Genomic DNA, 1,005,320 nt, shown 5'->3' with positions numbered 1-1,005,320 from the left:
ATGGCAGCCCACCAGGCTCCGCCATCCCTGGGATTCTCCAGGTAAGACCACTGGAGTGGTTTGCCATTTCCTTCTCCAATGCATGAAAGTGAAAAGTGAAAGTGAAGTCACTCAGTCGTGTCGGACTCTTGGCAACCCCATGGACTGCAGCCTACCAGGCTCCTCCACCCATGGGATTTTCCAGGCAAGAATACTGGAGTGGGTCGCCATTGCCTTCTCCCAGCGCAGCCTGAGAAGCGTGTAATTTATGGGTACTCATTAAGTACTCATAAGAATTTTGCCTCAGGAGATGGTCAAAACTAGTCTTACACTAAACACTTCCCTAGACCTGGCAAAAATGAATCTTCAAAGTAATACCTGAGTGAAATATTTTCAATAATTTGACTAAGAGCTCAAGAATATTTACAGGCATGTTAAAACATCCAGTACCCAACAAGGTAAAAATCATTCAAGTATGCAATCAAAAGTTGCCAGGTTGGGGGAGGGTGGTGTCTGTCTCCCAGAGTTTGCGCAAACTCATGTCCATTGAGGCTATGATGCCATCCAACCATCTCTTCTTCTGTCACCCCCTGCTCCTCTTGCCCTCAACCTTTCCCAGCATGAAGAGTCTTCTCCAATGAGTTGGTTTGGTGCTTCCCATCAGGTGGCCAAAGAATTGGAACTTCAGCATCAGTCCTTTCAATGATAATCAGGGTAATTTCCTTTAGGATTGACTGGTTTGATCTCCTTGGTGTCCAAGGAACAAGAGTCTTCTCCAGCACCACAGTTCAAAAGCATCAGTTCTTTGGCACTCAGCCTTCTTTATGACCCAACTTTCACATTCGTACATGATCACTGTACAGGTACATGAGGAGATTATCTGGGATAATCTGGGTGTCAGCAAGTGAGAAAGAGGCAGAGGGGGACTTCCCCGATGGTCCTGTGGTTAAGACTCTGTCTTCCACTGCAAGGGGCACAATGGGTTCCATCCCTGTTCAGGGAACTAAGATTCCCACATGCTGCCAGGCACGGCCAAGGGGGAAATAAAAGGAAGAGGGAGATTTGACATAGAAAAAAAGAATGCAATGTTACCAGCGAGGCAAAGATTGGAGCAATGTGTTCATAAGTCAAGGATTGTCAACAGCTACCAGGAACTGGAAGAGGAAAGAGGCAAATTCCCTTCTAGAGCTTTTGGAGGTAGTGTAATCCCATCAACACTATGACTTTAGCCCAGTGAAATATTTCACATTTCATGAGAGATTATTTTGTTTTAATACACCAAGTAATAATTTGGAACAGAAGCTATAAGAAACTAATACATGTAGTAAGTTAAAGACAGATACTCTAAAACCTAAGTGTTAGTTGTTCAGTCATGTCCAACTCCTTGCAAACCCATGGACTGTAGCCTGCCAGGCTCCTCTGTCCATGGGATTCTCCAGGCAAGAATACTGGAGTGGGTTGCTATTCCCTCCTCCAGGAGATCTTTACAATCCAGGGATTGAACCTGGGTCTGCCGTATTGCAGGCAGGGTCTTTACTATCTGAGCCTAAAGTAAACCATAATATAACACAGAAAAGAGTTGTAACCAGTGACTCAAAAGTGAAAAGGAACAAAAATGGAAATTTAAAGATACCATAGGAAGTGAAGAAACTGGGGCCATTTGCTGCTATTTCCAATACTGAGAAGTAAGATTAAGAGAACGGCGGTCAAACTGCAGTCAAAGCTGTCTAATAGACAGCAACCCAGGAATCAGTTAAATTAAAGGAACTTGCACTAGTTTGGGAGAGATGCACTAAGGCATTTTCCTTTGTGAGGAAGAGTCCTAGAGTTGTTCTAAAAGACAAAAAAAATATTAATGTCCCTTCATTTCCCTCTACTTCTCAGTGCTTAAGTTGCTCCCTCCCCAGATGCTTTTTTTACCCCCTGTCTTTCCATTGCCACAAAATTCATGTGTCCCATTCCAGGAACTATAACTACATCTTTCCAATAATCCTTTACTGTCACCCAAGCTTTTTATTTGGAAGAATCAATCAGGAGCAAGAGGGACAAGAGGATTTTTATAAAACTTATAAAGATCCATAATGTCTCTTTCAGCCCATGAGGGCCAGTATAGTGGAGCATACAGGCAAAAGGCAGGACAATATATGTCCAAATACTATGCAGTGCTTCATCTGTGACTTCTCATGGGATTTTTCTGTCTTAGGGAACTTTTACTAAGAGGACCAGGGTGCCCTTATGACCCAAACCCACTTCAAAAAAAAAAAAAAAAAAAACTTTGAGGCTTTTTAATGTCATCTTTGAAAGGATCTGAGATTGGCTTGATAGAATTCAGGAGAAGTTGAGCTGTAAGAGGGCCAAGCTAGTCCCATCAAATAGTTTGTGAAAAGAAATAGTTCTGCCTAGAGTGCTGAACCAAACTGTCTTTTACAGCACCCTGCTGCTACTGCTACTGCTAAGTCACTTCAGTCGTGTCCGATTCTGTGCGACCCCATGGACGGCAGCCCACCAGGCTTCCCTGTCCCTGGGATTCTCCAGGCAAGAACACTGGAGTGGGTTGCCATTTCCTTCTTCAATGTATGAAAGTGAAAAAATAAAGTGAAGTCGCTCAGTCGTGTCCAACTCTAGCGACCCCATGGACTGCAACCCATCAGGCCCCGCCATCCATGGGATTTTCCAGGCAAGAGTACTGGAGTGGGGTGCCATTGCCTTCTCCCTACAGCACCCTAGGAAGAGCTATTCATTCCTTTTCACACATCTGACTCCTTAACAAATAGTATGTGTGCCTTCCTTTTATCTCCCAAGCTAACCAGTCAAAGTTCTGTAAATTTGCAAGATTTCTACTCAGAGCATACATAAATTTCACTCTTTTTGCATTTGGCATAGGTGAGTGTCTCTGTAATTATTGTCTGAAAAGGATCAGAACTCTCCTCTAAGCCAGGGTGAATCTTAGCATTGGTTCTTGTCTGGAGAATCCCAGGGATGGGGGAGCCTGGTGGGCTGCCGTCTCTGGGGTCGCACAGAGTCGGACACGACTGAAGCGACTTAGCAGCAGCAGCAGCAGCAGGATGGGTGTGAGGCTGATCATATGGACCCTCTAGCCCTCATCCCAAGGAAACAACAATCAAGTCACTGTTCAGGAAGCTGTCTTTGAACCTGCTTCCCAGTGCTCGGTCCACATCCTTATCCCTAATTCTTCCTCAGTGAGAGAATAGAGGATTATTTATTGCTGGATTGAATAATATAGCCGTTACTAAATCCAAGGACTGTTTTTAAAATCATGTTGCTGTTGTTCAGTCACTAAGCCGTGTCCGACTCCCTGAGACCCCATGGACTGCAGCACACCAGGCTTCCCTGTCCTTCATCATCTCCCAGAGTTCGCTCAAACTCATGTTCATTGAGTCGATAATGCCATCCAACCATCTCATCCTGTGTCACCTGCTTCTCTTCTTGCCCTCATTCTTTCCCACTATTAGAATCCTTTCCAGTCAGTTAGTTCTTTGCATCAGGTGGCCAAAGTATTGGAGCTTCAGCCTCAGCATCAATCCTTCTAATGGATACTCAGGGTTGATTTCCTTTAGGATTGACTGGTTTGATCTCTAGGAGTTCAAATCATGTTAAATGGACTAAATGGACTGTGGAGATCCTCTTATATTTCCTGTTCCAGGAAGTCATGTCTTGTTAGTATTCCATCTTTGTCACTGAAACTGCCAACAACTGGGAAGGGTCTACAGTTTTGCTTATTCGTTAGAAAACAAGTCAGCATACCACAGTATCATAGATCCTCGCAGAAGCTATGAGACTCCTGAGCCAGAGTCAAAGGAAAGTTTATTAATCATAGCAATAGCAGCAGCCAGAATAGTAACACTTGTGTTCGTTCCCAAATCTCTGACTCCTACAAAGCAGTGGTGGCCAGCTGATGCTTGTAGAGTTGAACTGGGTTCTTTGAGAGGAATCCTGTTTAGGAAAGCCCTATATTTTCTCCCCCTCTGGGAACTCACCTCCCTGAACCTCAAGAAGGGTCCTTGTCTCACACCTTCCCAAAGACTGTGGGGTAGAATGACTAAAAGTGTTCAGCTCGTAGCCCCACCCATGAGCTTCGCTCCACCCTATCCCTCATCTTTTCTGAAAACCTCATCTTTTTTCAGTGGGAGACATTGTCTTTACTATCATGATGAGTCAACAAATCTGCCCTCTGCCCCAAAGAGGGATGTTAAATTTCTAAAACACATTTGCTATACAAATATCTTTGAAAAGATAGTCCAAATCAAAAAGGTATGAGAAGATATGCAGAAACATGAAAGACTGATGGAGAATTTTAAAGTCACAGTGAATATAATTTTTTTAAGATTTAGAAGTTTTTTTTTTTCTTTTTAGTTTCATTCCTAGTCAACAGAACATGCTGTCCCTGGATCCTTAGTTAAAGCTATGCATACAATATATCTTAGTTAACTGAGTAATAAATTGTATTCAATTCCATCTGTGGCCAGTTCAGCTTGATCTAAAGTTAGTTTATAATAGTTCCTTCTAGGGAATATTAAATATATGTAGTTGTACAGCCAGGACATGAAAGCAACCTAGATGTCCATCAACAGATGAATGGATGAAGAAGCAGTGGTACATTTATACAACAGAATATTACTCAGCCATTGAAAGGAACGAATTTGAGTTAACTGTAATGAGGCAGATGAACCTGAACCCTCTTATACGGAGTAAAGTAAGTCAAACAAGTATATTAGCACATATACATGGAATCTAGAAAAATGGTACTGATTAATCTAGTAGAGAACGGACTTATAGACACAGCAGAGGAAGGTGAAGGTGGAACAAACTGAGAAAGTATCATTGACATATATACACTACCATGTATAAAATAGGTAGAGAGTGGGACATCACTAATTAACATAAGGAGCCCAGCTTGGAGCTCTGTGATGACCTAGAGGGGTTGGATGGGGGGAGGCTCAGGAGGGAAGGGATATATATATATATATATATAATTATGACTGATTCATGTTGTTGTATGGCAGGAAACAACACAAAACTGTAAGGCATTTTTCCACCAAGTAAAAGATAATTTAAAAAAATATGTAGTTTAAAAATATTTTTAATTCCCTAGTTGTTTTGACTTTATCTTGAAACTAAGATTAGAAATGTCCCTTTAAGGCTTTATGTTCAAACACAAAAGCAGTGACTATAAATTTATATGTATGGGGCTTCACAGGTGGCACAGTGTTGAAAGAATCAGCCTGCCAATGCAGGAGCCTCAAGAGATTCGGTTTTGATCCCTGGATTGGGAAGATCCTCTAGAGGAGGAAATGGCAACCCACTTCAGTATTCTTGCTTGGAAAATTCCCTGGACAGAGGAGCCTGGTGGGCTATATAGTCCATGGGGTTGCTGTATATACACATCATATATACAATGGGCCAATTCATGGTCATGAAATTAAACTGATTTTCATAGACAGTACATACATTTTTGTATGGGAGATTTAAACTTGCTTTTAATATCAGAATGTTGAAACACACTATTTTACATGTAAGTCTTAAAGGGTCTTTGAACCATAACACTGGAAGCACATAAAAAGAAATACACTTGTACAAGTAATAAAATAGTTTGTCTCAAAAGGCCCCTGCTGCTGAGGTTAAAATCTACCACATAAATCCATTGTCTTTAATTTCTCTCCTTCAGTTTCATGGGTATTTGTTACATTTCATCCCAATCTCTGAAGCGTTCATATTTGTTAAAACCTAACCACGGTGGGGGGAGGGGGGCGGGTGTGGAAAAAGGCAATGAAACCAGTATGTAGAAAATTGGCTTATATATGTGGACTTCTTAGTTAACTGAGTAATAAATTTAATTCAATATCCAAGTGCAGCCAATTCTTCCAAGACTTTTAAGTCAGTTTACGATCAGATCAGTCGCTCAGTCGTGTCCGACTCTTTGCGACCCCATGAATCGCAGCACGCCAGGCCTCCCTGTCCATCACCAACTCCCGGAGTTCACCCAGACTCATGTCCTTCGAGTCAGCGATGCCATCCAGCCATCTCATCCTCTGTCGTCCCCTTCTCCTCCTGCCCCCAATCCCTCCCAGCATCAGAGTCTTTTCCAATGAGTCAACTCTTCGCATGAGGTGGCCAAAGTACTTAAGTTTCAGCTTTAGCATCATTCCTTCCAATAGTTCTTATTAAAGAACATTAGATAACAAACACTTTTATAATCCCTAGTTCAAATTTTTTCCTTTAAATTTTAGTTTCTGTTTTGCACTTTGTAGCTATTCCTTCTTTGGTTAAACTGGGAAGAACGATTCCTAGGATTCATTTTAACTAAAGGAACTTATTTCCAATCAACACTTCACAAAATACACTTTTTTTGTTTTGTGGGCTGGAGATCCTCGAAAACACCGAATACTTTGGAAAATAGGGGGACCTTAAACTAGTCACATGGGATTCCCAGGTAAAGAATGCCAGTGGTAAAGAATCGGTCTGCCAAATCAGGAGACGCAGGAGAGGAGGGCAGAATCCCTAGGTCGGGAAGATCCCCTGGAGAAAGAAATGGCAATCCACTGCACTATTCTTGCCGGGAAGGGAAAATCCCGTGGACAGAGGAGTCTGGCGGGGTTCTGTGCGGTAGCAAAGACTCGAATAGGACTGAGACCACACAGAGCACAAATCGATCACACAGCCGAACTCTGCGGCTACAGGCATTCCATGCATCTTTTCGTAATCAATTCTATTCAGAATTAAGAATCACTGCAGAAGCGAAGCTTGCCCACTAGCCTGAACTTGGCAGTTGAAACACTCCTCCCTTTTGTGCAACAAAAGGCAGCTGCTCAGAATAACTGTAGTCTGTGCCCAGGTTTAAGGACCAGGAAGGCTCCTGCTAGTCAACAGAAACTCAAGAAAGGTAACTCAGCAACAGCTTCTAAACAGGAAGACACCCGAAGAAGCGTTCTTCCCGGGAAACTCCGCGACTTGCACCCACACCCCCACTTTCCACCCCTCTGGTAGCTCGGAGCCCGCCCACCGGAAGTGAAACTGAGGAAACGCCACATGGAAGGCGTGGGCTGACGTAAGCGCGCCGACGTCCGGCGCCGTGCTTCCGGCGATGGGTGGTTCACAGATCGGCAGGGGAGGCGGAGCGGAGGCGGGGCGTGGGGCTGGTTGAGGCTCTGGTGGGTAGGTGGGTTCAGACCGAGGGGACTACGGGTCGGCGTTGGGCTCAGTGGGCTCGAACAAAGGACTCTCGGCCAGGGACTCGGCGCAGTGCCTTCTGACGGGTAGCTGAGCGGCAGATCGCGGCTTCTCCGCCAACCAGTGCCCTCGCCGCGAGGTCCCAGTCGGCTTTACCTCGGTGCCCCACGGCCAGTCCCGCGGTGGGGGGCCCGGCGCAGCGGCACCTGCTGCTGAGGGACCCCGCGGCCCGCCAAGGTGCTCATGATGGGGCTGATCTTCGCGAAACTATGGAGCCTCTTCTGTAACCAAGGTGAGAAGGATGGAGCTGCGCAACGGCTCGAATCCGAGGCAGAGGGTCTAACCGCTGGAGGGGACAGCTGTCTGGGGGTTAGGACAAGGTAAGGCAGGGCCCTCGGTGGACACAAACGTTCTGAGACGCAGAGAAGCGACTTAGTCAAGGAGGTTGGGTAGAAACTCACTGTTATAGCTTGGAAGAAGGTGCAACTGATGGTTGCGAGAAACGGAATGATAGTTGCGAGAAATGGAAAGTCAGAACAGGGGGCATTTGGTGTCCTGGGATCCAAATCAAGAATTTGGAAATTTTACCGAAGGAAAGCGGAAAGCAACCTAATGATACCGGGAGACATTTGGAGGGCCTTTTCCTTTTCTAATTAAGTATCCTAAGTCTTGCCCCAGGATGTGTTCGCTCAGAAACCTATCAACTTAAAAAAACGTTACTAGTGCTGCTTTGTTTTTCGCCCTGTTCTTTTATCCAGTTCGCCGTCACGTTCTCTGTGATTTCGCCTGCTTTCCCGGACTTGGGAATGAATTGAGATACACGGGTTTCTAGAAATCTTCGTACTAAACCCTTTATTCCTTTCTTCGATATTGAAAAACTCAATGCTTTTGGTTCTATGGAGGATATTGCGTGTCCGTAATTAGTTTAGAAACTGGTTCTGAGATGTCTAAAAGTTGCAAATCCAAACGGCCAAGAAGTTGTAAAACCTGTTCTCAGAGTGAATAAGACGTGATGGCTTCTGAAGAGAATATACCCAGACAAAAGGGCCGGCTATAGGTAAAGTTTTAGGCATTCTTTTAACTGTTATCTCAGTAATTAAAACCATTCTAAAACATACGGGTTTTTTTTTTTTTTTTTGCATTTAGCATCGGAACATAATAAAAGCCAGTGTTTTATGATAGTACAAGTCAATTATTGCTAATGTGATTCATTTTTTCTGTATTTAAGAAGTTAGGAGAATGAAATGACTTTATAGTCACTTGTTCTGTAGATCGATAAGAATACTAAAATATTCTTTTTCAAGGTTACAAGTTAATAAAGATGGATATATGCATACACATATACGTGTGTGTATAAACGCAATTACCGCAGGTTTCAAAGTGGCCAGAGTTTTAATTCCATATGGATATTATCCATAACTTTAATACATTATTTTTTCAGCAGTGTATGTTTTCTAATCCTCATTACATGAATTTACTATGTAAAGCAACATTTTAAGACATATTTAAAAGTATAGAGATTAATAATCACTTGCTATCTTTTCTCATAGTTAAAGAGTTTTCTGTGTGTGATTTGTCCCATCCCCTTTTCTCTCCTTTCTGTTTTATTACTGTGTTTATAATTTTTTTATAGATTTTTTTTGATGTGGACTATTTTTAAAGTCGTTATTGACGTTTTTACAGTATTGCTTCCCTTTTATGTTTGGTCCTGGGGCGTGTGGGACCTTAGCTCCCTGACGAGGGCTTGAACCCGCAGCCTCTGCATTGGAAGGTGAAGTCTTAACCACTGAACCACCAGGAAAGTCCCTGTTTATCATTTTTTTGAGGTTTCTTAATCAAACTAGGTTTCCCTGGTGGCTCAGAGGTTAAAGCGTCTGCCCTCAATGCGGGAGACCTGGGTTCTATCCCTGGGTTGGGAAGATCCCCCGGAGAAGGAAATGGCAACCCACTCCAGTATTCTTGCCTGGAGAATCCCGTGGATGGAGTAGACTACACAGTCCCCGGGGTCGCAAAGAGTCAGACGCGACTGAGCGACTTAACTAACTAACTAATCAGACTAGAAGGGTATGAAGAGGGAAAATTCAGATGATGAAAGGCATTCAATAGGCTATTTCTATAAGTCATAATTGTTTCATCCTTTTAAATCCCCATTATTATTTAGGAATTTTTCTTTTCCTTTAACTTCCTTGTTTAGAAAATTTAGAACTATGTAATGGTTATTCTGTCATTGTATTCATTCATACAACTAACATTTACTCATAGACCATAAAGCCAGACATGAGATTTAGGCATAGGAGAGACAAAGGTTAAAAATAAACAGAAAAGTTAAGGTAGTTACTTGCTCTCAAAGTACTCAAAAAAGATGCAGCATGGTAAATTATTTCACAGATAATGTAATAAAAGCATGGTGATGGTCACCGACAAGGAAGCAATAAATTTTTTCTCAGGTCGTTCCTAGAAGACATTACAGGAAAAGATATACTTGGACTTTAGTGATAAATAGGTGTTTACGAGGCCTGCTAAGCGGTCTGAGTGGAAGGACTGATATGCAAATAAGAGAGGAATGAGATAGTTGGATAAGTAGTTTTGTTTGGCTGTATCTTAGTTTGCCTGTGGGGGGAGTTAGAGGAGATGAAGTTGGAGAGGTAACCGGGAGAAGCAGATCATAGAAGGCCTTGTGTGTAGACCTGCTAGCCATAGAGCCCTTCCAGAGTTTGGTCCTTGTATATTATTTTTAGAGCAGGGGAATAATATGATCAGATTAGTACTTTAGTTCTGTATTTTTACTTTCTATTTCTATCATCTGACAATCTCAGCATTTTCCATTTTCACCACTATGACACATCAAGTGATACTCAAATCACTCAGTCTTGGTTGCATATTAGAATAATATGCCCAAGGCCCCACCTCAGACCAGTTGAATCAGAAAGGGGAGGAGTGGCCCTGGGCCTCAGTGCCAAGATGACTGGAATATAAAGAGGGAATTGAGGACTGTTTATCTTGCCTTAAATAGTCCTTTCCCTTATCTTTCTTCCAACGTTTGTTTCCTATAGTATTTTAGAGCACCAGGCATCTTCTCATAAATGTGATACCTTTCTGGGAATAAGTATACTAACAGCACGTTTGGCTAAACAAAGCTATGACAAAGTGCATGCTTAATCTCTGTGATTTTTGTGTTTCCTTATTTTAAGCTAGGAGACTGATTACTTCAATGCACTTATCAATGAAGGAAGTAATCTTTGTGGTGGTTTATGTGTTTTGTACAAGCATACCTCAGAGATAGTCTGAGTTCGGTTCCGGACTACCAGAATACGGCGAATATTGCAAAAAAGCCAGTTACACAGTTTTTTTGCTTTACCAATGCACATAAAAGTTATGTTTAGGCCATACTGTAGTCTATTAAATGTGCAATAGTATTATGTCTAAAAAACAATGTACAGATCCTAGTTTAATTATTGCTGAAAATTGCTAGCCATCATCTGATAGTGCAGGATTGCCACAAACCTTCAATTTGTAAAAAATGAAATACCTGTGAAGTGCAATAAAATGAGGTTACGCCTGTAGAAAATACATATGTTGATATCTGTCTTCAGATTCACCTCAGAAATTGAGCACTCTTTTTTTTTTTTTATTAAACTTTCTTAACTCTGTTAGACCTTGGTCTTTTTTTCTCTGTGTTGTCACCACTATACAGTTGGTCATCAGTTATTTCTTATTTTACTCAGAGTTAGGAATGAGTGGAATATGGTTTTAATTGTAGTTCATTTTCAGAACCAAAGAACAGTGACATTTTAATTTCATTAATTCATCATTTCCTTCTCATTGGTTAATTTCCTGCTATCATTTTGAGCAATGATAGCCAATTTGTATGCATTGTTACTGTTCACTTCTGATGGCTTACATCTGATGTCTCCTATTAGTGTTTTGCTCTTAATTCTGGATTTTTTGCTAGTTTGAAACACACCAGACTTAATTTATCACTATCTGCCCCATTTTCTAAAACCTGCTTTATCCATACCTTCAAATGGTTCAGATTTCTGATCAAATGTCATTCCTCAGAGAGCCCTTTTCTTCCCTGACCACTTTTACCCCAACATTCACTGTCTTTACCCTCCTTGTTTTTCTGAGTAACACTTATCACTCCCTGTAATCATATAAATTTAGTTGTTTACAGTACTTATCTGTTTCAGTAGAAATGAATTCCTTGAGGCATGAACTTTGTCTTGTTTGTTATTGTATCCCCAATACAAAAGAACTTTTGTTCAATTTTTTTTGTTTTGTTTTTCAAATAAAAATTTTATATCAAAGTAATACACTTTTTAAAAAGTTATATAGTTCTGAAGTCTGTAAATGATGTATTAGTCAAATCACATGTTTCTGAATAATATGCATATTCTGGATAACATGGAAATTTTAAACATAGTTTGGGGTTTTTAAAGAATTGAGGTATAATCAACACATAACATTATATTTGTTGCAGGTGTACTGATTATTTGTCTTATTGTGGTAGGAGAGAAATTAGTATTTTTATACCTTTTTCCCTCATTATCCTAGGATAGTATTTTGGGTTAATTTTTGTGACTGTAAAGTTTTGTTACTACTGAGTTGCAATATGCTATAATTATGTTTCCCTTTTTTCTACAGCTTTTCCCCCCCTTGAATAATCACATCTCATTGCCTTAGTTTTTTTTGTGCGTGCTGTGTGCTAAGTCGCTTCAGTTGTGTCTAACTCTTTGTGACCCCATGGACTGTAGCCCCCCAGGCTCCTTTGTCCATGAAATTTTCCAGGCAAGAACAGTAGAGTTTCTACATCACACCTATCATGATCTACTCTTCCTACTCGCCCCCTCAGTATTCCATCCTGCTCTTAGTTGGGCCTGTTTCTCATCTTTGACTGCTTGCTATACGACTATTCTGGACTTGTCTTTGCTACCATTCTAGGAATTTCCTTTGCTTTTCCATTTTATTAGAAATTTCTTTTTTTTTCTTATTTCCTGGCTGTACTCCTTGATGAAGTTCATCCTTCAGAAATTTCCTGCAAAGGTGTCCAAAGTGATAATTTTTTGTGTGTGATTCCAAATACCTGAAAATATCTTGGCCTGTCCTCATTTTTGATTTATACTTGGGCTGGATATAGAATTCCAAGTTGGAAAGCATTTCTTTCAGAATTTTGAAGGTATTACTGTCTTCCAGCTCCCAGTATTTTTCATTCTAGGAAATCTGTTTTCTTTCTTCTTAAATTTAGGATTTCTTCGTCTACTAATCTGTAAATCTTATTGGTCATATGGTACTAAATGTCCTTTCCATTTTTCTGTCTTTTGAGTGTGTATGTGTGAGTGCTGGGATATTTCTTTGTCTTCCAATCCTATTGTCTATTTTTAGCTGTTATATTTCTAATTTATAAAAACTTATTATTTGCTAAATGTTACTTTGTTGTTGTTCCTATGTCATTGCTTCACAGTGCTATGTCTTCCAAGTGTCTTAGGTTTGTTTCTGTTTCTATTTATTTTCTGTTTCTGTGTATTTACCCTGGAAGCTTTCCCTATAGAACTATTATAAGTAATTCCATTGCATGAATATACCACAGTCTGTTTATTCATTTGCATCATGTTGGGTTGTTAGATTGTTCTAAAGTGGTTTTACTTTTTTTTTTTTACTTTTACCAGCAACATTTGAGGCTTCTACTTGTTCCATATCTTTACCAACATTTGGTGTTGTCAGTATTTTAATTTTAGCTATTTTGTTGGGTGTGTAATGGTGTCTCATTTTAGTTTTAATTTGCATTTCTCTGATGACTTTAGATGGGGAAACAATGGAAACAGTGGCTGACTTTATTTTTCTGGGCTCCAAAATCACTGCAGATAGTGATTGCAGCCATGAAATTAAAAGATGCTTACTCCTTGGAAGGAAAGTTATGACCAACCTAGACAGCATATTAAAAAGCAGAGACATTACTTTGTCAACAAAGGTCTGTCTAGTCAAGGCTATGGTTTTTCCAGTAGTCATTGTATGGATGTGAGAGTTGGACTATAAAGAAAGCTGAGCGCCGAAGAATTGATGCTTTTGAACTGTGGTGTTGGAGAAGACTCTTGAGAGTCCCTTGGACTGCAAGGAAATCCAACCAGTCCATCCTAAAGGAGATCAGTCCTGGGTGTTCATTGGAAGGTCTGATGTTGAAGCTGAAACTCCAATACTTTGGCCACCTGATACAAAGAGCTGACTCACTGGAAAAGACCCTGATGCTGGGAAACATTGAGGGCAGGAGGAGAAGGGGACGACAGAGGATGAAATGGTTGGATGGCATCACCGACTCAATGGACATGGGTTTTGGTGGACTGCAGGAGTTGGTGATGGACAGGGAGGCCTGGCGTGCTGTGGTTCATGGGGTCGCAAAGAGTCGGACACGACTGAGTGACTGAACTGAATTGATGACTTTTGGGTATTAACACTTCTTTATGTGCTAACTCGGCGAAGGCAATGGCACCCCACTCCAGTACTCTTGCCTGGAAAATCCCATGGATGGAGAAGCCTGGTGGGCTGCCATCTATGGGGTCGCACAGAGTTGGACACGACTGAAGCCACTTAGCAGCAGCAGCAGCAGCAGCATGTGCTAAGTGGCCGTTTGTGTACTTTCTTTGCAAAATGTTTGAATCCTCTGCCCTGTCCCTTTTTTGGGAATCAAAAAACTTTTTATTTATCCTGGAATTGTACTTCCCAGGTGGTGCTTGTGGTAAAGAACCCTCCTGCCAATGCAGGAGAGGTAAGAAACATGGGTTCTATCCCTGGGTTGGGAAGATCCCCTGGAAGAGGGCATGGCAACCCACTCTAGTATTCTTACCTGGAGAATCTCATGGACAGAGGAGCCTGGTGGGCTACAGGTGGACACAACAGAAACGACTTAGCACGCATCCTGGAATTAAGTCTTCTGTCAGATGTGTTTTGTGAATATATCCACCCCTAACCACCCAGCCTATGACTTTTCTCTTAATTTTTAACTGAGATTTTTGCTGAGTGGAAGTTTTGGTTTTGGTGAAGTCTCATTTCTCTATATATTATTATTTAAGTGATTGTTACTTTCTATGTCCTGCTCCTTTCATCTAGAAGCTTTAGATTTGATGCTTTGGTCTGTAGCCATCTCTGTTTGGGGGTTGGGATTCATTATTTTATTTTATTTTTTTATGTGGATATTTGTCCCAGTAGGATTTCCTGAAGACTTTTTTACCCCAGTTGATTACTTTGGAGTCTTTATTGAAACAGAAATGTTTCTCATTTTTTAGTTACTCAGTGTCTTGACTCTTCCTGACCCAGGAATCCCGCATTGCAGGCAGATTCCTTACCCTCTGAGCCATCTGTTACCTTTAGACTTTCTCTTCTCTTGCAGTGACTTCACAATAAATTTTAAAGCTGGTATTACTCCCACCTTTGTTTTGTTAGATCTTTTCAAAGAAAAGGTTTTCATTTTCTCATTTGTTTCTTTGTTTCTGTTTCACTAATTCTTGTTTTTCATTTCCTCCCATCTACTTTGAGTTTCCTATCCTCCCCTCCCCCCACCTTCTTAAGGGTTGGGTGGATGCCACTCCAGTATTCTTGCCTAGAGAATCCTGTGGACAGAGGAGCCTGGTGGACTGCTGTCCATAGGGTTGCATAGAGTCGGACACGACTGAAGCAGCTTAGCATGCATGCATGCATTGGAGAAGGAAATGGCAACCCACTCCAGTATCCTTGCCTGGAGAATCCCAGGGACAGAGGAGCCTGGTGGGCTGCTGTCCATGGGGTCGCACAGAGTCAGACACAACTGAAGCAACTTAGCAGCAGCAGCAGCAGGGTGTCATTGTTTTTATGTCTTTCTCCTTTCATATATAAACATCTTAAAGCTATAAATGTTCCTCTTATGTACTGCCTGGCTTTATTCCACAGATTTTAATATATTGCATTCAGTTTTAAGAGAGGGTAAAATGTTCTCTTATATTTACCCACATTCCTGTTTTTCATGTTTTGAATTTCCATCTTGTATAATTTCCTTTCAGGCTAAAGGAACTACACTACCATTTTTGTAGTGTGGTTTTACTGGTGAATCAGTTCTCTTAGTTTTCTTTCATCTGCAAATGCCCGTTTTACCTTCATTCCTAAAGTGTATTTTTGCTGAAAATAGCATCTTGAGTGTTTTTTTTTTTTTTTAACTTCATAGGCCTGTAATTTCTTAATCTATAAAATATGCAAGGTGGCCCAGGTCAGTATTTTTGTGCATTTTTGGAGACCTGGGTTCCTCAGATTTGCTGTGTAGGTAACACATTTGTTGATGAAGAGGTGGGAGAGAAGGAGCAGATAAAGCTATGGCGTTTATGATTCTGTAATAGTATACTTTGCCAACAAAGGTCCATCTAGTCAAGGCTATGGTTTTTCCAGTGGTCATGTATGGATGTGAGAAGTTGGACTGTGAAGAAAGCTGAGTGCTGAAGAATTGATGCTTTTGAACTGTGATGTTGGAGAAGACTCTTGAGAGTCCCTTGGACTGCAAGGAGATCCAACCAGTCCATTCTGAAGGAGATCAGTCCTGGGATTTCTTTGGAGGGAATGATGCTGAAGCTGAAACTCCAGTACTTTGTCCACATCATTCGAAGAGTTGACTCATTGGAAAAGACTCTGATGCTGGGAGGGACTGGGGGCAGGAGGAGAAGGGGATGAGAGAGGATGAGATGGCTGGATGGCATCATCAACTCGATGGACATGAGTCTGAGTGAACTCCGGGAGTTGGTGATGGACAGGGAGGCCTGGCGTGCTGCGATTCATGGGGTCTCAAAGAGTCAGACACAACTGAGCGACTGAACTGAACTGAATAGTATAATATAGGACAGGGTTTTTAATGGTTCTCCCTTTTGCCCTCTCCAGGAGGCAGGCTGTGTCTCATTGCTCTCCAGGCCTTCAGGTCTCAGGTTGTGACCCCATATCCGCTGACATTTTACTCCCTACCTATTGCAATAATGCAAACTTATTTTCTATACATGCAGTATTTTAAATTTCCAAGTCACTAAATTTTGGCGTGCTGCTGCTGCTGCTGTGTCGCTTCAGTCGTGTCTGACTCTGTGCGACCCCATAGACGGCAGCGTAGGGCATCTTTATTTGTGTAGTTACATAGTTGTTCACACTCTCTGTGTTCATAGAGGGCTTGTTCTCCTTATATGGCAATTTTAGTGCAGGTATTATGTATCTAGAAGATAGCAATCCCTATTTCATGATATTTAGGTGGCTATCTTTTGTCTTAAGATTAAAAATTGGTCATTTTATATATATTTTTTGGCGTTAGCCCATTTTCATTGTTTAATAGTCTATGCTAAAACTGTAAATTCTGTTTGTTATCCTTACAAATTGAGTATATAAAAATTTTTTTAGTTGGATAAAAGGAGAAATTTTTTTGTTGTTTCTTTTTCCTGCTTTTTTTTTTAAGTTCCTTTTTCATCATATTTTTCCTGTTAGCCATTTTACCCATATTTGTCTACAAGCCAGTGAGCGTACTAATTTTCTTTGAATCCTCATCCTGTATAGTCTTTATGTCTTCCTTGCTGGGGGGTTGGGAGGAGCCAGCTTTTAAGGAAATCCAAGAGAATAAACACCAAAGCCAAGCCCTGTTGAAAAACTTCTGTGCAAATACTTGGTCAAAATTAAACAAAAGCTCTATGATTGAGTATTTTCCTTCATTTAATACAAATAAACCTTCTTTGTGCTGGGCTCACATACCATGAGATGGTCTCTGTGGGCACCGTACTTCATTAGAAATCTCTTCCAGGAGACCAAGCTGCACCTCAACCCTCAACAAAGGTCTGAGAATAATGTTTCCAGTGCTACTCGTTGATGCATCTCCAGAACCCAAATGAGCTGGAAGAGATTTCTAGTGAAGTAGGATGCCCACAGAGACCATCTCACAGTGTGTGACACAGTTCTAACATGTTTGGATTCCTTGTCATTCTGATTGTTATGGCTTAACTCCAGAATTACTTGGTTTTCCACACACAACCATGCCTTTAAAACACACATTCCTTTCCCTAAGCATGGGCAGCCTATTACTCTATGACAACATGTTTTTTAAATAAATAATGCTATCCGGAAACATTGGCGAAAAGACAGTAAATCTTAATTTAATTACATATGTAAAGTCCATTTGAAATAAAGAATTTAGTGTTGTCCATGTTATGGTTTGCCCTCTTTAAGCTTAACTAAAAATTGACTTTTTTGGTATTCATGGAGAGTAGTTTGAAGAACTGGAAGATAAGAATATATGACTTACATATACATGTTGAGGAGAAGTTGCAGTTATAAAAATATACAATTGTATAATTTTCTCCTCATAACTTTAGAAATTTCAGTTTTAGTGAAATGGAAATCTCTACTCCCTGCTCTGTAAATAAAAATGACATTAAAATATTTCAAGTTCATCTCATAGGCAGCAGGTTGCAGTTCAACCTTTGGCATAAATCCTTTCTCACCTTAATTTGAGACTCACTTGAACCATAACTGATATATTTTGAAATTTTTTTTTAGCATACTAGGTAAATAAATAATAAAAGCACATCTGTTTTAGTTAATTATGAAAGGCAAGGGAAATTGTTTTTAATCGAAGCTACTCTTACAGGAAATCACTGACAGTTATATAGCTTAGTCTCTTAGTTGATCTTTTGGGTTTCAGTACATAAAATAAGAACTGTCTATGGCTTGTTGATTATGCCTAACCAAAAAGACAGCAGTACAGAATAAACTCCCAGTACAGAACAAACAGATTTTGTGAGCATGAGGGCCCCTTTTTAACATCAGGTAACACCATACACTATGGTAGTTATGATGGTAGTTATGCTTTTGATATGTATTGATGTGAAAATTTGATAGAGCGCTGTGATTCAGTAGCTCCAAGAAACTAACACTTGATTAGTCTAGACACCCACTGGTGGACGTTTAAAGCAGTGTGTTAAATTTTTCTGCTATGCTAGGGAGAATATGTGTCACTTTCCGTATTTTTCTCAGTATTTCTTTGAGAACTGAATTAAGTCTTTGGTCAATTGATATGCTCAAGTAGCAGCTAAACACAGCAGAGGCATTTGAAAGGAGGAGGAAGAATTATGGTTGTGCATAGAATACAAACAGCTTTTATTTTATACTTGTTTTTAGTAAATGCTCTTTGAACTTGAGTGTACTCTTATTATATAGATAGTTATAGAGATTTTTCAAAGAAAAGATTTAAAATAAACTTTTGGTTATTTCATGCTTTCAAAAAGCATTTAGCTGTTCTTTTACTAATGGTGCTTTATTATATAGACTCAATTTTCACTTCAGAAGATGTGTCTTAGTTTACCTGAAGGATAGATACACATCCCTTCATCATAAGACAGAGTTGAAATTTTATGTTTTGTCTTAATTGCTAGAATTCCATATCTTTGAGGGGGAAAGGAGTCTGAAAAGGTTAATCTTGATTAACTTTAAGTTAATTAAGCATTTGAAACTTTAATGAAGTTCATACTCCATCTACCTTCAGTGTTTTCTTTCCTAACAGTTTAAACTCAGGGCCAGTCTTTCAAAATGATGGGTTATTTATGAATTTACCATTACAAGTCTTCAGTACCATAATAGTGATTATAATACAACCGTAAAGCCAAGAGCAGGCATGTTTGCAAATGGCCCTGTGTGTTCTCTTGAATTGCTCAGTAATGATGGTATTATCGTTCCATACCCTTCTCCTGGCAGGAGTACTCAGGTTGAGTGCACCTTTACATTAGTGGCTTCTTCTCCTGTCCGCTAGGGCCACGTGGTCTCCAGATCCTGGGCAGGTGGAGTTTCCAGCTGTCACCAAAGTTTAGGATATCTGTTCCTCCACTAATAAGAGTGCTGTCACTCATGTACTGTTCTCAGGGACAGAAACAGGGCAACACTTCAAGATCGACTCCATTAGAAATTACGGGATACAAATCAAAAGCCAGAAAAAGAAAAAGAATGACAGTGAGTTAAGATAAGCAAACAAGTTGTGTTTCTTTTTTTAAAAAGTAACTCCTGCCATAGTGAAAATAGCCTTTCCAGAGGACCATGTCCTTTGTCTTGCAGTGCTATAGACAGCGCCCGTGTAGCATGCGGGTCATGAGAAGACAGAGACGTTTTGTGAATTATGGCTCCTCTTTTTGATGGGTGCAGTGTTGATACTATTTGAGTAGATGTATAATCAGAATTTTGACATTCATCAGAGGTTACCAAGAGCATCAGGGATCTGATATGAAATGTAGCAGATTCACTACATATGAGTTGATTATGTGGCTGTTCTTATGGCAACTTCCTTACGTACCCTGTTGAATTCACTGGTAACTTTTTAAACGTTCTGCCCTGGGAAAGAGGAATCATACATTCTGTATAGGTTAAAAGTCTAGCAAAGATGATATGTGAAGTATTTTCTGAATACTAAGGCAGTTCCCAAATATCTACTACTTAACAGAATAATTAGCTGGGCCTTAAAAATGTGTTATGAAAGAAATGGCACTTCTAACGCAAGGCACCTGAAGGAGGGAACTAAAGAGTTGTTTTTGTATGAAGAGTGGAAACAGTTGAAAAAGCATGAAAAACTCAGTAATTGCTTATTTGTCTGGAAATTAATGGTAGGAAAAAAGTCTAGTTGAAATTATGTGTCTTAAAAAAAAGAAATTATACATCTTATTATTGACAGGGAATACTGTTCAGTATTTTTGGATTTTTAAGTGGAAAGAAAAAAATATCTTGGTATGTGTAGGTGGGAAAACATCCGACTGTAAAAACAACTTGATAAAAAACTAATTTGATTGGTAGAGAGGGCAAGCAGTTGTGTACAGCGCTTTTTTAAAAACTTATATTCTAAGTCATACTATCTTGTCAAGATTACTATTTGGGTTTTCCCCCCAAACTAAGTGACAAAGTTCTCTTGTGCCTGCATCTTACCCATCTCCCAGATTCTTTTATAAGAGAGAGAAAATGTCATAACAGATTGCCTCACTTAAGGCAAGTAGTCTTGACATCATAAAGTTTTCTTTCTGTCTGTATCTTAATCCAGGAATAAATATCCAGTGAATGATTCTCATTAGAGAGCTACCTAATAATCATTGTTGAAAGCGTGTAATTGAAGTGCGCAGCAGTGTTAAATGTTTCTGGTTTGCTTTCTTTTTGTAGAACACAAAGTAATTATAGTGGGACTGGATAACGCAGGGAAAACCACCATTCTTTATCAATTGTAAGTATGGGTGTTTAATTAAACAGTTTTTATTTTCAATATTGGAGCTAATTTTGTATAATTAATAAGAATGAGATGCCATTATAAGGGGAAAACTTAAACATACAGTTTTGTATTTAGCCAAACACAAAATTTATTAAGCAGTTTTTAAGGTAAATTTGCTGTATGTTTGCTACAACGTTCAAAAACACTCATTTTTTTTCCAGCCTTGAAAGAAAGAATTAATATTAAACTAAAAATAACTGAAGCACACATTCCTGTGAGGGAAGGATGGGATAAAGTACATTTTGCTGAGCTCGTCCCTCTCTGAAGTCCATGTGAATAGAATGATATATTGAAGCTATTATTGCTCTCCTGACTAAATAGCTCAGGAATTGTTTAACATACCCAGACTTGTCAAATCAAAAGAAATGAAGATCGCACCTGAAAATACTGCTTTAGCGGCTTGCAACAAGAGGCTCGAGACTTCCAGAGAAATACATTACTACTTTCAGGATATTTTAACAGCCCATCAATCCACTTGTCAGACTGCCTCCCATTATCCTCTCAGTGCCAGTGCAGTGATCCTTGTTAAACAGTGGGAATGGATCTGTGTCCCAGGCATTTTAACAAATAATTATAAAATACAGTGCTCCATTGTGTGCTTCTTGTCTCTTCCCGCCTCATCTTAAGTACATCAGCTGACAGCTCTCCAGAAATACTTCACTTAAGCAATGCTTAATGTTTTTTTTTCAGCTGCTTTGCTGAAAAGCTACCAACTTATGGCTTGTTGTTTCAGAGTTGAATAACTACTTGTTTTTCTTTAAAACATTTATCCATTGGTCGTTATGTAATTTACTATGCCTTAGCCTTTGGACTTTAGAAATAAACATTTCAGAAACCTGTCATCATTGTTGAAGTAATTTTGCATATAGCTTCAAAAATACATACATTAAACCCAAGGGAGAATTACAAGCTTCTTCCAACATAGTACTGACATATTATAGGCAGATAAATTTTGTTGAATTAATTGATTAATATAGCTTAACTGATGATTATGATAATACACGTGATATGAGCATCATTGTATTTTCATTTTCCCATAGACTGTAGTTTTGGTTAATAGACATCTAGTAATCTTTATGGTTAAGCCAAGTGTTAGCTTTCTCATGTAGACAGTCTTTAAAATGATCTCAAGCCCTTGTAGCTCAGTTGGTAAAGAATCTGTCCACAATGCAGGAGACCCGGGTTTAATCTCTGGGTGGGTAAGATCCCCTGGAGAAGGAAGTGGCAACCCACTCCAGTATTCTTGCCTGGAGAATCCCATGGACAGAGCAGCCTGCCAGACTACAATCTGTGGGGTCGCAAGAGTCAGACATGACTTAGTGACTAAACAACCGCCATACTCGAGCCCAGAGCAGGATGGCATATCGACTGTAGTTTTAGTTAGTAGACATCCAGTAATCTTTATGGCTGAACCAAGTGTCAGTTTTCTCACGTAGACAGTTTTTAAAAAGTGATAGCCTACTTACTATTCATTGGTTACTACTTTACAAGTATAGATGACACAGTCACCTAGAAATTTGCTCTTTCAGCATAGGGGATTGGTTCTGCTCTAACTGATAAGAGGACATGGGACTATTGGAATTCTGGCCACAAAAATGCCCTCTCACTCCACACAGTTCTGTCCAGATCAAGCCTGTAGTTTATTCTATTAAAAGAACCAAAAAGCATTCCTTCAGTTGTTGTTTGTCTAGGTATTTGTTTGCACAAATGTTCTGCAAGGTTGAACAGTGATTTTGTTGCTAGTGATTACCATCATTGGTGCAAGTAAAAAAGGTTGATTCATATGAAAATACAGAGATAACAGTTGCTTTGGGTTCTCAAGATTTACAAGAGTTTTTATGGTATCTGTCTTTTAACAGCTTAATGAATGAAGTGGTTCATACATCTCCAACCATAGGAAGCAATGTTGAAGAAATAGTTGTGAAGAACACTCATTTTCTTATGTGGGATATTGGTGGTCAAGAGTCACTTCGATCATCCTGGAACACGTATTACTCAAATACAGAGGTATACTGAGGTTACTTCTGAATTTGAATGAGAAGAACCAAAGAGTAAACCCAGAAAACAGATAGGCTATACAGAAGGCATAGTCACAGTTCCCTTTTAATAAGATTCTTTTTCTGTAAGGAATTGGAGGTTTTCAAATTAAAGAGGAAAGGCAAGTCGGGAGAATAATGGGAGCTATTACTAGTGGAGTGCTTACTGTTGTCTGGCTCTCTAAATTCATCCTTAGGCTAATACTGTAGTATCTCCATTGCTGGAGGAAGTGGACACCAGGATAAACTATATAACCTTTCCCAGCCTTACAAGAGGCTGTGGGTAGGGGGGAATACAATACTTTAAGCATAATTTAATACAGGATTTTTAAATCACATGAATTGAACATTCACATTTTTGGTGAGATTATATTTTAAATAAAAAGCAGATGATTTGCAAGCCATCCTCCCAGCATTCACTATCACTTATTTCATTATTTGAGTCAACCCAGGAAGCAAATCTGGAATATCTTTTATATTTGTGTTTAATCTTTTTAGAGGCAAATTCTTTAAAAAAATAATAAGTGCAGTGCTATTGAGACAGGTTTATCTTCAGGAATACTAATGCGCAATTGCATCTATAGTTTTTCTTTACAAAGAGGTACACTAAACCAGTTACTTTTTCTGTAATGAAACCTTAAAAATTGACTTTTTTTTTTGAGAAGGAGTTGCAGAGGAGGTGGGAGTATTGATGCAAAGAATTTTTGGTGAATAACTTGTCTTTTAAAATTAAAAAAAAATAATAGCCTATGTGTATGTGTATATATATTCTAGTGCAGTGTGTGACTGGTCAAACCATGATGGCATATCATAGGTACTTAGCAGTTGTAGTAGTGCTTAATTATTTTTATTTGCAAGGGGAGGATAGGTTGATAAGCTAGTATTTATGGTTATAGGTTAGTTTAGTATATATTTCTACATAACATAGCAAAATAACATTCTGAAACTAAAACGTGTTAGAATAAGGGAAGAACATTTTAATATAGCTGTAATTTCTTCACAGCTCGCAGTTAACTCCAAGTCTGAAAGGAGCAGTTACCTTTGGTGAATAGATCAAAGTTGGTTCCAGCTGATTCATACGTATTGATAACATTCCTAAATGGTAGTTTTTCAATTTGTTAACACAAAAGGACTTCACATTGGTCCAGAGAGACATACATTATTAGTGACTCCACTTACATGAATTGTCCTTAGAAACTATTTCTACAAGAATATCAGAATTACTACAGAGAACTTTTTGACCTTCCAGGTAGCACAGTAGCATAGCACATAGCATTTGCAGCCTTAGATTCTTAGGTAGAGATTTTATCTACATAGTGATTTTTGTTCACTTTGTTCACCCTTCTTATCTTGCTGCTTAAATTCTTTATATAGAGGCATCATTTAAAAGCTGAAATGTCACCATACAGTAAGTTACACAGTCATTGACTAATTTCTGACACCTTCCGTCTTTAACTTAGGAGAAGGCAATGGCACCCCACTCCAGTACTCTTGCCTGGAAAATCCCATGGACGGAGGAGCCTGGTAGGCTACAGTCCATGGGGTCGCTAAGAGTTGGATATGACTGAGCGATGTCACTTTCACTTTTCACTTTCATGCATTGGAGAAGGAAATGGCAACCCACTCCAGTGTTCTTGCCTGGAGAATCCCAGGGATGGCGGAGCCTGGTGGGCTGCCGGCCATGGGGTTGCAGAGTCGGACACGACTGAAGCGACTTAGCAGCAGCAGCAGCAGTCCGTCTTTAACTTACAGAGTTACTTCCCCATATTCTGTCTATTCTGACTTGGCCATATTTCTTACATTTATCCCCTGTTTTTAGATTTCCTTTTATCTCTTTATAAGCTCTTGTTAGTTTGTGCTCGGATTGCTCTATTTGTTTCTTTCCCCTAATTGTAGGGTCATTTGGACAATATGACCTACCCGTCCTGTGTATTTGACTCATCTTCTATAAGCCTCAAAATGTTTAGTCTCATTTCTTTTTCTTCTGTATAAGATGTTCAGTTTAGTTTCTCATTGTATCTTATTTTTCTTATCAAAGATGCTTTATTTTGAAAATGTAACATACCTTTCTTTATTTACACCATTATCAATAGCTTTCTCCTGTTAGAGTATTAGTAACATCCAAGTGTGTATATATATTTCCATTTAACACATTTTTCTTGCCCTTCTATTGTTGATATTTTACATAAAATTTTTTTAAGTTTTAGTGTGAGTTATTTAAATTACTGGGACTTTTTTTAAAGACTGTGGCTTTCTTTTTTAAAAACACCTTTTACTACTTGAATTTTAAAATAAATCTTAGTATATATATTAAGGGCATATTATATCTTTAAATATCACTTTTAAAAAATAAACTCCAGCATGGTTTTTATTTGTTGAAGTTGTGAGTTATTTTTCATATTGACATTTGGATTTTACTGCTTGATGTAATTCAGTATAATACAAATTCTTTATGATGAAAAAGACCAGTTTTATAGTGATGATGTTGCCATAGTAGAAAGTACTTCTAGCACTTAGAGTAGTTTTGCAGAAAACATGAACATCTCATTCAATTTTCTTTCTTTTTACTTGTCTTCTAGTTCATCATTCTTGTGGTTGATAGCATTGACAGGGAACGACTAGCTATTACGAAAGAAGAATTATACAGAATGTTGGCTCACGAGGTAAATTTTGAAAACAAACGTAAATGGAGTAAGGTATCCAATACTGCTTTTGTGTTTTCACAAAGATTAATGTGCTCTGCTGTTGGTTATTTCTTCGTTAACAAAGTTTTATATATCAAACTGATGAAAGTCGTGAAGTCAAAAAATTTTAATACTTTATCAAACTTAAGAAAACCTTACACATTAATCTGGAGACTGATGCTGTTAATTGAAAACAGTTTTCACAGTTAAAACTACTTGTTCATACCTTAAAAAGTCTGATAAATTGTGGCAAGAGAATGGAAAATTTAAGATCTTTTCATCTCTGCAGTGTATAATGGGTTACCCTGGTGGCTCGGTGGTAAAGAACCCTTCTGCCAATGCAGGAGGTGAAGGTTAATCTCTGGGTCAGGAAGATCCCCTGGCAGAGGAAATGGCAGCCCAATCCAGTATTCTTGGCTGGAAAATCCCATGGACAAAGGAACCTGGCAGACTACAATCCATGGGGTCGCTTAATTCTAAATAGTTCATAAATACAAAAGACTTAGAAAGTAAAACATTTATGTAGCTACCACTCAATATATGATGTTAAATACCTTATGAGATCTCTCCAATCTGATTTTCTTCCCTTCTGTCTGAGAGGATCCTGAAAGATTACACCATCCTAAAAGTAGTGAATATTATGCATATTATTACTGTGCACATTATTACTACAATTTTATGTACCCATCAACAACTATATAGTGTTTTACTCTAAGTATATATACCACACTTCATCTGTTCTTGTCTTAATGAACACTAAAGTTACTTCCAGTGTTCCCAGTTCTGCAGTGAACATTAATCAATGAGCTTTGGTTGGACAGATTAATTAGTAGTATTGCCCAACCCTCACCTTCAGTACGCTCCTTTAAATTCTGGAGAGATTCTATAGTATACTGTATTGACCTACTAGAATATTGCTCAGATAATTTTAAGTCATTATTTCAGATTCAGGTTTATTTTACTTTTAGCTTGACCCATTTGGCCCAACAACAGAAAAATAACTTTTAATATCTAGCTTATATTAGTTTAATGTGTTTTTTAGAGTGAATCATTAAGTCATGGTTCTTTGAGGTCATTTTTTATTTCAACAAAACTTTTAAATGATTAGTGCCTGATTATTTTAAAGTACAGAGATTTCATTAGAATTGTTCCGTAGGGCCTATTCTACCCTCCTGCTTCATTAGTTTTATTTTGAATTGTGATATTTGATGTATTATAAGTATTTCATTGGGGGAGAATAGATGCATGTATATATATAGCTGAGTTCCTTTGCTGTCCACCTGAAACTATCACAGCATTATTAATTGCCTATACTCCAATATAAAATTAAAACATTAATAAAAGATTCATGTTGATTGCAGGATTTACGGAAGGCCGCAGTCCTTATCTTTGCCAATAAACAGGATATGAAAGGGTGTATGACAGCAGCTGAAATCTCTAAATACCTCACCCTCAGCTCAATTAAGGATCATCCATGGCACATTCAGTCCTGCTGTGCTTTAACAGGAGAAGGGTGAGTGTGTGACTTCTTTCAGATTTCTCGCAAGTGTTTTCCACCAACTTGCTTTCTTATTTGAATCCTTTTCCATTTTTGTTCTTATGGTGTCTCAGGTTGAATAATTTTACTCAATTGCTACTGTTAAATTACAGTTTAACTAAGTTACCAACAATTTTTTTTTTGTAACTTTTAGTATAAATGGAATGTTTTACCAAAAAAGGGCAAGAACAAACTTTTGAAGAAAGTTTTTACAATCTAGATTTTCAGTTGTTGTTCATTTCTTGTGTCATTGATTAACTGGGAGAAAACTAATGTAACCGGAATAAAAGAGGAGACGTCAAAGAAATTAAGTCTAAACTCCCAGCTTTCGACAGGAGCGCATCTCTTTCTTATCAGGAGTCATTTTGGGAGGCACACTTGTAAACAATGAACAATTAAGAACAATCCATTCTAATGTATTTCTCCTTTTCTAAGAACGTACATTTGGACATAGTAGACTGAGGAGAACCCATTGTATTATATATGGCCTACCCAGTTTATTTCTAGGAACTTATTTATCCTCAAATCAAACTGACCTTCTCATTATTTCTCATACTAGAAATGACTTGTAATATAGTAGCTATATGTTGATGTTTGGACCTATACTTGTTAAAGTATACTTATGCTATGCTATGCTAAGTCGCTTCAGTCGTGTCCGACTCTGTGCGACCCCATAGACGGCAGCCCACCAGGCTCTGTTGTCCCTGGGATTCTCCAGGCGAGAACACTGGAGTGGGTTGCCGTTTCCTTCTCCAGTGCATGAAAAGAGAAAAGTGAAACTGAAGTCGCTCAGTCGTATCCGACTTTTAGCGACCATGGACTGCAGCCTACCAGGCTCCTCCGTCCATGGGATTTTCCAGGCAAGAGTACTGGAGTGGGGTGCCATTGCCTTCTCCGAAAGTATACTTACAGTAGACTTAAAGGATGCTTTCAGTTTTTAATATATAGTTTTTTTGTTTTGAAAAGACTTTTGCTTTCTGTTTCAGGTTATGCCAAGGTCTAGAGTGGATGACCTCCCGGATTGGTGTGAGATAACTTTTTTGCTCGAAAGAGACTCTATTTATTCTGTGATATGAACCTAGTACATTTGGCTGCTAAAGCAGCAGCATGTTTAATTAATTTATAACAACACAAACCTCTGTGAGCAACACTTGAATCAAGTGCAGCTGAACTGGAACATAAAAGATTTTTTCTTAACTTTTTTTTAATGCACTAATCTTCAGTTGGATAAACATAATGTATAACTGTTTTCAGCAACAGAATTCTTCAGACTGCTTATTCTAATTATTCAACGACTGCCTTTTAAGAAATATTTGTCATATGTTTAATGTTTTCTGAAGTATTGTAATGACTTTAATGACCAGTTTCTTTTCATTTCTTGACTGCTCCCTCCCCCTACCAGATAATTACCAGTTGTGGAACTTGTCAGGTACTGTTTGCAAACTTATCTAGCACTAAATATTTGCTCCCTCTGTAAACCACTTACTTTTGGACAGAACTTTATTATAGAGAAAGAAATATGCCTAAAAGATATATATTTAAGGAGTGGATGAACATCATGAGACCTGCCTTTTAAATGAGTTGCTTTACCCCACATTATTACAAGTCATGGAATAATTTTAAGTTTCTATTAGCATCTCAATTAAGAAGGCTGTTTATCTTAGAAGAATTAAGTTCAGTTTTCAGCCTACAAGACGGGATTGGTTTTGGTTAAAAACTAATAATAGTAAAATATTTATTTCAAAGCCCAACTTCAATAGTAAATACTTTGATTAAATATGGTATTTTTAAGAATGTCACATTATTCAACGCATATATAACTATCAGAAATTACTAAAGTATACCAGCACTGAAAATATAACAAGGCACTTGAAATATATTTTTACTATCAATTACAAGCAACTTTATTATCAGAAAAAAGTTAACTGTTTCATTTGCAAGGGTACCACATCTGCTTTGGGCAATAGCTAAAAAGCAGAATAATAAACAGTTCATTTTATTTCTTAGGATTTCAAATTGTGTGATAGCATCTCTACCACCAGCAGTATATTACTTAAAAAATCCATGTCTTTGCTTAAATCTGTTGTGGTGTAATAGGCTTGAAACGATTAACATTTGTGTAATTATGCCTCGTGTTCTAAAATCTTTTACTAGATTATAGGAAACTGCTGAACTTGAGCGTGGCTTTTAGAATATTACTATGAAACTCAAGTTTAATACACTAACAACTTAAACAAATTTTTGCTAGTTAAAAACTCATAATCTAGCAAAAGTTTATTTTATTGAATAACATTAAAACATTTTTAAGGCAGTGTCTAATATGAACAGTAATCTAAATAGTACATACCTTAAGGGGGGGGGGAAGTATTGTAGTTTTGCTTCTCTTTATTTCAAATGTGCGCTTTTGCTATAATGAAAGGGACAAAACACATACATAGAGAATAATACTTTATTTTTGCAGTATTCTTTCATTTGGGTCAAAAATAGGATTCAGTGTTCATAAAAATATCAATACCTATTCAAAAGCGATATTTTAATATTTTTACTGTAGGTTGTTTAAATTTTGCTGTTTTCAGGTATACTGGATTTATTATACTTAGTCTAAATAATTTAGTTGAATGTGGTGACATTTTTCTGATTCCTATTTAGTGGTAGTACTCCCTGGAACTGGAAATCACCAGAGGAAAACTCTCTGGGCTTTGGGACCTAGTTGTTCATTAACCTTGTTTTCAACCTTTTTCTTAAGTGATACTGTACCAGGTAGAGGGAAATTTTGTTTTTAATATAATGTATAGTCAGGAACAGGAGAGAAAAGTAGACAAGAATCAATACGGTATGTATGTGGGGTAGAGTAGGGGCAGGAGAAATTATGAAAATCTGTTTACCTAAAGCACACTTGGCCAGAATTTCTATCATGGGTTGTATAGTTTAGCCATGAATACTGGGGATAATTCTCTGAATTCTTTCCTGAGAAAAATCATATTTAATACTCCTGTATTTGTTCTTATTGTGATATCTTTCTTCTTGTATCTAATAAGATTGGCTGGCTCCATTTTCTTCTATCAAATTATATGGTTATTTTTTTATATTACCACATCAGCATTATACTGAAAGTGTTAATAGTCGATTGTATTTTGTCAGACTACTAGTGTAGACTCAAGTTTTCTATTTGATCTTTAAAATACAATTTGTTTTATTTTCTAAATGCTTTAAAAAAATATTTGTTGGTTCTGGATTAGAAATTGTTAGCTGTGTGTTGAAGATGAAATAGATGTCCAGCTAGTTTTGTGCCAACGATTGGGAAAAGTTCAATTAGAAAATTCATGTAAGACTTTTTAAGTTTTTTTTTATGGGTTCTCATTAGATATTTCCTCTTATAGTAATATGAAAACTGATTATCCTTTACTCCAAGAGAATGTTTTGACCTAAGCACGTATTTAACATTGAAACATTGATTCTGAAATTTATTGAAAATCAGTCAACTATAAGATACTGTCTGATAAAAAAATGTAAATTGTGATTAGTGCCTTTATCTGAATTTTGAGATAAGTTCTCAATTTTGTATTATACCTGTTCTTTAGAAGTCATAATTGCAGCTCATTATTAATTTAACAATAGTTCAGGTTTCACCCTCCCCGTCAATCCCTTAGTTGCCTAGCAAAATTTCTAATAAGTGGTAGAAGGCAGGGGGACCCACCCATGTTACTTCTGGGAGATTATTCTACATATTTATTTTTAATTTGAGATAAAGAAACTAAACAAATCTTTGGTTATAACTAAAATGTAACTGTTACCCTTGTAGGTTCAAGGCATTTTTCTTAATTTTGAACATGTTGCATTCTTCCTGTTTAAACCCATCTTTCTTATCAAAGTCCATTTGAGAACTTTTAGAATTAATAAGCCTTTTTATATGGGAACACAGCTGTGTATTGTTAATGTAATTTAATTCCTTAAAATTTGAAATAGTATATCTATAATCTATTAAATAACACGATTAAGTACACATTTTTGCTTTTAGGTTCTTTGTTAGTATACTTAAAGGTATAATTTTATTCTAGCTTCACTAGAGGAATGATGATAAATTGAAATTTCATTGTTAAAAATTATTTTTTAAATGGATGCTACTCTTGTAACCATAGTCATTTTGATTAAGCATAAATAACTTTCATTATCTTTAGCATAAAGAGAAAACAATTATTTTCCTATGGAAACCAAGAGTGATATAGGCAGTGCTGTAAACATTATTCTCGGAAGAGTGATGGGGAGCCACAAAGCAAAGAAAATTTTAAAACAATAAAAGCTTTATTTTTAAAAAAGTATTTTTGATGTAGTATCTTAGGATGAATTATAAATGGATTTGTCTCTGCCTAGAGTTCATTGAATTCTTAACTATATAAAAGAATACCAGTTGATAAAACATACTGGTATTATACCTAGAATAGATTAATTCCCTTGATATTTATCTTTGAAGACCAACTTTCTGAGCCTAACTATGGCTTTGAATCCAAAACATATTTCATACCTAGTTCAGTTCTAAAGGATCTTTTTTATCTTGTCAGGGTATGGTCACTTCACAATATAGCATGATGGCTTGTAGCTAGTAGAATGTAGGGCTGGCTATCTAAAGAAGTGGATTTGAATCTGTTTGGCTGTGACCTGTGTGACCTTGGACAATTACTATTGTTCCTGGCCTTCTTACTATTTTTCCCATACTGAAGAAAACTAGAGCAGCAGTACAACTTTTGGTTTTAAAATTCTGAAAGTTTATATACTACTATTAAAAACTGAAGGAAGAAAAAAACACCCAAAACACAGAAACAAAAAAGAAGCAAACCAGATGGAGGAAGGACATGTAACATGAAATCAAATCTATTATTTGATTCCCACCTTATTATCATTTCGTTTAGTATATCAATACAATCAAATAAGAAAGCAAAGAATCAGCTAGTAACTGCCACTCCACTTAAACTGAGCTAATAGTTAATGAAAATGCAAAAGAGAAAATAAGCCACATATTGCTAAGAAGATATTTAAGCTATTTACAAAACACTATACTGGGAAGTGCTCTCTTCTAGAAAATATCTTGCTTATTTTCCTGGCTTTTACTAATTGGATGGAAGTGGTTAGTTTGTTCAGAGCTTATTGGCTTTAGAGGATTACCCCAAACTCCAGTTCTGTGTTGATTTTCCAGTACTGAAAGGATAGTGCAGCCAGGATTGTCAATATTTTACAAATATCATAAATCTGTAAGTAGTTTAGATTCAAAGTCAGTTTTTTCAGTAATGTCTCATCCTTATTCATTTAGCATTACTGTGAAGACTGGCATCTAAAAGCCAGGTCCCCAAAAAGTACTTTTTAAGAGTTTCAGTTAACCAGAGTTATACAGAGAAGGCCAATTAAAAAAAAAAAATTTTTTTTAAGCTGCTTTGTATTAAATTCAAGATAGAAAAAATATTGTGTTTCATCACAGACCTAAAATCAGCTTTAAATATATGAAGTCTTGTGAGATGTTTGAGAAATGTTAGAGGTTTAGAAGCATGTGTAGAAACAAAAGTCAAAAAACTTGATAATGTGAGGTTAAAATCTTCAATAGAAAATTTGAATGAAAACAGTGAATTGCCCCCATTCAAAGCACTTAAAACTACTAGAAAATTCAGTCTTACTGTAGAACCAGATGGCCTATATTATTATTTATGTGACCAAAGGATTGAAGACTGATTGGGTTTCTAGAATTTGAGAGTATAGTCACAAAAAGCCCCTTTTGCATTTTTATAAACCAGTAGTCTGCCCCCGCCCCCACCTAGAAATGGAAAAATAATGTGCTATGCATGTCTTCTGGAATTGAAAACAAAATTCTAGAAGAATAGAAATGTTCTCTTGCACAAACTTGTAAAATTTTAATTTAAAAATTACCTCAGTTTTCAGTCCATATGGTGTTGTCCTCCAGTTTGTGTGATGTGGCACCCCAAACTGTACTGAAATAGGCAGGTTTCACAGCCAAGGGAGAACGTTCCTCAAAGACTGTTTTCTTTTAGTCTAGTTTACCACCAGCAGGACTCATGTGGAGCAGATCCATATACTGTTCATTAAAGCACATGGACAAGTGCTTAGTCAATATTTAATCTGTTTAATTAAAACCAAGTAAGGGAAAGGAAAAACCTTAAAATTTAATTGATTTTTATTATACTGTGAATATATTTCCATCAGTGTTGGTAAGATATCAAATGACTATCAGTTGATGTTGGTTATATATCATTTATTTGTTATCTTTTGGCCATATTCATAAGAGAATATAATCGTTGTAATCTTACATTTTCCTTTAGGAAATTCAGGGACTCTACAGCCCCTATTTTGTTCTCTTGGAGTAAACTATTCAGTGTAGTTATGAAAACTTTTCATTTTGATTTTTCTTAAAAGTTGAGCTGCTGTTTCATTAAAAGTGTGAAATAAAATAATGGTTATGATTTTTTTCCATTATGTAATTATTATAAATTTTACCTTATTGATCACTGTACAGAGGATGGTTAAAAAAACAAAAAATAAAGCTGAGAATCATTGCAGCCTTGCTTTGTGTTAGTTCTGATCAGAATATCATGATTATAATTGCACGTTGCCATCTTAACATAAATTGGTGCTTTAGAGCATGAAAGAGGAAACAGCAGGCCCTATATAATACACTTCTTGCCTCAGAATGTAAAACTACATTAAAGTGTCTGTATATTTATGTTCATTTCTTAAGATTTAAATATAAATTGTTACCCATGAAGCTTCAGGCTTTCTGCAAACACTGTAACAATATATTAGCTAATCAGCTTGGTAAAATGAAGATGGTGTTAATAAGGCCAAAATTATGAATTGGATCTCTCTGGGGGTCCACTGGTATTATACAGAGGAAAAAAATGTCTTTCATGCCACAAACTGTGCTTCTTAATCCCAACCAAACAACTGAGATGTGTGCTATTGGTGCAGTATATAAGCATTCATAGAATTAAAAGAGCAAATTAATTATTGAATGCACTCACATCATCACTTCTTGAAAGTGGTTCAAAACATGTTCTTCTAGTGGTGGGGTTGTTTTAAAGACATGTTTTAACTTTTTAATAGTTTTATTACTGTCGTAAAATGCTTCGATATGTTAAGTTTAGGTTACTGGTACTCATGACTTACTGCTTGCATGCCTACTTATCCAAGTGAAAGGATGCTGTTTGCTCTGGAATGTTCATCTTTTAGACAGGTTTTGGCTCATTTGCAATCATGGTGCAATACAGTGTAACATTGTTTTCAGTCAACAGTTTTATTTTTGTCATAATAAATAATTACTTTTCCAATATGACATGAACCCAGTGTTGTTGTTGTTTTTAAGATAAAATTTTAACAGTTTTGCTGCAAGTGATAGAAACTCACCTAAGCAACGTAGAGGAATTTTATAATTAAAAATGAGGTGCTGGTGCAACTGCTGAGCCCACATGCCACAACTCCTGAACCCCGAGCACCTAGAGCTCATGCTCCACAACTGAGAAGCCACCATAATGAGAAGCCCATGCGCTGCAACTGGAGAAAGCCTGCACACAGCAACAAAGACCCAGCATAACCAAAAAAAACCAAAACAATGAGGTGGTAGGCTCTCACAGAACCCAAGGTCAGAAATACACTTGGACTTCTAGAACAGCCTGGGACTGGAGACCGAGAAACACTGAGGAGAAACCAAGAGCTTGCCTTTCTCTTACTTTTCTTTCTCAAATCCACTTCTAGACGGGATTTTTCTGTTTCCTAGTCCCATGCCATATAATGTCCAAGTTTATAATAGCTCCCATAGTTTTATCTTTATGAAACAGAGACATTAGATTATCATTGTTGTTCAGTTACTAAGTCATGTCCAACTCTTTGCAACTCTATGGGCTGCAGTATACTAGGCTTCCCTGTCCTTGACTATATCCTGGAGTTTTCCCAAACTCATGTTCATCCTCTGTCACCCCCTTCTCTTGCCCTCAGTTTTTCCCAGTATCAGGGTTTTTTCCAATGAGTTGGCTCTTTGCATCAGGTGGCCAAGGTATTAGAGCTTCAGCATCAGTCTTTCCAATGAATATTCAGGGTTGATTTCCTTTAGAATTGACTGGTTTGATCTTGCTGTCCAAGGGACTCTCAAGAGTCTTCTCCAGTACCACAGTTTGAAAACAAAATTCGCTGGCACTCAGCCTTATGGTCCAACTCGCACATCCATACACAACTGCTGGTAAAACCATAGCTTTGACTAGACAGACCTTTGTTGGCAAAGTGATGTCTCTGGTTTTTAGTATGCTATCTAGGTTTAGTATGCATGCATGCTGCAGTCCGTGGGGTCTCAAAGAGCCGGACATGACTGAGTGACTGAACAACAACTAGATTTGTCATAGCTTTTCTTCCAAGGAGCAAACATCTTAATTTCATGGCTGCAGTCACCGTCCACAGTGATTTTGGAGCCCAAGAAAATAGAAACCACCATTTTATTTTATTCTACCGATAGTTCAGCCGTTTTTATTGCTGAGTAGTATTCCACTGTATAGAGGTGGCCCAATTTGTTTATGTACTCCCTATTAGTACACATTTGGGGTGGTTTGCAGGGTTTAGCTATTACAAATGAAGCTGCTGGAGTGTTAGAACGTTTACATATAAGTCTTTGTATAAACATTTACTTTCACTTGTCTTGGCTAAACTAAGAAAAGTAGTGTAATGACTGGGACATATGGTAAGTGTCCATTGAACTTTTTATGAAACTGGCAAGCTTTTTCAAAGTGTGCTATTTTACATTCCCACTAATGGTATATAAGGGTCCCAGTTGCCAACATTTGGTCTGGTCACTGATTTTAGACATTGTAATTGGTATCTTGTGAGTTTAGTTTGCGTTTCTATAATGCCTAATGATGGACGTCTTTTCAAGTGCTTGTTTACCATTGTTTTGGCAAACTGTTCAAATATTTTGCTTACTTTTTCATTGGCTTTTCTTATGATTGAGTTTCGAGAGTTGTTTATTCTGCATAGAAGCTATTATCAGATGTTATTTGCAGTCCATTCCCAGTCTGTGGCTTGCTTTTTTATTAACAATGTCTTTTTACATTCTGCCTATTTTTAACACTACTTAATTTACAGAGGACAAAATACAAGAGGATCAGTACATGGGTTTTGGCTAATTACGTGGTTGAATATACTTAACAGATTCCTATATAGCATCTGCATGTAATTTTTATATAGTCCATTCCATTTTCTAATCGTTAGCCCAAGCTTGCTTGGAACGAACATGCTTGCTTCATAGGAGAAAAATTGTCAGTTCTCCATTAACATGGAAGCCTGATGTCAAAGTATAATTTTAAAAAGTTAAAAACAAACTCATATAATTATATGGTGATCACTTGTTAAAGATTTAAGTCAGTGGTCAAGGAACCAGCAGGCTACAAAGCTGATTCAAAGGAGTACACATCTGAAAAACTTGCAAGCTAATTTTCGGCACATTACCATCTAACTTATAAAGTCTGGGGCCTAAATGATAGTAAGCAGAAATCATTTATGTCTTCCTCTAGAAAATCAGATGAACTTTCAGTGGATTTGGTGGACAATGAATGCCACAGTATGACTTTGAAAATGTATGGTAATCTTTTTACCTTGTTTCTAAGTTTTAGGTTAATTTAATTTATTTTAGTTTACTAAAACTCTGGCCCATCAAACTATGGAATACTCAGTGGGTTGCAAAGATGGGAATCAATCAACTAGAGACATATTTTTGGTGTCCCTAAAATCCAATGTAAATACTAACTAGTGCAGAACAGATTCTCTGAGTTACCATCTCAAAATCCAGGATGGTTCCAACTAAACTGATTATGCAGAGAATCTTCTGGAAGCAATAGCTGCTGGGAAACCAAACTAGAGAGCTCTGGTCCGTGGTTTGTTTATTAACCGACACTCTCTCAAATGACAGTTGAGTCAGAAAAGTGACCAGGTACCAACATGACGGGTTGTTTTGATTCTGGGCACTCCTTTTAGCTCATGTGAAGTACTGATTCATTCCCCAGAACCTGTGACTGCTGCCTTACACGGTAAAAGCATTTTGAGATGGGGAGATCATCCTGGATGGTTCAGATAAACCTAAATGTAGTTGCCAGGGACTTTATGAAAAGGGCCAGGTGGATCAGCCTCAGAATCAAGAATAGGATAGGAGACAACAGAAGGAAGATTTTGGAGTAAAGTGAGGAAAGGGCTAAGAGCCCAGGAATGCAGGAGGCCTCTGAGAAAGGCAAGGAAAGCTTGTCCCCTAAGGTCTCCAGAAGGAATACAGCCAGCCCTGCTAGCAACTTGATTTTATGTTTTTAAGTTATTTTTAAAAAGATATTTATTTGACTGCCCTGGGTCTTAGTTGTGGCACGTGGGATCCATATTTGTTGTGGCATGAGGGATCTAGTTCCCTGACCAGGGATGGAACCCATGTCCCCTGCATTGGGAGCAAGGAGTCTTAGCCACTGGACCACCAGGGAAGTCCCGGTGCCTTGATTTTAGACTAAGGTTCTAGAATAAATTTTTATTTTAAGCCATTAACATCTGTGGTAATCAGTTACATCAGCAGGAAGAAACTAAAACAGGACCACATTGTGTTTCTCCAAACTATTTGAAATCAGTGAACTAGAGGAGCCAGCAAAGCTGGCTTACCATTTCAGTGGGCTGAGATGTCTGAGGTTTCTGTGGGGATTTGAAGACTTGGTACTGTAATCATCTGGGAAGATTCTTCTGCAGCAGTAGCAAAGGCAACAGGAGTTCTGTGACAAAATCCATGCCCTCTGAATGGGGTTGGTTATTTTATCATTTCTTTCAAATTAATCACTTTATTTTTGGTAGATGACGTATAACTCAAAGTCAGGGTACTGCTTAACCTTATAGGAGTCATCTCATCTATCTAGTGCTTGATGATTCTGTGCTGAATTATTTTCACATTCCGTTTAAGTTACAGCCTATTGAATTCTGCCTAAGTAGAAAATGAGATTATTTCTGGCACTGGATCCAGTTGCTGAGCCAACAGGAGATGGGAAGTCAAATATAGCTAGTTACTGTGGAATTGGTGGAGAGATGGGATACAAGCCACGGTATTGAAGAATGTGTTCAGAGGGTGAGACAACTAATTGTCTTAAGTTTACGAAGACATCTACTGTTCTGAGCAAACCACACACCAGGCCCTATGCTAACCACTCTGTAACTCATTTTACTACAACAGCCTTATGAAGGTAAATGTACTTATTCCTATTCTGTAGTAAGAAAACTGTCTCAGAGGGAAAGTGACCTGTGCAAAATCACAAGGTTAGTAAGTGGCAGAGCCAGGACTCAGATACGTGTCTTTCTAAGCTGTTAACTATTAATGGAGAAGGTTTGGAAACTTTAGTTCTGGCTTCATTTTCTCCTTTCAACAGAATGAAAGAGACATGAAAGAATTCCCTGCAAAAATGCCTTGACCAAAAGGTTCAGAGGATGCATAGGCATAATGGAAATCCTGTCTAACAAAGAGAATGAAGTGAAAGTCACTCAGTTGTGTCCGACTCTTTGTGACCCCATGACCTGTACCATCCATGGAGTTCTCCAGGCCAGAATCCTGGAAAATCCCTTCTCCAGGGGATCTTCCAAACCCAGGGATCGAACCCAGGTCTCCCACATTGCAGGTGGATTCTTTACCGGCTGAACCACAAAGGAAGCCTAACAGAGTCTGGATTCAAAAAAAGACCCTGTGGCCAGAAGAGGCTTAGAGAAGGATTTCATGTTCTGGGGAGAAATCAGTGGAATGCTTGACTGAGCTAAATATGGACCCTGGTTTCCTCTGCTTCATAAGAAAACAAAAAGCAAATGTAAAAAAAAAATCTTTTTGTTCCTTCCTCATTAGTGTTATAATTTCCTTTTTTTGTGTGAATTATTAACTTTAATAAAGTACACAAAACAATGTGCACAACTAATAGAGTGAACATATGTACCCACAGCTTGTCATTGTCATCTTGGTCCACATGGGATTCCTCCCTGGAAAAAGCCATCTTCATATGGTCATGGCTACCACTCTCATTCAGCATGGTTAAGATCATCTCCTATCTCCAAAATTTTCCCTAGGTGGGCTTAGGGCTGTGACTGGTCCTCTCTCAAAGAACCCACAGAGTTCCCCAGTGATGGGTATAAGTTATAGGGACAAGGAGAAATCTAACAGGGAAAAGCTTTGGTCTCCTATTCGCTCCTTTTATTTCCTGGAGCTTGTGACATGGAAATAACTCAGATTGAGCTAATAGAGAAAAACAGAATCAAAACAAGTCAACACTGATAAATGTTGATGAATGGGGAAATCTTCAGTAGCAGTGGATTCCCATGAGTATTAACTTCCAAAGACCCCCATTGAATTTCATCTGTACATGAGTCCGTTCAGTCACTCAGTTGTGTCTGACTCTTTGCAACCCCATGGACTGCAACATGCCAGGCTTCCCTGTCCATCACCAACTCCCAGAGCTTGCTCCAAGTCATGTCCATCGAATTGGTGATGCCATCCAACCATCTCATCCTCTGTCATCCCCTTCTCCTCCTGCCTTCAATCTTTCCCAGCATCAGGGACTTTTCCAATGAGTCAGTTCTTCACATCAGGTGGACAAAGTATTGGATTTTCAGCTTCAACATCAGTCCTTCCAATGAATATTCAGGACTGACTTCCTTTAGGATGGACTGGTTGGATCTCCTCGCAGTCCATGGGACTCTCAAGAGTCTTTTCCAACACCACAGTTCAAAAGCATCAATTCTTCAGCACTCAGCTTTCTTTATAGTCCAACTCTCACATCCATACATGACTGCTGGAAAAACCGTAGCTTTGACTTGATGGACTTTTGTTGGCAAAATTATGTCAGGTAAAGTTAAAAAGACAGCTTTTTAATATGCTGTCTAGGTTGGTCATAGCTTTTCTTCCAAGGAGCAAACGTCTGAATTTCATGGCTGCAGTCACCATCTGCAGTGATTTTGGAGCCCTCCAAAATAAAGTCTACCACTGTTTCCATTGTTCCCCCATCTATTTTGCCATGAAGTGATGGGACTGGATGCCATGATCTTAGTTTTTTGAATGTTGTTTTAAACATACTTTTTCATTCTTCTCTTTCATTTTCATCAAGAGGCTCTTTTTTGCTTTCTGCCATAAGGGTGGTGTCATCTGCATATCTGAGATTATTGATATTTATCCGGGCAGTCTTGATTATAGCTTGGGCTTCATCTAGCCCAGCATATTGCATGATGTACTCTGTATATAAGTTAAATAAACAGGGTGACAATATACAGCCTTGACCTACTCCTTTCCCAATTTGGACCAGTTTGTTGTTCCATGTCCAGTTCTAACTGTTGCTTCCTGACCTACATATAGATTTCTCAGGAGGCACATCAGGTGGTCTGGTATTCCTGTCTCTTGAAGAATTTCCCACAGTTTGTTGTGATCCACACAGTCAAAGGCTTTAGTGTAGTCAATGAAGCAGAAGTAGATGTTTTTCTGGAAATCTCTTGCTTTTTCTATGATCCAACAGATGTTGGCAATTTGATCTCTGGTTCCTCTGCCTTTTCTAAATCTAGGTTGTACATCTGGAAGTTCATGGTTCATGTACTGTTGAAGCCTGGCTTGGAGAATTTTGAGCATTACTTTGCTAGCATGTGAGATGAGTGCAATTGTGTGGTAGTTTGAATCTTTGACATTGCCTTTCTTTGGGATTGGAATGAAAACAGACCTTTTCCAGTCCTGTGGCCACTATTGAGGTTTCCAGATTTGCCGGCATATTGAGTGCAGCACTTTAACAGCATCATCTTTTAGGATTTAAAATAGCTCAGCTGGAATTCCATCACCTCCGGTAGCTTTGTTTGTAGTGATGCCTCCTAAGGCCCACTTGACTTCACATTCTAGGATGTCTGGTTCTAGATGAGTGATCACACCATCATGTTATCTGGGTCATGAAGATCTTTTTGTATAGTCTTTTGTGTATTCTTCCACCTCTTCCTAATTGCTTCTGTTAGGTCCATACCATTTCCATTCTTTATTGTGCCCATCTTTGCATGAAATGTTCCCTTGGTATGTCTAATTTTCTTGAAAAGATCTCTAGTTTTCCCCATTCTATTGTTTTCCTCTATTTCTTTGCGTTGATCACTTAGGAAGTCTTTCTTATCTCTAACTTGCTGTTCTTTGGAACTCTGTATTCAAATAGGTATATCTTTCAGTTTCTCCTTTGCCTTTAGCTTCTCTTCTTTCTCAGCTATTTGTAAGGCCTCTCTAGCCAACCATTTTGCCTTTTTGATTTCTTTTTCTCAGGGGTGGTCTTGATCTCTACCTTCTGTACAATGTCATGAACCTCCATCCATAGTTCTTCAGGTACTCTGCCTGTCAGATTTAATCCCTTGAATGTATTTGTCACTTCCACTGTATAATCGTAAGGGATTTGATTTAGGTCATACCTGAATGGTCTAATCATTTTTCCCTGCTTTCTTCAATTTAAGTCTGAATTTGGTGATAAAGAGTTCATGATCTGAGCCACAGTTAGCTCCCAGTCTTGTTTTTGCTGACTGTATAGAGCTTCTCCATCCTTGGCTGCAAAGAATATAATCAATCTGATTTCGGTGTTGACCATCTGGTGATGTCCATGTGTAGAGTCTTCTCTTGTGTTGTTGGAAGAGGGTGTTTGCTATGACCAGTGCGTTCTCTTGGCAAAACTCTGTTAGTGTTTGCCCTGCTTTATTCTGTATTCCACATCAGAATTTGCCTGTTACTCCAGGTATGTCTTGACTTCCTACTGTTGCATTCCAGTCCCCTATAATGAAAGGGACATCTTTTTTGGGTGTTAGTTATAGAAGGTCTTGTGTGTCTTTATAGAACTGTTCAACTTCAGCTCCTTAAGCATTACTGGTCGGGGCATAGGCTTGGATTACTGTGATATTGAATGGTTTGCCTTGGAAACGAATAGAGATCATTCTGTCGTTTTTGAGATTGCACCCAAATACTGTATTATTTCAGACTCTTTTGTTGACTACGAGGGTTACTCCATTTCTTCTATGGGATTCTTGCCCATAGTAGTAGATATAATGGTCATCTGAGTCAAATTCACCCATTCCAGTCCATTTTAGTTCACTGATTCCTAAAATGTTGATGTTCACTCTTGCCATGTATTTCACCACTTCCAATTTACCTTGATTCATGGACTTAACCTTCCAGGTTCCTATGTAATATTGTTCTTTACAGCATTAGACTTTACTGCCATCACCAGTCACATCCACAACTGGGTGTTGTTTTTGCTTTGGCTTTGTCTCTTCATTCTTTCTGGAGTTATTTCTCCACTCTTCTCCAGTAGCATATTGGGCACCTACCAACCTGGGGAGTTCATCTTTCAAGTGTCATATCTTTCTGCCTTTTCATACTGTTCGTGGGGTTCTCAAGGCAAGAATAAGATCCTTGCATTTCTTTCTTTTTTTCGATAGGCAAGAAGTAGATTTATTAATATAGGACACTTGTAAGAGACGCAAGTGGGCAGGTGAGGGAACTCTGCAAGCCCTGCGTTTTTAATGAGAGTCTCTTGGTAATATCTTTCAATAAAAGACAATTTTTGGTTTGGTTTATTTTGCGGCTTTTTGGCCAAGCCATGTGGCATGTGGGATCTTATTTCCCAGACCAGGGATTGAACCCATGCTCCTTGCAATTGAGGAGTACAGTCTTAACCAATGGACTGCCAGGAAAGAGCCTGGGAGACAACTTTTATGCAAATTCTTTCAGAAGAAACCAGACATCTCTGCTTTTGAAGAGGCAGGAACAGTCTGAGCATGTGCCTATTGTCAACTAAAACAAAACACAACATGAGAGTTGCGAGTTAATATTTATTTGGGGCAAAATGAGAATTGCAGCCTGGGAGATAGCACCTCAGATAGCTCTGAGAAAATGCTCCAGAGAGGCAGTGGGGGAAGGTTCATATAGGTGCCTTTGGTGAAGGGAGAGTTCACACAATCAAGCACTTATCTTACAAAAGGTTTTCTGCTAGTCACAAAGAGCTGATGTCACCTTGAAGGGATTTAGTACTTTTAGGTATGAGTAGATGCAAGGATTGGGATCTTGAAATCAGTTCCTTAAAGACCTGTTCCACCAGTTTCCTTGGAGCACGAAGTGCCTCACTCTCCACTCTGAACTGCCTTCAGAGTGTGTTGAAGGTCAACAGCTGCAGGGACACAGGGTTCCATCCCTGGTGTGTGTGTGGGCTGAGTGGCTAAGTTGTGTCTGACTCTTTGCGACCCTTGGACTGTAGGCCACCAAGCTCCTCTGTCCATGGAATTTTCCAGGGAAGAACACTGGAGGGGGTTGCATTTTCTCCTCTAGGGGATCTACTTGACCTAGGGACTGAACCTGCATCTCCTGCATTGGCAGGCAGATTCTTTACCATTGTGCCACTCGGGAAGCCCAATCTCTGCAGAGGCAGATGGCAAATGCCCTTTGCAAGCACCAATTTGTTGTTGACACTATGAAAGCGAGAATAAAAAGGTTTTATGCTCCAGATTCAAGAAAAGAAGTCCATGCTTTTGTAACAATGCCACAGTGCAAGGAGTGTTCTGTCCAAACCAGGAGACACTGCTAACATCACCACATCCTATGGTGCCTCTCTGATGCCAGGGCACTGCTGTTCAGTTCAGTTTGGTTTAGTCGCTCAGTTGTGTCCGACTCTTTGCGACCCCATGGACTGCAGTATGTTAGGCCTCCCTGTCCATCACCAACTCCCAGAGGTTACTTAAATGAGTCCATTGAGTCGGTGATGCCATCCAACCATCGCATCCTCTGTTGTCCCTTTCTCCTGCTTTCAATCTTTCCCAGCATCAGGGTCTTTTCAAATGAGTCAGTTCTTCACATCAGGTGGCCAAAGTATTGGAGTTTCAGCTTCAGCATCAGTCCTTCCAATGAACATCCAGGACTGATCTCCTTTAGAATGGACTGGTTGGATCTCCTTGCAGTCCAAGGGACTCTCAAGAGTCTTCTCCAACACCACAGTTCAAAAGCATCAATTCTTCAGCGCTCAGCTCTCTTTGTAGTCCAACTCTCACATCCATGCATGACCACTGGAAAAGCCATAGCCTGGACTAGACGGACCTTTGTTGGCAAAGTAACGGCACTGCTGTAGTGCAAGCTATTGTCATGTTTGGCCCCCTAACTGGGCTTATGCAAGGTCTTTTCTTTCTTTCTCTCTGTCACTCCCTGGATCCAGTGCAAGCTTTCAAAAGCACAAATCTGATTGTCTAAATCCACTTCTTAAAACTCTGCAAGTCTTGCTATTGTCTGTCATGGCCCTCCTCATCTCCAGATGATGACCCCAGTCAGTCTAAGCAGACAGCTCACAGCTGTTTCTCACTGATCTTTCAGTTCCACTAGAGTATCAGCCTTCCTGCTATCTCAAGACCTTTGCAAGTGGTGTTTACTCTCCCAGGAATGCATTTTTCTCTCTGCTTTCCTTGGATAACACCTATTTATCTTTTAAATCTCTGTTTAAAAGTAGCTTCTTTAGAGAAATCAGACCTGCTCTTCTAGACCAGACTAAGTTCTGCTCCCACTAAATTCTTAATCTCCTGTACTTTTTTTTTTGTCTTTATTAAATTTGTTACAATATTGCTTCTGTTTTTTTGTTTTTTCTTTTTATGTTTTGAGTTTTTGGCCAGGAGGTCTGTGTGATCTTAGCTCCCTGATCAGGGATCAAACCCAAACCTGCTGCATTGGAAAATGAACTTTTAACCATTGGACCACCAGGGAAGTGGTGTACTTTCATAATTTTATATGGCTCTGATTAATGTTTCATTGCCAGCAGACTTAGGGTCTGAAGAGCAGGGACTGTATTTTTTCATTTGCTTCTTTGTTTTTCAGGTGGCATTTTCTGCTCAGTGCCTATCACAATACTTAGTCCATAAGTGCTAAGCCCATAAGTGCAGGTAAGTGCTAAGTGTTTGTTGAATGAATAGATCCATGAAGTGGAAAACATTGGATTTAAGGCTAGACAATGAAAAAAAAAAAAAAAGAGTAGGCCATGAGTGTTATCATGAAAACTCCACTGATAACTGGTGTGTGATCTTAAGACAGAGTTATAGAGTCTCTTGATCTTAGTTTCTTCTACCAAAAAATGAGGAAGTTGAAATAGGTTGTCTTTACTATCCTTTCAGTGGTGAAGTTCTCCGAGTACAGGCGTACCTTGTTTTCTTGCACTTAGCAATATGACAAATTGCTGTGGAATTCTGGGATGAATCATTTGGAGAGAGTCAAATTAGAATATCATCAGAAATATTTGAAAAATTGCTGATTGAGTCTAATGAGGTCAAACCCAGATGCCTCAGATAACTCTGATTACCCTGTGGCAGGCACAACAAAGGCTGTACTGTTTGTCTTTCGGTGGCCAGGAATGTTTCTTAGGGCATGTAGCTATGGCCAGGGCTCTGCTTTTGCAAGTGGACAAATCCTTGGAGGCCAGATGGGGTCAAGAAAATTTGATGAAGTGTAAAACCTCAGTTTGGTGCATATCTAATCCACAGTTTTTAATTTTAAAAATTGCTTTAAAAATATTGTTTTTTTCTCTATGGCAAAATCTGATATGTTATAGAGCAAAACACGCCACCTTCTTTTTTTTTTTAACAGAATATCTCTTTTTATTTTAAGCTTCAGGGGTCTTTAAAGACAAAATATTTTCTACGCCATTTGTGTGTGTCCTCTAGATGGCAGAACAGGATTTCATTTTGTATTGCTGAATCCTCTTGGCTATTTAATTGAAGTTTCCTATTCCCTGGGTCAGGAACCTGGAGAAGGAAATGGCTACCCACTCCAGTAATCTTGCCTGGAGAATCCCATGGACAGAGGAGCATGGCAGTCTACACAGTCCATGGGTGGCAAAGAGTCAGATACGGCTGAGCAACTAAGCGCGAACATGAGCACATTGTAGAAAGAGCTTAATTTCTTTTTTTACAGACAACACCTCACTTATCCAAAGTCACAGGAAGGAGAAGCAAGGTACACTAGTGTAAAAATAGAACAATACATTGTTTTAAAAATCCAAAATGCCAAAATGTTTGATGTTCTTAGGTTGCATGCTATCTTGAATAAATTGCTAATTATCTTGCCAAACTGTAGATCCTGCTCTACCAGGTTTAAAAAAGAAAAGATAAGACCTATTGTTAACTGACATTTATTGTTTCTACTTAATGAATGTCATTGCTGCTGCTACTGCTGCTAAGTCACTTCAGTCTTGTCCAACTCTGTGCAACTCCAAAGACGGCAGCCCACCAGGCTCCGCCATCCCTGGGATTCTCCAGGCAAGAACACTGGAGTGGGTTGCCATTTCCTTCTCCAATGCATGAAAGGGAAAAGTGAAAGTGAAGTCGCTCAGTCGTGTCCGACTCTTAGCGACCCCATGGACTGCAGCCTACCAGGCTCCTCCATCCATGGGATTTTCCAGGCAAGAGTACTGGAGTGGGGTGCCATTGCCTTCTCTGGAGTCCTGGAAAATTATTCTCTCACTCTCTAGGTTGAAAATGTTGTTACATTTACCTTTATGTTGTGGATTTGCTCACTGACACATTTTTTTCCCCAAGAGAAATTTCAAAACGAAACTTTAGAATAGACCTGGCTTAGTTTTTAGGAATAGGAATTTGGGATTAGTGACATCCAAAAGATGAAATTTATGTCAGGCCCCTTAAGCAATCATAATTTATAAAAGTTTATGATATTATGAAATGTCATCTCTGAATACAGTTGCCAGTGGGGACTATTAGCTTTCTTTCATCTCTTAATAACCTATTCCTGAAAAGTGAAAGTGTTAGCCAGTCAGTTGTGCCTGACTCTTTGCAAGTCCATGGGCTACTGCCCACCAGGCTCCTCTGTCCATGGCATTTTCCAGGCAAGGATACTGGAGTGGTTTACCATTTCCTTCTCCAGGGGATCTTCCCAACCAAGGACTGAACCCAGGTCTCCTGCACTGCAGGCAGATTCTTTGCCGACTGAGCTACCAGGGAAGCCCAACCTATTCCTACCAGGGAATATATTTTCCACAGCAGACACTCAATAAATACACATTTGTATTTGAGTAGACTTAAATACAAGTCACTGTTGGTCCAATGGCTAAAATTCACCACTCCCAGTGAAGGGGGCCCTGGTCTGATCCCTGATCAGGGAACTAGATCCCATGTGAAACTAAAGATCCTGGAGGCTGCAATGAAGATAAAAGACCCCACAAACCTCAACTAAGACCCTGAGCAGCCAAATAAATAAATAAATTTTTTTCTAAATTTTATTTTATTTTTAAACTTTACAATATTGTATTAGTTTTGCCAAATATCGAAATGAATCCACCACAGGTATACCCGCGTTCCCCATCCTGAACCCTCCTCCCTCCTCCCTCCCCTCCCCTCCCTCTGGGTCGTCCCAGTGCACCAGCCCCAAGCATCCAGTACCGTGCATCAAACCAAAAATAAACTCAAAATGGATTAAAGATCTAAACGTAAGACCAGAAACTATAAAACTCCTAGAGGAGAACATAGGCAAAACACTCTCCGACATACATCACAGCAGGATCCTCTATGACCCACCTCCCAGAATATTGGAAATAAAAGCAAAAATAAACAAATGGGACCTAATTAAACTTAAAAGCTTCTGCACAACAAAGGAAACTATTAGCAAGGTGAAAAGGCAGCCTTCAGAATGGGAGAAAATAATAGCAAATGAAGCAACGGACAAACAACTAATCTCAAAAATATAAATTTTTTTTAAAATGTCACATTTGCAGCTTTAATCTGAAACATCCCAAGAGGTGTACTTGAAAGTTCAAGTTTAACCTTTCTTTTGCAGGGGTCATATTTCCATCACAAAAGCTTGGATCTCATGTTTCCCAAAATGAAGATCATTCTTTCTCCACTAATATGGAGGTAAAGTAATAAAGACTAACATCTAGATTTTAGGTTTACATACATTGAGGTCTGTGTTCTATAATATTTGTTTTAGGTAGTAAAGTAATAATTTTACTTTACTAAATTGCTTTCTCAATCTCTGCTCAGTCTTTCCTCAGTCAGTGCTTTCTCAATCTCTTATAATTTGCCCTAGTCTGACTAATACAAGAAACAATGACATATACTGTCATCTAGAGTAATGACAGCTATGGCATCTAAGAGAGCCTTGCTGAGGATTCTGAGATACAAGTCTGGGTTCAGAAGGAAAGGACGCTATGATTGATTGATGAGCATTTTCTGTCTTGTGGAAGAGTAGGGAGGAGGAGCATGTATACAAGTTTGCCTTCACCTCTGGGTTCTGGCTTCATTATCAGAGGGATTTCAAGTTCATCTCTTCAAAGGAATTCAACAATGTGATTGCAGAATTAGACTAGCTCCACTAAAAGGTCGTTTCTGGTCCACTCTGCTTATGCAATAGGCTAGAGATGAACAATCCCAATTTTCTAATCTCCTTATGTGTTTCATAAGGCTTTGCCAGGCTTCTCACCAATTGCAGGCTTCTGTTTTTTTATTGTTGCTGTTCTTTCCTGGTTAGCATGCAGGTAGAAGGTGTTAGCTGGGAAAAATATCTCATTACACATTTTAAGGACCAGTAGCACTGTTTGTTTCATTTGAGGCCACAGTTTACTCATCTCATCCACAGATACTCGTTTAAAAACTATTACGCAGCAGGGCACTTTGTTATGTGTGGGATTCACAGTGCTGGGTAAAAATTTAAAATACCCCTTGCCCTTCTGGAATTTCCTTTTAGATTTGAGTTCCTCTAAAATTACTTTATTGAATGGCTCTTCTGTGTCCTCTAGCTCCAACTATATGCCAGCAGTTATTCTAGGTGCTGTAGATATAGCAGTGCCTAAAACAGACAAAGCTTCTTTCATAAAACTTTCATTTTAGGGGGAAAAAAAAATTAAACATAGTGTAATGTCTGTAATACACACTAGAAAGAACAGGAGAAGGTAATAAGAAGTGAAAGACTGGTCAGGGAAGGTCTCTTTATGGATTTTTAAAAAAAAATTATTATTATTTTCTTTGCTACACCACGCAGCTTGCAGGATCTCAGTTCTCTAACCAGAGATTGAACCTAGGCCACAGCAGTGAAAACCCGGAATCCTAACCACTAGGTCACCAGGGAATTCACTCTGTAGATTTTTAAAATTTAAGCAGAGATATGAATGAAGTGAAGGAGACACCTGCGTGAAGGCCTATAGGAAGAGTACAGATGGGTGGTAGGTGCAAAGATTCTGAGACTCATGCCTGTTGAGTGAAGTTATCATGGAGGAGGCCCTGTGGTCTAATTCCATTAGGTCCCTAATGGGAAGTGGTAAGATAGCAAATTAGACATGTAGCCAGATATGAAAACTTGGTAAAGACTTTGGCTTTTATTCCAAGCCTTTTGGGGGATATTGGAAGGTTGTGAATACGGGAATGATACAGTCTGAATTTTTGTTAAAATATTTACATCTATAAAGTAAAGACCAGAGAAAAAACTAGAATAAACAAGAAGACCAGATAATAAAATATCTATTGTAAAGAGTGATAAAGATTATCATAAAATTCTATTTTAGATAGTCAATAACATATACAATTATATGTATTATTGTCAAAATCCTTAAAAGTTAAATCCATGTACTTTTTAAGGAATTCTAAGCCTGTTAGCCCTTGTCTTATGTTGTCTGATACTACTCAAATATCTATATATATATATATAAAATGATATAAAAACAGTGATTTCTTAATTTAGGTACAAAGAAACATCCAGGCCCCTTCCCAGATGGCATAGACACTGATGATATTCAGTTTGAGATTACTGGGGGTAAAAGCAAGTATGTCCAGGCCTCACCAAATCCTGGGCTTCCCCGGTGGTGTTAGTGGTAAAGAACCTATCTGCCAATGCAGAAGACATAACAGACATGGATTCGATCGCTGAGTCTGGAAGATCTGCTGGAGGAGGGCATGACAACACACTCCAGTATTCTTGCCTGGAGGATCCCATGGATAGAGGAGCCTGGTGGGCTACAGTCCATGGGTTCGCAAAGAGTTAGACATGAATAAAGTGACTTGGCATGCACACATCAAACCCTATATTGAGGCACTGGAAGGTCTAAGCAGTTTGGATGGCAGTTCCAAAAATATATAGGGTGTTAACAAAGATTATTAATTGTTATTATTACAAACCTCCAATTTGACCATGTGAATAGGATTATTTGACCTTCAGGTTGGGAAAGAAAGATAAAAGTTTCCTCAAAGTAATATTTGCTGAGATTTTGGGGGCAGTAAGGGGAGTGTTGTATTGTTAGTTTCAAACATTTCTATTTCTTTCCCACTCTGGGCACTTGGAAAAAATGGAACTTTCTGACTTCCCGTGGTTGAGAAGCCACATAAGTGATTTTGGAAATGCTACCCATCACTTCTGGGCCAAAACTTCAATACTCGTACAAGACACTCCAGAGCATTTTGCTTCCTCTGGCATGGAAACCAATACTTGGAGTAATGTTCCTCAATCAGCTTGAGTCTCGTAATAACAACAATGAGCAAATTCTAGCCCCCTGCTCAAACTCATTCCCTCCATCTCAGCTCTGGAGATATGTAATAGGAGCAGGACATGAATCTGGGTAGTTTTATGCCACTTAGAATTTAAGATTACTTGCTAGTTCATATAACCTACATCCTGATACAGGCAACAAAGTTCTCTGAGTGGAAATATCATTTAAATGTCATTATTAATAAACTGTCACACTTTCATTCAATTTGGCTAATAGGCCATTTCACTTATCCAAAGATACTGTCTGTCACTGACAGAGCAGTTATCAGATGGGATTTTGGAAACCATCAAGTCTTGTAAGAGATTAATTAGGAAAGCATATACAGCATAACACAGCACTAGGTAGCTGAAGAAAAGCTCTACTTCTTACTTTTTAGATGACCATGCAACTGGGATCTGTTACAGTTTTCAGATCCGTTCTTCACTATTTCCATCATCTTCAGGCCACACTCAGCATCATGACCAAAGAAGAATGTCACATCCAAGATTCTAAAACTTATCTGATTCATGGCAGTAAAGTATCCTAAACTGGTAAAGAAAATATGAAGCAAAATAAAAGAGTTAAAAAAAGTATAACCCAAAATAAGATGAGCCGGAAGAACATCTGCGTTAAGCAGCCTCCAGGATGGCCCCTCAGTGACTCCTGTCTCCTAGTCTTCACGCCCTTATGTAATGCTCTCCCCTTAAATGTGAGCTGGACTTAGGGATTCACTTCTAACGCGTAGGAAGTGAAAAATATGACTGCTATGGCTGAGCTTAGGTTACAAAAGACTGACTTCCATCTTCAGCTGCTCTCTCTTGCTCATTCACGCTAAGGGAAAAGCCAGCACCTGTGTTGTGAGCCGCCCTATGGAGACACACTTAGCTGGGACCTGAGGGAGAATTCCAGCCCACAGCCAGTGAGGAACTCGAGTCCCCAGTCCAGCAACCTGTGAGGAACTGAATCCTGCCAAAAACCACGAAAGTGACCTGAGAAGCAGATCCTCCTCTAATTAGACCTTTCCATGTATCCTCACCCCAGCCACCCAGTGTGACTGTGAGCTCAAAGCTCTTAAGCCAGAGGCCATGTCCAAATTCATGACCTACAGCAACTGTGAGATAATGAATGTTTGTTGTTTCAAGCTGCTAAGTTTTAAGATCGTTTGTTATGTAGAAATAAACGATACAATACCTTAAGTATATCCTAGTATACAATGCCAAAGAATCTAAATGCAAAGCTATAGGTTTCTGAGTGTATATTTTAAAAGTGTCTGGACTAAACCCAATTATTGTCAAAGAAATAGCCCTTTTAGCTAAACCATCAAGACCGAGTGTCAAAAAGCAGAATTGCTCTGAAAGACCCAACTTTACTGTGGTAGAAACAGTTAATATTCATATCCACATGCTCACTCTTTATTTCTCATCTTTTCTTACAGTTGGATTCACCATATGATGAGTTCTGCCCCATGGAATGTAAGTAGAAGTAAACTGTTTTACTCCAGGTTTATTCCTTTGCCCAATAATGCAACTAATCTTTAAGCCAGAAGATGGCAAGACTCCAAGATAGAAAAGGCAGGTGGCAAAAGGGAGAAACAAACAAATTAAGCCACTAAGATTGAATGCTTTATTTCTTGAAAGTGAGAGCCGCTCAGTCATGTCTAACTCTTTGGGACCCCATGGACTACACAGACCATGGAATTCTCCAGACCAGAATACTGGATTGGGTTGCTGTTCCCTTCTCCAGGGGATCTTCCCAACCCAGGGATCAAACCCAGGTCTCCCACACTGCAGGCAGATTCTTTACCAGCTAAGCCACAAGGGAAGCCCTTTCATTTGTTACCATAGTGTAACACACCAGGCTCCTCTGTTCATGGAATTTTCCAGGCAAGAATACTGGAGTGGGTCAGTCAGTTCAGTTGCTCAGTCATGTCAGACTCTTTGTGACCCCATGGACTGCAGCATGCCAGGCTTCCCTATCCATCACCAGTTCCCAGAGCTTGCTCAAACTTATATCCATCAAGCCGGTGATGCCTTCAACCATCTAATCCTCTGTCGTCCCCTTCTTCTCCTGCTTTCAATCTTTCCCAGCATCAGGGTCTTTTCCAGTGAGTCAGTTCTTTGCATCAGGTGGACAAAGTATTAGAGTTTCAGCTTCAACACCAGTCTTTCCAATGAATATTCAGGATTGGTCTCCTTTAGGATGAACTGGTTGGATCTCCTTGCAGTCCAAGGGACTCTCAAGAGTCTTCTCCAACACTACAGTTCAAAAGCATCAATTCTTCGGTGCTCAGCTTTCTTTATAGTCCAACTCTCACATCCATACATGACTACTAGAAAAACCATAGCTTTGACTAGATGGACCTTTGTTGGCAGAGGTACGTCTCTGCTTTTTAATATGCTGTCTAGGTTGGTCATAGCTTTTCTAACAAGGAGCAAACGTCTTTTAATTTCATGGCTGCAGTCACCATCTGCAGTGATTTTGGAGCCCAATAGTCTCTCACTGTTTCCACTGTTTCCCCATCTATTTGCCATGAAGTGATGGGACCGGATGCCGTGATCTTGGTTTTCTGAATGTTGAGCTTTAAGACAACTATTTCACTCTCTTTTTCACTGGAGTGGAGTGGATAGCCATTCCCTTCTACAGAGGATCTTCCCAACCCAGGGATAGAACCTGGGTCTCCTGCATGGCAGGCAGATTCTTTACCATCTGAGCCACCAGGGAAGCCCTAAGATTGAGGTTTTATTTGTTACCATAGTGTAACCTAGTGTAGATCCTGGTTACTATACCCAGAAATAGTCACAATGCAGTTTCTAAGTGCTCTGACTGATGGAGACAATATCACTAGTCCAATTTTTAGAACAAATTCTTTGTGCATATTAATTTTCCCCCAATTGAGGAAAAGCTTCTTTTCATCCTCCACAAGGATCTGGCTACATAGTTCAGAGAGGATTTAGATGCAGCCTGGGCTGTGGAAATCAATGCCACTTGTGTTTCTGCTGATTTCCATCTAACCTTAATGACCAGTATACTTGTATATGAAACTTCTGTATTTTTAGTATTACCCTGTGTGCTTGTTTATTTTTCTTTCAGGATATAAATAAATTCCTGGATCTCTTCAGCTCTTTGGAAGATGACAAATGGTCAGAGTATCTGCTTTAATAAAGAACTATGTGCTTTAGGGAATTCCCTAGTGGTTCAGTGCTTGGGACTCGGTGCTTTCACTGCTGAGGACACAGGTTCAATCCCTCTTTGAGGAATGAAAATCCAAGCTGAGCTGAGCAGTGTGACCAAAAAAAAAAAAAAAAAAGGTGAGGCTTTTGGTTGCACTTTTATTTTTTGGCCACAGTTATACACTTGGTTGTCTGGACATGGAATATTCTTTGGAGACTTTGAAAGCACAATGATATCATGTTTTAAAAGTAACTGTTTCCTGGTGCTAATTTGTGACCACCCTGTAAAAGTACATCAACATGCTTGAATTCATCCAGTCATGTTTCATCAAGTAATTCAAGAAATAATTATTGAGTGCCTAAAATGTGATGGGCTCTATGTTAAGTGCTAGGGACAGAAAGATAAAGAAGACTAGGTCTCAGTCATCATGGATCATGTGGACTATAGGAAATATCCATGCTGAAAAGTCACTATAAGTATGAAGAACTTTACAGGGGAGGTCTGGGGGCAATAGTGAAAGTGTAAGGGTGTGAGGGAAGGAAGCCTGGATTGGGGGAATTTGTGAGATGATCACTGTGAGGGGGTGATGTTTAAGTTGAAATTAAAGGAGAGGTCAGAGTGAGCTTGTGTGGGAAAGGGCATGGAGGATGTTCCAGGTTGAGAAGGAGGGCCAGTGTGATGGCTCTGAGTGGAGGGATAACTGAATGAGTTGGAGGAACTGAAATTGAAATAAGATCAGGTTGGCTGGAGGCAGGTGGATCTTCCAGAGCCTAATACTGATAACAGTATCTTCTCACAGTCAGAGAAGTTTGCAGAGACACCCTGATTAGAAATTTCCAAATTCAACAGAAAAAATGAAAGGTTTTTTTGTCTGTTTCTGATTCTGATTGTTTCCTTCAGTATTCTCCATGTTTAGAAAGATGAAGTTGATCAAATGCTTTCTTTTTTTTTCTTTTTCGAGTTTCACTGATGGTTGAGGTTACTGTACGTGGCTCAAGTTCCCTGTTCTTCACTCTTTTTATTTAGGATCACCAATGACATATTAACACTTTGAGGAAGTTGAGAGGCTAAATGCTCAAGCTTTAAACAGCTGTAGAATAGATTCTGTGGTAAAGAGGGTGCTTAATTTTCAGCATGAATGTTCATCAAAGAATTCAAAGTCTTTGTGAAATTCTCACTCTAAAGTCATGTTTGTGGCTCCCCTCTGACCCTGGAAACTCTCATCCTCAAACTTTATTCAAAACACAGACTTTCATTTTTTTTCTGATTTCATCCTGGGAAATATGAGAGCAACCAAAACACTCTATTATTCTGTCTGCGCTATGTGATTATGTTTGCTAGTGGCCTGGAAATGAATCAACTGGACCATTTTAGAAAGGATATCTTTGCAAACCAAACCATAGAATAATATGAGAGGATATTGTTTGATGACAATCAGTGACTGGCAAAGGCTACGTGGCCCGAAACAGAGAGAGTGCCAGGTGCCATCCTCCGAGTCCTGGGTGCCGAGAGTGATTTGCGGAATGACATTGCTTTTCCCCGTGCTCATCTACTTGTTGTGGCAGGACACCCTGTGCTGGCAGCTCATTTATCAGGAAGCAGCGCCATTCACATCGATAATGTCTGCAATTAGAGCCTATTAGTCCTGATTGAAAGTGAGGCATCAAAGGTATTATGTAATCTGAGGAAGGAGGAATAACATCTGGAGCCCTGTCATCTCAGTGGGGCAGAGTAATGAAAACCTGGTAAGAGTAAGTGCGAGCTTTTGTAAACAAGAAGTTTACAAAACTTGGGGCATTTTCTTTAGAGATCAAATGCCGTACAACTTCGTAGATTTTTAACAACACTAGTTATTATTTCTGGAGTGCTGCAAGGATCATCCCAGAAGTTTACTCGTGTGAATTCCAACACTCAACAGAGCCCTGCGAGAGAGTCTTATTATCCTTCTCATTTTACATATGGGGCTTTAGAAAGATGGGATGAATGAATGAATCAACAGCGCCCAAGGATGGGGAGAGTGAGGCCGGGGTGAACATGGCACTGGACTTTAGCCCAGTGGGTTCGCCACCCACATCTCTTTATCCTGCAACACATGTCCAGTTCACCAACAGAAACCTAAGGGATGAATGACCCTGAAGTTTCATGAAAAATAGAAAGAAGAGCTGGATTAATAGAAGAGGACTAGGTGCCCATCTATACGATTTATTACATATGAAGGCTATGTTGGGGAGGAAGAAAATTTTCTCTTACCCTTCAAGCTTCCTCTGGCTGGTCTAAGAATTAAACTGACCTAAAACAGATTAACAAGAGAAAATCAAAGTTTAATAATATGTATACTTGGGAGAGACTCAGGAAAACTGAATAACTGGCCAAAACAGATGAAACCTTTACCTTAAATACCAACTTCAGCTAAAGACAAAAGGGATGTTGAGGGTAGGGGTTTGGGACTTTAAAGGGGTGAAATGCGATTGATGCAGAGGTGGATGAGTGAATGTTTGGTAAACAAACCTTTGCTGGGCCTGCCACACAGAGGAATTTTAACAGAAATACTTTGCTAGGGTCCTCTCTGTCTACCACAGCTAGTTTATGCTATAGCTATCTATGGTGATAGCTCTATTCCTGTGAATGGGCTCTTGATTTAAATTCTTTAGGCAGCTAAGGGGGGAGGTCAAAGTTTCTACCTGAGTCTCTTGGGCCTTGATTATTTTCATTTCAAAATAATCCACATGCCAAAGTGATATTTTGTAGTGGCAAGTTTTGCTTCCCTATAGATGAGATGCTTGGACGTCCTCAGATATTTCCTTCTACCTGCTAACTGATGCTTGAAATTCCCAAGCCTTCAACCTCAGGTTCTAATCTTTTCTTTTCTGTGTTAAAATGCAGGAAGGGTGGATCTTTAAACTTGAAATCAGTTGTGGTATTTGTATAATGTGAATAAAAGGCAGAGATCTGATTTCCCCAGGAAAATGGGACACTGTAGGGTTGATTAATGGAAGAGGCAGTAAGAAGAAAGAAAAGAAGGAGCATAAATAGAAGCATTGCTTTAGACTCCAGTGTGAGTGGTGTGTCCAGAAATGCCAACATGGTGATGGGCAGGGAGTGTGTGTGTGTGTGCTTGTGTGTGTGTGTGTTTAACTGAAGATTAACTGAGGACATATTTTTGCTTCCTTGTCAAATACTTCTTATCGCAGTTTTCAAGCCATTCCCATGCTCAACTTTAAAATTTGCTCTACTATTACACTGAGCTGAATTTAAGAAACTTTCCTGAAACCCGAACTGACCTACATATTCCATAAAGTCAAATAGACTTAACAACTTCTCCATGTTGTGACCACAGAGAACATACATGATATCAATACTCAGTGTTATTCCATTTGTTAAAAAAGGAAAAGCATAAACTATGACCCTCAGTAGTTTATTAATATTTTATTGAGTGCTGATTAGAATGGGAAAAATTTTTTAATTTCCTTTGCATCAAAGTTATAAAAACATTAGTCTTTTAAAAATTATTCCCATTGGCAACCTGCTTTGAATTATTATGAAGCAGAAAAAAACATGGGCCACGTTAAGGCCAGATGATTGAAGATGAAAGCTACATGTGGTTTTTCTAGCAAGCATTCCCAAAGGGGCCTTGATGGCTGTGTACATAGTTTTGATTAAATTCACTGAGTTTCCTCTATTGTGGCTACAGTTCTGGGCTGGTTACCAAATGTTTTGCTTTCATGGGGATCTGTGCATTAAAAAAATCACAGAAAGGTGCTTTCTGAATATGCCATATTATATGAAAGTTTTATAACAGCACACGAATGTTGACCATTTGGGGTAAGGATTTTAACTTCAAGATAATTACTCCCAGTGTACCTAGTGTGGGCACCCAAAGGTCAGCAAGATGGAAGCTACATTTCATTCGCCAGTTCCTAAATGTTCCTTCTCCTTGTAGTATGAGTGAAAAACCCTTCTACTGAACTGTGTTTCACTGATAAGTATAGACATTAGCGAGTCCCTTGGACAGCAAGAAAATCAAACCAGTCAATCCTAAAGGAAATCAACCCTGAATATTCATTGGAAGGACTGATGCAGAAGCTGAAGCTCCAATAATTTGGCTACCCGATGCAAAGAGCCAACTCATTGGAAAAGACCCTGAGGCTGGGAAAGACTGTGAGCAGGAGAAGGGAGCAGCAGAGGATGAGATGGTTGGATGGCATCACTGACTCAGTGGTCATGAGTTTGAGCAAACTCCGGGAGATAGTGAAGGACAGGGAAGCCTGGCATGCTGCAGTCCATGGGGTTGCAAAGAGCTGGACGTGACTTATTGATTGAACAACAACAACAGACATTAGAGTCAAACGGCCTGGATTTGAATGCCATTTTTTTTCCCATTCTAATCAGCACCTCCATCATTCCTTAACTGTCTAACTTTGGGCAAAGTATTTAACTTCTTTGTGTCATGGTTTGCTTCTTTGTTAGAATGAAAATGATAACAATACCTATTTTGTTGTGAACATTAAATGAGATAATGTACATGAATTGTATAGCACCTAGTAAGTTCTTAATAAATATTCATTATTAATATTGCCCTTTCTAGTTTTCTTTTCCTAACCTTTCCCCTCAAACTGCTCTCCATCTTCTTGCATCAAACATTTCTTAATGCCTTACAAAATTTGCTGTTTGATCTCTAAGTTTCCTTCTAACTCTGAACTTAAGATTCTAGGATTCTTTTACATGTCAGGCATTGCAAAAGTTATATTGGGGAGGACAAGGAAAGTAGTAAGTTGTATTCTCTGCTCTCAGATTACAGCCCTGAAAAGGAGGTAGACAGTCTTAGCTGACTGCTGCATTAGGAAGAATGTGATGTGTTCCTACTCATGTATAAAATGCCTCGGTAATACTGGAACAGTTAGGGACTTCCCTGGTGATCCAGGGATCAAGCAAAGAGTTCGAGTGCTGCAACTAAGATTGTAGATCCTGTGTGCCACAACTAAGACCTGGTGCAGCCAAAAAAAACAATACTGGGAGAGAGAAGAAAGATACATTTCAGTGGGAGAATTACATATGATTTGGGGAAACTTTTCTGCCAGATTGACCTCTGCATTAGATCTTGAGTGAGCCTATATTAAGGATATTTTAAGACGAGGGGACACGTGAGCAAAGGCACTGAGCTGGAAAGCGAAGAACGAGTTTGGAGAATTTAAGTAATTCTTTGAAATTGGAACCTATGGAATGATGACTGCCAATGAAGCCTAGGAATTAGTGATCATGTGACATGTTAAGGACTTTGGAATTTATTTTACTGATAATAAGAAGCCGTCAAAAATTAAGAACAAGAAGGGGCAAAATAGCTCACTGTTTTTTTTTTTTTTTTCTTTCTGTTCTATTCCCTCTTCTGTTCCTTCTTTATTTTCACCACTGATTAAAGGGTTGCTTTTCATTAAAACACTAGGTCAACCCCACCTCATCTTTCCCTTTGCATCACTAGACCTGCTGTATGTAATTCACTCTGCACAGAGAGTACTGTACCCTCTGTTAAGGTTGTTTATTCTTGGTGGGGATCTTAACTCGCATCAACATATTCTCAATGACAGATGCAAAAAGAACATCTTTAAAAAAAAATTTATATACTTTTGGCTGTGGTGGGTGTTCGTTGCTGTGTGCAGGCTTTCTCTATTTGCTGCGAGCAGGGGCCTACTCTGCAGGTATGGTGCCCGGGCTTCTCATTGCAGTGACTTCTCTTGTAGCACAGCACAGGCTCTAGGGTGCTTGGGCTTCAGTAGTTGTGATTCCTGGGCTACAGGCTCAATAGTTGTGGCTCAGGGGCTTAGTTGCTCCACAGTATGTGGGATCTTCCTGGCAGGGATCAAACCCATGTCTCCTGCATTGGCAGGCAGATTCTTTACCTATTGAATTGGAGTGGCTATCCTATCCTTTCTCCAGGGGATCTTCCCAACCTAGGAACTGAACCAGAGTCTCCTGCATTGCAGGCAGATTCTTTACCAGCAGAGTTACCAAGGTAACTACATATGGAAAGAAAATTGCTTTTTGAATCTATAAAAAACAATGTGATTTTCTGTTGAGATCATTGCACAGTTGACTCTTGAACAACATGGGAAGGTTAGGGGCCTTGACCCCTGCATAGTCAAAAATCCACGTGTAACTTTGACTCTCCCCAAATTTAACTACTAACAGCCTACTGTTGACCAGTAGCCTTACTGATAACATTGAGTCAACAGATATTTTGTATGTTATAAGTATAATATACTGTATTCTTACAATAAAATAAGCTAAAAAAAAGAAAATGTTGTTAGGAAAATCATAAGGGAGAGAAATACATTTAAAAAACCATACTGCGTTTATTGATACCATAAGTTTACATTGTCGATTTATAAAATGAATTGTCTATACCTACATCAATATTGTCTTATATGACACAAAACACTATAGATATTCTACATATTATAACACTAGACATCAAAAATTAAAAGATGATGTGAAAGGGAAATTCATATTTATTTCCAGGTATAATGATTCATGCATTGATAACAAAAAAGCAGCAATATACTTATTTTATGATTGCCTAGTGTCTTTGGTACAGTTGTTGCACTGTAGCTTAGCCTATACACTAATGGATGAATTTTTATAAAATTTCTATTGTAGACAGTATTACAGTCATATTCATAGTATAGTATTTAAATATTTTACAATATTTAAAAAATCACTTACCTATTATGATAGATTGATAAGCAGTTTATCTAATTATGAGAGAGAGAGGCATATTTGTCTAGTAATGGAATTCTTTCAAGGTACAGTTATAAGACAGTAAAATATTGACACATTATTAATTTTATATTAAACATCACTCATCTTACATCTGCATAAGGATAGACTAGTGTGTACCTCTATTTTGTGCCATTATGACATACCTTTTTCTTAATTTTTTTGATATTTCTAGGCCACATGATTAGTCTGCAAACTTTTTCAACCTGTTGCAAATTTCCAAAAAATTTTTCTAATACATTAAAAAACATCTGCATATATGTAATTCAAACCCTTATTGATCAAGGGTCAACTGTATTTCTGCATAAATTGATTCTTTAGTCAGTATTACATAGGTTAGTATAAAAAGTATAAAATTTCAAAACTCTTGTTATGAGTAGGACTCTATTTAATGCCCCCAAACTTAGCTGTATTCTATTAAAGTAATCAACTAAGGAGACTGTTAGAATGAGGTGGCTCTAATACCTTGGGGGTCTATGTAAACCAGAGGGGATGCACCTGAACCTGAGGAAGGACAATTTAGGAACAAGTGATCACCAACAACCGATTAGGTTTTCCCAAATGAGCAACCAGAGAAGCTATAGCCAATCAAATAATTTCCTTGCTTTGCTTCTGCTCTGTTCAATAAAAGCCTTTATACTAGCTTCTATCGATGGAGTGCTCCTAACCATTTTCCGTCTGACACTGAGTGATTCAAATGGATATTTACTCAAATAATCTTTTGGAAATTTAATGTACCTCAGTTTCTGTCTTTGTGTTTTACTTAGAAAGTATTACCTGTCTTTATGTTTTTCTGCCTTCTCAACAACTCCCTGAGTATATTTCCTTGTCTGTACAGACTGATGTTGAAGCTGAAACTCCAATACTTTGGCCACCTGATGCAAAGATCTGACTCATTTGAAAAGACCCTGATGCTGGGAAAGATTGAGGGCAGGAGGAGAAGGAGACGACAGAGGATGAGATGGTTGGATGGCATCACAGACTCAATGGACATTGGTTTGGGTGGACTCTGGGAGTTGGTGATGGACAGGGAGGCCTGGTGTGCTGTGGTTCATGGGGTCGCAAAGAGTTGGACATGACTGAGTGACTAAACTGATACTGAAACAGGAGTAATTATAAAAGTAGCTACCTCATAGTAATATTGTGATGATTGATTAAGTACATTTGATTATTGAGTAAGTTATGCACACCAAGTAGCTCAGATGGTAAAGAATCTGCCTGCAACGCAGGAGACCCAGGTTCCATCCCTGGGTCGGGAAGACCCCCTGGAGAAGGAAATGCAATCAACTTCAGTATTCTTGCCTGGAGAATTCCATGGACAGTGAAGCCTGGTGGGCTATAGTCCATGGGGTCACAAAGAGTCCGACATGACTGAGCGACTAACTCTTTCATATGTACTGCAAGCTTTTTGAATATGGTGATATAGGAAACTCTGTGTACCAGTAAATCTACTGCTTTATAATTAGGAAGAAATTGTTTTCTTTACTTGGTAAATTGTCTTCGTTCATTACCCCACTTCAATCTTTTAAAAAAATTGAATTTTTTTTTTTTTAAGGAAGTTTTCGATATAAAGGAATGTTGAACAGAAGTGTTTGCACAGCCTTCCTGAGCATTAGCTTACATCACCAATATGATAAATACATTATAATTGATGAATCTATGTTGACGGTTTTTTCAGGCAGTGAAACTACTCTGTATGATACTGTAAGTGAATACATGTCATTACGAACTTGTCTGAACCTTTAAAGTATACAACACCAAGAGTGAACCATAACACAAACTATGGACTTTGGGTGATGGTGTGTTAATGTAGGTTTATTGATTGTAACAAATGTACCACTCTGGTGGGTCATGTTGACAGTGGGGGAAGCTGTGCATGAGTAGGGGCAGGGCATATATGGGGAATCTGTGTGCTTTCCTCTCAGTGCCTATGAATCTCAATCTGTTCTATAAAATAAAGTCTATTAAAAAAGAAATCCCCTACACTGGACCTTTTCATCCATTCCCTCCCCCTCATCTCTGGCAACCACTGATCTTTTTACTGTCTTTATAGTTTTGTCTTTTCCAGAATGCCATATAGTTGGAAACGTACAGTCTTTTTTATTTATTTTGGCCATACCACGAAGCATGTGGGATCTTAGTTCCTCAACCAGGGATTGAATCTGTGTTCCCTGGATTGGAAGGGGGAAGTCTTAACCACTGGACAACCAGGGAAGTCGCTATACAGTCTTTTTAGATTACCTTCTTTCACTTAGTACGTCTTATACATTTGTTTCCTCCATATCTTTTCATGGCTTGACAGCTCAGTTCTTTTTTCTTTTTTGCTGTACCACAAGGCATTTGGGATCTTAGTTCCCCAGACCAGGGATCAAACCTGTGGCCCTGAATTGGAAGAATGGAATCTTAACCCCTGGTCCACCAGGGAAGTCCTGACAGCTCATTTCATTTTAGCACTGAATAATATAGTCCATTGTGTGGATACACACAGTTTATTAATCCATCCACTTACTGAAGGACATCTGTGTTCCTGCCAGATTTTGACAGTTATGATTAAACATCCATGTGTAGACTTTTCAGTTCAGTTCGGTCACTCAGTCGTGTCCAACTCTTTGCGACCCCATGAATCACAGCACGCCAGGCCTCCCTGTCCATCACGAACTCCTGGAGTTCACTCAAACTCATGTCCATTGAGTCGGTGATGCCATCCAGCCATCTCATCCTCTGTCATCCCCTTCTCCTCCTGCTCCCAATCCCTCCAAGCATTAGGGTCTTTTCCAATGAGTCAACTCTTCGCACGAGGTGGCCAAAGTATTGGAGTTTCATAAATACTAAGGAGCACCATTGCAAAACTGTATTGTAAGAGTCTGTCTAGTCAAAGCTATGGTTTTTCCAGTAGTCATGTATGGATGTGAGAGTTGGACCATAAAGAAAGTTGAGTGCTGAAGAATTGATGCTTTTCAATTATGGTGTTGGAGAAGACTCTTTTGAGAGTCCCTTGGATGGCAAGGAGATCAAACCAGTTCAACCTAAAGGAAATCAGTCCTGAATATTCATTGGTAGGACTGATGCTGAAGCTGAAGCTCCAATACTTTGGCCACCTGATGTGAAGAACTGATTCATTGGAAAGGATGCTGATGCTGGGAAAGATTGAAGGCAGGAGGAGAAGGGGATGACAGAGGATAAGATGGTTGGATGGCATCACCGACTCAACAGACATGAATTTGTGCAAGCTCCAGGAATTGGTGATGGACAGGGAAGCCTGGCATGCTGCAGTGCATGGGGTCACAAACAGTCAGATGTGACTGAGTAACTGAACTGAACTGATTTTAAGAGTATGTGTAGTCTTATAAGAAGCTGCCAAATGGTCTTCCACAGTGTCTGTACCATTTTGCATTCCCACCAGCAATGAATAACAGTTCTTGTTACATATCCTTGTTAGCATTTGGTGTTTATAGGTTTGTAGGGTAGTACCTCAGTGCTATTTAATTTGCTATTCCCTAGTGATGTAAGGAATTGTGCACCTTTTCATATGATTACTTGTCATCCATATATCTTCTTTGATCAGGTGTCTATTCATTTGCTCATTTTAAAATTGGTTTATTTGCCTTCTTATTGTTGAATTTTTAAGAATTTGTTGTATATCTTGGATAACAATCTGTTATCAAGTATATCTTTTGCAAATATTTCTCTCTTTGTCTTCTCATCCTCCTGACCTAGGTCAATCTTTTAAATGAGAACATTCTTTTAATTAGAAAAAAATTATAAACTTAAAAGAGAGTGATGAGAAACAGCATTTCAGCACTCCAAGAAGGTTGTGGTGTTTTTTTATTTTTTAAATTTTATTAAAAAAATACTGAATGGTTTGATTGCTTTTCTAGTCTTTTAAAGGACATTTGTATTTTGAAATAATTTTAGAAGTGCAGAATTGCAAAGTTAGTACAGAGAGTCCTGGTTTATTCTCTCCCCAGTATCCCTTAATGTTAACATCTTACCTAATGTTAGTACACAATCACAACTAAGAAATTAACATCAAAGCCACACTATTAACTAAATTAATACAAACTGTTATAGGATTTGATCAACTTTTCCACTAATGTCCTTCTTCTGTCCTTAGGGTCCATTCTTTTGTGGTTTCTTGGTTCCTCCTTGTTTTTCATGATTTTAAGACTTTTACCTGAGTACCAGTCAGGTATTTTGTAGAATATCTCTCAATTTTTCATGATTAATTGGATCGGGGTTATAGACATTTGGGAAGAATATCACAAAGATAACATGCCCTTCTCATGTTGACATCTTAATGAGAATATGATATCAACATGACTCACACTGGTGATGTTAACCTTGATCATTTAGTTAAGGTGGTGTCTGGCAGGTTTCTCGCCTATAAAGTTACAAAATTTCCCATACCACATTCTATTCATTAGAAGCTAGTCACTAAATCTGGACCCCATTCCACCTCCTGGAACCACAGTAATTAACAGGCAATATAGTAATTAATAAATATTATGAGGTGATACTTTGAGGCTATGCTAATATCCTGTTTAATATCCTGTTTCTCCTTAAAGTTTTACCCACTAAGTTTAGTATCCATCAATGGGATTTCCCTGCAGAAATAACCATTGTGGTTTTCTATTTCTTTCATTTCTGCTACATTTATTTTTGGAATTCTATTTTTTAAAAAGTCTTGTCCCCATTTATTTATGTATTCAGTCATTTACTCATATCATGGGTATTTATTTTATTCTTTGGGTTATCCTCCACTACTACATTTACTGCATTGCTCAAATTGCCCCAGCTCTGGGCCTGAGAGCACTTTAAAGATTGGCTCCTGTATTCTGTTCACATGTCCTCATCCCAAGCAGCATCTATAATGGGCACAGCCTGACCCACAATGACCCCTGTTTTTATTTCACCAACTAGCCCAGACCTGCACTTTGACATTCTGATTAGGACCAACTCTGGCATCTGCTTGTTATGCCTTCTCAACTGCTCCCATCTGCTTGTCCTGTCTTCTCAGCTGTAGGTGACATTCTCTCCCTCCTACTAGAAGCCCTTGTTGGGCTTGACCTTGAGAACAGCTCCTGTTGAGCCAGGCCTGGCCTTCCTGCCTGGAGGCTCTTCTTTGTCATCAACCCTATGCCGACCCTGGCTTTGAAGGGTGGAGCCTGTGACAGTCTATAGTCATGAATGTAAATTAAAAGTCAAAAGTGAGCTTAGATGAAACAGTCAGTCAAGGAAGACTGTTCTCAACAAAATCAGATCCTGGTACAGTCAGCAAATTAGCATTTTTCTCTGAGTCAGTTTCTTGAGCTAATTAAGCTTTCCTTTGCTCACCACCCTTTGTTGGATTTTCTCAAGCTTTTTATGACTCATTGAAAACACAAATTGTGCCTCTCTTCATACATTACTTAATAGATCAGCAAAGCAAATAACTTATTAGCAGCAAGCTGGCGAAATGTAGGGATGACTGACAATTGCTCAATGTCTAGAAAAAACACATCATCAACTAGAGCACCTTGGGAAAAGAGTACAGAGACTTGAAAGCTGTAATCATTGATTCTAGGTCTGAATGCTGAGTGGATTAATATAACAATGGAGACTGTACCTATTGACTGCTGGGGGAAAAAATCAGGATATTCCTTTTGCATGGTATTCATTAAGCACTGGCAAAGCCACAGTGTCACCATATTTTGGCTTTTCATATATGTCATCAGAGACAGAAATTGAATTTCTTTATTTGGGTCTGTCATATCTGAATGATGAAAATAGCTAGCAAATTAGCTAAAACATTTACAGTGTTGTTTGGCATCGTGAGAGTTGAAATTTTAGAAAGGGGATGTGTGGGAAAAGACTGGGTGAGAGGAAGAAGGGGCTTCCCAGGTGACTCAGTGGGAAAGAACCTGCCACCAATGAAGAAGAAGAGAATTCAATCCCTGGGTCAGGAAGATCCCCTGGGGAAGGAAATGGCAACCCACTCCAGTATTCTTGCCTGAGAAATCCTATGGACAGAGGGGCCTGGTGGGCTGCAGGCCATGGGGGTCACAAAAAAGCAGACATGACTTAGTGACTAAAGAACAACAACCAGAGGAAGAAGTCATTAAAGTTACAAATAGCACTTTTAAGGAAGATAGAATTGTAGGGAAGAAAAATCTGGCAGTACTTGTTGCACAGGTGGTTCTCCCCTTGCAGATCCACATTCTAATCCTGAGCCTCTTCCATGCGTGGGAATGGTAATGGCAGCCATGGCATTGGCAGAGGTAATTTTCCATGTGGGGCATGAGTAGGGCTTTAGAGATGGGATCTGTGCAGAGTCTGGGGGCCTCCTCCATCACTGTGCTTCTAGAATATTCAGAATGTCCGCAATTTCTGCCATTAAAATGACATTTATATCTTTGTATCATAATTTCTGTTTCTCAATCCTCCTGTTATTAGGACAGAGGAATATTTTAAACGTTAATAACCATCAATATTCTAAGTAGATTTCCCTCCTGGCAGTCACTAAAACACACACTAGAATGCAATCGAGGTACCCTGGGCAGTAGACAATGATGAAAAAGGTGGGACTAGTTCTGCCAAAAGTGGAAGGATGGACAAAAGTAAATACATTAAACATGTTAGGGCAAGAGCTCAACTGTGGATTTGGAAGGTCTGATATTTAGGGGTGGTGAATGAAAAATAGGTCTTTTTATAGTACTGACACAGTTTTGCTTTTTTTTTTTTTTTTAATTACTAGCTATTTCCATTGTTTCTTCTATTTAAAATGCAATTAATATGACTGAAACATAGTGATAGCAGTAGGAACCATTTTACCCAGACTTAGATCCTTGTTCTGCATAAAATTTGATACCTCCTAAAAGTTTGTATCCAATTATGTAATATTACAAGCAATCTAATGTTATTTAAAGCTTAAAACTGTAGTCAAAACACAAGTAAAATATCATATTATATATGCCTTATTTCAAATGAATCAACTGGTACTAACCTGCAAAGCAGCTATTAACATTAGGTAACTGTCTGCATCTGAGAGATAAATGCTCCAAAGACACACAAGGAATACTTGGCTGACAAAATCATGCAAAAGAGGTTCGAAAACATTTCATTAGACAGTAATGCCAATTTGAGTTTTTATCTTTACAATGTTTTGATTTGGAAGTGACTTCTGTTGTATGGATTTTTATTGGTAGAAGGCCAGGCAAATTCACTTTTCAAAAATTGCATGCATATGTATTCAGTCATGTCTGACTCTTTGTGACCACATGGACGGTAGCCCACCAGCCTCGTTGGTCCATGGAATTTTCCAGGTAAGAATAGTGGAGTAGGTTGCCATTTCCATCTCCAGGGTTTCAAAAATTGGCTGAGGAATAACAGTTTCTCCTTACTACAGAGTACTTATTTATCTCTCATTTCTTGTTTGTACTCTTACCCCATTATAGTCTATTTGCATATGACACCTAGAGCAAACTTCTTAATGGAAATAGTATAATGTCACCCTCTGCTTTAGCTTTTCATTGGTTTTTTCCTGTGTTTAAAATTCAAGCTATGGTTTTTCCAGTAGTCATGTATGGATGTGAGAGCTGGACTATAAAGAAAGCTGAGTGCCCAAGAATTGATGTTTTTGAACTATGGTGTTAGAGAAGATTCTTGCGAGCCCCTTGAACTGCAAAGAGATCCACCCTAAAAGGATTTCCTAAAGGAAATCAGTCCTGAATATTCATTGGAAGGACTGATGCTGAAACTGAAACTCCAATATTTTGTCCACCTGATGTGAAGAACTGACTCATTGGAAAAGACCCTGATGCTGGGAAAGATTGAAGGCAGGAGGAGAAGGGGATGGCAGAGGATGAGATGGTTGGATGGCATCACTGACTCAATGGACATGAGTTTGAGCAAGCTCTGGGGGTTGGTGATGGACAGGGAAGCCTGGTATGCTGCAGTCCATTGGGTCCCAGAGAGTCAGACATGACTGAGGCTGAAGTGAACTGAACTGAAAATTCAAGGAACTTTTCTAGGGGTTTAGTGGTTGAGACTTCCAGTTTCCACTGTAGGGGGTGCAGGCTTGATCCCTCATTGAGGAACTAGGACCCTGCATGCAGCACGGCATGGCCAGAAAACAAACAAAACCCCTCAAACCAAAAACAATCCCTCAAAAACAAAACAAAAAAGCCCTAAAATAAAATTCCAGTTTCCTTACTCTTTTTCAGCTGAAAAGAATGAACCCTTTTCTCCAAGCTCATCTCATGACACTTTCCCACTCGCTCTTTTCTAATTATAGACCGTCTTTCTAAATAAACTGCCTACCTTTCCCTACCCTAGATCTTTGCCACTGCTGGCCATACTGATTTGAAAATCCTGCTCCCCAAATGTGGCATGATTGGCTGCTTAATCAGTTTACACTCAAATGTTATCTCCCTGGTAAGTTCTTTCTTGCTTTTCAAACCTAACGGTGGCTTTTATTACCTGGCACTTTTAGAAAAAAATACTATTTTTCCTTATCTGAAATTATCCTCTTTAATCCTCTAATTTTTGTCCTTCCATAAGACTGTACTCTACACAGTGGAGAGCCATTGTCTGTCTCCCCTCCCCCTCCATACTTTGAGTCTAAGAACCTTCAGTCACGTCCAACTCTTTGTGACTCAACAGACTGCAGCCTGCCAGGCTCCTGTGTCCATGGGATTCTCCAGACAAGAATAGTGGAATGGGTTGCTATGCCCTCCTCTAGGGGAATTTCCCGACCCAGGGATCAAACCCATGTCTCTTAGGTCTCCTGCATCAGCAGGCTGGCTTTATATGACTAGCGCCACCTGGGAAGCTTGGCAAGTGTGGAGCTCTGCAAAAAAAAAAATTTTTTTTTTGGTAAATATTACTTGAATGAGAAAATGAATACATTCTTCTTGTATTGGTTGGTTGACAGCCCACAAATACTGCACAATAGTAAACAGAGTTTGACAATTATCCTTAACAACTTCTAGGAGATCAGGTTCCTCTGGCCTCTGACCTAAGAGTAGACCTTTGTGTTTAGGAAAAAAAGAAATGCTGCTGGTTTATTAAGAGAATGGTCTCTTCAGATTAGTTAATCAGACAATATAAATCACTGAATAAAATACATACTTAAAAGAGGGCTAGGAGACAAGCCCAAGAGAGGCTGCAGGGTATACCTAATATATAGATCAACCAAGAGAATCCTTGTTCTGTGTCAGGGCCTCAAGATAGGCCTGTGACTGGTAAGGACACTGAGAGGAGGACGAAGCAGTGACTCTTTGATGCTTTCTAGATGCGCCAGGAAAACTGAGTTAGTTATGTGGGGCCCACAGCAAGAAAGCCAATCTCTGTGTTAAACCAGCAATTAATATGGAGGAAGGGAAAATTTTCCACAACATAATTGGGGAAGCAGTGGTAGTGCAATCCCCAGAGGGTTAGAGTGAGTCTGTGGGTGTAGCACGGGGGTAAAGCACAGCTGAAATAAATAATAAAGTTCCCCTGGAAGGGAGAAGGTATTTTTTATTTTTTAATTGGAGCATAATGACTTTACAATATTGTGTTAGCTTCTACTGTACAACTATGTGGATCGGCTATATGTATACATGTATCCCCTCCCTCTTGGATCTCCCTCCCACCGCCAACCCCTGCCCCAGCCCACTGCATCTCTCTAAGTCATCACAGAGTACTGAGCTGAACTCCCTGTGGAGGAAAAGTTTCTAAAAATAAAGGTTGTACATAGAGGGAGAAAGGGGGCTATTTTAAACTTCGTCCTTAATGACAATTAAGGAATGGAATGCAGTCTTGGGACTGACTGGTTGTGGGGAAATGTAACTCCAGCCACTTTATGAATAGTAGTTCACAGAGTCAAATGTTTTCTGGTCACTGGCCGCCTTCTTACGTCACCGTACGGACATGGGAAACTTAAAACTGACACATAATAACCTCCTCGGACAACGGTACTCATTTCAAAAGCTGTGGGTAAGAGTTTTAACCAGATGTTCATGGGTAAAATTCAGGAGTATGTGAACTGAAACCACATATGTTTGTGATTATGAAAACTAGAGTGGGTTGTCATTCCCTTCCCCTGGGGATCTTCCTGACCCAAGGATTGACCACAGGCAGACTCTTTACCATCTGAGCCATCAGGGAAGCCGATTATCCCCTATGTGTATTTAGTTCTAGGGAAATTATTTGTTAAGTTTTTCTAGCATTCTCAAAGGGGTCTGAGATTTTTTTAAAAAGCAAGGTCCTCTATTGGATGGCTTTGCCAATGCTATACTTTTTATGAGAAAACTCAGGTAGTAACAAGTCAGGTGACCCACCAAAAGGGCAAAACTGGAACTAAAGTCCTGTTGTTTAGTCACTATGTCGTGACTGACTCTTTGGTACCCCATGGACTGCAGCCCACCAGGTTCCTCTGTCCATGGGATTTCCCAGGCAAGAAAACTGGAGTGGGTTTCCATTTCCTTTCCACAGGATCTTCCTGACTCAGGGATTCAACCTTTGTCTCCTCTCCTGCATTGGCAGGCAGATTCTTTATTGCTGAGCCACTGGGGAAGCCCCAAAAGCCTTTCTACTGTTTGGTAAATTTGTGAATAGCAGTCTAGGAGGGAGTGATACGAGAGAGTGATCCTGCTACGCAGAACATAACTATGTCTATCAGCAACTCTGAAAAGCAAGCTCTTATTGCAGTGTAAATAAGACTCTATATAGAGTTTGGCTGAGAGACAAATGACTCATTGTCCTTGATAATACTCTGGAAAAAGCTAGGTTTTGCATCTTTCTTGGGTGTAAAATTTGCTTTTGATTGAAGCTGTGATGGCAAACAATTTAAAGCAGAGAAACAAAGACAGAAGTGTCATCTTTGTGGGCAGATGCTACTATTAGAAGCTGAAAGTGTGATGGAAGTGCTTTTGAAAATGTATTATTTCTCCATATTCTTTATGCCACTGTAAGCATAGGAAAAACATTTTTTAATTCTTACTCTTCAAGTCAGCAGATGATGACACTCACTGTAACCACAAAAACACTGTGAATTTGCATTTTGTGGTGGCTATATAATGGTTTCCTAGTAAATGGCTTTTGGGGGGGCCTGTACATACAATTATCGTTGCAATTTATACCGATATAACAACTTTAAAAAAGTTATTTATTTAGCCGTGTTAGGTCTTAGTTGCGGTATGCAGGATCTTCCATCTTCATTGCGGCATTCGAACTCTTCCTTGCAGCAAACTGGGTCTATATCCCTGACTGAGGATCGAACTAGGGAAGTCCCAGAACAGCTACTCTTGATGAAACACTATTGTGTGAAAACTCACAAGCGTTTATTGGAGAGTCTTTATGCTTTTTGTACCGGAGTTTTGGGCTCAAAATCTTTGATTTATTGGGTAGATTGCATTGTTCTAGCCCAACATCACTTTCGTGGCTCCTTAAATTCAGTCAGTGATTTTGGTATTTGTGGATGATATGGTAATTAAAAAAAATCATAAGGGAGACTTTTAAATAAGCACTGCCACATAGGCCTAACAAGTTCATATCTTTTATTCCAAGGAGTTGCCTAAACCCTGGAAAGATAAGATGGGAAACTAGCACTCCCTATTCAATAATAGATAAGAAATAAGTACTTTCTTATTTTCTCAAAGCTATGTAACCTTTGGGTTAATTTGTATGTTTAGAGAATTTTTCTTTTTGTACTTTATAGGAGTTTATATATATATATATATATATATATATACATGCACACACACCAATGAGTTTATTGAGAAAAAAATGACCTATTTAAAATAGAAAAAAAAAAAAACTGGTTCCATTCGTCTGAGCCAGCAGAAGCTGAAAATCCTTTACACTGTTCTTTTCTACCAATTGTCTCACTTTGGGCCTTTCTTTCAATTTCCCTGACACTCCTCATTGCAAAGGGGCTGAAACCTATCAACCCCAACACTCTTTCAAACGTGCACTGCAGATTCTTTCTGGGAGACCTCTTGGGCTATTCACTCTGAGTTATTACCTGATAAAAAAGGACTTACATGCAGAAGCTAACTGTCACTCAAACTCCCTCCACTCCCTGGCTTAATGTATCCAAAGCAAGGTTTCCTGCACTCTGAACTCAACAGGCACTTGGCTTTGGCTGATCTTTAGATATCAAGATTTTGTCACCGTCTAGTCTCAAGTGACTGCATCACCATTTCATTCTGCTTTACTTTAGCTACTTATGCATTCAGAAAGCATTCAGAATGTGAAAAGTTTAGAAAGGTCTTCATAAAGCTAAATAGTCTGACTCCCAAGGACTTTACTTTTTTATTTTTCAGTATCAATTTCTTTGAGGATTTTTGCTATTTTTCTCGATTATGTAAGGCCATTGTGAGAATAATCACCATTACTCACTTTCCAACAAATTGTGACTTTGAGCAGACATCAAACTTATTGCTTCTCAGATCCAAGGAGAGAGAGACAGAGAAAGAGAGACAGAGGGAGAGAACTGTATACATGCATGCACCCATGTATATGCACCATCCATGAGAAACTGGTATCCAGAATTCTAGAATTTCCTAGAAATTGAGAAATAATTGACAACATTATATTAGCGTATGTGTGCAACATACTGAGTTGATATTTATAGATATTGTGAAATGACCACAATAAGTCTAGTTCACATCTACCACCAAACAGTCACAATTTTTTTAATGATAAAAACTTGTAAGAGCTACTCTCTTAACAGCTCTTAAGTATAAGATACGATATTATTGACTACAGCCCCCATTACAGCCCCATGACTTATCTATTTATAACTGGAAGTTTGTACCTTTTGACCACCTTCTCCCATTTCATTCACCCCTCACCCCAGAATTCTAGAATTTAAAGACCCATTTCACTGATGCCAAATAATTATTGTGTCAGGACGCTCTAGTTCCTTTCTGCAATTTTAATTTTCAAAAATTTTGGTCATGCTGTGTAGCTTGCAGGATCTCAGTTCCTGGACCAGGGATCAAACCCAGGCCCATGGCAGTGAAAACAACAAGTTCGAACCTCTGGACCTCCAGGGAAGTCCCAGAATCTTGAGTAAACCATGTGGGACAGTAGTCTGGGGGGAGTGCTTACCTCTCTCCAAGCATTTGCAGGGTATGATGTGTCTTGAGGAACTAGAGAATAGTAGACTGCTGCTGCTGCTAAGTCGCTTCAGTCGTGTCCGACTCTGTGCGACCCCATAGACGGCAGCCCACCAGGCTCCCCAGTCCCTGGGATTCTCCAGGCAAGAACACTGGAGTGGGTTGCCATTTCCTTCTCCAATGCGTGAAAGGGAAAAGTGAAAGTGAAGTCGCTCAGTTGTGTCCAACTCTTAGCGACCCCATGGTCTGCAGCCTACCAGGCTCCGCCTTCCATGGGATTTTCCAGGCAAGAGTAATGGAGTGGGGTGCCATTGCCTTTTCCAGAATAGTAGACTAGTAGACTGATATTTATCAATTGCTGTCATTCTGAAGATTTTTAAGTTAAAAACTCACCAGCCTTACAAAGTGATTTATTATGAAACCATTATAATTCTGCATTTCAGAAAAGAATAAGCATGCATACTGAAATTCTTTTTTAATAGAAAATTACTGTCTTTTGCCAACCAAGAAATGCAGAAGGCTGTAAACAAGAAAATAGTTTATATAGGGTCTAATATCACAATTTGAGAGATACAGATCTGGGTAAAACCAAAAGACTGTTCTGGGGAAAAGAAAGTTCAGGGCTTATAAAGGCAAAACCCACAAGATTGTTACAGTTGTCTGGCAAGAATTATGACTGACCTTGACTCAAGAAAGGAAATATTTGTTCTTAGGATATAGGCAATCATGAGTTATTTTATAGCAAGGGTTCAATAAGTATCTTGAGTTTCTGGAACACTGGGCAGATGTTCTAGATGCCTGCATTAAGACAATAAGTCAAAGTTCAGATTCCATTCAGGCTGAGACATGCATACGTCACACTTCCTCAATGCCTCCTGGCTCCACTTTAGACAGCTCTCTTAGCAATACTGACTCCATTTTTATTTTCCTTTCCCACTTTTTAATCAGGAAATTGATGTTATTTATTATACCTAAATGCATTCTATTATTCCTTTCTGCAAAGTCCAGAGCTAACTTGATCAAAGAGAAAAGCATTATATTATAAAATGATAAATTTCATATCTGCTTGATATGACAGAAGCTATGCTGTAAGCAGTGGGGAGAAAAAACGCTTTTGTCTTTGAAGCAAAAATTTTAGAAATGATTCCCTTACCCCTAGTAAATTGAAAGATAACATCTCTTGATCAGAAAGAATCACTCCTGGAGGCCACTTTCTCTTTATCTCAGAGGATTTTTCTGAGGATGAAGTGTGAAAATGTAAAACTGTGTCTTCATTCTTTCAAAAAATTTTAACTGAATACTCATTTTATGAAAAAGTGTCAAATGGCTAGTCTAATCTATACAATATCTAATCTGTAAAAGTGGTTTATGTAACAATGTATTGTCTATTTTCTCCTATCCAACATGGTGCCTTTTTAAGTAGTACATACAACCATGGAGAGGGAAAAAAAAGAGCTAAGGAAGTGCTGACTACCTTTTTATCTGTTTGTTAACTGTGACCCCAGTGTTTTCCATTCCTTTTGCTATCTGTCTCATGTAGTCTTGTAGTTACTAGCAAAGTCTATTAAAAATTTTCAGGAAATAAACATGTTAATGACTGAGGACAAAGCTCCCCAGACAAAATAAGTTGATCTCCCTGGAGTAAATCCTGAGGTCTCAGCCCAGGGATGTGTGCTACAAGCTGAAAGAGCTAGTCCTGTGATAGTCCATCTAAAACCCAGACATACAAAGCCCAATAGAAAACAGTACTAGCAGTTACACTCCAGATAAAGGAAAACAAAACAAAACAAAACATGTATTAAAAAAAGGCGGGGGGTGGGGAGAAAAGAAAAACAGTACCCTATCCCAAGGCCTGTTGGGCCTTGCTCCTGTTATACAGGACCTAATTGACCATGTCCTTATGAGATCATCCAGTCAGCCTGTAATGCCCCCAGTCTCCCTGTAAAGATACCCAGTGGGGGATATCAGATGGTACAGGGCAGTAATATATATCCAGTGTTCCCTAATCCCTAGGTCCTGCTGGCCACTCTACCATCCACCAGGAATATTGATATACTGTGCTAGCTTTTAAAGATGCCTTCCTCTGTATTGCATTAGGCTCAGAGGCACAAGAAATTTGGCTTTCAAGTGGTAGGACTCAAACAGGCAACAAAAACAGCCATACTGCCAACAGTTCTGCTCCAAGGCTAAAAAGGACAACTCTGGGAACCTCTCTCTGACCTGAAGGTTCTCTTCTAACAAACAACAAAAGTTGTTTGACTAGGGAGATGCAGGCCCTGACAGGGCCTCATCACCAGGGCCCACTCACTTATAGGCTGAAGACTGAGATACCTGCATTGTTAGGAAAACTCTGACACCTGACCACTACGTTCTTTCTAGTATTGGGACCACAGACCTTAAATTGCCTGGTGTCCTTTGTCTCTAAAAGGTTAGGCAGACGAGGATCGAAGAGGGAGGGCCCAAGTCAGTTGACTAGCAAGCACATCAAAAGGAGCTGAGGGAAGCTCAGCTCCTCCACCGGCGGTTATCACGAGGCCCTCAGTACCGTAGGGAGTAGTTACAGAAGCCAAACCATCGCCCCCTCACCACCACCCAACCCCTCCATCACCACCACCCCTCCCCCACCCCCTCCCCCAGCTCAATGACCCTCAAGAATAAGAAGCCAGACGAAGGTAGAGAAGAGATTGGTCACTGGCAAAATCCATTCACAATTCCCAGGAAATAAAAACAGAACCTGCACAATAAAATAAAGTCTTACCTTTCTTCTTCTCCTTTGTGGCTAGTCCAGTTTCTCTGACTCACAGAGGTCTAGGGCCTGGCATTTCCAACCAGAGTTCCTCCTTGTGAAATGGCTGCCTGGACAAGTTGGCTTCACAGTCGAGTGAAAAGAGGTTGCGCTCAACACCTCAATTCAAGATGGCGGTGGTGTGCCATGGGCAGAGAAGCTGCTCCTGGCATGGGGTGCACTCCATCTCCCCCAAACCGCTGGGGTTCTCATGAAACAGGCCTGCCCACAGACTGTCAGGGAGCCTGTGCTATACAGCCAGAGCTGGCATCTCTTCATTATTTCTTCAAAGATTAAAGAGTTCCTTTGTTTCTGAACCCAACTCAGCCTTGTTCTAGTGACACCGACCAGAGGACCCTGATTGGGGCCTGACTCCAAAGGGTAGGTAACAGTCTGGAACTATATGAGAATGCAAACTACAGCCAACAAGTGGGTAATTTTCATCTATTTAGAAGTGTCTTTTGGAATGTGTATTTTATGTCAGCAAAGCTTTATGAAAATCCCTGGTGGGCTTTGGAGAATGAAATTCTGTCTTAGCATTTGTTTTGTTGGTGTAGCCTTCATTTAAAAGTGAGGAAACTAATATCTGGTTCACAGATTGCTGAAAGCATTTATTGAGTGATATAAGTTGCGTAAAGCACCTGGTGTCTGACTTGGTATGTCGAGAGGACCTAACAAAGAGTCTTGAGGGCATTTTTTTGAAGCAACCTTTCTAGAATGTCTTTTGTGGGATGGGGGTGTGAGATGATGGGGTGGTTCTTTAAACTGTGAGCTGATTGGCACTGGAACTGCTTACTTGGGTTGGAAAATACCTTGGAACTCAGTAAAACTGGTGAATATAAGCACTGGAGAGTATTTAACAAAAGAAACCTCTCAATGAACTCAAGACTGGAACTTCTATCTCTGTGGAACTAGGGTGTATCACCCTCCAAGCGCGTGAGGTTCACCAGCTCAGAAGCTCATTGGTCTTGTTTAAGAGTTTTAGAGAGTTTAAACTCTAGCCCACTGCCCTTCTCTTCACTTCCTTGAAATTGGTGGCTAGGTGCTCTAATCACCTGATCTTTCCAGTAACCAACCCCAGTCTGAGGCTGTGTAGGGTCCCCACCCTAAATCAGAGCTTCCCTGATAGCCCAGTTGGTAAAGAATCCACCTGCAATGCAGGAGACCCCGGTTTGTTTCCTGGCTTGGGAAGATCTGCTGGAGAAGGGGTAGGTTACCCACTCCAGTATTCTTGGGTTTCCCTTGTGGCTCAGTTGGTAAAGAATCTGCCTGCAATGTGGGAGACCTGGGTTCAATCCCTGGGTTGAGAAGATCCCCTGGGGGAAAGGCTACCCCATCCAGTATTCTGGCTTAGAGAATTCCATGATCTGTATAGATCATGAGGTCACAAGAGTCGGACACAGCTGAGTGATTTTCACTCACTCACTTAGCCTAAGTCACCTCATTAATAGAAATTCAGGAGAGTTCCAAAGAGCTTGCTCAGAATAATGAGACACTCTCATCATTGTCAGCTCCCTGGTGGCTCAGATGGTAAGGAGTCTGCCTGCAAAGCAGGAGACCCAGGTTCGATCCCTGGATTGAGAAGATTCCCTGGAGGAGGGCATGGCAACTCACTCCAGTATTCTTGCCTGGAGAATTCCATGAACAGAGGAGTATAGTCCATGGGGTCAAAAAGAGTCGGACATGACCGAGTGACTAAGACTTTCGTTTCACTTGTCATTTAGGAAATTAAGAGTTTTAGGAGCTCCGTACCAGAAAAAAGAACAAAGACCAAATCTATTTCCTATTATACCACAAACTGGGTGATATAACAGATTTACCACAGACTGGGTGACTTAAAAATCAGAATTTATTTTCTTATAACTGTGGAGACTAGAAGTTCAAAAGCAAAGAGCTGGCAGGATTGGTTTCTTCTGAGGCCTCTCTCCTTGCCTTGTAGATGGACATCTTCTCCCTGGGTCTTCACATGGTCTTCCCTCTGTGTCTGTGTCCTGATCCTCCCAACTTATAAGGACACAATCATAATGAGTTAGCATCCACTCTAGTGACCTCATTTTAAATTACTTATCTCTTAGGAGACCCTACCTCCAAATATCATCACTGCTGAGGTCTTGGGAGTTAGGGCTTCAACATATGAATCTTACTGGGACACAATTCAGCCCATAATAGACGTCCTAAATAATCTTACCTAGAAGGAGGTCACAATAAGGTAAGGCATTTATGCATATTAGCTGGGTAGGGGATGCTTGGTCATTAATGTGGCTTTGCTGATGTTCATGTTTTGCTTGTATTAGGCAAACACAGTGATCTTGTTTTTGTCTTAATCTATCATGGTGTTCTATAAATTTTTTATGTTCAACAGGAGAACATTAAATCCTACCTGTGTGTTCCAGGCCAGTTCCTAGATGTCAGGGACTGCTTTTCCCTGCTTTTCTCAGCATCCTTAAAGAAGGAAGAGGGAAAACTGAAATGCAACAATTCATAGTGACCCTTACCAATTTAAAACTAAGTATTTTTGGCCAATAGAATATAGAGAACCTTTCCAAATTAATTGCTTCCTATTGTGTAAATAAAAGCCTTATTTCCTAAACAAAATAAATGGATAAATAGGAAATTGAAATGAAAACTGCAATGGTATGCCATATCACAAGACTTTTGCCAAAGCTGACTTATTATTAAAAATTCTGTTAAGTAAGAGACAAGATGACTACTGTGTGTGTTTGGCATAACGGAAAGGCTGAGTATGTTCTGCTTAAGTGAAGGAAAGCATGTGATACCGTTGGAATGGTAACGGGATTGGAGTCAGGGATATAATAGGAAGAACCTGAGCTTTAATGGCAGGACTGGATTTGAACCTGAACTTTTCTACTTATTAGCTGGAGTACAGCACTTAGTTTTCCTGGGCCTCTATCTGTAAAATAGTTAGGATTTCCTCTGAAGGGTTGTTTTGAAGAACAGAAGGAAAATGTGCAAACAGTTGGACTGAGCATACTGCCAGACATGTAATAAATGCATAGCATTATCGACGATGCTGATAATGATAGTTTCTCTGTTCCTCATTCTCCAGAGTCAATCTTTTGGCAAATATTATGAGCCCTATCTTTAAACTTTGTACTGAGTCTGAAACTTCACTTCTACTTCCTAGTTCAGATCATCGTAATCTTACAGATGAACTGTCATACTCCTTCTTGGTGGTCTACCTATTTCCATGCTGTCCCTCTGTTCCCACACAGACATCCATTATCTACTCTAAGAGTAAAACTAAATCATAGTATGTCTCTATTTGTCCCCACCTCCAGAATAAAACCTAAACTCTTTACCATGGCTTATAACAATTTACACACTCTAGTCTCTTTCCATGTCTCTCTTTCCACAGTTGTCTTTAATTTCATTATAGCTTCTCTGGCCTTCGAGCTGTTTCTAACCTTACTAAGCTCATTCATGAGTCAGGGATTTTGCTTTTTCACTTGCTATTTATTTTAAGATGAAATGAGATGGCTTGTTCCTCCAATTCATATAAATCTCTGCTCCAATGTCATTGTCTTAGAATGACCCAGCTAGACACTTTAACCAAAATAGTATTTCCTTTCTCCAACCTCTTTCTATCCCTCTAGTCTGCTTGAATTTTCTTCAGAGCACATATCAAACACTAAAATTATTGTAACACGCTATCTTTTTACATGTTTGTTTTTTGTCATATCCACAGTCATATAATCTCTGAGGTAGCTGTCTGAATCCCCAGCATCCAACACAGTGCCTGGCATGTAATACTGCCAGGAAATATTTGTTGAATAAGTAAATGAAAATTGTTTCTCTTGCAATACTCATCAAATATTACTTTTCTTTTATGTTTTTCCCTTTGGCCTGGCCTTGTGATCTCGTCTCCTTATCTGGAACCTGAAGGCATTGGATCAATCAGTTGATGTGTTCCATTATAACTGTAATATTAATATTTGTAGGGGAATTCCCTGGTGAGCCAGTGGTTAGGACTCTGCGTTTTACTGCCAAGGGCCTGGATAAGATCCCTGCTTGTGGAGCTAGGATCCCACAAGCTGTACAGCATGGTCCCCCCACCCCACTCTGCCACCTCAAAAAAGCAGATTTCTGGAGAATGTGCCTATGATGATTTAGAGTTAATAAATGACCAGTTAAGTTCTGCATGCATGAAAGTCAATACTTTCAATGACCCAAATAGCCACTGAAAAGAAATATGTACATTTTGCAAATTGATAAGAAAATACTAAAATTCTAATAAAGGACAGGCAAAAAAGAGACTAGTAGACAATCTGGATAAGGTTATATCTATTAAAGAAATTAAATCAATAATTAATAACCTTCCCAAACAGAAAGTACCAGGCCAACCCAGACTCACTGGTGAATTCTACCAAACTTTTAAGGAAGTGCATATATCAACTATCTACAATCTCTTTCAGACGCTAGAAGCAGAGGCACTACTTTATAACTTATCCTGTGAGGGCAGCATTATCCTAATACCAAAAGTAGGATAAGTTCTGGAGCCCTAATGTGCAGCCTGTTTTTGTTGTTCAGTCACTAAGTTGGGTCTGACTCCCTGTGACCCCATGGACTATAGCACACCAGGCTTCCCTGTCCTTCACTATCTCCTGGAGTTTGCTCAAACTCATGTCCATTGAGTTGATGATGCCATCCAACCATCTCATTCTATGCTGTCCCCTTGTCCTCCTGCCCTCAGTTTTTCCCAGCATCACAGATCTTTTCCAATGAGTCAGCTCTTTGCATTAGGTGGCCAAAGTATGGGAGCTTCAGCTTCAGCATCAGTCCTTCCAATGAATATTCTGGAAAAATCATAGTTTCGACTACACAGACCTTTGTCAACAAAGTGATGTCTCTGCTTTTTAATACTCTGTCTAGGTTTGTCATAGCTTTACTTCCAAGAAGCAAGTTCTTTAACTTCATGGCTACAGTCACTCACTGTCTACAGTGACTTAGAAGCCCAAGAACAGTCTGTCACTGTTTCCACTTTTTCCCCATCTATTTGCCATGAAATGATGAGACTGGATGCCATAATCTTAGTTTTTTGAATATTGAGTTTTAAGCTAGCTTTTTCACTCTCCTTTTTCACCCCCATCAAGAGACTCTTTAGTTCCTCTTTGCCTTCTGCCATTAGAGTGATATCATCTGCGTATCTGAGGTTGTTGTTTTTTCCGGCCGGCTTGTGATACATCCAGCCCTACATTTAGCATGATGTACTCTGCATATAGTTAAGTAAGCAGAGTGACAATATATTATATAGCCTTGATGTACTCCTTTCCCAATTTTGAACCAGTCTGTTGTTCCATGTCCGGTTCTAACTGTTGCTTCTTGACCTGCATACTGGTTTCACAGGAGATAGGTAAGGTGGTTTGATAGTCCCATCTCTTTAAAGATTTTCTAGTTTGTTGTGATCCAAACAGTCAAAGACTTTGGTGAAGTCTATGAAGCAGAAGTAGATGTTTTTTGGGCATTCCCTTGCTTTCTTTATGATCCACTGGATGTTGACAATTGGATCTCTGGTTCCTCTGCCTTTTCTAAATCCAGCTTGTACAGCTGGAAATTCTCAGTTCATGTACTGCTGAAGCCTAGCTTGAAGGATTTTGAGCATTACCTTGCTAACATGTGAAATGAGTGCAGTTGGGTGTAGTCTTTGGCATTGCTCTTCTTTGGGTTTGGAGTGAAAATTGACCTTTTCCAGTCCTGTGGTCACTGCTGAGTTTTCCAAATTTGCTGGAAATTTGGAATTTGCAACATTTTAACAGCATCATCTTTTAGGGTTTTAAATAGCTCAGTTGGAATTCCATTACCTCCACTAGCTTTGTTTGTAGTAATGCTTCCTAAGGCCCATTTGGCTTCACACTCCAGGATGTCTGGCTCTAGTGAGTGACAACACCATCAAGGTTATTCAGGTCACTAAGACTTTTTGTATAGTTCTTCTGTTTATTCTTGCCATTCATGCCTCTGTCAATGGGATTCTCCAGGCAAGAATACTGGAGTGGGTTTCCATGCCCTCCTCCAGGGAATCTTTCTGACCCAGGGACTGAACCCGTGGCTCCTGCATTGCAGGCAGATTCTTTGCCGGGGAAACACTGGAGAACCCCATATTCTTGCCACCTCTTCTTAATCTCTTCTGCTTCTGTTAGGTCCTTTCTGTCCTTTATTGTGTTCACACTTGCATGAAATGTTCCTTTGGTATCTCCGGTTTTCTTGAAGAGATCTCCGGTCTTGGGTTTCCCTGGTAGCTCAGATGGTAAACAATCTGCCTGCAATGCAGGAGATCTGGGTTTGATCCCTAGATTGGGAGGATCCCCTGGAGAAGATCCCACTCCAGGATTCTTACCTGGAGAATTCCATGGACAGAGGAGCCTGGTGGGCCAAGTCCTTGCAGTTCTACTTTCAGTGTACAGCATGGTGACTAAAATTAATATTGATGTATTATATTCTTTTTTTTTTTTTGCCACATGGGATCTTAGTTTTTGGCATGTGGGATCTTAGTTCCCTGGCCAGGGATCAGACCTATGCCCCATGCATTGCAAGTACAGAGTTTTAACCACTGGATCACCAGGGAAGTCCCATGATATATATATCATATATATATATATGATAGGAGAGTAGGAGAGTAGATTTCAAGTGTTTTTATCAAACACACAAAACAGTAACTATGTGAGGTGATAGATATGTTAATTGTCTTCACAATTGATTGTGGTCATCAATTCATGAAGCATATGTATACCAAATTATCATGTTGTACACCTTAAATATATACAATTTTTATTTGTTAATTTTACGTCAATAAAGCTGGCAAAAAGTAATTGCTTTAAGAAATATGTTTTCCTATAAATTTTGTTTTATCTTGTGAACAACTTCCCTCTCTTTCAAAATTTTCTGCATATCATTTATAATATTAAAATTGGATATAGATATAAAATACAAAATCACTTTTGAAGAAGTTACAGCTTTTAAATGTTAGTTTTGATATTATATTCTTTTTTCTGTGGGTATTTCAAGTGTTTTCATTTTAAATATAAATATAATGACTTATAAAATTCAAAGGTTTTGTTGAGGAGGGAGGAAATATGTAACTGATACCTAAAACAGCCAAAGAGGAAAATATAAAAACTATTGCTATTTTTAAAGTAGGGTGGTGTGGTGGGTGGGGCAGGGTAAATTAGGAGTTTGGGATTAACAGCTACTACTACATGTAAAGTAGATAACCAATGAGGACCTACTGTACAGGGAATTACACTTAATATATTATAATAACCTATAATGTAAATTAACAAAGAATTTATGTATTTATATATATATATATATATAACTGCAAAACCTAATTATTTTGCTGTACACCTGAAACTAACACAACATCAATCAACTATATAACAGTAAATCAAGTATATTTCAATAAAACTAAAAAAATAAAGTAGGGTGAGGCTGCATTGTACATGTTGTAGTATTATTCTTTATACTGTATAAATAGGACATTTATATGTATAAGATATTTCATTATAAAAATGAAAAATATTCTGTCTTCATATGTATGGCATACATATATGCCATTACACCTGCCTTATACAAGTTCCAAAAATGACAATATGCTCAGGCAATGACTCATAAAAATATTAAATATCAGGAGGCTGCCAGTTCCTGAACAGAATGAAGTCTAAAGTCGCCAGTAATATAGTATCTTAAAATCCTGTTTCAGAGTTATAGCCCGTCCTTAACAACTGTACTATCACATGGGGAATTTTTTTTTCTTTTGGCTGCAAGGCATGCAGTGTTTTCATTCCCTACTAGGGATCAAACCTGTAGCTCTTCAGTAGAAGCATGGAGTCTTAACCACTGGATAACCAGAGAACTCTCACATGGAGATATTAAAAATAGAGATTTAAAGGAAATTATAACTGTATTAAAATTTTCTGTATGACTGTTAAATATTAAAAAAAAGGATAAATAAAATGACCTTCGATTTTAGCCTAGGTATCTGAAGGAGAAACAGATTAAAGAACAAGTCAGAAGAATATCAGAAGTCTGAAACATCATTTTGTGTGGGATAAATCCTTATTGCTGTGCAGAAATATCTAGAGATGTTATACTCTAGGGTTTGGGGAGCAGAGATGAGGCAATAAAAACTAAGAAGAAATCTGAGCTGAACACTGATGAAATAGGGATAGTGAGTTGCAATGTTCAGCTGCATTTTTACCTCACATGCCCACCTGCATTCAGATTTGACCAGGTCAGGAGGTAAAACGTGTTTGTCTGTTCATGCCTGGTGGACATTTATCTCCATGACAAACCCTCTCAATGATAAAAAGACAAGAAGAGTGCAAATCAAGCCATTTCTAAATGTAAATTAGATTTTCTTTTTTTTTTTATATTTTATTTTGCATCAGGCCCTGTCTGACAATTGACTAGATAATTCTACTAATTATGTTAATAATTATATATATTGTCAGAACTCCAGAAATAGCAAAATTAAAACTACCAAGTCAATAAGATATTATTTAGTAAAAATTTATTGTGCATGTATGAACAGTTTTCAAACTGGGAACTTTGAAATTCAAAGTTGATAGGAAGTTCAGTGGCATGGAGTTACAGGATGGCTTATAAAGTGAAAATGAGGAAGTCCATTAAGCTTTATGATAATTGGTTATTACTATAGGGGTCTCCATGTGGCAAGGTTTGGTTAAAAGTGATTACCTTATACCATTTTTAGGGTGATGACTTAAGTTCCTTTTATGATTATCAGTAGTATTTGCAAGAAATAACCTAAGTTTCACTTATGTTCATGAAATAAACTAGATTTAGTTTTGCTCATGTGGTTTAAATGACTTAGTCTGTGATTGTCAGGGGTGGGGGTTGGAGGGTTGGTAAAATGGCTGAAGGGGATCAAAAGGTACAAACTTCCAGATATAAACTAAATGTCATGAAGTTGTAATATACAGCATGTAACTATAATTAATATATTGTTTTTTATATTTTGAAAGTTGCTAAGAAAGTAGATTGTAAAAGTTCTTATTACAAAGCAAAAGTTTTTGTGACTCCATATGGTTGGATGTTAACTAGATTCATTGTGGCAATCATTCACAATATATACAAATATAGAATCATTATGTTGTACACCTAAAACTAATATAGCGTTATATTCAATTATATCTCAGTAAAAGTTAAAAAAAATTTTAAAGATGTAGTTTATCTCTCAAAAAATCAATAAACCCATTGTGATACCTAAAAAATCAATCTCACAAATTAATGTATATTGCAAATTAATTTCAAATTAATTAATTATAGAACAACTGATAAAAATTGTTAAAAAAAATCACCACTTGGTGATGATCACATTAATAATAGTTTCAGGCAATACTCATCAATGGGTGTTAAAACCAGTGGGTAAAAATTTAATTAGAGATGGGATTTTTACATTGTCTCAAAGTATTTCCCACTCCCCCTGTATGTTCCCCCTCAATGACCCCAAAAAGTTTTGTCTGTTCAGAGAATTTCCAAGTCGAGTCTCCATCTTGTATTTAACAGTGCTTAATAATCTATTAATTTATACACCACCATGTTCCACAAATAATATGAAGCAACTCAATTATGACATTTATATATTTCTTTACATGACGTGTATTTTAGCAGGTTTCATTTAGATGTAACAATAAGTCTCTGAGACCAGCATTAACAGCCCATTTTTATAGCCAGAGGAACTGCAGGTCACAAAGATTAATTGACTTGCTCGGTTGAGAGGTAGGTATTAGCACTGTCTTCTTGCTAGTGGGAAAGTGAGGCTTGGAGAAAAGAAGTAAATTGCTAAAGAAGACATGCCTAGTTTGAGGTGTTAGAAGAAGGTGGGATTTCAACTCACTTTTACTGACCTCAAAAACTGTCATTAACTGGTGTGGTATATTACCTCCTCAAAATGTTGCTTTTCTGATGTTTTTATCCTAGGGAAAAAAAGAGTCATTTATTTGATTTCTATTTCCAAATACCATTTTTTTAGACTGATTTCTATTTTCAAATATCATTTTTTGGACTGATTCCTATTTCCAAATACCATTTTTTTTTAGAACATAGATGAAATTTAGAGTTTCAAATTCTCTGACAACATGAGACAATATATTTTTATTTCTAAAAGACTGCGCCATCCAGGGAATTCTCCTATAATTTTTACCCAATAAATTCCAATAAAAAGTTAACCTTGGTAAGAAAACATCTGTTGTTTAATCTGTGGAAAAACCTAAGTCAGTGTAGTTGATTTTTAAAAAAGATCAAAATAGTGTGTTAACCTTTTCTGTTCATCTTGTACCCTCAACAAATATGCTTTCAATCTGACAAAGAATCAATTGCCTGTTACTCAATTGTTTTCATCATTAAAGGGCAATTATTTCCCAATTACATTATTGAAGTTAAAATGAGAATATAAGAAGTGAAAGGGAAAATTAACACTGGATGCTATCTCTTTTTAAATCTAGATTTCATTTATTTGGGAGGATAAGCCCAAAGTTGCTTTGGGAGACCTTTTCTAAAAGCTTTTTACTGTGTGTATAGATTGTAAATACTTGAATAAACCATCTACTTTTTGCTGAATAATAAAAAGCAAAAAATACTACTCTTCTAATGGCTGTTTCTTCTGGCTGCAAGATTTTGAGTTTTGTTTTTTTTTTTAAATCAAGTATACTTAAAAAAATATTTATTTGGCTGCAACAGGTCTTAGTTGTGGCACATAGGATCTTTAGTTGTGCTATGCAGTATCAAACAGATGGGGAAACAGTGGCTGACTTTACTTTTTGGGCTCCAAAATCACTGCAGATGGTGACTGCAGCCATGAAATTAAAAGACGCTTACTCCTTGGAAGGAAAGTTATGACCAACCTAGACAGCATGTTAAAAAGCAGAGACATTACTTTGTCAACAAATGTCCGTCTAGTCAAGGCTATGGTTTTTCCAGTGTCCATGTATGGATGTAAGAGTTGGACTATAAAGAAAGCTGAGCGCCAAAGAATTGATGCTTTTGAACTGTGGTGTTGGAGAAGACTCTTGAGAGTCCCTCGGACTGCAAGGAGATCCAACCAGTCCATCCTAAAGGAGATCAGTCCTGGGTGTTCATTGGAAGGTCTGATGTTGAAGCTGAAACTCCAGTACTTTGGCCACCTGATGCAAAGAGCTGATTCATTTGAAAAGACCCTGATGCTGGGAAAGATTGAGGGCAGGAGCAGAAGGGGACAACAGAGGATGAGATGGTTGTATGGCATCACCGACTCAGTGGACATGAGTTTGGGTGAGCTCCGGGAGTTGGTGATGGACAGGGAGGCCTAGAGTGCTGCGGTTCATGGGGTTGCAAAGAGTCAGACACTACTGAGCAACTGAACTAAACTGATGCAGTATCTAGTTCTCAGACTAGGGGTTGAACCCAGACCCCCTGCACTGCGAGCATGGAATCTTGGCGACAGGTCGCCAGGGAAGTCTCAAGATTTTGCAATTCTAGGAATTAGGTATGAACCCAGTACCCTGCAGGTCAGTTTGTCTCCTCTGAGAATTGCTAGGTCTTCCTTGGAAAATCCCATGGACGGAGGAGCCTGTTAGGCTGCAATCCATGGGGTCGCTAAGAGTTGGACACGACTGAGCGACTTCACTTTCACTTTTATGCATTGGAGAAGGAAATGGCAACCCACTGCAGTGTTCTTGCCTGGAGAATCCCAGGGATGGGGAAGCCTGGTGGGCTGCCGTCTATGGGGTCGCACAGAGTTGGACACGACTGCAGTGACTTAGCATAGTCTCTCTGTTATGTTCTTCCTCTGGGTATGGCATTGATAGTCCTTGAGATGTTATACAAACTGCCATATATCTTCTGTGTTCCAATTGATATCATGATGTCACACTTCTGAAGTGTTCACCTAAGGGGCCCTCTAAGAATCTGAAGCCTGGAGCTAGTGCCAGTCAAGCATTCCTCCACAGCCCAGTTGCTGATGTGTCCTGGGCAAGATACCTCCTTGTGGGTGCCTGAGACCAGCATTGAGGTGGCTCAACTTTGGTTTGTTTTTAAATTTGATTTATTTATGTTAACTGAAGGATAATTACTTTACAATATTGTGATGGTTTTTGCCATACATGTGTCCCCCGCCTCCTGAGCTCCCCACTACCTTCCCTCCTCAGCCCATCCCTCCAAGTTGTCACAGAGCACATGCTTTGGGTTCCCTGTGTCATACATCAAACTCCTACTGGCTATCTCTTTTACATATGGTGCACAGAGAACCTGGGCCCTCTGCACTGGCAGCTTGAAGTCTTAACCACTGGACCACCAGTATAGGGAAGCCCCCTATACTGGTTTTAATGTGAATTTTTGTTTCACTTGGGTAAATAGGTAGAATTAGAATTGCTGGGTTGTAGAGTAAATGTGTGTTTAATTTTAATGAAACTGCCACCCTGGGTTCTAAATTGGGTGGCTGTACATTTTATATTCCACCAGGAGTTGAGAAGAGTTCCATTTGCTCTGCAAAATTCTGATCACTTATATTGTCAGTTAAAAAAACATAGGCATTCTATAAGTGTTTAGTGGTACTGCATTATGGTTTTGATTTTCATGTCCCTAATAACTAATCAGGGCTACTTATGTTTTAACTTGTTTTTAATTGGAGGATCAGTTATGGAACCCAGCCTCTACTGTCAGAAAATGGAACTGCATGGTACATATAACTCCTTTAGAAAAATTTATCCATTAATTTTATCCATTAATATTATCCATTAATATTTCAATTCTTGTTTAACAATTATCCCTTAATCACTATGTAGCTCAGTGTCTAAAGGTGTTTTTACAAGCTGATGGAGACTTTATAGACACAAAACATATCCGAAAATCCTGAAAAAAGTTTGCTTTGATGGTATTGAATAATCTGAGGTCTGCTTGCAATGAAATGGAAATGAAACCAAAGTTGAAAATCGAAGAAGAGCTTATATTGCACTATTTCTTAACAGTTCACATTAGAAATTGTACCTGCATTTCAAAATAATCTCTAAATTACACGAAGCAAAATTTGGTAGTTGTGAAGAAAATCTTCTGAGACAGGGCAATATTAAAAGAAAAAGGAGCAATTCATTTCTTTTCTCTAGGTTGGTGAAATAATATTTCAGAAATGACAGAACTTACAGATAGAAAGCTTTAACTTTATTATTATTCAGCTCATGCCAATTTTAAATCTGTGTTCAATAGACATGTTATTCTCAATATTTTGGAATTTGTTACCTAGAAAGACTTCATAATCATTTTACTTTATTTTATAGACTTTTTGAATTTCAGATATTGTGGTGGTGTTAATCAAGTTTCAGCTTTAGTATTATAATGTGCATTGGCCACCATCCTTTCTTCTGTTTATGTATGACAATTTTAGTTGCTTCCCAAATCTCCCAAGGAAATAACTGTACTCAGAGCTTACAGAATTGATCATGCACACACATACTCACAGAAACACATATGTCAATGAAATATGCATTGTTGATTTTTAGCTCTAAAAGGTTTATGTAAACATTTTAATGAACTAATTTATAGGCTTATGTTATTTTGTTATAATTATCAATGTGCTAAATATTTTTGTTTGATATTTTTTAATAAAGATGAAGATCTTGAAGTCATACCTTATGATGTATCATTCTGAAAGAGATTCTTACTTTTCTTGAATAAAACATTACTTAGTTTTCACTTCTTGCAATGCACTTTAATTTTTTAGTTGTGCATTTATATTTTAGACATATGGTAATTTTATATGAGGCTCTATTTCTGAGAAACAGTATTATTTTAATAAGCTTTCCTCTACATCGCTAAACAAAAAATAATATGGAAGATTGAGAGCAGTATTTGATATTAGAGAATGAGCATAGATTTTTTTATTATTGGAGTATAATTTCTTTACAATGTTATTTTGGTCTCTGTTGTACAATGAAGTGGATCAGCTATGTGTACACATGTATCCTCTCCCTCCTGAACCTCCCTCCCACTACCCCCACCCCTCTGCCAACTCACCATCTACATCATTGAAGAGCACTAGGCTGAGTTCCATGTGCTATACAGCAGGTTCCCACTAGCTATCTATTTCACACATGGTAGTGAATTTATGTCAATCCTAATCTCCCGGTTCATCCCACACATCCCCTTCCCCCACTGTGTGCACCTGTCCTCTACTTCTCCATCTCCATTCCTACTGTGTAGATAGCTTCATCTGTACCATTTTACCCCAGGTTCCATATATATGCCTTAAAATACGGCATTTTGAGATTTGAGCCCTGCTCCACTGTTTACCAGATGTGTAGCCCCAGAGAAACACTGCATGTCTACAAATTTGTAATAGCCCAAATGTAAAATGAATTGAATATTGCCTATCAAACATGATTGTTATTTGTATTGATTAAGTAAAACATGTGTGATGACTGCATCACAGGTACTCAAAAAATTATCTTTTATCTTTTGGGGTCAGTTCTGCTCATTAGCTCAAGTTTATTTACTTTGTGGGGCAAGAACTAATGGAGTCTACAACTTATGGTTAAAGATGTAACAAAGACTGCATGGCAGTTTTCTAAATGTTCATGGTGGGAATGGTAATTTCAGTCTCCCTTTCCATTCCGTTTACGCTTGTGGTGTGACAATCAAGGACCAGTGGTGAACTGTGAGGAAAGGAACCACCTTAGCTGGGAGGAGGCACTCTATCAATTTTTTTGTCAAAAAAGTTTGTCAGTGAAGGAATGCAACTGTTTTTGTATTTTGAAAACTTCTGCCCCTGCACAATAAAGACGCAGAAAAGGACAGAAATGGTATGGACCTAACAAAAGCAGAAGATATTAAGAAGACCTGGCAAGAATACATGGTGAACTACACAAAAGAGATCTTCATGACCCAGATAACCATGATGCTGTGATCACTCACCTAGAGCCAGACATCCTGGAGTGAGAAGTCAAGTGAGCCTTAGGAAGCATCACTACAAAGCTAGTGAAGGTGGTGGAATTCCAGCTGAGCTATTTCAGTCCTGAAAGATGATGCTGTGAAAGTGCTGCACTCAAAATGCCAGCAAATTTGGAAAACTCAGCAGTGGCCACAGGACTGGAAAAATCAGTTTTCATTTCAATCTCAAAGAAAGGCAATGCCAAAGAATGTTCAAACTACTGCATAATTTCACTCATTTCACATGCTAGCAAAGTAATGCTCAAAATTCTCCAAGCCAGGCTTCAACAGTACATGAACTAAGAATTTCCAGATGTCCAAGCTGGATTTAGAAAAGACAGAGGAACCAGAGATCAAATTGCCAACATCTGTTGGATCATAGAAAAAGCAAGAGAATTCCAGAAAAACATCTACTTCTGCTTCATTGACTATGCTAAAGTCTAGCTAAAGTCTTTACTTTAGCTAAAGTAAAGCTATCAGATCAGATCAGATCAGATCATTCGCTCAGTCGTGTCCGACTCTTTGTGACCCCCTAAATCACAGCACGCCAGGCCTCCCTGTCCACCACCAACTCCTGGAGTTCACTGAGACCCACATCCATCGAGTCAGTGATGCCATCCAGCCATCTCATCCTCTGTCGTCCCCTTCTCCTCTTGCCCCCAATCCCTCCCAGCATCAGAGTCTTTTCAAATGAGTCAACTCTTTGCATGAGTTGGCCAAAGTACTGCAGTTTCAGCTTTAGCATCATTCCTTCCAAAGAAATCCCAGGGCTGATCTCCTTCAGAATGGACTGGTTGGATCTCCTTGCAGTCCAAGGGACTCTCAAGAGTCTTCTCCAACACCACAGTTCAAAAGCACCAATTCTTTGGCGCTCAGCCTTCTTCACAGTTCAACTCTCACATCCATACATGACCACTGGGAAAACCATAGCCTTGACTAGACGGACCTTTGTTGGCAAAGTAATGTCTCTGCTTTTCAATGTGCTATCTAGGTTGGTCATAACTTTCCTTCCAAGGAGTAAGCGTCTTTTAATTTCATGGCTGCAGTCACCATCTGTAGTGATTTTGGAGCCCAGAAAAATAAAGTCTGACACTGTTTCCACTGTTTCCCCATCTATTTCCCATGAAGTGGTGGGACCGGATGCCATGATCTTCTTTTTCTGAATGTTGAGCTTTAAGCCAACTTTTTCACTCTCCACTTTCACTTTCATCAAGAGGCTTTTTAGTTCCTCTTCACTTTCTGCCATAAAGGTGGTGTCATCTGCATATCTGAGGTTATTGGTATTTCTCCCGGCAATCTTGATTCCAGCTTGTGTTTCTTCCAGTCCAGCGTTTCTCATGATGTACTCTGCATATAAGTTAAATAAACAGGGTGACAATATACAGCCTTGATGAACTCCTTTTTGTATTTGGAACCATTCTGTTGTTCCATGTCCAGTTCGAACTGTTGCTTCCTGACCTGCATACAGATTTCTCAAGAGGCAGATCAGGTGGTCTGGTATCCCCATCTCTTTCAGAATTTTCCACAGTTTATTGTGATCCACACAGTCAAAGGCTTTGACATAGTCAATAAAGCAGAAATAGATGTTTTTCTGAAACTCTCTTGCTTTTTCTATGATCCAGCGGATGTTGGCAATTTGATCTCTGGTTCCTCTGCCTTTTTTAAACCAGCTTGAACATCAGGAAGTTCACGGTTCACATATTGCTGAAGCCTGACTTGGAGAATTTTGAGCATTACTTTACTAGCGTGTGAGATGAGTGCAATTGTGCAGTAGTTTGAGCATTCTTTGGCATTGCTTTTCTTTGGGATTGGAATGAAAACTGACCTTTTCCAGTCCTGTGGCCACTACTGAGTTTTCCAAATTTGCTGGCATATTGAGCACAGCACTTTCACAGCATCATCTTTCAGGATTTGGAATAGCTCCACTGGAATTCCATCACCTCCACTAGCTTTGTTCGTAGTGACGCTTTCTAAGGCCCACTTGACTTCACATTCCAGGATGTCTGGCTCTAGGCCAGTGATCACACCATTGTGATTATCAGGATTGTGAAGATCTTTTTTGTATAGTTCTTCTGTGTGTTCTTGCCATCTCTTCTTAATATCTTCTTCTTCTGTTAGGTCCATACCATTTCTGTCCTTTATCGAGCTCATCTTTGCATGAAATGTTCCTTTGGTATCTCTGATTTTCTTGAAGAGATCCCTAGCCTTTCGCTCCAAATTGGGAAATGAGTATATCAAGGCTGTATATTGTTACCTTGTTTATTTAACTTATACGCAGAGTACATTATGTGAAATGCTGGGCTTAGATGAAGCACAAGCCAGAATCAAGATTTCTGGGAGAAATACCAATAACCTCAAACACGTAGATGACACCACCTTTATGGCAAAAAGGGAAGAGGAACTAAAGAGCCTCTTGATGAAGGTGAAAGAGGAGAGTGAAAAAGCTGGCTTAAAACTCAACATTCAAAACACTAAGATCATGGCATCCACTCCCATCACTTCCTGGCAAATAGATGGGGAAACAATGGAGACAGTGACAAACTTTGTTTTCTTGGGCTTCAAAATCACTGCAGATGGTGACTTCAGCCATGAAATTAAAAGATGCTTGCTCCTTGGAAAAAAAGCTATGACCAACTTAGACAGCACATTAAAAAGCAGAGACATTACTTTGCTGATAAGGTCCATCTAGTCAAAGCTATGGTTTTTCCAGGAGTCATGTATGGATGTGAAAGTTGGACCATAAAGAAAGCTGAGCGCTGAAGAATTGATGCGTTTGAACTGTGGTGTTGGAGAAGACTCTTGAGAATCCCTTGGACTGCAAAGAGATCAAACCAGTCAATCCTAAAGGATATCAGTCCTGAATATTCTTTGGAAGGACTGATGCTGAAGCTGAAGCTCCAGTACTTTGGCCACCTGATGCAAAGAACTGACTCATTGGAAAAGACCCTGATGCTGGGAAAGATTGAAGGCAGGAGGAGAAGGGGATGACAGAGGATGAGATGGATGGATGGCATCATCAACTCAATGGACATGAGTTAAAGCAAGCTCTGGGTGATGGTGATGGACCAGCATGCCAGGGAAGCCTGGCATGCTGCAGTCCATGGGGTCACAAAGGGTCAGACACAACTGAGTGACTGAATAGCAGCTGCCCCCGCAAGATGTCATGATAGGCACTGTATAATATGAAGATGGAAGAATTCTTGTCTCCAAGAAGTTGAGAGAGACACAAGTATTTAAAGAGCTAAACTGAAAACTGTTCAAAATGAATTATCAAGAATTTATATTTGTAGTGTTTTTCAAGCCCCTTTGAGATAAATAATCTCTTAATTTACTTTAATATTTTTGACTGTGCCATACGACACGCAGAATCTTGGTTCCTCAACCAGTTGTGGAACCTGTGCTCCACCACATTGAAAGTCCTGAGTTTTAACCACTGAACAGCTTGGGAACTCTTGAGATAATCAATTTCTATGAGGGATTTTTTTAAGCAGCTCATTCTTTTCTGTAAACTAAGCCAGAGCATCGAAGAGCTATGCAGTGGTCCATATTATTTTGGTTTCCTTACAAAATTCCATTTAAATTTCTTTTGAAAATGCCCTCCCATAAACAGCATCGTAAGATACATATATTTTTCAATTTATTGTAAGCAGTCAGGAAAGTAGTTGAAGCTATCACTACACCACTGAGTAGCCCTTCTAAGGAAAATCCAAAGTACACAGAAGAAATTATAGACTTAAGCATTAATCCCTTGTTGGTCATCAAGAAGGTCTAGAATTAATTTGTGGCCCAGTTTTTATAACTTTAGTACCTATAACATCCATAACTATGTAGTAATGCTTAGCCTTATAGCTTAGGTTTATCTATAGTTTCCTGACCTTGTTTTATATTTTATTCTTTTTTAAAAAAAATTATTGGAGTACAGTTGCTTTACAATGGTGTGTTAGTTTCTACTATACAGCAAAGTGAATCTGCTTTATGTTTACATATATCCTCTCTTTTTTGGATTTCCTTCCCATTTAGGTCACCACAGAGCACTGAGTAGAGTTTCCTGCGCTCAGCAGCAAGTTCCCATTATTTACCTATTTTGTGCATAGTATCAATAGTGCATATGTGTCAGTCTCAATCTCCCAATTCCTCCCCACCCTTTTCCCCCTTGGTATCCACAGGTTGTGTTTATGCTTTATTTTATGGAATCACATTAACTTTGTCAGTTTTTCAATTCTTCATATCCTTTGTCTCTTTGTATATTTGTAAGTAGATAATTTCTGTAAGTAGTATTTCTTTATTATCAACCTTCTGGCAATGCTAGTTCATTTCTATTTTAATTCCCTAGGGATGTTTTAAAGTTCAGTGTTATATTTTCAACATATTGAGGAGAATTAAGGAGAAAAAAAATGGGAAGTGTGCAAAGACCGGAAAGCTTAATAATGGTAGTTATCACAGAAGACAGAGCTATGCATGAAATAATTACTCATCCATGTAAAATTCAAACTATTCTTTATCATTTCAAATAGCCAGACTTTTAAGAAAGAGCCATTTTTTTTCCAAAATAAAAATACTATACATTATAAAAAAGAATATTTATTAAGATAGCTTTTTAGGTGAACTTTATTTTATCACTTCCCTTAACTATAATTCTTGACTCTTGTATCCTTCATGCTATTCTTTCATCTTACCCATTTCTTGAAGCAAATTTATAGTTATTATTTAGAGTAATCCAAAGTTTATTAATATTTATTCATTTTTATTGTGTATCAGGTACTGTGCTAAAGAGGAAAAGGATGATACAAACTTTCTTAAGTGATCTATCATCGGCTCTTGCTGCAGTTAATTACTCTGCCATCTTTGAAACATTTTCTTTATCCATTTTTCATTCTGTCTTGGATCCCTCCTACCTCAGTGTCTTTCCTTTCCAATTTACCTCCCTGGTAGTTTTCATTTTCCTGACCTTTGAAATTGGAATGTCCCAGAGCTCCATCCTTGGCCCCTTTCTCCATCTACACCAAAAACCTTGGAAATCTCATGTGGTCTTGTGGTTTACATATTATATAATAAAAATAATTATTGTTGTCTTGTGGTTTAAATATGTGCCAAATATTATATATTGTGTCATCTAAATATCTGCAGCCCAAACCTTGCCCCTCACCTGCAGTCTTCTGTGTCTGACTGCCTAGATGACATTTGTACTGGAGGTCAGGCTTCACGTTTCTTAAACTGAGCTCTCAAATTCTGCACAGCCTGATTGTGTCAGTCACCTCCAGTGCATATCTGTGTAACTCCATCCTTCTAGTTCCTTAGGCCAAAATCTTGGGTTCATCTTTGACTAGTGTCTTCAGTTCTCATCCCAGATTTAATCTATCAGTAAATTCCATTGGCTCACTTTCAAGATAGATCAAGGTTCTGACTGCTTCTACCACTGTTGCCACTCTGATCCAAGTCATCATCATATTTTGTTTGGATTATTGCAATAGCTTCCTGTGTTAGTCATGACATAATTGCTGTCACAGCTTCAAAATCTAAGTGACTTAGTGCAACAAATATTGATTACTTGCTCACATGACAGTGAGTGGGTGAAGGGTCTCTGATCTGTGATACATGGTCATCAGGGACCCAAGATTCTTCCTTCTTTTTCTGTGGTATGAAATTCTCTACTGGATTCTTTGCATGTGGCAGAGAATATGGGCAGTATATGAGTTTTCTTGCCTGGCTTGTGTGCTCATATATTACTTCTGACTGCTTCCTATTGGCTGAAAGCCAGTCGCATGGTCTTATCTAACTGCAAGGGAGGCTAAGAAATTGCATTGAATGTGTATACTGGAAGGAAGTAAAGTTAGCTTTGAATATAAAGCAGTCACAGTTAAGCTCATTAAAATGGAAGCATCAAATTGCTTTCCTGCTGTAGACTTTCCAATGGTTAACTTCTCACTTGGAAAACCAGCTAAATCCGTACAAAGGGTTAAGTGGTCTTACATGATCTGGCTACCACTACCTCTTTATTTTCTACTACTCTTTCCCTTGTTCACTCATCTCCAGTCACTGACTTATTTGATGGTCCTTGAATGTTCCAGTGATCTACCTCAGGGCATTTGTACTTGCTGTTTCTTCTGCCTTTAGTGTGTTTCCTCTAAATATCTGCCTGGCATTCTGCCTTATTGTCTTTGTATCTTGGTCCCAATATTGCTTTCTCAGGGAGTCCATTCCTGCTCATCCACATTAAAATTGCAATCATCAATCCCAGTACTCCTTATTTTGCTTCTTTGCTTAATTTTGTTTTCATAGCTCTTATTACCTTCTGACAACAACACTTTCAAAACTGTATTGAAAGTGAAAGTGTTAGTTGTTCAGTTGTGTCTGATGCTTTGCAACCCCCATGGACTGTAGCCCATCAGGCTCCTCTGTCCATGGAATTCTCCAGGCAAGAATACTGGAGTGGGTAGCCATTCCCTTCTCCAGGATATCTTCCTGACACAGGGATCAGACCCGGGTCTCCTGCATTGCAGGCAGATTCTTTACCATTGGAGCCACCAGAGAAGCTCTACTGTGTATTTTTTGTATTGTCTCTCTCTTCAGACTAGAAGATAAGCAGCGTAGGGCATCTTGTTTGTTATGTTCTCTGCTGTATCCTCAGCTCCAAGATTTGTGCTTGGCATTTAGTAGTTACTGAATAATAATTATAATAATATAATTATGTTAAAATAATTATGATAATAGTAGTGATAATTTGTTGTATGAAAGAATTTACCACTTCCAAAGACTTTAAAGTGAAAGAGGAGAGTGAAAAAGCTGGCTGAAAGCTCAGCATTCAAAAAAATGAAGATCATGGCATCTGGTCCTATCACTTCATGGCAAATAGATGGGGAAACAATGGAAACAGTGATAGACTTTATTTCCCTGGGCTTCAAAATCACTGCAGATGGTGACTGCAGCCATGAAATTAAAAGACGCTTGCTCCTTGGAAGAAAGGCTATGACCAACTTAGACAACATATTAAAAAGCAGAAACATTACTTTGCTGACAAAGGTCCATCTAGTCAAGGCTATGGGTTTTCCAGTAGTCATGTATGGATGTGAGAGCTGGACCAAAAGGAAGGCTGAGCATCAAAGAATTGATGCTTTTGAACTGTGGTGTTGGAGAAGACTCTTGAGAATCCCTTGGACTGCAAAGAGTTCCAATCAGTCCATCATAAAGGAAATCAGTCCTGAATATTCTTTGGAAGGACTGATACTGAAGCTGAAGCTCCAATACTTTGGCCACCTGATGCAAAGAACTGACTCATTGGAAAGGACCCTGATGCTGGGAAAGATTGAGGACAGGAGGAGAAGCGATGACAGAGGATGAGATGGTTGGATGGCATCACCAATTCGATGGACATGAGTTTGAGAAAGTTCTGCGAGTTGGTGATGGACAGGGAAGCCTGGCTTGCTGCAGTCCATGGGGTCGCAGAGTCAGGCACTACTGAGTGACTGAACTGAACTGAAGGACTTTAAAATCAAGGTAGGAACACAGATGACTATATTATCTCCTTACAAGACACAGATACAAGAGTTATGGAAACAAAGAAAACTGATTTATTCTGCCCATAAACCCAGAGGCTTTACAATGGGGACAATCTTAGACCTGGGCACTGAAGAATGAGTAAGAGTTTTAAGGTCTAAAGAGGCATTCTAGGGGGAAAAAAGTAGCACAAACAAGGGCTTGGAAACAGGAATATTGTGACATTTGGGAAAAACTGAGGAATCTGAGGGATAGATATGTGTGTGCATACTTGAAATGGAGATATTAGGCTAAAATGTTAGGTTAGTCTAAACGTGTTCAGTGTTGTAATACATTTTGATTTTACACTGGTGGCAGTGGAGAAACGTGGCAGTCTTTAGAAGTATGATGGATCCAGGTGTGCAAGAATGAAAAATAAACTTGGTGAAATGTATAGAAGACTGAGAGCAAGTGGCAGGGAACTTAGAGGCTCTTCATAACAGAGCAGATGAATAAGCTGATCTAAGACCATTCAACAAGGGCTCATATGGACAAATCTACTTGGGCACAAAGATGGCATCTAAATAGCTTGCTTATCTCTAAATGGCAAGGGAAAGAGGTCCGCATAAATGTGGTTAACGCTTTAGACCAGAGACATTGTAGGAACATTGATTTTGTTAAACCTAAGACTTCTGTACCTGCATCTATGTGAAAACTGCTTCTAATGTTTTCCATGGCCATTACAGCAAGGGTCTCAAAGTCTGTATCTCAACATATCCTTGTGAAGATATTTTTATTATTATTATTGGCTGCATTGGGTCTTAGTTGTGGCACGGCAGCTCTCCAATTGCAGAGCAAGGGCTTAGTTGCTCCATGGCATGTGGAATCTTAGTTCCCTAGCCAGGGAGCTTGAGTCCCCTTGCATTGAAATGTGGAATCCTAACCACTGGAACATCAGGAAAGACCCTCATGAAGATATTATCTTATGAATAAGAGCAGACATTGGCATTTAAGCTACTAAATATTGAATCGACATGGTTTGATTTTGAATTTGATTCTAGATTCATTGGGCCTACTTTTTCTCTCTGAAGTGAACACCATGATCTGTGAATGATTTCATGGAATGAAATAATTCCATGCATTAATTTATTCGGTAAAATTTCTTTATTGAATGCCCTTAACACTCACTTTGTAAGGTACTATGAGGCATCCAATTCCGACTGATACTTAGAGAAAAGTATTTGAGTTACAGTGCCTATTTATCACTGCCTCAGCACATTACAAGCATCCCCCTAATAAAATGATAATAAAAACTCATGGACCTTGCAAATAATAATTGTAATAGGATTGATTCTCTGGCAGTAAAACATTTGTGCGTATATTGACTTTCTAAACCTGAGTAGCATCATTTCCAAAAGATGATCTTTTGGTTTTTGTTGACTCTGAATGCTCTAAAATTTAGCCTGTGAACCTGGATATACTAAGTCGTGTGCATGTGTGCTTATGTCCTGGCTAAGCCCAGAACTGATGAGAAACTAGGCTGCAGCCAAGTGAGTACAAAGAGACGAAGACCAGGACTTTCCCGGTGGTCCAATAATTGACTCCCTGCTTCCATGGCAGGGGGCACAGGTTTGATTCCTGTTGGGGGAACTAAGATCCCACATGCTTCATGGTATGGCCAAATAAATAAATAAAATGGAGACCAAGACCATCCATGAGTTTTTAACTGACACAATGCATTTATCCTTCTAGAGAGTAAAAATCTGGAAACCTTATTTTTGTAATGATAGATGCTGTTTCTTATTAATGATATTTCTCTGTTTGACACATATGTACATAAATAGTGAAGAAATGTAAAAACCCAAGCATACTAGGGAACTGCATGTCTGGAAAATCCTCTAACGTAAAACATGATGATGAATGTGTCTTGTCCTAGCACTTGGGAAATTGGTGATCTAAAGCATCTGAGCCTGGATTGTAATCCCTCTGTGAGTTCATTTCACACTGAGCAGTAGAACACAATAAAATATACTTGGCTAAATTCTGGACATTGATGGTATTTCATTTTTGTGGGTGTTTTTAGCTTCACTGGACTTAGAAATAGTCTTGTTCCAGGAGTGTAAATAACAGTCTTCTCATGTCCTTTTCATCCTTTGTATTTCAGTTTGCAGCATCCCTTCTCAGCTTCGATATTAGCTTCTCATTCTTTCTCCATCTTCCCCAGCACATGCTGGGTACTCTGAACGAAGAATCTTGAGCTTAGCTATCTTCATCATCACATAATACATGGCTACAGATATTTCTCTTTTAGATTTATTTTCTATAGTCATTAAATAAAAAAGCCTCTGTATCCCTACGGGTACTTACTTTTGGTTTTATTTGGAAGAAATATGGTTCTAAAAAGTTAGGCAAAACATTTGTTTTCAGTAGTCTTAAGCCTTCTGAAGAAATAAGAAAGTAGAGGAGGCATACTTATTTTTAACCAAACAAATAAAAAAATACTCTTCATAGAAAAGTGAACTTGTTTATGTATTTTCTTATTAATTTGAGGAAAATGGTATACTTTTATATTTTGTTTTGAGAGGACTTTTGATATTTCCAACAAAATAGGTGATCAATGATGTGAAAGGGTGAGCAAAACATATGTACTGGCCTCTGATACTCTCCACAAATGTGCTATTTTAGAGTGCCTATGTTGAGATTGTTGTTTAGTCACTAAGTCGTGTCCAACCCCTTTCTGACTCCATGGACTGTAGCCCATCAGGCTCCTCTGTCTATGGGATCTGCCAAGCAAGAATGCTGGAGTGGGTTGGGATTTCCTTCTCCAGGGGATCTTCCCAACCAAGGGATTGAGCCTGCATCTCCTATACTGGCAGGTAGATTCTTTACTGCTGAGCCAGCAGGGAACATTTGAAAGTCATCATTTTAGACTTTTCTCAATCTGTGAAAATACCAGTTGGTATTGGTTGAGGGTATGCAGAAATACCTAGTCCTTGGTTTCCTACAGTTGTAGACAGGCTTGTTCAAGACCACTTGGAAGGACATGTGTGGGTCTGAAAAAGTCTCCGGAGCATTGGTCCTAGAGATAAATTATTCATTCAATTTCTGATTTCTGTATTTCAAGACCACCAGAAAGTGGTGCTTTAGATGATGTCAATTTTCTGTAGAAATTGCCACAAAGAACTGCAAAATATGTCCTAAGGCTTTGTTTTTTAGAAGTTTGTTATATTAAAATTTAAAAAAGCCACATGGACTACATTTTTGAGGATACACATATTTACCACATTCATTATGTTGTTAAATACTCTTAATGAAGTTACTGGCAGGAGACTGTCCTGAAAATAAGAAGCAAATTGGTAGCAATTATTTTATTTCTTTCTCATTTCATGGATAATTTTGTTACTTTTTGTGGGAAGTCAAATGTTAAATTTTGTGCTTAACTGATCTGATATCAAGATTTTAAAAACATATTTTCTTCAAATGGCTGGCATTTTTATAAAGGCAGTATACTTTAAAAATTTCCTTTAAAAAATTTGCTTTCAAGATTTCCATGGAAATGGTAGGATTGAGAAAAATACCTATTTGGCTTTTTTTCCCCCTTTGACATTATAATGACTTTATAATGAAGCTGCATATTGACTTTGAAATGAAGCTACATAAAGCTGATATTTGCCAAGGGATAATATAAGAATGGATCTTTCACATCTTTGAAAATATAAAAGTTGCTTGAAATATTTTCTATCCAAAAACCTTCTCTTGACCCCTCATTTCCCACCAGATATTGTCCAATTTCTTTACATCCTTCACTAGCAAACTTTTAAAAAATGGTAGTGAGTGCCTTCTGTCTTCTCATTCTCTACCAAACCCCCTTCAGCAGGGCTTCTTTTTTATTTTCAAATTTAGATTGCATGGGATCATAGCTGTAGCCTGTGGGCTCAGTAGTTGTGGTCTGCAGGCTTAGTTGCCCTGCGGTAGGTGGAATCTTAGTTCCTCAACCAGGGATTGAACTCACATACATTGGAAGGCATATTCTTAGCCACTGGACCACCGGGGAAGTCCCAACCTCAATAAATTTGTTTTCCAGTGAACAAGAAAGAGTAGATGATTTTTAGTGTATTGGTATGAAAGTGTTTAATTTTCCCACTTAAAATGTATAAAATGCTGGTTGTGGTTCTATGATTAGTCAACTCAAAGACTCTTTTTGGCTTCCCGGGTGGCTCAGTGGTAAAGAATCCGCCTGCAATGTAGAAGATGTGAGTTCAGTCCCTAGATCGGGAAGATCCCCTGGAGAAGGACATGGCAACCCATTCCAACAGAATTCCATGGACAGAGGAGCCTGGCAGGTTACAGTCCATGGGGTCACAAAAGAGTCAGACATAATTTAGCAACTGAGTAACACCAACAATGTGACTCTTTACCTTGAGAATTCTTTACTCCCATGCTGAGCTCATACACGGTAATGGAAGGTTCATTCTAAATGGTTTTACTAGAAGAATCTCTTCCTAGTAAGAGACTTGAACTTCTACTGGAAAACTGATCCATCACTGTTGAGAAACGTAACTGCTGTGAAATTTCCTCTAAACATCTTTGAAGATCTCTCCCAATAGTGGGAGATCAGGGCCTGAGCAAGACCAGTACCCTTTGGTTATGTCTTCACAAGAACAGGATTTATTTTTGACTCTGCTTAATTATTTTCTGGACTCTAGGTTTGTAGAATCATTTCTTTTTTATTTTATGGGTTGGGGTGCTGGGGCTAAACTGTTCTAAAGCAAGGATATATTGGAAACGTTTTCTCTGTGGCCAAAATTGTCCAAACTTGACTTTGGAGTCAGTATATTTACTGGATATTTTGTGCTTATCAAAATCACTTACAGCCAAAATAAAATGTCAATCAGAGTCATACATTATACTGCTAGAAATCCAAGACTTCATTGGATTTTTGAGATGTATATCTCATCATGGTCCAGTTTGACAGAAATTAAATTAAATCTGCCATTTCAAATAAATCCAGAAGATGGAAAATCTAGATAATTTTAAATACATGAAAAAGATATGTTCTTCACTAGCAGTACATGCTGTGGTCAAAATAAATAAGTAAATTTAAAGATGATTTGAGATTAAAACTGTTTTCAGTAAAAGATATCATTAAAGCTAATGACAGTTAAACAGCAGTGTCATAATGGAATAGATATTACTATAGGAAGATGATTCAAATTCTCCAAATGAGCTTTATAAATTACGAGATTAATGTAAGAATTAGTGTTATGTGCTATTTCATTGTTGAAACTATTCCATGTTTAGTAGGCAGGGTATTTACTAGACTTTCTTGTAATATATCATAACATAGCTTAGAATGACCAAAATATCATAATGAGACTTTTAATTTTGAAGACTACAAAGAGTAGTTACGTCATTCAATTAAAATTTTTTTCAAAAAGCCCGTGTAAGATTGAAGCATCAGGGGACTTTCCTGGTGCTCCAGTGGTTAAGACTTTGCCTTCCGATGCAGGTGGTGTAGGTTCAATCCCTTGTCAGGGAGCTGAGATTCTATATGCTGTACTATGCTATGCTAACTCACTTCAGTCGTGTCCAACTCTGTGCGACCCCATAGACGGCAGCCCACCAGGCTCCCCCATCCCTGGGATTCTCCAGGCAAGAACACTGGAGTGGGTTGCCATTTCCTTCTCCAATGCATGAAAGTGAAAAGTGAAAGGGAAGTCGCTCAGTCATGTCCGACTCCTAGCAACCCCATGGATTGCAGCCTAACAGGCTCCTCCGCCCATGGGATTTTCCAAGCAAGAGTACTGGAGTGGGGTGCCATTGCCTTCTCCGAGATTGTATATGGCTTATGGCCAAAAAACCAAAAGGTTAAAACATAAGCAATATTGTAACAAACTCAATGAAGACTTTGAAAATGGTCCACATAAAAAAAGACTTTTCAAAAAGACAGTCAAATCAAGCCAAAAAAAAAAAAAAAAAAAGGAGAGAGAGAAAAAGATTAATTACAAAAGGAAATATTATAATCATTATAAAAGGAATATTATATATTCCTATAATACAGTTAAAGAAGTTCCGTAAAACTATTATTTTTAACTTAAAATAGCTATGAGATTAAAAAAATTAAAGAAATAAGAACATTCGGATACATAAATCACATTTTTCCAGTCTTTATCTAAATCCATATATATTTTTACAGGCATAAGCATAAGTGACATGCAATTTAAAATATTTATGATTTTGACTTAATGTATTTTTCACATCTTGCTGTATACTCTCCATGAACACCATTTTAAATAATCACTTAATATTCCCTTTGGTGGATTGCTGTAATGTGCTTAACTACTTTTTTTCATACAGGATTCAGTCACATTCTGTTTCCTTCCTTAGAAGGCACCACTTATAATATTTAGTTGTAATAAGTAACTCCCTGTGTGGCATGTTGGAGTAAGTGCTAAAAAATATTTCTTATTTCAAAATTTCCATCTAAAGTTATTGTTCATCATTACCTTGGCCTGAATCAGTTAACAGATTAGTTCTAGCCAAAGTATGGGACATGAGCATAGTGCTTGAATCTAGGCTCACCGTGGGAGACCAGATCTGGTGGGCTGACACTGAGGACAGCTTCTTGTACGAGAATGGATTCCCCAGGGGCTAAGAGAGGAACCCTCATTTGCAGTATAAAAGGTACTAATGCACTGAGGGATAAAAATTGTATAATTTGTATAGAGCTTGGTTTTTTATAGACATGGGAAGAACCTACAAATAAAAATGAACAACTTAAAGTATATTTTTTTATGTCTTGAGTTGGAGCAAGTCTGGGGAGCTGTTACTATTCACAGTGTGTATCCAGTGTGGGTAGAAAAAGAATACACTTACTTGACCAGATATTTAACACAACAGAGGAGCATGACTGTGCTAGCAATGGTTCCAAGTCAGTAAAGTCAGAGTTTCACTTGTCAGTTTTGTTGTTTGTCATTAAATCATGAAGAAAATACCAATGACTGATGAGATTTTAAACACTGATCTGGTTTTTTTGGATTCTTTCACAGTCCAAGTGACCAAGAAATCAATGGAATAAAGGTTCATCTAAATTAAAGGCAGAATTCAAGAAGCAGTAAGATGATTTCTTTTTTTCATTAATGGGCTGCATTGTATGTTGAAAGCTAACTTTCGTTCACTAAGCTGTGCTACGGCCACTACGACCAAAATGAAATCACTCACTTTTGAGAATTTCATCGGTGCAATGAAGTAAACTGCAAATTATATGAGTTGCAAATTATGTGTATAAACTTTGCAGTAATTATGTTCATTCATTCATTCATGTGACTATATATATATATATATATATATATATTTGAGTTTTTGTATGTGGTAGTCTCTAGGGGATATATTGGTGAACAAGACAAAGTCTTTATCCTCATGGAGCTTATATTCTACATAATAGAGGTAGGCTCCATACAAGTAAAATATACAAAAATTAGTATGTACGGTTCAGTTCAGTTCAGTCGCTCAGTCGTATCCGAATCTTTGCGACCCCATGAATTGCAGCACACCAGGCCTCCCTGTCTATCACCAACTCCTGGAGTTCGCTCAGACTCATGTCCATTGAGTCAGTGATGCCATCCAGCCATCTCATCCTCTGTCATCCCCTCCTCCTCCTGCCCCCAATCTCTCCCAGCATCAGAGTCTTTTCCAATGAGTCAACTCTTCACATGAGGTGGCCAAAGTACTGGAGTTTTGGCTTTAGCATCATTCCTTCCAAAGAAATCCCAGGGCTGATCTCCTTCAGAATGGACTGGTTGGATCTCCTTGCAGTCCAAGGGACTCTCAAGAGTCTTCTCCAACACCACAGTTCAAAAGCATCAATTCTTCGGTGCTCAGCCTTCTTCACAGCCCAACTTTCACATCCATACATGACCACTGGAAAAACCATAGCCTTGACTAGACGGACCTTTGTTGGCAAAGTAATGTCTCTGCTTTTGAATATGCTATCTAGGTTGGTCATAACTTTTCTTCCAAGGAGTAAGCGTCTTTTAATTTCATGGCTTCAGTCACCATCTGTACAGAAACAAACAAAAATTAAAAGAACACTGTAGTCACATCTGTTTTATATAATATGGTCATAGAAGATCTTCCAAGTCTGAGATATCAGAATCAAGATGTGAAGGGGAGAAGGGAACAACATGAAGTCTATGGGAAGAGGAACTTCTGGGTGAAAGAATAGTAAGCGCCAAGGTGTTGAGGTGGAGACATTCTGGGTATTTTCCAGGTAAGTGATGAAGCAGATGTGTTAGGGCAGAGTGAATGGGGCCAGGAGTGGCATAAGATGAGTTAAGAAGGGTGGTAAGGTACAGATAAGCCTTTGAGTGTATGGATCACAATAAACTGTTGAAAATTCCGAAAGAGATGGGAATACCAGACCACCTGACCTGCCTCTTGAGAAACCTATATGCAGGTCAGGAAGCAACAGTTAGAACTGGATGTGGAACAACAGACTGGTTCCAAATAGGAAAAGGAGTACATCAAGGCTGTATATTGTCACCCTGCTTATTTAACTTATATGCAGAGTACATCATGAGAAACGCTGGACTGGAAGAAACACAAGCTGGAATCAAGATTGCTGGGAGAAATATCAAGAACCTCAGATATGCAGATGATACCACCCTTACGGCAGAAAGTGAAGAGGAACTAAAAAGCCTCTTGATGAAAGTGAAAGTGGAGAGTGAAAAAGTTGGCTTAAACCTCAACATTCAGAAAACGAAGATCGTGGCATCCGGTCCCGTCACTTCATGGGAAATAGATGGGGAAACAGTGGAAACAGTGTCAGACTTTATTTTTTGGGCTCCAAAATCACTGCAGATGGTGACTGCAGCCATGAAATTAAAAGACGCTTACTCCTTGGAAGAAAAGTTATGACCAACCTAGATAGCATATTCAAAAGCAGAGACTACTTTGCCAACAAAGGTTCATCTAGTCAAGGCTATGGTTTTTCCAGTAGTCATTGTATGGATGTGAGAGTTGGACTGTGAAGAAGGCTGAGCACCGAAGAATTGATGCTTTTGAACTGTGGTTTTGGAGAAGACTCTTGAGAGTCCCTTGGACTGCAAGGAGATCCAACCAGTTCATTCTAAAGGAGATCAGTCCTGGGTGTTCATTGGAAGGACTGATACTAAAGCTGAAACTCCAATACTTTGGCCACCTCATGTGAAGGGTTGACTCATTGGATAAGACTCTGATGCTGGGAGGGATTGGGGGCAGGAGGAGAAGGGGACGACAGAGGATGAGATGGCTGGATGGCATCACCGACTTGATGGACATGAGTCTGAGTGAACTCCGGGAGTTGGTGATGGATAGGGAGGCCTGGCTTGCTGCAATTCATGGGGTTGCAGAGTCGGACACGACTGAGCGACTAATCTGATCTGATCTGATCTGTGGGTAGTAGTTGAGGTGTTCTGCAGGGGCTGTGGACAGGGCACTGACAGAACCCCAAGGTCTGGCTTCACAATACTCGAAATTCTTCTAATCCATTTGCTTAAATACAACCCAAATAATGGAAACAAACAAACAAAAAAAGAATCCGACAACCTAGTCATTGGACAGCAATAAATTACAGTAGTAACAGAGCTGCCACTGAAATCACTGTCTCACACCTTTGACAGGGATTAGTGTAACACTTCCAGGTGAAATCCCAACCACCGGGAATTCCCTCCGGGACACCAAGACAGTTGCCAGGCCTCCCAGTCGCCATGTTTGCTCTACTATGTTCCTTTTGCTCTGAAGACAAAACCTGGGTAATCAACTAGTGTGTGTGTGCACTTTCTCATGAGTTTCCCACCTGAATTTCCTCCCTCTTTATTTTTTTTTTTCCATGAGTTACAACATGCTAATATGCTAGTATGATGACGTTGGCTTAGGCAGGGATCATAAATATTCAAATCAATTCTATGCAGTGCTTATTATGTGCCCGGCTGCAGCTCTAATAAAAGATGAGTAAAACACAATCCTGATCCTCAGAGAAGCAAGCTAATTGTTTGAGATTGCTAAAAGTTAGGTATGATATTGTCTCACATTTACATAAGAATTACACCCTGAAATACATAAGTTCTAGGCAGTGAGTGACAAAAGACCCAAAGAACATCCCAGACGTGGAATTTTAGTATTTATGTGTGGGTACCAGGTCACGTTAGTGAGGATTCATAGTAATACAGGAAGTTTTGGTGAACAGGTTGTGTTAACAAGAACAGAAATTTTAAAAAAGCTAATGTAGAGCACTTGTGATGTGACAGACCCTTTTCTAAGTTCTTCATTTTATCATTCATTTGTTCCTTGCAAAAACTCTCTATGGGCTATATATTATTATAATCAGCCTTGACTCCAGTCTCTGTTCTTAACTGCTAAATCCCATTGACTTTCAGAAGGGTACAAGGCATGTTTGTGAAGAAATTTAGATAGGATTTGGAAATTCTGTTTTGTATATGAGGAAAGGCAGCACCATCTCTAACCTGTGGGTAGCATTTAATTCTTCAACATAGCATATAGCTTGAGTTAAGGATAGATAATACACTTTCAAAATAGAATGATGGCAGGTAAATTTTAAAATTTCCTTACTTGATTTGCTTTCAAAAGAGCAGAGATAACTTCAATCTATTTAAATACCTTTAAAATGACAGGTGCTTCTATTTTCTAGATATAAATTTTGTATTTTGAGATGTTGGTTTATCAAATTTATGATTTGCAACTATAAATGTTAGTGATTGATTCATACTAAATACCGAATCCAAATGAGGACTTCCCTATATATTAGATTAGCTGATTGTAAGTTTTATAACAAAACCCACACATTTTCCTTTATAAGATGGGCACTGTGCCAAGCAGCTTTTGGGTAACTTACTATAGCCTGTTTTCAGCTTCTCTGTAATAAGTCCTCAGTCCTTATGTTTGAAGACAAAAAAACCCATAGAGAAAAGTATATTTATCTCTTCTCCAGTTCTTAGTCTTTAAGTGGTGAATTTTAAAGAGAGAACAATTTCATATTTGGCATCTGTTATTAAATATGTGGTTTCCTTCTTCTTTGGGGGTAAATTTTTGTTACTTTATAAAAACTGCCAACATATTTGTATTAATAGCTAATCAACACTGATAGAAGTATAGAGCATTTTAATTAATATATTTGAATGAACTTCTTGTTCTGAGTTTAATTATGGGGAGATAAAATATTAATGACTTTGAAATGAATGTATAAAAATATTTTATTCCAATTATAATTTCTTTTAATTTTTTCCTTAGTTTGAAGCATATTATTTTTTTCAAACAAGGAGGCTACAGCAAGGATATATTTATTTCAACGAGTATGGGTTGATTTTAATCAATTTTTAAACAAGAACAGAAAATGGCCTTATTAGTGTGTAATGGAACATGATAACTCTTATTTTAAATTTTATTTGAGTTTTTCATCTGTTTCATTCAGATGTTTGGGTCATGTTGAATATTTTAGTGCAAAGGTTCAAGTTCTTTTTTTGTGGTTATTTGCAAAGAAGGACAAGAATATTAAAGACCCTTGATGAAAGAGGCTGGTCTTTGAGGAGAAAGCCTCTTCTTTCAAGGGCTTTCAAAATTTGCTTTGGGAGTATGGTTGGTTATTTAACTCTTGCTTGTGTTACCTTACTTATATAATCAAATTATTTAGTTTCCATGCAGGAATATGTGTCTTAAGATACCATTTGTAAAAAGCTTCAGTTTCTGGGTGAAAGATTTTAGTGACCATAATATGTAGACAGAACAGACAAAGTGAACTTCAAAATTACTGGGACATAAAACACCAGGCTAATTATTTGTAAAGTTTAAAGCCACTATAATTATCTAGAGAAAGGAAAAGAAAGAAAAGAAAAGAAGGAAGAAAAAATCTGTTCATCTCCAAATGGTATTCACTGTATATTTATTCAAACAGTGATTTCTATGATTTTAATAGCAATATTTTCTGGAATAGATGATTTTGTGACAAGCAAGTAGAAACCAGCCCCAATTTATAATATTAATAGCAAAAATATAATTTGATAAATCACTATGTAGATTGCTGACTCTATAGTGATCATAGATGTTAAGATAAGAAATTGAGTTTGTTCTCCATGTTCATAATATTTAAATGTTAACGTAATAGAAAAGTGCAAAACTTGAGCTATCTCTTTTTTTACAAGAACGTGTAGGGTTGCATGAGCGTCGAGAAGAAAGTGAATGAGAAGGCAAAGCAATAAATGAACATTTAAATAGGTACTATTTCTGCTTATAGAAATAGTGTACTTGCAATATGGGCAATTTGAAAATACGAGAAGTAAAAGGAAGACAGAAAAGCTAAACATACAACCTGGAAATAACTATCGTTAACTCTGAGCTGTATTTCCTTCCAGTGTTCTTTATTTTCACTTATGAATGCAACTAATTGAGATCATATTTAATTATTTTTTATTCTGCTTTTATTTTCTGCTTAACATTATAGCAGGAACATCTCACTAAACTCCTTCAAAAATGTAATTGTTAATAACTGCAAAACCAATCAAGATACAGTGTCTTATAATGTTTTTGATGATTCTGTTGTTTGTGCACTTGGTTTATTTCCACTTGATCCCTACAGTAATTCATACATCATTATCATCTTGGTATATAAATCTTTGTCAGCTCCATCTTGTTATTTCCTTAGAGCAATTCTTAGAATTGAAGCTACTAGGCTATTTATTCATTTAATCATTCCTGGAACAAACATACTTGGAAAGCCAACTTTGTGCTATGAAACATTTTTAAGGCTTTTGATACATAATATACAATTGCTATCCAAAGTGATCATACCACTTTATTGGTGATTATGCCAAATATACCTACCTCCTGTTATTATGCCTTCGTATATATAGTTCCTTCTAAAATGAATTGGCTTGACCTGTGTAAATGAGTATTTTATAATGGAAATGTTTTATGGCTTGTCATGAAAGACATCTTTGTGGCATCTACTTTGTTCTCTCTTAAATCCCACATTCTAGGGGAAGCCAAGTGCCATATCATGAGAACACTTATGCAACCTTGAAAAGTGGTACATGTGGCAAGGAACTCAGGCCTCCTGTCAAGAGCCAGCAAGGACCTGAGTCCTCCAGTGAACAACTATATGAGTGAGTTATCTTGCAAGCAGACCCTCCAGCCCTGGGCTAGCCTTCAGATGACTGCGGTCCTGGCCAACACTTTGATGGCCACTGATTGGAACTTCTGTGCCAGAACCAGCCAGCTAAGCCACTGCTGGATTCTTGAACCCCAGAAACTGAGTAAGATGATAAATAATTGTTGTTTTAACTTGCTACATCTGGGGATAATTTGTTACACATCAATAGATAATTAATACAACCTCCTATCAGCAGTTGGGATAGAGTACTTGCTGACACTGTAATTTGTAGGTTAATCTGGCAGATAAAAATCATCTTATTGTTTTACTTGCATAATTTAATTTTTTCATGTTTATTAACCTTTTCCCCCACTTCTAATTGGTTATTTATGTGTATCCATTTTGTTTTAATCAGTGCTTCATTTTTTTCTCTGGGATTTGATTTTCCAACAGGAACAGCATAAAAGTGCCAATAAAGACGATAAGGAAGCCTCAGAAATGCATAATTCAAAGATTTTATTAGGTTAACTAAGGGTGTAGATTTGGACAAAAATTAACTCTTAGAGATATGGTTTGGTATTTCTCCTGGCACCCTCTTCAAAGGAACTGTGTACATCCAAAAAATATTACAGCATTATTTTTAATCTCCATGCTCTTCCCACAATGTGAATGTCACACTCCTCCCATTAATTGGTAGGGTCTATAAACTGTATCACCTTGAACCTGGATGAAATTGGGAGTGTAAGTGGGGCTATGTGGCTTTTGAATTAGATCATAGAAGATGATTCTTTCTGGTTCTTTTTCAATACTTGCTCTTGGAGCTTAATTTCTCTGATGCAAGGAAGTCCAAACTACTCCACTTGAGAGGATACTAGGAAAATACCACTCATAGGTTATTCTGGCCAACAGCCCAGCTGATATTCTAGCCAACAACCACCATCAATTGCCAAATATGTAAGTGGAGATGCCTCCAGATAATTCCATTTCCAATCTTTGAGTCTTCCCGGGTGAGCTGCAAACATCTTCGAGCAGAAACAATAAAGTGTACTCTGCCCTGTTTGAATTCCTGACCAATAGAATCTATGAGCATCATATAATTATTTTACCTCTAAGTTTTAAGTGCTTTTGTTATGTGGCAATATAACTGGCACAGCAACCATATAAAGCTGAGTCAGAATTTTTTTTAAGCTATTTATTTATTATTTATTTTTGGCGGTGGGGGGACGGTGTGCTGTGCTGGGTCTTTGTTGCTGCAAGCAGACTTTCTTTACTTGCAACAAGTGGAGGCTATTCTCTAGTTGCAGTGAATGGGCTTCTCATTGTGGTGGCTTCTCCTGTTGTAGATTACAGGCTCTAGAGTGCTCGGGCCCAGCAGTTGTGGTGCATGGGTTTCGTTGCCCCTTGGCATGTGGGATCTTCCCAGACCAGGGATCAAACCTGTGTCCCCTGCATCAGCAAGAGGATTCTCAACTACTGGATCATCAGGGGAGCCCTTTTTTTTTTTTTACTATATTAAAAGTCTAATTTAGTTAATATTATTTTAAAAGCACAAGTTAGTTAATGTATTTTCATGTTTATTAACATTTTGCCACTTCTATTAGTAATTGGTTATTTATGTCTACCCATTTTGTTTTAATCAGTGCTTCATTTTTTTCCTGTGATTTGAACTTCCATTAGGAACTTCTTAATTTCCATTAGGAAGTCCTTTCTATGTATTAATTTTATATATTAAATATATATAATACACATATGTTAAAAATGAGTTCCTTAATTTATATATATATATATATATATGTATTCACACCTGCACACACATATGTAAATATATATGTATATGCCAGGTATTAGTTGTGGCATGTGGGATCTAGTTACCTGACCAGGGATCAAACCTGAGGATCCTGCATTGTGGGCTTGGAGTCTTAGCCACTGGACCACCAGGGAAATCCTGTGAGTCAGATGGTTTTAATCCTCATTTTAGTGCTGAGGAATACAAACAAAGAGAGAGAAAGAAGTGACATTTTCAGAGTCTCCTAATAATTTCAGTTCTGTTCAGTTCATTCACTCAGTCGTGTCCAATTCTTTGTGACCCCATGAATTGCAGCATGCCAGGCCTCCCTGTCCATCACCAACTCCCGGAGTTCACTGAGACTCACGTCCATCGAGTCAGTGATGCCATCCAGCCATCTCATCCTCCTCCTTCTCCTCCTTCTCCTCCTGCCCCCAATCCCTCCCAGCATCAGAGTCTTTTCCAATGAGTCAACTCTTCGCATGAGGTGGCCAAAGTACTGGAATTTCAGCTCTAGCATCGTTCCTTCCAAAGAAATCCCAGGGCTGATCTCCTTCAGAATGGACTGGTTGGATCTCCTTGCAGTACAAGGGACTCTCAAGAGTCTTCTCCAAAACCACAGTTCAAAAGCATCAATTCTTCGGCATTTAGCCTTCTTCACAGCCCAACTCTCACATCCATACATGACCACAGGAAAAACCATAGCCTTGACTAGACGGACCTTTGTTGGCAAAGTAATGTCTCTGCTTTTGAATACGCTATCTAGGTTGGTCATAACTTTTCTTCCAAGGAGTAAGCGTCTTTTAATTTCATGGCTGCAGTTACCATCTGCAGTGATTTTGGAGCCCCCCAAAATAAAGTCTGACACTGTTTCCACTGTTTCCCCATCTATTTCCCATGAAGTGATGGGACCAGATGCCATGATCTTCGTTTTCTGAATGTTGAGCTTTAAGCCAACTTTGTCACTCTCCTCTTTCACTTTCATCAAGAGGCTTTTTAGTTCCTTTTCATTTTCTACCATAAGGGTGGTGTCATCTGCATATCTGAGGTTCTTGATATTTCTCCCAGCAATCTTGATTCCAGCTTGTGCTTTTTCCAGCCCAATGCTTCTCATGATGTACTGTGCATAGAAGTTAAATAAGCATGGTGACAATATACAGCCTTGACGTACTCCTTTTCCTATTTGGAACCAGTCTGTTGTTCCATGTCCAGTTCTAACTGTTGCTTCCTGACCTGCATATAAGTTTCTCAAGAGACAGGTCAGGTGGTCTGGTATTCCCATCTCTTTCAGAATTTCCCACAGTTTATTGTGATCCACACAGTCAAAAGCTTTGGCATAGTCAATAAAGCAGAAATAGATGTTTTTCTGGAACTCTCTTGCTTTTTCGAGGATCCAGTGGATGTTGGCAATTTGATCTCTGGTTCCTCTGCCTTTTCTAAAACCAGCTTGAAAATCTGGAAGTTCATGGTTCACGTATTGCTGAAGCCCGGCTTGGAGAATTTTGATCATTACTTTACTAGCGTGTGCTGCTGCTGCTGCTAAGGCGCTTCAGTCATGTCCGACTCTGTGCGACCCCTTAGACAGCAGCCCATCAGGCTCCACCCTCCCTGGGATTCTCCAGACAAGAACACTGGAGTGGGTTGCCATTTCCTTCTCCAATGCATGAAAAGTGAAAAGTGAAAGTGAAGTCGTTCAGTCATGTCCAACTCTATGCGACCCCATAGACAGCAGCCTATCAGGCTCCTCTGTACATGGGATTTTCCAGGCAAGAGTACTGGAGTGGGTTGCCATTGCCTTCTCCGTCTAGCATGTGAGATGAGTGCAATTGTGCGGTAGTTTGAGCATTCTTTGGCATAGCCTTTCTTTGGGATTGAAATGAAAACTGACCTTTTCCAGTCCTGTGGCCGCTACTGAGTTTTCCATATTTGCTGGCATATTGAGTGCAGCACTTTCACAGCATCATCTTTCAGGATTTGGAATAGCTCAACTGGAATTCCATCATCTCCACTAGCTTTGTTTGTAGTGATGCTTTCTAAGGCCCACTTGACTTCACATTCCAGGATGTCTGGCTCTAGGTCAGTGATCACACCATCATGATTATCTTGGTTGTGAAGATCTTTTTTGTACAGTTCTTCTGTGTATTCCTGCCACCTCTTCTTAATAACTTCTGCTTCTGTTAGGTCCATACCATTTCTGTCCTTTATCGAGCCCATCTTTGCATGAAATATTTCCTTTGTATCTCTAATTTTCTTGAAGAGATCTTTAGTCTTTCCCATTCTGTTGTTTTCCTCTATTTCTTTGTATTGATCCCTGAGGAAGGCTTTCTTATCTCTTCTTGCTATTCTTTGGAATTCTGCATATAGATGCTTATATCTTTCCTTTTCTCCTTTGCTTTTCGCTTCTCTTCTTTTCACAGCTATTGGTAAGGCCTCCCCAGACAGCCATTTTGCTTTTTTGCATTTCTTTTCCATGGGGATGGTCTTGATCCCTGTCTCCTGTACAATGTCACGAACCTCTGTCCATAGTTCATCAGGCACTCTATCTATCAGATCTAGGCCCTTAAATCTATTTCTCACTTCCACTGTATAATCATAAGGGATTTGATTTAGGTCATACCTGAATGGTCTAGTGGTTTTCCCTACTTTCTTCAATTTAAGTCTGAATTTGGCAATAAGGAGTTCATGATCTGAGCCACCATCAGCTTCTGGTCTTGTTTTTGCTGACTGTATAGAGCTTCTCCATCTTTGGCTGTAAAGAATATAATCAATCTGATTTTGGTGTTGACCATCTGGTGATGTCCATGTGTAGAGTCTTCTCTTGTGTTGTTGGAAGAGGGTGTTTGCTATGACCAGTTCATTTTCTTGGCAAAACTCTATTAATAATTTAGTGTCAGTGTAATAGTGGATCATTTCCACCATTGGATGCTATTTCAGAGTTATATGGTGGTTTAGTCACTAAGTCATGTCCGACTCTTGCAACCCCATGGACTTGCAACCCCAGTCTCCTCTGTTCGTGGGATTTTCCAGGCAAGAATACTGGAGTGGTCTGACATTTCCTTTTCCAGGGGATCTTCCTGACCCAGTGATTGAACCTGGGGTGTCTGTACTATAGGCAGATTCTTTACCACTTGATCAACCAAGGAAGCCTCAGAGTTATATAACTAGTAGTAAAAATATAATTGAAACGTTTGATCCTCTATGGAGTAGTACTTCCAGGTGTCAGGCACTGGCTGAGGTTTTAGAGTTCAATAGTGAGCAAGAAAGCAGGCATGGGTTCTACCTACATGATTCCAGGAGATAGACATTCATCAAATAATCACATAAGAATTAATGACTTGGCATAGCAAATGGGGGAAATTATAACAGTGCTCTGAGAGGAAGAACAAATTAATAGAGATCAGGAAATTTTGAAGAACTGGCATTTAACTGAAAATGGGTAATTGTATTTAGCTCTACTTAGGGTTTCTTTTTCACTCATTATTTAGTTTTTTATTTGTTTATTCACTCTCCATTAAACTATATACTACTTTAGGCCAGAAAGTGTTTCATTTGAATAACCCCACAGAGCATACTTATTCTCATAATTATGCTCAGCCTTCCACAAATGACTGAATAGAACACAACGGATTTAAAAGTAATTTAACCTGAGTTCCCATTCCTGTAATTGTTTCACAATGCTGCTTTTGTTACTCACCTCCAGGGTTTAGCTGTGGCATCTGTGTCACTTGCACAAAGCTGTTGGGATGAGTATGAGAGTTTGGACCCTGGTCTGCAGTGGAGGATTCAAGTGGCTGATGAGCCATTCATTTATTTGGCAAAATGATGGGTTTTGTTCACTAATAATATCAGGGCCTCCCTGTGGTCCCGTCCTATCCTGTTCTACAGAGTGTTAGAAACCAAAAATTTGGACTGTATCTATTGACAAAAAAAAAAAAGAAAGGTATTTTTACTCTCTGGCTTCTAATTAAGTCCAGACAATGATGTGCCCTGACTGGACATCAGAGGAGTGAAAGAAGGTAAGATCAGTATATTTATACCTGCTTCCCCCTACTCCCAGCACACCATAGCTCCTGTCAGGACTTGGCATGGTCTTGCTGTGATCCAAGGCCATAGCTCTCATCAGACAGCTGTCCCCAAGTAGCTTCCTCCCTCCATTAACAATTTTCTTCTCTTGTTCATCCTTTAAACCTAAGGGTAATAACAGCCCGCCCCCCCTCCATTATTGCATCTGTACCTTTATTAACCTCTCTTCAAACTGCCCAATTTGAGTGTGTTATCCTAGTTCCTGCGAGGACCTAATCAATACAATACTGATATGATGATGCAAAGCAGAAATGATAAACTTTGGCAATAAACTGTAAGTTGGGGCAGAGGAGGGAAGCAGGCAAAATCGATGTTAAAAAAAAAAAGTCAATGTTGTTTAAGTAGTAAATACAGGGACCAGAAAACCAGGAGAACGTTGAGAAGAAACTCTAGCAAATAAACTTTAAGGAAATTGTGTTTGAGGTGCAGGCAGTTAAATTATGAGATTGGTGCTTAGGGCAGAAAGCAGGACTAGTGTTTCAAATATATTAATCTATACAAGGAGAACACAAAAGTCATGGGAATGACCGAAAACAACCAAGGAAGTCTCTAAGTAATCCTACTAAGCCAGAATGCAATAGCCCAGACACAAAGCAAGACCATAATCCAGCAGCATATATAGTGTCATCAAGTCCAGGTCAAAGTAATTAAAATATCTACTTGTGTTACTTAAACGCTGTAAAGGAGATAATAAGTAAATAATAAATTCTTTCAATCTTTATCTACTATTTCTCCACTGACAAGTTTTCCCCACTTTGTGCTATATTCTTTTCAACTATGTGCACATCACAAAACTTCCTCCCTTCCCATTTTCCTGATTTCTGTTTTGAAAAGACCTTGTTGAATTTGTTACAATATCTCTTCTGTTTTATGTTTTGTTTTTTGGGCCCTGAGGCACGTGGTATCGTAACTCTCCCACCAGGGATTGAACCTGTACCCCTTGCACTGGAAGACAAAGTCTTAATCACTGCATCACCAGGGAAGTCCCCCATTTTCCTGAGTTTTTTGTCACAAAATTCTGAAAAGAGAGGTATGAAGGGCAGAGGTGAGAAGAGGTCAGATTTTAAGGATATTCAGAAGGTAGAGTCAATAGAATGTGCTAACAAATATGATTGAAGGTGTGAAAGAAAGAAATGACTTAGCAGCTTTGGACTAAGAAGACATTTATAAAAGAGAAAAATGTTGGAGAATCAGTGGAGTAACAACAGAAAGTATAAATGTCACTTCTATTACAGTTTTGACCAGCCCTGATAACTTCTGCTTAACATGTGCATGCACGCACGCGTGTGTGTGTGTGTGTGTGTGTGTAATGGGTGGTAAAGTAGGGGTTGTGTTGACATCTGTAATCAGTCCATTACCTACTGACAGGATGAAACTTAACATAGCCCTGGAAGAGCCTGATTGGCAGTCAGTATTTTAATCAATATGTATTCTACGAGAATTTCTTCTCTAAGACCTTGAAAAGCCCTTACAAAATTGCACTGCTGTATTTCTGTTCTATTTTAGGTTTGGGTGTTTACAGTTCAATTTTGAAAGCTCTCAATGCATTTTTATGTATTTTTACTTTATTTTTAGGTGAGTGTTCAGTTGACATTCACCTGAACTGCCTCACAGAGGAAATCTCTAGGTGATGCTAAGAGAGAGTGATGATTCAGGATCCATTCATGCCAGACTGCAGCAGGATGCTGGTAGAAGTAAGAATAGAAAATGATAAAATTGTGATACTGAGAAAGACTACAGGCATGAAAGGATAGAAATACTTAAATTTCACAAATGCACAAATTTTAGCTTTAGGACATAATAGCTGTCGTTTGTTGTTCCAAAAAATATCCCTATATATAACTTTAAATTCACCATGAAGAGTAAAAGTAAAAGACAGCTTCAGATTTACCTATGTTCACAGATGTGTTAATTTTCTAAATGTGGTCATATTTGTTGTGAAACTTAACAGTTTTTCCTATGTTACAATCAGATATATAAATACTTCTCACGTGTTTCTTTTTTTTATCTTCACTTCTTTAGGTTCTCTTTGACCCTCAGCTCTTACTGGACAAAGTTAAAACAAACTGTTATATAGAACACTGGGCATATCACATGCTAGCAAAGTAATGCTCAAAATTCTCCAAGCCAGGTTTCAACAGTACGTGAACCATGAACTTCCAGATGTTCAAGCTGAATTTAGAAAAGTCAGAGGAACCAGAGATCAAATTGCCAACATCCATTGGATCATCAAAAAAGCAAGAGAGTTCCAGAAAAACGTCTACTTCTGCTTTATTGACTATGCCAAAGCCTTTGACTGTGTGGATCACAACAAACTGTGGAAAATTCTTCACGAGATCGAAATACCAAACCACTTGACCAGCCTCCTGAGAAATCTGTATGCAGGTCAAGAACCAAAAGTTAGAACTGGTCATGGAACAGACTGGTTCTAAATCAGGAAATGAGTACGTCAAGACTGTATATTGTCACCCTGCTTCAGTCAGTTCAGTTCATTCACTCAGTCATGTCCGACTGTTTGTGACCCCATGGACTGCAGCACGCCAGGCTTCCCTGTCCATCACCAACTCCCAGAGCTTGCTCAAATTCATGTCAATCAAGTCGGTGATGCCATCCAGCCATTTCATCCTCTGTCATCCCCTTCTCCTCCTGCCCTCAATCCCTCCCAGCATCAGGGTCTTTTCTAATAAGTCAGTTCTTCACATCAGGTGGCTAAAGTATTGGAGTTTCAGCTTCAGCATCAGTCCTTCCAATGAATATTCAGGACTGATTTCCTTTAGGATGGACTGGTTGGATCTCCTTGCAGTCCAAGGGACTCTCAAGAGTCTTCTCCAATACCACAGTTTAAATGCATCAATTCTTCAGCACTCTGCTTTCTTTCTGGTCCAACTTTCACATCCATACATGACCACTGGAAAAACCATAGCTTTGACTAGATGGACCTTTGTTGGCAAAGTAATGTCACCCTGCTTATTTAACTTATATGCAGAGTACATCATGCAAAATGCCAGGCTGGATGAAGCAAGCACAAGCTGGAATCAAGATTGCTGGGAGAAATATCAGTAACATCAGATATGCTGATGACACGACCCTTATGGCAGAAAGTGAAGAGGAACTAAAAAGCCTCTTGATGAAAGTGAAAGAGGAGAGTGAAAAACGTGGCTTAAAACTCAATATTCAGAAAACTAAGATCATGGCATCCCATGTCCCATCACTTTATGGCAAATAGATGGAGAAACAATGGAAACAGAGACAGACTTTATTTTGGGGGGCTTCAAAATCACTGCAGATGGTGACTTCAGCCATGAAATTAAAAGGCGCTTGCTCCTTTGGAGAAAAGCTATGACCAAACTAGACAGCATATTAAAAAACAGATACATTACTTTGCCAACAGAGGTCTGTCTAGTCAAGGCTTTGGTTTTCCCAGTAGTCATGTATGGATGTGAGAGTTGGACTGTAAAGAAAGCTGAGCACCAAAGAATTGATGCTTTTGAACTGTGGTGCTGGAGAAGACTCTTGAGAGTCCCTTGGACTGCAAGGAGATCCAACCAGTCAATCCTAAAGGACATCAGTCCTGAATATTCAATGGAAGGACTGATGTTGAAGCTGAAACTCCAATACTTTGGCCACCTGGTGCGAAGAACTGACTCTTTGGAAAAGACCTGGATGCTAGAAAAGATTGAAGGTGGGAGGAAAAAGGGACGACAGAGGATGAGATGGTTGGATGGCATCACCGACTCGATGGACATGAGTTTGAGTAAGGTCTGGGAATTGGTGATAGATAGGGAAGCCTGGCGTGCTGCAGTCCACGGGGTCGCAGAGAGTTGGACACTACTGAGTGACTGAACTGAACTGAGCATAAAAAGCCTTTATAATCTGGCATTTGCCTGCTCATTTACTCTAATCTCCTTCTATTTGTAACTGAACCAAACTCGGGTCCACTCGCTCAAGTGTAGTAAAGACAATCTACTGACACTGGGTTGTGGTGAAAGAAAGTGTAGGATTTATTGCATCCACCAAACACTGGTGGCTAATGCTCAAAAGACCTGAACAAGGAAGGGTTTTTAAAGACAGGGTGAGGGAGAACGTTGAGCGGTATCAGCTCATGGTAATTCTTTTGATTGGTTGGTGGTGAGGTAACTGGCTTCCCTGATGGCTCAGATGGTAAAGATCAACCCAGGTTCAATCCCTGGGTTGGGAAGATCCCCTGGAGAAGGAAATGGCATCCCACTCCAGTATTCTTGCCTATGGACAGAAGAGCCTGGAGGGCTGCAGTTCTTGGGGTCCCAGAGTCAGACATGATTGAGTGACTAACACACAGCCTCTTACAGCCCAAAGGTGCTCTCACGACATCACCATGAGGTAATTGGGTGTCAACATCATCAACCTTCTGGTTCAACTGGTGTGGGGGTCTGTGTGCTTGTGGTCAGCATGCAGTTAACTCCTTCCACCTGGTAGGGGTTTCAGTATCTGCAAAATAGCTTAAAGAAAATGGCTCAGAATATTATCTGTATTCCTTAAAGAGGAAATAAAAGTCCTTAACTTTGTTTAATGGCTAAACTATTATTATTTTGTCTTGCAAGACTTTTTTCTTATTTTCTGAATTTTTTCACTTCTCTCGTCTCTGTTCCAATTTGGTTTTGGAACTCAGGGAAGACCTAAGTGGCTAAAGTTCTTCTACAAATTAGTGCAGACATAGGACATGGTGGTGGTGGTGGTAGGGAGTCAGTCCTGGGAAGTCCCATAGGTTCCTGCTTGTTTGCACATTCTTGCCATATCCTTTCTCCACATAGACACCAAAATATTAACTGTCTTCTGCATACACTACGCTTGTACATGATTCTGCCTTTGCATATGTGGTCCTGATTTGTCTTTGCTAGGAAAGCCTCCTAGGATATGCACATATCCTGATCAACTCCTTATTCTATAAATCTCAGTTTGAAGAGGGCCTTGAAGTAAATTTCTATTTTCATCCCAGGAAAGGAGTTGATTGTTTCAAGGACTTGCTTAGCATCTAAATATCTTCTAGTACTTACCACAAGGAATTGTAATTATTTTTTTACATGTCAACCCTCTTAACAGGAAGAGCTCAGCTCTTCTAATTCTTTGTATTTCTAGTCCCAGAAGGATAGAAAACTTATAAAAGATGGTTGTTGAATTAATATAAAAAATTCTTTCCAATTGGTTTATGGTAACCAGTGCATGGCAGCTAGGAAATAATCAATGGATGATATATTGGGTGAAAAGCTTTCATTTTAACTATATTTCCTGAAATGTAAGTGGGTTTTTAAGAAATTAATCATAATGGATCAAAATTAAGGAAAATAAGTTCCATCTATCTTGACACATTTTTCAAGACTACAGAAATCACACCCAATTTCAACATTTTGGGGGGCAGTGTTTATTAATTATGATTGTTCCATTTGATAGTTTTCTTAAATTCCATAAATCTAAACAAAGGATGTCTGCTCACAGCATCTTTTTCTTGCATTTTAGTAAAAATATCCTCTCCTTGAATAGAATCTCATGTGAAAAAGCATTTCGGTAGAAGAGCTTTTTATCCTCTGTGAAGTATAGGGACTTGTTTGCTAAGCCTGTTTTCCTGAAATGTGTGTTAATGCCTTTCTTCCTCATAGCTACCATTAGTAGGCTTTTAGGACCACTCCAATCAAACTCTAACAAGACCATGCTCAGAGGAAGGTAAAAGGAAAAAATGTATATAGATAAACACAAACTCTAAAGTGTCTCAGGAAAATAATCTGTATTTATTTTGAGCTTTTCCCTTTGAAGACATTTCTTAAAAGCAGATTGTGGTAGATCATTAGGAAGACTAATGGGTAACACAGTTTCAGATAAAAACTCTAGAGAAAAAGCACCATTTCTTTCTGAGTTCTTTTTGAATATAAAGTCAGAATGTGTAATTCAGGGTTAGATTTATAGTTGAGCTTTGGAGGGTCTAAAACTAATTTACAGCCAGGATTATTTATGTCAAGAAAGTTGGAAGTGTCTTTAGAAAATGTCAGGAAGGAAGTGTTTTTATGAAGGGATGAGTTTCTGCTTCACCCGAGGTCATTCTGGCTTTAAAACGTCATAGCATGAAGGTCAAAGTGATACTGAGCATCAACAAGCAGACCATTAGAGTGGGATGCCCATGTTCAACCTGTACTCACAGTGAGAGGGCTTCACTGATAGGTCAGTTGGTAAAGAATCAGCCTGCAATGCAGGAGACTCCAGTTCAATCTCTGGTTCGGGAAGATCCTCTAGAGAAGGGATAGGCTACCCACTCCAGTATTCTTGGGCTTCCCTTGTGGCTCAGCTGGTAAAGAATCTGCCTGCAATGCTGGAGACCTGGGTTCAATCTCTGGTTCGGGAAGATCCTCTAGAGAAGGGATAGGCTACCCACTCCAGTATTCTTGGGCTTCCCTTGTGGCTCAGCTGGTAAAGAATCTGCCTGCAATGCTGGAGACCTGGGTTCAATCCCTAGTTGGGAAGATCCCCTGGAGAAGGGAAAGGCTACCCCTTCCAGTGTTCTGGCCTGGAGAATTCCATGGACTGTATAGTCCATGGAATTCCAACTCAAAGAGTTGGACGTGACTGAGTGACTTTCACTTTTCACTTTCACAGTGGGAAATTTTTAAGTGGGGATTTTGGGTAAAGAGAATAGTTAGATCAACCAAAATATCTCTTGAACCAGGACAGAACAAAAAATACGGCAAGAGAAAACCAAGAGCAAAACCAAGTCAAAACCCCTCCCCTCCCTAAAGAGAATCACCATTTACTAAGGACATTTTATGAAAATAGCACATTAAAAGAATTGCCTTCTTGGGGACTTCCCAGCTGGTCCAGTGGTTAGGACTCTGTACTTCTACTTCAGGGAGTGAGGGTTTGAGCCGTGGTCAGGGAACCAGGGCTTCCCTGGTGGCTTAGACTGTAAAGGCTCCACCTGCAATGTGGGAGACCCAGGTTTGATCCCTAGGTCAGGAAGATCTCCTGAAGAAGGGCATGGCAACTTACTCCAGTATTCTTGCCTGGAGAATCCCATGGACAGAGGAGCCTGGCAGGCTACATACAGGACATGGACTCGCAAAGAGTATGACATGACTGAGCAACTAACACTTTCACTTTCAGGGAACTAAGATGCTGCATGGCTTGGCCTGAAAAGGAACAAAAAAGAATTTGCCTTCTTGCTTTCATAACCTCTAAATTAAGCCTTTCTTTAAAATGGTTTGCATTGGCAAGTCTGTAATAAGAGTTGGGTTATGGTAGTAGTCGGGGCCCAGAGTTTTGAACTTATGTGCCCAAATTAGCCATGTCACCTTGGCCATGATGTCTGGTCTACAGCTTTCTCCATTTGCAGATTGAGAGAATTTAATTAGATAAACTGGAAAATCTCTTCTAAGCTCGAGTGTTTTTTAAGAAAGTTTTCAAAGAATGATTGCATTTGAAAGTATAGTTCTGCAATGCTCATTGCTGCTGTATTAGGACACTTCCTAGAGCTAAAAGTTTCTGGAAACTTGAGATTAATTACTTGCCATGGATGGTACAATATTCAGTTGATTCCTGTTTGAGCACGGAAACAGATCTGTAATTGCTCTCTAGGAAATCTTGGCACAACTTGTAAGAATTCTCCCAGCGGCTTCCCCTGTGGCCATATTTCAAGTCATGAACTTTACTTCTTGTAATAAAGTATCTTTTTTATCCTTTCTCCCCCATTTATATGTTCAATATAACAAAGATTTACACAAAGGCTATAACAAAGATTTTCAAATTTTACTGTGCAGAGGATCACCTTCAGTATTAGAATACAGATGCCTAAATTCTACCACTAACAGAGGGGTTCCCCAGCTTTGGAGTGAGACTTCAAAATAGGTAATTTTATTTACTTATTGAAGTATAATTGCTTTACAAATTTTCTGTTAGTTTCTGCTGTGCAACAAAGTGGATCAGCCATAAGGATACATGTGTTCCCTCCCTCTGGAGCCTCCCTCCCACCCCTACACCCACTCCCATCCCACCCATTTAGGTCATCACAGAGCACATGGCTCAGCTCCTTGTGCTCTACAGCAGCTTCCCATTAGCTTTCTATTTTATACACACGTGCTAAGTCCCTTCAGTCATGTCCAGCTCTTTGTGACCCTATGGACTGTAGTCCACCAGGCTCCTCTGTCCATGGGATTCTCCAAGTAAGAATACTGGAGTGGGTTGTTGTGCCCTCCTCCAGGGGATCTTCCCAACCCAGGGATCAAACTCACGTCTTTTGTGTCTCCTGCATGGGCAGGTGGGGTCTTTACCCTAAGTGCCACCTGGGAAACCCATTTTACACATAGTAGTGTATATATGTCAAGGCTACTCACCCAGTTCATCTCACTCTCCCCTCCTCCTTCTGTGGCAACATGTCCAGTCTCTACATCTGCGTCTCTATTCTCAAAGTAAGTATTTTTAGAAGCTACCAAGGGAATAGGCCACACTTGGACAAACTAATCCTAGAAACCATGGTTCCTGCCACTTTCAATCAGTGTACCTGCTAGACATTTACTGGGGTGTTCTACCTTGAATCAGAACATTTCCAGTGGTGACAACTGATTTTTGAAAGTTGCAATTCTAGAAGGTGGTTTTTCACTATCATTTGAGAATCATTTGTTCTATTTGTAGATTTCTGATCCCAACTCTGAAGTCTAGGGAGCAGTATAGGAATTTACACTTTTTAACTGCTCTTGTGTGATTCTTACATATGATTGACTAAGCAACACAAGCTTAATGGGCTTGTTAATTTCTCAAGATTTTCTGAGGATAATGTGATACTCATCATTCTCCTATTAGCAGAAATTACCAGAAGCCTGCATATCTCTACAAAATCATTACCACTGTGCCCTTTACTTTCACTAAAGCTTTGAAAAATGGCCATATGTTGAATAACAACATTCCTTATTCTTTTCTGCCTAAGTGTTCACAGTTCATTACACTCTCAATGTTCCTTATATATAGACCTTGGGACTAATTTTTCATAGTACTCAGATTTAAAAAAAGTTTGTTTCTTCTGATGAACTGATGCACTTTCTTTTACTAGACAATAGAGATATATAACAGATCAAAATTCCCTTGTTACTTAGGCCACTAGGAAGCTCAGGGCAAAGCTTTGAATTTCATTTTTATAACTTTCATCTGTCAGAGTTTTATGGATATTAATTGCTTTCTTTCATCTATATAAACTGGCATTTGAGTTTTATAATAATTATTAAATATCCATATATTTGTACTTTAGCCAGCCCAAGTCTCTTTTTAAAAAATTAATTAATTAAACAAATTAATTAAATTAATTAACCTTTTAAAATTAAGTTTTGACTGTGCTGGGTCTTCACAGTTGCACAGGCTTTTCTTCCTGCAGAGCAAGGGCTCCAGGGTGCACAGGTTTCAGTAGTTGAGGTTTCTGGACTCTAGAGCACGGGCTCAATAGTTGTGGCACATGGGCTTAGTTGTTCTGCAGCACATGGATCTTCCAAGATCGGGGATGGAACCCATGTTTCCTTCATTGGCAGGTAGATTCTTTACCACTAAGCCACCAGAGAAGCTCCCCAAGTCATTTCTTGAAGTGGAAAGAATGGAGGGACTTCATGAGAATAAATTACTTTGAAAAGCTGCACTTATTTATTATTCTATATGCTCTGGTGAAATATTGTCTTCCTTTTCTTTCCATCTAAGGCATGGTTTTAATGATTTGCAATCTACATTAAGTGATGTGATGATCAGCTGCTTTTCCTTATCTATTGGATTAAGCACTGGATGTTTATCCAAAATTTCCTTTATGTCTTGGTTTATTTAAAATTTCCCCCTTATTCATTGTTTCCAAATCTTGCCTAATCATAGAATTAGCTCCAAGTGCTTATTAAAAACAAACCAGTCCCGGGACTTCCTTGGTGGTCCAGTGGCTAAGACTCCAAGTCCCCAATGCAGGGGCCCCAGGTTTATCCCTGGTCAGGGAACTATATTCCACACACTGCAACTAAAGATTCTACATGCTGCAAGGAAGATCAAAGGTCCCATGTGCCACAGTGAAGCCAAAGACATAAATATTAAAAAAAAAAAAAGTTCCAAAATATTCTCCCCTGTCCCAAGATTCTGATTTAATAAGTGAATAGCAAGATAAGGACACATTTAATTTAACTACTCGGTTGTCTTATTGTTACTGGACTTGACGGATGACCAAGCCATCCCTTTTCTTCCAAGACAGCTACTCACATCAAGATTCTGCTATGCTCTGGTTGAAGAATGAAGTACAACTTTCAGACAGGGTTTGAGACATATTATCCACCCCTAGTTGGAATCCTGGCTTTATGAACAAAGTATCCGTTATGTGTTATGCTGGGGGCTATCTGCTATGCATTGAACTTTATGTGTTATGCTGGGGGCTATCTGCTTTGGGTGCTTCAGTATTACCTCTGGTGCTTTAAAAAATACAAATGTTTCAGTCTAAACTCTTTGCCTGCTGAATGAATATCACTTGGATTGAGTCTGAAAGTATATACAGTTGTCTGTCTGTATCCACATGTGATTGGTTCCAGGATACCCTCCCCACTCCCCACAGAGATACCAAAACCCACAGATGCTTAACTCCCTTATATAAAATGGCATAGTGTTTGCATATAACCTATGCAGATTCTCCTATACATTTTAAATCATTTCTAGATTACTTTTAATACCTAATCAGTGTAAATGCTAAGTAAATAGTGTAAATACAATGTAAATGCTATGTAAGCTGTTGCCAGGGTGAGGCAAGATTGAGTTTTGCTTTTTTTGGAAGTTTCTAGAATTTTTTTTTTCAAATATTTTTGATCTACCATTGGTTGAATCCACTTACTTAGAACCTGCAGTTATGGAGGACCCATTGTATTTTCAACAAGTCTATTTGAGAACCCCTGAAATGGACACACTCTTGCTAAAAAAAGAGCTTATTTTCATATAATACAGACCAGTATTTCTCAATCCTGACTGTGAAACACCTGGAAAACATTTAGTGGTCGAAATGACTCTTGAACTTCATGGCAGTTTTACTGAATCAGAACCTTGGAGGTAGGACAAGAAACTGTATTTAAAGGAAAAATCTGAATGGAATCTGATGATTCACAGCTAGCTTTGAGAACCACTCATCTAAATTTCAAGGGAACCTGGAAGAAAGAATTTATGAGACAATTTAATAAAACAAGCTTTTGAAGGGTCAGTAGATCTCAGGCTAACACTTGGAAAGTGGAGGGATTTTAGAGCAGTACGTTTTCTGCTGGTCTGAAGATAGCTGAAACTCTTTAATACCTTTATAGTCTTTTCTTTTCATTTTCCTTCTGACTCCTTGCCTCTCTTTTTTTCATTCATGCCTCTCTTTTTTTTCATTCATGCCTACAGAATTTCATTTACTGAGTTGTATAATATATCTCATAAACCTTGTTAAGATACAGTTGTGATTTAGGGCAGAGTTTCTCAAATCCAACCTTATGTTAGATTTACTTGGAGAGCTTAAAAAAAATGCCTGGACTCTACCACAGAGTAATTAAATCTGGGGCTAGAGTTCTGGTACATATAGTCTTTTGAATGCTTTCCAGTTAATTCCAATGGTGTTCAGGCTTAAGAATCACTTCAGTTCAGTCGCTCAGTCATGACTCTTTGCGACCCCATGGACTGAAGCAAGAGAGGCCTCCCTGTCCATCACCAGCTCCTGGAGTTTACTCAAACTCTTGTCCATTGAGTCGGTGATGCAAAGTAATGTCTCTGTTTTTTAATACGCTGTTTAGGTTGGTCATAACTTTTCTTCCAAGGAGCGTCTTTTAATTTCGTGGCTGTAGTCACCATCTGCAGTGATTTAGGAGAAACACTAGTTAGTTCATTTTGTCTGTCGCTAATGCCTTTGCGTTTTAAAGTTAGGACTGAGATCATTTGGATTCTTCCCGTTCTGTTGTTGCTTCTCATATCTGTTTACTGCAAAAATTCATCTTTTATAGGAGAGACTTTAACAAGATGGCAAACTGTTTCATGGAGGACAAAAAGAAAATAACATGATTACCACCAAGCTCTGACATAATCTATGGAAAATATGGATATAGTCTCCCCCCAAAACTTTGGGGTCTGGGATTGTGTCTTGCTATCCATTTTCTCTGTATAATTTTTGATTCCAAATATAAGTGATATCACCATATATTTGTCTTTCCTTGTCTGACTTGCTTCATTAGGATAATAATCTCTAGGTCCATTCTTGTTGCTGCAAATGCCATTATTTTATTCTTTTTTATGTTTATATATATGTAGTGTCAACTACAAATTGGTGCTTCCCAAGGGCATTTGTCAACTGCCTCTGTGGAGACTGAACCCTGTGTTCCTGTGCAGGGCTGCATCTGACATGCCCTGATGGCAATTCAGGGTGGAGAGTGAGGCAATCTGTGCTCCAGGGAAACTGGTGGGACAGGTCTTTAAATAGTTGGATATTTCAGGAACTAATGCCATGATTCCAATTCTTTTGTCTCCTCACATCTAGAAAAGCCCTAAATCCCTTCATGATGACATCAGCTCCTCATGACTAGCAGAAAACCATTGTATAAGTGTGAAAGTGAAGTTGCTCAGTTGTGTCCGACTCTTTGCGACCCCATGGACTTTAGCCTGCCAGGCTCCTCCATCCATGGGATTTTTCAGGCAAGAATACTGCAGTGGGTTGCCATTTCCTTCTCTATAAAGTAAGCCTTGATTGCACTGAATTCCCCCTTCACAAAAATCTTATATATCGACTTTCCCCCACTGCCTGTTTGGAGCAGTTTCTCAGAACTATCTGAGGTGCTGTCTCCCAGACTGAGTCCTTATTTTGCCTCAAATAAAAGTTCACTGGCGACTCTCATGTTGTGCATCTTTTTGAGCCAACAGTAGTCAATATATATATATATATATTTGGATGGAGGAGCCTGGCAGGCTACATGGAGTTGCAAAGAATCGGATACAACTGAGCGACTTCACAGCGAACACACCCATGGGTGTGTTCAGTAGCTCAATTGTATCCGATTCTTTGCAACTCCATGGACTGTAGCCTGCCAGGCTCCTTCATCCATGGGTTACTCCACCCAAGAATACTGGAGTGGGTTGCCATTTCCTACTCAGTGGGACCTTCCCCACCCAGGGACCTTCCCCACCCTCATCTCTTGAATCTCCTACATTGGCAGGTGGATTTTTTTTTTTCCCACTAACGCTAGCTGATGCTGGGAAAGATTGAAGGCAAGAGGAGAAGGGGACGATAGAGGATGACACGGTTGGATGGCATCACTAACTCAATGAACGTGAGTTTGAGCAAGCTCCAGGAGTTGGTGATGGACAGGGAAGCCTGGCATGCTGTAGTCCATGGGGTTGCAAAGAGTCAGACATGACTGAGCAACTGAACTGACTGAGTACCACCTGGGAAAACCTTAGATTATGACTATTTTCACAAAGTCTTTTAAAAATCCATAGATAGGTGTATTTTGAAATACTTGTGTATTTGAAAGAAGTAAAATAGTGAGATATTTTATTTCCTTCAGACCTCTTGTTGCTCCGTGTATCGTATACTTAGGGAATCTCTACCCAGTGCAATACTGGATGTTGGGACTGAGTACAGGAAATTCACTGTTGAAAGAATGAAAAAGGCATGTTAAGTGATAAGATAATGCAGTTTAGTTGGGAAAATAAACCAATACACAAGACACAAATATTAAGAAGTGATTATTTGACCATGGTTGAAGAATTATTACAGAATAATTAAAGATCAAACAGCAACCCACTCCAGTATTCTTGCCTAGATAATCCCATGGACAGAGGAGCCTGGTGGGCTACAGTCCATGGGGTTTCACAGAGTTGACATGACTAAAATGATTTAGCACACAAAAAGAGTGCTGCTGTGTAAAGGGTAAAAAGTTGGCTTAAATCTCAACATTCAGAAAACTAAGATCATGGCATCTTGTCCCATCACTTCATGGGAAATAGATGGGGAAACAGTGGAAACAGTGTCAGACTTTATTTTTTTGGGCTCCAAAGTCACTGCAGATGTTGATTGCAGCCATGAAATTAAAAGACATTTACTCCTTGGAAGGAAAGTTATGACCAAACTAGATAGCATATTGAAAAGCAGAGACATTACTTTGCCAACAAAGGTTCATCTAGTCAAGGCTATGGTTTTTCCTGTGGTCACGTATGGATGTGAGAGTTGGACTGTGAAGAAAGCTGAGTGCTGAAGAATTGATGCTTTTGAACTGTGGTGTTGGAGAAGACTCCTGAGAGTCCCTTGGACTGCAAGGAGATCCAACCAGTCAATTCTAAAGGACATCAGTCCTGGTTGTTCTTTGGAGGGAATGATGCTGAAACTGAGACTCCAGTACTTTGGCCGCCTCATGCAAAGAGTTGACTCACTGGAAAAGACTCTGATGCTGGGAGCGATTGGCGGGAGGAGAAGGGGATGACAGAGGATGAGATGGCTGGTTGGCATCACCTACTCGATGGACATGAGTTTGGGTGAACTCCAGGAGTTGGTGATGGACAGGGAGGCCTGGCGTGCTGCAATTCATGGGGTCGCAAAGAGTTGGACACGACTGAGCGACTGAACTGAACTGAACTGAAGAATTGAGATTCTCGGATGCTCAGGCAGATTCCTGAGTAGCTCAACTGGTAAACAGTCTGCCTGCAATGTGGGAGACCTGGGTTTGTTCCCTGGGTTGAGAAGATCGCTGGAGAAGGACATGGCAGCCCACTCCAGTATTCTTGCCTGAAGAATCCCATGGACAGAGGAGCCTGGCATGCTACAGTCCATGGGGTCTCAAAGAGTCAAACATGACTGAGCAACTTTCACTTTCAAGAACTGAGAAGCAATTGGAATGAGCTTTATGCAGAAGGTGGCATCTTACCGTGTATCCTGAAAAAGGACAGGACTTGGATAGTGGAATGTAAAGACAAAGGCCATTCAAGTATGAGTGCCAGCAGAGCAAAGGGGCCAGTGTGATACCTAAATTTATGTGTAGAGGGACAGGCTGCAGCAGACACAGAAGAATAAGTTCTTACAGTTTGGAGGCAGTATCCTGAGTCCTTTTGATAAGCTAATGAAAGCTATGCAATCTTTTCTCCAGAACAATGTATATGTATACAGATGCAAATTTTTTTATTTAACTTCAGGGATTTACAACTTTATTCAAGTCTAATGAAGGAAATGAGGTGGAAGTTGTTAGTTTCAAAATGACTATTGATTTAGGAACAGGGGAGTGAAATGATTAACTTGGGTTTAAGGACATTTGCCCGCTTTAGGGAAGTTTTCTGGTAGCAGTAGGACAAATAATTGGAATCAGGAATGATCTGGAAATAGAGAAATACAAATAGAAAATGAAGTTCATGGGGAGGGAGGAGGGAGGAGGGTTCGGGATGGGGAACACATGTATACCTGTGGCGGATTCATTTTGATATTTGGCAAAACTAATACAAATATGTAAAGTTTAAAAATAAAACAAAATTAGAAAAAAAAAAAAAGAAAATGAAGTTCAGACTATTAATAGGGCAGCTGTAAGAATGGAGATTAAAGCCATAAAAAGAAGATATTGTTCATTAATTAACCAAAGACACATTTTTAAACAGATGAAATGCAATGAGTCATTTTCTGTGTGTATAAATTTTGATGTTCAACATTCCAAGAATTTTAGGAAGACTTCTATGGTATCAGCAGTTATGTCATTAGTTATTTTGGAAGCAAGAAGCCTTTGGTTGAAGTTTTTAGACCTGGCTATTGTATATGAAGGAAAAAATAGCATTTTTCATAGATTAGCTTTGTAGGTGAGGGTCAAAATAGGATGGTGGTATCAAATTCTTCAAAGGTTAAAAGTTTGGCAAGAAGGAAGGTTTTGCTTATAATGAGTTTGCTAAAAATCTATCGTTTTAAAAGGCTTCTGTTTACTGGTTTGTTCAGAGCTTCCTTTAAGAATTGTGAAATAGAAAATCTAATATGTAAAGGATTCACGCATGGGAGAAAAAGATGATGAATTCGTGCTGTATGAAAGACAGCTATTAACCAGCAGAGGGTGTATGTTCACTGGATTTTCCAAAGTGTTAGCACTTCTCCCCTTTAGCACTGGCTGAGTAATATGAAAAGAATGAAAAATCAAAATTATAAAAGCTCCTTCTACCCTGGAAACTAGGATTAATTACATACCTTCAGGACAATCTCAGCCTTGTGCTTTTATGAAATTAGACATGAGTCTGAGAGCGGCAAACTGAAGAAAATGCAGTAATGCGTGTTTTGTTGGTGTTTGCTGTTGTGAAGTTCAGAGCTTTCTTGTCCGGCCTTCTGTTGGAATATAGGAAGAGACGTCTGATTTTCCAGAACTGATACGTGGTAGTGCAGATGTTCACGTTTTTGACAAAAACATTATCCTCGTACAATTTTCTTTTCTAAGAAGCTTAATTGTGTCAACTCATCTTCCATTTAAGTTTCATATGCTAAACTTTTATGTGAAAATTTTTGCTTAACTTCACATAATCCTTTTGTTACAAAAGCAAACTGATTCTAGAGCAAGCTGTGCTAACTTTATATCACCTACCCAAATTGAATATATCATGTGTATATTAGTTGCTCAGTCGTGTCCGACTCTTTGCGACCCCATGGACTGTAGCCCACCAGGCTTCTCTGTCCATGGAATTCTCCAGGCAAGAATACTGCAGTGGATTGCCATTCCCTTCTCCAGAGGAACTTCCCAACCGAGGAATCAAACCCTGGTTTCTCGCATGGCAGGTAGATTCTTTACCGTTTGAGCTACAAGGAACTCTTGAATGGACAGGTAAAAATAACAGTATTTTAAGCAATCAATTCTTCAGGTTAATATTTGCTTAAAGTAAATGTTTTGGTTAAGAGACATGAATTCGATCCATGGACAGAGGAGCGTGGCGGGCTATGGTCCATAGGGTAGCAGAATCAGACATGACTGAAATGACTTAGCTTGTACGCACAAATGTTTTGGATAGTTCTTTTGGTCATTCTGTCTCAGATGTATAGAGTTCCCTGATATGGTATAGAGATTGCCAGTGTTCTTAAAATGTTAGCCACAAATGGCAAATATTACCCTATGATTAAATGAAGATGAGATTTTTCAAATGGGTGAAACAGTAAGTTACACTTTCATATGAATTTTAATTTTGTCTCTTTTTAAAATTTATTTTTAATTGGAGGATAATTGCTTTGCAATATTGTGTTGACTTCTGCCATACAACAACGTAAATCAGCCATAAGTATACATATGTCCCTTCCCTCTTGAACCTATCAGCACACCCCTGACCGCCCCCCACCCCACCCCACCCCCTGCCACCACCGACTCCATCCCATCTCTCTTGGTTGTCACAGAACATGTGGTTGAACTCCTTGTGATATACAACTTCCCATTAGCTATCTATTTTACACATGGTAATGTATATGTTTCAATGCTACCCCCTCAACTGTCCCATCCTCTCCTTCCCGCACTGTGTCTACAAGTCTGTTCTCTGAAACATGTGTGAAAGTTGCTCAGTCGTGTCCGACTCTTTGCAACCCCACGGACTATATAGTTCATGGAATTTTCCAGGCCAGAATACTGGAGTGGGTAGCCATTCCCTTCTCCAGGGGATCTTCCCAACCCAGGGATCAAACTCAGGTTTCCCACATTGCAGGCAGATTCTTTACTAGCTGAGCTACCAGAGAAGCCTATGTCTAGTCTATGTCTGCAACTCTATTCCTGCCCTGCAAATCAAAATTTCAACGAGGTTGTCACCTCACACTGGTCAGAATGGCCATCATCAAAATATCTGCAAACAATAAATGCTGTAGAGGATGTGGAGAAAAGAGAATCATCCTGCACTGTTACTGGGAGTGTAAACTGAGATAGCCACTATGGAGAACAGTATGGAGATTCCTTAAAAAAAAAAAACTATCAAATGACCCAGCAATCCCAGTACTGGGCATATACCCTGAGAAAACCATAGCTGAAGAAGACACATGTACCCCAAGATTCATAACAGCACTATTTACAATAAGTAGGACATGAAAGCAATCTAGATGTCCATCAACAGATGAATGGATAAAGAAGTTTTGATACATGTATAAAATGGAATATTTCTCAGCCATAAAAAGGAATGCAGTTGAGTTCTAGAGAGGTGGATGAACCTAGAGCCTGTTATACTGAGTAAAGTAAGTCAGAAAGAGAAAAACAAACTTCCTATATTAATTCATATATATGGAATCTAGAAAACTGGTGCTAATTTTGTCTCCTTTAAATAAATTGTAAATCTGGTATACATTGTTACTCTAACCTATTGGCTAAAAGAGCAAAGTTTAATTGAGTTAATAATAACAGCTTAATTAATAATTAATAGCATGATCATTCCAGAGAGAACACAAGACAGTGTATAAATTTACCTGGAGAATAAATAGATGTAAAATAAATAAGTGAATAAATCAAGTTTAGAAGGTTGGTGGTAAGAGAGATGAAAAGACAAAGTCAAGAAAGTGGCAGATAAAGCTAGGGTGAAATTAGTATTTAAAAACATAATCTGTGAAGTTTATACATTTACTGAAATTGTGCATAAGTTTGACTGACTGTTTCACAGCAGGAGATAAAAATAGGTTACATTATTTTCTACTTTTTTTAATTAAAAATCTTGAACAACTTTACTGAGATAAACAGTACAGTTCACACATTGAAAATATTCAATTTGGTGGGTTTTAGTATATTCACAGATATATGCAGCCATCACCTCAGTCAATTGTAGAACGTTTTCAACATCTCAAAAATAAACCTTGGACATTCCCTGGTGGTCTAGTGGTTAGGACGCTGTGCTTTCATTGCCAAGATGTGGGTTCAATCCCTGGTCTGGGAACTAAGATCCTGCAAGCCATATTACACAGCAAAAACAAAAACAAAACAAAACAAAACAAAACAAAAAAACCATCCTGTATTCTTTGGCTTTTACCTTTCTTCAGTCTACCCCCAATCTTCAGCCTTAAGAAACCACTAGCCTACTTTCTCTCTCTGTAGACTTCCTTATTCTGGACTTTTATATAAATGAAATCATATCGTATATATATACATATATTTATGACTGGCTTGGTTCACTTAGCATAACGTTTTCAAAGTTCATCTATGTTGTAAAATATCATCAATATTTCACTTTTTATGGACAAATACTATTCCATTATGTGGATATGCCACTTTTAAAAAAGCTCATTCATCGATTGATCAGTGTTTGGGATTATCTCCACCTCTTAGCTATTTTGAAAAATGCTGCCCTAAATGTTGTGTGCAAGCGTCTGTGTGGCATTGTTTTCATTTCTCTTGAGTAAGTACCCAAGTGGAGTTGCTGGGTCATGCTGTAACTCTGTGTTTGACCATTTGAGGAATTGCCAGACTGTTTTCCAAAGTAGCTGCTGCATTTTCCATTCCCACTTCCAGTGTATTAAGTTTCCACTTTTTCCCCTTCCTTGCCAACACTTGCTATCTGACTTTTTGATTCAAGCCATCATATTGGGTGTAAAGTGGTATCTCACTATAATTTTTTTTTTTTCTTTCAAATCTTTTGGCTGCACTGCACAGCGTGTGGGATCTTGGTTCCCTGACTAGGGATTGAACTCCTGCCCCCTGCAGTGGAAACACAGTCTTAATCACTGGACACCAGGAGAGTCCCTCTCACTGTGATTTTGATTGGCATTTACCTGATAACTAATGATGGTTACGTGCTGTTTAATGATCATAGAATAAAATGAAATAATTTGCTTAATGTCGTATATCCATAATTCTGCTATGTACATGGATGTGAGGGAATTTTGCTCTACGGATCGTGTAGAGGCAATCTTCTCTAGCACATTCCTGCAGTCAACATAATAATATGTCTCACAGGGTAAAGAGAACTTAATAAATGGCTCCATGGCAAAGTTGGGGGATGTGAAATGCTGCAAGAAAGATTTGAATTTAGAATTGTTTTATTACCAACGCCACCTAATGTTTACTTTAATGATGTTGATTAAGGAGACACAGTGGTTGCACAAACATACATTTTCTCTGAAGCACATCTTGTGAACAGCTGAGGTTTGCCTTTATCTTGTGCTAATCTTGCCAAATATAAGTTCACAGTTCTATTTACCCTGTTTGCTCTGCTTGAAATTAAAAGGAAACAATTTAGGGCCACTTTGAAGAGCTCATTCTAAAGAATACAATTTCTGTTTTTCTTTCCAGGAATCTTTTGTTAGCAGGCTGGCGCTGCAAAGATTATGAATCCTGTCTCATGCTGAATGGCCACCCCATTAGAAACTCACTCAGCTTTTATCCACTGTGGGTTCTACGTTCATCTCCCCAGATCTCTGCAGTGGGGTTGAACATAGTAATAGACAAAAGCCTTAGGAAGGATTCATCCTCTCAGGTGTTTCTGCTGCTGGGGTTCAAACAGGGCTATTTTTCTGTATTCTTTTCTTAAAACTGCAGCAAAGCAGGCTGAAACTATGATATTATTAAGAACAAAAAAGTATTCTCTTTTCCCCTCAGATTAAACCCTGTGGTGTTGAATTAACCCCCTGGAGATGGCTGAATAAAGATAGTGTATCTGTTAAAGAATTAGATGTTTTACAGTTAATAAGACTGCACTTGATGCTATATTATTCCCTTGTCAGAACCTTATAAATCATTTCATAATTTTGAAAGAACTGTAGGAAATTGTGATAAAATTTGGCGATCTCGTTAGCAGCCCTTTGTTACCGACACTCCTCTAGCTTTAGGGACTTAATCTTTTTGATGATTTATTTAAGGTGTTCGAGAGTCTCTGAGTTGGGCAAAGAGAAGTTAGAATTTTTAAAAAAAATCACTAACTGCCCTCTTTGTGAAATTTATGGTTTTCAGCCCCACTGCTGTGAATTTTTACCAAGCAGATGAAAACTATTCAGCAATATATGAGGATTTTGCTAGACTGCCCCAGCAGATATACAAAAGAACCAGGCAAAACTGTTCTGATTCATTATCAAAGATCAAGTACAGAATTCTATATTCTTTTATCAGTTAACTTTCCACTAGTGGGGAAATTAAATTCAATTAAAGTTAGACTGAAATTTGTGAGCAAAAAAATATATGGCTTGAGTAAGAGGTAGAAGGGTTTCCTAGGTGGCACAGTGGTAAAGAATCTGCCTGTCAATGCAGGTTTGATCCCTGGGTCAGGAAGATCCCCTGGAGGAGGAAATGGCAAACCACTCCAGTATTCTTACCTGAGAAATCCCATGGACAGAGGAGCCTGGTATGCTACAGTCCATGGGGTCCCAAAGAGTCAGACATGACCTAGTGGCTATGCAGAACAGGTAGGAAGAGGTGAAAAAAAAAAAATTAGTTCCTAACATTTTATATTTATCCAGTATCAGGAAAGCTGTTTATTATGTGTGTCACTAATAATAATAATAATAAAAAATGAGCCAATTCAAAGCATTTCCAGAAAGTCTCACCTTCTTTACAGATTTGGTTAAATCTCATTTGTTTTTCCCTGGCAGCTCACGAGAGCAGAGAAAGACAAGGAAAGGAGGATTTTCCTGAGCCCGAGTAGCCACTTCCATTGGCTCCATTCGCTCTCATTTGTCATCATATAATTAGTCCATATGCCCTCGGTTTGGATGACTGTGAGTTACCAGGACCTGCTTCCTGGGTGTGTGATCAGTGCTGGCAACTTTCGGTTGAATGCTTTGCATTTTTCACCTTGAAATTCTTAGTAAGTTATCTTTGAATCTGTGCTCAATAAGTGAACTCTGATGGAACAATGGAGTATGTGGAGGGGACTTGGAACCTTGTTTCATGTGGGGGCCACCTAGGGCCACCTGCGACACACTCAGGCACCTGTTCTGTGGTCCCATGGCCTTCACCTGCTGTGAGGGAACAGGGTGTAGGCGTGGGATGGGATGGTTGGAGCTGGAAAGCATCATATGTGCCCAGTTGTGGGGTAGAGCTGTGAGGTTGGCTCATCCAAGACAGCGCAACATTTATTATTGTGAAAATACCACGGCTGGTCCAGAGACAGATGGCAAAATCGAGGAGGAGCTTTTTGCCAGTTTTGTGAATAAGAGGCCCTGCATTTTCATTTTGCACCAGGCCCTGCAAATTATGTAGCTGGCCCTGTCTGTCACACAGTGATTGTCCCATCTCACCCTTGCTGCCATGCTGTTTTCTTTTGAAACGTGTGGATAGCATAAAAACATCATGTTTTCCTTGCTTCCCCGCCCCACCATATGTCTGAGGGCTTTATTGTCTTTTTTCCACTGGTCAGATCCATTCTTAGTGTTTAACACTCAGTTGTATCTGACTCTTTGTGGCCCCATGGGCTGTAGCCCGCTAGACTCCTCTGTCCATGGGATTCTCCAGGCAAGAATACTGGAGTAGGTAGCCATTCCCTTTTCCAGTGGATCTTCTCAACATAGGGATCCAACTCGGGTCTCCTGTATTGCAGGCAGATTCTTTATCGTCTAAGCTACCAGGGAAGCCCTGATCTACTCATAAGGCTCAAGGATTTCGGTGACACGTTCCTACGAAGACCGCTGTCCTAAGTATGCCATAGATTAACTTCTCTTTGAATGTATCTATTTTTTTTTTTAACATCAAGTAATCCACGGGACTGTTACATAAGAGATTTTTGTAATGTTTGTAATGTCCCCATACTTATCTTTGTTATTGTCTGGATCCATTAGCAACATAAATTACAGTCACAAAGACTTATCCACTTACCTCCAGAAGCATGACAGAAAGGCTGGTCATTGATTTTCCTATAGTTTTTTGATAGTTTTTTTTCCTATAGCTTTTTGCCAACCCTGAGCAGGGTGGCAAGTCCCGGATAAATTCTGTTTTCAGATGCAGAAGGCCACTTACTCCTCTATGGCCCCAACAAAGTAAAAAGTGGCCATGCATTCCTATAGATCACTCAGAGAATACTCACTTTCAGATATTATCTAGCCCTATTCCTGGTGACTCAATGGTAAAGGACCTGCCTGCCAGTGCAGCAGATGTGGGTTTGACTTCTAGGTGGGGAAGATCCCCTGGAGAAGGAAATGGCAACCCACTCCAGTATTCTTGCCTGGGAAAACCCATGGACAGAGGAGCCTGGCAGGCTGCAGTTCATGGTGTCACAAAAGAGTCAGAAATAACTTAGCAACTAAACAACAACAAAATATTAATATGCCATCCGGCAAAATTTTCTAATTGGTAGAATTTGATGACAGGCAAAACACACAAAAGTATCTTATTTTCTTTTAGCAGAAACTTGCAATATATAAAATGAAATTTGGACATATGCAAATATGTGGTGATTAAATGACCAAGTGTCATTTGGCTCAGAACAAATACCTATCTCTACAGCCACGGCCATGGCGACATAATGATATTCAAACTTTATTTCCAAATTCCCATTCATACCCTAAAGCGTCTGTGTCTGACGTTACCCCATCTAGTCAGACCAAAACCTTCATTTCAAAATTTGAAAGTCTTACCGAGGCTGAAGTATTGTAAATGGATATGTGCATAAAATGGTATTTATTTTGGGAGGCAATACTTCACTAATTCTAAAGACTATCCATTGACTGATTTACCAACAAGGAGGAAACAATCCAAGTGCATCGATGCCAAGGATGGTCTGTTCTCCTCACATCCGGAACAAACCACCATGGGCCTGCCAAGCTGATCTGATCACATCTCAATTCTATTTGAATTGCCAGGTGTCAGTCCTGGGTTCTGTTGCACAGAGAGGATGGCATTTACTGGCTAGTGGTCTATTTAAATGGAAATGAAAAACTTTGTTCCCTCCATTGGCTTGAAACTGTCTTTCCTTTGCTGTTCTGGCATACGGACTGCTCCTGTTGTTACCCCACTGACCCTCTCTTTCCTTTCTATAGTCTCAGTCTTATCTTTTACACTACGATTTAGAGGCATTCTGTGTATTATATTTCTGTCTGGGCTGAGTCCCCTGGACCAAATCTTCACCTATGTTTAGGAGGTCCTAATCTCTTTAGAGGGGCCTCCCTGGTGGCTCAGCTGCAAAGAACCAGCCTTCCAAAGCAGGAGACATGGGAGATGGGAGTGCCACCCCTAATTAGGGAAGATCCCCTAGAGAAGGGCATGGCAACCCACTCCAGTATTCTTCCCTGGAGAATTCCCACGGACAGAGGAGCCTTGGGTGCTGCAGTCCATGGGATCACAAGAGTCAGACGATTTAGCAACTAAACAACAACAATCTCTCCCTATGGCTAGGTTTTAATTCTTGATGAAATTCCCCACTGTTACTATTTTTATTTTTATTTTTTTTTCATTTTATTGTGGCACTCAGCTTCAAATCCTGATAATTGGGAGCTCAGCATATCGGGGACTAGAAAGGATCGTAACTTTTCTGTCTTTCTCATCAAATATTAAGCTCAATTATCTTTCCCCCAGCAGTAGCAATTCTATAGGCTTGCATAAATTTACACAGCCACAGCAGTCATATTGCCCAATTGAATTTCTGGCAAGTTGGAATGTCATTATCGGAGGTAATTCACAGTGCAAATCAAACAGACACCCTCCTCAACTAAAACCTCTTTCTCCTTGACTCTCTGGAAGCGTAATTTGTTGTTGTTTATTTGCTCAGCTGTGTCTGACTCTTTTGTGACCCTATGGACTGTAGCCTGCCAGTCTCTTCTGTCCGTGGGATTTCCCAGGCAAGAATACTGGAGTGGGTTGCCACTTCCTGCTCTGGGGAATCTTCCCGACCCAGGCATGGAACCCTAGTCTCCTGCATTGGCAGGTGGATTCCTTACCACTGAGTCACTGTGAGGGAGAGAAAGAGCCACCAAGGAAGAGATTAGGAGGACCTCCTAAAGAGATTGTTGTTGGAAACATTAGAAAACTGTGGAAAGCTGCACATGAGGACACATGGAAACAAAGTTGTTATATTGAAGGAAAAGAAGTAAAATTATTATTGCTGACTTTTAACAAAGTGAAATGATTATTGCTGACTTCTTTAAAGTGTGTGAAAGAGGTACTAAACAGTTGGTTCAACTCATTTAAAATTTCTTTCATTAAACAACAGACAGCACACATTTGTTAATACTACAACTTGACACTCTGCAAGGCACTGTTGCTACATTAAAAAAAATTAGATAAAACCTTGTTTTGTTTTTGATGAACTTTCTCTCTTGTGTTTGAGGGGACAGATCATGGGTTCCTTAATAACTTGGATAAAGATGCCTCTGGAACTTTGAAAATGAATGGGCCATTTGTTATCATCCTTTATGTCTATGTTGTATGGGAGGTTAAACAATTTTTCTCCCTTTTCAGTCTCCAAGCTTGGCAAGGTGATTTAGGTAATATTACCGAAGGCTAAAATGGACAATCTACTTATTTTCTGCAATCCAAAATAATTAAAGAAAGGGAGGCCTGATGCTTTTTCATGTCCTATGTTTGAAATATTTGTAGAGAAAAATGGACAATGGTTTTTCCCTAAGATTTTGTCTTTTTATCCTAAGAGATTCTGTACCTTTTGGTATTCAGTGCATCTGTAATGTATAAAGAATATTCAGGGTACAGTAAGATAACAGAAGAGGAAAAGGTGTTTTTCAACTTACTAAACTTATTAGACAGTATTTAATGAGACCCTGATTCTGAGAAAAAAGCAACTTGCCCCAAGAGTATTATTTTTCATTACAGTTTATTCACTCTCTGCTTGTTTTACTCCTTGAAGTTTTGTTTTTCACACATTTAGTAGTATAAGAGAAAGGATAATAGCCAAAGTAGAAATAATAATCCTTTTCTGTTTCATACTATTCTTTGCTTTTTTTTTTTTGGGGGGGAATAATCATGAGCTGTATTTAAAAGCAAAATGTTCTTTTGAAGGAAGATTGGGCTTGAAAACCATCAGAATGAAAGTGCATTTTTTCAAAGAAAATGACTTACTGTTTTCTCCCCTAAAGTTTCCCCCCAAATATTGTCATAGTTTAAAGAAAATGTGCAATGATTCTAATAACTCCTATGGGTAGGTGACATTTACTCTCCAAGCTATACTCAAATAAATTTTCAGTTTTGGATTTTGAATATTATAATGTTTTCGAAAACTTTTCTTTTTATGAGGCTTATTCAGAAGGTAAAAATATTTCAGGTGAAATATTAAATATTTCATTCAGGAAGGATTTTAGTTGAATTAAATGGTAAAGACTATTTTTTAAAGACTAATTAAATGGTAAAGACTTTACTATTGCACATAGTAAAGACTCAGTGCAACTGTTGTATTCTCACTGGGAGTACATTCCGCTGTTAGAAATCACCCTAACAGAGACACTGCTGCTGCTGCTGCTGCTGCTAAGTCACTTCACTGAGCTCTCAGGAGACAAGAAATAATTAAAGGGTATTTTGATTTTTTTATTATGATTAAGAATTGAAGAAAATTTAAAAAGGATGTTAGAAAATTCGTGTTTGAAATTTTGGATTTCAGAAAGGCTGAAAGTTCCCCTTGCCATTTTATACATGTGCAAAATAGGATGGCAGAACTATGTCCACACACATCACTGGTAATTATGAATAGAGATGGGCTTTTCTGTTTGCTTGTTCTTTTTTCATGTGTGGCGCCTTATTATTTTTTTTTAACTTTTTATTTTATGTTGGAGTATAGCCGATAAACAGTGTTGCACAACAAAGGGACTCAGCCATGCATGTACATGTATCCTTCTCCCCCAAATTCCCCTCCTGTCCAGGCTTTCGCATAACATTGAGCAGGGTTCCCTGTGCTATACAGTAGGTCCTTGTTGGTTACCCATTTTAAATGTAGCAGTGTGTACATGTCCATCAGAAACTCCCGAAGTATCTCTCCCTGCCACACTTCCCTGCTGGTAACCAGAAATTCCTTCTCTAAGTCTGTGAGTTTATTTTTGTTTTGTAAATAAGTTCATTTGTCTCATTTCTTTTAAGATTCCACATATAAGCAATATCACACAGTGTTTTGTCTTTCTCTGTCTGACTTACTTCACTCAAATAGAGCTGGGTTTAAATCCACTGATGCAATCTTTCAAATTCATTAAAGAAAATGAAACCTAATACTATGTTTCACTGATTTTAAGATGCATATTATTTTCGCACTTGTCAACTCTGAAATTACAAAATATTTTATGACGTGTCTTGGCAACGCTCATGATGTGGTTGCCACTAAGCGGTGCAAATTGCTTAGTATTCTTGGTGGCATGGTAGGACCATAGCAATCCTTTGATGTCTCAGTCAACAAATCATTAAGGATCGTTTGAAAGAAATATGAGTCTGTTCTGTTGGAAAACCTTCTGATGACATCTTTAGGTAAGATTTACAAAGCACTAACATGAAACCTTGCAGTGTGAATGTCAGCAGCTTGGGAGGAAATTCTGAAGACAAGTGTGAAGCTTTTGAAATAAACGATGTCTCGCCAAGCCTCTTGATGGCACAGAGGACAATATAGTATGGAAAAATACAATTCAGAAGCACTGGATTTTGAATGTGAAGAAATTTCGTTCTGAAAATACATTTATCGTTGCATTTCTCTTGTCTTTTCCTTTTTTTAGGCATGCACACAATGGTTATAATTTAACAACCAATTTTCAATTAGTGTAAGATTGAAATAAGATTGAATAGATAGTTCTAAGTGATAAATGTATTATTTGTTTTTACATATTATATTTATTTGCTTATGTTTGTTATTAACTATATACATCATATTTATTATTACATAGGTATTTATACATTAGTTGACAGAGGTGTTTCTTTTATAAAAATGAGTAACAAAATATACATACTGCCAGCTTGCAATTACCTAGTGACATATGGTATTGAGAATTTTTTTATATGCTTCTTTTTTCTCTAATGTGGTGTCTGTTCACGTATTTTGTCCATTTTCTAAAATTAGATTGGTTGTTTTCCTATTACTGAGTTTTAAGAGATCTTTGTGTAATCTGGATACAAGTGCTTTACCAGATACGTGTTTTGCAAATAATTTCTCACTGTCTTGGTTTACCTTTTTATTCTCTTAGTGCTTTCACAGAGTCAAAGCTTTTAATTTTAATAAAGTCTCATCAATTTTTTCCATGGCTAGAGTTTTTGATGTTCTATCTAAAAAAGTCATTGCCAACTCAAAGTCATCTAAATTTTCTTCTGTGTTATCCTCTAGGAGTTTTATAGTTTTACATTTTTATACCTAGGCCTATGATCCATTTTGAGTTCACGTTATGAAAGATAGAAGGTCTGTGTTCATTTAAAAAAATTTTTTTATCAAAAACTTTTTTCGGAAAGCATCCAACCTTGACTTTTAACTATCTACTTTTTTAATTGATTTTTTTTTTTTGGCCAAGCTATGCAGCATGCAGGATTTTAGGTCCCCAGTCAGGAATTGAACCCATGCTCCCTGCAGTGGAAATGTAGTCTTAAGCACTGGACTGCCAGGGAAGTCCCAGAAAGTCTGTGTTTGGATTCCTTATTTTAATGCTGATGTCTAGTGTTCTAGTACCATTTGTGAAAAAGACTCTCTGAGTTGTCATTACTTCTTTGTTAAAGATTAGTGGACTTTACGTGTGAAGGTGAACTTCTGGACCCTTTATTCTGTTCCGTTGATCTGTTTGTTCTTTTGCTAACACCACACTGTTTCGACCACTGTATTTTTAAGTCAAAGTGAGGGAGTATCAGTCTTCTGACTATGTTCTTCAGTGTTGATATGTTGGCTATTCTGAGTCTTTTGCCTGCCAAATAAACCTTAGAATACATTTGTTAATACCTACAAAATAGCTTGCCAGAATTTTGACTGGGATTGCATGAGTCTGTAGGTAAAGTTGGGGAGAACTGATATCTTAACTGTATCAACTCTTCCTATCCAAGTACATGAAATATCCTTCCAATTATTTAAGTCATCTTTGATTTCTTTCATCTGACTTTTGTAGTTTTCCTCATATAGATCTTGTTAGATTATATGCATTAAGAGATGTAAATTTCCCTCCATGCCCTGCTTTCACTGTATCCTAAATGATTGGTATTTATTCCTTTAATTTTAAAATTTGTCATCAAAGCATAATTGATATTCAGTATTATATAATTACAGTTGTGCAATATAGTGAGTCTGATTTTAAAGGTTATAGTCCAATTATAGTTGCTATAAAATATTGGCTATATTCCCTGTATTATACAATTATATCCTTGTAGCTTATTTTATACCTAATAGCTTGTACTTCTTAATCCCCTACTCCTATATTATCCTTCCCTTCTCCTTCTCCCAACTGGCAATCACTAATTTGTTCTCTATATCTGTGAGTCTGCTTCTTTTTTGTTATATTCATTAGTTAATTGTATTTTTTACATTTCACATATAAGTGATATACTGTATTTGTCTTTTCCTGTCTGACTTATTTCACTTAGCAAAATGCCCTCCAAGTTCATCCATATTGTTGCAAAATTGGCACAATTTCATTCTTTTTTTATAGCTGAATAGTATTCTGTTACATATACATACCACACCTTCTTTATCCGTGCATCTGTTGATGGACATTTAGGTTGGTTCTACATCTTAGTAATTGCAAATAATGCTGCTATGAACATTGGTGAAGCCTACATAATTTGATCTTTTATCAACCTCAATATTTCCTTTTTTTTTTTCCTGCATGAAAAGCACATGTAACTTAGATTTTATTTGTGGATGCAAATTACAAAAAGACAATCAGGCAAATCAATTGAAAAAATTTCATTTTAATAAGTTCAGTAAGGCTTATAAGTCATTGATCACATTCATAGATTGAGCTTAAAATAGTGCTTATGTTTTAAAAATTTTAAACAGATACTATTTAACTAAATAGGAGACCTTAGGCAATGATTTCATTCTTGGCCTCAGAATAGTTTTGTGGAAATTATATTTTTAATGTCTTCACAGTTGGTAGATTATTGTCATTCATGTACAAAGCTTTAAAAATCAGTAAAATATTATTTGTAATAAGCTTGTCAGACAATATAATGCATCAGGAATTATCCTAACTTTCTCGTTAGTGTAAATGTTTTATAGCTTCTTTGTTTTTTAAAGATGTAAAAACCAATCTTTCATGCAATATTAAAAAAGAACATATTATTGGGTCATTTTCTATAATAATTCTACATAAAATATCATTTGCAAGTTTGAGAGTTACTTTGGAAAGAGAAACTTCACTTTTGAATATTTGAGACCAGCACTAGTTAGTGATGTTTTGTTTTAGGTTTGTAAACAAGTAAAGGTCCCCCATGCCCACCTTTATTTCAGAAAGCCATACTCCCAGCAACAATCACCTCTGAAACTGTCTTGATTAGTTATGGCTCTGGTAAAGAATCTCCCTGCAATGCAGGAGACCTGGGTTTGATCTTCAGGTCAGGAAGACTCCCTGGAGAAGGATCTTCCAACTCCAGTGTTCTTGCCTGGAGAATTCAATGGACAGAGGAGCCTGATGAGCTGCAGTCCATGGAGTTGTGAAGAGTTGGGTACGACTGAGCGACTGACACTTTCTAGGCAATCAACTATATAAAATACACTTACAGAAAGACCAAATTTTGCTTTTAAGATGATCTTTTCCCTCATGAGTTTCCATAACCTTATTGGAAAGGAAAACTTCTTGCATGACCCTCTTAGGGTCACTGGGTGGGTCAGAAAACTTAGCTGATAAGGACAGACTAATAGGAAAAAAGCATATAAATATATTTACTATAAAATGTATCTGTCCTGGGAGCCTTCATAAGGAAACACAGACCCAAAGAAACAGTCAGACCTCTGTATTTTTATGCGAGGTTTGATGAAGATGGGCAGTCAGGTAGAAATGTAGTAGGTTAAGGAGTATGACTGAGAAGGCAATGACACCCCACTCCAGTACTCTTGCCTGGAAAATCCCATGGATGGAGGAGCCTGGTGGGCTGCAGTCCATGGAGTCACACAGAGTCGGACACGACTGAAGTGACTTAGCAGCAGCAGCAGCAAGGAGTATGAGGTAAGTGTAATAAACTGGAAAAAATTTAGCAAGACCTGTTTGTTAAGATTATTCATGGAGCCCCTGTGTCTTTGGTGATAAGGATGCCCTTTTCCTTTAGCTGTAGGGAGGCATCTCTCCTGTGAGCATTTTACAACCTGTTTCAGGAGAGAAGGGTGGGAGGAAGGTCAGAGAAACCTTCCTGCTTCTGTCATTTTCTCAAACTCCTTCAGCTGAAACTATTCAATATGCCAACAGACTGTAGAGTCAGACACGACTGAAGTGACTTAGCAGCAGCAGCAAGCACCCATATTTTGGTGTCTTGAACCCCGTCAACCTTCATTATTTGAACTTAAGATTTCTCATAGGTTGGTAAATGCACTTGAAGTGTGTGTGCATGTGTGTGTGTGGTGTGTGCTTTAATTTGGTCAAGCCATGCGGCATGTGGGATCTTAGTTTCCCTGACCAGGGATTGAACCCACAGCTTCTGCATTGGAAACTTGACATCTTAACCACTGGATGGCCAGGAAAGTCCAGTAAATACACTTGGAAATGTCACCTTCCTGCTTCATTAGGTAAAGAAGTATTTGGAAAGCAATTACGATTAAGCTATTCATTGCTAGAAAGGCCTATGAAATACGCATTTCTACCAAAACACCATGTTCAAAAGTGAGAAAAGAATGTAGAATGTAGCTGGAGATGGGGGACTGGATGGCAAAGAACAGGTTTTCTGAACCTTCAGTATCCTGGATGTTCACAACATCTTCCATGAAGGTAGAAAATAGCAGAAGTAAATACAATTGTGATCTCATGGAAGACTATTACATAGTTGAAAACATTCTGAACTTCTGGAAGCTCATCCATCATCTATATGATGTCCAGTTTACCCTCCATCCATCATTTTGTCCTCAGTTTTACTAACTTGCTTTTTCACCTACTTTGTTATCTTCTTTCCCATGTCTTGCTAATATTTTCAAGTGTCAGTTGACTTTCAACCTTTTCCTTAAAAGAAGAAAAATACCACTTGTACTTTTCTGGGTAAGTGATAAAACCTATTTTTTTTAATTGTATTTATGCTGGACTATATTGTGTGATTTCAATGCTCTAGAGCAAAATAGCACATTGTTGCTACTCTGCTCATGATCCAAATAGAACCCCTGGAGTCATAGGAAGTATACACCTCCTGAAAACTACTGTGAAAAAAGAAATGGAATTTATCTAATTTCCATGTCCTAACTTTGTTCATTTAGTTAATACTTCCTTAGCTTCACGGATCCCACCTGACGTGAATAAGAAATGAGTGCAGGGATTCACAGCATGGTGATTTGCCAATCAAGCCTATTGTTCGTAGTCAACTTGTATGTCTATAACTAGAAATTCCTGACTGAATATCTAATTGAAAAAAAAAAGTGAATGGCCCATGAAGGTTGATTAAAGCAGATAGTTTAAAATCATCAGATATGATTGGCTTCTAGTGGTCCCTCTTAATGTAATAATCAAATTGGACTATCTTTGAATACAGCAGTCTCCAAATTTAGTGAGCCTCAGAATCAGCTTCTTAAAAACAGATTGCTGGATCCCACTCCTAGATATTCTGATTCGCCGACCAAGGTATGGGGCTAGATAACTTACATACCTAACACATCCCCAGTTGATGCCAATGATCTTAGTAAGCAGCCACGTTTTAAGACCCCTGTTCTTAAGTGAATTCTTTCTATTCTCTGACCTATCCCAATAGGAGATCTATAAAATAATTTATGTTGTTTTTTTCATGCTTAAGAATGTGGATTGCATCTTCTCTGAAAGGCTTACCTGAAAATTTATTTTTCCTTTCCTGAGAGTTAGAAGGTAGGAAAAGGTCAGTTTCTTATGAAGCTAATCACTGAGGAGAGCAAATAAAATCATGTCAAACACAGAAGGCATCACTTCCATGTACAGGAAACTTTCAATCGTATTTCAAATGCCTCTCTATTTTGTATATCTTTCTGCTTCTTTGTTGCTGACAAATGGATGATCAACTTTAATATAAATAAAAGTGTTTTTAAAAATAAATGTATCTTAGGAACAGATTCAACGATGGCTGCTGAAGTAGTCTATCCATTATTTTGAAAGTCATATCACGTAACCAAACATTCTCACTTTTATTTCTATATTTTTGACAAAGTGTTCAGGGGGAATTCCACTTTTGGCTTTCCAAGGGTGCTTCCCAATTTTCTCAGACCACTGTCTCAGGTACTTTCCTGCTATAAAATAACACCAGTCAATTTCTGTAGTGATCACTGCTTCTGTCATTGTAAGTTTCTGTTGCCTAGAGGATAGATATCAAACTGGAGTGAAAATGACGGAGTGAAGTGTGTATGTTTAGTCTCAAGTAATAAATGTACTCTTCACTTATTGCTGTAGGCTATAGACATCTCTTTTCATATAAGGATAGGCAAAAAATCATTGCAATTTAAAAGGATTTTATTAATCTACTCTATAATGGTCTAAGAGAAGGCAGTGGCAACCCACTCCAGTACTCTTGCCTGGAAAATCCCATGGACGGAGGAGCCTGGTAGGCTGCAGTTCATGGGGTTGCAACGAGTCGGACACGACTGAGCAACTTAGCAGCAGCAGCAGCATAATGGTCTAAACTCCACCAACCTTATAGATGAGAGTTTATATTGTCAGAGGAATTCTGGAGTGATACTATTTCTTTTCATATAAAGAAATTTGAAATAATCATAACATTAAACTTATTTTTTAGGAGAAATAAAGTATGTTTCATGTCATCTCAAAATGTTATGTTTCTAATTGGCTTGGGGTTAGTGATATCTAAATGATTAGAAATTTGGATTAATTGCAGGTATCTTTTACAGAGTTCCCCATGGCATATTATACAAAGGGGAACAGATTTACTCCATCTGTACGAATAACACTTTATATTTTGATTTTGCCCATTGGTCACATCAAAGGGTGGAGTCTGTTTCTCCACTCCTTGACTCAGAACTTGGCCACATGACTTGTTTTGGCCAATGGGGCAATGTATCACAAGCAGATGCTTGAAAAATGTTCCACAATTTGCCTTGCTGTCTTATTGCATCTGGAAGTCCAAGTACAGCATGTGAATGACCACAGGCTAGCCTCATGGAGAATGAGAGGTTGACGTGGAAAAGAACTGAAGCATCTCTACTGATATTGAGCTAACCAGCCAGATGTGTGTTAGAGTATGTAGACCGCGGATGGCAAATGGGGATCTGTGGGTTGAATCCAGTCCAATATCTGCTTCTGTAAATAAGATAGTATTTAGGCAGCCATATTCATTCATTTGCATATCATCCGTGGCTGATTTTTGTTCTTTAAAAGCAGAACTGGGTAATCGCAACAAAGATCACATGGTCTACAAAGTCGTTTACAGAGAAGGTTTTGGACTCATGCCCTAAGACATCTAATCCCAGGTAAGCTGGCCCAGATCAGAGAACTACCCAGCCAACCCACAAAATCATAAGGAGTAATAAATACTTGTTGTTTCAAACCTTCTAGCTTTGTGTGATTTGTTATGCAATATAAACTGATACTAACTGAAACTGCTGCTAAGTCACTTCAGCTGTGTCCAACTGTGCGACCCCATAGACAGCAGCCCACGAGGCTCCCCCATCCCTGGGATTCTCCAGGCAAGAACACTGGAGTGGGTTGCCATTTCCTTCTCCAATGCATGAAAGTGAAAAGGGAAAGTGAAGTCACTCAGTTGTGTCCAACTCTTTGCGACCCTATGGACTGCAGCCCACCAGGCGCCTCTGTCCATGGGATTTTCCAGGCAAGAGTACTGGAGTGGGGTGCCATTGCCTTCTCCGACTAACTGAAACTAGCTGGTAACTAATTCCACCCCCATCACCTCAATCCCCATTTTACTTTCATGTTGGTTAGTGGTGCCCTTTCTCTGTAGCTCTTAAGCTTGAAAACCTGGCCCATAACCTCAATAAATAAAGAGATGGATAATGTTAGAGATCATTTAGTCTAATCACTTCATTTTATAGACAAGAAAATAAGCCCCAGGGAAAGTACTCAAGGCAATACAGATAGCTGTTTGCCAACTAATTGGCAATGGGTCTTTCACTTGTGAAACTCAAACCTTTTTTCCTATCCAGTGATACTGTGAAAATGTCTTGAGTTGATTGCTCCAGACGGCAGTTTAACATTTTGTTCAGTTATCCTTAAGGCAATCTGCACTTCATATTATTTTTCCTAAGGGAGGTCTTTGGAACAGGAAATTATGAATGTACAATTTGAGATCACTGGGAATTGTCACAAAAATGTTTGAGAGTACTGCTTAGGAAAATTGATAGTTCATCTCCGATCATATCCGAATGGGTAGTTTGGTCTCATGGAGCAGGGGAAAACAGCTATGTATAATTATTTGACTTGTTACTCAGTTTCCCTGAATAATTCAAACAGACTTTGGTTTTCCTAGTGTTAGTCTCTCAGTCTTGTCTGACTTGGCAGCTCAGTGTACTGTAGCCTGTCAGGCTCATCTGTCCCTGGAATTCTACAGGGAAGAACACTAGAGTGGATTGCCATTACCTTCTCCAGGGGATCTTCCTGATCCAGAGATTGAACCTGGGTCTCTTGCATTACAGGCAGATTCTTTACTGTCTGAGCCACCTGGGAAGCACTGACTTCAGTTGGGGTAAGTTAACTAAATTGTTTGTTTTCACCTTTCTCATACACTTCTAGTTGGATTGTACAGAAGACACTTGCAATGGAAATTTTTGAAATGTCTTGAGATATTGGTTAAAACTGCAGAACTACACTTATTACCTTATGAGTCTGCAAAGGTAAAATAACAATGTTGGGAATATATAGGCTGGCTTTGGAAACATTTTCAAAAATTAATTTTATTCTTTTGCTTTGTTTTAGTTTTTTCTCTTTAACTGCCCTGCTTAGCTTGTGGGATCTTAGTTCCCTGACCAAGGGTTGAACCCGGGCTGAGGGGAGTGAAAGCATGGCATCCTAAGCACTGGACTTTCAGTTGTTCTTTTTTTTAACTTTGTTTTGTTTTTTAATTTTGGACTTGAATATTACAGAATTGATGAGGATGATGATAATTTTAAACTTGCTTTTATTTTGATTCCATATATAGCTATTTATTCACATAAAAACAACTGTTATATGTATTTCTAAAAGACTGGGAATCTAAATGAAAACTCAAATAAAATGCTTTTATTGATTGTATTTTTGTGGATATATGTTACTATTGCTTTTCTTCCGTGTTAACAAAAAGTCAATATACAGAATCAATTACATGTGTGTTATGTATCAAGTAATAGTTTTATTGACAACATAATATTTGTTAGGTACCTATTACAACATTATTAAGTAGGTTGGCTACAACTTCTTACAACTTAAAGTAGATTATGTTAGTCATTTATTACTCCCTAAGACAAATCACTATTAATATTTGGTGTTATATTTTCATATAGATTTCTATTAATTTGCATATACATGCACATCTATATTTTAAAAGATAAATTATATTTTAATGTACATATTGTACATCACCTCAATTATTTTATGGACATTTTGGGAGAATTTTTTATGTTAGAACAGGTAGGCCTCCCTTTTCTTAAAACCTACATGTAATTTTGTAAAATGGATTATCATGATATATAAAAATTCTTTAATTGATAGATACTTAAGTTGTTTTAATTTTTGTTATAATCAATGCTTTAAGTATTGCTTTTGTACATATCCCTGAACATTTATTCAAACATTTCTTTTTTCAAAATTTTATTTTTAATTAGACAATAATTACTTTCCAATATAATGATAGTTTCTACCCTACATTATATTCAAGTATTTCTGAGGGATAAATTTGAAGAACTGAAGGACCTGGATCTGTATCTGTGCCCATTTTACATTTTGACTAATTTTGTCAAAGGTCCTTCAAACAGCTGTGACATTTTGTAGTCTTGCCAATAGTATGAAGGCAGACCAACACTAGATTTTATTGAATTCTTTTCATTTTATACCAAGTTGATGGTAAACTTTAGTTCCCAAGGTTCTTAACAATATGATCATAAATGATGATTTGAGGTTTGTATTTATTCTTCTGTGATTTGCTTATTCATACATTCTAAAGTCGTTTCTATTTCTTTAAAAAATTGATGTGTAGAAATCCTTTGTACACTATAATCCTTATTCTCTCATTCATTTTTACTTTGTTTAAGGGATTTTCTTATTAAATTTTTTTTCTTAAATATGCAAATTTTTTTTACGGCTTCTGGGTTTTAGTTTTAAGAACACCTTTTCTGTGAAAACAATATAATATCCTATATATTCTTCTAAAATTTATAGTTTTGCCTATTCAGTTCAGTTCAGCTCAGTCACTCAGTCGTGTCTGACTCTTTGAGACCCCATGAACTGCAGCATGCCAGGCCTCCTTGTCCATCACCAACTCCCGGAGTCCACCCAAACCCATGTCCATCGAATCGGTGATGCCATCCAACCATCTGATTCTCTGTCATCCCCTTCTCTTCATGCCTTCAATCTTTCCCAGCATCAGGGTCTTTTCCAATGAGTCAGCTCTTCACATAAGGTGGCCAAAGTATTGGAGTTTCAGCTTCAACATCAGTCCTTCCAATGAACACCCAGGAGTTATAGCCTTTAGGACGGATTGGTTGGATCTCCTTGCAGTCCAAGAAACTCTCAAGAGTCTTCTCCAACACCACAGTTCAAAAGCATCAATTCTTTGGCACTCAGCTTTCTTTATAGTCCAAATCTCACATCCATACATGACCACTGGGAAAACCATAGCCTTGACTAGATGGACCTTTGTTGGCACAGTAATATCTCTGCTTTTTAATATGCCGTCTAGGTTGGTCATAACTTTTCTTCCAAGAAGTAAGTGTCTTTTAATTTCATGGCTACAATCACCACCTGCAGTGATTTTGGAGCCCAGAAAAATAAAGTCAGCCACTGTTTCCACATCTATTTGCCATGAAGTGATGGGACCAGATGCCATGATCTTAGTTTTCTGAATGTTGAGCTTTAAGCCAACTTTGTCACTCTCCTCTTTCACTTTCATCAAGAGGCTTTTTAGTTCCTCTTCACTTTCTGCCATAAGGGTGGTGTCATCTGCATATCTGAGGTTATTGATGTTTCTTCCAGCAATCTTGATTCCAGCTTGTGCTTCCTCCAGCCCAGTGTTTCTCATGATGTACTCTGCATATAAGTTAAATAAGCAGGGTGACAATATACAGCCTTGATGTACTCCTTTTCCTATTTGGAACCAGTCTGCTGTTCCATGTCCATTTCTAACTGTTGCTTCCTGACCTGCATATAGGTTTCTCAAGAGGCAGGTCAGGTGCTGTGGTATTCCCATCTCTTTCACAATTTCCCACAGTTTATTGTGATCCACACAGTCAAAGGCTTTGGCATAGTCAATAAAGCAGAAATAGATGTTTTCCTGGAACTCTCTTGGTCTTTCGATGATCCAGCGGATGTTGGCAATTTGATCTCTGGTTCCTCTGCCTTTTCTAAAACCAGATTGAGCATCTGGAACATCTGATTGTTTTAGAAATATTACTAACAAAATAGATAAATAGAATCAAGTACTGGAAAGCAGACCGAATGCTCAAATTACCACACAATTTGGCCTGTTACATTTAGTTTTTTAGTATGATAGAAATTTATTTTTGTGAATTTGTGATATAGTGATCTGTTTTTAGTTTTCAAATGGATGGTCACAGTTTTAATTGCTATTTTTAACAATTACCTGAAACATTAACAATATTATATACTAATTATTCTCGTATGGGTAGGTCTACTTTTCCAGTACTTGATTCTATTTATCTATTTTATTGGTAATATTTCTAAGACAATCAGACTCTCTTAGGTACTGAAATTTTTTGTCACAGTTTTGGTATTGGAGCTATCAAAGGAATCACTAATTTTTATTTCTTTAAGATTGTATTACTTATTTTGTGCATTTAGTTTCTCAGTTAAATTCTAGAATCACGTTGTAAAGTTCCATATAATTTCTGTTCAAAATTTGATTGTTTTGATTTTATGAATTTATTTAAGGGAAGTTGATTGGCTTACAATATTTTTACCTTCAGTCCAAAACATGGTGTGATTCTCTGTGTACTCACGTCTTGTGTCCCTGAATAAAGTTTAAATGTAATAGCTTTCATGATATGTCTCTTGTACATCAATTGTCCTGTTAGTTCATAGCTATTTTAGTTTTTGTTGTTATTATAAACTGAATTTTTCTTAAAGTGGAGAATAGTGCTTCAGTTAAAAATTGCTGTTTACTTGAACTATTCACCTGTTATCCTATGATATCATATCGTGGTACGCAAGTCTCAATACATTTTAGTAGGTAAATGGTTTTTTGAAACTGTTTAAAAATCAAGAATCTGATATTTTATTTTCCTGTCATAAAAAGTTTTGCTTAATATAACAAACATCACTTAAAACTGCCAATGTTTTAAATTGTCAGTTCTTTTTTATTGTATCTCCTTAATTCTGAATTTCAGATCTTGTCTGTTTATTTGTTCTCATCAGAAGTCATGGATCTTCTTTGCTTCTTTCATTTTTCTGAATTTATTACCTCTATCATGGGGGAAATAAGAAATTTATATGGAGAACAAAAATTATTTTGTACTTAAGGACACCTTACTTCTTGGAATATGTCATAGTAACTAAAGATTAAGAACTACAAGAAAGCTTTGACTCAGATAACCATAATTTTTCCAGGATCACAATTCTTTCAGACCTCTTTCATTGTGTCACCATGAGGGTAGGGTTTGGGATATCATGGTTGCCAACAGTTGTTTATTTTGTGAAATAAGTGGTTGTTTATTTCATGTAACAATTTTTTTGGGGGGTATAAGTAATGTCATTGTGGCTTCCCAGATGACTCAGTGATACAAAATCCTCCTGCCAATGCAGGAGACGCAGGAGATGAGGGTTGGATGGCTAGTGGAGAAGATCCCCTGGAGGAGGAAATGACAACCCACTCCAGGATTCTTGCCTGGATAATCCCATGAGGAGTCTTGCAGGCTACATCCAGTCCATGAGATAGCAAGGAGTCAGACACGACTGAGTGACTGAACGCGCATAACAATGTCATTTGTGATTGTACTTATAATAGTAATTGTTACAGTTACCACTGGGGTGGGCAGGGCAACGGTGAATCGGGCCGACTGAGTCCTAGGCATGCAGGTCCTCAAGGTGCAGATCCAGAAACAGCCGCGAGGTGGCGCCAGGCTTCACAGGTGGCTCCAGGATGCGCGGTCCTAGATGCGCGGCCCGGGGCTGGGAGATGGTCTGTCAGCAAGTCCAGGAGACTCTAGGGCTGGGCCTCTACTGGATTGATGGGCCCAGGATCCCCTTCCCTCAGGCCTCAGCCTCAGCGGGGTTTCTCTCCAGTCCAGGGAGCCAGCCTTGAGGTCAGAGACAGGTTTCGGCCATGCTCATCTGATTCAAATGCAATACGGCGGTCACAACTCTGCCAAGCAGGCAGAAGTTCGTTGCCCACCTCCTTCCCGCGCGGTGGGGTCCTTCGGGGGCAGCGAGGGCCCCAGGCCATCCTGTTACCGCACCAAAGCTTTGCGTAATCCTCCACCAGAGGTTGCAACTGCGGCCAAGGATCACCTTGGCCACTCCCTGGAAGACGGCACACACGTTTTGTGCAGCCAAGCTGAGCACTGTACGGAGACCCGGCATCCAAACGGCCCTCCCTTGCCATCTCCTGGCCCTTCTGGTAGGTCACAGGCTCCAGTCCTTTCCCGCAGCTTCTTCACCAGCTGCATGTCCTTGCGCAGGTCTGTCTTGCAGCCCACGACTGTGATGGGCACCTCCTTGAAGAAGTGATTCACCTCCGGGTTGTTGTTGTTTAGTCACTAAAACTAAACTGTGTCGGACTCTACGACCCCATGGACTGTACTTTCTAGGCTCCTCTGTCCATGGGATTCTCCAGGCAAGAATACTGGAACAGGTCACCACGTCTTCTCCAGGGTATCTTCCTGATGCAGGGGTCGAACCCGCAGCTCCTGCGTTGGCAGCCAGTTTCTTTACCCGGAAGCTTTTCACCTCCTGGTAGCACCAGTTAATGATGTTGTTAGAGCTGCCATCGGAGAAGGCAATGGCACCCCACTCCAGTACTCTTGCCTGGAAAATCCCATGGACGGAGGAGCCTGGTAGGCTGCAGTCCATGAGGTCGCTAAGAGTCGGACACGACTGAGCGACTTCACTTTCACTTTTCACTTTCATGCATTGGAGAAGGCAATGGCAACTCATTCCAGTGTTCTTGCCTGGAGAATCCCAGGGACTGGGGAGCCTGGTGGGCTGCCGTCTATGGGGTCGCACAGAGTCGGACACGACTGAAGCGACTTAGCAGCAGCAGCAGAGCTGCCCTGGCTGGTGACCCAGAAGCAGAGGATGGTGATGCTGGTGCCAGCGGAGAACAGGGCCTCGTGCTGCCCTGGTCCCCACCTCCTGCTGTGTACCTTGTCCTGCAGCGTTCTTTGCCCTGCTGGGTCCTGTTAGGGCAGCAATGTGGAAGAAGTGGAGTAGTGTGAGGCAGTTGAAAATTTTTTAAATCTCGATTTTTTTTCTTTTTAAATTTTGTCTGTTATATTATTACACTTCCCAGGCTGCGGTATATCTAAAACTTGGGGCACAGTTATTCAAAATAACGTTTGAATATTTCAAATCCAGTTTAAAGTGACCTTGAAAACCTGATGAGTAAATGGCACAAGGAAAATTAAGGCCATCGTTTCTGCTCAATTTAGCCATAATTTTACCCCAATTTAGTATTACCGGGGCTGTTCAGTTCAGTTCAGTTCAGTTGCTCAGTCGTGTCCAACTCTTTGCAACCCCATGAATCGCAGCACACCAGGCCTCCCTGTCCATCACCAACTCCCGGAGTTCACTGAGACCCACGTCCATCGAGTCAGTGATGCCATTCAGCCATCTCATCCTCTGCCATCCCCTTCCCCTCCTGCCCCCAATCCCTCCCAGCATCAGAGTCTTTTCCAATGAGTCAACTCTTCGCATGAGGTGGCCACAGTCCTGCAGTTTCAGCTTTAGTATCATTCCTTCCAAAGAAATCCCAGGGCTGATCTCCTTCAGAATGGACTGGTTGGATCTCCTTGCAGTCCAAGGGACTCTCAGGAGTCTTCTCCAACACCACAGTTCAAAAGCATCAATTCTTTGGCGCTCAGCCTTCTTCACAGTCCAACTCTCACATCCATACATGATCACTGGAAAAACCATAGCCTTGACTAGATGAACCTTTGTTGGCAAAGTAATGTCTCTGCTTTTGAATATGCTATCTAGGTTGGTCATAACTTTCCTTCCAAGGAGTAAGCGTCTTTTAATTTCATGGCTGCAGTCACCATCTCCAGTGATTTTGGAGCCCCAAAAATAAAGTCTGACACTGTTTCCACGGTTTTTCCATCTATTTCCCATGAAGTGATGGGACCGGATGCCATGATCTTAGTTTTCTGAATGTTGAGCTTTAAGCCAACTTTTTGTTACTGGCATTTAAATTTCGTAGGCCTCATATTCTTAGCCATTATGTATAAATATCAAAACCCAATCCTTATTTAAGGGTATAAAAATAAGAACTCATATGTTTGTAAAACGCTTTATAAATTTGAACTGCCTTTAATTCCAAATATCAGCCCTCCATTCTGCTGTTCTAAGTGCGGTACAAAACAGAGACGTTGAAAGCATGGATAATGCATTTCCATTTTCAACCATTAAGGAACACCCAGACGAAAAGGTAATTATTTTCCCTTGATTATGAAACATTAAGTTGTGAAGCTATATGCAGAAATTTTGTTTAATTATAAACAGAACAGCCTGGGATGATGTGGTGACAATGGCTAAAAAAGCCAGGTTAAATGCTTTTCAAGCTGTGCTTGTTTCATTAATGTGGAACTGTCATTTTTGCTGACTTCTGGTTACTTGCTCAGGAACTGACAAGGGAAAAGTGTCTATCTCTAGTTTCTAATACTAATGTTAATCAAATCATAAAGCCAACACATCTTTTCCTTTAATATAACAAAGTTATTAGTCAACCCCCCAGGGTCTCTGGCAGAAAGAATAAAAGTGAATTTTTTAAAAAAACATGACACACTTTATATTTCCTCAGTGCTTGCTATGAAAGCTGTCATTTGTTGATCTTTTGAGTGCCAGATAATTTACAGACCTCGTCTACAGTCCTCATAACTACAGCAGCATAAGGGTAAATTTTGTTATCTGATTTCATAGAAATGATTGTTTCTTATAGTTGTGTGTAAAAAATTGTAAAGTGATTTTGAGGCTCTGTGTGTTATCTTCCTGGCAAGAGAATTGATTTTTGCTTCTGGCATGCAGGAGATTTAGAGGAAGAATACTTCAGCTTTGTGTGGGGTTGAGTTGATTTGCAGCTGTATTTAAATTTTTATGAAAACTATTCTATTTCTCAAAGAAGGCAATGGCACCCCACTCCAGTACTCTTGCCTGGAAAATCCCATGGATGGGGGAGCCTGGTAGGCTGCAGTCCATGGGGTCACAAAGAGTCTGACATGACTGAGCGACTTCACTTTCACTTTTCACTTTCATGCATTGGAGAAGGAAATGGCACCCCACTCCAGTGCTCTTGCCTGGAGAATCCCAGGGACGGGGGAGCCTGGTGGGCTGCCGTCTATGGGGTCACACAGAGTCGGACACGACTGAAGTGACTTAGCAGCAGCAGCAGCAGCATTCTATTTCTAGTCGCACTTAGTCTTATAGCACGGCCCCTGATGAGTCCTATGTGAAAACTAGAAGTATTTTCTGGTATCTTCTTCTTGGTGGGCTCTCATCTTTATTTTCTTAATCCCCTGAGACCCCTGAATTCTCTGTTGAACTCTACTCAGCTTTTTGACCTTTGAGTTGCTTCCTCTTTGACTTTTCAGCCTCTTGACCACCTCCTGAAAAAAGCCAGTGACAGAAAGGAGCATATAATGATAAATTTAGCCTTACCTCTTTGTATTATACTTTCTCTTTATTGGATATTGACTCCTCAAGTCCTTGCTGTCTTGGTAACACATTACCATCAGTTTTTTTGTTTGTTTGTTTATTTGTAAAAAATCTACCCAGGTTTCTTGTTTTCAGTAGACAATGCTCTGACACCAGCTAGTCCCTCATGGCTGTAAGTAGAAGCCTTTCATGGAAGCTTTATCTAGAAGCTCATTGATTTTTTTTTTTTTTTTTCTGGAAAGACACTCCAGCTTTTTTTCTGGAATCACATTTTCTTGTTGCCCCTACTCAACCCATAGCAATTCATGATCCATGAAATCTGAAATCATATACTGCTTTCCACAAAATTTCTCTTATGTGGAAAGCTCTGTCCATCTCACAGTTGGTTGACAGTTTCTCTGTTTCTGTTTAGTTGCTCAGTTGTGTCTGACTCTGCAACTCCATGGACTGTAGCCCACTAGGCTCCTCTGTCCATGGGGTTTCCCAGGCAAGAATACTGGAGTGGGTTGCATTTCCTTCTCCTTGGGCTCATCTCGACTCAGGGATCGAACCCGAGTCTCCTGCATTGGCAGGTGGATTCTTTACCACTGAGCCACCTGGGAAGCCCTACTTTGTTCTTGTTTAGCCTTTTAGCCTATTTCTGGTGTACCAAACACTGTAAAGATAGAGGTGATTTGTGATGCAGTTGTTCTACTTAGTCTAGATGTGAACATTTGCCAGAAGGCTCAGTTTTTTCATCCTAATCCTCCCTTTACAACCTGAGGATAGGCCAATGATAATTATAAGGAGGCAAAAACTTGTAATAGGGGTTCAGACTGTGATCATATACTCCCAACACTGATCAGAATTTTAATTTGAAGGGAGGTAGATGACTGCAATGATTAGTATATATAAATATTTTGGAAGTAGTTTTTTTTTCCTTGGAAAAGTTACTTAGCCTCTTTATGCTTCTGTCTGTAAAATGGTGATAAATTATACTAAGTGCTTTATAGAGTTGTTTGGAAAGTTAAATGTTGTTTGCTTTTCTTTACAAAATAAAACAGTGCTGAGCATGTAGTAGGCATTGTGTCAGTGTTTGTTAAATAAGGAAGAAAAGTCACAGCCCATTTGAGGAAGCAAGCGTGGCTCTCTCTCATAATTCTTGTCTAGTTAAGACATTAGACTCTGAATTTAGTATTTGGCGTGTTTTTCACCATCTAGATCAATAGCTGGACTTTTTCTCTTTCTGGGTTTGCCAAAAATGTCATGGCATTTTTAGTTGGAGTTACCGGATATTGGAGATAGGACAAATGAAGAGTTTAGGTATCATGCAAAGGACAGTGTGTCCAAGTGATAAACACATCCTTGCTTTTTATTTACTTATTTATTTTGAGGGCTTTCACTAGGATGGCTCTGAATTGAACACTATTCAGAGGACTTGAGTGAGGGCTATTTCATAGATTAGAAAGAGTGAATTACTAGGAATAGATATTGTATGGCTGTATCATTCTAGGTCCTTAAAAATAAAAAATAGTGGTTTCATGTGTATGTGGATTAAGTAACTGGAAAAAATCCCTTGCAGATTACCATACTGTACTATACTATACTACACTACATTATACCACACTGTACTATATGAGACTACATGATACCACACTATACTACACTACACCATACCACACTACTATACTACCCTGTGCCACACTATACTAAACTATGTTACACGGCACTACACAGTACTATACTACACCATACTACTCTATACCACACTATACTATACTACACTACACGACACTGTACCACACTATACTGCACTACATTATACTGTACTACACTATACCATATTGTACTGCACTCTACTCTACCACACTGTATTACTCTATACCACACTACGCTACACCACACTATCCAATACTATACTACATTATACTCTACCATACTATACTAACCTATATTATACGGCACTAAGAAATAGAGGAAAGCAACAGAATGGGAAAGACTAGAGATCTCTTCAAGAAAATTAGAGATACCAAGGGAACATTTCATGCAAAGATGGGCTCAATAAAAGACAAAAATTGTATGGGCCTAACAGAAGCAGAAGATATTAAGAAGAGGTGGCAAGAATACACAGGAGAACTGTACAGAAAAGATCTTCATGACCCAGATAATCACGATGGTGTGATCACTGACCTAGAGCCAGACATCCTGGAATGTGAAGTCAAGTGGGCCTTAGAAGCATCACTACGAACAAAGCTAGTGGAGGTGATGGAATGGAATTCCAGTGGAGCTATTTCAAATCCTGAAAGATGATGCTGTGAAAGTGCTGCACTCAATATGCCAGCAAATATGGAAAACTCAGTAGCGGTCACAGGACTGGAAAAGGTCAGTTTTCATTCCAGTCCCAAAGAAAGGCAATGCCAAAGAATACTCAAACTACCGCACAATTGCACTCATCTCACATGCTAGTAAAGTAATGCTCAAAATTCTCCAAGCCAGGCTTCAGCATTGCGTGAACGGTGAATTTCCAGATGTTCAAGCTGGTTTTAGAAAAGGCGAGGAACCAGAGACCAAATTGCCAACGTCCGCTGGATCATCAAAAGAGCAAGAGAGTCCCAGAAAAAACATCTATTTCTGCTTTATTGACTATGCCAAAGCCTTTGACTGTGTGGATCACAATAAACTGTGGAAAATTCTTCAAGAGATGGGAATACCAGACCACCTGACCTGCCTCTTGAGAAACCTATATACAGGTCAGGAAGCAACAGTCAGAACTGGACATGGAACAACAGACTGGTTCCAAATAGGAAAAGGAGTACGTCAAGGTTGTATATTGTCCCCTGCTTATTTAACTTATATGCAGAGTATATAATGAGAAACGCTGGACTGGAAAAACACAAGCTGGAATCAAGATTGCCAGGAGAAATATCAATAACCTCAGATATGCAGATGACACCACCCTTATGGCAGAAAGTGAAGAGGAACTAAAAAGCCTCTTGATGAAAGTGAAAGAGGAGAGTGAAAAAGTTGGCTTAAAGCTCAACATTCAGAAAACTAAGGTCATGGCTTCTGGTCCCATCACTTCATGGGAAATAGATGGGGAAACAGTGGAAATCATGTCAGACTTTATTTTTCTGGGCTCTAAAATCACTGCAGATGGTGACTGCAGCCATGAAATTAAAAGACACTTACTCCTTGGAAGGAAAAGTTATGACCAACCTAGACAGCATATTCAAAAACAGAGACATTACTTTGCCAACAAAGGTCCATCTAGTCAAGGCTATGGTTTTTCCAGTGGTCATGTATGGATGTGAGAGTTGGACGGTGAAGAAAGCTGAGCGCCAAAGAATTGATGCTTTTGAAGTGTGGTGTTGGAGAAGACTCCTGAGAGTCCCTTGGACTGCAAGGAGGTCTAACCAGTCCATCCTAAAGGAAATCAGTTCTGGGTGTTCATTGGAAGGACTGATGTTGAAGCTGAAACTCCAGTACTTTGGCCACCTGATGTGAAGAGGTGATTCATTTGAAAAGACCCTGATTCTGGGAAAGACTGAGGGCAGGAGGAGAAGGGGATGACAGAGGATGAGATGGCTGGATGGCATCAGTGACTTGATGGACATAGGTTTGGGTAAACTCCAGGAGTTGGTGATGGACAGGGTGGCCTGGCATGCTGCGGTGCATAGGGTCGCAAAGAGCAGACACAACTGAGCGACTGAAATGAATGAATGAATGAATGATACCATACTACTCTATACCACACTATACTATACTACACTGTACTACACCTAGCACACCATACTATACTATATGACACAACCCCATACTGTCCTACACCACACATACTGTACTATAGTACTCTGTGTGTGCATGCTTTGTCACTCAGCTATGTCTGACTCTTTGCAACCCCATGGACTGTAACCCACCGTGGTCCTCTGTCCATGGGATTTTTCAGGCAAGAATGCTGGGGTGGGTTGCCATTTCCTCCTCCAGGGGATCTACCCAACCCAGAAATTGAACCTGCATCTCCTGCATTGCATCTCCTGCAGGCGGACTCTGTACCTGCTGAGCCATTGGGGAAGCCACATAGTATACTGGATATACTATACTATACTATATATAAATCCCCTCTTTCTTGCCCCACTTCACACCCTTCGTCCCAGCACTCAGACACTATGTATTTGGGCCCTTATCCACAGATACAACCCTATCTGCTGCTGCCTTCTGTATAGGCTTCCCTGCTGGCTCAGAGATACCTTCTGTATCTCCTTGACTTCAGTGAATTTATTTTGTTCATTTTTCTCCAAACCAAGGACGTTCATTCTTAGATATGGCCATGTTTCCTGCTGCTTTTCCTCCCTGGAGTTCTCTGCCATTCTTTGTTAGACTAAATTTTGTTCTCCATTTAGGCTGCATTAGTTGGGATAAAGTTCAATTATGATAGCTAGCAGAAAATTCAACTAATTGTGGTTTAAACAAATGAGAGGTTTATTTGTCTCATGTAACAAGGAATTTGGAGCTAGGAATTCTTAGGCTGGTAAAATAGTTCTGTGTGAACCTGGTTCCTTTTATCCTTAAACTGTTTTCAGCCTCATGGTTACAACGTGGTTGTTGTGCCTCTAGCCTTCTATTCATGTTCCACATGGAGGAAAAGAGAGGGTTGCAGGGCAAGAGCAAAACGCCAAAACTTACACCATTGTCCATTTGAAAAAGCCTGTCCTTCTGGCCTGCAGTTCATTGGCTGGAAGTGAGTCACGTGGCTAAGCCCAACTGTGGGGGATTCTAGAAAGGCATCTCAATTCTCCAGTCTCTGTGATAGAAAGTAAAGAAAAATAAGGTTGTGAATGATTTTTGTATATCTGATTCACAGCATCCAAACATTCAGTTTTCAGCTTTCATGAACTCCAGAAACACTGATTTATGTCCACAGTTTTCTTGTAATTTAACCTATGTAATTACAATTGAAAAAAATTTATGTTCTGGCTCTTTGGTTGGATTAGACTGAGTTTCATCTTGTCACACTTACTTAGATGATTAGCACTTACTTAGATGTTTCTTGAAAATAAACATATTCCCTTGAGGATGAATTAAGCAAATGAATAGGAGCTGTTGCAAACGGAACCAGCAAGATACATGATGATGATTTCGCCTGCACTTCTTCCTACCTGATACTGCTGCTGCTGCTGCTAAGTCGCTTCAGTCGTGTCTAACTCTGTGCGACCCCATAGACGGCAGCCCACCAGGATTCCCCGTCCCTGGGATTCTCCAGGCAAGAACACTGGAGTGAATTGCCATTTCCTTCTCCAGTGCGTGAAAGTGAAAAGTGAAAGTGAAGTCACTCAGTCATGTCCGACTTTATCGACCCCATGGACTGCAGCCTACCAGGCTCCTCCGTCCATGGGATTTTCTAGGCAAAAGTACTGGAGTGGGGTGCCATTGCCTCCTCCATACCTGATACTAGCCAGTCCCTATATTTCAAGTGTGTGTGCTAAGTTGCTTCAGTTGTGTCTGACTCTTAGCGACCCCATGGACTGTAGCCTGGCAGGCTCCTCTGTCCATGGGATTCTCCAGGCAAGAACACTGGAGTGGGTTGCCTTGCTCTCCTCCAGGGGATCTTCCCGACCAGGGATGGAACCTGCGTCTCCTGTGGCTCCTGCATTGCAGGCAGATTCTATACCACTGAGCCACCAGGGAAGCCCATGTATATTTCATGGGCAAGGTCAAAGCCACTGAGCAGTGTGGACTGAAGGAAGTGTTCAGACCTGAGGAAGAGATAGGAATAAAAAATATTTAGGAAAGTGGGGGTGGGCTCCTTGAGGGAATAAAATGCTATTGGTCAAAGTTTTATCAGTTGTGTATAAAGAATTGCTTCATGTAATTCTTAGTGACAGTGAAGTAAATTTTGTTGGGAAAGGGATTCAAAGAAGTTGAACAATTTTCCTTGAATAAAACAATGGTAGGTAATGGAACTGGGGTTGGCAGACAGATCTAACTCTGAAGTTAACTTCTTTCTTTTTTTATATATATTTTATTTTATTCTATTTTTTAACTTTACAATATTGTATTGGTTTTGCCAAATATCAACATGAAGTTAACGTCTTTCTACAGGTTTTGGGTAAAAGACTAAGAGAAATTATGTGGATCAAAGGCTAGGCAGCAGGGAACATCCTGTTTCTCAAATAACTGTGGGAGAGACATTACTTGTGTTCATCAAGGTCAATCACATCAAGGTCAATACTTACTTATGGAGTAAGTATCTATTTAGGGGTGACCATTGCTAGCAATGAGAACACACTGGAATTTTGAGACAATTTTGATTAATAGTGAAGCTTGATACTTTGAAATATATTTTCAGAACCAATTTGAGCAAGTGAAATGAAAAGCTGAAAAAATGCAGCTTTATAAATAATGGAAGCCTTGCCATTCTTTAGTATTACAGAGCAAATAGCTCTAAATTCTAATTACTGGTGTATAATGTTGAATATCTTTGGTGAAGTTAATTAAAGAGTGGCTCTTGAATATTTTGCCTAAAATATCCATGCCTCACTTTTATGCTGCTGAGCCCTTTAAAAAAGACATGCTAATAACTGGGAAGAAACACAGTCTAGACTGAATCTCTTTGCATACTGTGCATCCCAGGGCCTCCTTTGCAGGGGTTGCAGTGCTGCACATTATTTATGCTGGGAGAGGAGACAGAGGGGCATCCTGAGAATCAGTCTTAGTACTTTTTGTTCTTTTATGTTCTCGAATTCATTTCTTGGGTGTAGTCAACAAGATATTCTATTTGGAGGACTTTTCAGTTTTTTGCTTGTGGGCTTTTTCTTTTGTCTATTGCTGTAATCTTGTACAATTATAGAGAAGGTATTAGGATACTTTTCCTGTTTTGCTGTGCACATCATAATAGACCTAGCAGAATGAAAATTTTATTCTTCAAGGAATAATGTATTGGTTTTTTACTTTTCACTATGAAGAGTTCTTTTAAAGTAAGAAATCGATAGAAACATTCATGTTATATTACTTATAATTTTTTTTCTTAATTTTTTAATTTATTTTTTTTTAATTTTATTTTATTTTTAAACTTTACATAATTGTATTAGTTTTGCCAAATATCAAAATGAATCCATCACAGGTATACATGTGCTCCCCATCCTGAACCCTCCTCCCCCCTCCCTCCCCATACCATCCCTCTGGGTCGTCCCAGTGCACTAGCCCCAAGCATCCAGTATCGTGCATTGAACCTGGACTGGCATCTCGTTTCATACATGATATTTTACATGTTTCAATGCCATTCTCCCAAATCTTCCCACCCTCTCCCTCTCCCACAGAGTCCATAAGACTGTTCCATACATCAGTGTCTCTTTTGCTGTCTCGTACACAGGGTTATTGTTATCATCTTTCTAAATTCCATATATATGCGTTAGTATACTGTATTGGTGTTTTTCCTTCTTGTATGGAAATACAAAAAAACCTCGAATAGCCAAAGCGATCTTGAGAAAGAAGAATGGAACTGGAGGAATCAACCTACCTGACTTCAGGCTCTACTACAAAGCCACAGTTATCAAGACAGTATGGTACTGGCACAAAGACAGAAATATAGATCAATGGAACAAAATAGAAAGCCCAGAGATAAATCCACGCACATATGGACACCTTATCTTTGACAAAGGAGGCAAGAATATACAATGGATTAAAGACAATCTCTTTAACAAGTGGTGCTGGGAAATCTGGTCAAGCACTTGTAAAAGAATGAAACTAGAACACTTTCTAACACCATACACAAAAATAAACTCAAAATGGATTAAAGATCTAAACATAAGACCAGAAACTATAAAACTCCTAGAGGAGAACATAGGCAAAACACTCTCTGACATACATCACAGCAGGATCCTCTATGACCCACCTCCCAGAATATTGGAAATAAAAGTAAAAATAAACAAATGGGACCTAATTAACCTTAAAACCTTCTGCACATCAAAGGAAACTATCAGCAAGGTGAAAAGACAGCCTTCAGAATGGGAGAAAATAATAGCAAATGAAGCAACTGACAAACAACTAATCTCAAAAATATACAAGCAACTCCTCCAGCTCAACTCCAGAAAAATAAATGACCCAGTCAAAAAATGGGCCAAAGAACTAAATAGACATTTCTCCAAAGAAGACATACAGATGGCTAACAAACACATGAAAAGATGCTCAACATCACTCATTATCAGAGAAATGCAAATCAAGACCACTATGAGGTACCATTTCACACCAGTCAGAATGTCTGTGATCCAAAAGTCTACAAATAATAAATGTTGGAGAGGGTGTGGAGAAAAGGGAACCCTCTTACACTGTTCGTGGGAATGCAAACTAGTACAGCCACTATGGAGAACAGTGTGGAGATTCCTTAAAAAACTGCAAATAGAACTGCCTTATGATCCAGCAATCCCACTGCTGGGCATACACACTGAGGAAACCAGAAGGGAAAGAGACACGTGTACCCCAATGTTCATTACTTATAATTTTTATGGTAGTTGATGTGACAAACATGCTATGAATTTTAAAATACTTTCAAATAACTTGTATTAATCACTAAAATCTATTTGAAATGCAATACGTACAAATGTTAAACTTATTTATTCCAACAATATTGTGCTTTGTACTATGTGGATCCACAGACTTATTTTTTAAAATTTAAATTTATTTATTTCTATTTAGAAGATAATTGCTTTACAATATTATGTTTGGTTCTGCCATACAGCAGCATGAATCAGCCATAGGTATACATATGTCCCCTCTCTTGAACCTCCCTCCCACATCCCATCCCATCCCGTTCCTCTAGGTTGTCACAGAGCATCGGATGTGAGCTCCCTGTTTCATACAGCAGATTCCCACTGGCTATCTATTTTACGTATGGTAATGTATTTCAATGGTGCTCTCCCAGTTCGTCCCACACTCTCCTTCCTCTACTGTGTCCACAAATCTGTTCTTTATGTCTGTGTTTCAGTTACTGCCCTGCAAATAGGATCATCAGTACCATCTTTATACATTCTATATACTTGTGTTAATATACAATATTTGTCTTCTCTTTCTGACTTACTTCACTCTGTATAATAGGCTTTACGTTCTTCCACCACATTAGAAGTAACTCAAATGCATTCTTGTTTATGGCTTATTATAATACTGCCTTCTAAAATTCAATAGAAATAATCTAGGTACAACAGTCCCCAACCTTTTTGGCACCAGGGACCAGTTTTATGGAAGACAATTTTCCTGTGGTCTGGTGGTGGGGAGATGGTTTTGGGATGATTCAAGCACTTGCATTTATTGTGTGCTTTATTTCTATTATTATTACATTAGCTCCACCTTTGAACATCAGGCATCAGGTCCTGGAGTTGGGGACCCCTCATAGAGGATGCTTCACAGAAGAGTGGGAGGGAAGGTGAGCAAAACAGGGAAGGGTACCAGGTCTCTTAAGAGGGGCTGCCAAGTGTTGAATGGTTTTCAGAAATTTCTAAAACCCCAAATAAGAGACATCTAGCCTCACAATCTAAATTTTTACATTCAGCATGGTAAATGAAATGTGGGATGTTGATAACAGACTCTGGTTCCTCGGAGGATGAATTTTTCATTTGAATATTTTAGATTGCTCGGTACTATATTAATTTAGGGAGATTATGAGAGGTTATCCAGAAATGTTTAGCCTATTTTTTTTGGCACTAATATAGAAACACCTAGAAGTCTAAAACCAAGTGCAGCCATTGTTTTTTAATTTATATATATGTATATATATTATACATATACATATATATTTATTATTAGATTATAAATATTGTAATATTATATGTTATTGTATAATATTTATTATATGATAATATTATATATACATGTATGTATTTATATATATACATATATACACATATATTGTATATAAATATAAATATATATATATATATATATAGGCTCAGATGGTGAAGAATCTGCCTGCAATTCAGGAGACTATCGTTCAATATCTTGGTTGGGAAGATCCCCTGGAGAAGGGAATGGCTACCCCTCCAGTATTCTTGCCTGGAGAATTCCATGGACAGAGGAGCCTGGCAAGCTACCGTCCATGGGGTCACAAAGAATCAGACATGAACTGAGCGACTAACACACACAGACATATATAATTTATGTATTTGGCTGTGCCGTGTCTTAATTACGGGTGTGGGATCTTTGATCTTCCTTGGGGTATTTGGGATCTTTATTTGCAGCATGTGAACTCTTAGTTGTGGCATGTGGAATCTATCAGTAGTTCCCTGACCAGAAATTGAACCAACTGGGAGTTCAGAGACTTACCCACTGGAACACGAGGGAAGTTCCAAGTGTGGTCATTTTTTAATGAGAGACCATGTTGTATAGAGGTTGAGGTTCAGATATTGATGAACATTCTAGCTCAGAGTCTTATTAGCTACCTCCCTTTGGTCATTGCATTTAAACTTATTAGTACTCAATTTCTTTATTTGCAAAAAGGAGAGATTAATAGGATTGCTGTGGGGATTAAATAGATTTTATTATATTTAATACATCTAGTACACACATTTGGGCACATTTCAGTTGTTATTAAATGATGGCTATTATTACTGTTATTATTAAATTCCATCCTTTCTAGATGTACAATCATTTCTTTTTTTTTTGTACAATCATTTCTAAAGCAGAAGCTATAATGCTAGAGTTGCACAAGTAAATACTGCTAGAAACAAAAGGGTTAAATTTTCCTATGTGGATGTATTTTGCTAATATTTCCAATAAAACTCTTTGGACAAATCTTTTGGAATGTGAATTCAGTATTAGTGTTGGTTCAACATTTTGAAAAATAAGTTTGAGGGAAATAGTCAATGTTCAAAGGGGTTTATGTGGAGGCCTTGATATGCCTGCTGTGGTCAGTATTTAGAGTGAGGGACTGGAAAGCCACATTGATACTTCAATGGTTTATATGATGCTTTCTTTGTCATGGAAACCGTATCCTTACATACAAAACTGTTGGAGAGAAAGGAGCCCATAAATAGAGCTTATTTTCCCTCTATTATTCTAAATCTGTTCTCATCAGAGGGCCATGTTAAGAAAATAAAAAATGTAAAAGGAGGGCTAATGATCTCTATGTGGTGATTTTTTAAACAACAGATCTAGAAATATGAGAAGCCAGTGGATTATTATAGGTAGTTCTGATGGTACTTAAACTGAAAAAGATAAATATTTATCTAACATGTGAGTTCGGAGAAGGCAATGGCACCCCACTCCAGTACTCTTGCCTGGAAAATCCCATGGACGGAGGAGCCTGGTAGGCTGCAGTCCATGAGGTCGCTGAGGGTCGGACACGACTGAGCGACTTCACTTTCACTTTTCACTTTCATGCATTGGAGAAGGAAATGGCAACCCACTCCAGTATTCTTGCCTGGAGAATCCCAGGGACGGGGGAGGCTGGTGGGCTGCCGTCTATGGGGTCGCAGAGAGTCGGACACGACTGAAGTGACGTAGCAACATGTGAGTTCAAAATGAAACTAATTGCTAATTCAGGAATGGAAAATGAACTAATTGCTATATTAGCTGAATGACTTTTTTAAGGTAAAACTATGGAGCAGGAGACCCAGATTCAATCCCTGGGTCAGGAAGATACCCTGGAGAAGGAAATGGCAACCCACTCCAGTATTCTTGCCTGGGAAATCCCATGGATAGAGGAGCTTGGTGGGCTGTAGTCTGTGGGTCATGAAGAGTTGGGCATGACTGAATGACTAACATACACACACAAGGAACAATTATTAAATGAAGACAGCAGCTGGAGTAGTAGTAAAACATTTGTTCTATTATTGCATGTTGTTCCATATAATGTATGTTAAATGGTGCTGTGTAGGATTATAAAAGTAACTGAAAACATCTCATTGAACTGCATCTTATCACCTGGGTCTTGAAATAAGGAAATAGCTCAAGCTTGAAAACTAGCTCTGCCTTTTTATTTTGGAAACTTCAGAGTGAATTTTTGACTTTTCTAAGAGGTAACATAAATAATTCAGTTACTAGACATAGCCCTGTTTAAAATGTTTAAAGTACAATGTTATAAGGGCAACTGCATAAAACTCCCTGAAAACTCACAGAGGTGTTTAATGTCTCTAATTATATTCAAAGACTATAGTGGCTGGGCCTGGGGAACAGCGACTAAGTCAGCTTATTCACTGATTGGCCCTAGTGGATAAATAGAAGAATCTAAACTCGTGCTGTGTAGTTGCTTCAGCTGAGGACCCTTATGGCAATCTCATTTTGAAAACAAGCTCTGAGACTCTAGAATTGATTTGAGGAGGGAGTGGGTTGAGTGAAAGAGAAATCTGATCTAAAAATACAGGGTCTGTAGAGATGATTTTGCATCTAAGGGTATTTTCATCATAGCAGCTAATTTCTACTGTTATGGACTGAATGTTTGTGTCCCCTCAAAATCCATGGATTGAAATCCATACCCAGGTGAAATGATATTTGGGGGTGGGGCCTTTGGGAGGTAATTAGGTCATGAGGCTGGAGCCCTCACGTGGACTTATAAAAAGAGGAAGAGCTGGAAGATCTGGCTTTTTCTCCCAGCATGCATCAGAGGAAGTCTTGTGAGGACCTAAGAGGAAGACATCCCTCAGCGAGACCTGGGCCACACTGGCACTCTGACCTTGGACTTCCAGACTCCCGAACTGTAAGACATGAATATTTGTTGTTTAGGCCCCCCAGTCTATGATATTCTCCTATATTAGCCCAAACCAATTAAGTAAATTACCAGTTTTTGGTCTGTCCATACAGAAATAAAGACATTTTCTCCATTATACTTTCATGAGAAACACCTTTGTGTTAACAACTGACTTAATTTTTAAAGTTTATTATTTTTTAATTTTTGAAATTATAAAAAATGTATTGGAATATGTTGATTTAAAATGTGTTTCTGTTGTACAGCAGAGTGAATCAGTGTTATATATATATATATATATATATGTATCTCCACTCTTTTTTAGATTCTTTTTCCATGACTTCTTATTTTTAAGGAAGTTTAGTTATGAAAGTGAAAGTCACTCACTTGTGTCCGACTCTGCTGCCCCATGGTCTATACAGTCCATGGAATTCTCCAGGCCAGAGTACTGGAGTGGGTAGCCCTTCCCTTTTCCAGTGGATTTTCCCAACCCAGGGATTGAACCCAGGTCTCCCACATTGCAGGCAGATTCTTTACCAGTTGAGGCAACAAGGTTCTGAATTATTTTGTTTTGAATTTCTTTAGATTTGCTTGATACTCTTATTGAGGCTTGTTGAGTTGCTTAATGATCTATTTGGGAGTAATTGATAATATTTTAAAACATCTCTATCTTATGCAAGCAATTCTAAATTAAATGGCTTTAAGAAATCTGTGTTATGGTAAAATTGTTTAGTATGTCAAAGAACTATTTGTAAATCAATGAGAGCACCTATGTTATTGGCAAAAGGTGACATTAGAAAAGCAGAATGTAAGAAATTGATATTGAGGGGATAATTCCCTTCTCAAAAAAAGATTATTTAAAAAAACCTCAAGAAAATAGTAGTAGAAATAGTTGATACTTTTTAATGGCATTTACCAAATCAAGGTAATGCAAAGAAAATGATTTTGACAGTTGTAAGAAGCTTGAAACATTTTGGCTTTTGAGGGAAGAGGTGGCATATAAAAACACGTAGAGGACTATAGAGAGTTTAATGGTAAGGTGTTCTCTGATACTACACAAACAAAACAGATATGATGGGCTGAGTGGAAAGAAAGCCACTGTTAAACATAAAATTGGCTCTTTGGCTCATGGGTGGTTTCATTTCCTTTAATATAGATTTCAAAGCAGCCGAGTATTAATCTTGGTTTAGGTAAAGCTCTTTGTTTAGACACAGGACTGATCAGTTAATAATCTGATGTGGGAGCTAGCAAATTTTCCCTATAAAGCAGGGGTCCCAACCTCTGGGATCTAATGCCTGATGATCTGAAGTGGAACTGATGTAATAATAATAGAAATAACATGCACATTAAATGTATCATGCTTGAATCATCCCAAAGTCATCCCCCTAACCCTGAGTCTGTGGAAAAATTTGTCTTCCATGAAACTGGTCTGTGGTGCTAAAAAGGTTGGGACCAGTGCTCTAAAGGGTCAGTAGTAATAAGTTCAGTGTCAGGGACCATGTGATGTCTTACAGCTACTCAACTCTGATAGGATGACACAGCCTTAAGCAATATGTAAATGATGAGCAGCTGTGTTCAATAAATATTTATAAAAATAACAGGAAGCAAGTGGAATTTAACCCATGGTTCATGGTTTGGCAAGCCTGATAGCACTTACCTGTGGAAGACTTGATGGTTTGCTTGGTAGAGTTTAAGACGAGTGATAATAAGTGAGCTTCATCTCTGTGATTTTTAAAAACTTGTTTATTTTATAATTTAAAAATTCTGTAATAGTTCATCTTGGGTATGACCTTTTATGGAAACAAATTTTTTTCTGATTTTATACTTACTTGCCTATAGAACCCTGAGACCCACTCCAGACCACAAGCATCCTGAAGAACGATGTATTCTCACAACTGTATTCTCAGTGCAATGGATAGTGCTCATCACTAAAGAGATGCTTAATAGACATGTTAATTGAATCATCAAATGTTAAAGCATTTCTAGGCTGCTTTATGGAGAAGGCAATGGCACCCCACTCCAGTACTCTTGCCTGGAAAATCCCATGGACGGGGGAGCCTAGAAGGCTGCAGTCCATGGGATTGCTGAGGGTCGGACATGACTGAGCGACTTCACTTTCCCTTTTCACTTTCATGCATTGGAGAAGGCAATGGCAACCCACTCCAGTGTTCTTGCCTGGAGAATCCCAGGGACGGGGAAGCCTGGTGGGCTGCCGTCTATGGGGTCGCACAGAGTCGGACACGACTGAAGCGACTTAGCAGCAGCAGGCTGCTTTAAGTGCAATAAAAATGCTGAAAAATCTTGAAATAGTGAAATACTGAAGGTTCTCCTTTTTATACAGTAAGGAGTCTACCAGTCAATGTCTTTATTTCCTTTGGAAGCATTTTTATTGCTATGGTACAAGGTTTCTTGACCGAAACCTTTTCTTTTGGGTTTCCGTACAAAGACATAGATTTAGGTTAATGTCAGAGGAATATAAAAGATAGTGTGTGGCAGTGAAAGTGTTAGTCGCTCAGTCGTGTCCGACTCTTTGTGACCCGTGGACTGTAGCCTGCCAGGCTTCTCTGTCCATGGAATTCTCCAGGCAGGAGTACTGGTGTGGGTAGCCATTTCACTACCCTGGGTAGTCCAGGGTGTGGAGCAGCAGAGCCCAGTTTGGCAATGTTGTAAAGATTGCTCTATGACCCTGCAAAAACAACTGGCAGGGTGAAGCCTGATTCCATCGTCACATCTTTCTGTGTGAGCAGCAAATATCACCAAGGGGTAGTGGGTTTCCTTTGTTCCAGTGGCAGCAGATGGGCAAGAAATGTTGACTGGAAAACTTTACAAGGGCAAAGTAAATGCCTCAGTCTATGAGAAAGTTTTACAATTATCACTGAATAGAGAGAGGTTGCAGTTTTACTGAAAGTCAGTAAAGGGTTAGATGAATGAGTGAATCTCATACTTAGAATCGTTAAAGTTTTTCTAGTGGTTGAATAACTGGTTCAATGAACAGAAGCAACTTGTGGGATGTAATGAGAAGGCAATTCTATATTTCTCTCTAATAGTCCCTTCATATTTATTTGGTGAGTCTGACTTGTTTGTCCTATGCCCTATCTGAAAACTCTGGGATCCCTTATCTGATGACTCTTAAACAGAAAATCCTATCATCACTTAAGTCATAAATTTCTAAGATTATAAATGTCTATGTCTGCCAGAATTACTTTACCTCCTGAAACAAATAAAACTGGACAAGACAGATGAAACAGTTTTGAAGGCATTGAGCATCAGGCATGGAGAACAGTGACTGACAGAAAACAAATGAGGTGAACCCATGATTGGTGCAGCAGTCTTGAGGAAATTTCTAGGCTGTAGTGCAGGGTGGGGGAACTTGGGTAGAATACAGTTGACTCCCTGAATTGAAGAAATATAACGGAGTTCAAGGTGACCAGATCAGCTCAAGTCCATGGGCCAGAGATCTGGAAAAGAGATATTTACACAAAGAATCTTTGATCTGCAAGAAGGTTCTTGCAGGTGTTTAGCGGGATAGTGATTAGCTCAGGTGAGAAACCAACAGACCTGAGTTGAGAGAAGGAAACATTTGAAAGGACTAGCTGGAGCAGTATGTGGCTGTCAAGGTCAAAATAGTCCCTGTTCCTTCAGCTAGACTAGAAAACTTCACAATTATGGAGCCCTGGGTAGAGTACTCAGAGGGTCTTCCCTCGGTAGTGTGGAATAATTATCCTAATAAAAGGCAGTGGTTATAAGATTGGATTAAAAAAAGCTAACTGAACAAATAGCATATATGCATGAAAAGATACTTGGCATAATTAGTGCTTCAATTCAGTTCAGTCGCTCAGTTGTGTCCGACTCTTTGCGACCCCATGAATCGCAGCACGCCAGGCCTCCCTGTCCATCACCAACTCCCGGAGTTCACTCAAACTCATGTCCATCAAGTCGGTAATGCCATCCAGCCATCTCATCCTCTGTCGTCCCCTTCTCCTCCTGCCCCCAATCCCTCCCAGCATCAGAGTCTTTTCCAATGACTCAACTCTTTGCATGAGGTGGCCAAAGATTAGTGCTTAGGGCAATGCAAATTATTTCAATGAGATAACAATATATATCTAATAGACTGGATACAGTTAGACTGACCCAGCAAATGTTTGCAGATTGTGAAGGAATTAGAACTCTCAGACTGCTGATAGGAATGTAAAATATTACAATACAACCACTTTGGAAAACTGGCAGATTCTTACAGAATTAAAAATACCTACTGGATAGCCTCTATATTCTGCTCCTGGCCATTTGCCCAAGAGGAAAGAAAGCATATATCCATACAAAGACTGGAAAGTGTATGTTCACAGCAACTTTATTTGTAATAACCAAAAAAATGGAAACAGCCCAAATATCTATCAGTCAAGCCATGGTATATCCATACAATGGAATACTACTCAGTTGGAAAATGGAATGAACCAGTACTACACACTGCAACATTGATTTGTCTCAAAATAATTATGCTGAGTAGAAGAAGCCCGATTGAAAATATTATGTATTTGATTTAAGTTACATAAAATTCTTTAAAAATGCAAACTGATATATAGTGACAGAAGGTGGGTTAACAGTGGCCATGGGGGCACAGTGGGGAGCTTGAAGGAATGAGAGAGAACAGGGAGTGATGTGCTGGTCAAATGCCTTTCCCTTCACGGTCCAGTTCTTTGGCATCCCATCCCTGGGGTGTCTGCTCCAGTTCAGAGTTTTCAAGGCTGGTAGAGCAAGTCTGAAGCATTATTGTACCTCAAATATGAATATCTCTACTGAGAAATACTGCTTTTGAGTGTCAGCTGAAACATCTAGATTTTTTTAGAGTTAATAGCTTTATTTTTATAGCTTAATTACTTCAGAAATTATGTAGATAACATTTCAATTTTGTTTTTAAATTGGAGTATAGTTGCTTCACAGTGCTGTTAGTTTTCACTGTACGGCAAAGTGAATCAGCTATATGTATGTGTGTATTTTCCCTTTTTAGAATTTCCTTCACATTTAAGTCACCAAAGAGCACTGAGTAGAGTTCCCTGGGCTATGCAGTAGGTTCTCATTAGTCATCTGTTTGTACATAGTAGTGTGTGTATGTCAATCCCCATCTCTCAATTCATCCCTCCTTAGTGTCCATACGTTTGTTCTCTACCCCTGTGTCTATTTCGGCATTGCAAACAAGCTCATCTGTAACCATTTTTCTAGATTTCACATATATGTATTAAGCATCTATTTGAATTTCACTTTGTAGTAATCTATACAATTAGAAATAGATACAGACCACACTTAAAAAATGTTTTAAGACTATCAAGAGAACTTCTTACAGAATTAGTTGTGGCATGTGACTCACATGTAAATTGAGTTTGCAGGCTTTATTCACATCCCTTCTCTACTTACATTTGTTCTTTTAGGGGAGTTAGCTCGAACATCTCAAAATAATGGAATTAGAGAAATTCACCTTTAATTAAAGTTACTACCTAGCAATTTATTTTATTACAGTACTTGGTGATAGTTACACAATGGTACTGCTTTGTGATTGGAACCTGCTTGGCCCATAGTACATGTGTACTGTCTGGTTAGGGTATCTTTTTATTCCTTAAATATCAGATGGCTAGAATTCAAGATAATATTTCTATAGTATTTGGATAGAAGGTGTAGGCCAGGATCATAAATTTCATCTAGTCATAATTTTCTAATATGGCCACCAAAACATTTTTGCAAATGAAGAGTAAGTAGCAAAACTTACCTAGTATGAGATCTAACTTTTTTCTTCCTGTTCTTTGATAGTGAATTGCCACATAAAGGAAAAGGAGGAAAAACATGACTTCCACTTTTGAAATACTGTTTTTGTCTAAATTTTCTATTTAAAAATTTCAGTCGCTCAGTCATGTCCAACTCTTTGCGACCCCATGAATTGCAGCACGCCAGACCTCCCTGTCCATCACCAACTCCCAAGTTCACTCAAACTCATGTCCATCGAGTTGGTGATGCCATCCAGCCATCTCATCCTCTGTCGTCCCCTTCTCCTCCTGCCCCCAATCCCTCCCAGCATCAGAGTCTTTTCCAGTGAGTCAACTCTTCGCATGAGGTGGCCAAAGTACTGGAGTTTCAGCTTTAGCATCAGTCCTTCCAAAGAAATCCCAGGGCTGATCTCCTTCAGAATGGACTGGTTGGATCTCCTTGCAGTCCAAGGGACTCGCAAGAGTTTTCTCCAACACCACAGTTCAAAAGCATCAATTCTTTGGTGCTCAGCTTTCTTCACAGTCCAACTCTCACATCCATACATGACCACTGGAAAAACCATAGCCTTGACTAGACGGACCTTTGTTGGCAAAGTAATGTCTCTGCTTTTGAACATGCTATCTAGGTTGGTCATAACTTTCCTTCCAAGGAGTAAGCGTCTTTTAATTTCATGGCTGCAGTCACCATCTGCAGTGATTTTGGAGCCCCCAAAATTAAAGTCTGACACTGTTTCCACTGTTTCCCTGTCTATTTCCCGTGAAGTGATGGGACCAGATGCCATGATCTTAGTTTTCTGGAAAAAAAGCTATTTAAAAGAACATTAAAAAATTTAGAGTATGTTAAATTTTTTTTTGAATGATACTGTATCTTCAGTAGTGCTTTTAACACCTGACATCTGAGGAAAAACCACGTGAAATATTTTCTCATTTCTATAATCTCTGCTTCTCAGGTGGCTTCCCGGGTGGTAAAGAACCTGCCTGCCAACGCAGGAGATATGAGATGCGGGTTCAATCCCTGGGTCAGCAAGATCTCCTGCAGTAGGAAACTGTCTGTATTTCTAGTATTCTTGCCTGGGAATCCCATGGGTAGAGGGGCCTGGTGGGCTAATGGTCCATGGCTGCCACAAAGAGTTGGACACGACTAAGCACACAACACACACAATCTCTGCAGTTTCCTCCCCAAATCTACTTTTTGGTGCTGAAAACAATCTCACTAAATGTTGTTTATATTTTAGGGCTTTCCTTTCTGTTCGGGCAAGGGCCTCATGATATCTGGGAAATATCACTCTTTACATTGAACATTCTGGGCTGTATCCTTGAGAAGTATGAGGCTTGCAGGCATTATAGCAATTTTATGATTCACCTCCAGGTTACAATTCGAGATGCTGAGTTTAAATGAAAAAATGTTGTGATTGGACTTCAGTTACCTTAGAAAAATGCTTTTTCTCATGGAGTCTTAAAAATAGGAAAGACCAATCTGTGTGCTCTCAGTGCTTTTCCTGTGATTAAACTTCAAGGGAAGAAGTGATAAGATATGGTTCTCACATCTTTGGATTTCGCATCTGTTCTTGGTCTGTCAATTCCATTGAAATAAGAAATTTTAAAGCCTTGCAAAGCCAATATTTTGAAGAGTTTATCTGTACAGGTGGAACTTGGCCTGGCATATTTTATCATCCAGGTCTGGCAATTTAAAAGGATAATTCTACTTAAAAGCATAGACTTTTAAGGTAACTGAATAGTTCCTTTTCTTTATAAGCATTTTTGTAGACATTTGAAACTGATAATTTTGTCCACAAGTCACAGGCTTACATTTTTATATCCTCATTACTGAGAAATTATATTTATACTGCTCATTTTGGTATGTGCTATGCTGAGTAATTTAGACAGTAGTGCTGAATCTCAGTCTAATAACACTGATTTAGGGAATTCTGAAAAGTGTATGGAATACCGTAATATAATTGTATTCATAAGGGAGCTAAATATATTATACTTTCGAGGTGCTCAGGAAGCACTATGGTTTTTAAAAATTGTTTTGAAATATTACTATTCAGTATATTCAACAAAACATGTATTTCTAAAATACTCCTTTTTAAAAGTGTTAATTGCAGTACTTTACCAGAAATCCTACAATATGAGTGATAAGAATATCTTTACAATGTGCCAGAATGTAGCCAACGTTGTCAGAGTTTCTACTACATGATTCATTCATTTGCCAACTCAGCTATTTTTAGTTGAAGGAAAAAACATAATGTAAATTTTATTGTTCTGTTGCCTTATGAGAGGCACTAAGCCACATCTCCCATGCCATAGCTATGTATTACTGACAAATTCTTGCTTTCTTTTTTAACCTTAGATAAGGTATTATTCTTTTACAATGACATATATAAGATTATTTCCAAAGAATAAAATATATTGAATTATGTTATTTATCCACATTTACTTTTTAAACTATTACCACACAAATAGAATCTTTTCCATTTATATTTTTAGATATTTCTCCCAGACTTTTTACATGTGCAGAATTTTACTAACGTGTATAGTACCTATGTTTTCTTGTAATGTTTATTTTAATTTAATTTTTAAAAAATTAAGACTCCAGTAAATAATGATATTATCCTCAGTAAATATACTTATTTTTTTTTACTGTTCTCTTTAAGGGATGGTTATAGGTAATTTAGAAATAATTCTGGTTCTGCCATTAGAAATAAATATACAAATTATATACGTTAGAATAATCTGGTATGAGTTCAGTTCAGTCACTCAGTTGTGTCCGACTCTTTGTGACCCCCTGAACTGCAGCACACCAGGCCTCCATCACCAGCTCCGAGTTTACCCAAACTCATGTCCATTGAGTCGGTGATACCATCCAAAACATCTCATCCTCTGTTGTCCACCTCTCCTCCTGCCCTCAATCCTTCCCAGCATCAGGTTCTTTTAAATGAATCAGCTCTTCACATCAGGTGGCCAAAGTATTGAAGTTTCAGCTTCAACATCAGTCCTTCCAATGAACACCCAGGTCTGATCTCCTTAAGGATGGACTGGTTGGATCTCCTTGCAGTCCAAGGGACTCTCAAGAGTTTTCTCCAACACCACAGTTCAAAAGCATCAATTCTTAGGTGCTCAGCTTTCTTTATAGTCCAACTCTCACATCCATACATGACTACTGGAAAAACCATAGCCTTGACTAGACGGACCTTTGTTGGCAAAGCAATGTCTCTGATTTTTAATATGCTGTCTAGGCGGTCATAACTTTCCTTCTAAGGAGTAAGTGTCTTTTAATTTCATGGCTGCATTCACCATCTGCAGTGATTTTGGAGCCCCCCAAAATAAAGTCAGCCACTGTTTCCCCATCTATTTGCCATGAAGTGATGGGACCGGATGCCATGATCTTTCTTTTATGAATGTTGAGCTTTAAGCCAACTTTTTCACTCTCCTTTCACTTTCATCAAGAGGCTCTTTAGTTCTTCTTTGCTTTCTGCCATAAGGGTGGTGTCAACTGCATATCTGAGATTATTGATATTTCTCCCGGCAATCTTGATTCCATCTTGTGCTTCTTCCAGTCCAGCATTTCTCATGATATACTCTGCATATAAGTTAAATAAACAGGGTGACAATGTACAGCCTTGACATACTCCTTTTCCTATTTGGAACCAGTCTGTTGTTCCATGTCTAGTTCTAACTGTTGCTTCCTGACCTGCATACAGGTTTCTCAAGAGGCAGGAAAGGTCAGGTGGTCTGGTATTCCCATCTCTTTCAGAATTTTCCACAGTTTATTGTGATCCACACAGTCAAAGGCTTTGGCATAGTCAATAAAGCGAAATAGATGTTTTTTCTGGAACTCTCTTGCTTTTTCGATGATCCAGCGGATGTTGGCAATTTGATCTCTGGTTCCTCTGTCTTTTCTAAAACCAGCTTGAACATCTGGAAGTTCACGGTTCACGTATTGCTGAAGCCTGGCTTGGAGAATTTTGAGCATTACTTTACTAGCGTGTGAGATGAGTGCAGTTGTGCAGTAGTTTGAGCATTCTTTGGCATCGCCTTTCTTTGGGACAGGAATGAAAACTGACCTTTTCTAGTCCTGTGGCCACTGTTGAACTTTCCAAATTGCTGGCATATTGACTGCAGCACTTTCACAGCATCATCTTTGAGGATTTGAAATAGCTCAACTGGAATTCCATCACCTCCACTAGCTTTGTTCGTAGTGATGCTTCTTAAGGCCCACTTAACTTTGCATTCCAGGATGTCTGGCTCTAGATGAGTGATCATACCATTATTATCTGGATCAGGAAGATCTTTTTTGTACAGTTCTTCTGTGTATTCTTGCCACCTCTTCTTAATATTTTCTGCTTCTGTTAGGCCCATACCATTTTTGTCTTTTATTGAGCCCATCTTTGCATGAAATGTTCCCTTGGTTTCTCTAATTTTCTTGAAGAGATCTCCAGTCTTTCCCATTCTGTTGTTTCCCTCTATTTCTTTGCACTGATCGCTAAGAAAGGCTTTCTTGTATCTCCTTGCTATTCTTTGGAACTCTGCATTCAAATGGGTATATCTTTCCTTTTCTCCTTTGCTTTTTGCTTCTCTTCCTTTCACAGCAATTTGTAAGACCTCCTCAGATAGCCATTTTGCATTTTTGCATTTCTTTTTCTTTGAGATGGTCTTGATCCCTGTTTCCTCTACAATGTCACGAACCTCTGTCCATAGTTCATCAGGCACTCTGTCTATCAGATCTAGTCCCTGAAATCTATTTCTCACTTCCACTGTATAATCATAAGGGATTTGATTTAGGTCATACCTGAATGGTCTAGTTGTTTTCCCCACTTTCTTCTTCAGGTACGAGTATTATTGGGTATTTCCATACATGGTGGCATATACTGGGGTGCTGTGGTAAAAACCAATGAATAAATTTGATTTGGTGATACCTTCCTCCCCTATTGAAGTTAATGATTTTTAACATAGTTCTTCCTCTTCTTTAGAACTTGGCCTCTCAATTACTCAAAAATTTTAAGCATTTCACTGATCTCCAGCCTGTTCCATTCATTTTCTTTGGCTCTATGTAGACCTCTAAACCTTTTATCTCACCATTATTTCTTTTATTTTTTATCTTTAAAGTTTTTAATAGTTTAGTTGTTTTACAGTGTTCACGGCAAAGTGAATCAGTTGCACGTGTACATATATCCACTCTTTTTAGATTCTTTTCCCATATAGGTCATTACAGAGTATTGACCATTATTTCTATCAATACTTACTCTCTCTTACTTTCTCTACTCTTCAACATAGGTATATGGCCGTAGCACCTTAAATGCACCTGATCTCATCTGACCTATTACTCCACATAAGAGTTTATGATCTAACATAATTACTCTCTTGAATTCTCTAATCCCTTCCCTTTTCTTCCATTATATTCATCTTGCAAAGCCTAATTTCCCATTAAACTCAACTGTTCAACCTCTGTACTGCTCTAAGCAGTTTAATATTTCTAGAGCAAATCACATACCCTATTGACCAATTCCACTTTAATCACCAAAAGATTCACATAGGCACTCAAAGATATCCATCCATGCCCACAGGAGGCTTTCTCTTTCATGCAGACATACATGTGTACAAGTGCACACACATGTATGAGAAATGAAGAAATCAGTGGAAAGGAGATGTCAAGGAAACTTTATTTGGCATGTAGAACAAGGTCTTGAGGGGAACACAGGAGGCAAATTAGGTTGACGGCAGGGTGATGAATTCAGTTTTTTACATATTGCAAAGTAACTGACATCTTAAGAGATGTCACATAGGTACTTATGTGGTTTTGAAATTTAGAGAAGAGTTCTGGGTGAAAACTGTCAATTTAGGAAACACTGGTGAATCTAAGAAGAGAGTGTATAACAGTGAAAGAAAGGGGTAGAACTGAGCCTGGCCAGACTAATCTCTAAAGTCAATGAGTGGTGCATGAACCCGCAAAGATGAGACCAGAACATGGAGAAATAACCAGAATAATGTGATGTTAGGAAAGAGATGGCTTTAGGAATGAAAGAGGGGACATGAGTATAGAAGGATGTGGAGATGTGAAATATGATAGTAAAACTCTAAAATGCGGTATTACTAATATTTAACAGGGAGTGAGGTCATGAGTGACCTGAGGTGAGTTATAGTATTGATGAGTTGTTGCAACTAAATTTGAATGAGTGCAAGATTGAAAAGATATATGTACCCCAGTGTTCACTGCAGCACTGTTTACAGTAGCCAAGACACGGAAGCAAACTAAATGTCCATTGACAGATGAATGGGAAAAAGACATGGTGTGTATATAGAATGTGTATGTGGAATATTATTGAGTAGGGGAATATACTTAGCCATAAAAATAAAATAATGTTATTTGCAGCAATATGGATGGACCTAGAGACTATCATACTAAGTGAATTAAGTCAGAGAAAGGCAAACATCATATGATACCTCTTGGAATTAAAAAAAAAGATGCAAATGAACTTATTTCCAAAACTGACAGATTTGTAGAATGAAAGCAGAGAGAATTTGGAAGCTGATGGCAGACTTTAGCCTACTTGTGTTTAAGAGGTTGCTAACCTAATGTTATGCAAGATTGAGAATGGTAGTATAAATTGGCAGGGTCAGCCTCTGCAAGGCCTTTCAGGGAAATAAAACCAGATGCTTTTTAACTGACAGCTAGAGCTTGTTTCAGTCTTGCTGACTTCAAATGTGCTGGGCTCTGCCTTTAGCATGTCCACCAGATCATCATGTTACTTTAAATTATGTAATATCTCAGGCATTAATAAGCATTTTTATTTTATCTGGAGTAAGGCAGAGTAGAAAAAATGCATAAGGAAGAAGACATTCCTCTTTATATTTTTAGTTCCCCGTGGATATTTAGGATGTTATGCAACTTACACTCAAATTAATTGCTTATATGGTTCGTAGTCACTTTCGTGGCTGCTCTAGGCACTAAAATGGTACCTTTGGTCATAATTCAAAGACAAATAGATAGGGATGCAAACTTACATACAACTGTGGTGCTGGTGGTAAAAGGGAAAGGAAAAAAGGAAGGAGGGGAAATTGAGTATGTGGTAGAATAACATTTGATTCCCTTGTTAAGAAGTGTGATACTAAGTCACATATTGGGTACACGAAAATCATCACTTATAAGTGAAATTCGTCTTGGGGGTTGGTAAATTGATGTCAGATTCGCATCTTTGGGTTTGAGATCCAGAACTGTATAATTGCATCATTTTTACTTTTGCTTTGGAACTCTTTCTTAGAAATTGAGGCAAAACCTTCACGTCTGAGACCTGAAGGGCAGTTCCCTGGGTTTAGGTTGAGAGTATGACAGTGGGAACTCAGGTTGTTTGTGACTGATGACCCATTTGGGAGAATCGTTGTACTCTAAATTGCTTCCAAGTATCTTTTGTAAAACACAGTAGAAGGTTATATTTTCTAGATGCTTGGCAAATGGCTAAATATCTAGTATTCAGCCAGTGAACCCTTTTAGCTCTTCATCGGAGCAAAGGCTCCCACTCCCACTCACCTTGCAAATCCTCATTGAGCTTTTGATGGAAATAAACTGACTCTTACCCAACTCACTTTCGTATTTGAAAAAAAAAAAGAAGGAAGGAAAGGAGGCTGTGTCACAGTGATTCATTAGAGGCAGCCGCCCATATCCTGGTTCATCTAAAGTTCATTAAGTTCCAATTCCCCCAAATGCCAAGTTCCAATAACATTGTAATCCAAGAAGTCAAGGAAATAATTTATCCCAAAGGTTTATATACTTGTAAATGCCTGGCTAGGCTTTTGATGTACACAATTGTGTCAGGGCTCATTACTGTATTTGACAAGTTTATGCATTAACTTTGAGCAACAGGATTTCACACAATAGAGAACATACCCACTGGCCATGTGTTGGCTTAGCCACACATTGGAATTCTATGTTAACTTGCATAATTTCAAGGTTTGAAATCATTGCTTTGAAGAATGTTTTATTCTTTTAAAAATCTTTCAGAATTTAATTTGAGGAACACCATTGCATGCTCTACTCCCCAACTTATATACCTCTTAAAGTTATTTCTGAGGTGTATCATACATTCTTGTGGGGCAAATGAAAATTAGAGGAAATTGTAAAATATTAACACATTTCTTTTACTTTATGCATAATTATTAAGAGCATGAGAGATAAAAGGTAAATTTGACTCTAATAAAAATGTATTATTGGTGAGGGTTAATCCAGTTGAGCTGTTTCAAATACTAAAAGATGATGCTGTTCAAGTGCTGCACTCAATATGCCAACAAATTTGGAAAACTCAGCAGTGGCCACAGGACTGGAAAAGGTCAGTTTTCATTCCAATCCCAAAGAAAGGCAATGTCAAAGAATGTTCAAACTACCGCACAATTGCACTCATCTCACATGATAGCAAAGTAATGCTCAAAATTCTCCAAGCCAGGCTTCAACAGTATGTGAACCATGAACTTCCAGATGTTCATGCTGGATTTAGAAAAGGCAGAGGAACCAGAGATCAAATTACCAACATCCGTTGGATCATCAAAAAAGGAAGAGAGTTCCAGGAAAAGATTTACTTCTGCTTTATTTACTACACCAAAGCCTTTGACTGTGTGGATCACAACAAACTGTGGAAAATTCTTCTAGAGATGGGAATACCAGACCACCTGACCTGCCTCCTGAGACATCTGTATGCAAGTCAGGAAGCAACAGTTAGAACTGGACATGGAACGACAGACTGGTTCTAAATTGGGGAAGGAGTACGTCAAGGCTGTATATTGTCACCTTGCTTATTTAACTTATATGCAGAGTCCATCATGAGAAACACTGGGCTGGAGGAAGCACAAGCTGGAATCAAGATTGCCAGGAGAAATATCAATAACCTCAGATGTGCATATGATACCACCCTTATGGCAGAAAGCGAAGAAGAACTAAAGAGCCTCTTGAAGAAAATGAAAGAGGAGAGTGAAAAAAATCGGCTTAAAACTCAACATTCAAAACACTAAGATCATGGCATCCAGTCCCATGACTTCATGGCAAATAGATGGGGAAACAGTGAGAGACTTTACGTTTTGGGCTCCAAAATCACTGCAGATGGTGACTGCAGCCATGAAATTCAAAGAGGCTTGCTCCTTGGAAGAAAAGCTATGACCAACCTAGACAGAATTGATGATTTTGAACTGTGGTGTTGAAGAAGACTCTTCTGAGTCCCTTGGACTACAAGGAGATCCAATCAGCCAATCCTAAAGGAGGTCAGTCCTGAATATTCATTGGAAGGACTGATGCTGAAGCTGAAACTCCAATACTTTGGCCACCTGATGTGAAGAACTGACTCATTAGAAAAGACCCTGATGCTGGGAAAGATTGAAGGCGGGAGGAGAAGGGGACAACACAGGATAGATGGTTGGATGGCATCAGTGATGCAGTGGACGTGAGTTTGAGTAAGCTCTGGGAGTTGGTGATGGACAGGGAAGCCTGGTGTGCTGCAGTCCATGGGGGTTGCAAAGAGTCAGACATGACTGAGCAACTGAACTGAATGAACACATTAGACATATTATAAATAAATACTATGGAAATGTAGATATGTTTGAGTAAATTTGAAAGAAAAAAATTTCAAAGAAAGCTACTTACTAAATTTGCATTCAGTTTAGATACTGAAATTGTTTTTGTGACATTGTCTATAGAATTTTTTTAGAGGATGAATTTTTCCATATTTAATGCTGGGATTATGATTATGGGTAAATTATTACAAATACTGGTTGTTTTGGAGGAGAAAGAAGTGATGTTATAAACTATAGGAAGGGTACATAAAATTTGCCATTTTGACCTATTAGTCTAATAAACAAATGTATGTTAAATAATTGTGATTCAGAGTGAATAAGACATACTTTCTCTCTTGCCATTTCCTGAGGACTATAGACTATATTGCTTAATTTTTTTTAATTAATTTATTTTTGACTGTGATGGGTCTTTGTTGTTGCATAGGCTTTTCTCTAGTTACAGAGAGTGGGGGCTACTCTCTAGTTGTGTGTGGGCTTCTCTTGTGGAGCATGGGCTCTAGGGCACGGGGGCTTTAAGAGTTGTGGCTCATTGGCTCAGTAGTTGTGGCTCCTGGCATCTAGAGCACAGGCTTAGTTGCTCCATGGCATGGTCAGGAATTGAACCTGTGTCTTCTGCATTGGCAGGTATATTCTTTACCACTGAGCCACCATGGTAGCCCTTTATTTTTATTATATTTTTAAAGCATAGAACATTTCATTTTACTGGGCCATTGTGATACATCTGTCCAGATCTTCCAGTTACTCTTATAAAGATAGCCAGTAGGTAGCACACAGAACTGGTCTTCACCTACTTAATAACAAATATTTGTTCAGTGGGAGTTATTTTCTATGCATTCAGAATATAATAATGAACAGAACAAAGTCCCTGACCTCAAGGGCCTTATATTCTAATAGGAGGGAACATAAACCAACAATCATATAGCAATAAACCAATATATCTCTTAGGTAGATATATGTCATGTTAAGAAAACAGAACAGGGTAAGGACATGTAGGGGAGAGAGATTTACCATTTTTGAGTGATTAAGGGAAGCAACTCTGATAAAGGATCACTTGACCAGAGATCCATAAAATGTGAGGGAATAAACCACATTGTTAACTGTTTGCAGGAAGTGTGTTTTAGGCAGAGCGGTATGCCTCAAGGCTTGGCATGTTTGAAGTTTACCAAAGAAGCCACTGTCGAGGAAAGAAGGAGAGAGCGTCTAAGAGTAGCAGGTAGCCTGATGATGTGGGGCCCTGTGGTTCTTATAAGGCCTTAGATTCTTTATTTTTTTAATTTTTAAAAATTAAACTTTTTTATTTGGAGGATAATTGCTTTACAATGTTGTGTTCATTTCTGCCATACAACAACGTGAATCTGTCATAATTATATATATGTATCTTCTCCCTGTTGAGCCTCCCTCCACTTCCCCTGTAAGACCTTAGGTTTTTATATGAAGAAAGATGGGAAGCCATTGAAGGATTCTGAGCAGAGTGACATGATCCATCTTTAACAGGATTGCTCTTCTTGCAGTGTGAAAATAGAGCATAAGGGCATATGAGGGTACGAGAGATCAGTTTAAAAGCTGCTACAAGAATTCAGTTGGGAGAAAGTGGTCAAAGTGAGAGAGGTGATTGTGGTGGCATTGGTAAGAGTTCTGAATACACTGGCATGGTAGTAGGATTTGATGATGCATGGAGCCTAAGGAGTGAGAAAGAGACTAACCTAAGATCTATTTTTCTCTGAATTGCAGGACAGCACACTTTGTCCCATTCCCTTTTGGTCTTGTTGGGGTGGTGGGAGGATGGAGCAAGTGCCCATGCAAGCGAGGGGCTGTTGAGAGTTCAACTTGGGCTTAATGCAGCTTTGTCTATGCTATGCTGATGGGTATGGTCCCAAAGATATAGGTTGTTCATTTACTTTCATCACTGCATTAAGTTCCTAGACGGCCATAGCAAACTACCACCTTAAAAGGTTATTTTTCAAGTTCTGGAGGTCAAAAGTCTAAAGTGAAGTTCTGTGAACTTTGGGTAGAATACTTTCTTGACTGTTCCTAGTTTCTGGGGGCAGGAGGGCAGGCAATAATCCTTGTGTTCTTCAGCTTGTAGATTCATCTCCCCAGTCTCCTAATTACCTCTGAGGCTACCCTATTTCCAAATATAGTCACATCCTGGAGTACTAGGGGGAGGGTAAGACTTTAACATATGTTTTTGGGGGAGTCAAACAGTCATAGAGATGATGAATCTTGCTGATGTTCACTGCAAACATGAATATCTTGTAGCAATTATAGTTATTTTCTCATTTTTTTTCTCAACATTTTCTGGGGCTTCTGTCTTTCTCCCCTGACAAGTTTCTTTCCAGATTGAGAATTATTGTCCTCCTTTACCAATACCTTCTCTGAAGTTTGCTGGTGGGATTAGTGATCACACAGAATTTTCTATTCAACATACCACTCTTTGAAATCTTTTAAGTTTGGTGTATAACTACTTCTTTAGTAGATTGCTGCTCCTTTTTAATTCCATTAGTTTTATGAGGAGGAAATATGTGGTCCAGCTTAACTCTGCTATGGTTACCTAGAAGTTCAATTTCAAAATTTTGAGAATTGTATTAAAAAACACGTAAGTTGTTAAGAGCTGTGAATAGTCTGAGATTTTTCCCCACTTGCAGACTGACAAGTCAGCTTAATGGTTTCATGGATGCTGGTAGAACAAATCAAAACAAATAAAAAACGATGTGATTTCTCATAGCAATAATAGTGTCAGCATTTTACACCAGTTTCCCAGCCTCCGTTTACACAAGGTGCTGTGATGAGTCAGATGATACCCTGGAAACACCATGGATTGCACTGCAGGAGAGGAACCCTGACTTCGGGGAATCTGATTGTTCTCTAATGGGCAGTTGGTCTGGTGAAAGATACTGTTTCTATCTGCCAAGGAAGCAAAACTACTCTTTTTTGCTCCTGAAGGGAAAAATATCTGTCTTCCAAGGCTATTTTTAAATCAAATCTCCTTGAAAGTCTGGGGAAAAAGGACAATCATTTCCTTGCTTGCAATGCATTTGGAAATGTAAGAGTCTAATAGAGAATTGCCTTCCAAGAGTTGTTATGAAGGGATGTTCTCTCATGAGAAGCATTTACTACCATGTTGCTCTATTTTTTAGGAAATGTGCTAATATGCATAAAGTTTTACAGTGACAATATATGTGAATGCTGGTTTAAAAAAATCTCTGCATTGAATAATACTTCTGTGCCATCTACTGCATATGCATTTCATGTGTGTTTTTGGAAATGGTATTTTGCAGTAGATAGAATAGAGCTTCGGAGAAGGTAATGGCACCCCACTCCAGTACTCTTGCCTGGAAAATCCCATGGATGGAGGAGCCTAGTAGGCTGCAGTCCATGGGGTCGCTAAGGGTCAGGCACGACTGAGCGACTTCACTTTCACTTTTCACTTTCACTTTTCACTTTCATGCATTGGAGAAGGCAATGGCAACCCACTCCAGTGTTCTTGCCTGGAGAATCCCAGGGATGGAGGAGCCTAGTGGGCTGCCGTCTATGGTCTCGCACAGAGTCAGACACGACTGAAGTGACTTAGCAGCAGCAGCAGAATAGGGCTTTGGAGACAGACAAGAATAAGTTTTACTGCTAATTGGACTATTTCTTCACCCATGGGCAAATTAAAAAATCCTCAATTGTTTTCATACTTAATCCAATGTAATCCTTGTAAAATCAGATCGGATTGGAAAGGCTTAGTATCTCGCCCAGTGTCATAGTGCTAATAGGAAATAGTCAGGATTCAAACCAGGATCTCTCCAACTCCCACTCCTGAATTGTTAACCACTCTATTATTACAAATCCATGGAGTATCTGGTATAATCAGTAATGACTATTTTACATCTAGTAGTTAAAATTTATGGGAGATGCTTCATCAACAAATATTTAAAGCGTATTCTGAACAGCTCCTTAGAAGCAAGACACAGTTGGGCTAAGGGCAGAGAAATAGAGAAATCAAAGCTGAGAACATCCCCCCAAAAGACATCTGTCATGGCAGTTAGTGAAGTTGTTTTTATTTTTTATTTTTTTTTAGTGAAGTTGTTTTTAGAGGGAAATTTGATATAAAAAAGAAATTGTCTTCCATCCAGTTCTGGATGTTGTCTATTTGCTGAGGGGATTGTTTGACTAGGATAGCCAGAAACATGAACAATGATTTTGATTTATATATTTCTTGATTCATCTGGGCCAAAACATTGGGATGGAAGAAGGAAATATTTATTTTATTTTGCCAGTCAGAAGGACAGAAAGTTTTCTGTTTCATTGGCTTGGTGTGGAAATGAATCCTGAGCCATACTTCCAGTGTTTTGGTTGAGTTTACTAACAAGATTGATAGTCCGCTTACATTTTCTCCTTTGCGTTCTTGACTTTGCAAGGCTTGTGTAACCTCTTCCGTGTGGCATTTTATTCTTTGATTTTGTTATTATATATTTCCTGGGTGTTAGTGATATGCAAGCCCTGCAGGAAATACCAGTTACGTAGGGTCTCTTTTCAGTAAATTTAAAATGAAAACTTCGCAAGATACTTTCTGGAATGGTAGGTGAATATACTTTTTTAGATTTATTTTTAAAGATGGGTCGGTGAATTCTCAAGTTGCATACAATCAGAGTCTGTCATCTGACATTTTTACTAACCTTTAACATTTAATTTTGTTGGCTATTTTTTTGCCTTGTTATTGCTGGAGTTGATGCTATTCTGTTCTCCTTGTTAATGGTATAATTGACTGTACTGCCCAGATGTTTGGATAGAATGCTGTTGCCAATTATTCATAAATACTGCTACTTAAGGCTTACGGAAGGAACACTGATATTAAAATGTTCGTCTGGAATGTGCACTTGACTTCCAGCATAATGTTAGATTTCTTTGCCCTGATTAGTGCTGGAGTTATCTTTTGAAGAATGCCAATTAAGCGCAAACCTGCCCTAGAAAATAAATACCTTTAAAACCTTTGCAAAGGGGCACAGTCTATGGGAAAAACATTAAACGATAAGGCTGGAGGACTGTATTTTAATCTTGATGACTTTCTTCATTAAATTCTTAGTTTGGGGAAAATCTCTCAAACTTTTGTTGGCTATCTTATTTACAACGAGAACACATGAACATCTCTAAACTGTTATTCTGTAGTTAAGTAGTGTCTGACTCTTTCAGACCCCACAGACTACAGCATTCCAGGCTTCCCTGTTATTCACTATCTCCCAGAGTATGCTTTAACTCCCATCCATTGAATTGACAATGCCATCCAACCATCTCATCCTCTGTTGTCCCCTTCTTCTCCCACCTTCAATCTTTCCCAGCATCAGGGTCTTTTCAAATGAGTCAGCTCTTCGCATCAGGTGGCCAAAGTATTGGAGTTTCAGCTTCAGCATCAGTCCTTCCAATGAACACTCAGGACTGATCTCCGTTAGGATGGACTGGTTTGATCTCCTTGCAGTCCAAGGGACTCTCAAGAGTCTTCTCTAGCATCACAGTTCAAAAGCATCAGTTCTTCAGTACTCAGCCTTCATTATGGTCCAACTGTCACATCCATACATGACTACTAAAAACCACAGCTTTGATTAGATGGACCTTTGTTGGCAAAGTAATGTCTCTGCTTTTAATATGCTTTCTAGGTTGGTCAGAGCTTTTCTTGGCAAGGAGCAAGTGTCTTTGAATTTCATGGTGGCAGTCAATGTCTGCAGTGATGTTGGAGCCCAAGAAAGTAAAATCTTTCACTGTTTACACTTTTCCCCTGTCTATTTGCCATGAAGTGATGGGACCAGATGCCAGGATCTTAGTTTTTTGAATGCTGAGTTTTAAGCCAACTTTTTCACTCTACCCTTTCACTTTCATCAAGAAACTCTTTAGTTCTTCACTTTCTGCCATAAGGGTGGTGTCATCTGCTTATTAGTTGTTGATGTTTCTCCCAGTAATCTTGATTCCAGTTTGTGCATCATCCAGACCGGAATTTCACATGATGTGCTTTACATATAAGTTAAACAAGCAGGGTGACAATATACAGCCTTGACGTACTCCTTTCCCAATTTGGAACCAGTACATTGTTCCATGTGTGGTTCTAATGGTTGCTTCTTGTCCTGCTTACAGGTTTCTCAGGAGGCAGGTAAGGTGGTCTGGTATTCCCATCTCTTGAAGAATTTTCCACAGTTTCTTGTGATCCACACAGTCAAAGGCATTGGTGCAATCAATAAAGCAGAAGTAGATGTTTTCCCAGAATTCCCTTGCTTTTTCAATGATCCAATGGATGTCGGCAATTTGATCTCTGATTCTTCTCCCTTTTTTAAATCCAGCTTGAATATCTGGAAGTTTTCTGTTCATGTACTGTTTAAGCCTGGCTTGGAGAATTTTGAGCATTACTTTGCTAGTGTGCGAGATGAGTGCAATTGTGCGATAGTTTGAGAATTCTTTGACATTGCCTTTGGGATTGGAATGAAAACTGACCTTTTCCAGTCCTGTGGCCACTGATGAGTTTTTCAATTTGCTGGCATATTGAATGCAGCACTTTCACAGAAACATCTTTTAGGATTTGAAATAGCTCAGCTGGAATTCCATCATCTCTACTAGGTTTGTTTGTAGTGATGCTTCCTAAGGCCCACTTGACTTCTCATTCCAAGATGTCTGGCTCTAGGTGAGTGATCACACCATTGTAGTTATCTGGGTCATGAAGATCTCTTTTGTATAGTTCTTCTGTGTATTCTTGCCACATCATCTTAATATCTTCTCCTTCTGTTAGGTGTCACCATTTCTGTCCTTTATTGTGCCCATCTTTTCATGAAATGTTCCCTTGGTATCTCTAATTTTCTTGAACAGATCTCTAGTCTTCCCCATTCTATTATTTCCCTCTATTTCTTTGCATTGATCACTTAGGAAGGCTTTCTTGTTTCTTCCTTGCTGTTCTTTGGAACTCTGCAATCAGATGGGTATATCTTTCCTTTTCTCCTTTGCGTTTAGCTTCTGTTCTTTTACCAGCTATTTGTAAAGCCTTTTCAGACAACCATTTTGCCTTTTTGCATTTCTTTTTCTTGGGGATGGTCTTGATCCCTGCTTCCTGTACAGTGTCATGAACCTCTGTCCATAGTTCTTCAGGCACTCTGTCTATCAAATTCTATCCCTTAAATCTATTTGTCACTTCCACTATTTGTGAGAAATTTGATTTAGGTCATAGATGAATGGGCTACTGGTTTTCCCTACTTTCTTCAATTTAAGCCTGAATTTTGCAGTAAGAAGTTCATGATCTGAGCCACAGTCAGCTTCCGGTCTTGATTTTGCTGACTGTATAGAGCTTCTTCATCTTCGGCTGCAAAGAATATAATCAATCTGATTTCGGTATTGACAATCTGGTGATGTCCATGTGTAGAGCTGTCCCTTGTGTTGCTGGGAGAGTGTGTTTACTATCACCAGTGTGTTCTCTTGGCAAAACTCTGTTAACTTTTGCCCTGCTTCATTTTGTATTCTAAGGCCAAACTTGCCTGTTACTCAAAGTATCTCTTGACTTTCTACTTTTGCATTCCCATCCCCTGTGAAAAAAGGACATCTTTTCTTGGTGTAGTTCTAGAAGGTCTTGTAGGTCATCATAGAACTGTTACATTTATCTGATACATGCCTGTAAAATGTATATGCATTTATTATTAATTTTAATTCTTTAAAATTTTGTGCAATATTTAAGACATGCTAGTAAAGTAATGCTCAAAATTTTCCAAGCCAAGCCACAGCAATACATTAACTGAACTTCCACATGTTCAAGCTGGTTTTAGAAAAGGCAGAGGAACCAAAGATGAAATTGCCAACATCCACTGGATCCTCAAAAAAGCAAGAGAGTTCCAGAAAAACATCTATTTCTGCTTTATTGACTCATGCCAAAGCTTTTGACAGTGTGGATCACAATAAACTGGAAATTCTGAATGAGATGGGAGTACCAGACCACCTGACCTGCCTCTTGAGAAACCTGTATGCAGGTCAGGAAGCAACAGTTAGAACTGGACATGGAACAACAGACTGGTTCCAAATTGGAAAAGGAGTACGTCGGGGCTGTATATTGTAATCCTGCTTATTTAACTTATATGTAGAGTACATCATGAGAAATGCTGGGCTGGAGGAAGCACAAGCTGGAATCAAGATTGCCAGGAGAAATATCAATAACCCTCAGATATGCAGATGACACCATCCTTATGGCAGAAAGTGAAGAGGAACTCAAAAGCCTCTTGATGAAAGTGAAAGAGGAGAGTGAAAAAGTTGGCTTAAAGCTCAACATTCAGAAAAGTAAGATCATGGCATCTGGTCCCATCACTTCAGGGTAAATAGATGGGGAAACAGTGGAAATAGTAGCTGACTTTAGTTTTTTGGGCTCCAAAAATCACTGCAGATGGTGATTCCAGCCATGAAATTAAAAGACGCTTACTCCTTGAAAGTTATGACCAATTTAGACAGCAGGGGGTCGTGAAGAGTCGGACATGACTGAGCGACTTCACTTTCACTTTTCACTTTCATGCATTTGGAGAAGGAAATGGCAACCCACTCCAGTGTTCTTGCTTAGAGAATCCCAGGGATGGGGGAGCCTGGTGGGCTGCCATCTATGGAGTTGCACAGAGTCGGACACAACTGAAACGACTTAGTAGCAGCAGCAGCAGCGGCATCAGAGAGCATATTAAAAAGCAGAGACGTTACTTTGTCAACAAAGGTCCATCTAGTCAAGGCTATGGTTTTTCCAGTGGTCATGTATGGATGTGAGAGTTGGACTATAAAGAAAGCTGAGAGCTGAAGAATTGATGCTTTTGAACTGTGGTGTTTTGGAGAAGACTCTTAAGAGTCCCTTGGACTGCAAGGAGATCAGTCCTGAGCATTCATTGGAAGGACTGGTGTTGAAGCTGAAACTCCAATACTTTGGCCACCTGATGCAAAGAGCTGACTCGAAAAGACCCTGATGCTGGGAATGATTGGGTGCAGGAGGAGAAGGGGATGACAGAGGATGAGATGGTTGGATGGCATCACCAAGACAATGGACATGAGTTTGGGTAAACTCTGGGAGTTGGTGATGGACAGGGAGGCCTGGCATGCTGCAGTTCATGGGGTCACAAAGTCAGACACAACTGAGTGACTGAACTACCTAAATCACCCCTAAATTTGGTGGTTTGAAACGACAGTGCGCTCTCCACTTTTTTCTCTGGCTGTCAATTTGGCCCAAACTTGATAGGGGGCATCTTATCTTTACTAAATATCAGCTTGGGCTGGTTGAATGGAGATTACGTGAAAGTCAGTCAATTGCGTCTGACTCTTTGCAACCCCCATGAATTGTAGCCTGCCAGTTTTCTCCGTCCATGGAATTCTCCAGGCAAGAATACTGGAGTCAGTAGCTGTTCTCTTCTCCAGGGTATCTTTCCAACCCAGAGATCGAACCCGGGTCTCCCCGAGTTGCAGGTGGATTGTTCACCATCTGAGCTACCAGGGAAGCTGAAGAGTACTGGATTGGGTAGCCTATTCCTTCTCCGGGGGATCTTCCCCACGCAGGGATCGAATCAGGGTCTCCTGCATTACAAACGGATGCTTTACCAGCTGATCTACCTTAGCAGGTCCATTCTTATCCAGTTGCTAGCTCTTTCTTGTGGCTAGCACATTGGGACAAACCATTGTCTGGGAACTCAGTCAGTACTATGGGCTAGGTTTCGGTTTCTGCTCACTTGGACCTTTCCGTGGACTGTTTACAATTCCTTACAGCATGGGGCTGGGTTCTAACAGTAAGTATGCCAAGAGACAGGAAGTAAAAGCTGCCAGTTTCATAAAATCCGGTCTCAGAAATTGGTGCAGTGTTGCTCTTGCTATGTTCTATTTTTCAAGTTTTGACAGATTTTCCATTTCAGTGAGAGGAATGTAAAAACAACTAAAGCACATCCTATTGATGGTTTCTAAACTCCTGACACTATATCATGCAGTTCCATACGACCGAGTGACTAAACAACAACAACCATAAATAGCATCCCCAATGTTCAACTCTTTATTTTTTTCCTTTAAAAACATGAATTATCACTTGATATTCTACATCTTAGGCTTCCCTAGTGGTTCAGTGGTAAAGAATCCTCTAGCCAATGCAGGAGACTTGGGTTCAATCCCTGGGTTGGGAAGAAAAAGCTTCGATAAGATGAATGTATAGCAAGTAATAGAATGGGAAAGACTAGAGATCTCTTCAAGAAAATTAGAGATACCAAGGGAACATTTCATGCAAAGATGGGCTCAATAAGGACAGCAGTGTTATGGACCTAACAGAAGCAGAAGATATTAAGAAGAGGTGGCAAGAGTACACAGAAGAACTGTACAAAAAAGATCTTCATGACCCAGATAATCACGATGGTGTGATCACTCACCTAGAGCCAGACATCCTAGAATGTGAAGTCAAGTAGGCTTTAGAAAGCATCACCATGAACAAAGCTAGTGGAGTTGATGGAATTCCAGTTGAGCTATTTCAAATCCTAAAAGATGATTTTGTGAAAGTGCTGCATTCAATATGCCAGCAAATTTGGAAAACTCAGCAGTGGCCACAGGACTGGAAAAGGTCAGTTTTCTTTCCAGTCCCAAAGAAAGGCAATGCCAAAGAATGCTCAAACTACTGCACAATTGCACTCATCTCACACACTAGTAAAGTAATGCTCAAAATTCTTCAAGCCAGGCTTCAACAATATGTGAACCGTGAACTTCCAGATGTTCAAGCTGGTTTTAGAAAGGGCAGAGGAACCAGAGATCAAATTGCCAACATCCACTGGATCATGGAAAAAGCAAGAGAGTTCCAGAAAAACATCTATTTCTGCTTTAATGACTATGCCAAAGTGTTTGACCATGGTTCACAACAAACTGTAGAAAATTCTGAAAGAGATGGGAATACCAGATCACCTGACCTGCCTCCTGAGAAATCTGTATGCAGGTCAGGAAGCAACAGTTAGAACTGGACATGGAACAACAGACTGGTTCCAAATAGGAAAAGGAGTACATCAAGGCTGTATATTGTCACCCTGCTTATTTAACTTATATGCAGAGAACATCATGAGAAATGCTGGGCTGGAGGAAGCACAAGCTGGAATCAAGATTGCCGGGAGAAATATTAACAACCTCAGATATTCAGATGACACCGCCCTTATGGCAGAAAGCAAAGAAGAACTAAAGAGCCTCTTGACGAAAGTGAAAGGAAGAAAAAGTTGGCTTAAAGCTCAACATTCAGAAAACTAAGATCCTGGCATCTGGTCCCATCACTAGTGACAGACTGTTTCTTTGGGCTCCAAAATCACTGCAGATGGTGACTGCAGCCTTGAAATTATAAGATGCTTACTCTCTGAAAACTATGACCAACCTAGACAGCATATTAAAAAGCAGAGACATCACTTTGCCAACAAAGGTCCATCTAGTCAAGGCTATGGTTTTTCCAGTGGTCATGTATGGATGTGAGAGTTGGACTATAGAGAAAGCTGAGCACAGAAGAATTGATGCTTTTGAACTGTGGTGTTGGAGAAGATTCTTGAGAGTCCCTTGGACTACAAGGAGATCCAACCAGTCCATCCTAAAGGAGATCAGTCCTGGGTGTTCATTGGAAGGACTGATGTTCAAGTTGAAACTCCAATACTTTGGCCACCTGATGCAAAGAGCTGACTCATTTGAAAAGACCCTGATGCTGGGAAAGATTGAAGGCGGGAGGAGAAGGGGACGACAGAGAATGAGATGGTTGGATGGCATCACTGACACAATGAACATGAGTTTGGGTAAACTCTGGGAGTTAGTGATGGACAGGGAGGCCTGGTGTGCTGCAGTCCATGGGGTCGCAAAGAGTCGGACACGACTGAGTGACTGAACTGATAGCAAACTGTAGCACTTTTCACATTAAACACGTTTAATGCAGGTGACAGCTTTCTTCCTGAAATTCTGGAAGATTTGGCTGATTTACAAATCGTTTTGGTGTCCTTGAATAACCTCGATGTCTTGGCATATATGTTTTAGTGAAGAATAACTTATTATAAGTGTATGAAATAATTTGCAGGACCTGGTAATGGCAGCGCCGCTGGGCCACACAGAAGCTTAGCTAAGCAGAATGACATTATTGTCAGGAGCCAAAGCAGCAGTTCTTACTAACGTATATAAATGTTTTTAGTGTTTCTCTGGGGCCATAGAGTCTCTCACCTGTCTTTCTTCTGTATGTTTGCTTTATTCTTTATCTTCATAACAACTTCAGACCCACATGGTCTCCCACCCAAGTGTATAAGACACATACTATATTTGGCCTGTGCATTCCAAATACTTTAAGAGGAATGATGACTTTATGTATGACTAAGAAGAAATATTGTCAAGTATGATGCACAAGCTTTTGAGATGCCTTCTGATTTTATAAATTATAAAATGTGCAAAAATCTGCATCTTAGCATCAATGAAAGAAATGTGATACTAAAGTGTCTAGTGTCTAGACTCTAAATTGCTGGAGAAAGTGTCAACTAAAAGAAAAATGTACAAGCTGCAAGTTGAGAATTGTTTTATTCTGTGGACTTTCTGAGATTTTAAGCCTATGAGGCAGCCTCTCAGATAGCTCTGCGGAACTACTCTGAAGAGACAGAGGAGGAGCCAGAATGTAGGAGTTTTGCAGCAAAAATCAGGTAGTAGGAATATCAAAACAGTGTTCAAGAAAACCAGATATCTCAAGTTAATGAATTTAGCAGTTTTCTAAGGATGGGGGCAGGGCTTACCTAGTGGCTCAGATAATTAAGACTCTGCCTGCAACGGGGGAGGCCTGGGTTCGATCTCTGGGTTGGGAAGATCCCCTATTGGAGGGCAAGACAACCCTCTCCAGTATTCTTGCCTGAAGAATCCCATGGACAGAGGAGCCTGGCGGGCTACAGTCCATGGAGTCCCAAAGAGCTGGACGTGACTGAATGAATAAGCACAATTGTATGGGAAGAGGCAAGAGTCTGGGCTCATTTAAATCATTTCTTTGATATGCATTTTAGGGCAGGTATCCTGTTCTTTTTCATTCTGAGTGCCTTCAGGGCTTTCTGTTGGGGGCTGCAGGAGCTTGAAGCCTGCAACATCCTTTATTGACAGAGCAGCAGCATTTGTCATTCACAAGAGAGAATCTGAGTGAATCAGACCAATCAGTGGAGCCTGTTTCAACTGAGATATCTATTACCCCAGCCTCTGTCAGCCATGGCAAAAGGTGCTAAAGGAAAGTTCTAAGCAAGGGATGGGTGGTGGGGGACAAGAATTGAAAAGCCTTCTTGTCTATACTGTTATTTAACATTTTCTAGAGTTTTACTTTCAATATTATGGGCAACACAAAGCATTTCCATACTTTTAGCTTTTTTGTTGGTTTTGAATTGCTGTGAAATGCAAGTTGAAAAGCCATGAAAGCAAAAACATGATGTATATATTAAATGACTGTTAATTTAAAAATGAAAAAAAAAATGCCTTTGAGTGTTGAGAATTCAATTATGGGACATAGCTGTAAGTTTAAAATTTGCCATTTTGTTGAGGTTTTAGGTATGATTTAAAGAATTTTTAATGAACTTTTAATTGAGATAGTTTAGACTTACAGAAGAACTGCAAAAAGATAGAACAGAATCCTTGGATGCCCTTCATTCAGCCTTTTCTTAGTCGGTGTCCTCTCCCCTTCTGGGTTCTGCTGGCTGGTCTAAGAGTTAAGTTGACATGAGACAGATTCAGAGGAGAAAATCAAACAAAAGTTCTTTAACATGTATACACAAGAGAGACCCAGGACTGAATAGCTTGCTAAAGTGGCTGAAATTCTCACCTTGGTTAACATTTTTAGTTTATAAAAAGAGGGAGATGAGGGTAATGGTTTGGGAAGGCAAAGGGGAGGAAGGCAATTTGCATAGAGATGGAAAGAAAATTATTTGGTAAACAGATGTTTGCCGGGCCTGCAAAGACAACAGGCAGATAGGAATTTTGACAAACTGTGCCAGATTCCTCCCTGGCTACCACATCTATTGGGTTGGTGAAAAAGTTCCTTTGGGTTTTTTCATAAGATGGTATGGAAAAACCCAAAGGAACTTTTTGACTGACCAAATATAGTTATCTATAGTGACAGTGTCCTTCCTGGAACAGGTTCACCATCTAAATTCAGGCAGTTAGGGGGAAGGTAAGAGATTCTTCCTGAGTCTTTTATGCCTTGATTGTTTTCAGCTTGAAATAAAATTCATACCAGAAAGATATTTTGGGGTGACAAGTTTTGCTCCCCTACATCAGCCTTTACTGTAACCAAAGGGCAATGATCAAAACTAAGAGATTGACCTAGGTATAATGTTAACTAACATACAGAACATACTTGCATTTCACCAGCTTTCTAGTAATGCCCTGTTTCCATTCCCAGCATCCAGTGCTGGATTCTGCATCACATTCCATTGTTCTGTGTATTTTAAGTTCTTTGAAGAGCTGATTCATTGGAAAAAACCCTGAAGCAGGGAAAGATCGAGAGCAGGAGGAGAAGAGGGCGGCAGAGGATGAGTTGATGGGGTGGCATCACCGACTCGATAGACATGAGTTTGAACGAACTCCAGGAGGTATTGAAGGATGGGGAATCCTGGTGTGCTGCAGTCCATGGGGTCACAAAGAGTCAGATACGACTCAGTAACTGAACAACAATAATCTGTACTTGTTCCTCAGTCTTTTCTTGTGTAACTTCGACCAGGACTCTTCATAAGTGTTGGCCACACAGAATGTCCCTCAGTCTAAGTTGAGAGGATGATTCCACTGGGCCAGAATGTGATGATGCATAACTGAGAAGAATACCACAGAGGTATCAGGACATAGTATCAGGTCCCTAATATCTACATATTAATAGTGATATTAACCTTGATCACTTGGTTAAGGTGGTGTTTTGTCAGGATTTTCTAATACACAAGTAACTATTTCACTCTTGAAATTACTGAATGTTTGGGGGGAGATGCTTTGGGTCTGGAGAAGGCAATGGCACCCCACTCCAGTACTCTTGCCTGGAAAATCCCATGGAGGGCAGAGCCTGGTAGGCTGAAGTCCATGGGGTAACAAAGAGTCAGACACTTACTGAGCGACTTCACTTTCACTTTTCACTTTCATGCATTGGAGAAGGAAATGGCAACCCGCTCCAGTGTTCTTGCCTGGAGAATCCCAGGGATGGTGGGAGCCTGATGGGCTGCCATCTATGGGGTCGCACAGAATCAGACATGACTGAAGTGACTTGGCAGCAGCAGCAGCTTTGGGTCTAATACCCTGTTTTCACCATGCAGATCTGTCCCTATGGTCTTTGATATACTACTATCCTTTTCCTTCTTTACACCAGAAGATGCTCTAGGCTTAATCTTCTAATCCCTAACCTTGAAATCCACCAATTTTCTAAGGAGACTTGCTCCTTGTGTTGGAGGATGGTATGTGGAAATCAGGATTTGAGTACTCAGATATGCTTTTACTGGTTTTGTAGCTTCGAATGCCCCTTAGTAAATATATCTTTCCAGTTCTCTATGTATAATAACCCATCTATACACACACTTGCATTTCCCTCTCTCTCTGTCTTAAAAAATGATAATTTGACTACAGTCCAGTACCACCAGTTTCATTACAAGAGAACTATTATTAAAAATGTTTTCTGCATTATAGTTGGAAAATAGAGCCTGTACAATATTTATACTTTGGGGTTTATTTGGGCTCCTTTATTGAGGCTTAGGGCTTCCCTGGTGGCTCAGATGGTGAAGAGTCTGCCTGCAATGCGGGAAACCCAGATTTGATCCCTGGGTTGGGAAGATTCCCTGGAGAAGGAAACAGCAACCCACTTCAGTATTCTTGTCTGGAAAGTCCCATGGATGGAGGAGTCTGGCAGACTACAGTCCATGGGGTTGCAAAGAGTCGGACATGACTGAGTGACTTCACTTTGACTTTTATTGAGGCCTAATAATTTATTTTAGAAAAGACTCTGATGCTGGGAGGGATTGGGGGCAGGAGGAGAAGGGGATGACAGAGGATGAGATGGCTGGATGGCATCACTGACTCTATGGACGTGAGTTTGGGTGAACTCCAGGAGTTGATGATGGACAGGGAGGCCTGGTGTGCTGCAATTCATGGGGTCGCAAAGAGTCGGACACGACTGAGCAACTGAACTGAATAATTTATTTTAGTAAATATCTTGTATGTACTTGAAAAGAATGTGTGCTCTGTTGTTTTAGAGTTTTCTATATCTAAAAGCATATTAGTGTATTATTCAGATATTCCATATATTTGAATTTTTTTGTTGCTTGCTATTTGATTTCTGAGTGTAATATATTACAGTGATTCTCGGAGTGTGGTTCCTGGACCAAAAGCATTAATATTACCTGGAAACTTGTTAGAAATGCATATTCTTGGGCCTCACTCAATGTGATTTTTTTTTCTTCTGCATATGATCAGCTGTCTCTCTCTGAAAGACTCTAGAACTTTCCATCTGTTTGATGTCCTATTTGTCTTACTTGGGTTCTTTTATCTCTCATAGGTGGCACTCTCTGAGCCCTTTTGATCTGAGTTCTTTTGCCCCTCTTTAATCTGGGGCTTTTATCTCTATTACACTTTACCCCTTCAATATTTTACTTTTCTTCTTTTATGACTCTTATACCTGTATTTTGGCTTATGTGTTGTTTCCAAATTCTTTAACTTTGGAAGAAAAAAAAAAACCTCTTTATTCTTTTCTGTTATTTTCTCAGTTTGTTTCCAGCTCTCTAAGTTGATTTTTAAAAATAAAACATTCATCTTACTGCTTAAATTATGTACTGTTTCATTATTTCAAATACGATATTTTTCATCGTTAATATTACACTTGGCCTACTGGTGATTACTCTCCTTTCAAATTGTCAATAACTTTTTGAATATCACTCCAGAAATTTTCAATTCAATTTCATAATCTTCCTGACAATAATTCTGCTGTAGATTTTATATGTTGCAAATTCATATGGTTTCATTTGAGCTCATTTTAAGCTTCAGTTATCTAATTATTTTGTGTGTTTATTTGGGGTGCTCTTTGGCTATGTGAATTTGAGGATAGCCAAAAACTCAGGATTTTATCTCTTATCCACCAGGGAAGAATCTGCCTGGAACGCAGGAGACCTGGGTTTGATCCCTGGATTGGGAGGATCCCCTGGAGAAGGGCATGGCAACCCATTCCAGTATTTTTGCCTGGAGAATTCCATGGACAGAGGAGCCTGGTGGGCTACAGCCGATGGGGTCGCACAGAATCTTACACGACTGAGTGACTAACACATGAACTAATCACTGCTGGTGGAAGCCTGAGCACTAATGGAGCCTATCCATTTCCAATTCCTATTGACCAGCTCCACCTGCCCTGCACTAACACCTATGATAGTGGTTTTTCTTTCCTTCAATGCTCAATTTTCTCCTCGTCACTCTCAATGTCTGTAAGTGGACAAGATTTCTTGTTGACAGAGACAGATGAAACACAAGTTGCTGCTGCTAAGTCGCTTCAGTCGTGTCCGACTCTGTGTGACCCCATAGACGGCAGCCCACCAGGCTTACCCGTCCCTGGGATTCCCCAGGCAAGAACACTGGAGTGGGTTGCCATTTCCTTCTCCAGTGCATGAAAGTGAAAGTGAAGTCGCTCAGTCGTGTCTGACTCTTAGCGACCCCATGGACTGCAGCCCACCAGGCTCCTTCGTCCATGGGATTTTCCAGGCAAGAGTACTGGAGTGGGGTGCCATTGCCTTGCCCCAATTCTTATTTATTCTTGTTCTCTCATCTCTTCTCATCCCAACCTTCCATTCACTTCTAGAGCTGAGTAGTTATTCCTGGGATTTCTCTAGTAGTCTGGTGGTTAAAACTTTACCTTTCAATGAGGGGGTGCAGGTTTGATCCTTAATCATTTAACTGAGATCCTACATGCTCTGGAGCCAAAAAACCAAAACAGAAACAATATTCTAACAGATTAAATGCATTAAAAATGGCCCACATCAAAAAAAAAATTTTAGAGCTGAGTATTCCTGTGAAGAAGGCTGAGCGCCGAAGAATTGATGTTTTGAACTGTGGTGTTGGAGAAGACTCTTGAGAGTCCCTTGGACTGCAAGGAGATCCAACCAGTCCATTCTGAAGGAGATCAGCCCTGGGTGTTCTTTGGAAGGAATGATGCTAAAGCTGAAACTCCAGTACTTTGGCCACCTCATGCGAAGAGTTGAGTCATTGGAAAAGACTCTGATGCTGGGAGAGGGATTGGGGGCAGGAGGAGAAGGGAACGACAGAGGATGAGATGGCTGGATGGCATCACTGACTCGATGGACATGAGTTTGAGTGAACTCCGGGAGTTGGTGATGGACAAGGAGGCCTGGCGTGCTGCGATTCATGGGGTCGCAAAGAGTTGGACACGACTGAGCGACTGATCTGATTCCTGAAATAACCTTTCCACTGTTCTCCAGATCCCATTTTCTTTGGGAGAGTTTTTTCATATTCATCTTTTATATTTATTAGCATTATTTTTGTTTTAAAATTGTTACCATTTCCCTAAACTATATTTACATAAAAGCATAAATGTATAAAATATAACGGAGAAGGCAATGGCACCCCACTCCAGTACTCTTGCCTGGAAAATCCCATAGACAGAGGAGCCTAGTAGGCTGCAGTCCATGGGGTCGCAAAGAGTCGGACACGACTGAGCAACTTCACTTTCACTTTTCACTTCATGCATTGGAGAAGGAAATGGCAACCCACTCCAGTGTTCTTGCCTGGAGAATCCCAGGGACAGGGGAGCCTGGTGGGCTGCCGTCTATGGGGTCCCACAGAGTCAGACACGACTGAAGTGACTTAGCATAGCATAAAATATAAATTTTAATAGTAATAATAAAAAATAGATATAAAATGTCTTAGTTCTTGTTTCCAGGCAAAATAGAGCCTGAGCAAAAGCTTATGTGTACAGCTTTTTTGGGACTAAAAAAAGGCATCTGAGACAGGGAAGAAGGGTGAACAGATGCAAAGCTGTAGGTCACTGATGCTCACAGCTTTCACAGGGAAAATGTGTGCCCTGATGTCCTCAAAGGGCTCCACGAAGCTATTGTCCAACAAATAGTCTACTGGGGGCAAGGGAAAAGAATTTATCGATTGGGTTTTTTTCTGCTCATTTGTCAACATTTATCTTGCCTTGCATTTTCTGTCCTGCATCATTGATCATGTGCCTCAGCAGCAAGAGAGGACATCCAGGGTGGAAGTTGAGGTGCCTGGGGAGAGGTGTGGAGAGGTAGGGGTGACTTGTGCCAAGACACACAATACTAGGAGTTGTTACCTCAGCAGGTCCCCTGTCTAGACAGCAGGACAAGGGTGTCCCACATACAGAACCCCAACAACAGTATATAACAGGCACAAAGAATGTGAGATTGAATACCCTGGTATTCACCACCCAGATTGAGCAGGAGAATAAAACCAGTAACATTGTAGCTTCCTACATACCTTTTCTCCATTCAAACCCTCTTCTTCCCCTTTCCAATAGTATCAATTTCAATTTTTGTATTACAATTCCAGTGTGCTCACTGCATTTTTTCAACACATAGGTACATATTTGTAATCCAATATTGATCAATTTTGAATCTTGAACCACCTATAAATAGTATGCTATTCCATATTTTTCTGTAATTTGCTTTTGCAATTGTTGAGGAAATATAATTAAAAACAAAATCTCCTATTAACCCAGGAAACCTCTCCACAAAGGCAGAAGAGAAAGAAAACAATTTTATCATTGGGTAAGCACTCAAGAAGAGTTGGATGTAGATTACAGGCAAGAGGTGCTATAAAGTAATGGCAAGCATCTTCATGAGACTGCTGAATGCATTTACCTCACACTAATGGTGTGTCGTTCATTTTATTTATCATTACTTGCAAAAAGTCAGTTTTTAAAGTTTTTGCCAATCTGTATAAATGGTCTCTCATAGTTTTGATCTTCATATCCCTTATTAAAAATGAGATTGGGCATATTTTTACTTATTTATAAGACTTCACATTTCTTCTCTTGCTCCTCTTTCAATTGGTTGTTGATATTTTTCTTTTGATTTGCAACACTTGTTTTCATTTATGCTCTATAAATTACAAAAATAGGTTTGAAATTCGATTTTACACTTTCTTATACTTTCTGATGAAAAGAAATCCTAGTTTTAATGGGTCATGTTTATTTTTCAATCATGATTAATGCTTTTGTGTCTTTAAGAAAGTCATCCTTAGAGTGACCTGAAGATTGTTGTTGTTCACTCAGTCATGTCCAACTCTTTGTGACCCCGTGGATTACAGCATGCCAGCCTTCTCTGTCCTTCACTGTCTTCTGGAGTTTGCTCAAACTCATGTCCATCGAGTCAGTGATGCCATCCCACCATTTCATCCTCTGTTGTCCCCTTCTCCTCCTGCCTTTAATCTTTCTCTAGCATCTGGGTCTTTTCCAATGAGTCAGCTCTTCACACAAGGTGGCCAAAGTATTGGAGCTTCAGCATCAGTCCTTCCATCAGTCCTGAAGATAGTCATCTATATATGTTTTTTCTTTTTTTATCTATATTTTTTAAATTAAAAGAGTTTTCACATTTAAATCTCTGATATTCTAGAAATGATTTTTCTGTATGGTGTGAATTCCCATTTCTGTTTTATGTTTTTAATCAATATTCCTGCATCACTGTTTCATTAATCCATTTTCCATCATTTAAGCTCCTAGTTCATCCTTACTGATCAGCAGTATAAATGATATACATCTGTCATATATTATATTTCCTTGTATATAAGTGTCAATTTCAGGGCTTTTTATTCCTGAGGGCCACATATTCATTGATTTAAAGGGACAAATTGAAAATTTTACATTTCTATTTTTAGTTTCTATTTCATCCTGCTATTGATTCTCTTTTATCTTTATTTGGTTTATTCTTTTGTTTTTTTCCAAATGACTTCTTAAAGGATCTTTTCTGAATCTTTGGTTTCCTGAATTTTTAATGTGATATATTAATATCTAGAGTGTGATTTTCTACCTTTTAAAATTCTGTTTGAGTGTTTTTGTTTTAACATGTCTAGAAAATGCTTAGACATAATTCTTGAGATGTTTTTTAGTTCAATCTCTGTATTTCTGTATGCAGGAGTGACTTGATATATTTTAAAGTTTCTCATTTTATCAATATTTTCTGTACCTCTTAACTTATTTGCACTGCATTTGGATCATTTCTTCTGGTTTATTAATTCTTTCTTTGGTTTTGTTTCGTGTGCTGTTCACTCAAGACTATTCTCTTGAGTCTTGAACTTCAGTGATTATATTTTTTAGATCTTTTTCTTGGTTTGTTGTCAAATTGGCTTGGTTATTTTTAATAGCTTCTTGAACCTTGGCTAGGGTTTGATTCTTTATTCTTTGAAGATTTTAATGCTTGATTTTATCTTATACATATTCTGGTATTAGAATCCTTGAGGATCTCAATCTGCTGTCTTTGTTTCTACTGGCTCTCACTCAAAATGCCTGGTTTTCGTATGTATTTGTTCATTATTTTGGACTAATGTTTGACTGTGGAGAAAATCCTGTGGGAGTTAAGTGGATGATACTTTCCTCTAGAGTGGATTTGTGTGATCATCCTGGGTCCATCTGAATAATTGTTTTGGCTTCTACTTCACACATCATATGTGTGATGTGAAGTCAATTCCAAAACACATGTGGAAGCAAGTTCACGGCTAAACTTTTTTATGAGATCATTTTTCTTATTTCTCCCCTAAAACCAAGGCGAGGGTAGACAGGTTTAGCTCTCTTTGCTGCAGAGCTGAGTCATGGAGTCATTCCTTCCTTCTGGTTGTTTCTTTGGCAGTGGGGAGAGTGAGGGCCTTTTCAGTCCAGCAGTTTCCATCCACAAAGTTCTTCTCCTCAGTTATCAGCACCGTGGGATTTCTGTCCTTAAAGACTCTCGTTGTTGGCATTTGTCACCAGAAGATTTTCAGCTTCATATTCTCGTTATCATTCTATTTTTGGTTTATCATCATCACTATTTCTTGCCTTGTGGGCATTTTCCCAGACTCTTTATAGATGAGCAATGCATTTGGAAAACATGATTTTTGTACTTTATCAAATTTTTTTTTTATACAGCAGATTGGCATAGTGGGTTCAGAGTATGAATTCCCAAGTGGCCAGACACAACTGTATCAGTGTTTTTCAGCAACATATATGAAGCATTTCAGTTACTTTGAGCTTCTGGAGAAGGAGGCAATAAATAATTGCCTAACAATGTGGAAAAGTACTTTACTTTTGGAAAGTAGCAGTATCTTAACATTTTGGGAGGTGGTGTGACTAAATATCATTAAGAACATTTTACTATAACTGCAGCTCTGCAATGCCTGTAGGATAGAAGGAGTTGATTTTATTAATTCTCTTCTCTATGTAGCTGAACTGTTGTCCTAAATTATTTTTAAGGGTTATAGATTATAGTCGAGGGTTATAGAGGATAGATTATTCATGGAGAGCACTAGATGTATATAAAATCTCAATCATAGAATCTGTAATAAAATTGTCTTAGCTAAGTCTCTTCTAAGATCCTTGTCTCTGACAGCATCTATGGCATGAATGTTATCTTAGAACTGATAAAATTCAATATCTACTGAATGGCCTCACATTTCGAATGTCCTGACTTTATTTTTGTAATGAACCAAAGGATACCATGCCAATAATAGAAGTGTTCGTTAAATATCTTTTGTTAAAGATGTAAAACTAAGGGAAAATTGAAAATATGTTGAGTTAAATTTCTTGACACTTGAAGAACACTGGAAAGTTTAAATGACCACCAGCTTTTTCAATTCATCCTGAAGAAAACTATCATAGTATTTTATTGAAGTTCAGATCTCAGTATGTGGCCCTTCCTTGACTCAAGAAACTTTAATTAATGGCTAACTTTTTGCCAGACATTCCTATGTAGATGCTCAGTAACATTTACTCCCATTAAATCAAGATTTATTGAAGCCTTCCTTTATGTTGTGTTCTGTGTAAGGCAACATGAGTCAAAGGTGAATTAGTCATGGTACTTACCTTCCAGGTGACTTTCAGCCCAATAGGGGTGGGCAGGAGAGAGAGGTGGAGAAGGCAATGGCACCCCACTCCAGTACTTTTGCCTGGAAAATCCCATGGATGGAGGAACCTGGTAGGCTGCAGTCCATGGGGTTGCTAAGAGTCAGACACGACTGAGTGACTTTACTTTCATTGTCATGCATTGGAGAAGGAAATGGCAACCCACTCCAGTGTTCTTGCCTGGAGAATCCCAGGGATGGGGGAGCCTGGTGGGCTGCCATCTATGGGGTCGCGCGGAGTTGGACACGACTGAAGTGACTTAGCAGCAGCAGCAGCAGCAGCAGGAGAGACAGGAAGCTCGTTTGTTTGTTTAAATCACATGGTGTGATAAGGGCTAGAGTGGAAATTCATCCAAGTAATCCTGTAAAATTTTGTTGCATTCTATCTTTATCCCTCAAAAAGCATTACTACTTTCACATTTTGTACATTTTCCTCTCCTATGACTTCAGGCTTTTTGAGGGGTAAAGTATGGGTATTATGTGCTGAGTTTTTTGTTGTTGTTACTGTTTAAAAATTTTTTTAAATTGATGTATGATTGCTTTACAGTGTTGTGTTTCTGCTGTACAACAATGTGAATCAGCCATCAGTTCAGTCTCTCAGTCATGTCCGACTCTTGTGACCCCATGAACCTCAGCATGCCAGCCCTCCCTGTCCATCACCAACTCCCAGAGTCCACCCAAACCCATGTCCATTGAGTCGGTGATGCCATCCAACCATCTCATCCTCTGTCATCCCTTTCTCCTCTTGCCCTCAATCTTGCCCAGCACCAGGGTCTTTTCAAATGAGTCAGCTCTTTGCATCAGGTGGCCAAAGTATTGGAGTTTCAGCTTCAACATCAGTCCTTCCAACGAACACCCAGGACTGATCTCCATTAGGATGGACTGGTTGGATCTCCTTTCAGTCCAAGGGACTCTCAAGAGTCTTCTCCAACACCACAGTTCAAAAGCATCAATTCTTCTGTGCTCAGCTTTCTTTATAGTCCAACTCTCACATTCATACCTGACCCCTGGAAAAACCGTAGCCTTGACTAGACGGACCTTTGTTGGCAAAGTAATGTCTCTGCTTTTTAATATGCTATCTAGGTTGGTCATAGCTTTCCTTCCAAAGAGAAAGCGTCTTTTAATTTTATGGCTGCAATCACCATCTGCAGTGATTTTGGAGCCCCCCAAAATAAAGTTAGCCACTGTTTCCCCATCTATTTCCCATGAAGTGATGGGACCGGATGCCATGATCTTTCTTTTATGAATGTTGAGCTTTAAGCCAACTCTTTCACTCTCCTCTTTCACTTTCACCAAGAGACTCTTTAGTTCTTCACTTTCTGCCATAAGGGTGCTGTCATCTGCATATCTGAGGATATTGATATTTCTTCCAGGAATCTTGATTCTAGCTTGTGCCTCCTCCAGCCCAGCGTTTCTCATGATATACTCTACATAGAAGTTAAATAAGCAGGGGACAATATACACCCTCACATACTCCTTTTCCTATTTGGAACCAGTCCGTTGTTCCATGTCCAGTTCTAACTGTTGCTTCCTGACCTGCATATAGATTTCTCAAGAGGCAGGTCAGATGGTCTGGTATTCCCATCTCTTTCAGAATTTTCCACAGTTGATTGTGATCCACACAGTCAAAGGCTTTGGCATAGTCAATAAAGCAGAAATAGATGTTTTTCTGGAACTCTCTTGCTTTTTCGAGGATCCAGTGGATGTTGGCAATTTGATCTCTGGTTCCTCTGCCTTTTCTAAAACCAGCTTGAACATCTGGAAGTTCATGGTTCACGTACTGCTGAAGTCTGGCTGGGAGAATTTTAAGCATTACTTTACTAGAGTGTGAAATGAGTGCAATTGTGCAGTAGTTTGAGCATTCTTTGGCATTGCCTTTCTTTGGGATTGGAATGAAAACTAACCTTTTCCAGTCCTGTGGCCACTGCTCAGTTTTCCAAATTTGTTGGCATATTGAGTGCAGCACTTTCACAGTGTCATCTTTCAGGATTTGAAATAGCTCAAGTGAAATTCCATTACCTCCACTAGCTTTGTTGGTAGTGATGCTTCCTAAGGCCCACTTGACTTCGTATTCCAGGATGTCTGGCTCTAGGTCAATGATCACACCATCATGATTATCTGGGTCGTGAAGATCTTTTTTGTACAGTTCTTCTGTATATTCTTGCCACCTCTTCTTAATATCTTCTGCTTCTGTTAGGTCCATACCATTTTTGTCCTTTATCGAGCCCATCTTTGCATGAGATGTTCCCTTGTTATCTCTAATTTTCTTGAAGAGATCTCTAGTTTTTCCCATTCTATTATTTCCCTCTATTTCTTTGTGTTGATCATTGAGGCATGAAAGAGGCATGGCAGCCCACTCCAGTATTCTTGGCAAGAGAATTGCAGGGATAGAGGAGCCTGGTGGGCTACAGTCCATGGTGTCGCAAACAGTTGGACATGACTGAAGTGTAATTAGCACACATGTACACACTATTAGGACATCATATAGCATATTTTCACTGTCCTGAATATCCTCTGTGCTCTGCTGATAATGCCTCCCCTCCCATCATGATCATCTCTTATTAAATTGTCAAACACATATAGCTGTGTGCCCTATGTGGAAAAATAACAATACCAGAATAATAGCAGTAACACCAGTAACAATATAAACCACTTCAGTAGTGTTAACTGTGGGTTAGTCTCTGTGCGTGCATGCTCAGTGGTGTCTGACTTCACAGCCCCATGGACTGTGTCTCCTGTGGCTCTTGCATTGCACATGGATTCTTTACCACTGAGCCAACGGGGAAACCCATTAGTCTCTGTTCTAGGGTTTGACTCATCTAATTCATACAACAATTCTGAGGTGGGCACTATCATTATCCCCATTCAACTGATGAGGAGACTGAGGTGCAAGGTAAGTGACTTAACTCTCAAACCCACTTAGCTAGTAATGCAGAGCCTAGAAATGGGCTGTAGATAGTCAGTAAATGTATACTGAAGACATAATGAATTAATAATTAGGTAGCTGTTTAAAGAAAAACTTAAACACAAAAGTCTTGGAAATTCTACATCTAATACTAATGCATTTTCCTTTGTTTGGGCTATATAATTGTGGAGACTGTTATACTATATCTGCATTAAAGGGTTTTATTCATGTCTGTGTGGAAGCTCCTTAGTAGTGTTTCTGCCCTAAGACATAAAAGATCGACACATTTTACCCCTAGCAATTCTTTGGTTCTGTCGTCCTGTTTAAGTTGGATTGTCTTCAAAGGACAGAAGCTTCATCAGTATGCTGGACATCCTTGTGTTTTACATGGAAACCTCCCCAGTGCTCTGAATATAAATCAGCTTTACCTGCAATGTGTGGCAAGTGAATTTGTAACTTCTGTATTAATGAAATACACCAAAGTGAAAGTCATTTGGAAACCTGGATTCTTCCTACCCTCTTGGTCTTTTACCTCAGATCCTAAGATAATCAGAGCTTGTTAGAGTTAGAAGGGGCTTTGGATCATGTGATCCAATCATCTCCTTTTACAAACAAGCAAGCTACCGTTCAGAGCAGCACTGACTCACCCAAAGATACACCATAAATTAAGGGAGAGCAGAAATGAGGACAGTGCTGTTTAGAGATGCGATGGACATGCCCAAGACAATCAGAGATATGTTTGGAGAATAGCATGAGCTATGACCATTAAAAGAAAAAATTACACCATTCTCTGTGTTCAAGTAGTATAATTCACAGTAGGGAGAGGGCAATGCAGGAGTACAAGGTACTACATCACAGAGCAGACTGATAGCCCTCACAGGCGATGTAGGCTAGTTTATATGAGATTACAGAGGAATAAGGGGTGTTTTGTGGCTCAGGAATCCTGCTCGTTCATTTATTGATCATTTTTATTTAGCATATGCTCTAAGCACCAATGTACATGCTGGAAAATCAGTGATGAACAAAATAGATGTGCTTTTTCCTCATGGAACTTAGCATCCTTATTGAGATAGATTGGTCTTCATTTATATTTGCTTTTTTTTTTACTTCAAATTTGTGTGTGTTTATAGTATTCATCAATAGATTCCAGAATAGTATTTAAAAATACACATTAGTAAGAACAGAATGTAGTCATAAGCTTTGTCCCTACGACCAATTTTATTCATCTGTTTTATGTGATTTTTAATTATGAAAGCTTTGCCTATTTCATTAGATTTTTCAAGAAAGCAGTTTTTGTTTGTTTTTTGTTTGATAGCTTTAATGACATAAATTTACTTTCTCACATTTCTGGAGGCTAGAAGTGTGATATCAAAGTTCAGCTGAGTTAGTTTTCTCTCCTCTCTCCTTGGCTTGTAGATGGCTATCTTCTCTTTGTCTTCACATGGTCTTCTGTCTGAGCATGTCTGTGTCCCATATTTCTACATTATTAATAATGAAAATATAGAGAATAAGTGACCACTATTCATTCAGAGCTTGTTATAGCAAGGGAGTCAGCCACCACCATCACTTGAATTTGAGAGAGACTCAAAGACAGGCAGAGGACTGAGAAAGTTTTATAATAAAGGAATAATAGAAGGCTTCATATGTGCCTTGATTGAAGGCCATTGGCAGGGGAGGGTGTAGGCAGGACACTCAGTGTGGCTGGTTAGTGGGGTGTATTTGGCTTTCTGGAGTTGCCCCTGCGTTGGAAGTAGGTCAGAAATTAGAGCAGCATTATTAAGACTGGTCATTTTGTGGCCAATTTGTTAGGGGTTATTGTTTGGCTTCCTGGAATGGTTGTTAGAGATAGTTGTCTGAATCCCTACAAGTCTGATTGGCAGAAAATAGGTTTGCTTCCTGGGATGGTTGCTACAGATTGTGGGTAGGAGTTCTTTTTTTACGTATAACCTAGCCATTAGTCTCCACCAAGAAAATGAATGCTCCGAATCTTACAAATGAATGCTTCAAAAAAAAAGTGAGGGAAACAATAACATGTGGTGGAAAGATGAGAAGGATGTTATTTCAGACAGGGTAGTTGAAGAAGACAACTTTGAAAGTAACGTTTGAGTAGAAACTTGAATTATGTGAAGGAGAAGCCATGAGACTTTGGGAGGTACATGGAGGAGGAAGGAGAATGTGTCTGGAGGACAAAGGAAGAGTAGAAGCTCAAGGGTGGGAAGAGCATGGAAAGTGTTGAAGAAAGTGAGGATCATTCAGAGGGAGGTAGGGCTGGTGGGCAGGTATTTCATTTGTCCTTGAGATCTTACTGTAAGGTCATCAAAAGTCATTGCCAATAAGGGACTTCTCTGGTTGTCCAGTGGTTAAGACTCTGCGCTTCAAATGTAGAGCGTGAGGGTTCGGCCCTTGTTGGGAAACTAAAATCCCATGTGCTGTGTAAAATCGCCGCCCCCACCCCCTCACTCCCTCACCCCCTCACCCCACCACAAACAAAAGAAAAATAACTATTCTTTAGAATAAAGTCATTGGCACTGGGGTGAGTTAATTGCTTAAGGTCAGTTTAGTCACCATGTGAAGAATAGTAGGTGGTGGTTTAGTTGTGTCCAACTCTTACAAGCCCCATGGACTATAGCCTGCCAGGCTCCTCTGTCCATGGGATTCTTCAGGCAAGAATATGGAATGGGTTGCCATTTCCTTCTCCATGGGATCTTCCTGATCCAGGAATTGAACCTGGGTCTCTTGCAAGCAGTCAAATATGGAAGCAGGCAGAACAATTAGAAAGCTAATGGTGAGGATCGGGTTGAGCAGAATTTTAAGACTAACAGGAAAATGGAAAGGATGTTTCAGCATGAAGGAAGGGTCTGAGTGAAACTGGAGCAGTAAAATAGTCCTGATGGGGGAATGGAGAGGAATCCAGATGGATGGGTGAGCTCGTGCTCTGTGTAATGGATGGCTGAAAAATTTTGCCTTATGCAAAATTGCACGGAGTATAGATTTTGTTAATTAGGAAATGAGCATCTGTTATGACAATAATGAGCAACTAAAACTTTGGCTTAAGATATTTTCTTTGTAGTTTGCCGAGAGAGAGAGGTGGAATTTGTTAGAGGGAACATAGGTGCTGAAGTTTTCCTTAACCGGTGTGTGAGACATTCCTGAAAGAGTGGAAACAGAAGGAATCAAGGGAATTATTGTTTTTTATTATTTCAAGAATTCCAAAGGATGAAGAAATAATTCTACTGCCTGAGATAAATACAGCTTCGTATGTTTCAGAGAATTGTTGTAACAAAAACACAGCTCTTAATGTTAGCCATTGGAGCTGGGCTATGTGTAATTGTAAATGATAGTGGACAATCATAAAGCAATAAGATTCTGAATAATGCAATAGACTCTTTCAGGCAGCATTTGGCCTGGAGGATACAATGCCCGTGCTTACAGATAGGAAAGTATAAATAAAAGCAGCACCAAGTGCAGAAGAAAATCGGTAGTGGGAGGCATTGTACAGAAGTTAGAGGTCAGTTTCAAGGCACATTTATTTCCACGCTGTCTTTTTCTCTATGCACTTTGCAATAGCTGAATTGGGACTGCAGATAAAATTTCGAGTCTTACTTTTCTCGGAAAATACTAGAGTTTTCCTTTGGCTAAAGCTCAGAGTAAGCATAATTTTTAAGCATATTCATGTCTTTGTATGTAAATCTTTGCTAATATTTTGGATTATTGTTCCCTTAGGAAATAGTACTAGAAGGGAAATGAATGGTCATTTCTCATTAATTTTGTTCCTAATAGCTCTTGCATTATTCTTGAGAACGTAGGAAATTCAGGAGGTGGAGAGTCTTTTTTTATTCCTTTCAAATGCAAATATGGGAAGTTTAGACATGAATTATAGAAGCGTATCAATGGCTGACACAGAATGAAATAATAGTGATCATTGGAGTGACTACTGATTTGTACAAGGGATTTTAATCCGTTATCTTCTTTAATCCTCAAAGCGGTTCTATGAGACAGATTTTTTTTTTTTTTGCCACACCAGGTGGGTTAAGGGGTCAGGTTCCTGTCCAGAGATAGAACCCATGCCCCCTGTAGTGGAAGCATGGAGCCTTAACCAGCGAACCACGAGGGAAGTTCCAGAGACAGGTGTTTTTATTCTCACTTGGCAAGTGTGAAACCTGAGGATTAGCCCAAGGTCTTAAAACCTCTACATTTGACTCTAGAATCTATGGTCTTAATCTGCAGACAAACAGAAGTAGACAACAGCATGAATAGGTGGGTACACCCTAGTCATTCCTGAAAGGCTTCATCCTTAACCTCATGAAGGAATTATCCTCACTTTAAACACCCCAGGCATATTCCTCCCAGCCTAAAATATTCTGCTGAAGTGCTTTTTGTCACATTAATTTCCTAACTGTTCCCTTTGCTTCCGCCTTGATCTGTGTTAACCCTAACACTGTAACCACAAGTTTATGTTCCCTTGGTTTATAGCTCATTCTCTGGAGTAAATGCAGTAGTTGTGAAGTAATGATTTTGTTGCCATCATAAAATATGTTGAAAAGACCCTGAACAACTAAACATTTTTCAGTATGACCTTCATACAACTTTGGCCTCCAGATATTTCTCCCTACTCTGGCTGAAGCCCAAACTGTCCACTAACAGCTGCTGACCTGCTGCAATACTTCCAGTGCCTTTGTCCCGTGGTTAACCCAACCTGTTTCCCTGAACTTTCTGGGGATTTGCACAACAAATCGTCCTCAGAATAATAGGAATAGGTTTTCTCCTTTCAGAAGAAATGAAAGATTTTCTTCAGTTACTTTCAAGACATACTTTTTAACTCCACTGACCTGATTAACATTTGTTTTAGCTGTAATTCAGCTAAAACCATGTCGTCAGCGGTTTACAAACTCTTGACTCAGTAATATTAAAACAACGGTAAAAAAAGATTGAGGGCAGGAGAAGGGAGCAACAGAGGATGAGATGGTTGGATGGCATCACCAAATCAATGGGCATGAGTTTGAGCGAACTCCAGGAGATGATGAAGGACAGGGATGCCTGGCGTGCTGCAGTCCATGGGGTAGCAAAGAGTTGGATACGACAGAGTAAAGTCACTTATTACTCAGTACTGGATTCTGAGCAGTTTCTGTACACTGTTTCTTAGAAGAAACACATGAGATGTGATGAGAGCCTGTGTTAAAAACAATGATGAAAGTGAAAAGTAAAACTGAAGTCACTCAGTCGTATCTGACTCTTTGCTACCCTGTGGACTGTAGCCTACCAGGCTCCCCCGTCCCTGGGATTCTCCAGGCAAGAACACTGGAGTGGGTTGCCATTTCCGTTTCCAGGGGATCTTCCCACCCAGGGATTGAACCCTGGTCTCCCATATTGCAGGCAGATACTTTAACCTCTGAGCCACCAGGGATACTGAAGTTTAGTTTAAGTAACTCCCAGAGTCACACATATGGTAAGTCATAGAGCTCAGTTTCTAAGCCAGATGATTTTAAAGCCTGAATTCCAAGCTTCTACAGAGCATGTATTCGTTCAGGCAAGTCACTCCTTAAAACAACTACCATTTCCAACTGAAGGCATAATTCAATTTTGCTTAATTGCTTGTTATGTAACCAGATGCTGAAATGCATAGTAAAATTTCCTGTTTGGTCAACAAATTATATTTCAAATGGTCTTTTGTTGGCTTTTCTTACTCTGAGAAAACTTTTCTTTAGGTAAAAACGATAGTGATCATAGTAGCTTTTCACAAATGAAAGGAAAAGAAATCATCTTACTGGGCCTTAAAGGTCATTCATTTGCATTTCAGTTAAACATTTTGAGACCACAGGACAATGTTTGAATACTTGTACAGCTTGAAAGCACAACATATGTTACTTAAAGTAAGAAAATCTTCAAGACTGTTTGACAGTAAATTTGTCTACATGTCTTTTGGACATTTTTTGTTAACATGTCTTTATTAAATAATACATGAGCCACTTTTTTTTAGGCATTTTTTCATACTTTTATTGAGATTGAGCCAAATAACCAGCAAATGCTTAGCTAGTAAAAAAGGGAAAAAAAAAAAAAACAACCCAAAACCTCATACGGGTGGATCCTTGTTGTTAACCAAGTCCTTAATAGCTAAAGGGCAGCTTTAAATAATCTGTTGCTATTTTCTAAAGATGGTTAAACAGTTTTGTGCCATCTGCCTAGGATGTTGTTTATTATGTTTTAGATTACAAATTCTCCAACTAAATCTATTCTTCAGCCATCTTCTTTTGTTCAATCTTTCTGTGTGTGATATTATCATTAAAGACCAACAAAATGGCCACAGTCCTAATCATCTGCTGTGTTGTCATTATGGGGATGTGGTTGCATCAAAGCTATTAAAGTATCAATAAGCATTTTAAGTGGGCAGGGAGTGAGGGTTGGCATCTGTCCGAAATAGGGGATGGTTTTAATAGCTTTGGAGTAGATCCATTTTCTTCAAGCTATTTTTTTCTTTTTTCTTTCTTTCTTTTTCTTCTCTCTCTTTTTTAAAACAGCTTTTTGTTACTGAAGAAACTGAATTATACTCAGGTAATAGACAACTCACAAAATATAAGTGTTGGTAGCATTTATACTTTTCAGTCAATGCATGGGGAAACCACTTTCTGCACTTGTATAGGAGAATCAGAATGCTTTGTAATTGTTTACAACTGTTTGGAAAGTTGGAATCAGAATGTGTAAGTGGATTTTTTTTTTTTTAAGGAGGCGTATACTCTTATGTTTCATAGTTTTCCTTAATTCTAATCGGGAGGAAGGAAGAAAGGAAATATGGAAACTTAGTTACTTGCTTTATTAAAGAGACTTCTGCTACAGAAGGTGCTTTTATATAAGCTCAAAACAAGCCCAGGGAAAAGGTAAAATCAGAAAACATATTTAGAATTTTAGGTCAATAGCATATTTATCATGTGAGGCTGCACACATTAAAAAAAAACAAAACTGAGCTCTTTTAAGGATTTTCCTAAGTCCATTCACTGCTTTTTTAAACAGCTAGTTTTCCAAGAATTAATAATAAAGCAACATTTCCTCTCAGTGAGAAGACTGAACAGAGTGGAAGCATTTAAGCACATGTTTACCTCTGAAAATATTTAATTTTAATCTCAAATCCAAATTAGTGGCATCTGAGGAATTGATTTAAAACAACAACAACAAACCTCTGTCTGTATTTGCGGGGCTGGCCGTGGCCTGTTCGCCCTCTGATCTGTACCCAGATCTGTTTCTCTTGCTTGGCAGCAGGGGTCAACATCCTCCGGGCTGATTTTTTTCCCCAGGTGACGCTGGCTCCCAGTTGGGCCTAGCAAATGGGGGGCTGGAGACAGGGATTAGATGGCAGAGTGAGGAAAAGCCAGCGTCTCCTTGGCCTGCTCTCTCCCCTGTGCCAACCCCAATCTGCCTCTGCTGGCTGCTCTGTCCCCGCAGGGGTCCCCTTTGTGCCTAGCAGCTCACTGTTGCTTTAGCTACTACTTGGTGATAGGCATCCCTGGACCCCGATTATATCACTTCCCTGTCTCTCCTGTGGAGGGTTGGGAGGGGTTTCTTCTGTGCTAATGTCTGGATTGCCTCATCATCCCCTGTTTGGCTTCAACCTTCCAAATGCCTCTGTAACCAATTATTTTATTAAATGTATTCTGTTTTAAATGTTAGGAGTGGTTTCTGTCGTCTTGAATGGTAGAATGTGAAATTCTTGTATTTTTTTTTTTATGATTCTTTTGACTCATGTGTCTTTCCTAATTGATTTGTAGAATTCTTTTTACATATTCGGATACTGATATTTTACTGATTAAAATAGTAGTATAAGGATTTGCCTTATGTAGATCTATTTTAATGGGTTTTAGTGAGACTTTTAAATCTACAAATTGAGTCTTACCTTTTTTTGTTGTTATTGGTTTTAGTGCCCAGGAACCTTTTATTTTTACGGTCTAAGTAGTAATGCTCAGTTATGCCCTACTCTTTGTGGTCCTGTGGACTGTAGCCCATCAGGCTACTCTGTCCATGGAATTTTCCAAGCAAGGATACTGGAGTGGGTTGCCACTTCCTACTGCAGGAGATCTTCCTGACCCAGGGATTGAACCCCCATCTCTTAAGTCTCTTGCTTCTGCATCGGCAGGTGGATTCTTTACTAGTGTCACCTGGAGAGACCATATAGTTTGAGTAAATGAGATCTATTAAAGACATTTTGCTTGCTGTTAATAGACTAACTTCTAATGATAGATTGGACTAACTTCTAATGATAGATTGAGTTCTTTTTTTTTTTTAAGGGTACAAATAAGAAGTAGGAAGTGTGTAAATGATTTGTTGTTGTTCAGTCACTAAGTCATGTCTGACTCTTTGCGACCCCATGGACTGCAGCACACCAGGCTTTCTCATCCTTCACTATCTCCTGGAGTTTGCTCAGACTCACATCCACTGAGTTGGTGATGCTATTCAATCATCTCATCCTCTGTCATCCCCTTCTGCTCTTGTCCTCAATCTTTCCCAGCATTAGGGTCTTTCTAATGAGTTGTCTCTTCACCTCAGGTGGCCAAAGTATTGGAGTTTCAGCTTCAGCATCAGTCCTTCCGGTGAATATTCAGGGTTGATTTCCGTTAGGATTGACTGGTTTGGTCTCCTTGCAGTCCAAGGTACCCTCAAGAGTCTTCTCTAGCACCACAATTTGAAAGCACTGATTCTTCGGCACTCAGCATCCTTTATGGTCCAGTGCTCCCATACATGAGTGCTGGAAAATGATTGAGAATTCTGTTGAACTAAACTTATCAGTCATACAGTGCTTCATGAGTGCAAGTGATTTGTATCATGTATGGAAAGTGGTTAGAAGAGAAGTTTCTGAAATAAGATTAAAACGTACATTTGCTGTGCTGTGTGTCTTGAGGAAGCTTAGTTCCCTGATCAGGGATGAAAACTAGGCTCCCTGCGGTGGATGCAGAGTCCTAACCACTGGACCACCAGGGAAGTCCCTAAAATGTAAATTTTAATTTAAAACTTCGAACCTAATATGTGTTTTTTTCAGGTATTTCCTGTAATATCACAAGTTATTTTTTCCTAAGTATAATTAGATGATCATAGCTCTGTTTTAACACAATGAACTTTATAATGTTGTAATGTATTTCATTTTTATATTCCTACTGTAGCATAGCATCAGGAATATTAAATGCTATTATTATTATTTTGGCAAGTGATATTTGAGTTGCAATTCTAGAGACCCTGACTTCTGGAGACCTGATTATGTAACAAGCACTTCCACTAAGGAAAGGAACAACTGAATAACTATGAAGTTTCTCTCTCTCCTCTGTCTATAGCATTCGTTAAGCCAGATTCCGACATGTTTACTCAAATAATCCAATAAAAATTATATATTGGCATTCTCAAAATTATATTACTTTCTAAAAAGTGGTTTTTTTTTTTTTTTTTTTTTTAAAACTCCAATTTGTTCTCATGTTTTTCTATTGTGATTTGATGTAGTGAAAATTTCTTCTAGGTCATTTATGGTGTCATCTTTGGTATATTTATATAATTGGAATCATATGTTTATTATGTGACTCTGGCCATTGTCAACTGATGTGACTCATCCAAATTTTCGTGACTAGCTGGCAAGGGTGAAACTAAACCATCATGGTAAAGCTCAAGACTGTGGTCATTTTTAGAAAGAAGGTAGGGAGATTGAGAGAGGACATTAAAGGGCCTTGCGTGATGTTGGCAATAATCAGTTTTTTACCTAGATGGTAGTTGTACACTTAGTGGTAATTCATTAAACTGAGCATGCATGATTTTTGGATAGGTATGTCAATAGAGAAATGTCAAGTCATAAAAATAGATTTTGTTATTAAAATATAACATTTCTATGGGAAAGGACTAATTAGTTTGAGGGTGCAAATTGGTAGCAAGAAAACATGAAAAAATTAATCTCATGGGAAAGATAAATATATAGTAAAGGTAGTTGATTAGTCATTTTTATAGCTATTATAAAAGACAAAAGTATTAAAAACTGCAATTATAATAATTAAGGGATAGCACAATTAAAAGATGCAAAATATGGTCTCAGAAGCATAAATACAGAAGAGAGTAAAAATACTGAACTTTAGAATGGGGCCAAGTCGTTCTCCATTTAAAATAGACTGTTATGGATATAAGTTGTTATATGTAAGCCTCAAGGTTTAAAATCATTTACTATTTGCCTGTTGTACTTTGTTCTTTATTTTTTCCCTCATTTTTTTTTCTCTCTTCATCTAGTTATTTTTATTGACTTGCTTTACAACTTACTGCTTTCATGTTCTGTGTTCAATCTGTTGTTTAACTTATCAGTTGGGTTTTTTATCTTATATACTCTGTTTTGCAGTTTTCAGTTCTAGATTCTCCATTTGATTCTGTTTTGTGGATTCCAACTTTCTATTAAATTTTCCCATTATTTTATCTATTTGATCCATATTCTTTCTTTGATATATTTTAAAGTTTTTGCTAACTCTATTTTGATTATATGTTCATTTCTATTTACCATTTCTTTTTCTTTTTTTTTTTCTCTCTCTTTTTTTTTTTTTAATTTAGAAAATTTGAATCCCAAATCTTCCCACCCTCTCCCTCTCCCACAGAGTCCATAAGCCTGTTCTATACATCAGTGTCTCTTTTGCTGTCTCGTATACAGGGTTATCGTTACCATCTTTCTAAATTCCATATATATGCGTTAGTATACTGTATTGGTGTTTGTCCTTCTGGCTTACTTCACTCTGTATAATAGGCTCCAGGTTCATCCACCTCATTAGAACTGATTCAAATGTATTCTTTTTAATGGCTGAGTAATACTCCATTGTGTATATGTACCACAGCTTTCTTATCCATTCATCTGCTGATGGACATCTAGGTTGTTTCCATGTCCTGGCTATTATAAACAGTGCTGCGATGAACATTGGGGTACACGTGTCTCTTTCTCTTCTGGTTTCCTCAGTGTGTATGCCCAGCAGTGGGATTGCTGGATCATAAGGCAGTTCTATTTCCAGTTTTTTAAGGCATCTCCACACTGTTCTCCATAGTGGCTGTACTAGTTTGCATTCCCACCAACAGTGTAAGAGGGTTCCCTTTTCTCCACACCCTCTCCAACATTTATTATTTGTAGACTTTTGGATCGCAGCCATTCTGACTGGTGTGAAATGGTATCTCATAGTGGTTTTGATTTGCATTTCTCTGATAATGAGTGATGTTGAGCATCTTTTCATGTGTTTGTTAGCCATCTGTATGTCTTCTTTGGAGAAATGTCTATTTAGATCTTTGGCCCATTTTTTGATTGGGTCATTTATTTTTCTAGAGTTGAGCTGTAGGAGTTGCTTGTATATTTTTGAGATTAGTTGTTTGTCAGTTGCTTCATTTGCTATTATTTTCTCCCATTCTGAAGGCTGTCTTTTCACCTTGCTAATAGTTTCCTTTGATGTGCTGAAGCTTTTAAGTTTAATTAGGTCCCATTTGTTTATTTTTGCTTTTATTTCCAATATTCTGGGAGGTGGATCATAGAGGATCCTGCTGTGATGTATGTCGGAGAGTGTTTTGCCTATGTTCTCCTCTAGGAGTTTTATAGTTTCTGGTCTTACGTTGAGATCTTTAATCCATTTTGAGTTTATTTTTGTATATGGTGTTAGAAAGTGTTCTAGTTTCATTCTTTTACAAGTGGTTGACCAGCTTTCCCAGCACCACTTGTTAAAGAGATTGTCTTTAATCCATTGTATATTCTTGCCTCCTTTGTCAAAGATAAGATGTCCATATGTGCGTGGATTTATCTCTGGGCTTTCTATTTTGTTCCATTGATCTATATTTCTGTCTTTGTGCCAGTACCATACTGTCTTGATAACTGTGGCTTTGTAGTAGAGCCTGAAGTCAGGTAGGTTGATTCCTCCAGTTCCATTTTTCTTTCTCAAGATCGCTTTGGCTATTCGAGGTTTTTTGTATTTCCATACGAATTGTGAAATTATTTGTTCTAGCTCTGTGAAGAATACTGTTGGTAGCTTGATAGGGATTGCATTGAATCTATAAATTGCTTTGGGTAGTGTACTCATTTTCACTATATTGATTCTTCCAATCCATGAACATGGTATATTTCTCCATCTATTAGTGTCCTCTTTGATTTCTTTCACCAGTGTTTTATAGTTTTCTATATATAGGTCTTTAGTTTCTTTAGGTAGATATATTCCTAAGTATTTTATTCTTTTCGTTGCAATGGTGAATGGAATTGTTTCCTTAATTTCTCTTTCTGTTTTCTCATTATTAGTGTATAGGAATGCAAGGGATTTCTGTGTGTTGATTTTATATCCTGCAACTTTACTATAATCATTGATTAATTCTAGTAATTTTCTGGTGGAGTCTTTAGGGTTTTCTATGTAGAGGATCATGTCATCTGCAAATAGTGAGAGTTTTACTTCTTCTTTTCCAATTTGGATTCCTTTTATTTCTTTTTCTGCTCTGATTGCTGTGGCCAAAACTTCCAAAACTATGTTGAATAGTAATGGTGAAAGTGGGCACCCTTGTCTTGTTCCTGACTTTAGAGGAAATGCTTTCAAGTTTTCACCATTGAGGATAATGTTTGCTGTGGGTTTGTCATATATAGCTTTTATTATGTTGAGGTATGTTCCTTCTATTCCTGCTTTCTGGAGAGTTTTTATCATAAATGGGTGTTGAATTTTGTCAAAGGCTTTCTCTGCATCTATTGAGATAATCATATGGTTTTTGTTTTTCAATTTGTTAATGTGGTGTATTACATTGATTGATTTGCGGATATTGAAGAATCCTTGCATCCCTGGGATAAAGCCCACTTGGTCATGGTGTATGATCTTTTTAATGTGTTGTTGGATTCTGATTGCTAGAATTTTGTTTAGGATTTTTGCATCTATGTTCATCAGTGATATTGGCCTGTAGTTTTCTTTTTTTGTGGGATCTTTGTCAGGTTTTGGTATTAGGGTGATGGTGGCCTCATAGAATGAGTTTGGAAGTTTACCTTCCTCTGCAATTTTCTGGAAGAGTTTGAGCAGAATAGGTGTTAGCTCTTCTCTAAATTTTTGGTAGAATTCAGCTGTGAAGCCGTCTGGACCTGGGCTTTTGTTTGCTGGAAGATTTTTGATTACAGTTTCAATTTCCGTGCTTGTGATGGGTCTGTTAAGGTTTTCTATTTCTACAGCCCAGATTATTGTACCCAGCAAGGATTTCATTCAAGTATGAAGGAGAAATCAAAAGCTTCTCAGACAAGCAAAAGCTGAGAGAATTCTGCACCACCAAACCAGCTCTCCAACAAATACTAAAGGATATTCTCTAGACAGGAAACACAAAAATGGTGTATAAATTCGAACCCAAAACAATAAAGTAAATGGCAACGGGATCATACTTATCAGTAATTACCTTAAACGTAAATGGGTTGAATGCTCCAACCAAAAGACAAAGACTGGCTGAATGGATACAAAAACAAGACCCCTACATATGTTGTCTACAGGAGACCCACCTCAAAACAGGGGACACATACAGACTGAAAGTGAAGGGCTGGAAAAAGATTTTCATGCAAATAGGGACCAAAAGAAAGCAGGAGTAGCAATACTCATATCAGATAAAATAGACTTTAAAACAAAGGCTGTGAAAAGAGACAAAGAAGGTCACTACATAATGATCAAAGGATCAATCCAAGAAGAAGATATAACAATTATAAATATATATGCACCCAACACAGGAGCACCGCAGTATGTAAGACAAATGCTAACAAGTATGAAAGGAGAAATTAACAATAACACAATAATAGTGGGAGACTTTAATACCCCACTCACACCTATGGATAGATCAACTAAACAGAAAATTAACAAGGAAACACAAACTTTAAACGATACAATAGACCAGTTAGACCTAATTGATATCTATAGGGCATTTCATCCCAAAACAATGAACTTCACCTTTTTCTCAAGCGCACATGGAACCTTCTCCAGGATAGATCACATCCTGGGCCATAAAGCTAGCCTTGGTAAATTCAAAAAAATAGAAATCATTCCAAGCATCTTTTCTGACCACAATGCAGTAAGATTAGATCTCAATTACAGGAGAAAAACTATTAAAAATTCCAACATATGGAGGATGAACAACACCCTGCTGAATAACAAACAAATCACAGAAGAAATCAAAAAAGAAATCAAAATTTGCATAGAAACAAATGAAAATGAAAACACAACAACCCAAAACCTGTGGGACACAGTAAAAGCAGTCCTAAGGGGAAAGTTCATAGCAATACAGGCACACCTCAAGAACAAGAAAAAAGTCAAATAAATAACCTAACTCTACACCTAAAGCAACTAGAAAAGGAAGAAATGAAGAACCCCAGGGTTAGTAGAAGGAAAGAAATCTTAAAAATTAGAGCAGAAATAAATGCAAAAGAAACAAAAGAGACCATAGCAAAAATCAACAAAGCCAAAAGCTGGTTCTTTGAAAGGATAAATAAAATTGATAAACCATTAGCCAGACTCATCAAGAAACAAAGGGAGAAAAATCAAATCAATAAAATTAGAAACGAAAATGGAGAGATCACAACAGACAACACAGAAATACAAAGGATCATAAGGGACTATTATCAACAATTATATGCCAATAAAATGGACAACGAGGAAGAAATGGACAAATTCTTAGAAAAGTACAACTTTCCAAAACTCGACCAGGAAGAAATAGAAAACATTTCTTTTTCAATGTTAGTAACATTTTCTTCTTTGCTGTTCTCATAATTTTTAAGTTATGTGTTCAATGTTTATATATATTGAGATATAAAGAATCAGAGATTCCTGATATTACAGACTTCCAACTAAGAGGATTCTTTCTTGGGCAGATAATTGAGACTGCTATCTCAATCCAAATCAAAATTGAACTGGACCAAAGCTGAGTTTGAGTTTGTTACACAGTTTACCTTTGGTCATCTTTGTTCAAGGATATGGCTGTCCCAGATCTCTGGTTTAGAGCCTGGATGGTCTTATTTTCCCTAGGTATGAAAGTGAAAGTGAAGTTGCTCAGTTGTGTCTGACTCTATACGACCCCATAGACTGTAGCCTACCAGGCTCCTCTGTCCATGGGATTTTCCAGGCAATAGTACTGGAGTGGATTGCCATTTCCTTCTCCAGGGGATCTTCCCAACCCAGGGCTCGAACCCGGGTCTCCCGCATTGTAGACAGACGCTTTACCGTCTGAGCCACCAGGGAAGTCTAGGTATGAAATATTATTGTAATTCCAGTTCTGTGCTTCAGAACCAAATCTCCACGTTCACACTCTGCATATTTTCAACATTTGACTAATATTGAAAGGAAAACTTGACAGTGTGCTTGAAGCAAGTTTTTGTTTCCCTAAGCATTGAGAAACTAAGAATTTCAGTCTTCCTCTAGAAGATTTTGACCTCTATCTTCTTATACCTTTATGGTCTCAAAATACAGAAAAGGTCCTGTTGAATTATGAACTATTGTTTTGGTTCTCAAGTTTTCAATTTGCCACACTATTTCTTTGATTATTCAAAGCTTTTCACTTTACATTTTCCCCATTAGAGGCTCTATTCTTAGGTAACCTTGAAACTTGAACAAATCAGATCTGAGTCTACAACAAAAATTACTTCATGTTCCATGGGAAAAATAATTGGATGTTACTAGCTCCCCTGAGAGAATTTCTCCTCTTAGAAACTTCTTAGAATTCTGCTTAGAATTTTATTTAATCTTACTCTTTGCTTCCACAGACTCTGAAGACCTTTTAAAAACATGTTTTGAATAATTAATTTTTTACTAGTTGTTACTGCAGGAGCATTGGCCTGCTGTGAAATAGCTATAAAGTCAAGTTTGTCTGGATTGATTATTTTTATTATCCTTCTTTCCCTCTTTGTAAGATTTATAGTTAAATAGTCATTTTTCTGGGAGAAGGAAATGGCAGCCCACTCCAGTATTGTTGCCTGGAGAATCCTGTGGACAGAGGACCCTGGAGGGCTGCTGTCCATAGGATCGCATGAAGTTGGACACAACTGAAGCGACTTAGCATGCATGCATGCATTGGAGAAGGAAATGCAACCCACTCCAGTATTCTTGCCTGGAGAATCCCAGGGACAGAGGAGCCTGGTGGGCTGCCATCTATAGGGTCTCACAGAGTCGGACACAATTGAAGTGACTTAGCATCAGCAGCAGTGGCAGTCATTTCTCTAGTTTAGTTTTTACCATAGGTATTATAACATACATTCTTACCTTATTTTTTTTTTTTAAGAAAGCATCTCATTTTGTGTTGGGGTACAGCTGATTAACAACATTGTGATAGTTTCAGGTGGACAGCAAAGGGGCTCAACCATACATATACATGTATCCATTCTCCGCAAAACTCCAATCCCATCCAGGCTGGCACATAACATTGATCAGAGTTTCCTGGGCTATACAATATGTCCTTGTTTTACCTTGTTCTTAATGTCTAGACAATGAGAGGTGTTTCAGCTGTCCAATTTTGAACAACTAACCATCACAAAATGTAATGCCCTAATCCAGTAATTGATTAATATTCTCATGTTTCTGTTGAGACTGGGCTTATCTGGAAAATTTGCTCTTGGATTCTGTGATATAGTCTAATCAGGTGACTAGAGCTCGAATCATTGGAAGGCTCAGCTAGGCTCTGTGTTTTTGATGGTTCACTCACATGGTCAGCAGCTGACGCTTGTTGGGAGCTCAGCAGGGATTGTCAATTATGTTCTTCCTGTGCCCTAAAGTTCTTGTAGTCTCCAAAGGTGCCCTCCTCAATGAATCATGTCCCCCAGTATTCACATTATTGAGTATTTCCCTGCCTTTGACTGTAGACTGACACTTTGACTCAATTAGTTTGCTCGATTAGAGCAAAAATAATGTCACATGTTTACTGAGGCAAAGTCACAAGAAGCCTTGCAGCTTCCATTTGAGTCTCTTAGCACATTTATCCATGAGATGCTTCTTCTTGGAATTCATTCAACATGATACGACAAGCTCAAGTCAGGTGAAAGACCATGAAAGAGCACTCAGGTTGATATTCCCTTCTTAGTTGACCTTGAACTCCAGTTTTTGGTCGACTAACCCCATGAATCTTCACAAAGCCCTGTTCAACTACTCTCCTCTTATCTGCCTCTTTTGCAATTAGAAAATATCCCCCGGGGGAAATAGCCTCTAATGCTAGCTTCATTTCTTTGGATACGCCTCTTTATCCAGGTCTTGGCCATGTAGGTTTTTTAATGCCTCAGTTCAGTTCAGTCGCTCAGTCGTGTCCGACTCTTTGTGACCCCATGAACCGCAGCATGCCAGGCCTCCATGTCCATCACCAATTCCGGGAGTTTACCCAAACTTGTTTCCATCGAGTCGGTGATGCCATCCAACCATCTCATCCTCTGTCATCCCCTTTTCCTCCTGCCCCCAATCCCTCCCAGCATCAGAGTCTTTTCCAATGAGTCACCTCTTTGCATGAGGTGGCCAAAGTATTGGAATTTCAGCCTCAGCCAGTCCTTCCAATGAACACCCAGGACTGATCTCCTTTAGGATGGACTGGTTGGATCTCCTTGCAGTCCAAGGGACTCTCAAGAGTCTTCTCCAACACCACAGTTCAAAAGCATCAATTCTTCAGTGCTCAGCTTTCTTCACAGTCCAATTCTCACAGCCATACATGACCACTGGAAAAACCATAGCCTTGACTAGATGGACCTTTGTTGGCAAAGTAATGTCTCTGCCTTTTAATATTCTATCTAGGTAGATCATAACTTTCCTTCCAAGGAGTAAGCATCTTTTAATTTCATGGCTGCAATCACCATCTGCAGTGATTTTGGAGCCCCCAAAAATAAAGTCTGACACTGTTTCCATTGTTTCCCCATCTATTTCCCATGAAGTGATGGGACCGGATGCCATGATCTTCTTTTTCTGAATGTTGAGCTTTAAGCCAACTTTTTCACTCTCCACTTTCACTTTCATCAAAAAGCTTTTTATTTCCTCTTCACTTTCTGCCATAAGGGTGGTGTCATCTGCATATCTGAGGTTATTGATATTTCTCCCAGCAATCTTGATTCCAGCTTGTGCTTCCTCCAGCCCAGCGTTTCTCATGATGTACTCTGCATATAAGTTAAATAAGCAGGGTGACAATATACAGCCCTGACGTACTCCTTTTCCTATTTGGAACCAGTCTGTTGTTCCATGTCCAGTTTTTAGTGCCTCATTAGCCACTTATTCATGATTATAAATCTTTAAAATATTTTATACAGCTTTCTGATTTTTTTCTCTGCAGGAAAGTTTGCATCATCACTACAGGAAGTGAAATTTTCCTATTTTTTTAAAACTTATAACATTGAACTTCTAACAAATCACATTAGGACAATCTGAAAGCTTTTCCTGTACCTCATTCCAGTACCATTAGCCATTTAACAGACTGTATGGATCTTTTCTATTGAGTAGAGATAGGACTGTGAGGATGATAATAAAAGAAAAATCGTGATTTCCCCCCCCTCCTTGATTTTGTTCTCAGATTCCCTTTTCTTCTAGTTTATACATTTTGATTTGGGGGCTTATGTTGGCAGGATGACAGATTTTTAATATCAAAAATCATGTGAGAATATTTCTGATAAAACCTGGAAAACAAATCTTTCCAACACAATCGCTTGTATACTATGTAGGTCTTAAGTCCTTTAAGTTGTACCTTCATGATATTTCATTGTACCTTAATAGATTGCATTTGAATCATCTACTTACATTTCCAAGTCCACAGTGCAAGTACAACTTCTTCAAGGACAATGACCATTCCAATTCATCTATCCCCAGTACCTGAACACAACTGTCATGCAGTCAGCACTCAATAGTGCATTGAACTGACCAATACGAAGCACAGTGGGTGGTTTGGGAGATCAATTAGTTAAAGATTGTTAACAGTTTGGGTCCCATGGCTCTTAGGTATGAAGAACTAAATATAAATATCAGAGTTTAAATATTCATCTTTTTTATTTTTTAATTGAAATATAGTTAATGTACAATAATACTGTGTTTCAGGTGTACTACATAATGATTTGGCATTTGCATACATTATGAAACGATTGCCACCATAAGTCTCATAACTATCTGTCCCCATACCTCTTAAAATATTATTGACCATATTCCTTATGTTCTACACTACATCCTGTGGCTTATCTATTTTATAACTGGAGGTTCGTACCTCTGAATCCCTTCTGCATATTTTACCTCCCCTCATCACTCCCCTTTTCCTTTTCAACTACCAGTTTGTTCTCTGTATCTATGCGCCTGTTTTCATTTTGTTTTGTTTTTCCTCATATAAGTCAGATTATGAATTTAAATATTTTGTTCAAGAAGAAGAACAAATCATCTAGCATTTCCTGGTATAAAACAGGGCTTAATTCAATATCAAGTGATAACAATGGTCATTAAATAAAAGGAAAAAGTGAACATTAAGTTGGCAGGAAAAACATTCACTGTATTTCATCACCAATCCTATTTTTCTTTGCTACATCTCTCTCCCTACTTTCTCTTAATTTCTTTGCTACTAATCATCACCAACAACTGACATTTAAGCCTCACCTTTTAAGTGTTAGGAATACACAATAAAGTTATATTTTCAAAGACAAATATTTATTATTTATTTGCCTTAGGTTCAGACATGGTCACTGTCTTCTTAGACGAGTTGATAAGGTGATTTCTGTATTTAATTGCATAAACAAAGTGTAAGTGGAAAATACAGCCAGATAAGCTTTGTAGATTTGAAATAAGTCATTATTTTTTCTTTGCCTTAGTTTTTTCTTTTTTTAAATTTAAGTATAGTTGATTTACAATGTTTTAGTTTCAGGTTTATAGCAAAGCAATTCAATTATACATTATGTGTGTACACAAATATATATACACACACATATATAAGCTAAATTTTTTTCTTTGTTCTATGTTTCCTTTTATATAAAATTCCAGAAAGTGCAAACTAGTCCATGGTGACAGCAGGTCAATTGTTGGCTGGTATATCATCTATTGCTATGTGATAATATTACCAAAAATTTAGCAGCTTACAATATCCATATATTATCTCAGACTTCCTGTGAGTTAAAAGTCTGGGTACAGCTTAACAGGCTCGTCTACAAGGCTGTAATCAAAGCATTGGCCAGGAATGGGCTCTTCTTTGAAGCTCAACTGGGGAAGGATCAGGTTCCAGGTTCATTTAGTGCCTTGTAGGCTGCTAAACTGAAGACATCATTTTCTCTCTGGTTTTAGGCTGGAAGCTGCCCTCAGTTCCCTGCCTCATGACCCTCTCCACATGGCGGCTCACAAATTGGCAGGTTGCTTCCTAAAGGCTGGCAAGGGAGAGGTCATCATCCATGAATATTATGATCGGTCTATGGACATCCTGTCATCTTAGTTCTATTTATTAGAAACAAGTCACAGGTCCAGCCCACGCCCAAGGGGAGGAGATGATGTAAGAGCATGAGCAGCAGGAGGCCACCTCAGTCTGTCCCCCACGTTTGGGGATGGGAGCACTGCTTAAATGGGAAAGATTTACAAAGGGGCAGAGGGGAACTTTTGGGTTGATGGATAAATCATCTTTTTTGCAGTAATTGTTTCATGGGTGAATATGTCTGTCCAAACATATCAAATAATAGAGTAAAATATACATAGTTATTGAATGGCAATATATCTGTATCTGTTAAAAAATTTTATTTGCTTATATATCCAGATTCAAGTTGAAGCTGAGCAGGAATAAAAGGGGGAAGAAAAACACAAACATTCACTTAGTTGCAGACAAGTAAACCTATGTCATGACCTTGACTGCTCTCTAGATGAATCTGTGCTAGTGACATTAATGCAGCTTTCTGTAAAGAAATGCAAAGTATACAAAACATTAGTGCTACTGATAGCAATTCAAATGTTACAAACATTATGAGCTCTTGTGGTTTCTGTCTTATAAGGAATAATGAGCAGTGCAATTTGTATATAATTTGGCAAGTAAATTCCCCACATAAAGTATGAATAGAATAAAAAAAATTACCTGTCACATTTATGAAGCTGGAATTAGGGCTCTTAGAGAAGGTATATTATTCTAATGTCAGAAAGCAAGTTCTTTCATTTTATCATAATGAAATTATGGAAATTTGTTTTACAACATGGCAAGCATGGTGTAACTTGATAGAAATGTGGATATTAAAATTGAGTCACCTTTATGTTTACTCCTAATTTTCAAAGTTTATGGGGAGATACATCATCAAAGAAGAAAAGAATGAAAACATAGCAGTGTATTGCTTTCTGATGAGAAGAAATACTCATAGGTCCATATAATCTATTTTATTTTTTTCCAGTAGTCATGTATTTTTTTCCAGTAGTCATGTATTGATGTGAGAGTTGGACTGTAAAGAAAGCTGAGCAAAGGATTGATGCTTTTGAACTGTGGTGTTGGAGAAGACTCTTGAGAGTCCCTTGGACTGCAAAGAGATCAAACCAGTCCATCCTAAAGGAGAACATTCCTGAGTGTTCATTGGAAGGACTGATGTTGAAGCTGAAACTCCAATACTTTGGCCACCTGATGCGAAGAACTGACTCATTTGAAAAGACCTTGATGCTGGGAAAGATTGAAGGCAGGAGGAGAAAGGGACGACAGAGGATGAGATGGTTGGATGGCATCACTGACTCAATGGACATGAATTTGGGTAAACTGCGGGAGTTGTTGATGGACAGGGAGGCCTGGCGTGCTGCGGTGTACAGGGTTGCAAAGAGTTGGACACAACTGAGTGAACTGAACTGAATCTATTAATGAAAATAGAATCAAGATGATTTCATTCATAATGGGAAAAGAAATTAATAATTGAGTGCTAGCCCTTTGTTTGACACTGATATTATTAATTGAATACTCAATTTTTACAAATCCTTTGAGTTATTTTTTAAAATATTTATTTATTTGGTTGTGCCAGGTCTTATTCGGAGAAGGCAATGGCACCCCACTCCAGTACTATTGCCTGGCAAATCCCATGGACGGAGGAGCCTGGTAGCCTGCAGTCCATGAGGTTGCTAGGAGTTGGACACGACTGAGCGACTTCACTTTCAATTTTCACTTTCCTGCATTGCAGAAGGAAATGGCAACCCACTCCAGTGTTCTTGCCTGGAGAATCCCAGGGACAGGGGAGCCTGGTGGGCTGTTGTCTATGGGGTCACACAGAGTCGGACACAACTGAAGCGATTTAGTAGTAGCAGTAGCAGGTCTTATTTGTGCCATCTGGGATCTCGTTCTCTGACCAGGGTTTGAACTGAGACCCCATACATTGGTAGCTCAGAGTCTTAGCCACTGGACCACCATGGAAGTCCTGAGTTATTTTTTTTTTAAAGACAGGAATATGGTTCTGACATGTCACATTGAATTGTCCATGGTGATACTGTGTTTCCAATGATGACCTACTTCATCTAAGTATTTTGTTTCTTAATACTAACATGGTTAGAAGCAGAGATTCGAAGCCATTGTGTGTAGATTAAAATTCTGGTTTTATGAGCTGTCCAGGTCTTTCTACCTCTCTATGCCTCTGTTTGCTCCACTGTAAATATCAATCTTCATAGGATTGTTTGTAAGGAATGAGAAAATTTTTATAAAGGGCTTAGAACAGTGCCTGGTATGTAGAAAACATTCTGTGATTATTTCTTCTCATTATTATTACATGTTCTTGAGGATGTGTATGAATCAGGGTTTTCCACAGAAGGAGAATCAATAGGATTTTTTTTTTTTTTTAAAGGAGTTGACACATGTGATTATGGAGGTTGACAAACCCCAAGACACGCAGGGTGAATTAGCCAGGTAGAGATCCAGGAGACCTGTTGTTTCAGTTTGAATTCAAAGGCAGGAAAAGCTGATGCCTTGTTTTGAAAGAAGTCAGCTAAGAGGAAGTCTCTCTTACCTGGCACAGGATGATAACAGGGGCAGACCTATTGTTCTGTTTTGGTTCAGGCCTTTAATTGATTGAATGAGGCCTACCCACATTAAGGAGGAAAGTCTGCTGTACTCAGTTTTCCAATTTCTTAAAAAATAATTTTATTTTTGGCTGCTCGGGGTCTTTGTTGCTTTGCGGGGACTTTCTCTGGTTTCCGAGAGCGGGGCTACTCTCTCGTGGTGCATGGGCTTCTCATTGCACAAGTGCAGGCTCAGTGGTCGTGGCACATGGGTTTAGTTTCTCCGAGGCATGTGGGATCTTTCTGGACCAGGGATCAAACTCGTGTCCCTTACATTGGTAGGTGGATTCTTATCCCCTGCACTACCAGGGAACTTCTCAGTTTACCGATTTAAATATTAATCTTATCTCCAAACACATACACAGAAATACCCAGAGTAATATTTTATCGGATATTTGTGTGCCCCATGGGCCATTCAGGTTGACATGAAATTAATAGCATAGCATCAGATATAACATCAACACTAGACATACCTAGTTTCTATATTCTGTGATATTTTTGATTGAGATTTACTGATGTTTAAATATTTTAAAAGTTTTCATAGTTATGTCCATCCCTTTTTATTACTCTTTATTACTGAATGCCTGATGCTTCCTAGCCTGGTCACAATCATCATGATTTCTGTCCCTTTTGGGATGAACAATTTGACAGGTTGGCTGGTTATTGTGGAAACAAATCAAGCTATTTGAGTAATTAAGTGACAAATCTTGTGTTTTTTTTCATTTATGAAAAACTCATTAAATTTTTTTTTGAAGTAATTTGAAGTAACATGTGGCCTTGTTGGATTTTTTTTTTTAATTTTATTTTATTTTTAAACTTTACATAATTGTATTAGTTTTGCCAAATATCAAAATGAATCTGCCACAGGTATACACGTGTTCCCCATCCTGAACCCTCCTCCCTCCTCCCTCCCCATACCATCCCTCTGGGTCGTCCCAGTGCACTAGCCCCAAGCATCCAGTATCGTGTATCGAACCTGGACTGGCAACTCGTTTCTTACATGATATTTTACATGTTTCAATGTCATTCTCCCAAATCTTCCCACCCTCTCCCTCTCCCACAGAGTCCATAAGACTGTTCTATACATCAGTGTCTCTTTTGCTGTCTCGTACACCGGGTTATTGTTACCATCTTTCTAAATTCCATATATATGCGTTAGTATACTATATTTATGTTTTTCCTTCTGGCTTACTTCACTCTGTATAATAGGCTCCAGTTTCATCCACCTCATTAGAACTGATTCAAATGTATTCTTTTTAATGGCTGAGTAATACTCCATTGTGTATATGTACCACAGCTTTCTTATCCATTCATCTGCTGATGGACATCTAGGTTGCTTCCATGTCCTGGCTATTATAAACAGTGCTGCGGTGAACATTGGGGTACACGTGTCTCTTTCCCTTCTGGTTTCCTCAGTGTGTATGCCCAGCAGTGGGATTGCTGGATTAAAGATCTAAATGTAAGACCAGAAACTATAAAACTCCTAGAGGAGAACATAGGCAAAACACTCTCTGATATACATCACAGCAGGATCCTCTATGACACACCTCCCAGAATATTGGAAATAAAGTCAAAAATAAATGGGACCTAATTAACCTTAAAAGCTTCAGCACATCAAAGGAAACTATTAGCAAGGTGAAAAGACAGCCTTCAGAATGGGAGAAAATAATAGCAAATGAAGCAACTGACAAACAACTAATCTCAAAAATATACAAGCAACTCCTACAGCTCAACTCCAGAAAAGTAAATGACCCAGTCAAAAAATGGGCCAAAGAACTAAATAGACATTTCTCCAAAGAAGACATACAGATGGCTAACAAACACATGAAAAGATGCTCAACATCACTCATTATCAGAGAAATGCAAATCAAAACCACTATGAAGTACCATTTCACACCAGCCAGAATGGCTACGATCCAAAAGTCTACAAATAATAAATGTTGGAGAGGGTGTGGAGAAAAGGGAACCCTCTTACACTGTTGGTGGGAATGCAAACTAGTACAGCCACTATGGAGAACAGTGTGGAGATTCCTTAAAAAACTGGAAATAGAACTGCCTTGTTGGATTTTAAGTGCCATTTCAGCAAGAAGTGAGACATGAAAAGAAAATTTTAAAATTAGGACTTCCCTGGTGGTACAGTGGATAGGAATCAGCCTGCCATTGCTGGGGACACCAGTTTGATCCCTGGTCCAGGAAAATTCCATGTGCTGAGGAGCAACTAGGCCTGTGTGCCACACCCCCAACTAGAGAAAGCCTGAGAACAGCAATGAAGATCCAGTGCAACCAAAAAAAAAAAAAGAACTAATTCCTTAGTTTGTGCTATTTTAAAAAATGACAATTATAATGATATTGATATCAGTAAAAATATTTCCTGTTTATGGAGTACCCACTATGTATGAAGAAGCACTGTAACAGGAACTTCAGATCTGTAATTCTCACACACTGCAAGAGTTTAGCAGCATTATCTTATATAGTTAAAAGAAACTGATGATTGGTTATGTTAGGGAAGATATGGAGCCAGTATGAGCCCCTCGTCTGCCTTTGTGAAGGAAAAGGTGGTACTTCAAAGTGTGTGGGAACCCTTGGGAAAGGGGTTATTCCCTGTCAGTCTTCTTTTTGAAATGACAGTAACTGGGGAGAGACATCTTAGCTTCAGTGTCTGGTTTATACATTCCTCATCTAGTCACTTTGGTCACCGTCTTCTTCAGGTTACCTTATAGTGACAGTTAGCAGCTGTTCTAAAATGCTCTATTAATAGGAAACTTGAGGGATAGAGAGGCTAACAGATGAGCACATGACTTTCATTATAAAGATAGTTCTTTACAGTCCCTAGGTGGAGAGGGCATGCCATGAGGGACCACCTGGGGAAGCACTGGGGTTGGTCATGGTGGGGGGTGGGGAACTGTATGCAAGAACCTTTGTGGTTTTCTGTGAGAGGGAATGGACAAGGCAGAGGAAGCAGGTTTGGGATTGGCTCATGGGACTGGGGGCTGTCCCTCATTGTTGAATACCTGGCCCTGGAGCAAGGAGGCAGGTGAATAGTGGCCTGAAGTGTGAGAGCCCAAAAAGGAAGTTGGTTGGGAGTGTGGAGCCTGGATTGGTTGATTTGTATTTGAAAAGTGCACCCTCTGAGAGAAGGACTCTTTCCAAGGAGAGAAGATGTGAAGGAGGCTAAAAGGAAGTGACTCAAGCACATTGTCATGTTGTCCAGAACAAGGCATGTCCGGGATATGCATGAAGGGCAGAGGTAAAACATCAAATGTGTGGAAGCTAGAAACACGGTTAATAGTAATAGCTCAAGTTATTCCTGTTAGAGAAAAGGGATTTTGTGAGGTTTTTTAAATTAGCCGTCTAATTTACCTGTTTTGGCAAAATTGTGCAGACGTGTTCTTACAGTGCCCATTCATTCTCCTGGTGGTCATTAGACTTCCACCTGCAGGGACAAATCCCTTTATTTGCATCAACAATAGCAGAGAGAAAAAGTTTGTGAATGTTTGCTGCTCAGCAGTAAGAGTTGTTAACTTGGGCAGACAGACTCCAGTGCAGAGTATAAGTGGCTGTGCCAAAGGGGAAAAAGAAAATCTCAGGAAGCCTCGAGGGTGTGAGAAGGGCCTATGTTGGGCAGAATGCCCTCCAGCCCTGCCATCTACAACTCCCTAGGAATGACACGTGTCAGGGCCGACACTGTAGACCTTTGCCTCATTCTCCATTTTCTACTAGATTAAAATATTTTTTCTTATTATATATTGAAACTCATGTCTTTTCTGAGTTCTTCCAGAATTCTTCCTCCCTCTTCTTTGACTCTCATTTTCTGTATTCTTTTGGGTATGGTTGCAGCATCCTAAAGAAAATAATAATAAAAGAATTTGCTAGAGATAGAATGTATTCATTGGTGAAAAAAAATGAACAAGGGCTCGTAGGACATACAAACATCCTTTTAACAGAATGCAGGAAAGAGAAATTTGGGATTATTAACAGTTGAAAGTGAAAACCTACCATGTTTGTACAAAGCAGATGGGTTGAACTGAATAGGGTAATTTATGGATTTTTTAGTGAGGCATGAATCAGTGGTGAAAAACTGTGCATCTGGGCAGAACCAAATGATGTAATATGTTAGCTGTCAAAAGAACTTTGAAAGCACTTATGGATGGTGTCTTATTTCCATTTGAACATCAAGTGCATGGCAGAGGTGCTGAGGTTCTGGGTGACCCTGAGAAACAGGACTGAAGTTCTTCTTGAATTGTCAAGGTTCTAGTGGGACAAGTTGAAATGTGTAGAGAACCTATTTCAGGTGGACTCTATGTGGATAACAATAGGCGACTTAACTAGAGGAAAGAATTGCTCTGTGTATCCTTCTAGAATCCATGAAGGATTAATTAATCCATAAGATGAGTTAAAAGAAGACATTTTTTGAATCAACCCTGCTCTCCTGCACCTTTGACGTTCAAGGCATAGAAATATATTACAAATGGAGCAGTAACAGAAAAGGTATGAATTTGGTGATGTCAAAGGATATGGCACCCGACTCCAGTACTCTTGCCTGGAAAATCCCATGGACAGAAGGAGCCTGGTAGGCTGCAGTCCATGGGATCGTGAAGTGTCAGACACGACTGAGCAACTTCACTTTTCAAGGAAATGGCAACCCACTCCAGTGTTCTTGCCTGAAGAATCCCAGGGACGGTGGAGCCTGGTGGGTTGCTGTCTTTGGGGTCGCACAGAGTCAGACACGACTGAAGTGACTTAGCAGCAGCAAGGATATTTCTCAAAGCTTGGGCTCATTAAACCTTGGATAAATCTTCTTCAAATTGATTGTGCCATTAACTTTGGGTCGTAAAAGAAATGGAAACTAAAGAGATGCTGCTGCTCCTGCTGCTGCTAAGTTGCTTCAGTTGCGTCCAACTCTGTGCGACCCCATAGATGGCAGCCCACCAGGCTCCACCGTCCCTGGGATTCTCCAGGCATGAGTACTGGAATTGGTTGCCATTGCCTTCTCTGAAAGAGATACTAGAAAGTGAAAATTACATGTATAATCCAATGCAGGGTTCACAAATTAGTGGGTTTTAGAGTTGCCAGACAGGACCTGGAAAGGCCTTTCATTTACTCTAGATTTCTGGCAGACATGATCATGTTATATGTATGTCATGATGGAAAAATGGTTGGAAAGAGCTGAACTAATTTGACTATAAAGTAACTGTGGTCTGGAAGGATAATACTGTTTGTTACTATCACACTATACCATCGCTTCTTTAGCACATTGATGAGATTAACCCGTTTATCTCTTACTTTAAGAGTGCTTTCAAGGGCAAAGTGTATGTGTTATCCAAAAGGAAAAACCTGGAGATTTGGGGTGAGTACAAGCACATAAATGAAATACTAGAAATGAACTTGGTTTTAGGATCAGATTCATCATTGTTTGTTAAAGGGGGAGGGCTCTAAATTATTACATCAGTTGAATTGGATTTATGGAAATTTATTCTGTAGGTGAGCAATTGAATAGGAAAACACCATTTTTCCTTAGTTCTAATATAAAATACTCTGATTTAGGTGAGTGTGTTTTATAGCACTACTTGCCATATACAGAAAACCCTAAGCTGAAAAATAAGCATTCTTTCTGGGTCAAGATATCACACAGGATGCATAAATCAAGAGTGCTTTGTGTTTTTCCTTTATAAATAGTGCTGAATTGCTATTATTTTCTTTTGTATGTTTAATAGAACTTTTGGCAGCATTCCTCTATCCATATTTTCTATTTCAGTGATGGAAGTCACTAAATTCTTAGTACTGTGAGTCAGAAACCTGTGGGTCATATTTGACATATGCCTCTCTTTCACCTCTCATATTAAATTAGAAAATGAGCGAATTAGGATGATGAAGCTGGATTCCCTAATTTAAAAACTGTGACATTTGTCTTTGTCCTTTCAGGCTGCTATAACAAAACACCACTGGCTGGATAGCTTACAGACATCAGTCCTGTATTTCTCATTGTTCTGGAGGCTGAGAAGTCTGAGATCAGGGTGTGTGCATGGTTGGGTGAGGGTCCTTTTCCAGGTTACATGCAGACTTCTTCTATCTGCACATGGTGGCCCTATGAACTAGCTCTTTGGTGTCCCTTGTAAATGAGCATTAATTCCTTCGTGAGGGCTCCATGACCCTTATGACCTAAACAATTCCCAGTGACCTCACCTTCTACTATCATCAAATCGGGCATTAAGATTTCAACTTAAAAATTTGGGGAGGACACAAGCATTCAGATTATAATGAATTTCTTAAAGGAACTTCTTTAATAGAGGTGCTTTGAATTAGGTGGCTTAGAATGATCTATCTCTAAGTATTGGAGACAATTCTAGGCTCAAGGAAATGGTGTTTATATCCACTGTAGTGATGGAGGTTTTCCAAGGCACCTGTAGGTCAGCAGGATTCTGAGTGTTGCTCTCTTGTTATTTATCTACCACAATTAAGGCCACCGTTAAATAGTATCAACTATTAAATACAACTATTAAATTGACACCATTAAATAGTTCAATCAGAGATCTACTCTTAGGTCTTTTATCCACCTAGTTATCTATATCTGCTTTGAAGAGATTCTTTCAAGTTCCTAGATTTTCAAAGTTTTCTTCTGCAAGTCAGATGAAACTCACTGAAATGTTTATCATCTATAGCCTAATGTTCTTTTAACAAACGGGCTTAGAAGAGAAAATACTTCAATGTGCAGGTTTCCTATAGCTATGCTTTCTTTGGAAGAGTCTCTTAAAATTCTGTAAGTAATACATGAAAATATGCTCACTGAGAAAAAAATTTAAATCAATAAAGATTGTATTGTAGTGTGATTTTTGACAGTTGTTAGGGGGTGATTTTTTTTTTTTTTTTGGGTAATGCAAGTGCCTGGCTTAAGCTGTGACTGCTGAGGCATCCATTTCAAAGAGGTATTCCCTTCATGGTTGGGCAAAGAGCAAGATGCCTTCCCCAACTGACGCTCCTTTGTTTTAGAGATCTTGGTTGATTTTAATAACTGGCCAATTGGGCTACTTTTTGTCTTCCTGTGCATTAAATTCCTGCTCTTATATTTAACTTTCCAATGGAGAAAGTCCACTGTGTATATAATAACAGATCTTCTGTATCCATTCACCCATTGCTGGGCACTTGATGTTATGCTCAGTGAAATAAGTCAGAGAGAGACATGGCTTTCTTCATGCGTCTCACATCTAAGAGGCTAGCTCATGCATGTTGTAATTGTGGAGGCAGGAATCAAAGAATCAGTAAAGAAGTGTGGAAGAGTTTTGTCAAGCTTCTGTTTGCATCACATTTACTATTGTCCCATTGTACCGAAGCATATCACAAGGTTATGCTCAGAATTAGTGTGGGAACATACCAAGGATGTAAGTACTGGGAGATGTGAAAAATTAAGGTAATTAATACAGTCTGTAATACAAATGCAGCATGATTTTAGTACACTGTGGTCATATCGATACTTATGAATCTGACCTCCATGATGGACACTGAAAGTAAAAGTGAAGTCTCTCAGTCGTGTCCAACTCTTTGCAACCCCGTGGACTGTAGCCCACCAGGCTCTTCCATCCATGGGATTCTCCAGGCAAGAATACCTGAGTGGGTTGCCATTTCCTTCTCCAGGGGATCTTCCTGACCCAGGGATTGAACTCAGGTCCTCCGCATTGCAGGCAGATGCTTTAACCTCTGAGCCACCGGGGAAGTCCTCGATGGATGCTGAATGCTTCTAATTTTCACTGTCACAAACATTGCTGTGAATAACATCTTATTACATATAAATACATGATGGGCACATTTAATTCTTAAATAGGAATCCATCCCAAGAAAATCTAGAATTTTATTTTTCATTGAAAGGAAAGAAAATGTATATGGTAAGAGATGTTTAAGTTCAGGAAAAAGACTGCTTTCCCCATTTACTGTTTTCTGCTTTAGGCAGCAACATTTTGTGCCCTCAACTCAAGCTTTTGACTTGCTATTGAATCAGTAGTGTGAAGGTCATGCTTTTTTCAATTCTTTTGTCCCTGTTCATGGTTTTAAAATAGTTTCTAATAAGGATCTAAGGAATTGAACAGCACATAGTATCAGGTGAATACTATAATTTATTCTGTATGTATTTTTCCTTTTTAGCATGTTGTTAATGCCACAACAACTGCTACCTTGTCTCATTAAATTTTTAAGTTTGGCATGTGTGATTATTTACCTCTTGGATCTGTGGGTAGAAGCAAGTTGCACGGAGACAAATATAATCACTAATGATTCCATATGTCTTGTTTATGTATCTAACCCCCTAGATGGATCAGTGCCTAGCACACTGTGGTAGGTGTTTATCCGTTTTTGTTGAATAATTGTCAAACACTTGTTGACAATCCACACTCTGAGTCCTCTGTAGGGGAGATTATGTGATGGGAGCAACTGAGCTGGTATTTAGGATTTGGAAAGTCTTGTATTTTAGCTTCCAAGGGACAGTTTTACATAGCATGAGGACTCTGTTTCGCTTAGACACTATTCATTCAGTGTCTAAGATGCTGAATAATAATTCTTCACCATTATACAGTTCTATTCAGTCTGAGATGTAAGAGTCCTTAAGGTGCAGCATAAAGATCAACACATTAGAAATGGATTTGTAAAGAGCCCAGGGCCTTGTTTGGAGTCATGTAATTGAAGACAATTTTCCTAAATATAATGAGAGTGGCCAGGGCCTAAAAGCTAAGAGTTTAAAAGGGACAGATTTATGTAAGGATGAAAAGTACTAAGCCATTATATGAAGCAAGTGATTTTTCTGTTCTCAAATTGCATTTTCTAATAAGTCAAGGTTCAATTCATTATAAATGAATATACCCTTTGCCTTGCCTCCTTGATTGTAGGAGTTTAGTTTCAGAGAGTGGAAAAAAAATGCCATTGGCTGCCCTTAAAGGAGAAATGATTATATAATCACCCAATTCAATTAAAAATATGGAAAACATCTTTTTAAAACTGCTTTATTTTTTTAAGTGTGCTTTCATTGTCACAGACAAGAAAAAATCTAGGCTAAGAGCAGCATAAAATGCTAGCAATCATTTTTTGTTATCCTGGAAAAATAGCTTTAAGAGATGAAAGTTGGTTCATTCATTAACTATAAATATTACTGCTGGTGCTATGTAAGTCAATCTACTGTATTTGTGCTTCCAAGTGGACAAATATGCTGAGTACATAGAAACTCTTCTGTCCTGTGAAAATCACTCAGTCTCTTTGTGACCCCATACACTATACAGTCCATGGAATTCTCCGGGTCAGAATACTGGAGTGGGTAGCCTTTCCCTTCTCCAGGGGATCTTCCAAACCCAGGGATTGAACCCAGCTCTCCTGCATTGCAGGCGGATTCTTTACCAGCTGAGCCACAAGGGAAGCCCAAGCATACTGGAGTGGGTGGCCTATCCCTTCTGCAGCAGATCTTCCTGACCCAGGAGTCAAACAGGAGTCTCCTGCATTGCAGGTGGATTCTTTACCAACTGAGCTATCAGGACTTAGAAATCTCTATAATGGCTGAGCCATATTTAGATTCTGTCTTAGAAGAAAAAACACAGAAATACTGTGTAATGTAACCTGTCACATAAGGGTCACATAAGGGTTCATGAAGTAGCAGGAGAGTCCAAAGGACATCACTTCAAAAACAATCATTCTAGGGACTTCCCTGGTAGTCCAGTGAAGTCTTAAGACTTCAACTTCCAATGCAGGGGTGCCGGTTTGATCCCTGGTTGGAGAACGAAGATCCCACATGCTTCATGGCCAACAAATTCAATAAAGACTTTAAAAAGTGGCTCACACACACACAAAAAAATCATGCTTTATTTGTTGACTCTTAAAACCACCTGCTCACACACAGCCTCAAAATCCCCACCCCCATGACTTTCTCAAGTCCCTCTGTTTCCAGAGTGAGGCTCTCCCCTCCTGCTCAGTTCTCACCATCTTCTTCAGCTGTCACTGCCGCCCTGTCGCTGTGATGCTCGAAGCTTGTGACATCACTTGGGGCTGATCAGCATAGGCATTGGTGTCCGTGGTCATTGGGAGAACGTACGCTGAGGAGTGCCACCTCCCTTCCCAATCATTGTCCTTGAGGTCTAGTAATGTAGCACGCATGCTCAGTCACTCAGTTGTGTCCAACTCTTTGGGACCCCATGGACTGTACCCTGCCAGTCTCCTCTGTCCATGGGGTTTCCCATGCAAGTATACTGGAGCGGGTTGCCATTTCTTCCTCTGGGAGATCTTCCCAAATTGAATTCCACCTCTCCTGCATTGGTAGGTAGATTCTTTACTATGAGCCACCTTGAACACCCTCTAGTTTAATGTAGAGTACCTGTTAAATATTTCATTTTCTTATGAACAAGGTCAAATACAAATTATGTATGACCAATATGTCTGAAGGAAGAAATTCAGGATGCTCTGCATTTAACCTAACACATGAGAGGGTGCATGGTGGTGATGGTGGTGGTCACAGGAAAAGTTTATAGTACAGTATTGCCTGGTGCCATGTTTGTGGTGATTATCACTTTCCATTTTGGTGACATCAGTACTTTGGAAGTAAGACTGGGTAATTCCTGTTAAGTGATAGCTTTAGTGACTTATGAAAATGTCAAGATGAAATCTATAATTTATGTAATTCCAGCAATGGTAGTAGTGCAGTGCAAATTTTACAATTTATGAAAATTGTATTCTGTTATAGAGTTAAACCTTTGTAACAACTTCACGGAAGTACCTCTATGGGTCATATTTCTAATTAAGTTTTACAAACAAAGAAACTGAAGTTCTAAGAGGTTATTTAACTTGCCCAGAGTGGCAGAGGCAAAATTTGAAACCAGGTTATTTAATTGAAATGAATACATTTCTTCCTTTACTATAGTGATTTTAAAGGGCTTCGCTGGTGGCTGAGAAGGTAAAGAATCTGCCTGCAATGTGGGAGACACAGGTTTGATCCCTGGGTAAGGAAGATCCCCTAGAGAAGAAAATGGCGACCCACTCCAGTATTGCTCGGGGAATTTCATGGACAGATGAGTATGGTGATCATGAGATTGAGAGTTGAGCACAACTGAGCAACTAACACACACATAGTGATTTAAAGAATCTATTTTCTGGTAATTCACTAAAACAATTCTTTGTTTAAATCTTTCACATGCATGTGCACACACACATATGCATTCCATTAAGTTTTTGTTATCTTACGCATTTTCTGAGCTTCTCCTTTGCCTTTTTAATCCTCTCCCAGCAAATCACCCTAATCCTCCACTTCTACCATAGGTATCCAATGCTAAAAACATGTTCTTCCTGTTTTCTTCATGCTTTAAATAATCATACAAAATACACCTATACATGATGATGAATAGTAATTACATAATATGCAGTTTTTTTGTATTTTGCTTTTCTCACTTAAAGCAGTATGGAAATCTCTCTCAGACTGAATTTTCATTCATTCTTTTTTATTGACTACATGTTAGATCACAGTTGGGCATACTAGCAGTTATATACTATTCCCTCCTCAATGGACATTTCAGTTTGTTTGCAATTTTAGACACTATCGGCAGTGCTGTATTAAACATATGTCTTTGCGTGGTTGCTGGTTGAAGGGGTACAATATTAAGTTCGTTCATTGTTTATAGATTGCTTTCCAAAAGGCTTACCTTGGATTGTAAGAAGTGTCATTTCTATTAAAAAAAAAAAAAAAGTGTCAGAATACCCTTTCCTTTACATTCTACCTGTAAGAGATGATATAATAATTTTTAGATTTTTCCAATCTTACAGGGATCTTCCTAACCCAGGGATCAAACCCAGGTCTTCCGCATCGCAAGCAGATTCTTTATCATCTGAACAACCAGGGAAGCCCCATATTCATCTGTTAAGCTATGGTGTCTTCTATTTTACAAAGTTTTAAAGCTTATAAGGCTCAACTAATCTTTCTTTTATAGCTACTGGGGTTCTATCCATGGTAAAGGATATTTCCTTAGATTGTATATTGTGAATGGATTTTATTGTTTTATGTCTTATATTTAGTTTTTTCGTTCTTCTGACATTTATTTACATTTATGAGGAAAGAATGGATCTGCTTTTCTTCCAGATGGAAAGCCAGTTGTTCTGATAGCATTTGTTAAATGTCACAGTTTTTCACTGAAATAAAATTCTTCCTTTGTCAAATAGTAACTTCTCAAATATGTGAGATTGATTTCTGAATTGGATTTTATAGTTCTCTTTCAGCAACTGTGAAGGCTCTGAGATTTTACCTTACTGCTAAGGTACCAAGTGAGTCTATCCACAGTCTTACAGATTTAGGAAGAATATACATCTCCTGAGCTGGAGGCAAAGGACAGTTTATTACTCACAATAGCAGGAGCCATTGTTCTGTAATTCCCCCACTCCCAGGTTCTCTGAGCCACAATTCCTACGAGTTAATGCAGATCTGAGTGATACTACTTTAGTTGTTTTATTTGAGGGTTGATAGTTGTTTTTTTTTTTTTTTTTCCACTCATTTCAAGAAAGTTGCTGATTCCCATTGTGAAATCTTTGACTCATTTAAAGGTGTTTGATTTTCAAATAGTTGGAGGTTTCTCATTTTTATTTCTGTTACTGATTGCCAATTTAATTCCACTGTGGTCAGATAACATACTGTGTATTATTTAAATACTTAAAGCATTGTTGACTCTTAGTGGTTTGGATGTCTTTTTAGTATGTCTTTCTTGCCTAATTGCTCTGTGTAGGATTTCTAGTACTGTGTTAAGTTGAAGTGGCAAGAGTTGCCATCCTTGGCTTATTCCTGACCTTAGAAGAAAAGTTTGCAGCTTTTCATCGTCTAGTATGATGATGTTGGTTATGTTTGTCATATATGGTGTTTACTCTGTTGAGGTATGTTCTGTCTATACCTAATTTGTTGATAATTTTTCTCATGAAAGGATGTTGAGTTTTGGCAAATGCTTTTTCTACATTTATTGAGATAATCATATGACTTTTATCCTCCATTATGTTAACTTTGTGTATCATATTGATTTTGTGTATAGTGAATCATCCTTGCGATTCAAGGTGATCATGGTAGGTCATCCTTTTAATATGCTGTTGAATTGTGCTATTTGCTAATATCTTATGCTAATATGTTAAGGATTTTGGAGAAAAAAGGGACACTTTTTACACTATTGGTAGAATTATAAATTGGTATAACCATTGTGGAAACCACTATGGAGATTCCTCAGAAAATTAAAAATAGAACTACCATATCATCTAGCAATCCCACTTCTGGGTATTTATCAAAGAAAAAGAAAAAACTAACTCAAAAAGATATCCACACCCTCATGTTTACTACAGTTTTATTTACAATAGCCAAGACATAGAAACAGCTTAAGTCTCCTTTAATGGATAAAGAAAACGTGGTATCAAAGACAATATTATTGTGCCTTTAAAAAAAAAAAAAAGAAGGAAATTCTGTCATTTGTGACAGCTTGAGTGAACCTAGAGGGTCATTGGGCTAAGAAACTAAGGCAGACACAGAGCTTGAACAAGGGTTCCCTTTTCTTTGTAGCCTTGCCAAAATATGTTACTTCCTATCTTTTTGATAATAGCTGTTCTAATAGGTATGAGGTGATAGCTCACTGTGATTTTGATTTGCAATTCTCTGATTAGTGGTGCTCAGTACTTTTTCACATACCTGTTAACCTTTATGTATTCTTTGAAAAAATGTCTATTCAGATCCTCTGCCCACTTATTAATCAGATATTTTTGGTATTGAATTGTATGATTTCTTTATATTTTTAATACTTTGGATATTGACCCTTTATCAGATACATGGTTTGCAGATAATTTCTTCCATTCAGAAGACTGTTTTTTCCCTTCGTTGATGGTTTCCTTTGTGGTACAGAAGCTTTTTCCTGTTTGTAGTCATTTTTTTCATTTGTTCAATTTTGCTTTTGTGGCCTTTCTTTTGTGATCAAATCCAAAAAATCATGACCAAGACTAACGTCAAGAGTTGACTGCCTATGTTACTTTCCAGGAGATTTATGGTTTCAGGTGTTAAGTTCAAGTCTTTCATCCATTTTGAGTTGATTTTTGTATACAGTATAAGACAGTGGTCCAGTTTCACTCTTTGGTGTGTGACTGTTCAGTTTTCCCAGCATCATTTATTGAAGAGACTACTCTTTACCCATTGTATATTCTTGGTTCCTTTGTCATAAGTTGACCATATATGTGTGGGTTTATTTTGGGGCTCTCTTCTGCACTGAACCTTGTGCCTGGTTTTGTGCCAGTACATACTGATCTGATTACTATATATTTATAATATAGGTGGAAATCAGGACATGTGATTCCACCAGCTTTGTTCTTCTTTCTTAAGATTGTGTTGCCTATTCAAAGGTTTTTCATGGTTTTATACAAAGAATTGTTCTATTTCTGTGAAAAATGCCATTGAAATTTTGATAGGGATTTAAGTGATTTTTCAAATTTTTTTTCCTCTTTACTCCTTGAAAGTGAAGTGAAGTGAAGTGAAGTTGCTCAGTCGTGTCTGACTCTTTTCGCCCCCATGGACTGTAGCCTATCAGGCTCCTCTGTCCATGGGATTTTCCAGGCAAGAGTGCTGGAGTGGATTGCCATTTCCTTCTCCAGGGGATCTTCCCAACCCAGGAATTGAACCTGGGTCTCCCGCATTGCAGGCAGACTCTTTACCGTCTGAGCCACCAGGGAAGCCCCAGATTGGAATATTTCCATTTATCTCTCGAAGTTTGTTGTGGTAGTCATTTGGAATCTCTATGCTATTAAGACTATCTGCCGGAGCCAGCCGGCAAAGTCGATCAGGTCCCGAGAATGTGCACGGCGGGGCTAAGAAAGAAACTAAAGCAAGAGACTACAAAGATGGGGTCGAGAGGTTCAGACACGTCACCATGAAGGGACGCAGTCTGACACCAACTTTATTCAACATCTCATATTTATACAGAAAAGCGTGAGAAAGACAAGACAGTTGACATTTTTTCTTGGTCGGCCTATACATCTTACAAACAGTTACAAGAAATCTTGAGAGCATGGGAATGGCTCCCTGTTATTATTTCTTACACCAGATAACATTTCTCTGTGCGTGAGAAGTTTGCACAGAACTCCAGGTGCCTGCAGTAAATAAGCGCCTAATCTCTGGGGTGGTGGGACAGAGAGCTATGTTTGCAAGCAAACCCTCAAGGACTGAGGCAGCTCCCAGAGCTGTGTCCTTCAGACAAAGGACCCCGTTCTCACGGGCAGCTCCCCGCAACTATCCAGCAAAATTTCTATTTTATATACTGTCATTTTCAATTCTATGATTTCTATTCAGTGTACTATTGTAGTTTGTGAATTTATGATAACATTTTCATCTGTTCATCTGAAAAAAAACTTCTCTTCATTTTTGAACATGTTTATCATAGCTTCTCTGAATTAGGTGCTAATTCCAACATGAGGATAAACTTAGAGTTGTTTTCTCTTGACTATGGGACAATTTTTTTTGTCCTGAAGTTTTTTTCTCCTAAGTATCTTATAAACTCAAGATTCTCAAAAGTATTATTTTGTTGGTGTTAATATTAGTATTATCTTGTTTTTTAATTTTTAAGGATTTTTAGGAAATTTAAATATATAGTTGATGTGTGATATTTAAATTACAGAGGTACAATACAGTGATTCACTGTTTTAAAGGTTATACTCCATTTATAGTTGTTATAAAATATTGGCTAGATTCCCTGTGTTATACAATATATCCTTATAGTTTATTTTTAAAATAGTAGTTTGTACCTCTTAATCCTCTACTCTTCTCTTGCCTCTCCCCCCTAATTTCTCCCCACTGTGGTGGTTTAGTTACTATGTCATGTCCAACTCTTGCAACCCCATGGACTGTAACCTGCCAGGCTCCTCTGTCCATTGGATTCTCTAAGCAAGAATACTGGAGTAGGGTGCCATTTCCTTCTCCCCACTGGTAACCACTAATTTGTTCTCTATATCTGTGAGTCTGTTTTTGTTTTTTGTTGTTATAGTCACTAGCTTGTTGAATTTTTAAATTACACATGTAAGTGATAATATACAATACGCCTTTCTCTTTCTAACTTATTTCACTTAGAATAATACCCTCCAAGTCCATCCATGTTGCTGCAAATGGCAAATTTTCATTCTTTTTTTAATGGCTGAGTAGTATTTGTGTGTGTGTGTATATATAGATATACACCACATCTTCCTTATCTATTCATCTGTTGATGGAAACAGGTTGCTTTCATATCTTGGCAATTGTTGATAGTACTTCTGTGAACACTGAGATTGGATGTATCTTCTTGAATTAGTGTTTTTGGATTTTTTTCAGATATATACTCAGGATGCAATTGCTGGGTCATATGGTAGCTCTATTTTTAGTTTTCTGAGAAACTGCCATCCAGTTTTCCACAGTGGCTGCACCAACTTACATTCCCACCTACAATATACAAGGGTTCCCTTTTCTCCACATCTTTGTCAACATTTGTTACTTGTGTTCTTTTTGATAATAGCCATTCTGACAAATGTAAAGTGATATCTCATTGTTCTTTTGATTTGCATTTCCCTAAGCGATATTGAGCATCTTTCCATGTGTTTGTTGGGCATCTGTATGTTTTCTACGGAAAAACGTCTATTAAGGTCTTCTGCCCATTTTTTAATTAGATTTTTCTTCTTTTGATACTGAGTAATTATATTTTGGATATTAACTCCTCTTCAGTCATATCATTTGCAAATATTTTCTCCCATACAGTAGGTTATAATTTTGTTTGGTCAATGGTTTCCCTTACTGTGCAAAAGCTTTTTAGGTTTAATTAGGTCCCATTTGTTTTTGCTTTTATTTCCTTTGTTTTAGGAGACAGATTTAAAAAAATAATGCTATGGTTTATGTCAGATTGTTCTGCATATGGTTTCCTCCAGAAATTTTACGGTTTCCAGTCTTAGATTTGGGTCTTTAATTTACTTTGAGTTTGTTTTTTTATATGCTGTTAGAGGATGTTTTGATTTGATTGTTTTACATGTTCAGTTCAGTTCAGTTGCTCAGTCATGTCCAGCTCTTTGCAACCCCATGAATCGCAGTACGCCAGGCCTCCCTGTCCATCACCAACTCCCGGAGTTCACTCAGACTCACGTCCATCGAGTCCGTGATGCCATCCAGCCATCTCATCCTCTGTCATCCCCTTCTCCTCCTGCCTCCAATCCCTCCCAGCATCAGAGGCTTTTCCAATGAGTCAACTTTTCACATGAAGTGGCTAAAGTACTGGAGTTTCAACTTTAGCATCATTCCTTCCAAAGAAATCCCAGGGCTGATCTCCTTCAGAATGGACTGGTTGGATCTCCTTGCAGTCCAAGGGACTCTCAAGAGTCTTCTCCAACACCACAGTTCAAAAGCATCAATTCTTTGGTGCTCAGCCTTCTTCATAGTCCAACTCTCACATCCACACATGACCACAGGAAAAACCATAGCCTTGACTAGACAGACCTTTGTTGGCAAAGTAATGTCTTTGCTTTTGAATATGCTATCTAAGTTGGTCATAACTTTCCTTCCAAGGAGTAAGTGTCTTTTAATTTCATGGCTGCAGTCACCATCTGCAGTGGTTTTGGAGCCCCCCGCCCAAAAAAGTCTGACACTGTTTCCACTGTTTCCCCATCTATTTCCCATGAAGTGATGGGACCAGATGCTATGATCTTAGTTTTCTGAATGTTGAGCTTTAAGCCAACTTTTTCACTCTCCACTTTCACTTTCATCAAGAGGCTTTTTAGTTCCTCTTTACTTTCTGCCATAAGGGTGGTGTCATCTGCATATCTGAGGTTATTGATATTTCTCCTGGCAGTTTTCCTAGCAGCACTCACCGAAGAGGTTGTCTTTTCTCTACTGAATATTTTTGCCTCCTTTGCCATAGATTAAACAATAGTGCATGGCTCTATTTCTGGGCTCTCTCTCCTGTTCCATTGATCTGTATGTCTGTTTTTGTGCCAGTACCATACTGTTTTGATTACTACAGCTTTGTATCAATAGTATAGTCTGAAGCGATAGAACAGTCTGCAGTCAGGGAGCATGGTTTGGTGAAAAATACCATTGGTATTTTGATAGGGATTGTATTGAATTTGTCAATTGCCTTAGGTAATGTGGTTATTTTAACAGTATTAATTCTTTAATTCTGAGGATATCTTTCCATCTGTTTCTATCATCCTCAGTTTCATTGATCAGTGTCTTAGTTTGCAGAGTACAGGTTTTGCCTCCTTAGGTAAGTTTATTCCTAGTTATTTTATTTTTGATGCAGTGGTAAATGGAACTTCTTTAATTTCTTCTGATGTTTTTGCCTTTTTCAATGTCAAGTAATTTTTTTATTCTATAATGGGCATTATTGTTGATAGATGGTTGGGAGTTCTGAATTTTGTTGTCTTTCAATGTAGAATCTTGACTTTTGTCCTAATAGGCATTATAATGTAATTGAATTGCAGCTCCCGAGTCTATGACCTTTCTGGTGAGCAAGTGCCTGAAATTTCTTCTCAGTTTTTAAGCCTCCACCTGTTTCTTTCACCTGGTGCCATGAAGTCCCCTTGTAGTTCAAGGATCAGAGAAGGATTTGGGTAGAGTATTTAAACAGGGTTTAGTCCATCTTCTTTATAGCTCTTGGTTGAGCGGTTTCTCTCAGACCTGAACTCCATTCTTCTGATTTCATGCTCAGACTGGAAGTGCCCTTACAGAGAAATCTGTGTGAACTTAAATTTCACCCACTGCAGTTATTCTCTTTTCAAAAGTCTTTTCTTCTTAAATCCTGAAAGTTTTACTCGCTTCCTAGTACCTTAACCTTTAATGATTGTTTTTACTTACATTTTGTCTGGAGTGTATAATTGTTATCTATGGCAGAGTCATCCAGTCTGTCATTACTGGAAGAAGAATCTGTGCTGACTTTTAATATATTGGAGTAATCATAAAGTATGGAATCTTTCTTCAGGTATCTTGGGAAGGAAATGCCAAAAAACCTTTTCAAGTCACAGATGATTACTTTTTTAAGTCAACAATCTATCAAACACTAAATGTTTTTGGTTTGCAACTCATCCAGTTCACACTGTGAAATAAATCAATTGTAGATATTCTGGTTGTTGCCTAATGCAATTTCTCCTAAACACACATTAAATACTATGTGCCTTTTTTTTTTTTTTAAATCAACAAAGGCTGATCAACTTGTTTGTACCAAAGCTGAACCTTGTGAATGAGTACTTATTTATCAATCTCTAGATTTATATGTAAACATGGAAGTTCATTGATCAATAAAAACATGTAAAAAGCATATCAGTGATAACATGGACTTTGGAGCTTTAGCATTAGTGTGTGAAAAAATGTTTTGTGTTATTGGAACTATTTATATGGAAACTGGCAATGAGTATAGGTAAAAGTTACTCAAAACACCAGGTTAAAATGACCAGGAACTTCCTTTCTCAGGTCACTGAAGGCAACTAAAGCTTGGCTACAATGGATGAATGACATTGGTTCAAGGTGAACATTTGTTCTCTTTTAAATAGCATTTTCTTCTTCCCCTTTGTTGCCAGGAAGGCTATAAAACTTATGAAATGAGTTTCATACTGTATATTTGTTAAAAACAAACCAGAGTAAAGTCATTATATACTTTTCCTTATGACAAAATATGCTATTGTAGGTTGTGTAAGAGAAGCAAAAATAGCAAATTTCAATGTTTGAGGCATATCTGGTAATGAATTTGTAGGGAATTCAATCCAGTTCAGTCGCTCATTCATGTCAGACTCCTTGCGACCCCATGGACTGCAGCACTTCAGGCCTCCCTGTCCATCAACAACTCCAGGAGTTTATTCAATCTCATGTCTGTCAAGTTGGTGATGCCATCCAACCATCTCATCCTCCCTCATCCCCTTCTCCTCCTGCCTTCAATCTTTCCCAGCATCAGGGACTTTTCAAATGAGTCAGTTCTTTGCATCAGGTCACCAAAAGTACTGGAGTTTCAGCTTCAGCATCAGTCCTTCCAATGAATATTCAGGGTTGATTTCCTTGAGGATGGACTGGTTGGATCTCCTTGCAGTCCAAGGGGCTCTTGAGTCTTCTCCAACACCACAGTTCAGAAGTATCTTTTCTTCCAAAGAGCAAGCGTCTTTTTAATTTCATGGCTGCAGTCACTATCTGCCATGATTTTGGAGCCCCCCAAAATAGTCTGTCATTGTTTCCACTGTTTCCCCATCTATTTCCCATGAAGTGATGGGACCAGATGCCATGATCTTAGTTTTCTGAATGTTGAGTTTTAAGCCAACTTTTTCACTCTCATCTTCTACTTTCATCAAGAGGCTCTTTAGTTCTTCACTTTCTGCCATAAGTGTGAGTATCATCTGCATATCTGAGGTTATTGATATTTCTCCCAGCAATCTTGATTCCAGCTTGTGCGTCATCCAGTCCAGCATTTCTCATGATGTATTCTGCATGTAAGTTAAATAATCAGGGTGACAGTATACAGCCTTGATGTACTCCTTTCCCAATTTGAAACCAATTTCATGTCCAGTTCTAACTGTTGCTTCCTGACCTGCATACAGATTTCTCAGGAGGCAGGTCAGGTGGTCTGGTATTCCCATCTCTTGAATTTTCCAGTTTTTTGTGATCCACACAGTCAAAGACTTTGGCATAGTCAGTAAAGCAGAAACAGATGTTTTTCTGAAACTCTTGCTTTTTCAATGATCCAACGTATGTTCGCAATTTGATCTCTGGTTCCTCTGCCTTTTCTAAATCCAGCTTGAACGTCTGGAATTTCATGATTCCCATATTGTTGAAGCCTGGCTTGGAGAATTTTGAGCGTTACTTTGCTAGCGTGTGAGATGCATGCAATCGTGCAGTAGTTTGAACATTCTTTAGCATTGACTTTCTTTGGGATTGGAACGAAAACTGACCTTTTCCAGTCTTGTGGCCACTGCTGAGTTTTCCAAATTTGCTGGCTTATTGAGTGCAGCACTTGAACAGTATCATCTTTTAGGATTTGAAATAACTCAGCTAGAATTCCATCACCTCCACTTGTCTTGTTCATAGTGATGCTTTCTAAGGCCCATTTGACTCTGCATTCTAGGATGTCTGGCTCTATGTGAGTGATCACACCATTGTGATTATCTGGGTCATGAAGACCTTTTTTGTGTAGTTCTTCTGTGTATTCTTGCCATCTGTAATTAAAATCATTATTCTTAAGAATTTGCATGCCTCTTTGTGAGGTGTCTTAAAGTGACTTTTTGTGATTGGTTAGATAAGACTCTGAGTACTTCAGAGATAGAATTGTTTCATACTCCTTTGTACTCCAGTATCTAATAACACAGTGCCTGACTCACAGTAAGTAGACAAAAAGTATCTATTTTCCAAATAATGTTTTTTTATATAAATATATTTTTCAAGCAAGGAAGAATAATTTAGGCCATTGGATTTTTTTTCATTTCTATCACTTTACACATTATTTTTATGCCATATAATCTTTGTATGAACACTTCAATTCTAAATAAATTTCCTCTTAAAAATATCATAATTTATTGTGGAATAAAAAAACTTTATTTTTCAAGTAACATACTAACATACTTCAAGTGAACTTCCAGATGTTCAAGCTGGATTTAGAGAAGGCAGAGGAACAAGGGATCAAATTGCCAACATCCACTGGATCATCGAAAAAGCAAGAGAGTTCCAGAAAAACATCTACTTTTGATTTATTGATTATGCCAAAGCCTTTGACTGTGTGGATCACAACAAACTGTGGAACATTCTTCAAGACGTGGGAATACCAGACCACCTGACCTGCCTCCTGAGAAATCTGTATGAAGGTCAAGAAGCAACAGTTAGAACTGGACATGGAACAACAGACTGGTTCCAAATTGGGAATCGAGTACATCAAGGCTGTATATTGTCATCCTGCTTGTTTAACTTATATGCAGAGTACATCATGTGAAATGCTGGACTGGATGAAGCACAATCTGGGGTCAAGATTGTTGGGAGAAATATTAGTAACCTCAGATACTCAAATGACACCACCCTTATGGCAGAAAGTGAAGAGGAACTGAAGAGCCTCTTGATGAAAGTGAAACAGAGTGAAAAAGTTGGCTTAAAACTCAACATTCAGAAAACTAAGATCATGACATCTGGTCCCATGACTTCATGGCAAACGGGGGGAAACAGTGGAAACAGTGACAGACTTTCTTTTCTTGAATTCCAAAATCACTGAAGATGGTGACTGCAGCCATGAAATTAAAAGACGCTTGCTCCTTGGAAGAAAAGCTATGACCAACCTAGACAGCATACTAAAAAGCAGAGTCATTACTTTGCCGACAAAGTTTTGTCTAATCAAAGCTATGGTTTTTCCAGTAGTCATGGGTGGAAGTGCGTGTTGAACTATGAAGAAGGCTGAGCACCAAAGAATTGATGCTTTAGAAGGTGGTGCTGGAGAAAACTCTTGAGAGTCCCTTGGACTGCTAGGAGATCAAACCAGTCAGTCCTAAGGAAATCAACCCTGAATATTCATTGGAAGACTGAAGCTGAAGCTCCAGTACTTAGGCTACTGATGCAAAGAACTGACTCATTGGAAAAGACCCTGACGTTGGGAAAGATTGAAGGCAGGAGGATAAGGGGACAACAGAGGATGAGCTGGTTGGATGGCATCACCGAGTTGATAGCCATGAGTTTCAGCAAGCTCTGAGAGTTGGTGATGGACAGGGAGGCCCAGCATGTTGCAGTCCATGGGGTTGCAGAGTCTGACACGACTGAGCTACTGAACCAAATGTACTAAACTTAAAACCAAGATCTCTGCTTGGAAATGAAGCACATTTTCAAATTTTAAAATTCAAGCATAACTAAGGAAGCTATTTTTTAAAGGGAAAAATGATTAGGTTCTTGAGAATCTTAAGGTGATGGGTATACTTTCTGGTTGTTTTCCTATTTAAAATTCCTAGTTTGTAGTAGGAAATCAATAAATATTGCATTAAATTGATGGAGAGTGAGTGTAGGGTTATTAAGATATGTTATTCCAATAATGAATGTGATCTTAATATTTCTTAGCTGATAAACTGTCAACCAGAGAAATTCACTGAATAAGACTTGCATGTTTCTTCTGTTGTGCTCAGTCACTTCAGTCATGTCCAACTGTGTGAAACACTATGGACTCCAGCCCACCAGGCTCCTCTGTCCGTGGGGTTTCTCCAGGCAACAATACTGGAGTGGATTGGTATGCCCTTCTCCAGGGGATCTTTCCAACTGAGGGATTAAACCCAGGGTTCCCGCATTGCAGGCAGATTCTTTTATTTTTTTTTTAATTTTTTTTTAAATTTTACAATATTGTATTGGTTTTGCCATACATCAACATGAATCCGCCACAGGTGTACACATGTTCCCCATCCTGAACCCCTCTCCCACCTCCCTCCCCATCCCTCTGGGTCATCCCAGTGCAACAGCCCCAAGCTTCCTGTATCCTGCATTGAACCTGGACTAGCGATTCATTTCTTACATGATATTATATATGTTTTAATGCCATTCTCCCAAATCATCCCCCCCCCCCACAGAGTCCATAAGACTATTCTATACATCTGTGTCTCTTTTGCTGTCTCGCATACAAGGTTGTCGTTACCATCTTTCTAAATTCCATATATATGCATTAGTATACTGTATTGGTGTTTTTCTTTCTGGCTTACTTCACTCTGTATTCTTTACCATCTGAGTCACCAGGGAAACCCTGACTCATTGGAAAAGACCCTGATTCTGGGAATGATTGAAGGCAGGAGGAGAAGGGGATGACAGAGGATGAGATGGTTGGATGTATCACCGACTCAATGGACATGAGTTTGAGCAAACTCTTGGAGTTGGTGATGGACAGGGAAGCCTGGTATGCTGCAGTCCATGGGGTTGCGAAGAGTTGGACATGACTGAGTGACTGAACTGACTGTATGTTTGTATACTCCATCAGAATTTTCAAATATAATGTTAACTTTCAGTGATCCATCTAAGTATATTTATTTTCCCCTATCATTTTTGCAGAATTTTATTATATATGGTAAACTGTTTAGATTTGCTGTTTGTTTTACTGTTCCCGGCAGCTTTTATAGTGTGTTGAAGAGTTAGGTGTTTTTGCAGTTGTTCTGATAGACAAGAATTTTGTTTGAAGGCCCCTGTGTCAGTCAGTGGATACCCACCCAAGACTTATTTTAGCAAAAGACCCCTCCCCACCATGTTCCTTGTCTTCTCATCACCTAATAGGTACTGGGATGCTTATGAATGTGAAGATAAGTTGTTTGGAATGTAGCATATTGAGCAATTGCCCTTTATTCCTGAGCTTATTCTTTTTTTGACCTTGCATTCTTCCCATTCATATTGACAGAATTTCTATGAAATAATGACAATAAGAATAACTTAGTTGTAATACAGTTGACATTTTTCTACTTTCTTCTTCATATACCGACTACCCAGCTGAATTGCCCTGTTTCATGTTATCAGTCAGTAGTACTCTTGCCTGGAAAATCCCATGGATGGAGGAGCCTGGTAGGCTGCAGTCCGTGGGGTCGCTGAGAGTCGGACACGACTGAGCGACTTCACTTTCACTTTTCACTTTCATGCATTGGAGAAGGAAATGGCAACCCACTCCAGTATTCTTGCCTGGAGAATCCCAGGGATGGTGGATCCTGGTGGGCTGCTGTCTATGGGGTCGCACAGAGTCAGACACAATTAAAGCAACTTAGCAGCAGCAGCAGTGTCCAGTCAGAGAAAAGAAGCCACTTTGAGTATTTGAGTAGAGAGGGATTTAATGTTGACATCATTACAGTGAGGCTGATCAGGCTGGGAGGAGGAGGAGGAAGAGAAATGTTGCTGTCCCTCTGCTGGAGCCCAAGATTCCCCCCTTGACACCTGTAGCTGTTGAAACCTCATAGCTGTTGGGGAACTGTTTTCTTCCTTATTTTGGACTTGGTGATATTAAAAAAAAAAACTTTATTAGAATATGTAGGTCAATAAAAGTGAACTGCATTTAATATGAGTTATGAGTTATTGAGTATAAAATTGAGTTAATGAAACCACTTCCATGAGTATATGCTGGTGTAATACTATGACTGATGGCCCATAGCTTTTGAATTCCTACATGGAAGGTCCCTAAGTTTATTCAGTGTTCATTGAACTGAGTGAAGGAATTTGTGTTTTGTGACTTCATAAAGGGTTTTTGAAAGAGGGAATAGGTAGGTAACTAAATTTTATTACCCTTTTCACTCAGTCTTGGAAAACTGATTAATTTTTATGCTTATTTATTTCTAAGAATTTCAGGGAGAAACTGCTGGGGTTGATGGGATTGGGATGTGTCTGGTAGTTCATACTTTAAAGTATAATATTGTACTAAGTGTAATAGACTATGTTACATGAAATTTTTATTTATATATTTGAATTAAATATTTGAATATGAAGGTATAATCATAAAGTTATTGGTTTCAGATATTTTGTTGGTACTTGTGGAATGAAATTTTAAAGTATTGAATACATTCTATATAATGGAAGATTTCAGGTACACAGAAAAATGTACAAAAAATAATACGGTGAATATCATATGCCTGTCACCCAATTTGCTTCAGAATTTGGAAAAGATCTTAAACATAAAGCAAAATAAGTAACAATTACATGTTTTAATGAAATCTTTATAAATTTGAATTGATTCTTGAGAGTTATTTTTATCTGCAAGGATTAAAAATCCCATTCTGAATGAGATGTTTTAGGAATGGTATACTTTAGTTATTTTCATAAGAACATTAAATATTGTCAGTTCAGTCTCTCCTCCAGTTTTATATTAAACTGCTGTCAACTTATTTTTGGAAAATTATCTCCTTCTATTCCTCTCATTTCTAGTATATAGTGCATGAAAAACTGCATAAAACTATCTAGACTGAAATCAAAACGTGAGAGCTTGTGCACATTATAAGAATACAGGAATATCATGTATGTTTTGGACATATGGCATTATTAAGTGTGTTTTTATTTCAAAGAATAGTTGGAATAAAATTACAAATCTGTTTAAATGAGGTAAAAGATTATATGGTTCTTTATGCAGAAAATATCTCGTTTCTCTTACTTTATTGTCTCATTTGGTTTTAGATGAAGGATGTCAGATTGTATAATGAGGAAACCCATTCTCATTTTCACCAAGACTGCCCAAATTTAATACATGTGCTTCAAGCTTCAGTATCCTTCTAAGTATTAATAATAATCTTCTATGTTTCTATTTTGTTTGTCACATGTGGGCAAGGACATTTTGAAGCTTATAATTTAGCTCTGCTCAACTGTCTGTAACAATACTAATTGAAATTATTATAGTTGTTTATGATATTAAAAGTTGTAATTTTCTATTTTTTTTTGAAATTTTCAGTTATTGGAATCATTTGAGGTAGCACCCAAAGACTCTCTCATAAAACATTTCTAAAAAATTTGTGAATTCTTTTTTCATAATCAAATAACATAATGAATCACATGTTTAGGTTTAGGCCTGAGAGGATTTTTTTCTTCCAATATAATCAATTGAAAGTAAATCATTCAGTACCTATATTCCTCATGTCTTTGTAGACATTGAGAAAAATAAAAGGATCAACCTCATCTACATGCCTTTTGTATTGTGCATCTATGTGGAATTTACTCAATGAATGACTTAAGGCTAATGTAGAATTATATTTTATTTATTCCCTTCCCAAATAGTGCACACACAGACACAATGCAATTGCACACACACAACACGTGAACTATCTTGTCAGCCCACACTTATTATACTTAAAGAAGAAATAAAGTATAAAGTAGCAATAGTGGTGCAGTGAAGGGGGAAGAAGAATGAAAGGATCAGATTTAATAGAAGTGCCCTTTCTGGAAATAAAAATAGCAGCAGGGTTTCAAATAAGTCCAAAGAGAAATAGAATGGCAATTTAATTAATACCATGTTAAGATAAAGATTTAAAATTTATATTTCTTAGAAAGACAAACTTGATTCTCCACATTAAAGAAAATAAAGCCATCATCTATTTACCTGGAAATGCATGCAGGAAACAAAATGGCTGCCATGAAGAATTACTTGAGATCAAATAGATGAATGGCACCCCACTCCAGTACTCTTGCCTGGCAAATCCCATGGACGGAGGAGCCTGGTGGGCTGCAGTTCATGGGGTCGTTAAGAGTCAGACACAACTGAGCAACTTCACTTTGATTTTTCACTTTCCTGCATTGGAGAAGGAAATGGCAACCCACTCCAGTGTTCTTGCCTGGAGAATCCCAGGGACGGGGGAGCCTGGTGGGTTGCCGTCTATGGGGCCGCACAGAGTCGGACACGACTGAATCGACTTAGCAACAGCAGCAGCAAATCAATGAAACAGTATGTCTTCAATGTTTTCTGTCATACTAGGCACTCAGAAATGCAAAATGTGATGAATCATTTAATTGTTTAAAGAATAAGCATAAGAAATTAAACTACAAAATGACTTTTTACGGAGTGTGGGGCTAATATGACTAGGAACTTGGTGTTTCAGTCAGTTCAGTTCAGTTCATTTCAGTCACTCAGTCGTGTCCAACTCTTTGAGACCCCATGAATCGCAGCACGATTCATCCCGGTCCATAACCAACTCCCAGAGTTCAATCAGACTCATGTCCATCGAGTCAGTGATGCCATCCAGCCATCTCATCCTCTGTCGTCCCCTTCTCCTCCTGACCCCAATCCTTCCCAGCATCAGAGTCTTTTCCAATGAGTCAACTCTTCGCATGAGGTGGCCAAAGTACTGGAGTTTCAGTTTTAGCATCATTCCTTCCAAAGAAATCCCAGGGCTGATCTCCTTCAGAATGGACTGGTTGGATCTCCTTGCAGTCCAAGGGACTCTCAGGAGTCTTCTCCAACACCACAGTTCAAAAGCATCAATTCTTTGGAGCTCAGCTTTCTTCACGGTCCAACTCTCACATCCATACATGATCACAGGAAAAACCATAGCCTTGACTAGACCTTTGTTGGCAAAGTGATGTCTCTGCTTTTGAATATGCTATCTAGGTTGGTCATAACTTTCCTTCCAAGGAGTAAGCGTCTTTTAATTTTATGGCTGCAGTCACCATCTCCAGTGATTTTGGAGCCCAGAAAAATAAAGTCTCACACTGTTTCCACTGTTTCCCCATCTATTTCCTATGACGTGATGGGACCAGATGCCATGATCTTCATTTTCTGAATGTTGAGTTTTAAGCCAATTTTTTCAGTCTCCTCTTTCACCTTCATCAAGAGGCTTTTGAGTTCCTCTTCATTTTCTGCCATAAGGGTGGTGTCATCTGCATATCTGAGGTTATTGATATTTCTCCTGGCAATCTTGATTCCAGCTTGTGCTACTTCCAGCCCAGCGTTTCTCAGTACTTCTCATGAAGTACTCTGTGTAGAAGTTAAATAAGCAGTGTGACAATATACAGCCTGACATACTCCTTTTCCCATTTGGAACCAGTCTGTTGTTCCATGTCCAGTTCCAACTGTTGCTTCCTGACCTGCATATAGGTTTCTCAAGAGGCAGGTCAGGTGGTCTGGTATCCCCATCTCTTTCAGAATTTCCCACAGTTTATTGTGATCCACACAGTCAAAGGTTTTCACGTAGTCAATAAAGCAGAAATACATGTTTTTCTGGAACTCTCTTGCTTTGTCGAGGATCCAGTGGATGTTGGCAATTTGATCTCTGGTTCCTCTGGCTTTTCTAAAACCAGCTTTAACATCTGGAAGTTCACGGTTCACATATCACTGAAGCCTGGCTTGGAGAATTTTGAGCATTACTTTACTAGCTTGTGAGATGAGTGCAATTGTGCGGTAGTTTGAGCATTCTTTGGCATTGCCTTTCTTTGGGATTGGAATGAAAACTGACCTTTTCCAGTCCTGTGGCCATTGCTGAGTTTTCCAAATTTGGTGGCATATTGAGTACAGCACTTTCACAGCATCATCTTTCAGGATTTGAAACAGCTCAACTGGAATCCTATCACCTCCACTAGTTTTGTTCATAGTGATGCCTTCTAAGGCCCACTTGACTTCACATTCCAGGATGTCTGGCTCTAGGTGAGTGATCACACCATTGTGAGCAGGGGCTGCACAGGTTCAGGAGGGCCGAAAGAAGCTACTCCACATTCAAGGTCAGGAGGTGTGGCAGTGAGGAGATACCCCTCATCCAAATTAAGGAGCAGCGGCTGCGCTTTGCTGGAGCAGCTGTGAAGAGATAACCCATGTCCAAGGTAAGAGAAACCCAAGTAAGATGGTAGGTGTTGCGAGAGGGCATCAGAGGGCAGACATGCTGAAATTGTAATCACAGAAAACTAGTCAAGCTAATCACACGGACCACAGCCTTGTCTAACTCAATGAACCTAAGCCATGCCATGTGGGGCCACCCAAGATGGGCGGGTCATGGTGGAGAGGTCTGACAGAATGTGGTCCACTGGAGAAGGGAATGGCAAACCACTTCAGTATTCTTGCCTTGAGAACCCTATGAACAGTATGAAAAGGCAAAATGATAGGATACTGAAAGAGGAACTCTCCAGGTCGGTAGGTGCCCAATATGCTACTGGAGATCAGTGGAGAAATAACTCCAAAAAGAATGAAGAGATGGAGCCAAAGCAAAAACAATACCCAGCTGTGGATGTGACTGGTGATAGAAGCAAGGTCCAATGCTGTAAAGGGTAATATTGCATAAGAACCTGGAATGTCAGGTCCAGGAATCAAGGCAAATTGGAAGTGGTCAAACAGGAGATGGTAAGAGTGAACGTCAACATTCTAGGAATCAGCAAACTGAAATGGACTGGAATGGGTGAATTTAACTCAGATGACCATTATATCTACTACTGTGGGCAGGAATCCCTTAGAAGAAATGAGGTAGCCATCATGGTCAACAAAAAAGTCTGAAATACAGTACTTGGATGCAATCTCAAAAACGACAGAATGTTCATTTCCAAGGCAAGCCATTCAATATCACAGTAATCCAAGTCTATGCCTCAGCCAGTAACACTGAAGAAGCTGAAGTTGAATGGTTCTATGAAGACCTACAAGACCTTTTAGAACTAACACCCAAAAAAGATGTCCTTTTCATTATAGGGGACTGGAATGCAAAAGTAGGAAGTCAAGAAACGCCTGGAGTAACAGGCAAATTTGGCCTTGGAGTATGGAATGAAGCAGGGCAAAGGCTAATAGAGTTTTGCCAAGAGAATGCACTGGTCATAGCAAACATCCTCTCCCAACAACGCAAGAGAAGACTCTACACATGGACATCACCAGATGATCAACACCGAAATCAGATTGATTATATTCTTTGCAGCCAAAGATGGAGAAGCTCTATACAGTCAGCAAAAACAGGACCGGGAGCTGACTGTGGCTCAGATCATGAACTCCTTATTGCCAAATTCAGACTTAAATTGAAGAAAGTAGGGAAAATCACTAGACCATTCAGGTATGACCTAAATCAAATCCCTTATGATTATACAGTGGAGGTGGGAAATAGATTTAAGGGGCTAGATCTGATAAATAGAGTGCCTGATGAACTATGGATGGAGGTTCATGACATTGTACAGGAGACAGGAATCAAGACCATCCCCATGAAAAAGAAATACAAAAAAGCAAAATGGCTGTCTGAGGAGGCCTTAAAATAGCTGTGGAAAGAGACGCAAAAAGCAAAGGAGAAAAGGAAGGATATAAGCATCTGAATGCAGAGTTCCAAAGAATAGCAAGAAGAGATAAGAAAGCCCTCCTCAGCGATCAAGGCAAAGAAATAGAGGAAAATAACAGAATGGGAAAGACTTATCTCTTAAAGAAAATTCGAGATACCAAGGAAACATTTCATGCAAAGATGGGCTCGATAAAGGACAGAAGTGTTATGGACCTAACAGAAGCAGAAGATATTAAGAAGAGGTGGCAAGAATACACAGAACGGTACAAAAAAGATCTTCACGACCCAGATAATCACGATGGTGTGATCACTCATCTAGAGCCAGACATCCTGGAATGTGAAGTCAAGTGGGCCTTAGAAAGTATCACTACGAACAAAGCTAGTTGGCTCTGGGGGATATTAAAGGTGATTTTAGTGTTATCCTTTGTAGCTTACACAGTTCCCACAATGATTATTTTGTATTTACTTGATTAATTTTTATTAATGTTTTACTTTATTAGAGCATTTTAGGACATTTGTGTTCAGATTTTTGTGGGACATAAGTTTTTAACTTTAGATATCTGGAAGGGCAATTAATGGATTATTTTTATTGTTAATGAAATCTAACAGTAACTTTGTTTTTCATGATTCATGCTTTTGTTATCTAAAAAGTCATTGTGAAACTCAACATCTCTTAGGTTTTCCTACTGCCTGATCTTCTAGAAGATTTATAGTTTTTGCATTTCACATTTAGGTTTATTATCCATTTTTGAGTTAATTTTTGTGAAAGATGTAAGATAGATACTTTCAAGGGCTTGAAGTATAGGATAGTTGATTTGCAATGTTGTATTCATTTCAGGTGTACAACATGACAATATTTTTATAGACTATACTTCATTTAATGTTCTTGCTAAGTACTCTTTTCTGCATAACATCCCTGTATCTTGGTTTTATATGTAGTAACTTATATCTTTTAATTCTTTTTTGACAAATTTTTTTGGCATGTGGGTGTCTAGTTCCAACACTATTTGTTAGAAAAACTCTTTTTTTCCATTGAATTGCTTTTGTTCTTTTGTCAAAGATCAGTTGACTATGTTTGCATATGTTGATTCTGGGCTATCCTGATCTGTTGATCTGTTTGTTTTTCTGGCTAGCTGCACTGTCCTGATAACTGTAGATTTATAGTAAGTCTTAATGTCAGACAGAACCTGTCCTCCAACTTTGTCCTCTGCTTCAACTTTGTATTTTCATTTCAGCTCTTAGCATATTAATCATTGTTCCTTATACTTCCCATCTGATAATTCCTGAATCTCTGCCATATCTAAGTCTGCTTCTGATGCTTGCTTTACATCTTCAGCATGTGTTTTCTTATTTATAGCATACCTTGTAATATTTTGTGGAAAGGTGGACATGATGAACTGGATAAACAAACAGGTAAACGGGCCTTTAGTTTGAGATTTTATATTTATGTAGCTAGAAGTTAGGGTGTGTTTACTTTTTGTTGTAGCTGGAGGTCTCAGAGGCCAAGGTCTTCTCTGGTGGCCTTTTTATCTCCACTGTTGTCTTTGGATTTCTCTAGAAACTTTTCCAATGAGGTCTGAGGTTTCTAGTTCTTGGAGTTGTAGTTCTCTGCTATGATACAGGTGTCTCATGGTGTCTCTGGACTGTAAACTTAGATGCTGGTCAGCCATTCACACCCCTCACACCCTCTTAGGAGACACAGGAATACTAGAGGAGGCTAGAGTTGGTTAGGTTCTGGTGGAATCCACCAGCAGTTCCTGTTCCTGGTATACTGTGATCACCTGTGTTTGCATCTGTCTCTAGTTTTTGGGGTAACCTCAATTGATGATTTTAAGTATGCATATAGTCAGTAGGCAGAGGTTTTAGTAGGCTTTTGTAAAAGTGTGCCCAGTTTGTATTAAAACACTGCCTTCTCAGGTTTTTCTAGGTGCACCAGCTTGTTGAATGCATACTATCAGAGTCTTTCACACAAATATGTGTATGGTTTATGTATTATTGATATGTTTACTACAGTTTTAAGTAGGAAAAAATGGAACTTTGGGGTCCACTGAGGTATATAGTTTCAATATTTTGAAACATGTTGGAGAGAGAGATCCATTCACTTGCAAACATCCTGGAAAGTTACACACATTTATTCAATTCTTAACTATTTCACAAATATTAATTGAATCTCTGTTGTTCATGTGAGACCCTGCATGTCTGGAAGTGAACACCACGGATAGGTTGTTGACCTTCTTGGGACCTACATTGTAGTGGGGTCTGGCTTTGATGGTTTCCTCTTCTCTATTATGAAGAGCTCCCTCTGGGAAGGGCTGAGGCAAAATTGGCAGGAGGGGTTGTTTTCACTAAATTCGCTTCTGCTCACTTTTTTTCCTCCTGACTATACCATAGGATCCTCAGAATTAAAACAAAGTGATATAGAATATTAAATTATTTAAAAACCGATTAAATTCCTTTTCCCTTCCCATCCTTCGTCACAACTTTTGGCAAAACCCCCAGTCCTGAGTGAACCCAATTATTCCCCTTCCCCAGGCTTGCAGTCAAGCTGACGAGTTTTGCTGAATAAAACCAAATAGGCTTACATCACAGATGACTTCCTTATGGATTAATTTAATTAGGAATTGTGCATTTGCAGTTTGCTTGGCAACTCAGCAGACTTACCTAAACTGCCCATTGCAACAGTTTTTTACACCATCTTTTCTGTTTGATTGCTTTGAGAGCCACACATTTTTCTTTTGTGCTTTTCTAGCCACTATTTCTTAGTTTCCTTTATTGACTTCTCTTTTGTCCCCCCAGTCCATTAAAGAGAGAAACTCTTCAGTACTTTGTCCTTAATCCTCTTTTAACCCATTGCCTCACTTACTCTACAGCAGCAATTTACAAATTATACCCTCTACCTTGAACCATCCTGTGAATTCTGTACCAACATGCTATGCCATGGCCTACTTGTCATCTCCTTTGGTAATTAAATGGGCTTCCCTGGTGGCTCAGACATTAAAGGATCTACCTGCGATGCAGGAGACCCAGGTTCGATCCCTAGGTCAGGAAGATCCCTGGGAGGAAGGAATGGCCACCCACTCTAGTTTTCTTGCCGGGAGGATTCCATGGACAGAGGAGCTTGGTGGGCTACGGTCCATGAGGTCACTGAGAGGCAGACAAAACTGAGTGACTAACACTTTCACTTTGCTAATTAAACATTGATATCTGAAATAGAAATCATCATTCTCATCTACTCCATCTGTCTCTGCTGCTCATTTTCAGCTCACTCATTCAGTATGTAGTGGTGGAATCTATGCAACTGCTCATACCAGAAATCCCGATTAACTTAATAATTTTTTTTAAATTACCTCTAGTATACTAGCACCTTCAGGGTATGGCACATATACATCTGTGAGGGGAAGGTCATTTTAGTGTTCTACCCGGGAGACTCTGGAGGTACAAAGAGACTGAATCAGTTGCATATGATCAGCAGAGGGGATGCTCTTTTGTTTGTTTCATGGCAGATGCAGTTAGAGATCATATGTGCACCTGTGAACATGTCCCACAGGAGAAAGAGCCACCTGAGAACCTGAAAACATAGGCCACACTAGAGGGCCCATGATATTGAATCTAAACATAACCCTAAAGCCTTGCCTTTTTATCAAATCCCTTCTTTCCTGGAAAAGGTTAGAAACAACTCAGGATGGGGATAGAAGCCGAGCGGGAGAGAGAGAGGCTGACTGAAGCAATTGTGCAGTTGAATATATGTGGAAAAGGAGAGAAATTAAGAAGGTCCTGTTTATTATCCTCTATGTTATATGCTAACAGTCTCCAACATCAGATGATTTCACCTAAGTATGTTAAGATCTTTCACACCTGTTCTTGCTGTTGCTTACACTCTAGTTGAAACCAGCAACATCCCTACCTGTCTTCTGCAGTAATCTATTTCTCATCAGTATTTTCATTTATTTTTAGAGTTTAATGAAGGGGTCTGTTTACTCACCTGGGGTCTTACAATGAATCCATGTCTCCTGGATGCTTACGTTGGATGCAGGAAGTCTTACATGGAATTTGGTCATGGTTGTCAGGGAATGTTAAACAGGAGGATTCCTACATGCTGTTTCTCATAAATCCTCTGCTCCTTATCAGTTTCTGTTGTCAGAAACTAGTGGAATGACAAGCCGCTCCCAGGACTGAGGTCATAGGATGAGACAGGCTTGAATCTCCTTCAGTAAACATTCTCCTTATGACAAAACTGCTTAGTCCCAATCCACTTTCTTGAGATATGGATTATTTCCTGACCTTGTGACCATTGTTAATCCCTTGTTCCCTTGGTAATGGTTGCTGTATGTTTGGTTTTCTGATCTTTATCATTGTCGAAAGAAATTTCTTGGACAACAGCCTATATATACTCACAGAAAGATCATTAAAGCACCTTTGCTCCATCAGAGCTTGGGTCCCCGTGTCTGTCTGTCTTTCTCTCTCTCTCTCTCCCCGCCTCCCTCTGGCTCTCTCTTTCACTTTCTTATCGTTGACTCTGGACCAGCAGGTTCCGGTCCATTAAAGGACCCCAACAATGGTGAAATCTATAAACCAAGTATAGGACTTTCTGAAAGTATTGCATTTGAATCCAGTGCACACAAGACCTAGAATTACTTCAGGCTATAATTTATAAGGAATATTATAATAACATTTTGAACCATGAAAGCACCTTTTGGACAAGATAAAGAATATATTTGGCCCTTGACTTGGAAGGAGTGTAAGTGTTATTTCTTGGTTATGAACATTTTGCCTTTTCCTTACTTTTTTGCAATGATTTCTTAATGTGTCTTCTCCCCTCAACACTTGTTCTCCTCCAGTCCAGGTCTTGACAGTCACAGTGCTCAGAGAGAAAGTAACCTGGATCTCATGACTTCCCTGAATGAAACCCTGTAGCATTTTCACTTTGATTGTAGAATATAGAAAAAAATCTTTATGGCACATCAATGCTGCATGAATTGGCTTCTGTCTTCTTCTCCAGCCCCATGTTAAGCAACTCATTTCCTGGTTGGCAAGCTTTGGAGCCTTTGGACTTACTGCCCCACTGGGAGGCTTTTGCACCTGCGGTTAGTCTGGTGAACCCTTACAAATCCTTCAATACATTTAGGAAATCTAACCCTAACTTTCCTTACCTCAAAACACCCTTCTTCCTCTCACTCCTCCCACATTAGACTAAGTCAATTTTTCTATGCCTTATGTTCCTTTATTCCTTGAAAGTATATGCTTCATAGAGGAACTCCATACACTATGCAATGCCTGTTACCTCTTGACTGTGATCCTCCTGAGGGCAGAGGCAGCATCTGTTACCACTGCATGTCTAGTGCCACGTCCACAAGAGAACACAGTGAAAGCTTAAGGAAAGGATACTGTTAGCAAATTCCAAGAGCACTGCTTGCAATTCTTAAGCAGAACAAAAGATTCCGGTAACAGATCTGTTTTTTAAAAAATAAAGATAAAATTGCATATTATAAAATTCACCATTTTAAAGAATACATTTCAATGGCATTTAATGCACTAATAATATTGGGCAAACATCACCCCTCTTAAGTTTCAGGTTTTTTTTGTCCTTCAAGAAGAATACACCATACCTATTAAGTACTCCCCATTCTCTCTTGGTCTCATCCCTTAGCAATCACTAACCTGGTCTTTGTCTTTCTAGATTTGCCTATTCTGGATATTTCCTATAAGATGAATCATGCAGTGTGTGTGTGTCATTGTGCCTGGCTTTAAAAAAAATTTTTTTTTTTTTTACTTAGCATTATGGTCATCCAAGTTGTATATATTAGTACTCCATTTCTTTTTATGGCTGAATAATCCATTTTGTACATATACCATGATATGTTTAGCCATCAGATTTAAGGGGGGAAATATCTCCATCAGTCTGAAGTAGTTACACATCTTTAGAAAGATAATTTGGTTCTAGACAGCCCAAGGGACTTCCCTGGTGATTCAAATGATAAAGAATCTGCCTGCAATGTGGGAGACCTGGGTTCAGTCCCTGGGTTGGGAAGATCCCCTGTAGGAGGAGGACATGGCAACTCACTCTAGTATTCTTTCCTGGAGAACCCCCATGGACAGAGGAGCCTGGCAGGCTGCAGTCCATCAGATTGCAAAGAGTCGGACACAACTGAGTGACTAAGCACAGACAGCCTAAAAATTTTTTACCTGTTTATTGGAAGACAGTAGATGAATCATTGAATCTTATATTCCATTGGTGTTTCTTGCAGAAATATTGTGTTCAAAGATCCAATTTAAATTGATTTGATGAATGTTGCAATACCATAATATTCTAGAACATGCATTGGCATACCATGGCCTAAAGGCCAAATCTGGCTCACATCTGTCTTTCTAAAGTTTTATTGAAACACAGCTACATCCGTCATACTACAGCAGTAGAACTGAGTAGCTGTGACTGACTGCTTGGTCAGAAACACCTGCAATATCTCCTATCTGATTCTTAACAAAAAAAGTTGGTAGACAATCTGCTCTTGAATCATGAAATCCATATAGAATTACTTTTCTGGCAGGATCTCATTGGCTTGGACATCACCAAAGGAAAAGCTCAACTTATTTGAGCTTCGAAGTTTTTTCTCACCAGACCCTGGAATAGGGACTAGATTTTGTTTCTCCTATTGATGGGAATTTGTTAATTATAAAAGGAAAGTGAAAGTTGCTCAGTCATGTTCAACTCTTTGTGACCCCATGGACTATAGAGTCCATGGAATTCTCCAGGCTGGAATACGGGAGTGGGTAGCCTTTCCCTTCTCCAGGGGATCTTCCCAACCCAGGGATCAAACCCAGGTCTACTGCATTGTAGGTGGATTCTTTACCAGCTGAGCCACAAGGGAAGCCCAAGAATACTAGAATGGGTAGCCTATACCTTCTCCAGTGGATCTTCCTGACCCAGGAATCAAACCGGGGTCTCTTACATTGCAGGTGGATTCAGGAACAGAATTTTAATCTGATGAGACCATCAAAGATGTGGTAAGATAGCACAATCCCTTTTAGGATGTGTTGAAAGCATGGAAAACCAGAATTAGGGAGAATTTGGTCAGAATAATTTCTCAACTGAAGTTTTGAAAGAAAAAAAATTCTGTGCTATAGGTATATAAAGTTAAGAACTATGATTTTTAATTTAGAAAGAAACAAGATGGTTCTAACAATAAAAGCACTTTGGGATTTGGTCATAGATCACTATTTTGAATGAAATCTTCAATTACTGGAGGCTCTCCTAGCTCACCTCTGGCTCCTGTTAATTCCAGAAGGGAAAGATTCTAAAGCTAAAGACCTACATTTCCCCCCAATTTTTGTTCAATTATTTTTTAACACATTGTCTAAATGTCATCCATACAGACAAAAGAAGCAAATAGTTCTTATTTTTTTCTTGGACTTGAGTAGAGTTGTTTTATTTTTGTCTTTTCAATATTTTGTTTCATGATAGAAAAAATTTTCATTCCTGGAGGTGTCTGACATGGTATTTTTTGAAGATTTTTCTTTGAGAACAGAAATATTAAGGTCCTAGAACAATTGAATTTGTGTTCTAGCTAAACTTTGTAAGATAAGTTTCCAGAATCTTTAACTCCATTAACTCAAACTTATAAAGCCAAAAAGAAAATCTCAATATTTCTATCAGGCTATATTAAAGATCTGGTCTTCAGCTAGGGCTAAACATTCAGTTGTATTATTTTTTCTGAATGTACTGCATACTAGTCGGAGACAGCACTATATAGTCATAGCAGCTACATGATTGTTTGAACAATTCCTTTTTCTGTTTAATTTTTGTTCTTGAAGAAATGAGTATCATTTTATAGGCAACTTTCAGTTCCAAGCAGATGATTATATAATTTGTGTTTTCATGTTTCTCCCATTTCATTGTTACTCTTTTGTATGTCTCTTGTTTCCATTAGTAAAGATTATGAAAATGAAGAAAACTAAATGTCATGAGTTTCTATCTCTTTTTGAAAAAATCTTAGAAGAAAGTTGAAATAGATTACTGTGATTGTCTATGCTGCTTATATGTGAAGGTCATCAAGAGTGGCCAGTAAGTTTCTTATGGTGATCTGAAAAGCTAATGTAAGGATAAATTTGAATTATTTCTATTTTTTCCTTACAATGGACTCAGAAGTACATTTCCTACATTTATTACATTCTGATATTATTACAGTTCTGATAGTCTAAACTTGAAAAGTAAAATTATAGTGATATTTTTGGAAATTAATTTCTTAACCATCCTTTAGTTAGGTATGAGTTTAAAATGATATTGCTGTCACACTCAATTTATGTTTCCTTGGGCCCCAGGTGATTACTTTGGCTAGTTGTCTTCATCCTGTGATCTGTGACTTGCATCACTTCCTTCTAATTATCTATAGGTTGTTCTTCCTTTATAAGCCAACTCCAACTTCTATGGTCATTCTGGGTTTCTTAGCCAATATCATACTTCATTCATAGCGGGCAGGTAGAATTTTCTGATTAATTTCTATACTACCTATTGGTAGATAATTTCATTATCATCAGTATTAGAAGATACTTCTAGAAGATAATTAGAAGATAATTCATAGAAGTATCTGTTTTCAAAGTACTGATTGAAACAGGCCTGTATTAATTGTAAGGAACAGAAACTGACATGACAAACCTTAAGTTTTTTTTATGAGAAAGATAAAGGTTATCAGGGAGCTCTCAAACAAATAGAAATTTGGAGAACTGGTAGATTCATAATGGATAGAGACAAGGACAGGTCTGGTAGCAGCAATTATACCTTAGACAAGGTGGGAACTAAAACAAAGCTCAGGAAGAGAAAAAATGCAGACATAGAAGGTAAACCAAAGGGAAGGAAGGTATCTATTTCCCATAGCCCTGTTTGTTGTTGTTTAGTTGCTAAGTCATGTCCGACTCTTTTTCGAGCCCATGGACTGTAACCCTCCAGGCTCCTCTATCCATGACATTTCCCAGGCAAGAATACTGGGTTGCTGTTTCCTTCTCTAGGGAATCTTTCTGACTGATGAAATGAACCCTTGTCTTCTGCATTGGCAGGTGGATTCTTTACCACTGAGCCACCACAGACAACAATGACTTCAATTTACTCCTCTGTTCCTAAACCTGTGTGACATCTTTCCTTCTCTATGGCCCGTGTCTCTCAAGTTAAAATGTTCTCGGTCTTCGAAGGTGCCTCCAGCTCCACTCATTCCATAAATGTGCAGCCATGAATCATCTCCACTCTCTCATGAATCCTTTGCTTCCACTTTCCAAATTTCTTAACACTACCTTGAAAAAGTTCCAACTCTCCTTTTTCTCTGCCCTTGGGCATACAGCCAGTATTACAAGCCTGTCCCTCCTTCCTTTACTCTATCAACAAAGCCATTTTTGGATCATTCACTTGTGAATTATCTTTCGTTTGACATCCAGGTTGTCACCATCAATCAATTTACTAAATATTTGTTAAGTTGAAAATGAAATATCAAGGTCTAGCTCCACAACCTGATTCTGCAATTTCCTAATACAAGCTGACCTCCAACAGATTTCTTATGGGAGCTGCCAGTTTGGTAATTTTATTTAACTTCTCATAATACATCCTAAGTTAAACAAAGGCCCACACCTTGCTACACTTGCAGGTGGATTCCAGTTTCTCCCAGAAATTCCTCAAACCTTTAAGAATCCCTGGGTACATGACTTTACTGACTTTTTTGGTAAATTAATGTATTTATTTTAATTGGAGGCTAATAACTTTATAATACTATAGTGGTTTTTCCCATACATTCGGAGAAGGCAATAGCACTCTGCTCCAGTACTCTTTTGCCTGGAAAATCCCATGGACGGAGGAGTTTGGCAGGCTTCAGTCCATGGGGTCGCTAAGAGTCAGACACGACTGAGCGACTTCACTTTCACTTTTCACTTTTGTGCATTCTTTGGAGAAGGAAATGGCAACCCACTCCAGTGTTCTTGCCTGGAAAATCCCAGGGACGGGGGAGCCTGGTGGGCTGCTGTCTATGGAGTCGCACAGAGTCGGACATGACTGAAGCTACTTAGTAGCAGCAGCAGCTCATACATTCACATGAATCAGCCATGGGTGTACATGTGTTCCCCACCCTGAACTCCTCTCCCACCTCCTTCCCCATCCCATCCCTCAGGGTTGTCCCAGTGTACTGGTCCTGAGCGCCCTGTCTCATGCATTGAACCTGGACTGGTGATCTATTTCACATATGGTAATATATATGTTTCAATGCTATTCTCTCAAATCATCCCACCCTCACCTTCTCCCATAGAGTCCAAAAGTCTGTTCTTTACATCTGTGTCTCTTTTGCTGTCTCGCATGTAGGGTCATAGTTACCATCTTTCTAAATTCCATATATATGCATTAATATACTCTATTGGTGTTTTTCTTTCTGACTTAACTTCACTCTGTATAATAGGCTGAAGTTTCATCCACCTCATTAGAACCTATTCAAATGCATTCTTTTTAATGGCTGAGTAATACTCCATTGTGTATATGTACCACAGCTTTCTTATCCATTCATCTGCTGATGGACATCTAGGTTGCTTTCATGTCCTGGCTATTGTAAACAGTACTGTTATGGACATTGGAGTACACGGGTCTCTTTCAATTGTGGTTTCCTCGGTGTGTATGCCCAGCAGTGGGATCGCTGGGTCATATGGCAGTTCTATTTCCAGTTTTTTAAGGAATCCCCACACTGTTCTCCATAGTGGCTGTACTAGTTTGGATTCCCACCAACAGTGTAAGAGAGTACCCTTTTCTCCAAACCCTCTCCAGCATTTATTGTTTGTAGACTTTTTGATCCAGCCATTCTGACCAGCGTAAGATGGTACCTCATTGTGGTTTTGATTTGCATTTCTCTGATAATGAGTGATGTTGAGCATCTTTTCATGTGTTTGTTAGCCATCTGTATGTCTTCTGTGGAGAAATGTCTGTTTAGTTTGTTAGCCCAGTTTTTGATTGGGTCACTTATTTTTCTGGAATTGAGCTGCATGAGCTGCTTGTATATTTTTGAGATTAATTCTTTGTCAGTTGCTTTGTTTGCTATTATTTTCTCCCATTCTAAAGGCTCCCTTTTCACCTTGCTTATAGTTTCCTTCGTTGTGAAAAGATTTTAAGTTTAATTAGGTTCTATTTGTTTATTTTTGCTTTTATTTCCATTACTCTGAGAGGTGGGTCATAGAAGATCCTGCTGTGATTTATGTCAGAGAGTGTTTTGCCTATGTTCTTCTCTAGGAGTTTAATAGTTTCTGTTCTTACATTTAGATCTTTAATCCATTTTGAGTTTATTTTTGTGTATGGTGTTAGAAAGAAATCAAAGATGACACAAATATATGGAGAAATATACCATGTTCATGGATCAGAAGAATCAATATAGTGAAAAATGAGTATACTACCCAAAGCAATCTATAGATTCAATGCAATCCCTATCAAGCTACCCATGATATTTTTCAGAGAACTAGAACAAAAAATCTCACAATTTGTATGGAAATACAAAAAATCTCGAATAGCCAAAGCAATCTTGAGAAAGAAGAATGAAAGTGGAGGAATCAACCTGCCTGACTTCAGACTATCCTACAAAGTTACAGTCATCAAGACAGTGTGGTACTGGCACAAAGACAGAAATATAGATCTGGAACAAATATGGAACAAAATAGAAAGCCCAGAGATAAATCCACACACCTATGGACACCTTATCTTTGACAAAGGAGGCAAGAATATACAATGGAGAAAAGACAATCTCTTTAACAAGTGGTCCTGGGAAAAGTGGTCAACCACTTGTAAAAGAATGAAACTGACTTTTTTTAACCATTGATTCAGATATCTGTTGGGCAGGGATGAAGTCAAGGATTAAGAGATGCTCTCTAAAATTAAAGAGGAAGAAGCAATCTTCTCTGAGCTGTTCATGGCTCTATTGACGTGAAAAAAAATTTGTGCAGACTTACAGAATGAATTCTTCCTTTTAGGTACCCCAATAATAACTAGCCGGAGAAGGCAATGGCACCCAGTACTTAGGACCACTCCAGTACTCTTGCCTGGAAAATCCCATGGACGGAGGGCCTGGTGGGCTGTAGTCCATGGGGTCGCTAAGAGTCAGACACGACTGAGCGACTTCACTTTCACTTTAATAACTAGCACCAGTGTTGTAGGATGAATGTTATTTAGTACACATTGAGACAAATTCAACTGGAAGGTCCATATGACAGAAAAAATGTGAAATGTGATACTAATTTCTTTATGGCCATACTGCACAGCTTGTGGAATCTCAGTTCCCTGACCAGGGAATGAATCATGGTCCTTGGCAGTGAAAGCATCAAGTCCTAACCACTGGACCATTGAAGGAGTTCCCCCAAACTCCTTTCGTTTTTTTGCTGTGCTGGTGCAGCATGTGAAATCTTAGTTCCCTGACCAAGGATTGAACCCATGCCCCTGCAGTGGAAGTGCAGAGTCCTAACCACTAGACTGCCAGGGAATTCCCCTTAATGTGATATTTAAATGGTGGATTGAACTGAAATCAAAATAGAATTAGGACCAGAAAACTAGGGGAACCCCCACAGATCAGTCACCGATCTCTTCTGGCTAGGTTGCTTTTCTAAAACAACTTCTACTTTATTTCTTCATGGTAATTTACTGTATTCCTAATTTAACTTAAGAGCTCTATGCTCAAGTTGTGAGATCTACTTTTTACAACTTGACACATTATTTGTCTGATTGGATATTATTTTTCCTCCTAAGATGCCTCCTTTATAATGTGTACAAAATAAAATGTACGTTATTTAGTTTTATTTTCTAATTTTGTGTCTGGTCCATTGCTGACATGGGAATCAAGATTTCCTTTTTTATAATCTAAGCTGGGCAAGAAACCCTGGATTCTGGAGGAATCCTATATGCCCTTCATGAGATCCTTATCTTTGAAGCAAATATGCTGTGTCAGTAATTGTGTGAGATCTGGGTAAGTTTGCAAAATTTCCCAGATGGTGATTTTATCTGATTCTATTATATCATTTTTTTTTCTATCATTGTATTTAGTGGCGGTTGTACTGGAATTTGTGTGTCAAATGCCCACACCTTAAATCCAAGTGCATTTAGACTTCTTCCCTACTTCCACAAATACCTATGGAACACCTAATTTGTGTCAGGCTACATGCTAACATATGGTGGTGAGCATTATAGAAAAAGTTCATGCTTTTAAGAACTATTTATCTAATGAGAAAGATACACATCAGCCAAAGTCATGCAAGTCAACGAACAGTTGTTCAGTCACGAAGTTGTGTCCAACTCTTTTCAACTCCACAGACTGCAGCATGCCAGGCTTCCCTGTCCTTCACCATCTCCCAGAGTTTGCTCATACTCACATCCATTGAGTCGGTGATGCCATCCAACTATCTCATCCTGTCACCCCCTTCTCCTCCTGCCCTCAATCTTTCCCAGCATTAAGATCTTTTCTAGTGAGTCAGCTCTTCGCATCAGGTGTCCAACATATTAGAACTTTAGCATCAGTCCTTCCAATGACTATTCAGGGTTGATTTCCTTTAGGATCAACTGGTTTAATCTCCTTACTGTCCAAGGGACTCTCAAGAGTCTTCTCTAGCACCAGAGTTCAAAAGCATCGACTCTCCAGTGTTCAGCCTTCTTTATGGTCCAACTCTCACATCCATACATGACTCCTGGAAAAACCATAGCTTTGACTATACTTACCTTTGTCAGCAAAGTGATGTCTCTGCTTTGTAGTATACTAAGTTTGTCATAGGTTTTCTTCCAAGGAGTAAGTGTCTTTTAATTTTGTGGCTGCACAGTCACAGACTATAATTGAAGAAAAACTGCCAAATTCTTAGAAGGTAAATTGCAGATAGACTTTCCTTCATCATCTACACAGTGGTCACCTTTTGATACCAAGATAGGCCAGGTTCCTGTGGTTTTGAGTTTTCACAGACTATTTGGTCTATTATTCTGCAGAACCTAGCTTGAAATCATTGCCATCCAGAACATATATACATCTAGAACATGTAAATCCCTCAAGTATATTTCACATTATCCTTATCCTCCTCTGTAGCATCTCTCTAAATAGAATTAATCATTTAGTAGTATCAGTGCTTATAACTATGTCTCATTCTCCCATTCGCCTGTACTGTGACCATCTTGTCCATGCATAGCCCTAGTGCCTAGAAAGAAAACATGATAGTTAATAGATAAATGTTTTTGTTAAAGCATATTGACTATGGTGACTGTTGCTCTTTTCCTGAGATATAAAATGAAGCATTTCATGTATCATTGTGGTTGTTGTTCAGTATCCATTCTATCCTTCTCCTTTCATACAATAGTCAGGGATGTATAAGGTGATCTCTTGAGTGTGGACCCCAACTTCAAGGAGGGGATACCTTCTAATCTATGCCACTGGGTAGTTTGATCACTCATCTATGCCACTGGGTAGTTTGATCACTCATTGAAGTGATAGGATCAGAACTGGAAAGCTTCAGCTGTTTTTTTTTTTTTTTTTTAATTGAAGTGTAGTTGATTCACAATGTGTTGTTAGTTTCAGGTGTACAGCACAGTGATTCAGTTTTACAGACACACATATAAATTTTTTTTTATTCTTTTCCCTTATAGGTTATTATAAAATATTGAGTATAGTTCCCTGAGCTGTACAATAGGTTCTTGTTGCTTATCTATTATATATATAGCAGTGTATATATGTTAGTGCTTTATTGACTATGCCAAAGCCTTTGACTGTGTGGATCACAATAAACTGTGGAAAATGCTGAAAGAGATGGGAATACCAGACCACCTGATCTGCCTCTTGAGAAATTTGTATGCAGGTCAGGAAGCAACAGTTAGAACTGGACATGGAACAACAGACTGGTTCCAAATAGGAAAAGGAGTACGTCAAGGCTGTATATTGTCACCTTGTTTATTTAACCTATATGCAGAGTACATCATGAGAAACGCTGGAATGGAAGAAACACAAGCTAGAATCAAGATTTCTGGGAGAAATATCAATAACCTCAGATATGCAGATGACACCACCCTTATGGCAGAAAGTGAAGGGGAACTAAAAAGGCACTTGATGAAAGTGAAAGAGGAGAGTGAAAAGCTCAGCATTCAGAAAATGAAGATCATGGCATCTGGTCCCATCACTTCACGGGAAATGGATGGGGAAACAGTGGAAACAGTGGCTGACATTGTTTTTTGGGGCTCCAAAATCACTGCCAATGGTGACTGCAGCCATGAAATTAAAAGACGCTTATTCCTTGGAAGGAAAGTTATGACCAACCTAGATAGCATATTCAAAAGCAGAGACATTACTTTGCCAACAAAGGTTCGTCTAATCAAGGCTATGGTTTTTCCAGTGGTCATGTATGGATGTGAGAGTTGGACTGCGAAGAAGGCTGAGTGCCGAAGAATTGATGCTTTTGAACTGTGGTGTTGGAGAAGACTCTTGAGAGTCCCTTGGACTGCAAGGAGATCTAACCAGTCCATTCTGAAGGAGATCAGCCCTGGGATTTCTTTGGAAGGAATGATGCTAAAGCTGAAACTCCAGTACTTTGGCCACCTCATGTGAAGAGTTGACTCATTGGAAAAGACTCTGATGCTGGGAGGGATTGGGGGCAAGAGGAGAAGGGGACGACAGAGGATAAGATGGCTGGATGGCATCACTGACTTGATGGATGTGAGTCTGAGTGAACTCCGGGAGTTGGTGATGGACAGGGAGGCCCGGCATGCTGCGATTCATGGGGTCGCAAAGAGTCGGACACGACTGAGCGACTGATCTGATCTGATCTGATCTGATATATGGTAGTGCCATCCTCCTAATTTATCCTTCCCCTTCCCTTTTTCCTTTGGTAACCATGTTTGTTTTCTTTGTTTGTGGATCTACTTCTGTTTTGTAAATAAGTTAACTTGTATCTTTTTTTCCCTTCAGATTTCATATACAAGAGATATTGTATGATATTTGTCTTTGGCTTACTTTACTTAGTATGATAATCTCTAGGTACATCCATGTTGCTACAAATGCCATTATTTTATTTTTTTATGGCTGAGTAATACTCCATTGTATTTATATATACCACATCTTTTCCATTCATCTGCTGATGGATATTTAAGTTGCTTCTATATCTTGGCTATTGTAAATAGAAGCTTATTAGGTCATGACACTCTTTTGGCCAGGCATAGGGGTAAGTTTATGATCTAATCTGAAACTACAAGCTTCAAATACAGTTGTGTTAGACACTTCAAGGACAGAATCTTCTTCCTTCTGTCTATTCTAGAATACGGGTGTAGGGCCAAGGAGAATACAGGCAGAATTAAGTAACTTGCCTTCAGTCTTCAGTTACATAGCCAGAACATGGCAGAACCAAGATTAGTAGCCAGGTCTTTATAAATGGACATTCAAGCTATTTATAATTTTCTCACTACAAGTATTTTTAAGAAGAGGCCTTTGAGTATGAAACTTTTTAATGTATAAGATTATTTACTTAGGATTTTTCTTACAGGTGAATTTAGTGGCTCACAGGATAAGAAAACATTTTAAAATGTCTGTTGGCAGTGAGTATCAAATTGTTTTTCAAAAGGGCTATATAAATTTGTTCCACTCAGCAATCTATAAGGTTACTTGTTCCATTAATTTTGGCTGTGCATTGGCTCCTGGGCTTGCTTGAAGTCCCCCTAGTCTATATAGCTTCTTATTCTGCCTCTTTAATATGCCTGTAAATGCAATGACTATGAAAAAGAGCGAAGAGGCTTCTATTTTTCATCTATGGTGCTAATTTAGAATTATTTATGAGGTACTAAATACACTTGACATAAAAGTAAGTTTTTTTTTTTTTTTTAACATAATTAGGTGGCCATATAGTCACCTGTAAATCATATTTGGAAAGGTATTGTGAAAGAGACTTTGTTTAGCCATCAAAACATAATTATCCCACTGATTTATCAAATTAGTATCTTCTACCCTACGTGATTGGTAATTCGAATTAGAGTCCAAAATAGCAGAGGGGTAAGACATTATTAAAAAGTTAAATTAATTTATCTTGTTGGCTAATGCTTTTAAATAGGGAAGAAGAGAATAGAGAGAACTTCCCCAGAAGGGATAAGATTTAATTGTATTTGACTGTAGATTCTCAGCCATTAACCCTGAAACTCTGGGGAGCCAGCTGAGGAGGTGGAAGCCCCAGGGTTCAGGCCCAAGTATGACTATGTGAAGGGTCAGGACTTGGGTCAGAGGACAGCAACCTTCTGAGCAGAATGTCCCAAACCCATGTGACACTATGTTACCTTGAAAAAAACTACCTTAAAGATCTGATCTTTAGATTTTAAATCTAAAATTCATTTTGCTCATTTTATTAAGTTATCCTCTATTCTTTCTTCCTCTTGGTAAAGCAAGCTATTTAATTTCATTTGCTAGGCTTCACTTAGTAGACTTTGAAGATCTTTATGATCCCATCCCAGTTTTTCATTAGTTAACTTCTCTAATCTGTTGCTATTAATTACTCAGGGTCTTTCCTTGAGCATTTCCAATTTTGTCTTTTATATTTATTTGTATTTATTGTGTATGAAGAAGTTTCAGACATGGGTGTTAGTTTAGACAATGTATCCCACACCAGAAACGTATTCTATGGATATAATTTATTTATTTATTTGGCCTCACCAAGTGGCATGAAGGGTCTTAGTTCCCTGACCAGGGATCGAACCAGTGCCCCCTGCAGTGGAAGCATGAAGTCTTAATCACTGGACCACCAGGGAAGTCCCTGGATGTATTTTAAAGTAAAATCTATTTCTGTGGAATGGTTTGTTGTGGAATTATTCATAATACAGAATTTTCAAAAAGATTAAACAAGGGATAAGGGGAAATGGTTACAGAAACTATTAAATCAACTGATGGAATATTTGAAGAAATTCTAGGTACTTGGCAACATGAAATTCTATGTAAGCCATCATGATAACTATAAAACTGTGTGAATATGGATGAGAATATTCAAAGGAAGACAAAAAATGTACAAGTGTTAGTTTGGTTGTTCTAAAGTCATCATTGTGTATTCTTAATTGTTCTAAGGTTGAAATAGTGTATAGAAAGGTATGATCTATTGAGATATGGCCTTAATCCTCCAGGAGCTCAGTTTATAATTTAGTTGTAGGAAGATAATACACGTGTGCATAGAAAGATAACTGAAGCTCTAAGACCTCATATGATAAGAGTTGATTGAAAACCCTTGACAGTAAGAATTTTAGCTCTAGCATTTTTCTTCTTTGCTGGCATTTCCATCTCATGAGAGATTGGAGAGGTGGTCAATACAGATTCCATCAGATGCAGAAACGTATTACATAAAGAAAAGAATCCCTAATGCATTACTCTTTCATTTCCAGCTCATTTATTTTCCATCTACAAATCCATTTGGTGCTTCTATTACACACTGAATGATTTTCCAATTTAAACTATATTCATTGATATTTTTACTTTTTTTATCATAAAAAGGAATACTCTTTAGGATAAGACAATGTTCATCACTAACTAATTTAAAAAATATTCCACTTAATTCATGTGAAGTTTACATTTGCATAGGGAATTGGGGACATTGTGATTCAGTCCTATTTCTGAATAATTGTAAATGAAATATTCTTGAGGAAGTATGATTAGAATCACTTTCAGTTCAGTTCAGTCACTCAGTCGTGTCTGACTCTTTGCAACCCCATGAACTGCAGCACGCCAGGCCTCCCTGTCCGTCACCAACTCCTGAAGTTTACCCAAACTCATGTCCATACAGCCGGTGATGCCATCAGACCATCTCATTCTCTGTCATCCCCTTCTCCTCCTGCCCTGAATCTTTCCCAGCATCAGGGTATTTTCCAATGAGTCAGTTCTTCACATCAGGTGGCCAAAGTATTGGAGTTTCAGCTTCAACATCAGTCCTTCCAATGAATACCCAGGTCTGTACAGTTCAGTTCAGTCACTCAGTTGTGTCTGACTCTTTGCGACCTCATGAATTGCAGCACGCCAGGCCTCCCTGTCCATCACTAACTCCCAAAGTTCACTCAAACTCACGTCCATCGAGTTGGTGATGCCATCCAGCCATCTCATCCTCTGTCGTCCCTTTCTCCTCCTGCCTCCAATCCCTCCCAGCATCAGAGTCTTTTCCAATGAGTCAACTCTTCACATGAGGTGGCCAAAGTATTGGAGTTTCAGCCTTAGCATCAGTCCTTCCAATGAACACCCAGGACTGATCTCCTTTAGAATGGACTGGTTGGATCTCCTTGCAGTCCAAGGGACTCTTAAGAGTCTTCTCCAACACCACAGTTCAAAAGCATCAATTCTTCGGCACTCAGCCTTCTTCGCAGTCCAACTCTCACATCCATACATGACCACTGGAAAAACCATAGCCTTGACTAGACGAACCTTTGTTGGCAAAGTAATGTCTCTGCTTTTGAATATGCTACCTAGGTTGGTCATAACTTTGCTTCCAAGGAGTAAGCGTCTTTTAATTTTATGGCTGCAGTCACCATCTGCAGTGATTTGGGAGCCCCCCAAAATAAATATCTGACACTGTTTCCCCATCTATGTCCCATGAAGTGATGGGACCAGATGCCATGATCTTCATTTTCTGAATGTTGAGCTTTAGGCCAACTTTTCACTCTCCTCTTTCACCTTCATCAAGAGGCTTTTTAGTTCCTCTTCACTTTCTGCCAGAAGAGTGGTGTCATCTGCATATCCGAGGTTATTGATATTTCTCCCAGCAATCTTGATTCCAGCTTGTGTTTCTTCCAGCCCAGCGTATCTCATGATGTACTCTACATACAAGTTAAATAAGCAGGGTGACAATATATAGCCTTGACGTACTCCTTTTCCTATTTGGAACCAGTCTGTTGTTCCATGTCCAGTTCTAACTGTTGCTTCCTGACCTGCATCTAGGTTTCTCAAGAGGCAGGTCAGGTGATCTGGTATTCCCATCTCTTTCAGAATTTTCCACAGTTTATTGTGATCCACACAGTCAAAGGCTTTGGCCTAGTCAACCCAGGACTGTACAGAGGGCTAATTTTCAAATATGCCCTTGATGCAAAGGTTGGTACTTTATGACTGTGTATGGTGAGACCAGAGGCTAATGAATCTAGATCCTAGCCTGTTTCCACATGGTCAGGTTAGGTCTGGAAATATGCTGATAGTCTGCACCCTGTCCTGAGGACCTCACCAATTCTATAGGTTGAGTTGTGCTTCCCAAATTCATATGTTGAACCCATAGCCCCCGGTGTATTTACAGGCTATTGGGAGATAATCTTGTTTAGATGAGGTCATGAGGGTGGATCCACATGATGGGATTAAGGCCCTTAGGAGAAAGAGATGAGAGTTTCCTCTCTCCCTCTTGCTATCAAATCAGGTCCTTCTACTCAGAAGTCAAAAATCAATACTCAAGAAAGACAAATGTTGGTAGGAAAGGAAAGTTGCTTTTTGTCAGAAGGCTGGCAATCTGAGGAGTTAGTGGACTCAGTGTCCCCCCACAAAAACGATTTCCTGGTCTGCTTAGCTGTGAAAGTTTTAAAGAGAAAAAGAGAAGTAAACTTAATCTTTGAGATAGGGAGTCAGAGTTGTCAACATCACTTTACTGAGGACAGGCTTGTTGACTCTTGTGATCTTCCTTTAGATGTTATCTTGTTCAGTTTGTCCATGAGATGATGGACAGAAAACTGGGGAAGAGATCTTGTTATCTGTTAATTATTCTTCATTTCTTCTACTTTGATTTCTGGAAAGAATCAACAAGTTAGGCACAGTTCAGTTCAGCCACTCAGTCATATCCAACTCTTTGTGACCTCATGGACTGGAGTACACCAGGCCTCCCTGTCCATCAACAACTCCCGCAGTTTACCCAAACTCATGTCCATTGAGTCAGTGATGCCATTCAACCATCTCATCCTCTGTCGTCCCCTTCTCCTCCTGCCTTCAATCTTTCCCAGCATCAGGGTCTTTTCCAATGAGTCATTTCTTCACATCAGGTGGCCAAAGTATTGGAGTTTCAGCTTCAACATCAGTCCTTCCAGTGAATGTTCAGGACAGATTTCCTTTAGGATGGACTGGTTGGATCTCCTTGCAGTCCAAGGGTCTCTCAAGAGTCTTCTCCAACACCACAGTTCAAAAGCATCAATTCTTCAGCACCCAGCTTTCTTTATAGTCCAACTCTCACATCCATACATGACTACTGGAAAAACCATAGCCTTGACTAGATGGACCTTTGTTGGCAAAGTAATGTCTCTGCTTTTTAATATGGTGTCTAGGTTGTTCATAACTTTCCTTCCAAGGAGTAAGCATTTTTTAATTTCATGGCTGCAGTCACCATTTGCAATGATTTTGTTAGGCACAGGTGAAGTGTAATTCGAAAACGTGAAGGATTTGCTAGCTTGGGAGGTGAGTAGAGCATGCAGGTGCCTGGTTTAAAGTTTAGTTGCAATATAGCTTTGATAAAGTGACAATAAAAGGGGTTTCTTGCAGAGGGGTGTTTCATGCAAAGGGCTGCTCACACTCCTTCCAAGCTGTTGAGACCCTCCTGAATATTCTCTCCATAAGATCTGACAGCTGAAGAGTTGATGCCTATACATCATTTTAAATTCCAGCATCGCATATAGGACAAGTTAAGAAAAAATACAACTTAGTAATGTAGGAATTTTAAAAACATCCTTAGAACGAATCCACTCAATGAAATAAGCTCTATTTTTACTTATCAAGTACCTTACTGATTATCAACTGAATAAAAGGAATATATATATACACACACACACATAATGTAAACATATATATACATACTTAAATATATGTGTGTATTATGGAATATGAAGCCAAGTGGGTCTTAGGAAGCATCACTATGAACAAAGTTAGTGGAGGTGATGGAATTCCAGTTGAGCTATTTCGAATCCTGAAAGGTGATGCTGTGAAAGTGCTGCACTCAATATGCCAGTAAATTTGGAAAACTCAGTAGTGGCCACAGGACTGGAAAAGGTCAGCTTTCATTCCAATCCCAAAGAAAGGCAATGCCAAAGAATGCTCCAACTACCACACAATTGCACTCATTTGACACACTAGCAAAGTAATGCTCAAAATTCTCCAAGCCAGGCTTCAACAGTATGTGAACCATGAACTTCCAGATGTTCAAGCTGGATTTAGAAAAGGCAGAGGAACCAGAGATCAAATTGTCAACATCCTCTAGATCATCGAAAAAACAAGAGAGTTCCAAAGAAACATCTACTTCTGCTTTATTGACTATGCCAAAGTGTTTGATTGTGGATCACAACAAACTGTAGAAAATTCTTCAAAATATGGAAATACCAGACCACCTGACCTGCCTCCTGAGAAATCTGTATGCAGGTCAAGAAACAATAGTTAGAACTGGACATGGAACAACAGACTGGTTCCAAATCAGGAAAGGAGAACATCAAGGCTGTATATTGTCACCCTGCTTATTTAACTTACATGCAGAATACATGAGAAATATTGGACTGGATGAATGACAAGCTGGAATTAAGATTGCTGGGAGAAATATCAATAAACTCACATATACAGATGAGACCACCCTTATGGCAGAAAGTGGAGAAGAGCTAAAGGGCCTCTTGATGAAAGTGAAAGCTTTTAACATTCAGAAAACTAAGATCATGGCATCTGGTCCCATCACTTCATGGCAAATAGATGGGGAAACAATTGAAACAGTGACAGACTTTATTTTGGGGGGCTTCAAAATCACTGCAGATGGTGACTGCAGCCATGAAATTAAAAGACCCTTGATCCTTGGGAGAAAAGCTATGACCAACCTAGACAGCATATTAAAAAGCAGAGACATTACTTTGCTGACAAAGGTCCATCTAGTCAAAGCTATGGTTTTTCCAGTAGTCATGTATGGATGTGAGAGTTGGACTATAAAGAAAGCTGAGCACCAAAGAAAAAGAACTGATGCTTTTGAACTGTAGTGTTGGAGAAGATGCTTGAGAGTCCCTTGGGCAGCAAGAAGATCCAACCAGCCCATCCTAAAGGTAATCAGTCACAGAGGATGAATTGTTTGGATAGCATCTCCGACTCTATGGACATGAATTTGAGTAAATTCCAGGAGTTGGTGATGGACAGGAAGGCTTGGTGTACTGCATTCCATGGGGTCACAAAGAGTTGGACATGACTGAGCAACTGAACTTAACACATACAAAATTGTATATGTAAATAACATCTAACACATTCATAACTAGTGTGTATGCAGCACTACCTTTGCCCTTATCCCACTGTTACAGTCCTAACCCTGGGCCATCATCCTCTGGTCTTCTTCATACCATGTGAAAAGTGTGAAAATGTTAGTCATTCAGTCATGTCCTACCCTTTGAGACCCCATGGTCTGTAGCCCTCCAGTCTCCTCTGACCATGGAATTTCCAGGTGAGAATACTGGAGTGAGGTGCCATTTCCTACTCCAGGGGATCTTCTGGACCCAGGAATTGAACCTGAATTTCTTGTGTCTCTTGCATTGGCAGGCTAGTTCTTTACCAATAGTGATATTGTCCCTTATTTTTGTCAACTCAATCCATTACAAGAAAGCTCAGCTTTTGCTTATGAAGTCTGGGTGCCTAGCTGGATAGCGGAGTGTTCTCAGTATGAAACAGTGCTGATCGAAGCTCAGGGTTTCTGCAAATTGCTAAGAATCAAGTGAAGGCATCTCCTGCATTCTGTTGACTTGCGACTATCTGAGCAAAGATCCTTCATAAGAAGATGCTTTCTCCTCCTTTAAAGTCCCTGAAAAGTACCTGGAGCCTTTTATCCTAGGAATGGGTTTCTATCCACGATGGATTTTTGTCTGATCTCTGCTCTGTGAACTTGCTGTTATGTGACATGCCAGTGGGAGCAGTTTATAGGATTTGGAAAAGAAAAGAACAACTTATGGAGTTGACAATAACCTGGGATAGTCTTGTTTGGAACACAAAACTTAAGACACTTCCTTTGTGTTAATACAAAATATTTTTCTTACTGTAGTGATCTCTCAGTTTTCACTGTTTAGTTGTATCAAGTTCACTGTGTATACACTGTGCTTTGAAATGCATCATTTGATTTAATTTCCACATCAATGTGAATTCAGATGTTGGAAATTCTGTGTTTTACGTTTACAGATGAAATTTTAACATTTTGCAGGCTATATTTCAATTCACCCATATAAAATGACCAGATTAATAATGGCAACAGTAACAGCTTGAATGCTATGTAAAAACATTGCTTTCTTGAATCTCCTGGCATAAATGCAAACTCCTGAAATTATAGCCAAATGTGGGCAATTTGTATGAAAAATGATGCTCATGGATTAAGATTTTAGAAATGATTGGTTGTTTGGAAAGTATAATTTTAAAGATGCTGAGGGTAATTCAGCATCTGTTTCAGTTCTAGTTACATGCTTCTGGCTGTCTTCATTTCTCTATTTTTACCTCATCATGTTTTTTTTTTTTTTTTTTTAGCTATTATTTTTCCTCTTTACTTTTTAACTTGTCTTAGGTAGGATCATATACTTAGAGCTTTTTATCTTCTTGATTACTAGAAAGCCATTTAGTGTCCAGAGTTCTTTTCCTCACTTAACTTTGTTTCTACAGAGTACACAGACACTGAATTCATGGGAAAGATCACTGGGATGATTTTTGGAAGTGGTGACCATGCCTTATTCAGTTTGAATCTCCTGGAATATCTAACATGGTGTCACGTGGATATTGGGTACATGCTTGTTGAATGAATACTTGAAGGAGAGGAGAATAAAACCAGTAATAATTTACACCTTTTAATAAAATGAGGAAAAGTACAGGACTAATAATTTTTTAATGATGGAAAAAGATTCATAAAACTCTATTCTTTATCATTATTGGATTGTACATAAACTATTAAGTTATAAAAATAAATGTAGATTGATATGACAAAATATATCAGCTTGTATTCTATATAGAAAAACATAGTTTTTACATGTTTATTAGTATAGGCATTGATATAATCAAATATGAACTATCTACCACATGCCAGCCATTGTGAAGGTAGTGTGGGTAGAAATAGACATATCTTCTATTTTCATGGTTTATGGACTAGAATATAAAAAGAATAAATAATAGCTATGTAATCAATAGTCTCACACATGCAGATGACACCACCCTTACTGCAGAAAGTGAAGGGGAACTAAAGAGCCTCTTGAAAGTGAAAGAGGAGAGTGAAAAAGCTGGCTTAAAACTCAGCATTCAAAAACAAAGATCATGACATCTGGTCCCATCACTTCATGGCAAATAAATGGGATAACAATGGAAACAGTGACAGACTTTATTTTCTTGGGCTCCAAAATCACTGCAGATGGTGACTTCAGCCATGAAATTAAAAGACACTTACTCCTTGGAAGAAAAGCTATGACCAACCTAGACAGTATATTAAAAAGCAGAGACATTGCTTTGCCTACAAAGGTTTGTTTAGTCAAAGCTATGGTTTTTCCAGTAGTCATGTGTGGATATGAGAGTTGGACCATAAAGAAAGCTGAGCACTGAAGAATTGATGCTTTTGAACTGTGGTGTTGGAGAAGACTCTTGAGAGTCCCTTGGACTGCATGGAGATCAAACCAGTCCATCCTAAAGGAAATCAGTCCTGACTGTTCATTTGAAGGACTGATACTGTAGCTGAAACGCCAATACTTTGGCCACCTAATGCAAAGAACTGACTCATTGGGAAAGACCCTAACGCTGGGAAAGATTGAAGGCAGGAGGAGAAGGGGACGACAGAGGATGAAATGGTTGGATGGCATCACAGACTCAATGGACATGAGTTTGAGGTAACTCTGGGAGTTGGTGATGGACAGGGAAGCCTACTGGGCTACAGTCAATGGTGTTGCAAAGAGTTGGACACAACTAAGAGACTGAACTGAACTGTATGGTAGGATTCTTTTGATTGTTAAGTAGGAGAAATGGAAAATCAATATGGTGGAGACAAAAGTGGTAGGTATGGGTAGGCATTTTTGGCACATAAATAAAAAGTGGAGGTTATTTTTGAGGCATTCTAGGACCAGAGGACTGCCAGCTTTGCTCACTCAGGCTTTTTTTATTTTTTTTTTGTCTGTATTGTCAGTCAGCCTTTCTCTACATCTTAGCTGAGAACATTCCTTGTACTACAGGTTTATGTGGTTCTTAGCACCAATGATCTCAGAAGCAGGTAAATGTTCCTTTCTCTGTGGTCTCAGCTCAAATGCCTTCTTATTGGACTAGCAATTACCGTGGCTTGGAAGAATTGGTTATGCAGGCCTGGGTACTGAGTAGGTGATAATTTACTCCCATATAAATCACTTAAATTGCATTCTTCATAATGAAAAGTGTTTATATTTCAGAAGAAGGAAGGAGGGTGACAGACAGACAAAAACATTATAATAGTATTTACTATATTATACTGTAGATTCTAGGATATAATTACTCTAATTACTTCCCAGGTGGTGCTAGTGGTAAAGAAACTGCCTGCCAGTACAGGAGACGTAAGACTCTTGGGTTTGATCCCTGGATTGGGAAGATTCCCTAGAGAATGGCATGGCAACCCACTCCAGTATTCTTGCCAGGAGAATCCCATAGAGGAGCCTGGAAGGTTACAGTCCATGGGGTCGTAAAAGAAAGTCAGACATGACTGAAGCAACTTAGCATGAATGCATGCATGCATTCACTATAAATACTAATGAAAATATATAAATTATTTATTTGAAGGAATAGAATACAATTCTATAAAATTAAGTCAATGCAGTAAAAGTAGCTAACAATAAAATGACAATGAATATTGCTAATACTTGGATAGCCCTTACTATATGGACACAGCAATCAACTTTCTAAGTGAAGAAACAGTAATGGAATTTCTTTTAAAATCAGCTAAAAGCCAGAAATCTCCTTGCCATTATTTATATTCACCAATTTACTGAAGGTTTTGGCTATGCAGTAAGTCAAAGAAAAGAAATGAAAAGTGTTAAGATTATAAAAGAGTAAATACAGTTGCTATTGATTTTGTCTCTATAAAACATTTATAATCCACTATAAACTTATTATAAATTATTAGATCTAGAGGAAAGGTTAGCAGAGTGACTCAATGCAAGGTCGATATGAACAAATCAATTAAGTTCTCATTCACCAACAAACTTTTTTTTAAGTTTTAAAAGAATTATTTATTTTTTAATTGAAAGATAATTGCTTTACAGACTTTTGTTTTCTGTCAAACATCAACAAAAATCAGCCACAGGTATATGTATGTCCCCTCCCTCTTTAACTTCCCTCCTGTCTTCCCTCTTGTCTTCCCATCCCACCCCTCTAGATTGTTACAGAGTCCCTGTTTGAGTTCCCTGAGTCACACAGCAAATTCCCATTGGCTATCTATTTTACATATGGTATTGTAAATTTCCATATTACTCTCTCCATACATCTCAATCTCAACAAATGTTTTGTTTTAAATACCTTTTATAATAACAACAAAAGCTATAAGACACATGTAAATGAATCTAACAAAATATGAGCAAGATATATAGTTATAAAACTTTATAAAAGTCATTAAGGAAGCCTCTGAAAGTGGAGAGTCATGCCAAATTCAGGAATGAGAAGGCTTAATATCATTAATACTTCAATTTTTCCAAATCTGTTTAGAGAGTCCATGCAGGGCCAATAAATATCTCAACCAGGTTATTCATGGAGCTTGACAAACTAATTTTCTCATTTATAAGGAAGAACAAAAGGTCAAGAAAAGTCAAAACACTCCAAAAGAAAAAAGAAAAAAAGGAGAGGAATAAATAAGTACTTGCCTTACCATATATCAAGACTCTTATGGAGCTACAGTAATTATGATGCTGTTGTGTTAGTGCAGAGGTGAACAAATTGAATAATGAAGAACAGAATGATTAGAAATAGACCATGCCTATTTATTTATTGATTAATGTTTTCCCAGAAAACTTTTTCACAAAAGCCAGCATTGAGTCAGATTTGGCCCATGGGTTGTAGTTTCCTAATCCCTGCTTGATATATCCCTTTTTGCTTAAGCTTGGCAATAGCCTCTCTTTCAAAAAATTTTTATTGGAGCATAGTTGATTTACAATATTGTATTAGTTTCAGGTGTACAGCAAAGTGATTCAGTTATACATATATATACATATATATATATATATCTCCACCTTTTTCTTTTTCAGATTCTTTGACCATAAAAGCCATAGTAGATTTTGCTGTGCTGTACAGCAGGTTCTTTTTAGTTATCTATTTTATAAATTATAGTGTGTATATGTCAATCCCAACCTTCTAATTTATCCTTCCTCCCCAGACAATGCATATTTAGAACTAGATATTTGGCAGAGGTGACAAAACAGATTTATAGTGGAGATACTGTCTCATAAATGAAATTGGAAAAACTGGTTAACTACATGAAAACATAAAATTGGATCTTTCCATTGCACCATACTAAAAATTCAACCCCTAATGGATTGAAGACACAAATATGAAAAACAAAGTTTTAAAACTTTTAGGAGAAAATACAAGGAAAGGCCCTGCTGGCTTTAGCATTAGAAAGGCTTTCTGAAGACAAAAACTCAACCACTAGAGAAATTATAGGTATATTTATTATGTTAAAATTAAGAACTTCATTTTATTAAAAACAAGTTGAAGAGCCTGAAAAAGGAGGCTCCTACCTGGGAAGAGATATTTATATTGCACATACCTGACAAAGTGCTAATAATCAGATAATCTAATTACTACAAGTCAAGAAAGATATAAAACAGCACAGTATAGAAATGGGTAAAATATATGAATAACTATTTCACAGAATGAAAAATTCATACTGGCAGCAACCGAGAAGGCAGACATTTGCCAGTGTTAGACATAGATTAGCTGGATCCTTTATACACTGCTGGTAGCTTATATCTGTTAGTAAAACTACTTAAAAACATTGGCACTTCTATTTTAATTTCTTGCCCTATAATGCAGCAATTCTAATATTAGCTGTATATTCAAGAAAAATTTTACTCACGTGGTCCAGGAGAAATAAAAACTAATATCCTCTTCTTAAGAGCAAAATTTGGTGGGAGGGGAATGATTTTTTTTATCAGTGATAAATTGTGCAATGCCCCTAGCAGAGAATACATCAACTATAAATAACAGCATAGATATTTCTGTCCTTGTGATATTATACCTTCAAAGTTAAAGACTTTTATACAGTAGATAATAGACTAGCATACACTCTTCATATTTATTTGACTTCCTTAATACAACTATTAAAATCTAAACTAATAATTTCCATAATTCTTAACACTGAATTTTCAACAGAAAAGAGAGCAGTTAGTTTTCCCAAATAGTATACCATGTGAAAGTAGAACATCTAAGTTTTATAACTGGTAAACTGCAACTTAGATTAAAACCATTGACAGACTGATTACTTTAAAATGAAAGTCCCTATCAATGTTGGTTTTGATTCTTTCATCTTTTATAACACTAACTCAACCCTTATCCACATCTTGATCTTCCCAGTGGTTATAGTTAGTGCTGTGGATTATTAGGCCAAGGTTCAGACACAAGGAACAAAGATAAAGCAACATAAATTTGAACTTTGATCTGCTGCTGCTGCTTGGTGATAAAAACTTAGTTTCACCAAGTGGCAAATGAAATGACACCAGCCCTCTCTCCCCACAAGAAAAGCATGTGTCAGTGGGAAGGAGAAATAAAAGAAGGCTATTAAGAAATAGGAGATATCCAAAATATTCAAGCAATTTTGTTAACACAAGGATTCCTTTTTTTTTTTTTTTTGCATGTAAGGCTAATATTTCAAAGTATAATATAGATTATCCAAAAAACAACTATTTTAATCTCTTACAAATAAATGGTTTGGTTAAAAGGGAACAGTAGAATGTTTGAAATTCTAGATTACTTTTTACTGAAAATTTAGGTACTATATATTTTCTTCCTTTTCCTTCTGTATCCCCAGTTAGCACAGGCAATTAGAAAAGACTTATAGCAAGTGTTAAAATGGATTTTGGGACTCAATTTAAAAGTCCTAGTAGTTTGGTGATGCTTAGTCCTAAAATTAAAGTTAAAAAATATCTTTACTATGGAGAGCATTGAAATACTTCATAGTTTGTTCTTGGTCTTATATTTCTAGTTTCAGCTACCTATTGCTTCTATTTTCAATCTAGATTTAGAATGAAAAACTAGTACTGCAGAAGCTCCTGAGAAATAAGCTTTCAATTCCAGCTTAGTTTTTAATCAGTAAATGCAATATCATGCAAATCTAGGGACTTCCTAGAGAGGGCAATGGCAACCCACTCCAGAACTCTTGGCTGGAAAATCCCATGGACGGAGGAGCCTGGTGGGCTGCAGTCCATGGGGTCGCTAACAGTCGGACACGACTGAGCGACTTCACTTTCCCTTTTCACTTTCATGCATTGGAGAAGGAAATGGCAACCCACTCCAGTGTTCTTGCCTGGAGAATCCCAGGGACGGAGGAGCCTTGGTGGGCTGCTGTCTATGGGGTCTCACAGAGTCAGGCATGACTGAAGCGACTTAGCAGCAGCAGCAGCAGCAGGAGGGACTTCCTTGATGACCCAGTGGCTAAGACTCCATGCTCCTGATGCCAGGGACTCGGGTTTGACCCCTGGTAAGGGAACTAGATTCTACGTGACACAAATAAAAGATTGTGCATGCCACAGCTAAGACCTGGTGCAGCCAAATAAATAAATTAAATTTTTTTAAAAAACATGCAAATCTCATTTAGCCTCAAGAAACCAGAAGCTGCCACTTAGCAGAAGCCTAACAATTACAAGCAATGTCTAATTTGCAGCATGAAATGAACTATTAATACAGAAACAGCAAATGGCATCTGAAAAATTGGAGTAAGATAATGTGTCATGTGTTAACAAATAGGATAAAACACATTTTTCTAGTTTCCTCAAAATGGAATTGGAATATGAAATAATGAGATAAAACACAGTTTGTTCAACCTTAAAATAAAATAGCACAGAGGAAGAACTAAAATGACTGTGAAACCTTTGAGAGAAATAAATTTACAACACAGAAAATGCTGGTCTAAAAATTAAACTGAAAACTGAAAAAAAAAATATTGGCCTGCCTAGTGGATAATAAAACAAGGATTTTATAAAATGTTTAAGGATTCAAAAGCACGCATAAGAGGTAAAATAAATCCTCATTATTCACAGATACCATATTTGCAAATTCGCCTGTTTGTTAAAGCTTATTGGTAACCTCCAAACCAATACTTAATCTGCCTTTGTCGTCATTTGTGGAAATGCCAAGTGGTGAAATATTTGAATGGCCTGAAGCTCATGTTTTCAACTGAAGTTTAACAGGTGATGCTCTGCCTTCTTGTTTCAGCTGTCATAGTGTTAAAAAAAGAAAAAAGAAAAAAGAATCCTTTTCATGTTCTGTTCAGTACCATGTTTTACTCAATATCACAAACCATCAGGGAAGTACAAACGCAAACGACATCTGTTAGGATGCCTGGATGGAAATGCAAAATGGTACAGCTGTTAAGGAAACCCATATTGAGTTTCCAGATTTTTGTCCTTTTTTTGGTGACTTCATTGTTTAAAATTGGCCCAAGTAAGGCCTGGCGTGCTGCGATTCATGGGGTCGCAAAGAGTCGGACATGACTGAGCGACTGAACTGAACTGAATAGAGCTGTACCTCTACTGTACCCAAGGGCAAGAAGGCAGTGATGTGTCTCGTGGACAAAATACATGTGTTAGACAAGTTTCATTTGGGCGTGAGTTCTGGTTAATGAATTCTCCCTAACCTTGTGGAGAGTTTGTGGTTGGCCCTATGAAGGCTCACTAAATAGAATAGTACCAAGGAGATGTTCAGATACTATTTCAATATAGCTTATACATTTTCTGTTTGAATTTCTGTTTAAGACTGAAAATATTTTAAGAAAGATATGATGTTTCTCACCTTGTCTTAGAATAGTGAAAGTGAAAGTTGCTCCATCATGTCCAACTCTTTGGGACCCCATGGACGAGTCCATGGAATTCTCCAGGCCAGAATGCGGGTGTAGGTAGCCTTTCCCTTCTCCAGTGGGTCTTCCCAACCCAGGGATCGAACCCAGGTCTCCCACATTGCAGGCAGATTCTTTACCAACTGAGCCACAAGAGAAGCCCAAGAATACTGGAATGGGTAGCCTATCCCTTCTCCAGGGCATCTTCCTGACCCAAGGATCAAACTGGGATCTCCTGCATTGCAGGCAGATTCTTTACCAACTGAGCTACAAGCGAAGCCCCGTCTTAGAATATGTTGACTACAAATATACATCAGAGGGCTTCCCTGGTGGCTTAGTGATAAAAAAAAAAAAAAAAAAAATGCCTGCAGTGCAATAGACACAAGAGACAAAGTTTTGATCCTGGGTCGGGAAGATCCCCTGGGGAAGGAAAAGGCTACCCACTGCAGTATTCTTCCTGGAGAATTCCATGGACAGAAGAGCCTGGCAGGTAACAGTCCATAGGGTTGCAAGAGTTGGACACAACTTAGCAACTAAACCACCACTACCACATACATCAGATGCGGTTTCACTGTGTCTTGAAAAACATGCTTTTCTATTTTGAGAGAAAAAAATGCTGACTTTTCCATTCATTACGTTAAAATAGGCTGAATCAGCCGTGAACAATACGGGCAAAAAATCAAATGATCATGTCTATAGTACTGCATTAGTTGTTGCAGGGTGAACGGTTCAGATACAATTACTATTGAGTTTTGAGATACTTTGGTAGGACAGTTGAAGCTTGTGTACTATAAAAAGATTTCATGCATAACTGTACCAAATTGGTTCTGCTTTTTCAGCCTTAGTATCTGTTAGAAGAATGTGATAACAGCATTCGGTAATCTCCCTTGTAGCGCCTGGATTATATATTTGGGTTAACAGGATGATTGAATCAATACCTCTAGGTCTTATTTGATGAAGTTGACAAGCAGACCTGTGCCTTTGAGAGACATTTTGTCAAGTTGACCTTTAATGTGAAAAAGCAAATTGTTCTTCTTTGATTTTGGAATTCACCTTGTCAGAACAAGTCAGGGCACCTTCTTTTGCATTAGTCTTGGCACAAGATTCCTTTTCAAAAATAAAACTTCATTGCTTAAAACTGGCCTCGATTTTAAATTCAGAAAAAAATGTCTTCAAAGTCATTTGGAAAATATGAACAAGTGCAGAAAATGGGAACTACTTGGTATCCCAGGAAGCCATCTCTCTCTTTTTGTTTAAAAATTATTTATTACTGGCTCAGCTGGGTCTTCACTGCTGTGCACAGGCTTTCTGTAGTTGCAGTGAGTGGGGTCTGATCTGGTTTTGGTGTGCAGGTTTCTCATTGCGGTGGCTTCCCTTGTTGCAGAGCATGGACTGTAGGTGTGCAGGCTTCAGAAGTTGTGGCTCACAGGTTGAATTGCCCCGTGGTATGTGGGATCTTCACGGACCAGGGATCCAACCCATGTTCCCTGCATTGGCAGGCAGATTCCTAACCACTAGACCACCAAGGAAGTCCTGCCATCTCTTTCTTAAAAGATCACTCCACCATGAAATTCACAGACACGTATCAGCTTGTGAGAATTTGTTGCTGCTTAACGGTGGGAGTAGAGAGATGATTAGCTATGTTGCTGCTGCTACTGCTAAGTCGCTTCAGTCATGTCCAACTCTGCGCAACCCCATAGACGGCAGCCCACCAGGCTCCCCTGTCCCTGGGATTCTCCAGGCAAGAACACTGGAGTGGGTTGCCATTTCCTTCTCCAATGCATGCAAGTGAAAAGTGAAAGTATGTTACACATACAGTAATCTAAGGGTGATGCCTAGATGGGTCTTGAGAACAGCTTATTAACTCAGCAAATGTGAACTCTAGAAAAGAGCTCAAAAAAAGAATTCAAAGCTTTATTTCTTTACACATTCATAATAATTCTCCACTAGTAGAATGAAATAAATTGTGTCTATAGGCACATAGACTCATAGAATAAAGGGAACAACAGAGGATGAGATGGTTGGATGGCATCACTGACTCAATGGACATGAGTCTGAGCAAGCTCTGGGAGATAGTGAAGGACAGAGAGGCCTGGTGTGCTGCAGTCCATGGGGTTGCAAAGAGTTGGACATGAGCAACTGAACAATAACAATAGAAATAATTTGGCCCAGCTTTTTGTTTTAGAAACAGGAACTTAAGCTTGTTTGAAAGAAAATGAAAACCTTGCAAAGAAGTTTAAGCATTTAAATTGTTCTTGTTTTTTTATTTAAATTAAGAAATTTAATCAAAGATATAACTGGACATAATGTAAAAGTCAAGTAGTCCCATAGGATTATAATATTAAAAAGGCCCATGTACCAACCCTCTGATATTATTGTTAGTATAATAATATTAATAATATGTAAATATTGTTGACAAGTGAACTACATTGCATCAGTGATAATATTTGCCACGATGTACAGTTTTTTTCTTGGAGATAATTTTTTGTTGTTGTCTATCGACCTAGTTTTTGACTGAAAATGTAAAACTCTTCTCAGTGTAATCAAACACATGGGGATCTTGAGAAAGTTTGATTCAGAAGCAAAGTTTTTGTGACCTTGTCTGCTTGATAATCTCTTTATTCTCTCCATATTTGTAATTGATTGTTTAGAGTTTCATAGAATTCCAGGTTAAAAACTTGTACTTCATAACCCAGAGCATTGGTACAATTACTTTTACCTTCTAAGTTTCTGCTGGAAAACTCTCATGACTTTCTGGCTCTCAATCCTTTGTGTATACTTTTTCTTCTGAAGACATGTGGGGCCTTTAAATATCTATGGTATTCTGAAATTTGGTTCTTATTTTTTTTTTCAGATAAAAATTAGTATGTAGATTTACGTGTGTGTGTGTGTATGAGTGTGTGATGAGAATTTTTAAGATTTATTATCTTAACTTTCAAGTATACATTACAGGGTTGTTAACATTGTCATTATGCTGTACAATAGACCCCCAGAAATTATTCATCTTACATCTGGGAGTCTGTACCTTTTGACCACTTTAATCCATACCCTCACTCGTGGCACGCAATAATCTATTTTTTTATGGGTTCAGTTTTTTAGGTTCCATGTTTAAGTGAGATCACAAATTACTTGTCTTTCTCTGAATTATTTCATTTTGTGTAATACCCTTCAGATTCATTCATGTTGACATAAATGACAGGATTTCCTTCATCTCTAATGTCTGAATAATATTCCATTGTGTGTGTGTATGTCTTTTATCAGTTATCATCTATGGAAACTGAAGTTGTTTTCATGTCTTGGATATTATAAATAATGTTATCTGGGGAATATAGATATCTATTAGAGGTAGTATTTTTGTTTCCTTTGGATAAATACCCAAAAGTGGGATGGCTAGATCATAAAATAGTTTCATTTTTACCATTTCAAGGGAAACCCATATTATTTTCCATAGTGGCTACAACAATTTATATGAAGGATGGCTTTTCCAGAAAAATAATTCTTGGTTGAATTTTTTTCATTTAATATTGAATATATCTTCCCACCCTCTCCTGGCCTTCGAAGTTACCACTGAGAAACCACTGATCATCTTACAGGGGGCCATCTTGTATGTGGCAAGTCAGTTTTCTCTTACTGCTTTCAAAATTCTTTGTTTTTGACTGTCTAATTATAATATGTCTCAGTGTAGAACTTTTCTACACTGGTTCAACCTATTTGTGGTCTTTAGAGCTTCGTGATTCTAAGTGTCTATTTCTCTCTCCAAGTTTAGACTGTGTTTTTAAGTAGGTTTACTGGGTGAGCTTCCTGGTTGGGCAGCGCTGCTGACTACGATCTCTGGCAAGGTGGTACCAATGATTGGATTCCACAGTTGGGTAGGGCTGTGGGCCATGCTTCAATGTGGGCCATGTTTGCCCTTGGGTGGGTGGGGCCTTAGGCTGTGCTCCCTCCCTGCACATTTCCACAGACTGGACTCCACAAGCTGGCAGGGTTAAATGGACAGATGGGTAATCAGGCTGTGCCCCAAAGTTGATCAAGGCTACAGATGGGGCTTTGCAATCAGGTAGGCCATTGGTTGTGTTCTGCCTTTGGTTGAGGTCACTGGTCTGGCTCTCTGGTTGGAGGGCCTTCGAATGAACACCACAGTTGAGTGAGTCCAGGGACTGTGTTTAGCAGTCAACCAGGGCTGTATGCTAGGCTTCACTGCTTGGTGGGATTGTAGGCTGGGTTCTGCCTCTGGGTGGTACTGTTGGCACTATGTGCTCAGAGTGAAAACATGGAGGAGACCCCAGTGGACACGTAACAGAAGTGAGAAATGACCCTTATTGTAAGCCTTGGAGATCTTGGTAGTTTATTGTCATGTATTTTAAAGCTGAGTGATGCGGTGTTCATTTTTATTGTCTAGATGAAGTCTGGAAGTACGATCCTTTTTATCGTCGTAACTTTTAGTTCCTTTTTAAAAGTAGAAGCTGAACAAATTTTTTGGTTGAATTAACACTTTGAGTATATAATTTTTTAATGGACTTGGTTCTAAACAAGAGAAATTGGCCTAAACTGCGTGGTGAGTTCACTGGTTCACATATCAGGAAAGTACAGAAGTGAAAGAGTCTTTGAGTCTGGTTTGACATAGGGGCTCATTCAGTTCACTGAGGGTCAAGTTCTTGTCTACCTCTCTAGTCTGCCTTTGACAACATCAGCTTTATTCTCTTTTCCTAATTTAGGTAATGATGATGCTGCCGATGAGTCCCAGGGATACATGCTTTCTTGTTAGTGCTAGGAAAAGAGAAGGGCCCCTCTAGAAGTTCTCTCACAGTGTGGCTAAGAATCTTTCTTAGAATCCACAGTAAACTTCTGGCATGTTAGTAACAGGAAGTGAGTCACTCATCCATTTCTGAACTAATAACTATAACCTATTCACCCCAGCCTCAGATACAGATTGAACATTTTGAACCATGTATGGAAGTTAAACCATTCCTAAAACACAAGGGGAAGGGAATTTTCCCAATAGTTAGATTTGCCGGACAAAATTACAATGAACACTATGCATTAACACTGCTTTTTCATCAATTTCTGTACATGAATATATGATAATTGTGCCAGAAGACTTGTGTTTCTCATTATTTGTTACATATTTGTGTGCATTTAGCATATCCCAAGAGAAGTAGTAACTGAGAAGTTATGATCTGGCAAATACACAGCCTGTTTTAATCCAGCCCAGTTTTATAAATTGTCATCCTACCAGCTCCTTACTACATTTAACATGGTCATATGTGCCAAATCTTTGATGTCTTTCCAGATTTTATGCTCTTATATTCTTGTTCTCTGTCTCTGGTATGTAGATCCAGCTATATAATTTATATCTATACATGTATATGTTTATGTGTTTGCTTATACTGTGTTAAACTTAGTATGACTTTTTAAAAATAAGTGCTAACTTAATTTTGAAAATATATTCAGATTTAGAAAGATTAATTTGATAGCATATGTGATTTCTAGAAAAGTTGTTTAACATATAACATCAAAATGAATAATCTTCATTTTAATTTTAATGTAACATTCTTGATTTTATCTTCCATTGAATATAGCAACAGTAATATAAATATTAAGCTTATTTTAGTAGTATTTTCTAGTAACTCTTAATGGGTGTTTGAAGCATAATACCAATTTGACCATGAAAATCATTTAAAAGCTTAATTTTTTTTCCTCCTTATTTCTAAGTCTCAGAGATGGTCTAAAGATTTTGCTGAGTTACCATTTCATTTGAATAACTTATAACTAATATGATTTTTCTGGTTGTGCTAGATGACTGATCATTTATTTCATGTTTGCTTATTTTCTATTTGGAAATAGAATTTTAATGGGCCTTAAATCAATTAGAATACATTTGACAATCATTGCAGATTAACTATATGTGGAAGTCTAAACCTTTTTTATTTTGATAAATGTGCACTGATAAATACAATACTGAGAATTGCTGAGATTATCATTAAAATGAGGGAAAACATTTCAATGAAAAATTTCTTACTTTGTTATATAAAGTAGGCCCTTCAAGCACCTTAGATTTTGAAAACTTCCTGTTACAGCAAAATAAGTATAAATCAGTAGTTTTCTAGTGAAAATGCCTTTGCACTATTTAAAGTAAATCAATCTGTAATGAATACTTGCATTTTAAATAACATGTATTTTTTGTAAGGGAGTTGCATTTTATTTTCTAATCACAGTACTGTGAACTTCCTCAGTTGGCTTCTTTCCTCTTTTCAACTCTTAATTCACAGTGAATCCATCAGGAAGATGCCCAGGGGAAATCAAAGATAGTGAAACTCTACCACAGAGCTCAGTAGCGAAGAGGAAGAATAACACTTCTAGAGCTTGGCTACAAATGAAGTTTTTGAATGATGCAGTCATATGTTTTTTTTTGGTATTAATTGGGACCAAGCCAGGGTGGCTAAAGGGAGACATTTGTCTATAGTGGGAATAAGGGACTTGCTCTGTTGTCTGGAATCTTTTATTAGTTTTATCCCAGGAAGAGAGAGAAGAGAGAGTGCATATACCTTAAATGTGTAATAGGAAACACAACTACTTTTAATCATGCAAAACTCAATTTTAATCCCTGTTGTGCCTCTGAGTAGTCCTGTAATGTCTGGGCAAATTATCTCACTAATTAAAGATCCAGCTTCACCACTGGAACAAATATTTATTTCACTGAGTAGTGGGGAAAAGTGAAAGTTAGTCTCCCAGTTGTGTCCGACTCTTTGTGACCCCATGGACTACTGTAGCCCACCAGGCTCCTCTACCCATGGAATTCTCCAGGCAAGAATACTGGAGTGGGTTGCCATTCCCTTCTCCAGGGAGTCTTCCCAACCCAGTGATCGAACCCAGATCTCCTGCATTGTTGGCAGATTCTTTACCATCTGAGCCACCAGGGAAGCTCAGTAGTGAGGAGAATAATGTTAAATGAGTTGTGTTCAGTCACTCAGGCATGTCCAACTCTTTGAGACCCCATGGATCATAGCCTGCCAGGCTCCTCTGTCCATGGGATTTTCCAGGCAAGAATACCAAAGTGGGTTGCCATTTCCTCCTCCTGGGGATCTTCCTGACCCAGGGATTAAATCTGTATCTCCTGCATCTCCCACATTGCAGGCAGATTCTTCACCCCTGAGCCACCAGCTGCTACTGCTGCTGCTAAGTCGCTTCAGTTGTGTCTGACTCTCTACGATCCCATAGATGGCAGCCCATCAGGCTCCCCCATCCCTGGGATTCTCAAGGCAAGAACACTGGAGTGGGTTGCCATTTCCTTCTCCAATGCATGAAAGTGAAGAGGCAAAGTGAAGTCGCTCAGTCGTGTCCGACTCTTCACGACCCCATGGACTGCAGCCTACCAGGCTCCTCCATCCATGGGATTTTCCAGGCGAGAGTACTGGTGAGCCACCAGGGAAGCTGTTAAATGAGTTAATGTTGCATAAATGATCAGGCACCATGGTTACCATATGGTAGGGGTTGGGGGAGTACCTGGGTCCGTTGCCTGTCTTCCTTCTTTATTCATTTTCTCTCCTCTCTCTCTCCCACAGAAAAAAGTGAGAGGTGTTGGAAGTTACTATAACCACTTCTGAAAAAAACTTTTGTATTTGGAGCATAATTGATTAACAACGTTGTTAGCTTCAGATATATAGCAGAATGATTCAATAATACACATACATATATCTATTCTTTTAAAATTCTTTTCCCATTTAGGAATGTAACCACTTATGGTTTAGTTGAGGACTGGCTTGCAGTGGAACAACTCTTTCTAAAATGCACAGGGAAGCATGGAAGATATCTAATTTTTTTACACACTAGGCTTTGCACATCACAAAAACAGTTTTAAGAATTAGCCAAATTATTATACACAAACCCTAATATGCTGTACAAGAAAAAAGCACTTTGGAGTCAGAGACATCTGAATTCATACATTGCTAGAGTCATGGTAAAACTCTTTATCCTCTCTGTTCTGATTTCCTCTTCTTTAAACTAGAGTAAGAGATAAGTGTGAGATGGTATGTGTGAATTTAGGCAGCAGAGAATTTGGCACGAAGTAGGCTGTCAATAGATTTTGCTTCTTGGGGCCCCATCATCACAAATAAAATGGAGCTGGTTGAACTGTGTCAAATATTAATCCAGTAACTGTCAGCTGAAAGAATTAAAAAGTTTGTCTGCACGCAGGTCCTGCTTGGCATAGCCCTGAGTTACAGCTGTCACTGATAATTGCTTAACAGCTCAGTTAGCATGGCAGCAAGTTGTTGCTTTCAGACAGCTTGTATATTTGGGAAGAGACTTCAAATCATTGCAGAGAATGTACCTGAATTTCAATTAATTCTGAAAAGGAGTCTCAGGCACTTTGGTGACCTTGGGTTTAAACGTTTATTCAAATTATTTGACGTAACCTGCTCTCTTTTTTAAAAAAGTTTATATGGAATGTAATGAATTATTTTGACAGTCAAAACTCAGTGGCAATTGTATTACATGTTCCATCAGTCAGGAGAGCAATAAGAGTTTATTGCTGCACTTAAAATATCTAATGCTAGACATAACCACTAAATTAGCTTCAAATGTTTTAAATTCAGAGTGTATGAAATATGATTGGCCACGCTTAAAAAACTTAGCGGCTGCCAGCAACTGATATATAAATTTAACAGTGGGAACCAAGTTTGGGGATTATAGGTGAGGTGGTTAAAATATGCATTTAGAAAGGAGAGCAGCAATGGCTGTGAAATTAGCTTTGGCCATGATGTGGCCCATCGCAGGACTTAATACCTCCCTCTCTTTCCAGTAGCTAAATTTTCAGGATCTCTCATGAATAATTATATTTTGGAGGATAAACTTGTGGCAAAGATCACAGTTCCTTTAAACTTCACATGATTATTCCCATAGATTTACTGTTTGCAGTTTCCAAGATGTAAGTTTGGGTCTTTCAATTAAGGTATATTCTCAGTTCTGCCCTGATAGGACCTGCATTTAGCAGTCAGAATCTAGGGGAATGGAATGAAATTTTTTTATCTATCTGCTTCTGCTCATTAAAGTACAGAGCAAGGATTCTCAAACTGTAGGTGGATCAACATCACCTTGCTGAGATAGATTGCTGTGCCCCTGTCTCCAGGGACTGGGATAGAGCTTGGGAATTGGTCTTTCTGTAAAGTTTCCAGGTGAGACTAAGGCTGCTGGAAGAACTGCTGGTACAAAGAAGTGCTTGGGGGGATTACTTTATGTTACAAATAATAGAATACCTGACTGAGGTTGATTTAACAATAGGATTAATTATCTCCCATGGATAGAAATCCAGAAATAGAAAGTCCCAAAGTTCAGTGGCACAAAGGTCAAGAGTCGACCCCTTTTCATCTTCTGTGACATCCTCATTGTGTTGGTTATGGCTTCCTCACTGGGCATCATTTCCACCTAGCCCCGATGGCTTTGGCACCTCCAAACATTAAGTACCAACACGACAGCATTTAGGGGCAGAACAGAGAGGGATAGAAGATTCTTTTAGTAGCTAAGGTGGGAACACTCGGCCCAAAAGGAAGAAGGGGAAGGACTGAATTAATTGCTGGTAAGTATCTAACAACCACTGGAGGTAAACTTGCAAGATGTTAGGAAAAGGTCCTGTAGCTTTTGTTTTCCACAAGGTATTTGAAATGACCCCAAACCATTGGCTGCTTATATCATTCTGGTGACTCCTTCCTTGCCTTTCTTTTTCATTTTCTATTCCTCTGAATTCTCCCTATAATATACTGTTTCTTCCATTATCTATCTGTTAATGCTGTTTCCATCTAACTTCCTCTTTCTTATAGAGTGTGTGTGTGTGTGTGTGTGTGCGTGCCCCATCTCTTAGGCATGTCCAACTCTTTGCAACCCCATGGACTGCAGCCCACCAGGCTACTCTGTCCCTGGGATTCTCCAGGCAAGAATACTGGAGTAGGTTGCCATTTCCTTTGCCAGGGGATCTTCTGACCCCAGGATTGAACCCACGTCTTGTGCAGTGGTAGGCTGATTCTTTACTACCTAGAAAATGAAAATTATATTTTGGGCACTAAATGATTTCATCTGAAATTTGAGAGTCACATGCCTTTTCTTTGCTTTTCATAGAGCAATGCTGGATTTTTTTTTTTTTAGTCCCTCATGCCATTCTAAATTTCCCACGTTTACCCTTTTTGGAAAGGAGCTTTTGAACAAGACATAATAAAAATTTGCTTTGCCTTGAAGAGTTCCTCTCAAAAGCTGGAAAAACCCTATAACGTGTCAGGTTTGATGTTGAGACTTTAAAGGGGGAACAGTGATGATATTTACCCTCCTATGATGGACTGCATCCCCAGATCTACCCTTTTTAGAATCTTCCACATTTCCATAAGAGGTAATTCCATCTTTAAATTTGTAAGGACAATATTTGAGAGTTATTCTTGATTTCAGAAATCATTCTTCAGCACAGCTTGGCAGCTTTAACTTTAGAATATGGCCCTAATCTGACCACTTCTCACACTTGCATAGCTACAAAGCTGGCACAAACCAGCATCCTCAGATCTAGCTTCTCTCTCATCTGGATGTTCCCCTGCTCCCCGCCTTGATCTTCTTAAATTTATTACCAACACAGGAGCCAGAACATTTCTATTAAAATGTAAATAAGATCATGTCACTACACTGTGTGGAACACTTCAAAGGCTTCCTGTCTCACTACAATTGAGAGTCAAAGTTTTCACACTAGCCTGCAAGGTTCCTTAATGACCTGTTCCCCTCCCCACCTTGCTGCTCTTGGAACATGCCAGTTATACCCCCACTTTGGGATATTTGCCTGTTTTGTTCCCTATCATGGTCTATTTCTTCCTCAAATATCACCATCTCAGTGAGTCCATCACTTAGTTTAAAATTACATCACTGGCCTTTGTTACATTTTCCCCTTCCCTCTCTGTCCACTTTTTCTTTAAAGCTCCTATGACCACCTGTTATGCTTTATCTTTTCCTAGTTTATTGTTTCTCTCTTTACTATTTTAGTTTTTAAAACTTCCTCCACGAGAATGTGACCTGTTAGTCATATAATGTAAGAGTAGCAATGTTTGTTGTATAATTGCTCTATCATCAGAACTGAGAAAACCTAGCACATAAACATGAAGCGATATTTGAATGAATGAATGATTATATGGTAATTAAAATTTAATGTCATAATAAATATCAAACATATATCAAGGAAAAATACTATGATGAACCCCTTGTACCAATCACTCAGCTTCAACAATTATCATCATTCTACCATTCTTTTTTTTTTTTTTTTCAGTTCTATTTTTTTTTTTCTGGTTTTATTTTTATTTTTTATTTATTTTAAATTTTTAAAAGAAAATCCATCCTGAACCCTCCTCCCTCCTCCCTCCCCATACCATCCCTCTGGGTCATCCCAGTGCACCAGTCCCAAGCATCCAGCATCATGCATTGAACCTGGACTGGCATCTCGTTTCATACCTGACCTTTCACATGTTTCAATGCCATTCTCCCAAATCTTACCACCCTCTCCCTCTCCCACAGAGTCCATAAGCCTGTTCTATACATCAGTGTCTCTTTTGCTGTCTCGTATACAGGGTTATCGTTACCATCTTTCTAAATTCCATATATATGCGTTAGTATACTGTATTGGTGTTTGTCCTTCTGGCTTACTTCACTCTGTATAATAGGCTCCAGTTTCATCCACTTCATTAGAACTGATTCAAATGTATGCTTTTTAATGGCTGAGTAATACTCCATTGTGTATATGCACCACAGCTTTCTTATCCATTCATCCGCTGATGGACATCGAGGTTGCTTCCATGTCCTGGCTATTATAAACAGTGCTGCGATGAACATTGGGGTACACGTGTCTCTTTCCCCTCTGGTTTCCTCAGTGTGTATGCCCAGCAGTGGGATTGCTGGATCATAAGGCAGTTCTATTTCCAGTTTTTTAAGGAATCTCCACACTGTTCTCCATAGTGGCTGTACTAGTTTGCATTCCCACCAACAGTGTAAGAGGGTTCCCTTTTCTCCACACCCTCTCCAGCATTTATTATTTGTAGACTTTTGGATCGCAGCCATTCTGACTGGTGTGAAATGGTATCTCATAGTGGTTTTGATTTGCATTTCTCTGATAATGAGTGATGTTGAGCATCTTTTCATGTGTTTGTTAGCCATCTGTATGTCTTCTTTGGAGAAATGTCTATTTAGATCTTTGGCCCATTTTTTGATTGGGTCATTTATTTTTCTGGAGTTGAGCTGTAGGAGTTGCTTGTATATTCTTATATCACTTAGTCTGTTTATCCCTTGTTTGATAATTCAGTGGGGACTCAAGTTTTTTTTTTTTTTTTGGAGGGGGGGTAAAAATTACACATATTGAAATGCATAAATCTATATAATTTTTGAGAAATAAATACACCTACGTATACTACATCTTTATCATGACATGAAGCACTTCATCTGCCCAATAAGTTAACTCATGTCCCTTCCAAGGCACACTGCTCTTGTCACTTTTTCTGCCCTCCTAACCCAGGTAGTGATTGTTCCCTTTTTTTCATCTTAACCTAGTTTCATCTGTTCTAGAACTTCATGACCTGTATGTTAAAAGTCAGAATCAAAGTGAAAGTTTCTCAGTCATGTCCAACTCTTTGAGATCCCATGGACGGTACCATCCGTGGAACTCTCCAGGCCAGAATAATGGAATGGGTAGCTGTTCCCTTCTCCAGGGGATCTTCCCAACCCAGAGATTGAATCCAAATCTCCCACATTGTAGGCAGGTTCTTTAGCAGCTGAGCCACCAGGGTATGTTAGGGATCGTTCATTTTTCTTTTTTTGCTTTCACATAGAACAGTGTCTTTAAGAATCATTGATGTTTTTGCATGTATTAGTACAAATTAGTTCCTCTCCACATTGTAGTGTTCCATTATATGAATAAATGGCAGCTTGTCATTTCATTCTCTCAATAACTGACATTTGCCATTGTTTTATGTGGTCATCTAGCTGAAGGTTTTATGTGCAATTGAAATGAGTTTGGTTTTGGCTGTGGTTCAAAATCTGTGTATCTTCTTCTGTAAGTTTTTCTATTTTTTTTGGACATACGTTCTCACTTCTCTTGGATAAATGCTTAAGAATGGAGCTGCTTGGGTAAAGTGTTGCTGTATGTTTATTAGTATAACACATGCTAAGCATATCTACAAAACAGCTGTACTGCTTTTTAATTTCATTAGTGATGGTTTATGGGTTTAATTTACATTCCCCTGATGGTAAATGATATTAAGTATTTTTGGATGTGCTTACTATTTATTTCTCAAAAGGAATTTTTTTATAGTATTCTGAATACAAGACTGTGGTCAGCTACATGTTTTGTGAATATTTTCTTCCAGCCTGTAATTTGCTGTTAATTTTCTCAGTGATGTCTCTTGATCAGCAATTTTTAATTTTGAGAAGTTCTAATTTTTCATTTTTTTCTCTTGTGATAATTTTGTTCTGCTTTCCAGGAAACCTTTGTTTAAGTCGGCAAGATTTTTTTGTATGTTTTCTTTTAAAAGTGTTATAGTTTTATCTTTTAGGACCCTGCTTCATTCAGAGTAATTTTTGTATATGGTAAGTAGTTCAGTTCAGTTGCTCAGTCATGTCCGACTGTTTGCAAACCCATGAATTGCAGCATGCCAGGCCTCCCTGTCCATCACCAACTCCCAGAGTTCACCCAGACTCACGTCCATCGAGTCAGTGATGCCATCCAGCCATCTCATCTCCTGTCGTCCCTTTCTCCTCCCGCCCCCAATCCCTCCCAGCATTAGAGTCTTTTCCAATGAGTCAACTCTTCGCATGAGGTGGCCAAAGTACTGGAGTTTCAGCTTTAGCATCATTCCTTCCAAAGAAATCCCAGGGCTGATCTCCTTCAGAATGGACTGGTTGGATCTCCTTGCAGTCCAAGGGACTCTCAAGAGTCTTCTCCAACACCACAGTTCAAAAGCATCAATTCTTCGGTGCTCAGCTTTCTTCATAGTCCAACTCTCACATCCATACATGACCACAGGAAAAACCATAGCCTTGACTAGACAAACCTTTGTTGGCAAAGTAATGTCTCTGCTTTTCAATATGCTATCTAGGTTGGTCATAACTTTCCTTCCAAGTAGTAAGTGTCTTTTAATTTCATGGCTGCAGTCACCATCTGCAGTGATTTTGGAGCCCAAAAAAATAGTCTGACACTGTTTCCACTGTTTCCCCATCTATTTCCCATGAAGTGGTGGGACCGGATGCCATGATCTTCATTTTCTGAATGTTGAGCTTTAAGCCAACTTTTTCACTCTCCACTTTCGCTTTCATCAAGAGGATTTTTAGTTCCTCTTCACTTTCTGCCATAAGGGTGGTGTCGTCTGCATATCTGAGGTTATTGATATTTCTCCCAGCAATCTTGATTTCAGCTTGTGCTTCTTCCAGCCCAGCGTTTCTCATGATGTACTCTGCAGATAAGTTAAATAAGCAAGGTGACAATATACAGCCTTGACATAATCCTTTTCCTATTTGGAACCAGTCTGTTGTTCCATGTCCAGTTCTAATTGTTGCTTCCTGACCTGCATACAGATTTCTCAAGAGGCAGATCAGGTTGTCTGGTATTCCCATCTCTTGAAGAATTTCCCATAGTTTATTGTGATCCACACAGTCAAAGGCTTTGGCATAGTCAATAAAGCAGAAATAGATGTTTTCTGGAACTCTCTTGTTTTTTCCATGATCCAGCGGATGTTAGCAATTTGATCTCTGGTTCCTCTGCCTTTTCTAAAACCAGCTTGAACATCAGGAAGTTCACGGTTCACATATTGCTGAAGCCTGGCTTGGAGAATTTTGGGCATTACTTTACTAGCATGTGAGATGAGTGCAGTTGTGTGGTAGTTTGAGCATTCTTTGGTATTGCCTTTCTTTGGGATCGGAATGAAAACTGACCTTTTCCAGTCCTGTGGCCACTGCTGAGTTTTCCAAATTTGCTGGCATATTGAGTGCAGCACTTTCACAACATCATCTTTCAGGATTTGAAATAGCTCAACTGGAATTCCATCACCTCCACTAGCTTTGTTCGTAGTGATGCTTTCTAAGGCCCACCTGACTTCACATTCCAGGATGTCTGGCTCTAGGTCAGTGATCACACCATCATGATTATCTGGGACGAGAAGATCTTTTTTGTACAGTTCTTCTGTGTATTCTTGCCACCTCTTCTTGATATCTTCTGCTTCTGTTAGGGCCATACCATTTCTGTCCTTTATCGAGCCCATCTTTGCATGAAATGTTCCCTTGGTATCTCTAATTTTCTTGAAGAGATCTCTAGTCTTTCCCATTCTGTTGTTTTCCTCTATTTCTTTGCATTGATCGCTGAGGAAGGCTTTCTTATCTCTTCCTGCTATTCTTTGGAACTCTGCATTCAGATGCTTATATCTTTCCTTTTCTCCTTTGCTTTTCACTTCTCTTCTTTTCACAGCTATTTGTAAGGCCTCCCCAGACAGCCATTGTGATTTTTTGCATTTCTTTTCCATGGGGATGGTCTAGATCCCTGTCTCCTGTACAGTGTCACGAACCTCATTCCATAGTTCATCAGGCACTCTATATATCAGATCTAGGCCCTTAAATCTATTTCTCACTTCCACTGTATAATCATAAGGGATTTGATTTAGGTCATACCTGAATGGTCTAGTGGTTTTCCCTACTTTCTTCAATTTAAGTCTGAATTTGCTAATAAGGAGTTCATGATCTGAGCCACAGTTCAGCTCCTGGTCTTGTTTTTGCTGACTGTATAGAGCTTCTCCATCTTTGGCTGCAAAGAATATAATCAGTCTGATTTCTGTGTTGACCATCTGGTGATGTCCATTTGTAGAGTCTTCTCTTGTGTTGTTGGAAAAGGGTGTTTGCTATGACCAGTGCATTTTCTTGGCAAAACTCTATTAGTCTTTGCCCTGCTTCATTCCGTAGAGGTAGAGGTTATTTACTCATCTTTCCATTTGAATGTCCAGTTGTCTCAGTTATTGTTGTGTAGTCACTAAGTCACGTCTGACTCTTTGGCCACCCCAAGACTGTAGGCTGCCAGGCTCCTTTGTCGGTTGTCTCAGTACTGATGGTTGAAAACAACAGCTCACTCAGTAGCTTTCACATCTTTGTCAATTATCGATTAACTGTGTAAATATGAGTCTATTTCTGGACTCTGTCATGTTCCAACTTTGTATTTATCTGTATTTCAAGCTCTAACTGATTACTGTAGCTTAATAGTAAATCTTGCAGTCAACATATATTTTCTAACTTTGTTTTTTCTTTTGCAAGATTGTTTTGTATATTCTAGGTCCATAGGAATTTTAGAACTAGATGATCAATTCTTGTAAAAATACCTTACTGGGCTTATGATTGGTGTTGTTATGGCTCAGCATGTGGTCTATTTAGCTGAATGTTTGCATGCTTTTGAAAAGAAAGATAGCCTACAGTTTAGGGTATAGTATCTATAAATGTCAGTAAGATCAAGTTGGTTGATAGTGTAATAGTTCTGTTAATTGCTGAGAAGGGATACAAGACTATCCAAAAGTAATGTTAGATTTATTTAGTTTATCTTTTAATTTTGTTAGCTTTTGCTTCATGTTATTTGAAGCTTTGTAGTTAGGTGTGTACACATTAAACATGTTTTATCTTCATGATGTATTAACTCTTTTTCATGATGAAATCTTTTATTTTTGATACTACTTGTCTTGATGTCTGCTTTGTCTAATGTTAATATGAAGTGAAGTGAAGTCACTCAGTTGTGTCTGACTCTTTGCGACCCCATAGACTGTAGCCTACCAGGCTTCTCTGTCCATGGAATTTTGCAGGCAAGAGTACTGGAGTGGGGTGCCATTTCCTTCTCCAGGGGATCTTCCTGACCCAGGGATTGAACCCCAGTCTCCTGCATTGCAGGCAGACGCTTTACCATCTGAGCCAGCAGGGATGTTAATATAGCCAGTGATAAAATCTTTTTCATGATAAATATTTGTATTCATCCTTTTCATTTGTATTAAACTATATCTTTTAAAAATGTACTATAGGGCCTTTTTTTTTTAAATCTAATCTGATAATTGCTTTTTTTGTGAAAAGTTTGGCTCATTTAAAATTAATACAATTGTTGATATGATTGGATTGGAATCTACTGTTTTATTTACTGTTTCCTTTTGTTCCTTTGCTTCCTTTGTCCTACTTTCTTTAGGGCAAAACAATGTAAATTTTAAATTGGAGTATGACTGGTTTTGAACAATATTGTGTTCGATTCTGCCGTACAACAGCGTGAATCAGCTATGAGAGTGAAAGTCTTAGTCACTCAGTCCTGTCCAGCCTTTGCAACCCCATGGACTGTAGCCTGCCAGGCTCCGCAGACCATGGAATTTTCCAGGCAAGAATACTGGAGTGGGTTGCCGTTCCCTTCTCCAGGGGACCTTCCTGACTCAGGGATTGAATGTTGGTCTCCTACATTGCGGGCAGATTCTTTGCCATCTATGCCATCCTGTGTATACATATATCTCCTACCTCTGGAGCCTCCATCCCACCAAAGGTCATCATAGAGCACCAAGCTGGGTTCCCCGTGCTATACAGCTGCTTCCTGCCAACTCTCTATTTTATACCCGATAGTGTATGTATGTTGCGGAGAAGGCAATGGCACCCCACTCCAGTACTCTTGCCTGGAAAATCCCATGGACGGAGGAGCCTGGTAGGCTGCAGTCCATGGGGTCACTAAGAGTCAGACACGACTGAGCGACTTCCCTTTCACTTTTCACTTTCATGCATTGGAGAAGGAAATGGCAACCCTCTCCAGTGTTCTTGCCTGGAGAGTCCCAGGGACGGGGAGCCTGGTGGGCTGTTGTCTATGGGGTCACACAGAGTCGGACACAACTGAAGCGACTTAGCAGCAGCAATATGTATGTTGATGCTGCTCTCTCAATTTGTCCCACCCTCTCCTTCCCAAATATTAGAAAAAAACTATTTTGATAATTATATTGACATTTAGCTCTTCTTCTTTGAAAGGATTTTAATGCTGCTCTAGGATTTTCAAATTGCATCTTTAATTAACAAAAATCTTAGAGTTAACAGTGTTAGTCCACACAAAGTGTAAGAGTCTTCCATCAGTGTAATACTATGTGCATCTCTGTCCCATGTGGTTTTGCACCATATGCATTGCAATTAAATACATTATATTTGGTTTTAAGTATTATATAACACACAGAAATTAACATTTTGTCATTGATTGCATTTTATGTTTTATATTTTTTCAATATTTTTTAATGGATTAAACATCGCTACAATTTTGCTACTACTCTGTTGAAATGTGGAATCTGATTTCTAATGCTCTTGACTTGGGGCTGACTTTAATGCTTGATCAATACGATACAGTAGAAATTGTGTTATTCTTTCAATGATAGCTCATAGAAAGCCTCGCAGCTTCAGATTGAGTTTCTTGGAGCATTTCCCCTTATAGCTCAGCCACCATGCTCTGAGCAGCTCAAGCTATATGAAGTCTCAGGTAAGCTTCTAGCCAGAAACCACATGAAAGATCTCAAGTAAGTACTGCCCAGCTGATTTCAATTAACCCACAGGACTATGAGAGAGAAAAATATATTTTTTATATTAGGCTACTAATTTTGGGGTCAGAAAATCCTCTGGAGAAGGAAAGGGCAACCCACTGAAGTATTCTTACCTGGAGAAACCCACAGTCAGGGGAGCCTAGTGAGCTATAGTCCATGGGGTTGCAAGAGTTGGGCACAACTTAGCAACTAAACCAACCAGCCAACTAGCTTTTAGGCTGATTTGTTAGGCTGTTATAGAAAATGTACTCATATTCTTATCATTTCCTCTAACAATTATCACCTGGTGTCATTTGCCTTTAGCCTGAGGAATTTCTGTTATCATTTTTTGGGAAACAGATCTTTTAGTGTGAATTTTTACAGTTTTTGATAATCTGAAATGTCTGGTTTTCACCCTAATTTTTGAATGGTCTTAATGGATATCAAATTCTGGCTTGACCATTTTGTTTTTCACTCAGTGCTTAACTATTGTTGTTCCATGGTTGTTTAGCCTTTTTTTGTTATCATGAGAGGTTCAGTTCAGTTCAGTTCAGTCGCTCAGTCGTGTCTGACTCTTTGCGACCCCATGAATTGCAGCACTCCAGGCCTCCCTATCCATCACCAACTCCTGGAGTTCACTCAGACTCACGTTCATTGAGTCAGTGATGCCATCCAGCCATCTCATCCTCTGGCGTCCCCTTCTCCTCCTGCCTGAAATCCCTCCCAGCATCAGAGTCTTTTCCAATGAGTCAACTCGTCGCATGAGGTGGCCAAAATACTGGAGTTTCAGTTTCAGCATCATTCCCTCCAAAGAAATCCCAGGGCTGATCTCCTTCAGAATGGACTGGTTGGATCTCCTTGCAGTCCAAGGGACTCTCAAGAGTCTTCTCCAACACCACAGTTCAAACTCATCAATTATTCGGCACTCAGCCTTCTTCACAGTCCAACTCTCACATCCATACGTGACCACTGGAAAAACCATAGCCTTGACTAGATGAACCTTTGTTGGCAAAGTAATATCTCTGCTTTTGAATATGCTATCTAGGTTGGTCATAACTTTCCTTCCAAGGAGTAAGCGTCTTTTAATTTCATGGCTGCAGTCACCATTGGCAGTGATTTTGGAGCCCCCCAAAATAAAGTCTGACACTGTTTCCACTGTTTCCCCATCTATTTCCCATGGAGTTATGGGACCGGATGCCATGATCTTTGTTTTCTGAATGTTGAGCTTTAAGCCAACTTTTTCACTTTCCTCTTTCACTTTCATCAAGAGGCTTTTTAGTTCCTCTTCACTTTTTGCCATAAGGGTGGTGTCATCTGCATATCTGAGGTTATTGATATTTCTCCCGGCAATCTTGATTCCAGCTTGTGTTTCTTCCAGTCCAGCGTTTCTCATGATGTACTCTGCAGATAAGTTAAATAAGCAGGGTGACAATATACAGCCTTGACATACTCCTTTTCCTATTTGGAACCAGTCTGTTGTTCCATGTCCAGTTCTAACTGTTGCTTCCTGACCTGCATACAGATTTCTCAAGAGACAGGTCAGGTGGTCTGGTATTCCCATCTCTTGAAGAATTTTCCACAGTTTATTGTGATTCACACAGTCAAAAGCTTTGGCATAGTCAATAAAGCATAAATAGATGTTTTTCTGGAATTCTCTTGCTTTTTCCATGATCCAGCAGATGTTGGCAATTTGATCTCTGGTTCCTCTGCCTTTTCTAAAACCAGCTTAAACATCTGGAAGTTCACGGTTCATGTATTGCTGAAACCTGGCTCGGAGAATTTTGAGCATTACTTTACTAGCATGTGAGATGAGAGGTTAGCCGTAATTTTAAAATCATTTTTCTCATTCTACTTCAAGAATTACTTTTCTTTTGATTTAGCATTTGATTGTGATCTGTCTAATTGTGCTTTCTATGAACTTATCCTGCCTGGAACTTGGTGTGTTTCTTGGTTCTAGAAGTTGACATTTTTCATCAAATTTGTGGATTTTGGGGGCACTTTTTAATTTTGGAAGTTTCTATTCACATATCCTTATGGCTCAGATTCTTTCCACAGTCATGTCTTGATAATTTTTGCCTCTTGCAGCTATCTGTATCTACCTCAATCCTACCATTGTGGATTCATACCAACTTAGTGTATATATATAACATACTGTCTAGATCAAGATAAATTCTAATGCTTCATGGGGGCATCTGCCAAAATTGTGGACACTGGCTTCCTCGATAGAATATTGTTTTCTTGGTGGTGACCCCCACAGATACAATTAAGGTTCTACATAGATAGTAACTTTCCTGATGAAATCATTGAATTCTTTCTATCTGATACATACTTTATTAATCCAAGAGCATTTAGTCATTTGTTCAAAATGTTCATTGAGCCACTACTGTATGCCAGATACTGTTTCTGGGAAAGGACATTGGATAAGAAAATGCCTTTAAAAAAAAGTTATATTAATCAAGACAGAATAGGTTTTCTATAAGTGCAGAAATACGGATCAATGGAACAGAATAAACATTCCCCAAATCAATCTATACATGTAGGGAACATTCAAGAAATAATTTTTGATTCAGGATATTTCTCACCAATAAATGATTTAGTATTTAAACATTGAATAATAGAAAATTTACAGGATTGATTTACATTTCTCTTTCTGGAATTTGGTGACAGATTTACAAAACAATCTTTGGGTTTTCAGGGAAAATGCCTTTGGTTTTTATGATGTTTATGCTATCATAGGAGATAGATAAGAACTAATGAAATTAAAATGGGTAATTTCATGTGGTAACAAGTTCTTGGGGGCTTCCCAAGTGGTGCTAGTGGTAAAGAACCCGCCTGCCAATGCAGGAGATTTAAGAGACACAGGTTTGATCCCTGGATCAGGAAAATCTACTGGAGGAGGTCATGGCAACCCACTCCAGTGTTCTTGACTGAAGAATCCCCCTGGACAGAGGAGCTTGGTGGGCTCAGTCCATCGGGTCACACAGAGTTGGACTGATTGAAGCAACTTAGCATGCACAAGTCCTTAAAGAATCCTGGGCTGAGATACTGCCATGAGGAGGAGGTGAAGAAAGAAAGAGAAGCTTTCTTGGGCTCAAGGAAGTTCAGGCAAGTTCTCAGAGGAGGGGATAATTAAATGGAGATCTGAAAAATAAAAGGTGGGTGCCTGGGGAGAAGTGATGGGAGCGAGTTGCAAAGGGTGTGTTTACCTGTCTGCTCGTGCCAGGCTCCTCTGTCCATAGCATTTTCCCGGCAAGAATACTGGAGTGGGTTGCCATTTCTTCTCCAGAGTTCCAAAGGAAGGAAGGAGCAAAAATATTGAAGAGAAAACTGAGTATCTTTTTATACTGGTTAATCATTTGGCACATAAATAGGTACCGTATTGTGAAATGAAATTCATATTTTATGGCAAGACAAGGATATAAACAGAAAATATTTTCTCTGCCCTTTGGCCTCCCCACTCCCTGCACTGTGCATTGTCTATCTGCATTATGTGTTGAACAACCTGCGCCTGATCAGCAGAAGCACCCGCTCAACCAGAAGGAGCTACATTCTCCTCACAGCAACAACTCCTTAAAGATAACATTCCTTCCTAATCTTCTCAAGGCCCAAGACACTTCCATCTGGATTGTGTAAACTGTCAATAATGCACCACTTATTGTATAGCCCTCTGTTTCAAAAAATGTATATAACTGTGCTTTGACTTCTAATGGGTGGAACAGTTTTCCGAGCTTTCTGAGATGCTGTTCCCAGGTTAGGATCCTCAAATTCTTCTTGAATAAAAATTTTCAATTTCATTTTTAGATTGATTAATTTTTCTTCGACAGTCTCATAACATCTTTTGTTATCATAAAGATGGTAGTTATCACTTTTTGAGCCCTTTACAAGGACTTCATGTTTATTAACTCATTTAATTCTCACAACTATTCTATAAGGTCAATATGTTTATTAGAGAGTTTACAACTTTGTTTTGGAGAGGTTTAGCCATTTGAAGAATTTGGATTCAAAACAGTCATTTTATCCAATGACTGTTTGGATGTGGATTTATTTATTTATTATTTATCTAATCCATTTTATCCAGCCTGTTTCTGACTTACTGGTTTATACTTCTCTTCTGCCATCCTAGGTAGATTTGGAGTTTTATAAAGAAAATGCTTTAATTGGCCTGGGCTGCAATAACAGAATGCCATCGACTGGGCTTAGCCAACAGACATGAATTTCTTCACAGTTCTGGGGGCTGGAAGTCCAAGAACAAGTTGATGGCTGATTTCATTTCTGGTGAGAACCCGCCTTCTGGCTGGCAGAGTTCTCTGTCCTCACATGGTAGGAGAAAGCTCTGGTCTCTCTTTCCTTTTTTTTTTCCCCCCTCAGAACATTAATCTCATCATGGCAGTTCTACCTTCATGATCTCATTAAACCTAATTAACCTCCAAAGGTCCCACCTCCAAATACCATCACATTGGGGTTAGGGCTTCAAAATTATGAAATCTGGGGGGACACATTTTATCCATAGCAGATGGGAAACATGAATTGTACATATTGGATATTCCCTAAAATTCTCATCAAAAAATATGAAAGTAGTATTACATGCATGAAAACTAACTAATTTTACCCAGCTAATTCCTACCAGTTTTCCAGGTTTCAGTTTAACTGCTAGTTTCCCAGGAAGGCTGGCTTAGCTGCCATGGTACCTTGCTTATCCATCAGTGATTTCTTATCTGTTCTCTCTGACTTTGTGAGCTCTGTGAAACCTCTCACCACTGTATTCCTGGTGTGTGGCGGTGCAGTATCAGGTACAAAGTAGCTGCTCAATAAGTATTCAGTTAAATTGATGTATGTGTTAGTCACTCAGTCGTATCCGACTCCCCGTGACCCTATGGACTGTAGCACGCCACGCTCCTCCGTCCATGGAATTCTCCAGGCAAGAATACCAGAGTGGGTTGCCATTTCCTTCTCCAAAATTGATGTGTGATCCGGGGCAAATTAAAAGCTCTCTCAACCTTAGTTCCCTCATCTGTAAAGTTTAATCTACTTCATTCAGTTAAGAGAATTTGGTGAACTGGTGGATATGAAAATATTGTCTCTTTATTCCCCCTTTGCTTCCTCATCCACCATTTATTTATTCTCTTTTAAAGTTCTTCACGTTACTCGCACAACTGAGCCCATGCGCACACAAACACACCCACACCCACACCTTACTTGCAGAGTACCATATGATTTAGCTATCTGAAAATGTTAAGCAAACTGTGACATGTGATTTCAAAATGGATCTATATTTCTGAAGCGGTAGCTGTAATTCTTTAAATGCCAAGACTAAAACAGCACATGGTGATTGTTTTGTCTAAAGGTGACCTTTATCACATCGAAGGCAGAGGTAATAGGTTTTTCTGTATCTGGTATAAAAGGTTTAGACAGACTGCGCAGCATTCAGTTCTTTGATATGCCTAAGTTAAAATTTGTTGTTGTTTAGTCGCTAAATTGAGTCAGACTCTTTTGCACCCCATGGACTGTAGCCCACCAGGCTCCTTTGTCCATGGGATTTCCCAGGCAAGAATACTGTAATGAGTTGCCATTTCTTTCTTCAGGGGATCTTCCTGACCCAGGGATTGAACCCACATCTCCTACATTGGCAAGCAGACGCTTTACCACTGAGCCACTAGAGAAGCCCAGTGAAACATACAAAGTAACAGTAATTTTCAAGCAGAAAATTAGGTCACATTATCTGAAAAGCATAAGCTTGCTTATCATGGTAGAGAGATGAAATATTTGAAGTTATGACTATTCTGAAAAATCTAAAGTGGTATGAAAAGATGAGCATGGGTCTAGCTGATTAAAAAAGATTTTTTTGTTGTTGAAGTACAGCTGATTTAGATGTTGTGCCAGTCTGTTGTACATCTAAGTGACTCAGTTATATACATATATATATGTATGTTTTTTTTCCTTTTTAATTTACTTATTTTGGCTGTGCTGGGTCTTCGTTGCTATCCGTGGGCTTTCTGTAGTTGCAGTGAGGGGGGGACTAGAACTGAGGACGGTGGCATGGCTGTGCTGGGTTAGGGAGAGAGCTGAGCATCTAAGACTTGTATTCCAGCTTTTAATAAAGTCTAATTTTCATTCCTTCAACTCTACTCTGTTTTCCAAGGCATTGGTGCCTCCAGTGGCTGAGATCCTCAGGCTTTCTGTGAGACATAAGTTTTTTTTTTTTTTTTCCACCTCTGCTAAGCCCTTTACAACTTCTCCATCTACTTTCCATCTTTCAAAATTTGTTAATCTCATTTCTGCTTTCATCTTCTTCCCTAATCTCTTTGTACTTTTGCATCTATATCTTTTTTTCTTTCATCCTTATATCAGGTAGCTTAGGAAGCAGAGAGACCATCTGCCATATGTAACTAAAATCCCTAGATATTTTTATAAGCTGGAGAATATAAATTCCGTAAATAGACTCAGAGAATTGAATGGATTAAGCAGTGATTAATGATGGTTTCATTGACTAAATGTTTAAGTCTAGAAGTTCATGATTCTGAATGCTACAGTACAAAGAAAAACACTGTTTTATAGTTACCATTAGGTGTACAGTGTTTTGGTCACTTGTGTTGTTGTTGTTTAAAACAAGAAGTGGTGTTACTGCTTTTATTGGGAGCCTTAGACCCAGAAGGGACGCATGTATATTTATCACTTCTTGTTCTGCTCATTCTCTGACAAAAGCGCTCATACATTGAAACTGCAAAGCATGAGGGGGAAAGAAAGAAGGAAAGAGGATGAATTTTCCACTCTTCAGTGATTGAGTTGGCAGCACCAGCCACTACCAAAAGAAATCTGCCCAGCGTCTGTTTTAATCAAACATATTTATAACTCAGTCCTTTACATTTGTAATTTAACAATTGAATTAGTTCCATTTAACTGGCAGCAGATGGTGTGTGATTATTGCCTTCCTAGAAGAAAAAGAAAAAAAAAAGCCTGTCAATACTTGTTAAATATGGATTAAGCCAAGGGTTACTGAAACTCCTTGCGTTTTCATTAATACAGTTCATTCAACTTGAATTTGGCAATTAAAATGTATAGAAATCACATTAATTCCATATTCATTATGCATCTTGGCACCTCAGCTGCAAAATGAAGTAGTTAGACAGTGAATTCCTCTTGGAGATATAACTTATTTTTGCTATTTTAAGTTAGAAAATAAAATTGTCCCCGTGTAAACATGGGTGGAAGTTTATATTTCAAAGTTGATAATGTTTGTTAGATGCTTTCCTCCGGCATGGAGTCAAGGGAGACCTGGCAGCCTGTTATCTGCTGGGCATTCTCTCTGGTTAAAAAGGAAGGTGGCTCGGAGCGACCAGGAACATGGTCTCACTTACCACCCAGGCAGCAGATTGAATGTAAATAATGTTTTCAGCTCTTTAGAAACTGTAACCACATTTTTTTTTAAGTAAATTACTATGCAACAGGCTTATAAACCTGCTCAGAAGAATTGAGAATCTTTTTTAAAATTGACCGAGTTCAATCTGAAGTAACTGTGGTTATCTTGGAAGTTTTCAGGATGGAATGAATGTTTGACTGAGTGGAACACATTGCATTATATACTGAAGAAATAACAGTCAAGTCATTTTGTCTCAGGCTTGAGGGTTCCTGTGTTTTTTGTTTTTCTTTTTTTAATGAGAGTTGACTTTTTAGAGGGTTTGTTTGGTTGTTATTGTTTTCAGGGTGTTTGCCTCTTGGGGTTTTGCCTTATCTTTCATCTTCATGATATTTTTCTGGGAAATCTGTTTCAGGTGAAATGCACGGGTGGGCCCTGCTAAAGCATCCTTTCCTCCCTCCAGGGCTCAATTGATCTTTCTCTACTCAGTGGATCCATCACTTTGCTTTCAATTGCTGAGTGTTCATCACTCATTTATTTCCTGACTGTCTTAGATGCCTTTTTCTTCAATTTAGAAAAATATCTTTTGCCAGTGATTGTTTTAAAAAGAAAGTCTTTAAAAGGGATGTACATGCATGTGTGTGTGTATGAGTGTGTTCTGAAGTTCTAGAATAGGATAGGAATAGATACAGAAAAAGATATGGAAAGGCAGATGTATTCTGGCATTTGAAGGAACTTTCCAGTAAACTTCCCTGGTGGTTCAGACAGTAAAGAATCTGCCTGCAATGCAGGAGACCTGTGTTCAGTCCCTTGGTCAGGAAGATCCCTGGAGAAGGGAATGTCTACCCACTCCAGTATTTTTGCCTGGAGAATTCCATGGACAGAGAAGCCTGGCCGGTTACAATCCATAGAGTCACAAAGAGTCAGACACCACTGAGTGACTATCATTTTCACTTTCACTTTTTTCTATAAAGTAGGACAAAAATTTTACAGTCTGTTAGGGTTTGGGCCCCTTATCTAAAGTTGATCTGTCACAAGTTAGGGAACATAGTAAGTTGAACTATATATATATATTTGTAGAAAATCAGCAATTGAACATCAGTAATTTTATATGATGCAACATTATACCTTAAAGTTTCCTTTTTTAAATTAACAAGACTTGAATTCCCTGGCAGTCCTGTAGTGAGGACTCTGTGCTTTCACCACCAAGGTTGACAGTTTGATCCCTGGTGGGGGAACTAAGATCCCACAAACCCCATGGTGTAGCCAAAAATTAAAAACACACACACACACAAAACAGGATTGACAAGACTTGGTAATTTACTGTATTTTGTGGTGAAAGAAGAGGGAGTTAAGTGAATTTGATAACTATTGGTTTTGGGTATTTATCTTGAATTTAAATCCATGGTCATCAACATCAGGATAGATAACAGCTTTCCTATAAAACTTTGTTTCAGGCACATTTTTATGCTGCCTATCTCTACCCGTCTATCTCTCTGTCTGTCTGTCTCTCCATCCATCCATCTAATCAGTGAATCCTCTTTTCTGTGAGAAAATATCAATATTATTATTATCCCTAATTGGCAACCCACTCCAGTATTCTTGCCTGGAGAATTCCATGGACAGAGGAGCCTGGTGGGCTACAGTCCATGGGGTCATAGAGAGTCGGACATGACTGAAGCAACTTAGCACACTAATTTATGGAGCAGGAAAGGGAGGGTTAGAGAGAGAGGTTAGCTAACTTGCCCAGATAACATAGGTGGAAGCTGGTGGAGGCTGGGTTCTTATTCAACCTCTCTCACTCCAGAGTCTGGCGAATAAGCCCCACATCATCCCTTCCATGGGCTCTGAATGCTATCCCTATCATATACTAGTCCCTGGTGTGTTTCATTTCCTCTTCTCTCCTATAGGATTATTTTATACATCTCCTTTTTCCTTGAGCCTCCACTATCTTCTCTCCTGCATGCATGCATTCTCAGCTCATGACTTTGTTTTCCAGGTCTCTAAGAAAATGGAAGTAATCCAGAGGGGACAGAGGAGCCTAGTGGGCTGCCATCTATGGGGTTGCACAGAGTCGGACACGACTGAAGCAACTTAGCAGCAGCAGCAGAGGGAACTACCTTCTGCTCCACCATGGTTAACTACCTGCCTTCTTAATATTTACTCTCCCCATCTCCAGTGGACAATGGATCCGCAGTCCCCGCAGCTCCTCCCCCAAGATGCTAGTGTATATCCCCTTTACTCAGTGCTATTCCTGTAGCAGTTTTCTCCTCTTTTGCATTGCTAACTGGTCCCTTTCTTCTGTGTTAGTCTACTAAGCACACAAACAAGTTTCCATTTATTTCCCTGTTCTTAAAAAGTGAAGCTCCTTTTATCTCATGTCTTTTTGTCAGTTACTCTCCCACTTTTCTGAGCTTCCCTGGTGACTCAGAGGGTAAAGCGTCTGCCCGCAATGCAGGAGACCTGAGTTCGATCCCTGGGTCGGGAAGATCCCCTGGAGAATGAAATGGTAACCCACTCCAGTACTCTTGCCTGGAAAATCCCATGGACAGAGAAGCCTGGTAGACTACAGTCCATGGGATCGTGAAGAGTCGGACACGACTGAGCGACTTCACTTCACTTATAAGGGCTTCACTTCACTTATATGGCAACCCACTCCAGTATTCTTGCCTGGAGAATCCCATGGATGGAGGAGCCTGGTAGGCTACACTCCACAGGGTCACAAAGAGTCGGACAGGACTGAGCCACTTCACTTTCCCTTTTCACTTTTTTTCACTCCCACTTTTATCCCCCTTGAGATAAAACTCTTGGAAAGAGTTATCTGTAATCACTTCTCCAAATTCCTCTCCCCATTTTCAGTCTTGAACTCCAAGTAGACCCTTGTCTGCTGCCCCCGACAAAGTCACCAATAAGCTTCACAGGATTGCTGTATCATCGTTCTACTCTCAGTTGATCTCTCAGCTGCATTTGACACAGACGATCTGTCTCCTCCTGAATTCCTCCTTTAATTTCATTTCTGGAATGTCTCACTGTCCTGGCTTTCATCCTACCTTCCCATCTGTAGCCTCTCTGCCACTTTTGCTCCTTATCTTTCTGACCTCGGAACACTGGAGTGGCCTAACATTCAGTTTCTCCTTTCACAACCTTGGTGCTTTCATCCTGTATCTTGGCTTTCAGTATTGTTTGCATCAACTTTTCCTGATGCCACTTCAGATCCTCATACATTTCATTTCAGCTCCTCAGCCTGCACCTTCTGTTTTCTGCCTCCTGCATGCCATGCACTGTTGGTGTCCTCTGAAAATTCCTATGTTGAAATCAAATCCCCAAGGTTTGCAGCTTGATTAGGTCAAGGTGAATGAAATCCATACCCTTATAAAAGAGACTTCAGAGTGCTTTCTCATCCCTTCCTTCATGTGAGGACATGGAGAAGATGACTGTTGTCTATGAACCAGGAAATGAGTCCTAAAAACTGATACTTGCATCTGGGGCTTCCCAGTCTCTAGAACTATGAGGAATAAAATTCTGTTGTTTATAAATCACTCAGTCTATGGTATTGTATTACAGATATCCATATGGACTAAGACATGGCAAGAAGTTTTCTGTTAATGCCGCCTGGTGACCTCCTTGCCTATGCAACCATCCCTACGCCACTGGGAGGTGAGATCAAGTGAGTAAATTCTCTCCTTTTCCCCCTCTTTTTGGCTTTCTTATCATAGTTTTGCTATTCCACCCCCTGGTGCTTTAGTTTCCATCACTACTACACAATTCTCCAAAGAATGGCAGTGAGCAATGAATAACACTCACATTTTCTTCTAAGTACTACAAACATAGCCTTGACAAAAATATATCTTTTTATTAGATTCCAGAATTGTCCACAACAATCATATTCTAGTCTTATTTCTTATTGGATGCTCTATCACATTAAATTATACTTACTATGTATCTTTGGATTGTTTCATAAGTAATTTCTCTGTTTCTACAACATACCCACACTTCATGGTAATAGTATTATTTTTCCTTTCCTAATTTTACTTTCTACTTACTTTGTTGCTGTTCAGTTGCTAAGATGTGTCTGACTAGTCATGGCTGACCAGTGTGTCTGACCCATGGACTGCAGCATGCCAGGCTTCCCTATCCTTCACTATCTCCTGGAGTTTTCTCAAACTTGTGTCTATTGTGTCGGTGATGCCATCCAACCATCTCATCCTGTGTCCCTCACCTTCTAACAATTATAGTTATCTTGCCTTCTATATACTATTCCACATTCTTATTGATTGATTCTTTTCTTTGCCTTACTTCATGAATCTTTCTAATTTCTCTTAGTCCGGATTGCTTTTGTTAATCATCTGCCTTAAAAGTACCTTTCAGTGTGTTCCAACAAGTGTCTCTGACTCATGCTTTCTCACTCCAAACCCATACCATATGCATCATATAGTCTCGGACTGGATTTGATTCAAGCATAATTCTAAGGACTCTGAACACATCCAGCCCTTTAGAAAGCTGAAGCAAAAGTAGTTCAAGAGAGAATAGATTGGTGAATAGAGTGAGAAATGCAGATGTCTTTGTTTACCATTGAAGAGCAAAGAAAGGGGACAAAAAATCATTCTCTATTATTCACTTGGTCATCTTCCTGCTCTTTCAGGCTTTTGGAGCACTCTTCCGTGTTTTGTAATAATATCAAGCAGCCTGTCCTGGGGCTTCCTCCCTCCCTCCCTCGCCTCTGCACTCTTGCCAAAGAACAAAGGACAAAGGTGAAGCACAAAAGCAAATGTCAGAGAACCGTGAATCACTAAGATTTAATCACAACGTTTGGCATATTCCATGTCTGATTTGTCTGTGTGGCTTCTCTCTTTAAGTCTACAATGCCAAGTCTTCTCTATGTCATGTGGAGAGATGAGTTTTTGGTCACTTGGTAGATAACATAATATGGCCCACATTCTATTTATTTTTTCCTAAACACAGACACACATGAACACCCAATGAATTTGTTTTTCTTCACTTATAATTATGTATTTCCTGCACTGGTTGCCTTAACATCAGAGTGTCCACCATTGTTATGATGTTGCCAAGCTGTGTATCCCTTGCTACTTGAATCTTCCAAATTATTAGTTTCTAATTCCTTCCCTTTGTAATTCTTATCAGGCTTCCCTGGTGGCTCAGCATTTGGTGACACTCTTCTCTAGCTGGTTGGCTCCCCCGACATTACAGCAGAGGCTTTTGATAAGACAAAGTTGAATTTATTGCTTACCATGGTAAGGGAGAACACCACCTTGCAAGGCTTTGCCAGAGAGATTCATTTCATAATATGCCCTTTCCCTTAAATTTGAAATCAATATTTTATCTTATTTCTTAAAATCAAAATCAATATTAAATTCAATGAAAGAGGAGTCCGGCAGGGCCTGAGGGCTATGGCAGACAGCCTGGCTGCTGCAGCATCTTATTTCAGTGAACTTGGCTGCACTCTGGGAGCCTGACCCGAGAACCAGAATCTCTCACAGTCACTTCTCAGTAGGATGGATTTTGAAGACTTGAGGTTGCTGGTGGGTTGAGATCACCACCTGCCTCTACCTGCTGCTAAGACTTTGGGAAAAAGTTTACCCTTGCGCTCATAGAAACTCTAACATGTGGAAAATCTGAGCTCTCCTACACTCTCTTCATGTCTGCACAGTTGGCTCTCTATACTGTATTTATTTTATGGCAGAAACCCATAATAACAAACACCCACCCCACTGAGGGGAAAGCAATAGAACTCCACAGTTTGAGAGGTCATACAGTTTTGATTACTCCAGGGTCTCCGGATGGCTGTTGCTCCGCTGGGAATCTGATCATCACACTATATGTGCAAGTCCCGTAGGACCCAAGTTTTCACCATAACGTTCTCAAGTCTTAAAGGCAAAAATCGTATGTTTATTTGGAGGGAAAAAAGAGCCTGCTGTAACACAAAGCTCTTTCTCTAAGGTGTTGTCACTGGCTTGATGATAATGTTTATACAATGAAGGATTGCTTTCTAGAAAGTTTTCTTGCTATAGTCACAGCTTCTTGCAATCCAAGCCCCCTTCCCTCTTCTGTCCAAGGTTGTTAGAAGGTTATCTTCCTGCTCTTCCAGCTCTCAGCCCTTTACTCATCATGAGGACCCTCCCACCACCCCCACTTAATCAGTGTCTTGTCTTCCATTTTGGGATCTGCTCTTGGATTTGCTTAGCAAAAGTAGTGTAAGAGGAAAGCTGGTGAGATGAGGTTTGGGAACTGGTGTGCTTGTGACCTTGCAGGTGAAATGGACACCACTCTGAGTGATTTGTGAAGCAAAATAATCCCTGACACTCACTTGGTGATAGCCCACCTGCTAATGATTTCACCAATAGTGACCTGGGAAATCAGTGCCCTCAAGGATACAACCATTGAGGTATTTGAAAGACTGGGGAAACCAAAGCTTTCAAAGGTGACAGAGTTGCATGGTTACTGCTAAGTGGTTATTGGTGCCCTGCAGGTCCTTAGAAGCAGTTGAGGGCTCAAAGTGAGAGCTCAGCGGTGAAAGAGTGAGGGTGGGCATGGCTGGGCAGGAGACAGGTGCCGAATAGTTACAGCGGCAAAGCTCCAGAGATGTTTAAATGTCCACCCAGGGCAGGCCTGCTATTTTAAGCTCAGGACACTGGCTGGGCAAAAAAACCTCATGGAAACATATACATTACCATATGTAAAATAGATAGCCAGCGAGAATTTGCTGTATGATTCAGGAAACACAAACCAGTGCTCTGCAACAACCTAGAGGGGTAGATTGGGATGGGAGGTGGAAGAGAAGTTCAAGAGGGAAGGGGCATAAGTTTATCTATGACTGATTCACATTGATGTATAGCAGAAACCGACATTATTGTAAAGCAGTTATCCTCCAATTAGGAAAAAACTCCATGTGGAAGCCCCTGGGGATTCTTGCTCTGAAGAGTGCCCTGAATCCTCAGAACTTAGTGTAATAGCATCATGGATCGGGGAGGGGGTTGGCCTGCTGTTGACCTCTCCCCTCCACCTTGGGGTCATGGGACGTGTGGGGGATCCGTGTTGTGCGTGTAACTGTGGATTGGCCATGAGCCACTCTCGGCAGGTGTACTGGCTGTGTCCCCTACTCAAGTTGGCTGTCCCCTCTCCAAGCTGGCAGTGCTATGGTGTTAATGAAAAGAGCGGCTAGCTGCTAGAACCACTGTAAACTGCTGGACACACTGAGTGTCTGTACTTTAAACACATCTGATGTGCTTTCATCTCTGCAATTCTGAGTTGATGCATCCCTTCGCCCAGAATGGGCAGAACAGCTAGAGTGAAGGCAGTGGGGAAACGGTGTCAGGGGAAGGGGTGTTAACGTTCTTGCCGATGTGAAAATAAATGAAGATCGCCCAAAAGAGAACACACAGAGGCTTTTTATTCCAAGCTTGGTATAGCAAGGGTCAGTGCCATGACTTGCACAGACTCAAAGGCAGGCAGAGAACTGGGGAAGTTTCATAACGAGGAAAAGGGAGAGCTTTAGGTGGGACTTAATGGATGTTGTTGCCATTGGGAAGCTGGAGGTGGACCAGCTAATAAAAAGTGAGTCATGTTACTGATTGGCTTGGGGGGAGCATATTTAACTTTTTTTGATTGATCTTGAGTTGGAAGCAGGAGCAAGCCCTTGTCTTTTCACTATCTCTATAGTTTTACCTTTTCCAAAATGTCATATCAGTTCAGTTCAGTCGCTCAGCCGTGTCCGACTCTGTGATCCCATGAATCGCAGCACGCCAGGCCTCCCTGTCCATCACCAATTCCAAGAGTTCACTCAGACTCACGTCCATCGAGTCAGTGGTGCCATCCAGCCATCTCATCCTCTGTCGTCCCCTTCTCCTCCTGCCCCCAATCCCTCCCAGCATCAGAGTCTTTTCCAATGAGTCAACTCTTCCCACGAGGTGGCCAAAGTACTGGAGTTTCAGCTTTAGCATCATTCCTTCCAAAGAAATCCCAGGGCTGATCTCCTTTAGAATGGACTGGTTGGATCTCCTTGCAGTCCAAGGGACTCTCGAGAGTCTTCTCCAACACCACAGTTCAAAAGCATCAATTCTTCGGCGTTCAGCCTTCTTCACAGTCCAACTCTCACATCCATACATGACCACTGGAAAAACCATAGCCTTGACTAGATGGACCTTAGTTGGCAAAGTAATGTCTCTGCTTTTGAATATGCTATCTAGGTTGGTCATAACTTTCCTTCCAAGGAGTAAGCGTCTTTTAATTTCATGGCTGCAGTCACCATCTGCAGTGATTTTGGAGCCCAAACAAATGAAGTCTGACACTGTTTCCACTTTTCTCCATCTATTTCCCATGAAGTGATGGGACATAGTTGGAATCAAATCATGTATAGCTTTCAGACTTACTTCTTTAAGTATTTAATTTCCCTTCTTTTCATAGCTTATTTCTTATCACTGCATATTATTCCATTGTATACATAGTCTGCAATTTGTTTAATAATTCAGATATTGTAGGACATCTTGATAATTTCTAGCTTTTGGTGATTTTATAAAGTGTTATAAGTAAGTTGTGTGAACATAGTTTTCAAATAATTTGGTTAAATAGAAGTGTGATTACAGGGTCATAAGGTAGAATATGTTTAGTTCTGCAAGAAATTACCAGCTGTCTTCTGAAGTGATTGTACCAGTTTGCATTCCCATCAACAGGGGATAAGGCTTTCTCCCTTTTTGAATTTTAGCCATTTTAATAGATGTGTAATATCATATCATTGTTTTAACTCACAGTGCCCTGAACACGTGTTATGTTGATTATCCTTTCATATGCTTATTTGCCATCTGCATATCTTCTTTAGGTGAGGTATCTATTCATATTTCCCACATTAAAATTTCCCCCCAGATTTATGGAAATATTATTGATGTATAATGCTGTGTAAGTTTAAGATATACAACATGTTGATTTGATGCACTTAAATATTGAAAAATGATGACTGCTATCACATTAGCAAACACCTCTGTTATGTCATGTAATGATAATGACCATAATTACCATGCCATGCGTAATATCCCCAGAATTTATTCATCTTCTGAGTAGACGTTTATAAGCTTTGACCAGCTTCTCCTCATTTTCCCCCATCCCCAGTCCCTTGTAATCACTACTGGATTCTCCATTTCTATGACTTCAGCCTTTTCCACATACAAGTGATATATACCATTTGTCTTTGTCTGGCTCATTAAGCATAATGTCCTCAAGGTCTATCCACGTTGTCCCAACTGGCACTATTTTCTTCTTTATCAGGGCTGAATAATACTCCATGTGTACATGTACCGCTTCTTTATCCATTATTCATCTGCTGACAGACACTTAGGTTACTTCTGTAACTTGATGGTTGTGAATAATGTTGCAGTGGATATGGGGGCGTGATACGTCTTCAATATCCCATTTTCATTCCCTTTGGCTACATACCCAGAAGTGGGATTACTGGATCATGTGGTATTCGTATTTTTAATTTTCTGAAAAAAATCACATAACTGCTTTCTAAAGTAGCTATACAATTTGCATTCCCAGCAACAGTGAGTATGAGTTCCCTTTTCTCCACATCTTCACCAACACTTATTTTCTCCTGTCTCTTGAAGACAGCCATTCTAACAGGTATGAGGTAATACATCATTGTGATTTGGCTTTGCATTTTCCAGATGATTACTGATGTTAAACACTTTTTCACGAACCTTTTGGTCATACCTACATCTTCTCTGGAAAAATGTTTATTTGGTTCTTCCCATTTTAAAATAGAATCATTATTATTATTTTTGATATTAAGTTGTGTGAATTTTTTAAACATATTTTAGATATTTGCCTTTTATCTGACTTACAAATATTTTCTCCCATTTCCATAGATTGTCTTTTCATTGTGTTGATGGTTTCCTTTGCTTTGCAGAAGCTTTGAGGTTTGATCTAGCCCCACTTGTTTGGTTTTGCTTTTGCAGCCTTTGCTTTTGACGTCAAATCCAAAATAAACAAACATTGCCAAGATGAATGTCCAGAAGCTTACACCCTCTGCTTTCTTCTAGGAATTTTATGGTTTCAGGTTTTGGATTGAAGTCTCTAATCAGTTTTTTTTTTCTTCTTGTCCAATTTTGAATTAGATTTTTTTTCCATTGTTGATATTTCACAGTTCTCTATTATTTTAGACCCAAGACCTTTATCAGATAATGTAGTGAGAAAGATTTTCTCTCAGTCTATGGCTAATCTTTTCATTCACTTAGTCTTTCAGAGAGACATTTTTAATTTTAATAAAATCAAATTTACCCATTTATTCCCTTTTATATATAGTGCTTTGGATATTATATGTAAAAAATCATTGCCAAGCCCAAGGTCCCCTCAATTTTCCCCTATGTTATTTTCTGCACTCTATAGTTAAACTTTTTATATTTTGGTTTATGATCGACTTTGAATTAATGAAAGTGAAAGCTCTAAAGTCTGTGTTTATATGTTAATATCTTTCAGTTCAGTTCAGTAGCTCAGTCGTGTCCGACTCTTTGCGACCCCATGAATTGCAGCATGCCAAACCTCCCTGTCTATCACCAACTCCCGGAGTTCACTCAAACTCAAGTTCATCGAGTCGGTGATGCCGTCCATGCATCTCATCCTCTGTCATCCCCTTCTTCTCCTGTCCCCAGTCCTGCCCAGCATCAGGGTATTTTTCCTGGGTAGATGTCCAGTTGTTGGAAAGGTTATTCTTTCTCTGAATTGCCCCTGCTCCTTTGTCAGAAGCCAACTTGCTGTATTGGTGTGGATCTGTTTCTGGGCTCTCCATTCTGTTCCACTGATTAATTTAACTCTTCTTTAACCAGTACCATGTGGTTTTGATTACTAAAGCTTTATACTAACTTTTGAAATTAGGTGGTATATTCACACTGTTGTGAAGTCTTCAAATGTTGTTCTTCAGGATTGATTTTTCTGAGTCTTTGCCTTTTCATGTGAACTTTAGACTCATTTTGTGAATATTCATAAAATAACTTGGTGGAATTTTTATTGGGATTGTGTTGAGGTCATACATGAAGTTGGGAAGAGCTGTTAACATTGTCATCTTATCCATAAACATGGGATGTTTCTCCATTTATTCAAATTTTCTTTGATTTTTTAAAATAAAAACTTTATATTTCTGTATATTACTCTTATGCATATGTTTTTAGATTTATATTTATACATTTCTTGGATACTAATAAAAATAGTTCTGTGTTTTTAATTTCAAAGCCTAATTGTCCATTACAGGTATATAGGAAAGTGGTTTACCTTATATATTAACCTTGGATCCTGTAACCTTTCTGTAATCACTTGTTAGTTTCAGGATTTTTTTAAAATTTGTGGTTAAAAAAATTTCTTTTTACATGTAAAATTGTCATAAAAAATTGAACAGTTTTATTTCTTCTTTCCCAATCAGTATATCATTTGTGTGTGTGTGTGTGTTTCCTTGCTGCATTATGTAGGTCTTTCAGTATGATATTGAACAGGAAAAGAGGACATCCTTGCCTTATTTCTGATCTTAGGGAGAAAACACCTACTTTCTCACCATTAAGTATGATATTAGCTGTGGGGTTTCAGTAGATGTTCATCAAGAAGATAATTTCTTTATATTCCTGGTTTTCTGAGAGTTTTTTAAAATTATAATTAATGTTGGATTGTGTCCAATACTTTTTTTGCATCAGTTGATATAATCATAACTTTTCTTATTTATAGACAGTTGATGTGATGGATTACCTTAATTGATTTTGAATGTTGAACCAATTTTACACATCTGGAATAAATTCCACTTGGTAATGTATAGGGTGGCATATAGTTTGGACATGACGAAAGTGACTTAGCTTGCGTGCACACACATTTATTTTTATACATTGCTGGATTTGATTTGCCTTCAGTTTGTTGGGGATTTTTACATCTGTGTTCATGAAAGATTGGTTTGTAACTTTTCTTCTTTTGTCTTTTGTCTGGTAATAGGGTAATGCTGTCCTCATAGAACTGGAGTAGGAAACAGCAACCTACTCCAGTATTCTTGCCTGGAAAATTCCAAGGACAGAGGAGCCACATGGGCTACAGTTCACGGGGTCACAAAGAATGGGACGCAACTGAGCAACTGAGCACACATGCATGTCTTCATAGAATAAGTTAGGAAGCATCCCCTCTGCTTCTGTCTTCTAGAGGAGGTTGTAGACAATTGAAGGAATCAAAAGGGTTACTAGTTCATGACCTTCTTTTCTGGAAAATTTTTACTTTAAATATTGCCTGTCTATATTTCTTTTTTTAATATCTCTTGTAAGTTTCATTTAGTCGTATGTTGGATTCTACGATTCTATGTTCCAGGCTGTTAAACTATACTATAAAATATTTGCATACATCTCTATGGTGCATTTTGTATATTTAAAAAAATATCTATCTTCCAATTCACTAAATTCTTTATTCATTTTTTTTTCTTCCTGCTTCTACCATTTACTTTACTTTCATTCTCAATGATTATATTTTTCCTGGGCACTTTTATAAAATCATGTTTAGTCTCTTTCCTTGTGCTTGTTTTAAAATTTTAATCTTTTAAAATCTTTGATAAATAATTTTTATTCACTATTACATAATACCAGTGTATGACACTTTGGGTATGTAATTGTAGCTTTGTTTATTTGATTATTTGTGATGGCCCCGAGTTATATAGACTTGTTTATGATTTGCCAGTTAATTTTTCACCGAGTTCTTATTTGGATGATCATAACCTATGAGAATCCTTATTGAAGGTGTCAGGAATTTATTTCCTAGCATATTCTTCCTCTGGCTTTCTGCAGTGATAGCAACTGTATTTCCCTATGCTATATAAATCTAAATCTTTTTATGACCTTTCTCAGTTCATCTTTTTTTTTTTTAATTTTATTTTTAAACTTTACATAATTGTATTAGTTTTGCCAAATATCAAAATGAATCTGCCACAGGTATACATGTGTTCCCCATCCTGAACCCTCCTCCCTCCCCATACCATCCCTCTGGGTCGTCCCAGTGCACTAGCCCCAAGCATCCAGTATCGTGCATCGAACCTGGACTGGCAACTCGTTTCTTACATGATATTTTACATGTTTCAATGTCATTCTCCCAAATCTTCCCACCCTCTCCCTCTCCCACAGAGTCCATAAAACTGTTCTATACATCAGTATCTCTTTTGCAGTTCATCTTTAAAAATTAGGGTTATGGGTCACTTCAATCTGTAATACAGCAAGTGCTTTCTCATGCCTTCTTCATGCATCTTATACCTTCTTTCAGTCATTATTTTGAACTCATCTGAAATTTTCCTTAAAATATTCTTTAGTACCATCTTTCAGTAATAAACTCTGAGTTAATGCTAGTTCCTTTTTCCTATTTCCCTTCCAACTCTTGGGAATTTTCTTTGAGTTTTTTAGGCTCAGGATTCAATTATATATTTTAAAACAGTTTATATTCCACTCCATCTATCATCTAACTTTCTTGTATTTTGAGAATGCTGCTTTTTAAATATAAAGTATAACCTACCACTTTTTAGCCAAAATTAGTATCAGTGTGAGTACATTTTTTTATAAATGTCTCATATCACCTTTCCAAGTTGTAATTTCTTTTAAGTTAGGCACATTGTCTTTTTTTTTTTTCCATTGTGTCTCTCCTATCTTCCTAACCCCCACCCCCAATGTCTAGTGTAAAGTAGCTTCTCAATATTTAAAAAAAAATAGAATGGTATGTCTTTCTAAAATGAATATTCTCTGTCACTTTGCCTCTTGGAAATCTCACCTTTATATTGCCTTATGAAATTATTGAACAATTATTGCCAATTAAAATTACATAGTCCTTTTTTAGACTATGCAATTTTAGAACTCATCTCTCTTTGAGTTCTAATCCAGGTATGTACCATCATTTAATAATCACGTGATCTTGGACAACTGAGTACTATTTTTTAAATTTAGATCTAGGGAACAATGCAAGACATTTTGGATATAATGAGACAGTGTATGTAATGCACCCAGCCCAGTGTATGAGCACTGGATCTCTAAGACTTGTCCTTTTCCTCAGTAAACTAGATAAAAACATCCCTGGGTGCTACCAGTATCAGTTTATACCCCTTTGGTATATGTAGAGGGAAAGTGATTAAATATATTATCATTTGAATATAATTTTATCTTTTGGCCACAAAATATAAATTTGCTTTATATACTGGATTATACTGATTTACTTTGGGTGCCATTATTCCAGTTCATTTCTTGTCTAAATGATGAATGGCACTTGAAACAGTATAGAGTAATGTTAGTTTTAGGAGACAGTAATGGTTAATAAAGGAGTTTCCCAGCTGAAACTATGCAATAAACAGCTATGACAGCAATGAAATATATAACTTTTTTTCTAAATGGAAAATAGTGATCATATAAAATGTTAAGGGACCTGAATTCAGTTAGAATATAAAATTGAAATGTTTTTATGTTTTCATGCCTTTTTACACTCTTCTGCTCATTCTTTTTTCTTCTTTATAACATTCTCTCATTTCTATTCTCTTTTGTCTTCCTTACTTGAAAAGGAAAATCTGGAATGAGTTTTGACATGATACATGTCTTTACTTATTTAGTGTGAGCAGGTGGTGGAGTGTATTGCCAATGCAACACAAAATTGCAATTTCAAAATCTAAAGGACCTTTAAAAACAGAACAAGATTTGGAAATAAAAAAAAGCCACATTGAACACAAGAATTATATCCCTTTTATGTAGAGGCACTAAAAACTTCAACTCTTGCATTTATTTACATGTGCCTAGCAAAGCAACCCACTCCAGTACTCTTGCCTGGCAAATCCTATGGATGGAGGAGCCTGGTAGGCTGCAGTCCATGGGGTCGCTAAGAGTTGGACACGACTGAGCAACTTCACTTTCACTTTTCACTTTCATGCATTGGAGAAGGAAATGGCAACCCATTCCAGTGTTCTTGCCTGGAGAATCCCAGGGACGGGGGAGCCTGGTGGGCTGCCGTCTCTGGGGTTGCACAGAGTCGGACATGACTGAAGCGACTTAGCAGCAGCAGCAAAAGTTGAAATGATAGTAAGCTCTCCTAAATTACATTCAATAAGGAATTACTTACGGACCTATCTGCCAGGACCTTGCTAGTAACTCATGATACAATAGCGAGAAAGTCACAGTCCAGCTCCAGTCTTATAGACTAGTGGAGGAATCACTGAAGTAAACATCAGTGACCACACCAGACCCAGAAGTGTTTAAGATTAGTGAGCAGAAGACTATGAGAGACAATCCGGTGACAAAACTTAATTCAACCTGAGAAAATAAGTCAAGATACTTCAAAGATAGTCTTCAAAATTGGAAAACTAAAGACTAATTAATATGCATCTGGTGGTTGGAATAGGAAGGAGATCTCAGATCTGGAGTCTTGAGATGCATGTTCAGAAAACTGCCAGGGTCATGCTTAAGCAAAATTGTGATGGAGAACACAGAGGAGGATTCAATCAGCAGTGAACTGCAGCAGGTAAGCTGCTAGGGCATATGGCACCTACAGTTATTTCAGATGGAAATAAGTAGGAGTGGCTTATGCTTTGAAAATGATCACTCTGCCTGAAGAATGGAAAATGAGTTGTGGATAGGAGACATCTGGTTCAGGGTGTTGCTGAGATAAGAAGTGATGGAGTCTTCACTTGACATATATGGAATTCAACTCATGAGATTTGATGACTGATGGATAGGTGATGAGAGTAGTCCTGGACCAACATATCAGTTCCTGGCTTGGCAAGGTGGTGCTGTTCACTGAAATATAGAATATGGGAGTAAAGGCTCATTGAGTGGGTGGGGGAAAGGAAGATGAGGTTAATTTTTGACACAAGTAGAGAAGTCACAGTGTCTGTCTATGTGCTGTGTGTATGTGTATATATACTCAGGAAGAAGACTTAAAATATAGGTTTGAGTAGCATGTTATATTGCAGAAGGCAATGGCACCCCACTCTAGTACTCTTGCCTGGAAAATCCCATGGGCGGAAGAGCCTGGTAGGCTTCAGTCCATGGGGTCGCTGAGGGTCGGACACGACTGAGCGACTTCACTTTCACTTTTCACTTTCCTGCATTGGAGAAGGAAATGGCAATCCACTCCAGTGTTCTTGCCTGGAGAGTCCCAGGGACGGGGGCGCCTGGTGGGCTGCTGTCTATGGGGTTGCACAGAGTTGGACACGACTGAAGCGACTTAGCAGCAGCAGCATGTTATATCATGGGCTTCCCTCATAGCTCAGTTGGTAAAGAATCCGCTTGCAATGCAGGAGACCCCAGTTTGATTCCTGGGTTGGGAAGATCTGCTGGAGAAGCGATAGGCTACCCACTCCAGTATTCTTGGGCTTCCCTTGTGGCTTAGCTGGTAAAGAATCCACCTGCAATGTGGGATCCCTGGATTGGGAAGATCCCCTGGAGAAGGGAAAGGCTACCCACTCCAGTATTCTGGCCTGGAGAATTCCATGGATACAGTCCATGGGGTCACAAAGAGTCGGACATGACCGAGTGAATTTCACTTTCACTTTCAGCATGTCATATCAGGGCTTCAGATATGGACTCGGGAGACAACAATGTATAGATGATACTTGAAATTATGAGCATGAAGAGAAAGCCTGGAAAATATAATCTGAGCACAGAGAAGGACTAACAGGTTAAACAGCATTTGAGAGATGTACAAAGAAAGGAGTAGGCACTCACTTACAAAACAGGTGGGGAGAATAAATATTTCTGAAATAGAATAAAGCACAGAGTGAGGAAATGCTAAATTGTGTGAAGTGTTTAATAATAGGGCAAAATTATGAATTTTTCTCCTAGAATCCTGAATAATCATACTGTAGAAATTTATATGTTTATTGGGCCTTTTCTCTTTGAATATGTGAAAAATCTTGCTTTCCTTGTATCTTCTTTAAAAGCATAGGTACATTATTGGTCCCTGGTCTGTGATTCTTTTCACCCTACATTCTTCAGTTACTTTGTATAGTCTTTGTGTTTTCATCTCTTGAAGTTATATTGCAGAAATTAAAAATACTTTGAAAGAACTTTACTGTTAATAAATCAAATATAAAGGACTATTTTGAATAATCTTCATCTGATTTCTATTTTTCAGCTTCACTGAATTATTATTTATAATATGAAGTTCAAGTGTTCTGAACTTGAGAATACTGTTCATTGTGAATATCACCCTGAAATCATATGTTTCACTTGTAAAAGCAAATTAAGATGAATTAACAGGGAAATCCACATACTACAGAAGAAAGAGCACTGTACTCAGCAGCAGGATATTTGAGTTCCAGTTTCTAACACCAAATTACTGTATTTCCTCATACATATACCTTAACTTTCTTGAGTCCAAATAATGTGATTTGGAAAATAATGATCTCCAGTGTCCCTTTGGTTTTTAAAATCTGGTGTTTTTCAGTTTATCTCAACAAACAGTGCAAAGTTTCCACTCAGTGATAAAGGACAAGAATTTCATTCTCATGAAACAGTTCTAATATTTAATATTTAATCTAATATTTCAGTTCTAACAGGCCTGAAATATTTGAATAAATTTTCATGACAATGTTCTGAATTGCATGAACATGATTAAACATAGGAATTCATATAGAACATTTTTATGTTGCTTCTAACTTTGCAGTGGTTTTCCTCCCATTTATGTGCTTGCTCTTTTAAAAAAAATTTTTTTTTCTTTCAAGATATAGCCTGATTATAAGGGCTTAAACTGTTTGAACATGGTATAACTAGGGCAATAAACATACATGCTTAGCTAGATATAGAAATGATGCAATTGTTCAGTTAAATATTTTCTAAAGACACTCCTCTGAAAGAGTAAATGCGCTGCCTTGGACTCATTTGTTAAGAGTTGTGGATAGTTACCAATAGTTTCCAGTCATAAGAGGTAAACCTGGAAATCAAAGAACAGAGAAAAGAAAAAGGATGTTTCCAATTATGGACTCACCTGTTACCGCTGCCTGATCTCTAAGAGACATGTCAAGTGATGCTCCTCTGCCAGAATGTTAGCTTTCCCAAAGATTGAAGCTTTGTGTGTCCTTTGGATTTCCTGTATTTTCATCTCCATAACGGTTCAACAAGGAACCGGAGCCTTTCAGTGTGACAATGGAGTCTCCCTGCCTCTTGACAATGTGTGTGACTTCACAGATCAGTGTGGTGACATGAGCGATGAACAGCAATGTAAGTTTCCTTTCTCTCCTTCCTCTAAGTCCTGTCCATCTTTAATCCAGGAGCTGCTGAGTTGCCTGAGGAAGTTCAGTTAGATGCCTGATTCTGCACAGAGTTAATTTAAATGACTTCAGTATCAATCAGAAACTAAAAGACTTTTTCAGACATAAAGAGTAGACTTATGGACACAGGTTGGGAATGGTGAGGGTGGGATGAATTGAGAGAGTAGCATTGAAGCATCATCAGTTCAGTCGCTCAGTCTTGTCCAACGTTTTGCGACCCCACGGTCTGCAGCATGCCAGGCTTTCCTGTCCATCACCAACTCTCGGAGCTTACTCAAACTCATGTCCATCAAGTTGGTGATGTAAAATAGATAGCCAGTGGAATGTTTCTGTATGATAACAGGTAACTCAAATCCAGTGGTCTGATAGTCTAGAGGGGTGGGATAGGATGGCAGGGGTAGGAAGGAGTTTCAAGAAGTAGGGCGAATACATATACCTATAGTTGATTCATGTTGATATGTGGCAGAAGGCAACACAATATTACAAAGCAATTATCCTTCAGTTAAAAATAAATAAATTTAAAGAAACAGATCCACAAATAAAAACAACTCTACTTAAATGTTATCATATTGCTAAGATTCCACTTGATGGGATGTATTTTGAATCAGTTTTTACTGAGTATCAAGAGGGAATGAAATGCAAAAAGGTAAGTTTAATGTTGTTATCCATGAAACAAGATTTTTAAAAAACTTAGTCATGCAGTTTTAAAATGCTGTGATGGAAATTATGAGCTTAAGTTGGAATATAGTTATGGGAATATTTAATATGAATTTAAGATTGAGGTTTTATTTTTGCTTCTATGATATCCCCACCAAGTAAGTTGGTACCTGTTGTACACAGAGCATAACTGATGAATATCCTTTGATTCTAAGGCAGAGGAAAAGAGGGGAAGCCTTAGAGAGTTCAGGGCCTTGATTTGGATCCTGGGTCAACCATCTACTAATTGTGTGATCTTGAACCTCCAGTTTGTTATAAGAAGTCATAAAATGAGATAAACTGATCTCCCTGGTGGGAAAATGCTCCTGATATAACATTAATAAAAAATTCACTTAGGAAGATATGGGTAAAGGCATGTATGTTTCTGTAGTTTCCATTACAGTATCACATCCTGAAAATAGACTGCATTTCATCAATGGAACGAGTGCCATTCCTACAGGCAGCCACCTTTTATAAACAACATTTTCATACAATTAAATGGGTCCATTATTGATTTGTAGTAACCCTCAGATACCTGGAGGCACTAAGTCTAGTATTTTAGAACAATTCAGTCAAACAGTTTCTGTTTTGTGTTCAGATATGATCTTAATTAGTGCTTACAGAATTCTTCATCTTCTACATACAGCTCTACATATTTGCTTTGTTGGAATTTGTAAATTCAGTCGTTACTACAAAAAAACAAGAAAAACTGGAAATCTCCTCTTTAGAAGGAAACAGGTGAGGGATTTTTCTCCTACAGTTTGTGATTACAATCAGGCTGTTAGGAACTATTAAACACAAAGTGCAACGAAAAAGAAGGATTCATTTATATTTGTCCAGTTTATCCAGAGGCCACCTGTGGACTCACTGCCCTTTCTTTGGCTGTCTGGCAGAAGCCATTACTATTCTTTGAGCAGCAAAGGGAAACCACTTGGCTAGTTTGACCAGAAGTGCAAAGTCCCTTCCATTAATAATCCCTCTGAAGCTTCCTTTAGCACGATTGCTCTGATAACATGAGTGGTTCTGCTTTGAGGAAAAGGTTAATGTGAAAGAAGGGGAGAGTTGCTGAGCAGGAAAGATCTGGCTGCATGAAAGATTCTAATAATCCCAGACTGAGAGAAGCATGAAGGAGCAGATCTGTCGAATAAACAGATTTCATTTTAAATGTTACCCTGGGGAAGTCACCTCTTGGCTTTTTCACTTTTCATTTCTGAGAAGTTCCACTTTGGTATTTTATTTAAAATGGGATAGCCGTAGATAAAATTGACAATCACTTTTAAGCATGAGTTTCTTTTGTACACTAGAGGGAAAATATTGTGGAGGAATCATGATAGCAAAGCAGTTTTTCTCTTGAAAATTTGCAATACTAAACTTACAGACAAGATTTTTTTTTTCCTAAAGCTAACTTTATTATGATGTTTAAGCAATCACATTTTGGGGGAAAAAAGCAATTTGTGACCCTCATTAAAGTCCAAATAATGTAAGCTCTAGAGAATGGATTAATATAATTTTTTTAAATGAAATTGACATAGTTAAAATTCAGATGCAACTAATTCTATTAATAATTTTTTGAAAAATTTCTTATTTTACATGATGGTCCTATTTTCAGAATATTTAAACGTATTATTTTAACTCAGTATTTTTTTAAGATAGTAAATTTAGACTAAATCTTCAGAATGAAATAAATTCTATATACATGATATTGAGCAAATAAATTTTGAGCAAGAAAAATAATTTTTAGGTGTAACAATGATATGTTTTTAATGTTGACAAGAACTTCCCTTTACTAGAATTTATTAATATCCTGAGCCAGGGAAATAAATGTTGTGGTACTGCTCTGCTGCTAAGTCACTTCAGTTGTGTCCGACTCTGTGCGACCCCATAGATGGCAGCCCACCAGGCTCCCCTGCCCCTGGGATTCTCCAGGCAAGAACACTGGAGTGGGTTGCCATTTCCTTCTCCAATGCATGAAAAGTGAAAAGTGAAAGTGAAGTCGCTCAGTCGTGTCGGACTCTTAGCGACCCCATGGACTTCGGCCTACCAGGTTCCTCCGTCCATGGGATTTTCCAGGCAAGAGTACTGGAGTGGGGTGCCATTGCCTTCTCCAGTGGTACTGCTCTAGGTATTTTTAAATTATGTTTCTCGTGTCACATTGTCTGCCTCCCTGCAGTACCCCATTGCCTGGTCTTCCTCATTCTATTAAGTTTTTATTAGTTTAATTAAACTAAGCCATAGTTTCTCTTTTAGCAATCATGCAAAATTATTTGATGTCCGAAGGCTTTATTGTTTTACTTTTACTCAGGAACAAAACAGTAATGTTACTTATGTTGCTATCATTCAGATAACAAATCAACCATAAGATAATAAACTATACTATTGATACAATGTTGAGGTATATCCCATGCAGTGGGTCTCGACTACTGGAATACTGCCAGAAAATATTCTTAGATAATTACTTGAGCATACCTGAAGTTAGTTTTAACATGAACTGTTTAACATTTAAACATTAACTGTTTAACATTTATGTTTAGAGCTAAATTTACTGTGTCTAAAAAATGGAAAAATATATTCAGTTATACAATTTCTCTCATACTTACATGTCTTAAGAGTACTTCCATTTGGCCTCTTTTGTTTACTTTGATATGATGAGATATATCATAAGTTTTAAAGTATTACCTAACTTCTTTTGCAAACTTTTTGAATTTAGGAATTTTTCAAAAGGTATTTACTTCATATAAATCATTGTATGTGAAATGTGTGAAAATTACCTCAGAGGTACATTCTGAAAATCTGAGAGGTGATAGTGTTTATTCAGATGATATTAAGTAAAAACATTGTTTCTTCAGTAGGATGACATAAATTTCAACTATTTTTAAAAGTAATTGTAATTGTAGAAGTTCATTGAAGTATATGAAGATAAACATTAATAGAGTGAAATGTGAGTCTTCATGTGCAGTATTTATCTTACCACTACATTGAATGCAAAATGAATTTTCTCTATGCAAGAGGGATAACTTTCTATTAAAGGTCCCATATTCACCATTACAGACAGCAGTGAAAAGTGAGAAGATCTTTTGGCCAAATTGCTGCTCTGAAGTAGAGAATTGTTTGTAAGCAGCTATATAACCTTTATAATACTCATGTAATATTACTGCAGGCTGGAGTAAATGCCACACATAGTCAGTAATTCTGTAGAAATCACCAGACAATTAGATACAGAGAATTCCTTTGAATTTTGGTAATCTTGAGTAACATATTACAGTTAAAATAATGATTTGGAAATCTTTTTTTCATGTGTCACTGATGGTATCTGTGTCAAATTCTTGCCGATTGAGATTAAAGGCAACTATATGACAAGATTCCAACCTAAGTAACATTAGATAATTCTGGTGTGAGCTATGGAACTTCTTATTCCATTTGCTATCACATACCTTTCTGAATTAGGATTTTTCATATTTTTGTCTCATTGAAACTATTAAAATTAATTCAGTGTGAAGTATAAACATTTCCCTGATAAAAATTAATTAATGGTTTCAAATTGCCCAGCCAAATAATAGCACTCTTTCATGGAAATTTACTTTTGAGGATAATTAAAATTTACTTTTATTTAATTGGAATATTTTGAATGTATTTTTATCCTTTGCAGGAACTGGCCATTAATTTTTAAATTAAATGAGAGTAAGGGAGATAATTCTTTGTGAAAATTTTTTATATGCTGTCTACATGAGGGAAATCATCTAAACATTAAAATGTATGTGAAAGTTTGTGACTATGTAATACATAGCTTTCTTCAAAAAGGAATGAGATAAAAGCACTTAATCTTGGACTAGAAGGAAATTAACCTTAACACATAATGGCTATATATGAAAAATCCACAGCTAACATTATACTCAGTGGTGACAGACTGAAAGCTCTTTCTTTAAGATCTGGAACAAGATAAGATGCCCTCTTTAATCACTTCTGTCAGCATAGTACTAGAAGTCCCAGCCAGAGCAATTAGACAATAAAAAGAAATTAAAGCCATTAAAACTGGATATGAACACAAAAAATTATCTCTGTTCACAGAAAATGTGATCTTAAATGTAGAAAATCCTAAAAAGTCTATGAAAAAAATGTTAGAACAAAGAAACAAATTAAGACACGACTGAAGCGACTTAGCAGCAGCAGCCAGATTCAAAATCAACATACAAATGTTAACTGCATTTCTGTACACAATGAACCATCTAAAAAGGAAATTAAGAAAAAATTCCATTCATAAAAGGGTAAAAAAAAATAAAATACCTAGGAATAAACATAACCAAGGATATGAAATCTAAAAATTGTTGGCTGGAAGAAATTAAAGAAGACCCAAATAAATGCAAAGACATTTCATATTCAGGGATTGGAAGACTTATGAGTGTTTAGAAGTTAGTAGTACCCAAGTATCCTCCAGCAGATGAATGAATAAATAAGATGTGGTAGATACATACAATGGAATATTGTTCAGATTTAAAAAGGAAGGACATTCTGACACATGCTACAACATGGATGAACCTTGAGAGCAATTATATTAAGTGAAATAAACCAATCACAAAAGGACAAATATTTTATTCCACTTTTATGAGGTACCTAGAGTACGCAAGTTTATAGACAGAAAGTAGAATGGTGGTTTTGAGGGGCTGAGGGGAGGGAGGATTAAAAGTTTTAGTTGGGGGAAATGAAACAGTTGTGAACTTGAAGGGTGATGATGGTTGCATATTAGTGTGAATGTATTTGTTTTTTTTTTAATTTAATTTTATTTTTAAACTTTACAACAGAGCTATATACTTAAAATGATGCATTTTATGTATGTCTTAGCACAATTTTTTAAGAAAAGCAGGATTATATCATTAAGGAAAGATTACAACTCTGCCTCCTAGATCTTTCAAGAGGGAAAAAATGTGCATTATTAATATAGGCCCAGGCAAAACTGTGAAATAAATGCCTTCTACCTCTCCTTTTAAAAAATTTCTTATTCTTATATTTTCTGTTTTCTAAGAACTTCATTATTGTGATGACCTACTCATACTAAGTTAATCCTGAATTCTGCATCAATTTCTTCACCATTACCACTATTAAATTTTTTTTAATTCCTTTCCATTTTCTCAGAAGCATGCCCTATGTTAACTATCACTTGAGGATATTTTAAAAAATATTTTCCCCAATTACGGTGTTAATGATCACATCTTTGAATGGCTCTGCAGTAAAATTTTAATGAGAGAATCTGGCATGGTGGAAGCCAATTCAGAAGATACTCGGGTCTTCCAAGCAACCTCAAAGAACAACATAGAGACAGTCTCTTTTTGATGATAGTACACTTGACCTGTGGTATCACAAAATTAAAAGCAAAATGAGGAGTTTCTCAAGTTCAGAAAGCTCAGGAACATGATTCTCTGGATAAGTTCCTGCGTCCATTCTTTCTTGTTCCATATCCAGTCCAACCGCAGCATTGCTATAATAGCAGATAAATCTCCACACAGATTTTACTATAGCAAGTACTGTCAGATTTGAATGTAGATGGGTGGCATATGAGATTATAAAAGGCAAATCAACCACAATTCAAGAAAAATTGTTCAAATGGCTTAAAATGCTCAGTTCTCTATTGGGAGAAAAACGAGTACTTAGAAAATTTTCTGATGGATTTTTTGAATAACCCAGCAGTTATGAGATGTTCATGATTGCTTCTTTTTAATAAGAATGAGTTGAAAAATGTATGCTCATTAGATTCATGCTGTAACGAAAAGAACCCCTGTTGAGACTATTCAGAAATAAAAATGTTTTATTTAGCTACTTTGTAGCTCTAACAGTTCAAAATACATCATCGTTATCCTTGTTTATTAAAGAGAACAAAAACATTGAAAACAAACATCAACTAAGTAATTTTAACACAAGGTAATTTCTTGGTATTTAAAAACTGACACCTATGTGAGAATGTGAGTATATTTCATACACATAATTGTTGAAATACAGTGATAAAATTACTTTTGTGAGTATTTTGTAATCAGAAATAGATCATTGGAAACATTGCTTGGAGCTGAAAGAGACTTAAACAGATACATATTTATGCAGGCTATTGCATAGCTATTTGAGTGACACACATTTATATACAAATAGCATATAATTTAGTTCATTTTCTGTTCAACTAGATTCTTGGATCAGTAGGAGTCCATGAGGTAATAACTCAGACATTCCAGCAATTCTAACCATTTTAAAGGCCTTAAGGCAATTGTAAATTTAATCATAGTATGATTCATAAACTAATCAAGTTTCTTAGTTTTTAGGTAGAAGGACATTGCTTCTACCTGGAAATATTGGTTTCCTCAGTTTGAGTAGAAACTCTGACCTACCTACCGACCTTTAATTCTAAGTATTTGGTAAAAATGGGTTAGTGGATTAACAATGAGACCTTAGAATTTTAAGAATTCAGGTTTTGGAATCAAAAAAGACTTGGGTTCCACTTTTGGCCCCAGCATTCACTTGCTGCCTGCTTTGTAAGGTTGTTGTGAAGAGTAAACTGCTAGAAGTAGAAAGCCTATCACTGACCTTCCTCAGTAAATTGTACCTAGAATATTCCTGTTAATATTACAGAATACAGCTGCTTTGTAAAATCTTTCAATAAGGAATCTAGGACTAAAATTAATAAAACAGACCATTGATAGTAAAGCAGGTTGTGGCAGATTCATTTTGATGTTTGGCAAAACTAATACAATATTGTGAAGTTTATAAATAAAATTTTAAAAAAGTGTCATTTCTAAATTGGCTCTTAGTACTCACATGGATGATCACAAGAACATGCACCAGATGTATTACTAAGTAATATTTTAACCAAAATATGATTAAATAAAAATTAGGTTTTTGTGACTGGGTTGCCAAGCACTGTCTTATCTATTAGTCTGAATAAGCACTGTGGCTCATGCAACCAGTCAGGACAAGAACAAACTTGTCAAAGGAAAATCACCGTTACTAAGAGCTGCAACCCAGGGATGGTATATTTGTGGTTGAATTAACCTATTTTTTAGAGAGTGTCATTTGCAGATGTTGGATAATGGAATAAAGACCACTCTGGATGATTATCACAAGCAACCAGGTGTCCAAACCCTTTTCTTTCTCCCAAGCCTGTTGGATCACTTGTACCCAGAGAAAATGGAAAAAAAAAAAAAAAGCCAGAAAATACCCTTTTTTGTGTGTGATTAAAATACATTGTATCATTTGATCTTCATAGAAATCATTCAAGGGAGAAAGGACAGGATGTCAGTATTTTAGTTTCATAGGTGAAAAAAAGGGCTTGGTGTGATTAAATGGTTTAGCTAGGCCTTCAGTTAGTAAGAGACAAAATCAGGCCTAGGTCCTCAGTCTTATGACCTCATGTGTGACATTCTGTCTGTATGACCACGCTGGTTTTTATGTGTGGGGATTTATTTGAATGTCATGTGCAGAAAATCTTTGCATCGATAAAGTAGACTGAAATTGTGAAAAACTATCCAGCTGTTAATCTCTATTTCTCATTTGTTCCTAAGCTTTCTTTTTTCATGTATTGTATAATTTCTTAAGAAGACACATAGGGTTTTGGAAGCTAATTTCTTTTCTCTCTCATTAGGCTCGGATTATGAAAGATGTGATTTTGAGGATGGGCTCTGTAGTATGATACGAGATCAGAGTCTGCGACTTGGCTGGACAAAGAGGAATGGGCTGATCGGCCAGTCACCTCCATTTTATGATCACAATGGTGATATGTCTGGTAAATGCTTTGAACTTTATTATTCATTTTTGTCAAACAGTTGGTTAGGACAGTAAAATCTTGGCTGATATTTAGAGATTATGATTATAATGTCTAATTTGATATCTTCTTTAACCATATTCAAGATGTTTGTGATTCTAAAGTGTCATATTGTTGTTGTTATCTGGTTGCTAAGTCATGTCTGACTCGTTGCAACCTCATGGACTATAGCCTATCAAGCTCCTTTATCCATGGGATTCTCCAGGCAAGAATACTGGAGTGGGTCACCACTTCCTTCTGCAAGGGATCTTCCCGACCCAGGGATCAAACCCATGTCTCCTGTCTTTCAGGTGGATTCTTTACCACTGAGCCACTCAGTATCTAAAATGTCATATTAGATACTTATAATTGGGTTCCTGAGATCCCAAAGGACCATATAGATAATTGGGATTTTCTAGCTATTTTCTCTATCTGAAAACTGTGAAATTTAAATGTGACAATCCTACATAAATTAATTTGTCAAATATCTTTGCTTTTGGCTCGACTGATTGTAGTAATGCTCATTTTCTTTGACTGCCTAGAAAGCACTGATGGGTTGACCACTGGCCTTTGAGTTGGCTCTGGACCCAGATATTTATTTGTTTTATTTGTTAGCTAATGAATTCCATTCATTCACCATTTTATACCAGGCAATTAAGATATTTTAGGGAACAGAAATTGACCCTGTGCCTGCTTTCATTTGATAGCCTTATACGTGATATGGAAAGAGGTAATCTTTTGCCTGGCATAACTAATTGAAGGCTGGTAATTTTTTAAAGTTTGTACTTCTCTCAAATAAATACAATTAAATGCTATATATGAATGTTTCCCTGAAGATAACTTTTTCTTTTTGGCTGCACTGTGCAACTTGTGGGATCTTAGTTCCCCAACCCGGGATCGAACCTGGGTCCATGGCACTGAATGCCCAAGTCACAACCACTGGACCACCAGAGAATTACCTGCTTAGAGATAATTTAGAGCAATTGCATATTAATTGTTTGGAAATGTTTACATAAATAGTATACATGTGGTTGGAATCCCAGCACTGACACTTACTAACTATATAATCTTGAGCAATTTACTTTGTTAAGACTTGGTTTACTCAATTCTAAAATCTATCTTGGATCAGATTTAAGAGCTAAATAAGATATTTTGAGTAGAACTTGTCATAAACTATCTGATACAAAGCTGGATGGCAAGAATACACAGAAGAACTGTACAAAAAAGATCTTAACGACCAAGATAATCACAATGGTGTGATCACTGACCTAGAGCCAGACAACCTGGAATGTGAAGTCAGGTGGGCCTTAGGAAGCATCACTACGAACAAAGCTAGTGGAGGTGATAGAATTCCAGTTGAGATCTTTCAAATCCTGAAAGGTGATGCTGTGAAAGTGCTGCACTCAATATGCCAGCCAATTTGGAAAACTCAGCAGTGGCCACAGGACTGGAAAAGGTCAGTTTTCATTCCAATCCCAAAGAAAGGCAATGCCAAAGAATGCTCAAACTACCGCACAATTGCACTCATCTCACATGCTAGTAAAGTAATGCTCAAAATTCTCCAAGCCAGGCTTTAGCAATAAGGGAACCGTGAACTTCCTGATGTTCAAGCTGGTTTTAGAAAAGGCAGAGGAACCAGAGATCAAATTGCTAACATCCGCTGGATCATGGAAAAAGCAAGAGAGTTCCAGAAAAACATCTATTTCTGCTTTATTGACTATGCCAAAGCCTTTGACTGTGTGGATCACAATAAACTGTGGAAAATTCTTCAAGAGATGGGAATACCAGACCACCTGACCTGCCTCTTGAGAAATCTGTATGCAACTCAGAAAGCAACAGTTGGAACTGGACATGGAACAACAGACTGGTTCCAAATAGGAAAAGGATTACATCAAGGCTGTATATTGTCACCCTGCTTATTTAACTTATCTGCAGAGTACATCATGAGAAATGCTGGACTGGAAGAAACACAAACTGGAATCAAGATTGCTGGGAGAAATATCAATAACCTCAGATATGCAGATGACACCACCCTTATGGCAGAAAGTGAAGAGGAACTAAAAATCCTCTTGATGAAAGTGAAAGTGGAGAGTGAAAAAGTTGGCTTAAAGCTCAACATTCAGAAAATGTAGATCATGGCATCCGGTCCCATCACTTCATGGGAAATAGATGGGGAAACAGTGGAAACAGTGTCAGACTTTATTTTTTTGTGCTCCAAAACCACTGCAGATGGTGACTGCAGCCATGAAATTAAAAGACGCTTACTCCTTGGAAGGAAAGTTATGACCAACCTAGATAGCATATTGAAAAGCAGAGACATTACTTTGCCAACAAAGGTTCGTCTAGTCAAGGCTATGGTTTTTCCAGTGGTCATGTATGGATGTGAGAGTTGGACTGTGAAGAAGGCTGAGCACCGAAGAATTGATGCTTTTGAAGTGTGGTGTTGGAGAAGACTCTTGAGGGTCCCTTGGACTCCAAGGAGATCCAACCAGTCCATTCTGAAGGAGATCAGCCCTGGGATTTCTTTGGAAAGAATGATGCTAAAGCTGAAACTCCAATACTTTTGCCACCTCATGTGAAGAGTTGACTCATTGGAAAAGACTCTGATGCTGGGAGGGATTGGGGGCAGGAGGAGAAGGGGACGACAGAGGATGAGATGGCTGGATGGCATCGCTGACTCGATGGATGTGAGTCTGGGTGAACTCTGGGAGTTGGTGATGGACAGGGAGGCCTGGCGTGCTGCGATTCATGGGGTCGCAAAGAGTCGGACACGACTGACCGACTGAACTGAACTGAATAATTTTGGTTTTCCTAGTTTTAACTCTCATGTAAGTAAAATGTTTATCTTCCTTGACTTTGATGACAAAAATAAGTTTTAAAAAATAATTTTTAACCATTGTTAGGAAAAATTGTTAGCCAACTTTTTCACCACCACCCTTGCTCCCTACCCACCAAGAAAGACCAGCTTCACAAACAGGACCAGTGATTCACGGCAATACATAAAAGTTTTATTGTGAATTCAATTGGACTATATGGTGACACTGAATCTGGTTCCCAGATTTTAGCCACTGTAATACCGTTTCCCTTTTAGAACCTCCCCACCATTTCTTCCTTGTACTTTACAAGATTTTTTGCAGTATACTTTTACTTACTGCAGTCTCCATCATGGGCAGAAGACTTGATACTTTGAGTTTATGTCATATGTAGCTCTTACTCTTTCTTGCTTGCCTCTTCATCTGGAAGTTAGACAACATCAGAATCTCTGCCTCTTTTCTGTTCTCCTCCTTTTTATCCCTATTTCTTTCCTTCCTTCCTTCCTTCTGCCTATTTTCTCATTTTGCCATGCTAATTTTTTGATAGCCTAGTCAAGAGATAAAGTGGGATCATTTATATCAAAATTGAGATGTTGTACAGGCAGACACTGTTTTTATCTGTATCACTTGGTTTGACTCCAGATCTCTGGAGTCAGACTCGTTGGGTTTGAACCCTGGCCCTGCTAACCTGCTTATTATGTTGTTTCAGTGTCCTCATCTGTAAAATGGAAATAATAATATAAGCCAAAAAGGGAAAAGGAGGCAAAATTTTGATTAGCATAGTAATGAAAGGCTAGTGATTTTAATAACAGTGATGTGTCTCATAACTACAACTAAATGTTAAAATATGTGTTTTTCCCTAGGATACTTTTAAATAAGCAAATGTTTTGCCTTCAGATATAAAGTGTTGAAAATGTTTATGGAAAAAAGCTATGCTGAAATCTTGTCTTAATTAAAAAATCCTTATTTTGTGAGTTTTAATAAAATTTTTTATTAACTTACACTTGAAATAATTTGCCAGTGCTCCAGATTAAGTTTCATCATGTAATCAATGCCTAGAGAAGTTTTCTGAGCTAATTTTGAAAATCTGTTAGAACATTAAAAGCATCACTGTGCTGATGTTTGACGTCTACTAAAGCTTGAAGCAGAGTGATTAAGATGTAGTACTGATTTTTAAAAGTATATAACATTGCAAATTTGATAAAATAATATTATTACAAAAATTCAAATACATCTTTGCAAGTATAGTAACATTCTTTTAAACGGATGGACTATAACAATTTTTCTTATAAGTATAAAATTTTTTCTTATAACTCATAAATGAGTTTTTCTTTTAATTCTTATAAATATATAAGTATAGAATAATTCTAGAGTTCAGCTAATAGTAAAGGTGATACATGAGGCTTTTAAAATGTATAATTATCTGTAAACTTAAAAACTGTATAGGTTTATCAAAGATAAAAGAATTATGAAAAGTTAATATTTCCTTTTATACCAGATTATTTTCCTTATTTGAATGTTTAAAATTAGGTTTAAATGGAATTATAAGAAAGTTTGTTATTTTAACCAATTGTTAAATTGTTAAAATGGGTCTAAAGTCCATATACTGTATTATGAAACACTATTAAACAGCATCCAGTCTTTTCATTTTGTCCTAGGAAAGTATGATCATAGTCTAGAACTGAAATACCTTTGCTGTTCTCCACAGACACACCTGCAGGATCCATTTCTAGAGCATTTCTTTGGGCACTTGGGATTGTTGGGCAGTTTTAGTCACTCTGTTGTTGGCCCATCAGTCAGATGTTATATACTGTTCCAGGCAACTATATAGTTAAAATACTTGCCAGTTGTTTTCAACACATGCCTACTATGAGGAGTCTATTTGCATTGGGCAATTTTAGACAGCCTTATAAGTGATGGCTTTCAGGAAACACGTGTGCTCAGGCACGTCCAACTCTTTGCTAGCCCATGAACTGTATAGTCCACCAGGCTCCTCTGTCCATGGGATTCTCCAGGCAAGAATACGGGAGTGCATTGCCATTTCCTTTGCCATCAGGAAACATTAGTAAAGTCAAATAATGATAATTATTTGGTAATGAGGCTTGAAAGAGTTTTAGCTTCATTCTGCTCATTCCTATGGTTGCCATACTGCACCAGGAATGTGTAGGCTGCCACCCTTATGGCAAAAAGTGAAGAGGAACTAAAAAGCCTCTTGATGAACATGAAAGAGGAGAGTGAAGAAGTTGGCTTAAAACTCAACATTCAGAAAACGAAGATCATGGCATCTGGTCCCATCACTTCATGGGAAATAGATGGGGAAACAGTGGAAACAGTGTCAGACTTTATTTTTTTGGGCTCCAAAACCACTGCAGATGGTGACTGCAGCCATGAAATTAAAAGACGCTTACTCCTTGGAAGGAAAGTTATGACCAACCTAGATAGCGTATTCAAAAGCAGAGATATTACTTTGCCAACAAAGGTCTGTCTAGTCAAGGCTATGGTTTTTCCTGTGGTCATGTATGGATGTGAGAGTTGGACTGTGAAGAAAGCTGAGCACTGAATAATTGATGAGTTTGAACTGTGATGTTGGAGAAGACACTTGAGAGTCCCTTGGACTGCAAGGAGATCCAACTAGTCCATTCTGAAGGAGATCAGTCCTGGGTATTCTTTGGAAAGAATGATGCTAAAGCTGAAACTCCAGTACTTTGGCACCTCATGCGAAAAGTTGACTCATTGGAAAAGACTCTGATGCTGGGAGGGATTGGGGGCAGGAGGAGAAGGGGACGACAGAGGATGAGATGGCTGGATGGCATCACCGACTCGATGGGCGTGAGTTTGAGTGAACTCCGGGAGTTGGTGATGGACAGGGAGGCCTGGCATGCTGCGATTTAAGGGGTCACAAAGAGTCGGACATGACTGAGCGACTGAAATGAACTGAACTGAACTGATGGTGCTTGAGAGTGGGCAATGGGAAACTTAAAAAAAAAGCCTAAAATTTATTGAAATTCATTGTTTTGTTTTGTTTTTTAAACTGAGATTCAGTTATCTATTGAATAAAATTCTCCAGTTCTCTAAATTTTATTATGGTCATTCTGCCAGTATTTTCATTGTCTTTATGGAGGAAAAATTTTTCAGAGATCTTTACATTGGCAATTTTGTTGATATCATCCTCATTTTTTTGTTATGTTTTATGATTTCCTAAAGTAATTCACCTAGCCCTTTATCACTGAAGCAGACTTAAATTGATATGGGAACATTTATTTACACACTGCTAGCAACTATATGGGAGTACTGTTTGAGAGTATCCTTTGACACAGTTTTAGCAAATATTATGTGGCTATGTTGACTTGTGAATTTAATGAACAGGAATGAGCCAAAACTTGATTCAATAGAAATGGAATTTAATAAATAGAAATTATCATCTTGAAGGAGATTGTATGCAAGACTGCTATTTCACCTCTGTTATCTGAACTGAGCCATATTTCTGTCACAGATGAACCTACTTTTTCTTTTCCAAAGTTTTAATATTCTAACCTTTGCCTCATGCCTTGGAGCTTGTCACAATGATCCATTCCTGCAGCCTGAATTTTTTTGAATAGTATCTCACTGTTAAAATACTCAAGTTTTTGAGTTCCTTTAAGCGCATTGGTTGCTATGCAGGAGCAATAGGATTTATATTTATTCTGCTTGTATTCATTACTATTAATCACTTAGAACTTGGAAAATGGAGAAAAGGCAAGACTGCCTATCAGTCATTGAAGAAAGTGAGACCGAATATTCTACCTTATCTTTTCTGAGGATCAAGGTTGGTGGAATTCACTGCCAAAATTATTGAATTTAGCCCTCAAAAACTTGATTCATGGTTTTTATTGCTTTCATATTTTATATACTTTTTTGTCATCAATCTTAAGTTTATGTTGGAGTTTTACTCCTATACTTACCCAGCAACTAGGAAGAAAAACCCCTTTAATGTAAACATTTGAGATTATAAATGATATCATGTCATCTTATTTTGCAATGTCATTAATCCTTATTTCATAATTTTAATAGTTAACAACTTCATCACAGGGTTATTTTAAATATGTTTTAAAGATATGCTATGCAGTTGCTTTTATGGATGCAAGCATAAAATGGGAATTTATGAATCAGATGAATCAGTTCAGTTCAGTTGGTAAGTTGTGTCCAACTCTTTGCAACCCCATGCACTGCAGTATGCTTGGCTTCTCTGTCCATCACCAACTCCCAGAGCTTGCTCAAATTTGTGTCCATCGAGTTGGTGATCATGAATACACTGAAACAAATATGGTAGAGATAAATAGATGACGTGTGATGAAGACAATGATGTGTGTATATGTGATATGATACTTACTACTAGTCTCCCTCAAGGACTAAGAATGGTCTCCCTCAAGGACTAAGAATGGTATGTGGATAGGACATTGAGAACCTTAAAAAAAAAAAAATCAGCTTCGTAAGTCCCTTCTTGATGGTGAAAGCCAGTGGCAAGAAAGGGTACCAGATGAGGAAATGGGCTTGTGGAAAAACTTTTGCTGCCAGGGATCTGCTTTTTTCTTTTTTAATCATAAACTTGATAACTAAAGCCCCAGGGAAAGCAAGAGAACTTTCTATACTTTGATATTTTCCAAGGAATATCTCCAGCTATGAATTAAAGAAATTCTATGCTGATAGGGAGCAATGTAAAATTGAGCATGCAAAAAAGTGTATGTACGCATAACTGATTTACTTTGCCTTTGGACACCTGAAGCTAACACAATATTGTGAATCAACTATATTCCAATAAAAATGTTTTAAAAATTGTGTGTGTATTAAAAAAAATACTTGTTATTGTCACTAAATTAGAATTAAAAGTTAAAAAGGTATTGCTATATTGGGTGTATTTTGAACACTTTTTTACCCCATGAAAAGAAAGCTTGTTGTTAGAACAAATGCCAAGGGATCTTAAGTTGTTTCTGAATTTAAACTTTACTTTTTATGATAACCTGAAGATTATCATTTAATTTTGGACACAATACAGAATAATTCAGTGTCATAAAATGTACTAAATGACAGTTCTTATTTATAACACATCTAACTTAAATATTTATATAATTTATTATTTTATTGAAAATGCTGTTCTATTACATAATGGCTAAAATGTATCCATCTGATTTTTAAGACCAAGCTTTGAAAACTAAATATGGTTAAGTAATTTCCTTGACAAACAAAAACAACTTTTTCTGTATGTACCACAAATGCTTTTTAGTAGCTGAATATTTATAAACAATAATTATGGGCCCATTGAATAGTGTTACCATTTGTATTGCAAACAATTTTATTTACACCTCAAACAATATATCTATATGACTCATTATGCTCATTTGATTTTTCTCTTGCTTAACATTTGCTTTCCCTGCTGAATATGAAGCAAAAGCAAACTAACGACTGTCCCCTTGTGTCACCATGATGCCAACTCTTCATCTAAATTACGTTTATAGAATTATTCCAGGTAGTACATTCTCAGAACAATTTTCTGTTATTTCAAGGATTTCAGTTATGCCTCTGACTATATCTATAAGCAATCATTAACATTCTTTTTTCCCACTTAATTAGGGTAAATTTCGGAAAAGCTGTAGGGAATAAGAGCTTTCTTAGATTTCATAATTAAGTCTGTCAATGATGTGACAATTAAATTTAATTTCCAAGACAGCTTTAAAATACCACTAAATAACTTGGGTAGATAGACCTTCACAATCATCATCAATGTCATTTTTTCATTCTTCTTGACAAATGGGGGTTTACCAAATAGAGTAGGAGGAAATAGTGGTTCCCAGATAATACACTATAACCTTGTCAAGCATTGCAAAAATGTATGAAAGCCCAGAGAATATTCTGTGCTTATTTTATAAGCTTCTGAATAGTGACAGTCCACTGGCATAATCTGTACTGCAGTGTACAGGACAGCACTGGGACTCAGTATTGTTTTCCACGTAATCCTGGGGAAAACTGCGGCTAATTGACCCAATTCTTTCAGGAGAAAAGCACTACAAAAGAGGATTTCTTTTAAATTCATTGAATTACTTATTTGGGTGGGCAATCCCAGTATAATGTTTTTCCTGGATACCATCTTTGCTGAGTTATAACTTTCTAAGTTATGTGAGATAAACTGGGTTGTGGATTACAGTCCATATTAGTATTATATGGAGTACACTCAAAATTAGTTATTTTACTGGGGAATATATCGAAATAACAATATCAGCCAGACCATTTGCAAAAATAAATGGTGCAGTTAAATAGTTCATTTTTTAAACAAAATATATTGACCCAATGTGGATATGGACCTAAATTATCGCCTGGTGTATTGAATACGTTTACCAATGATGGTCTTGTTTCTAACAGCTCACTTCCTCTCATTGGTCTCTGACTTGGATTCTACTTCCTCAAACATAAGCAGCAGAGTTTTTCTTCCAACGAATAACCAACATGCTTGTCAGGTATTTGAAAGCACATGGCATTTGAATTACTTTCCACATTTGGGAACTTCGTTATTATAATTGTGTGGACATTCATTATTTTTCACAGATTACATTTTATTACTTCTCCAGCCAAATGAATGGCAAATTAATGGTTGGCTTTCAAACTACCTGTGGTGGCCCTATACAGCATTTATGGCAAAACACTGCTGGGCTCCAGAATCGTTGGGAGAGGAATGTCATCAAAATTCAGAGTCCCCAGAGGTTTCAGGTATGTGTGTTGTGTTTTCTAACTGTCTTTGAAGGAAAAATGATAAAGTACAGATGTTTAACACCAGGTGATTAATCATCCCAGTTGTCTGAGGACTGAGGAATTTGCCAGAACTGTCACGTGTTGAAACCAAATAATTCCAGGAAGTTGGGGCAGCCAATCATCCTAAAAGACAGTTTTAAGAAGTTTAAAATGTGTGTATCAAAACTAAATTTGTTATATACTGACAAGATGGCATCCCACTCCAGTACTCTTGCCTGGAAAATCCTATGGATGAAGGAGCCTGGTAGGCTGCAGTTCATGGGGTCGTGAAGAGTTGGACATGACTGAGTGACTTTACTTTCACTTTTCACTTTCATGCATTGGAGAAGGAAATGGCAACCCACTCCAGTGTTATTGCCTGGAGAATCCCAGGGGCAGGGGAGCCTGGTGGGCTGCCGTCTATGGGATCACACAGAGTTGGACACGACTGAAGCAACTTAGCAGCAGCAGCAGCATATTGATATAAGTAATATGACCTTCTAATACTCTTCCTGATTTCTTGAATCCCCTCCACTTTCCTTTTTCTCTCATTATTCCAATCTTCTTTCATTTCATTTTGCATTCTTAAGAATTTGAGTCACTTCTAGTGAGGTGGCTGAATCTAGAGTGAGGTAAGTCAGAAAGAGAAAAACAAATATCGTATATTAATGCGTATATATGGAGTCGAGAACAATGGTACTGATAAACCTATTTGTAAGGAGCAATGGAGATGCAGACACAGAGGACAGACCTGTGGGCACCGTGGGGTTAGGAGAGGGCAAAATGCATTGAGAGAGTAGCATTGAAATATACATAACCATTTGTAAAGTAGATAGCTTTGGGGAAGTTGCAGTGTAACACAGGGAGCTCAACCTGGTGCTCTGTGACAATCTAGAGGGGTGGGAGGAGGGGTTCAAGAAGGGACACATGTATACTTCTGGCCAATTCACAGTGCTATGTGGCAGAAACCAACACAACATTGTAAAGCAATTATCCTCCAATTAAAAAAAAAAATTGCTTCTGTTTCACAATTTTCTCAAGCTCTTGAGAGAACAGGATTGTCTTGGGTAATGAGAACATAGACTGTTTTCAATACTAATACCAAATGCTGCTGAAGTGGAATCATTGTCACATTCATTTCATGGTTAAACTCAAATTATTCAATACAGCCTTCATCTTCCAAAATAATTTTGAGAATTAAAGCCAATGTAAGCCTATAGAAGACATTTATTTATGCAGCCTAATAAAACTTATGTATGATGGAAATTATAATCTAATACCTATTATAGAAGTTCTTAGAAAAATAGTGCATACTTTAACATTTTGGGCAGCCAAGCAAAATTTTCCTGTTAAAAAAGGGATCTTAAAACATTTTATTCTGAACAAATAGGCTTTTTAAACCTGGTTTGTGACTCAATTTAGCCCAGGTAGGTTTCCTTTATCATCTATTATTAGAATAATATAATAATTTTATAATTTTGATATAGAATAGAAAATCATCCTATTCTATAGAATCATTCTATAGAAAATCATCTGATATGTGATAGATGTAGCACTTGCCTTAATAGAGAGAGTAAATTGTATTGAATTTTGAGTGGCTAAGAGGGAATATGGGAGAATGAACAGGACCTCTATTACTAAAATTGAATGATAAGATATAAGAATGGCACATATTCTTAATTGATCTGTCATAAAATCACTAAAGTTCAGAATTTTCAGCCTTTTGTAAAATCAAATGGGAATCTAAAGAAGATGAAAGAAAATAATTTAGTAGATAGTTAGGTGACTCCTGGATGATGACTTGAGGAGAACTGTACAGCTGGAAGCATAATTCTGTCATTTGAGGCTTTGTATCCTCTTGAAATCCAGTATTACTGGTGTGTGTGTGTGTGTGTGTGTGTGTGTGTGAGTGAGTGTGAGGTTGGGGTGGTATTTTAAGCCATCGGCATGTAAGTCTTCCTATAAAGGACTCCTCAGGCACAGAGACAAGACATCTTGAGTTCCTGCCTTGGTGGGGAGTGCTCTGCAGAGTGAGAACCACAGACAACAAGAATGCATCCCATTTGTTGTGGATGTTCAGGTGTCATTAACCAAAGGAGACATTTCTAGTTTATTTATTATATTACTACTTTATTTTCTTACTTCCCTGTATCTGTCTCTCTTCTGTAACAATAGCAACAAAATAGAGCCAAGAGTGCCTCTGAGGGGACACTGACTAGATGCCAAAGGATGAGCTCGCTGAAGTCCCTCTGTCTGCACGCTTGTCTAAACCTTAAGGACTGCTATAGGCCTCTTGTCTGTGTGTAAACTTTATCGGTATTTATACACCTTTTCCGACTTTGAAACAGAGTGGGTGATTAAAAAAAAAAGTCTTAAGCTATCTTTGTCAAGCATTGTGCCTTCTTATTTTAGTACAGAGTCTGCCTGTCAATGCAGGAGATGTGGGTTTGAGCTCTGGGTCAGGGAGATCCCCTGGAGAAGGAAATGACAACCTACTCCAGTGTTCTTGCCTGGAAAATCCCATGGACAGAGGAACCTGGTGGGCTATAGGCCACAGGTCACAAAAGAGTCAGACACAACTTAGCAAATAAAACTACAACCAAAAGAAATACTTTGGTCAAGGTCTTTATTAGTAGCACGACAAGAGATTTGATGTTGGATACAAGTAGCGGGAACCTGCTACTTGTAAGTTAAGCGTTTTAGGATAAATTCTTTGCTTTTCTCACTGTCCATTCCCAAATAGCATATTGTGGGGGTTGATGATTAAATATGTGTAGTAGATAACTATAAAACTTTAAATTCCCAAATAGATTATCTCCAGGGCAATTCAGTTGTAGCAGAGGAAGTGAGATTATTCACCTGAGTGCTTTAAAATGCAGCAGTGTCTTCCACCAAAACAGATGCCCATGGAGCATATTAATTTGATTCTCAAAATCCTTCATTGCTGATATAAAAACAGTGCTTCTACCTTAAAGGCATTGCTAAAAATTAGGAAACTGTATGACTCTCATGGGATCCTCTGGCTACACCGATCTTTAAGATCTGCAGGTATGTTTTAGCTCTATCCTGTCAGCAAGTGAACAGATACTCATTTGCTTTTGTTGAGCTGGGTCACAGAAATGTGCTGTACTTGTAGTACTGCCGGCCTCTATGTAGTAGCCCTTTCCTGAAAAGCTTTAGAAAGAGGCTTATTTGGGGGCATTTTGTAATCAGCGTCTCCAGACAGTATCTGCTGCCTCATCAATTTACAAGTCTCCTAGAATTATTCTAGGTTTATTTTTTTGTTTGTTTTTCTTGGCAGTTTCCCATGCATGCTGCCTTGATGGTTGTAAAGTCATTCATGCTTGCTTTAGAAATACTTACATAGATTTTAGTCCCAGCTGGACGCTGGCTTAGCATGGGTTTCTGAGAAAGCCTCTGGATCTGGCTCTTGTGTGGAGACTGTCACCTTCACCTGTAAAGGACTAACTAGATCCATCCCTTGTTAACCTGAAGTGTATGTTAATTTCTGAGAGACTGCTGCTGTATAAACTAGGAATGGTGTTATGCATTTAGTCCACAGAAATGGCAGTGTTTCAAAAAATTTCTGAAGGTGTTTAAAGAATAACATCTAGTATTGACTGAGTGCTTACTGTGTGTAAAGAATTGCATTTAGTCCTTCGTGTACACTATCTTATTGGCCCTTCATGGCAGTCCTCTCAACTATCATTTACCCCATTGTTCACATGAGGATTGTAAGCTTTATTTTTTAAAGATGTTTTGATGTGGACCATGTTTAAATTCTTTACTGAATTTATTACAATACTGCATCTGTTTCATGTTTTGGTTTTTTGGTCCTGAGGCAAATGGGATCTTAGTTCCCCAACCAGGGATTAAACCCAGGCCCCCTGCATTGGAAGGCGAAGTCTTAGCCACTGGAGCACCAGGGAGGTCCAGAGGACTGTAAGCTATAGAGAATGAAATAATTTACCAAATCCCATACAAGATTACACCATAGGGTAGTTTGATTTCAGATCTCAGTCAGTCACTGAGCCACGATAATTTTTTATCTAATAAAGCCACGTAAAAATTTATAAAATATAGAAAAAAAATCCAACCTCTAGATTTGGTCAGATCTGATGTGACTTGTTAAAGAATCCTTTGTCTACTGTGTTAGATGAAACATTATTATGCATTGCATGGTGCTAATGAACTGCGATCACATTTCTCAAAATTGCAGACAAAAGCAATTAATTTTACTCTTGTCTTAAAATATTCACAGAAGCAAAGAATAAACCACGCTGAACGTATAGTAGAAATTTAGCCTCAAATTCAGATGAAATCTCCCCTCATCCCTGTTTTTTTCTGGTTCTTGAAGGGATTTCCCCCATTGGTTTTATGGGTAGGAAGGAATAAATACTATGTTACTAAGTATATCATTGACTGTTATTTCCAAGTTGAATGTCTGGATTCTTGAAATCAGTGCCTGAATTTTAAGACGATACTGAAGCATTTTTAATATGCTATTATCTACTTGTCATTTCTCTGATATTCCACTTAGAAATGTCAGAGACTTCTCATCACTCTCGCATTCAGAAACAATAGGCTTTATTAATACAAACAAAAGATGTGGTTAATAATGATGAATATAAATTATTAACTTACTGCTACTCTCAAACTTTTCAAAATCATAATTTGAGACATTTTATCTTTTAATTCAAGAATACTTACTGTGTGAACACATGATGATGAAAAGACTACTGTCATCATCTTGTGTTTTATATATTTTCTTGAAAAAGACCATTAAATGCATACTACTAATTAGGAAAATTCTCATACAGAAGATATAAATGCAAGGGTTTCTGTTCATGTCTTTACTAGTATAATCCAAGTGAGTTTATATTCATTGTTCACCTGCCATAAAAGTTTCATTGAAGATTTAAATTGAGTATTTCCAGCACAAAGCCTCCCTTCCAAGCCATCTTCTCTTAAAATGTTTGAGGTGAAAGGAATTTGTCTCACGTTTTCCATTGCATCAGTGCAGGCCGTACCTGGCTTACGTGATGGTGTCAAGCTTCTAACTTCATTATCCGCGCTGTGATCTGCTTTTGATTTGCTACTTTGCTGTTGTTTTCTTTTCTTTATTTTGGCTGTGCCCCTGAGGCACTCAGGATCTTAGTTGCTTGATCAGGAATCAAATCGTTGTCCCTTGGGTAGTATACTCATTTTCACTATATTGATTCTTCCAATCCATGAACATGGTATATTTCTCCATCTATTAGTGTCCTCTTTGATTTCTTTCACCAGTGTTTTATAGTTTTCTATATATAGGTCTTTAGTTTCTTTAGGTAGATAAATTCCTAAGTATTTTATTCTTTTCGTTGCAATGGTGAATGGAATTGTTTCCTTAATTTCTCTTTCTGTTTTCTCATTATTAGTGTATAGGAATGCAAGGGATTTCTGTGTGTTGATTTTATATCCTGCAACTTTACTATAATCATTGATTAGTTCTAGTAATTTTCTGGTGGAGTCTTTAGGGTTTTCTATGTAGAGGATCATGTCATCTGCAAATAGTGAGAGTTTTACTTCTTCTTTTCCAATTTGGATTCCTTTTATTTCTTTTTCTGCTCTGATTGCTGTGGCCAAAACTTCCAAAACTATGTTGAATAGTAGTGGTGAAAGTGGGCACCCTTGTCTTGTTCCTGACTTTAGAGGAAATGCTTTCAATTTTTCACCATTGAGGATAATGTTTGCTGTGGGTTTGTCATATATAGCTTTTATTATGTTGAGGTATGTTCCTTCTATTCCTGCTTTCTGGAGAGTTTTTATCATAAATGGGTGTTGAATTTTGTCAAAGGCTTTCTCTGCATCTATTGAGATAATCATATGGTTTTTATTTTTCAATTTGTTAATGTGGTGTATTACATTGATTGATTTGAGGATATTGAAGAATCCTTGCATCCCTGGGATAAAGCCCACTTGGTCATGGTGTATGATCTTTTTAATGTGTTGTTGGATTCTGATTGCTAGAATTTTGTTTAGGATTTTTGCATCTATGTTCATCAGTGATATTGGCCTGTAGTTTTCTTTTTTTGTGGGATCTTTGTCAGGTTTTGGTATTAGGGTGATGGTGGCCTCATAGAATGAGTTTGGAAGTTTACCTTCCTCTGCAATTTTCTGGAAGAGTTTGAGCAGGATAGGTGTTAGCTCTTCTCTAAATTTTTGGTAGAATTCAGCTGTGAAGCCATGCAAATCAAAACCACTATGAGGTACCATTTCACACCAGTCAGAATGGCTGCGATCCAAAAGTCTACAAATAATAAATGCTGGAGAGGGTGTGGAGAAAAGGGAACCCTCTTACACTGTTGGTGGGAATGCAAACTAGTACAGCCACTATGGAGAACAGTGTGGAGATTCCTTAAAAAACTGGAAATAGAACTGCCTTATGATCCAGCAATCCCACTGCTGGGCATACACACTGAGGAAACCAGAAGGGAAAGAGACACGTGTACCCCAATGTTCATCGCAGCACTGTTTATAATAGCCAGGACATGGAAGCAACCTAGATGTCCATCAGCAGATGAATGGATAAGAAAGCTGTGGTACATATACACAATGGAGTATTACTCAGCCATTAAAAAGAATACATTTGAATCAGTTCTAATGAGGTGGATGAAACTGGAGCCTATTATACAGAGTGAAGTAAGCCAGAAGGAAAAACACCAATACAGTATACTAACGCATATATATGGAATTTAGAAAGATGGTAACGATAACCCTGTATACGAGACAGCAAAAGAGACACTGACGTATAGAACAGTCTTATGGACTCTGTGGGAGAGGGAGAGGGTGGGAAGATTTGGGAGAATGGCATTGAAACATGTAAAATATCATGTATGAAACGAGATGCCAGTCCAGGTTCAATGCACGATACTGGATGCTTGGGGCTGGTGCACTGGGACGACCCAGAGGGATGGTATGGGGAGGGAGGAGGGAGGAGGGTTCAGGATGGGGAACACATGTATACCTGTGGCAGATTCATTTTGATATTTGGCAAAACTAATACAATTATGTAAAGTTTAAAAATAAAATAAAATTAATTAAAAAAAATTAAAAAAAAAAATCCTTGTCCCCTGCAGTGGAAGCACAGAGTCCTAACCATTGGACTGCCAGAGAAGTCCCTATCTTTTTTTTTTTTTTTTTAGCTTCACCTAACAGAAAAAAATGAGGTGGGTATTTGGAAAAGGTTATTTGACTAAGTTTTGGAGAAAACAAAGAATGTTAATCACTTCTCTTAGAAACGCAATTACCATATCACAAACAGCCTCTGACTACAGGGCCTGGTTTTTAAAAAATTATCATGGGTTTCCATGTTCTTTAAGGGCTTCCCTGGTGGCTCAGACAGTAAAGAGCCAGCCTGCAGTGCGGGAGACCCAGGTTTGATCCCTGGGTTGGGAAGGTCCCTTGGAGAAAGAAATGGTAACCCATTCCAGTATTCTTGCCTGGAAAATCTCATGGATGGAGGAGCCTGGCAGGCTACAGTCCATGAGGGTCACAAAGAGTTGGACATGATTGAGCAACTTCACTCACTTTCCACATTCTTTAGATAATTCACTCATCCCCCTTTTCAGGATCCCAACCAAAATCCCTGGAAACTTTTTGTTTAAATACATTTAACTGGATTATCTCCTTGTACCTGGTGGGTCTTTTGTTTCCTAGCTACGTAGATCCACAAGTAATTTCCCTACAATTAGAGAAGCAATTCTTTTCCCTAAGAAAACCTTTGCTCTTGCAGTGCCAGTGGGCTTAAATGATGGCCGATTTTCATACTAGCTTCTCTTCAGTTATACCAAGTTAATCTATAATTTAACTGAATCAAATAAATAAATACACATATTGCAAACTCTGAAGAGAGGCTTGAAGGTAAGAAGGTAATTTAAAAGCTACTGCAGGACTTCCCTGGGTGGTCCAGTGGTTAAAATTCCAAGCTTCCAATGCAGGGGGCCTGTGGTTCAATCCCTGGGAAGGGAACTAGATCCTACATATTGCACCTAGGAATTTGCATGCCGCAACTGAGGCCTGGCAGAGCCAAATAAATAACATAAAAGCTACTTCATTAGATCAGGTGTGAAGATGTAGGAGAGGAAATAGCAATGGAAAGGAAAGAGGGTTAAATAGATCTTGATCGATTGGACATGACTGGGGGAGAAAGTGATGCCAAAGGTCATTTTGGAGTTTTGAGCATTGCAGATGGCAGTCTCCTGGTACCATTTTCAGAGGATGAGCGTCAGGGCAGAGGTCCAAGTTGAGAGGAAAGAACATCTTGAATTAGAAGTGACTTTCGTGTCACCTGACTGAAAATATTCAACAGATGGTAGAGATGGGGAAGGAGAGCTCAAGAGAAAGAGGTTGACATTCCTGATATAAACATGTATTCATGAGCCTGGGTGACAGTTAAAGTCCTGAAGATGAATGGGTTTGTGGGGAGAGCATGGAGGAGAAGAGAGACTGGTCAACACTTATTTCCACTTTTCTGTTTAAATGTGGCTGCTGCAAGTACCTTATGACACCTTGAAATCCTAGTATCCAAATATTAATTTTTGGTTATCCTTGATCATTGTAATACTATAGAAATGTTTTCAGTTATACTAAAATAATTGCATTTCAACTGCTGGTGCACTGGGATGACTCGGAGGGATGGTACAGGGAGGGAGGTGGGAGGGGGTTTCAGGATGGGGAACACGTGTACGCCTGTGGCGGATTCATGTTGATGTGTGGCAGAACCAATACAATATATTTAAGATTTGAAAAATTTAAAAGAAAAAAAAATTTTTTTGAATGTGGCTGCTATAGGTAAGTGTTCAGTTCAGCAGGAACTAGGGACTGTATCTATATCAATAGGCTTTCAAGAAGAATAAAGTTAATCTGTGCAGAGTAGATTTTTAATTAGTAAACACTATACAGTAGCTTAAATATTTTAATAACTCTATGCCATAATCAGATCAGATCAGTCGCTCAGTCATGTCCGACTCTTTGCGACCCCATGGATCGCAGCATGCCAGGCCTCCCTGTCCATCACCAACTCCCGGAGTTCACTCAGACTCATGTCCATCGAGTCAGTGATGCCATCTAGCCATCTCATCCTCTGTCGTCCCTTCTCCTCCTGCCCCCAATCCCTCTCCCAGCATCAGAGTCTTTTCCAATGAATCAACTCTTCGCATGAGGTGGCCAAAGTACCAGAGTTTCAGCTTTAGCATCATTCCTTCCAAAGAAATCCCAGGGCTGATCTTCTTCAGAATGGACTGGTTGATGCCAACTATATAGGTCAAGTGCAGTTGTGTAAGTGATGACTCGTTTGTTACCTTGCATACACCTTATCATATAGGTAATAACTATTCTTATCAGTACCTTTTTACAAAGAAATAAACTGAGGCACAGAAGTGTTAAGTAACTTCTCCAGGCTCTTCCTGCTGGGAAGTGGTGTATCTGGGATCTAAATTCAAGTAATCTGATTCCAAATATACACTTTAATCACTATGCTATGGGGGCTGCTCAGGTAGCTCAGTAGTAAGGAATCTGCTTCGCAATGCAGGAGACATGGGTTCAATTCTTGAGTCTGGAAGATCCACTGGAGCAGGAAATGGCAACACACTCCAGTATTCTTGCCTGAAGAATCCCATGGAGAGAGGAGCCTGGCAGGCTACAGTCCATGGGGTCACAAAGAGTCAGACATGACTGAGCATACACACTATGCTATGCTACCTTCATATGAAGCCATCCCTACATCACAATTTTTGATAGACTTTTTCCATCATGGTCCTGACTTGTAAGTAGTCCCATGGTTATTCTAATTTATGTGAAGAGAGGATGACTTTCTTAGGGCTATATATTGACAGTTCACTGGATACATTATGGACATTTTTCATCACATTTTTAACAGACTAGTAGACAATCTCTGGCTTAAAAGGAAATATATTAGGACATCACGTTGTACAGGAACAAAAGAAAATGCAGGACAGCAAAATGATCTGCTAGGGTTTGTGATACAGACCAAATGTTCATCTAAGAAGCAGTGTGATGTCTTGAAATAATGTTTACATTATGAATAAGGTTGAGTCATGCACACAGGTTTAATGCATCCATGAATTAAGCCTTACACATTATTGATATTCACTAGTGAGGACAGGAGAATACTCTCCACCAATACACCAATGTTTTATTGATTTAAGTGAAAGTGAAGTCACTCAGTCATGTCTGACTCTTTGCGACCCCATGGACAGTAGTCTACCAGGCTCCAAGATCCATGGTATTTTCCAGGCAAGAATACTGGAGTGGGCTGCCATTTCCTTCTCCAGGGCATCTTCCCAACCCAGGGATCGAACCCGAGTCTCCTGCATTGCAGACAGACGCTTTATTGTCTGAGCCACTAGGGAAGCCATTGATTTAAGTAATTAGGATTATTTGATCTTTCCAAGTTTCTCAGATTCATTATGCTAGAGTATTTCCTCTTGGTGGAGACTTGAGCTGGCCTCCCATCACAGTACAACATTTGGTCATTTTAACAGTAAGTCACCGAACAATGATTTCCAATTAGTGTCCCAAGCTATGTTTAGATAATGGCAGAAAATGTGCAGGAGGATAGGACAAGGACATTCAAGATGGGGCTTTGAGTAAAATTCAGAGAACCAGAGGTAATGACTTTGATCTGCTCTTTACTTTTGCTTAATGATGCAGAATACTGAAAACCAGAGCTTAAGATGGAGTGAGGCTCCCAGAACTGGTAAATGCTAAGCAGTATGAAGGCATAGGAACCAAACATGGAAGATGATACAGGGAAGAAACCAGGTGGCTGTTGATTCATTTCACAAATATGTTACCTAACCTATTCTAAACATGTGAGATACAGAGAAGACTGTACATTTTTGGTTCAGGTGTTTTTTGTTTGTTTGTTTTGTTTTTAAACTTTTTATTTTTTATTGCTGCTACTGCTAAGTCGCTTCAGTTGTGTCCGACTCTGTGCAACCTCATAGACGGAAGCCCACCAGGCTCCTCCATCCATGGGATTTTCCAGCCAAGAGTACTGGAGTGGGGTGCCATTGCCTTCTCCGATTTTGTATTGGAGTGTAGCCAATTAACAATGTTGTGACAGTTTCAGGTGGACAGCAAAGGGACTCAGCCATACATATACATTTATCTAATCTCCCTCCAACTCCCCTCCCATCCAGGCATTTTTTTGTTCTTCAAAGTATAGATCTCTCTCCACTTGGAATTGGCATGGTCACCCATGTGCTTCTAGGAAGTATCATGTTTCTTTTATTTGTAGACTCTGTGCTACAAGACTGTAAGAAAATACTGTCCCTTGTTCTTTATTTTTGTTTATTTTTCTTGTCCAGGTTATTTTTCAAGGCCAGATGATTTCAGCTCAGGATGAAGTCATAGCTATTGATGATCTATCTTTCAGCTCAGGCTGCTTGCCAGCAGATGGTAAGATATTTTTCTCATTCTGATCCTTATTGTATAATAAATTCAGTTCAGTTTAAACATTGTGTAATGATTTTGATCTGCTCTTTTATTTTTGCTTAATGTTTTAGAGTGAACTATTTTCTATTGTCCTTATACACTGTGGTACAATGACTAGATTTGTGCTAGAGGTGAACACAGGCTACTATAAAGAACTGAAGTGTGTAATTTAGTCTCAGATTTGGAACCCTATAGCAATATTTACACTGGTTAGTTAAATCTTACCCAGAGAATTCTATGCTTTCTAGGGTATCAGGAGAAAACTGGCCCCCATTGATTTGAAACAGTCTTCTTGGAGAATCAATTAAACTAAGCCACTGAAAGACACAAATGGAGAAGTATATTAGTTATAATCTATTTTCTATTTAGACTGAAACAACTAGATCAATAAACCACACATCAGATCTAAAAAATTATCCATATCAGTCCTGTGATTATATTAACTGTGTAATATTCAATTCACCATTCACATTGTTCTCAATAGGAAAGTTCAATGTTTAAAATATAAGTTGGTAAGGATGAAATTAGTCTAATATGCAGTAATAACATTTATTTGATATATTTGAGTATAGATATTTGATAGAATTTTTTCCTTTTGAAATTTTATTATGATATGATAGAATCAAGAAAGCTATTTTGTAGAGAGGGTTCCAAGTTCTAGTTGGATACAAAGAAATGGTAGTTGTGGTTAAAATAAAAATGTTCCAGTAACAGAAGAAATGTGGTTAAGAAAAAAATGTTCCAGTCTACCTAAGAGAGACCAAGGAAACTTGATAAAGGATGTTTGCATTGTGCTTTGATACTTAAAAAGCACAGCCATTAAAAAGAATTCATTTGAATCAGTTCTAATGAGGTGGATGAAACTGGAGCCTATTATACAGAGTGAAGTAAGCCAGAAGGAAAAACACCAATACAGTATACTAACGCATATATATGGAATTTAGAAAGATGATAACAATAACCCTGTGTACGAGACAGCAAAAGAGACACTGATGTATGGAACAGTCTTATGGACTCTGTGGGAGAGGGAGAGGGTGGGAAGATTTGGGAGAATGGCATTGAAACATATAAAATATCATGTATGAAACGAGATGCCAGTCCAGGTTCAATGCACGATACTGGATGCTTGGGGCTAGTGCACTGGGACGACCCAGAGGGATGGTATGGGGAGGGAGGAGGGAGGAGGGTTTAGGATGGGGAGCATATGTATACCTGTGATGGATTCATTTTGATATTTGGCAAAACTAATACAATTATGTAAAGTTTAAAAATAAAATGAAATTAAAAAAAAACACTTTATAAAATTAAAAAAAATAAAAATAAAAAACACTTCTTGCTGTTATAAGAGCTTATAGGTTTGTGTCTCTTGTCACTCAAATCAAGGTAAATTTACAAGAGCTAATGACAGCCCCTCTAAACATGGAACACATAAAGTTCTCTTTCATCTTTGTATTTTCAGTTCTTAGTATATATTAGTAAGAAATCATGATAGGATAAATTAAAATATAGATGTGAAATGTAGAACTTTAAAGGAACAGACTGTAACCTCCACTCATTCCTAGAAGTAAATAATTTAAGCAATATTATTATTATTTAAGCATTATTATTAAGCACATCAGTGACTTTTCACTACAAGCAGATAATATTCCTTAGACTTATCAGAAGGGAAGCAATATGCCAGTAGAGAATACATTGTCAACTCCAGGCGATGCATGATCTGCCATTCAAAACTCCCTTAATAATCTCTCTTCTGTTACCCTGCATGGTTGCTTCTGAACCAGAGCACAGCCCACTTATACTTGATTCTTAATGAAACATCTAGTCCCTGACCCTGATCACCTCAGCAGGGACATTATATATCTCAGTTTAGTAGTTTCTACAGAAATTGAGGTCTGCCAGACAAAATGATCCTTAATAGTTGTATTTATTGCCCAGTCTGGCTGATCACCCTCAAAGGAGAACAAAGCCATGAAATCAGCTCTTGACTGGACTTCCTGGACCATCAGGGCGTTAGGAAATGGCTGTTGCCATTGAAACTGTTTACACAGCAAATTATGCAGGAAAATGCTTGGGTTGTGCTTGGGGCCTGAGATTGCTTGTAACAGGACTCTGCTAGCATTTCAGACATGAACTTAACTCTTCATCTTCAGCTCTGGGAACCAAAGCCGTTTCTCTAAGTACCTATGACCCATACCCTAGGACAAAGGCCTATGTGGATGGGCCATAATAATTACTCAGAAGACAAATGCCAGGTTTTTAGTAAGCACCTGGACTCCTTAACATCACTATAGAAATAAAAAATGCAATAATAATGGGAGTGAGAGCATCAGATACTTGAACATTCAAAGAAAAGTTGGGGTCACATAGAAAAATACTGGCACCTACAATTTCTAAGAATAGTTCCAGGTAGTGTTATCACCATATTGTTCTGAGGTGATGTGGAAATAAAGTTTCATGAAGATGAGATATGGACTTTAAAGCTCAATTATTGGGTAGGGCTTTTACATGATTGTTACGTGTATACGAGATCACAAGATAAAGCTCTAGAGAAGATGACTTTGAAATCCATGACTGAAGTCTTCAATAAATATGGAAATCAGACCTCCTGCATGGATGACCCAGGGCTATAAGTTGAATGTCGTGAGCCAAGATGTTTTTACAACATGGAAGAATAAATCAGTGTATGGAAGCAACATTGGGGATTTAGAAGGATGATGACTTTAATTTTTGGCCTTGTGTTTTATGGGGCATTGGAAAAAGATCTCTCCCCTTGGGAAAAGCTGCAAAGTGAGTGGTTTCCTTTTAGAGAAATTCTGTACTCAGGTCAAGGTCACAAAGCGTTCTTTGAATCTTTGAATGTGAGGGTGCACGGGTTTAATTTTTCAAATAGAATGAAGATTGAAAGCATATTTAAACTTTTGGGAGGAAAACACAGCAGCATGAGGACTAATGGAGACAAAGGAGAAAGCATTATGGGATAGGATTGGTATTCAGATGGAGTTACATTTTATAAATGGTGGGACTGTGAGAGATGGTAAAATTAGGTGGCATTAAATTTTCAAATGAGACTCTCCAGTCAAATTCATGCACTGACAGACTACATCTAGTTAATCATCAGAATCATGTAAAAGAGTGATTCTGGGATTCATTCCAGCCCTGCTAGATGGGAATCACTGAGGATGGGGCCTACGTTTTAAATAATATACTTAGGAAATTTTTGTGAAGTCAGCCAATTCTAGGTTTAAGAACAGAACTAGCCTTTGGGACCCATGAGACCTAGTCTTGTGTTGATTTTTTGCATTTGGCAGTGACTGCCCTGGAGTAGGGTTCTGGATGACTAAAGTCAATGGTCTCAGTCTCGTGTGGTCCTGGTGGTGATGGCCAAGGTTCCCACAGGCAGAGCCAACCCAACACCTTCTGGACATTTCCATGAGAAAATCCTACTCCAGTGGAAAATAGGGTTAGATATGCATTGGGATGCAAGAAAGCAGAAAACCCTGAGATTTTTGCTTTTGCTTTTGACTTAATAGGCTTCCCTGATAGCTCAGTTGGTAAAGAATATGTCTGCAATGCAGGAGACCCCAGTTTGATTCCTGGGCTGGGAAGATCTCGTGGAGAAAGGATAGGCTACCCACTCCAGTATTTTGGGGCTTCCCTTGTGGCTCAGCTGGTAAAGAATCTGCCTACAATGCAGGAGAGCTGGGTTCCATCCCTGGGTTGGGAAGATCACCTAGAAAAGGGAAAGGTTACCCCCTCCAGTATTCTGGCCTCGAGAATTCCATGGAATGTTTAGTCCATGGGGTTGCAAAGAGTCAGACATGACTGAGTAACTTTCACTTGTCAGATGACTTAATAGAGGAGATAGATAGTCATGGCATAGATTCTTCAACTCTGATACGCTAAATTCAAGGACTAAGGGGTTTCCTTGCTACTTGCCATCTATGCTTCTGGAATAACCTCTCTCATTCAGGATAGGAAGAAGGAAGGAATGGCATAGGACATAGTTTTGGACACATCGTTCATCAGCTAGATGATCGTCAGGCAGATAACCTTGGTTGCTAGGGAGGCTAAGAAAACAGAGTGTTTAAATTTGGCCTCTGTAATAAAGGAAGGCAAGGAGAACAGGTTTATAAGTTGAGTAAGCATCCATTTGCTACAGAAACTCAACATTAGCATATTTAGAATTAAATTCCAATCTTCTTTCAAACTCTATTTCTTTTCCTATGTTCCCTATTTTAGTCATTAATGCCTGTTTGGTCTCACATAGAAGCCAAGGAGTCATTCTTCAGTCCTTCTTCCCCCTTCTCACCTCCACATTAACTTGGTGCAAAACATTATTGAGAGTATGTTCTTATATTTCTCTAATTGTCTCCACTTACTTATCATTATTCATCTGACTCTGATTTTGTGTGTCCCACATTTTTTTTCCTTGGATTTTGAAAATTCCAGTTTCAGTCTATTCCACTCCACTAATCACTACTATCTGCTATCCACCGGTTTGTACTTTCTAACATCCAACTATGACCAATCTCTACTTTATTTAAATCCCTCAGTAACTCTCATTGCCTTCAGAATGGAATTCAGAATTTTTTTTTTTTTTTTGTCATGACACAAGGTCACCAGTATCCTGCTCTTACACACCAGCCCAAATTCTTTCTTCTTAATTCCCCCAAGAATCCCCATATTCTGACCCAAAAGAGCTACTCGTGAGTCCAGTGTTATCTCCTTTTTTGCATATCTTTGCAAACATTGCTCCCTCTGCTTATTTCATAAAAATTTTCTTTGACCTGTCCTGCTACTAGATATCCTTTCAGACTGAGTCAGGGTGTCTTTTCTGAGAAGCCTTCTCTTACAGAAAATGCCCCCACACTCCAAGTCCCTGTACGTACATACACACACAGTATTGATTTGCCTCCACAGCTAAATGCTGAGAATTGAATAACAGATTGAACAAAGAGTATGTGAAATTATTTAAATATCAAGTATTTGGGATTTTGGATGAATTCTTCTTTCTGCCGAGCCACAAGCATCATTCCATAAAAAGCAGATTTAAATAAAATATCATGGGAATATATTTCTTTAGCAGTACTTAAACTTATGCTAAGAATATTATATTATTTTTTAGGTTTTGTTTCAGTATCAAAAATAAAGATATGTCTTCAAAATAATGAGATTTTTATCAGGATGAATTAAGCTGAGGCAAACATTTGCCATGGTTTAGTAGAAACATTGTGTTTTCTGTCATTTTACAGCAGATATATAGCATTTGGAAATGAGTCCACTTGAAAGTGAATGCTGTAATAAGTCTTTTGGTGGTCATTTTGATTTATAGAAATGGTTCTGTTTAAGATATATAGGTTTCCTGACAAGACTTCTCTATTTTCTTCTTCAAACTAGTGTGCTTTCAAAAATTTGTTCAGATTTTTTTTTTTCTTTTGAGACAAGGGAACGATTCTATTACCGTGTTTTTATTTTCTCTGTTTTGATGCTTTGATACCCGGTGTCTTGCTGATCACAGAGGGTCTGTCTCTTCCAGAGTGAACCAATTCCTAGAGACAGTAAACCAGCTCGCCTTACAGTGTATTTTTCAAACCGACAGCCACCTCTTTAGGCTTTCATACTCTGGGTCACTAGATACCTGCCTTAATTACCCCAGGGGGAGTGCATGTTTTCTAAGGCAGTAGTTAAAAAAAAAAAATATCACAGACTGGATGGCTTAAGGTGGTACTAGTGGTAAAGAACCTGCTTGCCAAAGCAGGAGACATAGGAGACACAGGTTTGATCCCTGGGTCAGGAAAATCCCATGGAGGAGGGTATGACAACCCACTCCAGTATTCTTGCCTGGAGAATCCAATGGACAGAAGAACCTGGCAGGCTACAGTCCATAGGGTCGCACAGAGTCAGATGTGACTGAAGAGACTAAGAATGCACAAACAGATGGCTTAAAGCAACAGAAATTTCATTTCTCATGATTCAGAAGGCTGGAAATCCAGGATCGAGGGGTCACCAAGTTTGTTTTTCTTGCATTTTTTTCCCCTTGCTTGTGGATGACTGTCTTCTCCTTGGTCTTCATATAGTCTTCTTTCTCTTTGTGTCCATGTGCTAAATGCCTCTTCTTTTAAGGACACCAATCATATTGGACTAGAGCCCGCCATTATGGCCACACTTTCCCTTAATTACCTCTTTACAGACCCTATCTCCAAATATGGTCACATTCTGAGCTACTGAGTGTTTGGACTTGAACCTATGAATTGGTGGTGGTGGGTACAGTTCAGCCCATCAGAGCAACTAGGGAGAGCCCTGACTGACTAAATGAGATATCGATGGATTTTCAGACCATGGCTCTATGTTTGTCAAAACACACAGAAATAAATACCAGAAATGTATGATTTTATTGTTTAAATTTTTTTAAATTAAAAAGAAACAGTAACTTTTTACAATTGGGAAAATTCTGATCATGAGAAATCCACTAGATAGATTTTCTCTTGTTCTTATATTTTATTTCACCACATAGATTATCATGTGTACTATTATCATTAGGAAAACAAACAGTTTCTATTTTTTACTATAGAAGTATAAACAACTCTATAAATAAAGTGATAGATACAGGTATTATCATGGTTTCTGAAGGCTTTCAAGTTGGACAATAAAACTAAATTCTTTTTATAACATTAAAGAAATATTTTAGATTACTTCCATGCTTCCATTGCATTACTTCCATGCAACAGTATCTAACCACTGCCCTTCCAAGACAGGGGTATTCACTGTGTGTTTATTATAAGGAAGATCTGTTTAGGCTTTACCAAAATAGAAAATATGAAAAAAGATCAGTGTTTGTGACTAAATAAGAATATGCTTAATCACTGATTCTTAAATAACATTGATTCTTGAACAAATCACTATGTATTCTTATAAAGATTGCATGATATAGCTCACAATCAGAATATCATGAATATTCTGTGAATATTTTTAGGTTGGTTTGCCAGGATTTTGCCTTAGTCTCATTTATAAACATTCCAAGTATACAAGTTATCTCTTGATGAAAACCTGAATAATGCTTATATATTATCCAGTTAAATAAGCATTATTTAGCTAGTTACCTTTTTATCTTATTAATTTCTAGCTACCTTTTAAGATCTAATGACTATTCATTGGAATTCATTACTGATTTAAGAAAACTGATAGAGAAATTGTCAAAAGCCCCTGGAGTCAAAAGTAGATGTCAATTATAACTTTTGCAGCAGCAGCCTTGAGGCTTGGATTTCATTCTGTACCATCTGAGGGAGTCTGGTCAATTTCATGTAACCTGTTTGTACAAGATAAGATTTGAAGGATGGCAGGCTTTGCACATGTGGCTTCATCGGTACAGACTTTGAAATTGTTGACAAAGCTTCATCCTGCTGATTATACATCATTGATGGAGAATTTTAAAATGCCAAAGATAATTTTCTACAGCTGGATTGTGGTGCAATGTAAGAATTAAAGAGAGAGAGGCTGGAGAGGGAGAAAATTGAATATGAATATAAATATAGATGACATCTTTAAATAGCTTTGAGCTCTGAAATAGAATACACTAAAACAAAAAGCTGTTCAGGAGATTAATTGATGGACAATTTATTGTACCCCTCCCACATGTCATTGATTTTGTGGTTGCGAATTCCATTCGGGGGACTAAAGGTAGTAAAAGTGGCTAACATTGGTGAAAGATATTTAATACCAACTGATACAAGCTGCATTTTAAATTCCATGCATGAGAATTCTCTGGTGGTTCAGTGATTGACACTTTGCCTTCTCCTGTAGGGGATGCATGTTTTATCCCTGGTAGGGAGCTAAGATCCATCCCACCTGCCTCCTGGCCAAAAAACCAAAATATAAACAACAGAAGCAATGTTGTAACAAATTCAACAAAGACTTTAAAAATGATCCACGTCAAAAAAAAATTTTTTTTAATTCCATGCAATTTGTACTTCACTGTTTTGCTATTTTTGTTTATAGCACTTTTGTGGGTATTGTTTTGTACAAATAGTAAAAAAATTAGAGATAATATACAACATCTAATTGAACTATGGCAAATATTTAATTATGGAGCTCTAGGGGTAGAAGATTTGTAGCTCTTATATGAATCTACAAAAATTACCGTTTTAATTGTTTCACAGTAATTGTTATTGCTCAATCTTCGCTTCATTTATTGCCCACACTCCTTTAATTGCATATACAGTTTTATTTTCCTTGAATCTTAGGTTCAAGAAGCTTTGCATATTCATCATTTGTTAGCTTCCATTATGAGAAACCAGATTAAGGATGTTATGCACAAATCATTTTCATAACCAATTGGTTCAATTTTATTTCCAATAAAAATACAATTTATATAGAGTTTGTACTATTTTAAAATATTTCATTAAATAGGTCTTAGGTCATTTATTTATCCATTCATTAAACAGGTACATATTGAACATCTATGTTATATCAAGAATTTTTCTAGATGTATGGGAGAAGCAGTAAAAAAAAAAAAAAAAAAGCAGTAATCCCTGAGTTCATGGAATTTATATTTTAATCAGACAGTGAATGAAATTAAACAAGTAAATAGAAAAATGTATTTTATGTCAAGTGATGACACATGTTTTAGATACAATAAAACAGCAGAAAATTGAGATGAGAGTGCCCAGGTAAGGGGGAAATGAAGTTTTAAGTAGAGTTTTAAAGTTTTAAATAGATCACGCATGGTCACTTGGAGAATGTGTATATATATATATATATTTTTTTTTTTTTTTTCTCAGAAAATAAGTTGAAGGAACTAGCCATGTGTACATTGGAAGGAAGCCATGTGTAAATGTAGAAGTCCTGAGGCAAAAGTAAGCCTGGTTTGTGTGAGGATCGTGCAAAGGAATTTTACATCTATTTCCCGTAGGACAGAAGCCCGTGTGATGATCTTGAGCAGAGGAACCAAGATCTGACTCACTGCTTGATTTGGCTTTAACATGTTCTGGTGGTACACCAGTGTCCATAGATGATGGTGACAAGCTGGCACAGGCAGAGAGGGATATCATTTGATGTCAAAAGATTCAGAAGTCAAATATTTAGGCAGGTGAGAAATCTCCATTCTACTTTACACAGTGGCTGTATCAGTTTTCATTCCCACCAAAAGTGTACGAGGGTTCCCTTCTCACCACACCCTTGCCAACATTTGTTATCCGTGTTCTTTCTGATGGCAGTCATTCTGACTAGTGTATGGTGATATCTAATTGTGGTTTTGATTTGCATTTCCCTGATGATTAGTGATGTTGGGCATCTTTTCATGACTTGTTGGTCATCTGCATTTCCCCTTTGATAAAAGTGTCTATTCATTTCTTTTCCTCATTTTTATCTGGTCATTTGTTGGTTTGGTTGGTTTTTTGATGTTAAGTTGTATTGCTGTTTATATATTTTGGACATTAACCCCTTATTAGTAATCATTTGCTAATGTTTTTTTCCCATTCCCATGGTCTCTTTTGCTGTACAAAAGCTTAATTAATTAAAAATATAATTAGGTCCCATTTGTTTATTTTTGCTTTTACTTCCTTTACTTTAGGAGATGGATCATTCCTGTGATTTATATCAAAGAGTGTTCTGCCTGTGTTTCCTCTAGGAGTTTTATTGTATCTGGTCTTACAATCAGGTCTTTATTTGACTTTATTTTTGTCTATGATATTAGAGAATGTTCTAATTTCATTCTTTTACATGTAGCTGTCTAGCTTTCCCAGCACTACTTATTGAAAAGTCTGTATTTTCTTCACGGTATATTCTTGCCTCTTTTTGTGCTGAGTGAGAATTATCGGTGGAAGCAGGGGATAAAAGGACAATTCCACCATCTTCAAGTCCTGTGTTGGGAGGACTATGGGGGTGGGGGGAGTGGGCGGAAGTAGGCTCCATTTGGAAGAGCTGCAAGGAAAGTAAATCCAGGGCGGACCCAGGTAAAGAGGGTACCATATGTTGTATTTGATACATGTACAGTTATCAGCCTAATGACAGTCTCTTTGTTTCCACATTAAGGCATGTAACCTACTTCACTGGAGACCTAGATGTTTTGGCTTGGGGTCTTAGAAATCACCACAGAGATCTGATTAAAATCTAGAAGTACTGGCATGGTTGTTTTATTCTCTCTCAGAATTCTCTTCCTGAATTTGTTTCTTTGTCTATATAATGGTGTGATGCTGCCATAGAGAAGAGTTGGGTTCAGCAGTCTCTGTAGAACAAAGGTTAACCTTTTGAGAAATCCATGATCCTTTCTAGTGATACCACAGCTCACTTTTTGCCAATCTTTACATTTAACAGATGACATTTTGCCATGTCAAGAGGCATCAAATACCGAGAAGGAACTATGCCATCCAGATAGAAGTCTCTGCAGATTTGATTCTACAGACGAAGGATTGAGGTGTAAGTGTAAAAATGAGATGCCTGCCTGCCATCCATGAGACTCGGACCCCAAGAGACATATCAAACTGCTAGTAGGGGTACTCACTTGACAAGCTCTGTTGTCATCAATGTTCTCGTTTTACCAGGAGTATCATTGGGGTTTTAGCTGGATTGTAATTGGAAGTGTGTGGTTTATTAAAAAAGTGAAAGATAGTAAATATATCAAGTTAAGGTAATGTTTTGAAAAACAGTTGCTCTAAAAATCATGAAATTAAATACAATGTATCTTCTTTAAAATTTTAATGTGATTATGAATAGTAAGTGGTTTAAGCTAACTGAATTCCATAAAGTAGGTAAAGTCTGGTATTTCTTATGAAAAAAAACCACAATGGAAGTATGGTAATGGTTCTCATTTGGGAAGATGCCTGTCTGGATCAAATTAAGAACTTTTAAAAAGAAGAGTTCACTCTAAGGCTTATAGGTATGAATTTGTGTATTTGTGTGTGTATATATGCTTAGCCTTGATTGCAGCTCTAGCCCTTGTTAAGCAGCCACTCCAGTAGACTGTGATAGTCTGCCAGCATCTTTCTCTCCTCTCTTCAGTGTGTCAAGCCTGTGGATTTGCATTTGACATGTGTGACTGGGTATCAGAAGCAACTGCTGGGCAAACTTCCTGGATGCGCACAAAAGCAAGAGAAATTCCTGTGTTAGAATATACACCTCAACAACATCAAAGCAGTGATGATGAAGGTAGCAAAGAAAAATCATATCAATTATACTTCCATTTTTACTTTTTTTAGTGTTTGCTCTAGACTCATAAAAATGCATTTACAACTAATCTATTTTCAAATAACTCTATACTTTTCATGGGTAGTGCAAGGAACTTATTATAATAAAATACTCCTAATTCTTCCCTCAATTCTCTCATATTATTGATGTAATTCATTTCACTTAATTAGCAAATACATTAAGACTATTCCTGTTGTGAACAACAGGAATATTTTTTTTGATCAACAGGAATATTATTTTTTGATCAACTAAGCAAGCTGAAAATAAAATGTTTTGTTTTAGATTCATTTATTCCTTCTCTAACACTGTTCCTTTCTTTATGTAGATCAGAATTTCTGACCTGCATCATTTTCCTTCTCTCTGAAGAATGCCTTTTAGCATTTCTTACAAAGCAAGTCTGGAGTATTTCAAAATTTTTGCTTGTCCTTGTCTGCAGTTTTTAATATAATAATTTGCGTAGGTGTCGTTTCTTGGACATTTATCCTACTTGGTGTTTCCTGAGCTTGTAGGATCTGCACTTTGGTGTCTGTCTGACATTGATTTGGGGGAAAACTCTCAGTCATTACTACTTCAAATATTGGTTTTCTTCCTGTCTCTCTTCTTCTCATACTCCCATTATGCATATGTTGCATCTTTTGTAGTTTTCCCAGAGTTCTTAGATAGAATTATAGAATTGCTCCTTTATTTTCCACTGTTTGCTTTTCAGTTTTGGAAGTTCCTATTGTATTCTTAAGCTCAGATTCATTCCTCAGTTGAGTCAGTCTATTAATGAGTTCTTTGAAGGCATTCTTCATTTCTGTTCTAGTGTTTTTTATTCCTAACATTCTAAACTCTCTGCCTATATTATCCTTTTTGCATGTTTTCTACTTTTTCTGTTAGAACTCTTAACTTATTAATCCTAATTTTAAAAAATTTTCAGTCTTATTATAACATCCCTGTCATTTATGGGCCTAGTTCTGATGCTTTTTCTTTCTCTTCAAACTATATATTTTTGCCTTTTAGTACGCCTTGTAATTTTTTTGTGAAAGCCAAGCATATTGGAATTAAGATAAATAGGTATCTAATATGAGTTTTTATATTTTTCCAGCTATAGATTAGGCTCTGTTTACTGATGGTGATAGCTTTTAATGTCTGAGATGAAAATTGTATCTGATATTTTTGTTTTTGTCCCACCGTTGTCTTTGTGTTTCCCTAGAGATGTCTTCTGAAATAAGGTCTGAGGCCTGCTGTTCTTTTAATAACATGCCCTTGTTATTTTACAAGACCACTTTTGATGTGGTGATAACTTGTGAGAGGAAGGGAAGCATCCTATAGTCCCATGAGTCAATCTCAGTCTTTGAGAGAAATGGTACTTTTGCTCTAAAACCTTCACAAATCCTCCTCCCTTACATCAGGTGAGACAGGAATGCCAGAGGGGACTGGGTCTGGATATTTGCCTCACTTCATGTGGAAGGTTAGAACCTAATGGATTTGATATTTCACTTCTCCCTGATCTCAACTGCAGTCAGTTATATGGTGGTGGCGGCAAATAGTTTGAGTGAAAGCCTTGTTAAGAATAACAGGAGAGGCCAGGTATATTTCAAAATTAGTACTTTCCTTTTCCTCTGTGCTGTGCTCAGCTGCTTCATTCCTGTCTGACTCTTTGCGACCTATGGACTATAGCCCACCAGGCTCCTCTGTCCACAGGATTCTCTAGGCAAGAATACTGGAGTGGGTTGCCGTGCCCTCTTTTGGGGGATCTTCCCAACCCAGGAATTGAGCCTATATCTCCAGGGTCTTCTGCGTTTGCAGGCAGGTTCTTTACCCACTGAGCCACCTGGGAAGCCCCTTTTCCCCTTGTTGTTTTGTTGTTCAGTTGCTCGGTCGTGTCTGACTCTTTGCAACCCCACGGACTGCAGCACGCCAGGCTTCCCTGTCCTTCACCATCTCCTGGAGCTTGCTCAAACTCATGTCCATTGAGTCAGTGGTGCCATGCAACCATCTATTCCCCTGCTGCTGCTGCTAAGTCACTTCAGTCGTGTCCAACTCTGTGCGACCCCATAGACAGCAGCCCACCAGGCTCCCCCATCCCTGGGATTCTCCACGCAAGAACAGTGGAGTGGGTTGCCATTTCCTTCTCCAATGCAGGAAAATGAAAAGTGAAAGTGAAGTCGCTCAGTCGTGTCTGACTCTTTGCAACCCCATGGACTTCAGACTACCAGGCTCCTCCATCCACAGGATTTTCCAGGCAAGAGTACTAGAGTGGGTTGCCGTTGCCTTCTCTTCTCCCTCAGTTCAGTTCAGTCACTCAGTCATGTCCGACTGTTTGCAAACCCATGAATCGAAGCACGCTAGGCCTCCCTGTCCCTCACCAACTCCCGGAGTTCACTCAGACTCATGTCCATCGAGTCAGTGATGCCATCCAGACATCTCATCCTCTGTCGTCCCCTTCTCCTCCTGCCCCCAATCCCTCCCAGCATCAGAGTCTTTTCCAATGAGTCAATTCTTCACATGAGGTGGCCAAAGTACTGGAGTTTCAGCTTTATCATCAGTCCTTCCAAAGAAATCCCAGGGCTGATCTCCTTTAGAATGGACTGGTTGGATCTCCTTGCAGTCCAAGGGACTCTCAAGAGTCTTCTCCAACACCACAGTTCAAAAGCTTCAATTCTTTGGCACTCAGCCTTCTTCACAGTCCAACTCTCACATCTGTTCATGACCACAGGAAAACCATAGCCTTGACTAGACGAACCTTTGTTGACAAAGTAATGTCTCAACTGTAGGCAAAAAGGGATTTTGCTCTAACTCTTACTGTGAGAATCTGGTAGGGCTCCTGGAGGTAAAACAGAATGGGGTCCTCCCTAAGATGGGACTGTCTGGAGTTTTCAGCTCTTAAGTGTGTTCACACTGAGCCTCTAGCAGTTCATTCATACAGTCCAGATTTCTCCACCCCAGCACTGATTCCCACAGAAGTTTGTGTTCTTGGGATTCTGGTCTTGTGTGTTGTGATTCTCTATTTCTGCTTGTGTCACCAATTCCTGCCCAGTGGTTTGTACCCTGATCTCAATTTTCTTAGGGGTATAAGAGGAGTTGTTGATTTTCATTTCATATATTTTCTTGCTGAGTGGACGGGAGTAGCAACTCCCAAACTCTTTACATAGTTGTCCAGAAACAGGAAAACTTGCAGGCTCTTTTTCAATGAGATTTGTTCTCTTTCTCCACTACCTTTATTCTTTACAGCTCTTTTTCTTTGTTCTTGCCTTCTTGTTCAGCTGTTTTATTGTGGTATTACTCAGCAACCCAGAACCTTATGTGAATAACATTCCTGTTTTAGGGTCTCATATGTTTTCCACATTCTGTCACTTAGCCCTAGCCACAGCAATGAGGGTAAACATATTTCCCATCTCGGTTTATAAGCAAGATTCCCAGCCCTAATCTCTAACTTCATTAAGAGAATTAGACTCTGTTCATTCAGGACTGTGCAGCATTTGAAGTAGTTGAAATTCTAGCTATTACAGCCTGTGTCTGGTCTCAAGTCTGAGAGTTCTATGGTTTCAGCTCTGTTCATCATATCTATTTTTCCTTTTGAAATGTTTTCTCTTGTGCTTATTGTTCTCTGCTTTTATAAAACTGTATTTTTATGTCATTTATCATTTCCTTGTGTATAGGTCAGAGGCAAAGTATTAATTTATTGTACTATTTTGATTAAAGTCAATCAGAGCTTCACTAAATTCATAGTTTATTTTCGAACCTGTAGGAATATTTGCTATCTTACAAGGAAATAGAGCATTCAAAAGACCTTATTTTTGAAAATTAAAGTTATGAAAATATAGAAATAGCTTTGTATTTCTGCATTATATGTATTACTGAATTAAACAAATCCAAATTAGTTTTAAGAATCAGTTGGGAAAAATTGATTGACAATATTTTTATGTACTACAAAACCCATCTATGTAATTTAGTGGGATTGTAAGTATCTGGTGCTTCAACATATTTTGGTCAGAAAGAGGCAGTTTAAATTACATTCCCTTAAATGATAAAGGTTTTCCTGTGAAGAATAGAAAAAATAATCAAAAGGGAAAATAATTCTGGGGAGAAAGATGAGGAATTTTTGATTAAAGAAAGATTGCATTGTGACATTTAAATGATCATTTGGTGGCACAGAGATTTTTATATCAATAGATTTCTTTTTATAAGAACATTCATATTGAGGATGGTATAAAACTTTGATTTCAGGAATTAGGATGAAATTACAATGCATTTTAGAAATCAAATACGGCAGCACTTCCCCGGTGGTCCAATGGTTAAGACTTTATCTTCCAATGCAGGGGGTGAGGGTTCTACCCCTGGTCAGGCAGCTAAGATCCCATATGTCTCATGGCTGAAAAAACCAAAGCAGAAAACAATATTGGAACAAATTCAATAAAGACTTTAAAAATGGTCCACATCAAAAAAAAAAAGAAAATACGAAAGTGAAAATCTATAATTTGTAGTTGATGTCATTTAAAAAAAATCCTATTCTTTTAAATAAAATACTTGTGTTTCAAACTTGATTTTGAAAATTCCAGAAACACGATAATTTTGTTCAAACAGAAACAGCTGGGTTTTTTTTCTAAGTTGCTTTTCCCCCCTTTATTTTTCAGGTTACTGTCTATGGATAGGGGCTAAGCAAGCTTCTACTCTTAACCATTTAGACAGCAGGGCTTATCTGAATAGCTCCGTGTGTCACTGCCTGGGCAGGAGCTGCCATCTTCGATTCTATTACGCTATGGAAAACAGTGTTCTCAGAGTAGGACTGTCTAATGATAAGGTGAGAAGAAATTTGTATTACTTTCAAATTCATTAGTAAATGAAATTTCTATTCTTGGCAATTTGTGTTTCTATTTCTTAGTTATATGTAGACTGAAGGTATTCTTTAACTTGCCTTTATTTGCTACACTTTTATTTTTTTTCTCTGAGGGGGAGTTTATGTTTTTATTTTCCATTATGGTTTAGTAAAAGATACTGAATGTAGTTTCCTGTGCTATACAGTAGGACCTTGTTTATTTGGCATACCTTTAAAAAATGTACCAAGAAATTGGTTTCAGAGATATTGTCATGTACAAAAGTCATGGTGGTAGTTTGTAAAAACTTCATAAGATTTTTAAAACTCATGAAAATATGTTAAAAGAAACTATGGTGTCATAATGTATTGGGGATTCCATATTATTAACTCTACACTGAAGTGTTGATGTGATCTGCTCTGGACCTTTAATCTCTGTATCCTTAAAGCTATAAATATGATGGAAGCAAATTACTTGTTCTGTTACAGTAGATACAGTTTTAAAAGATTGATAATTGCTGATTAAATAAGCCAAATGAGTCATATAAGTGGAAAAAAATAGTGCATTGGGCAGAGTGAAAGCTGTAGTGGTAATGCTAGTGAGTAAAAAAAAAAACTAACTTTAACTGAAAACAGTTCTCTACACATGCAAAAAATACTTGAGACACTGAGAATTTCTATTGTGAAAATTTTATTTACAGGTAGGAATAAAGAAATCGTAGGGGTAAACAGCAGTCATTGTAGAAATGGGAGACATTTGACAATAATGGCAGGAATCCTGACATTGGAAAGGACAGTAAAAGCCGCCAATCAAGTTTCCTTTTGCTCAGATGGCTTTGGGTAAATCGAGTTGAAACCTCTGTGTGACATCAGTCAGGTTCATTCTTCAACGGAAGTTTGTCACTTGTACTTATCAGGTGCCACTAACCGTCTTTCAGAAGCATTTTCTTTTGTTCTTTTTTTAAAATTCATTATTTTTAATTGGAGAATAATTGCTTTACAATATTGCATTGGTTTCTGCCATATATCAACATGAGTCTGCCATAGGTATACATATGTCCTCTCCCTCTTGAATCTCCTTCCCACCCTCCACTCCATCCCAGCCCTCTAGGTTGTCACAGAGCACCAGATCTGAGCTCCATGTATTATACAGCAAATGTCCACTGGCTATCTAATATTACACACATAATGTATGTGTTTCAGGGCTAGTCTCTCCATTTGGCCCACCCTCTTCTTCCCTCTGTGTCCACAAGCCTGTTCTCTATGACCGCCTCTCCGTTGCTGTCCCGCAGATAGGTTCATCAGTTACCATCTTTCTAGATTCCATATATATATACATCAATATATGATATTTGTCTTTCTCTTTCTGTACTTCATCTTGTATAATAGGCTCTAGAAGTGTGAAGTGACTTCATAGTTGATCCTCAAGTATCAGACTTCTTATTACCAAGATACTCGAACATTGACAAGGCGTTCTTTTTCTCCTGAGTTCTATCATTTCACCTGTCCCTTTTTCTTTTTGTGTCATTCTCATCATATCCAGTTTTTTTCCTTCTCTTTTCTAGGACCTTCACAGACTTCTAAAGCTAAATACTCTCATTAGATGGCCTAATACATTTTCCTCTGTTACATGGATGAGACACAATTTGTAGCATTTTGTAACTATATTTTCATCACATTTTTTTTTCAGTAGTATTTGGCAGTCTACTGCCCAAGAATCTATTTGATATATTTCATTCAATTTGACGTGGTATGAGGTGGGTGGAGGGGCTGAAACATCTCCCTGCCCTTTCTGTAGGGCTGCAAACTTTTCAGATAATTGGAGAAATTTCACAAACAAAAATAGGTTTAACTTTATGTATATATGTTGTAGCATTCAAGTGTCAAGCATCTTTTAGTTATTATCAGCTGTGCCACGTAAACCAGTCCAGTGAGCTTTCATGTACTTTGAAACTTTCTGTAATTTCCAAATCCTTCTTCAACAAAGGCATTGTAAAAAGAAAATTGTGAGATTTTGTTGAGCTTATATTATGGTTAAAGATGCGTTTTAAAAAGTATGGTGCTACAATACTGCTTTTCACAAGATGGGTAATTAATATTCATTAAATGTTGAATGAGTTACTACCCTAAGTAGAAAGTTGTGTTATTTATCTTCTAATACTAAGGATTATTTTAATATCCTGAACATCAGTGGTGGATTATGTTTCAGTGCATGTATATGGAGATTATGAATTACTGGAAGTGAGCAGTATCATTCCTCTGGTTTTGGGACTGTACAAGAAAAAAGTGCAAATAAATTGGTTTCAGATACTATGTCATATAATAATAATAGACTTTGCAGGATTCTGTCTCCCACATTATAAGAAGAAGTTAACCGTGGAGAACTGATCCAGTGTATTAATCAGAACCAATTGGAGGTATACATCTGAGGCAGTGTTGACTGATACTTGATCCATGAGTTCACCAGTATTCTGCAAGGCACTGTCCAGTCTTTTCTGACACTATTCACTGTGCTCGCTACATGTAACACGTCGGTCAGTAGTGAAAAATCTGCATCACAATACATTTAAATTACAACTTGATGTTTTGTCACAAAGTTAAAAAGGACTTCAAACCTATCATTTAAAAAATTAACTCTTGATGAAAATGATCATTAACATAATCTGTGGATAGAATAACAAAAACAACCCTTATGATAATGTGTGCAGGTGAACCAAGATATATCTAGGGAGAATGCTTAGCACAATTTTACTTTTGGAGTACTTTAGAGCTTGAGAAATAAAAAATAGGTGAAAGAAAAGTTGTTATATAAAAAGTTGAAACTTTGAAAGTCAGCTTCAGTGTATGTACCATCTAACTGTTCTTAGGATTAAGTCTCTGCCCATCATCTATAAGATAATAATCATAGCAACAGCCTATCTTTATCCTCAGGAAAGTTGCCATGTCAGTGAGCCAAGGATAGTAAGGGTTCCCAGCTTGTGGTGACTTTTATATATTTTTTAAATTCCCACTGGCAAATAAATAGGAGGATCCTGTAGTTGGGAAAGGAAAGAAAATGCCTTAGAAAAATATATTTTCTTGTATGATACAAGTTTTAAAGCTATAATAAGCTCTCCTTGAAGAAGAGCTTTTGCTAAAGTACATGGACCTATCACCACATGCAATCAAAAGTAGTTAAAAAAAACAAAAACTTGAACTTGATATCTGATTCCCCCCCCCCCACTGGAAGATGGGGGAGGGGGGGGAGAAGCAGAGAAGTCTAAGAGATCTGATCATAAATATTTTTCTTGAGAGGTAAAATGGCATTATTAAGCCTGGTCTGGGGGAGTTCTGTTGTTGTTTTTGTCCAGTTGCTAAGTTCTAGGTGTGTGCTCAGTTACTCAGCCGTGTCTGACTATTTGCGACCCCATGGACTGTAGCCCACCAGGCTCCTCTGTCCATGGCATTTCCCAGGCAAGAATACTGGAGTGGGTTGCCATTCCCTTCTCCAGGAGATCTTCCTGACTCAAGGATGCAACCCACATCGCTTGCATCTCCTTCATTGGCAGGCATATTCTTTACCACTCTGCCACCTGGGAAGCTAGTCTAGGAGAGTAAAGACATTTAAATAATTTTGATTGATTTTAAGATAGTAGAAAATTGGAACATCACTTGAAGGCTTTTCTGACCTGAGGGTTTGTGTTTTACATTGACACCTGTTGAAAGTAACTAGCTAAGTCTGAGAGTATGGACAAATATAAACTAAAAGCTGATATCATGTAGTTGGAGTAAATTTTTTTTGTTTGCATTACTTGTGTTGTCAGATAGGAAAATGTGGTAGAAAAGTCTGGATTTCATACACAATATACCATTAAATGGTTTTTCAAATGCTAAGTTAAGTTTAGAAAGAACTATGCTCAGCCTCTTGAACAAAATGTAAATGCATTCTTCTTCAGGTAGAATGGGGAAAATCAATTAGTCATTGTGAAGAAAGAGCAAAACAACTACACGTTACCCTCAGAAGTGAAAGTGAAGAGACGTGGTGAATGCAGCTTGCCTGGTAGTGCCAATAAAAGCATCAGCAGAGGACATAGTGTCTCAGTGCTAAATAACTAAAGTTGCTTAAGAAATTATTGAAAGAAAATTTGTTGTATTTCTCAACCCTTTATAACTTCATTGTGATGTGACCTGGAAACGGTCAGCTGAAAATATGTGTCCTCCATGTATGTTTCATTGTCTTATGGAAGTCTTAACTGTTCATATAAATAAGTAATAGAATGAAGTACATTTTAATGGGTTTAGACTATCTTCTCTGAAATATTTAAGACCTAGAAATTGGAGTAGATAAAAGAGGGCAAAGAACAAAGCTAAAAAGAAATTCATATTTAGAAAATCTTGCATATGAATGAAATAAGTGAAACCAAGTAAGGAGATAAAGGCTCTTAAGAGTCTGAAAATGATGGATGTCATGTGTCATCTGGATTACAATTAGATGTCACCTTCCAGTGCTGTTTCCTATCTCACAGATGGGAGGTCACAGAGATGGCCTCAGAGTTTAACCTGAGACATTTATGCCACTGTCTGCATTTTCACTGTATTTCACTATATATCTCTATCTATCTATCTATATGTGTGTGTGTGTGTGTGTGTGTATGTGTGTATATATATATGTAATTGTTCAGTTGCTCAGTCATGTCCAACTCTTTGCGACTCCATGGACTGTGGCACTCTAGGCCCCTCTGTTCCTCACCATCTCCTGAAGTTTGCCCAAGTTCATGTCCATGGCATCAGTGATGCCATCCAGCCATCTCATCTTCTGATGCCCTCTTCTCCTTTTGCCTTCAATCTTTCCCAGCATCAGGGACTTTTCTAATGAGTTGTCTGTTCACATCAGATGACCAAAATACCAGAGCTTCAGCTTCAGCATCAGTCCTACCAACGAATATTCAGGTTGATTTCAAGATTGACTGGTTTGATCTCCTTGCTGTCCAATGGACTTTCAGGAGTCTTTTCTAGCACCACAACTCAAAGGCATCAATTCTTTGGCATTCTGCCATCTTCATGGTCCAGCTCTCACAACCGTACATGACCACTGGGAAGGCCATAGCCTTGACTATATGGACCTTTGTTGGCAGAGTAATGTCTCTGCTTTTCAACACATCGTCTAGGTTTTTCATAGCTTTCCTGACAGAAGCAATCATCTTCTGATTTCTTTGCTGCAGTCACCATCCACAGTGATAATATATATATCATTAAATCCAAGGAAAATAGGGTTATTTCATAGCATGAAAGCACAATCAAAATCATAAAGTCCAACACTATGGGCAAAATTGTGGAGTACTTTATAAACTTTTATCAAATAAATGACCTCCTAGTATATAGTAACGTAGTTTTGCATATACTTTGCAACCTGGAAAATGACCATCATAGAGACACCTGACATAGGATGCTTTAGAAGACATGGAAAGGTCTTTGATTGAGTGACTGGAGAGTAAAATAGAAATATAATCTCAAAAAAAGAACTGTATTATTTGGAACTTGGAATGACTTCTTCCATAGGAAAAAATATTTGAGATTTGCAGAAAATATATCTGATAACATTTTTTTACTTTCATGTTAAATATTTGCCTGCATTTTTTCTTTTCTTTAATCAAGGCAATATTGCAGAATGTAGTAGTATCAGTGGGATCAATGTTTAAATAGTTGGTTTATTCATTGATACTTCAGTTCAGTTGCTCAGTCGTGTCTGACTCTTTGCGATCCCATGAATCGTAGCATGCCAGGCCTCCCTGTCCATCACCAGCTCCCAGAGTTCACTGAGACCCACGTCCATCGAGTCAGTGATGCCATTCAGCCATCTCATCCTCTGCCATCCCCTTCCCCTCCTGCCCCCAATCCCTCCCAGCATCAGAGTCTTTTCCAATGAGTCAACTCTTCGCATGAGGTGGCCAAAGTACTGGAGTTTCAGCTTTAGCATCATTCCTTCCAAAGAACACCCAGGACTGATCTCCTTCAGAATGGACTAGTTGGATCTCCTTGCAGTCCAAGGGACTCTCAAGAGTCTTCTCCAACACCACAGTTCAAAAGCATCAATTCTTCGGCGCTCAGCCTTCTTCACAGTCTAACACTCACATCCATACATGACTACTGGAAAAACCATAGCCTTGACTAGACAGACCTTTGTTGGCAAAGTAATGTCTCTGCTTTTTAATATGCTATCTAGGTTGGTCATAACTTTCCTTCCAAGGAGTAAGCGTCTTTTAATTTCATGGCTGCAGTCACCATCTGCAGAGATCTTGGAGCCCCCCAAAATAAAGTCTGACACTGTTTCCCCATCTATTTCCCATGAAGTGATGGGACTAGATGCCATGATCTTCGTTTTCTGAATGTTGAGCTTTAAGCCAACTTTTTCACTCTCCTCTTTCACTTTCATCAAGAGGCTTTTTAGTTCCTCTTCACTTTCTGCCATAAGGGTGGTGTCATCTGTGTATCTGAGGTTATTGATATTTCTCCCAGCAATCTTGATTCCAGTTTGTGCTTCTTCCAGCCCAACATTTCTCATGATATACTCTGCATAGAAGTTAAATAAGCAGGGTGACAATATACAGCCTTGCTGGACTCCTTTTCCTATTTGGAACCAGTCTGTTGTTCCATGTCCAGTTCGAACTGTTGCTTCCTGACCTGCATACAGATTTCTCAAGAGGCAGGTCAGGTACTCTGATATTCCCATCTCTTTCAGAATTTTCCACAGTTGATTCCACAGTGATCCACACAGTCAAAGGCTTTGGCATAATCAGTAAAGCAGAAATACATGTTTTTCTGGAAATTTTCGATGATCCAGCGGATGTTAGCAATTTGATCTCTGGTTCCTCTGCCTTTTCTGAAACCAGCTTGAACATCTGGAAGTTCATGGTTCACGTATTGCTGAAGCCTGGCTTGGAGAATTTTGAGCATTACTTTACTAGCGTGTGAGATGAGTGCAATTGTGTGGTAGTTTGAGCATTCTTTGGCATTGCCTTTCTTTGGGATTGGAATGAAAACTGACCTTTTCCAGTTCTGAGGCCACTGCTGAGTTTTCCAAATTTGCTGGCATATTGAGTGCAGCACTTTCACAGCATCCTTTTTCAGGATTTGAAAGAGCTCAACTGGAATTCCATCACCTCCACTAGCTTTGTTCATAGTGATGCTTTCTAAGGCCCACTTGACTTCACATTCCGGGATGTCTGGCTCTAGGTCAGTGATCATACCATCGTGATTATCTTGGTTGTGAAGATCTTTTTTGTACAGTTCTGTGTTCTTGCCACGTCGTCTTAATATCTTCTGCTTCTGTTAGGTTCATACCATTTCTGTCCTTTATCGAGCCCATCTTTGCATGAAATGTTCCCTTGGTATCTCTAATTTTCTTGAAGAGATCTCTAGTCTCTCCCATTCTGTTGTTTTCCTCTCTTTCTTTGCATTGATCGCTGAGGAAGGCTTTCTTATCTCTTCTTGCTATTCTTTGGAACTCTGCATTCAGATGCTTATGTCTTTCCTTTTCTCCTTTGCTTTTCGCTTCTCTTCTTTTCACAGCTATTTGATACTTAGAATTTTATATTTGGAAGTGTAGTACTTTATTCAAGATTCCATTCAAATTTTTCTTCTAAACTTTTTCTCCATCATAAAAAATAGGCATCTTTATTTTGTATATATACTTTATTTCCTAATTTTTTAAAAGATAATTTTTATAGAGTGGTTTTAGAGTCACAGAAAAATCAAAAGGAAGTATAGAAATCTCCCATACACCCCCTGTTCCCATATATTCAGTCTCCCCCATTAGTATCATCTCCCACTAGAATGGCACACATGTTACAATTGATGAACCTACACTGACATGTCATTATCACCTGAGGTCTCTAATTTACATTAGGGTTCATGTTTAGGGCTGCATATTCAGTGGGCTTGGACAAATGTATAATGAATGACATGAACCCATCATTATATTATCATAAAGAGTATTTTTGCTACCTTCAACACTCTCTGCACTCTCTCTTTTCATCCCTCCCTATCTCCATTTCTTTATTTTTCTCTTAAAATATAATATACCATTTTAAACAATACTTCAGTTTTTTAGTTCTTAATACCCTACAGGTACAATCAACTCTACTGAAATGTAATTAAGAGTATATAAATATGAGAGTTGAATTTTGGGAATGAGTGATGTTTTTTTTTCTTTGAATCAAAGGAAGAAGAAACATTTTGGATATACAACACATCAACTCACAGAAAATGGGTGAAAGTGGATGTGGTAATACCAGAAGAACTGAAGACATTCAAGGTATAAAAGGGAAAAACAAGTATTTTTTATCATAGGTTTAATTTTTAGTCTTGTAGTGAATTTATCACTCGTTGTTAATTTAAATTAGCATTTAAATTAGAAATACAAACTCATGTTTAGGGACAGCAATTACTTGTTTTCATTGTACCTACCTGTGCTCAAGTCAAATTTGCTTGAGTGGAGAAGCAAGAAAGTAACTACTATTTTTTTTTTAAAACAGAGTTAGTGTATTGATCAAATCTAGGAAAGAATAATACAGTTCTTATACTGAAGCTACAGGTTACTCACAAACAAAAGACTGACACATTCAAATTTTATATAATTCAGTATTCAACAAATGTTTTTGAAATGATGAGAATATTAACTACTCTTGTTTAAAGCATCCTCGTTCTCCATGGGCTTCCTCCCTAGCATCCCCAAACACTGTGCAGTACAACCAAGGAAGCCAGTTGCATTTGAAGCAGATAAACAATAAACCGGTATTGAAAAATCAGGGGAGTATATGCAAATATTTTGAATGCAGGAATTCACATCTTTATAACGCATGGGTAACTCTGTCTGTCCAAATATGCATCTGAAATATACATACGCTCAGTGGGAATGCTATCTCTTAAAATTATTAACTTGGGTTTTGTGTTGTATATAGAGTTGAGATTGTGCAGAAAAATATCTGGTAACATTTTTAAACTTTCATATTGAGTGTTAGTTTGTCATTTCTTTTCTTATATCATGGCAATATTGCAATGTGTAGTAATGTCAGATCAACATTGAAATTCTGGTATTATTTATTGCTGTTTAGATTTTTATTTTTAAAGTACAGTACTTTAAGGTTCCATTCATTTTGTGTTGTATACAAAATACATAAATGCATTTATATTGGAGTGTAAGTGTAAAATAATGAGGCTGATTGTATGTGTGGCTTATGAAACCAATTTCATTCCTTTAAGGTAATATCACACTCATACATTTTTCTAGGTATTAAAAGGAGGACCCAAATGATATGAACTGTGACTATGCAGATTTTTTAAATCCAATTTGCAGCTGAATTTGGAACTTAAGAATCACAGCATTTTTGTAGCAATCTCAGAAGTTGAGCTTTATATCATAGCCCATTGAGTTAACATTTTGATACTATTTTATAAATTCTTACATATTTATGCAAACTTGATCTTAAGTAATTCTTAAATATATATTGTTCATGTTTTTGAAAAGAAAATTTCTCAGACATTTGAAGCTGGAAAAGACTAAAAAGAGTCAGTCTTTGTTCCTAGAATCTTATTTACAAATTAACAATATCGATGCAAAAAGAATACCCCCTGAATTACTATGCTGTACATCTGAAACACAATATTATAAATTAACTATACTTCTAAAAAATAGATATACTTTTGTTGTATTCCATGAAAACCAAGCCAAACCCAATATCTAGTTCAGTGGTGATCAACAGAACTTTCTGTGTTAATGGCAATTTTATCTGTGTTCTCCAGTATAGTAGCCAGTAGCCACATGTGATTATTGAATTCTTGAAATGTAACTATTAAAATGTGGAACTGAATTTTAACTTAATTTTAGTTCATTTAAATTGATATAGCACTATGTAGCTAGTGACTGGAGAAGGCAATGGCAACCCACTCCAGTACTCTTGCCCGGAAAATCCCATGGACGGAGGAGCCTGGTAGGCTGCAGTCCATGGGGTCACACAGAGTCAGACATGACTGAAGTGACTTAGCAGCAGCAGCAGCAGCTAGTGACTACCATATTGGATGGCAGAGAATAAGGCATCTGCTATACAGTTTTTGATTTCTCTTGGACCCTTGGTGTTACCTAATAATTGCTCTTGTTAAAACCTCAAGGGATATTAATACTTTCACATTATCTTACACTAGAAGAGCAATGTATGGTTGTTTCAACTTGCTAGTAGTTTATACCTTTAGAAAGCCTGCAATTCAGTTAGAGAAAATGAATTCATTTCCTTTAACTAGCACTTATTTGATTGTTAGAGCAATTCTTTTATAAGGATTAATAGATTTTAAAATTTATTCTTTTAAAATGTTTTCCTATTCTATTGCATCCCTTTTTATCTGCCTGACATTTCACTTCCTACCTTCTAGTAACTAATTTCAGTAGTTAAAAAACCAAATGCATCTATAACTCTTGTTATATAAATAGCAACAACACTAATTTTTTCCTTGAATATTAAAGTCAGTGGGCTGTGAAAATGATGACCAAGTAAGTTTGCAGTCAGGGACATTGTTGGTGATTAAATGGGATCATGATCATGGGTGATTTCTCAGATCAGATCATCAGATCATGGGTGGTTTCTTAGACACCTCAGTGGCTCTAATGTGCCCATCAATCTGATGCATGTGAGTCAAGCTTATCAAATGGGAACTTTATTCTTAGTTGTATTTGCTTTATCTTTAAAAAGGCATTTTTCTTAATAATTCTTGAATCTCCAGTATTATTTTTGGAGTCTTTTTGAAGAGATTTTTAAGGTCACAAATTGTTCTCTGTGCTTCCCTGAAGATTATTTTTGAAGGAACTGTTTTGAGCCACAAAGGTTTTATTGGGCTTGATGACCTGTGGGTCTACGCCTGTGCCCAGGCCCCGTCCAGACAACTTTGCTCTGCAGATGAATTCACCTGTGGCAGCGGCCAGTGCATTGCTCGAGAATCAGTCTGTGACTCTTGGCAGGACTGTTCTGATAAGAGTGATGAGGACCCGACAACTTGCTGTAAGTAAATTAATGGTTAACTCACTCCTATGCTCACATTCATGACAGTGGTTGAATTTAAGAGAGTCTTTATCTTGAGCAAGGTGAAGTTAGTATGTATGAAGTAAGATGAATGTATGTTCTCACTTTGAAGCCATTAGCGCTATTCCTTGTGGACATCTCTATGCTAACTTAATGTTTTGGTGCTTTTTTTTCTCACTCTCAGAATCTATTTGTTCAACAAATGAATAGTTGTGATGTTGAGTGAGGTGTGTGCATTTTGAGTAAGAGGAAAATGGATGGGAGAAGGAACCTATTTGTATTCTTCTCTTAAATACAAATTTACTATGGGTTAATAACCTTTTTTAAATGTAAGATTTTTTTCCATTCTGACCAATTATGTAGAAAGCTGTGGAGCAAGGAAAAAGAGAAGGAGGGCTGTCATTACCTTCCAGATAGCCATGATGATGTAGAAATCAGCCATGGTTGGTATTTATGACTAGGCAAAAAGGCCCAACTCCTTTATTTCAGACCTTTTATGAAGTCTTTGATAAGAGTAATGATAAGAAATTCTATTACTATTCAAACCTAGTTATATCAGAAAGGAAACATAATTTAATTTACAACTTACATCATGGTTTTCATTCATATGAGGTAACTTAGCAACTAAAATATTTGTCTTTTTAGAAACAATGAATACAACTAAATGCATTCAATTTCTATGAATCTATGAACCCTCACAAACAGGAGGGTTTCTTAATTATTAAAAACTTTACATTTATTTTTGCTGCAGTGCTTTATTTTAGTGATATATTTTATTGAGCAACAGAAAAATATTATAACAAGATGGATATCACCTTTTTAATAATGAAAAGCTTTTACAATATGCTTCTGCTGATTGGTAAGTAAGGATTTTACTGAGAGTAATGGACAAAGATGTAGAAAAGATGAGAAAGCAAGGAAGAAACTCTCTGCCTGTTTGTAAATAGCAATTCAGTCTATTCCCAAGATACTTGGTTTTAACCATAAATTTAGGTAAAATAATCTCCTTACCGATATGATTTCCATGGATTTTTTTTTGTGCCCTTTTTTCATTAGAAAAGAGGCATTTCATTTTCTCTAATGTGACTGTCACTTTCCTCTTTTTTGCTTCATTAAAAAGTTTTTTTATTACAGACAATTTCGTTCATTTCTTGTGACAAATTCACCTTTCTAATGGTTTGTATTATTCTCAATTTCAATAATTGAGAGTAAATATATTTCTTGTCTTTTCAATTCCACATATTGAAACTTAAACTTATTAATAGCTTTTCTCCTTTCTTTCCCCGCAGTTGAAGGATTCTTTATGCTATCCTTTTAACTGGTTTTCTTCATCAAATTTCATCTAGAATATTAGTAGATACTTTAGCATTTGATTTTGGACATACTTTCCCATATTTCTTTATTGGAAGTTTTATTGATTACTTATCTGCTGTTTCCCGCATAGATTATATCTTGATACCATTTTGCTGTTTCCTTTGTGTGAATTTAGGGACCGATGTCTGTCCTTATCAAAAAGTAGTTTTACTTCATAGTCAGCTAAAGTTTCCAAATAATGTAAGCTCATTTAGTCAAATAGTCAAAGAACACCTGGCATGCTTGCTTGATTTAGATCAACTTTAAATAGGAGCTATGACATAAAAAGGTGGCCATGTTACATATTACAAAACATCCATAGAGTTTGGTGTCAGCATGAGTATTTCATGTACATATTTGTATAATCATTTTTGCTTGGAGGAAATTATTGCATAGTAATGGAATTACTAGAATCTATATAAATGTTATAATGTTATACTGTTTTCTGCACTGAAGTATTTAACATGTGCAGCCCATGTGTAATATGCAAAACATGTTAAATACTATAGTGCATAAAATAGTGTAGCACTGTACCAATTCTAACAATTCCATTACTATATAAATAAGTTTCTCCAAGCAAAAATGATTATACAAATAAGTACAGGAAATAATCATGTTTACATCAAATATATATATATGTTTTGTAGTATGTAACATGGCTACATTCTTATGTCATATCCCCTATATAAAGTATATAAACACATGTATATATATGTTATTGCAACATAAGAGGCTTTCCTTTGACATTTTAATCCAATTTCAAACATTGTACAATATACTTTGAGTTTGTATTTTATAAAATTGAATTCATTATACAAATTTTTTTATAAATAGAATTTTAAGGTCCATAAAACTCAAGAAAAATGTTTTTATACCTTTTTTTAAAATGTCAGCATAGGATAAATCTCTAGTATAGCTCATATTGCCGGGAGAAATATCAACTACCTCAGATATGCAGATGACACCAAGTGAAAAAGTTGGCTTAAAGGTCAACATTCAGAAAACTAAGATCAAGGCATCTGGTCCCATCACTTCATGGCAAATAGATGGGGAAACAATGGAAACAGTGAGAGACTTTATTTTGGGGGGTTCCAAAATCACTGCAGATGGTGACTGCAGCCATGAAATTAAAAGACGCTTGCTCCTTGGGAGAAAAGTTATGACCAACCTAGACAACATATTAAAAAGCAGAGACATTACTCTGCTGACAAAGGTCCATCTATTCAGAGATATGGTTTTTCCAGTAGTCATGTATAGATGTAAGAGTTGGACCATGAAGAAAGCTGAGTGCCAAAGAATTGATGCTTTTGAACTGTGGTGTTGGAGCCACTCTTGAGAGTCCCTTGGACTGCAAGGAGATCAAACCAGTCAATTGTAAAGGAAATTAGTCCTGAGTATTCATTGGAAGGACTGATGCTGAAGCTGAAGTTCCAAGACATTGGCCACCTGATGCGAAGAACTGACTCATTGGAAAAGACCCTGATGCTGGGAAAGATTGAAGGTTGGAGGAGAAGGGGCCGACAGAGGACAAAATGGTTGGATGACATCACTGACTTGATGGACATGAATTTGAGCACCCTCCGAGTGTTGGTGATGGACACTGCTGAGCAACTGAACTGATATTTATATATACAGCTTGAATACATCAGATTTTTTTTACTATATTCCAGAGGCTAAGTAAATATTAACTCATGAATATTATCAGTTGGTATCTGTGGTCAGTGTGATTTTTGCAAAAATGCATGTTTACTCAGGTAAACATTCTTTTGAAACCTGTGCCGCATCCTTCACCTCCAAAGATTTCCTTGTCCTTCCCTGCCCTCCCCCCTCCACTTTTTTGTAGCCACAACACTTGACCCAAGATTTATCTTCCTAACCGGGAGGGGCCGCGCATACAAGTGCCCTGGAAGCCTAGGTGCTGGAGGGTACCTGCCGCTATCTGCAGGCAGCAGAGGCGAAGGGCATGGCGGGGAGAGGGGCAGCCGGCGGTACTTGAGGCTGCGCCCCCTCTCCCACTTCCTCCTCCGCTGCCTCCTGGTTTTTCTCTGGCTCAGGTCAGTTAAGGGCCACCGAGTGTTTCAACATTTCCCAGCAGCGGAAAGGTTCAGGGCCCACCTGCTGCAGGTGAACCCCTGCCTGGGTCTAGCAGCCTCCACGACTGGCCCTTGCAGGTGAACCCACGCCGCGATGTCTTGGTACAGCGTTCATTCGGATGGTGGAAGGGGCGCCGCAGGACCCAAGACCCGCCGCCCTAGTGATCATGGTCCTGGGGGCGAAGGCACTGGCCTCTTGGCCATCGCCGCAGGTCACCCAGGTCCGGGGCCTCCCCTTAGCAGGGCATCCCCGTGTGACAGCGCCCCGGGACCTGGGCGCTCCTGTGGAGTCCTCACCTTCGCCGCTGCTCCTCCTTCCTGGAAGAGACCAGTCCAGCGGAGGTGGGGGTGCCGGAGGGAAAGGGGGGCCACCCCCTCTGACACTCCGGGGCAGGTGAGGTGTTGCCGGGAAAGGTGCCCAAACGGCAGTGGTCCCTGCGGGAGAACGTGGCCCAGGCCGCGGTGCCAGTGAGCCACGGAAGGTTCAGGGAGGGGCGCACCTGGGAGCCCCGAGCAGCCGCTGGAGGAGGGAAGCCCGGACGCTGTGACCGCTGTGACCGAGGGGAATCAGCCCCTGAGGAGAGGGGTGGTGGCCAAAGAACCCCGAGCAGCAGCGAGGAGCGCAGGCCTTTCCAGTTCTCAGAGCAGGAGCAGGACTGTAAGCCCTGCAAGGACGGGGAAGCGCCAGTGCGTGGTTTACTGCAAGCAGTTTTGTAGAACTTGTCCAAAGTCCTCTAACCCTTCCTAGTGGAGGATATCACCTGTCAAAGTTCCAGATAGCTTAGATGCTCTTGCCCAGTAAAACTTTGCCACTGTCCACTCTTAAAGGCTCAAGATTGGTGTTGGAGATGCACAGGCAAGTGCCTGTCCCCACAGCTGCTGCTGCTGCTAAGTCACTTCAGTCGTGTCTGACCCTGTGTGACCCCATAGATGTCCCCACAGCACTTTGAGCTTAAAATACATCGTTTACATGAACACGAAAGACGGTTCAGAGAACGGGTGCTTGTGGAGCAGACAAGTGAGCTTTTTTTCATGCTCCTTCTCCTTTCTGCCTCTCCCATTTTAAAATACTACGCTAAACGTTGTATTTTTTTTTTACAAGTATTAAGTATTGCAAAACAACTGGCAAAGTGTATAATACAGTATTGTTGACTATAGACACTACTTTGCTTAACCAAAATTTGTATCAACTGAACAGCATATGATTTCCAGTGTTTTCCATACCTGATGCAAGTGGAATCATTATTCTAAGTGAAATAAGCCAGTCACAAAAAGACAAATACTGCACAGTTCCAAACTATAGATTCTTGATGGTTATTAATATGATCCTGTATAAAACAGGGACATTTAAGAATAAAATACTCATGCCATATATTTTCTCCAACATTTCTAAAAAGATGTAACATATACCAGGTATACATTGGTATATGCATACATGGTCTAAAGGTATACATTGGCTAGCAGAACAACTAACAGATCAGATCAGATCAGTTGCTCAGTCATGTCCGACTCTTTGCGACCCCATGAATCACAGCACGCAGCACGCCAGGACTCCCTGTCCATCACCAACTCCCAGAGTTCACTCAGACTCACATCCATCGAGTCAGTGATGCCATCCAGACATCTCATCCTCTGTCGTCCCCTTCTCCTCCTGCCCCCAATCCCTCCCAACATCAGAGTCTTTTCCAATGAGTCAACTCTTCGCATGAGGTGGCCAAAGTACTGGAGTTTCAGCTTTAGCATCATTCCTTCCCAAGAAATCCCAGGGCTGATCTCCTTCAGAATGGACTGGTTGGATCTCCTTGGAGTCCAAGGGACTCTCAAGAGTCTTCTCCAACACCACAGTTCAAAAGCATCAATTCTTCGGCGCTCAGCCTTCTTCACAGTCCAACTCTCACATCCATACATGACCACAGGAAAAACCATAGCCTTGACTAGACGGACCTTTGTTGGCAAAGTAATGTCTCTGCTTTCAATATGCTATCTAGGTTGGTCATAACTTTGCTTCCAAGGAGTAAGTGTCTTTTAATTTCATGGCTGCAGTCACCATCTGTAGTGATTTTGGAGCCCAGAAAAATAAAGTCTGACACTGTTTCCACTGTTTCCCCATCTATTTCCCATGAAGTGGTGGGACCGGATGCCATGATCTTTGTTTTCTGAATGTTGAACTTTAAGCCAACTTTTTCACTCTCCACTTTTCACTTTCATCAAGAGGCTTTTGAGTTTCTCTTCACTTTCTGCCATAAGGGTGGTGTCATCTGCATATCTGAGGTTATTGATATTTCTCCTGGCAATCTTGATTCCAGCTTGTGTTTCTTCCAGTCCAGCATTTCTCATGATGTACTCTGCATATAAGTTAAATAAACAGGGTGACAATATACAGCCTTGACGAACTCCTTTTCCTATTTGGAACCAGTCTGTTGTTCCATGTCCAGTTCTAACTGTTGCTTCCTGACCTGCATACAAATTTCTCAAGAGGCAGATCAGGTGGTCTGGTATTCCCATATCTTTCAGAATTTTCCACAGTTGATTGTGATCCACACAGTCAAAGGCTTTGGCATAGTCAAATATACCTGATTTTCCAACATATGCTACAATGTGGCTAAATCTTGAAGACATTATGCTAAGTGAAATATGCAGGTCACAGCAGGACAAACATTGTATAATTCTACTTACCTAGAGGACTCAAAACAGGAAGCAGAATGGTGGTTGCCAGAGGTTGAAGGGAAGGGAAAAATGAGAATGTTTAATGGGTATGGAGTTTGGCTTTGGGATTATGGGAAAGTTCTGGAGACACATGATGGTGACAATGTACAACTGTGTAAAGGTGCTTACTGCCACTCAACTGGACACTTAAAAATGGTCAAAAAGGTAAATTTTATATAAGTGTGGTGGTGGTTTAGTCCCTAAGTTGTGTCTGGCTCTTGCAACCCCATGGACTATATAGCCCACCAGGCTCCTCTGTCCATGGGGTTCTCCAAGCAAGAATAATGGAGTGGGTTGCCATTTCTTTCTCCAGGGGAATCTTCCTGACCCAGGAATCAAACCTGGGTTTCTTGCATTGCAGGCAGATTCTTTACCAACTGAACTACAAAGGAAGCCCATATATTTTACCACAATAAAATGTTGAAAAAAAATATATATATAGTTCATGCAGAAAGACTGTGTGTCAACAAGGACAGAAGGATGGACAGATCAGTGTTTAAATTAGAGCAGTTTGGAAAATTCCATGGGAAAACTCTTTTAATTGAATGAAAAAATAGGGATGTTTTAGAGCATTTAAAATGCAAATAGAAATTGTGACACTTCAAAGAAGAAGGTACAATATTCAAGTGAAAGAAACTTAAACCAAGAATCCGGTGCAAGATGTTTAATTTTCAATATGATACTGTGCCTGAATGCTTTCCATATTTTGAAGAAAAATGTTGAATACTAAAATACCTCCTGAGGGTAAGGGATATATATGTACACTTAGTGGAGAAAAGATCTTGTGGGTTCTCAATAAATAAAATATTTTTGTTAGTATAATCATATTAAAACCTAGTGTCTGCTTAATGAATGTATAATTCCCACACAGACTTCTTTTCTTATACAATAGAGAACTGACTGACTGACTTCTGAACCGGGGAGTTCATAAATATTTTAATTTTCATGATCCAGAATTTTCCTCAGCTGCCACAATAAAATTCTTTTTCTCTTGCCAGTATGCTTCAGTGGTTAAACATGCAAGAGAAAGCTTTGTCATAATTTAAAAATATTACTCTAACTGATGAACTCAATGAAATTTCACTGAAATTATAAACTGTGGCATATCTCATCCTCTGATTAGAGATGGCTATATGTATTCTGCAGTCACAGAAATTTAAGTAAAAGCAACCAGATAATCCAAATCACTACTTGTCATGAATACAGTTTGTGTATAACATGAATAGGTACATTTTTAGATTTTATAAATATTTAACATTTAACACATGTGGTATCATAAGGCATTTATTAACTGCCTGCATGTGTTTGGCCCACCTGGTTTTACTTCAGATAATAACTTTATCTTAAATGTTTGGAATTATGTAGGGGAAATATTAAACTCCAGTACTTTGGCCACCTCATGCGAAGAGTTGACTCATTGGAAAAGACTCTGATGCTGGGAGGGATTGGGGGCAGGAGGAGAAGGGGACGACAGAGGATGAGATGTCTGGATGGCATCACTGACTCGATGGACATGAGTCTGAGTGAACTCTGGGAGTTGGTGATGGACAGGGAGGCCTGGCGTGCTGCGGTTCATGGGGTCGCAAAGAGTAGGACACGACTGAGCGACTGATCTGGTCTGATCTGAGAGGAAATATTAACGGAAGAACTGCAGCTTTGGTGACTGGAATTTGACTTATATTTTATAGTGCAGTTAAGTTCTGGAATATTTAGCTTTAAGAAAGTCCTTTGACATGTACTGGAGTGAATGTCATTGGTTTAAAACAAAAAAAACAGCTGAGCAGTTCACTAAGATCTCTATAGAAATGATTGCATCATTTTATAGAGGTGATTGCTTCCCTGGTAGCTCAGCTGGTAAAGAATCCGCCTGTGATGCAAAAGACTCCAGTTCGATTCCTGGGTTGGGAAGATGCCCTGAAGAAAGGATAGGCTGCCCACTCCAGTATTCTGGCCTGGAGAACAGTCCATGGCAAGGAGTCAGACATGACTGAGCGACTTTCACTTTCACTTTGCATCATTTTGCTTTCATATATCTTTATGGTGATGGGTTTTAAAAATTAATTTTCATTTTTCAAAAGACAGTGTTTTGGGTTTTGTGGAAAGTGCAATGATTGGCATTTTAACTGATAAAACATCCAGATAATGAAAGAAACGGTTAAAACTTTTCTTCTAAAGCTGAATTTCAACATGAATACGATCTATTTTGTCTTAAAATCTTTACGGGTTTTGTAGTTGAGTGATGCAGGCACAGATGTGAAACATCTGTGGAAGAGCTGGTGATGATTGGGTCGTTTTGTACTTTCCATTTCCAGTCAGTGGTATAGCCATTTCATACCATTGCGTCTAACAGTGATTGTTCTCTGCATGGTCTTGCTTGCTTCCTTTGTGTATTAACCTGTAATTTGTTGCTCCAATAGGGCTATATTGAATATATTGCCCAAACAGGGCACTTGAGAGGAAAGAGGAGAGATATTAATTATTCTCCTTGGACATGGGTATAAACTGGAACATTTCTGGGCCAACCCAGATGGGGGTGCTTGTGGTTGAGGGAGGAGGGATTCCTTGACCAAGTTCACAGTGAAGAATTGGGAACTTGTTAACACATTTTGGAGGTCAAGTATATATTTAAACCTTGTCTATTTGTATATTCTTCTGACTGAGAAGAGCTGGGAGGTGGCTTAGCAGGTGGTGAAGTTCACAGAAGACCAAAGAACTAGATCAGAAGATTTTCTGGATGCTGGGGGAGACAGTCACAGTTAGGTCATAAGTTCTTAACACTGTCAAAAAACCGAAGAGGCTCTGCTTGGAGCAATAACTGGCTATCAATAGCAGTATTCCAGCAACACTGTAACCAGAGCTGAGAAAAGAAAAACATCCAGAAGCAATAGATTTCCAGTTATGTACTATGTGGGTGAACAGCATTTCCTTGTCATGTTGATTCACCATTAGGTTATGAGCAACATTTTCCCATTATTATATGGTAGTTAATTTGCTTGTTTTTATTTTTGGAGAATACATTTAAGGGGAAATAATATTTGCTTGTAGAGAAAAATCTTTTGTTACATATCTATTATATGACTATCTAAAGAAGCATAGCTCTAAGAACTAAACATTGAATATACATGGAGAGTAAATTTGTGGCCTTATTTGCAAAGCATCCTTTAGTGTTCTAAGAGCTGACATATTAGTGATAAAATATCTGGTCGTGACCCAGGCGTCCATTTTTATAGAAATTTGAATATTCTTTGATTATTAAGATATAGTGAGCTTATTCAATATACTGGTAAAATTGGTCACATTTTTAAAAATTGAACAAAACCATTAAGAGCAAGCAGTGATGCAGTCGTTTAAATTTTGAGGCAAAGTCCCTGGTGTAGGGAGGCTTCAAAGTATAACCTTTGGTATCAGACAACTCAGTCTGGATATTCCATTTACTAAAATGTATCATAGGCAAGTTACTTAGCACTAACGTTTCCAAAAGATAATTATACTTGCTTTGTAGGGTGTTTGTGAACACAGATGGTAATATATGCAAAATACTTGGCACATACTTGGAGCTCAGTGGGAATACATCTATTCCTATTTTATTAAAGATCATAGAATTGTGATAAGGGGGAGCTGTCAAAACTTTAGGTGTTTTCTGACCAAGACCAAGAATTATTTTATCCTTCTTTTAGTTATGAAAATGCCTCTGCATAAAGAGGAATACTTGCAAATATGTTTTAAATTAATTTCATGGATTTATCCACCAAACTACTAATATAGGCTGATACGATAATTCTTATTTTAGGATAAGGAAACTTTATAATTTCTTGAAAGCACAAATCAAGTTGTTAGAATTTCTAGTGTACTACCCAGTCCACTGAAACTTGCTGTTTTCTTCCCTCACAAATTTGGTGACAAAGCTATGATTAGTGTTTAGGCCGCTTACTCTAAATCCTGACTTTCTCTAGAACTCGTTATCTTGTGATAAATGTAGGAACTTAAGTATTTTTCAACTTTGTAGTTGTGTATTAAGAGAAAGGAAAAAAGTGAAGTTCAAAAATATCTAATTTACCTGCAATCCAAAGTGGGCTGGGGATTTTTTTCTTTTCTTTTTTTTTTTTAGAGAAACTGTTAAACTAACATAATAGATTGAATTCTAAGGTGCTGACCTCAGGCTCTTCAGGTGTCCAGAATTAATTTAAATTCCATCCTTTTAACCATCCCAGCAGGTGAATCTTTTTCATCTTGGCAGTTGAACTGGTTACTCTGAAAAGCTGCAGAGTTTTACCTTGTGTTATTAAATGCAATAGAGATGGCCAACCAGGAAGAAATGTGCCAGGTGTAGATAGAAGAGTAGAAGGACGCTGCCTCACGCAGCACAACTTTGTGAGGTTGGAAAAAGCAAAACGACTCTGATGATCAGAAGACATTGATGGTTCTGACCACCTAAGTTGATGGGCTATGCTAGAGTCAATGTTTCCCTGCTTGCTCCCCCTTTATTCTCTTTTGTTTTCCTTTCTGTCCATAACAGCCAGTCATCTCAGGTGTGACTTTGAGTCTGGTTTCTGCGGCTGGGAGCCATTTCTCACAGAAGATTCACACTGGGAATTCATGAAAGGGCTGCCCAGTGCAGACCACCATCTTCCTGATGCTGAGCACCCAACAAACACAAATCATGGTAGGATATTTTCCTCTTTTCTTTAAAAAAAAATTTTTTTTCCCCCTGTTTTGGAAGGATGATTCTGTGCATTTTCATTTCCCACTGTAGACTGTATAAGTGGAACTCTGGTTTGTCTTGCTTTCATTTCTTCTAATCAACTTCATAATTTGTGGTTGAGTTTCCTGAAAGGAGCATTAATTTAATAACAAAACGTTTTGTTACACCTTTTAAAAGGTGGGATTGAAGGCATGAAGAGGGGAAAAGTCTTCTGATAATTTTCTCTCGTCATGAATCATGTACAGTAGGCTTGCCTTCTTTTTGGAACAATCCAAGTTTTGCAAAACAGAATAGTTTAATCCTTTTTCTAGGAAAAGAGAACAGAGATTTAGCACTAGCTCGAAAATAAATTGCAAATACTCTAATACAACTTAATCACCCTTAAAGCTTCTTTGTAACAGTCTTACTTTTTCCCCCGTATATCCTTTTATTTTAACCAGCAGTACATTTTTTACATATCCCCTTCAAATAGAGCAACCATAACTATATATAGCATTCCACTGAAGGGTTGTAAAACTCCAGGGAAAATAGAAGGGTTTTGTTCTGTTTTTGTTTTGTTTGATGAATTGCAAAGGTACATTAGTTTCATATAACTTTATAATAACACAACTCTGCCATAGATCCTCTTTAAGCTTGCATAACCTCCACTAGATATTATATCTCTTTCTCCTTTGAGATTTCCAAAGAAGTACACCAAAACTAATAGAGTTGACTGTGTTTTTAGCCATTGGAAATTGGGGTTAGTGGGGAAGGATGTTAGAGGGCAGAGAGGGAGCCTGGCTATTCATCCCATCTGTTGTCTATAAACTCAGCTTATTATTTAACAGTAGATTAAGATCTTAATTTCTGCTCATGTGCCAGTGGGTCTTATTTTTCCCTTCAGATTCTGTAGCAGATTGGATTAAATTTACAGTTTAAAATAGGAAGGAGACTATTAATTATTGAAACTACATTTATTACTAGTACATTTCCTCAAAGTTTATATGTTTTCTTAAACCAATTGAGTACATACCATATATTAGACCTGGGTGTATACCAGTGGAAAGATATTTGAGTTGTTCCTACATTTTGGTGATTATGAGCATATAATTTAGACATAAATTTTCATTAGAGTTGAGCACTCTGTCCAATTCCTATGTATAATTAATGTTTCCACTCTGATTAGTAAAAAGACCCTACTGCTTCTGGCCCTTTATGATCTTGGGGCAGTGTTTCAGCTGCTCCTTTTAGAAGGTTTTCCTCCAGCCTCAGGTGGTTACCTTATGCCCACGCCCTGGTCAGTACTCAGGTGGAGAGTTGGAGGGAACTCTCTGGAGATCTCCGGAGTTCGCTCTCTTTGCAGCTCTCCTTTTCCTGGAACTCTGCTTCATGAACTTTGGCCACTTGTGTTTCCCCAAACTGCAGTCTTTTCAACTTGAGAAGACCTCCACACTGCTGGCCTCCGCCTCCCTGATTGGCAGTTGAGAACTGGGTTTAGGTAGCAAGCTGGGAAAATTGTGTAGCTTCGTTCGTTTGTTTCCTCTCTCAGAGATCATTGTGATTCTATATTCCCATTGTCCTACATTTGAAAACCATTATATAATATAAATTGTTTTGATTTCTTTGCTAGGGTAAGATAGAAGACTAAATCTGATGCCTGATATTCAACCTTGCCTTAAAACAGAAAAAAGCCTAATTCCTTTTGTTAATTTGCTTAATTTCTTTGGTCTGGGTATGCTGTAATATATCTAGCCATCCTCTTATTGCATAACAATATTATGACAATGCTGCAAAATCTATACTGGTATGCATTTTCTTATATGGGGATCTTTAATTCTATGTAGTAAATAACTAACAGTGATACTCCTATTTTTTACAGAAATGTACTTTCTCTCAAAATTGTAATACTTAAAATTCTAGCAGCAAAAGGAGTACTGTTTTCTATTTGTCTACCATCAATAGACATGCTATTCTCTTAATTAAAAAAAAAACTTACGTGTAAAAAATGATTTCTCATTTCATCACTTCCCTGGTGGCTCAGAGGTTAAAGCATCTGCCTGCAATGAGGGAGACCTGGGTTCGATCCCTGGGTTGGGAAGATCCCCTGGAGCAGGAAATGGCTACCCACTCCAGTATTCTTGCCTATAAAATCCCATGGACAGAGGAGCCTGGTGGGCTACAGTCCACGGGGTAGCAAAGAGTCGGATACAACTGAGCGACTTCACTAAGCTTTATATAAATGGAAATATATAACCTTGATTTGTATTTCATGGAAAGATGATCTTTTTCAAATGTTTCTAATTTTTTCCATTTATTTAGATCTTTAATTTCTCTATATTTGAAGCTTCAGTGTATAAATTTTAAAAAGATTTTGCTAATATTTCCTTAGGTTTTTAAAAACTTTTGCAGCTATTGTAAATGTCACATTTTAAAAACTTAATTTTTGGAGTTGTTCCTGTATATATAAATGTAGTTATATTTTAAAATATTGACCTTGTATTCAGTGACCTTGCTTATTTTAAAATTATAGTTAAGAATTTATAAATTATGGGCTCATAATTATTTTGTCTTCAAAGATTGACAATTTTATTTCCTTCTTTCTAAATCTTAAACTCTCTATTTTCAGTTTTATTGCTCTGACAAGGACCTCTGGAAAAATGTTGGCTAGAGCTGGTGATAGCTGCTGTACTTGTCTTATTCCTGTTGAGGGGAAAAATTGTCAGTAATTCAGCCTTGAATACTATAGTTACTAAAAGGTTGTTTTGTATTAGATAAAGATGTTCCTATTTGTAGTGTTAAAGTTTATGTATATGTGTGTGTGTGTGTTGGGGGGAGCCTGGGGTCTTATGATTGTATTTTATGATGAAGTATTTTTGGATATACTTCCAAAAATATATCTCTGGATTTATTTTCTTACAAGCCTGCCCCACAGAATGCTCTGAGTTAAGAGACCTATGGAATTATAGCATACCAGAGTGACTGTTCCTGTTTCTTTGGTATTTATTTAATAAATAATTAAAATAATAATTATTTTGTCTCTGAAGATATTTTTAATATAAATATAATTAATAAATATTCAAAATATTTATTTTGAATTAAAAATATTCAAAATATTTTGTCTTCAAAGATATTTTAAATATAAATAATAAGCATTCAAATATAAATATAAATATTTGGATTTAATTATTTATTAATTATTTAATCTGTTAAAACTGGGTTTATGATTTTCAGAACATATTGTGATAATCATCATTGTGATATTATCTTTTTTGTTTATAATAAAATAATGATTTTTTCAAACATTAAACCACCCTTGTATTCCTGACGCAAACTTCTTTTGACTGGTTTTATTTATGATTTCTTCCTGCATAATGGTATATTTGTGATATTTTTACCTAAATTCATTATAAGGTATTTTCTAATGTTCTCACAGCATCTAAGGAATCCTTTTTGGGCCATATTGCATTACAAGGGGTGCATCCTTTGCAAAAGGTGAGGTTGGGGCTGGCCTGGACAGTGTAGCCTGGGGAGGCTGACCCCTCCATTCTTTATTTTTATACTGTGCTGGTCAGCTAGCCCCTCTGGTGTTACAGGAGTTTTACAAGAACAGTTTTACGATGAACAGTTAAGATAAACAGAAACAGTCTCTTTGGTATGCTATAATTCCATAGGTCTCTTAATTCAGAGCATTCTGTGGTCCAGGCCTGTAAGAAAATAAATCCAGAGATATATTTCTGGAAGTATATGGGCCTGGGGTCAGAGTTCATTCTCTTTAGGGTCTACCTGCATATATAAATTTTAAGTCAATACTGTCTGTTTTTCAAGCATTTGGTTAAAATGTTCTCTAGATGGCATTTAGCTTCCACATCAGTTTTCACTAATGTAATATTTTCATAATATTATCTTTTCGTCTAAAACATGTTATCTCTTTTCACTTAATCAGAAGTCTTATAGTTTTTCATGGAGTTTTATGATGTTCTTCATACAAGTCCTGTCCTTTTCTTGTTAAATTTATTCCTACATATCTTGTATCATCATTGTTAATTGTGAGTAGAATATTTCTTATCATTCTATATTCAGGGTCTTATTGCTAAAATAAATTAAAAAACTTAGAAGTATTTCTCTGAATTTACCTTGCTAAATTCTCTTATTGATACCTGTCTTTATTAAAAGAGAATTTGTTGGGGTGTCTGATTTTACAATTACATTATTGGCAATACTGGAACGCTATCTCTACTTTTCTGTTGTATTTACTAGAAATTTTATTTTCTTGACTTGCACATTTGCTAGACCTATGAGATAATATTAGTCTAAGATAAGTAATATTATCATATTATATCATATCATAATATTTCCTCTAATTAGTAATAGTGACATAATTTTCTAGGTAGTTTCTCATTATAATTAAAATAATTTTGTTGTTGGCCATTGAAGACATTATTTATTTTGAGGTAGATCATTAATCTTTATTGTTTCTTTTTAACATTTTATTGAGGTTATTGGGAATGAATGACTATTTTTCACAGTCTTTTCAATATTTGTTTATAAGGGTTTCCCTGGTGGCTCAGACGGTAAAGACTCCGCCTGCAATGCAGGAGACCCGGGTTTGATCCCTGAGTCAGGAAGATCCCCTGGAGAAGGAAATGGCAATCCAGTCCAGTATTCTTGCCTGGAAAATCCCATGGATGGAGGAGTCTGGCCAACTACAGTCCATGGGTTGCAAAGAGTCATACACGACTGAGCGATTTCACTTTTGCTTTCACTCTATATGACTCTATTATTTTACTCTTTAATTTGATCTTATTGACTATGTTGATAAGACTGTTAAACCAAACTTCTATTCTTGGAAAGCTCATTGGTCGGGGCACAGCATTTTTTTTTAAGAATTGCAAATGCAATTGATACATTTTAATTAGAGTTTTGTATCTATGATCATGAGTGATATTGATCTATAGTTTAATTCTCTTTTCATCATTTTTAACATTAGAGATATCTGGCACCATAAAATGAGTCAAGGAACTGTTCATATTTTCCTAAAACCTGTGATATATGGAAGTAATGTGCAAATATTTGTTCTTTAAAAATAAAATAAATGGTGGGGCCATACACCCTGGTAGATTGTTTTCCTATCACTTTTCCAGTTAATTTTGTGGGATAATCAACTTGTTCAAACCTTTTGCTTCTTTTAGATTTTGGAGTTTTAGTGTTTATGTGTTTCATCCTTCATTAACTGCTTGTTCGAAATTGTCCATATTGTTTTAAATGACCAGAGGAGTAAGATCTTTGAATATTGTTAATGTTTAGAACTTTTATTAGTCTTTTGGCAATATTCAGTTGATTTTTACTTGAACCTGAAGATTTTTGAGCTGGAATAATTTTTCAAAGTCATCTTTTCCTACTCTTTTATAGGTGAAATAGAGAATTTAATGAACTCATATACTCTTTCTATTACTCTTAGTCTGGAGTTGGGAACAGTGGGCATTATCCTTCCCAATTGGGTTTGGATTTAAAGCCCATAGAAACTGGGTTCTGTTTTTCTCACTCAGAGACTGCACTGTTGACTTGCAGCCGTGGTAGTTTGGTTAAACATGTGGTGGTACCTGTAACACATTTAATTATGAAATCCTTTTCATTCTGTGCAATCAGCGTTGATCTGGCTAAGAAAATTCCCTTCTGAATGTGTTTTATTTCATCAAAATAGTTGTTTTTACTATTTTGTGATTATCAAAGGGCAGAATCAGACCTTGACATTGTGCAGCATAGACTACCTTGTAAATTTTCATTAGTCAAGGAAGCTACCCTGACCACTCTTCTGAATGTGTGATCTTTCCGGCTGCTAAGAGATGTTATCCCCCCTGTACATTTGCCATTAGCACTTCCATTGTAGTTAAAATCTAAAAGCAGTTATTTTGTTAACACTCAGATTACATCTTTAATTAAGCTTTCATTCCCACCAGCACAGACAACAATGACAAACATGTAAGCCCCAGGAGAAACCAAGCTCATTCTATAGGCTCTCATCTTTCAGTACATCCAGAAGAAATTTACAAGTAAAGATCTCCTAGGAATTTTCTAAAGGCATGCTGAATATCTAATTGTAAATTTAGAAGCTTCGTTTAATTTAATTTCAAACCGTGACTTAAGCCAATAAAACATGTTCATTGAGAGAATTTAGATCAAGAGCTTATTTTTCATCAATGAGATTTTATTTCAAATATTTAGTGTTATCCATATGACAGCAATTCATGGTTATCTCTGGAATTTAATGGTAAAGAAGTAAAAACGTAATTTTCTTTATCTGATTGACAGTTGAATGTGTGCACGGTTGAGCTATTAGAGCAAAGAACCGCCAAATGTACAAGAGAAGAACTTTTATCCACATGACTTTATGTTTGTTTTTGCAGGATCATTTATTTATTTTGGGGCACATCAACCACCTGCAGTGGCCAAGCTTGGAAGTCCTGTTCTTACAAAATCAGTCACTGCCTCTACCCCATGTCAGGTAACCAATTACTGGAATTTTCATTGGCCAGTCTGTGGTTATAAACCGTTAGGCTTGGGTTACTCCAGCTAGTAAATGCCTCCTATGTTTTACTACTATTTTCATGATGTATTGAGAGATCTGTGTGAGCTATTTCAACAGGAAATGTCATGTCATTCCAAAAGACATTTACAGCGTATAACTTGCACCCTTTGTTTGGGGGGCCTATTCAAAAATATTTCTATCATTTTGTATTCTTTCCATGTAGTTCTTTCAATAATTTAAAGCTGTGGATACACGTTGCCCCAACTGCTTGTTATTTTGGCCAGAAATGTTGCTAATAATTGAGGAAAATAAAAGCAGTTTAACAAATTCTGTTGAAAACAAGATGAAAGGGTGAATAAATGAAGACAAATCTGTGCAGGAAAAATAAATATATTTCCAGAATTTTATTTTTTCAGTTAGTCTTTCTGGTGCCACTAAACACAGACCAAGCGGTAAAACACTCAGTTCATTCCCACAGCATAACAGAGAAGAAGGCGAGGGAACTTTGGAGTCAGATGAACCTGGTTCCAATTTCACTTCTGCCACAGATGATATGCTCTGAGACTCAGTGTCCACACTGGAAGCATAGTGTTAGTACACCTACTTCACATGGTTGTGAGAACTCAAATGTGATTAAATAAAGAATCTGGGAAAGTATTTGGGACATAGTAGGTGTTCAATAAACATAATCCTTCCATTTTTCCATAACACTAATGTTTCCATTAGAAGTTTTTATCCTTTTGAGAGTTCTAACATGTCTCTGAGCCTGTAGATTTCAGCTTTCTTTTTCTCCCTTTACTTATCAGAAAATAATGAAGGGATCAGTAGTCCCACACACTAAATTCATTGCCTGGAAATGCAGGGTTACAGAATTAATTCAGGCATTCCTGGTGATAAATTACAGATCATTCAGAGGTGTAAATTTAATTATACTTTCAGCATGGTATAAGCCTGACTGAGAGAGCCTGCAACTCTTAATAGATTGTCCTACTCTTTTTATTTTTTCCTTTGTTTTTTTGTTGTCCATATCTTTGTGAGAATTTGGATTAAAACAATGGCCTGAACTCCACCTCCATCTCACCCACTTGGACTCTAGACTCTCCCACCTTTGGTTTATTTTAATTAAATCTGATGTGATAGATATAGATTTTTTTGGAGAACTTGTGAAACATTTACTTGCTCTTTAAAAGCACTTTACAGACTTACTGAACTTTAACTCAAGATCACATACCAAAGTAATGCAACTGCTGTTGTTAAATTCATTAAAGACTGGATAAAAAGGAATGGAATGTATTAATTCTGCCTCTTTTACAGAAGTATGGAAACTAACATTAAGAACTTATTAGAAATTCTGAGACTCATTAAGAAATCATACAGCTCTCTTCTTTTTCAAGATGATTTGCATTTCCTGTTGTGTGTGGGTAGCCATTAATTTGTGGTCATTGGGATTGACCCACAATTTATGATTCTTTCCACTTGGGGACATTTTTCTTTATTGTGGCTTAAATTTGGAGCTTACCTATGGGAGCTATTGGGGTGGAGCCTCAGTAAAAGCAATGAGCAATTTAGATGCTTTGTTGTTTGTCTCTCCACCTTTGTTCTCAGATACTAATTTAGGGGCTTGCCTTGATTTGTGGAAAAATAAGAGGTTACAGAGGAAGACTGCCAGAGGAAGTCTTTGTTCCCTTTTAACTGCATCTGCTTGAATGTTAGGAATATTTGAGTTAGAAGGGTGGATATTTGGGTTACTTCATAGTACTTTCCAGCTTAGAATTATTATTTAATTGTTATAGGTTATTCATAGTCTGAGATGGGCATAGCCAAGGAGAGATCCCATAGGAGTATTTTAAGAATATACTATTACTTTTTTAGAAGTCTGTGGTAATGTGTGTTTCTTTCTTTCATGAAAGTTACAAAATAAGCTAACAGAACAAATTCTTATCTTCCTCAGTAACCAGAAAATGCAGCTGATCTTCCTAATTGGAACCTATTGATCATAGCTGTATTCATGGAATAGCAAATGTTCTTTGTAATAAAATAATAAAGAGAGGCAGTGAGATAACCAAAGTGAGGAACTTTGATATGATTAAAGCTTTCATCTTATGAAATTATATGATTTTTTCTCTACATAATCATATCAGGCTAATACAGCTAAGAATATATTTTTGAAAGGACTTTATGAAAGGAATATGAAGCTTTCTTTTGAAACTTTTTCTAACAGACTTTTAGGGTCATTTTGCATGAATTACCTTGTACTTTATGTGTAGACTACACATGCCATCGACATACAGAATTGGTCCTGCAACTATGCAGTATTCATGGTGTGGACTTTTATTTAAAAGCTTCAAAAACTCCTTTAGTCACTGGTGGAAATTTGGCATTTTTCCTTAGAATAGCCAGGAGATAGGACACACAGAACATGTGGAAGCCAGAAGCTAGTATTTCTTATTGCTGTTGAAATACTGTTACTGTTTTTAATAAATCAGGAAATATAGAATATGAAAGAGGTTTGTGAGAATATTAATATTTATATTTGAGTTACTGTTTGAAAGACCAAATATCTCACTTCACAATTAAATATAGCAGGACTGATAACATGAAGCTTTTGCTTTCAATGCTATTAACAGTTTATCTGTTTGACTTTTGTTCTAAATTCCCCAACACATACTTGCTATTCTAATAGTCTTTAATTTAAAAATTCTTAAAATTAAAAAAAAAGTCAATGGGTATATCAGGAAAAATATTGATGAAACAAAAGATAGACTGGTTCCAAAAATAAAGTTTGAGGGCCAGGCTACATGTTTGAATTGAAGTATCCCAGCAGCTAGTACAGAGAGACATGTGAGTTGTCATTTGGCTCAGGTTCAAGGAATTAAAAAACAAAAGAAAAATAATTCTTCTGAGACTCCTGAGTGCATACATACAAGTGTAAATGTTCTTTCTCTGACTCAGTGCACACCTGTTACTTCCATACTCCATGTGGATATTAAAGGGACAATAGAAACACATTTGTCATAATATAGAAAATATTTGCCAAAATATAGAATTTAGTGAAGGATACTAATAGCAGTTCAGTGTTAAATGCTTCACAGCATGATAAAAAATATAATATATGTAATACCAGAGTGGGCAGCCATTACCTTCTCCAGAGGATCTTCCTGACCCAGGGATCAAGCCCAGGTCTCCTGCATTCCAGACAGATTCTTTACCATCTGAGCCACCAGGGAAGCCCAATATATAATATTATCTGTAATTATGTGTAATGTATAAAGTAACAACACATACATTAAACATATATAAGATATATAACATTTAACAATATAAAATGTAACAGTGATAACCCACTTGTAGCAACTCTCTCAATGAGTTTTAAGAGGCCATGTTTTATCATGTTCCCGTACTAGAGTGATAAAGTCTTATCAGAGAGAAATTTAGGAAATTTGCGGTGGGACTTGAAATGGTGCAATCATGATTTGTTCTGTTTTCTTTACTCCAAGGATAGGATTAGATCATGTTAGAGATCCTGGGCTTCCCCAGTGGCGCTGGTGATAAAGAACCCACCTGCCAGTGCAGGTTAGATGTAGAAGACTGGGGTTTGTTCCTGGGTCGAACTAGAGTGGGTTTCGATGTATTCTTGCCTGAAGAGTCCCATGGACAGAGGAGCCTGGCAGGCTGCAGCCCTGCGGGGCACACAGAATTGGACACAGCTGAAGCGACTTTGCATGCATGCATACATGTTAGATATTCTAGAGGAAACAATGGATTTTGGGGAAAAGTTGAGCAGATATTCTTTCTTATTGGACATGGTTAAAACACACCCAGATTAATCATTTAGATGAGAAAAGACTATATTTTATTGAAGACTTCAAACTTCCACTTAAGCTCATTCAGATAAAAAAGTCAGTCAAAAGCATCATCATGACTAGGAGTCGTAAGAATCACTATAGTAGTAGTAGTGTTAGTCACTTAGTCATGTATGACTCTTTGTGACTCTATGGACAGTAGCCCACCAGGCTCCTCTGTCCATGAGATTCTCCAGGCAAGAATACTGAAGTGGGTTGCTATGTTCTTCTCCAGGGGATCTTCCCAACCCAGGGATTGAACCCAGGTCTCTATGCATTGCCTGCGATACAATAGACCTGGGTTCAATCCCCGGGTCAGGAAGATCCCCTGGAGAAGGGCATGGCAACCCACTCTAGATTTCTTGTACTCCAGTATTCTGGTAATGTTAAAGGGGGATGTATGAGAGAGACAGATGAATGCTCCCTCTGTACTACATGGACTTATTCCCAGCTGAGTTTTGAGGAGTTACAGATATCTTGTTTCTTTCTCTTTTTTTGGTGTATGCATGTTTTATTTTTTTGTCTTATTCTGGATCTTGAAGCTACAACAGGTGTTGGAAACACCAGACAGGGGTCGATGTTTGTGGCCGAGAAAACAAAGCTAACTGCGCATTTGGAGAAAATGAGAAAAGACATGAAGATTTGACCAATAAGCTCCCTCATAGGGAAGCAAAAGGAGTCAAGAGCATAAGAAAGTTGAGGAAAAAAGCAGAAAATCTAAAGAGTAGAGTTCTGATTGGAGACAAACCCAAATCAGATGAAATAGCAAAGAGAAATAAAGAAGACATTATTTTGAGCTTCTAAATAATGTCCTGTTATATCTGTTGCTGCTGCTGCTGCTAAGTCGCTTCAGTCATGTCCGACTCTGTGTGACCCCATAGACGGCAACCCACCAGGCTCCCTCATCCCTGGGATTCTCCAGGCAAGAACACTGGCGTGGGTTGCCATTTCCTTCTCCAATGCATGAAAGTGAAAAGTGAAAGTGAAGTCGCTCAGTAGTGTCAGACCCTCAGCGACCCTACAGACTGTAGCCTACCAGGCTCCTCCGTCCGTGGGACTTTCCAGGCAAGAGTCCTGGAGTGGGGTGCCATTGCCTTCTCCTAATAAGTAATTCCTAGTTGTTCCTAATCATATTGTTTTGTAGAGATTGGCCTTTCCTCTGGGAATATCACAGGGCCCTGTAGAAACAGAGTAGCAAGATTAGTTATTCAGCCTGCACTCAGTAACTAATAGTATAAGTCACGCATAACTAATAGTGTAAGTCACTCAATAAGATGTCCTTTCTTTTTATAGTAAAATGAATGATTCAGTATTTTAAAAAATATATACAAATAATATAAAATCAGAGAATACAATTAAAAACAGTAAATTAATTTGAGCTTCATTTCTTTTCTCTCCAATTTGCAATTAAAGGAATTGCTTTGTTGGAAGCTTTTTAAACCACATAAAATTCTCTTGAATAAATTGATTCAGTGTCTTGCATAGTCACCTTGTACATACAATCCAAGCTGTGGATATACAACTTACTGAAAACCCAGAAGAAATAAAAGCAAGCCTTTAATATTAACACTTTATATAACTGCTTTTTTTTTTTTCCCGGCAGGGGGACACACCAGGTCATAGTTCCCTGACCAGAGATTGAACTCTTGCCCCTTGCATTGGGAACACAGAGTCTTAATCACTGAACCACCAGGGAAGTCCCTATATCCCTGCTTTTTAGTGAATCAGACAAAAATCAAGATAGTAGTTTCCTTTAAATGATAATTAATAAATACATTTTAAATGGTTGGTATCATTGTAATATGGGCTTCCCTGGTAACTCAGTGGTAAAGAATCCACCTGCCAGTGCAGGAGATGTGGGTTTAAACCTTGGGTTAGGAAGATGCCTTGGAGAAGGAAATGGCAACCTGCTCTAGTATTCTTGCCTTGGAAATCCTATGGAGAGAGGAGCCCGGTGGGCTGCAGTCAGTGGGGCCACAAAGATTCAGACATGACTTAGTGGCTAAACAATAAGAACAACATGATTTTAATATACATGCTTGATAGTTCTTTTTAATAGAATTTTCTGTGATGAAATTGTCTTCTGCATCCACTATGGAAGTCAGTAGCTACAAATAGCTATTGAGCATTTAAAATGTGATGATAACAGAGAGAGTGAATTTGTCATTTTGTTGAATTCATTTACATGTAAATAGCCACACTGTTTTCATATGCTTGTCATTATATGCTTAATTGTTCCTTTTCGTTCTCTCCCATAAAACTTTGAGGTCCCTAAGGACACCTGATTCCTTGTACATTTTATGATACATGGCGGGGGGTGGGGGTTCTCTCTTTATTACTCTCTCTGAATGTCTTTAGACATTTATTTATTTTTGGCTGTGCTGGGTCTTGGTTGCTTTGCGGGAGCTTTCTCTCGTTGTGGCGAGTAGAGGCTGCTCTTGGTGGGGGTGTGCAGGCTTCTCATTGCGGTGGCTTCTCTTGTGGAGCACAGACTCCAGGCACACGGGCTTTAGTCGTCGTGGTGTATGGACTTAGTTGCTCTATGGCATGTGGAATCTTCCTGGACTAGGAATCGAACCTGTGTCCTCTGCATTGGCAGGGGGATTCTTATCCACTGTACCAAGAAAGTCCTATAAACATTTACTCCAACACTAATGCTGATAGTCCTACTCAAACTTCCTTCTTTTCTTTAGTATCTATGAACTGAATACCTACTAAATACAAATTGCCCTAGTTGGTTCTATGAGGAATTAACAACGTGCATTGTGATTTTGAGTTCATGACATAATGTTACACTGCTGCTACTGCTGCTAAGTCACTTCAGTCGTGTCTGACTCTGTGTGACCCCATAGACGGCAGCCCACCAGACTCCCCCGTCCCTGGGATTCTCCAGGCAAGAACACACTGGAGTGGGTTGCCATTTCCTTCTCCAATGTATGGGAGTTGGTGATGGACAGGAAGGCCTGGTGTGCTGCAATTCATGGGGTCGCAAAGAGTCAGACACGACTGAGCGACTGAACTGAACTGAATATGTATTACAGTGGGAACTACAGATGTTGACTACATTCCTGTCTAAAGTCATAGCTGTATTAACTTTTGTACAGTATTTTCACCCTGACCAGTATTAAATTTGGAAAGATTCTGGGAGGTTTCTTGGACTATACCAAACTAAACAATTCTCCTCAAATCTCTATAAAGCCAATTCACTTTTAAAAACTAAATTAAATGTGAAGTTCTAAGCTCTTATCCAATTGAATATGGATCCCATTGGCATTTACTCTTAATGCACTATTAACCTCGCACGGGTAATGTACTGAGTGACAATTTGACAGCTTGAAATTCTGGTGCGGCACGCACAACTCTTCAACTAGGTTTAAAGCTCTGTTTTGAATATTTACAAAGTTGGAACATGCTGAAACTATAGCAGGGATCTAAAACTTAATTGTGGTAGGGGACCCTGTAGCCTCCCTTTCCACAGAATTTAATTAAACAGTTCCATTTGACTTTATGTTTCTTGGTTTGCCTCAAGACCTGAGTGTAGGTGAGCTTGGTGGTAAAATCTGATATGAAATGGATGATCAGAAAGGATGCGTTGACCAAGTGATGGCAATTCGGTAGACACTGAAAAAAAATGTGTACCACATTGCAACAGAGAATGCTAGATGTTTCAAACAGTTTTTTAGAAGACATTACACATTTTTTTTCAACTTTCATCTCCACGGAAATTGGTACCCACAATGACATAAATGGGATAATAAATAAATAAATAATGCATGTAATAATGCCTGTCCATGCAGCAAGGTAAAAGTCCAGTGATGAAGGGAAAGAAAAAAAAAAGCAGGAATTTAAAATGTAGTGAAACTGAAAAGGAGTCACTTTGAGTCGAAAGAGAATGATTTCATTTCTCAGGAGCCTCATCTCTGAACAATGCTCTGTCTTTGAAACATGAAGCATTAGAACTCTATGGCATAATGAGAGGAAGAAAAAATTGCTGTTGTGTCTGAACCTGGTTTTGTGGGGTTTTTTTCTTGATATATTTTGTATTATATCATCCAACCACTGAGGCAATTAATTTTCAACTTGCCTTGTGTCCAGTCCTTAGTAATGGTCAGTAAATATTGGTTGAGTAATGATAGTGCTGAATTCCATGTTATAGCTGCAGCTGTCAGCACCTAAAATAATCCTCTCTGTTTTCTCCACTACCTCGTTAACCTGTCAGTCCTTTAGATTGTGCCACCATTGATGGTGAGTAGGAAACAAAATGATCAAATCTGGGCTCCCTAACCTCAAAAAGAACATTCTCTAGTTAGATTAAACTATTGATAAACAGTACTATGTGATCTCCCAAGGTTTTTGCTAATGTCACAACAAAGAAGGAATTAATGAAAAAGTATTCCTTGCAGTCTTCTTTTACTTGAGGAAATTTTGAAGACATCAAAGAGAATAAATAGCAGTATGTGATTTTGTAATTTGAGTCAGATATAGAACGTGTGTCTTCCTATATTCATAAGAAGCAGGAAAGCAAGAGAAAAGGGTCCTAAAATTGTTCCCTAATGATGTAGACAAATATTTGTCCTCATGCTTGTCTGAGCAGGATGCTGGTGTCCCATGTCTTTAGACAGCTCTATAGCATGTGTTTAAAATACCAGTTAATGTAACTGCCTTGAGCCTTTTCTTAAGGAGGGGCCACAAAGGCTGGCAGAAGATGTACTTAGCATTTTCTGGGTCTACATATTTGGAGGAGAATTAAGATGATATTGAACACCAAAGTAATTTTGGGTATTTTTAATTATAGATCTACTGGGCATAAGTAAATGGAATATTTATATCACTCAAACACACTTTTCACCAGGTGCAGTTTTGGTATCATTTGTCTCAGCATTCACGTCTCTCGCTTTTTACAAGAACATCTCTGAATGGGGATTTGCAGAAGCACAGTGATCTAATCGGAATCTCTGAATCTCAATGGCGACGAGCAAAAATCAATCTCATTGCAAAGGCTGGAGAATCTACTCTCCCTTTTCAGGTAAGCATGTAAGAGATGAATACAACTCAGAAGAAGATGCTTATTTAATGCTGATCTTCCCGGACAATAGGAGAACACATATGTCCCATAAGTTTGTCTGATGTTAATAAAGCAAGCATATTCACAGTCAGAGATAAGTAGAGAAGTTATCTTGACTAAGTACTCACGACTTGTGGAAGCAGAGCGAAAGTGGAAGTAAGGATTGAACAGATGGCAGAAGAGAAGAGAAATGTAATGGGAAAATATTTTTCTTAAATAAGGATGGTGGAGTACATGAGGTAGTGAAAAAAATCTGAGCTGCATTCCTATTTGCTGTCCATTAATACTGAGAATTTTTATCACACTTTTACGTCATTTTCTTGGTTAAATAATGAAAGAAGGAAACTGTAGCTTATCAGATGAGTGCCCCAGCTTCCACCCTTCTGGACATGACTCCCTTCTGGATGATGTTTGGAAAGAGCTAGTTTAGTAACTAGATTGGGTGGTGGAATTAGAGGAACACACACTGCCATCAGTCAGATGGTCTGAGTTCCCATCTCTGCTTAACCCAAGGGTTGCTAAGTGACTGTATACATTATACTTTTGAGCTTCAGATTTCCCAATCTGTGAAAAGCACAGTGATAATAAAAGCAATACTTGGGGAAGCTGAGTATTAAAGAAAATGTAGCTAAAACGGTGGCTGTGAACCTGGGCTCTTTAGCCTGAGGTTCAAACCCTGGTATATAGTCAGAGGGAAATTGCTTAATCCTTCCATGCTTCTGATTTTCTCTCTATAAATGGGTGCATGGAGGTCTGTTGGGGTGTTCAAAGCCTCTGAAAAATAGCACACTCATCTGCTACTCACTTCCTAACTGAGGCAAATACAGAAGTCCAACAGGGAGAACAAACTATTTTGGAGAAGATGCCTTTAGAACCTTCAGGGATATATTTAAGGACTTCCCTGTGGTCCAGTGGTTAAGAATCTGCCTGCCAATGCAGGGGACATGGGTTTGATTCCTGGTCCAGGAACTAACATCCCACTGGCCACAGGGCACCTAAAGCCTGTGCTCCACAAGAGAAGCCAATGCAATGAGAAGCCTGCACGCGGCAAGTAGAGATTAGCCCCCGCTCTTCGTAAGTAGCAAAGGCCTGTATGCAGCAATGAAGATGTAGTGCAGCCAAGAAATAAATTAATTTGTTTAAATTTAAAACAATACTTCACCTCAGAATAAACAGCCCCACCCAGAGAACAACCAAGTGCTAGAGAATCCAAGATTCAACCTTTGGGGAAACATTCTTATCATGAGTGACTAGGATGTATCACTGTTGTCTCCTCACTTGTAACAAATGCCCCCCTCTGATGAGGGGTGGTGATGATAGAGGAGGCCATGGATGCTTGGGGGCAGGAGGTGTGTGAGAACCCTCTGTACCTTCCTCTAAATTGTGCTCTAAAACTGTCCCTAAAGGTGCTCTAAAATCTTAATAAAAAACAAAATACAAAAACCAGAATGTTCTTTGTTGAAACTGACTCTTTGAGAAATATTAGCAGTTGAAACTCATACTGTTCTTTCTGGGCTTCATTAACCTGTCACTTATTATTGAAGAGTTTTAGCATAGTATAGGTTTTTTTTTTTTTTAATATTTCTTCTTTTGTCTTTGTTTTGCAGTGAAAATTGAGATTGCTGTTTATTATCTGGGGGACATATTAACTAGTTTGTGGATTGATCAGGGTTTGACGAGATTTTGTAATTTGGCAAACAGCCGCACTCTGGTGCTCTCTTTCTCCCTTCACTCCCCTCCGTGGTGAATCAGCATCCTGTGTTGATTTTTCTCTCTCCTAACCTGAGGGGTCCCAGTCAACACCAGTCAGCCTCTTTTCTTTTTTTTCTTTCTAGTATATTTTTGGCCGCACTGTGCGGCATATGAGATTTTAGTTTCCCAACCAGGGATCAACCTGCGCCCCCTGCCCTGGAAGCACGGAGTCTTAACCACTGGACCACTAGGCAAGTCCCAGGTTCTTCTTAATTGTTCTGGCTTTGGAGGGGAGTGAATGGCCCTGGGTTCTTGCTTTAAGCCTCAGCCGTGTTTAATTTGCCCTGAAAAGCTAAGGGTTTTAGCCTGTGCCTCTGTTCTGTTGTCTTCCCTGGTGGTTCAGACGGTAAAGCGTCTGTCTACAGTGTGGGAGACCTGGGTTTGATCCCTGGGTTGGGAAGATGCCCTGGAGAAGGAAATGGCAATCCACTCCAGGACTATTGCCTGAAAAATCCCATGGACAGAGGAGCCTGGTAGGCTACAGCCCACGGGGTCGCAAAGAGTTGGACACGACTGAGCGACTTCACTTTCTTTCTGTTCCATCTCATGTAATCCTGTTAATTGGCTGTAGTAAAGGCTTGTTTTAGAAACTATAGTCAGTGAAAAGAAAAATAACTGTTTTCTCAGATTTCACCATTCAGAAGGCTATTATAGGTCCACAGTCTCTAAGCAGAAATTTAGAAAGTCAAAATTTGGAAAGCAATAAGCTTTTGAAAAACAAATTTAGAGGCAAAATTTAACCTGAGCTGAACCACTGTTAAGCAGTTCATTTAGTGATGGGTTTGATGATAGAAAGCTGCCCTCGGTCTCTCTGAGGGCATCATGATACATTTAAGATGAACATCCACAACTCTGAACTATTCAGATTTCAAATCCTAGTTGGACTCAAAGACTGTGGGTAAGGAATTGGGTTCTGTGTTAACATCCTGGTGTGAATCAGTGCAGATTTTATACACATTTTATAAGATAGATAAATACACAGTCACACACATACATAACGTGTTTTTATTGAATACATTGATATTATTTAGATACATTAGTAAACCTTTCAAACAAGTAGAAAGTACACAGAAAGGCAAACACCCATGTACTTAAACTTCAGAATGAATTAATACGAACATTTTTGTTTGCTTTAAATGTTGATATATTTGTTTCTAAAAACACAGCTTTTATCTTCTTGGTTCCCTTTTCTACTCCATTTCTTATCCTCTACAAGCAACAAAAATGCTAAAATTATGTTGTTTTTAACCTGATTTTTCTAAGTGTATTTTCAAAGTTACAGAAATATGCGTGAGGAGCCTAGCTAGATGTAGTTCTACTTCATTCTTTGGTCAACAGCAAACGGAAAAGATGTTATACCTACAAAGAGTCAATCTAGCTCTTACATATTCAAATATTTAAAGTTTATCTTCTTGGAAACAGTCTCCTTTGGCACTTTAAATTTAATGGACTGAAGTATTTAAGGGTGACCTTCTTCATTGCCTGACCATCAGTGTAATGCGGCTAAGCATATATTTGTACAGAGTTATCTAATCCAAACATTGGAAAGGAGAAAGGAACGGGACCGTGTGACCTCTCCGTTCTCTTGTAGCCATGACATTCAGATTCAGTGTGGTCCTTTTATGTCTCTTGTACACATCGCAACAGAATATAAATTGCTCTGATTTCTTTAGGAAATCAGTGCCTGGGTTAGGTAGGGCTTTCAGTCTTCTGGTAGAAGTGAATTTGGCTTACTGTTTATTTTGCAAGAACAGCAAATTAGCATTTTAATATTCTCTCCATTGCCTTTGCAGTTTTTATTGGAAGAACGTATGTCACATATTTCACATTAATAGTATTTTTTTTTCCAATCTGTTTTAACTGTTCCTACTCATTTTAAATATTCAGCTTTTTACATAAATATATCCACTTAATTTGCAATTTGTTTCCTAACTCTTCTTAATTTCATATCTAGAAGTGGTACTTTTTCTAAATACTGTTTATTGATTTCAGGTTGACCTGCTGTCTTTGAGTTTGCTACTAAAACATAATCGTGTCATATTTAGATTTTATTTTAAGATGACACTTTTGTGAAATTTTCTACAATAATTTTTACTCTTGATCAGTGTTGATGGTATAAATCAATAACAATTTCCTGACGTTATTTGAGGAATCGGTGAAGGGTAAGATTTATAACGCAAAGTAAAAGCTGGTCTGGTCTCTGTAAATGTTGCTATGTCCTTGGCCTTCTTAGTCCAGGGCTTCATTAAATCTTCTTTTGCCAGGTAGCTGTGTCCTCCAGCATCTCTGAAGACCAGTTATCTCTTATTTCATGGTAGTGATGATGTTCAGCATAATCATCCATGGCTTAGGTTACACATTTTTCTTACTCAAAATGTGACCTTCAACCAATAACTTCAGCTCTCTAAGCTCTGTTTCCTTTGCTTTAAAATGTGGACAAAAGTAGCACTGCCTTCATAGGGTTAAAATAAGTGAATGCATTTTAACTTATTTAGCTTACTCCAGGCCTGGCATGTAAAAAAACAAAAAAAAAGCATCCAAGCTCTTTAGTAAAAGTTTGCTGTTGATTTTATTTTTAACACCACCGTCATTGTTTAAAAATTACTGTAGTCCAGTTTTTCTTTATTTTTTCTTACCATATTCCTATAGTCTCCGTTTCCCCTTAGATTCATATTTATTCATTCTCATTATCCTTTATTTAAAACAAGATATCAAAGAACCAAAATTTAAATATGCTAGTTGAATATTTCTCTGGAAAACCTTCTCTCAGTTTTGCAGATGTAAAAAGTAATCACTTGACTGTAAACAATATTTACCATTGCCGTGCTTCCTGAAAGCAAAAATAAGAATTGATTCTGCTCACTCAGGGAGTCATATAATATAATTGAATAAAACAAAACTCAGCAAGATCCTAAAAATTAGTTTTAGAAGGAAAGATATCTACATATAATTAGAAATTTTAGCTCTCAAGTTACCTTCAGAATCTTCTTAAAATTAGGTTTTTCTCTCTGCATTTTTGCATGGTTGAAGCATCTCTTCTGAGCAACCTCTGGCTCACACAGTGGTTATTAACTGATACTGTAGTTCTCAGGGGGGAGCTACCTTCAGTGATGAATTGAAAGATGAGCTTGGTTTAAAGCAAGTAATACAAAATAGAAACAGTGAAGATGATTTGGGCACAATCAGGTGATATTATTTACAGATATGAGATATATATTTTTAGAGGAATTTTAACATTTTTCTCTACTTAAAATTGGAGGATTTTAATTAATCTAGATCAAATTGTAACTGTTCATCACATAGTCTTGCATTTAATTATATAGAGGAAAGCAGGCAAAGGTGTAGGTGACCTAAAACTGAAGTTTAGTAATACCTCTCTACTGAAACTTTTTTCTGAATTCTGTCTCACATTCTTGGCAGAAGTAATGAAGTGCTTTTCTTTGATTCTTTTAGTATCTTATCATATTTCTTATATAGTACTTATGGTATAGTTTAGGTGTCAATGTGTCTTACCAGGTTAATTTTAAGGTCTTTGAGCTCAGAGATCCTCCCTGATAACATGGAGATGCACTTACTAGCCACTTGCTAGCCTGGACTAGTTGTCCTGCTATGTGTTGTTAAGACCCTGCACATATATATTTTCTTTCTTTCTTTCTTTCTTCTTTTTTTTTTTTTTTTAAGATGGTGGATAACAACATAATGTGAGTGATTAACAAGAAAGAAAACAAATTATATTAGTCATTGTTTAGAAAGTTAGAATAAATTAAACCTAAGTAGATGCCTCCAAGTGCTTTAGCATATGAATGTTATTAACCGTTGTAAGTGGTTTTTTGCCTAAGTAGGTTTCCATATATGTATATGTAATCTACATAAGTGTTTAAATATTCTGATATGTAAATGAATCATTGCCTTCAGCAGACACATTATAAATGAACTCATATCTCAATTAAATTGAGTTGTAAACCACGCAGTTGATTACCCCAAAGAGCTCATTTTAAATGCTTATAACTCTTAATGGCTCCAGTGGGAAGGTGGCCCTTCAGTTGTGATGAATGTTGCAACTTCTAATTGAAACAAGGTTACCTAGGATATTAAGGTTGCATAAGGTGCTGTCAAAGCAGTTATGACTTTATAAATTCCTAATTTGAATTTTCTGATCAAAACAGTTTTCTAAAATTAGGTTGGAAGATTGGGACATATGCAAATAAGCTTCTCTACACAAAGAAATATGATTGTAATACATTTACTTTTGTTAAAAAATGATTAAGGAAGATAGTTTAGGGGGTACAAACAAGGTTTATTCAACACTTCAAGAAACAGTGTCTAATTTGAAGAAATGCAACATGGGGTGAAAGGCAAGAAGCTTTATAGGGTAAAGAATAAAAAATGAGGACGAGATAAAACAGAAAATATTCAGTTGGTTGAGGCCTCACAGTCAACCTTGTTTGGGTTGAGAAGGAATAAGGAAATATAGAGCCCAGAGTTGGCTTGAAGTTTGGATACTGACTGACTGAATATAATGTGTTTCTGGTGAAGAGGAACATTTAAAGACATGAAAGTTACTTAAGTTTTGATTTGCTGTCATGGCACCCAGGGCAGGAATGGCTCTATCTTGGGTCTAGAAATTAAAAAAAAATGTTTATAGTATATTTCTAATAATTTATCTTTCTGTAATTTTAGTTAATTTTGGAAGCTACAGTTTTATCATCAAACGCTACTGTTGCTCTAGATGACATCAGTGTATCCCAGGAATGTGAAATTTCATATAAGACACTTCCAGGTACTAGTGTACAAAGCAAAGGTAAGTTTTTTCTTTTTTTTCTTATGGTTGTTGCAATTTTGAACATTAAAATGGTTTTCTTTGATACCAAAATATAAAAATATATGTATACATTTTAAGTTTTTGATATGGACCATTTAAAAAATCTTTTTTGAATTTATTACAATATTTTTCTGTTTTGGTTTTTGGCTGCAAGGCATGTGGGATCTTAGCTTCCTGACCAGGGATGAAACCCTCACCCCCTGCATGGGAAGGCAAAGTCTTAACCACTAGACCACCAGAAAAGTCCCTCAAAATATAAAATATATTAGAATCCTTCATTAATATAGTTCATTAATACCAGGATGTGTATTATGTCACATGTCCATGAAAACTAAAACATTTCTTTTTTTTAAAAGAAAAAGGTAAAAATACGATCTATCACAGTCTAGGCCGAGGCTATCTAAAATAACATTGTACACTTGTGGCTAAAATTGTCACATACAGATTATTTAATTATAATAGTTATGAAAGAATTTTAAATATTTTGCATGTTTTAAAATACCTCTCTAATAATTTATTGTATTTTAATATTGTTTGATACTTCAAGTGAATATGTAATTAAATTCATGTTTCAGAATCACTCAGGAGTTCAAAAAAAGTATTGTTTGGAAAAGTGACTTAAGGCCAAAGAAGAATTTCAAAATTGACCCTAAAATTATGTGTTTAAATTCAAAACAACTTTTTCAAGAAATAGATGGAGTTTGACTAATTCTTTGACTACGTATTTTGTAGAGAATTTCAATTGAGAGAAAGATATACTGTCATAACAATGGATCCCAAATAATAGAATAGGCATTTTTGAAAACCTCTCCATAATATACAGGCTTCCCTGGTGTCTCGGTGGTGAAGAATTCACTTGCCAATGCAGGAGACTCAGGTTTGATCCCTGGGTGGGGAAGATCCCCTAGAGAAGGAAATGGCAATCCACTGCAGTATTCCTGTCTGAGAAATCCCATGGACAGAGGAGCCTGGGGGTCTATAGTCCATGGAGTCTTTGTGAGAGCACGTTGAAACGGGTATATATTGTGCCTGCAGTTACTCTGTTATTTTAACACTGGTTGATGTTTCTCTCTGACCACCCCTTTCCTCAGGTCTCACTTAAGAAACAAAAATGAATGTTAAAAATGTTTCTGAAAATTGTCACACTTCATTTTATTAATCTCTTTACATAAAAAATAATTGCATGTGGACATCAGGCATGTCATACATTCTGAAGTTATGTTTTCTTATATGACATATTTAGTGAGAGAAGTTGCATTCTTAACAGGAGCTAAGTGCATTAATCAAGGATGATATAGGAGAAACAATTTTAAATTGAGATCTGAGTTAAAGAACTTTTCTTTTTTTTTTTTTCTAATTTTATTTTATTTTTAAACTTTACATAATTGTATTAGTTTTGCCAAATATCAAAATGAATCCGCCACAGGTATACATGTGTTCCCCATCCCGAACCCTCCTCCCTCCTCCCTCCCCATACCATCCCTCTGGGCCGTCCAGTGCACCAGCCCCAAGCATCCAGCATCGTGCATCGAACCTGGACTGGCAACTCGTTTCCTACATGATATTTTACATGTTTCAATGCCATTCTCCCAAATCTTCCCACCCTCTCCCTCTCCCACAGAGTCCATAAGACTGTTCTATACATCAGTGTCTCTTTTGCTGTCTCATATACAGAGTTATTGTTACCATCTTTCTAAATTCCATATATATGCGTTAGTATACTGTATTTATGTTTTTCCTTCTGGCTTACTTCACTCTGTATAATAGGCTCCAGTTTCATCCACTTCATTAGAACTGATTCAAATGTATTCTTTTTAATGGCTGAGTAATACTCCATTGTGTATATGTACCACAGCTTTCTTATCCATTCATCTGCTGATGGGCATCTAGGTTGCTTCCATGTCCTGGCTATTATAAACAGTGCTGCAATGAACATTGGGGTACACATGTCTCTTTCCCTTCTGGTTTCCTCAGTGTGTATGCCTAGCAGTGGGATTGCTGGATCATAAGGCAGTTCTATTTCCAGTTTTTTGAGGAATCTCCACACTGTTCTCCATAGTGGCTGTACTAGGTTGCATTCCCACCAACAGTGTAAGAGGGTTCCCTTTTCTCCACACCCTCTCCAGCATTTATTATTTGTAGACTTTTGGATCGCAGCCATTCTGACTGGTGTGAAATGGTACCTCATAGTGGTTTTGATTTGCATTTCTCTGATAATGAGTGATGTTGAGCATCTTTTCATGTGTTTGTTAGCCATCTGTATGTCTTCTTTGGAGAAATGTCTATTTAGTTCTTTGGCCCATTTTTTGATTGGGTCGTTTATTTTTCTGGAGTTGAGCTGTAGGAGTTGCTTGTATATTTTTGAGATTAGTTGTTTGTCGGTTGCTTCATTTGCTATTATTTTCTCCCATTCTGAAGGCTGTCTTTTCACCTTGCTAATAGTTTCCTTTGATGTGCAGAAGCTTTTAAGGTTAATTAGGTCCCATTTGTTTATTTTTGCTTTTATTTCCAATATTCTGGGAGGTGGGTCATAGAGGATCCTGCTGTGATGTATGTCGGAGAGTGTTTTGCCTATGTTCTCCTCTAGGAGTTTTATAGTTTCTGGTCTTACGTTTAGATCTTTAATCCATTTTGAGTTTATTTTTGTGTATGGTGTTAGAAAGTGGTCCAGTTTCATTCTTTTACAAGTGGTTGACCAGATTTCCCAGCACCACTTGTTAAAGAGATTGTCTTTAATCCATTGTATATTCTTGCCTCCTTTGTCAAAGATAAGGTGTCCATATGTGCGTGGATTTATCTCTGGGCTTTCTATTTTATTCCATTGATCAATATTTCTGTCTTTGTGCCAGTACTATACTGTCTTGATAACTGTGGCTTTGTAGTAGAGCCTGAAGTCAGGTAGGTTGATTCCTCCAGTTCCATTCTTCTTTCTCAAGATCGCTTTGGCTATTCGAGGTTATTTGTATTTCCATACAAATGGTGAAATTATTTGTTCTAGCTCTGTGAAGAATACTGTTGGTAGCTTGATAGGGATTGCATTGAATCTATAAATTGCTTTGGGTAGTATACTCATTTTCACTATATTGATTCTTCCAATCCATGAACATGGTATATTTCTCCATCTATTAGTGTCCTCTTTGATTTCTTTCACCAGTGTTTTATAGTTTTCTATATATAGGTCTTTAGTTTCTTTAGGTAGATATATTCCTAAGTATTTTATTCTTTCCGTTGCAATGGTGAATGGAATTGTTTCCTTAATTTCTCTTTCTGTTTTCTCATTATTAGTGTATAGGAATGCAAGGGATTTCTGTGTGTTGATTTTATATCCTGCAACTTTACTATAGTCATTGATTATTTCTAGTAATTTTCTGGTGGAATCTTTAGGGTTTTCTATGTAGAGGATCATGTCATCTGCAAATAGTGAGAGTTTTACTTCTTCTTTTCCAGTTTGGATTCCTTTTATTTCTTTTTCTGCTCTGATTGCTGTGGCCAAAACTTCCAAAACTATGTTGAATAGTAATGGTGAAAGTGGGCACCCTTGTCTTGTTCCTGACTTTAGAGGAAATGCTTTCAATTTTTCACCATTGAGGATAATGTTTGCTGTGGGTTTGTCATATATAGCTTTTATTATGTTGAGGTATGTTCCTTCTATTCCTGCTTTCTGGAGAGTTTTTATCATAAATGGATGTTGAATTTTGTCAAAGGCTTTCTCTGCATCTATTGAGATAATCATATGGTTTTTATTTTTCAATTTGTTAATGTGGTGTATTACATTGATTGATTTGCGGATATTGAAGAATCCTTGCATCCCTGGGATAAAGCCCACTTGATCATGGTGTATGATCTTTTTAATGTGTTGCTGGATTCTGATTGCTAGAATTTTGTTAAGGATTTTTGCATCTATGTTCATCAGTGATATTGGCCTGTAGTTTTCTTTTTTTGTGGCATCTTTGTCAGGTTTTGGTATTAGGGTGATGGTGGCCTCATAGAATGAGTTTGGAAGTTTACCTTCCTCTGCAATTTTCTGGAAGAGTTTGAGCAGGATAGGTGTGAGCTCTTCTCTAAATTTTTGGTAGAATTCAGCTGTGAAGCCGTCTGGACCGGGGCTTTTGTTTGCTGGAAGATTTTTGATTACAGTTTCAATTTCCATGCTTGTGATGGGTCTGTTAAGATTTTCTATTTCTTCCTGGTCCAATTTTGGAAAGTTGTACTTTTCTAAGAATTTGTCCATTTCTTCCACGTTGTCCATTTTATTGGCATATAATTGTTGATAGTAGTCTCTTATGATCCTTTGTATTTCTGTGTTGTCTGTTGTGATCTCTCCATTTTCGTTTCTAATTTTGTTGATTTGATTTTTCTCCCTTTGTTTCTTGATGAGTCTGGCTAATGGTTTGTCAATTTTATTTATCCTTTCAAAGAACCAGCTTTTGGTTTTGTTGATTTTTGCTATGGTCTCTTTTGTTTCTTTTGCATTTATTTCTGCTCTAATTTTTAAGATTTCTTTCCTTCTACTAACCCTGGGGTTCTTCATTTCTTCCTTTTCTAGTTGCTTTAGGTGTAGAGTTAGGTTATTTATTTGACTTTTTTCTTGTTTCTTGAGGTGTGCCTGTATTGCTATGAACTTTCCCCTTAGGACTGCTTTTACCGTGTCCCACAGGTTTTGGGTTGTTATGTTTTCATTTTCATTCGTTTCTATGCAAATTTTGATTTCTTTTTTGATTTCTTCTGTGATTTGTTGGTTATTCAGCAGTGTGTTGTTCAGCCTCCATATGTTGGAATTTTTAATAGTTTTTCTCCTGTAATTGAGATCTAATCTTACTGCATTGTGGTCAGAAAAAATGCTTGGAATGATTTCTATTTTTTTGAATTTACCAAGGCTAGCTTTATGGCCCAGGATGTGATCTATCCTGGAGAAGGTTCCATGTGTGCTTGAGAAAAAGGTGAAATTCATTGTTTTGGGATGAAATGTCCTATAGATATCAATTAGGTCTAACTGGTCTATTGTATCGTTTAAAGTTTGTGTTTCCTTGTTAATTTTCTGTTTAGTTGATCTATCCATAGGTGTAAGTGGGGTATTAAAGTCTCCCACTATTATTGTGTTATTATTAATTTCTCCTTTCATACTTGTTAGCATTTGTCTTACGTACTGTGGTGCTCCCGTGTTGGGTGCATATATATTTATAATTGTTATATCTTCTTCTTGGATTGATCCTTTGATCATTATGTAGTGACCTTCTTTGTCTCTTTTCACAGCCTTTGTTTTAAAGTCTATTTTATCTGATATAAGTATTGCTACTCCTGCTTTCTTTTGGTCCCTATTTGCATGGAAAATCTTTTTCCAGCCCTTCACTTTCAGTCTGTATGTGTCCCCTGTTTTGAGGTGGGTCTCTTGTAGACAACATATGTGGGGGTCTTGTTTTTGTATCCATTCAGCCAGTCTTTGTCTTTTGGTTGGGGCATTCAACCCATTTACGTTTAAGGTAATTACTGATAAGTATGATCCCGTTGCCATTTACTTTATTGTTTTGGGTTCGAGTTTATACACCGTTTTTGTGTTTCCTGTCTAGAGAATATCCTTTAGTATTTGTTGGAGAGCTGGTTTGGTGGTGCAGAATTCTCTCAGCTTTTGCTTGTCTGAAAAGCTTTTGATTTCTCCTTCATACTTGAATGAGATCCTTGCTGGGTACAATAATCTGGGCTGTAGGTTATTTTCTTTCATCATTTTAAGTATGTCTTGCCATTCCCTCCTGGCTTGAAGAGTTTCTATTGAAAGATCAGCTGTTATCCGTATGGGAATTCCCTTGTGTGTTATTTGTTGTTTTTCCCTTGCTGCTTTTAATATTTGTTCTTTGTGTTTGATCTTTGTTAATTTGATTAATATGTGTCTTGGGGTGTTTCTCCTTGGGTTTATCCTGTTTGGGACTCTCTGGGTTTCTTGGACTTGGGTGATTATTTCCTTCCCCATTTTAGGGAAGTTTTCCACTATTATCTCCTCAAGTATTTTCTCATGGTCTTTCTTTTTGTCTTCTTCTTCTGGAACCCCTATGATTCGAATGTTGTAGCGTTTAATATTGTCCTGGAGGTCTCTGAGATTGTCCTCATTTCTTTTAATTCGTTTTTCTTTTATCCTCTCTGATTCATTTATTTCTACCATTCTATCTTCTAATTCACTAATCCTGTCTTCTGCCTCTGTTATTCTACTATTTGTTGCCTCCAGAGTGTTTTTAATTTCACTTATTGCATTATTCATTATATATTGACTCTTTTTTATTTCTTCTAGGTCCTTGTTAAACCTTTCTAGCATCTTCTCAATCCTTGTCTCCAGGCTATTTATCTGTGATTCCATTTTAGTTTCAAGATTTTGGATCAATTTCACTATCATTATTCGGAATTCTTTATCAGGTAGATTCCCTATCTCTTCCTCTTTTGTTTGGTTTGGTGGGCATTTATCCTGTTCCTTTATCTGCTGAGTATTCCTCTGTCTCTTCATCTTGTTTAAATTGCTGAGTTTGGGGTGTCCTTTCTGTATTCTGACAGTTTGTGGAGTTCTCTTTATTGTGGCGTTTCCTCACTGTGTGTGGGTTTGTACAGGTGGCTTGTCAAGGTTTCCTGGTTAGGGAAGCTTGTGTCGGTGTTCTGGTGGGTGGAGCTGTATTTCTTCTCTCTGGAGTGCAATGAAATGTCCAGTAATGATTTATGAGATGTCTATAGTTTTGGGGTGACTTTGGGCAGCCTGTATCTTGAAGCTCAGGGCTGTGTTCCTTTGTTGCTAGAGAATTTGTTTGGTATGTCTTGCCCTGGAATTTATTGGCCCTTGTGTGGTGCTTGGTTTCAGTGTCGGTATGGATGCATTTGATGAGCTCCCGTCAATTAATGTTCCTTGGAGTCAGGAGTTCCCTGGAGTCAGGGTTTGGACTTAAGTCTCCTGCTTCTGGTTATCGGTCTTATTTTTACAGTAGTTTCAAAACTTCTCCTTCTATACAGCACCATTGATAAAACATCTACATTAAAGATGAAAAGTTTCTCTACAGTGAGGGTCACTCAGAGAGGTTCACAGGGTTACATGGAGAAGAGAAGAGGGAGGAGGGAGTTAGAGGTGACCCAAATGAGATGAGGTGAATCAATAGTGGAGAGAGTGGGCTAGCCAGTAGTCACTTCCTTATGTGCACTCCACAACTGGACCACTCAGAGATGTTCATGGGGTTATACAGAGAAGAGAAGAAGGAGGAAGGTAACAGAGGTGGCCAGAAGGATAAAAGGGGGGAATGAAAAGGAGGGAGACAGATCCAGCCAGTAATCAGTTCCCTAAGTGTTCTCCACCGTCTGGAACACACAGAATTTCACAGAGTTGGGTAGAGTAGAGAGGGGTTAGGGAGGAGACACAGGCGACCTGGTGGAGAAAAAGGAGAGTCCAAAGGGAGAGAGAGCAGTCAAGCCAGTAATCTCACTCCCTAGTGAAAAATGGGTCCTGAAGATTGGGTCCTTAAAGGTACAAAATTGGTAACAAATACATAAAAGCAAAAATTAAAAATCTAGAGTAAAGTTTGGAATTTCAAAAATACGATGTTAAAGAAAAGAAGAAGGAAAAGAAAGAGAGAAAAAACGAACAAACAAAAACAAACAAGGTCGCGAAAATTATAAAGAAAGTACAGGTACAAAATTGATAACTAATACCAGACAGCAAAAATTAAAAATCTAGAGTAGAGTTTGGAATTTCAAAAATACGATGTTAAAGAAAAGAAGAAGGAAAAGAAAGAGAGAAAAAACGAACAAACAAAAACAAACAAGGTTGCGAAAATTATAAAGAAAGTACAGGTACAAAATTGATAGCTAATACCAGAAAGCAAAAATTAAAAATCTAGAGTAGAGTTTGGAATTTCAAAAATACAATGTTAAAAAAAAAAAAAAAAAAAAGAAGAAGAAAAATAAAGAGAGAAAACAAATACGAACAATGTCACAAAAATTATAAAGAAAATACAGGTACAAAATTGATATCAAATACCAAAAAGCATAAATTAAAAATCTAGAGTAAAGTTTGGAATTTCAGATATACAATGTTATATAAAAGAAGAAGAGAAAGAAACAGAGAAGGAAAAAAAAAAAAAAGTCAGAAATTATATAAAAAAAAAAAACTATAGGTACAAAATTGATAACATATACCAAAAAGCAAAAATTAAAAATCTAGAGTAGAGTTTGGAATTTCAAAAATACAATGTTAAAGAAAAGAAGAAAAAAACAAAAACAAAAACAGACAAAAAACAAGGTCAAAAAATTATAAAATATATATATATGAAGTTTGCTGAAGAAGAAAAAAATAGGGTCTTTTTTTTTTTTTTTTTGCAAAGTAATAGGTTATAAAAGTGAAATTTAAAGGAACAATAGAGGACTTAAAAAAAATTTTTTTTTTTTAATTAAAAAAAAAAAAAAGGAAAGAATGATCGTAAAAATAATAAAAATATATCTAGGACTTTTTTGTGTTTTTTTTGTGGGTGTTGTGGGTTCAGTTCATTTTTGGCTAGTTCCTTGGTCAGATTTATATTTCTCAAGATCTATAGGCCCCTTCCTATGTAGTCCGTAGTAACCACAGGGTTTTGATCTATTGCCTGTAGCTTCCAAGGCGTTTCCCTCTGTTATATCTTCTTCTGTTTGCTAGTCTCTTCAGTATCTGGTTTCCGCCCTGACACAAAGGGCACGGTGGAGGACACTTTTTTTTCTTTTTTTTTTTTTTTTAGGCTTACTTGTTCAGTCGCGCTGTGGGGAGGGAGGGAGGGAGGGATGCTGCAAACAAATAACACTGGCGTGGGCTCGCAGTGCCTCAGCCACCCTGGGTCTGCCCCCGCTCACGGCGCGTGTAGCCTCCCTGTCCACACTGCTCGGACTCTAGGTTGTTCCGCCGGGAACAATCCGAGGCTGGCCCTGGGCTGCATGCACCTCCCAGGTCCAAGCCGCTCAGGTTCAGGCACTCGGGTAGTCCTCAGAGGCGCAGACTCAGTTGGGCCTGCGTTTTGTGCTCTTCCCAGGTCCGAGCAGCTCAGGTGATGAGGTGTTTGGCGAGCGCCAATGCTGCGACTTATCGCCTCCCCGCCACTCGGTTATCTGGGTGTTAAAACCGGCGCACCTTCTCAGGCAGATGTTGACCGTCCAGACCCCCAAGAAGTTTTAGTTAGCAAAGAAGCCTGCTTACAGTTTTATAGATAATGTCTCTCTGGGGCTGCGATTGCCCCCTTCCGACTCTGGCTGCCTGTCACCGGAGGGGGAAGATCTGCAGCCGGCTATCTCTGTTCAGTCCTTTGTTCCGTGCGCGGGCCTGGCGGTCTTAGGTTAGGCTGGCTTTTCGCGTGGTAGATATCCCACAGTCTGGTTTGCTAGCCCAAATTATTTCGCTCAGATAGCGCTCAGGGTATTCAGGCCAGATTCTTACTCTCAGTGATGCAGCCCACGCCGCGCCTCCCTGCCCAGCCCCGGCTTGCTAATGGCGGATGCAGGCGTCTGCGCTGCTTCTCCGCTGGGGGAGTTACCGTAGGGCTCGCAATCTGAGAGTTTTAATTGCTTGTTTATTTTTTTCTCCCTGTTATGTTGCCCTCTGTGCTTCCAAAGCTCGGCACAGATTCGGCAGTGAGAAGGTTTCCTGGTGTTTGGAAACTTCTCTCTTTTTAAGATTCCCGTCCCTGGACGGAACTCCGTCCCTCCCTCTTTTGTCTCTTTTTTTTTTGTTTTTAATATTTTTTCCTACCTCCTTTCGAAGAGTTGGGTTGCTTTTCTGGGTGCCTGGTGTCCTCTGCCGGCATTCAGAAGTTGTTTTGTGGAATTTACTCGACGTTTAAATGCTCTTTTGATGAATTTGTGGGGGAGAAAGTGTTCTCCCCGTCCTACTCCTCTGCCATCTTGGCTCCTCCCCAGAACTTTTCATTAAAGATCCTTTATTAAAGGCATCTTTCATTGGTGAGGCTGTATATTCTATGTCCTAACTGTACTGTGTTAACATGCTTTTACATTATTCAGAATATGTGTCCTGAATTTACAATAAACCATTCTAAGCTGTGTGTAGTGTGAGTGTGTGTGGGGAGGGGGAGGGGGTGTTGATAGACATTACAGAATGTAAAGCAGCAGATTTAATGATTAATGAGTTTTGGAGGGTTAACCAGAATTACCTTATTTCTGTTAATTAATTAAATATTTTCCTTCTCCTAATTAAATGCTGCATCACCAGAATTGGAATAGTAGGAAGGTATTAGAGTTGACATTGAGGGCAGTGTATTTGGAAGCCGAAGTGGTTAAAAGTTTGAAATTATCAGTAAAATTAACCCTAGTAGAAGTCTCTGAGAATACTTGATCTCACTTACAGAGAATTCTCTTCATAAATTAACTCAAAACTCATTCATGTGTGCTTCAATTGGCACGCCAGCTCAGTTGGTTAGAGCATAATTCTCATTAGGCCAAACTTAGGTGAATTATTCCTGAAAGACCAATGATTTTACACAAAGGAAAAAACTTTCTTACCATTTGTACAAATTTATCCAGTAGGCAATTCTAAGATCTCCTTCATGGACTTTAGTATTTCTACCAAGCAGGAGTTTAGGGACGGGAGTAGAAGGGGACTTGTCTAGTCCTACTTATGGTGAATTATGTTACATTTATGGCCAGAGATTTATTGAGACCCTATGCTTGCCATTTTTAGCCCATTTAAAAACTAGTGTTCATGAAACAATTACACATTCCATCTAGTTGTTGGAGGAGAAAAAGATGTTTTATTCTCTCCATCTCTTAATTTGAAGCTGGACTTGCGCCACCTGAGGATGCAGGCTGGACTTCATCCAGCAGGGTGCATGATTTCACGTCTGACTGTCCAGATGGAGCAGAGGAAGCTAACTGTGGTGAGTGAGAGAGTCCAGACTCACTCGACTAAGATCTGTGGGTACATATTTACTCTCTGAATGTAAAGTACATGCTACTTAATTAATGAAGAATGTTTCTTTTTTTGTTATTAATATCTTAAAAATATTTTTATCAAGGTGTGATTAATGTATAACATTATATTGGTTTCGGGCATACAACACAGTGCTCTGATATTTGAATATAATGCAAAATAACCATGAAAATAAGTCTAGTTATATCACCATACATAGTTATACAATTTTTTCTTATAATGAGAACTTTTATTTAAACAAATATTTATTTGGCTGTATTGGATCTTAGTTGTAGCATATGGAATCTCCATTGTCCTTTAAAAATTTACTCACTTAACAACTTTCAAATGCACAATATAATATTATTGATTATTATTACCATGCTTATGTTTTTACATCCTCATGACTTATAAGTTTGTACCCTTTGATCCCCAATTCCCTGCCTCTGGCCATCACCAATCTGTTCCCTGAACTAGGACCTTGGGTTTTTATTGTCTGTTTGTTTTCTAGATTCCAAATGAAATCATATGGTATTTGTCTTTCTCTGTCAGACTTACTTCACTTAGCCTAATGCCCTCAAGGTCTATCTTTGTTGTCACAAACGACAAGATTCCTTTGTATTTTGTGGCTGAATATTATTCCATTGTGTCTATGTACCACATTTTCTTCATTATTGTAGTGATGCTGTAGTGAGCAGGGGGCACAAATATCTTATTGAGTTAGTGTTTTTGTTTTCTTCAGATAAATTCAGGGCACCATCTGAGTGTCCTACACCTTTAACTCAGTTCTGACACTATCTACCTAGAGATGCCATTAAGTTCTGCAGGTTGAGGCTCAGTCCTATAAGATGGCCCCCCTTCTTCTGCTGTACTTTGGATGATGATCTCAAGTCCAGGTTGTTATTAATGGGCTGGCTTTAAATCAGGTTCCTTGGACTCCCTCCTTGGATTTGATTAATTTGCTAGGGCAGCTCACAGAACTCAAAGAAACATTCTACTTACTAGATGACCCGTTTATTATAAAAGGATCTAACTCAGCAACAGTTCGATGGAAGAGACACAGAGTGGGGGCAAAGGATAAGGGGCTTCTGTGTCCTCTCCAGGTGCTATTCTCTCAACACCTCCACGTGTTCACCAACCTAGAAACTCTCCAGACTCCATCTTTTTTGGTTATTATGAAGGCTTCATTACATAGATATTAATGTGATTGATTGAATCATTGGCCACCAATTCAACCTCCAGCCTATCTCCTCTCCTCGGTGGTCAGGGGTAGGACTAGAAGTTCCAACCTCTAATCACATATTTGGTTCCATTGGCAACCGCCCTCTGTCCTTAGGTTCACTCCAAAGTTGCCTAATTAACATGAGAATACACAACTTTGTTATTCTCCATACTTAGGAATCCCTAGTGGCTTAGCAGTAAACAAACCACCTGCAGTGCAGGAACCTCAGGAGATGCACTTTTGATCCCTGGGTTGGGAAGATCCCTTGGAGAAGGGAATGGCAACCCACTCCAGTATTCTTGCCTGGAGAATCCCAGGGACAGAGTAGCTGGGTGGACTACAGTCCATAGGGTTGCAAAGGGTTGGACAGGACTGAAGTGACTTAGCATGCACGCATGCACACTTAGGAAATTCCAAGGATTTTAGGAACTCTGAACCAGAAACAGGGATGAACCTTTTGGATGTAATACCACTTGTTTATTTTTGCTTTTGTTGACTTAGCTTCTGGTGTCAAATTGAAAAAGCGTTTCAGAGACTTTTGTCATGGAGCTTCTTGCCTGTGTTTTCTTCTAGAACTTTTATGTTTCAAGTCTTATGTTGAAGTTTGTAATCTATTTTGAGGTAATTTTTGTGTATGGTGTAAAGAGAGTGGCCCACTTTGGTTTTATTTTTATGTGACTGTACAATGTTCCCAGCACCATTTATTGAAGAGACTATCTTTTCCCCATTGTTTATTTTTACCTTCTTTATTGAACATTAATTATCTATGGGTGGGTTTACTTTTGGGCTCTCTATTCTGTTCCATTGATCCATGTTTGTTTTTATGTATGGCAATAACATAGTTTTAAGTATGATACCTTTGTAATATAATTTGGAATCAGGATGTGAGATGCCTCTGTCTTTGTTCTTCTTTCTCAAGATTGCTTTGGATATTTGGTGTCTCTTGTGGTTCCATAAAAATTTTAGGACACTTTGTTCTATTTTTGTGAAAAATACCCCTGAAACTTTGTTAGGGATTACATTAAATCTGTAGATTGCCTCATAGGCAGGGCGGGGGGTGGGGGGGAGGGGGTGAAGGGCGGGGAGGGGTAGCATGGACATTATAACAATATAAATTCTTACAATTCATTGAGCATAGAAAATTGTTCCATTTACTTGTGTCATCATCCATGTCTTTCATCAATGTTTTATAGATTTTAGTGTCCAGGTTTTTCACCCCCTTGGTTATATTGATTCCCTAATACTTTGTGTTGTTTTTTTTTTGGTGCAGTTTTAAGTGTCAATCTTTTCTTAATTTATCTCTCATAGTTCATTATTGATATATAGAAGGGCAATAGATTTTTGTATATTGTTTCTGTATCCTGCAGCTTTACCAATTCATTGATTGGTTCTAACAGATTTTTGGGGAATCTTTTATAATGTCATCTGCAAATAGTTTTATTTTTTGTTTCTGATTTTGATGCTCTTTATTTTATTTTTCTTGGTGGATATTGTGACTAGGTCTTCTAATACTGTTAAATAAAAATGATAAGTGTAGGCATCTTTGTCCTGTACTTGATCTTAGAGGAGAAATGTTCAGCTTTCATCATAGATTATGATGTTGATTGTGGGCTTGTCATATATGGCTTTTACTATGTTGAGCTACATTCTGTTAATACCCACTTTGTTGAGAGTTTTTATCATAAATGGATGTTGAATTTTGTTAGGTGCTTTTTCTGCATCTATGGAGATGATTATATGATTTTTATCCTTCATTCTGTTCTCATGATATATCACATTTACTTCATTTTGTTACATGGTGTATTACATTTGTAAATACTGAAGCATCACTGCATTCCGGAAGTGAATCCTTCTTGATCCTAGTGTTTAAACCTTTTAAGGTGCTCTTGAATTTGGTTTGCTAATATTTTTATTGAGGTGTTTGATGAGGATCTTTGTTCATCAGAAATATTGGCCCTTTATTTTTCTCCCTTGTGGCATCCTTTTCTGATTTTGGTATTTGGGTAATGTTGGCCTGAAGGTGTATTTGGAAGTGTTCTTCCATTTGGAGAAATCTGCTGGGGTGCTGTGGGCTAGATTTTGTTAACAGCTTAGTATTCAAGGAAGAAATTATCCACCAAGATACTTGCAAAACTCACTGAAGGGTGACTTAACTGCATTGTCTTATAAGGTTGGTTGTCATGGTTTAAGAACAAAAACAAGAAAAATACCCTGGAACCAAAAAGGGAGGGTCCTTGTTCTGCCATGCTTTGTGTCATTCTTTGCTCTTTATTAAGAAAGCCAACCATTGCATGAGCTATTGAAAAGAGAAATGTTTGCACAGTCCAGCTCTGTTATCTCAAAGCAGAGCCAAGAGGGTAGATTTGGAGCTGGGACACAATGTGATTATAATTGGCATGTGTTCCTAATGTTGTGTAGTTTGTAATTGGTGGAAGGTCATCTTACATGTGGGTGATCTGTTCCCAGATTTTAACCACACATTTTGCAACCTTTCTGTCCTTTCAAGTTCATCATTAAATTGAAAATGATAGTTTCCAGAAATTAAAAGTTGCTTCCTTGATCAGTTTGAGCAATAGGAAATTTGAATCCAGTGAAAGAATTTACTTTTGGAGGAGAAATCATGCTCTCAGGCCCCTAGGATGTCAAATGGTATCTTAGGAATTCTGTCTGGAAGTTTTAAAACATTAATATCCTTAAAAAAGAGAGAAACCTTAATCTTTTCTCTTTAGAAATTATTGTGTTTATCACATTACATCTCATAAATCAGAAATGTACTAAATTTCTTTCCATTCCAATTGTGTGTTTCAGGGATTTAAAAGATTTATAGACACAAAAAGAGGATGGGAATCTTTATTTGGCATTGGATCCATGATTATAGTGAACTGAGTTAAAAAATAAGCAAATGAACTTCATATCTCTAAAATCTTTGTCTTTATTTCTTTGCTTGTCCCCCCCCCAACCCCCGCAAGGCTGATTTTATCCTGATGAATCTGTTTTGTCATACAAATGCTAATTCTTCAACCCATTTTTATGAATTCATACATTAAAGATTCCAGCTGTGAGTTGAAATGAAGTTAAGAATTTGGAGTAAAAGTAGGCATCTTTTGTCGTCTTTGCAACAAAAAAAGAGAAGTAAGCACAGTGATTTTAGGCTGAGAGTCTAGCAGAGAACTAACTTGTCAGATTTCCCATAGAGAGCTTCGCTTCAGTTCAGTTCAGTTCTGTCGCTCAGTTGTGTCCAACTCCTTGTGACCCCATGAATTGCAGCACGCCAGGCCTCCCTGTCCATCACCAACTCTCGGAGTTCACTCAAACTCACGTCCATCGAGTTGGTGATGCCATCCAGCCATCTCATCCTCTGTCGTCCCCTTTTCCTCCTGCCCCCAACCCCTCCCAGCATCAGAGTCTTTTCCAATGAGTCAACTCTTCACATGAGGTGGCCAAAGTATTGGAGTTTCAGCTTTAGCATCCATCCTTCCAAAGAACACCCAGGGCTGATCTCCTTTAGAATGGACTGGTTGGATCTCCTTGCAGTCCAAGGGACTCTCAAGAGTCTTCTCCAACACCACAGTTCAAAAACATCAATTCTTCGGTGTTCATCTTTCTTCACAGTCTAACTCTCACATCCATACATGACCACTGGAAAAAGCATAGCCTTGACTAGACGGACCTTTCTTGGCACAGTAACATCTCTGCTTTTCAATATGCTATCTAGGTTGGTCATAACTTTCCTTCCAAGGAGTAAGCGTCTTTTAATTTCATGGCTACAGTCACCATCTGCCATGATTTTGGAGCCCCAAAAAATAAAGTCTGACACTGTTTCCCCGTCTATTTCCCATGAAGTGATGGGACCAGATACCATGATCCTAGTTTTCTGAATCTTGAGCTTTAGGCCAACTTTTTCACTCTCCTCTTTCACTTTCATCAAGAGCTTTTTAGTTGAAGCATGAAATGTTCCCTTGTTATCTCTAATTTTCTTGAACAGATCTCTAGTCTTTCCCATTTTATTGTTTTCCTCTATTTCTTTGCATTGATCGCTGAGGAAGGCTTTCTTATCTCTCCTTGCTATTCTTTGGAACTCTACATTCAGATGCTTAAATCTTTCCTTTTCTCCTTTGCTTTTTGCTTCTCTTTTTTTCACAGCTATTTGTAAGGCCTCCCCAGACAGCCATTTTGCTTTTTTGCATTTCTTTTCCATGGGGATGGTCTTGATCCCTGTCTCCTGTACAATGTCATGAACCTCTGCCCATAGTTCATCAGGCACTCTATCTATCAGATCTAGTCCCTTAAATCTATTTTTGACTTCCACTGTATAATCATAGAAAGCTTAATTGCTTAAAAAAAAAAAAAAAGATTATCTGTAAGGAGGAAGAGACGATACCACACTCAGGATTTCTACACATAAAAATAAATTCTCTGTAAAAGGAATATTGCTCCTCTAGGGTTTCAAATATTAATATCTAAATGCAATTTATTCTAATTTTCACAACTATCTCGGACCTAATTTGAGTTGTCTTTCTTTATAATAAGAATGATTATGACTTACCTCAAAAAAGTTGTTAAACTTACTATGATTTAGATATTCTGTGTCTCTAAAATATCTTTGAACTTTTTAGGAAAAAATTACCAAATGTAATTTTTAACCAGTTTTGGTAAAAGACATAGTTTATCAGATAGATGAGAAAGCCTGTATTTTTTTAAACAACTCTCTGTGTTTTAAAGGTATTATAATATTCCCAAACATCATTTTCTAAGCACTTGTATTTCTGTCTAAAAACTGGTTAGCAGAAAATGCATATGCTTCCTTTCTAAAAATAGATCTACACAATTTCTTATTTTCTACTTTTCTCTCTGTTCACAGGAAAAAACACATACATCAGTACTTGGTTTGAATTCAATAAAGTCTAAGCCAAGGCAGGTTGAGCAGAAAAGGAGAGTGATTTATTATTTTTCTGATTTGACTTTTCAAACTTAAATGTTGGCTGTTTATTTTTCCCAAACTACTATGTCTGCTAAATATAAAAATGTATGTATTAAACCCTGGCATTTCTATAGCTGATAGTGAGGTAGAGGCCGAGTGATTTTATGTGTTGATGCTTTGGAGGCCATCTCCATGTATTTTTACTAATGTTTTACCTTCCAATGGGCTTCCCTGATGGCTCAGATGGTAAAGAATCCACCTGAATGCAGGAGATCCAGGTTTGATCCCTGGGTTGGGAAGGTCCCCAGGAGAAGGGAATGGCTACCCACTCCAGTATTCTTGCCGGGAGAACTCCATGGACAGAGAAGCCTAATGGGCTACAGACCATGAGGTCTCAAAAAGTCGGACATGACTGAGTGACTAACATTTTGATTCACTTTGCTTTACCTTCCAATAGCAATTTTTGTATTCTGCAGTGAGACAGATTTCTTTCATGACACAATAGCATTATGAGAAAGCTTGAATTTTCCATATCTGTGTTTCTTTTGTTCTCTATTTCTTGAGAATGTGTATATATTTGTGTCTGTGTGTGCATGTATGTTAGAGAGATCTAATGAAGGCTCTGCTTTTACTGCTTATATTCTAAAAAAAATGTTCTTTGAGAAGGTATTTTTTTGGTGAGATTGAACATATATAAACTCAATTATAGAATTTAAGGCTTCCTAAAATGTACTTTTCTGTATAACCACCAATTGCTTTTTATTTTAATGAAAGATGTGGAAATAAGCTATTTCCTGTTTTCTATCTAATGCTGTTTTCTAGAGGCCCGACTGCCAGGGAAAAAAAGGGTCTCCAAATAAAACTAGATTTGCTAATTATTTAGCATCTTGCTTAAATGTATATCAGTCTACACGTTTTTGTAGAAAGAAGGAGACCTTGCTATTTTTTTCCTTACCAAACCGGGTTCTCTTTCTCTTCATATTGTCCTCCATGATTTAGACACTGTTTTCCAGTCCAAAAAAAAAAAAAGATCTCCCTAGACAGAGGTAACTGTAAAAGACTAAATGGGAAGTTGTTTCTGGTGAAAGGCTCATCATTTCTGTGACATAAAACCATGAAGTTGAGAAAAAATCCATTCATTCTCAATTGTGGAGCCATTGATCACTGAGGAAAGAGAAAACTATTTCTGTAGACAAGCAAAATCTGGTAAATAACCCATGATGATTTGATCAGTCTTTGTTGTGGATAATTATGTTGTTAGGCTAGAGAAATTCAGGACAGTAGGGATAAAATAATAAAATAGGTAATGCAGTAGACAGTGAATTTTCTCAGTTGAAAATTCTATTGAGAATATGAATCTATGTATTTAATAGGAAAGTCTTTTTCTATGATTATTTAAGATTAAATTTCAATAAGTTACATTATTAAGAGTATCTATGGAAAGATTTTGTGTGCATCATTGTGTTGAGCTCAGTTCAGTTTAGTTGCTCAGTCCTGTCTGACTTTTGCAACCCCATGGACTGCAGCCAGGTTTCCCTGTCCATTACCAACTGCTGGAGCTTACTCAAACTCACATCCATTGAGTTGGTGATGCCATCCAACCATCTCATCCTCTGTTGTTCCCTTCTCCTCCAGTCTTCAATCTTTCCCAGCATCAGGGTCTTTTCCAATCAGACAGTTCTTCGCATCAGGTGGCCAAAGTATTGGAGCTTCAGCATCAGCCCTTCCAATGAATATTCAGGACTGATTTCCTTTAGGATTGCCGGGTTGGATCTCCTTGCTGTCCAAGGCACTCTCAAGAGTCTTCTCCAGCACCACAGTTCAAAAGCATCAATTCTTCAGTGCTCAGCTTTCTTAATGGTCCAACTCTCACATCCATACATGACTACTGGAAAAAACATACCTTTGACTATACGGACCTTGGTCAGCAAAGTGATGTCTCTGCTTTTTAATATGCTGTCTAGGTTTGTCACAGCTTTTCCTCCAAGGAGCAAGCATCTTTTAATTTCATGGCTGCAGTCACCATCTGCAGTGATTTTTGAGCCCAAGAAAATAAAGTCTGTCACTGTTTCCATTGTTTCCCCATCTATTTGCTATGAAGTGATGGGACCAGATGTCATGATCTTAGTTTATTGAATGTTGAGTTTTAAGCTAGCTTTTTCACTCTCTTCTTTCACTTTCATCAAGAGGCACTTGGATTTTGTTTTTCGGCATGCTCATTGTTCTTCTTCACTCTGAAAATTATAAGCTAGAAGTATAAGTGGCATTATTTTTGCTTGTATACCCCAACTACTTCAGTCCTTCTCTTTAGTTTCACACCTGCTACAGTTGTCCATTAGTTTCTATTTTCAGGTTAGTGATGGTTGTGATGAGAAATATAAGTGGATTTAATCATCCTCTCCTGTTGAACACTAGATTTGCTTAACAGTCCCTGTCTCCTTGCCTTGAAGAACTTTACCACTGTAGATAGTGAAGTTATCATTTTCCTCCAAGGTTGATAGAAACCCCTTTCTTTGGGGTGTAGAATTAAACATGGGTTTAAAGATGGTATGATAATAATATAAATTCTGTTACACAGTTCTCATGCACTTATTTTGTTCCTGACATTGTTTAAAATGAATGTATATGTATTAAATAATGTATAGCTAAGAAAAATAGGCACACACAATGAATATCACAGCTCTTCCTGTGGTTGTGGTCATGCAGTTAGTTCAGTAGAGATAGAGGTGGTGTGAAAAATGGATCTTGGGATTGATTTTCATTTCACCCACTGAGTCTTCAGGGTGCTTAAATTTGTAAAGTTCTCAAAGACTGTGAACCATTTCACCCCCATGGGTATTTATAAGAAAGGCATTAAAATAGGTTGGTATTTCCAGTGACTGTATTTTAAGACTGTTTGAACATTTCCAACACTTTGTTAGGTTTGTATGGTAGACACAGAAAGGAGTTTTTACTTTAGGGAAAAGCAATCTAGTGAGAAAATCTAGACAGTGTGCATAAAAGAAGTCATGATAATCTATTGCCAGTAACCTGGTTAATAATAATAATAAACAGTGGTTGTACTTAATATCTGCTAAAAGAAATGTGTGTAGAGTATGTAGAGATGTTAATATATTTGCTCTGCTGTGAGTAACAAACGGAATTCCACAACCCATTAAAATGGTCGTAACACCATGATCATGTTGGGTTTATTACAGGCATGCAAGCATTCTTAAATATATGCAAATCAACCAATGTGATACACCATATTAACAAATTGAAAGATAAAAACCATATGATAATCTCAATAGATGCAGAAAAAGCTTTTGACAGAATTCAACACCCATTTATGATTAAAACCTCTTCAAAAAATGGGCATCAAAGGAACCTACCTCAACATAATAAAGGCCATATATGACAAAACCACAGCAAATGTTGTTCTCAATGGTGAAAAACTGAAAGCATTCCCTGTAAGATCAGGAACAAGACAAGGGTGCCCACTCTCACTACTACTATTCAACATAGTTTTAGAAGTCCTAGCTGTGGCAATCAGAGAACAGAAAGAAAGAAAAGGAATCCAGATTGGAAAAGAAGTAAAACTCTCACTGTTTGCAGATGACATGATACTATACATACAAAACCCTAAAGATATCTTCAGAAAATTTCTAGAGATAATCACTGAATTTACAAAGTGGTGGCAGGATACAGAATGAGTACACAGAAATCACTTGTATTCCTATACCCCAACAATGAAATATCAGAAAGAGAAATCAAGGAATTGTTGCAAGGGGGACCCCTTCCAGGGCCCGAAACTGGCCTCTTGTCTAACACTCGGAAATGAATTGTCCAAGGAGACACATGTGCTGACAAAGCAAGAGATTTTATTGGGAAAGGGCACCCGGGTGGAGAGCAGGAGGGTAAGGGAACCCAGGAGAACTGCTCTGCTGCGTGGCTCACAGTCTCAGGTTTTGTGGTAATGGGATTAGTTTCCGGGTTGTCTTTGGCAAATCATTCTAATTCAGAGTCTTTCCTGGTGGTGCATGCATCGTCCAGCCAAGATGGATGCTAGCAAGAGGGATTCTGGGATGTGGACGGACACGCGGTGTCTCCTTTTGACCTTTCCCAAACTCTTCCGGTTGGTGGTCGCTTATTAGTTCCGTGTTCCTTACCGGGATCTCCTGTCATAAAACAACTCATGCGAATGGTTACTAAAGGGCGTGGCCAGGGTGGGCAGTTTCAGTCAGTGTGCTTCGCCTAACAGAATCAATCCCATTTACCATTGTAACAAAAAGAATAAAATACCAAGGAATAAACCTACCTAAGGATAGAAAAGAGCTGTATACAGGGAACTATAAGACACTGATGAAAGAGATCAAAGATGACATAAACAGATGGAGAGAGATTCCATGTTCCTGGGTTAGGAAGAATCAATATTGTGAACTTAACTATACTACCAAATGCAATCTATAGATTCAATGTAATCCTTACCAAATTACCAATGGAATGTTTCACAGAACTAGAAGAAAAAATCTCACAATTAATATGGAAACACAAAAGACCCCAAATTGCCAAAGCAATCATGAGAAAGAAGAATGGAGCTGGAGGAATCAACTTTTCTGACTTCAGACTATACTACAAAGCTATAGTCATCAAGAGAGGATGGTACTGACATGAAAACAGAAACAAAGACCAACAAGATAGAAAGCCCAGAGATAAACCCCTGCATCTATGGATATCCTATTTTTGATAAAGGAGGTAAGAATATACAATGAAGCAAAGATAGTCTCTTCAGTAAGTGCTGCTGGGAAAAGTGGACAGCTACTGGTAAAAGAATGAAATTAGAACACTTTGTAACACCACACACGAAGATAAACTCAAAATGGATTAAAGACCTAAATATAAGACCAGAAACTATAAAACTCAGAGGAAAACACGGGCAGAACACTCTATGACATGAATCACAGTGAGATCCTCTATGACGTACCTCTTACAGTAATGGAAAGAAAAGCAAAAATAAACAAGTGGGACCTAATAAAAGCTTTTGCACAGCAAAGGAAACTGTAAGTAAGGTGAAAAGAGAACCCTCAGAATGGGAAAAAATAATAACAAATGAAACAACTGACAAAGGATTAACTTCAAGAGTATACAAGCAGCTCATACAAATTGGAACCTGAAAAATAGCCTAATAAAAAAGTGGGCAAGAGACCTAAACAGACATTTCTCCAAAGACCTACAGATTGCTAATAAACACTTGGAAAGATAATCAATATCACTCATTATTAGGGAAATGCAAATCAAAACTACAATGAGTTATCACCTCATACCAGTCAGAATGGCCATCAAAAAATTTACAAATAATAACTTTGGGAGAGGGTATGGAGAAAAGGGAACCCTCTTGCACTGTTGGTGGGAATGCAAATTGATACAGCCACTATGGAGAAGAGTATGAAGATTCTGACAAGAATCTAGAAAGATGATACTGATGAACCTATTTGCAGAGCAGCCATGGAGACACAAATATTGATAACAGACTTATAGACACAGCTGGCGGTGGGGAGGAAGGAGAAGGTGGGAGATATGGAGAGAGAAACGTGGAAACATACATTACCATATGTAAAATAGATAGCCAATGGGAATTTGCTATATGACTCAGGGAACTCAAACCGGGGCTCGGTAACAATGTAGAGGGGTAGATGGGGAGGGAGGTGGGAGAGACGTTCAAGTGGGAGGGCACATGGGTAAATCTATGGCTAATTCAGGTTGATGTTTGTGATTCATATTGTGTTGGTAGAAACCAAAACAATACTGTAAAGCAATTATCCTTCAATTAAAAATAAATTAAAAAAATAGATGAAGATATACATAAAAATGTAACTAATAGAAAAAGCTGGTTTTGCTTCATAGACAATAAGGGTGGATTAGGATAGGCATGAATCAGATTCTAAAATGAGAAACTTGTGGGGAAATTTTAATGAAAAGTTTGAGAATAAACATTTCTTGACTTCAGTTGAAAATTCCATACAGCACAGGTGAAGTTCACTGGAAGCACAGTTTGCATGGTGTAATCAATTTTATCTACTGTCGATAAAAGTAGAGTGAGGCAAATTAGCTGGGAAAGTTTTTACCTGGGGCGTTAGTGTTGTAATATTGGGCTAGAGGAGTGGATACCTTGGGAGAATGCCTGAAAAGAGTGGATAATAGCAGGAAGCAGGTGTAGTTTAACACTTGCTGTCCTCGGCAGTGCAGTTTATGCATTCAATAAATATTTATCAAGCACTGTACTTGATTCAACAGCTGTTTACAGGGTGAACAAGACACATGTAGTTCCTACCTTCTTAGGGATTATAGTCTAGTGGGGAGATCTATATTACACTAATATAGCCATGATTCTAATTCTGATGAGAAGTATGTAGGAGTTAGAGTGAAAGTTATAGATTGACTCTTTTATTGGCCCTAGTCTTAAGATACCAAAATTTTTTTCTTAGTGCACTAGCCTTTTTTTAAAATTAAAAGAATCAATATAGTAAAAATGAGTATACTACCCAAAGCAATTTATAGATTCAATGCAATCCCTATCAAGCTACCAATGGTATTCTTCACAGAACTAGAACAAATAATTTCACAATTTGTATGGAAATACAAAAAACCTTGAATAGCCAAAGCAATCTTGAGAAAGAAGAATGGAACTGGAGGAATCAACCTGCTTGACTTCAGGCTCTACTACAAAGCCACGGTCATCAAGACAGTATGGTACTGGCACAAAGATAGGAATACAGATCAATGGAACAAAATAGAAAGCCCAGAGATAAATCCACGCACCTATGGACACCTTATCTTTGACAAAGGAGGCAAGAATATACAATGGATTAAAGACAATCTCTTTAACAAGTGGTGCTGGGAAAACTGGTCAACCACTTGTAAAAGAATGAAACTAGAACACTTTCTAACACCATACACAAAAATAAACTCAAAATGGATTAAAGATCTAAACATAAGACCAGAAACTATAAAATTCCTAGAGGAGAACATAGAAAAAATACTCTCCGACATACATCACAGCAGAATCCTCTATGACCCACCTCCCAGAATATTGGAAATAAAAGCAAAAATAAACAAGTGGGACCTAATTAAACTTAAAAGCTTCTGCATAACAAAGGAAACTATAAGCAAGGTGAAAAGACAGCCTTCAGAATGGGAGAAAATAATAGCAAATGAAGCAACTGACAAACAACTAATCTCAAAAATATACGAGCAACTTCTACAGCTCAATTCCATAAAAATAAATGACCCAATCAAAAAATGGGCCAAAGAACTAAATAGACATTTCTCCAAAGAAGACATACAGATGGCTAACAAACACAGGAAAAAATGCTCAACATCACTCATTATCAGAGAAATGCAAATCAAAACCACTATGAGGTACCATTTCACGCCAGTCAGAATGGCTGCGATCCAAAAGTCTACAAGCAATAAATGCTGGAGAGGGTGTGGAGAAAAGGGAACCCTCTTACACTGTTGGTGGGAATCCAAACTAGTACAGCCTCTATGGAGAACAGTGTGGAGATTCCTTAAAAAACTGGTAATAGAACTGCCTTATGACCCAGCAATCCCACTGCTGGGCATACACACTGAGGAAACCAGAATTGAAAGAGACACGTGTACCCCAATGTTCATCGCAGCACTGTTTATAATAGCCAGGACATGGAAGCAACCTAGATGTCCATCAGCAAATGAATGGATAAGAAAGCTGTGGTACATATACACAATGGAGTATTACTCAACCATTAAAAAGAATACATTTGAATCAGTTCTAATGAGGTGGATGAAAGTGGAGCCTATTATACAGAGTGAGGTAAGCCAGAAAGAAAAACACCAATACAGTATACTAATGCATACATATGGAATTTAGAAAGATGGTAACAATAACCCTGTATACGAGACAGCAAAAGAGACACTGATGTATAGAATAGTCTTGTGGACTCTGTGGGAGAGGGAGAGGATGGGATGATTTGGGAGAATGGCATTGAAACATGTATAATATCATATATGAAACAAGTCACCAGTCCAGGTTTGATGCACAATACTGGATGCTTGGGGTTGGTGCACTGGGATGACCCAGAGGGATGGTACGGGGAGGGAGGAGGGTTCAGGATGGGGAACACGTGTATACCTGTGGTGGATTCATGTTGATATATGGCAAAACCAATACAATATTGTAAAGTTAAAAAATAAAATATAATAAAAAAAAATTTTTAAGCAATTTTAAGTTCACAGCACAACTGAGAAGGTAGGGAGCCTCTGTAGAACCCCTACTCCCAATACATGCATAACCCCTACCATTATCAGCATCACCCACCAGGATGGGGTGTTTCTTAGAGTTGATGAACCTACACTGACACATCATGATCATTCGAAGTCCACAATATACCTCATGGTTCACTCTTGGTGTTGTGCATTCTATGGGTTTGGACAAATATATAAATACATACATCCATCATTACAGTATCATGCAAAATATTTCCATTGCCCTAGAAAATCCTCTGTGCTCTGCTGCTCCATCCCTCACCTGCTCCCAACTATGGGCAAACACTGATCCGTTCATTGTTTCCATAGTGTTTATTGCCTTTGCTGTAAGGTCAGGTAGTTGGGATCATATGCTTTATAGCCATTTCAGATTGGCTTATTTTATTTAGTAATATGCATTTAAGGTTTTTTCTTGGCTTTCAAGTGCATTACTTTTTTGTGCTGATTAATATTCCATTGTTCAATATTTCATATGAAGAAAGCAGCTATAAACATCTATGTGCAGGATTTTGTGTGGACATACATTTTTGGTTCCTTTTTGGGTAAATACCAAGGAACATGATTGCTGGATTATATGTAAGATTGTGTTTAATTTTCTAAGAAACTGACAAGCTGTCTTCCAAAGTGGCTGTACCATTTCACATACTCACCAGCAATGAATGTGAGTTCCTGTTGCTCCACAGTCTCACCAGCATTTATTGTCATCAGTGTTCCAGATTTTGACCATTTTAATAGGTGGGTGGTGGTATCTCAGTGTTGTTTTAATTTGCATTTCCTTGATGATGTACAAACATGGAGCATCTTTTCATATGCTTATTTGCCAGCTGTGTATCTTCTTTGGTGGGGTGTCTTCAAGTCTTTGGATTATTTTTTAATCAGGTAGTTTATTTTCTTATTGTTGAGTGCTAAGATTTTTAAAATTTTGGACGAGAGTCCTTTATCAGCTGTGTCTTTCATAAGTATTTTCTCCCAGTCTGTGGGTTGTCTTGTCACTCTTTTCATGACATTGTCTTTTTAAATTTTAATTGAAGTATAGTTGACTTAACAGTATTATATTAGTTTCAGGTATACAACATATAATTCTATATTTTATAGATTATGCACCATACAAAGTTATAATATTACTGACTTTATATTCCCTGTGCTATATATTACCTACCTGTGACTTATAAGTCAAACACAGAAAGAGAAATACTGTATGTTGACATTGTCTTTTGCAGAGCAGAAAATTTTAATTTTAATGAAGTCTAGCTTATTAATTATTTCTTTCGTAGCTTATGCTTTGGTGTTGTACCTAAAAAGTCTTTGCCATACCCAGGGTCATCTAAATTTTCTTCTAAGTTATCTTCTAGGATTTTTATAGTTTTACATTTTGCATTTAGGATTGTGATCCATTTGAAGTTAATTTTTGTGAAGGGTATAAGGTCTGTGTCTAGTCTTCCCTGCATTGGAAGGTGAAGTCTTAAACCACTGGACGCCAGGGGCATCCATGAATTTTGGTAGAATGGAAAATGGGTGTCTTATGTAGTACTTATCAGTATTTCTATCTGGAATCACAGGATATAGAGTGAGTAAGATGGAGAAGTAAGATTGAAGGAGGAGATCATTATTGTCTGTAGTTTGGATAGTTCTGGCATTAACAAGAGGACAGTGAGTTGAAGAAATAATTATTGAATAATTTTATTGACATAATAAAGTAATTGAAACTTTGATATTGGATGGAATATACTGGGGAGAGAGTATAGGCTAAGAGCCAGTGTTTTTAACTGAAAATCTGACGTGGTGACACCACTTGAGGTTTTCCATTCCAGATGAAATATGATATTTAATTACATCTCCTTTGAGAGGCAATTAAATATAATTATAAGTAAGATGGAAAAAAAGGGGTCAAATAGAACCTAAAGAGAGACACACAATTAGGGAACTCTGGCAAAGGAGAAACCTAGTTAAAAAAAAAAATAGGAGTGAATTTTTAGGAGTGGATGGACTGATAAGTGGGCTTGTATTAGGGAGTCCCAACTAAGTATGTCTAACTCAGTAATAGAATCAAGAATATGGGGGAAAATAAGAAATGAGAAAAAAATTATTTCTGGAAAAAGGAAGGTCACCACTGATGCTTTAACAAGTGCATTTTGAGTGCCTGGTCTATGCCAAGCATATAGATCCCACAATAAGTAAAACAGACAGATATCCCTCTCTTCTTGGAACTTGTTCCAAGTAGGGGAGAGACTGAAACTATGATAAATGAGCAGAGTGCATACTATTTTAGAAGGGGTATATGTTATAAGAAATAGAGTGGTGTAAAGGCAATCAGGTAATGATGGAGGGGATGACTTTGCAGTTTTAAATAGGGTTGTCATAGTAGCTCTCAAGGACAAGGTGGTTTAATGCAGACTGAAGAAGGGAAGGGAAATAAACTGAGAATATCTCAGAGAAAAGATTTTCAGGCAGAAAGCAAGAACAAAGGGATTGAAACAGGAGGCTATCCGGTGAGTTTGAGCAATAGCAAATGATTTGTTTGGCTGGAAGAGAGTGATTATAAGAAAAAAAATAAGGGCTTCCCTGGGGGCTCAGGTAAAGAATCTGCCTGCCAATGCAGGAGACACAAGTTCCATCCCTGATCAGGAAAGATCCCACATTCCTTGAAGCAACTAAGGCTGTGCTCCAAAACTATTGAACTTGTGCTCTAGAGCCTGGGAGCTGCAACTGCTGAACCCATGGGCCCCGACTAAAGAAGCCTGGGTGCCCTTGAGCCCGTTCTCTGCAACAAGAGAAACCGCCTTAATGAGAAGCCCTTGCGCCACAACTAGAGAGCAGAGTCCACGTGGCACAGCTAGAGAAAAGCCCGCGTGGAAACGGACACCCATCACAGCCAAAAATACATAAATAAAAACAATTCTAAAAAAAAGAGAGAAAATAAAGGGTTTTCTTTAACAAAAGATAAAAATAATAGGAAATGAGGCCAGAAAAATAAACAAATGATCTAAAGCTGCGCTTCTCAACCTTGACTGCATTTGAGAAGTATTGAAAGAAAGAATTGAAAGTCACTCAGTCGTGTCCAACTCTGTGACCCTATGGACTGTAGCCCACTGGGCTCCTCTGTCCATAGGATTCTCTAAGCAAGAATATTAGAGCGACTTGCCATTTCCTCCTCCAGGGGATCTTCCCTGCCCAGGGAATGGTCTCACCAGTATTGTAAGCAGTTTCTTTACTGTCTGGGCCACCAAGGAAGGCCCTGTGAAGTATTGGGTTGGCCAAAAGTTCCTTGTAGTTTTTCCATAACATCTCATGGAAAAACCTGAATGAACTTTTTGACCATTCCAATATCTAGAGAGCTTCTAAAGCTCTAGCTGTCATGGCCAATTAACATTGCAGTCACTTGGAGGTGCAACCCAGGCTTAGCAATTTTAAAGCTCCCTATGTGATTTTTAATATGCAACCAAGTTTGAATGCCATTCAGTTAAGACCTTACAGGGTCATTGTAAGGTCACTGGCTTTAAATGAGTGAGATGGGGAGCCACTGTGGCACTTTGCAGAGAGGCCTTCCAGGAACTGACTCAATAGAATCATTATGCGTACTATTTTGAGAACAGACAGGGGTACTAATGCCCATCCATCGGAGAAGACCAATTCAGTTCAGTTTAGTCGCTCAGTTGTGTCCGATTCTTGGCGACCCCATGGACTGCAGCAGGCCAGGCTTCCCTGTCCATCACCAACTCCCTGAGTTTACTCAAGCTCATGTCCATTGAGTCGGTGATGCCATCCAACCATCTCATCCTCTGTCATCCCCTTCTCCTCCCACCTTCAATCTTTCCCAGCATCAGGGTCTTTTCCAATGAGTCAGTTTTTTGCATCAGGTGGCCAAAATATTGGAATTTCAGCTTCAGCAGCAGTCCTTCCAATGAATATTCAGGACTGATTTCCTTTAGGATAGATTGGTTGGATCTTCTTGCAGTCCAAAGGACTTTTATGAGTCTCCTCCAACACCACAGTTAAGAAGCATCAATTCTTTGGTGCTCAGCTTTCTTTATAGTCCAACTCTCATATTCATACATGACTAAAGGAAAAACCATCAGAGAATACCATACAATCCCTGTAACAAAACTGTGTTGATTGATACTTGCAGAACAAGGAAAGTGGTTTACCATGGGGACCTGTGGGGCATTTTAGCAGGAGTGTTAGGAGGAACTTATTAATGGATTTAGACTTGTGCTGTATAATTTGTGGGAGGGTTCAAGGAAGTAGGAATTCCCTCTGGAGAGATCAACAACCAAAAGTACAAATCTAGTAAAAGGCAAGGGTAAAATTCCACCCTGGCTTATCTTATAAAGCTTGTACTGTATCTGTGGCAGAACATGTATAGAGCAGATTTCTGAAACACCATTTTGGAAATCAAAACTGAACATTTTTGCTCAAAAGACAATGAGTTCCATTATAAAGAAAATACTCTGTGTTTAGTTTTCAGTTTAAAAGGAAAAGCACAGTTCAACTTTTCTCATCTTGTTTCTTCAGTTAATCATATACATACATGTAATAAGATTCTATCCATACTTCTGTTTTCAGAACCATTGATATTCTTTAAGAAAAACATTTTAGTAAGAGAATAAAGCTTTGAGATGACACTTTTAAACAATTTAATTTTATTACCATCTTTAGACTGTTGTGTCTATGGGTATTTTTAATGGATATGTTTCCTTTTTCATTTTAGTTTACTACTGAAATTTTTAGTCATTTGTGAATAACATTCTTATTCTTAACACTCTTTAAAACTTGAATAAGGTTAGCTGAATCTTAGGCTAACCATGTCTTAGACTAGCTCCATCTTAAGTAATAATTCAAGATCACAAGGCCTTACCAGATATATAAACAAAGAGAACTCCCTACCTTTTGTTGACTAAGAGCAAAGATTCTGCTTCATCACATTTCCATGGAAAAATGTCTAATAACCTCTCGTTTTGTGCTGCTTCCATAGAGCAAGAATAAGCCATGCACAGACATGTAATAAACTCATTATGTTCATCTCCCTAACCTGAACTTAAGAGGAACAATTTTTGAGATGATAATCACATTAAATGAATAGTGATATAAAGACAGAAAATATGATTTGTAAAAAGGCTTACTATTTTTTACCCCAAGAGTAGGCAGAAATGAATGATGACTTTTTTTAAAAAGGGTTATCAGATGACACCACCCTTATGGCAGAAAATGAAGAGGAACTAAAAAGCCTCTTGATGAAAGTGAAAGTGGAGAGTGAAAAAGTTGGCTTAAAGCTCAACATTCAGAAAACAAAGATCATGGCATCCAGTCCCACCACTTCATGGGAAATAGATGGGGAAACAGTGGAAACAGTGTCAGACTTTATTTTTCTGGGCTCCAAAATCACTGCATGGTGACTGCAGCCATGAAATTAAAAGATGCTTACTCCTTGGAAGGAAAGTTATGACCAACCTAGATAGCATATTCAAAAGCAGAGACATTACTTTGCCAACAAAGGTTCATCTAGCCAAGGTTATGGTTTTTCCAGTGGTCATGTATGGATGTGAGAGTTGGACTGTGAAGAAGGCTGAGCGCCAAAGAATTGATGCTTTTGAACTGTGGTGTTGGAGAAGACTCTTGAGAGTCCCTTGCACTGCAAGGAGATCCAACCAGTCCATTCTGAAGGAGATCAGCCCTGGGATTTCTTTGGAAGGATGGATGCTAAAGCTGAAACTCCAGTACTTTGGCCACCTCATGCAAAGAGCTGACTCACTGGAAAAGACTCTGATGCTGGGAGGGATTGGGGGCAGGAGGAGAAGGGGACGACAGAGGATGAGATGGCTGGATGGCATCACTGACTCGATGGACGTGGGTCTCAGTGAACTCCGGGAGTTGGTGATGGACAGGGAGGCCTGGCGTGCTGCGATTCATGGGGTTGCAAAGAGTCGGACATGACTGAGCATCTCATCTGATCTGAACTCTTTTTTTTCTATCCTGTTAGATTTTTATGTGTATCTTCTTTGTATAAGTATTGTATTTCTTTCCTCAGACTAACCTAATGATTTCAGATATTTTGTATTTCTTGCTGCTGCTGCTGCTAAGTCGCTTCAGTCGTGTCCGACTCTGTGCGACCCCGTGGACTGCAGCCTACCAGGCTTCTCCGTCCCTGGGATTCTCCAGGCAAGAACACTGGATTGGGTTGCCATTTCCTTCTCCAATGCATGAAAGTGAAAAGTGAAAGTGAAGTTGCTCAGTCGCGTCGGACTCTTAGTGACGTCATGGACTGCAGCCTACCAGGCTCCTACGTCCATGGGATTTTCCAGGCAAGAGTACTGGAGTAGAGCCCAATTATCTGTGGAGCTAATAAGCTCAGGTTATTTCGTTAACATTTATAGGGTTTTTTCATTTACCCAAGGTATCCTGTTCCTCTGTCACTTCTGAGTCACTTATATTATTATCTCATCCTTTTTAAGATGCAAGGCACGTCCAGTTTTATTAATAGTCTCCTATCAGTATCACATCTTAATGATGTCTTTTTATTACATGATTTTCTAGGCTTACCTTGCAAGTTATTTTATTCCTACATTCTATTTCCTTGTTAAAATTATATTTTTGATTATTTGGTGGAATAGTCTTGACCTTTCAGAATTCCCTGTGGGACTTACAGAATTTCTAAGGATTTCTCATCCTTATGGATAAATGAATTAGTAACTCCAGAAGCTCAAGCTTTAGGACAAACCTCAAATCAAAAAATATATTAACAATAATTTATTGATTTTAAAAGAATACCAAAGGTTCAAATTTAGCATTTTCTGGTATTTCCATATTTCCTCATTCTTTTCCTTTCCCAAACAAAAATGAAAGACTATTTATAACTAAGTTTGACCATATTTCCATTTCTGACTTGGTATCCTATGAATGTATTTAATAGTAGTTCCTGTTTTAGATATATAGACGCCATTGCAACACCTGTTAATAAAATATTTTAGAAGCTATATAGATACAAAAATTTATTAAGTTTAAATATTGACATAAGATACACAAAGTAGACTGGAAAGTTTTTAAATGAATATTTTATGTTATTTATCACATCAATTTGTACCTTATATATACATCTAAGTATACACATAAATTTTCTTTGTTTTTTTCAAAAACAATTTGACATTAGGAAAAATAACTTTTCCCCATTCCATAAATAAAATTCTACTAGAGCATTATGTGCCCATAATTACTGTATAAATATTTTAATACAGTTGTCTCCCTTCATCAGTGGTTTTCCTTTCTGTGGTTTCAGTTACTTATGGTCAGCTATGATTTGCAGGTATTAAATGGATAATTCTAGAAATAAACAATTCATAGTTTTTGAATTGCATGCTGTTCTGAGCAGCATGATGAAATCTCCCACCATCTTGCTCTGTCCTGCCTTGGACGTGAACCATCCCTTTGTTCTCTGTATCCTGCCCTTAGTATCGTCTTGGTTATCAAGTTGAGGATCATGGTATTACAGTGCTTTTGTTCAACTAACTCTTAATTTCACTTAATAATGGCCCCAAAACACAAGAGTAGTAATTCTGTTCATTTGGATTATGCTGAATGGAAGCTGTAGAGTGTTTCCTTTAAGTGAAAAGTTGAAAATTCTTGACTTAATAAAGAAAAACACATGAATATTGACATTGCTAAGAAGGAAATACATGAAATTGTGAAGTAGAAAAAAAGCTAGTTCAGTTTACTGTTGCATCTCAGACTACAAAAGTTAATAGCCACAGTGCATGATAAATATGGCAAAGGAATTAAATTTGTACAGTAAGATATTTTGAGACAGAGGCCATATTCACATATTTTTATTACAGTATATTATTGTAATTTTTCTATATAGTTATTGCCCCTGCTATGCCTAATTGATAAATTAAACTTTATCATCAGTATGTGCAGGAAGAAAGCATACAATATATAGAGTTCAGTACTATCTTTCAGTTTCAGGTATGCTCCAAGGGTCTTGGAACATATCCCGCATGGCTAAGGGGGACTACTGTATGTGCTATTACTACATACGATTTGTTCTAAAGTAGTGTTTTAAAAAGTGGAAATAAAAAATTCTAGAACTTCTATTTCTAGTTATGGTAGATTAATTTGGGACACCCTTTGAGAACAACTAGAAATCTAATCAAAAAGATGTTGATAAACCTACTTGAATGCATTGAAGATGTAAAAAGGAAGGGACAAATTAAGTGACCAGTGAGAAGAAAGACCTTGATAACTGAACCTGGTGTTTAGTACCACTTCATATGCCAACATGGAACCGGTAGTTGAAAATTAGAGTATAGAACTTTGGAAGTCTTGTTAGGCAAGGGAACAAGTTGGAGTCCAGGCTTAGTATACTAAATATGGGTTGGTAAACTCTGCAGTTTTGTTTGCAGTGCCTAAAATCTGTATCTAAGAGATCTGTGTGAACTGCAAGGTATGGTTCCTCAGAGTCTCAAACCCCGTTCCAAATACCCTCAATCTCTGAAGTTAGTTTTGTGTAATCCTCAAATATTATTTACTCTTCATGCCCACAGAAACAAACATAAATCTCACTGAAGAAAGGTAATATCTTAGGTCCCAAATTATTTTACCTTTTATTATATACAGTGACAAGCACTTAGACTCCAATGAGATGAGGCCACAGGAAAGAAAAAGCTCAATTAAAACTGAAACCAAACAAAAATCCCTCCAGATAAAGCAGTTATCAGACATTGAATTGAAAAGAATTATCTTTTATATGCTCAAAGTTTAAAAAAATAAAACAAGCTGAGAATTTGAGCAGATAATTAGAAGATATAAAAAAGAACTAAATGGAATTTCTAAATTACAATAGAATAATCAAAATTCACAACTCATCAATGGTTTATCAGCATACTATACACAGCTAATGAGATAAGGGAATTAGACTTTAGATCAAGAGAAAAGTGAAGTAAAGTATAATAAAATGATTGAAACTACAGAAAAAGAAAAAAAAAAAGAATAAGCATGGGAGAGCAGTGAGAATTTCTAGTGTTATATATTTGGAGTCCCAGAAAAAGAAAAAAAATAAGACTGACAGTGTTTATAGAGAGTTTAGCTAAGAGCTTTCAAGTTGAAAAGGATACAAAACCATATTTCAAGAAGCCCCGTGGGCGTGAAAACAACAAAAATGAAAACCCTGTGGGGACATCATAGTGAAACTGCTAAAAATCTATAACAAAGTGAAACATTTTTAAAACAGCTAGAAAAAGGTATAAATCACTGTCAAAGACTGACTATGAGACTTTTGTAATGGAAACAGTGGAAAGCAGAAGAAAATGGAAAGTTATCTCCAGAGTGTTGGGAGAAATCAGCCGTCAGTCTCTACTCAGTACATGAGTTTTCTATTGTTAGATAACTAACTACTGCAAACTTAGTTTCTTAAGGCAACTTTTATTTATTATCTCTTAGTTCTGTAGGTTGGAAGTCCATATCCATTGCCTCCCCCATTATCCACATCCCCCCTCCAGACTAGGACATTTGTTTACGATTGACAAGGTGTATATTTAGTTTGAGAAGGTTTCATCTGATTATTACGTCTCTGATCAGTCAAATTGAGTTTTTAAATGTGTGTAGAAATCTAAATATATAGAAACAAAGTATACTAACAAGGCATATTTGAATTTTAACAGCAAAGTTGTTTCCTAAGGCTCTTCAAAGATAGGTATTCGAGAACTATAGAATTGCTGCAGTAGTTTCTTAAATTTTACTACTGTTTGAATATTCATTTATTTCCATGGCAATATATCCCATGATGGTAGATGACAAAGTTCCATTTTCAGGGATCTATGTGGAATAGATATTATACAGTAGCAACAACTTATTTTCTTTCTATATGTGCATAACAAAACTCTTGGATCCTATTTTTGGGATTGTCTGAACTAGGAATCAAAAGTATTTACTTTCTTTGGGATTGGAATACCATCTACATACTGGAATCTATGCATATTTATGGGCTATTTGTATTGGTAGAGATGGCTTTTGAAAATACAAAGAGTTAAATATTCTTAGCATTTGTACCTAGTTTGTCATATTTATCACTATTATTTGTCACTTTTGAATAGCACTTAATTTTGCTTTCTAAATTTATTTGAAAATCTTTATTCTAAGTGTAGCAATTGTGTCTCCATTTGGATGATTTCTATTTGTCTCTATTGAAATATAATTATTGCTTGTTTATTAAAGTTGATGCAACATTTTCAAAATATTTATTTTGAAATGTATTCATACCTTCTCATTGACTTTTGATAACATTTGAAAGTATTCTATTGGCCGTATTTTGGGCCAGAAGACCTGATAGAAAACATATTTTTTGAAATATAGAATCTTAAAAAAATAAAAAATGTTTATTATGTTACTAGTCATCTAACATCCCTTCCCATGTGGAAGGAACATTTTCAAAATTAAACATAACTTATCATTAGATATAATTGCCTTTACCATGTAAAATTTTATAATTTCATTGAGTGATTTACTTTATACTTTTATCTCTTAAATATACTGCTTACTTTCTAAATTGTTTTTTTAAAGGAATATCTGTGCAGTTTATTACTGTGTCCTTGGATAAAAATATCCAGCGGCCAAGGATCCCAGTGTAATAATCATCAATGGGGCAAACCTTATTTTTCACTGAAGTCTGTAGTAACACCTAAATATCCTCACTAAGAAAATTCAGATCGTGCCTTTTTGGTTTATCCCTTTTCCAATCTAATGACAATTAAAAGTTACTGTCAGCAGTTGCAAAAATAGTATTAGAGTAGAAGCCAGAATATTTGATTTCAATCAGTCTCTATGACTTTCTATCTATGTGACCTTGGTTAAGTTAAAAGCTGTCCTAAACCTTCCTTTCTTCCTCTGTAAAACAACAATAATAATACCTTCTCCACATAGCTATTGTGAAAGTTAGATTTATATAAAGCCTACTGTATAGGGTCTGTTCCACTATGTATTACTTTTAATTCCACAATACTATTATTAAAACTTCCCCTTCTTTCCCTTTTACTTTTTTCTTCTCTTCCTCCTCCAGAATGCCTTTATGGAAGTTAACTGTTTCTCTTCCTCTTTACTTGAAAAGTAGGTCATATTATTTTGCCTTGTGCCTATTAGGTGATACATTTGATGCTTTGGGAAATAGTAACTCTACAAATATCAGAAGTGAACATTAATGTTAAAAATCATGGATTTTTCAAATATTAAATTTTTTAGAAGTAGCTTTTCATGATTTGGTTTAAAATAGTCTGTAGGAACAATGAAACCTTCCAGATAATGTAATAGCAGAGAAACTAGCGTAAGTATCAGAATAAATTAGACCTCTGCAATTCTATAAGCAATGTGGCCGAATGATGCTGTTTCTTTCTTTTTTTTTTTAAGGTTTCTTTCTTCTTCTTTTTTTTTTTCTGAGGATAGTTTTTTAAAGTCTTTATTGAATTTGTTACAATATTTCTTCTATTTTATGTTTTGGTTTTTTTCACTGCGAGGCATGTGGAATCTTAACTCCCTGACCAGGGATTGAACCTGCACCCCCCTGCATTGTAAGGTGACATCTTAACCACTGGACTGCCAGGGAAGTCCCAATGCTATTTCTTAGAAAAATATTTGGAAAATATTCTTAAATTGTTGATTCTACCTATCAATTTTCAGTTTTTTTGGAGGGGATTTTTTTTTTTTTTTTGAGGGGATCAGATATCATCCTTTTCTTCCTCAAATAAAACTTTACTTAGGCAAATGTGGCAAGGTGATTCCCATTGAGCTCTGTCTACCCTTTTAAACACGTGATCACCTTCAAGAGTCTACCGAAAAGCTGCATTTTTCTTTTTCAGTTACCGAATGTGACTTTGAAACAGATAGCTGTGGTTGGTTTGAAGCAGCCCGTGGTGATGATTTTGAGTGGACCTGGAGCTCTAGAAGTAACCTCTCTGCTGAATTTGAGGATCAGGCTCCACCTTGGGATCACACTCACAACACATCTCAAGGTAAGACGCCTGTAGAGGTTCTTCGAACCTACCCACTTTCCCCAGCTAACAATGGTTTGACCTAATGATTCGTCAGTTTAATGATGGTGTGAAAGAGATCACATTCAATAGAAACTATACATCACATTTAGAATTTTGACCATTTCTGGGATAATGATACACCTGTGATGCTCTCTTCTGATGCTGGGAAGAGGCAGAGATGCGGCTCCCAGGCAGCCACATGATCACCATGATGCACAATCGATATAGTTACAGCTGTTCTGTTTTTTACTTCCAGTAGAGCATTCAATAAATTACATGAAATATTCAACACTGTAGTATGAAATAGGCTTTGTGTTAGATGATTTTGCGTAACTGTGGGCTAATGTAAGTGGTCTAAGCATGGTTAAGGGAGGCAAGGCCAACTGTGATGTTCAGTAGGTCAAATGCCTTTTGAACTTCAATATTTTCTTTTTTTTATAAAAACTTTTTATTTACATAGGGTTGATTTACAATGTTGTGTTAGTTACAGGTGTACAGCAAAATGAATCAGTTATACATATATCTGATGTATGTATTTTAAAATACACATATTTAAAAAAAACTTCATTTTACATTGGAGTATGGCCAATTAATATTGCTGCGATAGTTTCAGGTGGACAGCCAAAGGACTCAGCCATACATCTACATGTATCCATTCTTCCCCCAAACACCCCTCCCATCCAGGCTGCCACGTGACACTGAGCAGAGTTCCCTGTGCTGTATACAGTAGGTCCCTGTTGGTTATCCACTTTAAACATAGCAGAGTGGATATGTCTATATCCACTCTTTTTTAGTTTCTTTCCCCATATAGGCCATTACAGAGTATTGAGTAGAGTTCCCTGCGCTATGACTTTGATATTTTTAACTTATGATGGGCTTATGAGACATAACTTCATCTTAAGTCAAGGGAGATCTGTACTTCAGTTTACCTTTGCTCAAGTCTGAGAAGAAAAAGAGAAGCAGTAAAATTCTATGATACTACATCACAGGACAATGTGGAGTAGGAAATGGCAACCCACTCCCATAGTCTTGTCTGGGAAATCCCATGGACAGAGGAGCCTGGTGGGCTATGGTCCAGGGGGTCACCAAAGAGTTGGACACAACCAAGCAACTAAACAATAATAGAACAGTTGAATATTATCTATTGTACTTACGTTGTCAAAAAAGAAATGCTCCTTTACAGGTTTTGGGGATGGAGTATAGATATATTTTTGGCTGAATTAATGGAAACTTCCAGTTGTTTTTGGCATCATTTTGGCCCAGCTCTAGATAATAGTTGAGTGCTCATAAAAGAAAATTTGCTAACAATCACTTTTATTGCTTTTTAATTGTTGTATAGTCTTCAGTGTAAGGGTTACAGAAAGATGTCTCATTTTAGAATTTAGCAGGTTAAGTTATGATTTCTTCTTATTTTCCAATAGGGCACTTTATGTTCATTCTGAAGAAAAGCAACAGCTTATCACAAATTGCTAGACTCCAGAGCCCAACTTTCAGCCAGACAGGACCTGGATGCACTCTTTCCTTCTGGTAAATATTGAAAACAATGGTCAATTACTCTAGCAGCTTGGCAGTTGCAAGGATAGCCCTGCATGTACTCGATACTGTAATTTTTCCTATAATTTGGCTTTATTTTAAAAATAGCTATTGCATCAGATCCATACATTTAGCATTTTACTTAGGAGCACATTATCAGTATTTATAATGTTCTTTCTTAAAATAAAAAGGACTCTTCCTCCAACAGTGAATTATAATTAACACTGCTTCCTGAGTTCTGGAGTGAACTCCTTGAGAAAGGGTCCCAGGGTCCTGAGAGTCAGAGTATGCACCTAAGCAGATAAGCTCTTTCATATGGGCGGCCACAATATTAAATAAAGGCATCTATTGTGATAACTCATTTTTGATTGACTGTTGACTGAGTAAAAGTCACACAATTAGTCTTTTCCAGAAATCATTTCCATTTCTTGTGTTTGTTCTCTTTCAGGTTTTATAACTATGGCCTATCAGTGGGGGCAGCTGAGTTACAACTACACATGGGAAATTCCAGCGAGTCCACGGTACTCTGGAGAGTATTGTATAACCAGGGTGACCAGTGGTCACGGGCCGTTGTTCAGCTTGGACGTCTTACTCAGCCTTTCCATTTGTTGCTACATAAAGTCAGTCTTGGCATTTATGTTGGTGTCTCGGCTATTGATGATATCAGATTTGAAAATTGTCTTCTTCCACCCCCTTCAAAGAGCTGCAAAGAGCCAGATCATTTCTGGTGTCTGCACACTAGGATTTGTGTAAAAAAACTTCAGTTATGCGATCTGGTGGATGATTGTGGTGATTATACTGATGAGGTCAATTGTGGTAAGTATCTTTCTTTCTGGTCCCTCTTACTAATTTTTAAAATATTCATTTACTTTATTGCTTTACAATATTGTGCTGCTGGTGGTGGTTTATTTGCTAAGTCTTGTCTGATTGTTTGTGGGCCCGTGGGTTGTAGCCAGCCAAGTTCCTCTGTCCATGGGATTTCCCAGGCAAGAATACTGGAGTGGGTTGCCATTTCCTTCTCCAGGGGATCCTCCCAACCCAGGGATCGAACCTGTGTATCCTTCATTTCAAGCAGATTATTTACGGACTGAGCCACCAGGGGCGAAGCCCCATGATGTTGTGTTGGTTTCTGCCATACATTGACATGAATCAGCCACGGGTATACATTTTGATGGTGGTGATCTTGATCAGTTCATTGTTTTCCTAGTCCATCAAAACAAAGGCCCTAAGCATTGTTTCAAAGTTGAATGAATGTTTTGTATGATTAGTCACCCATCAGTATTTATTATGTAGATTTATGAACTACATACTAGAGATACAGTGATGAGCACAATTATACAGAGTCGCTGACCCCATGGGGCTTACAGTCTCATTGAGGAGATAGATAGTATTCACACATTTAAAAAATAAATGCAAAATGACAGGAGCTTAGACAGGACTTCACAAATGCTGTGGCTTTATATAATTATGGGTTTGGACTTTCTAAAGATGGTGACTTAACTGAGATCTGAAAAATAGTAAGTAAATGAAGATGTGCAAAACCCTGAGGCATGACCGCACAGCAGCTGCAAGATACCCAGTATGGCTGGAGCAAGGCATTGAGGGAGAACTAGGATGCAACATAAAGATGGAGATTAAGGGGGAGGCCAGATTATCAGATCTTTGTAGACCATTTTAAGGAAGTTTTTCCCCTTTTGAAAGTTTTTAAGAAGGAAGGTAATATAATACAATTGATTTAAAAATTTAAGATTTAAAAATGTCACTGTGGATACAGTGTAATGAGTGGATTAGAGGAAACTGGATCATATTTATTAGGAGCCTGTAGCAGGAGTTCCCAGGAGAGGGGTTGGCAGCCTCTCTTCAGTGTCAGCGGTGGAGATGCAGGGACTAAAGTTTGGGGGAGGGACGTTAGATGATGTCTTAGATATAGGGAGCAGAGAGTGAGATGTTAAAGTCCCGAATTTCTGATTTAAATTACCAAAAAGTTGATGGTATCTGATGATTGTGTACCTCTTGCAGTTTAATTAATAAACCTGCTTCCTGGTAGTGCTGGCTGCATTTGTTTCTGAAAATGAATCACAAGCTAAGAGAGGTTTTTCTTTTTTAATTACCAAAATCTATCAAGGAAAGTTTGCATTTTTCTTTGTCCAGAAATAGCAATGATCCTTAAAATTCAATCTGTGTGCCTATTAAATTGGAAGTCTTATCATAAACCAAAGGAAAGCCATCAAATACTTGGAACATCATAGGAAACATTACATTGAGAAATTTCCATATAAATATTGTGGAGAATTTTGCACATATGTGGTGTTTAATACAGTCAGGCACATTAAAGTCAGAATTGCCATGCAGCTTGTTTACAATAACTTTAGTGCATATAAATGAAATTGATGATTTTGACCAATGGCTGTTACAAGAAGCATTGCTTGTCCTAAAAGTAATTTATTTTTTTGCAAATTTCGAAAGCCCTTTCATCTTTTTCACTCACTTCAAACCCCACTCCTTGAAAGATGTTGATCTGTTACTAAAGATAAAGCAACTTATCCTTCAGACTTCACAGTATTAACTGATTAGAATAAAATTTTGGAAGTATGGCTATAATATCAAAATATTTCTTCTGACTAAATATTAATGAGAGGAAACCATAGTGACTGTCACTTTCTTTTTCTCTCATAGCCTTCCATTTAGACGTAGTAATTTTTAAAAATATTTTTAATTGGATGATAATTTCTTTACAATGTGCTGGTTTCTGCTGTACAACACTGTGAATCAGCCATAAGAACATAAATAGACACAGTAACTTTTTTACATGGAGACTTTATTTTTATTTTTTTATTATTTAGCTTTTTTATTTTTTGGCTGTGCAGTGTGGCATGCAGGATCTTAGTTCCCTGATCAGGGATCAAACCCGTGCCCCCTACAGTGGAAGTGTGGAGTTTTAATCACTGGATCACTAGGGAAGTCCCTAGATTTAGTACTTTATTAACATAGAATGCCTTAGTCATCCAGAAATCAGTGCTATATTTCCTGAAGTATGCATGGAACGTGGTCTTTCATTGAAGGGTGGGGCTATATGTCTTCCTTTTTGAAATAAAGATTGAGCATGCAGTCAATCTGAAGACAGGCAATGTGAAAAAATCTGTTGGCTTTAGTGCCAGTTTTATGTAAAAAACACAGTTGCTTGACATCCCCCTTCTGCTGCACAGCCCCAAACTGACACTTGCAGGGGACCTGTGGGCCCAATTCACGTCACAGCTGCGCTTGATTAGTCACCAGTGAGGAAATATCAAAGGAAAGCTCATCTCCCATTTGACATTTACTCTCTTGGTTCCCTTCATTAGGTCTAAGCTCCTGTTCTCTAGGTTTCGAGACAGATGATTTGTTCTTGCCTGGCTGCGTTTACTCACATATGCTTTTATTTATTGTTTCCGAATATTTGTTCACCTTTGGCTCCAAGTGCCGTTAGTAAGATGAATAGAGGACAGCTGACATTTGTCTTTCAAAAACATTAACTTATGTAAATGAAGTTAAAGTGTGGAATCTTCATTGATTCTAAATCCTGTCCCTTCTACCCAAATAATGTTAAACGTATAGTCTATCCCATTTATTCTAAAAAAGTACTTGATGTCAACAGAATTGTCACATCTTGAAAAATGAATACATTCCAATGTTATCCTACAAATGTAGGTAGAGTGTTGAGTGGATAAGAGACTGACCAATTCTTTAAAAGTGCTTGGAGTTCTTCTACTGACTGAAGGGAGTTAAAAGTTTAAAAGCACCAGGGATTTCCCTGGTGGCCCAGTGGCTAAGACTCCATGCTCCCAGTGCGGGGGGCTCGGGTTCAATCCCAGGAACTAGGTCCTGCATGCTGCAGCTAAGCATTTGCATGCCACAACTAAGACCTGGTGAAGCCAAACAAATAGAGAAAGAAAACATGTTAAAGCATCAGCTCAAAGGAGCTACAACCCAGTGAGTAGAAAAGATTACCACTGAGGAGACAGAGCTAGGAACTGATGGGGCACACCACATAAGAGGCATCGAGAGAGGGAGGGGGAGAGGTGAGATGTTTAGGGCGTGCTGACAAATTAGTGCATGCCAAGGGGAAAGACAGTTGTGGATGAACAGGAAGTTATTTTAATTTGGGAATGGTAAAACTTGAAAGATAGAGTTTAGATTTAAGTTGAGATTAAATAAGTAAATATGAAAGGATTTTGAATAGAGAAGAAAAATGATAAGCTACCATTGAAATACGGTCATTGTGGTACAAAGGAGGGATATTTGGTACAAAGGAGGGGTGGCATGGATCCAGAGAGAAGAATTTGATTTCAGAGTGAAGTCTGGAAAACACCTGCCTCGGAATCATCTTGGGTGCTTATTAAAAATTGGGCTTCCTTCCATACCTTACATAGTGTTTGTACAGGACTTTACCAAGGAGTAAACAACTTTACCATTCACCCCAGGGCATTCCAAAAGATTGAGAACTAGTATGATTCTTGTCAGCAGTGCGTGTTAGAACCACCAAGGGAGCTAGTAAAATATCCTCTCAGTTGATGGGTACACAATTTGGACCAATTAAATCAACATATCTGGAGCTGAACTTGAACTTTAATTTTTCTAATGTTCACTGGTGATTGGAACATTCAGCTGAAGTTGAAATCCGTGGAGACAGAAGTTTGTTGTGGTGAGCCAGCTGTAGGGTAGTGATCATTTCCCTAAGGTTGGGATGGTGCTACAGGGCAGGGGATGGGTATAAAAGGCATTTGGAAAATAATGGCCAAAGTGATTCCACCTCCATCTATAAAATATTATTGCTTGATGTATTAGCTAAGATTTACTTTTCTTAAAAGTTTGCTCTAATGTTGCATTAAAAAAGATTAGAATGGTTTACCTTGGCAGAAGCAAAGTAGCAACTAGTATTCCCATTCATAGTTATTTTGGTCCTTAATGATCTTTTGATTTTATTTAATGCCCATTTCAGTACCTGAACTTCAGTGTAACTTTGAAAATGGAATTTGTAACTGGGAACAAGATACAGAAGATGATTTTGACTGGACCCGGTACCAGGGCCCAACATCAACGCTTAATACAGGGCCGATGAAGGATAACACTTTGGGCACAGCTCAGGGACACTATCTGTACATCGAATCTTCCGAACCACAGGTTTTCCAGCACCGAGCTGCTCTGCTCAGCCCGATCCTTAACGCCACTGATGCGGAGGGCTGCACCTTCCGCTTGTACTACCACATGTTCGGAAAGCACATTTATAGGCTGGCCGTCTACCAGCGAGTCTGGAACAACACAAGAGGACAGCTGCTGTGGCATATATTTGGGAATCAAGGCCCCATTTGGATACGGAAATCTCTCAACCTTTTCAGCAGGAAGCCTTTTCAGGTATGGACAATGGCTTTCACAAGGTATATTCAAAATGGCATCAGAACATTTAAGGAATATGAAAGATCTCTGTGTTCTTAAATTAAAATTGAAGTTTGGTCAGTTAGCTTGACACACATTTATCATTTAATTAAGGGTGTACCCAAACTCGTTAGGTTTCCTTCCTCCTCGACTACCTCCAGTAACGTGTGATTGAAATTTCTACAGGTGGACACATGGCATTGGACACAGCTGTAGGTTCTTCCAATCTAAGTAATTGTTGTGCTGAAATGAAAAACCTGGAGGGGAAAAAAAAAGTTTGGCTTAATCTCTAGTCTTCTGCCAAAAGTTCAGACTCTTAAACTTGTTCTTTTGAATCTCTCATTTCCTCAGATTTTGTTAAGTAAGGAGCGAAAATCCAGGAAGACAGCACACATTGTTGGAGGAGCTCTTCTGGGGCAGAACCAGACTTTGAATCTAGGTTTCCTTCCTCTTGGTGAAATATTCTTTAAATCTTTCCTGCTGCTACTGCTGCTAAGTCGCTTCAGTCGTGTCCGACTCTGTGCGACCCCATAGACAGCAGCCCACCAGGCTCCCCCATCCCTGGGATTCTCCAGGCAAGAACACTGGAGTGGGTTGCCATTTCCTTCTCCAATGCATGAAAGTGAAAAGTGAAAGTGAAGTCACTCAGTCGTGTCTGACTCTTAGCGACCCCATGGACTGCAGCCTACCAGGCTCCTCCATCCATGGGATTTTCCAGGCAAGAGTACTGGAGTGGGGTGCCATTGCCTTCTCCGAAATCTTTCCTACCTTCTCCTAAAAGTCAAAGTTTCAATAGCAAGTTCAAATGCTTATGTGTTTTTACAGTTTTGTAAAGGCCTTTGGCATACTTTGTTTGATTCAACAATTCCCTGAAGTGGGTAAGTCAAAGATCCTTTTTGCCAGTTTTATAAATATGAAGGAAAAAACTCAAGTTGTTTTTTGTGCCATGCTTAGTCACTCAGTCGTGTCTGACTCTTTGCGATCCCATGGACTGTAGCCCACCAGGCTCCTCTGTCCCTGGGGATTCTCCAGGCAGGAATACTAGAGTGGGTTGCCATGCCCTCCTCCGGGAGATCTTCCTAATCCAGGGATCAAACCCAGGTCTCCCGCATTGCAGGTGGATTCCTTACCATCCATGCCACCAGGGGAGCCCAAGAACAGTGGAGTAGGTAGCCTATCCCTTCTCCAGGTGATCTTCCCAACCCAGGTGATCAAGCTGGGGTCTCCTGTGTTGCAGGTGGATTCTTTACCAGCTGAGCTCCTGGCCAGATGGAATGTGAGCAGAAAAACAGGGACTTGTTCTAGAATCCACAATGTCTATTTAATTCATGCTCATTCTGTTTCTTTTTTTGTTTCATAATGCATTTTTTTTACTCTGCTTAAAAAAAGAATTTTATTTATTTTTGGCTCTGCTGGGTCTTCATTGCTGCACAGGCTTTTTTTTTTTTCTAATTGCAGGGAGTGGGAGTTACTCTCTAGTTAAGGTCTGCAGGCTTCTCATTGCACTGGCTTCTCTTATTGCAGGGCATGGGCTCCAGAGTGTGTGGGCTTCAGTAGCTGTAGCACATGGGCTCAGTAGTTGTGGCTCCCAGGCTATAGAGCACAGGCTCAATCGTTGTGGTGCACAGGCTTAGTTGCTTCATGGCATGTGGGATCTTCCCTGATTAGGGATTGAACCTGTATCTCCTGCATTGGCAGTCAAATTTATTGCCACTGAGCCACCAGGGAAACCCTCATTCTCTTTCTGATGCATCATATAGCCTGTTGTATGTAGGAGTGTTAAATATTTGTTTTTTCCCCTCTGGTCAAATAGACATGCATATAATATATTGGAAGAAACTTCTTATACTGGCTAAACCTTTTTTTTTTTTTTTTTGGCATATTCTAAACTTCTCAGTTACCCCAATTGAAAGCACTATCTTTATCTACATCTCTAGTGAAGAGTTTTACAGCCAAGAACTTAGCTCCAGGCCACCTGAGCTTCTAACCATCATAGATATACATTGTATGTGGCTCTGTAGAGAACACATCGGGGTTGCTGTTTTGTCCTGACAGACATAAGCTGACATCATGAAACCTAATCTGCAAGGTGCAGAGTGATATCTTGCTGTCCAGCCCAGTGGTAAGATCCATATAATCATGTGAAATGAAACTGAAGAGGGTTTTTTGACTTTTATTTAATAATGGCTCACCCACTTCAAGTTAATTCTTAATGTCTAATCAGGTCAGTTGTAATTTGGGCTTAACTAGTATTTAAATTGGAGAAGGCAATGGCACCCCACTCCGGTACTCTTGCCTGGAAAATCCCATGGATGGAGGAGCCTGGTAGGCTGCAGTCCATGGGGTTGCTGGGAGTTGGACATGACTGAGTGACTTCACTTTCACTTTTCACTTTCCTGCATTGGAGAAGGAAATGGCAACCCATTCCAGTGTCTTGCCTGGAGAATCCCAGGGATGGCGGAGCCTGGTGGGCTGCAGTCTGTGGGGTCGCACAGAGTCAGACACGACTGAATCGACTTAGCAGCAGCAGCAGCAGTATTTAAATGGATTAACTTTCCTTGTGATGTTTACTGAAGAATTGCTTTTCACTTGGAGAATTGAGCTTGTGGTTTCTGGAAGGGGATGGATGGGGAGATGGGATTGTTAGGGAGTTTGGGATATACACTCTGCTATATTTTAAGTGGATAACCAACAAGGACCTACTGTATAGCACATGGAACTCTGCTTAGTGTTACATGACAGCCTGGATGGGAGGGGAGTTTGGGGGAGAGTGGATACATGTAGATGTATGGCTGAGTCCCTTTACTGTCCACCTGAAACCATCCCAACAGTGTTAATCGGTTATACCCCAATACAAAAAAAAAAAAAGAATTGGTTTTCAGGAGAAAATCAGCCTTGTAAGGGAGCGGCTTCAGAGTCAGATGACCATGGAACTAACCAAAGATTCCTTTGGTTGTGAATCTAAAGCATCAATATTGAGGTTTGAAACCCAACCTGGATTACACGGAGTACTCTATTTGATTTTATCTAAGGGTTCTTTTTTTTGTTTTTTAATGAATTTTAGGCATGAAAAGATAAAATCAGAGATTCTGCATGCTGTGTAGATTAATGGTTTAAGATAATAAGGATTGAGACCATTTTAAGCAATAGGATGTTTGTTCATTGAATGATGGATATGCATAGTTTCTGTTCTACTGAGCAAAGGTGGCAACAACCAACGTTTTCATTAACTGTGATATTGTAGTGAAATTACCTACATGCCCAGGAGTATCATGCCCAGGAATTAATAGGTACTCACTAAATATTTGGTTAATAGAAAAATTTAAAGGTTTTTCAGGATCATTCATTTAAAATGAAATACGTAGGGTAGAACCAGATTCTCATGCAGATATAGGAACAATTTGTCTTATTAATGTCAGTTTAAATTATCATCCACTGCCTTTATGTGTGATATGGTCAGTAAAAGCTCAGCACTGCATATAAAGCTTCAGGTCAACCTTCTACCTAATTTTTATTATGAGATTTCTGAGATTTGATTGGTAACTGTACATAGTGAATGTGTGGTCAAGCTAATTCAAATATCAATGTGCTTCATTCCTGAAAGTTTCCTAATACCCCTTTTTTTAACTAATTGATTTTTGACTGCACTGGGTCTTCATTGCTTTACCCAGGCTTTCTCTAGGTGTGGTGAGCTGGGGCTACTTTTGGTGGCAGTGCATGGGCTTTTCATTATAGTCGCTTCTCTGCTGCAGACCACGTGCTCTAGAGCGCACAGCCTCCAGTAGTTGCAGCATGTGGGCTCTCGGGCATAAGGGCTTCAGTAGTTGCAGCACACAGGCTTGGCTGCTTCACAGCATGTGCAGCCTTCCCAGACCAGGGACTGAACCCATGTCTCCTGCATTGGCAGGTGGATTCTTATCCACTATGCCACCAGGGAAGTTCCTGATATCGCTTTGTAATATCTCCTTCTGACCCTCACTTCCATCCCTGGACAACCACTGAACTTTCCGTATATATTAACTTACACCGCTCAAAATGTTATATAAGTCAAATTGTATGACATGTACTTTTTTCTGACATATTTCATTCTGTATAATTATTTTGAGATTCATTTTATTACCAAATATATCAGCACTTCCTCCTATTGTTAAATAGTATTCCATGATACGGATAGAGAAGATTTTTTCCGTTCTTCTTGGCAGGGATTCAATATCAGCAGTGTTCACTGGTAAGTATTGCAAAAACCTAGTTTAAAGAAACTTATTAATTCTTTGGCACCACAGGAACCAGGACTTACAAGCTTCTGCTCACTTATTCCTAACATGGCCTTGTTTACTGAAGTATATATTTATATATGAAGTTGGCCCAAGGAGAGGACAAGGATTGAAAAAGAAAAAAAATTCTCCAGGTGGTATCACATCATTAAACTATTAAGAAATTGTAAAATATATATATATATATAACACAGCACAGAAGTGTCTAAATCTGAAATAATTCTATAGTGTTCTGGTAACATCCCTCAGTAATAAAGAGAATTTTCCACTACTGGATTTTGTGAAAAGATTGAAAAATCTTATTCATAATCATGATTTATTTTTTTTCATTTGTGGGATATAGCTTTAAATCCTAAATGGTGCATCATTTTTCAGTATTTCTAGGAAAAATATTGTTTCATAAGTTATATTGTAAATAAAAGAGGACCATATTTAATAATGTTGATTCTACTTTTCATGAAATTGTAAACAGAAGTGCTACAAGTATACATTATTTATGCAGTCTCATGTAACATTTTTCTTCCAAGCTTCTAGTGGAGTTGTTAGAATTTACATTGAAAGGTTTGGGATGGAATCTGCTGGCTCGAAGCCTGTGGAAGTAGCGCTCATAGATTTGTTGCTTACTGAACAGCATACTGAATCTTATTTTACAATCTTAAGTTTCTCATAGGCTATCTTCTTCTGCTGAACTCAAATATAACCATAGCTTAGTGTGTCAACTCTTGCTCACAACCTGATCCAAAGTGATGAGCTTGGTTTCCAGTGGGAAGAATGTGTGAGTAAAAAAGGGAGAAGAAAAGGTTAGGTAGAGAATATTATAAGAATGCAAGGGCCAGAAAGGAAGTCTCATTCCTTAGTAAATCCATTATTTATTTATTTATTTTTTAATAAATCCATTATTTAAATTCTGCTCTATTTGTTATGAGAGAGCTTCCCGGTAGTTCAGTTGGTAGAGAATCTGCCTGCAATGTGGGAGACATAGGTTCGCTCCCTGGGTTGGGAAGATCTCCTGGAGAAGGGAATGGCAACCCACTCCAGTATTCTTGCCTGGAGAATCCCATGGACAGAGGAGCCTGGCAGCTACCGTCCACAGAGTCTCAAAGAGTCGGATATGACTGAGTAACTAACACACTACTTATGACTTCTATAATACTAAATGACATCTGATATTTTTGATTCTCTAAAATTACAGTAGAATATTAATATGAGTCATTAAACTTTGGAAATATACTTTATATATTTGTAATATATGTGATATATTATGGATCATTAAGTATTGACAAATCATAGAGTGTTCTTGCCTGGAGAATCCCAGGGATGGGGAAGCCTGGTGGGCTGCCGTCTGTGGGGTCACACAGAGTCGGACACGACTGAAGTGACTTAGCAGCAGCAGCAGCAGCAGCATATAAAGTGAAAGTGTTAGTCACTCAGTCACGTGTGACTCTTTGCAACCCCATGGACTGTAGCAATAAGAAAAATAGCAAGCTCGAATGTTTTACTGGGTTGGCCAAAAAGTTTGTTCAGATTTTTCTCTGTGATCTTTTCCGTAACATCTAATTTGTCTTATCCCCTTTTAGTCTATGCCCTATTTGAAACTTCATGTAACTATGCTTTGGTTTGTTTCTTTTTCTCCCTGGTGTTGCATGTATGAGCCATTCAGTTCCTTTCTAATCATACTTGCAAATACTTTTACCCTCCCTTCTGGCTGGAGGAGTAGGATGGAGGCAGAAAATGTAGACACAGTGTAGGGGGTCACCATGTCTGGTTTGGCAGGTTTTGCCACAGCAAGGCTATACAGCTAAGGGGCTCTGAGCGGGGTTGAAATCTCCGTTGTGGGATTTATTTACCATTCTGGAATTTGTGCAAAAGTGCTGGCTATGCTGCAGCTGCCTTTCTGGCCTCTCGACAAAGTTTTTAACTACACTTTTGTGAAACTTCAGTATGAAGAAAAGTGCATTAGATTATCAAGGCAGAATTATTTTGCTAAAAGCAAAACTGTAGGTAGCGTACTGGAAATGAGCCTTCTTATTCAGACAGTGTCTGTGTATTTATCTGGACAAACAAGAGCAATAGTTTATTCCCATCTGATGTATTGTTCACCCTCTAGGAATAAACTCTGTGAAATGTCTTTCAAGTGTGTTTTTTCTCTGCTGATCCAAACTCATTTTAATCATGTGTAACATTTCAGATTTGACTTTTCTCTGCAAATGTGTGTGTGTGTGTGTTTAACAATATAACATTTTGAACCAAATAGTTTTGCTTATTTTTATTGATGACACATGATTTTGGCTTTTACCTTCAGTAGAAAATCAATGTGTCATAGCGCTCACTAAGAAAAAGGTATGGTACCTCTTTGTAATTCTTTGTCAGATATTGCTTTATCTTGATTTATGCCTTTAAACTTTTTCTCATTCAGCAGAAAATATCATGGTGATATCTGTGAGAGCAAAGCAATCTATACCAATTTATGCTCTGAGTGCAGCCTCCTTCCAGAATTGTTTATGGAACATATCAACTCACAGTAGATTAGGAACACAATGCCTTCTTCCTTCTTAAATATGTCAGATTAATGATTTTGGTGCATATCCAAATTTTTACATTGAAATTTTTAGTGAAAATGTTCCTTTATAAGATAAAAGGTGATTGAAGATGGTTACTATTCTAGGATATTCAAGGGCTTCCCAGAATTTTGGGGTCTGAAAAGAAACTCAGCATTCTTGGTCTTAGCAAGATTTCACTCTGTTATCAGTATTGTCATTTGGAATTGTTCTAGGGCCTGTTCTGAAATCATCTTCAAAACAGCATTGTCGACTATGGCCAAACTGAAATCTGATTATAAACTTTTAAAGATAATTTCTTGGACTAGAATTCAAGAAATCATCTTCCAAGTAACTTATCTTTTAATTTTATTTACTCCAAATGCACATTGTAGTTTACTTTGTCTTGTCATAATCTGCGCTGGAAACAGTAATTCATTGTTACCATCTTGAGCTTTTTATTGAATTCAGAAATGATTAGGCTGTTTTGTGCTTGTGTAGAAGAAGCCTTTACATTTTATGATATAAAACCTTCTGCCAAGGGGAGGAAAAGAATACGGATGAATGCAATTCTTTAAAATGTTTAAGGTTCAGTTCAGTTCAGTTGCTCAGTCATGTCCGACTCTTTGAGACCCCATGGACTGCAGCAAGCCAGGCCTTTCTGCCCATCACCAACTCCCGGAGTTTACTCAAACTCATGTCCATTGAGTGGTGATGCCATCCAACCATCTAATCCTCTTTTATCCCCTACTCCTCCCGCCTTCAATCTTTCCCAACATCCAGGTCTTTTCAAATGAGTTAGTTCTTCCCATCAGGTGGCCAAAGTATTGGAGTTTCAGCTCCAGCCTCAGTCCTTTCAATGAATATTCGGGACTGATTTCCTTTAGGATGGACTGGTTTTATCTCCTTGCAGTCCTAGGAACTCTCAAGAGTCTTCTCCCACACCACAGTTCAAAAACATCAATTCTTCAGCTCTCAGCTTTCTTTATAGTCCAACTCAAATCCATACATGACTACTGGAAAAACCATAGCTTTGACTATATGGACCTTTGTTGGCAAAGTAATGTCTCTGCCTTTTACTATGCTGTCTAGGTTGGTCATAACTTTCCTTCCAGGGAGCAAGTGTTTTTTTCATTTCATGGCTGCAGTCACCATCTGCAGTGATTTGGGAGCCCCATAAAACAATGTCAGCCACTGTTTCCACTGTTTCCCCATCTATTTCCCATGAAGTGATGGGACCAGAGCCATGATCTTCGTTTTCTGAAGCTTTAAGCCAACTTTTCCACTCTACTCTAACTTTGATCAAGAGACTTGTTAGTTCTTCTTCACTTTCTGCCATAAGGGTGGTATCATCTGCATATCTGAGGTTATTGATATTTCTCCCAGCAATCTTGATTCCAGCCTGTGCTTCATCCAGTTTCTCCTGATGTACTCTGCATAGAAGTTAAATAAGCAGGGTGACAATATACAGCCTTGACGTACTCCTTTTCCTGTTTGGAACCAGTCTGTTGTTCCATGTCCAGTTCTAACTGTTGCTTCCTGACCTTCATACAGATTTCTTAAGAGGCAGGTCAGGTGGTCTGGTATTCCCATCTCTTTCAGAATTTTCCACAGTTTGTTGTGATCCACACAGTCAAAGGCTTTGGCATAGTCAATAAAGCAGAAATAGATGTTTTTCTGGAACTCTTTTGCTTTTTCAGTGATCCAACAGATATTGGCAATTTGATCTCTGGTTCCTCTGGCTTTTCTAAATTCAGCTTGAACATCTGGAAGTTCATGGTTCATGTACTGTTGAAGCCTGGCTTGGAGAATTTTAAGCCTTACTTTGCTAGCATGTGAGATGAGTGCAATGGTGATGTAGTTTGAACATTCTTTGGCATTGCCTTTCTTTGTAATTGGAATGAAAACTGATCTTTTCCAGTCCTGTGGCCACTCCTGAGTTTTCCAGATTTGCTGGCATATTGAGTGCAGCACTTGCACAGCATCATCTTTTAGGATTTGAAATAGCTTAACTGGAATTCCATCACCTCCACTAGTTTTGTTTGTAGTTATGCTTCCTAAGAGGCCCGCTTGACTTCACATTCCAGGATGTCTGGCTCTAGGTGAGCAATCACACTATCGTGGTTATCTGGATCATGAAGATCTTTTTTATATAGTTCTTCTGTGTATTCTTGCCACCTCTTTTAATATCTTCTGCTTCTGTTAGGTCCATACCATTTCTGTCCTTTATTGTGCCCATCTTGTATGAAAAGTTCTCTTGGTATCTCTAATTTTCTTGAAGAGATCTCTAGTCTTTCCCGTTTATTGTTTTCCTCTATTTCTTTGCATTGATCACTGAGGAATGCTTTCTTAACTCTCCTGCTATTCTTTAGAACTCTGCATTCAAATGGGTACATCTTTCCTTTTTTACTTTGCTTTTCACTTCTCTTCTTTTCACAGCTATTTGTAAGGCTTCCTCAGACAACCATTTTGCCTTTATTTTTCTTGGGGACCATCTGGATCCCTGCCTCCTGTACAATGTCACAAACCTCCATCCATAGTTCTTCAGGCACTCTATCATATCTAGTACCTTGAATCCATTTCTCACTTCCCCTGTATAATCGGAAGGGATTTGATTTAGGTCATACCTGAATGGGCTAGTGGTTTCCCCTACTTTCTTCAATTTAAGTCTGAATTTGGCAGTAAGGAGTTCATGATCTGAGCTACAATCAGCTCCTTATCTTGTTTTGCTGACTGTATAGAGCTTCTCCATATTTGGCTGCAAAGAATATAATCAGTCTGATTTTGGTGTTAACCGTCTGGTGATGTCCATATGTAGAGTCTTCTCTTGTGTTGTTGGAAGAGGGTGTTTGCTATGACCAGTGTGTTCTCCTGGAAAAACTCTATTAGCCTTTGCCCTGCTTCATTCCATATTCCAAGGCCAAATTTGCCAGTTACCCCAGGTATTTCTTGACTTCCTACTTTTGCATTCCAGTCCCCTATAATGAAAAGGATATCTTTTTTGGATGTTAGTTGTAGATCTTGTAGGTCTTCATAGAACCATTCAACTTCAGCTTCTTCAGCATTACTGGCTGGGGCATAGACTTGGATTACTGTGATACTGAATGGTTTGCCTTGGAAACAGAGATCATTCTGTCATTTTTGAGATTGCATCCAAGTACAGCATTGATGGCTACTCCATCTGAATCCAATTAATGAAATGTTTCAGTTAAAAGATGTTTATTGTTTCTGGTCTTAAATTTAGATCTTTAATCCATTTTGAGTTTATTTTTGTGTATGGTGTTAGAAAGTGTTCTAGTTTTATTCTTTTACAAGTGGTTGACCAGTTTTCCCAGCACCACTTGTTAAAGAGAGGTGCACTGGGATGACCCAGAGGGATGGTACGAGGAGGGAGGAGGGTTCAGGATGGGGAACACGTGTAAACCTGTGGTGAATTCATGTTGATATATGGCAAAACCAATACAATATTATAAAGTTAAAAAATTAAAAAAAAAAGATGTTTATTGATCTCTGAACCAGTCTCCAGCATGATTAAGAGTAACGAATGAAGATGGAGAAAAATCCTAAAAATTGTTTTAAAAAAAATAGATATCAATCCCCATAACCTCATACCTTGATCTATTGGGCAATTCTGTGATGTACCTGAAGTGTTTATTTACACTGAATATCTGACAAAGGACTTTTCTATTCCCAGTTTCTCTGTGAGTTGCTGTCTATGGAAATTTTATTTGCATTTGGAAACTTTGAAATTTTCAGGAAAACCTTTGAAATTTTCAAGACATTTGAGAGGTTTGTAGAGACTACTTATGATATTTTAAATGAGGACTGTTCTGGAGAATCTGAAATATGTGTCCTTGTGTATAAATACATCCTTTTCATGTAGAGGCTACTTGAATACTTTGGTATCTCCAAATTCACACTCTGTGCACATCGATTTATGTGCAAATCCATATAAATATATTTTCTGTTATTAGCAGAGTTACTCTGATTTTCATTTGTATGTATCATGAGTATTCTTTAAACTGCAGGTCCCTGATGATTGCTTCAATCAGTAAGAGCAGACCTTCACCCACTGTGTCCCTGGTTGTAGCTTCATCTTAATTATAACACAGTCAGAAGCAATTAAAATCCATGAGGAAGTGTCAGAAAAGCTAGGGAGCACCTAGGCTCTATCTTGGGATAAGGCTTTATTTTTCTTTATGAAATGCAGTGTGTAACTACTTGTTTTGACCTCCAAGACTCTATACTCCTCCTATGTTGTTGCCCCTGACGTTTGAATTTTTTATTCCATTTTAAGATTCATTCCTACTGCTGTCTTGGCTTCTCTTCTCTCATAGGTAATGACAGCTTCCTCTGTAATTCATTGTTTTATCTTTGCTCTGATAACTGCTAATGATAGAGGTGGGTGTATTACATGTCCTTCTATCTAAGTCAACCTTATGCATTTGGATCTACAATTAGTAGTGTTATACCTACATTGCAAATTATAGTGCTATACCGCTGCCACAATTTATGCAGTGTTAGAGAACTTTGCATTCACTTGGAACTACTACTTGGTATAAAGTATGAGTTAATTTTAGTTTACATTTTAAGTAGCTCAGATTCAAGAGGTATTTTTTTAGTACAATAAATTTAACTTGTACTCTGTTATAGAGTGATTTCAGGTTATTGAGGAAGATATAATAAGGACTTTAGAGTAAAATATGGACTTTACATTTGCTTGAGTTCAAATCCTGACTTTGCAAGTTATTATCTGTGTAGCCTTAGGAAAATTATGTAAACTCTCTGTGCCACATTTTCTTTACCTGTAATCAGGTATAATAATAGTGCTACCTTGTACAGATTTTTTTTTAAGATTGCATGTATTAATATATACATATAAAACACTTGAAATTTTCCAGGCATACAGTAATTACTCAAACATTAGCAATAAGAACAATAATGTAATAATAATAAATATAATAGGTGTTATCAAGTTTAAAAGTAAAAATTGAAGGTTGTCACTGAGCTAGAAGTAAACATCATATGACCTTTATCTCCTTTCTAAGTGGTTGAGGAGATAAGCCATTTCCTCTATCTTTGTGCCTAGTTACTCTAAATAAGGGCATTTCTCCCCTCATGGTAGCCAGCACAAACTACCTGATTTTTCTCTTATGTTGTAATATAATGATAAAAGTGAAGTCGCTCAATCGTGTGTGACTCTTTGTGACCCCCTCGACTATAGCCTACCAGACTCTACTGTCCATGGGATTTTCCAGGCAAGAGTACTGGAGTGGGTTGCCTTTCCCTTCTCCAGGGGATCTTTCTGACTCAAGAATCAAACCCTGGTCTCACACAGGACAGTCAGATTCTTTACAGTCTGAGCCACCAAAAGATAAATTATCAAATTATTTCAACATTTGCTTATGTTCCACTTATGTTTGATAACATAATGCTTCCTTGGGTTCCATTTGATTAATTAGCTTTGGCAAAATTGACTCCTTCTAGGACTGTCATAGCCTCTCTGAGTGTGGGATTTCATGGTTCCAACTGGTCTCTATTCTAATTATTGCCTAATCTTTGCCTTTCATGCCTCTAGCTTGACTTGCATTATGATGTACAGTCTGTATTTATCCTTATTTAGTAGCTTCCATCTGCATCAAAACAGGTCTTTTTCTTTTCCCCTCAATCTTAACCATATTTATTTCTGCTCCTTACATGACAAAAAATAAAAACAACCCAACTTTTGTCTGTAATCCCCACATGTCATTCACTTTGTTTTAAATATCTAGATTCAACCTTTACTTTTTTAGTGAAGCATTTTGTATTACACAAATACAATAAACAAAAAAATGACAATTTTCAAAAGATATTGGCATGATCCTCAGATGATGATGTCCCATAGGATAAAATTGGACATGCATAAATTAATTTTCATTCAGTAGTTATTAATAACTACAGAAAACATTAAGTATTTACATTAATGTTAGGAATAGGAAATTGAGCTTGATGTCTGCTATTATTGTTCTTAATAATACTATGAATATTTAATAATATGAATACCATTTTAACTTTATATTATTAAACTTTAAGTTATTTGTTTAAAAAATTTTAAGGGGAATAGTTGATTTACAATGTTAGTTTCAGGTGTACAACAGAGTGAATCTGTTACACGTGTATCTGTATCCACTCTTTTTTAGATTCTTTTCCCATATAGGCTGTTACAGTAAGGACATACACACAGGCACAGGGAACTTGACTCAATACTCTGTAGTAGATCCAACCTTTATAGTCACTGTTCATGAAAGTTCCTGACGTACTGTCAGGACTGCTACTGCCCGTTGACAGGAGGCCAGCCTATATTCAGTCTAAGGTGTGTCATCTGTGGATGCTGTCACAGGGTAGGATGCTGAGTGTCTTAGTCTGAGTTCCAGGAAAGGGGAAAGAATTAGCTTCTCTTTTTCCCTAACTCCTTCCTACTCCATGTTATATTAGTAATGACTGCTCTCTAGAGATTCCCAAACAGAACAAAAACACAATATAGCAAAAGACAAATGTTTTAACAGGCTTTGAGCGTTAATGTATAGACTTTGATTTATCTTTTCAGTAGCTATCACCTAATAGAAAGGATGATGTAGGTTTGATTTGCTGGCCATGAATTAGCCCTGTCCACACAAAGTTCTGTATGACTCAATGATCATGGACACTGTTGTCCACAGCCTAAATCTCCCTCAGGATAGAAGGGCTCCTCCCCCAGGTGCTGGGGCTGTTGGCAGCTAATGCTGCTTAGCTGATTCTCTCTCTAGAAAATGCCCTCAAGAGGGTTGACTTGCCAACGGGATACCTCTCCTTGGAGACCGCCCACATCTGCAGTCTGGTCAATGCAGAGCCTAAATGCTCAGTGCTGTTGCCTCCGTGTAGGACTGTACTGAAGGGCTGGCCCAGTTTCTAGGCTCCCTGTGTGGTTGGCTGAGGCCTCTGTTGTGACCGCATCACAACTCAACTGCTCCCTCCATTCAGTCCTTCCTTTTCTCACTCCCCTCCAGTTGTTGGTACCAGGTGAGTTCACCCAGGAAAATTTCTGTACCCAAATCTCTGTCTCAGATCTATTTTTACAGGGAATCTGGCATGAGTCCTATTTCTGTGAGTTCTGGCTGTTAACCCTGATTAATTTTGGCAGCTCAAAGCCAGATCAAGCAGCTTCCCCTCCTCTGTTTTTCCTTCTAGCCTCTATTTCTACCAAAGCTTTACACATGTAGATAGAAAAGAAACTAGTTAAACATAGCTAAAACTTTAGCTTAACACTCTATGTGCCTGATGCTATATTTTGTATGTTATCTTTTTATAATATCCCCAAACTACTAAGTGGAGGACTCTGCTCTTACCTGGAGAAAATGAGGGTTGCTCAGTAAAAGTCAACATTAGGAGAAGTAGGGGGAAGGACATAGGGCATTCTTTTTGTTATTTTTGTGTCTTTTCTGTAAGTCTAAAATGAAGTCAGAATAGAGGGGTTTGAAGACACTGAGTAATAGAACCAGGTTTTTAAGATTTGCAGTGTGGTTCCACAATTCAAGTTCTTAAATACCAACCTAAATTGCCTTTGAAACAAAAGTTCTCTTGGACTCAAATCACAGCAAAGTGACATGATTGTGTGCCTTTTTTGCACAGAGTGAAACGGGATGTTTATTTAGACATAGTTAGCTAAAATATTCTATTATGGATATAAGCTTTATATAAATGATCAGTCTAATATTAGCACTTAGATTATAATTACTGAAAAATAGGGATCTAGTTCTTGTATTATAGTTTTTGCTGTATCAGCCATAATCAAAAGCACATATGCAAGCATGAAGATGAATTTCAGTAAATACAGTCCTGTCAGTATCCGAATATGTGACTCCCACCCTTTTCTCTCTTGCCTTTTCAGTGTTGTAGGGAATGAGGTGGTTAAGCAGTTAGCATGTCTCCCTGCAGTTTCAGTTAGTAGCACCTTATCTTTAACACTTTGTCATCCTTAAGCTGATACTTATTTTTCCTCACAGATCCCAGTTCTTAGGATGAAGGGGAATCATTGTGTTTGAATAAGATGATTCTGCTTAAAAAAAAAAAAAAAACTTAGCAAGAAACTTAAACAATTTAGTTAGAAACAAATATTCTTCCTACTTATTTCCAGCATGGTGACCCTTTGTATTTTCAGCACATATTAATATGAAAAATTGATTATAGTTGATATGAAGCATACTGTAAGATAATGAAGAACAAGATTGTGAAAAAAAAAGGGAATAACTCGAAAGCCAATTTGCTTCAAATTAAAGCTTTGGATTAAAATGAATTAACTTATATTTCATCATGTTTACAAATAATTTATCTTATTTTTTCAATATATTCCCTTTTTGGGAGTAAAATATCTTTGTATAAGAGCTTTTCCTGTTAGATTACCCAGTTAGTTATATTCAATTATTTTGAGATGATTTTTATATGAAATTTCATTGTTTTGCCTTTAATAGATTACACATAATAGTTTTGCTGTTATACTGAACTTGATATTATGCTGTACATGTAAAGTAAACGTAGTTTTCCAATTATTATTTTTAAAAGTATTGGGCAGGACTTCCCTGGTGGTCCAGTGGCTATGACCATGTGCTCTGAACGCAGGGGGGCCTGGGTTCAATCCCTAGTCAGGGAACTAGATCCCACATGCTGCAACTAAGGATCTTGCATGCCACAAGGAAGGCGGAAGATGCCACATGCTGCAACTAAGACCTGGTGCTGCTACAGAAATAAATAAATATTTTTTAGAAAGTACTTGGGAAACAATGTGATAAAATGGAAGTAACATCAAGTGAGGAGCTAGAATACCTGGATTCTAAAGATTAAATTTTCCATTAAGGGATCTAGTGACTTTATGGATGTTATTTAATCTTTTAATTATGTATTTTTTCATCAGAACAGTAAAATGATCTATAAACTATTTCTAATTGTAAAATTCTAGAAATTCCATTTTTCATTCATAATTGAACTCTACAATTCTTGTTACATGTTGTGTGTCACAGAAATCCTTCTTATTAAGAAACTTAAATTTAGTTTTATCATATCTTAAAAATGTTAAAAGCTCAGTCATGTCCAACTCTTTGTGACCCCATGGACTGTAGCCTGCCAGGCTCCTCTGTCCATGGGATTTTCTAGGCCAGAATACTGGAGTGGGTTGCCATTTCCTTCTCCAGGGGATCTTCCTGACCCAGGGATTGAACCCAGGTTTCCTGCACTGCAGGAAGACTCTTTACCATTTGAGACACCAGGGAAGCCCATCATATTCTAAAAAGCTTTCCTAAACTTTTATTGTTACCATGAATTTCAATGGTTTTTGAGCCCCTAAAGCTAGTGGAGGTGATGGAATTCCAGTTAAGGTATTTCAAATCCTGAAAGATAATGTTGTGAAAGTGCTGCACTCAATATGCCAGCAAATCTGGAAAACTCAGCAGTGGCCACAGGACTGGAAAAGGTCAGTTTTCATTCCAATCTCAAAGAAAGGCAATGCCAAAGAATGCTCAAACTACCACACAATTGCACTCATCTCACACGCTAGTAAAGTAATGCTCAAAATTCTCCAAGCCAGGCTTCAGCAATACGTGAACTGTGAACTTCCAGATGTTCAAGCTGGTTTTAGAAAAGGCAGAGGAACCAGAGATCAAATTGCCAACATCTGCTGGATCATCGAAAAAGCAAGAAAATCCAGAAAAACATCTATTTCTGCTTTATTGACTCTGCCAAAGCCTTTGACTGTGTGGATCACAATCAACTGTGGAAGATTCTGAAAGAGATGGGAATACCAGACCACCTGACCTGCCTCTTGAGAAACCTATATGCAGGTCAGGAAGTAACAGTTAGAACTGGACATGGAACAACAGACTGGTTCCAAATAGGAAAAAAGAGTACGTCAAGTCTGTATATTGTCACTCTGCTTATTTAACTTCTTTGCAGAGTACATCATGAGAAATGCTGGGCTGGAAGAAGCACAAGCTGAAATCAAGATTGCTGGGAGAAATATCAATAACCTCAGATATGCAGATGACACCACCCTTATGGCAGAAAATGAAGAGGAACTAAAAAGCCTCTTGATGAAAGTGAAAGAGGAGAGTGAAAAAGTTGGCTTAAAGGTCAACATTCAGAAAACAAAGTTAATGGCTCTGGTCCCATCACTTCATGAGAAATAGATGGGGAAACAGTTGAAAGTGTCAGACTTTATTTTTTTGAGCTCCAAAATCACTGCAGATGGTGATTGCAGCCATGAAATTAAAAGACGCTTACTCCTTGGAAGGAAAGTTATGACCAACCTAGATAGCATATTCAAAAGCAGAGATATTACTTTGCCAACAAAGGTCCGTTTAGTCAAGGCTATGGTTTTTCCTGTGGTCATGTATGGATGTGAGAGTTGGACTGTGAAGAAGGCTGAGTGATGAAGAATTGATGCTTTTGAACTGTGGTATTGGAGAAGACTCTTGAGAGTCCCTTGGACTGCAAGGAGATCTAACCAGTCCATTCTGAAGGAGATCAGCCCTGGTATTTCTTTGGAAGGACTGATGCTAAAGCTGAAACTCCAGTACTTTGGCCACCTCATGCGAAGAGTTGACTCATTGGAAAAGACTCTGATGCTGGGAGGGATTGGGGGCAGGAGGAGAAGCGGACGACAGAGGATGAGATGTCTGGATGGCATCACCGACTCGATGGACGTGAGTTTGGGTGAACTCCGGGAGTTGGTGATGGACAGGGAGGTCTGGTGTGCTTCAGTTCATGGGGTTGCAAAGAGTCGGACAGGACTGAGTGACTGAAGTGAACTGAATGCACATTTAAGATCAGAGTTTGTTTTAAATTTCTTTTCAGATAATTCAAATTCCACTGGTAGATAGCAACAGCTCTACTGTTGTATATTTTAGAGATAGCCATTTAGTTCCTCTTTTTTTTTTTAAATATCAGAAAAATGTGTTGAGCATACTAAAAGTAAATCATTAATCCTGAAAGAAATGGAACATAAATAGCAAAATTAACTTGTAAGTATAATCTCTCTGTGTAAATTTTAACTTAAGTGCTAATTCATGTCTGTATTAATTTGTTCACTGATTTTAGGCCCTCCATTGCTTCAGGCACTATGCTACTTGGTGGCATACAAGTACAAGTAGTGGATGGTCATTGTCCTCATGGAGCTCACATTCTAAAGTGAGACAGATATACTCAAGCAAATAGTTACAATAAAAATTATTTTTTTAGAAGAGTGACATCTTTACTAGGAATGGTGATATCAAGGCAGGAGTTGTACGATTTATGTATCTATACAGTATCTATAGGTGATGGCCTGTGTTGGGGCTGAGGGTCAGGATTAAGGAGCCACAGAAGCTGATGCAAATATATACAGATGAGAAGCAGCATGCTGATTGGAAGAACCACCAAGCACTTCTGTAGTTCATGGTGCATGAAGTTAGAGGCAGAGGAAGGTAGACAGAAGCCAGAGCAGGGAATGACTCACTTGTCATGGTCACAAATGCATATACTAACCATGAGCTAATGAGCACCATTGAAGATCTTAATCAGTTTAGTGAGCCGATCAAAAGTGATCCATCACTTTTGGATCACTCCATCCAAAAGTGGTCCACTTTTGGATCACTGTCAGATCCATCACTCTGTTAGCTGTGAGGAGAACATTTTTGAAGTAGGGCTTACCATTAAAAAATAATCAATTATATACATGTATATATATGTGTGTGTGTGTGTATGTGTGTATTTGTATATGTGTATGTATGCGGCTTAGGTAGGAGACAGCTAGAGCCTAAGCTGGGAACATGGGCTAATATAGATGGAATGAAAAGGATTCAAGAAATATTTAGAAAGTAATGCCACTGAGGCTTGCATGTATGGTGTGAATGATGGGGAATAGTCCAGAATAATTCAAGATTCTGGTGGTAACAACAGTAGGAGCCATCATTTGAAATATAGAACAGAGAGCAAAAGAGAGGAAGTTTTAGGTAGAAAGAGGAGTTATTGAAAGACATTTTAAAACTTTGAGGGCCATCAGAAACTCTGAGGGACATTTCTTTTTGGAAAAAAAATCTCAAATTTAGGGTTGAGGGGAAAAAGTCTGAGGTTTAGGGAAGTATGGAGTGAAAAGAGGTTTGGGGTAATCAACATACTGGTTGTAATTGAAAGTATAGAATTGATTCATGCAGAGAAAATGTTGAAAGTGGGAAAACCAGAGTAGGTAAAATTAGGTGACTCATCAATGTGCTTAAGTAGTGCTTAATTAACCTGCTGCTACTGCTAAGTCACTTCAGTCATGACAGCCCATCAGGCTCCCCCGTCCCTGGGATTCTCCAGGCAAGAACACTGGAGTGGGTTGCCATTTCCTTCTCCAATGCATGAAAGTGAAAAGTGAAAGTGAGGTTGCTCAGTCGTGTCCGACTCTTTGCGACCCCATGGACTGCAGCCTACCAGGCTCCTCCGTCCATGGGATTTTCCAGGCAAGAGTACTGGAGTGGGGTGCCATTGCCTTCTCCATTAATTAACCTAGATGTTCTTAAAAGGTACAGGTCTGCATTTCTTATAAGGCGAAGGAAAATGTTTCTTAGTTCCCACTTAAGGTGAATGGGACCCTGTTTTGGATACCTGGGCACCAGTTCTCAATCTTTTGGGCACATATTTTATTTTACCTTCTGCTGTAACAGCCAGTTCTTCATAAACTTCCACTAGGGCTTGAACCACTCTGTTCGGGTGTAATAGGACCCGAACCTGGGTCCTATTACAGGTCCAGGTCCTGTGGGCCTGCACTGGCCCACAGCTCATGGCTTCTGTTGTTTAGGAGGTGGGATGTTCGTACAGCTGCTGCCCAGGAGTGTGGGAAAGTTCATGCCCTGGGACCCACTTCATGACCAGTATGGGATGAAGCCCTTCCTTCTACCCTAATGGATTGGATGTTTCTTAGACCATTTCATTCAGCTCCTCAGAAGGCCCATGAGGTTCCATCACAGAGACAGCCAAGCTGCTAAGTCATCCTTTTAAGCTGCCTTCCTTCCTTTTGTATCTCACTCTGCTCCTCCTCCTTCCTTCCTTCCTAAATTCTCAAAATATTTACTTTCAATATTAGGGAAGATAGTTTGATATTTATTTGTATCTCCAAAATCTATACTCCTACCTCTAAAACCGCCAAACACATATAAAATGGAAGATTGCTATATAGAAAATTTGGCTTTATGGATTTCACTGTAATTTTCCCAAATACTTCAAAATCTTTTCACAAACTTTTACCTTTCCTTTTTGTATGCTTCACCTAAGAGTAAGACTCACCCCAGGTTATATGTAAGAATAGAGTACATGAAATACATTTTATATTTCAAAAGTTTATCAAAGGCTTTTAAAATTGAAAGGATCTACAAATATTCCTAACAGATTTTTTTTTCCAGGCTTGGAACTAAATTGAGCACAGATTCTTAAACTTTACTTTGATAGAAAGGAAGTAAGTTTCTAAGTTTCTAAAAAAGGCAGCTTTAAAACAGTTCAGTCTAAATTATTTAGTATTAAGTGATTTGTTGAGATATTTTTACATTTTTTAATTTAAATAAGTACATAGTTTAAAAAATGAAAGATTATAAAAGGATGTTTTAATTGTTATTGATTCTGACAGGCAAAATATTTTTAATCTGTATCAGCCATTTGCAGACTTTTCTTGTTAAGAGCAAGGTGATAAATATTTTAGATGTCATGAACCACAGTGTTGGTCTCTGGACTACTCAAGGGAGTCATGGTAGAATGAAAACAACTTTTGTTGTTGGGTTTCCTTGGTGCCTCAGCAGTTAAGAACCTGCTTGCCAATGCAGAAGACATGGGTTCTATTCCTGGGTCAGGAAGATCCCCTGGAGAAGGAAATGGCAACCCACTCTAGTATTCTTGCCTGGGAAATCCCATAGAGAGAGGAGTCCATGGGGTCACAAAGAGTCAGAGATGACTGAGTGACTAAACAACAACAAATGGGGTGTTCCAGTTGAGAAAACAAACATTTAAAAAATAAAGCCTCCAATTAAAAGGGGGGAAAAAAAAACACCCAAGTTATGACTTTGTTGAGTCCTGATCTTTGCAGAAAGCCACTATGGAGTTCACAAGATCATTATACACTTTAATATTATAATAGAAGTAGAATTGCTGTTCATCCTTCGGTTCAGTTCAGTTCAGTTGCTCAGTCGTGTCCCACTCTTTGCGACCCCAGGAATCACGGCACACCAGGCCTCCCTGTCCATCATCAACTCCCGGAGTTCACTCAGACTCACGTCCATCGAGTCAGTGATGCCATCCAGCCATCTCATCCTTTGTCGTCCCTTTCTCCTCCTGCCCCCAATACCTCCCAGCATCAGAGTCTTTTCCAATGAGTCAATTCTGCCTGAGCTGGCCAAAGTACTGGAGTTTCAGCTTTAGCATCATTCCTTCCAAAGAAATCCCAGGGCTGATCTCCTTCAGAATGGACTGGTATGTTGTATGTCATCCTTAGGTATGATTCTTTGTTTTTCTTATGTTGCCACATTACCAATTTGAATGTAACTTTTGAGTATTTCTGCTTTATGATTTATTTAGGTCTGTTAGAAAGGCATAGTTAGACCGTGCTTTCAGGCCTTTTTTGTCTTACCCTGGAGTCAGATCACACTGATTGTTAACTGAAAAGTATATTGGGAATTGTATCAATTCTTCCCAATCATCTTGGTTTAGAAATATATACTAAAAACAAGCTTGGGCCACAACCGGTCTTCTGCTTGCTCAGACAGGTAGGATGTGGAGTAATGGTTTTCTGATGAGGTGAAAATAAAATATATATTTTCAGAAGGATTGACAGAATAGGTTGAAAAGAGGTCGCTAACACACGGATGGAGGAGATGCAAAGAGCATGAAACTGAGGGTTTGACAGAGCAACCTTGCCTTTTAAATCTCTGACTCTTAAGAATTATATGAAAGTGAATGTCCTATACTAAAATTACACTGAAGGAAACACTTTAATAATCTGTATGTATGACTTTCCATTCTCCTATCTAAAATGTGTCCAAAACAGTCTAGTTTTTAAAAATGATCCTTTAATGCAGGATTTAAGACTTTAGGTGGTATTTTTTTTTTTATTACCACGTGACATCATGCTGTCAGTACATATGATTTTCTACTTTTATTCCTCCACTGATTGCTTTCTCAGGTGCCTTACCTTCCCTTGCTTACTTAGACAATTTCATGTGAAATTAATTTTTAAGAGATTAGTGATAGGTGAAGCTTTTGTTTCCACGGGATTCAAAATGAAGAAAGCTCTAGAGCTAACGACTTTTTTGAGGCCATTGCTTACTTGCATTTTCTGTAGAACCAGCAGATGTGAATATGCAACTCAGAAAGCAAGCTGTATATATGTAGAGTTTAGACTTCCTTTGGCAGTTATTAAAAAGCTCATCTACCCACCAGGAAAAAAAAATGTAAACTCGTCATTCTGTATCTTGGTCTTTTTAACAAATATGAAAACTTGTGGCCTTGGGTGTGAGTTAAGAGCAAGGACAACTGTCCCTGATTAGTGGCCGCCTGTCTGTACCTGCCGCAGAGGCTCCATGAACTGGGATGATCCAGACAGAGCAATGAGTTAAATCTCATCCAATTTAGCTGACTTTTCAGTACATTCGAGTGACTGTTGATTTCTATCAGTAAACTTGCTATGTATGTATATTGCTGATTCATTTAATTGTTCAGCAGAAACTAACATTGTAAAGCAATTATATTCCAATAAAAAAGTAGAAGAAAGAAATACATTAAAAAATCCTGAGGATGGCGACTTCCCTAGCGCTCCAGTGGTTCAGACATTGCCTTCCAATGCAAGGGGTGCAAGTTCAATCCCTGGTCAGGTAGCTAAGATCCCACATACCTTGTGGCCAAAAAACCAAAACACAAAACAGAAGCAATATTATAACAAATTCAATACAGACTTAAATCTTGGGGATGAAAAGCAGGTGTAAGTGAACCCTACACTAAGTGGCTTCCATATTGTACTAGTTTTAATTTTGTTTCAGTATTGAAATTTTGCCATTTAAGGAGGCTCACCCTAATGCACTTAAGCTTGAATACTGAGAGCTGACTATGAGATGCAGTGGTAATTTTAGGTATAGAATAGGTGATGGTAGAGAACTAGAGAAAATAGAATGGATTCTTAGGAAGTAGAAATTTATAGGGTGTTTATATATCAAAATTAAAAATAATTTTTCCTTCAAGGCTTTAGTTGACATACAGGAAGCTACAAAATACAGCTAGAGATCCTCCAGAGTTCAGGAAAAAGTTTCCTTTTGAGCAACAAAATAAGTCTGTGCATAATTTACATTCTCCTGGTAGCACTGTGTGGACAGAAACTGGTTCAAGTGGCATTCATTTACTATGTCTTATCTCCGTTATTGGGCAGAATACTTTTCATCTCTGAGGCATTTGTATGTGTGTGTGGTGAGGTGTCTCAGTTATCTTATAAAGAACTTTATTTCTTTGGGAATCCACTTTATTCTTTGAAACACAGAATTTGGATTGGATTAGTAGTTCCCAAATTTTCTTAATTATCAAAACATCTGGAGCATTAAAAAAAAATACAAGTTCTCTCATGCACTGTATCAGAAGCCCCAGAGGAGAGTCCTATGAATCTGCACTTTTAATAGAAACCTTTGGTGATTCTGATGGTGAGACAAGTTTAGGAGATAGTGGATTAAATGATGTCTAAATTAGGTGTTACCATTATTTAATATCTGAATTTATTTTAATAATACCTGGAGATGTAAGTGTGACTGTTCATTCAAGTTTATTGCGTAAATGGCATCAGGAGGCCTATTTTTTCTCTTAAGTTGCATTTAGAAAACACCAGCTTGGGATTTTCCTGGTAGTTCAGTGGCTAAGACTCCATGCTTCCAAAGCAGGGGGACCCAGGTTGGATCCCTAGTCAAGGAACTAGATTGTATATGCCACACCTTAGAGCGGGCACAACCAAATAAGTTTTTTTTTTTTTTTTTAAAGGAAAGGAAATGTGGGCAATAAAGTAAGGCATCAAGAGTAACATGTATAGTTTTAGTTGAAATTAGTTTGGTTTTTCCCTGTAATAGTCAACTCTCACCACATGCTTATCAGGGTGCAGGTGCTGGGTGCATACAGCTTTGTGTGTCCCTCAGCGAGCCTCATGTCACTTGTCCTTAAAGTCTCCAAGAAGAGACAGACATTGAAATGCACGCATAACAATATACTTACAAATCAGGTAACAATATCATTAAAATGAGACGTTGTTAAAGGAAAATAGCTTCAACTTGAGTGATCAAGGAAGGCTTCTCTGAGGAAGTAATAATCTAAAACTGAGACTTGAAATGGGATTTTTTAATTCACAGTCATCACGGGCTGGATATTATGAGATGCGGAAGCAGGGCAAAGGACAGATGTGTGTTATCGTTGGAGTTTAAATGCGTGACCCGATTTTTCTCACTTTCTGTCTACATCAGTTTTAAGAAGTACCCACATGGAGGTAGGGGGTAGCTTTGGAGCTTTATCCTTTCACAAGGAGATTGAGAGGGCATGTGATTTCAAAATAATAAACTGTGGTTCTACTCCTTTACCTTTAAATATTATTTTTAATAGTATGGAGGATAAAAAATGAGTTTTAATTGAAAAAAAGATAACCTTTAAGAATTTCAACACTATGCTTCTTAAATGATTTTGGCACATGTGAACCAGTCACTCAGACAGTATTACATCGCATTCTGTTAAAATTCTATTATATCTTATTGAATCATTTTAATAAAACCACAGTTTTCTGAACTTTTAAGTCAATAATTCCAAACCTGCATCACTTTTCTCTGATACTGACCAGGCTTTTTTCAATTAAATGCTTCTTTGTAACCACCAATCAAATTGGTTCTGTATAAATTCTTAGAACTAGAGAAATTGAGAACTATTTGTCTTCATTCACATAATTGATGAGATGTGTAATGGGTTATGGTCTAGATGAGTCCCTGGAGGATGCTCTAATATAGCATGTGAATGTGTCCAGTTTCAAGTAGCAAATTAATTTCAAATTGATCAACATTTATCCCTTTTAAAATCTAGTTAGGCAAGTTCCAGAAAGGCACTGTTAAGAATTGGCAGGGAGGAAAAAAACTTGCCCAAATTTTGACTCTTCCTGTACATCTAAAATGGTAGAGAGAAGAGTATCAGAAATAAGCTTTGTGGCTTGCTAATCCTTTAAAAACTGTGGAAAGCAAATCCAAATAATGTGACCTGAATACTCAGAGTTTTTTTTATTTTAGGTTTCTGTCTTTTTCATTCAAGAAGAATAATAGAAAAAATTTTTTATCTGAATAAGGAAGCTTGTATGAAGTTTTCAGTGACCTTATTTCTTCAACCCCATTCTTTGCTTCTTGAATTTTAAAAAATCTCTACTGTTAATATAGCAGCAGCTTTCATGGGAAAAGATTTTTGTGGGTGGAAAAGGAGCTGGGCCAACAGCAGGTGGATAACCATCTCTGAGAGACTCTAACAAGTTACTCTCATTCAGTTCAGAAGAGTATAAAATGAGGTATAAGAGGAAAGGAGGCTGAATTTAGATAAATATTTCAGTTTTTACATACATGAAGGGATTATCATACTTCCACAAATTAAGTATACTGTCCAACTTCCCCATTGGGAGACAGTTCTCCATGCATTTAAAAAAATGTTTTTTAATTTTATATGTGGTATAGCCGATTAATAATGTTGTGATGGTTTCAGGTGCACAGCACAGTGACTCAGCCATATATATGCATGTATCCATTCTTTCCCAAACTCCCCTCCCACCTAGGCTGCTCCGTGCATTTTGTATGTCCTGTGTTGTTCAGCTTCTGAGCAAATAATCTATTGCATAGAGTTTACCCTGAGACATTTGCTTGTGTTCCACAGTTACTTAACCTACCTAGAGCCCATCCTCTTCCTTCCCTCCTGTGTCACCACCTCCTCCTGCTCCTTGTCCTTCAGTTGTGCCAGTAGCTTCTAACAGCTGGAATCTCCTAATGTTGGGGTTCTTCTTCTATGATGCAGCCCACCACTCAGGCAGAAAAAAGACTGGCACATATCATGTTTCCCCTGCAGGAAGTGGGAAAGCAATGGAAGACATTTCTCTGGCTGATGTTTTTTGCCATCTCTCTAAGTCAATCTCTTGTATCTTCTCTCAGTGTATGTATATGAAACAGTGACAGCCTAACTTGTTAGCTTGAAAGTAGGGTAAAGTCTCAGACCCTTCATGGTTTCTAACCTAACCAGCATGCACAAGGAATTGCAAACCCAAGTGCCTATGGAAACCAGGCAAGGGATGTGAATTAAGAGAATTGGTTCGGGTATAAAATAATTAATGGCAACTGACTTTCAGCCTTAGAGTTACGTTTGATAGGGAGTAATGGGGACTGCAGCAACTGCAGGCAGTATCTTCTTGAGAAACATCCTGTCTTAGAAGTATTTGCTGGGACTTCCCTGGTGGTACAATGGTTAAGACTTCTTAGCCTTCCAATGCAGGGAGTGCAGGTGTGATCCCCGATTGTGAAGCTGAGACCTTGAAAAGCCAAAATATAAAACAGAAGCAATAATGTATTCAAACAAGACTTTTTAAATGGTCCACATCAAGAAAAAAAAATTTTTTTAAGAAGTATTTGGCAACCTATTCTACTTGACACAGGCTTCCCTTATAGCTCAGTTGGTAAAGAGTCTGCCTGCAATGCAGAAGACCCCTGTTCCATTCCTGGGTTGGGAAGATCTGCTGCAGAGGGGATAGGCTACCCACTCCAATATGTGTATTCTTGGGCTTCCCTTGTGGCTCAGCTGGTGAAGGATCCACCTGCAGTGTGGGAGACCTGGGTTCGATCCCTGGGTTAGGAAGATCGCCTGGAGAAGGGAAAGACTAACCAATCCAGTATTCCAGCCTGGAGAATTCCATGGACTGTATAGTCCGTGGTGTTGCAAAGAGTTGGGCATAACTGAGCCACTTTCACTTTTCTACTTGAAAGCACTGTTGGGGTTAAACTAAGTTCACAAGGACTGAACCATCACCATTTAGTCTCTTCTGTCATTGATGATGAGAAACGCCAGGACAGGGAAGACTTTTTTTCCTTCTTGGTAACCAGGGGAACAGTTGGCACAATGCCAAAGTAGATTTGCCCAGAAAAACCGAATTCTTACCAATCCATGTATTGTGAAGCCTGACAAGAAATATGGTATTTTTTTTTTAGATATATAAGCTGAGTCATATGGTAGTTTTAGTGTTTTGAGAAAACTCCATAGTGGCTGTGCCAATTTACATTCCCACCAACAGTGTAGGAGGGCTTCCCAGGTGGCTCAGTGGTTAAGAATCCACATGCCAATGCAGGAAACTTGGGTTCTGTCCCTGGGTTGGGAAGAACCCCTGGAGAAGGAAATGGAAACCCATTCCGCTACTCTTACTTGGAAAATCCCATGGACAGAGGGACCTGGTGGGCTGCAGTATACGGGGTCGCAAAGATTTGGACATGACTGAGCACATGTACACATGCAGCAGTGCAGGAGGGTTCCCTTTCCACCACATCCTAGTCAACATTTGTTACTTGTGTTCTTTTTGATGATAGCCGTTCTGACGAGTGTGAGGTGGTATCTCATCATGGTTCTAATTTGCATTCTCCTGAAGCTTAGTGATGTGGAGCATCTCTGCTTATGCGTGTTGGGCATCTGCATTTCCTCTTAGGAAAATTCAGCTCTTCTGCCCATTTTTTTTAAATTAGGTGGTTTGTTTTCCTGATGTTAAGTTGTAGAAGCTGTTTATATATGTTGGATATTAACTCCCTGTAGGTCACATCATTTGCAAAAATCTTCTCCCATTCAGAAGGTTTTCTTTTCATTTTGCTGATGGTTTCCTTTGCTGTGCAAAAGCTTTTCAGTTTAACTAGGCCCAATGTGTTTATCTTTTTATTCTATTTTTGTTTTAGAAGACAGATTTCAAAAAAAATATTGCTGTGATTTTTGTTGAAGAGTGTTCTGCCTATGCTTTCCTCTAGGACTATAATGGTTTCTGATCTCAGGTCTTTAATCCATTTTGAGTTTATTTTTGTATATAGTGTTAGAGAATGTTATGATTTCATTCTTTAACATGTAGCTGTCAATTTTCCCAGAAACACTTATAAAGAGACTATCTTTTCTCCATTGTATATTCTTACCTCCTTTGTCATTCATTAATTTATCATTAAGTGCACGGGTTTATTTCTGCCAAACTATTTTTCATAGTGACTGTATCATTTTGAATTCCTATCATCAATGCATTGGAATTCTAGTTGCTCCGCACAGGATTTGTGCTTTTTATAAATTTTAAGCAAGAATTTCAAATCTTTCTGAAGATGAGTTATATTAAAAATGGATATATATTATCCTGGAATTTTGTAATTTTTTTCCCAATGCAGGGTGGTTAAACTAAGTGGCAGGCTGACTCCATTCCATTTTTCCTTTGAGTTAATAGAGTATGTGTATGTGTATATGTACATATGTACATGTATATATATGTACATACATAATATATATACATGTATATAAATCATTTATGAATTAATATGCATATGTTAGGAAATTGAAGGTATTTTGGTAAAAAATATGATTAAATTCTGTCTTACATATGAATGATTAGTTTTATATCATGTAAACACTTTGGTGAATAACTTGGTTTCCTCAATATGGAAAAGAATCTATTCAGACAAGTCTCTAGAGGCTTATTAATATAAGAGTTTTTGGCTATGTTAGAGCTAAAATTTCCAATATAGCTGACAAGGCCACTCCATCTTTATTTGGAGCATGCAACAGCCCATGAAAAGAACAACTTAAAAGGGCTGGATTACTTTATAAAATTTTCAAGCCAGTAATAGTTCTCATGTAAGTAGAATTGGCCTCTGCAGATAATGCAGGTCATTCAGATCGAACTGGAATTTTCAGTTGCTTTTTAAGTCATTCAGTAAGGTGCTAATGAAACTTAGGAGGAAAATTTGGCTTCCCTAATGTCCAGAGTGGCAATACTGCCTTGCATACAATAACATTAGTGTTTTAACAGCCTTCCATTTATTCTGGGAAAAACACCAAGAGAGAAAGTGAATTTTCCAGAATAGAGACACTTGGGTTTGCTATTTCTTGTGACTAGTTTCTAAGGATAATTTGCAAAGCTTTTTGCAAGACTGAAATAAATACAGGACAGAAGTAGAATTGAACTTTAACATTCATGACTTTTTCTCAAGATATGATTATCAAGTAAGCTTTTTAAATGTCTGCCTTAATTAAATATTCAAAAGAGGCTGAGACTGCAGTTATATATGCAAATTGACTTTTTTAGTATCTCAGCTTGAAATTTTTGTTCATTCTTTCTCAAGGATGCTACCATTTAGAGGTTAGGAAATTGAAGATATTTAGGTAAAAATTATGGTTAATTTTTGTCTTAGAGCAAGACCCAACTGTCCTCTGCCATGGATTATATCTGTGTCTTCCCACTGACAGTGCTAGTAGAAACAATATCAAAATGCTTATTGTGTAATGTGAAGTAACCCTAATGCAAACACTCCTTGTATAGACAGCATCCACTCACAAATGCTGCTTACCTGGTGTGGACTGTAAATGAGAGAATTTGTGACTTTCTCAAATGGCCAATTCTTGAATTTGTGACTATATAAAGACAACAAAAGGAATGCTTTGGGACACTTGAGCCCACCCACCCACTTGAATGGAGCTATGTGTGATATAGTTAGCTTATAGATATTTATATGTACAGTTGTGCTTATCATAGACTTGAGATTCTATTATATCAATTTTCTATTCCTTCTCACGAATAAAGCAAGATAAGCATGAGCAGTGTAGCCAAGTTAGTAATGCTTATTTTTATTTATCCTAATTTTTCCTTTTACTTACATCTTCTGAGCCTCTTGTTACCATGTCCTCTGTTGTATTGCAATAATATTGATCCAATGAATGTATTAGTAATTAATTAATGTATAGTTATTAATCAGTCCTTACACCTTTTTTCTTACTGTTCACCCAACTGCTCTTTTTATTTTCTATAAAATAAGAGAGATTTTATTACAGTGTGTTCTGTCAAATTCTGACTGCTGGCTTTTTGTTTGTTTATTAGAATACAATTGTGTTCCTCTTTTCTCCCCCTGTAATGTTTTCTTTTAATCGTGCTGGTGGTGAAAATAAGGGTGCATTTTATATTTGCAGTGATCCATTTTGAAACAGCAGGTGACTTCCTGTTATTCAGGCAGTGTTAGGTGGACTATATTTGCCCATTAGTTGAATGCATAAACCTTTTCCAAATTGATTAATTTCCTTAGTGACATATCAGGGAGAAAATTCTAGTAATTCTGGAGAAAATCTAGAAAGCTGGTGGAAGATGTCAAGAGGCTTACAGTCAGTAATTTGACCTTTTTAATTATCTTCTTTAGGGCATGAATAATGTATGAAACAACTTTTAATGGAGGATAGAATTTGAAGAATGAAATAAAATTTCAATTTCCATATATAGCATTTGTGAGGAAAAATGAAACAGAAACATATATTCCTATACTAGTAGAAAAAGGGAATGTGCTTTTTTGAGTTTGCTTACTGTTCTTCATTATATAGCAGAATTCCTAGTAAGTGTGCAACATATTTGCATGAGTATTAAAATAATTCATCATGATTAATTCTGCTATAGTAAAGCTCAGCCCTAATTACAATCTGCCATATACTATCGTGGTTTGTCAGTATTTCATATTTTACTGGAGTTGCAGTGGAATTGCAGCTCGTATAACAGCACCGATGTCATCTGAGTTCACTGTGATTAATGTGGTTCTGAAGGAGATCTAATAACGATTAGCCGGTTTCATAAAGTGTTACAGAATAAGGTCGATGTGAGAAAAATTTTAAAGCTCTTCACAATGTGCAGTCTAGCAAGTACCTCTGGCAACAAATTGGGTTTCTTGAAGGATGAAGAGATTTAACCTTGGAAACAGATGAGCTACTAGGGCAACGCTGGGCAGAGGTTCAGTAATTTGCCTTAAAGGCTCGGAGGAAAGCAAGACAAGTCTAGAATTAATGATGGAAAGTTATAAAGAAGTAGATATCAGTCTGATACACTGAAATCTCAAAAAATCAAAACTTTGACCAGAAGCAGGGTGAAAGTGGGCTTTGTGGATATAATGGGCCCAGTAAGGTGTGGCGCTTCCTATGACTGGAAGTATTTGGTAGAGAGACAAGATGCATGCTTATGGAGAGTTTTACAGAGTATGATTTTAATGGTTCAGAAGAGGAGATTGTCTTTAGGTAAATTCTGAATTCTTTTTCAACCATGTGTATCCATAAATGAATTTCCTTCACAATATCAACAAGTTTCTTATATTGTCCTTAGATTTCAGTGGAGGCTTCAGTGGGAGATGGCTTTACTGGAGACATTGCAATTGATGATTTGTCATTCATGGACTGCACTCTCTACCCTGGTAAGGAAGGATATTTCAATGTATGAGTGCTTTCAAGCCTGTTTACTTGAATAGAACTTCCAAGGAAATCAATATTTCATTTCCAGAAATATTCCAAAAGTATTTGCACTTCTCTCTATTCTCTTAATATATTAACCCTGGAAAAGGTTGCAAATCTTTGTAATTCTTCAAACTCTTTGCAAACATAGTAAAGAGGTTTGAATCAGTTGTGTATACATCCCATCCCATTCAAAGTATTAGGAAAATGTGTCCGAGGTTAAACAGTAATTCTATCATATTGGGGGGGGGCCAATTATAATAACTGAACTGATTGCTTTGTAATTACATTGTTTTGGAGACTTTAGTAACCATTCAGTTACCTTCAGTGATGTCTTACTCTCAGGCTGCACTTTAAACATTCCTGAGGATTGCTGCCAGCCATTTCCTTTCCAAGTTATAGACTTCTTTCCATTAAAAAACTAATATATTTATTCCAGATTTATATCTCCATCCTCAAACTTCGCCCCCACCACCCCGAACTCCAGAAAGAAAGTGAAAGTCACTTAGTCATGTCTGACTCTTAGAGACGCCATGGACTATACAGTCCATGGAATTCTCCAGGCCAGAATACTGGAGTGAGTAGCTCTTCCCTTCTCCAGGGGATCTTCCCAACCCAGAGATCTAACCCAGGTCTCCCACATTGCAGGCGGATTATTTACCAACTGAGCTGCCAGGGAAGCCCAAGAAGGCTGGACTCCAGACTTGGATACTAACAACCTATTCAGTATCCAAACTTAGATGTAATGAGCATCTCAAAGATAACTAGGGAAATAACCTAAAACAAACACGCCCCAAGGGAAACTCATTCCAGCAGTGCATAGTGATCTAGTGGGGTAGATATCAAGCTCTTGGAAGGTGATTTTGGGATTGAGACTGTAGACTTTTTAATTGCATGACAAGAAGAAGCACCGTCCCCTCCTCAGAGTGATCAGAGGTTTGGTAGTTTAAAAATCAATTGCAGTAATCCAAGGAGAGCCTTTTCATATGCTGAAAACTTTACATGCAATGGTCCATCAGAGTATCTACCCCTCCCCAGACATAATCAGAGGGCTGGATTCCAGTGCTTCTGCTGTAGCTACATGCCCCAGCTCCAATTTTCCGGCTCATGATTCTGGCAGGGTTAATTATCATCCTCAGTGTAGCAGTTTCCATGGAACTCTGCAGAGTCAAACCCCTCTCTGGAAGGCCAGCAAAGATAAAATCAGAATTCAACAAGTTTACTTTTATCCCTCAATGTGTAAAAGTAAAATTTTGATGACCCATTGTCTCCTCAATCCTATAATTTTTGCCTCCCTTCTTGTCTCAGTGAATGACAATTTATCTCTAGTTGCTTATACTTCATCAACAAATTAGATCAACCACTAGCTACATGTGTATCCATACTCCACTTCTCATTTTCCTTGCTTCTCTCCTCTTGGTCCAAATCACCAGTGTCTCTGTATAGATTTTTGTGATTGCTTTTTAAATGATCTCTCTGCTTCTACCCTTGAACCATATAATCTCTTCTCATAACAGCAGCCAGAATGATCCTTTTCAAACTTACATAAGCTCATGTCACCCTAACCTGAGCCTTGCTATGACATCCATCTCATTCAGAACAAAAGCCAAACTTCTTACAATAACATCCAAGGAGTAAATGACTGGCACTGTCATATATGGCTCTGTCTTTACCTTCTACCACTGTGCTTTTTTTTTAAAGCACCTTCTTTTTAAAAATTTATTTGTTTAATTTTTGTCTGTGCTGGCTCTTCATTGCTGCACATGGACTTTCTCTAGTTGCGGTGAATAGAGGCGACTCTCTAGTTGAGGTATGCAGGCTTCTCACTGCAGTGGCTTCCTGTTGTGGAGCACGGGCTCTAGGTGCGTTGGCTGCATTAGTTGTGACTCATGGACTTAGTTGCCCCACAGCGTGTAGGATCCTCCAGGACTGGGAATCAATCCTATGTCACCTGCATTGGCAGGTGATTTCTTAACCACTGAACCACCAGGGAAGTCCTGACCAATGTGCTTCTAATTGACGTCCCTCAATGATAAGACCTCTCAAGTGGTCCTTGATTACTGCAACTCCCTTATGCCTCAGGCCTTTTATACCTGCTTTCCCCTCCTCCTGGAATGTGCTTCCTCCAGATATCCATTTCACCTCCTTCTTTCTGATCACTGCTAGAGAATCTCTAGGAAAACCTTCTCTCAACTTATACCCCGCCTCTCTCTCAAACATACACACATCTCTTCTTATCTCTTTACCTGACATTTTCCATCTCCTGTTTTTCTCCACAACACCTATCATCACCTTATAGTCAAATTTGATTTTCTCCCATAATAATGTTGCATGAGAGCAGGGATTTTATTTGACCACTGCTGTACCTTGTAGTATAAACGGTAACTGGTGCATAGTAGTACTTAATAAGCATCTATTGGATAGATGGGTGGATAGGTGGAGAGATGTCTATTTTTTTAAGTGCTTATGTATTTTAGTTTATTATTACTATTGCTAAAATATTAATTAGGTATGTAAGATACTATATGTCAGCCTCTGTTGAAAGCCAGATCTCAGTGGCTTATAACCAGTAGCATTTATTTCTTGCTCTCAAGTGTGTCAGTTGGCATAGAAAAATAACAGCAAACATACACTCTTCTTGTTCATATCTCCATATAATTCTATGTTGTTTTAATTGTTTTAGTCACTGAGTTGTGTCTGACTCTTTTGTGACCCCATGGACTGTAGCCCACCAGGCTCCTCTGTCCTTGGGATTTCCTGGGCAAGAACACTGGAGTGGGTTGTCATTTCCTACTCCAGGGGATCTTCCTGACCTGAGGATCAAACCTGCATCTTCCTGCATTGGTGGGCAGATTCTTTATCATTGAGCTACCAGGGAAGCCCCATAATTCCATGTAGTTCCAAACTATATATCTGTTCTGTATGTCCTATATATCTGGGACCCAAGCTGATGGACCAAATCCTTGTCTGACACATTCTGTTTTTAAGTCAGAGGGTTAGAAAAAGAAAGCACACGTAAAGCTTTTATTAGGGCCTCGTGTCTACTAGCTTCCACTGGTCAGAGCGAGTTAAGTGATCAAGCCTAACAATGGGGCACAGCAGTATTCACTACAGTTGGGGAGCTTGGCAAGGACAGAAGATACAGAAAGTCCTTAAAAGAAAGGGAGCTGATACATGGTCGTATTTCATGTTGGTCCAGTGGTTGGGTATCTGCCTTCCAGTGCAGGGCATGCAGGTTGATCCCTGGTGGGGGAACTGGGATCCCACATGCTGCAGTACAACTAAGGCCATGCACCGCAACAGCTCCGAGTCTGTGTGCTCTAGAGCCCTCGTGCCACAGCTAGAGAGAAGTCCCTGGGCCTCAGCGAAGATCCTGTGTGCCGCAACTAAGACCCACCAGTGCCATAAACGAATAAGTAAATATTAAAAAACACACTTCCTTAAATATTGTTATCACTCTCCATATCATCTCGTATAATCCTGTAACCTTTTAAAAATCTGGAATAGTGCTTGGTCCATCACAGGTTGAAGAGACCTTGAATGATAAATAGGTTGGATGTGTTTGTTATCCCAATTTTGTGGAGCACATTGAGAAGGAGATAGCCAGTCTAAGGCTGTGTAGCTATCAAATGTCAGAGTGCAGTCTTCTTCTGTGGATCAGAATGCTTACCACTATCATTATATTGCTCATCAAATGCATTCACCTCCCAAGGAAGAAAAAGCGATTTCCATTTGAGGGATCTGAAAAACAAAACTTAAAGAACGTAGATGACTGGGATGAGAATACACAGTTGAAAGCTGTAATGAGATTTTCACCTGAGGTGTGTGATCTCAGTACCCAAATCACGTCCCATTCTTAGCTTAGGGAGAATGGCTGTAACCCCAGTGGTGAAAGGGAATAAATAATTCAGAAAGAGAACCAAGGCATTGTGGACACTGTTGCTGCTTTAATTATACTGCTGCATGTGTTCTGTGGCTGATGTTTCCAAGGTGGAGAGGAAAGAGCTGCCAGAAACAAGGGCAGAGATGTGAAATATCAGTTACACACCATTAGTCCCAATTTTCTGGTTTACATTTTGGAATAAAAATATGGAATTTTAAAGACTGTCTGAACTGTGTGGTTTTCATGTTGGCTTCATAACAAAAGAAACTTTAGGTTGAAACTGCAGAATCTGATGAAGCCATATGTCTCATAAAGGAAGTTGATGTAATCTTACTATAAGATGAAAATGAAAATAAAAATTAGGCTTTTAATAAAAATATTGCTTTTGATGATTATCAGTCAGTGTTTTGTCGTGACATCACATTAGCTGAGATGGGATCAGTGTATGTAGGATCACTTACATTGATTTGCTTTCAGTATAAACATTATCTATGGCATGTTCCCCCTCTTGATTAATGAAACAAAACAAATAAAAACTAAAAAAAAAACAAAACCACAAACTATTGACCTCATGTCCAAAATACAGTTTTGTAACCTGTAATTTTATTTTATACTAAAAATGGCTAAAGTGAAGTAGATTATTTCATTTTTACCCATTTCCTCAAAAATCAAACTCTTTCCACCGTATCTCCCTTATTCCTTTTGGATGAACTCAGTTTTTTCTAGCAACCTAGGATTGAAATACCATAGTCATCTTTGGCTTTCCCCTTAAACTTGCCCCCTTGCAGATCCTATTAACTCTCAACCCCAAAATATTTCTCACATCTGTTCTATTTTTTCCATTACCTCTGCCATGTCCTTGACTCAAATGATTGAGCTTCTTAACTGCAAATCTTTATTACTTTTCCTGAATAATTTTTATGCCACAAGCTTAGTTTCTTTCCACTTAATCCCAGACGATTATTACTTGCTCTTTTTAGGTCATTCTTCTCTCATTTTTTAACTTCAGGTTGTTTCTAATAATTTTCAAATCCATTCTCAATTATGGATTGTACTGCCTTTGTTTCAGTACTTTGATGACAGAGATTCTCGGTTTAAATCTAATTCAGGAGGAAAATAGAGAAACAGCTGTTTAGACAAGATTAATTACATTTCTAGGGAAAGTAGACAATCTTAACCATGCAATTGAATCGTATGATTCTTTGCATTAGTGTGTGATGATGTTGTCTATTCCCAGAGTAGATAATGATGCGGAATGATGGCAAAGTTAAATAGCTTTCCCTTCACCTTGAATTAGACCTTCAGAGTAGATTATTTTGGAAGAATTGTTACCAGACATTCAGGTTTAAAAATATTATCCCAGAGGAAGTATCTGTTTTGCATTATGCCTTCCATCTTCAATCAGAAAAGCAAGAAGTACATTTCTTTCAGCAGAACACATTATTGGTGAGATACCTGAGTTATTTGGAAGAATAGATCTGTGATGACATGGCATCACAACATACTCTTTGCCAACTGAAAGAAAAATTGCCTATATACTTTTCTGTGTTTTTTTTAATTTGCACTTTCTATTTTGTATTGGAATATAGCAAATTAACAATGTTTTGGTAGTTGCAGGTGGACAGCAAAGGCACTCAGCCATACATATACATGTATCCATTCTTCCCCAAACTCCCCTCCAATCAGGCTGCCATATAACATTGAGCAGAGTTCCATGTGCTATACAGTAGGTTTTTGTTGGTTATCCATTTTAAATATAGTTGTGTGTGCATATCCATCCCAAATTCCCTGTCTCTTCTCCCCATCCTTTCCCCCACCCCTGCCACCAAAAGTTCATTTCCTAAGTCTGTGAGTCTGTTTTGTAAGTTAGTCCTTTGCATCATTTCTTTTTGTATTTCACATATGAGAGATGTCATGTGATACTTCTCCTTCTCTGACTTCACTCATTTGACGATCTCTGGGTCCATCTACATTGCTGCAAATAGCATTATTTCATTCTTTTTAATTCTGTGTAATATTCCATTATATACATGCACCATATTTTCTTTATCTGTCTCTCTGTAAATGTCTGTAAATCGTAAATAGTTCTGCAATGAACACTGGGGTGCACGTATCCTTTCAGATCGTGTTTTTCTCCGGCTATATGCCCAGGAGTGGGTACTTTTCACCAGTTGAAAGTTTCAGAATTCAGCATGCATATTACATTGATTAGTTACTAGAATTACTAATTACTAGAGTGAGTATTGGACTTCCCAGGGGGCACAGTTGTAAAGAATTCGCCTGCCGATGCAGGAGATGCAAGAGATGTAGATTCGATCTCTGAGTCGGGAAGTTTCCCTGGAGTTGGAAATGGCAACCCACTCCAGTGTTCTTGCCTGGAAAGTTCCAAGAGGAGTCTGTGGGATACAGTCCAGGGGGTCACAAAGAGTCGGACATGACTGAACATGCATAAGGAACGAGAATGAACATCACTATATAAGGTATTCATATTTTATTTTTCCAAGGAAAGTTGTTACTAAGTCAAGGGCGTTTCTTGCATCTGATGATACTTAAGATTGAGAAACGATATTAACTCTTTGGAGAATGCTTAGCAACAGTTTTTACCATGTCCACACCGAGTAGCTTTTGCTATTGCTGCCAAACCAGCTGAGTTATGGAATTTCTGACATCTCTCCTCCTCTGCCTACACATCTTACCAGCTTTATTTGTTCTTGATCAAGTCTCCCTTCCTTCTACAATGGGTGGTATTTGTTTCAGTGGCAAAATGTGTGTGTTGTATTGTGTATGCTTTTAGGATATCACAGCAGCTTTTTACCTTCTAATACTAAGCTGTTTGGTGTGCCCATTACATTTATCTCAATATAATAAATTTCATGAAAGCATTATGCTTTGGGAAAAATCTGTACTTTGAAAGGAAATACAGATTCTGAAAAAAATTTATAAATGTTGGAAATATTTCTTCAAGGCATAAATGAAGAAATTTGAGACTCAGTGATTATAATCTGAAATATTCTTGTTTTAGTGTTCTAGTGTAGTTTTGTAAAGTGATTTAGCATATATCTAGGGAAAAGTTTTGTCCAAAGCCTGTGGTCTATGCGACTTAATATTTTTTATTATGTCTCTAGAAAATAAAACTGGACAAATAACTGACTTATTTTAAATTTAAAACTTTAAAATTTTGTCATCTTTTATTTGAGGGAGATACTAAATACCCCAAATGGAGAAGACTGTTAAAATACTTCAATTTTAGCTGGAGAAAGCACTTTCCTCCAATTGTTCTTTTGGTGCTCTCAAATACAAAGATACTACACTTAAGATTCATTAATTTTGGTGGAATACAGAGTAATGAGAAAAGGACAAAGAATTTGAAGATTTAAAAAGCCTAGTCAAGCTCATGCAAAAATATTAGAATAAATCCAGATGTGAGCTGATGGAAATGAATTAGAAAAACAATAAAAAGGAAGATTATGTTAAAAATAGCCAGAGATTAAAATACAATTACAGAAGAATGGAATTAGGAAGACAGTTGGATATTATTTGCAAAGTTCTGAGAAAAAATGACTGTAAGTCTAGAGCAAAGCAAAATTCTTTCAAGAATGAGGGTGACAAAAGGCACTCAGTATGACATCCACAATCAAATGAAAAAGTGAATTTACTGCACCAGACTCTTACCAAATGAACAATGTAAATGTCAACATTATAAGACAGAATGAGCCAAACCAAGGCTGAGATGCAAAAGGGAATAGACAGCAAAGTAAATGACAAACACACAGGTAATTCTTAGCTACACTAGTGGATGACGAATGTGTGATATGACCAGAATGTTTATGCATTCTTGGGGAGTGTAGACGTGGATGGAGTTACTTTTGAAACCAGTTTGGCATTGTGTGTGTTAGTCAGTCGTGTCTCCTGCACTGCAGGTAGATTGAGCCACCAGAGAAGCCCCAGTTTGGCATTATCTAATATAATTAAATATGCATGCTCTGTGACCAAGCAATTCCATACCTAGGTATATCAGGAGAAATGTACAAACAAACAAATCCTCAAACAGGATCAACTCAAGAACTGCTGATGGTATAATGGTTACAAAACATATGAAAACATATGTTACATAGTCATATAGTGAACTATTATACAGCAGTCAACCCCTAAACTGCGAGAACATACATTAGGTTGGGTGGGTGAATATACAATGTTAAGAAAAAATTAAGTTGCAGATTATAAAAAGAATGAGTCCATTCATCCAAAGTTTGATTCTCAACAGTGTTTGATTTAAATTGGACCTACATGGTGCTCCATGTATATGGTCACTATTCTAAGAATTTCAGTGTTATTTAGTCACATAATGAGCTAGTAAGTTAACACTGTAAGAACTTATTTGGTTTATATGCAAATGAAGAAAATATGAACACAAATGAAAGCAAAGAAATAAAAAATACAAATTTCAGTGTTCTGTGAACCAGGGAAGATTCCAATGAGGGTCTGGAATCAACAGAGAAACACTAGAGGGTTCAAATCTGTTTGTGAATTTTATTTTCATAAACTTGAAGGTAAGCATATGACTTTCATTATCCTTAAAAAAAAGCCTATATTTTATGTTCATTTTTCTATATGTATAATTACATTTCATGGGGAAAAAAAAGTGAAAGTGTTAGTTGTTCAGTCATGTCCAACTCTTTGCAACCTCATGGCCTGTAGCCTGCCAGGCTTCTCTGTCCACAGAATTCTCCAGGCAAGAATACTGGAGTGGGTTGACATTCCCTTTTCCAGGGGATCTTCCCAACTCAGGGATTGAATGCAGGTCCTGCATTGCAGGAGGATTGTTTACTGTCTGAGCCACCAGGAAAGCCCAATATATTTCATAATAAAATATAAAATGATAAGCGAGAAAAGTTTGAGTTGCACAATAGATTAATAGGTCAAAAGTGGTCATTTGTGTGGAAAAAATTGAATTTAGATTCTCATTACTGACAGAGAACAATAGAGGCCAGATGGAGTAAAGATCTAAATATGGAAAGTAAAGCTATCAAAACTTCGTGAAAATTATCAAAGATATATTTATGATATTAGAACAGGGAAAATTATTTTTCAGTGAAAATTTAAAGCACAAACCATAAAGGAAATGATTGATATATTAAAGTTAGAATTTTTTTTTTCTGAAGGGCAACCATACAAAATGAAAAGACAAATCATAGATTACAAGAACTTATTTTTCACATAGATAAATGATTGAGATTAGTATAGAGAATATAGGATTAATTTAAATTTGTGAATTAATATAAAGACAATGGATTCAATAGAGAGAAAGAGCAGAGAATGTGAATAGTCAAAAACTATAGTAAAATACTTGAGTGGCCTAAAGAGTCTCAGTAATTAGGGAAATACAAGTTAGAATATCACAGAATTATTTCAGAATGGTTACTGTGGCAAACATTAAAAAAAAAAATTCATGATACGATGTGTTGGCTAGAATATGAGAAATGCACACAGTTCTGGGTGTAAATGGTAAACCACCTTTGAAAACAACTAAAGTTGACTAATTACATATTCTATAACTCTGAAATTTCATTTTAAGATGACTTGTCTTGGAAATACTCTGGCATGTGTTTACAGAGAGAAATGTACAAACACATCCATTGTAGGACTTTATATTCTTACTGTCCTACTTGAGAAGAGGTATACCAGCTGCAGACTATTCATACAATAAATATTGAATCTGGGTATTCATTTAATTGAATACCCTAAAGCAGTTAAAAATGAATGAATTGATTCTGTATGTATCAATAGAGAGAAATCTGAAAAGTATGTTTTGAGTCAAAAATGCAAGTTCAAAAAAAGTATGAATATTATTTATGTAAAAGTTTCTGACACATAACAGTATATATTTTATACAGAAAATGTTTGTTTGAGATAAGGATACAAAAATATGCATTGGAGGAATTCTTACTATATTCAGGATGTTAGTTCTTCCTAAGTTGATCTATAGGCTTAATGCAACCCCAATCAAACAGAATCCCAGGAGATTATTTTATGAATAAGAAAAACTAAATCTAAAGTGTATATTGAGAGGCAAAAGGCCCAGAATATCCAATGTAGTATTGAAGGAGAACAAAGTTGGAGGACTGACACTACCGACTTCAAGACTTATTATAAAGCTTCAGTAATCAAGACAGTGAGGTAATGGTGAAAGAACAGAGAAATATTGGGTTGGCCAGAAAGTTTGTTTGGGTTTTTCCATTCCATTTTATGGTAAAATCTGAATGAACTTTTGGACCAACCCAGTATTTTATGGCAGTGACAACTTTGGCTTTAAGTCCTCTGCAACTAGCATGTATATGATACAGAGATGTTATTAATAAATGTTTATTGAATAGCTTACTGTCTAAATTAATTAGCTTGTATAAATTTCTTCTAAATTCTGTAATATCAGAAATTATCTTATGTAAATACTTCTGGGTGAATACTTTTGTTTGGGTCTGTCTTGCAGCCTTTGAATTCCAACTATGTGGGGATATCTGAAACAAGCATGAGATGTTAGATTCATTGTGAAAGTGGAAGAACAAAGTTCCTTTACATAGAGAACTTGAGGGTTTAATCTTACCTTGACTCTGGTCCCTAATGCCAGCACCTGGGATTCCTTTGGTTCCTGAAGATCATCCAAGCCCTGCTCTTGAGACTCCCATTTATTCAGTGAGCTCTGAAGAGTTTTCAGTAATGTCCATCTGCACTTTCACTATTTTCATAATCAGAGATATCCAGAGATATTTGCCGTTACTAAGACCATGAACCCCAATTTATATGCTTACAGTAAAGCAGTTCAGCAGATTAGAAAATGATATCAGATATTCCTTATAATGTTGAATGTGAAGCATACTTTGTAAAGTTTATCGTGTGCAATCTTTAAAGAAATGGAAAAACTGCAAAATGATACTTTTCTGTTATTTCAAGGTCATTTACCTGTGAACCTTCCAAGTCCACCAGAAACTACAGTTCCAGTAACACTGCCTCCACACAACTGTACAGACAGTGAATTTGTTTGCAGGTCTGATGGTCAGTGTGTTGAAAATATCCAGAAATGTGATTTTAGATATGACTGCCCTGACCAATCAGATGAATCCTCCTGCGGTATGTGAATTCCTAAATTTTGTATTAAATATAGCCATAAAATAGATAAGAAAACACTAGTGTAATCTCAAGTAGTATTGTAATGTTCTAGTTAGAAGTCTTCAACCTGGTTTAAAGCAGTTTCTTAATATAAAAGGTTTTTGTATAGAAAATGATAGAAGAATCAGCATACATTCTTCTATCATGTCCAACAAGAGGTAAGTGTCTTTAATATTTTAGATTCAAAATACTTGTTTTCATGACCTTAATTTGATTCTAGGGCTATCATTTACCAGCCCTTTTTAAATTCATCTTCATTTTGTCTTTATTCTTCAATATCATTAAATGGAAATATTTAGAGAAGAAGCATAATACCCTCAAATAAGATGAATCTGTTCAAGTTTTGCCATTGTCAAAATACACATATACAATGAATACCATGTCAAATGTGCAGGGTTAATAAGAAAATCAATCCTAGTACATGTGGACACTTCAATAGCTATATACTGTTGAAAGATGGTATCCATTTCTTGGCATCTACCAATCTATGACTTTTAAAAAATGGATCTAGGCAAATTATTTAACTTAAAAGTGAATGTCACAGTCAGAGATACAAACTGAGAGGAGGAAAATTAATCTGCATCTGAATAGGCAAAGCACAGGATCAGAAGAAATAAACACTTGTGAATTTTTTCCCTTCCTTGCCCATAAGTATTGATTATATGTGAATTTATCATAATATTGCTCAAATGTCTTGATAATATTAAAGATTTAGAACATACAGACAGTACAGTGTATCAGTTCAGTTCAGTTCAGTCGCTCAGTCGTGTCTGACTCTTTGTGACCCCATGAATTGCAGCACGCCAGGCCTCCCTGTCCATCACCAACTCCCGGAGTTCACTCAGACTCATGTCCATCGAGTCAGTGATGCCATCCAGCCATCTCATCCTCTGTCATCCCCTTCTCCTTCTGCCCCCACTCCCTCCCAGCATCAGAGTCTTTTCCAATGAGTCAACTCTTCTCATGAGGTGGCCAAAGTATTGGAGTTTCAGCTTTAGCATCATTCCTTCCAAAGAAATCCTAGGGCTGATCTCCTTCAGAATGGACTGGTTGGATCTCCTTGCAGTCCAAGGGACTCGCAAGGGTCTTCTCCAACACCACAGTTCAAAAGCATCAATTCTTCGGCGCTCAGCTTTCCTCACAGTCCAACTCTCACATCCATACATGACCACAGGAAAAACCATAGCCTTGACTAGACAGACCTTTGTTGGCAAAGTAATGTCTCTGCTTTTGAATATGCTATCTAAACTTTCCTTCCAAGGAGTAAGCGTCTTTTAATTTCATGGCTGCAGTCACCATCTGCAGTGATTTTGGAGCCCCCCCAAAATGAAGTCTGACACTGTTTCCACTGTTTCCTCATCTATTTCCCATGAAGTGATGGGACCGAATGCCATGATCTTCGTTTTCTGAATGTTGAGCTTTAAGCCAGCTTTTTCACTCTCCACTTTCACTTTCATCAAGAGGCTATTTAGTTCCTTTTCACTTATAGTGACATTCTAATTTGTCTGTGTCAGCCTCCTCAAGGAATTCTAAAACTTAAAAAATATAAATACACATGTAAACTAAATGAGGCTGAAGAAACTCATAAAATCAAAGCTGATCCACTCTGTGAATGAGATGAGACAGTAATTAATTCAAGTTGGTCAGGAAGATACACAGTGTATCACAGATGTAGGATAATGGAAGATGTTGTGGTATTCAGTCTTCTTCATGGGAAGACAACAGAATCCTCTTCTGATCACACATAAGTTATCTTTGTAAAAGTTTACACAAAATCTAATTAATTACACCTAGTGAGCAATTTTAGTGAATACAGATTTTCTTCTCCGTTCAGCTTAGAAATTTTAGTAATGTCATTGATGATTGGATGGGATGTTTTGTTAAGTTTCGTTAAGTTCTCCAAATGTCCTGAATGAATGCTTACAATTAAATTATCACTTTAAAATCATAAGGATGTTTAATTTTGACTAAACATGAATTATTGCCATTTATTTCTGAATAAATTGTATGTCTTTCCTCCTCTATCTCTTGTAAGATGAACTATTGTGATAAATCTTCCTGTCATCTACAGTCTTACATTTGTAATTTTTTCATTATAATAAGAACACAATATAAGATTTACCCCCTTGATATATTTTTAAGTGTACAATATGGCATTGTTGACTATAGGTATAATATTGTACAGCAGATAGCTTGCCTGAAACTCTGTCCTATAATTTTTTAAAAACCTATACTTTTTAAGGTCTTTTTAAAATTATGTGAAGAGCAAGATTCTATTGAATACTTAACCTCTTCACAGAATAATCATATGATCAATATTAATATCAGTGATTAAATAACACACTTGAATGTCATGATTAAAATCACTTTTTTTGATGGAGTGTTTCCTTCTCAAATTTTATGTTAAACTGTGAACCCAAGTTTCTAAATGGTGGTAGTGGTAGTCTATGCCGTTATTGTTTATACCATCTAAAGATACCCATGGTTGATTCATGCTGATGTATGGCAGAAACTGTTAAAATATTGTAACATAATTATCATCCAATTAAAAATTGAAAAAAACTGGAGTTTTGGTTTTTATTTGTTTTAACACACCAGGCTTTCCATTTTATACACAAAACCTCATTGAATCTTTAAGAAATAGAGGATTGAAACAGACAGACATATGAACACATGCAGAGAGAAAGGGAGGGGGAAAGGAAGAGAAAGCTTTTGTTTTTACACACAACCTATGTATTTTAAAAATTACTGGTTTTTTTAGTTTTTGATATTGGAATACAGTCATAAGAATATTGAAAACTTTCAAGGAAAGAGATTCAATATGAAAGCTGTTGACAATCTTATTGCTTTGAATTTAAGTAATTTGGAATTTAGTTTTCCAGTAATACTGTGACAAAAGAACAGACTTATCAGAACTTGGAGGTCATATAAGCAATGTAAGTGTTGTGTCAGAAGAGACTGGTGATGCTTAAAGTGCTGCTTTAGGAGCTAATTAAAACCTTACTTGTTTATGAAAGCAGATTCTTCAGTGTGTGCATTTATTTCCACATTTCAGTGACTATACATATTTGAATATAATACACCTAGATTTCTTTAAAACTCTTTGAGTGATTACATAAAGCATTAGCCTAATTATTTCAGTAATGTTGAAAAGTTTGATTTAAAATTTTAAAAATCCCCAAGAGTAAGAAAGTGCTGATGCAGATGGAAACTGCCATTTATTGATACAGTTTTGTGATTAACTCATCTTGTCTTTGTCCCATTCTCTTCAAGCTATGGACATTTGCAGTTTTGAGAAAGGAAGCCTGTGTAAATGGTACAAGCCAATCTCAGAAAAATTAATTAAAGATTCAAACACATTCAGATGGGGACTTGGTAATGGAACCAGTATTCATCATGGTGAGGAAAATCACAGGCCGTCGGTGGATCATACAACGTAAGTGACCACATATTTGGAAAATGTCTCTTAGGAACTGTTTATTAAGCACTGCCCAAATTCCTGCCTTGCTCCCTTACCCTGTTGCTGCTAAGTCGCTTCAGTCGTGTCTGACTCTGTGCGACCCCATAGACGGCAGCCCACCAGGCTCCTCTGTCCCTGGGATTCTCCAGGCAAGAACACTGGAGTGGGTTGTCATTTCCTTCTCCAATGCATAAGAGTGAAAAGTGAAAGTGAAGTCACTCAGTCGTGTCCGACTCTTAGTGACCCCATGGACTGTAGCCCACCAGGCTCCTCCATCCATGGGATTTTCCAGGCAAGAGTACTGGAGTGGGGTGCCATTGCCTTCTCCGCCCTTACCCTGTTAGTGCTCTTGTAAAGATGAATGTTTAAGTGAGAGAATAAGTGGACTAAGTATATTCTTTCTTACAATATTGAAGAAGACATTTAATTAAAAAAGTAGTAAATGCTCTTATAAAAGTCATAAAGAGAAAATTAATATTGTATATTAATGCATATGTATGGAATCTTGAAAAATGGTATCACTTTTCTTGCTTTCTTAGCTGCTCAGTCACGTAGACTCTTTGCAACCCTTTGGACCATAGCATGCCAGGCTCTTCTCTCCATAGAATTTTTCAGGAAAACACAGTGGAGTAGGTTGCCATTTCCTCCTCCAGAGGATTTTCCCAACCCAGGGATCAAACCCACATCTCCTGTGTCTCCTGCATTGCAGATGGATTCTTTACCTGCTGAGCCATTGGGGAAGTCCCCCAAAATGGTATAGATGATCTTATTTGCAAAGCAGAATTAGAGTATGGATACCAAGGGGGTCTAGGGGAGTGGAATGAATTGGGAGATTGACATATATACACTATTGATATGACACTGTGTATAAAATAGATAGCTAACGAGAACCTGCTGTAAAGGACAGGAAACTCTACTCAGTGCTCTGTGGTGACCTAAATGGGAAGGAAATCCAAAAAAGAGGGGATGTATGTATACATATACGTATATATGCTTCCCAGGTGGCACTAGTGGTAAAGAACCTGCCTGACAGTGCAGGAGACAAGAGATGTGGGTTTGATCCCTGGGTGGGAAAGATCTCCTGGATGAAGGCATGGCAGCCCTCTCCAGTATTCTTGCCTGGAGGATCTCATGGACGAGGAGCCTGGTGGGCTACAGTCCATGGGAGCGCAAAGTGTAGGACACAACTGAAGTGACTTAGCACACACACGCACACATTACACATATAGCTGATCCATTTTGCTGTGTGGTAGAAACTAACACAACATCGTAAAGCAACTATAATAAAAATTAACAACATTTTTTTAATTTAAAAAATTTAGAAAAATACATTTCATAGACTGCCTTAAAAGTGTACGCAACTTATTATACCTCATGAAGTCTTTGTGCATTAATATTCATTTTTATTGTGTTTCAATGTTTTGCAACTGTTTGATGAGGATAGATGACACAATCCCCATTTCCTTGGTCTCTATGTTCTTCTCCAAGTAAACTACTCCTTTACATACAAAAAAGTCATAGAAACCAGAGAAAAGCATGCATAAGTAAAAATAATTTGTAATATTGCCCAGGATCCAGAAGGAGTTATACACTCATCTCTTCTCCAAATTTCTTTTCCTCTTTTCTTCCTTTTCAAACTTCTCCTCCATCATCTTGCCCTTTTGCTCTTCTTCCAGTCTTGTTCTTTATCATCGTTTATTTTGGTCTTTTCTTTCAAGTTTTAATACCTCATTCCTTCCCCTGTTTTGTAGTCTGCAAATAATACTCCCTACAAGCTCCCATTTTTCTTTTTTCCTTTTAATGATTTCAAGGAACTGTTACTGAAGACGACAAAGAACTCCCCGTTTATATTACAGAGAATCTTTTCAAAACCTTTATACCTTCACACTTCTCTGGTAAAGCTTTATGACCCCCAGCTCCTATGGTTGCTGCTTCAAAGAAAACTAAAGGCGTATCTGCTGTCCAGTCCATTGTTGGCCCGGCCAACTTGACCTTGCATTCAAGGGGATCACTGTGTCTTTAGTGTTCAGTGACTTTATTTTCCTGGCTGACTTTTTCACCCTGATTTTTTGAGCTCTCTTTTGTTGTGTTCCATTAAAATGGTTCCAGTTTTACCATCATTTTATTTAAACATCTGCAACCACGTTGCCCAAACTATATAGAGTAGCAGATATGAATGCTGCCATGTTTTGATCACTTCTGACAATTGGCAGATAAGTTTTGTAATTTCAGTATACAAAAGTTTTCTCAGGCTGCTTCTCTCATAAAAAAGAACAGGGTGATTTCAGAAAGTGTCTGTGGCTCATGCAAAGCTGTGCTTCATTAATAATCTATATTTTTGTAAAGAAAAAGAGAGACTCATTTCGAGGTGGTAAAAGTGCAAATAGAACTATGACAACATATAAGCAGAGTAATATAATTGACTTTTAACTTGTTTGTCTCTGCCTCTCACCCCCACCACCTCCAGTAGACTGCAGATTCCCTGAGGAATTTCAAGGACTGTGATTCCCTTCCATTGCATTATTTTAAAGATTCGTTATATAATTAAGTACCAGTAATTATTTGCTGAATGAGTTAGTTGATGATTAGGATCAATATATTGATACTTTATAATTAAAGGCTGCAAGGCACAAAGTTAAATATATCCTAAATAGGAATACTTAATCAGATAATGTTTAATGGATGAGCACTACAGGACAGTGAGTCCCGGAGAAGGGTGCAGTCCCTAGGCTTCCATCTCCTCTTGCCTTCCTCTCTGTTTTTTTTCTTTTTCCCTTTTACTTTGTGAAATAGTTCTTATGTGTCATTTATCCTACTCCCTGGTTTGTAGAAGAACTCCAAGCTTCCCTATGGCTCAGATGGTAAAGAATCTGCCTGCAATATGGGAGACCTAGGTTTGATCCCTGAATTGGGAAGATCTCCTGGAGCAGGGCATGGCAACCCACTCCAGTATTCTTGCCTGGAGAATTCTATGGACAGAAGAGCCCGGTGGGCTATAGACCACAGGGGCTCCAAGAGTTGGACATGACTGAGCAACTAAGCACAGCATATAGCACAAGCTCAGTTTACCCAAATTCTCTTTGGTCTTTTTGTTGTTGTTGTTTTATTTTTAAAGAGCTTTTCCATTTAGAAAATATTTTTTTCTCTCTCAGGTATCTGGCTGTAGAGATTTAAAGCCAGATTTTTAGACTGTTGTGTCTGAAATAGTTTTCAAGAGCACTCTTGAAAATACAAAAGCTCTACACCAATTCTTTCATTCTATGATTTCACTTCACCTTAAGGCAAAGACTGCTTCTGGCTTAGGGTGGTGAAGGTCATTCATAAGTTAGTACAAAGAAAAACAAGTCACATTACTGTATTTCAGAATATTCTCTCACTTTATATACCTAGTGAAGCAGTAGAATGTCTATCATGATGGAGTAGGAATATGTAGGGAGGTTTTCATTGTGTAGTTGAATCTTTGATAAGTCTTGTGTTTTTCATCATGGAAATGAAATGGTAAAGGCTAACAAAGTGAAGTGATATTCCAAGGGACACTCTTTGGTTTGTGTTTACAGTTTAACAGACAAGTCTTTATACTTGAGGATCTAAAGTGAACTCTGGGTCTATAATAAGGATTATATCTTTATTTTACTTTTTTTGTTTGTGGGAGAGTAACACCATTACATACAGCTATTTCATTCAACATATGTATGTGAATTAAAAATAGTCTTCTCTTCTTCTGGGGCTTCTTCTGTGTGGCCGTGGTCTTGGCATGGGGCTTGTGAGTGGGTTCTCCCTTCATCCTGCTCAGCAGGGACCAACTAAGGGCACCTGGCATGATATTTTTTCCTAGGATTGAAATCTAAATATTTATTTAAAAATACGTATTGTTCTCAATTATAATCTGGGGAAATAATAAAGTAAAACCTACTCAATGTAAATATCATTGCAATTTGCATGTTCTTTTGAGATTTGAGTTGGATGAAATTTCCATTTCCTTTAACTTAGGCAGTGAGAGGGAATATTTAGTAGAAAAATTATTTTCTTGGTATTTTGGGAAAAGAACCATGATCTAGTTAAACAATAACAACAACAACAACACACACACACACACACACACAAAACACAGAAGTAAAATGGATTTATATCCATTCATGCTCCAGGAACTCCTACAGAACTTGGAAAAACATGAATCTTAACTGAGAATTGTTTTAAAAAATTATTTGCTTAGTATTAAATCAAGGCATTTGTATTACCTAGCATCTAAGCTTTGTAGCTAATTCATATTAAGTTTAGAACATTGATGCTATAGGAGTGTCGTGCATGATTTCCCTCAGTTTGTAATTTTATAAGACCTCAGAATCCTCTCCTCTAACCTCCATAATCAGTTCAACAAGCCAAGTCAACTTTACCATAGTGTGTAAATTGGTGAATTGGCTCATAGCTAAGTACCATAAATTTTATGATCATTTTTATCTCACAAGAAAGCCTTTGTATGATCCAGCTTATTCATTTTCACAGCTGGAAGCAAGAAGAGCAAAGTTTTGAGCCCTTGGCCCTCAATTCCATTTTATTTGACTTCAGTAAATGCCTATCTGTTGGTTAAGTAAGGTCTGCTATTAAGGTTTTGTAGGAGCCTTAAATCGTTCCCTCAGGCAGATTAAGCTCTCTCTATTTATTGTTCATATGGAATTATATCTAGTAGAATACACATGCATATTCTGGGGCAGTGGTTTCTGACTGCTCACAGAAGCTCTAGAGAAGTTTTGCAAACTATACATCAAGGAACTCTGATCACGTTTCTGTGTTTATTAATATTTAAATATGTAATACATTTATTTAAAAGCAGATTCTGACACTTGAAAAATCAGAATATTCGGGCTAGAGCTGGGACTCTGTACTTTTAGTATAACTTCTAGATGGTTCTAAAACCTCATTCTTAGCAGCCATATATGGGAGAAAGTGGGGAGGGTATTGCTAGAAGAGGGTGGCTTTCTTAGCAACTATTTCCAATTTTGATCAGAGCTGACTCATTTTCCTCTAAATCCAGTGACTAATTAAAAAATTTAGAACAAAATATTTCAGGAAAAATGAAGCAACAGAAAAATTCAAAGATGATTTTATTCAAAAACAACAAAATGTGTGTGCTATATAGTAACTATTATAATTGGGAAATTGCATGGGAGAAAACTACCCTGTGTTAATCTAGAAGACATGTAATTTCAAGGCACTCTCTGTGTTGCCTCATTCATGTAAGATACCCAACCTTTGTTCTCAAGTCTTTTTGCCTGTGTGTTTTCTTCTCTACCCCTAATCAAAATGATTCTTGCTTTTCTTTAAGATCAAAACCAAATGTACTGATTTTATTAACATCTTGACAAAAAAAGATGGGTATTTTTAAATGCCTTGCATTTTAAGGTTTGCTTACAGATTATTGAGAAGCTGTTTGAGTATGAACCATCTCATTCAACATGCAGATTAGATAGAATATAATTCCGTGTGTTGCTTGTTTATAAAGCTGGAAGTACTTTTTCTGAAATTTTCATTTCATAGCACTGACTGTTGTCTTTGAGATGGGAATGAGCTGTAGTCCACACTGTTGCCAGGGGACCTACATTCCTATCAGCATTGTGCATTTGTACAGGCTTGACATCATTATAAACTAAAAGCCACATAAATAATGCAAGCTGTCTCTGTGACATAACTGTGCATACCATAATGTGTCTAAGTGCTAGATATAAATGTGGATAAAGGCTTCAGTAAACACAAAAATATTTTAATGTTTTCTGCTCTGCAACAATAACAATTTGCAAAGCTTTACTCTCTTAGACATTAAATGCCAGGATCACGGCTTTCTCGGAGTCCTGTCTGGGAAGCCAATATTTTATAGGCCAATTTAAATGCTTCAACACTCTTCCAACATAATTTCTGAAAGATCCAGTTTTATAAATCTAGAATAATGGGTAAATAGTAGGCTTTAGAAACAGTTTGGCTAAAATGAAAATAAAAATGCAAACAGGCAAAATCAAAATTAAACTGTAATAATTTTCTCTTAACTGTTTTAACACTTGTGGGAAATAGCATTTCTGGCAGTGTTTTCACAGGACTGAATATAAAGCGTAATTGCACCTCTAAAACACAAAAAAATGGCTGTCATTTTAGGTTGACCTTGAGTTAAGCACCTATTCTTTATTTTTTCATACATTATCAATAATTTGTTTTAATTAAGTGAATTAAGTCACTTTAATTTTATTTTGGTGTATTTTAACTTGATAATATTTTTAAAAAATAAACTACAGTTGCTCTAAAACATGGAATTTAAGAGAAATCTATGCTGAAAATAATACTTGTAAACCATTCCTAAAATAATATAGCTTGTTAGGTGATGTGTTTGCCCTATATGGTAAAGTTTTAACAATATATTCATAATATAGCATATGATTTATGATATGTTACCAATGGTCACTGTTCAATAATCAAATAACTTGTATATCATAGTTTTACAGTTACTTTGAAAATTTTTGAATTCATTTTCATTATATAATTTTTAAATGTGCTTTCCCTTTAACCACATTAAGATGAAATAAATATATTTGTATTCTAACTTCTGTACAAAATTGTTATACAAAATATGGAGGAATAAAATATTTTCTCAAGTAAGGTAAATTAGATTTAATTCTTATGTGAAGACAACTTGAAAATTTGAACATACTATATACCACATATTAACTGTTTATATATATATCACATATCAATTACATATATATTAATATCATCTAATGACCTTTGTATATGCAGATTTATCAAATATTCAAAGATCTTTATGGTCTGGAGGATGAAGAGGTACCCTTGACTAGACACGCAACTCATTCTTAAATTAGACATGTATTTCCTAAGCATCTGGTCTGTGAGAATCGCAAGCTTAATCAGACATAGAAGCAGCATAGACATGAATACATGTGTCACACTCAGGAGAGGCCCACTGTAGACACTGAGGTCTACAGGTCTGTCTTGGTTATCTCTATCTTTAATAATACCTGAAAAGATTCTCCAAATTTGGATTTTGGTGAACAATATAAGTGAACTAAAATCACACTAAGGGTAAAGACCATTTACTGATTATTTTAAGACGTTAACTTTTTTATTGTTACAAAAATACTTTTTCCCCACAAAAGAAGAAATGTATTCTTATTGTAGGAAAATGTTTAAATATAAATAACAAAGGGAAAAAATGGCAATAACTATAATCTTGCCACCATGATAAAAAGCATTGTGTGTATATATACATATATTTGACAAACAAAAATAGGTTCTGTTAATCACATTGTTTTCTAATATGCTTTTAATTTTATATACAATTGGTAAGCAATTATTTACCAATACTTTTTAAAATGGGGCAATAGTTTTCCATTAACAGGATGCACCATAACACAGTAATTTAATTCCTCACTATTTGATTATACACAAATTTAATCAACCTTCCCTGAACACTATGCAACTTTACACATATTGTAGATTACATCCTGAGAGTTAAAAAGCATACAGAGTAGAATTCTTATATTATTAATTATGTTTTAAAACACTTGGTTTATAATTTTGTGTTACTTGGCAAAATGTACTGTTTTTGAAAGCAGTACATGATGGTGTCTGTTTTTCAGTATGCTTGCCAAACAATTGAGTATTGAATTATTTTTTTGTGTGTATTAAAGCTATTAAATATCAGCTAACTGCATTCTTTTCATTTCCCTAAAACAGAGAGAGTGTAACCTTTTTCCCTTTGTACCTTGTTCAAGTGTATTTCTCTGTGTATCTCCTGTTTGTGCTCTTTGCTTGGTTTTCAGTTTATAGTGCTTATTTTTTCTTATGGGGTGCACTGGGTCTTCCTGGCTGCGTGTGGGCTTTCTCTAGTTATGTGACCTGGGTTTACTCTTCATTGCAGTGTGTGTGCTTTTCATTGTGGTAGCTGCTTTATTGTGCATGGGCTCTAGACACATGGGCTTCTGTAGTTGCGGGTCCTAGATATAAGATCTTTTAAAGCATTGAGGTGGAGAAGGCCATGGCACCCCACTCCAGTACTCTTGCCTGGAAAATCCCATGGATGGAGGAGCCTGGTGGGCTGCAGTCCATGGGGTCGCTAAGAGTCGGACAGGACTGAGCAACTTCACTTTCACTTTTCACTTTCATGCATTGGAGAGGGAAATGGCAACCCACTCCAGTGTTCTTGCCTGGAGAATCCCAGGGACGGAGGAGCCTGGTGGGCTGCCCATCTATGGGGTCACACAGAGTCGGACACGACTGAAGTGACTTAGCAGCAGCAGTAGCAAAGCATTGAGGTGATTTTTTAAAAAAATCTGTTACAAATGTTGTAGAAATTTTTCCAAAATTTTATTGGCCTTTTGTTACTGTTTATCATATTTTTCATATCTTAAAATTCTTAGGATGTACATACTTATGTCTCCCAACTGTGAGAAGACGTTTTATTGACATGAGCTAGAGAGGAAAAAAGTGGAGACATCACTTTGCTGACAAAATCTGTATAGTCAAAGCTATGGTTTTTGCAGTAGTCATTTAGGATGAGTTGGACCATAAAGATGCTGAATGCCAAAGAATTGATGCTTTTGAATTGTGGTACTGGGGAAGACTCTTGAGAATTCCTTGGACTGAAGGGAGATCAAACCAGTCAATCTTAAAGGAATATTCAGGGAAGGAATATTCCTTCCCTGAATATTCATTGGAAGGACTGATGCTGAAGCTGAAGCTCCAATAATTTGGCCACCTGATGTGAAGAGCCGATTCATTGAAAAAGACTCTGATGCTGGAAAAGATTGAAGACAGGAGGAGAAGGAGTCAATAGAGGATGAGATGGTTGGATAGCATCATCAACTCAATGGACATGAGTTTGAGCAAATTCCAGGAAATAGTGAAGAACAGGGAAGCCTGGCGTGCTGCAGTCTATGGGGTCGAAAACAGACATGACTCAGTGACTGAGCAACAACAGAGAGAAACATCTCTGTAAAGACCTTCTGTATCTTCCCTGGACCACAAGCTCAGAAGGGCAGAGGCAATGCTGTTTTATAATTGATGATGATTGCCTCTTTCGGGTACAAGAGAAGAATTTTCTGCTTTGTATGTAACACATTCCACCCCCAGTATGCATTGAATTATTGTCAAGCATACGGGGAAGGGGATTGGTCTCTAAAAGAGAATAGAGGAATTCACAAAAATAAATGTAAAGATGCAAACAAGTTCTCTCTCTAGAAAAAGTAACAGTAAATTGCTGCTAAAGTCAGCATCATATATTTGATGGCAGTGGAAAATATGTGACAAAATATTATGTGCAGAATGTCTACAAAATAACATTATAGATCCCCCAAATCAATGTCATTATATTGAGGTTTCAGGGCACTGAGTAGTGAACTTGACCAGAAGTTGACTATGACAGTAGAGAGGTTATTTGCAGTGGTCAAAATGCCAGGAAGGAAATAGTATCATTTAAACTTCAGAATGTTTGTTAAAGAAGCTATATCTGCAAGTGGAGGGCAGACATGGTTGAGATGGAAAGAGAGGCCTTTTTTCTAAATTTAGAATTATCATTTATTTCAGTAACATACTTCATGGCTATCTTTACTTTCCAAATATTTAAAATTAATTCCATCAATTGAGTTTTCTGCAAATAGCCATCTGGATTTATTTTATTTTTTTCCACTAGGTTGTAAGCTCATTAGGATCTAGTCTCCATAATATTTTCCGTTTTTTGTTTTTCCTAACTACAGGCACTAAAACAAGTGCCTTGGAAATGCTTCAGGTTACTTTATTAAGTGGCTTCCTATTTAGCTAAATTCATCTCTTTTTGTAATCTGTATTCATACTTCTTAGATAATTTTATTCTAATGGAAACATTTCTTCACCTGCACCTACTTGATTTAGTTCTCCTTTCAATTTGACATTTTAAGCCTCATTATTAACATTATTAATTTAGTTTCATATTTTCAATCACCAAGGATTGACATAAAGTGGATTTTTAAATTTCTGTCCACTTAAAAGAAATTTACTGAATTGAAATTAAACTTTTCTCTACATTTTGAGATATTAAAATAAATTGAGTAAAAGTTAACAAAGTCAACATAATGCTTAGTTTAAAAATATACAGTGAGCTTTAATAGAGGAAGAAAGAAACCTCTTATCTTCTACATTTGTTGTGTATTCACTTTGTAGACTTAGAAATACAAGCAAGGGAAGGCAATGCATTTTCTTTATGGTGTGAAGGTTTTTGCTTAAATGTGATGCCTGTGTTTGCATATTAAAAAGATATTTATTTGTAAGATGATGTGACTTTAATGCATCCATTCAAATATCTCTGACATTAAGAACATAAAATTTTCCTGAGAGTTTATATGATATTCAAATTCAACCATAAACTGTGGGTAAAGGTGGTAGTAATCCTATCTAGCACAGACTTTTCCACTGAAGAATTATTTACATTGGTCTTACAAAGTCTGTCTTTTAGAACTACAGTCATAATGAAATTCAAAATACACTTTCTCGGTCTCATGGTTTGAGTAAATCTCAGTAGATTTGTTGTTTAGAACTCATTTTCTTCAAGTTCTTTATAACATTATTATCCAAGAAGAGTAGTTTTGTCTTAGTTATCACGTGTAGCAGATCAGACTAAAAACAGTTTATTAAAAATAGTTTACAAGAGATGTCTGTTTATACTTTAGTTCTGTATTAATGGTCAGATAACCAAAGGATGGAAGTTTAAAATGTGATGTAAGAGATAGAACAGCTGTTATCTTTTCATGACTAAATGAATGAATATGTCTCTCCTTAGATTAACTCCATAGTGTTTATTTTAAAAGTATCTACAAAAGATGCTTTAAGTGGATTTATTAAAAATCATGCATAGTTTTACGCATGATAGGTACTAAGGTCAGTAGGCTCAACAATTCATCGATAATGTAATGGCTAATGAAAGGATGTTATGTAAGTTCAGTTATATTTTCTTTAAGTCATTTTTCTCTGGAAACATAAGATTACTGATTTATCATTAATAAATGTTAGAATTAAAAATTACATCTAATTTATACTTAAAACCTACCTTTGATTTGCCTATTTCAAAGAATAATATCTACAATTAAGTGGAGACTGTTCATGAAAAAGGGGAAAAATGCCAAGTTTATGAATTTTCAAATTCAGATATTTACATAGGTCTGTTTCCTCAGCATGTCCTCTTTGACTGTACACAAGTAACAGGGAGGTCTGATAAATGAGCCCTGATAGCTTTCATAGTGAAGCATCTTAGAAATGAAATCAGTATTAATTGTTTATTATGTGATAGGCATTATGAGGATGCCTTTCATACATAATCACATTAAGTCCTCCCAGTGAACTTTGCTGGTTTGTATAATTATCCCTGTTTTACATGCCAGCAAACCAAGGTTTAAAGATGTTAAACAGCTTGCCTTGGTGCACACTTTAGTAACCTTGGGAGATGGAACCTTTGCAGCCAAATCACAGATGCTCTAATCTGTGATCTTACATAACTTCCCTCATCTTGGAAATATCTTTTGCTTAAGAACCAAGCATTTTTAAGATTTCTGACCTGATTTGTTTGCAGTTTTATGCCATAGGAGATGAAGAAACAAGACAACTGGTACTATATAAATAATTCAGAATAAAAAGGAAGGGTAGATGAGTGAAGTGTTAGTGATGGTAGTTTGGAGAGAAAGCAGTAATCTAGAAGTGTCCAGAGACTTCCATCGTGGTCCAGAGGTTGACTTCACCTTCTACTGCAGGAGGTTCAATTCCTGGTTGGAAAGCTAATATCCCGCATGCCTCGTGGCCAAAAACAAAACAAAACTTAGAAGCAGTATTGTAACAAATGTAATAAGGGGTTAAAAATGGTCCACGTCAAAAAAAATCTTAAAAAAAGAAAAGAAATATCCAGTATCCAAACCCATTCTTGCCTTCTTTTCTTCTTTAAGTCCAGAACCCACATTTTGTTGGTAGAAGGCAATCTCATTCTGCTTCCTGGGAATTGTTTTAGTCCAGTGGTTCCCCATTACACATCAGAATCACTTGGAGAGCTTGTTAAAAGACAGGAATCTTGGACTCACTCTAGAATTTCTGATTCAGTAGGTCTGGGTTGGACCCTAATATTTACATTTTTAAGTTCCCAGGTGAGGCCACCCATCTGGCAGCCATGCTGTGAAGACCCATTTGTTTAGCCAACTTCTGGTTCTCAAAATTGGTAGCACATTGGACTTGTCTGGGAACACTGTTAAAGATACTGATATCCAGGTCTTATACAGAAAACTTTTTTTTTTCCCCTGATATAAAGGAATGGCTCCAAAAATGGGCTTCTAACTTTAGTTACTTTTTTACCTTTGTTAACTTTCTGTCATGTTGAGAAATATAGACCCTTAAAAGTGTGTGTTTATTTCCTATGACTGTAAGAATTCATTGATGCCAAAGGGGTGATACAATCATTTTGGCTTTGTGTTTTCTTGAGTCTCTAAATTATATTGCTGTTTATGTTTCCTTGTTCATATTGACTCAGAGAAATCTTAGAATGAAAATTTTAATCTAATGTTAGTGATTCTGTACAACATAAAATGCATTTTGTGATCTAGTTTTATCTGTGGCTCCATTTAGTGTAAGAATAAAATATACATTTGTGTGTGTTTATCTTTTAGTTTATAATGTTGTTATTGTTTAGTTGCTAAGGTGTGTCCAACTCTTTTGTGACCCCATGGACTATAGCCCACTAGACTCCTCTGTTCATGGTATTTCCTAGGCAAGAATACTGGAGTGGGTTGCCATATCCTTCTCTAGGGATTCTTCCCAATCCAGGGATCGAACCCGAGTCTTTTGCGTTGGCAGGCGGATTCTTTGCCACTGAGCCACCAGGGAAGCTCTAGTTTATAATGTTACACAATATCTTATTTTTGTAAATAGCAGTATATTTTGAGAATAAGGTGAGATATAACAATAATAATAAAAATTAAATTAAGGAAATGTAAGCATTATTAATGATCTCATTAAAAATGTACTAGTTCTATGAACTTTGTTTTAATGGGCATAATTTATTATTAACTTATAAATGTTTTCATTTTTATAATTTTATTTTCCTCATTGTTATTGATCATCATAAAATAATTAAAGAGTTCTTAAAATTCTATAATCATAAGATTAAAAGAATAAGTATATATACATAATGTTTTCTTTAAGCAGCTAAAAATATATAGCTACAAATATTTTATTTGTAGTATAACGGTACAGGTAATAAAGTTTCTGGGATAATAAGGTTGGGATTCAGAGTCAAGATTTTAAAATCTGTATCATCCTTGTTATCGTTCAAATTTGTCTATAGTCAAATTTTTACAAGACTATAGTGATTTTATAATGTGTAAACTATTGATATAACATCACTGGTATTCCCTAAGAATAGTTACTTCTAGATATACAATAATTATAATACAATTTAAGAGAGATTTCTGCATACCAGTTATGAGAAATACTTTATGCTAATAACAGAAGGATATGCAAAAATTTTAAATTTGAGTGTAGATAAATGGAGAGTGAAAAAGTTGGCTTAAAGCTCAACATTCAGAAAACGAAGATCATGGCATCTGGTCCCATCACTTCATGGGAAATAGATGGGGAAACAGTGGAAACAGTGTCAAACTTTATTTTTTGGGGCTCCAAAATCACTGCAGATGGTGACTGCAGCCATGAAATCAAAAGACGCTTACTCCTTGGAAGGAAAGTTATGTCCAATCTAGATGGCATATTCAAAAGCAGAGACATCACTTTGCCAACAAAGGTTCATCTAGTCAAGGCTATGGTTTTTCCAGTGGTCATGTATGGATGTGAGAGTTGGACTGTGAAGAAGGCTGAGTGCCAAAGAATTGATGCTTTTGAACTATGGTGTTGGAGAAGACTTCTGCGAGTCCCTTGGACTGCAAGGAGATCCAACCAGTCCATTCTGAAGGAGATCAGCCCTGGGATTTCTTTGGAAGGAATGATGCTAAAGCTGAAACTCCAGTACTTTGGCCATCTCATGCAAAGAGTTGACTCATTGGAAAAGACCCTGACGCTGGGAGGGATTAGGGGCAGGATGAGAAGGGGATGACAGAGGATGGATGGCATCACTGACTCGATGGACGTGAGTTTGAGTGAACTCTGGGAGTTGGTGATGGACAGGGAGGCCTGGCGTGCTTTGATTCATGGGGTCGCAAAGAGTCGGACACAACTGAGCAACTGAACTGAACTGAACTGAAGAGAAATTTAAAAAATTAGGTATCATTTAAAAGAGAATATAAGGACCATTAAGAAGGTGCAATATTACTTGGGTGCAGAGGAAGCAGGGTTGATCATATACAAAGAAAAAAAAAGATTATGAAAAGTGATTTTTGAGCTGGTTTTAAAGAACTGCATAGAACTTCACAAAGCAAAGATAAAATAGCAGCCATACTATGCTCCCATCATGGAGGAGTAATTATCAGTGGTTTTCTGTTTGTCATTCAGTTCAGTTTAGTCGCTCAGTTGTGTCCGACTCTTTGCGACCCCATGAATCGCAGCACGCCAGGCCTCCCTGTCCATCACCAACTCCCGGAGTTCGCTCAAACTCATGTCCATTGAGTTGGTGATGCCATCCAGCCATCTCATCCTCTGTTGTCCCCTTCTCCTCCTGCCCCCAATCCCTCCCAGCATCAGGGTCTTTTCCAATGAGTCAACTCTTCGCATGAAGTGGCCAAAGTATTGGAGTTTCTGCTTTAGCATCAGTCCTTCCAGTGAATACCCAGGACTGATCTCCTTTAGAATGGACTGGTTGGATCTCCTTGTAGTCCAAGGGACTCTCAAGAGTCTTCTCCAACACCACAGTTCAAAAGCATCGATTCTTCCGCACTCAGCTCTTCACAGTCCAACTCTCACATCCATACATGACCACAGGAAAAACCATAGCCTTGACTAGACGGACCTTTGTTGGCAAAGTAATGTCTCTGCTTTTTAATATGCTATCTAGGTTGGTCATAACTTTCCTTCCAAAGAGTAAGCGTCTTTTAATTTTCATGGCTGCAGTCACCATCTGCAGTGATTTTGTCATTGCTGTTGCTACTGTTGCTAAGTCACTTCAGTTGTGTCCGACTCTGTACCACCCCAGAGACAGCAGCCCACCAGACTCCCTAATCCCTGGGATTCTCCAGGCAAGAACACTGGAGTGGGTTGCCATTTCCTTCTCCAGTGCATGAAAGTGGAAAGTGCAAGTGAAGTCGCTCAGTCGTGTCTGACTCTTAGCGACCCCATGAACTGCAGCCTACCTGGCTCCTCTGTCCATGGATTTTCCAGGCAAGAGTACTGGAGTGGGGTGCCATTGCCTTCTCCAGATTTTGTCATTACTTTCTATCAATTTGATTAATATGTGTCTTGATGTGTTCCTTCTTGGATTTATCCTGTACGAGACTCTGTGTATTTCCTGGACTTGAGTGTTTCCTTTACCATGTTAGAGAAGTTTTCAGTTATTACCTCTTAAAATATTTTCTCAGATCCTTTCTCTCTTTTCCTTCCGGGACCCCTATAATATGAGTGTGAGTGCATTTAATGTTGTACCAGTGGTCTCTTAGACTGCCCTTTTTTCTTCTCATTCTTCTTTATTCTGTTCTGCAGCAATGATTTCCACCAGTCTGTCTTCCAGCTCACTTATTCATGCTTCAGCATCATTTATTCTGCTCTTAATTCCTCCTAGTGTATTTTTAATTTTTTTAGTTATCACATCATTCATCTTTCTTTGTTCTTTTAAGTTTCTATCTCTTTATTAAACATTTCTTGTATCACCTCCATCGGTGCCTCTATTCTTTTCCTGAGATCTTGAATCATCTTTACTATTGTTACTCTGAATTCTTTTTCTGGTGGATTTTCTATCTCTATTTCACTTTGTGGCTCCCTGCCACAAAAATGGTGAGGTAGAGAGGGAAGGGACTGGGATTGTGGGAATAAATACCCTGAATGCTCTTTCTTTCCACCTTCCAGTCTCCTGCTAGTATCTTATACCACCCAATTCTAATTGAAAATCAGAAGTTAATGGAACCTAGATGACACATTCTATAGAGGTCTTCAGAACAGGAACTATTTTACAATAGTAGAATGATTGATAAAACATTTAATGAAGGGAAAGATGTGCTTGAATTTGCTTTTCTAAAGATATTGGTAATAGTAATTGATTGGAGTAACACTTTGTGCTAGAGGGCTAATTCATTGTTGAAATACTTCAAGTGATGAGTAAGAAGGGAAATTAAGAAGGACAAAAAAGAGAGGAAAGGCTGGAGAAGTTGATGTAATACTTGTATGATATAAATGCAATACTATTGGACTAACTGGAAATGCAAGAAAAAAGAAAAAAGAGCTGCTAAAGAGCATTATTCGTTTTTAACTTAGAAGCCTGGGTTGGCAGAAGTCCAATAGGACCTTTCTGTTAGAACAGAAAAAGATCTCTCATTTTGTTTTGAGTTCTTTAGTTTAAGGCACTTAGCCAACATCCAAGTTAACATTCTTCATCTCCTTAGCTTTGTATTATGATTTTTTTTGTTTCCAACTTTATCTCGATATAATTGATAATACAGCATTGTGTAAGCTTAAGTTATATAATGTAATAATTCTCTATATGTGCATACTGCAAAATGATTATCAGAGTAAGGTTAATTAATACATTCATCATTAAGGTCTTTTCTTGTGTGACTCAGGCTTCTTATTTTGGCCACATCATCATTAGCCCTCTCTCCTGTTCTTCTAGTGAATCTGTTTACTCTGCAAATGTGGGACTCTGTGTCATGCATGGTGCTTTCTTTCAACAATCTCCAAACCATCCTTTCAAACTTGGTTGAAAGTCAATTCTGCGAAACTCTCTGATCTCTCTCTAGTCAAATCCAAATAGTTCTTTGGGTATTAGCTGTATTCCAGCATGTGTCTGAGAATACCACTAATATTAATTTACTTGTCTAATGCCTTCATGATACTGTATCTTGAGAAAAAGGGTGCTAACAATTTGACTATTTTACAACACCTACCATTGTGCTGATCGCATACTAAGTAACTGTGAGAAAAAAGGGATGATGAAAAGACAACACAATTGAAGCATTTGCTATTTTGACCAATAGAGGAGTTCTTAAAAAATAAATAAAAGCTAAAAGCAAAGCCAGAGGAGATTGGAGACAATAATAAAATTTTGATGATAAAATTAGTTCTCTTTTCCAAACTGCTTTAGATAGAATTATGGTGCTTTTATGGATTATTTCCTGATATGCTTTTAACTCATGTTCATAGATATATTACACTTATTAACTTTGGATATATTTTACATGAGATATATGCAGTACTTGTAAAAGAGAAGACAGAGAAAAATATCTTGGGCTATAATTTCTTTGGAGAAATCACTAAGTTTAAAATAAAATTTCCTAATATTAAAGTAGGGATCTAAATTTTTTCCAGGGATTACTTTTCAGTCTACTTTAAATTAAACACAAAGTTATCTAATGAAACACAGTTATCCTGTTGGTTAGGATGTCTTGAACTCAAATTAATATTCTGGGAAAGCTTTTAGTGAGTTAATTAGAAAATATAGATTTTTTTAAATTAAATGATATTTATTAAATTATTTTAAAATTTAAATATTAAATTTGGTAATTCAATTTTTATCAGCAAAATTTTTGAAACAAATATGACTGCCCAGTAGTATCAATAGCATTGATGTATTTCAAAGATTGATTTAAAAGGAAAGGACACAAGAGGCTTTTCATGAAGTAGAATAGTTGGCTCCAAAGTTGTCCTGGACTAGGCCCATTCGCTGTTCACATTCAGTTCAAAGAAGATTTCCCTTTTAACACGTTAAACTGTTATAGCTTGTACCATGTTCGTTTCATTACTAGCATTGCCTTAGTTTAGATTCCCGTTGTGACATTCTGTATTCACATTATTAGGAAAACAGAGGATTAGCCGCAAAACACTGTGGTAGTGTTTGTTTACATTTTCAAATACTGCTAACATGATCTACATCTTTTGTATATTCAGAATTTAGATTGCCCTTTCCAACACAGACCAGTGATACTATAAATAACTGATAACAGCAATTGCTGATGAGCAGTGCTGTAGAATAATGTAAAGGTCAAAGAATGATAGTTCATGATCATCCTTAACAAAGTATACAAGGCTTTAAAATACTGATGTTGAACTCCGGTGGCCTGGCACAGGGAATTCATGGCACAGAATGAATCCCCTTTCATCAGTGTGATTGTGAGAAGGTTAAGAACCAGAACCAAATTACCTGCTCTCTGTACAGATGCAGAGATCTGAGGGTCAGCTTTCTGTGTGCAACACAGGACAACAGATAGTTTTACACATCATAGCTGCTCCTCACTCATGCTTTATTGCTAGTTTAATCTCTAGTACAGTGTGGCATTTTAAAAAAATGGGAAAAAGGTAGAAGTGCTTAATCTCAAGGCACCATAGCTTTAATAATATTGAAAAATATTCAAATACAGGAATCATTTAAAATTCGAGCATAGAACATTTTAGTTTTTATCAGACCCTGATAATGTTGAATGAATAAGAATCTGACTGGAAAATATGACTCATTTGCATACTTGTGATTGCCATTTACATCTGACAAGCCTGTTGCCTGTTAACAGAGACGGCTTGTACATTTCTTTTACCTCCTTGACACTAGCAGGCTTATGCTGATTTTAGATTATGGAATCAGCCCAACTGCTTTTCAAAAGGAAAATATGTCCAAGCAGTTATCTCTCCATTACAGATATATATATTTTTTGATACAGAATGCTATACTTCTGCTTATTCTCATTTCTCTTTCGACTTTCAGCTACTATATATGTAAAACTAAATTAAGTGGCCAGTAGAAGGAAAGAAAGCTTAAATATAGTTGGGCTTCTCAATCTTTTTCATGACATGGAGCCTGTAGAAAATGATGATACTGGTAAGATCCACTGGGTAAATTAGAGGAGATTTGATTTTATGTGTACCATGCTTAAGATAAAAAGTCCATGTGACTGAGAGACTGAACAATAATAACAAATATTTTCTTTATATAATTATGGTAAAAGGAATAAAGCAAGTATTGGAAGATATTAAATATTAGACTCAAATAATGCTAATGCTTTTTTTTCCCAGAAAGATAACAAGATCTTTAAGTTGCTTCCTATTAAAGTCTTTTCAAATTTTTTATTATGACAAAATATATCTAACATACAATTTTACACATATAATAAACATTTCTTTCTCCATGTTCTTGACAGCATTTTTTTTTTTTTTCTGGGAGGGGTTTATAATAGCCATCCAGTGAGTGGGAAATGATATCACACGGTGGTTCTGATTTGTATTTCCCTAATTATAGTGACATTGACTATCTTTGTATGTGCTTAGCTAATTTGCATAGTTATTCATGTCCTTTGCTCATTTTGAATGGGGTTTTTGTTTTTTATTGTTGAGTTGTAGGAGTTCTTTGTATATTCTGGATATTAATCTCTTATCAGAGTATGATTTGCAAATATTTTCTCAGATTCTATGTGCTGACTTTTCACTCTGTTGTTAGTGTTCATTGATGCATACAAGCTTTACTTCTGGCATAGTTCAGTTTATCTATTTTTCCTTTGGTTACCTTTGCTTTTGGTATCATAGCCAACAAATAGCCGCCAAATTCAACGTCATGAGGCTTTTTCCCTAGTCTGTATTTGGGCTGTGCCATGCAGCATGTGGGATCTTAGTTCCCTGACCAGGGATTGAACCTCTGCCCCCTGCACTGAGAGCATGGAGTCTTAATCACTAAACCCCCAAGGAAAGTCCTCCTCTAAACTTTCTTCTGAGAGTTTTATAGCTCTTATGTTTAGGATTTTGATCTAATCTTTGTGTGGGATATAAAGGTAAAGGTCCAGCTTCATTATTTTGCAAATGGATATCTTACTTCTCCTAACCATTTTTTCCTTTTCCTTTCTCCTCCCTACTGTCCCCGCCTCCTCCTTCTCTTCCTCCTTTTCCTCCTCTTCTCCTTCTACTACTAAAACGTAGGGCCTTTTTCCACATTATATAACGGAAAATGTATTGTTCTAACAATTATTAAAAAAAATTCTTTAATCTCAAAGTTATCGTCGCTAAAGTGTTCATTTCAGGAAGGATAATGAAGCTTGAATGTTTATTTTTCTGCATATTCCTTTTGGATTAGCATCTTCATTTAGCAACTTTTAACTGTTAGCAATTTTGAGCAATGGGTCTCAAAATTTAATATGCCCCAGAATAAGCTGAAAAATTTGTTGAATGAACCTTACTCCAGAGTTACTGATTCAGTAGGTTTGAGATAGGGCCCAAGAGGTGAGGCTAATGCTGCTAATTCAGACATCATACTTATAGGACAACTAGTAGAAGATATTCTGGGGTAAGAGAAATGTTCTATATCCAGTGTGGTGGCTATACAGATGTAAAAGGTTATTAAAAACCATCAAACTTAACATTTAAAATATAAGCAGTTTACTGTATATTAATTATAATGCAGTTTAAAAAATAAGTTCTGAGGAACACTGAAAAATAGATAAGTGGAAATACATACTTGAATAGGAAGGTTATTTTGTAAAAATATCAGTTCTATCTAAGCATAACTCAAGTGTTCTTATTTTAAAAAGAGTGTAAGGCATGGGGTGATGAATCTAAGTCCCCAGTCCTGACTTCAGTATTTTGCAAGTTACCATTGGCAAATTTTTTTAGTTATCTCATGTATGAAATAGTAATGAATAATCCTACTTTCTTAGTCTTGTTGCAAGTATCAAATAATAAACTATTATTTAATACTCCCTAATTTAAAGGCATACTAATTTAAAGACTGATGTAAAAATTCCAATATTTTATACATTGTAGGAGCTAGTGTTTCTTTGGTCTGAAATCTATTTAACAAAGAATATACATACATGAGCATTCTAAATTCCTATTTTGGAATTAGATGATAAATACAGCTGCGTTGTGTAAATTTAGGAGTTTCCATATAAGACCTCTATATTTATCAGTTGTAATCTTTTAAATATATTTCTTCTTGCCTCACAAAGAGCTGCTCTCCAGGGAATGTCATACAATATTGAAACAAGAACCATGGATGCTCCTAATTAAAACAGTTGGCTTTAATACCTTGTTATTAAATTTTGTGTTGATAAAACCCCAGGTGGTTATGTAAAATTTCAACAAATGTTTTTTTCATTTTTTTGTTTCATAAGACTAGGAAGGAGAAATCTAAAAGGCACTGCTCAAATTGTAAATCCCTTTTTCACAATTGAGGTGCAAATTTTATTTGTAAAGAAGAATTTTTTTATAGAAAAGCAAGAAATATCTACTGCTTTTATTTAGCAACACATTCAGGAAATATTTATTAAGCATCCGTTGAGTTTAAGCCATTTTACAAGGTGTTCTAGATACCGTAATAGATTAAGTTAAAATATATGCCTTCATATGTCTATGTGAGACTTTAGCTTCATATGGAGAAGGCAATGGCAGTAGGCATGGAGAAGGCAATGGCAACTCACTCCAGTACTCTTGCCTGGAAAATCCCATGGATGGAGGAGCCTGGTAGGCTGCAGATGAGAGATGCTATGGAAGGTAAATCTTTAGGAAAAAGACTAAGGATAGAGGTTATACTCATCTCATCTTAGGGAATGAGATGGCTGGATGGCTGATGCAATGGACATGAACTTGGGCAAACTCTGGGAGATGGTGAGATACAGGGAGACCTGGCATTCTGCAGTCCATGGGGTCGCGAAGAGTTGGACATGACCAGGTGACTGAACAGCAACAGAGGTTATACATTGTCCAGAAGAAAGACCAACATAAGGGAGACAGAGAGAAGGAAATACATGATGTATTCAAGTAAATGCATGAACACATACAATGAGTATAAATCTGGGTGGCTGAGTGAAATAATATATGAAAGTTGAAGCTGGATGTTAGTATAGAAAGTTATTTCTCAGATCTCGATGAGTTGAGACTTTTATCCAAAGAATGGTGCTGAATAAACTGTGGTCTGTGGGCCAGTTTTTGCCTAATGCCTGTTTTTGTTAGTGTAGTTTTTTTTTGGAACATGGCTATAATCATTCATTTAAGTGGTCCATGGATGCTTTCATGCTGCAGAGTTGAATAGTTGTAACAAAGACCCTATGACCCCAAAAGCCTAAAATACTTTCTCTGTGGCCTTCACAGAAAAAAAGTTCTCTGACCCCCACTAAGATACCAATTCAGCCTGAAAGAGGCTTCCCTGGTGGCTCAAATGGTAAAGAATCTGCCTGCAATTCAGGAAACCTGGGTTTTGTGGTTGAGAAGATCCTCTGGAGAAGGGAATGGCTACTCCAGTATTCTTGCCTGGAGAATTCTATGGAGAGAGAAGCCTGGTGGGCTACAGTCCACAGGGTCACAAAGAGTCAGACACAACTGAGCAACTAACTCACTTTTTCTCGTTATGAAAGACCGCTCTATGGACAGGCTTGTTACAAGAAAATGATGATATCAACAAGCTTGCACCAGAAGCAAATTAATTCAGTGCTTCCTTTATCAAGAAATTCTAACTATTAAAAAAATGAAACAAAATAGTCAGCTGATCAGGACAGTGTATGTAATGAATTGATGTGTATTTTACCAAGGCTTCATACGTACTTGCAATCCAGGAACATACAATTTAGTTCAGGGATCTCACTTTGAGTAAGTAAAGGTGTATTGAAGATTTCTAAGCCAGATGGTAGAATCAAATGTATATTGTAAAGGACCAATAAAATCAAATAGAAACTTTTTCTTTTTTGGTCTTTTGCAATGTTCCAGCAGAATGTAGAGGGTATATGTGGAATTTTGGAATCCTGCACATCTGGTTTCAGACCTGGGTGGGGGATCAGGGATGGGGGTGGGGTCATGTCCTGACACTCAAGAAGAAATGTTCCTTTTCCCTTATATTTTAAAAATCCCACATGAGAACTCTGAGTGTTCTGTCTTATTTAAGAAGGTTACTCCAGCAGTCGGTGGATCGGATTGTGGAGCTGGTAGGAGGGGTGGGGAGGAGTTACACATGGCAAGGATGGTTCATTGCAGACATGAGGGTGATACTATGGAAATCCCCAGGAGAATTATACTGTTGAACACTTTGTATTTTCTGCTACTCATGAAGGTAATCAAGTTCATGACAACTTTCAGTCACTCATGTACCATCAGGTATATTACAACAGCCTGTTACAGTATTATAATCATAAGATATATCTCAACACAGAGGATAAGCCTGAAGAATATGTCCCTCAGACTGTACCTGTATATTTTGATTTGTCCATGCAAGGGTTTATTTTTTACAGTCTATGGGGTCGCAAAGAGTTGGACATGACTGAGCAACTTCACTTCACTTCACTTCTCAAATAAGAGGGAAATGTCAATTTTTAAATCACTTAATCTGTGTAATACTGAGGCTCTAGAAACTGATTATCCTATGATGCTTAGGCAGCATTTTAAAAAATAGCTTGACTGTAAATCAGATCTATTTTTATAATGACTTTTTAATGACTTCTGTATCATCACCTGGATCTTTACTTTTGTGACACCTGGATATAAAGCTGTGCTTTCTTTAAACCTTTACTACTGTGGTTTATGCTATGTTTTATTAGAAAAGGTATATTTCTATAAAACATCATACTTCCTGCCCTGTATGAGAAAAGACAGTTTGAAGGCTGGGAGAGAGATGCTGATATTTTATGAGTGACAGCACTGTTAGGTATGATCATTACTGCTGTACTCTTTCCAGGAGGGGAGTTGATTTCCTTTGCAGGTACGTGCTCAAATAATTTCATCTCAGGCACGTGCTTGGATCATTCTTCATTTTCCTTTAGACATTATACACACATCATATGTCCTCAATTAAGGCCTATAAAACTAGTAACCAGATGATATACTTTTACACTGGTCCTGTGTGGATGTGCTTCTGCATGTTCAGTCCTCATTTGTGTCCAGCTGTTTGCCACCCTGTGGACTGTAGCCCTCCACACTGCTCTGTCCATGGGATTTTCCAGCAAGAATACTGGGGTTGCCATTTCCTCCTCCAGTGGATCTTCCTGACCCAGGGATTGAACCCATGTCTCCCACCTTGGAGGCAGATTCTTTTACCGCTGATCCGTTGGGGAAGCCCAGTGTGCATAGGGCAGTGTTAAAACACAAATGCAGTTGTATTGTTTACATTTTTCAAATGGATCTCCTGAAATGTCTCCCTTTTTCCTTTTCTTTGCAGGTGAGGGGATATTTCAAGGGAATATAATTAGAATTGTTCCAATAATTCATTTACTCTCGTTATTGTGATTGATTTTTCTCAAATTGTATTGTTGGGGGAAATGAAGCATTTGTATATTTTCATTGTCTAGTTGCTGTGAAATTAGTGCAAGGACCTCCAGTTGAAGAACCATTGATTAGATGCTTTTATCGTTACTAGAATTATGACTTTTAGTCACCAAATACTTCCATGGTCTCCAAATCTATTCATACTGTTCTGTCTTTTTATATTTTTTCTCCCCTAGCCTGGAACATATTATTACAAAATTTTCTTGCATAATATCAACTGATCTACAGCTCTAGTATTCCCTTGGTGTTTTTGTTTCCACATGTGATTTTAAAAGTACTTTTTGCTTATCAAGTATTTTTGAGAGTATCAAGTATTTTTGAGAGTATCAACTATTGTTGAGAGTGAACCAGACACTGTGTAAGAGATGAAATAGTCATGGCCCCAAAGATAAAACATTACCATTTGGCAGTATTTCATCATGTTGTTCTTCCTTATATAAATATGTAGTTATATAATTAGTTCAGTTCAGTCACTCAGTCATGTCTGACTCTTTGCAACCCCATGGACTGTAGCATGCTAGGCCTCCCTGTCCATCACCAACACCCGGAGTTTACTCAGACTCAAGTTCATTGCCATCCAACCATCTCATCCTCTGTCATCCCCTTCTCCTCCTGCCTTCAATCTTTCCCAGCATCAGGGTCTTTTCCAGTGAGTCAGTTCTTCACATCAGGTGGCCAAAGTATTGGAGCTTCAGCATCAATCCTTCCAATGAATATTTAGGACTGATTTTGTTTAGGATGGACTGGTTGGATCTCCTTTCTCTCCAAGAGACTCTCAAGAGTCTTCTCCAGCACCACAGTTCAAAAGCATCAATTCTTCGGCGCTCAGCTTTCTTTATAGTCCAACTCTGACATCCATACATGACTACTGGAAAAACCATAGCTTTGGCTAGATGGACCTTTGTTGGCAAAGTAACGTCTCTGCTTTTTAATACAGTCCTAGTTTTTAGTATTTCCTCTTATAGTTAGTAATCTTTATATATTATTTAAAATTTTTTCTCAGTCCCATATCATGAAGATATTATTACATATCCTAGACAAGATTTATTGTTTTACTTTTCACATTTCAGGTATATTCTTCCTGTAATTTATTATTTTTGAATGTTGTGAAATAGGGGTCAAAGTTCCTCATAGGACTACATAATTTGTTCAATCCACATTGAAAAGATTGTCTTTTCCTTCACTGCTCTGAAGAACTAAGATTTTCATAAATCAGATGTACAAATATGTATAGAATTTTAAGACTTTTTAATCCATTTCTCTGGCCCATTTTTCTGTCTTTACTCCAGTACAACTCTATCTTGATTATTCTACCTTTATAATGAATCTTGATATCTGATCAAGTAAATTCTTCAACTTTGCTTTCCTTTGTGATAAAATGGCTATTCTTAGTTCTTTGGATATCTATATTAAGCTTACAGTCAGTTTGCCAATTTTGGGGAAAAAAGTCTACTGAAATGGAGCTGAATTTCAGTGAATCCTGAACCACTGAATAATTCATGTATTCATCTTTGTTCTCAGCATCTGTGGGATCCTGGGATATTAAGCACACACAAGGAAAAAAGCTGGAACTGTTTAGTCATTGACACACAATGCTGACAATTTAATGTGATAATCCTGCCTCTTAAAAATAATCTTAATTCATAACCTGTGTAGTTCATAGGACACTAAACTCTTTATTCCATTAGCAGCAATTAGTGACATAAACATAATCACAAATCACAACTCCCATTTATTAAATATATTAGATGGGCCAGGTACTGTGTTAGAGGTTCCACTTATTTCTAATTCCTGTTAATAACATGGAGCTATCCTATTTTATAAACGAAGAAAGCAGTAGGTTCAGAGAGGTTAAATAACTTGCCTAAAGTGCCATCTAGTAAATGCTGTGGCCAGGGCTCAGCCCTGTCATGCATCTTGTCCACAGTCACATTCCCACTGCTGGACAAGTAAGACTCGAAAGACTGACTCAGTAAACATGTGACTGGATGAACACTTTCCTCTTTGTCTCCATCTATTTTCTGTTAATGTTTCATACTACTTTCCTCCGGAAGTTATACAGCTTTCCAAATGGTTTTAATAAGTAGCAAGTTTAAACTCTATGGTACTCGTGTCTCATGTGGTGAAAAAGTGCTGTGAAAGCTAATTAATCAAAGAAGTGAAAGAATACCTGAATTTTCAGCAATCACTTCCTTATTTAATATTTCAAAAAGCTCTGTGTTGCATAGCATGTCTTATCTCTTTTTTGAATTGATAATTAAAATAAGGGTATAAACTCTATCCTTTATGGCAAGATTACACTGATATTTGTTTCCATCATTAGTTTCCCTCTCCTGTATGAAATTCAGAGAGAAAAGACACACATTAAAAATTATCTACCAATTTATTAAAATATGTTTAAGTAAAACTGACTTAATAGAGAAAATAAATTTGAACCTGAAAGACTTTAGACCAGTTAATAGAACCCCAGGACAGTTCATTTCTCTTTTTCATGCTTTAATTATGTATATTTATAGTTACATTTTTTATGCCTCTTCTAAATGTTTTCAGTGTTTCAAAGTCTCATTTTACCCACATGAAAATAAGCTCTACAAAACTGATCAGAGTATTGGCAGTATTGTTGTAATAAAAAAAAGATCAAGTCATTACATGTTAGATTGGTTAATTTTAGCCTTTACCGTAATTTTTGCACATTGTACCAATGCTACACAGATTAAAAATTAAAATAGAAGAATGTCTATGCTGAAGGTTATGAGTCGTCATTATGCTAAACAGCATGTTATATTCTTAGGACAAATTACAGAACTGTAATGTATGATCAATGACAAACTGTATTTATGAGTTTCTTCTTCGTTTTTATCTGATAAACACATCCTTCTTTCCCTAGAAATACCGCAGACGGCTGGTACCTGTATGCTGATAGTTCCAATGGAAATTTTGGTGACATAGCTGATATCCTTACTCCTGTCATTTCACGCACGGGACCAAAATGTACCCTGGTGTTCTGGACTCATATGAATGGTGCCACAGTTGGTTCTCTCCAGGTACTGCTTAGGCAACGGCGTTTTCCAAATTTGTTCTATAAAAGTTCATACTATGCAATTTAGTGTTGTTAAAATATATCGTGTGCTAATAAATGAGAAATGGACAATTACCAACAATTATCAACTGGTTTCAAAACATTATGACTGAAAAAATTTAGAATTGGACCTGAATGTCTAATAGAATTTTTTTAACTATCCTATTTATGATTATGGTCTATTTTAGGTCATTTTATTTTCTCTTCTATTTTTTTTCAAATGTATTTGACATATAAAAGTGTGTCAAGACCATTTATAAACATATAAAGTTTGTTTTAAAACTCAAGTAGCCAGTTGACCTGTTTGTTTGTTTTTTTTTAATTTATTGAGGTATAGTTTATAATGTTGTATATGATTATGGAATTTATTCTGAGGCTACAGCTTCTGTGTGATACTGTTTTACGCTTGAAACATGTCATATAGGTTTCAGAGTCAATATTCTGTGAATAACACAACAAATGAATATAAACACTTGGGTGATATTTGGATGTGCATTCTTGTTATCTTTGATGTAGTGGTGCTACATTCTCCAATAGTCTCTTTCAAATTGTTTCTTGGTTAAAAAAAAAAAATATATATATATATGTATATATACACACACACATATATATATATATATTAAACTGTTTGAAACTCACAAAATGTTGCAAGAATCTCACAGGCAACTCTAATGTATCTTTCACTCAGAGATTCTTTTTCTTGTCCAATATCCCAATAGAATCTTTTGTAGGAAAATTTTAATTCAATATAGAATTATTTATCACACTCCATTGTTATCTCTTTCTAGTATCTTTTTTAAAAATTAATTTTTTTTGACTGCGCTGGATGTTCAGGGCGGTGCGCTGGCTTTTCTCCAGTTGCGGTGAGCCAGGGTTGTTCTCTAGTTGCGGTGCGCAGGCTTCTCGTGGCGGCTTCTCTTGTTGCAGAGCGCAGGCCCAAGGCATCGCAGGCTTCAGTGGTTGTGGCCTGTGGGCTCAGCAGTGGCGGCTTGCAGCCTCTAGAGTGCAGACTGAGTAGTTGTGCTGCACAGGCTTACTTGCTCCATGACATGTGGGATCTTCCTGGACCAAGGATTGAACCCATGTCCCCTGTATTGTCAGGAGGACTCCCAACCACTGGACCACCAGGGAAGCCCTATATTTAGTGTATTTGCAAAGAGGTAACACTTGGGTTACCTGCTTTCTTTTTCCCAACAAGTAGAGAGAAATACACTGCAGATCACCTGCTTATCCATTTCTTTTCAGCTAGCTTGATGTAATTTTAGTATTATTCTAGGATTTTTCTGGCAATATTAAGTATTATATCCCCCAAATTAGATAAACATATCTTATTTTTAAAATGCTGTTACTTTTTTAATTGGAAATATGTTAAATTTATAAATCAATTTTGGAATAGTTTTATTTATTATAGATGAGACTTTCTACCAAAAACAGTTAAAGAGTAAACCTGTTTGTGTATATGTATGTGTGCATATAATAACCTGAAAACATCCAAGTAGGCTTGTAGATTGAAGTTATAATTTACCTCTGTGTTACACTGATTCTTTAAAAATTGTTTTAGAGAAAACAATCAATACAACTGACTACAGGGTTTCCATCAGAAAAATGAGAATTATTTAGTGGGTGTATTTTGTGGTTGAGATTAATTGTCTGAAATAGGCTTTCATATTTTTTTAATATGAGTTTACATTAGTAGATGAAAAATTAAAAACAGCCTTAAATTTTATAAGCAATTAATTATCAAATAATTACAGTGGTAATACATACAATCCATATTTTTGTGCATGGCTGAATATTAAGGACATTAAATGTTGGTACTATGTTATATGAACACAGTTTTATTTAGTGATTTGTATGTACAGCAATATTCATACAAAGAAGACCTATTTCCTATATACTCATTTTCAGTTCAGTTCAGTCGCTCAGTCGTGTCTTACTCTTTGCAACCCCATGAATTGCAGCGTGCCAGGCCTCCCTGTCTATCACCATCTCCCAGAGTTCACTCAGACTCACTTCTGTTGAGTCAGTGATGCCATCCAGCCATCTCATCCTCTGTTGTCCCCTTCTCCTCCTGCCCCCAATCCCTCCCAGCATCAGAGTCTTTTCCAATGAGTCAACTCTTCGCATGAGGTGGCCAAAGTACTGGAGTTTCAGCTTTAGCATCATTCCTTCCAAAGAAATCCCAGGGCTGATCTCCTTCAGAATGGACCGGTTGGATCTCCTTGCAGTCCAAGGGACTCTCAAGAGTCTTCTCCAACACCACAGTTCAAAAGCATCAATTCTCAGTGCTCAGCCTTCTTCACAGTCCAACTCTCACATCCATACATGACCACTGGAAAAACCATAGCCTTGACTCATTTAGTATCCTTCAAAAATGATTTTTTACATTTTTTAGAAATTCTGTTTTCTTGACTTTAATATGTTTAAAATTCAACTTGAATTTTATGGACCAAGAATTTAGTGGTATTTTTGCTAGCTGCATACTAATTTTTATATGACTCTGAAAACTCTGACTTTGTAAAAATAACCATTTCTATTTAACATCTTTAAAAACCAATGTTGAAAGCATTCAAAATTAACTTCACTCTCAAAAACCAAAACCTTTCCACACCTTTATGTGAATAATAATTCCATTGTACATATTTGTATTGTTAAAAAGTAATGTCGTGATATAATTAAATACATCATCTAATTCAGTTATTTTGAAATGTGAAACTATTCTTCTCAGTTACTCCCTTGATGGCTCTTTTTGTGTCATCTAAATGAAGAGCCATGATTATTTATCTGCTGAGTCTCAATTTGCCTTTAGAATGAGGGCCTAGTAGTACTCGTGTGAATGTTCTAAGTCGCTTCAGTTGTGCCTGACTCTTTACAGCACTATGGACCGTAGCCCACCAGGCTCCTCTGTCCATGGAATTCTCCAGGCAAGAATACTGGAGTGGGTTGCCATGCCCTCCTCCAGGGCATCTTCCTGACCCAGGGATCGAACCCATGTCTCTTAAGTCTCTTGCATGTGGGTTCTTTACCACTAGTGCCACTTGGGAAGCCACCCCCTCCCCCACCCCAGTAGTACTGGTGAGAGTTCATTGGGTGGGGAACTCTTAATGGCTTAGATAAGAAGATGCCTGCTTATATCACCCATACGTGCTGTTGGAATTGAATTGGCTTCTGTTGTAATTTCACCATCCCCACTGAACACAAGGTCATTCTCAAAACTATGTTTCAGTAAATAATCCTGTGCTTTTCATGTGACTACATGAATGTTATTCAATATTGAAACTTCAAGTTGTTTCTGATGTCAGATTTTAAAAGATAAGGTAGTTAAGAATTCTTAATTAAATGGTGCCCAGATACCTTCAGACTTGACTGACAGATATTCATGCACGACTTTATTACACAGAGCTAGTAAGGTACCCTGGGGGACTCAGTGCTGTTCTAGAAAACAAAGATATCTAATGAAAATTGTCTGAGCTTTTCTCTCAGGGATTCATGTTGACATTAAAATTAAAAGAAATACTGGGAAAATTCTACATGTTTAAAATGTATCAAGGCACAATGTTTCAATACTTCTTACTTGATTTATCTCTGCAGGTACTCAGCAAGAAAGACAATGTTACTTCTAAATTGTGGGCTCAAAGTGGACAGCAAGGTGCACAGTGGAAAAAAGTGGAGCTGTTTTTAGGTGTTCATTCCCATATACAGGTTTGTAATCCAAGTTAAGACGATGATTGAGTTTTGTTGATTTTTTCCTTTATTTCCTCTACCCCTGTCTTCTGGCCTCTCATTCCCATTCTGGTATGTTACATGAATGCGTACCACTCCATATAGCATTTTCCGTAAGGAATTTACAGTTCTGGACTGCCCTAATTTTGTTTCTAATCAGACAACCATATTTCTAGGAATATTTAATTTTAGTGACAACCATCATGCCTCCACAGTCTCATACACCACTCTATTTTGCAAATAGATTCTCAGAGACTGTAGAGTAATTACCTTCATTTATTTCAAACCTGATTAAACAGACCTTTGAAAGTACACTGCATTGTTGAACCTTATTAGAGAAAACAGGTTTACATGACTGAAAAATATTTGGGGAAGCACAAAATTGTGTGATGCTGTATTTGTCTTCATGTAAAATACAATAATATTAGGATAAGACCTAAAAGTAAAGGAAAAGAATGAATGATACCTAGATTAAAACATTTAACCCAAAAGTAATTATGTGACAAGATATTTAATGTGAATTTTATTTTTTATGGATTATGTGGCAAAAAAGAGCTCCTAGGATGTGTGATTTTTGCTTTTGGAGGTTTGTCTTGTCTGACATGAAGGGATATTTACTGGATGATAATGCTTAACTGTTAAGATTTAGAATGGATATGGGAAAGTGAGAATCCAGAGCCATTTATGTCATTTTTTCTCAGTTTTAACTGCACAAGCCTGAATTCTTTGAATTTACAGCATGTATCTATAGATGGTATACTATCTTTGCTAATGATCGCAATTCCAGTCCTCTATATAACAGCTGCTGCTGCTGCTGCTAAGTCGCTTCAGTCATGTCCAACTCTGTGCGACCCCATAAACAGCCTCCCACCAGGCTCCCCCGTCCCTGGGATTCTCCAGGCAAGAACACTGGAGTGGGTTGCCATTTCCTTCTCCAATGCATGAAACTGAAAAGTGAAAGTGAAGTCGCCCAGTCGAGTCCGACTCTTTGCGACCCCATGGACTGCAGCCTACCAGGCTCCTCCGTCCATGGGATTTTCCAGGCAAGAGTACTGGAGTGGGGTGCCATTACAGCAAATGTAGTCAAATCAGCTGTGAATATTCAGTAACTGTATCTGCAGTCATGTGCCATATCTGATAGATCAGCCCATGTCAACTCCAATGGAAGCACAGGCTAGATACAGCTCTTGTAAGGCACTGATACCTGTAACTTCCCTGGTTGTTCAAGGGTTAAGACTTCGTCTTCCAATGCAGGTGGTGTGGTCTCAATCCCTGGTAGGGGAGCTAAGATCCCGCATGCCTCCTGGCCAGAAAGCCAAACACAAAACAGAAGCAGTATTGTAAAAAAAATTCAATAAAGACTTAAAGAAAAGGTAACATTTTAAAATAAATAAATAAAGGCATTGATTCAGATTATCCCCAGTTTCTTAGAATGTTAGGTATAATAAATCTATCTTGCTGGAACCTAGTTTTCTGAAGGGTCATTTGTAGATAATTTAGGAAATGAACAAGAAATAAGTTCAACTTGAGAATAAGAAAGATTGGACAACAATATAGTGGCCTTGCACTGTGTGAAATTTATTATTAAAGGATTCTACCTGTTTAACCCTCAAGACCTTTTAACAGAGGCAAGAAGGATCATCAGCAAGAACATGTAGAAGGTTCAGCTGCTGCCAGGCGTCAGCTTCCACTTCAGGCAGTGGATTCTTAACTATTCTGTGCAAGTAGAATATTTGCATAGTAAAATCTTGTTCAAAACAACATTAAGAGGGTTTTAAGCAGAGGAATCAATTATTAATTTAGTCTTTCTGAAATTTAATTTTTCATATATGGAATTTGCAGAGGAATATGCTCATGTTGTTTGAATCTTAAGATGAAATTTTAATGGTTTGTTAATATTTGATATTTAATATGATTCATTCCTTTAATAAAAGCATATTAAGAACCTACTATGTGCAGGAAAGCACCTTACTATGCACTGGAGAAATAGTAATGGAGCATATATATTATCTACTGTTCTTCCAGTTTTATATTACCATTCTCTTTAGCATCGGAAACATGAGTGCCTTTAACCTTTGAGTAGAAGTATATAGTATTTTTAGAAATTACATACTGAGTCAGCACTGGGTCATTTTCAGTTATATTTGAGAACCGCAATTTAATCATAATCTTTCATTATAATAATTTTATAACTAGAGCAATCATGTACATAGCACTTACTAAATGCTAAGTACTCTTCTATGAATAAAAATTTTATTCCTGTAATGTTATAAGGGACTTATATTATTATCTCCATTTTATAGATTAGAATACAGAGATACTTAAAAGTTGGGTAACTTGCCCTATTTATATAACTACACAAAGGCAGTGATAGGCTTTAAGTACAGGCAGGTCAAGTGCAAGTCCATAATACAGATGCCATGCTTTATTGCTTCCTATGTTTTATAAAATAATTGGTCCAACTTTTATTGTACTAAAAAATATGCTTGTGCTTTTAAAAATGTTTAATGACATTCAGTATTAAAGTCTATGGAATCTTAACCAACATTGTGTGGAGTGTTGACACGTAAGTGATATTTTGACCATTGGATTATGGCAAAGTACCTAAGGTTGTATCTATAGGATGACAAATAAATGAATATTGAGATACTTTAATTATATAATTTCTTAATCAGAAGCAATGCATTATATATTTAAGAGTTCAGATAATCCAGTAATTGAATATCTGTTTCAGTTTGTGTATCCATTTGTCTTGGACATAATTTTTCTTATAAAAAAGTTATCTTTATAATTCTAATTTTACCTCTTCTTAATCACAGCCAAGCTCTTAATATATCTTACAAATTTATTTTTCTTTTCCAGTACAACTGCTATGAAAAAAAATAATTTTTTCCTTTTATGTAAATTTGATACATGAATTTATTGTACATAAAAATGTATATTTTTTATAATGTAAAAGATGTGAATTTTCAGTTATTATCTTAAAAGGAAAACACCTAGGTTTTTCATATAGTAGTATAAAAATATATCATATCTTAAGGAAAAACTAAAAATAGTTGTTTAGATTTGGTAAAAAGATGTTTGAGAGTTTGATGACAATAAATAGGTATTTCTTATTAACTCATCTCTAATTGTCCCAAGTTTGCTTTAAAATATATGACTATTTCCTGTTAACATACAAATACATATTTAGCTTGCAGACAAATTTAATAGAAACTATCTGAATTAGTTTCACTTAGAAAACTTTAGTGAGTACTGTTATTCTATTTTCCATCATTTCTATCAAAATCCATAGAAGTGACATCTCACTGACCAATAGTGACACACTTGAGAATTTTGCTCATCACATCCATTAATCAAAGACAAGTCACAATTATGTCAAGTCCAAAGAGGTGGCCAATTTTTTAAAAATTCATAGTTTTGAGGTTCGGTATGTTTTTGATAAACACTAGTTGAATAGATCAGAAAAATGGTAAGAAGTGGATAAAATTTAAAAAAAAGAAAGGATGCTTGTATCTTCTGTCTCTAGGTACATTCTGTCACTTGGTGGGCCTCCTACTTCTATGTTTGTTGAGGCTCTCAAGCGCCCAGGTCTTGTTTTGGCCCTGAGGTTTGCAGAGGCAGCAGTGATAGGTGGCTCCTGCCAGTTTCTCAGGCCCCATCTTCAAAAATCTAGACAAGAGGCACTAGGGTTGCTGCTCACACGTTATGTGTTGAGTCTGCTACAGATCTTCAGTGTCCCTCCAACTTCCTGGGTCAGTTTCGTCATACGGATTGCAGGGTCATTTTTATCAGATTCAAGCCCTATGTTCTGTACTGTATTTACTGTTTGTCCCAGGTTTTGAATTCTATTTTTAAATTTTTAAACAATTTTTATTGGAGTGCATTGCGTTACAACGTTGTGTTAGTTTCTACCATAAAACAAAGTGAATCAGCTATATATATATATATATATATATATATATATATATATTCCCTCAGTTTCGGATTTTCTTCCCGTTTAGGTCATCACAGAGCGTTGAGTAGAATTCCCTGTGCTATACGGTAGATTCACATTAGTTATCTATTTTATACATAGTATCAAAAGTGTGTCCAAGCTGAGGTGGCTCAGTGGTAAAAAATCTGCCTGCCAGTGCAGGAGACGTGGGTTTGACCCCTGGGTTGGGAAGATCACCTGGAGAAGGAAAAGGCTACCCATTCCAGTATTCCTGCCTGAGAACTCCCATGGACAGAGAAGCCTGGAGGGCTACAGTCCACGGGGTAGCAAAACAGTCGACATGACTTAGCAACGAAACAACAGCATCGATAGTCTATGTACGTTTATCCCAGTCTCCCAAGTTTTAAATTCTTGATGAATGAGTCTACTGATGTTTTTTTCAGTGGTTTTATTTTTTTCTTTTAAAGATTGTCTTCAGGGCAAAACGTGGTATCAGTTACATAGGAGATGTAGCAGTGGATGATATTTCCTTTCAAGATTGTTCCCCACTTCTAAGCGCAGACAGAACATGTACTGCTCAAGAATTCACGTGCGCTAACAAGCACTGCATTGCCAAGGACAAGCTATGTGATTTTGTGAATGACTGTGCTGATAATTCAGATGAGACTCCTTTCATCTGTGGTGAGTGCACATGTTCTGTTTCCTTCCTGTCATCTGTATCTCTACCGCTTCCCTCCCTGCGATGGGTTCATTGATGAAAAATACAGAGTGTATATAATTGGAGAAGCCTAGGCAAGTAAGGTAGTTTAACCATTCAAATACATTTTAATGATTCTAAATGCAATACTTAATTTACTTAAGTCATTTAAAAACATGTCATTTGAAACTAATCAGCGACTTTGTGTTTGTGTGTGAAGAATTGGAGGTTAACTGGAAAATAGATGTCTTCAAAGACAAACTGAATTGACACATGTATTTTCTACATAAAATAAATTTTGGAGGAGAAGACAAGCCAAACATCCATCAAAGCCAACTTGTGCAGGTTGACAAGCCTTGATGCTTTGATGTATTTCAGGGAATTGTCATTCCCTTGAGTCAATTATGATCTGGGAGAAGTGGATTAAAACAAAATCAATATCCAGATAATGTATAAAATTATCTCCTAAGGGAAATATATATCAGCTGTGTAATATTGTTATAAGCTGTGTAGTATTGTTATAACTTGTAATAAACAGCACCTATTAAACCATCCTTAGTTAAATGGGCCATATGTGCTCATCCAGGGAAGTCCGTGAAATTGTCAAAATGAAGGTTAATTATTCCACTAAGACAAATTATTCCACTATTACTAGTAATAATTTCAGGGCTAGTGTGTTTCAGTTTGATCTTTTTTATTTTTTGCCTCTTGAAACCAAATCTGGAATCACAAGAACAACTTCAGTATAATAAGAGCTCATGTTTATATACAACTTTCAACATTTAAAGCCCTTTTATCTATTAATCTCCAATTGATCGTCACAGAAACCCGTGGGGTGGGGGGGGAAAGATATTAATTATTAGTGATTTCCATGGATAAAGCTGCTGACAAGAATGGCTGAGATTAGGTCAAATTTCATAAAATTGGCACTGGCAGAGTTGATCCAAGTTTCCAGATACTTTGGTTTATGATTCACTGCTTTGCCAAAGCTATAATACCATACCACCTCTATGTACAGCTGCATCTTAGGAAAACCAAAGATCTTATAGATGTAGAAATCTTGTTTCTATCCAATAACTGTTGCTTCAATTGTGGATTATGTCTTATAATATCCGTTGTTACTAATATAGAAACCAAGCAAAACTGTGTGGCTAATCTTACATTCTTAACTAATATTTATCTGTATCTTATGAATATTTTTGCTGCATATTTAGTCATTTTCTGCATCGAATGCTTTTCCGTTTTCTTCATTGTCATTTTCATATGAGTATCTCACAAATTTGTTAGGTTATCAGTCAAATAGAACAGATATTATGCTCTTGAATTTTATTTGCAATGTTGCCAATTTATATCTTTCCCAAGATATGATTTAATGCATTTTTTCAGTGTTTACAGTAACATTTTATTTCTGGCTGAATTTTACTCTTTGTGTTTAGATAATAATGTTATAAATATTTCTAAGTATCTTCTATCTGTGTTTGGAAGGGGATACTGATATACTGAGAGGGTCAGAGAAATGCATTGAAATTTGTTGTCTTGGTAGCTCTTTTGTATGGAAAACTAAAGACAAAAATCATTATAAGCCTTTGGAGGAAAAGTTGTATCAGAAGGTGCTTTTTGGTGAGCCAATTTCCCAGTCTCTCTATGATTTGAATGGGCCATGATATCAGTAATACTGGAGTAGAAAGGTGAATTAGTTCCTGATATTACATAAGAAGAATATTTTTTAGCTCCTTAGAAAAAATAACCAAGTTACAGCAAACCTTAAAAAAAAATCCCACATTTCAATATTGGATCTTATTATATGAACTTGATTTATTTTTATATAGCACTGCTTATTTTATTATGTATTTAAAAACTTCAATTGCATTCCTATATTGATGGTTTTAAATGTTTTAATTATAAGTGGCTAGAACCTGCTATATGAATAATGAGTGCTAACCCTCCATATACTATAAACTTTGATGCTTTAATTAGTCCCAGAGGAATAGGGAGAAAAGCTTTAAAAAAAATCACCATAGCAACTGATTTCAGAAGTTTGGCTGACAACCAACCAAGAATTTAGCCTTAAGTTTCATGATCTTTGGAACTTGTATGTGCTTCTTTTGTTTCTTTCATTTTATTTATTTACTTTTTGAGATGCTAAGTAAAGGCTGAACAAGTATCACAACTCTAATAAAACTTCTATAATATCATTTGGTATAAATATACCACCTATATATAGAAAAAAAATGAGCTATTTTTTAAAGACATAGACTATTTCTGACAGAGGAAAATAAAATAATCCTTTATACATCAAAGTATCTGCGGCTTTAATTTTCTGTAGAGCAGTATAGGCTCAGAAAGCAAAATTTGGCTGAAAGTTGAAATATAACTTTTTATTTTATGATATAAAATATTAGAAAATACAGGAAATAGTCAAAAAGAAAGTGATTTGTGTATCTGAGAAATCTGAAATCTTAAACATTTTTTTCCCATTGGTGTAGAGGCTCCTTAGAAAACTGTCATGTTTTTGTTTTCCTATATATTCCAATTAGCATATTTATTGTTGGTACGCAACTAAGAGTATCTCAGGGAAACTCAAAATAATTTAATTCTGAACTGTGATTAGCAAAGATACAGGATATTTGACCAGCATAATTATTTAATAATCTGAACTTAATGGGCACTTGTATTAATAATCTGTATTTCTCAACTGCAGACATCTATTTCAAGTACATACAAAATTATTAAACACTAAATATCAGTAATTTTAAGTGGATTAAAGTGACATGGATTGATCCTTTAATTAGTCTGGAATTCAGTTCTAAGGCAAAAACAAGAAAAATCCTTGTTACTTAGAAGAAAGACATGTTTAATAACCCATGGCTCCCCCCAAAAAATTACAGTAAAAGCTAGAATATGTTTTAAATAAATAACAACAATAATGTAATAAAAAACCTGTCGTATTTAGATAAGAAAGTCCTTAGTGAAAATTTTATGTACTTAAATTCTTACATTAGAAATTAGCTTGCAATGCAAATTAATGGAATAGAACACAAATGTCAGATAGAGAGAATTTAGAAAGACTGATAACATTTCCAAGACTCCATCAAGAATGAGCAAGAGAAGTAGAGAAGACAAAAGTCACACAGAACGTGTGTGTCTGTATATTACAGAGTGTGGCAGAAGGTGGAAAACGATATACTTTGTGTGAGAAACTATAGGGTAAATTAAAGGAGATAAAAAATGGAGAGAAAATTGCAATATTAGGGAGCTTAGTATAGGTACAGAAAATAAAAAGGGGAAGAAAACCTTTTTTCCTTGTAATGAGAACTCTGAGGATCTAATCTCTTTTTTTCAAATATACCATACAACAGTGCTAGCTATAGTCATCATGTTGGTGTTACAGCCCTAGTGTTTATCTTATGACCCAAAGGTGATCTGGGACTTAACTGATACTTATTCCCCTTCCCCCCCTTTTTAAAGTTATCGCCATCCTTAAGTGTATGAAGCAGACTCATTGTGGTTTTGATTTGTCCTTCCCTAATTACTAACAGTCTTAATCATCTTTTCTTGTGTTTAATGGCTATTTGCATGTCTTCTTTGGATAAATGTCTATTGAAGTCCTTTGTGCTTTTCTTCATAGGATTGTGTACTTTTTCATTGTTGAGTGTAGGAGTTATCTATATATTCTGGATATTAAGCCATTATTGAATATATGATTTGCAAATATTTTTTCTCATTCTGTAGGCTGTCTTTTAAAATTTTCAATAGAATTTATTTTTAAGGGACTTGTATGTTCACAGCAAAACTAACTCCCATACATGCACAGCCTCCCTTTGACTAACATGTTGCCTACCAGAGGGTTGATTTGTTACACTGGAGTTGTCATTATCACCACAGTCCATAGTTACATTAGGGTTCCCTCTTGGTGAAAGAATACCAACTGTTAGACACTTGGTGATAAACAGTAAATCAAACTCTTATACTCAGTTAGTTAATAGTAGCCTTACTAAATTCATTACCAATATTTTTAAACACATTTTTTATTATTGGATGCAATGTTTTTAAAAATATTTTTAATATTACATTTATGTGCAGTATATATATATATATATATATATATATATAATATTTAACACTGTTGAAAAATTTCCCTAAACTCAGTTACTCAAATTTTGGTGCACAAATAGCATTTTTATTAGAATTCAGGCTCCACCACAGACTTATAGATTATAAACTGCATTTTAACAAATATGTATGTATATATACACACTAAAATTCAAGAAAGACTCATTTAAACAGACAAACATTTGAAAAAGTTTTCTGGTGAGGAGAGAGCTATGATTTTATTTTTTATTGACATATACAAATATATCAATGGCAACCCACTCCAGTACTCTTGCCTGGAAAATCCCATGGACGGAGGAGCCTGGTGGGCTGCAGTGGATGGGGTCGTGAAGAGTCGGACACGACTGAGCGACTTCCCTTTCACTTTTCACTTTCACGCATTGGAGAAGGAAATGGCAACCCACTCCAGTGTTCTTGCCTGGAGAATCCCAGGGGTGGGGGAGACTGGTGGGCTGCCATCTATGGGGTCGCACAGAGTCAGACACGACTGAAGCGACTTAGCAGCACAGATATATCAGGATTTGTATATGGGCAATAATTAATGTTTTAAATATTGAAAGTGATTCTGTATATTTTAATGAATTTAATTGATTCATTCATACTCTAGTCAAGATTTAATGGCTGTACATATATTTAATTGCCTGATATAATTTATTGATGATTTGAAGAAATTTTAAAGAATAAACATTTGTGTATTTATTCAGAAATATTTATCGAGTATCTATCATGTGTGAGGGTTTCTTCTAGCTATTTGGATTAATGCTATGAACAGTACAGACAAACTTCCTGCTCTCATGAAGCTTCCATTATGGATGGTGGTAGTGTAGGTGGTCACAGACAAACAGAGTAAGTAAAATAACACAGTAAAATAAGGATAAGTGCAGTTTTAAACAGGGCCATCAGAGAAGTTCTCACTGAGAAACTGACATTTAAATAAAGAATGAAAAAACAGTGGGTTTGAGCCGAGTGATATTTGTTGTATTTGAATGATTTCTTTTTAATTAAAGAATATTTTAAAAGCCAGCAATAACCAAAACACAGCCCTTTCTGTATCATTGCCACATCACTAACAATTTCCTTTGGTTTCTGTGAATGTATAACTGTAATTCCCCTAAAGGGTTATCCTTCATTTGAGTTGACTCATTTATGTCCTGAATGTCCTTTCTCATTTGTTATAGCAGAATTCTTTCTCTTTTTAAGTAAACTGATGAATGTTGGAGGGAGAAGGGGCTACTGTTTGATGCTATGATATCTATATCTATATCTATATATCTATATCTATATATATATCTAATGTTTTACTCACTGTAAGGTTATATTAGGGCTTCCTTGGTGGCTAGATGATAAAGAATCTGCCTGCAATGTAGGAGACCTGGGTTCAAACCCTGGGTTGGGAAGAAGCCCTGGAGAAAGGAATAGCGATACATTCCAGTATTCTTGCCTGGAGAATTCCATGGACAGAGATGCCTGGTGAGCTACAGTCCATGGGGTCACAGAGAGTCAGTCATGACTGAATGACTCACACATACACACAAAGTTATATTATGAATGTTACGTGTCCATCAATATCCAGTGCTTCACCTAAAACTTTTGAGCATTTCAGAATTTGTGCTCAGTTGCGCCCAAAGTGAATTTAAAGGCGTAGACTGCCTTTATGAGAGTGCAGCAGTGTCCACCGTCATGGGCACTGAAAACCACTGACCTAGCCTTGCATACTGGGCATTTCCTTTTAATTTATTTATTTGGTAAACACTGGGCATCTCTAACATTAATATAAGTGACCTGGAGTGAAAACAAAGAAAAATAAGATGCTACATGAAGAATTGTTGAGCTTCTTGTCTAGCTAGAGAAATAGTTACCTAAACATTCACAGTGTGAATGGGCATTAGAGTAAGTACAAAGCATTTTTGAATGGATAAAAGTGGGAGAGAATATATAAATATATAATATATAAATTATATATTTATATATAATAAATATAAATATATACTCCCAACATGAACTTTCATAAACTTTACATCACCTTGAAAACAACTGGTATATTTTCAGAGACTTTATTCATCATGCACAATGAATAGCTTTTGCTTTCTTTGGGAGATTATGTTAGAAAGTAGGTCCGGTATCATAATGCTAATAAACCAGACCTTCTGTGAAGGATCAGCTATCTTAAGCTTCAGGAGTTCATTATTTGCAGGCTGTAGTCAAGTGACTGGAGCTCAGGAAGCTTTCATTGTCTTTCCAAAATTACTGACACTGATCCCCACTCACACCAACAGTTTTGTAAGTGACATGCATTAGAATAATATTTTCCAAATTATGAAATCAGGTAGTCATCAATTCAGTCGCTCAGTCATGTCCGACTCTTTGCGACCCCATAAACTGCAGCACACCAGGGCTCCCAGTCCATCACCAACTCCCAGAGTTCACCCAAACTCATGTCCATTGAGTTGGTGATGCCATCCAGCCATCTCATACTCTGTCGGCCCCTTCTCCTCCTGCTCCCAATCCCTCCCAGCATCAGAGTCTTTTCCAATAAGTCAACTCTTCGCATGAAGTGGCCAAAGTACTGGAGTTTCAGCTTTAGCATCATTCCTTCCAAAGAATACCCAGGACTGATATCCTTTAGAATGGACTGGTTGGATCTCCTTGCAGTCCAAGGGACTCTCAAGAGTCTTCTCCAACACCACAGCTCAAAAGCATCAATTCTTCGGCGATCAGCTTTCTTCACAGTCCAACTCTCACATCCAAACATGACCACTGGAAAAACCATAGCCTTGACTAGACAGACCTTTGTTGGCAAAGTAATGTCTCTGCTTTTCAATATGTGATCTAGGTTGGTCATAACGTTCCTTCCAAGGAGTAAACGTCTTTTAATTTCATGGCTGCAATCACCATCTGCAGTGATTTTGGAGCCCAGAAAAATAAAGTCTGACACTGTTTCCACTGTTTCCCCATCTATTTCTCATGAAGTAATGGGACCAGATGCCATGATCTTCGTTTTCTGAATGTTGAGCTTTAAGCCAACTTTTTCCCTCTCCACTTTCACTTTCATCAAGAGGCTTTTTAGTTCCTCTTCACTTTCTGCCATAAGGGTGGTGTCATCTGCATATCTGAGGTGATTGATATTTCTCCCAGCAATCTTGATTCCAGCTTGTGCTTCTTCCAGCCCAGGGTTTCTCATGATGTACTCTGCATATAAGTTAAATAAGCAGGGTGACAATATATAGCCTTGACGTACTCTTTTTCCTATTTGGAACCAGTCTGTTGTTCCATGTCCAGTTCTAACTGTTGCTTCCTGACCTGCATATAGGTTTCTCAAGAGGCAGGTCAGGTGGTCTGGTATTCCCATCTCTTTCAGAATTTTCCACAGTTGATTGTGATCCACACAGTCAAAGGCTTTGGCATAGTCAATAAAGCAGAAATAGATGGTTTTCTGGAATTCTCTTGCTTTTTCGATGATCCAGCTGATGTTAGCAATTTGATCTCTGGTTCCTCTGCCTTTTCTAAAACCAGCTTGAACATCTGGAAGTTCACGGATCATGTATTGCTGAAGCCTGGCTTGGAGAATTTTGAGCATTGCTTTACTAGCATGTGAGATGAGTGCAATTGTGCGGTAGTTTGAGCATTCTTTGGCATTGCCTTTCTTTGGGATTGGAATGAAAACTGACCTTTTCCAGTCCTATGGCCACTGCTGAGTTTTCCAGATTTGCTGGCATATTGAGTGCAGCACTTTCACAGCATCACCTTTCAGGATTAGAAATAGTTCAACTGGAATTCTATCACCTCCACTAGCTTTGTTCATAGTGATGCTTTCTAAGGCCCACTTGACTTCACATTCCAGAATGTCTGCCTCTAGGTGAGTGATCACACCATCGTGATTATCTGGATCATGAAGATCTTTTTTGTACAGTTCTTCTGTGTATTCTTGCCACCTCTTCTTAATATCTTCTGCTTCTGTTAGGTCCATACCATTTCTGTCCTTTGTCAAGCCCAACTTTGCATGAAATGTTCCCTTGGTATCTCTAATTTTCTTGAAGAGATCTCTAGTCTTTCCCATTCTGTTTTCCTCTATTTCTTTGCATTGATTGCTGAGGAAGGCTTTCTTATCTCTCCTTGTTATTCTTTGGAACTCTGCATTCAGATGCTTATATCTTTCCTTTTCTCCTTTGCTTTTCACTTCTCTTCTTTTCACAGCTATTTGTAAGGCCTCCCCAGACAGCCATTTTGCTTTTTTGCATTTCTTTTCCATGGGGATGGTCTTGATCCCTGTCTCCTGTACAATGTCATGAACCTCCGTCCATAGTTTATCAGGCACTCTATCTATAGATCTAGTCCCTTAAATCTATTTCTCACTTTTACTGTATAATCATAAGGGATTTGATTTAGGTCATACCTGAATGCTCTAGTGGTTTTCCCTACTTTCTTCAATTTAAGTCTGAATTTGGCAAAAAGGAGTTTATGTCTGAGCCACAGTCAGCTCCTGGTCTTGTTTTTGCTGACTGTACAGAGCTTCTCCATCTTTGGCTGAAAAGAATATAATCAATCTGATTCCGGTGTTGACCATCTGGTGATGTCCATGTGTAGAGTCTTCTCTTGTGTTGTTGAAAGAGGGTGTTTGCTATAACCAATGCATTCTCTTTGCAAAACTCTGTTAGCCTTTGCCCTGTTTCATTCTGTATTCCAAGTCCAAATTTGCCTGTTACCCCAGGTGTTTCTTGACTTCCTACTCTTGCATTCCAGTCCCCTATAATGAAAAGGACATCTTTTTTGGGTGTTAGTTCTAAAAGGTCTTGTAGGTCTTCATAGAACCATTCTACATCAGCTTCTTCAGTGTTACTGGTTGGGGCATAGATTTGGATTACTGTGATGTTGAATGGTTTGCCCTGGAAACGAACAGAGATCATTCTGTCGTTTTCGAGATTGCATCCAAGTGCTGCATTTCAGAGAAGACAAACTTCTATGTGAGGGGTTTCTCTGGATCCTGCAGTGTGAATTTTCAAAAAGCTGATACTATAAATAGAATTTTTCCAAATATCTTATGCCTCCAATTTTTTTAGTATGGAAACCAAATATGCTCTTTGTAGAACAATTGTTTTGTGTCTGTGAAACAGTTTGAAAAGTATTTGTAGAATTTATTACCATTATTTTAACAAAATAAGGCAATAGAAAGGATATTGTATCACAATTTCTTATTGATACAGCTCAATAATGATTGACACATGTCATTAACTTTTTGAAATTTAAACTTTGAAATATTAATGAATTAATAGGAAAAGTTACGTAGGTATTACAGAGAAATTCTGTTAGCCTTCATGCAGTTTCCCTCAGTGGTTAGAGTTTATGTAACATATAGCATCAAGACTAGGAAACTGACATTGGTTTAATAGGTAAGTATAGTTCTCTGGCTTTTTATTATATGTGGAAATTCCTATAATCATCCATGCAATTAAATTTTTCCATCTCCACAAAATTCTCCCCTGAGCTCCTCCTTTACAGTTGTATGTACTCCTTCCATTCTGATCCTGGGCAACCACTGCTTTGTTCTCTGCCGCATAGTTTGTCATTTTGAGAAAGTTATGTAAATGTGTAAATATACCATGTGACCTTTGGAGACTGTGTTTTTATTTCATTCAGCAGAATCCCCTTGAGAGCCATCCAGGTTGCTTGTGTTTGTGTGTTCCTTTTTATTGCTGCCTCACGTTCCACTGTGTGGAATGTACATAGTTCCACACAGTACCGTTTTCCGGAGCGGCTGTGCTGTTTTACGTAACCACCAGCAATGTGGGAGAGATCCGGTCGGTCTACATTGTTGTGAGCATTTGGTATTGTAACTATTTTACTTTTATTTTTTGCTCTTCCTATTGGTATGGGTTATCTCATCAGGATATTTGCATTTTCCCTAGTAGCTTGTAGTGTTAAACATCTTCTCACATGTTTCTCAGTCATCTTTCTGTTGTCTTTGGTGAAGTGTTTCTTCATGTCTTTTTCGCCCATTTTCTAAGCAGATTTTTTTTCAAACTGCTGAGTTTTCAGAGTTCTTCATATGTTACAGATATAAGTCCTTTGGCTGATATGAGTGGCACATTACACAGTGTGGCACTAAAGAGTAAGGAATTTTGTTTTGATGAAGTCCAATTTATTGATCTTTCCCTTTTGGGATCATGCTTTTGATATGGTAAAAATAATTCACTGAGTTTTAGATTCCAGATTTTCTTTTTTTTCTTTTAAAAGTATAGTATTATATTGTACATTTAAATGTATGCTCCATTTTGTTAGTTTTTATAGAAGATGGGAGGTTTAGGGCACATTTTTAATTTTTTGTAAATAGTTATCCAGTTGCTTCATCACCATTAACAAAACTGACCTCCCTGCCTGTAACTGCATTTGCATATTTGTCAAATATTAGTTGGTTGTACTTGTGTGAAGCTATTTTTGGGTTCTGTATTCTGCTCCATTGATCCATATGTCTGCTCCTTCATCAATGCCACATGGTCTTAGGAACTAAAACTTTATCATAAATCCTGAAATTAGGTAGAGCAAGTCCTTCTATGTTATTTTTCTTTTTCAACTAAATAGCGTCAGTTATTCCAGTTTCTTTGCCCTGGCTTTTGCATTTTTTAAAAAATCATCTATATAGCTATCAAAAGTGAAATAATTTTGATAAGAATTTTATTAAACACATATATCAGTTTGGAGAAATAAGACTTTTAATAGGATGAGTGTTCCAATCCATGAGCTGTTTGTCTCTCCATTATTAAGACTTAGATTTCTTTCACCCATGTTTTGTGGTTTTTAGCTTGTAAGTCCTAAAAATATTTTATAAGATTTGTACCTAAGTGTTTCACTTTTAAAGGATTGCAAATAAAATTATATTTTAAAGTTTTATTTTTACCTATTCATTGATGGTATATAAAGTTCAGTTAATTTATACAGTTAATATTGTATGTATTGATCATATAGATTAATAGATTATGTATCCTTCACACTTGTTGTTCAGTCACTTAGTATCTGATTCTTTGCCACCCCATGGAATGTAGCACACAAGGCTTCTCTGTTCTCCACTATTTCCCAAGTTTGCTACATTCATGTGCGTTGAGTAGGTGATGCTATCTGACCATCTCATCCTCTGCCCTCCCCTACACCCTTTGCCTTCAATCTTTCCCAGCATCAGGGGCTTTTCCAATGAGTCGGCTCTTCACATCACATGGCCAAAGTATTGGTGCTTAAGCATCAGTCCTTCCAATGAATATTCAGTATTGATTTCCTGTAGGATTGACTGGTTTGATCTCCTTGCAGCCCAAGGGCCTCTCAAGAGTCTTCTCCAACACCACAACATGAAAGCATCAGTTCTTCGGTGCTCAGCCTTTTTTATGGTCCAACTCTCACATCCATACATGACTACTGGGAAAACCATAGCTTTGACTATTCAGACCTTTGTCAGCAAAGTGGTGTATTTGATTTTTAATATGCTGTCTAGATTTGTCATAGCATTCCTTCCAATGAGCAGGCATCTTTTAATTTCATGGCTGAATGAAACTTCATATGTATTTCTGCTAAAATGCATAATCTGAATCTAATCACCAGGATTCCTCAGACAAACCCAAATTCAAGTACTTGCTAAAATAACTGGCCTGGCCTCATGGAACATATCCAGGCAAAGAAAGAGAAAGGATGAAAAACTCATAGATAAGAAAATAAAATTCACACAACTAATACAATGTGTGATCTAACTTGGATTAGATTTTGAACCAAGGAGAAAGATAACTATAAAGGACTTAGGCAGAATAATTGACAAATTGAAACATGAACTGTGTATTAGATATTAGTATTAATGTCACATTTTCTGGTTTTGTGATTTTTCTGTGGTTATGTAAGAAAACATCTTTGTTTACAAGAAAGACACATGAAAATATTGATAAAGTGATGCTATATCTCTAAGTTACTTTCAAATTTTTTTGAAGATTCTTATATAGATATGCATATGCATGTATCGGAGAAGACAATGGCAACCCACTCCAGTACTCTTGCCTGGAAAATCCCATGGATGGAGAAGCCTGGTAGGCAGTTCATGGGGTCGCTACAAGTCAGACACGACTGAGCGACTTCACTTTCACTTTTCAGTTTCATGCATTGGAGAAGGAAATGGCAACCCACTCAAGTGTTCTTGCCTGGAGAATCCCAGGGACGGGGGAGCCTGGTGGACTGCCGTCTATGGGGTCGCACAGAGTCAGACATGACTGAAGCGACTTAGCAGCAGCAGCAGCAGCAGCATGCATGTATAGATAGAACAAATGGGGTAATGCAGATATATAAGAGTTAAGTTAAAGAGTAGACAGAAAATACTTATACAATTCTTATAACTTTTCTATAAGCTTGAAATTATTTCAAAATAAAATATTGCAAAGAATAACATCATATTAAGACAATCAAGAGAAAGAAATACTAACTTGGAAACAAAACCAATTCAAGTGATAAACTCAAGAATATGTAATTTTTAAAAGTAGACAAAACAGCAATTTTTTAATTTTAAAAAAGGAAAAACACATACAAATGTAGGTTTGCTTAAGGAAAATTAATAAGTATATGGAAACTAATAACTGTGCTAGTTTGAAAATGTCAATGAAATGGTTAGTTTTTTCACAGAAAAATGACCAAAATCAAACTAATGAAGCAGAAAACCTGAATAGACCATTAACTATCAAATAAAGTTATCAACAAACGTCCTCCAGTTTTGTCTCCTGGGATAGTTACTGCTGAGTTCTATCAGTTTTTAATGAATTGATAATGCCCAAAGAAACTATTCCAACCATATGAAATGACAGAATTTATTTTATGAAGCTAATATATTACTGATAATGAAGACTCCAGAAATTAGAAAAGAAAATGAAAGTTAAACCTCTTTGTGAATATAAATGTGCAAAACTTAAAACACCAGCAAACGAAATTCAGTAATGTAACAATCATATACTCTGAGATGAGAATCTTACATTTTAAAAATGTTTTAATGTAACAGACTGTGAATGTAACCAAGTCACTAAAAACTGTCACAGTAAACTGATAGGTGCTGAAAATATTCTCTGAAATTTAACAACCATTTCTTATAATATATACAGAATGGTGTTACTTTAACAAGTTAAAAATGGTCTATCAAATTAAAGAAGGAAACAATGGAAATATTCCCAGTAAAATCAAGATCATGTCAAGAATATCCATTACTGATGATATTATTTTTTGTACTCTTTGTGATTCTGCTTAATATGGTAGGACATAAATTGAAATACAGAAACGTCAAATTCTATTTTCTTTGTATTGACTTTATAATTAGCATATAATATTTTTCAGGTGACCAAAAGTATATATTGCAAAATGATCACCAGATTAAGGCTGGTTAATATCCAATCCCATACATAGTTACTCATTTTGTATGTGTGTGTGAGGAGAACTTTTAAGATCTTCTGTCTTAGCAATTTGTGATTATTTTCCAGTGATATGGTGATATGCTTTAAAACCTGTAAACATTTCAGTATTAAGTTGTATAGTGTTTCCCTTTAAATTCCAACTAGAACCTGTGAATGTTGAAACAGAGTCTGTGCAGATGTAGTGAATTAAAATGAAGTCATACTGTATTGGTGTTTTTCTTTCTCGCTTACTTCACTCTGTATAATAGGCTCCAGTTTCATCCACCTCATTAGAACTGATTCAAATGTATTCTTTTTAATGGTTGAGTAATACTCCATTGTGTATATGTACCACAGCTTTCTTATCCATTCACCTGCTTATGGACATCTAGGTTGCTGCCATGTGCTGGGTACTATAAACAGTGCTGTGATGAACTTTGGGGTACACGTGTCTCTTTCATTTCTGGTTTCCTCTGTGTGTATGCCCAGCAGTGGGATTGCTGGGTCATATGGCAGTTTTATTTCCAGTTTTTTAAGGAATCTCCACACTCTTCTCCACAGCGGCTGTACTAGTTTGCATTCCCACCAACAGTGTAAGAGGGTTCCCTTTTCTCCACACCCTCTCCAGCATTTATTGTTTGTAGACTTTTGGATCACAGCCATTCTGACTGGCGTGAAATGGTACCTCATAGTGGTTTTGATTTGCATTTCTCTGATAATGAGTGATGTTGAGCATCTTTTCATGTGTTTGTTAGCCATCTGTATGTCTTCTTTGGAGAAATGTCTATTTAGTTCTTTGGCCCATTTTTTGATTGTATCGTTTATTTTTCTGGAATTGAGCTGTAGGAGTTGCTTGTATATTTTTGAGATTAGTTGTTTGTCAGTTGCTTCATTTGCTATTATTTTCTCCCATTCTGAAGGCTGTCTTTTCACCTTGCTTATAGTTTCCTTCATTGTGTAGAAGCTTTTAATTTTAATTAGGTCCCATTTGTTTATTTTTGCTTTTATTTCCAATATTCTGGGAGGTGCGTCATAGAGGATCCTGCTGTGATGTATGTCGGAGAGTGTTTTGCCTATGTTCTCCTCTAGGAGTTTTATAGTTTCTGGTCTTACGCATATATATGGAGTTTAGAAAGATGGTAACGACAACCCTGTATGCGAGACAGCAAAAGAGACACAGATGTATAGAACAGTCTTTTGGACTCTGTGGGAGAGGGGGTGGGGGATGTTTTGGGAGAATGGCATTGAAACATGTATAATATCATATGTGGAATGAATCGCCAGTCCAGGTTCGATGCATGATACAGGATGCTCGGGGCTGGTGCACTGGGATGACCCAGAGGGATGGTTGGGGAGGGAGGTGGGAGGGGGGTTCAGGATGGGGAACACGTGTACACCCGTGGTGGATTCATGTAGATGTATGGCAAAACCAATACAGTATTGTGAAGTAATTAGCCTCCAATTAAAATAAATAAATTTATATTAAAAAAATAAGTAAAATGAAGTCATACTGGATTAGGTGGGCTCAAACCCTGTGATTGGTGTCCCTGTAAGAAGAGAGAAATAGGAACAGAGACCCCCAGAGGGAAGATGATGCGATAACACACAGGGTGGATGCCATGTGAGTGGAGTGGTGTGGACAGGACAAGGCATGCTCAGATTGCCGATAATTACCTGTATACTTACGAAGACATAAGAAAGGATACGCCCCTAGAGCCAATATGGAGGGCATGGTGCCACTGACACCTTGATTTCAGATCTTTAACCTGAGCAACTGAGAGAGAGTCAATTTCTGTTGTTTAAAACCACCCCCTTTGTTGTGCTTTGTTACAGAAGCCCTAAGAAACAAATACAATTCCTCAAGGAAAGTACCCCACTCAGAACTGGTGGAAACTAACTTCTTTAAGTTTGCTTTTTGCTAGTTTTGAAAAAAAAAATTGTTACAGTATAGTTGCTTTATCAGTTCAGTTCAGTTGCTCAGTCCTGTCCAACTCTTTGTGACTATGGACTGCAGCATGCCAGACTTCCCTGTCCATCACCAACTCCCAGAGTTTACTCAGACTCATGTCCATCAAGTCGGTGATGCCATCCAACCATCTCATCCTCTGTCATCCCCTTCTTCTGCCTTCAATCCTTCCCAGCATCAGGGTCTTTTCCAGTGAGTCAGTTCTTCGCATCAGGTGGCCAAAGTATTGGAGTTTCAGCTTCAGCATCAGTCCTTCCAGTGAACACCCAGGACTGATTTCCTTTAGGATGGAGTGGTTGGATCTCCTTGCAGTCCAAGGGACTTGCAAGAGTCTTCTCCAGCACCACAGTTCAAAAGCATTACTTCTTCCGCGCTCAGCTTTCTTTATAGTCCGACTCTGACATCCATACATGACTACTAGAAAAACCATATCTTTGACTAGATGGACCTTTGTTGGCAAATAATGTCTCTGCTTTTTAATATGCTGTCTAGGTTGGTCACAGTTCCTCCAAGGAGCAAGTGTCTTTTAATTTCATGGCTGCAATAACCATCTGCAGTTATTTTGGAGTCCAAAAAAATGAAGTCTGTCACTTCTTCCACTGTTTCCCCATCTATTTCCCATGAAGTGATGGGACTGGATGCCATGATCTTAGTTTTCTGAATGTTGAGCTTTAAGCTAACTTCTTCACTCTCCTCTTTAGTTCTTTGCTTTCTGCCATAAGGGTAGTGTCATCAGCAAAGCAAATCAACTGTATATATACATACATCCCCTTTGTTGGATTTCCTTCTCATTTAGGTCACCATAGAGCATTGAATAGAGTTCCTGTGCTATGCAGTAGGTTCTCATTAGTTACCTATTTTATATATAGTAGTGTATATATGTCAATCCCAACTCATCCAACCCCTTTTTCCCCTCCTTGGTGTCCATATTTTTGTTCTCTACATCTGTATCTCTATTTCTGCTTTGTGAATAGGTTCATCTGTACCATTTTTCTAGCTGGTTTATTTTTAATTAGGATTTGTGAACCTTGCTGTGTTCATTATCAGCAGTGTAGTATTCTAAAGTTGTTCATAGTTCTAAATAAGCAAGTATAAAGGTTCCTTGCCACCAGGAAGCCCTGTTAAATAAGTTGGGAATAGACTTCATTATATAAAGAGAGTTTCTATATTGTGGGAATTCATGGAGCTTTTAATATGCTAGTGTATTTTGAAATCTCTCAGTGACAGATATAATTTATAAGATTGATCATATTCTGTCTCTTGGCAACTGTGAAGAACATACTTCCTTTGCACAGCAAATTGATATCTGTTGGACATTCATAATTCAGATGAACAGAGTTAAAGAAATGATGAACGATGTCTTGCCACCTCAAGAAGAATCAAGCCAAACTGGATGACTGCCATCTTCATGTAGCTCCCTACCCTAAAGAAGAAATCTCCTAGAGCATTTCCTTATAGACACATATATTTTCTTACCCTGCATTATTTGTTTTTGGCTTTTTTTTTTTTTTTTGAAGCTTCTACCCCCAGCCACTGTGTACCTCATTATAATGGGGAATATTGGTCCAGGGGTTGTATCATATCATTCTTAAACTCATAGTTCTGCTACTTAGTGGATAATACTAAGCAAAGTACTTAACTCTGAACTCTAGCTTTCTCTTTGACCAAAATAAGCATAATAACTATTATACAGAGACATGGGAATTAAGTGTAATAATATGCATAAAGAAAATGCTCAGGCCCTGATGTTATGATTATGTTCTGTCATGTATGTTATGTTATGTTCTGATTAATACAATGGAGCCCTGCTTCCAGGCTGTTTCCCATTTTCTTAAATGGGCTTTTTGATAGAATGTGCTCAATAAACACTAATTCAAAAGAATACATGCACCCTAATATTCATAGCAGTATTATTTACAATTGCCAAGATATGGAAGCAACCTAAGTCTCCATCAACAGATGAATGGGTGAAGAAGATGTGTGTGTGTGTGTGTGTGTGTGTGTGTATACACATACATACATTGTAATACTCCTCAGCCATAAAAAGAATGAGATTTTGTCATTTCCAACAATATGGATGGACTTGGTGGGCATTATGCTAAATGAAATAAGTCAGAGAAAGACAAATCTCCATGATGTAACTTACATGTGAATTCTAAAAAATACAACAAATTAGTGAATAATACAAAAAAGAAGCAGACTCAAAGATACAGAGAACAACCTCGTTGTTACCAGTGGGGAGAGGAGGCAGGAGGGGAGAGGTAATATAGGTAGTATGTGGGTGAGGGATTAAGAAGTACAAACTACTAGGTATAATATAAGCTCCAAGGATATATTATGCAACACATGGAAAATAGCTAATATTTTATAATAACTATAAATGGAGTATAACCTGTGAAATTTTTGAATCACTATATTGTACACCTGTAATATATTGTACGGCAACTATACTTCAATTCAAAATAAATAATTAAAATGTATATGAAAGGGACAAATGAATATAACGCTATTTTAATTTTAGAGATTTGATGGTAAGATCTTACAAGGCATGTTCTTTCAAAACTATGCACATTTTAAATGAAACTGATATTTTATATGTATAAGGATATTGATCCATGGAAAAATAATAGCATTTTGAAAGGGAAAAACTGGTTTGATGGATGACACAGCTGTAGACAAAGGTGATCATTTTCCTCCTGAGGGCACACCTGTCTGGCACTGGCATTAATTGCTCCATGAAATGCCAGGAATTGGCATCTGCACAGAAGACTATTTGTTGCTTGTCTCACCTGGCACTGATGGGAAATAGTAAAAAATGAAAGCATAAGTTGCTCCTCCTAACTGTAGTGATGTGAAATTCAAACAGCTTTTAGGCCTCCTTGTGTTTTCTCCACCGACATTTTAGAATTAAACTTTCCAAGGAAACATATCTTCAAACCTATAGTAAATATCAAAAGCAGAAATATGATTTACATTATAGAGATTCATGCAGCAGCATTTTATTTGTTTTTTTTTTTTCAGAAAAACAAATCTTTTAGCAATGCACATCATTTCTTATACAAGTAGCCTTTTTAGATGCTGGTCCATGTGGAAGTCTGGTCCTCATGGGTTGCTAAATTTTCTAATGTAAGAGCAACTGAATTAGTTACTTCATTTATATTCTTAACCAAGACAAGAGTTCATATTATAAACAAGATAATGAGTTGGGTTTCATTATTATTTTAGTGAGATTTACTTCCCAGTCCTTTGAGAGAATACCTGGGAGAACTTTAGTATTCTGAACTAAAACTTTTATCTGACCTGTGTTAACAGTAAGAATACCTCCATAAATAAAAAAGTTTTTTCTTTTAAAGATGTGTTTTTTTGACTGTGCTGTGTGGCTTGTGGGAGCTTATTCCCTGACCATGATTGAACTCTGGCCCCAGCAATGAAAGTGCTGAGCCCTAACCACTGGACTGTCAGGGAATTCCCTGAAAAAACACAGTTTTGATGCCTTGGTAGTTCTTAAAGAGTCCCATGTAATAAAATAGATTGTTCATCCAGGAATTTCAGTGACTTCTGCCAGGATATCGACCTGCCCTCCTCTTTCCTGAGAGTTTTGGCAGCAGAATCATTCCTACTCTCATTTTGATAAAATCATCTAAATTTTATTTATTAAATTTTATAAATTTTTATTTATTAAAATTTTAATTTATTAAATTTTATTTATTGAGCAGTTGTTCAAATGTGCTGTCTTTAAGAGAAAAATCTTTGTATAAATATACCTTGACATGTTGCAACTTACCTTCTTCTCAAGTATTTTTAGTTTTGAACATCAGCTTACATGTAATTACAATCTTACAGATTTTCGCTTTCACTTTGTAATATTCAAGTAGGACTTAAATAAAGAATTACTGTTGACAAGTAATTCTAAACAGTACATTTTTTATTGTCCAATTAATCATTCATTGGTTTTATGCTACAGCATGTGAATTTACTTTAAATAATGTGAAAAGTGTCCTAAACGTATGTTTATAAGATATTGCCCTTACTAATACATTCTCTTTGTTGACATTACTGTACCAACAAAGGTCCGTCTAGTCAAGGCTATGGTTTTTCCTGTGGTCATGTATGGATGTGAGAGTTGGACTGTGAAGAAGGCTGAGAGCCGAAGAATTGATGCTTTTGAACTGTGGTGTTGGAGAAGACTCTTGTGAGTCCCTTGGACTGCAAGGAGATCCAACCAGTCCATTCTGAAGGAGATGAGCCCTGGGATTGCTTTGGAGGGAATGATGCTGAAGCTGAAACTCCAGTACTTTGGCCACCTCATGCGAAGAGTTGACTCATTGGAAAAGACTCTGATGCTGGGAGGGATTGGGGGCAGGAGGAGAAGGGGACGACAGAGGATGAGATGGCTGGATGGCATCACTGACTCGATGGACGTGAGTCTGAGTGAACTCCGGGAGTTGGTGATGGACAGGGAGGCCTGGCGTGCTGTGATTCATGGGGTTGCAAAGAGTTGGGCACAACTGAGCGACTGAGCTAAACTGAACTGAATACATTCTCAGTTTTATAACATCTTTACTAACATTGTTAGTGTTATCATTTACCAGAAGAATTGTAAAAAGGTGTTTATGTATTCCCAGTATCTGGTTCTGTATGTGAAGAGCTCAGAAATTGCTGACAACCTATTGTTTTGTTGTTCAGTTGCTCAGTCATGTCTGACTCTTGTGACCCCATGGACAGCAGCACATCAGGCTTCCCTGTCCCTCACTGTGTCCTGGAGCTTGCTCAAGCTCATGTCCATTGAGTCAGTGATGCCATCCAATCATCTGTCATCTCCTCCTTCTCCTGCCTTCAGTTTTTCCCAGCATTAGGGTCTTTTCCAACAAGTCAGCTCTTCACATCAGGTGGCCAAAGTATTGGAGCTTCAGCTTCAGCATCAGTCCTTCCAATGAATATTCAGAGTTGATTTCCTTTAGAATTGACTGATTTGACTTCCTTCCTGTCCAAGGGACTCTCAAGAGTCTTCTGCAGCACCACAGTTCAAAAGCATCAATTCTTCGGTGTCAGCCTTCTTTATCATTTAGCAGCAAAATTGTAAAAAGGTATTAGTGTAATTTCCACTATCTGGTTCTGTATGTGAGGAGCTCAGAAATTGCCAGCAACCTATTGTCTTAATAACAAAGTCTGAACAGAATGAAAAATGAACAACTTTTCTTGCATCCATAGGGCTTCCCCGATAGCTCAGTTGGTAAATAATCTGCCTGCAGTGCAGGAGACCTGGTTTGATTCTTCAGTCAGGAATATCCTCTGGAGAAGGGATAGGCTACCCACTCCAGTATTCTTGGGCTTCCCTTGTGTCTCAGCTGGTAAAGAATCTGCCTGCAATGTGGGAAACCTGGGTTCAATCCCTGGGTTGGGAAGATCTCCTGGCGAAGGGAAAGGCTACCCACTCTAGTATTTTGGTCTGGAGAATTCTATGGACTGTATAGTCCATGGTGTTGCAAAGAGTGGGACACGACTGAGCAACTTTCACTTCACTTTAGGTCAGTCACTCAGTCGTGTCTGACTTTTTGTGACCCCATGGACTGCAGCACGCCAGGCCTCCCTGTCCATCACCATCTCCTGCAGTTTACTCAAGCTCATGTCAATTAAGTCGGTGATGCCATCCAACCATCTCAACCTCTGCTGTCCCCCTTTCCTCCTGCCTTCAATCTTTCCCAGCATCAGGGTCTTTCAAATGAGTCAGTTCTTCACATCAGATGGCCAAGGTATTGGAGTTTCAGCTTCAAATCAGTCCTTCCAATGAATATTCAGGACTGATTTCCTTTACGATGGACTGGTTGGATCTCCTTGCAGTCCAAGGGATTCTGAAGAGTCTTCTCCAACACCACAGTTCAAAAGCATCAATTCTTCAGCATTCAGCTTTCTTTATAGTCCAACTCTCACATCTGTATACAACTACTGGAAAAACCATAGCTTTGACTAGACGGACCTTTGTTGGCAAAGTAATGTCTCTGCTTTTTAATATGCTGTCTGTGTTGGTCATAACTTTTCTTCTAAGGAGCACACGTCTTTTAATTTCATGGCTGCAGTCACCATCTGCAGTGATTTTGGAGCCCCAGAAAATAAAGTCAGCTGCTGTTTCCACTGTTTCCCCATCTATTTGCCATGAAGTGATTGGGCCAGATGCCATGATCTTACTTTTCTGAATGTTGAGTTTTAAGCCAATTTTTTAAACTCTCACTTTCATCAAGAGGCTCCTAAGTTCTTCTTCACTTTCTGCCATAAGGGTGGTGTCATCTGCATGTATGAGGTTATTGATATTTCTCCCAGCAACCTTGATTCCAGCTTGTGCTTCATCTAGCCCAGTGTTTCTCATGATGTACTCTGCATATAAGTTAAATAAGCAGGGTGACAGTATCACTTCACTTCACTTGCATCCATAAGAGAGGGGAGGACATAGCACAAAGGCTGTCCTCAAGATTGGAAAGATAGGCAGTCTGTACAGAGGGTCAGAATTTATCAGAGTAGAGACTTGCAAGCAGTAGCCACTTCAGAAATCAGTTTCTAGGGTAGGAAAACCTGAGTGATATTGATGAGTTTCTGAAGGCTCAATGTGGCCAAGCCTGAGTGTTAAAAACTATAGGGGAACACAGCCATAAGGCATGTTCCAACCTCCCTCCCCCACTCAGTACTGTGAGATTTATCTCCAGAAGTTCAACCAGGTTCCCATGTTAAATATTGGAGAAAAAAGAATCCCCTCCTTCCAGCAGGAGGAGGGATAAAGGAACCATTCTGAAATTCACCGAAGCACTCAATTCTTCCTCACAAATCCTGTCATTGGGGGAAGCTATTATTAGTTAACCAGAGCCTGTATTGCTAGGGTGTTATCAGAGCTTAACTTATAGGAGGAGGGGAAATAATGCTAGCTTCCTCTAGGAATCCTGTTTCACCTAAGAAGTGAGGGGGGAAGAAATCCTGAGAACACTTGTGAAGTTCAGTCCTGAGGCATGGGTTCACTAAAAGAGACCCAAGTATAAGACCATAGAACACTCTCCCTCCCCCCATACTCACCACCACATTGCTAAAGGCCTACTTCTGTGAAAGTGAAGTCGCTCAGTCGTATCTGACTCTTTGCAAGCCCACGGACTGTAACCTGACAGGCTCCTCTGCCCGTGGGATTTTCCAGGCAAGAACACAGGAGTGGGTTGCCATTTCCTTCTCCAGGGGATCTTCCTGACAGAGGGATCGAACCCAGGTCTCCCGCATTGCAGGCAGACTCTACATCTCAGCCACCAGGGAATCTCAAGGCCTACTTATAACAGTTCCTTTTACCTGGTACATCATGTCTGGCTATCAAGAAAAAATTACAAGGCATTCTACAAGGCAAAAATAGAATCTGAAGAAACAGAACAAGCCTCACAACTAGACATGACAGGGATGTTGGAATTATCAGACTAAGAATTTAAAACAATTATGATTTATATTCTAAGGCCTCTGGTAGGTAAAACAGCATGCAAGAAGAACAGATGTAATCCTAATAAAGAACCAAAAAGAAATGATTTCGATTAAAAACACTGTAACAGAAATGGTGTCTTGATTAACTGAATAGTAGCCTGAATGTGGCTAAGGAGAGAGATCTGAGCTAGAGGGTATATTAATAGAAGTCTCCAAAACTGAAAAGCAAACGAATGAAGACTGAGAAAAACAGAACAGAATATTGGGGGACTATGGGACAACTATCAAAGATGTGACTGATAGGAATATCTAAGGGAGAGGAAAGAAAGCAGAAGAAATGTTTGAAGCAATAATGACTGAGAATTTTGCCAAACCTATGGCACATAAAAATCACAGATACAGGAAGCTCAGGAAATATGATTCTGGATAAATGCCCAAAAAAATCTACATGTGGGCTTAACTTTTAACATTACAGAAAGTCAAAGGTAAAGTAAAATTTCTGAAGGAAGTCAGAGGGAAAAATACCTTACTTATACACAAATAAAGGTAAAAATTACATCCAACTTCTATGCAGAAACAATGCAAGATAGAAGAAAGTGGAATGACATTTAAAGTGTTGTAAGGAAAAAAAAAACTGATGTAGAGTTCTGTACCCTGTGAATTTATCCTTTAAATATGAGGAAGCTATAGACTTTCTCAGACAAACAATAAGAGCATCTGTTGCTAGCAGACTTGCCTTGCAAGAAATGTTAAACTAACTTTTTGAGAGAAAAAAATGATCTGAAATTCAGAGCTATATAAAGAAAGGAGTATCAGAGGAGCAATAAGTGAAGGTAAAATAAAAAACATTTTTTTTCTTATAACAGATAGTTTGTTCAAAATAATAAAAAGCAACAATGTATTACATATGCTTATGTATTTCTTGTGTATATCTATATATATGTATGTGTGTGTATATATATACATATACTTTGTTGTTTAATCACGAAGTCATGTCTGATTCTTTGTGATCCCATGGACTGTAGCCCTCCAGGCTCCTCTGTCCATGGGATTGCCCAGGCAAGAATACTGGAGTGGGTTGCCATTTCCTTTTCCAATACATGTGCTTATCTTTGTGAAATTAATGACAGCAGTAATACAAGGAATGAAAATGAGGAATTAGGGTTATTTTGTTCTTATAAGCTATTCACACCACCCTTGAAGTAGTATACTGTTATTTAAAAGTTGTCTTGGTGAATGGAATTGTTTCCTTAATTTCTCTTTCTGTTTTCTCATTATTAGTGTATAGGAATGCAAGGGATTTCTGTGTGTTGATTTTATATCCTGCAACTTTACTATAATCATTGATTAGTTCTAGTAATTTTCTGGTGGAGTCTTTAGGGTTTTCTATGTAGAGGATCATGTCATCTGCAAATAGTGAGAGTTTTACTTCTTCTTTTCCAATTTGGATTCCTTTTATTTCTTTTTCTGCTCTGATTGCTGTGGCCAAAACTTCCAAAACTATGTTGAATAGTAATGGTGAAAGTGGGCACCCTTGTCTTGTTCCTGACTTTAGAGGAAATGCTTTCAATTTTTCACCATTGAGGATAATGTTTGCTGTGGGTTTGTCATATATAGCTTTTATTATGTTGAGGTATGTTCCTTCTATTCCTGCTTTCTGGAGAGTTTTTATCATAAATGGATGTTGAATTTTGTCAAAGGCTTTCTCTGCATCTATTGAGATAATCATATGGTTTTTATTTTTCAATTTGTTAATGTGGTGTATTACATTGATTGATTTGCGGATATTGAAGAATCCTTGCATCCCTGGGATAAAGCCCACTTGGTCATGGTGTATGATCTTTTTAATGTGTTGTTGGATTCTGATTGCTAGAATTTTGTTTAGGATTTTTGCATCTATGTTCATCAGTGATATTGGCCTGTAGTTTTCTTTTTTTGTGGGATCTTTGTCAGGTTTTGGTATTAGGGTGATGGTGGCCTCATAGAATGAGTTTGGAAGTTTACCTTCCTCTGCAATTTTCTGGAAGAGTTTAAGCAGGATAGGTGTTAGCTCTTCTCTAAATTTTTGGTAGAATTCAGCTGTGAAGCCGTCTGGACCTGGGCTTTTGTTTGCTGGAAGATTTTTGATTACAGTTTCAATTTCCGTGCTTGTGATGGGTCTGTTAAGGTTTTCTATTTCTTCCTGGTCGAGTTTTGGAAAGTTGTACTTTTCTAAGAATTTGTCCATTTCTTCCTCATTGTCCATTTTATTGGCATATAATTGTTGATAATAGTCTCTTATGATCCTTTGTATTTCTGTGTTGTCTGTTGTGATCTCTCCATTTTCGTTTCTAATTTTATTGATTTGATTTTTCTCCCTTTGTTTCTTGATGAGTCTGGCTAATGGTTTGTCAATTTTATTTATCCTTTCAAAGAACCAGCTTTTGGCTTTGTTGATTTTTGCTATGGTCTCTTTTGTTTCTTTTGCATTTATTTCTGCTCTAATTTTTAAGATTTCTTTCCTTCTACTAACCCTGGGGTTCTTCATTTCTTCCTTTTCTAGTTGCTTTAGGTGTAGAGTTAGGTTATTTATTTGACTTTTTTCTTGTTTCTTGAGGTGTGCCTGTATTGCTATGAACTTTCCCCTTAGGACTGCTTTTACTGTGTCCCACAGGTTTTGGGTTGTTGTGTTTTCATTTTCATTCGTTTCTATGCAAATTTTGATTTCTTTTTTGATTTCTTCTGTGATTTGTTGGTTATTCAGCAGCGTGTTGTTCAGCCTCCATATGTTGGAATTTTTAATAGTTTTTCTCCTGTAATTGAGATCTAATCTTACTGCATTATGGTCAGAAAAGATGCTTGGAATGATTTCTATTTTTTTGAATTTACCAAGGCTAGCTTTATGGCCCAGGATGTGATCTATCCTGGAGAAGGTTCCATGTGCGCTTGAGAAAAAGGTGAAATTCATTGTTTTGGGATGAAATGTCCTATAGATATCAATTAGGTCTAACTGGTCTATTGTATCGTTTAAAGTTTGTGTTTCCTTGTTAATTTTCTGTTTAGTTGATCTATCCATAGGTGTGAGTGGGGTGTTAAAGTCTCCCACTATTATTGTGTTATTGTTAATTTCTCCTTTTATACTTGTTAGCATTTGTCTTACATACTGCGGTGCTCCTGTGTTGGGTGCATATATATTTATAATTGTTATATCTTCTTCTTGGATTGATCCTTTGATCATTATGTAGTGACCTTCTTTGTCTCTTTTCACAGCCTTTGTTTTAAAGTCTATTTTATCTGATATGAGTATTGCTACTCCTGCTTTCTTTTGGTCCCTATTTGCATGGAAAATCTTTTTCCAGCCCTTCACTTTCAGTCTGTATGTGTCCCCTGTTTTGAGGTGGGTCTCCTGTAGACAACATATGTAGGGGTCTTGTTTTTGTATCCATTCAGTCAGTCTTTGTCTTTTGGTTGGGGCATTCAACCCATTTACGTTTAAAAATAATAAAATACTTAGGAATATATCTACCTAAAGAAACTAAAGACCTATATATAGAAAACTATAAAACACTGGTGAAAGAAATCAAAGAGGACACTAATAGATGGAGAAATATACCATGTTCATGGATTGGAAGAGTCAATATAGTGAAAATGAGTATACTACCCAAAGCAATTTATAGATTCAATGTAATCCCTATCAGGCTACCAACAGTATTCTTCACAGAGCTAGAACAAATAATTTCACAATTTGTATGGAAATACAAAAAACCTTGAATAGCCAAAGCGATCTTGAGAAAGAAAAATGGAACTGGAGGAATCAACCTACCTGACTTCAGGCTCTACTACAAAGCCACAGTTATCAAGACAGTATAGTACTGGCACAAAGACAGAAATATAGATCAATGGAACAAAATAGAAAGCCCAGAGATAAATCCACGCACATATGGACACCTTATCTTTGACAAAGGAGGCAAGAATATACAATGGATTAAAGACAATCTCTTTAACAAGTGGTGCTGGGAAATCTGGTCAACCACCTGTAAAAGAATGAAACTAGAACACTTTCTAACACCATATACAAAAATAAACTCAAAATGGATTAAAGATCTCAATGTAAGACCAGAAACTATAAAACTCCTAGAGGAGAACATAGGCAAAACACTCTCTGACATACATCACAGCAGGATCCTCTATGACTCACCTCCCAGAATATTGGAAATAAAAGCAAAAATAAACAAATGGGACCTAATTAACCTTAAAAGCTTCTGCACATCAAAGGAAACTATTAGCAAGGTGAAAAGACAGCCTTCAGAATGGGAGAAAATAATAGCAAATGAAGCAACCGACAAACAACTAATCCCAAAAATATACAAGCAACTCCTCCAGCTCAACTCCAGAAAAATAAATGACCCAATCAAAAAATGGGCCAAAGATCTAAATAGACATTTCTCCAAAGAAGACATACAGATGGCTAACAAACACATGAAAAGATGCTCAACATCACTCATTATCAGAGAAATGCAAATCAAAACCACTATGAGGTACCATTTCACACCAGTCAGAATGGCTGCAATCCAAAAGTCTACAAATAATAAATGTTGGAGAGGGTGTGGAGAAAAGGGAACCCTCTTACACTGTTGGTGGGAATGCAAACTAGTACAGCCACTATGGAGAACAGTGTGGAGATTCCTTAAAAAACTGGTAATAGAACTGCCTTATGATCCAGCAATCCCACTGCTGGGCATACACACTGAGGAAACCAGAAGGGAAAGAGACACGTGTACCCCAGTGTTCATCACAGCACTGTTTATAATAGCCAGGACATGGAAGCAACCTAGATGTCCATCAGCAGATGAATGGATAAGAAAGCTATGGTACATATAGACAATGGAGTATTACTCAGCCATTAAAAAGAATACATTTGAATCAGTTCTAATGAGGTGGATGAAACTGGAGCCTATTATACAGAGTGAAGTAAGCCAGAAGGAAAAACACCAATACAGTATACTAACGCATATATATGGAATTTAGAAAGATGGTAATGATAACCCTGTATACGAGACAGCAAAAGAGACACTGACGTATAGAACAGTCTTATGGACTCTGTGGGAGAGGGAGAGGGTGGGAAGATTTGGGAGAATGGCATTGAAACATGTAAAATATCATGTATGAAACGAGATGCCAGTCCAGGTTCAATGCACGATACTGGATGCTTGGGGCTGGTGCACTGGGACGACCCAGAGGGATGGTGTGGGGAGGGAGGAGGGTTCAGGATGGGGAACACATGTATACCCGTGGTGGATTCATTTTGATGTTTGGCAGAACTAATACAATTATGTAAAGTTTGAGAATAGAATAAAATTAATTTAAAAAAAATAAATAAAAATAAAATAAAATAAAATAAAAGTTGTCTTGGATTAGTTGCAAATGTATAATGTAGACTCTAGGGCAACCAGAAAAAAGCAAAAAAAGAAGAAGAAGAAGAAAAGGATAGCCTTATTTTTAAAAAGAAGAAAATAGAAATCAAGGCTGGAGTGCTGCAGCCCATGGGGTCATGGAAAAGTTGGACATGAGAGTGACTGAACAACAGCAACTGTCAGAGATGCATAGATTTGGCAGGCAGAAAACCAATACAGACATAGTCGAACTCAATAATTTTTACTGTTCTGGAAATGAAAGAAAAACTTAAGCAATGTTAATAATAAATATTTTTAGATTACCTGAGAGATAGTTGGTATTAAATAACAGATTTAGTTTCTGTGACTTATTATAATAAATCATTGCAGTTTTAGCCTTACTTTTTCATTTCACAATTTTATTATCTCTGAAATGAGTATACATTAAAAAAATAATTATGATGATTAGTAATTTTTGCTTCAGGCAGTATTTCCCATGCCAAACTGTGTTGAAAAATAATGAACTTCCTAAATTCCCTACCAAGAGCTGAGAAGCAAAGAGGAGAAGAGAGAAGAAATAAGTTACTTTGATCAAATAGGGGTTTGGAGGAGAAAAGGTGTATAATACTAACATTTTCCCATGCATTTTGACCCTGGGACCAGATTGGTGAAGGAATAAACTTATGTAAGTCATTAGCTTGTTATGTATCTGTGTGTAACAAAATAAAATATTCTATTTTAATATTTCTGTAAGGATAATATTGGTAGGTTTTGAATATTGCATGATGTAGCAGGATTACTTTAATTTTTTTCGTATTTTTCAATTGAAGTATAGTTGATTTACAATGTTGTGTCAATTACTGCTGTACAGCAAAGTGATTCAGTTTATACATATATATATATACACATTATTTTTTGTATTTCTTTGCCATTATAGTTTATCATATAATATTGAATATAATCCTCATGCTATACAATAGGACCTTGTTGTTTATTCATTCTCTTTATAAAAGCTTACATAAGATTACTATAATTTTTTTTTCTCTTTTTAAACTTTATTTATTCAGCAAATTAAGCAGTTTTTTGCCAGGCACTGGGAAAATAACAATGAACAAAACTGAGCAAATTCTCTCCTTCATGAAACATGCATTCTGATGAGTGAAGAGTGAGGGAAGACCAAAAAAATAAAATAAATAGGTAAAGATATGATATATTAGGAAAGTGCCAACAATAAAAATAAAGAACTGAAGCAGGAGAGAGTTGAGTATAGGAGATTTTAGATACACCAGTAAATAAGGATCCACTGACAAGGTGATATTCAAATACAGATCTGATAGAAATGAGTGGGAAGGTCATGTGGACATTTGGGAAGGAATCCTGGCAGAGAGAGGAGCAAGTTCAAAGGTCCCTAGACATGAGAGTGCTTTATAAAATGTGATTTTGGATTGCATGCTTTATCGGCTGATTTCCTTTTTCTCTCCACCATAAATTGTAAAATGTTTTCCAGGTGCCTCCAGGGGACGCTGTGACTTTGAGTTTGATCTTTGTTCCTGGGAGCAGGAGCAGGATGATGACTTTGACTGGAATCTGAAGGCGAGCAATGTCCCTGCTACAGGCACAGAGCCAGCGGCTGACCACACCTTGGGAAATTCATCTGGCCATTACATCTTTATAAAGAGCTTGTTCCCTCAGCAGCCCATGAGGGCAGCCAGAATTTCAAGTCCAGTCATAAGCTGGAGAAGCAAAAACTGTAAGGTATGGAGAAAAAATTAAAACAGAAATGTTATAAGCAACTTCTGATAGAGTCAAAAACAGAAAACAGAATGGCCAGAACCAGACTAAAAAGTGACTTTGAATGCACTCAACTTGGAATTTTGTGAGCGGCAGAAAGTGAAGATGAAAGGGAAGGTTTGTTAGAACTGTTGGAAGAATTTATCCTATGGATAAGTTCCATAGACAAAGAATCTTGGAATCCATTGGAAAAATGTCATGGTTATTATCCATAACTATGGGTGAAAGTGAAAGAAAGTGTTAGTCACTCAGTTGTGTCCAACTCTTTGCAACCCCGTGGACTGTAACCCACCAGACTCCTGTCCATGGAATTCTCCAGGCAAGAATACTGGATTGGGTTGCCGTTTCCTTCTCCAGGGGATCTTCCCAACCCAGGGACTGAACATGTGTCTCTGCACTGCAGGCAGATTCTTTACTGTCTGAACCACCTAGAACAAAGTGAAATATTGGTTGTGTCCACTCAGGGAACTTGGCACTCATTGGAATTATTGGGATTTCATCATAAGGAAGAGAAATAAACAGCGAGAAATAGTGTAAAATAGTTAAATGTTTCCAAGAACTAATATTAGTCACAGTTGACACCATGATAAAATGGTTGGACATCTTCACGGAAAATTAAAGACTGAAGTTGACACTTTAAAATGTAGAATTTCTAGATTAGGAAAAAATGGTTTGGCCATTATGCTGTGGAAATTTGAAGAAAATGTTTATAGAGTGTTAAAAATATAAGTAGAGTTGTTTGGATCTTCATATGATGACTATGCATTTGGAAGGTCCTTCACTTTCCTTTATTATTTGTGTGATTGTCTGTTTTTATTCCCCAGGGGATTTGAGCCAGCTAGGCTGGGAGCTAAATTTAGCTTTACATATAAATTAAGCACTCAGAAATGACTTCATGGCATCTTTTTATAAGAAGTTAGTGTGTGAATAAATGTGCCCTTTATATTTATGACAAAAAATACAGTCTCCATAGCTGTGAACACATGTATTTGGACTGGTATATTCCTCAATGTCTGAACACTGTAAAGAAAACAAATTATATCCAGAAAGTTGCTAGCTGATCAAAGAATCAAACTGGGAGGCATGATTTAAATCTTTATTATCTTCAGATTGTCAAATTCTTGTATATTTCTTTCCACAACACAGAGAGCCCTAACTCCAGAAGGAGGCATGTTAAATCTTCGGTCATGGGCTTTCCAGCTGAACCTGTAGTTACTACAGATGTTTGTTCCTGTTTTATACTGACCAGCCTTCACATCCTACCACTGCCCCAGTCATGTTAAACCTTTAGCTTGTCTTAGGAGCTTTTCTGTCTCAGCTTAAGTTGATTTCATAGTTTAACACTCAGAATAATATCTCTCTTCTCTCTTTAGGCACATTTGATAGATTTTCTGCAAGAAAGTGACACGATCAAAGTTTGAGAGACATAACTCAGCAGTCCAGAATGGATGTAATGAAAAAATACACAATTAAACTTTAATTAGTTTGGCAAACATTGAGTTTTAGAGAGGCAAAGAAGTCAAACTGAAATTTTATATACTGCATGTTTAATTTTTAATTAACTTTCCAGGACTAGAACTGATTTTCTCTTTTCAGAATATCTGTGAATATACAGATTTATAGATATAGACAAAACATATATAAACCCAGTGTTCTGGGGTTTTATTTTCAAGAAAGTATTGAGTAATTTGGAAGACAACAGAAAGAAGACTTCTTAGCTTTTCTATTTAGACTTCCTCTAAGAATGTTCAATAGATTCTTTTTTTCATACTGTAGTAACCAAGGGTTTCATTTATCTCTATTTTTGCCTGGCCTCAGAACTATAGTTCCCACTGTTTTAAACATCTGTGTGAGAATAATGAAGTATGCCTAGGAGAAATGTCAAAAAATTAATGATGAATAGTTCATTTTATGAATATTTATGATATAGATTGTATACAAAGTAGTAAGGAAAAGTCATGCTGGAAATGATTGGGACTCTCAGATATAAAAAATTTGTTTATCAAGTGAGCAGAAATGACCTCCTAAACTTTCATGAAAATCCTTTCTGTCACTTGACCTTGTGGAATACCTTCAGGCAGAAAAAAATCAAATTGGAGAATTTTCTCCCTTCTGAGGGATGGATGGAATACAGAGAAGTATGCAGACATAGATTGATGAGTGTAGAGAGTAACTGAAATTCTGGTGAAGATGCCTCCTTAAAAGAATTCAGTACTTCACAGATTTTTATTTGCTCATGTTGCCCTGTGATTAGGTTACATTGTCATCAAATATTCTCTGTAGAAATGGAGTGTTTGTGTTTAGATGTTTGTTTGCATGTTAACCCAATGGTATCATTCAGAAAATGGCCTCAAGAAGATACAGAAGTGTTTATGTGACATAAAACATATGCTTTATGCTTTCTGTGCAAATAAGACAGAACAAGGCAGGATACTGGGAAGACCATGTGTATGACTGCAGGGGCTCCAGACAGATGTGTGCTTTTGCCTGTTGGATAGTTTCCTTTCTTGCTTTTTGACACTGCTCAAGAAGCTGGCCTCAGACCCTTTTTTAAAATTAATTTTTAATGGAATATAGTTGCTTTACATTATTATGTTAGTTTTTTCCTGTACAGCAAAGTGAATCAGCTCTGTTGTTATTTAGTTGCTAAGTCATGTCAGACTCTTTTGCAGCCCCATGGCTCCTCTTCATGAGATTTCTCAGTCAAAAATATCGGAGTGGATTGCCATTTCTTTCCCCAGAGGATCTTTGCGACCCAGGGATTGAAACCATGTCTCCTGAATTGGCAGGTGGATTTGTTTACCACTGAGCCACCAGGGGAGCCCCCTGGAATCAGCTCTACATATACGTAGATCCCCTCCTTTTTTTGATTTTCTTCCTATTTAGGTCATACAGAGCATTGGGTAGAGTTCCCTGGGCTGCACAGTAGGTTCTCGTTAGTTACCTATTTTATACATGGTGTCATTGGTGCATATATGTCAACCCCGGTCAGACACTTTTTGTTTCTCACTTTGTGCCACTCAGGTTTGAGCAGTCCTCCCAGAACAAGCTACAGTGGTCACAGAGTTCATGTTTTCCTACATTAATGGGTCAATCAATAGGATAAACACTTTTGGATCATAGAGTAATAGCTGAAGTTTGGGTATTATTCATCAGCTAGGAAATTTGCATAGATTGACTTCACAGAGCTTACCTCTTGATGCTGTTTGAAAGTATGCATTATGTATATTGTTTAATCACATTCTTTACCCTTTAAACGCATTCATTTCCCTTCTCTAGACTATAATATCCATGAGTGCCAGTGTTTCTAAAATGTTATTTTCCTGCATGAAGATCACCCCCCATTAGTTTTCCCCCACTCCTAAAAATGACAAGCCCAAAGCTTAAAAACTCTGAGTCCCTACTGTTCCTAACTCATACTCTTCTCTTTTTTAGAATTTCCCCTAACTTTCTCCACCAGTGTTTTAATCACCAAAAATATGGTAAACTCCATATTTGAAACATTGAAATGTTAATCCTTGGAAATACTCATATTAATTTTTACTTGGGGGTAAAACTCAAGTCTACTCTTCTGAAACATTTCAAGTAAAATTTAGAAATTGCTATTCTGGTGGTTTTGCTATGTATAGTAGAGCCCTGAGGACCTTGAAGAACTGAAAATGTGTTTCAAGTTTAAGAATGTGGTGGAATAAGCAATCAAGTACTCTGCTGTTTTGAAGAAAATGATTTAAGTTTCATGAGATGGAAATTATTTTCTTTAGTACCTGATGTTTCTTAATCATGAAAAGTCTTTCTATATAATATAATACTTTTTAATGATATTTGTATCCCTTTGACAGCAGATTTTAAGAGTTTGTGGAGGAATCCTACTTTTATAAGTCACAAAAAGGAAGTAAACGCCACTCATTTTTTCAACTAAATTCCTGCTTGGTTCTTATTGTACTACATTCCATGTTTTGCAGCATATGATTTAAGGCTAGACTAACTTCGTTCATTGATAGAGTATTCACTAAGCAATAGAACATACAGACCTATTTTTTCTTCCAGAATCTGTTAAGAAAAGAGAGGACAGCATGATATAATTGAAAATAAGATGAAATTAACTGTACTAATTATTTATAATATTTCTATTACTGGTTGCAGATAATTTTTCATTATCACATGTATGGACATGGCATTGGAGCACTCACCTTGATCCAGGTATCAGTCTCAAACCAAACGAAGGTCCTGCTTAACCTCACTGTAGAACAAGGCAATTTCTGGCAGCGGAAAGAGCTAGCCCTGTCTGGTGATGAGGACTTCCAACTCAAATTTGAAGGCCGAGTTGGGAAGGGCCACCGTGGTGATATAGCACTGGATGACATTGTGCTTACAAAGAACTGTCTATCTTCCCATCACTCCATGAAAGAAGAACTCGCAGTGCCTCTTCCGACAGGTACATTTTGATTTATTTAGTTTGTGCGTTTACAGAGTGGTAGGTGGGAAGGAAGGAAATGGAAAAGAAGTGACCTAAACACCTAGTAAATTATTCTTTTCATAAGGAAAAATCTTTTTGAATCTAAAATGTTATCTTTCAAGTCTTTACTCATAAACTTGTCTTCCAATTTTTTCTCCAAGCTTTGGTGTATTTACCAATTCCTGAGTTCTTATTTTAGTCAGTGTCTTCTTAGATCAATAAAATACGGCTCCTTTGTTTTCAGTTTGATTCAGATTTCAATCCGAAATAAATATCATTCACTCTTAATAAATGTAAGAATGTCAGTTCAGTTCAGTTCAGTTCAGTCGCTCAGTCATGTCTGACTCTCTGTGACCCCATGAATCGCAGCATGCCAGGCCTCCCTGTCCATCACCAACTCCTGGAGTTCACCCAGACTCACGTCCATCGAGTCAGTGATGCAATCCAGCCATCTCATCCTCTGTCGTCCCCTTCTCCTCCTGCCCCCCAATCCCTCCCAGCATCAGAGTCTTTTCCAATGAGTCAACTCTTCACATCATGTGGCCAAAGTACTGGAGTTTCAGCTTTAGCATCTTTCCTTCCAAAGAAATCCCAGGGCTGATCTCCTTCAGAATGAACTGGTTGGATCTACTTGCAGTCCAAAATGTCAAGAACAGATTTATTTCACTTTAATTAGATGTTAGTGTGGTTATTTTATATACTTTATTCTCTTTAGACAAATACTTTATTCATTTGAAGGCAATGGCAACCCACTCCAGTTTTCGTGCTTGGAGAATTCCATGGACAGAGGAGCCTGGTGGGTTATATAGTTCATGGAGTCACAAAGAGTCAGATATGACTGACCAACTAACACTCACTCACTTATTCATTTGAATGGTTGAATTTATATATTTAAGTCATTTAGATGATTGATTATGTCCATCCATTCACCTAAAAATATTTGGGTAATTTTTCTTAATAATTAGATTAAAATGTTGACTTGATAGATGTCCAACATAATACATAGATTGACAGTGTTATAAGATGTGGAAATATTAAATAGCATTAATCCCTATAATATATTAGAGGTATGAGATGAAAATAAATACAGTATATAGTGTTAAGAAAACAAAAGAACAAATTTTATCAATTGATAACATGATATATATTAATATTTAAACCATGAGTTTGGAGAAGAAAATAAAAATGCCATTCCTTTTGTATATAAATTACATATTATAAATAAGAAACAAAAGTGCTTTAAGAAGAATGAACTAATTTATTTGTGCTGACTTAACATGGTGGGTAGAATGGGGAACCGTACCATTTCTGCCTTGACTTCCTCATTCATTTCACAGATTATGTTTCTAGATAACTGTTTCCCCACTGACACATAATTAAGTCAGGATGTTTGCTTGAAGTTTCCAGCACAGTATGGAATGGTACAGAGGAAAACAAACATTTCAAAATTGTGTTGAGGGAAATATATACTAACAAGTGAAAGTTAAAGTTGGTCAGTTGTGTCCGACTCTTTGCAATCCCATGGACTATACGGTCCATGGAATTCTCCAGACCAGAATACTGGAGTGGGTAGCCTTTCCCTTCTCCAGGGGATCTTCCCAAACCAGGGATCGAATGCAGCATGTCTCCCACATTGCAAGCGGATTCTTTACCAGCTGAGCCATCAGGGAAACCTAGATACTAACAAGAGTGAAATGTAAAAGCATTTCAGATACCTCAGAATAATCTACTTCTTGAGAAAAGCTTCACCTTCTTTCTCTGTAGCAAATCTGATGACAGCTATACTAGCTTTTGTCCAGATCTGACCTTTTAAATAGTAAATGTTTGATCATAATAAAAAGTAATCTCATAGCATCCAAGTAACGAGAGAGCAAAAGTTTTATGTAGAACCACTTTAAACTTCAATGAACAACTACTAAGTGTGATGTCAGAGGAACAAACCAATCTCATCGGGAATTTTAAATTCTTAAACCTGTGAAATCTGGAATGAAGTTTCTTAAACAAAAATGACAAGGCTTCCAAAAGGAAAAGTTTAAAGTATGTAAAAAGTGGTATAGATTATATATTAATTATAAAATTAAGGGTGCATACCATTCTGAAGGAGATCAGCCCTGGGGTTTCTTTGGAAGGAATGATGCTAAAGCTGAAACTCCAGTACTTTGGCCACCTCATGCGAAGAGTTGACTCATTGGAAAAGACTCTGATGATGGGAGGGATTGGGGGCAGGAGGAGAAGGGGACGACAGAGGATGAGATGGCTAGATGGCATCACTGACTCAACGGATGTGAGTCTGGGAGAACTCCGGGAGTTGGTGATGGACAGGGAAGCCTGGCGTGCTGCGATTCATGGGGTTGCAAAGAGTCGGACACGACTGAGCGACTGATCTGATCTGATTAATATCACTAGAGTTCTTTGTATATCCTGATGCTATTGGAGATATTCTATTAAAATTTTTGGTGAATAGAAATTGAGACTCTGCTTTTAAGAATATCTCATTGTGGTAGGGGAGAATAGGAAAACCATCTCAAAAATCACCTAATATTAGGCTAGATATAATAAAGTGCCAGTAGAGAGTATATATACTGTTGTGTATATATGTATTTAAACATATTTGGGGGAGTGGCCTGGACAAATTTTTAAGAAGCCAAACTGCTTTTTATTAGTCTTCATGAAAGTTGGTGCAAGAGAATTCAGCAATATCATGAACTTTTAACAGAAGTATAATGCAAGCCACTAATGTAAGCTACTTGTGTAATTTATATATGCTAGAAGTTATGTTTAGAAAAAGCAGAATTAATTTTTAGAATATATTTTGCCATTTCCTTCTCCAGGGGGTCTTCCTGACCCAGGAATTGAACCTGGATCTCCTGCAATGCAGGCAGATTCTTTATGGACTGAACTACCCTGAATCACGACTGAACCCTGAATTAACTCAATATGCCCCAAGTATTATCATTTTTAACACAAAAGCTATGTAAGATAATAATGAAGTATTTTATATTCTTATTTTCAGACTTAGCCTTTAAAATCCAATGTGTATTTATTTTACAACTACAACCCATCTCAATTTGGATTAGCCACATTTTGATTGCTTGATAGCCACTCATTCTATCCCAGTGCACAGGAGATGAAGTAGATACTGTAGGGCACTTTTATATGAGTCTGACAATTGGGTTCCATTATTTGAGGTCCAGTTTGTGAATTCCAAAGAATTTCAGTTCTATTCTTATTTAAACAGAAGCAAAATATACCCCTAGGCTAAATGGGGAAGCACGGGTAGGTACCATGTTCTAGTGAAGTAGGTACTAATTTCAGACATTCTTCTTACTAGCTATGTGCTGTACAACTTCTCTGAAACCCAAATTCCTCATCTGTTATTCAAAGAGAACCTGTTTCTTAAGTTCTTAAAATAAAAAGAGGTAGTCATCTATATGGGCTTCCCAGGTGGTGCTAAGGTGAAGAATCCATCTGCCAATGCAGGAGATACAAGAGATGCAGGTTTGATCCCTGGGTTGGGAAGATCCCTGGAGAAGGGAATGGCAACCCACTGTAGTATTCTTGCCTGGAGAATCCCATGGACAGAGGAGCCTGGTGGGCTAGAGTCCATGGGGTCACAAAGAGTTGGATATGACTGAAGCGACTTAGCACGCACACACGCAAACACCTATATAATTTACCTAGTCTCATGTTTGGTATATTCTCTTGTTTGGCATGTATTCAGTAAAAACTGTATCATTTTACATTATCTGATATTTTGAGCACCTTACCAGTATTCCTTAGATGGTATAGACATTTGAGTGTGAGCCTCCATTATTTGCATTTTATTAAGAATATATTTCTACCATATGTTTTAGCAAAGTTTTCTCTCTTGCAGAGATCACAAGCATATAATTATTTTATATTACATGGTAATCATTCAATCTATTATTTATTGAAAACCTCTTTAATTTAGTAATTTTGATTTGTCATGAAGAACGTGTGTGTATGTGTGTATCTTTGAAATGTTTCTCAGTGTCTCGGTACTGCAAAAACACTTAACCTGAAACTTTCACAGATAAATGAAGGATAAATGATATTCAGGCAGTGGCTATATCCACTAAACTTCTGAAAGTGACTTTAGTTCATGCACACTTTTCATCTATATTCATGGGCGTAGGCTAATAATTCCGTCAAGGACGACTTAAAATAGAAAAAGACAAGAGGAGGCAAAACATATATATTTAGGAAGATGCAATTGAACTGAATCTGGAATTAGTGATTCTAATCAGTCAAATAAGAACCAGAGCTTTATTAGCAAAAGTAATATTAGGGGGTTATTATTGAGTCTTTAGAAGTTATATTTAAAAGCTTATTTCGATGGCAATTTTGTTAATTGCTAAATGATGATGGAGAAAAATAATTGTTTAATGAATTTTAATAAGAAAAAGACAACCAAGATTCCTCTTTTAAATGTCTGTATGGAGATTCAGCCACTATCATATTCTGTGTTATTGACCGATATTTAATAAAAATTTTAATTATAATAAGGACAGAGACCAAGTCTTAATTTGTGTGTGTATGCACACATGTGTTTTAAGTAATTTATAGATATGAGTCATAAAACAATTATGTTTTAACATGACAATTAACTTTTGCTTGAAAAATATGTGTAAGGGAGTTTGAGGTCGATGTGTACACATTGCCAAATTTCAAATGGATAACCATCAGGGACCTACTGTATAGCACGGGGAAGTCTGGTATCAATGTGATGTGGCAGCCTTGGTGGAAGGGGAATTTTGGGGGAGAACAGATCCATGTGTATGGCTGAGTCACTCTGCTGTGCCCCTAAAACTATCACAACATTCTTAATCAATCAGCTATACTCCAGTATAAAATGAAAAGTTTAAAAAAGGCAAAAAAAAAAAAAATGTATAAGACAATGGAGCGTGAATGGATTAGCTTCTCTTTGATGTCCAGTATTTCCTTGAAATACCTGGGGGAAGTTTAAAAGGCTCGTACCTACTGATGAGAATGCTGGCATAGCAACTCAGAGTCCTCTGCTGGGAAATCTGGCTGATTATCCTTTGCTCTGTAATTTGGTGAACCCTGTACACAGGGTTTAGTTCTAAGTGCATATGTTTGGGGTTTAAAAAGATGAATTTGGACTTTTGTAATGCTTACTACTTATAAGGTGTCACCTGATCTACTTAACCTCTCTAATTCTTATCTTTCTTGTCCATAAAAATAGAGCTATTGGAATCTAAGTCATCTGAAAAATAGTGGAGATAATAATATATAGAATGTTTTAAGCAACCACTGGCATACAGTCAGTGTTCAGTACCTCTCCCTTTTTTCTAGCAGTTTTCTCCCTGTTGGGGAGATTAAAGTGTGCATAAGTTGAAATTTCCTAAAAGCATGTTGTATAGTTGTTATTTTTTCTTCTTCATGTTCCATTCATTGCTTAAAAATTCAGATTTCCTCTGACCCTCCTATTTTCTTCAAAGAATTTGCTCTCACAAAAGCCCCTAAATTGCTAAATTCTCTAGTTTCATTTATTATTCATAATAAACAATGAAGACGAAAGAAGTGGTCCTATAATTCAAGGAAGTTGATGAGTTGCATATGATGTGGGTGGGGGCAGAGGAAAGTTCATTTTAAATGTACAAGCTTACTCCACCCAGTGTTTTCCAAGTTAATATTTTCCCGGTAAAATATCTGTTGATTTTTGGTACTCAAATTCATGGAATGCCTATATTTCACTCTGGTTTTTTAATTTTTATTTTTTTAGGGGGGACAATATTTATACTGGAAATTATATTTGGATTACGCAAAACTGAGAATACTGTTTAAGCAACATATTGTATACGAAAAATCTCAAGTTCTGTTCTAAATACAGTCAATAGACAATGAGATTTTGAAAATTTCATGCAGTGACCATACGGAGGAAGTTTATCACAGACACTGCTCTGGTTAGGGGAAATTGAGAGTAGTATATACACTGTAAAATATTATTTCATTTGTGCATTTGTTCTGACTGTGTTTCTTCAGTGCATATTTTTGTCTAATTTAAACAAGAAATTCCTTCAGAAATTGAGAAAATGTTGAAAAAAATTGAAAGTGAAAACAAAAGAGATTTCAGTGTAAGAGAAGATAAAGGAAATTATAATGTTAACCAATAAAAGCTGGTTCTGAAGAGGTTCAGTTCAGTTCAGTAGCTCAGTCATGTCCGACTATTTGAGACCCCATGAATTGCAGCACGCCAGGCCTCCCTGTCCATCACCAACTCCCAGAGTTCACTCAAACTCATGTCCATCGAGTTGGTGATGCCATCCAGCCATCTCATCCTCTGTCATCCCCTTCTCCTCCTGCCCCCAATCCCTCCCAGCATCAGGGTGTTTTCAATGAGTCAATTCTTTGCATGAGGTAGCCAAAGTATTGGAGTTTCAGCTTTAGCATCAGTCCTTCCAATGAACACCCAGGACTGATCTCCTTTAGAATGGACTGGTTGGATCTCCTTGCTCTCCAAGGGACTCTCAAGAGTCTTCTCCAACACCACAGTTCAAAAGCATCAATTCTTTGGCACTCAGCTTTCTTCACAGTCCAACTCTCACATCCATACATGACCACCGGAAAAACCATACCCTTGACTAGACGGATCTTTGTTGGCAAAGTAATGTCTCTGCTTTTGAATATGCTATCTAGGTGGGTCATAACTTTCCTTCCAAGGAGTAAGCATCTTTTAATTTCATGGCTAAAATCACCATCTGCAGTGATTTTGGAGCCCCAAAAAACAAAGTCTGACACTGTTTCCACTGTTTCCCCATCTATTTGCCATGAAGTGATGGGACCAGAACAGATGCCATGATCTTCGTTTTCTGAATGTTGAGCTTTAAGCCAACTTTTTCACTCTCCTCTTTCACTTTCATCAAGAGGCTCCTTGGTTCCTTTTCACTTTCTGCCATAAAGGTGGTGTCATCTGCATACCTGAGGTTATTGATATTTCTCCCGGCAATCTTGATTCCAGCTTGTGCTTCTTCCAGTCCAGCATTTCTCATGATGTACTCTGTATAGAAGTTAAATAAGCAGGGTGACAATATACAGCCTTGACATACTCCTTTTTCTATTTGGAACCAGTCTGTTGTTCCATGTCCAGTTCTAACTGTTGCTTCCTGACCTGCATATAGGTTTCTCAAGAGGCAGGTCAGGTGGTCTGGTATTCCCATCTCTTGAAGAATTTCCCACAGTTTATTGTGATCCACACAGTCAAAGGCTTTGGCATAGTCAATAAAGCAGAAATAGATGTTTTTCTGGAACTCTCTTGCTTTTTCCATGATTCAACGGATGTTGGCAATTTGATCTTGGTTCCTCTGCCTTTTCTAAAACCAGCTTGAACATCTGGAAGTTCACAGTTCACGTATTGCTGAAGCCTGGCTTGGAGAATTTTGAGTATTACTTTACTAGCGTGTGAGATGAGTGCAATTGTGCGATAGTTTGAGCACTCTTTGGCATTGCCTTTCTTTGGGATTGGAATGAAAACTGACCTTTTCCAGTCCTGTGGCCACTGCTGAGTTTTCCAAATTTGCTGGCATATTGAGTGCAGCACTTTCACAGCATCATCTTTCAGGATTTGAAATAGCTCCACTGAAGTTCCTTCACCTCCTCTACCTTTGTTCGTAGTGATGCTTCCCAAGGCCCAATTGACTTCACATTCTAGGAAGTCTGCCTCTAGGTGAGTGATCACACCATCGTGATTATCTGGGTCGTGAAGATCTTTTTGGTGTAGTTCTTCTGTGTATTCTTGCCACCTCTTCTTAATATCTTTTGCTTCTGTTAGGTCCATACCATGTCTGTCCCTTATCGAGCCCATCTTTGCATGAAATGTTCCCTTGGTATCTCTAATTTTCTTGAAGAGATCTCTAGTCTTTGCCATTCTGTTGTTTTCCTCTATTTCATTGCGTTGATCGCTGAGGAAAGCTTTCTTATCTCTCCATGCTATTCTTTGGAACTCTGCATTCAGATGCTTATATCTTTCCTTTTCTCCTTTGCTTTTTGCTTCTCTTCTTTTCACAGCTATCTGTAAGGCCTCCTGAGACAGCCATTCCTCAGACAGCCATTTTGCCTTTTTGCATTTCTTTTCCGTGGGGATGGTCTTGATCCCTGTCTCCTGTACAGTGTCATGAACCTCCATCCATAGTTCATCAGGCACTCTATCTATCAGATCTAGGCCCTTAAATCTATTTTTGACTTCCACTGCATAATCATAAGGGATTTGATTTAGATCATACCTGAATGGTCTAGTGGTTTTCCCTACTTTCTTCAATTTAAGTCTGAATTTGGCAATAAGGAGTTCATGATCTGAGCCACAGTCAGCTCCCAGTCTTGTTTTTGCTGACTGTATAGAGCTTCTCCATCTTTGGCTGCAAAGAATATAATCAATCAGATTTCAGTGTTGACCATCTGGTGATGTCCATGTGTAGAGTCTTCTCTTGTGTTGTTGGAAGAGGGTGTTTGCTATGACCAGTATGTTCTCTTGGCAAAACTCTATTAGCCTTTGCCCTGCTTCATTCCGTACTCCAAGGCCAAGTTTGCCTGTTACCCCAGGTGTTTCTTGACTTCCTACTTTTGCATTCCAGTCTCCTATAATGAAAAGGACATCTTTTTTGGGTGTTAGTTCTAAAAGGTCTTGTAGGTCTTCATAGAACCATTCAACTTCAGCTTCTTCAGTGTTACTGGTTGGGGCATAGGCTTGGATTACCGTGATATTGAATGGCTTGCCTTGGAAACGAACAGAGATCATTCTGTCGATTTTGAGATTGCATCCAAGTACTGCATTTTGGACTCTTTTGTTGACCGTGATGGCTACCCCATTTCTTCTAAGGGATTCCTGCCCACAGTAGTAGATATAATGGTCATCTGAGTTAAATTCACCTATTCCAGTCCATTCTAGTTTGCTGATTCCTAGAATGTCGATGTTCACTCTTGCCATCTCCTGTTTGACCACTTTCAATTTGCCTTGATTCATGGACCTAACATTCCAGGTTCCTATGCTATGTTGCTCTTTACAGCATCGGACCTGCTTCTATCACTAGTCACATCCACAACTGGGTAGCTGGCTCCATCCCTTCATTCTTTCTGGAGTTATTTCTCCACTGATCTCCAGTAGCATGTTGGGCACTTACCAACCTGGGGAGTTCCTCTTTCAGTATCCTATCATTTTGCCTTTTCATACTGTTCATGGGGTTCTCAAGGCAAGAATACTGAAGTGGTTTGCCATTGCCTTCTCCAGTGGACCACATTCTGTCAGACCTCTCCACCATGACCCGCCCATCTTGGGTGGCCCCACATGGCATGGCTTAGTTTCATTGAGTTAGACAAGGCTGTGGTCTGTGTGCTCAGATTGGCTAGTTTTCTGTGATAGATTTAAACAATAATTGAGAGGGACTTCCCTGTTGCTCCAGTGGTTGAGACTTTGCCTTCCAGTGCAGGATATGTGGGTTCGATCCCTGTTCAGGAAGCTAAGATTCCCGCATGTCTCTCAGTCAAAAAACCAAAATGAAAAAAAAAAAAAAAACAGAAACAATACTGTAACAAATTCAATAAAGACTTTAACCAGTCCACATCAAAAAAAAAAAAATCTTTAAAAAATTATTAAAGTGCTCTTATATCTTACTGAAGGATTTGCTATTAAGTTTGTTCCTGTAAATATATAATGTTAGTCTAAGGAAAACTCAGACACTGACTAATTAAAATGATAGACATCATTGGCTTGAAAGAATTTATGACTCTTATAATTGCAGGGATAAACATAATACCTTAATTGGTGCTCCTCTGTGTTTGATTTGCATTTTTAGAACTTAGTTGGGGTTAGATGAGTAGATTGTGTAATGCATAATAATTTTTCACACTTAAATAAGGTGAAATTGGCTATGGATACAGCATTTTAAAACAGAACATCTGGGACTTCGCTGGCGGTTCAGTGCTTAAAGACTTCACCTTTCAATGAGGAGGTGCAGGTTTAATCCTTAGTCAGGGAGCTCAGATCCCACATGCCGCGAGGTCAAAAACTGAACAGAAGCATTGTTGTCACAAGTTCAGTAAAGATTTTTAAATGGTCCACGTCAAAGAAAATCTTTAAAAATCTCTAAAAATCGATAAAATGGAACATCTGAATTTTAGAAACATATTTTTAACTATGTTGGAAGGAACTATACTGTAAGTTTTCAAGGAGGCATGATGAGATACAGTTGGGCAACACTCGGATTTGTGAGGGTTCAGATTTGAATGGCCAGGGGTGCACTGGGACTTTTAAAGTCTGAAAACTTTATTTCTTTTGTGCTACCTGTGTCTATTGAAAAAAACAAACACTTGTCTCATGTTTATGGATATAATCATTAATTAACTCTCCTTTTTTCCTTGAATACAAAAAAATTTTATGGAATCCTTCTATTTTTTTAATGTGTTTGTTCCAAGTAGAACAAAATTTTCCTCACTCTAGTAGGAAGGTACCCATCAAGCCCCATTCTTTTTCATGTCCCAAGTCTCTCTATTGCTAGTGATGACTATATTTTACAAATTTTCTTTCTTCTAATTTCAGATATAATAGATATTGTGTAAAGTTCTATACATTTTGGATAAAGAAATTTGTTCCTTAGTTTTCATTTTATTTATTGTTTTATTTTTTAGATTCCACATATAAGTGGTACCATACAGTATTTGTCTTTCGCCATCTGACTCATTTCTCTTAGCATCAATTCAGTCGCTCAGTCATGTCTGACTCTTTGTGACCCCACGGACTGCAGCACACCAGGCTTCCCTGTTCATTACCAACTCCCGGAGCTTGCTCAAACTCATATCCATCGAGGTGGTGATGCCATCCAACCATCTCATCCTCTGTTGTCCCCTTCTCCTCCTGCCTTCATTCTTTCCCAGCATCAGGGTCTTTTCCAGTGAGTCAGTTCTTCGCATCATGTGGCCAAAGTATTGGAGTTTCAGCTTCAGCATCATTTAGCATAATACCTTCTAAGATCATCCATGGTGTTGCAAATGGCAAGATTTTATTCTCTTTTATGGCTGAGTAGTATTCCATTGTGTGTGCATAAATAAAATTTAAATATATGACATCATTATGTCTTATTTAAACACATCTTCGAATATTTGAAGAAATAAATATGGAGAAGCCGATGGCACCCCACTCCAGTACTCTTGCCTGGAAAATCCCATGGACGGAGGAGCCTGGTGGGCTATAGTCCATAGGGTCGCTAAGAGTCGGACACGACTGAGCAACTTCACTTTCACTTTAGAATATTTTAGGTGATAGTAATATAATAAAATAGTACCAATGCTCCATATTATTAATTATATTACATATCAGTTAACAATGGCATATATCAGTTTTAAAATTCCCTATTTAGTAAGGCAACTAATGAATTTTCATTTATAATTCATTCTTTCATTCTTTACTACAGTATAATTATTATACAGTTAATTATGTAAAAGTAAGTACTCTTGTCTAAACAAGGTATCATTTTTTATTGAATCACCCAGTATTGGAACTGTGGTAATCTGCTTTTTGTTCTGAAATAGCTATTTTATTTTTCTTCTTGTGGTATATAAGATAGCCCTATATTTAGACAGGCATATAGCTAAACATTTCATTGCTGCAATAAATACAAAATAGCATTATTTTCATAGACTGAAAGATTCAATAATATATTGTAACTTTATGGTAAGGGCATTTAATATCTTCCGTGCTATTGAAAATTATAATTTTTAAAGTGGTATCTTTAAATTTTTGTTTTCTATTTGTGTTGAGGATAGAAAAGTGGTTGATTTTTAAAATATTAACTTGTTTATGGTAAGGATAAGTACATATTTGTTTGCTTAGTCGCCAAGTCGTGTTTGACTCCTGTCACCCTATGGATTGCAGTCCGCCAGGCTCCCCTTCCATGAGATTTTCCTAGCAAGAATACTGGAGTGGGTCGTCATTTCTTACTCCAGGGCATATGGGTAGAAAAGTAGTTGATTTTTAAAATATTAACCTTGTTTATGGTAAGGATAAACACATATTTAGGTAATCTTTAATTTTTCTTGGTAATGTTTTATAGTTTTTATGGAAGAAGCTTTTATTATATAATATTTTAAATGCTAAAGGCAAATGATATTTTTAAAAATAGTCTCTTAAAATTCAATTTTCTGTTTCTTTTTGTTACTGGTATACATAAATATAATTACCTTTTATTATTATACCCTTATACCCTTATCAACTCATTTTTAATTGAGGAAAAAACTATATTTCTCAGCTTCCCTTGCAATGAATGTGAGTACATGTTAGCCAATGGACTCTGAATAGGCATTACATGTACCCTATAGATTGTACATTAAAAGACAGAAACATTCTCTCCATTTCCCTTCTCTTCTCACCAGCTGGTTGGAATGTAGATGTGATGGCAGGAGCTAAAGTTTTGATCTTAGTTCATGATGTTGAGTAATTGCCTCTTTAACATGTGACAGATAGAAGGGGTCTGGTCCCCTGGATTGAAAACAATAGGACATCAATCTGTGGTTGTTTAGCAGTGAGAGGGGAAAAAAAAACCCTCTCACTTTGTCATTGTTGTCTTTTGATTTGGGACAGCAGCCCAGTCTATATCTTAATAAAGGAACTTGTTATTTTCAATTGCTACATGCCATACCATTATGATGTTTATTTGGATGTTGGCTTGTCTCTGGTTATTCTTAGAGGATCTCTAATTTTCCACCTGTCACCAAGAAAGATGTTCTATGATCTCTGTATTGGCAGTTGGTCTCTTGGGGAGTCAATTCTGGGAGTCATTCCTGTGGGAACTCAACATACATCACTCCTCCAACTATTTCAACAGTTTCTCAGATATATAATTCTCACTATCAAATCACGTTCTGTTTAAAATGTTTAGGGTGATTTGGGTTATCTGCTTTTAAATGCTGATTGATCTGAGCATTTTATACCAAAGGCTTGACTTTATTGTTTGCATTAGTTGTATGAATTTTCTAAACATGTCATTCTGATTCTAATGAGCCAGTGTGCCAAATGTCACTTAAAAACCTTGCTTGCCAGATTTGATTTCAACCTCTATTGTAATTCTGCAGTCTGGTAAGTCAAACACTGTGTCTGATTTTGTGTGTGTGTGTGTGCCTATATCAGCCTCCTGCCTACAAGCAAAAAGAAATTTCTTTAGGGTCATAGCAACAACACTCTGAATATCTGATCAAACCTTAAATAAAGAATTGAAAGTTCTGAGCCAATTAGTTCTTTTTATAACTCTCTGGCTATGAATTCCAATGTAGCCAACTCAGTCCGATATGGCCTGAATTTCTTAGGCATTTCACATTGTATTCTGTAGACTACCACTTAGACTTCTACTGTTTTGCTTTCAGTGGACACTTTTTTTAGATAACTATGGGTGGTATTTAAATGATAGCTGAGGGACGTTCCAGGTGGCTCAGATGGTAAAGAATCTGCCTGCAATGCAGAGACCTGGGTTCAATCCCTGGGTCAGGAAGATCCCCTAGAGAAGGAAATGGCCACCCACTCCAGTATTCTTGCCTGGGAAATCCCATGGACAGAGGAGCAGTCTACAGTCCATGGGGTCACAAAAGAGTTGGACACAACTGAGCAACTAACACGTTCACCTTCGTACCAGCTTATAATGATTAACGATTGTTTTATTTCCTAGTAAATGACTGGTAGTAGTGATAATTGTTACAGAATTTTCAAAAATGTGTTTTTGTATCTTAAATATTTTCCTTTGCATTTACAATTTGGTTCTTAGGAATTCTAAAACAAAGCACTACATTTGTATTCTCTTAATATATGTTTGCGTTTCTCATCAGCTTGATCCTTACTGAAATATTTATATCATAAGCAAAGTTAGAAATTACAGCATTATTAGCATTATCTTGGTTGTCAAGGTAAAATTAAGCTGGTTTTACTGTTTGAGCCCCGAAAGTATATGCTGGTTAAGTAAAAACCAAGAAAGATTGTGTGATAAGCTATTTTAATGGTTGAATGTAAGTGAAACAACACAAATTACATTTCTCTTGGAAGAAAAATATGGTTGTGTGAAATCAAATATGCTTTATGTCCCAGTGAACTTAATATGTTGGAAAATTTCAGCTTCATTTCAAATGTCAATTGGCTGTACCCTACTGATGTAGTAGTGGAGAGAGGTGCAGTTGAATTTTTCACTTTATCATTGTTCCAAGAACATGTCCTTTGTTCAGTTTAAGATTTTTGTTTCCAAATAAATTATTTCTATTCATTTGTGGAAATGGTAATGGGAATTAGAATACCCAAGTGCTGTTATTAGTAGTATTCTTTTTCAAATTCTTGGTTGTGCTGGCTCCCCGTTGCTGCACTGGCTTTTCTCTAGCTGCCCTGCGTGGGCTTCTCATTGCAGTGGCCTCTCTTGTTGCGGAGCATGGCTTCTAGGACCCACAGGCGTCAGGGGTTGCGGCATGTGGACTCAGTAGTTGTGGCTCCTGAGCTCTAGAGCACGGGCTTAGTTGCACAATACCTCCGCATTTACCAGTGTTTCCAGTCCTGGAAACCACCATTCTGCTTCCTGTCTCTATAAATTTGATTACTCTAGGTACTTCATGTAAGTGGAATCATACAGTATTTTAAGATACTATTTTTGAAACTACGTTGCTCTGTATAGGAATCAAATAGTACAAGTAACTGTATCCTGATCACTTTTTCTATTGTATTATGATTAATATCCAATATTAGTTTCAGGTGTGCAACTGAAACTACTATAATTCAGTGCTCTTATACATGATGAAATGACTACCACCAAAAATGTAGTTAGCCTCTGTCACTATACACAGTTGTTAACAATATTGGTTATATTCCATATGCTGTGTGTTTCATCTCTATCACATTCATTATAGCTGGAAGTTTGTATGTCTTAATCCTTTTTACCTCTTTTGTCCTATGACCCAACCCAAGTCCCCCTGGTTTTGTTTTCTGTGTCTGTGAGTCTGTTTCTGTTTTGTTTGTTCACTTATTTTGTTTTTTTGAAATTCCACATATAAGTGAAATCATACAGTATTGGTTATTCTCTGTTTTACTTATTTTACTTAATATCCTCTGCTGCTGCTAAGTCACTTCAGTCGTGCCCGACTCTATGCGACCCCATAGACGGCAGCCCACCAGGCTTCCCCATCCCTGGGATTCTCCAGGCAAGAACACTGGAGTGGGTTGCCATTTCCTTCTCCAATGCATGAAAGTGAAAAGTGAAAGTGAAGTCACTCAGTCGTGTCCGACTCTAGCGACCCCATGGACTGCAGCCTACCAGGCTCCTCCGTCCCTGGGATTTTCCAGGCAAGAGGACTGGAGTGGCTGCCATCCTCCGTCCCTGGGATTTTCCAGGCAAGAGGACTGGAGTGGGCTGCCATCGCCTTCTCCGTGATACCCTCTAGGTCTATCCATGTTGCTGCAAATGACCACATTTCAATTTTTTTATGGCTGAGTCATATTAACAATTTCTTTGTCCATTTATCTATTGATAGACACTTAGGTTGCATCCATATTTTGGCTATTGTAAAATAGTGCTGAAATAAATAAAGGAGTGCATATATCTTTTTGAATTAGTGTTTTTGTTTTCTTCATATAATCACATAGAAATTGAATTTCTGGCTTGTGTTATAGTTCTTTTTTTCTTTACTTTTCAGATATCTCCATACTATCTTCCATCATGTATGGAGCAGTTTGCATTTCCACCAATGATGACAAGGGTTCCCTTCTCCTCCATCCTTACCAACACTTGTTTCTTGCTTTTTGAAGATAGCCATTTTGATAGGTGTGAGGTGACATCCTGTGTTTTTAAATTGCATTTCCCTTATGGTTAATGATATTGAGCATCTTTTGGCCATCTGTATTCTTCTTTTGGGAAAATATCTATTCAGCTCCTCTGCTCATTTTTCAATAGGTATCTTTGTTTTGTTTGTAATATCGCGTTGTAAGACTTCTTTATATATTTTGGATATCAACACTTTATCCAGTATACCATTTGCAAATACCTACTCCAATTCAGTAGGGGGCATTTTTTTTTTTCTCTCTCTCTTTTCAGCACTTTAAATACATCCTGGTACTCTCTTGTAACTTGTAAAGTTTCCACTAAAAAATAAGCTGATAGTGAAGATTTTCTCTTTTTTCCTGGTGTTCCAAGTTATGTGAAATAGGATAGGCTTCTCTGTATTTATTCTACTTAAAAGTCAATGAACTTTCAGAATCTAAGAATTGAAGTTCTACATAAATCCCGAAACATTCTAAGCTATTATGTCTTAGAATATTACATGTTCCTCATTCAACCTTTTCTGTCCTCTGGATCTCTGCTAAAACTTACATAGGATTTTCTCATCTTTTCTTTTCCTTAAAAAAATGTATTGCTTAGATATAGTGATATGTACAGGTTTCCAGTAGACAGTTGACCCTTGAACCACACAGGGGTCGGGGGCACCAACCTCCTGCACAGTTGAAAATCCTTGTACTAGTATCTCTGCCTCAGAAACAGAGGAATTAATAAATGATTCATCCAAGGGCAGAGGGCTGAAACGGTTTGGATAGAATCATCACCCAACCATGATTCTTTTGATTCCACATATTGTGATATCTAATTGAATACAAACTTTTCCCCAAATTTAATTTACAGATCTGTACAATGAAAATATAGGTACTATATTTTTGAAAAAAGCCACATAGAAGTGGACCCCAAGCAGTTCAGACCAGTTGTCAAGGGTCAACTACATAATTCAATGAATTTTAACAAATGCTTACACTATTGTTAACCAAACCACTTGGAAATACTGAAAATTTCCTTCACCCCAGAAATTTTCTTTGTTCTCTTTCTCAGTAATACTGTCCCCCATTCCTCCAAAAACAATCGAAGTTCTGAAGTATTTCTCCACATAGTAGATTTGCCTGTCATGAGCATCCATCCCATCAGTGGTGTGTTTGGCTTCTTTGCTTATATAAGGTTTCTAAAATTTATCCATATTAGTGAGTGTGTCACTGATTTGCTTATTTTTTCTATGAATAGATGGATAAAATAGACAAATTGAATGAATAAATATGATATATTCTATTGTATGAATATGTCATACGGTGTTTATTCATTCTGTTGATAAACACATGGTTATTTCAACTTATTGGATATTGTGAATTAAACTGTTACGAAAATTTGTGTACACATCTATTTGTCAAAATGTGTTTTTTCCTTGTAAATATCTGGAACTGTGGATGCTTGGTCATTAGACAGATGTATGTTTTACTTTATGAAAAAACAACCAAACATTTTTCAAAATGATTTTATAACACCACCAGCAGTGTATGAGATTGCCAGCTGCTACTCATTCTAACATTTGTTTTGTCCATCTTCTTAATTTTAGCACTTCAGGTGGGTGTGAAATGGTATCTCTTTGTAGTGTCAGTTTACTTTTCCCTCATGATTTTTAATTGTGCTTTTGGCCATCTGCATATATTCCTCTATGGAGTGCCTGTTTAAGTATTTTTTTTTCATTTTTTAAACATCTTAATATGCTTAATATTTGGAAAAGGCAATGGCACCCCACTCCAATACTCTTGCTTGGAAAATCCCATGGATGGAGGAGCCTGGTAGGCTGCAGTCCATGGGGTCGCTAAGAGTCAGACATGACTAAGTGACTTCACTTTCACCTTTCACTTTCATGTATTGGAGAAGGAAATGGCAACCAACTCCGTTGTTCTTGCCTGGAGAATCCCAGGGACGGGGGAGCCTGGTGGGCTGCCATCTATGGGGTCGCACAGAGTCGGACACGACTGAAGCGACTTAGCAGCAGCAGCATGCTTAATATGAAGATATCGATATTAAGTTTAATATTGTTATAGATATTTAATATTAAGTTATAGAATTTTTTATATACTCAGGATATAAGTATCAGCATATATATATTGTAAAAGTTTTTTTTTCTAAATGAATGTCTTAGTTCTTTAATGGTATCTTAATGATGAGAAATGTCCAATTTATCAGTTTTTTTTCTTTCTAAGGAATCTTTCCTTATCCAAAGTCACAAAGTATTCTTCCATGTTTTCTCATTAGTTTTAGAGCTTTAACTTTTATACTTAGGTCTCTGACTTGTCACTATTATGTATGATGTGCCAACATCATTTGCTGAAATGATTTTTGTTTGCCTATTGATTTCCTGGAAGCTTTTATCAAAATTAATCACATAGGTATAGATCTAAAACTGGTACTTTGTTCTCTTTTGTTTATATATTTGTCTATTCAATATCCTGTATATTTTAATGTAAATGTGATTTGATTGTGATAACTTCATATCTGTCAGTTTGGGGAGAGTTGATGTGTGAATAGTACTGAGTTTTTCTATCCATGTGCATGTACATGTATATATCTCCAATTCTTTGAGTGTTCTTTAATTTCTCTCAGTACTACTTTGTAATTTAATTGTATAGATTTTAAGAAATGCTCAAAAAAGAAGCTCAAATTTTTAAATGTTTTCGTGCTATTTCTAGTGGCAGTGTTTTATTTTATCTTATTTTACAGAGACTTGTTGCAAATATCTAAAGCTATAATTGATTTTTGTATGCTAAATGTATATCTTCACAGAACTGATATATTAGTTCTAATAGTAGCCTTTTCATAAGTTTTTTTTTATGACTTTAAATCATGGAACATGTGATAAAAGACAGTGTTATTATTCTTCCCTTCCAAACTTCGAGCTTTTATTTATTTTCCTTGCTGGTTAGAACATCCAGGACAATGCTGGGAGTTAAGTGGTGGTCAGATACATTTTGCCTTGCTTCTGATTTTAGAGGGGAGCATTCTGTTGTCCATTAAATGTGATGTTAGCACTTTGCTCCTTGGAAGAAAAGCTATGACCAATATAGATAGCATATTAAAAAGCAGAGACATTACTTAGCCAACAAGGTCTGTCTAGTCAAAGCTGTGGTTTTTCCAATAGTCATGTATGGATGTGAGAGTTGGACTGTGAAGAAAGCTGAGCGCCGAAGAATTGATGGTTTTGAACTGTGGTGTTGGAGAAGACTCTTGAGAGTCCCTTGGACTGCAAGGAGATCCAACCAGTCCATCCTAAAGGAGACCAGTTCTGGGTGTTCATTGGAAGGACTGATGTTGAAGCTGAAGCTCCAATACTTTGGTCACCTGATGAGAAGATCTGACTCACTGGAAAAGACCCTGATGCTGGGAAAGATTGAAGATGGGAGAAGGGGGAAAACAGAAGATGAGATGGTTGGATGGCATCACTGACTTGATGGAAGTGAGTTTGAGTAGGCTCCGGGAGTTGGTAATGGACAGGGAAGCCTGGCGTACTGCAATTCATGGGGTCGCAAAGAGTCAGACATGACTGAGTAACTGAACTGATAACTGAATATTTTTAATGAACAGTTTTATCAGTTTAAAGATGTTTTATTTCTTTCCTCATCTTCTAAGAGATTTAATCATGATTGGCTATCAAATTTTGTCAAATGCTCTTTTTGAATCTGTGAAGAAAATCATGCAGTATCTCTCCTTTAATATCTAACTGTATATAGTACCTTAACTGGTTTTCAAATCTTAAACAAGGCTTTGCATTCTTAGCATTAAACCCACTTGATTAGAATGTTTTATCCTACCTATATATTGCTAGATTTTAGGTATAATTTTTCTGAATATCTTTACTTTTATATTAGTGAAAAGCATTGTTCTGTAACTTTCATTTTTGATAATTTTTCTTATACTGACCCCTCATCTGTCATACTATATGTATCTGTATACTGACTTTGTATTTTATCTCAAAGAAATTTAAGTTACTTTTGTTTAAAAAATTGCTTTAAAAGCATATTTTAAATTATTTTTTAAAAAAACTCCCTGTCGCATAGTAGGAGCTCAGTAATTATTTCCTAAATCGATTAATTAGAAAGGCAATGGGAATTTCCACAGATATGGGTGTGCAGAATGTCAACCCTAAGGGTGCACAAGGCAGTCAACCAAGATTGGGTTCAGTTCAGTTCAGTTGCTCAGTCCTGTCTGACTCTTTGTGACCCCATGAATCGCAGCACGCCAAGCCTCCCTGTCCATCACCAACTCCCGGAGTTCACCCAAACTCACGTCCATCGAGTCAGTGATGCCATCCAGCCATCTCATCCTCTGTTGTCCCCTTCTCCTCTTGCCCCCAATCCCTCCCAGCATCAGAGTCTTTTCCAATGAGTCAACTCTTCGCATGAGGTGGCCAAAGTACTGGAGTTTCAGCTTCAGCATCGTTCCTTCCAAAGAAATCCCAGGGCTGCTCTCCTCTAGAATGGACTTGTTGCATCTTCTTGCAGTCCAAGGGACTCTCAAGAGTCTTCTCCAACACCACAGTTCAAAAGCATCAATTCTTCGGCTCTCAGCCTTCTTCACAGTCCAACTCTCGCATCCATACATGACTACTGGAAAAACCATAGCCTTGACTAGAGGGATCTTTGTTGGCAAAATAATGTCTCTGCATTTGAATATGCTATCTAGGTTGGTCATAACTTTCCTTCCAAGGAATAAGCGTCTTTTAATTTCATGGCTGCAATCACCATCTGCAGTGATTTTGGAGCCCCCAAAAATAAAGTCTGACACTGTTTCCACTGTTTCCCCATCTATTTCCCATGAAATGATGGGACCAGATGCCATGATCTTCATTTTCTGAATGTTGAGCTTTAAGCCAACTTTTTCACTCTCCTCTTTCACCTTCATCAAGAGACTATTTAGTTCCTCTTCACTTTCTGCCATAAGGGTGGTGTCATCTGCATATCTGAGGTTATTGATATTTCTCCCAGCAATCTTGATTCCAGCTTGTGCTTCTTCCAGCCCAGCGTTTCTCATGATGTACTCTGCATATAAGTTAAATAAGCAGGGTGACAATATTGGGTTAGGAGGCCTAATTTGCAATAACAATATCTCCAAGAAAATGTACAAGTGAACTGTTATTCATAGATTTGACTATTTAGAGGAATTTTATATCTCATTTATATACTCAAGTGGAAGAAAAATAGGTAAGTATAGGAAAATAATTATTAAGAATTTAACTATTATAAACGTATATGTAATTAAGTCAAGAACAGTATTTGTATAGTTACAATAATATGAACACTAAGTATGGATTTAACAAAAAATTACAACAGTTCATGAATATATGGTGGGGGGAGAGAAGTGTATGTGTTAGAGAAGGAAGTAGCATGACTTATATCCATACTCTTCGTAGGATGAAGACAAGAGTTTATACTGAAATTGAAAAATCAAGAATTAACATTATAAATGCCTTATTTAGACATATTGGAAGTTATTAGACAAAATAGATGAAAGTGAATGTATACAAAGTAAGACAATATAATGAATGTAGGATGAGACATGGGCTACTTGAAGTAGTCGTCAACTTTTAAAACTCCATTTATATGTGTGTGTGTATATATATATATATATAATTGAGATTATATATAATGACTATATAAGATTATTTTCATTTCTAATACAATCATTAGGTTGCTCAAGACTTGAATTACCAGTCAAATTATATATTTTTCATTGTGATTATAGTCTTCATCAATAAACTAAAGTAAGATCATTGATGATGATAAAAGGAATATTCTTGTGAATTAAAGTCCCCTAGCCAAATGATTATTCTCAAGTGGACTTTTAAAGATTAAAATTCTTAGAAAAGATGAGTTTACACTTTTGGGGGAGAAAAAAGCCAAGCCATTGCTGAAATTTATGTTCTTTCAGGAGACCACAGAAAGATAAAAGTTAACCTCAATTTTTTCCAGAAGACTTATTTCTTGCATTGCATGATATTCTAAATACACACCAAAAAAGAATGACAAGATAAACTGTAAGGGAAAACATCTCTATAAAAATTGTTAAAGAAAATGACTTCTAAGTTTCTCACACTTCAGTATATGGTATTCCTCGTGTGTGCTTGTGTTCAGTTGCTCAGTCATGTCTCACTCTTTGAGACTCCATGGACTGTAGCCCTTCCAGGCTCCTCTGTCCGTGGGATTCTCCAGGCAAGAATACTGGATTGGATTGTCGTTGCCACCTCCAGGAGATCTTCTTGACCCAGGGATCAAATCCGTACCTCCTGCATCTCTGCATTTGCAGGTCAATTCCTTACCATGGTGCCACCTGGGTATTATTCCTCACTTTAAATTAATTGCCCTTGGATCTACAGGCAGGACATTATTCACAATGTTTTCTTAAAATTATGAATATCAATTAGCCTAGACGCTTCGGCAATTTTCACATAGTTTTGTGACTCTGATCCAGATGTCAGAGCAAATATATAGGTCAATATGGAAATTGAAAAATTGGAATTTTATTTTGATTAGATTTGCACTGAATATACAAGAACACAGGACTTCACTGGTGGCTCAGATGGTAAAGAATCTGCCTGCAATGCAGGAGACCAAGGTTTGATCCCCTGGAGAAGGGGATGGCTACCCACTTTAGTGTTCTTGCCTGGAGAATTCCATAGACAGAGAAGTCCATGAGGTTGCAAAGAGTCAGTACACACCTGAGTGACTAACACTTTCACTTCACTTTTCATAGTAGAACACACATTTATCAATTCAAAGCAGTTTCTGACTAGCTTATTTCTCCCTCATGTTGGATGGTGCAAAAGCAATTGAACTGAATGAAATGCAGTTCTTTACTGATCAGTTAGCATAAATTATTGTTTGTACTGGAAATTGTTTGAGAAGCTATTTGTGAAGGGGCTTTCATTTTGGCATCTTTATTGTCTTTCCAAAGAAAGTCCATTTAAATACATGCATGAGTTAGCTACTTTTTTAAAATGTTGTCAATGACTTAGACTGCATATATAAACACATACTACTGTTTCTTTTAGTGCTTTAGTTATTTAGATGGCATACATAATACAATAAAGTAGTGATACAGAAATCCATTCTCTTATAATACAGAGAACATTTTAATATACCGGAAATTATGCTGTATGATCTAGCTAGAATATATAGCTCAGATTTCAATGTATATTAACACTATTGCCAATTTCAGATAAATTAAAAATTTCAGTGTAATATTCTTCATGATAGGTGTTCACATTGAAGATTTGAAGATTGGGACCTCCTGGCAGTCCGGTGGTTAAGACTTTGCCTTCCAATGCAGGAGGTGTGAGTTCAGTCTCTGGTTGGGGAGCTAAGACCCCACATGCCTCATGGCCAAAAATCCAAAAACGTAAAACAGAAACCATATTGTAACAAATTAATAAAGACTTTAAAAATGATCCACATTAAAAAAAAAAAAAAACTTTAAAAAATTTGAAGATTGAGGCAAAGCCCAGTAGCAGAAATGGTAAAGGCTGATTTCTGTTTTCTGTTTGTTATCACAAACCTAGTTAGTATAGTTTCTGAAACACTAAGTATGTTTTTAGTGGAAATTACAAACTTTTCTTTAAAGTTGTAATGTATTTTTTAAGTGATTTGAGGAAGCATGTAAATAATATTTATATTGAAGTGTATACACACACATGATGAGATTTGCTGGTCAGATATATCACTCCAACAATTGTATGGAAAACAGGTTAAGATGAGCAATAAAGATGGTTATAGTCATCACAGTCTTCTCCTTTGAGGTAGAGATGGTATACTCAAAAGAGACCCTAATCTGGCTCTGCAGTAGTATCTTCCTGATACCAAAAGGTCACAGGCACATCTTCCCCTTGATCAATAACAGAGGAAGCCTTGGCTACCTTGGCACCATGGTAAACCTTCCAGGAATTTCTCAAGAACACATGGACTTGGTTTATCAAAGGCAGGGCCAGACTAATGTCCACTGGGTGGCAGCAGCCGTCCAGCCCCAAGAATTACTCTAAAAGACTTGCCTTGGACCAGTAATCAGCAACCAGTCTTTATTGCTTATTTTGTGTCTTGTGTATCAATGTCTTATTCTTTAAGGAAGACTTTAAGCTTATATAGAGGAGGCTATATATTGTACATTTCCTGCCAGACACCACATGAATTGGCCCCCAATTTAAGATACATATTTTAAAGATGGTACTGAAGAACCTATTTGCAGGCAGCAATGGAGATGCAGACACAGAGAACAGACTTTTGGACACAGAGGGTGGGGGAGGGAGAGGGTGGGATAAATGGAGAGAGTAGTATGGAAACATATAAATTACCATATGTAAAATAGATAGCCAGTGGGAATTTGCTATTTGACTCAGGGAACTTAAACGCATGCTCTGTGACAACCTAGAGGAGTGGGATGGGGTGGTTTGAGAGAGAGGCAACATACATATGTGTATAACTGATTCATGTTGGTGTATGGCAGAAACCAGCACAATATTGCAAAGTAATTATCCTTCAATTGAAAATAAAATTTTAAAAAGATACATATTTTAAAAGAATATCATTTATTATAGATGACTTCAAAATGAATCTAAACAATTTTAAAGATTATCTTTATATTTTGCCTCAGTGTATTTGAAACATACAATCTAGTTCATCTGCATCCCTGTTAGGTTGTTCTGAAAACCATCATAATATCCCACAACAGGTTGCTTTATTGTAATTATAATATTTGGATAATTTATTGACTAAGGTTTGAACATAGATAGTAAGTGGTGAATTCTTATTATGTCCTGATGCAGGTGTATGTGATCTCTTTGTCCCAAACACATTCACTGAAAGGATGGACCTGGTATTGGCTCCTGAGATGTGTGTCTCCTTGATTCAAAGAATCCTATTAGGCTAAATGATCTCTATTGATATTTATGCCTCCAGTAATTATTGTTATTCTTGGTTCTTCATTACTCTTAATATTATTAGTCTTATGAGACCGAATGTAACCAGAAATGACTGTAGGCATAGATACACAGGAGTAGCTTTACATGTTTTATGTCCATTGTCAGTCCTCTGAATTGGTGCTTCCTTGGAAATTCAGCTGGACCAAAGGAGGCTGTCCCTGGTTAATTACACATTATACTTTGAAAAATGGGTGCTGTCTGGCAGGTGATAATGCTTTCTGGATTCTGCATTAAAGTTCACCATCACACTCTGAACCACAAATAGCAATGCTATATAGTGGGAAGAATATTGAACTTGAATTTTTTTTAATGAGTTTTAGCCCTTTGCCAGCTCACAGTTAAAAATAGAGCCTTAAATAAGTCCCTTCACCTCTCTGTGTCAGCTTCCTAACATGTTAAGTGTCAAATGAAAGAGACTAACTAATTGAAACCTAACTAGTCTCACTGCCTCTAGTCACTGCCGATTTCAGGTCATTGTTCAATTTAAAAAGATTAAACCTTCTAGAACCATACTCTGATCACATTGCTTCTCTGCCGAGAATTACTCAATGGCTTTCCTAAGCTAAAAGATAAAATTCAGACTTCTTAGACGGGTATTCCACTTTGGTTCTATTCAGCATGTTTCTTGAGTGGATATTATATATGAAGATGTTCTAGGCTCTAGTGATGCCAAGATAAATGATGGCTACCTTTAATCACATTCACCAAAATCATACCCACACCACCCACCGATCCACCCCCCTCCACCCCCGCCCCCCGCCCCACTCCACACACAAATTACCATTTCACAGGTTCCCCCCAGAGATTTGGGCAGGAACATTATGATGAGTCATTGTTTAGACTACCACACCCATCTTTATCTTTATCATTTTTCCTAAAGAATGAGGGATCTAGTAAAGTGGGATAAGTTTGATCTAATGGAACTGTAGATTTTCTTTGGATAGAGATATACTTAAAACTAGGAAGAGCATGATTAAGGACTCAGGAACATAAAGATCCATGTGAGTGTTTATTATTCGTTTATTTACTGACCACATCTTGCAGCATGCGAGATCTTAGTTCCCAGACCAGGGATCAAACCTGCACCCCTGCAGTGGTAGCAGAGTCTTATTTGCGGAACTGCCAGGAAAGTCTCAGTACGTGTGTGTTTAGAAGGATGAACAGATACCTGGTTTGAATGAAAGGGAGATGATGTAATAATGAAAATTTGAGATAATGATTTATAAAGTTGGTCTGGATATGGCATGTGAATGTCTTTGAATGATGTGCTCAGAAGTTTAGACTCAATTCCATTAAATTCAGAGGAAGTGTTCTGACCATGAAGCAGACAGATGAGAATCCCCTATGATCATATCTGTACTAAAGTCCATATATGAATTTCAGAGTAGGAGGACATACATTTGAGTTCTGACCCCGTTTTGACTGATTTACTCTCTACATGATTGTTCTTAAGGCTTGATGCAAAACAAGTATAATCTTATATACATGTGTGTATAGAACTAAAGAACCTCTTGATGAAAGTGAAAGAGGAGAGTGAAAAAGTTGGCTTAAAGCTCAACATTCAGAAAACTAAGATCATAGCATCTGGTCCCATCACTTCATGGAAAATAGATGGAGAAACAGTGAAAACAGTGGCAGACTTTATTTTGGGGGCTCCAAAGTCACTGCAGATGGTGACTCCGGCCATGAAATTAAAAGACACTTACTCCTTGGAAGAAGAGTTATGACCAGCCTAGACAGCATATTCAAAAGCAGAGACATTACTTTGCCAACAAAAGTTCGTCTAGTCAAGGCTATGGTTTTTCCAGTGGTCATGTATGGGTGTGAGACTTGGACTGTGAAGAAAACTGAGCGCTGAAGAATTGATGCTTTTGAACTGTGGTGTTGGAGAAGACTCTTGCGAGTCCCTTGGACTGCAAGGAGATCCAACCAGTCCATCCTAAAGGAAATCAGTTCTGAATGTTCATTGGAAATACTGATGTTGAAGCTGAAACTCCAGTACTTTGGCCACCTCTTGTGAAGAGCTGACTCATTTGAAAAGACCCTGATGCTGGGGAAGACTGAAGGTGGGAGGAGAAAGGGATGACAGAGGATAAGATGGTTAGATGGCATCACCGACTCAATGGACATGAGTTTGAGTAAGCTCCAGGAGCTGATGATGGATAGGGAGGCCTGGCGTGCTGCAGTCCATGGGGTCACAAAGAGTCGGACACGACTGAGCGACTGAACTTAACTGAACTGATACGTACATGTATATATATGTTTCTATAGGTACATACACATATGAAAGTGCTTTGTAAATTATCAATGTTATAATAATATTAGTTTGGATCTCAAAGTTGATTTATTTCTTATCCACAAGCATGCTGTGAATTGTACGTATTATTATTCATACCACTTGTTGATTGCTGGAAAGACATTTTCCATTCTCAGTGTTTCTTCCATGAATTCTACTCTTCTTTTTATGGTAGTTAAGTACTCAACTCCTCTCTGGAGTCATCACCGGTGACCCCAGTGTTACATCTGCTGATATCGCTCATCTTTCTTAGACTTCACTTATGCCATTCAGTTCTCCCATCATATACTGAATTATATTCTCAGCTAACCTCTAGTATAAATGTATGCATTGTTGTTATTTATAAACTCTGTTAGGACAGAGATGTAGTCTTGGCTTCTTATTTCTTAGTTTTTCCATTTGGCCTAGGATTTTATGTAATGAGTTATAATGAAAAAGAACACAAACCACAGTGTCAGATCCATTTGGGTATAAATCCCAGCTCTGCCATATACCAATGTGAATTTGCACTAGTTAATTAATATTGATGTAAAATCAAGATAATTATTTTTCAATGTAGTGAGAATTAGAGATAATATGTATAAAATGCCCAGCGTTGGTTGACATTCAATTAATTTTAGTTATGATAATGATGTGAAAATGAGAGTCCCTCAGCTGTGTATGACCCTTGCAACCCCATGGACTGTAGCCCACTAGGATCCTCTGTCCATGGGATTTCCCAGGCAAGAATACTAGAGTGGGTTGCCATTTCCTTCTCCAGGGATCTTCCCAACCCAGGAATAAAACCCAGGTCTGCTGCCTCAGAGACAGATTCTTTACCATCTGAGCTATCAGGGAAGCTACGATAATGAAAGTGATGACTATTAAACAGTGTTTTTATTTTTTTAACCAAGCATGTGTTCACCTAAATTTGGTTTTATATAGTTATTTACATAGTGATCCATGTTTTCTAAAGCTTCTTATGATCATTTATTTATATTTCAGAAAAACTGTGAAAGTGAAGTCATTTTTAACAACAGTTTTAGTAATGGAAAATTTTTGTACAGGAAGGTTAAAAGAAGTGATTGAGACCAGACTTTGAAGGTCTATGAATGGATCTTCGCGTGGTGAATTTACCTGCTATGCTTAGTTAACTATTAGCAGTTAGCCTTCTTCCACCAAAACTGTAATTCATATTCCTAAAACTATCGGACATTTGCATATTTTCATCAAAAATTTTCGGTGCCTTGATTTTGTAGCAGACAATCTGAAAAAAAGAAAACTAGACTTTTTCTCCTGTTGATTTCTTTGTGTGTACATTATTTTCCCTTTTATTTTTCAAGTACTTTTGGAGGAAGTGGTTTGTTTACCTTTGATTACCTTCATTACTTAAATTCTTTCAGCTTTCATTCCACTTCTCATCTTGTCTCACTCAGTGCATGACTCTTCTCCCTTCTCTTTTTAAATACATCGTGGGTGTGGTTCCATATGTCAGTAAATTTCAAGGAAAATTCAGCATTATCCTTCTCCAGAGAGAGCACTTAAATACAGCAGATAGTTAATATTTGCCAATGTGTGCTTTAGTGTGATAATGTCTTGCTGGATGTATAGGTGTTGAAACCATTTATACCTCCTCCAGCTCAATTTTCTCATCTATACAAAGGAATCCTGGTCTCTAATCCCCCTAGGAATTGAGATGAGGACAGTATAATATATGTTCAGTTCAGTTCAGTCTCTCAGTCGTGTCTGACTCTTTGCGACCCCATGAATCGCAGCACGCCAGGCCTCCCTGTCCATCACCAACTCCCAGAGTTCACTCAAACTCACGTCCATCGAGTCAGTGATGCCATCCAGCCATCTCATCCTCTGGCGTCCCCTTCTCCTCCTGCCCCCAATCCCTCCCAGCATCAGAGTCTTTTCCAGTGAGTCAACTCTTCGCATGAAGTGGCCAAAGTACTGGAGTTTCAGCTTTAGCATCATTCCTTCCAAAGAACACCCAGGACTGATCTCCTTTAGAATGGACCGGTTGGATCTCCTTGCAGTCCAAGGGACTCTCAAGAGTCTTCTCCAACACCACAGTTCAAAAGCATCAATTCTTCGGTGCTCAGCTTTCTTCACAGTCCAAATTTCACATCCATACATGACTATTGGAAAAACCATAGCCTTGACTAGACGGACCTTTGTTAGCAAAGTAATGTCTCTGCTTTATAATATGCTATCTAGGTTGGTCATAGCTTTCCTTCCAAGGAGTAAGCATCTTTTAATTTCATGGCTGCAATCACCATCTTCAGTGATTTCTGAGCCCAAAAAAATAAAGTCAGCCACTGTTTCCACTGTTTCCCCATCTATTTCCCATGAAGTGATGGGACCAGAGGCCATGATCTTAGTTTTCTGAATGTTAATGTTATATAAAAATATGGTATTTCTATTATTATCTATTATGATACTAATCTATCTTTTTCTTGCAAATAATAATAGAAGTTTATTTTGTCTCAAATTTTCCTCCTCCCCTGACTTGAATAAATGGTTAAATCATTCAGGCAGTGTTTCATACCAAAAACCTAAAAGTGTTCTTGACTTTTCCCATACTGATTATTTACCTTTGAATCTAGCAAAAATTTCTGTGGCCCTATTTTCTTTAACATATTTCCCAATTTCAGCCACTTTTCACCATCAACTCAGCTACTCTTCTAATGACAATGTTGACAGCTCATAGGGGTTGAGTATTCACTATGTTCCAGGCATTGCTTACTTAATACTCATACCTGTCAGTCTGAACCTACTTCATCCCTAAACATAATAGCCTCCTAGTGGGTCTCTTTTTATGTATTCATGCTACTTTTTCCATGTGCCAATCAAGAATTTTTTTTTTTAGTTTGTTTCTGGGTGGTATTCAGCTCAGTTCAGTTCAGTCACTCAGTCGTGTCTGACTCTCTGCGACCCCATGGACTGCAGCACAGTTGGCCTGCCTATCCATTACCAACTCCCAGAGTTTACCCAAATTCATGTCCACTGAGTCGGTGATGCCATCCAACCATCTCATCCTCTGTTGTCCCCTTCTCCTCCTGCCCTCAATCTTTCCCAGCATCAGGGTCTTTTCAAATGAGTCAGCTCTTCGCATTAGGTGGCCAAAGTACTGAGTTTCAGCTTCAACATCAGTCCTTCCAACGAACATTCAGAACTGATTTCCTTTAGGATGGACTGGTTGGATCTCCTTGCAGTCCAAGGGACTCTCAGGAATTTTCTCCAACACCACAGTTCAAAAGCATCAATTCTTCAGCACTTGGCTTTCTTTATAGTCCAACTCTCACATCCATTCATGACTACTGGAAAAACCATAGCCTTGACTAGATGGACCTTTGTTGGCAAAGTAATGTATCTGATTTTTAATATGCTGTCTAAGTTGGTCACAACTCTTCTTCCAAGGAGTAAGTATCTTTTAATTTCATGGCCGCAGTCACCATCTGCAGTGACTTTGGAGCCCCCCAAAATAAAGTCTGCCACTGTTTTCACTGTTTCTCCATCTATTTTCCCTGAAGTGATGGGACCAGATGCCATGATCTTAGTTTTCTGAATATTGAGCTTTAAGCCAACTTTCTCACTCTCCTCTTTTACTTTCATCAAGAGGTTCTTCAGTTCTTCTTTACTTTCTACCATAATGGTGGTGTCATCTGCATATCTGAGGTTATTGGTATTTCTCCTGGCAATCTTGATTCCAGATTGTGCTTCTAAGTTTGTAACTAGATTCATTGTATTAGGCTCTCTTTATCTTTTGATTCCATCTGTTTAACCATTTGGTCACTGCAGTCTTACTGAAGAGAAAGTATTAAAATACCAATAACATGTACCTTATATACAATGAAATATTAGTCGTAAAAAGAAATCAAGTTGAGTCAGTGGTGGTGAGGTGGATGAACCTAGAGCCTGTTATACAGAGTGAAGTAAGAAAGAGAAAAACAAATATTGTACATTAATGCATATATGTGGACTCTAGAAAAATGGTACGGATGAACCTATTGCAAGGGTGGAATGGAGACACAGATGTAGAGAACAGACTTGCGGACACAGCAGAGGAAGGAGAGGATGGGACGAATTGAGAAAGTAGCACCGATCGTGTGTAAAATTGTACTTTAGCCTTCTTATCCTTAGTTACCACATTTGAAAATGGAGGTAATGTTTCTTATAATGTTGTCATGAGGATTAGAGATGATATTCATAAAATGTCTAGCACAAAGCAAACCATATAGGAGGTGATTGATAAATAACTAATTTTGCCGTTTACTCTAAAATTGCTATTCACTCATTTTAACTATATTTTAATATATTTGCATGCTCATATATTTAATACTGTCATATGTATATATACAAAATTATACAAGCACACACACACATACATATATATATATATAATATTGGTGACTTATGCAACACATATGTAACATACATACACACAGACATACATACAAAAGTACTGAAAACTAGTTTCACCCTAGGTAGACAATACATATTTTAAGGAAAGGGACCCTGTATTTTAATCTTGTTTTAAAAGGATTTTGCACTCAACTCACTGTGAATGATATATACTAAGTCAAAAATACATAAACTAAAGCAAATTCAAACATGGTTTGGTTTATCCCAGTTAATTTTAGACATAATACACTGCACAAATGGGAGCAGCATTTAGCCACACAAATCCTGTGGATTTGCTTTGCTTCCTATTAATAGAATTTAGCTTAAATGGTCTGTTGTATATTTCCCTTTGAATTAGATAATTGCCTCAGTTTCATTACATAGAATTTTTGTTAACCAGGTCAATAGGGTTTACAAATGGAAACTGCTTTGTTATAGAATCAAATTATATAAAGGTAGTATTAAATTGGGATTGTGACTATAATAAATTCTGCCTTATAAATAAGTAATTACTTATAAATAAGTAATAGGTAAATCTTTGCTTAAGGTATTGAAAATGTATATTTTGAACAAACTGGATAGCTACTGTCACTATCCAAAACAAAAGGAGAAAAACCTGGAAGTAATTGACATTTTCATCACAGCAAAATAGGTCTGAGGTGACTGACTCTGTATAATTTTCTCAGTCTTGGTATCTCAGATTTCATCAGTTCAAACACAGTCCCGTGCCTGTTATCCTTGTCCAACAACCAGGATAGCAAGTCATTTTCCACTCAGCCATCTTCTAGGAGGGCTTCCCTGGTGGCTCAGTGGTAAAGAATCCACCTGCCAAGCAGGAGATGTGGGTTTGATCCCTGGGTCAGGAAGATCCCCTGGAGAAAATGGGAATCCACTCCAATATCCTTGCCTGGGAAATCCCATGAACAGAGGAGCCTGGTGGGCTACAGTTCATGGGGTCGCAAGGAGTCGGACACGACTTAGCAACTGAGCATGCACTATCTTCTTGAAGCTCTCAGTCATCACTGTGCTCTCCTCTGTTTTACTCAGTTCATTCATTCATTCACTCATTCAGTTTTTTGTTCAGCCAGCAAACGTATAGTGAGCACTTTTAAGGTGTGTCGATTTCAGTCCCCTGTGGACCCTTCTGACTAGCGGTGGAAAGAGTCACATGCCGATAACCATGCAGACACATATAACACAGAGTTCTGAAAAGTCCGTTGAAGAAAAGCTGCCTGGTGTGATAAGAGGTTATAATAGAAGGATTTGACCATTCATGGCTTCTTGCAGGAAGTAGAGATTGAGCTTCAATCTGCAAGATTTTCAAAGGGAGAGTTGTTGAGGCAGGTAGGTGGTCCAGCTTGTGTAAAGTGTCTGTGGTTGGAGGGGCTGGATGAAGGCCAGTAGGTTCATGGTGGGAAGTTGAGGGGAAGAGCATGATCAGAGAGGAGGCGGGAAAGGTGAGCAGCGAACAGACCTTGAGTTGATTCTCTGTCACCTTAGCAAACTTGGCCTTTCCCCTGACTATGGTAGAGCATTTCATTCCTTACAACTCCTTTTTTAAACGGAAATTGGATTCCCTTAATTTCAACATTTCTTCCATAGCCATATGGAGTAGAGTGTGTTCAGTCTCCCACTTCCCCATAAACCGTGGTGTCCAGAAAATTGTCAACATTCTTGCCACTCATTCCAGGCTAATACTCTTTAGAGGAACTGCAGTCTGTTTGGGATTTCCCAATTATAATATAACTTTACAACTATAGCCCTTTCTTTAACCTGGGATGAGGCCCTGGTGTGTTCAGGCCTTTGTTCTCACCAATTTCTTTTTAAAATAAAGCAAACTTTCATTTCATTACACGCACACAGTATTACCAAAAAGGAGCAGAAATTAAAATTTTTCTTTTGACTTTAGTCTTTGTTTCTATTTCCAGAGGAATTGTTCACTGCTTATGTATCTTTCCAGAGACAGTCAATAAATACACCAGCACACATGTATGTGTGCCTGTGAATATATTCCTCTTTTTCACTCTAAAAATCTTATTGTTCATTTGCAGCCAAAGTAAATTTCAGGTGCATCAAAGGTTTGAAATCTTTTTAAAAATGAAATCATATAGTAATCATACAGTCCTGGAAAGCATATGGAAGGCTTTTATTTAGTATGGGATTGTCAAAAGCCATAAAAGGAAGGAAGGAAAAATTTGACTGCATAGAAGTACAAAATACAATTTTCCTAAAGTGATTTCGAGCTTGAGATTTAACCGTAGGTTGGACTTGTAGCTCTAGCTTCGTCTTATGGCAACAGCTCCATTTGCAATGTCTTAGATAAAAATAATTCTCCTTAAATACTTGGAGCCTCTACTAGGTACTCTGAAGGACAATAAAGAATTGTTTTACATTTCTTGACAGCAAAAATAAGACTTCAGAAAACAGAGATGCTTAGTGATCTAACTCATTACTTTGTGTTACTAAGTATGATACCCTCAAAATCAAGATATATAAATCGTTCACCACCAAGACATTAGAAATGTTCTCCAAGTCAGAATTAAAAACATGTATCTTTACAGGTTCCTTTGTAATTATTTAAGTGTTCTTCTAAGAGAGAGTTAATTGAAGGTGAGCATGTAATGTTAACGTAATATTTCTCAAATGTTCAGTATTAAAATTGAGTAAGAGGTGAGGCATGAACTGTTCTTTCTGACAGTGTATTTTGAATGAACATGAGTGGTAACTGTGTTGTGTAAATTTCATCGTTCTGATCAAGACTGTTAGAAAGTGCTCTTTGAATATTTGGATTGCTACTATTTGGAATGAAGAAGTGGGAGCCTGCAGGCAAAATATTTTATATTTTGTCCAGCTGGCAGTTTGTTCCCAGTTGAGGGCTGAGTGAGCCTTTGGCTAGTAAGCCTTGCCCAGGAAGCACAGAAGTACAGAACGCTGCTCTTCTCAGCGAGGGCCTCAGCAGTACTGCAGTCACAGCCAGTTGGAGCCACGTTAGGTCTTTCTCCTTAAAACCTGGAGGCCTTTTTTCCGCCTAGACTTCGCTCCATGTTGCTCCTTATTTCTTATTGCAAATCACAGTCCCTCTACTTTTGTTGTTGTTGTCTTCCGTTTGTCAATTCTTTAAAGCCACCACTAACTATTTTATGGAACTTTTTCCCACATATTATCTCCTTCATGCTAATAACATTAAAGTAGATCCCACAAACCTTGATATTTTCAAGTTTTTGCTGAAAACTACTAAAGGGAAATATCAAGAGGCATAAAAATAACCAATAGGAAGGCCTTTGAAATCTTTTAGCATCTCCCAAAGCAAATGGTCTGCCATGTTTTACCTACTGCAAAGACAACCAGAAGGGTTTTATTTTCTAGCCTCATATCACCCAGAAGGTTTGGTGGCTCCACTGAACTCTCTTGCCATGTAAACAGAATTGCAAAGTGAGATAAAGAAAGGCATCTCCTGACATTCAGGACCTGGTCTGGAACTGTCAGCTAGGCCTTGAGGTTGTTATGAGCTGATGCTTCTCCTGTTTATAGTGTAAACAGTTTCAGAGAGCATAAACATCAGGCATAGATTTTCCCCAGGTTTCTAGTTGCTTATGGCTGGAGAATAATTTTGTACCTTCTTACTCTTTCTTATATGTGTGGTAAGAGCCAAAGTCCTCTTATTACTTATTTTGATGTTGAAATTATTTCTGATTTGACCAGTAATTCAGACTTTCATCATAATGATGTAATTTTTTTGAGCACTTTTAAAATTTTTGGCACACACAAAAAATTCCCAGGCTCATCTTGAACCTTCTTTTCCTTAGCCCCAAATAGACCGTTTTCCCAAGAAGACCTAGTTCCTTGTAATGGGGAATAGTATTTAAATATTGTAGCATTTGGGACAGAGAAGTGACATTCAATTTATATAAAATATCTCCATGGTTTTTCTAGGTAAGTATTTTTATTGAAGTATAGTTGATTTATACTGTGTTAATTTTCTGCTGTAAAGTGATTTATATATGTGTGTGTATATATATACATTGCATTCTTTTTAATATTCTTTTCCATTATGGTTTATCATAGGATATTGAATACAGTTCCCTGCGTTATACAGTAGGACTTTGTTGTTTATCCCTTCCATATATAACAGCTTACGTCACCATCATTCTTTATTGCTTAATGGGAAGTGGTAGGGTACGGAGATCAGGAAGGAAAGTGTTGTAATAAAATCACACACTGAAAATGATAGTGGCTTGACCCAAAAGTAGTAGTAACATCACCTCTCGTAACAGAGTAGGATTGAAAATTGACAGAATTCACTGAAAGATTATATATGAGTTATGAGATAAAATATTATATATTATTGCAACAGTATTATATATGGATATATTATTATTATTTAGAGAATGAGAAAAGGAAACTGGGGAGAGTGTTATGCAGGTTAGGGGATAGGACCTGGATGAAGATTGCTGTGCACAGGTAGGGGCTGATATATTTGGGATCTTCTACCAACAGGGGGAGCACCTGGGCTTTCTTAGAAAACCTCATTTTGTGAGTAATGCAAGCCTGGTGTGTGGTGTGGTGTTATCAGTCTTAATATCTGAACCAAATTTTGAACAGCAGTCTACCTTGAAACTGAGGATAGTCCCAAGCTCTAGGGGTTGTAATAATAATATATGTAATATTTTATCTCATAAATCATATGTAATCGTTCAGTGAATTCTGTCAATTGTTAGTCCTATAATTAGAATATATCTTATCACCTCTAAGACTGATGACACCACATACATACCAAGAAGGTTTGAAAATTTCTTGGGTGTAGAACACATGAGGAAAGGCTGTCAGTCATTAAGTCATACGTTGAAAAGTGGAGTCAGACTTCCAATACAGAGCTCCTTACAAGACTTTTTTCTCTCCAAGAAACTGGAGTTATAGAGTTGCCATTAACACAGATGGAGAAGACTGTTCAGTGAGTAAGTTTGAAGGGGAAGAATCGGATTTTGAACGTAAGCATATTAAGTTTCAGAGTCTCTGACGTTTACATGGGAGGTTTTTAAATTTTATAACTTGTTCTTCCTGACAAAATTAAGGGCTTCTCTACTGCTCAGATGGTAAAGAATCTGCCTGCAATGTGGAAGACCTAGGTTTGATCCCTGGGTTGGGAAGTTCCTTGGAGGAGGGCATGGCAACCCACTCCAGTGTTCTTGCCTGGAAAATCCCCATGAATGAAGGATCCTGGCAGACTACAGTCCATTGGGTTACAAAGAGTCAGAAACAACTGAGCGACTAAGCATAGCACAGCACACAAAATTAAACTGCCTATCAGGAGGGTCACTGCCTCATTTAAACAGTATTTTTTCCTGTAAAAATGAGCATAATATCATTAGATCCTTAATATCAAATCATTTAAAGATATATATACTTCTAGGTAGCTGATTTCTTTGGACAAAACAATAGGCATGGAAAATAATTTAGAAATAAGTAAATAATATTAGTTGATAACTTCCCTTGAATTTACCAAAAAACGTTGCTTATTGTTTTATGGATAAGAGTACATTATAGCAGTGAAATTTTCTTTATTAACCTAGAGAGTTTTCTGTTCAAAATTAATCTTGTGTTATATTTGAGTTATTGTATTTTAAATTATGCAGGTATTTATGTTTTATAGATGTAAAACAGTGATTCACATTGTGGCTATCTTAAAATATTAGCTATATTGATTGTATAATATTTTGCCTTATGTTTCCACTTAGAGACATGTCCAAATTATTTTCTTGTGTGTTTGATTTTTTTTTTTTTTTACAAATGAAAATATTTTTATTTTTTAATTTAAATTTATTTATTTTAATTAGAGGCTAATTACTTTACAATATTGGTTTTTCCATACATCAACATGAATCCACCACGGGTGTACACGTGTTCCCCATCCTGAACCCCTCTCCTACCTCCCTCCCATACCATCCCTCTGGGTCATCCCAGCGCACCAGCCCTAAGCTTCCTGTATCCTGCATCGAACCTGGACTGGCGATTCATTTCTTATATGATATTATACATGTTTCAATGCCATTCTCCCAAATCATCCCCCACCCCTTCTCCCACAGAGTCCAAAAGACTGTTCTATACATCTGTGTCTCTTTTGCTATCTTGCATACAGGGTTATCGTTACCATCTTTCTAAATTCCATATATATGCATTAGTATACTGTATTGGTGTTTTTCTTTCTGGCTTCGCTCTGTATAATCGGCTCCAGTTTCATCCACCTCATTAGAACTGATTCAAATGTATTCTTTTTAATGGCTGAATAATACTCCATTGTGTATATGTACCACAGCTTTCTTATCCATTCATCTGCTGATGGACATCTAGGTTGCTTCCACGTCCTGGCTATTATAAACAGTGCTGCGATGAACATTGGGGTACACGTGTCTCTTTCAATTCTGGTTTCCTCGGTGTGTATGCCCAGCAGTGGGATTGCTGGATCATAAGGCAGTTCTATTTCCAGTTTTTTAAGGAATCTCCACACTGTTCTCCATAGTGGCTGTACTAGTTTGCGTTCCCACCAACAGTGTAAGAGGGTTCCCTTTTCTCCACACCCTCTCCAGCATTTATTGCTTGTAGACTTTTGGATCGCAGCCATTCTGACTGGCGTGAAATGGTACCTTATTGTGGTTTTGATTTGCATTTCTCTGATAATGAGTGATGTTGAGTATCTTTGCATGTGTTTGTTAGCCATCTATATGTCTTCTTTGGAGAAATGTCTATTTAGTTCTTTGGCCCATTTTTTGATTGGGTCGTTTATTTTTCTGGAATTGAGCTGCAGGAGTTGCTTGTATATTTTTGAGATTAGTTGTTTGTCAGTTGCTTCATTTGCTATTATTTTCTCCCATTCTGAAGGCTGTCTTTTCACCTTGCTTATGGTTTCTTTTGTTGTGCAGAAGCTTTTAATTTTAATTAGATCCCATGGATTAAAGATCTAAACATAAGACCAGAAACTATAAAACTCCTAGAGGAGAACATGGATAAAACACTCTCCAACATAAATCACAGCAGGATCCTCTATGACCCACCTCCCAGAATATTGGAAATAAAAGCAAAAATAAACAAATGGGATCTAATTAAAATTAAAAGCTTCTCGTGTGTTTTAAAAGAATTAGATTTTAGCTTGACCCAGTTGCTTTGGAGAAAAATATCTTCAAAACCAGTAAATTTGCTTTTATTCCCCAAATTGAAATTGACAGAATCAATACAAATGTCAATTATATAAAATCAAATGATCTAGTAATTTCTCAGGTTCTCAACAGATCCATGAGAAATAATGCATCTGGTAGTCAACACTGGTGTTTCATCCCTCAGTGATCTTGTGTCTTACAATAGTAGACCTACCACTGTCCTTCAAGTCAATGGACTTAAAAAATAATTCTGAAGACAACAGACCTGGGTCCAAATTGCATTGCTCCTCTTGAAAATTCAGCAAGTCATTTAACATCTATAATCCTCAGTTTTCTCATCTATAAATGAGAGGGTTAATGTAAATGATCTCCATTTCTGTGTAGCTCAAAAATGCTTTAATGTTACAATTCTCAGTCAAGCTCTGTAATTGAAACAGCAAAGGTCTTTTGTCTTACCCTCCAATCTGCCAGCTGAACTGGGCACCTAAATGAAAATAGTTTAATCTTACACTGCAAGAAAGGAAAATGTTAGCAATTAACCTAGAAGACAAGAAAGTTTTGTTAGAGACAGAATGCAGAGTTGAAATTTGTTTCAAAGGCATTGCAAATGTAAAGGCCATTCAATTAGGCAATCTTGAACGTGCAGTTCAAGAAGAGCTTAGCACACGAAGTGGCTGGGAATTCTCAGAACACCAGTTCTTCCCCACCGATGTCTACATGGCCTTCCATTCCTCTCCTGCCACTTCTTTCCTCTTAGCCATCTGTTTTCTAAAATGTGAGACTGATCCAGAACTTAAAAGCTTTTCTATGAGATTCTATCAAAAGCAATTTCCAATTCTCAGAACACCTTCCATGAAATGTCTGAATCACCTTCTTCCTCTAATCCACACCAGTCCTCAACCTCCAGCCACTCTCTCAGGCCATGGAAACTCCCATCTAAAAATGAAGTAGGAAGTGGTATTACCAGCTCCCCTAACTGGCCAACTGAGGAGGAAGGAAAACAAAAATTCAGGTACTATAGAGTCACAAAGCAAATGGGAAACTGACGTCACCACATCAGAACCTTTCCTACTTAAATATTGTCAACCACGGTGGTTATGTTCTATTGAAATATCGGAGCAGGATATTTATAACTTGACTGTGCCTATTGAACGGGTTTATTATTTCCAAAACACTTTAACTCATTCATTTGACTAATATTTACTGATTGCCTGTGAAGGTTCAAGCACTACTCTAGTGACAGAAACCAGAGGTCCCCAACCTTTTTGGCACAAGGGAACAGTTTTGTGAAAGATAATTTTTTCTGTGATGTGAGGGTGGGGGTATAGTTTCCTGATAATTCAAGCCATTACATTTATTGTACACATTATTTCTATTCTTATTACATCAGCTCCACCTCAGATCATCAGGCATTAGATCCCAGAGATTGAGGATCCCCAGTATAAACAAGTCTCTCTAATTAGTTTAACTTTTTACTATTATTTTTTTCTCTTTTTTGATCAGTAGACTAAAACTCATCAAATATAGGAATGATCCAAGTCACATAAGTGATGAGTTATCAGCATCAGTTCAAACTCAGACATTTAAAATCATCATGCTTTGTCTTAAAGTTTATAGAAAAGTCTTTATGGGCCACACTGCTTTGTAGGAAAATTGCACCTTAAATTCCAAACAACTATGAAATAAATAAGCATTTTGGAGGAAAAAAATCTGTTGGAAGGTTAAATATTAGTTGTATATTCATGCCCCTGCTTCTGAGGAAGTATGATATGTTTGGCTTCTGATAAATAATGGAGTGCGTGGATACTGATGTACCTTCAAATACCCCATGTTACATAAGTTCTTACTACCCTGAAGATCTTGTTTCAGGATTAAAAATAGAAAGCCTCTCTTTGGTTTTCAGATCTAATTTATCTCTTTGAGGATAGCTCACAGGACATGCTGCATTTGAGGACGATTGGAGTACACTCCTAGATCAATAAAATGATTGATTGTTTTCATTTTGAATGATGCTTGTGAATAAGCTATAGACCAGAACCCTGGAGAGATTAGGGGAGAGAGAGGCAGGGGTCAGATACCCCAAACTCCTAAGAACATTATGTTTCTTTACATATTAAAGGGAATCTACTCTTCCTACTTTTTAACCTCATAAACGTGGCGGGAGTGTTTCCTCATCCTTTTTGTTTGTTTGTTTTTTAGGTTACTGTCCACTTGGCTATCGGGAATGTCAGAATGGCAGATGTTTTAAACCGGAGCAGAGCTGTAATTTTGTAGATGACTGCGGAGACTATACTGATGAAAATGAATGCGGTGGCTCCTGTACTTTTGAAAAAGGCTGGTGTGGTTGGCAAAACTCCTTGGCTGAAAACTTTGATTGGGTTTTGGGGGTCGGCTCTCCACAAAGCCTAAGACCTCCCAGAGACCACACACTTGGAAATGAAAATGGTAGGTTATCAGGTTGTTCCAGTTACTCTACTTTTGTTCACAGTGAGCATCACATTGTCTTTGCCGAGAGCATCAGAGAGACCACCGTGGTGTCAGGGCAACTAAGTCAAACATTTAATGAGTACCTTTGTCTCCCAGCACTGCATAGCAGACAGCCTCAGCGGGGTGGTGTTAAAAGCAGACATTTATTGTCTCACAGTTTGGGGGCTAGAAATTTGAAATCACGGTGTCAGTAGGGCTGTTGGTTCCTGTTGAGGATTTTGAAGAAGAATAATCTATTTCTTGCCTCTCACTAGCTTCTGGTAGCTTCAGATGCTACTTGGCTTGTAGGTGGAAGTCTCTTTCTGTCTTTGCGTTGTCTTCCCTCTATGTATGTGTCTAAATTTTCCCTTTTCATTACAATAATCTTATTGGACTAGAGGCCACCTTCATGACTTTATTTCAACTTAATCATCAGCAAAAACCCTATTTCCAAAGAAGCTCACATTAACTGGGACAGAAATTAGGACTTTCACATCTTTTGGGGGGACACTATGTAACATATAACAGTGAGTAATTAAAACTGAATATTGCTTTGATAATTGTAGATAGATGATAACATAGGCTGCCCTCGGGTACCTTTTCGAAATGACACATTTGTAATCAACCTTGAATTCTACCATTCATTTGATCAGTAGCAAGTCATGTAGCTTTTCAGATTCTCAAATCTCTCCTCTGTCCAATGGAGATAATAAAATTTGCCCTGGAGTTGTCAGGATCAAGGGAGATGATCTGTATTTGGGGCAGTAGAAAGCCCTAAAGGTGCTGTGCAGACGTAGCTGTAAGATCATCTCTGTGAAGGGTGCTTGGAATGGCTCATTTTTACGGTGAGCTGAACCTATTTCTCATATTCTTTGGTCAAGGGGCAAAAGACATTAGCAGAATAAAGAAGGGATCTTGAATTCCTGGCTGTTACAGAGTAGAATAAAGGTGTTTAAATATTGAAGTTTCACAGGCCTATGATAAAACAGGGGCTTCCCTGGTGGCTTCCCTGAAGAGCCTGCCTGCAATGCAGGAGACCTGGGTTCGATCCCTGGGTCAGAAAGATCCCTTGGAGGAGGGCAGAGCAACCCGCTCCGGAATGCTTTCCAGGAGAATCCCCAAGGACAGAGGAGACTGGTGGGCTATAGTCCATGGGGTCGCAGAGTCAGACATGACTGAGAGACTAAGCACACAGCACATGATAAAACAGAGCTCTCCAAGCTGGGCCAACCATGCCAGAGAAAGGAAGGCCCGAGTCCCATTCTAACACTCAGCTCTACATACGTAAAATGTTTTGGACATTTGGATAAACAAGCCAAAAACTCAGTATCTTGCCTTGTATGTTGTATATTAACATTCTCAGCATTTTATTTGTGCACTCAAAAGGTGACTGACTTTTTGAAAGCATGTCATATTTCTTTATTTATATTTCGTAGACAATCTTTGCATTGTTTCACAGTAACTGGATAGTTTGGGGAGTCCATGAAATGATTTCTGTAACTGTCTCATTGAGTCCATGGCATAAATATTCTGTCAGATCAGTTCATCTGCACACTGTGAAGTACTTTGCTAAAAGCACAGACAGTTGGAAATTGTTCTGTCAGCGAGCTGGAGGCAAGGCTATTAGATTTCCTTTCTCTTTCAAGTAGAAATACCTTTGGCAGTTGAGATCCTATGAAATGTAATTAAAAACCCAACGATAGGAAAACTAAAATGATCCTCTCCCTGTTATTTTGGCATGATCTGAATCTCATCTTGTTCCCAGGGCACTTCCTGTATCTGGAAGCTACTCCAGTAGGCCTACGGGGCGAAGAAGCACATCTCAAGAGTGGCCTGTGGCAAGAATCCAGCGCTTCCTGCACCATGAGCTTCTGGTATTTCATATCCACAAAAGCCACGGGGTCCATTCAGATCCTCATTAAGGTAAGATTTCAGTTGGTGATGCCTCTGAGCTTCGTGAAGTTTCCTACAGGCAGCACATGGCCAAAGGGAGTTTATCACAACTCTGCTGCCCTGGCCCTGGAAGGCCTCCTCCCATCGGAGGGCGATGCTGCTTGTGGTTCAGATGTTTTGTGGAATTTGGTAAACTGGGCACAGGAACCAGCTTTGAGCTCAGCATCATACAACAGGTTGTAACACAGGTTGTAACTGACTCTCAGAAATTCTCTGTGGTAAGTTAGTCTAAAACCCACAGGTTTCTTCACTCTATTTGGGTATTTCCTTGCCTATCCTCCTCACTGAAAGAATCTAGATGATTTGTGCATCTGAAAGAAGAGTAGCTATCCATTGTAATAAATATATGAACGATCATTAAAGAAATTAATGTGAAACATTCTGGTCCTAAGTACAGCATACAAAGGACAGGACTGCTCAGGCGAATGATCAAGGTATGATTACATTGAACCACTTATTAACTATGACACAGTAATACATTTTCTTACTGTGGATTAATTAGATGTTTCTGACAGGGCTTTAATTTAGTTTAACAGAGTGACAGTGTTTGGGGAGCAAAGTAACAAAGTATATATTAATATTAATGAGACTTGGTTCACATACTTTGACTCTGGCAAGTTACAGCAGCAGCAAAAAGGTGGGGTGTGTGTATGTGTGTGTGTATGTATGTGTGTGCATACATGCATGCCTACATGTATGTACACACATGTGTGTTCAAGAATCTCTTTAGAATTCCAAGAAAGCTTACTCTGAAGACATGATTTTTGGGCTGTTGCTGTTTTCTCACACATGGGCTTTGGTGAAGTGCCCCACACTGATGGACAATGCCTGACCAGAATATCAAAGGCCTCATTTGTCTGAATAGCTCGTGGCTGCATAGTTCATGTTTTATCTGAAACCGGAGCTAACTTTATAATTTAGAACCCTTCTCTAATAATGCAGAAAAGCCTGCCTAATAAAATACATGCAGAAAATATCACAATGATTTATTCTTATATTTAAATATGGAAACTTACTGAAATACAGTGCTTAAAGTTCTTAGAAGAATATTTTCCAGTACTCTATTGAATGTAACACTGGGCTATATGGTCTGTACTGTTAAATAACAAAACTTCAACTGAGGAAATTTAAAGATCAAATTGCTTTGTTGAACAATTCATGAGTTCAGCAGCATCCCATGTAGGAGATAGAAAGGAATTCTGCCAAGTTATAGAAACAAAAAAGGTTTTCAAAGGCAGAAAGGGGGCAGGTAAAGGAAATTATTAGCCAAAAAAAAAAAAAAAAAAGCATTGTTTCAGGGAAGGTCCCCTCCTAAGAAGGATGGAGGGGTTCTGTTGGACAGATAATTTCTCTAGTGCTGACTGGTTAAGATTACATTCCTGAGGAAAGTTGAAACTGCAATTAAATTAGGTGTTAAGGTCTTAGTTTACTGTCATGATGCTTAGCACAAGTGACTCCATTTTGAGCAAGTTGTCTTTTTTCAACAGTGCCATGTGAAGGGTTTGATGCATTGGATTTTGCCTTTATTATTTGCTTCACTCATATTTACATTTCTCATCTCTTATAGTAACAAGTTTACATTACTAGAAAAAACTTTACTATTAAATTATACTGATTTGACATATGTCTTCCTATCAAGTCACATTGAGCTCCCATATTCCTCCCAATTCCTCTGGACATTTAATAGCAACTTTAAAGACCTATATTCCTATTGTATTAAAAGAATGCCTATTATTATTTAGTTACATTTATTACAAAGAGAAATCTTTCATACCATATATTGATTTTATATTCGTGAATTAGGGCGATCATTTCGTTTTGGTAATTAATACAATACATATTTTTGATCATCATTACAAAGTACTGCTTAGGCTTCTGTCTGTGTGGAAGCATGTTGGATTTCACCTCACTCATTAGTTGGAAATCGTCCTAGCCAGGTGGCAACCACAGCAGGGGTATGAAAGCCACCTTTTCTTTCTTTCTGTGCTCCGTATCCTTTAGAATGGACCCAGTATGTGCATATGGTATCCCCGGCCCAGTCTCCTCTCTTTTTTCTCAGGCATGCCTCCTTCTGTGTTCCCATGGTTTTCCTCCACATCAGGTCCAACACAATCGGGTAGATTCCGCCTTTCACAAATCTTTCCTTGACACTTTGCCAGCCATGACTATTCCTTTTGTAAGTGTCCCTCACAGCTCCAGAAGTTCTTCCTGATGACTGACTGTTCATTTATATTTATACTATTTCAATAGGTACATCATAACATAGTGAAGGAAAGCCTTGAGACTTCATTCTTATGTCTGTCTCAGCTCTTCGGAGAAGGGACTGCAGGATGAAGGGGTTAGAGGAAAGGAGTGGTGCTCCCCCAGAGGAGCCCATCGCTGGGCTCAGGACAACCATTGTTTGCATGACATTAAAGTCTAACCTGGAGAATCTGTAATCTAGGTCTGAAATATATATATATATATATATATATATACACACACACACACATACATTCAGATGCAAAAGGCATGAAAGCACTGACCATAATTTTATAACCATATAGTTCTAAAGGGTAGTGTTGTTGACTGCAAATCATAACCGCAGTATCACATACTGAGTCATGCCTTTTTCTGCATATAATAATAGTTCGTTTTTCTTTTTAAAATTTATTTTTTTTATTTTTAAATTTATTTTTAATTGAAGGATAATTGCTTTACAATGTTGTGTTGATTTCTGCCGTATGACACCATGATTCATTTCCAAAATAGTATGTTTGCTCTTGATAGTCTTCCCTGGTGGCTCAGACGGTAAAGCATCTGTCTACAGTGCAGCAGACCCGGGTTCGATCCCTGGGTTGGGAAGGTCCCCTGGAGAAGGAAATGGCAATCCACTCCAGGGCTATTGCCTGGAAAATCCCATGGACAGAGGAGCCTGGTAGGCTACAGTCCATGGGGTCGCAAAGAATCAGACACGACTGAGCGACCTCACTTCACTTTGCTCTTGATATCATCTATCATTTTTACCTACCTTTTAACTCATACATTCAATATGAAATTTCTCATTAAATTTTAATGTATTGCTTTTGAAACCATCTAAGATTTAAAAAATATGAAACAAATGCTCAGGGGTAGAGTTAGAGTTCCAAAGCATGAAAGTTAACTTGTTTTTACAAATATATTTAATTTTACACATTTCAGGTCAATTTTTTCTGATGGAATTAATTAATGATGAGTAATATGTTGATTTTAATATGTAAAAAAGAATTGAGGAAATTTTAAAGTTTACATGCATTTGATAAATTGTTTTTCATAGGTAAAATTTCTAGTCTCATCATGAAACAAAAGGCCTTTGCATCTTTTCAACTAGTCTTGTGAATAAAATGCAGAAACACCTGCTGCCTGAAGGGCATTGTTGTGTTTTGGAGCAACTCCATCTGTGATAAACTGTTGATATTTTAATCAAGATGACTTCATGCTATAGGGAATTTGAATCTGTTTGACGGAAGGTCTTCAGGACTATCCATTATGCCACTGTGATAGAAAACATAATGTATTCAAGCCTGAAGTGGAGGAAAATAATGTTATTTCAGGAGAGCCCTCCTGATTATAGCAACCTAGTTATGCTGAAAGAGCGTAATTAAATTAGCCTATTGCTTTATCTTGCTTAGTGATTCAGAGAATTTTCGGGCTGGTAAGGTCCTTCGAAGTATGTTTAAACAATTCATTTTACAGATGAAGGAACTAAGATTATAAAGTTGTCTTTCTTGTCCCAGATCATATGGTATTTTAAGAAAAAAGTTAAGATGCAAATTCAATTTTCCTGACTTCTAATTCAGAGATCTTATGTACTTGACTTCCTGGAAAGTCTATCTAAAAATCATATTCAGTATGGAAATACAGATTTTGTTCAGTAGGCAGTGGTAAATGTCAAATTGACAAAGGAAAGGCCAGATTCCTTTGCCTACTTGGAAGAACTGCCTACTTGGCCGTTCTGGCTCTGATTTTACCCTCAGCCTAGCAAACAAGGAGCTGCAGTTGGGTGTAAGGGTCCACTGACCAAAGTGAGCACCTCCATCCTTTCTCACTCACCACTACCCCATCCCTGGCGCGTGCACACACACAACCCCCACAGTCCTAATGTGAGATTTACAGCTAATTACTAATACTCATGTGCCTAAGAGAATGTCAGACAGGCTTTTGTACTTAGGCATCTTTCGATCTTTTCTGCCTATTGAATATCTGATGCTATTTTAATCACGTTGTTGAGATTTGATTCATTATTTCAGAGAAAAGGATGTAGAGAATATGGATAGAGGGGCTACACAGCAGTTGTATATAGCAAATTGATTTTTTCAAAGCCAGTCATGTGCATTGGGAGCTGTAAATTCATTAAACTAAACTTTAGTACCAGAACTTTATTTGCTTTTCTGGAGTTGTTTCAGTGTGTTAACAATTCAATCTGAGTAGTTTTGGTACTATTATATTATTGATCTTAGCCAAATCAAGGGAGAAAAGTTGATCTTTGCATTTCAAATGATAGACTTACAAGAGATCAACACACCCAGAGTTTGATTAATTAGTAGCCACAAGATCACAACACCATGGTTTATGTAAAACAAATGTTCCATAGAGAACATGCCAGTGTTTTTTTTTTTGTTGTTTTTTATTTTTTTAAATTTGTTTTTTTTTTTTTTTTTTAATTTGGAGGAAAATTGCTTAACATTTTGTGTTGATTTCTGCTGCACAACAATGGGTAGTGTTTATCCCCCATATATTTTTGCCTAAGATTTTTTTTCTGAACTTCTCACTACTTATTTCACATCTATCTCTTTTAGGTACCTCTACTGCTTCCCACTAGGCAGCCAGTGGAGTCCCTTCTATTAAGATTTCTATTAAGAGACTAGTTAATTAGTTTAATTGATCCTAGAGTTTTACTTTTCGAGAGACTCATATGGTCAGCACTGAAGATTGTCCTTTTAACTACTATATTGCTGTTTCACTTCCATTTCTATTCCAAACTACTACAACTACTTTTTGGACAAACCTCTACTTATTGACTGATTTCTTTCTTCTTTTTATTAATTAAAGTATCGTTGATTTGCTATGTTGTATGTTTCAGGTGTACAGCAGAGGGATTCAGTATTTTTATAGGTTATACCTCATTTAAATCTTTATAAAATAATGGTTTTTTCCACTATGCTGTACATTACATCCTTGTATCTCATTTATTTTACACCTGGTACTTTCTACCTCTTAATTCCCTTCTCGTATCTTGCCGCTCCCCTCACCGGTAGCCACTAGCTTGTTCTCTGTATCTATAAGTCTATTCTGTCTTGTTACATTCCTCTGTTTTATTTTTCATTCCACATATAAATGAAAACATACAGTATTTGTCTTTCTGTAACATATTTCACTAAGTATAATGTCTATGTTCATAGTGTTGCAAATGGCAAGATTTCATTCATTTTGTATGGTTAAGGTTAGGGTTAGTAATATTCACTTTTATGTGTGAGTTTGTTGCCTGTATTCCAGGAGGGCAAAGTCAAGTGGGCCTTAGGAAGCATCACTATGAACAAAGGTAGTGGAGGTGATGGAATTTCAGCTGAGCTATTTCAAATCCTAAAAGATGATGCTGTGAAAGTGCTGCACTTAATATGCAACAAATTTGGAAAACTCAGCAGTGGCCACAGGACTAGAAAAGGTCAATTTTCATTCCAATCCCAATGAAAGGCAATGCCAAAGAATGTTCAAACTACTGCACAATTATACTCATCTCACAAGCTAGCAAAGTAATGCTCAAAATTCTCTAAGCTAGGCTTCAACAGTATGTGAACCGAGAACTTCCAGATGTTCAAGCTAGATTTAGAAAAGGCAGAGGAACCAGAGATCAAATTGCCAACATCTGTTGGATCATAGAAAAAGCAATAGAGTTCCAGAAAAACATCTATTTCTGCTTCATTGACTACACTAAAGCCTTTGACTGTATGGATCACAGCAAACTGTGGAACATTCTAAAGAGATTGGAATACTAGACCACCTTACTTGCCTCCTGAGAAATCTGTATGCAGGTCAAGAAGCAACAATTAGAACCAGACAAGGAACAATGGACTGGTTCCAAATTGGGAAAGGGGTACATGAAGGCTGTATGTTGTCACTTTGCTTATTCAATTTATACAGAGTATATCATGCAAAATGCTAGACTGGAAGAAACATAAGCTAGAATCAAGGTTTCTGGTAGAAATATCAATAACCTCAGACAGGTAGATGACACCACCCTTATGGCAGAAAGTGAAGAAGATCTAAAGAGCCTCTTGATGACAGTGAAAGATGAGAGTAAAAAAGCTGGCTTAAAAACTCAACCTTCAAACAATGAGGATCATGGCATCCAGTCCCATCACTTCATGGCAAATAGATGGGGGAACAATGGAAACAGTGAGAGATTTTCTTGGGCTCCAAAATCACTGCAGATGCTGACTGCAGCTTGAAATTAAAAGATGTTTGCTCCTTGAAGGAAAAGCTATGACCAACCTAGACAGCATATTAAAAAGCAGAGACATTACTTTGGCAACAAAGGTCCGTCTAGTCAAGGCTATGGTTTTTCCAGTAGTCATGTATGGATGTGAGAGTTGGACTATAGAGAAAGCTGAGCCCCAAAGAATTGATGTTTTTGAACTGTGGTGGTGGAGAAGACTCTTGAGAGTTCCTTGGACAGCAAGGAGATCAAACTAGTCAATCTTAAAGAGAATCATTCCTGAATATTCACTGGAAGGACTGATGCTGAAGCTGAATTTTCAATACTTTGACCACCTGATGTGAAAAACTGACTTATTTGAAAAGACCCTGCTGCTGGGAAAGATTAAAGGCAGGAGGAAAAGGGGACAACAAAGTATGAGATGGTTGGATGGCATCACTGACTCAATGAACATGAGTTTGAGCAAGCTCTAGGAATTGGTGATGGACAAGGAAGCCTGGTGTGCTGTAGTCCATGGGGTCACAACTGATAGACTGAACTGAACTGATACATACAATGTCATCTTTATTCATTTATTTGTTGATAGACACTTAGTTTGCTTCCATATCTTGGCTGATTTATTGTTTATATATCATATATATCTTTTATACATAGTAATTCACTTAATCTTCAGAATAAATCTGCAAGGTAGATATTTTGTTCTAATTTAACAGACCATGACATTGAGACCCAAATCACATAAATAATAAGCAGTATCATCAGGTTTAAAGCCAATTCTGGCTCTAAAATCTGTCTCTAAACTGCATTCCACTTCTGCTTTTAGAATTTAAAACATTCTCATGCTGAGGAGGCAAATATATTTCATCAAAGTTTTCCTGTTGCTCTGAGATCATATGTACTAGAGATTTCTGTCTCTCCATAATAACAAATCCACAGGCCTGTCCCACACGTGTTAAAGAGGGGAAAGGATTAGTTTGTGTTTAGCAACTTTTACAGATTTTTTTTTTGGGGGGGGGGAACAGCTTGTCAACATCTAGTAATAATAACCACATTTATCTAAATCACTCTGCTTGATATCTAAATATTTCAAAAATTTCAGAATCATGATTAATAGCTGCGTTTTAATGTTGGTGAAGAAAGAATGAGTTAGAAGCAACATAATTTGTTTTTTGTAAGACAGAAATCTAGCTAGACTAAAGCTCTTAATTTTTATTCAAACATGAAATCTTTAAAACTGTTGCAAACATCTGTTGTTTTTTAGAATCTTCCTCTCCCTCCCCTCTCTGCTTACTAGTATGATCAAACTTAGTAATAATTTTTCCCTTTTTGAAAACTGAGACCCTGTAAATTAAAGCAGAAGTCTTCAAGGTCAGGGATTCTTACTTGTCCATGTTTGTGTGTTTTACAGATTCCTTGGAAATCTGAACTTCTGAATTACTTCTCAGAATACTTATAAATGTGTAAAATGCTAGACTTACAAAGAAAACTAGTTAATTAATACTAATTATTTGGAATTCCCTGGCATTCCGTTGGTTAGGGCTCTGCACTTCTACTCTAGGGGCACAGGTTTGATCCCTGGTTGGGGAACTGAGATACTGCAAGCTGTATGGCCAGAAAAAAAAATAATACTAATTATTAAAATACTTTTAAAACTCCAAAATTGTGATATAGTAAATTTGTGACAAATTCTAAAAGACAAAATTTAATGGAAGATAAAATAACTATTATTCCAAAGAGTGATAAACATAAATGATATTTCTGAGACAGATATGTCACTTTAAAGTGATGTTAAAATATTTGTTACTATTATTGGTGGGAAAGTCACAAGTGCTATCAATATTTGTGAGTTTGTTGCCTGTATTCACAGTTGGAAAAAAAATACCAAATTTTAGTTCAAGTTTCCCCCATCCATGTTCTTACCCTCTTAAAAACCCAGATCCTTCTCTTGTAAAGGGTCTTGTGAATTTTTAATTTCATAAGTGTATGTACCTTATTTGTTGTTTAAAAAATATATATATCTTATCTAAGTAGGAACTTTTTGCATGCAAAAGCAATTCCAGTTCCCAATAAATGGAACTTAAAGGCACTGAAGATTATATTCAATCTGAACCAAATTTAGAGCAGTGTGACTGTAAACAGGTTTAGGTGCTGCCACAGCAAAGAGCTGTTTCAGCTGCTGGTTATCAGACTTGCAGCCAGGTAGAGTCAGCAGCTTCTGAACTGACTGTTAGTGGATTAAAATATTGAGAGATTTATCACCCAGTTTCAGGAGTGTCTTTTCAAATGTCATAAGGAGTCACAGCTATTGACTTTTTATGTAATATAAAGTCTGGTAGAAGAAAGTGAAGAGAAACAATATTGTAACTTACCTCACTTTTAAATTTAAATTTAATGTTTAAATTAATTTTAATTCAAGGTGTAATCGGCTGGTAACTTCACTTGCTTATTCTCCATTTGATGTCAGAAAATTCAAAAGTGCAATTATGTACGGACTGCCCTAAATGGGAATCCTGTGTGTGCATGCTCAGCTGCTTCAGTTATGTCTTTGCAACCCATGAACTGTAGCCTGCCAGGCTCCTCTGTCCATGGGATTTTCCAGGCATGAATACTGGGGTAGGTTGCCGTGCCCTCCTCCAGTGATGGGAATCCTGAGGATCGGTTAATTTCCTCTTTACTTTTGCTTACTTCCTGATATTTGCATCTTCACTATATAAAACCAATTTGCCATGGCAAAATATCACATTTTTCTTTCACTTTATTTTTGGGGAGGGTATTGCTGGAAAAATTGAGTCTTCAGCACATGATAGCAACTTTTTGGAACTTGTAAGTTCTCATCAATTAATTTTTTTTGATGCTTGGTATAGTTTTTATTTATCTTATAGTTAATTTATAATGCCTGCTCTGTTAATTTTCTTTGGAGTTTGCAGCATATGTTTCTGCTGGAAAAGGTTAAAATTGCTTATCTATGGGCTGACTGTTCTAAATGAATCACATGCCTGACTCAGGCTGCTACAGGCTCAGTGATATGTTTTTACTAATTATAGATCATAGAGTTGGAGTAGAAAAAACCCTATGATTCACTCTCATATGTATTGTCAAAATAAACAATGAAAATCCTAATTATGCTGGTAGTCTTATCTCTATGAGATGAATATATAGCACATTTAATGATGAAAAGTGTTTAGAATTAATTTCCATTGTCCAGATTGGTACATCTCTTTCCATCTTCTAAAGAAGTCAAGAATATTTTCTCATAATCTATGACCTGTGTCAGCAAAGCTCTGTGTAACATTCTGCTGTGATCCTACTTCTGTGGAGACTATTACTCCTTCCATTCTTGCATTCAAAGCAGTCTTCAGTGAACTTCCATTGAATATACTCCTTGCTGTCATGAAGGCTGTGAGTTCAGAGTGGACTAAACTGTTTGCAAAAATGCAGCAGCGTGGTACTCAGTCTATCAGAATCAATCAGAGCTCTCCCACTAACATGGAATGTTCTTTGATATTTAATTATCCTCTTTTGAAGTTGTCCTCCATCTGAGAAGGTGGCTTATGATTTGCTGTGCTGTATTCCTAGAACAGGAACTTCTCTTGGGGTCATGGTGTGCGTCGTAATTGAATAGCGTGTGTTCCCATTCCACTGATCTATGTCTCATGACCCCATCACATTGCATCCTGATTGTCTACATGTAAAACTCTATAGTCCAGTGACTAGGGAGCTTTCATGTTGCAGAAACTGTATCTACCTTGTTTACTTATCTCTAGCTTGTAGCATAGGTCTAGTGTATAGCATGTAATAGGTGTTTGAAATGAATTAGTGAAATATACAGGCTTCCCATATATAATTAAATGCCAACTATGGAGAACAAACCATTCAATATCCTAGGAATTCAAAGCTATTAGAGTATTTGTGGAATGAAAGTGTTTAGGGGAAGAGAATTTGGAACTAGACCTTTAAAGTAATTAATAGTTTATTTTGAATGTGAAAATCTCTCAGTCATGTCCAACTCTTTGTGACCCCACGGACTGTAGCCTGCCAGGCTCCTTTGTCCATGGAATTCTCCAGGCCAGAATACTCGAGTGGGTAGAGATTCCCTTCTTCAGGGGATCTTCCTAAACCAAGGATGGAACCCAGGTCTTCCGCATTGCAGGCAGATTCTTTACCATCTGAGCCATCAGGGAAGCCCTAAAATAGTTTATTTTAGGCACATAAAGTACTTGTCAGGAAAAAAAAAAAGACAGATTTCAAATATCTCAATGAACTCAGATATAGACAAGGAGAACAATATGTAAATATATAATGAAGGGAATTTGCAAAATGGAAAATAATGGAAGAAATTTTTGAGCAGGACCTGTAGACAGAATTATCTATGCCATCTAGACAGATTCTTTATAAAACTACTACCTTTGTGGTCCTAACTGAAAACCCTGTCATGTTGCGGTTGATGTTATTCTCCCAAGAATGCAAAAATAGAGTTAAGCATGGACTTGGCTGAATTACTGTTCTTTTTTTATGAATTAGACCATTTTCTTAAGGATTTACTTTATGGATCAAGACTTTAACATTTTATTTCCTGTATCATATAATCACCTATCAAGACCTGAACATGCACATTCCCTGACTGATTCATTGAGGACTTAGTTATGGATTACAAATATAGATCAATTTTATTTTCAATTCAAGATGCACCATGTACTATATCCTACAGATAATCATTGTACATTGCTTTGTCTTCTATTTTATGCTAACCTCTTGGTGGCAAAAGAGCATACTTAGTTCTTCAGTTTTATGAGCTGAGAGATCATTATTCTGAGTGCTAGCAATTGAAGTGACATAGAGACTTGAGGTTAAAAAGAAGGGTAAAATAATATTTTCTGTGAATTTATGGGTTTCTTTTCATCAGCATTCATGAGCCCTTAAGGATTTTAGGGGTCATATTTTTAATGAGTTAACTTGACTCTTTTTTTACCTCACTTGGGGTCATTCTTCAAATAAAATCTCACCAAAGTTAGATATGCATATGGCTTCTAAGTGATGAGAAAATTATTTAGTTTAGAGCAGGATTTAATTTTGCACCGAGTGGGGTATTTAAATTATTTTTGGAAAAAGTTCTAAATTATAAGTTAGACTCAAAGTAATATCTTTCTCAGCTTCATCAGAATTGGAGCTAATTTTTCTTAATAGTCAAAAGAACATACACAAACACATGTACAGAAGAACAGAAAATAAAACGTTAAATAGCACTAAACAAGCTAAACTTTTGCAAAGCAATTTATTCATTTTGAGTTTTTTTTTTCTTCCAAAAGATGTCTAAACAAAAGATAAGGAAAAGAAATAGTCAGAATTAGAAGAAATTTTTTTCGTTTTCATTTTCTTTTTACATTTGAGCACAAAATATGGGGACATATAATTGATTTTTTGTTTGCAATTTAGTTTGTTTACTTAGATGCCGAGAGATTGTGAGCAGTTTTATTTTTCCAGATATACCGTTAGTAGTGATTTTACAGTGCATTTATGATTCTTTTTATTACTGTTCTATCCACACAGTAATAAACATTTGCAAAATCTCATACAATATTTCAAATAGATACCTCAGTACTTGAAAAATGCTTCTGTATTTTATAAAATGATTAAAGGCACACTGTTGATCTGGAGCACGAGGTCATATTTTTTTTTCCAGATTATTTATCTATAGCTAAGATACAATATTTTCTATTTTCTGTTAGAAGTTTCTGATATATCCTACTTCCTTGAATATCTCCCTCTTTTTCCCCTCCAAACTCTCTAGCTTCAAACATGTAGGATTTTCTGAGTAGCTCAGATACAGTTAAACTTCTAAGAAAAATTTATGAATGCAGGCATAGCTGCACAGTGACCACGAGCCGCCTAAAGGACAGTGCTTGGTTTGGAGTGACTGATGGATGACTATAGATTCACTTTGTTTTCATAGATCTCTGGGGGGAAATGATAGCTCCATGTCATGTTTTGCACACACATAAGGTGTATTAACTTTTTTTAGTCAGCACTTTTGAAAAGTTCTGTTATATTTGATAATGGCAGTGTGAACCACAAGGATCAGAATCATTACCCCAGGCACAGTGCTCGTTTCATCCATTTGTACCTTCTTATACATGATAATTGCTTGGAAAACACATGAAATTCTATACACAGAGAAGAGAAAGAAAGCTTACTAATTTTTTCCTTGTAATTGCCTGTGAATATATCCATGTGAATATGTCTATGTATGTATGCATGAAGATAATTTGCAATTTATTCAGTAGGCATTTCATAATGACCACAAAAAAAAATTCTGCAAGAAGTTAAATTTGTGACAATAGTTGAAATTGCAAATGAGGCCTTGGTAGTCTTATGGATATATTAACATTAATTTTCTTAATATTTCTGAATCTGGTAAGAATACTGGAAACATCTTACTTGCTGTATCTGAAGAAGGAAGTGAGAACTGCAAGTAGAATGGAGAAGGAGCTACATGAACAAAACATTCATGAGAAGGGTCATCTTCTCTCCCCTTTGAAAGATCACCATTATCTAATATTTTTGCAATTATTTTTACATCCCCCGTTGAATTGTTTACCAGGAAGCTGCCTCTCATCATTGTGTACGTCTGCCTGGAACTCTCAACAGTATTTTCAGTGATCAGTTATTCTGTTCTAGCTGCTGTCTGGTACTCTGAGACCCCTTGATTGCTACAACCACTTTGCTGTTGTCACCAAATGAAGAAAGCCACATACTTCTTTGATCTTATTTATTCATTCAAAGCAAAATCACCAACACAGCCTTTGGTGTATGTCATAGATTTTACAGAGTTTTAATTATTATTTTGGACAGTAGGAAGGTAAACAAAATTCATTCTCAGACTTACTCCTTTCCTTTGGGTTTGACCTTCTTTGAGGCTTTCAAGGAATCAGATAATCTGTCCTTCCAGTGCATAGACAGACACCAGTTCAGATAACACCACGCTAAACATAGCAGTTGGTCTTCACTGTGGATGAATCTTGCCATAGTGATCAAGACACTGAGACTTATATCAGCTCATTTCTCAAGGTGTGAAGTATTTAACTGACAGAGTTTCACCCTAGGCTTCAGGGTGTGTCAAAAGACCATTAGATATGTAGCCAGAGAGACCTTCAGATTTGAATCCCAGCTGTACCACTTATTACTCATGACCTTGGGCATGACCTTAGGGTCTATGTATAATATATATATATATATAAAGATACATATGTATACCATATATATATATATATATATATATATATATATAAAATTGAAAGTTAGTTGCTCAGTTGTTTCTCTTTGCAACCCATGGACTGCAGCCTGCCAGGCTCCTCTGTCTATGGAATTTCCCAGGCAAGAATACTGGAGTGGGTTGCCATTTCCTTCTCCAGGGGATCTTCCTGACCCAGGGATTGTCTCCTGCAGTGTCAGATTCTTTACCACTGAACCACCATATAAAATGATGGTCATAGCATGAGCTGAAACAGTTCTACAGTCATCAATGCCATAATAGGTGAGGGTGTTGTTTGAAAACTATAGAGCATTTAATACGTTTTAAGTCATTTTTTTCCTACTGATTCTTAATGAAAAGTGAGTTTAGGAAAGGGAGAAAGAGTAAAATTTAGAATATTTATTTTTGTTCTTTTGTTAAAAATAAACTATTAATATATGTATCATCCCCAAATGTGAATTCGATTACTTTTCTAAATGGGGATTTTCATATTGTTGCCACTTGAGTGCCTTCTCTTTGATGCCAGAACTCATTATCTGTGTTGATTCTTGCACATTGTCTGTTTGGACGCATAGGACTTTGTGCCTGTGCCCACTGTAGCTGAGCCATGATGAGATCCCCTCAGGCGTTAAGCTTGGAGCACAAGCTGTTATTCTTTTTCTCCCATAACCTGGCTAAAGATGTCTGTCATTGAGGAGATAATGTTTAGAAAAGCAGAATGTTGTTCTGAGTCAGGTTATTCATGACAAATACGTATCTTGATAAACCTAAGATGTTTGTTTTTAAACTAAGGAAGGACATTGAGATATGTCAACATGGTCCATTAAAAAAACATTGTTCCCCATCTCCCACATGGCGAATGTTCCAATAATCACGATATCTCACAGACGGAAGAACATTAACATGATATAGTGCCGTAGACACCTCATTCAGTAGCTCTCTACTGAGAAGAAAATCCAGTGCCCACACTTTGTTATCAGAGTACCAGCTCTCCAATAGAGCACTGAACATGAGAAGGATAATCCAATGATTAATATGATTTCAGATTTTTTGTTTTGTTTTGTTTTCCATGTATAGCCCTGTGTCCACCTTCTACCTCCAGATACACGTACAACTTTTCTTCCTATTCAAATAAGGAGGGGATGTCTCTTCCTGATGAAGGTTTAACTCCTCCACCTCTGGTCTTGTACCCCTATCCATCCTAAAACCTGGCTTGACTTAAGCCTAGGTTAAATCTTAAGATTTAAGATCCAGAATCTGCACTTTAAACCAACTTATCCTATTTTCTCTCTTTACAATGAATCCCTGCAGATTGCTAAAACACAGACAAATAAGCATAAGACATAAATAGGTATTTCACCTAAGAGAAGGTACAAATGGTCACTAAACATATGAAGAGATGCTCCACTCGAGTGATCAGGATAATGCAAATCAAAACACAGGTGGCTATTATTTGATATGAAATTGCTGGGCAAAAATTAAAAAGTCAATATCAAGTGTTCCCAAGAAAGTAAAACAAGCCATGAAAGATTTTTTTTTTTTTTCTCTTAGTGAGATTGTAAATTGGTATAACAATTTTGGAAAATAGCTATGCAGTAGTAAGTAAAACTGAGATGGCGTAGGCCCTGTTATCCAGCTATGTTCCTCATTTTCATATTTTCTAAAAAAATAATTGCTTGTGTGTCTAAGAGTCATGAAAAAATTCAAAGCAGAGAGTTTTTAAAACCTCTAAGCTAGAATTGACCCAAATGTCAGTCAGTAGAAGAATGACTGAATGTGACTATTCCCATAGCACAGAAGAAAAAACAAATATCAAACTTCCACATGGATTCCATCTTTCAGCACATTCTAGTTCCCATCCTTTCTCCTCCCGTTCAGTTTTGACTCTTCCTCGAGTTTTTTCAAGGAATCACATAGTCTGTCCTCCTAATAGATTCCATCAAATAATGGGTAGTATTTTCAAACAGTGAAAATCATACATTAGTGAAATACGTTAACAAACAAAATAAACAATTTAGTTAGATAATGGGCAAAAGACATGAAGAGACTACTGCTACTGCTAAATCACTTCAGTCGTGTCCCACTCTGTGCAACCCCATAGATGGCAGCCCACCAGGCTCCCCCGTCCCTGGGATTCTCCAGGCAAGAACACTGGAGTGGGTTGCCATTTCCTTCTCCAATGCATAAAAGTTTCTGAAAAGTGAAAGTGAAGTCGCTCAGTTGTGTCCAACTCTTAGCGACCCCATGGACTGCAGCCTACCAGGTTCCTCTGCCCATGGGATTTTCCAGGCAAGAGTACTAGAGTGGGGTGCCATTGCCTTCTCTGGAAGAGACTACCACAGATAGCAAAAAAATTATGAATGTGTTTTCAATATTATAAGCTGTTAGGGAAATACAAATTAAATCCACAAGGAAATATCACTATATACCTATCAGATACAGGTTATTATAAAATATTACACAGTGGGTCTTTGTTGCTTATTTTATACATGCTGCTGCTGCTGCTAAGTCGCTTCAGTTGTGTCCGACTCTGTGCGACCCCATAGACGGCAGCCCATCAGGCTCCACCGTCCCTGGGATTCTCCAGGCAAGAACACTGGAGTGGGTCGCCATTTCCTTCTCCAATGCATGAAAGTGAAAAGTGAAAGTGAAGTCGCTCAGTCGTGTCCACATAGAAGTGTGTATATGTTTCTCCCAAATTCCTAATGTATCCCCTCCTACTTTTCCTCTTTGGTAAATGTAAATTTGTTTTCTATGTTTGTGAGTCTGTTTCTGTTTTGTTAAATAGGTTCATTTGTATCTTTTTTTTTTCAGATTCCACATATAAATGATGTTATAGGACATTTGTCTTTATCCGACTTAGTATGATAATCTCTCTATCCATCCATGTTGTTGCTAACGGCATTATTTCATTCAATTTCTTGGCTGATTAATATTCCATTGTACATATGTACCATGTCTTCTTTATCTTTTCACTGCCAATAGACATTGATATTGTTTCCATGTCTTGACTGTTGTAAAAATAATACTGGAATGAACACTGGGGTGCATGTGTCTTTTCAAATTATGGTTTTCTTCACATATATGCACAGAAGTGTGATTGTAGGATCATCATATGGTAGCTCTCTTTAGTATTTAGGAAACCTCCATACTGCTTTCTACAATGGCTGCACCAATTTATGCTCCCCCCCGACAACAGTGTAAGAGAGTTCCTTTTTCTCCACACCCTCTCTAGCACTTATTATCTGTACACTTTTTGATAATGGCCATTCTGACCGTGTGAGGTGGTGTACCTGATTGTAGTTTTGATTTGCCCTTCTCTAATGATTAGCGATGTTGGGTAAATGGTTTTTGATATTTTGCGCCCAAGTTTAGTTCAGATTTTTCTAACCTCATTACAAGTCACTGTAAATGACCCTGGAAGCAGTCCTCATGAATGCCAAGTCTAGGAGACAGACACTTTTCTCACTACTTTAAAATTTGAGATGGAATAATTTGCACTTTGGGATTAAGCTGTAATCAGGCATTTCAAATCAAAAGAATGGCACAGTACAAGCCTGCCTCTTGACCTCTGGAAATCTAAATGAAATCTTTCAGTTAAGTGTGAACATTGTACACTTCAGGAAATAACCTTGGTGATAAAAGCAAGGAGAGAAAGAAATAGAAGCTAGTGAACTGTCCTCCTTTTTTCCTTCATTCCTTCTAATGTTTAGTGAGGACCTGTTTTTAACCAGCCACACTTGGGAATAACTGTTACATGATAGCAGCAAATTGATAATAAATTTATTATTCTCTAAGAATTCCATTTAGCTTGTGAGATAGAGGTTACAGATTTGAACTCTATTAAGAGCTGAATTTGGGTAAAAGAACATTAAAAGAAAGAACCTTCTTGGTGTTGATGTTTCCTAGCAAGATAGGCTCTCAGTGTTATTTAACCATAAGGTTTTTTCCCAGGTTAATTTTATTAACTCTCTCTTTAATTGAACTTTTTTGGTAAATGTGCTACAATTTACTTTTGGAAAAGTGTTGTCAATGAGTACATGATTTGGTGTGATATCACAGTGGACAGTTTTGGGTTTAAAAAGAAGGTGAATATTGGATCACCCTCTTAGGCACAGTGAGTGGGAGAAGGATGTTTTCAAATGCCATAGTGATTGTCTATCATGATGTCTATCATGACCAGCCCTTGAATGTATCAAATTCAGGGTTAGCAGGAGGTATTGTTTAGATTCCATCATCTTACCCTTCTCAGCTAAAATATGAAGAACATAACAAAATATTTAGGTTTGTGAATAGATATAACTAACCCTAAAAGCCAATAGTTGCTGCAGCTGTTAGCATTTACCAAAGCCTCTCTAATAGCAATATTATCCAGACACTATTTAACAGGGAATAGGAAATTGAAAAATGTGTGCTTAATGGAGCAATGAATAGTAGCTATTCTTATTCTCTTCCTACTAACTAAGCACCCTCTTAACTAAATGTGTTATCTTGTTTATTGTTTTGTTGTTGGAGTTGTTTAGTCGCTAAGTCATGTCTGACTCTTTTGTGACTATAGTCACAATGGACTATATGTGGACTATAGTCCATGAGGCTCCTCTGTCCATGGGGTTTCCCAGGCAGGAATAATGGAATAGGTTGCCATTTCCTTCTTCAGGGAATCTTCCTGACCCAGGGATCGAACCCGTGTCTCCAGCATTGCAAGCAGATTCTTTAATGCAGAATCATCAAAGAAGCTAACTCTATGAAAAGGATATTACTGTAATACTCTTCTTTCCATGGTATAACTGCATTAGAGAGTACTCATTAACTTGCTATATTGAGTAAGTTGTTGAGCTGGATTATAGATCCAGACAGTTCAGCTTGAGAACTCAAATCTTAACCATCACCTAAGGCTGCCTCTCAGTTTGTAGAATGTAGAGATTTATGAATTTCACACACAGTCTTCATTCAACATCTAGCAGGCAAGAAACCAAGGGACTTTAAGTACTTTCCTAGATTTCTCTAAGCATAATAGTGATTTGGAATTTCGTATGAGAAAATTTTGCTATTTAATTATAAACTATATTAAAGAATTTTAAAGACAGCATGACCTTTGTGGTGAAATGGTACAGACACGTTTTCAGATCTCTACTTCATATCGGTTATTGCATAAGTAAATTATATAATATGTGACTGTCTTAAGTTTAGAATGGAATCGACTCTTTTAAAGAAGGGCAACTGAATTTGGACTCACAAAAATTCCCCTGCATAAATTGAGTAAGTAATTAATAAATACAGTATTAGAAAAACTCCATCAACCCTCAAAGAAAAGCAGCAGAAAAGTTTGCCATTTTTCAAGAGTCTCGTGTAGGGCTAAAATGTCTCTGAAATAATGGGAGAACTTAGATTTGCAAAATGTTCAATGAGAAATCCCGGTGTATACTATCTGGTTGATGGAGACATGCTGAGCTAAGAAATTAGCATTAGAGCAAATGTAGGACAACTGGAACCTTTAGGGTTGAACTTAAAGCCCCACAGGGACACATTCCTCCTGCAAATGATGAACTCACAAATCAATACTGCGAGGAGGCTGAGTCAGCCACTAGAAAGCTAAAGAATTATCTTGTTACTTCTACTCCCAAGCTAATCTCTTGCCATTTTTCCCATGAAAATCTTCCTCATTGTCTAGGGAAATCCATGATTTGTGTATTACTATCCTCTCTCCTAGTAATGATAAGTATAGACAATGTATTGCATAGATTAAAAGTTATTCCTTTGTAAATCAAAGATTCCATTTTACAAGGAAGAAAAGAGTCTTTCTTATATGATGTACTTTAGAAGATAATTTTATTCTTGTAAATTGAACTCACTGCTATACATGGATTGAAACCTTTGGGAAAAAGTAATGGTAAATATTAATTTTGGAGTATGTTCTATATGCTGGTATGCCATATGTATGATGTATTCTACTTCTCTTAAAAATACTATGAAACAGTTATCCATTTTACAAATGAGGAACTTCAGCTCAGTTTTGGAGTCTGTCTTCATAGTCCATGATAACAATGAACTGCCACTAGGTAGTTGGCACCCCACTCCAGTACTCTTGCCTGGAAAATCCCATGGACGGAGGAGCCTGGTGGGCTGCAGTCCATGGGGTCACTAAGAGTCGGACACGACTGAGCGACTTCACTTTCACTTTTCACTTTCATGCATTGGAGAAGGAAATGGCAAGCCACTCCAGTGTTCTTGCCTGGAGAATCCCAGGGACGGGGGAGCCTGGTGGGCTGCCATCTGTGGGGTCACACAGAGTCGGACACGACTGAAGCGACGTAGCAGTAGCAGTAGCAATAATTTCACACTGACATTTTATGAAATAGCTTTAACTTTTTGTTGCTTTACAGCACTACAGATTTAGGTCTGAGACACCGATAGATTTATATTCTCAGAGAAAGCAGAAAAATACTTAAATAATAATATTAGTTACTATGTTTACTGTGTGCTTCTTTTGCTGATTTCTTGCTTTCTATTAGATTGATTTTAAGAGATTCTCTTTTTATTTTAGTTTTTCATCTCTGCTTTGAAAATTATAAATTAAACTTCTCTGTATTTAGTGGACACAATTTAATTAGACTACTTCTTTTTAAATCACGAGATATGTAAGAATTTTAGGAAAGATTAGTGTATATCCCCATATTTCACCCATCAACCAGATTGTTATTCTCTACTTTCTTCTTGTTTTTCCAAATAGTCAGTAGGTTTTGTTTTTTTTTAATAGTGAGTTTTCCAATTTCTTTCCTCACATTTGCTCCTTCCCTCTGAGTTCAATTTCCTTTCAAATGTAGTACATCATTTAGTGGTCTTTTTCAGTAAAAGGTTTCCTAGTTCTAGACTATGCAGAGTTTTATATAATAGCCCATAGTGTTCAGTAATTGAACTCCTGAATAAATTCTCTCTATTCCTTTTCCAGAAGGTTTTTCTGATGTTAATACATGGGATGAACGAGGTGGGAGGAAAGAATAAAATCCATTCAAATGTAATTTTAAAAACTCATAAAGTAATAATTGATAAACCACTTTGTCACAAATAGGTTGGAAACCATAGAGTACATTTTTGAAAATGCATTGTCAAATAAGTGTTTTGTGACCTGGAACTGGGTAGCCAGGTAGAGAAAGAGATCACAGTCCTCAATTTAGTTTGAGTGATTGGGGTAAAAATTTACATACAGGAAGAATAGAGAAATCAGGAAGGAAAAAAACCTATTTGTGGGATGAAGATGAATTGATTTTAGGTTGTATTTTACTACTTATATGACACACAGCTTATAATTGGAATTACATAGCTATGGCCTGGAAGATGTTGGATTTTGAAAATAAAATTTGGTGATTACTCTCAGAAATGTATTAAAGTTACAGGAAAAGAGATAATGAGTACAATTTCAGTATCCTTACACTTCAGTAGAAGTATAAGGATTTAATGACAGCTATTGATAATCAGTATTTTATCCAGCATCTTCTGAGTCACCTCATCCCCAAAGAATTGTATAGGCAAAAATTTTGTGAACCATTGGGTTCTTATGAAACATCTTGGAAATCTTATATATGGCAATGCGTGCTTGCTAAGCTTTTTCAGTTATGTCCAACTCTTTGTGACCCTAGGGACTATAGCCTTCCAGGCTCCTCTGTCCATGAGGATTCTCCAGTCAAAATACTGGAGTGGGTTGCATAACCTCCTCCAGGGGATCTTCCCAGCCCAGGGATTGAACCCACAACTCTTTTACCACTAGTACCACCTGGAGACCCCATATATGGCATAATTTTCTACACAAATATGAAAAGAGCAGAGAGTATCTTGAATGCACTATAATTCTTTACTACAGGCCAAATACATCAAAATTCATATCATTTTTCAGTTCAGTTCAGTTGCTCAGCTGTGTCCGACTCTTTGCAACCCCATGGACTGCAGCATGCCAGGCTTCCCAATCCATCACCAACTCCCAGAGCTTATTCAGACTCAGTTCCATTGAGTTGGTGACGCCATCCAACCATCTCATCCTCTATCATCCCCCTCTCTTTCTACCTTCAATCTTTCCTAGCAGCAGGGTCGTTTCCAATGAGTCAGTTCTTCGCATTGGGTTGCTAAAGTATTGGAGTTTCAGCTTCAGCATCAATCCTTCCAATGAATATTCAGGACTAGTTTCCTTTAAGATTGATTGGATCTCCCTGATGTTCAAGGGATTCTCAAGAGTCTTCTCCAACACCACAGTTCAAAAGCATCAATTCTTCGGTGCTCAGCTTTCTTTATAGTCCAACTCTCACATCCATACATGACTATTGGAAAAACCATAGCTTGACTAGATGGACTTTGTTGGCAAAGTAATGTCTCTGCTTTTTAATATGCTGTCTAGGTTGGTCATAGCTTTTCTTCCAAGGAGCAAACGTCTTTTAATTTCATGGGTACAAACACCATCTGCAGTGATTTTGGAGCCCCCAAATAAGGTCTGTTACTGTTTCCATTGTTTCACCATCTATTTGCCATGAAGTGATGGGACCAGATGCCGTGATCTTAGTTTCCTGAATATTGAGTTTTAAGCCAAATTTTTCACTCTTCTCTTTCACTTTCATTAAGAGGCTCTTTAGTTCGTCTTCATTTTCTGCCATAAGGGTGGTGTTATCTGCATATCTGAGGTTATTGATAGAATTCATATCATTTTTAGGCAGCCCAAAATTTGTGAATGATTTATTTTCCAAAAGATCATGAATAAATCAGCTGGTTGAAACTTGCAACACATTTTTCTGTAGAAACAATATTGTAAATCATGGTTTGTTTCACAAACTAGTCTATACAACCCTGTTGAAAGCATAATATATTCTACACCTGAAATGAAAATAATAGGTATAGAAAACATCTTTTTTGTTCTTTTAAACAACAAAATTATAATTAAGCACATGGCACAGACGGAATAATCATTGGTAGATATGATGATTTTTAAATGTGTTGAGTCAGAGATAATGCAACCAAAGGGAATTCATGTCCTAAATAAGATAAGATTTTAGACTTACTTTTGAATGTTAACATGTGAGAGGAATTAAACTGATGTGGGGACTGATGAAGTAGATGGAGAGTGGATGAATAATAAAGGGACTTCATGAGCATTCTCAGAGTCCTGGAATGTTTATTGTGCTCTTCTGTTTATTTAATTGAATTTCAACACTTTGTTTTTTTCCCCTTGGTTTTTGTATATTTCTTGCACGATTAGGTTCATTTTATTTATTTGGATTGTAATTGAAGGGAACATTTTTATTTGAAAACACAAAACTTTCCTAACTAACTGCCTCCTCTAATCCTTCATATTTAAAAGTTTCTTCTTCATTCTCCCTTAGATTTATTTTCTCTGTCTTTTTTAAAGTTAATTTTTATTGGAGTATAGTTGTTTTATAGTGTTGTGTTCTGAGCCACCAGGGAAGCCCATGTTAGTTTCTGCTGTACATCAGTGTGAATCAGCTATACACATACATGCTAAGTTGCTTCAGTCGTGTCTGACTCTGTGTGACCCCATAGACGGCAGCCCACCAGGCTCCCCCTGTCCCTGGGATTCTCCAGGCAAGAACACTGGAGTGGGTTGCCATTTCCTTCTCCAATGCATGAAAGTGAAAAGTGAAAATGAAGTCCCTCAGTCGTGTCTGACTCTTCGCAACCCCATGGACTGCAGCCTACCAGGCTCCTCCATCCATGGGATTTTCCAGGCAAGAGTACTGGAGTGGGGTGCCCTTGCCTTCTCCATACATACGTATACATACATCCCCTCTTTTTTTGATTTACTTCCCATTTAGGTCACCACAGAACACTGAGTGGAGTTCCCTGTGCTACACAGTAGGTTCTCACTAGTTATATATTTTATCTATAGTATCAATCTTACTTTGCTATATTTTCCTTCATTTTTTGTTTTGTTTTCTCCTGCAGTGGAAGATGTTTTGAGACATCAGTATCCTCTCTTTTTCTTTTACATATGTGTTTTTTTTTCTTTGTGTCTCTGGTCAAACCTCAGTTTTTAACCAGAAGATACCTAAGCTGAGTCCTGAACCTTCACCTGTGTTCCTCCCTAAGGCAGGTGTCTCTCCCGAAGAAACTCAGACTCCTGGCACTTCTCAACCCATGTTCAGGTTCCTCCACTTCAGAGGTGTAAACTAAACCATAGGACTAAGACATTCTGCTTCCCCAGTGGCTCAGCAGGTAAAGAATCTGCCTGCAAGGCAGGAGACATGGGAGATGCGGGTTCAACCCCTAGGTTGGGAAATTCCCACGGAGAAGGAAATGGCAACTCACTTCAGTATTCTTGCCCCAAAACTGCCATGGACAGGGGAAACTGGCAGGCTACAGTTCATGTGGTCGCAAAAAGCTGGACACAACTGCGCAACTAGGCACACATTGAAGACATTATGGAGGTTCTAGAGACATGCTCTAAGGAACTGGGCATGGAACACCATGGAGTCTTACCAAAAATAGCATCGTATCTTCAAAACCAAAGAGATAGGATTGGAATGGAAAGGAGACTTCCAAATTGTGTATGGTGGGCATGAAGGGTGGCTCACCATTCTGCTGAGTCAAAGAACTAAACTTAAAGGATGCCCACCAGGAAACGGGCAGGGTGTGGGGAACTTGGGTGGACATTCTAAGAGCCTCAACCACCACCTGCATAGCCTGCCAACCAGCTAAGCATGTGTACCAATGCCACACAGCCATAAAAGATTTTTTGTGTTTGGGCATTGACCATTCCTTCAAATCAGAGTAAGATTATATTCATTTAAATGAAGGTTGGTTATGTAAACTTTTCAAAAAAAGAAAATGATATTGGGATTCCCTTTCTGAGTTATTAGACAAAATCAATAATTCAAAGATATAATAGCTCTAGTTCTTGAGAATCTGTTAAGATTTGTATTTTCATAAATAATGTATTATTATACTATATTAGTCTAATCAACTATCATATTTAAACATGATAAATGGCAATCAAAATGTCATTTCTACATGTAGATCAGACAAGAAAGCAGGATTTTTTTTTTTTTCAGTAGGACTTACTAAAATTATCAGATCATGGTATTTCTATTTTTAAAAAATTCATAAATGTGCTCTTTTAAGAAATAGATCCTAGAGAATGGATGATTTCTGCAGACTTTCATCGAAGTGTTTTTTTTAAAGGTCCTAGTTTAGTTTTCATGTTTTATGGGAAGAGTATAAGAATTTTAAAGAAGTGAACAACCCTGGCTAAGTAACATTGCCAGTAGGAAAAGGGTGTGTTCATGGTCTTTGTAATCTCTGAACAATAAACCTTATTTTGCAGTAGGGACTTTTGTCTGTTTTGTTCACAGATGGATTCCAAGCACTAAGAACTGGTCTTGATAAAAGAAAGGCACTCAAATATTGAGTTGCTAAATGAAATGGAGCTTTTAAGGAAAAATAATCTAAGTAAGGGATGTTTTATGGCTTGTTTCCAGCTGTAAGCAATTTTTTTGTATGTTTATAAGATAGCACTGGTTGCAGGTCAAGGAATTTGCCTACGGGAACAAGGCAAGAGTCAGAGTGGCTTAACAACTAGCCTCAGAAGTTATCCACTATCATTTGCAGGATTACCCATTGGTTATATAGGCCAACATCTTCAGTGTGAGCAGTCCATCAGGCTAGAACTCAGTAAATATCAGACAATGGGGAGTGGGCCATCTTGGCTGGCTGTCACAAGGACATCCTGATAACCACTCCCAGCTTAAACTTCATTGATGTTTACGTGTTCTCTTCTTGTTACATGTTCTCATTTATTCAGTGGTTCCTCATTCCCAGCTTAAAAAAAAACGTCCAAACATGGAAAGCTTGCGTATTCCTCTCAACTGGAATTGCTCTCAAGTTGGCACCAACCAACTTTGACATCACTGTGCATACAATTCCTCTCCAGTATGTCCTCAATTATAATCTCTTTCTCCTTCTGTACTTGCTTCCATATAATGATGCTCTTTCTCCTGTTTTCAGTCTCACCCTCTCACTATATCATCCAATCCACTTGTAAAATCCTTTAAAATTCCTTATCTGTCTTGTTTCCTGCTTTAGTTACCGCCTCTTTACTTGGCTTCTGTTCACAGCAAAACTTGTTAAAAAGTTGTAATTCTTGCACTCCCATCTTCAACTTGTGTTCACTCCTCAACCAACTCATATTCAGCCTTCCAAACTCCACTGAATCTTCTCTTGGAAAGTTTACCAGTTTCATCTCACCAATGCCACTTAACACCTTTCTGGGCCCAAGTTGCTTGGCAGCTCAGCAGTATTTGGCATCTGTGACCACCCCTGCTTAGAAACACTTTCATTTCCTTGTCTTAGCTTATGGGATACTATACCTTCACGGTTTTATTTTAACTTCTCCATCTTTTCCTCTTCATATTTTTTCCTAACTCTTCTCCATACAGTATCTTTGCCTCCTTATTCTCCATCTTTGAATCTCTTTAGGTTATTTCGTTCCTCATACAGCTTTAAATGCCAACTGTTCTGTTCCTCGCCTCATATCGAATTACTTAATGAATTGGATTTCCAATAAGTTTAATATAAATTAAACTTTGATTTTGGTGCATGCTTTTAAGTTCCATGATTTTATAATAGCGTCATAGCTTCAGATATATACATTTATATGTATATATATATGACTTATGTTTCCCAGAGTGGTTGTGAATACTTAGAGTTTCAGAAATGTATTTTATACTTTACTATTTGTTATGACACATAGCACAATGAGAGGGAACTATTTGGTGCTTAATACCCGTTGAATTCAACTAATATGTCAGTATGACAGGACAAGTACAGCCTATAAAATAAATGTAGTCTCAGTTCTAGACAGAGAAACAAATTTACTTCTAAGTGATGTCATTAATTAACCTTAGTATAATAATTTACAGGAACACAAACCTCTAACTCTTTTTCTTAAGTAAGCACACATAACACATCTAAATGGATAGAATATGTTTTAAGAAATATGTCTAAATGAATAAAATGTGCTTTTCCTAGACTGATATCAGTCATTTTTGTATATGCCTTGTGTGGCAGTAGAGTGCTATTTTTATTCATTCCTTCTACACAGTGTAGGAATTTTGAGTGTAGAGATCTCAATTCAGAGTGGCTGTATACAGATACAAAATGTATATGTAATATGTATAATGTATATCTTATATCTAATGTATGTATATCATATATATGCCTATGTATGTGTTAGAGATGTGTATGTATGTAATATAACATGTATTATATATCATGTGATATAAATATGTGGTATAAGGAAAAATCATTTCCTAATCTTTCAGCAAATGGTTGCTTAGTGTGCCTGGCACTGGGGTTACAACAGCAAAACATGCATGGCCTGTGGATTCACTTTTTAAAAAAAACTTTTTATTTTGTATTGTATTTCCTTGGTGGTTCAGACAGTAAAGAATCTGTTTGGAACGCATGGGACCTGGGTTAGATCCCTGGGTTGGGACAATCCCCTTCAGAAGGGAATGGCAACCCACTACAGTATTCTTGCCTGGAGAATTCCATGGACAGAGGACCCTGGTGAGCTACAATCCATGGGGTTGCAAAGAGTCAGACAAGATTGAATGACTAAAAGTGGAGATGGCCAATTAACAATGTTGTGATGGTTTCAGGTGAACAGTGAAGGGACTCAGCCATACATATACATGTGTCCACTCTCCCCCAAGCTCCCCTCTTGTCCAAGCTGCCACATAACACTGAGCAGAGTTCCGGTACGTACTTATCCATTTTAAATACGCAGTGTATAAATGTTCTTCCCAAACTCCTTAACTATCCCTTTGTCCCATCCTTCCCCCAGCAACCATTAGTTCATTCTCTAAGTCTTTGAGTCTGTTTTGTAAGTTCATTTGTATCATTTCTTTTTAGATTTCACATATAATATTTCTCCTTCTCTGTCTGACTTTCTTCACTGAGTATGGCAATCTCTAGGTCCTGGATTCACCTCTTTTAAGGCAAACCTACTGACCTATGAAAAATCTTGACAGCATTCTTTATATTCATGAACTCATATGAGTTTTATCATCACAGAGAATGTAAAATCCTAGGATAAATGTAGATCTCCAAGAATAACTATGTGCTGATAGTGAACTTCGCTCAGCCCTGTCTGGCTCTTTACAACCCCACGGACTGTATTGTATAGTCCATGGAATTCTCCAGGCAAAAATACTAGAGTGTGTAGCCTTTCACTTCTCCAGAGGATCTTCCCAATCCAGGAATCAAACCCAGATCTCCCACATTGCAGGTGGATTCTTTACCAGCTGAGCCACCAGGGAAGCCCAAGAATATTGGAGTGGATAGCCTATCCCTTCTCTAGGGGATCTTCCTGACCCAGAAATTGAACTGGGGTCTTCTGCATTGCAGGTGGATTCTTTACCACTACTGGGGATGCCCTTCATGCTTCATTATATCTGTGCTTGGGAGAGTGATATATCTAGGTAGCTATATAGTAATCTAGTTAGCTAGATAATATAGCTAGATGGATAGGTGAATGGATGACGTCCACACCACTTCTCACCCCCACCCCCCACACACACATACTGCTTTCAAACATAAATGCTATAGTTTAGAAGATTCAGAACTAAAAAGTTAAATGTTATGTTTTTTCCACTTAAAACACTGCTTTTAGGGAATTGAAATATATATTTTTTCTTACATAGAGGAGACCTCTCTCTGTGACTCTGAAAGAAACTTTTGATTGTGTTTAATGTATAGAATATGGCTAGTTCTCATTTTGCAGTAATTTCAGTAATCAGGACTGTACCTAAGTGTTACTTTCTCTGCCCTCTATTATGTGGAAGGATAAACGTTTTAATATTCATTGTTATCTTTTCCTGTCACCATAGATGTTTTGGATTCCTCAGTGTGTGTGTGTATGTATGTACGTGTGTGTGTGTGTGTGTGTGTTTTAAACCTAGAATTTGTTATACTCTGTGTTCCAGAAACTGTGTTAATGAGATCCAGAATTTGAAGCCTGACTCTCTAATGCATTCTAGTTCTAAGCACTGACTGACATAATAATGCTGACTGGCTTTGGAGATGTGTAAAGAAACTCACTAGCTTAAATGAGGAATAATGAGTAGTGCCTGATTCACCTGAAGTCATTGTAGGAAAAGGCAGGCAATCGTAAAAGAGAGCATTTTAATTCTTAATTAGGGCCACAGTGAAACGAGTACAAGATATTACAGACACCAAAGTTCTGTAATTATTGTATGCCTGGGTAATTACTCCAGAATTGGAGAAAGTTTAAAAGCTTTACACACTAAAGAGTGCAAGAAAGAACCATCTTTTATGATTTCAAATTTGACCAAATGCAGTAATGATTCATTGCTGCTGTAGTTAAAATATTTGTATATATTGCACTGAAATTAATACAGCTAAAAATACCATTTATGCTTTTGCCAGGGCTTGTATGGCTTGTCAGTAATCCAGAAAGGATATTTTGATAATTCATATTATCGTTCTCTAGTCTTCAATGGCATTTTATTATTGTATTTTTTTTTGGACTAGGACAGGGTTAAACCCTTAACTTGAAAGACATGTCCAGAGTTTGGCTTAGATACAAGGATTTCAAAGATGAGAGCCAAAATGAGTATGCTTGTGCCAAGAAGAAGGATGGAAGGAGCATATGACTGGACCCATCTGTAGCAAATTGCCTTTGATGATGCAAAAAACAATAATTAAAACACTGCAAAAAACAGTGAATGATTTCAGTAATGAATAAAATCCTCTGGAAGACTGATAAAGATACTAGTACAGAAAAAATAGCATTTCTTCCAGCAAGAAATTTTGAAAAGGAAAATCAATTTCTCTAACCTTTAAAGTCTAATGGCTTCTCTGTGGTCTCTTTCCCATTTATATTCTTTCCTAACTTCATGTTGGCACTAATACTATTTAGTAAAATTGACTGTGAAGTCCTGTGATAAAATGCCACTCTGCAGTATCTTTGTAATTTTATGATCAATAAAATTCCCTGATGCCATAGCATAGTAATCAATGTATGAGAAATGAATTTCAAACAAAGAAATAATAAAAGTATTAGCCAGATAAATATCTTTCAGATATTAAAAGTGTCATTTACAGAAAATAAGCATAGCAATGCATAGACTAAAACCAAGAGAGCTACAATTTCGGGGAAAAGTCATGACACAAAAGCTTGAATGCTTCCAAGCCAGCATGCTAGAGAAAGTTTAAGACTGACAATGATAATTATTACCGCATAATCTTTGTGCATAGCGTGGTAATTGCTTTCTGGCTCCAGAGCTACAGATTCAGAGTGAAATGTAACAAATGAGAATTACATTTTTTATACCTAGTGATGAGACATAGAATGGATCTATGGTTTATTGGAACGATATAAAATAATTACTGCATTTTATAATCTTAGAAAGTCAGGTTTCAATTTCTATCTGGAATGCTTTCCTGAAGTTTATCCATCTGAATTTTCATTTTCCCTTCCATGTGGGAAGTTTATGAAGCCTCACTAATTGGGCTGGACATTTCTATGAGAAACGCAAAGAGCAGAATAATGATAGCATTTTCATTCTTCACCCATGTGTGCCAAGAGGGCCCCCAAGAGGTGTTGTCTGGGTCTGCACTCATTTTCTGTCCCACTTGAAGGCAGTTCCATCTGTAATCAGGCTCTGCTTCTCCTGGAGAAGGAAATGGCAATCCTCTCCAGTACTATTGCCTGGAAAATCCCATGAACAGCGGAGCCTGGCAGGCTACAGTCCATGGGGTCACAAAGAGTCAGACAAGACTGAGCGACTTCACTTTCTACTGGTGGTGTTTGTAACAAATCCACTCCTGGGCAGTGGAGCCACTAATGATATTCTTGAGGCCATGCAGTGCTAACTCTGCATTCCTGGCTGCTTGGGCTATGCTGTCAAGATAGAAGATGACCCTTACAATGGAAAGACTGAGAGTCTACTGAAAAAAAAAAAAAAAGCTTATTCCAATTGAAGTTTTCTGAAGTCTAATAATTGCTATAGGAAGTGCAGCTAAATCTTCCTTAGAATATTTTATAAAATTGTAATTGTTCCACAAAGCAGAGATCTAGATATTTTGTATCATCACCGTTCTATAGTAAAATGAAATCCTGTTCACTTAGTTTTACTCTAAATCTGTTTCTTCAGGAGACAGACATTTAATACTACTCTAGGCACAAATATCATAATAATTATTTCTATTATCTTTAAGGTAGTTTGATTCAAATGGTCATGATTTAGGAGTAACAGACTTTCAAGTTACATGATACTAAAAATCACCGAAAAGCACCCCAAATGAAGGTCTCTATGCAAATAATGATGCTGAAATATAAACTAAATTCATTAAGCATTGAATCATTCTTTCTGTAAGAAGTATAGTACAGGTTGCACTTTCAGTGTCGTGGAAGACCGTCAGAGTAATAGGGGACGCCAGTGGCAGGGCATCATGTGTTTAGAGGGATGAGAAAACCAACCTTGATGTCAGTAATGAAGAGAGGAAAAAAATAAGTTGAGGGGTTGAGGTACTGAGTAAAAGGTTGTATGTTCCTTCTCCATGTGATATGAAGAACCTAACAAGTATCAAGGCTGAAAAAGACTCATATAATTGGCAGCTTCTTTTCACCTCAAAGCACTTCCTTCTGTCATTCATGAAAATCAGGATATACCAAGGACTCTAATTGTAATCAGCACCATTCTAACAATAAACACAGTTTGACCTAGGAACAGGCTGAAAAGTAAGAGTGAAATGAGATGATTGTGTCATATGAATCATTTATGTTAGACATTCATCTAACATGGATGACATAAAAATATGGATGAAACTGATCACAGAAGAGATTGATGTAGCATGCATGGTTAAAATAAGACATAAGAAAATAAGAAAAACAATTTTTAGACTATTAATATATATTCAATTAAATGAGCCAAGAGTTTGGAAATCTAGCTCATATTTTGGAACTATGCCAGTTGTTGCTTAACATACTCTTAGCTAATTTTAATTTAAAACTGAAAAAGAGGTTTTACTGACTGTCCTACACAGAAGCATGTATGTTATCATGAGCTTTGCTCCTTTACTTGGGACCCTTCTTCAAAAACCAGAGATTAAGTAACTTGCAGTGCTACAATTAAAATATTACACAAAGATGTTTATTGCTTTTGTGAAATGGACAATTCACTACAACCTGCTTCTGTATTCAGAAACTCCCCTGATTGTGTTGGGTTTAAGTATTAACATTTTCTTTAAAAATCACTCTCTGAGTGATTGCTTTCTGAGTATGGAAATGGACTTTATTGAAAAGTGATAAAATTCTGAGCTTAGTTTGCTTGGCAGCGGATATCAGCCACCAGATTAACATCAGGTACCAGAGAAGTCTGGGTCTCTGACAATAAAACTGACCATCAAGAGATACAAAGAAATACAATTTTTAGAAAATGCAACAAAGGTTAAGAGGGTAGGATTGGAACAGAGGGACCACTTTTCCAAAAGTGTGTTGATGGTTGACCTGAATTATTCTGAGCTCTGCCATCTTAAATATGATAGTTATATATTTAATCACATCATTAAAAAGTGATTGGGGGCTATTTCCTCCCTATCTTTTCATCTGCATGAGGGGCTTTCAAAGCGAATGGAAATCTGCCCTTCAACAGATACTAAATAACAATGTGAGAGAAACCTCAGCCCTTTTTATTAGTTTTAAGAATGAGTCTTTCCCTTATTCTTAGCCTTACTGGTACACTTTTGGCTGTTTATTTTGACTTACCTGAGTGAACTTCACCTGTTATCCATGATTTCTTCCTTCTTCCCTTTAGCATTAGTGCATCACACCTGTGGGAGAAAACAGTGGCTTCTGGTGACGCTCAAGAAATAGTAGGGACTTCCCTGATGGTCTAATGACTAAGACTCCAAGCTCCCAAGATAGGAGGTCAGGAAACTAGATCCCACATGCCACAACTGAAGATCCTGCATGCTGCAACTAAGACCTGGCCCAGCCAAATCAGTATATTAATAAAAATAAAATATTTTTTAAAGTTACATAACAAGGTTAAAAAAAGAAATAGTAGCATTGAATAGGTTATGGTAGATACACATATGTGTGTGTGTGGTAAAGAATCTGTATACCAATGCAGGAGACACAAATGATGTGGGATCGATCCCAGGGTTCGGAAGATGCAGTACTACTTGCCTGGAAAATTCCATGGACAGAGAAGTCTGGAGGGCTACTGTCCATGGGGTCACAGAGAGTCAAACTCAAGTATGGTGTTATGTGTATATACTTGTACATACCTATATACATGTAACTTTATATATGCGTGTGTGTGTGTGTGTGTATATGTGTGTGTGTATGTGTGTGTGTGTGTTGGTGTGTGTATGCTGTGCTGTGCTTAGTCGCTCAGTTTAGTCTGACTCTTTACAATCCCGTGGACTGTAGTGCCCCAGGCTCTCCTGTCCATGGTGATTCTCCGGGCAAGAATACTGGAGTGGGTTGCCATGCCCTCCTCCAGGGCGTTCTTCCCAGCCCATGGATTGAACCCAGGTCTGCCCCATTGTAGGTGGATTCTTTACCATCTGAGCCATCAGCGAAGCCCAAGCAGTGGGTAGCCTATCCATTCTCCAGCAGATGTTCCTGACCCAAGAATAGAACCAGGGTCTCCTGCATTGCAGGCGGATTCTTTACCAGCTGAGCTACCAGGGAAGCCGTGTGTGTGTGTGTGTGTGTGTGTGTGTGTGTGTGTGTAAGCCACAGGTTGACAAGTGTACAATTGGAAGAAAGGTGTGATTGTTTGTGATGGCTTGTAGTGAACTGCAAGAGTGAAACAAAAAACAAGTGATTCCGCACCTCTCTGTCTACTGTGTAAGAAGAGCTTTGTGCATTGTCCTGAGTTGTTTAGAACTGAAGAGGAAAGTAAGTGAAAAGACCTCCAGTGAGTATTTGGCTCTACTTGTTGACAGGACAAATTTCATGTGAAGACCTCTGAGATCCAGGGCATTGTGGAGTGTAATGATTGCAGACTATTGTCCTTAGAGTCTTCTTTGAGCCGCAAGCTACCAGCCCATTTGTTAGTCTCCCCTCTTCACTGAATCTTAGGGCATTAATCTAATCGTTGAGTATAAAGATATATTGGGTTGGCAAAAAAGTTCATCTTGGATTTTCATAAGATGTTACAGAAAAACTGCAATGAACTTTTTGGCCAACTCAGTGCATATATATTTTTTGTCATTTTTATTTTTCTTCATCTCACTCCTAGAACATTTCCCTGGAAAGAAAATAGGGTGAGAGATAATGCATTTAAACAATCATGATTTATGTTTTAGAAATATATTTTTTATTTGCTGTAGATCTTAATAATAAATGTTTATGTGTAAACATATATTGGTAAAATGCAAATGTCTTCTATGTCAGGCATGGTATTAGAAGCTCTAAACACTGGATCTCCAATCCTTACAAAAGATGACAAGGTAAATATGATAGTTCTCATTTTTTTCAGATGAGGAAAGTGAAACTCATAGTACAGAACTGGATTATTTCCATTACATTCCATTGAGCGCAGAATAAATTAAGTAGTATAGATGAGGCAAGTTTGCAAATACGGAGAGATTTTAGTTATCACTTACTGTGTGGTTTAAGGAATGGGAAATACCTACAGAAAGCAGCACTGTCCTTCTAGCTAAGCCTCGTGGAAGCTGTGACTTTCCTTTTTTTGTGTGTGCATATTTTTTTTATCAAAAGTGCATTTATGTTTTTAACTGGGGGATAATTGCTTTACTATGTTGTGTTAGTTTTCACTGTATAACAAGGTGAATCAGCTACATGTATATGTATATTCCCTCCCTCTTGAACCTCCCTCCTTTGCCCCCATCCCACCACTCAGGTCGTCACAGGGCACAGGGCTGAGCGGCTATGCAGCGACTTCCTACTAGCTAGCTATTTTATGTATGATAGTGTATATATGCCAATGCTACTCTCTCACTTCGTCCCACCCTCTCCTTCCACTGCTGTGACATTCTTGACTGCTAATCCCACATTCATTTTTGGAATTTTAGTCTTTGACAGATGAGAGGAAATTATGGTACCTCCGATCTATGAATAGAACTTTGTATCTTTTTCATGATTTAAATATGTTCTGCCTTTTCTAATTACCCTCCTGTTTTAGACTGTGTGTGTGCATATGTTTTCTTTTTGCTAACACATGAAGCTCTGAGGAGTATCTGTGGCCAACATTCAGGCCAGTGTACTAGAATTTGTGTAAGTTTTACCATATGAGTTTTTCCTTAACTACATATTTATCACTTAGTTTCATCTTATTATACTCTTGTATCTTTACCTCTCATCCTTGGAACAAGGGCATGAATAAATAAATCCAATAATTATTCCTTATTCTTGTTCTTAGTAAACTTCTTACTATTTATTGCCGAGTAATTAATCCGCTATGCGTAAGCATTTGGGTCTCAGTGCTGCTGCCCAAGGCTTCAAAGGACATGCACAGTTCTTTATGATATTAAACCTTAATGAGTATGGCTCTCATATTTTTATATACATAATAAATTGAAAGGCTAATCCAAATCAAACTTTCATTTTTTAGCTCTTACCCTGCATTTCAGCAGTTAAAATGTCCACATAATAAATTATAGAGTGAGTGTTGTTATTACTGTTTTAAAGAGAAATAGTCCATGTGGCTTAGCAGAGGCTTAAACCGTATTTTGCCTACAAATTCTTGTTAGCATGGCTCTCCTGTTTCAGGCAGCAGGCCATGGCATGGACATCAGATTCACATAAATCTGGGTCAAACCTCTGCTCTATCCTAATATTTCTTGCTATGTATTCTCAGTTTCAAATTTCGTAAGTATTCTGAGCCTCAGTTTCCTTATTTACAAAATAGATTAATAATAGGTTGTTTGTTGTTTTATTTTTTTTTAATTTTACTTTATTTTTAAACTTTACATAATTGTATTAGTTTTGCCAAATATCAAAATGAATCCATCACAGGTATACATGTGCTCCCCATCCTGAACCCTCCTGCCTCCTCCCTCCCCATACCATCCCTCTGGGTCGTCCCAGTGCACTAGCCCCAAGCATCCAGTATCGTGCATCGAACCTGGACTGGCATCTCGTTTCATACATGATATTTTACATGTTTCATTGCCATTCTCCCAAATCTTCCCACCCTCTCCCTCTCCCACAGAGTCCATAAGACTGTTCCATACATCAGCGTCACTTTTGCTGTCTCGTACACAGGGTTATTATTATCATCTTTCTAAATTCCATATATATGCGTTAGTATACTGTATTGGTGTTTTTCCTTCTGGCTTACTTCACTCTGTATAATAGGCTCCAGTTTCATCCACCTCATTAGAACTGATTCAAATGTATTCTTTTTAATGGCTGAGTAATACTCCATTGTGTATATGTACCACAGCTTTCTTATCCATTCATCTGCTGATGGACATCTAGGTTGCTTCCACGTCCTGGCTATTATAAACAGTGCTGCGATGAACATTGGGGTACACGTGTCTCTTTCCCTTCTGGTTTCCTCAGTGTGTATGCCCAGCAGTAGGATTGCTGGATCATAAGGCAGGTCTATTTCCAGTTTTTTAAGGAATCTCCACACTGTTCTCCATTGTGGCTGTACTAGTTTGCATTCCCACCAACAGTGTAAGAGGGTTCCCTTTCCTCCACACCCTCTCCAACATTTATTATTTGTAGACTTTTGGATCGCGGCCATTCTGACTGGTGTGAAATGGTACCTCATAGTGGTCTTGATTTGCATTTCCCTGATAATGAGTGATGTTGAGCATCTTTTCATGTGTTTGTTAGCCATCTGTATGTCTTCTTTGGAGAAATGTCTATTTAGTTCTTTGGCCCATTTTTTGATTGGGTCATTTATTTTTCTGGAGTTGAGCTGGAGGAGTTACTTGTATATTTTTGAGATTAGTTGTTTGTCAGTTGCTTCATTTGCTATTATTTTCTCCCGTTCTGAAGGCTGTCTTTTCACCTTGCTGATAGTTTCCTTTGATGTGCAGAAGCTTTTAAGGTTAATTAGGTCCCATTTGTTTATTTTTGCTTTTATTTCCAATATTCTGGGAGGTGGGTCATAGAGGATCCTGCTGTGATGTATGTCAGAGAGTGTTTTGCCTATGTTCTCCTCTAGGAGTTTTATAGTTTCTGGTCTTATGTTTAGATCTTTAATCCATTTTGAGTTTATTTTTGTGTATGGTGTTAGAAAGTGTTCTAGTTTCATTCTTTTACAAGTGGTTGACCAGTTTTCCCAGCACCACTTGTTAAAGAGATTGTCTTTATTTTTTTTTGTGTGTGTGTGTAATAAAGTTTTATTAAAGTATAAAGGAGATAGAGAAAGCTTCTGACATAGGCATCAGAAGGGGGTAGAAAGAGTACCCACCTGCTAGTCTTCAGCAGGGTGTTATATAGTCACTAGCAGTCTGTTAATGAAAGAAAGGAATGTCTTAAAATTCAGAATGGCACCAGGCCCCTCACCCATAAGATGCATTTTGGGATAGTCTTGGCGCCAAATGGTTTATCCTGGGCCATAAAATGATTAACTTGAATCTTGAAGAAGGGCAGATCACCATACAAATAGTTTCATTTACATAGATTAGGGGAACAATATCCATACTGGTTTGTCAAATAGGTTCTGGACCAAGAGGGGAACCGACTTGGAGACAGAGTTTGGGGTAAAGGCATAGTATATTAGCATAGCTTAAGACGGACATTTCCATAAGAAAAAGGCATTGATTATCTCTAGGCTCGAGAATAGCTAACTTCAGGCGAAACCAGGTGTCATTATGGCAACACAGTATTTTAAGAGAAACCTCCCTTTAAATTTGTATAGAGAAGGAAAAAAATATTACTAGTTTGTCTCCTCCTGCCGCTTAAGAGAGATAAAAATGTCTGACACTTGCAGGCTATTTCCTCCATTTGGAGACCCCTGGCCTTCCTGCCTGTTACCCTCTCATTCCCCTGTTTTCTTTTAGGAGAATTATGTTGCCTAGGAAAAAGGGGCGTCCTCATTCCATAACTACTTCTGAGCTGACAAGGGGCGTTGTCCCTAAATTGGTGAAGCAACATATTCTCCTAATCCTCATATTGAGGATATCTGATCCAGGGGCCCCAAATAGTAGCTGGAGGAAGCTACAGCAGTAGCAGGAGTTTGAGCAACCATTTGTAACTTAAAAGCTTTCATGGGGCTAGAAACAAATCCAGTTATACAATTACAGATGCAGGGAGCAAACAGCAAGAACAAAACAACCAGAATTATTGTAATTAAGATAGTTGTCCACCATGGGGAACTAGTTAATGTCTCCCAAAGTGAGGCAATTGAGGAATCAAAATTAAAAGTCACATTATGTCCATAGTTAGAGTACAAAGTTGCACCAGTCCATTTTAGGGTTGGTAGATGTCATCAGATGAAGAAGAGGCATCGCATGTGATTGTTGTCGAAGGTATTCACAGACTTGGAGAAAGTCTTTTCCTTGAAGTGGAGATGTCTACCTCTGGAAGCCTTCCACTGATGAAGAGGGGAGTGCTCCACAGACCCAGCAGTTAGTCCGATTGTGGAATGCAGCATAGGAGTGAGCCCAGGACAGGAAGGCATTGTCTTGAGGCTCAAACAGCAGACTCAGGATTTTTGGAGTCAGCAGAAGTAGACTCACATAGATTATCAGGCCCATCCGCTGCCCTTTGCTTAATTCTAGAGCTCGGGTCAGGGCCACAAGCTCCGCTAACTGAGCACTGGTTCCCTGGGGGAGAGATTTTGCTTCCAAAACCTGTTCAGCAGTCACCATAGCGTAACCTGCTTTACGCTTTCCATCCTGAACAAAAGAACTGCCATCTGTAAATATTTCCATGTCAGGATTGTCTAATGGGGTATCCTTTAGATCCTCCCGAGCTGCATAGTTCAAAGTTAGGAATTGAGAACAATCGTGATCAGGTGTTTCATTTTCCTTTTCAGGAAGGAAAAGTGGCAGGATTTAAATTTCCACAAACTTTAAGCTTAGTTACTGGTCTTTCTAACAACAATGACTGATACTTAAGAAGCCTACTGTCTGTCATCCAAATATTAACCTTAGAATTTAAGATTTCACTCACATCATGAGAAGTCAGTACAGTAAGGTTTCATCCATTAATTATTTTTAAAGCTTCAGGTGCTAATAAAGCTGCTGCCCCAATTACTCTTAGGTGGTGGGGCCACCCACGTGAAACTACATCTGATTCTCTGCTTAGATAAGCAATAGGTTGCTGGTGAGGCCCTCGGGGTTGTGTCAAAACTCCCAATGCCATACCTTTTCTTTCAGTGACAAACAAACTAAATTCTGACCCTGTGGGCAAGCTCAGAGCTGGAGCTTGCAGGAGAGCAGTCTGAAGAACCTTAAAAGCCTTTTGAGTTTCTGGAGACCAAACCAGTTTGTCGGTTTGGGCCTGCTGAGTTTCAGCTATAAGTTTATATAAAGGCCGGGCAAGTTCCCCGTAACTCGGAATCCAAATGCGACAGTAACCTGTGATTCCCAAAAATCCTCTCAATTGTCTTAAAGTCATAGGTAGGGGGTGATTTAGTATAGGTTTAATTCTCTCAGGGCCTATGGCCCTAGTCCCTTCTGATATGATTAGGCCCAGATATCTAACTGATTTTTGACAAAGCTGAGCCTTCTCTCTTGATGCCTTGTAACCACAGTCTGCCAGAAAGTTTAAGAAATCTTCTGAGGCTCACGAACAAGCTTCCTCTGTCTCAGCACAGAGCAAAATATCATCTACATATTGTAACACCACTGCTTCAGAGCTATTAAAGTTTTGTAGATCCCATGACAAACTTTGTCCGAATAAGTGAGGACTGTCACGAAATCCCTGGGGCAAAACTGTCCAGGTTAACTGAGAAGCTGGCTGCGTAGGGTCTTCAAAGGCAAATAGGAATTGACTTTCTTGCGCCAAAGGCACTGAATAGAAAGCATCCTTTAAATCAATTACTGAGAAATATTTGGCCCATTCAGGAATTTCAGACAATAGAGTATAAGGATTAGGCACCACGGGGTGTAAAGGAACCACAGCCTCATTTATTATTTGTAAATCTTGAACTAGTCTCCATTTACCATTCGATTTCTTTATACCCAAAATAGGAGTGTTGCAAGGACTGTTACAGGGAATTAATAGTCCCTGCTCCTTTAAATTTTCGATGATGGGTTTTAACCCTTCCTTAACTTCAGGTTTCAGTGGATACTGCTTCTTATGTGGAAATACGTGTGGGTCTCTGAGCTTAACAACTACAGGAATAGCATTTTGTGCTCGACCCACAGATTTTCCATCAGCCCATACTCTAGGATTTACATTTTGTTCAACTAAAGGGAGAGAAAGGAAGGGCTCCATATTTATGAAAACAGAGGCATGGACCTTGCTCAGTATATCTTCCCAAAAGGGGTGAGGGAGATTCTGGCACGATCAGAAACTCATGTGAAAACAGCACAGAATCCCAGTTGCAAGATAAAGAATAACTGAAATAATACCTTCTGGCTTGTCCAGACAGTCCCATTACGGAAGCGGATCGGGAAGAAAGTGGGCCAGGGGCTTCAGTAAGCATAGAATAAGTTGCCCCAGTATCTAAAAGGAAATCGACGGATTGGCCCCCCACAACTATTAATACCCGGGGTTCCTCAGGTGTAATTAGGACAGGAGCTTGTGTGGGGACCCCTGGGCACCTTCAGTCCTGATTGTCTTGAGAGTCCGACCCGGGAGACCTACGCCTCTGGGGGCAGTCTCTCTTCCAGTGTGGTCCTTTGCAGACCGGACATGGAGCCGGGGGCGGCTTAGATGCCTGAGGGCAATCACACTTGAGGTGCCCCTCCTTTCCACAGTAATAGCAAGCCCATCACTTTTCACCTGGGCCCCTCTGGGCATTTTTCTCAGGCTGTTTAAGAATGTTTTTCATAGCCATGGCGAAGGCTTCCGCCTATTCCTTTGTCTTTTCTTTGCCCTTCTTTCTTTTCTTCATATTTCCTACCATAATAGGCTGTCTGAGCCAGTTGTAACAGAGTATCTAAAGACTGATTTGGTCTATACGCCTGTTTTAATAGCTTACAGCGGATATCTGGAGCCGACTGAGTGAGAAATCTATCCTTTAAGATCACTTTTCCCTCTTCACTTTTGGGATCAATCTCAGTGAATCTGCGAAGGCCTTCTCTCAGTCTGTCTAGGAATTTACCAGGAGCTTCTTTCTCCTCCTGTTCTATATCTGCCAATTTGCCATAGTTTAAAGGCTTAGAACGTGCCTGCCTAAGTCCCTCAAGAATACATCTAACAAAATGACTCTGATCTCATCTTCCTTTAGCTGTGTTGTAGTCCCAGTCTGGTTCTATAGTTGGGACCGCCTAATTCCCAGTGGGGAGGGCCGCTATCTCGTTCTCCCTCTTCCCTACTGATTCATTACCAAGCCACTCATCTCCATAAGCAACCGCTTTTCCCAAAACTCGAGTCTTTGACTCAGGAGTCAGCGTTTGTCCCAAGATATACATCACATCCTTCCAAGTGAGGTCATAAAGCAGAGTAACACCTTTAAAAGCTCTAATATATTTTTCTGGGTCCTCTAAATAGTCTCCCAGATCCTCCTTGATTCTTTGTATTTCTTGATAAGAAAAAGGCTTATTAACTCTCACAGACTGATTATTTCTCCCGGTGGGTGTTTCATAAAGAGGCAATAGCTTGTGTGGCTGTTCCTCAGTCTCTCTGGCTGCTCTGTGCATATGATCCCAGGGATAGATTGGAGAAACTTGTTTTTCCTCTTCTCTTTGTCTCCTGTCCTCCATCTCATCTCTTATTTCGATGGTCTGAGTTTCTACTGAAACCAGAGTAGTCTGAGGTCGTACTGAGACAGGAGTTGTTTGGACCTCCGTGTGGGCAGTTTGAATCCCAGTTTGGAGTCCCCGGTATGGGGGCAAAGTAAGAGGACAGGAGGGAGCTGAAGATTTCACGCCCAAATCTATACCCTTAGGACATAAGTCTGGCATATTTCGCAGAGAGAAAAAGGGCAACACATATGCTACTTCTACCCATTTTCCTTGTTCGTTACAGAACCGGTCTAATTGTAGAACAGTATTATACTTAAGAGACCCTCCAATTGGCCACCGTTCGCCATCCTCCAATGGATACCGTGGCCATGCGGTATCACATAGGAAGACCAGGAGTGTCTTCTTTAAGCCCTGGGCATCAAATCTATCCCAGTTTTTCAGGACACAGTTCAAAGGAGTGAGGCTGGAATTGTTAGCTCCCATCTGTAAGAGAGAAAAAAAAGCGACCAGCGCCATTTTTCTACCGGAGGTGTCCCTCCCTGCTCTAGATGGGGGTGTAGACAGACGTTACACCAAAAGCTTTTCCTTCCTGGTCGGACTTAGTGTGTCCCTTACTGACGCAGGCGCCGTACTCATCCCTCCCGGTTCTACCACCGAGATGGGGTGGGGATGTACCAGGGGTAGACTTGATAGCATCCCTACTTGACGTCCAGCTCTTCACCCTTAACCTTGCTTGCCTCTGATGTCACCCGGGGTGGATCAGAGTAACCTTCCGGAATGCCTCCCAAGCTAAGACTACCGGGGGAAACATTTGTCACCTGAATGCCTGTGCATGACCCTGAGTATTTCCTGACCACAATAAGACTGACACGAACATAAAACTGAGATGTTCTTTCCAAGCATCACCACACCAGTATAATAGCCTCCTCTGATCCACTAAGAGCCGGCATTACCAAAGAAAAAAAAAACCCACTGCAGTCCCAATCTGAGTAACCTTTAACCTCAGAGATGTTCTGGGAGCTAGAGCTCCATCTAGCTTCCAAACTTTCAATTCCTAGTGAGGCTAGGCGCTTTCTTGACTACCAATTCAAGTTTGGGACCTAAGCCACAGTACACAATAACAGTATAGATCACAAGTCCCTTGAAAGTCTATGATCCGATAGATTAGGTTAGTACTTCTAATTCCCAAGGAGTTATGAAATGGTCAAAGAGACCGAGAAGTTTGACCGAGAAAGGAGAGTTCGGTCCACACGCTTTGCCCATTTCTGGTCGGTTCCTGAAGGAGACATTGGGTGCCTCTTGGCATTGGCAGGTCAGTATAACGCCCTGACAGGTTTTTGCCATAAGCCGTATGAGATCACCGTGGAACCGCAGAGCAGGGCCCCTTACTTGTTTTACGCAGGTCATGCCATTCATTTACACAAGCACACCGTAGAGTTAGTAAAGCACAGCAGAAAACGTGTTCGCTAAGAGAACAAAGAACTAAAGCTCCAAGCATCCTTACCTTGTCCTGAAGGATCCCGGACGAGCCCCCAAGATGAAAGGTTGTTGTTGAATCACGCGAATACACCAGGATTCCTGGCCCCCAGAGGAGAAGAATTCAATCTGGGGCCAGAGACGAGGCTTGATCGCTCAGAGCTTTTGTGTAATAAAGTTTTATTAAAGTATAAAGGAGATAGAGAAAGCTTCTGACATAGGCATCAGAAGGGGTTAGAAAGAGTACCCCAAGAGATTGTCTTTAATCCACTGTATATTCTTGCCTCCTTTGTCAAAGATAAGGTGTCCATATGTGCGTGGATTTATCTCTGGGCTTTCTATTTTGTTCCATTGATCTATATTTCTGTCTTTGTGCCAGTACCATACTGTCTTGATAACTGTGGCTTTGTAGTAGAGCCTGAAGTCAGGTAGGTTGATTCCTCCAGTTCCATTCTTCTTTCTCAAGATCGCTTTGGCTATTCGAGGTTTTTTGTATTTCCATACAAATTGTGAAATTATTTGTTCTAGCTCTGTGAAGAATACCGTTGGTAGCTTGATAGGGATTGCATTGAATCTATAGATTGCTTTGGGTAGTATACTCATTTTCACTATATTGATTCTTCCAATCCATGAACATGGTATATCTCTCCATCTATTAGTGTCCTCTTTGATTTCTTTCACCAGTGTTTTATAGTTTTCTATATATAGGTCTTTAGTTTCTTTAGGTAGATATATTCCTAAGTATTTTATTCTTTCCGTTGCAATGGTGAATGGAATTGTTTCCTTAATTTCTCTTTCTGTTTTCTCATTATTAGTGTATAGGAATGCAAGGGATTTCTGTGTGTTGATTTTATATCCTGCAACTTTACTATAGTCATTGATTAGTTCTAGTAATTTTCTGGTGGAATCTTTAGGGTTTTCTATGTAGAGGATCATGTCATCTGCAAATAGTGAGAGTTTTACTTCTTCTTTTCCAGTTTGGATTCCTTTTATTTCTTTTTCTGCTCTGATTGCTGTGGCCAAAACTTCCAAAACTATGTTGAATAGTAATGGTGAAAGTGGGCACCCTTGTCTTGTTCCTGACTTTAGAGGAAATGCTTTCAATTTTTCACCATTGAGGATAATGTTTGCTGTGGGTTTGTCATATATAGCTTTTATTATGTTGAGGTATGTTCCTTCTATTCCTGCTTTCTAGAGAGTTTTTATCATAAATGGGTGTTGAATTTTGTCAAAGGCTTTCTCTGCATCTATTGAGATAATCATATGGTTTTTGTTTTTCAATTTGTTAATGTGGTGTATTACATTGATTGATTTGCAGATATTGAAGAATCCTTGCATCCCTGCGATAAAGCCCACTTGGTCATGGTGTATGATATTTTTAATGTGTTGTTGGATTCTGGTTGCTAGAATTTTGTTAAGGATTTTTGCATCTATGTTCATCAGTGATATTGGCCTGTAGTTTTCTTTTTTTGTGGGATCTTTGTCAGGTTTTGGTATTAGGGTGATGGTGGCCTCATAGAATGAGTTTGGAAGTTTACCTTCCTCTGCAATTTTCTGGAAGAGTTTGAGCAGGATAGGTGTTAGCTCTTCTCTAAATTTTTGGTAGAATTCAGCTGTGAAGCCATCTGGACCTGGGCTTTTGTTTGCTGGAAGATTTTTGATTACAGTTTCAATTTCCGTGCTTGTGATGGGTCTGTTAAGATTTTCTATTTGTTCCTGGTCGAGTTTTGGAAAGTTGTACTTTTCTAAGAATTTGTCCATTTCTTCCACGTTGTCCATTTTATTGGCATATAATTGTTGATAGTAGTCTCTTATGATCCTTTGTATTTCTGTGTTGTCTGTTGTGATCTCTCCATTTTCATTTCTAATTTTATTGATTTGATTTTTCTCCCTTTGTTTCTTGATGAGTCTGGCTAATGGTTTGTCAATTTTATTTATCCTTTCAAAGAACCAGCTTTTGGCTTTGTTGATTTTTGCTATGGTCTCTTTTGTTTCTTTTGCATTTATTTCTGCTCTAATTTTTAAGATTTCTTTCCTTCTACTAACCCTGGGGTTCTTCATTTCTTCCTTTTCTAGTTGCTTTAGGTGTAGAGTTAGGTTATTTATTTGACTTTTTTCTTGTTTCTTGAGGTGTGCCTGTATTGCTATGAACTTTCCCCTTAGGACTGCTTTTACCGTGTCCCACAGGTTTTGGGTTGTTGTGTTTTCATTTTCATTCGTTTCTATGCAAATTTTGATTTCTTTTTTGATTTCTTCTGTGATTTGTTGGTTATTCAGCAGCGTGTTGTTCAGCCTCCATATGTTGGAATTTTTAATCATTTTTCTCCTGTAATTGAGATCTAATCTTACTGCATTGTGGTCAGAAAAGATGCTTGGAATGATTTCTATTTTTTTGAATTTACCAAGGCTAGCTTTATGGCCCAGGATGTGATCTATCCTGGAGAAGGTTCCATGTGCGCTTGAGAAAAAGGTGAAATTCATTGTTTTGGGATGAAATGTCCTATAGATATCAATTAGGTCTAACTGGTCTATTGTATCATTTAAAGTCTGTGTTTCCTTGTTAATTTTCTGTTTAGTTGATCTATCCATAGGTGTGAGTGGGGTATTAAAGTCTCCCATTATTATTGTGTTATTGTTAATTTCTCCTTTCGTACTTGTTAGCATTTGTCTTACATACTGTGGTGCTCCCGTGTTGGGTGCATATATATTTATAATTGTTATATCTTCTTCTTGGATTGATCCTTTGATCATTATGTAGTGACCTTCTTTGTCTCTTTTCACAGCCTTTGTTTTAAAGTCTATTTTATCTGATATGAGTATTGCTACTCCTGCTTTCTTTTGGTCCCTATTTGCATGGAAAATCTTTTTCCAGCCCTTCACTTTCAGTCTGTATGCGTCCCCTGTTTTGAGGTGGGTCTCTTGTAGACAACATATGTAGGGGTCTTGTTTTTGTATCCATTCAGCCAGTCTTTGTCTTTTGGTTGGGGCATTCAACCCATTTACGCTTAAGGTAATTACTGATAAGTATGATCCTGTTGCCATTTACTTTATTGTTTTGGGTTCGAACTTATACACCGTTTTTGTGTTTCCTGTCTAGAGAATATCCTTTAGTATTTGTTGGAGAGCTGGTTTGGTGGTGCAGAATTCTCTCAGCTTTTGCTTGTCTGAAAAGCTTTTGATTTCTCCTTCATACTTGAATGAAATCCTTGCTGGGTACAATAATCTGGGCTGTAGGTTATTTTCTTTCATCACTTTAAGTATGTCTTGCCATTCCCTCCTGGCTTGAAGAGTTTCTATTGAAAGATCAGCTGTTATCCTAATGGGAATTCCCTTATGTGTTATTTGTTGTTTTTCCCTTGCTGCTTTTAATATTTGTTCTTTGTGTTTGATCTTTGTTAATTTGATTAATATGCGTCTTGGGGTGTTTCACCTTGGGTTTATCCTGTTTGGGACTCTCTGGGTTTCTTGGACTTGGGTGATTATTTCCTTCCCCATTTTAGGGAAGTTTTCAACTATTATTTCCTCAAGTATTTTCTCATGGTCTTTCTTTTTGTCTTCTTCTTCTGGGACCCCAATGATTCGAATGTTGTAGCGTTTAATATTGTCCTGGAAGTCTCTGAGATTGTCCTCATTTCTTTTAATTCGTTTTTCTTTTATCCTCTCTGATTCATTTATCTCTACCATTCTATCTTCTAATTCACTAATCCTATCTTCTGCCTCTGTTATTCTACTATTTGTTGCCTCCAGAGTGTTTTTAATTTCATTTATTGCATTATTCATTTTATACTGACTCTCTTTTATTTCTTCTAGGTCCTTGTTAAACCTTTCTTGCATCTTCTCAATCTTAGTCTCCAAGCTATTTATCTGTGATTCCATTTTGATTTCAAGATTTTGGATCAATTTCACTATCATTATTCGGAATTCTTTATCAGGTAGATTCCCTATCTCTTCCTCTTTTGTTTGGTTTGGTGGGCTTTTATCCTGTTCCTTTATCTGCTGGGTATTCCTCTGTCTCTTCATCTTGTTTAAATTGCTGAGTTTGGGGTGTCCTTCCTATATTCTGGCAGTTTGTGGAGTTCTCTTTATTGTGGCTTTTCCTCGCTGTGTGTGGGTTTGTACAGGTGGCTTGTCAAGGTTTCCTGGTTAGGGAAGCTTGTGTCGGTGTTCTGGTGGGTGTCCAGTAATGAGTTATGAGATGTCTGTGGTTTTGGGGTGACTTTGGGCAGCTTGTATCTTGAAGCTCAGGGCTGTGCTCCTTTGTTGCTGGAGAATTTGCTTGGTATGTCTTGTCCTGGAACTTGTTAGCCCTTGTGTGGTGCTTGGTTTCAGTGTCGGTTTGGAGGCGTTTGATGAGCTCCTGTCAATTAATGTTCCTTGGAGTCAGGAGTTTCCTTGAGTCAGGGTTTGGACTTAAGCCTCCTGCTTCCAGTTATCGGTCTTATTTTTACAGTAGTTTCAAAACTTCTCCTTCTATACAGCACCATTGATAAAACATCTACGTTAAAGATGAAAAGTTTCTCTACTGTGAGGGTCACTCAGAGAGGTTCACAGCGTTACATGGAGAAGAGAAGAGGGAGGAGGGAGTTACAGGTGACCCAATTGAGATGAGGTGGAATCAATAGTGGAGAGAGTGGGGTAGCCAGTAGTCACTTCCTTATGTGCACTCCACAACTGGACCACTCAGAGATGTTCACGGAGTTATACAGAGAAGAGAAGGAGGAAGGAGACAGAGGTGGCCAGAGGGATAAAAGGGGGGAATGAAAAGGAGGGAGAGATCCAGCCAGTAATCAGTTCCCTAAGTGTTCTCCACCATCTGGAACACACATAAACTCACAGAGTTGGGTAGAGTAGAGAGGGGTTAGGGAGGAGACACAGACGACCTGGTGGAGAAAAAGGAGAGTCCAAAGGGAGAGAGAGCAGTCAAGCCAGTAATCTCGCTCCGTAGTGAAAAATGGGTCCTGAACATTGGGTTCTTAAAGGTACAAAATGGGTAACAAATACATAAAAGCAAAAATTAAAAATCTAGAGTAGAGTTTGGAATTTCAAAAATACGATGTTAAAGAAAAGAAGAAGGAAAAGAAAGAGAAAAAACGAACAAAGAAAAACAAACAAGGTCGTGAAAATTATAAAGAAAATACAGGTACAAAATTGATAACTAATACCAAAAAGCAAAAATTAAAAATCTAGAGTAGAGTTTGGAATTTCAAAATTACAATGTTAAAAAAAAGGAAGAAGAAACATAAAGAGAGAAAACAAACAAACAAAAGCAATGTTGCAAAAATTATAAAGAAAATACAGGTACAAATTTGATATCAAATACCAAAAAGCATAAATTAAAAATCTAGAGTAGAGTTTGGAATTTCAGATATACAATGTTATATAAAAGAAGAGAATGAAACAGAAAAAAAAAAGTCACAGAAATTATAAAAAAAACTGTAGGTACAAAATTGATAACATATACCAAAAAGCTAAAATTAAAAAACTAGAGTAGAGTTTGGAATTTCAAAAATACAATGTTAAAGAAAAGAAGAAGAAGAAAAAAAAAACAAGGTCAAAAAATTATAAAATATATATATATGAAGTTTGCTGAAGAAGAAAAAAATAGGGTCTTTTTTTTTTTTTTTTTTGCAAAGTAATAGGTTATAAAAGTGAAAATTAAAGGAACAATAGAGGACTTAAAAAAATTTTTTTTAATTAAAAAAAAAAAGAAAGAAAGAAAGAATGAAGGTAAAAATAGTAAAAATATATCTAGGACTTTCTCTGGTTTTGTTGTATGGTGGGTTCAGTTCATTTTTGGCTAGTTCCTTGGTCCAACTTATATTTCTGAAGATCTATAGGCCCCTTCCTATGTAGTCCGTAGTAACCACGGGGTTTTAATCTATTGCCTGTAGCTTCCAAGGCGTTTCCCTCTGTTATAACTTCTTCTGTTTGCTGGTCTCTTCAGTGTCTGGCTTCCGCCCTGACACAAAGGGGACGGTGGGGGAAACTTTTTTTTTTTTTTTTTTAGGCTCACTTGTTCAGTCGCGCTGTGGGGAGGGAGGGAGGGATGCTGCAAACAAATAACACTGGCGTGCGCTCGCAGTGCCTCAGCCACACTGGGTCTGCCCCTACTCACGGCGCGTGTAGCCTCCCTGCCCACACTGATCGGGCTCTAGGTTGTTCCGCCGAGAACAATCCGAGGCCGGCCCTGGGCTGCATGTACCTCCCAGGTCCAAGCCGCTCAGGTTCAGGCACTCGGGTAGTCCTCAGAGGCGCAGACTCAGTTGGGCCTGCATTTTGTGCTCTTCCCAGGTCCGAGCAGCTCAGGTGATGAGGTGTTTGGGGAACGCCAATGCTGCGACTTATCGCCTCCCCGCCACTCAGTTATCTGGGTGTAAAACCAGCGCACCTTCTCAGGCAGATGTTGACCGTCCAGACCCCCAAGAAGTTTTAGTTAGCAAAGAAGCCTGCTTACAGTTTTATAGATAATGTCTCTCTGGGGCTGCGATTGCCCCCTTCCGGCTCTGGCTGCCTGTTACCGGAGGGGGAAGGTCTGCAGCCGGCTATCTCTGTTCAGTCCTTTGTTCCGTGAGCGGGCCTGGCGGTGTCTTAGGTTGGGGCTGGCTTTTCGCGTGGTAGATATCCCACAGTCTGGTTTGCTAGCCCAAATTATTTCGCTCAGATAGTGCTCAGGGTATTCAGGCCAGATTCTTACTCTGAGTGATGCAGCCCGTGCCGCGCCTCCCTGCCCAGCCCCCGCTTGCTAATGGCGTGTGCAGGCGTCTGCGCTGCTTCTCCGCTGGGGGAGTTACCGTAGGGCTCGCAATCTGCGAGTTTTAATTGTTTATTTTTTCTCCCTGTTATGTTGCCCTCTGTGCTTCCAAAGCTCGGCACAGATTCAGCAGTGAGAAGGTTTCCTGGTATTTGGAAACTTCTCTCTTTTTAAGACTCCCTTCCCAGGACAGAACTCCGTCCCTCCCTCTTTTGTCTCTTTTTTTTTTTTTTGTCTTTTATATTTTTTCGTACCTCCTTTCGAAGAGTTGGGTTGCTTTTCTGGGTGCCTGATGTCCTCTGCCGGCATTCAGAAGTTGTTTTGTGGAATTTACTGGACGTTTAAATGCTCTTTTGATGAATTTGTGGGGGAGAAAGCATTCTCCCCATCCTACTCCTCCGCCATCTTGGCTCCTCCCTGTTTGTTGTTTTAGTCACTAAGTCATGTCCAACTCTTTTGTGACCCCATGGACTGTAGCCTGGCAGGCTCCTCTGTCCATGGGATTTGCCAGGCAAGAATACTGGAGTGGGTTGCCATTTTCTCCTCCAGGGGATCTTCCCAACCCAGGAATCAAACCCACTTCTCTTTGGTCTCCTGCATTCACAGGCAGGTTTTTTACCACTGCACCACCTGCCTACCTTTAACACTAGGAGCTATAAAGACTTGACCTCTTTCTCATCACCTGTCCAGAAGCCCTGCTCAGTGTCAACTGTTCTAGGTCAATGTCCCCATCTTGTGGGCAGAATAAAGAACAGTTTGACCTAAGATCACTTTCTATTACGATCTTCATGTCTTCTTGGGGTAGGGAGAGAGTCTTTGGGAAATTAATACTGGTGATTAGGAGGGGAATGGATGAATAGTCTCTAGAAGTTTCACCTGATTCTCACTGTAGGCTACACTTTTTGTTAATTTCATCAAAGGTATTCTTTCTTTATAAAACACAAGCATATGTTTGCCTACATCCTCTTTTTCCTTCTCTGTGAACTCCCAGCTTGGCAACAACTCCAAAAAGCATTTCTTTATGTGAATTTGCTCTAATTCTAGTTATTGGTTTTGGACTACTGAGGAAACCATGTATTAATACTTATATTGATCAGTTCCATTAGGAATTTGAATTCTAGTTTCAACTAGATTTTTCAGTGAAGTCCCTTAAGCCTCCCATTCATTCCACAGTAATGTCTACTCCTAGATGCCTCAGGCTTTGCTCTCTGCATGTCACACTTTTTGATGATACATGTCCTGTCTCCACCCACTTGCATATCGCATCTCTTTCTTTCCTCTAAAGCTCTAGAATTTCTTTCCTCTAAAGCTCCAGGATTAGTTGCCATGAATCCACCCTTCCCACTATCTATAGCTCTTTCTACTAAAGAACAGATCTTTCTAAAGCAGATCTGATCAGGTTACTCCCTTATTTAAAAATTGTAGGTGGCTTTATATTGGCTATAAGATTGGATTAAACCTTCACAATGAAATTAAAGATACTTTCCAATGTATGGTCTTGATCTCTATATCTGAGTTGTACATCCTCAGTCTTTATTATACTTTTGATATTCTAATCACATCAGACTATTCAAGGTTCCCAAAATATTTCAATACTTTCATAGCCTATTGCCTGCACATGTGATTTTCTTTACTTGGAATGTCCTCATATACTTTATGCCCTTGGTGGTATTCTGTGCAGTTTCAAAGCCCAATACAAATATTACACTCTTTACGACACCTTCCTAATTTCACATAGATCCTTAATTTTACTGCAACTCCACTCAAGTACTGTATTATTTTTCTGTAATATAATGGAATTTGCTCACACTCAAGCTAAATCGTTACATGGTGTTTTTGTTTCTATTTATTTGTGAGTCCTTTAAATAGTAACAATATATAGCCTAGACATACTCCTTTCCCTATTTGGAACCAGTCTGTTGTTCCATGTCCAGTTCTAACTGTTGCTTCTTGACCTGCATACAGATTTCTCAGGAGGCAGGTCAGGTGGTCTGGTATTCCCATGTCTTTTAAAATTTTCCACAGTTTATTGTGATCCACACTTATTTAACTTATATGCAGAGTACATCATGAGAAACACTGGGCTGGAGGAAGCACAAGCTAGAATCAAGATTGCCAGGAGAAATATCAATAACCTCAGATATGCAGATGACACCACCCTTATGGCAGAAAGTGAAGAAGAACTAAAGAGCCTCTTGATGAAAGTGGAAGAGGAGAGTGAAAAAGTTGGCTTAAAGCTCAACATTCAGAAAACGAAGATCATGGCATCTGGTCCCATCACTTCATGGCAAATAGATGGGGAAACAGTGGAAATAGTGGCTGATTTTATTTTGGGGGGCTCCAAAATCACTGCAGATGGTGATTGCAGCCAGGAAATTAAAAGACGCTTACTCCTTGGAAGGAAAGTTATGACCAACCTAGGTAGCATATTAAAAAGCAGAGACCTTTGCCAACAAAGGTCCATGTAGTCAAGGCTATGGTTTTTCCAGTGGTCATGAATGGATGTGAGAGTTGGACTGTGAAGAAAGCTGAGCACCGAAGAATTGATGCTTTGGAACTGTGGTGCTGGAGAAGACTCTTGAGAGTCCCTTGGACTACAAGGAGATCCAACCAGTCTATCCTAAAGGAGATCAGTCCTGGGTGTTCATTGGAAGGACTGATCTTGAAGCTGAAACTCCAATACTTTGGCCACTGGATGCAAAGAGCTGATTCATTGGAAAAGACCCTGATGCTGGGAAAGATTGAGGGCAGGAGGAGAAGGGGGTGATAGAGGATGAGATGGTTGGATGGTATCACTGAGTCAATGGACATGGGTTTGGACATGGGAGTTGGTGATGGACAGGGAGGCCTGGCGTGCTGCGGTTCATGGGGTCACAAAGAGTCGGACACTGCTGAGCAACTGAACTGAACTAAATAATAACAGCTGCTTATTTTTCTTCTTGACACCCGTCTCAATTAACAGCATATACAAGAACCTAATAATAATTGATTTAAATTCAAATTTAGCACTCATTTGAATCATAGATGTTCATTTCCTTCATTACTTGCAGTAGGGAATATTGCAATGTAGTGAGCACATACCTGCTTTGAGATTATGTAAAACAAGCTGAATATTAGGTTGTGTTTCTTATCATTATAACATTTTATCAGCAATTAGAAGAATGTCTGACCTAGACATAATACTCAACATATGAGTTAAGTAAGTAGAAAACTCATAATTTCATTTTATCATATTGGGATTCTAGTCTTTAATAAACCATTGTTTTTCCTACTTAATTCCTATCCCAAGTGATTTAATGACTAGACTTATTCTTTTGTTATTGACTTAATTCTCATCCTAGTGTTCTTTTTTCATCTTTATACTCAGATTTTAGGTTTATAATTATTTTTGAATTGCACTTTTTATTTTAGTAATATATTTTGAGTGTAAAAGTGTGGATATATTTGACTTGTTTGTTGAATACAAACAGCAATACTATTTTGGTGAATTCAATCATTTATTAAAGTCAGAAAATTTTCTCACTCTTTATACACACATAATATATACTTCTCTAGGTAATAATACCTTTGTACCTATAATTTTGGGCCTGCTATTAGGATTGGTCTTCAGAGAATTTTAGATTGAGAATTTTACTCTTTTAATACTTTCCTGAAGGAAAGTAGACCATTATTCATGTCTTATAAACATTGTATACCTGTGTCTCCTTTGGAAGAAAAATTTGTGCAAGAATCTTAGCTTGAAGTTTGTCATTCCTTTGTACACATATGCTGTTTCACACACACATATTTGTTTTATTTTCTCTCTCATTATTTCCCACCCCTGGAGGAAGACAGGGAGCTGAGTTATGTCCAATGATTTTGTCATAAAATGCTGTTCTTTTGTTCGCATCGAGTGGTTATCAACCCTGGTGAACAGCAGTGTGCCAAGGGACAGATACAATCATTCATGACTGACATTCTGCCTCGGACCTGCTGCCTCCTCTTATTATTCTTCCTGTCAGATGCTTCCTAAAGACTCCTCATTTTTATTTTTTTCCCCATTGTTCTTCTATGTTCACCCGTATGAACGTTTTTCTCCTTTAGGAACCAAATGTAGTGTGAAAGACGGTAGAAACAAGCCATCAACCACTAAGGAGGATATCACCTTCAGTATCATAGATTGGGAATTTTAATTGGGTTAGGCAGCCCTTTCTTTTAAGTGAGTAAGGACCTTGCAAGAATCATTCTGAATGTAACTTTGTAAGAATAATCAGCTCTATAGCCTAGTCCTTGTTATAAATAATTCTTTCTCCATTTTGTATCACCTAAGAGTTAAAATAACTATAGTAAGTCTCAGGAAATTATCTCTATGAGTGTAGTGACTCACTGTTGAGAGAATTTATCTGTTAGTCAATTTTTAAATGTTTATTATGACAAGCTCTGCAATTTATTTTTTTCAATATAAATTTATTTATTTTAATTGGAGGCTAATTACTTTTTTTTTCTAATTTTATTTTATTTTTAAACTTTACATAATTGTATTAGTTTTGCCAAATATCAAAATGAATCCGCCACAGGTATACATGTGTTCCCCATCCCAAACCCTCCTCCCTCCTCCGTCCCCATACCATCCCTCTGGGTCGTCCCAGTGCACCAGCCCCAAGCATCCAGTATCGTGCATCGAACCTGGACTGGCAACTCGTTTCCTACATGATATTTTACATGTTTCATTGCCATTCTCCCAAATCTTCCCACCCTCTCCCTCTCCCACAGAGTCCATAAGACTGTTCTATACATCAGTGTCTCTTTTGTTGTCTCGTACACAGGGTTATTGTTACCATCTTTCTAAATTCCATATATATGCGTTAGTATACTGTATTGGTGTTTTTCCTTCTGGCTTACTTCACTCTGTATAATAGGTTCCAGTTTCATCCACCTCATTAGAACTGATTCAAATGCATTCTTTTTAATGGCTGAGTAATACTCCATTGTGTATATGTACCACAGCTTTCTTATCCATTCATCTGCTGATGGACATCTAGGTTGCTTTACTTTACAATATTGTATTGGTTTTGCCATACATCGGCATGAATCCACCACAGGTATACACGTGTTCCCCATCCTGAACCCCCCTCCCATCTCCCTCCCCATACCATCCCTCTGGGTCATCCCAGTGCACCAGCCCCGAGCATCCTGTATCATGCATCGAACCGGGACTGGCGATTCATTTCACGTATGATCATATACAAGTTTCAATGCCATTCTCCCAAATCATCCCACCCTCGCCCTCTCACACAGAGTCCAAAAGATTGTTCTATACATCTGTGTCTCTTTTGCTGTCTTGCATACAGGGTTATCATTGCCATCTTTCTAAATTCCATATATATATATATATATTAGTATACTGTATTGGTGTTTTTCTTTCTGGCTTACTTCACTCTGTATAATAGGCTTCAGTTTCATCCACCTCATTAGAACTGATTCAAATGTAATCTTTTTAATGGTTGAATAATACTCCATTGTGTATATGTACCACAGCTTTCTTATCCATTCATCTGCTGATGGACAGCTAGGTTGCTTCCATGTCCTGGCTATTATAAACAGTGCTGCGATGAACATTGGGGTACACGTGTCTCTTTCAATTCTGGTTTCCTCGGTGTGTATGCCCAGCAGTGGGATTGCTGCGTTGTATGGCAGTTCTATTTCCAGTTTTTTTAAGGAATCTCCACACTCTTCTCCATAGTGGCTGTACTAGTTTGCATTCCCACCAACAGTGTAAGAGGGTTCTCTTTTCTCCATACTTTCTCCAGCATTTATTGCTTGTAGACTTTTGGATAGCAGCCGTTCTGACTGGCATGAAATGGTACTTCAGTTTTTACCTTTTCAGAGAATCTGAAATCCAGTAGAATTTTTATAAAGAGACACTGAACCTATTTTCAGCCTGTACTAACAATTTAATGCAACGTCTTAATTCACCATTTTGAATTAAATATGTCTTCACTGATTAAAAAGAAGCTTTTTTTAGTGCCTACACTATGCCAAACTCTGTCTTAGGCTTGGGAGATCTAGAGGTTAACAAGATAGAGAAAGCTCTTGTCTTCGTGGACTTTAAATTGTGGGAAAGACAGACAGTGAATTACTGAAATAATTAAAATGTAAGATAATATTGGAAAATGAGAAGTGAGAGTGCTATAAACATTAAAGCAGGGTGATGCAATGTGAGTGAGAATGAAACCCACCCTGAAGGTCCTATGAATGCTTCTCCAAGGTGACATTTGAAGAGAAAAAGACAGTTGCTTATTTTGGGGGTAAAAAAATATACATGTGTGTGTATATACATATACATACATATGTATGTATATATCAGATTTGTGTGTGCATATGACTGAAAGAGAAACTAAACTTTCTCTCTTGTACAGTGTAAATGAAGTTGTGATTCTGGAATCCTGTTTCCCAGGAAACAGAAAGATCAGAATGATAAAAAGAAAATAAAAAGTGATTATAAAAATTATATAACTTCAGCTTTATTCATCTCGATACTTTGCATTAAACTGCCTACTTTGCCCGAGTCCCATGCTAGTTGCCTAAAACTTTAAAGAAAGTTATCAAGAAATAAATGTTTTGAATTTAAAGAAACATTATTCTACAAAACATGAGGACATATTGTTTAAAATGTTTTCAGTGAATATATGTCTAAAACCACACATGACTGTTCAGTGAATATATTAATCTAAACTTGAAAATCATGTTGTTAGGACAGAAATCCTCTTGTAAATATAAGAGCCACTGGTTAGAGATTTTACTCCCAGTATAACAGCCATTTGCAAGATATTTCTGTGGAAGAGGTTTTTTGCACTTTTAAAATAGTCTATGCTTGCTATCATCCTATTTTTGAAAATTCAAAATAGGATTAAACTATATATAAATTTTAAACATTTGAAAATGTTTAGAATGGTAAAAAATATAATTTTCTAATATTTAATTTTTTAAGACTTACTATTTAGATGATTTAGAGAATTATATATATTGGGTTGGCCAAAAAGTTCATTTGGGTTTTTTCATTAGTGCTTACACAGAAAAATCTGAACGAACTTTTTGGCCAGCCCAATATTTATCTGCTAGATACAGATGCCAATAAAATGGACAACGAGGAAGAAATGGACAAATTCTTAGAAAAGTACAACTTTCCAAAACTCGACCAGGAACAAATAGAAAACCTTAACAGACCCATCACAAGCACGGAAATTGAAACTGTAATCAAAAATCTTCCAGCACACAAAAGCCCAGGTCCAGATGGCTTCACAGCTGAATTCTACCAAAAATTTAGAGAAGAGCTAACACCTATCCTGTTCAAACTCTTCCAGAAAATTGCAGAGGAAGGTAAACTTCCAAACTCATTCTATGAGGCCACCATCACCCTAATACCAAAACCTGACACAGATCCCACAAAAAAAGAAAACTACAGGCCAATATCACTGATGAACATAGATGCAAAAAAAAAAAAAAAGATATTATTCTAAATTGTAGCTATTCCTTTCCATTAAAAAAAAAAGTATAAAAATATTTTATAATGGCTATGAAAGATTTTAATACTACATGGCATCATTAATCAATATTTTAGTCTTGTCTAGAGTCAGAAGACAAAACTTGGCTGCAGTGCCAGTAATTAGGACCAGACATGTATTAAATGACTTTTTTGTTGTTGTTTTTGGTTCAGAATTATTCCTGTATCACATTGCATCTTTTTTACCCTTTATTTGCTCAATGTGCTGGTATCCTTTATGTGCTTAATCTTTTGTAAGCATTATGTTTATTTAAGCATATTTTAAGTTTAAAAATTGTTGAAGTTTCAAAAAGTATTAATAGCAGAAATAATTCATTACATGCCAAACACAGAAAGTTTAACTGGAATATTTGGAATCTATGCTCTATTATCTTAAAAATGAATAAAGGTCAAACAATTTTTGTAGTTTTTATTTTTTCTGACTTTTCCAAATTTGACTTGATAATTTTTAGTTACTTTTAGTTATATAGAAGATATATATTGACTGCAGCCATGAAATTAAAAGATGCTTACTCCTTGGAAGGAAAGTTATGACCAACCTAGATAGCATATTCAAAAGCAGAGACATTACTTTGCCAACAAAGGTCCGTCTAGTCAAGGCTATGGTTTTTCCTGTGGTCATGTATGGATGTGAGAGTTGGACTGTGAAGAAGGCTGAGCGCCAAAGAATTGATGCTTTTGAACTGTGGTGTTGGAGAAGACTCTTGCAAGTCCCTTGGACTGCAAGGAGATCCAACCAGTCCATTCTGAAGGAGATCAGCCCTGGGATTTCTTTGGAAGGAATGATGCTAAAGCTGAAACTCCAGTACTTTGGCCACCTCATGTGAAGAGTTGACTCCTTGGAAAAGACTCTGATGCTGGGAGGGATTGAGGGCAGGAGGAGAAGGGGACAACAGGGGATGAGATGGCTGGATGGCATTACTGACTCGATGGACGTGAGTCTGAGTGAACTCCAGGAGTTGGTGATGGACAGGGAGGCCTGGCGTGCTGCGATTCATGGGATCGCAAAGAGTCGGACACGACTGAGCGACTGATCTGATCTGATACATTTATATATTTTTAAATTACGAATATTAAATGTTTTAAAAGTTCTGTTTTATGTTTCTAGAGTAATTTTATACTAATAATTTTTTGTATGGCTCACCTCTATTAAATGATTACCATTGTAGGGTAGGCGCCCCCTCTCTTTTGACCTTCTTATTCCTGGTGTCTAATGTCATATATGGCAACTGTATGAGCATCAAATGTTTGATGAATATATGGAAGACTGTCTGAATAAGTCAATAAATAAATCTCCATTGCACATTTGAATGGCTACTTTTGATAATTAAGGGGACATGATTTGATATGTTATATCCAGAGTTGAATGAGAGCACATATATTAAAATAATACACTACAGTAACCCATCATCAGGTCAATCCATTAACCCTCATTTTCTTCTCCTATCATATAAAATGAGAACAAATATATTAATTCTCATTTATTAGAAGGCCTGCTGTCAGAGTAAAGAAATGATGTGCATTTTATTGGTTAAAGTGATCACACAACCTTCTTTGGTGGCATTTGTTGGAAAACCTTTTTGGTGATTGGCATAGTATAGAAGTGGTTCTATAAACTTCTGAAACTAACAGGACAAATTAGCAATATATTCCCAGGTGGCTCAGTGGGAAAGAGTCTGCCTGCCAGTGCAGGAGACACAGAAGATGTGGTTCAATCCCAGGGTTGGGAAGATTCCCCTGGAGGAGGAAATGGCAACCCACTCCAGTATTCTTACCTGGTTTCATGGACAGATGAGCCTGGCTGTCTACAGTCCATGGGGTCCAAAAGAGTTGGACATGACTGAGCACTGAGCTTGAATTAAGTTTGCAAATTAAAAGAGACTTATATCATTATCTATGCATGTTATGCTGTTAAGTGTCAAACACTTTCTACTTTAATCTTTAATTTAACTCATCATTCCTTTGATTCCAAATCGCTAAGACATTGGTGATAGTCAGAGACTAACCTTGAAAAAGCTTCTCTTCCTTAATCATTAGAAAGATATGAATTTTCATTAATTAGGTGTGAATTTCTCATCCCCTTCAATGCAGAAACTACAGGAGTTTCTGGGTGTAAAAATTTGTTTGTTATTTTGGGGAGGATGTTGAAAGATCTATCTGTGTACTGTTGGTTGTTTTACAAAGTTAATTTTAGAGTAACTAATACAGAGTTCCACTTTCTCTCTGTAATTCCCCAGAAGAGCTGTTTGACTGATTGATCTGTGCCTCCCTCAACAGAATGAGGTGTCAGCCACCTCATTTATTAATGTTAGTTTCCCAAAAGGGTGAGACTATAGATGTGTAACTCCTTTGGATCTCCTCTTCAAGCATTTCTTTTTTTTGTTCAGTCCATATTTTTTTTTAAAAGATCTGTAAAATATGTATTTCAGTTATATGCTATAAATCAGTTGGAGCATCTTATTTGATTTTCTAGATGCCATTCCATTAAATATTCTCCTCTATTCCACCTTTTTGATTACAAGTTTCAGTGACCAAGTTTACTTGTGAATTTGTCATAAAAACACAGTATTAGACCCTGAACTATTAATTTTGGTGACATCAACATAATTATATATATTTTCTGTTTTTCTTTGCTATATATCCATTGTTATGATTTGTTAACCTCTAATTCCCAATAAGGCCTATGCCCAGAATAGCAAAGAGCAACACATAGTTAAGCCTTGTCCTTGTGATCAACTGACTTACATTCTAGTTTACTGTTAACATCATTTTTTTGCTGTTGTTATTGTTAAGATTATGCAATATGTCACATGATGTCTTGTCATGTCATGTCATGTTATACTTGGACTATTCATCTATTAGACTATTGTACTGCGAGCAGACCAAACTTTGACATTCAGAGTATTACTAATTTGGGTTCTTGAACTTTTTAATCAATAGAAATTGATAAGAGGGCAGACAAGAAATTCAACCAAGATTTCGTTGGGACTTGTGCTACAGCATCAGGGAGCAAAAACAAGCACCAGCTTCCCTTGCTTGGGTCCCTTAAGTGGGCTGAGGAATGTCATGGGGGGTCTGCCCACGCCCTTGGTGATACTGTTGTGCAGGAATCATGAACCGTCCCTGCTTTTGCTCCTGGCACCTCAGAAGTGGCAGTTGGGTTTTAGTCTTTGTGTAGCTTGTTCATAATTTACTCCACCTGTGCATGGGTACAGTTATTTTTAGTCCCTTGTAGTTTATATTCCCTTGGTCAAGGAAACATTTGTCTTGAGAGGAGATATTTAAATGTTTTCTTAGAAAATTAATTTTTCCTTTACAATTTGAAGAATTTGCTCTAAAATACTGTTACCTCATGTAATAATCATAGTAGAATTTTATAAATAGCCCAAATCATATAATCATCTAATAGAATTTTTGAAATACCATCTTAGAAGTAATCACTTTCCATTCACTTCACAATATCTTATATCTATCAGGGATCTGTGATTTCTCCCACCTGTTCCTCCTTTCTTCTCTCTTTTCTCTTTCCTTAAGTTATTTCAGGTCTGTGAAGAAAGCTATTGGGTTGGACAAAAAATTTCATTTGGGTTTTTCATAAGACGTTACGGAAAAACCCTAATGAACTTTTTGGCCAACCCAATACAGTATCAATGATTAAAGAATGGGCATAGAAGGTTGGTGGGGAGGGTACCTAGAGCAGTAAAACCAGGGCTTCAGTAAACTGTTCAGACTCCATCAACTATCCATTGAGAACTCTGCATGCAAGCAAGAAGAAGTGGAATTAAGTGAGTATTCACTTGCTAATAATGATGTCTCTGAAAATATTCAAACAAGTTTACAAGTCTTGCTCGTATTTCTTTTGGGAATACTTTAGTAGATTAATGGACCTCTGTTTCAATGGGGTAAAGTATACCATGACTATTATCAGCTTTTTAATCAGCTTTCACTGGTCAAATGCTTGTGTTCTAAATAATTGGTGTTTTTTCCTTCTTTTGTGTTAAATTACTTGCCTAATGCAAGCTTCTTTATCTTTAGACAGAGAAAGGACTATCGAAAGTATGGGAAGAAAATAAGCAGAACTCTGGTGATCGCTGGCAAAAGGCTGTCATCCTTCTAGGAAAGTTAAGGAATTTTGAAGTCATATTTCAAGGTCTCCGTACACGGGATCTGGGAGGAGGAGCTGCAATTGATGACATTGAATTTGAAAACTGCATGACTGGTAAGTTTCTGGAAGGCTCTGCTGTTTGGAAGCACACATAAAACCTAGCCATTTATCTTTGCTTCATGTTTATAAAATGTTCTGCAGTTACATGTTTTGTATGTACATAAAAATCAATTGAAAGAGATGATTTTATGGTGGTTGAATTTACAGTTCCACATTAAGAGATAACAGTTTCTCCATCTTTTGATTATAAAGATAATTCCTCTCTTTCTTCTATGTTATCGTCTTTTTCTAACATGTAGAAGTGTTTTTCTTTGAATTTATTTTTCAACACAATTTAAACCATAAGCCTAATATTCACATACATTTATGTAATTAATTTTAAATGAACCAGTAGAAAGGGTTAGAAAACAGGAAGTTAGTGGCTATATAAGAAGTATATACAACTATGCATAATTCAAGCAGAACTTGAACTGAGAGCTATACTTAAGGCATCTAAAAGGCTACTCTAGCCAGTAAACAATACTTTGAAAAATATGTTATCTTTTATCACACTTCTAAATCTGAAGCGTAATTACTTAGATTCTCTTTATGAAACTACCCAGAAAATGTCAAAAATGATTATAAATATATTTGTACAGTTTCACAACTTCAAAGTTTCTTTCTGAGAAGTTATTCCATCTGATTTACGAAATAGTACAGTGTGGTATGTCCTGCCCATGAAAGATACGCCTTCTGCGGTTTCCTATGCTGGTTCCCTTGGAGGCAAGCCCCTGAGACTGAAGAGCTAAACCTGAGTGCTGCTTAATTCCGTTGCTGCTTTCATATTAAAATATCACTTCACTGAGACATTTTGAAAATATGACTTTGGTTTTTGGTGCTGTTAGTGCATTTGCTTTCTTTATGAAAAGCCTTCTGCTTAGATGTCAGTCCTTTATTGAGTCCCCCACCCTCTGCTGTGTTTCCAGCAAAGGCCACTGAGACTCAGCTATTATATGTATGTACATACACACACACACACACACACACACACATATTACATAAAAGCAGAATGTATGCACCCTAGATAATCTAGGGAGCAGAGAATCTGAAAACAGGGTTTGGGTGTGGAAGTGTTTGGAAGAGGATTCCTGGACCACAGAAAATGGGATCTGAAAATATAATCATGAAAAGGTATCTTTGAAGTTAGAATGTGCTTCTTTAATGCTTTTATAGTAACTTCCTAGTAATATGCTAAATTTCCATTATAGTTTGTTACTCAATTTATAAGTGATTCTGGCAAGTTCCAAAGGAGAAACTCTTCAAAGCTTTATCTAAGATTTTTAGAAAGAAGCTTGTATTAAACAGGAGAGATTCTTTTCCTCTCAAGGGAAACAGAATGATTCTTGGATGGGTTGATTCAGTGCAGAAAAAAATTTGAGAGTTGTTATTCCAGTTTTGCCAAGTTTCATGTTGAAGTTCTTTTTGTTCTTCTCTTAAAGTCCTGTGAAAATTTACATGGTTATAATGCATTCAAGTCAATTGAACATTCATTCACCTTACTGACTAATACTTTATTGTCTTATATTTAGTGATATAGTACTTTTAAGTCTTTCTATGTCATAAATAAAGAGTCAATTTTGGTTAATTGTAGTGAATATGGTCAATTGTATGTCAAATATATTTTAGGAAGAAGTAACCGTTTTTTAAATAGCCAGGCTGTTGCATATGTCTGGAACTAAAAAAAAAACAATACTTTTTTGGTCTTCTTAGTTTTAAACTGTGTGCCAATAAAATGGTAGGGCTGTGAAAAATCGGTAATAAGAAGCAGATTAATGTATAAGTTGATCTAGGTTGTTTTCTACTATTGCTAATTTAGAAGAGAATGGTATTTGACAAAACATCAGAGACACAGTGTAGAATGGTGGTTAGGAACAAGGAGTGGAGTGAAACTACCTGGGCATGGAACCTGGCTCTACCACTGACTGACTTGCTGCTGCTGCTGCTGCTGCTAAGTCGCTTCAGTCGTGTCCGACTCTGTGCGACCCCATAGACGGCAGCCCACCAGGCTCCCCCGTCCCTGGGATTCTCCAGGCAAGAATACTGGAGTGGGTTGCCATTTCCTTCTCCAATACATGAAGGTGAAAAGTGAAAGTGAAGTTGCTCAGTCCTGTCTGACTCTGAGCGACCCCATGGACTGCAGCCTACGGGGCTCCTCCATTCATGGGATTTTCTAGGCAAGAGTACTGGAGTGGGGTGCCATCGCCTTCTCTGACTGAATGACTTAGATGAGCTTATTTCACTTTTCCTCAGTTTCTTCATCAATAAAATGGGTACAATAGTAATAGCCCGTCTGTCATAGATTTCTGTGAATACTATGTTACTATACATAAATTGCTTAGAATACTCTGGACACATAGTAAAAAATTTATGTATTGTATTGTATTGTTTTACCCATCATCATTAATATTAACTATGTCATATTTTTAAATGGTACTTTATTGCTCTATTAAGAAACCAGTTTCAGACCCTATGCAAATAGGTCACCATAAAATCTATCATGGAACTGATTCCCATTTGAGATAAATAACTTAAAAAATGACTTAATATTCATTTATCTTATCATTTTCTGCCAGTTACAACAGAACACATACTGTCTGATACCATTTATATGAAATGCCCAGAATAGGAGGTATATAGAGACAGAAAACAGATTACTGGCTACTTAGGGCTCAAGAATATGGGGTGGGGAGTGACTGCTGATAAATACAGGGTTTCTTTATGAGATGATGAAACTATTATAAGTTTTTATAGTGATTGTTATACAATTCCATAAATATACTAAAACCATAAAGTTGTAAACTTTATGTGGGTGGACTTAATGGTATCTAAATTATAAATTATTTATCAAAAGCTATTAAAAATAAAAAATAATTCAGAAAAAATTCTGCGAAAATGGTGGTGGTGGTGAATACCTTTTGAACTTTCCCAAATTCTCACATAAAACAGAACTGGGGACTATAGCCAATATTTTATAATAAGTATAAGTGGAGTATAATAACCTTTAAAAATTATGAGGCACTATATTGTACACCTGTAATTTATATAATACTGTACATCAACTGTACTTTAATTTTTAAAATTAAAAAAGAAATAGTCAAAGCCTAGTTGGCAGTCTATAAGCTATAGAAAACATATGCAGCGAAGTAAGTGAAAATGCATTCCTAAGAAACCCAGCATATAAGCTACTGAGGATAAACTGCCAACAGCCGCAAGATCTGTACGGTATTTGTGTGTATGAGAGAGAAGCCAGGAGAATCACAAAATGGCCCACAGATACTCACTTGAAGATGCAGTCACGTGGTTTTAAAATGGCAGCCAAAACTGGGAGAGATTTCACTTACTTTTAGAATCATTGGGACCAAGGGATCTGTGGTTAAGTCTGTGGGGCTGGAGCAGTCTAAACCCCAGGAACACTCAAAATGGATCCACCAGGATTCCCTTTCAGGACAGCAGCCCACATTCAAACACAAAACAAAAAATGAACAAACAAAAACACCACTGGGAGTGAAGTCAAAATTGAACAGGGAAAGGTGAAGATCAGAAAAGACTAACATCAAAGAGTTGGAGGGACATAGAACCAGAAAATTTTGAAAAGCACATCATTATTTTTTTATGTATATAGAGTATATAGACTTATAATTCTTCCTGGAGTCATAACGAGTGTCTGAGATTTTTCTAGGACTTTTTGAAAACTCTGGAATCTATGCATATATTTTAAATTTCAAAATTAACGAGAACAAAGTTTTAAATTGATTAAGAGTGAAAGGGGAGAAAGTAGAGGCTATAGATGAGCTATATTTGATGGTTATCTACTTTACCTGCAGATAAGAAAACTATTTCAGCTTCATGTCTACTTTTTACGTTCCATTCAAAAACACATAACTTGGTTTACTAAGTAATATTTAGTACATGGCCAACATAAAGCTAGATATATACCCATATTTCTTCATATATCTAGAAATATATATTTCTAGATATATACCCATGATGTATTCAGAACACATCATGGTGCTACCTCCAATTAACTGTCAAAATTATTATATTTTTTTACCAGAAAAATAAAAGAATAGGTCTATCTTTGTTGTGTGCAGGGACACACTAAGAAGCATACCTCCTTTTTGGACAAGTTAACATAGAACCTAGTAGCATACTCATTTTTTAAAAAAATGACTGTTAATGAATTTGATATTTTCTCTTTTTAAATTCAACTTGATTTAGAAACTATTTGTACAAAAATCTTATAAAACACAACCACCATTCTATAACACAGAAAAGTAGGAAGGGAATTCATACAGTGACAAAAGAAATATTCCATCAGTGTAACTTATAAAAGTGGCAATTCAAAATTTAAATGGTTACTCAATTTTGGATCAATATTATTTATTAAGTACAATCATTTATTATGCACAGTCATTCAGCTGATACTTATTGAGCTGACTGTTAATACTAAATATCAGTCAATTTTGCAGTAAGAACGCTAGGTGCAAATGCTAGTTTGACCACTTGCTATCTACTCTGTGGTTTCAGGCAAGTTTCATAATCTTCCTTTGTATTCTTTTCCTCAGCCAGAAAATGATAGAAATACCGCTTCCATCTCAAAGAGCTCTCACAAGGATTAAATCTTTTTTTAATCCTTTAAAAAAATCCTTTAAACAAATACTTTGAAGAATACGTGGGGCATAAACACACTGAATATTTGTTGGCTACAAGTATGGATTAACAACAGTGACAAAAAGCTTGACATTGTTCCAGGCACGACACTTTCTGTATCAACGCTTAAAAGCTGGTTCGGCCCATTCCATGTTCAGTGGGTCTTTATCGCTCAGCTACTAGGCTACAGAAAACTGCAGTGAACTATGTCCATCTTTTTGAAGCAGGGCTGAACCGCCTGTGGCTCACAGTGTTTGGCTTTCCTGACTTTCCTTTTCCCCTTTCAGTACCCTTTCCTGATGCCCAGCATTTCCTCCCCTCCCCTGTGTGCCCCTCCTGTGTCTTCTGCTGCCAGCACTGCTCTGCAAGCAGTCTCTAAGACACTGGTAAGCCCAGGACCTTGGGATAGGAGCCAGTAACAGTATAAAATGTTGCCTTTTCCACTGAAAAATCTAAAAGATCCAATTGAATGATGACCAGTTTTCCATTGAAGGAAAAGAAGGAAATAATTCAGGGATTGCAAATGCTTCCAGAAGTCAAAAAAGTCTTCTAAGTAGACAGGAGCCCAGTAGCTACACCGTCTCTCTCTTAATTCATATAGAGGAAAACACCTCTGATGCTGCTGCTGCTGCTGCTGCTAATTCGCTTCAGTCGTGTCCGACTCTGTGCAACCCCATAGACGGCAGCCCACCAGGCTCCCCTGTCCCTGGGATTCTCCAGGCAAACGCTGGAGTGGGTTGCCATTTCCTTCTCCAACGCATGAAAGTAAAAAGTGAAAGTGAAGTCGCTCAGTTGTGTCCGACTCTAGTGACCCCATGGACTGCAGCCTACCAGGCTCCTCCGTCCATGGGATTTTCTAGGCAAAAGTACTGGAGTAGGGTGCCATTGCCTTCTCCGGAAAAACACCTCATGCTCCCCCAAATAATCCTAAATGTGAAAGGAAGGAAGCAACCTTGGGGAGAAAGTAAGAGAAGATAGCATCATTATAATATCAGATATCTAGTACATGGTCTTCTCACATCACTTTAAAGATTATAACGACTCTCGCACCTTTTGCTTTCCCCCTTAAACGCTGTATGTATGACTCCTCAGTGTCCTGTAAGCAGTAATTGATTTGGAGTGAAAAATAGTGGTTTGATGCTAATGATTTCAGCGCAGCCTCACTCGGAATTCAAATTGAACTTGGGAGATCACAAAATAGTGATTACTCTATATAGAGTTCACATTTACATAAATCTATACACACTACCCTGTGGAGTGACTTTAAAACTTCGTTTCTTCACTAAGTTAATCTGAAAAACTGTATTTCTGCTCAACACAGGAGTGTTCCAAGTAATTTTCTCTTATAGTAAATGTCAGAAAAGGGAAAAAAAGGAAGATGATAGTCAGTAGAAAAAAGTATTAAATATCTCACCATAGTGAAATAATTAAAAGTGACTTTTATTTTTAATAACTAATGGCTAGATAATATGTAGTGCTTTATAATGTAAGAGTACATAAAAGATGAATGAATGAGTGGATGGATGAATGGGTGGATGGACCAATAGACGGACAGACAGATGGATTAATAGAAAACATTTATTCAAATCTTATTATATTTGAAAAATCAGAACAGAGCCTTAATTGAGTTACAGTCTACTGGCAAAAGCAGACAATAAGCAAAGAAATATGTAATATTGTGTCATGTAGTACTGGGTACTATGAATGGTATAGGGAGAAAGTATTTGAGAATTATTACCCAGATTAGAGTAGTCAAAGTAATCTCTGAAAGTTACAGGTGGGCAAAGGCTTGAATGTACTAAGTCAACCACATGGGATTTCCCTGGTGGTCCAGTGGTTAAGACTCTGTTTCAAACGCAGGGGCCATGGGTTCAATCCCTGGTCAGGAAACTATGTTCTGACATGCCTCACAACATGGCCAAATATTAAAAAACAAAGGCAATCACACCAACACCCTGGGGAAAAGCACTCCAGGCCTCAGGCACAGTAAGGCAGACTCACTGGGAGGGAATGCGTTCCTGAAGCAGAAGGAAGTGTGGGGAGATGGCAGTGACCCTCAGGATGCAGAGCTTTGTCCCCAGCTGCTTTGTGCTAGGATCATCTCACAGCCCAGAGGGCAAGCGAGCAGACTCTGGAGTCAGCCTTCCTAGGTTTAAATCCTGTCTCTGCCACTTAGTTGCTGTGTGACCTTGAATAAGCACTTATCAACTCTTTACCTCAGTTTTTTATGGCAATGAAAATCAGACCTACTTTATAGGGCAATTTGTGAGAATTTAGCAAGTTAATATGTGCCAGAAGCTTTGAACAGTAACTCTTTGTGATAACTACTCAGTAAATGTTAGACATGATTATCATTGAAATCCTCACTATTATGTTTAATTTAATCATCACTGCAACTCTGGAAAATCGAGGGATCCAGAGGTTATACTAAATAATTCCAACCAGCTTGATTTCTTTACTGATGCTTAATGGCACAGAAACAACCATATTGAACCATAACAGCAGAGAGTACTACTAAAATCATGATGAATACTCTGGAGTAAAAGCAGTCGTGCAACACCTGCCACATCTAGTTTGTCAATAATTTCAAATGCTCTTGGAAGAAAGGCAGTCTCAGACATATCACTTGTACTCCTAACAGTGGTGTGTTTTAGTAACACTTGAAATATTTTCAACATTATAAATCCTGTTTTTTAAAAAATTTCATGTTCAACCAGTCTTCATTGTTACAGACTTGTTTTATTTTGAATTCAGAATATTTTTCAGTAAGATGAGGGAGGGAAACACACTTTGTGAACAAATGTTATAGGACTTGAATGAGATTAAATTCACAGCAGTTTCTTTATCTGATTATATACGACTGTTCTTATTTTAGGTTTTCTTAAACTGCAATGCACCTTTTGTGTGTAAAGCTAAAAATTTCTGCCAAGAATTGATATAATTTGTTAAACATATTCTGTGTGTCAGAGCCAATTCATATCTTTAAATTAAACCTAATACTTTATATTGAACTTTATCTGTTGGCTGGTGAAATGTCCAGTGATTCTCAAGCAGTTCTGAAAAAGACTATGAAAAAGTACTTGAAGTAACTACTTTACATTTCTGCAAATATCTTTTATGGGTTAACAAAAAGTATCAAGGTCATACTTGAAAATGTTTGTTATAATTAATATATATCCTGATTATATTCCTCTCCCAACTTACATATCAATAAGATATCCATCCATCTATAAATGCATGTTTTACTAAGCATGTACTTTATGCATTATGCAGAAGTTAAACATTTTGACTTTTCAAAGAAAGGTAACTAGTTTTTATTGATTCAAAAATGTTTCTTTATCAAAAGGGAATAATGCTGATCTCAATTCATTCATTTATGAACAAATACTATAAAATTTTTAAACCTACCATTGTGCATTAGAGATATTTACTGTTTTGATATATCCATTTTCTCCCCCGAGTGTCCCTGAACCTTTCAGATAGGTAGATCCATGTAAAAAAGATGTGGCCAGAGTGCTGTGAGGACGTGAAATGTCATTTCCAGGCTGAAGCATTTCCAAGCTGTTGCACAGCCCACCTGGTCTCCTGCTGCTGCTGTGGTTGAGGATGCCTCATTTTCTAGGCAATGTGTCTACATCTGCCTGGTTCCCTTGAGTTTGCAGAGAAAAATCCCTACTTTCAACTTGTTATAGACCTAGATAGCAAAGTGACCAAAAAAAAATGATGTTTTTGAGATTTGGAGATTTTTTTAAGTTTCGTATAATCTAGTCAGATCTAATGAACATATCATGTATTTTCCTGTGTTAAATTCAGTAATATTTTTTTATAGTTAGGGCTATTCTATAAAAAATACATTTACTGTTCCTATAGTAAAACTTTAAATATGTTAAGAGAGAAAGAACATCCACACCATTCCTGGCTCCAGTCTCATGAGGAGAGTGGTCAGAAAATTAAGTTGACACTAAGCAAAGTTCAAAACCAAGAGGTGGAGAGACTCCTTGTGGCATCAACCCTCTCGTTCTGGACATTGAGAGCAGTACGCTCACTTTGCCTCACTGCTTGAATTAATTTTAGCCACGCCTCAGGGGAGAAGTCTCCTTGTTATAGTCAGCCAACAACATTATTCATCATTAACTCTGAGAGCCAACTTATTTGCTTCTTGTAAAATCAGGGAATAGATTCTTATTCCTGATTCCATGTCCATGTTTTAGACAATAGGACTAAGTAATTGAGTTTATTATATCTTTAATCAGTTATTTTAAATTAAAAAATCAAAGCCATGAATGGATCTAATTATTTTAATGTTGCATTCAAGTCAACCATTTATTACGTACCTAGAAAATATCAAATCTTAATTTATCTTTTAATAAATTTGATATAATTAGCACTTCAGTGTCAAAGTCTACATATAAAGATGTAGCTATAATCGTATCATCATGACAAACCGAATATTATAATTAATGTGATGTACTTGATTATAATCAAGCACAATAATATAACTTGGTTTCTTCATAATATTAAGACAATATAATTACTTGAACATACATTTTAGTAAGCCTTCAATAACCCTTGAAATATCCATAAGTTCAAATGAAGACTACTGTAGATCTGAATACTAACATCTTCCTCAATTCATGCAATTTCTAATTAGAATTTGTTTCAATTACAATGAACATTTCCCCGCTTAATATCTATTAGGTCAGTAAGACCATTGCTTAGAGAATTTGTAATAGTATGGCATTTCAATTTTTACTGAATTGTATTTTTGCTAATTTCTAATCAAAATGAATATTAATGTTTATGAAACTTCCATTTTACACTGATATATATGTGTATATTTATATATTTTTTAATTTCCATTACACAGTTGAAAGGTAAAGTCTTCAGTCCTGAAACAAATGTACTTATATAAGATATGCAAGATAGAAGTGTATGCAAAATAAGTAGATGTGGAACTCAAATTTATATCCAGTTAGTAAAAACATAAATAGGTTTCAACAAAATCCATAGGTGTTTACACATGTACAAATATTAGGCCAGGACCAGAAACTAATTTTTTGTCTATTTGATGAAACACACACACATATACATGCATACGTACATACATATACACAGAGGCAAGCATGAGTTTATGCAAAAACCTCGTAATTTGGATAACCATACAAAAGGGCTTATGGGAAAACAGGATTGGGACCAGCCACTATAAGCACAGATAACTAAGTTATACAGTGCTGGTATAAATAGCAACCATAGTAAAAATACAGGCACAGTTTAAAACATTTTAAAAACCCTAATAAAGGAATCCTAATAGAGGAACTTTTCAGCAAATGTGCTACTGTACCTAAAAAGGTGTGTGGGGTAGGATGCAAGGCATCTTGATGAACGGGTGGTGTGAAAAAGAGTTTAAGGCTTTTGGATTATGGAGACATGAGAAAGTGACAAAAAAAAACAAACAAGAGCGTGTGGAGAAACAGAGCAAAGAAATGTGGGATGAGGTACATACCTAACAGCCCTGTATTTTTTTGTTGCTCTCTGGCTGAACTATGATAGAGTACTTCCCTCTCTTCCACTATGCGTTCTCTGCAGAAGACTTTATCATAGAGGGAAAAATAATGTAGGAATCCATACAAATTCTGTGCTGTATTGATTTAATTCCTTCATTGTTTAGCTGCATACAAACTTAATTATTTTACAGAAACCTGCACTGCATACATGAGCATCAAGACAATGAAAGGAAGCTAATAGATTTTGAACACCTAGCATCATGGGTGGCATGGTGAAACCAGACCCAGTGCATACATAATGTCTTTTAAGACAGGAATAGGATATTTAATACAGAAGAGGTTCTTGAGGGATTTGAGCAAAATGAGTCAAACAAATTGTTTGGAAAGTTGCCTCAGAGGAGCTGGGAAATACAGTTTTAAATTGTTGATTAAATGGTCAGGAAGGAGTTCAGCAGAAAAACAAGCGTGGTTTGAATTTCTTTCCACTCATTTACTCCTTGGGCTGTCAGTCTTTATACATCCTCATGATCATTTCTGAGAAGTCTCTAGGTTAATTAGGTCTAGTTTAATTGCCAAAAACATCAAACATAAAGAGTTTATTTAAGGATACAAGGAATCTCAGGAAACCCAAGCTCGGGAGAGCAGTCCAGCTTCAGGAAGATTCTAAAACCAAGGATTTGGAAAGAGGGAAATTGAGCTGTAATCTTTCTGTGCTTCTTTGCTTCCCTCTGTGTGTCTGTTTTGGGCTTTTCTACTGTGGAACCAGATTTCTTTGCTTCACCATATATGGCAAAAAATGTTACTACACCACAGGATTCTAGAGCCTCAAAACACCATTGCAGAAACCCATTAGTTACATTTTTTAGTTCTCTGGTGGGTGACTCCAACTGACCTATCTTGGGTCAAATAGCCATCTTTACACCAGTTAACTAATCTGATGTCAGAGACATGTGCAAACATGCCTACTGAGCCCCCACTTTGGTGGCCCATGTAGCCAGGTGAATGAGGGGGAGTCATCAGATGAAGGGAGTAAGGTAAACACGTCCACTCTTGGTTCATTGACCATGTATTCTTAGAATAGTATTCATTCAACAAATATGAATACAATGCCTCCACAAATAAGTACACAGATGAGTTACTTATTCCAGTGGAAGGCTAGTCTGATGGCATAGGTGAAAAGTAATTAGCTAGAGTATTGCCATAGAAATAGAGAAGGGGAGATAGCTGTATGAGGTATTGGCAAGGGAGATGGTAGTTCAGGATAAATACTTTAGCTCTAGTCGTAATATCTCCCTCCCAGTTGGCAAGAAAAAAATAAGGTGGAAGAAAAAGACAAAGAGCCCATACCAACTGTTCTTTAAAAAGTTTTCTTGAAGCTGATGTCTTAAAATTCCACTTATAATTAGTCAAAATTTTGTTTCATAGTCAAATCATAAGGAAGGTTAGGAAATATGTTTATTCAAAACTAAGGAAGAGGAAGGGAATGGATCTTTGTTTAGAGAATGACTAGCCTACCACACTCCAGCACTCTTGCCTGGAAAATCCCATGGATGGAGGAGCCTGGTAGACTGCAGTCTATGTGGTCGCGAAGAGTCGGACACGACTGAGCGACTTCACTTTCACTTTTCACTTTCATGCATTGGAGCAGGAAATGGCAACCCACTCCAGTGTTCTTGCCTGGAGAATCCCAGGGACGGGGGAGCCTGGTGGGCTGTTGTCTATGGGGTGGCACAGAGTCGGACACCACTGAAGCGACTTAGCAGCAGCAGCCTACCACAAGTTCCTACAGGCAATATCCCAGCCTAAAGGTGTACAGAATGATGAATTTAATATATATTGTCAATAAGAATGATTAATAAAATGCAAATTTCCACTGGCAACCCTTCATTGTTTTCTCTGTGTCTTCTCATGCTATCTGTTAAGGTTCCTTATTGCTCAGTTCTTCTCAGTCTTTGGCCATATTTCCCTTGTCACCATAATTCAACACATTAAACCTTTCTTAACCTCCTACCTTTTCCATCTAGATTGCTTTCCCTTTTTAGTTTAGGTGAATTATCTATATCTTTAAATCCTCATTGCCCACTGTTTTTCATTAAATTTCTGTAAAGAATTTTTTCCTAATTTAGTAGGTGAAATGATATATCTACATCTGTACTTAATAATGCACATAATTTTTTTTTTTTTACTGAAATGCCTGTTATTGGTCATTCACATTTCTTCTTTTGAGATTTGCCCATTCCTTTTCTTGTCAAAAATTTGTTTTGAGCTGTTTGCTTCTTGCATTGATTTGGACATGTTCTTTCTTCACTAATTATATAAACATTCTTTTGTAAGATATATTGTAAATGTGTTTTTCTGGGGTTGCAAAGAGTCGGACACAACTGAACGACTGATCTGATCTGATCTGATGATGAAGTGAAAGTGTTAGTTGCTCAGTCATGTCCTACTTTTTGTGATCCTATGGACTGTAGCCTGCCAGGCTCCTCTGTCCATGGGATTCTCCAGGCAAGAATACTGGAGTGGGTAGTCACTCCCTTCTCCAGGGGATCTTCCTGACCCAGGAATTGAACCCAGGTCTCCTATATGGCAGGCAGATTCTCTACTGTCAGAGCCACTAGGGAAATTTTGATGAAAGCATCCTCGTCCAATTTATTTAACCTAATTTAATGAAGGTTTTGTTTTATACATGTGCCTTTGTTGTATAGCTTAAGAAACACCAGAGGTTAAATAAATACATTTTATTCTGTTTTTCATCTTTACATTTTAATGCTTACATTTAAATATTCTTGAACATACTACTTCATCACCATTTGGATTTTTTCTAACTTTAATTATGCTTTATATTTTTGGTTGTTGCTTTTTCTCAAGCTCTCTACCAAATAAAATAAAATAAAATCACTGTTAGATTGTTTTTTTCACTCACAACATGCTGGTGCATTTTATTATACTTTCCAAGTATTGTAATCTACTCTTTTCTTTTTTAATCTGTTGTGCTTTGCACTTGGGGAACATTCTGCATTGATTTTACATGTTTATTTCTTAGTGGTTAATTAGAATTCTCAATTATCCCACTCTGGTGGAAACTAAAATATGGAATTAGGTGATTATCCTGATTATCAAGGACCCATAGGAATTCATTTAGCAGGGTCATACTTTCATTTTCTTAATTGCTTTAAATATAAGCATAGTATTATTAAAAGGTTCTTTTAATCTGTAATAAGCTAAATGTGTTGGTTGAACTAATAAGAAAATAAAAAATGACAGTAAGAAATTAATGATTTTATTATTCATTGACTTTTTACTCTTGTTAACATTTCTAGATCACTTCAGTGTGAGTTATTTTATGCCCAGCTATACCTTTAAGTGTTGAATCACTGATTGAAAGTCATCTCTGATATATTAAATATTATAAACACATTCAAATGAAGTTGAGAGGCATACAACACTCTCTGGGTATTGGGTGGAATTGCCCAATAAGTTATGGAATGTTTTACAGAGACTATGAGAACATATGCTCAATAAAACATATGGAGGCCTTCAACAAGGCATAAACCATATCCCCTGTGTTTAGCTGATCCGAAAAATTCAAAATCTCCAATGTTCCATAATCTTCTTTCTCTCTCTCTCTTTCCCTCTACTGTTTCTTAAAAGCAGTATTTACTTCATTGTGAATCAACTAGAGGAAAACAAAGATCATATATTAACACATTTATATGAAATCTGAAAGATTGAAGGCAGGGGGAGAAGGGGTTGACAGAGGATGAAATGGCTGGATGGCATCACCGACTCGATGGACATGAGTTTGAGCAAGCTCTGGAAGTTGATGATGGACAAGGAAGTCTGGTGTGATGCAGTCCATGGGGTCACAAAGGGTCAGACATGACTGAGTGACTTAACTGAATATAAAATCTAGGAAAAGGTACTGATCAGCATATTTGCAGGGCAAGAATAGAGATGCAGACATAGGGAACAGACTTGTGGACACAGCAGGGGAAGGATAAGGTGGGGTGAATTGAGAAAGTAGCATCAAAACATATACATTTCCAGTTTTTTAAGGAATGTCCACACTGTTCTCCATAGTGGCTGTACTAGTTTGCATTCCCACCAACAGTGTAAGAGGGTTCCCTTTTCTCCACACCCTCTCCAGCATTTATTATTTGTAGACTTTTGAATCGCAGCCATTCTGACTGGTGTGAAATGGTACCTCATAGTGGTTTTGATTTGCATTTCTCTGATAATGAGTGATGTTGAGCATCTTTTCATGTGTTTGTTAGCCCTCTGTATGTCTTCTTTGGAGAAATGTCTATTTAGTTCTTTGGCCCATTTTTTGATTGGGCCATATATATGGAATTTAGAAAGATGGTAACAATAACCCTGTGTACGAGACAGCAAAAGAGACACTGATGTATAGAACAGTCTTATGGACTCTGTGGGAGAGGGAGAGGGTGGGAAGATTTGGGAGAATGACATTGAAACATGTAAAATATCATGTATGAAACGAGATGCCAGTCCAGATTCGATGCACGATACTGGATGCTTGGGGCTAGTGCACTGGGACGACCCAGAGTGATGGTTTAGGGAGGGAGGAGGGAGGAGGGTTCAGGATGGGGAACACATGTATACCTGTGGCGGATTCATTTCGATATTTGGCAAAACTAATACAATTATGTAAAGTTTAAAAATAAAATAAAATTAAAAAAAAAACATATACATTACCATATGTAAGATAGATAGCTAGCGGGAAGTTGCTATATATCACAGGATGCTCAACTGGCTGTTCTCTGATGACCTAGAGAGATGGAATAGGATGGGGGTTGGGAAGGAGGTTTGCTAGGGAGGGGGCATATGTATACTTAAGGCCAATTCATGTTGTTGTAAGGCAGAAACCAATGCAATATTGTAAAGTAATTATCCTCCAATTAAAAATTTTAGAAAAGGAAAAACTATTTTCTCATGATAATTTTAAAAAACCCATTATTTACTTCCTACTGTGAAATGCATCAGTGCTGTGGCCTTTATCTCTGGTCTCACACTGAAATCTCTTTGGGAGCTTAAAATAATATCTCTTCCCAGGCCCCATTCCAGACCAATTAAATCATTATCTCTGGATGTGGGTTGCAGGCATCGATAATTTTTAGAGTTTCAGATAATTCTAATGTGCAGCCAGTTATATAGGCCCTTATTGTGTGTGTGTGTGTGTGTGTATATATATATGTGTGTGTGTGTGTGTGTGTGTGTGTGTATTTTAACTGTGTATTTTCAGCTTAATATGAAAATAAAATGATCCCCCAAGTTACTCTACACAAAATAAGCATATTGCTGGTACTTTGCAAATCCTTATATGCACTTCTCCACTCATGTAATGTTCTGCTAGAGGAAATCAATACCCTGACTTCTATGATAATCATCTTCTTGAATTTATTTTTAGCTTTGGCACAACTATATTCCTAAATGACATTATTTAATTTTGTCAGGTTTCATACTTTAAATGGAATCATACTGTAAAATTGTGTGTGTGTTTTGCTTCTTTTTTGGCTAAAGTGTTTTAAGAGTCCTCACTCTGTGTGCAACTGACTTCACTCTGCATGCAACTTTCATGAACTAATGTTCATGACATCAATTGTTTTATATGTTCATGAATGAATATTCCTAGAATAAGAATCTATTTCTACTTTTTGCTGTTATTAAAAGTAAGTACTAAGAAACCTTATTAACATAAGGCTGTGATGTTTGTTAAGACTGAATTTCCTTATAGCATTGTCCTGAAAGTACTTGAACTGGATTATGCACCAAAAATACAAGTTTTAAAAAATCATAGTATTTTATCATCAAAACTTATTTTTTGATCTAATATCTGAAAACTACCCTGAATTTTTGGAAGCAATGGATTAGAATCCACCTGACTTATAAAAGCATTTATTATAATATAGTCAGTAGAATTTTTCATTCTCTTAATTTCTAAGAATAATATCCAAGAATGAGTTACCTAACAAGACTTAAAAAGATAGTAATCTTTTTACTCTTCCATTTAGTGGCTCCTTTTTAACATAATATACTCATAAGGATGTAAAAAATTGGAAACATAATTTTAACATAACTTTGTCAATTATATGTGATAAAAAAGTTGGTTTTGTCACATGATTCCTACATACTTTACATATTACTAAATAACCAGTGAGTCACTGAGGAAATCAAAGAGGAAATATTTGGAGACAAATGGAAATGGAAACACAACAACTAGAATCTATACATTATTTATGGAGAAGGAAATAGCAACCCACTCCAGTGTTCTAGCCTGGAGAATCCCAGGGATGGGGGAGCCTGGTGGGCTGCTGTCTATGGGGTCACACAGCATCATTTCAAGTTGCTTCTTGGCTATTTGTATGAGGGCCAAGGGATATCTAATCAATTCCTTTATCCATGTTATTTGTGTGTGTGTTTTCTTTTTTTGCTCTTGACTTTTAAGCACATACTTTTTTAAAATTTATTTTTAATTGAAGGATAATTGTTTAACAGTATTGTGTTAGTTTCTGCCATATATCAACAGGAATCAGCCATAGGTATACATATGTCTCCTCCTTCTTGAACCTCCCTCTCACCTTCCAGCCTGTCCCAACCCTCTAGGTAGTCACAGAGTATGGGTTCAAGCTCCCTGAGTCATATAGCAAATTCTTACCAGCTGTCTATTTTACAGACAGTAGCATATACATTTCCAAATGTCAAACAGACATTTCTCCAAAGACTTACAGATGGCTAATAAACACATGGAAAGATGCTCAACATCACTCATTATAGAAAAATGCAAATCAAAACTACAATGAGATATCACCTCACACCAGTCAGAATGGCCATCATCAAAAAAGTCTATAAGCACATACTTTTAAAAAGAGAAAAGAGATGACCATGAGCAAGAAAGGCACCTTTCTGCTTAGTCATCAAGCAGTTCCTTCAGGGAAAAAAAAAAAATTGTAAATACAAATGTGTAAACATTTATAAAAATACTCCTCTCCCAATGTAAGTCCAAACATACTTTTCCAAAAGTATATTTCAACAAGCTCTTCTCTGCTTATTGTAATCTCAGGAGTAATATATTTTTCTTGGCAATGAGGCATAGTCTTATTTTCCCCTGTGATGATTTTTGATGCAGTTTGTTGAACAACGGCTTCTGCCATCACATTCATTCATGAGCACAGTGATGTCATGATAGGCAATCAACTTTCTGAAGTGCTAACATGAACATTTAACTAGTAGCTACTAACAGTACATCAGATAATAATTTTTCTGTAGGTGTATATGTTTCTCGATCTTTCACTGTGAGCAATGCTGATTTGTATCAAACTTTAATACTTTGATGGAAGCTTAAAAATATCAAACTTACTTATGTTTGTGCTGATATATTCAGATTTCTTAATTTTAAAATATAGCTTTATTTTTAGTTGTGAATGCACTGTTGGTAAATAACATTGTATGGTAAAATGGTTTCATGCTAATATTTTTCCCTTCAATCTCATGAAACTCCATCAGGCTGAAACATTCTTTGAAAATAGAATAAAAGAAGTGAGACTTTAAATGAGCTAAAAATTACCATATTTCTACTGTCACAGTTTGCCCATGTATATTTTTGAATGTCAAATAGAGGGAAAGATGCAAAGCTCTACCTTCTATAAAGCATTAAGTGTGCTTGTGAAAGAGTGTGTAAAGGAAGACCAAGTTGATTATAGGTACATTCTAGGCATATCAGTTATAGGAAGCTTCATATTTGGGAAAGAAAATCTATTAGAAATCCATTTCCTGAAAACTATGTCTTTATCTCCCTTGCAAACATTTTTGTGGACTCTCTTGTTCAGTCGTGTCCGACTCTTTGCAATACCATGGATGACAGCACACCAGGCTTCCCTGTCCTTCACCGTTTCTTGGAGCTTGCTCAAACTCATGTCCACTGAGTCAGTGATGCCATCCAACCATCTCACCCTCTGTCGTCCCCTTCTGCCTTCAATCTCCTGCATCAGGATCTTTTCTAATGAGTTAGCTCTGAGTATCAGGTGGCCAAAGTATTGGGGCTTCAGCATCAGTCCTTCCAATGAATATTCCAGATTGATTTCCTTTAGGATTGACTGATTGGATCTCTTGTGGTGCACCCATATTAGCCTGAAGACTGCTTAGACATGATAGGTCCTTTCTTTCTTTACCTTTTGATCTGCATGCCAAGTCTGCCAAAAATCAAATATCTAAACACATGAGGTTCAGTTCTAGGTCTTTTATTGTATCCTCTGGTCTATGAGTCTGTATCTGCTGTTCCTCATCTCTTATTTACTATAATGTTTAAATAAGTTTTGATATCTGAAAATCAGGTTGGCCAAAAAGTTCATTTGCATTTTTCTACAACATCTTACAGAAAAAACGTGAACAAACTTTTTGGTCGATCCACTATACAGGCTCTTGGTTTTGATCTTCTTTCTCGGGAGTGTCTTTGCTCCTGTTAGCCTTTTGTTATTCTGTATCAATTTTAGATTCAAGTGATTGATCTCTGACTCTGTTTCTCTCTCTCTAGGTATATAGCTATAGAGGTAAGTATAGGTATATATAGGTATGTATCTATGGAGATGGATGTTGTTGTTCAGTTGCTAAGTTGTGTCCGACTCTTTGTGACCCTGTGGACTGCAGCATGCCAGGCTTCCCTATCCTTCACTGTCTCCCTGAGTTTTCTCAAACTTAAGTTCATTGAGTCAGTGATGCCATCCAACCATCTCATCCTCTGTCACCCCCTTCTCTTCTTGCCCTCAATGTTTCCCATCATCAAGGTCTTATCCAGAGAGTCCACTCTTCACACCAGGTGGCCAAAGATAGATACAGATATAGAGATAGATACTCAGGTGGTTCATTATGGCTATATCTATATCTCCACCACTTCTGAGAGGCAGGTTTCTTTCTCATTTAGTCTAATGCAGCAAATATAAACCCTATTGCTTCCAGTTTTGTCTGGGAACCTCCAATAAATCTGCCCTGGGTAGTTCTTAGCCCATGAAGTTATCTCCAGATTTTAATAGAAATTCCAGTTGGCTGAGTTCATTTCATTTTTTTACTTTGAAGAGTCTTGCATTTGAAAATATAATTCCATATTTTATTACAGATTGTAGATATTTTCTTTCAGATGACCTTAATACGGTGACTAAAATCTCATACCACCAAAAAAGGAAGTAAAAAGTGGTTTCTGTCAATAATATTTAAAATATTTTAAAATGTAAAACACATGACTACCAAAGTCTTTTGCAGCGTTTTACATTTTATGGAAAATAATATCATCATTTTTTGAATCCTACTTTAGATGTTTATCTTTTCCCAAGATGTCAATCCTGCTTTGTTCTTTAGGATGTAATGTTCTATTTGATGAGTTTATCTTTAAAGGAACTTATGCAACATATTAAGCAATTTAAGTATTATGTTGAGTTTGAAAACTTTGCAAACATGATTTCTATTGTTCATTCACCTCTGTTATTCAGATGGGCCCTTCAGTAGCTCCATTTGTCGGATGAGGAATCTGAGTCTCAGAGAGACTGATTAATTTAGCCAAATGACACAGTTTTTAGAGAGTTTACTCAGGGACATTTGAAGATTTTGTTTAAAAATATCTTTAAGTTTCTTTGTTATGGATAAACTCTTTGTAAACAGTTATGAAATGCATCAAAATGTGTTTATGTAGACTACAGTAAACTGATTAAATTCTGAAGATTTGAATGAAATATTTTCCCAAAAATACAGAACAGATTAAATTTTTATACATTTCACATATATGAGAGAATTCAGTGGAAGGGATAAAAGATAATATTATACTGTGGTTATACTTATTTGTATTCATTTTATACAGAAAAACATAACTTGATCACTGATGCTAAAATTGCACATTAGTTGCAAATTATGTAACAGTGTCCCAAATAAGAGACAAGACAAACTAAGAAAACTGAATCAGATTTGATCAGCATTACAAAATCTCTTATACTTCCTTAAAATCCATTAATGGTATCAATACCAGAGGGGTTCTAGAATCTTACATTTTTAGGAAGACCATATATTTCCTTTAATGTGGAAATATCTGATATATGATCATTTTTCTATATTACACATATCATTGATTATTGTTGAAGCATTCCTACTTCTAAAGAGGGGGCAAGATGGGTAATAATAATTAACAGTTTATATCTTCATTTAGTGCATATACTAGAAACCAGTTTTACCAATCTTAAATCAAGGTCATTTTTTTCTAAAGAATTGAAGATTGAATGAGGCTTACTGATTCTCAATTTAGTCTGTCATTCCAATTATTCTGTAATTCCAAAGCAGGTGTAGGAGAAAAAGGAAAAAACACACATGGTAATTGCTGACATGATTAGTAAAATATATACAAATAGTTGCTTTCAGTTTGGTTAAAATAGATCAACTACTTATTATCTATCTAAATAAACATATATGCCTACTGTATATTACTATTTTGAACCAATCAGCAAATGCTTCAGTATAATTTCTATACAAAAGGTACCAGAAAGGGGAAAAAATAGTATTCTGAGACAAATGCTAAATAAACAATTCAATCTGCCTCCTTTGCATTTTCTATCATATGTGTGTATACATATATACATATGCTTTGATATGAAAATTTCCTCTTACACCTCATCTCCAGTGGACTGGAGATAAACTTAAGCTAAAGTGTGCACTCCCCTCTTAACACAACAATTAGAAAATTTTAAGTAGGTCTAAACAGATGACATATTTCTTACATTATGGGTTGTCTTCAAGTTAGAGTTGGAATTTGGCATGTAGATAGATATCCTTAATAAAGGACCGCTTGTGAATGATGATTACAATTTTAAGGGTGAGTTTTTTTCTTTCTTTACAATTTTATGTCTAACACCAAGTTCATCATCCTTCAAAAGAGTATTTATTATCTCAATACTCCTGGCTGCTTTTCCTCACTTCTCTTTAGCTTGTCTTTGCTTTCTGCCTCACGTCATCACACATCATGGACCCATGTCTGTGTAACAACCAGAAAATTACATCATGACCTGTGTTTATAGATGGTCCAGCTCACAGTATATCATACGTCTCAGAAATGATCTTAGGCAGTGACAATAATTATCCTGCAGCTGATTTATCCTATAAATAGTTTATAATATTTGACAATTTTCTTATAACCATTTTAAATGCAAAATTTTATAAGAATGATTTTGCCCAACATATTTTAAATTCATTAAATGTAATTCATAGCATGTTTAGAATTTTATGTTTAATTTACCACCTATTCTGATTATTGTGGTAAAGTACAGTCAGTTTTACCAAAGTTAGACACAGTTCAACAAATGTTAATCACTAGAAGATACCTGGGCTCTGTGATAAGTATTAGGGATGTAGCAATTAATACATTACAGTTCATTCCTTTAAGGATTCTTTCATTTTTTCCACAGAAGAAGCATGTCTAGTTTTCTATTGTATAGTGGATAAATCCAACAGGAAATGTATCAGTGTACTGTATTTCAATACCATGTGCTATAATTAATATTATCCAGAGCACTAAGAGAGCTGGATGGGTAAATGGGACTTGGAAAGAATAACACTTAACATATAGTTTATGGGATTAGACATTTGAGCAGAATGAGGGGAGGTGTTGGGGTTTGTAAAAGTAAAGACTGTAGTCAGAGCATGAATTCTGGCTTTGCTATGAGGTAGTTGTGTGACCTTCAGTAGTTCAAATCATATGGAAATTTATAGTACCTGCTTTGTGGAGCTATCTTTAGAATTAAATGAGTTAATATATGTAATGTGCTTAAACAGGATTAGGCATACAATCCATTGCCTTCCCCACTCCCCTTTCTCCTTAAGAATTATTGTCACCACCATCATCATCAGAATCATCCTCATTGTATCCCATTTGTAGTTGGCGAAGCTGCAGCCATAACAGGTAGATCACAGTTCAAGTTCATTTCTTATTCACCTTGCAGAGAAAGAGAACATGATGAGCAGGGCATGGAAGTTTGTGTGCCTTCAGCTGGAGGTGGTATCTCCTCCATTCACACTCCTTGTGTTAGAACTTAATGTCGCGGCCCCACCTGGTTGCAAATGGAACTGAGAAGTTAAACAGCTGCTACCCAGCAACAGTGGTCTGCTGTAGAAATTTGAGGGTATATGTTGTAAGCGGTCAGCCATCTCCACCACATGGATGAGACAGGATGAGGGTATAAAAACAAGAGTAAAGACTGAAGTAGACGAGGAAAAATGTTAAGCTTTTGTGGACCACCCACAGATGGGCATTTTGAGGTTTGGTGTGAGGCACAAAGTAGGGAAAGAGAAAATAGAAGGAAGAAAAAAAAAAACAGAAGAAGAAGAAGAATGTGCATTGTTGGTCAGGTTTAGTGTGTCTGGTATGTTATTGAGAAATCCAGCAGGAAATGTATCCTGTTCCTAAACTCAGGCAAAGGGACAGATTGGGTTGCAGACATCATGTCGCCAACTCCCAGATGGCAGGTAAAACCATGATCATGAATATGATGTCCAAAGAGAGCAAAGTGTCACAATTTGTTGCTGTGGCATTAAAGACCTGGATTAGGAAAGGAGCCAAGAGAGGAGAAGGGAGTCAAGATGTGACAGAGCAGTAGAAAGATGGTGGCCTAGAGCTAAAGGAATGAAGGGTTACAAGAAGGAAGACATTATTGCCATGTCAGATGCAGAAGTAAAATCCAGAGTGGAAAAGGCTGACATTTCTTATAAAATGGTAGTTAGGAAATCATCAGATAACTGAGCAAGGGTTCTTTTAGTGGAGTGTTAGCATCACCAACTCAATGGATATGAATCTGAACAAACTCTGGAAGATGGTGAAGGACAGGGGAGCCTGGAGGGCTTCAATTCATGGGGTCTCCAAAAGTCAGACATGACAGTGACTGAACAATAGCAACAAGGACCTGAAAAGACGTGAGGAATAAATGAGGACTTTGAATCACTAACACACTAAAAGTGCTTCTTCAAGCATAAAAGCATAGTGGTCTTCGTCATATACATCATTTCTGAATTTTGTTGTTGATTTTGTTTTACTTTTTTAGTTATTTCCTTTTCGTTCATCATAGGCCTTCTAAAAAGGCTTTTTGTCTAAACCTTTAAACTTGATGTGTCTACAGCATAGAATTTAGCAATCTACTGTACTTAATTACATGGAGACTCCATAAGGAAAATCAGACATTTAAAATATAACCAGATCTAAAAACGCTAAAGATAAAAATCTGAGTTTCATGTCTTAAAGGAGAGGTTGATATACAATCATTTTATAAAGTCCCCCTTTTTTTTGCTTAAAATCTTGAAAAGTTGGTCTTGACAACTTTGTATACACCTTGGCTCTGTGTAGTGGATTCACATTTTTTTTTATATTTCCCTAAGCTCTTGCTGTATCTAAGACATGGTACATGGTCCAGTAATTCCGATAACACTTCTGATAATTTTGGCACAAGTTGAACTTTGCTGTCACGGAGTTTATGAGGTTACTATGTTAGATATGTTGTACTGAACTGTCTGATATGTGCAGTGACCTTCTTAAAACCTAGCAATTTTTCTAACATAAGATAGATTTAAATGTTCACCCTGAATAAAGAAAATATGAAAGGTGGTATTGTTATTTTCTGGACATTTAAATATTCTGGTCATGAGAAATGTAGTCAGCAGTGCTGAGATTTTCTTTTTAGTTGCAAACTTGCCCCTGTTAGTGCTTCTCGAACAAGAGAGCACTCAGGTGAAATAATCAATGCTGTTAAGGAAGAATAACACCTGTCAAGGAAGATTCCAGGTGTATTATCTTTGCCAAAAAACTTTTTCCTTGAGCCCATTTCCCTTTCTCAAAAAGCCAAATGTTATTCTCGAAATAAAGCTGAATCTTCCGTATTTGCAACATGTGCCCAAACTTACTTGATATGGAAACAGAAAGAATGGCATTTTGTAAAGGACTTACTTCCTCTCAGTTGAGTAGTCTAGCCCATCTTTCTGACTGATTAAATGACAGGCTGAGATGATAGGCATTTTGAAAGGTCAGCAGCTGAATAAATGTATTAAATATTTATTATCACACCAGTGCAAACTAGGGCTACATTTTATTGTCCTCTGACAGCAAGCCATTTAATATCTTCAATTACGGCCCCGAACATCCTGTTTTACTCATATAAGTCTTCACCACCAGATTGTAAATTCCTTGATGGTAAGATCTGTCCACCCTGGTGTCTGATAATGGTTTGATATATGTTTCTAGGATGAATAAGGAAAGATACTACATTGATTGCATCACTAGGTGTAAAGGTACAGTCCTTTCTATGAGAGTTATTGCCATTATTTTCATATGGAGATCGATATTAAGTGACTTCCCTAAGGTTACAGAGCTTTATGGAGGCTCAGCACATTACATTGGCCTCACGTATTTGGACTTTCCACTAACAATCAGTATCTACTGTCCAATAGTACCAACTTTAACTGGAGAGAAATTTTTGCCTAGCATGATGAAATGTTTGAAGCGTACTTACAATAAAAACTACCCAAAGGCAATTTATCAACAAATTAAAATGGACAAATGACAAGGAAACATATCTTAACAAACAACAAAAACATGTTTATGAAAAAGTTCTCTCTTCTAGCCACTACAAATATATCTTAATGTTTCTGTTCCAGTGAACGCATTCAAATGTTCGTATATGTTTACTTTTATAGAAACACAAAATAAACTGACATATGCCGATTTCAGAGGTTTTCCTTTTAAAGCATAGATTGGACAAAATCCAAGTAATGTTAAATGAGGAGAGTGATTTGGAGAAAATTGCTTTCTGGGAATTCCTTGAGATTATTTTTAGAATTCATGATATATTAGAAGTTTTAAAATATTAAATTCATGTTGAAAATTAGACTATAGAAAAATTAGCAGAACTGTATCATAGTATGTGTTTCCCATTCACTTTAAACATCTAAAAATATCCTTAAAAAGCACTTATTAATACTTATATTTAATTAATTATTTTACTTTAAGTTAATATTTAATGTAAATAATTTAAATATTATTTTATTAATTAATACTGAATTAAAAAAAAGAAAATCTATCAGTTCCAGAACCAAAGAGGGGATTCAACTACAGTTAATAGATGAAAACTAACTTCCCAGTGGCTTAAAGGACTGGGGGACATGAACATAGAATATGGTATCTGGAGACTGAAAGTTTTAATCCTGTATAAGAATAGGAGAGCTAGACATGTACAATTTGCATCAAGCCTGGTCCTTTCCAGAGAAATCCCAGAAATTTGTTGTCTGCCCATGGACTTAGAAAAGGTTAAGGAAAAACAGAACAGGATCTACCAGTATGAAACCAAAACCCTAAAACTCATGCCATGCCACAAATAGAATAGTACAAGCTTTAATAACTCTAAAACAACACATTAATATTAAAATTTCTAGAACCTTTAAAACTGCAAGGACAGTCATGAAGCCACTGTACATTTATGCTGTTGGGACCCCATGTTATTGGGATCATAATACAGAAAAAGGAAAGCATAAAATAGGCAGGATACTAAATAAGATAATTAACTATAATTCCCAGAAATGATTATAATTAAAAATAAATATCAGTGAAAATTTTAAACAGATCAGAAGCACAACTGATGGATAAATTGTCAAAGAAGACATGTGAGCTTATTCACCAGAATGTGATGCAAAAAGGTAAAGAGAAAAAAATACTAAATAGAAATTGAGGTATTGAGGATAGAGTATATGAATCCAACACTTCTAATGGCAATTCCAGAAATAGAAACAGAGACTACTTGAAGAGATAAAATTGATCATTTTCTGTAACTGAAAAATATCATGAATCCTCAAGTTATCGTAGCATAGAAACAGTCACACCCTAATAGCAGGGGGCGACCCAGCACCCAGATTTTGGTTTCCAACAGCATTCTCCAATAAAAGGAACCCGGACTGCTTACAGAAATGACTGACAGCTGATCCTAGGACCAAGTCAAGAAGTATACAAGATCAGCCTGAAGCAACTTATGGTGTTAGAACAGATGGCAGTGTGCAAAAAAAATTTTTTTTAAGTCTACATGGATAGGAATATGTCAAAGGGACACAGGAGCCAAATGAAAGAGTTCTCCTTGGCCAAAGCTGGAGCAATTTGAGCAATAAAATAAACTAGCCTTGGTGGTGGTTTAGTAGCTAAGTCGTGTCTGACTCTTGCGACCCCATGGACTATAGCCCGCCAGGCTCCTCTGTGCATGGGGTTTTCCAGGCAAGAATACTGGAGTGGCTTGCGCTTTCCTTCTCCAGGAGATCTTCCCAACCCAGGAATCGAAGCCGGGTCTCCCGCATTACAGGCAGATTCTTTACCGACTGAGCTATGAGGGAAGCCTAAATTAGCATTGTATTATGCTAAATAATACAAATTGTAAAATAAATATCCTTGAGTCTGTGTTGATATAATTTACTAAATAATACATAAATGGGAAAGAAAAGAGCAGTCTCCTATATGTAAGAACTCTAAATTTATGTAGATTCTCTGCCCACAAGGAGGGACATATAGATCTTCATTATGTGGTCTACACGTAGTGATTTCCTTCCAAAAACTATTCTATGGAAAGGGAGAGGAAAAAATTAAAGTGGAGGAACATGACAAGAACTGCGTTAGCCAGGTAGATAAGGTCAGCATGAACAGTGACAAGTCAAGTAATAGTATGTACCTTGGTCATGATGTGATGAAAATAACACTTCTGTATTATTCCTCCCCTACATCCTTAACCGCATCTAAATTATAAGGGCGGGGGTCGGGAATCAGAGTCCAATAGAAATCCTACAAAATACTTGACCAGTAATGTCTAAATTGTAAAAGTTATCAAAAACAAGGAGAATCTGAGAAACTGTCGCAGTGAAGAGGAGCCTAAGGGAACATGACCTTACCAACCGAATAATATGGTTTTTGATAATGGGTCTGGCCATTATCATCACATTTTTTGTGTACTTCATGTGGTAATATTCTGCATGACAAAGAAAGGTGTTTAAAAATATCTGCCCATGTAAATTTTACTGTCTGAAATCCCAGAGCATACTGAATATCATCACTTGAAAGAGATGATAAAATGAGTGTGTGCCCACAAATAGAACCTGTAGAATGATTATGTCAAGTTCTGTGAATGAATCCTGTGTGAAAAGCTATTTTACTCCAAATACAAATTGATATGGGCAAGGATTTCTTTACTGTCAATCCTATTACAAAGAAGAATGATGTCAGTTTTCAAGTGATGTCACTTTAAGTGGGGACAATGTATTCAGATCCACAGTGGATTAGTCCTATATATTTCCCATGCTTTTTGTTGGATTAAATATTCACTTCTTATGGCTACATCATTTTGCAGATCTTTTCTTCTTTCTAGGACTTTTCCATTTATCATGTTTCAGTTTTAGGTCTTTAGGGCTCTGTCAGTCTTTACTTTTTTAACCTAAAATAAGTATTTCATCTGTTTCATATATTGTTTTCTGCCAGCCAGGGTATCTTCAGCTTGCTCCTATGAGCACCAATGCTCTTTCCATTCTCATTCTCATACTACAGTATATGTGAGATTATCTTTCATTTAATATATCTGTTGACCAGGTGGATAGGTACTGCTTTTGTCATTTTGACTAAAAGAAGAAACTGAATGGTTAAAGATAGACAAGACATGCTGAGGGAAATAATGCACCTCTTCTATTTACCATGCTGACTTTCCTAACACCAGTCTGAATGACCATACTCTTAAAGAAGATCTACATTTCTTAGAATGGCAGTATGTTTTTATTTTTAATTTGTGCAACCCATATACCATAAATTAACCCCTCCATACCCCCACCATAGAGCTGTCAGAACTTACACAGGACAGGGTAAAACAGACTCAGAGGGCACAAACAGAACCTTGTGTGCACCAGGACCCAGGAGAAAGTAGCAGTGACCCCACAACTTGTCCGTGAGTGTCCAGCAGTCTCTGGTGGAGGTGTGGGTCAACAGTGGCCTGCTGCATGGTAGGGGGCACTGAGGTGCCCATTATTTTCATTACCTGCACCATAGTTTGGCCTCAGGTCAAACAACAGGGAGAGAACACAGCCCTGCCCATCAACAGAAAATTAGATTAAAGATTTACTGAGCATGGCCCATGCATCAGATCAAGACCCAGTTTCCCCCTCAGTCAGTCTCTCTCATTAGGAAGCTTCCATATTCTTCCATATCCAAGCCTCTTATCCTTATCGATCAGAGGGCAGACAGAATGAAAACCACAATCACAGAAAACTAACCAAACCGATCACATGGACCACAGCCTTGTCTAACTCAATGGAGCTTTGAGCCATGCTGTGTGGGGCCACCCAAGATGGGGAGGTAATTGTGGAGAATTCTGAAAAAAATGTGGTCCACTGGAGAAGGGAATGGCAAACCTCTTCAGATTCTTGCCTTGAGAACCCCATGAACAGTATGAAAAGGCAAAAAGATAGGACACTGAAAGATGAACTCACCAGGCCAGTAGGTGCCCAATATGCTACTGGAGATCAGCAGAGAAATAACTCCAGAAAGAATGAAGAGTTGGAGCAACACAAAAACAACACCCAGTTGTGGATGTGCTATATAGAGCAATATTGCATAGGAACCTGGAATGTTAGGTCCATGAATCAAGGCAAATTGGAAATGGTCAAACATGAGATGGCAAGAGTGAACATTGACATTTTAGGAATCAGTGAACTAAAATGGACTAGAATGGGTGAATTTAACTCAGATGACCATTATATCTACTACTGTGAGCAAGACTCTCTTAGAAGAAATGGAGTAACCATCATAGTCAACAAAACTGAAATGCAGTACTTGGATGCAATCTCAAAAACAAGAGAATGATCTCTATTCATTTCCAAGGTAAGTCATTCAACGTCACAGTAATCCAGTGTATGCCCTGACCAGTAATGCTGAAGAAGCTTAACAGTTCTATGAAGACCTACAAGACCTCCTAGAACTAAAACCCCCAAAAAGGTGTCCTTTTCATTACGTGGTATGGTGTGGTTTAGTTGCTCAGTCGTGTCCAACTCTTGCGACCCCAGGGACAGTAGCCTGCCAGGCTCCTCTGTCCATGGGATTCTCTAGGCAAGAATACTGGAGTGGATTGCCATTTCCTTCTCCAGGGGATCATCCTGACCCAGGAATCAAACCTGAGTCTCCGGCATTGCAGGTAGATTCTTTACCTACTGAGCTATGAGGGAAGCCCTTTCATTATAGGGGACTGGAATGCAAAAGTAGGAAGTCAAGAGATACCTGGAATAACAGGCAAATTTGGTCTTGGATTATAAAATGAAGCAGGTCAAAGGCTAACAGAATTTTGCCAAGGGAACACATTGGTCATAGCAAATACCCACTTCCAACAACACAAGAGAAGACTCTACACATGGACATCACCAGATGGTCAACACCGAAATCAGACTGATTATATTCTTTGCAGCCAAAGATGGAGAAGCTCTATACAGTCATCAAAAACAAGACCAGGAGCTGACTGTGGCCCAGATCATGAACTCCTTATTGCCAAATTCAGACTTAAAATGAAGAAAGTAGGGAAAACCACTAGACCATTCAGATATGACCTAAATCAAATCCCTTATGATTATTCAGTGGAAGTGAGAAATAGATTCAAGGGATTAGATCTGATAGAGTGCCTGAAGAACTATGGACAGAGGTTTGTGACACTGTACAAGAGGCAGTGATCAAGACCATCCCCAAGAAAAAGAAATGCAAAAAGGCAAAATGGTTATCTTAGGAAGCCTTACAAATAGCTGAGAAAAGAAGAGAAGCTAAAGGCAAAGGAGAAAAGGAAATATATACCTATTTGAGTGCAGAGTTCCAAAGAATAGCAAGGAGAGATAAGAAAGCCTTCCTCAGTGATCAGTGCAAAGAAATAGAGGAAAATAAATGAAGCAGAAAGAAGACAGATCTCTCCAAGAAAATCTCTCTCCAAGATACCAAGGGAATATTTCATGCGAAGATGGGCACAATAAAGGAAACAGAAACAGAATGGATCTAACAGAAGCAAATGGAGAAGGCAATGGCACCCCACTCCAGTACTCTTGCCTGGGAAATCCCATGGACAGAGGAGCCTGGTAGGCTACAGTCCATGCGGTCGCAAAGAGTCGGATACGACTGAGTGACTTCACTTTCATTTTTCACTTTCATGCACTGGGGAAGGAAATGGCAACCCACTCCAGTGTTCATGCCTGGAAAATCCCAGAGACAGGGGAGCCTGGTGGGCTGCCATCTATGGGGTCGCACAGAGTCGGACACGACTGAAGCGACTTAGCAGCAGCAGCAACAGAAGCAAAAGATGTTAAGAAGAAGATGTGAGAAGAAGACACAGAATAACTATACAAAAAAGATCTTCATGACCCAGATAACCATGATAGTATGATCACTCACCTAGAGCCAGATATCCTGGAATGTGAAGTCAAGTGGGCCTTAGGAAGCATCACTATGAACAAAGCTAGTGGAGGTGATGGAATTCCAGTTGAGCTATTTCAAATCCTAAAAGATGATGCTGTGAAAGTCCTGCAAATTTGAGAAACTCAGCAGTGGCCACAGGACTGGAAAAGGTCAGTTTTCATTCCAATTCCAAAGAAAAGCAATGCCAAAGAATGTTCAAACTACCCATGATTGCACTCATCTCACACACTAGCAAAGTAATGCTCAAAATTATCCAAGCCAGGCTTCAACAGTACATGAACCATGAAATTCCAGGTGTTCAAGCTGGGTTTAGAAAAGACAGAGGAACCAGAGATCCAATATCCATTGGATCATCGAAAAAGCAAGAGAGTTCCAGAAATATCTCTACTTCTGCTTATTGACTACACCAAAGCCTTTGACTGTGTGAATCACAACAAACTGTGGAAAAGTCTTAAAGTGTTGGGAATACCAGACCACCTGACCTGCCTCCTGAGAAATCTGTATGCAGGTCAAAAAGCAATAGTTAGAACTGGACACACAACAACAGACTGGTTGTAAATCTGGAAAGGAGTATGTCAAGGCTGTATATTGTCACCCTGCTTATTTAACTTATATGAAGAGTATACCATGAGAAATGCTGGGCTGTATGAAGCACAAATTGTAATTGAGATTGCCGGGAGAAATATCAATAACCTCAGATATTCAGATGACACCACCCTTATGGCAGAAAGTGAGGAAGAACTAAAGAGCCTCTTAATGAAAGTGAAAGAGAAGAGTGAAAAAGTTGGCTTACAACTCAACATTCAGAAAACCAAGATCATGGCATTTGGTCCCATAACTTCATGGCAAATAGATGAGGAAACAAAGGAAACAGTGAGAGACATTATTTTCTTGGACTGCAAAATCACTGCAGATAGTGACTGTAGCCATGGAATTAAAAGATGCTTGCTCCTTGGAAGAAAAGCTGAGATCAACCTAGACAGCATATTTAAAAGCAGAGATATTCCTTTGCCAACAAAGGTCTATTTAGTCAAGGCTATGGTTTTTCTAGTAGTCATGTATGGATGTGAGAGTTGGACCATAAAGAAAGCTGACTGCTGAAGAATTGATGCTTTTGAACTGTGATGTTAGAGAAGACTCTTGAGAGTCTCTTGCACTGCAAGGAGATCCAGACTCTTGAGAGTCTCTTGCACTGCAAGGAGATCCAACCATTCAATCCTAAAGGAAATCAGTCCTGAATATTCATTGGAAGGACTGATGTTGAAGCTGAAACTCCAATACTTTGGCCACCTGATTCAAAGAACTGACTCATTGGTAAAGACCTTGATGCTGGGAAAGATTGAGAGCAGGAGGAGAAGGGGACAACAGAGGATGAGATGGTTGATTGGCATCACCGACTCTATGGACATGAGTTTGAGTAGGCTCCAGGAGTTGGTCATGAACAGGGAACCCTGGCATCCTACAGTCCATGGTGTCGCAAAGAGTCAGACATGACTTAGTGACTGAACTATACCATAGGTACTCTGGTTTATGCCAAGTTTACAATAATTATACTATAATTCACTATACTATGATTCCTCTCTCTCTTTTTTTCTATTTTATATTTTTAAGGAAGTAAGCCTCATTTAGAGATGGAGTCTCTCTTGATCATTTTTTTAAAACTAAAGAACCAATTATTTAGATTATAAATTAAAACACGTTTCCTCTGTGGAGTAATTATGTAACTCCACAGCCTATGGCATAGAAAAATAAAATAATCTCCAGTGCATAGACTTGCATAGTGAACAGTGTCCGCATACTGCTCTGGGTTAATAGTAAGTTCTCACTAATGTTAATTAAAATTATGTGGCAAGATTATAAATCACTCAAAGAACATAACCTTTAATTCATGTTACTGATATCCACGGCTGTTCTTTTAAGGTTTCCTCTCTTCAATCTTATATTTAGACTCCATTTTACTGGTAAATTGTTTCTGGAAATTATTCATGTTTTAACTGTTGTATTATGGAAATGACTCAAAGACTATGGAAATGCACTTTTATGAACTCTGCAGAGATTTACTATTTTCCTTCATGAAAATACTGCCTATTTTTGAGTGACTTACTGCCACCACACTCACACTGGTCCAAAACCATAGTAATCTATGTAACAAAGGAATTGCTGAGGTTTATTTAATTTGTTGAATCTGATAACAATAGTTTTAGACCTTTAATGTATATAATTTTGAAGCTATAAAGTATTACCATTAGACTTTGTATCAGTTGAAATTATATGCAAACATGTGAATTGCTTGGAAAATTCTATGCCGATTTGCTTAAAAAAATTTTTTTTTCATTTATTTTTGGCTGATCTGGGTCTTTGTTGCTGCCTGAGCTTTCTCTTGTTGCAGAGAGCCATCTTCTCACTGTGTTGGCTTCTCTTGTTTCCAAGCACAGGCTCTATAGAGTATGGACTCAGTATCCGTGGCACACAGACTTAGTTGTTCCATGTTATATAGGATCTTCCTTGAACCAGGGGTCAAACCCGTGTCCCTTGCATTTGCCAGCCAATTCTTAATCATTGGACGACCAGGGAAGTCCATGAATCTGCTTTTCTTTTTCTTTTTTTTCAATCTGCTTTTCTAAGTCACCTTTAGATGATACCATTATGTCTTCAATTATTATAACTAGCATTTATAAAGCACAAATTGTATATTGAGGGCTGTGTTAGGCCCAAAAAATCCTGTGTCAAAAGAGCTTGGAGTCTGTAAGGACAGACAGATGTGTAAACAGCTCTTATACAAGGTGGTAAGCATTTAATATAGAAATAAAAGTGCTCTTAGGCAGCATGAAATAGGGAGTGTCCAACCTGAGGCTCGGATGGCAAAGAGAAGGTGGGACCAGAGTAGAGAAAAGTTGTTTCCTTGGGTCTTAAGGTTGAACAGACCACCAGGACCAAAAGAGGGAATGATCAGTACAGGCAATGGAAGAAATATTATTGAGGACGTGGCAAAACACAGAGCGAGTGGCATCTCAGTGAAGCCCTCAGTCCTAGGATAGAGTTTAGCTGCAGGTGCTTCAGAGAAGAGTTGCATCTGGAAAACTAAGCTGGAACCAAAAATCAAAAGATTTTAATGCCTTGATTGGGATTTTGGGTTTATGTAATAGACAGTGTTCAGCCCTTAATTGCTTAAAATATATTTTTAAAGTGAAGTTTCTATTACTTGCTGAACAGTTCCAGAAGTGACTGAGAGATGGGGAGTCATGTAACGTCTATCTTGGGCAATGACTCAAATCTTGAACTTATCTAATACTGTGGGATCTATAAAACAACTAAAGGGAACACTGAAGTATAATGAAAATACTACAAAATGATGTTTGTGATTGTTATTTTGTTTTTCTCCAGTGGGAGAGACTTCTGAGATTTGCCCAGAGGCCACGGATTTTTTGTGCCACAACAAGAAGTGTATTGCATCCCACCTTGTCTGTGACTATAAGCCAGACTGCTCTGATGGGTCTGATGAAGCTCACTGTGGTAAGTGTGTTTGCCTGTTCTAATGCTGCCAGTTCAGCACAGAGTTTCACTTTATTAGTAGAGTAACTTACTGATGTTGGTGAGTGAGAAGAAATATTCTTTTCACGCACTAGAGTAGACTTAGAATAGCCAAAATATTTTTCCAACTTCTCTCTGAAGATATTTAGAAGCCCTACCATCCTTTTTATCCCCATACTAAAAACTGAAGCAAACCTATAACAAATCGTGTGACAAAAATTTCCCATTATGTCATTGTGTAGAACTGTGTGCAGAGTCAGAATTCTAATTGTCAGAAATTGAACTAGCAGTCTACATGTCTTCATCAATTCTCATTACTGTTTTCATTCCTCCCCCCCACCCAATGGCTGATTTTATAGATGAGGCAAAAAATGAGCACCTTGAATAAATACTAGTTTAATGATTAATTTTATTAATTACATTGCACTGGAAAAAGAATACATGAGCCACATTTTTTTTAATTCAAACTTTAATTCAAATGATTTTTAAGGTCATGTATAAAGCCAAGTATGTAATTTTAAAACATGAGCACATACTTAAATCCAAAGAATTTTTTTCATATATCTTACTGATGAGAACTCATATACCACACAGGCTACCTGTTGCAATTAGCATTTGCTATGTAACAAAGTACCCTAAGAGTTAGTGGTCCAAACAACTTTGGTTTGGTTTGCAATTTTGTGGGTCTGTAACTTAGGAAGGAATCAGTGAGGCAGTTTGTCTCAGATCCACATGGCTCAGACTGGGACATCTGGACCTGGAGGAGCACCTCCAAGATGGTGATATCTCTTACTTATTTGGCATGCGTGTGCTCTTTGGTTTCTCTGTATGGATCAGCATGGACTCAACCTCTAGGGCAACTGGTATGGCTTGGACTATCACAGGTTAGTCAGACATCTTTCATGGGGTTGGCCTTTACCATGTATTGACTGAAAAAATGAATGCTCAGCATGAAAGTTGAAAATTGTGTTTTATTTGGAGGACTCTGGTGACTCAGATGGTAAAGAATCTGCCTGCAATGCGAGAGACCAGGGTTCTATCCCCGGGTCAGAAAGATCCCCTGGAGAAGGGAATGGCAACCCTCTCCGGTATTCTTGATTGGAGAATCCCATGGACGGAGGAGCCTGGCGGGCTACAGTCCATAGGGCCACACAGAGTCAAACACAACTGTATGACTGACAACACCACCACTACTACTAAATGCTGCTACTACTGCTACTACTACTTGGAGGACTCAAGCCTACAAGACAGCTTCTCAGATAGCTCTGAGGGAGTGTTCCCAAGAGGTCCAGAAAGAGCCAGATTATATAGGAATTTTTGCAACAAAGAGCAGGTAGTCCAGGCATCAAAAGATTACTGTTAATTAAAGAAAACCAGATATCTTGAGGAACTTAGTGCTTTTCTGTGTGTGGGAAGATGCAAGACTGTGGGCTCATTGAAATCATTCTTTTGATATCCATCTCAGCTATCTAGGGTGGCACCCTGGTTTTTCCCACCCTGAGTCCCCTCAGGCTACACTGTTGTGGTGGCTGCAGTGGCTGAGGGCTTGATGGCAGGCATTCTGCTGTTTCTACCCTGAGTCCATCAGGGCTCACTGTGGGGGACGGGGTAGTGGCTAATTGCTACAGCATCCTTTGTTTACTGACAGGGCAGGCAACATTTTTCATTCACACATGTGAATGTTCCAAGAGCAAGCATTGCAAGAGTCTGTGGAAAAATAGCAAGTGTATTTATGATTTCACCTTCGAAGTTTCAGAATGTCCCTCCTGACTCTTCCTAATGATCATGCAGATAACAATGTCTAGACTAGATTTAAATGGAGGAAGAGCGTAGACTCCACTTCTCAATGGGAAAACATCACACATGCACTGGGAAGGAGTAATACTCAAGCCGTGAATAAGTGTTTGTTATTTTTAGCTCAGTATTGTTTTCAGGATGCTACAGTGACAATGCTTCTGCAGTGTTCATTTCTCCTTTTTGCATCCATTATTTTTTTTAATTGTGGTAAAATATATGTGCAATAAAATGTACTACTCTTGCCTTTCAATGTTACGGTTCAGGGGCAGTAAGTATATTTGCATTGCTGTGCAGCCAACATCACCACCTATAACCAGAACTTTTTTTATCTTGAAAAACTAAAACTCTATGCCAATTAAGCAATAGCCCTTCCTTCTTCCTAACTCTCAGCCCCCAACCACCACCCTTCTAATTTTTTTCTATTCATTTGATGACTTTAGGTACCTCATGTAAGTGGAATCACAGTATTCGTCCTTTTGTGAATGGCTATTTTAGTTAGCATATTATTGTCAACATTCACCCCATCTTTTCATTTTAAATCACACATAAAAAAGTATAAATGGTTGGTACTTTTAAAAACTGTACTACTAATACTACAATATATAATCTTAATTTTATAAAATATTTTTTCCTCTATAATGCATATTTTCTCTAATGAAATTTATAATATATTAACTAATAGTTCCTAGTATTATTTTTAGCTTCTTTTACATGAATCAAATATATATATATACACACACACATATATGTATATTTTACATAGACTGTAAGTAATTGATTTCAATGGAGTTCTTAAACAGTGCTCTGAAGCATTTTGAAATCACCATTTTCCCCACAAGATATGACAAGTAGAGCTTTAATAATCACCAGTAAAAACATTAAAAACTTGGCAAAGTTTAAGAAGGTTCTAAAGGAAATATATTAAGAATATGGTGCTAGTGATGTACATATCCAATGGGACAAGAGGGACAGCTGTTACATGCATATAGACAATTTATTACAGATAGTAAATTATCTTTCTTTCATGTAAAAATATATATTGAAAATGTTTATATAAAAATTAAACTCTTCCATTTATTCCTATTCCTAAATTGGACTAAGAACCACCTTCTAAACACTTCAGTTCAGTTCTGTTGCTCAGTCGTGTCCAACTCTTTGTGACCCCATGGACTGCAGCACGCCAGGCCTCCCTGTCCATCACCAACTCCCAGAGTTTACTCAAACTCATGTCCACTGAGTTGGTGACGCCATCCAACCATCTCATCCTCTGTCGTCCCCTTCTCCTCCTGCTTTCAATCTTTCCCAGCATCAGGGTCTTTTCAAATGAATCAGTTCTTCACATCAGGTGGCCAAAGTATTGCAGTTTGAGCTTCAACATCAGTCCTTCCAATGAATACCCAGGACTGATTTCCTTTAGGATGGACTGGTTGGATCTCCTTGCAGTCCAAGGGACTCTCAAGAGTCTTCTCCAACACCACAGTTCAAAAGCATGAATTCTTCAGCACTCGGCTTTCTTTATAGTCCAACTCTCACACCCATACATGACTACTGGAAAAACCATAGCCTTGACTAGATGGCTACTTTGTTGGCAGAGTAATGTCTCTGCTTTTTAATATGCTGTCTAGGTTGGTCATAAATTTCCTTCCAAGGAGTAAGCATCTTTTAATTTCATGGCTGCAGTCACCATCTGCAGTGATTTTGGAGCCCCCCAAAATAAAATCAGCCACTGTTTCCACTGTTTCTCCATCTATTTCCCATGAAGTGATGGGACTGGATGCCATGATCTTCATTTTCTGAATGTTGAGCTTTAAGCCAACTTTTTGACTCTCCTCTTTCACTTTCACCAAGAGGCTCTTTAGTTCTTCTTCACTTTCTGCCATAAGGGTGGTGTCATCTGCATGTCTGAGGTTATTGATATTTCTCCCGGCAATCTTGATTCCAGCTTGTGCTTCCTCCAGCCCAGTGTTTCTCATGATGTACTCTGCATAGAAGTTAAATAAGCAGGGTGACAATATATAGCCTTGACATACTCCTTTTCCTATTTGGAACCAGTCTGTTGTTCCATGTCCAGTTCTAACTGTTGCTTCTTGACCTGCATACAGGTTTCTCAAGAGGCAGGTCAGGTGGTCTGGTATTGCCATCTCTTTCAGAATTTTCCACAGTTTACTGTGATCCACAGTTTACTATGATGCCAAAGTCAAAGGCTTTGGCATAGTCAATAAAGCAGAAATAGTTGTTTTTCTGAAACTCTCTTGCTTTTCCAATGATCCAGCGGATGTTGGCAATTTGATCTCTGGTTCCTCTGCCTTTTCTAAAACCAGCTTGAACATTTGGAAGTTCATGGTTCACATATTGGGTATATGAAAATTAATAAGACATTGTATTAGGTTTCAGAAATTGACTTTCTACTGTGGAAAAACAATTAGAGGTGAAAATATATTAAAGTATGAAGTTCTTTGCTTTTTAAAAAGTTTGTAAATGAAAATATCCCTAGGTTATTTTCTTTATATGTAACAGGTACTGTCAGGAATAAAGTTACCACCAGTTATTTGGGGGGTACATATGAAGAATGATGTGTGTGCGTGTGTACATCTGTAGATGAATTATAAAAATAGACTTTAAAACATTAGAAAGAGTTTCAAGTAGAAAGTTTTTCAGGTGTGAATGCTGCCTATGCTTTTTTGTTTCATTTATTTTTCCTCTCAGAGAACCTTACATGATTTTTATCTTTCCCACAGCTGTTTGAGGTACTGATGTAAAACACACAGAGGCATTTTTGATGTTCAAAAACTGAAGTCCGTTACATACCATGTCTGTTAGTGTTACCCATGACTTTGATGGACAGCAGCAGGAAATATTTGAATTCATAAAACTAAAAGCAATATGTTGAGAAGTGAATAGTACTTTTCTTAAAACATCTTGATAGATTTTGTTCATATCCAAGAGGAACATTGCAGAGCACACAAGGATATTCAGGTGACTTTATTGATTCTGCAAAGGCTTCCCTGTGGCTCACACGGTAAAGAATCTGCCTGCAATGCAGGAGACCCGAGTTCAATCCCTAGGTTGGGAAGATCCCCTGAAGAAGGGCATGGCAACTCAGTCCAGTATTCTTGCCTGGAGAATACCTTGGACAGATGAGCCTGGTAGGCTACAGTCCATGGGGTCACAAAGAGTCGGACACGACTGAGCAACTAACACTGATGCTTCAGATTGACTCCCTCAGTATTTTATATTGCTGATCTTTTGGATGTAGCAGAGACATCAGCACTGGATTCCTGCAGGCAGAGAATCTACTGTGGATAATGGAACGTTTTCAAAGTGACCTTTGAAGAAATAAGGAAAGAATTGACCTTTGAGATTATTAAACTGAAGTCTTCATTTTTACTTTGAGCATCATTTCTTGGGCAATTATTTAAATTCTTAGAGACTCACTTTTCTTATCTATACAGAAGATATAATAGCATCCAGAGTGCTTTGAGAATTAAATGAAATAATGTAAAGGATATATTTGTTCAGTCTTTGAAGATTAATGTTAGCTTCTTTCGTACTGTTGTTTTTATGTTCTCTTGAAATTTGTCAGTCATTGTGAATACCTATTTACATATCCCTTATACTCAGCAGACAATAAATGCAGCTATTCCTTATGACTAAATTTTGACTGTAGGTTATGAGCAAAGATAAATTTTTCTTTTGCATCTCTACCTCTTGTTGCAAAAATGCATAGTTGACAGGAAAGGAGAACAATTCTTTTTAAAAGAAACAGTTACATTAGAAAAGATGTCCTTTTTTTTTTTTTTGTGGAAGGAAGATATTACCTGAAACATGTGTTAAGAGTGCTTCATATTCTAGGCTAGGGAGGCAGAGAATGGGACGGCTACTTTCTCTCCTGTCTTTTACAGTGATGAGCATCATTATCAACAGTCTTTCCCACTGTACCCAGACTCTCCAAAATTCTTTTGAATGCAACTTTCCAAGAAGTCATGTCACAATGAGGAGAAATTATTTAATAGTTCTATGTTATATATTGTTGTGTTAGTCATTCTAGTCGTGTCCAGCTCTTTGTGATCCCAAGGACTGTAGCCAACCAGGCCCCTCTGTCCATGAATCTCTCCAGGCAGGAATACTTGAGTGAATTGCCATGCCCTTCTTCAGGGGATCTTCCCTATCCAGGGGTAGAACCTGGTTCTTCCGCCTTACAAGCAGACTCTTTACCAAGTGAACCACCAGAGAAGCCCATGTTATATATTTTGGTGTTGCAAAATCAGGTGGCTACCTGGATGTGAGAATTAACAATAATTAATGATGGAGCCATCTCTTTAATATAAGTGAGGTGATTAATGTTTGTACTGACCATTCAACCATATGGCTGAATATTGTACCAATGGAAAAATGCCAGTTGTTTAAGAGTGTTAGTAATGCTTTGAAGCCATTCAAGGAATCATGACTAAGTTCACAATTTGGAAATTATTTTTTCTAAAGCCATAGCCATTTCAAAAATATTGATACGTACTAATCATCAAGAAATATTTCAAATTGTTCATATCATCTATCATTCAATAATTAGTGTGGAATCATTATGGTTTATGTGATGCAGTTAATAATAATACCTAATCACATGGAAATGTTTATAGTAATTCAGTGGTTGTTATTGTTCAGGTCACTGAGTTGTATTTGACTCTGCAACCCCAAAGACTGTAGCACACCAGGCTGCAGTGGTAAATAACAATTAGGGTGACAATGCAAAACCAAGAAGTAAGTTGCTAAATATTTAAATAGTAAAACTATAATTACTGTTGTAAAACACCCCCACTACCCGAGAACTGACATGATGTGGAAAGAGAAAGATAGGACCTAGGTTGGACTTTCAAGGAAAAGTATTTTTGCTAGATGGAATGGAGCAATTAAGGTAAATTAATACACTTGTAGAGAAATTTGAAACTTGACAGGTTTAGACTGCAGAGCAATCCCTGCTACTTGCCTATCCATGTTTTTGTTAAAAAACAGAACTCCAGTTTTACTTGGGGCAGCATTATAACCAGCCACAGATACTATCTTCTGCAGCTTCTTTGTAGCCACTAGAGGCACATGAGATATACATGGGAACTGGGAGAAAGTATCACTTTAAAAAATAAAAAGCGACAGAATGGGCAAAAAGCTTTTCTCTTCTTTCCTCTTCGCATTGCTTTCAATGGCCTGAATATCTGTGGCTCTGGGAAGTACAGCAGCATCTTGCAACCGTGAAGGAGCATGAGGATGACAAGATGACAGTAAGGAAGGATGGAAAATGTGTGCTTCACACTGGACGTTGGAACTACAACCATAGTGCCCCAATACTTTGGCCACCTGATGCAAAGAGCTTACTCATTGGAAAAGGCCTGATCCTGGGAGAGACTGACGGCAAAAGGAAAGGGGGCAGCAGAGGATAAGATGGTTACATAGCATCACCGACTCAATGGACATGAGTTTAAGCGAACACTGGGAGATAAGTGAAGGGCAGGAGAGCCTAGTGTGCTGCTGTTCATGGGGTCACAAAGAGTCAGATGTGACTTAGTGACTGAACAACAACAGGATGCCAACCTTATACTGACACCTTCCTGACCTATTGTTAATTGAGATAAATCAATTCTTGTCTATTTACACTATTATTTGGGCTTTCAGTACTTGAAACTAAATGCATCTCTTATACAGACAATAAGGAAAATATATTTTCTCAAATGGCAAGAAGTCCAAAAGCAATTTAGAGTTGGTTAATTTAGTAGCTTTTGTCATCAAAACTATAGAACTATATGCCCTCCATAATTCTTTAAGTTCTGCCTTCTTCAGATAATGAATGGTCTTATAAAGTCAGCTCCCCTTACACGTCTTTGCAATGATATCCTGAGAAAGGACAGGTAGATTTTCTTCCTTTTGACTTATTTTTAAAAATAAAGAAACATTTTCCTAGGTGTCTTTTTCCTAGTAAGTCTCATTGTCAGAAATGTATCCCAAGACTGTCTTAAACCAGTGAAGACAAGGGAAATTTGAACATTGCATCATGATTGCTTAGATAAACTGTGAGACACCTCTGGAGCTATGAAAGCAGCTGTTTGACTCTTTAGACACTTTTGACTCTTCAGACACTCTTCATAAAACTTCAGTTCTTCACTCTTAATAAAACTGCAGTTATGTCCTGAACAAGAGAGAAAAGGAAGGACTGACAAGTAGCAGCTAATTGCTAGAGAAAATATGCAAAAAACGAGAGTAGTTTAACATAAAAGTTGAAAAAAATGTCAATTGTATTCGAGATAATTTACTGAAAAATTTGTAGAGACAGTTTGAAGACAAGAGAGATTTCAGCCTTAAAAAAATTGCATCAACAGAAAGGTTATTGTACTCAGGACTAGAAGTCTTGAGGGCATTTTCAAATAATGTGAACACCTGAATATTTTGAGCAAGAGAAATAACAGAATTCTGAAAAATGATTGATGGAGTTTGAGTTTATAAGGTTGATAGAATGAAGGTTACAGTAAAGAAAGAGGTTTCTTAGCTCGGCAGCTTAAACCGATGGAACTAGAACAGGGACTATGGGGCTGCAAAAGAGGAGTGAATTAAACAAATTCTTGAAGGGAGATTACACAGATGTTGGTAGATTAGATATGTAAATAAGAATGCAAAATCAAAAGATAACTTCAAAGTTTGAATCTTTAGAAAGAGAAGATTCATACTATGATATAAATCAATCTCAGAGAAGAACCCATTTGGAGGGATCAATGATGAGTTCATTTTAGGATTGTTGGCTTTGAGATGACAATTGCATATTCCAAGTAGAATATTCAACAAACATTTGTAGAAAAACACCTGCATTTTATTGTGTCTGTGGATTTGTAGATCATTTGCACAAAAGTATGAAAGCCATGGGAAAGAATGAATGAAGGTATACACAGTGAGACTTTCGAATTTTATGTGATTTTTTTTTTAACATGAGGGGCACCCTAGCTACCTCTGCAAGGTGAGAAAGGAATTAGTAGAGAATGTGTGTTTGAGAGATGTGGAAACTTTGTGTAACCTTGAAATAAATGAAGCCTTGGAATGCTAATAGCAGTGCTTGATAAACAATTGATTAGCAAGATTAGCCCTAGAAAAGGGAAAAGTAAAAGTGACGTAATTTGAGTTAGAGAGGCTGAAATGTAACAGAATAAATCCTGATTGTGTAGATATCTTGAGAGTCAAATAAGAAGTTTAATATTAAATAGAGTAGAAGAATTAGGGTAAGGGTGATCACAGAGAATAAAAAAAGGATGTAGAATAATTACTGTTACAGAAATACAGTAGAACCTGTATGTGACTTCATTCTAATAAACACACAATGGCTGTCTTTTCTGTAACCTTGGAAGATTCTGGATGTTTGCAGTTGGTTAGCTAAACACTTGGAGAAACAAATTCCTCACTTTTATCCATATTGCGTAAGTATGATATAGATCTATTTATATCACATAATCCTGGCATGTAAACATAAAAAGGATATACAGAGCCCATAAATAAACATGTAAAAACCAATGGATCATAAGTCATGGAGAATGAATGAAAGAAATGTACATATTTAAAAATGACTCTAGTTTATAGAAATAAGATGCAATCATGCCAGAGAAGTAAAAGGCTGATATTTTATGAAAATACTCTCAGAGATTCAGAAAGGTTTCTATAAAAATAGTAAAGCTTTGAATACCTAATGTCTGGCATCCATGTTAACAGCAAGTTTTCTTGTGACAATGTATCTATACATGCTCATAATAGTTTTATGTTAAGAAAAAGTTTGGAATGAGAAACCACCTGGAGAAGAAGTGTTAAAATAATACAAATTTCATCTTTCAAAAAAGCAAAAATAGTCAATGACAATCTCAGTTGATTCATACTGATTAAACCATCCAATAATTCATTCTGTCTCTGTAACACAGTTTTTACAGTGAATGTTCAAAAATAATAACTGCTATGCAAAAAGAAAATTAAAGAAAAATGAAAGCAGATATCAGGGTGTTATGATGGCACTTTTCACAGATGACTAGTAGACAAGCAGTTATTATCTAGTAATTTTTGTCATTGTGAACAACTTAATATTTTAATGAGTTATCAGTCAACACTTTTAGAAGAGAACTTCTTTCATTATTTAGTGACTGGCTCTTAAATGTTTATGTGGATAATGGGTATGGTAGCAGAGAGGGTTTGCATCCTGCATTGTTTACTACTTCTCCCAAAGGCAACTTTTCTTTAATTATTGACTTTTCCTCTCTAATGGTCCTTGCTGTTCAAGCACTACAGTGGACAGAGGGACTAAATTAATCATCCAGACAACTGGAAATATTGAATTATTTGACCTGAATTATCTGCACTATCATAATGTTATATTCATTCTTCATGTATAGATACAGTTTTATCTATCATTTTAAATGTTACTAGTCAATTCATGTAAATCCTTATCGGCTAAATGACAGTATTCATGCACTTCTAGATTCTGTGATAAAAAAAACCTTCAGTGTACAACTGATATATCCAATGAACACAAATGGCATGATTCTTTAAATTTTTAAATAATATAATATGCACATAATAATTTTAAACCATCACAAATGAAGTGTAATATCAAGTGTGACATACATTTCCAGAACACTCCATTAATATTTTTGTTTCCTTAGGCCAATATACAGGCACAGCAGGAAGCTGCAGTTTTGAAACAACTTCAGGAAACTGGACCACAACTTGCCATCTTACTCAAGATTCTCAAGATGACTTGGATTGGGCCATTGGCAGTGGAATTCCTACAGAAGCATTGAGTCCAGACCCTGATCACACACCAGGTAAATCTAGGAGAGATAGCCAGGCCAAAGAGTCCACTGGGTGGTAATCTGCTTTAACTGAACATCAGAGTGCCTTCCTTGTGTCTTTGTGGAGATAGAACTCAGTATCCTTTATGAAAAGAGAGTTAGTTCCTTCTGGTTATCCCCTGAATTATTTAACAGATGTAGAACTGATATTGCTACAACAAAGAAATCCATGACTCATATTTTAAGAAACTCAGATTTTACTTACGGTACCCTAAAGGCCCAGGGCTTCTCTGGTGGCTCAATGGTAAAGAATCCACCTACCAATGCTGAAGATATGGGTTCAATCCCTGGGTTTTGAAGATCCCCTAGAGAAGGAAATGACAACCCACTCCAGTATTCTTGCCTGGGAAGTCCCATGGAGAGTGGAGCCTGTTGGGCTACAATCCATGGGATTGCAAAAAGAGTCAGACACGAATTAGCAACTAAATAACAGCAATAAAGATGGCCTTAAAATTTCTTAATTGGTGCAAGGACAAGTAGGGGATGTTCAAATTAATGCATGCAGTAGACAAAAGAATATAGTTGGCATGCTACCACAGTGATAGCAAGATGGCCATCAGCTTCATTCCAGACCTTCTAAAGTGCAGAGGCAGTGATTTAAAAGGTAAGTGATGATAGAAGGAATAAGCATCAATGAACTCAACAAGTTTTGCTTCCTGCCGGTGGTTTGAGAATGAGGTGATCTGAAATGATTTTACAAGTGATAGAGTCAGGAAGTAAACTTGTATTCTTGTTTGCTTTTAACGTGAAATTTTGCCTGATGCTTAACACTTTTCTTTTCTTAGGAGTCAAACTTTCTTAGGAATTAAAAATAACTTTTTTCAGTGATAAATTTTCTTAGGGACAAAACTATTCTTAGGGATAAAATCTAGCTTTTCTTTGAGGTAAAAAAAAATCATCTTAACTATTGTGATGATTAATTTTATGTATCATCTTGGAGGGTATTTTGGGATGAGGTTAACATTTAAATTGGTAAACTTGGAGCAGATTACACGCCATATAGTGGGTGGGCCTCACCCAATCAGTTGAACACCTGAATAGAACAAAAAAGACCAGCCTCTCTGAGCAAAAGATAACTCACCAACAGACTGCCTTTGGACTTCCACTGCCCTGTTGGCTTTCTTTCTGCAAATATGGGGCTTGCCAGCCTCCATAATTACATGAGCCAGTTACTTTAATAAATGCCTTTCTATGTTTACACATATCCTGTTGGCTATGTTTCTCTGGAGAACTCTAATTAATACAACATTCCCCAAAATAATTGAAGCATAGGCTCAATGAAAAAGAACAAGATTACATGGAATTAAAATAATTTTTCATAGAAAGGGTGTTCAAGATTGGCTCAGCCATTCTATGTCCAATAAATGAGAACAGTATTTTTGTTATTTATATATTCCAGGCAGATTGAAAATATCATGATTTCAATTACAGCTTGGATGTGCGTTTTTGTTTAAAGCTATTTCCTAATTCAGCCTCAGGTTGAATATTTCTATTCCTTTTGACCTGTCAAGTTGTATTTCCTCTGCCTTTCATCAAGTTTTTATTTCCTTAAAAAACAGATGAGATTAGTATATACCAGGTGATGGGGTAGTGGAACAGGATAGAGAATTAAGGCATTTGGGTAAATAATTAGAAGAGTTTAGTATATAACAAAGGTTAATTCACTGGGAAAAAGATGTATTATTTAGTGTGATGCTGGCATGGCTAGTTATCTGCATGGAAGGAAATTAAATGAAATTCTAGTTTTTCTTCTGAATATTTCATATACAGCCATATATTCTAAATGGATTAATGATATAAATATAACAAGTTAAAATAATAAAATTCTTGCAAGAAAACATAGGGTAAGCTATGTGCAATTTAAAGAAGTATCTACCTTCCAAAAGCTACAATAAATAAATAAACCACATGTATTTAAAGATATAAAATTATAATTATGGTCTAAAAATTTCATAAACAAAATCAACAGGCATATAATAGATTTAAAAATTCTTTTCTTTACATATTGCAAGTACATAGGTAGGTAACTCTTAGAGACTTATTAGAAATGGCAGTTTTAACAACAAGGGAAGATTTGCATAACCAATTCACAGATGAACAAATTCAAATAATCAACAAATATATTAAATGATGCACAAGTTTGCAACTCATCAGAAAAATGCAAATTAATAAGATGGGAAAGGATTTTCAGAAGCTACTCACAGATGACTGAGTGATGGAATTGGGGAAAGAGGGGGAAAGACACTCATTCATGGTTGTGGGAAGTTTTCCATTTGGGGAAGCATTCTGTCCATGTAGAAATATAAAGACCATTATGTAAGCATATGTATGTAAGGATATTTACTTCAACATTGTTTGAGGTTGAAAAAATGGGAAGTAACATGAACATGGGGCTTCCCTGGTGGTCCAGATGGTAAAAAATCTTCATGCCAGAGACCAGCGTTCCATCCCTGGTTTGGGAAGATCCTCTGGAGAACAGAATGCTACCCACTCCAGTACTCTTACCTGGAGTATTCCATGGATCGAGGAGCCTGGTGGACTACAGTCCATGGGATCACAAAGAGTCAAATACAGCTGAGTGGCTTTCACTTTCAACATGAGTATGCATCATTCATACAATCATTAATCATTCACTTGTTCATTTATTTATCCATTTATTAAATGCCAAGCACCATTCTAGGACCTGGGGAAACATTAAGAGGATGAAACAGACAAAAATCATCACCACAGTGGAGTTTGTATTCTAGAAAGGGGAAACAATAATAAATAAACATATAAGTAAAAAAGTTATATGGTCAGTTAGAGAAAGAAAGAATAGAGGAAGTAGGTTCCTGAAGGCTAGTGGATGGATTGGGGGAGGGTTGTAATTTAAATAAGCTGGTCAAAATAGGCTGCATTGAGAAAATGCCATTTGAAAAATGACTTGACAGAAGCGAGAGAGAGTGATACAGGTAGGGACCAAAGGAGAGGGTGTTCTAGCCTGAAGAACAGCCAGTGCCAAACACACTGAGGTCAGAGTATGCCTGGTGAGTGTTTTGGCAATCTAATTAATTGCGGTGGAGCTTCCCTGTACACTCCGTGATGTTTGGCAGTATCCCTGGCCTCTTCCAGCTAATACCAGCATCACTCCTCTCTCCAGTGTTGAAAGCTCAAAATATCTTTAGAAATTGACAACTACCACCAAGGGGCCAAAATCGTCCCTTGTCAAAAATCTAGAGGAATAGCCGAGGTAATTGATTCAATCCACAGTGCACAATATCACGCAGCCACTGAAAAGAATGTAGTGCCATACACTAGACTTGTAAGGATTTGCAAAAGATACTCTTAAAGGAGATAGCATGCAAAATGATCATGCGAAGTGATCTAATATTCCTAAAACAACAATGACTGCCGCCCTCTTATCTGTGCATACATTTAACTCCAAATGTAAACATTTCTAGAATAACACTGTGAACATGGAAAAGAAGATGAGAAGGGATATACATTCGTTTATTAACATGAATTATGTAAATGGGTGACAGAGTTGAAGTAGAGGAGAGGAGAAATAAATCCAAAAACAAAAAGAATAATTGAAACCAGGAATGACACCTCAAAAGAAATGCCAGCATACATGATAGCAGCCCAATTATATGTTTGTGGAAAATGTGGTGGATATTTTTAAGTTTTACTTCTTAAAAAAACCTAAACTAATGCATTTCATCCTTAATATTTAAAATTTTTTCTTCAAGAATTCTTTTCTTGAATTTTACATGACTGGAAATACATTTTTTTTCTAAAACATTTTAAATAAGCAGAAAAAAGAAAACTCTAGTCATTCCAATAGAGTAGTATAACTACTTTTAAGCTTCATATCTGTGTCTCCTGCCATTCTTTCTTAATGTACACATTGGCCAACAAAAATAAAGTAATTTTAAAAAAACCATACTGTGAACAAATTTATCTTATGCAGTACATTTAATAACATAATTGTAATTATATCATAGTATTCTACTTGTGGATATGTATATCATGATTTATAAAATTATCTAACAGTAAATTCTTAAATTATTTCCTAACATTTTCAGTATAACAAACATCACAACAGTCAATATGCATTTAGATGGAACTTTTTTCTTTTAACCTTTTCTGATAGTCTCTGAGGATAAATATTAGTTTCTCTTCCTTGAGAAATTAAGAGAAATAAACTGATATTTATTTGCTACTAAGATCCAGAGGGGACTTTCCTGGTGGCTCAGACAGTAAAACGTCTGCCTACAATGTGGGAGACCTGGGTTTGATCCCTGAGTTGGGAAGATCCCCTGGAGAAGGAAATGGCAACCCACCCCAGTACTCTTGTCTGGAAAATCCCATGGCCGGAGGAGCCTGATAGGCTACAGTTCACTGGGTTGCAAAGAGTCAGACACTACTGAGCGACTTCACACAAGATCCAGAGAGTAACATTTAGGTAACTAATGCCCATGAGTTCTTTAGATAACGTCTGTAGCAGTCTTTCCTCATCTTAAGACAGTATTTGAAAACTACAGAGCATGTCTGCTTGTATAATATTACTAGTGGGACAAATTATTGTAGGCTCAGTTTAGGGAAAATGTAAAAGTATAATGGGCTACCCTGGTGGCTGAGTAATAAGGAAACCACCTGCCAGTACAGGAGATGAGCTTTGATCCCTGGATTGGGAAGATCCCTTGGAGTAGGAAATAGCCACCCAGTCCAGTATTCTTGCATGGGAAATCCCACAAACAGAAGAGCCTAGTGGGCTACAATCCATGGGATTGCAAATGAGTCAAACAACACTTAGCAAATAAACAACAAGAAGAAATATAATAGTTAACCTATAATATAATATATAATACAATATAATATAATCAGTTCAGTTCAGTTGCTCAGTTGTGTCCAACTCTTTGTGACTCCATGGACTGCAGCATGCAGGCTTCCCTGTCCATTGACTCCCAGAGCTTGCTCAGATTCATGTCCATCAAGTTGGTGATGCCCTTCAACCATCTCATCCTGTTTCATCCCCTTTTCCTCCTGCCTTCAATCTTTCCCAGCATCAGGGTCTTTTCCAAGGAGTCAGTGCTTTGCATCAGGTGGCTAAAGTATTGGAGTTACAGTTTCAGCATAAGTCCTCCCAATGAATATTCAGGACTGATTTCCTTTAGGAAATATAGCACAATATAATAGTTTAGAGAAAAAGAAGTATAATCAATGGACATGAGAAAGCTTCCATGCATTGTCCCAAAAGACAAACATGAGTGATCTATTGATCCTTTTTAATGTAATTTAAAGAATATTAATGGTTATTTTTATTTTATTTTATTTTTTTAACTTTTATAGCTAGTGTGAGTTCATTAAAGACCACATGAAAAGTCTTCCGTCTGGTTCTTTATGCAATATGGTATACAAATCATGTTGTTCACAGATAAGGAAAAGAAATCATGTGGACAGAATACTTTATTATCCTCCCTGTTAATTACTGTGCGAGACAGTTTATTTTTACGGAGTGCTCTTTTCAAAGTGGCCTGATTATATCACCCAGGCTACACCACTACAGCTCACTCAACTTGTTTAGGCATCACTGAGACAATGGGCTGCTAAATAGATTGTAAGGACATTAATTAATGTTGACCCTCTGGGAAAAACAAAATTCTTTATGAGAAGGCCAACAGATTCAAAGAACCCACAGTCTTTTTCGAAGCATCACAACCTTGCTGTTAACTAAAGCTGCGTTTATGGATCTTTTCACTTGTTGTTACCAAGATGAAGAATTAGATACATAAGGAGGGCATTCTCAATGTCCATCACAGGCCTATTTATGAGTCTTTTTGGGGCCATCACCAAAGTTGTAGAGAGAAACTGCAAGCATTAATCTACTCTCCAGTCTGCACATGAATAGTGTTTGGACTGAGTATATACGAGTTTTAATGGCAAGAATGACATTTGCATGACATAAATTAACAGAGGCAAAATGCAGAAGGCTGCTGTCTCTTTTTTCCCTTCCCTCATAACTTTATTTTATTTTTAATGTTATAATAAATCAACTCTCTCTACAATTAGAGTATAAACTCTGATAGGGTATACCAAAGTCACATCTTTTGCTATTTTTATATTCTTTCCAGAATTTATAATTGAATAGACCTTAATGAGTATTTATGTAGGCCTCATGTGACCTAGATTTATGTTTGTCTGTATTTTACAAATTTTTAGGATTAAAGAATGCAGTGTAGTTTTCCTGAGTGCCTTCTAAATACCACACACAATGTGTTGGAAACCGAATTAAGTGAATGTTTGGAAGATAACTGAAATGGAGTGTATTTCCTTATATGATTCACACACATACTGTTGTGCAATTCTCTACTCACAGCCCAAGGTCAAAAAGTAAAGCTGCAAAAAATCTTAGTGATACTAACACTCTAATGCGTATGTTAGTAATTTAAAGCCTTAAGTGTTCAACAAACAGAACTTAACTTGGTAGTTAGTTGACAGAGCCCTACAGGCTTGATGGTGATAGCTGTATTTCCTGTTGGGCAGACAGGACAGATACTATTATTATTCCTGCATCAGGGATGAAGAACAAGAGGAGCTGAAGGTCTTCTCTGAGTCTGTGTACTGAGCACCCACTTAAGAACAGAACCCCTGGTGTTTGGAGCTTCATCCAAGCTGTTTCCTTCACTGTCTTGCTTTATCCTTAGGTACAGCTTTGCCTGAATCTTCTTAATGGCCTTATTTGGGGCCGCTTAACCTTTTCTTTCTTATGAGTTATGTCGCCATCTCACCGTGGTCTCTGATAGAGCAGGGAGAGTTGAGGCTCGGTCAGGGAAATGGTGTGTTATATACAAAAGCCAGCCCTCGCTCACATGTTCATCAGACCACTCACTTTGATCTTATCCACACACACTCATGCACACCTACACACACATGTAGAAAGAGATAATAACTGTACTTTTCACACATTTTAGAAAATTCCCATCTTTCGACCAGAAATGTTTGAGGTATTCCAGAAGGGAATAAAAAAACAGATGGGATCAGAATGGGTGAAGTGAAAACAGCATAAATCTCAGCCCAGGGGAACATGGTTCCCTATAGATCTTCCCAAGGAAACTATACAGATATTCTCAGATTAAAGTCAAAAGTACTGTCCTGGACAGAATCGTGCCCCCCACTTCAAAATTCAGATGTTGAAGCCTTCACTCCCAATGTGACTGCATTGGAGACAAGGCCTTTCAAGAAATTGAAAGGTTAAGTGATGTCATGAATTGGGGGACCTTCATCTAAAGAACCGGAGAAGGCAATGGCAACCCACTCCAGTACTGTTGCCTGGAAAATCCCATGGGCGGAGGAGCCTGGTTGGCTGCAGTCCATGTGGTCGCTAAGAGTCGGACACGACTGAGCAACCTCACTTTCACTTTTCACTTTCGTGCATTGGAGAAGGAAATGGCAACCCACTCCAGTGTTCTTGCCTGGAGAATCTCAGGGACGGGGGAGCCTGGTGGGCTGCCATCTATGGGGTCGCACAGAGTCAGACACGACTGAAGCAACTTAGCAGCAGCAGCAGCAGCAGCAGCAGCAGCCAAAGAACTTATGTCCTTATAAGAAGAGGAAGACACACCAGGAGGCACTTACCCAGAGGAAAGGCCCTGCAAGAATTCACAATGGAGCTGGCTGTCTTCAGGCCATGAAGAAAGGTCTCAGGAGAAACCAACCCTGCCAGCACCTGGATTTTGGACTTTGAGACTCTATAACAGTGAGGAGATGACTTTCAGTGGTTGAAGCACACAGTCTGTGGTATTTATCACAGCCTGAGCTGACTAATACAAATACCAGGAAAGGTTGTGAAGAATTCTTCAAAGTCCCTGAGAAACAGCATGCAGAACACCTGGTTGAATTGGAACTTGGCACCACCTTTTGTATTTCCTTCCCAGGACCGTGGTTTCCAAACACAGCTGCTCACAAGAGTAGCTTTTGCTCACAGAATAAAATCAGCGAAATGTCATCTAAGGAAAGCCAGGCATCTGCCTGCAAAATGATTATCATAATTTAATTACATCCTGTAAAAGAAGCAGGGTTATATTGGGGATTATACAGGATCCATACCCTAAGTTTTCAGGAGGAAATAAAGAAAGATAACTCTGCCTAGGAATAAAAGAAAATCAAACAGGCAATCTGCCTGTCTGCCAACCCTTCACCTCACAACCAAGGACGATGGTTCTCAAACTTGGTTGAATATTAGAACCACCTGGAGAGTTTAAACAAAATATTAATACCTGGATCCACCCGCAAAGATTCTGACAAAATCAGTCAATGCTGTGACCTGGGCAGCAAGATTTTTAAGAACTTTCCTGGAGTCTAATGTGTATCCCAGGTTGAGAAATACTGTCCCATCCTAGGGACATCTGTGCATCTTTGTGCCCAGTCCATCTGTCCAGCACCTGCTCTTTATTCTTCCAATCAAAGGACAACTCTGTGGGAAAAACAGTTCTGGTTACAGCAGTGAATATTCTTTCCTGATATCTATATACTAAGATATATCTATATATCTTTCCTGATATCTATAATATATAGATATCTTCATTCAAAAGTTGAAATAGATAGCCAAGCATCACCAAGCATTTAAAAACAACCAATATCATGAAAGATAAGGGCGTACAAAGAGAACAATTATGTAAAAAGAGGAAGGAGATAACAGTGCAGTAGACATTTGTCATATGTTCTTGTTGTTCTTTAGAAAGATGTTTATTTACTACTGAGCCTTAAGAGTTCCTTCTCACCCAACTTGTCCTGTGCTTACGATGAAAGCTGCAAATCAGATGCACATGAGTTTGATTTGAAAGCAGATAGCAATTCTCCTTCTCCATTTATAATGGAGTATAATCATTTCCTGAAAAAATTGGGAATGTAGATATTCCCATTTATACATATATGTGTGTGTATATATATATATTTATGCTCCAATAAATATACTTATATCCATATTAACATAAATATAAAATATATTTCCTACTGTCTAAATATTTGATTGTAATGAAGTATAACTCATCTTTGTGTAATATATTTATGAAATATGATAGTCCTAATATGGTAGACACATATACTGACCTATATTTAACATATAAACATGTAATTTGGTATTCTGGGTTACTTTCAAATAGTCTAGTGGTAGTGAGGGTATGAGTGTTAATTTAGAAGAAACGAGACTAACCATGGGTTGAAACTGTTGAAGTTGGATTTTGTGTAGATGGGATTTCATTATGCTATTTTTTTATACTTCAGTATAAATTTGAAATTTCTCAAAGATATTTAAAAAATATTTCCCACAAAATATGAATGTAACTTAAGTGAAAAAAACCCTGATAATATGATATCTAGCGTGAAATAAGAATTTGATATTCAGAAATACACAAGGTAGAAGTGAAGACATGAATGCAATAATTGAAATAATCTCATTAGATTTTCAAATGATACTCAAGGTATATGGTTTTTTTTTTACTTTATCCAATTTTAAGATTTAATGAGAGCTATGGTATTCAAGATAATGTGGTATTAGCAGAGGTATAAATATAGAGATCAGTAGGCTAACATAAAGAACTCAGTAACAGACCAAAATGGCCGCACAAAACTAGACACATAGTCATTTGAAAGGCCCTGAGAAGGGTTCAGAGTGATTACATGATTATCTTTATATCTTTCTGTATAGTATATTTCTTAATGTGAGGTAATACTATCACATGTTGCTTAAAAAAATTAAAGGAAGGAGTCTCAAAATACCCTGACAAATAATATAAGTCATTAATCCATATACTGGGACTAAGCCAATGGTGACGCTTGTGGAATTCAGCTGTACCTGTACCAACACATGCTCATTTTAACCATTAAAATTCTAGTCAGTCTACTTGACAGTAAATCTTCACACACTCTTTTGTAAGATTAAAGATGAGGTTCCTTCTCTGAATGTATTGTTATCATTTAGCTTAATTTAGCTGTGTGTTTTGTTTTATTGTGGCTGCACTCAACCTCTAGAAAATGACTGAGGTGTTCCTGCAGGCTCTCTAAGGAGGAATCAGAGGGAAGAGCTGGGATTTGCCTGGAAAGGTTGCACTGTTACTCTGTGCTCCTCACTCCACAGACAAATAAAGAAAAAATAGATTAAATATGAGTGTTGGCTGGTTAAAGATATGATATTTCACAAATATCAGGCATTTCAGTAAAATCGGCTCATTCACACATACATCTTTTTCTCCTTAAATATGAAAGTGTATCATAAGTCAAGCCTTCATATTTCTCATAAAGACACGTGCTACTCAAGGGTAGAGACAATGCTGTAGAACAAAGGTGTGTGTGTTAGACGTTCAGTCATGTCCGACTCTTTGTGACCCAATGGACTGTAACCCACCAGGCTCCTCTGCTCATGAAATTCTCCAGGCAAGAATACTGGAGTGGGTTGCCAGTTCCTGCTCTGAGGGTATATGATTTTTAAATATGTACATATTTTAGCTGATCCTTAAAAAATACATTGGAATTTATTGTGTATTTTTATACATAACAATGCATAATTTTTGTATTATGTATTATTAAATACTATTATTACATAATACATGTTATATTTTATGGGAATTTTGGGGGATACTCCAAGGGGAGTGAATTACTACTAATATACTTCTACTATTCTTTATCATCATCATCACATTAAAGTCTGAGAAGAGTGTTAAAGGAAAACATTTGTAATTTGTGTAATTCTTCAGCCACTGCTTTAAAAACACATGTAACTGGGGACTTCTCTGGTGGTCCAGTGGTTAGGGCTTCACCTTCCAATGCAGGGGGTGCAGGTTGGATCCCTAGTTAGGGAGCTAGGATCCCACATGCCTTGGGGCCAAAAAAAAATCATAAAACAGAAGCAGTATAGTCACAAATTCAATAACGACTTTAAAAATGGTCCACATCAAAAAATCTTAAAAGAAATGCATGTGACTAAATGGAAGAGTTTCTACACATGTGTGACAGATAAATAAAATTATATACATTGTGTGTGTGTGTTAGTCATTCAGTCATGTTCGACTTTTTGTGACCCCAGGGATTATAGCACACCAGGCTCCTCTGTCCATGGGATTCTCCAGGCAAGAATACTGGAGTGGGTTGCCAAGCCCTTCTCCAGGGGATCTTCCTGACCCAGGGATTAACCCCAAGTCTCCCACACTGCGGGCAGATTCTTTACCGTCTGAGTTAAATCATACACTGACATGGTGAAAAAATTTTTTTTCAATTATTCATACAGCATATTGTTGTTGAGCTCCCCTCTTTTTTATTTTTTGTTAGCTGTTCTAGTTATTTGGAATATATGTTGAATATGTCAAGAAAGGATTTCTGATGTCATGTGGCTGACATTGTAGCAGAGAAGAACAAAAAATAAGTATCAAGCATTTTAAATAAAAAGCTTGTATGGTGTGTGGAAAGTTAACTGCTAGGAAAAAGAAAGGAAAAGTGGAGCCTTCAAAAAAATATCACCCAGGAGCCAGTGGGGAGTAGCGTAGGTGTTACAAGGGTGGGGAGGTAATATAGGTTAAAGACATTTTTGTCTGTAGCCACTAGAATGAGTCTACCTGCATTACTGTTTCCATAAAGGGTTGTGAATGGATGTGCAATAGTTGTTGTTCTTATCCATTCACAAAAACCCAAACAAAAGGATTTTTTTTTACAAACAAAATAAGGATAAATTTCAGAGGGATTTAGAGGAAGAAAACTAACATCTGTTCAATGTTTCCTGAGAATCAGAAACAGTAAGAGATTTGCCTCTGTTATCTCATTTCATCCTTTTAATACAGTGAGATGTAGAAGATACTTAATTCTTTAAAAGGTTGGAAAGAAAAACTTGACTAAGTCACAAGGGTAAATGGGCAGGGAGATTGGAATATTGAACTCTCTGACTAAAAGGCTTTCTTTTACAGCCTACACTGTCCAAATGTGGTAGCCACTAGCCACATGGAATTATTGAACCCTTGAAATGTAGCTGGTCCAAATGTTAACTACACACTGTTTCAAATATGTCATACAAAAGAAAATAGAATTTAGGAAAATCTCATTAAGAATTTATTGATTAAATGTTGCAATGATAGCATTTGGGAACATTCAGTTAAATAAGTTGCATTACTAAAGATTAACCTATTTCCTTTTACTTTTTAAAATGTGTTGCTAAAAATTCTAAACCTACATATGGGATTCACTGTTTCTGTTGAACGGCTCTGTTCTATATTACCCTGGACACATAGAGAAGGCTTTCTTATCTCTCAAGTGGAAAAAAAAAAACACTTGAATTAACTAAAGAAATACAGAAAAATATCCATCTCTTTGAAGATGGGCAGCCTCTTGTTTTAGAATTCACGTACTTGCCACTAGAAAATGCAAAAATGACCTGCTTAACCCTGGTGACTCAGACGGTAAAGAATCCACCTGCAATGTGGGGGACTTGGGTTCCATCCCTGGGTTGGGAAGATCCCCTGGAGGAGGGCATGGCAAGCCCCTCCAGTTTTCTTGGCTGGAGAATCCCCAGGAACAGAGGGAACTGCAGGCTAGAGTCGGACACAACTGAGTGACTACGCACAGCACAGCACAACTTCGTCTACTTTATGCAAAAGGTACTTTGAAAAAAAAAACATGAAAAGTAAAGAGGGGTGATTATAATCTTATCTGATATGTTATCTTTATAATATTGTGTTGTGTATATTATATCCTAATACTTAAACCTTAGCATGCAGTTTTCTTATGGTATCAGCAATTTCTATGTCTAAAAATACTGCTTTCTGAATTATTGCCCAACTATTGTGGCTCCTCGTTCAATAATTTTCAAAGAGAAGAATCAGTCTTTCTTTATTTCCATATTTTCTTTCATTTGCCTTTTATATATTTTTCTTTTTTTAATATGTAGTTAAAGTTCAAAGTTGATATGTTATTGATTTTATGAAAGTACAGATTTGGAAAATACCAATTAGACAATAGTTATTACTGTATGATAACATCTGTATGATGACAGGTTGTATGTTGGTATTTTTCTCATTTTCTCCTATTTGTACCTCCTCTGTCCCCTTTACTTCTCTTCTATGATGCCATCGAACACATAGCATCAGGTAAAAGGAGATTTTATCAAGAATAATGATATGGATTATTAGGATAAAATGAGTAATATTACATAGTATAACATATTTTTCTGATTTTCTTATATCTTTTGGTAACCTTTAATGTCATCTCATAAAAGTAATTTGGCACTGATATTTAATAAATAATGTATTAATTCAGTAACTAAGTAAATACTTCAGAATGAAAGAGTACTATATGATCTACATATACATAAAGTATATGTACAGATGGAGAGAGGTTTTGTATACTACAGATGAAGAGAGGTTTTTTATTATCATTTATTTCTTTTTACTACTAAAACTTGAAAATTGTTGTATGTAACTAAGGGCTTCCCTTGTAGCTCAGTCAGTAAAGAATCTGCCTGTAGTGCAGGAGACCTGGATTGGGAAGATGCCCTGGAGAAGAAAATAGCAACCCACTACAGTATCCTTGCCTGGAAAATCTCATGAACAGAGGAGCCTGGTCAGCTGCAGTCCATGGGGTCGCAAAGAGTCAGGCACCACTGAGCGACTAGCACTTACTTACTTACTTCTATGTAACTAAATAGAACAAGCCTGGTTATCAAAAATTGTGACTGTGTAACTGGAGAAGACTCTTGAGAGTCCCTTGGACTGCAAGGAGATCCAACCAGTCCATTCTGAAGGAGATCAGCCCTGGGATTTCTTTGGAAGGAATGATGCTAAAGCTGAAACTCCAGTACTTTGGGCACCTCATGCGAAGAGCTGACTCATTGGAAAAGACTCTGATGCTGGGAGGGATTGGGGGCAGGAGGAGAAGGGGACGACAGAGGATGAGATGGCTGGATGGCATCACTGACTTGACGGACATGAGTCTGGGTGAACTCCGGGAGTTGGTGATGGACAGGGAGTCCTGGCGTGCTGTGATTCATGGGGTCGCAAAGAGTCGGACACGACTGAGCAACTGAACTGAACTGAACTGGTAGTCACTGAATGCCAATCACCAGGTCTCTGGCTTTCTTTTCTAATCCTCATAATACCTTGAGACTTTTACAGCAGAGGAAATGGATGCACAGAGAGAATAAATAACCTGCCCCCAGCCACACAGAAGACACTTGTTGAATCCAGCATTGAAACTCATATCTCTCTAAAGCAAAAGCCTGCATGTGTAACCCACAATCTCTTCAGCTTAACATGACACTCTCAAAGCTTACAAATGTAAAATGTGATGGTCATATGAGAATACTTAGTAGTTTCTCTTCTAAAACACAAAAATGTTGGGAGATGGCTTTTTTATCCATGTCAAAGAGCTCAAAACAAACAAGTATTTTATTTCTATATTTCCTGTTCACTCTAGTTGCCATTTTCTTATCACAGTTCAGTGTCATTTCTACTTTCTCTTTTTCTCCAGTTACTTGGAGTTACAAACATTCCATTCCAAATATATAACTATGCTAACGGAGAAAAAAAAAAGAGGCTGTTCTGGCTGATAAATATCAGGATATGTCTTGCAGATTTCATTTTCTCATTGCAAAAAGCCAATGGATGACACCCTTCATTTGTTAAGCAGAATTAGAATAAAGGCACTTCTCATCATGACCATTCTTCATGAAGTGAGAAAGCAAGGACAGTTTCCTTCAGGATGTGAGTGGTTAGGCCAGGGTTGTTTCTGTTCTCCTTATTTTACTCTGAGACGGAAGGTAAACTTGGTGATGTTTAGATAGCAGAAACAAGCCCAGATCCTCTACAGCTCCTCTGTGTTTCTTCAAAAATTCTCATGATCCCACAGTGATTTCTATTTTGTTGGCAAAAAGTAATGCTGGTATCAAACTTGAACCCCTTCCAATCATTCACATGTACCATTTGAATCAATACCCCACCCAATTTATATCACATTTTCCTGCCTCCCTGGAGAAACAAAATCTTTATTTCTGTTTTTCTTTTCTTTGTCTGTGTTCACTTAAAATACTTCCAAGGATACTTAATAATTGTTTCAGGTAGGACTCAGGATATGCTTTCTCTTTTTGAAATGCCAGGAGGTATCATCTGTGAGAGATGGTGGAAAGTGAAAGCCATGTGAAGGAAGCAGTGCTTTTAGAATCCTGTAGGGCAAGATTAAAGCCTAAATAAATACTCTGAAAATCTTTCAGGTTATTTATCATTTCCCAAGTATCCAAGAATCAAGAGTTTCTCTAAAAGGAATTTACTAAATGTTTGTTTATTTATGACTCTAGTTCTTAGTGAAATAATGGAACCATTCAACTTATCCTTTTCTGTCTTTTCAGAACCTTGCCTCTTTGTAATTTAGTTAATTTTGTGTGTATCCTTAAATTGCCTCTTTATCACCACTTTTTGACTTTAGGCATCACAATTCTTTCTTACCTTAAAAAACAATGAATTACCTAACTACAAAATCTTAACTTTGTTTCTCATCTAAATAGTATTGTTTTTAATTATTTTTTATCTCAAATTAACATTTTCCACACATTGTGGGACATGTATGGATATAAGAGTTGGACAATGAAGGCTGAGCTGTGAAAAATTGATGCTTTTGAACTGTGGTGTTGGAGAGGACTCTTGAGAGTCCTTTGGCCTCCAAGTCAATCAAGCCAGTCAGTCCTAAAAGAAATCAACACTGAATATTCATTGGAAGGACTGCTGCTGAAGCTGAAACTCCAGTACTTTGGCCACTTGATGAGATGAGGTGACTCATTGGAAAAGACTCTGATGCTGGGCAAGATAGAGAGAAGGAGAAAAAGGGGACGACAGAGGACAAGATGTTTGGATGGCATCACCAACTAATTGGATATGAGTTTGAGCAAGCTCCAGGAGATGGTGAAGGACAGGGAAGCCTGGTGTGCTGCAGTCATGGGGTCACAAAGAGTTGGACACAACTGAGAAACTCAACAGTAACACATTGTTTGTATCCTCTACTTCAATACACACATCATCTTTGGTTTCCTGCAATCTGTCTTCCATAGTCCCCCCAAAATATTTTTTCTTGGGACTTCCCTAGTTGTCCAGTGTTTAAGACTCTGCCCTTCCAATGCAGGGGGTGCAGGTTCGATCCTTGGTTGGGTAACTAAGAGTCCACATGTAGCATTGTGCAGTATGTGTGTGTGTGTGTGTGTATATTTCTTCAATGTATAATTATTGGTCACTGACTCTTGGTCACTGATCTAAAACTGTAGAGATAATTGTTCACCAAATACATTCCTGACCCTCATGAAGCATGTATTCTAGCTGTCTTTGAGGACTTCATTAATTTCATAATAATTCATATAATTATAATGATTCTTCTAATGCTGCATTTGACACTACTGATCAATCCACCTGTTCTTCCCAGATGGTGCTAGTGGAAAAGAACCCACCTGCGAATGCAGGAGACTCAAGAGACATGGGTTTGACCCCTGGGTCAGGAAGATCCCCTGGAGAAGGGCATGGCCACCCACTCCAGTCTTCTTCCTTTGGAGAATCTCATGGACAGAAGAGCCTGGTGGGCTACAGTCCATGGGGTTGCAAAGAGGTGGACACAACTGAAGTGACTTAGCACGCAGTCATGATCAATCCACACCTTCTTAAAGTATTCATCCATGTTTTCAGTATAGTGTATGTGATTTTCCCCCTAGTGTTATATTTGTATTTTATGCTTTTTCTTTCTCCTTTTGGGACCTATTTGTGCATCTCAACCAATATTCTGACTTTTACCTTTTTATATCTTTTCCTACACATTTTGCTTGAATTTTTATTCTCTTAGCACTCAAAATTTGCTCATTCCCCCATGTATGTAACCCTTATTTCCACATCCTCATCCCATATTTTTAGTTGCCAGTATTTTCAACTCCATATTCAAACTCACACTTACCTTCCTTTAGGAAAGAATTTCCTAATCCTGATCTTACTATTTCTGTTATTAAAATTATCATTATTAATATTATGAACTAATTCTCTCTGAATTTCAATCTGTCACCTCTTCATTCTCAACTTAAATGCTTTTCTTTCATTGCATCTCCACCTCTGCCATCTTAGTAACCCCTGGACTGTTGCACATGTCCAGCCAACTCATTTTTGTGCAAGTATTCTCCTAAACCAGGCCACTCTTCACATGGATACAGGGTTAATATTCCTAAATGATGACACCAAATCAGAGGCTCTTCACTACCTTTTAATTTGGTTTTAAGGGCTTCCTATGTTCTTCCCCAAAGAGCAGTTTTTATTTCATCTCTTATTCTTCTACAAAGTCTGTGTGCTTGTTCCTCGAATATTCTTTGGGCATTAGCAAATGTCAACATTTGGCTATATCATTGTTTTAGTATGACTTGTAAGTTTGTGTCGTTGGTGAACATAATGAATTGCTTTGAAAGAATCAAGATAAACAGCCAGATAATGATGTATAATAAGTATACAGTATACAGTAAGTATACTACTGTATACTTATCAGGTTTTTGTTTATCTGGCTAGGTTGTGTTTACTGCTGACTAGAGCTGTGGGTGTCAGAAGGTAAAGTTTTCCTCTGGCATCCTGGCTTTGTCTCCCTTGTTGTATTTTGGAGGTCCAAACTTCTTAAATAAGGTCTGAGAGGTGACACTCTTTCACTACAATTCCCTGATATTATGTAGGAGCCCTAGTGATGTGATGATGGGATGGAAAGGTGCCAAGTGTCAGGTCAGGGGAGGGAATCATTCTCCAATCTCGTGATTTGATCTCAGTCTACTAGTGTGGCTGTGTCCTTTGACCCTAACCTTCATAAGTACTTTCCACTTCTTAACCTACCCCACCTGAGAAGCCTTAGGTGAGAGAGAAATCATTAAGAAAAACAGGCACACTTTCAGATGGCTACTTTTTCCTCTCTCCTTGTAAGAAGTAGAAGGGATTTTTTTCTAATCTTCACCATGAAAACTTGGTAGGGCTCCTACCAAGTGAGTTGTTTACTCGCTCAGTCATGTCTGACTGACTCTTTTATGACCCCATGGACTGTAGCCCGCCAGACTCTTCTGTGCATGGGATTTCCCAGGGAATACTGGAGTGGGTTGCCATTTCGTTCTCCAGAGTGTCTTCCCCACCCAGAGATTGAACCCACGTCTCCTCCATTGAGCCACCTGGAAAGCCAAATGCTGACTCCAGTCATAATTCCTTTTCCCAGGTTTTGCTTTGCTATTTTTGTACTCTCTGAAAGTGAAAGTGAAGTTGCTGAGTCATGTCTGACTTTTTGCGACCCCATGGACTGTAGCCTACCAGGCTCCTCTGTCCATGGGATTTTCCAGGCAAGAGTACTGGAGTGGATTGCCAAATCCTTCTCCAGGCGATCTTCCCAACCCAGGGATTGAACCTGGGTCTCCCGCATTGTAGACAAACGCTTTACCATCTGAGCCACCAGGGAAGTCCCTGTACTCTCCATATATGCCCATCAATTTGGGGGAAGCAGTTTTCCCTGTGATCTCTCTTCTTGAAGGATCTAAGAAAAGTTTTTTATTTTTGGCTGTTTGGAAGATGAAACCAGTGCTTTCCAAGCTCCTTATATGCTGGACTGGAAACCAGAAATCTTCCCCCACATTTGTTTTCTTTCTTTCTTTCTTTCTTTTTTTTTTTTTGATGATCTTTTCCCACTCCTGTACAACCTCCTTTGCCTATGACATCTCTGCTGTATACTTTGGTGGTGGTGGTAATGGTTTAGTCACTAAGCCATGTCTGACTCTTGTGACCCCATGGACTGTAGCCTGCCAGGCTCCTCTGTCCATGGGATTCTCCAGGGAAGAAGACTGGAGTGAGTTTCCATTTCCTCCTCCAGGGGATCTTCCCAACCCAGGAATCGAACTGTGGTCTCCTCTATTGCAGGCAAATTTTTTATTGACTGATCTACAAGGGAAGCACTTGTAAATATTCTTTAACATTCTAATGTAATGAATCATTGGAAAAGACCCTGATACTAGGAAAGATTGAAGGCAGGAGGAGAAGGGGACGACAGATGATGAGATGATTGGATGGCTGCTGCTGCTAAGTTGCTTCAGTTATGTCCGACTCTGTGCGACCCCATAGAGGGCAGCCTACCAGGCTCCCCAGTCCCTGGGATTCTCCAGGCAAGAACACTGGAGTGGCTTGCCATTTCCTTCTCCAATGGATGAAAGTGAAAATTGAAAGTGATGTCGCTTAGTCGTGTTCGATTCAGCGATCCCATGGACTGCAGCCCACCAGGCTCCTCTGTCCATGGGATTTTCCAGGCAAGAGTACTGGAGTGGGGTGCCATTGCCTTCTCCGTGATTGGATGGCATCACCAATTTGATGGACCTGAGTTTGACCAGACTCTGGAAGACAATGAAGGATAGGGAAGCCTGGCATGCTGCAATCCAAGGGGTCACAAAGAGTTGGACATGACTGAGTGACTGAATAACAACATAATGAATCATCTTTTATGGTCTCTTTCTGTATCCACCGATTTTAAGACATCTGTTATCTGTTAAACTACATAGCAGTTACCATCTATATTAATATTTGGTATTATATGCTCTTGTGTAGGGTCTCATTCAGTCTTTACCACAACCCCTTGAGGCTAAAGTACCTACTATAATTATCTCTTATTGTTTTTGAGTCCTGGAGAATTTTAATAGGCTGCTCAAGGTCACATACCTAATAAGTGGAAAAGTCAGAATTTGAATCAAGACCTCTAGCTCCTGCAGGCTTAACTAGTATACAATCCAGCCCAGATTCTGCTCCCTATTTATTTATTAAAATAATATAATAATACTGTTCTCTATTTCCATAAAGATAAATTTTCTTCCATTCTTATTTGCTTCCCATACCCTTTCAGGCAATAGATCAAACAAAATCATTTCTTACTATATATCACTTACCTAAAGAAAAGAGTTTATAATTTAATTAGCTTCCTTTTTAATCTTAATTTGGCAAATGAAATCATGTTACAGAAATACTGTTAAACCAATACATGTTTCCAAAGGCATTTTGACAGGAAAAAGCACTAAAGATATAACTCAGGGTTCTTCTTTGAGGCTTGAGAAACTCTGAATCCTTTGAAATTCCTAGACTTATAGGAAGTACCAGCCAGTTCCATTCATATATCATCTTCATGTGATTGAGACATTTTTGCTGCTGAGCATATTAGAAACTTCAAAAGAAGTTGAATCTACCCTATGTCAGCATGTCGCAACTAGAAGCTTCATTTTTATATCAGAGCACCACATCCTGAGGGGGAGAGTTTATAGCACTCAATTTGGTAATAGAGAATAGTGCTGAAATGAGACATTCTGCTGGAAAGTGGAGTTTTAAAAAATAGGTAATAATGACTCTCAAGAGAATAACGCCTAAAGAATAAACTGTTGGAAAAGGTGAAAATGAAGAAATGTCAAATATATTCAGTGCATAGCTCTTCAGGAAGGGATGCAGTGACAATGTCTATCAAATGCTATGAGCAGATCTCACTTGACTTGAGAGGCGCTGTATCTGTGGTTGCCATTCTGACACCTTTGAGGAAACTTTTGTTCTCTCTCTGAGTGTGTTTCTATTTCACAGGCTTTAAAACTTGCAGATGCAAATGGCTAACACCTTAAACATCTGGTATGGGGAGGGAATGAAAGTACATAAAGAGATTGAGGGCATTTCAACTCATAGTCCTGTGCACCCTTCTATTTTAGAGTGAGAGACAGGCAGAAATTATAGAGGATATGGAGCCAAACAAAGTAAGTCTGACTTTGAGGAAGGGAGAATTTGCTGTCTTGAAAGAGAGACATATTGCATTTAAAAAAGAAAGAAAAAAAAAACCATTAGCCTATTTTATGAACAAGAAAAAAAAGATGAAAATTGCCTACAATTTAAAGCAGGGAGTGAATTCAGAACACTTGAAGTGAGAAATTGTCTTTTATGATTTGACCCTAGTGCAAATGAGTATCATTCTGCTGAGGGCACTGGAGCTTTAAAAATGCAGCTTTCTTTTAAAAGTGTTAGCTGTCTATTTTAAAGAGACATGTCAAATATATTACCTTATGCCATAATAACTCAATGAAACATTTTCAAAAACTCAAAATTGTAGCTAATAACATCTACAAGACAAATTAGAATCTTTACTTTCTGCAGACATCAAAGTTTAAAACGAATGTTCATGAAGCATGGTGATGGATTCTGAATATGGCTAGTGTATTTTGGCCTCTAATGTCAAGAAACGGTAATGATTTGAACAAAATACACTTTGATGATGAATTTGCCCTATTTGACACTAAGGCAGTTTTTGAAAACATGTGTGACTCTTTAAAATTTTTAAGGTAAAGAATTTAACATTAATGAGAAATTTCTGTCCAGTTTTTATTTTAGCTAGTTAAGATGTGAAATATAAAAGCTATACCCTGAGAATTTTAAGAATTTGTAATCATTAGTCTGGTACAAGCAAAATTGAAATGTTAAACTGAAAAGGTACAGAAAATATCAGGAGATATAGCATCTGAGGAGAGGTAAAATTCAGATAATATTTAATGAATGCCCATGTCCTAGAGTATTACATGTAGTAATGTTTTAGATTTTACAAACTTAATTGGATCCATTCTGATCTATTATATCAGAGTTAAATAGCTTTTTAAATGCCCAGTAGAAAGTTATGAAATAGTTGAAAATCAAATTAATGAACAAAACAGTCCCCTTCTGTGGAAATCTGTCCCATTAATGAATCCTTGATCATGCCACACAGTTACATTTAAATAATGCTGGTTCATGATTTACTGTTAAATTCTAACTATGTTGTGGTGATTGGAACTTTTCAGCTTTATTTTCTGCTTTAACAAGTTCTGAACTTTGTGAAGGAGGCTGGATTGACCTCCCCAAGGATTTTTCCAGGTATAAATAGGTAGCTCTCAATGAAGCAACTGAAAGTTTATAAACGTACGAAAGCATGTCTAGTCTGAGCTTGCTAGATAAAGACCAAGTCTATTTCTGAAAGTATAATTCAATGTAACAGTTTATAATTTTGTGATAGAGTACCTAGTTCCCAGAGAATTTATACATTTCTATTAATAATTCTAAGAGACTTAGCAACTTTTCACCTTTATGATTCTCCAGGAAAACAAAAAACATAGCACCGCAACAAGTCTATTTCACTTGCAAAGTCAAACTTAGATATGCTTGAGTTACAGAATTTAAAATCCCCAAAGACCAAATTTGCAATGGTGGCTTCTAAATTGCTATGCACGGTTTTGCAATCTTAAATTTTTAAATGGATAAAATTTTACATTTATAAGCACAAATACACCACACAGGAATTGACTTTCTGATTTCTGTGTTTGACTGGGGGATCTGGTAAGACCAAAATTGAATATGCAGATCAGAAGAGGCTATGTGGGGTGTGCTCTGAAAGCTCACCCAGTCCCCTAACTAATAATTGGAATTGCTACCTTTGAGGTTGAGCTTTATGTGACATTGTTTGTCTTGTACTGAAATAATATATACTGCAGTGGCATGCTGGATTATCATCATTCCCAGTAAATTAGTTAGTATTTTTTTTTTTTACACTGAGTTCCATGATATAACCCTAAAATACAAACAGCAGATTGTCCTACATTTTTTTCAGTCATATTGTATCTTTGCTAAACTGCTTTTCAGTAGTTGCTGTAAGAAAAAATTAAGTCCTGGGAAAATAAATGTGGAATGAGGAGTGAAGGTGATTTTGTTCCATCTGATTTTGAGGTTTGAGAACGTGTGCAGTGCCCAGTAGAAGCCCACTCAGATAGAACATAATTGTGGCTATTTAAGAATGAAATGAGTTTTTTCAGTTGTATGTTTTAGTTTTCAAATGCCTGTAATATTGTTAGATACCAATAAATACTAAGTTGTTTGCACTGAAGTACTTAATAAACAAAACTGAGATGTAACTTCCCACTTGAGGTGCCGTGAAAGGAGGTATTGAGACGCTAAGGATGCTGTAGTCTAAGTCCCTCTAGAAGCGAGTGGGCAAAGACCAAGCATGGAGAACTTGGTTAGAATGAACTCAGGTTTCTGGGCAAGCTTAAAACTTACGTTTTAAACTACATACTATATGATTAAAACTATTCAAGAGAAACAGCTGAATTAGTGAAGTTTCAGTGTATTTTTGTAGTTAGAAGAATAATTTACTACAATACCGGTTTTAAATGAGAGTTCCCAACTTTGTAAAACAGATTAAATTCATGTCAATGAACACAAATACTTTTTGCCCCACTGCCCTAAATATTTAATCTTCAGCATCATGTTAGCATTAAATCATGAAAAGAAATATATGTGATGTCTGAGTTAAACATAATCTTCTTTCGTGAGATCAAAGTTCATCAATCTCATTATATATATCATCCTATTTAAGAGCTAAACTATGAAATGTGGAATAGTTTTATAAAAAGATTGTGTGCTTGTGCTTAGTTGTTCAGTTGTGTCTGACTCTGTGTGACCCCATGGACTGTAGCCCACCAAGCGTCTCTGTTCATGGGGCTTCTTCAGCCAAGAATACTGGAGGGGGTTGCCATGCCTTCCTCCAGGGGATCTTCCCAACCCAGGGATTGAACCTAGGTCTCCTGCATTGAAGGTGGATTCTTTACCATCTGAGCCACCAGGGAAGCCCATATTGTTGAATTAGGTTTGCTAATATTTTGTTAAGGATGTTTGCATCTATGTTCATAGATGAGCTTGGCCTATAATTTTCTTTTTTTGTGGTATCTTTGCCTGGCTTTGGTACCAGGATTATGGCGGCCACACAGAATGAGATTGGGAATGTTCCTTCCTCTGCAATTTTTTTTTTTTTTAATAGCTTCAGAAGGACCTGTGTTAACACTTCCCTAAATGTTTGATCAAATTTGCCCTGTGAAGCCATCTGGTCCTGGAATTTAATTTGTTGGGAGTTTTAAAATCAGTTTCTATTTCAGTACTTGCAATTGACCTGTTCATATCTTCTGTTTCTTCCTGGTTCAGTCTTGGGAGATTGTACCTTTCAGAGAATTCATCCATTTTATCGGTATGTAGACTGAGCGACTTCACTTTCACTTTTCACTTTCATGCATTGGAGAAGGAAATGGCAACCCACTCCAATGTTCTTGCCTGGAAAATCCCATGGACGGAGGAGCCTGGTAGGCTGCAGTCTATGGGGTCGCTAAGAGTCAGACATGACTGAGCGACTTCACTTTCACTTTTCACTTTCATGCATTGGAGAAGGAAATGGCAACCCACTCCAGTGTTCTTGCCTGGAGAATCCCAGGGATGGGGGAGCCTGGTGGGCTTCCATCTATGGGGTCACACAGAGTCGGATACGACTGAAATGACTTAGCAGCAGCAGCAGCAGGTGTTTAATAGTAGTGTTTTATGGGTGTTTATTTCAGCGGTGTCCACTGTATTTTGTAATTTGTCCTTTTTCATTTCTAATTTTACTAACTTGAGCTCTCTCCCATTTTTTAATTGAAAAAGCTTTATCAATTTTATTTTTTTTTCAAAGAACCAGCTTTTAGTTTCATTCATCTTTTCTATTGTTTTCTTCATCTGTTTTTCATTTGTTTCTGCTCAGATCTTTAAGATTTCTTTCCTTCTACTAACTTTGGATTTTGTTCTCTTTTCTCCAGTTCCTTTAGGTGTAAGGTTGGGTTGTTTGAGATTTTTATTTGTCCTGAAGTAAGACTATTACTATAAAACTCCCTGTTAGAACTGCTTCTGCTGCATCCCATGGGTTTTGGATCACCATGCTTCTGTTTTCATTTGTCTCCAGGTATTTTATTTCCTCTTTATTTTTCTCAGCCATCCACTGGTTGTTTAGTAGCACATTGTTTAGCCTCCACATGTTTTTCTTTTTAACAGCTTTTTTTTCCCTTGATTTTTTAATCTCATAGTGTTGTGAGAAAATATGCTTGATATGATTTCAATTTTCTTGAATTTAAGAATTTTTAAATTTTAAATTTGCTCACTTTGTGACCCAGCGTGTGATCAGTCCTGGCAAATGTTCCATGTATCTTGAAAATGTGTATTCTCCTGCTGTCAGATGAAATGTTCTATAAATACCAAGTCTCTCTGCTTATAATGGGTGTGGTAAGGCCTGTGTTTCCTCTGGATTTTCTGTCCAGATGATCTGTCCATTGATGAAATTGGGGTTTAAGGTCCCCCCTTCCTGTGTTACTGTCAGTTTCTCCTTTAATGCATATTAACATTTGCCTTGTATATTGAGGTTCTCCTATGTTGGGGGCATAAATATTTACAATAGTTATACCTTCTTAGACTGATCCCAGGATCATTATGTAGTGTCCTTCTTTGTCTCTTGTAACAGTCTTTAAGGTCTATTTTGTCTTAGTATTCCTACTCCAGCTTTCCTCTGAATTCCATTAGCATGGAATATGTTTTTCCATCCTCTCACTTTCAGTCCGTTTGTATCCCTAGATCTGGAGTGGGAGGTCTCTTATAGACAGCATACTTACAGGTCTTGCTTTTTTATCCATTTACCAGTGTATGCCCTTTGCTTGAAACATTTAAACATTTAACCTGTTTACATTTAAGGTAAGTACTGATATGTATGTTTCTATCACCATTTTCTTAATTGTTTTGGGTGTTAGGGAAGTTTTCAGCTATTGATAGTCTTTAATTCCTTTATCATTTTTATCACCTCCTTTTTGAACTTGGGCCTAGCAGACTGGAAAGGCCTGATTCATTGTTTCTTCTTTCAGGGGATTTTTCCTGTCTCAGTTCAGTTCAGTCGCTCAGTCATGTCCGACTCCTTGCGACCCCATGAATCACAGCACGCCAGGCCTCCCTGTCCATCACCAACTCCCGGAATTCACTCAAACTCATGTCCATCAAGTGGGTGATGCCATCCAGCCATCTCATCCTCTGTCATCCCCTTCTCCTCCTGTCCCTAATCCCTGCCGGCAGCAGGGTCTTTTCCAACGAGTCAACTCTTTGCATGAGGTGGCCAAAGTATTGGAGTTTCAGCTTCAGCATCAGTCCTTCCAGTGAACACCCAGGACTGATCTCCTTTCGGATGGACTGGTTGGATCTCCTTGCAGTCCAAGGGACTCTCAAGAGTCTTCTCCAACAACACAGTTAAAAAGCATCAATTCTTTGGCGCTCAGCCTTCTTCACAGTCCAACTTTCACATCCATCCGTGACCACTGGAAAAACCATAGCCTTGACTATTTAGTTGGAAATAGTTCCTTCACTTTTACTTTTCTCAAATTTCTCTGTCTCTGTAAATTCAGGAGAAACAGTTAACTACTGTGGTATTGAAGGGCTGTTTTCATGTGCAACCATCCCTGTGCAAACTGTGTGAGTCCAATATTTTGGGTGCAAGGGCTATTTGCAAGTCATGACGGGCGTACATCCAAAGGGAGTGCTGGCTGTCATCCTTCTGATAGGGGGTGTGGCTGGTGTTGTGGTGACAAGAGCCTTGTCTGGAAGTTGTGTCGGACCTCTTTGCTGTGTGGCTGTCACAGACCTGTCAAGGATGGGGTCTGCTTCCCAGTTGTTTGAGTAGAGGCCCTGAGGGTCAGGTTTGATAAGAGTCTGTTGCTCATGTGTGTGAATGTTCTGTCCCCAAGAAGGTGAGCGCTAATGCAAGTGAGGCCTGTGTGGTCACAGAGAACCTATGCACCAAGTGACCATGCAGGGGTCCTTGGGTCTACCCAGAAACATCTCAAATGCTGCATCCCTTTCTCCATTTTGTTCCTACCAGACTTAATGCCAGGCTGGTGATAGGGCCTGCGGTGTGGCTATGGGGATTGAGGTGGCTGTGCTGCCTCTTGGAAACACGGTTGCCTATACGGCAGTACTCTCCCAAGACCTGTCTGCTCAGATCCAGCTCCAAGCTGTGGTGTGAGGTAGATGGGACCGGAATACTCCATTTGGAAAGGAATCCCAGCATGTTTCACCCTAGGGGCTCTCTGCAGGTACATGGGATTCTGTGATACAGCCCACCACCCAGTGTGTTCACCAACAAAGTGGCTGCTGCTGGACCCACCCCCTGGTTGGAACACTGATAATGGGCTTACATACCAGCCACACCCACACCACGTGCTCACTCACAAAGCCTGCAACCAGAGTTGCTCCCCGCTGAGAGCATAACTACAGTGAGGCTCCTATGACAGAGCCACGCCACCTCGTGCATGAGCTAACAATGGCAGCCCAGACAGTTAGCATTAATTTACCTTATTTGGAACTCGATCAAGTCTATTTCTTTACATCCACTATGTTTTCAGTAAAGTCTTAACTATATAAAAGAGTAATTATTTAAGCTAATTATAAGTCATCAAGGGTATAAAATGTAATTAAGATGAGGGAAAGCTTCAATGTTCTTATTTAATCAAAATAGCATAAAGAATGCATGTTCTTAAGGAATAAGTCACAGTTCTTGGGTTTAACAGATGAAGTGTAGGTATACCTTGGTTGAGCATGCCACATATATGTCTTCATTTTCCAAATAAGAAAACAAGCAAGTGACATCCTTGCAATGAACTGTGAAAGAAAACTGTTTCATTGTTGGATTAAAATAGTGTGTACAGTTTTCCTAATCCAGTACTTGCTAGCACATAAAATAAATTTCATAGAACGTTGAAGATAGAAGACCATTCACAGATATAATAGGGAAGCATTTCAAATTATTTCCACTACCACTCTTTTTTTAAACAAATGCTTTATTTACTTATTTGGCTGCATCGGTCTTAGTTGTGGCATGCAGAATCTTAGTTCCCTGACCAGGGATCAAACCCAGTCCCCTGGCTGGGAAGCCCATTTCTCAAGCATTGGACCATCAGGGAATTCCCACCACTCTTTTATATTGAGGAGAATCTTGCTGCAATAACTCATACTTCATGTTTCTTGGTTATTTTTCTTGGATAAGATTTTTTCTTTATTTTGCCAGACATTATAAGGGTCCTTAATGAAGAGAAATACTTTCAGAAAGGAATAGTTTTTTTTAATATATACCAGTCACTTTCATTTTCTCATCTGACATGTAAGTCATTTGGAAGTCATTATTCCTATCCTCATAACAAGACAAAAAGCTGAATAAACTAAAAATCAACAGCTCTTTTAGATCTGTTAGAGAATCGATGTCAAAGGCAAACCACTGCCTCCAAATTGAAGCCAAATAGGAGAAACAGAATCACAGCTTCCTGGAGCAGAAGCTCAAGAGCAGAAACCTCTGCAGGAATCAGAACTGGGGGAGGAAGTTCTAATCCCTAACTGATGAAGGGCTCTAGGCTCAGTGTGCCCTGGGCTTCCCAGGTGTCTCAGTGGAAAAGAATCTGTCCATGTAGGAGACGCAGTTTCGGTTTCTGGGTCAGGAAGATCCCTTGGAGCAGGAGATAGCAACCCATTCCAGTATTCCTGCCTAGGAAATCCCATGGACAGAGGAGTCTACCGGGCTACAGTCCCCAGAGTTGCGAAAGAGTTGGAGATGACTTAGCCACTAAACAACAGCAATGTGCACCCATTTGAGAGATTAAAAAATCCCGGGGGATATCCAGTGTTAGAGGTCCTCACACTTGTTTACGGTTTAACTTCAGGAGCCCTACCATTTCTCACAGTAAAGATCAGAGAAAACTCCTCTCTGCTTTGAGCTGGTGGAGGAGAAAAGTTGCCATTTATCCAGAACAGTCTGTTCTCTCTAACAAGACTTGCCCTCAACAGAGAACACAAATAAATATTATCTATTACAGTAGCTAAAATCCAGGTCACTGATAACTCCAAATGCAGATAAGAATGAGAAGAAATGGGAACTCATTCATTGCTGGTGGGACTGCCAACTTTGGAAAATAGATTGTCCGCTTCATACAAAACTAAACCTAGTCTTACTGTAAGATCCAGCTGTTGTCTACCTTGGTGTATTTACAAATGAGTTGAGAACTTCTGTCCACACAACAATTTACACACTAATGCTTATAAAAACTTTATTTACATTTGCTAAAGCTGAGAAGAAACCAGGATGTCCTTCATAGGTGAACAGATACAGAAACTGTGGTGCATCCATATAAAGAAATGTTATCCAGTGATAATAATAAATGAGCTATCAAGTCACAAAAAGAAACAGAAGAACCTTAAATGGTACATATTGCTAACTGAAACAGGCTAATCTAAAAAGACTATGTACTGTATGATTCCAACTATATGACATTCTGGAAAAGGCATACTGTTAACTCACAATTTATGATTTACATGTGTATTTCTCAGTAAAAATACTGAGAAAGCCACAAGAAAAAATACTTGTAACTAAAGAATATTTTAATGGACTTTGTTTAGAACTATAAATAAATAATTAACCTGAGGAAATGTTTATATATATATATATATACACACACATTTCATTCTCCCCTAGTAAAAGCCGCAGAGGAAGTAGTAACTGTGATGCATTTTGATGATGTCTACAGAAAAAGAAAATCCAGTTGTGTTTAAATTGAGAGATCGTTCACATACTAATGTAGTTGAGAAGTTATCTATTGTTCAGAAAAATAATAAGGTAAATTTCAGAATTACATTTCACTTTGCAGTTCTTATCTGCCATTCACTGCTACTTTGGTCAGTGTGAGAATTGGAACAACCAAAAATAACATAGAGTATCAGTCAGTCCCAACACCCTCCATACCTGTTCTACATGCAGCATACGAAATATTTTATTTGCTTGAAACTGACAGACAAGTTTGTGCAATGTAGGAGAAAAGGAATACACTTTCAGAGTCAACAAAATATTTGATCATCTTTATGCACAAGTCACATACCAAGGTGAATCTTGTGAATTACATAATCATGGTGATACTCTTTTTAATGTTGGTTTAAAGAAGTCAATATTGTTGATATATAATTGACAGAAAGTGAGTTGTGTTTAATTTTCTCTGTGCGTGCGTGTGTGTGGGGAAAACTGAAATTCATACACGATTTAAATATATTCTACCTCGTGCTACAAAATTTATCATTTCACTAAATAAAAATTGTTTATCTATTTCAAGGTAGTGGTCAGCACTTCCTGTTTGTCAACTCATCTGGCCCCAAAGAAGGATACACTGCAAGAATCACCACTTCCCAATACTTTCCAGCAAGCCTCGGAATGTGTGCTGTTCGGTTCTGGTTCTACATGGTTGATCCCGGGAGCACAGGAGTCTTAAAGGTACAACAGGAAGACAGAGATTTGTCTTTCACTGACATAGTCAGAGCGCGTGTTTAAACATTTCTTTCTTTTTTTGGTAGCCAGACCACACCAATCCTGATTCTATTAATTTCTCATTTCTTTCTGGGGCAATGGGACTCTGGCAAGCCGTTCTGTTATTCATCTTAATCTCCTTCAAGATTTGTCTCATTCATGGCTGCCACCTGAACTCAATTATGGTGCACGCTCTTTAAAAGATTATCTACAGATGAAAGATTATGGGCAGATTCTACATGTATCTTCTAATAACAACTTAGATAGGAACAATGAAGAAATGTGATGAGAGGGATAGTAATGGAGAGGATTCTCTTCCCCAAAGTAAAAGCAAAGCACACTTAAGATAAATATATTATCAGCTCACACTGAAAACAATGCGCCTGCTTTATTTTTAACTAACTGAATACAAGAATCTACACCAAATGCTAATCTCTTTAAATAAACGGGTTGCTGCGTCTATACTTCTCATATGAAAGATCAATGAATGAAATTTTCACTTGTTAGGAACCAATTTTGAAATCTTAATTTCTAATTAAAAGATTGTGTATCAGAACACAATATGTAGTGATATTGCCTTGAAATTATGCAGTCATTTGTTGTTGGGATAAATATACAATTTGGAATTTTTGTCATTATCTCAAACATTGTCCCTCGTAAATAATAACAGCTATTATTAAGTGATTCCTATCTTTCTGGCTATTCATTTTAACTTTATATGTGTTAGCAGTTTTAATTCTCACATTGACCTAATAAGGTAGTGTTTAGCTTTCCCAGAATTTTCAGTAAAGAAACTGAACTCAAAGTGGCTTAATAACTTTTCCATGATTACACAATTGACCAGAAATCTGATTTCAAAAATCTGACATCCTTGTTGCTTATATTTTCTGCATTACTCAGAGACATCTAAGGAGAAATATGAGGCAAAGAGAGAAAGAATAAAATGCCTTATCAATTCTAGCCATTGCTGGGAAAGCCAGCTCTTATCAAGTAAAAATAAAAGCATGCAAGAAAGTGGAAAATCTGTTTTCCTCTAGAAAAACCAGTAAAAATAACAAAGAAAGATATTCATTTTTAACAGTTTAGATACACGTATTTTGTACATCATGAAAAAATTTTGGATTTTTGTTTTGTTTTTACATGTAGTATATAAATATTCAGTAGATTAGCCTTTTGCTTATGCTAAATTTTATCCTAAACACTGATCTTAAAAAGACTCTATAATATGTTGTTTTCACTGATATTTTAAAACATAGATACTGCAATTGAAGAGGACAGTAGTCAGTGGTTATTTGTTACACACAGAAGCAAATATGAAATGGAAACCTTTCAACAGAATGCACAGAGATTTCAGTCACTTTCTAACAAAGTGTTGCTTTCTTGATTCAAAACTAACATTTGTATATCCTTTAGCTATTCACCAGCTGGTCAGTCAGTGCTATAGGCTGAATGTTTTTGTCTCCCAAAATTCACCTGTTAAATCCTAACTATGACAGTCAGCTAGTTGAGTTACCTAGTTAAACAGCCCACTGTTTTTAGCCATGCTTCTCCAAACTGTCTTTGAAATGAAAGTGTTGATCTCAAGTCTTGATTTCTGATAGCTTACTTAAAATAATGATTACAGTTTTTTCTAACTGGAAGGCAGCGTTAAGTGTACTGTTGCTTTTATACTCTCGGCTGTCGTCAGAGAGGTCTACTGGAAAGAATAGTGGAGGGGAATTGCAGTAAGGCTGACATCCAGGTTGTGTAGAGAAATTGCCCTCCTCAACACCAGATTGTCTTGGTAGGTTTGACTGCCCCCATGGCTTTTTACCGTCTCCACAGGTGACCCAAGCAGAACCAATTATAGTCACTTCCAGGATTTGATGCGATGTTTACAAGAGGCTTTCTCTGTCTTCTGTGTTGCAAATCACTGGCTAAAAGTAGCCTAGATCTGGGGCTCTTGGGGACCATCTTTCCCGATATGCGGAGAGAGATTGTCTGAGAAAGAAGCTAGAACACAGAGGAATTCGGGACCAAAAGAAGGAAGACTGACTGTTTCTGTTTAAATCCCGGAGCCTGCTTTACCTGAGTCAGTCAAGTTCTCTTTGTTACTTGCTGTTGGAAAATTCCTGTTACAGAAACCCAGGGAGAAACTGTTTTTGTAATGTATCCTCATGTCTCTGATGGATCACAGTAACTGTGGCAAGTCTGTTTCTCAACTGTTGCTTTTAATCTTGAGTTATTCCCAGTCTGAAAAACTCCCTGAGTGTACCATATTTTTATATTATGTGAACGAATCAGTGAAGTGGAAACCCATTCTTTCCACTCTTTTAAAGTGAGACTTTCCAGCTGCATGTTATTCTTTCACGGGCAACTGTTTTTCTTTTTCATAATCTCTAATTTGAGTATAACAGTGTCACATTTTATAAAATTTCCTTGGCAGGGGTATTTCAGCTGGTGTGTTGCCTTAGAAAGAATCATCTGTAGTTACAGTATTGACAAGACTGATGGACAGATAGCTTCTTACAAAGGGTCTGAAAACCCACCTTTGTGTATATATTTTCTAAAGTAACCAAAATAATATTATCTAAATTTATGGTGAGGAGGAACTTCTTCTTTTTAATATTAAAAAAATTTAAGACTATAATAAATGATAATATGCACTGAGGCATGATGCAGATAAATAGATATTCAATGCTATCAGCATGCAATTATAAAGAGCATTTTGGAAATTAAAAGCTTTATAATTTTTATATTATTTACCAAAACATTCCACATCTATAAATATAAGGAAATAAAGATAGATATGCATGATGTTTTATTTATAAGTGTCTTCATCTCACTGTTGTTTATAAAAAGGAATATTTGAAGCCACATGAATGTCAAATATTAAGAATTGGTGAAATATAGTACATTCACTCTTGCAGTGAAATACTGTGGAGAAGTTAATTCTGTAAATGAATAAATGATAATAAAGAGAAACATTTGTGATTCATTAATAACCAAAGTAACCAAATTTACAAATATGTATTCTAGAATGTATAATACATTGTATTATACATTTATACAATGTATAAAAATATATCTAATTTCACATATTTTAACGTGGGACTATCTATTCCTTAATCTATGTAAATAAGTATAAATGTGTGTGTATATATATATGTGAAAAAATATGTCAAAGGATATACACTAAAATGAAAAGAGTAATTATCTTTAAACGTGAGATGAAAAGATTGTTTTCATTACTTTTACTCTTATTTATTTTATAATTTTTCTACATTAAGCATATGATGCCTTTCTAGTAAGAAAAATATATACAAGGGTCTTTCTAAAGGATCTTCACCTTTGAAAACGTTGAAAGACACAGCTCAAGGATATCCATAAACAGGCCACTTCTTGAGTTAATAAAGAGCAAATGTGGCTCTGGAGCACTTGGTAGATTATAAACCATCTCTTAGATTGATAACATAAATTCTTTAAAAAGGATATGTCAAAGAAAATATCTAAAGTGAAGTTCCATACTAAAGTGTCTATGAGGCCCTAAAAATAACCTGGCATTCCTAAAAGAGCTCAAATAGCAGATTGTGCTAGAATGGTCTCTTGTCAGCACAAATCTGAAATTGTGCTGAGTGTTATGTATCTCTTGCTTTTCTGTGCTCTGTTCTGTATCCCAGAGAACAACATTTCCCAGACTCCTTTGCTGCTGCATTCCTGAATAAGTTTGACCAAAGGAAGGTACTGGCCAAAAATCAGGGCAGGAAGAGGAGACAAGCCTTCCTCCTCTTTGTCTCCTCTCTTTTTCTGTATATTTATATTTCTCTAGCTGAGTTTGTACTGCATCTCATCTGTGACTCCAGAAGGCCTTGCCTCCCTGGTTCAACTCCCACCAAGGATACTGACAAATACCATCTTCTTCCAGCAACTCAACTTTGCTACTCCCTCCCTTTGACTTTAGGTTTTGGAGGAGAAACTTCTTCCTACACATGCTAATCTATAGGTTGCCAAATAATTTCCCTGGTGATTTCTCATCTCTTCCATAAACATAGTACCTACTACCTATGTTAAAATTCCTCTATTTGAAATATATTAGTTTCTGTTTCCTAATTGAGCCCTGTCTAGGTACCTAACTCAAAGAAAACACAAATCTTTCAAAGACATTAACTGATAAAACAGTGAAAAACTATGAATGAGCACCAATTTAAATTTGTCATTCTTACATTAACTTCTTAAAAACTTACTGTCTAGTAGAGGAAGACAGAAAACAAATTGAAAAAAAGAACACCAATATGAAACTTCTGTTTGTGATGTAATACTATGGACCAAATTAAACAGTTTCCCGTAATACATAATTACTCACGATCTGCTGAGAAAGTTATTTTATATTGAATAGTAAGAAAGTCTATCTGAGAAATACAAGGTGTGAATTTAGACTTGAAAAACTAGAAAGATCAATTCTTGTGAATAACTGTAGTAAGAATGTTCTAGGCAGAAGAAATAAGCTAAGGGAAAAGCTCAAAAGTAGAAGGTATTTGAAGGCCACTGTAGTGGAACAAAGTAAGCAAGAGAAAGAGAGAAACGATCAGAGATAGGTAGGAACCAGGGCCTTGCAGGGATGGTAAGGAGATTAGATTTTATTCTAAGAATCATGGAAAGTCATTGGAGAGTCTTAGCTTGAACTACTATAGCAAATTACCATGAAGTGGGTGGATCAAACAACAGAAGTTTCCTTCTCACAGCTCTGGAAGCTCAGAAGTTCAAGATCAAGGTATGGGCCAGTTTGGTTCCTCTTGTGGACCCGCTTTCTGGTTTGTAGATAACTGGCTCTCACTGTGTGCTCAACCAGTGGATAGAAATCATCTTTTTTGGGTCTGTTCTTAAAAGAACACTAATCTAATCCACAGGACCCCACACTCATGAGCTAATTACCTTCCAAAGACCCCCATCTCCCAAAATCTAAACATTGAGAATTTGGGCTTCAACTTATGAATCTGAGGGGATATATTCAGTCCATAGCCAAGAGTATTAAACTGAGGGATAATAATATCATCTTTGAAAATTTAGAAGATATGCTGTGTGGAAAAGGGATAGGACCTGGGGGTAGGAGGAGGAAATCAGAAATGGACGTGAAACAGGAAGGCAAGTTACATGATTTCCAGGGGTCCCCAGCTTGATTTAAAGTGGAGTGTAAGAATAAACTGGAAAACAATTGCTACAAATAATGAACAAGCCTGAGCTCTTCATTGGCATATTAAGATTATCTTCTAAATAAAACACACTTTAATTTTATTAGTATATTAGTGAAGGGCATCATATAAAGTTAGCTCAATCAAAATGTTATACAGTTGATGAGATCAAGGTGAAATTCAATTATGATGTCCCTATTACTTTTTTAGGATAAAAAGCCAAATAATTCACATCTATCCATCCTGCAAAGTAGAAGGCTGCATGATGAAAGAAATGTTTTATAGAAACTAGAAAGCCTGATACTAAATATGTAATATTCAGGATAGTGAATGAATAATATTCAGAATAATAAGATGTCTATTCAGGCTTCAGTATCCTCTGATTCACAGGCTCATGATTTATGGACCAATGCTAATACATACTTTATTTTCTAGGTCAGTTTCTTTCTTTCAATTACCTACCTACATATAAAATTAAAAGCACTCTTTAAAATGGTGCTGGTCGTTTTCTGATACATATTGCCAAAAAAGCCCTAAGTGAAACCAAATTAATTTCCTATGTGATTATTTAGTTTCAGTAGTTCAGCTCCTAGCTTCTGACTTGTCCTACTATTTAATGCTAGCTCAGGTGAATTATTTAATGTCTATGAAAACAGGTAAAGTTTGGCACAAGACAAGAGAATTTCCCTACAAATAACTAATAGCCCTTTATTCCTCTAGACTCATTTTTTAAAGACACAAAAAGGAAATGAACTTTTGTAATTAAAAATGCTCTTTGTAATTTATAGAAGCTTTTCTTTGTTCAAGGGAGAAAAATGAACTATATCCTAAACCTTCTTTCAGTAATAACACATGAGTTAATACATCTAAAGGGGCTTCCCAGAAGCTTACAGTTAGCCTATGAGGTTGAAGTGAGTTTTTATTTTAAAGTTGAGTTTTAGGCAGTCCAGTGGTTAAGGTGAAACTTCACCTTCCAGTACAAGGGTATGGGTTCAATTCCTGGTTGAGGAGCTAAGATTTCACATCCCTTATCACCAAGTAACTAAAAAAACATAAACAACAGAAGCAATATTGTACTGAATTTGATAAAAAAAAAAAAACTTTAAAAATTGTCCACATCAAAAAAAAAATCTTAACCAAAATAAAGTTGAGTTTTAGAGCTAAATGATTTCTGCAAAACATATGGAATTCAACATGTAAATCTTCTATTCAGGAAGCCATTATTGCCATGGCCTTATGCTTGTAAATTTTGCTTTGTTTTGTTTTAATGTGGTATTTAGAAAAGTAGTAAGAGCAGTGGGAAAAAAATGAGAATAATGTAAGATGGTTACTATATGCTATACACTGAAGTCCTTTACATTGATCTAATCTACCAGACCACCTGACCTGCCTCTTAAGAAACCTATATGCAGGTCAGGAAGCAACAGTTAGAACTGGACATGGAACAACAGACTGGTTCCAAATAGGAAAAGGAGTACGTCAAGGCTGTATATTGTCACCCTGCTTATTTAACTTATATGCAGAGTACATCGTGAGAAATGCTGGGCTGGAAGAAGCACAAGCTGGAATTAAGATTGTTGGGAGAAATATCAATCACCTCAGATATGCAGATGACACCACTCTTATGGCAGAAAATGAAGAGGAACTCAAAAGCCTCTTGATGAAAGTGAAAGAGGAGAGTGAAAAAGTTGGCTTAAAGCTCAACATTCAGAAAACAAAGATCATGGCATCCGGTCCCATCACTTCATGGGAAATAGATGGGGAAACAGTGGAAACAGTGTCAGACTTTATTTTTGGGAGCTCCAAAATCAATGCAGATGGTGATTGGAGCCGTAAAAGATGCTTACTCCTTGGAAGAAAAGTTATGACCAACCTAGATAGCATATTAAAAAGCAGAGACATTACCTTGCCAACAAAGGTCTGTCTAGTCAAGGCTATGGTTTTTCCAGTGGTCATGTATGGATGTGAGAGTTGGACTGTGAAGAAGGATGAGCACTGAAGAATTGATGCTTTTGAACTGTGGTGTTGGAGAAGACTCTTGAGAGTCCCTTGGACTGCAAGGAGATCCAACCAGTCCATCCTAAATGTGATCAGTCCTGGGTGTTCATTGGAAGGACTGATGCTGAAGCTGAAACTCCAATATTTTGGCCATCTGATGTGAAGAACTGACTCATTGGAAAAGACCCTGATGCCAGGAGGGATTGGGGGCAGGAGGATAAGGGAACAACAGAGGATGAGATGGCTGGATGGCATCACCAACTTGATGGATATGAGTTTGAGGGAACTCTGGGAATTGGTGATGGACAGGGAGGCCTGGCTGTGCTGCAAATCATGGGGTTGCAAGGAGTCGGACACAACTAAGCGACTGAACTGAACTGAATCCTCAACCATCCAGTGAGGAACATAATGACATTATCTATACACTTTAACAGTTGAGTAAAATGAGATAGAAAAAGCTTCAGGAATTTGTTCAAGGTCACAGTACTATTTAAGAGATGGCAGGCCATGATGTTCCCACACCCACTGGCTCCAGCCTATGCTTTTAATTAATATGCTTTACTGCCTCCCCAAACTAGATGGGTTTTTATGGCATATTTTATTTTCCATACTTTATTGCTCAAAATCATGTTTTATTCTCTGCAATAATTATTGAAATCTGGTCTTTAAAAGATACTTTGCCTGTTTTATATTCTGCATATTGTGGTTTTCAATATAAATTTGATTTGAATTACTAGTGTAATTTGACAGAGGTAAAAGAGGAGTGTGAAAAAGCTGGCTTAAAACTCAGCATTCTAAAGATGAACATCATGGCATCTGATCCCATCACTTCATGGCAAATAGATGGGGAAAAAGTGAAACAGTGACAAATTTTATTTTCTTGGGCTCTAAAATCACTGCGGATGGTGACTGCAGCCATGAAATTAAAAGACACTTGTTCCTTCGAAGAAAAACTATGACCAACCTAGAAAGTATATTAAAAAGCAAAGACGTCATTTTGCTATAAAATGTCGTATAGTTAAAGCTATGGTTTTCCCAGTAGTCATGTACAAATGTGAGAGTTGGACCATAAAGAAGGCTGAGCACCAAAGAATTGATGCTTTCAAACTATGGTGTTGGAGAAGACTCCTGAGAGTCCCTTGGATAGCAAAGAGGTCAAACCAGTCTATACTAAAGGAAATCAACCCTGAATATTCATTGGAAGGACTGATGCAGAAACGGAAGTTCCAGTACCTTGGCTACCTGATGTGAAGAGCTAGCCAACTCATTGGCAAAGATCTGATGCTGGGAAAAATTGAGGGCAAGAGGAGAAGGGAGAGTTAGAGGATGATGGCATTGGATGGCATCACTGACTCAATGGGCATAAGTTTAAGCAAAGTCCAGAAAATAGTAGAGGACAAGGAAGCCTGGTGAACCACAGTTCCTGGGGTCACAAAGAGTTGGGCATGACTTAACAACTGAACAACAACAACCAATGTAACAGAAAACAAAACAAAACAAAACAAAAAAAATTGGTGTAACAGTTATTTAAATCATCCTCCTAAACATGGCCTGTCACTTCAAGGGAAATAGATGGGACAGTGGAAACAGTGTCAGATTTTATTTTGGGGGGCTCCAAAATCACTGCAGATGGTAACTGCAGCCATGAAGTTAAAAGACACTTACTCCTTGGAAGAAAAGTTATGACCAACCTAGACAGCATATTGAACAGCAGAGATATTACTTTGCTGACAAAGGTCCGTTTAGTCAAGGGTATGGTTTTTCCAGTGGTCATGTATGGATGCGAGAGTTGGATTGTGAAGAAAGCTGAGCACTGAAGAATTGATGCTTTTGAGCTGTGGTGTTGGAGAAGACTCTTGAGAGTCCCTTGGACTGCAAGGAGATACAACCAGTCCCTTCTGAAGGAGATCAGTCCTGGGTGTTCTTTGGAAGGAATGATGCTACAGCTGAAACTCCAGTACTTTGGCCACCTCATGCGAAGAGTTGACTCACTGGGAAAGACTTTGATGCTGGGAGGGATTGGGGGCAGGAGGAGAAGGGAACGACAGAGGATAAGATGGCTGGATGGCATCACCGACTCAATGGACATGAGTTTGAGTGAATACCGGGAGTTGGTGATGGACAGGGAAGCCTGGTATGCTGCAATTCATGGGGTCGCAAAGAGTCCGACACGACTGAGTGACTGAACTGAACTGAACTGGAACATGGCACCCTCAGTGTATAGTGTGTGTTTGGTGTTGGATAGGGGTGCCATCAGTATTCCTTTTTTCTATAATTGCCCCTGTGACATAACATTTAATCCTTTTGTTCTGCTGCTTTTGAAGGTTAACTTTTGAATGAGCTGTTCAAGGACAAGAGCCACCAAGACTACATCCTTTTTGTCAAACTTTTCAAAGCCCTTTCTGGTCAGTTTCAGAGTCCTCTTGGGTTTGTTATCTGATCTATATCTGTCCTATTAGAAGAACTGGCCCTTTCAAGGGCCCCCATCTCTCAAACAATGCAAGAGGAAATTCTTTATATTCCCTGTGTTGCTTCTAGACTTCCAAACTTCAGAATAAGACATTTAGGAAATTTCCTGGAAGTCCAGTGGATAGGACTTTGTGCTCTCACTGTCAAGGGCCTGGGTTCAATCCCTGGTAAGGGAACTAAGATTTTTCAAGCCATGTGGCCAAAAAAGAGAAAAGACTCTGACTTCAATTGAGGCTTGTTTCTTAAATGCAAAATGACCTTAGGCCCTCTAGGGGTGATGCAGAGCACAATAAATCATTGAGGGCCAGGTATTTTGAGGTATTCTAGAAAGGACATCTGATACACCGATTGGCAACTACCCTTATCACCACGTATAATAATATCATAGATAATTGAATTATGAATTAATAAAATATTGTATATAAACAGTTCCTAGTAATAAAGGAAAATGCATTTTAGACTTAGGTAAGTAAGTAAAGTCACTCAGTCATGTCTGACTCTTTGTAACCCCCATGAATGGTAGCCAACCAGGCTCCTCTGTCCATGGGATTTTCCAGGCAAGAGTACTGGAGTGGGCTGCCATTTCCTTCTCCAGGGGATCTTCCCAACCCAGGGATTGAACTCAGGTCTCCAGCATTGCAGGCAGACACTATACCATCTTAGCCACCAGGGAAGCCCATTTTAGATTATATTCACACAAATCAGGACACTAGATTACCACTTAGTTCAATGAAGTCGTAATTTACAAACTGATAACCTGAATTAATGACTTGCCCCAAGTCTCTGATTTTTACCATGTGATGTTACCACAGAGGCAAGGACCTGGCCTATTTCTTAATTATCACTAGTGCTATAGAAATTCTTCCAGTGATATGTTGAGTAAAAGGATAAATGATAAAAATGTTAAGTGTCAGGAAGGAAAAAATATATTCAAAAAAGTTTAATATATACTTATATTTATAGAACTGTGCATTCAAAATTAAATAGGTTATAGTTTGTATGGCACATGCTTAAGGCAATTTACACATCAGATTTTCTGCTTAGTCCTTTTGTTTATTATTAATGCTTAATTTTAAAGTGCTTTTTTATGATATTGTGTTATTACAAAAGTTGTTGAGAGGCATTATCAGTATTTGGTCTATAATTTTATTCTTTTATTAAACACATTTTAACTGTCCCAGGCTAATAAGTTTGCTCTCATTCCTGTTACATGCTGAACCTCATAGTCCTTATATCTACAAGTGGTGGTACACTGCTTATCAATGGCAACTTTTGAGAATAACCTCAGAGAATCTTTAACAGAGGAAACAACGATACACGCAAATATCCCCAGGCATAACAAGTAGGAAGTCTGTGTAAATGAGCAGACTTAGCAAATTTCTGCCCTCTAAACAAACTTATCAAACTCTAGAAAATACCCTCCATTTGAGCATTTCATACTATTTTAGCAAAAGCATAGTCAGTCATGTACTAAGGCAGTAATTCTCAACGTGTACGCATGCTGGTGTGTCAGTCATTTGTAAAATGGGACACAGGTAATACGCAAGAACAGTAGTTAAAATGAACCCAAGTATTTTTCAGTGATTTCTTCCCTTTTTGAGTATAGCTTCAAGATTCTCCCTGTATCAGTGTCCTATATTTCTTCTGACAGGTCTTACTGAATAGAAGACAAGAAAAGTAAGGTTGTACCTGGTGTGCCAGGCATTTTGCTGAGCAGTTCGTGTAACACTGAGGATGCTGTGATGGGGAATGTGTCTGTAGGAGAATGTGTCCAACAGAATGTTTCATCCAGTGTGTTGTGTAGTGAGAATCATGGGCTTATGTTAACAGCTTAGCAAAGGTGGGTGCACAGACCTTGATGGCAGAGATACTTCAATAGTGCAGACAGAGGAAACAGTGCTGACATGTGCTGTTATCTTTTATTGTATATAATAGGAAAATAAATCTCATAATGGGAAAAACCTTGCTGTTAGTTTCTATTAAAGTATAAATTAGCAGGCTGAGAAGGCACTCTGTGAAATGCAAAGGTTGACACTCAGGAGAAGGAGCTAATCGAATATGACCTTCAAATTAGACTTTCCCTTTAGAATATAATAAAAGCAGGAAAAGAAAAGTGACCTCAAGTTGAAGAGTTATGCTGCTAAAAATTAAAATCAAGTCACAGTTTTAGGATAGAGACATGGGAATTTGCAAAAGAAGATATTTCTTACACCTGCCTAAAAGCAAGCTAGGTGCAAAGTCACCTTGAGAAAAAACCAAAAGTCAGCTCTGCTTTAAAGTCTGGGTCCCAAGCTGAATATTACTTCTTAAAAAGAGAAAAACACTTAATATATTCATAGTTAAAGCAACTTTTTTCCCCATTTTTATTTTGTGAAATCCATCAGTCTATTTTCCTGATAGATTTTGGCTTTAACGCTTTGTTTAGGAAGCCTTTTCCTGTCATAAATAGCAAAATATTCTTCTCACTTGTTTGTTATCACATAATTTTGATTTTCACATCTAACTGATTAATGTAGTCATAATTGATTTTGTGTGTATGTGGTGAGAAGTTAGAAACTCATGATTTTCTTTCCAGATACGAAGCTGGTTATTCCAACACTGTTGATTCAATACTATGCCCTCTCTTTGTTGATTAGACATGCTTTTGTTATCATTGTTAAGTTTATGTATACCTTTGTAAATTTTCTATGGATGTGTAAGAAAATGATTGCTTCTTAGTTGAAACAAAGATAGATAGATACACAGAGATGATAGAAACACAGAGATAAATCATGATCCTCTACAACCTTACTCACTGTTATTGACTTAATTTGACAATTTAGGAAAAAGACATTTTTCCTCCAGTATAAAGTCTCAATTTGGTTTTCTGTTTTTATTGATCTCAGCTTCTATATTTCAAAGCCATGTGGTGGAATGCATGAAGATTCAAGACAGTTATATGTGTGAGAGGAATTATAATGTTTATCAATTTTAAATATTCCCCCCTTTATACTTACCTGAAATCTTATTTTGTTTGTTTATAATACAGACATCCTTACCACTTTAAAAATAAATACTTTAACATCTTATTCATCCCAACAATGGAAACAGTGAGAGACTTTATTGTGGGGGTGCTCCAAAATCACTGCAGATGGTGACTGCAGCCATGAAATTAAACGACAATTGCTCCTTGGAAGAAAAGCTTAGACCAACCTAGACAACATATTAAAAATCAGAGACAATACTTTGCCAACAAAGGTCCATCTAATCAAAGCTATGGTTTTTCTAGTAGTCATGTATGGATGTGAGAGTTGGACTGTAAAGAAAGTTGAGTGCTGAAGAATTGATGCTTTTAAACTGTGGTGTTGGAGAAGACTCTTGAGAGTCCCTTGGACTGCAAGGAGATCCAACCAGTCCATCCTAAAGGAAATCAGTCCTGAATATTCTTTGGAAGGACTGATGCTGAAGCTGCAACTCCAATACTTTGGTCACCAATGTGAAGAACTGACTCATTTGAAAAGACCCTGATGCTGGGAAAGATACAAGGCAGGAGGAGAAAGGGATGACAAAGGATGAGATGGTTGGATGGCATCACTGACTCAATGGACATGAGTTTGAGCAAGCTCTGAGAGTTTGAGACAGACAGGGAAGCCTGGCGTGCTACAGTCCATGGGATCACAAAGAGTTGGACACAACTGAGCAACTCATCTAGAGCCAGACATCCTGGAATGTGAAGTCAAGTGGGCCTTAGAAAGCATCCCTACGAACAAAGCTAGTGGACGTGATGGAATTCCAGTTGAGCTATTTCAAATCCTGAAAGATGATGCTGTGAAAGTGCTGCACTCAATATGCCAGCAAATTTGGAAAACTCAGCAGTGGCCATAGGACTGGAAAAGGTCAGTTTTCATTCCAATCCCAAAGAAAGGCAATGCCAAAGAATGCTCAAACTACCGCACAATTGCACTCATCTCACATGCCAGTAAAGTAATGCTCAAAATTCTCCAAGCCAGGCTTCAGCAATATGTGAACCATGAACTTCCTGATGTTCAAGCTGGTTTTAGAAAAGACAGAGGAACCAGAGATCAAATTGCCAACATCCGTTGAATCATGGAAAAAGCAAGAGAGTTCCAGAAAAACATCTATGTCTGCTTTATTGACTATGCCAAAGCCTTTGACTGTGTGGATCACAATAAACTGGAAAATTCTGAAAGAGATGGGAATACCAGACCACCTGACCTGCCTCTTAAGAAATCTATATGCAGGTCAGGAAGCAACAGTTAGAACTGGACATGGAACAACAGACTGGTTCCAAATAGGAAAAGGAGTCCAGCAAGGCTGTATATTGTCACCCTGCTTATTTAACTTATATGCAGAGTACATCATGAGAAACGTTGGACTGGAAGAAGCACAAGCTGGAATCAAGACTGCCGGGAGAAATATCAGTAACCTCAGATATGCAGATGACACCACCCTTATGGCAGAAAGTGAAGAGGAACTCAAAAGCCTCTTGATGAAAGTGAAAGTGGAGAGTGAAAAAGTTGGCTTAAAGCTCAACATTCAGAAAACGAAGATCATGGCATCCAGTCCCATCACTTCATGAGAAATAGATGGGGAAACAGTGTCAGACTTTATTTTTTGGGGCTCCAAAATCACTGCAGGTGGTGACTGCAGCCATGAAATTAAAAGATGCTTACTCCTTGGAAGGAAAGTTATGACCAACCTAGATAGCATATTCAAAAGCAGAGACATTATTTTGCCAACAAAGGTCCGTCTAGTCAAAGCTATGGTTTTTCCTGTGGTCATGTATGGATGTGAAAGTTGGACTATGAAGAAGGCTGAGCGCTGAAGAATTGATGCTGTTGATCTGTGGTGTTAGAGAAGACTCTTGAGAGTCCCTTGGACTGCAAGGAGATCCAACCAGTCCATTCTGAAGGAGATCAGCCCTGGGATTTCTTTGGAAGGAACGATGCTGAAGCTGAAACTCCAGTACTTTGTCCACCTCATGCGAAGAATTGACTCATTGGAAAAGACTCTGATGCTGGGAGGGATTGGGGGCAGGAGGAGAAGGGGACGACAGAGGATGAGATGGCTGGATGGCATCACTGACTCAATGGACGTGAGTCTGAGTGAACTTCGGGAGTTGGTGATGGGCAGGGAGGCCTGGCGTGCTGCGATTCATGAGGTCACGAAGAGTCGGACACGGCTGAGTGACTGAACTGAACTGAACTGAACATCAGTTATAAACAGCTTATGGCTGGATTTTTTTTTCTGTAATCTAAGATGTGATAAATCAGTGCCGTTCTTTCGCATCTATACAAACCATTTTTTGTGTACGTTTTCTATTTGTCTGTTTGTTTGTTTCATTATTTACCGTGTTAGCTCTGTCTTCATTTAGATTGATTGTACTTCCTTTACTTCTTCTTATTTCCTGTGTTTCTACATTCTAATTGCTATATTTTTTTCTGTAAAGTGGACACTTATTTTTTAGTAAATCTCTATAAAATATTTATCCATTTTTGTTGAAAATTAATTGCATACTTTAAACTACCTATCCCACAAATAAAAAAAAAAAAGACCTTTGGCAAAATTTTATTGACCTAAACTAACCCTCTCAAACAGCTCTATGACTTACTAAAGTTAGGTGCATATTGTAAACGTCATCTACTTTCCTGGCAATTGTATTCTTTAAAATTCCTTTGACATCATCAGTATATAATTATCAATGATAATTATCAAAGAGCATGGTCTTTGCTTACTACTCTTTATTAATCCCTATTGTTGTTCAGTCACTCAGTCATGTCTGACTTTGCGACCCCATGGACTGCAGCATACCAGGTTTCCCTGTCTCACTATCTCTCAGAGTTTGCTCGATGTCCATTGAGTTGATAATCCTCCCAACCGTCTTATCGTCTGTGGCCCCCTTCTCCTCCTACCCTCAGTCTTAATCCCTGTGCAGTCCACTATATTGAATTATTTTTGTTTAATGTGTTCATTAGTTTGCTCTGCTCATGGCCACCATAACAAAATACTTTCTCCAGTAGTATATACCCAACCTCTGTGTTCTAGGTATGCAAGTCTGCATCAATAACTCCTAACAAAATGACTGACCGGGCTTTTCATGGAATTCTTTGATTAATTATAAGCTGGTGACACATGTATAGATTCTTCTCTGTGCTGTCCATCTCTTACAGTTATTCCAGAATTCTGCTAGGAACAGTCAATTTTGTGGGTTTTTTTCACCTGTGGATGTTTGCAAATTCCTTAGTTTGGTTTATGTAATTTCTTTTCTTTCTTTCTTTCTTCTTTTTTTTTTTTTTTTGGTTTATGTAATTTCAACCAACAGTTTTCATTTAATTTAAAACTTCCAGAAAGAATTTACCATTTTTGTACATTGGTAGATGTGCTCCTAATTTTCCAGTGTTTCTGTGGATGGAAACATTTTTGAGGTGTATAGATAAACATATGTTTTCAGTTAGCCATCAGAACCAGAAATCATTTTTCCAAATATTTACAATTCTTCAGAATACACTAAAAGAGTAAATCAAATAATAATTCCATTTTTTTTTTCCTGTTTGTAGTTTTACAGTCTAAAATTTCCTTCCTTTTGAGGGAAGATCCTTTGAAGGCGTTTTGAAGGTAGTCTGTACAGTTATATTACTAATTGGGATTAAAAAAAACAAAACAAAACTTAGAGGTATCAGGCTAACATTGAATGCTACATAGGTCATTCAGCTGTTAAGAGGCACTTTGATTCTGATTACTCCTAAATAGTCTGTCTCTTTCAAAGAATGTGAAGTTAATGTTGTAGTTAGGTTCAGTTCAGTTGCTCAGTTGGGTCTGACTGTTTGTGACTCTGTGGACTGCAGCACACCAGACTTCCCTGTCCATCACCAACTCCCAGAGCTTACTCAAACTTATGCCCATCAAGTCGGTGATGCCATCCAACCATCTCATCCTCTGTTGTCCCCTTTTCTTCCCACCTTCAATCATTCCCAGCATCAAGGTCTTTTCCAATGAGTCAGTTATTCACATCAGGTGGCCGAAGTATTGCAGTTTCAGCTTCAACATCAGTCTGTCCAATAAATGTTCAGGACTGATTTCCTTTAGGATGGACTGGTTGGATCTCCTTGCAGTCCAAGGGACTCTCAAGAGTCTTCTCCAACACCACAGTTCAAAAGCATCAATTCTTCAGCGCTCAGCTTTCTTTATAGTCCAACTCTCACATCCATATATGACTACTGGAAAAACCAGTAGTTTTTCAAAACTGGAAAAACCAGCTTTGACTAGACAGACCTTTGTTGGCAAAGTAACATCTCTGCTTTTTAATATGCTATCTAGGTAGGTCGGAGAAGGCAATGGCACCCCACTCCAGTACTCTTGCCTGGAAAATCCCATGGACAGAGGAGCCTGGTAGGTTGCAGTCCATGGGGTCGCTAAGAGTCGGACTGAGCGACTTCACTTTCACTTTTCACTTCCATGCGTTGGAGAAAGAAATGGCAACCCACTCCAGTGTTCTTGCCTGGAGAATCCCAGGGACGGGGGAGCCTGGTAGGCTACCGTCTATGGGGTCATACAGAGTCGGACACGACTGAAGTGACTTAGCATAGCATAGGTTGGTCATAATTCTTCCAAGGAGCAAGCATCTTTTAATTTCATGGCTGCAGTCACCATCTGCAGTGATTTTGGGGCCCCCAAAATAAAGTCTGTCACTTTTTCCATTGTTTCCCCCATCTATTTGCCATGAAGTGATGGGACCAGATGCCATGATCTTAATTTTCTGAATGTTGAGTGTTAAGCCAACTTTTCACTTTCCTCTTTCACTTTCATCAAGAGGCTCTTTAGTTCTTCCTTGTTTTCTGCCATAAGGATGGTATCATCTGCGTATCTGTGGTTATTGATATTTCTCCCAGCAATCTTGATTCCAGGTTGTGCTTCATACAGTCCAGCATTTCTCATGATGTACTCTGCATATAAGTTAAATAAGCAGGGTGACAATATACAACCTTGAAGTATTCCTTTCCCGGTTTGGAACCAGTCTGTTGTTCCATGGTTTTTTGTTTTTTTTTGTTGTTGTTGTTGTTTTTTAAGTGGTAAAAAATTCTGGTTGCACGCCTCCTCCAGCTTTTTAGAGACTTGAAATAGTTGAACTTTGGAGCCATATCTAAGTTGGTACACAGAAATCAATATGACAGAACTAAACAAGGTCTGATTCACCAAAGAAATATAACATCCATAGGCAACCATGCTTTTACACATATAGAAGTATTGTTATTGGGTTGTCACATTGCCAGACTCCATTCTTTCATTGACAACCTGGATGTCCGTGTTCCTCTAATACCTAAACCACAAAGAGTTGATTTTTTTCTGTTTGTTTTCTTCCCTGTTGTTAGGTGTATACCGTTGACGAATCTGGACTAAACATCCTTATGTGGTCAGTGATTGGCAATAAACGAACTGGTTGGATGTACGGACATGTTCCTCTCTCGAGTAACAGTCCATTTAAAGTGGCATTTGAAGCTGATTTGAGTGGAAAACAGAACATCTTTATCGCCCTTGATGACATCTCTTTTACCCCAGAATGTGTATTTGGAGGTAAGCAATTCCTTCTGAAAATGGGCTGTACAAAGACTGTTTTAGCTATCTAAACATAAAAGAATTGGGAATTTCTGAGGAATTGTGTTTCTTTTCATGCCGTCTTACTCATGCATTGTAGAAAGAGCAGTATACACAGCTGGAGGTAAAGTGTTTCTCTCCATGAAACTTTATCATGAAATTTCCACGTCCTCTAGGCAACAAAGTAGCTTTGACTAAAGTTCTTTAAGAAACCCAGAGAAAATTTAGTTTTCTCAATATAACTTTGTTGTCTTATTTTTATTTTAATTTCCAAAGGTTCACAGTAACTGCCCAAAGACTCTTCTGCTCACCCGTCTTTTCCATCCAGATTAACTTTTCCCCTTCTGTTTCTACATTACAATCTAGAACTCTTATTCTATTGCATCAAGGAAAAAAAGTCTTGTAATTAACTCCTTTTCTAAGAAATCATACCTTTAACAAACATCTGAGTTTCTGATGTTTAAGATGCTTCCATTTAAGTGGCTATTTGTTCTCATAAAAATCCTTCACTTTATCAACATTAGAGAGTAGGGTCATTGCCTTTCAAACTGTCCATTAATTTTGTATGCTGCAACTTTGCTGCATTTATTTATTGTTTCCAACAGGGAATTTTTTTGGTGAAGTCTCAGGGTTTTCTATGTATACTATCACATTACCTGCAAATAGTAACAGTTTTACTTCTTCCATTTCAATGTGGATGCTGTTTACTTTTTTTTCCCCCTGATTGCTGTGGCTAGGACTTCAATATTATATTGAATAAAAGTAGACAGAGTGTGCATCCTTGTTTTGTTCCTGATCTTTTTGGAGGTAAAGTGTTTATCTTTTCATCATTAGGTATAACATCAGCTGTGGGTTTGTCTTCTATGGACTTTATTATGTTGATGTACATTTCTTCTATATTTTCTTTGGGAAAATTCTTAGCGAAAAATGGATGTTGATTTTGCCAAATGCCTTTTATGCATTTATGGAGAGGATCATATGATTTTTATCCTTTATTCTGTTAATATGGTGTATCACACTGACTCACTTTCAGATTTTCAGTAATCCTTCCATCCCTAGAAGATATCCCAGTTGATCATTACATACAATCTTTATAATGTGTTGTTTAATTTGGTTTGCTAATATTTCATTGAAGATTTTTCATTCATTTTCATCAGGAATATTGACTTATAATTTTCTTTCCTTATAGTGTCCTTATTTTGTTTATGTATATAATTCTGACCTCACAGAATGAGTTTGAAAGTGTTCTCTCCTCTTCTGTTTTTGGAAGAGTTTGACAAGTACTGATATTAGTTCTTATTTGAATGTTTTGTAGAACTCACCTGTGAAGCCTTCTTATGCTGGCTGGACTTTGGTGTGTTGGAAGATTTTTAATTACTGATTCAATCTCTTTACTAGCATCCATCAGCTCAGATTTTCTATTTCTTCCTGAACGAGTCTTGGAAGATTGTGTTACTGAGAATCAATCCATTTCCTCTAGATTGTCCAATGTATTTGGTGTATTATTGTATGTAGTAGTCTCATTATCTTTTGTATTTCTGTGTTATTGGTTATAACATCCCCTCTTTCATATATGATTTTATCTGAGTCCTCTCTTTTCCTTGGTGAGTCTAGCTAAAGATTTGTCATTTTGTTTATCATTTCAAAGAACCAGCTCTTGATTTCACTGATCTTTTCTATTGTGCTTTTAGTCTCTATTTCATTTATTTCTGCTCTAATCTTTGGTATTCCCTTCCTTCCACTAACTTTGGGCTTTTTTAGTTCTTCTTTTTGAACAATCTTTCCAGCTACATTTTTTTGTTGTTGCTGTTGTCATTAAATTGAAAGAAAATAGATCTTTGGGGAGTGAATGCAATTCCAAAAAAAAGAAATGTTATCCTGGGGCATCCCTTTTAACTTGACTTGGTAAATATAAAATGACAGCAACTAGCAAGGTGCCAAAGAAAATAATGAAATTCATAAGGAATTCACGGGGAATAGGCAGCCACAAGTTCTTGTTTATATTATCACTGCTAAATGACAGTAGCTCTCACCTCATTCTTGAATAGAGATTTTTCTTCTTTTTTCCCATCTCTGGATGTGAACAGAGAGTATTACTCTGGAGCATTTCCAGGACTGGTATATTCTCTTGAAGGCAAATTATTTAAAAATGGACATATTTGTCTGTTTTCATCATCTTCATCATTTATATTATCTCCAGTGATGTATTCTATATTCCTAGAGGAGTCCTGTTAAATAGGAGATACTCAATAAACATGTCCTATGAATAAACAATAAATATGTCAAATGAAAAGATGAATAAGTAAAAGTCATCAACTGAATTTATATGATACCCCTCTTCACTACCAACAATGAACTCTGCCTCCAGTCTTATTTTCTAACCCTTGTTTTGGAAAAAGGAAAGAGACAGCAATAGATAGAGCTGTGTGAATTGTCCAATGTACTCTGTGTGACTGTATTGAGAGGTAGAAAGATAACAGTTATACTAAAAATTTGGAGACATGAGTCTAAATCATGACTGTATCACCAAACTCTTATATAATTTTCAAAGAAATTTAAACTCCTTAGATCATGTTATATTACCAGGGAGATGAAATAAACAATTTCTTCTCTCTCTTTTAATTCTACTATCTTATGATCATAGGGGATGGGATTTGTAAAAGAGGATCAGGAAAGCAGAAGGAAGGGATAGAAAATGATCTAGAAAAGAAGACAGTCCAGAGAGAATGATGAGGAAGTTCAGAGGGTCCAGGAGTTAGAGCAGAAATGTCATTGTGGGAAGACATAGAAGACTTCTCATTACTTGCTGTGTTTGTAAACTTGAGTAAGTCTGCCCTTCATTTAACCAAAAGTGAAGGGAAAGTTGCTTTGTTGCATCCAACTCTTTGTGACCTCATGGACTATACAGTCCATTCAATTTTCCTGGGCAGAATACTGGAGTGGGTAGCTGCTCCCTTCTCGAGGGGATCTTCCTGACCCAGGAATCAAACTGAGGTTTCCTGCATTGCAGGCAGATTATGAGCTGAGCTACCAGGGAATCCCATGTAACTAAAGTTTGTTGTGAATCTACTGTGTGCTGCCCTGAATTTAGATTGAAAAGTCATATGTGCCTATAATATTACTGCCAGCTCTCCAGAAGTTTAATATCTAAGGACATATTGGGATAGCAATGCATCCTTGAAAGCTTAAAATAGTAGCAAATGTAATTGAAACTCTCTTAGCTCTAAACTATGGTTCTAAGACAGTTTCATTTGACTTGAAGGCAGCATCAGGCGTAGAGATGTGGTTTATTGAGCCATCAATGAATATTCCTGAGAAATATTCAGTGGTGTGCTGGTAAGCTAGTTCTCAAGAGAATAAAAAAGCCCCGTGTGTAGCATTTTCCTATTTCCTTGGTGTCGATTCTCCAGCATGGTTAATTTTAATTTACCAGTATGACATCACTGCAGGTTGGTGGGTTTAAGAAGAAAAGCATGCCGTCTTTTTCTTTACATAGGCTGCTCTACACACACTTCAGAGGAAGGATCCTCACTGTTAATGGTGTTTGCTTCCTACCAACACCACACAGGAGTGAAGACCACAGCTGTGGTCCAGGGCAAAGAATCAGTTCAGTTCACTTGCTGTTGTTCTGGCTCTTTGCGAACCCATAGACTGCAGCACACCAGGCTGCCCTGTCCATCACCAATGCCTAGAGCTCACTCAAACTCATGTCCATTGAATTGGTGATGCCATCCAACCATCTTGTCCTCTGTCATCCCTTTCTCTTCCTGCCTTCATACTTTCCAAGCATCAGTGTCTTTTCTAATAAAGTCAGTTCTTTGCACCATGTGGCCAAATTATTGGAACTTCAGCTTCAGCATCAGTCCTTCCAGTGAATTTTTAGGACTCATTTCCTTTAGGACTGACTGGTTTGATATCCTTGCTGTCCAAGGGACTCTCAAGAGTCTTCTCCAACACCACAATTTGAAAGCACCAATTCTTCAGAGCTCAGCTTTCTTTATAGACCAACTCTTACATCCATCCATGACTACTGGAAAAACAATGGCTTTGACTAGACATACTTGTTGGCAAAGTAATGTCTCTGCTTTTTAATATGCTTTCTAGGTTCAGTTCAGTTCAGTTCAGTCGCTCAGTCGTGTCCAACTCTTTGCGACCCCATGAATCGCAGCACACCAGGCCTCCCTGTCCATCACCAACTCCCGGAGTTCAATCAGACTCACATCCATCAATCAGTGATGCCATCCAGCCATCTCATCCTCTGTCATCCCCTTCTCCTCCTGCCCTCAATCCCTCCCAGCATCAGAGTCTTTTCCAATGAGTCAACTCTTCACATGAGGTGGCCAAAGTACTGGAGTTTCAGCTTTAGCATCATTCCTTCCAAAGAAATCCCAGGGCTAATCTCCTTCAGAATGGACTGGTTGGATCTCCTTGCAGTCCAAGGGACTCTCAAGAGTCTTCTCCAATACCACAGTTCAAAAGCATCAATTCTTCAGCGCTCAGCCTTCTTCACAGTCCAACTCTCATATCCATACATGACCACAGGAAAAGCCAGAGCCTTGACTAGACGAACCTTTGTTGGCAAAGTAATGTCTCTGCTTTTGAATATGCTATCTAGGTTGGCCATAACTTTCCTTCCAAGGAGTAAGCGTCTTTTAATTTCATGGCTGCAATCACCATCTGCAGTGATTTTGGAGCCCCAAAAAATAAAGTCTGACATTGTTTCCCCATCTATTTCCCATGACGTGCTGGGACCGGATGCCATGATCTTCGTTTTCTGAATGTTGAGCTTTAAGCCAACTTTTCACTCTCCTCTTTCACTTTCATCAAGAGGCCCTTTAGTTCTTCACTTTCTGCCAGAAGGGTGGTGTCATCTGCATATCTGAGGTTATTGACATTTCTCCCAGCAATCTTGATTCCAGCTTGTGCTTCTTCCCACCCAGCGTTTCTCATGATGTACTCTGCATATAAGTTAAATAAGCAGGGTGACAATATACAGCCTCGACGTACTCCTTTTCCTATTTGGAACCAGTCTGTTGTTCCATGTCCAGTTCTAACTGTTGCTTCCTGACCTGCATACAGATTAAAGCATCACTACAAACAAAGCTAGTGGAGGTGATGGAATTTCAGTTGAGCTATTTCAAATCCTGAAAGATGATGCTGTGAAAGTGCTGCACTCAATATGCCAGCAAATTTGGAAAACTCAGCAGTGGCCACAGGACTGGAAAAGGTCAGTTTTCATTCCAATCCCAAAGAAAGGCAATGCCAAAGAATGCTCAAACTACCACACAATTGTACTCATCTCACATGCTAGTCAAGTAATGCTCAAAATTCTCCAAGCTGTCTAGATTAGTCACAGTTTTTATTCAAAGGAACACGCATCTTTTAATTTCATCGCTGCAGTCACCATCTGCAGTGATTTTGGTGACCAAGAAAATAAAGCCTCCCACTGTTTCCATTGTTTTCCCATCTATGTGTCATGAAGTGATTGGACCTGATGCCATGATCTTAGTTTTTTGGATGTTGAGTTTTAGGCCAACTTTTTCATTCTCCTCTTTCACTTTCATCAAGAGGCTCTTTAGTTCTTCTTTGCTTGCTGCCATAAGTTTGGTGTCATCTGCATATCTGAAGTTACTGATATTCTGCCTGTAGTCTTAATTCTAGTTTGTGCTTCACCCAGCCTGTCATCTTGGATGATGTGCTCTGCATGTAAGTTAAATCAGCAGGGTGACAATATACAGCCTCAATGTATTCCTTTCCAATTTGGAACCAGTCCATTGTTCCATGTCCAGTTCTAACTGTTGCTTCTTGACCTACATACAGATTTCTCAGGAGGAAGGTAAGGTGGTCTGATATTCCCATCTCTTTAAGAATTATCCATAGTTTGTTGTGATCTACACAATCAAAGGCTTTAGCATAGTCAAGAAAGCAAAAGTAGATGTTTTTCTGGAGCTCTCTTGCTTTTTTGATGATACAACAGATGTTGGCAATTTGATCTCTGGTTCCTCTGCCTTTTCTAAATCTAGCTTGAATATCTGGAAGTTCATTGTTCATGTACTATTGAATCCTAGCTTGGATAATTTTGAGCTTTTCTTTACTAGCGTGTGAGATGAATGCAGTTGTGCGGTAATTTGAACATTCTTTGACATTGCCTTTCTTTGGGATTGGAATGAAAACTGACCTTTTCTCTTCCTGTGGCCACTGCTGAGTTTTCCAAATTTGCTGGCATATTGAGTATAGCACTTTAATAGCATCGTCTTTTAGGATTTGAAATAGCTCAGTTGGAATTCCATCACCTCCAAGCTTTGTTCATAGTGTTGCTTCCTAAGTCCCACTTGACCTCGCACTCCAGCAAAAAGGCAAAATGGTTGTCTGAGGAAGCCTTACAAATAGCTGAGAAAAGAAGCAAAAGGCAAGGAGAAAAGGAAAGATATACCCATTTGAATGCAGTTCAAGCAAGGAGAGATAAGAAAGCCTTCCTAAGTGATCAATGCAAAGAAATAGAGGGAAACAGTAGAATGGGAAAGACTAGAGATCTCTTCAACAAAGTTAGAGATACCAAGGGAGCATTTCATGCAAAGATGGGCACAATAAAGGACAGAAATTGCATGGACTCAACAGAGGCAGAAGATATTAAGATGAGGTGGCAAGAATACACAGAACTATACAAAAAAGATTTCTATGACCCAGATAACCATGATGATGTGATCGCTCACCTAGAGCCAGACATCCTGGAGTGCAAAGTCAGGGCAAAGGATGGGCATATTTATTTCACATAATGTATCCAGAATATTGCTAATGAAAACTTACCCTATCATAAGGATATTTATAGCATTTGTATCAGTTGATATTTTCAAAGCCCCAAAACGTCTTGGTTATGAATAGCCATAAAGGATATTATCAATATTTTAGTGCCTTTTTTTTCCTCAAATATTCACTTTGAAACCAGTATTTTTTACTCCATTTGCTTATTCCAAGCATACCTCAGGCAGCATATTCTATAGACTTCGCCTTCTTCCCCCACCCCCACCCCCCACCCCCCAGTTCCCTTTTGTTGCTCAGACTGTAGTTCAAGGGCTTCTTATGACTCATCAGAATCTCTCTTATGGCTGCATACCCGATTTGTCTAATTTACTCACACATAATGATCAACTTAATGTTCTAGTCCCTACTGTAGTGTAAGTTCCAAAAAAGTATTTCTTGCAGTTTTCTTACCATAGCAACAGAAAGATTTTTCTTTTTTATTGCAAGCAACAGTATCTGACTTAGGCTAACTTAAAAGGCAGAAAATAAGTTTATTGAAAGAATATTAGATTACTCCAAAAATTAAATGTAAAACTAAGAGTCTAAGAAAAATGAGCAGAAAGTGAGTAAAACTGCCTAATTCCACTGCCTATGAATACTTCCTTCAGAGCTGACCTCTCTACTTCCCTGCCATCATTATGAGTATTCTCTAATTGTGCCTTTCTCTTTCCCACAAAATTAAAAGAACTGATTGGAAGCATACTATTGACCAAGCCCTAGTCAAATGCCCATGCTTCAGAGTCTTGTAAGTTACTCTTTCATATCTAATTTCCACATCATCCATCACCTGGATGATCACCATTCCTCTACTTCTTTAAAAAAGTTTATAATCAAGCCTGAATATTCGGTAACCATATGGTTCAATTTATATGGCTGACCAGAAACAATAAATTATCTATCTATATGCCAGTGGTGAGAGAGGAAATAAAACTGAGACTAATCAAAATATAGTAATTCAGACAAGCTATAAAGAAGAAGAAAAATACTTAGAGACTCTCAGTTGCCTGCTGAATACACTGCTTACCCTTTATTGCAGCTCCTGGCTAGGTGTGTGATTCTGGTTCTAAAATGATCCCTTAAAACAGGACCTCTTGCCTTTCTCTAGTCTTGTCCTATATTTTCCTATATTCTCTCCTCTCATCTCATTGACTTTAATCTTACCACTTCTCAGGCTGGGAATGCCCTGTCCTTTATCTCCTCTTGTTAAAATCCTTTTTCACTTTCTAGGGCAGAGCAAAACTGTCATTATCCTTGAATTTATCCTTGATAGTCCCAGCAGGAAGATAAACTCTGTTCCAGATTGTCTTAGACTTAAATTTGCAGCTCTCCTGTAGAATATCTTGCATAGTATTTTGTGATATGTGTAGCTTTTAGTTCTGTCACTTTTAGTTCCTCTACATTGAAAAATTTCCATTATCTTATTTTTTAAAGAAAATTTTGTTGTGTGTAAGTGATCTTTAATTTTAGGTTGATGGACAAAAATATAAATTTGAAAAAAGTATATGATATAGAGTAGATATCCATTTTATATCAGAAGTGGTATCATAGCAACTGTAGATAAATAAACCATAGTTTTAATACATGGTTCTGTTTTATAATACTGATTCAGTGAGTCATTCATGGGCCTAATCTTTAAAGGAATAATAATGAATGTACAAAAAGCTGAAGGAAAATTATTGTCTGTTCATTCTGATTCACTTACTGGTTTATAGAATATTATTACGTTTTAAATCTGTTACTGTGGGTTGTGAAGTCCTCATAGTCTGTCAAATAATATAATAATTCCTCTTTATTCCCAGAAAGGACGTTAGATTAGAAGGGAAAAATACAGGAACCAGAAAAATGACATTAAAAGCGAATACCAAGCCAATTTATAGGAGTAAAATCTGGATTCCCTCTTAAGTACATTTGGAGGAGCTTGTCTGTTGTACTATGAGGTGGTTCTTACTTGATTTCCTGCTGATCCTCAGACTGGAAGGAATTCTGTTGAATTAGGGGCAAGAAATCCAAATGACAACCATGGAAAAATCAGTCCCAGTAGGAACCATACTCCATTAGCCTGGATTTGACAAGTGCCTCATATTGAACATAACAATAAACCACACTTCTCTGTCTTAAAGGTGAATGCTCTTATGTGAAAAATGATATTTACCACATAATCATATATATTTTGTACCATAGTATATAAATATATGTATATTTAAAATAAAATATGGAGATTGTTATTTCTCTACTGCACAGTCAGTTTGAAAATGATCATAACCTTTTCTGACTCTTTTCCTTTTACTTGGAAATACTCAGCAGGCCAAATGTTTTACCAAGCCAAGTGTATCTGAGGGATTCTGGGAGTTTTTCAATAGCCAAGGTCAGTCTGGGCCTGTTTAGTTCTCTTGGGCTATTTAAGTCTGTTTCTATTACAGGTCTCCTTATTCCCTGGAACACACATGTTGTTATCTGGAAAACATTCAGATCTACGAAAGCAAGGGTGTTTGTCTGTTGCCTAAGAAATAGAATAAGAAAGTGACACTCATTCACTAAGAAATCTATTTTAAGAAAGGCCTTTTTTCTTTTCATTGAAAACAAGTGACTTCAACAGAATGCCCGTTTTTCTGATAGCATCTTACTGGCATGGTGAGAATATTTTACTCAGCAAAGACTGACCACTCTTTTAAATAGGAAAATAGAAAATAAAAAACAACTTTCTTGTCTTAACAAAGAGTAAATAAATGGGTTTACATATATGAGTTATCATTTTCACTAATATGAACTTCCTCAAAATAAAAAATATGAGGTTAGAGAAATAAGCAGTTTTTTATTAGAAAAAGGTATAAAGGAATAATAGACCCATAGTTGGTCTTCTCTGTTGGATGGAGATAATTGATAAGAAGTCAGTTCAAGTTCTAAAATATCCAGATCTTGCATTTTGCCCATTCTGCTGTTTCTGATTAAAATGTAATTAAGGTATGTTAAATAGGCATGCCTCCTATAGAATTCCATATGGAGCAAAATAATCCAACGCACTTTAAAATAATCATTTTTTAATCTTCCCAATAAATCAATTTTTGTCATTAAGCAACGAATGAAGTACTATTTCTATGAGTTCTTTTTGACTTAAAGTGTATTTTTAACTTTTAAAATTTTATTTTACAATGTTGTATTAGTTTCAGGTATATAGCTGTACATTTTAAATGGGTTTATTAAAAGGGCAGAAATTAGTCTTCAAATTATATGATTTTAAAATTAATAGTAATTCAATCATATAGAACACTAAACTTTAGAGAAAGTTATTCATTCCTATTCCTCAAAAGTTATAGTAAGTTAAACATAGCTGGAGGTATTTGTCTTTGTGCTTAGAGCCAAGGCCCTGTTAACTAAAAGTTATGGGCTATCCCCACCACTTTCTCTTAGATCATAGAGGCAGTCACTACAGTACAGCTGGGAGATCTCTAAAAGACCACCATATTTAATTCCTGACTGGTCGTCTCTACTGCCCACCTCCATATCTTCATCTTGGTATCTGCCTCTCTCCTTTGACTTTCTCGGGACATGTAGAAAGTCCCCAAAGTAGGTATGAAATTCAGCAATGTTCCCTCACAGACAGATTGCCTGAGACTCTTAGATTTCCTTCAATTGTGTGTATTTGTAGAGTGTGTTAAAGAAACAGCTTTCCACTCTGCATCTCAACCCTTCTACACTGAGACAAAGATGTAATAATTGATTGATGCCAAAACACCCTCATAATTATAAGTGAAAACCTTCCCACTTACAGGAATGACAACAGCATTCTCTTCTTTGCCTCACCTCAACTGACAAAGAGTATTGTGCTTAGTCACTCAGTAGTGTCTGACTCTTTGTGACCCCATGGACTGTAGCCCACCAGGCTCCTCTGTCCATGGGTATCCACCAGGCAAGAATACTGGAGTGGGTTGCCATTCCCTCCCTCCAGGTGATCTTCCCAGCCCAGGAATTGAACCCAGGTCTCCCATGTTACAGGTGGATTCTTTACCATCTGAGCCACCAGGGAAGCCCAAAGAGTACAATACAGTCATAACTGAAATAGTCAAAGAGTAAAATACAGTCATAATTGGCAGAGTACAATACAGTCATAACTGAAAGAGAGTCACTATTTCCTCTGCAATTTTAGGCTTAATGGGAGAGCACTGGTGAGACTGAACCAGGAGTTAAGTCACTGAATAACCACAGGACAGTGGACCTTTATCTTATGAGGACAGCGGACTTCATTGTGTCAGACTTTGGAGAACCATTTTTGAGCAGGATTCTTCTTTTGGGAAATATATATTTGAAGCAATGTAAAGCATGGATTAAAAGGGGAGTGTGCTTAATAATATTGGCCCTAATATAGAAGTCAAGAGTTTAACATTTGGGGAATTCTTTGACTATTAAAATTTAGTTAATATGGAACTAGAGCTATCAGTGAACAGTAGCATTACATTAAGTCAAGTACTTTACCTGACCCAACAGTGCATACAAAAGAGGCCACACCAGCACAGATATGGCAGACCAAGAAGTATAGTATAGCATTATCTGGAGATGATAAGAGAGGAATTTATCTCTTTTTTTTTTTTTTTTTTTAATTTTATTTTATTTTTAAACTTTACATAATTGTATTAGTTTTGCCAAACATCAAAATGAACCCACCACAGGTATACATGTGTTCCCCATCCTGAACCCTCCTCCCTCCTCCCTCCCCATACCATCCCTCTGGGTCGTCCCAGTGCACTAGCCCCAAGCATCCAGTATCGTGCATCGAACCTGGACTGGCAACTCGTTTCTTACATGATATTTTACATGTTACAATGTCATTCTCCCAAATCTTCCCACCCTCTCCCTCTCCCACAGAGTCCATAAGACTGTTCTATACATCAGTGTCTCTTTTGCTGTCTCATACACAGGGTTATTGTTACCATCTTTCTAAATTCCATATATATGCGTTAGAATACTGTATTTATGTTTTTCCTTCTGGCTTACTTCACTCTGTATAATAGGCTCCAGTTTCATCCACCTCATTAGAACTGATTCAAATGTATTCTTTTTAATGGCTGAGTAATACTCCATTGTGTATATGTACCACTGCTTTCTTATCCATTCATCTGCTGATGGACATCTAGGTTGCTTCCATGTCTTGGCTATTATAAACAGTGCTGCGATGAACATTGGGGTACACGTGTCTCTTTCCCTTCTGGTTTCCTCAGTGTGTATGCCCAGCAGTGGGGTTGCTGGATCATAAGGCAGTTCTATTTCCAGTTTTTTAAGGAATCTCCACACTGTTCTCCATAGTGGCTGTACTAGTTTGCATTCCCACCAACAGTGTAAGAGGGTTCCCTTTTCTCCACACCCTCTCCAGCATTTATTATTTGTAGACTTTTGGATCGCAGCCATTCTGACTGGTGTGAAATGGTACCTCATAGTGGTTTTGATTTGCATTTCTCTGATAATGAGTGATGTTGAGCATCTTTTCAGGTGTTTGTTAGCCATCTGTATGTCTTTTTTGGAGAAATGTCTATTTAGTTCTTTGGCCCATTTTTTGATTGGGTCTTTTATTTTTCTGGAGTTGAGCTGTAGGAGTTGCTTGTATATTTTTGAGATTAGTTGTTTGTCGGTTGCTTCATTTGCTATTATTTTCTCCCATTCTGAAGGCTGTCTTTTCACCTTGCTAATAGTTTCCTTTGATGTGCAGAAGCTTTTAAGGTTAATTAGGTCCCATTTGTTTATTTTTGCTTTTATTTCCAATATTCTGGGAGGTGGGTCATAGAGGATCCTGCTGTGATGTATGTCGGAGAGTGTTTTGCCTATGTTCTCCTCTAGGAGTTTTATAGTTTCTGGTCTTACATTTAGATCTTTAATCCATTTTGAGTTTATTTTTGTGTATGGTGTTAGAAAGTGGTCCAGTTTCATTCTTTTACAAGTGGTTGACCAGATTTCCCGGCACCACTTGTTAAAGAGATTGTCTTTAATCCATTGTATATTCTTGCCTCCTTTGTCGAAGATAAGGTGTCCATATGTGCGTGGATTTATCTCTGGGCTTTCTATTTTATTCCATTGATCAATATTTCTGTCTTTGTGCCAGTACCATACTGTCTTGATAACTGTGGCTTTGTAGTAGAGCCTGAAGTCAGGTAGGTTGATTCCTCCAGTTCCATTCTTCTTTCTCAAGATCGCTTTGGCTATTCGAGGTTTTTTGTATTTCCATACAAATTGTGAAATTATTTGTTCTAGCTCTGTGAAGAATACTGTTGGTAGCTTGATAGGGATTGCGTTGAATCTATAAATTGCTTTGGGTAGTATACTCATTTTCACTATATTGATTCTTCCAATCCATGAACATGGTATAGGAATTTATCTCTTATCCACTGGGGTCTCTCTCTGGGTTCCAGGCTTCATGACAAGAAAGGAATGACCAACAACTGTTCTAACATTCCATATTTTATGCATGTTTCCACATTCACATATGTTTTAGATTACTGAAGGGTATAAGTAGGCAGAAAATTCTTCATTTATGCAGTTTCAGACATTTGCAGTGGAATCACTATTTATAGTTAGGAAGGTATTGGCTATCACTGTGGCAAATACTGATGTTGGGTAAAAATGATGTTCTGCTCCTTCGGCTCTTGATTTTCCCCAGTATGGAAACTGTGTTTTTTTATTTTCTCTCACGTCCAGCCTCTGTGTGCTGGGGAGAGAGCGGCTCCATCACAACCTCATGTTGTAGGTAACCCAACATCCACTGCCGTGTGTCTCTCCTCCAGCCTTTCTGTCACTAGCAAAGAGCTTCATGGTTTCAAATAACCTGCCTCTGTGTGTAGTGCATGAGCACATATATCTATACACACAGTTGTTACACAAAAGTACATATATGCATTTATCAGTGCTAATCTGTTCAGTTAAGTTTAGTTGCTCAGTCATGTCTGATCTTTGCAACCCCATGGACTGTAGCACACCAGGCCTCCCTGTCCATCACCAACACCTGGAGCTTGCTCAAACTCATGTGCATCGGTGATGCCATCCAACCATCTCATCCTCTGTCGTCCCCTTCTCCTTCTGCCTTCAATCTTTCCCAGCATCAGCGTCTTTTCCCATGAATCAGTTCTTCACATTAGGTGGCCAAAGTACTGGAGCTTCACCTTCAGCATCAATCATTCCAACGAATATTCAGGACTGATTTCCTTTAGGATGGACTGGTTTGATCTCCTTGCAATCCAAGGGACTCTCAAGAGTCTTTTCCAACACCACAGTTCAAAAGCATCAATTCTTCAGAACTCAGCTTTCTTTATAATCCAACTCTCACATCCATATATGACTACTGGAAAAACCATAGCTTTGACTAGATGGCCTTTGTTGGTAAAGTAATGTATCTGCTTTTTAATAGGCTGTTTAAGTTTGTCATAGCTTTTCTTCCAAGGAGCAAGCATCTTTTAATTTCATGGCTGCGGTTGCCATCTGTATGTCTGTGCATATCTGTATGTCTGTATCAATTTTGAACTTGTCTCTTCTATCTTTTTCAATTTCAATAATTGTTACTCTTTTTCTTGATTTCTGTGTCATGTAGATATATGGTCTCTTCTCAAATGTAAAACAAATTTAATTTCTAGTATTCTTCTATCTTTATTTTAGCCTTAGCTTTAACTAGCTCTGCCATTCACTCTGAAAATAATTATCACTTTCCATATGGCATCTCTTTTCAAATACTTAGCAGCTTCTATTGGGTTGGCCAAAAAATTTGTTCAGATTTTTCATATGATGTTATGGAAAAACCTGAACAGACTTTTTGGTCAACCCAAAACTTTGGACTCACCTTTTGCAAACTTTTAAATTTCCTTTATTTTTGTTTACTGTGTTAGACTTTTGACATTTCTATATAGCCTATCTAACCACCCACCCAAGTTCTCCTGATTCATCACTCACTCCAGCGCTCCCCATACTGCTCTGTTTATGTCAGGCTCTTCTATCTTCTTTAGTTCAACCTGAAGTCACATTCCATCTTTCTAGGAATATTTAAACTATTAAATATTGAAATGATATAAAAAGATAAAAATGATTCTTTTATGACTCCACATTAAAGCTAAGTATTTTTAATTGAAAAAGAAATATTTTTATACTTTATGAAGTGATTTGCAAAGATATAAAAATTAAATTTTAATTCAAAATGATCTGAAATCAAGAGTTCTGCAGAATTCAGGTTAAAACTTTATCATCTGCTTCCCCTCTTGTAGCTTCCTGTAACATTTTTGAATGTTGTTAATGAAGTATTGGCCAAAGACAAAGAATTACCAATTTATAACTGGCTATCATATTTTACATAAGCATTTTACCATTTGTGTCATTGAGTATGGCAAGATTTGGCAAAAGCTTAATTCCTGCTCTTTAAAACTAAAGTTCCCCTGTGCATATTTTTTCTTTCCCTCCAAAACAGGCAATCAATTTTGCTTTCACTAAACATATTAATCATAAAGATCAAAATCCATGAGATTTTCCTTGGGCACTTTTAGACTTTTATTGAATTTACATGAAATTCATGAGAATGCTACACTGTATTTCACTGTAAATCATCAGTATGAAATGTTTTTGCTTTATATTGTTTATAATGTTTATTGCTCTAAAAAAAAGGTATTTCAGCTACTACCCAAACTAAGTGAACAATGACACTGAACATCATTTTAGGAGAACAAAGAAATATCCATAGTGTTAGAAATTGTACCTGTCTACATAGCACAATATGAAGTGGAATGTGGTAATGAGAGGAATGTCTTTGATTCCTGGGAATGCAAAAGTTAGTTAACAATGCCTTCAATCAGCTCCAGCCTGCAAAGAGTAGTAAAATTCGCTCAATCGTGTCCAGCTCTTTGCGACCTCATGGACTGTGAATCAGTTGCAAACCACAATGTGAGATACCCTTGGTTTTTGAACCCAACATGCTTTAGACTTGTGATCTATTTGAGAAACATGCCCCTAAAGCTAAGATGATATAATATGTGTGTGAGTGTATGTGTGTACAATTGTACTAAGTCTTCACGGTATCAGGTCTTCACAATTCCCGTAATCAGATACAGCTTGAGAAATGTTGGCTGAACAGCAATAAGAACACCTGTAAGTTAAAAATTGAATCATATTGTCAAAATGAATCCACATTTTCTTGCACTGTCTTTCTTTCCACTTTCTCTCTCTGCCCCTGTCACAGTCACCAACATTCCTGATGTCCCTCAATCTCTCTTTCTTACCTTTCATCCTTCCTATTCTCACTTTACTCTTTGAGGTTTATTTCAGTTGACTTTCTGGATATTGGTTTTCTTTTGCTCTGGTTGTACTTTTGTTGTTCAGTTGCTCATCCATGCCCAACTCTTTGCAACCCTGTGGACTACAGCGTGCCAGCCTTCCCTGTCCTCTGCCATCTCCTGGAGTTTGCTCAAATTCATGTCCATTGAGTTAGTGATGCTGTCTAGCCATCTCATCCTCAGTCACCTCCTTCTCCTCCTGCCCTCAATCTTTCCCAGCATCAGGATCTTTTCCAATTGGGGCTCTTTAATTCCTCTTCACTTTTGTGCCATTAGAGTGGTATCATCTGTATATCTGAGGTTGTTGATATTTTCCTGGCACTCTTGATTCCAGCTTGAAAGTCATCCATTGCCTTTTCTGATCATGCTACATTCCCTCAAAGTAACTCTCACACATAATGAACAATCATGTCCATGTTCAAGGAGGCAAAGTTGGGTTCAGTTCACTTCAGTTCAGTCGCTCAGTCGTGTCTGACTCTTTGCGACCCCATAAATCGCAGCACACCAGGCCTCCCTGTCCATCACCAACTCCCAGAGTTCACTCAGACTCACGTCCATCGAGTCAGTGATGCCATCCAGCCATCTCATCCTCTGTCGTCCCCTTCTCCTCCTGCCCCCAATCCCTCCCAGCATCAGAGTCTTTTTCCAATGAGTCAACTCTTCGCATGAGGTGGACAAAGTACTGGAATTTCAGCTTTAGCATCATTCCTTCCAAAGAAATCCCAGGGCTTATCTCCTTCAGAATGGACTGGTTGGATCTCCTTGCAGCCCAAGGGAATCTCAAGAGTCTTCTCCAATACCACAGTTCAAAAGCATCAATTCTTCAGCACTCAGCCTTCTTCACAGTCCAACTCTCACATCCATACATGACCACAGGAAAAACCATAGCCTTGACTAGATGGACCTTTGTAGGCAAAGTAATGTCTCTGCCTTTGAATATGCTATGTAGGTTGGTCATAACTTTCCTTCCAAGGAGTAAGTGTCTTTTAATTTCATGGCTGCAGTCACCATCTGCAGTGATTTTGGAGCCCAGAAAAATAAAGTCTGACACTGTTTCCATTGTTTCCCCATCTATTTCCCATGAAGTGATGGGACCGGATGCCATGATCTTCATTTTCTGAATGTTGAGCTTTAAGCCAACTTTTTCACTCTCCACTTTCACTTTCATCAAGAGGCTTTTTAGTTACTCTTCACTTTCTGCCATAGGGTGGTGTCATCTGCATATCTGAGGTTATTGATATTTCTCCTGGCAATCTTGATTCCAGCTTCTGCTTCTTCCCACCCAGCGTTTCTCATAATGTGCTCTGCATATAAGTTAAATAAGCAGGGTGACTGAAATGATGCCATTTCTCTTGTGCATTCACTGGCCCTGCACCTCCGTTCTATTGGTTTTAAACAACTGACTAAGCAGCTCACTGGGCATGGGAAGAAATGGACCATGTGGCTTGACCAATGGACAGTATACTTACTTGCTGCTACTCCTGCTAAGTCGCTTCAGTCGTGTCCGACTCTGTGCGACCCCATAGACGGAAGCCCACCAGGCCCAGCCGTCCCTGGGATTCTCTAGGCAAGAACACTGGAGTGGGTTGCCATTTCCTCCTCCAATGCATGAAAGTGAAAAGTGAAAGTGAAGTCGCTCAGTCGTGTCTGACTCTTAGCGACCCCATGGACTGCAGCCTACCAGGCTTCTCTGTCCATGGGATTTTCCAGGCAAGAGTACTGGAGTGGGGTGCCATTGCCTTCTCCAATACTTACATAAGTACTGTGAATTTTAAATGCTGGATTTTAAAAGGAACTTAGAGAAACTAAAACACAGGAAATTTGAAAAGAAAAATATCAAACATGAGTCATAGGCTAGAATACAGATTCTGAGGGATATTGGTGCTGAGATGTACACACAGAATTTATTTCTTAAAACAGTTTTTGGTTCACAGCAAAATGAGGTGAAAATTACAGAGAGTTTGTGTATACCTGTCTCCCCCATAATCAACCTTCCAGCACCATTGGTCAACTGTGACAACTGGAAAATTCTGCCAGGAACAGCCTCTGCAAGGGTGTGTGACTTTAGAGGGAAGATGGTAGAGGTAGACAGCTGTGCGCTATCATCTGGTAACCTCTCAGCAGTCGGGGGAATGAGGGCCTTGACCTTGCAAGAAAAATCTGGACAATACAAGACAGAGTCCACAGGAGACAATACAAGCCTACCAGGCTTCCTGTAAAGAAGGACTTAGATCAAGTGAGTTTGAGTATCTTTTGATAGAAATGATTCTAGAATTTAACAGAATTGCTGTCTCCAAACAAGAGAGAAGTTTATTTGTGCATATCTTATCTAAGCAAAAATATAAAGGAAAGCACACATACTTCATTTTGAATAAGGCAAGAAGCTTGTGAAATACAGAAAATTACTTCCCTCGTGTTTTTTCCGAAAAGATTTATAGCTTAACTAAGTAATAGGTTAATTACTAAAATTAGTTCTAGGTTTTCTTCACATGCAAAAAGTTTATCCAGCTTTTTCAACCTTGAGCTGAGGTTCTACCTTGAGGGAAGTTTATAAAGATAAAAGTTTAGTCCATAAAATGTTTGAGAAAAAAAATGAAAGTAAGGCTGTCTGCCATTCCTGCAATGTGAGATTAATAAAAAGAATGAAGAGAAATTATTCATTTGACCATGGTTAAATATCAAAAGATATATATGCTATATATATATATATTTATAAAAATTTAAATCCAATTTACTTTCTAAGTTTTCATTCAGAATGTTTCCATTGGAACACTGCAGTTGTATGCACTGCTGTATCTTAGATAATTAAATAAAAACATGATACAAACATCTCAGAGTCATACATGTTTCCCTCTCCACTTAAACATGCTTATTCTCATGAACAAAAATTCCCTCAGATACATGACTTTCATCACAGGGTTCAAATTTAAATATGTTCTGAGTATATCACCACTACTGAGTGGGAGAGAAACTTTTAGATTTCATTTCTAAAATGAATTCACACCACCATTCTTATGTTTAAAACAAATCATTCTTACAAAATCCATAAATAATAGTTTTAAAATGTAACACAAAAAAAAGGTATTCCTGAACTGGTTCGCATTATTTCCTTTTTTTAAGAATTTTTTTTGACATGCACCATTTTTAAAGTCTTTATTGTCTCTGTTACTTTATTGCTTCTGTTTTACGTTTTGGTTTTTTGACCACAAGGCATGTGGGATCTTAGTTCCTTGATCAGGGATCAAATCCACATGCCTTATATTGGAAGGTGAAGTCTTAACCACTGGACCTCCAGGGAATTCCCAATCCCCATTACATGCTATTTTTTTTCCCTAAAATACTGATTAGCCCATTATCATATGTCCCAGAAATGATAAGAAGTAGAAAGACTGCTCCAAGAATAATGTTCCAGCAAATTAGTGCAATCCTGTATATTCACAGATACTCTCTGACCTCTAGAAACAGCAGCAAGTCAGCACTCTTCTCTCATGCTTTAAGTGTTGGTTCAAACCATTGCTGTGGAACAGTTTCATGTGATAAAACTTCATTAAACTTACATTGTGTCTTTGGACACTAAAATTTTATAAGCCTCAGTATCCTTATATATAAAATGGGATTGTTGGGTATGAATCACATTATCTTGAAGAGTCTCACTAGTGTGATATCTTGGCTTAAGCTATGCTTTCATCTCTACTTCTGATACGACTGCACATATTGTACTTTTATTGAAGAGCGAAGAATAGTGTGACAAAACCATAGCAGCCTCAATTCTGTGACTCAGTCCTCCCCAAGTTCTCAGGAGCCAAATTCCCCAAGATGAAGTCAGTGAGAAACAGTTAATAAGGACATAATGCCAATTTCCTTAAATGCTAAAATTATTAATGTAACCCTTCAAAGTGCCTAACTTACCATATAAAAGTGTTTTTACTCCTCCAAGAAAATCTGATGGTTGAATTTAAGAATATGAATCACAATTTCCTCTTTAATTGGAAAGTGTCATTTTTTAACAGTAATGATGCCCTTTATAAAAATGTTTCTGAGGTTAATATAAGGTGTATTCTGTAATTATGTTGGCCTGTTATGTTAGAGTTCTTATTATTCCTAATAGAAAATTAATACTTAAATTAGCTAAATGTTTCATTGAAAATATCTTACAATGTTTCAGCACTGGACAGAGAGCTAACTCGCCTAATGTGAAAATGACTTGCTCTCTTTTTCAGGTCTTGTCACAGTACAGCCGTCACTGTGTGAAGCTGATCAGTTTTCTTGTATCTACGTTGTCCAGTGTGTCCCTCTTGCAGGGAAATGTAATGGACAGGAAGATTGCACAGATGGATCTGATGAAATGGATTGTCCTATCAGCCCCCTTCCCCAGCTCTGTGGTCAAACAGAATTCCAGTGCTCTATCCATGAGTGTATCCCGTCCCTCCTGCTTTGTGATGGAGTGCCTGACTGCTACTTTAATGAAGACGAATCTGGCTGCTGTGAGTTATTTTCATTCATTCAGTGTTCCAGGGAAGAAATGCTGTTTGGAAATGATAGAGAGAGCTTGACAGATAAAACAAAGTTCTCTAGAGTCTTAGCATGAGCATATCATCAATAACAAAGTTGTTTGTGCTATGTTGCTGAACAAAGTGTACAGTCCTTGCTTAGCATTTCTGGAAACATTTTGTTTGTAGTCATACTAATCTCTGTTAGATGTGTCTCGTCTCCTTTTTATAGTTGCATCTGAATCATTCATATAGGGGATGCTCTTACAGATCCATTAGTTTTTAAAATGTGTGTGGGGATGGATTAAAGACATGTAATTATAATTTCTTCCCCCTAAACATGTTCATGAAGATGGCGCAAGCAAGTGGGGAAATATCCATTTTAGTGAATAAATGTAATTAGAGTTTAGACCTGGACCTTGATGGATGTTATGTCAGTAAGAGTCAATGCAGGATTTCCCTGGTGATACAATAGATAAAAAAGCTACCTGCCAATGCAAGAGACATGGGTTCTATCCCTGGTCGAGGAAGATTCCACATGCCACAGAGCAACTAAGTCTGTGTGCCGTAGCTACTGAGCCTGTGCTGTGGATCCCGTGCTCTGTAACAATAGGAGGCGTGGTGAGGAGAAGCCCACGCGCAACTAGAGAGTAGCCCCCACTCGCCACAACTCGAGAAAGTCCACGTGCAGCAACAAAGACCTAGCCAGCCATAAACAAATACATTTTTTTTTAAAAGTTAATGCCAGAGTACATCAGTGGGACATCTGGTTTGACCTCATCTTCATCACTTACTACCTGTACAATTTGGGGAAAGTCATTTGAGTCAGTCTCACAGCCCATGTTATGCCTGCCTTACAGAGCTATAAGAATTGGAGAGAATGCATGTAAAATTCTCGGTCCTGCATTCATCAACTTCTTTCTTTAGTGTTAAAGTAATTACACAAATTACACCAATCTCTAAGGTGAGCACATAATCATGGTGGAGTCAAGGCACCACTAGCATTTTATTTAATTATTTTTTGTCTGGTTTCAGGTAATATCACACTGTATATGAGCTGCAGTGATAGAGCTCCATAAGCCACATGCTAGTGGCCACTTTTTCTGGAGCAGTAAAGTTTGGAATGTAACTGTAAGATGAGGGTATTGGAAAAAAAATAGAAGGCTATTTCAGTGCCCCATTTTGCGTGAGCATCCAGAATTATGATATCTATTGCAAAAGGCATGAAGATGAATGAAGTAAAGTAAGACAGTTTTTGAATGTTTTTTTGTGTGTGTTTAAAGGTCTTAGCTTTAAATCAGTGAATCTCTTTTCCTTGGCTTTCTATTTCCCTGTTATTTCCTACATGTATATTCTTTCTATAGTAAAGTCAGTTTGTGAGGTCATATAATATTGTCTTAGAGGCAAGTAAGAGGCAAATAGAGGCAAATGAGGAAAAGGAAGCCAAGATACTTATCCCTGTTCTGATCAAGGCTCTAATGGAATTTGGCTGTTAGAAATCAGATTAAGTTAAGGAATTCCCTGGTGGTCCAGTGATTATTAATGGGCACTTTCACTCCTATAGGTGCAGGTTCCATCCCTGGTTGGGGAACTAAGATCCCACAAGCCTTGTGGCTTGGCCAAATTTAAAAAAATAAAAATAAAAAAGAAATCAGATTAAGCTTAATACAGTCATATGGTATTTGACTTCAAATAACAGTGCTATTTAAAGAGAAGCATAGGAAGATACTGTATTCTTATGCTTTTAGACATATGTTAGAAAATTGGTATTTGATGAGATAGTAATATATGGAATTCTGCTCCTAAAGGGAAATAAGTGTACATTAGGAACAGATGGTACTGTGAAAGATTGCTCTTCTCCATCTCCAAAATATTTATTGAGTTATGGTTCTGTAGGGAAAATTGCATGAAAATATATTGTGGACAAAATGCTAGAGTAATAATTACAGGATTGTCATCTGATGGTGACAATTTACTAAAAAATTGAAAGCATAACAGTTTTTCTTTTTTTTATGGATTTTTTTTTATTTAGAATGGCATTTTATAAACTGCCATTCATTCATTCACAAACCTTCATTCAGTTCAGTTCAGTCGCTCAGTTGTGTCCGACTCTTTGTGACCCCATAAACCGCAGCACGCCAGGCCTCCCTGTCCATCACCAACTCCTGGAGTCCACCCAAATCCATGTCCATTGAGAGTCGGTGATGCCATCCAACCATCTCTTCCTCTGTCGTCCCCCTTTCCTCCTGCCCTCAATCTTTCCCAGCATCAGGGTCTTTTCCAATGAGTCAGCTCTTCGCATCAGGTAGCCAAAGTATTGGAGCTTCAGCTTGAACATCAGTCCTTCCAATGAACACCCAGGACTGGTCTCCTTTAGGATGGACTGGTTGGATCTCCTTGCAGTCCAAGGGACTCTCAAGAGTCTTCTCCAACACCACAGTTCAAAAGCATCAATTCTTTGGCACTCAGCTTTCTTCACAGTCCAACTCACATCCATACATGACTACTGGAAAAACCATAGCCTTGACTAGACGGACCTTAAGGATGTAATTTATGCCACACATTGTATTGGGCATTGATGATCCAATGGACATGACTCGATACAAGCTCAGGTTGTTAGATACATTCTATATTAGTGAAGGAGAGTAGTAAATGATAGTTGGGATACCATGTGGTAAGTTCTGTGAGAGATAACCAAAGTGTTATTGAATAACATAGGGTACTCCCTAATTATGGTGCCAGAGTGTCTAAATTTTAACATGAAAAGTGATTGCAGAGCCAAATTTGGAAAGACAGACAGTCATTAGGCAATTTGAAATGCTTGATTCCAGTGAGAATGTTCCAAGAATAGAGGAGAAGTTGTTTGATTGAAGAATGTTTCGTATAACTAGAGTCTGTGGTGAAAAACGTAGAAATAAGTTGGGAGAGATAAGTAGGGACTAGGTCTTGAAAAGTCCACCCTATCATGCCAGTGATAAGTGTTTAAGTGGTACATGGAATGGATTGGAATGAGGATGGGTGCTTGGTTAGGAGATGTCACACATGAAATAGTAAGAGGTTGATTAGGTTAATGGTATGGTGCAGAGTATGAATAGATTTAAGAGATATTCAAGTGAAGAGCAGGAGAAAGAAATCAATAATAGTTTCCAAATTTCTGATCTAGGCAACAAGACAGCTAATCTGCCATTTCTTGAGCTGGGAAAAATAGGAAGAGAAGGACCTTTTAGGGTAGGAAAGTGGCTTCACCTTTAAACATGTTTTATTTATGTTATCTCTGGCATACCCACATGGAAACATTCAGAATATGTTTTGAAATGGCTGTGTGGAGCTCAGGAATGAGCTCAAGGAAGATATATAAAGATACAAAGCTATTAGCATACAATGATTCAGACTGTGGCTATAAATGAGATAATAGAGGAAAAAGATAAGGGGATAGACAGAATCCTAAGGAACATCTAAAGGATAGTTTTTAAAAAAAAATCAAAAGACAGGGAGATGTGGTCATAGACATAGGAGGGCAACCAAAAGAGAATGATGATCTTAAATCAAAGGTAGAAATCTATGTATCAGAGGGTATGCACAGGTTCAGATGTTTCTGTGAGATCACGTAAAATTAGGACTAAGAATTTTTAGATTGGGAAAAGGCTAAAGTAGTTGCTGTGATCCTGGAGAGGTAACACCCTGTGGAGTGGGAGGACAGAATTGTGACATCAGCCTTTTGTGGAGAAGATGAGAAATCATAGAGGGAAGCCAGCTGTAGAAAACCCCTTCAAGAAGGTGGCATTGAGACTGGAATATAGGACAAAATAAGAGGTTTGGTTGATTGTTTGTTTTGTGAGACTTGCATGTTTTTAAGCATTGTAGGAACAGAATTCTGAAAAGTTTGAAATTTTATACAGGAAAATTGATACCAATTGATATTTAAAAGTCTTTTATTTTTACAAAAATACATGTTTAGTGGTCAGAATGCTTAAACAGAGCATATGGTGAGTCCAACATTTAAAAATAATTCATATTTAACCATGTATTTCCATTGATACCATATTTTCTATAAAAGTGTCACTTATGTTAGTGATACTTTTGTTTGACCAAAAATATCCAATTTGTTAAAGTAAGTGGAAAAAAATAAATATGGTTTAATGATATGGGAAAATGACCCCAAACTAGAAACATTCTTCTCATTGATATTCCTCTGATAGAAATCTATTCGTCATGAAGATTTTTATTTCATCAGATGTATCAGTCAGTGTCCTGACAAGAAATAGATGGCATGTTGATGTTGTGCAATTTTTGACTATTTTAATAAAGGAATTATTTATTAGGGAAGTAATATGCATAGGAAAACCACAAGGAGGTCTTTTGTCACCCACAGAACAAAGGATGAGAGAGGAGGGAACAGTTGTTTGAATCTAGAATCAAGGAGAGCTACTTGATAAAGGATGTGGCATTTGTAATGGGAGCAGCTAACCATTGGTAATCTCACAGTCTCTTCCTCTGCATTAACCTCCCACTGGTGGTACCCATCAATCAAACCCAATCAAAGCAAAAGATAAAGAAAGATGTTCTGCCTCCTGGGGCCCAGAGCAAGGAGAAAAGATGGAGATGGATCAAGAGATGTACATGGATGCTCTCTATCAAGAAGAGAGATAACTGTGACCAGTAGATGGGGAGGTGAATAGTTTTACTGCTATCTAACTTTAATTGATGGGCTTCCCAGGTGATGCTAGTGGTAAAGAACCCACCTGCCAAAGAAGGAAATGCAAGAGATGCGGGTTCAATCTCTGGGTTGGGAAGATCCTCTGGAGGAGGGCATGGCAACCCACTTAAATATTTTTGCCTGGAAAATCCCATGGACAGAGGAGCCTGGCAGACTACAGTCCACAGGGTTGTAAAAGGTTGGCCACGGCTGAGCAACTGAGCACACACAACTTTTTTATTTATGTTCCAGAAGTAGTTGATGTATTTTATGAAGTTAAGTGCCACTTCTGAAAATTAGGAGTGGGGTTGTGCTCCTAAGACTTGTAGACCAACCTTTATCAACAGTTTTATTGGGGCCTTTCAATTGGTTGCTTCTCTGATAGCTCAGTTGGTAAAGAATCCGCCTGCAGTGAGGAGATCCCGGTTCGATTCCTGGGTCAGGAAGATCCCTGGAGAAGGGATAGGCTCCCCACTCCAGTATTCTTGGGCTTCCATTGTGACTCAGCTGGTAAAGAATCCACCTGCAATGGAGGAGACCTGGGTTCAGTCCCTGGGTTGGGAAGATCCCCTGGAGGAGGGAAAGATTACCGTCTCCAGAATTCTGGCCTGGAGAATTCCATGGACTGTATAGTTCATGGGGTCACAAAGAGTCTGACACAACTGAGCGGCTTTCACTTTCAATTTGTTAGCTATGATCTCAGCACCCAATGTATAAAGATTACCCTTTGTATTTGACAGCTTCTTACAAAGGTGTTCCTCAGTTTATTCAACATGAAAATCATAGTGGTTAAGTCTGTTTTACAGAGGTATTCAAGAATTAAATGAATTAATGTGGCAAATTGAATAATATAAGCATTATTATCCTTTCCACATTAAATTGTCTTTATAGTTTTATTAAAATTATTTAAGCTGCTAAGATATTTTAATAAGAGTACTGATTGGTTTTGTTCAGGGACAAAGTACATATCCATCCTGCTTCATGCGAGGTGTGCGTCTGCCTTGAAGGGCTTGCCGCCTTCATTCTCGTGGCAAAAACTGTAGCTCCTCTAATGCTGGAAATGTTAATCTGCTACATATATGACCTTTCATTTTAATAGTAAATAAATACACAGCCATAGTCATATATGCTTTACTTTTGTGTGTATTTCTTATGTAGCAGATATAATCTTCAAAGGAGATATTACTTTACAGAAGTAACTTTGGCGAGACATCATTCAACAGCTGTTTATTTTTGATGTATCATCTACCTAAGCGAATGAGCTAAAAGCCATAAAATGCACTGATACTTAGTCTATTTTGGTTAGAAAGAGTATGAACCTCTAGGGTGATGACAGATTGAAATAAATATTTTTATAGCTGTGAAACCATAATGTTTGAAAGATAATGTGGCAAAAGTTGATATTGTCCAAGGAAACAGTTTGAAGCCTGATTTTCCTATAAATTTTATTTATAGCTTATTTGGACTAATTTTGGAAAATGTTTCGTTGTATGTGTATTAATAATGGATAAAAAGAAAGTAAGGATTCCGTTTTCCTACTTTCAGTCCTTTGCTGTGTAGATGTTGATAAGTATTCATTACATATGTAAAAGTCGGTTTTCCACCTACTTTTAAAACGCAATTTTAATATGTATTCATTAACTTTAATACTATATCATTTAAAATACCATAGAAACTAAGATTTTAGTTTCTAATTTTATTAAGTGAAAGGCCAATTTTAAATTATCTAAACTAAATTTTCTATAAAAAGAAGAGAGTAAAATATCCTACAAATTGAAGCCATGTGTTTTCTTATATATATTTTATGTCTTTCAATGCTACTTGGGCTATGGTTGAACATTTATATCATTTACAAGTTAGAACTTTTCATTGTACAATAAACTTGAAACTAAGCTCTCAGTCATACTGAAAACTGGGTTAAAGAATATGAATTGGATTAGTGTTTCTGAGATAAGAAGGGTCCAAAATAATGCTCTACAAGTAGATAAGCACCATCATCTTTGTATACAAATTTCAACACATTATTTAATACCTTAAAACTGTCCTCTTGTATGATCTCTCAGCTCCTAGCACTGCAAAACAATGATAAAATGCATATGCATACATTGCCGTTGTTCAGTTGCTCGGTTGTGTCTGACTTTTTGAGACCCCATGGATGGCAGCACACCAGGTTTTTCTGTCCTTCACAAGCTTGCGGAGTTTGCTCAATCTTGTGTCCATTGAGTCAATGATGCCATCCAACCATCTCATCATCTGTCCCCCACTTCTCCTCCTGCCCTCAATCTTTCCCAGCATCAGAGTCTTTTCCAATGAGTGATCTCTCCGCATTAGGTGTCCAAAGTATTGGAGCTTCAGCATCAGTCCTTCCAATGAATCTTCAGGGTTGATTCCCTTTAGAATTGACTATCTGATCTCCTTGCAGTCCAAGGGTCTCTCAAGTATCTTCTCCAGCACCACAGTTTGAAAGCATCAATTCATCAGCTCTCAGTCTTCTTTGTGGTCCAACTCTCGCATCTGTACATGCCTACCGGCAAAACCATAGCTTTGACCATGGGGACCTTTGTCGTATACATATATACATGGGTATACTGATGAATGTTTTTAGTCACACATTCATATTTTTTAACTTATTTTGGTTTGCTCTGGGTTCTTGCTAGTGATCTACTCTCCAGTTGCCATGAACTGGCCTCTCATTGTGGCGGCTTCTCTCGTTGTGGAGCACAGGCTGTAGGCATGTGCGCTTCAGTAAATGTGGCTTGTGGGCTCTAGAGACACAATCCTTTTTTTTTTTTTTTTTAAATTTTTACAAACCTCTTCATCTTATAAGAGTTGGAAAATTATTCTGTTTCTCAGTTTGCTTGATTTGGAATATTATTTATCTTGTCAATGTATACCCTAAAATTATTTTACCCTTTGGAAAAGCTTAAAGAGCTTTTTCCCTAGCTTTTTCTCCTAGCACTTTAGCCATTTCTACAGTCTGGTTTCAGCCTTTGGTTTTAGATTTGTCTCTCATACCTCTTCACAGAAATTCTCCAGCCTAGACAAACTGCCTTACTTACTGTTCCAATATCAAAAGTATTGATTCCCAATCTGTAGATTTGATTCCCACTCTGCTAAATGGATTTTCTCTGAAAGCATTAAAATGTAAATTAAAATGTAAAGAATATCTCAAGACTCTATTCCTACTTTGCCCCTTTACAGACTTCTCTATACTAAAGGAATCTCTTGTTTCTGTCATACTTACCTATACCAATGCTTTTCTAGCTAAGCCTGGCCTTATGACATTTCCCATATTTACTTTGAAACATTAATCATTCTTATATTGTTATCTTCATTTTGTTGCTCCATATGTTTTGATTACTGTTTTCAAAATCTCTTTCCTGCACTTACCAGTGGAAGTGCAAAGTATAATGTCTTACTTACAGTAAGGTAGCTCAATATTATTTATTGGTGGGAATTAATGTTCTAGCAGGAAGAATCACTCAATGAAGAGTATCACTTGAATTTTTCGATCCAGCAGTTTTAGTCAATGAAAATATATACTCTTAAAAACATTTTTATGTCCTACTTGACAGTAAATGGTGATAGGCAGTTCTCAAACTAAACTTGTCAATAACCTTTGATCAATAACCTACAATTCAAACAAACAACTCCTTCCAACCCATAAATATACTTAAAAAAAATTGTGACATAACTGAAAAAAATCTATGCAAACGCATACATGGGGAAATTTACTCCTTAGTATTCTAAAACTATCAATTTAGCTTGAAAAATTTGAGGTTAACTGTCTTTGTTCTAGATCATAGATTCATAGATCAGTCTTTTATAAATTTTTGGCAGCAGTTTTGGGTTAAAATATTCATATAAAGAATACAAGAATACAGTTTCAGGACTAAGAGTAGCATCCGAGGAAGGTCAAGTACTTTGCAGGACTAGATTGCCATTGAGCTGTCAGTAGTCTTGATGGGCATCCATAAAGGCAGTTTTCTGAAATAGCCAAAGTCTTATGCACAAGACTTACGCTTGCCCCTTGAAATCAAGCCAGCAGGAGACTCTGAAAGTAGTAAAATGCCTACATCGTGCGTTGACAGTGCTATCAAGGCATGTAGTCACAGTACCTTGGGCTGCAGTGACCTTCACCATCACCCAGATCTAACAGATATCCAGTGACTACCCATGGCTTATGACCCAGGTGGAAATGGATGAACATTCAAACAAGTTACAGTCTCTGCTAATTCAATAGCACATAATGTAGAGATGTTAGGGGAGCAACAGAAGAACAAACAGAGATCTGCCTTGATATTAAAGTTGACTAGTCTAACATCAGTTCAGACCATAAAACATACACAAAGCATTTTATACATACATACGTGAATAATACTACATGATGCACACAGCTGGACGATGATTGTATTGATAGTTTTTTGAGGACGTTTTAGTAAATTGACGTTTTCTTAATTAAGAACTCTATAGTTTAAAAATAAGGCTAGAACAAGGAACTCTGATCAGTATTCTGTGGCAGCCCGGAGGCGAGGGGACTGTGAGGGAGAATGGATATAGGAATATGGACGGCTGAGTCCCCGTGCTGTTCACCTGTTACTACCACAATCGACTGTACTCCAATACAGAATAGATTCTTAAAAATTTTAAAAATAATAAGGCTCGAGAAATGAAGGATAAAACAAATTGGCTTATATTATTAGAAGAAATCCATTTTTTAAGTGATTATTATTGTTCTTTTCTTCAGCCGACAAGAGCTGTTCTCATGGAGCTTTGACATGCTCCTCTTCTAACAGCTGTATCCCACTGCACAAGCGGTGTGATGGTTTTGCTGACTGCATGGATTTCCAACCTGATGAATCCAGCTGCTTAGGTAACTATCCATTGAAATATTCTTTGCAATATGAGTCAGTAACTTCACCTGTGCACAATAAAAATATTAAAACTTGAAATTCTAAATAACGGCAGACAGGATAATTACATTTCTGTTATTGGCTTAGTGGCAGGAAGAATGTTAATGTTATTTTGCTACATTTATAGAAATGCACAATATATAATACAATGAACTCATTCATACTCTATTTTAAAATGTTCACAAAATAAAAATAAAACAATTTTAATTTAATATAACTTACATTATTCGCATTTAATAATCTCCTCTATACAAATTGCTAGTTTCTATAATAACCCTACATAATCTAATCTTATATAACCCCTACATAATCTAATATGTTATTAATATTTTTAATTGTGCATTTTTCTCAGCTCTTCCTAAGAACTCCCTATTTTCATGATCTAGTCATGCTTAAAAATCAATTTATGAAACTTTAGACTAGCTTTTAAACGTTTTTCTTTCTTCTGACCTCAGAATATTTTTAAGAACTGATAATGTGTTTTTGTGATTATACTTTTATCAAAACTGCTTTAATAGCCTCTAATTTGTTGTAGCATATTGTTAACATCTCTCCTGAGTAACTGAATTTTTATTTCATGCAGGGATATGTAAAATAAAAGATAGAGGCAATGTAAATGTCACAACTAAAAGATAATATGAACTGGTGATAAAAGATATATTCAATCACATTTAATAAATAAACCAGGGATATTTCATATCAAAACTAGGACAGAATATATTCTTTGTATCTTTCAAGATAGAAAAACATTATGAGATAAGCAACAAAGGCAAGATATTTAAAATCAAATCATAGTGCAAAAATATTTTTTATGCTGCTAAAAATGAGTTCTTGCACAGCACTGAATTTTAGCATGAAGGGAAATCGAGAAGTGGGCAAATCTGATCCCATAAAATATGCAAAGATGAATGCTCTTTGACTTTATATCTCTACTAGGCATGCTTATACATCAGATCAGATATCCAAAAGGAAGTGTTCTTATTCTCTGAAGACAATAAGAATGGTATTAATGAAATAAGTCCATTCTTTGAACTTATGAAGATACAGCACTTATGTCCAGTACTCATATTTATCTATATAAAACTGAGATTTTTTTTCAAGATAGTCCTATCTAAGAACAAGTATGTTGCAACATGTTGCAGTTCACTGTCTACTTTGACATATTCTGTCTTTTAAAATACGCTCAGGAAAACAGAAGACCTGTCATTCATACTGTATGATGGACAATCTGTAGATAATATTATAGTACACATTTTTGTTGTCTGTCATTTCAGTCACTCAACAATTCACTTAGTTCATTTACAAAGTATAAGTCATATTGCCACAGCTGTTGGGTTAGAATGAAATAAAGAACTAGTGAAACAGTTTTCATAAAAAAGATTCATATTATGTATTCTCTTATTTATATTTTATGCCTTTTAGTTTGTCAATCAAATATGATAAAGTTAATGTTTCTGTTTTTAAGAATGCCTTTATACCTCATCTATGCTAAAATGTGTCCATGCATATTATACCTTCCTCTTTTCAAACATCATATTCTCTTAAGGTCAGCATTTCATAGACTTTTATGAGCCCAATCTTACAGCATCCAATAATTCTCCCAGTGGTCACACAACAGATGGTGAGCAGCTGGTCTCCCCTCACCTCAAGGTTTAAGTCATTAACCAGAACATCAAGCTCAGGCACTGCATGAGTGTTGCAGGTTAAGTATATTTCAATGAGTCCTATTTGTTCCCAAGTTACACTAAAAAGGAATATTATTTTCAAGTTTTGGTTGCGTAGGCAACAGAAAATTATTAAACAGAATATGTCTGAGTTAATTTACATTGAAAGTCTTTTTCCAGTCATTTGCAGTAGTAGAGTTACTAAAGATTATGTTAAAGTGATACTGTAATTATGATAATCATTATTTAAAGGAGAATTAGGGAAAGGCACACAAAATATACAAAATATACAGTTATCAGACGAGATAGTATTAATTTAATATTTGAACAACAATAATAATAATATAGCTTAATAAAGTTTCAGAGGTTCTGAAAACCAAACCAAAATATAACACAAAAATGTCTCATACAAGTACTTGTGAAGCTTTATCAAGTTTCTGAAATGCACTTAATCCCTCCTGCTGTCCCTGAGCTGGAATTTCAAGATAAAGAAAAGTCTCTGCCCACTAGGAATTTAGTTTGCTGCACAATTTTCTGGTGAACTCTTATAATCTATAGAGCTTCTGAAACTACATACAGTGTGCTGTGTATATGTATGTTTAATCCATGGCACTGCCTAAATATCACATAATATCAAGAAACACAAGGGGTGGTAGAAATTCTAAACTGAACAACAAATTATTTGACATTTTTAGACTAACAGGATTTAGAACTAGAGGACCAAAATTTAGTTAAACATTTGGTGTTCCCTTGCTGTTAACTTAAGCAAATTATACTATTAACCAGTTTCTTCCTCTGTGAAAAAAAAAAGAAGAAGAAGATAAGTATGGGATATAGGGATATAGCACTTAATGCTGTGAGGATTAAATGAAGTAACATCAATAAAATTCTTGGGACTCTTGCTGTATGTCTCTGATAGAGCAGGTCTTCTGTAAATGGTAGTGAGATGGTGATCTTGATGATAGAAGGAAAATAGGAGAATTAGGGAGAGCAGTGGTAATAGAAATTAAGTTCCATGGTAAACTCAAAGAATCCCCAAATAGGACTTCCCCTGTGGTCCAGTGGCCAAGACTCCATGCTCCCAAAGCAGAGGACTCAAGTTTGATTCCTGGTTAGGGAACTAGATCCCACATGCCCCAATTAAGGATCTGGCATGCCGCAACGAAGATTGAAGATCCTGTGTGTGGCAACTAAGACCCACGAGAGCCAGATAAAGAAATAAGTTGTATCATTAAAAAAAAAGAACACCAAATATGGAGAAATGGATGAGAACAGTCATTTAATACTTTATTCATACCATTCACTGCTATAAAAACGTTCAGTTCAGTCACTCAGTCATTTCCGACTCTTTGTGATCCCATGGACTGCAGCACACCAGGCTTCTCTGTCCATCACCAACTCCTGGAGTTTGCTTGAACCCACGTCCATTGAGTCGGTGATGCCATCCATCCATCTCATCCTCTGTGGTCCTGTTCTCCTCCTGCCTTCAATCTTTCCCAGCATCAGGGTCCTTTCCAATGAGTCAGTTCTTCGCATCAGTTGGCCAAAGTATTGGAACTTCAGCATCAGTCCTTCTAATTTATCCTCCCAGAAATCCTATAAAAGAAGGTCATCTTCATTTTAAACATAAAGAACTTTATACCTGAAATACCTAACCCAACAACAATCCATAAATCATTAACTAAGTCATGTATCAAAAAGGGAAAACCAGGACTTACGTGATTGTCAGTCTTCCCTATAGTCCACCAAAGAATAGTCATCACTATAGTTTCCATGCAACTGAGAAGGGAAAAAAATATATAAATGAAATATAAATATAAAGACATATGATTATATTATATATAAATATTATATAAAGTGAAAAGTGAAAGTGAAAGTCAGTCATGTCTCACTCTTTGTGACCCCATGGGCTGTACAGTCCATGGAATTCTCCAGGCCAGAATACTAGAGTGGGTCTCCGAGGAATCTTCCCAACCCAGGGATTGGACCCAGGTCTCCCACATGGCAGGTGGATTCTGTACTAGCTGAGCCACCAGGGAAGCCCAAATATTATATACAGATATATTACATATGCATATTTTATAAATATATGTGTAAAAATATTTTATATAAATATATATTTGTGTGTGTGCCTAATTGCAGATTATTTAGATTTAAGCTTAAAAGCTGAAACTCCAGTACTTTGGCCAGCTCATGTAAAGAGTTGACTCATTGGAAAAGACTCTGATGCTGGGAGGGATTGGGGGAAGGAGGAGAAGGGGACGATACAGGATGAGATGGCTGGATGGCATCACCGACTCGATGGACGTGAGTTTGAGTGAACTCCGGAAGTTGGTGATGGACAGGGAGGCCTGGCGTGCTACAATTCATGGGGTCGCAAAGACTAGGACACGACTGAGCAACTGAACTGAACTGAAGCTTAAAAGTTACTTTTGTTTTTGTACTCATCACTTATCCAACTTATATGTGTTTTCTGCTTATCCAAAGTCATGCGTGAGAGTGAGATTGAATGTGAATCCTTTCCAGAATGGTATTTCCACATAGGTAACAGTGAGTTGTACAGGCTTCCAGACACATGGTTATGATAAACAACTCAAGAGGGTACAAGGCAGTGAGATATTTGTGTTGCTAATTCTAACATCCAGCTTATGGATTTCTAGCTCCGAACTATTCATTTATCTACTAAATATTTTTTGTATCTTCATTACTATCTGGTGTCCATGTTTTTCCCCATTTCACTCTCTTCTCTCTGCTGTAAATTGTTTTGAATAAATTAAAAATGAAATTGCTTGTACTATTTCTGCCCATTATCTTTATAAAGAACTTGGTTTTAAGGCCAAAACTTAGAAAAACTTCTCACAGAGATAATCTAGAAATCTTTGTTCACCCAGACACGGGGATTCACTCTTTATTGCAGCCGATGCCTGTGTTCTTTCTGCTGTGCTCCACTCTCTTGTACAAGAAAAAACATATTTAGATTCCCACAAAGTCATTCTGATGTAAAGCAAGCATCAAAGCAAATTTTAATAACTCTAGAAAAAAATCTGCAGCTGTGTATTATATGTTGATACTGTGGAGTATCAGACATTCTATTTTTTTTTTTACTATTAAAACACAGCTCTTACTTGAGGAAGATTAAAATTGTACCTAAGACAAAAAATAATAATAAAATGGTTAATCTAACAAGGTATATATCTATTTATTCTCTATCAAATTGATGGGTGTTTTTCGTCAGACCAGCTAATTTCTTATTTATGAAGGAAATTTCACATCTGCTCTGTTCAGTCAAGTCTGCCTTCAATGCCTGAGGGGGGCAGCTCTTTATGCTCATTTCCAGCCCTGCACTTTCCTCTTGAAGTTACACAGGAGGATGTGGGGAAGGCAAGACAGGAAATACATCCCTGGAAAAGCAAGACACTTGAAAGTTTTGAAATGAAATGTATACCAAACACATGGTATATTTCAAGTTTGTTCCCAGAAGGCAACCTTTCTTCTTCCCTGTTTTCTTCTTTTCTAATGCCTCTACCAGCCCCTTCTGGACTTTCAGTGACTGACCTGACAATCTGACTCTTTAGACTCACGGTTTCCTTCATTGGATAATACCTACATAATGTCTCTATTTCTCCTCTTTACTTTTCTGCTATGCCTCATGAACATCAACCTTCCTCTGCCCAAGTAAATAAATGGTTTCTCTATCTGTGTTAGTATTTCACCTTTCTTCAGACCTACAAATCTACCCACTAAATACTTCCATTTGGATGTCCCTTAGGCACCTAAAACACAGCATCATCATTCCCTTTAAAATCTTCCTTCCCCATAAATTCCACAACTCAAGGAATCAAGCCATCAAGTAGCCCAGTAGGAAATTTGAATATCATCCTTGACTTTCCCAAAATGTTTCAGTCCCAATATTTAAATATCTCATAAATCCCCACAACTCTGAATGTTTCCATTCCATCTCTTTCATTCAGGCATTCCTGGATTGTGACATACACCCAGATTTTTCGCTTTTGCACTTCTGTTGACTGTAAACTCTGTAGCCAGAATTATCTTTCTAAAGCATAAGCCATACCACTTCCCTTCTTAAGATCGTAGCTTCTTATGATAAAGTTTAAACTCACTGAGCCCAGATGATCTGGTCCCTGTGTGTCTATGACCTTCTCTCATACTTTGTATTGTCAACAACCCGGTCTGGTGGAACATCCCTCAGTTTCTCAAATACATCACAATCTCTTCTCAGACCATTGTGTCTTTATGTTTACCTACACACACACACACACACACACACACACCCCTATCCAAATAAAAGCTCTTCTGGAGCTTTTCCTTGTTGGTCAAATTTGACTTAGGTTCTCTCCTTGGTGTCCCCATTACCCTTGTTACATTCATTACAAAGTAGATTACATATTTTAATTCCCTAGTAACTTTTTACATCCTCTATGAAGCTGGAAGGTCAATGAGAGCAGAGGCTGTGCCTATATAATTTTTAGATCAACATTTCTTAAACACATATTATGATCCTGATGTTCTATTAACATTCTCAACAGCCCTATGGGATAGGTACTATTATTAAGCCTGTTTAACAGGGATAAACCTGAGGCACAGAGAGATTAACTACCTTGCTGTGAATCACACAGCTAATAGCCTGAGCTGAGATTTCAACTCAGGTGGTCTGGCTCCAGTACCCTCAGCCTTAACAGCCGTGTGAGCAGGGAAATGGGCAAGTTGCAATGGATTGGGATCGTGTAGTGACAATACAAGGAGACAGGGTAAAGGAAAGAGCTGAAATCACTAACCACTTCTTTTTTTATTGGAGTATAATTGCTTTACACTGTTGTATTAGTTTCTGCTGGACAGCAATGTGAATCAGCTATTATGCATACATATATCCCCCCTGAGTCTCCCACCCCCAGCCCCCAGCCCGTCCCTCTAGGTTATCACAGAGCACACCGGGCTAAAGCTCTGCTATATAGAAGCCTCCCACTAGCTACCTGTCTTACACATCGTAGTGTATTTGGGAGAGCAACACTAACCTCTTCTGCATGAAACTATTTAGCTTCTTTTTAACTTATAAACAAACCATCTTTGAAAATAAATGTTCATGCTAACCTAGAACTCAGGAATGATACAAGCAGCAAACTAAGCAGGTTCAGGGTGATGAGGATCCATTTGAGCTGTGTTGACATCTGTCACAAACATGGAGGGTAGGACAAGAGTCTGTGTATGAGTGACATTTTATCAAAATGACAGTCACCCATGCGAAGCATTCATCTGCCATGATATAGTGACTGATGTGTGGAACTGAAGAAATGTTTCAGTATAGAAAATGTTTCAGTATAATCACAAAGATGTCATACAGACCTCCTAAATAAGTAGACTGTACCTAATCTATGGGGAAAGAAAGTCTTAGGACCAAGCACAGGGCATGTATAAGGAATGAACACATCCAGAGCCATGGGGAGCACTGAACAAATTTGGGGGTACGGGAAAGTAGCCTAAACAAATTCTTGTGCTTTTAGATGGTAGGAAGCAATTTATTCTCCATGATTAGATTTAATGTCTTGATTAATAGTAATATGTCTTCCTTCTTCCTGGTAATATTTATAATTAACTGTGGGTTTGGGGTTGCTTCTTTTTAGAGTGTCCAAGAGGTTACTGCAGAAATGGTGGGACTTGTGTGGTGGAGAAAAACGGTCCAGTGTGTCGGTAAGAATAATTGCCTTTTTAAATTTTTTTAAACATTTATTATAGTCATCTTGTTTTTCTTGAGGCTGATCTAAGAGAACATAATGAACATGTGGTTATTCAGGTAAAAACAGTGAATAATGGCAGTATTAATATTTATCCATTTGAGTGTGAGAAAGGAATATTTGATATTTAGGAAAATATCAATGATTTCACATGATTTTATATCTCTCAATATTCATTTTATATTGTATGGGATATATAGTTTTAATAATATTCATTATTCTTGTTTTTGATTTTTATATCAGGTTATAAAAAGATTTCATATAGGTATCACCCTATTTCAAATAAACTTAGTGTCTATATTTCCCATCTCCCTTTTTATTTCATGGTCTATATTTTTCTTTTCTAACAAGACAAGAATGAAATTAATTCATAAGTAAAACCTTTTTCTGGTTTATTCAATGGATGTTTATGAGTAGATACAGTTAAGGTGCAGAGAAGGAATACATTTGCATAGTTAAAGCAAAAATAATCAAAACAGTTCTTGTGATTTCTTCTGGGAATTATTTATATTGCCTATCAAAAAGATGGCTTAAATTTCTGTCTCTCACCCTTTCGGGAATATCATGCAAAACAGTTTCATAAATTCTAAAGGAAATGACACATATTCCATTATATTTGTGTTTATGATTTTTTATTCTAACAGACCAGTGTATATATTACTTTGCTTATTAGAGAAATGGTTTCAGGTTGACACTCAAGTCATAACAAAGCACACAAAAGTATTAATATCTGGAAAAACTCATTAATAGTTGTTTAAATTCTTATATCCTTCTGAGTCAACATTCATATTTTAGAAAAATTCATTTATCACTTTATAAGAAAGCAAACATGTATACCAAGGAGAACAACAAAAATTTTTATGATGAAATACTACACTATTTTAACATTGTTGAAACAGAAATATTAATGTGTTTCTCAAAAGTTTTTGACTCTCAGATTCACTACATAATTTAACTCACAACATCTTAGGAAAATTATGCTTTTCCCTGTATCAGTTTCCATGGAAATTAGTTTTCTGCAAATTATGACTTCGTGGAAATACAGGATACATATTACTAATTTCTAAAAATCTTGTGGAAGAAATTGAGAATGATGGCATAAATATTTATTGATCATCATCTGAGTGGGTAATGTTTAGTGTCAACTGTTTACAATAAGGAGGTTCCAGTTTTTCTCTTTTCTAACCCTGATGGTTAGACAAAAGCTCCCAAATGTAGTTAGTCTCAGCTGAGCAAGCAAAGACTTTGCGTTCTTGGCAACATCCTCGTGTACTTAAATAAACTTTAAAAATTGAAATCCAGATGGTGATGTTTGAAACTTGTTTCTCTCAAGTGAGGAAACTCTGATGTGGGGGGAGAAGATATGACAAGAGGACTGAGAGAGAGCTAGACTAAAGAAAGGAAACTTATGCAGCAAAATGTATTGAGTTGGCCCAAAACTTTGTTCGGATTTTTCATAAGATCTTATAGAAAAAACCCGCATGAAGTTTTTGGTCAATGCAATATAAAGGAATTCACTAACTAGAAAGCCAATGAAGTATTTTATTATGTTACTTTTCATAATAAATAATACTTTTCAAATAGCTAGCTAACTGTAATTACCATCAATATAAACAACTGGTCTGAGGGCTATCTGCTCCATAGGGGTGAAAAATATGACTTTTAAACATTTTTTTTTGTAGTATAATATGGTAGCCTTTTCATTCAAATTTTTATTTCTTTAAATGGTGAACTTCAGAAGTGACACATGTATTGTAATAAAGTTTTTTAAAAGCATAAAATAGCGTTTGAGGCAAAAGTAGAAATCCCAACACCTAAATCCTCCTCTTGAGTAGTATGGCTTATATCCACATGGCTTTCTTTTCACACACACACACAAGCACACATTTATTTCTTACAGAAATGTGAATTACACTTTACAATACACTTTGTACTGTGTATGTGTGTTTTATTTGTAATCTTCTCATGAAAAATCATGCTGTTCTTCCACATCAGTCAACATAGCTCTAGATCTACCACTTACTGGCTGTGTATTATTGGGTGAATCCATTAATCTGACTCTTTTAGCTTCTTCTTTGTTAAAATGGAGAAAATAAGTGAACTCATACAGCCTCCTAGAGCCATTAAGAGATTTAAAGGGGTTAATATACATAAGACATTCTGCACAAAGCCTGACACATAAGACGTTATAGGAATGCTACCCATTATTATTACTATGCCACTATTTTATACTGTGTAGTATATAGTATTCAATATATGGGCTTGTCATCATTTATTAACCCCATTAATCCTATTACTAGTTGTTTGGTTCTTAAGTATTTTGTTTCACAGTTATCTTGCAATACCCATCCCTTGACTTATTCTTGTACATTTCCTTATTTTAAGCATAATGTGTCTTTCTGTAATGCCAAATAACAACGTAAATTATTTCTGATGGCACTTAGTGCCAGATTCATTTCCAGTTAAATTTAGAATCCAGTTCATTTGTCACATACAGGTATTCATTTTTGGATATAAGGTTAAATGAAGACAGCTCTAGAATACAGTTTTAGAGTAACTCTAGGGTACTGTGGAAAGGTGTTGGCTTTATATCAAGCCCCATTCTCTCATTCCCAAGAGTGGGAATTCATTGTCATTCTCACCCAAAGAAATAAGGACAGAAGTCCAAAGCTCATCTCTCATTCAGGCCACTGTGGATACAAGAATTTCGTGGTTTCCTGAGGAAACTTGTCAGAAAAGCCTTTGAACTTCCTCTTGGAATCTGTGAGAAAGGACCTTCAGGTTTAACCTACAATCCCAGAGGAAAGAAACTGTATAAGGTCATTCGTATTGCTAGGAGCTTGTAATTATTCACAAGATCAGAAGCTACAAGGTGAACCATGGTTTCCCATTACTGAGAAACACTAATAGCTTGGCATATTCACTGACTTAGGAAGCAAACCATGAGCCAAAAGATGTAAATTATTCTTCACCTGAGGAGGCTTGATTATTATATTATTTCAGTATACCAACATGTTTATTAGAAAAAAGAGTGAGCTGTGTAATATAAATTCCAAGTTAATATGGAGGGCAGGAAAGAAGTTACAAGAAAGAAAAGAAAATCAAGTTAGCCAGGCTAAGAGAGAGAAATAGGAAACAGCATTAAATTTAAAGTATTTATACAATTACATACATATATAGAAGTTTACTATATACATATTTATTTCATATATTTTTTATTGTATGAACATTATATGTTATATTTTTATTTCACATATATTTAATTTTAAACAAAAATATATTTAGAAGAAGAACTGAAAAAAGGCAAGAAAAAAACGATTTGACAAATGAATAAAAAAATACACAGTGGTAACTTTAATATCAAAACCCCACAAAATTATAGTATAAGCACATTTTTAAAAGATTATATTGCTAAATTAAAATGATGCACTCTCAAAGTTACAACAGACAAAAATCCCTATGTAGCAAATGACCTAGTAACAAAATACAGAAAGCAGCAGTTTCTAGATACCCAAAAGGAAAAAAAAAAAAAAATAGAAGGATGACAAAAGAAAATAAACACCTTTTTGGAAATTTTGAATACCATTTCTAGGAAGCCCTTAGGTTAGAAATGCATTTTAACCTGGAATTTTAAAGACAATAAAAGTGATAATTTCTCTTTTCTCATCTTCTCTCTGTGGCAGTATGTGAGAGTGAATTACCGCTTTTCTTTTTCTGGTTTCTGAGATATCACTGGCCATCACTCTCACTTTGCTTTACTAGTTCCTTCTCCTTCTTGTAATATTGGAGTGCTCCAATACTCAGGGCTTGAAATTCTTCTCTTTTCTGCCTACTTTCACTTACCATATGATCTCATCTAAGCTTCAGTTAATTTATTGACTTTGAATAGTGTATTAGCAGTTCAAACCTATCCTACCAAATTCCACATTCTTAAATTCAGCTGCCAAGAAGACATCAGACTTCATATCTAATAGGCATCACAAATATAACATGTCCAAAAAGATCTTTTGCCTCAACAGGGCATCTTCTCTTCCTCCACACTTCGCACACGCTGTTACTTCTGCCTCAAGTTTTCTTTTTCTGCCTTATTTTCCCAAATGATACTTTTAAATACTTAAGATCCAATATAAATGGCATTTTCTTTGAATATCCTTTCCCATACCAACCAAGTAGAATGACTCATTGCTCCTTCTATGCTCCTCTATTGACTCTATAAGTATGTTATTTTACAAGTCTTTGTTTTACTTCATTACCTATTTAAAACCTATCTATCCTATTAAGAAATACATTTCCAATGCAATTTCATTTTTTATGACCATCAAAATTTGCTTTTCCCAATTTTTATAAGTTTTATATATAAGGATAAAATCTTAGTTATGATCACAGACAATTTAAAAAAATAAATTACATATTTGTTGCAGGAAAGTTTGAAAACAAAGCTTTGTGATAAAAAGGTTTGCAATATGAACAATAAAAATCAGTTGGAAAGGAAAATCAAAATATTAGTTCAATGAGGTAAAGGAGCTATTAAAAATTCTAACCATTAAAGGCAAACTTCTTCATGTATATTTTGTTGGAAGATAATGTGTATCCGGGGCTTCCCTCATAACTAAGTTGGTAAGGAAACGGCCTGCAATGCAGGCCACCTGGATTCAATCCCTGAGTTGTGAAGATCTCCTGGAGAAGGAAATGGCAACCCACCCTAGTATTCTTGTCTAGAGAATCCCCATGGACAGAAGAGCCTGGCAGGCCACAGTCCATGAGGTCGCCAAGAGTCAGACACAACTTAGAGACTAAACCACCACCAATGTGTATCCAATCACCGTGATATTTACATTTCAATGACAACATTTGAAAAAGTGGTCTAAGAGTTTTAATTTGAAATTGCTTAAAGTTAAGATTAAAAAAAAATAATAACTTTGACTTAAAGGAAATTCAAAATTTTTCAAAAATTCTTTTAGAGAGTGTGGGCAAAAATTTTGAAGACCAAAATAGAAAATAAAAGTCATGTTTTTTGTACCTTTTCATCAGTTCAGTTTAGTCACTCAGTCATGTCTGACTCTTTGTGACCCCATGGACTGCAGCATCCCAAGCCTCCCTGTCCATCGCCAACTCCCAGAGTTTACTCAAACTCATGTCCATTGAGTCGATGATGCCATCCAACCATCTCATCCTCTGTCATCCCCTTCTCCTCCTGCCTTCAGTCTTTCCCAGTATCAGGGTCTTTTCCAAAGAGTGAGTTCTTCGAATCAGGTGGGCAAAGTATTGGAGTTTCAGCTTCAGCATCAGGACCGATCTCAGGATGAATATTCAGCACCGACCTCCTTTAGGATGGACTGGTTGGGTCTCCTTGCAGTCTAAGGGACTCTCAACAGTCTTCCCCAACACCACAGTTCAAAAGCATCAATTCTTCAGCACTCAGCTTTCTTTATAGTCCAACTCTCACATCCATATATGACTACTAGAAAAACCATAGCCTTGACTAGACGGACCTTTGTTGGAAAAGTAATGTCTCTGCTTTTTAATATGCTGTCTAGGTTGGTAATAACTCTTCTTCCAAGGAGCAAGTGTCTTAATTTCATGGCTACAGTCACCATCTGCAGTGATTTTGGAGCCCCAAGAAATAGTCTCTCACTGTTTCCACTATTTCCCCATCTATTTGCCATGAGGTGATGGGACCAGATGCCATGATCTTAGTTTTCTGAATGTTGAGTTATAAGCCAGATTTTTCACTCTCCTCTTTCACTTTCATCAAGAGGCTCTTTAGTTGTTCTTCGCTTTCTACCAAAGGGTGGTGTCATCTGCATATCTGAGGTTATTGATGTTTCTCCCAGCAATCTTGATTCTAGCTTGTGCTTCATCCAGCCCAGCATTTCTCATGATGTACTCTGCATATAAGTTAAATAAGCAGGGTGGTGATATACAGCCTTGACGTACTGCTTTTCCTATTTAGAACCAGTCTGTTGTTCCATGTCCAGTTCTAACTGTTGCTTCCTGACCTGCATACAGATTTATCGAGTGGCAGGTCAGGTGGTCTGGTATTCCCATCTCTTTAAGAATTTTCCAGAGTTTGTTGTACATCTTCTCATGACTAGTACCAAATTCATACCTGACGTTATAAGAGCTATTTGTGTGATATACTGAATGAAGGATGAACAAATGGATATACATGCAAAGTTTTGAAGTTTCAAGGAAAAAATATCAATACTTTTAAAAATGTTCTTAAGTTATTGAGGTAAGCATATAAAGTGAAGTCGCTCAGTCGTGTCTGACCCTTTGTGACCCCATGGACTGTAGCCTGCCAGGCCCCTCCATCCATGGGATTTTCCAGGCAGGAATACTGGAGTGGGTTGCCAATTCCTTCCCCAGGAGATCTTCCAAACCCAGGGATCAAACCCAGGTCTCCTGCACTGCAGGCAGACTCTTTACCATCTGAACCACCAGGGAAGCCCAGGTGAGCATATGGTCTCAGCAAAACTCAGACCGTCAACCACAAAGGAATTATTGAATGTTTTCTAAGTAGACTGCAAGAAGAATATTGAGTGAGCCTATGATGTGCTCATTATACTAAAAAGTAACGACTCTCCAGTTTATAGGACAGAATGGATATCAAAAAAGATAAATATCACCCATTGAAGAAACTCTACTTTGCTATAATGACAGAAGAGGGTGCTCTTAAACTAGGAATCTTATAAACTACCTCAACTCTACAACCCTAGGCTTTAAATGAAGAGTAAATGCAATTTTCATACCTACAAATCCACTGTTTAAAAGTTCACTTTATGAACACTATTCTTCTTCCCACAAAAAATAAAAAGAAGAGGAGAAGGAAGGAGAAGGAAGGCAGGAAAGAAGAAAAAACAAGTAATATGAAGCAAAAGACAGAATACTCAAAGTTCTCAACCAGGCGCCTCCATCCATAGAATTTTCCAGGCAAGAGTACTGGAGTGGATTCGCATTGTCTTCTCCTAAATATTGTCAGAAAAAAAAAAAAAAAAAAAAAAACATTTAGAGATAAGGGAAAAAAATCTTAATTGAGAAAGACAAAACCAAAGTACAATGGACAACACAACAGTAAGAATCAAATTACTGATTGAACTCAGAAAAGAAATTAAAAAAGAAAAACTAAAATATAATTCTCTCAAGGAAGGATATATTAAAATTAAATTTATTGAGAAATTTTGAACAAAAGTGAGAAAATAACCAAGGGAGTGAAAGTGAAATGAAGTAAGAAGAACCAAAGAGAAAGTAATTGAAGTGGAAGACAAAAGTCATGCATGTACAGTTGACCCTTGAACAACATGGATTTGAAGTACATACAACTTATATGCAGATTACAAATTCACTTATATACAGATTTTTAAAAAACATATGTACTACAGTATACCACATTTCATGACTGATTGGATCTGGGGATGTGGAACTTCAGATACAGCAGGTCAACTGTAAATTTATACACAAATTTTCAACTGTGCAGGGGTTGGAGTCCCTATACCTCAAGTTGTTCAAAGATCAACTGTAGTTTGAGTCCCTAAGGAAGGAAATCAAAACAATAGAACAGAATTAATATTTAAAACTATCATCCAAGAAACTCAGAAATGAAAGAAGACCTGAATTTACGTAATGAAAGGATGAACAGCTGTAAGACGACAGTTTGTCAGCAACCTGGGAAATCAGACGCAAACCCAGCATTTCCAAGATATACCCTAGTAAAAACCTTAGGCTCTAAACCAAAGAAAAATATTCTCATTACCTGCAGGGAGAAAGACCAAATAATAAGGAAAAGGGATCAGTCAAGCATTAGACTTCTGAAATCAGAGAGACAAAGAAACCTATTAGGATTTTCTCCAGAATTAAAAAAAAAAAAAGTCTTTGACAAAATTTAATATCCATTCCTGAGTTTTTTAAAAAAGCCTTAAGGAACATATGAATTGGTATCCAACTGATGCTTTCTTAATGTGATAAGAAATTCTTATTTTAAATTTTGAATCAATTCTTTATTTATAAAGTCAGTATCTTAATTGAGAATCACACAAGGTGTTTCCATAAGATGTCAGGAACAAGGAAATTTGGCCACTATCTTCACTGACATTTAAATTTGTATGGGAGATGGCAGTCAATTTAATTGGACCAAAAAGAAAAGGAAAAAAGCAGCCTGAGCACTAGAAAAGAACTTAAATTATTATGACAATAAACCTGGAAAACCTTAGAGAATTGATCATAAATACAATTCAAAAATTGAAAACAATTCCATAAGTAAGTTTGGAGGATATAAAATTAGCATTCAGAAATCAATAGTCAATATACACAAAATTCAGGGAAAATGGAAAAGGAAACCCTATTCATAATAAAAACAAAAATATAAAATATTTAGGAATAAATTTAATAAAGTAAAAAGCAATCCATATGATAAAATCTATCCCACAATCTTGAACAGATAGAAAGACATTTTCCTTCTCTGGGTAGCTGACTCAGCATCTTAAAGGACCTTGGTCCCTAGGTCAGTCTATGAATTTTACACAACCCTACAAAAATATCCACAAATTGGGGTAAATAATTTGATAATAAAGTTCATATGGGAAAATAAAACTAGTTAACAGCTAGTTAACTGTTGAAAAAAGCTACTAGAAGCTGAGTACACCGACTAGTACAAAGATAGTAAAGTCCTTACTATTAAAGCAGGGTAGTTCAGAAGATGAAGATCATGGCATCCGGTCCCATCACTTCATGGGAAATAGATGGGGAAACAGTGGAAACAGTGTCAGACTGTATTTTTCTGGGCTCCAAAATCACTGCAGATGGTGACTGCAGCCATGAAATTAAAAGACGCTTACTCCTTGGAAGGAAAGTTATGACCAACCTAGATAGCATATTCAAAAGCAGAGACATTACTTTGCCAACAGAGGTCCGTCTAGTCAAGGCTGTGGTTTTTCCTGTGGTCATGTATGGATATGAGAGTTGGACTGTGAAGAAAGCTGAGTGCCGAAGAATTGATGCTTTTGAACTGTGGTGTTGGAGAAGACTCTTGAGAGTCCCTTGGACTGCAAGGAGATCCAACCAGTCCATTCTGAAGGAGATCAGCCCTGGGATTTCTTTGGAAGGAATGATGCTAAAGCTGAAACTCCAGTACTTTGGCCACCTCATGCAGAGAGTTGACTCATTGGAAAAGACTCTGATGCTGGGAGGGATTGGGAGCAGGAGGAGAAGGGGACGACAGAGGATGAGATGGCTGGATGGCATCACTGACTCGATGGATGTGAGTCTGATTGAACTCCGGGAGTTGGTGATGGACAGGGAGGCCTGGCGTGCTGCGATTCATGGGGTTGCAAAGAGTCGGACATGACTGAGCGACTGAACTGAACTGAGTACAGCAAATAGAGTAGACTTTATAGACATTTTAGACTAACAGAATAAAAAGTCTAGAAATACATTTAACTGCATATGAAAACTTAGTAAATATTAATGACAGCATCTCAGTCTCAGAACAGGATGGACTTTGAATCAGTGTTGGGGCAACTTCTTAGCTATTTGGAAAACAGATAAAAATTAAAACTATACCTCACACCATACACAAATAAAAATAAACTTCAGGTAGATCAGAATTCAAAGTGAAACCATGCATATACTAGGGTGATTTTTTAAACCAGTTACATACATGGTGAATTTCTCTATAATCTGGATATAAAAAAAAAACAGGTCCAAATACAATAAAATATAATACTGATAAATTTGACTACATACAAATGTGGTTAGAAGGAATATTTTGCATGTTATAAAAAAGTACCATAGGCAACATCAGAAGACACCTGTCAATCTGAGAGAAAATGTTTGTATCATATATCTCAGGAAAATGAAAATTTGCCTAATACTTAAATATTTTAAAATATGGCCAAAGCCTAAACATCATATTAAAAATAGACCATGATTAGTTAAAAAATATGCAAAATTATGCTTAAATATATGAAGAAATCTCAACTTAATTCATGAGATAAAGATAAAACCATACTAAGATGCTATTCTCTGCCTCTTTAACGAGGAACATATTCTGTTGGTAAGAAAGTGAAGAAACAAGCACTTTGCTAGGGGAAATGCAAATCAGTATAATTTTTATAGAAATGAATTTGGCAGTATATAGCAAAACTACATATGCATTTACTTCTTGAACCTAAGAATTCCACTTCTAGAATTTATACTCTTGGTACAATTCCAGCACTATGATAATGCACGTCCATAAAGTTACTCACTGTAAGCATTTTTTATAATTTCAAAATATTGGAAACAACCGAAATGCCGACATACAGGAGTGTGGCAGAATAAACAATGGTACATTCACACAACAGACTACAATTGGAATGTAGAACAGTTAAGGGGTGTCCCTTCTACCAGATGTGGGACAAGTGTTGCCTGGGGCAGGCTAAAGGAAAATGAGAATATATAGTCATAGTTGCTAGAATTATCATATGGCTTTTCTTTCATTTGATTCAAATGTTACAAATCAGGTGTCTTACTGTCACACGTCAGATACCTCTTAAGTGTCTGACATGACTTTGGCCTTCACATGAACCTATAGGGTAGATGATACGGTGTCTAATTTTGCAGGTAAGAAGAGACCATGAAATTGAGTAATTTTCCTAAAGACAAAGGCCAAGAAAGTGATAGAGTTAAGACTTAAACCATAGTCTTCCGGCCAGTGTCTCTACTCCTAAGTTATCAACCATTGTGATATGTTGCCTCTTTGGATATTTGACTAGGTGACTCGTGAGTCTTTTTTAAAATTTTATTCTAATTAGTTAGTTAATTTATTTGACTGCACTGAGTCTCAGCATGTGGGATCTTTAACTGTTATATGTGGGATCTAGTTGCCTGACCAGGGATCAAACCTGGGCCCCTAACACTGGGAGCACAGAGTCTTGGCCACTGGAAGACCAGGAAACTCTTGGTGACTCATGATTCTATAATTGCCAGATTCATTGAGTATAGATTTGACTCAAATGCCTGAAGGAATTATAAAACTAAGTTTTATTTGCATGTTTTCTGTTCTTTAACACACGGTGCACTTCTATTCTTACAACTTTTCATGTTGTTCCTTTCTGCCCATTTTTCACTTTCTCACCGTGACTATCTGAAAAACTCCAGTTTAATTTTTTATGTCCCAACTTGTAGAAACTCCTATTTCCATGAACCCACATGCATATGAGCCATATCCTGTAGGAAGTGTACAAAAGAGGGCAGGAATTGGACCCTAAAATGAGGTCAACCTGGGCTTGGGTATAAACTCCATTCACCATTGACTAACTCCATGACTTTGAATAAATTACCTCAATTTTTTCTGAAGAGAAGGGGAAATGAGCATTCACTAAGAAACCAACATTCTCTGCCATGATGGAGCTATGAATTGAAAAGACCTTCTGTATTGCTGAATATATATAATTCATAATTGTTTTATTTACTTAAGAACACTTTTAAAACATATCTAAGTGGGAAGCACTGGTAATCTGTTTGCCAGTTTCTTATTTAACATCATTGAAATCATCTCCATAGCAACCAACAACAATTCTTTACTGGTGGAAAATAGAACAAATTATCAAAATTTAAGATCATGGCCTCTTTTTTTTTTTTTCCAAACAGAGTACTGAAGTGCTAAGGACTAACAAATATATTTATAATAACATTTGAATGCTTTGTAAACGAAAATTCTTTCAAAATTTCAAGAAGTCAATTTAAAAAGAGCATTCAGATGTTTTCTGTGTAGCAAGCTTAAGGCCATGCAGTTGCTTTTCTTTTCATATCTATTAATAACACATGAAGAGACCACTTGATGGGAAAATATAAATCACCAAAATAGGCCCAAACAGAGATATTAAAGTTGATTAGATTAAATGACATAGTAGAAATTTTATGTCAAAGATGTTGTTCCTCTCCTCCAAAAACTTAAATGTGTATATCTATTTTAAAAACTGAAAGTATTTTCCCTTAAAGCCAGGAATAAGAAAAAAAAAGGGGGGGGTGAGTCTGAGATTATTCTATTTGCTCAAGAGGTTTGAGTGAAGGAACAAGCAAAAAGAAGTAAAAATTAAACATATTAAAAAAGAAGAAACACAAATATTATTGCAGATACTCACAGCCTAGGAAAGTCAAGCAAATTAACTGTGGCACTATTAGAATAATAAAAAGGGCTCAGCAAGGTAGATAGATACAAGATAAAAATGCAAGACTAATTAAATTTCCTTTTCACCAGTAAGAACAATAATTAAACAAGATAATTAGAAAAAGAGCTCCATTCTGAAATAGTGTTATTATAATATATACAGGCCTACACTCAAATGATGAAGATCCACATAAAGAGAACTGCATGCACAAATGAAGGATACTCAAAGACCTAATCAAATGGATAAGAAAAGAAAACAAACTTACTTTCTGGAATTAGCAATATTCAATAATATAAAAATGATAATTAACAAAGGACACTTTTAGTGTTTTAGATTTTGTTTGTTTCTGAAGTAGACCAATGGATCTTAATGTTCACTAGAAAAAGAAATATAATATTTAAAGACAAAATGAGGGATTTCTATTTGTTGCACTTGATATTAAAGCTTGCTATAGGTTCTTGGTAATAAATATTGTGGAGAAGGGACAGAAACCACAAAACAGACTATTGGGACAGAACGAAGAGTCTACTAGTAGGTTGATATAGCTATATGGAATTAATATAAAGCCAGTGGCATTTCAAGTTGATGAGGGTAGATGGGTTGGACTATGTAATAATTGGTGTTAGGACTATTGGTTAGCCATTTATTTTAAAATATTAATTGTTATTGACATTATACCCAGAAACTAATCTGGGTAAAATGAACTAATCCAAGATTTGTTAAAGGTATAAATAGGGAAAACTTATAATTAAAGAAAATATACAATGAGAGAATATTTTAAAATCTTGAAGAATGGACGTCATTTATAAGCTTACTAGCAACCGTAAGTGGAGAAGGCAATGGCACCCCACTCCAGTACTCTTGTCTGGAAAATCCCATGGACAGAGGAGCCTGGTAGGCTGCAGCCCATGGGGTTGCTGGGAGTTGGACATGACTGAGCGACTTCACTTTCACTCTTCACTTTCATGCATTGGAGAAGGAAATGGCAACCCACTCCAGTGTTCTTGCCTGGAGCATCCCAGGGACGGGGAAGCCTGGTGGGCTGCCGTCTATGGGGTCACACAGAGTCGGACACGACTGAAGCGACTTAGCAGCAGCAGCAGCAACAACCATAAGAGAAAAGATGAACAGGTTTGGAAATTTGACCGCATGGATGGTTCCTAAACAAAAATAAAACTGCAGTAATGGTGAAAGATACAATAGCAGGCCACAAGAAAGATATGCAGTAAACACCATAGATGGAGATTAGCTATAATATATGTAGTATCCCCTCAGAGCAATACATATTATGCAATAAATGATAGACAAAGATTATTCATAGAAAAAGGAATATAAATGTTCAACACATACCAGAAAAAACTCAACACTCATTAATAAAAAAGTGCAAAGTTAAACCTTTTAAACTTTGATTTAACCTATCAAATTGACAAAAAAAAATTAGTAATATCTACCATTTTAGTAGATAGTACTAGATAGATAGTAGATAGTACTACTCGATAGTACTAGAAGATAGTACTACTACTATCTACTAATATCTACTGCTGCTGCTAAGTCATTTCAGTTGTGTCTGACTCTGTGTGACCCCATAGATGGCAGCCCACTAGGCTCCCCCGTCTCTGGGATTCTCCAGGCAAGAACACTGGAGTGGGTTGCCATTTCCTTCTCCAATATATCAAAGTGAAAGTGAAGTCGCTCAGTCGTGTCCGACTCTTAGCGACCCCATGGATTGCAGCCCACCAGGCTCCTCCATCCATGGGATTTTCCAGACAAGAGTACTGGAGTGGGGTGTCATTGCCTTCTACAACTAGTATCTATTAGAAGGTAGAAATATTTACCCTATTTTATACAGATTATGGGAATATAACTTGTATATTTAGGAAATTATACATACAACATTTAGGAAAAGAAACTTGTAGAAAAGACAAAATGGCAATATCCATTCAAGATTTTTAATATCCATATTCTTCTAAAGGAGATCAGTCCTGGGTATTCTTTGGAAGGACTGATGCTAAAGCTGAAACTCCAATACTTTGGCCACCTCATGCGAAGAGTTGACTCATTGGAAAAGACCCTGATGCTGGGAGGGATTGGGAGCAGGAGGAGAAGGGGACAACAGAGGATGAGATGGCTGGATGGCATCACCGACTTGATGGACATTAGTTTGAATGAACTCCGGGAGTTGATGATGGACAGGGAGGCCTGGCGTGCTGCAATTCATGGGGTTGCAAAGAGTCGGACATGACTGAGTGACTGAACTGAACTGAATTCTTAAACTCAGCCATCTCAATCCTAGGACTCTAGCCCACTGTCATATTAACAAAAAAATATAGATAAGTGTGTTGAGTTGGGTATTTTGCCAGTACTATTTTGAAAACAATTTTTAAATTAAATATAAATCCTGACAGAAAAGTATCTTTGTTGTTAGGTAAAAATGTGCAGATTCCAAAATAATATGTGTATTAAAATCCTGTGTGAGGGAGGGCGGGCAGAAAGTATGTGAAAATACAAAACAAATGCTTATAGCAGCATGAGCATGAACACATTCAGGGTTGTCAGTGACCTCTGTAAAAGGAGACTGGCTCTGGAGAAAAGGACAGTTTCATATTTTAGTTTCTGCATTTTTATTTTAACAAGAACTGCTCTTGTAGCTCAGAAATGCATTTTTTTCCAAAAAGATCTTTGAAATGGTTGCAATGTTTTAAAAAGAATAACACCTTTTACAGTAAAAGGCAGAGCCAACTGGCTGCTTTTACCAGCAGCTCTGCGATAAGATGTGCCTGTCTCTGAGTTTTCCTCCCCCGTTGTCAGAAAGCATTACACACTTTCTGCCTTGTGCCGAGTCAGACAGGCCAGGCAGGCCAGGAATGCGACTGACGATGAAACAAATAACCTCTCTTACCAAGCCTCCCTCCCTACCTCCCTCCTCGAGCTCCATTCTCCTCTGATCACATATGCCCAGAGAATCATGAAAATCAAAAGCCCAGTAATACCTCATTTTCCCTCTCTGACCCTTTCCCAGAAAGCAAGCCTTGTGAAGTGCTGGGCCACTTAATTGCCCAGTTGTTTTTAGACCCCCACCCACCTGCCAGCCTGTAAACTTTCACAGCTGACTACAGCATTGCTTTGACAATCTGATGCAACTGCCTTCTGAATGACCTGTGGTGTGGACTCTTCCCAAAAGGGTGCCCTCCAAAGAAACACATGGCCCAGATTTTGTTCACTGGTCATTGCTGACAGAGATTTGTGATCCAGATATTTTCCAAAGTCTCTGGTCTGACCTGACTGTTAAGTAGATATTTCTCTTCTCCTAGAAGAAAAGTGGTGGGTTATTTCTGGGGCAGGATCTACCGTGCCAAAGGACTGGCTTTAAAAGACAGAACAAGAGATAGCTGTCTATATTGTGAAGATCAGGGTCTTGAAAAAGCTCAGTGCTTCACCAGTCCTAAAATAGCTACGTCAGAAAATGTTTCCTCTTCATCGACATAGTTTTTACTTCCTCACTTTTCCTAGCCTATGCACACTGGTGCTTTAACGAGGTAGTCGTGGGTCGGAAGTGACACCCGTTCTTTCTTTGCCAAGGTTGATGTGTCTGCATGTGTCCAGTGCAGTCCCCTGAATGGGAGAGAGGTGCTGAGACCTGAGCTTCAAAGAATGCTGGCAAAAAGGCATTCCTCTGACGGAATTTCACAATTTCCCAAACCAGGCTCCCTAGTGGCACTGGAACTGCAGGCCTTCCAGCTCTGCCCTGATCATACATAGCTTTTCTTCCTGCTCAGCCAGCATGAGCTTAACTATGTCAAGAGTACACTCCTTTGTGCTGTTGCTAGGTGTCTGATCTCTGCCTTACAGAAGCAGAATCTACCAAATGAGGTAGAACTTTTTGAACTTGTCCCTCTTCCTAGTGAAATGTTGACACATCTGAGTAGTTCAGTGCATTTTAATTTTGAAACCTCCGTGGGACTTTTCTTATCCTCTGAAAGCCCTGGTTTATGTGTGTGATTGCCTTAATCTGCTGTCCATCTGTAACTCTGAGATGTAGGGCATCCCTTTGTATTCTTCAGAGAAAGACTTTGTTTATTTTCCTTGTTGCACCAGGAGGAAGAAAGAGGTAATGGAACTTGTTTATGTCTTTAAGTTTAGGATTAAATGACCTCTATCCATGATCAGTGGCTAGATCTTATATAAGCTATAAATCTATAAGGCCATATTATCCTTCTGTTTACTGTGTATTGAAACATGAAGGAATTGTGAGTCAGACATATGAACACTAGAAAAAGCAACACACAATATGGAAAAAATAACTTTATGCAGAATATGATAGTGTTGAACTTCTTGCCTTTTCATTCCCTCTGTGTGCCATGACTGACCACACAAATATAGTGCAGTAAATACCGCAGGGGCAGCAAAAAAATAATAATAATAATAATAAACAAAAGGAGAGAACAGGTATTTGGTATTAAGAGAAACTTATCCCTTTTGAATTTATTGCCTGAGGATTCAGGATGAAAACATATAAGATCATTTCATAGCAAAACTTGTATTTTAGTGTCACCAGTATCTGAAAATGTAGAGGACTAAAGTAGCATGCTTCGGAGTGTATATGGGGAATTCTAAGTTTGGAATAAGAATATTTTCTAATAATTACTTTTTTTTTTCATTTTGTAGATAAAACTGAAAAGTACTGTTCTCTTGTTAGAGTGTCAGACTGAGAATGTGTTACTTTGAATGAAGACTTCAACATAGAAAATGAGGCTTTATATATATTATTCTTTTCCATTTTTTGGAACTAAAAAAGATAAGAATTTTCTCTGTAACAATGTAAATTATAATGTGTTGTCTTTTCCTATTGGTTATGGAGGGATACAAGTTATATACATAAAAAGATATATGTTGATAGAAGATATGTAATATATTCTTTTTATGTTATTTTTTTTTCACTAGGACAAATCACGCTAGGGAACAACTGTGTATCCATACTGACAAGTATTTTGCCTATATTTTTGTTTGTTTTTATGGTAATGTATCACAATATATAAAACTTAATCATTTATTGAAGGTCAAGTATATGAAATAGTGTGAGGTATAAGAAAAGGAAGAATGGATTTAGAATTAGATCTAAATGGATTTAGAATTAGATCATTTAGAATTATGACTACCCTTCATAATTGTATAGTGGTATTAGGAGCCTATCAGAAAAGACAAATCGAGATGGCTAAAATAACAAACTTCCAAGAATACTTACTTTAGTGAAGGCATTGGCAAGGTGTAAGGAATGACAAGGGATGGTGAGACTCCTGGAGACTAGCAGCAGTAGAAAGACTACATGGAGCGGACATGGATGCCCAGTGCCCAGTCAGAGCTGGAACCGTGGGGAAAGGACCTCATAGCAGTTGAGGAAGTAGCTGCCTGTCAGAGAAACTGGAGAAAACAAACAGATAAAATATATCTGAATTCTCCATTCTCCCACCCTTCCAACTCCAGCTTCTGTCTCCCTTTGGCTGAACCCGACAGAAAGCCAACCAAGGACCACAGATAAGGATGTCATCCATAGTGGTTCTTCACAGATAAGGGCACAGAAGGGAGTGATCTGTAGAGTGTTGTGATTTCTAGAAACATTTTTAAAAAAATAGAATATTAGGAAAGCAATATTGAAAGAAAAAAGGTGCTGCGAATATTTTTGATTTGAGTAAAATTATGACTTCAAATGTAGCACACAAAGGAAAAACAAAACAAAAAACCCCAAATCCACCGCTTAATGTGTCATAGAAAAATTGCAGGATTTTAGGGAAAAGAGACTATTTTTAAAGCATTTGGAAGAAAAGATACACAGTACTTATAAAGTTTTAGCAATTAAACTGACCATGGACTTGTCTCAGGACACCACATGACAACAGAGGGAAAATACTGAGGGAACATAATTGTCAAATTGACGTTTCATGCTCTGGTAAAAAAAAATATATAATAATAATAAAATATAGTTATGGGAAAAAAAATAAAGCCTGAGTGAAATAAAGATATGGTCAGAGGGATATTGATTATCCATAGGCTTTCTAATAAAAGAGAAGTTTTCTCTGGTGATCCAGTGGTTAAGAATCTGCCTGCCAATACAAGGGGCAAGGGTTCAATCCCTGGTCTGGCAAGATAGCACATGCCTTGAGGCAGCTAAGCCCATGTGCCCCAACTGCTGAAGCCTGTGCATCCAGAGCCTGTGCTCAAAAGGGAAGCCGCTGCAATGACAAGCCTGCGCACTGCAACTACAGAGTAGCCCCCACTCTCTGCAACTAGAGGAAAGCCGATGCAAAACAATGAAAACCCAGTGCAATCAAAGACAAACAAATAAAACAAATAATTCCTTGGTAAGTATTTAAACAAAGAGAAAACTTTATCCCAAAGGAAAAGTGTAGATGTGCAACACAATGGTGATTCAAGAAGTTGGTAAACCCTTCTATAAATTTATTAGCTATTACCTCTAAAAACAATAGAAGTAGAAAAACCATCCTACTTAGTTTACTTTATGAGTACGTGCGTGCTCAGTTGCTATGTCTGATTCTTTGCTACCCAGTGGATTGTAGCCCACCAGGCTCCTCTGTCCATAGGATGTTTCCAGGCAAGAATTCTGGATTGAGTTGCTATTTTCTCCTCCAAGGACTCTTCCTGACCCAGGGATCGAACCTGAATCTCCTGTGTCTTCTGCTATTGAATAAGGGCAAAGCAGAGAAAGTGTAGAAAAAGTTTACTTCTAAACACAAAAGTGAAACTGAATATATCAATTGTTAGCAGATAAAGTAACTTATTCCTAATGAGGTTCAGGAGCTTGCCTCTGTGCTAGTGGTGACAAAACTGGATATCAGGTCAACCTAGTTCCAGATCCAGAGTCAAAGGCGAGTCATTGATGGTTTATAACCACATTAGTCATATGGTCAAAATTCTGTTTTCAGAAGGTTAATGTCCCATTTCCTTTCCATAAATAGGAAATGAATCAGCAAACATACCAGCTACATGCCAAGGTAGGCACATGGGGTGAAGTCATAATACTGGTATGCCAAGATAAAATCTCCAAAACAAATTTGAGATCACTTTCCCAGAGAGAAACCACTTGGTATGAGAAAGACCACATCACTAACAGATGGAAGAATGCAGGAGAGAAGGCAAAAAAACTTAGTCCTAAAGCAAGTTTTAGTCAACAAAAGGAATATCAAGGATCTATACACTAAATGTTTAAACAAAGGCAATGGATTAGTCCTATATACCAAAGGACACTTTTCCTTCTATTGATTTCTTTGCATGGATCATGAAAATATGTGAAGTGTGTAAAAGCCACAGGACAAGAAGTTAGGTGAAAATGATAATGGAGAGAATACTTAAAGAGACTGAAATTAATCATGCAAGTTATGCGGGTGAGATGGGGGAGGGGAGAGAGGCCCAACAGAGAGGGGATCTATATATAATTATGACTGATTCATGTTGTTGTATGGCAGAAATCAGCATAACATTGTAAAGCAAAAGCCAGGTACAGGGGAAAAAAAAAAAAAGGTACAGGTACACCATTCATCTAAAAGTCAAGTGATACTGCATTAAGGGAGTAGCAGAAAATTCATCTTAGAAAAGAAATTTTGGAACTAATTAATCTAATACGAATGATGGATAATAAAGAAGGAAGAGTGAAAGTTTACCCTAACCCTTTTTAACTTGGAAATTGGTGGTACAGTAACCTGGAACTTGAGTGTCTAGAAGAGTTGTTTTCAAGAGAAGAGAACTAATATTCTATTAAACTCTTCAGAAAGTATATTTCCAGCTCCTTCAGGAATGTGAACCAAACAATCCTTCACCAGAACTAGGGTTTGTTTGCAATTATTATGGCATTTTTTTTTAGCCTTTGCTCTTAGATTCCAAAGAGGTCACCTCCCACAAAAGATTGTGGAAGCTGAGTGTTTGGCAGGAGTCCTAGAAAAGGAAGCCCAGGTTCAAACCATAAGAGACATGTCAGCAAACAGTTTAACTTCCTTTTTGTCATGAGGATGACCAGAGTAACAGGAAGGGTAGGGTTTTTAAAATTATTATTATTTATTCTTCTTTACTGAAGCCTCATGAAAACTAAATTCTTAAACTTTGCTTTATCTGAGTAGGAAAAAAAAAAAAAAATCATTCCAAACTCGTACAGTTTACAACCATACACAAAGTAAAAGTTAGGAAGTCAAGGGGAGGAATGGTCCAGAAGTTCAAATATAGAAATGAATACAGTGTCAAAAATGTGTAACACTGTTCTCCTTAAAAAAAAAAAACAAAAACGTGTAGCAAAGAAAAAAATTTAGTCTTCATACTGTACTTTTTGGGCTTCCCTGGTAGCTCGGCTGGTGAAGAATCTGCCTGCAATGCAGGAGACCCCAGTTTGATTCCTGGTTCAAGAAGATCCCCTGGAGAAGGGATAGATCACCCAGTCCAGTATTCTGGGGCTTCCCTGGTGGCTCAGATGGTAAAGAATCTGCCTGCAATGAGGCAGACCTGGGTTTGATCCCTGGGTTGGGAAGATCCCCTGGAGGAGGGCGTGGCAGCAGTAATTCTTGCCTGAAGACTTCCCGTGGACAAAGGAGCCTGGCAGGCTACAGTTCATGGGGTCACAAAGAGTTGGACACGACTCAGCACAGGACAGCACTGTGCTTTTATTTTAGAAAAACTTCTATCACATCACCAAATAGACTTCAGTGGTACATAGATGGTTGAAACTCATGTGCTCATTTGTCTGTAGAATGCTGGCAGGATGTAGTCATCTCTGTATAGTCTTGATTAGAACTAGCTGAAATGAAGTAGTTCAAATTTAATAAGCACATCTCTTTGATCCCTGTAAGAATCCTGTAAAATAAGTCTATCCACCATACAAGCTTTCTCCAGCTCTCACCATACATTTTGACAAAGATGCAAAAATAAATAACACTTCAAAATTGAGTTTGATACTCCACAGTATCCCTGAAGGGATCACTGAGATCTCAGTGTTCCAGTCCTGGAGTGTACAGGAACCTGAGCACATAGCTGTAGTCTTCCATCATAAAATCCGTGTGAGAAATGGCAGATAACAAATTATTTCACTGGCAGAAGGCATTAAATAAGAAAGTATGAATAGTATTTTCTCTGATCATATTTGCAATGTATATACCTTTGGCCAGCAGCTAACCACCGCATCACTTTCAGATAATTTGCATGTTTTTAACTCAGCAAGACAGTATATAGTTTGAGTTACCATTAACTAAACCTAGAATTTCTTTTCCTCCAGAGTTAATGTATGGTTTTGTGTCTGTATATCATAGGGAAGAACATATGGGGTTTTTTTTCAGGGGTGGTAGTAGTGGAGATGGAGGTTATTTACTTTCACAGTAAAACTGGGCCAATTAAATGAAACCAGCTCAAGTCACCTCCTCTCCCCTCAAGTCAAATGTATTACACCAACTCCCCATTGAATGTGATGCCCACAAGGGGATACTGCTTCATTGTATTCTTCTCCTCAGCTGCTATTTTCTGAAGTCCCATTGCAGTATCCCATGGACAGAGGAGCCTGGTGGGCTACAGTCCATGGGGTCGAGAAGAGTCAGACACGACTGAGCAACTTCACTTTCACTTTTCACTTTCATGCATTGGAGAAGGAAATGACAACCCACTCCAGTGTTCTTGCCTGGAGACTCCCAGGGACGGGGGAGCCTGGTGGGCTGCTGTTTATGGGGTCGCACAGAGTCGGACATGACTGAAGCGACTTAGCAGCAGCAGCAGCAGCAGCAGGGTGTTTCCACACTGGGACAACCCAGAGGGATGGTATGGGGAGGGAGGAGTGAGGAGGGTTCAGGATGGGGAACACATGTATACCTGTGGCGGATTCATTTCGATATTTGGCAAAACCAATACAATATTGTAAAGTTTAAAAATTAAAAAAAAAAAAAAGAAAAAGGAGGAGGAAAAGTCTGTTTCAGTTATTTCAGTAGATAAATGTGTATGAGGTCTTTCAAAAACCTCAATGGAAACTTAACACTGAACATTTTATTAATTTCCTTTCTACCCTAACCATATTCTGTATCATATACTTTATGGATTCTCATAACACTAGACTATTTTGAAAAATGTATCTAACAGCATCTAATTCTAATTTGTATCTCTCTGGGTGACTGTTACTCTGTGGTTAAGAAGTTCCTCTCATTTTGTTTCTTGAACCTATCTCGTTTCCTCCTTTCTCCTTTCTACTCAATCCAGAAATAACTGTTTCGTGGTATTTCATAACAAAAGAGCTGAGAGCTGGCAATTATATAATCATTTTTTGTTTTTCAAATGAAAAGGAAAAAATACAAAAATGGAAATTGTCCGAATAATGGAGTTTTGTCTTTGAAAAAAATTAGCGCTATGCAATTTTAATTTTGTTTTCATATCCAACTAGAAATCATCTAGAAATTGCTTTCTAATCATGTTGTTATCCTCTTAATGCCATCTGTGTTTTTTTCTCTTGGACATTCATTTTTAGTAACGGTCCCAAAGGAAGATTAAAAATAGGTTTAAAAAGGAGGCAAAAGCTAAAATGATGGGATTTAAAAATCCCAAAGGTATATTTATCATAAATTTATCACATTTAAATATCCCAAAGATATGTTTAATGTAAGCATATTTAGACTCTATGATGGTGGATTATATTTTTATATGATAGTATATATAGTATGACAAATCTGATAAACATCAAGTAATGCATAAGGACATTCTAGAATTAGCATTCAAAATCTTATTTTTAAATAGGGTGATTGAAGTAAATTATGAAGATCAGTAAAGATATTATAAATAAACTATATGTATCAGAGTACCAAGCAATGATTATATGCACACTCATTGCTTTTTAATCATTAGACAAATGCTTTACATGCAAAAGGAAAAGGTGCATTCTGAAATACAAAAAGGAAGTGGCAATGGGTACTGCTTTATATAAGAGTGTGGTTTTTATAAGTAAAGACCTCATCTTAAAACAGATTAATAATTTTGTTTTACTTATTGACCAACTATTTTCCCCCAGTATAATATTAGACTTTGTTTAGAACGTTTTGTTTCTGGTACTCTAATTCTCCATTACAGATTATAGGATCCTACAGACAAATTATGGAAAAAGGAAGACCTTCAAGGAATGATAGAAACCATTTGTTACATTCTTGGAGTGAAAAATCTTTTTTAGAAGAAAATGAGCATTGTAGCTATCTTATAATCTAATGGGAGTTTGCTGTCTGTTATGCAAGCTCACTGATTGATTTTTAATGCCTGGAACAGCATTTTATCACAAGTATATATACAAAATATTTACCAAACACTTGACATGACTTCCTCAGAGTTACATTATAAATTAAACATATATTAAATGACCCAAGTTTTATTATAGTCCATATATCTCAACCTTGTCCTTTTATTATTGATAATAACAAGTAAACACATAATGGTAAGAATTGGAGATTATTTTTGAATGAATAAAGATTAATGTATATTTTTCCTTAAAATTAATACTAATCCCCAACATATGTATACCCATGGCTGATTCATGTCGCTGTATGGCAAAAACTACCACAATATTGTAAAGTAATTAGCCTCCAATTAAAATAAATTAATTAAAAATAAGTTAAAAATAATCTCAATCATTTGTGGCATAGTTTTAAGCTATTTTTGAAAGATAGATGTCAATTTCAACCCCAAAATAAATTTACTGAAACTGCCACATATTCGAAACACTGTTTTTGTCTGTATATTTGTACAAACAAATTGTTTTTGTTTGTATATTTATGTAAATCTCCAGAAGTTGGCTTCAATTATTGTGGAAACAGGATAACAGACAGTTCAGAAAATCTACTGAACAATCTTAGTGGCTAATTTTATTACTTTTCTATGAAGGTATGTTGAACTCTATGATCCTCAGAGTTAGAAAAATGGGTACTTTTTTGCTAGGGCTTGGTGCCCCTTTTTTTTTGAAATCCATTTAGAAGTACAGAAATTATTATAAACATTAACCTAAGCAACAGGAATATTGAGAGTTTTTTTCTTTTTTTAATTTAAAACAGCCTACCTACATAGTTGACTCTCTTTCATTGTTACTTCCAATCTCTCAGTAAAAAATAAAAAGCAAAGGTAAACAATATAAAAACACACTAGAAATTTATTGAGTAGAATAGCAGGGAAAAAGATAAAAATAATCAGTACAGTCAATACGCATATAATCCAACTGAACAAACCTATTTCTAAGACTAAGTACAATAGTCTGAGTAATTCAGAAAGATCTAAGAATAAAAAATATATACTCTGCATAGAAATCCTCAAGTTCAATTTAGGTGCTGTTCCATTGAAAAGATCTGGGTCTTTTAAAATTTGAAGTATTGGGTTATGTGCCTCCAGCTTGAGAGTCTAGAATGAAAGAACTAAAGATAACTGGGCATCCATGTATTACTCAGCAAGGGGATGTGGTTGTGAAGTTAGTGGGGTCTTTAAGGAAGTGGTCTCAGATAGACTTATGCAAACAAAGCCATTACCATTGGCTCCAAAAAGCTCTCTCTTCACGCTCTCACTGACTTGATTCCTGTTGTGACTTAGCAGCTGTAATAATTTTGTTAGTCCAAACACAGCTGTCTTATCGCCTCCTCGTCAGTAATGGTCAAGTTTAGTTTCCCTTTGCATTTCTTTTATATATTCTCTTCACCGTAGGAAACATTTTGCATACCAACTAATATGGTAATTATTAGTTTTGGGGTAAAGACATGAATGTTGTAAGTTTACATGGATAAGACTATGTGTGTTATTTCTTCAGTTAACCAAAATTGTGAAACTGTCCAGTAATTTAAACATACTTTTTAATGTAATCACATATGAACACTGATAATAGATGGAGAAGATCACCACCCAGTGTTCTTATTTTAGCCGCTGACTGCACTAACAAATCAAGTTAAATGTTTGACCTTAGTTTTTGTTGAACGGAGGTGTGTTTATTAGTATGCAGTGTCCAGACCACGAATGATGCATATTCGGTCCCCTCCCCGCAGCACGTACTCCGCTTGCCCCCATATCTATTCTCCACTCTCTCTTCCCACGCTCTGGTCCTGGGATGCTGACCTTCATGGACTGTATCAACAGACTCCCATGCCTTTTGGCTTCTAATTGAATTCAGCTGTGGGGATGCACGGGGAGAGATCAGAGGGTAGAAGAGAAAACGAGATTATTTTCCTGGACACCTCCCTCCTGTGCTGTTGCAGTCTGGCTGTACCTTCTAAGACATAGCTTCTGACCTAGAGCCCTGCTCCAACTACAGTTCTATTTCTGAGCTCAGGAAATCGCTCTCTCCTCTCACCCCTTCAACTTCCTACTGTTATTTGCCCTGATATACTGCACTGTCCCCTGTGGCTTTGCCTAAGCCTTGCCTTCATTTTTTAAAAACACCCCTTTACTAAACCCCCTTAGTGAACTGAAAGGACTTCGTCATCTGTTTTCTGCCAAAACCCTACCTGAGCACTTTCCCTCCCAGCTGGTGGTTTTAAAGAAGGAGAAGATGCAAAGGTAGTGCTCTGTAGGCTTAAAGATCCCAGAAGTACAGGAACCAGTGGTCCTGTGGAGTACTGTTTTCTGAGCTCATTTCAGGTAACTGATCTCATAGTGAAAGTGAAAGTTACTCAGTCGTGTCCAACTCTTTGCGACCCTATGGACTATACAGACCAGGGAATTCTCTACACCAGAATACTGGAGTGGGTAGCCTTTCTCTTCTCCAGGGGATCCTCCCAACCCAGGAACCGAACTCAGGTCTCCTGCATTGCTGGCAGATTCTTTACCAGCTGAGCTCTCAGGGAAGCCCACTGATCTCATAAAGTAACCCCATTGTTATTCATTTGAAAGAGACATTAAAATTTGTATCAAGGCTTAGCAGATGCTTACCATAATTGCCTATCAGTCTGCTTTGTTGCTTGTAGGCATCAAAGACGGACAGGCGGAAGCAGTTCATTTAACTGGATCATGTGCAGTGATGGTGGGAGAATGGCATTTACATCAATAGGTGATCTTTATCCTTATAGGCAAGACAGCATCTGATTCTACATAATAAAATGGAGTTCTTAAATGAGGATCATCTTTAAGATTAACATTTAGCAAGATCTTATATCATGATAGGAGCTCAGGACAGGAGCAAAACGGGTTGTTAGTGGATACATATTATAATTTAATAATATAAATGGCCATCGCTTCTGACTACTATGGGTCAGATACCACTGTTTCATTTACTTTTTTAATTTATTTATTTATTTGGCCACTCCATGTCTGAGTTGCAATACACAGGAGCATCAATCTTCATCATGGCATGTGGGATCTTTCAGTGTGGCCTGTGGAATCTTCTAGCTGCTGCAGGAGAACTCTTAGCTGTAGTATGTGAGATCTAGTTCCCCAACCAGGGATCGAACCAGGGCCACCTGCCTTGGGAGTCTTAGCCACTGGACCACCAGAGAAGTCCCTGTCTCTTTAATTTTAAGAATAAAAAGTCCATGAGGGTGTTGTTTTCAGATGATGAACCTGAGGAAAACCTTGTAGTTCTTCTCAAAATCATGGAACTAACAAGCAGCAGAAAGTAAACCCATTCTGACTATAAATAACATTCTCCTAACTCTTATCCCTCATAATTAGCCTTTTGGATGTAGAAAAGCAGCCATTTATAAAGCTATTCATTGTCCTTTGCAGGTATGTTCTATTTTGTTAACAGTATATAAATAATTATCCCATACTGATTATAACTTAGAATAAACTATATATCAGGTCTAATTGAAGAACATTATCAGATAATTTTCCTCCCTTTCTCTTGTTAAATGGTGCCATTGCATCTTGTAAAATTTTAGATGATACTCTCTGAATTCAGTATATTAAAAAATGGATCGGAATAAAATCTTTTTCTTAGCTCCTAAATAGTAAATTAAGTCACAATGTACTGTTTTCCCTACAGAAGCAAATTCTGGTTTTCCTTTATTGGCATTTTCTTTGTTTGAATGCAAATTTTGTAGCTCAAGTAAATAAGGAAAAGCAAAGTTTTGCTAAGTTAAATCTGGGTCCAGTTTTCACCAGTTTTCTTTTCTACTTAAAACATGACACCATTTCTTCTTTAGTTTCCTGACCCCCTGCCCCGACATATCTAAAGGTTAGCATTTCCTTTTTCAGCAGTTTATTAGGGAGGGTGCCGGAGAAGGCAATGGCACCCCACTCCAGTACTTTTGCCTGGAAAATCCCATGGATGGAGGAGCCTGGTAGGCTGCAGTCCATGGGGTCGCTGAGGGTCAGACATGACTGAGCGACTTCACTTTCACTTTTCACTTTCATGCATTGGAGAAGGAAATGGCAACCCACTCCAGTGATCTTGCCTGGAGAATCCCAGGGACTGGGAAGCCTGGTGGGCTTCCATCTATGGGGTCGCACTGAGTCAGACACGACTGAAGTGACTTAGCAGTAGCAGTAGGGAGGGTGCTGGCACGTGGCTGCTGGCTGGGATTATTAACAGGAAAACCCATTCCTTTGTCTCAGCGACTACATTGGTCCAACTTTTGGTTAACCAATGACCCAAAATATTTGTAGAATATAAAATATTTTAGATTTAAAATAGGTTTTAAACCTTCCTCTGTTTCTCAGATACAGAGCTAAGTACTGTTTATGTCTGTGACCCTTGCACCCAGACACCGTTTGCATATTTGTTGTTCAATCGCTAAGTTGTGTCCAGTTGTTTGTGACCCCATGGACTGCAGCATGCCAGTCTCCTGTGTCCTCCATTACCTCCCAGAGTTTGCTCAGATCATGTCCATTGAGTCAGTGATACCATCTCACTATCTCATCCTCTGCTGCCCCCTTTCCTTGTTTGGCATATACGTGCTTTAAAAATACAATAAAGCAAATGATAATACTTTTTTTTTTAAATAAAGTTGTTTTGTTCATTGAATGAGAGAACCAATGTAAAGGCTTTCACTCTTCTTGGTTCAGAAGTTAAAAAGGACAGAAGTAGATGCTACTTTGTCATTTAAGACACAACATGTGCTAGGTGTATATGTGGTTTCTTAACAGAAAAAGTTATAAGAGCTGTGCTGAGCACTGAGTAATAGAAGGCCTATGAGAGGGGACTGGTTGGACAGAGGAAAGGCAGAGAGAAAATTTTTTAAAGCTGGGTAAGTTTTGAAAAATGTCCTCAGATGACCCAGAAATATTCCTCAAAACTTTTTCAAGAAAAAAGCCCTAGCAGCAGAAAGAAACAAATGCATATCCCTGGAGAAGTTTAGGAGGAAAGTTTGATGGAGCTTACTGCAAGTGTGACAGTTTTGATTGTATATGTTTGTATATAAATGAAATGGATAACAGCAATGATCCAATGAACAAGAGAGAGAATTGGGATTATTTTGTTATTATAAGATAAACTATCCATGAAGTTACCACTTAGTATTACCACTTATTCAAAAGTGGACTTGGATTAACTGTAAATATATACTGCCAACTGTTGGGCAACAACTTAAAAAAATTAAAAAGGTGTATAACCAACACACTTAGGAAAAAAAAGAAAATACAATTACCTAAATGTTTAATTAAAAAGGACAATAATGTGTAGAAGAAAAAATAGGGCAACAAATAGAAAACAGTAACAAATATGGTAGATATTATTCTAACACAACCAATAGTCACTTTGAACATAAATGGTCTATATGTACTAATAAAAAGATAGAAATTGTCAGAGTGGATCAAAAAACAAGACCCAACTTTATGTTTTCTGCAAGAAACCCACTGTAAATATAAAAATGTGTATAGATTAAAAGTAAATGAATAGAGAAAAATATGCTATGCTAACAGTAATCAAAAGAAAGAGGGAGTAGGTATGTTAATTTCTGCCACAACAGACTCCATTCAGAGCAAGGAAAATTATCAGGATAAAGAAAGGAATTTTATATTTATAAAGGGGTCAATCCAAAAAGACAGAACATCCTTAATGTATTATGCACCTAACAATACAGTGTTAAAATATATGAGGTAAAAACTGATTGAACTGAAGGAGCAACTGGTAAATCCACTATTATGGTTGGAGATTTCAGACTCCTCTCTCAGAAATGGACAGACCTAGCAGAAGGAAAATCAGAAGGACACAGTTGAAGTCAACAGCACCATCCATCCACTGGATGTAATTGGTGTTTATAGGCTACCTCACCCAACAACAGCAGAACACATATTCTTCTCAAGCTCACATAGAACATTCAACAAGATAGATCACATTCTGGATCATAAAACACACCTTAGCAAATTTGAAAGAATAAAAATCAGTAACAGAAAGATAACTGGGAAATCCCAAAATACATGAAAATTTAAAATGTGATTCTAAATAATACATGGGTCAAAGAAGGACTCTCAAGAGAAACTGAAAACTATTTTGAACTGTATGAAAACAAAACTATATAACATCAAAGTTTGTGGGATGCAATGAAAGCCGTGCTTAGAAGGAAATTTATAGCATTGAATGAATGAATATATTAGAAAAGAAGGATGAGCTGAAATCAATAACCTGTTTCCATTTTACAAAAATAAAAAAGAATGAATTAAAACTAAAGTAAGTAGAAGAAAAGAAATGATAAGAAAGAAAACAATGAATTTGAAACAAGAAAACCATAGAGAAAATCAATGAAAAGATGGCTCTTTGTAAAGATACATAAAACCAATAATCCTCTAGTCAGGCTAAAGTTAAGATTTAATTTACTTTTCTGTTTTTAAAAAATGAACAATGTAAGTAGATAGTGAATATCTTCATGTATTCCCAGTTATATTCTGGTACTTTATTGCCAACAAGAATTTTTTTCCCTAAATAGTAAGCCTTCTATTTAGAGTAAGCACTCTTATTATTATTAACGTTGTATGAAGAGTGACCAAAGTCCTTTCTACCTGAATTTTTTAAATACATTTATGATAATACAGGTTTTAATTTACCAAAAAAATGGACCCATTTTTGTTTCCATGGAAGCTGTCCATCTGATTTAGATGGTATGATATTTTTAGAGTTTTTAGGGCCAGGCATTTTGCAGGGCACTTTTACGCATTATCTCAATCCTCAAAAACTCTTCTGTGGAGTAATAGATGAGTAATGTACTAATGTAAAGTAAAATAAGTAATGTAGACATCCTTATTTTCTGGATGAGAATCTTGAAAGAAGTCATAACATTAGCAGTAAGCAAAGCCTGGATTTCAACAACAAAATTTAGGCTTTAGATTCACTGTGGATGGTTACATCAGAAACTTCCTTGAGTTAGAAATTCCTTCAAAAATGGCTTTTTAGAACATTTCATCCTTTGGGTTCTTTGCTTTTCCTCTGGTTAACCCTGTAATGATTTTTCAATTTGAGAAACACATTAGTTTTGAAAATTGGTTAAATGTTTTAGATGTTTATTGTGTTTTAATAAATAGCAATATTTTATATCCATTAATATTAATTAAAGTTTTAAGTTCACATGTTTGTTAGCTGTTGTTTTCAACTATGATCATGGTACTGTTAAATTTCAAACCAAAGCAAAGTACTGTTTAACATTTCTTAGAATAATAAAAGAAGAAAAACTGATGAAAACAATTTAGAAATCATTGGAAAGGATAAGGTAGTGTTAAAAAAAAATTGCACGATGTGAGAGTTATAAGTTAAGTTTTATTGCGGGCAAAATGAGGGCTGCAACCTGGGAGACAGCATTTCAGATAACTCTGAGAACTTGCTCAGAGGAGGTGAGGGGAGGAGCTAGAATACATAGGAATTTTTCAACAAAGGGCAGGTAGTTTGGAACAGCAAGAGATTACTATTTAATTAACAAAACCAGGTATCTCCAGGTAAGGAGGTCACAAAAGACTCTATGTTTGGGGTCACAAAAGAGTCAGACACAACGTAGTACAAATATATGGGAAGATGCAGGAGTCTGGGCTCACTGAAATTATTCCTTTGATATGCACCTCACCTATCTGGGGCCAGGACGGTGTGTTTGCACATCCTGAGCTCCTCAGGATTCACATAGGGAGTGACTGCAGTCCAATGGCTGCTGGACTGCAGGTATTCTTTCTTTTCTGAGTTCTTTCAGGGTTCACCAGTTTACCATCCATGGGGGCAGCAATTGGTGGTAACTGTGACACCCTTGTTTACTGATATGGCAGAAAATATTCCATTTCTCAATGGATGTTATTGAAGAGTCTCTTTAAACCATCAAATGGGTAATAACAAGATCTGAGTCGATTTTTGCAGAAAGCAGCTTTTAACCTGTTTTTAAGGGGCATTGGCTTATGGGTTTAGCCTGTTATCACTTATTTACTTTTAAAGGGGTACCGAGCACTGTGCCTACTCATGGAGATCAGAAGATGAATGATGAAGTCCAGCAAAGCTCTTATCCTCAAAGTAGACAGTGGTCGAGATAGACACATAAACTTGTAATTGTAATACATGGTTGTAAGGGCAATAAAATTACACTGCAGCCTCAACTAATATTAACTAGTGTCTCTGTAATAACCTTTTAAGATTTTGTGACATTCCAGATTTCCAACCAGTTAATGTGCATCTTTTAAGTCAGTTGGGTCTCTACGGGCTGCCTCCTATGTCACCCATTAGGTTAGATCTGAAGCAGCTGTTCCTACTGAGAGGTGGAATTGGTATCAGCTCAGCTTGACAGCCGGAGAAGGCAATGGCACCCCACTCCAGTACTCTTGCCTGGAAATTCCCATGGACAGAGGAGCCTGGAAGGCTGCAGTCCATGGAGTCGCTGAGGGTCGGACTCGACTGAATGACTTCACTTTCACTTTTCACTTTCATGCATTGGAAAAGGAAATGGCAACCCACTCCAGTGTTCTTGCCTGGAGAATCCCAGGGACAGGGGAGCCTGGTGGGCTGCCGTCTATGGGGTCGCGCAGAGTCAGACACGACTGAAGTGACTTAGCAGCAGCAGCTTGACAGCCAGTCCTGACTGTGGGAGTCTGTACTGAAAGCCAGAGAAAGCACTGAGTGTTTCTAAATGCATGGTTGATCAATAGAAAATCAATCTCTCACCCTCTTTAGAATCCACTGTCCACATCAAAGGATATTCTCTGTTCTTGACCCAAATGAAATACTTTAATTCAATAATGGAATTTCCCCCTCAATACCATTTCCCTATTTTTCCTCATTAAAAATAAAGTGAATTAAATGGTCACAAGTCCAAAGAATTTAGGTATTCTTTCAGTTCAAATAATTTTTAATTTAGCTATCATGGTTAGGAAATTGACATTTCTCATTAATTGAAGATTAGTTAGTAAATGTCATGGGGACTGAGATACCCTTGAATATGCAAGAAATGTCCTATAGTGACCTATATATTACATGTAACTTCCAAAACATTTTTGATCAGATAAACACAAGAGTGTCGTTTGATCTCTCAATTATGTGTCTTTAGAAAACACTTAAAATCATCAGATTCATTGTAGGCAGACTGAGCCTACTTGAGCTTCATTGTTAATTTTTAAGAGAGGGCTGCTATTTGAAAAAGAAAAAGTATAATGTAGTAAAGCAGACTAGTTCAGAATCACAAGTTTTTAGTTATCCATTAAATAGTTTCCTCATTCAAAACAAACACTTACTGATACCATTATGCACCAAGACCTGTGGTATTATGTGGATAGAAGCATAAAGAAGGCAATTATCATAGTTTCAAAAAGATTAATATAGTGGGGAAGGCAGATGAGCAAGAAAACCACAATATAATGAGAGATGTGCATAATAGCCTACAAGAAAGGATGCTATGAGATCAGAGAATAGGACTTGCTTAATCCTCCAGGGCATGACAATCAATGCTGTTAGTTGCAATAAACAGATATAACTCTGGTGGCCTTAAGTAGAAAGGAATGTATCTTTAAAATAGAGTATAGTCTATAGAAACACTTAGAAGACTCAAGAATACTATGCGGTATCTATGAAACCAGGAACCATGACTAAATTCATGCCCCAGAACTGATGGTGATGGGGCATCACCATAGCTGCCACAGAGCACAGATGCTAACCCTGTATCCCCATAGTAGAGTTGTTTTGAAACAGATGGGTGGCATTTCAAAGGGCTCTGAAGAACTCCAGGACCATCGTCCTTTATGTCTCAGTGCAGAAAGAATTCAGTGAGAGGCAAAGTGATAAGAAGTTATTTATTAGAATAGGACACTTGAGAGGCTTACACACAGTGGCTGAGAGGATGTCATGCCCTGAGAACTTAGTGGGTCACATGTTTATAATCAAAGGAAGAGAGGGGAGAGGTAGAGGACCTTCTTTGTCTTTCTCGATTAGATGCCGTGTTTCCATCATCAGTTTCTCCTCCAGATTGGGCAGGGGAGTCTTCCTGTCCCTACATGGTCAAGCTAGGTCCACAGATTGTTTTTTGTGTGTGCAGACAGCGTGTCCTAACTTACTGAGCTCACTGAGAAGGACGTGGGTCTCATCTATCATTGTTTTTTTGTTTGGGGGCATGTCTCATACTTCTGTTGCATGCTTTTGTTGCTATGCAAGCCTGCTTGGTTTTGTGGTTAAGCAATGTGCTTTCCTGAGTAACCATTAACTTACGTGGGTCTCCCATATTTTTTCCACTTGCAGTCCCCTAGTGGGATTAACTATTTAATCACCTGCTTTGTCCCTTGACTCAGTGAGAATGCCCATGATACATCACCAGCACCAAATTCCAAGTCTAGGGAGATATGAAATCTAGAAAAATGGTACTGATGAGCCTATTTGCGGAGCAGGAATAGAGACACAGACATAGAGAACAGACCTGTAGACACAGTGAGGGGAGGAGAGGGTGGGGCATACTGAGAGAGTAGTATTGTCACATATAGCCTCAGTTCAGTTCAGTTCATCGCTCAGTCATGTCGACTCTTTGTGACCCCATGAATCGCAGCATGCCAGGCCTCCCTGTCCATCACCATCTCCCGGAGTTCACTCAAACTCACATCCATCGAGTCGGTGATGCCATCCAGCCATCTCATCCTCTGTCGTCCCCGTCTCCTCCTGCCCCCAATCCCTCCTACCCTACCTTGTGTGAAATAGCTAGCTAGTGGTAAGCTGCTGTATAATACCGGGAGCTCAGCTTGGTGCTCTGTGATGACCAGGGTCATCAGATAAAAGGGCAGGATGGAGATAGAGGGCTGAGTGGGAGGGAGGTTCAAGGAAGAGAGGATCTATGTATACTTATGGCTGATTCATGTTGCAGAAACCAACACAATATTGTAAGCAATTATCCTCCAATTAAAAATAAATTTTAAAGAAGTCTAGGATGAGAGCCTCTTTTGGGCAGAGCCTAAGTTATATGCTGACATCTTAGCTGCCATGGAAACTAGAAAAGCAAATTTCTAGAGTGTTCAGTTTCTGTAATGGGATGTGTGCTATGCCTCTCACTTCTTATATGAAATGCCTTTGAGATGAATCTTGGAAAATAAATAGATGTTTACTAAACAGGCAAAGAGTTACATAGTCCAAGAAGAAGTAACCAAGTGTGTAAAGACATTTCTTCAGTGTGCTGTTCAAGTATGTGGCCTGTACAGGAAAGGCATTTAGAGGTTTTAGAGGTAAACTTCTAAAGCCAGACAGGGTTCAGATCATGTGCCGCAATAAGGAGGGTAAGCCTTGGAAAAGTGGGAAGGGACATTCTTGGATCTGAATGTTATACAGATCACAATGCACCATGGAGACTGCTCTGGAAACAGTGTGTCAGTAATACCCTGAAGCAAGAAGGATCCATGAGGAGGCCACTGAATTGAATTCAGGAGAGGAATGATGAGGGCCTGTGTGATGACTATGGCTATGAGAACAAAGAGGAAGCTGCAAAAACATAAAAATATATAAAAGAGAAACCAGCAAGACTTGAAAACCAATCAGATATGGGGCTGAGTGAAAACAAATGGCTGAAGATAACAGTCAGGTTACTGACTTGTTCCACTAGGTTGCTAGGAATAAATAACAGTCTCTGAATTAAGAGAGGCAAATGTGTTCGAAGATTTTGCAGGATGATGTTGACCTCCAGCTTGGATACACTGATTCTGAAGCAGATGTGAAATATCCACATGGAGATAGACTCTAGAGATTAAATATGAGCATCTGGCTGTTAGAGGAGATTGTTGATTAGAAGCAGTGTAGTGTGGTGACTGGGACTGAAGCTTTTGGTCAAACAATCTTTGGTTTGAGTCACCACTGTACTATTTTAAAAATGTATGTGTAAAACTAAATTTAAAAATGTGTGTGTATGAACTAGACAGGTTACTTAAACTCTCCGAACCTCAGTTTTTCAATTCTAGAAGGAGAATAACTTCTACTGCTAGGGTTCATATATATAAAGAATAAGATAATATATGTCAATCATGATATATACCTATAAAGCATGTAGTTCTTAAAACTTGGAACTAGAGGTTTTAATTTTGGGATCAGCAGTACATAAATATAAAGGACAGGCAGACTGCAGAAAAGAATGAAAAGAAGAATCTGAGTAAGGATAATGTCTGGGGAAGTTGATGTCAAGAAGTCCTAGGGGGGATTCAGCTAGAGAATCCCAGAGAATTCAGACCAGTGACATCAGAACTCTCAAATGGTGGAAAGTCCAGTAAGGTAAGACCTAGAAAAGAGTCCCTTGGTAACAACTAGAGTCCTGCCAGCCACCTAACTTAGAGCATCTCAATGAATCCAGAAGGTACATGGGATAAAGACGTGACAAATGTTTCAAAAAGAAAACGTATAGGGTAGATATTAGAAGCTTATGACATTTCTTAAAAATGAGAATACTGAAAATTACTTTTCAGGTTAAATGTGCAAAGAATCCTCTGATCCCTAGCAAGAATAAACCTAAACAATTACTAAATACGATTTTTCCCTCAAAGTTGCATTTTCTGTAGGTTTAAAATGGAAATTTAAAGTTCATTTGTTTTCTTCTATTCACATTTACCTTTGTTAATTTCTTCTCTTTTTTTTGTACTTTAAGAAGAATTTTTTATTCTTTACCTCCATGTGGATAATTCAAAAGCTACTTCTGAATAGTCTGACTAAACTTCAAAATAATATCTAGGTTATTCTTTGGTGGTCCATAGTGATCCATTTTAATATAGTTTTTCCATTATTAGTTAAAAAAAAAAAACTTTTGAATTCCACACCATTGCCTGTGGCTCCTAATAGCATTATGAATATATATATATATTATATATATATATGCAAATGTATGCAGGGTTAAGTTCAGTTCAGTCGCTCACCCGTGTCCGACTCTTTGCTACCCCATGAATTGCAGCACGCCAGGCCTCCCTATCCATCACCAACTCCCAGAGTTCACTCAAACTCATGTCCATCGAGTCTGTGATGCTGTCCAGCCATCTCATCCTCTGTCATCCCCTTTTCCTCCTGCCCCCAATCCCTCCCAGCATCAGAGTCTTTTCCAGTGAGTCAACTCTTCACATAAGGTGGCCAAAGTACTGGAATTTCAGCTTTAGCATCATTCCTTCCAAAGAACACCCAGGACCGATCTCCTTCAGAATGGACTGGTTGAATCTCCTTGCAGTCCAAGGGACTCTCAAGAGTCTTCTCCAACACCACAGTTCAAAAGCATCAATTCTTCAGCACTCAGCTTTCTTCACAGTCCAACTCTCACATCCAGACATGACCACTAGAAAAACCATAGCCTTGACTATGTTGGCAAAGTAATGTCTCTGCTTTTGAATATGCTATCTAGGTTGGTCATAACTTTCCTTCCAAGGAGTAAACATCTTTTAATTTCATGGCTGCAGTCACCATCTGCAGTGGTTTTGGAGGCCCAAAAAATAAAGTCTGACACTGTTTCCACTGTTTCCCCATCTGTTTCCCATGAAGTGATGGGACCAGATGCCAAAGTTACCACTTGTCTAAAGACTTTGTTATCTAAAACTATTCTCTTTTGTGTGACACTCTTTGGGTAGTCTACAAATTATCAATGTTATTCCTTTAAACCCATGTATGTCTCAGTTCACTGAAGTACCAACTAACCGTGAAGATAAATGTTACTTTTTTTTCACCATTACAACTCTCATAGTCCAGGAATTAATTAGATGATTAATTAAATTTATGAAACTAGGATAATAGAAATAGATAAAGATTCCTCTAGATTATAGACAGGAACCTAAAATATCATTTATCATCATCCTTCCTCTATTTTTTGAAACCTTGATGGGGAGAGATTTGAGCATTTCTTTGCCACTGACACATGATCCTCAATTCTAAGTGGAATTGTGATATTGCATTTAACAGTTTAATGAAGCTCTTTGTTAACAGTGAGCGGGGTTATCACTGATGTACTGAGTGGCTTCCTGACATGCGCAGCGTTAAGAATAGACAGCCATAGACTTCATAGCATAATATTGTCTCTTGTGGAAGCAGATGAATTTCTGATTTCCTCAACATGACAAAATGATTTATCACCTCCCATATGCACTGCCATCCACCCGGCAGGAGTAATGTTTCCCTTCGCATGCTTTCTCCAGTGGGAACAAACAATTTTGATGGATAAAAGACTAAACCAAGATTAAGAAAAGAGAAAGAAAAAAATTTCATCAAAAAATGAGGGTTTTTTTTGCATCTTATTAACAAGATATGTAGCATAATGGATTTCACGAAACACAGTCATCATTGAAGCCTTTAAGTGAAGCCTTGTTTCATATTATCCACACTCTGCTGATTTACATGGTAAGCACCAGGGAAAACAGGTATAAAGGCTGTCTTAGGCTGGAAAAAATGAACAGTATCCATATTTCTACATAGATGAACCCAAAAGGCGAATCATATTAAATAGTGCAGTTTCTTGTTCTCTGTGTATTTTGGAAAGGAAATCTTTGCTGTATTAAATGGCTGCAGTACTTTGCTTTCACTTACTCCCAGTTGCAAACAAATAACTTTCAGTTGAATCTGGAATTCAATGTTCTTAAAGTAAAAAGAGGTTAGGGAACAAAGTTCCCCAAAGAAACTACCTTTGTCGTTGAATACAGTAAAAGAGAAAATGACGGAGCATGAAAGTTGAAGCTGAAAATATCCACATACAAAGGGGAATCAGGAAGTGACTATCCAGAGAATTAGAGGCAAGAAAGAAATGTAAAAGATAGATGCAGAGTGTGTGCTGGGCCCCAGGCCTTGAATATTTATGGCTGTTTCAGCTTGCTGCCCCACCTGCTACATAAAGTTATATGAAGACTTGAGGTGTTTGCCTTTTGTAGAGAGTAAAGAACTGCAATTTTTTTCCTGTTTATTTAACAGGAAGGAATCAGTCCTTCTCCTCTGATAATAACTTTAAAATAATCACAGAATTGATGTGAATCTAAAGATTCATTTTTAAAGAGCAAAAACCATGATGTAGTTGGTCGATATTTTGCACTGTGGTATGGGATAAAAACAGCAAGTGGGAATTTGTAGACAGAATGATGATGCAAAAGCTATAGAAGCTTCATTTGAGATCAAAAAGAAATCTATGCCTCAGTTGGAGGGTTGAGTATGGTTCTCCTACAGTCTTCTGGTCAAATTAATTTTAAAAATGAAATTCAAATTGAAGAATTTTTAAATTTCTGCAGTAAGATGTTGAAGAGTCTGTTTCTAGGAGTTTGCCCTTTGTATAAGAGAAGAGGGAAGTGATTTCATAGACCATTTCTGGTCTTGAGTTCTCCAATATTTACTTCTCTAGGTATGACTTTCTTCAATGTAACTATTGATAATTTGAAGATACATTTGATATCACAGAACCTAGAGATCCCAAGAAGTCATGTATGTTTCTGGAGACAGGACAAGTATATCATCCACAATTATTCCCATTTTACCTGTGATAAAACTGATTGCTTGGTGAGATGTAATAGCTAGACATATGACATATCCATTGTTGAAAATAGCACCAGTAGGATAAAGACAATTTTTTTTAAAGTAGGTCGTGACTCTGATATGTGTGTGTGTGTGTGTGTGTGTGTGTGTGTGTGTGCGCGCGCGCGCGCGCTAAGTCATTCCCATTGTGTCTGACTCTTTGAGACCCCATGAACCATAGCCTGCTAGACTCTGTCCACAGAATTCTCCAGGCAAGAATACTGGAGTGGGTTGCCATGCCCTCCTCCAGGGGATCTTCCCGACTCAGGAATCAAACTGGGGTCTCTTGCATTGCAGGCATGTATACATTTTGGTGTGCTGGCACAGCTGTTCAACCACACTTGATCATCTAATCCGATCATTTTTCTCTTTAATCTGTATTCAAATTTTACATTGTTGACTGATTTATCTTTTATGCTAACTGGATTTTTATTTGGCATTGAACCCATCCCCTTCTTCCACATCCTAATAATGTGCATTCTCCCACAAAATCTTTGGGCCTTTGCTTTTGTCTTTCTTGAGAAGGCAGAGTTCAGGGTGGCTGCTCCAGAAAAACCCAAAGAAAGCATCTCCTAGTATCCATATGCAGGACCTCTGTACTGGTAGTTTAGATACCAGGTCTCGAAGAAGCCCCACCTAGTCACCAAGAAATGACCACAAGGACTAAAGGAGAATTGTTTTTGCTTCCTTTATAAATAAATGAATTAAGAGAGAAGCATCAATACTACAGAATATATACACATTTATTCAATAATTGGTTAAATATACCACTACTTTGAAAATGTGCAAGTCATGAATCATTAAAGCCATCATGATTCCCATCTAAGAGTTTAGGTGACACTTGTCTTCAGCTATTTATTGCTTGTGAGACTTCTATAAACACTGATTTCTCCATCTTTAAAGTGGGATGACGGTGTCTGTCTTCGCTGTCTCGTAGGGCTTTTCTGAGAACTGGATAAAACAGTATGGATAGAAGTTCTTTGAAAATTCTATGATGTAGATATAAGGCATCTAGTAGATTGTGGGTTTAGAAAGAGGAGAGGCTATTACACTCTTTGGTATCTGCTCTGCTCCACTCATGGTATTCAGTTAATATTTATTGATTAAAGTCAGACTAATAGTGTATGAGTGCTGTATTTTGATACTCAGACCAAGTATAAGACTTTTCACAAAAGAGCAAAATAGATTTGAGACTCAGCATGCTCAAAATAGTACTGTAACCTTACATGGGTTTGTCCGTTTTCAATCTTTTACTCCATGATTGATACCTCGCCAGTTCTCAACATAACCTGAGAGTACAAACATCACAGAGACTTAATTCTGAGACACAGGCATGTCATGAACCATAATAAGTGTTGGAAAAGGTTCTGGAAATTTTCTTCTCTTTGTATTCCATTGTTCAAACAAGGGACAATCAAAATACAACAATTTGGAAATGTTAGAGAGATCTTGATATTGAGGGTCAAAAGTTGTGGGCTCTGATGGCTGTAATCATTTTTACCAAATTCACTTCTCTGATGTTGAGTCTCCTTATACATAGATGGGAATGAGAGGAGAGACTTGGACCAGAGGAGCAGTAAGGACTGTTTCAATGTGATTTTTTTATCAACCTCTCCTGTTTACCTACCGTGGTATAACACTTGGTATAGCCTCTAATTTCATATGGGTTATTTTTCATTGTCATGTTGGCCACACTTGAAAAAACTCTAGTAGGTGTCTCTTGGTGGTTTATCTCTAAAAGTAATAGTATTGCTGCACTGATTTTGTTAGAGAGATGCCATTGAAAATAGTCATGATTTTTTTAAAGAAGAAATGAAAAATCAGTTGAGCCAAATGTTTGCTTTGGAAGACAAATCATTTGCTATCTTGTAAACAGTTTAATTGGCAAAGTAGAAAACTGCCTGTTTTCTGAACTAGCCCTAAAAATGACTTATGTGTGTATTTTCTTATGTTTTGCTCTTTAGCTGTCACTGTTAGGATAGGGAGCTCTTTCTTATCTATTTCAGTTTTTTGATATTTGCTCTGCTAGTCATTTGATGAACTTTTCATCAATACATCAGTTGCTTTGGCCTTTATATTTCTAATAGTTAGCCTTGCACACTGCATATATTAGGAGCTCAATAAAATATTTGTTTATGATAATAGCTAACATTCATGGAATGCTTAATATATATCAAGTTACAGTTATAAGCACTTTGACATATATTGAGTCAATCCCTAAGAGATAAGTGTTATGTTTTCATATTTTACAGATAAAGAAACTGAAGCATAAATTGACTAAGTAATTATCTTTATCTTCTACATGCTAGATGAGATTCTCAAATTTATTCTCTTCATCAATAAGCTATTTTCTGAAATGCCTATTTCTATGTTCATTACCTCCAACATATATTTTGAATTTTTAAATCTTTTGTTTTAAATGTTCACATAATCTTCCTCATCTTATTCCAGTTTATTTCATTTTCTTCTCTCTCCACCACTGGTGTGCATGAAGCACTTCTATGAAAGAAGCCTTTTCTTACAGTGGCTCATTCTCTGGATCTTTAGGATAATGTTCCTTTCACCTTTTCTTACTATAATATTTAAGGTGGCATGTTTATTTTCCCTTGTGGATTGAGGTCAATAAATATAAGTGTTTATATTTATTTATTGAGGTCAATAAGTAAGTATATCAGGTGCTCACATCCCTGCTCCACTTCTACTTGGATGATGTTAAACTTGTCTTCAGTCGAACGCAGAGTTTGGTGATAGGAAGAAGCAGTCCCATTTTCAGCTCTATTCCATGGTACTAACTGGCCCTTGGATCTGCCAACTTGATGACTGTGTTGATGACTTGATGCAGAATTGTGTAAGATACAAGCACAGCCTGAGCTATAGGGAGCACTTTCTTCCTAATGCCATCCTCACCTTCAGTGACAAGCTGTGAGGACTTTATCTTGTGGGTCATAAAGTAAAAGTTGCTCAGTCATGTCTGACTCTCTGCAATCCCATGGACTATATAGTCCCTGGAATTCTCCAGGTCAAAATACTGGAGTGGGTAGCCATTCTCTTTTCCGGGGAATCTTCCCAAACCAGGAACAGAACCCAGGTTTCCTGCATTGCAGGCAGATTGTTTACCAGCTGAGCTACCAGGGAAGCCCATAATGTACTCCCAAATCAGTATCTTTGGGTCATGGTGCTTTCCAAGGGTTCCTCCACTGAAAAGACGATAGAGAGATCAAAGCACAGCTTGGCAGTAATAAAATGACTCCCTGTTCTTTGCTAGGCACAGACTGAGCAACTAAAGTCTGCTTACACAAGATGTCGAAGCTTGTGTATGTTTCTCTTAATCTGCCTGAAACTGTTATCTGAAGAAATTTCTCCCAGTCTCGGGCTGCTGCTGCTGCTGCTGCTGCTAAGTCGCTTCAGTCATGTCCGACTCTGTGCGACCCCATAGACGGCAGCCCACCAGGCTCCTCCGTCCCTGGGATTCTCCAGGCGAGAATGCTGGAGTGGGTTGCCATTTCCTTCTCCAATGCATGAAAGTGAAAAGTGAAAGTGAAGTTGCTCAGTAGTGTCTGACTCTTCACGACCCCACGGACTGCAGCCCACCAGGCTCCTCCGTCCATGGGATTTTCCAGGCAAGAGTACTGGAGTGGGGTGCCATTGCCTTCTCCGAGTCTCAGGCAACAGGTGGATTATCAGTCTTAGTTTAGAGTTTCTGAGTTTTCTTCTTTTGGCAAGTGAGGGGTGGTGGTGTATCAGACATACCCATACAAGAAGTTATTAAAAAATAAGTTACTTTTAAAAATAAATTTTAAAAAGTTAGAAGCATCCATCATAGTTTAATTCAAAACATGTGTACTGAGTGACCACGGAGTACCTCTTATCCCAGGCTTCAGATAAAGCAGTGAATAAGACAGTCATTACTGCAGTGTCTTCCTGGGCCTTGGAGGTTAGGAAGTGAAATGTGGTCTTAACTAGTTATTACATATGCATTGTGAGGCTATGAAAATGGAAGAAGAGGATATCAGGTATATTCGCCCAAGTAAGGTATCACTTCAAAATGCCCAGATAAGCTACCTTCACCTTTCTCCATGTGAGGAAAAAAAAAAAAAAAATTCTGTTTTGTTTTTCTTTGGCTTGCTTTGCTTTTGAGAGTTCACAGTAATTATAATCTCCTGAAAGCATCAAAGATTTTCTCCCGTAAGCGCTCAATCAAAAAGAAAAAACAGAACACAGTAGTGGTGTTAATTCTAGAAGGTTCCTCTACTCCCCTACGTGTTCATAAAAGAGGAACTAATTAGCTACTGTGATTACACTTCTTTAAAGAACTGTTTTCCAATTGGACTTTCTTGTTAAACTATTTTTTCCCAGGTTCTTTTCTTTCCATGTGGGAGGAGGTAAGGGATAAGATTGGTTATTCCAATGCCAACATGCCAAAAACACTAACAGTTTTTCTTTGGTAAAAAGGAAACCAAATGACAGATTGATATTAATGACAACATAATCACAGCAAGCAAACCAAGGGAAACAGGTCACTTGCTATTGTGAGAAACAATGCATATATAAAACACCATGGCAAGCATCACAATGAACAAAACAGATGGAAAGTTTGAGGTTTTGAATTAGCTTTCCACCTACAGATGGATTCAGTGGAACACCCTTTCCTTCATTATTTATTTTAAAAAATATATATCTTGAAAATGTAGCATCTGTTAATAAAATCACAGACCACTTTAATATGTGTGCTCTGTGTTTAGTCACTCAGTCATGTCTGACTCTGCAACCGTCTGGACTGTAGCCTGCCAGGCTCCTCTGTTCATGGGAATTCTCCAGGCAAGAATACTGGAAAGGGCTGCCATTTCCTCCTGCAGGAGATCTTCTCAACCCAGGGATCGAACCCAGGTCTCCCACATTGCAGGCTTTACCGTCTGAGCCACCAAGGAAGCCCCTACTTTAATATGAAAGAGTGTAATTAGTACATACTGTTACAAGTTCTAGGAAGAAAAAGAAAATAATTGGACAAGGCTTTGTCATATATTTTTGCTATTGACTGGGTACTATTCAACATCAGTACTATATTGTATTTATAATTGCCTGATGCTGGGAAAGATTGAGGGCAGGAGGAGAAGGGGGCAACAGAGGATGAGATGCTTGGATGGGATCACTGACTCAATGGACATAAGTTTGAGCAAGCTCCAGGAGATAGTGAAGGACAGGGAAGCCTGGCGTGCTACAGTCCATGGGGTCGCAAGAATTGGACATGACTTAGCAACTGAACAGCAACAACAACATGTAGATTACCATTATTTGAATGGGAATTTAAGGACCTCTATGATAAACATGTTCATCGAGCCTCTCCCATTGAGTTTCTACCTAACCTGCTCTTTGGAGGAAACTAAAAAGGCACACCAAGTACATTTCAGAGTAGCAGTACATTGCAGAAGCAAAAGGGCAAAGAGAGAAATAATCCTTTTACTCACCACTTGTTATAGAACAAACTCAAGCATTATTATTGAGTTTATATAGGATTGTTCTTTTTGGAGAATTCAAAATATTTTCCCACTCTTGAAACAATTATGCATTCACAGCATTTCTGAGATGTAAAGAGTCTACTGTGAATGTTTGCAGACAAAGGTATTGAGGGTTTACATGATTTACTCAAAGTCATCCAGCTATCCAAAGGAAGAGAAAAAGAAGGTTTTAAAATTTCCAACTGTTCAGGTTTTAGCACAGTTTTGTACAGTCCCGTATAAAACATAGTGAAATGTTAATTCCTGATTGTGGTTCATCAAGGTGAAGCTTTGCTGCCACCAAAGTCACCTCCATCACAAAGGCAGTAAAGGTAAAGAAAGTAGTTTAAATTACTCTGAAAGCTCTCTGTGATAGCCTCTAATTTGCAGATATGCAGGTTGAGGAGATGACTGGGTTGTTCTGCAAAAATTCAGGGTGAAAACCCTCAGAAGAGCCCTCTCTGTCTTCCATAGCCTGTTAGCCATGGAGTGTGATCGTGGCTGGGTTCCATGGGCTGAGGAGCAGGACTTTTAATGGGATCTCAGAGGAGCACGGATGAGATGAGATGGTTGGATAGCATCACCAACTCAGTGGACATGAACTTGCACTAACTCCAGGAGATAGTAAGAGACAGGGAAGCCTGGCATGCTGCAGACCACAGGGTCACAAAGAGTTAGACATGACTTAGTGACTGAAGAACAACAAAGGAGAATGCTAATGATGAGTCCAGTTTGGAAATCACTGGCTGTAAGTGTTAATTTAATTTTAGGATGAATGTCTCATAGCCTTCATGTGTATCAAAGCAACCTTGTTTATTAATCCAAAGTTTTCATATAATAACTTTTTAAAAATAAGCACACATAAAGAAAAGTAAATATTCAATGCATGGTGTTGTTGGATATTTTTAAAGATTTTTTCTGTTTTTTCTTTCTTATAAAAGAATTATATTTCTAATGTATTTATTATAGAAAATTTTGAATTCAGAAGTACATCAAATAGAAACACCTCAGAAGTAATCAAAATTAATATGTTGCTATACCTTAACTTTAAGATTATACTGCCTGTGTCCTATCAGAACACTTCTTTTTGTACTTACCATGAACTTATTTTTGCACTTCATTTAAAAGGTTATTTTTTTAATGGTTTTAAGAATCATAATACTTTGTTCTTTGGTATTTTTAAATCAGTTTTTGTTGAGGTATAGTTGCTTTATAATATTGTATTAGTTTCTACTGTACAGCAGAATGAATCAGCCATACGTATACATATATCCTTCCCATTTGGACTTCCTATTCAGGTCACCACAGAGCATTAAGTAGAGTTCCCTGTGCTATACAGTAGGTTCTCATTAGTTATCTATTTTATACAGAGTATCAATCATGTATATGTGTCAATTCCAATCTCTCAATTCCTCCCACCCACCTTGACATCCATACGTTTGTTCCCTACATCTATGTCTCTATTTATGCTTTGCAAATAGGATCATCTGTACCATTTTTCTAGATTTGACATACATACGTTAATATACAATACTTGTTTTTCTCTTTCTAACTTAACTTCACTCTGTTTGATCAAAGGTTATTATAAATAATATTAGTTATACACATACCATCGAGTATTTACGTATAATTCAAAGATCATTATCTAGAGTCTTGGCAGATAAACAGAAACTCCATTATTCTTGGGCTTCCCTTATGGCTCAGCTGGTAAAGAATCTGCCTGCAATGTGGGAGACCTGGGTTCGATCCCTGGGTTGGGAAGATCCCCTGGAGAAGGGAAAGGCTACGCACTCCAGTATCCTGACCTGGAAAATTCCATGAACTGTATAGTCTATGGGGTTGAAAAAAGTCAGACACGACTGAGCGACTTTCACTTTCCGAATCATTTACTGGGGAAAACACTACTTCTAAATGTACACAACTCCCTCTCTTTTCTGTGAATATACCAGGTCAGCTAAATGTAGATGAAGAAGATTATAAAAGGTGGGAGGTTGTGCAAATGCATTTACCTCTATCTCTTTTCCAGACTCACTAAAATAACAGCAGCAACAAAGCATGAAAGCCATGTAAATCCACAAGGCCTCAGTAGTGATGAATAGACAATAAAAGATAAGAGAAGTTGGTAGCATTTTAGGAAGGAAACATAGGTAAAGGATGACTTGCCCAAGTGGAACTAGCTGATGCCTAAACATCTTCAGAAGGGGCTTCCAATGAGCCACAGGTGCCTTCACCCCATTAGACACCCTACAGCAGGGGTCGTCAACCTCTGGAATCTAGTGCCTGATGATCTAGTGCCTGATGATCTGAGGTGGAGCTGATAAAGTAATAGAAATGAAGTGCACAATAAATGCAATGCACTTGAATCATCCTGAAACTAACCCCCCACCCCATGCCATCCCGCACTGCCCCTGGTCTGGGGAAAAATTGTCTTCCATGACATCAGTCCCTGTTGCCAAAAAGGTTAGAGTGCTGCTTTGTAGGGCTCAAAAGTTGGAGGACTGAGTACTTCAATGGCAGAATGGAGCACTAAGTTGGAAAATAACTTGTTGAAAGCCTGTAAGGGACTGTCAGCCAAACCCCAGCTGTACTCACCCATTCAGGAGATCAAAAATTCTCTGAATAAATTGTGCCAGCACTCTGAATGCCAGAAGAGCAGGTTCAGTGGAGAACAGTCATGAGATGCTGCTTCAAGAATTGCCAGTTTGCATTTTTAATGGTGAAACCTTATTTTTCTGTTCCTTTCCTTCACAGCCCCCAGAACTCCAGCAATTTATTTTGTATCTTCCCTATGCCAAATTTCCACCCCCCACTACAGAGACTGAATCACACCAGAATAAAGACCTATAAATTCTATAATAGGACAGTGCCAAGAAAAGGAGGCTTGTTGCCTTAAATTGTAACCCGTCAGTCAACCAGCTTTGCCCATCCCAGAGACCCAGTGATCATCTTTTCAGGCCTTTACTCTTAAATACACCTAAAAACCCAAGAATAACCAAATGTAGAGGAGGGTCAATGATATAAAAGACAAGTAGAAGTCATAATGTAAATCAAAAGATTCAATAGAAAAATGAAGTTCATATAAAACAGTGTGTGGATCTAAAGAAAAATATTTAATTTGATTTAATGTGTTCAGAGAGACATAAAATTTATTATACCTGATGTCTATGAAAAATAGAGAAAAAAAGCTTAAAGAAATTTAAAATGTTTCTCAGAATTTTAAAATATGAGTAAAAATGTTGGCAGATGAAAGCAGAGCATTCTCCTTAAAATGGAATATAAGGGCTAAAAAAATATGTGATGAAAATAAGAACATTTAAGGATCAATTCAGAAGGTCAGTACCCCCAAAAAATGAGTTGCAGAAAGAAAGAACAGAGAAAATAAAAAGTAGGGAGAGTTGTCAAAGAAATCTGTGCAAAAACCTTCCCCAGACTGATGAAGTGAGAGGTACGGTGGATGAGAAGAGAGTCCTACAAAGACTCTCCCTGGGGGAATTTCAGAAAACCTGAGATGACAGCACTCTCCGTGAATGTAACAGTTCACATACACAGAAGGGGGAATAATCCTAGAAATACTGGAAACTAGAAGCTAAGAATGGAGAGATCTACAAGATAATACATCTTTAAGTTTATTTATTTATTCGATTACATGATTGTCAAACCTGAGTTCCGAACTAAAAATGGAAGGAGTGTAGTCTTTAAAAGAAAAGATTAAAAAATGAACATCCCATGTATTCTGTGCAAATGGGGGAAAATGGGGGACAGAACCAAAGAAGAGGGCAGAGTGGGATTCAGGACACAGGGCTGATGCTCAAGAGAAGTCCCAGAAAAGTCCCTGGAAAGGAGGTCCAGAGAACAAGCATCAAGTCTGGCCCAAAGAATCAACACAAAGGGGCTTTGGAAGTCTCCAAAGGAAATAATGTGCTAATAGTCAGTCTGATGGGCTTGCCAGCTGGTCAGTGGTGAAGAATTTGCCTTGCAGTGCAGGGTTCTATTCCTGGTCCAGGAAGAGCCCATGTGCCATGGAGCAACTAAGCTCATGGGCCACAACTACTGAGCTGTGTGAGTCACAGCTCACACAACCCATGAGCTGTGACTACTGAGCCCGTGCTCCACAGGAAGAGAAGCCAGTGCAATGAGAAGCCTGTGCACTGCAACTAGAGAGTCGCCCCTGCCCTTGCTCTTTCTGACTACAGAAAAGCCCGCATGGAGCCACAAAGACCCAGCGCAGCCAAAATTAAGTAATATATAAATTTATAAATAAGTGAATAAGTCTGATATTTTAATCTAGTGGATTAAATTTTATTTAGAAGTTGTTGGAGAGTTTAAGAATTGGCCCCAAAGCCCAGACAACTTGGCAAATTAAAATAAATCAGATCATTAGCTCCAGAGAAAAGAACAAAAAAAGTAAATGAATGGTTCACTTTCATACCCTATTAGCTCGGCAGTTAACAGTAATATTTATGTAGTAATAGTTATTATAAACTGTGAATATGGATTTAATCATATGGAGTGGTGGAGGAAGGGTTCTAAGACACCATGACTAAGGAGCTGCTGGATATATAACACGGTGAAACTTTTAGCTATAACAATAAAATAGATAAATCAAAAAGCACCACATATGAATATCATTAATATAAATAGAGGAAGAAACTGGAAGAACTGGAAGAAACAGGAAGGAGATTGAAAGTATTTGCCTTGGAGCTTAAGACTTTTAGTTCAACTTGAGTTTGTGAACACTTATGCATGTAATGTTTTACTGAAAATATAAATATAGCAAAATCCCCTTGATTACACACACACACACACACACACACCTGTGACCTCAGTGAACATGCCCTTACATGTTTGTAGACTGAGTGCTTTTTGAATCAGAAATTACTCCAGTTTCATGCTCTTTCCTCTCCTCAGTGCCCCCACCCCAAAATACCATCTGTGGCAACTACTCACCCTCAAATTTATTGAAAAGATTTATTAGAAGAGAACTCCCAAAAAGCCTTTCCATTAGCAAATGACCTGTTCTCATGTTCCCTATCCTCTCTTTAAAAAGATCCTACTGCCCATGGGCTCTGAAGGCAGCCATTTCTCCTCATCCTAGAATTTTTCTTTCATCACCCCCTCTCTCTTTATCAGACATTAGCCTCTCCTTACCTACTGAATCATCAACAAACATGCTCTTGGATCTATACCCTTAAAATAACGCAGCCCTCACTAGCTCCCACTTTCTATTCCAGCTCCCAGTATCTCCATCTTGTCCACTTCAAAGAGGTGTCCACGCTCACTCTTGCCAACTGGGTCCTTCCGTCGGCACTGCAGCCTCTCTTAGTTCAGTGCAATTCAGTCGCTCAGTCGTGTCCGACTCTTTGCGACCCCAGGAACCACAGCACGCCAGGCCTCCCTGTCCATCACCAACTCCCGGAGTCCACCCAGACTCGTGTCCATTGAGTCGGTGACGCCATCTCTAGTCCACCATAAACATAGTTACTGATAAATTGCTTATTATCTCCACAGCCCCCTCTCTCATTAAAATATATACTTTGTGAGGTTAGGACTTTGTCTTTTATGCTCCTGTCCCAACTTTGGACTTGGCACCTGGCCCTCAATAAATATCTTCCAACAAGGAAATTAAGTATCAAATGTTTATTTCAAAACAACACAACGATTTTTATGAAAGATGTTTTAGAGAACATTGTAAGGTCCACCATATACAACATACAGTGTGACAATGACTTAAATATTTTTAAAACAACATTTGATTTAATAGAAATGTAAAATAAAATCAAATGAAAACATATATTTGTTTCCCACTATAATCTGTTTATATAATATATATAAATATGTTGTTTTTGTTCAGTCGCTAAGTCATGCTTGACTCTCTGCGATCACAAGGACTGCAGCACACTAGGCTCCTCTGTCCCAGAGTTTGCTACGGGAGATATATTTTACAAATTAAATATAACATTCTACAAAAATAACTTTATTTTTAGGATTTAGGCACATAAGCACAACCAATACATGCTGCATGTCCATTCTAATTGCTTAAAAATTCCATTGTTAGTGCCTGTTTATTTCCTTGCAAACATAGTAAGGTGCTCAGAAATAATTCAAACTACACACACACACACACACACACACATATATATATGTTTTTAATTTAATGGGAAATGCTTAATTCTCTGTAGATTGGATGTCATAAAATCTTCTAATGTCAGGATTTATTGTAACAGAAACAGATGAAACCTCAGGAGAGTTGAAGCAACATTTCTTTGGTAAAGATCCATCAGCATCACCGGCTTGTTCTTGCCCTGACTTTTTCTTTTTTCCAATTTCTTTCTCCCGCTGTGTACCTAGAATATCCCCAGCCAGGTGGTTAATGACCTATTATCCTTAAAATTTATGAGATTTTCACAAGGTGAAATAGCCCCTAACAGAGTCATTTTTCTTCCATCGCTAGCCACACCACCCTATCCTTATTCAGAGCTTCCGCCCATATAGGCAGCCATCCAGAGCTCCATCCTCACCAGGTGTTACACACGAAGAACCATCATTCTTCATTTTGTCCAAGGGCGTGAAGTTTTAAGGGATCAACACATACTCTAACAAAGAGATGTAAACAATGAAAATATTTGTGTGTGTGCAACAGAGAATTTTTTTCTGAATTATATGAGGATTTTTGTGCATCTTTGAGTGAGATTGACCTATGATTTTTTAAATAATTTTATTTATTTATTTTTGGTTGAACTTTGTTGCTACACACAGGCTTTCTCTAGTTGCGATGAGTTGGGGCTACTCTTTAGCTGTGGCGCATGCGCTTCTCGTTGCGGCGGCTTCTAGAGCACAGACGCTAGTACGTGTGGGCTTCAGTAGCTGTGCTTCCCAGGCTCTAGAGCACAGGCTCAGCAGTTGTGGCACACGGCCTTAGCTGCTGCGCGGGATTTGGGATCTTCCCAGACCAGGGATCGAACCGTGTCTCCTGCATTGGCAGGCAGATTCTTTGCCACTGAGCCCCTTTACCCACTGAGATTTAGCCCGCTGAGATTCTTTAGCACTAGGGAGCCCCTGATCTATGATTTTGTGGGTGTGCTATACTTAATTTATGTAGCAGAGATATGTAACTTTATGCAGCAAATTAGTTAACCCTTTTTTCTTAAATCATGTTTAGAAGGACATATATAACCTGGGAACTACCTGTTTATTAAACATTTGAAAGAATTCACTAGTAAACTGATCTAAACCAGGAAATATATTAGGAGGTTTTTCATTAATAACAAAATGGATTTATTTTTACATATTTTCTATGTTTAGAAGAGTTTATATAACATAAAAATTATTTACTCATTAAGAACTTGAGAAAATTCATCAGTACAGTGATTTAGAGAAAGAAACTTTATCGGAAGGACTCTGTGGATGACTTAGAACAACAGGTTCTTCTGTTATATCTTTTACTTCTCTCTCACAGGGTCCTCTGCTTCTTGTACCATTTGATTTCTCTTTTCCCCATGGATTAAAACTACATACCCAGGGAAAAAGGAGTGTTTAATAAATCCTAAAGCACAATGTACTCTTGCACATTGTATTCAGATTGCTGGTAATTTATTTAGGATATTAGCATCTATGAGCAACATTGTTCTCAGCTTTTCTTCTGTGCATATTTTTTAAGGTTCATTACTAGGCAAGCATTAGCTCCCTGAAGTAAATTGGGTAGCTTTTTATTTTCTGAAACAGTATGTAAAGCATGAGAATTACCTTTCTTGAAACTTTGAAAGGACAAAAACAGCCAGATAGCCTGGTCTTGAAGCAGTGTTTAAGGCTTTTTCAATATCATATGTATTATTGAACTTATCTGGATTTCTACCGCTTACATTAATTGTATAATTTGTAGTATCATTGCAAAATCATTTATTTCATGGAAGTTTTCAAGTTTCTATTTATAGTTTAATATTTAAATATGTGTGTATATACATATAAACAAAAATTTATTCTTTATACCTTATATATTTGCATATTCACATTTATACTTAGAAGTATATTTTAAATATATGTATATAATATATATGCTTATGCGTACATGTGTGCATTAAATTTGAGTAGTCATAAGTGCAATGAAGAAATCATTAGGGTAAGCAGGTTGCAATGAAGAAATCATTAGGGTAAGCAGGTATGAAGGTAGTAATGTATTTTTGATAAATTTGTTAAGGCCTCTCTGAGAGAGTGTAATTGGAGTCCAGATCACAATTCCAGGAAAGTGCAAGCTATTCCAAGATTTGGGCAAAACTGCTTAACTGTCAGAAAGGCATGAAGTCCCTGAGGCATTATGTTCCTAAGTCCCTTAGGAACATTATGAAGTCCCTAAGGCAAGAACAAGCTTAGTGTATTTAGGGAAGAGCAGTACCAGACAGGGTGACAATATACAGCCTTGACATACTCCTTTTCCTATTTGTAACCAGCCTGTTGTTCCATGTCCAGTTCTAATTGTTGCTTCCTGACCTGCATATAGATTTCTCAGGAGGCAGGTCAGGTGGTCTGGTATTCCCATCTCTTTCAGAATTTTCCACAGTTTATTGTGATCCACACAGTCAAAGGCTTTGGCATAGTCAATAAAGCAGAAATAGATGCTTTTCTGGAACTCTCTTGCTTTTTCAATGATCCAGCGGATGTTGGCAATTTGATCTCTGGTTCCTCTGCCTTTTCTAAAACCAGCTTGAACATCTGCAAGTTCATGGTTCACGTATTGCTGAAGCCTGGCTTGGAGAATTTTGAGCGTTACGTTACTAGCGTGTGAGATGAGTGCAATTGTGTGATAGCTTGAGCATTCTTTGGTATTGCCTTTCTTTGGGATTGGAATGAAAACTGACCTTTTCCAGTCCTGTGGCCACTGCTGAGTTTTCCAAATTTGCTGGCACATTGAGTGCAACACTTTCACAGCATAATCGTCCAGGATTTGAAATAGCTCCACTGGAATTATATCACCTCCACTAGCTTTGTTTGTAGTGATGCTTTCTAAGGCCCACTTGACTTCACATTCCAGGATGTCTGGCTCTAGGTCAGTGATCACACTATCATGATTATCTGGGTCGTGAAGATCTTTTTTGTACAGTTCTTCTGTGTATTCTTGCCACCTCTTCTTAATATCTTCTGCTTCTGTTAGGTCCATACCATTTCTGTCCTTTATCGAGCCCATCTTTGCATGAAATGTTCCCTTGGTATCTCTAATTTTCTTGAAGAGATCTCTAGTCTTTCCCATTCTGTTGTTTTCCTCTATTTCTTTGCATTGATCACTGAGGAAGGCTTTCTTATCTCTTCTTGCTGTTCTTTGGAACTCTGCATTCAGATGCTTATATCTTTCCTTTTCTCCTTTGCTTTTCACTTCTCTTCTTTTCCCAGCTATTTGTAAGGCCTCCCCAGACAGCCATTTTGCTTTTTTGCATTTCTTTTCCGTGGGGATGGTCTTGATCCCTGTCTCCTGTACAATGTCACGAACCTCCCTCCATAGTTTATCAGGCACTCTATCTATCAGATCTAGTCCCTTAAATCTATTTCTCACTTCTACTGTATCATCATAAGGGATTTGATTTAGGTCATACCTGAATGCTGTAGTGGTTTTCCCTACTTTCTTCAATTTAAGTCTGAATTTGGCAATAAGGAGTTCATGATCTGAGCCACAGAGTACATCATGAGAAACGCTGGGCTGGAAGAAGCACAAGCTGGAATCAAGATTGCTGGGAGAAATATCAATAACCTCAGATATGCAGATGACACCACCCTTATGGCAGAAAGTGAAGAGGAACTAAATAGCCTCTTGATGAAAGTGAAAGAGGAGAGTGAAAAAGTTGGCTTAAAGCTCAACATTCAGAAAACGAAGATCATGGCATCTGGTCCCATCACTTCATGGGAAATAGATGGGGAAACAGTGGAAACGGTGTCAGACTTTATTTTTGCGGGCTCCAAAATCACTGCAGATGGTGACTGCAGCCATGAAATTAAAAGACACTTACTCCTTGGAAGGAAAGTTATGACCAACCTAGATAGCATATTGAAAAGCAGAGACATTACTTTGCCTACAAAGGTCCATCTAGTCGAGGATATGGTTTTTCCAGTAGTCATGTATGGATGTGAGAGTTGGACTGTGAAGAAGGATGAGCACTGAAGAATTGATGCTTTTGAACTGTGGTGTTGGAGAATACTCTTGAGAATCCCTTGGACTTCAAGGAGATCCAAGCAGTCCATTCTAAAGGAGATTGGTCCTGGGTGTTCTTTGGAAAGAATGATGCTAAAGCTGAAACTCCAGTACTTTGGCCACCTCGTGCGAAGCGTTGACTCATTGGAAAAGACTCTGATGCTGGGAGGGATTGGGGGCAGGAGGAGAAGGGGACGACAGAGGATGAGATGGCTGGATGGCATCACCAACTCGATGGACATGAGTTTGAGTGAACTCCGGGAGTTGGTGATGGACAGGGAGGCCTGGTGTGCTGTGATTCATGGGGTCGCAAAGAGTCAGACACAACTAAGTGACTGAACTGAACTGAACTGAGTACCAGACAACATGTGTTCTAATAGATTACAGTGCGCCTAGAACAAGGCCTGGTGTATAATGTGGATTAGCCAAAAAGTTCATTCGAGTTTTTCCATAACATCTTATGAAAAACGCTATAGAAAAACAAATGAGGTTTTTGGCCAACCCAATAGGAGACATTCAATAATTACTCACTGAACAAAGAGTACAGGGTTTAGACTGTTTTTTTTTCTCAGTTAGATGAAAGGTCATTAGGAGATTCATTGTTGTATAGTGAACAAGTACAGGACCTCATTATTAATAAAGGTCCAGGTGAATCCTAAACACCCATGAACTCCCATCCTGGCCTTCGTGGGCACTCTGGTTAGTGGACATCCCCTTCAGAGCTGACAATTCATTGTTTCTTCCTTCTAGTTTTCAGCCTTACCATCTTGTGTGCTTTTGTATGTATTTCAACCCACATATATTCAACGAAGGAGAGAAAACAAGAATAAGGCCTTGCTGGAATTAAGTCAGAGTTTATGTTTTAAAGGAAAATTCTTTTACACTTCATAGAATGACAGGGAAAAAGTTCAAAAACCTATTTCTTGCTAGTTTACACTCCACGGCAAAAACTTAATGTCTTTATCTTCTTCATCCTAGAACAAGACTGGTTTCTATTGACTTGCAGCCATTTTCAATTGCCCAGTTTGTGAATTATTTAGTTTCTATGTTATTTCCTCTACCTTTTCCCCACCTTTCATCTGACTCCAGGGAAATATTACTTCATAACAGTTGGAACAAAAAAAAAAAAAAAGAAAGAAAGAAAAACTAAGTGGGAAGCTCAAAACATCAATTTCAGGAATTCTTTTTTTTTTTTGGTATCACATCAGTTCCCTATATGAACAAAGAGGAAACAGAAACATACTTTTTATCTGCTTTATTTCTATTCTGAAGTAATTAAAATTGTTTCTTCTGTAATCATTTGAAGTAACATGTGAAAGTCTTTCTTCCTATATTTGCAATTCTGTGCAACTTAGCTACCAGTTCAAGTGGTGGTGATGGCTGTTACTTAGTTGCTCAGTTGTGTCCAGCTCTTTTGTGACCCTATGGACTGTAGCCTGTCAGGCTCCTCTGTCCATGGGATTTTCTGGGCAAGAATACTGGAGTGGGTTGGCATTTCCTACACAAGAGCATGTGATTTACATTTACAAGTTATCATCCCCTAAGGACAAAATCTGACCATACATACGCTGCTTTTGGTTAGCAGGGCAAGAAGAGAGACACAGATGTAGAGAATGGACTACATCTCTAGTGGGCTCGGGGGAGAGGGAGCCAGGGAAGAATTGAGTGAGTCACAGTGACATATATACACTGCCAGTGTACAATAGCTAGCTAGTGGGAAGCTCAGCTCAGCTCAGTGCTCTGAGATGACCTAGAGGGCTGGGATGGGGGTGGGAGGGAGGTTCAAGAAGGAGGGGATAGATGTATACCTGCAGCTGACTCACGTCATTATACAGCAGAAGCTAATATACCATTGTGAAACAATTATACTCCAATAAAAAAGAAAAGAACAAACTAGTGGTTGCCAGTGGAAGAGGGAAGGTGGGAAGGGGCAACCAGGGGTAGGGGAGTAAGAGGTACAAACGGTTATATATAAAATAAGATACAAAGCTATATTATACAACACAGAGAATATAGCCAACATTTTAAAATAACTATAACTGGAACATAAACTTTAAAAATTGTGAATCACTCTATTGTATACATGTAAAATATAATATTGTATACCTGTAATATATAATATTGTGTACCTGTAACATATAATATTGCACAGCAACTATACTTCAATAAGGAGAGGTCTATATTCCTAAGGAAATGGAATATAGTGAGAAATTTACAAATATTCATATGGTACAACGACAAGAACACAGGCTAAGCATTTTGAGAACCTGAATTTGCCACTTACAAAAACATTGTTCTCTGAGCTTCAGTTTCCTCTCTGTAAATTGGGGATAATAACACTTACCTTAAGAGGGGTTCTAAGGCATCGGTTCTCAAAGTGTGGCCTCTGTTCAGCATCACTGAAAACTTGTGAGAAATGGAGTTCTGGGGTCACTTCCGACTTAGTGAATCAGAAACTCTGTGGATGGGCCAGCCATCTGTTTTCACAAACATTCCAGGTCATTTTATTACACACTAAAGTTATAAATGACCATGACTGTGGCTAAACAGATACTATTTGGACTCTGGACTTTCATTAAAATGAAAGTGTAACACACTGCCCACATGTTAACTCCCATTGTTGTGATGCTAGTGAATATTTTCAGCAAATATTGTCTTTGAGCAGGATTGTGCTAATTGGAGCATACAGGAGTTAAACAGGTATAGTCTTTACCTTAAAAAAAATCCATGGTCAAGAAAGATTTATAAATAAACCAGCAGTTGCAGTGCTGTATGTTAAGAGCTATCTTAGGAGCTTGAAGAATCTCCTAGAACCAAAGATGGTCCATTTAAGTTAGGCAGGGGCATGAAGGAAGGCTTCCCAGGGGATGCTGTTTGGTCTGTGTCCTTAAAGTGAGTTGGCTAGGTTGATAAGGATTGAACCCATTTTCCAGCTAATGAGAATAGATATCCTGGAAGGTCCTAGAGGTATGAAAGAGTATCTTAGATGAAGGGGGTTCAAATAAAGATAGAGCGAGTGTGAACAAAGGGAGAATAGAGATCAAACCTTCCATACCATCAGGAGGCCCTATTGGAGAAGAGTCTCCATGTGAAACCTCTTCATCTAGATAGAATTCTCATAGCTGCAGAAAACCAGCAAAGGCTTGAATCAGGGAAGTTATATGATGTAACATCAGTTTCTTAAGGCAGGAAATCCAGTTCCAGTACTAGAGCAAGGAGGGCCTTTGGCCATGTGACCAAAGCAGGATGGACCAGAAGGACATATGGCTGAGATGCCTAGCAGGTAAATTGATGAAACTTTGGTGATTGAGATGATCAGCGGTCCCTAACCTTTATGGCACCAGGGGTCAGTTTCGTGGAAAACAATTTTTCTAGGGACTGGGATGGTGAGGTTGTTTTGGGGATTATTCAAGCACATTACTTATATTGTGAACTTTATTTTTATTATTATTACATCAGCTCCATGTCAGATCATCAGGCATTAATTCTTGGAGGTTGGGGACCCCTGGAGATAATGAAGTGGAAGAATGGATATGGAATTTCAGAAACAGTTTTTAACCTATACATCTTTCTTTTAACATAAAATTCTTCTCTCTCTCTGATGCTTGAAATGTCATATTTCAAAACAGAATCAAGATTCCAAGAGTTTTCAAAATTGTTAGGAAAAAAATGCAGTCAGATGTGTTTGCCTCATTATCCTGAATCAGTAAGACGTATTGGATGAGGTCAGCTAATTAAAATCTAAAATATTCAAATGTCAACATGTTATGAAATAGCCATGCCTCTGCATTATCACTTAGTTTGTTTTTTATTACTTTAGAATTATTTGAACAACTCATATTGCTCAAAAAGGACCGAGTAAACCCCCTGCTGGCTCCCACCAAATTAATCCATGAACACATGCTTGAAAATGTGTGGCTCCTCATTTGTTTTTCCTGGCAATGAGAGAGATGAGCTGGGACCAGCACACAGATGACAGAAAGGATGGGAGGATCTTTTGTTCCAGGTGTTAGTGAGTAATGAATGGGTGTTCCCAAGCGCACCCAGAAATAAGCTGTTATTCTATAACTCCTCCCTTATTACCTACTAGTAGCAGAAAACCTGTAAGAATTTAGGAAAGATTAGGATGCTGGCTGTGGCTGAAAGAGTCTTAACTACATTTTATTTCTCCCTTTCTCCTGTTTGTGTTAAGAAAACAGGCCCCTATGCATGGATGGAGTGGGAGGTTTATCTTTCTCTTTCAGGAGGGCTCTACCTAATACTTCTAAATGTTATAAAATATGCTGCAGCTAATTAATCAAGGAGGAAATTAGTCCAAGCGAATTAATCACTGGTGCTCAATGTGGAATTTCAGTGCTTTGTGACTCAGAGATTATTTAGTTGTTTCTCCTGCTTTCTTGTTTTCTGTTAAAATGAATTCACGCATGTCAACACTGATGGCTCATTAGGGGCTTACCTCCATTGTCCCACTCCCCTTCTGCTGGCACAGGCTCACCATAGGGATCAGAAGGCACTCCGTCTGAACTGATGCTTTCATACAAAGTTGGGTTGGCATTACTTTCTCCCTCCTTGGAGTACTTCCAGTGGGTAGAAACCACAGGGGATGGGGGAGGGGTGTAGAAGTGTTCAACACAGGAAGTGAGCTCCTTAAATACCTGCTCTTCCTTCCTTTACCTGTGTGACTGGTTCAAGAACCTCCAGGTAAATTTGGGTGTAATAATGCTTTTTAAGTGGCATAAGTGATAAGTTATAAAAGTAGAAGCTGTGAACCATGGCTTTTCACTGTCTCCTAAGATTTACTGATGCTCAGGCAGGGGTGGAGACAGGACTGTTGTCAGATGCCAGCTCCCCGGTGGGTCAGTATGTTAGGGCAGGGAATGATCATAACCATGGTTTATATAGAAAGCAGAAGGCTGGGTATCAAAAAGCCTGACATAGATAATATTTTACAGTTAGCAACGGGCTTTCATGTGCATTTTTAAATTCAGTTCTCCTACACATCCCGTGAGATGAGTTGTACTTATTACTCTTTATAAATAGGAAACTGAATTTTTTGTGTGTGTATAACTGTTGTGTAGTATTTTGAAAGTCTAGATGAATACCATGATTTTTCTTTAGTTGGGTGGAGAAAAGTGAAGTCAAAGTGTTAGTGTTGCTCAGTTGTGTCTGACTCTTTGCAACGCCATAGACTGTAGCCTACCAGGCTCCTCTCTCCATGGAATTCTCTAGGCAGGAATACTGGAGTGCAAGCCATTCTTTAGGCAGGAATACTGGAGAATGGCTAGCCATTCTCTTCTCCAAGGGATATTCCCAACCCAGGGATCGAAACTGGGGTTTTTCTTTTGTGTGTGTGTGTGTGTGTGTGTGTGTGTGTGTGCTTACCTTTGTTTGTTTGTTTTTTAACTACTGTTGCTTTTGTAAGAGGAAAAACAATCACCTTTTAATTAATGAAAAGTATGTCTCCTCTCTAAATAAATAAGTAAATAAATAGTAAAATCAAGTGATCTGACTCTCCTAAAACTACAGAGCTAGAAAGTGGCTTAGTCTTGCTGAATGAATCCAGATGCCCTGATTCTCCTTTCTTAGTCTTTCTCAGCACCACATCTGTCTCCTCTACACCTAGATGTTTGCAGGGTAAAACTTAATGTGATAAACGGACGTTTTCAGACAATGAAGATCAGACCCCAGTGTCTCTCCTAACAGACAAAAACTGAAGTTAATGGCAATTATAAACAATTATATTCCAACTTTAGGAAGAATGTGGGAAGCAAAACCATGTAGTAAATAGAGCATCAGCTGAGAGCCAAACAGATACAGTGTAAGGGCTTGTTCACAGAGTACCTTTGGTGACTTACTGCTCAACCACTCTGGGCCTTTATTTTCTCAACTATGAAATGGGGAAATAACTTGTATCCTGTAACATGGGTGTATCACAAATCATATATTCAAGTATTTAGAATATTGTTTAGCACATAGGAGGTGCTCAATCCACTCCCTATTGGGTTTAGTATATTGTAGTTTTTTGAAACATGAATGTCATTGTAGAATGATATCAGTTCCTATAACAATATTCATAATTTTAATAATCATAAAGTGTTACTGTAAACATGCCTAGTAAAAAAAAAAAACAAGTCTACTACTAGAATGTTAAATGATTAATCTGCACTATTTTCAAAATCCCTTCCTTCTGAAGGAAGTTCCCTTTTGCAGACTTAAAAAACTATAGAGTAAGTATTTCTGAAAAAAATATACTTCAGTACAGAACTGGGAAATCTAGAGGCTAGATTAGCATCCCATTAACAATTTGAACATAATTCAGACATATCTCTCCAGATCCCATCAGTCATTGATGGTTTCTACATACTCAGATGACCATTTTTTCTGACTCATTGTAATATAATATATATATATAAATACTTCATGCTCTGGAATAAATACACTTTAATGAATCACTTGTTCCATACATGTCTCGTTGTGATTATACATTTTTCACTTTCTGAGTCTGGAGAAATAGATTCTGGAAGCAGTTTTTTCATCTCCTCCTTTAGCATTTTTCTTTCCCTTTCTTACACTTCGTATACTTTGTTTTCTATTTTGTTTATTACTTATGTTTAAAAAAGGTTTTTATCTCCTAAGTTTATGCTCCTGCCAATTCTCTAGCATATCTCGGCCATCCTTTTTCTATGTGGCAGAGTATCTTGTATGTAGTAGACATTCAATAAATATTTTAAGAATAAGGGATATTGATTTAATGAGGAGAACTTCAGGGATCAAAATGGAAGAGTAGGAAAGTGGGTTTTGCACGTGTGTTCCTAAAGAAGACCAAACTCAAACTGGCTCAGATGATAAAGGAATTTATCGACTCATGTATCTACAAAGTCTGAATGCAGAGCAGACTTGAGACAGGAACAGACTTTCAGGTTGAAATGCCATTGAGATTGTTCTTCCCTTTCTCTATGATTTCCTAGGCTACGTCTTCCCAGTAGGTTATTTTATCCTCAGGCTGGCTTTTGTAGAAAAATGGTAGCTTCCTAAGGCTATATTCTTCCTTGTTCACATCAGAATTGGGCAGAGGATAATTCTTACCACAAATATCCATCAATGTGTACCCACTGGTGACAGAATTATTTCTGGACAACTTATGTCCGTGTCTGTCTATGAACCAATCCCTGCTGACTGGGAATGCTGTCTGGTAATGGACAGGGTCCTGAGGCAAAACACTGCACCAAGGAAAATGAGATAACCCTAGACACAGGCTGGGGTTCCATCTCAACCAAACCACAGCAATGCTTATAATTGGATGGAGGGAAGGGAAGGAAGATGGTGTTTCAGTGAATTTGGGGCAGGCAGTCGTAACACACATGCTAATTGAGTAGCAGCGTGAACGTCCATTGTTCTCAAATAAAGCTGAAGTGCTTCCAAATGCCCCTCGGAAGAAAAGCTATGACAAGCCTAACAGCGTACTAAAAAGCAGAGACATCACTTTGCTGACAAAGGTCCGTCTAGTCAAGGCTATGGTTTTTCCAATAGTCATGTATGGATGTGAGAGTTGAACCATAAAGAAAGCTGAGCACTGAAGATTTGATGCTTTTGAACAGTGGTGTTGGAGAATACTATTGAGAATCCCTTGGACTGCAAAGAGATCAAACCAGTCAATTCTAAAGGAAATCAAGCCTGAATATTCATTGGAAGGACTCATGCTGAAGCTGAAGCTCCAATACTTTGACAACCTGATGTGAAGAACTGACTTATTGGAAAAAACCCTGATGCTGGGAAAGATTGAAAACAGGAGAAGGGGACGACAGAGGACGAGGTGGATGGGTGGCATCACCGACTCAATAGATATGAGTCTGAGCAAGCTCCGGGAGATAGTGAAGGACAGGAAAGCCTGGCGTGCCACAGTCCATGGGGTCACAAAGAGTTGAAAATGACTGAGCGACTGAACAACAAAATATAAGGCTCAAATGCTCCAATGTTAAACTCATTAGATATATGAAATAAATGAGAAAACACACAGCCTCACATTAACTCGGAATAAATTAAATTTACCTCAAAAACTTTTTGCTTATGTGTACTTTCTAAATAAAAACAAGTTATTTTTGACATTTTGTCAAGCAAAAAATTAGCAGGTAATTTTTTTGATTAAACTGTTTCTTATGACTCAGTATGAAAAAGACTTTCAGAATAATTTCATCACATCTAACATTTCTTTTCTTCTTGACATTAAAACAAAACAAGCCTTCTCATTTAGACTGAGATATCCTAGTCTTTGGCTTCCCTGTTGGCTCATTGGTAAGGAATCTTCAGGAGACGCAACAGATGCGGGTTTGATCCCTGGGTCAGGAAGATCCCCTAGAGAAGGAAATACAACCCATTCCAGTATTCTTGCCTGGGAAATCCCACGGACAGAAGAGCATGGCAGGCTATAGTCCATGGGGTTGCAAAAGAATCAGATACGACTTAGTGACTAAACAACAACAATAATCCTAGTCTTTAGCACAAATATTATATAGTGTTTATCATCCTTATATTAATAGATCTCGTTGGGTTATACAACGGTTATACAACCCAACCATTCAGTCTTGTCTAATCATAATGTAGCTAAAACATTACCTAGAAAAGATGATTTGGTCTTTAATTTTCAAGCAAATAGGGTGAATCTCATTGCCCCATTCTTTTAGGGATCTCACTCTTGGTATCAGACAGTTATACAGGACTCCCCACACCAATCCAACTCACCACCCAGCCAACCAGCTTTTCACAGCTGTGCCTGGAATTCCCCACCTGCACTGGTATCCCCTGGTTGGCATCTGCTTAGTCAAAGCACACCAGGTTCTTTCCAATAGATCATCTACTTTCCCTTTTTCTCCCCACAAGAGCCTTCACCTTCCATCCCCAACAACTGTTAAAACTACCCAGAACGCTGCCACTGAAAATAACAATCTGTGCCTTCCTTCTTCAGGAAAAGTCACTCTTACTTTTCATTTGGTATGCTACTGTTTCATTTGGTATCACTTCATGGGAAATAGATGGGGAAACAGTAGAAACAGTGTCAGACTTTATTTTTTGGGGCTCCAAAATCACTGCAGATGGTGATTGCAGCCATGAAATTAAAAGATGCTTACTCCTTGGAAGGAAAGTTATGACCAACCTAGATGGCATATTCAAAAGCAGAGACATTACTTTGCCAACAAAGATCCATCTAGTCAAGGCTATGTTTTTTCCAGTGGTCATGTATGGATGTGAGAGTTGGACTGTGAAGAAAGCTGAGCACCGAAGAATTGATGCTTTTGAACTGTGGTGTTGGAGAAGACACTTGAGAATCCCTTGGACTGCAAGGAGATCCAACCAGTCCGTTCTAAAGGAGATCAGTCCTGGGTGTTCATTGGAAGGAATGATGCTAAAGCTGAAACTCCAGTACTTTGGCCACCTCATGCGAAGAGTTGACTCATTGGAAAAGACTCTGATGCTGGGAGGGATTGGGGGCAGGAGGAGAAGGGGACGATAGAGGGTGAGATGGCTGGACGGCATCACCAACTCGATGGACATGAGTTTGAGTGAACTCCGGGAGTTGGTGATGGACAGGGAGGCCTGGCGTGCTGCAATTCATGGGGTCTCAAAGAGTCAGACACGACTGAGAAACTGAACTGAACTGAAGTGAACTGATGCTACTATTGATGATTTGCTAGTGAAAAATAAATAGATGAATGAGATATCTAAGCTTCAGATTGCACATGAAAAAGAATAGAGAGGATGACTAGCCTTTAAAAAAAAAAAATCTCAGTGATCTTTAAGATTGACTGGTTTGATCTCCTTGCATTTCAAGGGAACCTCAAGAGTCTTATCCAGTACCACAATTTGAAAAGCATTGATTCTTCAGCACTCAGCCTTCTTTATGGTCCAACTCTCACATCTGTACATGACTGCGAGAAAAATCATAACTTTGACTATACAGACCTTTGTCAGCAAAGTAATGTCTTAGATCAAGTCAGTGTAAGGCAAAATGTGAAAGACTGACATGTAGACTCACACTGCCAACCTGAGAACTGATAAAGAATACTTATTAAGGTTTATGAGAATAAAAAAACAAATAGACTCTGATCTTAAACATTTCTAATTTATTTTAATTTGAATACAGACATCAAAAACAACTAAATTGTCTTAAATTTCTACTTTTTAAAGAATATTTACTAAGGAAAGCAGGCATTCTTATGGACCCCCTTGAACCTCTAAGCTTTTTATATTTAAGGAAGCTATTGCTTTTTTGAAGAAATTGCTATTGGTTATTCAGATTTTCAAAATCAAAAGAGAGATTGAGAAAAAAAAATTAACTGTGTGCTGAAGAAACATTACTTCTAACACATAGCTTTTAAAAACATGCATTCAAAAGCCAGTTTTTAATCCAGTTTTGTCACATGTACTATGAACTTGGCAGGAAACTCAACCAAACCCGTCGTAATTTGTATCCTGTTATTTCTGGTAAACAAGAATGTATGTATATATAAGCTTTCACATTCATATGCAAACACATTCTACCAGAGAAATTCTGACACTTAAACTGCTTAGAAATAAACCTCGTTTCCCTTTGAGGCATGAGTTAGTCTCCAGTTCTGAGCTTTCTGAAGGCCATCCATATCAGAGCAGATGTTCCCAGTGTTACAAATTTCATCACGTATGACCCTAAATAAAGCAGAGATAGTGAAATCCTATAGGATTGATGATATTTCCAGTTTGATTATTAATCTGATTCCACATCTATGAAATTGAAGGATCATCCCCTTATAATGAGAAATAAAAATACTCTCTGATTTATATTTATGTTAATCTATTATTTGAATATTCTCTCTTGGTATCTGAAAGAACTTAAATCCATTCACTATCGAAAAATATGCTAGCTTTAGAGTTTGAGACAAATGAAAAAGTAAAGTGAAAAGTGAAGTCAACTTTTGAAAACAAGAAATGAGTCTTGTTCCCACCATTAGTTCAGTTCCATTGCTCAGTCCTGTCCGACTCTTTGCGACCCCATGGACTGCAGCATTCCAGGCTTCCCTGACCATCACTAACTCCTGGAGCTTGCTCAAACTCATGTCCATCGAGTCAGTAATGTCATCCAACCATCTCATCCTCATCCCTTCTCCTCCTGCCTTCAATCTTTCCCAGTATTAGGGTCTTTTCCAATATATGGAAATATGGAATTGGTCTGCCACAGTAATCAAAGGAACTGTGGAACACAAGAATCGAAGGAAATATATTCCAATATATGGAATATGGTTCCCACCAAATAGATAAAGAAATCAAGCCCCCACCTTACAGATAAAACAACGAGGGAATAAATATTGAAAAAAAATTCTCTTAAACAATAATGTGAAAATAATAAAATTAAAATTTTTTTTTTGTTTTGCTTTAGCATTTTTGGTTTCATATCAAAGTTACCCACATTCCTGGTATCTCATTGTTTTTTTAACATTCATTGTTTTATTCCATGACAGTACTGCTAAAATATGTTTCCACTTCTTTTTTTTTTGCCAACTATCACATTTTATCTCATTTCCAGATGTGCACAAGGTTGGAAGGGAAATCGTTGCCACATCAAGGTTAACCCACCGACTGCTGATTTCCCGAACACTCAGAACAGTAAGTGACATTGTGACCAAAATCACTTGAGTTTTGGAGTCTCTAATATTTTTCACTGGATATTTACATTTTTTCATTGGTTTGAAATTCCAGATATATGGACCCTCCTGGGTATTGGATTAGCTTTCCTGATAGCTCATATTACTCTGGCAGTCTTGTGTTTTCTTGCCAACAGAAAAGTACCAGTAAGGTAAGAGATGCCTTCCATTGCTCTGGCACACCAATTTTCTGAAACATTTCATTTGTTATATTTTTCTTTCATTCCACATTACATTCAGGTAACTTCAGTTTTCCATACTTCATGGATTTATTTTTCTGGGAAGAAAGCCTAAGCTATTTAATGATTAGTAGTTTTTAAATAAAAAGCCATAGTTTACTTTTCTGATTATGTTAGGAACATTTTTGATGACACTAAATAACAAAATCTGACGTTCGGCCCAAATGAAAAATGCACAAGGTGATGGATGTCCCGCTTTCTGGCAGTGCACAGGGTCGGCAGCAGAACTGTCAAAGAGACCCTTTCTCAGCTTGCTCAGGGAGGTCTCGCACCAGTGCCCCAGACCAAGACTCCATGTCCCAGGCGGCGTGCAGATCCGAGGCTGAGATCTGTGTACCTGGAGGGACTCTGTGGGCTGGACTCATGCATGATTAAGACCTCACAAGCTATTGTGCCCTTCAGGATTCTGGGGCTTCCTACTCCATACCCATCTTCTATCATCTGAATGAGAAACACATCACATCCCCCCAGTAATGAAAGCGATTGTCTTTCCCATGAACTAAACAAGCTAAGGGCTCAAAATAAGATTTAATGAGATTTTAAGAAATTAAAGAACTGCATCGTGTCTTGCACACCTGAATTTGTGTTCATAAATTTAGATTTGCTGCAAGCCAGTGTGTCACAGAGCCCTGGATAAGCTGCCTGTTCCTTGGTGCCAACTTATATGTGCCTCCTGCTTGAATTCTCCTCACATCACCAGCCTGCAATCATGTTAATTAGCAGACACCAAACTTGATATCATCAATTAAGGCAAATCTATTATAAAATTATAGTGTTCATTTGGAAAAAAGATATTTTTAATCCATTACTATTAAGATCTTACTCATCTATTAATTCTTTGTTTCTTATGTGCCTAAAATATGCCAGACAATGTGGATACAAACATGAATGAAAATAAGTCTGGACTTAATGTAGTGGGAAAAAAACAGAAACAAAGCTACTAAGTGAAGCACTGGTTTTGTGCTACTATATAGTAGCTTTTTCCAGAGAAACAAAAAAATGGATTAAAAGATAGAAGCTAGCTATCTAGTTAGATATCCTGTTGTTTCTATCCTTCTGTGTGTATATATATCTTTAATTATCAAATACATAATATATTTAATGTATATATTACAAAACCTATACAATAAATTAGTAATTATTATATAAGTATTATATTAACATATTATCTTATTATGTTTAAATATGTCAGTATACACTATATTAAGATATCGTAAAACTAACATATATCTTCATATAAAGAATTACATATTAATATATTACATTTATGCAATATGAATTATAAAAGTGTTTATTAATGAGATAATCAATTTAATTGTATTATTAAGATAATAATATATTAAGAGAGAAGGACTTATTTATTCATGTAATAGTGGGGACTGGCAAGCGTGAAACTTGCAGGGCAGGCCTGCAAGCTGGAAAGTCAAGTAAGTGTTGATGGTGTAAGCTTGAGTCTAGAATCTTTCAGACAAGCTATCAGACTGGAAACACAGGTAGGATTTCTCTGTTGTAATCTTGAGGCAGAATTCTTTCTTTTTTAAGAGATCTCAGCCTTTGCTCCTAAAGCCTGCGAATAAGTGAGTGAGCCCCACCCACAATACAGGTAGTAATCTTAAAGTTGGCTGATGGTAAGTGCTTGTGACACCTGAGAAGTCCTTCACGGTAGCATCTCGAGTATTGTTTGAACAAACAATAGGGCTCCACAGCCCAACCAAGTTGACACATAAAACTAATCATTGCATTATATAAATAAGTTTGTGCATGTTCCTCCGTTCTTTGTCTTGTCACAACAAAGATTTGGAGCAATGGACATTAAAGCCCTCGGTGCGTCACAGCTCTCGGGTCTTGGACAAACCGTGTTATAGCTCTTAGGCAAATCAGTGTTACAGCTCTGTTTTATTTAGAAGATAGCAGGAGAATCCATCCTGGAAGCGTGAGGGCATGCCAACCCAAAGACTCGAAGAGAAGAGAGTGGAGGAGTGCGCAGTGGAGGGAGAGAGTGAGAGAGGGAGAGAGAGAGAAAGAGCGCACACACGCGGGAGAGAAAGAGAGCGAGAAAGTGCTTTGGCTCCTCCTTTTATATGTTTTTTCCTCCACCTGGGCCTGCCCTATGCAAATTGGGCTTATTCAGGAGTGCTGTTTGTTCTACCTGAAGTCTTCACTCTGGTCCTCAGACCTTCCTTTGACCTTTCTTTGTTCTATTTTCGCGGGCTTTTCCCTTCTTTGTCTTTTAGCCACCGCCATTTTGGACTCCTTTTCCCTATTCTACCTACCTAACAATATGAACACAATCAGCAGAAGTCCTCAAAAAGAACCTTAAGTTTCACACCTTCTCCAGATTCATATTGGACAACCTGTATATTCTGGGCTATGGAGAGACCTCTAAGGCAAATGTTGGTGGCACCACAGCCCAGCCTGAGAGATCTCTTTTCCTCTTTCTCTCCTTTCTCACTTAGAGTTTGAAATCATAATTTTTTTCTTAATTGAGGTACAGTTGTTTTACAGTGTGGTATTAGTTTCTGGTGTATAGCAAAGTGACTCAGTTATATGTGTATATACATATATTTTTTTCCAGATTACTTTCCATTATATTTGATCAAATATAGTTCCCTGTGCTATACAGTAGGACTTTGTTGTTTATCTATTTTACATGTAGAAGTAAGAGTCTGGTAGGCTACAGTCCATGGGGTCGCAAAAGAGTGGGGCATAACTTAGCAACTAAATAAGTGTGTATCTGTTAAATCCTAAACTCCTAATGTATCCCTTCCCCACCCTTTTCCCCTTTGGTAACAGTAACAAACCATAGTTTGTTTTCTATGTTTGTGAATCTGTTTCAGTTTTCTAAATAAGTTCATTTGTACCATTTTTTTTAGATTCCCTGGGACATGTTTTAACATATATATTTAAATTTAACAATAAGTCAGCTTTTTCTGAAAATTAAGTTTGAGTTGGTTGCTTGGATAGTTAGCACGACTGGCTTTGTCACTTAGATGAGATGGTAGACAAATTCCATAAAGAACTCAATATAAAATATTCCAGAAATTCTTTTCTTTGCAACCACTAAACTTATAGCTTACTGTGAACGATATTGGATTCTTGATCTCCGAAGAAGATTTAGCTTCAGGACCAGAGGAGAGACCAGGCTTGACCACTCAGGGCTCTTGTGTGGCAGAAGTTTCATTACAGTGAAAAAGAAAGCTTCTGACAAAGACATCAGAAGGGGATGGAAAGTGTCCCCTCACTAGTCTTAGCAAGGGAGCTATGCTGCTACTGCTGCTAAGTTGCTTCAGTTGTGTCCCACTCTGTGCGACCCCAGAGTTGGCAGCCCACCAGGCTCCGCTGTCCCTGGGATTCTCCAGGCAAGAACACTGGAGTGGGTTGCCATTTATACTTTTTAAATTAGTTATTACAGTAAATCAAAAGAATGTCCCAAGATTGTAAAGGTCTTACTAGACCCACTCCCACAATTTACATTTTAAGATAACAGGATTAGTCAGAAGGTTCTCAAGAAGGAGAAACATATCCTCAAGCAGGATACATTGTTAATACAATCCTTAGTACAGAGTTTAAGCTGAGTTGTTTTGTCCTGTAATCATCAGCTCTGGGCTTAAGAAAAGAAAACTAAAACTAAGGACTATAGAAAAAAAAAGAAGTTTGTCTTTTTCTCCTCCTTGAGAACTCCAGACCCCTTGAGAGCCCCAGACCCCTCTCTCCTCCTCAGGGACCCCCAACTTCTTATCAACCTATCTAGAAATTGACTCAATACAATTTTTAACATTAAAATAAAAATGTAAAAGGAGATGCATATTTTTCTAAATTATTTTAGAGAGAACTCAAGTGGCAATGTTCAAAGACCACTGTACCAAGTTTGATTTTCCACCAACTCCACCCTCCACACACACCCTACCCTTGGGAAGTGTTTGCATTCCTCTAAAGTGTGTGGCATTTCACACAATATGCCTAGCAGAGCTATACAAACACATGTATTTTTGATACTAAGTAAAAATAGCCTGGTATTCCTTCAGGGTTAGTCACTGAGTTGTCAGAATGTTATCCTCAAGGAGACTGTTACAACACCATTTTGTAGTGTTATTACTTAACAATTTCCATATTAACCATTTCTTATCTTTACATTCCCAGTTTCTAGCATCATATGCATAACATATCCAATACACACCTATTGAAGACTATCTGTACTTTAATATTATCCATACTTCTGATCATCACCAGAAACAATGCTCATGTTTACTAATGACTTTTCAATTAAAATGTTGCACATTAACTTTTTTTAAATGTCTTTTTGCAAAAAATCGTTTAAGCCCTAAAGCAAGTTAGAATGTTTGGCTGGGAGATAGCTACATGATAACAATGACTCATCTTGAAAATAATACCAAAACTTTGAGATAGGCAGGAATTAATGTAAGCAGGAAATTTATCACCTTCTCTAAATAAACCTTAACCTTAACATTTTTCATTAGATTTTATAAAAACAATCTGTAGCATAAGAGATCCTTCAGTGACTTGAAACTTTTTTGTGTTCATTTCTGAAAAACATAGGATGGAGCACTGCATGCTCAGACAATGCTAAGCACAGCAACAAGCCTCTTAAAGTTGTTTTTAGAGATGCAGTTCCTGGATTTTATTATACATTCTCTGACCTTTCTGTTAGCTACTTGCTACCAAATGTATGAGTGAGGACATGATTGCAGGGGAAGAAAGCATCTCAAGCACCTTAATCAAAATAAAGAATTTAGTGTAACAATGCACATGTCTTACAGAGCTCAAGGGTAGGAATAAAGAGATCAGGCCTCAGAAAGGCCTGGACCCAGTGGTATTCTGCTTCTCATCTCTGCTGCTTTTTGCTTCGCTCTTGGTGATTCTCTCTCTGAAGACATACTGCCTTTACTCTGTCTATATAACAAAAATGTGTTGCCTTGAGGATGGATGTTACTCATTATGCCCCCAGACCTGGGGAGAGACTAAATCTTTGTTTTTCTATCTCCAGTCCATATTCCAAAGGAAGACCCTCTAATTAGCCCACTTGGGTCAAGATCCCATTTCTGGTTAAATCAACTATGGGTGAGTTATAGGGCAAGATCAACTGTACAAACATGGCTTCTAGGACCCCATACAATGCCCCATGGTAAGGATGATGGGGGTCATCACAAAAGGTCTCTGAAAGGTATCTACTACACCTGGCCTCAGAGTCCAAAATCCACCAGATTTTCCTCATGAGACTTCAGTTCAGTCACTCAGTCGTGTCCGATTCTTTGCAACCCCATGAACTGCAGCACGCCAGGCCTCCTTGTCCATCACCAACTCCCAGAGTCCACCCAAACCCATTGAGTCGGTTATGCTATCCAACCATCTCATCCTCTGTTGTCCCCTTCTCCTCCTGCCCTCAATCTTTCCTAGCATCAGGGTCTTTTCAAATGAGTCAGCTCTTCCCATCAGGTGGCCAAAAGTATTGGACTTTCAGCTTCAACATCAGTCCTTCCAATGAACACCCAGGACTGATCTCCTTTAGGATGAACTGGCTGGATCTCCTTGCAGTCCAAGGGACTCTCAAGAGTCTTCTCCAACACCACAGTTCAAAAGCATCAATTCTTTGCACTCAACTTTCTTTCTAGTCCAGCTCTCACATCTTTAGAGGATGCAACAAATTTGTATTAACTTCTAGAATTGTTTGCAGTTAATACAAAAAGCTGTGACAATCCCACCTACACCAGAAAGCCAGTATTAAAGAACACAAATAAATAGTGGACTATTTATCCTTATTTTCCTAAAGCCACATAACACTCACTCCTTTCCTATTTGGGATTACATCATCTTTGCCTGGGGAAAAATACACAGTAAATAGCTGTTTATTATGCTGTCTTATGGCAGTTACTCCTGAGGGATTGTGTTGATTTAATAAATACACTAACAGATGTTAAAAATTAACAGACCTATTTCATTCAGTTATGCTGAGAAATAAGACAGGTCTACGTCTTTCTAAAAACTTTCTAAATAATTTCATGGGATTATAAGTATGTACAACTGTAAAAATATTACTGAGTAGGAAATTATAAGACCTGAATATGATCTTGGAAATGCCTGTTGATTCAATGCTGTGAACATTTATTAAGATGTCATATGTGCTGGTCTTGCAAAAGCTCAAAGATACATATATGTGTGTGTGTGTGTGTGTGTGATATATATATATGTGTTATATGCTTTCTGGCTCATACTCCATTATAGTAATGTATTTATTTGACTATGGGATGTGTAAAGGTAGAAATGTAAAACAAAATACTTTGGGGATAAAATGGAAGGAAAGAATGATCAAAATAGTAATTGTTTATATTTCTGATAAAAAAGAAGGTGACTGGAATCCCAAAAGGTTTACCAGCTGCCCATGCAAAGTACAGATGTTCTTGGTTGAGATTTATGAATGAGTGGCCCTGATGGCCAAATAAAATATCTATCTCTATGTTATTATTCTTTCTCCCAGAGCCTTTCCCACTGCTAACACCTTGTATGATAATACGTTTCTTTGGGGGCAGAAGTTTTGCTTCTCTCCTAGTTTGTGATCCTTGGCTAGACCTAAACTGGGTTCAGTAATGAATATTTATCCTTAGCCAAAATCAAAAATTACTTACTTTATGCCTCAAGGCATTCAGCTGCTCTTGCAGCTAGAATGTCACTAGTGAGCCTGTCTTTGGTCCCAGAACTGAATTCTTAGCCTTAGCAAATTGGAATTCCACCAGCGGCAATGACTAAGGTCCCGATGCTTGCAAACCTTTGCTCTCTCCACATATGCATTTGCCCAAAAGAAGTACAGCTGTTAAGATGCACAAACCTAACTCCCCAGTCTCAGGCCTTTGTGCATAATTGGCCATGTTCTGTCAACTCTGCTAAATGTTTACTTTGAGCTAGAAAAGGACAATGGAGAGCAGGGTTTTGAAATCTTTCCCTTAAAAACAGGATTGGACCATATGTGATCATGATGATTTCTCCTCTTCCTCCTCCTTCCTTTTCTTCTCTCTCTCTCTCTTTTTTTTTAAAGAATACCATGCCATCTATTCTTTTCCCTTAATCCTCACCTTTGTTTTTTGTCTTGAAATGATAGAACAAGCCCATAAAAAAGACCTCAAAGGAAGAAGAGCCTTTGTCCCAGGCACCTCTCTGCACCTCTCAGAAGAGTCCCATTCCCTACCCTGTGCCTGGGGATTTCAGAACTCCTTTTATTCAGAGTGGATTGAGTGGGGCATGGCATATGTCTTGGTGTATCACATAGAGGCGATATATTCTGGGAAGATGAAATTCAGATGGATGAAGAGGGCTGCAAGGGGAAAGTAACATTTATATAAAGCCTGAAAGGATGAAGAAACTAGGTAGAGATGAGGAAAGAACATTGCTGAAAATAAAAGATACTGTGGAAACTTACAGTTTCTCAGTAGGCTGACATAGCTATAGAATATGGAGGAGAACAAGTTACATTACACTTGTGATAAAAGTATGTGGTAGAGAGGTGGTTAAGGGTTTTGAATGACTATTAAGGAGTTTTCAATTTATTGATAAAGTTGGGATAAGTGCTGTCTGTCTGTCTGTCCCTCCCAGCATCTAGAGAACTGGCCTTTATGGATTGCATTAATGGGCTCCCTTGTCATCTGAATTTATATTATGTTTGGTTGAAGTGGAGCGTACCTTGAGGGAGGAAAGAGAGAGGGGGCTGGGTATTCATAATCCTGGCTCCAGCACCATTCTAGCTGGCTGGTGGCTGTGATAGGTCCATGAGGGGCCCTATGTAGACCTCAGCTGTACCTCTTCTCAGTCTTCCTCCTTCCAGCCTAGGCTGGTAACAGGCCTGATGTCATTGGCCCAGCCTACTGCCACATCATGTATGGTTTCTTTATATTCTGGCCACACTTTTGCAAATTATCATTTTATTGAACACTCCTCACTTTCCCAATTGGAGTATATCAGCTGTTTCATGCTAGGGTCTTAACTGATGCAAGCCAGGAAAGTGTTTTAAGAATGACAAGAAGTCTTTTCAGACTGTAAGAAGAATGACTAGATCATATTTATGGTTAAAATAAAAGAATGCAGAGCATGAGAACAGATTAGGATAAGATTATAAAAACGATCATCTGTCTAGAGGACATAATCCTATTTCAGAGGTTTGGATAAGAGACAATGAGAACTTGAACTTGAGCAGTGGCAACTGACCTGATATACCTGGTGAGGAAAAAGCACGTGTCAGAGTTGATCCAAGACTGTATTACTTAGACAACTGCATAGTTGATAATGCTGCTAACAAAAATCCAAAAACCCAGGGAGATAAACAGGTTGGGTAATAGGGAAGAAAACTTTTGATATTCTGTATTTTCTTATACATAAAATGAGGAAGTTGAACTAAAGTTTTCCCGAATACCTGTCATGTGTAGCTTTTTGGCACCAGGGACTGGTTCCATGGAAGACAATTTTTCCACAGACTGGGAGTGGGGTGATGGTTTCAGGGTGATTCAAGTGTATTACGTTTATTATGGACTTTGTTCTTATTACATTGTGATATATAATGAAATGATTATACAATTCACCATAATGCAGTATCAGTGGGCGCCCTGAGCTTGTTTTCCTGCAGCTAGATGGTCCCATCTGGGGGTGATGGGAGAGCAATGGGTTGTTGTTTATTGTTCAGTTGCTCAGTCGTGTCCAACTTTTGTGACCCCATGGACCGCAGCACACCAGGCTTCCCTGTCCTTCACCATCTCCTGGAGCTTGTTCGAATTCATGTCCACTGAGTCATCCAACTATGGGGAGAAGCTGTAAAATACAGATGAAACTTTACTTGCTCACCTATCATTCACGTCCTTCTGTGTGGCCTGGTTCCTAACAGGCCACGACTGGGGGCCAGGGGATTGGGAAATCCTGATGCATAGGCCACCCCCACAATTCAGGGCATGACTATATATTATGTTTACTGTTGTTTTTGTTTATTTATCTTTAAATAGACTTAGGGTTTACTCCTTTGGGCCCTGAGTTTTGCCTGGTTGTGATGTATTAATAACTGTGTTAAACCTTTCAGCTATTAGTGTGCCTTTTATCTGACTGAGTAGTGTCCTGTCTTTATCTTTGCATTACAATTCTCCAAGAGAGTTAATGCTTAATTTTAAAAATTAAAAGTGTCTAACTTACAATTCAAAATTAGACTAGGCACTTAGCAAATCTATCATTATGGTGGTCTTGACCACACAGATGACTGATGATTAGAAACAGCAATATCTGGGACTCAGTTCTAATTCTATTTGCAGATAAATCTCTGGGAAGAAGAGACAGCAGTGTTTGTTTTCTCTGTTCTTTGCCTAACACACAGTGTGCTTTTCACAAATAACATGTAGGGCAGATGAAAAATAAGGTGGCTAGGGGCTGTGATGTATTTGCAGTAATACATCAAAGTCTTGGAATTCAGGCTCTATAAGCCAAATATGCCCAAGACATAGAATGAATGATACCAGCTACCATTTTTCCAGACTCCAGTGATCAAGAAGAACTTATTGGTCAAAGGAAGATAGAATAAATTTTCAGAAATACTAGGTTTACTTCTTCCTTTCCCATAAAAATAAAACACAAAAGGAAAAACTTTCACAAACACTAACCACAGAAGCTGTGTCATCTGCAAATCTTCCCAGGTGACGTTGGACAAAAGCAAGCACTCCTACTTCTGAGTGTCCAAAGTGCTTTGTTCTCAGCCTTGTTTTTTTCTCTTCACATTGACTTTTGGTTTGATGTCTCCCATATCAGATTGTGAGCTTCTTGATGGTAGGGTCCAAGTCCTATTCATATTCATATTCCTAAGTTCAACAAATAGCAGTTAGAAAATGCATCTTAGTAATTATTTGTTTGAGGAACCAGAGGAACCAGTAATTATTATTTGAGGAACCAGAGATCAAATTGCCAATATCCACTGGATCATCAAAAAAGCAAGAGAGTTCCAGAAAAACATCTATTTCTGCTTTATTGACTATGCCAAAGCCTTTGACTGTGTGGATCACAATAAACTGTGGAAAATTCTCAAAGAGATGGGAATACCAGACCACCTGACCTGCCTCTTGAGAAATCTGTATTCAGGTCAGGAAGCAACAGTTAAGAACTGGACATGGAACACCATACTGGTTCCAAATGGAAAAGGAGTGTGTCAAGGCTGTATATTGTCACCCTGCTTATTTAACTTACATGTAGAGTACATCATGAGAAATGCTGGGCTGGAAGAAACACAAGCTGGAATCAAGATTGCTGGGAGAAATATTAATAACCTCAGATATTCAGATGACACCACCCTTACGGCAGAAAACAAAGAAGAACTAAAGAGCCTCTTGATGAAAGTGAAAGAGGAGAGTGAAAAAGTTGGCTTAAAGCTCAGCATTCAGAAAACTAAGATCATGGCATCCAGTCCCATCACTTCATGGCAAATAGTTGGGGAAACAGTGTCAGACTTCATTTTTTTGTGCTTCAAAATCACTGCATATGGTGACTTGCAGCCATGAAATTAAAAGACGCTTCCCTTCTCCTTGGAAGGAAAGTTATGACTAACCTAGACAGCATATTAAAAAGCAGAGACAGGAGGAGGTCCTAAGATGGCGGAGGAATAGGATGGGGAGACCACTTTCTCCCCAAAAAATTCATCAAAAGAACATTTAAATGCTGAGTAAATTCCACAAAACAACTTTTGAATGCCAGCAGAGGACATCAGGCACCCAGAAAAGCAGCCCATTGTCTTCAAAAGGAGATGGAGAAGTCTTGAGGCTACTGTAAAAATAAGATTGAAAACCAGAAGCAGGAGGCTTAAGTCCAAATCCTGAGAACACCAGAGAACTCCTGACTCCAGGGAACATTAATCAACAGGAGCTCATCAAACGCCTCCATACCTACACTGAAACCAAGCACCACCCAAGGGCCGACAAGTTCCAGAGCAAGACATACCACACAAATTCTCCAGCAACACAGGAACACAGCCCTGAGCTTCAAAATACAGGCTGCCCAAAGTCACTCCAAACCCACTGACATCTCATAACTCATTATTGGACATTTCATTTCTCCAGAGAGAAGAAATCCAGCTCAACCCACCAGAACACCGACACAAGCTTCCCTAACCAGGAAACCTTGACAAGCCACCCGTACAACCCCACAGACAGCGAGGAAACTCCACAATAAAGAGGACTCCACAAACTGCCAGAATACAGAAAGGCCACCTCAAACACAGCAATATAAACAGGATGAAGAGACAGAGGAATACCCAGAAGGTAAAGGAACAGGATAAATGCCCACCAAACCAAACAAAAGAGGAAGAGATAGGGAATCTGCCTGAGAAAGAATTCTGAATAATGATAGTGAAAATGACCCAAAATCTTGAAATCAAAATGGAAACACAGATAAATAGCCTGGAGACAAGGACTGAGAAGATGCAAGAAAGGTTTAACAAGGACCAAGAAGAAATAAAAAAGAGTCAGTATATAATGAATAATGCAATAAATGAGATAAAAAACACTCTGGAGGGAACAAATAGTAGAATAACAGAGGCAGAAGATAGGATTAGTGAAGTAGAAAATAGAATAGTATAAATAAATGAATCAGAGAGGAAAAAAGAAAAACAAATTAAAAGAAATGAGGACAATCTCAGAGACCTCCAGGACCATGTTAAATGCCCCAACATTCAAATCATAGGAGTCCCAGAAGAAGAAGAAGACAAAAAGAAAGACCATGAGAAAATACTTGAGGAGATAATAGTTGAAAACTTCCCTAAAATGGGGAAGGAAATAATCACCCAAGTCCAAGAAACCCAGAGAGTCTCAAACAGGATAAACCCAAGGCGAAACACCCCAAGATGCATATTAATCAAATTAACAAAGATCAAACACTAAGAACAAATATTAAAAGCAGCAAGGGAAAAACAACAAATAACACACAAGGGGATTCCCATAAGGATAACAGCTGATCTTTCAATAGAAACTCTTCAGGCCAGGAGGCAATGGCAGGACATACTTAAAGTGATGAAAGAAAATAACCTACAGCCCAGATTACTGTACCCAGCAAGGATCTCATTCCAATATGAAGGAGAAATCAAAAGCTTTACAGACAAAGCTTTACAGAGTTGGTGATGGACAGGGAGGCCCAGCGTACTACAGTCTGTGGGGTCGCAGAGAGTCGGACATGACTGAGCAACTCAACTGAACTGAATTATTTGTTAAATCAGATGTCTTAGCCTGTTTCCAGTAGGGTGTTTGAGTCCAAATGAACATCTTATATTCCAAGAAATATTTTACTTGGCTTCAGTGCTCCAAGATTTATTTCTGCTAGAATCCTCACAGATGACTCTTAAAGTTAGGATATCATTGTTGAGTTTTATTTAAAAATTTCAATCCAGCTTGATTGGCTGAAAACTAATAAAGGAATTCCAAATGATGCCTACATGTATGACCTTTAGCAGAATCATTACTGAATTCCATGATGGGCTACAAAATCAGCCCATAGTCAGGAGCTTAAATCCTGGAATATGAATGAAGGACATTAGAGAAAACCAAAATCCTGTGAGTATGCACATTCATAATCTATGGAAGAAATTGGATATCAAAACACTGGGCATTTCAGGGAGGCAGGAAATTTAAATTTAAGAAGTGACTATATTCACTCATCCCAATATCATCCTCACACTATATCATTTCATTTGGATATTTATATGTGTGACAGATTTTACCCTGAATGTTTCTGAAAACAATGCCTGGCATCTGACAGTCTAATCTAGTCCATCTAGTTGGTAATCTAATTATCAGTTTTATTCATAATGATATTATTACTCCCATTCTACTTTTTTAAATTTTATATTGGAATATAGCCAATTAACAATGTTGTGATAGTTTCAGATGCACGGTGGAGTGACTCAACTATACATATACATGTGTCCACTCTCCCCCTATATAGATGAGTATATAGATTTACTCTTAAAGTAATATTCATATTTATCAAATGAACAAAATTAAAAATTTCACATGAATGTTCAAAATATTTGCTGTAAATAACTAGTAACTCCTTAAGTAACCACTCCTCTGATCGTTGGTTCTTCCCTGGTGGCTCAGATGGTAAAGATTCTGCCTGCCAATTCAGGAGACCCAGATTCGATCCCTAGGTTGGGAAGATCCCCTAGAGAAGGCAGTGGCTACCCACTCCAGCATTCTTTTCTGGAGAATCCCATGGACAGAGGATCTTGGCAGGCTACAGTTCCTGGGGTTGCAAAGAGTTGACTGTACAAAATCAGCTTACATGCAATGTGTCAGGGATATAAGTCTGGAATAATACAGGCTTCAGTGGTTTGTACATATGTGTGTTGTCATTGCTAACTTTCCCAAGTTGTTTCAATTCTGTTGTCATCAGATACAGACTCCAAATAGTCTAAGAAATAAATTCTGTGTGAAAAAATAGAAAGAGCACTTTACTGTATAATAGCTCCATGTTCTAATTATTTGATCTGAAGATAGCTATTTTCCCATTTCAATACAGATGACTGTTTAGCAGAAGTAGTCCTCGGGGCAAGATTCAAGGCACTTTTCAGCATCATCTTTCTGTTCACTATAAATCTTACATGAGCAGGAAGACAGCATTTCAGTCCTGATGTATTTCAGTGTTTCGTTTGTTTCTGTCTATCCAAGCAATCAGAGTAGAAGAATGTGTTGTAGGGAAACCAGAGTTGCTCCTTGAAAGAGGTAACCTCATTTTAACCTCTGTTTAAATGAGGAAGTACAGGAAGGTAGTAAAGATAAGTGAGGTATGTGCTATTAGCAAACCATTTAGCTCCACAATGGCATGTAGCAAATACATTCAGTCACTATTGCCAGAAAATCAGAATTCTAAATGTTGTTCATTATTAATGATACTAGAGGGTAGGGAATTTCAAAGAGGGGATGATGGGATCAGCTCCATAATTTTTCTTCACGAACTGCTTTGCCATCCTCCTGCTAGACTCTTTTCTGCTTTCACATCATCTTTGATAGCATTTCTCCTTAGAACCATCCTTAGGGACACTCTTAACAAGTTCAATGATCTGTTTACTGTGTGGGAATCTCTAGCTCACCAATGAATCAAAGGACACAGTCACAACAGACCTTAAAGACCAGCCTGTTTTTGTCTTTGGAAAGAGAAACACATATATCAGAAACTTAATAATTCATTAATATACTTGTTGGCAAACATTTATTAATCACCTAGTATGTGCTGGGCACTGTGCTCTTGGCTGGGGATATAGTAATACAGGATAATGTACAATCTGGTGGAGAAGGCATATAGAAAAGCAAATAATGTCATTTCTTCAACAAGCATATATGCAGCTACTTCCTACTAAGTTTTGGAGAAACACAGGTAAAGAAGAGGTCAAGTCTATTTCGGAGGTGAAAATAATATTGTGGGGGAGGTTGAGAAAGGATTTATGTGCTACATCACTCAAGTCTGAATTCATAGGTTGAAAACCCCAGATGAAAAGCAGGAAGAGCAGACAGAACAACTTGTGTCAAGGTACAGGCTGTACTGGAGAATGATGTGGATTAATGTGATGGCTTAATGTGTAAAGAATCTGCCTGCTAATGCAGGAGATACAGGTTCAATCTCTGGGATGGGAAGATCCCCTGGAGAAGGAAATGGCAACCCACTCCAGTATTCTTCCTGAAAAGTCCCATGAACACAGGAGCCTGGTGCGCTACAGTCCATGAGTTGCAAAGAGTCAGACATGACTAAACATGCAAACACAGATAAGGAAAAATGATAGGAAATTAAGAATTTAAGAAATCTACATAGAATGCTAATCATGTGCTTGTGTACATAAAAATTTCTCTTTATATTTTAAAACTAAGTTGTTTTAGAATAACTATAAGAAAACGCAGTTTTATTGCTTTTTAAAAATTTTAAGCACTATGATCTGAATGAATTCAAAGATCCAAGAGAGTTTTAATAAATGTATTGATAAACCCAATATAGGATATATTTAAAGGAATTTGTTGGTATTTATAAGTCATAATGAAGTAAGTCAGTTTTTCTACACAGATTATCATATGGAGTTGTCAACTTTAAATTGTCTAAAATGATTTAGAAAGAAGCAAGTTGCTGGGCGATTGCTAAGGGAACTCACGAAGGCTGATAATTAACTTCAACACTGCAATCAGTTTCAATCAAACAGATTATGTGTCTAAGGGAATTCAATAAGAAAATTAGAGTGAGTTTTCATATAGAGCAATTTACATGAAAAAATATTTCATTCTGATTGAAAAAAGTTATATAGTACTTGGTCTTTTCCAATTGTGGGACTTTGGGTGTCACATTCATTCAAAGAGAAAGGAAGAGAACATATTTTCAGAAGATAAAAAAATATATATATATATATTTTCAGCTAGCAAAAAGTTATTAGAAATCAGAAGTAGAAACCAGCCAGGCACATGTGTATTTACTCATATCTAAACACCAGTGTTAGCAGAACAGGGCTATCTAAACTGTATGATGAAGGACCAGCTGTGTTTTGTTTTCAATCCATCACATACCAATGCTTTTGTAAGACGTACTGGGAAAGTGAAATTAAAAGACACACAAGACACTCGTCCAGATTTCTTATTCTTAGCCTCAGCACACAAATAGCAACAAACATTTCTAAACAGCTATCCTCAATTTTTGTATTTATGTCATCTTGGAACTGTAAACAGAATAAGACCATAACCAAATATAAATCACACTCTTGAGTAGTTCTGCAGTAGAGTACATGGCTCATATTTGGGGCTGAAGAAATGTTTCCTAGATAAATTATAAAGATTTTAGCTCCGCCTATAGGAAGTTAATATTCTAGTTGGACAGATGTGAGTATAGATAAATAAATGCAACTAAGTTCATTTTTCTAGACAGATTCTTACACAGCATTTTCAATTTTAAATTGTCAAAGATTTAGAAAGAAGCCAGTTTCTAGGTGATTGCTAGGGGAAATCACAAGACTGATAATTAACTTCAATACTGCAATCAGTTTTTAAGCAAAGAGATTATGTGTCTAAGGGAATTCAATAAGGAAATTAGCGTGAGTTTTCATATGGAGGAATTTACAGAGAAAAATATTTCATTTCAATTAACAAAAATATCATGTAGCCTGATGGTAAAATGCACAATGCACACTGAAGTACAAAGAAGAGATGTGGTTTACCTGGCTCCAAGGCTGGCAAAGACTCTGGTCGATGAGAAGGGTGTGTGCGTGCTGAGTGGCTACAGTCACATCCGACTCTGTGACACTGTGGACTGTAGCCCACCAGGGTCCTCTGTCCATAGGATCCTCCAGGCAAGAACACTGGAGTGGGTTGGCATGGTCTCCTCCAGGGCATCTTCCCAACCCAGGAATCGAATCCACGTCTCATGTCTCCCACATTGGCAAGCCAGTTCTTTACCACTAGTGCCACCTGAGAGGGTATTTAAGAGCAAAAATAGGAATTATGAAAAAACATGACCTACAAAACCTAGCCTAAGGAGTGTAGCCACAACAGGAGGTAGGTAGATGTTGAGAAGAAATGCTAAAAAGAGAGGAATCAGGAAAGACTGCAATAAGGATCTTGTCTTTTAGGTAAATGATTTACAAGGAGCCGGGCAGGACCGAGGCAAGGAGCTCATTCAGGGGAAACACCTCGTTATCTTTTCCAAATTGGAAAACCATCACCTCACCCTCAAGATTCAGATACACAGCAGCATAATGAATGGAATTTTGGAAATACAACAAAGTGCCAGAAAAGAATTAAAGATTATATTTAATGTCACCATCCAGAGATGCAGACTGTTACATTTTGATGTGTCTTCTTCCAAACCTTTATCCGTGTGCACACACGTACATACACTTTTCATCTTGAAAGTCTGTGTTTTCCTCTGCATCTGGTTCCCACTAGATGGCTGTGGATGTGCTAACACTGCACTCGGGAGGAGAAGCTGGCAGAGACCGCCTTTCTGTTGGCAACACGGGGTCTCCTTAGAGTTAAGCTACGGAAACCTGGGTCAGTTTTATTCATCCTAACTGCCTCCATATTCCTGGGCATGTTCCCATTTAAGCACTCTCCCACAGCTAGATCCAATTAAACAGTGACAGTTTTTGCGGTCAGTGATATTTATTTCCTGGCTGAGAAGAGTCGGAGAAAAAATATGGCAGCTGCTGTATCATGTGAATTGGTTTAGCAAGTTTGATGTCCCAGTTGTTGTTTGGTATTGTGACCCTGGATGATTAATCCTTTCCCCTCCTTTTTGTGGCATTTCTGGTTACATTTGCAAAGCCAATGTTTTCTGAATTTTCTCACCCAAAACATTTGGTTCAGATTGTTTCATAAGGACTGGCAAATGAAAACTTGAGTTCATGGACATTCCCCGCACTGCCCCTGAACAGCCCCCCCCACCCCGCCCACAACTGCCCCCAATTATCGCTGCTTTTCCAAATTGGGTTGTTTCTTTTCTTTCTTTCCTTTCTTACAGATTGTTTTAATTCTTTTTTTTTTTTAAAGTCTTCATCTTTCCAAAGGTAGACACCATTTTATAGCTCAATATTTTTGTTTACTACTCCTCATGATTTCTTCCCTTTTTTCTTTAGCAGTGGTCAGATAATACAGCATTTTAACACATTCAGTGAGAAAAGGATGATTTAATAGACTTGGTTTATTGTTTCTCATACTGCCTTATAACGTTGTACAATTTTATTCTAGCTGTAGATTCTTATAACAGATTTAATGTGCCACGATGTAATTACACACTGCAGATTGTAATCTTGGTGCTGGCTTTTTTATGATAAACACAACCATATGAAAATGCCCCCGAAATCAGATTCTCTAAGGTACTGTTGTGTTTCAAGGTTTCCATTAAATCCCTCTCTTCTGGCCACCACCTCTCCTAGATAGTTTTTACCGAAGCACACTTGGGCATAATCTCAGTGTGATATTTTTTAAGGATTTTAGTTGAAACAACTTAATGAAGCACATTGCTGGTCTTCCTAAAATAATATTGTGGGACCTTGTTACTTTGTTAGTCTTGATGATAGAGACAGGATACAGACCATAAATGTCTTCTCTCCTAAGCTGGACATGTGCTTCTAAGCAACTGGCTTTGGTTTGTTCTGTTTTGGAAAGCGTGACCTATGGTAACTGATTCTTTTGTCCTGCTTAAATTTGCATTGGAGAATCTTCAAGTCAAAGTTGTATCCTGTATGAATTAAATACACAGACTGGACCATACCCATTTCATGGACCATCCCCAGCGCATTCCCTCTGGGTCGACTCTATTTTCCAGTTCTCAGAATCCCTTTCTCCACTTCCTATCTACTTCTCATCTGTCTTATATTCTTCTGTTGTGCTTATCTTTGCAAGCTGCTGTAAATTTGTTTTCATTACAAAAAGGACAAAACAGTGTCTGAATTTTAAAATTTGTGATACCGTTCCTTAAAAACAGTTTATTCAAACAGGCTAAAATTTGGATTGGAAATGATCAGAGACCAGGTATAAAATAAAACTTATCTAGGGTTTTCAGAAAAGAAAGATGATATATGTAAATCGTGCGGCACTCATGGCTGCACAGAAAATGCAGTGCACAATCTCTCCCCATTACTACAACTTAAAAATGAACAAACCAAAAAAATCAAAACAAGCAAACCTCATTTTCATAGGTTTTAAAATCAGGAAGCAAAAAAAGAGCATTAATTTATATAATGGAATAGAGAATAAAAATTAATAGTACCCTAACTAAGAATCAAACATTTCTAAAAATATCTCTTGACCAAAAGAAATATGTTTAATAGATATGAGTAAAAAAAGTAGGGATCAAAAATATTTTATTTTTATTAGGATTTTATAATATATTTTCCCTTTACCTGAAAGATTAAGCACACTCAGGAAGACTTCATACAAACTCTTAGAACTGAAAATATTCAGAAAAACCAAATTGAAGAGTGTAAAATGACAGAGGCTGAAATGAGTAAAGTAGAATTGAGATTTACTTCTGAGGGACACCTCAAGTTCACCATTAATCAGGGTAAGCAAAATTTAATATAATAGGCATTACTCCCAGAATAAATGAATTCCATTTTCACCAGTGAAATGATTGTATTTCATAATTTAGATGGATCCTTTTTAAAAAAATATGTCACATGTACTTTTACTGTTAGAAAACATTTTCCCCAGTAGCAACAAATCATATACTCCATAGCCTGAAAACTCACATCAACTCCTGATATTTATACATAGATATTTCATACCGTTTTTCAGAGATACATATGAGATGTAGGAAACACAGACCTTTATTTTTCAAATGTTGGAAAGTGAGTTATTTCTACCAAATTAATTTTTCACCAATTGTATGATTTTTTCATTTCCTGTGTGATGAAATGGATAGGGGGACCAGCCCTGTTCTATTATACTCTTCTCCACCTGGTAGGTCAGCTGGTAAAGAATCCACCTGCAATGGGGGAAACCTTGGTTCGATCCCTGAGTTGGGAAGATCCCCTGGAGAAGGGAACAGCTACCCACTCCAGTATTCTGGCCTGGAGAATTCCATGGACTGTATAGTCCACTGGGGTAACAAAAAGTCGGAAACAACTGAGGGACTTTCACTTTCACTTCATCTTCAGGAAATCCCGCAGGCTACCCCTCTGGCCTGGCACTTAACCAGCTGAAAAAAAAAAAAAAAAATAGAAAGAGACAGAGGTCAAAAGTAGGCTCCTGGCCCACTTAGTCTTGGGCTAAGTGGAACAGAAATCTAAACACAAATGTGACTCCACGGTCACAATAGTAAAAATGAATGTCTTTCTCTGAGTATTGATGCAGTATATTGCTGGGAGTGGGCATGGAAGAACAGAGTAGAGAGTTAGCTAGTGGATCATCAAGACTTCAGACTATATACATTTGTTGTTATTCTTTCTGTAAATATTCACTTGATTCCTATAGCACTAGGTACTATACTAGGTGCTATGATAGAAGAGGAAGCCATATAAGGAAGAACCTCATTTAACCCTCTGTAAAAAATGCATGAACAAGATGATTGCAAAGGTCCTTGCTAACTCTACGCTCAGTCGTGTCCGACTCTTAACAACCCCATGGGCTGCAGCCCACCAGGCTCCTCCATCCATGGGATTTTCCAGGCAAGAGTACTGGAGTGGGATGCCATTGCCTTCTCCCTAAATAAATAAATCTATCATAAAAAGTTAAAAGTACTACAGTGAGTATTATTGCCAATGTTGTCACTTCCTTCTCCGCCCCCCCCCCTTATTCCAGTGTCCTTTCATTGGTCCCAAGCTTTGGGGTCAGGAGAAAGAAGGAGGGAGTTTAAATGAAAATATCAATGGCAAAAGGAGAAAATAAGAAAAGAAGGTAAAAGAATAGCACTGAACCATTAGTGGGCATCTACTTGTGGTGGGCATTTTATAAACATGTAATTTAATCTAAGAGACAGAAATCTAGTAAGCTGCCACCCTCTAAAAGAAATTAGATCTAGAGTCAGGAGCCACATACTGATTAACTCTGTAAGTACAGGACCTAAAGCAGTCTTTGATAGATAATATGTGTCCTAGAAATGTTGGATACATTTAAATAGATGAATATGAAAGATGATAAATAACATAATCAGCATTCTAGCATTCCACCATCTGGAGGAATGGGTCACCACATTATAGACATCATTTTCCTTTACACACTTAGAACAGTTATTTCTTAGATCTTAGAATGTTCTTTAGCATTTAGAAACAAACATAGAAATCATTTCTTTAGTGGAAGCATGAGAGCAAATTCCTCCACACACACACATGCACAACAAATATCTTTTGGTAAATAAATGATCATGTTTATCTCTTCAAATCACCTTGATGGCTACATTAGGAGTACCCAGTTTCAGAGAGTGTTGTTCTTCATATTTTTTAGTAGACAGATTTTTTACAGTACAGTTTTATAATACAGTCCACCTGGATACAACAGAAACCATTGTGCATGGCTCTCTCAGTGTTGTTCCACCCTAATAATTTGTGCTAAAGTTTTGAGCTCACTTGAGCATATTCTAAGCTTACTTTTAAGTATGAAAACATTGTGACAGCTTTACCCCCGTGAGATGGTAGCAAGGAGAAGATATTTGGTGGATTTGACTTAAGAAGACTGACCAGTTTCCCCAACACACAAAATTGGAGAAAAAGATGTCTGTTGTTAACAAAAAGAAAGTAAACTACTGATTGATAACCAAAACCAATAATAAATTTAGTAAAGAAAACGAATAAGATGCTCACTAAGACAAATTATAAAAGCAGATTACAATTATTAATAAACTTACAATATGTATAAATACAAAATGTTTATTAATAAACTTACAATATGTGTAAATACAATATGTGTAAATACAAAATGTTTATTAATAAACTTACAATATGTGTAAATACAAAATGTTTATTTTGAAGTATAGACTTGTCAGTTAAAACAATTCAAGCACTGTCTTGTCATTCTTTTCTATCAGCTTCCTGATAGCCATTTTTCAACTGCAGAATGCTGTCACCTTGTTTTTTTTTCAACCTAGATAAAAGCTTATTCACTTACCTAGTCTAAAGATTTTCACATTAAATGGCAATCAGACTCTACCTTAAAACTGTCCAAATGTTGCCATAATAATTTTTCTCATACACTAGCATTACAATTTGGTTTTATATTAATGAAGGTTTTATAGCTCTGCTAAGCTAGAGATACGGAGAAGGCAATGGCACCCCACTCCAGTACTCTTGCCTGGAAAATCCCATGGACAGAGGAGCCTGTTAGGCTGCAGTCCATGGGGACACGACTGAGCGACTTCACTTTCACTTTTCACATTGGAGGAGGAAATGCATTGGAGGAGGAAATGGCAACCCACTCCAGTGTTCTTACCTGGAGAATCCCAGGGAGAGCGAAGCTTGGTGGGTTGCTGTCTCTGGGGTCGCACAGAATCGGACATCACTGGAGCAACTTAGCAGCAGCAGCAGCAAGCTAGAGATTAATGTGTTTATCAATAAGAAGCCTTAACCAGAAAAATTATATAAGAAAAAGAGACAGAAGCCATCCAAATTGGAAAGGAAGAAAGAAAACTATACTATAAATGACATGAACATCTATAGATAGAAAACTCAAAAAAATCCATAAGAAAGCTACTAGAATTAATAAACTCAGCAAAGTTTTGATATACAAGATCAACACATAAAAATAAGGTATGTTCTTAAATACCATCAGTGAACAATCAGAAAAAGAAATTAAGGAAATAATCACATTGACAATAGCATATAAGAGAGTAAAATACCTGGGAATAAATTTAACCAGGAGGTGAAAGATTTCTACACTTAAAATTTCAAAGCATTACTGAAAGAAATTAAAGAAAACCTAAGTAAGTAGAAAGACATTTTGAGTTTATAGATAGAAAGATTTATTATTGTCAAGATGTCAGTACTACACAAAGCAATCTACAGATTCAACACAGTACCCATTAAAACTCCAGCAGCTTTTTTTTTTTTTTTTTTTTGCAGAAATATAAAACTTATCCTCAAATTAGTATGGAATTACAAGGGCACCAAAGAGCTAAAACAATCTTGATAAAGAATGGACTTGGAGAACTCACTTCCTGATTTCAAAGCTTACCACAAAGCCATAAGAAATGAAACTGTGTGGTATTAGCATGTGAATATAAGTGGAGACCAATGGATTAGAATTAAGAATTGAAATATAAACCCATACATCTATGACCAGTTGAGTTTTGACAAGTCCATTCAATAGAGAAAGAATAGTCTTTTCAATAGATGGTGCCAGGGCAACTGCATTTCTGCATACAAAGGAATGGATTTGAACTCCTACCTCATACCATGCATAAAAATTAACTCAAAATGGATCAAAGACTTCAATTTAAGAGCTACAACCATCAAATATTTAGGGGAAATCATAGGAGTAAATCTTCATGATCTGAGATTTGGCAATGCCATCTTAGATATGATACCAAAAGTAAAGGAAACAAGAGAAAAAAAATAGAGATAAATTGGATTTCATCAAAGATGTTCGTTTCACTAAGAATGAAATAGTGCCCAACACTGTGAATGCAGTGAATGCCACTGAATTGTACACTCTTAAAAAATGGCTTAAATGGCAAATTTTGTTATATACATATATTTATCACATTTTAAAATTAATAAATACAATTAATATTCCTAGAAAACTTTGAATTATATTCTTAAATGGGTGACTTGTCAGATCAGATCAGATCAGTCGCTCAGTCGTGTCCGACTCTTTGCAACCCCATGAATTGCAGCATGCCAGGCCTCCCTATCCATCACCAACTCCTGGAGTTCACTCAGACTCACGTCCATCGAGTCAGTGATGCCATCCAGCCATCTCATCCTCTGTTGTCCCCTTCTCCTCCTGCCCATAATCCCTCCCAGCATGAGTCTTTTCCAATGAGTCAACTCTTCACATGAGGTGGCCAAAGTACTGGAGTTTCAGCTTTAGCATCATTCCTTCCAAAGAAATCCCAGGGCTGATCTCCTTCAGAATGGACTGGTTGGATCTCCTTGCAGTCCAAGGGACTCTCAAGAGTCTTCTCCAACACCACAGTTCAAAAGCATCAATTCTTTGGTGCTCAGCTTTCTTTATAGTCCAACACTCACATCCATACATGACTACTGGAAAAACCATAGCCTTGACTAGATGGCTACTTTGTTGGCAGAGTAATGTCTCTGCTTTTGAATATACTATCTAGGTTGGTCATAACTTTCCTTCCAAGGAGTAAGCGTCTTTTAATTTCATGGCTGCAGTCACCATCTGCAGTGATTTTGGAGCCCAGAAAAATAAAGTCAGCCACTGTTTCCACTGTTTCCCCATCTATTTCCCATGAAGTGGTGGGACCGGATGCCATGATCTTAGTTTTCTGAATGTTGAGCTTTAAGCCAACTTTTTCACTCTCCACTTTCACTTTCATCAAGACGCTTTTGAGTTCCTCTTCACTTTCTGCCATAAGGGTGGTGTCATTTGCATATCTGAGGTTATTGATATTTCTCCCGGCAATCTTGATTCCAGTGTGTGTTTCTTCCAGTCCAGCGTTTCTCATGATGTCCTCTGCATATAAGTTAAATAAACAGGGTGACAATATACAGCCTTGACGAACTCCTTTTCCTATTTGGAACCAGTCTGTTGTTCCATGTCCAGTTCTAATTGTTGCTTTCTGACCTGCATACAAATTTCTCAAGAGGCAGATCAGGTGGTCTGGTATTCCCATCTCTTTCAGAATTTTCCACAGTTTATTGTGATCCACACAGTCAAAGGCTTTGGCATAGTCAATAAAGCAGAACTTGTAGGGTGTGTCAATTGTAATTTAATAAGGTGGTTAAAAGGTATAAAATAAGCATTTACCTGAAAGTCATGTTTAATGGATGCAACATACAGGAATTTATTTTTTGTTTTTCTTCATTGCCCATCTAAAATAATTTCAGGTATCTATTATAACTACTTTCATGTTTTTAATCAGCACTGAAACTATTTTGTTAGTTAATAAGCCATGAAGTCAGTTCCTGTGGAGGTATCCATATGCTCACTATATCTAAATTAGAAACTTGTATCAGCCTTATCCTAGTTCTGCACTAACATATCTCTGTTTAGCCCCCTCAGAACACCACCTTATACAGTGCCTGCACACACTGGGTGTAGCCAGAGCTTAATAGTAATTTATGTGAATGCCTGTTAAGTCAGGGGAGGAGAATGCATGTGATTCACGATTTCCTTTTATCTACTCTAAACTTCTAAATCAATGCCCTTCTGATTCCCAGAGGTGATTCCATTCTTCGCAACCTTAGCTCTTAAAGAGCTATCTGCCTAATAATGACAGATACAGTAAGTTAAACACAGCATTTTTTAGCCTCATGCAGACTTAACATTGTACCATACAGTGTTAGGACTTGCTGAAAACTTCATAATCAAACATTTTATGTCCCTTGTAGCAGGATTTGTCATTTTAAGTAAAATTGTTTATGTTTGAGTATCCAACTTATATAACTGATGAAGGTGGAAAATTATATCATGCAACTTGAAATAGTAATTCTATGGAGTTGACACTTGAAATGTACTTAATTGAGTTATCAATGGGTAGTGGGTATGTTTTTACTTCTTAAATAGGAAAGACATTAAAATTAAGCCCAACAGTTCTCAAATTTTCCATATTGGGAAACAGCTCTTGATCTGGGGAAAATTAAAAGTTTGAGATTGCTAATAAACATAATTTGAAGTAAACATAATTCGATCACCTCCCACTACTCATACTGTGACCCTTTCTTCTTTTATTGTGGCCCCATATCCTTACACTTATGTATCCCTCTTCTTTCTTTATAGTCACCCACCCCAAAGGCTGGTCACTTCATTTTAACAGAAAATTATTTAAGACTTAAAATCCTTTCAGAAGAAAAGTAGCTTCTATAGCTGAAGCCATAGTAATAATAGGGTTGGAAAATTGATCAATTTACTTGACTTCTGCTTGCCAGTAGTGGTTTAGGTCATCCGGAGTCTTAGCAGTTGAAAGCCAAAAATAATCATCTCGTATCAAAATCTTTCCTATTGCCTGTGCCTCCCTTCTATCCCACTGACAGCAAAGCCTGTCTCTTCAGTTCCTGGTTGCCTGCCCAGTCTTTGGACCATCTGTCCTGTCTGGTCTTATGGTTTGGGTTTCCTCCTGCTTTCTGATTTCATGCCTGATTTCAGCCAAGAATTTTTCTCAGTTGTTGGTGTTTGTGGCTGTCTCATCTTAACCTAGCTCCTAATTTCCATCTTGTTTTAAACCTCAGTCTCTCCTGTACCAGCTTCTGCTTTCACATTTGACACATTTCAAAACACTGCTTCACTTCCTACCCAGTCTCAGTTTTAAGAGCAGCCCCATCATGCCCTAACTATGCCACTTATTGAGATTAGTGCTCTGAAAACTCAACCTTGACTGGTCTTGGAGAGAGAAAAGGCAAAGAATCAAACACCACTTGTTCATTTTCATTAATAATTATAGCAATTGTACATTTTCAATTAGTGGTTAAGTAATTGTTCTGTCATCATTTTAAAGTATATCTGTTTTGGTTTTTTTTTTTCCCCCCACAAAGTAACTCACAAAAATGGCTGCTACAACCCTCTTCACCTATAACCCAAAGGTGATCTGGTTTAGCTACTGAACATTTAGGAACAGTAGAGGTCAGGAATCTTAGAAAACACTGAATCCACAGGGAGAATGTATTGCCAGCCAGTCACAGTTACCCAGATTATGCTGTTGGGTTCATTAATCCTGTTACTTTTTAGAAGAGGACCGTGTGGTTTGGTAGATGGAATAAGAGGTCACACTTCTGACAATATCTTATCAAAGAGGGAATCAGTAAGACTTACTCTTTACGCCCTTTTCTTTCAGAATATAAAGGTACATTATTGACAAGTATTAATTGTCATTATACTCTGATTAAGCAAATATTTCCATGCCTTTTGGGCTTCCCTGGTGGCTCAGACAGTAAAGGATCTACCTGCAACGTGGGAGAACTGGGTTCACTCCCTGGGTTGGGAAGATCCCCCGGAGGATGGCAGGGCAACTCACTCCAGTATTCTTGCCTGAGGATTCCCATGGACAGAGGAGCATAGCAGGCTACTGTCCATGGGGGTCCAAAGAGTCAGACACAATTGAGCAGCTAGACACAGCACATATAACTTTTTCTTCCTGGCTGCCTTCTTAAGACACTGGCAGTCATCCTGGAATTGGTCTTCCACTCTCTACCGTGTGTACATGTATGTGAATGTGTGCATATATGCAATTTTCCTTATGTCTTCAATAGCATGTATTTAGTTATCTGGTTATAATTATTTTTTCCTGTGATGAGCATTTGTTTCTTCATCAGTTGTGACCAACTATGCCAGGGCTAGTTGTCTTCTAATAAATCTATTGACTCTTAAGTAACCAAAATATAAAAAGGAATGCTCATTTAGGAGCTCAGTTAATCTGAGTCAATTATGCAGATATAAACCAATATGTGAGATTACCAAGGACATGCCTCTTTATGACTCCTGAAAGGAAATACTAACATAAAATTCTCTTCAAAATGTTCCTATTTAAATTTTCTGTTTACAATGTTAAATACTTTGACTCATATGCTATGTACACATCATTATGACAGACAATGTCATGGAAAATAGTCCTCAGACTGTGGTGGGCTTGGCACTTTTGAATCTATGGGACGTCACGGTGGTCTTTCCTTATAACCAGTTCAGCTTTACATTGCATCATTCTTTCTAATGTTGTATCCTTTGTATTATTATAGTAATATTTAAGAAATTAAGAACAACGTTTTTCTGTGCTTGGATTTATTTGGATCTAACTTTTCAGACATCACACTATGTTTGCCTTCAAAGATGTGGTTGCCTTGGTGTCCTACAAAGTAGTCTTTACTTAGGGAAATACCATCATAAAAATAAGTATGCTGGCTAGACAGTGTGTCTTCCAAAGATTTGTATCAGATAACAACTTGAAAATGTCCTGTGGTGAATTTCAATGCTTACTTTCCTTTCTGTGGCCTTGTGTGCTTTCAGGAAAATGAAAAGAAGTATTAACCATGCATTTGTTAATCCAATTTATGGGAACTGGAGGAACCCAGAGAAAACAGAGGTAAGTGGCAATGATAAACTGTATTGTCTGAGAAGGGAAAACACAAGCACTTGCACTTGCACACACGCACACGCGCACGCACACACACACACACACACACACACACACACAGTGTTGTCTGGACAGGTTCCCATATCATGGTGAAGAGGTATGTTTTAGTGGACTTATTTCTCCACCAGAGAGATGAGATGGGAAGGATTTTAATTCTCTCTAAATATGCAGTGAGGATTTTCCATTTCAGGACAGTTTCAATCTGCTTATAGAAGAAGTTCACTGTTAAATGGCTTTGTGGTCATAGTTCATACTGAGAAAGAGGCAACAACTCTGGAAAATATCAGTTTAACTGACAGAGTATTAGTCGTCTCCTCACAGTAACTCTTCATGGACTGTTCTTCATATTTTATTCCCAAACACAAAAGGGAGAATAGCATTCTGTGCTCTCTTTCAGTTCAGGTGTGGGCTGTGAGGGCTGTGACCTGATAATTTAGACAGAGAAAGGAGAAACTCAAGTGTGTTACATCTTTCTTGGCCTTTTTAACGGCTACTCCTTATGAGTGCAATATGAAATAGGCTGGAGAGAAAATGTCAAGTAAAATCCCTCTCATCCCTTTCTTAAGTATGTAATATGAGCATCCATTTGGGTATAAAAGGATTAGCCATGACACATCACGTCTGTGTGAAAGCTTCCTTACATCTGATTTTAGAAATATCGTATCAAATTAATTCTGTTGTCAAAGTGAGCATATGTTAGAAAACCAGTTTTTATTTTTAATGAAAGTCAGTCACAAACAGTTATTACTATTACTAAAAATAAGTAGCAGAGGTGGTTTCCAGCGTATTTGAGTTACGTGATCAAAGACTAATAAAACACTTGACTTTTTAAATTTCTGTTACCTGATAACTTGTGCTTCCCTTGTGGTTCAGCTAGTAAAGAATCCAGCCTGCAATGCAGGAGACCTGGGTTCAATCCCTGGGTTGAGAAAATCTCCTGGAGAAGGGAAAGGCTACCCACGCTAGTATTCTGGCCTGGAGAATTCCATGGACTGTATAGTCCGTGGTGTTGCAGAGTCGGACACAACTGAGCGACTTTCACTTTACCTGATAACTTAGAAGAGGAAGGGAGAAATTAAGGGCATTACATCTTCATTAATGACATAATACACTCTGTGTGTGTGGTTATGTTAGAAATGAAAATAAGTAAGATATACCTAAGAATACAGAATTAACTTGATTTCAAGTCAATTAAGTCACAGAGCAAAAATGAAAACATAGTTCTACTCAATGGATAATATTAATAAATAAGAAACAAAAGTAATGTATCTTCTTGACAAAGTAGGAAGGTGTAACATAAATGTATTTTTATTTTTACTAAAGAAAAGAAAATTTAATCTTTTTAGTCTTTAGTTTAACTTTTAGACTCTGAAAGTTACAAATGATTTAAGGAAATAAAATGTTTTAAATTTGACATTTTTTATCAATCATTCCTCTTTCATGTTGTTTCTTTCCATTAAGAATGGCTAGAGAAGAAATCCTGTCATAGCTCTCAACTTTTGTTGCTTTTCTGATTTCTGTTGTTTCAGAAACAAATAACTTTGTATTAATTAAACTAAGTGCACCTTTCCTGACATAACAGAGAAGTAGACTTCTCAGAAAATACCCTTGTGAACACTCTTAGAGAAAAATTCTCATATTCTGATATACAAATTTAGAAGATAGTATATTGAAAACCACGGACCCATCAGCCAACATCTACAGTGATCAACCCATAGTCATTCTTGTTTCACTTCTGCTGCCACCCATTCCCTCCACCCACCAGAATGGTGGTGATATTTTTAAAAATAGACTTTATTTTCTTTGAGAAATTTCAGGTTCAGGACAGAAGGTACATGGACTTTCCATATACCCTGTGTCCCCACACATGCATAGCCTTTCCCATTATCAACATCTCCCACAAGAGTGATACGTTTCTTACAACTGATGAACCTACACTGACATGTTGTTATCACCCAGAGTCCATAGTTTACATTACAATTCACTCTTTGTGTCAACCAGAGTGTTTTTAAGCAAATTCCAGTATCATTTAATTTTACCTGTAAAGACTTCAGTTATACTAGGATAAATATATTAAAAAAATATATAACCACAGTATCACTTGCAAACACTTAACAGTAATTCTGTGACACAATCAAAGATTCCATCAGTGTTCAACCTATCCCATTTGTCTCATAAATAAGTGTGTGTGGAGGGGTTGTACTTTGTTGTTGTTGGTATATTTTTAAAATCAGGATCCATATAATTTATGTGCATTCAAATTGTTAGACATGTCTTTGCTGCTGCTGCTGCTGCTGCTGCTAAGTCACTTCAGTTGTGTCTGACTCTGTGCAACCCCATAGACGGCAGCCTACCAGGCTCCTCTGTCCCTGGGATTCTCCAGGCAAGAACACTGGAGTGGGTTGCCATTTCCTCCTCCAATGCATGAAAGTGAAAAGTCAAAGTGAAGTCACTCAGTTGTGTCCAACTCTTAGCGACCCCATGGACTGCAGCCTACCAGGCTCCTCCGTCCATGGGATTTTCCAGGCAAGAATACTGGAGTGGGGTGCCATTGCCTTCTCCAGACATGTTTCTAGTCTCTTTTAATCTCTAGATTTTGTTTTCTATTTTCCCTTTGCAATTTATTTGTTGAGGAAATCATGTTGGTTGTCCTATACAACTTTCCATGTTTTAGATTTTCTAATATATACTGCAAAATATAATTCTCCCAGCTGAAAGCTGTTGGCTGTTGTTTTTTTGTAAATATTTTTATTTAGTTTTATTTAAACTAACTATAATTAAAGTAACAAACTTAAAAACAGTGCCATAGAAAGAAGCAGTCAAGATCCTGGCTACTGCATTCCCCCATTGCACCAGAGGTGAGGATGAGGCAATGGCTCCTTTGCTCAGAGGATGCTGGGCACACACCAAGAAGAGGCCTGTGTCAGTGGTTCGGGCAGTATGGACTGGAGGTGTTGAAGTAGGAGTCACAGATGCACTAGTTATTACTCCAGTGAAAATCCATTAAAAACTCACTGCATGATCTGGGAAAAAGTCTCTTATTTTAAAGTCTAAAATCATAACTCTTTCGATGTGTTTTTCTTTAGAGTTCTGTATACTCCTTCTCAAATCCATTATATGACACAATATCAGGAAGACTGGAGACTATATCTAATCGTCTCAAATAGTGCGATCAAGATCATCAAGATTGGGACTTCCCTGGTGGTCCAGCGGCTAATACTCTGCACTTCCTCTGCAGAGGGCACAGGTTTGATCCCTGGTCAGGCAACTAAGATCCCACATGCTGCATGGGATGGCAAAAGAAAAAAAAAGAAAGAAAACAAAAAGATCAAATATGATCTTGTATCCAGTCTGTGAACTCTGATAGAAACTCATCTTATCCAATAGTAAAACTGGAAGGGATTTGGAATACCACTCTAATTATTACAGTTACAAATAAATTTTCTTATAGAATATTTTGAATGTTTTCATGGAATCTGAATTAGAACTTTATCTTCATTATATATCTGAATATTTTAATAAAATGTCCCACTTAAGTTTCTTGTTTTCTTTTAACTTTATTATAGTTATTTTTTAAAGGATGAATCAAATTGTTTCAGATTCTGAATATAAAGAAGTTTTCAGATGCTTATTTATAGTCCATTGGGCTTAGAAATAAAGTTGAACTGACTACAAACCAGCAGGAGTGGGTGGACAAATATAGTAATCCTAATCAACATAACCATGAATAAAAGGTATTTCTGTATTTGGAAAAAAAGAATATGATAAATTATCATCTTGAACTTTCCATCTATCTTTACATAGATATAAAAATAATGCTAAAATATATGTTAACAAGCTTTGTTTTTCTGAAAAGAATAGAGAACCCAGAAATAAACCTGCACACTTATGGTCAATTAATCTGCAACAAAGGAAGCAAAAATATACAATGAAGAAAAGACAGTCTCTTCTGTAAGTGGTTCTGGGAAAACTGAACAACTGCTTATAAAAGAATTGAATTAGAACATCTTCTCACACCATATACAAGAATAAACTCAAAATGGATTAAATAATTAAATGTAAGACCTGAAACCATAAAACTGCTTGTAGAGAACATAGGCAAGCATATGTAAATTATAGCAATATTTTTTGGATCTGTCTCATAAAGCTGGAGAATCCCATGGATGGAGGAGCCTGGTGGGCTGTAGTCCATGGGGTTGCTAAGAGTCGGACACAACTGAGCGACTTCACTTTGACTTTTCACTTTCATGCATTGGAGAGGGAAATGGCAACCCACTCCAGTGTTCTTGCCTGGAGAATCCCAGGGATGGGGGAGCGTGGTGGGCTGCCGTCTATGGGGTCTCACAGAGTTGGACACGACTGAAGTGACTTAGTAGCATAAAGCAAAAGAAACAAAAGCAAAAATAAACAAATGGAATCTAATTAAACTTAAAAACTTTTGCACAACAAAGGAAACCACTGACAGAATGAAAAGACAATCTACTGAATGGTAAAAAAAATATTTGCAAATGGCATAACCAATAAGGGGTTAATATCAAAAAAGTATAAACAGCTCATACAACTCGATATCACAAAAAGAAACAAATGGGCGAAAGACCTGAATAGACATTTTTCCTAGGAAGAATACAGATGGCCAACAGGAACAAAAAAAGATGCTCGACATCAGTAATCATCAGAGAAATGCAAATGGAAACCCCAATGAAACATCACGTCACACCCATCAAAATGGCTATCATCAAAAAGTCTACAAATAACAAATCTTGGCAAGGATGCATAGAAAAGGAACCCTAATACACTGTTGGTAGGAATGTAAATTGGTTCAGTCACTATGGAAAACAGTATGAGGGTTCCTCAAAAAACTGAAAATGGAACAATCCCACTCTGGGTGTATGTCCAAAGGAAATGAAAACACTGATTCGAAACTTAGTGTTTCATATGTACCCCAGCATTCACAGCAGCATTATTTATAATAGCTAAGATATGGAAGCAACCTAAGTGTCCATCAACAGATGAGTGGATAAAGAAGATATGAGGTGTGAATGTGTGTATATATGTGTGTGTATATATATTACTTAGCAAAAAAAAAATGAGATTCTACATTTGCAACAATGTGGATGAAGGGTATTATGCTTAGTGAAATAAGTCAGACAGACAAATATTCTATGTTATCGCTTATATGTGGAATCTAAAAAATAATACAAACCAATGAATATAACAACAATAACAAAAACAAACCCTCACAACAACAAATACAAAAAAAACCCTCACAGGTAAAAGAACAAACTAGTGGTTTCCAGCGAGGGAGAGGGCAGAAGGGAGGGGTAAGAAGCGGGTGGAGGATTAAGAGATACAAACTACTATCCTTGGCATAAATAAGCAAGGATGCACAGCACAAGGAAATATAGCCAATATTTTACAATAACTTAAATGTAGTATTATCTATAAAATATTGATTTTTTTTTTAAACAACATTTTGGGCTGTAAGTAAAAACTTCCCTACTGAAATGGCTTAAATAATGGGGCAATTTTTAGCCAACAAATCAGGAAATTGGGAACTAGGGTATCTCTTTGCTTTGTTATTCTTTAAAAGTTTTATTCTAAATGTGTATTTATTTTCGGCTGTGCTAGGTCTTCATTGCTGCATGCAGTCTTTCTCTAGTTGCAATAAGCAGGGGCTACTCTCTAGCTGTACCACAATAGCTTCTCATTGCAGTGGCTCCTCTTGTTGAGAAGCATGGGCTCTAGGCTCATGGGTTTCAGTAATTGCAGTATGTGGGTTCAGTAGTTCTTATGACAGCTCTATGGCTTCAGCAAGGATTCTCATTCACAAGTTTCATTACTCAGGCTATGTTTGGGACATTTCTGAGCCCCATGTAAATTTCACTACCAACATAGTGCCCTTTGTGAGAGTACACGGTAGAGAAAAATATTACTTTTCATTAAACTTACAATAAAGTTAATCTCAAATTTTATCGAAATTAATTTTTTGAACTCCATAAACTGCATTCTAGTTTTGCTCTCTATGAATATCTTTTTCTACATGCTGCTTTTCAACTAACACCAAAATTTCTGAACTTAGAAAAAAAAATCATACAGGAGAGGATCAGTTGCCATTCTTATTGTTGAATTGTTGTTGTTTACTGGTTCATGGCATTGTGGGACATATGCATTTTTGGAAGTTGCATTTATTTTAGCTTAAAAATATCATCCAGATATATTCAGTATTTTTATCTTACTTCCTAAAGAAGCAGTGGATTAAAATTCAGGTATAGCTTTAGTAAAGGTCTCAAAGCTACTACATGAAAAATATAGCTTAAGTGCAAAAGAGATAATAAAAATGACTGTCCAATTTAAATTGGCTTGTTTCTTTGGAGTATCGAGGAAACTCCTGACATATATGTAGCTTCTGACTGAGACTAATGACAGAGACTAGAAAATCTACACAGACTAGAAATTATGATATTTTTAAAAGTGTTTAAAACTTTCTTCAGGAGCAAGTTAAACACACTTTAAAAAGTATAAGTCAAATATTTGTGAGGCCTTAACAAATACATGGAGAAGGCAATGGCACCCCACTCTAGTACTCTTGCCTGGAAAATCCCATGGACGGAGGAGCCTGGTGGGCTACACTCCATGGGTTCAGGAGGAGTCGGACACGACTGAGCAACTTCACTTTCACTTTTCACTTCATGCATTGGAGAAGGAAATGGCAACCCACTCCAGTGTTCTTGCTTGGAGAATCCCAGGGACGGGGGAGCCTGGTGGGCTGCCGTCTATGGGGTCGCACAGAGTCGGATACGACTAAAGCGACTTAGCAGCAGCAGCAGCAGCAACAAATACATATGCAGTTCTGTGGAGCTAAAACAATGAAACCAATTTTTCTTATCCAGTAAGTAGAAGAGGTAGAAATGTTTATGTTGTTTTCATATTTTAATGCAAGATTTAGAAATAAAAATTTTATTTTTATTTGCATACTTCTTTCTCTGAAAACTTTCTGATATAAGTCCAAATTTGCATCATTGTGATTTTTAAAAGAAACAAAGGAAGCAAAAAAAAAAAAAAACCAAACCAGAGGGACAACAGGAAGTATAGAGAGCCCACAAATTACATAATTCAGCTTTAAATCATCTAAAATGTCACAAAGGACAGAGAATCTGTTGAAAGTTTTTTTTTTTTTTTAAGCTGGTAGATGTCAGGAGAATGGATACCAATGAATGGATACCAGTGCTAATAAATTCTTAGGGCTTTGAGTGCACACATATTTAAGACAACATCTTACTGTTAACTGGACACATGTGACCAACCTGCTCTTTCCCAAAATATACTTTAAGCCAATAGCAACATTAATAACACACTGATAAGTACTAATCATCTGCCAAATACTGTTCTTATTTTATGTGTTTTAAAATCACAAACATGGAAATATCTGTATATTATATTAGCCACATGTGGATATTTAATATGAAATTTAAATTAGCCAAAATTAAATGCAAATGTGTGTCTTTTGTTTTACTAGCCATGTTCCAAGTGCTCAATAGCCACATGTGGCTTGTGACAATTGTATTGGTTAACACAGAATACATTTCCATCATCCCATGAAGTTCTCTCCAATAGCAGTGGCTTAGAACAACGTTGAAATATTTTCTTATAAATAGCACAGCAGTAATCTCCCGTACTCTTGCCTGGAAAATCCCATGGACGGAGGAGCCTGGTGGGCTGCAGTCCATGGGGTCATGAAGAGTTGGACACTTACTGAGAGACTTCACTTTCACTTTTCACTTTCATGCATTGGAGGAGGAAATGGCAACCCACTCCAGTGTTCTTGCCTGGAGAATCCCAGGGACGGCGGAGCCTGGTAGGCTGCCGTCTATGGGGTCGCACAGAGTTGGACACGACTGAAGCGACTTAGCAGCAGCAGCAGCAGCAATCTCTATAAATCTAATAAGCACTGAAAATATTTCCCAGTGTATGTATTTTAACTAGAAGCAGCCAAATTTTAGCATAATGATAAGTTTTGAATAATACAAAGCATGTTTAGCTGTAAGCAAACTACCAAATATATGTGATAAAGTAGAATATTTTAACAATGCTTTCTTGGCATATGACATATTATAACCATATCATCTTTGCCTAGTTTTTCTGCATTTAGATGGCACTTTGAAAAAATCATGTAAGAATTTGCTTTTCCCTTTTCATCTTCTTGACTGTCAGTCATTTTTCACATTTGTCACACAGAGAACTGAAGATTCATGAATCCTTTAAATAATAACTGCCTTGTATTTTTCACTTAAGGGCATGTACTTTAGGTAAACCTACTACGATATTCATGGCAATGTCTTTTGCAACAAGCAGTCTTAAACTTTATTCTTAAAAATAAACACCAGGGAAAATCCATAAAAGGACTTTGAGTTTGTTTTCCAAAAAGTCTTTTAAAAAATAAGATTTCAAGTATATATTTCACTGTGAACAATGAAAGCTTTGTGAGTCTTTTCTCTGGCTGCGGCGGGTTTTAGTTGTGGCTCTAAAGATCTTTTCCATGCGGTATGCAGACGCTTGGTTGTATCACGTGGTTTCTATTTCTCTGACTAGGAATTGAATTTAGGCCCCCCTGCACTGGGAGCCACTGGACTACCAGGGAAGTCTTGCTTTGTGAGTCTTAATGTTATTCTGCTTTTTTTTTTGGTATCAACCTTCAAAATGCTTGGAGTTTATTGCTGATGTGTCTAGAAAACCAACACAAGGGTTCAATCTGTAAAATGAGTAATCATTAAATTCAAGAACTTGCTCTTTAATTAGAAGTGAAAAAGCACCACTTTCTACAAGCACCCACTTTGTGAAATTTCAGTGAAACTGGTTACATGCCATATCTTGAATTAAAGAACTCTATAACTATGAATCTGTTAAGTATGCAAATAAATAAAAGCATAAATGAATGATTATGATACTTAAGGATCCACTCAAAAATTCACATGTCATTAAACATTCTGAGAGAGTAAAGAACACATTTTCTTCTCTAGAATGTGGAAGCAATAATAAAGAGGTTTTTATTTTTCTAAATTTAAAAACATTTATTTCTATAGGCCTGGTTCTAGCCACTTTCAAGACAGCTTCCTTAGAGTTTTATAATATTTGCCTAAAGCTGTGTTACTAAGAAATCAGCTGAGGAAATTAGCATAATCTCTGCAGTCAATATATAATTTGGAGCCAATGAAAAAATGCCAGAATAAAAGATAAAGAATAGGAAACTTTGTTTCTCTCTCTAGCTTCCCCCCCCCCCAACTGTTTACTAGTGATCCCAGTGAGAAAATAAGACATTGTTGTTGGTGGTCAGTTGCTAAAGTGTATCCTACTCTTTGCAACCCCATGCACTGCAGCACACCAGACTTTCCTGTCCTTCACTATCTCCTGGAGCTTGCTCAAACTCATGTCTGTTGAGTCAGTGATGCTATCTAATCATCTCATTCACTGTCACCCCTTCTCCTTTTGACTTCATCTTTCCCAGCATCAGGGTCTGTTTCAGTGAGTCAGCTCTTCGCATCAGGTAGTACTGGAGCTTCAGTTTCAGCATCAGTGATTCCAATGAGTAATCAGAGTTGATTTTCTTTAAGAGTGACTGCTTTGATCTTGCAGTCCAAGGGACTCTCAAGAGTCTTCTCCAGCACCACAATTGGAAAGCATCAATTCTGCAGTGCTCAGCCTTCTTTATGGTCCATCTCTCACGTCTGTACATGACTACTGAAGAAACTATGGCTTTGACTATACAGACATTTGTTGGCAAGTGATGTCTGCTTTTGAATATGCTGTCTAGGTTTGTTATAGCTTTCCTTGCAAGGAGCAAGCATCTTTTAATTTCATGGCTGCAGTCACTGTCCACAGTGATTATGGAGCCCAGGAAAAGAAAATCTATCACTATTTCCACTTTTTCCCCTTCGATTTGCCATGAAGTGATGGAACCAGATCTTAGTTTTCTGAATGTTGAGTTTTAAGTCAGCTTTTTCACTCTCTTTAACCCTCATCAAGAACCTCTTTAGTTCCTATTCACTTTCTGCCATTAGAGTAGTATTATCTGCATATCTGAGATTATTGGTATTTCTCCAGGCAATCTTGATTCCAGCTTGTGCTTCATCCAGCCCAGCATTTTGTATGATGTACTCTATATATAAGCTAAATAAGCAGGGTGACAATATAGAGCTTTGCATACTCCTTTCCCAATTTCAAACCAGTACATTGTTCCATGTCTGGTTCTAACTGTCCGGTTCTAACATGCATACAAGTTACTCAGGAGAGAGGTAAGGGGATCTGGTATTCCCATCTCTTTAAGAATTTTCCACAGTTTGCTCTGATCCACACAGTCAGAGAGTTTAGCATAGTCAAGGAAGCAGTAGATGTTTTTCTGAAATTCCCTTGCTTTCTCTAGGATCCAATGAATGTTGGCAATTTGACCTCTAGTTCCTCTGCCTTTTCCAAACCCAGCTTGTACATCTGGAAAATCTCGGTTCATGTACTTCTGAAGGCTAGCTTGAAGAATTTTGAGCCTTACGTTGCTAGCATGTGAAATGAGTGCAGTTGTGTGGTAGTCTGAACATCCTTTGGCATTGCCCTTCTTTGGGATTGGAATGAAAACTGATCTTTTCCAGTACTATGGCCACTGCTATGTTTTCCAAATTTGCTGGCATATTGAGTGCAGCATTTTCACTGCATCATCTTTTAGGATTTGAAATAGCTAAGCTGGAATTCCATCACCTCCACTAGCTTTGTTCACAGTAATGCTTTCTAAAGTCTTTCTAAAGACTTCACTTTCCAGGTTTTTTTTTTTTTTTTTTAAACTGTTTACTTGTGATCCTAAAGAGAAAATAAGACATGAAAAAAATATATATATACAGAAAAGTATTGGAAGAGGGAAAAATTGTCATTATAAATAGTATAACAAGTTTGTTAGATATAAGAATAATATATAAGGCTAACTGAATATATGTCTTGAACAAACAAAATTTTTAAATGAAATTATTATAATAAATTTAAAATAGATATACTAGAATAATAAATCTTACCAACTCTCAGGCAGGCCGATTAATTTCTCCCTGATGGGAATCTGCCTATTAAGCAGACATATGAAAATGTAAGATAGTTGGACTGAAGGCAATAGAAGCTGAGGCATCTTTGGGAAATGCCTACAAAGATGGTGCCCTTACTTCAATATTCAAAGCAACGCTGCTTCAAATCCTTCACATGTTCTGATTGTTCTTTTGTTCAGTTTTGAGAGCTCCCTGGTATCCTTCCAATATATCCCTTTATCTTGCTTAAGTTGGTCAGGCTATTTCTATTGCAAACAACCAAAGAAAACCAACTGAAGCATAAATTGGAACTTGCCTTAGTCAGCTTGAGCAGCTGTAACAAAAATGCCTTAGACTGAGTTGCTTAAACAAAAAAAAAAGTTATTTCTTATTTATTTCTGGAGGCTGGAGGTCTAAGATCTATGTGCCAGCAAAGTGGGTTTCATTCCGAGGCCTCTTCCCTTGGACACTGGGCAGCTACCTTTCCTGTGTGCTCTCATGACTTCTTCCTTGTGTTAGGGAAGAGAAGAGTGAAAGCAACCTCTCCTTTTCAAGGCCCCACACCTCATGACCTCATCTTAACCTAATTACTTTGCCAAAGTCTTATCTCCAAACACCATCACATTATAGTTAGTGCTTTGACATGTGAATTTTGGAGAATACCAACTTTCAGTCCATAACAGTGCTGTTGTTACATGGGATCTGCAATGGTTTTTTGTTACATTTTTCATAGATCATAGGTGTGGAAAATACATTAAAAATTGGCTAAGAATGTAATAGAATAAGAATGTAAAGTTCAAATCCTGATTTAGACAGTGACGTGTGATTACAGACCAAGAATGGATTAGAAAATCTATCCTTTCTGCTTTCTAGTAATTCCTTCATTCTTGTTTACAGATGCATTCTGTATACTGTCCATTATTAGGGGTTGAAAATATCAATAAAAGTTAAGTTTTTAACAAATATCACTAAAGTCATATAAAATATTTTATAGATTTTCAGAAAGCATTCTGTGCTATGAGAACAGACTGTAAGAGCAGCTTGGATAACTTTTAGAAACTTTAGTTTTAGCAACTTTTAAAAATGAAACTCACAGACGGTTAATTAACACTGAATGAAGTTATTGAAATTCCTTAAAATAAAGGATCACAAAAAATATGTATTTGCCAAATTTTGCATAGATTTAATCTAGAAGAACACAAGTCCTCTTTACCAAATTGTGTTTGTTCCCAGTGAACACAATTTCACTTAACTCTGACTTCCCTAATAAACATTTCATGGTGAAGATTTGGAAATATATTATTCCTTAGAAATCATTTTACATGGCCTTACTTTTGTTTCAGATGTAAAAATTTTAAGTACTAAATTGTATTAAATTTGGAAACACAATAAATAAAATAAATGTCTTAATATTATTCATAATTACAATTTTCAAGAAGTAGAAGTTACTTAGTGCCAAATTAAAACAGACTTATGATAGAACTAGACATTATAATGGCCTTAGTATCAAGAATGATAATAATTTATATCAGTGTGCCACAAATTAGTATAATGAGTTCCCAGCTGTAATAAGGAAGAAATGTATCCATTTAAGTGACATGAATTCTGTTCAGGTAGGTAAGTAGCATACTCATGCTCACGTATAATTTTATCCTATGTCTACACATAGAAGTTACATTGTATGGAGAGAAAGGGAAAGTCCTCATGTCCAGACAACATGCAATTGAATACAAAACTTTGCAATGATGGAGTGAAGAAACCTTTGATGCAAGTTAGGCTCTTCAGACGGAGAAGGCAATGGCACCCCACTCCTGTACTCTTGCCTGGAAAATCCCATGGACAGAGGAGCCTGGTAGGCTGCAGTCCATGGGGTCGCTAAGAGTCAGACATGACTGAGTGACTTCACTTTCCCTTCTCACTTTCATACATTGGAGAAGGAAATGGCAACCTACTCCAGTGTTCTTGCCTGGAGAATCCCAGGGACGGGGGAGCCTTGTGGGCTGCCGTCTATGGGGTTGCATAGAGTCGGACACGACTGAAGCGACTTAGCAGCAGTAGCAGCAGGCTCTTCAGAACAATGTAGAGATAGAGATATATGGATATAGATGGCTATAGCTATATTTATATAGCTATAGAAATAGATACAGATGGGTGTATATAGATGTGTGTGTGTGTGTATGTGTGTGTGTGTAGAGAAAGAGAAAAAGAGACAGTGAGAGATCATATAATTCTGGTTTATGTTAAATCATAAGATGGAGACCCTAAATCCTTTCTTTTGCTAACCTCACTAGTCTATCCAAATCTAAGACAGCTTTAGCATGGCCATCATGCAAAGAATTTCTCTCTCTCCACCCCCACCCAACTGAGCCAAAACAAGGGGTGCTTCTAGCGGTCAAATTCTTAGTGACCTCCTCTCTGTCTGCACAGTTCTTGGGTTCAAACTCTGTATGAACAGTTCTGTTCCTCAAGAAAACCCACTGTAACAGACTACAGGCAGATTTTTCCCTTCCATGAGAAAAACAGAAGGAACTTATAGAGAAACTATAAATTTAAAACTGGTTGATTTACATTCTTAATAATGTGCCTATTAAAAAATGTATGGGTCTTTGTATTGCCTATAAGACTACAAAAATCCCCCTTTTTTAAAATAAATTTCTATGTCTTTCTACAAAATGAATCTCCTGGCAAATTTTTATTAGAAAACGACCTTGGAATTTCACTTTTTGAAGGACATTTGATGAAGTAGATCATAACCAGAGATATTATATTAAGGTTAAATATAATAAAATATTTAACATTTTTTCAATTAAAATTATGTTAGCAGGAGAAAAAGGTACGGAGTATCTGGTGCCTTAAAGTACAAAGACAAGAAAATTATGCCTATGCCAAGTAGGATTTTCATGACCTAGACATTTCTGAAAATGAATTTCAAGATTCTCAAGAGCCCTGGACATTTTGCTCTTCATGGGTACCTATTTGGCAGATACCCATTTGCAGTTCCCTGAAGCATTTGCATTTCTTCACACTTAAGGTGCTTGCCAGATATAAATATGAAAACAGATAATTTCTAATTCAAAAGAGTGCCAGTTCCATGCTTGGTATTATACATCCCAATGGCTGATCATTTAGTATTGCCACAGTAATTAAAACCAATTCTTTGAAACTGAATTACTCATTTGATGTGCTTTACATTAACCGCAGCACCACCTACCATACTGAAAATGCACGTCCAAAAGAGAGAGGATGTCTTTCCCAGGAAAGCCTGCCTCAGAATGATTATTTCTATCTGATGTTACAGAAAAAGCTTCCACAATAGGTACATATCAATTCCGCACAATTCAGCTCGTCCTTCTATGACTGATGCATAATAGATACTATTGTAGCTGTTCCAAACAGTCTTGTTCCTCTTCGTCACTCTCTATCATACCATGACTAGAAAGACAATGAGCATGTTGCTGCTTCTGAAAAGCTTTCACCTACGGCAGCATCTAGAGGCAGAACTGAAAAGAAAGAAAGGGGGATGGGAGGAGATGTCAGAAAACCAGCCCAGTGGCTGCTCATTTGCATGCAGTGCATAAACCATTACCAAGCCAAAGATTAGAATGAATGTAGTTCAATTAATGCAAGAAAACGGCCAGTGCTTGATGTGCTTCTATCAATCATATTACAGCACGAATGTAATTTGGAAGCTGAAAAAATAAGGCTTATATTAGGATTAAAAACTCAACTTTTTTTGGTTTTTGTTTTGTTCGAATGGCATATGTTTTATGCCAATTAAAAATACAAATATTCTATTTTCCCAATGGTTTTGGATCCAAAATATCAGAGTAAATGAAAACGAAGTAAAACATATTAGGAACAAATAAACAGTGTTATTTCTTACTATTAAAAGTTCCAAATTTAAAATTCCTCTTTATTACTTGGGCTCTTCACACTGTCTGGTTTATTTTGAAACATGATACCGTGGAAGGTGATTTTATAATGCAAGTTTATTATCTTTCGTACCATCGTAAGGAATAGAAAGTGAAAGATTTCACCTTATTTCTTGTTGTTAGAATAAAATACTTTTAAACTTTTACTACTATGTTTCACGGTGTTGAGAGCATATATAGAACAAAATATGGTCTACCTTGTCCTTGTCTTTACTAGATTAATCCCAGTTATTTTATATTTGAATTTGTAGAGAGAAAACAGATGAAATTTACTGACCTTAGGATTAAACATTTATATTAAAATATATTCTTTCAATTTATAACAAATGTTTTATAAGAAGAGAGCATCAGTCTTCATTAATTAAGTTTTTTTTAAAATATGGGGCACTTTTTATTCTAGAGATTGTATAATTTTTGTATTATATTTATGAGAATTTAAATGATTATATTATTTTCAAGTGATTACTATGTAGAGCTTAGAATGCACATCAACCTTGAAATAAAATTATCATCTTTGTTCCTCTCTGTGTAATGTATCTTTTGTTTATTTTTTCTGTTTGCTTCCAGATTTTTTTCTTTATCATTGAGTTTTAGCTGTTTGACTCTAATATGTGTAGGTGTGTTTGGGGGAATTTATTCTTTTAGAGGTTCTTTGAGATTCATAGATTTGTGTCTTTTTCTTAATCCGTAAATTTTAGAAAATTTTCTGGCCATTATCTCTTCATCCTCTTATTCTATCTCATTTTTTCACTCTTCTTCTAAGACTCAAATTTCATATATGTTAGATCATTTGATAATATCCTGAAGTTTGTGCATGCTCTATTCTGTTTTGGGTTTTTACCCCAGTTTTTATCTCTGAGTTTCTCTTTGGATAATTTCTATTGTGTGTGTTAGTTTCTCAGTCATGTCTGACTCTTTGCAACCACATGAACTGTAGCCTAGCAGCTACTCTGTCCATGGAATTCCTCAGGCAAGAATACTGAGTGGATTGCCATTTCCTTCTCCAGGGGATCTTCCTGACCCAGGGATGGAACCTGGGTCTCCTGCATTGCAGGTAAAGCCACCAGAGAAGCCAATTTCTATTGTTGTACCTGCAAATTTATTTTCTCAGTTGTGCTTGGTCTGCTGATGATCCCATTGAAGGAATTCTCCATGTCTGTCATTGTATATTTTATTTTTAGTATTCTCATTTGATTAAATACTCTCTTTCAGCCTGCTGAATCTTTCATTTGTTTATACATTATCAACATTTTCTGCAAGATTCTTATTAATTATCATTATTTTAATTTCTCTTTTCAGATTATTTTAACATCTTGGTCATTTTGAAACTGGATTTTCTAATTACCTCAATTATGGATTAGCTCTTTTTGCTTTTTGTCTGATAATTTTGTATAGAATGCTGGATATCACATGTAGACTAGCAGAGACTAAGTAAATATTATTTATGCCTGAAAATGAGCATGCCTCTTCTTTTGTCATGCTTCTGTTGTGTTGGGTTGTTATTCTAATTAGGACTCTGGCTTGTTTGCTGCTCTCCTAACCTTTCTTCCCCGCACCTAGCCACCCGTCCCAGCAGACTTAAAAGGCATATAGCAGTTAGTTATCATTACCTCATGCTTAGAATGGGCATGAAGGTGCCAGAAACTCTTTCTCAGTATTCTTGTTCCATCCTCATGGTCAACAATATCAGCATGATTTGCTAATATTTCCTGCCATTTTAGTGGTTGCCATTTCACTTTTCAGATGACATCATTAGAAGCACATTTTTTTTTTAATTTTGATAAAATTCATTCATGTATTTTTTGTCTTGTTCCTGCTTTTGGAGCAGTCAATATCTGATAATCTATTGCCAAATCTAAGGTCATGACGGTTTATCTCTATGTTTTCTTCCAAGACTTTTATAGCTTTAGTTTTTGTATTTCAATTAATCCATTTTGTGTAAATTATCATGTAGGGTGTGAGGAAGGGGACCAAATCCCATTTGCAAATGGATATTCAGTTGTCCTAGCCATTTTTATCCACAACATGATTGTTTTCCCATTGAACAGTGTTGACACCCTTGTTGAAAAGCAGTTGACCATATATAGGTTTATAAACCTATAAACCATAGGTTTGTACCTGAACTCTGAATTTTATTCCATTGATCTGTCTATCCTTGGGCCAATACCACACTGTGTCACTTACTCAAATTTTGCCATAACTTCTGAAATAGCAAAGTATGCATCTTCTAATTTTGGTATTCTTTTTCAAAATTATTTTGGCTATAAACCTGGGTGACCAGAAATCCCATATGAATTTTGGAGCTAGCTTATTAAATTCTATAAGGAAGTTAGCTGCAATTTTTATGATGATTGTGTTGCATCTATAGATAAGTTTGGGGAGTTTTGCCATATAAAAATATTACGAACAAGGAATTTTTCCAATTATTACATTTTCTTTATTTTACCATTGCTTTGTAGTTTTCAGAGTATAAGATTTATACTTCTTTTATTAAATTAATTCCTAAATATTTTAGTCTTTCTGACACTATCATAAAAGGATTTTTAAAATTTTCATTTTGAATTGTTCACTGCAATATAAATAAAATTGATGTTTGTATATTGATCATGTGTTCTGCAAATGAAGGACAGGGAAGCCTGGCATGCTGCAGTCCATGGGGTCACAAAGTCAGACATGACTTAGTGACTGAACAACAACTTGTCTATTAGTTCTGATTGTTTCTTTTAGTTCATTTATTTATATTATTATTTATTAGGTCTAATTCTTTTTAGTGAATTATTTAGGATTTTCTATAAATAAAGTTATGTCATCTGCAAATAGAGATAGTTTTACTTCTTCTCCAATCTGGATGGCTTTTATTTCTTTTGCCTGCCTAATTGTCCTTACTAAAACCTCCAGTACAATGTTGAATGGAAATAGTGAGGAAGGGTATCTTTTTGTTTATCTGTTCTTGGAGGGATCCAGATTTTTAATCAGTAACTATGATATTAGCTATGATTTTTGTGGCCTTTGTCAAGTTGAGCGTGATCCCTTCTATTCCTAATTTGTTGAATCCCTTTTTTGTCAAAAGTTATTACATCTGTCAAAGGCAGTTTCTACATCTAATGGGATGACTATGTGACTTTCATTTTTTATTATATTGATATAATGTACTGTTTTCAAAATGGGGAATCTGCCCTGCATTCCTGGGATAAATTCCATTTGGTCATAGAGTATACTTTTTTATGTTGGTAGATTTGGTTTGCTAGTAGTTTGTTGAAGGTTTTTGAACCTAAGTTCATAAGAGATATTGGTCTGTATTTTTCTTTTCTTATAATGATATTGTCTGACTTTGTTGTCAGGGTAATACTGGCCTCATAGAAGGAGTTAGAAAGTGTTCTCTTCTAATTTTCAGAATTTGTGATGGTTGTTTTCAACTTTTCTTTAAGTGTTTGTTAGCATTTAGTGGTAAAGTCATCTGGGTCTGGATTTTTTTGTGTAGATTTTTAAAGAAACTATTTCCTTAGTCTCTTTATATTATAGGTACAGTAAGATTGCCTTTTATTTTTTGGAGTCAACGTCAGTAGTTCTTATACTTTTAGAAATTTTTTCATTTCACCTCAATTATCTAATTTGTTGGTATTCAAGTAAATATAGTATTCTTTTTAAATCCTTTTTATTTCTGTAGGGCAATAATAATGTGATTTCTGATTCTAGTAACTTGAGTCTTCTTTTTTTTCTTGGTCAATCTAGCTAAAAATTTGTTAATTTTATTGATCTTTTCAAAGAACCAGCTTTTGGTTTTCCTTGATTTTTCTCTATTGTTTGTAGATTCCCTGTTTCACTAATTTCTGCTCTAATCTTTATTATTTCTGCTTGCTTTAGGTTTAGTTTGCTTTTCTTTTTCAGTGTCTAAAGTTTAGGTTATTGATTTGCAATCTTTGTTTTTATTATAGGCATTTACTACTATAAATTTATCTCTAACCACTGCTTTAGTCTCCTCCAATAAGTTTCAGTACATTGTGTTAATTTTTACATATATCAAAATACTTTATTTCCTTTTTGAGTTCTTCTCTGACCCATTAGTTATTTAGGAGTGTGTTTTAATTTCCAAATATTTATGAGTTCCCCAATTTTTCCTGCTACTGATTTCTTATTCCATTGTGGCCAAAGAACATACTGTATAATTTCTGTTCTTCTAAAGTTGTTGAGGTTTTATAGCCTAGGATATGGTATACCATGGAGAATGTTCCATGTACACTTAAGAAGAATGTATATTCTGTGTTATGTAGGAGTGTTCTATAAATGTGTTAGGTCTAGTGGTCTATAGTGTGGTTCAAATTTTCTATTGATCTTCTGTCTAGTCTTTCTATCCATTATTTAAAATAAGATATTCATGCTCGGATTATTATTTTTGAATTGTCTATTTCTCCCTTAATTTCTATCACTATTGCTTTATATATTTTAAAGTGTCACTGAATGCATATATAGTATCTTCCTGATGGATTGACTCTTTTATCAGTATATTAATAAAACATTTCTCTTTATCTTTAGTATCATCTTTTATTTTAAAGTCTGTTTGATATCAGTATAGCCACTCCAGCTTTTTGTGGTTGCTGTTTGTTTGATACACCTTTCTTATCTCTGTCTTTCAATCTATTTCCACTTTTGAATCGTCACTGTGGCAGTTATTTTAAGTCAAATTTTAAAATTCCTACCTCTTAATTGGAGAGTTTAATACATTTTTAATTCACTTGCATTTAATGTAATTACTATGATAGATTTACAGCTTCCATTTTTCTGTTTTTTATATATCATATGTCTTTTTTCTTCCTCCTTTGTGATTATTTTAAACATTAAGTGAATATTTTCTAATGTAGCATTTTAAGTTCTCAAATGATTTTTTTCACTACATTTTTTTTTAGTTGGTTATTTTTCTGATAGTTGCTTGGGGTTTACCATCTATATCTAAATATTATTCCTATACAGCTCTGTTCTCTTTTCCTTTTATTGAAGTATTATTTTTATACTCATTGTGTCTGTTAATATTACAGACCCCAAAATACATTGCTACAATTATTATTCTACAATATAGTCCTTTTCTTAACCCAAAATACCTTTACTTCCACTCACCTCCTTTATGCTGTTATTGGCACATTTCTTTATAAGTCCAAGAGTAGATTATATATTTTATATAACTGCTTTTTAAATCATTTAAAATAAGGAAATAAAAAATATGTACATCTATTTTTTTTTTTTTACAACTACATAATTATGTCTTCTAGTACTCTTTTTTTCCTCATGTATTCAAATTACCATCTGAAGTCACCAGCTTTTTGCTTGAAAAAGTAATGTAGGATTTCTTTCTGGAAAAACTTAGATTTGCCAGAAATAGAGTCTCTCAATTTTTTTGGTAAAGTCTTTATTTGGACTTCATTTCTGAAAGATAGTTTTTCTGGATAAAAGATTCTTGGTTGACAGCTTTTTTCTTTCAGTACTTTGAATATGTTTGGTTTCCCTTGTTTCTACCATACCATAGTCTGTTTTTAATCTCCTTGGGGGTCCTTTTAAAGTAACGAGCTGTTTTTCTCCTCCTAGTTCCAAGATTGTCTCCTTGTCTTCAACTTTCATCATTTTTACTATTACATGTCTATTTCTGGCTCTCTTTGAGAGAGAAAGAGTCTTAGAGTTCACTGACCTTCCTAAATGTGTATAATATTTTTCAAGAAATATGGAGAGATGGTTGGATAGCATCACTGACTTGATGGACATGAGTTTGAGTAAGTTCCGGGAGTTGGTGATGGACAGGGAAGCCTGGTATGCTGCAGTCCATGGGGTGGCAATGAGTTGGACATGACTGAGCGACTGATCTGAACTGAACTCTACATATAAGTTAAATAAGCAGGGTGACAATATAAAGCTTTGATACACTCCTTTCCCAATTTAGAACTAAGTAGATATTTATATGATTAAGTAAATTAGGAATGCAAGAGAAAGAACCTGATCTGGGAAGGACAATAATGAGTTTAGATTTAAACACATTAAATTTGAATAACCTAGATATCCCAGTAAAGAGTTTAATAAACAGTAGGTAATATGGATTTCTAGCTCCAGGACAATGAGAAAATGAAAAGAGAAAATTCACATGCTATTTTTTTAATGAGTTATTTAGATTTCATTTTTTAAATGCAGATAATACTAGTTACCTATAAAGTCTTTAGTAGGCAATTAAATGAGATATACACAGTGCCTCAATAAATGACAGTTCTATTGCTATTCATTTTTTAAGTTATTTGGATTAACAAATCATCCACTGGAGTTAAGGGAAAATCTAGAATTTAAAATTTGTGTAATTCTGCACTTTAAAAGTGCCTTCCCATCAAACTTGTAAATTCATTCTTTGAAGTAGGTATTATCATCTCAATTTTATAAGGCTTATGGTTTAACCTATCTAAGATCAGCCACAAAGTATAGTTATGAGACTGATCTTGCATGCCTGGCTTCTGACTCTTGGCCTACATCTCTGCCATATCAGATAAGTCACTCAGTGGCTCAACATTCATCCTCTTATTCTGGAATTTCCCCTGGACTCAATAAAATAGCTCCATGAAATACTGTTGTTGGAAGGCAGCTCTGATAAACAAGCTTTTTGATCTTGAAAGCACATCAGTAGTTTATCACCACTATTAAAAATAAATAAATAAAATCTAAAAGGGAGGCAAAGGTTCATAATCTATAACTGAATTAAGCTGTCAAGTACACAGTTCAATTAAATATTTTGGAGATACAGGTGATGTTGATTTTTTCCAGGGTCAGTGTTGAAATTCTGATACTATTTGGAATTAAACCAATCACAATTTTAAGATACTGTTATCTCTAAAAATTCAGCCACACAAATTCAGTGCTATCTTGAATAATAGTTAACTCTTACAGAAAAACACGCATCTCATTAACTGTATGCCATATGATAAAGTTTAAAATGAAGCAATGCTATGATGTTTTGGTTTTACCCTTTTATCCATTATCCCTGTTATATGAAGAAAGTTAAGCATAGGAACAGTATTTTGTTACCAAGTGAATGATACAACATGTCCTGAAAACCTACTCTTCAAGCGGCATGATTCACTACTATGTACACAGTTTCATCATCTGTAGAATGTAGTTTATTTTTTACATGCTTTAATAGTGGCATCTGGCAGTTTTCTGTCTTTCAAGAAACTCAAAGCATTTCCAAAGTGCTACTTCTACTATTATAAGAACAATTTCTGCTCAAACTAGTTTCCTTTTTCACTCTCATCTTCCATAAGATAATATTCTATGACACAGGATGATGGGAACTTAATTCTGTTCAGGTACATAACAGTTACAGCCCATGGAAAATAACAGCAATAGATCTGAGAGTCATCTAAAAGGTATAATTATGCATTAAATGATCCAGTTTATGCTGGACATCTGCAGCGTATCATTGTAATTAATCAAGAATGGGTAAGTGTAAAAAATATTAAGTATGAGGATAAGCATGCTCTGTTTCTTTTTTTTTCCCACCTTCTACTAAAAGATAAAACAAATGTCCTGGAAATATCAGTAAATTAAGAGAAGATTTATATAGAAGAGAAGCTTGAGTTTTCAGAGTTGTTATAAAAATAACCTTTAAGATAATTGATTCCAGCTAAAACTTGTATTTATAGGTCCAAAATGGAAAGAGTAAAGAGGGGAAAAATTATGATGGATAGAAGAAACAGAGAAAGAAATGGAGGCAAAGAGCATTTGGGGGAAATTTCAGCCTAGCTGTCATCCTTTGAGGAAAAGTTAAATGATCAAATATGATTCTAACATTGTGTCTACCCAGTCCTAGGAAAAACTATTAGGTATACAAAAAGATCTGGGGAAAACACTCCAATATAAGTCCCAAGATTATGTGCATTTTATAAGCATATGTACCCTCCCCAAAAGCATAACTGTAATGGTAGCATTTCAGATGCTCTAGCATCTTCACAGAAAAGGAATATGAATCAATCAAGAACTATGGGGCACCTACCACATCCTCACACAGTTCTTGGCAACTGGGAATACAGAGACATCATCAGAACATTGAGAAATAAGTGCTTACCTCTTTAGCCTAGAGGAAGCAGAAATGCAGAATAATAAACAGCCTCTCAGAGAAAGCGGCACTTAATGCTGACATTTGACAGACAAGTAGTTTTCTCCAGGTAGGCCCGGGGAAGAGGTTCTCTGTAAATTATAGATACTCTTTGAAGTGCTTCATGTTATATCAAACACTTTTAAAATGTGCCTATGTGCATGTACACTGTCGTGTCTCTTCGCAACGCCATGGACTGTAGCCTGCCAGGCTCCTCTGTCCATGGGATTCTCTCAGACATTAAAGTGTACTTTATACATAATCATGTTAGTTGGACTGCATTTGAAGATGATATAAGGCCACATTTTGCAGACAATGAATGAAATGTTTAATTCAATTTTGTGATTATTTTTTCATACATTTAGTATAATTTATTTTTCCCATTGACATTTTCTTAGACTCTTGGAAAACTTGTAGTCTCCAAGCACTGTTTCTCTGGTGCCTAATGGAAAATGATGACTAGGAAGAAGGCAGAGAAGTTATAAGATTCAATTCAGTTTGAACAGAGACTTTGGAAAGATGTGTTTTGAGTAGGAAAGCCTCCCCAATAGTAAGGTCATCGATTAACCTTTTATACATGAACTCATTTCCATTCTTGGAGAAGCCATTCTCTCTGCCTTGCAGTCAGATGTCATCAGCAAAGTGCATCAGTAAAGGTTCACTCTGAGAATTCATTTCCATGCTGACTCTGTGATCCTGGAGGAGTCCCTTAGCCTCCTTAGCCCCTTCTCTCCCCCACCCCATTCATTTCATAAAGATACACTATAGTACTATAAATGTGATGTATTTGAAGTTTCATATAGAAGGTTTCTAGAGATGTGAGGCATTGTAGCAGCCACAATAAGCAACCCAGTGCCTTCTAGCTAGTACTTTTCTTCTACTTCAGAAATGGCAAAAATTCTTAAACTATTTTCTTCACTAGAAAAACAGTATGTAATAAGAATTCTTCTTTACGAAAGCATTGAAACAGAGTTTTTCTAAAACAGAAAACACTGGAAAAATGTTTATTTTTGTGAATTATCATATGCGAAGTCATGCCTGACTAACGTATGAACGCTCTAGAACATCAGTCAGTTGTTTGAATGCTCCCCTCCACCCCCCACCCCCCAGCAAGGTCTCCTTTTATTCATCGGGTGGGTTTTTGAAATGCAATGCCAGGAAAGCAAGCCTGCCCTGTGCAGAGAAGGGCAAGATGCTTGTGGAGCCTCCCCACCCACTGGGTACCCTCATCTCCCTAGGGCCACACCTGCTGGCCCAGAAGGGGCCAACTGGACCTCAGAATGAGATCTGGGTACCTGCTTTGTCGGAAACCCAGGAACCCTTGATCTGTCTTCCCTGTGTATCAGTTCAGTCGCTCAGTCATGTCCAACTCTTTGTGACCCCATGAATTGCAGCACACCAGGCCTCCCTGTCCATCACCAGCTCCCGAAGTCCATCCAAACCCATGTCCATTGAGTCAGTGATGCCATCCAACCATCTCATCCTCTGTTGTCTCCTTCTTCCTCCTAACCTCAATCTTTCCCAGCATCAGGGTCTTTTCAAATGAGTTAGCTCTTCACATCAGGTAGCCAAAGTATTGGAGTTTCAACTTCAACATCAGTCCTACCAATGAACATCCAGGACTGATCTCCTTTACAATGGACTGGTTGGATCTCCTTGCAGTCCAAGGGACTCTCAAGAGTCTCCTCCAACACCACAGTTCAAAAGCATCAGTTCTTCAGCGCTCAGCTTTCTTTATAGTCCAACTCTCACATCCATACATGACCACTGGAAAAACCATTCCCTTGACTAGCTGGACCTTTGTTGACAAAGTAACATTTCTGCTTTTTAATATGCTGTCTAATTGGTCATAACTTTCCTTCCAAGGAGTAAGCATCTTTTAATTCCATGGCTGCAGTCACCATCTGCAGTGATTTTGGAGCCCAGAAAAATAAAGTCAGCCACTGTTTGCACTGTTTCCCATCTATTTCCCGTGAAGTGATGGGACCAGATGCCATGATCTTCGTTTTCTGAATGTTGAGCTTTAAGCCAACATTTTCACTCTCCTCTTTCACTTTCATCAAGAAGCTCTTTAGTTCTTCTTCACTTTCTGCCATAAGGGTAGTGTCATCTGCATATCTGAGTTTATTTATATTTCTCCCAGCAATCTTGATTCCAGCTTGTGCTTCCTCCAGCCCAGAGTTTCTCATGATGTACCTTGCATATAAGTTAAATAGGCAGGGTGACATAATGGTGCTCAAATACATTTGAAATTATCTTCACAAAGTGTCACAGAATAGGTACAGCTCGGTATCTTTTGGCCTAAGAGGTGTTCTGGCCACAAATGAAGAGATGAGCACTTTCGGTCCTTCCAAAGGCCCGGGCATCACCAGCTGCCTCGGGCCCTGCCAGCCTAGCCTTCACACAGCGTCTACATCACGACTTTCATCAGGAGTCCACCCGCTAGCAAGCGAAGCTGAGTGCCTTGAAGCCACGGACATCCGGGCTCTTACGGGTACTTTCTGCACTCAGGGCACAGCTGGCCGTAGATGTGGAAACAGACCGGCATCAGAGGAGGTAGGTGGTGAAGAGACCTAGGGCGAGGCGTGAGCCCCAGGCCTGGAGGCGGGTGTAGAGCCAGAAGTAGCCCTGCGCCACAGCGTCGGTCCCGCCAGCTAAGATGGAGACGACCAGGAGGGACGTGAAGGCCTGGAAGCGTGCCTGGACTCTGCAGAGCATCTGCTCCTCTGTATGAGGTCCTGGGGCCTTCAACCTGTTTCTGAAGAGCTACTTCTCCGCCACACAGCCCACAATAGCTGGCGGTGGACGGGGTAAACCACCTTTCCGGACAGCTCTCCTGGACGGAGCCTAGTGGGTCTGTGCAGTCTGTGGAGAGACCGCAAGCTCTCCCAATTCGCTCCCTCCTGGCAGATCCACTGAAGGGCCGATTGCTTGGCATGTTAAAGGCCTGGATGCTGGCTGAGAGGAGCAAGCCACCCCCTAGAAGCCAACAGCGGCACATCCTGGCGTGGCCTGAGGCTTTTGGCCTCTGGGGCCTTGGAAAACAGGGCTGCCAGAGCAGTTGCTCTCTCTCGCGGACACAGGGAAAATCTCATGTTTTCAAGGCCTGATGCCCATGGTCCCAGGAGCCTGACCTGCGCGGCCTGGCTGGTTGCCCACGCAGGGCACTCTTCTCATCTGGGTCCCCTCTGGCTGCGACTAGTCCCTCGCAATGTTATGACTCTTCCTCCTGCCGTCCCGACCTGGGTAAGCCTGCACCACGATGCAGTATTGCAATGCTTGAGCTAATATAGTAGCCTTCATAGTTGAAGCTGTTAGGAGTTGGGTTGGTGCTCTTCATATTTCACGTGGGGAAAGATGGCTGATGTTAACCTGGCAGATTGGTAAATATTTAAAAACATAAGCTAAAAAAATTTTAAATGCATATACCAAATATTTTATGGAAAATTTCCACAATTGGAGTGTGGTGTCTTAATTTACACATTTAATCAGCAACTTGTGCTAGGTGTTACAGCTCTTATAGCTCTGCTCTAGTAATCCTACAGAGATTGGAGAACTTTTTTTTTTTAATTTCGTTATATTGTTATTGTTGCTGTTATTAGGTGTGATCAATTATATAGTTATGTACTTCAAAGACCAAAAAACACTTAAAAGATATGTAGTCCTCTCCTGTCTCTGTCGTCCAGCTATAAAGTCTGCACCCCCTGTCCCATCTTTCCAAGCCGTCCCCTACTTCTGCCACACACACACACACGCTGACCCACCCACCCAAGTAGACACTATTATTAATGTAACATTAAACACTTTGGTTAAATAATTAGAATTTGAACCTTTAGTCACTTCTAGGAGAAAGCTGGTGCACATTTTTTTCAACTGAGAAAAAATAATTGCAGAAGAAAAGTCCCTGAGAGTGAGGGAGGAAACGGATGTAGGGAACAAGCAGAAGGACCATGCTTTTATTAGAATCTATTACCTTAACAAATACTCCCCTGAGACAGAACTCGGGAGAATTTGGAGGACTATTTCAGTTAGCCTTTTGTGTGCCCATGGCCATAGTTTTTGTTTTTACAAGGAAGATACAAAAACACTCTAAAAATTGATGGCATTGGTTTATACCTTGTGAAATTTATGATACAAAATTTTCTCACAGGGTGTAATGTCAGAATTCTCTCACTACCTTTTTGTTTTGTATAGGAGGGAGAAGGAGCGCATAGATGTTTATGAGGCTTTTATTCCTTTCTTTCCAATCAGTGGATATTTGGAAATAGTATGATAAGTTTGGTCACCTCTGTAAGTTAGGAAAAATTAACATGATTATCTTGCATTGACAAGTATGAAAACATATTGGTTTAGTGAGATTAACAGTTACGTATCAAGACAGATTCAGTATTAATATATCAAGGTAGAAAATATTTTTAGGTTTCTTTGGGATAATGTACATATAAATTGCAGCATTTTTTAGTTATCAGAGAGACCTATTTAAACTTTTATTGATGGAATTATTCAAAACCAGTGGTTTTGTTGTTGAAGTATAGTTGATTTACAATGTTGTGTTTCTGATATACAGCAAGGTGATTAATATATATGTATATAAATTCTTTTTCATATTCTTCTCCATTATGGTTTATTATGAGATATTGAATATAGTTCCCTGTGGTATGTAGTAGGACCTTGTTGTTTATTTTATGTGGTAGTTTGTATTTGCTAATCTCTAACTCCTGATTTACCCCTTGCCTACTCCCTTTCCCCTTTGGTAAATTTGTTTTCTGCCTGAGTCTGTTTATCTTTAGAGAAGAAGTTCATCTGTGTCACTTTAGATTCCACATACAAGTGGTATCATAGGTCTTTCTCTGACTAACTTAGGATGGTAATCTCTAGGTCCAGCCATGTTGCTGCACATGGCACACTTTCATTCATTTTTATGGCTGAGTACTATTCCAGTGTATGCATATACCACATCTTTTTTATCCATTCATCTGTTGATGGACATTTAGGTTGTTTCCATGTCTCGGCTATTGTGACTAATGCTGCTATGAACTTGTGGTGTATGTGTCTTTTTGAATTAGTTTTTTTTTTTTTTTTCATCTTTTCTTGATACATGCCCAGGATTTGGATTGCAGGTTCATATGGTAGCTCTAATTTTAGTTTCTTAAGGAAGCTGCATACTGTTTTCTGTAGTGGGTGCACCAAGTTACATTCCTGCCAAAGAGAGGGTTCCCTTTTCTCCACACCCTCTCCAGCATTTCAAATCAGTGTTTTCTTTATTTATTACTGTTTATTGAGATGTATAATGACATGAACCAGATGGCTACAGAGAAATAATTAACTTTCATCAAATTCTGGCATATGTGATTGAGAAGCTATCCCTTGAAATTTGAGAAGGCAGCAACTTTATGAAATATCACATTAAAGTTTGCATCATAAAAGTGGAAATATATTAAAGATAAACGTTCTTATACAGCCATTATGTCCCACAAGCGAAAAACATGTATGTGTTAGAATATAAATATCCAAGATCCATTATATTAATATGTAAAATCACATCACTCCTGCAGCCCTCCCCTAGAGGAAATGCATGAGGTCACATTCAGAGCACCAGATTTTGTTATGTACACCTTATTTTATTTTACTTATTGAAGTATAGTTGATTTACAGTGTTAATTACTGCTGTACAGCAAACTGAATTATACATGTGTATACATTCTTTTTCATATTCTTTTCCATTATGGTTTATCATAGGATACTGAATCTAGTTCCCTGTGCTATAACAAGTAGGACCTTGTTGTTTATTTATTCTGTATATACCAGTTTACTCTGCTAATCCCGCACTATGAATCCATCCCACTTCCACCCCATCTCCCTTGGCAGTCACCAGTTGTTCTCTGTGTCCTTGATTCTTTTTCTGTTTCATAGATAAGTTCATCTGTGTCCTGTTTTTAAATTTCACATATAAATGATATCATGGTATTTGTCTTTCTCTTTCTGACTTACTTCACTTAGTATGATAATCTCTAGTTGCATCCATGTAGCTGCAAATGACATTTCATTCTTTTTATAGCTAAGTAGTATTCCATTGCATATGTGTACCACATCTTCCTTATCCATGCATCTGTTGATGGACATTTAGGTTCCTTCCATGTCATGGCTATTTGTAACTAGTGCTGCTATGAACATAGGGTTGCAGGTATCTTTTTGAACTGTAGTTTTCTCTGATGTGTGCCCAGGAGTGGAACTGCTGCATCATGTGGTAATTCTATTTTTAGTTTTCTGAGGAACTGCCATAGTGTTTTTCATAGGGGCTGCATCAACTTAAATTCCCACCAGCAGTGTAGGTTTCCCTTTGCTCCACACCCTCTCCAGCATTTCAAATCAATGTTTCCCATTCCAGCCAGAATGCATTTATTTGTATCTGCCCTAGCACCTATCACATGGAGAAGGCAATGTCACCCCACTCCAGTACTCCTGCCTGGAAAATCCCATGGATGGAGGAGCCTGGTGGGCTGCAGTCCATGAGATCGCTAAGAGTCGGACACGACTGAGCGACTTCACTTTCACTTTTCACTTTCATGCATTGGAGAAGGAAATGGCAACCCACTCCAGTGTTTTGCCTGGAGAATCCCAGGGATGGGGGAGCCTAAGCGACTTAGCAGCAGCAACAGCAGCACCTATCACAGAGCCTGGCACATACTGGGTGCCAAATGAACATTTGTTGATTGGCAGACTAATGATACTTTACAAAATTATTATTTTTCATTTGATATTTAGTGTTGTCCATTACCTTAAGATGGTTTATTAAAATAAAGCTAGCTAGGCACCATTTCATATTTGGTGCCTCATGTATGAAAATAATCCAAAATGGTAAATGTTACGAAAGCTGATTTTTCAGTTTTGTATTCTCTTAAATACACAATGAAATTAGAAAATTACAAAAATTAGCAATTAATAACATTGCCAGAATGACTCTGTCCCATAAAACACTGCATGTTTCTTAGTTTTAGATTTTTCACGCAGAAGTGGAAATGGGTGAATCATACACTGAATCAGACTTACTTTGTGCTAACTCTCATTACCATTTCCTTTTCATGTTATCACATCCAGTCTTTATCACCTAAAACCACACTGCCACTTTACATGTTCGAACTCCTTGTCCTGCTTTTATGGCCATCCAGTGTCTGCTCTGTCTTGATCCAGCTAAGGCCGTCCCTCCTCCAGGAAGCCTTCCCTGCAACACTCAGCCTGCAGTGAATCCTTTCCTCCGAACTCATCTAGAAGCAATAACATTTATCACACACTTAACATTCTTTTTGACATTATCAGCTGAAGTTCCTGTGTATACATTTGAGCATTCTGGTTAGGTTGATTTTAAGGGTACATACAACCACAGAGGTATGTCAGGTCAGTTCCTTTGCTCATCCCACCAGGAGGGATTAAGGGCCCAAAGTCACAACTTTATTGTATACCTAGACAGTACAGGTCTTTGTGTATCTTTGTGCCTTCATGAATGCTATGCATGGTGCCTCATGTATAATACATTTTGGGCTTGTTGTTATTGTGTTATAAACTTAATATAGGACATCCATCCCACTACGGATTTAAGAATATTTGCCCAGAGATTTGATAAGAGAGATGTTTATGTGAATGTACTTTTATATGGTGAACAAATGCTTGCTTTTTTCAAGGCTATTTGACAAGAGTCTGTTCATACACTTGACAATCTCATTACAACCAATTCCTTTGACTAAATAAGTTCGATATTACTACAAACAGAAAAGAGGGGAGGAAACTTAAAAATTTTACAATTTGTTTAAAGAAAGATGTATTATTTTTACTCCATGCCTATCCTTTAAACCTCAACTCAGGAAAAAAGCTGGATACACACACGTGCTGTGTGTGCTCTATCACATCCAGCTCTTTGCGACTCCGTGGACTATAGCCCATCATGCTCCTTTGTGCATGGAGTTGTCCAGACAAGATTACTAGAGTGGATTGCCATTTCCTTCTGCAGGAGATCTTCCCAGCACAGGGATCAAACCCACATCTCCTGCATTTGCAGGCAGATTCTTTACTTCTGAGCCACCAGGGAAGCCTCATTAACTCATTAGCCACTATATTAGTCAGGGTTCTCCAGGTATATATCTCCTATTGGTTCGTTTCATAGTATATACATTATTAGGAATTTTATCATGCAATTATGGAGTCTAAGAAGTCCCATGATTTGCTTTTTGCAAGCTAGAAACTCAGGAAAAGTGGTGGTGTGCTATAATTTGAGTATGAAGGCCTGAGAAATAGGGGAACTGATGATATAAATCCCATTGCAAGGGCAGGAGAAGATGAAAGGGGATGTTCCAGCTAAAATAATGAAGCAAGAGGAAAGATGAATTCCCCTTTCCTCTGCCTTTTGTTCTATTCAGGCCCTCTGTGGGTTGGATGATGGCCACCCACACTGGGGAGGACCATCTACTTCACTGAGTCTACCATTCCAAATGCTAATCTCATCCAGAAACACCCTCACAGCATACCCAGAAAGAATGTTTAATCTTGGGCCCCCGAGGCAAGTGAAGTTGACACACAAAATTAACCATCGAAGTCCTTATAGATCTCTGAGGTAGATACATTATTAGTCCCTTTTCACAGTTAATGGTTTTATGGTCCAGAGTGGTTGAACAACTTGGTCAGTCATAGCTTGTAAATGGTGGAGGCAGGATTCATACTCAACCTGGCTTTAGAACTTGTCTTCTAAACTAAATGGTTTTAGCTACCTCTCAAGACATTGCTAAGTCACTTCAGTTGTGTCCAACTCTGTGCAACCCCATAGATGGCAGCCCACCAGGCTCTGCCGTCCCTGGGATTCTCCAGGCAAGAACACTGGAGTGGGTTGCCATTTCCTTCTCCAGTGCATGAAAGTGAAAAGTAAAAGTGAAGTCGCTGAGTCATGTCTGACTCTTCGCAACCCCATGGACTGAAGCCTACCAGGCTCCTCCGTCCATGGGATTTTCCAGGCAAGAGTACTGGAGTGGGTTGCTATTGCCTTCTCCTTCTCAAGACATGTTCCATTGTAATACTGACAACAACAAATGACAGTATAGATACTCATTGATAAGGCTTGTGCTCTGAATTATTTTTCAGTGAGTCAAATGGTTACACTGAGCTAAATCCTTTCACTGTTTGCTGGTTCTTCTGGAGCAGCACACTCATGGAGGTAGCTAACCCTGGAGCTGGAGGAGTTGTCTGCAGCCCTGGAGCATTTGGGTTTTGTTGTTATTTTTATTGTTAAATCTCAGGCAGTTATTTAATAGTCTCTTTAGATGTTGAATGTTTTTAGAGTACTACTGCAATCTGAGTTGGCTTCAAAGTATAATTGAAGATACAGATGATTTCTTTCTTTGTCAACCTTGTCATAATGAAGAGAATCTTTACCTGCAAAGAGAATAACTGAAATTTAATTATTATTTATTATAGGAAAGGAGAACATAGCACCAACTTTTTTTTTCCTTTTCCCCTTTGAAACTCACCTCCTTCCTTTACTAGGGAGACAAAAGATTATTAGAAAACTCTTTTTCATGTGCAATATTCCCTGGCTAACATTTTATAAATTACAAATGTTTTGAATTTTTATTATGGCTTAGTAGTTTTTTAAATTAATTTTTATTGGATTATAGTTACTTTAAATGTTAGTTTCTGCTGTACAGCCAAATGAATCAGCTATATGTATGCACATATCCCCATTTTCTTGGATTTCCTTTTCATTTAGGTCACCACTGAGTTTCCTGTGCTATACATCTCATTAGTTATCTCTTTTATACATGTATCACTAGTGTATATATGTCAATCCCAGTCTCCCAGTTTACTCCACCACCATTGTTCCCCTTAGTGTCCATATGTTGGACCTCTCCGTCTATCTATTTCCACTTCGTAAGTAAGGTCATCTACACCATTTTTCTAGATTCCACATATATATGTTAATATACGATGTTTGTTTTCTTTCTGACTGACTTCACTCTGTGTGACAATCTGAGTCCATCCTTGTCTCTCTAGATGACTAAATTTCTCCCTTATTACGGCCGAGTGACACTCTGTTATATATGTGTACCACATCTCCTTTACCCATTCCCCTGTTGATGGACATTTAGGTTGCTTCTATGTCCTGTCTATTGTGTAGTGCTGCAGTGTATATGGGGTACAGGTGTCTTCCTGAGTTATGGTTTTCTCAGGGAATATGCCCAGGAGTGGGATTGCTGGGTCATATGGTGATTCTATTTTTAGTTTTTTAAGGAACCTACATACTGTTGTCCAAAGTGAATGCACCAAGTTACAGTCCCACCATCAGTAAAGGCTGGTTCCCCTTTCTCCACACCGTCTCCGGTATTTATTATTTGTAGATTTTTTGACGATGGCCATTCTGCTCTGTGAGGTGTAGAACACCACTATGGTGTTCTAATTTCATTCTTGTACATGTAGCTGACCAGTTTTCCTAGGACCACTTATTGAAAAGACTATCTTCTTCTTTCTGTTGTATATTCTTGCCTCCTTTGTCATAGATGCATGTGTTTATCTTGGGGCTTTCTACCCCTCTTTCATTGATCTGTATTTCTGTTTTTGTGCCAGTACCATGCTCTCCTCTTTACTGTAGCTGTGTAGTATAATCTGAAATTAGGGAGTCTGATTTCCCCAGCTGTTTTTCTTTCTCAACACCGCTTTGGCTATTTGGGGTCTCTTGTTTTTCCATACAAATTGTAAAAATTTTTGTTGTAGTTCTGTGAAAAATGCTGTTGGTAATTTAATAGGAATTGCACTGAATCTGTAGATTGCTTTGGGTAGTGCAGTCATTTTCACAATATTGATTCTCCCAATCCAAGAGTATGGTGTCTCTCTCCATCTGTTTGTGTCATCTTTGATTTCTTTCACCAGTATCTTACAGTTTTCTGCATATTGCTCTTTTGCCTCCTTAGGTTGGTTTATTCCTATTTTTGTTCCTTGCGGTGGTAAATGGGATTGTTTCATTAATTTCTCTTTCAGTCTTTTGTTGTTAATGTATAGGAATGCAAGAGATTTCTGTGTATTAATTTTGTATCCTGTGAGTTTAAATTAGTCGATTAGCTCTAGTAGTTTTCTGGTGGCATCTTTTAGGGTTTTCTATATATAGTATCATGTTATCTGCAAACAGTGACAGTTATAGTTCTTTTCCAGTTTGGATTCCTTTTAATTCTTTTTTCCTCTGATTGCTGTGGCTAGGGCTTCCAAAACTATGTTGAATAATAGCGGCGAGAGTGGATACCCTTGTCTTGTTCCTGATCTTAAGGAAATGCTTTCAGTTTTTCACTATTGAGAATAATGTTTCCTGTGGGTTTGTCATATATGGCCTTTATAAGTTGATGTAGGGTCCCTATATTCCCACTTTCTGGAGAGTTTTTTTTTTTTTTTATCATAAATGGGTATTGAATTTTTTCAAAAGCTTTTTCTGCATCCATTGAGATGATCATATGGTTTTTATTCTTCAATTTGCTAATATGATGTATTACATTGATTCATTTGTTTATATTGAAGAATCCTTGCATCCTTGGGATAAATCCCAGTTGATCATACTGTAGTTCCTTTTAATGTGTTGGATTCTTTTTGCTAGTATTTTGTTGAGGATTGGCCTAGTAGTTCTTGAGAAAGTGTTTATTTTTCTGAGAGCATTTAGAAGAAGGAAATCCTTTAACTCTCCATTCTTTATGTTGTAACAGTTTATAAGTACTACAGTTTATTCTTTAGGTCTTCCGGTTAGTGTGAAGTTGGAAGCCTTATTATTTTAGGGATATTTTAAATGTTGCCCATTTTTCTCTCCTGATACCTTCTAAAGCTTTCAGAGTTAAACTTTAACATTATATTCCTGAAATTCATTGAAAGTCACTTAGAATTTGGTTATCCCCACTAGAAACCTATTTAGTGATGTGTTTTCACTTTCATTACCTAATTTATTTGTAATTGTCAGGGGTAAAAAGAATCTGAATAAGATTCAGGGAATTCAGGGAATTTCATGGCCATCCAGTGCTTAGGATGCCACGTTTCAACTGCAGGGGTGCACAGGTTCCATCCCTGTTTGGGGAACTAAGATCCTGTAAGCCATGTGATGCAGCCAAAAAAAATTTCTAGGAATTACTAATTTAAATATTTAAAAAGTATAGAGTATGTATAGTTGACACAGGTTAGCCACTTTTGGTTTCTTGGTTTCAGTAGAGATATGTATTATGGAGTACTGAAATAATGTAACAGTTATGATCTCATTTATAAGGCTTCTCCCTCTCATCTTAAATTCAACAAAACTTATTCAACATTTAATGAAAACCGTTAGTATTTAACCCCATTCTCATTTTCTAAGCCTGCAAAAGTAAAACCAACTATGTAAACAGCACTCAGATCAAGATACAGAACATCACCAGCCCTCCAGAAACCTTCCTCATAGTTTCTCATGATTCTCCCAATCGTTATTTCTCCCTTCTCAAAGGTAATCACACCATATGTGAGTTGTTATATTTTTTAAAATGAATAATAAGTATGTATTCTTTTGTGTCTTTTGTTTTTGTTCAATTTTGTTCAAAATTGTTTGTGAAATTCATTTTTTTTTGCATTTTGCTATTGTTAAGTATTAGCTATATGAATATTCCAATAATCTATCTGTTCTACTGTTGATGGACATTTTGGTCTGTTTCTAGTTTGAATAGTTTGGATTTATATGAATTATGCTGCTATGAACATTCTTGGACATGCCTCTTGGTAAACAAACATATATATGCTTTTTCTAGGTAAGTACCTAAGAATAGAAACATGCATGAGGATACATGAATGCTTAGTTTTAATACAAGCTGCCAGTTTTCCAAAGTTTCTGTATAAATTTATTATCCCACCTGCAGGACAGATTCTGTTGCTCCACATCTTTTCCAACATTTGAAATTGTCATTTTTAAATAGCAGTCATTATTGTGTACCATGTGAGGTTTTAATTTGCATTTTCCTCATGTTTAATGAGGCCAAGATCTTTCCTTATAATTTTTGGTAATTTAAGGAAATTCTTAATCAGATTTGTTGCTGATTTTTCTAGTGGATTGTCAGACTTATCAATTTGTAAAAATTGTTTGAATAGTCTTTATTACAAACTCATTGTTGGTTATACATGTTGCAAATACTTTCTCTACTCTCTTAGTAATCTTTTGATGAACAAAAATTCCTAATTTTAATGCAGTTCTCTTTCATGAGCAGTGACTTTTGTGTCTAATTTAAGAAATATATTTGTACTATGATGTCATGAAGATTTTCTCCTATATTACCTTCTAGACCTTGATTGTTTTAACTTTCACATTTAGCTTTCAAACCCACCATTTTATTTTTTTTGTGATTTGGGTTAAGAGTTGGGCTAGGTAGGGGGTGAGTTTCACCTGTATTATCCAGTTGGTCTGCAAATTTATTGACAAAACCTTCTTTTCCCCACAGCTCTGGTGTTATTTTCATCATCGGTTACTAAATTATGGCTTTATGTAACAATACTGATAAACACTGGAAAAAATACAATTATGAAACAAGTTGCAGGATAACAAAGACTGAATTCATTTAAACATAGATTAAAACTTGCTATGAAAATGTTACCAATATAACATTTGGGGTGGGGTGAACAGCTTTGACGAGTCTGTGAAGTTAAGGTAGTAATAACATTTGGGAAAGGGTTTAACCCTTAGCAAGGAGCAGAAAGGGTGATATAATAAGAGGCTCAAAGGGGATTTGGAAGGCACTTGCAAGTGTTCATTTTGTTATAATTGTTCTCATACATTGTAAATATTCAATATTTATGTATCCAGTTTTTAATAAAAATTTAAAAGGTGATTGGCAAATTAACCCAGGGCAACCAGTTTTAGTTTCAGTTTATTTCTCTAAGTCCCTCTTCGTTGTCTACCCTTTACAATTCTTAGTTTCTTATAGCTTAGCTGCATTTTTAGGAAGGTGTTTGTTATACTTTGCCCAGTATTCCTAAGTTTTCTGCTGGGAGTCTTTCCAGGATATGTATTTTTCCACATCGCAGGAATCTGAAACTTCCATGCACTCCTCCTACTTCTCTCCAGTCCAGGCTCCAGTTCTTCCCCATCCTGTTGAAACTGTTTTTGTCCAAGACAAAATGTTTTCCACATTTCCCAGTTCTGCAGACTCTTTATCTACTCAGTTCATTAAATTCAGTTCTCTACTGAATGCATTCAGAACAATTGAAAACTCCCTGCTGCCGCTAAGTCACTTCAGTCGTGTCCAACTCTATGCGACCCCATAGACGGCAGCCCACCAGGCTCTGCCGTTCCTGGGATTCTCCAGGCAAGAACACTGGAGTGGGTTACCATTTTCTTCTCCAATGCAGGAAAGTGAAAAGTGAAAGTGAAGTCGCTCAGTAGTGTCCAACTCTTCGCAACTCCATGAATTGTAGCCCACCAGGCTCCTCCATCCATGGGATTTTCCAGGCAAGAGTACTGGAGTGGGTTGCCATTGACTCCTTATATTGGTATTATTTCCTTTCTTTGCTGCTATGAAACCAAAATCTTTGAATTTTCTTACTACCTCACTGGACTTGTTTTTTCTTTTCTGTCTATGCAAACGTTATCAGTCCCATGGCTTTAACTCACCAATAGCTCCCAAATGGATATCTCCCAGTGCTGGTCTCTTTAGGACAAGATTTCTGTATTCTGTTGTTTATTAGACATTTCATTTGGATATCTAAGACACCTCACATTAATGTTTCAGAAATAGTTCTTGATTTTCCACAACTCTCCTCAAACAAGTTGGTATCAGTGGAGACTGAATTCAGCTGCAAATGAAACTATCAATAAAAGTGACTTAAAATATAAATTTTATTTCTCTTATGTGAAAGAGGTCTGAAGGTCTTCATTCAGAGCTGCTATGAAGGCTCCTTGTTCATCAGGTATGTTTTTGTTTCTGATTCACTATCTTGGCAGGTGCTTCTGTGTTTCAAATCATTTCATTATTGATGGTGGTATTGACATACCACCCATCATGTTCAGGTTTCAGAAGGAAGACAGGAAAAGATAAAAATGTGAAAAGGGAACATCACTTAGCTTGAAACAACCTTTCCAGAAATCTCCCATGTTATTTCCAATTATGTTCTGTTAGCCAGAACCCAGCCAGTGGGCACACACCTAGAATTAAGGAAAGGAAAGCAAAAATGTATTTCAGCTGGACCCATTTCCATCTTTAATATAAACCCTGTTGTTAACAAAGAAGGAGAGAATTGAAACTCTGTGGCAGGTAGAGGTCTCTCTCACACTTTCTCCTTCCATTCTTGCCATCAAAGTAACAGAACTATTGTTTCTCTAGTGATTCAAATAAAAAATTCTAGAGTCCTTAATTCTTCCCTACATCTAATCTGTCAGCTAGTCCTCTTAGGTTCAAAATGTACTTTGGAAACAAAACTATCACTTTCTTTTCTTCTCCTCTGCTGTCCCTTTAAAAAAGCTATCATCATCTCCTGGTAGCTGTATGTAGCTGTATTATTGCAGTGACCTCATATCAAGTCTCTCTCCTTTCAGTTTTCGTCACCCATCTTCTTTACAGCAGCCAGTGTGGTTTTCTTTGGTTTTACCTTAATGTATATTTGTTTTTTTCTTAGGTAGGAAGCCCATGTGGCTTTATTTAAGAGTTTTCAGTGGCTTCCTATTGTACATAGAGTTTTAAAACTCAGCTTCTTATAAACAGTGCTGCAATGAACATTGGGGTACACGTGTCTCTCTCAATTCTGGTTTCCTTGGTGTGTATGCACAGCAGTGGGATTGCTGGGTCATACGGCAGTTCTATTTCCAGGTTTTTAAGGAATCTCGACGCTGTTCTCCATAGTGGCTGTACTGGTTTGCATTCCCACCAACAGTGTAAGAGGCTTCCCTTTTCTCCACACCCTCTCCAGCATTTATTGCTTGTAGACTTTTGGATAGCAGCCATTCTGACTGGTATGGAATGGTACCTCATTATGGTTTTGATTTGCATTTCTCTGATAATGAGTGATGTTGAGCATCTTTTCATGTGTTTGCTAGCCATCTGTATGTCTTCTTTGGAGAAATGTCTGTTTAGTTCTTTGACCCATTTTTTGATTGGGTCATTTATTTTTCTGGAATTGAGCTGCAGGAGTTGCTTGTATATTTTTGAGATTAATTCTTTGTCAGTTGCTTCATTTGCTATTATTTTCTCTCATTCTGAAGGCTGTCTTTTCACCTTGCTTATAATTTCCATTGTTGTGCAGAAGCTTTTAATTTTAATTAGGTCCCATTTGTTTATTTTTGCTTTTATTTCCAATATTCTGGGAGGTGGGTCATAGAGGATCCTGCTGTGATGTATGTCAGAGAGTGTTTTGCCTATGTTCTTCTCTAGGAGTTTTATAGTTTCTGGTCTTATGTTTAGATCTTCAATCCATTTTGAGTTTATTTTTGTGTATGGTGTTAGAGAGTGTTCTAGTTTCATTCTTTTACAAGTGGTTGACCAGTTTTCCCAGCACCACTTGTTAAAGAGATTGTCTTTTCTCTATTGTATATTCTTGCCTCGTTTGTCAAAGATAAGGTGTCCATGCTGCTAAGTCACTTCAGTCGTGTCCGACTCTGTGCGACCCCATAGATGGCAGCCCACCAGGCTCCCCCGTGCCTGGGATTCTCCAGGCAAGAACACTGGAGTGGGTTGCCATTTTCTTCTCCAATGCATTAAAGTGAAAAGTGAAAGTGAAGTTGCTCAGTCGTGTCTGACCCTCAGCGACCCCATGGACTGCAGCCTTCCAGGCTCCTCCATCCATGGGATTTTCCAGGCAACAGTACTAGAGTGGGGTGCCTGCGTGGATTTATCTCTGGGCTTTCTATTTTGTTCCATTGATCTATATTTCTGTCTTTGTGCCAGTACCATACTGTCTTGATGACTGTGGCTTTGTAGTAGAGCCTGAAGTCAGGCAGATTGATTCTTCCAGTTCCATTCTTCTTTCTCAAGATTGCTTTGGCTATTTGAGGTTTTTTGTATTTCCATGCAAATTGTGAAATTATTTGTTCTAGCTCTGTGAAAAATACCGTTGGTAGCTTGATAGGGATTGTATTGAATCTATAGATTGCTTTGGGTAGTATACTTATTTTCACTATATTGATTCTTCTGATCCATGAACATGGTATATTAGTGTCCTCTTTGATTTCTTTCACCAGTGTTATATAGTTTTCTATAATATATAGGTCTTTAGTTTCTTTAGGTAGATATATTCCTAAATATTTTATTCTTTTCATTACAATGGCGAATGGAATTGTTTCCTTAATTTCTATTTTCTCATTATTAATGTATAGGAATGCAAGGGATTTCTGTGTGTTGATTTTATATCCTGCAACTTTACTATATTCATTGATTAGCTCTAGTAATTTTCTGGTGGACTCTTTAGGGTTTTCTATGTATACCAGCCAGGACATGGAAGCAACCTAGATGTCCATCAGCAGATGAATGGATAAGAAAGCTGTGGTACATACACACAATGGAGTATTACTCAGCCATTAAAAAGAATACATTTGAATCAGTTCTAATGAGGTGGATGAAACTGGAGCCTGTTATGCAGAGTGAAGTAAGCCAGAAAGAAAAACACCAATACAGTATACTAACTCATATATATGGAATTTAGAAAGATGGTAACAATAACCCTGTATGCGAGACAGCAAAAGAGACACAGATGTATAGAACAGTCTTTTGGACTCTGTGGGAGAGGGCGAGGGTGGGATGATTTGGGAGAATGGCATTGAAACATGTATACTATCATATGTGAAACGAATCACCAGTCCAGGTTTGATGCATGATACAGGATGCTCAGGGCTGGTGCACTGGGATGACCCAGAGGGAAGATACGGGGAGGGAGGAGGGAGGTGGGAGAGGGGGTTCAGGATGGGGAACACGTGTACACCTGTAGTGGATTCACATCAATGTATGGCAAAACCAATACAATATTGTAAAAATAATTAAAAACATAAAAAACTCAGCTTCTTAACAGTGGCCTTCAGGAGTATCTGTGTGTACCATTTCACCCTTTGCTCACCTTTTCCAGGCACAGAATCTTCATGCACATCAAGTTCTTGCCACTTTAGGACTTTGGTGTTAGTAATTTTGTTTGTTATCTGTCTGTAGAACATAGGCTTTGTAAAGTCAGTAGCTTTCCAAAACTTCAGGCATCTTACCCACACCTGGAGCAAGATTTGCCTAGCTCCTGGTGGTGCTCAGTGTTATCCAATGAACAAATATGCCTCATTTGTGGGCTGTATAAAAGTTTTATTTATTTTGGCTTACACTATATTCAGGGTATTCCATAACAAAAATATGAATTGCTTTTGAGTGTTTAAATGGTTTATTTCAGTGTCATTAAATAATTTATAGTGTATAATTTGTAGTGTATAAGCATTAAATCTGAAGTTAACTAGTTACACCTAATATTTTAGAGCAGCACTTAAAATACGTAAGATGTGGACTAGGAACAACAGAGAAAAAATAAATCAGGCACTCGTAACCTCAAGAAGCTTACAATTCAGAAATGAAATCTCAGAAATAAGCAATTTATATTCTAAACCAGACTTTGGTAAGTATCAAGCAAGATACATAAAGCAATTGTGTTTCTGCTATATACTGCCCCACCCCCAACTGGTGCAGGTAGTATACTATACTGTATAGACAGACGTGGCCTCTCATGCAGCTGTTATATAGACAGATTCAAGTTTTCACTTGTTCTTACAGCAAAAGTTTCTTCCATACTGATTCACACTTTGGTTATTATTTACACCAAAAGCAAAACAAAAACAACAACAATAATAAATGTTGCTGTATAGCGAAAACCATCACAATATTGTAAAGTAATTACCCTCCAATTAAAAAAATCTTAGAACGTGTATACCGGGGAAAAAAAGGTACCACAAACAGGTTTCTGAGTATACTTGCCATTGCTGTGCGCTTTTGGGTAGTTCCTTTCCAGGATTTTGCCTGCCTTAGAGATACTATTTAGCTTACTTCAGAAAAAGTGAGCAGCAAACTGAATATGCTGATTAATCTTCTTTTTTATTGGATAATAGCTTCAGGAAAAGGCACCACTAGGGAATCGCCTCCAAAGAGCTCTAGAGATAAGGTATACATGTGTTAAAAAACGAAATATTTAATAACCTTAGTTTATCCTAAAGAATAAATGACTTAGGACATTGAGAGATGTTCACTAAGCTGTTTATTTATAAGAACCAAGACTAATATATTAAGTATTGTGAAATTTAGAATGCTATGGTACAATTTAAAATTCACTTTGATTCCTTTATCTTTTATTTTCCCAGGTAAGTCTTGAGAGGTATTTGTATTTACAGTTTTATTAACATGAGGCATCCTCAAAAGTCTAAATATAAACTACTTAGTAATAATAATTATAGACACCATTTATTGTGTAAACAGCATACTTTGCAAAGATTAAGAGATATTTAATGTAATTTTTCCTATATTTTTATAAAGCCTAAATTTGGCTGGATTCATCTTAAGTACTTAATGTTGAGAAAATAATGTAGTGGGAATTATAAATGAAAATATTATTAACCATCACTTATTAAATGAAATACCCTTGCTAGTTTTTCATAGACTATATAACTGCTAAAGTTTCCCCTAGTCCCTTCCTTCCTGGGTTAATGAACTTTCCCAGCTTTAGATATAGTCATCCAATCACAAATGTATGTTGAATGCCTACTGATAAAGTAACAGCTGGTGCTCCACTTAATGGGATTCAGCAGTGAATAACCAAGTCTTTGCATTCTCATGGAGTTCAGAGTTTGTCTTCCTTGAGGGAAGACGAACTGTTCATTCATATGTTCCTCCATGTTGCATAGAAGAGAACATTTATTCTGTTAGTACTTCAAGGGAAAAGCCAGTGAATGTAGAGAAGAAAGAATGAGTGAACTTTTGACCTCTTCAGGTTTGAAAGAGCAATTCTGTCCTTGATGAAGTGTAATTAAAGAAATATTGGATAGCCTCGGAGAGATTGAACCAAGGAGACAAAACGTAAGTAATTAAAGGCACTTCTGTTTGTGTTCAGCTTCCATGGCAGTTTCATTTTCACAAATTATCCATCAGTGTCCCTAAAAAACTTTCACTGCTCTGAATTTAAACCTTTATGATTAGCTGACAAACATTTCAAGCTGTGACAAAAAGAACTTTCTCAAGCTTTAATTCAGTAACATCACTTGAATCTACCAGTTTTTGTAATTATTTTAATATCTTACTACAATTTGTCCTTATCATTTTATGATCAACACTCCAAAGAGGACAAGAAATATGACTCTCATAAACCTAATGTATTTCTAATAACATTGGAAAATATTTGAATAAATCTATTCATTTGTCAAAGCAAAAAAAGTTTAAGAACATGTATGAAATGTTGGAATTTAATCATTGATGATTAGGTATAACAGAAAAAAATAGCTTTTTTATTCTTTAAACTATGAGCAGAAGAACTCTTCCTATATTTGTCTAATATCTGACTGCTATACATGAGACTTTCACACATTATCAGAAATACATTAACTGTTAAAGTGAACCCACAAATGGTGGTGTCTGGTAGCCAATTGGTGGTGATGTTCCCACTCCTGACCAAAAGTGTCCTTTCCCTTCATGTCTCCTTTTCTTTCTCTTTTCTTCTGTTAATATCACTTTTATTGTTCCTATGTGCATTTTCTCTGCTTCTGCTTTAGGCCTGTTAGTGACACCTAAAGGGACCCACAAGCATTGCAGACCTCATGGTAGAGCAAGAGAAGCTCGAGTAAGTTGACTTGTATGAATTTCAAATATTTGGAAGTTTTAGAACCTGTGTGCTTTTTCTCTCATTTTTGGTGTGTGAGAGAGTGGAGGAGACTTGTCAACCTTAGAAATGCTTGACAGCATGGCACAGTGGAAAATGTGTTTGTGTATTAACACTGGATTAAAAACTTGGCTCTATCATTAATAAGCTACATATCCCTGAACTAGTTACTTATATACTTAGAAAGTTTTTTTTATGTATAAAATATGTATTAAAATACTAATCACTTGAGATTATTGTGAAGATTAGGTATAGATGTATATTAAGCATCTGCATATAGTAGACATTCAATCTATTATTGTCATGATACTAATTATAGTAATTATTTTTCTATTATATTGGAATAAATGTCTTTTATGTTTAAAACATGGATACAATTTAATGAAAGTAAAGGTTCTCTTTTTTTAAAAAACTTTTAAAGTGAGGCAGAGATCAAGATAGCAGAAGAGAAGGATATGGAGCTCACCTCCTCCCACAAACACACCAGAAATACGCCTACATGTGAAACAGTTGTTGCAGAAGACCTCTTAAGCAAACGAAGCTTCAAGAAAGATCCCCATGTAACCAGGTAGGACAAGAAAATGCAAGGCATAAGGATAGGACTGACAAACCTGGAAGGGAATCGTGAAAAAGGAAAGGTTCCTTGGCCCTGAGAACCCTTCCGCAGCCGGGAGGTCTCTGGGAACAGATAGGGAGCTGAAGGGGTCTGGTCTCTACTCTCTGGGAGGAGTGTGCGCATGCTGACTTGCTAGCAGTCAGGACAGAGAGAGACAGGTGCTGACAGCTGCCACTTTGCTGCACTGTCTACTCTGAAACGAATGCTGGGTAGGGCTGCTAGTTATGTGCAGAAGCTAAGCACTGAAACTCAGGCTTCAGTGGACCTCAGGATTCAGTTGAAGGACTCTGAGAGAGGACTTGGTGTAGCTGTGCAGGCAGCCTGTAGGGTCTGGAGTGTGGTTTGGGCTGCCATTGTTAGCACATGCATGAGGTGGCGTGGCTCTGTCATAGGAGCCTCACTGTAGTTATGCTGTCAGCGGGGAGCAACTCTGGTTGCCTTCTTTGTGAGTGAGCATGTGGTGTGGGTGTGGCTGGTATGTAAGCCCATTATCAGTGTTCCAACCAGGGAGTGGGTCCAGCAGCAGCCACTTTGTTGGTGAACACACTGGGTGGTGGGCTGTATCACAGAATCCCATGTACCTGCAGAGAGCCCCTAGGGTGAAGCATGCTGGGATTCCTTTCCAAATGGAGTATTCCAGTCTACTTCACACCACAGCTTGGAGCTGGATCTGAGCAGACAGGTCCTGGGAGAGTACTGCCATATAGGCAACCATATTTCCAAGAGGCAGCACAGCCACCTCAATCCCCATAGCCACACCGCAGGCCCTAGCACCAGCCTGGCATTAAGTCTGGTAGGAACAAAATGGAGAAAGGGATGCAGCATTTGGGCTGTTTCTGGGTAGAACCGAGGACCCCTGCATGGTCATTCGGTGCATAGGTTCTCTGTGACCACACAGGCCTCACATGCATTAGTGCTCACCTTCTTGGGGACAGAACACACACATGAGCAACAGACCCTTATCAAACCTGACCCTCAGGGCCTCTACTCAAACAACTGGGAAGCAGACCCATCCCTGACAGGTCTGTGACAGCCACACAGCAAAGAGGTCTGACACAACTTCCAGACAAGGCTCTTGTCACCACAACACCAGCCACACCCCCTATCAAAAGGATGACAGCCAGCACACCCTTTGGATGTATGCCTGTCATGACTTGCAAATAGCCCTTGCACCCAAAATATTGGATTCACACAGTTTGCACAGGGATGGTCACACATAAAAACAGCCCTTCAGGACCACAGTAACTGTTTCTCCTGAATTTACAGAGACAGAGAAATTTGAGAAAAAGTGAAAGTGGAGAAACGATTTCCAACTAAAAGGACAGGAGAAATCCCCTGAAAGAAGAAACAATGAAACAGGCCTTTCTGGTCTGCTAAGCCCCAAGTTCAGAAAGGTGGTAATAAAAATGGTAAAGGAATGAAAGATTATCAATATTTGAGGACTTCCCTAACACCCAGAACAATTAAGCAAATGGTGATATATATGTTTCTATCAATACTTAACCTTAAATGTATACAGATTAAATGTTTCAAGCAAAGGGCATAACTGGTTAATGGATTAAAAAACAAGACCTGTATGTATGCTCTCTATAAGAGACCTCCCACTCCAGATCTAGGGATACAAACGGACTGAAAGTGAGAGGATGGACAAACATATTCCATGCAAATGGAATTCAGAGGAAAGCTGGAGTAGGAATACTAAGACAAAACAGATTTTAAAGACTGTTACAAGAGACAAAGAAGGACACTACATAATGTCCAAGAAAATATAACTATTGTAAATATAAACACCCAACATAGTAGCACCTCAATATATAAGGCAAGTGCTAATATTCATAAAAGAAACTGACAGTAATACAGTAACAGTGGGGGACCTTAAACCCCAGTTTCATCAATGGACAGATCTGGACAGAAAATCAAGAAGAAACACAGGCCTTAACACACCCATTATAAGCAGATAGACTTGATATTTATAGAACATTCCATCTGACAGCAGGAGAATACACATTTTCAAGTGCACATGGAACATTTCCCAGGCCTGTTCACATGCTGGGTCACAAAGTTAGCCTCACTAAATTTAAGAAAATTGAAAGCATATCAAGCATATTTTCTGACCACAACACTATGAGATTAGAAGGAAAAAAAAAAAAAAAAAGCTGTTAAAAAAAAAAAAAAACCTAAATGTGTGCAAGCTAAACAATGTGCTACTAAACAACCAGTGGATCGCTGAGAAAAACAAAGAGGAAATAAAATACCTGGAGACAAATGAAAATAGAAGCATGGTGATCCAAAACCCATGGGATGCAGCAGAAGCAGTTCTAACAGGGAGGTTTATAGTAATAGTCTTACCTCAGGACAAAGAAAAATCTCAAACAACCCAACCTGACACCTAAAGGAACTGGAGAAAAGAGAACAAAATCCACAGCTAGTAGAAGGAAAGAAATCTTAAAGATCTTAGCAGAAATAAATGAAAAACAGATGAAGAAAACAATAGAAAAGATGAATGAAACTAAAAGCTGGTTCTTTGAAAAAATAAAATTGATAAAGCTTTTTCAAGAAAAAATAGCTCAAGTCAGTCAAATCAGAAATGAGAAAGGACAAATTACAGTGGACACTGCTGAAATAAACACCTATAAAACACTAATATTAAGCACCTACATACCAATAAAATGGACAAATTCTTTGAGAGATACAATCTCCCAAGACTGAACCAGGAAGAAAGAGAAGATATTAACAGAGCAATCACAAGTACTGAAATAGAAACTGATTTTAAAACTTCCAAGAAATGAAATTCCAGGACCAGATGGCCTCACAGGCAAATTTGATCAAACATTTGGAAAAGAGTTAATACCTGTCCTTCTGAAACTTTTTTTTTTTTAATGTAGAGGAAGGAATATTCCCAAACTCATTCTGTGAGGCCAACATTATACTGGTACCAAAGCCAGGCAAAGATACCACAAAAAAGTTTATAAGCCAATATCACTAATGAATACAGATGTTCATCATCCTCAACAAAATACTAGCAAACCAAAATCAATAATATGGGCTTTCCTGGTGCCTCAAATGGTAAAGAATCCACCTGCAATGCAGGTGACCTGGGTTCGATCCCTGGGTTGGGAAGATCCCCTGGCGGAGGGCATGGCAACCCACTTTAGTATTCCTGCCTGGAGAATCCCTATGGACAAGGGTTCTTGGTGGGGTGCATGGGGTCGCAAAGTCAGACACGACTGAGCAACTAAGCAGAATTCAACAATATGTTAAAAAAGGATCATAATCATAATCAGGTGCAATTTATCCCAAGGATGGAAGGATTTTTCAGTATCTGTCAGTGTGATATACCAGGTGAACAAATTAAATAAAAATCACATGATCATATAAAAGATGGAGAAATGTCTTTTGATAAAATTCAACAACCATTTATGATAAAAACTATCCAGAACCTGGGCATAGAGGGAATATACTTCAACATAATAAAGACCATCTATGAAAAACCTACAGCAAGTGTCATATTAAATGGTGAAAAGCTGAAAGCTTTTTCTTTCTTCTCTAAGATCAAGAATAAGACATTCACCACTATTATCTAGCATAGGGTTGGAAGTCCTAGCCACAGCAATCAGAAAAAAAGAAAAGGAATCCAAATTGGGAAAGAAAATTGTCGTTTGCAGATGACATGATGATATACATAAAAAAAATCCTTAAGATGCTACCAGAAAACTACTGCTGCGGCTGCTAAGTCACTTCAGTTGTGTCCAACTCTGTGCAACCCCATAGACGGCAGCCCACCAGGCTCCCCCATCCCTGGGATTCTCCAGGCAAGAACACTGGAGTGGGTTGCCATTTCTTTCTCCAATGCATGAAAGTGAAAAGTGAAAGTGAAGTCGCTCTGTCGTGCCCTAGTCTTAGCAATCCCATGGACTGCAGCCTTCCAGGCTCCTCCATCCATGGGATTTTCTAGGCAAGAGTACTGGAGTGGGGTGCCATTGCCTTCTCCAGAAAACTACTAGAGGCCATCAATGAATTTGGTCAAGTTTCAGCTTAAAAAATTAATACACAGAAATCTGTTGCATTTCTGTACACTAACAGATTAGAGAAAATTTAAAAACAATTCCATTCACCATTGTATCAAAGAATAAAATACCTAGAAATAAACCTACCTACGAAGGCAAAAGACCTGTATGCAGAAAACTCTAAGACACTGATGAACGAAATCAAAAGATGACACAGATGGAAAGATATACTATGTTGTTAGATTGAAAGAATCAATATTGTCAAAATAACCATACTTCCCAAGTTAATCTACAGATTAAATGCAATTCCTTTCAAATTACCAATGATATTTTCCACAGAACAATAAGGAAAATATTAAAATTTGTATGGAGAAACAAAAGACCCATAATAGCCAAAACAGTCTTAAGAAAGAAAAACAGCTGGGGGAATTAGGCTTCCTATACTTTAGACTGTACTATAGTCATCAAAACTGTATGGTACTGACACAGATGAGCAATGGAACAAGATAGAAAGCCCGGAGATAAACCCAAGCACATATGGTCAATAAATTTATGACAAGTGAGGCAAAACTATGCAATGGAGAAAAGACAGTCTCTTCAATAAATGGTGTTGGTAAACTGGACAGCTGCATGTAAAGCAACGAAATTAGAACATTCTTTAACACTACACAAAAGTAAACTCGCTGTGTTAACTGTAAGACCTCACTGTGAGACCTGATACTATAAAAATCTTAGAGGAAAACGTAGGCATAATACTCTGATATAAATTGCTGCTGCTGCTGCTGCTAGGTCGCTTCAGTCGTGTCCAACTCTGTGTGACCCCATAGACGGCAGCCCACCAGGTTCCCCCATCCCTGGGATTCTCCAGGCAAGTGGGTTGCCTGGAGAATGGAGTGGGTTGCCATTTCCTTCTCCAATGCAGGAAAGTGAAAAGTGAAAGTGAAGTCATGCAGTCGTGTCCAACTCTTCTCGATCCCATGGACTGCAACCTACCAGGCTCCTCTGTCCATGGGATGTTCCAGGCAAGACTACTGGAGTGGGGTGCGATTGCCCTCTCTGGATATAAATTACAGCAGTGTCTTTTTGCTCTGTATCCTAGAGGAGTGGATATAAAGACAAAAAATGAGACCTAAGTAAACTCAAAAGCTTTAGCACAGCAAAGGAAACCATAAATAAGTTAAAAAGAGAACCCATAGAATGGGAGAGCATGTTTCTAAATGAAGCAACCAAAAAAGGATTATTGTCCAGAATTCAAAAACAGCTCATGCAGCTGAATATCAAAAATAACAACCCAATCAAAAATGGGCAGAAGATTTAAATAGACATTTTTCCAAAGAAGGCATATATATGGCAAAGAGGCACATGAAAAGATGTTCAACATTGTTACTTATTAGAGAAATGCATATCAAAACTACAGGGGGATATCATCTCACACCAATGAAAATGCCTACCATCAAAAAGTCTATGAATAACAAATGCTGGTGAGGGTTTTGAGGAGAGGGAACCCTGTTATACCCTTGGTGGGGATATAAATTTGTAAGTATGGATGTTTCTTTAAAAAAAAAAAACCTAAAAATAGAGCTACCATATGATCCAGCATATGAGTCATGAGACAATGAGCCATGCCATGTAGGGCCACCAAAGACAAATGTGTCATGGTGGAGAGTTCTGACAAAATGTGGTCCACTGAAGAAGGGAATAGCAAAACACTTCAGTATTCTTGCTTTGAGAACCCATGAACAGTATGAAAAGGCAAAAAGGACACTGAAAGGTGAACTCCCCAGGTCGGTAGGTGCCCAATATGCTACTGGAGATCAGTGGAGAAATAACTCCAGAAAGAATGAAGACACAGAGCCAAAGCAAAAACAAGATCCAGTTGTGGATCTGACTGGTGATAGAAGCAAAGTCCAATGCTATAAAGAGCAATATTGCATAGAAACCTGGAATGTTAGGTCCATGAATCAAGGTAAATTGAAAGTGGTCAAACAGGAGATGGCAAGAGTGAACGTCATCAACATTTTAGGAATCAGCGAAGTAAAGTGGACTGAAATGGTTGAATTTAACTTAGATTACCATTATATCTACTACTGTAGGCAAGAGTCCCTTAGAAGAAATGGTGCAGCCCTAATAGGCAACAAAAGAATCCAAAATGCAGTACTTGGATGCAATCTCAAAAATGACAGAATGATCTATGTTCATTTTTGAATGAAATGAGTCAAACCATTCAATATCACAGTAGTCCAAGTATATGCCCCGACCAGTAATGAAGAAGCTGAAGTAGGTTCTATAAAGACCTACAAGATCTTCTAGAACTAACACCCAAAAAAGATGTCATTTTCATTATAGGGGACTAGAATGTGAAAGTAGGCAGTTAAAAAATACCTGGAGTAACAGGCATTTGGCCTTGGAGTACAGAATGAAGCAGGGCAAAGGCTAATAGAGTTTCGCCAAGAGAACGCACTGGTCATAGCAAACACCCTCTTCCAACAACACAAGAGAAGACTCTACACATGGACATCACCAGATGGTCAAAACAGAAATCAGATTGATTATATTCTTTGCAGCCAAAGATGGAGAAGCTCTATACAGTCATGTAAAATAAGACCAGGAGCTGACTGTGGCTCAGATCATGAACTACTTATTGCCAAATTCAGACTTAAATTGAAGAAAGTAGGGAAAATAACTAGCCCATTCAGGTATGACCTAAATCAATACAGTGGAAGTGAGAAATAGATTCAAGGGATTAGATCTGATAGAGTGCCTGAAGAAATATGGATGGAGGTTTGTGACACTGTACAGAAGACAGGGATCAAGGCCATCCCCAAGAAAAAGAAATGCAAGAAAGCAAAATGGCTGTTTGAGGAGGCCTTACAAATAGCTGTGAAGAGAAGAGAAGTGAAAAGCAAAGGAGAAAAGGAAAGATATACCCATTTGAATGTAGAGTTCCAAAGAATAGCAAGGAGAGATAAGAAAGCCTTTCTCAGTGATCAGTGTAAAGAAATAGAGGAAAACAATAGAATGGGAAAGACTAGAGATCTCGTCAAGAAATTTAGATACCAAGGGATTATTTCATGCAAAGATGGGCACAATAAAGGACAGAAATGGTATGGACCTAACAGAAGCAGAAGATACTAAGAAGAGATGGCAAGAATACACAGAAGAACTACACAAAAAAGATCTTTACGATCCAGATAATCATGGTATGATCACTCACCTAGAGCCAACATCCTGGAATGCAAAGTCAGCTGGGCCTTAGGAAGCATCATTATGAACAAAGTTAGTGGAAGTGATGGAATTCCAGGTGAGCTATTTCAAATCCTAAAAGATGATTCTGTGAAAGTGCTGCACTCAATATGCCAGCAAATTTGGAAAACTCAGCAGTGGCCACAGGACTGGAAAAGGCCAGTTTTCATTCCAATCCCAAAGAAAGGCAATGCCAAAGAATGCTCAAACTACCACACAATTGCACTCATCTCACATGCTAGTAAAGTAATGCTCAAAATTCTCCAATCTAGGCTTCAACAGTACATGAACCGTGAACTTCCAGATGTTCAAGCTGGATTTAGAAAAGGCAGAGGAACCAGAGATCCCGTTGCCAATATCCGCTAGATCATTGAAAAAGGAATAGAGTTCCAGAAAAAAACATCTATTTCTGCTTTGTTGACTATGCCAAAGCCTTTGTGTGGATCACAGGAAACTGTGGAAAATTCTTAAAGAGATGGAATACCAGACCACTTGACCTCCTTGTGGTCAAGTGGTCTGCTTGAGAAATCTGTATGCAGATCAGGAAGCAACTGTTAGAATTGGACATGGAATAATAGACTGGTTCCAAATAGGGAAAGGAGTACAAGACTATATATTGTCACCTGCTTATTTAACTTATATGCAGAGAACATCATGAGAAATGCTGGGCTGGATAAAGCACAAGCTGGGATCAAGATTGCTGGGAGAAATATCAATAACCTCAGATATGCAGATGATACCACCCTTATGGCAGAAACCAAAGAACTAAAGAGCCTCCTGATGAAAGTGAAAGAGGAGAGTGAAAATGTTGGCTTAAAGCTCAACATTCAGAACACTAAGATCATGGCATCTGGTCCTAGCACTTCATGGCACATAGGGAAACAGTGGAAACTGACAGATTTTATTCTGGGCGGGGGGGGGGGGGGACTCCAAAATCACTGCAGATGGTGACTGCAGCCATGAAATTAAAAGACACTTACTCCTTGGAAGAAGAGTTATGACCAACCTAGACAGCATATTGGAGAAGGCAGTAGCAACCCACTCCAGTACTCCTGCCTGGAAAATCCCATGGACAGAGGAGCCCCTTAGGCTGCAGTCCCTGGGGTCACTGCGAGTCGGATATGACTGAGTGGGTTTGCTTTCACTTTTCACTTTGATGCACTGAAAAAGGAAATGGCAACCCACTCCAGTGTTCTTGCCTGGAGACTCCCAGGGACGGGGGAGCCTGGTGGGCTGTCATCTATGGGGTCGCACAGACTGAAGCGACATGACTAAAGTGACTCAGCAGCAGCAGACAGCATATTAAAAAGCAGAGATGGTACCTCATTGTGGTTTTGATTTGCATTTCTCTGATAATGAGTGATGTTGAGCATCTTTTCATGTGTTTGTTAGCCATCTGTAGGTCTTCTTTGGAGAAACGTCTATGTACCATTTCACACCAGTCAGAATGGCTGCTATCCAAAAGTCTACAAGCAATAAATACTGGAGAGGATGTGGAGAAAATGGAATCCTCTTACACTGTTGGTGGGAATGCAAACTAGTACAGCCACTATGGAGAACAGTGTGGAGATTCCTTTAAAAACTGGAACTAGAATTGCCATATGACCCAGCAGTCCCACTGCTGGGCATACACACCAAGGAAACCAGAATTGAAAGAGACACGTGTACCCCAATGTTCATTGCAGCACTGTTTATAATAGCCAGGACATGGAAGCAACCTAGATGTTCATCAGCAGATGAGTGGATAAGAAAGCTGTGGTACATATACACAATGGAGTATTACTCAGCCATTAAAAAGAATACATTTGAATCAGTTCTAATGAGGCAGATGAAATTGGAGCCTATTATACAGAGTGAAGTAAGACAGAAAGAAAAACACCAATACAGTATACTAACGCATATATATGGACTTTAGAAACATGGTAACGACAACCCTGTATGCCAGACAGCAAAAGAGACACAGATGTATAGAACTGTCTTTTGGACTCTGTGGGAGAGGGGCGGGGGGGGGGGGATGATTTGGGAGAATGGCATTAAAACATGTATAATATCATATAAGAAATGAATCACCAGTCTAGGTTCGATGCAGGATACAGGAAGCTTGGGGCTGGTGCACTGAGATGATCCAGAGGGATGGTATGGGGAGGAAGGTGGGAGGGGGTTCAGGATAGGGGACACGTGTACACCCATGGCGGATGCATGTTGATGTATGGCAAAACCAATACAATATTGTAAAGTAAAAATAATAATAATATAAATAAATAAAAAGCAGAGACATTACTTTGCCAACAAAGGTCTGTCTACTCAAAGCTATGGTTTTTTCAGTAGTCATGTATGGATGTGAGAGTTGGACTATAAAGAAAGTCGAGCACTGAAAAATTGATCATTTTGAACTGTGCTATTGGAGAAGACTCTTGAGAGTCCCTTGGACTGCAAGGAGATCCAACCAGGCCATCCTAAAGGAAGTCAGTCTTGAATATTCATTGGAAGGACTGATGCTGAAGCTGAAACTGCAGTACTTTGGCCACATGATGCAAAGAGCTGACTCGTTGGAAAAGACCCTAATGGTGGGAAAGACTGAAAGCAGGAGGAGTAGGGGACTACAGAGGATAAGATGGTTGGATGGCATCACTGACTCAATGGACATGAGTTTGAGTAAACTCCCGGAGTTGGTGTTGGACAGGGAGGCCTGGTGTGCTGCAGTCCATGAGGTCACAAAGAGTCAGACACGACTCAGTGTCTGAACTGAACTGAATTAATGATCCAGCAGTCTCACTCCTGGGCATATATTCAGGGAAAATCGTGTTTCCAAATGATTCATAGATTCTAGTGTCCATTGCAGCACTGTTTACAATAGACAAGAAACGTGAATAACTTAAATATCCATTGACGGAGGAATGGATAAAGATGTGGTACATATATATAATGGAATATAACTCTGTATAGTCATTAAAAATAAAGGGTGTGTGTGGGTGTGTGTGTGTGTGAAATTTGCTCAGTTGTGTCCAATTCTTTGTGACCTCATGGACTATACAATCCTTGGAATTCTCTTGGCCAGAATACTGGAGTGGATAGCCTTTCCCTTCTCCAGGGGATCTTCCCAACCCAGGGATCAAACCCAGGTCTCTCACACTGCAGGCTGATCCTTTACCAGCTGAGCCACAAATGAAGCCCAAAGAAAGGGTGGGACAGAGTAAAGATGGCAGAAGGTTGTGAAGTTCCCATCTCCTCACAAGTACATCAAGAATGCTGCTAAGTCCCTTCAGTCGTGTCCGACTCTGTGCGACCCCATAGACGGCAGCCTACCAGGCTCCCCCATTGCTGGGATTCTCCAGGCAAGAACACTGGAGTGGGTTGCCATTTCCTTCTCCAGTGCATGAAAGTTAAAAGTGAAAGTGAAGTCGCTCAGTCGTGTCGGACTCTTCGCGACCCCATGGACTGCAGCCTACCACGCTCCTCCATCCATGGGGTTTTCCAGGCAAGAGTACCAGAGTGGGGTGCCATTGCCTTCTCCGACATCAAGAATACATCCTAACAATTCTCACAGAGCACCTACTGGACACTAGTGGAGGACCTCAGCCATCTAATGGGACAAGAAAAATTGCCATGCAACCAGATGGAACATTGGAAAGGAATGGGGGTGTAGAAGTTGAGGTGGGATGGGACTGGTGCCCTTGAGGGGAAGCTGAAGGAGGAGAGAATGTCCTCACACTCAGAAAAGCCCACTCATGCTGAGGGTATCAGTGGGGACTAAGAGGGACCTTCAGAGAATCAGAGGGAAATGCAGTAACTGGTCTGTGGATGGCAAGATAGAGAAAGACCTATGTACACTGTGCTGCAACCCTGCACATCCCAGCCTGAGTTATGTGTCTCCTGGTGAGGAGGCGGGCCAGGTGCTAGAGTGAGGTTTGCCAAGTGGAGGGACAGCTGTTGGTGAGGAGACAGGCTGAGGCAACAGGAGGGAAGGCCTCCACAACCAGCCAGGAAGGTTAGCAGGGGAGGTCCTGGCCACTGTGGAAGCAAGGTGCCATTGTTAACTGGCACACAAAAGGGCATGGTAGCCATTGCAAGACCCTTCCACACCTGGGCTCAGCCTCTTTGGGCAATGGGAGCAGCGCATGCCTGTGCAGGCTCCCCTACCTCTCAAGGTAGGGTCTTCCTCTCCTGCTCAGGCCCCAGCGAAACTTGTATCCCAGGCCTGATCCTCACTCCTGCCAAAGCCTCAGGGTCATGTGGGTCCTGGGCCTGAACCCTTCAGCACCTCCTCTATCCACACAGGTCCTACTGGACCCAAGCACTGCTTCCCTCAAAACCCCTGTGGGCCACATGGGTCCTGGTGATCTGAATGCTGCATGTCTTCAAAGCCTCTTCAAGTTGTGCTGGGCTTTCTGGACATGCCTGTACCCCAGCCAGCCTGCAGGGGCAAGGGCACTAATAGAGGCACCTGGGAATTTTTAGTTGTTTTTTTTTTAATCTTTAAATTTTTTTCATCTTTTATTTTATATTTTACTTTTAATATTATTATTATTTATACTTTTTTCTTTTTTTGCCACCGTGGCTTGCAAGGTCTGATTTCCCAGGCCAGGGGTTGGACCTAAGCCCTTGTGGTGGGAACATAAAATCTGGGCCACTGGACTACTAGAGAACTTTGGACTCCAGGGAATATTCATCATTGTGAGCTCACCCAGAGGTCCTCATCTTGGCACCAAGACCTTACTCCCCCCAACTGCCCACAGACTCCAAAGCTGGATGCCTCAAGCCAAAGAGGAACACAGCCCCACCCATCAACATAAATGAAATGATAGTATTACATTACAGATGAAGGAGCAAGGTAAAAACCTATAAGATGAGAGAAATTTAGAGGAAATATAGGTAATTTACCTGAAAGAAGAATTCAGAGCAATGAGAGTAAAGATGATCCCAAAATCTCGGAAACAGAATGGAAGCACAGATTGAGAAAATACAAGAAATGTTTAATATGGACATCAAAGAACTGAAGAACAAACAGTGTTGAACAACAGAATAAATGAAATGAAAAATACAGTGGAAAGAATCATAGCAGAATAACTGAGGTATAAAAATGAATAAGTGAGCTAGATAACTGCCAAGTAGTAGAATAAAGAAAAAAGAATGAAAAGAAATGAAGACAGTCTTAGAGACCTCTGGAGCAGTAAACAGACTAACATTCAAATTTTAAGAATCCCAGAAGAAGAAGAGAAAGATCTGAAAAAATATTTCAAGAGATTATAGTTGAAAACTTTGCTAACATGATAAAGGAAATAGCTATCCAAGTCCAGAAAGTGCATAGGGTCCCATACAGGATAAACCAAAGGAGAAACATGCCAAGACACATTAAACACACTGTTGCCTGGAGATACAAATATGTTTTTAGAGAGGGATACAATAAACATCAACATGAAGAGCTGTTAGAGCTTGAAACTGGATGAGGGTTATGATTGTCATTATCATTCACATTTTGCTTTGTTAGGTTTTATTCCAACCTTGTGTATACTATAAACACAAGTTTATTACCCTAAAGCTTTTTTTTTTTTTTTTAAGGTTTTAAAATGATGCATTGTTAAATTTTGAGTAAAGAATTTTTCAGTGAATTTTATGAAGATATTTTCTCTGATCGTCCAAACAACATATATTTTAGTGTTTCAAAAGATGATAGTTCTTCAGAATATAGTTCAGATTCAGACAGTGTGAATAATAGACTAACAAAAAGACAAAAAAAGTTAGTGACTTATTCTGATACGGAAAGTGAAAATGAAACTCATGTGCTGGAGAATGCTTCTTTGCCTCTATAGAAGAGTGGATTGAAGACAACATTTCATGAATATTAGAAGACTTTATAGCTATGTCAGGTGTAACTATTGAATATAATAACCCACAAAGTTAGTGAAATAACAGAATTTTTGATAATGACTGTTTCGAGTTGGTCACTTCTCAAACTTGTTATCACCAACAGAATGAAAAATCATATAAAAAGTATGATAAGGCTTTAAAATGGACTAATATAACCAATAGTGGCCCAAAGTAGTTTCTTGAATTAATAATTTTGATAGGAAGAATAAGTCACAGTGAAAAGAGTATTGGTTGACTGGTCCTTTATTTGAAACACCTAACTTTCCAAAGAGTATTATAAGAAGAAGGCTCAAACAAATAATGACATTTCTTCACTTTAACTCAGAAACTGCACTTCCTCCAGACAGAATCTCAAAAGTTAAACTTGTTTTGGATTATTTTGTACAAAAAAGTAGAGAGGATGACTCAGATTCAAAATTTATAATCCTAGAAAACTTAAAAAATATATAGAATGAATTCTGATCAGAATGGTTAGTGAAAGTGAAATTGGTTGTATATGCAACCTTGAAATTTATACAGGTGAAGAAACTGCAGGAAACAATATTATCAGTCCTACAACCTTATCTTGGTTCATGACACCATAGTTACTAAGACAGTTATTACAACAGTATGTCTACATCTAAAATATTGAAAAATCCAGAGTTTCTGGGACTGTAACAGAGAATCCTGTTCTACAAAATCAATTAAAGGAGAAATCTGAAAATCTATAGAGGGAAGAAATGACATTCTTACAGATGAGAGAAGTAAGTCTTCTTAAAAGACAAGTGGCTAGTCCACATGGTGACAACTATTCATGACACCTCAGTTGCATCAATAGCATCAATAGGAAAAGAAAACAGGAGACCCGGCCATCAGATAGCTAAGTCCATTTGTATTTTACAGTATAATTATGAGTTAATCAGTTCAGTTCAGTTGCTCAGTCATGTCCGACTCTTTGTGACCCCATGAATTGCAGCATGCCAGGCCTCCCTGTCCATCACCAACTCCCGGAGTTCACCCAAACTCATGTCTATTGAGTCAGTAATGCCATCCAGCCATCTCATCCTCTGTCGTCCCCTTCTCCTGCTGCCTCTAATCCCTCCCAGCATCAGAGTCTTTTCCAATGAGGCAATTCTTCATGTGAGGTGGCCAAACTATTGGAGTTTCAGCTTTAGCATCATTCCTTCCAACGAACACCCAGGACTGATCTCCTTTAGAATGGACTGGTTGGATCTCCTTGCAGTCCAAGGGACTCGCAAGAGTCTTCTCCAACACCACAGTTCAAAAGCATCAATTCTTCAGCGCTCAGCTTTCTTCACAGTCCAACTCTCACATCCATACATGACCACTGGAAAAACCATAGCCTTGACTAGATGGCTACTTTGTTGGCAAAGTAATGTCTCTGCTTTTCAATATGCTATCTAGGTCGGTCATAACTTTCCTTCCAAGGAGTAAGCGTCTTTTAATTCCATGGCTGCAGTCACCATCTGCAGTGATTTTGGAGCCCCCCAAAATAAAGTCTGACACTGTTTCCCCATCTATTTGCCATGAAGTGATGGGACTGGATGCCATGATCTTCGTTTTCTGAATGTTGAGCTTTAAGCCAACTTTTTCACTCTCCTCTTTCACTTTCATCAAGAGGCTCTGTAGTTCCTCTTCACTTTCTGCCATAAGGGTGGTGTCATCTGCATATCTGAGGTTATTGATATTTCTCCTGGCAGGTTTCTTAAGAGGCAGGTGAGGTGATCTGATATTCCCATCTCTTTCAGAATTGTCCACAGTTTATTTTGATCTACACAGTCAAAGGCTTTGGCATAGTCAATAAAGCAGAAATAGATATTTTTCTGGAACTCTCTTGCTTTTTTGATGATCCAGCAGATTTCTCAGTTCCACTGTATAATCATAAGGAATTTGATTTAGGTTGTACTTGAATGGTCTAGTGGTTTTCCCTACTTTCTTCTATTTAAGTCTGAATTTTGCAATAAGGAGTTCTTGATCTGAGCCACAGTCAGCTCCCAGTCTTATTTTTGCTGGCTGTATAGAGCTTCTCCATCTTTGTCTGCAAAGAATATAATCAGTCTGATTTCGGTGTTGACCATCTGGTGATGTCCATGGGTAAAGTCTTCTCTTGTGTTGTTGGAAGAGGATGTTTGCTATGACCAGTGTGTTCTTTTGGCAAAACGCTGTTAGCCTTTGCCCTGCTTCATTCTGTATTCCAAGGCCAAATTTGCCTGTTACTCCAGGTGTTTCTTGACTTCCTACTTTTGCATTCCAGTTCCCTATAATGAAAAGGACATCTTTTTTGGGTGGTAGTTCTAGAAGGTCTTGTAGGTCTTCATAGAACCGTTCAACTTCAGCTTCTTCAGCATTGCTGGTTGGGGCATAGACTTGGATTACCATGATACTGAATGGTTTGCCTTGGAAACGAACAGAGATCATTCTGTCATTTTTGAGATTGCATCCAAGTACTGCATTTCGGACTCTTTTGATGACTATGATGGCTATTCCATTTCTTCTAAGGGATTCCTGCCCACAGTAGTAGATATAATGGTCATCTGAGTTAAATTCACCCATTCCAGTCCATTTTAGTTTACTGATTCCTAGAATGTTGACGTTCACTCTTGCCATCTCCTGTTTGACCACTTCCAGTTTGCCTTGATTCATGGACCTAACATTCCAGGTTCCTATGCAATATTGCTCTTTACAGCATTGGACCTTGCTTCTATCACCAGTCATATCCACAACTGGGTATGGTTTTTGCTGGCTCCATCCCTTCATTCTTTCTGGAGTTATTTCTCCACTGATCTTCAGTAGCATATTCAGCACCTACCGACCTGGGGAGTTCTTCTTTCAGTATCCTATCATTTTGCCTTTTCATACTGTTCGCGGGGTTCTCAAGGCAAGAATTCTGAATGGTTTGCCATTCCCTTCTCCAGTGGACCACATTCTGTCAGACCTCTCCACCATGAACACCTATTTTGGGTTTCCCCACACAGCATGGCTTAGTTTCATTGAGTTAGACAAGGCTGTGGTCCGTGTGATTAGATTAACTAGTTTTCTGTGATTATGGTTTGTGTGTCTGCCCTTTGATGCCTCTCGCAACACCTACTGTCTTACCGGGTTTCTCTTATCTTGGGCGTGGGGTATATCTTCACGGCTGCTCCAGCAAAGTGCAGGTGCTGCTCCTTACCTTGGACGAGGGGTATCTCCTCACAGCTGCCCCTCCTGATCTTTCGGCTCTCCTGCGCCCGCACAGCCACCAGATCTGATTAATACCTGGCAAACTTCAGTATCCTCTGGCAAGCTCAAAAATGGTGTAAGAAAGTAGGTTTCTATTCGAGTAATTGTGGTTTATCCAATGCATTTAAATTTTGTGTAGCCTTAACACGTAGAATAAAATGACGCACAAGCAACTTTTGTTAGCAGTAGCCATGACCATTCTGGTGAATGTAGTGGTAGTCCCATACCTGGTCCTCCTTGTGGCATGTCTAAAAGAAAATATACCTTGTTGAGTATCAGGTACAATAACATATTCTAGAGGAAATAATGCCCACAGGACTGAAAAAAAATCACTGCCAGAAAGTATAGCATCTGCTCTTCCAGGAAAAGTGCAGATTGTATATGGTATATTTGTAATATATGTTCTGTTCCCTGTACAGAGGTGCTTGCTATACTGATTACACTCTCAACGAAATATTAGAATGCTTCTGTAAGACATGTTATTGTTCAGTCAGTAAGTTGTGTCCAACCCATGGATGGCAGCACACCAGGCTTCTCTGTTTTTCACCATCTTACAGGTTTCAAATAGGTACATTAAATGCAAAGAAAACTTGTTGATTTTAGGGTGTTTCAGTATTCACTTACAAATTTAGAGCTACCGGCATTAGTTTTCTGAAAAAACTCCCCCAGTCAATACTGTATTAATCAAAATAACAGAACTGAAATTCAAAGAAAAATATTAAAAGTAGCAAGGGAAAGACAACAAGTAACAAACAAGGGAATCCCCATAAGACTATTAGCTGATTCTTCAGTAGAAACCCTGCAGGTAAGAAGGAAGTGGCAGGATATATTTAAAGTGATAAAAGGGAAAAACCTACATCAAGATTAATGTCCACAGCAAGGATACCATTCAGATTCAACATAGACTTCAAAAACTTGACAGATGAGCAAAAGCTGAGAGAGTTCAGCACCACCACCCCATCTTTACAATGAATGCTAAAGGAGCATCTTTTGGCAGGAAACACAAGAGAAGAAAAAAGCTACAAAAGCAAACCCAAAGCAATTAAGAAAATGGTGATAGGAACATACATACCAACACTTACCTTAAATTTAAGTTGATTAAATACTTCAACTGAGAGACAGATTGGCTGAATGGATACAAAAAGAAGACCTATATACCCCTATATACATTCTGTTCACAAAAGAGACCTACTCCAGCCCTAGGAACACACACAGACTGGAAGTGGGTGGGAAGAGGTGTTCCATGTAAATGGAAATCAAAGCTGGAGGAGCAATAGTCATATCAGACAAGATAGACTTGTCTATCATTTGGACACTACATAAGGATACTATATAATGATTAAGGGATCATTCCAAGAAGAAAGTTATAACAATTATAAATATTTACACACCTAGAATAGGAGCACCTCAAAACATAAGGCAAATACTAGCAACCATAAAAGGGGAAATTGACAGTAATACAATAATAGTAGGTGACTTTAACACACCACTTACACCAACACACAGGTCATCCAGGAAGAAAATTAATAAGGAAATACAAGCTTTAAACAACACATTAACCAGATAGACTTAATTGATATTTGCAGGACATTCAATATGAAAGCAGTAGAATCAGAATACATTTTCTTCTCAAGTGCACAAGGAACATTCTCTAGGATATATCACATCATAGGACACAAATCCAGTCTTGGTAAATTTAAGACATTGGAAATTGTTTCTAGCATCTTTTTAACACTATGAGGTTAGAAATCAATTAGAGGGAAGAAGAGTAAAAAAACACAAACACCTGGAGGCTAAACAGTGTGCTACTAAATAACCAGGAGATCACGAAAGACATAAAAAGATAAATAGAAATAAAAAACCATGAAAACACAACAAACTAAAACCTGTGTGATGCAGCAAAAGCAGTTTATAGGAAGAGAGTCCTACCTCAAGAAAGAAGAAAAATCTCCAACCTAACCTTACACCTAAACCAACCAGAGAAAAGAATAAGAATACCCAAAGTTAGTAGAAGAAATCATAAAAATCACAGGAGAAATAAAAGAAGTAGAAATGATGAAAACAGTAGCAAAGATCAATGAATCTAACGCTGGTTCTTTGAGATGATAGACATAATTGTTAAACCTGTAGCCAGACTTATCAAGAAAAAGAGAGGAAGGACTCAATAAAATTAGAAATGAAAAGGGAAACTTACAACTGATACCATAAAAATACAAAGTACCATAGGAGACTACTATAAGCAACTATATGCCAATAAAATGGACAACCTAGGAGAAATGGACAAATTCTTCCGAAGGTACAATATTCCAAGACTGAACCAGGAAAAAATAGAAAATATGAACAGCATGTCGTGGCAGCTGTGACGGTGCACGAGCACGGCTGAGAGGAGCTATCCTGGCCCAAGGACGGGGTGGCAGCCGAGAGGAGCTACCCCGCAACAGAGGTAAGGAGCAGCGGCTGTGCTTTGCTGAACAGCCGTGAAGAGATACCCCACATCCAAGGTAAGAGAAACCCAAGTAAAATGGTAAGTACTGAGAGAGGGGATCAGAGGGCAGACAGACTGAAACTACAATCTGAAACTACAATCACAGAAAACTAGCTAATCTGATCACACAGACCACAGACTTGTCTAACTCAATGAAACTAAGCTATGCCGTGTGGGGACACCCAAGATAGGTGGTCATGGTGGAGAGGTCTGACAGAATGTGGTCCACTGGAGAAGAAAATGGCAAACCAATTCAATATTCTTACCTTGAGAACCCCATGAACAGTATGAAAAGGCAAAATGATAGGACACTGAAAGATGAATTCCCCAGGGCAGTAAGTGCTGAATATGCTAAGGAGTTCAGTGGAGAAATAACTCCAGAAAGAATGAAGGGATGGAGCCAAAGCAAAAACAATACCCAGTTGTGAATGGGACTTGTGATGGATGCAGGGTTCAATGCTGTAAAGAGCAATATTGCATAGGAACCTGGAATGTTAGGTCCATGAATCAAGGCAAATTGGAAGTGTTCAAACAGGAGATGGCAAGAGTGAACATCGACATTCTAGGAATCAGTGAACTAAGATGGACTAGAATGGGTGAATTTAACTCAGATGACCCTTATATCTACTACTGTGGGCAGGAATCCCTTAGAAGAAATGGAATAGCCGTCATAGTCATTAAGAGAGTCTGAAATGCAGTACTTGGATGCAATCTCAAAAACGACAGGATGATCTCTGTTCGTTTCCAAGGCAAACCATTCAGTATCATGGTAATCCAAGTCTATGCCCCAGCCAGTTACGCTGAAGAAGCAGAAGTTGAACAGTTCTATGAAGACCTACAAGACCTTCTAGAACTACCACCCAAAAAAGATGTCCTTTTCATTATAGGGAACTGGAATGCAAAAGTAGGAAGTCAAAAAACACATGGAATAACAGGCAAATTTGGCCTTGGAATACAGAATGCTGCTGCTGCTGCTAAGTCAGTTCAGTCGTGTCTGACTCTGTGCGACCCCATAGATGGCAGCCCACGAGGCTCCCCATCCCTGGCATTCTCCAGGGAAGAACACTGGAGTGGGTTGCCATTTCCTTCTCCAAAGCGTGAAAGTGAGCAGGGCAAAGGCTAATAGAGTTCTGCCAAGAGAACGCACTGGTCATAGCAAACACCCTCTTCCAACAACACAAAAGAACCCTCTACACATGAACATCACCAGATGGTTGACGCCAAAATCAGATTGATTATATTCTTTGCAGCTGAAGATGGAGAAACTCTATACAGTCAGCAAAAACAAGACCGGGAACTGAGTGTGGCTCGGATCATGAACTCCTTATTGCCAAATTCAGACTTAAATGGAAGAAAATGAAGAAAAACACTAAACCATTCAGGTATGACCTAAATCAAATCCCTTATGACTATACAGTGGAAGTGAGAAATAGATTTAAGGGACTAGATCTGATAGATACAGTGCTTGATGAACTATGGACGGAGGTTCGTGACATTGTATAGGAGACAGAAATCAAGACCATCCCTAAGAAAAAGAAATGCAAGAAAGCAAAATATTGTCTGGGGAGGCCTTACAAATAGCTGTGAAAAGAAGAGAAGTGACAAGCAAAGGAGAAAAGGAAAGATATAAGCATCTAAATGCAGAGTTCCAAAGAATAGCAAGGAGAGATAAGAAAGCCTTCCTCAGTGATCAATGCAAAGAAATAGAGGAAAACAACAGAATGGGAAAGACTAGAGATCTCTTCAAGAAAATTAAAGATACCAAGGGAATATTTCATGCAAAGATGGGCTCGATAAAAGACAGAAATGGTATGGACCTAACAGAAGCAGAAGATATTAAGAAGAGGTGGCAAGAATACACAGAAGAACTGTACAAAAAAGATCTTTACGACCGAGATAATCATGATAGTGTGATCACTCACCTAGAGGCAGACATCCTGGAATGTGGAGTCAAGTGGGCCTTAGTAAGCATCACTACGAACAAAGCTAGTGGAGGTGATGGAATTCCAGGTGAGCTATTTCACATCCTGAAAGATGATGCTGTAAAAGTGCTGCACTCAGTATGCCAGCAAATTTGGAAAACTCAACAGTGGCCACAGGACTGGAAAAGGTCAGTTTTCATTCCAATCCCAGAGAAGGCAATGCCAAAGAATGGTCAAGCTACCGCACAATTGCACTCATCTAACTGCTAGTAAGTAATGCTTAAAATTCTCCAAGCCAGGCTTCAGCAATACATGAACCGTGAACTTCCAGATGTTCAAGCTGGTTTTGGAAAAGGCAGAGGACCCAGAGATCAAATTGCCAACATCTGCTGGATCATGGAAAAAGCAAGAGAGTTCCAGAAAAACATCTATTTCTGCTTTATTGACTATGCCAAAGCCTTTGACTGTGTGGATCACAATAAACTGTGGGAAATTCTGAAAGAGATGGGAATACCAGACCACCTGACCTGCTTCTTGAGAAACCTGTATGCAGGTCAGGAAGCAACAGTTAGAACTGGACATGGAACAACAGACTGGTTCCAAATAGGAAAAGGAGTGTGTCAAGGCATATATTGTCAGCCTGCTTATTTAACTTCTATGCAGAGTACATCATGAGAAACGCTGGGATGGAGGAAGCACAAGCTGGAATCAAGATTGCTGGGAGAAATATCAATATCCTCCAATATGCAGATGACAGCACCCTTATGGCAGAAAGTGATGATGAAAGTGAAAGCCTCTTGATGAAAGTGAAAGTGGAGAGTGAAAAAGTTGGCTTAAAGCTCAACATTCAGAAAACTAAGATCATGGCATCTGGTCCCATCACTTCATGGCAAATAGATGGGGCAACAGTGTCAGACTTTATTTTTCTGGGCTCCCAAGTCACTGCAGATGGTGCTTGCAGCCATGAAATTCAAAGACGCTTACTCCTTGGAAGGAAAGTTATGACCAACCTAGACAGCATATTCAAAAGCAGAGACATTACTTTGCCAACAAAGATCCATCTAGTCAAGGCTATGGTTTTTCCAGTGGTCATGTACGGATGTGAGAGTTGGACTATAAAAAAAGCTGAGCGGTGAAGAATTGATGCTTTTGAACTGTGGTGTTAGAGAAGACTCTTGAGAGTCCCTGGGACTGCAGGGAGATCTAACCAGTCCATCCTAAAGGAGATCAGTCCTGGCTGTTCATGGGAAGGACTGATGTTGAAGATGAAACTCCAATACTGGCCCTGGCTAGACGAACCTTTGTGGACAAAGTAATGTCTCTGCTTTTTAATATGCATTTAATATGCTTTTTAATATGCTAAGTTGGTCATAACTTCCCTTCCAAGGAGTAAACGTCTTTTAATTTCATGGCTGCATTCACCATCTGCAGTGATTTTGGAGCCCCCCCAAAATATATTCAGCCACTGTTTCCAGTGTTTCACTATCTATTTTCCTATCAAATTACTAATAGTATTTTTCACAGATTCAAAACAAAAAATTTTGCAATTTGTAAGGAAAAATAAAAAAAAAAAAACACCTCAAATAACCAAAGCAATCCTGAGGTGGGGGAGGGAGAAGCTGGAGGAATCAGGCTTCCTGACTGAAGACTGTACTACATAATCTACAGTAATGGAGACAGTACGGTATTGGCACAAAAACAGAAATATAGACCAATGAACAGGAATCCCAGAGAAACCGATGGACTATGGTCACCTATGAAAATGGTGACAAGAATACACAATGTTGGAAAGACAGTTTCTTCAATAATTGGTGCTGGGAAAACTGGACAGCTACATGTAAAAGAATGAAATTAGAACACTCCATAACACCACACATTAAAATAAGCTTTAAATGGATTAAAGAACTAAATGTAAGGCCAGACACTGTTAAACTTTTAGAGGAAAACATACGCAATTCACTCTTTGACATAAATTACAGGAAGGTATTCTTTGGCCCAACTCCTAGAGTAGTGAAAATAACAAAAAATAAACAAATGGAACCTATTTAAAGCTTTTTGCACAGCAATGGAAACTATAAAGAACATGAGAACACAGCCCTCAGAAGGGGGCGAAGTATTTGCAAATATAGCAACTGACAAGGAATTAATCTCTAAAATACACAAACAGTTCATATAACTCAATACCAATCAGAAAATGGGTGGAAGACCTCATTAGACATTTCTCCAAAAAAGAGATACAATGGCCACAAAGCACGTGAAATGATGCCCGACATCACTAATAATTAGAGAAATGAAAATCAAAATTACAATGAGTATCACCTCACACCAGTCAGAATGGCCATCATCAAAAAATCTAGAGACAGTAAATGCTGGAGAGGGTGTGGAGAAAGGAAACCCACTTGCACGATTGGTGGGAATGTAACTTGATGCAGCCACTATGAAAAACAGCATCAAGACAGTATGGTACTGGCACAAAGACAGAAATATAGATCAATGGAACAAAATAGCCCAGAGACAAATCCATGCACCTATGGAAACCTTATCTTTAACAAAGGAGGCAAGAATATACAATGGAGAAAAAACAATCTCTTTAACAAGTGGTGCTGGGGAAACTGGTCAACCACTTGTAAAAGAATGAAACTAGAACACTTTGTAACACCATACACAAAAATACACTCAAAATGGATTAAAGAGCTAAACGTAAGACCAGAAACTATACAACTCCTAGAGGGGAACATAGGCAAAACACTCTCTGACATAAATCACAGCAGGATCCTCTATGACCCACCTCCCAGAATATTGGAAATAAAAGCAAAAATAAACGGGACCTAATTAAAATTAAAAGCTTCTAAAAAAATAAAAAATAAAAAGCTTCTGCACAATGGAAACTATAAGCAAGGTGAAAAGACAGCCTTCAGAATGAGAGAAAATAATAGCAAACGGAGCAACTGACAAAGAATTAATCTCAGAAATATACTATCAACTCCTGCAGCTCAATTCCACAAAAATAAATGACCCAATCAAAAAATGGGCCAAAGAACTAAACAGACATTTCTCCAAAGAAGACATACAGATGGTTAACAAACACATGAAAAGATGCTCAACATCACTCATTATCAGAGAAATGCAAATCAAAACCACAATGAGGTACCATTTCACAACAGTCAGAATGGCTGCTATCCAAAAGTCTACAAGCAATAAATGCTGGAGAGGGTGTGGAGAAAAGGGAACCCTCTTACACTGTTGGTGGGAATGCAAACTAGTACAACCACTATGGAAAACAACGTGGAGATTGCTTTAAAAACTGGAAATAGAACTGCCATACGACCTAGCAATCCCACTGCTGTGCATACACACCAAGGAAACCAGAATTGAAAGAAACACATGTACTCCAGTGTTCATCACAGCACTGTTTCTAATAGCCAGGACATGGAAGCAAGCTAGATGCCCATCAGCAGATGAATGGATAAGAAAGCTGTGGTACATATACACAATGGAGTATTACTCAGCCATTAAAAAGAATACATTTGAATCAGTTCTAATGAGGTGGATGAAATTAGAGCCTATTATACGGAGTGAAGTAAGCCAGAAAGAAAAACACCAATACAGTATACTAACGCATATATATGGAATTTAGAACAATGGTAACGATAACCCTGTATGCGAGACAGCAAGAGACACAGATGTATAGAACTGTCTTTTGGACTCTGTGAGAGAGGGCGAGGGTGGGATGATTTGGGAAAATGGCATTGAAACATGTATATTATCATATGTGAAACAGATCGCCAGTCCAGGTTCGATGCATGATACAGGATGCTCGGGGCTGATGCACTGGGATGACCCAGAGAGATGGGGTGGGGACGGAGGTGGGAGGGGGATTCAGGATGGGGAACACATGTACACCCGTAGCGGATTCATGTCGATGTATGGCAAAACCAATACAATATTGTAAAGTAATTAGCCTCCGATTAAATAAATTTTTATTTTAAAAAAAGCTAAAAACAGAGTTAACATATGACTCAGCAAACTTACTTCTGGGCAGGTACTCAGAGAAAACCATAATTCCAAAAGATACATGCACTGTAGCAGTATTTACAATAGCTGGGACATGTAAGCCTGCTAAATGCCTATCATCAGAGAAATGGATAAAGATGATGTAGCATTGTAGCATATATATATATATATATATATATATGTGTGTGTGTGTGTGTGTGTGTGTATATATATAAAAAGAAATAGTGAAAGTTGCAGAGATGTGGCTAGACCTAGTGGCTGTCATACAGAGCAGAGTGAGGTATGTCAGAATGAAGAAAACAAATATCATATAAATGTATATACGTGGAATCTAGAAAAATACACCAAGTGAATCTATTAAAAAGCAGAAATAGAGACACAGACAGATATATGGACACCAAGGTGGGAAAGGGGGAGTGGGATCAATTGGAAAATTGGGATCCACACATTCTATGTATAAAATAGATAACTGATGAGAACCTACTGTGTAGGAAACTAATCAATGCCTGGTGGTGACAAAGAAGGGATATATGGAAAAGTATAGCTGATGCATTTTGCTGTTCAGCAGAAACTAACAACATTGTAAAGCAACTACAATGAAAATTTTTAAAATAAATAAAAATGAAATCATGCCATTTGTAGCAATGTGGACAAAAGAATAAACACAGGAAGTACAGAATCCAACTGAAAAAGGTTTAAAATGACAATAATTATATGAAAGTGAAAGTGTTAGTAGCTCAGTTGTGTCTGACTCTTTTGTGACTCCATGGACTATAGCCCACCAGACTCCTCTGTCCATGGGATTTTCCAGGCAAGAATACTGGAGTGGGTTGCCATTTCCTTCTCCAGAGGATCTTCCTGACCTAGGGATTGAACCTGGGTCTCCTGCATTGCAGGCAGACTCTTTACCATCTGAGCCATCATTGAAGCCTGCCAAAGAGAGCTGAAGCCAACTGAAAAAAAAAAAAAAAAGATTTAAAATGACAATAACTACATACTTAGCATTACTTTAAGTGTCAGTAGACTAAATGCTGTGATCAAAAGATATAAAGCAGCAGAGTGGGTAATAAAAGAAACTACAGTATGCTGCTATGAGACTCACTTTTTGGCAAAGACGTAGATTAAACAACAAGGATAGAAAAGGTATTTCATTCAAACAGAGATGATGAGAAAACTGATGCAGCTTTCTGATACTGGATAAAGTAGATTTTATAACAAAGTCCATAAAGGCAAAAAAGGATACTATATATTTGTAAAAGGATCAATACAAGAGGGCATTATACTTGTTAACATATATGCACCCAATATAAGAGCACCTAAATATATTAAACAAGTGCTGATAAAAGTGAGAGATTGACAGGAATACAATAATAGTAGGAAACCATCACTTCATGGTAAATAGATGGGGAAACAGTGGAAACAGTGTAAGACTTTATTTTTCTGGGCTCCAAAATCACTGCAGATGGTGACTGCAGCCATGAAATTAAAAGATGCTTATTCCTTGGAAGGAAAGTTATGACCAACCTAGATAGCATATTCAAAAGCTGAGACATTACTTTGCCAACAAAGGTCCATCTAGTCAAGGCTATGGTTTTTCCTGTGGTCATGTATGGATGTGAGAGTTGGACTGTGAAGAAGGCTGAGCGCCGAAGAATTGATGCTTTTGAACTGAACCAGTCCATTCTAAAGGAGATCAGCCCTGGGATTTCTTTGGAAGGAATGATGCTAAAGCTGAAACTCCAGTACTTTGGCCACCTCATGTGAAGAGTTGACTCATTGGAAAAGACTCTGATGCTGGAAGGGATTGGGGGCAGGAGGAGAAGGGGACGACAGAGGATGAGATGGCTGGATGGCATCACTGATTCGATGGACGTGAGTCTGGGTGAACTCTGGGAGTTGGTGATGGACAGGGAGGCCTGGCGTGCTGCGATTCATGGGGTCGCAAAGAGTCGGACACGACTGAGCGACTGAACTGAATACCAGTGGACAAATCATCGTCAGAAAATCAAAAAGGCAACAGAAATCCTAAAGGACACACTAGTATATTTGGACTCAACTGATATTTAGAGGACCATAAAAAAAGACACTACCAAAAAAAAAAAAAAAAGACCAATAAATTGATGAATGTAGATGCAAAACTCCTCGAAGTTTTAGCAACTTACACCAAGAATACATAGAAAGAATTGTACATGATGATGATGTTGGATTCATTACAAGGTTGCAAGGATGATTTAACATACAAATCAATTGATATGATAACACCACATTAACAAGAAGACAAAAACTTAATGGTCATCTGAATATATTCAGAGAAAGCATTTGATAGCTTTCAGTATACATTCATTGTTTTAAAAAAAAAAAAAACTCACCAAAGTGAGAACATATCTCAACAGGATAATGCCATTTCACAGCCAACAGAAAACTCAGGAGTGAAATGCTGAAAGCCTCCCCACTGATTCTGGAACCAGACAAAGATGCTCACTGTCACTGCTTCTGTTCAACATAGTATTGGCATTCCTAGCCATTTCAAGAAGAGAAGAAATAAAATGTGTCCAATTTGAAAGGAAAGAGGTAAACCTGTCATATGTAGATGACACGATACTCATTGGAAGGACTGATGCTGAAGCTCCAATACTTTGGCCGCCCGTGTAAAGAACTGAGTTACTGGAAAAGACCCTGATGCTGGGAAAAATTGAAGGCAAGGGAAGAAGGTGACAACAGAGGACAAAATGGTTGGATGGCATCACCGCCTCGATGGACATGAGTTTGAGCAGGCTCTGGGAGTTGATGATGGACAGGGAAGCCTGGTGTGCTGCAGTCCATGGGGTCACAGAGAGATATGACTGAGTGACTGGACTCAACTGAACGATACTCTGTGTAGGGATCCCTAAAGAGTTCACACAAAGAAAGCTATTTGAATTAATAAATTGATTCAGCAAGTTAGCAGAGCACAAGTTAATATACAGAAATCTGTTTCTTTTTTTTATACTAACAATGACGTATTAGAAAATAAAAGAAAAAAATAAAGTCACATCAAAAAAATAAAGTGCCCAGCAATAAATCTATGTAGGAGGTGGAAAGACCTATAGTAAGAAGTTAAAATGCTGATCAAGGCAATTGAAGATGATGCAAAGGAATGGAAAGACACTTTATGCTTGTGGGTATAAAGTATTAATATAATAGTCATACTTCCCAAAGCAGTCTTTCAATTTATTATGATTCCTATCAAATTACTAGTGACATTTTTCACAGAACTACAAAAAACAATTGTAAAACTTTTATATGGTATTACGGAAGACCCAGAATTGCCAGAACAATCCTGCAGAAAAAGAACAAACCTAGAAGCATTACCCTCCCAAAGTCCACACAATACTGTAAAGCTTCAGTGATCAAAACAGCATCATATTGGCAAGAAACAGACATACAGATCAGTGGAACAGAATAGAGAGCTCAGAAATAAACCTATACAACTATGGATTAATCATAAACAAAGGAGACAAAGTACACAGTGAAGGAAAGACAATGTCCTCAAGTGTTTTGAGGAAGCTGGACAGTGTCATGAAACTCAATGAAATTAGAACACCCCCTCACACCACATACAGAACTAAATGTCAAATGGCCTATAAACCTAAAAATAAGACAACACCATGAAACTCTTAGAAGAGAACATAGGAAACACATTCTGACATAAATTGTAGCAATTTTCTTTAGATGAATTTTTTTTTTAGAAAGAAAAGCAAAAATAAACAAATGTGGTCTAATCAAACTTAAAACCTTTTGCACAGCAAAGGAAGCCATCAACAAATCAAAAAGACAACCTATGGTTAAACTGAAAATATTTTCAAATATTTTTCAATATATTCAATATAGTGAATATGAATATATTCAATATTTCAATAGCCAACAAGGGATTAATTTCCAAAATATACAAACAACTAATACAACTCCATGTAAAACAAAACAAAACAAAACAGGTAACCCAATCAAACAATGGGCAGAAGATCTAAATAGAGATATCTGTAAAGAAGACACATGGATGACTAACAGGCACATGAAAATATGCTCAACATTATTAATTATTAGATAAGTGAAAAAATCATAATGAGGTATGTCACACTGGTCAGGATGACTGTCATCATAAAGTCTACAGATAATAAATAACGGAGGAGTTGTAGAAAAAAGGGAACCCTCCTTCACTGTTGGTGGGAATGTGACGTGGTGCAACCACTATAGAAAATAGTGTAGAGATTCTTTAAAAAATTAAAAATAAAGTTACCATATGAGATAGCAATCTCACTCCTGTCTATATATCCAGAAAAGATGAAAACTCCAATTTGAAAAGGTACATACACCCCTTACAGTACTCAAGACACGGAAACAGCCTAAATGTCCATCACCAGATGCATGAATAAAGATGTGGTATGTATACACAATGGAATACTACTTAGCCATAAAAAACAATGAAATAATGCGTTTTGGAGCAATATGGATGGACCTATAAAATACTAAGAGAAAGATAAATATGTTATCACTTCTATGTGGAATTTAAAAGAACAATATGAATTTATCTATTTACAAAATAAACACAGACACAGACATAGAAAACAAAATTAGGGTAACCAAAGGAGAAAGGGAAGGTGGGAGGGATAAATTAGCAGTATGGGATTAACAGATATACATTACTGTATGTAAAATAGATAAACAACATCGACTTAATGTATAACAAGGAATATTTAATATCTTATAATAACCTATAATGGAAAACTCCCTGAAACAATATATATATAACTAAATCACTTTGCTGTACACATGAAACTAACACAATATTGTAAATCAAATACACTTCAATTTTTAAAGGTCCCTTATTTTTTTTAAAGTGAAAAACAAAATTGGCTTTCTTCCCAGATTTTTATCTGATCCTTAAAGAAGTGTTAATTCCTAAATTTTCAGTAGTGGAGTGTTAGGTACGGGTGACAAATACTAAAGTAATTAAGACAAAGAGTAAGTTAATAAATCTACAAACAATAAATTCTTGAGAGGATGTGGAGAAAAGGGAACCCTCCTACACTTTTGGTGGGAATATAAATTGGCACAGCCACTATGCAGACTACTATGTAAAGGCTCCTTAAAGAAACAAAAATAGAGCCACCACATGACCAGCAACCCATTCTTAGGCATATACCCAGAAAAAACCATACTTTAAGAAGATTCAGGCATCCCAATATTCATTGCATCACTATTTAGAGTAACTAGGACATGGAAGCAACCTAAATGTCCATCAACAGAGGAGTGCATAAAGAAGATGTGGTACATATAAACATTAAATATGGAATATAACCATTAAAAAATGCCATTTGTAACAAAATGGATGGATCTAGAAGTTACTCTTACTGAGTAAACTGAGAAAGACAAATATCACATGCTATGGTTTATATATGAAGTCTAAAGAGGGTACAAATGAACAAGTGTGCTCATCTTTTGCAAGAGCACCAAAATTGCAACTAGCAGCTGAACAACCATCAACAGGAAAATGTTGGAACCCACCAGAAAATGATACCACACATCCAAGGGCAAAGGAAAAGCCTCAAGAAGGTGGTAGAAGGGGCACAATCACATTTAAAATCAAACCTCATACCCGCCAGAGACACTGGAGGGCATAAACAAAATCTTGTGTGCATCAGGACCCAGATAAAGGAGCAGTGGCCCCCAGAAGAGACAGCCAGAGCTGCCTGTGAGTGTTTGAGGGTCTCCTGCAAAGGCATGGGTCAGCAGTGGCCTGCGACGGGGACAGCAGCTCTGGCCACAGCAGTTTTGGAAGGCGTGGCATGTGGCATAAGTCCTCTTGGAGGAGATTTCCATAATCCCTACTATAGAGCTGCCAGGTGGGCTATCCACAAACTGGAAAACAGTTTTACCAAAGAAGTTCTTTCGCTGTTGCGAAAGTTCTAGGACCCACAACAGACTTCCCAACCCAAGGATCGGGCAAAGGAACTGAGAAACCTAAGGGAATATGACTTTGAAGGTCAGTAGGATTTGATTCCAGAACTTGCACAGGACTAGGAAAACAGCCTCTTGGAAGGAAAAGACTTCCCTTATGTGCTCCAGGACCCAGAAGAAAGGAGCAGTGACCCCAAAAGACACTGAGCCAGACTTGTCTATGAGTGTTTTGGGGGTCTCCAGCGGAGGTGTGGGTTGACAGTGGCCTGGCACGGGATCAGGGGCACTGACAGCAGCAGTCCTGGGAGGCACAGTATTGCTGGCATAAGTCCTTTTCAAGGAAGCCACCAATACCCCTACCCACCATTATTACCCCTGCCACCCATCAGCAGAAAATTGGATTAAAGATTTACTGATCCTGGCCTTGCCCACCAGAACAAGACTCAGTTTTCTCCACAGCCAGCCCTCCTATCAGGAAGCTTGCACACGCCTCTTCTCCTCATCCATCAGTGGGCAGACAAAATGAAAACCACAATCTATGAAAACTAACCAAAATAATCACATGGATCACAGCTTTGTGTAACTTAATGAGGCTATGAGCCATGCCCCATAGGGCCACTCATGATGGACTGGATATGATGGAGAGATTTGACAAAACGTGGTCCACTGGAGAAGGGAATGGAAAACCACTTCAGCATTCTTGCCTTGAGAACCCTGTGAACAGTATGAAAAGGCAGAAAGATATAACACTGAAAGATGAACCCCCCAGAGTTCAGTAAGTGTCCAAAATGCTACAGAAGAGAGGAGAAATCACTCCAGAAGGGATGAAGAGGCTGAGCCAAAGCGGAAACAATGCCCAGTTGTGGATGCATCTGGTGGTGAAAGTAAAGAACACTATTGCATAGGAACATAGAATGTCAGGTCCATGAATCAAGGTAAATTGGAAGTGGTCAAACAGGAGATGGCAAGAATGAACATCGACATTTTAGGATTCATTGAACTAAAATGGACAGGAATAGGCAAACTTAGTTCAGATAACCATTATATCTATTACTCTGGGCAAGAATCCCTTAGAGGAAATAGAGCAGCCCTCACAGTCAATGCAAAGAGTTCAAAATGCAGTATTTGGGTGTAAAAACAATGGAATGATCTTGTTTCATTTCCAAGACAGAACATTCAATATCACAGTAATCCAAGTCTGTGTCACAACCACTTATGCCAAAGAAACTGAAGTTGAACAGTTCTATGAAGATCTAAGAGACCTTTTAGAACTAACACCTAAAAAAGATGTCCTTTTCATCATAGGGGACTGGAATGCAAAAGTAGGAAGTTAATAGATACCTGGAGTAACAAGCAAGTTTGATCTTGGAATACAAAATGAAGCAGAGCAAAGGCCAACAGAGTTTTGCCAAGAGAACGCGCGAGTCATAGCAAACATCCTCTTCTGACAATACAAGAGATGATTCTACACATGGACATCACTGTATGGTCAATACTGAAATCAGGATGATTATATTCTTTGCAGCTGAAGATGGAGAATCTTTACACAGTCAGCAAAAACAAGACTGGGAACTGACTGTAACTTACTGCAAAATTCTAACTTGAAGAAAGCAGGAAAAACCACTAGGCCATTCATGTATGAGCTAAATCAAATCCTTTATGATTATACAGTAGAAGTGAAAAATAGATTTAAGAGATCAGATCTAATAGAGTGCCTGAAGAACTATGGACAGAAGTTCATAACATTATTCAGGAGGCAGATCAAAACCATCCTCAAGAAGAAGAAATACAAAAAGGCAAAATGGTTGTCTGAGGAGGCCTTACAAATAGCTGAGAAAAGAAGAAAAGCAAAAGGCAAAGAAAAGGGAAAATATATCAATCTGAATGCAGAATTCCAAAGAATAACAAGGAGAGATAAGAAAACCTTCTTGAGTGAACAGTGCAAAAAAATTGAAGAAAACAATAGGATGGGAAAGATCTCTTCAAGAAAATTAGGGAACATTTCATGAAAAGATTGGGACAATTAAGGAAAGAAATGGTATGGATTTGCAGAAGATATTAAGAAGAGGTGGCAAGAATACACAGAACTGTCCAAGAAAGATCTTAATGACCCAGATAACCACAATGGTGTTATCACTCACCAAGAACTAGACATCCTGGAGTGCAAAGTTAAGTGGGCCTTAGGAAGCATCACTACAAACCAAGCTAGTGGAGGTGATGGAATTCCACCTGAGCTGGTTCAAATCTTCATAGATGATGCTGTTAAAGTGCTGCACTCAGTATGCCAACAAAGGTCTATATAGTCAAAACTATGGTTTATCCAGTAATCATGTATGGATGTGAGAGTTGGATCATAAAGAAGGCTGAAAACTGAAGAATTGGTGCTTTTGAACTGTTGCATTGGAAAGGATGCCTGAGAGTCCCTGGACTGCAAGGAAATCAAACCAGTCAGTCCTAAAGGAAATCAGTCCTGAATATTGATTGGAAGGATTGATGCTAAAGCTGAAGCTTCAATACTTTCACCACCTGATGTGAAGAGCCAACTCACTGGAAAAGATCCTGATGCTAGGAAAGATTGAGGGCAGGAGGAGAAGGGGACGACAGAGGATGAGATGGTTGGATGGCACCATTGGATACTCAATGGACATGAGTTTGAGCAAATTCCAGGAGATGGTGAATGACAGGCAAGCCTGGTGTGCTGCAGTCCTTGTGGTCGCAAGGGGTCAAGACACAATTGAGAGACTGAACAGCAACAACAACAAGTGAACTTTCTTCCAAAATATGAAGTAGAGTCATAGATGTAAAAAATAAACTATTGGTTACCAAGGGATGCGGATGATAAATAGGGAGATTGGGACTGACATATACTCAACTATATATCAGATAGGTAACTAATAAGAACCTATTGAATGGTACAGGGAACTCTACTCAGTACTCTGTAATGGCCTATATTAGGAAAGAATCTTAAAAAAAATGTGGATATACATATTTGTATAACTGATTGACTTTACTGCATACCTGAAACTAACACAACATTATTAATCAACTACACTCCAATAAATTTTTTTTAAAAGAAAATATAAAAAGGGAAGATATTTTAAAGATCTCTTTAAAAAATATATATATAGATTTTCCTATAACAGAGAAACCAGAATGGTCCTGAATCATGACCACCCTCATATCCTTACTTATTGAAATAAGAAAACTCCCAAGAAAGAGAAAAATTCAAAGAATTTATGTCTTAAAATGAAGCAATGTTGCATGTCTGTTTCTTTTCACTTATCTAACAGTGTGTAGGCCTTTACTCTAAGGAGCACACAGAGATGCTATTAAAACTATCAAAAAACAACAGCCAAGAGAAGAACATGAACTATTTTGTTTCTTTAATACACTTATTGCTTTAATATATTTCCTTTCCTCCTCCCCAGATCATTATTTTTCCTCCACTATCCTATATAGTAACTGCTTTTCCCAGAATCTCGAAACTCTTCTTTCCACTCTTTTATTCTCCCTCATGATTCTTTTCATTTGTTGTCGATATGTTGATTCTACACTGTAAGATAAAAGGACAATTTATGAATATGCTGAGCATAGAACCAACATTGCTAAACAGATGAAATATGAACTCTGTAAAAGCAAATTATGGGCATACAAACTGTTAGTCTTTTTGAAAAGTAGTGTGAATATAAAGAAAGTTCACATTGCCTGCTAGGGTGTCTCTCATAAAGGTAATTGGTTAGGTCTTTAGTAATGGATAAGAAATGAAGATAGAATATGGAGTTGGCTGTACATTTTGGGTAAACTTAATGACATGAGCAAATGGAGTCAGAAAAAAAGAGGTTTTAGCACATAGAATAAGTCATCAAGTTTCAAGGCTACTCGAAGAACAAAGTTGGACAATAAGGTTCACTTTGAATAATGTTCTAAGGAGGCTGAACGCTAGTGAAGACTTCTAAGAAGAGAATGAATATAATGTCTTCAAGAAATTATTCTAGCAACTGAGTGGATAAGAAGTAACATAGAGGTGTAGTTTACTAGTAATTATAAAAAAAAAAAAAAATCCAGGCCCAAGATTGTAAGTGCCTGAAATGTGAAGTTTTTGAAGTGGAGAACCATAGAATGATACAAACAATGGAAACAAGAAAAAATAAAATATGAGGTCAGAAATACAAAAACTTCTCAAGCTAGGGCCTCAGAAAATGGTACTGGTGTTAACAGAAATAGCAAAGCAGAAGGAGCAGCTTAGGGATGAGGAAAGAGAGATAAGTACAGTGTGAGGTGTACTGATGTTGAGATGCCAATAGAAGAACCAGGTGGAACTGTAGATCTCAGGAGAGTTATGGTGAAAAGATGATCTACACATATTTTCTTATGTGGTGAACAAGAGTTTCATAGTTAGGGTTAGCGTGGTTTTTTTCTTCATTGTAAAAATCTTAGTAAAAGTGAGGGTTAGGCAAGAAATAGATGGGCACATTGATCTCTCTCTTCAGAAATAAAGTACAGAGTTAACAGGAATCTAAGAAGGTCTTAACACTGGAAGTAAAAGGATTTGTGAATGCATTCTAACTTAAAACATCTGTATTCCCCAAATAGGAAAACAACTTAGGCTGTCCTTAAAAGGCCAGCTCAAAATTAGCACTAATATATTTGTTGAGGACATGCATATTCATGATTTTTTAAGGTCTATGTGTTGATCTAGGAGAAGAAAACAATTTCCATGTTAAATGTACAGTTCAGTGGTATTACATTCACTGTGTTGTGCAATCATCACTTCCATAACATTTTTATCACCCCAAACAGAAACTCTGTACCAACCACTTAACTCCCCATTTTCCCATCTTCAGCCCTTGGTCACCTCCAATCATCTCCATGTCTATGAAGCAAAAGTGAAAGTCACTCAGCCATGTCTTACTGTTTGCAACCCCATGGACTATATAGTCCATGGAATTCTCCAGGCCAGAATACTGGAGTGGGTAGCCTTTCCCTTCTCCAGGGGATCTTCCCAACCCAGGGATCAAACCCGGGTCTCCCACATTGCAGGCAGATTCTTTACCAACTGAGCTATGAGGGAAGCCTATGTATATAGATGTACCTATTGTGGACATTTTATATCAGCAGAATCATACAATGATGCAATCAAGTAAGTTTCTGTTAAAAAAAAAAGTGTTAGAAACACTCACTATGACATCTATCATCTTAACATTTTGTGTACAGTGTGTTATTGTTGACCATAGGAACAATGTTTTACAGCATATCTCTAGAGCTTATAAATCTTAACTGAAACTTCACTCCTGTTGATTAAAAACTGCCCATTTCTCCCTTGGCCTAGATCTGGGTACCACCCTTCTCATCTTTGTTTTGAGTTTGAC

At 37.9% G+C, this 1,005,320-nt stretch overlaps 2 protein-coding genes, 2 long non-coding RNA genes and 1 other non-coding gene across 16 annotated transcripts; 3 read left to right on the top strand and 2 right to left on the bottom strand.

Annotated features, from left to right (window-relative positions):
- Window positions 1-3,916: 3,916 nt before the first annotated feature.
- LOC147361102 (Nuclear RNase P) lies at window positions 3,917-4,085 on the bottom strand. Its single transcript, XR_015140113.1, has one exon.
- Window positions 4,086-6,708: 2,623 nt separating this feature from the next.
- On the top strand, window positions 6,709-34,033 carry ARL5B (ARF like GTPase 5B). Its single transcript, XM_086334568.1, has 6 exons — window positions 6,709-7,459; window positions 20,338-20,398; window positions 22,303-22,450; window positions 25,059-25,142; window positions 26,525-26,676; window positions 27,687-34,033. The coding sequence occupies exons 1-6, from the start codon at window positions 7,411-7,413 to the stop codon at window positions 27,733-27,735; spliced, it is 543 nt and encodes a 180-aa protein (XP_086190694.1). The 5' UTR covers window positions 6,709-7,410; the 3' UTR covers window positions 27,736-34,033.
- Window positions 34,034-173,620: 139,587 nt separating this feature from the next.
- MALRD1 (MAM and LDL receptor class A domain containing 1) lies at window positions 173,621-928,144 on the top strand. 12 transcript variants are annotated; one of them, XM_086334561.1, is made up of 43 exons: window positions 173,621-174,075; window positions 330,369-330,471; window positions 331,447-331,555; window positions 353,369-353,509; window positions 362,734-362,828; window positions 362,917-363,078; window positions 374,472-374,562; window positions 384,910-385,011; window positions 385,594-385,740; window positions 390,399-390,565; window positions 398,778-398,870; window positions 401,397-401,604; window positions 412,294-412,440; window positions 418,863-418,960; window positions 427,679-427,852; window positions 434,324-434,444; window positions 445,241-445,339; window positions 471,635-471,787; window positions 473,230-473,335; window positions 473,790-474,157; window positions 478,320-478,732; window positions 509,971-510,058; window positions 520,927-521,103; window positions 524,416-524,578; window positions 551,874-552,030; window positions 555,657-555,767; window positions 560,193-560,406; window positions 590,222-590,469; window positions 594,649-594,940; window positions 635,798-636,043; window positions 637,830-637,987; window positions 699,339-699,522; window positions 733,537-733,665; window positions 744,153-744,314; window positions 774,352-774,509; window positions 792,547-792,748; window positions 813,081-813,344; window positions 822,794-822,919; window positions 830,263-830,329; window positions 896,609-896,688; window positions 896,782-896,878; window positions 924,565-924,640; window positions 927,778-928,144. In XM_086334561.1, exons 4-43 carry the CDS (start codon window positions 353,413-353,415, stop codon window positions 927,856-927,858), a joined length of 6,321 nt encoding a protein of 2,106 aa, XP_086190687.1. In that variant the 5' UTR covers window positions 173,621-174,075; window positions 330,369-330,471; window positions 331,447-331,555; window positions 353,369-353,412; the 3' UTR covers window positions 927,859-928,144. The 12 variants fall into 12 exon arrangements, with proteins under 12 accessions (XP_086190687.1, XP_086190683.1, XP_086190684.1 ...); XM_086334557.1 differs by lacking the exon at window positions 331,447-331,555 and adding an exon at window positions 323,574-323,725; XM_086334558.1 differs by lacking the exon at window positions 331,447-331,555 and adding an exon at window positions 323,574-323,770.
- On the bottom strand, window positions 905,472-913,419 carry LOC147361100 (uncharacterized). Its single transcript, XR_015139754.1, has 3 exons — window positions 913,170-913,419; window positions 906,607-906,801; window positions 905,472-905,773 (listed from the first exon to the last, which is right to left on the bottom strand). It is a non-coding gene; the product is annotated as an uncharacterized LOC147361100 (long non-coding RNA).
- Window positions 928,145-967,716: 39,572 nt separating the features above from the next.
- LOC147361098 (uncharacterized) lies at window positions 967,717-978,800 on the top strand. The gene is made up of 4 exons (XR_015139753.1): window positions 967,717-967,844; window positions 968,534-968,601; window positions 969,062-969,208; window positions 977,899-978,800. It is a non-coding gene; the product is annotated as an uncharacterized LOC147361098 (long non-coding RNA).
- Window positions 978,801-1,005,320: the final 26,520 nt, after the last annotated feature.

This window comes from Bos grunniens, chromosome 13 (genome assembly GCF_055505025.1).
Source record: "Bos grunniens cultivar Pamir isolate PY7600 chromosome 13, Bosgru_T2T1.0, whole genome shotgun sequence".
NCBI lineage: Eukaryota > Metazoa > Chordata > Mammalia > Artiodactyla > Bovidae > Bos > Bos grunniens.
The sequence above is the reverse complement of the archived record's forward strand: the minus strand, read 5'-3'. Positions and strand labels throughout refer to the sequence as shown.

Excerpts from the sequence above, each read along its gene's own strand:
- MALRD1 (XM_086334565.1), top strand. The coding sequence starts at position 344,830 with ATGTTAGCTTTCCCAAAGATTGAAGCTTTGTGTGTCCTTTGGATTTCC. Across the intron at positions 733,666-744,152 it reads GTCTGATGAAGCTCACTGTG|GCCAATATACAGGCACAGCA; the intron begins GTAAGTGTGTTT and ends TTGTTTCCTTAG. Across the intron at positions 896,879-924,564 it reads AACAGAAAAGTACCAGTAAG|GAAAATGAAAAGAAGTATTA; the intron begins GTAAGAGATGCC and ends GTGTGCTTTCAG.
- ARL5B (XM_086334568.1), top strand. The coding sequence starts at position 7,411 with ATGATGGGGCTGATCTTCGCGAAACTATGGAGCCTCTTCTGTAACCAA. Across the intron at positions 7,460-20,337 it reads GAGCCTCTTCTGTAACCAAG|AACACAAAGTAATTATAGTG; the intron begins GTGAGAAGGATG and ends TTCTTTTTGTAG. Across the intron at positions 20,399-22,302 it reads ACCACCATTCTTTATCAATT|CTTAATGAATGAAGTGGTTC; the intron begins GTAAGTATGGGT and ends GTCTTTTAACAG.